The sequence below is a fragment of the Hyperolius riggenbachi genome, chromosome 4 (genome assembly GCF_040937935.1).
Source record: "Hyperolius riggenbachi isolate aHypRig1 chromosome 4, aHypRig1.pri, whole genome shotgun sequence".
NCBI classification, from domain to species: Eukaryota; Metazoa; Chordata; class Amphibia; order Anura; family Hyperoliidae; genus Hyperolius; species Hyperolius riggenbachi.
The window spans coordinates 447,044,460-448,123,516 of record NC_090649.1 but is presented as its reverse complement, the minus strand read 5'-3'; the positions used below and the strand labels follow the sequence as shown (position 1 = coordinate 448,123,516).

Genomic DNA, 1,079,057 nt, shown 5'->3' with positions numbered 1-1,079,057 from the left:
GATGTACCCCCAGTATTAGGTAGTTCCCCCTCCCCAGTATAATAGCCAGCTATGCCCCTGATATTAGGCAGCCTCCCTCCCCAGTAATAGCCAGCTGTGCACACACCCCCCTCCCCCCCAGTCTATGGACATGAGAAAAGATCTCATCACCAAATGCATTGATGTCTATCAGCATGAGAAAATACCTCATCATCAAATGCATTGACATCCATGGGCATGAGAAAACCTCTCCTCGCCAAATGCATTGAAGTCTTTTTGGTATAAGAACACCTCTCCTCCTCACCAAATTCACTGAAGTCTATGGGCATGAGTAAACACCTCCTATCCAAATGCATTGAAGTATATGGATATGAGAAACCACCTTCTAACCCACTGCATTGAAGTGTATGGGCATAAGAAAGCACCTCCTCACCAAATACATTGAAGTCTGTGGACATGAGGAAACAGCTCTGCAACAAATGCATTGAAGTCTATGGACATGATAAAACACCTTCTCATTAAATGCATTATAGTCTATGGGCATGAAAAAACAGATTTTCAATTAAGTTCTCATTTTCACCAAAAAGGGTTTTTGTCGTGAAAATCCATAATATTTTAGTGTAAATTAGGAGTCACCGAAAATTATGCATCATAATTATAGAGATACAGCAAAGTTATTATTATTATTTATCATTATTATGGAGTGTGACATTTCCCAGCATTCCCTGGTGTCACTAAAGTATTAAGTAGAAAACCCATTTCATTAGATTTTACATCTTTATTAACCCTCTTTATGGGTTGGCATTTAAGCGGATTGAGCAATTCAATTAAGTGCTTTACAACGACTGTGATTTCCATAATGACCCGGCGGCCCTCCTTATATCACCACCACTGCGTACTAATTGTCTTTGCATTGAGTTGGGGGGGAAATAAATGAAGACGGAGAGAAATAAGGCAGTCCACATTGGTCTCTGTATAATTAGAGGTGCCAACATGGCGGGCACCAGCTTTTGTTCTTTATGTTTCCGATAAGCTGACCTCTTGCTTGTTAATCTGTTAGCAGCCCTGCAAGCATTATCTCCAGTTAGATAATGTGTGTAAGGCCTCCTCCACACTAGGGTGTTTTTATTGCTATGATTAAGGACCGTTTGGTCCGAAACATGTCAGTTGTATGATGTATGGTGATTTTTGGATACATCCACAATAGTGATAATCGTAATCAACAGACTATGATTTTGCTAAATTTAGCATACATTTTTGCAATTACGCTTATAAGTAATTACGATTTGCAAATTCAATTGATTTCATGTAGTCATTCGTAATTTCGCATAAAATTTTGCATAATTTCTTGCCGACTTTAGCAGTGAATAGCAAAGCCCCCATACATGCTATTGGCACCAGAATTGGTACATATGTTAAAGAGAAACTCCGACCAAGAATTGAATTTTATCCCAATCAGTTGCTGATACCCCCTTTTACATGAGAAATCTATTCCTTTTCACAAACAGACCATCAGGGGGCGCTGTATGACTGATATTGTGGTGAAATCCCTCCCACAAGAAACTCTGAGGACCGTGGTACTCCTGGCAGTTTCCTGTCTGTGAACCTTGTTGTATTGTGGGAAATAGCTGTTTTTAGCTGTTTCGAACTGCCAAAAAGCATGCAGCAGCTACATCACCTGCCAACAGTAAAAATGTCACCATGTAATAAATGTCAGAATGTAAATCAGGGATTTAAAAGATTTTTACAATGAGCAAACACTGACTAAATCGTTTATACATAGTTATTGTAAAAATGAAGCACTTTTTTTATTACATTATTTTCACTGGAGTTCCTCTTTAAGAAGGATCGTGGGTACAAGTCAAAAAAAAGAATTTTGCAAAAAGACCTTATAGTTTTTGAGAAACTCGATTTTAAAAATGCAAGTAAAAAATGACAGTTTAAAAACCATTTTCTTTGCATTTTTAAAATCAAGTTTCTCAAAAACTATAAGGTCTTTTAGAAATTTGTGTCTTATACCCACTATTCTGCTTAACATATGTGGCAACTTTGGTAGCAATAGTATGTATGGGGGCTTTAATTTTGAAAAACTACTATTACATACGAAATTAATTACGATTTTCGATGCGAAATTTCGCATATGTGAATTTTTGGCCCACCATTGGTCCGCAATAAAGAAACTTGCCTTTTATGGACATTGTGTGGCACCTGTTTGTCTAAATTTTCATCTGGATTGGCTGTCCTGGTCCTGGAACTGACCTACAATAGAGTGAGCGGTTTCCTCCATTTTGTGTCGTGGTGTTTTTATTGCGTTGTATAAGGCCTCGTTCACACTATACTCGCTTCTGTGCGCATTTGGAAGTGCATCTTATGTGCGACACACAAGAACGGCAGAAGGGCATAGACAGCCCTTCTGCAGTTCACATCATACGCGCTGCGCAGCAGTACGATGCGCTGTGGTGCGCTAGGGTACCGCTGCATTCATTTTGGCCGCAAGCACAGAGCTGACACATTCACTGTGATGAATGAGATCAGCAGCACCGCAGATGGCGTGCAATTGTACGCGTTGCGTTCCAATCGCACGACCATCTGCACTAGTTAGATGTGAACGAGACCTTATCCTTTTTTACCACAGGGTAACACTAAAACAATGAAAGTCTATGGGATATTTCATACCTTATGCGTTGTGGTGCAATGCGCCGGGAGCATCGCATCTGATGCGAAAGCATCAGCGCTTAAACAGCACTGCATTACAGCGCTGCCCGGTGGTGGAAGTTGTGTGATGGAAGAGTCTCTGCTATCACCCATCTTCCATCACCGGGCTGCAGCGCTGACACCATCCCCTGGGTTGCAATCACATGCCGAATCATGTGATCTGAACTCAGAATAGGATGTCGGCATTGCAGCGCCACTGGTGGAGAGAGAGAAGATGCCGATCCAGACGGGTAAATATGACCACTCCCTGTGCCACGCTCTGCACATCCTACCAGACTGAGGAAGGCACGCTTCTCCAGCAGCAGAAAAAAAAAATCAGCCCTGCAGTCGGAGCCGGTTCTCTCATGAAGCAAGGTGAAACATTTGCATCAGGTGCAGAGATTACAGGGGGAGCATGTTTGTACTGTGTTTACACTAACAGCATGCAGTCAGAGTAGGAGGAGAAGCAAGAGGAGAGCAAGGTGAAGAGGTCATCATTGGGGAAAAGCAGCTTGTTGTGCTGTGTGAGGAGTCTGACAATGAGGGAGAAGAGGGGAGGCAGGAGAGCAGCAGTGTTTAATTTGACTTGCACAGCAGAAGGGAGGAGGTGGCAGTGCTGTCCTGACTAAGGTGGAATCGAGTGGCTGAAGGTGAGCAGTTTGTTTGACACAGACTCACAGCCAGCCAGTGTGCTATTGTGCTGCAGCATGTCACGTGAGAATATTAAATGAAGCAGAGTAAATTGTTGGGTGCTGTGCGATCATTCCAAATTGGGGGGGAGGGGGGGGGGGGGCATCTTCACATGTTTGCCTCAGGCAGCAAAAAATCTAGAACTGGCCCTGCCTGCAGTGCACATATAGCTTTGCTGTATGTGGCTGCTTAAGGGTTAATATCAATGGAAAGTTATTTACAACTCTAAATATAAAGGCGCCCCCTAATGGTACAATTTCTAGCAAGCCATCATATTTTCGATAAGATCATTGAGACTGAAGCCGGTTTTACACGTTCTTTTTGCGTTGCAATGCGATGCTCCTGCTGCAAAAAACCTCACTTGTATGATGTAATTTTGCCTGCTGGGAAGTACATCACTGGGATTCCCGTTGGTCTGGGCATGTACGTTGTGACACACTGCGCTTTACACTTTACACTTCCTGTGTCGTCCATAGACTTCCATTACCCCAAGCACCGTGCATTAAGTGGAGTGTTATCGGTAATGCGCTGTTGCTCTTCCATTGGATCATATACTTCCGGTGCACCATAACGGGCCACGATAAGTGTGAAAGTCTGCATAGACTGACTTTCATTGCTTTTGCGGCAAAATAGGGTAATGCAACACAGGCTTACCCTTTGGGCCAGATTTACCATAAGGCACTGTAGGCACGTGTCTACAGGCTCTTGATGATGGAAAGGCGGGTCACTTCCCTCCCTGAGTGTCTCCCTCCTTCCAGAGGGGTAACTAGAAGTCCCTGGGCCCCCCTGCAAGAATTTGAGCGCCCCCCGGGCCGGCTCATGGCTGTTTTGGGGGGGGCGGGAGGGGTCGCAGCATGAGGGGAGAGCTTTGCACATCAGGGGGGAAGGAGGGATAGTCCCTCCCCCTCCCTCACCTCGGGCTCTCCCCTCTGCCCCCCCATCTATCTAACTGGCAGCAGCGGCAGTGGCAGCTATAAATACCTCCATTCACCACCAGAGGTCTCCGATCTGCAAGGGCTTCACATTACTTCCTGTTTTAATAAGAAGTAATGTGATGCCCTTGCAGATCGGAGACCTCCGTGGTGAATGGAGGTAATTATAGCTGCTGCCGCTGCTGCCACTTAGATAGATGCAGGAGGGGAGAGCTCGAGGTGAGGAAAGGGGGGACTGTCCCCCTCCCCGCTGATGTGCAAAGCTCTCCCCTCATGCTGCGACCCCTCCTGCCCCTCCAAAACGGCCATGAGCGGGCCCCAGGGCCCCCCCCCCCGCGCGGACAGGGGCTGCTTCCCGTATTGTTACCTCAGTGCCTCCTTCCCTATGCATAGCCCTGCAGGCAGAGGCACCTCTAGCTACCTAATACTTGGGGGCACTTCTAGCTACTTAAAGGATACTGTAGGGGGGTCGGGGGAAAATGAGTTGAACTTACCCGGGGCTTCTAATGGTCCCCCACAGACATCCTGTGCCCGCGCAGCCGCTCACCGATGCTCCGGCCCCGTCTCCAGTTCACTTCTGGAATTTCAGACTTTAAAGTCTGAAAACCACTGCGCCTGCGTTGCCCGTGTCCTCGCTCCCGCTGATGTCACCAGGAGCATACTGCACAGGCCCAGTATGGTCTGTGCCTGTGCAGTGTGCTCCTGGTGACATCAGCGGGAGCGAGGACACGGCAACGCAGGCACAGTGGTTTTCAGACTTTAAAGTCTGAAATTCCAGAAGTGAACTGGAGGCGGGGCCGGAGCATCGGTGAGTGGCTGCGCGGGCACAGGATGTCTGCGGGGGACCATTAGAAGCCCCGGGTAACTTGCGGGCAATTATTTTTTTGGGTGATCACTGCTTTTTATGCAATCGGTGAAAATTGTCGATAATTGCCATCCTATGTAGGTTTATTAGACGCAGTACGTATTTTATGGCACATCCTATTATAGTTTAGTTTGTTGGAATTCTGGGTAATTTGAGAGCGTTTTAGCACATTTGTATTGCTGCACTCCCCTGAAAGCAGGATATAATATATTGCACATTTGACTAGCTCTACCTATTTTAGCTTCAGCGTTCCTGTATGATAGTGCAGAACAGACATACCTCTGGGTAAAATCCTTCATCCATCATCGCTGAATAAAGCCGATCGCTGCAGAGATTTGGCCGCTCAGCTATTTTCACTGGCCAAGAATCCCGAGACGAGTACATTTCTCAGCCGGTCGGCATGGAAGTATCTGACTTGATAAACGGTCTGTAGAACTAACTCTTTATTCTGTTATCCTTGGGATATATTGCTCCCCGATATAAAACGTGTTTCACAATGAGAATACACTTCTCGTAACAATAGCCTAACTGCGCTCACAGAGATCCAGATTCCTCCCTGTGCACAGATACCTTCCAACCCGATAAACAGTATCATCAGCACTGGATTGGCTCCATCATTTACCATGCTAGACATAGGCAGCATAAACGCTATGCAAGGGGAGATCATGGAAATCTGTTACGTGAAAGGAGTTGAGAACTTAATTTGAACTGTAGCCACCACTGAACTTGTTAGGACACCTGTACAGAAATTGCCAAAGTAAAAGAGAATGCAGAGATTAATCTGTGGATGATAAATGATATCCTGCCTCCCCCCTTCACAGTACCTGCAGTCTCCTCCTCCAACCCCCCCCCCCCCCTTTTCTCCATAGGACAGTACATGCAGCCTCCTGCCTCTCCTCCCATCTCCATAAGACAGTACATATAGTCTACTGCCTATCCTCCCTTCCCCTCTCCATAGGACAGTACATACAGCTTCCTGCTTCTCCTCCCCTCTCCATAGGACAGTACATGCAGCCTCCTGCCTCTCCTCCCATCTCCATAGAACAGTGCATGCAGCCTCCTGCCTCTCCTCCTCCCCTCTCCATAGGACAGTACATGCAGCCTCCTGCCTCTCCTCCCATCTCCATAGAACAGTGCATGCAGCCTCCTGCCTCTCCTCCTCCCCTCTCCATAGGACAGTACATGCAGCCTCCTGCCTCTCCTCCCATCTCCATAGGACAGTACATGCAGCCTCCTGCCTCTCCTTCCATCTCCATAGAACAGTGCATGCAGCCTCCTGCCTCTCCTCCTCCCCTCTCCATAGGACAGTACATGCAGCCTCCTGCCTCTCCTCCCATCTCCATAGAACAGTGCATGCAGCCTCCTGCCTCTCCTCCTCCCCTCTCCATAGGACAGTACATGCAGCCTCCTGCCTCTCCTCCCATCTCCATAGAACAGTGCATGCAGCCTCCTGCCTCTCCTCCCCTCTCCATAGGACAGTACATGCAGCCTCCTGCCCCTCGCTCCACTCCTTTTCCATAGGACAGTACATGCAGCCTCCTGCCTCTCCTCCTCCCCTCTCCATAGGACAGTACATGCAGACTTCTGCCTCTCCTCCCATCTCCATAGGACAGTACATGCAGCCTCCTGCCTCTCCTTCTCCCTTCTCCATAGGACAGTACATGCAGCCTCCTGCCTCTCCTCCCCTCTCCATAGAACAGTGCATGCAGCCTCCTGCCTCTCCTTCTCCCCTCTCCATAGGACAGTACATGCAGCCTCCTGCCTCTCCTCCTCCCCTCTCCATAGGACAGTACATGCAGCCTCCTGCCTCTCCTCATCCCATCTCTATAGGACAGTACATGCAGCCTCCTGCCTCTCCTCCTCCCCTCTAAATAGGACAGTACATGCAGCCTTCTGCCTCTCCTCCTTCCTTCTCCATAGGACAGTACATGCAGCCTCCTCCACTCTCCATAGGACAGTATATGCAGCCTCCTGCCTCTCCTCCTCCCCTCTCCATAGGACAGTACATGCAGCCTCTTGCCTCTCCTACTTCCCTCTTCATAGGACAGTACATGCAGCCGTCTGCCTCCTCCCCTCCCATCTCCATAGCACACAGTGCATGCAGCCTCCTGCGCCCCCACTTCTCCATAGGACATTACATACAGCCTCTTGCCTCTCCATCCCTCTTCATCCTCCTCTCCTATCTGAAGACCAGGTTTAACGTTTCCTGAAGCAATCTATCTACGTCTTGTAAAGGGAATACAGAGAACATTCACTATAACAGCATTATATGTCCCGTCTTCACTCCCCTCACCTCCAGTCTCTAAATCAGGAAAAATAAATGTGTGGATGATGCTGGCGGATTTCATGCCGCTGTTTTGTGTATTGGAAAGGGAGGCAGATAAAAAAGAAAGTCTCTTTAGACAGTGACGATTGTCCACTTATCTTCGCAGAGCGCAGTCCTCTGACTATGCCAAGTGATACTTCACAGGGAGCGGGACTAGCTGCCGCCTAAATGCCTCTTTGTCCAAATAATCACTCCACTTCTCCTATCACGCTTCTGCCGATGGGGCGGCCGCGGGATAAACCCTGTTATCTGCTGCCCAGAATGGAATCATTTTTTGGAAGAATGTCCGGCATCGAGATGTAACATTTGGGAAACTAAGAAGGCACAACGTGGACAGAAAGATGACCGGCCAATCTGAGAAATAAATCGTAACTGGCAGTGATTGCTAAGCGCAAACTAACTACAGTGTCCACAGATAACACTTAGTGAGTCACTTGTTCAACAGGGTTACCATCAGCCCAAAGCAGATGAATAGTGCCAGTTAATTTAAAGAGGCACTGTAGTGACATACAGTAAATTATTCAGGAAATCCACTTTTATGGTAATTATCCTGGTTTCAGCATCAGAAACACTTCATATATCCGTATATACAGCAGAGTCCCCGGCATCCGGCACCGGAGGAGATCGCCTGATGCCGGATACACAAACCTCCCCCCTTGTGCAGCATTTAATACTCACCAAGCTTCCAGTGACATCCTGTAGCTCCTAGCGGGTTCCTGTCTGCTTTCCAGCGTGTCACCTGACCCGTGTTGGGTCACATGATACGAGAGCCATGCATGAACACAGGAAAGCTGCCAGGAGCCCGCTAGGACATCGCTGGAGGCTCAGTGAGTATTTTAAGGCCGGCAGACCCCCTCCTCCCCCCCAAAAAAACAAACAAACCACCCCCAGTTATCCCCTCTGGCCGGTTAATTGAGATGTCCAGTTGCCTGGGTTACGGATAACGTGGAGTTTGCTGTATTGCTGTATATTGGTATGTAGCACCACCCTCCCAGTAAAGCTTAGCCTAGGCTGTTTAGCTACGCTGAATTCTCCTCTCAGAGCATTTTGGGAGACCAGGCATATTTTGTACTGGCCAGAAAAATTGGTTGAAGGGCGCTGCAACTGTTTTATAGTAAACTGCTATTGTTTCAAAGCTGCCTAATCCTCAAGGTCTGGGGTACTCCCTTCCCCCTACCAGTAACTAGGACACAAAAGGAATTCTGCAGAAGATGGCGCTAGTCTTTTAGGGTTTTTATGTATTTATATTCAACACAAATTGTAAAGCCTGATATGTGTGTTATCTTTACAAGGGTTATTCTCAGCATATGGTTAATACTTGTGGGCTTGTGTGTATACATCTCAGGAGAAAAAAGTTTTCTTACAAATTATACTATTATATGTACATCTGTAAATAGAAAAAGCTTCCAGAAAATGATACCAATTTACAAATATATAAACTTGTTTATTGTAGTTAAAATAATGGTCCACGTGAGGATACAATCCAATATGGATCTCAAATCCTCTCCCACTCTCTCGTGGTCATACAATGTAAAATATATATCATAAAACAATATTCATTCCCACCCTGCACAGTCCCCATTCATTATTAGTGTGTAACTTGCTCTCTTTCAGGGCATAAATACATTCATTCCCCCTTCCTCATTCATACATGCATAAGTACCACACAACTCTCATACAATGGAGCCACCTGATCCTACAAATGACTGAAAAACTTTTATATATGAAGAGATTGATTCCGCTGCATGACCGGCGTACTTCATAAGATACTACAGTTCAATGTCTGTTTCTCAATAAAGTTGAGAATAACTCATGTTAGGGGCATTCACAAGTAGTACAATTTTCCCCGATCATTTCCTCCATAAAGTTACTCACGTGTCTTCTAGTTGTATCAAGATCAGAACAAAACTCTTGTAGACTGCAACGCGTTTCTCGGGACTAGTTTCTTGCTTCTTCTTCAGGCATATGAAGAGAGCTCCAGTGAGCTGAGGAGCAAGACTCTACTACAACTTACTGGAGATTTTACTCTTTTTGTATGCCTGAAGAAGCAGGAACCTAGCCCTGAGAAACGTGTTGCAATCTATGAGAGTTCCTTTGGATCAATAAAATTACAGTTTTTAACCTCACCATTGAGTTTTTTTCTGAGAGGTGAAAAGTACATTTACATCTTCTAAATTTAATCAGAATCAGAATCAGAATCTTTATTTTCGCCAAGCACGACTGGGTCGTGCCCGGAATTGGTCTTGGCACGTACAGGATACAGGTAGGATAGGGTACACAGAATACATCAGAAAGGATCGACACTATATCAGACATTACATACAGAGAAAACATCCAAGCAAACAACATTCAAATTTTTGCATAGTTATACAGCACTCAGGTGAGTGAGGGATATGTGTGGCGGCAAAACATGGTCACGTTGTAGTGTGGAGTGCATGGAGAGAGTTTAGTGAGTTTACAGCTGAGGGGAAGAAGCTGTTTCTGTGTCTAGTGGTCCTGGTGTAGATGGACCGGTACCTCCGGCCTAAAGGAAGCTGGCTGAAAAAACGGTTGCCAGGGTGTGAGGGGTCCTTTACAATCCTCAAAGCTCTGGAGCTCAGTCTTGAGTGGTAGAGGAGGTCCAGAGCGGGTAGTGAGTTTCCTATGATTCTCTCCGCTGATCTGATGACTCTCTGTAACTTGTGTCTGTCGCTGGCGGAGGAGCTTGCATACCAGACTAGGATGGAAGAGCAGAGGACAGATGCAATTGTGGCAGAGTAGAAGCTGGTCAGAAGTTTCGGGGACATGCCAAACTTCTTCAATTGACGGAGATAGTATAACCTCTGCTGGGCTTTCCTCTGGATGGAGGAGGTGTTTGCCTTCCACCTCAGGTCCTTGGAGATGGTTGTGCCCAGAAGTCGTACACCGGTAACTCTTTCCACTTCTTTGTCGTCAATACGGATTGGAGGGGGGGCTATGGCGTGCTTTCTAAAATCCACAATCATCTCAACAGTTTTTGCCGTGTTTAGGACCAGCCCGTTCTCCCTGCACCAGTGGCAGATGCTCTCAACCTGGTGGCGGTACGCTTCCTCATCATTTTTAGTGATGAGGCCGACAATGGTGGTGTCGTCAGCGAATTTGATCACTTTGACGGAGTCCGCTGTGGATCTGCAAGCATTTGTGTACAGGGAGAACAGGAACGGCGACAGGACGCACCGTTGCGGTGCTCCTGTATTTGTAATCCGAGGTTGAGAGGAGATGGTGCCTAGCTTAACGACCTGGGATCTGTTGGTGAGGAAGTCCGTGATCCACAGGCGTAGAGTGGGGTGGACCCTGAGTGCGGCAAGGTTCTCCTGGAGTATTTTGGGGCTGATGGTATTGAACGCTGAGCTGAAGTCCAGAAGGAGGATCCTGGCATACGTGCCGGGTTTGTCCAGATGATCATGGACGAGCTCCAGGCAGATATTGATGGCGTCGTCGGTGGACCTGTTTGCTCTGTATGCGAACTGATGCTGATCCAGCAGGGCCTCAGTGGTGAGCTTGAGGAGGGGGAGCACCATCCTTTCAAGAACCTTCATGATGACTGATGTAAGTGCCACGGGCCTGAAGTTGTTGAGGTCGGTGGCGCCTTGCTTTTTGGGGACAGGGATGATGGTGGACCTCTTGAAGCAAGCAGGGACTTTCCCGCTCTGAAGGGACTTGTTGAAGATGGAGGAAAGTATAGGGGCGAGCTGTCGAGCGCCGGTTTTCAGGCAGGCTGGTGACACACCGTCCGGGCCGGAGGCTTTCCTGACATTTATCCTTAACAAGTGTTTCAGAACATCCGCCTCGTTCACCGATGGAAGGGGCGAGTCTGGTCTCGGGGCCTCAGTGGCAGGGGAGGGGAGAGGTGCCCGTAGCTGTGGGGGAGACTGGTTCTCAAATCTGCAGTAAAATTCACTGAGATTCTCGGCGAGCTCAGCACTCGGTGTTGCATGCTGCGGGGGAGGCTTATAGTTGGTTGCGGCCTTGAGCCCTTTCCACACAGCTCGCGGGTCGTTTGAGGAGAGGTTCTGTTCCAGTTTGTCCGCATAGCCCTTCTTGGCAGCCCTCAGTTCTCGGTTTAGGTCATTTCTTGCCCTTCTGTAATCATCTTCGTTTCCTGACTTGTGCGCGTCCTCTTTGCTTCTGCGCAGTTGCCGTAGTTTTTTTGAGAACCACGGTTTGTCGTTAGGATACAGTTTAAAGGTTTTTGTTGGTATGCAGTGATTCTCACAGAAGTTAATGTATGAGGTAACATTGTCAGCCCATTCGTCCAAGTTTGGCGATTCCAGGGTCTGCCAGTCTGTGCAGTCGAAGCAGGCCTGAAGTTGTAGCTTCGCTTCGCTTGACCACACTTTGGAGGATTTGAGGACCGGTTTCGATGTCTCCAGGCGTCTCCTGTAAGTTGGTATCAGGTGGATGAGACAATGATCAGATGAACCTAGAGCTGCCCAAGGGGTGGCTTTGTAGGCATCCTTCAGGACCGTGTAACAGTGGTCCAGTGTGTTGGCATTCCTGGTGGGGCAGGTGACATGCTGATGGAAGCGGGGAAGCTCTTGGCAGAGGTTGGCCCTGTTGAAATCGCCCATGACGATGAACAGTGAGTCCGGGAGGGCCGTCTCCCATTGCGCGATAGTGTCGGTGAGCTCACTCAGGGCATTTTTTACCTCTGCATCAGGTGGGATATACACACCAGCGAGAACGAAGGAAGAGAACTCCCTAGGTGAGTATGTCGGTCTGCAATTTACCAGAAGGAGCTCTAGCTCTGGTGAGCATTTCTTTGCAAGTACGGTGGAGTTGGAGCACCAAGCAGAGCTAATGTAAAAACAGATGCCTCCCCCTTTCTTTTTCCCCGTGAGGATGCTGTCACGGTCTGCGCGGATGAGGCTGAAGCCTGGGAGATGTAGTGCGCTATCAGGGATGTTATCATGGAGCCATGTTTCTGTGAAGCATAGAATTGGGGTGTTGTTGCCAAGTTCGCGTTTGTCCCAGAGGAGTCTCAGTTCATCTAACTTATTGGGGAGGGAGCGGACATTTGCGAGGAGGGCTGCAGGGATGGCTGTCCGCAGGCCCTTCCTCTTCAGTCTCACCCGTGCGCCTGCTCGACAGCCTCTGTGTCGCCAGCTTGTGCGGGGTTCTAGCTCGGGGGCAGTGATTTCCTGGACGTGGCTCCATACGGAGTCGGACAGGAAACTGTCCTCTGGGTGTAGGGCTACAGTATGTTCCCATGTGAGGAGCTGTGCCCTAGAGTAGGTGGTACGTGGGGGGTGCCTTGTGGGATCCATGGGTGTAGAACCCACTCAGTGGGAGACTGCAGGGTGGCAGAAAAACATACATGCATGAAGCTCCCGATGCTGGTTAGCGGACAGCACAGCCCATATTCCCCGAACAGGTAGTAAGTCAATGCACAGCCCATGTGCGGGTACAAAGCTAAGTGCCACAATGCAGTTAAGTAGCAGCCTATATGCCTCAGTGCAATTAAGTAGTTAAAAAAACAGTCCATATACCACAGTGCAGATATAACAGTCCATGAGCCACGGTGCTGTTAAATACCAGTCCGTATGCCACAGTGCAGTTAAAGTAGATTTGATAACAGACCATGTGCCACAGTTCAGTTAGAAAAAACAGACCATATGCCCCAGTGTGGTTAGGTAACAGTCCGTATGCCACAGTACAGTGAAATAACAGTCCATATGCACCAGTATTAACTAACAGTTTATAAGTTCATAAGCCTCAGTGCAGTTTGATAACAGTTCATCCCCGACCATATGCAGTCATATGCCACAGAGCAGATTGGATAAGCAGACCAAGTGCACCAATATTAGGAGCCGATTCCGCAGTGCGCCTTTGTGCTGTGTGCCTCTAAGCCAGAGTGAAAACATGTGGGGAGCCGGCACATGGAACCCTTTTGTAACCTGTGTAGTGGCAGTGCAGGGCAGGGCCTGTTCAGCGGGCTCTAAGGGCAGGGGGCAGCAGCCAGTGTGTAGGGGCAGCAGGCTTACCCGAGCATGCGATGAAGGAGCCTCGTGGAGGGAGGAGGGGTGCTGCGACTGCGGCTGCCAGGCAGCGGTGAGGACTTCCAGGCGGTGGAGATTAGCTGCGGTGAGGCCTGCTTTCACGTGGGTGGCCGAGGTGCAGGCGATGAAGGGAGCCTTGTGGAGGGAGGAGGGGTGCTGCGGAGTCTATCCAGGCGGTGGTGCGTGCTACCACATGGCTGCGGAGTCTTTCCCGGCGGTGATGCGGTGCTGCCACATGGGTGGCCGAGGTGCCGATACCGAGTCAGCTGCGCTGGTATCCAGCTAGCGGTGTCAGCCTCCCCTCTGATGCTGGGCCCACCCGGAGAAGCAGACCACGTGGTGAGCACGTGGGAGCTGGAGATGTCGGGCTGGGGCGGCGAGAGCAGTGGCCCACAGCTGTGGCAGAAGGGCTGTGCTGCAGAAGGGATGTGCTGCGAGCCCAGGCACCACGGCTGGAGACCAGCCTGATCGTCGGAGAGTCCAGGGTCCCGGAGACTCTGGCGAGGGCCCGGGGACACAGGGGGCACAGCCGCACTCCCTCTGGTGGTGCTGGGATGTGGTCACTCCGTCAACGCAGACTCAGCGGCGAGGACCCGGGGACACAGCCACAATCCCTCTGGTGGAGCCCGGATGTGGTCCCTCTGGGATCGAGCAGCAGGGTGGGTGCCGGAGACCGGGGCCAGACCTTCCGCAGCTGCTTCCCGTGCGATCAGAAGGTATGTGGCCTCGGGAACTGTGCCTGCACCTAAGGCTCTAACTATGCTAAAGCTGAAGCTGTGCTAACGCTGCTAAAAACTCTACTCTGCTACTCTGCTGAAACTAAGACTAAAAGAAAACAATGAAAAACTAAGAAAAAAACAACAACAAAAAAGCAACGAAAAAGAGGAAAAAGAGGAAATCCACGGGAGCTGTGTGCCGAGGCAGCCATGCACCAGCGCCATCTTGCAATAAACTGCTTTTAATTATTTTATTTCATTTTGGTGCTTCTGTAGTTTTGAGTGTTATTTATTTTTTTGCATGGGAAGGGCTGAATAGATATTTTATAGTTAAACATTTAGGTGTGTTGTCCAGTTTTTTGTTAATTATCCTGGTGTCAGCATCAGAAAAACGTTCTTTATTTATATATTGCTGAATATTGGTATGTAACTTTGCCCTCCCTGTAATGTTTGGTCTAGGCTGTGACTTCACAAGGGACACCTTGGCCCATATGCAATTCACTTTTTCTCCTGAGTTATCTCCTAGGAGATAATTGTCATCTTCTCTTTAAATTAATTTTTCACCATTTTACAATTGAAAAACTACCCAAAAGTAGGTGGGAAAGTGCTATCAAAATTATTTTGTGTATTTTCTTGCTTGCTGGTGGTTTAAAAGGCATTGTATCTCAATGCGTGAAAATATCACCTAGGAGAAAATTCAGGAGAAAAAGTAAATTGCATATGCATATGGGCCGGGAAGAGGGAAGCTTGTTATCTCACTACATTCCCTACATTCCTGCTCCTCACTGATTGGCTGAGGGCAGTTCAGTGTTAAGCAAGGCTGAGAAGGATTGGCTTCAGTCAGAGGCAGTAAAAATGGAAAATGCCTGGAACATTTCTAATTATTTACTGTATAAAATTCGCTGAAATCAAAACTTGGACAGTAGAATACATATGTTATGTAAGTAGAACAAGTATTTATCTACTTATATATATATACTAGCTGATGGCACGGGAATGTATTTGGCAGGTGTTGGCTCCGCCCACTTTTTCTAACTATAACACACAATTATTCAATTACTCAATGACCAGTTTGTGATTTTTGCAGTCTTTGGCATCAATCATTTGCATTGAAATTAAACAAATCTGAATTTGTTTAATGAATGTAAACCCCAGTGACCCAATGACCAACTGTACCAGGTTTGAGGCTTGTGCCATTAACAGTGCAAGAATGGCAGTAATTAAATATTACCCTTGAAAATCAACAGGTGAATTTTGATTGGCTTTTGTAGGCTCCACCCACTTTTCTGAATATTAATCCCAGTCACCCAATAACCAATTGTGCAAAGTTTGAGAACCCTGCCATACAGTGTAAGAATGGCTGCAGTTTACATTTTCCCAGTTAAATTTGTATTTGTCTCCGCCCACTTTTCGGTTATGGGGAAAAACGTATTCAATATGTTATTCCAGGTAATGTACTATGTGTGTGCCAAATTTCATTCAAATCCGTTCAGCCATTGTTGCTTGAGTAACAATCATCCGAACTTTCGCATTTATAACATTAGTGAGATATTTTTCCTGGGATAGCATGGATGTTCGACAAAAAACCTCCAACTACCAAACCAGTATATGTCGCACACTATTAGCATAGAAAAAAATTCCTTGCCATACACATATTGCAAAAATAGAAAAATATTTTATTCAGAAATAGTAAAGCTAATATTAGCATATATCAGTGAGTGCCAAGCCAAACACGGAGTGCACCTTTATCACCCATTCCATAATGAGGGAAAAACAACCCCGCCATTCCTATCATAGACCATAGTGGTACTCCACAGAGCCTCCTGTAAATAACGTGAGGTATCCTGAGTCCTCCCGGAACGGGATTTGACCAGGTAAACAAAATAATACTCTCACAGAGGCAAAAATTAGGGACCAATATGATCATAGATATACTGCCGCCAGCCTAAATGGTACATAGAAATATCATTACAATAATAGCATAAACTGCTTGGGCCTATTAAACCCTATAGGGAACAACCAGCTAGGGTCCTACTATACATTTGTAGAGCATAAGGAAAACTCAAATGTCCCTGAAAAAAACTGCGGTACCTTAAAAAAAAAAGTTGTAAGCATGCTTTCTAAAAAGTCACCACATAATGGATATAGGATTCCAGATCTATAGCAGAAACTGCACTTTGAATTGCATCACAGATATCTTCGTTGCAACAACAGTGTTCATGGTAGCCACCATCTAGTTAGGCCTCCTTATTTTAAAAGCCATCTGTATAATCCTCGTGGTTCACAGCATATATATTGTAGGTATATCATCTGCATCATACATATAAAGAAGTGTTTTCAGTCCTATACTGTGCGTCTCCATAGCTGTTTGCTGGGCCCAGACCGCTTTGAAAAGTTCAGTGATGCAGTTACCACGCTGGCATGGCGGCTTGGCCAAGCCGCCATGCCAGCGTGGTAACTGCATCACTGAACTTTTCAAAGCGGTCTGGGCCCAGCAAACAGCTATGGAGACGCACAGTGCAGTACAAAGTTGATAAGTATAAAACTCAATCCTATACCTGTGGACATTTATCTCTGCATAGGTCCCTGTTGCGAGTGGACAGGTAGACAAGCGCTTTACTATTGAATATTATTCCTACGTATAGGACTGAAAACACTTCTTTATATGTATGATGCAGATGATATACCTACAATATATATGCTGTGAACCACGAGGATTATACAGATGGCTTTTAAAATAAGGAGGCCTAACTAGATGGTGGCTACCATGAACACTGTTGTTGCAACGAAGATATCTGTGATGCAATTCAAAGTGCAGTTTCTGCTATAGATCTGGAATCCTATATCCATTATGTGGTGATTTTTTAGAAAGCATGCTTACAACTTTTTTTTTGATGGTACCGCAGTTTTTTTCAGGGACATTTGAGTTTTCCTTATGCTCTACAAATGTATAGTAGGACCCTAGCTGGTTGTTCCCTATAGGGTTTAATAGGCCCAAGCAGTTTATGCTATTATTGTAATGATATTTCTATGTACCATTTAGGCTGGCGGCAGTATATCTATGATCATATTGGTCCCTAATTTTTGCCTCTGTGAGAGTATTATTTTGTTTACCTGGTCAAATCCCGTTCCGGGAGGACTCAGGATACCTCACGTTATTTACAGGAGGCTCTGTGGAGTACCACTATGGTCTATGATAGGAATGGCGGGGTTGTTTTTCCCTCATTATGGAATGGGTGATAAAGGTGCACTCCGTGTTTGGCTTGGCACTCACTGATATATGCTAATATTAGCTTTACTATTTCTGAATAAAATATTTTTCTATTTTTGCAATATGTGTATGGCAAGGAATTTTTTTCTATGCTAATAGTGTGCGACATATACTGGTTTGGTAGTTGGAGGTTTTTTGTCGATGGTTCATGTTGCCAGTGTCTGCACCTGTTTTACTGCAAGCAGGATTATACCTGAATTGAATTCTGATAATAAGTGTTTTTGAGATAGCATGGATGTCCCTGCTGCTTTTATCCCTGTGTCACAAACTTACTACGCTGTATTGGTTCTTAGTTTATTTCCACATTCCCATCGCCCCTTTTTTTCCACTCAAGAGAACTTGTTTCTGATGAACTCATCTTTGATAGTACTTTCCTTTGTATATTTGTACTACTTTTTTTAGCTGCTTGTTTGCTTAAATAAGGATGGATAGTTTTCTTTTAAACCTCCAGCAGCGATATTTGTTAGCGTGGAACATCAGACAAGAGCTGCTCATTAAATGCAAGAATAAAATATTCTGCCATTACTGCAGTGACAATAACTGCCTGTCCATCTATCTCGGCCCCCCGGACGGATCGGCGGAGCGTGGCACCATAGCACTGCCTAGTTAATAAATCTCTGCCTAGCGTCCTCACATAATTTATACGCAGGAATGTTGATCTACGGCTCTCAATGAGATGTTTTGCCGATGAGGTCTGTTTAGCTGCAGAACCATCAGTATTGTCTGCAGAAAGCAAAAGAACAGATTAGATGAAAATTAATTACGCGCAGAAAGGAAAAAATCAGGCTTGAAGGTTTTAATCTTGAAAAAAATCAGTTTGTCGTCTGTTGCCGGTGGGGACACACAGTATGTGTCTGCGTTAAAGTGACCAGGGCCGGATTTGTACTTTTTACCGCCCAAGGCCACTGTCACCAGCCACCCCCTTCAGTATAGGTAGTGAGATGACCCCTCCCCCCTTTCCTCTAGTATAGGTATCCAGCTCACCCCTCCCCCCAGTATAGGTAGCCAGATGAACCCTCCGCCCTTCCCTCTAGTACAGGTAGCCTGATAACAACCCCAGTATAGGTAGCCAGATGACCCCACCCCCCCTTTCCCTCCAGTATAGGTAGCCAGATGACTCTTAAACCCTCCTTTCAGTATAGGTAGCCAGCTCGCATTCACACGGCAGCAGCCATCAATGTCACTCATATCTCCGCTCCTTTCCAGCCAGAACCTTCCTCCTCCTTTCTATGTCCTAAGCGTGCACAGAAAGCAAGGTGGCTGCTGCACAGGCAGCTGGCATCAGAGTGCCGCGGTCAGGCGCTCACCTGATCTCTCTGCATTGCAACATTTGCAAGCTTGCAAATGCTGCACCAGTTTAGCCTGCTGCTTTGGAGCCCTTATTCCTGTGGTGCCCTAGGCCATGGCCTAGGTGACCTTGGCCTAAATCTGTCCCTGAAAGGGACCCTTTAGCAAAAAAAAAGTGCCCCTGGGGACTACTTACCTCGGGAGGGGAATGCCTCTTGATCCTAAAGAGGTTTCCCCCATCCTCCTCAGCAGAATCGATCCAGAGGTGGGATCACCAAAAGTCTGCTTGTTGGCGCTGCAAGCAGGCGCACTAGCGGCTTACTACTCGGGATCCAGCGGAAATAGCAAAGCCCGAGCGGGTCCACTCTACTGCGCAGGCTGAACAAACTGGGTTTTCCGCTTCACATGCAGCAAATAGCGTGTGATTGAGTCAACAACAAGATATGCATCAAGGGGAGAAACAAAAACTCAGGAAAACAGCTCCACTCTGTATATGATTTTGAAAACATATTTACATATGAACTTTATTATACCTGATCAATCAAAATCTGAGACAACATTGCACTTAAAGGATACCCGAAGTGACATGTGACATGATGAGATAGACATGTGTATGTACAGTGCCTAGCACACAAATAACTATGCTGTGTTCTCTAAACCTAAAAGAGTTAAATATCAGGTATGTAAGTTAGTAACTCAGTCCTGACTCAGACAGGAAGTGACTACAGTGTGACCCTCACTCATAAGAAATTCCCCTTTTTATCTTTCCTGCTCTCAGAAGCCATTTTCTGTTAGGAAAGTGTTTTATAATTGGAATTTCTTATCAGTGAGGGTCACACTGTAGTCACTTCCTGTCAGGACTGAGTCAGACATTTACATACCTAATATTTAACTCTTTCAGACAGAGAAAGAAAAAAAGGAACACAGCATAGTTATTTGTGTGCTAGGCACTGTACATACATATATCTATCTCATCATGTCACATGTCACTTCGGGTATCCTTTAATGAAAAAATTTGAAAAAGATTAAAAACAATTAAAACATGATCCCCATAAAACTCAATGCCAACAATATGCATCATTTCCTGTCACTGCAGGGCCCAGTATATGAATAATGCTGTAAACAGGTCTATGCCAGTAAATCTAGACACTAGTGCTATTAGTTAATAATGAGTGGATCTGTTCATAGAAGGTGCACAATGTGAGGATAGAAAGATGATACTTAGCCCAGGATGTAAAACAGAGTAGAGGCATCAAAGTGGCAGCAGAGAGAGACAGGGGATCTCCTCAACGGACCCACTAGTTCTGCAGCGGTTACCCTACTTTTTCAAGGTGAGAGGAGCAACCGTGTCAGACTCATAACTGTGCAGGCAGGCCACTGTTACTGCCATTGTTGTGGACTGATCAGGGGTCTCGTTACTGGATCGGGCTGGCTGAGGAGGACGGGCAAAGCCTCATTAGGATCCAGAGACTTCCTCTTCCCAAGGTAAGTATCCATTTTTTATTTTTACAAATTCACAGATTCTCTTAAAGCGTAATATAACCCAGCATTTCATTTTTGCTCTAAAACATTATTTACAGCCTATTAAATGCAACCAGCATTTTTTTTTTTTACTAGATCAGCATTCGAAGGGTTACACACAGAGCTTGAAAGTTCAGTGTAGTGAAATGTGGACGCATCCGAAGTTGTAGATTATGTTATCTTGTGTTTACTTAAATGTATCAAGTGTGGAATGTGACACATTCTCTGACTGTGGAGAAGCAGCTCAACACAGACAGAGAGTCAAAGCATGTCTGCCTTCACTACATAATGACTAAAAACAGTTATTAATAAAATGCAAAGTCAGCTCACAAAGCAAAAAACAGTACTTTTGGGAACTTATAATTTCTAAATGAATACTAATACTTGCACAAATGCAAACATGATAATCGTATGGCATATAAAAAGTAGGAAAACATGTTTTTATTGAATATTATGTCAGGGTTTTAAACCACTTTAAAGTTGTGAGCCTGAAGTTTCGATTTTATGTTGTAATTTAACCACCTTAGCGGTATGGACGAGCTCAGCTCGTCCATTACCGCCAGAGGGTGCCGCTCAGGCCCTGCTGGGCCGATTTTCATGAAATAAAGAGCAGCACACGCAGCCGGCACTTTGCCAGCCGCGTGTGCTGCCCGATCGCCGCCGCTCTGCGGCGATCCGCCGCGAGCAGCGGCAAAAAAGGGTCCCCCCAGCCGCCTGAGCCCTGCGCAGCCGGAACAAATAGTTCCGGCCAGCGCTAAGGGCTGGATCGGAGGCGGCTGACGTCAGGACGTCGGCTGACGTCCATGACGTCACTCCGCTCGTCGCCATGGCGACAGGAGAAGCCAAACACGGAAGGCTGCTCATTGCGGCCTTCCGTGTTACTTTTGGCCGCCGGAGGCGATCAGAAAAACGCCTCCGGAGCGCCATCTAGTGGGCTTTCATGCAGCCAACTTTCAGTTGGCTGCATGAAATAGTTTTTTTTTTTTATTTAAAAAACCCTCATTCAGCCGCCCTGGCGATCTTAATAGAACGCCAGGGTGGTTAATTATTAAACCAATGAATATCCAAATCAAAAACAAGCAATATCCAATTAATCACATCATTGTTCTTTTGAATGTACAGTATGTTTAATTACATCTTAGTTGTGTTTATTATTTTAAAATTTTTAATATATGAAAAAAGTGAGGGCTGATTCACATGGGCGGTAAAGGTGACATTTTCGGTGGGCAATGGAAGCATTGTTTGGAAGAGATCAACCACCGTTCCATTTAAATGAATAAAAGCTTTATTTTAAACAACGGTAACAGCTTTTTAAAGAGGAACTCCAGTGAAAATAATGTAATACAAAAAGTGCTTCATTTTTATAATAATTATGTATAAATGATGTAGTCAGTGTTTGCCCATTGTAAAATCTTTTAAATCCCTGATTTACATTCTGGCATTTATTACATGGTGACATTTTTACTGTTGGCAGGTGATGTAGCTGCTGTTTGCTTTTTTGGCAGTTGGAAACAGCTGTAAACAGCTATTTCCCACAATGCAACAAGGTTCACAGACAGGAAACTGCCAAGAGTACGTACCCAGAATTTCTTTGTGGGAGGGGTTTCACCACAATATCAGCCATACAGTGCCCCCTGATGGTCTGTTTGTGAAAAGGAATAGATTTCTCATGTAAAAGGGATAAAGTTCAATTCTTGGTCGGAGTTTCTCTTTAAGTCATTCCTCACAGTAGATCCCATTGTCCATGGCCGTTTCTACCACCGTGCGAGCCGTGCGACTGCACTGAGCGCAGGCTGGCAGGTGAAGGAAGGGGGGCGCAGAATGGAGGACACTGCTAGAGGGAGCTGGTGACGCGCGTTGCAGGCTGATTAAAGTACACCAGCGCGATCACCCTGCTGCTTCTGCCTTATGTTTTGGGCCGCTTGCCAGAATGAGAAAGGGAGCGAGTGGCTGGGTGCATGTAGTGGCAGCCACTGAGCAGCTATGGGATTGCAGAGCAGAGCTGGGATCGGATGGATTCTGCAACTTCTACGCTGCTCCATCACACATGACTCAACCCTTCTTATTACAGTGGCCAATCAGCAGAGCTGAAAGGTTTGCGCGTGATTTGTATCCTCTCACTGAAAGTAAGGCCATTCAGGAAATGAAAACTCCCGACAGAGCTTCAATCGCCCCCTGGCAAGCTGCTCCAGTGTTCTGGTCAGTAGTTGCAGCAAAGGCAGAGGATAGAGCACGCTACTCTACTATTCTGCTCTCGGATGCCAGGGGACCCTGAGGTTAAAAGGTCAGTGATAGATAGTGCAGTTGCCAGTCAAAATCCAAGCTTCCTTCGGATGGATGGATAGAGCACACGAGTCTCTGCGTACTGGTGCTGGGGCGATCCTGGGATGAAAAGATCTGTCAGGGCAGCGTTTATATGCAGGATAGAGGTCAAATTCCTAAGCAGGCTAGTGACAAATGACAGATGGAGCACCTTGGCTTCTGGGGTCGCTGGTCAGGCAGCCACTGGGACAGTGCAGGATTTAATACATACATCCAGAAAGGAGAGAACTGCTGATGCTTACTTGCAGTAAGAACCTGTGCTATTGTGCTAATCATGTGATTGAAATTACTTTTTTGTGTACCAAGTTTATTTGCAAGCAGATTTATTGATCGCAGCAATGCCCACTGCTGCTGATATATGCTCTCTCCCCTGATATTTATGTACAACACATCTTCAAAAAGCTGCTCATCAGGCATACCTTTGAAAAAGCCACAGGTTGAAAAGAGTAACAGATCGTAAAATATAGATATAATTACCAATATCCTAATTAGTTAATAGTAAAATCTTGGTAATCTTTATCAATATTTTACTATGGCCTAACCGTCTGAAGAGCTCTCCCTGTCAATGCCTAACCGATCCCCCTGGCCATGTCTAACCTTAACCACCCCTGGCAATGCCTTACCCTAACCCTTCCCCTGGCCATGTCTAACCTTAACCACCCCTGGCAATACCTAAACCTCCCTATGGCCATGTTTAACTTTAGCCACCCGGGCGATCCCTAACCCTCCCCCTGCCTAACCTTAACCACCCTTGGCAATGTATAACCCTCCCCCCTGGCCATGTCTAACTTTAGTCACCCTGGTGATGCGTAACCGCTTTCCCCCCTCCCAGCCATGTCTAACTTTAGCCACTCTGGCGGTGCCTATATGACAATGACAATAGGGGGTGGGTCGAATGCGCTATGTGTCCGCTACCCGGCGCAGATAGCTTAAATCCGCTCTAACTACCCGCCGGGTGAACCGTTAGGACCATATATACTGCTCTAAATAGGTGGTTTCAGCACATGGAGCTCACCGCCGGGCGCCAAAACCAGGTTCCCCATAGCAGCAATATAATGGTGTGCTGGGCGCGTAAGCATAATTAGGGGCTTCGGCAGTTGTTGGACCCCGAATTACATCTCACTTTGAGTTGTGACAACTCTGAGGGGAATAGTATATTTAACACCGCCGGGAAGTTTTGTGGCAGCAGGGGGAGATTCATTTGGCTCTCCTGTCGGCCAACTCACCGGCGACGAGTACATACGTACGCACTCTGGCTAGCAGCTCACACTCACTCTCCTTAGCAGAGCTCCCAGAGAGTCACACACAGTCTGGCATAACTCCATAGATACATCTCTGCCCCTTTTGCATAAAAAAATGTATCGATCTTTGTTAACTGATCTGCCGGGAATCAGTGGGGAAGATCAATAGGTATATGACACCTTTACTCAGGAAGGGGGCCCAGACCTATTGCGCTCCCGCAGTTGGAGATGTAACTGTAAAATATAATGCGCCTTTACTCTGCCATTGATACATTTGCACACAAGAAAGATAAGCATTAGGGCTGGGGCTGCCATGCAAGGGCCACCGGGTTGTGTTTTCCCCCCAGGCCAAAAGCTCCCAGTCCTCCCCTGGTGGAAAGCTGCCTGCTCTACTACTGGTGACTGACTGTTACCTGACGTTCCCTCTCGCAGCTGGCTCTGTCTTCCGATGTGGTCGCTCGCCTCTCAGGGAGGGGGGCACTCTCTGCCCTACACTATTGAGAAATTAATTTCAGTGTGACTGACTCCCTGATCCGCCTGGGGTGTCAGGGCCCTGGGGTGCTAGGGTGGCTGCCAGTGCCACATAATTACTTGGGACGGTGGGGTGGGGGTCCCATTGTCTTTTTGGTTGAGGGGATTTTGGAGGACCTGCATGGGCCACTTGGGGGGAGGGGTTCTTGAGCTAAAGGAGGTTTGTTGGCCAGCTTGGGTGCTAGGGTGACTGTCACACAATTTCTTTGGGGGAGCTGGGAGTAAGGGGGGGGGGGCGTATTTTTTGACACTCGCCCTGGGAGAAATTTAACCTAGAAACTGCACTGCCATTGTCTCATCTTGTCTTGGACTCTTCATGTAGCATCCAGCGTTGGCTGCGTTCAGTCTCTCCATGTCCTACTAGGGGCTCAAAATGCATCGTAACAACGGCAACCGATGCCAAACATTTTTCTGCTCGGCTAAACCAGCTGCCCCCGTCTTGAAGAAGCCTGTATTAACCAGCCCTAATACTAACTTCATTTTCATATTAAATGTACTGTATATTCCTGCGTATAAGACTACTTTTTAACCCTTGAAAATCTTCTGAAAAGTTGGGGGTCGTCTTATACGCCGGGTGTCATTGATGCCGGGTGATACCTCCTATCCTGTTACCGCCTCTCAGATCTCGCTGCTGAGGACTGTAGTGAAGCGGCGCAGGCGCATATGTGCGAGATCTGAGAGGCAGAGAAGGAGGTAAATAGGACACAAGGGTGGGCCAGATGGGTGAAAGAGGCGTGTTTTATGGGCACAGCGCGATCTATTCTTCCATACCGCTCTGATAAACGGGTAGACAAGGAGAGCTGACCAATCCACTTAGGGAGAGGGAGAGTTGACCAATCCAACCAGTCAATTGACTATGTACTGTTATATACTGGGTACCACAGACAGTACAACACCAGTATCTGTTCATACATAGCACCAGTATACGATTTTTTAAAATTGTTATTTGGTGTGTGTTGGAAGAGGGGTAGTCTTATACGGCGAGTATATCCCAAACTCTATTTTAACTGGAAAAGTTGGGGGGGTCGTCTTATATGCCCAGTCATCTTATACGCAGGAATATACGGTAGTTGTTCTGCAGAAACTCCCCTTGGAAAAGTCAGCCACATGACCCAAAGATCTGTGCACACAGTACGGGCTGCCAGCACGATGGGAGTTGCTCCCCCAGCACAGAAGCATGCCCTGACCCCACCCACCTCTTCCATCTGCTTCCTCCTGTAGGCGGGGTCAGATTTGTGGAAAGACTGGCTGCTTGCCCCTCCCAGCTCCTCCCTGACAACCTCCTATTGGAGATGACGGGATAAGGGGTGGAGTGTGGACAGCATCTGACACTGAGACAGGAAATCAAATTGCAAACCCAGCAAAGCAAGACAAAAAATATGCAAAAATTGGTTTAACAATAATTAAAATGTTGCACATTGCAAATTATGACAGGTTCTAAACATTATGCATTAAATAGTACTTCCAGTGTGAAATAGAGAGCCTGCAATAAAGCTTTCTATTACTTCTGCAAAGATCAGCGTGTGGAAGAGTTAATCACTCAACCCATAACGGTCCATTGATTCATTAACCACTGTCTCAGTTTTTCCTAAAGTCTTCCGGAGATTTGTGGCCACCCCCAACGGCTTGCCGCGACCCGCCCACAGCTTGGTAGCCGTGGCCTAATTGGTGGCTCTTGAACTGGGGGAAAGCCGCGGCAAGCAGGTGGGAGTGGCCACAGGGCTTCTGAAGACTACAGGAAACATGGCCATGGCAGTCTTACAGATGGAGGGGGGGTGGAGATTCTGTCATTAATGAATCACGGGCGAGCAGGTGAGTGAGTAACCTTTCCACCCACCGATCCATGCAGCAATATTAGAAAGCCTTACATTCACCCTTTAGCAGCCAATTTATTTAGAGGCTTGCAAGTGCTCCAGGCCAAATGAATTTAGCACATTGTTTTTTCTTATTTGTTACATTTCTTGCTACTAATTAGTACTGCTGTAATGTGTATTTATGACCACTTGTCACTAGGGGGCAGGGTGAGACAATAACAGAGAACTTCTGCTTTCTGCTTCTATGTTTTCTTCTAGCAGAGAGATATCAAAGCATTCCAAGAATTTACATCACACCGAGTTCGGCCGACTGTGGTCAAAAGCAGTGCACCTATTAGAGTTAGGCCGAACGGTTCGCCTGCGAACGGTTCCATGCGAACTTCAGTGGTTCGCGTTCGCGTCCCGCAGGCGAAGTTTTGCGGAAGTTCGGTTCGCCCCTTAATGCACCATGAGGGTCAACTTTGACCCTCTACATCACAGTCAGCAGGCCCAGTGTAGCCAATTAGGCTACACTAGTCCCTGGAGCCACTCCCCCCCTAATAAAAGGCAGGCAGCGGTGGCCATTACGCTCACTCGTGTGCCTGCATTAGTGAGAGTAGGGCGAGCTGCTGCAGACTGTCTCTCATAGGGAAAGATTAGTTAGGCTTAGCTTGTTCCTTCCTGGCTGCATACCTGTTCTGTTCAGTGAGCCCACCATACCTGTTCTGTTCAGTGAGCCCACTGCATACCTGTTCAGTGAACCTGCCACTGCATACCTGTTCTGTGAACCCACCACTGCATACCTGTACTGTGAACCCACCGCTGCATACCTGTTCAGTGAACCCACCACTGCATACCTGTTCAGTGAACCCACCACTGCATACCTGTTCAGTGAACCTGCCACTGCATACCTGTTCTGTGAACCCACCACTGCATACCTGTTCAGTGAACCCACCACTGCATACCTGTTCAGTGAACCCACCACTGCATATCTGTTCAGTGAACCTGCCACTGCATACCTGTTCAGTGAACCTGCCACTGCATACCTGTTCTGTGAACCCACCACTGCATACCTGTTCAATGAACCCAACACTGCATACCTGTTCAGTGAACCTGCCACTGCATACCTGTTCTGTGAACCCACCACTGCATACCTGTTCAGTGAACCCACCACTGCATACCTGTTCAGTGAACCCACCACTGCATACCTGTTCAGTGAACCCACCACTGCATACCTGTTCAGTGAACCTGCCACTGCATACCTGTTCAGTGAACCTGCCACTGCATACCTGTACTGTTCTGTGAACCCGCCACTGCATACCTGTTCTGTTCAGTGAACCCGCCACTGTATTCCTGTTCAGTGAACCTGCCACTGCATACCTGTTCTGTGAACCCGCCATTGTATACCTGTTCTGTTCAGTGAACCCGCCACTGTATACCTGTTCTGTTCAGTGAACCTGCCACTGTATACCTGTTCTGTTCAGTGAACCCGCCACTGTATACCTGTTCTGTTCAGTGAACCCGCCACTGCATACCTGTTCTGTGAACCCGCCACTGTATACCTGTTCTGTTCAGTGAACCCGCCACTGTATACCTGTTCTGTTCAGTGAACCCGCCACTGTATACCTGTTCAGTGAACCTGCCACTGCATACCTGTTCTGTGAACCCACCACTGCATACCTGTTGTGTTCAGTGAACCCGCCACTGTATACCTGTTCTGTTCAGTGAACCTGCCACTGTATACCTGTTCACTTAACCCGCCACTGCATACCTGTTGTGTTCAGTGAACCCGCCACTGTATATTTGTTCTGTTCAGTGAACCCGCCACTGTATACCTGTTCTGTTCAGTGAACCCGCCACTGTATACCTGTTCTGTTCAGTGAACCTGCCACTGTATACCTGTTCTGTTCAGTGAACCTGCCACTGTATACCTGTTCTGTTCAGTGAACCTGCCACTGTATACCTGTTCTGTTCAGTGAACCTGCCACTGTATACCTGTTCTGTTCAGTGAACCTGCCACTGTATACCTGTTCTGTTCAGTGAACCTGCCACTGCATACCTGTTCTGTTCAGTGAACCCGCCACTTAATTACACTACCTGATTGATGTATACACATGCAAGATGTTTTAAAGCACTTTAGGCCTGTCATTTAGCATTCAATGTGATTTCTGCCCTTAAAAACGCTGCTTTGCGTCAAATCCAGATTTTTCCCCGGGACTTTTGGCGTGTATCCCACTCCGCCATGCCCCCCTCCAGGTGTTAGACCCCTTGAAACATCTTTTTCATCACTTTTGTGGCCAGCATAATTTTTTTTTTCAAAGTTCGCATCCCCATTAAAGTCTATTGCGGTTCGCGAACTTTACCGCGAACCGAACCTTCCGTGGAAGTTCGCGAACCCGGTTCGCGAACCTAAAATCAGAGGTTCGGCCCAACTCTAGCACCCAACTCAAACAGGATAACGCGTTTTACACTGGAGGTACTCTTTAAGATACTGTATACAAGTTAACACCAATGCTTTAGGAAGGCTTGAATGTATTTCCCTTGAAGGGCATCCCTGGCTGTAATTACCAGGTAGAGGATATCTTGACCCAGCAAGGGAGATCATTTTTATGCTTGAGGATTTGAGGGGGACCTGAGGCTGAACCTGATGGACATGTCTGTTTTTTTTCAGCCTGGATAACTGTGTAACTCTAGGAATGACTTCTTTTGCTGGGAGAGGTGTAATTTTGACGTTTTATAGAAATTGATAATATAGAATGACACCTGTTTATACACAGGTACTTTATCTGCTCGTTCCAAGCTTGAAAGGTGTTATTACTGACGATTGTTTGCACCTTATCATTATTCTATATGAGGTGTGTCATTTTCCCGCAAGTCTGCTTTTCTATACAATTGCTAATTTTTTTCCCCTGCGCTGTTTATATCTTTAATATGGCTTCTAGTAGTGGAAGGATACTGCCAGCTGAATGTATATTTACATTTCAAAAAAAGATAAAAGAACATAATGATGATTTTAAGTTGTTTACTATGCTAAGCAGACAATTACTGTAAATGGCTATGCGGTTAATGCGAGTGCTTTCAGCTAGATGTGTAGGTGTATTTCATTATCTCCCTCTTTATGTCTTTTCTGAGTCGCAGTGTTATTTATACATTTCTGTATAATTTTTACTCTAGCTTTTTTTGTTGTTTTTTCTGCATTGATTAGGAATGCACAAAGTTTTATGCATGGCATATCTGCATTAAGTGTATTTAAAATGTGCAGATTGGAGCTATTCAGGGGGTTATTAAAGGCAAGGGTAGGTGTACTGCATGTACAAGGCATAGGTAAGTGTACAATAGATGTACAATGCGTGGGAAGGTGTACTGGATGTACAAGGCATGGGTAAGTGCACAATGGATGCAAAATATTAGGATAAATGTACAATGGGTATTCAAATGCATGGCTGGGTAAGTACAATAGATTTCACAATGCATGGGTAAGTGTACAATGGATGTAAAATGCATGTGGAGGATACAATAGATGTACATTGCATGGGTAATTACACAATTAATGCACACTTGCATGGTGGTAAGAGTACAAAAGATGCACAATGCATGGGTAAGTGTACAATGAATGAACAATGCATGGTTAAGTGTACAATGGATGTACAATGTGTGGAAAAGTGTACAATGGATGTTCAAATGCATGGATAAGTATACAAGGGATGTACAAGGCTTAGATTAGTGTACAGTGGATGTATAAAGCGTGGGTAAGTGTACAATGGATGTAAAAATATCTGGATAAATGTACAATGGGTGTTCAAATATGTGTATAAGCGTAAAATGCATGTAAAATGTGTGGGTAATTGTACAATGGATGTACAATGCATGGGTAACTGTACAATGGTTGTACAATGTGTGGGTAAGTGTACAATGTGTGGGTGGGTGTGCGATGGACATACAAGACAGAGGTAAGTTTACAATGAATGTACAATGCATGAGTATGTGTACAATGGATGTACAATGCTTGGGTAGGTGCATTATGGATGTACAATGTGTGGGTAAGTAGGCAATGGAAGTACAATGCGTAGGTAAGTGTACAATGGATGTACAATGCGTAGGTAAGTGTACAATGGACGTACAATGCATGGGTAAGTGTACAATGGATGTACAATGTGTGGGGAGGTGTACAATGGATGTACAATGCGTGGGTAAACCTACAATGGACGTACAATGCGTGGGTAAGTGTACAATGGATGTACAATGTGTGGGGAGGTGTACAATGGATGTACAATGCATGGTAAGTGTACAATGGATATACAATGCATGGGTAAGTGTACAATGGACATACAATGCATGGGTAAGTGTACAATTGACATACAATGCGTGGGTAGGGAGTGGAAACCGTACAGTGACTGGGTATATGCAATCCATGCAGGAGTAGAGCAGATGGATAAGTGCAAAAAATGTGTGTACAGCATACAGCCCAACTTTTGACAGAGGTGACACCTACCTGTCAGGGTGGATGGAGTGTGGTGCAGAATGTTCAGGCATTGCTCTCTGTAGTCTCTCCATTTCTGGATGGTGTCAGACAGAGACACACCTGTGTTCTGCAACAAAAATAGATCCCAGCATTAGTATTCTGATGACAACATCTAAGCAACAGTATCACTGAAGGTGTACACATACTGTATGTAAAAGCATCAGGCACAGATCCATATACTGTAGTTAAGTAAGCAGGGCACCCAAAAGAGGCGCCCAGGTTTGATAAAACTAGGTATAAACAAAAGTCAATTATCAGGTTTCACACACACAATTACAAATGTTTTTGTTGCACATAAGATACAATTCCTCTGCTCTCTGTGAGAGAAAGCGCTGTCTGTCTCTGACTGAGCTCTCTGCACACACAGGGTTAACAGATACACTGTGAGGGAATTCCCCCCTCCCCTCATGGCTCATTCTGCTGGAAGAATTACAGAAGACAACCATCAGAAAAATGTGAGAGGAATCAGATAACAGATATCAACCCCAAAAAGCCTAATTGGTGGTGAAAAAAACAAGATATAGATAATTTTATTGTGATTAGTAGTGATTAAGCTATTGGCAAATGAATGGGATGAGCACTGAAAGGTGAAAATCACTCTTGCCCATCAGGGTAAAAACTGCTTTGGGGTGAAGTGGTTAAACGCAGAGTGTAGTTTGTAAACTGAATGATGCAATGTTATAAAAGAAAAAAACTATATAACTGAAAATAAAACATATGAGACTCTCTTTTCTTTGCTACTAATGTTCTATTCATTATCTGTATTACACATACAATTCACTATATCATAAGGTTTTTTTCACTTCAGTGTCACTTTAAATACCAGTGATAACATGTATAAAGAGTATTATTATTGTCCCCAGTTCACCTTTCTTTACAATGAAAAACCAACCTAGTAGGGTGAACAAGGGCTTAAACTTCCCGATGTAACCCCTTATTAAGTCAAACCACACAATGGAGCTCTCTAGCGAAATCATTAATTATCCTGTCCAGCTTTTGATCAGCTTCCTGCTGATTAATCCAGCCAGGTAATATCACAGCGTAATAAGTTTATGTTCTACATGGATTGCTTAGCATCGCGTCCCGCTGTGTTTATGACTGGAAGAGCCAGAGACACTGTAAATTCCAGATAATTGGGGAATAAAATTCTGCGCTCTCCTCCAGTCGGATGCAGTGTATGAAATACACAGGCGAATTTCACCTTTGTTTACGGAAGGTTAAACAGACAGTGATAATCTGCCTCGATCCGTCGTGCTGGATAACAAGACGTTGTACATCAGCTCCATGGAGTGACTTAGGGAACGTTCATCTCTGTGTGTCCGCCGCTGTGTGTGTCCGCCGCTAAACTGTGACAGCGCAAAGTGCGTAAATTATGATCTGAGATATGAGAGGTGGCAAGTGCTGGGGTGCCAGGCAGGAGTTCCGCAGCATCTTCCCCAATGCCGTATTTGCCATGAAATGGGCATCGTTCCCGGGACTCGTTCTACAGCTGCACGGATCAACGCCTCCATATATACTGACAGTATTTACACTTATTTACAGAAACACCTACATACTTTGTATCGGTGTACATTACAAACACTACACAGAGAAACGCTAGAAGAGGACACAGCAGGAAAAGAGGAACTGAGCCATCATGCTTACAATCTAAGAGAGGCAGGAATGCATGGTACAGTAGGAGGGAAGAGGACCTGTCCCATCAGGCTTAGGGCTCATTTCCACTATCGCGAATTCGCATGCGTTTTTCGCATGCAAATTCGCATAGCAATACAAGTGAATGGGACTGTTTCCACTTGTCAGGATTCCTGTGCGTTTTTCTGTGCAGAAAAAATTCGGATGGCAGAGCCATCAGAATTCGCATACCGCATACCGCTATGCGAATCGCATACAATGCATTTAATAGGAAATTCGCATGCGGTTTGGGTATGCGAATTTTCATGCGAATTTGCATAGAAACAATGGAAAAAGCACACCAGCACTGCCATGGTTAAATTCGCATACATCGTCATCCATGCGAATTCGCATGCGACTTCGTATGAAAATTCGCATACACCCGCATGCGAAATTCGCATCCGCATGCGAATTTTTACAGCGGCGATTCGCACCGCACAAGTGGAAATGCAGCCTCACATTCTAAGAGGTGAGGGACACAGGATACAGTAGAAGGGAAGAGGTCCTGTCTTATTAGGCTTACTATCTACAAGAGAACACAGGATACATTAGGAGGGGAAGAGGACCTGTCCCATCAGGCTTACAATCTAAGAGATGAGGGAACACAGGATATAGTAGAAGGGAAGAGGACCTGTCCCATCAGGTTTACAATCTAAGAGTTGACAGAATAAAGGGTACAGTAGGAGGGAAGATTACCTGTCCCATAAGGCTTATCATCTAAGAGATGGGGAACACAGGATACAAGGCTTTCTCAAACAGGGTTCCCTGGAAGCCCTTGAGTACTTTGCAGGGGTTCCCTGGCATTTTGCCCCCTCCTGCGACAGTGATAGGCTGAAACATTAATTAAATTATTAAAATAGGGGTACTGTGAAAAGCAGCACTAACTTGGGGTTAAAATAATAAGGAGCACATTAATGAAAAACACCAGACTAGGAAGGCGGTATAATGAGGGGCACTAGAGTAGGGAGTACAGCAGTAAAATGAAGAGTACTGTTGTAAAGAGAACTATAATTCTGAGAGCTAAAATAAGCAACACTACTATAATAGGGAACACTAAGGAAGAAGCCTGGAATGGGGGCTAAACAACTAATTGTTACAATAAACAGCCACAGCTATGCCTCCTGCAAAATAAATCACACTCCCATTTCTAATGCAGGATTTCCTTGAGATCAAAAACATATTTGAAGGGTTCCTCCAGGGCAAAAAGTTTAAAAAGATCGTGAGGTGGGCTTGAATGTTTTTTTTAAAAAGTAGACTACCTGATCTGTGGGGCTGAGCAGATCAGGTAGGCACAAAAACTGCCGCTCCTCGCTGCGCCTGTGGGCCGCACTGGCCCACTTTCTCTATCCCGACCTCTAGGTCACAACGCTGGAATGAGAGAGTCATTCTCTCATCCAGTGTGCAGGGAGGCCAGGGAACGGCAGGGGGCGTGGCCAGTGAGAGAGAGAGAGCTGCCCAATGGCAGCTCTGAAAACCCTGTAGAACAGGGAATCCCTCTCCCCGTGTTTTTAACTCTGAGATGGCGACAAATAATGTCGTCAGTCTCGGGGGACTATAGGGGGCTCGGGGGCAGAGAGCAGTGGTGGGGGGACACAGAGACATGTTATGAGGCAGAGAACATGCCTCTGTGTCCCATCTGCCCACCTCGTGTTCTCTTTAAGAAAGACTGCAGGATAGAGTAGGAAGGAAATAGGACCTGCCCCATCAGGCTTACAATCCAAGAGGTAGGCAATGAAGGTTCCTTTGAGCTCTGCTGAAAGGTACCTATAGGGGTGCATCCCTCCTGCTCCCTGTGCTAAACCAACCCCCCCTTGCTGCAGCCTCCATCTCCCCAACACATTGACATACCTCAAATCAGTGGCAACAAGGAGTCTGAGCTGAAGAGCGCCAATGGTGCTCACTGACCACAGGGTGAACTTTAAATGATGGAAGTGACTAATGATGTAACTTCTTACATTTGAAGTTCGCCCCATGGTCACTGTGCGTCACTGGCCGCTCGTCAGTCTTCTGGACAGTGCTGATGACAGTGTTAGGGTGACAGAGCAAGGAGGTGGTGGCTACCTTGGCTACTTCTTCTGAAAGGGGGGGCTTCCTCTCACTACCTATACTGGGAGATGAGGGCTACCTCTACTGGGGGGATAACTGCAACTGCAGCAACCTATATTTGGGGACTATTTCTGACTGGTAGCCTATACTGGGGGCTACTGCTAACTCGACTGCAATTTCAGTGTTTGCCATAGGAGCTGTTTTACCCAGATAGCCACTGGGCTTGCTATGAAACATGCTGCAAGGTCTCAAGGACGTCAAAATAAGAAGCTGACACAGCGATTTTGTTCATTGAATAAAATCAGTAAAGCTTGGCTGTAGATGGAGAAGGATGTTTGCCCGGTTCCGTGTGAGATAGCACTTGTACAGTGCCTCTAAAAACACATTAGTAAATAATCTCAGATTGCATTATGCAAATCGTCTGAATATTTTCCTCTCGTAATAAATCTGCCCTTTACACGGCCTGCGGCTTCCAAGTGTGACTTGGTAAGAAAGTATCACAGAGGAAATCACTTCTGTAAACTCCATGTGAAAGTTCTATCATCATCACAGATAAAACAATCCCCAGCCGCGCAGAGCGCACCGCCGCGATCGCCTCCTCCACGTTATTATACACGGCGGTTCTCAGCCTGACTTATAGCAGAGGAGATTATGAGCTGATCAGTGGAGCTTCAAGACCTGACTCTGTGATTGATGGGCTATCGGATAATAGGATGTATGTGGGAGTCGCTATAGGACGAGGCGCCGCTTCACTGTAAATATTAAAGACGGGCCTATCCTCCCGCTCAAATCACAGGTCTGTCGAGGCAAATCAGTTGTGGAATTAACTGGGAAGTTGCAGAGAGTTCATTGTTTGTAGAAGGAGGGATAATGCGGATAAATGCCTCTTGCCTGGTATCGGCGGCTTTGGAAAAATTGGTTTTCTGAGGACAAGTATGTGTCATTTCAGCCCGCTCAGGGCTGTTTTGGGGGGCAGGTGGGGTTGCAGCATGAGGGGAGAGCGTTGGACATCGGCGGGGTGGGGGGACAGTTCCCCCCCTCCCTCACCTCAGGCTCTTCCCTCAGTGCTCCCCTCCTGCTTCAATTACTGGCAGCAGCGGCGGCAGCTATACATACCTCCATCCACCGCGGAGGTCTCCGATCTCTAAGTGCTGCATGCTACTTCCTTTTTAACAGGAAGTAGCGTGAAGCACTTACAGATTTGAACCTCCGGCAGTGGATCGAGGTATGTGTCCTGCCTGACGCCGCTGCTGCCAGTAATTGATGCAGGAGGGGAGCGCTGAGGGGGGACTGTCCCGTTGCCGGCAGAGTCCTGCACCTGTTTAGTACCACTGCGCAGGTGCAAAACACTCCCGGCCACGGGAGCGTGACGGGGAGCGCACACAGCTGGACTGAACCTGCGTCGACCACTGCCGACTTACGGAATTACCAGGACCCATAGCGGAGGATCCAGGCGGTGGAGGAACTGGTCAGCCTGCAGGAGGCTAGAGGAAGCCCCAGGTATGTATACATTTCTTTACACTTTAAAAGGAAATATATATTGCAGCCTCCATAAAACTCTTGTTCTGATTCCCTTTAAGGTCCCTTTCCACTACACAGCTGAATCGCAAAATCACAAATCGCTAGTGATTTTTAAATCGCTAGGGTTGCTACTTTATCATAGAAATCATGAGAAGTATTTTCTACTATAGTGATTCGATTTGTAAATCGAAATCGCTTTCTGGAGCGATTTTTACGATAATGCAATGCAAATGAAAATCGCAAATTGCAATTGCCTAACAAAATTGATGAAAAATCAAAATCGTTGGCGTTTGTGATTGCGATTGCTAGTGGAAAAGGGCCCTAAGGGATTTTTCAAAACGATACCTTCCGAAAGTAATATTTAAAATACATACACTTATCAATGTGATTGTGTTTGATTATTTTACCTTGTTCAATGTCGGCTTTAGTTGGACTTATATACTAAATTGCAAAGTACGGAAAGCCCCGAATCTCTGATATCAGCATATCAAATAAGTAATCCAAATGTTATGTCGCTTTTAAACCCTCATCTCCTCTAATTCCTCCAGAACCGAGGCGATGTAAGCCGTCTGATAGCGGCGGATTGCTGAGATCTGTTGGGTAATTGGTGTATAAGTTAGGTTTAGGTGGAATTTATGTACTGAATATTTAATAAGATCCTGGATATTACACCATCTTCTGTGGAGAAAACAGAATTTATTTTACATTTGGAATAACAAAGCACCGAGGTCCAGGATAACGTTTCTGCGCGGTAGAAAATTCCTCAGCCCAGAAAGACGAGATTGCTTGTATTTACTGGCTGTTATTACGGGACTTTACAGCCACTTTGTTAATTCGAAATTCGCACAGATCTGCACGTTCCTGGCTAGAAGACACACCGAAGATGGAGATAGGAGATGACGAAGATGTCCGTTAGGGCCAGCGATGGCAGCTCCGCCACAAACATATGTTTGTTCTACAGCACATGCCGTTATTGCTATCATCGTTCTGTGCCATCAGGTTTCTAAGTAGATGTAACAGAACCGGCAGCCTGTGTAATGTCCCATCGCCCGGATAGCTTTGCGGCACAAAATAGTTGTGTTACTACACAAAATAATTACCAAACCAAACCGCGACCATATAATTCAGCCAATTACAGGAGCTGGCTATGCTGTGAAGAAGGATGTAGCTGTTATGCTATCCCCATGCAAACGTATACAACTTGGAAATGGGCCATCACAATAAAAATTGCCCCTGCAAGTGTTTAAAAAGAGGAGGGGGAGGCGAATCGTCACAAGTTTGCCTCAGGCAGCAAACAGTCTAGAATCGGCCCAGCTGCTGGTGTGTATTTTATGGGGTTTGTATATGCTAAGTTGATGGGTATGTTGAAATGTTGGAACATGGGCATTCACAAGTACATTGCATTTCACCACATACAAAAAATTGGGGAATGAAAGTGAAGCAACAGAGAAACGTGGGCGCAAACGTGAATGCACTACGAGGGAGACCGCAGCCCCTACAAGTGTGTTTCCAGCCTAAGGCACACTGATTGGTTCAGGGACCCCATGATCCCTTGCATAAATCACTGCTGCCTTGGGAGGGCATCGGAGGCATGCATTTACGATTGTAAACATTTTTTTAACCATTTTTTTTAAAATGAATGATCATTGTTACTAGCTGTAACAGTGATCACTGTGGGGCTGGGAGAATATTGATTGTTCAAGGGATCTCATGATCCCTTGGGCCAATCACTGGTGCCACGAAGTCAAGGGATGTTGCCAATCACTGCAGCCATTGGGAGCCCATGCCAGAGCCGGGACAAGGTCGCCCCCCCCCCCCCCCCCGCAGAAGGTATTTGCGATAATCCAGTTGGAGTGAGCTTAAGATGTCTCTCACGATGCATCACTGCTGAATATGCAAATCATCCTTTGTTGTCCCTGTAAGATTAGATAACCACACCTCCAGAACAGCTGGAATGCAATGATGTGCCAGTTTGTTAATTCCGTAATATTTCAGTAAGGGGGCTTTTTGGTCCTTAGTAGCCCCCTTACACACTGAGTTCTGGTTCACCATGAGTTTGCTGGGTAGTCTGTAACTCTGGGTGTTTCAAGTCCTACTCCATAGAGCCACATTAATCCATGCCATGCACTGATGAGGATCAACCAATCCGTCTGTAGGCATTTTGGATTATTGTGGCTCTGGAAAAATTAACAAGATGACACATCACTGCATTCCAGAGGTTCTGAAGGTGTGGTTAGCTTACAGGGACAACAAGGGATGATTTGCATATTCAGCAGTGAAGCATTATGGGAGACTTCACTTCAACATCAATTAGTGCAAATACCTTCTGTTTTAAGAAGGCAAACTTTTTTTTTTTAATTGAAGCGATCAGACAGTACAGAGAGGAAGCGAGTGCACAAACATTGCAAAGCAGGAATGTCTCGTCACACAGCTGAGCGTTACAGGAGGTCACAGTCAGAAAATTTCACGTGGAATTTCACGTGGATTTGGAATATGGGTAATTCAGTTCGATAGACAAAAGAAGGTGACAGATCAGCTCAGTCCTCTGTGGAGCAGAACATTGCATGAAGGCCGTCAGTGTAAAGATCGATTCCCTTCTCTCCCTGCAAAGATGCAGAAAAACAACAGAGAGCCGTGAGCTTCTGCACACTATACCTATTCACAGTGTTGTTATTGTGGCATCACTGCTCTGTTTACTGCAAATGAAATGGCAGGTGCACATCCTGAATAATCCTATAGAATTGTGTACACAGCGTATCTTCATTGTATCCAGAGGTGTTATTTTATTATAAAGAACCCAATGATCACATCCAGGCCTTCCCTGCGTATTTGCCTCATTTGTTACAATATTATTCTAAAGTGCACTTGTACGTGTTACTCCAAACAAAGGAACAAGACATCATTTGATGAAGATGAAACTGAAGCTTCCTATTCTTACTTACCTGAAGTGGCCATAAAGTGGATCCGAGATGAACTTTTACTCATTGCATAATTGTGTTCCTTTCCTATTGTTTATAGGGCATTCCTCAACAAGCCAAATACGTTTTTGTTTTTGTTAATTCTCTAATTCCCTATAAACTAAACATGCCTCACCCACAGCTTTTCAGAGAGCCTTGGCATTTTCAGACAGCAGCAAGGGCTCATGGGAGCTCAGTCTGGGCAGGAGGAGGGAGAGGTATTACTAGCCAGAGATTTCAGAGGCAGAGGGGAGGAGGGAGGAGGAGGGGGGATTAGTTTTTTTTCACAGGCTGAGTGCTGAAGATGCAGATAAGCTTGCCTGTGTGTAATGTTTACAAACAACATGGCTGCTCTCATTGTGCCACAGGAAGAAATAATCATATTCTATTGCAGCTGTTTGCAGCTAGATTTGCTGTGTAAACTATCTAAACTTTAGATAAGATATATAGACAAGTTACTTGTTATAGTTAGTTTTTCATCTTGAATCCGCTTTAAAAATTGTATAGTTTCAGTGAACTTTGTATGCAGCAAATAAATTAAAGATTCCAGTGGCCGTTTTATCAAAATAACGGGTGTCATACTCAATAATGACATTACATTCGTCACTTACTATGCCCCTAATATAAATCAACTTCCATTGTTTACAAATCTTTTGCACTTACTGGAATTACATGCTAGGGGGCCGATTGTAGTCTGTGGGAACTCTAAAGGGGCCCATACACTCAGCCGATTTTCTGGCCGACCGATCGATCCCGATCGATCGATAGATCGATTGCAAATCGGTTGGTCAATCGACCGATCGATGGCCGATTTCGATCGATTTCGATGGATTTCCATCGAACTGGCAGGGTGGAAAATTTAGGTCGATCTGATGAGATTGCTTATCAGTTTGCATTGGCCTTAATGGAAATTTGATGGCAAAAAAATGCCATCAGATCGAATTTCAATAGATTTCAAAATGAAATCTATTGGAATTCTATCCTGGTAAAAAATGTTCTAAAAACGCATCAGATAGATCATCAGATGCATTTCTTATCTATCTGTTGCCAATCTGACGAGTGTATGGGCACCTTTAGATGTGTCTCAATCCACTTATTGATAGATCTCTGAGAAACTCTCCCACTATTGACATCTCTGAACATAAGAATGCTAAAACATTCAGACATCTACTTGAATCACACAATCTTGTGGATAGCTGGCAAGCGTTGCATGCTTTAAAAGAAGGATTCAGACATTTATTCTGCCCCCCATAAATCCTTTTCCAGGATTGACCACAGATTTTTTCCAACTCTTTGTTACCACAACTTAAATCCGCATGGGCACTATCGGTCCCTTGGTCAGACCATGACGCAATTACTTTTACGCTAGCCTCGGTTATAGCTAAACCCCCAGAACGCAATTGGTCCCTAAACCAGGCATTACTGTCAGATCCAGACATTAGTTTGGAAATTAAATATTCCATTACTGAATATTTTAAATATAATAAGATCGACAAGAACCTTACACACCTAACTATCTGAAAGGTGCACAAGGCTGTATTCAGGGGCCGTCTAATTCAGGTAGCAGCTGGAAAGAAGAAAGAAAAAATTAAACAGTTGGTCTTAGAAAGGGATTTCCTCAATAAATCTGAGCTATTTAAAAAGCAACCAACGGATGAGCATAAATTAGCTGCGGATGAAGCCCGTGAGGTTTACAACCTCACCTTTTCTCTGCAAGCTGAGAAACAGCTCAGATGGCAAACAATGATATATGCCATCAAAGCAAATAAACCCGATACCTTCCTAGCTCGCAGACTAAAATTTCCTGAAATAAAAAGGACTCAAATTTGTTTGAGAAATGGCCAACCCTTCCATACTTCTAATCCTGCTAAAATTGTAGATATTTTTAAAGAAAATCTAGAACGCCTATACAATAAACCAGACACGGTTAACACCAATTTAACAAATTACAATTCCCAACCTTAGACGCAGATGCTAAAGCATGCTTGGATCAATGCATCACAGGTGAGGACATTAAGAATGCTATTAAATCTCTAGCGGTTAACAAAAGGATGGGCCCTGATGGCTTTCCTGCTTTGTACTATCAAAATTATTCTGAGCTACTATACCTTTCTCTATGTGATGCATTCAATTGCATATTAAATGGTGCACCATTTAAAAAGCAAAGTACTATTGTTAGCATTTGCATGATTCCTAAACCAGCGATAGCTTTAAAGTGAACCCGAGGTGAAAATAAACTGATGAGATAAACAATTATATTTATCCTCCTACTCCTAAAAATGACTATTTAAGACATCCCAGGATTTTATTTTATATTTAAACATTTAGAAAGTAGATTGAATGTTTTGTTATCTCTGCTCAGTTGCAGTCTATTAAGTGTCCCTAAATGAAAATACATGAACTATATTGACCCTTTCTCTCTCCATCTGCTCTCAGAAATATGTAGAAAATGTATTTTGCCACAAAAAAACTTTTATGGTTGTAATTTGCTTATCAGTGATGTTTACTATATTCCTGACAAGGTTCTGACAAGACAGAAGCTGTCATTTTCAGCCTTAAAAATTAAATATTTCAGGCAGCAAAATAAAAAAGTAAAACACCCTGGTTATTAATATGTTTAGTACTGTACATACACATGTTTATCTCATCATGTCACATGTCACCTCGGGTACACTTTAACACAGTGGACTAAACACAGGCCTAACCCCCCTTCTAATTATTTACTTGAAAATCCTAGCAAAAGTTCTGGCTTTTCGCTTAATCACCATAGTAGATGGCCTAATTGATAGGGACCAAGTAGGGTTCATGCCGGGGAGACAGGCAGGGACAACGTATGACGCCTATTCCACATTATCAATGCAGCGCACACTCAAAATAGTCATTGATTTTGTTATCGCTTGACATTCAAAAAGCGTTCGATTTGGTGTCTTGAAAGTACTTATTTAATCTCATGCATTTTATGGGGTTTTGGACCTCACTTCCTAACCTGGATACGCGCTATGTACTCTGAACCACAAGCTTTCATACAATATAATGGTTTTTAATCAGCTCACTTCCCCATTTTGAGGGGCACACGTCAGGGCTGCCCGTTGTCCCCCTTACTGTTTTCTTTGGCAATAGAGCCCCTGGCGGCCATGATTACAAACCAACCGGATGTTGAGGGAATAACTATTTGTGGGGTGCAGCACAAAATTAATCTTTACACAGACAATGTAATTATTTTCTTCTCTAATCCAATTATATCTCTTCTAAATCTATCAGTGATATTGACACAATTCGAAGATATGTCTGGCCTAAGTATCAATAGCAAAAAATCGAAAGTGTTGAATATCAATTTGGATAGCTCAACAGTTCATAGACTATGAAACAACTTTGAATTTCAATAGGAATCTCATAAAATCCCATATTTAGGCATCTCCCTGACTAACTCTTATCAAACCGCCTATCAGGGAAATTATCTGGCTCTTCTGAGTAAAGTTAAGTCGCTGGTGGATAGTTGGAAGAGATATTCTAAATCTTGGCTGGGCAGAATTGCTGCAGTTAAAATGGTAATCCTTCCCAAGATGCTCTACTTTTTCAGGGTCTTGCTGGTCTCAATCCCTTTAAGCACCCTTACCCATATTCAAAAATTGACTGATTCATACTGTATATATGGGGAGGCACCAAACCTAGAAGAGCCAAACGTGTTCTCTACAAAACTTAAACCAGATGGGGGGTTATGGCTCAATATTACCAAATATTTCCTAGCAGCACAGGTTGCGCAGGTTGCTGTATGGCATGCAACAAGCAGAATGCCCAAATGGGTGCATATAGAAAGAGAATATTGTCAGCCTATTCAGCTTTCAAATTTCACAAAAGGTGGATCAGCGCAACACCAGGCCGCCTCCGAATGGCCTCCAATCAGAGGTGCGCTGAGCCCCCAGAAACTACAAATGCACCTTGAACCCAAACAGAAGCTCTGCATATACACCAAAAGCATGGCTGTTAAGTGGGAGCAGCTGACCAAAAACGAAATAAATTAGTACATAGCAAGGAAATGAACAGCGCTACTTAAAAACAGGCAAGTGCCTACCTGCAAAAGAGTGCAAGCCCCACTTGTGGGATATAATACACACCGAGCATACACATGACCTGTCTACCACTGGAGGAGGATGTCAGTTTCCTGTAACAGCTTGCATGCAACCTATTAAGTACTCGTCCCTCCCACTGCGAAGAAGTCGATCCTCCATGGGAGGGGCCTAACACTAACTAAATTCTAACCTATGTATATGCATAGCCTGGGTGCGGTTAATCAAATAAAATCGAAAATTGCACAAAAGGTGGATCAGCGCAACACCAGGCCGCCTCCGAATGGCCTCCAATCAGAGGTGCGCTGAGCCCCCCCAGAAACTACAAACACACCTTGAACCCAAACAGAAGCTCTGCATATACTCTAAAAGCATTGCTGTTAAGTGGGAGCAGCTGACTAAAAACGAAATGCTATGTACTAATTTATTTCGTTTTTGGTCAGCTGCTCCCACTTAACAGCCATGCTTTTGGTGTATATGCAGAGCTTCTGTTTGGGTTCAAGGTGCGTTTGTAGTTTCTGGGGGGGCTCAGCGCACCTCTGATTGGAGGCCATTCGGAGGCGGCCTGGTGTTGCCCTGATCCACCTTTTGCGCAATTTTCTATTTTATTTGATTAGCCGCACCCAGGCTATGCATATACATAGGTTAGGATTTAGTTAGTGTTAGGCCCCTCCCATGGAGGATCGACTTCTTCGCAGTGGGAGGGACGAGTACTTAATAGGTTGCATGCAAGCTGTTACAGGAAACTGACATCCTCCTCCAGTGGTAGACAGGTCATGTGTATGCTAGGTGTGTATTATATGCCACAAGTGGGGCTTGCACTCTTTTGCAGGTAGGCACTTGCCTGTTTTTAAGTAGCGCTGTTCATTTCCTTGCTATGTACTAATTTATTTCGTTTTTGGTCAGCTGCTCCCACTTAACAGCCATGCTTTTGGTGTATATGCAGAGCTTCTGTTTGGGTTCAAGGTGCGTTTGTAGTTTCTGGGGGGGCTCAGCGCACCTCTGATTGGAGGCCATTCGGAGGCGGCCTGGTGTTGCGCTGATCCACCTTTTGCGCAATTTTCAATTTTCGATTTTATTTGATTAGCCGCACCCAGGCTATGCATATACATAGGTTAGGATTTAGTTAGTGTTAGGCCCCTCCCATGGAGGATCGACTTCTTCGCAGTGGGAGGGACGAGTACTTAATAGGTTGCATGCAAGCTGTTACAGGAAACTAACATCCTCCTCCAGTGGTAGACAGGTCATGTGTATGCTCGGTGTGTATTATATCCCACAAGTGGGGCTTGCACTCTTTTGCAGGTAGGCACTTGCCTGTTTTTAAGTAGCGCTGTTCATTTCCTTGCTATGTACTAATTTATTTCGTTTTTGGTCAGCTGCTCCCACTTAACAGCCATGCTTTTGGTGTATATGCAGAGCTTCTGTTTGGGTTCAAGGAGCGTTTGTAGTTTCTGGGGGGGCTCAGCGCACCTCTGATTGGAGGCCATTCGGAGGCGGCCTGGTGTTGCACTGATCCACCTTTTGCGCAATTTTCAATTTTCGATTTTATTTGATTAGCCGCACCCAGGCTATGCATATACATAGGTTAGGATTTAGTTAGTGTTAGGCCCCTCCCATGGAGGATCGACTTCTTCGCAGTGGGAGGGACGAGTACTTAATAGGTTGCATGCAAGCTGTTACAGGAAACTGACATCCTCCTCCAGTGGTAGACAGGTCATGTGTATGCTCGGTGTATATTATATCCCACAAGTGGGGCTTGCACTCTTTTGCAGGTAGGCACTTGCCTGTTTTTAAGTAGCGCTGTTCATTTCCTTGCTATGTACAGCTTTCAAATTTATTATGGACAGACCCTCATGTTTGGAAAAAGGTTACAAACCCAGTCATCTTACACTCTCGTAAGACTTGGGATCGTGCCAGAAGCGGAGGAGCTCTGATGTGTAAAAATCGGCCTTTATCTTCGATTTTGGGTCATCCTTCCTTCCGCCTGGTTTACTTGATCCCAGGGCTTTTCACAAATGGAACGATAATAATCTCACTACGGTATAAGACCTGGTCACAGACTTGGGTATCAAACCATTTCAAATGTTGGTTGAGAAGAAACAACTACAAAGCTCTAAGGTTTTTAGATACCTTCAGGTTAAAAATTTTGTACAAATGTTGTCCAAAGGGTCAGAATCTTTATTAACTCGTACAAGCTTTGCGCACAAATGATCCATTTGCTTCTGGTATGATTTCTTTAACCTATGCTTGCTTGGTTGCATCTCCAAACAATTACAAGCCCCCATACATGCAAAGATGGGAGCGAGAACTTAACATGGAGATTGATCGAGAAGACTTAGATAAACTATGGCAAAATGTGCACAAAACTTCCATTTGCTCTAATGTTATTGAAACAAACCTCAAAGTCATGTTTAGATGGTATTTAACCACCTGAGCGGTCTGGACGAGCTCAGCTCGTCCAACACCGCCGGAGGCTGCCGCTCAGGCCCTGCTGGGCCGATTTTAATGAAATAAAAAGCAGCACACGCAGCCGGCACTTTGCCAGCCGCGTGTGCTACCTGATTGCCGCCGCAGCGCAGCGATCCGCCGCGTGCAGCGGCGAAAGAGGGTCCGCCCAGCCGCCCGAGCCCAGCGTAGCCGGAACAAACAGTTCCGGCCAGCGCTAAGGGCTGGATCGGAGGCGGCTGACGTCAGGACGTCGGCTGACGTCCATGACGTCACTCCGCTCGTCGCCATGGCGACGAGGTAAGCGAAACACGGAAGGCCGCTCATTGCGGCCTTCCGTGTTACTTCTGGCCGCCGGAGGCGATCAGAAGAACGCATCCGGAGCGCCCTCTAGTGGGCTTTCATGCAGCCAACTTTCAGTTGGCTGCATGGAATAGTTTTTTTTTTATTTAAAAAAAACCCTCCCGCAGCCGCCCTGGCGATCTTATCAGAACGCCAGGGTGGTTAACGCCAAGCAGGCTGGCGAAATTTAACAGCACGAACTCTGATCGTTGCTTCCGAGGTTGCCATCAAGAAGGAACATTTTTGCATGTGTGGTGGAAATGTCCTAAAGCTAGGAGATTATGGCACAGAGTATACCAAATAGTACATTCAATAGCTGGTAACTCTTTTCCTAAATCCCCTGAAGTGGCCCTACTAGGACTCAAACAAACCTGATGGGGTTACTGTAAAACAATTCAAGCTGATAACACATATTTTTTCAACAACCAAGCAGGTCATAGCTGCTGAGTGGAAAACTTCCAGTCTATCATACCAACTGGTATTACTGCGCCTAGGTCAAGCTATGTTCTATGATAAATTAAATGCCATCTCATCTGACATGGTTATACAATTTGAAAGGCTATGGGAACCATTGTACTCGCAATATTATCATGTGCTTCCCCTAGCCTCCTTAGGTACTCTTTGAAGGCCTTGATTAAATAACGCTATTATACAATGACATTAGGCATTCATTCCCAGGGAGTCTCCATCCTCTCTACAACTCCTCTCTCTTTTTACCCTCTTCTCCTTTTCTCTTATTCCTTTACTTGCTGTTTTAGGTTAACAGTGTTTTGAAGCTTAAGGTTTCTAAGAGAAGGTTAAGTATTATGTTTGTGTTAGTAGTACAGGTTTGATCTACCACTGCCAGAAGAAATTAGAATGCTTGTAGCTTTTCATATCGCTGGCATTTTAGCAATTTGGTGCAAATTTATGCTGTGTGCTATAACATTACTAACAATTCGCCACTCCCTTGGGAGTGCTTTATGCTATGTTTTTAGTCACTCTGTGCCAATTTGTACTTACCAACTGAATGCACCTTTTGTATTGTACAAATGAGTTGAAACACTGTTGGTGTTATGTTTGAATCTTTTATTCAATAAGAATGTATTGAAAAGAAAAGGCATAATTTGAATTTAAAGCACATACAAGCACCACACTGTTCATCTGCAGGGAAACTGGGGGAGCACTATTACCGGACATTAGACAAGACAAATAACATTTATATTCCGCTTCTCTCCTGGCAGATTTAAAGCGCCAGAGCTGCAGCCACTATGGCGCGCTCAGTAGGCAGCAGTAGTGTTAGGGAGTCTTGGCCAAGGTCTCCTTACTGTATAGGTGCTGGCTTACTGAACAGGAAGAGACAGGATCAATCCAAGAGCTCCTGTGTCAGAGACAGAGCCCTTAAAAGGACAACCGAGGTGACATGTGACATGTGTATGTACTGTGCCAAACACACAAATTACTATGCTGTGTTCCTTTTTTTCTTTCTCTGCCTGAAAGAGTTAAACATCAGGTATGGAAGTGACCGTTTCTGACCGGGTCGGACTGGGTCAGACTACAGTGTGACCATCACTAATGCGTAATTACAGCCATTAAACACTTTCCTGTCAGTAAATGGCTTCTGAGAGCAGGAAAGAGATAAAAAGGGTCAATAAATATCTATAGATTTCAGTTCTGGAATACTTTAATGCATGTGTCGTAGAGCAGAGATAATGAAACAGTAAAAACTAGTTTTTAGTATAAAAAATAAAACAGTTGGATATCTAAAAAAAAAGTAATTTTTAGGAGATTGAAGATAGATAAAAAAAAAATTCTCATCAGTTTATTTTCACCTTGGATATCCTTTAACCATTATATTTTCCAGCCGGGAAGGGGAGGGGGGTTAGGAGACCTGTGGAGCCCAGGCCCGGGGGAGGAGGGGACAGTACTCAGTGCTTTCTGTTGCAATTCTACAGATTTTTTATACATTCATTCTGAAATGTATAAAAAAAATCTGTGTGTTTTGTGTGGCAGGAATAGATCTCTTTCTAATCAGATTAACCTCCTTGCCGGTTATCCCGAGCTCAGCTCGGGGTAACCTGCGTAGGAGGATTTCTCTGGCCCCGCTGGGCCGATTTTCAAAATTTTTTTTTATTGCACGCAGCTAGCACTTTGTTAGCTGTGTGCATATCTCGATCACCGCCGCTCGCCGCCGATTCGCCGCTACCCGCCGCGGCGCCCCCCCCCCCCTCCAGACCCCTTGCGCAGCCTGGCCAATCAGTACCAGGCAGCGCTGAGGGGTGGATCGGGATTCCCTCTGATGTCCCGACATCCATGACGTCCGTGACATCATCCTGCCCTGTCGCCATGGCCATGTTTGCAAAGATCGCCGGCGGCAATCGAAGTACGTAGGGGGCTGCCGCTTGTCAGAGGCTGTCATGTAGCTAGCGCTAGGCTAGCTACTTAAATTTAAAAAAAAAAAGGCCGCCCCCTTGAAAAAATAATTGGAACGGCAAGGGGGTTAAAGGTACGTACACGCATGCGAGAACCGTTGGCCGAAACCAGCGGTTTCAGCCGTTGATGGTTTTGTGTGTACAGCAGCTCCCAATTGATCCTGCTCAGGCAGCGGGTGTCATTAACCATCCATCCTGTCATATGCTTGAAAACCCCCGACGCCTGAAAATGAACGATCATAATGCTCTTTTCAATCCACTGGACCAATAGATGTCGCTTCGTCGCGTGCCGATTGTTGTCCCTCCAGCCCCCTCCATAGCAACAGAACTAGTGATGAACATAATCAACAAATAACAATTTTGCTAAATTTCGTGTAAATTTTCGCTATTACGCTTATACGTAATTACAATTTGCAAATTCAATTGATTTCATGGTCATTCGTAATGTCGCAAGAAATTTTGCTACATTTCTTGCCGATTTTAGCAGTGAATAGCAAACCCCCATACATATTTAATATTATTTTAACACTACCAAGTAGTATGAGAGCTTACCTGCACAATCTGTTTGCAGTATTCAAAATCTGTTGGCCCTCATACTATATGGAGGTGGTAAAATTGGCCAGTAATTGGCCAATCAAAATTGGATGTGTTTGCCAGGCTTAAAGAGAAACTCTACCCATGAATTGAACTTCATCACAATCAATAGCTGATACCCCCTTTCCAACAAGAAATCTTTTCCTTTTCTCAAACGGATCATCAGGAAGCTCTGTATGGCTGATATTGTGGTGAAACCCCTCCCACAGTGTGATGTCAGCACCTCACAGCACTGTGGTATTGACATCACACTGTGGGAGCCTAGTTGCATTGTGGAAAACAACAGCTGTTTCCAACTGCCAAAAAAGCAGCATCTCCTTCCAGTGACATCACCTGCCAGCAGTAATAATGTCACCATGTGCTAAATGTCTGAATGTAAACCAGGGAGAGGAAAGATTTTACAATGGGCAAACACTGACTAAATCATTTAAACCTAATTATTGTAAAAATTAAGCACTTTTTTATTACATTATTTTCACTGGAGTTCCTCTTTAAGCTTGGTACACACCTTCAACTTTGATTGGCCAATCACTGACCAATTTTACCTCCTCCAAGTAGTATGGGAGTTTACATAATCTGTTCATAATATTTAAAGTCTGTCGACCCTCATGCTACATGGAGGTGGTAACATTGGCCAGTCATTGACCAATCAAAATTGAAGGTGTGTACCAGGCTTGAAAGGTGCTCATTAACCATCCAATTTTCTGAACGATCAATCGTCCGATCGTGGTGATCAATCAGAAACAATCGTTCAGGCCCAGCAAAGATAGTGAAAATGATAATCAATCTGAGCAGACCAAAATAATCATTCTGAAATTGGAATTAATGGAATGATCAATGTAACGATCGCTCAGCATGGCACGGCACCATTAATGTCATCCTATTAGTCATATAGTCGACTGTTCAGGAGATTGTATTGTCAATGGGCACCTTTAATAAGATGCTTTAAAATTAGAGGAAAAGATTTCCTTTGGCAGAGCCCGGCCACCATGTCACTGACCATGGAGGGCGGGGGTGGGGGGCAGTATAGGGTGGTATTGTATAGTCTGGATGATACAACCTGCGTATCTAAACAGATGACTATTCAGGCAAAAAGACCATTGGAACAATTGTCACATTGTTTCCATAAAGTTGTTTGAGATAATTATCTCCCAATATTGTTTGCTTACGGTGACCATACACAGATTAGCAGCAGATTTGACCATCAGATAGATTTCTGTCAGATGCCGGTCAGGTCGAATCTGACAGGAATCTATCTGATGTGTGCCACACACTAGGAACAGATTTCCAATCGATCGATCGATCGATAGGATCGATCGATGGCTGAAATCGACCAGTGTATGGGCCCTTTACCTTCCCGGTGATATGATTCCTTCCTGATTTTAGGGTCTAAAAGCTTTACAATTTTTTCATGTGCTTTTAGACCCTAAAAGCAAGAAAAAAATCATACCACTAGAGAGCCTGGTGCAACCCCTGCATGTTACTTACCACCCTGGGATCCAGCGCTGCAGTTCTCCCTCCCTCCTCCAGGTGGAGCTATAACACTATAGTGAAATTGAAGGCTGTCATCATGACGACAATAGGCGATCTCACCAAGGGGATGCAGAGCCTCCTTTGGCAGGAAGAGGAATGGCTGCCAGTGTCTGGATCGCCCAGGAGGTGAGTGAAATTTCCTGCTGCGCGCAATGCTCTGCATGGACCTCCTGGCGGCTACCATGAGTGTAGCTCGGGGTTACCGCTAAGGAGGATAAAGTGGACCTGAACTCTTGGACAGGACAGAAGGAAAACATAGAAAAATGCACCCTGTATATATTTAGAGAGTTTAGCCTGTCTAATTCCCTCTCATTTGTGACTAATCACAAGTTGCAATTTGATCTCTCAGCTGTGTCAGCTGAGCTGACTACCATGGAAGACTTAATTGGTAAATACAGGATGTTAACAATATGTCTGCTTCCAGGAAAGCAGAACTTAGAAACACTGCATTTATTTCAGGATTTGCATCAGCTGTAACAAAGAGATATTTCCTTTAAAGGTCATTATGCTGTTGCGTATTTTATAGAGCAGGGAGGAAGTTCTGAGTTCAGGTCCACTTTAAGGCTGGTTTCACAGTGGGACGTTACAGGCGCACGTTAGAGCAGCCTGTAACGCACCCCACCGCACAGCAATGAAAAATCAATGGGCTGTTCACAGTGCCCACGTTGCGTTACATAGTAACACTGCGCCACCAGACAACGTACTGCATGCAGTACTTTCTAAGCGGCAGAGCCGCGTTAGACTGCTTGCACATGCTCAGTAATGTTGGGGAGGAGCGGAGAGCGGCCAGGCACATGGCTAATTAATATTCACTGCACTCAGTGACGTGCAGTGTTTACTTCCTGGAGCGGCCTCTCTGTGCAGCGATTGGCCGGCGGGACCAGGTGATGCCGCATGCGCACAAGAGTACGCATCACGGCATCACGGACGCCAGAGTGAGCTGCACAACGCCACCTTAGAGAGCACCAGGCGTTGCGTTAGGGGCACGTTATGCGACCATAACGTCCCCTAAAACGCAACGTCCTGGTGTGAAACTAGCCTAATTGGATGATGCAAGTAAATATTCATTAGTCAACCCTAGTCACCCATGTAAACGTTAGCGATTGTTCTAATGCCCGTTGTATCAGAGCCCCCAATGTTGTTTAATGTCACGAAAAGTTAACAGCACGCACCGGAGACTATTAATTGAAATCTAATGAGATCTCCAGTGTAATCTAAAGCTCGGGGATTTGTAATTATACTAAAACTTCCAAAAATGACAGCGATATTCAGATCTGACAGCCAGTCCCTGGAAACATATGCTGTTATTCTGATTTCTAACATTTGCGCAGTCTCAAGGCATTAACGGTAAAGCCACAAGACACTCCGCACGAAATGTCACCAATCATTCCACTTGGCGGTAATCCCAGCTAGTAAAGACATGGAGAAAATACAGCAACAAATCAGCCGGCCGCTGTGCAAGGCAGCTGCCGCTACCAGTTCTGATGGTTAATGATGACTCCATATAAAAAAGGGAAAAATTATTGCGAGAATCCCAATCAGCTGTGACGTGATATACGCGGGCCGATGGCGGCATGATAGGGCAAGCATTCTATTACCAGCAGGGCTGCTCAAATCCGGATCCGGGAGACATCTGGATAGTTCTATCCGGATAACTCCCAGTTACCTGTGCGGGCTGGGCGGGGGCGGGGGGGGGGTCAATCTTACCTGTCTGACGTCTTCTTCGGTCTTCCAAGCGGCGGTCATATGATTACAAACACTACCTCCTTCCGGGTTGATGGAGGAAGTGTTTGTAACCACGTGACGCGCGTGGATCGCATCGTGGGAGGCGCCAAGGGATGAACGAAGAAGATGTCAGACAGGTAAGATTGACCCCCGCCCAGGTTTATTGGGAGATACCGGGATAGCAACTATCCGGGTATCTCCCGGATCCGGATTTGAGCAGCCCTAATTACCAGTGTTGCTCTCCACGCTGTTTTTCCTGATCACGAAGCCGGATTCCGAATTCGTGATCGCCTCTCGATCACGATTCAGTTCCAAATGCACCCATGATCACGGGCCGTGATTATTACCTGAAAACCCACCAACTTTAGCAGTTAAAGTGGACCCAAACCAAACATTTTTTTAATTCAAAATATTTAGTTGAACCACTCTGACACATACAAAGATAAATAAACACTCCTTCAAGCCTATGAGCATTTCAGTGCATGCTTTTGATCAGGGCTCGTTTCCACTGTTGTGGTGCGGAATCGCCTGGATTCCACCGCTGATGAAATCGCATGCGGATGCGATTCCCCATGCGTTTTTGCCGCAAATTCGCATAGGTGAGGGTATATGCGATTTTAACCATGTCACTGCCTGTGTGAATTTACATCGGTACCTATGCGAATTTGCATGCAAATTCGTGGCAAAAAACGCATGGGGAAAACGCATGCGATTTCCCTATTAAATACATTGCATGCGATTCGCATGCATTCCACTCTCAGGCGAATTTGTTGGCTCTTTTGTGCGTTTTTTCACCGCTCAAAAAAACGCACATCACCAACGCAACAGTGAAAACAGGCCCATCCACTTGCATACCATGTGCGAATCCGCATGCGTTGGATTCATGCGGATTCGCGATAGTGGAAACGAGCCCTCACCCTTCTCTTTTCATAACTAGGGTTATACAGGTGGCAGCCATTAGCAATTCCTCATTTGCCAGACACCTCCTACTCCACCAGACTGCTGGATTCTGTCCCGGCAATATGAAAGGAAGGGAGGGGTTCCTCCAATAAATGTGAAATATTTTATATTTGTCATCATGCAGCTGAAAAAAGGCTGCTATTTATTATTATAATTTAGAAAATAGATTTTATTTCTGAAGTCTTGTATTTTTAATTTGGGTCCACTTTAATAGCAAAGCTCCGTTACATGCTAGAAACATGTAATTTGTGGGATATGTTAAGTAGAACAGTGGGAAAAAGGGGAAAAAAGACCTTATAGTTTTTCAGAAAATCGATTGTAAAGTTTCAAAGGAAAAAAGTATACAGTACATTTAAAGGGACTCCGAGCTCATCTTAAAAATGAAAATTGTACTCACCCGGGGCTTTCTCCAGCCCAGTGCTGGTTGGGAGGTCCCACGACGGCGTACTGGCTCCTCTCCTAGTCCCCGCTCCGGAATGGCTGACCGGCGGCAGCCCGGGCGACACTCGGCCGAGTGTCGGGCTTCTTCTTCCGCGTATGACGCGGCTGACGTGGTGATGCGAGGTGGCCGGCGTGGCAGTACGGCGCATGCGCGTTTTAATCGCGCATGCGCAGTACTTTCACGCCGGCCGCCGTGATGACGTGAGGCGGCCGGCGTGTGACGTCAGCCGCGTCATACGCGGAAGAACGTCTTTTTTGCCACCTTCAATGCCCTACTTAACCCCACACCTCCCCCCCCAACCTCCACCCTCTCAGCCACTGACCTATCAAACTACTTTATCAACAAAATTACAACCATCCGGAGGGATATTTCTCTCCTCCACTCTATCGCCCCCGCCTCCCCACCACATTCGACTCCTGCCTCTCTTTCTCCTCCCTTACCTCCTTCAATCCTGTCACGGTGGAGGAAGTCAACCAGCTGCTGGCAACTTCACCTGCCACTTCCTGCCCCCTAGATCCGGTCCTATCTGATTCTCTGCGCCCACATTTTTCTGATCTGGCCCCTGTCCTCACCCATCTGTTCAACCTCTCCTTCTCCACCGGCATCTTCCCCTCCATATTCAAACAGGCCACTGTGCTTCCCCTGTTAAAGAAATCTTCACTTGACCCTGCTCTGCCATCCAACTACCGCCCAATCTCTCTCCTCCCTTTTGCCTCAAAAATTATTGAACGCCTGGCCCACCAACGCCTGACCAACTTCCTTAACTCCAACTCCCTTCTCGATCCCCTGCAGTCTGGTTTTCGCACAGCCCATTCTACAGAAACAGCCCTCACCAAAGTGGTAAACGACCTTGCCCTTGCCAAAGCCGAAGGTAAATACTCATCCTGCTCCTCCTGGACCTCTCCTCAGCATTTGACACTGTCGACCACTCCCTCCTCCTCCACTCCCTGCAGCTAATGGGCATTCAGGACCTAGCCTTAGCCTGGATCTCCTCCTACCTCTCCAACCGCTCTTTCACAGTATTTTTCAATGGCTCCTCATCCACTCCTACACCCCTCTCAGTTGGTGTTCCTCAAGGTTCCGTCCTAGGACCACTACTGTTCTCACTCTATACTGCCTCAATTGGCAAAATCATCTCCTCCATGGGTTTAAATTATCACCTGTATGCCGAAGACACCCAGATATATCTCCACACCCCAGATCTCTCCTCCTCTACCATGGACAAAGTCTCTGCCTGCCTCACATCCATTTCCTCCTGGATGGCTGCCAGGTACCTGAAGCTTAATTTGGACAAGACTGAGCTTCTAATATTCCCACTCCGCACAGCTGCACCCCTCCCAGATCTGCACGTCACTATTGAAAATACTACTATCCACCCTACCTCCCAAGCCCGCTGTCTAGGCGTTACTCTGGACTCCGAACTTTCCTTTACAGCCCACATCCAAGGTATTGCCAGATCCTGCAACTTCCACCTCCGCAACATCTCCAAGATCCACTCCTACCTGTCCCCTGACACCACTAAACTCCTTATCCATGCCCTTGTCATCTCCCGCCTAGACTACTGCAACTCTCTTTTATCTGGCCTCCCCTCTAACCGTACTGACCCACTTAAATTGGTAATGAATGCGGCAGCCAGACTGATACATTCTTCTCACCGCAGCGCCTCTACAACTCCGCTCTGTAAAGCACTACACTGGCTCCCCATCAGCTTTAGGATCAATTTAAAAATCCTGTGCTTGGCCTACAAATCAGTGCACAAGACCTGCCCGACCTACATCTCAGATCTGGTCCACAGGCACATACCAGCCCGCCCCCTCCGATCCTCCAATGACCTGCGCCTAGTCGCACCTCGCATAACTCAGTCACACGCACGATTGCAGGACTTCACCAGGGCTGCCCCTACTCTCTGGAACTCTCTCCCACCAGCCGTCAGACTCGCCCCCACCTTTAATACCTTCAAACAAGCTCTCAAGACTCACCTCTTCACGCTCGCATACCCCCCTACACCAGCATCATAATATGTTCTGTTAGACCCCCTCTCAAAAGACGCACCTATTGTCTCCACCCCATCCTTTAGATTGTAAGCCTCTGGCAGGGCCCTCCTCCCTAGTGTTTCCAGCTTGATTATGCAATCTTACTCACAACCACCCTTCTTGTAGACTCGAACAGTCTCTATCTTGACCTATGACACTGTATTGTTATCAAATCATTTGCATGATCTTGTTTTGTTGTGAGTTTCCGTATGTTCTACCTGTATGTTAACCCATTTATCTATTGTGCAGCGCTGCGTAATATGTTGGCGCCTTATAAATACAATAAATAATAATAAGAAGAAGAAGCCCGACACTCGGCCGAGTGTCGCCCGGGCTGCCGCTGGTCAGCCATTCCGGAGCGGGGACTAGGAGAGGAGCCAGGACGCCGTCGTGGGACCTCCCGACCAGCACTGGGCTGGAGAAAGCCCTGGGTGAGTACAATTTTCATTTTTAAGATGAGCTCGGAGTCCCTTTAAATGCCGTAAATGACAGTTAATGTATTTACCGCATTTACATGTATACTTTTTTCCTTCGAAACTTCCTTTGAGACTTTAAAATCAATTTTTTTTTAAAAAAGTTCTTTTTGATTTTTTTTACATTGTAGCCACCTCCCACCTTTATAATCTATGCAATTTTGGTGATTGTAGCATGTATGGTGGCTTTGCTATTAACGTTAAAGTCAAATCCGTGATGCAATCATGGCTAATATCCGAGTCGAATTCGGAATTCCGTTTCAAATCCGGATCACAATCACGGCGTATCTGGATTTTGATACTGGGGGCGGAATTACTCGAATTCGTGATCGGGGGATCCGAGCAACACTGTCTATTACCAATCGCCAAATAGTGATCTATGAACCACATTGCTGTGCTTGGATGCACTGACGGTCTGCTAGCTCTGCACTGCTCAGAGCTCAGCAAAAACTAACCACTGCTCCTACATATGTCATCCGTGCACTGCAGGGCCGCCTACAGGGCATCACAGAGGGGATTGCTGTATGGGGCCCGAGTGAATGTGGGGCCCGACAAACAGTGCCACACATGGCCCCAGCTGCAATCTGTGTCTGTTCATCTGGTTGCCCATTAATCTGGTGAGACGTGCCGGAAGGCTCATCCAGGAGTTACCTTAGTCAGTTAATGAATAAAGTGAACCTGAGACAAATGGGAGAAAAGGATTTTTACTTACCTGAGGCTCCTTCCAGCCCCCTGTAGTCCATCAGCTCCCTCAATACCCTTCCAGTCCAATCCATTGTGCTCCTGTGAAGTCTGCACAATCCAGCTGGGGACACTGCACATGCATTGTTCTGGGCCGCGCACCCGTTAGTGTGTTTAGGCCTTCAAAGATTGTGATTTGCTATGTGGGGGCAGAGGGGAGTGAGGGGGGCCACGTAGGTTTGCCCAGTATGGGTCTCACAAAATTCTGATGGCAGCGCTGGTGCACTGATCTGCAAGCTGGGAATGGATTCACTGCAGGGTCCTAAGAAAAAAATCCTTAGGCCTCTTTTCCACAAACAGTTGGACTGTGTGCTCAGCAAGCAGTTGCCAGGCAGCGGTGAGCAGTTACCAGGTAGCAGCCAGCAGTTACCAGGCAGTAGTGAGCAGTTGTGAGAGTTTGAGAGGCATTTCACTGCCTATCAACAGTCCGTGAAAAAGAGGCTTAGTGTATGCATCCTTGAAACTGGGCCAAACAAATTCAGCAAGAGGTGCATCAGATGGACCCAACTCCGAGTTGCATACAATTTGCATGCAGAATTATCTTAGCAGACTTGGAAACGACATTTTACAAAGAAACATCCTAACCTACAAGAACTGATGCAAGCTACGTCTTATTTTGTCACAGTTGGAAGGCGCAGGGGTGGGCGGTTCAGAGACGTACGGATTAAGCCTCTATAGTTAATCTGCTGCACATGGCTCCCGGGTTTACGATGCCGACCGTGCGGCAGAAATGATAAATCTCTCCCTAGACGGCTCTAATAGCCAATGATGGGGTTGAGCGGCGCTATTTTTGGGATGCGGCAGTAGAGAGACTTCCGCACTGATACTGAGCTATACCAGCCGAGAGGAGACAACAGGGACCGATAATTACAGCCAGGTGTCTGAAGGCGTAAAATAAACCGTAACTTCCTCCCGCCTCCCTGCTCCTGCCGCCAGTGCGCACAAGGTTAAATCCCCAATTATCACCGCCTATAAGAAGATGCACATGGCCTAATGCAGATCGATGAGATCCAAGACACGTGTGAGGCCATTACAGCCTGTGGAGTGTTTCCCTCTGAAGACAGTGAGCCATTATTATATCTCTTTTCATATTAAGTGCCGCCATTTATCCTGCCTCCTGTGACACGCGAGCGGCATAACGCGCCGTTCCACATCTGCGCAGGGCTCTGTGCTGCCGCTTCAACAGTTCAAATATGTCCTGAGCGCTGTCAGTGCGCCATCTGTGACCCCAGAACTACAATATTTTCATTAGACGCCCTCTCTCCGCAGCCGGCTGAATTTAATTACTGGATATTCACGCTGTGAGAAGCGACAATTTAAAGGCTCGTTGATATAAACCATTTCTATTGAGAAAAAAAACAGCTAGCATACACAAATAGATGCATGGCAAAGTTTCAGTAATCACAAGCGACTAAGGAACCTCTGATGCTGAGGGAAGGCATTGTCCTGAGCACAGCTGACTTCCTGTCATTGATCCTAAATAATACTGGGTGGAAGGCGCCCCAAAGAATAAGTAGCATGATTAAAACTGTTTAACCACTTCTGTACTTCAGGTTATTTCCCCTTAAAAAGCCAATGCAATTTTCACATTTCACATTCATTGAATTCATTCATTCGCCAATAACTTTATCGCTGCTTATAACATTTAAAGAGACTCTGAAGTCTCATAGAATTTATGTATTTATATTAAAATTTCTTTAAAATCAATGCCCTAACTAAAACGCCACATTCCTGCGGCTGCACACTAACTAGATCCCCCCAAACTCCCCGGGGCACACTGCGGGGAGTGCTTCCGTGAAGAGGCAGAGCTTTCAGCTGCAGCTCAGCCTCTACACACGTCCATCAGCACGGATCACTGCCTCCTCCGCCCACCTCTCTCAGTCTACTTTCACTGAGAGAGGCGGGCAGAGGCGGAGATACACACTGATAGATGCGTAATGAGGCAGAGCTGCGGCTGAAAGCTCTGCCTCCTCCAGCAGCAAAATCCACGACCAAGACAGTTGTGGATTTTTGCTGGGGAGTTTGGGGGAATTTAGTTAGTGCTTAGCCGCGGGGATGCAGCGTTTTAGTCAGGGCAATGATGTTAAATAGATTTTTAATATAAAAATGTGAATTTTATGAGACTTTAGAGTCTCTTTAACCTCCTGAGCTTAACGACGCTCAGGAGGATTTGCAGCCTAGAGTCCCCCAGTATAATTTTAACTGATCCCATGGCTGTAACCACTTCAGCTAGCGCTAGGCTAGCTTGTACAGGTGGCCGGGCATCCCCCCCGATTACTGATGATCCCCCGATCACCCGCTAATACATTACCGGGCCTGTATCCAGCGACCAGCGCACCCTCCCCGGACAGCTCCGCTCTTCTCTATGGAGAGGGTCGCACATGACATCATGACGTCACCGACGTCATGCGCAGACCCGATCCTCCCCATAGAGAGGACCGGAGATGTGCAGGGAGTCTGCGCAATCGCTGGATCCAGGCTGGGTAACGTATTAGCGGGGGATCGGGGGGATCATCAGTAATCGGGGGGATGCTAGCTGAAGCTGTTACAGCCATGGGGACAGCCAGCGGTTTACCACTAAGGAGGTTAAGGGCTAGGACCAACTAGGGCGTTTTTGGAAGTTTTTTGGGAATGCCAGCGACTCCCAAAAATGCTTTGCCAATGAAAGTGAGTGTTGGGGAACCCACTAGTGCAATTGCGATTAGGGGCAGTCACAATCACAGGACATGCAGCATTTTAAACACATTTGCACTTAATGCTTTGGATAGTAGCACTGAAAAATTGATTTGAAGGGCTTGTTCATACTACAAGAGCTTTTCTAAGTTTTTTTAAAAGCTCTTGCTAATGTTATCCTATGTGAGTGTTCACACTGGAGCAATGTGATTTTGAACAAATCCCCCATAGCATTGCATTAGCAAAAACTTACCAAATCACTAGCATTTAAAGATCTCTTGTAGTGTGAATGGGCCCTAAAGGTGATTTTGCAGCGATTTGGGGTGCGAGCGATTGAAAATTTAAATAAAGATATTTATACTTGCTGGTGTCTGTATTTCCACCTTCTAATCGTAGCTCTGCCCCCTCTAAAGGAAGAGGTCACAAGCGCTACTTTGATTGGTCCTAGAGAAGCACCTATGACCTCTTCCACTAGGAGGCGGGCCTGTGGACGGAAGCCATCTATAGGTGATTTTAAAGCGATTCAGCTATTCCTAGTGGGTTCCAGGACATACCCTCATGACATACAATACTTTAAAAATATGTGTGGCGGACTGTTAATAGGCAGTGAAATGCCTCTTAAACTCTCGCAACTGCTGCCTGGTAACTGCTCGTTGCTGCCTGGTAACTGCTCACTGCTGCCTGGTAACTGCTCACTGCTGCCTGGTAACTGCTCACTGCTGCCTGGTAACTGCTCACTGCTGCCTGGTAACTGCTCACTGCTGCCTGGTAACTGCTCACTGCTGCCTGGTAACTGCTCACTGTGCCTGGTAACTGTTTACTGCTGCCTGGTAACTCCTTACTGAGCACACAGTTCAACCGTCCGAGAAAAAGAGGCCTAATTTGTGTATTTTTAAACAACTTGTGCCTAAGGCCTCTTTTCCACGGACGGTTGTACTGTGTGCTCAGCAAGCAGTTACCAGGCAGCAGTGAGCAGTTGCCAGGCAGCAGTGAGTAGAGATGGCCTGAACGGTTCCCGGCGAACTTCCGGGGGTTCGCAATTGCAGAGAACCGCGAACTTTTCCGGGAGTTCGGTTCGCCCCATAATGCACCATTAGGGTCAACTTTGACCCTCTACATCACAGTCAGCAGGCACATTGGGCTCTATTCATAAAAAAGTTGTGGCGAAAAAACTCCTGGAGGGAAAATACCGCAGCGGTATTTTACACTTCTGGGTGGTCATTCAAAAAAATCTTGCCAGCTGAGATGCAAGAGCGGAGATCTCCCGCTGAAAGCTGGCGGTAAGCTGTCGGAAGGCATGCGGAAACACTTCATCCGGCAGAGTCCCTCCGTGCACTGCTCTCTCTGGGAGGTCTGTCCCATTCACTTGTATGTAATCCGCAAAATCAGAGGAAGCGGTATTTCCCGTCCACATACCGCTTCCTCTAATCTTTATGAATGGCCATTTTGTTACTTTTTTCTAGATAAATCTAGAAAAACACTAGAGAAGGCGGAAATTTCTCGCTGTGCTGGGGGATTGTAGATTTTCATGCGGGAACAGCTTTTATGAATGCCCACTTTGCTAAATGGACGGGAAAGTCCGCTGTTTTGAGCGGAAAACTTGCGGTAAGGTTTTATGAATAGAGCCCATTGTAGCCAATCAGGCTACACTCCCTCCAGGAGCCATTCCCCCCCTTATAAAAGGCAGGCATCGCCGGCCATTTTACTCACTCGTGTGCCTGCAGTAAATAGAGAAGGGACAGCTGCTGCTGCAGACGACTCTCATAGGGAAAGATTAGTTAGGCTCTTGTAGGCTTCTTAGCTTGCTCCTTGCTGATTCTTATTGCTAAACTAGCACCCCGCAAAAGCTCTTTTGAGAGCTAATCTTGTTCTTGTGATCTATTTTTTATTTTGTGTGTCCCACTGACACTTGTGTTGCATAGACAGCCTTGATACTTCATACTGTGTGTGTGCCACTGCCAGGCCCAGCACATTCAGTGACTACCTGTGTGTGTGACAGGTGCACATTGTAATACCCATTACTGCATATACCTACCTACCTGTTGTTCACAGTGCACCCACCTACCTACACGAGTTGAGCACACGCAGTGTCACTATGCCTGTCCGCTACCTGTCTGTGTGTGACAGGTGCACATTGTAATTACCCATTACTGCATGTACCTACCTACCTGATGTTCACAGTGCACCCACCTACCTACGTAAGTTGAGCACATGCAGTGTCACTGTGCCTGTCCGCTACCTCTCTGTGTGTGACAGGTGCACATTGTAATACCCATCACTGCATATACCTACCTACCTGTTGTTCACAGTGCACCCACGTACTTACGTGAGTTGAGCGCACGCAGTGTCACTGTGCCTGTCTGCTGTCCGTGTGTGACAGGTGCACATTGTAATACCCATTACTGCATATACCTACCTACCTGTTATTCACAGTGCACCCACCTACCTACGTGAGTTGAGCGCACGCAGTGTCACTGTGCTTGTCTGCTACCTGTCTGTGTGTGACAGGTGCACATTGTAATACCCAACACTGCATATACCTACCTACCTGTTGTTCACAGTGCACCCACCTACCTATGTGAGTTGAGCACACGCAGTGTCACTGTGCCTGTCCGCTACCTGTCTGTGTGTGACAGGTGCACATTGTAATACCCAACACTGCATATACCTACCTACCTGTTGTTCACAGTGCACCCACGTACCTACGTGAGTTGAGCGCACGCAGTGTCATTGTGCCTGTCCGCTACCTGTCTGTGTCTGACAGGTGCACATTGTAATTACCCATTACTGCATATACCTACCTACCTGTTGTTCACAGTGCACCCACCTACCTACACGAGTTGAGCACACGCAGTGTCACTGTGCCGGTCCGCTACCTGTCTGTGTGTGACAGGTGCACATTGTAATACCCATTACTGCATATACCTACCTACCTGTTTTTCACAGTGCACACACCTACCTATGTGAGTTGAGCACACGCACTGTCACTGTGTGTTGAGCTGTGTGTTCAGGCAGCAGTGAGCAGTTACCAGGCAGCAACAAGCATTTACCAGGCAGCAGTGAGCAGTTGTGAGAGTTTGAGAGGCATTTCACTGCCTAGAAACAGTTCGTGGAAAAGAGGCCTAAGTCGCTCCCCACACAGCACCTCTGCCCGCAGGCGCTTGACTGCCTTCTCCGCCACCACCAACAGGGCCAGGACTCCAGGCGGATTCCTGAATTTTTAAGGCCGCTGCTAGCAGCGGCCGCTATAATAATTTTTCTGGTGCGCGTACATGCTTGCCTAAAACAAAAGGCATGTACATGTGCCCATTCCCCTTCGTGATCATTACCTTGGCGTGGTGAAGGGGCTTGCGTATCACAATGAAGCAATGACCGACGGTTATATGAGTGTCTCGGGGGGGGGGGGGGGCACACCCAAGATAATAAGGTCGTTGCTTCATTGTGGACGGACCAAATTTGTTCAGCTGGACAGTCACTCATTGAGCTACCACAGCCCGGCGACCATATGGGCTTGAAAACCGCCACGGCCTGCACTCTGGCCATGGTGCGCACCAGTCCAGCACGGCCGTTACTACACAAACAGCTGTTTGCGGTGTGGTACACAGTGAGTTTGGTGTGTCAGTGTAATGCAGTACTCTAATTACACTCCCTGATTGATGTATACACATGCAAGATGTTTTAAAGCACTTTAGGCCTGCAATTTAGCATTCAATGTGATTTCTGCCCTTAAAACGCTGCTTTGCGTCCAATCCGAATTTTTCCCTGGGATTTTTGGCGTCTATCCCACTCGGCCATGCCCCCCTCCAGGTGTTCGACCCCTTGAAACATCTTTTCCATCACTTTTGTGGCCAGCATAAATGTTTCTAGTTTTCAAAGGTCGCCTCCCCATTGCAGTGTATTGCGGTTCGCGGAGGTTTGCGCGAACCGAAAATCGGAGGTTCGGGCCATCTCTAGCAGTGAGCAGTTATCAGGCAGCGGCAAGTAATTGTGAGCGTTAGAGAGGCATTTCACTGCCTATCAACTGTCTGTGGAAAAGAGGCCTAAAGCTCTAAATGAGATGCTAAAAATGAGGGCTGCTTGCATGCAAATGTAATGCAAACTGTTTGGGTTTGCAATTAGTTTGCATGCGAACTGGGCGTATGTATTATTCCACCTCTGGTGAGTTGGGCGCAGGGTGCTCAAATTTCCAGCAGCATTAAGCATCTTCTCCATGGGCAGTTGAACTGTGGGCTCAGAAAGCAGTTGCCAGGCTGCAGTGAGCAGTTGTGAGAGTTTGAGAGGCATTTCCCTGCCTATGAACAGTCCGTGTAAAAGAGGCCCAAATTCTATTCCCCCCTCCGAGTTGTAGCAATTCAGAGGGAGATGTAACTCGGGGTCCGGTGACTGCTGGAACCTTGACTTACCCTTGCGCGGAGTGCGCACTATAGCATTAGTGCTATATCGATGCCCAGCTCAGATGCTCGCCATTGTGCACGGAGCACTAAAACTGCTTCGCGATCTGTAACTACTGACCCCTCCCTGACCACCTCAGCTTGTGCCAGATTACGTTACTTCAATGTATTTATTTTCTTTAAATTGGTCACGAATGAGGAGCACGCCTGTATTTCTGCGGCCTGTTTCCTTCCAGCCTGACGTAACGGTACAGAACGCTTCCGTGAAAGGACATTTGCCTTGAGGCAGATCTTCACACTGACGACTTGCTGGTTATCATAGCAACTGTTTGTGTGGGCAGGATGTCCTCTCCATCGTCTCAGCGTTGTCATTCTGCCCCCCCTCCCGCTCCTCTCTGCAGTGAAAATTTTGGTCGATTCCATGCTTTGTTATGTCTTTGATATTTGGGACGCAGCATTTCTCCCATGTCTCATTTTAAACGCTGCCTTTCAGAGAAGCAGAATAAAGCTGCACCTCTTTCTCTCTGATCAATAAGTTGTTGAACTCTCGCTGGGAAAAAATAAATAACAAAACTACTTTTAATGTTCCTGTCAAATTTTATCATTGAGTGGCTGGTAAGGAAGGGGGAGGGGGTTGGAGAGACTTGGTCCTTTTAGCTTTTGCTGAGTTTGTTAAATAAAAATGATTCAATAAAAACATAACGATTTATCATGCGTGACAGCTGAGGAATGTAGACTTCACTTTTATTGCAAATAAAATAAGTAGCAAAAAACTTTTTTTTTCTACCCTCTTAGGTCTCTTTTCCACGGGCTGTTGAGCTGTGTGCTCAGTAAGCAGTTACCAGGCAGCAACAAATAGTTACCAGGCAGCAGTAAGTGAGCAGTTACCAGGCAGCAGTGAGCAGCTGTGAGAGTTTGAGAGGCATTTCACTGCCTATCAACAGTCCGTGGAAACAGGGACGGATCTAGGGGGGGGGGGGGGCAGGCGGGTCTCTTGCCCCAGGCGCAGTTTGTTGAATTCTTAAAAAGGCGGCAAAATTTGAATGGGGAATGGCAGTTTAGGCGCCAAAACTGGATGGGGAATGGCAGTTTAGGAGCCAAAACCTGACCTTTAGGCGCCAAAACCTGACCTTGCCCCAGGCGCAACTTGGTCTAGATCCGTCCCTGCGTGGAAAAGAGGCCTTAGGTAGAATTTGAGTGACACAGGTTTTTAAATCAATTTTCTGTAGGACATGAAACAACTCCATAAGGCCTCCTTTCCATGAACTGTTGAGCTGTGTGCTCAGCAAGCAGTTACTAGGCAGCAGTGAGCAGCTATCATGCAGCAACAAGCAGTTACTAGGCAGCAGTGAGCAGTTGAGAGAGTTTGAGAGGCATTTCACTGCCTATCAACAGTTCGTGGAAAGGAGGCCTAAGGGCCTGTTCAGACTATATGCGTTCCTAGACGTTTTCAGGGAACGTGTCTGGGTACCAAAAACGCATAGGAACGGCTCCTAATGCTTTTGAATGGGCTAGTTCACATGTATGCGTATGAGACGCATACGTTTCTCATCCGCATTGCTGCACGCAGTTCTGTGCGTCACGCATAGAAACGGACGCAATGAAAGTCTATGGACGCGTATCAAAAACGCGTACTATTGCGTTTTTAGCATCCGTTTCCCTCTGCGGTTCCCATAATTCTTTTTTTTCCCCTGGGTCACGTGTGTGTGCAAAACGCAATAGAATACGCATTAGAACGCAAGAAAAACGCATGCGTTTTTCAACTTGCGTTTCTTTGATTTTAAACGCATTCTTCATACGCAGATAGTCTGAACAGGCCCTAAGGCTGTGTGAACACTTGTCAGTGCGTGAAAGGTCACGTTTTCTGCCTTGTGCGTTTTTAATGCGTTTTAAGTGCGTTTTCTGTGTGTTTGCGGTTTGCTTTTTTTAGTTTTTTATTGCGTTTGTGGTTCGCATATACAAAACACATATGCGTTTTGCATGCGTTTTTCTATTATGTTTAATGCAAATCACTAGGAACACAACAGGAAGCGGAAATACATCAGAAAACATTGTTTTGTTTTTTAACAAAAAACACAAAAAAGCATGGTACTTATCCGTTAGCCGGGCGCATCCGGCAGGTGGCGCTAATTACTATTCCCCCTCCAGGCCGACATGGATAGTAGGGAAAGATGTAACTCTGGTGGAGTTTTGTCGCCACCTGCCGGATGCGCCCGGCTACCGGATAAGTACCAAAAGCATACAAAACGCATTAAATTGCGTCAGCATTGACTTTTATTATGTGCATTTTTTATGCGTTTTTTAAAAATATGCAACAAAACCAGCATTTTAAAATGCATACAAAATGCATATGCTGTGTTTTGTGCGGCCCATTGGGAAACATTATACGCATAAACGCTGCCATTTACGCAATGCTAGCATTTCTGCCTAGTGTGTTCCAAGCCTAAGGGATGTATTACCCGAAATGTAGTTGCATTTGTAGTATTTTTTATTGAAGCGATTGCGCTGCAATCTGTGGTGCGTTCAGTGGAGAAAAAAGATGGGTGGGAAAATATTTTACATCGCCAAATTGCTTTAATGTTGTTTAGCGGCGTGAGTGCTATGCAATTTTTCTGCGCTCTTATACTTTGTATAGAAGGCCAATCGCTTGGGAAAAATTGCCTGCCCTGTGTAAAATTTTGCTGTCCTGCCTACCCCAGCTAGCCTAACCCCAAATCTAGAAGAGACCAGAGAGCCCGTGGGTCAAAGCCTTTGATATTTACCTGATCTGGACGTTGCATAGTGTCTTATCTTCCACAACAGAGCGGCGCTGTTTTCTGACATCATCTTCTGGGTTCGGATCACATGATGTGCGGGATAAGTACTGCTTGCCACATGTGGGTTATAATTACTTTGTGTCATATGTAGGGAATAATTGCTGCATGTCATGTAGGGAATAATTGCTGCATTTTATGTTGGGGCGATTGCTGCATTTCATATGTGGGGTAATTGCTGCATTATTTTAGTTGTGTTTAGTTGTGTTTCTTTTACATATGCTTCCTATATGCTCCTTTTTGGGGGGAATATTTTGCATTGCGTTGTGTGCCGCAGATTTTTCATTTCTATGCTATACACTGTAAGAGACCTGACAACTGTACATTTTACATGGTACATTTTTTTTTTCCATGTTTTATTTGAGAAGATATATGTTCAGGGTACCTGTGGGCAATTGGCAAACACTTGGTCTTGGTCCTTTTCGCTTTTGCTGAGTTTGTTAAATAAAAGTTATTCAATAAAAATATAACGATTTATCATGCGTGACAGCTGAGGATTGTAGACCTCATTTTTATTGCAAATAAAATGAGTAGCAAAAAAAAATAAATATTTTTTTAACCTCTTACAGTACAATTTTTGAGGTACAGGTTTTCAAATCAGTTTTGCGTAGGAAATGAAACTCCATAAGGGCTGTATTTCATTAAAAAGTGCAATCCCGGATGTAGCGCATTTGTACAATTTTCAATCTGTCATGCGTACGGTGGAGAAGAATGGGTCGGAAAATATTTTACATCGCGAAATCGCTTAAATATTTTGCATTGCGTTGTGCAACGCATATTTCTCATTTCTATTCTATACACTGACTGTACAAGACTTGACAACTCTACATTTTACATGGTGCATTTTTGTTTTTTGTTTTTTTTGTTCATGCGGGCACATGTTTTATTTGAGAAGATATATGTTCAAGGAACATGTGGGCAATTGGAAAACATTGTGTTAAACTTTTGCTTCTTCAGCTGCCCAGCAGTCTCAAAAATAGTCGACTGACCCTAGGTCTAATAAGTTTAAGGACTTAGATGGGCGCTGCACAAGAATTATCTTTCCATTTCACTCCAGCCAGTTAAGAATTGTTGACATTCATAAAAGGTGGAGGTTGGTCCGGTGCTCACTGCGCAGAGGGGCGGAAGCAGGTGGAGGAGCTTCTGCGTTTCATATGATGATCAGTAGAGCTCATCCTATATAACAAGAGGCCAACAGCAGTGTTTTTTTTTTCTTTTATCCAAAGTACAAGCCTTCCCTGGCTGGATATTTTTGGTGTTTATTTAGGGACTCATGTCGCCAGAAAGGACACGGTAAACGTTAAAATGAATTACCAGTGATAAATGGCTTTGCCGGTGACAGAGAATTATTGTACAATACACATATCCTGTTAATGCTGACAAATTAAATGGAAGAGCCTGACAACCTCTCCCGCTGTAAAGTGCGCCGAGGCTGAGCAGAGATTGATGGACGGTCCCACAGTTGCACCGCGCTGTCGCCATCTATCAAAAATAATAACTGACAAGTGAGCAGATCATAAAACTCATCAAGTCGGTGTCATCCCTGGAAGGAAGTTTGTGTTTGGCGACCAGATTGGAATAAACTGACCATATTTTTTAATTTGTGATTTATTGTCTCCGAGCTTTCTGTAGCTGACTGCCTTTATAAAAATAAACCCCAGCGCAACGATCGTTTATCAGGAGGATGACGGCACGCCCCGGCCACAGGTATATAGGTATACACAGGTATATATTGCAGGTACAGGTGGAGTCAGGGGGGCTTGGGCAATCTCCTAGTACTACTCGGATGTCTCGCCAAACAGGTCACCTTTATTCCCAACCACTAGGAGGCACTTCCACTGGTCCTGCTCTCCTCCAATGAGTATATTCTGCATAGAGGGAGATATGTGGGACAATATCCTTAAAGGTGTGCCGCAACACCCACATAAACTTTATACCAATACAAGGATATGTATAAAAGATATTGAAGAAACACAGAAAGGTTTATATGCAAAAATACAAAAAGACAAAAGTCGTGCAAAATATTCATAAAGGGTATCCTTCAAGGAGCATATTCCATAGCAGAGGATGGTGGACATACAGCAGTGATTAACATCAAGATTAGTGCAGTTGTGAGTATTGAGGCGACAACGTTGATTTGTTTCGGGATAGACCCTTCATCAGGCCTCCACATATAAAGTCAAATTGGATAATTACCGCATGATCTTAAGTAACATGTGGATAACATGAAGCCAGGTGAGACCACTAGTCCTATTTTCACACCCAGAGACCGCACGTAGCAAGGGCTGGAGGAGAGTGGTCCCTCACTCGGGTTGTAGGAGGGGATAGAGATCTCAGTAGTCGCTCTCTCTTAAATGGTGAGTTAGGGCCAGCTAGCGGCCTGTCCCTCCTGAGGAGAGTCAAACAACTTGTGAACAGTTTGGGTGAGAGGCACCCAAGAATAGATAGTGTGTAGTAAATATCACAATTTAAATGAAACAAAGAGGTATCTTACCTCAATAAGGAGTCTGAATTCTATATTAGAATAAGCTTGGCCAGATTTACCATAAGGCACTGTAGGCACGTGCCTACAGGCGCCTGATGATGGAAAGTTGGCTCACTCCCCTCCCCGAGTGCCTCTCTCTTTCCTTCCCTATGTGGAGTCCTAATGAGAGGTTACTTGCCCAGCTCTCCACTGACTAGATCTCCCATCGGTCAGGGTCACCTCTGGCTACTTAATATTGGTCCAATTCTACCATGTATTTCCGAATTCTGCATCCTGTGATTGGCCTAAATTGTCCTTTTTAGGCCAATCACAGGATTTGGAATTCATAAATACTCATTTGTATTGGACCACTCAGCGAATGCAGTGATTTACTGAAGAAATCAGAATACCTTTGTGGTAACTACCAAGATAGTGTATAGTGTCACCTAGTAGCCAAAAAGTAGAATTAAAGTAAAAAAAGAAGTAAAATAAAGAAATTGAATATATACTGGTAATAGAAATCTTATTAACCCCCCACCCTCCACCGTAGCTACCAAAAATAAACACATGCTAAATAAAAAAAGCGACAGTTTAAAAAAAATACATTAGTTACACTAGGATCTGAGCTTTTTTAATATGTACGTAATGGCGGCATATTATTGTTATTTTAAATAAGGGGCTTGTAATTATTCATAGGGTGGAAACAGAAAAAAATACACCTTTATTTCCAAATAATATATTGTCGCCATACATTGTACTACGAACATAATTTAAATGTTGTGATAGCTGGGACAAATGGACAAATAAAATGTGTGGGTCTTCTCTATAGTAGGATTGCTTATTTTAAAACTATACGGGATGGAATTGGAGAAATTGTGTCTTTTTTATTTTTTGTATTTCTTTATAAAATGCCTAGAAAATAAAGTAATTACTGAAAGCAAGTATCAACCCCCAAAAGCCTAATTTGGGGCGAAAAAAAAACAGATATAGATCATTTAGGTATGATAAGTTGTGCTAAAGTTATTGGCAAATTAATGGGAGGAGCGCTACAGGGAAAAAATTGCTGCCATGAGAACAGCCGTAGGCTGAAGTGGTTAATATGTACTACCATCGTTGCCTACATTATTCGTGTGTCACAGAAATGCTGTATATGAAGTACACGGAGGAAGGAGGAAGTAGAGAGCAACTTCAATAGAAAAAGTTTGCAGACATGCAAATAGCCTATAAATAAACAAAACCCAATAAATAAAATACAGCCGACTGCAAACAACCTGTTTCCCTACAATGTTTCTCTAAGTGGTCAGAAGGAACCGCCTACACATAACTCACTAGTAGTCATTAGCTGCTGGAGGGAGGAAATCCATTTCCACCTGCCAAGTGTTGCTTCCTCCGGTGTATGTTCTATATCCTTCACACTGTGCTAATGACTATTTACCTCTCTGTTCCTCACGTTTAATCGTCTTTGTGCAGATCCTGCTTTTCAGTGCGTTTCTTGTGCAGCAATAATGACTTAATGAGATCTGTTCAAGTCTTGGTTAAGTGATATTTTGGCAACAAGATGTGTTGTGCGTTCTGGTCTGTTCTGTGTTAAAAGCAGTTCCGTTAGAGACACACAGCGGGGCTGACTTCCTAATTATCGGATTATCAGTTTTCCCTATACAGTACAGTTACTGAGTACTTTTATTAGAGGATTGTAACATCCACTAATAGAAAAAAATGAGTATCCCAATAATATATGTAAACCTCTTTTTTTCTAAAATCGGTCCCTATATCTCCCCATTTTTCTTTTTCATTTTATTTGGTCTAAGTGCCTTTGCCTAACAGCAGGAACTGTGCAGTGCCAGTGGGATTGTTGGAAGTTGTTTTTTTTTACTATAGTATCAAGCATATCTCAGCATGAAAATAACTGAAGGCTTCCTATTTTAGATAAGATCAGGATATTATGACCAGACAGTAATTGAATCCCCCCTCCCTTTGAAGATTTTACACAGTAATGTGCACCTGTTTAGGGCCCTTTTGCACTAGCGCGTTTGCGCTGGCTGAATCGTAAAGTCACAAACTGCTAGCAATTTTACAATCGCTACGGTTTGCTTTTTAACATAGGAATCGCAGTAGGTCATTTCCACTACCGCGATTCATTTTTTTGCAGGAACGTGAACGCGCGGCGGAGCGATATTTGCCGCGATTTTGCTATGCAGTGCATAGCATAGCAAAATCGCGGCTGCAAACGTAGGGAAATCGCCGGTAATTTTTTTGCTTTGCGATTCAGCAATCGCTAGCGTTCAGCGTGAACGCTAACGACTGCTAGTGGAAAAGGGCCCTGAGGGATGTTTGCTATGGGAGGATCAGTAAGCTGTGGCAGTAGTGAGGGAAAATTAACACTGAGCTGGGTTGGGAAAAAAAAGAAAGAAAAGGGCAGAAGTGATGTCACTTGTGGCATCATGGAGAAGCAGTAAAGATGGAAACCAGCAGAAATATGCTTTTCCTTTTTTTCCATATTACATTTCTCCTAAATCAGAAAGTGAATACTAAAAATAGGACAGGGAAGCTACATAACTAATTTTTTAATTGGATGCTTTTTCATTATTATTTTTTAGTTATTATCCTACTTTGACATCTGTACACATTACTATTATTTTTAGTATTCTTGTAGTGCCAACATTTTCTGCAGCATTGTACAGAATACATAGTCATGTCACTTAACTGTCCCCTAAGAGGAGCTCACAATCTAATCCCTACATATGTCTATGCATGTATCATGTAATGTAGGTATCTAATGTAGTCTAGGGTCAATTTAGGAGGAAGCTAATTAACTTATTAGTTAGTATGCTTTTGGGATGTGGAGGAAAACCCATGCATACACAGGGAAAACATACAAACTCCATGCAGATATTGCACTCGCTGGGTTCAAACCAGGAACCCAACACTGCAAAGCGAGCTTGTTAACCACTATGCCACCATGCTGCACATTGTATTCATCCCATCAGTCAGCCGTATGGTGCAATGCATAAAATCAGGCAGACACAGGTGAAGAGTAGGGTTGGGAAAACTTGGCATAGTTCAGCCAGCACAGCCTGATGGAATGCTCTGCTTACCTGAGGTCATCGACTGATTCGCAAACCCACAAGCTAGTGTTCCCATGTTCTGGGGATTCTCAAATCCTGACTTAAACATGGGCCTCCCTTTATTAGGAACACTATGCTAATACTGGGTGGAGTAACACACAAGCATTGCTATGGTGATGCACGGTATATTAGCAACGTGCACATTACCTAGGTAACGTAAGTAACGCTATTTGTGCAGCATGTGCTACATAACTAAGGTGAGTATCGGTAAAACTATTAATTTAACCCTTTTAACTACTTACCAATTGGCGTGAATGCGGTGGCAGCCACAGGATCACACCACGCCGATTGGCTTGAATGGCCGTCTATGGGGCTAGCAGAAGATCGCGCACAGGCTGCACGCATCTCCTGCTTGGAATGTGGAGCTCTGCTCCGCCTTCAGTCTCCCAGCAGTGATTGCCGCTCGAACACTGTTAAATGGCAAAACCCCCGTCTATAAACATTGTACAGCGCTGCGATCTGCAGCAGCGCTGTACTGGGGACAGCCGTGTGACACGGCTGTCCCCCTGGGACACATGGAAGCGATCCGCTGTGATAGGCTGAAGCCGATTGCGCTGATAGGCTGTTGGGGGAGGGTGGGAGCAAAAATGAACGCAAAATTCACAATTTTATTAGAAAAATAAAAATATTTGGCAAAAAAATAAACACTGGGGGAGCGATCAGACCCCACCAACTGAGAGCTCTGTTGGTGGGGAGAAAAGGGGGGGGGGAATCACTTTTGTGCTGAGTTGTGCGGCCCTGCAGCTTGGCCTTCAAGCTGCAGTGGCCAATTTAAAAAAAAGTGCCTGGTCTTTGGGGGGGGTGGGGGGGGGGGGTTAACACTGCGGTCCTCATGTGGTTAACCTCTACATATCTATTTTATTTATGTTTTCTTATGGTTGAGGTGAAAAATAAGTGAGAGGAGATCAGATAATTCATTACTTACATTCTATTAATTGGCTCTAGTGTTTCTCAACAGAGGCACTGTAGTGAAAATAAGGTAATGAACAAAATTGCTTATTTTTTTGCAATATTAATTCATAGATTACCATATATAGTCAGTGTATGCCCTTTGTAGAATATTTCCTCTCCTTGATTTACATTCTAAAATGCATCACTGGTGGTGCAACAAGGTTCACAGACAGGAAACTGTCAGGGCCATGGCCATGACATCACACTGTAGGTGTAGTTTCACCTAGGGCTGTGGCGTGGGTACAAAAATCATCCAACTTCTCAGTTTATGATTACACTGACTTCTTGATTCTGACTCCTCTAATTTGCACACAGCGATCTTGTTGATTTAAAGTATGTAACATAATTTACTACCAGAGCATTGTAACATAAAAGGCATTTTATCACTGCCAAAGCTTAGGAATTTTAAAGCTATATTAAGATGACATCTGATTTTAAGAACAAAAAGCTCCTGGCAAGGAGGCTGACACTCTACCCGGTCAGCCATCCCTGTCATTGCCAACATGAATGCCCTGGTATGTCGTCTGTATAATAAGATTTACCAAAGCTCCATATCAGCCCTGTTCCAGCATGTAGCCCCGCCTCTTTGCTGAAAAACGCCTCTGCCTTTTCTCTAACTGATGTACAGAGAAGCAGAGAAGCACAGGGGCCATTTTTGCAAGGGGGCAGATATATGGAGTACATTTGAAATCGGCGCCGGTAGACTTGTTATACGGCTTCTGCACAAGTCCGGGCCAAACTAATTACTATTTCCCCTCCAGGCCGCCATGGATAGTGGGGGAATGAAATAATTCGGCTTCCAGCGATTGCTGGAGGCCGAATTATTGTGTTTTTTAAGCAACCTCGGCTCCATCTTCTGACGGAGGCGACGTTACTCACTGAGCGCTGCAATAGGAGTGATTCCTATTGTAGTCTATGGAGGCGCCGGCTGCGCCCAAATCTAGCAGCGCTGAAAAGCACTGCTCCGAGATATATGCACCAGAACACAGCTGATACAAGGTTCCAGTGAATCTTATTAAACAGACAATGTGTTAGGACTAATGATGAGCTAAAATTACACGTATGCATAATTACGCATCGAAACTCACATCATAATTATAGAGTATAGGGTAAAAACGTAATTAATTTCGTATGCAATTGTAAGGTTTCGTATTACGCATGAATTTACGTGTACTGTATGCATAATTTCTTGCCGACTTTGGTGGTGAATAGCATGCTATTGCTACCAAAATTGCATTACATATGTTAAGGAGAATAGTGGGTTCAAGTCGAAAACATAATTTTCCAAAAAGACCTTGGCCCAAATGCAATTCACTTTTTCACCTGACTTTTCTCCTAGGTGATAATTTTAAATTTGTCAATAAAATGCTTTTTAAGCTACCAGAAAGCAAGAAAATACTGAAAATAATTTTGATAGTACCTTTTCACTTACTTTTTGGTATTTTTAGTTGAAAAGTGCTGGAAAGTTATTTTAAATCGAAGATGAAAAATTATCTCCTAGGAGAAAACTCAGGTGAAAAAGTGAATTGCATATGGGCCCTTGTGGTTTTTGAGAAAATCCATGTTAAAAATACAGTGAAAAATGTTTTTTAAACTGTCATTTTTCTGAGTTTAAAAACCATTTTTCTTTGCATTTTTAAAATCGATTTTCTCAAAAACTACACGGTCTTTTTTAACAAATTCTCCTTAAGATATGTAGCAATTTTGGTAGCAATAGCATGTATGGGGGCTTTGCTATTTACCGCCAAAGTCGGCATGAAATTACGCGTCAATTCATTATAGAATTACGAAAACGTATACAAAGTTAATTGAATTAACAATTCGTAATTACGGTTAGGCTTAAATGCAAATTTTTGCATAATCGTAATTAACTGATTACGGTCATCACTGGTTGGGACATTCTAACTTTTAGGTATTCGCGTACCTCTGTGTTATTTTTATGTACACCAGACCAGAGATGGATTTTAACTAAACCTAGAATTTAGCGGTAGATTAGCTGCTAAAGAGACTTACTTGTAGAGGGTAGAGACAAAAACAAAGAACATTGATTGGGCCCAGAAGGCAATGTGACTGTGGGTACATGTAAGAGTGATGTGCAGGTTCTCTGCAAGAAAATGAGGGGATTCTTCCTCTATTACACATTCTTCATGCACAATCTGAATCACGTTTTCATGTGATAGACAACACCGCTGCGTTCAATGTGCACAACAGTCTCGGTGTATTCACAACAGCTCTGCGGGGAGTGCATATGCAGAGTATAGTACTACTGTGTAACATGATTAGTAGTCACCAACCCCAAATTTAACAACATATCAAATGAACTGATTTAATGAGCAAAGGGAGTGCATATTTTTGCATATACAATGTGCATAAACCTGCATCAACGCAGAATTATTTGCATCTCATTGACCATCCCTACTAGTGACACAACTACACATCAGGCTTTATTCTTACAGAGGAGATGTACGTATAAAAGATTCCTGTGCACATATCAGAATCAGATATACAATCACAATCACATATGTATATCTAATTTTAAAAAATACAGTGACTGCTTTACTGCAGCAGCACAAATAACTTGTTTTGATTGTTTATTTTATTTTTGTGATCTAAGCACAGCTATTACTGTATATATGTTATTTATGAGGACTATTATCTGAGAAATAGAACATTTTATCATATTTTTTCTTTTAACCAGTTCGCATTCAACATTTTTTACCCCCTTAAGATTCTTGTCGTCTTTGACACTTTAGCTGTGTTGTATTTATACAGCAGTAACTTTTTAACTAATTATGCCATCTTAGTGATATATATCTTGTTTTTTTTCAGTACAATCTAGGCTTTCTTTGGGTAATATTCTTCTCCCCAAACTATTTTATTTTATAGTCATTTCATGGGGAAAAATTAGGCATAAATGCAGAAACTCCATTTTTTCATTCTTCACCCCTTTTTTTCACATGACATACCCCATAGTTATATAACACATACAATGTAATTGTTTGGCCCTTCCTGGTTAAAATGATACCCCATATGCCATATTTTATTTCTAGTCGAGCCTGTGGCGGAACTTTATCCCCAGCCTGGGTGTTTGTGGCGATCGGATGCGTTCGCTAGGGCGACAGTTTGGGGGTCATAGTGCTGTACAGATGGATCGCTAGGCAATGTCAGAGCATTACATGTGCAGATTTACACCTGTAGAGCAAAATTTCGCCCTAGTGATCGCATCCGACCGCTACAGGCAGCAGTCATTAATAGTTTATAAACAGGTATAGGTATTGCAGGGGTTAGTAAGGGGTTAGTATGCTAGGCTGGGGTTAAAAATTTAACTTTTCAAACTTTTTTCCCTAACTTTATTGAATGATTGTTGCTATAAGCTATCAACAATCATTCACATGACTGTGCATGTGCATGGGAGCGCGCACAATCACGTGCACGCGTGGGAGCGGCTTTTAATACAGGACGTAGATTCTACATCCTGAAACATACAGCAGCACTAATTAGGATGTAGAATCTGCATCCTGGAATCTTAAGTGGTTAATTACAGATTAAAATTATTAGGTATTGGTGCATTTTTTCCCCACTCCAACTCCAGGTACCCAAAAATTGCTCCGACTCCAACTCCCCAGCTCTGGTTTCACCAAAATATCAGCCATACAGATAGACCAGAAAGGGTGAGGTGAACATTCACCTTGAAGAAAAAACACAGAGACAACGGGGAGCCCAATAGCGCAGTATGTCACTATTTTTAAGAAAAAGAAGCCAAGTATTATACTCACAAAGGTGGGTTGCAGTCAGTGGCAACCCACCACTTGAAGCAGATGGATCAACCCATCTCCACTCAGGTGATACAGAATGAACTAGATTCAATTTGGTCGCACTCTTTGAAAGATTGGATCTGCAGGTGGCTATACCACTGCAGGTGTACACACTTACCCCCAAGCAAGAGGGGGAACACAACACGGGTGAAAGGTGACAAGGGAGAATAAAACTTAATTAAAAGCAAAATAAAAGGAAAAAAGGAGGTGGCTTATGTCTCCAATGACACTAGCGTGGAGTAACAAAAATGTTTTCCATTATAAGTACAGGAAACACGTTTTGTGGGTACTCGCCTACTTCCTCAGGCCAATACAAGTTACACTATAAAACAGCCATAAAGCCAGGAGCGCCTGCAGCCATACAGATCCCCCTGATGATCTATTAGAGAAAAGGTAAAGATTTCTTGTGGGAAAGGGGGTATCAGCTACTGATTGAGATGAAGTGCAATCCTGGGTTAAAATCCCTCTTGAAGGATTGCTAGCTAAGTTATGTTCTGCAATTTTGTCCAGAACCTTATAAAATCAAATCATTATATTCTGTCTGTCCATATTATTCCCCATATTTCAGACAAACGGTCACCGCAACAAGCAGTGACAGCCAGAAAATGGCTGCATCATGAATTCTGATTGGTTACTTTGAGTTATATAGCCTCATGAAAAGTATAATTTAAAAAAAGAGTATTAAAGGGCTTTAGCAGTCATAAAGCAAGCGATGAACAATGTCAGAGGGGGAGGGGTGGGGCAGAGGGCTAAGCGCTTCAAGGTACGTACACACAGGCGATATAAGTTCACAGACAGAGAGGAGACACTTTCACACTTCAGCACCATGAACAGAGTGGACAGGATACATTGCTACACTTCAGCACCATGGACAGAGTGGACATAAGACACTGTAACACTTCAGCACCATGGACAGAGTGGACAGGATACATTGCTACACTTCAGCACATGGACAGAGTGGACAGGAGACACTGTCACACTTCAGCACCATGGGCAGGAGACATTGTTACACTTCAGCACCGTGGACAAAGTAGACTGAATACACTGTTACACTTCAGCACTATGGACAGAGTGGACAGGAGACACTCTTACACTTAAGCACATGGACAGAGTGGACAGGAGACACTGTCTCACATCAGCACCATGGACAAAGTAGACTGAATACACTGCTACACTTCAGCACCATGGACAGAGTGGACAGGAGACACTCTTACACTTCAGCACCATGGACAGAGTTGAGAGAAGACACTGTTACGCTTCAGAACCACGGACAGAGTGGATAGGAGACACTGTTACACTTCAGCACCATGGACAAAGTAGACTGAATACACTTCTACACTTCAGCACCATGGACAGAGTGGACAGGAGACACTGTTACTCGTCAGTACCATGGACAGAGTGTACAGGATACATTGCTAGACTTCAGCACCATGGACAGAGTGGACAGGAGACACTGTTACACTTCAGCACCATGGACAAAGTGGACAGGAGACACTGTTACTCGTCAGTTCCATGGACAGAGTGTACAGGATACATTGCTAGACTTCAGCACCATGGACAGAGCGGACAGGAGACACTGTTACACTTCAGCACCATGGACAGAGTTGAGAGAAGACACTGTTACTCGTCAGTACCATGGACAGAGTGTACAGGATACATTGCTAGACTTCAGCACCAGGGCCGGCACTACCATAGAGGCAAAGGAGGAAGCTGCCCCAGGGCCCCAGAGCTTGTAGGGGCCCCCAGTGGCTACAAGAGGAAAAAACAATTTTCAAATTGGCCTTATAGTTTTTGAGAAAATCGATTTTAAAGTTTCAAAGGAAAAAAAATACACATTTAAAAACCTGCCGAATTTAATGGTTAATAGCAAATCCACCTTAAATGCTAGAAACCCTAAATTTGCAGGATATGTTAAGGAGATCATTAGGAATAAGAAAAAAAAACTATTTTTCAAAAAGACCTTGTAGTTTTTGAGAAAATCGATTTTAAAGTTTCGAAGGAAAAAAGTATACTTTTAAATGCGGTAATTGTAACTTTTAGTAGCAAACCTAACGGTAGTGTAATTTTACATGCATCAAACGAAAGCACAATACATTTCCTGACATGGTTTCCAGGGGGTCCATACGCAGCCGCAGCACTTTGGCCAGGGATCGCTATACAGCCGCAATATGGCTGTATGAAGATCCCTGGCATTTTTTCCTATTTTCCCCCCAAAAAATTTATCTTTAGAGTGTGGGAATTTTTTTAAAAAAAAATGATGTGGGGTCCCCCCTCCTGAAACTTTTTAACCCCTTGTCCCACATGCAGACTGGGATAGCCAAAATGTGGAGCTCCGACCGATTGGGACTTCACACCCTGACTACCAGCTGCAAAGGTTTATTTTGCCCTGGGGCCCCATTGTTGCTTAAACCGGCCCTGTTCAGCACCATGGAAAGAGCGGACAGGAGACACTGTTACACTTCAGCACCATGGACAGAGTTGAGAGAAGACACTGTTACTCGTCAGTACCATGGACAGAGTGTACAGGATACATTGCTAGACTTCAGCACATGGACAGAGTGGACAGGAGACACTGTTACACTTCAGCACCATGGACAAAGTAGACTGAATACACTGCTACACTTCAGCACCATGGACAGAGTGGACAGGAGGCACTGTTACTCATCAGTACCATGGACAGAGTGTACAGGATACATTGCTAGACTTCAGCACCATGGACAGAGTGGACAGGAGACACTTTTACACTTCAGCACCATGGACAGAGTGGACAGGAGACACTGCTACACTTCAGCACATGGACAGAGGGGACAGGAGACGCTGCTACACTTCAGCACATAGACAGAATGGACAGGAGACACTGCTACACTTCAGGACCGTGGACAGGAGACACTGTCACACTTCAGCACCATGGACAGAGTGGACAGGAGACACTTTTACACTTCAGCACCATGGACAGAGTGGACAGGAGATAATGTCACACTTCAGGACCATGGACATAGTGGACAGGAGACACTGCTCTGTTGGTGGGGAGAAAAGGGTGGGGGGAATCACTTGTGTGCTGTGTTGTGCAGCCCTGCAGCTTGGCTTTAAAGCTGCAGTGGCCCATTTTACAAAAAAAAAAAAAAAAAGCCTGTGGTCCTGAAGAGGTTAAAGTGGGAAGCCTAGCACCGTTAACAAACTTGAGGAATTGATTACAATAGTAGCTGATAAGAAAACCAACAAGATAACTCAAACACTGCTAGCCGTATCTCAGCCGAATACAAGACAAAAGTGTATACAGGAGAAGACACAATCTCATTGGATGTATTGTAATATATAAATAGAGATGGTTGTAAATGTCCATTTCTGTTTTTCTGATTTTTGGAGAAGTATGTTATTAGTCATTTTTTGCATCAGAGAATACAAATAAATTAAAAATTAAAAAAAAAAAAAAATCGGAAATTGAAAAAACTAGATATGGAAAAACACTTGTGATTGGTCTAAAATTTAAATTTTGCAGAAAAATGCTGCATTGTCCAATATCCATTCCATTTCCAATTCCATTTTCCAATATCCATTTTCTGATTTCCGGATTCCAATCGGAAATGCGGATTTCCGGTCTGAAGTTTTACTTCAGCGAAATCTGAATGAATATCCCTGTATATAAATACAGCAGCTATGCAATTAATTACAATGGCAGCTTTCAAAGCAGATAAACTGTACTTTGGGAACTTGTCTTTTGTAAATAGACAATAATACTTGTGCACAAAACAAGAAAATATGATAACTGTATGGGTAATAAATAGTAAAAAAACATGTTTTTACTGACTTTTATGTCAGCGTTTAACTCCTCTTCATTAACCACTTCTTGTTCACACTGGAAGAGACAGCCTCCCTCGTACAAGGAACGCAATGGACGTCACTTTGTCAGTAGCAGTTTTCTCGGCTCAGCAGCTTTGTGTCCAAAGGCAGCCAATTAGTGTATTAGTGGCTTCGCTTGAGGAAGTTTATCTTCTTCTTTCCACCTACTTTAGTCCTATAAATATTCTGGATTCTTCCTCCAGCATAAGTCATAATTACTTATAATTACGGTACTTCTCGCTTGCCGCTTAGTGACCATTGACCTCTTTGCCCAGTTAGTAAATGATGCCCGTGCCCCACCTCTCCCGCTAGGCCGCTAATTCCTCCTACGCACCATGATGACAGTGGAGGACAATCAAGAATTAAGTCTTCACTCTCTGTAGGGTGCTGATGTAGTTTGCATGGCAAACAAGTGGTCAAGACTGCTTCGGGGCCTTCCTACCGAGGATTCACTTGTCTTAAATTGTACCAGAGATGGTACACTAGGCTTAATTTATACTTACCCAGGGCTTCCTCCAACCCCATGAGCAGCGCTTAGTCCCTCGCCGTCCTCTTCTGCCCCTCCGTTCTGTCGCTATGACTGCTGCTAATATGGTCAGACGCCGCCAGTCAAGGTCTGGCCATGGGCGGCTCGGCCGTGCCCCCGCTGCACTCCAGTCCCCTGGAGCATTCTGCACCTGCACAGTAGTACTGCTCACGGGAAGAACACTCCAGGCGACCAGGCGACGGGAGCACAACAAGGGGAGGGTGCGCGGCCAAGCCGTGCATGCGCAGAAGAGCATGAGCAAAATGCACTATGTTTGTACATGTCAGGTTCCCTTTAAAGAGAACCCAAAGGAAAGCTCTGATTCAGAAAGACAAACCTAGCTGCAGTAAGGGAAGCCTCAGGATCCTATTCCCACAGCTTTCTGCAGACCCCCCTTGCCGAGCGAGAACCCCCTGCATATTGGGGCCATGATTCTCTTCTCTGACGAGCGCGGCTGCAATAATGCCTGAGGAGGTGCACGGCCCCCATAGGATTGCTGACAATCTGCGCTCAGCGAGGGGGGGGGGGGGGGGGCAGGAGAAAGTTGGGGGAAGCCACTACAGGATGCTGATGTTTTCCTTTCTGCAGGTTTCTCTTTTTGTATCTGAGCTTCGGCTCGGGGGCACTTCAAGGCTCTAAGGAATACACAGACAGCCCATGGTGATCCAGAACCAAGGTTCTGGATGTGCAGCCTTGCTTTCAAGGGCATAAATAGATGACTTCCATATTTGGGAGTGATGCATCATGGGAAATGACAGGTGCTAAATTACAGCTGAATTATCACAAAGACCTTCTGTTTTAAGAAGGCAAAATTACAGACCCCAAGAGATAGTTGTTTCCTGTTAGTGTAAGTGGGGTCTTGCATCTACTTCCTGTGGACTACAACTCCAGCCTCCATGTGTGGTCACAGTTTATATTGCAATGCAGGAACACTGGAAAAAGTAATTTGCTCTTGCACTTGCTCACATCCAACTGACTCACCCAGCAGCTGCATCCAGAGAGGAGAGGAAGAAAGATGTACCGCAGTGGCAATCAAATCTCTCCCATGTTCTTGTCACTTCAGCATGGCTACTTTACCAATGATTCCTTATTATGGCCCAAAGCATTCAAACACATTGATACTATGGGATCAGCTGCAGTATTGGTTGCTAAATAATATTAGAAGTTTGGATGACATCACTGAAGGCAGCTATGAGCCACAATAAGCCGCACAGAGGGTAGGAGGTGGCTTGTTGCTCAGTGACTGATGAAGACATTGCAGTATTCCCCAATTACACTGACATCATTCCTGCACCTCTCAGGGGATTGGACAGAGATGACCCTGTGCTCAGAGGCAGCCAGTCAGTGAGGTCACTCCCCAGAGTTGGAATGTATGATGTCATAATACGCCGTTGTTAACATACCTCAGCTAATGCATCCAGCCTGCAGTTCAGAAGTGTTTGAGTTATCATGGCTGGCATCTGCATATGGCTATATTTTCTATGATTAAATAGCAATCTGAAAAAGTCTCCACCAGAATCTCAGAGGATTGTTCTCACTCGTTTATTTACACTTTTAAAGGGAATCTGGATTAAGAAAGATATGGAAGTTGCCATATTTATTTCATTTTTAAACAATACATGTTGCCTGGCTGTCCTTTGCCTCTAATACTTATAGCCATAGACCCTGAAAAAGCATGCTGATCAGATGCTGTAACTGAAGCCTGACTGGTTTAGCTGCATGCTTGTTTCAGGTGTGTGATTCAGACACTACTGATGCTGGAATAATTAGCTGGATGCCAGGCAACTGGTATTGTTTAATAAGATCTACCCATGGCAGCCTTTATAAACCTCTCACTTTTGGTTCCCTTTAAAAATAAAGTCGGGTTAAGCCAACTGCTGGCAGTATGTCGGGCAAACCTGTTTAGGTGGGCTTGAGGGGGTGCACTGTCTTTATGTGAACGCATGTGTGCCTGTGGAACCTCACCGCATCTGGCTGGCTGGCAGCCTGTGTCACCTCTTCCCCACCTTACCACCCTGTGCACCCCCTGCTTCCGCCAACCTGTCTGTCCATTACCTCTTCACTGCTACCAGAGCCACGCTGCTGTCCCACCTGCGCCAACCATACAGCTCTCTATGCCAGGGGGTGCCATACTTTTCCGGCTCGCGAGCTACTTTGAAAATTTCGGAGTCAAAGTGATCTACCATGATCCAAAAAAACCCCACCACATGGTAATTAGGCAGACCCCCCTTCCCCAAACATAATAAGTGTACACAGCCCAGCCCCTTATCGTACTGTAACAAACACCCACCCACTGATGACTCCCTGCTCCAATTGTCCACCCCAGCTTGTGCAGAGGCAGCAGTGGATGGAGATTAGTAGAGGCATCACCTGGCACCCTGGCCAACTTGCTAGCCCTTGGTCAGTCACTGCCTGGAACAAGGGCTGGTTCTAGACTTTTTGCCGCCTGAGGCAAACTTGTGAGGATGGGAAACCCCCTCCCCCCAGGTAGTATAATTTCCCCCCAGTATAGGTAGCCTGGAGGGGGTAGCAGCCAGGAGGAGGGACTGAGCAAATATCTGGGGGGGGGGGGAGCATGGAGGTATCTTTTGTCCACGATAGCATCCTGCACCAGCAGGAACGCATGCAAAGGTATGCGTGGTGGCCCGCCCACTCCAAGTCGGCAAAAACAAAACTAGCTGGCGGCGAGGGACCAGAGGATGGCTGCAGGGGGCTCGTAGAAGCCCCAGGTAAGTGAAACTATATCTTTATTTTTTTGAGTTTAAGTTCCCTTTACATAAAAGCATTAGGGCCCATTTCCACTAGGGAAATAAGCAGGTGATTCCCGCTAATCACGTTTTAAAGTGTTGTAACCATATGTGTTGCCTACAGCATTTTCTCGTGATTCTGGAGCGATCGTCAGGAATCGTGAGACTATACAGTGATTTTACTGCACTAATCGTGGTAAAATCACACATGCAAAACATTAGCACTGTTTTGAAGTGTGGATGGGAAGTTATATTTTTGTGAAATTACGCATCACTGCAATATTAAGCATCACAATTTTAATTACATGCAACATTAATTTCACGTCTTAAAGGGGACTTGAAGCTGCCATATTTATTTCCTTTTAAACAATACCAGTTCCTGGCAGCCTGCTGGTCTATTTGGCTGAAGTGGTGTCTGAATAACACCTGAAACAAGCATGCAGCTAATCTTGTCAGATCTGACAACAATGTCAAAAACAACTGATCTGCTGCATACTTGTTCAGGGTCTATGGCTAAAAGTATTAGGACCTTTTCCCACTGAACGCTGAAAAACTGATGCTTTTTAACTGATGTTGTTCCATAGCAGAGCACTCTGAAAAGCTTTCAGTTAAAACGCATATTGCCAGAGCCGGGAAAAGGTCCTCCAGCACCCAAGGCTGAGACACCAAAGTGCGCCCCTCCATCCCTTCCATCCCCCCCCCCCCCCCCCAGCCATCACACACTGATTGCTACTAGACTAAGAGGCGCCCCAGGGCCCCAACCCCCCAAGCACCTTGATATCTAATTATCTGCCTTGCAGTCACTGCCCTTTCCATAGTTCTCTCTGCTTCAAACACAATAGGGGAATAATAGCTAAGTGAGTTGTGTGCCCCCTCCTACACTGCGCCCTGAGGCTGGAGCCTCTCTCGCCTCTGCCTCGGCCTGGCCCTGCATATCGGGCTTGATTCAATAAAGCGTGATAACTGCTATCACAGCAGTTATCACAGAACTGGCGCTCGCAAAGTTTTCACGTGAAAAGCATCACTTCACGTGATGCTTGATTCACTAAACCGTGATAGGACAAATTTCACACGTTATCAAATATATCACACGTTATTAAAGTTATCACATGTTACCAAAGTTCACACGTTGGGCTTGATTCACTAAACCGTGATAACTCCTATCACGGCCGCGCGCAATCGCAAATTTTTGCTTACAATTGCGCATGAAAATTCACGATCGTGCAAAAACGTGCGTGAAAACGCTAGTGCGTCTATGATATGAGTTATCATGGTTTAGTGAATCAAGCCTGTTATCAAAGTTAACGCGCCTTATCAGAGTAGCATAGTGATCGCTACAAACTTGTGCCTGCTAATTGGCAATGGCACTCGTCCTGCCCTGAGCCCCTGTGGGTTTGTAACGCTCGCTATGCTACTCTGATAAGGCGTGTTAACTTTGATTAGTGTGATAACTTTTGATAATGTGTGATAACTTTGATAAGGTGTGATATTTTTGATAAGGTGTAATATTTGACTATGACTAAGGAGCCATTGTGAGGTGCAGATACGTGTGAGCTAAATTGTCCAGCATGTTTATTCTTCAATAAAGATTGGACTTTTACCTTGCCAGAGAAGCAGATCTTTTTCCTTCCTTTTCATGCAAGTGGGACCTAGCTGCCTGTGGTCCTGCTCCTGGCTGTCCGTGGTCCTTCTCCTGGCTGCCCGTGGTCCTGCTCCTGGCTGGCCGTGGTCCTGCTCCTGGCTGCCCATGGTCCTGATCCTGGCTGGCCGTGGTCCTGCTCCTGGCTGCCCATGGTCCTGCTCCTAGCTGCCCGTGGTCCTGCTCCTGGCTGCCCGTGGTCCTGCTCCTGCTCCTGGCTGCCCGAGGTCCTGCTCCTAGCTGCCCTTGGTCCTGCTCCTGGCTGCCTGTGGTCCTGCTCCTGGCTGCCCATGGTCCTGATCCTGGCTGGCCGTGGTCCTGCTCCTGGCTGCCCATGGTCCTGCTCCTAGCTGCCCGTGGTCCTGCTCCTGGATGCCCGTGGTCCTGCTCCTGGCTGCCCATGGTCCTGCTCCTGGCTGCCCGTGGTCCTGCTCCTAGCTGCCCTTGGTCCTGCTCCTGGCTGCTCGTGGTCCTGCTCCTGGCTGCCCGTGGTCCTGCTCCTAGCTGCCCGTGGTCCTGCTCCTAGCTGCCTATGGTCCTGCTCCTGGCTGCCCGTGGTCCTGCTCCTGGCTGCCCGTGGTCCTGCTCCTGGCTGCCCGTGGTCCTTCTCCTGGCTGCCCTTGGTCCTGATCCTGGCTGCCCATGGTCCTGCTCCTGGCTGCCCGTGCACGGTCCTGCTCCTGGCTGCCCGTGCACGGTCCTGCTCCTGGCTGCCCGTGCACGGTCCTGCTCCTAGCTGCCCGTGGTCCTGCTCCTGGCTGCCCGTGGTCCTGCTCCTGGCTGCCCATGGTCCTGCTCCTGGCTGCCTGTGGTCCTGCTCCTAGCTACCCTTGGTCCTGCTCCTGGCTGCTCGTGGTCCTGCTCCTGGCTGCCCGTGGTCCTGCTCCTAGCTGCCCGTGGTCCTGCTCCTAGCTGCCCATGGTCCTGCTCCTGGCTGCCCGTGGTCCTGCTCCTGGCTGCCCGTGGTCCTGCTCCTGGCTGCCCATGGTCCTGCTCCTGGCTGCCCGTGGTCCTGCTCCTAGCTGCCCTTGGTCCTGCTCCTGGCTGCTCGTGGTCCTGCTCCTGGCTGCCCGTGGTCCTGCTCCTAGCTGCCCGTGGTCCTGCTCCTAGCTGCCCATGGTCCTGCTCCTGGCTGCCCGTGGTCCTGCGCGTTTATCACGTGAACTAATGCAGTTCACATGTAAACTTTTGCGAGCGGCAGAGCGCGTGATAACTGCTGTGATAGTGAATCAAGCCCTTAATGTGAACTGACACTAGACTGCATGTGAGTTGTCCGTTCAGTTATAACTGACAGCAATTGATTAAGTGTGAACGGATCCTTAGAGGCAGAGGATCAGCAGGATAGCCAGGCAACAGGTATTGCTTAAAAAGGAAAAAATATCTGTAAGCCTCCATATCCCTCTCACTCTAGAAACAAATTTCCGGCACTATCACCAGGCAAATCTTCATTGGTTTTATTGGTATTGTTAAAATCTTCCATCCATAATAAACACAGATATTTGTCACATACCCATATGATCTTCTTACCGTGGGGCAATGTGGGAGCAGCGGTCCGCCTGACGACCGTTTCGCTTAGTGCAAGCTTCTTCTGAGGCTCCGTGCGCACAAAAGATCCCGCTTCTGGTTCTTTTAAACTACCGGGCGTTCGCTCCGTGTAATGCGCCTGTCACGCCGCTTCCGCGTCACTTCCTGCGTCTCCACGTCATAACGCATGCGTACATTCATCTGCGTGTCACGCGTATACTACGTGAACACGCATGCGTGCCTTTGTTTGCGTTCCACGCGTACGTTCAGCAGGAAGTAACGTGTTTATCTTTCTGGACATCTGTGCGTCTATTCTCTAAGACGCCCAAATGTACCACTAGATGGTGCTAAATAATTAGATAGACTCTTCAAATGTATCCTATATGGAATGGACTTTCCTAGAGCTACTTAAAAAGATAAACTTTATTAATTTATTCCTTAGAAATAAAAAGAAAAAGAAATAAAAGAAAATATTCAGGAAAATATTTAAAGATATTATTCCTCATTATTAAAAAATGGGCCTAGTTACTCTTCACTTCAGGGGCTATCAGGGCATGTTTTTGTTGTTCTACAAACAAATGTGTGTGTGGCGCTAAACATTACACTTTCTATTAATTCATTGTTATTTCTTAATCAACTATTTGCGACTATTCAGGACCATATTGACACTTCTCACATTGCCCCATCCATGAGAATACTAGATCCAATCTAAAAACAATAATGGTAATCAAAGGTCTTGGGTTCCATGCAATTGCACCTTCTCATTAAGGATCCAGAAAACAGGCCATGTCTGTATGATCGTTTAAACCTAAGGGTCCCAGGGCATCACTACTGATAATCCACCTACTTTCCTTTCTCAACAATAAACGTTCGCGATCCCCTCCTCTTGTGGGGATTGGGACCTGTTCTAGGCCTGCAAATTTCAAACAAGTGGTATCTCCGTCGTGTACATCCCTGAAGTGTTCAATAAATCTAGTACATCCTACTCCAGTCTCCACTGACTTGATGTGTTCTTGTACTCGCTTCCTCATCTGTCTTGTTGTCATACCTATGTAAAAGCGGTGGCATGGACACCATACAATATATACTACATGAGTTGTTCTACAGGTTATAAAGTCCCTTGTTCTATTCTCTATTGGTCCTACTTTCAAATATTTTCCTGGGTTCATATGTGTACATAAAGAACAATGGCCACACTTATAGTTCCCCTTAGATCTTCCTTGCTCCAGCCATGTGAGTTCCCTCGGCGTTTTAAACTCACTGGCTGTCAGTTTATTACTTAAAGTTGGCGCTCTTCTAAATGTGACCAATGGTGGTTGCCTATATACTTCTCTTAGGGTCGGATCCCTCTGAATCACTTTCCAATTCTTTAGTACACTCTGTCTTATCTCTCTATGCATTGGAGTGTAGTCAAAAACAAGGTTCAATCTCTCACTTGATTCCAAGTTTGTATCCCTCTTTTTATTTTTTCCTCTTATCAGAGCTCCTCTTTCCATATTTTGTGCTTTTTCCAATGCCACCTCAAGTGCCTCAGGCTCATATCCTCTCCCTTCCAATTTCTTTTTTAGATCCATTGCTTGTTCCATGAAGTCTTCATACTTAGTATTATTTCGTCTTAACCTGAGGAACTGTCCGTAGGGTAATGATTTAAATGTATGATCTGGATGGTAGCTATTTCTATGTAACAACATATTTCCACCAATTGGTTTCTTGTATCCTTTAGAGATTATTTCTCATCCTCTAATTGACAATTCTAGATCCAGGTAGGCTACTTTTTCTTTACTCCATTCAAAAGTGAACTGCATATTCTCTTTTCCATCATTTAAAAATTGCATGAATTCTTCTAAGGCAGTACTGGTCCCGGACGTCAGGCGGACCGCTGCTCCCACATTGCCCCACGGTAAGAAGATCATATGGGTATGTGACAAATATCTGTGTTTATTATGGATGGAAGATTTTAACAATACCAATAAAACCAATGAAGATTTGCCTGGTGATAGTGCCGGAAATTTGTTTCTATGGTGAGAAGATTGAATGTTTGTTTTTTCATTTCCTGAGCACATCAAGGGCAGCATACCCTGAGCATCAGACCCTCAAAGGGCCTCATCCTAAGCAGTCCAGATAAAGCAGTGCCGGTCACTTTCTTCTACTAATATAAATATCCCTCTCACTACAGTTGTCCTTTATTTCTGAATATCACAGCAAAATTACTACTATGTGAAATTCTAGCTCATCACTACACTGCACCTTATTAAATTCTCTGCTCCACGGAAGCCATACAAACAAATACAAACTGACTAGAAGAAGAAGCGGATGATTGGATATATAGACCGTCTTTGCGCAGAGCTATCTCTCCATTGCGTCACTCGTAGTGTAGTTTGAGCGCAGACGTGTCAGATCGGTCTCTGGTGAGTTATGCCGCAGTTTTATCCTGGTTATAAACACCGCCCAGCCGGGCTGCAGAGTTCATCTGGAAATTCACAGGAATGGTGTTCTGTAGTAAATCACGACTGGGGCTGATTTTCACCTGTCTGCTGCCGCTATTACCAGATCACAGAGCACAGGTGGTTTATGGCGATTTCACTGCCATCGTTTTGCGGACTCTCATTCTCCTTCTCAGGACGATATCACTAGAAGCAGACTTAGATAAAGATACTCCATCACCCTTCAGAATAGAAGAGTCTGAAGTATCCCTCTGGGAAGTGTTGAAGTAACCTCACAAACTCTGAGTCTAATTTACTGCGTGTCATCAAATAAAAGCTCTACTCAAGAGGAAAAAGTAATACCTTAAAGTGAACCTACAGACTAAAAATCTAATCAGCAGCACTGAAAAGGCTTGGTGTTTCTAAAACAGTTTCACAGCATCAGAACTTTGTTTTTCTTATCCAAGCCTCATTTTTAGCTACACAGAAGCTCTGCCCCATCAAAGAAATCTGCCGGGCATTTTTCCCCTGATCCTGTGCAAAGCATGATGGGATTTCTGATGTTGTTGTTCTCTTTGTCTAGCACGTGCAGCTGGGAGGGGTAATCAGGACAGCTGGAACTGTGTCTCATGCTCCCTGTCACCTCCTTTCAACCAAAAAGATGGCTGCCCCTATGAAATCCCAAATATTTGCCTGTTCTTTTGAAACAGGGTGGGTAAGAGATTATACATTTTACCAATCAATTTTAATTAACATAACTAATGTAACTTAATGACACTATGTTTGTTTAGGCTGAAGTTCCTTTTTAAAGTGGACCTGAACTCTTGCACAGGACAGAAGGAAAACCTAGAGAAATGCACCCTGTACATATTTAGAGAGTTCAACCTGTCTATTTCCCCCTCATTTGTGTCTAGTCGCAAGTTGTAATTTGATCTCTCGCTGTGTCACATGACTGCCATGGCAGAGATGGCAGATAAGCTCATTTGAAAGCACAGAATGTTAACAATATGTCTGCTTCCATGAATGCAGCAAGTAGAAACAGTACAGATTTATTCCAGGATTTGTATCAGCTGTAATAAGAAAAATGTGTTGTTGTTTTTTTTGGCGATAGTGGTGCAGTGAAGGGACCGCACCGCCAAAAACAGGCCATTAGGGATTATCATGCTAGTACGCGGTAATCCCCATCTGGCAGTAGGCCAAGCAGGAAGTGACGCTCACTTCCTGTGGCCGAATTGATGATGTACGTGGAAGTGTATTGACAAAATACACTTCTGCACATGCACGACGTGGAAAACTTGTGGCGTTCTTTTTTAAAAACACGCGTAGCTATAGACTTACATGACTTCCAGTCTGCTGCACATCGCCGCAGGAGACGCACGGTAACGCAGGTATGTGCTCGCGTTAGATAGGGTACTTCGGGTGCAGCGCACTGCACCACAGGCAATGTGAACTACCCCATAGACTTACATTGCCCTAGTGGTAGCTGTGGTAAAATGCCACACTGCGCCAGGGTGAAAGGGTATTATGCTGTTGCACATCTTTTAGAGGAGAAAGATATTTCTGAGTTCAGGTCCTCTTTAAAAGCAGAATACCCGGCGCACAGCAAACCCCTAATGCATACAGGCGTAGTGCGGCATTTTACCACAACCTTCCGCTAGGGCAATGCAAGGCAGGTGCACCAGCACTTCCTCTGACCTCCACTAGAGGCAGGAGCAGCAGCCAGTGGCATAGCTAAGGAGCTATGTGCCCCGGTGCGAGTTTCACATGGGACCCCCCCCCCCAAGCACTCTATACATAACAAATGATACAGCTCACCAAAACTTGCCAAGGATAACATAGTGTCAGAGGGGCAAGGGAACACCTTGTTACTGATTATTATCATTCAAAGCATCTACAGAAGTAATCATTACAAGGACAGGACCAATAAAGAGCTAATACTGCAGTTGAGGTAGGGCCCTACGGAGCCCCTCTGGCCCAAGGGCCCCAATGCACTCGAGACCTCTGCAACCCCTTTTGCTACGCCACTGGCAGCAGCACTTCTACTAGCCTCATCTAGTGGCAGGAAGAGCAACACGTCTACTAGCCTCATCTAGTGGCAGGAAGAGCGACACGTCTACTAGCCTGATCTAGTGACAGGAAGAGCAACACGTCTACTAGCCTCATCTAGTGGCAGGAGCAGCAGCACTTCCTCTGACCTCCACTAGTGGCAGGAGCAGCAGCACTTCCTCTGACCTCCACTAGTGGCAGGAGCAGCAGCACTTCCTCTGACCTCCACTAGTGGCAGGAGCTGCAGCACTTCCTCTGACCTCCACTAGCGGCAGAAGCAGCAGCACTTCCTCTGACCTCCACTAGTGGCAGGAGCAGCAGTACTTCTCCTCTGACCACCTCTAGTGGCAGAAGCAGCAGTACTTCTCCTCTGACCTCCTCTAGTGGCAGGAGCAGCAGTACTTCTCCTCTGACCTCCTCTAGTGGCAGGAGCAGCAACACTTCCTCTAACCTCCTCTAGAGGCAGGAGCAGCAGTACGTCTTCTAACCTCATCTAGTGTCTGAAGAGCAACACTTCTACTAGCCACCTCTAGTAGCAGGAGCAGCAGCACTGACCACCTCTAGAGGCAGCAGCCCTTTCTATGACCTCCTCTACAAGCAGGAGCAGCAGTAATTCTACAAGGTTCCTCAAATGGCAGAACATGAAACACTTCCTCTGACCTCCTCTAGGTTGGCAGAAGAAGAAGCACTACCATTGACCTCCTCTAGTAGCAGGGGCAGCATCATTTCCTCAGACCTCCCCTCGGGCAGGAGCAGCATCACTTTCACTGGCCTCCACTGGCGGAAGAAGTCCTATAACAGATGGGAAAACAACATTCTTGTGTGAGCCTACTCCTAGCACAGAGACTAGAAGCAAAGGACAGGAGCAAGAGTTTCAGAAATGCAAGGATTTGTAGATATTTTGGCAGCGCTGAAGACTTAATTCACTTTGTGCAGCACCAAAAAGTGAATCATTGCTGAACTTTGGTTGGAAGATTTGTTGTGTTTATCTCATACATCGATTCTTCCACTACAACTTCATTTCTGCCTCACAAATCATTAGAACCGCATTAGCCAAGCATTTAGTAAATTAGAGGGAGGCAGTCAAGAGAACAGAAAATGTAAAAATGTGCAAAAGAAATAGAGGAAAGATGAAATAGAGGAAGGAGAGGGAGAAGGGAAAAAAGAAGAGATGAAACAGAGGTAAGGAAAGAGAAGCTGTAAGAGTAGAGGCGAGAGAAATAAAGAAGCACAGGGGAGAGACGAGATAAATATAGGGATGAGGGGAAAGGGAGCAAAAATGAGAGGAGAGAGAAATAAAGGACCAGAGAGAGAAAAGATGAAATAAATGGAGGAGTGGAAAGCAAAAGAAAGGGAAAGAGAAGGAATAGAGGAAAGACAGATAAAGAAAAGGAGACAAAAGTAAAATATGGGGAAGAGGGAAAGAGAGACGAAGGAGGGAAGAGAGAAAAGAAAGAGGAGTGAAAAAATAACTCAAGAAAGTAAAAAAATAACTTTTTATTTTAGGCAATAATAACTAAAAAAAAAAGAAAAAAAAAAAAGAAAAGTACCAAAAAGTACTGTCTAAATTATTCTGAGTATTTTCTTGCTTTGCTGGTGGCTTAAAAGACATTTTATTGATAAGTGCAGGTGAATATATCACCTAGGAGAAAAGTTGGGGTAAAAGTTAATTGAATTGGGCCCTGGCCTTTATTCAATTCACATTTTCTCCTAAGTTCTCTCTAAGGAGATGATTTTTCATCTTCTGTTTAAATTAAAATTTTTCAGCACTTTGCAGTTGAAAATATACCAGAACATACAGTAGGTGAAAAAGTACTGTCTAAATTGTTCTGAAAATGTCTTGTGTGCTGTTGGCTTAAAAGGCACTTTATTGATAAGGGGCTGTATGCAATTAACTTTTTTCTCCTAACGTTTCTCCTGGGAGATGATTTTTTCATCTTCCTTTTAAAACAACTTTCACAAAACACCACCAAGCATACCTCCATGCTACAGCATCCACATATAACCATGTAACAGAGTGTATCTGATTATTGATGATCTGCAGAATCTCCAATAATACAAGTATAGCTTGACACAAGACACCTAATGTAATGTGAGTGTTTGGTGCAAAAGTACGAAAGGTTATCTCCCAAGGAGCGGGAGATACATACACTACTGCAGCCAAGGATTCCCTGAAGAGCAGGGAATTATAATGCGCTGCAGCCAGTGGACACCTGAGATGCAGGAGGCCTCTGACTGTGTAGACACTAACCTCCTTAAGAGGAGGAGGTGGAGATTGTACTGCAGCCAAGGATTCCCTGATGGGCTGGGAATCAGACTGTACTGCAGCCAGTGGACTCCTATGGGGTAAAGTCCTCTGACTGGACTGTAAGGAGGTCTTCCTGCAGAACAGGCAGCCTTTCCAGCTAATAGACACCTAGAGAGTTGGTGTCACAAGGAGTACAGTGAGGCTGTTCACCCAAAGGAACGAGTGACAGCCAGAAGGGTTATACAGGCCAGGTCGGCAACACACGAGCAGATAAAGTACAGAGACAGAAGACTGATACGGTATCCGGGTACAGGCAAGGTTGGCAACGGGTAGACAGATAGGCAAGGTACCGAATCAGTAAGCAGGAGAGTGGTCAACAAAGCCAGAGATCATAACAGATAACAGTATAGCACAATCCTAGTCTGAGGTGTGAGGTCCTTGGTCTCAACACCTGGGAACTAGTCTAGAGAATAGCCGTAGTAACACAGCAATCTCCTAGCCTTAGGTGTGAGGTCCTTGGTCTCAACACCTGGGAACTAGTCTGAAGTATAACAGTAGTAACACAGCAATCTCGTAGTCTTAGGTGTGAGGTTCTTGGTCTCAACACCTGGGAACTAGTCTGAAATATAACAGTAGTAACACAGCAATCTCCTAGTCTTAGGTGTGAGGTCCTTGGTCTCAACACCTGGGAACTAGTCTGGAGTATAACAGTACAATAACACAATAGCGACTAAAGCGGAATCTGGCTAAGTGTGAGTTCCCAGCTCCAACTGGTTCTAACACACTGTAAGATCTGACTGAGTTCTGAGTGCTCACACGTGAGTATTCGCAACGGCAGACAACCTGCAACTGACAAGCAAGTCCTATATATACTTGCAGCGCTCCGCAGCGCGCCCCAGCTACTCAGCCAATCCAGAGTCCAGCTGGAATCAGCTGATCGGCCTGATCAGCTGATTATCCTTCTGCTGGCATAAAGGTCCTGTCGCCTGGCGCGCCTGCGCGTAGCTCTCCATCTGTGTGCACTAGTAGGACCAGGCGATCCAGAGACATGTTGCTGGAAAAGGCCGCCGTCTTGAACGCGGAGAAAGCCGCCCTGCCGCTTGCCCGCGCGGCGGTATCTCCGTTATTCATTACACACCACCAATCATAACTCCAGGCTCCAACATCCACATATCACCACCAGTCATACCTCCAGGCTCCAGCATCCACATTCCACCACCAGTCATACCTCCAGGCTCCATCATCCACATTTCACCACCAGTCATACCTTCAGGCTCAAGCATCCACATTCCACCTCAAGTCATACATCCAGGCTCCAGCATCCACATACCACCACCAATCATACCTCCAGGCTCCAACATCCACATTCCACCACCAGTCATACCTCCAGGCTCTAGCATCCACATACCACCAGCAGTCTTACCTCCAGGCTCCAGCATCCACATTCCACCTCCAGTCATACATCCAGGCTCAGGCATCCACATACCACCATCAATCATACCTCCAGGCTCCAACATCTACATTCCACCTCCAGTCATACCTTTAAGCTCCAGCATCCACATTCCACCCCCAGTCATACATCCAGGCTCCAGCATCCACATACCACCACCAATCATACCTCCAGGCTCCAACATCCACATTCCACCACCAGTCATACCTCCAGGCTCCAGCATCCACATTCCACCACCAGTCATACCTTCAGGCTCCAGAATCCACATTCCACTACCAGTCATACCTCCATGCTACAGCATCCACCGTACACCACCTGTCATACTTCTAGGCTCCAGCATCCACATTCCACCACCAGTCATACCCCCATGCTACAGCATCCACAGTTCACCACCAGTCATACCTCCAGGCTCCAGCATCTACATTCCACCACCAGTCATACCTCCAGGCTACAGCGTCTACATTCCACCACCAGCCATACCCCCAGGCTCCAGCATCCACATTCTACCACCAGTCATACCTCCAGGTTCCAGTATAGGCTCCAGCATCCACATACCACCACCAGTCATACCTCCAGGCTCCAGCGTCTACATTCCACCACCAGCCATACCTCCAGGCTCCAGCATCCACATTCCACCACCAATCATACCTCCAGGCTCCGGCATCCACATTCCACCACCAGCCATACCTCCAGGCTCCAGCATCCACATTCCACCACCAGCCATACCTCCAGGCTCCAGCATCCACATTCCACTACCAGTCATACCTCCAGGCTCTCTAATCCACATTCCACCACCAGTCATACCTCCAGGTTCCAGCATCCACATACCACCACCAGTCATACCTCCAGGCTCCAGCATCTGCATTCCACCACCAGCCCTACCTCCAGCATTCACATACCACCCTAATCATACCTCCAGGCTCCAGCATCCACATACCACCACCAGTAGTGATGCTCAAACCTCTCTTTAACTTTAGTCAAATCGTCCGTACAGAAGCTGACAGCATCCACATTCCACCACCATTCATACCTTCAGGCTCCAGCATCCACATACCACCACCAGTCATACCTCCAGGCTCTAGCATCCACATACCACCAGCAGTCATACCTCCAGGCTCCAGCATTCACATTCCACCACCAATCATACCTCCATGCTACAGCATCCACAGTCCACCACCAGTAGTGATGCTCAAACCTCTCCTTAACTTCAGTCAAAAAGTCAATTCTGACATGGCACAAAGGGTAACAGGAAGAACATTTGACAACAAAAAAAATTATTATTTATGGAGGCGCATTGAATGAGGAGGCCAATTCACTCAGCTTCTCTCATGAATCATTTCCCCTTATCTGTCTTTCGCCTTAACATTACACAATTGTTTAACAATCAATGAGCAAAAATGTACCAAATGTGACATGAGAAAAGTAATACTGATGTAAAATTAATCAGGAACAATTTATTTTGGGTGACTTTTGGGGGGTGGAGCATTCTAAAAAGTCTTTATATAGAGAAGGTGAAAACTAAGTAGGGAGTTTCTGTCATCAGAAGTAATAAAAAAAAAAAAAAGACTACCATATTTTAAACACATAAAGAAAACCTACATTTTAATTTGCAAGTTTCACCATATTGTTGCTCTGTACCCCTGGGTGTTTCAAGTCCTGCTCCATAGAATCACATTAATCCATGACATGCACTGATGATGATCAACCAGTCCGAAACTGTATGCATGTTGGATTATCATTGCTCTGTACAAATAACAAGCGGACACATCATTGCATTCCAGCGGATCTGGAGGTGTGGCTAGCTTCCAAGGAAAACAATGAATAATTTGCATATTTCAGCAGTGGTGCACTGGGAGACATCTTGGAGCTCACTCCAATCTGAATTATTGCAAATACTTTCTGTTTTAAGAAAGCAATCTTTTGTTTTCCAAGTTTAATAAACAAACCCCAGACTTTCCCCAGACAACGGTCCAGACCAGAACCTGATACAACTTTACAACACGCAGCGCCGAATCTATCACCATCCAGCTAAAGATCTGTTTACCGGCAACTTACAATTTTTACTTGGCCATAAAATATTCGAGTGAGTTGGAAATGGCTGTATTAGAAAAAGAAATGGCTCCTATTAAACAGCATGCATGGCCATTTGCCGTACGCAATAATGGGCAATTGGGTAAAGAACAAAAAGTGATAGAAAGTGATAGAAAAACAGAAGTAGATTAAATAGCAATATAAAACGAACAAAGCGAATGAGCGACAGAAAATAGTCTAATCATGTTTATTCAGGAGATTACTTGCTGCGTTGTACTAGCTGATACTTATTGTCTTATTAGTGTTTATTAAGATGCTGCTCTCTGCGCTGTAATGGGAACACGGAGCCGCAGAGGATTCTGGGAGTTGTCAGTGGTTACTCAGTTTACTGTAAAATTCACCAGAATTATACTCCATCTGTCCTAGATTATTTTCTGTAGAAGGCAGCTGAATAGGTATTATTAGACTTATTAAGTGAGGATGAATCATTTTCAAAAGTTGAAATACATTGATGTAAAATAGTGACATCTAAAAGTACGTATTGTAGCAGCACTGTTTGAGTTGGGCGCCGAGTGGCACCGCCAGTAGTAAAATATTGGTAATTTTGTTTACCGATATGTTACTATTCGCATCCATTCTCACTTGAACCCTCCTTTCTAAGTGCCTAAATTGAGTCCCCCACCTGATGCTGGACCCCCTCCACCCATCTGTGACTCATCACCAGTGTACTTTGATATCATGTTTGTAAACACAGGATGTTAACTATATGTCTGCTTTCATTAAAGCAGGAAGTAGAAACACTGCAGATTTGTTGCAGATTTAATATTGACTTGTATCAGCTGTAACAAAGAAATGTTTTCTTTATAATGCTGTTGCATATTTTTTGAGCAGGTAGGAAGTTCTGGTATGCTTGTGGCAGCACTGATTTTCATCCGATTCAATAATAATTATGGAATCAGATGTTAGATTGGCCACCAAGTCGCTATATGTATGGCCACCTTTAGACAGACTTGTTTAGCGAGATGTACTTCTAAACTCCTAAACAGTGGCTGGATGGTGTAATGATTAAGTGCTCTGCCTCTGACATGGGAGACCTGGGTTCAAATCTTGGCTCTGCCTGTTCAGTAAGCCAGCACCTATTCAGCAGGAGACCTTGGGCAAGACTCCCTAATATTGCTGTTGCCTATAGGGAGTGCCCTAGTGACTGCAGCTCTGGTGCTTTGAGTCCGCTGGGAGAAAAGCGCAATATAAATCTTGTAGGTCTGTGTATAAAGTTATTTGCAAATGTGTGGAACCTAATGCTCTTTTTTTCATACCGGTATTAGAGACAGTAATGCGGTTCTTGTTTCTGCTGGGATTGCACCAGAAGGAGGGTGAGCAATGCACCCTAAGAAGAAAACACAGAGACAATGGGAGCCCACATGGTGCAGTACATCACAAAGTATATAGAAAACGAGCGGAAAATAATACTCACAAAGGGAGGATGCATAGGGAGCAACCAAGCACTGGAAGCAGGTGGAGATGCACAAACCCGACTCCACTCATATACCCAGATGGTCACACTGGTGATGGTCCCACTCTTGAAAAACAGCAGTAAGGTCCTGACCTGTGACATCAGCCACGTGGTGACCAGACTAAGCCCTCATAAGGAGAGAAACAAGCACAAAGGGGGTAAAGGTGCCCAGGAGTGTATAAAACTGAGTTAAAAACAAATAAAAGTGGAAGGTGACTTACCTTAACCACTTCAAATCCAGATCTTGTTTCCCTCCTTATGGACCAGAGCAGTTTTTACATTTTAGCTATGTCCCTTTTTAATCAGCAATAACTTTAGCCCTACTTGTGACACCTAAATTAAATATATATACAGTATATATATTGTTTTTTCCAAGACTAGACTTTCATTGTATGGCAAAGAGGAAAAAAAAATAGAAAAAACACATTATTTCTCAGTTTTACCAATTTCGGTTTAAAAGTAGAATCACCACCATGGGCGTCTACAGAACATTTTCCCCAGGGGTGGGGGGGGGGGGGGGGGGGGCGGCGGTTGGGGCAAAAGGGGGGGGAACATTGGGGGAAATTGTGCGTCGCGCACAGCGCGCCGCCCCGAAAAATGGGTGTGGTCATGGACTAGAATGTGGTCACGGGTGGAGCCAAATTTACATGAACTTCGCAATGGTGGGACATTAGACTAGGACAGTGGTGGCGAACCTTTTGGAGGCCAAGTGCCCAAACTGCAACCGAAAAGTCACTTATCTATCGCAAAGTGCTAACACTGCAATTTAAACTAAATACAAAAGTTTTAACTCACGTCTCTCTTTCTTTTAACTGAGGTACCCTCAGTTTTAACTCATACATGAACATTATGGAAATTCCAAGTTGAAAATAAACTGTGAAGATAAACAATTTAATCCATCCTACTCCTGAAAAATGTATTCATCTTTGTAGAACCTCCCAGTTTAAATTTTCTGTTTTAAAAAGCAAAAAAGTAGGTTTAATGCTATTGTCTCATATGATGATGATTCAGCTTTTCCCATAGTCTTGCAGTTAGCAATCATGTGACCCCCAACAAGACAAATTCAGCAATCATGAGGCCCCTAACAAGACAAATTCAGCAATCATGAGGCCCCCAACAAGACAAATTCAGCAATCATGAGGCCCCCAACAAGACAAATTCAGCAATCATGAGGTGGTGGTATAGTGGTGAAGTGAGCTACCTACCACGCACTCAGACCTGGGTTCAATTCCCACCCAAGGTATGTAAGCTGGTTTTTGAAATACTACAATTCCCTGGAAGACGAGACCCTCCCTCCTCCGGGAGGAGGGGATCAGAAAGAAATTAGTTAGGTGGGGAAATAAATTTGAATTCCGTAAAATTCTGTGGAATTTAAAAATTTTCCGCGGAATTCCGTTTTACAGCTATAGCAATTCCGTTCCATCATATCGGAACCGGAATCACCAAATTCCGTCCGGAATCGTGGAATTTACAATTCCGCGTAATCCAGCGACCATCCCTAGCCCACGCCCTCAGATCGCTCTGAGACCCCTCGATCACCTCCCCAGTACATTATTTACATCTGTTTTCCCCTCTAATCACCCACTGATCACCCATCAATCACCCCCTGTCACCACCTGTCACTGCTACCCATCAAACCCATCAGATCAGACCCTCATCTGCACCTTGTGGGCACCCAATCACCCGCCCACATCCTCAGATCGCCCTCAGACCCCCCCCTTAATCACCTCCCCAGTGCATTGATTGCATCTATTCCCCACCTTCTGTCACCACCTGTCGTTTCTCTGCCAGACGGGCACGCACCTTGGGGTCCATTCTTTCCCCTAGCTGTTTTCAATCTACCCTCTCGTCCCGCATCCCCACCTGGCTTGCTACGGTGGGATCGTACCCATGTGGGTTTTCAACGTGTAATTACTGCCATTGTCACAAAAAAGGTTCCTCTATTCTTTCTTTTGCGACTGGAAATAGTCTCCCCATTAAACAATATGTTAATTTCCACTTGTGTTTACATTTAACCTGTTTACATTTAGCCTGCGAGCCGCCATCGGCGGCCCGCAGGCTATTCACGGGGCCCCCCGCCGTGAATTGACAGGAAGCAGCCGCTCGCGCGAGCGGCTGCTTCCTAATTAATTAGCCTGCAGCCGGCGACGCAGAACTGCGTCGCTGGTCCTGCAGCTGCCACTTTGCCGACGCACGGTATAAGCGTGCGGTCGGCAAGTGGTTAAAGTTCCAATGTTTTCTCTAGTGGTAACTTTTTACATTACTTTTTAGTTTTTAGTTTTCTTCAATGTTTGCTATTAACTACAGCCGACCACATTTATATATTACATTTTGTATTTGCAATGTCTTCGCTTTTTTTTAAATGATACATTTTTACTATGTATATATCTGTAATGTTCCCTTTAAGGCGAGGGCTGGTTGAGGTATAGGGTGGAGTCTTTTCTCCTCCCACCTACATAAAGCCCTCCCTTTGCACGTTCACCTTTAACTAGGACTAAGGGCAGATTGTAAGCCCGACACGCGTCAGTTGAACCCTGTGATTTTACTGCATTTTGCTATGTGGAATTTTTGAAAAAAGAATACCAGCGTCTTTCTACCTCTGCTTGGTTTGCGGATCCTTCTGTACCTGTCACCCCCTAGCACACCTACCCATCAGATCAGGCCCTAATTTGCCCCGTTGTGGGCTCCTGATCACTCGGCCAAACCCTTAGATCCCCCTCAGACCCCCTTCCAATCACCTTCCCAGTGCATTGATTGCATCTATTCTCCGCCAATCCGAGAAGCTACCATGCCCAGCCTTTTTTGGTGGAAACCACACCAAGTTTCTAAACTTTACATTTTTTGGGGGCCTTCTCCTTAATATGGGTCTAGTCAAAAAGAATGTATTGCGGTCTTATTGCTCTACGCACCCAATACTTCACATGCCCATGTTCTCTGCTGCCATGTCCAGGTCACGATTTGAGAACATCCTGCGCTTTCTGCACTTCAGTGCCAATACAACCTGTCATCTAAGAGGCCACCCTGCTTATGACCGGTCCCACAAAATTCGGCCCCTCATAAACCACCTGTCATCAAAATTTGCAGATGCTTATACCCCTGAACAGGCATTGTGAGGCATTTGGTTTCCAGACTACTCCTCACGGTTTTGGGCCCCTAAAATGCCAGGGCGGTATAGGAACCCCACAAGTGACTCCATTTTAGAAAGGAGACACCCCAAGGTATTCCGTTAGGTGTATGATGAGTTCATAGAAGATTTTAAAAGCCAGGTGCAGAGCGCCATTATGAATTTGTCGTTAATGAGGTAAGCCACCATCCCCTTTTTCTCTTTTATTTGTAAATTGACTTTTAGGTAGTAGCACGTTCCACTTCCTTCCCACTTTGGATAATATTATCAAATCTAAGAAGATGCAGAGAATAAAAGTGTATTTTTTAAGCTCAGGAGAAGAGCAGAGACTATCCTCTGTGTCCTCCTCACCCAGTTTATCAGTAAATCCCCATAGCTCACTAATGCCCTATTGGCATGAGAAAATCAGCCAAACTAAGCATATTTCTTTTGCATAATAAATCTGTTCGGTCCATTATGTGTGAAGCAGTGACAGGGTCACTTCAAGGCGATCCCGGCATCCAAGCTGAGAATATTTTATTCATTTATGAGGCTCTTCAGCTCTGTAATGTATTTGCATGCAATAAAAACATCCAGTTTTTTATACAGAGATTAATCTGTCATTCTTCCCAGTTCATGAAACAGCGGCAACCAGTGCCAAAGCCAACACTTCATTAGCAGACCAAGGTCAGAAGCCCTCGAAGACAGATCAGAATTATCGACCATATAGGAAAGAGGGAAACCGAGAGCCCAATATAGTGTAGTGTGTATTGGAATAGGGAGAAAAGTAAATTGTAAGCAATTATATACTCACAGGTGCCAAGCTCGGATTGGACCCTTAACTGTGTATTACTCCTGATCGTTTATTGCCTCAAGAAGCGGGATTGTGCCCGCGAAATGCGTTGCCAATTGTTTTAGGAGTATGTGAATAAATGCTTTTCGATTAAAATCGACAGTTTATTATCTGTTTTGGGTTGGCCGGTCCACCACCGCCTCCCCGAACGTTTTAAACGTTTTTAGTTAATTTTACCCTTCCGGCGCCTGTGTACAGCTCTACAAATTAAGATATCCACCCTTGGTTACCTTGGCGGTAACCCTGGTTTGTAAGTATAATACTTACTTCTCATATATTTTTCTCCCACATTCCAATACATACTACACTATATTGGGCTCTCGGTTTTCTGCTTTTCATTCACCATCTATGGTTATGTAAGACTAAGAGGAGACATTCATCAAACCTTTAGGAGGACACATGGATCCTCCAACCTATTGCATTTATAAATGAAATACGCTATTCAGCAACTGATCAGGAATTAGGACAACCAGTATTTGTAAATCCTCACCAATCAGCTTCAGTGCTGGAGGTTATTGAATATCAGATCACTGGAGGGAAAGACCTACATGTCCTATTTTATAAAAATTGTTAGCACTGTTCCTCTCTGGCAGCAAATGTGTATCACAAGAGGTAGAGTGTGATGATTTAACCACTTTAATGGCAATCACTGAGCTCCTAGCCACATGACAGTAAAGAGCCTTCAGAACCACTATCTAATATCTACAGGAATGAAAGCTTGGGGGATTTTGAAGGACTAAAGTATTTTTGGTCGCATCATTCATTAGCTCTAGGAACCAGGAGTTACAGGATGACTATTATGAACATCTAATACCAGGCCTGTAGCCTTTGAGGTCACCACCATTTATCTACTGGCCTCAGTGGTGTCACTAGGGGTTTACATTAGATGCAGACCGCACCAGGTGTCACCAGCACCAAGCTCCATTCTAAGGGAGAGTGGAGTAGGCTATGTAAATACAGACCATGCTAGTGCCTGATGTACTTCTCCATCCTGCATTTCTTCCTTTTGCTCCATGTTGAGCTGATCACTGAATTTAGAGGCCACCAGGGCCACATGGTGATTATCTAAACATCCCCCTATAACAAGCAACGTTACTACCTGGTGAGGTTGGAGATTGATGGGGTAAAAGGGGGTGATACCATGACTTTCCACACCAGGTGACACCAACCCTAGTGATGCCTTTGACTTGCCTTACAATATGGTTTCTACCATCTGCAGAACTAGTCTTTAAGGTCACTCCCATTATCTATGGAAACCATGCACTATGAGACAGCTTCTACCACTGGAAGGCCTAGAGACCTTGAGTTCATCACGATTTATTAATAATGAAAACCAGGCCTTACAACATAAATCCTACCATCTGCAGAAGTAGAGCCTTGGGGGGCACCCTTTATTGTCTACAGGATCCAAACCCTACAGCAGGGGTGCCTATTAGGTAGATCACAATCTACCTGTAGATCGCAAAGGACTTCATGGTAGATCCCGACCCCACTACATTTTCCATTCTGCATATACAAGTGTGCTCCTAAAATTGTACATAGGTAGATCAGTTTGACTTGCTAATTTTTTTAAAGTAGCTCACAAGCTGAAAAAGTGTGGGCACCTCTGCCCTAGAGTAAAGAATCTACCATTGAAAGGGACAGAGCCAAGAGGCCACAACCCAATATCTGCAGAAATTACATGACTGTAAACAGACCATGTCCTACAAAGATTAGGACTTTGTGGGAGCCAATCACATTTTTAGAGAGCACAGCTTTACATTAACTTGCTTTCCATCCAAAACGCTGAGCATATGTAGATAGGAAACACACAAACATTAACGGCAGGAAAGTAAAAATCGTTTTACATCCATGCATAATTCTCTATAAAAATCAGACTGGTTGTAAGGTGACAGATGGTTGTTGAGTTTCCCCCTCCCTGCTGTGTGGAATAAGTTTTGCACAAATGAGAGTTGCGCTTTCCCCCACCGAAGTGTTTACGCTTCCTCTGCACAGCCTCGTTTTCATACATCACCATTTAAATCTAATTTATTACCCAAGATGACAATATCGTTTAAGTGGAGTTCTCAGACTATTATTCCTGTGACAGGCTGCAATTTCTAATTTTATATATTGCTTCTCAAGGACAATGGACAATAGGGAAAATGAAAATCAGTGGCATTATGGTGAGAACTCAGCCCTGTGTAATAAAACCACGATTTGTGACCTCAGGATCCAGCGCACGCGGCAGAGAGCGTGTGATTCGCTGTTACCATCTCCTTGTATATCATTGTTTACACTCTGATCTGCATTAAAGGGGAAATACAGCATTATATAACACCCAACAATCAGGGCCAGATTTCCCATAAGGCACTGTAGGCACATCCCTACAGGCGCCTAATGAAAGAAAGACGGCTCACTCTGCTCCTCAAGTGCCTCTCTCCCTCCTTCCCTATGCAACTTAATACTGAGGGTACCTCTGGCTACCTAATACTAACGGACACCTGTAGATACTTATGACTGACTGGCAAGGGAAGAAAGAGAGAAGTGACAGATGGAACAGCAGTTTGGCGAGGTTTTGTAGGTTCATGGAGGGTGAAGGACATCTGTGCCTATAGCCGCCTCCTATGGCGTAAATCTGGGCCTACCGACAATAAATACGTGTCCATAAATAAGCCGGTCTCAATTTAAATAAATTCTTCGAGGATTGAGATCATTGTAGAATGTAAGTGATCCGACCAACCCAGGGCCAGATTTGTACAGTTTGCCGCCCAAGGCCATTATCACCAGATCAACAGCACCCCCTCCTCCCCCACCCACACACACCTTTATTCAGAGCCGGGACAAGGTCCTCCAGCACCCAAGGCTGAGACACCAAAGTGCGCCCCTCCATCCCTCCCACCCCAGCCATCACACACTGATTGCTATTAGACTAAGAGGGCCACAGGGCCCACAACCTCCCCAACACCATAATATCTAGTTATCTGGCTTGCAGTCACTGCCACGTATCCCCTTTTCTTATTTCTTTCTGCTTCAAACACAATTAGGAATGACAGCTGAATGAATTCTGCGCCCGCTCCTACACTGCGCCCTGAGGCTGGAGCCTCTCCAGCCTATGCCTTGGCCCGGCCCTGCCTTTATTGAGCCCAGTAATCAATGTATTTAAATGTTAACAATGCAATTTTACCGAATTATGAACCTGATTGATTGGATTGGACAGGGTGGTGCCAATCGACTACAAACAATCGAATTGACAATCATTTTATCAATCTGTTTTTCAGATCGATTTAATATGAAATGATCACTTTGGTTATGATTTTTATTCCATTTATGGGCTCATTCGATTTTTTTCTGATCATTTCCCTCTGATCACAGTTATCGGATTGGAGGGTTGATCACTCTGTAAAATTGCATCATTAAAGACCTTGGTGGTGCTATTTTTCAATTACATAGCATTCACAATTTGCATACCTCCTTGTACCTCTCCTTTTCTTCCCTGCTGCAGCTCCAATCCAAGTTGGAGCTGAGTAAAGGACAGAGTCAGACTCAAAAAGTGGCTGGTCGTTACGGTGAGTGACAGCTCAGGTCATCGACAGAAGTCTTCCCCGTTTGCTGTTCCCTCATCCCCCAAATCCCAGACACTTGCATGGCCACTGCAGTTTATGTTTGGCAGCTTTACTACATGAGTGTACCAGCCCACTGCCACCCCTTGCTTCCTGGTGACCTAGGCCATTGCCTTTGGGGCCTTGCCTGAAATCCTATAGCCGTTAGCTATGAAGACACTGGAACCCTTACTTGGGTCATATCACAGCATTAATGGCTGACACCTCTCCAAGCTCTATTGAAAGTGGACCTGAAGTGAATTCTCATGAGCATCACCACTCCTGTGGAACTCTCTTCAACAGCACCTCATCATTTTCTAAGCCTTGTAGAAGTAAAGAGGAACTGTAGTCAAAATAGCGTACATTACAATATGACTATGGTAGGTTTAGATTGTGAGCTCCTCTGAGGACAGTCAGTGACATGACTATGTACTCTGCACAGTGCTGCAGTGGAGAGCAGTGCTATATAAATGCAGTATATAGCATTTTCCCGCAGTCCTGTCCCTCCTCTGTCTCCTCCTCCCCTTAGACACAGAATCAATGGTGAAATTGTTGATAAACACAGCAAAATATGATGCATTATTAGATATGATCAATCCTAATTAGAATACTAATAACCTGAAAATGAGAAAATGGCTGTGTCTATGTTCTTCCGCATCACATTTTCATTCATTTGGCAGCGCCGTGTTTTTCCATTAGAGAGCGCGGGCCGGATAAGATGCACTTCAGGCGCAGGAGAGATTTGTCGGAGTGTTTTTTTATTACTCCTCCTGTCTGTTAATAAGCTGACTGCTGCAGCGTGTTTGCTATGTGAGCAGTTCTACGAGTCAGGCACATATTATAATTATTATTAATAGAGGCACCCATAGGACTCACTGGCGGGAAACGTGTGCTTCAGCCATCAGCAGCCCTGGATCATCCGCTATTCCATTGTTATATGATAGAACCAAATGAAGTCATCTGCTAACATTGCTGTGAATTGAAATTGACAGCTGTTAATGAACCATATGGTTGAATGACGCTAAAGTGGACCTGAACTCTTGCACAGGACAGAAGGAAAACATAGAGAAATGCACCCTGTATGTATTTAGAGAGTTTAGCCTGTCTAATTCCCCCTTACTGTAAGATGCGAACGTTTGGGCAACCTTGTTAATCGACATGATTTGTAGAGTTGTTTTGAGACCCCCATGTTGCTACTCTTCAGAGACCCCCTTAAATACTCTTTCTCATAATTGGAATGACCTGTGTATGTAGTTCAGGGGTCACTGAGCTTACCAAGCCAATTTGAGCTCCAATAATTAGTTGTAAAGGTTTTGGAACCAATAATAACCAAAAAACAAATTTATGCACCTGCCTAATTTTATTTAAACAATTATTGCACACTTTCTGTAAATGCAATAAACTTCATTTCACTTCTCAATTATCACTGTGTGTGTCTCCTATATGATATATTTAACTGACATTTTTTATCGTAACAACCAACGATTTATACAGGAAAATCATGACGATTAACAAGGTTGCCCAAACTTTCGCATCCCACTGTATCTGTGTCTAACCACAAGTTGTAATTTGATCCCGCAGGTGTGCCAGCTGACTGCCATGGCAGATAAGCTCATTTGAAAGCACAGGATGTTAACAATATGTCTGCTTCCATGAAAGCAGGAAGTAGACATACTGCAGAATTTTTGCAGGATTTATATCAGCTGTAACAAAGAAATGTTTTCTGTAAAGGTTATTATGCTGTTGCTTATCTTTTAGAGCAGAGAGGAAGTTCTGAGTTCGGGTCTGCTTTAAAGGAAACATAAAAAAAATCATATCTACTTACCTGGGGCCAGTGGCGTAGCTAAGGAGCTGTGGGCCCCGATGCAAGAAATACAATGGGCCCCCCCAAGCACTCTATACATAACAATTGATACGGCGCATCAAACCCTGCCAATGGCAACTACATTGTCAGAGGTGCATGAAGGGGATGGGAAGCAGTGTGTTAATGATTACCACAATTCAAAGTATCTATAGAAGTTATTATTATAAGCACAGGACCAACAGAGAGTTAATACTGTGGTTGAGGGAGGGCCCCTCGGGGCCCCTCTGGCCCAAGGGCCCCGATGCGGTCGCAACCTCTGCACCCTCTATTGCTACGCCCCTGCCTGGGGCTTCCTCCAGCACCAGGAGGCCTAGGCGTCCCACGTCGCAGCTCTGCTCCAAGCCTGGCTCCCGGGATCCCCTCCATAGCAGCCGCCAAGAAGGCCAGGTCGACATTAACCTTGGGGGATTATTTAAACTGCTGTATAGTAAAGCAACTACAAAATGTCACTGTCTGTAAAATGATGTGATGATCTCTATGGTATTGTGATTTCCTGTATTCATTCTGTGTTCCTCTCTGTTCTAAGTAAGCTGCATTCCCTGATGGTTGTGTATGATTTATTTCTGCATCTCTGCAAGTTCTGACTTGTTAGGCTCCCTGCACACTGCAAATCCGTTTTCCGATTCCGATTCCGTTTCCGATTCCGATTCCGTTTCCGATTTTCCTTGAATACATTCAACAGAAAAACGGATCAAAAAACGCAGCATGCAGTTAAGATTAAAAATCTGAATCGGAATCGGATGTAAAAACAGATTAAAAATCTGAATCTGAATCTGATTTGCTTGCAGTGTGCAAGAGGCCTGGGTGCCTATCTGCGTGTATAGACCACTCTGCGTGAACACTGCAGAACACTCACATGGAACCCAGTTTTTAAGCACACCAGAGCACACAAGCAACCTGTGAAGCTTGCTTTCACCACTGTGAGTACTGCCAGTGATTTGTGATGGTTGGTTGAGGCTGCTGGTTAGTTTGAGTTCGAGGTGGGTCATAGAATGAAAATTTGAAACGTACCAGGAAGTAAGCGGAAGTAAGCGGTGACCGCGGAAAGCAGGGGCGTAACTAGAAATCACTGGGGCCCCCTGCGAAACTTTTGATGCCCCCCCCCCCCCCCTCACTTTCTGCACAGGTAAACTGAGAACCAATGTTATTCAATTGGCTAATGCCCACTTGAATGTATTTTCCCCATGCAGATACAGACAAACAGCAGAGAAGCAATGGGAGCATTTTCTCTAGCAATTACATTAGCTTCTGTGATAAAACGTGCATGTTTTCACACATACAGACACACATGGTGTGCAGAAAATGCATACAGAAAACCAACAGACGAGTGTGCTCCCAGCCTCATCTTATTACACTCACTCTGTCCATCTCTGATGGAGCAGAAGTGGCTCTGCAGACTTCCCCAGCAGCACTACAGTACACAGCACTTGGGGAGAGGTAGAGAGGTTGGGGACTGGGTTTTATACACAAGAGCCTGATGCACACTGTTTAGGGACTGTCTACAAATCTTTGTCTGCAAAACTTTGTATGATTTATTTTCAGTGGCTGAGCAGATGCAGTCATTAGAACAATTGTGCAGAGAGCAGAAAGCTTTTTCTCTCCGCACCCTTAGTTGTCAGTCTCTCAGGACCGGGAATAGAAACTTCTCTCCCCATGGGGCCCCCTGTGGCTTCTGGGCCCCCCTGCAACTGCATCCCTTGCAGGGTCTATTGTTACGCCCCTGGCGGAAAGCATGTGGCGCAATACGGAAAAGGTGTAGCAGAGCAGAGCCCAGCTTTGGCAACGGGGGGAGAACCCATGGAAAAAAAAACTCTATACGCGAATTACACCTGGAGACATGTGAGTGCAATGTTTTAATAAAATGTTGATGATTTTAAACTGGATTACGCTATGGAAGGCTGTTATTTGAGGTAAGGTAACTGGATTATATGGAATGAGAACAATGACTGCAGGACCAGGACCTGATGCACTGGGGCACCCTGGATTTATGTGATCTATGACCAATCTAATAGTGCTCACTGCCTAATCGGTGAGTCTGTTTCCAGTTGGGTGTTATCTGGTGGTGGACTGATGACAACTATCCCAGAAACAAGATTAATCCAGCACTAAAATTATGGACTGTGCATGGTAGGGTGTCTTAAAGGGGATGTGCACTGGACTTTCTTTGTTGTAACTTTGTGGAGTAATCTGCCATACTCAGTTGTGAGCGCACCCCTGTGTGTCTTCTAGTGTAATTAGACCAGAGCGATTTGATATTTTTACGGTGTTTGAAGACAATAGGATAGGTTAGCAAAATTCCATGCGAAGCTGAGAAATACACATGCAGATTTATATTGCCCTAAAAGATCCCATATTAAATGAATACAATGCAATTAATATCTGCCCAAAACGATCAAGTAACAAAGATCAGCTAAAACATACAAAGCCTGATATCAAACACTAGTTGCTCAAAAGAACACTTAAAATTGCTTGGAACTATTACCTTCAAAAATCAGCCAGTCACCATGGCACATATGCAATTATTTTTTTCTGAGTTATCTCCTAGGAGATTATTTTCATATTCGCTTTAAAATAACTTTAGCATCTTACAATTGAAAAAGTACCTAAAAGTTGGTGAAAAGTACTATCGAAATTATTTTGAGTACTTTCTTGCTTGCTGGTGGATTAAAATGCATTTTATGACAAGGTGTGAAAATATCTGCTAGGAGGAAAAAAAAAGCAATCATCTCTTTAAAATGACTTTTTCAGCACTTTGCAAATGAAAAATGCTAAAAAGTGGGTAAAAACAACCATCAAAATTATTGTGAGTATTTTCTTGCTTGCTGGTGGTTTAAAAGACTTTTTATTGACAAAGCGTGAAAATATAATCTAGGAGAAAACTAAGAAGAAAAAGTTAATTGGACATGGGCCATCGTGTCTCATAAATCCTCAATCCTGTTGGTCGGAATACATTACTCCTTAAAGGAATACTATCGATACCCAAGTGTTCTAAAATGACAGTGTACAAATAATGTCTAAGTAGCTGTGTAAACATTTTCCTACTTTTCATGTTAAATGTCAGAGGCAAAAGCTGTAATTTATTGAGGGTAGGATTTAGCAATATTGAGACAAATCAATTGCAGAAGGGGTGTCTGCTTCAATGCACAGCCAGAGTTGCATATCAGACTACAGAAAGCAAATATCAAACATATCAAACTCTGAAAGCAAAAACAGTATGAAATGCTGTGAGAATTAGTTACATTTCCTCTGCTCTCTTCAGACACTTCAGTCAGAAACAGAGCTCCCAACAGCTGCAGCTCAACATATAGAGTTAACTGATCAAGTGTGAGGGGAATTTCCCCTCTCCTCATGGCTCAGTCAGCCGTCAGTTTTGGCGTCAGTAAACTTTGAATGTATTTTGCTAACAGTAAACAAAGAAGTTGCTACTAAAATGTATACACCAGTACTTAGCAGCACTTTCCAAACAATTCCTGTGTCAATTGAAAAAAATATGTGAATCAATAGTATTCCTTTAAAGGAAACATCAGGCAAACTTGCGCAGTGGCCACCAACCTGGCCTGGTCGGCGCTGCTATGGAGGGAACCCCAGGAGACCGGCTTGGAGCGGAGCAGCAGTGAGGGAGACATGGGCTTCCAGGGGCTGGAGGAAGCCTCAGGTAAGTAGATCTGATTTTTTATGTTTGCCTGATGTTTCCTTTAAGGTGCAGTATGTTAGTAAAATCACATGCTGTCCACTCTTCTGATTATGATATGTCTTGTTTCTTTTTCGCATGTGTTAACTGTTATACTTCATCATGGCAGGTGCCAAAACCGTGTGCATGAGAAAAGGGTGCCAGGAAAAAAGGGCCTGGTTGGATAACGAAATGGTGCCGGTGGATAACAAAATCTCAATAACGATAAATACAGTTTTAAAGAAAGATGGGAGTTGATAACGAAGATATATTAAAAATCGTAATGTAATTCAACAATACAGCTTAACCCAATCCTTCTCTCACACAGAACCCTCCCCTGGTTGTGCCAAAAACTAACCACTTCCCTGGTGGTGCCTAACCCTAACCACCCCCTGGAGGTGCCTAACCCTAACCACCCCCTGGTGGTGCCTAACCCTAACCACCCCCTGGTGGTGCCTAACCCTAACCACCCTCTGGTGGTGCCTAACCTTAACCACCCCCTGGTGGTGCCTAACCCTAACCACCCCCTGGTGGTGCCTAACCCTAACCACCCCCTGGTGGTGCCTAACCCTAACCACTCCCTGGTGGTGCCTAACCCTAACCACCCCCTGGTGGTGCCTAACCCTAACCACCCCCTGGTGGTGGCTAACCCTAACCACTCCCTGGTGGTGGCTAACCCTAACCACTCCCCCTGATGGTGCCTAACCCTAACCACTCCCCCTGCATAAACACCCTTTTACACATAAAAACGATAATATCAATATCAAAGTGCATGGTAATTATTTTCAAAAGTGGCACTTTTGCAGACAATGCGAAGTAATGTATATATATATATATATATATATTTATATATATATATATATATATATATATATCATTATGATCGAATTGGCCAGATATCAATGCCGGAAATCGAGTAATGTATGAGCACCCTAACACGCAATGCGCAGATCTTGATCATGTGATGCGGATATTCCAAAATTATTATGTCATCACTGCAGCGTAGGATGATATGAGTTGCAAACCAATCATAATGCCAAGCTGGCCATGCCAATACTAATATTATCACTCTTTGTAGATTCATTATGCAGCTTTAGCAATCCGTCATGGCATTCCGCTCTATCACGTATCGCTCTTCACAAATCCTCAGGGCCTACAGCGCTCTTCTGTTCCCAAAACTTTTTCAATTATAAACACAAAATGTTATCCACATCTAAACTTCTGTTAATGCCAGCTCGCATTTCTGAATTTGTCATTTTGCAATAACAAAGTACACCTTTACCTCTCTTATTTTCAAGAAAACAAATTTCTCCAGTGTTTTTGCACCAACCAAAAGACAAGTCATCACCATAAACCAAACTTCACCAGCCCCCAATAATAACATTTTCTGTTCTACCGGCAGCACAGTCAGCCCCGTAATAGCAAGTTTTACAATCGTAACCATCATTAATATTTACTTCATTTAATGCTGCCTTGTACTACACAGCACTGCAGAAGTCCGTATATTTTCCTGGCCCGAGTTCTGACCTACCGGCTCTGGCAACGTAGCAGATATACTATAAATATTTATAGTGTGCCAACTACCAATTCGGCCGCCCTGATTGCTTTTTAATGCGCGCATAAATTCCGGTTCGCAAAACTTGTATATTTTATTTTTCTTTCAGGTAGTAACATGTTCCATAAAACGACAATTGTCCATTTTATTAGCGGCATAATTTTGTCTGTTTTCACATTCCGTTCACTACAGGGCAGCAGGCTCATAAAAATATTTACATGCCACCCAGAGCCACCCTAAATTGTGTTGCCTTAAATTGCGTCTTGTGTTGTGTTATCATATACTATAATTAGTAGATGGTGTTGGTTGGGAAGGTTTTATATAATAGTGTTCTATCACTTCGTCAGTATTATAAACGTTCCAGGCGGTTGCAGATTTTTTACAAGGCTATAGAGATTTAAACTCCCTTCATGGTCATGGATCACTGCCTTGTAGGGTCGGAGGGAGGTTCATGTCAGGGACAGGATCTGCATATGGAGGGAAAAAAGTTTTTGCCATCTATTTAGAAAGGGTAATTTAGAAATTTGCAGTAAGAGTTTTTGAAATCTGGAATATCTTACCTCAGTAAGTAGTTATGGCAAACTCCATATCTGCATTTAAAGAGGGCTTGGATGCTTTCCTTGTATCGAAGTGCATCCACGGCTATAATTACTAGGTAATTCCTGGGAGAGTTGATTCAGGGATTTATCGGCCTGCCAACTGGATTTGGGAAGTAATTTTTCCCTTTTAATCTTCTCCCGACCGCCTAACGCCAATTGGCAGTGGGAGAGTGGCGCTCTCAGGTCTCGGTCACGCCATTTGGCATCATTTCATGTATCGCGAGATTTGCAGGGAATGAGCGCTTGCTCGAGCGTGCGTTCACTGCACTACACGCAGCGGGGGACAGAGATCAGCCTGCCAGCCCGCAATTGGAGCTGGCAGGCTGTTTTTAAGAAAAAAAAGGCAGGGAAATATGTATACAGTGCTGCAATCTAGCGCAGCGCTGTACAGAGAAAGTCCTTGTCACTTAACTGTTCCTCGGATGGGCTCACAATCTAATCCCTATCATAGGCATATGCCTATGTATGTAATGTGTAGTGTAGGTAATGTGATCTAGGGCTAATTTAGGCGGGGGAGGGGGGGAATAAAAAATAGTTTTTTTTTAATTAAAAAAAAACAATCTTTTTTAGTTAATTTATAGAAAACCTAAAATCGCAGCAGCAATCAGATCCCATCAAAAGAATGCTCTATTAGTGGAAGGAAAACGGGGTGAAATTCATTTGGGTGCTAAGTTGTATGACCGAACAATAACCTGTTAAAGCTGTGCAGTGCTGAATTGTAAAAAATGGCCTGGTCACTAGGGGGTATAAACCTCTGGTCCTCAAGAGGTTAAGGCCAATGTTGGGCGAACACCTAGATGTTCGGGTTCGCGAACGTTCGCCGAACATCGCCGCGATGTTCGGGTGTTCGCGCCGAACTCCGAACATAATGGAAGTCAATGGGGACCTGAACTTTCGTGCTTTGTAAAGCTTCCTTACATGCTACATACCCCAAATTTGCAGGGTATGTGCACCTTGGGAGTGGGTACAAGAGGGAAAAAAATATTTGAAAAAGAGCTTATAGTTTTTGAGAAAATTGATTGTAAAGTTTCAAAGGAAAAACTGTCTTTTAAATGTGGAAAATGTCATATTTCTTTGCACAGGTAACATGCTTTTTGTCGCCATGCAGTCATAAATGTAATACAGAGAAGAGGTTCCAGGAAAAGGGACCGGTAACGCTAACCCAGCACGAGCAGCAGAACACGTGATGGAACAGGAGGAGGCGCAGGAGGAGAAGGCCACGCTTTTTGAGACACAACATTCCAGGCCTTGCATGAGGACAAATAGCATGCGGATATAGCAATGCTTTTTGCCGCCATGCAGTCATAAATGTAATAAAGATGAGAGGTTCAATAAACAGGGACCGGCAACGCTAACCCAGCAGCAGCAGCAGCAGCAGCACACGTGATGGAACAGGAGGAGGCGCAGGAGGAGAAGGCCACGCTTTTTGAGACGCAACATCCCAGGTCTTGCATGAGGACAAATAGCGTGCGGATATAGCAATGCTTTTTGCCGCCATGCAGTCATAAATGTAATAAAGATGAGAGGTTCAATAAACAGGGACCGGCAACGCTAACCCAGCAGCAGCAGCAGCAGCACACGTGATGGAACAGGAGGAGGCGCAGGAGGAGAAGGCCACGCTTTTTGAGACACAACATCCCAGGCCTTGCATGAGGACAAATAGCGTGCGGATATAGCAATGCTTTTTGCCGCCATGCAGTCATAAATGTAATACAGATGAGAGGTTCAATAAACAGGGACCGGAAACGCTAACCCAGGCCAGCAGCAGCAGCAGCACACGTGATGAAACAGGAGGAGGCGCAGGAGGAGAAGGCCACGCTTTTTGAGATACAGAGTGGCAGTAAACACAATGCTATATAGTGTGGCTTAGCAAGGTACACAGAGTGGCAGTAAACACAATGCTATATAGTGTGGCTGAGCGAGCAGTGTACTACTGTTCCCAGCAGACACAGAGTGGCAGTAAACACAATGCTATATAGTGTGGCTGAGCGAGGTACACAGAGTGGCAGTAAACACAATGCTATATAGTGTGGCTGAGCGAGCAGTGTACTACTGTTCCCAGCAGACACAGAGTGGCAGTAAACACAATGCTATATAGTGTGGCTGAGCGAGGTACACAGAGTGGCAGTAAACACAATGCTATATAGTGTGGCTGAGCGAGCGGTGTACTACTGTTCCCAGCAGCGACACACAATGACTGGGGGGACCCTGGCTAGCGTGGCTGGAGCGCAAACTACCCTGCCTGCCTACCCAAAGCTAAACCCACAGACAAATGGCGGAGATATGACGTGGTTCGGGTATTTATTTACCCGAACCACGTGACAGTTCGGCCAATCAGAGCGCGTTCGGGTCTGAACCACGTGACCCATTCGGCCAATCACAGCGCTAGCCGAACGTTCGGGGAACGTTCGGCCATGCGCTCTTAGTTCGGCCATGTGGCCGAACAGTTTGGCCGAACACCATCAGGTGTTCGGCCGAACTCGAACATCACCCGAACAGGGTGATGTTCTGCAGAACCCGAACAGTGGCGAACACTGTTCGCCCAACACTAGTTAAGGCTAATTGGCAAAGCCTTGTAAGGTTTTTCACTTTTCCCTGGATCAACTTGGGATATGTGTGGGTTCAGGACAGTGATTTTTTTTTTCTTTCTGATTGAACTTGATGGACGGATATCTATGTTACTATGTTAGATGATACAACTCATATGGCAGAAAGTGAAAAAGAATTAAGAAACACCTTGATGAGGGTGAAGGAGAAGAGTGCAAAAGTTGGCCTCAACATTAAAAAAGTCTAAGATTATTGCATCAGGACCCATCCCCTCCTTGCATACAGATGGGGCAGAAATGGAAGCAGAATCAGACTTCGTGTCCTTGGGCTCAAAGATCACTGCAGATGGAAAATGCAGCCATGAAATTAAAAGACAATTACTCCTTTAAAGAAAAGCAATGATAAACTTGGACAATGTAATAAAAGACGAGATGTCACCATGTCAACAAAGGTTCATATAGCCAAAGTCATGGTTTTTCCAGTAGTAATGTATGGCTTTGAGAGTTGGACCATAACGAAGGTTGAGAATTAACTCTTTCGAATTGTGGTGCTGGAGAAGACTTTAGAGCCCCTTAGACAGCAAAAAGATCTAGTTGGTCAATCCTTTAAAAAAATAACCTTGACTGTTCATTGGAAGGAGCATTGCTAGTGATTTCCACGTACTGTGCATGTGCAGAACGCTCCAGGCCACGGGGGCGTAAACAGGGGGCAGGCAGCTCAGGGCCGCGCATGTATTCCAAACAACAGGATTGAGGATTTATGAGACACGATGGCCCATGTCCAATGAACTTTTTCTTCTGAGTTTTCTCCTAGATTATATTTTCACGCTTTATCAATAAAAAGTCTTTTAAACCACCAGCAAGCAAGAAAATACTCAAAATAATGTTGATGGTTGTTTTTACCTGCTTTTTAACCTTTTTCATTTGCAAAGTGCTGAAAAGGTCTTTTTAAAGAGATGATTGCTTTTTTTTTCCTCCTAGGAGATATTTTCACACCTTGTTATAAAATGCATTTTAATCCACCAGCAAGCAAGAAAGTACTCAAAATAATTTCGATAGTACTTTTCACCAACTTTTATGTACTTTTTTAAATTGTAAGATGCTTAGGTTATTTTAAAGTGAATATGAAAATAATCTCCTAGGAGATAACTCAGAGGGAAAAAATAATTGCATATGTGCCATGGTGACTGGCTGATTTTTGAAGGTAATAGTTCCAAGCAATTTTAAGTTTTCTTTTGGGCAAGTAGTGTTTGATATCAGGCTTTGTATGTTTTAGCTGATCTTTGATACTTGATCGTTTTGGGCAGATATTAATTGTATTGTATTCATTTAATATGGGATCTTTTAGGGCAATATAAATCTGCATTTGGATTTCTCCGCTTCGCATGGAATTTTGCTAACCTATCCTATTGTCTTCAAACACCGTAAAAATAATCAAATCGCTCTGGTCTAATTACACTAGAAGACACACAGGGGTGCACTCACAACTGAGTATGGCAGATTACTCCACAAAGTTACAACAAAGAAAGTCCAGTGCACATCCCCTTTAAGACACCCTACCATGCACAGTCCATAATTTTAGTGCTGGATTAATCCTGTTTCTGAGATAGTTGTCATCAGTCCACCACCAGATAACTCCCAACTGGAAACAGACTCACCGATTAGGCAGTGACCACTATTAGATTGTTCATCGATCACATAAATCCAGGGTACCCCAGTGCCAGTGGCGTAGCTAAGGAGCTGTGGGCCCCGATGCAAGTTTTACAATGGGGCCCCTCAAGCACTCTATACATAATTGATACGGCACACCAAAACCTGCCAATGGCAACTACAATGTCAGAGGTGCAAGAAGGGGACGGGGAGCAGCTTGTTACTGATTACCACTATTCAAAGTATCTATAGAAGTGATTATTATGAGCACAGGACCAATAGAGAGCTAATACTGTAGTTGAGGAAGGGCCCTTTGGGGCCCCTCTGGCCCAAGGGCCCCGATGCGGTCGCAACCTCTGCAACCCCTATTGCTACGCCCCTGCCCAGTGCATCAGGTCCTGGTCCTGATAGCAAGGGTCGCAGGGGTGATTGCTCTGCCCATTGGGGGGGCCTGGCATGCTGTGGTCCATGGGGTCAGTTGGACTCAGCTGAATAGTGACTGAACACACGCAGATATTTAAACGTGGAATGGAACACTGAATTTCTTCTAGAGGATGGTGTAGTGATTTTATTGGCTGTCAGCCTCTCCATACTCCGAGCAGTGATGTCAGCAGGTTTAGTCACTACTTTCTGCTTTTGCATGTGGCATTTCCTCTATAAAATCACTTCTCTTTATGCGGCAGAGATAAGAGTATTAAAAAGCACATCTCATCCCTCGTAAAGGGCTTTTATTTATTTTTCTGTATGTGGCGCGGCTCCCGCGCTCCATTTCACTGACTGATAAGGTACTAAATGTTAAGAGGCCAAAACACGATGGGGGAATTCTGCATTTCATGACAAGCTGTTGTCTGCCAGTGGCGAGTCACATTATAAAGGCCTAAATAGTTATTTTCTTTTTCTACATCCACAGACATCGTACATGTCAAACCAGAAAAAAAGTTGGTTTAGGTAATAAGTTTGATGAGCCAAGTCTGGTACACACTTTCAATTATGATTGGCCAATCAATGACCAATTTTTCCAGCTCCCTGTTATATGAGAATTTACCTACACTATCTGTTCATAGCACCTGTTGACCCCCAGGAGGTGATAAAATTGGTCAGTGATTAGTCAATCAAAATTATAGGTGTGTTCCAGGCTTCACTGTGCATCATTGTTAAAAATAAACTTTTTTTTGCAGATCTGCTTCATGACTTAAAGTGGATCCGAGATGATTTTTTACTCATTGTGTTCCTTTCCTATTGTTTATAGGGCATTCCTCAAGCCAAATACTTTTTTGTTTTTGTTTTAATACTCTAATTCCCTACAAACTAAACAAGCCACGCCCACAGGTTTTCAGAGAGCCAAGGCATTTTCAGACAGTAGCAAGGGCTCATGGGAGCTCAGTCTGGGCAGGAGGAGGGGGAGGTATTACTAGCCAGAGATTTCAGAAGCAGAGGGGAGGAGGAGGGGGGATTAGGTTTTTTTCACAGGCTGAGTGCTCAAGATACAGATAAGCCTGCCTCTGTGTAATGTTTACAAACAACATGGCTGCTGTCATTGTATCACAGGAAAAAATAATCATATTCTATTAAAGCTGTTTGCAGCTAGATTTGCTGTGTAAACTTTAGATAAGATATATAGACAAGTTACTTGTTATAGTTCGTTTTTCATCTCGGATCCACTTTAAAGGAACATTATAAAACCAAGTGTTCTAAAATGACAATGTACAAATAATGTCTAAGTAGCTGTGTGAACATTCTCCTACTTTTCAAGTTAAATATCAGAGGCAAAAGCTGTAATTCATTGTGTGTAGATTTTAGCTACGTTTGGAATGTCTCCTTTGCAAAGGTAAGAATCTCTGCAGTCTGACATGCTAAGAACAGTGTAATATTGAATCAGAGTTATATGAAAACAAAAGCCTGTCAGGTATCAGGTTTCACACACAATTACAAATGTTTATGTTGCACATAAGATACATTTCCTCTGTTCTCTGTGAGAGAAAGCTCTGCCTTTCTCTGACTGAGCTCTCTGCACTCAATTGGTTAGCAGATGCTCTGTGAGGGAATTCCTCCCTCCCCTTAATGGGTCATTCTGCCATCAGATTAGAGCAGACGGCCATCAGAAAAGTGTAAAGTGAATTAGATAACAGGAAACAAAGAGATAAGGATTCAAATGTATACACCAGTACTTAGCAGCACTTCCCAAACAATTCCAATCTCAATTGAAAAGAAAACATGTTTTCTTTAAATTGACACATATCTAATTTTGGACAATTTTACACCCTTCATGTAGTATGATGGCCAACAGATTATAACTCTATGAACAGACTGTGTAGGCATTCTCCCATACTACATGGCAGTGGTAAAATTGGCCAATCAAAATTGGATGTGTGTATTTATTTTCAATTTAAGAATTACAATCAATTTTTCTGATTGTATCTTTCAAAAACCCTGACCAATGTGCCACTCAGTTATGTTCTATTTTTCCCCAAATTATGCAAATAAATGATTGAAATCCCAGAAAAAAACATGGTTGCTTGGATCTGTAAATCTGGGTCTGTAAATCAAGAATTTGAGAATCTACCCTACACCATTCAATTTTCATAAAAAAAAAAACTATCAAAATGATTTGCCACTCAGTTGATTTTTATAGAAAAAAAGGGAAATTTGCAGTCAATCAAAATTGAATGTATGTATGTCAATCACTGTCAATCACTGACCTGGGAGACCAGGTATATTTTGTGCTCGCTTTAGAACTCTCAGTAAACAAACATTCTGCAGAGCTGCACCTGACAGAACTAAAGATGTCACCACCTGTGATAAATTTCAGGCTGTAAATCAGGGTGATGAAAGATTTTACAATGGGCAAACACTGACTTAATCATTTATAAATGAATATTCAAAAAACAAGCATTTTATTCATTACATTATTTTCACTCTAATCTCTCGTATTTGCAGAAAATAGTTACGTGTTTAGAAAATTTCCCTTTTTATCTATGAACTTTGGTGGAGGTGGAGGTTGCCCTTTATTACAGGTATGACCACAAGCTTCCATTAGCCTCGCATTTTATTACTGGTTTGGGTAAAATGGATGTGATGAATATTGATGTGACATTCAGCACTGGATGGAAGTTCTTAGCAGACTAAAGGTAGCCATACACCTGACGATCATGGGCAGAATCGACAAAGATACAAATTTATCTCTAATCGAATCTGAATAGAGATAAAGGAGAACTGTAGTGAGAGGTATATGGAGGTTACCATATTTATTTCCTTACAGGGCTCTTTCACACCAGAGCCCCTTACTGCTTTGTAATGCAAAGGCAGTTCTTTGCGTTAACCAAGGTAAAATGAAAGTCCATAGACTTTCATTTTACCTTTCACACCCGACGCTGCGGTTCGGTGCGTTGTGGTTCCGACGCACCCGGGAGTGTCGATCCGCCGTGAGCCGGCGTTTTCTGTCGGGTTCAATTAATAGCTACCGCCGCTGATTGCGTTGCACCACAGATTCCCGACGACACGCCGCAGGGCATATAACGCGTGCAGGAAACGGCTCCTGCACGTGTTCATAGATGTGAAGGAGACCTTAAGCAATACCAGTTGCCTGGCTGCCCTGCTGACCCTCTGCCTCTAATACTTTCAGCCATAGCCCCTGAACAAGCATGCAGCAGATCAGATGTTTCGGACATTATTGTCACATCTGACAAGATTAGCTGCATGCTTGTTTCTGGTGTGATTCACACTGCTGCAGGCAAACAGCTCAGCAGGGCTGCCAGTGCCAGGCAATTGGTATTGCTTAAAAGGAAATAAATATGGCAGCCTCCATATCACTCTCACTACAGCTCTTCTTTAAATTTGTGTCTTGTCGATTCTGCCCATATACTAAAGACCGATTCCCGTTCAATTTCAGCATGAAATCTTCAAGGAATCGGCTGAGGCCGTCGCGTCCGCACCGCTGCCCCCGAATGTATAAATGTGCCCCCGCCGTGTGCATTTATACGTTACCTGTCCAGTTGCAGCCTCCGTGCGGTGTCCCGTAACCACCAGGCAGTTTTCCGTTCGTGCTACTGGCGCATAGCGTCTGATATCGGTGCATAACGGGACATCACGCGGAGGCTGCAACAGGTCAGGTAAAGTATAAATGCACACAGGGGGCACATTTATACATTTATACATTGCGGCGGGGGTTTTGACATCTTGTCACTCATTCTGGAAATCGCCGCCGTACCGCCGCGCACCCGACCAAGCAACTTCGGCCCGACATCTTGCAGCATGCGCGATAGACAAAGCAACAAGTCTCTGTCCCGAAATTGGTCGCTTTGTCGGTCGGGCATGCACTTGGCTCCAACGATTTTCATCCAATTCGATTGTAATAATCGAATTGGATGGTCGATCTTCCGCCAAGTCGCCTGATGTATGGCCTCCATAAGGCCAGAAACCCACTAGGAGCGATTTCTAAGCGCTAGTGATTTGAAAAAGCTCTTGATAATGCAATGCTATGGGGGATTTTTATAAAATCACATCGCTCAAGTGGGATCACACCCATAGCATTACATTAGCAAGAGTTTTCAAATCTCAAAGCGCTTAGAAAATCGCTCCTAGTGGGTTTCTGGCCTAAGTAGGATTTGCCTTCTCTCAAACACTTGCAAGCCACACCCTCTAAAATATAGTGCAGGGGGAAGAGACACAACCTTATTCTGTCTCCTGCCTATCTAGTCAGACAAGGAGATTATGATGTTTTTGTGGAGGGGGGTTGCCATGCTGTTCTTTTTATATAAGACTATATATAAATTAAATATTAATTTGAGGTTGCCGTGTTATTTTATAAACATTTCCCTGAACAAAATCCACATTTAAAAAAAACCCCAGCAGCTATTTCCTGGCACTCACCGCAGCCTTCGCCCCAAGCATAAAGTTCTGTAGCGATGGCCGCGAAGCTCTCTGCGAATCCCTGAAGTGTCATTGCGAGCGCCGGGCGGCACTTGTCTTTTGTAAATGTGCAATTGGAATTATTTTTCTCCGCTTAGTGCGGCATTTATAAATCAGGCACTTTGTGCTGATTTCTGTCCACAGAGCTCCGCGCAGTGTGACAAGCACAAACCATGGGAACAAAGCTAAACTGCAGTAAAATATAAGACCGCTATTATACGTATCGGCTGCACACGAGGCATTCTATAACTCAGTGTTCACAAAAAATTATATTTCCGTTTCAGTCAGTTTGTTTCCAACTATAAATGTCTTAAAGAGAACCCGAGGTGGGGTTATGACGATGTTATCCACATACAGAGGCTGGGTCTGCTTATATCGCCCAGCATCTGTTGCTAATCAGATCCCCCCTAAGTTCCCCCTGCGCTCTGCTATCCCCCATAAATCACAGCCGCGCTGTGCGGGCTGTGTTTACCTCTGTATTGTCAGTCTGCGTCCTCCCCCCGCCTCCTGCATAGCTCCGGTCCCCGCCCGCGTCCCTTCCCTCCAATCAGTGAGGACCAGAGCTATGCAGGAGGCGGGGGAGCACGCAGACTGACAGTACAGAGGTAAACACAGCCCGCTGTGAAACGCTGCGTGTCGGCAGCGTGGCTGTGATTTATGGGGGATAGCGGAGCGCAGGAGGAACTTAGGGGGAATCTGGATAGCAACAGAGGCTGGGTAATATAAGCAGACTCAGCCTCTGTATGTGGATAACATCGTCAGAACCCCACCTTGGGTTCTCTTTAAAGGAAACCTGAGATAAATAAAACATAGGCATTTCTACTTACCAGGGGTTACCTCTAGCTCCCTATAGGCTGTGGGCTCCCTCGCCATCCTCCACCGCTACTAACTACTGCACATGCGCAGCCCTGGCTGTTTCCGTCTTTGGTTGCGCTCCCATAGCCAGGAGCATTCTGAGCCTGCGCAGTAACAATCTTGGTGAACTGCACATGCGAAGAACACTCTTGGCTACAGGAGCACAATTGGGGGGAGTGGGCAGTCTGCAAGACGAGGTCTGAACCAGTCAGGGAATTTTCCCGGGCCACACTCTGGGAGAACAGAGAGGATCGAGGGGATGGCAAGGGAGCCCATGGCCTACAGAGGGCAGGAGGATGCCCCAGTTTCATCTCAGGTACACTTTAATTGGCCTGGACACCCAAATACCATTACCTGCCACTCATGACATCAGTGCTTTTCTTTATAAAGTACTTCCTGTCCATTAACACCCCAGTAACACCTCTCTTCCTGCATGAGTAATTATCTGCACAGAGCTGGATGCATTGCAACTTTGAAGTAAACAGCAATCCTAAACCCCCAAGCACATGCCAACAATCCTGTGGTGAGGGCGGCTACAGCTGTGCCCACGGGAAAATTAAATGAAATAAATCTGAACTTAGGTTTGCAAAATTTCCTGTAATGTTCATATCTAAAAAGAGGGGTTCGCTTTCATCAACTATAAAAAATGCCTATCACTTTCCTGATTCCACTTCCTGCGTGGCACAGACTTCCAGAGCTGCAAGCTGCAATTTTCCAACATTACTCTGTCTAAGCTCCGCCCCCCCTCCTTCCTGCGGCTTGAGATGCCAAGCACCAGTCCCACCCACAGAGTCTGCTGTTAATTCCTCCATGCCAACTGCTTCAGGTTCCAGGACCACATTTTTAAAACAGGTTTTTAGCTGAATAAACTTAATTTTTCTCCCATTAACATCGTCTATCCCCAATGCAGCCTGTCCACCCCCATCCCATACAATTAAAGCTGCTGCCTAGGAAGCGATCTAGAGCCAATATTACTACCTTCTCCTTCTACTACCTTCTCCCGCCACTTCTGTTCATCTCCCGATCCCGCCCACTCTGCTCCAGCAAATCATGCATAGCCAAGTCCTGCTGCTGGTGACTCACATATCAGTGGCAGGATGCACGGATGGAGCAGAGTGAGCAGATCAGGAGATGGGGAAGAGGAGAGGAGAGGACCTGACGACAGGCACAGGTGATTCTATCAGCTTCAGAGAGGCCCCTGCATTCATCACAGAAGGCGGGGGTGGGGGGAGAATTTACTATGAGGGGTGGTAATTAACAGTCAGCAGGGCAGGCAACGCTTCTTGTAATAGGGTAACAAATAGCTGTCTCTCCCACATTAGCTGCCGGTAGGCACAAGCCTATAGTGCCTAGTGGGAGATACTGCTTCTGTCTGACCTGTATTAATATTGCCATCCTGAAGGTGGCAATAAAAATTGCAGTGAATAGATGAAAACATAAATCAGAAATCTTCCTGCTGGTCTTCTTCACTAAACTATCACTTATCACTGCAATAGAAGGATGCATGGGGGGGAGGGGTGTTGTCAGTGGTAGTAGAGCAAGGTGTATGATGTAAACAGAAAACAGACTGCTCGTAAAGGGGTAACACATGTAAACAACAGGATATGAGTACATTTGTACTTTAAGGCTAATACAAGGAGCGACGTTAGTTCAGGGAGATGATGTCACAGAGCAGGCCCCGCCCACTACAGCCTCTGTAATTTCAGCTTTGGGATTTGGGTGAGAAAGGGGAATTTATCACAATAATGAGTTGAGTTGCCGGCTGTTTAATTATCTTTTGCTGGCGTTGATGTATGGCCCGTCGGACAGCGTCAGCCTATCTGTGTAAGCCGACCTTCGTAGACTGATGGATGAATTGCGGCGTTGTGGACAGACGTGTTGATGACACGCATCATGCCGCCGCCCAGCAGTGAGTTTTTTGTTGCCTGAGACGTGTCACACTTAGCTGTCACACATTCTCCAGCATGGGACAGGTCGGCTCACGAGGGAGGGAGAGGAGACAAGTCCAACACAGAGACGGACAGATGGTGATGCCACTTGCTGCCCAGACAGGAGAGCCGCTACAGGACAAATCACAGGAGAGAACTGGGTCGTCATAGAGGTTATCTGATGGAGACACAACATGGTGCCTGCTAATTATTATTATTTATTGGATCTGTAGAGTGCCAGCATATTACACAGCGCTAGATAATAAATAGGGTTACAGACAATGATAAATAGGGGTGACAGACAGCCCGGGTTATACAAGGCAACAGGATACAAGATACCAGATCATGCGTTGGATGAGAGATCATAGAGGCCAAGTAAATCACGATTATGTCAATCTGTGAAAAAGGGGGCACAATAATGGGGGTGCATGATCACGTAGGATACACTGGGGAGAGACCATGCAAATCTAAAGGGTAGGGTAGGGACACTTTAGTAGAGGATTCGCCGGTGGTACTTATGCACACAACCTAGAGACAAGGCCCTTATGCAGGGGCGTAACTACAGGGGAACAGCCTCTGCGACTAGAGGGGGCGCAGAGCTGTAAGGGGACCGCAACTACTACTTCACTCCCTCCAGTAAAGGGGTCCTTCCTTCAGATCGGGTGTTTTTGTGGCTACATTTGTTATGGGTGTGAAGCAGGCCCGGTCCGCCCATGATGCCAAGTGAGGCGACTTCCTCAGGCGGCAAAAGTCTGGGGGCAGCGCCAGGCAGAAACAGGAAGTGAAGAGAGTGCCTGGCCAACCTATACTGGGGGCAACTGTACCTGGACAACCTATACTGGGGCAACTGTACCTGGATAACCTATACTGGGGCAACTGTACCTGGATAACCTATACTGGTGCAACTGTACCTGGATAACCTATACTGGGGCAACTGTACCTGGATAACCTATACTGGGGCAACTGTACCTGGATAACCTATACTAGGGCAACTGTACCTGGATAACCTATACTGGGGCAACTGTACGTGGCTAATCTATACTGGGGGCAACTGTACCCGGACAACCTATACTGGGACAACTGTACCTGGCTAACCTATACTGGGGCAACTGTACCTGGCTAACCTATACTGGGGCAACTGTACCTGGATAATCTATACTGGGGCAACTGTACCTGGACAACCTATACTGGGGCTACTGTACCTGGCTAACCTATACTGGGGACAACTGTACCTGGACAACCTATACTGGTGCTACTGTACCTGGCTAACCTATACTGGGGCAACTGTACCTGGCTAACCTATACTGGGGCAACTGTACCTGGATAACCTATACTGGGGCAACTGTACCTGGATAACCTATACTGGGGCAACTGTACCTGGATAACCTATACTGGGGCAACTGTACGTGGCTAATCTATACTGGGGGCAACTGTACCCGGACAACCTATACTGGGGCAACTGTACCTGGCTAACCTATACTGGGGCAACTGTACCTGGATAATCTATACTGGGGCAACTGTACCTGGACAACCTATACTGGGGCTACTGTACCTGGCTAACCTATACTGGGGACAACTGTACCTGGACAACCTATACTGGGGCTACTGTACCTGGCTAACCTATACTGGGGCAACTGTACCTGGCTAACCTATACTGGGGCAACTGTACCTGGATAACCTATACTGGGGCAATTGTACCTGGATAACCTATACTGGGGCAACTGTACCTGGACAACCTATACTAGGGCAACTGTACCTGGCTAACCTATACTGGGGCAACTATACCTGGCTAACCTATACTGGGGCAACTGTACCTGGATAACCTATACTGGGGCACCTATACCTGGATAACCTATACTGGGGCAACTGTACCTGGACAACCTATACTGGGGCAACTGTACCTTGATAACCTATACTGGGGCAACTGTACCTGGATAACCTATACTGGGGCAACTGTACCTGGATAACCTATACTGGGGCAACTGTACCTGGATAACCTATACTGGGGGCACCTATACCTGGCTACCTACCTATACTGAGGGTATTTTTGGGGGGCTCACAGCAGCTATAAAGCGCAGTGCAAATTGTCGGGTGCTGTGTGATCATTTTAATTGGGGGGGGGGGGGGGGGGCAAACCCGCAGAAAGTCTACAACCGGCCCTGCCTGCAAGATGGGCCCCAAGTTGACAGGGTGTGCACATTGGGAGCTCCATTATAGCTTTGTTAGGGGGGGGCATGACTTGTAGTTACGCCCCTGCCCATACGGCAGTAGTACTATAGGACGGTGGATTTGTATGTGGCTCTGTTGTGCCCTTGTGAGCCAGGCATACATCCAGACCTGCTGCTTATTCTGTCATCTTTCCTGCTGCATTCTGGGTGTAGCGGCGCTGTTACTGTCACACAACAAAAGCCGCTCTCCATATGTTCCATTATGACAGTCATCAGTCTAATAAGCACTCTGCTAATCAGTGCATACATCACTGTCTGTGTTTACAGCTCTCGCCTGTTATCCAATTATCTGCCTCAGATGTTTAATCAGGAAGGTGCGTGATGCAGCCATATATCTGCTGCTTTATGTGCTGCTGCTGTAACCTTTCTGTTGCCATAGGAGGACTCTGGCCTTACTGATGTATGTATGGGGGAGCAGGAAAAGTTCTCCAGAACCGTAGAGTGGATCAGAGAGCTCAGAAGCTGATCAGTGACACCAGAGCAAAGTACAGTATGGCCTTCTTATCGCAGACAGGAATTGTAGGTCAAATCTTCTAGCATATGTCCAAAAAGCAAGACTCATAATACAGGCTGGTTGGGGTGAGCCAGGGCCAGATTTACAACTCAGTGGTGTTTTGGTGCCCTAAACTCCACCCCTGAACACAGGCCACACCTCCAAGTAAAAACATTCCTTATGTCATTAAAGCAGGCCATACACTGGCCCGATTTGCGCCCGTTTCGACAGCAGATTCGATCACTGGGATCGAATCTGCTGCCAATCGTTCACGCTACACGCCGAATTTCGATCCATTTCGTCCGATCCCGTCGATCGTGCCGTGCGGAAAATAACCGTCGATCGCCCGCGGGTAAAGAGCGCATCGCTAGCGGCGTTCGAGTGCCCGACGACCGACGCAATAGAGCCCGCATACATTACCTGCTCCGCCGGCGCGACTGCAGTCTCCCGGTCACCGCTGCTCCGTCTGCGCTCTGGTCTCCAGGTCCGGCATGCCTCACTTCTTCTAGCCCGGCAGGAAGTTTAAACAGTAGAGCGCCCTCTACTGTTTAAACTTCCTGCCGGGCTAGAAGAAGTGAGGCATGCCGGACCTGGAGACCAGAGCGCAGACGGAGCAGCGGTGACCGGGAGACTGCAGTCGCGCCGGCGGAGCAGGTAATGTATGCGGGCTGGGCGGGGGCAGCAGCAGCACCACCACCACAACAGATTGTGAACGGTTTCAGGCTGAAATCGGTTCACAATCTGTTTGCTGTAAAGGTAGCCATACGATCCCTCTCTGATCAGATTCGATCAGAGAGGGATCTATCTGTTGGTCGAATCTGATGGCAAATCGACCAGTGTATGGCCACCTTAACTGTCCTTAGAATCTGATGCTGGGTACACACGATGCGTTTTTTCAGTCGATTTCCCATTAAGTCGATTTTCTATTCGATTTCCTGCTCTATTCTTTTATCTTTTTTCAATTTCCATTTGCTTCTATGAGAAATCGAGCGGTAAAACGAAAGTAATATCGGACATGACGGAAATCAATCGAATGCATCTATCAAACCAAAAAACGTAACGTGTGTACCTAGCATTACATTATATATATCTTCTTTAGTGACATGAGACAAGGATTAGGGTGCAAGTGTCTGAGGTTAGTGATATGAGGCAGGGATTAGATTGTAAGCTCATGAGGAGAGGGGAATGCCTCTCCCACATAAGGCACCTGTAGGCATGTGCCTACAGTGCCTTATGGAAAATCCGGTCCTGGGTGGAGCCATGTTAAAGTAAACATGTAAGCTTTAACCTCCCTGGCGTTTTGATTATGGTTTTTTAAACCTTTTTTTTTATTTTATCATGTAGCTAGCCTAGAGCTAGCTACATGATACCCCCCTCCCTCCTGATTCCCACCCACCCTTTCTGATCGCCGCCGGCGCCTATGCCCGTCAGGAAATCCCGGCGGCAATCGCAGCAAACACGCAGCTAGCAAAGTGCTAGCTGCGTATTTGAAAAAAAAAATTATTCAAATCGGCCCAGCAGGGCCTGAGCGGTGACCTCCGGCATCTCTGGACGAGCTCAGCTTGTGCAGAACGCTAGGGAGGTTAAAGAACAAGTGACACCAATGCTAAGGCCCCGTTCACACTGCATGCATTTCCAGCCGCGTTTTGGAAACGCATGCAGGTGACCGATACGCACGACATCAGACAGTGCATAGAGTGCACTGTCTGATGTTCACATTGGATGCGTTCCGGACCAGTGCGGTCCGGGAACGCATGCTGCACGCATTTTTTGCCAAAACACGTGGCTGTCCCATTTACTTTTCAGTGATGGGATCAGCCACGCAACGCATACAAACGCGGATGGCGTGCGTTCGTACGCGTTGCGTTCCGCATGCGTGGCTGTCCGCGTTTGTAATGTGAACGGGGCCTAACCTAGAAACAAAAAACACATATATAAGTAGATAAATACTAGTTCTACTTACATAACAGATGTATTGCACTGTCCACGTTATGATTCCTGTGAATCTTATAAAGGAAAAGCAGAGAATCCTATTCTAGACAGTTTCCATCTTGATTACCTTTGACCTCCTGACATCATTTCCTCCCTCACTCTTTTTTTCTCCTCTTGCTAATAGTGTATTCGTTACCCACCCTCCTCCCAGAGTCTTCAGACACTCCCACTGAGCACTATACTAGGAAGTACACTGTCTTATGTCATTAGAAGAAGGGGGAAATAAAGGGAAGAGGAGGAATATATTATAGATAAAAAGACCCCTCAGCATGCAGCTGTTTGGCAATGGCAATTAAAGGGCCAGTGCTCCTAAGGTATGTGATAACTCGAAACCATGACCGCAGAAAAAGTTTTGAATGCAGGATTAGCATTTTTATTACTTACTACACTCAGACCAGTTACTGTTGAAACTTGATGTTTATGGTGACAATACCGCTTTAAAGAGACCCCGAGGCGGTTCCTTAGAAGGCAGATGGGATACAGAGGCATGTTCTCTGCCTCATGACATGCCACTGTGTCCCCACACCGCCGATCTCTGCCTGCCCCCCCCCCCCCCCCCATCATGCTATAGCACCCCTATTTTGGAGGGTAAATACAGGAGAGGGATTCCCTGGTCAAAAGGCCCCCTAGGGGCATATGTGCAGGGCTTCCACAGCTCTCTCTCCCTGGCTGCGCCCCCTTGTCGCTCTTCTGCCTCCCTGCACACTAAGAGAGAGAGAGATCTGTCTCCTTGCAGTATCGTGACCCAGAGGTCACGTGAGTAAAAGTGGGCCAGTACGGCCCACAGAAGCGGCGGAGAGCAGCGGTCTCCAAAAGTGGGGGAAACAAATGACACTGCGTCTTATAGTCCAAATGCAGGGAGTTCCTGACTTGTGAACGCCTGCCAATACGAACCTCCAAACTGGAGCAATGTCAGGGACTCACTATACTGTGCCCATGCAGAGGAGGACGCAGGGGAAAAATGGAGGACACGGGGACACAAAGACCATAGAGGAGGACACAAGGGGACAAATGGAGGACACAGGGGGAAACAAAAGGGCATAGAGGAGGACGCAAGGAGGACAGAGGCGGACACAGGGAGACACAAGAGGTACAAGAGGGAATGAGGTACAAAGGGGGCATAATCTACAAGATGCCCCTACACCATGAATGCACCAGGTTTAGTATATATATATTTTTTGCCCTGGTTTTTTTCCCCTAAACCTAGGAGCGTCTTATAGTTCGAAAAATACCGTAATTTTGTCAGATCTGACAATGTCAGAAACATCTGATCTGCTGCATGCTTGTTCAGGGTCTATGGCTGAAAGTATTAGAGGTAGAGGATCAGCAGGGCTGCCAGGCAACTGGTATTGTGTAGAAATAAATAAATATGGTAACCTCCATAATCCTCCTAATTCAGTTCTCTTTTAAGATGCATTACGTGCATTTTACATGCGTTTTTCATACAGTAAGTTGTGAGCATTGTAAAACCCATATGTATGCAATTTTACATGCAGCGCATAGACTTTCATTATCGGCACAAGCACCAGCGTTTCTGCCTAGGGCGTCGTTAGGCTGAAACGGAACTGCACTCCGCTTTGCTGAACATCTGGTCTGGGTTTGTTGTGTCACTGGGGGTATCACCAGTGGGTTTCCTCAGGTATCACTGCAGATACATCAGCTCCTGAGGATTGCCCCCCACACGTCTGCGCTCTCATTACTTGTCTCACAATGACAGCACATTATGTTATACAGCTTGTTAATTGGCATTATAAATTCATAAAAACATAACTTATGGCTGCGCAAACTCTGCATTGGGGAGCGAATACCGAGGACTCTGCGAGGATTTTATGGCCAATTTAGTGCCATTTGTTTAGGGCTAAGAGCATAATTCATAATTTGACAGTGGAGACAAGAAGTTCCAACAAACAAAAAAAACTGTTTATGGATAACTCAGTTACTTCTTAAAGTGAACCTGAACCAAGTAAAATTATTTAAAATAAACTCATGATGTACCCGCAAATGAATATTACATACTTACCTCACCCTCAGTTCCTCTCAGAAGCTCACTATAGTCTTCTAACAATGATTCCTTCCAGTTCTGACAAGATTTTGTCAGAACTGAAATATATCAGTTGCTGTCAGTTATATATCAGTTGCTGTCAGTTATAACTGAAAGGACAACTGATGTGCAAGGTAATGTCCATGTTTCCTTATGGCACAAGTGGACAATATTACAGTTTAACAATGTGCTGATCAAGAAGCTGTTATGGGTAGAGATGGCCCGAACCGTTCGCAGGCGAACCTCTATGGAGCCGCTACTACTTCCGGGTCACAATGACCCGTAGTATTGCGGCTGGGCCGGCGGTGCGCGTCTTTGATCGCGCGCCCGTTGCTGGCCACTCTCTGCGCATGAGCGTGACATCACTCATGACGTCACGCACATGCGCAGAAAGTGCCCGGCAACAGGAGCGCGATCTAGGACGCGCACCGCTGGGCCACCGCAGGCGTATTACTCCGGGTCAGAGTGACCCGGAAGTAGTACAGGTGAGGAGTTCGCTGCGAACGGTTCGGGAACTGTTCGCCGACATCTCTAGTTATGGGGTGATTGTCATTTTCAAACTGGAGGACAGGGAACTCCATTGATCACAGTGGACAAATAGGATGCAGTAGAAGAGAAACATGTCTCTGTGTCCTCTGAAGATTTAAAATATCCGCCTTGGGTTCTCTTTAAATCTGCAAGGCAGATAGCGCTTAAATATATTGTAGATCGGTCCTCCCAGCCTCCTCCCACCGCTACACCCAACAATATACCCAGCAAAGTCCTGCAAAGTCCTCGTACATCCGGGGGCAGCATATATCCCAAAAAATAGAAAGTATCTAAAACTTTATGCCACATTCACAGTGAAGAATTGTGCTGTGATTTAATGAAGGTATTTTAACTCAGAAAGACTGCAATGGTAAGTCTATGCAATGTTCGGGCTGGTGGCCCCTTTGGCTGCCAAAAATAAGCGCCACCCCCCACCTACAGGAAGCCCCTCCCCATCTGGGACACTTTGGAGTAAAGAGGTCCCATACAGGATTCCTAGTGTAACCATCCCTGCAGCTGTGTGGGAACAGGTAAGATGGCCTCTCCCCTCCCCAGCATTCACAGAGAGGCGGTAAACAGTGGCAGAACACGTGGTGCAACTGTAGCCCGCTATGATCCAGCTGTATCCCAGGGCAGACGCATCACCCCCCCCCATAGGCATAGAAACCATTTGAATTATTGCAGACTGCACAGAAGTGCCACCCCCCTTACCGCAAATGTGGGAACAGATCCTGTTTATGAAATAGAGGCCGTTTACTGTCAGTTTAGCAATGAGCAGAGAACCGACAAAAAAATGTCCCTTCTCAGCTCAAGTGAGATCACAGCCTGAAACAGATGTAATAGTGTGAATTCCCTAGATTGAATTGTGTGATTTGTCTTTATCGTCTACTCCACGCCATTTATCATCACCATGCTGCACTATAGTATTTTACCAGCCTTCCCCTAGACGTTTTAAAGACAATACTCACCTTCAGCCAAGGAACTTAATTACCATCTGCTTAATGAGTGTCAATGAGCTGGATTGTTTGTTAGCTGGAGTGAGTGGATTATAGCTGGGGACTTATTTCACCATGAACTGAAGATATTGCTCAGTACAGGAGCTTTCACAACTGGGTGATTTAATCAGATCTGCCAGGAATCACGAGCCAATCGATGACTATGTAAAGCAAAAGTGGTAACGCTTCCTACGCTGTGCCCATACATTGCTCGATTTGTGGCATCATTATCTGGCCTATTCGATCATGATGATGGAATCTGGCAGAGATCAATGCCACTATATTTGACTTGCATTGCAGTGATGTGGATTGATGAGATTGATGATACTTGAGAATATGTTTGGGGTGAACATAGTGAATTCCCCGCTGTTGATTTGGGCACTATCACAATGCCAATGCAGTGCACCAGGGGCGGAACTAGAAATCACTGGGCCCCCCTGCGAAACTCTGGATGGAACCCCCTCCCTACCCTACTTCTTCAGCATCATTACAGTACACAGCACTTGGGGAGGGGTAGAGAGGTTGGGGGCTGTGTGCGCTACACAAGACCCTGCTGCACACTGAATAGGGACTGTCTACAAATCGTTGTCTACAAAACTTTGTATTCCTTCTCAGTGGCTAAACAGATGCAGTCATTAGAACAATTGTGCAGAGAGCAGAACTTTTTTTTTCTCTCCCTGCTCTTAGTAGTTAGTCTCTCAGGACAGGGAAATGAAACTTCTTCCCCCACACGGCCCCCCTGCAGCTGCATCCCTTGCAGGGTCTATTGTTATGCCCCTGCAATGCACTTACCCTGGAGTGCCCCGCATTCCTTCTATTGGTTCTGGCGCTTGGCTATATGCAGCTGAAGCTGGCTCTTAGGGGGTTCTATTCTACTTTAGGGGACTCAGCAGGAAACCTCATAGGGAACAGTTCTCCAATCACAATACCCTCTACAGCACAAAGCATTGTGATAGGCTGAATAGTGTGGGCGTGGCTTACTACAACTTATCTGAGACCTAGCTGATCGAGAAGGTGCTGTCTACCCAATCATGTTAGCAGAATTTTACTATGAGGTTTCTTGATGGGTCCCCAAACAAGACTAGTGCATCTTAGGGTATGTTCTCTCAGTGTTTGTTTTGTAAATTATAATCACACAGCAACATGCGGCCAGGGTTGCCACCTCATCCCTTTAAATACCGGCACAAATGAATTATACAGTACATGCCTTGTGGCTAGTTAGATGCAGTTTAGGCACTGATTATGTGTGAGTAACCCCAGAACCTGTATACTTCATCTGTGCCGGTATTTAAAGGGATAGGGTGGCAACTCTACATGCGGCCAAGGTCCCATGATGGACGCTCTCACATCTGCATGTCTCTTTGTATTTGCATTAGGTGTCAGGAGAGAGATTTAACATATGTTGTAGGGGGACAGTTAGAGTCGGAAATCGGGAGGAGAAATTATGCAAAATCCACCAACGCAAAAGACATGCATGGTTGAATTTGGCACCACAGCCCCCAAAAATTGTACAAAAATCAAATGTCACTGGTTTAACAGGGAGCCCGAGGTGGAGGTTGTCATCTTTATTTTCCTTTACATAATACTAGTTGCCAGGCAGTCCTCCTGATTCTGTATCTCTAATACTTTTAGCCATTGACCACAGGTGTAGCAATAGGGGTTGCAGAGGTTGCGATCGCATCGGGGCCCTTAGGCCAGAGGGGCCCTGTAGGGCCCACCCTCAACCGCAGTATTAGCTCTTTATTGGTCCTGTGCTGGTAATAATCACTTCTATAGTTGCTTTGAATTTTAGTAATCATTACCAAACTGTTCCCCATCCCCTTCTTGCACTGCTGACATTGTGCATGTCCTTGGCAGGTTTTGGTGCACCGTATCAATTGTTATGTATAGAGTGCTGGGGGGCCCCAACGTAAAACTCACACCGGGGCCCACTGCTCCTTAGCTACACCACTGCGCATTGACCCTGTATGCAGATCAGGTACTCTCATGGCTCCCAACTGTCCCTTTTTGAGAGATATAAATAAGAGAAACACAGAGAGCCCAATATAGTGTAGTATGTATTAGAAAAAAGTGAAATAATAAGTGCGAGATAGAGATACTCACAAACACGGGTTACCTCACAGGCAACCACTGTAAATGCAGGTGAGGAGATTAGACCTGCCCTCACTCAGGATTAAGAAGTCGCTCTCTGTAGAAAGGAAGAATAGGGGTAGATCACCCCTTCACCAGGGGTGGACACAGAGCCGGGACAAGGTCCTCCAGCACCCAAGGCTGAGACACCAAAGTGTGTCTCTCCATCCCTCCCACCCCAGCCGTCACACACTGATTGCTATTAGACTAAGAGGTGCCCCAGGGCCCACAACCTCCCCAACACCTTAATCTCTAGTAATCTGGCTTGCAGTCACTGCCATGTATCCCCTTTTCTTATTTCTCTCTGCTTCAAACACATTAGGGAATGACAGCTGAATGAGTTGTGCGCCCCCTCCTACACTGCGCCCTGAGGCTGGAGCCTCTCCAGCCTCTGCCTCGGCCCGGCCCTCGGTGGACACAATGTAATCACTAGAGAACAGAGGCGCCAGCAGGATAAAAGATAATAAAAGTTTTAAAATTTGCTGGGAGCCAGTGGTGGACTTACCTCCGGAAAGCAGACACGATAAACTGTCTGAATTTAAATAAACAATTTTAATATTGGTTGCATCCTTTTGGGTACCAATATTAAAATTGTTTATTTAAATTCAGACAGTTTATCGTGTCTGCTTTCTCTACTGATTACTTTTTGAGAAGGACAGCCCCTCTTTGGGAACTAAATCCCTCTGTCCCTCTTTCTTCCTCATTCATCCCTCTTTCAGGAATCATGTACAGATCTAATCAAATATATGTATTTTTCTACTGAAAAATGTGTTTAACCAGTTCGCCACTGAGGGGTTTTTCCCCTTACGGGCTAGAGTGATTTTCACCTGTGAGCGCTCATTTCTCTTACATTCGCCAATAACTTTATCACTACTTATCACAACATAATGATCTATATCTTATTTTTTTCATCGCCAATTAGGCTTTCTTTGAGTGGTACATTTTGCTAAGATTCATTTTATTCCAATCGCATTTTAACGGGAATAAGAAAAAATGGAAAAAATTCATTTTTCCTCAGTTTTCAACCATTATAGTTTTAAAATAATGCCAGCTACCATAATTAAAACTCATGTATTTTATTTGCCCATTTTTCACAGTTATGAACACATTTAAATTGTGTCTCTATCACAATGTATGGCGCTAATATTTTATTTAGAAATAAATGCATTTTTTTCAGTTTTGCGTCCATTACTATTTACAAGCCCATATATATATATATTTTTGTGAAAAATGGGCGTGGCCATGGCATTGTATGGGCGGAGCTAACGTAATGATGTAACACCGAGGCGTAAGAAAGCAGTGTTTACGCCATGATGTGGACAAACGAGACTTTGCATCATGGGTGTGCAGAAACTGTGTGATGCTAATAGTATACCGTAACCACAAAGCAGCAAACATAGCCATCTATGACCATTAAATAATAAATGCAGTAACAGTTACCCCGGACACCAGAAACTAAATGCAATGGGCAACATGTCAGTACAAAATAAATGCAATGCGGGCAACATGTCAGTACAAAATAAATGCAATGCGGGCAACATGTCAGTACAAAATAAACGCAATGCGGGCAACATGTCAGTACAAAATAAACGCAATGCGGGCAAACATGTCAGTACAAAATAAACGCAATGCGGGCAACATGTCAGTACAAAATAAAACGCAATGCGGGCAAACATGTCAGTACAAAATAAACGCAATGCGGGCAACATGTCAGTACAAAATAAACGCAATGCGGGCAACATGTCAGTACAAAATAAAAACACAATGCGGGCAACATGTCAGTACAAAATAAACGCAATGCGGGCAAACATGTCAGTACAAAATAAACGCAATGCAGGCAACATGTCAGTACAAAATAAACGCAATGCGGGCAAACATTTCACCAGAAAATTACTGCAATGCGGGTAAACATTTCACCAGAAAATTACTGCAATGCGGGCAAACATTTCACCAGAAAATTACTGCAATGCGGGCAAACATTTCACCAGAAAATTAACGCAATGCGGGCAAACATTTCACCAGAAAATTAACGCAATGTGGGCAAACATTTCCCTAGAAAAGAAACGCAATGCGGGCAAACATTTCCCCAGAAAAGAAACGCAATGCGGGCAAACATTTCACTAGAAAAGAAACGCAATGCGGGCAAACATTTCACCAGAAAAGAAACGTAATGCGGGCAAACATTTCACCATAAAAGAAATGCAATGCGGGCAAACATTTCCCCAGAAAAGAAACGCAATGCGGGCAAACATTTCCCCAGAAAAGAAACAATGCGGGCAAACATTTCCCCAGAAAAGAAACAATGCGGGCAAACATTTCCCCAGAAAAGAAACAATGCGGGCAAACATTTCCCCAGAAAAGAAACAATGCGGGCAAACATTTCACCTGAAAAAGAAAGCATTTACTCACCTGGCAGAAGTCTCCGGCCTCTGGCGCGCTGCTCCCGGGACCACCTTCCTCCTGAAGTCTCCCGCGCTGACAGCCTGGCAGAGCAGGGCTACGGCAAGATGGCGCCCGAAGCCCTGTACTGGAGACAAATAGTCTCCAGTACAGGGCTTCGGCAGCCATCTTGCCGTAGCCCTGCTCGCCTGCCGGTGTCAGAACAGACACCGGAAGAGGAGGCTGGAGCGGGGCTGCGGACAATGAACTGGCACGGCGTCTATAGACGCCGCTACCAGTTCATAAGCATAGAGTGGCCAGAGTCCCGGGGCCGGGACGTCCCGCTGCTGAAAGCGGGACGTTTCCCGGGACCTCATGCAGCCTGGGACAGCGGACCCCGAATCAGGGACGTGTCCCGGGCAATCCAGGACGTCTGGTCACTCTACCTAAATGGTATCATCCTGATTCAAAACTTCTTGCTAATGTAACTAGTTATGTAATTTTTTTTATTAGAAATTTTGCATTAAAAAAAAATGACATATAGGTAACTATGGGAGAATATGGGAGGTAAGGGTTAATTTTAGTAATACTGTATGTGTAGGGTTTTTATGGAGAAATATTTGCAGGTGTAATTTTACTATTTGGCCATGAGATGTCCTCGCACATTACTTTCTGTTGCGTACTATTAGTATGCTACCAATGCTAACAATTAATCTAAAAGCAGGGTAGGTGTTTACTGTCATGTTCCCACTGATAAATGTAATAAAATACATGAGGGTGCTTCGTCTCTGGTTCTCTTTAAGTGGTTAATTTACTCTTAATATGATTTCTACCATTTAAATTGATATGTTTCTTATTTGTAATAGTTAAAATGAATGTTAGAGAGGATCAGTGTGGCCCGAATTGTAAAACGTAATCTTTTGCTTCTGAATTCTTTCTGGTATTAGTAATTAGGGGTGTGGAGGGGGTGTGATTAGGGGTGTGTCTTAAAGTGCTCTTGTTTCTTGTCTCAAAAAGTTGGGAGGTATGAGTACTCTGACTCAGCTGACTCTGGTTTTACTGTATTAGCCATATGCTTGTAGAAGTCTTGATGCATTGCAGCTGTGAGGAGGGATAAGATGTCCCTTTCTGCCACAATCCGCCTGCACCGTGCGAGTCCTGGATCGTCAGACATGTGACTGACAACCTCCAGCTGGCGGAGAGGCCCATCCCCTGTGTCTGATCCTTGCAGTCCTACTCCCGCTCTACGTTGCTTTCTGTGATATTCACAACACAGACTTTCAAATTGTGAATTATAAAAGTATTGGCAGGAAATGGAAGACCTGATTAAAGCCAAGAGGTCGTTCTTTGAAGCTGCTCTACGGAGAGAGTGACAGGATGGCGGATCAAGGCAAAAATATCTTCATACAGTCAATAAATTAAAAAATGAGACGGATGAAATTGTTCACCTGTATTTTGTCCCTTCCTGTGTTCACTACAAACAGCAAGAAAAATGAATTTATCTAAACCCTCAGTGAAGTCTCTGGTCCCTAGTGAATGGATAGGCTGCATTCTCAGTGATGTTACTGGTCCCTAGTGAATGGATAGGCTGCATCCTCAGTGACGTCACTGGTCCCTAGTGAATGGATAGGCTGCATTCTCAGTGATGTCACTGGTCCCTAGTGAATGGATAGGCTGCATTCTCAGTAATGTCACTGGTCCCTAGTAAATGGATAGGCTGCATTCTCAGTAATGTCACTGGTCCCTAGTGAATGGATAGGCTGCATTCTCAGTGATGTCACTGGTCTCTAGTGAATGGATAGGCTGCATTCTCAGTGATGTCACTGGTCTCTAGTGAATGGATAGGCTGCATCCTCAGTGATGTTACTGGTCTCTAGTGAATGGATAGGCTGCATTCTCAGTGATGTTACTGGTCCCTAGTGAATGGATAGGCTGCATTCTCAGTAATGTCACTGGTCCCTAGTGAATGGATAGGCTGCATTCTCAGTGATGTCACTGGTCTCTAGTGAATGGATAGGCTGCATCCTCAGTGACGTCACTGGTCTCTAGTGAATGGATAGGCTGCATTCTCAGTGATGTCACTGGTCTCTAGTGAATGGATAGGCTGCATTCTCAGTGATGTCACTGGTCTCTAGTGAATGGATAGGCTGCATTCTCAGTGATGTCACTGGACTCTAGTGAATGGATAGGCTGCATTCTCAGTGATGTCACTGGTCCCTAGTGAATGGATAAGCTGCATTCTCAGTGATGTCACTGGTCCCTAGTGAATGGATAAGCTGCATTCTCAGTGATGTCACTGGTCTCTAGTGAATGGATAGGCTGCATTCTCAGTGATGTCACTGGACTCTAGTGAATGGATAGGCTGCATTCTCAGTGATGTCACTGGTCTCTAGTGAATGGATAGGCTGCATTCTCAGTGATCTTACTGGTCCCTAGTGAATGGATAAGCTGCATTCTCAGTGATGTCACTGGTCTCTAGTGAATGGATAGGCTGCATTCTCAGTGATGTCACTGGTCTCTAGTGAATGGATAGGCTGCATTCTCAGTGATGTCACTGGTCTCTAGTGAATGGATAGGCTGCATTCTCAGTGATGTTTCTGGTGTCTAGTGAATGGATAGGCTGCATTATCAGTGATGTCACTGGTCTCTAGTGAATGGATAGGCTGCACTCTCAGTGATGTCTCTGATCTCTAGTGAATGGATAGTCTGCACTGTGAATGAATGATGTCACTGGTCTCTAGTGAATGGATAAGCTGCATTCTCAGTGATGTCACTGGTCTCTAGTGAATGGATAGGCTGCATTATCAGTGATTTCACTGGTCTCTAGTAAATGGATAGGCTGCACTCTCAGTGATGTCACTGGTCTCTAGTGAATGGATAGGCTGCACTCTCAGTGATGTCTCTGATCTCTAGTGAATGGATAGTCTGCACTTTCAATGAATGATGTCACTGGTCTCTAGTGAATGGATAAGCTGCATTCTCAGTAGTGTTACTGGTCTCTAGTGAATGGATAGACTACATTCTCAGTGATGTCACTGGTCTCTAGTGAATGGATTGGTTTTGTTCTCAGTGATGTCACTGGTCTCTAGTGAATGTATAAGCTGCGCTCTCAGTAATGCACTGGTCTCTAGTGAATGGATAGTCTTCTTTCTCAGTGATGTCTCTGGTCTCTAGTGATTGGATAGGCTGCCTTCTGAGTGATGTCACTGTTCTCTAGTGAACGCATTGGCTGCATTCTTAGTGACATCACTGGTCTTGGGTGAATGGATAGGCTGCATTCTGAGTGATGTCACTGGTCTCTAGTAAATGGATAGGCTGCATTCTTAGTGACGTCACTGGTCTTGGGTGAATGGATAAGCTGCATTCTCAGTGATGTCACTGGTCTCTAGTGAATGGATATTCTGCATTCTCAGTGACCTCCCTGGCCTCTAGTGAATGGATAGGCTGCATTCTCAGTGATGTCACTGGTGTCTAGTGAATGGATAGGCTGCATTCTCAGTGATGTCACTGGTGTCTAGTGAATGGATAGGCTGCATTCTCAGTGATGTCACTGGCCTCTAGTGAATGGATAGGCTGCATTCTCAGTGATGTCACTGGTGTCTAGTGAATGGATAGGCTGCATTCTCAGTGATGTCACTGGTGTCTAGTGAATGGATAGGCTGCATTCTCAGTGATGTCACTGGTGTCTAGTGAATGGATAGGCTACATCCTCAGTGATATCACTGGTCTCTAGTTAATGGATAGGCTACACAATACACATAGCGATTTGTGTGCGATTTGAAATTACTGAAACATGTAAAATAAATTGAAAGGATCAATCAGAATTAAAATCGCTAATCACAAATCGTTATCACAATTGCTAGCAAAAAGTTTACACTTTTTAAAATCGCTACCAAAATCGCTGGAAAATGCTCATGATTTCGCTTACAAACGCTAATTAAATATGCTAGGGATCAGGGCCGGATTACCGACCAGGCAACAAAAGCAGTCGCTTGGGGCCCCATTCAGAGTCAAAGGGGCCCCATCAGCACATAAACCAGCCCTTGCCATCCTGTCAGCGGTGGCTGGATGGTATAATGGTTAAAGGGACTCTGAGCAGTGCAGTAACTATGGAAAGATGCATATCATTTTAAAGCTCTCTTTCTCCTCTTTCCAATGATATATAAACGGCTGCTCTATGCCTTTTAGTTTTCGATATTTTCGCAATCGAAATCGCGGCCACAGGACGACTTTTCTCCAAAGTCAGCGGTGGCTTGATGGTATAATGGTTAAAGGGACTCTGAGCAGTGCAGTAACTATGGAAAGATTCATATCATTTTAAAGCTCTCTTTCTCCTCTTTCCAATGATATATAAACAGCTGCTCTATGCCTTTTAGTTTTCGATATTTTCGCAATCGAAATTGCAGCCACAGGACGACTTTTCTCCAAAGTCAGCGGTGGCTGGATGGTATAATGGTTAAAGGGACTCTGAGCAGTGCAGTAACTATGGAAAGATGCATATCATTTTAAAGCTCTCTTTCTCCTCTTTCCAATGATATATAAACAGCTGCTCTATGCCTTTTAGTTTTCGATATTTTCGCAATCGAAATTGCAGCCACAGGACGACTTTTCTCCAAAGTCAGCGGTGGCTGGATGGTATAATGGTTAAAGGGACTCTGAGCAGTGCAGTAACTATGGAAAGATGCATATCATTTTAAAGCTCTCTTTCTCCTCTTTCCAATGATATACAAACGGCTGCTCTATGCCTTTTAGTTTTTGATGTCTTCGCGATCGAAATCGCGGCCACAGGACAACTTTTCTCCAAAGTCAGCGGTGGCTTGATGGTATAATGGTTAAAGGGACTCTGAGCAGTGCAGTAACTATGGAAAGATTCATATCATTTTAAAGCTCTCTTTCTCCTCTTTCCAATGATATATAAACAGCTGCTCTATGCCTTTTAGTTTTTGATATTTTCGCGATCGAAATCGCAGCCACAGGACGACTTTTCTCCAAAGTCAGCGGTGGCTGGATGGTATAATGGTTAAAGGGACTCTGAGCAGTGCAGTAACTATGGAAAGATGCATATCATTTTAAAGCTCTCTTTCTCCTCTTTCCAATAATATATAAACGGCTGCTCTATGCCTTTTAGTGTTCGATATTTTCGCGATCGAAATCACGGCCACAGGACGACTTTTCTCCAAAGTAAGCGGTGGCTGGATGGTATAATGGTTAAAGGGACTCTGAGCAGTGCAGTAACTATGGAAAGATGCATATCATTTTAAAGCTCTTTTTCTCCTCTTTCCAATGATATATAAACAACTGCTCTATGCCTTTTAGTTTTTGATATTTTCGCGATCCAAATCACGACCACAGGACAACTTTTCTCCAAAGTTGGCAGCTCGATTCAGCACAATGCAATGAAATATAAGGAACCCAGGGGGATATAATTACAAACATCATGCTGGTAGGTGTGAGGATGTAATGAATTAGTGGTGGGTATGCTTAAAGGCATATCCACAGGCACTGCTTGGAGTCCCTTTAAGGGCTCTGCCGCTGACACAGGAGACCAGGGTTCGAATCTCAGCTCTGCCTGTTCAGTAAGCCAGCACCTATTCAGTAGGAGACCGTAGGCAAGTCTCTCTAACACTGCTACTGCCTATAGGGCGCGTCCTAGTGGCTGCAGCTCTGGCGCTTTGAGTCCACCAGGAGAAAAGCGCGATATAAATGTTATTTGTCTTGTCTTGTCAAATGATGCCGTGCGCTGCTGATTGTCTTCAGAGCCAGGCTCTCCTCCTAGGTCCCCCTCCTGCTACTGTGCACTCTGCCGCTGCCCACTCTACCCTCCCTTCCCACAGAGAACCACAGCTGCAGCAAGAATGATAGCAGCAGATGGCAAACGCTCACTCACCTATCCATGATCCAAGCGATAGAGATCCCGTCATCTGAAACCCATCTGTCTCTTCTACAGTGCAGCCGCTCGCTCTGAACTTCCTGATTCTCAGATCAGACAGGAAGTAGGAAGTAGTAATAGTAGTAGTAACAGAGCGGCAGCACTCTAGAGGAGACAGATGGGCTCCGGATGACGGGACATCTATTGCTTGGATCGCAATAGGTGAATGTGATTCATCTGATGCTGTCATTCTCCCCCACTGCGGCTGCCTTCTCTGCTGGACTATTGTATTCACTGGGATGGAGGCTGCATGGTGGCTGTCTAGTTTGGGAGGAAATTGGTTGTTCGGTGGTGGGAGTGGTTATGTAATTCTGTCTGGGGAACGGCTTCCGGTTTGGCGGTGTCCAGAGCTTTCTGCTATTGCCAGGCTGGAGATGCAGGGGGAAAGTGCTGCTGCTGTGATATCTGGCGCCCTCTTCACAGGGGTGCCCCAGCCCCTGAGTGCAAATGTCCCAGCCATTCATCTCTCACTCTGCATTTTGCCGCTGCTATTCCCTGCATTGTGCACCCACAGAGGAAAGCGTGCTGTTGCCCATAGCAACCAGTAGCTCGGCTGCCCGGTGTGTGCGGCATGTTGCTGTGCAGCTGCATCTTCTGATTCTATTACGACATTATGGGGGGGCCCAAATCAGTTACTTTGCTTAGGGCCCCATTTAGCCATAATCCGGCTCTGCTAGGGATTGGTGATTTGTAATGGGTTTCAGGCCTAAAGTAGGCTGAGATCCATTGAAAATCTTTGTGTAGCATGTGGAAGAAATAGATCCCTCTTTTATCAGATTAAGATCACAGAAGGATCTCTCAGTTTGGCAATCTATGTGTGTATGGCCAGCTTAACTGAAGAGCTTTGATTAAAGGGGCACTATGGTGGAAAATTGTAAAATTTAAAATATGTGCAAACATATACAAATAAGAAGTACGTTTTTGCCAGATGAGGCATACATTACTTTTCTCCTATGTTGCTGTCGCTTACAGTAGGTAGTAGAAATCTGACAAAAGCAATAGGTTTTGGACTAGTCCATTTCTTCATAGGTAGAGTGACCAGATTTTTGTAGGCTCAACCTGGGACGGGGTGAATTGGGGGGGGGCGCGCGCCGCGCCGAAGAATAGGGGGTGCGGCACGCGCAGCGCCGAAAAATTTGGTGCCTGCAGCGCGCGCGAAAAATGGGCGTTGTAATGACATTCTATGGGCGGAGCTAACAGAATGATGCAACAGCGAGGCATAAGAAAGCAGTGTTTACGCCGTGATGTGGTCAAACGTGGATTCACATCATAGGTGTGCAGAAACTGTGTGATGCTATTTAATAGTATGCCATAACCCTAAAGCAGCAAACACAGCCAACTATGACCATTAAATAATAAATGCAGCAACAGTTACCCCAGACACCACAAAATAAACGCAATGGGCAACATTTCAGCACAAAATAATCGCATTGCGGGCAACATGTCAGCATAAAATAAACGCAATGGGGGCAAACATGTCAGTACAAAATGAAAGCACTACGGGCAAACATGTCAGTACAAAATAAACGCACTGCGGGCAAACATGTCAGTACAAAATAAACGCACTGCGGGCAAACATGTCAGTACAAAATACACACAATGCGGCCAAACATGTCAGTACAAGATAAACGCACTGCGGGCAAACATGTCAGTACAAGATAAACGCACTGCGGGCAAACATGTCAGTACAAGATAAACGCACTGCGGGCAAACATGTCAGTACAAAATACACGCAATGCGGCCAAACATGTCAGTACAAGATAAACGCACTGTGGGCAAACATGTCAGTTCAAAATACACGCAATGCGGCCAAACATGTCAGTACAAGATAAACGCACTGCGGGCAAACATGTCAGTACAAAATACACGCAATGCGGCCAAACATGTCAGTACAAGATAAACGCACTGCGGGCAAACATGTCAGTACAAAATACACGCAATGCGGCCAAACATGTCAGTACAAGATAAACGCACTGCGGGCAAACATGTCAGTACAAAATACACGCAATGCGGCCAAACACTTCACCTGCAAGAAAAGGCATTTACTCACCTGGCAGAAGACGTCCCCTCACGCAGCCGGCCTCTGGTGCCTCAGGTGCAGCTCCCCCTGGCCTGGACGATGTTCAATCTCCCGCTCGCCCTCTCACAGGCAGAGCAGGGCTACGGCAAGATGGCGTCCGGAGGCGGATCCCTGTACTGGAGACAAATAGTCTCCAATACAGGGCTCCGCCTCCGGACGCCATCTTCCCGTAGCCCTGCTCTGCCTGTGCCTGCCGGAGGAGAACATTGCAGGCTGGAGCGGGGCTGCGGGGAATGAACTAGCGCAGCGTCTAGTAGACGCTGCGGCTAGTTCATTGTGCGGTGGCCAGAGTCCCGAGGCCGGGACGTCCCGCTGCTAAAAGCCGGACGTTTCCCGGGACCTCATGCAGCCTGGAACAGCGCCCCCCGAAGGCGGGACGCGTCCCGGGTAAAGCGGGACGTATGGTCACCGTATCATAGGGGATTCTCAGGGAGTTATTTATTTTCAAAAGCACTTAATAAATGGCAGTTGCTCTGTCCATCTGCCATAAAAACTGTGTAGCGAGCAGGGAAGCTGGCCAGCATCATTGATTAAATCTTTTTTAGGGAATATTTTTATAAAGAATAAAAGTCTTGCTGAGAATCCCCTATGAAGAGATGGACTAGTCCAAAACCTGTCACTTCTGTCAGCTTTCTACTACCTACTGTAAGTGACAGCAACATAGGAGAAAAGTAATTTATGGCTCATTTTACTCTTTGTCGATGTTTGCACATATTTTACATGGTAAACATTTTCATCATAGTGCCCCTTTAACCACTTAATGACATGCTGACTCATAAAAACATCCTGCTGGAGCCTCTTAATGGCTCCAGGTTGTTTTTATAAGTCAGACAGTGCTGCTGCCGCTGTGAAAATCGCTCTTGTCCGTTAGGGTAAAAACTGCCTTGGGATGAAGTGGTTAAAGTTGACGCATCAGTGCAGACTGGATTATTACAGTTAATACATCACTGTCTCTATATAAACTCACTTACATTCAACGGAATTGTCCTCTTAAATTTGACAATATTTGGATACCTTGGTTGGAATATATTAAAAAGCAAGGAATAGACTATAACTCAACCTGAACAAGTGAGCTGCTGCTACGACCTAGCTTCTCTTGAATGATTGGCGGGGTGTGGAGTGAGACCACGAGAGAGGGGAGGGTGGGGGGGGGGGGTATGGTGTGGTATAGGAATGTTTTGGCGGCCTAACCGCACTCTAATAAATCTTGTTGTTGCTGTTATGAAATGTACTGCATATGATTGTCATGTACATGTATTGTGTTGTTTATATAAAACAATAAAAAACTTATCTGAGAAAAAAAAAAGTTGACGCATCAAAGAAAAACATTTTTTAACACTCTTCATTCAGACTGTAAGTTTAGAGCTCTGTCCATAATTTCCCGCATTCACTGAGTTCCGTGACGGACAATGTGTGCCGATAACCGTCACATCACACCTGACAATGGCCGGCCGTGATTGGTGGCTGCTATCAGCCAGAGCAGGCGGGAGAGATACCGGCGGGACATTATCTCTCTCTGGAAGGGGTCATCGAGTTTCAGGAATGCGGAACGCATCTGGCGACTCTCAGATCTGCGGCAGGCCGGCGTGACAACACAGCGACCGTTGTGGAGACAAAGATGAGAAATTATCAGAGCCTTTCTATATTTAAATGTCCTTGTGAATTTCTCTATCAATCGACCAGCACACCACCCTGACCTTCATTTCCAGTCTAAAGCTAAATTGGCCCTAATGTTAAATGCTGTCGTTTCCCTGCTGCTCCTGACACAGAGAAAAACCTAATGAAAAATACTACGATGGCGTTTCTATGGCGGCATCCACGCTGATGTTCATACTCAACGTTCCACCTGCGTTCTCTCTGGTGGACGATACATGCAGTGGCGTAGCACTAGGGGTGCAGAGGTTGTAACTGCACCGGGGCCCTTGGGCCAGAGGGGCCCACCCTCAACCACAGTATTAGCTCTTTATTGCTCCTATGCTGATATTAATCACTTCTATAGATACTTTGAATACCAGTTATTATTAACAAACTGTCCTCAGCCCCTTTTTGCACCTCTGGCACTGTGGCGATCCTTACCAGGTTTTGAAGTGCCGTACCAATTGTTATGTATAGAGTGCTTGGGGGGCCCCATGTAAAACTTGCACTGGGGCCCACAGCTTCTTAGCTATGCCACTGGATGCATGCTGCACCTCTTGGGCGTTTTCTTGGGCTCCAGTGTTGTGATTGACTTGACTTGTAGCCAAGGGGGGCCCGGTGGTCTCAGCCACAGTTAAGGTGGTCCACTGCGGGCCTCAAAGAAACCCACGGCAGGCCCCCTGAATTGCAGAATATTGGCAGAGGAGCACTGGAGAGAAGTTACATACTTCTCCATGTCCCACCAGTGGTGTAACTAAAGAGCTTGGGGCCCCAATGCGAGTTTTACACGGGGCCCCAAACACAGTATTGATATGAAGCCCCAAAACTAACCAAGGGCAGCTGCAGTGTCAGAGAGGTGTAATCAGAGTAAGGAAACAGTTTGTTAAGGATTACCTCTATGCAATGCACATATAGAGGTGTTCATTACCAGCATAGCACCAATGAAAAGCTAATAAGATGGATGAAGGAAGACCCCTAGTGGGCCCCTCTAGTTCAGGGGCCCCTGTGCAGTCACCAACCTATGCACCCCCTATTGCTATGCCACTGGTTCCCACTTTCCATGTACTGTAGTGTCCTTGCATTCATGACTATAGAACCCTCTCTTGTCATGTGGGTTATGTGACAGCAGAGGGCACTGTAATCATAGAGACACTCTGACGCTAGGAGGAAAATAGATAAAGGTGGAGGTGGAGCCCAGAGACTTATGTAACTTCCTTTCAGGGCTTTGCTGCTGATGCTCATCATGTGCATGGGAGGAGCTATGTATACATTAGGGTGCTAATCTGGCTACCTATACTTTAGGGGGGGGGTGTGTAATCTGGCTACCACCAATACTATGGCCCCCCTGGCTACCAATACTGGGACGGGGGTACCTTCAGATAAGTATACTCTGTCTCCTTATATTGGGGCACAAATGAATACCTCCCAACTTTTTGAGATAAGAAAGAGGGACACTTAAGCCTCACCCCTTCCACACCTCTAATTACGCCTTCGACACACCCCTAGTCACACATACCATAAAGAATTCATGAGAAAAATGTTATTTTATCATTCAAACTATGCTGTTCCTTTCTATCCTGCTTCCTTTCCCTTCATATTAACATCTGAAAATAAGAAATATATCAATTTAAAAGATGGAAATAAAGTTTAGAGTCAATTAAGCACATTTTCAGTAGAAAAATACATATATTTACACAAATATAAAAGGAGACACTGAGAGCCCAGCATAGCGTAGTATGTACTGGAAATGTGGGTGTGATTAGGCAAGTATAAAATAATACTCACAAAGCAGGGCTACCATCCAGGCCACCACTGTAAAGGCAGGTGGGGTGAATTAGACCTGATCCCACTCAGGATTAAGAAGTCGCTCTCCGTAGATCGGAAGAAAAGGGGCCAAATCACCTCCACCAAGGGTGGACTCAAATGAGGTGCCGGTAAACAGAGGCGCCAGAAGGATAAAAAAGCAGGCGGTAGTGGTGGACTTACCCCCTTGAAGTAAGACACAAGATGCTGTTGATTAGTGGTGCTCGGATACCCCTTTTTATTATTCAAGTTTGGTCGAATTCGAATAGTAAATTATTCGAATTCAGTCGAATATTCGAGTCGAATATTTTTTACTATTCGATTCGACCTCGGACTTCGAGCTCACTATTCGAGTCGGTATTCGAGCTCATTATTCGAGCTGACTATTCGAATTGGCCTTAAATAGCTTCCAACACTTGTTTTGAGGGTGAATGATGCAAGAAACATCTTTTTTTCCAAGTAACAACAGCAAGTGATTATGTGGGGATGTTCCTTTAAAAAAAAAAGGTGGAAAGAGAAGTTGTGTCCAGAATTTTGTTCAGTACTGTATATACTTCTTCTTCTTCTTCTTCTTTATCTTCTATATCTTCTTCTTCTTCTTCTATATCTTCTTCTTCTATATCTTCTTCTTCTATATCTTCTTCTTCTTCTTCTTCTATATTGTCTTCTTCTTCTTCATCTTCTTCTTCTTCATCTTCTTCATCATCATCTTCTTCTTCATCTTCTTCATCTTCTTCATCTTCTTCTTCTTCTTCTTCTTTTTCTTCTTCTTCATCTTCTTCTTCTTCATCATCTTCTTCTTCATCTTCTTCATCTTCTTCATCTTCTTCATCTTCTTCTTCTTCATCTTCTTCTTCTTCATCTTCTTAATCTTCTTCATCTTCTTCATCTTCTTCATCTTCTTCATCTTCTTCATCTTCTTCATCTTCTTCATCTTCTTCTTCATCTTCTTCTTCTTCTTCATCTTCTTCTTCATCTTCTTCTTCATCTTCATCTTCATCTTCATCTTCTTCTCCTTCTTTTTCTATATCGTCTTCTTCTTCTTCACTTATTTCTCTTTTATATTTTTTTTTTTAAAGAAATGCAGCTATTTTTGAGCGTAATAAATAGCTGGTGGCGCACGCATGTTGGAAGCGCCATTGTATGTGCTACCTGGCAGTGGAAACACACAGACAGCAGGAGGTAAATTCAGCAGCAGCAGCAGGAGGAGGAGGATGATTGTGTGGCAGCAGGCAGTCAATGAGGCAGGCAGCGAGACATAATAGGCTGTGTGGTACCTAGCGGTGGTACCAGGCCGTAAATAAACAGCATGAGGTTCCAGACAGCGGTCGTGAAGCCCACATCATGTCCAATACACAACTGGGACAACACAGTTTTCAACCCGGACACCTCTAAAAATAATATCACACAGTATTAATAAAAAGTATATATATTTTTTTTGTTTTTTTAAAGAAATGCAGCTATTTTTGAGCGTAACAAATAGCTGGTGGCGCACGCATGTTGGAAGCGCCATTGTATGTGCTCCCTGGCAGTGGAAACACACAGACAGCAGGAGGTAAATTCAGCAGCAGGAGGAGGAGGATGAGTGTGTGGCAGCAGGCAGTCAATGAGGCAGGCAGCGTGACATAATAGCCCTGGTACCTAGCGGTGATACCAGGGCTGTAAATAAACACAGCAGGCAGGAGGTCCCAGACAGCGGTCGTGCAGCCCACATCGTGTCCAATACACAACTGGGACAACACAGTTTTCAACCCGGGCACCTCAGAAAAATTAAACCTTTTTTTTTTATGTTTTTTTGGTTTTGTTTGTAAAACAAATTACACAGATATATAGCTATTGTTTGACGTAATAGCTGGTGGCAGAGTGGCAGCAGAAGGTAAATCTGTGTACCCTGGCGTTGGGAAACACAGACAGACAGCAGCAGCAGCAGGAGGAATGGAGGAGTAATTATGTGAGCAGCTATTGTTTGACGTAATAGCTGGTGGCAGAGTGGCAGCAGAAGGTAATTCTGTGTACCCTGGCAGTGGGAAACACAGACAGACAGCAGCAGCAGCAGGAGGAATGGAGGAGTAGTGTGAGTGTGGCAGCAGGCAGGCAGCGTGACATAATAGCCCTGGTACCTAGCGGTGATACCAGGGCGTAAATAAACACAACAGGAGGTCCCAGACAGCGGTCGTGCAGCCCACATTGTGTCCAATACACAACTGGGACAACACAGTTTTCAACCCGGGCACCTCAGAAAAATTAAACCTTTTTTTTTTATGTTTTTTTGGTTTTGTTTGTAAAACAAATTACACAGATATATAGCTATTGTTTGACGTAATAGCTGGTGGCAGAGTGGCAGCAGAAGGTAAATCTGTGTACCCTGGCGTTGGGAAACACAGACAGACAGCAGCAGCAGCAGGAGGAATGGAGGAGTAATTATGTGAGCAGCTATTGTTTGACGTAATAGATGGTGGCAGAGTGGCAGCAGAAGGTAATTCTGTGTACCCTGGCAGTGGGAAACACAGACAGACAGCAGAAGGGCAGTACACAGCAGCCCACTGTAGGTGTAAAATGTGTGGCTGCAGGCGACGTAATAGTCAAAGTGAACCAGGCTGGCTTAGTGAGCAAGAGCCAGGAGGTGGTAAAGGGTGGTAAGGCACATTAACGAGGGTTCTTCAGTTCATGTCCCCCTCTCGCCGACAACAGGGGCCAGGAACTCGCCTTCCACCCACGCCTGGTTCATCTTGAGAAACGTCAGTCTGTCCACAGACTTGTGAGACAGACGTGAGCGTTTCTCGGTGACCACGCCACCAGCTGCACTGAAGCAGCGCTCGGACAGCACGCTGGAAGGGGGACAGGACAGCACTTCCAGGGCATACTGCGCCAGCTCGCTCCAGATCTCCAGGCGCTTGACCCAATACTCCATGGGATCAACAGGGGCATCGCTGTCAAGCCCGCTGTAGGACCCCATGTAGTCAGCCACCATTCGGGTCAGGCGCTGGCTGTGACCGGCGGAGGATGCTGCTGCATGCACCTCCTCTCTAGTCACTGCTGCCGGAGCCTCTACAGTCCTGTAGAGCTCGTTGCTGAGAGACAGCAGGTCTGTGGGGCGCTTGCTGCTGGATGCAGGCACCTGCTGCTGCCTCTGTGCTGGCTGGACAGTGGGGGTGGAAGGCTGGGGGAAGGCTTCCTCCAAGCGCTCAACAAGGGCCTGCTGCAAGCTCCTTATTTGTTGCGCTGGGTCTCCTCCTGCAGGCGGCAGGAACTGGCTCAACTTCCCCTTGAGGCGTGGGTCCAACATCATGCTGATCCAGATGTCCTCCCTCTGCTTCATCTGGATCACCCTGGGGTCCTTGCGCAGGCACGTCAGCATGTGCGCTGCCATTGGGAAGAGGCGGGCCACGTGTGCTGGCACATCGGCGGCAGTGCTGTCCTCATCCTCCTCCTCTCCCTCCTCAGCCTCATCCTCTCTCCACCCCCGCACCAACTCAGCTGCACTGTGCTGATCCCCCTCATCAGCAGCAAGGTCAGGGACCTCCACCAAATCCTCCTCCTCCTCCCCCTCAGAGGTGGACTGTGCAGCTGCTTGCCGCTCCTGCTGGTCCAAGGCTGCCGCTCCCTGTTCCAGCAAAGCATCGAGGGCCCTGTTCAGCAGACAAACCAGGGGCACCCACTCCCAGACCATAGCATGGTCCCCTGCTCACCATGTTAGTGGCCTGCAGAAAGGGAGCCAGCACTAAGCACACCTGCTGCATGTGCCTCCAGTCGTCATCGGGGACGATGGACGGGATGTTGCTGGTCTTGTCCCTTCTCTGAGCGGCGGAAACAGTGGCCAGGGCAAGGTACTGGTTGACAGCGTGCTTCTGTTCAACCAGACGCTCCAACATCGCCAGGGTGGAGTTCCAGCGAGTCGGAACGTCAAGGATCAGCCGATGGCGTGGCAGCTCCAGCTCCTTTTGCACGTCTTCCAGGCTCGCACAGGCTGCAGCCGAGCGCCGGAAGTGACGCACAACGTTCCTTGCCGTTTCCAGCAGTTCGCCCATCGCCCTGGTAGGTGCGCAAGAACTTCTGCACCACCAGGTTCAGCACGTGGGCAAGACAGGGGATGTGGGTCAGGTTTCCCCTGTCTATTGCGGCAACCAGATTGGCCCCATTGTCGGCCACCACCTCTCCGACTCTGAGGCCTCTGGGGGTCAGCCAAATCCTCTCCTGCTCCTGGAGTTTGGCCAACACATGGGTTGCCGTCAGCTTGGTCTTCCCAAGGCTGACCAAGTGCAGCAGCGCTTGGCAGTGGCGGGCCTTCACGCTGCTGCTGAGGCGGGGGGTTTGGCCAGGTGTGCCGGAGGATGGCAGAGGATCGGAGGAACCTGCTGCAGTTCCCCTGACCCTGCGGGGTGGCACCACCCACTGTGTTGCTGCTGCTGCTGTGCCCGCTGCTGCTCTCCCATCCTCACCCCCTTCCACCAAGCTGACCCAGTGGACAGTGAAGGACAGGTAGCGGCCTGTCCCGAAGCGGCTGCTCCAGGAGTCCATGGTGATGTGGACCCTTTCACCAACCGCGTGCTCCAGCCCTCGCTCCACATTGGCCATCACAAAGCGGTGCAGTGCAGGAATGGCCTTGCGGGCGAAGAAGTGTCTGCTGGGGAGCTGCCAGTCTGGGGCTGCACAAGCAAGCAGCGCACGCATGTCGCTCCCCTCCTGCACGAGCGTATACGGCAGGAGTTGGGAGCACATGGCCCGTGCCAGCAAGCCGTTCAGCTGACGCACGCGACGGCTGCTGGGAGGCAGTGCCCTAACCACCCCCTCGAAGGACTCGCTCAAAAGGCTCTGGCGTGGCCTTTTGCTGGCACGGGAATCAGCAGACACAGCAGAGGAGGCCACTGAGGACTGGCTGCCAGAACAGGCCTCAGTGTCGGCGGCAGGAGTTGCAGAGGGGGGAGGAGCAGTGCGTTTCCGCACTCCTGCTGGTGCTGCTGGAGGAGCAGGAGGGCGGGTGGCTGCTGTTGCTGCTGCTGCTGAAGGCTGTGCAGTGATGGGTGTGGTGCCACTGCCAGCACCAGATGCCTTCAGCCTCTGGAACTCCTCATGCTGGTGGAAATGTTTCGCAGCAAGGTGGTTGATGAGCGAGCTGGTGCTGAACTTTAAGGGGTCTGCACCTCTGCTCAACTTCCGCTGACAGTGGTTGCAAGTGGCGTACTTGCTGTCCACAGTGGGCATGGTGAAAAAGCGCCAGATTGGTGACAAAAACAACCCCCTACGGCATGGAACCGCTGCTGCCTGTCTCCCTGTGGTGGTTGGGGGGGGGGGGCTTGGGTGCGGCTGGTGGTGGTACTGGCAGATGCTGCTGCTGCTGCTGCTGAGCCTGAGACACCAGCAGGCTGTGGGACCTGCCTACTGCTGCCAATGCTTGCAATGATGCGCCTCCTTGCAAGGCCCACAAGCGCATCCTCCTCCTCCTCCTCAGAGCTGCTGATGATGACATCCCCTGGAGCTGGTGGCACCCAGTCTCTGTCTGTCACCGTGTCATCATCATCCTCCCCCTCCTGAAACATGTCCTGCTGGGATGATGACCCCCCAAACTCCTCTCCTGATGCATGGATGGGCTGCTTGACTGTCGCCACAGTCTTGCTGTCCAATCCCTCATCCCCCAAAGTGCCCATCAGCATCTCCTCCTCCAAATCGCCAACAACAGCAGACAATTGACGCATCATGCCTGGGGTCAAAAGAGTGCTGAGTGACAGGTCGGCGACTGACGGTGAACTGGCCTCCTCCCCAGGCCCTGCTGGGCGGCTGCTGCGAACAGGGGTGGTGGTGGTGGTGGTGAGGGTGGAGGCCTCGGATGCAGAGCTGATGGCGGGCTGCTCATCCTCCGTCATCAGTTGCACCACAGTGTCTGCATCCTTTTCCTCAATGGGACGTTTCCGTCCCGGCTGGAGGAAAATAGGAGCAGGTGCTACACACTGCTGCTGCTGTGTCTCTGCAGCGTGAGTTGCAGATGCTCCTGCTGGGCGGCGCCCAAGGCGTCCACGGCCAGTGGCTATAGGAGGAATGTTAGCCACTGACGCTGCTGCTGCTGCTGCTGCGGAACTGTGCATGGTGGCGCGGCCGCGGCTTGCCACAATGCTGCTCCCTCTCCTCCTGATTCCCTTGCTGCCCTTCCCCTTGCCCAAACCGCGCTGGCTGCCACTTCCAGACATCGTAGATGTTTTGGGCGTAAACACAAAAGTTTTTTAAAACTGCGGGTGAAAAGTGGGGTACTTTAATGGAGTGGGTTGTTGGGTGAGTTGACACTAATCACTAAGTGATTAGATCGCTAAGTGATTATTACAGTACAAATACAAAATACAAAAATCGGTAATCAGTAAGTGTGAACAGGAAACAGTGAGTGTGTCCCCTAGTACACTAACTAGAAAATACACTAATCAGTAGTAATCACAAGGAAATAGAGTGTGTGTACACTACAGACAGTGAGTGCACGCACGCGCAAACACGCGCAGGAGCTAGCCTATGAACAGTGACTGAGTGAGTGTCCCTACTACAGTAAGTAAGTAGTAACAGTCAGGAAGTACAACTAGCAGTTACAATAATCAGTAGTAATCACAAGGAAATAGAGTGTGTGTACACTACAGACAGTGAGTGCACGCACGCGCAAACACGCGCAGGAGCTAGCCTATGAACAGTGACTGAGTGAGTGTCCCTACTACAGTAAGTAAGTAGTAACAGTCAGGAAGTACAACTAGCAGTTACAATAATCAGTAGTAATCACAAGGAAATAGAGTGTGTGTACACTACAGACAGTGAGTGCACGCACGCGCAAACACGCGCAGGAGCTAGCCTATGAACAGTGACTGAGTGAGTGTCTAGTACAGTAAGTAAGTAGTAACAGTCAGGAAGTACAACTAGCAGTTACAATAATCAGTAGTAATCACAAGGAAATAGAGTGTGTGTACACTACAGACAGTGAGTGCACGCACGCGCAAACACGCGCAGGAGCTAGCCTATGAACAGTGACTGAGTGAGTGTCCCTACTACAGTAAGTAAGTAGTAACAGTCAGGAAGTACAACTAGCATTTACAATAATCAGTAGTAATCACAAGGAAATAGAGTGTGTGTACACTACAGACAGTGAGTGCACGCACGCGCAAACACGCGCAGGAGCTAGCCTATGAACAGTGACTGAGTGAGTGTCTAGTACAGTAAGTAAGTAGTAACAGTCAGGAAGTACAACTAGCAGTTACAATAATCAGTAGTAATCACAAGGAAATAGAGTGTGTGTACACTACAGACAGTGAGTGCACGCACGCGCAAACACGCACAGGAGCTAGCCTATGAACAGTGACTGAGTGAGTGTCTAGTACAGTAAGTAAGTAGTAACAGTCAGGAAGTACAACTAGCAGTTACAATAATCAGTAGTAATCACAAGGAAATAGAGTGTGTGTACACTACAGACAGTGAGTGCACGCACGCGCAAACACGCGCAGGAGCTAGCCTATGAACAGTGACTGAGTGAGTGTCCCTACTACAGTAAGTAAGTAGTAACAGTCAGGAAGTACAACTAGCAGTTACAATAATCAGTAGTAATCACAAGGAAATAGAGTGTGTGTACACTACAGACAGTGAGTGCACGCACGCGCAAACACGCACAGGAGCTAGCCTATGAACAGTGACTGAGTGAGTGTCTAGTACAGTAAGTAAGTAGTAACAGTCAGGAAGTACAACTAGCAGTTACAATAATCAGTAGTATTCACAAGGAAATAGAGTGTGTGTACACTACAGACAGTGAGTGCACGCACGCGCAAACACGCGCAGGAGCTAGCCTATGAACAGTGACTGAGTGAGTGTCTAGTACAGTAAGTAAGTAGTAACAGTCAGGAAGTACAACTAGCAGTTACAATAATCAGTAGTAATCACAAGGAAATAGAGTGTGTGTACACTACAGACAGTGAGTGCACGCAAGCGCAAACACGCGCAGGAGCTAGCCTATGAACAGTGACTGAGTGAGTGTCCCTACTACAGTAAGTAAGTAGTAACAGTCAGGAAGTACAACTAGCAGTTACAATAATCAGTAGTAATCACAAGGAAATAGAGTGTGTGTACACTACAGACAGTGAGTGCACGCACGCGCAAACACGCGCAGGAGCTAGCCTATGAACAGTGACTGAGTGAGTGTCCCTACTACAGTAAGTAAGTAGCAACAGTCAGGAAGTACAACTAGCAGTTACAATAATCAGTAGTAATCACAAGGAAATAGAGTGTGTGTACACTACAGACAGTGAGTGCACGCACGCGCAAACACGCGCAGGAGCTAGCCTATGAACAGTGACTGAGTGAGTGTCTAGTACAGTAAGTAAGTAGTAACAGTCAGGAAGTACAACTAGCAGTTACAATAATCAGTAGTAATCACAAGGAAATAGAGTGTGTGTACACTACAGACAGTGAGTGCACGCACGCGCACACACGCGCAGGAGCTAGCCTATGAACAGTGACTGAGTGAGTGTCCCTACTACAGTAAGTAAGTATTAACAGTCAGGAAGTACAACTAGCAGTTACAATAATCAGTAGTAATCACAAGGAAATAGAGTGTGTGAACACTACAGACAGTGAGTGCACGCACGCGCAAACACGCGCAGGAGCTAGCCTATGAACAGTGACTAAGTGAGTGTCCCTACTACAGTAAGTAAGTAGTAACAGTCAGGAAGTACAACTAGCAGTTACAATAATCAGTAGTAATCACAAGGAAATAGAGTGTGTGTACACTACAGACAGTGAGTGCACGCACGCGCAAACACGCGCAGGAGCTAGCCTATGAACAGTGACTGAGTGAGTGTCTAGTACAGTAAGTAAGTAGTAACAGTCAGGAAGTACAACTAGCAGTTACAATAATCAGTAGTAATCACAAGGAAATAGAGTGTGTGTACACTACAGACAGTGAGTGCACGCACACGCAGGAGCTATGAACAAACAGTGACAGTGAGTGTCCTAGTACAGTTACAGTATATAACTACAATACAAAATACAATCACTCAGTACTAAAGGACAGCAGAAATACTGGTATAGATGAGAAATAAACTAACAGAGGACAGGAGAGAACAGCTGCCCACACAGGCAGGCCCTGAGGCCTAAAGCTGTAAGCCTGCAGCAGCTGTCTCTATGTAACACAAAAGCTACTAACTAAAATACAATGTCTATCTAACTAACAACAATATAGGTGTATATAGGAGGTGTATGTGAGCAAAAACGCTAGGTGATTGACCACAATAAAGCTCTTGCTAAGCCAACGCACAAAGGAGCAGATCTCTCTCTGTACAAAGTCAGGCAAGGACGGAAACACCTAACATGGCGGCCGGTATTTATAGGGTAGGGGCTGGCCATGGTCCCCCTCTGTGATTGGCTGCCGTCAGAGGGCCTGGGAGCCCTCTGATTGGCTCTAAGGACATCAATCTGGGCTATGACGCTATTCGAGCTCGGTATTCGAGCTCGAATAGCGCTGTTAGCTCGAATAGCTCGAATAGTGAATGGGCTATTCGAGTTCACTCGAATAGCCCATTCGAATAGCTCCAGCTATTCGGAGCTCGAATACCGAGCTCAAATAGCTGAAAAAGAGCTCGAATATTCGAGCTACTCGAATATTCGAGCTCTGCTGAGCACCACTGCTGTTGATTAATATTCAACAAATGTTTTTTAAAATACTCCAAATAGATGCAACGTGTTTCCCAGGTATATCCCGCTTCATCAGGCTATAGATGGAGCATATGACTTATGCAGGTCTATTACTATTTACCTGCACATCATATAGTTACACAGATCTGTACACCAGTCCTGAAAGAGGTACAAATAAAGAGAAAAAAGGGACAGTCGGACATGGTCCCCAAAGAGGGACAGTAGGGAGCTATGCAAACGTACCTTGTCATTTATTTATTTTAGGGGGGTGGGAGAGCAATCACAATTTTGCTACAGGGCCCCCTGATTTCTAGCTACGCCCCTGGCTAACGACATTCATATTCCCAATTTTCCACACACCGTGTACAGGAAATGGCCCAGGATGCACCTGGAAGATCAGGGACATTTATATGGATTTCACTAAGTATCTTGTGATATCAGACACTATTATTATTTATTGTATTTATAAAACGCCGCGCTGCACAATAAATATATACAATGATACAAAGGATGACAGCCGTAACAAGGATATACAACATAGGAGCGTGCATTAAAAAAAAGGGCGCCGAAAAAAAAAGGACCCGATTTATTAACGAATTTGGCGCCAGGCATTAACGAAATTTGATAACGACAACCATCGTTGTCAAGCTTTATTAATGATATTTACTGTTGCAAAAAACAAACGAGATAGAATAACGAATAAATATTAACGTTAAATGTCATTGAGTTTTTCGTCAATACTGCTTAACCCAACCCTACCCTCACACAGAACCCTCCACTGGTGGTGCCTAAACCTAACCACCCCCCCACCCCCAGTGGTGCCTAACCCTAACCACCCCCCTGGTGGAGCCTAACCCTAACCACTCCCCTGGTGTTGCCTAAAACTAACCACTGCCTAGGTGGTGCCTAACCCTAACCACTCCCTCTGCAGAAACATCCTATTATTACATATATTAACGTTAATACCTGTGAAAACTTAAAATCTGTACTTATTAACAAAATAATATGACAAAAACTATACCATTGTAAACTTCTAAAACGATAACTACCTCAAAAACTATAATGTTCTAATGTTATTAACAACATTTTTTGTTGCGCCCTTTTTTCTGCTTTTTTTGCTGTATTAACGATAATTGCATTAAAGTCTAAGGCCGCACCCTTTTCTTCCACCCTCAGCCGGCGCCCTTTTTTCCTGCTACCACATAGGACAAAGCTACGGAAGGCAAACAGGGTTCAAGATACATGATCCTGCGATTTGGGCTTGTTAGGTAGGCCCAGTAATACAAGTATGAGGTGGTTGGGCGAACGCTATCTGAACAAAATGCTCAGTAAACACTGATATTGCATCAGCTAGAGACCCCCACAGTCTCAACTGTCTCCTCTTAAAGAAGAACTCCAGTGAAAATAATGTAATAAAAAAGTGCTTCATTTTTACAATAATTATGTATAAATGATTTAGTCAGTGTTTGCCCATTGTAAAAGCTTTCCTCTCCATGATTTACATTCTGACATTTATTACATGGTGACATTTTTACTGTTGGCAGGTGATGTAGCTGCTGCATGCTTTTTTGGCAGTTGGAAACAGCTGTAACAGCTATTTCCCATAATGCAGCAAGGTTTACAGACAGGAAACTGCCAGGAGTACCACGGTCCTCAGTTTCTTGTGGGAGGGGTTTCACCACAATACTAGTCATACAGAGCCCTCTGATGGTCTGTTTGTGAAAAGGGTTAGATGTCTCATGTAAAAGGGGGTGTCAGCTACTGATTGGGATGAAGTTCAATTCTTGGTCGGAGTTTCTCTTTAAACGGAATCTAAGGTGAATATAAACTTATGATATAATGCATTGTATGTGTAATACATCTAAGAAATAGAACATTAGTAGCAAAGGAAGGAGTCACACAATGGGCTTGATTCACTAAACCGTGATAACTGATATCATGGTCGTGCTAGCGTTTTGCGCATAATGTTTTGCGCATGCTAACTCAAATTTTCACACACAAAATGCAGTCATTATAACGTGCGCAAAACACCAGCGCAACCGTGATATCAGTTATCACGGTTTAGTGAATCAAGCCCATTGTGTCCAGTACAGGAAGAGTTAAGAAACTTCAGTTGTTATCTAAGCAAAACAGCTTCTCTGAACTCTCCAACCCAACTCAGGTCCAAGACAGTCCTATTTTGAGAAGCACTTAGACATCCAAGAAACAGTAGGAGGCACCTTCAGATAAGGTTTGACTGCAGGGGAGGTACAGAGCCATTAGCTCTGCTCTTTTTCATAGTTTAAAATACAGAGTGTGGTTTGTAATTGCAAATATGATAGAATGATGCAATGTTATTGAAAAAAAAGCTATATAACTGAAAGTAAAATGTGAGACCAGGTTCTGTGCTACTAATGTTTTATTTATTATCCGTACTACACATACAATTCATTAAATCATAAGTGTTTTTATTTCACTTCAGTGTCACTTTAAAGGGACTCAGAGCTGAAAAACTAAAGATTTTATAAATACCTGGGGCTTCCTCCATCCTCATCCGCCTGGATCGCTCCCACGCCGCCATCCTCCCCTGCCCACAGCTTCAGGAACTGGGCCTCCGCACTTCAGTTATCGCGGCCAGCTACAGGAGAAGTGCACTCTTTGCGTTTCTCTCGAGCAGCTGCTGGAGAGATACGGTACATAAAGGGCCTGTTCAGACTATGCGCGTTCCTAGCAGTTTTCAGGGAACATGTCCGGGTACCAAAAACGCATAGAAACGGCTCCTAATGCTTTTGAATGGGCTAGTTCACATATATGCGTATAAGACGCATACGTTTCTTATCCGCATTGCTGCATGCAGTTCTGTGCGTCACGCATAGAAACGGACGCAATGAAAGTCTATGGACGTATCAAAAACGCGTACTAGTGCGTTTTTAGCGTACGTTTCCCTCTGCGGTTCCCATAATTTTTTTTTTCCCCCTGGGTCACGTGTGTGCAAAACGCAATAGAATACGCATTAGAACGCAAGAAAAACGCATGCGTTTTTCAACTTGCGTTTCTTTGATTTTATACGCGTTCTTCATACGCAGACAGTCTGAACAGGCCCAAAGGGTGCACTTCCCTTACATTAGACTGGTTCTGACTGACGGAAGTGCGGAGACCCAGTACCGGAGCTGCAGACAGAGGAGGATGGCAACGTGGGAGCCAGTGTCGGACTGGGAAGTGGAGAAACTGACGAAATCCACAGCAGTGAAGACTGCAGAGGTGGCGTGGGGGGGGGGGGGGGGTCAAGTGGGGCGATCGCCCCAGGCCCTGCACTTGAAGGGGGCCCCAGCTCCCCATTTAGCCTAGCACCCATCCCCAGCCGGTCTGGTACACACCCCTAGCTCCCCAGCCAGCCTCTACCAATCCAGTCAGCCTGGTACCCATCAGTAGCTCCCCAGCCAGCCTAGTACCCATCCTTAGCTCCCCAGCCAGCTTAGTACCCATCTCCAGTTTATTGGTTGGCTTAGTGGCCTTTAACAAACTTAACTGTTTTTAAACATTAATAAGGCGTGCAGAGTGGACAAGCCTGTGAGCATGGTGGTACGGTATATGGCCTTCACTTATGGCTCTAGGCCCCGCATATGACCCTCGCCCCAGGCCCCGCACACTCTAAGGCCACTTCTGGCTGCAGGTTCCTATTGAGAGTGATAACACAGGGTTGCTGCTGCTTGGCCAGCAGGTGGATTTCCTCAGTTTTTCCACTTCCCAGTCCGACACTGGTGGGAGCGATCCAGGCGGATGGGGCTGGAGGAAGCCCCAGGTTAGGTATGTATAAAATCTTTTTAGTTTTGAGCTCTGGTACACTTTACCGCTCCTCCATTCAGGGACTGGTATAATCACTAGTTTACCAAGGCCAAAATAACACGCCGGTCAGAGCATCTCAGATCATCGTCATTATCAGAGATCCCGCCTCATCGTCCCATCACGCATTTCTGCTCCTCCGGGACATCGTCCTGGAGACGCGCATCATCCTTGGCAAACAGCAACTGCGCGGTTATTGTTCAGGTAAACGTGGACTGAAGAGGCAAGAGACGCAACCGCCAAACTGAAGGCCACAAAACACAATGTGATTCATCAACTAGAGATCAATAGAGGGCAGCGACAGGCGCTTAACGGCCGTAGCCACACAGAGACCCGCCTGCACAATATGGACATTAATCACCGTAATGCTCAATAAACTCTCACTCAGGCCAGAGATCGTCTCTTTGTGATGAAGATCGGAGTCGTCAATACAGGAAAAAGCGATTTTAAAAATATTGATCTGAGTAATAAGCAGTTATACGAGATCATTTTCCTGATACGCCGGCCGAGGAATCAACAGCTAACAAAATGAATGCCAATTAGGACTATTCACAAATAATTCCTATCCTATTACAACTCTGCTCACAATATATCAACGCAGAATAGAGCTAAATAGATCCGAACAAAACCTTTCAAACAGGACGGCAGACTGTGACACTGAAACCTTCTGATATAATGGGCCTGATTCATCGAGCTTAATGTGCAGTAGTGCTCACTAATCCACGCTATGAAGAAGCTTGCCTTCCCTTAGTGACACTGACACGCATTGCTTCCGTAGCAAGGCGCCTAACTTTCAAAGTGGGCAGTCCTGTGAAGTATTGCTACTTCACTAACAGCCGCTACTATGACAATTAACATGTTAATTGTCATAGTAGCGGCTGTTAGTGAACTGTATGTGTAGTACGGATAATTAATAGAACATTAGTAGCAAAAAAGAGTCTCATATTTTTGTTTTCAGTTATATTGCTTTTATTTTATAACATTGCATCATTCTCTAATATTTGCAGTTTACAAACTACACTCTACATTTTAAACTATGAAACAGAGCAGAGCTAATGACCCTTTGAACTTCCCTGCAGTAAAATCTTATCTCAACTCGTCTTTTAGTGTTTCTTTGATGTATAAGTGCTTCAGAAAACAGCAGTGTAGCCGGCCCAAGTTGGGTTGGAGAGCTAAGAGAAGCTCTGTTGCATAGATAACAACTTAAAGCGGAACTGAAATTTAAAAAAAAAAGCAAAGGGGAGGGAGGGGTGTTCCAACACAGACCTAGAGCCGTTTTTAAACAGGCTTAGTTATTTTAATGTTTATTAATGTTATTAAAAAAATGCATTATATCATAAGTTTATTTACACTTCAGATTCCCTTGAATATAAGCTGTCCAGCTTAATGTTTCTGAGCATTCAGTGCAGAAAGGATTGGCTGACTGGGAGATACAGACACTTAAGGTGCATACAGATGATATACGGGCAGATTGACCAAGAGACGGATCTCTCTTTGACCGAATTTGATTGGAGAGAAATCTGTTGAGTGCCGTAAATCGCAGGCCGATTCCCGATCAATTTCAGCATGAAATCTCTCAGGAATCGGTCTCTTGACGCCGCATCATCACCCCTGGCCGGTATCCTCCCAGTGTTAAATGTGTGGTGTCCCCCGTGCCTCATGTAGTTATACTTTACCATCTGCCGCTGTCTTAGCACTCCTCCCGGATCCGAGCCCCAGGAGGTTGCCGGCGCATTGCGTCACACACGCGCTCTACGTGCCATAATGCAATGCGCCAACAACCACGTGGGGTGCAAATCCGGGAGGAGTGCGGAGACAGCGGTGGAGGTGAAGTATAACTGCGGGGGGCACATTTTACATGAGGGGTTGAAAGAGCAGCTGGGGGTTTCCGTTGCGTTCATCTGTGATTATCGCACGTTAAAGGCCTGCGTGGGTCTAATTTTTCAGACCCGCAGACCCAATTAAATGAAAATGGGTACCCAGAGCTGGGACAAGGTCCTCCAGCACCCAACAGGATCAGACTAAAAGGCGCCCCAGGGTCCCCAACACCTTAATCTCTAGTTATCTGGCTTGCAGTCACTGCCATGTGTCCCCTATTCTTATTTCTCTCTGCTTCAAACACAATAGGGGAATGATAGCTGAGTGAGTTGAGCACCCCCTCCTAGACTGCGCCCTGAGGCTGGAGCCTCTCTTGCCTCTGCCTCGGCCCAGCCTTGCGGGTACCCGAAACCTACCCGCATTTCAGGTAACCTGCAGGTACCTGACCTGTTGCCCTGTGTGGGTCTAATTTTTCAGACCCGCACCCAACCCACAACCCACTTTCTGGTGAATCTGGTACCCACACCTGAGCCGCACCTGCAGACCCGCAACCCGGTAAAAATCAAAACGGGTAACCGAACTCGCATTTTGGGTAACCCACGAGTACCCAACCCGATGCAGGCCTCTACCACACGCCGTTGCATCATGCCAGATCGATATATATGCAACCAATTTCGGCCCGAAATTGGTTGCATCGTTGATCGGGCATGTTTTTGGCAGTACCGATTTTCATCCGATTGAATAATAATTATTGACTCAGATGGTAGCTCGGCCGCCAAAACGGTAGATGTATGGGCATCTTTACTGCCAGCTAATTTGGGCACTACCATAGGCCATAATGGGAATTACAGCTATAGCCATGCTCACTTATTTATTTATGTATTTATATAGCGCTGACATATTACGCAGCGCTGTGCACAGTATATATTGTCTTGTTACTAACTGTCCCTCACAGGGGCTCAGAGTCTAGTCCTACCATAGTCATATGTCTATATCATGTAGTGCATGTATCATAGTCTAGGCCTAATTTAGGGGGAAGCCAATTAACGTATCTGTTTTTGTGATGTGGGAGGAAACCGGAGTGCCTGGAGGAACCCCACGCAGACATGGGGAGAACATACAAACTCCTTGTAGATGTTGGCTGGGATTCGAACCAGGGATCCAACGCTGCAAGGTGAGAGCGCTAAACCAATATGCCACCGTGCTGCCCCATTTACTGACTTTTTTGGACCCTGTCAATAGTCGTAACCCAAATTGCGATAAAAAATGGGGTAATTTTGGGGGGAGATAAATAATTAGGTAGTCAGTAGGGGAATATTTTAGAAGCGCGTATTTTATAAGGAGTATACTTAGATCAGGACAAGCAGTCTTTTGGCTTCACCCTGCGCCCAAATTTACTCTCACCGTTTTTTAAATGTACTCATTAACAGTACAATATTTTCCTCAGATATGATCATCCGATCAGATTTTTGGCAACTGGAATCTTGGTTTTGATCGTATTTGAAGAGAGAAAGTGCCGTATATGGGAACAATCGATAATTACCTTCCAATGACTGATAATGGGCACCTTAACATAGTTCTGAATTCCTCCTTGAAGATTTGAATATTTATTATTATTTAGTATTTATATAGCGCAGACATATTACGCAGCGCTGTACAGAGTATATTGTCTTGTCACTTAACTCTCGCTCAGAGGGGCTCACAATATAATCCTACCAGTCATATGTCTATCATGTAGTGTGTGTATCATAGACAAGGGCCAATTTAGGGGGAAGCTAATTAACTTATCTGTATGTTTTTGGGATGTGGGAGGAAACCAGAGTACCCAGAGGAAACCCACACAGGCACAGGAAGAACATACAAACTGTTTGCAGATAGTGCCCTGGCTGGGATACAAACCTGGGATCCAGTGCTGCAAAGCGAGAGTATTAACCATTACACCACCCTGCTACCCGATAAGAAAACAACTCACCTGCTACCATAAACTTTGAGGCAGCGGTAACACTTGTTAGATTAACTCACGTTTTGCAGTGTGCATCAAAACACTCAGCACTGAGCTCGCCATTGAAGTCAATGACCCACTCAGGAATTGGTAATATTTTACGTTCATTCACATTAAATTTGTGTCTTTGTGTCTCTTTTTAAAATTGGTAAACTTTCTGATTTTTTTTTTTTCATCACAAAGTTTGCATTCCCAATCACTATGTATTTTGCCACAATATATAAAATCAGGGATGAATAAAAAAAAAATGTAAAATTGTGCACAGAGAAACACGATTGCAGATCACCGAAAACCCCAGAATTACAAGGACAAGCATGAGCCCTGCCAAAATGACTTCCTGTATGAGCCTTGTCTGTTGTCAGAAAAAAAATGTGCAGTTCAGTTTGCATGTTGCGTTAATGCAATGGACAATACTGATAGATACATTGAAAACAGATGTATGAATAAGTCCATAGGAAAGCATGGGGTCCACTCAAGTTCCTACACCTGTCCTCCAGCCCCTCCCCCCGACCAATAAGAAGACACAGGGGAAACGCAGCACATTTCCTCTGACCTGACCTGGTCTGAAGGAGCATAGGTAGAAAAGCGAGCACTCATACAGCAATATGAGTATCAAATATTCAGACTGTAATGAAATAGTTGTCTGACAATAATGAGTTATTCATGTATTTCAATTTAGCCAATTTAGAAGGCAATAAACTTGAATTTCTGTGACCAAAGTTACCCTTCAGAGAGTTTCCAAGCAGCACCGAACAGGTTAAATGACTGCTGAACGCCGGCCAGATTCTCCTACCAATAATTCATAAAATTAATTCTCCTACCGTTCTAATTTATTTCATTCCGATATCTCCATAGAAACACGGCTGCAGCTGTGTGATGCCAGGCGGACTTCATGAATGAGCTGCACAGCTCCTGCTGGGACTTTAGAGGGCGCCCTCCATACACACAGCTGGGAAAGAGGGGGGGGGGGGGTGAGGGGCAATTCTCTGCACTCTGAGGGTACAGCTGGAGGAATCTGCTCCACTTGATGAGCTGGGAAAAGTTTAGGAAGATTTAGGGATAGAGGTGAGATTTCCTGATGAAGGCATTGTTGGTTTCTGCATCCCATCCTGAGGCAGTAAAGCTGCTGTGACATAAAATGGGGCCCTGAGCAAACATGATCATGGGAGGCCCTGAAGGTGCTTAACAACAAACCATGGGGCCCTCCCAGCAAAACTTTGACTAGGCCCCCCCCCCAATGTTCTCACTCTTTCCTTTGCCTACCCTTGGTGACCCTCACAGCCTGGGAGCCCATCTTGCAAGAGTCATAAAACAAGTGTGGACATCAGGATCTTCATACCCATAACAAGTGTAGCCACAAAAACACTTGATCTGAAGGATGGACCCCTTTATCGGAGGGAGTGAAGTGGTAGTTGGGCCCTCCCCCACAGCTCTAGCCCCACCCCCAAGTAGTTAAAGTGGACCCACATTTAAAATACAAGATTTCAGAAATAAAATCTATTTTCTAACTTATAATAATAAATAACAGCGTTTTTTTAGCTGCATGATGACAAATATAAAATATTTTACATTTATTGGACGAACCCCTCCCTTCCTTTCATATTGCCAGGACAGAATCCAGCAGACTGGTGGAGAAGATAAAAAATAAAAATAAAACACAGGCTGCTACTGATGATGTCATAGGGGAGGTGATCTCGGCTTGTGTGAGATTTCACACAGACCACGCCCCTGTGAGGGAGGGTAGCTGATGACAAACACACCTATGATCTAAAACCTCCTACTGAGCTCAGAAGTAATGGCTGCCACCTGTATAACTCTAGTTATGAAAGGAGAAGGGTGAAAAGCATGCGCTGAAATGCTCATAGGCTTCAAGGAATGTTTATTTATCTTTGTATGCGTCAGAGTGGTGCAACTAAATATTTTGAATTAAAAAAATGTTTGGTTTGGATCCGCTTTAAGCCCCTGGGCTCCTGGTACATACCATGCAATTTTCCATAAGGTAGACAGGCCAAATCAATTATTTCTGGTAGGTCCGATCTGATTTCCAATCATATTTCTGATTGATTTTCCAATCACTTCTACACAAAAACAATCAGAAAAACAATTGGCAATCGGATCGGAAATAATCGATTTGACGCGTCTGTCTGACGGGACATAGCATGGTGTGTACTAGGCATCACATGTCAATATTGTTCTAACAGAAAGGTACCATTTCATCACAGATACAAGCATCGGTAGGTGATTTGGGCATGCAGCTTGGCAGGCATCCAATTGACATCACTACCGAGTATTGGCAATAGGGAGTCCAAGCAGTGACTTGGGCGCTCAATGCAGAAGTAGTAAGCAATTGGCTATGTAAACAGCCAATTGAATACTATATAGGTTTGTATTAGAGTAGTCAATCGGTGCCAGATGGGGAAGGGGGGGGGGGCTAGGTTTTAGCATTAGGAATGCATTAGCATTAGGAAAAGTGGCTTAACCTACCCCCCGTAGGTTAAGCCACTTGGGAGAGATTTAGTTTTAGTAGATACTAGCAGGGGGGATTAGGTTTAGGCATTAAAGTATACCTGAGACGGGATTAATACCTGTATTTATACTTCTCTGGGGCTTCCTCCAGCCCCATGAGGTCCGTGGGCTCCCCCACCGTCCTCTCCAGCCAATCCATTCAGTATATAAGTTTCCCGGTATTCTGGCCGGTCTAGGCCAATCATTGGCTTTTGAACCCGCCGCGCTCCTACTGTACTGTGCAGAACGCTCCCAGCTGTGGAAGCATGATAGGGGGTGCATGCACAGCCAGGCAGCGCATGCGCAGAAGAGCGGCCAGAATACTGGGTAGGGATATCTACTAAACGGAGAGGATGGAGCGGGAGCCCATGGACCTCATAGGGCTGGAGGAAGCCCTACATAAGTATTAATACAGGTATCAAGCCCATATCAGCTTCCCTTTAAATGTTAATGGGGGTGGGGGTGGGGGTGGTGGGTGAATGATTGGAGTAGAATGGGCTCCAGATTTGTCTATAGTAAAATATCAGTAATTAAAATTAGGGATATTATTACTATTGGCAACTACAGTGTGCCCAATTGATGGAGTGGCGGTGCTATACGTACTCACTGTCACAAGAACCAATTAAAGCAAACTTTTGAATATGAATGTGTGCATTAACTACTTAAGCCTTTTGGACGCAGCTGCCACGTCCAATAGGCTGCCCTCGGCCGATCTCACCGTCCGTTAGCCCGGAGATCAATGAATAAGAACGCAGTTCCCATCCATTGAGCCAAGTCCCCGTTAGAATGATTGATGGCTTCTATGAGAAGCGATTGTTCTAAGTTATTGTTTCTGTTTCCCAGGAGATGACACGAGACTCTCTCTATAAAAAGAGACAGCAGATTTGAGACACATCTTTAAAAAGTGGAAATAACAGAGGCACTTGTATACAGAATGCTATAAAAGCACAAAGCGTTCAGTAACTCTTGCAGGACTCCGTCTATAACTTACTAAATAAAATTCCAAAAGTGGGAAAACCCACTGTAGGTAGTTATACATTATGAGACGTATGCTCTATTGAGTAAATGATGGATATCCTCCTCATGGTAATTGTTTACGTCATTTACCGCTATGCACCACTTCATTTCAATCAGATTTCAGTAGAAATGCATCCAGCACCAGCTCAATGCAGCTCGATACTGTACAAAACTACGGAGTCACATAACCCTACAGCTTTTTATTTTTTACATTTACTAAGCCATACACCACTCAACAGCAGGGGCGCCGCGAGGCATAAAGCGAACCAAGCGGTCGCTTGGGGCCTCAAGATCAAAGTGGCCTCGGCGGCTCAGTGACGTCGGCGTGACGTCACTGTTTCCCAGCAGCCCCGCGGGGCTGGCAGAGCAGAGCAGGGCAGGGCTACGGGAAGATAGCCGCCGCCGAAGCCCTGCTCTGGAGACTATTTATATGCCTCCAGTACAGGGCTTCGGGTGGCCATCTTCCTGTAGCCCTGATTCAATCAGCGCAGGAGATTGGAGGAGGGAGGGAGCTCCGTGGGAACTGCGCGCCTGAGGAGCCGGCCAGGAGAGGAGACGGGGAGAGAAGACTTCTGCAAGTGCCACTGCCAGGTGAGTAAATCCTTTTCTTTTTGCAGCTCTGAAAATGTGCCCTAATTGTGTTTGATTTCTGCTGAACTGTTCCCTAATTGTGTTTGATTTCTGCTGAGAATGTGCCCTAATTGTGTTTGATATCTGCTCTCTGCTGAACTGTTCCCTAATTGTGTTTGATTTCTGCTGAACTGTGCCCTAATTGTGTTCGATTTCTGCTGAACTGTGCCCTAATTGTGTTTGATTTCTGCTGAAAATGTGCCCTAATTGTATTTGATTTCTGCTGAAAATGTGCCCTAATTGTGTTTGATTTCTGCTGAAAATGTGCCCTAATTGTGTTTGATTTCTGCTGAACTGTTCCCTAATTGTGTTTGATTTCTGCTGAAAATGTGGCCCTAATTGCGTTTGATATCTGCTGAAAATGTGCCCTAATTGCGTTCGATTTCTGCTGAACTGTGCCCTAATTGTGTTTGATTTCTGCTGAAAATGTGGCCCTAATTGCATTTGATATCTGCTGAAAATGTGCCCTAATTGCGTTCAATTTCTGCTGAACTGTTCCCTAATTGTGTTTGATTTCTGCTGAAAATGTGCCCTAATTGCGTTTGATTTCTGCTGAACTGTGCCCTAATTGCGTTTGATTTCTGCTGAACTGTGCCCTAATTGCATTTGATTTCTGCTGAAAATGTGCCCTAATTGCGTTTGATTTCTGCTGAAAATGTGCCCTAATTGCGTTTGATTTCTGCTGAAAATGTGCCCAAATTGCGTTTGATTTCTGCTGAAATGTGACCCAAATTGCGTTTGATTTCTGCTGAAAATGTGCCCTAATTGCGTTTGATTTCTGCTGAAAATGTGCCCAAATTGCGTTTGATTTCTGCTGAAAATGTGCCCTAATTACGTTTGATTTCGGCTGAAAATGTGCCCAAATTGCGTTTGATTTCTGCTGAAATGTGCCCAAATTGCATTTGATTTCTGCTGAAAATGTGCCCTAATTGCGTTTGATTTCTGCTGAAAATGTGCCCAAATTGCGTTTGATTTCTGCTGAAAATGTGCCTAAATTGCGTTTGATTTCTGCTGAAATGTGGCCCAAATTCTGTTTTCTGTTGAAATGTTGCACAAATTGCGTTTGTTTTCTGCTGAAATGTTGCACAAATTGCTTTTTTATTTTCTGGTGTCTGGGGTAACTGTTGCTGCATTTATTATTTAATGGTCATAGTTGGCTATATTTGCTGTGCTACGGTTAAGCTCCGCCCATACAATGTCATGGCCAAATCCATCTGCGCGCGCCTCAATCACCCCCACATCCATTTTCCCCGCAAACAGCCCCGCCCTAATCCGCCCTCCAGCTCCACCCACATGGCATGGCCACGCCCACTTATGTGGGATAGCCACACCCATTTTTCACCCAGGATAGGGCCACTTCCTACAGTCCGCTTGGGGCCACAAAAACCTTAGCACCCCTGCTCAACAGGGCCAGATTTACCATAAGGCACTATAGGCACGTGCCTACAGGGGCCTAATGGTGAAAAGGCGGCTTACTTCCCTCCCTTAGTGCCTCCCTCTCTCCTTCCCTATGCAGAGTCCTGAGCAAAGTGTAAATGAGGGGTTACTCACCCAGCTCTTGGCATTCCACTGACAAGATCTCCCTTCAGTGGATGACATCACTGGCTACTTAATACTAAGGGTTCCTCTGGCTACCTAATGCTAAGGGGTACCTGTAGCTACCAATGAAAGGCAATGCAGTTTGGTGGAGGTTTGTAGGTTTAAGGAGGGGGAAGTCTAGGGTGCCAGGACACCTGTGCCTGTAGGCTCCTGTGAGGTAAATCTGGGGTTGCCACTCGATTATCTGATGCTCCATCATCCCTCCTATCAGTGGTGAAGGAATCACCATAGCAGCCAGAACATCTGCTGTGGGGCCTTTAGCTGAGGTTGTTCGGTATCATGACTTTCAGGGATAAAGGGGTCAGTGGTGTGCCCCTGGAGGTGCAGAGCAATGCAAGCGGAGGCCTTCTGTCTACCCATATTGGGGGCTGCCTAAAACAGGTGGGTTACCTCTTGCTATGTATACTGAGGCTCCCTGTAACTATACTGGTGGATGGATGCTACCTAATACTGAGAATGACTCTGGCTATCTATACTGGTGGCTAACTAATACTAGGGGCCCCTCAGGCTACCCATACTGGGAGCTATCTAATACTGAGGGGTGCCTCTGGCAATCTTCTGGCTACCAGAAAAGCTTTACTTAGCCCCCTAGATCTGTATTTCTGGCTACCAATACTGGGGAACCTCTGCCTACCTACATGTAGTGTGTGTGGAGCCCCGGACAAAATGTTCCTTCCTTGCTACCATATCGACAGAGCAACAATCATTAAAGGATAAGAGAGGCGAGCAACTAAATCTATCTATACTTACCTGGGGCTTCTTCCATCCCCTAGAAGTCATTTGGGCCCAACACCCACAGCTCCAGTCTTCCCCGGTGGCCCTCTGGCAGCTTTTGAGGATCACTGACCCCCAATGTGTCGGCGTCTTCTGCCCATGTGCAGGTGAGCGCCCGCACGCAAACGTGCCCACATCACCAGGAGCTGCACAGGTGTAGTATGCTCCCGGAGACATGGGCATGTTCTTGGGCGGGCGCATGCACAGAAGACACCGACCCATCAGGGGTCAGCAATCCTCAGAGATTGCCAATGGGACACCGGTGAAGACCAGAGCAGCAGTAAGGGACCCAAATGACTTCTAGAGGCTCAACCATATGAAGAGTTTGTAGAGAGCAGGGCACCATTGTAATGCTGAATTCAAAGTTTAATCCAGCAGGTACATCAAACAAATTACAGCACACAGGAGTATAAGCGGCCTGACAGCCGTTTCATGGGTTCCCCCACTTCGTCAGAGGCCAAAACCTTTGGCCTCTGATGACAAAGCGAAGGAACCTGTGAAACGGCTGTCAGGCCGCTTAAACACCTGTGTGCTGTAATTTGTGTGATGTACCTGCTGGTTTAAACGTTGAATTGAGCATTACAATGGTGCCCTGCTCTCAACAAACTTTTCATATGGTTGAATTGTGACTTCTATAGTGATGAGAACAGTGTTGAAACTCTGGATCCAGCGTTCACTCGTTTTCAGTCGCATTGAGTGCCAATCACTATTACTCTTGTTTTTGGGCCTTCTAGGGGCAGGAATAAGCCCCAGGTAAGTAAAGATAGGTTTAATTGCTCGCCTTGTGTATCCTTAATGGTATTAATGGTTGTCACCTTAAATCTATCCTGTCGTGTCTGCTCTGTTTAGATCTGATCTCCACTGACAGTCACAAGTTCTACAATCTCTACCTGAAACTATTCACATCTGAAAACGTCCTTGGCTTTTGGAAGTGGCAGCTGCATGATAAAAAATACTGGTATATAATATCTTCGTTTTTCTTTAATACTGTGAAATCTGTTCCCCGCTTTTCCCCAGGCTCTTTGCTACTTGCTGTTGCACAGCATTGAAAATATAAAAAAAAAAACAGCATTTATATTTCAAATGTATAAAGTTGACATAGAATAATAATATTGTGCTCGGCGAGTTAAGTAGCAGCAGCTTAGCGGGAAAGTGTCCCTCCTGGAACATGTACATTATCTTTACACCGCTGCACTACAGAGGGGTAATTCCGGGCTCAGCTGTCTGCAAGATCATCATCACAAGCGAATGCCAGCATGATACCAGCGAACTGGCAAAATACTACACTTTAACAGTGAGTCTAATACTAAGTACTAACCATTACCCCTACCGGTTGCCCAACACTAACCATTACACTTACTGCATGCCTAACACTAACCATTACACTTACTGCATGCCTAACACTAACCATTACACCTACTGCATGCCTAACACTAACCATTACACCTACTGCATGCCTAACACTAACCATTACACCTACTGCATGCCTTAAACTAACCATTACACCTACTGCATGCCTAACACTAACCATTTCACCTACTGCATGCCTAACACTAACCATTACACCTACTGGATGCCCAACACTAACCATTACACCTACTGCATGCCTAACACTAACCTTTACCCCTACTGCATGCCTAACACTAACCATTACACCTACTGCATGCCTAACATTAACCATTACCCCTACTGCATGCCTAACACTAACCATGACCCCTACTGCATGCCTAACATTAACCATTACACTTACTGCATGCCTAACACTAACCATGACCCCTACTGCATGCCTAACACGAACCATGACCCCTACTGCATGCCTAACACTAACCTTTACCCCTACTGTGTGTCCAACACTAACCTTTACCCCTACTGTGTGTCCAACACTAACCATTACTCCTACTGCATGCCTAACACTAACCATTACACTACTGCATGCCTAACACTAACCATTACACCTACTGCATGCCTAACACTAACCATGACCCCTACTGCATGCCTAACACTAACCTTTACCCCTACTGTGTGTCCAACACTATCCATTACACCTACTGCATGCCTAACACTAACCATTACACCTACTGCATGCCTAACACTAACCATTACACCTACTGCATGCCTAACACTAACCTTTACCCCTACTGTGTGTCCAACACTATCCATTACACCTACTGCATGCCTAACACTAACCTTTACACCTACTGCATGCCTAACACTAACCATTACACCTACTGCATGCCTAACACTAACCTTTACCCCTACTGTGTGTCCAACACTAACCTTTACCCCTACTTTGTGTCCAACACTAACCATTACACCTACTGCATGCCTAACAATAACCTTTACACCTACTGCATGCTCAACACTAACCATTACACCTACTGCATGCCTAACACTAACCTTTACCTCTACTGGATATCCAACCCTAACCTTTACCCATACTGTGTGCCCAACACTAACCTTTACCCCTACTGTGTACCCAACACTAACCTTTACCCCTACTGTGTGTACAACACTAACCTTTACCCCTACTGTGTGTCCAACACTAATCATTACACCTACTGCATGCCTAACACTAACCTTAACCCCTACTGTGTGCCCAACACTAACCTTTATCCCTACTGGAGCCTAACACTAACCTTTACCCCTACTGTGTGTCCAACACTAACCATTACACCTACTGCATGCCTAACACTAACCATTACACCTACTGTGTGTCCAACACTAACCATTACACCTACTGCATGCCTAACACTAACCTTAACCCCTACTGTGTGCCCAACACTAACCTTTATCCCTACTGGAGCCTAACACTAACCTTTACCCCTACTGTGTGTCCAACACTAACCATTACACCTACTGCATGCCTAACACTAACCTTAACCCCTACTGTGTGCCCAACACTAACCTTTATCCCTACTGGAGCCTAACACTAACCTTTACCCCCTACTGTGTATCCAACACTAACCTTTATCCCTACTGGAGCCTAACACTGACCTTTACCCCCTACTGTGTATCCAACAATATCCTTTAACCTGACTTATGGTCTAATGTACCATATAATTATTATGTATTAACATCTTCTGACTATTATTATTATATTTTTTAATTATGAACTTATACAGCACTAACCTTTTCTCCCACACTTTACAGAGTACATAGTCATGTCACTGATTGTCCTCAGAGGAGATCAAAGTCTAATCTTACCATAGTCATAGGGTAATATCCTACCATATTATTATTTTGTTTTTACACAGTACTGACATATTCTGCTGCACTTTACAGAGTACTTACTCATCTCACTGACTGTATTATTATTTTTATTATGTATTTATATGGCAATGACATCTTCTGCAGCACTTTATAGAGTACATAGTCAAGTCAGTATCTGTCCTCAGAGGAGCTCACAAGCTAATCCTACCATGGTCATAATCTGATGTCCTACCATATTATTATTATTAGTAGTAGTAGTAGTATGGATTGATATAGCACTGACATCTTCTGTAGCACTTTACAGAGTACATAGTCATGTCACTGACTGTCCTCAGAGGAGATCACAATCTAATCTCTACCATAGTCATAGTCTAATGTCCTACCATACATACCATACCACCTGAAGGGGAGAATGTGAGGGAGACTATTTCACCTACCAGTTTGTGTTTGGGATGTTGGAAGGGAAAAATACCCAAACATGCTGAGAACATAGAAACTCCAATGGACCAGGAATTGATCCTGGGATTTTGGTGCTGCAAGGCAAGGGCACCAACCAACAAGACACAATGCTGCCTGATGATGGGTCATTCTGGGCAGTATGTACTCCAAAAAGAGTATAGTCAAGTTTTACAAGCACTAAACAAGTGAGATAGAAAAATAATTTACAATCATTTTTAGGTAGTTCCAATGCTGGTATACATTTATAGCAATTTTTTTTCTTTATAAAATTGTATTATAATATGCAAAGCATTTGTTTCCAGGGAGGAAGTGGATGGTTTACAGGTCCAATGTTGCTTACCTACACAATCTATTCATTTTAGTATGAGAGCGTATACCTACACAATCTATTCATTGTATTCCCAATCTGTTGGCCTTCATACTACATGAGCGATTTATTGAGAGATTTTAAAAGCATTTTTCCTTGCGGTTTGCGCTTTTGTAAGCGCTTTTCTAAGCACTTTTGCTGAGCGATTAATTTTGACATTTCCTGATGTCAGTCAGGAAGTGAACTCTTGTACCCGGAAATGAATGAATTCAATGCTCGGGAAATCGCAATTTTTCAAGCGCTTTGCAATTTCCCTATGCTTTCTATTTAACACAGACGCTCAGAAAATGGTACAGGAGCCGCATTTGCGATTCAATAGAAAGCAGAGCGCTCATATATGAACGCTCCCATAGGAAATCATTACACAATCGCTTTTAGCGTGATTTACAACATCGCCAGCGCTTAAAAAAAAAACACAAACGCTCATAGGGCTCGATTCACAAAAGCGTGATAACTGATCGCACCGCTGCGCTATGCAGTCACCACGCGATGTGACACGCGCAAAGGTTTGCGCGCGATCACTCACGCGTTTGTGTGTGAACCTGCACTTCATCTCGCGCAAACCTTCGTTTAGCACGCGGCGTAAACCTTTACGTGCGCAAACCTTTTCGCGTGTCACATCGCGTGGTAACTGCATAGTACAGCCGAGCGATCGGTTATCACACTTTTGTGAATCATCCCATAGTGTGAACAAGCCCTTAAGCATTGCACACACTTTGAATTATGATTGGCCAATGACTGACCAATTTTACCACCTCTATGTAGTGCAAGTGTCAACAGATTGAATATTAAGAGCAGATTGTTCAGGAAAACCCTCACACTACATGGAGGTGGTAAAATCGGTCAGTGATTGGCCAATCATTATAGAAAGTGCGCATCAGGCTTCAATTTAAAGCAAAACTGAAGTGAGAGTGATATGGAGGCTGACATATTTATTTATTTTTAAACAATGCAGATTGCCTGGCTGTCCTGCTTATCCTCTGTATCCAATACTCTTAGCCATAGACCCTGAACAAGCATGCAGCAGATCAGGTGCGCTGAATGAAGTCTGACTGGATTAGCTACATGCTAGTTCCAGGTGGTTGATTCACACACTACTGCAGCCAAGGAGATTAGCAAGACTGCAAGGCAACTGGTATTATTTAAAGGAAATAAATATGACAGTCTCTATATACCTCTCATTTCAGGTGTCCTTTAAACTTAGTCTCCCAGCAAATAACTCTAACATTAACACTACCGTTACACTAACATCTCTAAGTTATGAAATAAAGTTAGCAAACCTCTACTATCAATCCATACTGTTTAAATTATGTTTCAATTAATTTTAAGTCAATAATTTGTTTTCTGGTGGATATGAGCAGAGTAATCATATCTGCCAGAAATCAAATTTGAAAAACCAAAAGTGCATGGCCATCTGAAATGTGAGGGGATATGGAGGCTGCCTGCCACATTTATTCCCTTTTAAACAATACCAGTTGCCTGGCAGTCTTACCGATCTCTTTGGCTGCAGTAGTGTTTGCTAGGCACACACCTGAAACAAGCATGCGGCTAATCCAGTCAGACTTCAGTCAGAAACACTTGATCTGCATGCTTGCTCAGGGTCTACTCTATAGCTAAAAAGTATTGAAGGCAGAGGATCAGCAAGACAGCCAGGTAATGTGTATTTTTTAAAAGGAAATAAATATGTCAGCCTCCATATGTCTCACTTCAGGTGAGCCTTAAATGTCCTTAGAAATGGTCTTCAAAGGTTTGAAAGGGTGGTCTGTGGCCAGCCTGATTAATAACCAAACTGTAAATCACAAACATAATTATCTGAGGTGACTTTAAGTGAAGCCTCCTAATTCTTTCCAAAGCATGCCGAAAGTATCAGGAAGTGTTTTCGAGGATCTGCTGCGACTTATGGTTCCTTCACGCCAAAGAGGTTCCCAAACCTGCCCTCATCTCACAGATCATTAGATCAAATCTACATGTTTCACAGATGACCTCCCATTTGCCTAGGGGAATAATTAACTTTTCAGTAACCTGGATGTCCACAAAATATGCATTGCTGGTGGGACTTGAGGAAAGGCTGAGCGTCGCTGTGTAGGAAGATTCCCAGTGTTGCGTAGTACAGTACAGATAATCACGCAGCTGGCTGGGGGGATACACGATAGTGGTGAGGATGTTGCAGATATCATGCGATGTGTTCTATAGAAAGCATCTCGTGTAGCGTAATTCCAAACCAACAAGGTGAGACAAGGACAGCGTCAGCCTAGAGGGAGAGACTGAAGATGACAGCCCCCAATTTCGAGACTCACAGGGGGTTAATCTCACCGTGTCACTTTCTATGTCACCAAACAAGTAAACCGAGGAGGAGGCAGACAGCCTTTCGGATCCTCGCCACAGGATTTTATGAATGACTCAAATTCTTGCCTGCATTGTTAACCCTCGCACCACCACAAATCTAGGGAAAAACATCTATCTTACCTGCTTTTTGGCTCCTGAATTTACCATGTCCAGAAGAAGCAAGAAAGTCACGAGGAATCGACGGGCGATCATTTGTGTGGTCCCAGGGAATAGTTGCCCAGAACGTCCAAGAGGTGAGGGAGTCTGACACAGGTCACCGGAGCCAATGAAGAAGTCTGAATACGGGGGCTTTTACCAGGGTCTCCAGAGCTGGTAAGAATTTTTGGGATTGGAGGACTCACGCAAGTTACTGGAGTAAAGCAAGAAGACCAGGCTTGAGGGGGTCTCACATAAGTCACTAAAGACAGAGAAGGACACTGAGGTGGTGGGAAGATCTTATGCAGGTGACCAGAGCCTCAGTGGGAGAATAGAGTTTTTGGTAGGTTTAAGCCACTCTGAAAGAGACCAAGGTAGGAAGGGGGAAATCTTCTGCAGGTGAGTAGAGTCAGGAAAGGAGAATGAATATCGGTGGGCTCCCGCTCCCGTAGGTCACCAGGGCCAAGGATGGAGACCAGGGCAGGTATGGAGGGGTCTCACAGAGGTATCTGTAGCCAGGAAGGAGAACAGGGCTGGAGGGGAGTCTCAAAGTCAAAGAGGTTTCTGTAGCCAGGAAGGAGACCAGTGTTGGAGGGGGTCTCACATAGGTCACCACAGTCAGAAAGGGGCCAGAGTTGAGGGTCTCACAGAGGTATCTGTACCTAGGAAGGAGACCAGGGCTGGAGGGGGGTCTCACAGAGTTCTCTGTAGCCAGGAAAGAGACCAGGTCTTGGAAGGGGGTCTTACAGAGGTCTTTATAGCCAGGAAGGAGACCAGGGCTGGAAAGGGGTCTCACAGAGTTCTCTGTAGCCAGGAAGCAGACCAGGTCTTGGGGGGGTCTCACAGAGGTCTCTGTAGCCAGGAAGGAGACCAGAACTGGAGGGGGATCTCACAGAGGTCTCTGTGCCCAGGAAGGAGACCAGGGCAGGAGGGGGGTCTCACAGAGGACTCTGTAGCCAGGAAGGAGACCAGGACTGGAGGGGGATCTCACGTAAGTCACCGCAGCTGGGAAGGAGACCGGTGAGCTGAAATTTGGGAGAGGAGGATCAGGAGCAGCAGTATTCTGGGGGAGAGAGAATCAGCAGTGAGCAGGTAAGAATTGAGGAGGAGGATGAGTGGCAGTAGAGGAGGAGCAGGTACTGGGGAGCAGGAGTGCAGCAATGGGTCTGACACAGGAGCACTGACAGAAGGAGGAGGGGGGGACAGACATAGGAATAGATTGTGGCAGCGGATGGCTCTGGCTGCTGCCAGTGTGTGAGGGGGGCTGCTGACACCGATAAGGGAGGGACCACACATAACTTTCCATGCAATGCACATTATGTCTGCTTCACACAGTCACTGGGGGAGAGGAGGGTGAAAAGGAGACTTTTCTGTGCATCTTATAGTGAAACCCGGGGGAATACCGTGTTCTCTACGTCAAGCACACTGCCATACACATACAATGGGCACAAATACAATCACATCTGCACGTTACTCTCACAATCTTGCTGCAGAAATAGCTCAGAGTGAGGACAGCTCGGTGTAAAGTACTAAGTAAACTAACCATGCCCTTCATCTACAAGGAGATGCTGTGCAATAGGAGAGAAGGAAAGAGGCACTATGGATGCTTCTTCACCTTTAATCACAGGGACAAGAGGTTAGCAGTGGGGGGTTAACAAGCCTGGCAGCTGTTTTGTGTTAACAAATGCTTCCTCAGAGGCTACAAAGATAAACGTTCATTTCTGTAGCCTCTGAGGAAGCGCTTGTCTATGTGAACCCTGTGATTAAAGGACTCCTGAGGCGAAAAACTAATGAAATAAACAATTGTATCTATCTTCCTTCTCCTAAAAATGACTTTTTAAAATATTCCACAGTTGTATTTTTTGTTTAAACCTACTTTTTCAGTTGTAACTGTTTTATTGTTTTTGCTCAATGACACATTCATTGAAGTATGCCAGAGCTAAAATGTGTGAACTATTGACACTTTTTATCTCTTTAGTGCTCTCAGAAGCTGTTTCCTGCTTGGAAAATGTCTTATAGTTGGAATTTCTTACCCGTGAGGGTCACACTGTAGTCACTTTCTGTCTGAGTCAGGACTGAGTCAGTCACTTACATACCTGATATTTAACTCTTTCAGGCAGAGAAAGAAAAAAAGGAACACAGCATAGTTATTTGTGTGCTAGGCACTGTACAAACACGTCTATCTCATCATGTCACGTCACCTCGGGTATCCTTTAAGGGCAACTGAAGTGAGAAGACTATGGAGGCTGCCATGTTTATTTCCTTTTAAACAATGCCAGTTGCCTGGCTGCCCTGCTCATCTGTTTGGCTGTAGAAATGTCTAAATATCACCAGAAACAAGCATGCAGCTAATCTGTCAGATCTGACAATAATGTCAGAAACACCTGATCTGCTGCATGCTTGTTCAGGGTGTGTGGCTAAATGTGTTAGAGGCAAAGGGTCAGCAAAGCTGCCAGGCAACTGGTATTGCTTAAAAGGAAATAAACATGGCAGCCTCCATATAACTCTCTCTTCAGTTGTCCTTTAAGCACAGCAGAGCCTACAACCTAAGAAGTTGGCCTTCACCACCGTGAGTACTGCCGAAGATTTGTTCTGGTTGATTGAGCCTCCTGGTTAGTTGAATTCTGGATAACTGGGACATTGCTGTACTATTTTTTATTTATATAGCACCAACAGCTTCTGTGGCGCTGTACACAGTACAAAATGAATAGTGGGGAGCATAGATACATGAGACGTTCAAAGCTCTGTACAATCAGGACCAGACATGGATTAAAGCAAATGGGAGTCTATTTAAAAAAAAAAAAAGAAACCAGATACTTACCTAAGGAGAGGGGTCCTATAGAGCCTTCCCTCTCCTCTCCCGGTGCCCTAGTTGTGGCTGCAGCTCCTTCGTTTAAATCCCCCGCCGCAGGGAACTTTTGGATTCCTCGGGAGCAGAGTCCTCCCGAAGACAGGCGGCTCCACACTGCGCACGCGCGGGCGCCCTCTCTCACTCACTCACTCTTGTGTGCGCAGTATGGAGCGGCCTGTCTTTGGGAGCACTTGGGCTCACTGAAGACTCCCTTTGGCAGCGGAGAGAGCAGTATCGGACCAATTTAGTCAAATACTGCCATGGGGGAGCCAGTGCTGCACCGAGGGCACCAGCAGAGGAGAGGGAAGGCTCTATAGTAACCAGAGTCTTCCCTCTCCCTAGGTAAGTATCTGGCTTTTTTTTTATAAAAAAAGGTTCCCATTGACTTTGAGGCCCCATTCACACTTGAGCATTTTGCCGGCGATTTTCGGCAAAAGGCTCAAACGCTAGCGCTTTTGAAAGCGCTGGTGTATTAAAACCCCATGGGCCCGTTCTTAATCGCCCAAAATCGTGAAACGCAAACGCGTAGCCTGCACCATTTTCAGGTGATTTCCCGGCGATCGCGTTTGAGTGCTATAGAAGCGCTAAACGCAAACGTGGAGAAATCGCTGCACTGTCCAGTGATTTTTACGCATGAAATTGTGGAAAAATCACTCCCGCAAAACGCCGGCAAAATTCGATGGCGTTTTGCGCTTCTAAGTGTGAATGGGGCCTAAGATGTAATGGGGCCCTAGGCATGGTAGTGGATTTGGGGCCCTTTGTAGTCCTTTTGGTAAGGTGAAGTGAAGAAAGTTCACAGAAGGGGGCAGGCAGGCCCCATAAAACCCACTAGGACCCAAGCACCTGCCTAGCATGTTTGGTGGATAATCCTGCTGTGATCAGGACATCCAGCAATACAAGTACACAGCTGATGTGGGGTTTGAGACATCCCCAAATACTGGTGCATGTTCATATGATAAATTACAGCAGAATAAGAAACAGTAGGAGAAGGTCCCTGAGGAGGGGAGGAGACACAGGAGTTAGCGAATGAGGCAGTGAATGCATACAAATAAAAGGAGCGCCTGGAAAAAAGGGTGCAGAGGATTGCTGCTACTAGAATATCAGTGAATTTACAGATATTGTACTAATTTCTTCCGACAGTAAAATATCGGTAATGTTTACCGATATTTTACTATGACCTAACCCTACTCTTACGCCTAACCCTACCTCTACCGATGCCTAACATTAATACCCCCCCGCCTAAACCTTTATATCACCCCTGCCGCAAAACCGCGCTTAGCGACAATAGATGGTATTTTTTGGGTGCCTTGAAATTGCCTTAGGTCTCCTAAGGCAATGTCTTCCTAACACTGCTACTGCCTATAGAGCGCGTCCTAGTGGCTGCAGCTCTGGCGCTTTGAGTCCGCGCGGAGAAAAGCGCAATATAAATGTTATTTGTCTTGTCTAAAAATCTAAATACCGATATTTTACTATGGCCAAGCCTAACCCTACCCTCAAACAGTACCCTCCCAACCAACCCCCCCTTGACTTCTAACTCTTCAATAACCATATTGTTATTAACAGTTACCAGCAGCGTATCCCTCCACAGGTCCCAAAACGTGCTGCCCCCCCCCCCCCCCCCCGAAACGTAGAGTCCAGAGGCGGCCCTTGCAGTAAGAGGCTTGCGGTCCCTGCAGTGAGAAGCGTGCAGCCCTTGCAGTGAGAAGGGTTCGGCCCCTGCAGTGAGAAGCGTGCGGCCCCTGCAGTTAGAAGAGTGTGGCCCATGCAGTGACAAGCGTGTGGCCCCTGCCATGAGAAGCTTGCAGCCCCTGCAATGAGAAGCTTGCAGCCCCTGCAGTGAGAAGCGTGCGGTCCCTGCAGTGGGAAGCGTGTGGCTCATGCAGTGAGAAGCCTGCGGCCCCTGCAATGAGAAGCTTGCTGCCCCTACAGTGAGAAGCTTTCGGCCCCTGCATGGAGAAGCTTTCAGCCCCTGCAGTGAGAAGCGTGCGGCCCCTGCAGTGAGAAGCTTGCGGCCCCTGCAGTGAGAAGCGTGCGGTCCCTGCATTGAGAAGCGTGCGGTCCCTGCAGTGAGAAGCATGCAGCTCCCTGTATTGAGAAGCGTGCGGCTCCCTGCAGTGAAAAGTGTGCGGTCCCTGCAGTGAGAGGCTTGCGGCCCCTGCAGTGAGAAGCGTGGCCCCTGCAGTGAGAAGCGTGCGGCCCCTGCAGTGAGAAGCGTGCAGCCTTCCCAGTGAAAAGCGTGCGGCCTCTGCAGTGAGAAGCAGGCGGCCCCTGCAGTGAGAAGCTTACGGCCTCTGCAGTGAGAAGCTTGCGGCCCCTGCAGTGAGACGCGTGCAGCCCCTGCAGTGATACGCGTGCAGCCCCTGCAGTGAGAAGCTTGCGGCCCCTGCAGTGAGAAGCTTGCGGCCCCTGCAGTGAGAAGCGTACGGCCCCTGCAATGAGAAGCGTGCGGCCCCTGCAGTGAGAAGTGTGCGGCCCCTGCAGTGAGAAGCGTGCGGCCCCTGCAATGAGAAGCGTGCGGCCCCTGCAGTGAGAAGTGTGCAGCCCCTGCAGTGAGAAGTTTTCACTTACTGAATCTGAGTTTATGATTAATAAACGCAAAAACTTGCTGTGCCTCTCACCCCATGAAAAAGAGACAATTGTAATAAATCCAGTTCAGATCGCTGATGATCTCCAACTCTGAGTAATCAGGAAAATGAACCTCGCTGCTACCCTGGAAAAACGCCAAACAATTACAATCTTTGTAAGCAGTCATTAGTGAGAACTATAAGCAGCGCAGTGCCACTGATGGCCAATAGAGGGGGCGCTGGAAACTGCAACTAAAGCTATTCCGATAAAGTCATCTCACTCATTGGAACATTTCCACACAAAAGACAGATCGTTCTGTGATGTTTAGTGCTGGCTGTCATCACAAAATGACCTGCTGTTTTCCTCTTACTGTACACTGCCCAAAGCATTTGTCACCCCCCCCCCCCCCCCCCCCCCCGCTTTTTGGCAGTGATTGTGATAGCGATTTGTGATTAGCCATTTCAATTCTGATTGGTCCTTTCAATGAATTATCTTTTTTTTTTTACAGTTTGCAGTAATTTAAAATCGCACACAAATCGATATGTGTAGCGATTCATGAGCGATTTGCCAGCGCTTCAATACTCTAAATTGAAACGCAATTGCTCCCAAAATGCTGCATGTTTAGCGATTGAGATTTTGCTCATCGTAATCGCTACTGTGGAATATCTTACAATCACTTACGTTAGCTGAGCATTTAGAGAAATGGCTAGCGATTCAAAGCGCTCCCTAAACGCTCAAAATAGTGCTTTATTAGGTTCCAGGCCTCCAACTGAGAACTCATGTTAATTATTGGGCTAGTTCAAACATGCGTTTTTCGCTTGCAGAAAAAAAAAAAAACCTGGCAGCCTGCAAGATTATTCAGCACATGTTGTCAGTTTTCTCTATCAATTACATTAGTTGCTGTGAAAAAATGCACATTTTTCTACATACAAGCAGTGTTGTTGCTAAGAAGCTATGGTCCCCGGTGCACATGGGCATCCGCACGCTGGGCAAATTGGGGCGCCTGACCCCCCTGGCCTCCAGCTGCCCCCCCCCCCCCCCCATCCTCCCCACTGCCTAGTCACAATCGCTGCCCATCTAACATGTAGACCGTACCGGAAGATTCCTGGGACGGATCTACAACACTTGAAAAGGACCTGGGGGGCACCTGTCACTACCTAAACTGGGGGGCACCTACTATAGTCCTAGTCTAATGTCCCACCATTGCTAAGTTCATGTACATTTGGCTCCACCCACGACCACCCACATTCTGGTCCATGACCACACCCATTTTTCAGCACGGCGCACTACGCGGGCCGCACAACAAGCCCCCCCCCCCCCAATTTTTCGCCCCACTCCCCCCACCCCACGGAAAACTTTCTGCGGACGCCCATGCCGGTACAAGTTTTAGATTTGCCCCCCTCCCCCAAGTACGGTACTCTATACATAATTAATACGGAGCACCAAAACCTGCCAAGACAAACACAGTGTCAGAGGTGCAAGAAGGGGATGGGGAACAGTTTATTAATGATTACAACTATTTAAAGCATCTATAGAATTGACAATAACCACCACAGGACCAATAGAGAGCTAATACTGTGGTTGAGGGAGGGCCCAAGGGCCCTGATGCGGTAGCAAACTCTGCACCCCCTATTGCTACGCCACTGCATACAAACACATGGGGCTTGATTCACTAAACCGTGATAAGACAAATATCGCACCTTAACAAAGATATCACACGGTATCAAAAGTTATCACGTTATCAAAGTTATTACACGTTATCACCCGTTATCAAAGTTAACACGCCTTATCAGAGTAGCATAGCAAGTGCTACAAACTTATGCCTGCTAATTGGCAATGGCACTCATCCTGCCCTGAGACCCTGAGGGTTTGTAGCGCTCGCTATGCTACTCTGATAAGGCGTGTTAACTGTGATAACGTGTGATAACTTTTGATAATGTGTGATAAATTTGACAACATGTAATAAGGTGTGATATTTGTCTTATCACGGTTTAGTGAATCAAGCCCATGGTTTGCAGAAAACGCATGCAGAAAAAGCACATAAAACTGAAAAACAAGTGTATCCCCTGCCACAAAGTATGACTATTCAGGTGTGTACACACGCACTACTTCCACCAACGACGGGTCCATCAGACCCTCCCGCTGGGCGGACGTTCAACCTAAAGTAGCGTGTGTGTATGCGCTGTCCGCAGACTGATAAGGCTGTTTCTGAACGTCCGTCCAGCGGGAGGGTCTGATGCAGGCCAGTTTCTAGGCTAAAATGCACCCAGGGCGAGGGTGTAAAAATTGCGCCCCCCGCTGAGCCAAGTATAGGTGCCCGCAGTATAGGTTAACCAGGTTTAGTTGCACTCAGTATAGGTCCCCCCAGTATAGGTAGCCAGGAATAGGTACCCCAGTATAGGTAGCCAGGAATAGGTACCCCAGTATAGGTAGCCAGGAATAGGTACCCCAGCATAGGTAGCCAGCTATAGGTCCCTCCAGTATAGGTAGCCAGCATGGAAGTAACAATAGGGGATGCAGCCAATGCGCCTGCAGGGGGGCGGCCCGCCCCCCCCCCCCCCCCGCCCCACCCCCACCCGCTGGAGGGGTGGCAGCATGAGGGGAAAGCTATGGCCACACTCGGCGGGGAGGGGGGAAGGTCCCCCCCTCCCTCACCTCGCGCTTTCCCATCTGCGCTCCCCTCCAGCTTCAATAGCTATGTATGTGCAGCGGAGCGGTGGGCATCGGCAGCCAAACATACCTTCCGTGCGTTACAGCGCGGACACTTCTCGCTCTAGTGACTGACGCGACTTCCTGTATAAAACAAGAAGTCGCGTCAGTCACTAGAGCGAGAAGCGTCCGGACGCACAGAAGGTATGTTTGTCTGCCGCTGCCCGCCGCTCCGCTGCACATACATAGCTATTAGAACTGGAGGGGAGCGCAGAGGGGAAAGCCCGAGGTGAGGGAGGGGGGGGACCTTCCCCCCTCCCCGCCAAGTGTGGCCATAGCTTTCCCCTCATGCTGCCACCCACCCAAAATGGCCACCAGCGCGCCCCGGGGCGAGGGGGCCCGCTCAGAATTTCTGCAGGGGGGCTCTTAGTTACGCCCCTGGTAGCCAGGCATAGGTGCCCCAGTATAGTTGCCCCCAGTATAGGTTAGCCAGGTAGGTGCCTCCAGTATAGGTAGTTAGTATAATGAACAAAAAGGGGGATCTGCACCAGACCAGATTGAAGTAGAAAAAGGCTAATTTATTTGAAAAATCCACAGACAGTGCAATAAAATCACAGGATCAACTCACGCGTATCGGGCCTACCATCTGCCCTTAATCGTAGTTCATAGGTAGTTAGTATAGTTGCCCCCAGTATAGGTTAGATAGGCAGGCGCCCCCGGTATAAGTTAGATAGGTAGGTGCCCCCAGTACAGGTTAGCTAGGTGGGTGCCTCTAATATAGGTAGCAAGTATAGTTGCCACCAGTATAGGCTAGCTAGGTAGGTAGGTGCCCCCAATGCAGGTTATACAAGTAGGTGCCCCCAGTATATTTTAGATAGGTAGCTGCCCCCCAGTATAGGTTAGATAGGTAGCTGCCCCCCAGTATAGGTTAGATTAGGTAGGTGCCCCCCAGTATAGGTTAGATAGGTAGCTGCCCCCCAGTATAGGTTAGATTAGGTAGGTGCCCCCCAGTATAGGTTAGATAGGTAGCTGCCCCCCAGTATAGGTTAGATAGGTAGCTGCCGCCCAGTATAGGTTAGATTAGGTAGCTGCCCCCCAGTATAGGTTAGATTAGGTAGCTGCCCCCCAGTATAGGTTAGATTAGGTAGCTGCCCCCCAGTGTAGGTTAGATTAGGTAGGTGCGCCCAACTATAGGTTAGATAGGTAGCTGCCCTCCAGTATAGGTTAGATTAGGTTGGTGTCCCCCAGTATAGGTTAGATAGGTATCTGAAGCCCCAGTATAGGTTAGATTAGGTAGCTTCCCCTCAGTATTGGTGAGATAAGTAGGTAGGTCCCCTCCCCATAATAGAGGGAGGAGCCACAGCCGCTGGGAGGGCAGCCCGACCTCTCCCTTCCTTCCTCTCCCCGGGCCGCCCAACGTGCTTCCCCCTCAGATGCAGAGTGATTGCAGCAGGGAAGCGCTATAAATAGCTACTAACTGCCCTGGTTCTAATCGCCGATCACTCACTTGCCGCCGGTCTCCTGCTCTGCATAGACGCGTATACACACGCTGCTTCCTGCTAAACAGGAAGCAGCGTGTTTATACCCGGCTATGCAGAGAGGAGACCAGCGGCTAGTGAGTGATCGGCGATTGGAACCAGGGATGTAAGTAGCTATTTACAGCGCTTCCCTGCTGCAATCACTCTGCAGTCGAAGGGGGGAGCACGGAGAGTGGTCCGGGGAGAGGAAGGGAGGGAGAGGTTGGGCTGCCCTCCCAGCGGCTGCGGCTACCCCCTCCATTACAGCGCCCCCCTCCCAATAGCGCTCAGGGCGGCCACACGGCCCCTAGAAACGGGCCTGGTCTGACAGACCCATCGTTGGCGGAAGTAGTGTGTGTGTACGCACCTTTAGCTGAGGGAGGGACAGAGGTGTGTAAATACCTGAATGGGTCAATGGACAGGAGATATGGTTTGGAGAAACACGTGCAGGACCTCTGGCCTAGGAGAGTACTTGCTGGGGATTTTTAATTCGCCAGTACCTACATGCTGTTTGAATTAAAGAGAACCGGAGGTGGGTTTGTGACATCAATATTAGGACAGAGGCACATTCTGCGTACAATGCCGTACCTCTGTGTCCTTACAGTGTGCCCCCAGTCTCCTCCCGTGCCCTGCTGTCCCCCATTATAAACTATAGCACGGCTCCCCGCCTGTGTCCCTTCCCTCCCCGCCTCCGTAAGTTTCCTCCAATCGACTTACAGAGGTGATATAAGATATAAAATTATATAAGATCTGGTATAAGATCTAAGATTGTAGGTAAAATATTCAAAATACCATCATTTTTGTGTTGACCTCTGCTGCTCCAGTCCTGCAGAATAAAGAGAGCTGCCCTGCCAAACCACTCCCCCTGCTGGTCACATCCACTTCCCTCCACTGCCCCCTATTGGATGCTGGTCCATGCCCCTCCCCTCATTCTGATTGGGTAGGGAGATAAGTTGCAATTCTGCCTCACCTGCCCACCCTCCTACCTCACACTGGGGGACTGCAATGATCATGAGCAGGAGGAGGTCATGTGGCCACTACTGCCACCACAGTATTTCAGCTAATTGTGCAGCTTTTACTCCTATGTAGTATTACTACAGATGTAGAGGCTAGTGCATGATGAAACGTTTATACCAAACAGATGCTAATGACAAAAAATATGTAGGCTAAATCACTAAATCAAAGGAAAATCAGTTGTGCATAAGGAATGATCCTGGGTAAGGAAAGCCTTGCCCTACTTAAAGGACACCTGAGGTGAAAATAAACTAATGAAATAAACGATTGTATCCATCTTCCTTCTCCTAAAAATCACTTTTTAAGATATTCCACAGTTTTCTTTTGTTTAAATCTCCTTCTTTAAAGAGACTCTGTAACAAAAATTTCAGCCTTATTTCTTTTATCCTATAAGTTCCTATACCTGTTCTAATGTGGTCTGGATTACTGCAGCCTTTTCTAGTTGCACTGTCTCTTAAATATATCTAATTTTCTATCCTTTGTCAAGCTTTGTCGACCCAGGAAGGAATGCCCTGCTGTGATAGGGAGAAGTAATGCACACGCCCTCCAAGCTCTCTGTGTGTGCTGTGTGTATGAGTCACAGGCAAGGTCTCTGCTCACAGCCAGCGTGTCTGCAGCTCATGGAGCTGTGACCTATTGAATAGCTGTGAGTGCAGAAAGATCAGTTCAAAGCCCAGACAAGCAGCTAAGGCAATAAATGGCAGTAACATTCCAGCAGTCAAGTCAGGCTTGAGAGGAGCCACTGCAAACAGGCACCTGCTCTGATGATATATTTCCTGTTTAGCAGCCATCTTCATTGCTTAAAAAACAATGAATAAAACATTGATTTTATCACCAAGTCACCAAGTAGCAGGGAGCGGCGAAAATGTCACAGAGGGGGCTAGGAGAAGGGCAGTCTCTCCAGGATGGTGATATCACACGAGGGCAGTCTCTCCAGGATGGCGATATCACATGAGGGCAGTCTCTCCAGGATGGTGATATCACACGAGGGCAGTCTCTCCAGGATGGCGATATCACACGAGGGCAGTCTCTCCAGGATGGCGATATCACATGAGGGCAGTCTCTCCAGGATGGCGATATCACATAAGGGCAGTCTCTCCAGGATGGCGATATCACATGAGGGCAGTCTCTCCAGGATGGCGATATCACATGAGGGCAGTCTCTCCAGGATGGCGATATCACATGAGGGCAGTCTCTCCAGGATGGCGATATCACACGAGGGCAGTCTCTCCAGGATGGTGATATCACATGAGGGCAGTCTCTCCAGGATGGCGATATCACATGAGGGCAGTCTCTCCAGGATGGTGATATCACATGAGGGCAGTCTCTCCAGGATGGTGATATCACATGAGGGCAGTCTCTCCAGGATGGTGATATCACATGAGGGCAGTCTCTCCAGGATGGCGATATCACACGAGGGCAGTCTCTCCAGGATGGTGATATCACATGAGGGCAGTCTCTCCAGGATGGCGATATCACATGAGGGCAGTCTCTCCAGGATGGCGATATCACATGAGGGCAGTCTCTCCAGGATGGTGATATCACACGAGGGCAGTCTCTCCAGGATGGTGATATCACAAGAGGGCAGTCTCTCCAGGATGGTGATATCACATGAGGGCAGTCTCTCCAGGATGGTAAGCCCTTTGCTTCTGATAAATCTTTTGAGGAGACAGTGACACACATCAGGTCCCCTTCACCACAGTGATTGTCACTGAGATCTGTGTGTAGCCTTTATCATACAATTTTTCCTTGCAATTTGTACAGGTTAATGTGTTGCCTTTTCTGCTCTAGCATTTGTTCGTCTTTTCATTGATTTGATGGAGAATCCTTTATACTAGCACTTTATTATTACTTTGATATGTACTGTGCACTATTTGTATGACATGTCAAACTTTAGGTTTTTAACTGGTTTTAATCAAGGATTTGTTTCATATTGTACTTGTACATTTATTAATTTATATATTGTTTGGTATCTATATGAATTGATTATGATGCTTAAAGCGGCCCTGTAGTGACATATAGTAAAATGCAGTCAGGGTACTCACATTTATGGTAATTTTCCTGGCTTCAGCATCAGAAACTCATCCTATACCTATATATTACTGTATATTGGTACGTAATTGGTAACCCTGCCCTCCAAGTGATGTTTAGCCTAGGCTGTTTATTATGTGTTATTCTTCTCCCTCCCCCCTTCTGGGCATTCTGGGAGGCCTGGTATATTTTGTACTGGCTTTAAAACTCTCAGTAAACAAACATTCCCCAGAAATCACCTGAGAGGACTAAAGATGTCACCACCTGTGACACATTTCAGAATGTAAATCAGGGAGAGGAAAGATTTCACAATGGGCAAGCACTGACTGAATTCCTCTCCGCCGCTGGCTCCCGTTACCGATGACACCTAGCCCGGGTGTCGGGCCGGCTCTTCCTGGTTCCTGACGCATGGTGTCATCACGCCGGCCGCTTCGCATCATCACGCCGGGCGGCGTGACAAGTCTGTGCATGCGCGGTTTAGCGTTAGAAAACCGTGTATGCGCAGACCAGTCACTCCAGTCGCCGTGATGACGCGAAGCGGGCGGCGTGATGACACCATGCATCAGGAATCAGGAATCGCCGGCCCGACACCCGGGCCAGGTGTCATCGGTAACGGGAGCCAGCGGAGGCACACGGAGAGGAGCCAGAAGGACGCCGGGGGACCTCGCCATCTACGGTGGGCTGGAGGAAGCCCCAGGTAAGTGTAGTCTTTTAAATTAAGTCACTGCTCAGGATTCCTTTAAAGAGGATCTCCAGTGAACATAATGTAATAAAAAAAAGTGATTCATTTTTACAAATTATGTATAAATGGTTTAGTCAGTGTTTGCGCATTGTAAAAGTTTTCCTCTCCCTGATTTACATTCTGACATTTATCACATGGTGGCATTTTTACTGCTGGCAGGTGATGTCAGTGACAGGAGATGCTGCTTGCAGTTGGAAACAGCTGTAAACAGTAAAACAGCTGTTATTTCCCACAATGCAAAGAGGTTCGCAGACAGGAAACTGCCAGGACCATAGTCTTCCCAGTTTCCTGTCGGAGGGGTTTCACCACAATATCAGCCATACAAAGCCCCCTGATGATCCGTTTGTGAAAAGGAATAGATTTCTTATGTAAAAGGGGGTATCAGCTACTGATTGGGATGAAGTTCAATTCTTCATCACGGTTTCTCTTTAAAGGGGTTCTTTCGCGAAAAAAGTAGGCAGTTAAAAAATGTGACAGATGACAGGTTTTGGGCCAGTCCATCTTTTTAAGGGGGATTCTCAGGGCTTTCTTTGTTTTCAACAGCATTTCCTGAACAGCAGTTTAACTGCCAAAATAGCAAGATACCAGCCGGACTCCCTAATCACTTGCACACTATTATGTCAGTTACATTTTGCAACTGTTGTTCAGGAAATGCTGTTGAAAACAAAGAAAGCCCTGAGAATCCCCCTTAAAAAGATGGACTGGCCCAAAACCTGTCATCTGTCACATTTTTTAACTGCCTACTTTTTTTCACGAAAGAACTCCTTTAAGCTAGTAATCTATAATTGTAAAAAAAAACAACAACAAAAAACAACAATTTTATTAATTACAGTATTCTCACTACAGTCAGTTATTATTGATTAGCTGGGCAATCTTTCACTTGTTTGGGAGCGGGGTTTTAAGTTGGTTTTGGATTGGCTGTTTCTGATAACCGTATCCCCAAAATAATGTATTGTCACTTTCCAAGCAAAATAACATGTTTCTGGCTGCATAAACTTTTTCTTTCTCTCTGGTCTGGTTTTTAAGATGTGAGAATATACAGGAAACAGGTGAATAATCTCATATTTTGTTTGCTTGCTTGAAAAATACAGAAAATATATTTTATACCAGGTGTAAAATAACTCTCTATGAGATAAAGCCTCTATGCTACATGTCACTTTGGGTCACTTTAAAAGCGTTGTTTATTGCAGTCCCCAATGTCACATTGTTGTGAAGTCTGCATTAGCGGTAGTTTGTTTTCCTGAGTGACTGTCCTCAGATGTAATGTCATTTTTCTGCGATCGCCGGATTGCAGGTAACAGATGGAGAACGTGGACGCACTGTGCGTGCCGTAGATCAGCCAGGAATGCCAGGCAAGGCTACCAGCTCGTTCTGTTGTGTGGCTGGATGGATTGAGAGGCGTTCGGAGCCTTGGCCTGCGCTGCGTACATTAAGGTGACTCATCGGGTGATGTATACAGCGCACGCCACAGCCGTAAATGTTCACTTTTTCACTTCATCTTAAAAGCTTGAAGGCTGTTTCATTTGTTTCGGTGATTCATGTCAACGGTCGCATATTGTTTCTGTCACACTGCAAAATATTTCATAGATCATCGAGCGGCTTCCTGCGGAGAACGGGTTTCGCAGAATGTCCAGACCAGCGCGGTGCTGTGCGCTTCAAGTGCACCTGCACCTTAAAGCAAGCCTGTTGTGGGGGCCATTAGATTCTTACCTTCAGTGGTGGGAAGTCTCTGGGTGGTCCAGAGGCTTCAGGAATCCTCCTACAGGCCGCTGGGCCACCACATGATTCCTCTCCATCTTCTGGTTACATGCCTGGCCGTGGATGAGCGCATGTGCAAATAAGGTTTGCGCATGCCCAGTAGAACGAAGGGGAAGAGTTGCGCAAGATGTCTTCATGGCCAGAAGATAAGGTTCAGGGATAGGGAACACAAGTATACAGGGTGCCCGCAATGGATTGGTGGGCTGTGGTCGCCTAGTCGGATCCTGTAAGCCTCCGCAACGTCCAGATACTTCCTACTACTACTACGGTAAGTACAGTGTCTAACTTTGTTTTTTAAAAAGCGGACCTGAACTCTAGCACAGCACACAATGAAAAGTCTTTATACCACATAGGTGCTGAAGAAATGCATGCCCTGTGTTTTTTTTGGCCGGAGCCAAGTGTCAAATTAGTCTCTGGGCTGCAGGTGACGCTCCGTCCCCCTCCTCAGCAGTCCAGTGGCGGCCATGTTTCAGTAGACTGCCAAAGCTCAATTGAAACCTCCGCTTGTGTGGCTATGCCTGCCGAGCTGGGGAGGACTGCAGCCATGCATCTGGGCATGGCCAGAACCTAGGCGGCAAATGTCAGTGCCTGTTCTTCAAGGAGGCCGATTTGTGGGGGGGTGGGGGGCAGTGGACAGAGATCACTTGCCTGGAGGGAGAACGTCAAGACAGGTGATTATTTATCCCCCGCCTCCATCATTCTGACATGTTATGACAGGCTCTGTCATTTTGGCTTTAAGGCACTCTTTACAGGACAACTGAAGTGAGAGGTATACGGAGGCGGCCATATTTATTTCCTGTTAAACAATACCAGTTGCCTGGTGGCCCTGCTGGTCTGTTTGGCTGCTGTAGTATCTGAATCCCACCAGAAACAAGCATGCAGATCATCTTTTCAGATCTGACAATAATGTCAGAAACACCTGATCTGCTGCATACTTGTTCATAGTCTATGGATGAAAGTATTATAGGTAGAAGATCAGCAGGATAGCCAGGCAACTGGTATTGCTTAAAAGGAAAGAAATATGGCTGCCTCCATATACCTCTTCCTCCACTTGTCCTGCCACCAGCAAGCAAAAAAATAGACTCATTTTGACAATCCTGTTTCACCTACTTATTGGTGCTTTTACATTTGCAGAGTTGCTGAAAAGTTATTTCAAACAGAGGATAAAAAAATGATCTTCTAGGTAGGAGAAAACGTAAAAAGTAAATTGAATAAGGGCCTTAGGGTCCGAAAAAAAAGGTGCATAGCGGGTTAGATGTGCGTTGCTACCACACAGTGAGGCATGCAGTACAATGAAAGTATGTTTCACTGCCTCTGCACATTGTCCGGTAAACACAAAGCATGCAGAGTGTTAGTCCGATAGGAACCGCCGCAACACATTCGGACATGAACATACCATAGAAACATCATTGCATCGGGTTGGGATATGATATTGTCCATTGCAGCAGGCCCCAACGGATTCAGTCAGAGCAGGATCAGGCACACTGGGGCCCAGTTGGTGGCATGAGGCCCACCTGCCACCTCCTCTGACCTCTCTCCACTTCAGCTTAGCAAAATATCCACAAGGGGAACACAAATCCTTGCCTAGGGCCCAATTTCATCTTAATCCATCTGGATTCAATGTGAAAGTACCCTAAGGGCTGGTTCATACAGGTTTTTGCAAGACAGATGATTTAGCTGGTGCTAAACGCTTTACTGCTGCTGAGCAAAAATGCGTGCAGCATTGGTTCCCGGGGTTTCAATCATAGCAACGCATTTTAAGCACTTATGGGGACACGGAACTGCGCGATCTCGCCCGTTTTGGACACTACATGTATCATCCAAGTGGATCCAAAGGTTGATCCCTTTTAAATGCCAAGTTTACTGCCTGACCGTCTGAACCAGCCCTCAATGAGAAGAAGCCAACATGGGATTCAGCCCAGCCAACTCTTCTGGGATCAGATTGTGTCAGACCAGCAGAGGAAATGGAACAACAATTCTCCCGAGTATTAGCAGGTCCTGTATGTTGTTATGACTTATTACATTCCTCCTGATGGCAGAATAGGGTTTTCTTACCAGGCAGATGGAGATCTACAATTTAGCCTTTCCCCTGCGGCAGTGCAGTCCCTCTCCTGATAGGAGTTGTAGTCTTGCTGACCTCACACCCAGGAGTGAATGCCTGCCAGGGAGGATTTACGGGGGAAGACTATATACAGCACACTGGGCACCTCCTGATCACAGGAAGTGTGAGTCAGTCCGTCCATAGAACGCGAACTCCCGACTCCCCTCTTCATCACTTGGGATTCTCTGTAGCTACATTATGAGAAATGAGAGCTTGTTGTGGATCAATACAGCTGCCAGCAGCGAGATTTACTGGCCCTGAGATGAATCTGAGAACATCCGGAGACACGACCGAAGCTCCCTGTAAATCACTAAACTCTGAGCGATACAACTTTCTGCGCCACGCTGTCCGCACCTGAGATAAAACTTACTTCAACAGATACGAAATCAGGCGTATTCAGAAGAAACGTGATTGATGTGTGTGAGAGAATTGTGCCGGCTGCCATATTGCTGTCAGGGTTTAGCAACTCTATTGGCCTGGGTTTTTTTTTTTTTAACAACTCCTATCTTCAGGAATAGCAGATTCACAGCTGGACTTAACTTAATGACAACTGGATGTATATACTGTATTTGTCCACTGTAGTTGTGGAGAGTGAACCACCAGTTTGTTACTAAATGAGGCACATGTGGTATTATTTAAACCGTGACAAGTTCTAGAATACATTTTAGTGTGTATTAAAGCTTGGACCCACATCACATAAAAAACAGGTAGGGACAAATTCAATCCAACACAAAAACTAATTTTTAAAATTATGATCAAACTTGGGAAAGTCTTAGCAAAACTACAAGAGACATTTGTGGTAACATTTTAACCGTGATACAGTGGGATACAAAAGTTTGGGCAACCTTGATAATTGTCATGATTTTCCTGCGTAAATCGTTTGTTGTTACGATAAAAAATGTCAGTGAAATATATCATATAGGAGACACACACTGATATTTGAGAAGTAAAATGAAATGTATTGGGTTTACAGAAAGTGCCCAATAATTGTTTAAATAAAATTAGGCAGGTGCATACATTTGGGCACTATTGTCATTTTATTGATTCCAAAACCTTTAGAACTAATTATTGGAACTCAAATTGGCTTGGTAAGCTCAGTGACCCCTGACAGGTGAATCCAATTATGAGAAAGAGTATTTAAGGGGGCCAATTGTAAGTTTCCCTCCTCTTTTAATTTTCTCTGAAAACTAGCAACATGGGGGTCTCAAAACAACTCTCAAATGACCTAAAGACAAAGATTGTTCACCATCGTGGTTTAGGAAAATGATACAGAAAGCTTTCTCAGAGATTTCAGCTGTCTGTTTTCACAGTTAGGAACACAGTGGGGAAATGGAAGAATCTTGGATAGACAGAAGCAACAAATGGTGAGAACAGTCAGAGTCAACTCACAGAGCAAAGACCTACAACATCATCTTGCTGCAGATGGAGTCACTGTGTATAGTCCAACCATTCGGCACACTTTACACAAGGAGATGATGTATGCGAGAGTGATGCAGAGGAAGCCCACAGCACAAACAGAGCTGCTTGTGGTATGCTAAAGCACATTTGGACAAGCCAGCTTCATTATGGATTAAGGTGCTGTGGACTGATAAAACTAAAATTGAGTTATTTGGGCATAACAAGGGACTTTACGCATGGAGGAAAAACAACACAGCATTCCAAGAAAAACACCTGCTACCTACAGTAAAATATGGTGGTGGTTCCATCATGCTGTGTGGCCAGTGCAGGGTCTTGAGTTGAGTAATGCATGGTTTCCACTCAGTATCAGCAGATTCTGGAGATCAATGTCCAGGAATCAGTGAAAAAGCTGAAGCTGCGCCGGGGTTGGATCTTTAAACAAAACAACGACCCTAAACATTGCTTAGAATTTACTAAGGCATTCATGCAGAGGAACAAGTACAACGTTCTGGAATGGCCATCTCCATCCCCAGACCTGAAAATATTTGAAAATCTGTGGTGTGAGTTAAAGAGAGCTGTCCATGCTTGGAAGCCATCAAACCTGAATGAACTAGAGATGTTTTGTAAAGAGGAATGGTCCAAAATACCTTCAACCAGAATCCAGACTCTCATTGGAACCTACAGGAAGCTTTTAGAGCAGGCATGGGCAAACTCGGCCCTCCAGCTGTTACGCTGGTTGTGGGACTTGTAGTTCCTTAACAGCTGGAGGGCCGAGTTTGCCCATGCCTGGTTTAGAGGCTGTAATTTCTGCAAAAGGAGGATCTACTAAATATCTACTAAATATTGATTTCATTTATTTTTTGTGGCGCCCAAATTTATGCACCTGTCTAATTTTATTTAAACAATTATTGCACACTTTCTGTAAATCCAATAAACTTAATTTCACTTCTCAAATATCACTGTGTGTGTCTCCTATACAATATATTTAACTGACATTTTTTATCGTAACAACCAATGATTTATGCAGGAAAATCATGACAATTAACAAGGTTGCCCAAACTTTCGCATCCCACTGTAAGTAGTAGAATAAAGTTTAGAGAGTTTTAAGGTTGAGGCCCATGTCTTGTGTATTATTTTTAGTCACAAGTTTTCACATATTCTGTACCAAAATAAAACACTTGTAAAATGAAAACAAAGTGACAGAATATAAAAGAAAAAACATATATTGTTACCTTGTGAACTTGGCTTTTTAAATATGTATGCCATGAGGCATCTTAGCCATTAACTGTACCCCAGAGCTCCTTACCCATGTGGACTATGGATACCTGCTACATCGGTGTGGTAACTATGCACTGCTATAACTGCTGCTTTGCCGGGAATGAACTGTTTGGCTTTACTGCATGGCTGCATCACCACTAACTGCTTGTGCTTTGCAATACAACATCCAATACTTTGGAAGATCGCTGATTATATTGCTGTGTGGATCCATCGCCTTGTATGAACCTATTGGCATTATCTTGGATATCTATTTATGGGGCTGCGACTCAGTCCATTGGTTACAACCAACAGCATATAAGTTCATCGCCTGGTCTGTGATCGGGTCCAGGATTGACGTGCCACACACAATACTATGTGATTAACAAATTAGTCTTTGCAGGCCATTGTGCTACTTTGCTATCTCAACATCCACAGTGCCATGAACTATCTGTGATGTCACTCAGCAGCAGTGATATGTGCATCTACACCAGGGGTCTCAAACTCGCGGCCCACGGGCCATTTGCGGCCCTCGATACAATATTTTGTGGCCCTCGCCGCCAAAAGCTTCCTTATAGTTCGCTTCAGTGCTCCCAAGTAATCCGCCGCATCCCCGCAGCTAAATGAGAGCTGCAGAGCCCCCAAATCGCCCAGGGGGCAATCCGCCGGCATTTCCTGGAAGGGGCAGAGCTTTCAGCTTCAGCTCTGCCCCTCCTGACGTCAATCGCCGCACGGATCGCCGCCTCTCCCCGCCCCTCCCTATGAAGGAAGAGTGAGAGGGGCGGGCAGAGGCGGCGATGCGCCCAGCTTCATCCTGACTTTGCCCCCTGTGGCCCCCAGGTAAATTGAGTTTGAGACCCCTGATCTACACTATCCATTAACTATAAACTTGCCACTAGTGACCAGAGGACTGCAGCCTCTGAGTGAGCTCATATAGGGTCTAATGCCTGGCTTTTATAGCTCATTGTTAGTCTGTTTAGTGTTTATGTGGTATATTTATATTTATGTATTTTGTGGTTACTTCAAGATTAGTATTAAAAGAGATTTTTGCATACACCCAAGAGTCAGGTAACCCCTTTGTACTGCTGCTATTATCAATGCTGACATGGTGCATGTGGGAGTCTAGTCCATAATTATATTTTTGATATTGCCCTTTTGGCTTAATTAGATTACATTGGTTTGTTTTCTGTCTCAGCCCCCTTCTCGAAATCTTTGCCTACAAACTGAAAAAAGACACCTTTATTTCCAAATACAATATTGTTACCATACATTGTACTAGAACATCATCTAATTGTTGTAATGACCAGGATGGATAAGCAAATAGTTAGCACAGTTTATTGTAATGCTACAATGGATGTAAATGGAGAAATAGTGTGTTTTATAAGGTTTTTACTAAACAAAATTTTCATACACTAAAAGGTTTAGTTGTCCTAAAAAAAGGCAGCGCTGATATGTGAAAATTGCTCTAGTCCTGAGGTTTAGCCCGTAATGATTACGGGCAGGAAAAAGAAAATGAAAGCGGTATGTCCATACCCATTAGTGGAATGCCGCCAGGGAGGTTTCCGGCACTACAGGCGTCCTTAGTATAGCTTAGAACTTGTACCCCCCATTCCCTGAACCCTTTCGATCCCCCGCCCCCTGAGCCCCAGCGCTTTTACTCACCTTTGCCTCTTTCCATTGATCAAAGAACCCTGCTGACCAGCTCCAGGATAATCTCTTTGCGGCGTATCGGGACCAGCGGATGACATCATCAACGTCATGTTGTCATCAACATCAGACGTCGGTTCCCAATACGACGCACGGAGATTACTGGAGCTGTTCGGCAGGGTTCTTTGATTGCTGGAGAGAGGCTAAGGTGAGTAAAAGCACTGGGGATGGGGGGGGAGGGGGGGGGCACACGCTTTAAGCTATAATGAGGAACACATAAACCTGGCTTCCTATACTGGCCACACCTGTACCTGGCTACCTATACTGGGGAACGCCTAAACCTGGCTACCTATACTGGCAACACCTACACTGGCCACACCTATATATGGCTACCTATACTGGGGAATACCTAAACCTGGCCTCCTATACTGGCCACACCTGTACCTGGCTACCTATACTGGCCACACCTGTATCTGGCTACCTATACTGAGCAACCCCTAAACCTGGCTACCTATACTGGCCACACCTGTGAGTGGCTACCTATACTGGGGAACCCCTAAACCTAGCTACCTACACTGGGAACACCTAAACCTTGCTACCTATACTGGCCATACCTGTGATTGGCTACCTATACTGGGGAACCCCTAAACCTGGCTACCTATACTGGCCACACCTGTGATTGGCTACCTATACTGGGGAACCCCTAAACCTGGCTACCTATACTGGCCACACCTGTGATTGGCTACCTATACTGGGGAACACCTAAACCTGGCTACCTATACTGGCCACACCTGTGATTGGCTACCTATACTGGGGAACACCTAAACCTGGCTACCTATACTGGCCACAGCTGTACCTGGCTTCCTATACTGGGGAGCACCTAAACCTGGCTACCTATACTGGCCACACCTGTACCTGGCTTCCTATACTGGGGAGCACCTAAACCTGGCTACCTATACTGGCCACACCTGTACCTGACTTCCTATACTGGGGAGCACCTAAACCTGGCTACCTATACTGGCCACACCTGTACCTGGCTTCCTATACTGGGGAAAACCTAAACCTGGCTACCTATACTGGCCACACCTGTACCTGGCTTCCTATACTGCGGAAAACCTAAACCTGGCTACCAAGTTTAAAGGGGCAGTTGTGAGGTGGCGGGCTCCGCCAATTCCTAAGAGATTTCATGCTGAAATTGATCGGGAATCGGCTTGCGGTGTATGGCCGGCTGACAAATCTCTCTCTAATCAGATTCGCTCAGAGAGAGATCTGTCTCTTAGTTGAATCTGCCCATCATCGCTAGATGTGTGGCCACCGATACATTTGTATTAGTGCAGTTTGAGCAGCTGCAGCTCGGAAGTGTGAATGATCAGAGATTTATTTTGGGGAGTAATTTTGAAATTTAGCTTTGATTTGATTTCGTGTTTTTAAGCTTTTATTATACTCAAAATGTTTACTAGACCTTTGCTTGACACGTTTTGGTAAGTTACAGGAAAAAAGGTTTTGAAAATTAACTGAAACAATATTTTCAGAAATCCAAGAAAAACTGAACTCCGAGGAGGTTAAAGCAAACCTGGAGTGAAAATAAACTTATGAGATAATAAACTGTATGCAGGGGCGTAACTAGACTAAAAAAGGCCCCCCTGCAAAAATTGGTCCCCGGACACCATGCAGGGCACGTTATTGGGAGCCAGTGGATGGCAGCAGAGAGTGTTCTGCTTTGAAGCAGTGACTGAAAGCAGGAAAAAAATTACACAAGCTCCCACTACTTGCTATTCTGCATGGCGGGAGGAGGTGGCGGGGACAGTTTTTGTGAGCAAAAGGGGAGGGATTTTTTTGCTAATTGGCTGCAGTTTTGGAGAGGGAGGAGGAGGGGCCCCCAAAGCCTCCAGACCCCCGTGCTATAGCAGGGGTCACAGGGGTGATTGTTACGCTGTTGACTGTATGTGTAGTACAGCTAAGAAATAAAACATTAGTAGCAAAGAAAACAGTCTCAAGCTGTTATGTAAGTGCAGGAAGAGTTTAAAAAAAAACTTTAGTTATTATCTATGCAAAAGAGCTTCTCTGAGCTATTCAATACAGACCTGTTTTCTGAAGCACTTAAACAGCAAAGAAACAGTGAGAGACAGCTTGAGATAAGGTTTTACTGCAGGAAACTTCAAAGGGTCATTATTTCTGCTTTGTTTTATAGCTTAAAGAGAACCAGAGACGAAGCACCCACATGTATTTTACCTTATATATCAGTGGGAACATTAGAGAAAACACCTACCCTGCTCTCCGTTTCATCCTCACTGCTAAAAGTGTCTGTTATCAGCTGTGATAAGAATCCCGGACTGAGCATTCAGTCTGGCTTTGCAGGGAATAATTATAGCTGAGTCATTATAGCAGAGCCACAAGGAGGCAGGCTTGGGCTTGAAAAGACACCAGAGAAGACAGACTCAGCTATAATCTTTCTGTAGCAAAGCCAGACTGAGTGCTCAGTCGGCGATTCTTATCAGAGGTGATAACAGTCAGATTAAACAGAGAACAATGAAACAAAGAGCAGATTAGGTGTTTACTGTCATGTTCCCACTGATTTATAAGGTAAAATACATGCGGGTGCTTCGTCTCTGGTTCTCTTTAATTGCTCTTTCCCACTAAGACGTTAAGGTCGCATAACGTGCCCCTAACGCAATGTGAGCTTTGAAGTTGGACGTTATATAGAGCCGCGTTATGCGTATCTGCATGCGTCCGTGATGCATACTTTTTGACACATACTATCGGACGAAAACGGCGCATGCGGCAAATAAAAAAAAAAACAGTACTGTGCATGTGCAAACATCCAAACGCAGCCACATATGTGTATAACGCACATCACGCTGCACTTTCATTTACCGTGCAGCGTTATACTCCAACGCAACGTGGGCACTGTGAACAGCCCATTGATTTTTCAGTGCTGTGAGTTGGGCTGTAACGTTCCACTGTGAAAGCAGCCTAAAAGACAGAGTGTGGTTTCTAAACTGAAAATATGACAGAATGATGCAATGTTATAAAAAAAAAGCTATACAGTATAACTCAAAATAAAAATATGAGACTCTTTTCTTTGCCACTAATGTTCTATTCGTCATCCATACTACACATACATTTCATTATACCATAATTTGTTTTCGCTTCAGATTGTTTTGAGAATTCACACAGTGGGGTTAAAACTCCTGATCTGTATCTTCCAGGGGCGTATCTGGGTAATATAGAACCTATGGCAAACACTGAAATTACGCCCCCACCCTGGTCAGAGCCCCCTTCCCCTTTGAAAATAGCATCCTTTCTCGTGTACATGTGTTTTGGTTGCCTGTGGTTTTGGGCTTGAGTTATTGCTGAAGTTACTTTTTTGCAAATATCTTATTTCCTCTCTGTCCTCTTTTCTAACACTAAGCCCAATGTGCCTTACATACATAAATTAAGTAGCCATGTTCCCCAGATAACAGAATCAATCTGATCTGAGGTCTAAGTGACAGGGAGGCATGGGGGCAGGCATGGCGGCGCAGCTCAGGGACAGGCATGGCGCCCATGGTGCTGTGGCACCCATGGCATGAGCCATGCCTGCACACCTCTAGATACACCTCTGTTATCTTCACTCTGAAATGGGGAGAGAAAAACCGAGAGTCCAATATAGTGTAAAGTTATGTTATTGTATGGTTGTATAGTTAGAGAAGAAGTTATACTCACAAACCTAGGTTATCTTGAAGGCAACTACTGTATAAGCAGGTGGGGACTGGGGAGAACAAACCTGACCTTGCTCAGATTAAAATGTTGCTTTCTGTGGAATGAGGAAAAAGGGGTAGCACTCCTCCACCAAGGGTGGACAATACAGTTCAAAGAAACATAGGTAAACAGTGGTGCCACTTAGTATACAATACACTAAAATCTACAAAGGCGCCAAAAGCCTTCACCTACTGTGCCACAGATTCCTGTTATTTTGCCTAAAGAAGCAGGAAAATCCTGTGAAACCAGTTGGAGTGTTTTATGCTTTAATTAAAGCTGTTTTATAAATGTTACCACCTGTGTCAAACACCCGGAGGTAAGTCCACCAATACCACCTTTAGGAAATTAAGTCACATTTAGCGATGGAAATACACAGAAGTCACAATCGGTAAAGATCAGAGACCAGAACTCATGCCCATCTCAGAACAAACATCACAAGATACGCCCATTAGACAGAATCCGGAACAAGCCATACTTATCGGAAAAGTAAAAAAGTAATGTCCTCCAATTGATTCACGCCCTCTAAAACAACTGGATCTGGAAGATGCCACGCCCACTAGTGGAATGAATCCAGAAGAAGCAGTGTTTTCACCAGGCTCTTTTAGCCAGGTGCTCCACCTGGCTAATTTTGGTAAGCACCCGGCTGACATCGGCTCGACTCCTCCTCTTCCTCTGCTGTAAGCAGAGCTGCACCGGCCCTGCATTTCCCTGTCGCACCTCACTTACCTACTTTTTCCTGCCACCCGGCTGGAAAATAAATTTCTGGGGAGAACACTGAGAAGTTACTGATATTTGAGGCAATGATAGAGCCACTCCTCCTTTGCACGGAGGTTCTGCACAGATGCCCCCTTGTCTATCCTTCACATACGATGATTGCGTTCCATGGGAAGTTGCGCTCCGTAGGAGGTTACAGAGACTGCTTTCCATGAGAGATTGCGTTCCATCATCCTTCCTGATTGATCATAAATATCTTACCCCATAATAGAAACCTATTTTATATATATATATACACATATATCTTATTATTTAGCCCAGGGGTCCCCAAACGTTTTGGGTCGAGGGCCTGGTCAACATACTTCAGACTGCTGGGGGGCGGAGTATACATAAAATGATGTAGAAGTCTTTGCGGGCCAGACAGTGAAGCATACCCAGGTGACAACCTGCAGTCCAATTGGACAGCAGTGTCACCTGACTTGGAATTTGATTGGAAACCAGCGAATTACTGCTTTCTGGCTTCATTCTATATGTAGAAAACCAATATTAAAAGATGTAGCTGACCGCATCCATAATATATTTTGTGTATGGGGGGCTGGTAAAAAAGCTTCAGGGGGCCACATTCGGCCCGTGGGCCTTAGTTTGAGGACCACTGATTTAGCCTATTCATTTATTTTGATCTAAACATCCCATTACTAATCCCCTGCATCATTTATAAATGCATCCTTAAAGGGAAATACTCTGGTAAGTATATAATTAATTAAGGTTATTAAACAACTCACTAATATCATACTTTTCATTGTTCGCATATGCTATAAAGTGAGAGATATTTTAAGTATTAAAAAGATATATCATTAAAGGATTGTGTAAATGTTATTGTTGGTTAATATATCAACCACTATTCATTCTTCAATCCTCATAGCCATTCATAAATGAACATATAAGGGGTACAGGATTATTAGGCACACATCTCAAGATCCCCAAACAAGTAGCTAGTTCTTGTCATTGGACAGTTAATATCCATATTGACAGTTAGGGAGTTACAAATCATATGGAAATCAGCTTTATTTTAGAGGAAGAACTCTTTAAAGAGAACCTGAACTTAAAATAAAAAGTCAAAATAACCATACACAGGTCATACTTACCTTCTGTGTAGTTTACTACTCAATCTCTTTCCCCTCTCCTGCATCCCAATTGTCCACTGTGATGATGGGATTTCTCCATCCTCCATTTTAAAAATGGCCATTACCCCTAACAGCTCCCTGGTCAGCACACTGTTAAACTGTAATATCACCCACTTAAGCAATAGGGAAACATTGATATTACCTTGCACATTCAGTTGTAACTGACAGCTGCTGATATATAACTGACAGCAACTGGTATATTTCAGTTCTGACAAAATACTGTCAGAACTGGAAGGGATCACTGTAAGAAAAAAATGGTGAGCTTCTGAGAGGAACTGGTGGTGAGGTTAGCATGTAATATTCATTTGCAGCTATGCCATGTGTTTATTTTTAATAATTTTCCACACTTCAGGTTCCCTTTAAAGGATAGGGGAATGAGGTCATAACTTTCTTTTCACATATGATCATAAAGAGTGACCATCAAATAAATGGAGTATAAGTAAACCCTTCATTTAGCCCTTTTGGGCTTAAAGTTCACAGGCGATAAATCCACTTGGCCTCCAGTTGCCGTAATTTCAGATCCAAATTTCCCCCTCTTGGGCCCATCTTCCACTGTCTCTAAGCACTTTATACTTTGCCCTGATGACAACTCCATTTTTAAGGGGTTGAAACATGTTGGTTTGGTGGGGGGTCTTTTTTCCTTATATGTAAGAAAGTAATTCAGCGGATTTATTCATGGTTTGGGGTTGTGACCACAGAATAGCCTAGATCAAAACGAGTGTGGTTTACTGTGGTTATATACACAAAACAATCCAACCATGATTTGTAATAAAAGTCATGATAAAATACCTTTTATGTAAATTAAGTAAAAGTTAAGTTTTTAATGCTTCTGATAGGATCCTTATTTGTGTATACCATGTCATACCCACCAGACGAGTCAAGAATAAACCAGAACATAGGACATAGAGATCCCAACCACAAGAGGGCAGAGTCCATAAATGCTCTAACACAGCAGGGGGTTGTATCCAAAAGATGACACGCCCATTTCTCGGAAGCAGTTCCTGCATACTGTGTTGGTATCGGCAGAGAAGTCTCCATGAAGTGTAAGCTTTACTTTGTGAATACAGATTACAGAATGACACTTTCCATTATCGATAACGACCGGCCACAAATGTGATAGGAAAGCTGAGACAGCCGCGGGGAGTGGAGGACATTCATTAATTAGAGTGTAATACAATTCAGGAACGCATCCACGAGGCCGAGATAATAACAAACTTTCACCAAAAAGACACTTAAATTCCTCCATCAGAATTAATTCAATCCACCCCAAAGAATAATAAAGAGGACATCAAAGGACTTTCTAATTAATAGGTAGCGGGCCATGCATTATTTACTGGCAATTCAGGAGGCGTTCATTAACGCGCCTCAATGGCTTAACAAGTGATAAAGAAACAGCCGCAAAGTTTCCAGTCATTATACATCTCACTCTTGCTTACTTAACCACCCCAAAAAAATAAATAAACAAGTTTTGCACTTGAGAACTTTGTCTGTTTAAAGGGTAGCTACAGTCACAAAAACCGGGGATCCTCAACTATCAATGTGGCTGGGATACAACAGCTTATTATTGTCTTTTCATTTAGTGTGTACCTGAAGTGACATGTGACACGATGAGATAACATAGGTACCAGCCCTAGTAAGAAATTCTCTGAAGTCCGTTTATATTTTCCAGTACAGCAAGAGTTTTACAAATGGAGAGTTGCTATCTAAGCAATAGACCTTGTCAACAGCTTGTCAAATTCATTCTAGTTTCCTGAAAAGGAAATAGAGGCTAAAACAGCTGAGAAACAATGAGAAAAGGCTTCTAATGAGGTTCAAGCACAGGAAAGCTCAAAGGGTCATTACTTCTCTTTTAGCTTAACAAGGAAGAGTGGATTATAAACAACTGTGAGTTGTTTTGTGACACGTATGTCATGATCTCTCCTGTAGCATGTTCTGTTGGTTGCAGTGGGACTGCAACCAGGCAGTTCTGACTTATCTGCTTGCATTCTGTTGCGCATTCGCAATAAGTCTCATTGTAATTTGCAGTCACTCTGCAGTTCAGTGCAGTTCAGGATGCTGTCATAACTCCTCCTTTTGCTTGCTGCAGCCAGATATCCCTGGATTTCCTACATGCATGTTGTTGCATACTATTGCATGTATTTGTTATGAGAGTCTTTCAGCTGTCAGCTTGTGATCAAGCTGGCTCAGGATTGCGTAATTACCATTTGCTGACCTGCGGGGATCAGTAAAGTCCTATTCTGCCAGCACCACGTTGGTGACTGGTAGTATTCCTTCTTGCCTTGTTCTTGAGGACGAACTATAGCAGCGGTTGCCATTAGTTACGGTCCTACCTGTTAGTCTTGTCTATCTCAGTGTGAATGTTGCAGTCGCTGAAGCCGCGACTAGATTGGCTAAGCATTCCGTCTGTCTGTCCGTTGTCTGTCTTGTTAATTGTCCTTACTTGTGCTTTAGCTAGTGAGTTATTTGAGAGCTACATTTCATATATTGTGCATCAGCACGACATATATGTACTCTAGTCAGTCAGTATTTGTATTATTGTAATATTGTAAATTGTTTTGTGTTCTGACTCTTGCCTAAGAATTTGCCTAGCCCTTCTGTATTACTGCCATCTTATCTATCGTGTATGTATAGCCGGCCTTTGACCTGTGTGACCAGAGGGGTCGCTCAGGGCGCTGGCTTCCAAGGGGGCGCCTATAGCTGGCTACCTTTACTGAGGGCACCAACACCTGGCTACCTATACTGGAGGCACCTACGCCTAGCTACCTATGGGAGCAATGGAGACCTTCAACTGACTTCCTATACTGGGGGCACCTATGCTTGGCAACCTATATTGAGGGCACCTACACATGAGATCCTATACTGGGGGCACCTACACATGAGATCCGGGGGCGCGTTTTTTTTTGGGAAGAGCGCACTGCGGCTATAACGCGTGGTGCAAATTGTCAGTGCTGTGCTATCATTCTAAATGGGGGGGGGGGGGGGGGCGCTAACTGTCCCACTGATTGTTTTTGTTAATATTCCTGAAAGGTTCTAGCCTTCATTTTTAAGTATATTCAGGATAATGCACTCTTTCCATCCATTTGTGGCTATTAATAGTATTTTTTGAATTTCTATACATGTGTGATGTGTCACAGAGATCTGAGCATTTGGCGTGATGTGTCACAATGTCAAAAAGGTTGGGAACCCCTATCCTAGGAGATATCTCAGGAGAAAAGGTGAATTGCATATGGGCCTGTGTGTGCTTATGCACGTGGGAAAAGGATGAAGGGGGCACAAAAATCAGGTTTCGCTCAGGGCGCTGTGAAACCTAAGGCCGGCCGTGCGTGTATGACCCAAGCCTGTTACCGACTACATCTGTTGTGTATTGTATCACATAGTATCTAGCCTGATAGGCGACCCAGAGCTGCAGTTGCTCTGGGCAATCTTGCTCCCTTGTTCATTTCTCCTGTGTCCATTTGTGTAGCCTCTTCCATTTTCCAGCTACATAGTCTGGAGCACACACGCTGGCTCAAACTATGCCTCCCCAGCATTACAACGTACAATTAATTATCTCATACGTTTATTTTCACTTCCTGTTCACTTCAACACAAGAGCAGGGGTGCTCGGATACCGCTTTTCAAAATCCGGATTGGATTCGGATCCGGATACCCAGATATCCGATCCGGGTCGGATATCCGAGTTCAAACTTTTCTGATCCGAATCCGGATCGGATATCCGACCTCAGTACCCGGGGTATCCGGGCGGATTGGGATATCTGGATAGAGAAACCGGAAGTGGCCTTTAAATTGCTTTAAAAATGTTTTTTTAGGGTAAATGAGGCATGTAGCATCATTATTTTTTAAAGGGAAACACTAATTGATGATATGGGGACTTAACACCCCCCCCCCACCTCCACCCCACCCCAAAAAAATGGCTGTCAATTAACACCAGGACTAGGTTCCAGACAGCGGTTGTGCAGCCCACATTGTGTCCAAAGTCCAACCGCACAACTGGGACATGGCAGTTTTCAGCCAAGACACCTCCAAAAAATTATGCGGCAATTGAGTTTTGGGTTAAATATAGGTGGTATCAGCACAGCAGCAGTGGCATGTGGCACCCTGGCGGTGGGAGCAGCAAAGGCAGCAGGGAAATGCAGCAGCAGCAGGTGTAATGTCTGCCAGGAGCATGGCGGACGTGGCACTTGGCAGTGGCACGTGACACTTGGCATGTGGCACTTTGCACGTGACACTTTGTACGTGGCCCTTTGCACGTGGCACTTTGCATGTGGCACTTTGCACGTGGCACATTGCACGTGCAAAGTGCCACATGCAAAGTGTCACGTGCGAAGTGCAAAGTGCCACCTGCCACGTGCAAAGTGCCACGTGCCAAGTGCAAAGTGCCACATGCCAAGTGCAAAGTGCCAAGTGCCACGTTAAACGTGCCAAGGGCCACATGCTGAGTGCCACATGCTGAATGACAGACAGCAGACGAGAGGACACTAACTGTCCCACTGGCACTGCTCAGCAGCACAGCAGTTCTGTAGCAAGCTAACACAGTAGTCCTACTCTAAGCACTAGTCTACTAGCACTGACTGCAGTACTACAGTACTAACTACACAATAACACAGTAATCCTATTCCCTAATCCCAAACCTAACCTATACTGTAACTAGCTAAGGCAGCAGCTGGCCTGGTGGTCTGTGCACAGGCTCAGCACACACACAGACACATAGCAACTGCCTGCAGCAGCCCTGCAGCACACACTCTGTCACATAATGAAAACAAGCTAATTAACAATACAACAATAGTGTAGTGATAGTGAAGAATCTGGATGAGCAGCACTATACAAGAGTGCTCTGATGCACAGCAGAGTCCAGTTCGCTAAGACAAAGTAGCTGTCCATTGATGGTTTGCCATTACTTAAGGGCTCTTTCACACCAAGACGTTGCGTTAGATGCGACGTTAAGGTCACATAACGTGCCCCTAACGCAACGCATGTTAGCTTTGAAGTTGGACGTTACATTGATCTGCGTTATGCGTCTCTTGATGCGTATGTGATGCGTACTTTTTTGACGCATGTGGATCGAACGAAAACGGCGCATGCGGGACTTTTAAAAAAAACCAACATTCATTACTGAACATGTGCAAACAGTCTAACACAGCCAAATAAATACGAGTATAACGCACAGCACGCTGCACTTTCATTTAACGTGCTGCGTTATACTCCAACACAACGTGGGCACTGTGAACAGCTCATTGATTTATTATTGCTGTGAGTTGGGCTGCGTTACAGGCTGCTGTAACGTGGGACTTTAACGTCCAACTGTGAAAACAGCCTAAAGGAACTCTATCAAACCAAGTGTTCTAAAATGACATTGTACAAATGTCTAAGTTGCTGGATAAACATTTTCCTACTTTTCATGTTAAATATCAGAGGCAAAAACTTTAATTAATTGTGTATAGATGAATCTCTGCAGTCTGACATGCTAAGAACAGTGTAATATTGAAGTAGAGTTATATGAAAAGCCTGTCAGGTGTCAGGATTCACGTACACAATTATAAATGTTTATGTTGCACGTAAAGAGTTCCTCTACTCTCTGCAGAGAGCTCAGTTAGAGACAGGCAGAGCTTTCTCTCACACACAGGGTTAACAGATGAAGTGTGCGGGAATTCCCCCTCCCCTCATGGTTCACTCTGCCATCAGATTTGCCGTCAGGAAAGTGTAAAAGGAATTAGATAACAGTAAACAAAGAGATAAGGATTCAAATCGACAACAAGTTAAATCATCGACAACAAGTTAAATAATCGTCTTCAATGCCAAGCCGCTGCAGCTAAAGCAAATACAATTTTGGGATGCATTAAAAGGGAGATAAAAACTCAAGATGCTAGCATAATATTACCCCTGTTTAAATCTCTAGTAGAGATGTCCCGAACTGTTTGCTGGGCGAATCTCTCTAGGCCTTCTACTACTTCCGGGTCCCAATGACCCGGAGTAGTACGCCTGCGCTGCCCGGCGGAGCGCGTCCTAGATCGCGCTCCTGTTGCCGGGCACTCTCTGCGCATGAGCGTGACGTCACTCATGACGTCACGCACATGCGCAGGAAGTGCCTGGCAACAGGAGCGAGATCTAGGACGCGCTCCGCTGGGCAGCGCAGGCGTACTACTCCGGGTCATTGCGACCCGGAAGTAGTAGAAGGCCCACAGATTTTGAGATGTTCGCCCATCTCTAATCTCTAGTAAGGCCACATCTGGAATATGGAGTTCAGTTCTGGACACCACATTACAGGAAAGATATTGCAGTTTTATAGCAGGTGCAGAGACGAGCAACAAAATTGATATGAGGGATGGAAGGTCTCACTTACAAACTCACTTACCAAGAAAGGTTAGATAAACTAGGTTTATTTAGTCTAGAGAAAAGACACCTTAGAGGGGATCTAGTTAACATGTATAAATACATCAGAGGGCAATATAAAAGCTTGGCGGATGAGCTTTTTGTCCTGGGGCATTGCTAGGGTCCTAGGAGATTGGGGGCACTTTTGGGCACTCCAGCTGAAAAAATGGGTGTGGCCACGCACCTGAATGTGGGTATAGTCATGGGTGGACCTGCCCAGCAAAATGTTGGATGAAGCCCCTCTCCATGAATACAAAAAAAATGCTGCATATCACATAAATAGTGTCACTTAAACATATCTAGGCAGATTTACCTGGCTTCTGTGCTGGCTGGTCTGGCTTTCTGCTGGGCGGGCTGGTCTGCCACCAGGTTATCTGGCAGTCCCCCCATAGCATTCCCTGACCTTCTAGTGGACCCCCTCCAATGCTCCTACGGGCCTCCCATTGAGGCACCACAACTCCCAGCATGTCCCCATAGAAGAAAAACAGCTCTCTGCATGCCCCCATAAAGGCATCACATTGCCCAGCATGATACCACAGCACCCGGTATGCCCACATAGAGGCCCCATAGCACCCAGCATACCCACAATTGATGCACCACAGCCCCCAGCATGCCCACCAATTAGACACCACAGCTGACTCTGCCTTGGGGACATCCGGAGCACTCCAGAATAGATCCGGGGCCCGTGCCACTGATCTTTGGGGCTAGCAACACCCCTGTTTTTGTCCCTAGGCCTTCTCAAATGACTAGAGGACATGATCTGCGCATTTTAGCCATTTATTTAGGAAAGGGTTTTTTACATTTTACATTAAGAGTGATTAAGAAGATGTGGAATGCATTGCCACAGGAAGTAGTTATGGCAAATTCTATACCTGCATTTAAAGGGGGCATTGATGCTTTTGTTGCGTTGAAAGACATCCATGGCTACAATTACTAGTTATGCCTAATGATGTTGATCCAGGGATTTTATCTGATTGCCATCTGGAGTCGGGAAGGAATTTTTTCCCTTTTAGGGCTAATTGGACCATGCCTTGTAAGGGTTTTTCGCCTTCCTCTGGATCAACAGGGATATGTGAGGGAGCAGGCTGGTGTACTTTGTTCTCTGGTTGAACTGGATGGACGTATGTCTTTTTTAAACCCAAATAACTATGTAACTATGTAAATGTATACGCCAGTACTTAGCAGCACTTCCCAAACATTTCCTATCTCAATTGAACAAAACATGTTAAACGATAGTGTTCCTTTAACCACTTCAGCCCAAAACGGTTTTTACCCTAACGGACAATAGCGATTTTCACCTTTCAGTGCTCATCCCTTTCATTTGCCAATAGCTTAATCACTACTAATCACAATGAAATGATCTATATCTTGTTTTTTTCACCACCAATTGGACTTTTTTGGGGTTGATATTTGTTTTCAGTAATTACTTTATTTTCTATGCATTTTAAAGGGAAATACAAGGAAAAAATGAAAAAATATACAATTTATCCAATTTCATCTCTTATAGTTTTAATATAAACACTGCTACTGTACATAAAACCCACACATTTTATCTGCCTATTTGTCCTGGTTATCACAAGATTGTAATTATGTCCCTAGTACAAAGTATGGTGACAATGTATTATTTGGAAATAAAGGTGTATTTTTTCTACTGTATGGTGTTTTTTTTCTCTCACTAATTTCATGTGCACGCACACAGGAATGCACGTGCAGGAGCACACACGTGTACGTGCGGAAATGCACATGCGCGGGAGCACGCACGTGCATGCATACAGCGGCAGCAGCACTGTTTGACTTATATAAAACGTCCTGGAGCCGTTAAGAGGCTCTAGCAGGCCGTTTTTATAAGTCTGCTTGTCATTAGGTGGTTAAACAGTGTTTTCACCTGCATGCAACCTTCTATAAGGTGTGCTCCCAGTCTTTGTATTGGGCAGTCGGTTCAAGGTTTTCTGTATTTATGTATGTAGTCCCTTGTTATTTCATGCCCATTCGCCTCAGTAGGCCATATGATAGAGGCACCCAAACCTGAGGTACTCACACATGACCCGCAAGCTTGGTACACACCATGCAATTTCCCATCAGATAAATCAGTCAAACCAATTATTTCCAACAGGTCTGAACCGATTTCAGATTTTTCTGATTGATTTTGTATAGAAGTGATCAGAAAATCGATCAGAGAAATGATCGGAAATCAAATCAGACTTGAAAAATTGATTGGACCCATCTGAGCGGATATTGCATGGATGGTGTGTACCAAGCATTTGATAAAATAGGTATAAGGTACACTTTTGGGACTATTATGGGCCTTTCCAGATGCTTCTTATGGGGTTCTCTCCTATCATGCACCTTCTCCTTTGAAGTGTACCTAAAGTGAACCTAAGGCAAAAAATTAGATACTTACATTAGAAAAATGAAGCCTCTGGATCCTCCAAAGGCTCCGCATGTCCTCCTGGCCCTCACCATTGCCGACCCCCCAAGAGAAATCCCAACAAGAACTAGTCAGGTTTTCTGATCAAGACCACGCTCCTCTTAATGCAGCCATACTGAACCTGCGCGAGTACGGCTGCATCTGCACAGTAAGACTTAGCCGCTTGTGCACTTTTTACATGAAGAGGAGTGCACTCGCCATCACCAGGAGGGTCCCAGGGAGCTGCGGTGGTCAGGAGAAAGATGGGGAAGCTTAGGTAAGTATCTAATTTTTGGCCTGCGGTTCGCATACGGTTCTCATTAAACTGATTTCTGGGAGATATATCTTGATGAACGTCATGGATGTGTATAACGTAAAACCATTGAAACTTTCTTAAAAACATAGATATTGTGCTGTATCTTTCACTGTGAAAACCACCTTGCATGGCTGTCAGCTGGTACTGAGAAGGATTACATCAAATGTACGTACGCAGAGCCAGCATCCCTGCAAATGTGAGGATAACTCCGCCCACCCTATGGCTGTGTCATTGCAGTAAACCAGCCAAGCTGTAGGGGTGCAAAGAGGGTGATAATAAATATCACTTCCTGCTTTGTTTAGATGGCAGCATCAACCCCTCCTAACAGCCCTGCTGCTCGGGGAGTGCACAATGGTGATATCTTTAGGAGATTGGAAATTACAGTATATGCAAACTTTACTTAATTATTAATTATGAGTGTTATGATGGATCTTCCAGAGTTCTCCTTTAATTACTTCCATGCAATTGCTTTCTTTGTAATACTCCAATTTTAAATATGGCGACCAAACAAGGAGTTAAACCTTGTGATTGTGAGTGATGATTCCTAAAGGGTGGTGGATAAAAAACAGAACACAACAGGACACAACTAACTCATTACGTGTGCTCAGTGACGTGTGACGTGAGAGGCCTGTGCAGGGATGCTGGAAAGTGTGTCATGTATCCTAAATGACCTGATTTCACTAGTCAATAAGACACATGGCTGGCACTCGTGGCTCCATGTTTCGGCTCTCTGAGCAGAACTCTTTAGTAGGTTGGGCCCCGGACGCTAGAAAAATCAGACATATCAGGTATATCGGAAGACAGGGAAAGTCTTCATCTGAGATGTTTTCTATAGCAAAATGACAAATATCTAGACAATGTGTAACATAAAAACTTTAATAATAAAAGCCACAACTCCTGCAGGCACACACGTCTCAAGAAGTCATCATCCGATATGACAACAATCAATAACTAGATGCATCAGAACAAATTATTATTATTATGTATAACTGATGTCTTCTGAAGCACTTTACAGATCACATAGTCATGTCACAGATTGTTCTTAGAGGAGATCACAATCTAATCCTACCATAGTCATAGTCTTATGCCCTGCAGGGCAGTTTCTAGGCTACTTAGCTCCCAGGGGGAGGGTGTAAAAATTACACCAGATGCAGCCCCCCTCCACACCCGTATAGGTAGCCAGAGAGCCGCCTCACTTCCCACAGTATAGGTAGCTAGAGTGCACTCCTCCCATAGTATATAGGTAGCCATAGTGTCCCCTTCCTGCCCACAGTATATATGTAGCCAGAGTGCCCCCTCCCCTAGTATATAGGTAAATAACCTGCCCCCTCTCATACAGATAGCCAGGGTGCCCCCTCCCATGTGGGTGGCTTGGATGCCCCCTCCCCTATAGTTAGCCAGGGTGCCTCTTCCCTCAAATATAGGTAGCCATGGTTCCCCCTCCCATATAGGTGACCAGAGGGCTCCCTCCCATATCGGTGGGTAGCGGGCCCCCTACCCTCACATATAGGTAGCCAGAGTGCCTCCTTCCCTCCAGGGCTGTGGATTCGGGGCAATTTTAAGTACCCGGAGTCGGTGATTTCATAAACTGAGGAGTCGAGTCGGTGTGATTCACGTGACATATATGTACTGTATGGACTATAAATATTGTATGTATGGATTAAATTGCTGTTCACATCCCATCTGATCTATAAAGTTACATCTGAGCCCCTGGAGTTACCCTCAAGCTGGAGTTAACTTCAGGCCAGCATAACATGTTTTGTTACATTGCAGTTCCACCTTTAACTTGTCCTAACCGTTTTTATCTGGTTCATGAAGGCCAAACCTATTGCTTGGACACGAGGTGTCCATGCTTGGCTGTGTTGTATTGTGCAAAAGCAGATAGCATAGATTTGGACTGTGATCACACGCCTACGACAGCGACCAAATATGCACTTGCGTGTCTTATGGTTTAGGGAGTATAATTGGGTTGGGAAAACGCCTGGACTCCGGGACTTTGGTGAGACCAACTGGTGATGGATTGTGTCGCCAGGTGTTTTCCCCTATGGAGGATTGACGGAGTGCCTTCTTCCTTGGGTGATATTGCTACAACACTTGGTAAAGAAATGTTGATGCATGCTTACTAATAATTACTAATCCTTAAACTATGATTCTGCAAGCCTAGATAATTATTATAACAGGATTGTAGCTCAATAAATATGACTATTGAACCTTTCCTCATGTTTTGCTGCAATTCATTTTACCCACTATGGAGGTGAGCAAAGTTAGGCCTGGAACACACCAGAGGAGTTTTTCTGAGCGTTTTGAGTTTTTTAATCTGCTGCTAATGTTATCCTATGTGTCTATGCACACTGGAGCAATGAGGTTTTGTAAAAAACCCCATAGCATTACATTGGGAAGAGCTTTTGAAACCTCTAAAAGCTCTTCCCAATGTAATGCTATGGTTTTTTTTACAAAACCTCATTGCTCCAGTGTGCACAGACACATAGGATAACATTAGCAGCAGATTTAAAAACTCAAAACGCTCAGAAAAACTCCTCTGGTGTGCCCCAGGCCTTAGAGGGTTTAAAAACCCTTCCCGTGAGACAAAACAGTCGGGAGTCGGATGATTTTTGTACAAAATCCACAGCCCTGGTAAGTGTTTGACAAAGGAGTCGGAGTCGAAGCCATTTTGGGTACCCGGAGTCGGAGTTGGTGGTTTCATAAACTGAGAAGTCAGAGTCGGAAGATTTTTGTACCGACTCCACAGCCCTGCTTCCCTCCCATATAGGTAGCCAGGGTGCCCCCCTTCCCTTCCATATAGGTGGCTTCCATATAGGAGACCAGGGTGCCCCCTCCCATATAGGTGGCCACAGTGGTGCAGCAGTACGTACTGACACTGTAGCTACACCACTGACGGACAGCCGTGTCCCCTCCTGTTTCTCTGTTATGACAGGTTCTCTTTAGTCCTGGCATTACAAGTTGAGTTACATCAGTAACTTGATAACTCAGCGGGTGAAAGTTATGAGATTGGTTTCATTCTTCATGTCGGCACACATATTGATTTAGGGGGAATCTGAGCTGCTGAGTGTCTGCCAAAGCCACAGTTCAGCCAGCAAAACAAGGACAGACTGTGTTTGATAACTTAATGAAATGTAATAGAGTCGTTTTGCCATCCCGGCGCAGGGCTGTTAAACGCAATCGAAGTATCAGGAAGCCATGAGTTGTGTTTTTACATTTTTGTGAGTCTTCTGGGACTATAAATCAGAGATTGGAAATTATTCACATATTTGTTGAGTTTTGTATGAAGCATTCCGGCTGTTCACTGAGGAAGCTTCTCTCTGGTCTATTGAGATAAATAATATCTTATCACCCATCGGGATTATGATTTACCTTCCCGCAGGCTGTATTGCTGGAATCCATCCCCTCCCAAGACCCGTCACTCCCAGCGCAGGTGTGCGGCCATATGGCGAAACCGTTACCCACACAACAATGCTAAACAGTTTATTCAAAGAGACACTGAAGCGAAAACAAAAAAAAATATGATATAATGAATTGGTTGTGTACTATGAATAATTACTAGAAGATTAGCAGCAAAGAAAATATTCTCATATTTTTATTTTCAGGTATATAGTGTTTTTTCTAGCATTGCATCATTCTCTAATATGTGCAGATTACACAACACTCAGCATTTAAAATGATTCTTTCAGAGCAGTCTGTGAACTAATGACCTCTCCTCTGGCAGAGGAAAAGTAAAAAATTAACAGTTGAGATAATAAAAGTCAGAAAACAGCCCTCTCCACGACTTTGAAAGTTGTAGAGCTTAATGGCTTTTTTGTATAGAGATAACAACTGGAGTTTCTTAAATCTTCCTGTACTAGAAACAATTAGACTGATGTATGTTTCTAGGCTAAAATGCACCCAGGGCGAGGGTGTAAAAATTGCGCCCCCCCTAGGTTAGATAGGTAGGTGCCTCTCAGTATAGGTTAGATTAGGTAGGTGCCCCCTAGTATAGGCTAGATTAGACAGGTGCCCCCCAGAATAGGTTAGATTAGGTAGCTGCCCCCCAGTATAGGTTAGATATGGTAGCTGCCCCCCCAGTATAGGTTAGGTAGGTGCCCCCCAGTATAGGTTAGGTAGGTGCCCCCCAGTATAGGTTAGATAGGTAGCTGCCCCCCAGTATAGGTTAGATTAGGTAGCTGCCCCCCAGTGTAGGTTAGATAGGTAGCTGCCCCCCCAGTGTTGGTTATATTAGGTAGCTGCCCCCCAGTGTAGGTTAGATAGGTAGCTGCCCCCCAGTGTAGGTTAGATAGGTAGCTGCCCCCCAGCGTAGGTTAGATTAGGTAGGTGCCCCCCAGTGTAGGTTAGATAGGTAGCTGCCCCCCAGCATAGGTTAGATTAGGTAGCTGCCCCCAGTATAGGTTAGATAGGTAGCTGCCCCCCAGTGTAGGTTAGATTAGGTAGCTGCCCCCAGTATAGGTTAGATAGGTAGCTGCCCCCCAGTGTAGGTTAGATTAGGTAGGTGCCCCCCAGTGTAGGTTAGATAGGTAGCTGCCCCCCAGCGTAGGTTAGATTAGGTAGCTGCCCCCAGTATAGGTTAGATAGGTAGCTGCCCCCCAGCGTAGGTTAGATTAGGTAGCTGCCCCCAGTATAGGTTAGATAGGTAGCTGCCCCCCAGTGTAGGTTAGATTAGGTAGGTGCCCCCCAGTGTAGGTTAGATAGGTAGGTGCCCCCCAGCGTAGGTTAGATTAGCAGCTGCCCCCCCAGCGTAGGTTAGATTAGGTAGGTGCCCCCAGAATAGGTTAGATAGGTAGATGCCCCCAATAATGGAGGGGGGAGCCGCAGGGAGGGCAGCCCGACCTCTCCCTCCCTCTCCTCTCCCGGGCGCCCTCCGTGCTCCCCCCTCAGATGCAGAGTTCGTGAGCAGCAGGGAAGCGCTGTTTACAACTCACCGGCTGCCTGGCTCCAAGCGCTGCTCTCTCGCCGCTGGTCTCCCCTCTCTGTATACATACTGATACACGCTGCTTCCGGCTACAGGAAGCAGCGTGTATCAGTACGTATACAGAGAGAGAGAGGAGACCAGCGGCGAGAGAGCAGCGCTTGGAGCCAGGCAGCCGGTGAGTTGTAAACAGCGCTTCCCTGCTGCTCACGAACTCTGCATCTGAGGGGGGAGCACGGAGGGCGCCCGGGAGAGGAGAGGGAGGGAGAGGTCGGGCTGCCCTCCCCGCGGCTCCGGCTCCCCCCTCCATTATAGCGCCCCCCTCCCAACAGCGCCCCGGGCGGCGGCACGCTCCGCACGGGGCAAGAAACGGGGCTGAAATTCTGATCTTAATGTTTATTTATTAGCTGTACTACACATACAAATCATAATATAATTTTTTTTCGCTTCAGTGTCTCTTTAAAGCCAGGGTGTCAAACTCCAATACATAATGGGCCAAAATTTAAAACTGGGACCAAGCTGCGGCTAACCTCTATGTTTAGTTGCCACTTCCCTCCCTTATACAGCTCCCTGGTGTCTACTGCTCCCTCCTCCCTTCCCTATACAGTTCCCTTGTGTCTAGTGGCCCACCTCCTTCCCCTATACAGTTCACTGGTGTCTAGTGGTTTCAATTCCTCCCCTATAGTTCCCCGGTGTCTATTGCTCCCCCGCCCCCTTTCCAATCACGTTTCCGCTGTAGTCTAATACAAAACATAAATAAGTGCAGGAAAAAAGGTGACAGTTAAAAAAAATACATAGTTACCTTAGGGTCTGAGCTTTATAAATATGTACATAATGATGGTATATTACCGGCTTGTAATTACTGATAGGGTACAAATAGAAAAAAATACACTTTTATTTCCAAATAATATACTGTCGCCATACATTGTACTAGGAACATCATTAAAATGTTGTGATAGCTAGGCCAATGGGGCAAATAAAATGTGTGAGTTGTGTCCACAGTGACATTGTTTATTTTAAAACTATAGGGGATGAAACTTGAAAAAAGTGTGTATTTTGTGTTGTCTTTTTTCATGTGTTTCTCTATAAAATGCACAGAAAATAAAGTAATTACTGAAAACAAGTATCACACCCAAAAAGTCTAATTTGTGACAAAAAAAACCCCCAAAAAAACAAGATATAGATCATTTAGGAGTGATAAGTAGTGATAAAGTTATTGGCCAATGAATTAGAGGAGCCCTGACAGGGGAAGAGTTCTTCAGTCTTTAAAGTGAACCTCCAGACTAAAAATCTACTCAGCAGCACTAAAAAGGCTTGGTGTTTCTTTAACAGTTTCACAGCATCAGAACTTTGTTTTTCTTACCCAAGCCTCATTTTTAGCTGCACAGAACAAAAACTGCCCGGGCATTTTTCCCCTGATGCTGTGCGAAGAATGATGGAATTTCTGATGTTGTTGTTCTCGTTCTGCTGTTTTAGTGCAATGTTGTTGTTTTTTTAATGTTGAATTTGAGATTCGAAGCCTAGCGCACGCAGCTGGGAGGGGTGATCAGGACACAGGACAGTTGGAACTGTGTCTTATGCTCCCTGTCACCTCCTTTCAACCAAAAAGATGGCTGCCCCCATGAAATCACAAACATTTGCCTGTTCTTTCAAAACAGGGTGGTTACGATATTATATTACCTATTTATTTTAATTAACATAACTAATGTAACAGTATGCTTGTTTAGGCTGACGTTCCCCTTTAAGGTAAAAACACCCGCCGGCTGAAGTGGTTAACTTAGCTGTATATCTTTAGGATGTGGGAGGAAACCCACACAGGCATAGGGAGATTATATAAACTCTGTGCAGATAGTGCCCCGGCTGGGATTCAAACCAGGAACCCAGCGCTGCAATGCGCTATCCACTACGCCACTGTGCTAAATAAAAACTTGTAGCATTTGTTCCGGCACGCCACGTGGATCTTACATTGTATGGTCACGAGAACACGTTCTGTTTAGAAACACACACAAGTTGCAAAAACTACACTGATTTATTTTTCAAACTGTTTATATAAAATTAATTAAAAATTAGTGTTCATTTATGTGTAGCTTTAATTTGAACATGAGTTATCTGCGTCTGATCTGACACTGGCGACAAGTTCTGGCGGGTCGGACTAACCTTTTCGTTTTGCAGTTTGCGATCTCCGCAGGTCACTCTGGGGTTGGGATAATGTAGAGGCCGAGGGATGAGATTTGGTAATAGGCACAGAACAGGTTGTGAGGAGCCTCCACCTGCCCTCGTGTGGATGTAATTGCCCAGATCGGGTCAATACGACACGAATTGGAGATCCGTCATTATCCCCGTATGAGTTCTGCCAGGAATAATTAATTAATGCATTGAAATATGGCTGAAATGTTAGGAAGCAGCAAGCAAATAATAAGCAATAAACAAGAATAATTACACCACATCTGTTTTCCTGCAAAAAACAAACAGCCGAAAAGATGTCAGCCCCAGAATTAAAGCACCCCTCTGCCCCAAAGCAGTTTTTATTCGAAGCAGAATTCAAACTCCATATGAACTTATGGGAATAGAAAGGTAAAAACGTAATGTAACAAAGGGTGCAACTATATAACTATATTGTGGCAGGCCCCAAAGCAGAGATCCGCCCCCCTTTCCCCCCGCCCAGCACTTACCCTGACCTGCCCCCTAAGCAGGGCCGTTGCTACCATAGAGATAAAGGGGTCGCCCCAGAACCTGTAGGGGCTCCCAAGGTGTCTCCTCCCATCTTAACTACTACTCCCGGGGCCTTTGCAGAGTCTTTGGCAGAGTAGTGTCTGACCAGTGCTGGTGGGCAAAATACTCAGCTGGGGCCCCAGGGAGCACAGTTAAAGGATACCCGAGGTGACTTGTGACATGATGAGATAGACATGGGTATGTACAGTGCCTAGCACACAAATAACTAGGCTGTGTTCCTTTTTTTCTTTCTCTGCCTGAAAGAGTTAAATATCAGGTATGTATAAGAAACTCCAACTATAAAACACTTTCCTAGCAAAAAATGGCTTCTGATTGTAGGAAAGAGATAAAAGGGGTCAATAGTTCATAGATTTTAACTCTGGCATACTGCAATGAATGTGTCATTGAGCAAAAACAATAAAACAGTTAAATTTAAAAAGTAGATTTGAACATAAAATAAAATTGTGGAATACCTTACAAAGTCATTTTTAAGAGAAGGAAGATAGATACAATTGTTTATTTCATTAGTTTAATTTTGCCTCTGGTGTCCTTTAAGTTGGGAGGTGATTAGGAGGGTCAGCGGCCAGCTCAGGGTCAGGGGCCCAGGAGGGAAATTTGGCTGCAACAAAGGGCCCCTAATGCTGCTTTTTGGCCAGGGGTTGTTTATTGGGCGGCCTCTTGGTTCATTTTGCCCTGGGGCCCCATTGTTACTAGAACCGGCCCTGCCCCCAAGTCACTGTATTTAGCTACCCTTGATCAGGGGTGGTGGTGGGGGGGTGGTAGCTGTTCCTGTACAGAGGATGCAGAGCACCCTATGTTACCAGCTTCTAGTGGTGGGACAGATCTTCCTTACTCCTTTTCAGTGTACAAGCGCTGCACAGCCTATTACCTTGCTGCTCCCGTCCCTGCATGTTATGTGACAGGAATCGGGAGCATCATGGGTATTGGCTATATGCTACTTGAACACAGACGAGGTATGTAGAGGACCTGTCCAGTCGTCAGAGGCTGGTAACATATGGAGCTCTGCCACTCAAAGGACAACTGTGATGAGAAGGATATGGAGGCTGCCATATTTACTGTATTTCATTTTGAACAATACCAGTTGCCTGGCAGCCCTTGTTTAATAAGAAATAAATATGGCAGCCTCCATATCCCTCTTGTTACAGTTGCCCTTAAAGTACAGGAGTGGGCCCCCAAGGCCCTCCCTCGATGGTGGGGGTCGCAAGTACTACTGTCACACCCCTGGCTGTAACCTATACTGATGGTGGTAGTCATTCAGTAACTTCATGCTGATTAAAAAAAATTGCCATTCCAGTCTGCAGCCAGATATGATTTTATACCGAAAACCGAGATTGTTTGGTTCCACGGCATCCCCAAATCCTGCTACCCAAGCTTTATACTACTGATATCTGGTGTCTCAGTTACTGAGCAAATCCTGGACACGCCAATAATAAATGTGCGAAACGATATCATTCACCTAGTGGCTAGAGTCACTGGCAGGGCTGGTTCTAGCCAAGATGTGGACCCCGGGGAGGAAATAACATGGTGCCCTCTGATCCACAACTCCTCTCCCAAATAAAGCAGGTGCCAGACCTCCCAACACACACATACACGCACACACTCACCAATTAGGTGGCCCATTTGTTCCACACAAACATGCGCACTCTATGCCAAAGTGTGAAGGAATGTCTGGCAGGATTGGAGCCTCGGCTGAGTTCGTATACATTGTACAGAGAGCTTTCTGAAGTATCTGGCATATCGCTCGGCATTCTGCTGACTCCCTCACCTTTTATTGCTGCAGTTGTTTGGCTACAGCATTAAGTAGAATAATGTGTTGCAGGTGGTCTGGCTATAAATGATCAGCGGAGATGTGAGAAGTGCATCTGCGGTCTTCTTAGATATCCATCTTACTGGTAATTCTGCTGTCACCAGTCATGTTTTGTGGAGTTACTGATGTGAAGTGGTTGAGGAGATGTGTGTATTTCATATGTTCCCTCCACACTGAGGCTGAGGAGTGCTAGAAGGGTGAGGTCTACATACAAAGGAGATGTGTGTATTTTATGTTCTCTCCACACTGGGACTGAGGAGTGCTAGAAGGGTGAGGGCCACATACAAAGGAGATGTGTGTATTTTATATGTTCCCTCCACACTGGGACTGAGGAGTGCTAGAAGGGTGAGGGCCACATACAAAGGAGATGTGTGTATTTCATATGTTCCCTCCACACTGGGACTGAGGAGTGCTAGAAGGGTGAGGGCCACATACAAAGGAGATGTGTGTATTTTATATGTTCTCTCCACACTGGGACTGAGGAGTGCTAGAAGGGTGAGGTCTACATACAAAGGAGATGTGTGTATTTTATATGTTCTCTCCACACTGGGACTGAGGAGTGCTAGAAGGGTGAGGTCTACATACAAAGGAGAGGTGTGTATTTTATATGTTCTCTCCACACTGGGACTGAGGAGTGCTAGAAGGGTGAGGTCTACATACAAAGGAGAGGTGTGTATTTTATATGTTCTCTCCACACTGGGACTGAGGAGTGCTAGAAGGGTGAGAGCTACAAACAAAGGAGAGGTGTGTATTTTATATGTTCTCTCCACACTCAGGCTGAGGAGTGGTAGAAGGGTGAGGGCACATCTGGAGGAGACGTATGTATTTTATATGTTCTCTCCACATTAGGGCTGAGGAGTGACAGAAGGGTGAGGGCACATCTGGAGGAGACGTGTGTATTTTATATGTTCTCTCCACACTGGGGCTGAGGAGTGCTAGAGGGGTGAGGGCCACATACAAAGGAGAGGTGTGTATTTTATATGTTCTCTCCACACTCGGGCTGAGGAGTGCTAGAAGGGTGAGGGCACATCTGGAGGAGACGTATGTATTTTATATGTTCTCTCCACATTAGGGCTGAGGAGTGACAGAAGGGTGAGGGCACATCTGGAGGAGACGTGTGTATTTTATATGTTCTCTCCACACTGGGGCTGAGGAGTGCTAGAGGGGTGAGGGCCACATACAAAGGAGAGGTGTGTATTTTATATGTTCTCTCCACACTCAGGCTGAGGAATGCTAGAAGGGTGAGGGTACAAAAGTTGAATCGCACACCAATGGTGCGTTGCAGTGTGACCGTATAGTAAGGTATACAGCACCATGAAAGGATGCCTCACTGCCAATGAAAATGCACAGGATTCTATAAATGAACTGCTTGCATGGCGTTATCCTGAGGGAACCGGCCGCACTGCACCAGACTGCAATCAGTGTGATAGCCCCATTGGACTACCATTGCATTCTTGTTGCAATGCAATGATTTTGTTTGTTGCGACATGACACAATGCACATAGCGTGAAAGGGACCCTCAGACCCCTTTCACACTGGGATGTTTTTATTGCGTTGCATTGCGTTATCTTTTTTTTAAAGCAGGTTAACGCTAAAGCAATGAAAACCTAAGGGGCATTTTAGACCTGGTGAAGTGCGATGCGCCGGTAGTATCTGACGCAACGACAACAGCGGGTTGTTGCCAAACATCCACGGCGACTGGGATTCTTGTAAGTCAGTGGCGCTGCAGATATGTCCAAAGCCTATTTTTAACGTTGTGGTGCGATACGATCAATCGATCGCACCACACCTATAATGCTGGTTTCTGGTGTGAAACTGTACTCAGGCATCCGTCCAGCATAATGAATAATAACATTTTAGAAGTAGTTTCCTGGCTGCCGGCAGTAGCGGTGTGAGGCCCGGTTCACGTTGACACTAAAAACGATCCATTTAACTGAGCTAAATGGAGCGGATCCTAAAGGAGGGGAACGGATCCTGTGTTAAAGGACAACTGAAGTGAGAGGTATATGGAGGCTGCCATATTAATTTCATTTTAAGCAATACTGGTTACCAGGCAGCCCTGCTGATCCTCAAATTCTAATACTTTTAGCCATAGACCCTGAACAAGCATGCAGCAGATCAGGTGTTTCTGACATTGTCAGATCTGACAAGATTAGCTGCATGCTTGTTTCTGGTGTAATCCAGACACTGCTGCACCCAAATCGATCAGCAGGGCTGCCAGGCAACTGGTATTGTTTAAAAGGAAATAGATATGGCAGCTTCCACATCCCTCTCTCTTCAGTTGTCCTTTAGGCCTCTTTCACAGTGCAACGTTAAAGTCGCACGTTAGAAAATGTTTCAACGCAGAGTAACGCACAGCAATACTAAGTCTGTGCGACATTCACAGTGCACACGTTGCGTCTGTGTGTAGCGTGTAGCGTTATTAGAAAGTACTGCACGCTGTGCGTTATACACGTTATTAGCTGCATTGGACTGTTTGCACATGCTTAGTAATGACTTGAAAGCATACTTTTCATTGCCTGTATGTTCTACTGTATGCGACGATAACGTGGGCATTAAGTTGCGTTGCGATTTTTTTGGGGCGTTGCGTTGTAATTTGTGTTGCGACTATAACGTCGCATCAAAATGCAGCGTCCTACTGTGAAAGAGGCCTAAATCAATAGGATCCGTTTGCATTTCTCAGTTAGAACAGATTCGCTTGGTACGTTTACCGCAAGTTTGATGGGGCTGCAATAATTCCGCAGCGACGGACGTGTCACATTGGCTGCACACTAATGGAACGGATCAAAAACTGATGCCCAATAAAAACTGATCTGTTTTTGATCCATCTGGTGTGAACCTGATAGAGCTACAGTTTATCTTATAAAGCGCCGTGCAATCTGGGAGCAGAAGACATTCACACCGCCCACTAATGCCGCTTGCTTTGGGGCGATTCTTAATACTCTCCGCTAATTCAGCTTCTCACGGGAGCGGAGAAACCTCTGGGCTGTTTGCAGGATTTGTAATGATCGTTGTTGAATTGTCTGTTTTTCATTAAGTGAAAGAGCTGCCAGTGGGGATCCACAATGATAATCACAGGGCACTTATTCGCACGAGTCGCGATTGCCGGACACGGCAGATGCTGGGATAACTCAGAACTCCCCTGGCTGTCAAAGAAGACTTTTGTTCAATAATCATTTATTATTATACTAATCAGGGCCGTGTGTCTAGAAGAACTCACGGAGAAGCATGTGACTTGTTTGATCAGCTGACAGGTTTGCAAAGCTCTGATTTGCTGTAATCACATCCTGCACATGATCATAACTAGCGGTGGTGTATCTACAAATCATGGGGCCCTCCAGTGTTCCCACCCTTTTCATTGCCTACCCATTAACTACCACTGGTGACCCTCTTAGCCTGGGGGTACCGTAAGGACCCTTTCACACCTGGCACGGTGCTGTATTTGCTGCAGCCTAACGCTAGGGCAATGAAAGTCTATGGGGTAGTTCATATTACATGCAGTGCGCTGGGCCGGAAGTACCCTATCTAACGCGAGCGCATACTTACGTTACAGTGCGGCCAACATGATGTCATGTAAGTCTATGGCCACTGCTGCAAGTTTTACCTGTCGCGCATGCACGGATGCATATTTTAGCAATACGCTTCCATGCACATCATTGATTCAGACACAGGAAGTGAGTGTCACTTCCTGCTTGGCCAGCTTCCAGATGAGGATTGCAGCGTACTAACACAGTAATCCCCAAAGGCCTGTGGTTGGCGGTGCAGTGAAACGGGCCTAAAGTCTCATCTACACAGTACAATTTTCCGTCAGATCGACTGGTGATCTGATAAGAAATTGCATTGTGTGTAGACGTCCAAACTGTTTCTGATCAATTTTGCAATAGATTTTGCATTGGTAAGTACGCAAAATCTATCGCAATCCAATTGGAGCGGTTGGACATTATTTAATAGATCCGTCCATCTGATGGAAAATTGTACCGTGTAGATGAAGCTTAAAGAAGAACTGTAGTGAGAGCTATATGGAGGTTGCCATATTTATTTCCTTCCTATTTATTTCCTTTTAAGCAATACTAGTTGCCTGGCTGCCCTGCTGGTCCTCTGCCTCTAATACTTTTAGCCCTAGACCCCGAACAAGCATGCAGCAGATCAGGTATTTCTGACATTTTTGTCAGATCTGACAAGATTAGATGCATGCTTGTTTCTGGTGTGATTCGCACTACTGCAGGCAGATAGCTCAGCAGGGCAGCCAGGCAACTGGTATTGCTTAAAAGGAAATTAATATGACAGCCTCCATATACCTCTCACTACATTTCTCCTTTAAGGCAGTAGTATGGCAGCCTCTGCTCTTGATTTTCAGACATTATCCAACCCCCCCCCCCCCCCCCCCCTCCTTCTAGAGGCTGTATGAGCCAAAACCAATTCTTTGAACACCTCCCGTTTGTACTTGGTGAAATAAATTATTCTGATTCTGCTGTTTTGGAAGGGAATTAATACCTTAGTAGTATATTTTTGGGTTATGGAAGAAAACAGAGTGCCCAGAGGAAACCCACACACAAACGTGGAGGACATACAAACTCTATGCAGATAGTGTCCTGTCTGCCTCTCGCACTGCATTGTGGGAGGGCTGTCCACTCTGCCGCCATCTTTTTATACAGTACTAGTTTTCTACTTCCCAACTCCTCCAGTTCTGCTGTGATCCGGTGGATGTTACACCCCCCCCCCCCCCCCCCCAGCAATCTGCATGCAGAATATTCCTCAGAACAATCAGCCCACAGCAATAATCACATCAAAGTGATCCGCATAGAAAAGCAATTGTGAAACAAGATTGTGACTGCAGGCCTTTATTACAGCTCCCTGCCTGAGGTTACGTGACGGATAAATCACACACGAGATGTTATTGTTCCTGGGCCAATAATTTGATTGTTAAACGTTTCTATTTTTGCGTTGAATATGCCTAATATTACATCTGCACCTGACAGTAGCAATGTGGCATCTATTAGCGGCCTTCCCCCATCAATCACTCCGCAGCTTCGTGTTACCACCATAGAGACGTTCATCCTATAAACGACTAATGTGACACACGTGCGGTGACAATACCGCCCGCGGCTGTCACAGGTCCCAATGACAATATCCCACTCATGTCATAATTACCTCCAGGTTCTATCATCAGACCATAACTTATCACCTTTTCCTGGACTGAGAATCCTGTTGGGGGCATTGCAAACATTTAAAGCGGATCTCCAGCCTAAAGTAAAAATTTAGCAGACTACCTGTAATACAAAGTTATAGTTTACTGCGCTCAGGGCCGGTTCTCTCATGAAGCAAGGTGATGATGAAAGAGATGCAAATTCTGATGAGTTTATGCAAATACATGCAGCTTCAAAATGGACCAATCGATTTAAACCTGGGTTTAAATTGATTGGTCCATTTTCAAACTGCATACATTTGCATACAACTCTGGAACATTTGCATCTTATTGATCATCCCTACTACTGACACACGATAATGAAACAATGCTACACCCAATCAAAGAAACAAATTATTCCATACAAACCCCAACAACCATAATCTTCGCATATAATCATACCTCCCAACTTTTTGAGATGAGAAAGAGGGACACTTAAGCCACGCCCCTGCCACACCCCTGATCACGCCCCTGCCCTACCCCTAGTCACGCATACTACAAAAAGATTTCACAGGAAAAATATGTTGTATGTTTATAATTCAAACCACACTGGTCCTTTCTATCCTGGTTAATTTTCCTTTATAGTGACATTTTAAAATTAGTAATATATCAATTTAAAGGATGGGAATAAAGTTTAGAGTCAATCAAACACATTTTTTAATAGAGAAATATATATATTTACATAGAAAGGGGGACAAAGTCCTGAAAGAGGGACAAATGAGGGGGAAAGAGGGACAGGGCTTCCAAAGAGGGACTGTCCCCTCCAAAAGAGGGACAGTTGGGAGTTATGCATATAATGATAGACTAATCATGCGCTCAGAAGGAAGTGACAAATCACTGACATTTCTGCAGTCACATTTTCTGAAAACAAGTGTAAGAAAATGATGATGGAGCAGAGTGTTCCATACAAGCAGATAGGCACCCAGTATAACAAGTTAGAACTCTTTACTGAAGAAAAATATGCAGAGATCTATCATACACCACCATCAGGAAATTTAGCCTGCTTAGAACAAAGAGGAACATAAAGAATTAATACAGGAAATAACAATCCCATAAAGATTGTTACATTTTTACAGACAGTGACATCTTGTGGTTGCTTTACTATAATGCAGTTTAACTAATAATGTCACTACCAACAAATCAACTAAATGCACAACTCATTCCGAATTTCCATTTTGTAGCACATGCACTGTTTGAAAAAACAGCATTAATTATCTAATAATAATCTGAACATTTGTATAGCGCTTTTCTCCTGTCAGACTCAAAGCGCTTAAGGGCTGCAGCCACTGGGACGCGCTCAAGAGGCCACCCTGCAGTGTTAGTGAATCTTACCTTGAAATCCTTACTGAATAGGTAATGACACTTGCTAGGATTTGAACCCTGGTCTCCCATGTCAAAGGCGGTGCCCTCAACCAGTACACTATCCAGCCACTCATCTAATGACCAATTCACAGGGACGGTTCCCAGCAGTTTGTTTTGTCTCGCTCAACGCTTGTCTGCTACCGCCCAGAAAAGCGTCTGACGTCATTTATTACTATTTGTTATTGTGACGCATTTAGAGTTCACGGGTGTTCAATGTAACCAGGGACATAACTGACACCAAGACGCTCTATGCAGCCTCTGGGAAAACTCGATTAACCATAGCACTTGACTAAACGATGGCTATCGACAGCAAACGCTGTGAGATAAATGCTCCCATTCATTTTAATTACGATGTGGTGGATCCCTAAACATTAGGGACAACGCCGCCAGCCATTCGCCTGAACCTGTCCTTACGATATTAGCACGCACTCTTCTAAATGAACGATCGTCAGCCAAACAGCTCAGAAAGAGTCAGTGGCCATGACTGCAAAATAATATATTGACGTATTACATGCAAAAAAATAAAGCTTGTTATTTTCCCGTCATGGCCACTGAGCCCTTCTGAGCAGCATATCATCTGCACAGTGACGTTCATAATTGTTGTACGTTTATATGACTTCATGACATCTGTGACTGTCTGTTATTACTTACTGGTTCTATAGATATTCCAGTATAGTGGATGCACACTCTTTGCGTTGTTGTTGTTGTTGTACCTGTTTGCGATTTCTTGCAAAGCGTCTGGTGCATTTCCGGTCATGACTGTTTTTATGGTTTTATACACTGTATGCACCTATTGGAATATGTCCATTAACCTCTTCACATTCCTGGGTTTTCACCCCTTAAAGGAAAACTATCAGAGTTATTTAAGATTCTAAATGCCACATATATTTACAGCAATTACTAGAAAATAGCAATACAAAGGTTTTGTTTCATCCTTTCATTTATTATTTGAAGAAAAATGACATTCCCAGAGAACAGATCTCACTGTGGGCATTACTATGGAGGACTGTGCCCAGCACATCCAGCATATAGAAACAATCTTCACTGGCTCTAATACTGTGACTGGAATCTGTTCAGAATGATATATAGCAGAAATATAGCTTCAAATGTGTGTAAACAATCATCAGCTGAAGCTCTGTGTTCCTGTCTGTTTGTCTCTCTCTTTGCCACAGTTCAGCTCTGCCTCGCAAACAACCCCTCCCCCCTCCTCCACCCCCCCAATGCCAACACAACATTGTTACAAAACAGCTGGTAAACAGGGAATTCCTTTCACACAGGCTGTGCTGAGAGACCTATGAATAGCATTTTAGTGTTGCTAGCTAAAAGCTCTATAGGTATGTGGGGTTTACAGAAAAAAAAAGTTTCTTTGATAGTTGTTCTTTAAAGGACATCTGAGGTGAAAATAAACATATGAGATAAACAATTGTATCTATCCTTAGTCTTTTTTAGATATCCCACAGTTTTATTTTATATTTAAATCTACTTTTTTAAATGTTACTGTTTCATTGTCTCTGCTCAATGACATCTTCATTGAAGTAAGTCAGAGCTCAAATCTATGAATCATTGACCCTTTTAGACTCTTTCCTGCTCTCAGAAGCCATTTACTGACAGGAAAGTGTTTTATAGTTGTAATTTCTTATCAGTGAGGGTTATGCTACAGTCGACCCAGTACGACCTGGTCCCGAAACGGCAGAAACTGTCACTTGCATACTTGATGTTTAACTTTTTGAGGCAGAGAAAGAAAAAAAGGAACACAGCCTAGTTATTTGTGTGCTAGGCACTGTACATACACATGTCTATCTCATCATGTCACATGTCACCTCAGTTGTCCTTTAAGGTTCCTGACAATTTTGGTATATCAGCTTTTTATTACCAAATTTGCTTTTGCATGCCAAACTATGCAGGGTCAAAAAACCAATAAAGCGGTCGCCCTGCTGCATGCCAGTGATGAGCGAAAATGCAAAAAATTTTACCGAATTTTCGCCTAATTTCGTTTTGACAGGCAAATTTTCCATCTAATTTTCGCCTAATGCCAGTCATTTTCGAAATACTTGCGCATTATTGTGGACATTTTTCCGTATAAACGTCCGCATAGACTGAATTTCCATGCGGATTATTGTGGACATTTTTCCGCATAAGGGCATAAGCATCCGCATAAAATGAATTTTCGAAAACGCAAATATTTCTGAAGATTTTTGTGAAAATTCGCCAAAAACGAATACGGGATTTTCGATGCGAAAATGACTTAGGTGAAAATTCGCAAGCAACACTGCTACATTAGCACTATCCAGGAGCGCCACAGGGAGGATTCCCAATGCCCCCTTTTTATACAACCGGGGGGACCGCGGGGTCCCAGGCTCTCTCACTGCCTGGGAACCCCGGTAGCACCCCGGAGGGGGAGGCTAGGTGCCACAGGCGACCCCCCCCCCCCCCAAGCGTGGCCAGCGCCGGGGAGAGCCGTCCGCACCCACCTCCAAATATTAAAAACAGGCACTTACCTTAACGTCCATTGCGTTCTGCTACATGCGCATTAACTTGGGGGCATCACATGAGAAAGGAGAGAAGCATGGGTCACCCCGAGCTTTAGAGCTCAGGGCTGGCTCACATACAACACTCCGGGGGGGAAAGGACAAGCGCAGACAACTAACTCCAGGGCTCACACCACCGGAGCAAGCCATCCACCACCTGCCTCCAAATGATACAAACCGCAAAAAATGCTTTCCATGAGAAAATTAATGCGCATGTAGCAGAACGCAATGGACGTTAAGGTAAGTGCCTGTTTTTAATATTGGGAGGTGGGTGCGGACGGCTCTCCCTGGCGCTGGCCACGCTTGGGGGGGGGGGCGGCTGCGCCACCCAGCCTCCCCCTCCGGGGTGCCGCTGTGGTTCCCAGGCAGTGAGAGAGCCTGGGAGCCCGCGGTCCCCCCGGTTGTATAAAAAGGGGGGCATTGGGAATCCTCCCCGTGGCGCTCCTGGATAGTGCTAGTGTAGCATGAACTTATTCCCGCAGTGTGACTGCTTTGCAGTATTGTTTCTTTGACCCTGCATAGTTTGGCATGCAAAAGCAAATGCATATTTGCATGAGCATTGCCTCATGAATAGCCAATTAGGCCAGATTTGGAAAGCCAGACTTGCTAGAGTTAAACTTGGTGTTTGAGCATGGAAAGCATTTTTTGCAGTTGTATCCTTTGGAGACAGGCTGTGAATGGCTTGCTCCGGTGGTGTGAGCCCTGCAGTGAGTTGTATCCGCCTGTCCCTCCCCCCCCCCCCCCCCCCCCCTGAGTGTTGTATGTGAGCCAGCCCTGAGCTCTAAAGCTCTAGCAGAACGCAATGGACGTTAAGGTAAGTGCCTGTTTTTAATATTGGAAGGTGGGTGCGGACGACTCTCCCTGGCGCTGGCCACGCTTGGGGGGGTCGGCTGCGCCACTCAGCCTCCCCCTCCGGAGTGCCGCTGTGGTTGTCAGGCAGTGAGTGAGCCTGGGACCCCGTGGTTCCCCCGGGTTGTATAACAAGGGGGTATTGGGAAGCCTTCCCGTGGCGCTCCTGGATAGTGGTAATGTTGCATGAACTAATTCCCGCAGGGGGACCGCTTTGTGGTATTAGTTTTTTGACCCTGCATAGTTTGGCATGCGAAAGCAAATGCATATTTGCATGAGCATTGCCTCATGAATAGCCAATTAGGCCAGATTTGGAAAGCCAGACTTGCTATGGTTAAACTTGGTGTTTGAGCACGCATACATTTTGTAATGGAAAGCCTAAAGGTGGGTACACACATCAGATAAAAGTCTTTGGAAAATGACAGATCACAGACCAATGTTACCCCCTTCCATGTAGTATGAGAGCCATACCTACACAGTTTATTCTATTGAGCTGAACTCCCCATCAGATAACATTTTTTGCAAGATGCTGCACACAAAGATGCTGTACACATGCAACAGATCAGTATCTGCAAAAGATCTGTTCCTGCAAAAAAATCAGTTTCTGCAAAATGCATTCATAGTCTATGATATCTGCAGATCTCATGCTGGGCATACACGGTATGTTTTCTACCATGTAATCGAGCTGTGTCCGATACCCCGCCGGATCAATTCTGCGCTCGATACCGGCGGGCAGGACAAAAGAAGAAACGAGTGGAAAATAAGAAAGCGCTTGCGGGGACGAGCGGGAATCGATCCGGGCGCCCGCGGGGACGAGCGGGAATCAAGCCAGCGGCTCGATTACATGGTAGAGAACGTACCATGTATGCCCAGCATAATACACAGATTGTGTGACGGACATTCATCTGCAGATCAGACAATCATCTGCAGATCCAAAGATCCATCCTGGTTGATCTGAGCTGCAGATGATTGTCCATTAAACAAGGTGTGTATGAGATCTGCAGATATAGACTATGAATGTATTTTGTAGGTACTGATCTTTTGCAGGAACTGATCTTTTGCAGATACTGATCTGTTGCATGTGTACAGCATCTTTGTGTGCAGCATCTTGCAAAGATTTCTATCTGATGGGGAGTTCAGCTCCATAGAATAGACTGTGTAGAGTATGGCTCTCATACTACACGGAAGGGGGTAAAATTGGTCTGTGATCTTTGATTTTCCAAAGACTTTTATCTGATGTGTGTACCCCCCTTTATTCTTCTTACTTCAAGGTTGAGGCACGTACTTATTAGATAGATCGAAGATGCGGCGTATGCTACGACGGGGGTCGGCTAGTATGCCATATTTCATCACTAGTTGGACATGTAGTGTACCATTATCTCCTGCCTGTGCATCTGTAGTGATTGCATGCGATTGGTAGGGCGCACAGTTTTGTGACCCTAGTGCTGTATAGATGCATTGCTATACAACAACATTTTGATGCATCTTATACACTGTTGGGTCCAGGAGCTGTCGCTCAAGTGGTTGCATCCGATCGCTATCGGTGACAGCCATTCCATGTGTCCATCAGTCTTAAGGCCAAGCATGGGTGATGCAAGGGGTTAATTAGCCTGGTAGGATTTAACACTTCACACAAAAAAGTGACATTGTCACTTTTTAATTTTTTAATAATTTTTTTATTTGTTTTGCTGCTGTTACTTTACTTGAAAAACAGAAGTTTGACTTCTTAAAACCGAAAGAATTTGCGATAATTCAGGTTGGAGTGAGCTCTGAATTGTCTCCCAGTGCATCACTGCTGAATATGAAAATCATCTTTTTGATGTCCCTGAAAGCTATGCCATGCACTGCACTGATGATGACCAACCAGTCTGATACAGTCTGTATGCATGTTGGATTATTGTGGCTCAGTAATATTAACAAGCTGAGACATCATTGCATGACAGTGTATCTGGAGGTGTGCTTTGCTTTCAGGCACTATCCCAGTCACATTTCCAACAACCTAAGGGGTTAAACTATGCCGATTCTGTTGACTTGTGCATAAGCAGAACAGATGTGACCAGTTGTTTTGACTGAGATTTTTTCACCTGTCATTACTTTTTTCAGATCGTTGGTTCACTTTTTTGCCTGTCATTTATAGATATGGATGATATGTCATTGAAAGGACGTTTGCCAACAACTTCAATCTAACGTATACAAAGCTTATGGAGTTGTAAAGGAAAATATAAACAATATAAAACTGTAATGTCCTCTCCAGGGTTGATCAACGAGATGCTAAGATTCTTAGTTACCGTATTTTTTGGACTATAAGACACACTTAGGTTTAGAGGACAAAAAACAGGGGGAAAAATATATATATATATATATATATATATATATATATATATATACACTAAACCTGGTGCATCCATGCTGAAGGGGCATCTTATGGATTATGCCCCCTTTGTACCTCATACCCACTTGTACCTCTTGTGTCTCCCTGTGTGCTCCTTTCTCCCCCTTTTGTCCACCTTGTGTCCTCATCTAAGCCTCGTTGTTTCCCCATTGTGTTCTCCATTTGTCCCCCCGTGTTGCCACCATTTGTCCCCTTGTGTCCTCCTCTGCATGGGCACTGTACAGGGAGTCCCGGACATTGCGCCGGGTTGGAGGTTGGTATTGGCAGCGTTCACAAGTCAGGAACTCCCTGCATTTGGACTATAAGACGCAGTGACTTTTCCCCCCACTTTTTGGGGAGAAAAAGTGAGTCTTATAGTCCAAAAAAGACAGTATTTATTTACCATTTCTAGACACGGCTAGCCCTAGCTAGAAAATGAAAATCTGGAGAGGACCGCTCCTCCAGACTGTGGACTAGAGAATAATAATCAGAGGTGGGAAACATTCTAGGTATAAAGACACTAGCAGATAAATACAGTTTTGTACCTAAGGGCTCTTTCACACTATAAAACACACATTGCACAGGAAGCACGCAGTGATTTTTCTTCAATATTTACGATTGCTATTTGTCCCATTGGCTGGGGTTGAATGGCATCACCCCAAAAAATGCAGCATGCAGAGCATTTGCCGATCACAGAGAATCAGGTGGCACTAGTGGGAATGCAGCACTGCAGTTTATATTAGCGTACCTGCGTCCTTGCCATCAGGAAACTGCAGGTGTCCACAAAACGGATCAAAAGTGTGAAAGGGGTCTAAATGTAGGTTTATACAGAACATCATTAAGCAACTGTTATTTAGGAGTTGAACTCCAAACAGTATTTTAAAGCTATGTACACACATGTGATAACCATCGTCTGAAACGGACCGTTTCAGATGACGATCGTTATGTTGTACAGGTGCTACCGATTGATATTGTCAGATCCTTAACGACCCCCCGATGCCCAAGCATTACCGATCACATTGCTATTTTCAACCTCCGGACAAACTGAAGCCGCTCTATTGTCTGCCGATAACCGTCCATCCGCCCCTCCCCCCCTCCATAGCATCACAACACGTTGTTAGCCTCAAGGCTAGCGATATGTCTGTACAGCATAATTCCCCAAAATGTCACCTGTATGTACTTAGCTTAAAGAGAGTCTGAAGCGAGAATAAATCTCGCTTCAGACCTCATAGATAGCAGGGGTATGTGTGCCCCTGCTAAACCGTCGCTATCGCGCCGCTAAACGGGGGTCCCTTCACCCCCAAATCCCCCTCCGTGCAGCGCATCCCCTCTTCCGCATAGAGGCATGGCTAACCGCCGCAGCCCTGCCCCACGCGCGTCTGTCAGCACGTATCTCCGCCTCTCCCCCGCCCCTCTCAGTCTTCCTTCACTGAGAGGGGCGGGGGAGAGGCGGCAATGCGCCGCTGATAGACGCGACTGGAGGCAGGGCTGCAGCCGTTAGCCCTGCCTCCAGGAAGAAATAAATCACGACCAAGTTTGCGACCAAGGTATGCGGGGGTGGGTTTGGGGGTGAAGGGACCCCCGTTTAGCCACGGGATAGCGGCGGTTTAGCAGGGGCACACGTGCCCCTGCTAACTATGAGCTCTGAAGCAAGATTTATTCTCGCTTCAGAGTCTCTTTAAAGGAACGCTATGGATTAACATTTTTTTTTTCAACTGAGATGAGAATAGTTTGCGAAGTGCTGCTAAGTGTGGTATATACATTTGGCTGCTAATCTCTTTGTTTACTGTTATCAAATTCCTTTCACACTTCACTGATGCCAAATGTGACCGGTCAGTGAATCATGAGGGGAGGGGAATCCCTCACACTGCATCTGTTAATCCTGTGTGTGAGAAAGCTCATACTATCTGAACTGCAGCTGCCTGTGTCTCTAAGTGAGCTGTCTGTACAGAGATAAGAGGAAATGTATCTTGTTTGTAATTGTATGTGAAACCTGACACCTGAGGCTTTTCACATAACTCAAAGAATAGCAACATGCTATTGAAGCACAGGCAAAACCCCTTCACCAATAAATTGTTCCAATACAGCTACAACCTATACACAGTGAATTACAGCTTTTGCCTCTGATATTTAACATGAAAAGTAGGACAATGTTTACACAGCTAATTAGAAATTATTTGTACATTGTCATTTTAGAACACTTGGTTTGATAGTGTTCCTTAAAGAGGCACTTAAGTCACCAAAAAAAAAGAGTTTTACTCACCTGGGGCTTCCCTAAGCCCCCTGTAGCTGATTGGTGCCCTCGCCGTGTCTCTCCGATGCTCCCGTCCCTGCCGGCGGCTACTTCCGGTTTCGCCGTCAGCACCCGACAGGCTGGGAACGTGAGTGATTCTTCGCGTTCCCAGCCACAATATCGCCCCCTATACTGCTATTGCGGCAAGGAAGGCCGCAATAGCAGTATAGGGGGCAATATTGTGGCCGGGAACGCGAAGAATCACTCACGTTCCCAGCCTGTCAGCCGGCGAAACCGGAAGTAGCCGCCGGCGGGGACGGGAGGATCGGAGAGACACGGTGAGGGCACCGATCAGCTACAGGGGGCTGAGGCAAGCCCCAGGTGAGTAAAACTCATTTTTTTTGGTGACTTAAAGTTTACTTTAAAGAAATTTTCGTACCGTATTAAAAATTGTCCCTCCTGTTGTCTTACTCAACAGACCTCCACGTGACATCTTCCTGCCCACACCTCTATGACAGAACAGACCTCAGTAAAAACTCGCAGGTAGTCAAGAAGAGGTTTTTAGACCTCCACAGTATTTTTCTTTGCTGTCTATGACCCCTGGGCCCATATGCAATTCATTTTTTCTCCCGAATTATCTTCTAGGAGATAATTTTCATATTCTCTTTAAAATAACTTTAACCATTTGAGGACTGTGGGATTACACCCCCTAGTGACCAGGATATTTTTTCCTAATTAGGCCACTGCAGATTTAAGACCTCGCTGCAGGGCAACAACAACTCAGCACACAAGTGACCCCTCCTTTTCTGCCCACCATCACAGCTTTCTGTTGGTGGGCTATGATCGTTCCCAGGATGTTTATTTTTTACAATATATTTATTGTGTTTTTTTTGTTTTATAAATTAAGCTATTTTTTATTATTTTTATAACCCTCCCTTCCTCCCGCCGCCAGCCAATGGCAGCGGATCGCTTCTGTCTCCCCCAGGGGTACAGCCCAGTCACATGGCTGTCCCCAGTGCAGCACTGTCTTAGATCGCAGCTCTGTACAGTGTTATTAGACACCGTCTAACAGTCTCCTAATGGCAATCAAACCGATGGGAGACTGATGACGGAGCGGAGCTCTGTCATTAAAGTGGAGATGCGTGCACATCGGTGCGTGCAATCTCCTGCAAAACCCTCCCCCAGGACTTGACGCCATTTGGCGTTAGGGGGTCCTAGGTTTGCCGCCGCGATCACGCCCATTGGCGTGACGTGGTTGTTATCAGGTTAACCTGCCTCCCGTTCTGAACAGGATTTCCTGGAGGGCCTCCCCCGTCGCCATGGGGACGAACGGCGTGACGTCACAGGGAGTCCCGATCCACCCCTCAGTGCTGCCTGGCACTGATTGGCCAGGCAGCGCACGGGGTCTCGGAGGGGAGGGCCCCTGTATCGCGGCGGGTAGCGGCGGATCGGCGGCGATCGGGTACAACACGCAGCAAGCAAAGTGCTTGCTGCGTGTTTTTTTAAAAAAATATTCAAATCGGCCCAGCGGGGCCTGAGCGGTGACCTCCGGCGTCTCTGCACGAGCCCAGCTCGTCCAGAACGCCAGGGAGGTTAAAGCATTTTACAATTGAAAAAAAGTACCCCCGGAAGTTGCTGAAAAAGTACTATCAACATTAGTTTGAGTATTTTCTTGATTGCTGGTGGTTTCAAATGGATTTTATGAGGTGTGAAAATATCACCTTAGAGAAAAAGTGAATTGCATGTGGGCCCTGGAGTCTCTCACAGCTCATATTTGTTTTTGTTTTTTAAAGATTCTTTATTTAAGAAGTTTTTCATATATTTTTTCAAAGAAGTATCAAACATGAATATCACTTTGAGACAAAAAACTCAGTGAATAACATCCAACCATGAACAGGAGGAAACTGTGCGGGTAGATAATACATTGTGTAGAAAAGTATTGGTCTTGAAGACATCAACCGTCCAACTGATGACATGCTTTGAATGTGGTGGCAAACCAGAGCCACAAGTGCAAAAATAAGGGACAGCTCATATTTGTTAACCAGAGGACGTGAAAAGAATGTCTTTTGAAGTGGGCCACAATGGCGTTAGATAAAAGTTCTAAGACTTCTTTGCTCAACCCAAAAGTTAAAAATAACAGCTGCTCAGAGCCGGGACAAGGTCCTTCAGCACCCAAGGCTGAGACACCAAAGTCCAACCCTCCATCCCTCCCACCCCAGCCGTCACACACTGATTGCTATTAGACTAAGAGGTACCCAAGGACCCCCAACACCTTAATCTCTAGTTATCTGGCTTGCAGTCACTGCCATGTATCCCCTTTCCTTATTTCTCTTTGCTTCAAACTCAATAGGGGAATGATAGTTGAATGAGTTGTGCGCCCCCTGCTACACTGCGCCCTGAGGCTGGAGCCTCTCTCGCCTCTGCCCAGCCCTGTTGCTGCTATTTCACTTTAACCACTTAAGCCCAACTGGACGAGATTTCTCGTCCAGTTGGGCTGCGCGCACTCCCGCGGGTCGCGCGCGCTCCCGCGGCCCCCCCCCCCCCCGTGCACGCCCCCGCTGCTGGCCGCTAGCCCACCGATCAGTGAAAGGGATTATAAATCCCTTTCGCTGATCGGACCCCCCCCCCCGGAGAAAAGCCGACAGCGTCTCTTCAGACGCTGCGGCTTTTCTGAGCTCTGGGCTCCTTTCTTCTGCCTGGGAGCGAGATCGATCGCTCCCAGGACTTTTTGATTCTGGCCATCTTGTGGCCAAATAGCAAATTACACCCAAAAAAAAACAGTTTTAAAAATAAACATATAAATATATTAAAAAAAAACCCTGTTTACCTCCCACACCAAAAAATACCCACATACAAGTTTAAATAAAAAAAAAAAAAAATTACAATAATAAAAAAAAAAAAAAAACATAAATAGTTACCTAAGGGTCTGAACTTTTTAAATATGCATGTCAAAGGAGTATATCAATATTATTTAATAAATTATGGGCTTCTAAACAGTGATGGACGCAAAACGGAAAAAATGCACCTTTATTTCCAAATAAAATATTGTCACCATACAGTGTGATAGGGATATAATTTTAACGGTGAAATACCCGGGGCATATGGGCAAATACAATACATGAGTTTTAATTATGGAGGCATGTATTATTTTAAAACTATAATGGCTGAAAACTGAGAAATAATGAATTTTTTCAATTTTTTTCTTATTCTTCCTGTTAAAATGCATTTACAGTAAAGTGGCTCTTAGCAAAATGTACCACCCACAGAAAGCCTAATTGGTGGCGGAAAAAACAAGATATAGATCAATTAATTGTGATGAGTAGTGATAAAGTTATTGGCAAATGAATGGGGGGTGAAAGTTGCTCGGATGTAAAAAAATTTCAACCCTTCGGGCTTAAGTGGTTAAACAGCCATCCTATTTTTGCCATGCATCTATGCAAATCATGGCCCTAAATCAACATACTTTTGTCCACTTTTTTAGGAGATGTTTTCTCATCTTATCTATAAAATACCATTTCAGCCCCAAGCAAGTGAAGAATTACTAAAAAGTGGGTAAAGAAACAGTAACATCAAACTTAAAAGGAAAATAAACTGATGCGTTAAATAATTGCGCTAAGACCCTTTAAATAATCTTGTACATTAATGTTGAAGATTTCTATCAGCGATTCCTTTAGTGTATGAGTGTGGCCGCACTGTGCAGGCATGAAGTATGAGCGTGGCCGCACTGTGCAGGCATGAAGTACGGCCCAGGTACTGCACAGTAGCATATAGACACTTGTTCATGGCTGTTTTCTTTATGGATGGATGGGCACTGGCTGGTGCACAAACACACAAACAGGAACACAGCCTCAGAATCAAAGAGGGAACCAAGGCACAGAGGAGTCAAGGAGGATAGGGGAAGCCTCTGGAAGATCCAGAGGCTTTCCTTTACTGAGGTATCTTTTTGCACTAATTACAGGTGTGCTTTAAACAATAGAAACTTCAATATAGTTATCTTGTTTGAGATAAGTGCACTATTTTTGACCTCAGTCGTGCTGTGCTGTAAATTTTTGGAATGCTTTGATCTCTCTCTACTAGCAGAACGTATAGAAACTGAAAGCAGAAGCTCTCTGCTATTGTCTCACACTGCCTCCTAGTGACAAGTGGCCATAAATACTCATTACAGCAGTACTTATTAGAAGCAGGGAAATGTAACAAATAAGAAATTTAAAAATGTGCTAAAATAAATTGGCCTGGCGCACTTGCAAGCCTCTAAATAAATTGGATGCTAAAGGGTTAAGTACGTGTGGTACAACTTACAGTTTTGCTTATAGAGGGCTGTGTTTTTGTTCCATGCTAGATGTTGATCTGACCCTAACAAAAACCGAACTGCAACTCTAAGCTGCTCTCTCATCTCTTTTTATATCACACGATAAAACAGTCAAAATATTTTACACTAAATAGATTTCCTCTGCTGCCCCCTTCCCAATTCTATTAACTGGACTAGAAATAAAGGCTATATAATATCCAGCAATGCCGGCGTCTCCCCAGCGCAATACGCCGTAATCTGCCATCGACAATAGACGACATCCATGACTGAGCAGAATTACGGAGAATAGAAAAGCTAATTATTTATACAGAACATTAACCCAAAGAGATATTAATTCAGCACTTAATCTATCATTTAACACATTCCTATAAAACCAGGTTCACTGTAATTAAAGCTCATTGCTACATAATAACTGTAAATATCAACGCAAGCCAAGCCTACCTTGGGAAATAAATGTAATGGGTGAATTCTAAAGAATACACAAGATAGGATGAGTATTTTCCACTGCAATGAATAGAACTGACATATCTTCTGTTCCTGGGGAATTGTTCTGCTCCTGGGAAGATTGCACAGGCCCCATAGGACTCCCATCGTGGGGTACCTGGTAATGCAATGGAGACAAAGACCCATCAGCGTATCATTTGTTGAATTAAAAGCAACTTAAATTGTTTAAACAACAAGTCCTGTATAAAAAGTATTTTGATGTACAAATCGGCATGATTAAAACAGAAGATAATTGCACATGATCACTTTTGTTGGTCTGAAATGGGATAATGTAGCACTTCAGGTTAATCAGTGCATTTTTTTTCCCTTTTGGCCTCTCTGTAGCAGACATCTGGAACCAAATAAGTTTTAGTTACACAGAATCATAAATAGAGGTACAGATACAGGCGTGGGGGCAGTTGGGTTGAATAAAGATTGCAGGTCCAAATTCATCTTGCATTCAGTTGTCTGAAGATATTTGTGGACTTTGCATGGACATCCGCTGTCCACCAGCAGGTGTCTCTCCTCTTACTGGGAACTGTGCAGTTCTTCGGCTTACCTGCAGGTGGAGCTGGGTGAACAGTCGGAATGGTAACATGACCAACATGCAGCACATTAAGGCTGGATTCACACTTAGATGCGTTGCACTGAGTTGTTTTGCATCCCATTGAAAAAAGCGTGCTGCAATGCAATGCGACGCAGCTCAATGCAATTCATCTAAGTTTGAATCCATCCTTAAAGGAATCGTCAGGCAAAAACAAGTTTTACTTACCTGCGGCTTCTACCAGCCCCATGCAGCCATCCTGTGCCCTCGTAGTCACTCACTGCTGCTCTAGTCCCCCACCGCCAAATAGTTTCGTTTTTGCTGACCTTGGGGTCGGCAGGCCGACACGCGTACATTTGCACGCATTCCTGCTGGTGCATAAAGCTATTGCGGACATTAACACATACATTTTACGCGTTAGTGGTGCAACGAGTAAAAATTTACACAGGATGGCTGCATGGCGCTGGTAGAAGCACCAGCAAGTGAAACTCGTTTTTTTTTTTTGCCTGACGATTCTTTTAAGGCTGCTTCTGCCATCAGGAGACTGCTAGATCATTGTGCTATTATTTTGTACCAGTGACCTTAGCCCGTTTAAAAACGGGCTAGGTCTGTCACTGCGCATGCACGTCCGCTGCGTGTGCGCACACACCCACTGCTTCTGGCCCCGCCCTCTCCTGCAAGCCTTCAGTGTCTCTGCGTCCCTGCACATATGCAGTGCAAAAAAAAGCACTGACTCACGGACAAAGCAAGACGCAGGGACACTTGAAAATTATATATAGAGATGCCTTGGGATTCTGGTCATCGTTTCTTTTTCTATGTCTTGTTCCCTGCTCCTGATAATTTGACTTCCTGGTACCAACCTCCTGCCTATCTGACTACTCCTTGTTTGTTTATATCTGATGTTCTGGTTTTGACCTTTGCATGTCTGTCTGACTATTTGTTTGCCTGCTGTTTATGTTTATACATGCATGCACCTATGTTGTATGATCTCTACTCCTGTACAGTATATTTGCCATTGTATATGTCAGCTTCAGTTAGTTGGGGTTATTATCCTGGACTCTGAAGTGCACCGTGTATTTTTAACCCCCTTGCCAGTCCAATTCCTGCAGCAAGGGGGCAGCGCAGCACTTTTTAAATTTTTTTTTAAATCATGTAGCTAGCCTAGCGCTAGCTACATGATAGCCGCTGAGCAGCAGCATCCCCCCACCCACTCGCAGAAAATCCCGTTCAGAACGGGATTTCCTGCTGGGCTTCCCCGGTCGCCATGGCGACGGGGCGGGATGACGTCATGGACGTCAGAGGGAATCACGATCCACCCCTCAGCGCTGCCTGGCACTAATTGGCCAGGCTGCGCAGGGGTCTGGAGGGGGGGCGGGGCGGCTTGGCGGGTAGCGGCGAATCGGAGGCGATCGCGTACCACACGCAGCTAGCAAAGTTACCCTGAGCTCAGCTCGGGATAACCGGCAAGGAGGTCAATGGTGTGGTTGCATGCATATTGTTGTGTTGCTGTGTGTATATATTTTCCACTTCTGAAAATACACACGTTTATTCACTGAGTCCATGGTTCAGACTTCAGTAATTCCTGAAAAATGATCTCCTGTTTCTGTGTAATCACCCTAATGACCTGCATGCGCAGTGTGTTACAGCATTGTTCCTCATCAGAGAAATATATGGTTTTGAATGATTATTGTGTATTTTAGGCAGTGGCTCCCAATGCACCAGGACCTGCTAAACATGTAAATTAATGTAAGTTGTAACTCACATGCAAGCCGATCCGTCATGACTAGGCACTGCTCACTATGGCCCTTGATCAATTCACTTTAACTCCAAAGTGTTTGCGGCTTGCTGAGCAAATTTGCCTAGGAATCTCTCTCCATGGTACTGAATAGGGTCGGCTCTGCAGAAAGCCAGAAAAAAAAAAATAAGTGGTACCCTGAGCTATACAACTACCTCCCCTCACCAGCAGTAGATAAACCTTAAAAAAATAGAAAAAAAAAGCCTCCCTCTAACCCTTATACCAGCTCGCAATAGCTATCAGCAGTGGGTAACAGCATCTCACCAGGAGGGACAGACCGTACACAAGTCCAATATGTGGAAGGAAGCAGTATTATTTGCTGTAATATTTTACTATAAGGAACTTGTTAGAAGTCTTTGTGTTATTTTCCAGGCTTTGATCTGCCACTGTGGTTGCAGTCTTGTGCTCCTCCATGCTGACTGCAGTTTGGCTTATTTCTTGTTATTTAAAGTCTTGTCAGCTAGAGGCCCGATTCTGTAAATTATGCCAAATATAAACTAATACAGCATATTGCTATGTCAGCAAAATGTCAAATATCTAGAAGATGGAACACTCCATTTCTCTCCATTAATGAAACCGTGGACTTAATTTCAGCAACCATGATCTAAGTAAAAACTAATGCAACCATTAATAGTACCCTTCATCTTTTACACAACATATGGTCCCCTCGGATTTCCTCTCCATCTGCCACAGGCCTAAGTTATACATTGACTTGCTTGTGAGCATCATTTGTCAGTTTATGCATTGATTTAATTTTCAGGAAACTTATGGTTACAATGGGATATTGATGACAATAATACGTGGACCGTTCTATTTACTTTTTGGAACGTTCTTTTCCCCATGTCATTATAAAGTTGTTGGGATTTTGACAACAAGCTAGAAAAGATTACATGGATGGATGGTGCATGACGACCAATCCCTACATGGATGGATGGTGCATGATGACCAATCCCTACATGGATGGATGGTGCATGACCAATCCCTACATGGATGGATGGTGCATGACCAATCCCTACATGGATGGATGGTGCATGACCAATCCCTACGTGGGTGGATGGTGCATGATGACCAATCCCTACGTGGATGGATGGTGCATGACCAATCCCTACATGGATGGATGGTGCATGACCAATCCCTACATGGATGGATGGTGCATGACGACCAATCCCTACTTGGATGGATGGTGCATGACCAATCCCTACATCTTATCTGAGTGCTGACTTTTCTGTCTTTCTTTCTATGAGTTCCTAATTTATTTTATTGTAGGCTTATTACCTAAAACGAAGACGTCAAATAATTATTTTTAGTGCTGAGAGATTTAAAACCAATTGCCAACCACTGCTGATGATATATACGCCCCCTAAAAACTTCACTTGCGCACCAAGGGGCGTAGATATGTGTATTTTATTTAGCATCGGACGTAGGTCTGAGATTGAACTAAACTTGGAATTTTTTTGTGATTGTACGTCTGACTAAATTTCTCTATCCCTTAAAGAGAAACTATCAAAGAAACTGTCCTTCTGTAAACTCCACATACCTATACAGCTTTTAGCCAGTATCAATAGAAAGCTTTTCAGAAGTCTTTGATCACAGCCTGTGTAAAAAAAAAACTTTGTCACTATCAACTATCAACTTTTGAACAGCTGCTGTCAGTGTCAAAGCTAGAGCTGTACCATGTAGACAGGTTCCACTTCTGTCACTGTTCACAGAGGAATGATTTACTGTTTGTTTCTGCCCTGCTTACACACACACACTGCTGTCTCACAGATCACATGAGAACAGATGAGGGATTTTTAAGCCACAGAGAAAGATCTGAAAAGAAGAACCTGTACTTTTTCCTGTTCTTGGATGCTTCCCCCCGCCCCTCCATTCAGAATGAGCTCTTCCTGGCTGCAATCTCTATTTACTTTACACTGCATGAGGCAGAGAGACACAGGAGCAAGGCATGCAGCCGATGAGTTATTTACACACTATTTGAAGCTATATTTCTGCTTTCTGTCACTCTGAAGAGATTCCAGTCACAGGATTACTGCTAGTGAGGACTGTTTCTGTATGCTGGATGTGCTGGACACAGTCCTTCATAGTAATGCCCACAGTGAAAACTGTTCTCTGTAAATGTCACATTTTCTTCTCACAAAAAAAAAGATAGAAAAAAACCTTTGTATTGCTATTTGCTAGTAATTACTGGAAATATATGTTGCATTTAGAATGTTATTTTAGTTTGATAGTTGTCCTTTAAATATTAATACAACTGTTCCGCTTAAACAATCTCTAAGTATATCATGGATCTACTTTCTTGCGGTCAGACTTTCCAAAGCATGTTAGAAGTTCTCAAGAGGCTTTATCTGGCAGTTGTAAATAACTTAACAACATTTTAATGACAGCGATCACAGCAATCTCCTTTCTCCCATCTGATGTAAAATGTGTGTAAGTTGTACTTTGAGGTTCAGACAGTACACAGGATGAGAGTCTGGAGAAGGTCTTTAGATCAAAAAATTTGTGAATGTGAATCTTTTAATTTAGAAAATAAGAGATATTATCCTGATCCAAAACACCCTGCCTAAAGAGTACAATAATCTATCACAGCATTAGTTAAAGCAGTGAAAACTTAAAGAGAATCTGTATTGTTAAAATTGCACAAAAGTAAACATACCAGTGTGTTAGGGGACATCTCCTATTACCCTCTGTCACAATTTCGCCGCTCCCCGCCGCATTAAAAGTAGTCAAAAACAGTTTTAAAAAGTTTGTTTATAAACAAACAAAATGGCCACCAAAACAGGAAGTAGATTGATGTACAGTATGTCCACACATAGAAAATACATCCATACACAAGCAGGCTGTATACAGCTTTCCTTTTGAATCTCAAAAGATCATTTGTGTGTTTACCTTCTGTCCCCTTCTTCTCTCATGCACTGAACATTACAGGCTTCCTGCAGACAGCTCTGCCTGTGCCTGTGTTTGTAATTCCTCAGTGTGTCAGCCAGCTACTTTCACAGCCTAACAGAGGAGGATTTTTATCCAGCTCTCTTCTATCACTGATAAGATAGCAGAGAAGCTGCTGGCTTATGTAAATAAAACACACACGGGAGTGTGCATAGAGGAACAGACCAGCACGGAAGAGTTGGCAGCCTTCCAGACACAGGCTGACAAGTCTGACAGGGGAAAGATACATTGATTTATTACAGAGACCGTGATAGTACAAAGTGCTGCAGTGAGCCAGAACAGATTAGAATAGGTTTAGGAACTTGTAGGATGGCAGAAAAAACGTTGTAATTTTTGTTACAGAGTCACTTTAAAGAGACTCCGTAACAAAAATTGCATCCTGTTTTTTATCATCCTACAAGTTCCAAAAGCTATTCTAATGTGTTCTGGCTTACTGCAGCACTTTGTACTATCACAGTCTCTGTAATAAATCAATGTATCTTTCCCTTGTCAGACTTGTCAGCCTGTGTCTGGAAGGCTGCCAAGTTCTTCTGTGTTGTGGTTCTGCTATGCACTCCCCCCTCAGGGGGGAAAGAAACACACAAATGATCTCTTGAGATTCAAAAGGAATGCTGTATACAGCCTGCTTGTGTATGGATGTATTTTCTATGTGTGGACATACAGTACATCAACCTACTTCCTGTTTTGGTGGCCATTTTGTTTGTTTATAAACAAACTTTTTAAAACTGTTTTTAACCACTTTTAATGCGGTGGGGAGCGGCGAAATTGTGACAGAGGGTAATAGGAGATGTCCCCTAATGCACTGGTATGTTTACTTTTGTGCGATTTTAACAATACAGATTCTCTTTAAAGCACATAGAAAAGTAGATTTTTACCTACCTGGGGCTTCTTCCAGCCTCCAATAGTCTGCCAGATTCCTCAGTGTCTTCTGGGTCCTCTGTAACCTGAGGGAGGAGCTCTAGTCACATGACTGTGTTATATGTTTTTCAATGGGGATGGTAATGTTTACATTCTTATCTGTGAAGTAGTTGTGGGTGAAGTGTAATACACTACAAAAGAAAAAACACAGAGACAACGGGAGCCCAGATGGTGCAGTACGTCATAGAAGATAAATATAATGAATGATCTGAAAAAATGATACTCACAAAGGTGGGTTGCAGAAGGGCAACCGACCACTTAAGACGGGTGGAGATGCACAACCCCGACTCCACTCGGGGTACCAGGAAAACCTGGTGCTGGTCGCTCTCTTACGAAAAAACACCTACTTTCTGATAAGGGAAATCAAGAGTGGAGGTACTCCCCTCGGACGAGGGGGTAAGGCACAGGTAAGGGAAAAGAGCGCCCCAAACCCGGCTACTGACATTTAGTGGCCCTTTATTTGGCCTGAGGAAGTGGGCGAGTTACCACGAAACACGTGGCCTGTGCTTTATATCAATAAATATTTCATATTTTATGAACTTGTCATCATTGAGGTAAACCACATCGTCTTTTTCTATTTTAGTTGTTTTTAATATATTTTATTTACTTGGGCGCCTCTTTTCCCTTACCTCTTATCTGAAAGTTAATTTTATTTCCACTTGTGGGTTGAGTAGGGATGGGCAAGACCTTCAGGCTTTATGGCTGGCTTTCTTCCCCTTTGTCCTGTTATGGCGATATATCTGCCTTCCTCTCCATTCTGGCTCTACAGTGAGATCAACTTCCTGTTTCCTGTCCCCATCTCTGTGCATAGGTCTCCATAAAAATTTACTTTAGTTACAGAACTTTCACGCATAGTAAATAAATTATCTTTTTGTTTTTATTTTTATTTTTGTGATCGTTTTGTGGTCAGTGTTGTTTTGCTAATTTACATTCACAAATTATTTTCTTTCACTCCAGTCTGAACACTTAAAAAACTTAAATAAGCTTCATTAAACAGAAGCGCCAAATTTCCGAAATAACCGACCGCAGAAAGAAAATGGCAATTTAATTAAAACTTTTAAATGTAAATTTTACACAAAGTGATAAAACATTAATTTTCAGAACGCTGAACGGCCCACAAACTGTAAACAAAATATTTAGCAGGTGGTCGACTGTTAAAAATGAAACGATTTTGCCGCATCTAATTTTAATGGACGTAGATAAATTTTCTGCGGCATCAGACGCTGAGGAGAGAACGCACACCGATTTGCATAATTAGATATTTTTTTTTCCAGCAAGTAACATAACTATTTATGGGTAACAACGTTTACTTGGGCACAGCTTTGAATGACAGGTCTGGAGAATCGTTGGTTTGTTGACAAGCAGATGTCCAGGATTTAGCGTGATTTGTGATTACGTTTCACTCTTTATGGTTCTATCAGAAATTGCATTTCCTACAGCAATAAAAATTGCTCAGAGTTAAACAACACAAAGAAGTGCATAACAGAAGTGCAAGGTTCAGATGGAAAACTTTATCCAAGTGAACTTAATGGATGATAGTGGGGCCTTGATTTTTTACTAAGGCATCTCTAGTCTTACAGAGTAACCGAAAGTGTATTAAAACTGAAAATTAAAAACATGGTGGGCTACAGTATATACTACTGACCATAATCCTGCTGCTTGTTGTCTTCATGGTCCCTCATGTTCCCAGTTCCAAGAAGAAGAGAACGGCCCCGGATCAGATTATGGACAAGCCCTTGTCGTTAAATCTTTGGTGGCTTCACGAGGAGGATGTTGTGGGAAGTGTCCCCATTGAATCCATCCTCTGCTCCTCCATCTTGGTCTGGTATACTGGCACCACCGCCAGACTCAAACTACAGAGTGATGACGTTGGCGGAGGGATTGATAGGGGGTTCCCTCCCCTCACTTGCCCTCCTATACAACACCAGACTGCGCTCTAGAGCAATGAGGATTGCTAATGACTCCTCTTATCCAGGCCACCCCTTTTTCTGCCTTCTCCTATCAGGCTGGAGGCTTCAGGCCATCTCCACCAGAACCGCAAGACACAGGAACTCTTTCTTCCCCTCAGCTGTCAGGCTCTTGAACTCCCTCCATATACTCCCTCTTCACGTCAGTAACCACCCACTAAAGCTGCAGCCCAGGCTGTGTGTTCGACTAACCAGCCAACCGGCACACAGGACTAACTGTTCAAACTCACTTTTTGAACTGTTCTGTATGAAACTTTCTGTAAACTGCATGTTTGCGCGCCTATCTACCTATCCCCCTTGTCCATTTGAGTTATGTGCCAAAACCATTTCCAGGCAGGATCCAGTCATGCTTGGTGAAATAAGCCGATTCTAATAGCATCCAGAGGCTTACCTCTCCTCAGGTAAGTATGTGACTTTTGACCAGAGTTCAGCTTGTATATACTTTAAGTCATAATTAAGCCAGGACCACTTGGATTTTTTTAAGGAACCTTAAAGGGAACCTAAACTGAGAGGGGTATGGATGTTTCCTTTTAAACAATACCAGTTGCCTGGCAGTCCTGCTGACCTATGTGGCCTCAGTAGTGTTTGCATCACAGACCTGAAACAAGCATGCAGCTAATCCAGTCTGACTTCAGTCAGAGCACCTGATCTGCATGCTTGTTCAGGGGCTGTGGCTTAAAGTATTAGAGACACAGGTCCAGCAGGAGAATCAGGCAACTGGTATTATTTTAAATGAAAAAATCCATATCCTTCTCAGTTTAGGTTCCCTTTAAAGCCCTTCACTTTAGAGCTATGCTAAATATACATTGTCCTTCTTAAAACAGAAGGTATTTGCAATTGTTGAGCTTTAGTAAACAGGTCACTCTGGGTGGAGAGGATTAATCTCCAACTATAGGCACAAACGTGAACCTGCCTGTTCAGCATACAGCGACAGGCCTTGATTTTATCTGTGTGGTGGCCCCTTCTGTAGATAACCTTAAAAAAAATGTAAACAACTTGGTCAAGAGCCCCTGTACCAGCCTGCAGTAAAGATTTCCAGAGCTTCAGGCGGTGATCTCACTCTGTGGGTCATTTAATTCAGCTTGAACAACACTGGTGACGTTTAGCCAAGCAGAAGCCCTGCCCACATACATACAAGGAAGGAGGGGCTATGCTCACCCTGCTTAGGGACCATAAAAACGCAGGTGCTGAGGGGGGTGGTCGATTTACAGACAAACAATCATTAACACTTATGACACTCACATCAAGCTGGATAGCTAGAAGCAGTAAAAACAATTAGGTTGCAAGATTATGCAGTTCAAGAAAGCTTCCAAAATGGATTGCATGCATTAGCATTGTGTACCCCAGCGATGAGGTTTCCTCATTATGGTAAGGGACCCCTGCTCTACCTATACCAGTCAGCACACAAACAAACATTTCATGCTCATATCCATGGATTCCCAACTAAGGTTCAACCATTCTAGAAAACACACGCATGCACATAAATCAGTCTGAGATTGCCCGGGAGTAACACACTGCACTACTTACACCATTATGGTCTGGCTGAAGCATGTAGCTATCCTATCCCCTGTGCCAGTACAGCCCATCTATCGTATTGTGTAAGTAGTGCAGTTTGTTGCTCCGGGGTAATCTTATGGGGCCCATACATGGTACAATTTTTTTCGTCCAATCTTACCATTTCTATGTAGTATAAGGGTAAATTAAAAAGGGGCACTATAGTGAAAAATTGTAAAATTTAAAATATGTGCAAACAGACAAATAAGAAGTACGTTTGTGAGCTATAAAGTACTTTTCTCCTATGTTGCAGCAAGGCTTTGGTGTACAGAGGCGCCAGGGTAGAATAAAAACGTTTAAAAAAACGTCTAAAAGTGGGGGATGTTCAGGTGGACTTACCTCCCTCAAAAATATAAAACTCAATTGAGTCACAATATATCAATACAAACATTTTAATCAACTCCACTTAGTGCAACGTGTTTCGCAGGTGTGGTCCCGCTTCATCAGGCAAAAAGCAGCATAACTCAATGGGTCTAAATGCAGACGTGAGCGCCTCTGTCACGTCTGCATTTAGACCCATTGAGTTATGCTCCTTTTTGCCTGAGGAAGCGGGACAACACCTGCAAAACGCGTTGCACTAAGTGAAGTTGAATAAAATTTTTGTATTGATATATTGTGACTCAATTGAGTTTTATATTTTTGAGGGAGGTAAATCCACCTGAACATCCCCCTCTTTTAGACGTTTTTTAAACGTTTTTATTCTACCCTGGCGCCTCTGTACACCAAAGCCTTGCTGAAATCTTGATTCCACCCTCGGGGGAGGGGTGCTACCCCGTTTCCTATCTACAGAGAGCGACATCTTAAAAACCTGAGTGGGGTCAGGTTCTAATACTCCCCACCTGCACTTGAAGTGGTTGCCTATGGGTAACCCATGTTTGTGAGTATATGTAAATATTTTGCTTTGAACCACAACCAACTTAACGATATTACACCATATTGGGCTGTCGATTTCTCTTTGTTTTTCCAAGCATTCTCCTATGTTGCTGTCACTTACAGTAACAATAACAATAATATTTATATAACGCTTTTCTCCCTGGGAACTCAAAGCGCTGTGACCCTGCATTATGCAGTCTCAAAGGCTAGGGTAAAGAGGTGAGTTTTTAGCCTTTTTTTTAAAGCTATCCAGATAAGGAGCCTCTCGTACTGATTGTGGAAGTGAGTTCCATAGAGTAGGGGCTGCATAGGAAAAGGCCCGAGCACCAAATGGTAAGTGTATCCTGGGAATAACTAGCTTCATCTTGTTGGCAGAGCGGAGGGTGCGTGGAGGGGCATAAAGTTCCAATAGATACGCTATGTATTTGGGTCCCATGTGGTGTAGAGCCTTGAATGTCAGCAGGCAGATCTTAAAATGGATTCTCCATTTTACTGGCAACCAGTGAAGAGTTGGCAGTAGCTTGAAGTGGAACGAAAATCATCAGTAGGTAGTAGAAATCTGGCAGAAGTGACAGGTTTTGGACTAGTCCATATCTTCATAGGGGTTTCTCAGCAAGGCTTTTATTCTTTATAAAGATACTCCCTAAAAAGGATTTAAACAATGATGCTGGCCAGCTTCCCTGCTCGCTACACAGTTTTTTGGCAGTTGGACAGAGCAACTGCCATTCACTAGGTGCTGTTGAAAAAATCCCTGAGAATCCCCATGAAGAGATGGACTAGTCCAAAACCTGTCGCTTCTGTCAAATTTCTACTACTTTCTGTAAGTGACAGCAACGTAAGAGAAAAGTAATTTATGGCTCATTTACTCTGGAAAAACATACTGTACTTCTTATTTGTCTATGTTTCACATATTTTAAATATTATAATTTTTCGCCATAGTGCCCCTTTAGGTGAATATACTGAAAGGACTTCTATGTAATTTAGGCAGTTCCCTAACGTTACATAGAAATGGTAAGATTGGATGAAAAAAATTGTGCCATGTATGGGCACCATTAGACTAGTTTATGTGCCCTGCTTACATAGACTGCAACTAATTCATCTGGGCTGTCTAAATAGTATCCTAAATGAAATATATCAGTACAGCTGAAGTAGACATTTCAAGAAATCTAATGAATATTAGTTATGGATTCAGCAGAGAGAAAAAAAAACTTGTTAGGTTCCAAATAAAGCACAACAGAGACAGTGATTACTGTTCTAAAGCTACTTTTTATTTAAACAGTTTTAAATAATCAATATATTATAGAACATTTCCAATAACAGCTTTTATAGAAATAAATGAGGGACTAGATCTAATGTCAGAATGAGAACATCCAAAACCACAAAGTCCCATTTAACTTATTTTTGTTTAAGGAGCTTTCACATCTAACATACTGTAAAAACTCCTAGAGAAAACTTGCAGAAAAAGTGTGAAGGAGGAGCAAGAGGTCATGTTAGATGATGACTATTTGATGTCACACAGGAGGGCCACTCCCCTGAGGATCCAGTGGTCAGGAATCTGGGTGGTACGAAGCTGCATGTCAGTCACGTAGGTTAAATCCGTGCGCACAGGTTTCTTGTACACAGGGCAAACGTATAGTTTAGGATCTCTGACTGTAGGGCCACTCACTGCATATATGTGAACTACAGGCAGAGGGGCAAACAAGACCTTGGGGGTGGATTCTGTTAATCTACTGTTCCTTTTGTCCCATCCAGCTCCATCCAGGTAGAGTCCGCAGATATACACCCCTTCCTGTGTGAGAAACAGACATTGGCACGTTATACAGGTGTCTGTTATATCAGCTACAAATCACTAATTCTTCCTCAAATAGTTATATACTAGCTAATTAGTGTCCATCATCATACCCTTAACTATTCCTATCCCCAAAAAAATCTCAATTCTCCTTCTCGTCCTTTTATGTATGTGTACAAAACTTTAAAGTCCAGGCAAAATTTACATATCACTTTTGAGTTGAGTGTAAAGCTATGTACACATGCCCGATGAAACTCGTCTGAGGCAGCCAATAACAAGTGCCTCTGCCAAGAATCCAGCTGCCCCCAACCTCTCTCAGCCCCGACCAGCATTGGCTGAGGGCATTGTTCTCACTCACCCATGCTGCGGGTGTGCCATCACTTCAGTGTCACCCCCCCACGGCATAACAACAGAACACCTGCAGGCTAGCAATGTGTTGGTCCTGCAATGTCGCCTAAGGGATCAAGTACCGATCCCCGCTGTATGACATTCTTTTTATGTGTGTGTGAGGCTTAAAGTGATCCTGAGGCATTTGTAAAACAAAAAGTTTGATACTTACCTAAGAAGATAGAAGTCTCTGTATCCCGTAGAGGCTTTCCATGTTTTCCTCCAGGCCAATGCTCGGGACCCTCTGACAGCTTTCGTCAGTGCTTCTCTTTGTGCATGAACGAGACCTCACTGTACATGTGTGAGAACCAGGGGTGTTGGCCACCACCAGAAAATGGGTGTGGTAATGAGTGGAGCCAAATTTACATGAACTTTACAGCGGTCTAAGTAGGCCTTCCCTGCAAAATGTTGGCTGAAACCCTGCCTCTCCATAACTACAATAAATAAATAAATGCAACATATCAGAAGAATAGGCGGTGTCACTGAAATGTAACTGGGCAGAGATACCTGGCTTCTGTGCTGACTGGTCTGGCTTTCTGCTGGACGGGCTGGCCTGCCATCAGGTTATCTGGCATTTCCCCCATAGCATTCCTTGACCTCCTAGTGAACCCCCTCCAGTTCTCTCACAGGCCTCCCATTGAGGCATCACAACTCAGAGCATGTCCCCATAGAAGGCATCACAGTGCCCAGCATGGCACCACAGCACCTAGTATGCCCACATAGAGGCACCACAACAACCAGCATACTCTGATTCATGCAGCACAGCTCCCAGCATGCCAGCCATTGAGGCACCACATCTGACAGCCTGGGGGACATTCGGGGCACCCCAGAATAGATCCGGGGCACATGCCACTGATCTTTGGGGCTAGCAGCGCCCCTGGTGAGAACGGCTGCACCTGCACAGTACGGCCATGCTTATACATGATGGGAAGTGCGGCCACAAGAGCATATGTTCAGAGGGTTTGTGCCTGACATTGCTGGGGCGAGGAGCACACAGAAAGTCTCTGGACTATTCAGAGGCTTGCCTCTACATAGGTAAGTTTCTACAGCTGTGCTCATAAGTTTGGGTCGAGACCATCCAGCAGGAAATGCATTTGATTGGCCCAATTCTCAGTGTGTGAAACTGGCATGCAAGCTGGAACTGTCAGCATCTATCAGACCATCTATAGTTGAGTTCTGCAGTTGCACGCAGCACCCACAACAAGAAGTTTCCATAAATAAATCCAGGCAAGACCGAGTTAAAAAAAAAAAAAAAAAAAAAGGAATGGGTGAGACTACAGTACAATCACTTTCAGCAAGCCTCACTATGTTCTAATATTACCCATTAAGGGCTGGTATATTTAACCACACAGTAGCAGAAATGTGTAAGGCTCACTGCACACTGAAAATCCAATTGCAGTAATGATTAAAAATCGGAATCAGATGTAAAAAACGCTTAATAATCGGAATCACATGCAGTGTGCAGGGAGCCTAAGAATCTTGTCCAGATTTGCTGATGGCTAATAGTATCCCCCATGGAGATGCTCATGTAATCAGGGTTTATATGATCTCCCCCACCTTTCCTGCAGATGCAGTCAGAGGTACCAGGTCATGTGACCTCTCACCATATTACACTCACCAGAGGAGGTGCTCTTATCTCTTCCTTTATGACTTTCAGGACATCATTCTGCACAGTAACCGTATCGAGCGCCCAGCCTTCATGTGTGCGGGTCACTTCCTGCCTCATAGCCGTCAGGAAACCTGGAACACAAGACAGCAACTTGTCAGCAAGACCTCCACTAAACCAGAAATGTAAGCTTTTTACAGGAAACCCAAATTAAATGGAAGAAGGAGGAGGCCAGTGTTGCTGATTTTCCTCAATACCATCCTGCCTCATTAAATAAAGACGTTTCGGGATGAAGATTGGCCAAGAATAAACCTGGCCTGGGCTTATTAACCACTTCCCTACCTTGGTCATTTTCAAAATTCAGTTCAGCTCTGATTACTTTGGCAATAACTGTATCAATAATTTTCACAACTAAATGATCTATATATTGCTTTTTTCAGGACAAATTAGGCTTTTGTGGATATTTGTTTTTAGTAATTACCTTACTTTCAATGTATTTTAACCAGTTTAGGGCTGTGCTAATTGAAATCTACGCCCTGTATTGATGACTATCTGGCTTCCAGGGCACAGATTTCAATACTCTAACGCCGTGTGTTCTCAATACTTTGGTCGCTCCCGACGATCTCGCCACTGTCTCCCCGCCGCAGCTCACTCGCTCTGCCGTCTCTATAACGGGAGAGCTCTGTGATTGGGTCAGGAGCCGATTTCATTGGCTCCTGACCCTGTCTATCAACATAAGCAACCCCCATTGGCTTACATTGATAGGATGTATCCGATGTGGCTTCCAATTTTCCTGCACTGCAATAATCCATCAAATCGCAAATGAAATACCACATGATTCTTTAAAATACTAAATTAAATACCGTGTGAGGTAAAAATGTTTGTGAACTGTCATTAAGTTATTTGATAATTTAACCGCATTTGTGAAAACTCAAAAAAAACAAAACACAAACTCATTTTTTACCGCATGAGGTTATTTACCTCATGTGATATTTTGACCAAACAGGTTAGTGAATTGAGCTCATTATTTTAATATTGATAGTGGCTAATATTTTCCAAGCAAAAACAAAATATGCATAACAAGTTCAGATCCACTTTCAATAAACCTACTGTATTTTTTGGAATATAAGACACACCTAAGTTTAGAGGGCAAAAATCAGGGGGAAAAAAAAATATATACCAAACCTGGTGCATCCATGTTCTAGGAGCATCATGTACATGTCCTCCCCCATTGTCCTCCTATGTTTACTATGTGTCCCCTTCTGTCTTCATGTGTTTGTCCATGTGTCCCCTCCCGCCCCGTGTGGTCCTCCTGACCCCGTGTCCCCTCCTGTCCTGTGTGTGTGTCCTCCGCCCCCCCCCCCCCCCCCTCCTCGTGTGGTCCTCCAGTCCCCCTGTGTCCACACACCTGTCCTACTGTTTGGCCTAGTGCACACCGGAGCGTTTCCGCTGCGGTTTGCGATCTGCTTGCGGGTGCGGATCCGCTAGGGTAATGTATTTCAATGGGCTGGTGCACACCACAGCGGGAGGCGTTTTGCAGAAACGCATACTCCCGGGCTGCTGCAGATTTTGGATTGCGGATGAGTTTCTGCCTCAATGTTAAGTATAGGAAAACCGCAAACCGCTCTGAAAAACGGCACTTCAGAGCGGTTTGCCAGGCGTTTTTTGTTACAGTAGCTGTTCAGTAACAGCTTTACTGTAACAATACATGAAATCTACTATACCAAAAACGCTTCACAAAACCGCAAAATGCTAGGTGAAACGCTACAGAAAAATAAGAAAAAGCGTTTCAAAATCTGCTAGCATTTTGCGGATCTGCTAGCGGTTTTTGGTGTGCACTAGGCTTTTGTGTGTCTATGTGTCCTCCTGCCCTCCCCCCCCCCCATGTGTGTGTGGCTGTGTCCCCTTCAACCCACCTGTGTGGTCCTTCAGTCCCTGTGTCCCCTCCTGTGTGTGTCTGTGTCTCCGCCTGCTCCCGTGTGGTCCTCCACTCCCCTGTCCCATTCTGTCCTCCTCTCTGTGTTCCCTCCAGCCACCCCCCCCCCTCGCATGTCTCCGCTCCCCCGAGTAACAATAATCTGCAGTTATTGTTACTCGGGGGAGCGGATACATGCAGGGATCAGACGGACCATACAGGGGGACAAGGCAGGGAGTCCCCGACAAAGCGGCGGTTCGTATCGGCGAGCGTTTTTAAGTTGGAAACTCCCTGTCTTTGAAATATAAGATGGAGAGACTTTTTCTCCCCATTTTTGGGGAGAAAACGTGTGTCTTATATTCCAAAAAATACGGTATTTTATATTTCAGACAAGATTATGAAAATATTTTTTCTTTAAAGTAAACCTAAACTTAATGAAAAAAAGCCAATGATCGCGGATGCGCACCGCCGGGGCTGCGCAGGTGCAGTGGCCATCGACTCACTAAGTCCCTGAAAATGAATGGCGCGGGCACAGGGTGGCTTCAAGGGGTCGGTAAAAAGCCACAGCTAAGTTAAACTGGCTTTTTTTTCATTGAGTTTAGGTTTCCTTTAAAGATTGGAAGTCACTTGGAGTTGGAAAATGTTTACAGTTTTTGAGTTCAAGTTTCATCCAATAAACTAAAGTTGAGTTGATCGTTCTCAGAAATAAACTCTTTGTACCATGAAATAAAATGGTCACTATCGGGTTCTTTTTTTAATAAAGGTGTCACATTTATGCCCCCTCCATGTGGAGGAGCAGAGGCGTCTCCAGAGGGGTACAGACATGGCTTGTGCACACCACAGCACATGCCTGTCCCTGTGCTGCGCTGCCATGCCTGCCCCCATGCCTCCCCGTCACTCAGACCTCAGATCAGATTGATTCTGTTATCTGGGGAACATGGTTACTTAATTTATGTATGTAGGCCATACTTGGGATAGTGTTAGAAAAGGACAGAGAGGTAATAAAAAAGTAACTTCAGCAAGCCCAAAAACACAAGCAACCATAACATATGTACACGAGAAAGGATGATGTTTTTAGAGGTGATAGGGGGCTCTGACCAGGGTGGGGGAGAGGCGGTGGGGGCGCAATTTCTGTGTTTGCCATAGGCTCTATATTACCCAGATACGCCCCTGTGGAGGAGAGTAATTTACAATCAGTGTAGAGCATTTTCTGCAGCTTCTTCCTCCGTGGAGACTGTGCTCATCATTAATGTGCTAATGAATGTTTTCAGTAATAAAACAATAATGTGTGAATGAATGTTTGGGGGCTGCAGGATGATCAGTCTGGTGGAGAAACAGCTAAGTAATTTCAGGAGAAGACATGGGCTCGCTCTGTGGCGGTAGACAATTCCAGAGCGATACGCAGACATAAAAAGTCACTGGAGTAACCCATGACCAGTTTCATTACTGATTTACTGTGAAGTGTCCAGAGGGCGAGCCGGTACGCACCTTGCGGATTGAAGAAGCCCGTCATCCAGAAGACATTAGGTCTCCCCTCATAGATCCATCTTCTGAACTGGCTGTTCCTCTCCAGAAGCTCCGAGAACCAGAAGCCAAGCGTGTCGGACACCCAGGACACCTTCCTCCACAGCTTGGGTATACGTGCATCATATATGTTATCCAACGCATCCCGCAGGCTCTGAGGAGAATGATTATGTACAAGTTATTTTCACAAACACAAGTAAAACTTACGGTATCTCACAAAAGTGAGTACACCTCTCACATTTCTCTAAATATCTTATTATATCTTTTCATGGGACAACACTGAAGATATGACACTGTGATACAATGTAAAGCAGTCAGTGTACATCTTGTATATTGGTGTAAATTTGCTGTCCCATCAAAATAACTCACCACACAGCCATTAATGCCTAAACCACTGTCAACAAAAGCGAGTACAACCCTAACTGACACTCCTCACTGATGCCTAGTACACACCATACAATTTTGTGTAAGTTTTTCTGTTAGATTTACCTGCCAGATAGATAATTTCCAACATGTTGGAAATCATCTATTTTACCATCTATCTGCCGAGCAATTAGGCATTTTTCTACTCAGCAGGAGATAACCAGAAGACAATGCACCAGAGATAATGACTGGTCTCTACCAGTACTTTACAGAAAATAATCTAATTACAGAAAATCTTCCAAAAAATCCAACAAAAATTGTATGGTGTGTACTAGGCATTATGCTGGGCATACACGGGCCGATGCGCCCTTATCAATCGAGCCGCTGATGATTCGATTGATAATTTCCGACAGGTCCGATGACCCGCCGGATCGATTCCCCGCTCGATCCCTGCGGGCGGACAATAGCGGGGAATCGAGCGGAAGATAAGGAGCACCTGCGGGGACGAGCGGGGATCGATTCGCCCGCCCGTGGGGACGTGCGGGGACGTGGCGGGAGTCGATCCGGCGGCTAATCGAGCCGCCGGGTCGACTCGTGTATGCCCAGCATTAGTGAGGAGTGTCAAAACTGTGCCCGGTTAGACATTTTCCCTCCCTGGGGACGTTACTTGTTTGTGTTACAAGGTCTTAGGTGTGAATGGGGAGCAGGTGTGTTACATTTGGTGTTATCCCTCTCACACAGTCGCATGGCAGAAGTTTAACATGGCACATCAGACCTGAGAACTCGAGGACAGGGATCTATCTCATTGTCAAATCTGATTGGCCATCTATTCGTGTAAAGCACAACTGAAGCAAGAGGGCTATGGAGGCTGACATATTTATTTCCTTTTAAACCATGCACATTGCCTAGTTGTCCTGCTGAGGCCGGCTTCACATTACAGATTGGCAGCCGCACTACACAAAACAAGCCTTCAGGGATTACCGTGTTAGTACGCTGTAATCCCTGTCTCACTTCCTATATGGCAATCGATGGTGTGCACAGAAGCGTATTTCTAAACAATGCTTACCTGTATGTGTGACGCAGATAACTGTGGCGGGTTTTTAACATGTATGCGCATTACCATAGACTTACATGACTGCCGTCCCGACGCAGATCGCCGCGCGGTAATGTAGGTATTGAAGTGCGTTAGATAGGGCACTTTCCGGCGCAGCGTACTGCAACATAGGAAATGTGAGCTCCACCATAGAATAACATTAGACTGCGGTGTGGTGCAGTGAATTTACCGCACCACCTCAGTGTGAAAGAGCCCTAATACTCTGCCTCTAATACTTTTAGCCATAGACCCTGACCAAGCATGCAGATCAGGTGCTCTGACTGAAGCCTGACTGGATTAGCAGCATGCTCGTTTCAGGTGTGTGATTCAGTCACTACTGATGCATGGAAGATCAGCAGGACTGCCAGGTAACTGGTATTGTTTAAAAGGAAATAAATATGGCAGCCTCCATATCCCTCTCACTTCAGGTGTCTTAACAATGAGTGTTCGAGATGTGGACGTGCTGGAATTGGGGTTATTTTTATGTGTTTGTGTTCCCCTTTCCCCCCTCCAAGGCAGGCCAGACCTCACCTCATTCATAATAATAGTGCCATCTATGGCGAGTTTCAGATCATTCAGGGTGTTCCGGACGGCAGTGATGACCTTTTGCATGCGATCTATTTCTTGGCGGAGGAAAATATTCATGGGTTTTAGGACTCCCATTCTGAGCAGCTGAGCCTTCACCTGAGATGAAACATGAATACACACGTTATACATAATAATGCTTATCCCGCTGTACATACAGGCGGACGGTGCAGATGGAAATGAATCATTGCTCATACAGGATGACCTTTTGTGGGACGTGAGATCTTCACGGCCGTCTATAGGAAGGTATTTATCGGCTGATGTTACTGTAAATGTTCTGCTAGGACTTAATAACAGTTGTGACATTAGACAAGTAATGTGATTTTTATATGATTAAAGTGTGAACATCACACAGGATGCCTATGTATTAGTCAGGGCCTCAAATGATAGCTGTCAAGTTAAAGGGGAACTGTGGATTCAGCTAGAAGCACAGTATGGTACTTACTCATTAGATCAGGCTGTGCATACATACAAATAAACGGTGAATATGAAGGTTGGCACCTACTGAAATCAGCCACAAGCTGGAAAACCTCACGAGTACTGCATTCCCAACATCTATGTTGTCAAGCTGCTACAGCATATTATATTCCGAGGCGTCACTATGGTTGGTGTCACCCAGTGTGGAAACTCATGTTGTCACCCCTACCTTTCCCCAAGAGCCTCCAACCTCACCAGGCTAAACAAAACCAATATATTTATTTCTGTAGTAAACAAAGGTCTATATTTACAGAGCCTTACTCAGCTCTCCTTAGCCTGGAGCTAGGTGTCACCCCCTTTGCTGGTGACACCTGGTGCGGTCCACACCTACCGGACCCCCTAGTGATGCCACTTGTATATGGATGGTCAATGGAATCCTCCTCACACAGTGTGAAAGACTGCTGAACCTGAACAGCATTCCAGTAGGTAGAAGTTGGGTACTGGTGTATATCAGTACCAAAAGGCAAAAAATGAGAGACCGGGAACCCTGTATGGTGTGATATGTCAATATAAGTGAAAATGAAATGGAAGAAGGGTGACTAGTCCAGCAACTACAGTAAAACGTGTGTGAAGAAATCCGTCTACATTCGGATGGTGTTGGGACTGGGTTGTTCTTCAAGGAAAAACAACCCGTAAAGCAGTATGCTAATGTGAACTACTCTAACTGCTGCACTTCATCTATTGAGAACCGCATGAAAGTGGATGGGGAGGAGGGGCTTCTAATGTGATAAAACTTGTAAAATTACAAAAGGTAAGTATGCAACCAGATGCCGTAGGTATTCCCTTCTATGGCTTTCCTCTTGGGAAGGGTTGAGATCCTTGTGCCGGATGGCTAGCAGCATCGGTTTTCCACTTTATTTAAAGAGAGTCTGAAGCGAGAATAAATCTCGCTTCAGACCTCATAGATAGCAGGGGAATGTGTGCCCCTGCTAAACCGCCGCTATAGCGCGGCTTAACGGGGGTCCCTTCACCCCCAAATCCCCTCCGTACAGCGGGGGAGCGCTTCCGCATTGGGGCAGGGCTAACCGCCGCAACCCTGCCCCACGCGCGTCTGTCAGACGCGTATCTCCGCCTCTCCCCCGCCCCTCTCAGTCTTCCTTCACTGAGAGGGGCGGAGGAGAGGCGGCGATGCGCGTCTGATAGACGCGACTAGAGGCAGGGCTGCAGCCGTTAGCCCTGCCTACAGGAAGAGATTTTTCATGACCAACTTTGCGACCAAGTCTTGCGGGGGTGGGTTTGGAGGTGAAGGGACCCCCGTTTAGCCGCGGGATAGCGGCGTTTTAGCAGGGGCACACATGCCCCTGCTAACTATGAGCTCTGAAGCGAGATTTATTCTCGCTTCAGAGTCTTTTTAATTAATGCTTACGAGTAAGATAAGATACAATTCCTTCTCCTGAAGAAGTGAAAATTGATTCATCAGAAAGGGTTTCTGTTATTGTAACCTATTCATGTTATTGCTACTGTACAATTATACATTGTGTAAGGTGGTGGAGTTGCGGGAAATTGCTGCTTCAAAGCCCATATTTTTTGCCCCTTTGTTGGGTTCATTTGTCTAATTGATGTATATGTTTGTATATGTTTCTTAATACTATTATGAGTTTGTATTACCTTCAAATATGTATGTCAAACTCTGGCCCGCATAGCCATCAAATTTAGCCCGCAAGTGGTTTTCCGACTTTGCATTATGTTTGGCTCACTCTAGACAACCAGGGAAGATATATTGAAGATCACCAGGGAAGCCATATGGGAGAGGGAGGTGATGCATTAGACACCAGGGAACTGTATAGGGGAGGAAGGGGGAAAACAGTAGACACCAGGGATCTGTATAAAGGAGGGGGGGGGGGGGTCACTAAACACCAGGGAGCTGTATAGGGGAGGGGAGGTCACTAGACACCAGGAAACTGTATAGAGGATACCACTGGATACCAGGAAACTGTATAGGGGAAAGAGGGGGGTCCTCCAGGGAACTTTAAAATGGAGGAAGGTGGCTACTAGACATTGAAGTTGGCCCATGACTTGTTCAATTTCGTCTTACTTTGTATACGAGTTTAACACTCCTGCCGTAAGGATACCTATGTACTTAATTTTGTATGTCTGATTTTATCAGTTTATAATAAACGCTAATTTTTAATTACCGTTCATGTTTTCAGTGTATGGTCATATATACATACTGTAATGTGTCCCTATGAAGTCCCAAGTCTAACTCTTTTCCTAACGTTTATAACTATTAGGTATGTGGTGGTATGTTTCTACTTCTTTAGATACTGTAGTAAGTACAGTAGTTCTTACTTATTTAGGTCTATCAGTTCTGAGTGGCTGCTTGACACTAAATGGCGCAGTTTTATCATTCAGCTGTTAGTAATGCTAGTGATATCTGCTTACCTCATGTGGAACGTAATCTGGGGGTAACTTATTCAGCATATCCTGTGCTGCCTGATAGACGACAGACTCGCGGGTCTCCCCTGACTCTCCTCCACTCTCCTTGGGCTGGATGTTGGTGATGGTGCTCAGGATGTGTGCAGCTGTGTGGCTCTGAAATCTATCACAAATAACCAGACCGTCTATAAAGGCCTAAATGATTTTACATTATTATTACTATAGCATTATACAGCGCTGACATTTTCTTCAACGCTTCACAGAGAACATTGCACCAAATGTCGCTGTCTTTCCGTAGGACTCGCAATCTAATGTCCCTCTCATAATCCCCAAACTGAATGAAGAGAAGTCAATAAAACCCTAGTCTCAATTAATTTCAATGTACAGTATATATTTTCCACTTAAATTTCCAATGCACAAACCTTAGCCTATTGCACATACATTTATTTTGCAACATTTAATCCTCTTTACCTGACTGCTTAAAGCTACAAATCTGATTTGCTATACTAATGTCAGTATGCAGTCTGACTGACAAACAAGCATTGACACAGACAGACACAGAACATTTATAACGCGATTTTCTCCTGGCGGACTCAAATCGCCAGAGCTGCAGCCACTAGGACGCACTCTATAGACAGTAGCCATGTTACAGAGTCTGGCCCAAGGTCTGAACAGGAAGAGCCGAGATTCGAACCCTGGTCTCCTGAGGTGTCAGCGGCAGAGCCCTTAACCAATACACTATCCAGCCCCAAACCATTTCTCCTTTAACTTTCTGCACCCATGTCACTATAATGCGTACAGTATGTAGAGGGTGTCTGCACACACAGAATTCATACATAAAATCCCTCCCCACCACCACCAGTAATTGACAGCTCAACCTAGGCTATTCCACTTTGATGATGGGCACTCTTGTATCTGGAGGCCGGCATCCATGGTTAATAGTCAAGCATGCTGTAAAGAAAAAAAAAAAACTCGGCACTTCAATATCTTGTTAGACTTTCTTGAGGGTGCCTGCTTTTACTGTCATAGAGGTAGAGTCATCACCCCGACATCTATTGTCAAGTGGCATAGGTTATAAGCTGAAGGGATGTGCTGCTGGAATATAAATGTGGAAAACAAATATCAAAATTATTGAACATCAAGGCAGTCCGGGCACCATCACTTTAAATTGCTTTTAATTCCTCTTCATGCCAGATACAAGTACAATGACGTTAATCAGACATAGAAAGATCAAACCTGCATGAGTGGTGTGGCGGGGTGTGCAGAGATCGGGTGAAGAGGGGAGTAAGAGGACGGCACAACAGCCGTTTCACAACACCCGATCTCTGCACACCCCGCCATGCCACTCATGCAGGTTTGATTTTTCCATGTTTGATTAATGTCATTGTACTTGTATCTGGCATGAAGAAGAATTAAAAGCAATTTAAAGTGATGGTGCCTGGACTGCCTTGATGTTCAACAATCCATGGTTAATAGCCTTGCCATATAGGAATGACCGCCTTCGAGCAGAGATGCAGCCATGTAAGGACTCAGTAGAAAGATAAAGTGAGCCCCCAGAGCAGGCGTGGTTAAGTAAGACAGGGCTCATGACCTGTGTGGGCGAAAGATGACCTCGGGTCAAAAAGGATAGGTCACAAAGGGCAGATTTTATGCTTACAAAAACATGTAAGGAATAGGCTACATATTGTCATAACAAGGGGACGGGTCCTTTAAAGAGAATCTGTACTCTAAAATTCTTACGATAAAAAGCATACCATTCTATTCATTATGTTCTCCTGGGCCCCTCTGTGCTGTTTCTGCCACTCCCTGCTGCAATCCTGGCTTCTAATTGCCAGTTTTAGGCAGTGTTTACAAACAAAAGACATAATAATAATAATAATCTGAACATTTGTATAGCGCTTTTCTCCTGTCGGACTCAAAGCGCTCAAGAGCTGCAGCCGCTGGGACGCGCTCAAGAGGCCACCCTGCATTGTTAGGGAGTCTTGCCTTGAACTCCTTACTGAATAGGTACTTGACCTAGCCAGGATTTGAACCCTGGTCTCCCACGTCAAAGGCAGAGCCCTTAACCAGTACACTATCCAGCCACATGGCTGCTAAAATCTTGTGATAGGCTCAGATAAGCAGTCTGTGACTCATACTGAGACTGCAGGGGGCCTGGAGAGGGTGTGCATAGCGTCTATCCTATCACAAGCAGATTAGCACATTCCAGCGTGAGCCAACAGAAGAAAGAAGATTAGATGATATAGCAGAGATAATACAGCCACTGTGCAACTAGGAAAGGCTGCAGTAAGCCAGAGCACATTAGAACAGAGGCCAGAACAGAGTACCCACCAAGCTGTGTAATTAGAGGCTGATAAGCTGGCAGGCGCTTTCACACTGGCGCGGTGCAAATTGCCGCACTGCTACCGCAGCCTAATGAAAGTCTTACTTTACACTTAATCAGTTGGTATGCGTTAGTGTGCGTTAGTGCGCGTTGGTACGCGTGTTTTCCATAGCAGTGCATTGGGAAGAAGATTTCAGTTAAAACGCGTTAAGTGTGATAGGTGCCATAGGAAAACATGGGACTTACTTTAAAAATCAGTTTTCTTTCCGATTTAACTGAGAGCAACTGATTAAGTGTAAAAGGACCCTAAGGGGAAGGTTATTCTTTCTACGTTGTGGTACACTACACCAGAAGTGCCCGAATTAACACTAGCGCATACCTACGTTACCACGCGGCTCCTGCAGCTATCTGGGGCAGCCCGGAAGTCATGTTAGTCTATAGTAACAGTTGTTTTTTTTAAAGAAGTTGGTGTTGCGACGTGCGGAAGTGTATTTTTACAGTCCGCTTCTGTGCACTTTCGCATACCCGAAGCATAAACTGACCGCAAGTGCGTCACTTCCTGCTTGGCTGGATGCCAGACAGGGCACACGGTGTACTAACACTGTGTTCCCTGAAGGTCTGTTTTTGGCGGTGCGATGCCAATATACAGTGTGAAACCAGCCTGAGGCTTTGAAAATTGGTGGCCTTGTCAAGGGACTAATGTGATGTAATTTCGTTCTTAACTGGTTTATCATTCTGTTTATTTCATGGTATCAAATTGTATGCTTATGTTTTCTAGTAAAATATGTGTTTAGGTTAATAAAAGCTTTGTCTGTTAAATTAAAAGAGTGTCTTTTAATGGGTAAAAGCGGTTGCTGAATGAATGGGTTCTACCCGGGTCAGGCCCTTCCTGTATGACATGGCATGGCCCTTACTTATCCTGGTGGAATGTCAACTCTCCCAATGACTTCATGTCAGTGTGCAGGCTCCTTAGGCCACATGACTGAGATTTCATCACAGATGATCGGACCTGCCCGAGTGCAGAAGCCCTGAATCCTAGATAAGCTTTCAGTGAACCGAGGCTTCAATGTTCTGTGGGGGGAGGGAGCCGAAACACCTGGAGAAAATGCAGACAGGCATGGGGAAAACATACATGCACCAAGCAGACGTCCCAGCTGGAGTGTGAACCTGAACTGGTGCTGAAAGGCGAGACTGCTGACCTGCTGTGCCTCCTACAGGATTACAACTTATTAAATCCATTCATTCAATATTCAGTATTGGCAGTACCCAATGAGTTGCTAATTATTCCGAGCTGATCCAAATTCTCTGTATATTTATGCTTGAAATGGACCAGTTTTGCGTTCTGCATTTGATTGGCCCATTTCCTTACTGCATAAATGTAAAAATGATTAGCAGCTCATTGGCCATCCCTTGTGCTGAATATTGTCAGCTATCAGAGCAGGCTGATGAATAAAATAACTGAACATGGGTATAATCTTGTAGGAGGCACAGCTCATGAATTTGCCCTCAATTCATTTCAATGACACCACGTTGTGAAGACGCCTCACACAAGCTGATAGCTTCAACAAAGGTAATTCTTCAAGGTTGTCCTCCCCAGCAGAATGGCCTAATTCCATATTTCAACGTATAAAATACATTGTAGATCTTTACAGAAAACTTCAATAATATCTATAAGGGCCTTTTTCCACTAGCTGCGTTTTTGCCAAAAACGCAAAATGCATGCATTTGCTGATTCTTAAAGTGAACCAGAGACGAAGCACCCACATGTATTTTACCATATATATCAGTAGGAACATTAGAGAAAACACCTACCCTGCTCTCTGTTTCATTCTTCGCTGCTCAGCCTGCCTGTTATCAGCCCTGACTGAGCATTCACTCTGGCTTTGCTCAGGAATCATTACAGCTGAGTCTATTTTCTTTAATGTCTTTTCAAGACCAAGCCTGCCCCCTTCTAGCTCTGCTATAATGACTCAGCTATACTGATTCCTGAGCAAAGCCAGACTGAATGCTCAGTCAGGGATTTTATCAGGGCTGATAACAAGCAGGCTGAGCAGTGAAGAATGAAGCAGAGAGCAGGGTAGGTGTTTTCTCTAATGTTCCCACTGATATATATGGTAAAATGCATGAGGGTGCTTCGTCTCTGGTTCACTTTAAGTGCAGCCTGTTTAACCTCCCTGGCGGTAAGCCTGAGCTGATTTCTCCGGCTCTGTTGGGGCGATTCGCCCCATTCAAAGTGCTGTGCGCGCACAGCTTGATCACCGCTGCTCTGCGGCGATCGCCCGCACGCAGCGGCGAAAGAGGCCCCCCCCCCCCCCGCCAGAGCCCTGCGCTGCCCGGACCAATGAGTTCCAGGCAGCGCTATGGGCTGGATCGGGTGCGCCTGACGTCAGCTGACGTCATTCTGATCGTCGCCATGGCGACAGGAGAAGCCAAACAGGGGAACGCGTTATATACGCGCTCCCCTGTTTGCTATTAGTGCCGGCGACGATCGCACTAGAGGGACACATGCGCCCTCTAGTGGTGTTTCATGTAGCTACCACTCTGGTAGCTTTACATGAAACGAAAAAAAAAAAAAAATTAAAAAAAAAAAAGATTTTTGGCCATTTGAAAAAAAAAAAAATTAACCGCCAGGGAGGTTAAAATAAGAATCTTGGGTGGACTTTTCTACTGCTGCATTCCGATTTTTTTAAAAAACGCAGAAGCATGTCTGTACGATTATGATGCCTTTTGTGTTTCAATGTAAATTATAGGAACGCATGAAAAACGCATAAAAATGGGTTTGCGTTTTGTATTGATTTAACCCCTAGTATCTATTTTAAAAAATCAAGACAACACTCACCAATCAGAAAAACGCAAACGCATTAAAAAACGCACAAAAAATACACATCAAAATTGGTCAAACCATTTTGCAGTGGAAAAGGACCCTAAGGGCACTTTCAGACGAGGGGCTAAATGCTGCTGAGTGCCAGGGTCAAGCGCCCATCGGTTGCAAAATAATGCAACCCAATCAGAATCTGTTTATTCGCTAAGTGTGACTGGGTCATGCCCGAAATTGGCTTTAGCAACAACAGGGCACCATAAGCAATAAAACACTGATTGTCAATGACACACTGACAAAAATAAGTGACAGTAGCAATGACAGTGCAAAATAATAGTAAACAAACTCAGTATCATGGAGTGCAGCAGCTAAAGGTGCATTTTAAATAAGAAGGGGGGGGGGGGGGGGCTTGGAGAGACTTCAAGAGTCTCATCAGTGTGGGGAAGAAAGCGTTCCTGTGCCTTGATGTCTTATTGGAGATGGCTAGGAACCTCTGGCCTGATGGGAGACTGAAGAAATGGTGGCCTGGGTGTGGCAGAGGGTTGGTGGTCCTGGTTGCTCTGAAACACATTCTGGAGTTGTGAATGAGATCCAGTTGGGGAAGGGATTACTCATTTATTTTCTCTGCTGATCTGATGACCCTCTGAATTTTATATCTGTCATTGGTAGAGGAGCCAGCATACCAGACGAGGATAGAGGACAGTCTCGATTGTGGCGGAATAGAAGGACTTTAGAAGTTCATGGGAGTGTTTGTAACCACAAGTGTGTCAGGGCTAGCATGTATGTATATATACATGTAGCCTTGAGGGCTAGCTGGCGCGGCTGGGATATACATGCAGATGTCTTCGCAGGTGCTGGATGCTTGCAGCCGGCAGCCAGTGTCCTGCACAGAAACAAGAGCGGCTGACAAGCAGTAAAGTGTGCTGTTGTCAGCTGTTCCTGTAAAAGAGCCCTGGGTTATCATACAAGCTGTATTTCATTGCTAATAAGGCTGGGTTCTCACTTGGGCCAGACTCCAGTGGTCAGCGGGAGCAGACAGTGTAGTGTCCCACAAAAGAGGTCACATGTCAAAGTAAATCATCTCTAATGGCTGGTCCATACTGTAGCATACCTGCCCTGCTTTGCGTTGATGCCTGAATTCCAGAGATTCCAATCTCTGCATCTCTCTCACTTTCTGGTGTGTGTTATGACAGTCAGCAATTGCTGTCACCTAATGATCCTGTCCTCTGAATGATGGATATACGTGCTGCTGTGTGAGTAGTGCCAGTTTACAGTAGAAAGCAGACAGAACTGCATTCAGTTTTAATGCACACATTCACAGACGGAATTTCAGCCCCGCTAGTTTCCTCTACAAGTTAGTAACACCTGGCCTAGGGCACTGGAAAGTACAAATCCGGCCCTGCTAACACTTTGCTCTAAAGGGGTCCTTAGCAGTGGCCGTGTTTTCCTATACTAGTCTGACATAGGATTGGAAAGGGTTATGTTATTCCATTAAGGAAGCACACTCCCCATCTGTTTACCTGACATTTCTTTACACTGGGGCCTCCTTATAAAGTCACGTGGGTGTGGGAGGGGGGGGGGGGGAGGAAATTATATATATATTATATATATATATATATATATATATATATATATATATATATATATATATATATATATATATATATATATATATACATACACACACACAGTGGTGTGAAAAACTATTTGCCCCCTTCCTGATTTCTTATTCTTTTGCATGTTTGTCACACTTAAATGTTTCTGCTCATCAAAAACCGTTAACTATTAGTCAAAGATGACATAATTGAACACAAAATGCAGTTTTAAATGGTGGTTTTTATTATTTAGTGAGAAAAAAAAACTCCAAATCTACATGGCCCTGTGTGAAAAAGTGATTGCCCCCCTTGTTAAAAAATTACTTAACTGTGGTTTATCACACCTGAGTTCAATGTCTGTAGTCACCCCCAGGCCTGATTACTGCCACACCTGTTTCAATCAAGAAATCACTTAAATAGGAGCTATCTGACACAGAGAAGTAGACCAAAAGCACCTCAAAAGCTAGACATCATGCCAAGATCCAAAGAAATTCAGGAACAAATGAGAACAAAAGTACTGTAATTGAGATCTATCAGTCTGGTAAAGGTTATAGAGCCATTTCTAAAGCTTTGGGACTCCAGCGAACCACAGTGAGAGCCATTATCCACAAATGGCAAAAACATGGAACAGTGATGAACCTTCCCAGGAGTGGCTGGCCAACCAAAATTACCCCAAGAGCGCAGAGAAAACTCATCCGAGAGGCCACAAAAGACCCCAGGACAACATCTAAAGAACTGCAGGCCTCACTTGCCTCAATTAAGGTCATTGTTTATGACTCCACCATAAGAAAGAGACTGGGCAAAAACGGTCTGCATATGCAATTTTGCTAAAAAAACATCTCAATGATTGGCAAGACTTTTGGGAAAATACCTTGTGGACCGACGAGACAAAAGTTGAACTTTTTGGAAGGTGCGTGTCCCGTTACATCTGGCGTAGAAGTAACACAGCATTTCAGCAAAAGAACATCATACCAACAGTAAAATATGGTGGTGGTAGTGTGATGGTCTGGGGTTGTTTTGCTGCTTCAGGACCTGGAAGGCTTGCTGTGATAGATGGAACCATGAATTCTACTGTCTACCAAAAAATCCTGATGGAGAATGTCTGGCCATCTGTTTGTCAACTCAAGCTGAAGCGATCTTGGGTGCTGCAGCAGGACAATGACCCAAAACACACCAGCAAATCCACCTCTGAATGGCTGAAGAAAAACAAAATGAAGACTTTGGAGTGGCCTAGTCAAAGTCCTGACCTGAATCCTATTGAGATGTTGTGGCATGACCTTAAAAAGGCGGTTCATGCTAGAAAACCCTCAGTTATGTTATCTTTGACTAGTAGTTAACGGTTTTTGATGAGCAGAAACATTTAAGTGTGACAAACATGCAAAAGAATAAGAAATTAGGAAGGGGGCAAATAGTTTTTCACACCACTGTATACACACACACACACACACACACACACACACACACACACACACACACACACACACACACACAGTTTGATGCGAAAGTGTGGGCAACCTTGTTAATAGTCATGATTTTCCTGTATAAATTGTTGGTTAAGATAAAAATGTCAGTTAAATATATCATATAAGAGAGACACACACAGTGATATTTGAAAAGGGAAATTAAGTTTATTGGGTTTACAGAAACTGTGCAATAATTGTTTAAATAAAATTAGGCAGGTGCATACATTTGGCCACTGTTGTCATTTTATTGATTCCAAAACCTTAAGAACTAATTATTGGAACTCAAATTGGCTTGGTAAGCTCAGAGACCCCTTACCTACATGCACAGGTAAATCCAATTATGAGAAAGGGGGTCAATTGTAAGTTTCCTTCCTCTTAACTCTTCTCTGAAGAGTAGCAACATGGGGGTCTCAAAACAACTCTCAAATGACCTGAAGACAAAGATTGTTCACCATCATGGTTTAGGCGAAGGATACAGAAAGCTGTCTCAGATATTTCAGCTGTCTGTTTCCACAGTTAGGAACATATTGAGGAAATGGAAGACCATAGGCTCAGTTCAAGTTAAGGCTCAAAGTGGTAGACCAAGAAAAATCTTGGATAGACAGAAGCGACAAATGGTTAGAACAGTCAGAGTCAACCTACAGACCAGCACCAAAGACCTACAACATCATCTTGCTGCAGATGGAGTCACTGTGCGTCGTTCAACCATTCAGCGCACTTTACACAAGGAGATGCTGTATGCGAGACTGATGCAGAGGAAGCCTTTTCTCCACCCACAGTACAAACAGAGCCGCTTGAGGTATGCTAAAGCACATTTGGGCAAGCCAGCTTCATTTTGGAGTAAGGTTCTGTGGACTGATGAAACTAAAATTAAGATATTTGGGCATAAAACGGGATGTTATGCATGGAGGAAAAATAACACAGCATTCCAAGAAAAACACATGCTTCCTACAGTAAAATATGGTGGTGGTCCCATCATGCTGTGAGGCTGTGTGGCCAGTGCAGGGACTGGGAATCTTGTCAAAGTTGAGAGACAGATGGATTCCACTCAGTATCAGCAGATTCTGGAGACCAATGTCCAGGAATCAGTGACAAAGCTGAAGTTGCGCAGGGGCTGGATCTTTCAACAGGACAACGACCCTAAACACTGCTTAAAATCCACTAAAGTATTCATGCAGAGGAACAAGTACAACGTTCTGGAATGGCCATCTCAGTCCCCAGACCTGAACATAATTGCAGGGGTGCTTGGATGTGCCTCATCCACGAAATCGGCAAAAAATTGGTTGCAAAAAAAAATTGGTTGCAAAAAAAAAAATCCGCATTCGGCCCCGCCGCATGCGGATTTTCGTCCGCGTCCACGCAACCACGCGGATTTTCTGCCGTGAATGGCGTAATCACGCGTGGATTCCCGCCCGGAGGCGGAATTTCTTTTAACGTTAATAACAAAGCCCCCATACATGCTACAATCCCCCAAATTGCATGGATTATCGAGGTGATAAGGGGCAACATAACTTTTTTTTTTTAATGGCTTTTAAAGGCAAATCACCACTGTAAATGGGGCTATTAATTTGTAATACGTGGTTTTAAAAAGGGATATACGCGTTAAGCAATCAAAGAGGTGAAGGCGAGTTCCAATGGCACTTGGCGGCGAAGGTACCGCTGGAGGAGGATGAGTGGCTGACGCCAAAAAGGCCCCAGAGAGGTTTTTGTACATTTTTTTTTTTTGCAGCAATTAGCAATGACATCGCAGCAGAGTTGTCAGTGGACACGGGCAGTGTGAACGCAGAGTGCAGTGGTGGTAGCGACTGAGTCAGGAGAAGGACTATGCGGGCGGTCAATTCAGCAGCACAGAAGGACCATGGCAACATACTGGTGGTAGTAGTAGCAGCACAGCGTCATAGTGCTGGCCAAAAAATTAAATGCACCCGGTGACCCGGGCAGTGTGAACGCAGACAGAGTACATTGGTGGAAGCGATTGAGTCAGGAGGAGGAGGACAATGCGGGCGGTCAGTTCAGCAGCACAGAAGGACCATGGCAACATACTGGTGGTGGTAGTAGTAGTAGCACAGTGTCATAGTGCTGGCCAAAAAATTAAATGCACCCGGTGACCCGGGCAGTGATAACGCAGACAGAGTGCACTGGTGGTACCATGGTAGCGACTGAGTCAGGAGGAGGAGGAGGACAAAGCGGGCGTTCAGTTCAGCAGCAGCAGCACAGAAGGACCATGGCAACATACTGGTGGTAGTAGTAGCAGCACAGCGTCATAGTGCTGGCCAAAAAATTAAATGCACCCAGTGACCCGGGCAGTGTGAACGCAGAGTGCAGAAGCGGGAAGCGACCCGGGCAGTGATAACGCAGACAGAGTGCACTGGTGGTACCATGGTAGCGACTGAGTCAGGAGGAGGAGGAGGACAATGCGGGCGGTCAGTTCAGCAGCAGCAGCACAGAAGGACCATGCCAACATACTGGTGGTAGTAGTAGTAGCACAGTGTCATAGTGCTGGCCAAAAAATTAAATGCACCCGGTGACCCGGGCAGTGATAACGCAGACAGAGTGCATTGGTGGTACCGTGGTAGCGACTGAGTCAGGAGGAGGAGGAGGACAAAGCGGGCGCTGGATATATAACTAGGTCACTGAAGGATGCAGTGGGCACAGTACAAGGTCACTGAAGGATGCAGTGGGCACAGCAGTGGGCACTGGATATACAACTAGGTCACTGAAGGATGCAGTGGGCACAGTACAAGGTCACTGAAGGATGCAGTGGTCACAGCAGTGGGCACAACTAGGTCACTGAAGGATGCAGTGGGCACACAAGGACGTCACACTGTGTAATGAGATGCTTATATGCCAGCGAGCGAGCAGTGGGCACTGGGCACGGCACAAGGTCACTGACAGAATGAATGAACAGCGCTGGCAGAGAGTGGCGGTGCCGGCGGTGTGACTGGCTGCCTGCAAATAGTACAAGTGAAGTGTATAACTGTCACTGAAATAATATACAAGTGTGTAATGAGATGCTTATATGCCAGCGAGCGAGCAGTGGGCACTGGGCACGGCACAAGGTCACTGACAGAATGAATGAACAGCGCTGGCAGAGAGTGGCGGTGCCGGCGGTGTGACTGGCTGCCTGCAAATAGTACAAGTGAAGTGTATAACTGTCACTGAAATAATATACAAGTGTGTAATGAAATGCTTATATGCCAGCGAGCGAGCAGTGGGCACTGGGCACGGCACAAGGTCACTGACAGAATGAATGAACAGCGCTGGCAGAGAGTGGCGGCGCCGGCGGTGCGATAGTACAAGTGTATAACTGTCACTGGAATATACAAGTGAACACTGCAGCTGCACTAACCTGCCTGCCTGCACTACACACAGATAATCCCCACTCCCACTACACTGACTACACTGCAGCACTGAACCTGCCTGCACTACACACAGTTAAATAATCACTAAACTCCCACACTCCCACTACACTACACTGACTACAACTAACTACAGCAATCACTCACTGACTAGCTAACTGTGTACAGTATAAGAGCAGTCTTAGCAAAAAAAAAACGCTTTGTTTTTAACACAATAAATCCACTTGCTCAAACAACAATAATAATGGAGATAATCCTCTCAGCACCACAGTCTAGCAAGGACAGAGCTTTTCCATCATGGCCGCTGCTTTATATTCAGGAGGGGAGGGCATAGCTCCCCTCCTGTGATTGGTTGCTAGGGCCTGGCTGGGGCCCTCTGATTGGCCTGCAATGTGTTACTTCCGCATAGTTTGACGCATTTCCGCTAACCACGACTTCAGCGCCGGGTTTCACGAGCGTGAATGCGAATTTCTGTCCGCATTCACGCGAAGCCGAAGCAGATTTTCGTGGTTGAAAATCTATTCACGGCTTAGCGTGTCCGAGGCAGAATGCGTCAAAATGGTCGTGAATCCACGCGTAAGCGTGATCACGACCTGGCGGTGAGCACCACTGCATAATTGAAAATCTGTGAGGTGTGTTAAAGAGAGCTGCTCGGAAGCCATCAAACCCGAATGAACTAGAGATGTTTTGTAAAGAGGAATGGTCCAAAATACCTTCAACTAGAATCCAGGCTCTCATTGGAACCTACAGGAAGCGTTTAGAGGCTGTAATTTCTGCAAAAGCAAGATCTACATATTGATTTCTTTTCTTTTTGTGGTGCCCAAATTTATGCACCTGCCTCATTTTGTTTAAACAATTATTGTGCACTTTCTGTAAATCCAATAAACTTAATTTCACTTTTCAAATATCACTGTGTGTGTCTCCTCTATGATATATTTAACTGACATTTTTCATAACAACCAATGATTTATACAGGAAAATCATGACGATTAACAAGGTTGCCCAAACTTTCGCATCCTACTGTATACAAATATTATATATTTGTATCATCACTTCTCAGGCTGTTTATATCAGCCAGTGCCTTCCCTCCTCAGTGACTTTGGCTCGCACAAAAGTCGTCAAACATAAGGCAGCAGCTGCCAGTGACAGGCGAATAGTTCCCAGAATCTGTCCCCTCACAGACAGTGACAATAACTGCAGCTGCACGGTCCTTACCTCCTCGTGCAGCACACTGTATGAAGCCAGAAAGCCCACTGCTGTATGATAAATAAACATTCTCCTAGCATATTCCCTACACTGCAATAACATTCAGTTACTGATCACAGGACAGCGAGCCTGAGGACTTTCCTGATGGAGTATAGGAGGGTCTGCACACTTTATTATCTGTAAAGGACTTCTTTATTCATTCTTTGTTTTGCTGTCATACACATTGATGAAGGGGATCTTCATAAAATACAGTTGTCTGATTGTATGAAATCAGCAGAAGAAGGTATCTGAAGAATAGCAAATCCCTTCTCTAGTTATTGAACGGAAAGACTATCCTCCCCTTCACTGGAAGTAGCAGCCTTTTGGGTCTCCCTTGGACCCAGTCTGCATGAGAGTCAGTCTAATGTCAGAATCACACACACACCTATCTCTGAGGCCGTTTTCTGGTTTGCGGCTTTGGCTCCTGCAGACTGATTGGAATTAATACAGTGCGTTTTCTGATCAAAGCCAAGCGTTGTGACTGAAGGGGAGATTTGTTCTACTAAAAACAGGATCTGGTCATTTATAATTGAACTAAGTAGGATGAGAGGGGTTAAAGAGGAACTGTAGTGAAGCAAACATAATTAACAAAATTGCTTACAATTTTTACAACATTAACCTATAAATGATTTAGTCAGTGTTTGCCAATTGTAAAATCTTTCCTCTCCCTGATTTATAACCTGATTTATATTTTATTTGTATCATGATGATGGTGATATCGCTAGTCCTGTCAGGTGCATCACTGCAGAATGAGAGTTCTTAAGCAGTCTCCCAGAATGCGGGGGGGAGGGAGTGTGTGAATATCTATTCAGTCCAGATTAAAGTGAACCTCCAGACTAAAAATCTATTCAGCAGCACTGAAAAGGCTTGGTGTTTCTTTAACAGTTTCACAGCATCAGAACTTTTTTTTCTTACCAAAGGCTAATTTTTAGCTGAACAGAAGCTAAGCTCCGCCCCATCAAAGAAAACTGCCCGGGCATTTATCCCCTGATGCTGTGCAAAGCATGATGGGATTTCTGATGTAGTTGTTCTCGTTGCCTAGCAACTTGGAAGGGTGATCAGGACACAGGACAGTTGGAACTGTGCCTCATGCTCCGTCACCTTTCAACCAAAAAGATGGCTGCCTCCATGAAATCACAAACATTTGCCTGTTCTTTTAAAACAGGGTGGGTAAGAGATTATATTACCTATCTATTTTAATTTACATAACTATTGTAACTTAATGACATTATGTTTGTTTAGGCTGAAGTTCCTCTTTAAGCATCATTGGGAGGGCGGCCGCGGGGCTACATATCATTATACAGCAATAAGAAGTATTTCTGATGCTGGAACCAGGAAGATTACTGAAAAGTGGGTATCCTGAATACTTTACTGCATACTCTACTATATGTCATTACAGGACCTCCAAGTCATTTTATGTTTCAAGCGCATCCTAATAATAATAATTAAAAAAAAACTTAATTCAGGAAATTCTAAAAGCAATCAGGATGATACGTGAATATAGACAGTATATAGAAGTAAAGTGCTGAGCAGAGTACATGATTCATGGGCTATATGTGCCTGTCACTGCAGTGCAGCTCGCTTCCTGTCCTAAGTAATACTTTTAATTCATTAGCATGACTGGTTTCAGAGTCATGAGCATTCGTGGGTTTAATTGGGCTTGATACGGAAACTGATGCATGCAACACACCCAGCACAGTAATTCTGTGTAAGGGCCCTTTCCCCACTACAAATCTCCATCGCACTGAAATGGAACTGTCGATTTTGTCTAAATGTAACTTGTGTTATTCAGTGTGTTTCCAGGTAATTTTAATGTATATAAGTGCATTTTTCCAATATTTTCGCTAGGTTGGTTTTAAAGCAGACTCAAACTCTTGCACAGCATACATGAAAAAAAAAGCATAAAGTTGCTAAGAAATTCACTGTGTGTGTTTAGAGAGATCAGCCAAAGCAGCCCTAATCAGCGAGTTTGAATCAGTCCTCTCTGCTGAGCCATGATGTGCCACAGGTTCTGTGTTATTAATATGTAAAAACTGAAGTTTAACCCTTTCTGTGCTCCCAGGAATGTCCAGGAAGTTAACCCCTCAGTTTTTTTTTTGTATTTATACAAGTTGTAACTTCAGTTTTTTTAGGTTTAAGGACCCGTTTCGACTAGCTACAAATTCACACCATTTCCCCACATGCGAGCTGCACAGGGAAATGCTGCCTATGTTTAGCACGACTTGTCGCCCAGATCGCACTTCAGTGCATATGTACGCAGCGTGCAGCCCCATCCTAAACCATGCATGGCACAGTTTAGCAATTCAGGCTGCAGCTATGCAGTAGAATGGGAGCCGCGACCGACACGAAAACAGTCATGGCTCCCACTGGAAATAAACAATTGGAATTAAGTAATGAAGAAATGTTTTTCTTTTAAGGTTATTATACACACTGCCTGCGGGGTCTCCCAATCTATGTCCACCCAATCCCCAGGGATTAACTGGATGGGTTAATTTAGCAGATTGGAATTACTGCATCTCATTTAAAGAGGCCCTGTAGTGACACAGAGTACAATGTACCATATTTTTCAGAATATAAGACGCTCCGGCATATAAGATGCACCTAGGTTTAGAGGGCAAAAATCTGGAAAAAAACAAAACCATAACTAAACCTAGGTGTGTCTATGGTGCAGGGCCACCATGCTGTCTCTAAATTACACTACACTAATCTATGCTACGCCCACCAGCTAAACTACACTATACTACACACTAAACTAACCCCTGCTGCCCACCAGCTAAGCTGCACTACACTACACTGCACTAACTCCTGCTGCCCACCAGCTAAGCTACACTACACTGCACTAGCCCCTGCTACCCACCAGCTAAGCTACACAACACTGCACTAACCCCTGCTGCCCACCAGCTAAGCTGCACTACACTACACACTACACTAACTCCTGCTGCCCACCAGCTAAGCTGCACTACACTACACTTACCTCTGCTGCCCACCAGCTAAGCTGCACTATACTACACTGCACTGCACTAACTCCTGCTGCCCACCAGCTAAGCTGCACTATACTACACTGCACACTACACTGCACTAACCCCTGCTGCCCACCAGCTAAGCTGCACTACACTACACTGCACTTACCTCTGCTGCCCACCAGCTAAGCTGCACTATACTACACTGCACTGCACTAACTCCTGCTTCCCACCAGCTAAGACGCATTTCTCAACACAGCACTAATCCCAACTGCCCACCAGCTAAGCTGCACTACACTACACTAACCCCTGCTGCCCACCAGCTGCACTACACTACACTGCACTAATCCCTACTGCCCACCAGCTAAGCTGCACTACACTACCCCTGCTGCCCACCAGCTAAGCTGCACTACACTACACTGCCCTTACCCTTGCTGCCCACCAGCTAAGCTGCACTACACTGCACTAACCCCTGCTGCCTACCAGCTAAGCTACACTACACTGCACACTACACCGCACTACCCCTGCTGCCCAACAGCTAAGCTACACTAGTCTGCACTACACAAATCCCTTCTGCCCACCAGCTAAGCTGCATTAGACTGCACTACACTAAACAAGCACTGCAGCCACTCCCACCTGATCCCGCCACTGCATTCCTCTCCCCCTCGCTCTGGTCCTGCAGCTCCATGCACGGTCACGTAGGGAACCAGTAATCAGGAAGAAGAGCTGCCCGGGAACAACAGACTACCAAAGATGTATAGCTGCAAGCTGGCACTGTTTACAGAAACCGGAGAAGAGGATCATCCATTCGCAGAGGAGAAGATGGTCACGTAGGAGGTCACCAAGGAAACGGAGGTCTGCAGTTGTACGGCAGTAGGTGGCCGCTGAGTACAGGAGGAGGAGAGCACCACGTGTGTATAGCGGCAAGCTGGCGTTCTGTACAGAAGCTAAAGGGAAGATCATCCAATAGCAGAGGACAAGAGGATCACGCAGGAGGACTGAAGTTGTATGGCGGCTGCTGAGTCCAGGAGGACAAGAGGATCGCGCGTGGAGCTCCAGGACCAGAGTGAGGGGAGAGGAACGCGGTGGCAGGATCCGGTAAGTAGATTCTGGCAGACACAATACCGTATCTTTTGAATATAAGACACACCCACTTTCCCCCTTCAGTTTTGGGGAAGAATAAGTGGGTCTAATATCCCAGAAAATACGGTAGCACATTTTTCAGGATACCCACTTTTACATGAATTATCCTGGTTCAGCACCATAAACATACAGAGTTAACCTGAGCTTTAGGACATGTCTATCTATATGACATACTGTCTGATAATAATGTATAGTCATATGCATGGTAATAGAAGAGTAAGATAGGAGCGCAGTCCCACCATGCAGGCACTCACGTGATGTCAGCGTTGGGATGTAGTCTGAACACCTCCGGGCTGTCTGTCAGAGGAAGAGACACGATGGAAGCCAGATACTGCTCGACAGTCTTACACTGCGGGATCTTATAGCCAGTATAGAAGCTGAAGCTGGGGTCAAACATCTTCTCATTGAACCACGCCTACAGCAATGACAGAGCGTCTTTTGAAAATACATGCAGGGGTATAAAATCCGTAACATACGTTCACTGCTTCACTGATGAGGTTGTCAGACACTTTAAAGCATACATGTCAAACTCCGGCCCGCGGGCCAAATCTGGCCCTCAGAGCCATAAAATTTGGCCCCCAGGTGGTTTCCCCACTTTGCAATATGTTTGGCCCTCTCTAGACCACCAAGTAAATAATATTGGAGGTGAAGCCCTAGAACACCAGAGAAGGCAAATGAGGGAGGGGGGAAAGCACTAGACACCAGGGAACTGTATAGGGGAGTGTGGGGGCCACTAGACAGCAGGGAACTGTATAGGGGAAGGAGGGGGGAACTAGACAGCAGGGAACTGTATAGGGGAAGGAGGGGGGAACTAGACAGCAGGGAACTGTATAGGGGAAGGAGGGGGGAACTAGACAGCAGGGAACTGTATAGGGGAAGGAGGGGGAACTAGACAGCAGGGAACTGTATAGGGGTTGGAGGGGGGGCCCTTAGACACCTGGGAATTTTTATAAGGGAGGGAGGTGAAGTTAAAGTTGTCCCGTGACTAGGTCCCAGTGTACAATTTCGGTCCTCTTTGTATTTGAGTTTGACACCCCTGCTTTAAAGAAACACTAAAGCATAAAACAAAATTATGATATAATGAATTGGTTGTGTAGTACGGATAATTACTAGAGCATTAGTAGCAAAGAAAATATTCTCATATTTTTATTTTCAGTTAGTGTTTTTTATAACATTGCATTATTCTCTAATATTTGCAGTTTACACACTACTCAACATTCTAAATAATTTTACAGAGCAGGCCAGTGAACTTTTAAACTGTCCTCTGGAGAGAAAAATAAAATACAGTGACTGACAGTTGAGATAACAAGCTTCAGAAGACAGAGCTCTCTGTGACTTTGAAAGTCGTGGAGCTCAATGGCTCTTTTGCATAGATAACAACTGGAGTTTCTTAACTCTTTCTGTACTGGAAACAAAATTAGACTTATGCCTCTGCTCCTAATGTTTTATTTTTTAGCTGTACTACACATCAAAATCATCAAATTTTTTTTCGCTTCAGTGTCTCTTTAAAGGGACACTTAAAGAGAGTCTGAAGCGAGAATAAATCTCGCTTCAGACCTCATAGATAGCAGGGGCATGCGTGCCCCTGCTAAAACGCTGCTATCCCGCGGCTTAACAGGGGTCCCTTCACCCCCAAGTCCCCTCGGTGCAGCGGGGGAGCGCTTCCTGGTTGGGGCAGGGCTAACCGCCGCAGCCCTGCCCCACGCGCGTCTGTCAGCGCGTATCTCCGCCTCTCCCACGCCCATCTCAGTCTTCCTTCACTGAGAGAGGCGGGGGAGAGGCGGCGATGCGCCGCTGATAGACACGACTGGAGGCAGGGCTGCAGCCGTTAGCCCTGCCTCCAGGAACGACCAATTCCACGGCTAACGTTTGCGTGGGTGGGTTTGGGGGTGAAGGGACCCCCGTTTAGACTCGCTTCAGAGTCTCTTTAAGTCAAAAAAAAAAAAAAAGTTTTACTCACCTGGGGCTTCCAATAGCCCCCTGCAGCTGTCCGGTGCCCTCGCCGTCTCCCTCCGATCCTCCTGGCCCCGCCGGCAGCCACTTCCTGTTTCGGTAACAGGAGCTGACAGGCTGGGGACGCGAGTGATTCTTCCCGTTCCTGGCCACAATAGCGCCATCTATGCTGCTATAGCATATATCATATACCATATAGCAGCATAGTGGGTGCTAATGTGTCTGGGAACGCGAAGAATTACTCGCGTCCCCAGCCTGTCAGCTCCTGTCACCGAAACAGGAAGTGGCTGCCAATGGGGCCAGGAGGATCGGAGGGAGACGGCGAGGGCACCGGACAGCTGCAGGGGGCTATTGGAAGCCCTAGGTGAGTAAAACTCATTTTTTTTGTTTGACTTAAGTGTCCCTTTAAGCATACTCAAGTATGAGTACACTAATCATTTAAATGCTAACATTCAGTTACATAGATGCGTGCGCCTGACAACCTCTGCTGTACTAATATACAGGGTGACAATAAAAAACACACATAGATATGACTGAGTACAGTGTCCTTACCCTGGTTAAGCAGTTGAGGAAACGCTTATCATACTCATCTGTGACTCGGCCTCCATACTGTACTTCTCCGATCATATAGTGCACGGCACTCCAGGAGACGGCCTACACAAAAACACAGGAACCGTATCAAAGCTGATAGTACTGATACGTAGACAGAGAAAAGATGTATTAATCCCTAAGGCTGGGGTCGCACTTTAGTTGGTAGAAAACATGGATTTTTCCACTGACTATTCTGAAGCTTCAGCACAGCAGCTGATTGTCGGCAATAGGGAATCAAACGTAATGTGAGAAAAAAAGCAACAGAGCCAGTTGGTTGGTTTTCCTCGCAGCAGGAAAACACATATTACCCCCACTTCCCTGCGAGTCTCCATAGGGAAGTATTATGTGTGTTTTTGTGTTGCTGAAAAATTCAGGTGAATCTTTGCAAGTGTGACCCCTGCCTGAATGTAGACGTAGCATCTGCTTTAGTGGTCTGGAAAAAAAACGTGTCTATGACTACTGGCCTGCAAGGCTAGTAACAGTGGAAACTGACCCCAAGTGTTATCTCTTACGGAACTTTTCTGAGCAACACTTTAGCTGGATTTGAAGATCTGTACCTAAGCCAAGACCCAGTCAGAGATTCCCTTCCCTTGATCTACAGCATGTACATCCAAGCACAAAATAATATTCTGCCATACATGAATATATAGGACAGTAATCTGGAGACAGGGATGGCTCTTTTATAGGGGCAACCTGGGCAACTGCCTCAGGGCCCCTAAGTGCTTCCAGTCCACCCCTGCCTCCCCCCCCCCCCCCCCAGGTCTCCATCTAAAACATGCTTCCCGGGGCTCCAACAAACATTTTAGCAGCTTAGCTACTTACCTATCTTGGCATGCTGCTCCATTAGTGCATGGTACATGTCTCCATTCCCGCTGGTCACATCTTCTACGAGGGGGTGGTTTTTCATGAAGTAACGTGAATCACGTGCTTCAGGGCGGCAACAATTAAAGGGCAGCAAGAGGTGACATCCCCCCCCCTCAATCTCTAGGGCTTCATTCAACCTTATATTCCAGACCGTAGAACTTCTGGACAGCAACAGTAGGGAGCTATGTAGACAGTTTTACAGCTGTTAGAACAAAACTGGTGCTAAAGAGGTGTACAAATAGAGAAGCTGCTCACACCAACCAATCAGAATCCTTTATTTGGGCATTTGCTTAACTTTTGCACTGTTTTTTCCAATTTTCCATGCACTGGCTTTGAGTTCTATCTTCTAGAAGAGATCCCTGAAGTGAAGACTGGACAATTACACTGAATTGACCTCTTGGCGCAAATGGTTAAAGGAGCACTATGGCTAATTTCTTTGTTTTTTGTCACTATAATATTAATATTTGTATGTGTATCATACTTAGGAACATGTATTGTGGCAGATTACATTTTTTTTTTTTTTTTACACAGCCAATTCCTTTTACAGCTTTAGAGTCACGTCGGCAGATTTACCTTACTGACGTGACTCAGGCTAATTCATGTTGTAGTAGGAGGCATCTTTTTATGTTGTTGGAGCTGCCGTTATTGCCCACCCCTCTGGTCAGCTCAATTAGGGTCCTTCCGTTCTCCAACTGCACTATTGTGCCGTTACAGAGGTCACCCCAATCTACCGTAAAGTGCTGAATGCGGCCGCTGTGGAGAGTGGGACGCAGCCATCGTCCAGAGTGGGACGCATCCGCCTGCTGAGCAGGGCGCAGCCGCACGGATTACGCTGCCCGGCAAGGACCCCTGTAGCGAAGCTGGCTATGAAACGGACACCTATTGTTGTTCGTTTCTATGGATACCAGACTTCGCTTTTTGAACTGCGCAAGGAAGCGGCGGAATGAAAGAGCACAGGGGTCCTTGCCGGACAGCGTAATCCGTGCGGCTCCGTCCTGCGTCCGGGAAGGAGGCGTTGACATTTTTCAGTGGTTTGGCTTAATTTGAGAATTTTGCAGCATTTTCAGAGAACTAAAGTTTTATTTGGCAGTGTTTGTAGCTGTGTATTATACATTGCTGCAAATGCAAGCTTTGGATGCAAGGGTTAATGCTGATTTGCTAATGATAGGGCGGTTGAAAAAGTCTAATAACTACAAGGAAGGTGACTCCGTGCCCAACCACGTATGAGATGGATTGATGTCATAGAGGAAGACTTTACAAAGCTTGCAGGCTGGAGTCACAATCCTGAAACAGGAATGGTTGGCTAGTGTTGGTGAAGGAGGCAAGAGCTTTTTTAGGATCCTAGGAGCCATAGTGCCATGGAGTAGTGGTATGGTAACTTTGATAAACATGTCCCATTGACCTCAGGGATCAACCAAAGGCCTAACTGTTCAAACTCATTTAGTTCTGTGGGGAAAAAATACAAAACATCCCTTACTGAGACTTATGATAAACCAGTAAAGGCTTGCATTCTCATTTGCTGCAAGGGAGAAATGTACTTTTTTCCCAGGGGAAAGGTTCTTCAAAGTAAAGAACAATTTGCCAAATGCGGACGTTCTCTTTCAGAAAAACCTACTGAAAGATCTTTGAAGGAGTTTACTGTCTACAAATTACAAGCATTTTCTGAGTGATGGTTCCACTGGCTTATGTGTCCTCCTCCTTCTCCCCCTCCTGATCCCCCTTTTCAGCATTCTCCTCCACTTCTGTATTTTTTCTTGTCTCGCTTACAAGCAGGAAACATTGAAATCGTCATGAATCAGCAGAAACTGTCCCCTGACAAATCCTCTATGAATTATTTTCCTCTTAGCTGCTGAACAGGTCTTGATCCTTTATAAGATCTGTTAAACTGTAACGTATGTTTTTAAATTGATGTTTTGACCCTGTAACTCACAGTGTGCACAATATTAAGCCTGATCTGTACATTTGCTGAGCAGCAGGTTATTGGGAACACTGCTCATTCGTGCAATTATCTAATTAAACAATCACGTAGCAGCAGTGAAAAGCGTGAAATACAGATACAGGTCAGGAGCTTCTGTTATATTTTCTTTAACTACTTAAGGACCTTAGTGATTGAAATTTACACCCTGTTTGGCTGGCTACCTGGCTGCCAGGGCGTAGATTTCAATCCACCGACACCGCACGTTCTCGCCGCTTTCGTCGCTCCCGACGATCTCGCCTCTGTCTCCCTGCCGCAGCTCACTCACTCTGCCGTCTCTATAACGGCAGAGCCCTGTGAGCGGGTCAGGAGCCGATTGCATTGGCTCCTGACCTGGTCTATGAACGTAAGTGGTTTCCATTGGCTTACATTGATAGGCAGGGTCAGGAGCCAATGAAAGCGTCTCCTGAACAGCTCACAGGAACTCTGCAGTTATAGAGACGGCAGAGTGGTTGGCCCAAGTTTCCAACACGTGGCAGTGACGGCGATTGTGGCGGGTATGTGCAGCGGTATTTGTCTCTATTCCGCCATTTCTTGTACCAGCGGTGTCTGGTTCTTAAGGGGGCAGAGACCGCTAGTACTTAAGTGGTTAAACTCCAGGGTAGGAAAAATGTGATCTCAATAATTTTGACTATTCAATATTGTAAATATAATTCACATTATTTCTGCAGCTGCTGATTTGCCGAGATTATCACACACAACACTCTCTAGAGTTTGCAGTGAGGACAGAATCTTCAGAAGTTGTGCGATGTCATCATGTCAGCAGAATCCCAAAGGAATGTTTCGAGCATCTAGTGGAACCCATGTCAAGAGTTGAGGGCACAGGGTAATGCAACACAGTATTAGCATAGCTGGTCCACACTAGGTCCGGAAACGTATCCGTGGCTGCGTTTTTCAAACCTGATGAAAAACGGAGTCCCGGATACTAATGTTTAAAATAGCAGCCAGCCTCACCCAAGTAAAAAACGGATCCGTCTGCGTTTGCGGGGACCCGTTTTGAAAACCTGAACGGAAGGTCCGGATCTGCTGCATTTTCACGCAACGGATCAGGACCACGGATACACGCAGGGGTAGTGAAAGCAATGAGAAAACGCATCTCCAGCTCCACAGGCAAAAAACGGATGTGAAAACGGATAGCCTGAGCTTTATGATTGGCCCAAAAAATCCTCCCACTCCTTCCTAATGATAGAGACGTTTTCTGTCAGGGAAAAACCTGAACGGAAACTGATACAAAACTGATGCACTTTCATCAGTTTGCAGTACGGTGGGTACTTCCCCTGATCCGGACTGCAGGGTCCGTCCTGCAACCGGGTCTAGTGTGGACCCAGAACATTCTCCCAGTGTATGTTTTGATAATTCTATGAGAATTAAAAGTAGGTAGAAGAAAAAAAAGTGTCTGGGCACCAGATGATTTGCGATGCAAACCCACTTTATTTCATCCCACCAGACAGATAAAGCATACACAAAGATGGCGGCCTAACCGGATCAGTGAATAATGGCGCACAGCGCCTATGCATAAAAATGGCGCCGCATTAAAAAGATACGCTTGTCGCTATTTATCGTTAGTACTGCATAATAATGGCGCACAGGGAAAAAAGAAGAAAAACGGCACACACTAACGTTATTTATCAATAGCACCGTTCATATGCCAAACAGCAGACGTTTTTGCCCACAGTAACATTATTTATTAATAGCTAACCTACATAAGCCAAACTGCAGAAGTTCTTTAACTGCAAAACGGTGAATGGATTTAATGTACCACTGTCAAGGTTAGGGTTAGGCACCACCAGGGGAGATTTAGGGTTAGGCACCACCAGGGAGGTCTTAGGGTTAGGCACCACCAGGGGGTGCTTAGGGTTAGGCACCTCCAGGGGGTGGTTAGGGTTAGGCACCACCAGGGGGTGGTTAGGGGTAGGCACCACCAGGGGGGTAGTTAGGGTTAGGCACCACCAGGGGGGTGCTTAGGGTTAGGCACCACCTAGGGGGTCTTAAGGTTAGGCACCACCAGGGGGGGTCTTAGGGGTTAGGGATAGGTACAGAGAGGGTTCTGTGTGTTAACACTAAATAACCATAAGGCTTTAACGCTAAATAGCGATAAGACTTTAACGTTAAATAGCGATAAGCGAAAAACGGATTAGCGGCAACACCATGCGCCATTATTCGCAGGCGCCATTTTCAGATGGATCCCTTAGGGTTAGGCACCACCAGGGGGGTCTTAGGGTTAGGCACCACCAGGGGGGTCTTAGGGTTAGGCACCACCAGGGGGGTCTTAGGGTTAGGCACCACCAGGGAGGTCTTAGGGTTAGGCACCACCAGGGAGGTCTTAGGTTTTGGCACCACCGGGGGGGGGGGGGGGGGGGTGTTAGGGGTTAGGTACAGAGAGGGTTCTTTGTGTTAACGCTAAATAACGATAAGGCTTTAACGCTAAATAACAATAAGGCTTTAACGTTAAATAGCGATAAGCGGCAAACAGATTAGCAGCAACACCGTGCTCCATTATTCGCAGGCGCCATTTTCAGATGGATCCACCCTAAGACCCCCCTGGTGGTGCCTAACCCTAAGACCCCCCAGTGGTGCCTAACCCTAACCTTGACAGTGTTACATTAAATCCATTCACCGTTTTGCAGTTAAATAACTTCTGCAGTTTGGCTTATGTAGGGCGCTATTAATAAATAACGTTACTGTGGGCAATAACGTCTGCTGTTTGGCATATGAACGGCACTATTGATAAGTAACGTTAGTGTGTGGCGTTTTTCTTCTTTTTTCCCTGTGCGCCATTATTATGCAGTACTAACGATAAATAGCGATAAGCGTATCTTTTTAATGCGGCGCCATTTTTATGCATAGGCGCTGTGCGCCATTATTCACTGATCCGACAGTGAGTAACCCCCAAACCTCCAGCGAAGGTCTGCCTCATCTAGTGCCAATCCACTTCGCCTTTCTACTCGAAGAGAATTAAAAGTATTAGAGCTAAAAAACAAAACAGCTGCTGTATTTGTCTTCATAAACAGTAGTTGATAGAGGTCAGATTATTGTTATTGATCTATAAAGCACCAACATATTCTGTGGTGCTGTACAGAGTTAATCAGGGATGGATTTACCATAAGGCACTGTAGGCACTTGTCTATAGGCGCCTGATGATGGAAAGGCGGCTCACAACCCTCCCCAAGATTCTCCCTCCATCCTTTCCTATGCAGAGTCCTGAGCAGAGTGTAAAAGAGAGGTTACTCACCCAGCTCTCTGCATTTTACTAACAAGATCTCCCTTCAGTCAGGGGCACCACGAGCTGCTTTAATATTGGCTTCCTAATGCTAAGGGGCACCTGTAGATACCTATGACTGGTAAGGGAGAAGTGACAGCTGGGCCAGCCAGCACACTTGCGTTGTGGTTTGGAAGGGGGTTTGTAGGTTCGCGGAGGGTGAAGTCTAGGATACCAAGACATCTGTGCCTTTAGGCTCCTGTGATGTAAATCCGGGCCTGGGGTTAATAAACAAACATGGGGCACATATTAATACAGACAATGGTGTACACTAAAGCCCCTTTCAGAGGGGCGGATGAACCGCAATTTGCGTGAAATATAAATGCAGCCGAATTGCAGTGGTTGTAACACCACACGTGTCAACCATTGACACGCAGTGGCATTACTGGGTGGCTGGGGAACGCAACATGTCAAGTCTGAGCATGGTTGCGGCAGCGCTCGGGTCTCACTTCGTGGAGGAGCCGCCTGTACAGCGCCGATACTGGGAGCTGACAAGTACCTGGCCAGTGCAGGAGAGCAGCTGATAGGCGGTGACCTGTCACCACTTGTTAGCTGCCCATGTGAAAGAGCCCTAAATCTAGACTACATAATACAAAGTTTATAGAAATAGTAACTACAGTGACAAACGTATTAACATGAACAAAATGTATAGCAAATTCCAGGACAAAAAAAAATGGTGAGAGCACTGCCCTTGCAAGCTTACAATGTAAAGGAATAGAGAGGAAACAAAAGGTGGGGTAGTGTACAATATGTAGTATACAATATGCACGCCTAGAGGCAATGTGTTTATAAGTTATATTTAGAAAGGATTACCACTTGGCCCGAGGTTGGAGTCGGAATGACAGCTCATGAGAGCCTATGCTTGTCAAGAAAGTGAGTTTTGAGGGAGTGCTTAAAGGGACTCCGAGCAGTGCAGAAACTATGGAAAGATGCATATTATTTTAAAGCTCTCTTTCTCCTCTTTCCAATGATATATAAACCGCCGCCCTACACCATTTAGTTTTAGCCATTTTCGCGATTGAAATTGCCGCGACCGTGATTTCGAATGCGAAAATAAAGAAAACTAAAAGGTGTAGGGCGACAATTTAGGTGTCGCCAGAAAGAGAGCTTTAAAATGATATCTATCTTTCCATAGTTACATTGTATTACACAGGGTGACTTTTTCTCAAAGTCAGCAGCTCCATTCAGCAGAAAAAGTCGCCCTGTGTAATACAATGTAACTATGGAAAGATGTATATCATTTTAAAGCTCTCTTTCTCCTCTTTCTGATGACACCTAAATCGTCACCCTACGCCTTTTAGTTTTCTCTATTTTCGCATTCGAAATCACGGTCGCGGCAAATTCAATCGCAAAAATAGCGAAAACTAAAAAGGCGTAGGGCGGCGGTTTATATATCATTGGAAAGAGGAGAAAGAGAGCTTTAAAATGATATGCATCTTCCCATAGTTTCTGCAGTGCTCGGAGTCCCTTTAAAGATTTCAAATGCTGGAGAGTGACGGATGTGTTTTAGAAGGGGATTCCAGAGAAGGGGTGAGACTTGGGAGAAATCTTGAAAACGTGAATGTGAGGAGGTGATTCTAGATGAGGGCGGAAAAAGGTTGTGTGCAGATTGGAAATTGCAGTTGGGTTGGTATCTGAAAGCTAGTGAGGAGCTGTACAGGGGAGAGATATTGTGGAGAACTTTGTAAGTTAGGCCTCCTTTCCACGGACTGTTGATAGGCAGTGAAATGCCTCTCAAACTCTCACAACTGCTCACTGCTGCCTGGTAACTGCTTGCTGAGCACACAGCTCAAGAGTCTGTGGAAAAGAGGCCTTAGAGTTAAAGTGAACCTAAACTGTCACAAAGAAAAAGAGTTTCACTTACCTGGGGCTTCTACCAGTCACCTGCAGCTGTCTTGCCCTGCACCGGGCCTCAATGATCCTCCGCCACAGCTTAGTTTCAGGCCACTACGCCTGCCCTGGCCACTCACGTCCTCGCTCACATTCCCGTCTGCAAGAGCGTCCTGCGCAGGCGCAGTACAAGGTTTTTTCTTACTGCGCCGGACACTCTTGCCGACGGGAATGCGAATGAGGATGGGTGCGGCCAGGACCATGCAGGAGCAGTGGCCTGCCCAAGAGTTAGTTGGCAGAAAACAGAACTAAGCTGCAGCGGGGGAACAGAGGATCGTTAATGACCGGCGCAGGACAGGATGGCTGCAGGGGGCTAATAGAAGCCCCAGGTAAGTGAAACTCTTTTTTTTTGTGATGGTTTAGGTTAACTTTAAGAGTTTGAAGTAGAGCCTCTGCTTAATTGGCAGCCAATGAAGTGCTTGACAGAGAGGAGCAGCAGAGGAGGAGCAAGAAGAAAGATGAATGAAGCGAGCAGCCGAGTTCAGTTCAGACTGGAGGGGTGCCAGTCTGTGAGTTGGAAGTCCACAGAGTAGAATGTAAGAATAGTTCAGATGAGATCTCCATTACTGCTTGTGAAGCCGCTTCTGAAAAGCACCTGCATTCATGCATTCATCTATTAGACAGCTGCCTCCAAAATTCCCCTTATTTCAGCACGAGCTATGTGATGTGAGATGTACCTTTTTGGCGCCGCACTCATCCAGGTGATTCTGCAGGAACTGGACGCTCGCTGTGAAGTCTGCGGAATTAAACTCGTATGGAATATTCCAGCCCAGGGGACCAAACTTGCGCCGTTCCTGATAACACAATGTTGTGAGACGTATTTTAGAATGCGAAGACACAGCACAATACAAATTACACATTCTGTTACCGTTGTCAGTTCAGGAATAAAGATGACATTATCAGGACTCTGTATGAAAACACTGGCTGTCACTGAGAAGCAGATCTCATTTAGGAAAGGTGGCGACACCTCCTCCATAACTGGCCCCGGGAGTCTGGCTATAAGTCCTGTGAGCAGAGTATCCCCGTAGCATGATGAGCGGCAAGGCCAGATTTATACTTTTTCCACCCCTAGGTCAAGTATGTTGGGGTTCTCATTCCATGTGCAGCAGTGTCCCTTCCAGGGCCGGACCATCAACCAGGCACCTAAAGCAGCCGATTGGGGCCCCATCAGTGTCTAAAGAGCCCCTCTCTGAGCCTCATATGCTGTGCTGCCTGCTGCTGCGCACTGTGTAATGTGTGCATCATGATGTCCCCCCTGGCTGCGCTGCTCTGCCTGGTACAATTACGGTCCCTCCCGACTCCCGTGCCCGCTCGTTCCCGGCTCTCCGCTCCGCGGTGTGCCTACAAACACTGAGGCTGGCTGGCTGAGCGTCGCCGTTGCCATGGCAATCAGACGCTCTCCAGTCCAGTCCTCAGCAGAGAGAAAGAGCGAATCAGCGTGCGCCGGCGTCCCCTGTCCTGAAGTCATTGCCCCTCGCTGCTCGCTCTCACTACTCCTCCCTCCTCGCTCAGTCAGTAGTAAGAGAGAGCGCAAAGTGCAGGCTGAGGCAGGTCCAGCCTCCAGGTCAGTGAGAAGAGCCTGGACTCTGTCTGGAGATGTGGAAAATGGAAATTAATATAGATCATGATTTACATATATATATATATATATATATATATATATATATATCTCTATCTATCTATCTATCTATCTATCTATCTATCTATCTATCTATCTATCTATATAATATAAGGTGCGCTGGAACTGATACTGCATGAATATTAACACCTACTACAGTTCCCTTTACGGATTAAATATTTTTATTGTACACAATTACAGGATAAAATGAATCTGGTACATCACAATTTAAAGACTATTCCTTATATCAATCACAAGCCACACCACTCCTCCACACTCACAAGCATACACGAGTAGTCTGGTTCCCTTTAAAAAAAGCAGAAAAGTTGTTGCATATGCATGAACTCAAGTGATTAGAACTGGTAAAAGGGTTGTAGAAAAATATCTATACATATACATCTACTGTATATCAACAAGATTGGAGTCCTAAATGGTAGTCACTTTAGCCTGAAACACTCGGAGGGACAAGTACATTCCTATCCGTGTTGTCCGTGTTGCGGGATCCGCACACCGCAGTGTGAGTGTGTGTGGGGGAGCATGAGAGAGGGGGGGAGGGAGAGCATGAGAGAGGGGGGCCCCAATCTGCCACTTTGCTTAGGGCCCCATTTGGCCTTAATCCGGCTCTGGTCCCTTCCATTCCATGTGCAGAAGTGCCCCTCCCATTCCATGTGCAGCAGCGCCCCTCCCACACCATGTGCAGCAGAGCCCCCCCATTCCATATGCAGCAGCGCCCCTCCCACACCATGTGCAGCAGAGCCCCCCCATTCCATGTGCAGCAGTGCCCCTCCCATTCCATGTGCAGCAGCGCCCCTCCCACTCCATGTGCAGTAGCGCTCCTCCCACTCCATGTGCAGTAGTGCCCCTCCCACTCCATGTGCAGCAGTGTCCCTCCCATTCCATGTGCAACAGTGCCCCTCCCATTCCATGTGCAGCAGTGCCCCTCCCATTCCATGTGCAGCAGTGCCCCTCCCATTCCATGTGCAGCAGTGCCCCTCCCATTCCATGTGCAGCAGTGCCCCTCCCATTCCATGTGCAGCAGTGCCCCTCCCATTCCGTGTGTAACTCCCTCTTCCATGTGTATCATCCCTGTACTGCAGCCCCTCTCTTTAATGTACATCTCCCTTTGGCATCAGCTTCCATTCTCATGTATTGCTCCCCTTCTCTTTCATATGTATCAACCCCTATTTCATGTCCATGTGCCCCCTTGTGTTGCAGCCGCCCAAGGCCCGGGCCTCTGTGGCATTTCCAGAAAACTGGCCCTGCGCGGTGATGTACCTGGACGGCGGAGTGAAGGAAGGCCACGGTGTACAGCATCGGCTTCCACATGGAGAGGTTAATGACGTCCAGGAGGTCCTGATTGATCCCGGTGAATGTCCTGTTCAAGCCGGCCCGCATGCCCTGAGGGGGCTCACTGCTAAACTTGATTGAAGTCTGTGGAGTAACAAATGACCATATATAAATGTTAATTAAAGAGACTCCGTAACAAAAATTGCATCCTGTTTTTTATCATCCTACAAGTTCCAAAAGCTATTCTAATCTGTTCTGGCTAACTGCAGCACTTTCTACTATGACAGTCTCTGTAATAAATCAATGTATCTTTCCCCTGTCAGACTTGTCGGCCTGTGTCTGGAAGGCTGCCAAGTTCTTCAGTGTTGTGGTTCTGATATGAACCCCCGCTTCCCGGCCCCTCTATGCCCACTGCCTGTGTATTATTTAGATTAGGGCAGCTTCTCTCTTCTCTCTTATCTTTTACAAGCTGGATAAATCGTCCTCTGAGCTGGCTGGGCTTTCACATACTGAGGAATTACAAACAAGGGCAAAGCTGTTTGCAGGAAGAAAAGAGCAGCCTGAAACTTCAGTGCATGAGAGATGCAGGGGGAAAGAAACACACAAATGATCTTTTGAGATTCAAAAGGAAGGCTGTATACAGCCTGCTTGTGTATGGATGTATTTTCTATGTGTGGACATACTGTACATCAATCTACTTCCTGTTTTGGTGGCCATTTTGTTTGTTTATAAACAAACTTTTTAAAACTGTTTTTAACCACTTTTAATGCGGCGAGGAGCAGTGAAATTGTGTCAGAGGGTAATAGGAGATGTCCCCTAACGCACTGGTATGTTTACTTTTGTGCGATTTTAACAATACAGATTCTCTTTAAGAACAGAAGAATTGTATGTCACATGTCACTCAGCCAGAGTGCAAAACTAGTAAAAAAAATTGTGGGAGAGAGGGAAGGAGGTGCCCTATAAAAATATAAAAAAAAATGATAAACAGTTTAAAAGATAAGAAGTACTTATCTCAAATTGGGGTGTATGTAACAAATTGTGTTAAAAGGAACCTGAACTGAGAACAATTATGTAAAATAAACACATGGGGCTTGATTCACCAAAGCACGGGCAAAGCTGTTACTGATCGTGCACTATTTGGTGCGCGAAACATCACACCAGTGCGTGTGCGAAACGTTGCACCGTCTGCATACAAAGTACGCTTATCAGGCTATTTTGCACGCGGACGGTGCAACGTTTCACGCGCACTGCGCAGCACTAGGCTTTGCGCGTGCAAACTTTTGCGCGCATATTGGCGTGTGCAAAGGCACTTTGCACGTGCTAAGGGGCTTTTCACTGGCGTGCTAACACTTAGCATGCTTTAGTGAATCAAGCCCATAATGTAGCTGCATATAAATATTACATACTTACCTCACCCCCGGTTCCTCTCACAAGCTCACCATTTTCTTCTTACAGAGATCCCTTCCAGTTCTGACAATATTTTGTCAGAACTAAAATATACCAGTTGCTGTCAGTTATATATCAGCTGCTGTCAGTTACAACTGAATGTGCAAGGTAATGTCCATGTTTCCCTATGGCTCAAGGGGGTGATATTACAGTTTAACAGTGTGCTGACCAAGAAGCTGTTAATGGCCAGTTTTTAAAAGGTAATGGCCATTTTTTAAAATGGAGGACAGAGAATTCCATCGATCACAGTGGACAAACAGGACGCAGGAGGGGAGAAATAGATTGATAAGTAGACTACATGGGAGGTAACTATGACATGTTTATGCTTATTTTGACTTTTAATTTTTAGTTCAGGTTCTCTTTAAGCAGAATAATCTGTGTTAAGTTTTACCACAATATGAATAAAGGTGGCAATACACTTAAAGATTTGCAGCAGATCCGACCATCAGATAGATTTCTGTCAGATGCCTATCAGGTTGAATCTGACAGGAATCTGATGTGTGCCACACAGTAGGAATCAAATTTCTAAATTAAATCTATTGAAATTCAATCGAAATGCAGTGTTGCACCATTCGATCCAATGCAACTCCATGGGCGATCGATCGGCTGCTGGCAGCCGATCGACCCAGATTTTCTGCCCGGGACTGATCGAGCAAATCGATCGAAATCAGCCGGAAATCGATCGATCAGCCAATCGATCATGCTTTTTGCTGCATCGATTTCTAGCCGATTCGATCAAAACAGTCGAATCAGCCGTCGATATATGGCTAAAATCGACCAGTGTATGGGGCCCTTAAAGTGTAATGCATTGCATGCTATATATTGCTTTCTGCTGTACTTTACGCAAGTAATTCTGCTTAACGCAGTTTATTGCATACACCCTATAGCAGTGATGGCTAACCTTGGCACTCTAGCTGTGACAAAACTACAAATCCCATCATGCCTCTGCCTCCCCGAGTTATGCTTGCCTCAGGTGACTTGTAGTTCCACCACAGCTGGAGTGCCAAGGTTAGCCATCACTTCCCTGTAGTGACAAACAATTTAAGGGAAAAAATTATAATTTATTTGAAGTAACACTGGACAATGCGTTTCACAGACAACAACCCGCTTCTTCAGGTCAATAACAGTGTCTTAGGACAAGAGCAGCATGGCTGGAGCCCCAGTTAAAAAAAAAAAAAAAAGTGTACAGAGAATGCAAAGCTGCTTTTCTCTTCCAGAATAAACCTTCAACAAATGAATGAAGCCTTCAGTCCTTCTTGTTTTAGGTCACAATAACGTGGTGGCTCTTCCTGGTCTGTTATTGTTCATGTGCGGCTTGTTTACATAACGCTGCCACAGGCATTTATTAACTACCTTAAGACCGCATCACGCCAATGGGCGTGACCGCGGCGGCAGCCCCAGGACCACCTAACGCCAATTGGCGTCAAGTCCTGGGCGGAGAGCTGCTCGGGAGACTGTTAGACAGTGAAACCGCCATCTTTTAACTTGGTACAGTGCTGCGATCTACAGCAGTGCTGTACTGGGGACAGCTGTGAAACACGGCTGTCCCCCTGTGGCACTAGAGAGCGATCGGCTCTCATAGGCTGAAGTCTATGACAGCCGATCGCCGTGATTGGCCGGCTGGGGGAGGGAGGGAGTTAGGGGAAAAAAATACAAATAAATAGGGAAGTTTAATAAAAAAATAACTAATATAAATATTTGTAAAAAATAAAATAAACACGGCTCCCCACCAAGCTCTGTTGGTGGGGAGAAAAGGGGGGAGGAATCACTTGTGTGCTGTGTTGTGCGGCCCTGCAGCTTGGCCTTAAAGCTGCAGTGGCCAATTTCACAAAAAAACGGTCTGGTCTTTAGGGGGTTTTAGCACTGTGGTCCTCAAGTGGTTAACCAAGCAGGGGGAACTACCAGCATATCTTCGTATTATGATGAAGGCAGGGATTGCAAGACTTGCCCACTTGATAGCAGAGGACTATTCATTATTCATAAGTCCAGGACAATGGTGTCAGATCTCTCCAGCCTTTCTGATGCCTTTAGTAAATCAAGACTGGACACCCAGTGACCTGTGGTTAGGGGTCACACGCTGATGTTAATATTACAAGGGGTGCTTATGCAAATTCTATGCTAAATTATGCACATTGGAAATTGGACCACTGAAAATCATTAGCTGCTGCGCTATAACTGGTCCACTTCGAAGCTCCTGAAGCGTGCTTAAAATCAGCATAATCAACAGGATGATTGGCATCCCATTGGCCATTCCTAGTGCTGATAAGACTGGCTTTACCACTATTTCCAGAAATAACATATTTCCCATGAAGGTAAATGCTGTAATAAATCCGATTTATAAATATAATTTACTTCGGTTAATTACAGTCCCCACCCACCGTTTTGACCAACATTTATAAGGCCTCTTTTCCCACAAACTGTTGATGGGCAGTGAAATGCCTCTCAAACTCTCACAACTGCTCACTGCTGCCTGGTAACTGGTTGCTGAGCACACAGCTCAACAGTCCATGGAAAAGAGGCCGAAGGCTGGGAGCACGCGTATGTTTTTTGCATGCACCAGTCACAAAATAAATATGATACTGTATTTTTCCTCACTGAAAATTGAAGATTTATTAACAAACGCGAATGCAAATGCATAAAAAAGCGCAGAATCTCAAACCCAGAAAACTCATGGCAGAAAAACTCATGGTTTTCCACACAGACAAGTGTACTCCTAGCCTTAAAGGATACCTAAAGTGAGAGTGATGGATGCTGCCATATTTATTTTCTTTTACACAATGTACATTGCCTAGCAGCCATGTTGATCGTCTGCCGCTAATACTTTCAGCCACAGCCCCTGAACAAGCATGCAGATCAGGCGTTTCTGACATTATTGTCAGATCTGACAAGATTAGTTGCATGCTTGTTTCCGATGTGATTCAGGCATTACTGCAGCCAAATAGACCAGCAGAGCTGCCAGGCAACTGATATTGTTTAAAAGGAAATAAATATGGCAGCCTCCATATACCTCTCACTTTAGGTGTCCTTTAAGTTGAAAACCATCGGAAAAGTAAAAGCTCTGACGAGGGGCACCTCTGAAGAGCTCAGTTCAGACCTCAGGTTTATTTGCCTGTGATAATGTATCAGCACCCAGATACACCGGCTGCAGCTGTTCCACACTTTGCATTATCAGCAGCTTGTAGCCGCACAGGAGATCACTGCTTAGCACGCTTGTCTCACAGCACGTCTCCGGATCAGATCCAAGCCAGGACGCCCTCCCCTGTGGGGGACAGTGAGTAATGTCTATTAATGTAATCTGTAAAGGGCTGCATAACGTGTCAGCACCACATAAATACAGCAAATGGAACATAAATAATAATAATTGCACTGCAGCAAAGCACAGCTATAGAGTCCCAGGTGTGACATAAGCTTAACCCCTTCCCGACCGCCTAACGCCGATAGGCATAGGGAAGGTGGCAGCCCCAGGACCGTCTAACCTCGAAAGGCATCAAGTCCTGGGGAGGGGTTTTACACGGGAATGCTCCGCTCCGTCATCAGTCTACCAGCAGCGATCTAGGAGACTGTCGTCTATTTACATTGTACAGCACTGCGATCTACTGCAGCGCTGTACTGGGGACAGCCGTGTCACTTGGCTGTCCCTTAGAGAGCCTCTGATTGCCATCCCCTCTCAGAGGCTGAAGCCTCTGAGAGGGGATCGCCCTGATTGGCTGGCGGGGGGGGGGAACACAAGAAAAAAAAAAGAAAAGTAGACACATTTATTTAACCACTTTAGCCCTCAGTCGTGTTTCACTTTATGCATCCGAGCAATTTTCACCTTCCATTCATTCGCCTATAACTTTATCACTACTTATCACAATGAACTGATCTATATCTTGTTTTTTTTTTTCCACCACCAATTAGGCTTTGTTTGGGATGTACATTTTGCTAAGAGCCACTTTACTGTAAATGCATTTTAAAATGAAGAATAAGAAAAAAAGGAAAAAATTCATTATTTCTCAGTTTGCGGCCATTATAGTTTTAAAATAATACATGCCTCCATAATTAAAACCCACGTATTGTTTTGCTTAAAAGTCCCAGGTATTACACCGCTTAAATTATGTCCCTATCACAATGTATGGCGACAATATTTTATTTGGAAATAAAAGTGCATTTTTTCTGTTTTGCATCCATCACTATTTACAAGCTTATAATAAAAAAAATAGAAATATTTCATCTTTACATGGATATTTAAAAAGTTTAGACCCTTAGGTAAATATTAACTTTTTTTTTAATTTATTGGAATTTTTTTTTTTAATTAAACATTTTACTTAGGTATTTTTGGGAGGGTGGGACGTAAATAGGAATTTTTTTTATGTAAACATATTTTTTTTTAACATGTAGATGTAGTTTTACTATTTGGCCACAAGATGGCAACCATGAGTTTATTTACATTAGGTCACTGTAAGTGTAACATGTACGAGGTAGGTAGGGAGGACGTACGAGGCAGAAAGAGCGAGGCTTCCAAGAGAAGCCGTCGCTTTTTCTGCCGGGGAAAGGGATCAATGATCGGGCACCATGTCCCGATTCATTGATCCCTGGGCTAACGAACCGTGGCCCAGGGGTGCCCGTGCACGCACGCCATCGGCCGCGGGAGCGCACATGCGGCCTTTTGGACGTAGCCTCTACATCCAAAAGGCTTAAATGGTTAAAAAAACAATAAATAAATAATAAAATAAACAAACTAGGCACCAGCGATCAGATCCCACCAACAGAAAGCTCTGTTGGTGGGCAAAAAAAAAAGGGAGGGGGGAGGTCATTTGTGTGCTCAGTAGTATGGCTCTGCAGCGAGCTATTGAAGCTGCAGAGCACTAGTTTGTAAAAAAAAAAATAGCCTGGTCAAATAGGGGATAGCCTATGGTCATGAACTGGTTAAAGAGAACCCGTCTCCAAATCCTGTAAAATAAAGCACAGCTTGTGAAAAGCCCTTTATCACGCCTAAAAATCCTTTGTGCGCGATAATTAGCGATCGTGCGCAAAGTACTGCACGCAAAAACTTTGCGCGCAAGGCCAGTGTGCGCGAAGCATCGCATTGGATGCGCCGAAAACGGCGCACCCGATGCGCCTATAATGGCGCATTGGAAGCGCCCTACACAGCGCATGGGGGGGACGCACCTAATGCGCCGTTATAGGCGCATCAGGTGCGCCGTATTAGTTTCGCGCGCAGCGGCCTTACTTTGCGCACGATCTGACTCAGCTGTGTGTGTTCTAACTACTTAGCACCCTAGTTAGCACGCCCAAAGCCTTTAGGCGTGCTAACTAGGTTAGCACCGGTTAGTGAATCAGGCCCTATATATGCTGCCATTGTAGCTCCATGTCTGGCTTCAGTGCTACTGGTGGGAATCTAGAACAGCTTTCCCAGGGTGAGATACAATTGTCCCACAGCACCCAATCATAATCCTTGATTAATTTCTAACTCAGTGCTGCAAAATAACATTTCAATACAAGAATGTTTAGTATAAATATTTCAGGGGAACCAACAGTTATTGTCACCCATACTGAGGGAACAAAATGAAGAGCGCAGACTTCCTGTACTCATCATGCTCCTCCGTGAGAGACTGAAATTATGAACTAGAAAACCTACGGACCCCAAATACGAAAAAAGCCTGATCGGGTCCACGCTACTGTGCAAGCATCAGCCGTCAACTGAGGTCTCCGAGCTGGGATTGGGGAAGCCTTTGGATTATCCAGAGGGTTTTCTCTATTTAGGTAAGTACCCATTTAGGCACTTTTTTTTTGCTACAGGTACACTTTAAGCTCAACTCTATTTTCCACTATTACAATAGTTAATTGCAAAACTTCCAATTTACTTTGAGAAACCCTCACTGTGTTCTGCTATAACCCAGGAGAGGATTGTGACCCGTACAGCAGCTGGCTTGCAAGAAGTGATCTCTGGTCTGGTGATATTTTTAGTAATAGAGGACACCCACCTGCAGCAGCGCTATGGGGAAGTTCCTGTGCTCCTCCGCTGTGATCCACACTCTGAAGGCTTCGTGCACAGACTCCATTGTCTGAACGGTTTCCAGCAATTCCTCCATGAAGTCCAGTCCCAGGTGGCAGTTTTGCAGCAGGACCCATCCGCCCTGTGTGACAAACATCAAATCAAACCCAACTGGCCTTACAGGAAGTGATGCAAATACTGGATATCTGGCTGCTGTAAAAGCTGGGAGGGATCGCAGGAGTATTCTGCAAAGAGTTTGGCTTCAATTCACTAAGCATTAGCACATTCGGGAAAGCAGAAAACAGCTGGTTTTCCAGAACATTTTGTGAAATGTCAATTCAGGGCCCATTCACACCAATTAGCGGGCAATTCCTGCTAATAGCTAGTGCTTTTTAAAGCGCTAGTGCTTTGTTACCCTAGGCAGCATTCTCACTGCCACCAATCGCGGGCGTTTTGCGATTAGCACCAAGCGCAAACTTGTTACCTGGAGCAGTTTTGCCGTGGTTCTGGAGCGATCACAATTAGCCTTCGTAAAAGTAGCAAATCGCGATCAGCCCCAAAACACAAATTTGTCCAGTGATTTTTTTTTTTGCGGAAAAATCCCCCAGGCAAAAAGCTAGTACTAATCGCTAGTGTTTACCGATTTTAGGTGTGAATGGGCCCTTAGGCTGTTACTGTATGGATAACTGAAATTACTGACTAGTGAGGTAAATACCTCATAAGCGTCAATTCAGAAAGATTAGAGCATGCAGTAAGACCTCTTTTCCATGAACTGTTGATAGGCAGTGAAATGCCTCTCAAACTCTTTCAACTGCTCACTGCTGCCTGGTAACTGCTTGTTGCTGCATGATAACTGCTTACTTCTGCCTGGTAACTGCTTGCTGAGCACACGGCTCAACAGTTCGTGGAAAGGAGGCCTAACACAAGTGAGATGTTCGGTATCTCTAGCCTGGAGCTGTCAGTAACTACAAGCAGCCATTTGGAAGGTTATAGAAAGGAGGAAACAAAGCAGAGATAAGGGAGAAACTGTTTCCCTTATTTCACAATATTATGTAGTAATTAAGTTAATACGATACTAATGGTTTTGAGCTGATACAAATTGTATGTTAATTTTAGGCAGCTTGGACTTGCACTTTACTTGTTTGCTTCCTATGGCTAACCTCATCCCCCATTTGGCTAATCTTAACCACCCAACCACCTGCACCACCTTCCCCTTTCAGCTAACCTTAACGCCCCACCAATTGCCGGGAAAAAAAATGCCTATAGTGGCGTCCCAACTTCCTCCAATAGTGGAAGATATGTAAATTTACCGATATTCTATTGTTTCACTGCAAATTACAATGGTAAAATACTGTATGGGTAATACATACCGATATTTTACTAAAACTAAACATAACTTTATTCTCACACTGAACTCTCCCACTATCAATGCCTAATCTCAACCACCCACCCCTTACAGCTAATCTTAAGGCCGACATGGATAGTAGGGAAAGATGTAACTCTGGTGGAGTTTTGTCGCCACCTAGAGGATGCGCCCGGCTAACGGATAAGTACCCTTAACCACTTCCCCCACCACAAATCACCGCAAAAAAGAAACGCAAAAAACCCCCAGCTATTTAAAGGAGTGTGTGAACGACGTCCAGACTTCTGCCGCTAACAGCCGCCCAAATTTTCCTGTCTCACTCGAGTGTATATGTACCCCTCAGGCCCATGAGTGTTGCAGGCACACCTGTCACATTGGCGCGACTCCTTGCCTTCTCCTGTGCCCGGCCTGTTTTTGAATTGCCACCGGGGGCAGCTGTACCACGTTACACCTCTGCATGTAGTGACGTCAGAACATGTGCCGGTGTCTCATGGAACAAGCGCTCGCTGTGGCAATTCAAAAAGATGCAGAGCACAGGGAGAGGACAGGAGTTTAACCAGCATGACAGGTGAGACTGCAACACTAACCATGGCCTGGGGGTGCGGTGGCGGTCAAGAAACCTTATACGGAGTGGAGTTTGCAGGCGGAGGCAGCAGAGCTAGGACGATTTCCAATAGATTTCATGCAGAAATCTATTGGAAATCAATAGGTAGGCAATAGATCCATCTCTAATCAGATTCAATCAGAGAGGGATCTATCTGATGGTCGATTTGGTGGCCATTGAGAAATGTATGACCACTTTATAGCTTTGCAGAGATGATATGCAAACTGTGATCTCCCATTCATGATTTGCATATGATAATCTATACAGTCTTGATTGCGCAATCTTACCAGATCTATGTAGTCGAACGATAAACTGGAAGTATATTTTTAATGGATAATTTAGGTAATCCCTCATATTACACCAATAATTCTGTTTGATGAGGAGGAGGGGTCGGGGAAAGTCCTGATGCTGTGAGCTCTTACTATCCCTCAGTGGTGGAGGTCTATGCAGACTAAATACTGTCTAATGAGTTACAAAAGTGCTTGCTGTAGTCCACCTATCACACTCCATTACCACACAAGAGAGCTCCGCCTTCCTCCTCCAGTTCCGATATGCATGTTCATTTTCTCACGGTGACACACAAACACACACCTGCTGCATGGAGGTCTGTAGAATCCGGCGTGCGTGTACGGCTTGTCCTTGTCCCATGGATACAGAATGGAACTCTGTGTCAGAGAAGAGATGAAGCCATTCATAAGATATATATATATATATATAAATAAAGGTGTATTCCATTACTGGGGAGAAAATGTCAGCTCATAAAACGATAATAAAGATGATATTTCTCTTAATGACCCTGGAAGCTGAGAACTTTTCCTTATCACTAAGGCAACACTTGCTGCTGTGTTATGTAGTGCTGTGTAGAGCTGTGTGCCGTGACTCTATTCCATATCCTATCATTTATTCATAATACATTGTGCATAACCTTTTCTTAAATAGAGAATCCATGTATGATTATGAAGTCCACCACTTTGTGTGTGGTGTGTGTGTGTACGCGGTGTACTCCACAGCAGAGTACAGCTACTTTCTGTGCAGTGTGTGTACGTGGTGTACTCCACAGCAGAGAAGAGCTACTTTGTGTGTGTGTACGTGGTGTACTCCACAGCAGAGTACAGCTACTTTCAGTGCAGTGTGTGTGTACGCGGTGTACTCCACAGCAGAGAAGAGCTACTTTGTGTGTGTGTACGTGGTGTACTCCACAGCAGAGAACAGCTACTTTCTGTGCAGTGTGTGTGTACATGGTGTACTCCACAGCAGAGAACAGCTACTTTCTGTGCAGTGTGTGTGTACGTGGTGTACTCCACAGCAGAGAACAGCTACTTTCTGTGCAGTGTATCTGTACGCGGTGTACTCCAGAGCAGAGAACAGCTACTTTCTGTGCAGTGTACAGAAGTGATAACTGATGTTAGGTACTGGCAATGTGTGCAGGTGCAAAAATGAACTTACAGGCTAGCAAAATGTACAACCTTCCAACTCCCTACAGCTTATTCCGCCCTGCCTCTCTCCTAAAATAATGTCATCTGTGTAAGAAATGATATCAGCAGGAAATCTGGCATTAGTTTTGTCATCCTGCAGTTAAGAAATGATTGATTTCTCATTTTAAAAATCTGACAGGTTAGAAATTTGGTACTGAGCTCTCGGATTCCGAATTTCGAGTTTGCCATCGGAATTTGGCAGTTCCGAGTAAGCACTCGAAACTCGAAAATTCGGCAATTCCGATACCGAATTCGCGTTTACATTGAAGTCAATAGTGCTAAATTCCGTGGTTAATTGTGAAGCCACCTTACATGCTATCATCACCAAATTTGGCATGTATATTAAGCAGATGAGTAGGAACATGGTTAAAAAAAATTTTGTGAAAAGACCTTATAATTTTTGAAATAAACGTTTTTAAAGTTTTATAGGAAAAATGGTTTTTAAACTCCTCCGGTGCCCCAGGAGGAGGTGGGGGCCGCCGACGTCCTGGGGGGGTTCATGGTGCCATCCGGGGGTCCCCTTTAACAAGCAGACTCCGGAAGCCGCCCCCTCCCCAGGAGAAATGAGTATAGGGGTACACGGTACCCCTTACCCATTTCAGCAGAGAGTTAAAAAAAGAAATAAAAACACGACAACGAAAAAAGTACTTTATTGCTCTGGATTAACCAGGGATACTTACCTTGCAATAATCCCACGCCAGTATCCTCAGGAGTGGTCCCAGGCACCCGCCCAACTCCCGGGGCTGAATGGCTATAGACAACCTCTGCAATCTGTATTGCATAAGCTAGAAACACGAAAATTGTTTGCTAAAACAAGAATTTTCGGCAAACAGTGTCATGAACAAAATGGCTGCTGGGGAATTCCTGTTCCCCGGAGGCCACCTCAGAGTGTCAGATTGAGCGTTATTTCACATAAATAGGTGGGTCCAGGGGACCAGGGCACCTCCTGCTCTGGTCACCTGGACCCGCCATCTATGTGAAAAATGGCTGGTTTCTAGTGTGGCCTCCAGCGTTCCGGGATTTCCCAGTGGCCATTTTGATCGCATCACTGTTTGCCGAAATTTCTTGTTTCAAAGGCAACATTTTCGTGTTCATAGCCTCTGCTATACAGATGCAGAGGCTGACTGTGACCATTCAGTGGCGGGAGTTCGTCGGTGTGGGAGGGTGGTGAGGTGTCCTAAGAGGATACTGGCGTGGGACCACTTCTAAGGATACTGCCGTGGGATTTTCGCAAAGTAAGTATCCCTGGTTAATTTAAAACAATAAAGGACTTTTTTCGTTGTCGTATTTTTATTTCTTTTTTTTTAACTCTGCTGAAATGGGTAAGGGGTACCGTGTACTCCTATACTCATTTCTCCTGGGGAGGGGGCGGCTTCCGGGGTCCGCTTGTTAAAGTGGAACCCCGGATGGCACCATGAACCCCCCAAGACGTCGGCGGCCCCCACCTCCTCCTGGGCCACCGGAGGTGGGGAAGAGCCCCTTGTCCATGGATTGGACAAGGGATCTGGGGGAGAGGGGGAGGTTGACCACCCATCTCCTCCAGAGCCCCTACCCCCCATACTATGGACCATGCGGGCTGGTATAGCTCAGGGTGCGAAGCCCCACGTGGCCGGGACTCCGCGTTCTGGCTATCCCAGCCTGCATGGGAGACAAGGAGTTAAGGAGGCTTGGAAGGGGGGACCTCATGCTGTTTGTTTTCATGAAATGTATACAATATGTATACAGAACTCGGAATGCAGTAACCTGTACTGCAGCAGTGTCATTTTTACACAGTTTAAAAACCATTTTTCCTATGAAACTTTGAAATCTATTTGCTCAAAAACTATAAGGTCTTATCACAATTTTTTTTTTTTACCATGTTCCTACTCATCTGCTTAATATACATGCCAAATTTGGTGATGGTAGCATGTACAGGGGCTTTACAATTAACTGCAGAAGTTGGCACTATTGACTTCAATAGAAATGCACTCGGAACACGAAAATTCGGAACACGAAATTCGGTTTTCGCATGCGGTACACGAAATTTCGACGCAATCGGAATTCAGCTGTTTCGATCAGCCCTAGACGAGATCACCTGCGCAGAAGCGTATTGCAAAAATACGCTTCCGCACAATGCATAAAACTTGCGTGGCTAGGGATGCAGCAAAAACGTCACTTCCGTCACATAAAGCCGCACTGCGTCAGTATAAAAAAAATCTATGCGGATGTAGTCCCTTTTTTTTTTTTTTTTTTTTTTTTTAGGAGACCCTATGGATGGGAGAAATCCCTGTCTGTTAACAGTGACTCACCTCTCCCCTCACACCCACATATCTACTTTTTATGACGAGTCAATTGCTATTTATACCCCCATATTTCTGCAGTTTTAACCTTATGGCGAGATATTTAGTTTTACAACCCACACGTAGTTTTACAACCCCCAGGCTACACAGATTCATTAAAGAAGTCTTGATCCTAAACATGTAGCCTAAATCTAATGAAAATTAGAAATGATGCCCCTTAACAGGCAAAACTGGCCAGAGCAATGCACCTGTGACAAATTTGCATAACCCCGCCTCCTCCTGATGCTACCCTTCTGTGGATTTATATCAATACATCATGTTTGTTTTCACATGTTGCGTTGCTTGGCAGGATCTGGACAAATACCGGGGGCTTGATTCACAAAAGAGTGCTAACTGTTAGCGCGGCCGTTTTCGCGCAAATTTTCACGTGTGCGCGCGATCGCGAATTTTCGCGCGCAATTAAACGTTTTCACGTGCATCAAATCGTTATCGTTTTTGCATGCAAACTTGCATTTGCACGTGCAAACAATAGTGATTTCACGCGAAAAAGTGCGTTTGCACGTGAAACCGTTTAATTGCGCGCGAAAATTCGCAAACGCGAAAATTCGCGCGAAAACGGCCGTGCTAACACTTAGCACTCTTTTGTGAATCAAGCCCATGGTGTATATAATCTATATATGAATTAAATAATGATGGAGAAGGTACTTTTGTATTACGCGTCCAGCAGAGCGGCTGATGTAACTGAGCCTGTTACCGGGGCTCACCGCAGCTGAACGGCAGACTGCGGAAGGATGGCGTGGGACTTAGACGTGTTTATGGGGCGGGAGAAAGCCCCGGGTAAATATAAGAGTTTTAGTATTGTTCGTCTCTGAGTCTCTTTAAAGTCCTTCGACAGGAAGTTGCAAGGTCTCCTGGGATTTGACCTCGAAAAAAATGCAATCTCCTTGCCTTTTTTGTATGCGATTTTCTAATGCAGTCACTGCGATTACAAGTTTCTAAAATCGCATCATACTACTGTATACAATTCATCACAATTTTCATTATTTTTAAAAAGGCTTCGCAATTGAAAAAAAATGCATGATGTTATAAGAACACAGCGCAACGCAGTCTGTTTGTAGAGGCCCTAATGCACTAATCCTTAATCTGCACTGACAGCACATGTAAGGCTGGGTTCACATAGGACATAGCGTGAAACGCTGCGTTTTATGTCATGTTGTAAGTTAATGTTGTGTTCGGTGTTTGTGGGTTTGTGGTGCGTTTGCAATGCGTTTGTGTGCAATGTGTTTTAATGCGTTTTCATATACAAAAAACGCATATGCGTTCTGTATACGTTTTCCATGCATTTTTAGATTTCCATTCATGCAAATCACTTGGAAGACAGCAGGAAACCAAAATACAGCAAAAAAAAAAAAAAAAATTGGGGGGAAAAACGCATGAAAAACGCATACCATTGCGTTCCCATTGACTTTCATTTTGTGCGTTTTGTGGGTACGCATTACACACAGGGAGTCAAGAAGCCGCTACTGCCACACATCTAACCGAGCCTTTTCGAGCACGCCAGATTGATGCCAGTCTGAACGTAAATCGATCGGGCTTCCAAAGCGCAGTATTAGTCTCTGGCAAATTCAGGCCGGTTTCACTATGAATGTTGACGGAAGCCTGGCGGCCGCACTGCCGACAGCATTCTTCGGGGATTACTGCGTTAGTACGCGGTAACTCCTATCTGGCAGCCGGCAAAGCAGGAAATGACACTCACTTCCTATGGCCGAAGCGATTAGGGCTGAGCTCTTGGATTCCGAATTTCGAGTTTCCGATCGGAATTTGGCAGTTCCGAGTAAGCACTCGAAACTCGAAAATTCGGCAATTCCAATACCGAATTCGCGTTTACATTGAAGTCAATAGTGCTAAATTCCGTGGTTAATTGTGAAGCCCCCTTACATGCTATCATCACCAAATTTGGCATGTATATTAAGCAGATGAGTAGGAACATGGTAAAAAAAAATTTTGTGAAAAGACCTTATAGTTTTTGAGCAAATAGATTTCAAAGTTTCATAGGAAAAATGGTTTTTAAACTGTGTAAAATTTAATGGTCACTGTCAGCCTCTGCATCTGTATAGCAGAGGCTATGAACACAAAAATGTTTTTTCTAGTTTACATTTCTTGTTTGAGTCTTCTGGGATACTGACTTCTGAAAAAAGCAATTGAATCGCATTGCATTGCATTTTTTGTGCGTTTTACAAGCGAAGCGTTAAAAAAGCGCAGCAGGCAATGCGATCGCATTTTTTCTAAAAATGCATCGCACCAGTGTGTACAAGTCATCACGATTTTTCATTATTTTTCAAAAGACCTTGCGATTTTAAAAACACATGCGTTTTTAAAAACAGCAGTGTGTACAGGCCCTTAGTCACAGACAACATCTCTGCTCTCAGTTTCCGCTTGTCTGCGATAGTTTGTGAGGCTGAGGGGGGAGGGAGCTGCCTGTCACATGCTGAGAAATTGTGACTAATCTCAGACTGGACTGCAGATAATTCACTATGTAATGAAAAACTTGTAGTATACTGTAACATGATATATACAGTGGTGTGAAAAACTATTTGCTCCCTTCCTGATTTCTTATTCTTTTTCATGTTTGTCACACTTAAATGTTTCTGCTCATCAAAAACCGTTAACTATTAGTCAAAGATAACATAATTGAACACAAAATGCAATTTTAAATGATGGTTTTTATTATTTAGTGAGAAAAAGAACTCAAAACCTACATGGCCCTGTGTGAAAAAGAAATTGCCCCCTGAACCTAATAACTGGTTGGGCCACCCTTAGCAGCAATAACTGCAATCAATCGTTTGCAATAACTTGCAACGAGTCTTTTACAGCGCTCTGGAGGAATTTTGGCCCACTCATCTTTGCAGAATTGTTGTAATTCATCTTTATTTAAGGGTTTTCTAGCATGAACCGCCTTTTTAAGGTCATGCCACAACATCTCAATAGGATCCAGGTCAGGACTTTGACTAGGCCACTCCAAAGTCTTCATTTTGTTTTTCTTCAGCCATTCAGAGGTGGATTTGATGGTGTGTTTTGGGTCATTGTCCTGCTGCAGCACCAAAGATCGCTTCAGCTTGAGTTGACGAACAGATGGCCGGACATTCTCCTTCAGGATTTTTTGGTAGACAGTAGAATTCATGGTTCCATCTATCACAGCAAGCCTTCCAGGTCCTGAAGCAGCAAAACAACCCCAGACCATCACACTACCACCACCATATTTTACTGTTGGTATGATGTTCTTTTGCTGAAATGCTGTGTTACTTCTACGCCAGATGTAATGGTACACGCACCTTCCAAAAAGTTCAACTTTTGTCTTGTCCGTCCACAAGGTATTTTCCCAAAAGTCTTGGCAATCATTGAGATGTTTTTTAGCAAAATTGAGACGAGTCTTAATAGTTTTTTTGCTTAAAAGTGGTTTGCACCTTGGATATCTGCCATGCAGACCGTTTTTGCCCAGTCTCTTTCTTATGGTGGAGTCGTGAACACTGACCTTAATTGAGGCAAGTGAGACCTGCAGTTCTTTAGATGTTGTCCTGGGGTATTTTGTGGCCTCTCGGATGAGTTTTCTCCGCGCTCTTGGGGTAATTTTCGGCCGGCCACTCCTGGGAAGGTTCTTCACTGTTTCATGTTTTTGCCATTTGTGGATAATGGCTCTCACTGCGGTTCGCTGGAGTCCCAAAGCTTTAGAAATGGCTTTATAACCTTTACCAGACTGATAGATCTCAATTACAGTACTTTTGTTGTCATTTGTTCCTGAATTTCTTTGGATCTTGGCATGATGTCTAGCATTTGGTCTACTTCTCTGTGTCAGATACCTCCTATTTAAGTGATTTCTTGATTGAAACAGGTGTAGCAGTAATTAAGCATGGGGGTGACTACAGAAATTGAACTCCGGTGTGATAAACCACAGTTAAGTTATTTTTTTAACAAGGGGGGCAATCACTTTTTCACACAGTGTCATGTAGATTTGGAGATTTTTTTCTCACTAAATAATAAAAACCATCATTTAAAACTGCATTTTTATCTTTGACTAATAGTTAACGGTTTTTGATGAGCAGAAACATTTAAGTGTGACAAACATGCAAAAGAATAAGAAATCAGGAAGGGGGCAAATAGTTTTTCACACCACTGTATATCCTCTATAATAAAACCTGTGTCCCTGCGTGTGCTGTCTCTGTGTAACTGGGTCAGTGCTTTTTGCGACCCAGCCTCACAGAGACAAGAGGACGGGAATAGAGAGCCGGGCTAGCGTTTTATAAGAATTTATAAATCAGACAGTACAGATTCTCTTTAATGGGGGCCCTCAGATGTAGGCACTCTTGAGCATGGTCACCTGCCTCTATCCTATGGATATGAGTTAACTGGGCTATTTACATTTTCACTTACTCTACACTGCTTATAGACCATAAGCACTGAGCTAAAGTAAGGGAGGAGGAATACATGAAAGTTAATAGTGAACACATCAAGTACCACCTGGGCCCCATAGCAGTTGCTATGGCTGCTATGGCTATTGCTGCGCCCCCGCCTCACCTTTCCATTGTAATGCACAGTACCTCTTTCATATTCAAACGTCCCCCCCCCCCTTTTTTTCCGGCTAAATGTGCTGATTTGTATAAATAAATACATTTATTTACTTAAAACATGGTTACCTGACCTAAATTTATGGCCACTAAATGCCTTGCTTATTAAAACAAAAAACTCACCGAAAATAAGTCTTTTTCTCACTACTTATTCATGGTGTGCCTAACTAGAGGTGTGGTGGTGGTGGCCTGCCTGGATGAAGATGTGATGGGGTTCTGCTTGGAGGTGTGATGAAGGCTTGTATGAAGGTGTGATGAACATGTAATATAGGCCTGGATGGATGTTTGATTGAGGTGTGGTGGGGGCCAGCCTGGATGACTGATGAAGGTGTGGTGGAGGCCTGCTTGGCGATGTAATGAAAGTGTGATGTGGGCCTGCATGGAGGTGTGATGAAGGCGTATATGAAGGTGTGATGAACGTACAATGTAGACCGGCATGGATGTTTGATTGAGGTGTGGTGGAAGCCTCCTGCATGGAGGTGTGATGAACGTACAATGTAGACCGGCATGGATGTTTGATTGAAGTGTGGTGGAAGCCTCCTGCATGGAGGTGTGATGAAGGTTTGTATGAAGGTGTGATGAACATGTGATGTGGGCCTGCATGGATGTTTGATTGAGGTGTGATGTGGGCCTGCATGGAGGTGTGATGAAGGCTTATATGAAGGTGTGATAAACGTACAATGTAGACCGGTATGGATGTTTGATTGAGGTGTGGTGGAAGCCTGCATGAAGGTATGATAAGGGGTGGTGGGGGCATGATTAGAGCTGTGAGGAAGGTGTGGCAGAAGGTGTGATATGGGCCTGCCTAGAGGAGTGATGATGGTGTGACTGAGGCTGTATTCACAGTGGGACGTTGCGGTTTAATGCGACGTTAAAGTCGCAACGTGTCTGTGTTAAGAGGTAACACACTGCAAGCAGTGAGTTACCCCGACGTAACATTTTTTTTAACGCAACTTCAATATGGCACTGTGAACGGCCCATAGGATTAGCATTGCAGTGCGGTAAGCTGCGTTATAAGACTTTATAACGTGCGACCATAACGTCCCACTGTGAATGCAACCTGAAGGTGTGTTGGAGGCATAACTGGTGGTGTGATGAAGATATAAGTGTAAGTGTGGCGGGGGGTATGATGAGAGTATAACTGGAGGTGCAATAAGAGTGTAAATGGGGGCATGTGTTGAAGGTGTGATTTGGGTGTGACTGCAGGTATGATGAACAGCTAATGAAATGAGGACGTGACAGGATGTGTGATAAAGATGTGGCTGGAGGTGTGATGTAGATGTGTTAGGGGTGAGTTTTTTGCCCAATTAGGCTTGTGTTTAAAAGTTTTCTCCTTTACAGATATGAAAGAGGGACTTTAAAGTGAACCTAAACTGACCTCCCAAAAAAGGGGTTACACTTACCTGGGGCTTCTACCAGCCATCCTGATGGTACCCGATGGTGCAGAGGCCGACGTCGCCAGGTCAGCCTCTGCACCGTCGGGGACCGGGAGCCAGTGGCTGAGAGCAGAGGTGCGGCGAGGGACAAATCGGCTGCTACGGGAAGGAAGCCCTGGGTAAGTAGGTGTCTTTTTTGGGTAGCTCGAACATTCCCCTTTAAGTCACACCACTGGCATAACCCTAACCACGCCCCCGCCACACCCCTAGTCATGCATATCACAAAGAATTCCTAAGAAAAAGACGTAGTAGTTTTATAATACAAACTGGAATAAAGTTTAGAGTTCATTGAGTATATAATTTTTTTCAGTATAAAAATACAAATATCTACACAGAGCTGTAAGTCAGTCCTGAAAGAGATACGGAGGAAAGGATTCACTTCCCAAAGAGGAACTGACCCTCTGTGTAAGTTGGGAGCTATGCCTGGAGTGCCGGACGTGCACTATGAACCCACATCAAGCATTTGATTATAAAGCTGCTGAGGACTGGTACTTGGCGTTGGTGGGAGTGAAGATGCATTGTAGGTCTCTGCTGTCTATGCTTGCTCTCGAAAAGCTCTGACAGTTATGTATTACAGCCTCTGTCTTGCTGCTACTGGCCGCCGTCATGCTTAGTAAGGGCAACCTTAAAGTGAATCTGAAGCGTAGTAAAAATAAAAAAACAGATACTTACCTAAGGAGAGGGAAGGCTTCGGGTCCTATGCAGTGTTCCCCAACCCTGTCCTCAAGGCCCACCAACAGTGCATGTTTTGTGGAAATCCACAAAGGTGGTTAATCAGCTCTGCTGAGACATTAATTACCTCACCTGTGAATGTTTGTGGTTTTCTGCAAAACATGTACTGTTGGTGGGCCTTGAGGACAGGGTTAGGGAACACTGCAAGAATCTTCCTGTCCCTCTCACAATCTCCTCGTTCCTTCACAGGCTCGTCCGTTCAAATCTCTGGCTGCAGGAGGTTTCGGAAGTCTTTGATAGCCCAAGTGCTCCCCAAGACTGGTGGCTCTGTACTGCGCATGTGCGAGTAATCGAGAAAAGGCGCTCGTGCATGCACAGTATGGAGCGGCCTGTCTTCAGGAGCCCGAGTGCTCCCGAAGACTTCCAAAACCCACCGGCAGCGGAAGAGAGCAGTCTCCAACCCATGGGTAGGAGATTGCTAACGGAGGTGCCTGTGGGGGAACAACGGGACGTGAAGAGGAACGGGAAGGCTTTACAGGCCCCAGAGCCTTCCCTCTCCTTAGGTAAGTATCTGTTTTTCTTTTTTAATTACGCTTCAGACACATCCATACTCCTCCTGCAGCAAGTAAAGAAAACACTCCAAAGCTCCATGCCACAGAATCACCCAGAGAGAGGATATAATGAAACAACTGCCCAACTCCCTGTACAGGTAGACACCAATGGTACAAGCCAACTGAGCTGATAAATACATCTTAGTTATGCTAGTTCACACTGGGGCGCTTCTGGGGAGCTTTTCAGTGCTTTGCTGATCGTCAACGATCAGCAAAGTGCTGTGACAAATGTATCCCTGAGATCATTCTCACTGCAGCATTTGCGCTTTGCATAAATCCCAAACGTGCTGCATGCAGAATTTTAGGGCTCGTTTCCACTATCGCGAATCTGCATGCGTCCCAACGCATGCAGATCCGCACATGTAATACAAGTGGATGGGCCTGTTTCCACTGTAGCGTTGTTGAGGTGCGTTTTTTTCAGCGTGAAAAAAACGCACAAAAGAGCCAACGATTTCGCCTGCGTCGGGAATCCGTGCGAATCGCCGCTAATGTATTTAATAGTAAAAACGCATGCGTTTGTTACATGCGTTTTTACCTGCGATTTCGCGTGCGATTTCGCACCTTTTTCAATTTTATTTAGCCCTGACAGTGTCATGGTTAATTTCTATCGCGGGTAAAAACGCATGTGGAAACGCATCCGCATGCGTTTTTACAAGCGTTGGAATGCGGCCGAAATCGCGTCGCAACAGTGGAAACGAGCCCTTAAGGGGGATCGGGATGTGTGATTCTCGTTTCCCTTCAACAGGAGTCGCAAAATCGTGAAATTTCTTGCCACAAAATCGCAATGGCTGGACGATATATTGCAGAGAGTTGACATGAAGAATTATTCAGCAACGCAATTAAAGGACGACTGTAGGGGGAAAAACAGTTGAACTTACCTGGGGCTTCTAATGGTCCCCCGCAGGCGTCTTGTGCCTGCGCAGCCACTCACCGATGCTCCGGCCCCACCTCCAGGTCACTTCTGGAATTTTCGACCTTAAAGTCTGAAAACCACTGCGCCTGCGTGGCCGTGTCCTCGCTCCCACTGACGTCACCAGGAGTGTATTGTGCAGGCCCTGTACGGTCTGTGCCTGTGCAGTACGCTCCTGGTAACATCAGCAGGAGTGAGGGTGTGGCCACGCAGGCGCAGTGGTTTTCCAACTTTGAAGGGGTTCTGTAGGGGGGGTAGGGGGCTGAGAATAAAAACCGCCACTTACATGGGGCTTCTATCTGCCCCGTGTAGCAGTAATGTCCCACACCGTCCTCCTCCGATCCGCCGTTCCCCGCCGCTGGCACCGGGCAATTATTCGTCTGACAAAGACGAGTAATGCGCGCTGCCGCTCGCGTCATCGGAAGCTTACTGCGCAGACTCAGTACGAGGTTTTCTTGTACTGCGCCTGCGCAGTAAGCTTCCGATGACGCGGACGGGAGCGAGCTGGCCACAGCCGTGCACCTGCAGTTGGACGGCATGCCGCGCTAGACCGGGGCCGGGAACATTACTGCTACAGGGGGCTGATAGAAGCCCTAGGTAAGTGGCAGTTTTTATCCTCAGCAGAACCCCTTTAAAGTCGGAAATTCAAGAAATGAACCGGAGGTAGGGACCGGAGCAGTCTGCGCGGGCACATGATGTCTGCGGGGGACCATTAGAAGCCCCAGGAAAGTTCAACTCTTTTTTCCCTTACCCACCCAACAGTCGTCCTTTTAGCCAGTTCCCCAACCCTGTCCTCAAGGCCCACCAACAGTGCATGTTTTGCTGGAAACCACACACAATCACAGGTGGAGTAATTAGTGTTGCAGCAGAGCTGATTGAGGCCCCATTCACACTTAGAAGCGCAAAACGATGGCGATCGTTGCCGGCGTTTTGCGGGAGTGATTTTTCCTCGATTTCACAAAAAAAAAACCACTGGAGAGTGCAGCGATTTCTCCGTGATCGCGTTTAGCTCTTCTATAGCGCCTGGAAATCGCCTGAAAATGGTGCAGACTACGCGTTTGCGTTTCGCGATTTGTGCAATTTGCAGCGATTAGCGCATATCGCCCAAGCAAGAATGGGCCCATAGGGTTTTCTTACACTAGCAGTTTCAAAATCGCCGGCAAAACGCTGAAGTGTGAATGGGGACTAACTACTTCTGTGGATTTCTACAAAACATGCAGTATTGGTGGGCCTTGAGGAGAGGGTTGGGGAACACTGCAAAGCACTGTGAACCTAGCCTGAAAGGTCTTAAACTTGACAGGAAGAAACGGAAAATGAAATGAATCCCAATTTAAATTGTGGTAAGTTTAATAAAATTGTTAAACGGATCATTTTAAAGATGGTATCTTTTATGGCCATGATTTTTAATATTTACGGCAGATTCTGTCACTTTGATGTACGAGAGACTCCAGCATAAGGCCTGGAACCCACTGAAATCAGCAAACGCAAAACGCAACCGCTAGCGTTTTGTCTGAGCGGTTTGCAAGCGGATTCATGTGCGTTTTTGGTCATGTTTTGCAACATTGTATTTTTTTGCCCAGCGGGTGCGTAGCGTTTTGCGTTTTTATCCTGATTGGTCCTGTGAATTATTTTTCATTTTGTTACAGTGTGCTGAACCGCAAAACGCTAGCAAAACCGCTCAGTTTAGGTTTTGCTGAGCGTTTCCGCTAGCGGTTCAATACTTTACATTGAAGCGCTAACGCTCCCAAAATGCTGCAGGTCCTGCGTTTGCGTTTCTGAGAAACGCAAACGCTCCTGTGGAAGTTGCCCCATCCATTAACATTAGCCCAGCGTTTTGGCAAACTGCTAGCGTATCGCAGTGCTGCCAAAACGCTACCAAAAGCGCTCTTGTGGGTTCCAGCCCTTAACCTCCTTGGCGGTAATCCCGAGCTGAGCTCGGGGTATGCCGCCGGAGGTCGCCGCTCAGGCCCTGCTGGGCCGATTTGGATTCTGAAAAAAGCAGCACACGCAGCCGGCACTTTGCCAGCCGCGTGTGCCGCCCGATCGCCGCCGCTCCGCGGCGATCCGCCGCGTGCAGCGGCGAAAGAGGGTCCCCCCAGCCGCCCGAGCCCAGTGCAGCCGGAACAAACAGTTCCGGCCGGCGCTAGGGGCTGGATCGGGCGGCTCTGACGTCAGGACGTCGACTGACGTCCATGACGTCACTCCGCTCGTCGCCATGGCGACGAGGAAAGCGAAACAAGATAGGCCGCTCATTGCGGCCTATTTTTACTTTCGATTGCCGGAGGCGATCGAAAGTACGCTTCCGGAGCGCCCTCTAGTGGGCTTTCATGCAGCCAACTTTCAGTTGGCTGCATGAAATATTTTTTTTTTAATTTAAAAAAAACCCTCCCGCAGCCTCCCTGGCGATTTTAATAGAACGCCAGGGAGGTTAATGGTAGGATCTACCAAATGTGCACATGATCTACTGGTCTGGGTGCCGATTCATGATGAATGCTTGTTCTAGCAATGCAAATTTTGGGAGGATTCTCTTAGGCCCGGAACCCAATAGGAGCGCTTTTCTGAGCGCTTGTGATTTGTAAAGCTCTTGCTAATGTAATGCTATGGGTGTGATCCCACTGGAGCGATGTGATTTTATAAAAATCCCCCACAGCATTGCATTAGCAAGAGCTTTTTCAAATCACTAGCGCTTAGAAAAGGCTGCTAGTGGTTTTGAGCCCTTAAGCCTGGAACCCACTACAAAACGTTATTGCTAATCTCAATCGCTAGCGTTTTGTATGAGCAGTTTGTAAGTGATTTCATGAGCGTTTTAGGGAACATTTTTAAAAAGTGTATCAATTTGCCAGCGGTTGTGTAGCAATTAGCGATTACCATTTTAAAGTCTGATTGGTCCTTTCAATTAATTTTAATTTTGTTACAGTGTGCAGTAACTTGAAAACGCTTGCAAAATCGCTCCGTGCAAGTTTTGATGAGCGATTACGCCAGCGATGATATACTTTACATTGAAGCGCAAACGCTAACAAAATGCTACATGTCCTGCGCTTGCGATTTTTCAAAATCGCAAACGCTCCTGTGGAAGTTGCCCCATCCATTAGCATTAGCTGAGCGTTTTGGGAAAACGCTAGTTTTTTCAAGTGCTCCCTAAATGCTCACAAAAACGCCCTTGTGGTTCCAGCCCTCAGTCTGATCAGATAGCTTATCATTTTCCTCTCCATTGGTGGGACGGAACAATTGTTTCCAATCACAAGGATTGGATCGGACGGTATGGTATACATGTGGTGGAGTGATTAGTTTGTGACATTGGATCGTTAATGGGCACATACATCAACATGCACTACAGCAAGAGCAAAGAGTAAGAGTAAGGAAGCCTTACATTTCTATTGCTGGGAGCACACAAGGTAGTGTAGGAAACCATGCGTTTTCTGCACTGTGCGTTTTTATTTTTTGGTGCCTTTGTTGTTTCCTTTGGTGCCTGTATGTAATGTACTGTAGATCAGCATCGGAGCGTAATACATTACCTGCACCCTGCAGCAGAACAGGTCCTCTTCAATCCGTTACTGTGCAGTTCACCGGTGCTGCCTGAATGGCACGGTGATGATCTGCACAGAAGAGAACTGAAGAGGACCTGTTCTGCCGAAGGGTAATATATTAGGCCCCTTTCACATGGGCAACTGACAGGCAGTGAAGTTACCACCTGTCAGCTGCTCTCCTGCACCGACCGGGCGCTTGTTTGCACTTGGTACCGGCACTGGACAGGCGCCCCCCCTCCACCATGAAGTCACATCTGAGCGTGGCCGCAGCTGACTCAAATGTGACATATCGCGTTCCTCCGACGCGGCGCCCAGTAACACCACCACGTGTCAGCACTTGACATGCGTAGTGTCGGCCTGTTTCCACTACATGCAGATTCTGGATGCAGAAAAACTGACTCCAATGAATGCCTATGGGCCTGTTTCCACGAACGTTTTCATTGTATGGGTGCATACAGTGCATGATGCAGAAATCTGCAAGTTGCATTCAGTGGAAACAGGCCCATAGACATTCATTGGAGTCAGTTTTTCTGCATCCAGAATCCGTGTGTAGTGGAAACAGGCGCTATATAGCCATCTCCAGAAATTTGGATGCAGAACTAGTGGAGATAGGCCCCTTACAACTGCTGCCATTTGTCTGCATTTAAGTTTCCCCCGAATTGCACTGGCGGTCGGGATACTGAACAGCTCGGCAAGCAATGGCAGAGGTCGCGGGGGCTATTGTTACACATCTGCCTAGGATGAATAAGGGCAGCGCTAAAAAAAACACTGCCAGGGATAACTGGAGTTAAGAGTAAATAGTCAGGAGTTCTCACTGGAAAAAGTACCACTACACTAAGGAACTTCCTCAAGAGGGCACCATAAAGGGCAGGGATGCTCTCACGAGTAATAACGAGCTCCGGCTTGAAGGAGGAAGTGCGCCGCTGTGAGGCTTCCAACGCGACCAATAGGACGCGTGCAAGCTCTTTGGAATGCAGGGCGGACGTATCCCAATCACACACCTGCGCCAATTAAACCTCATTTGAATCACGAGTAATCACTCGTGAGAGAATCTGGTAAGCATCCCTGAGAAAGGGTTAATATTTTTAATGTAGAGAAACAATGGTCTTAGGGCTCGTTTCCACTATCGCGAATCTGCATGCGTCCAACGCATGCAGATCCGCACATGTAATACAAGTGGATGGGCCTGTTTCCACTGTAGCGTTGTTGAGGTGCGTTTTTTTCAGCGTGAAAAAAACGCACAAAAGAGCCAACGATTTCGCCTGCGTCGGGAATCCGTGCGAATCGCCGCTAATGTATTTAATAGTAAAAACGCATGCGTTTGTTACATGCGTTTTTACCCGCGATTTCGCGTGCGATTTCGCACCTTTTTCAATTTTATTTAGCCCTGGCAGTGTCATGGTTAATTTCGCATGGCACCCTGCCATGCGAAATCGCATGCGAAATCGCGGGTAAAAACGCATGTGGAAACGCATCCGCATGCGTTTTTACAAGCGTCGGAATGCGGCCGAAATCGCGTCGCAACAGTGGAAACAAGCCCTAAAAGGCAGCTAATTGTCATCTGGGCCTCCATCCACTAATGTGAGCCATTGTGGGCACCAGCAGAGTGAAGGGAACAAAACACCTCTCCTCACACACAATCCTCAAATTGCTTTTAGGGCTTGTTTCCACTGTTGCGACGCGATTTCGGCCGCATTCCGACGCTTGTAAAAACGCATGCGGATGCGTTTCCACATGCGTTTTTACCCGCGATTTCGCCTGCGAAATTAACCATGACACTGCCAGGGCTAAATAAAATTGAAAAAGGTGCGAAATCGCACGCAAAATCGCGGGTAAAAACGCATGTAACAAACGCATGCGTTTTTACTATTAAATACATTAGCGGCGATTCGCACGGATTCCCGACGCAGGCGAAATCGTTGGCTCTTTTGTGCGTTTTTTTCACGCTGAAAAAAACGCACCTCAACAACGCTACAGTGGAAACAGGCCCATCCACTTGTATTACATGTGCGGATCTGCATGCGTTGGACGCATGCAGATTCGCGATAGTGGAAACGAGCCCTCAGAAAGGCTTAAAGCAAGAAAAACAGGAAGCATCAATGAATGAACTGAATTCTGTCAAGAAAACAATGCAAAATCTACCAAGTCCCGTCATTTCAGAATGCATGGTGAGCTGTACAGTTCCCATGGCTACATATACAGACCCCAACTGTGGTCAACGAGATGCTGCTTCATTGTGGGTTTATGCAAACTTTATGCTAATTGTTTGCAAATGTTACATGAAATTTCCATAAACCCAGAACTAACAGCGTCACATTCACCACCCCTATTAATCACTGTGTGCCTGTCTCTCCTGAATTAGCTTGCTTTAGGCCTCTTTTCCACGAACTGTTGAGCTGTGTGCTCAGCAAGCAGTTGCCAGGCAGCAGTGAGCAGTTACCAGCCAGCGACAAGCAGTTACCAGGCAGCAGTGAGCAGTTGTGAGAGTTTGAGTGGCATTTCACCCCCTAGAAACAGTTCATGGAAAAGAGGCCTTAAAGAGAACCTGAAGTGAGAGGAATATGGAAGCCGACATTATTACTTCATTTTACATAATACCAGTTACTTCTGTCCTTTTGATCCTCTGTCTCAAATACCTTTAACCTCCCTGGCGGTAAGCCCGAGCTGAGCTCGGGCTATGCCGCGCAGGGGGAGATCTCAGCCCCTGGTGGGCGATTTTCAAGCTGTAAATTGCTGTGCGCGCAGCCAGCACTTTGCTAGCCGCGCGCACAGCTTGATCGCCGCCGCTCTGCGGCGATCGGCCGCACGCAGCGGCTGAAGAGGGGCCCCCCCCGCCAGAGCCCTGCGCTGCCCGGATGACGTCATCCCGATCGTCGCCATGGCGACAGGAGAAGCCAAACAGGGGAACGGGTTATATACGCGTTCCCCTGTTTGCTATAGATGCCGGCGACGATCGGACTAGAGGGCCACATGCGCCCTCTAGTGGTGTTTCATGTAGCTACCACTCTGGTAGCTTTACATGAAACAAAACAAAAAAAACCAAAAAAAAAAAAGGATTTTTTCAATCAGGAAAACAAAAAAATTAACCGCCAGGGAGGTTAAAGGACCACTATTGCGAAAAAATATAAAATGTAAAATGCATGTGTACACAAATGTAAAAAAAAGTAAATTTCTTCCAGAGTAAAATGCGCTATAAATTATGTTCTTACTACGTTGCTGTCACTTGCAATAGGTTGTAAAAATCTAACAGATCTGACAGGTTTTGGACTATTCCAGTGATCTGCAAACTTGCCTCTCCAGCTGTTAAGGAACTACGAGTACCACAATGCATTTCAGGAGTCTGACAGCCACAGTCATGATTCATAGCGTAGTGGTTAGCTCTCTCGCCTTGCAGCGCTGGGTCCCTGGTTCGAATCCCAGCCAGGGCACTATCTGCAAAGAGTTTGTATGTTCTCTCCGTGTCTGCGTGGGTTTCCTCCGGGCACTCCGGTTTCCTCCCACAACCCAAAAACATACGGATAAGTTAATTGGCTTCCCCTAAAATTGGCCCTAGACTACAGTACTTACACTACATAATATAGACATATGGCAATAGTAGGGATTAGATTGTGAGCTCCTTTGAGGGACAGTTAGTGACAAGATATATATATATATATACACTGTACAGCGCTGCGTAATATGTCGGCGCTATATAAATACTAAATAATAATAATAATAATAATAATAAAGGCAAATGCATTGTGGGACTTCTTGTTCCTTACGGTAACAGCTGGAGAGCCAAGTTTGCAGATCACTGACTATTTCATCTCATCATGGGGACTCTCTAGGATTTCTTTATTTTCAAAATAACTTACTGAAAGGCAGTTCCTCAGTCAAACGAGTGTGTAAGCGACTAAGGAGGATCGACAGCATCTTTGTATAAAAATTCTGGTACTTCAGACTATAAGACGCTCCTGACCATAAGACATAACTAGGTTTAGAGGACAAAAATCAGAGGAAAAAATATATATGTTACGGCCAGAACCCGAAGTTTGGCCAGAACTAGAAGTGGCCGGCCACTTCGGGTTCTGGCCGGCCAATGTGCGAACTGGCCACTGCGCTGCGGCCAATGCGAGAAATGCAACAATTCCTGTAAGGTTAATGTTATGTTGTGGCCGCAGCGCAGCGGGCAAATGTATCACATCTTACTTTATTCAATGAAATTAAGCCGCCCGGCTTTTTCTCTGCCTCTCTCCTCCCCCCGCCTCTCTCTCCTTCTCTTATGGCCAGCCGGAGGGGACACGCGTGTCCCCGAGAGTCGTTCCTCGTGGCAGGAGAGCAGAGCGGGGAGGCTGCAGACATTGCTTCTGCCAGCACCCGCTCTGCAAGAACGGCAGGATTCCCCTGCCGCGACGAACGACTCTGGAGGGGACACGCGTGTCCCACCCGGCTGCCCATAGGAGAGCGAGAGAGGCGGGGGGAGGAGGAGAGAGAGGCGAGGGGAGGAGAGAGAGGCAGAGAAAAAGCCGGGCGGCTTAATTTCATTGAATAAAGTAAGATGTGATACATTTGCCCGCTGCGCTGTGGCCACAACATACCATTAACCTTACAGGAATTGTTGCATTTCTCACATTGGCCGCAGCGCAGCGGCCAGTTCGCACATTGGCCGGCCAGAACCCGAAGTGGCCGGCCACTTCTAGTTCTGGCCAAACTTCGGGTTCTGGCCGTAACATATATACTAAACCGGGTACATCCATAGTGAAGGGGCATCTTGTGGAGTATGCCCCCTTGTACTTCCCTGTGTCCTCCTGTGTCTGCCTCTGTCCTCCTTATGTCCCCCCTTGTGTCCTCCTTATGTCCCCCCTTGTGTCCTCCTCTATGTCCCTATGTGTCCCCCTTGTGTCCTCCTCAAAATTATGCTCCTTTGTGACCTCTTCTGTCCTCCTCTATGCCCCTTTGTGTCCCCCTCGTGTCCTCCTCTATGCCCCTTTGTGCCCCCCCCCCCTTCTGTCCTCCTCTATGCCCCTTTGTGTCCCCCCCTTGTGTCCTCCTCTATGCTACTTTGTGTCCCCCTTGTGTCCTCCTCTATGCCCCTTTGTGTCTCCCCCTTGTGTCCTCTATGTCCCTTTGTGTCCCCCCCCCTTGTGTCCTCCTCTATGCTACTTCGTGTCCCCCTTGTGTCCTCCTCTATGTCTCTTTGTGTCCCCCCCCCTTGTGTCCTCCTCTATGCTACTTTGTGTCCCCCTTGTGTCCACCTCTGTGCCCCTGTGTCCCCCTCTATGCTCCTTTGTGTCCCCCATGTGTCCTCCTCTGTCCTCCTTGTTTCATCCTCTATGCCCCTTTTGGTGTCCCCCTCGTGTCCTCCTCTATGCCCCTTTGTGTCCCCCCTTGTCCCCTCTATGCTATTTTGTGTCCCCCTTGTGTCCTCCTCTATGCTCCTTTGTGCCCCCCTTGTGTCCTCCTCTATGTCCCTTTGTGTTCCCTGTGTCTTGTGTTTGTCCCCCTGTGTCCTCCTCTGCATGGGCACAGTACAGGGAGTCGGTTGGTATTGGCAGCATTCACAAGTCAGGAACTCCCTGCATTTGGACTATAAGACGCAGTGACTATTTCCCCAATTTTGGGGGAGAAAAGGTGAGTCTTATAGTCCAAAAAATACAGAACTTCATAGAAGCATATGTACATGTGTATTTTAAAGCCCCGTTCACAGTGTTCAGAATAATTCTGCATGTCAACACACTGCCCATACAGCTCTATGGGCCTGTTTCAGTACTTTGTTGTAATGGATCGTGTTTTTCTAACTTGCTGTATGCAGGCTTTGTATTACAGTCTATCTACAGTCTCCAATGCAGTTCACACTCATTATAACTCATTTTAACACGTGCTTTATGCAACTGACTACTGTGAATCCAACCTAAATTTTAAAATATTTTTTGTGATAGTGGTCATTTAGCCATAGACCCTGAACAAGCATGCAGATCAGATGTTTCTGACAAAATCCTGACTGGATTAGCTGCATGCTTGTTTCAGGTCACGTGTGTGATTCAGACACTAGTGATGACAGAGAGATCAACAGGACAGCCAGGCAATAGGAAATAAATATTTCAGCCTCCATATCCCTCTCCCTTCAGTTGTCATTTAAAAACCTCCCCCATCCTGATAGGTGCTTCTTATTTGTGAGTTACAGAACAGTAGGGATGATCAATGAGATGCAAATTTTTCCGAAACTATGCACATTTTTATGCAAATATATGCCGTTTGAAAATGGACCAATCAATTTAAACCCAGGTTTAAACTGATTGGCCCATTTTCAAGCTGCATATATTTGCATACATTTGTATCAACTCGGAAAAAATTGCATATCTGTGATCATCCCTACAGAGCAGGTGACGAAGGTAAGGCCATCTTAGGCTCCTCCCTCTGCTCAAGAAGCGTACATCAAAAACGTTTTCTGAGGTTGATGTATCAAGTCTAGAGGTGCAATATTAATGCAAATTGTATGCAGCTTGGGAATTCGTCCAATTACAAATCGGCAGAAAGTGCATTGGACTGGTCCAGTTCAAATCTACATACAATTTGCATGAAACCATATTTAATAGAATCCCACTGACAATCTCTGATCAAGACAGGTGCAAAAAATACTGAAGCTTCAAAGGAACAGCAACCAATTAGGTTTCACCTGTTACATGAAAATGAAACAAGGCCTCTGGTTGGTTGTTTTGAGTAACTGCTCTTCTTGATCAATCCTATCAGGCATTAATGAACATGACATTTTAAATCCCACAGAATGTGAGTTTTGTGCAGAGACCTATTCCTAGTGATATAAGAGGTGTAAACCCATAATTCCAGCAGAACTTACCAAACTTCAGCCTCCTGGCCAGCCCCTCAATCTGGTTGGAGGGATCAGATCCCACAGACAGGAAGCAGATGAGCGGAGTGCGCCTGTCACTTTCTTCCCACGTTCTCTCCAGGTTTAGAAGAACAGGTTCCGTGTATCTTGCACCGAGGGAGTCCCCGATATACCTCCAGGCCTGACGCACAGTGCGATCCGGGCACCAAGACCTGTACAACAAGGAACAGAGAGCTTCACAAACGCATCTATTACCAATTTCTCCTGCAAGATTTTATTCCTGGCCTTAACAACGAAGCCTTGTACACACGTTAGATAAAAGTAGTTTGAAACGACTGGTGAACTATAGATTCTACCATTTTGACAACTGTTGTAAAAAATGTAGCGAAAGAACAACGACGAACGACCGATACCGGGTATGCTGCCCAATCCAACTGGGGGAACAACTCAGATGACTATTGGGCAGACATCGTGCAGTCAGTGTGTATAAGATATTCAAATAACATTGTTGCAGAGCATGAGCACAAGTCGTGTGAAATGTCACTTTCTACTTGTGTGCGCAGTTTTCAAAGTTTTTTTTAAATCTGTTCCTTTAGAATATCGGTGTGGATGAACAATGTCGTTTAAAGTACTTGTCGTTCTTTCTAGCTGACCCTAATGAATCCCTACAAACTGCGTTTAATTTAATAAGTGAGATGGGTTGTTACTCGGGGCTTTCCGTGAACTGGAGCAAGTCTGCTATCTTGGGCCTGGATAATCCTCAAGTTTCGACTTCCCCCCTGCCTTGCCCGTTACAAATTGTCACGTCATTTACATACCTAGGTGTGACTGTAACAGTAGACCCACAATTATACTACCAAAATAATATTGCTCCTCTCCTGTCCCTGACCCAGTCAAAAATATCAGCCTGGACTAGACTCCCACTCTCGGTAGCTGGACGTGTCAACCTAATAAAGATGGTCCTATTCCCCAAAATTCTGTACATAATGCACAACTCTCCAATCTATATCCCTATGCCCTTTTTCAAAAAACTTAGGTCACTGTTTCTCTCCTTGGTTTGGGGTAGGTCTAGGGCCAGGCTGAAATACAACATCCTGCACTGCCCAACCTCCTCTGGAGGTCTGGCACTTCCAGACCCATATCTATACTACATTGCCTCCCAATTGGAACATATTGCTCATTGGTTCGTCTCTAACTCCTTACAACCTCCCGAACCATTAGGCTTTTCACCCACCTCCGTCTCTAATAATTTACCCTTTGCCCTACTTAAAGATAACCTTACTGCTAACTCTCCCAATAATACAATACTTATCCAGGCATCCAGGGTATGGCAGGCGGCGAATAAAATCATTCTATCCTCCAGCAGAGAATTCCATACCCCCTTATGGAATAACCCTCAGCTACCTGAACTAACTTATTTGGATAATACTAACCTCTGGTCCACTAAAGGCATTCAATACTTAGGCCAAATTATCCACAATGCCAACTTCACTCCCTACCAAACCCTCCAAGATCACTTTGATCTCCCCCCCATATGCAGATACATGTACATGCAACTCCAACATGCCATCAGAGCACAATTTCCTTCGGGCTTGCCCCTAACTAATATTTCCCTGATCATGGAAACCCTCAAAGACGGCCCTATGAAACACCATATAGGCATAGTATACTCTCTGCTACTGGAACATCGTTCTGCCCACACAATAAAGGAAGCCTTGTCCAAGTGGACCCGAACTGGGGTTGAGCTGGATGAGGAGGAATGGGAAGATTGCCTTTCTACTCCGAAACAGATCTCTCCATGTGTCAGTGAACGTCTCACACAAATTTATACTCTACACCAAAGTTACCTAACTCCCTCCCATCTTCTAAAATTCTCCCCTACTGCATCAGCGCTGTGCCCTAAATGCCAAACTCTAAACCCATCCTTTCTCCACCTCATCTGGCAATGCCCACCCGTTGCAGATTTTTGGAAACAGGTCACGGATTTCCTGCATGACTTAATGGGGTCCCCAGTAGACCCAGACATTAAAACCTGTATACTTAACCTCATACATGAAGATACACCAAAATTTGATAAAATTTTGATTATGGAATCCTTATTTGCGGCTAAACAATGCATCACTTTCAGATGGCTATCCCCAATTCTCCCCACACTGGAAGCTTGGAAATCCAGAGTCCGCAAACAACTACCTTTCAAAAAATTGGTATACTCCCATAGAAAATGCCCCAATAAATTCCACCAAGTTTGGGACAAATGGATAAACGTTTGACCCAACATTTTTAAGTCTATCCATAATTTGGCGGGTCCATGGGTTAAGTGTTACTCTAGGTATTGTTAGAGATTTCCTCTGTACTTGACTTGATTTTTGTTGCTTTGACCTATTCTAACCTGATGTGTAGACCACCTATGTTGTACATTGTATAGCATCTCTCCCTTTGATTGCCTACAGTTAACTTGTATAAATTCTCCATTAATGTATACTTATATATGTATTTTATATTGTACCAACGTTTTTTATCAATAAACACCTTTGGTTGATGAAAAAAAAAAAAAAGTACTTGTCCTTTCTTTTTGCAGGGAAATGGCATTTGAGCAACATTGCTCGTTTTTGTGCGCCAACATTTATCAAGCGACCTTAAAGCGGAACTGAAAATAACTAAAAAACAGAGTATGGGCTGGTGCACACCAGAGTGGTTCTGAAGCGTTCTTTAAAACGATTGCAGGTGAAAAACCGCTTGGCTAATGAAAGTGAATGGGATGGTGCACACCAGAGCGGGTCGTTTTTTCCACAAACGCAAACTCAGGGGCTGCAGCATTTTTCGATTTCTGAGGTGTTTCTGCCTCAATGTTAAAGTATAGGAAAGTGGAAAACCGCTCTGAAAAACTCTAGATCAGAGCGGTTTTCCAGGCGTTTTTGTTACAGAAGCTGTTCAGTAACATATGACATCTGCTACACAAAAATGCTCCAAAAAACGCTAGGCATGTTTAGAAAATCTCTCTAAACGTGCCTAGAATCGCTCTGAAAATCTTCTTCAAAAACCTCCAGCGTTTTGTGGATCTGCTAGAGGTTTTTGTTGTGCACTGGCCCTTTCACTTACCTGGGGCTTTTGCCAGCCCCTTGCAGCTGTCCTGTCCCACGCTGGTCCTCTACGATCCTCCGTTCTCTTGCCGCCAGCTAGTTTCTGCTCGGTCAACTTGTAAGTCGATGGGCGTCTGCGCCTGCACAGCCCTGCCATGCGTATCCTTGAGACAGGACGGCTGCTAGGGGCTGGCAAAAGCCCCAGGTAAGTGAAACTATGTTGTTTTTTTTATCTTCAGTTCCACTTTAACCACTTCCCAACTGAGGGGTTTTACCCCCTGACCACCAGAGCAATTTTCACTTTTCAGCGCTCCGTCCATTCATTCGTCTATAACTTTATTATTACTTATCGCAATGAAATGAACTAGATCTTGTTTTTTCTGCCACCAATTAGGCTTTCTTTAGGTGGGACATTATGCCAAGAATTATTTTATTCTAAATGTGTTTTAATGGGGAAAATAGGAAAAAATGTGGGGAAAAAATTATTTTCAGTTTTCGGCCATTATAGTTTTTAAATAATGCATGCTACTGTAATTAAAACCCATGAAATTTATTTGCCCATTATTCCCGATTATAAAACCGTTTAAATTATGTCCCTATCACAATGTTTGGCCCCAATATTTTATTTGGAAATAAAGGTGCATTTTTTTCAGTTTTGCGTCCATCCCTAATTACAAGCCCGTAGTTTATAAAGTAACAGTGTTATACCCTCTTGACATAAATATTTAAAAAGTTCAGTCCCTAAGGTAACTATTTATGTTTTTTTTTTTTTTATTGTATATATATATATATATATATATATATATATATATATATATATATATATATATATATATATTTTTAAAATTACAAAAAAAAAATAAAAAATTGGGGAGTGTGGGAGGTAATGAGTTAATTTATTATGTAAAACAATTTATTTGTATGTGTAAAATGCATTAGGGTGTAGTTTACTATTTGGACACAAGATGGCCACAGTGAGTATGTTTACATGCGACCTGTAAGCGACCGGAAGGACGCTTACAGGAAGCAGTAGGAGGCTGGGAGACTCACAATGATCGCGCTGTTTCTGAAAGAAGCAGCAGATCATTGCGGGGCTTAGATCAACGAACGGGAATGGATTTTCCCGTTCATTGATCTCCGGGCAAGCGGGAGGCGGCGTGCACGAGCGGCGGGTGCGCGCGCACGAGCGGCGGTAGCGCGGACAGCGGCGGGAGCGCAGAAGGTACGGATTTCTCCGTCCCTGGTTTTTTAGGAGGGAAAAAAGGAACGGAGAAATTCGTACCGCAGGGGGTAAAGTGGTTAAAGGGCAACTGAAGTGAGAGGGACATGGAGGCTGCCATACTTATTTCCTTTAAAGCAATACCAGTTACATGGCAGCCCTGCTGGTCTATTTGGCTTCAGTAGTGCCTGAATCAGACCAGGAACAAGCATGCAGCTAATCTTGTTAGATCCGACACCGATATCAGAAACACATGATCTGCGTCATGCTTGTTCAGGGTCTATGGCTGAAAGTATTAGAAGCAGAGGATCAGCAGGATAGCCAGGATACTGGTATTGCTTAAAAGGAAATAAATATGGCAGCCTCCACATACCTCTCACTTCAGTTGTCCTTTAATGATTGACAAACTAATACACGAGACGTGTAGTTTCTTGTTCCATGAAATAGAAATCAGAGAGATACTAATTATTGTCAGCTTTCTAGATGAACTAACAGTTATAGAAGGTTTGAGCACAAACTATCTGTACTTGTCATCTTGTAAAGAAACAGCTGTCATTTATCATTTCTTTCCACTGAGGCAGAGAAGATGTGGGCATAATGTTTTGGCCTCATTCACACTGTCAAACGCAGATAGATGCGCAACTTGAACGCATGTGATCGCACACAATCTGTGCCACTGTGCTTTGTGCTGCTTACGCCATGAATGGGTCAGTGCTCTGCTTTGCTGGGAAATGCTTGCAGCAGCGCATCACACTGCTGCGCAGTACATGTAGTCTGAACATCAGACAGTGCACTCTATGCATCTGATGCTCTTGCTGATCGCATGCCATACGCGTTGCCATAATGCACACGGCAATGGGTATAGTGTGAACGAGGCCTAAGCAAAAATACATCTCATACCTAGTCATCCTACAATATACTATGTGACATGGCCAGAATGAATGCATTATTATCTACCTGTACATTGAAATAAAAGCAGGAAACCGTGCTGTATTTATTAATGACCAATAAGCTGCGGACATGTGTAGCCCGTCCCCCTCCCCCCAACCACCAAAAAAAAGCTTGTACTAGGTGTTTTATTGCTTATAGAAGGACTTTTTCCCACCACTAAACTCTGCACTGTGATTGACTATCGCAATTGCTGCTCGCAAACGCCCCTAAATCGTCCTAAACAGCTTCAATAGTTCTTTTTTTTTAAATGTATAAATAGTGTCATAACTAGAAGTCACAGAGCAAATTGCAGAATTAGATATATTTGTACAAGACTATTAGATCTCCTCTAAGGCATCTTTTATCCAGCCTAAATAATCCAGTTTATCTAATCTTTCTCTGTAAGTGAGATCTTCCATCCCTCAAATCCATTTTGTTGTCTTGCACCTGCTGTAACACTGCAATGTCCCTCCTGTAAAGCGTTGCCCAGAACTGAGTTACATATTGTTGTCAGGGAATTATTTGATTATAATAATGAATGTAAAATGTCCTTGTTAACAATTTGCATCTTTTACAATTCCTAAAGTTATTACGAAACATGGTTTTATTGCCAGGTGAATTTGGTTGATCTTTTCCACTATCTACTTGTTTCATGATTGCCATCTGTAGGCAACTTTCTGAACTGCAACCAAACTTTAAAGCCCTACTCCACAGACAATCACCTGGACCTGCATGCAGTATTCTAGCGATGTATGGGCAGATCGACCAAGAGATACAGTAGACTAAATCTGATCAGAGAGGGATCTGTTACCTGCCGATACACTGCATTTCGGCATGAAATCTATCAGGAATCTGACTACGGAGGCCACCTGCCTGGTTGCCCAAAAAGTAAATGTCGCCCTTCTCCTCTATTCAACGACCCCCCCTCCACCCCACCCCCTAAAGTGCCTGTGCAGTGTAAAATCTCAGCTGTTTGTACGAGAGGAAAAGGATGAGCGTGCACCTTCCGTCCAAATACGTGGTTTATTGGCACAGTGGACTAGCATGTAGTATTGCAAGCGACTAAACAAGGCATACAGAAATGTGCTGGTGATAACTGCATAATCAGCATACTCTTACGTGTCCCGAGTCGTCAGGGAGACTGGTGCTGGAGGTGGGTGCTAGGTGATGAGCGGTGGAGCGACGGCCGTTTCGCGTCTGAACGACGCTTGGTCACGCGAACCACTGTGGTTCGCGTGACCAAGCGTCGTTCAGACGCGAAACGGCCGTCGCTCCACCGCTCATCACCTAGCACCCACCTCCAGCACCAGTCTCCCTGACGACTCGGGACACGTAAGAGTATGCTGATTATGCAGTTATCACCAGCACATTTCTGTATGCCTTGTTTAGTCGCTTGCAATACTACATGCTAGTCCACTGTGCCAATAAACCACGTATTTGGACGGAAGGTGCACGCTCATCCTTTTCCTCTCGTACAATATGCTGTGATGATTTTCTTCTAATTCAGAGCAGTGCACACGCCAGGGTGGCACTTATTGACAGCAGCAAGCAGCATACAAACAGGGCACTGGATGGTTATGAAGCCTGAGGTCATCTGTCACTCCAGTTGAGTTATAAGGGTTGTGCCACACACACACGCTGTTTTTCTTCCTTGAATTGAACTAAAATCTCAGCTGTCCCACTGCCTCGACTCCCGCAGTTACTGCCACACACCTTGAGCACTTTTGGCCGAGATCTTTCCAGCACGTCAGATTGGCGCATTCGCTCGCTTTGGGACCAAAACTGATGAAATGTTCGTTTGGGTCGACCATGTTGTGTGACCAATTTTCAGCCAATCTGATAAAATTATCGAATCGGATGGTTGATCGGGCCACACAAGTAGATGTATGGCCACCTTTACTTTCATAGGGTGTGTGGGAATAACTTTTTAGCTGCTCTGAAATGTCTGCCCAGCACTGAATGTTCATTTTTATGGTGCCCACTAATCCTATTGATAATATCACGAGATTAGAAATGGAGACAGTTGGCCAAAGAAACCAGCTTTATGAGGGAGACAGGCACAATCATTCATGAGGACATAAAGTCTATAGAAAGGTAAATAAAAACACCACAAGGTATAACTTTTCCCTCCCGCCTCTCATCTTCTGTACATACTAGTGGAGGATGAGGCCTTATCTTCTACAAACCAGCGGCTGACAGAGATGAAGCGAGGACACCAGCACTGCTTCTATTTCTATCGGTCCTAGCTCCACAAGAAATTAAATTAAATGAGCTAATATTTATAAAGTGCTGTTTCCCTGCATGATTCAAAAAAGCGCATGGACAGCTAAGGACAGCCCCGGTCACTTAGACCATGCTTGGGCAAGAACCATGGTGATGTTTTCTCATCTTGTCAACTAAAATACATTTTCAACAATTAACAAAAAAACAACCACTTAAAAGTAGTTTTAAAGTTATATCAACCGTTACTGCTTCAGGTTCTGGGGTTTTAACCCCTTAAAGGATACCAGAGCTGAAGGACTCTGGTGAAATGGCCATATGTCATTTGTGGGGTGTTAGTAATAGATACTTACCACGCCTTCCGTCCCCCCCCCCCCCCCCCATCACTCACCGTTGTCCAGCTTCAAGCCCCGTTCTGACAGGCTGACCTGGGCGACTCACATAACCTATGACCCGGACATACTGCGCCGCACATGTATGTCTGTTCTGCACCCTTGTGACCGCGCTCAATGACATCGCCACACAGGTGCACGCTCACTCCCCTCACTCCTGCGTCCTGGTGTGAGCACTCCAATGTAGTGACCAGTACATACTGCGCACGCCAGGCTGAGTGTGTGCCTGCATGAGGACATCATTGAGCATGGCCACAAGAGTGCAGAACGGACATACTGCGCATGCAGCACGGTGGTGTAGTGGTTAGCACTTTCGCCTTGCAGCGCTGGGTCCCCGGTTCGGATCCCAGCCAGGGCACTATCTGTAAGTTTGTATGTTCTCCCCGTGTCTGTGTGGGTTTCCTCCGGGCACTCTGGTTTCCTCCCACATCCCAAAAACATACAGATAAGTTAATTGGCTTCCCCCTAAATTGGCCCTAGACTACATGATACATACATAGACATATGACTGATAGGGATTAGATTGTGAGCTCTGAGGGACAGTTACGTGGCAAGACTATATTCTTTGTACAGCGCTGCGGAAGATGTCGGTGCTATATAAATATGAAATAATAGTATGCGCAGTGCAGTATGTCCGGGTCATAGGTTGTGTGAGTTGCCCGGGTCGGCCTGTCAGGACTGGAATTGAAGATGGACAACGGCGAGTGACGGAGGGGAAGGGAAGGCGCGGTAAGTATCTACTACTAACACCCCATGCATGACATATGGCCATTTCACCAAAGTCCTTCAGCTCTGGTGTTCTTTAAGGTTCCGGACAATTTTGGCATTTCAGCTGTGTCGCTATTGATACAACAAAAACTTTTATAATACTTATGCCATCAAAGTGATATATAGTAGCAAATTAGTGTCCAATGGGCACGAGCATGTCCACAACTAAATATATGTGAGTGATTGGTAGCAGCTAAATACTGAATAAAGTTCAGTGAAGTAGCAATCCTGTCTATACCCAAAATATTAAACCTACACTTTTTTACTTTTATGCGATGGCTAGCAGCAGGTAAAGAAGGCTGCTGCCACTGGTAATGATATGTGTATCTGCCGACTGTATACAAACCATAGTGTGACCGTTGTATCTGCTGACTGTATACAAACTGTAGTGTGACCGATGTATCTGCCGACTGTACACAAACCATAGTGTGACCGATGTATCTGCTGACTATACACAAACCATAGTGTGACCAGTGTATCTGCTGACTGTACACAAACCATAGTATGACCGATGTATCTGCCGACTGTACACAAACCATAGTATGACCGATGTATCTGCCGACTGCACACAAACCATAGTGTGACCGATGTATCTGCTGACTGTACACAAACCATAGTATGACCGATGTATCTGCCGACTGTACACAAACCATAGTATGACCGATGTATCTGCCGACTGTACACAAACCATAGTATGACCGATGTATCTGCCGACTGTACACAAACCATAGTGTGATCGATGTATCTGCTGACTGTACACAAACCATAGTGTGACCGATGTATCTGCCGACTGTACACAAACCATAGTGTGACCGATGTATCTGCCGACTGCACACAAACCATAGTGTGACCGATGTATATGCCGACTGTACACAAACCATAGTGTGATGTATCTGCCGACTGTACACAAACCATAGTGTGACCAGTGTATCTGCTGACTGTACACAAACCATAGTGTGACCGATGTATCTGACGACTGTACACAAACCATAGTGTGACCGATGTATCTGCCGACTGTACACAAACCGTAGTGTGACCAATTTATCTGCCGACTGTACACAAACCATAGTGTGACTGATGTATCTGCCAACTGTACACAAACCATAGTGTGACCGGTGTATCTGCCGACTGTATACAAACCGTAGTGTGACCAATTTATCTGCCGACTGTACACAAACCATAGTGTGACTGATGTATCTGCCAACTGTACACAAACCATAGTGTGACCGATGTATATGCCGACTGTACACAAACCATAGTGTGACCAGTGGCGTAGCTAAGGAGCGGTGGGCCCCGATGCAAGTTTTACAATGGGGCCCCCCCAAGCACTCTATACGTAACAATTGATACGGCGCACCAAAACCTGCCAAGGGCAACTACAGTGTCAGAGGTGCAAGAAAAGGATGGGAAACAGTTTGTTAAGGATTACCACTATTAAAAGTATCTATTGAAGTTATTATTATGAGCACAGGACCAATAGAGAGCTAATACTGTAGTTGAGGGAGGGCCCTTCGGGGCCCCTCTGGCCCAAGGGCCCCGATGCGGTCGCTACCTCTGCAACCCCTATTGCTACGCCCCTGAGTGTGACTGATGTATCTGCTGACTGTACACAAACCATAGTGTGACCGATGTATCTGCCGACTGTACACAAACCATAGTGTGACCAAATATCTGCCGACTGTACACAAACCATAGTGTGACCAGTGTATCTGCTGACTGTACACAAACCATAGTGTGACCGATGTATCTGACGACTGTACACACACCATAGTGTTAATGATGTATCTGCCGACTGTACACAAACCATAGTGTTAATGATGTATCTACAGTACACACAAGACAGTCCGTGCACTGCTTCCTTAAGACAAGTTTATTATTCCATTGATTTTCATCAGCAGGTAGATTGACACGTTGCAGTAACAGCTTAAGTTCATATAGACATGTATTGGAGCGGCCTGACCTGTGCCATGGACGGGTGCGGGAGGGTGACCAGGGGGTGACAATACATGTCTATATGAACTTAAGCTGTTACTGCAACGTGTCAATCTACCTGCTGATGAAAATCTGCCAACTGTACACAAACCATGGTTTGTGTGTCTGCTGACTGTACACAAACCATAGTGTGACCAGTGTATCTGCCGACTGTACACAACCCATAGTGTTACTGATGTATCTGTCAACTGTACACAAACCGTAGTGCTCACTGGCGCACCGAAGGGGGTGTTCCGGGTGTCTGGAACCACCCCCCCCCCCCCCCCTGCGGCTGCTGTAAGGTAGATATAGAGAAGATATATCCGCAGAGGCCAGGGAGGCTATCTGATCCTGTTTGCAGTGGCTCTATCATATTTCCCTCTCCGTGCACGCTCTACTTCCTTCCTCCTCCAGCAGGTCTGATTGGCTCTCCGTCCCTCCCCTTGGCATCATGGTAAAATGGAGCTGCATAGAGCCAGACCAGCAGACTTGCTGAAGTAGGAAGGGAATAGTGCCTGCACAGAGAGGTAATGTGAAAGAGCCGCTGCCAGCTCTGCACAGGGGGGAGGAAGAACGGGCTGGGGTGGTAATTGAGATTGTGTGCCATTATTTGTGCCTGATACTCTGCAATTGTTATCACCCTCTGTGCATTTACACTCTGTGCTTCTTGTGTATTCAACACTTCTGAGCCTTTCCCTTTCAATGCAGCCCGGACTATGCAGGCAGCGTCAGGAATGTCAGGCATGTGTGAGGGTGAGTGCACTGACAGGCTGATCTGCAGTACGCTCCATACTGAATGTTTACAGAATTACAGAATGTTTGCTTTACAGGAGGCAAGGCAATATGTTTGGAGTGAGACCACTGGGGAGGGGGGAGGGGAGTGTGTGTTTTGAGTCCACTGGGGGAGGATTTGTGTGTGTGAGGCTTCCCGCTTGCTCTGGCCGCGGCTGTGTAGTCCGCATAGCCGCGAGTGCGGCTGCGCAGCTCTAGGGCCAACCTCCCCGATCCACGCTATGTAGCGTGGATCGGGGGGGGTTGGCCCTAGAGCTGCGCAGCCGCACTCGTGGCTATGCGGACTGCGCAGCCGCGGCCAGAGCAAGCGGCCATTTTGGGAGAGGCAGGGGGGCCCGACCCGGGCCGTGGGGCCGGGAGCCGGCCCGGGGGGCTAATGAGCGGGGGACCCGGCGGATTGGCACGGACGGCATCCTCCGTGCCGTAAAAGTTTATGCAGGTAATTAACTTTTTTCACTAATTCAATAATATTTAAGTAGATATCTCTGTTTAAACCCAAGCTTCAGCTTGTGTTCCCTTTAATAGCACTGACATCTTCTGAAGCACTTTACAGGGTACATAGTCCTTTCACTCACTATCCTCAGCTTACAATCTAATCCTACATTAGTCATAGTTTAATGTCCTACTATATTATTATTATGTATTTATATAGTACTGATATCTTCTGCAGCACATTACAGAGTACATGGCCACGTCACTGAATGTCCTCAGAGGAGCTCACACTCTAATCCTGCCATAGTCATATGTCCTACCTTATTATTAATATGTATTTGAATAGCACTTACACCATCTGCAGCACTTTACAGATTACAGTCATGTCACTGACTGTCCTCAGAGGAGCTCACAATCTAATCCCACCATAGTAGTAGTGTAATGTCCTACCATATTATTATTATGTATTTATATAGTACTGACATCTTCTGCAGCACTTTACAGAGTACATAGTCATGTCACTGACTGTCCTCAGAGGAGCTCACAATCTAATGCTACCATAGTCATAGTCTAATGTCCTACCATATTGTTGTTGTATATTTCCATAGCACTGACATCTTCTGCAGCACATTACAGAGTACATAGTCAATTCACTGACTGTCCTCAGAGGAGCTCATAATCTTATCCTATCATAGTCATAGTTAGGCCAGTTTTGTGGCGGGCCAATTAAATTAATATTTTTGGGACTGTAGGAGGAAAATACAATTGACACAGCATACCATGCGCTATAATCAAACACATGTACAGGCCTCATTTAGATGTGTAAGTTTGGGGGGGGGGGGGGGGGGCGGCTGGTGATAGCTGGCCTTGGGTGTTAAAAAGTAGAAATCCAGCCCTGATCTCTGCTATATGTATAGTATGTAGGATATCCTTTTTTATTAGGAGAGGGGGCTTCATATAAAGTTTCCTGTTGATGTCCACTGTCAGTGAATTTCTAACTGCTGCTAAGTTCATTAATATTTGGCCTTGCTCTTAACCCGTCATTAGCGCGCCCACTTTCCAGTGCACGGACAAGCCAATTTTTTGCTGCGGCGCGCTATGCGTGCCGCAGGTCAGCTACCCCTGCAGTGGATCTAGCACTTGCATAGCACCCGCAAAAAAAAAAAAAACATCTTGGAAGCCACCCCTGTTTACAATCCACTGTCCTGTCTTCTCACTGTGCCTCCTAGCTCACTCACCCTCTGTGCTAGGTTCCAGCCAGGTGGTCTAGATTGCACACATGCACAGTAGTGAGCGGCTTTCTGAAAGAGACCTTTCGTGGAATCCCCCCCTTCAAAATCCTGGGTTTGCCCCTGGTGCTACTGATCTATCTGACGACTGTACACAAACCATAGTGTTAATGATGTATTTGCCGACTGTACACAAACCATAGTGTTACTGATGTATCTGTCAACTGTACACAAACCATAGTGTTACTGATGTATCTGCCAACTGTACACAAACCATAGTGTGACCGACGTATCTGCCGACTGTATACAAACCGTAGTGTGACCGATGCATCTGCCGACTGTATACAAACCGTAGTGTGACCAATTTATCTGCCGACTGTACACAAACCATAGTGTGACCGGTGTATCTGCCAACTGTACACAAACCATGGTGTGACCGGTGTATCTGCCGACAGTACACAAACCATGGTGTGACCGGTGTATCTGCCGACTGTACACAAACCATGGTGTGACCGGTGTATCTGCCGACTGTATACAAACCATAGAGTGACCGGTGTATCTGCCGACTGTACACAAACCATGGTGTGACCGGTGTATCTGCCGACTGTATACAAACCATAGAGTGACCGGTGTATCTGCCGACTGTATACAAACCATAGTGTGACCGGTGTATCTGCCGACTGTACACAAACCATAGTGTGACCGGTGTATCTGCTGACTGTACAGAAACCACAGTGTGACCGGTGTATCTGCCAACTGTACACAAACCATGGTGTGACCGGTGTATCTGCCGACTGTACACAAACCATAGTGTGACCGGGGTATCTGTTGATTGTGCCATTAGTGCTTTCTACAGTGGTTTTGTTTGCATTCCGCAGCACGATTTTAGCTGTGTTTGCAAGCACTATACATGCAATTGTACAACGCTTGCAATTTGACCTTTAGTGCAGGGAGCGGCACTACACACCAGAAGCTGGTGCACACAGCCATGTATTTTCCTGTCCAGAGAAAGAGGCACCAGGTGATAATTCTCCATTACCTGTACGTAATTTATTATTTTTTACCTGATAAGAAGTAGTTTGCGGAAAGTGTCCAGAGATTCGTTGTATCCATCCGGAATGATCTCCTCCTCTGGGCGGTCACTGTCACACCAGCTCCTCCATCCCCGTTCATTGCGTAACACCTGTAAGTTAGATGGAGAGCATGGCGTACGTCACTTCAATAAGCACAGCTGCACATGTAGCATGACTGGAGTATCGGTAGGAGTTGTACACTTCTACAAGAGAACATACAGTTTATAGAAAGGCCTACAGTGTATAGAAACCTGGTGGAGGCGCTCTACTCTTTCCCATGTTGGCTAGAGGTCCACTTTTAATGTAACATTTTGCAGTCATTTCAAGCTCAGAAACAGCCAATTCTACTGTACACTGTGAATCAACATCTCTTGGTGCTAGTGTTGCAAACCAAACCATAGTGTGACCGATGTATCTGCCGACTGTCCACAAACCATAGTGTGACCGATGTATCTGCTGACTGTACACAAACCATAAAGTGACTGGTGTATCTGCCGACTGTCCACAAACCATAGTGTTACTGATGCATCTGCTGACTGTCCACAAACCTTAGTGTGACTGATGTGTCTGCTGACTGTCCACAAACCATAGTGTGACCAATGTATCTGCTGACTGTCCACAAACCATAGAGTGACCAGTGTATCTGCTGACTGTCCACAAACCATAGTGTGACCAGTGTATCTGCTGACTGTCCACAAACCATAGTGTGACCAGTGTATCTGCTGACTGTCCACAAACCATAGTGTGACCAGTGTATCTGCTGACTGTCCACAAACCATAAAGTGACCGGTGTATCTGCTGACTGTCCACAAACCGTAGTGTGATTGATGTATCTGCCGACTGTCCACAAACCGTAGTGTGACTGATGTATCTGCCGACTGTCCACAAACCATAGGATCACCAGTGTATCTGCTGACTGTCCACAAACCATAGTGTGACCGGTGTATCTGCTGACTGTCCACAAACCATAAGTTGAGCGATAAGTCAGTCCCAGTGAGTGTAATAATTGTATCCGTGGGATAGGGCTATACCTGGTTCAGGATTCCAGAGAATGATGACAGCTTACTAAGCTCCACCAGATTCAGCCATGTTACATCCAGAATCCACTTGAATGGTTTTGGTGGACAGGCCTTCAGGTCCAGGGCAGCCCCACCTACAATATTGCAGAGAATTAACATAAACTGAAATCCAGATACAACAGCATTGCCTGTCATTGGTGGGATCTTAGGATAGATTCCCCGTCACTTTTTGGATTTCACAGAAAATTAGAATAAAACTTCTACAAGAGGAGATACAGTATATAGAAACTAGGTGGAGGTGCTCTACTCTTTCCCATTTTGGCTAGAGGTCCACTTTTAATGTAATATTTTGCAGTCATTTTGGGCTCAGCAACATCCAATTCTCCTGTGAACTGTGAATCAACATGTCATCGTGTAGTGTTGCAAACTAGCTCTGGTCACATGTTAAATATTACATTGGTCCTCCAGCCTACCCTCATGCACATACTAGAGGGCGGGGCATAACTTAAACATGGCGGGCCCCACAGCAAGACTCTGCCAACTATGCCTCCACTTCAAACCCTCTCCCAACCCCCCGAAGATCACAGTGCATTACTGCCTGCTGGTCCCCCCTTTCTAATTGCAGGGCAGTGGCAGCTTCATACATTACCTTGTTCCAGCGGAGTGACAGGTAGTCGACATGATAAAAGAGCGCAGATCTCCCAGTGCCATTCACTGGCGAGCCGCATCAGGAAACTAAGCAGGTTCAACATCAGATCAATATCTATTACTCGGGATGCTTGCTACACTTCAAAAACATTAGAAACACGCCTATAACGCCTATGCCTGGGATTACAAGAGATGCGACCCATTGCCGGACGACGTGAGAGCTCATGTAGAATCGCATTTTCGTGAACTGCTACAGACATAAATCCGGGATACACCAGGCATTCTGCCGTCTTCTGCTTTTAAACATTTTCTTCACGTTTCAATTCGCAGCCTGTTTAGTTTCCTAACCTAGCAGTGTGTTTAACCCGCACGTCCCGCAGTCCGTATGAGACAGATCTCGTTTATCCAGGTTACTCTGTCTGAATCCATAGACATAATAAGATGGTTTCACCTGGACACCTTTCTATTGTGCGTTTCAGCCTTCCTCCTTGCGGCTCTTAATGCATGTCATGTGACATACATAGACAGGAACTGCAAGACACAGATGGGAACCACTGCTCTGCTCACAAATGGATTTGGCCGAGAGCCTCCCTGAAGGGGTATAGCATTTGGTGGGGGTTGCGGCGGCAAATGTTATACCCCTTCAGGGGGGCTCTCGGCCAAATCCACTGGTTGGGGCATTATCTACTGAAAATCTACCGTCTGTACAGCGCTCCCAAAGCATTGTTGAAAGATCCAGAGTGCTGGATCATCTCTGCAGAGCACATTGTCCTCCTACTTAGCTCTCATGTTGGCAACTGCTCTGTTGTGTGCCTCCCCACCATCCCTCCTCACCCTTCCATAGCAACAGAACATCTGCTCAGCACTCAGTCCTGAACTGTTGCCTGAGGGATCCAGTCTCGAATAATGTGTGTGTACTCAGCTTTAGGATTTATACCTTACACATGTGATCCCGTTGATTGCTTTAAAGGCATTTTTGTTTTATTGACCCAGGTCATATACATGTAAATTTGAAGATGTGAGATACTGTATCAATAAGGTCCAGAGCTGATACATCAAGTATCAGCTCTGGACCTTATTGATACGGTATCTCACATATTTGTAAATATTTTATTATATGTGTTCATGGGATAACACTGAAGATAGGACACTTTGATTCAATGTAAAGTAGTACAGCTTGTATAATCGTGTAAATTTGCTGGCCCATCAAAATAACTCATACAGACATTAAAGTCACTGGCAACAAAAGTGAGTAAAACCCTAAGTGAGAAATGTCAAAATTCTGCTTAATTTAGACATTTTCCCTTCCCTGGGGTTATGTTACTCAATAGTGTTACAGGTGTAAATGGGGAGCAGGTGTGTTACATTTGGCGCGATCCATCTCACACGCTCTCATGCTGGTCACTGAAAGTTCAGCATAGCAGTTCACTTTTGTAAGATACTTTATACACTGAAGCAAATGTACTAAGGTGATGGATTTCACCTTGCATCTCTTGTCCTAGTGCTGCTGAAATAGCCTAGGCAGAGGTGAGCAGCTGTGTACAGCTACAGTCGTGCGCTATCAAACTTTTGGAGCTGTGGCTGGCTACAGCTGTGCAAGTTTTTATTAAAGACAATAGGAAAATATGTTAATGCTTGTATGTCTCCCTATAGATAGCTGGCTGTCGCAGGTGCCGGGTGGCAGCTTGCCTGGACATTTATCAAATAAATGGGAAGCAGCTGGGCAGGGCAGTGGCTGGCAATGTCACTTCTGAAAGCTCGGAGTACACCAGTGAGCAGGCAAAATGCTTATTCAGGGTCTATGGCTAAAAGTATTAGAGGCAGAGAATCATAAGGATAGCCAGGAAACTGGTATAGTTTAAAAGAAAAGAAATATGGCAGCCCCCATATTACTCTCTCATTACAGTTGTCCTTTAATAATAACAATAATATTTATATAGTGCTTTTCTCCCTGGGGACTCAAAGTGCTAATGTTAATGTTAACGTGCAAGCTACCTTCCTCTTTATTTTAGTCTAATGTATAAATGTGGACTTATTTCAGATCAGGGAAAGACATCACACCCCATAACATAATCTTAAGCTGGTCACTAATGGTCCAATTTCTAGCGAAAAATCGTTCGAGCAATCAGAAACTCTGATCGGATTGGTTGTAAATAATCTCCATTGGTGGACAAAATCGATTATGAACGAGTGAAAAAAGATGTAGCCCGAATGAATTTTCATCGAACGAAAATTTGGATTTTCTTGGTGGTCGTGATAGATAGGAAGCAAAGATTGGTTAGTTGATGGTGTAGTGAACGATTTTGTCCGATCAGAATTTCTGATCGCTCGAACGATTTTTCGCTAGAAATTGGACAGTTAGTGGCCACCTTTAGGCTGCTTTCACAGTGGGACGTTACAGGCGCACGTTAGAGCAGCCTGTAACGCAGCCCAACGCACAGTAATTAAAAATCAATGGGCTGTTCACAGTGCCCACGTTGCGTTACATTGTAATGCTGCACGTCAAGAGAAAGTACTGCATGCAGTACGTTATAGACGGCTAAGCCGCGTTACACTGCTTACACATGCTCAGTAATGTTGGGGAGGAGCGGAGAGCGGCCAGGCACATGGCTAATTAATATTAACTGCACTTTCTGATGTACAGTGTTTACTTCCTGGAGCGGCCGCACTGTGCGGCAATTGGCTGGCGGGACCACGTGATGCTGCATGCGTCACAAAGTACGCATCACGGACGCCAGAGTGAGCTGCACAACGCGGCTCACTCTGGCATCTACATCCAACACCACCAGGCGTTGCGTTAGGGGAACATTATGCGACCAAGACGTCCCCTAAAACGCAACGTCCTGGTGGGAAAGCAGCCTTACCAAAATAAGGGTAATCACCCCCAGTGTAAACAGAGTAAAATCCTAAGTCTGGTACACATGATGCACTTTTCCCGTCACATCATTTGGTCGTCCAATAGCTTCTGACCTGTCTCCCGATCATTCATCCCGTTCTTGATCAGGTGCAGATTGGACATGTCAGAAATGATCTATCAGCCCGTCAATCTGACAAGAAATTGCAATGTGCGTGCCAGCCTTTACCCCAACTAAGGGTCAATTATCATCTGCCAGTGTAAATATGGTAGAATCTTCCACATCTTTTGGTCATGTGCTCATTGCCGACCTTTCTGGGATGATGTACATGACCTACTCTCATCCCTCTTTGAGGGGAAAATTCCATATTATCAGCTACAGCGCTGCTACTAGGCGCATTTGGGAAAACGTCCCTTTCGGAGAGGAAGGTCCTTTTGGCTCGCCTACTTTTGGCATATGCCAGAAGAGCTATCGCTCTCAATTGGAAAAAAAATGCCCCGCCAGGGATCTCAGATTTCAAGGCTGGAGTAAATGCAGATCTGCCCATCTATAAATCCATCTATAAAAATAGAGGTTAACCCAAGAAATTCTATAAGTTATGGAAATGCTGGCTGTCACTTCTTAAAATTGATATTTAATGTTTAAGTGATTTAGATACCACGGACTTATGATATGATCTATCCTGTAGGGGGGAGGGGACTCAAGACTCTTTGGGGATGTTGGGGAGGGTTGTAATGTTCTTTTTATATGTATGTATAAAAGAAAATATGGTAGAATCTTACCCCGGATGAGGGTCTGAAACTCTCTGTGTTTCGCTCTTCCGCTTTGGAGGTCGATTTTTAGAGATAAGAGGAGGGTAAAGAGCAACTTATCTTTTTCATACAACCCTCTGATGGAATATCTGTACACTTCAAACGTCAAATAGTCAATGATGCTTCTTGTTCTCATCTGTGAATGAGGACTTTTATCAGACCTGAATAAATGAAGTGGAAAGTAGAAATGTCATTGTCAACTGAAAAATAACATACTAAAAGATGAAAATGAATTCAGTTTATGTTCATTGGATTTTATAACATCCGCTACAGGCAACAGGAAGCCCCTCATGTGCTTCTGGGTGGGGCATAAAAGCAAAGATAATTCCATATTAAAAGAATTCATTCAAAAATCCTAAAGTCTGATAAGGCTAGAGAATGTATGGGTTTATAAGATAATTTAATAAACAAGTTTTGTGAATGAACCCCAACACAAGCTTCAAATCTAACAAAAAACTATGAAGCCTCTTTTCCACGGACAGTTCTCAATCTCTCACAACTGCTTGCTGCTGCCTGGTAACTGCTCACTGCTGCCTGGTAACTGCTTGCTGAACACACAGTTCAACAGTTTGTGATGAAGAGGCCTTATAAACTAGGTTTTCTTAATCAAAATACCAATTGAATATTGATTGTCACAAATAAGTAGCATGGTAATTGTTGATTACCATGCAGCACCTGGCTTAAAATGGCTGCAGATAAAGCCTCTCTGCTAATTTAGGCCTCTTTACCACAAAGGGCTCTATTCTCAAAGACTTCCCGCATGCGGTAAAGTACATGCGGGAAGTTTGCACCCAAAATACCGGCAAGTTGGGATTCTCAAAATGTTCCGCATGTTTTTTCCCGCATGCGGAAAACATGCGGAAAATATTAGTGAATGTGGAAAAAATGCGGAGTTTACCGCTGGCGGGAATATAGCGGTAACATTTTGCGGAAAATTTGGCTCTTTGAGAATAGAGCCCAAACTGTTGAGCTGTGTGCTCAGCAAGCACTTGCCAGGCAGCAGTGAGCAGTTACCAGGCAGCAGCAAGCAGTTGTGAGCGTTTGAGAGGCATTTCACTGCCTGTAAACAGTTTGTGGAAAAGAGGCCAAAAGGCACAGCATGAGCAATTTTATCCACAGTACCAGAATATGCAGGGTCAAAACCAACTACACTATCTTCCTCTACCTAAGGCCTATTTTCCACGGACAGTTGATAGGCAGTGAAATGCCACTTAAACTCCAACTACCTGGTAACTGCTCACTGCTGCCTGGTAACTGCTTGCTGAGCACACAGATCAACTGTCCGTGGAAAAGAGGCCTTAGGACCCATTCATGCGCAATTTAAATGTAGCTGAATGGCAGCTGTTGTAACACCAGGCCTGACACGTGGTGGCATTACCATGCGGCTTAAAACTGTCTCTGTGTCTCTGAAATGTGTCTTAGCACGGCAACCACTGTGCTTGGATGCAACTGCATGGGGGGGTTCTGTCCAGAAGGTGCCCGGCCGGTGGACGTGTGCATCTGACGTGCGCATTCGTGCCTGGTGCTTCCAGGCAACAAGTGTCAATTGGCATGCTGAACAAATACCTTTACTACAAATAGCCTCAATGAGGATTTTGACTGGAAAGGTTATTTGCAAGATATCTATATGGCAGTTTTATATGAACTTTTTGTGAGGATTATGTTTTTTTAAATAGGTAGCCATATTGTTCCAAGGTAATGTAAAAGACAACTGAAGTGAGAAGAATATGAAGGCTGCTATATTTATTTCTATTTAAACAATACTAGTTGCCTGGCAGTCTTTCTGATCTATTTGGCTGCAGTAGTGTCTGAATCACTACAGTAACAAGCATGCAGATAATTTTGTCAGATCAGACAATAATGGGCTCTATTCACAAAACTTCCCATACATGACTTATTTATCACCTAATTAATAAAAATTACTTTAAGCACATTTACAAGCATTTACAAACAAAATAATCACTTTTAGAATCTAGAATCTAAATGGTGCCCATGCCCCACACGGCTCATAAACAAGGTTATTTGTTTGTATTGACCTGGGGAAGCTGGCTGAGACCTGTGAAATGTGTTGTCTACAGTATAACTGTTTTATAATAAAGACTCCTTATTTACAGCTGAGTGAGTCCTCATTGGAGTTAAGAGTGACACCTCTTTTTATTTACTGTATAGCAACTATAGCTCCTACTATTATAGCTTAATTGGGCGCCTCCCCAAATTTTCAACCCAGTTGTAACCCTACACCTCCAAAAGAGCAGATCAGTGAATAATGGCGCAAAGCACCTATCTATAAAAATGGCGCCGCATTAAAAAGATACGCTTATCACTATTTATCGTTAGTACTGCATAATAATGGCGGACAGGGAAAAAAGAAGAAAAATGGCACACAGTAACATTATTTATCAATAGCGCCCTACATAAGCCAAACTGCAGATGTTATTTAACTGCTAAACGGTGAATGGATTTAATGTAACACTGCCAAGGTTAGGGTTAGGCACCACCAGGGGGATGGTTAGGGTTAGTCATCACCAGGGGAGATTTAGGGTTAGGCACCACCAGTGAGGTCTTAGGGTTAGGCACCACCAGGGGTTGTGCTTAGGGTTAGACACCTCCAGGGGAGTGGTTAGGGTTAGGCACCACCAGGGGGTGACTAGGGTTAGGCACCACCAGGGGGTGACTAGGGTTAGGCACCACCAGGGGGTGGTTAGGGTTAGGCACCACCAGGGGGGTCTTAGGGTTAGGCAGCACCGGGGGGTCTTACGGTTAGGCACCACCAGGGACGTGGTTAGGGTTAGGCACTACCCCTCCCTGGTCTAGGGGTTAGGGATAGGTACAGAGAGGGTTCTGTGTGTTAACGCTAATTTTCAATAAAATAAACAGAGCTAAATAATGATAAGACTTTAACATTAAATAGCGATAAGTTACAAACGGATTAGCGGCAACACCGTGCGCCATTATTCGCAGGTGCCATTTTCAGATGGATCCCAAAAGAGGTGCTAACCTTCACTACTCATGCACAGAGTTCACCAGTAGAAAGGTCCATAGGAGGAAAGCGACCAACCAGTTCAAGAAGGTTCCGGGACACCGAGCGGGAACGGTTAATTTCCGCATGCCTATATGGTGGTTGCAGGACTGCAACCCATGCTGGTATTTACTACCCACAATCCCTTATTGATTTACCTACTTAACGATACTGCACAATTGGGCTCCTGGTCTCCCCCTCTATACAGGCAAAAGGATCTCCACTCCCCTTGTGAAGGGATTTCCAGGAACCTGGACCAAAATTAATGATAGTATATTTTTGCTCTTTGGGAGCTTAAAAATTTAACCTACCGTAGATAAGGTGAAAACTGATGAAAACAGGTGAAAAAGCTTTGTGAATCCTGCGCAATGTTAGAAACATCTGATCTGCTGCATGCTTGTTTTGAGTCTATGGTTAAAGGTATAAAGCCCCCCTCTACACCATGCAATTCCACACGCGATCGATTGAATTCGATTGGATCGAATTTGATTGGATCGATTAAATCCGACATGTTTGATCGGGATTCAATCGGTAGTGTTATCGATTTTGCATTGTTATCAATGCAAAATCTACCTCACTACCGATCTAATCCCGATCGGATATGTCGGATTGAATCGATCCAATCGAATTCGATCTATCGCGTGTGCAATTGTATGGTGTAGAGGGGGCTTTAGAGGCAAAAGATCAGCAGGACAGCCAGGCAACTGGTATTGCTTAGAAGAAAATAAATATGGCAGCCTCCATATCCCAATCTGCCTGCCTGTTTGGGCTTGTGATTAAGGTTGCACTTACTGATTGCTAATCAGCACTTCATAAAGGTCACACTGCCTGAAACGCTGTGCATGTTTCTTCAATGTGAATAAAAAAAAAGCCACTCTGCATTAAAACCCAGGTGGAGGCAAACAGATCTGCATCGCAGCCCCACAACTGCCATTTTCCAAAACAGAACAGAGATGGTGGCCTCCTGTCGCTGTACATTGCCCTCAGTAGAAGTTCCCTCCGAAGATGTGTGCATGTGTAAATAAAGCCCAGCATGTTCTCCATTATCTCAGCGTAGTGAGATGATACAAAGATACAGACAGCCGTCCCACCTAGCATTCTGGATATTAAATAAAGATGTGAATTGCAGAACAGAATGTAAAAATATCAGGCTCATCACAGATTGTCTCCGGTAAATGTCAGCATAATCATTGTTTGTGGAGAGGAAAATTGAGCTTCTGGGTAAATGTGGATGAAGCTGCACAGAATGTAGATTTGGGAAAATACAATCACAGCCGGTCTTTTCAGAAAACTGTTAGAAATAAAAAAGGTTAAATAGTTACCTGGCCAATCTTATTTCCTGTATTTGTGCGACACTGATATGTTACATACAACCTAAAGGTGCCCATAAACGGTACAATACCCCCGAACGATCGACCGTCCGATTCCACTACTCTACTCATTTTTGGATTGGTCATAGTTTGTGGCCCAAAAGATCGTTTTGCAAAGGTTTGCAGTTATCTGATTGGCCGGTCAATCCTTAATTTTGGCCTGGGCGCCGCCATAGACACAATGTTATTATGTGTATGGCCGCGCAGCAGTGTAATTTGGCTGTGCACATCTCTGTAGGTTTCACTTCACTTGCAGCCTGTGAGTGCTGCCCATTGCTTGCTGAATAGTGATTAAGGCCGCCTGGAATTTGTGTGGCAGCAGGATGAGCCGTCATTCGTCTCACCCTGTACCAATACATCTATGCTAATGGGCACCTTTACACAGAACCATGCGAACCATGTACTGACAGTCAGGCCCAATTTACACTATGAGGGCTGATTCACTTCTCATGTTCCTAAAAAGTGAAATCATTCCTGAGATGAACAGAAAGGTAAATGGTGAGTTAAAGTGGATCTGAACTCTTGCACAGGACAGAAGGACAACATAGAGAAATGCACCCTGCATGTATTTAGAGAGTTTAGCCTGTCTGATTCCCCCTCATTTGTGTCTAATCACACGTTGTAATTTGATGTCTCCCCGTGTCACCTGACCTGACTGCCACAGCAGATAAGGTCATTTGAAAGGACAGGAAGTTAACAGTATGTCTGCTTCCATGAAAGCAGGAAGTAGAACCAGTGCAGATTTATAGAAGGATTTGTATCAGCTGTAACAAAGAAATGTTTTGTTTAAAGTTGTTATGCGTATCTTTTGGAGCAGACAGCAAGTTCTGGGTTTAGGTCCGCTTTAAGACACAATGGGAAGAATCCATTGTCAGACCAAGTCCACCAGTAGATTGGAAATGGTTAAAAGGAAATAAATTTGGCAGCCTCCATACCCCTCAAACTGCAGTTGTTTTAAAGATGTACCAGGCTTAAAGGGGAACTTCAGCCTAAACAAACATATTGTCATTAAGTTACATTAGTTATGTTAATTAAAATAGACAGATAATATAATCTCTTACCCACCATGTTTTAAAAGAACAGGCAGACATCTTTCTGGTTGAAAGGAGGTGACAGGGAGCATGAGACACAGTTCCAACTGTTTCGTGTCCTGATCACCCCTCCCAGTTGCTAGGCAACGAGAACAACATCAGCAATCCCATCGTGCTTTGCACAGTATCAGGGGAAAAATGCCAGGGCGGTTTTCCTTGATGGGGAGGAGCTTAGCTTCTGTGCAGCCAAAAATGAGGCTTGGATTAGAAAAACAAAGTTCTGATGCTGTGAAACTGTTAAAGAAACACCAAGCCTTTTTAGTGCTGCTGAGTAGAATTTTAGTCTGGAGGTTCACTTTAACCACCATTTTATATTTTGCACGTGTGATATTATGACAGTCTTCCAAATAACATAATGTTCACATTACATGCACAGTAGATGTCAGATTCCTGAAGTAAGAGACATATGGAGGCTAGCATATGTATTTTCTTTTCACCAATACCAGTTGCCTGGCTGTCCTGCTAAACTCTTTAAAAAAGGCAAGTAACTTTCTGATACTGAATGTAAGGACTAATGCTGGGAATACACCATGAGACTTTTTTGCAGATAGATGGTTCGATAGATAATTTCCGACAGGTCTGATTTAATTTCTGAATGTTGTTCTGATCGATTTCTCATAGAAGTGAATGGAAATGAATTGGAAAAACGATTGGAAAGTAAATCTGCTGAAAAATCTCATTGTGTATTCCCAACAAAAGCATAAATCATATTATCGTACTTGGTCATGGAGTTGTCAAACAGCTTCAGGAACTGGACCAGCGAAGTCTGGTACATCACATTGACCACACTCATCTCTGTGATGAGGAAGTAGAGGACGCTGCCCCTTGTGGCCGCCGGCCGGTACTCCTCCTGCGTGCTGGTAATCTTGGCTTCTGTCTCGGCGGCGGTGCGCAGCTTATTGCTGACATTACTAGCCGTTTGCTTGGTTCTTGTGAGCGCTTCAATCAGAGACTCATCGTCTAGCAGAGATCCTGCGTGGGCAAATAAACAGTGGCAATGAATAATGTGTGACACAGTTGTACGCTGGTCTCTTCATCCCCACCTAGATAATTCTTCACTGATTGCAAATGACGAGGTGGTGAGATTACAATTATTACTACAAGTTCCATATACTTTTTGGCTTTAGATGTAATTATCGGATGGGCCAGTGTACTGTGCTATCAGGTCAAACGCTCCCAAAGAAATCACTCTTCATTTATCTTCTTCCACACGGTGTGTGTTTTGATTACTTCTTCTTAAAATGGGCACAGTGGGTGTTTGCTAATCAGTCCGCGTTTTTCATGTCACCCCGGAGACGAGGGGACCGTGACTGCTCTGTCACACACTGAATAACAATTAAGTAAAGTTACGTTAAACTAACCCTGTCACTATATTTAAGCAAATGGCGGGGTGTTTTTAAGGTGAAAGAGGGAACTTCATTATCCCACCTGTGTTGTAAAGAGAACCATTTTAAAACTAGAGACACTTAAAGGACACCTTAGTCCTTAATTAATTCGGAAATGTGTGTGTGGGGGCGGAGTTGAGGTGCGCATAGGCTTACTGCATCTCCCATGACCCAGCCTCCTTTATCCATTTATCTGTAACCAACCCTGTTCCAAAGCCCGGGTGGGCACGAGCGCAATATGTCGGCTGGACATAGCCAGCGCGAACGGTCACCAGGTACCCAAGCAGACATACTGCACATGCATGCGTAGTATGTCTGGGTCAGGTGACTGTGCACGCCGACTACGTCTTTCCACGAGAGTACACGCGCGCTCCTGCGGACATACTGCGCCTGCGCCGATCAGGGCATTGGAACGGGGCTGGTTACAGCTCAACAGAAAAAGATGTTGTGCCACGGGAGCCTATTCTCACCTCCCCACACACACACAGGGTGTCAATTTCCAAATTAAATAAGGACTAAGGTATCCTTTAAAGTGTACCCGAGACTTTAATACTAGCAGCATTTATACTTAAAGGGAACCAGAGAGGAAGCACCCTTGTGTATTTTACCATGTATATCAGTAAGAACATTAGAGAAAACACTTACCATGCTGTCTGTTTCGTCCTCACTGCTAAAAGTGTCTGTTATCAGCAGTCACAAGAATCCCAGACTGAGCAATTAAATCTGGCTTTGCTGGGAATGATTATTGCTGAGTCATTATAGCAAAGCCACAAGGGGGCAGGCTTGGGCTTGAAATAACACCACAGAAGACAGATTTAGCTATAATCTTTCTGTAGCAAAGCTAGACGGAGCAGCCTGACTTCTCAGTCGGGGATTCTTATCAGACGTGATAACAGTCAGATTACACAGAGAACAATGAAACAAAGGGCAGATTAGGTGTTTACTGTCATGTTCCCACTGATTTATAAGGTAAAATCCAAGAGGGTGCTTCATCTCTGGTTCTCTTTAAAGAGAAACTCCAACCTAGAATTGAACTTTATCCCAATCAGTAGCTGATACCGCCTTTTACATGAGAAATATAATGCTTTTCACAAACAGACCATCAGGGGGCGCTGTATGACTGATTTTGTGCTGAAACCCCTCCCACAAGAAGCTCTGAGTACAGTGGTACTTTTGGCAGTTTGTTACAATGTAACAAGGTTCACAGACAGGAATTAGCTGTTTACAGCTGTCTCTAACAGCCAAAACAGCTAGGAGCAGCTACATAACCTGCCCACAGTAAAAATGTCACCATGTAATAAATGTCAGAATGTAAATCGGGGAGAGGAAAGATTTTACAATGAGCAAACACTGACTAAATCATTAATACATAATTATGGTAAAAAATGAAGCACTTTTTTTACTACATTATTTTCACTGGAGTTCCTCTTTAACTGGGGCTTCCTCCAAGCCCCATGCACACCATTGGATCCCTCGCCGCCCTCCCAGGCTGTTCCTTTGTCCAGCAGTAAGGCCCAGTAAATTGGCCTGTTGTGCTCTAACTCGCATCTGCAGCCCTGCCATGCTCCTATGGTGGGGAGTATTCTGCACCTGCCCAATACTACTGGGACTGGAATGGACGAGTGGCCAATTTACCGGGCCTTACCGCAGGATAACGAAGCAGCCCAGGAGGACAGCGAGAGAACCAACAGCGTGTATAGCGCTAGAGGAAACCCCAGGTAAGTAAAAATGCTGCTAGTATTAATGTCTTAGGTTTTAATCAAGGTGGTCATACACCAATTAATTTAGCCCACCACATTCGATCTCTGTGACTAAATCTGCTGAAAATTGATGTCGCAACATGGCCAATCGATTGTAATGTAGATCGATTACCAGCTGAAATTGATCAAAATTATGGATCATACCAAATGGAAGATCTTGCTTGAAGGAGTGCGGGGCAGCGGTACCTCAATGGCCTTTAGCATCAGGGCCCTAGAGCTAGTTCATGCCGCCCCCCAAGTTAATAGTGCTCCCCTGGGATCTGTTTCACTGCAGAGTGCTCATGGCAATGGAGTGAACTCCCCTGTCTGGCTGGTAAGCACAAGCAAGAATAGATCCCTTTTGATCAGATTCCGATCGGAGAGAAATCTTTCTTTTGGGCATGTCAGGTGGTCATTTACTTGAATATGGCCACCTTTTGTTTCACCTGCAGGAATCAGGTAATAGTTCATAGAGATAGGTTAGTGTTAAGAGTAGGAGTGGTTAGTGTGAAAGAAAGGTTAAGTAAAATGATGGTAGAATATCGGTAAAATTACCAATATTCTACTAGCGGCTTTTCCTGGCACCCAAATTTCCAGACAGTGTACACCCTCTTATCCCGATCCGAACATTTGTATAGCGCTTTTCTCCTTTCGGACTCAAAGCGCTAAAGAGCTGCAGCCATTGGGACGTGCTCAAGAGGCCACCCTGCAGTGTTAGGGAGTCTTACCTTGAACTTACCGAATAGGTACTGACCATGGCCAGGATTTGAACCCTGGTCTCCCATGTCAAAGGCGGTGCCCTTAACCAGTACACTATCCAGTAACTAGGAGGAGCTCCACCAGGGTCAGGAGGAACTGCCCCTGTGTTAGGAGGAATGACTGTATCCCTCCTCCACATATTTCCAGCATCACCAACGGATATTCCACAAAACCCGCCCCTCATTAGGATTGGCATCACTGACATCACACCCACCTACTGTGGCGGTCAGCTTGTAGAGAAGATTGTCCTCCAGATCCTTCATCCTCCGCCGGTTAATAGTGATGTCCTCCATCAGCCGGATCCTCTCTGTTTCCAGCTCCTGTTCACATCGGCCATGCATATTGCATTATATTTCTGAGAATACTACTAAATTTACAACTATTTTTCTCTTATGAATGTACACTAAAGTAACACAGAAGTATACATGAACCCTGAGCTTTATAAGCCGGAAACATGATGATCACGTCACTATCAGCCAAACTTGTACAAGGAAATAATTGTTTTCAGGTATATGCCCAGGAGAAAGACATACAAATAACTATGAGTGCTAAAGGTGTCAGTAGGAGCTCTCCCAGTGTCAGGATGAGCTTCACCAGGGTCAGGAGGAACTCCCCCTGTGTCAGGAGATATGTGTCTATTTCAGTGCCGGTGAACTGGGCACAGGGTGAGTCCAATGAGTCCAAATTTAGCTACCGCTAAAATTCCCATCTGGGTTAAATTTTATTCCCCCTCTGAGTCGTACCAACTCGGAGGGAGAAGTAATTCCGTGGGCGGGCCATAGACTATAGCATTGCTGCTATAGCCACGCCAAACTCAGGTGCCATGCAGCCAGCACTGTGCGCCTAGAACAGGCGTCCCAAGGAGGAACTCTCCCAGTGTCAGGAGGAACTCCCCTAGTGTATGGGCTCAGTACATGTTATGCCCCTGGGGGTGGCGCGTGCAATCCCATTCATTATAATGAATGGGATCGCGGGCCCAATTGCCCCAAAATGCGTGCGTTCAGTGGTGAATCGCAGCGCATGTATGGAAACATCAGAGAGTGCAGTCTATGCACACTCTGATGTCCCTGCGATTGTATTTCCATAAGTGCAGCTAAAAGCGTGTATATGGAAACGAGCCCTAAGGAGGAACTACTCATCACGATGGTGGCCGAAATGCTGCATGCAGCGCATTTGGTATTTATACAAACTACAAACATTGCATTGAAAATGGTCGCATAGGGATCAGGGGCGTAACTAGGCCCCACCGGGCCCCCCTGCAGATTTTCAGAGCGGGCCCCCTCCCCCCCTGGGGCCCGCTTGTGGCCGGTTTTTGGGTGCTGGAGGGGTGGCAGCATGAGGGGAAAGCCTTGCCCACAGTCGGTGGGGAGAGGGGAAGTTCCCCCCTCTCACTCACCTCGGGGCTCTCCCCTCTGCGCTCCCCTCCAGCTAGTTAGTGTGTGGGCAAAGGCCAGTGGGCAGCGAGCAGATACATACCTTCTTCCTTGTGTTCCATCGCCGCCTTCTCGCTCTAGCGGCTGACGTCACTTCCGGAAGCGGAAGTGACGTCAGCCGCTAGAGCGAGAAGTCTCCGATGGAACGCACGGAAGAAGGTATGTATCTGCCCGCCGCTCGCTGCCCACTGGCCTTTGCCCACACACTAACTAGCTGGAGGGGAGCGCAGAGGGGAGAGCCCCGAGGTGAGTGAGAGGGGGGAACTTCCCCTCTCCCCGCCGACTGTGGGCAAGGCTTTCCCCTCATGCTGCCACCCCTCCAGCCCCCAAAAAACGGCCCAGAGCGGGCCCCAGGGGGGGGCCGGGCCCCCCCCGCGGGCGCAGGCGCTGCAGGGCCTATTGCTACGCCCCTGATAGGGATACATAGTTATATTATTACCTTCAACTACATTAACCTCTTTGCATCCAGACCTTGTTTCCCCCTTATGAACCAGAGCAGTTTTGATATTTTAGCTATGTCCCTATTTAATCAGCAATAACTTTATCCCTACTTATGATACCTAAAAAAAAAAAAATATTTTGTTTTTTTCAAGACTAACTAGGCTTTCATTGTATTGCATTATTTTCCCCTGAACAATTTTGTCTTCCTTGCATTTTAATAGGAAAAATATAAAAAAACACATTATTTCTCACTTTTACCAATTCCAGTTTAAAAATAAAAAACGCTATTATAGATAACAAGCACACATTTCTTTTGGCTATTTCTACTGTTTATCCCAAAACTTAAATTACATTCTTGTCACAATTTATGGTGAAGATTTTTGATTCTGAAATAATTGCTACAGTGTGTATTTGTCACTATTAACTAAGAAAATAAAAGTATTTAAAAATCAATCTTATTGGCTCAGGGAACCTATATTCCCTTTCACCAATTAGTGCTGTGGCAGATAGTGCTGGAGGTGTGCATGGGAGAAGCCCAATCCTGCACAGCACAGCTTCAGCTACAAGACGTATCTCTATGTCCTCGTGGCTTACAGTCACAGAGACGTAGATTTGCTGTAGTGGTAGAAAAAGTGGTTAAAGGACTAATAAGGAGGCAAGAGACTTTTTCCTGCCACTTGGAGACATCAACCTGACACTGTTAGCAACTTCAGTACTTTGTATGTCAATGTATTTTGTGTAAGTGTGTGTATGTTTGTATGTATGTGTATTTGTGTAAATGTATGAGTATATGTGTGTAGGTATGTTCTGTGTAGTTTTGCGTCTATGTGTACGTGTGTATGTACATGTGTGCGTAATCCCATGTTTCTGAGCCTGTACCTGCTTCTCGGCGATGACGACCCTCTTCAGCAGCTGGTTCTCCAGCCCTTTCTGTGTCACAGTGAAGTTGATGACAGAGGTTTTGGCATAGATCTCAGGAGTAAATAATGGATTTGGCAGTTTTGTAGTTATGTACAACTTAAACTTGTCCATCACTTCTACCTCCTTGTCAGAAACTTTCACCTGAAATAATGAAAGTATAGTGATTAGTCAGTGCTTTGCCACTGCAGGTGCACGGGAGACCTCGATGCCTTGTGTATTGTGGCGTCTCCCCACATTCAGATTACTCAGAATGGCTGGTTTGACAGATCAGGTTCTTGTAAATTAAAGGAACGGGAGGGTAGGAGGCGCCCTTAGAGGTACTAACGATCAGGCTTTGGTTGGAATTTTGCCGATAGTTATGCCGATTGTTGTGTGTAAGACACACACCAACCTTTCGAAGGAAATCTATATACTGTTTCTGGTAGTGGACGTATTGCTATTATACAATTATTGGTACAAGAGATTGGAATGATCCTACCTTAATAAGTAGTCAGATCCATTGGTGTAAAATTTAGAATTTATTGTAGCACTTAAAATGACAACGCGTTTCGCGGCTGAAACCGCTTCATCAGGTCGTGTATTGTGCCTTGGAGAAAAAAAAGGAAACAGGGCACTAAGGCAAAGGAACATCACATAATATACTATTTGCACTAAAAGGTTTAAGGATTCGCAACCTGTGATAATGATTTTAAAATGATTTTCCAGCCATCATTATCACAGGTTGCGAATCCTTAAACCTTTTAGTGCAAATAGTATATTATGTGATGTTCCTTTGCCTTAGTGCCCTGTTTCCTTTTTTTTCTCCAAGGCACAATACACGACCTGATGAAGCGGTTTCAGCCGCGAAACGCGTTGTCATTTTAAGTGCTACAATAAATTCTAAATTTTACACCAATGGATCTGACTACTTATTAAGGTAGGATCATTCCAATCTCTTGTACCAATAATTGTATAATAGCAATACGTCCACTACCAGAAACAGTATATAGATTTCCTTCGAAAGGTTGGTGTGTGTCTTACACACAACAATCGGCATAACTATCGGCAAAATTCCAACCAAAGCCTGATCGTTAGTACCTCTAAGGGCGCCTCCTACCCTCCCGTTCTGCAAATTCCCCCTGGGATCAGGGGTCACCACCTTGGCCAAATCGGAAAAAAAACAACTTAAAGACAAACCTTAAATGTTGTTCCTGATTTGATGAAGTTTTTCTCTAGGACGTTATCAAGAGCCGGGTCCAGCTCTTCCTGTACATCTTCAATAAGGAGAGGTCTCCCCAAGGACAGGCTATCTTCCAGGTGTGTGCGGAAGTATTTGTGGTTTAGTGATGTCACCTACAACAGATTAATAACACATGAGGTCATACAGCTGGATATCAGGAACAGGACACTACAAGCTGGTGAAACTGCCTCCAAAGTCAATGTTTCTGAAGCCATTCATGTTGAAAACACCGGTATACAGATCCTGAGGCCCCAGCAGAAGCATCTCAGGCTCCCATTGGTTGCAATAGGCCAATGGGAATCATTCCTCCCCAGGGAGGATTTTCATTGGGTCACGGAGTAGTGGACAAATTAAAATCTCACCTGGGGAGGGACAATTCCCATTTGTCTACTGCAACCAATGGTAGCCTGAGATGCTTCTGCTGGGGCCTCGGGATCTGCATACCAGCATTTCCACCAGGCAAGACGCTAATGGATGGCGCCATCGGTGGCTGAGGACAGGAATGGACGGCAGCAGTAGTGGAACGAGGCAAAAATAATGGATTGGAAAACCAGATAAAACCAGAATTGGTTCTGATTGAATTGGAAAACCAGAAAAACTGATGCGCAATGTAAGAAGCTGATCAGTTTAAATGGAAAACAGATCCATGTTTGTGGGGCCAGTTTTTTCACCCAGTACAGACTGAATCCAGTCTACCTTGGTGTCCTCCCTCACTAAGCCATTTAACAACAGTCCAGTGGCAGGATTATAGCTAACCATTCAGCCCGGTGATAAAACTGAGATTGGCTTGTATTTTGTGCAGTAAGTGACGCGCAAGTACTTAAAGTGGACCTGAACATAGAGAAATGCACCCTGTATGTGTTTAGAGAGTTTAGCCTGTCTAATTCCCTCTCATATGTGACTAATCACCAGTGTAATTTGATCTCTCAGCTGAATGCCACAGCAGAGCAGCTAATTGGTGAACACAGGATGTTAACCTTATGTCTGCTTCTCCGTGAAAGTAGGAAGAGGACACACTGCAGATTTATTGCAGTATTAGTATCAGCTGTAACAAAGAAAAGCTTTTCTTTAAAGGTTATTATGTTGTTGCTTATCTTTTAGAGCAGAGAGGGAGTTGAGTTCAGGCCCACCTTAAACATTCCTGTAAGAGTTAATGCTGTTTCCTGAGATCCACAAATGTACTGTAATGTATAAACAGCGGCAGGTCTGCCTGATCTGACTCGACTCTCGCGTCTGGGCGAATTAATGAGCTTATTTCCGCAGCCTTTTATTTACTTACAGCCTCCAGCACCTCAAGTGGTAAGAACGTGCGCACTCCAGGTGAGAGCAGAAGCATCATTCTGTACTGTTCTAAATCCAATTATAAGAACAAAAGTGACTTGGAGACAAACTTATGCTGATCGGTGAACTGTGATGAGATGGGAACTGTGTTTATCTACGAAGAAAATGTATTTCAAAATAAATACAATTCCACCTTTGTTGAGAAATCAGCAATCTCTCCAGTTCATCTCTGCACATTACTGGGATTAAAACTAAGGCCACATACACACATCAGACCATAGTCTTTGGAAAATGAAAGATCACAGACCAATCTTACCACCCTTCCTGTAGTATAAGAGCCATACTCTACACAGTCTTTTCTATGGAGCTGAACTCCACATCAGGAAAAAATCTTTGCAAGATGCTGCACACACAGATGCTGTACAGACACAAAAGATCAGTATCTGCAAAAGATCTGTTTCTGCCAAAAATCCATTCCTGCAAATTGCAATGATAGTCTATGAGATCTGCAGATCATCATACACACATGATTTAACTGACATTCATCTGCAGATCCGCAGATCTAAAAATCCATCCTGGTGGATCTGATCTGCAGATGAATGTCAGTTAAATCATGTGTGTATGATGATCTGCAGATCTCATAGACTATCATTGCAATTTGCAGGAATGGATTTTTGGCAGGAACAGATCTTTTGCAGATACTGATCTGTTGTGTCTGTACAGCATCTGTGTGTGCAGCATCTTGCAAAGATTTCTGTCTGATGGGGAGTTCAGCTCCATAGAAAAGACTGTGTAGAGTATGGCTCTCATACTACATGGAAGGGGGTAAAATTGGTCTGTGATCTTTCATTTTCCAAAGACTATAGTCTGATGTGTGTATGTGGCCTAAAGGTTCGTATACACGTCCGATAAAGATCGTTCGTTACGAACGATTCGTGACGTTTACACGATATTCAAATTAGACTGAAAAGATCGTTCGTAATGAACGATTGTGTACACACGTGAACGATATAAGTATAAAGTACTGAACGACGAACGATAAAAAAATGCGTGCGCAAACGGAAGTGACGTTATGACAGGCAATAAGAACATGCGTTATCGGACGATCTTTGTACACACTGCAACGATTGAACGATTATCTTTCGAAAAAATCCGCCGGGTTGGATCGGTCCGATTGAACGATAACGATCGTTATCGTTCACAAAAACGATCGTTCACACTTTTTGAACGCACGATTATCGTTCCGATTGTCGTTATCGTTCGTTTTTGAACGATCGTTATCGTACGTGTGTACTCAGCTTTACTCTTTCATCCTGGGAACCTTGATTCTGAGCACAGTCACCCAGCCCCTCCACCATTATCCTTAATGCCTGGTACACACCGTGCAATTTTCTTGTCAGATAGATGGGTCGAATCGATTATTTATTTCCAATCGTTTTTCTGATCACTTCTACACAAAATCGATCAGAAAAACAATTGGAAATCAGACCTTGTCGGAAATAATCAATTTGACCCATCTGATGGGAAATTGCATGGTGTGTACCAGGCATAATAAAGTCTGCCAGGCAGGGAGAATCCACATTCTGTTTGCGTAGTTGATTACTCATGCAGGAAGAGGAATTAATAGGTTTCTGTATTAAAACACAGAGTACAGAATCCAGACTAGGAAATAAGTGCAGTTTCTGCTCGCAATAAAAGTCTGGTACACACATCCAATTTTAATTGGTCAATGGTTGATCAATGTTACTACTTTAATGTATTGTGAGGGCCAACATATTTTGAATACTATGACCAGATTCTGTAGGTACGCTCTCACACTACAAATAGATGGTAAAATTGGCTAGTGATTGGCTAATCAAAATTGAAGGCGTGTACCAGGCTTTAAATATATATTAATCTGACAAATACAGAATATAAACAGAAGGCTTTCTATTACAATACAGTGATCAGTTGTAAAATAATCCCATCCATATAATATGGCACCAACCTGGAGATCATTGTCTTTTTCTTTACTTTTTATCCATGTCTTCCCCTGAGCCTGGGGGTCAATGAGAAGAGGGTATCTGGTTGCCTTAGTAACAATGATGCCATTTTCAATGGACAGATCATCACCCGGTAAGCCCTGAAGGTTCCATTCACTCACCTACAACAGAGACAAAGTTCCAAGTCTTAGGGCCAGTGCACACCAAAAACCACTAGTGGATCCGCAAATGCTAGCGGTTTTTGAAGAGGTTTTTCTGAGCGATTCTAGGTGTGTTTAGAGCAATTTTCTAAACATGCCTAGCGGTTTTTTGGGACATTTTTGTGTAGCGGTTTTTATATTTTTTTGTTACTGTACAGCTTTTAACTGAACAGCTTCAGTAACAAGATCGCCTGGAAAACCGCTCTGATCTAGCGTTTTTCAGAGCGGTTTTTCACTTTCCTATACTTAACATTGAGGCAGAATCGCCTCAGAAAACCGCAAAAATGCTGCAGGACACGAGTTTGCGTTTGGGGAAAAAGGAAACACTCTGGTGTGCACCATCCCATTTACTTTCATTAGCCAAGCGGTTTTCCCCCCGCAAGCGTTTTTAAAAATGCTCAGAACCGCTCTTGGTGTGCACCAGCCCTTACTCAGATAAAGCCCAGGAAGATATTTCAGGGTTTTCCAAGACCAGAAGCTGCCAGAAACTTTATTTCAACACAAAAATTACACACAGTTGTCATAAACATTTTTTTAGGTACTTGACTTCAAAATACAGAAAATAATAATCAAGTCCATTTTAACGTATACCTGAAGTGAGAGGGATATGGAGGCTGCCATATTTATTTGCCATTTAACAATACAGATTGCCTGACTGTCCTGCTGAGCCTCTGTCTCTAATACCCTAATGCTTCATACACACTTGAGATAAAAGTCTTTGGAAAATGAAAGATCACAGACCAATTTTACCCCCTTCCGTGTAGTATGAGAGCCACACCTACACAGTCTATTCTATGGAGCTGAACTCCCCATCAGATAAAATCTTTGCAAGATGCTGCACACAAAGATGCCCGTACACACTCAAAAGATCATTATCTGCAAAAGATCTGTTCCTGCAAAATATCCATTCCTGCAAAATGCATTCATAGTCTATGAGATCTGCAGATCATCATACACACCTTGTTTAACAGACTTCATCTGCAGATCAGACAATCATCTGCAGATCTGAAAATCCATCCTGGTGGATCTGATCTGCAGATGATCTGCAGATGATTGTCTTCTAAACAAGGTGTGTATGAGGATCTGCAGATATCATAGACTATGAATGCATTTTGCAGGAATGGATCTTTTGCAGGAACAGATCTTTTGCAGATAATGATCTTTTGAGTGTGTACGGGCATCTTTGTGTGCAGCATCCTGCAAAGATTTTACTTGATGGGGAGTGCAGCTCCATAGAATAGACTGTGTAGAGTATGGCTCTCATACTACATGGAAGGGGGTAAAATTGGTCTGTGATCTTGCCTTTTCCAAAGACTTTTATCTCAAGTGTGTATGAAGCATTAGCCATAGACCCTGAACAAGCATGCAGATCAGGTGCTCTGATTGACTTCTGACTGGATTAACTGCATGCTTGTTTCAGGTGTGTGATTGAGACACTACTGCAGCCAAAGAGATCAGCAGGACTGCCAGGCAACTGGTATTGTTTAACTGGAAATAAATATGGCAGCCACAATATACTGTACTTCTAAGTTCAGGTGTAATGTTAGCATGCTGAGTGTTTAAGCAATATTTCCACCACTTAATATAAGCCTACCGGAAATAAATTGTGTTTACATGCAAGATAAAATGGAGTGGCCAGTTTCTCTGGATCCTAAATCATGTGCCTGAAAGATAAGAGGACTTTTCAGGCTCTTTAAAGTGTACCAGAGACAGCAAACCCCCAATAAAATATACATACCCGGGGCTTCCTCCAGCCCCCTCCGGCCTGATTGCTCCCACGCCGTCCTCTTCTCCCTCTCCGTACTGGCCCCTGGAAAATTCATCAGTCTGGGCCAGTCAGCACATGAGCAGTCCGGCCAGATGCGCTCCCCTGACTCACTCCTATTGCTGGGAGCGTTCTGCGACACATTAACACTGCACAGGCACAGAACACAGGCGACGTGAACGCTACAGGGGCTACGGAACGGAGGACTTTCTGGGACCCATTGAAGGCGCACGGAGGGAGAGGACACCATGGGAGCAGGCTAGAGGGGGCTGGAGGAAGCCCCAGGTATGTATATTTTATTTGGAAATCGTCATCTCAGCGTTACTTTAAAGGACCTCTGCCGTGAAAATCCTAAAATTTTAAATATATTTAAACATATACAATTAAGAAGTATGTTTGTTCCAGAGTAAAATGAGCCCGAAATTACTTTTCTTCTACTGTATGTTCCTGTCACTTACAGTAGGTATTAGAAATCTGACAGAACCAACAGGTTTTGGGCTACCCCATCTCCTCTTGGGGGGTTCACAGGGATTTCTTTATTTTCAAAATGCACTTAGTGAATGGCAACAGCCAAAAAAGTGTACGGTGAGCAGGGAGGCTGGTCAGCATCTTTGTATAAATCTTTTTCAGGGAATGTCTTTATAAAGAATAAAGGCCATTGTAATGATCGCTGCTGCAGCAGCTATTACTGGAAGTAGTAGTGCTGCAGCTCAGGCAGTTCTGATCTATTTCCATGCAAGCTGCATAGCTTTGTCTGTCTTTCCCTGCTGTCAGCTTGTGACTGATTATCATTCACCTGTGTGGGAATCTGCATGTCTGCTCCCATTGGATGACCTCAGTATAAAGATCTGCTTCCTGCAGGGTTTCCTTGGGTTTTCATAGCTTCAGTGTAAGCCAGTCTTGCTGTCGCTTTAGCCCCCGATCGTGTTTCTTGTTATAAAGATACTTTGCTGGTCTTTGCATCATATATTGGTTCATTGCCAATATATATGCATACCAGCACGTTTATTATTTTCCTTGTATTTGTGTTACGTTAATACATCAGTGTCGCTGATGTATACGTACACGATCTGTTTATATCCTGTGTGCAGTTAGTCAGCTTCCAGCACGTTTTGGTAGGTTGCGCGTACCGTGACCACCCGTGCTAAGGTAGTTACCCTGCTTCTGGTTCTGTTTGTGGATTGCGTTCATCTCTGCGAAGAGATAACGAATCCTTCTGAATCCTGTTCTGTTACTGTTTGTGGATTGCGTTCATCTCTGCGAAGAGATAACGAATCCTTCTGAATCCTGTTCTGTTACCGTTTGTGGATTGCGTTCATCTCTGCGAAGAGATAGCGAATCCTTCTGAGTCCTGTTCCCTGTGTTACTCCATTCCTAGTCAGCGTTCCTGCTTATGTCATATATCGGTTCATTGCCGATATATACATATGTTAGTCAGACGTTACAAATAGTTTCATTGATAGCTGTAATTGTAATACGCTAGGAAAACATACTTATTGTATATTTATCTGTGTTGCGTTCATCTATCTTAATCCTGCTATTTTCTGACTATCCTGTCCTGTCTTTGTGAGGCACGCCATCGCCGCATCGCATTGGCTGCCTCATTCCAGTCTGTCTGGGTTTGGACGCTTGCTGTCGCTAAGTAGCCGCTAGCTAGCAAGCGTTCATTCTGTCTACCTGTCCTGATCTCCTCAGTTCTGGTTTATGCGCTCAGCGCTACTTTGCGCTGAGACGTTATAACGAAAGCATTGTTTGTGGCTGTCAGATCTGCACCGGCTCTGTGCGCCACAATCTCCTATTGGAGTCAGTCCTCCCCTCCACTATACTAGGGATAGCCTGTTTCCTGGTGCTAGTGTGTGTACCTCCTCCACGCCAGCTCATGCGTTGCATGCTGACTGTGGAGAATACACCACCAAGCGTAACATTATGAAAACCCCATTACCAATCCCCATTGTGGGGGGGATTCCCAGAAAGTATGACACTGTTAATTATGGTTCCTGTTCCTTTAAGAAATTTGAAGAACTTAGCTTTGAAACAGAAAATGAGTTTTTCTCTGAATGTGCCAGGTTCCTGACCAATCCTGATCTCCAAGCGACTCCTGTTTCAACCTGGGCACTCCAACTAAGTTATATTTTGTTTAAAGGGGAATTATTCCAGTGGGCATTTGATGTTCTCAATCATTCCGATTTGAAAGATAGACCGCTGGAATTTCTAGCGTTTGTGATCCATAACTGGTTGCGCATAGATCCATTGCCTTTTCCTCTTAATGAACTCCTGGCAGCAGGCCAATCAGCTGCTCCTTCAATTGCTTGCAAGAATGAGCAGCAAGCAGAAAGTGTTACTGATAATTTTCCTGCAGCTTTGAATAAATCACCAAAAACCGCAAGGTCAAAGGCAAAACGCAAACGTTCTAAGAAACGTGTCCAATCTTTAGAATCGTTATCCTTAGCGACTGAGACCTATAATGAGATTCTGCCATTAACAGATAATGAAATGCAATTGTCTTTCAGGGGAGTTAAATGGACTTATGAAACTACTAATGAACTTTCCTCCCTGGCTAGGGAAAATAAAGATTTTTGTTTAAAAGAATTATCTGAGTATGACTATGATGAGATATTACAGAGTATTGAACAAATCAACTTATTTGTGAACCAAGGGAAGTTTGCATACACTACAGTTCAACACTTGCTACAGGTATTGGAGATTCTTAAGAATAAGGAATCTGCCAATCACCTGCTAATTAACCCTATACATGTGCCTGCCACAATCATATCTGCAGACTGTGATCAGCCTAAATGTTTCGCTGTTAAGTATGCATGGGATCCTCCATTCGAGAGGGGAGAGATGGAAGCCCTGGTCTGTGAATGGAAGAATGATTCAAGTTCATTTTGTCAATTTTACAGTGCAAAAAGTGAAATGGTATTGAACGCATGCATTAAGTCAGCCTATAACCTAATAGAGGCTGGTGTGTGTAGGTATGACTGTGTGGCTCCCTTGATTGATGTGTGGGAACTGATTTTGGATGATTTTTATGTGACTCCGAATTCGCAAATTTGGCGTTCTGACCCGCCTGCTTCAGCACCTTTGGCTGATTCAGCAGGTGATTCGGAGCTCTTTTTGTGTGAAATTGAAGTTCCTGCAATTCCACCCTGTACCATGGATAACTCAGTGTTACTTCCCAGTAAAACAGAAGCCACTGATACATTCTTAACCTTGCCCTGCGCAAATTTCTCAGCAGAGAATCCAGAGGTCTTGCTGACTTCCGAGTCCAGCCTAGCCAGTACTCATGACTCTTTGTTTAGTGAAACAGACACCAGAAAAATCTTGCCTGTCTCTGCAAACACTTCTGCAGAAATTACCTGTGTTAATAAAGTTCAACTCCTGTCTGATCCAGCAGATGCCAATAGATGCACTACATCAGTTTCCGAGTCCCAGCAATCCTGTCTAGTAAACTCAGAACCCCAGCATCTGAATTTTCCAATTTTACAAATGAATGGTGATTCAGATGCGCAAACATTGTGTCTTGATCTTCCTGTTTATACACCTCGCTCTAGTTTCGTGAATAGCTCAGAGCATCTGCTATGTGAACCTGAAATCGCAGAATTATTACCTTGTTCAGAAAATTTTCCAATAAATTTGCCCTGTACCATGAATTGTGCAGTAGATCTCTCCAATGAAACTCAGGTCACAGAATCATTATGCTGTCCAGCAGGTGCTTCCATGGTTTTGCCCTGCAATATGGACTGTTCAGTGATCCTGTCCAGTGAAGCTGTGGTCGCAGAGTCTTATGCTTCACCCAGTACTTTGGATACTTTAAACCCTCTAGCAGAGGAGGCTGAAGCACTGCTTACCTCAGTTGGTGTTGCAGTAATATTCACTTGTCTAGCAGCTGTTTTGGAATTACAGTCTGCTCTAATAAAACTTGATGAATTTCTGCCCAGCAAAGCAGAAGCCATTGAAATATTGTCCTCGTCAGCAAGTGTGTCAGATACCTTGTCCTGTACACAGTCTGATTTAACCAATGTTGTTGAGTCCCTCTCCAGTGTTGTAACAGCCGAGGAACTCCAGCCCTGTCCTCTGAATGTTTCAGAAGTCTTGCCCTGTAACATGGATAATTCTGATTCTCTGGTCAAAATAATAGAAATCTCAGAATTTCAGTCCGGTCTGATGAGTGTTCCTGAAACCCAGCCCTGTATCCTGAAAGATTCTGGTTCTCTGGCCGCTGTGGCAGAGGTTCCAGAGTCCCCTTCCTGTCCAGGGAATTCCTCAGTTTTGCCTAGTCCAGTGGGGGCTGCTGCAATACTGACTTGTTCTGCAGCGCCTCATGAGCTCCAATCCAGTGTATTAAATGAGTCTCTGTCCAGTCCAGAGGTAGTTGTGGAGTCCCTGTCTGGTTCAGTGCATACATCAGAAGATTTGTCCTGTCTGGTTAGTGCCCCTGAATCTGATTTGTTACTGACTTTGCTGGAATCAGCGACATCTAAGTCTGATCCAGCATTCTCGTGTAAAAGTCCAGTAGTTGCGAAGTTTAGTCATGATGATTTTTTTTTGGCCAGTCCTGGTTTTGGTCCTGTCTTGGCTGACCCTGAGGCTCACAGTTCCTTGACATGCCCAGAGGTTTCTCTTGTGCCGGTGTGCCCAGATGTTCTTTGTGTGCCAGAATGCCCAAGTGTGTCTAAGGTGTTAGCGTGCTCTGATGCTTCCTTAGTGGGAACACGTTCTGATATTGCCAGTCTGCCTGCATGCCCAGAGATGGTTCTGGTCCCTGAAAGCCCTGATATTGATGTTTGTCCTTGTGGCCCTGACTCGGGAATTGCCCTAGGTTCCATAGGGGTTCTTGATGGTTCTCCATGTGAGCCTAAGGGGCATTCTGACCTATGGGGATCTCTTTGGAGCTTCAAGGTGTTCTGGGAGGTCTCTGAGAAAACCTGTCCTGGTGCCTTGGACTGGTTCAACAGTGGGTTTTGGGTTGGTAAAGACAGTACCGGTGGGCATTGCAAAGGCTTTGGCGTTTCTGAACGGTTCCTGGAAGGCGGTGGGTATCGCTCAGGGAATTTCGGAGGGCTTTCTTCTGGAAATCATGGTTCTGATGGGTGTCACACTGGGGCTTGTGGTACTGATGGGCGTGGTTCTGTAGGTTCTGGTTCTGATGGGTCCAGTCTTGTGGGGACTGATTCTGGAATTCGGTCTTGCCGGGCTGTCCCGGTCATCATGAATTATCAGTCAGACTGTTTTGTTGGGAATTTCGGTTTTGAAAAGCGTCTGGAATCCGCTTTTAAAGGCGGGGGTACTGTAATGATCGCTGCTGCAGCAGCTATTACTGGAAGTAGTAGTGCTGCAGCTCAGGCAGTTCTGATCTATTTCCATGCAAGCTGCATAGCTTTGTCTGTCTTTCCCTGCTGTCAGCTTGTGACTGATTATCATTCACCTGTGTGGGAATCTGCATGTCTGCTCCCATTGGATGACCTCAGTATAAAGATCTGCTTCCTGCAGGGTTTCCTTGGGTTTTCATAGCTTCAGTGTAAGCCAGTCTTGCTGTCGCTTTAGCCCCCGATCGTGTTTCTTGTTATAAAGATACTTTGCTGGTCTTTGCATCATATATTGGTTCATTGCCAATATATATGCATACCAGCACGTTTATTATTTTCCTTGTATTTGTGTTACGTTAATACATCAGTGTCGCTGATGTATACGTACACGAACTGTTTATATCCTGTGTGCAGTTAGTCAGCTTCCAGCACGTTTTGGTAGGTTGCGCGTACCGTGACCACCCGTGCTAAGGTAGTTACCCTGCTTCTGGTTCTGTTTGTGGATTGCGTTCATCTCTGCGAAGAGATAACGAATCCTTCTGAATCCTGTTCTGTTACTGTTTGTGGATTGCGTTCATCTCTGCGAAGAGATAACGAATCCTTCTGAATCCTGTTCTGTTACCGTTTGTGGATTGCGTTCATCTCTGCGAAGAGATAGCGAATCCTTCTGAGTCCTGTTCCCTGTGTTACTCCATTCCTAGTCAGCGTTCCTGCTTATGTCATATATCGGTTCATTGCCGATATATACATATGTTAGTCAGACGTTACAAATAGTTTCATTGATAGCTGTAATTGTAATACGCTAGGAAAACATACTTATTGTATATTTATCTGTGTTGCGTTCATCTATCTTAATCCTGCTATTTTCTGACTATCCTGTCCTGTCTTTGTGAGGCACGCCATCGCCGCATCGCATTGGCTGCCTCATTCCAGTCTGTCTGGGTTTGGACGCTTGCTGTCGCTAAGTAGCCGCTAGCTAGCAAGCGTTCATTCTGTCTACCTGTCCTGATCTCCTCAGTTCTGGTTTATGCGCTCAGCGCTACTTTGCGCTGAGACGTTATAACGAAAGCATTGTTTGTGGCTGTCAGATCTGCACCGGCTCTGTGCGCCACAATCTCCTATTGGAGTCAGTCCTCCCCTCCACTATACTAGGGATAGCCTGTTTCCTGGTGCTAGTGTGTGTACCTCCTCCACGCCAGCTCATGCGTTGCATGCTGACTGTGGAGAATACACCACCAAGCGTAACAGCCATGCTGAGAATCCCTTATGGAGAGATGGAGTAGCCCAAAACCTGTTGGTAATGTCAGATTTCTACTACTTACTGTAAATGCCAGAAACATAATAAAATGAGCCATAAATTACTTCTCTACTGAGGAAGAAACATACCAGTACTTCTTATTAGTATTTGTTTTAAATTTTAAGATTTTTGCGACAGTTCCTCTTTAAGCCCTTTATAATAGTGGTTCTGGGTCAATATGGGCTATCTGGGTACTCTATAATAAGACAGCGTTCTTACTGTTGGTTGGTCCACTAACATGGTGACGATACTCAGGTTTTCCGAAAATGGTATTTTCAGATCTCCAATTTCTTTTACCCAAATTTCTTGTAGCAAAATGTTTCTGAATGTCTGATTAAATGGGCCGCAGTATGACAGGAAAGCCGTGAGCAACAGGACATCCCCGACAAGCCTGAGAAGAGAGATGGGAATCAAGAAAATTGGACAGTAATACAGGTTACATGAATAATGGAGTAATCACAAGAAGGACTTGATTTATTAAACGGCAACTATAGTATGAAAAAACCCACTATGTTCTTAAACTCCTATAATCATCTACAAAACATTTATAAGTATTAAGGACAAAGAAATGAGTCATGATGATGGTCATCTGTTTATTTTACCTGTTGAAGCACTGTTTATAATCGGCTGAAGTTGCCAAGTAGGGTGATCATTTATTGCCATGGGTGGATTTGTGTACTGCTAATACACTTTGTTTAATTAAACCATTACCATGTTCCCTAGCATAACAGATTGCATGGGTCAGAGTCTGGTCTCCAGAAGTCCAGGCATGGAGCAGTCCAGACGTGAGATGGCCAGAGCATGGACCAGGAGTTTGGTGGTGTTGGGGGTTTGGGGTGGATGAATATAGGCGATGCTGTGGACAGGACCGGTTCTCTCGTGAAGAAAGGTGAAAAATTTGCATCAGGAGCAGAGATTACAGGGGCAGCATGTATATACTGTGTTTACACTAACAGCATCCAGTCAGAGTAGGAGGAGAAGCGAGAGGAGAGCGAGCGAGCTGAGGAGGTCATCATTGGGGATAAGCAGCTTGTTATGTTGTGTGGGGAGTCTGACAGTGACTGAGGAGGAATGGAGTGGCTGAGGGTGAGCAGTTTGTTTGTCACAGCCAGCCAGTGTGCTATTGTGTTGAGCTGCAGCATGTCATGTGAGAACATTAAATAAGTATTTAAATGAGTAAATTATTGGGTGCTGTGCAATCATTCCAAATGTCTATATGTACAAAACGTTTCTATGTTGTGTACATGAAAAATGGGTGGCAGGGAAATATGAGCCCCTGAAACCACCACTAGTAGAATATCGTGTCTAACTCTAACCACCCCAACCCCCTGCTGCAAATCCACCAATGATGACAATATCGGCACAAAATTGTAACTGCAGTTTGCATAGCAGGCGGCCCTGGTGGTTGCTCTTATCGGCGCTGCAGTCACCCAAATTTCCCTCAATAACTGATAATGACGTGGGTGCCTATAGGGCGCCCAAACTTTCTGTCACCTTCTGTGTCTCTATAAAGGTTCTATAGAATGCAAAAATGCCCAAATTTCTGAGCATTTCCTTTTAATGAGAGTTTTTAATTGTTTTTTTTCTGGATAAGCAAACCTCCTCGAAGTAAAAGGGGCAGGCTGTAAAGGCCTATTTCCACTAGCTGTGAATTGTGGCTGTTTTCAACACGCAACTGCCCGTTTCCGAAATGGACGCAGCAGCCCAGTTGAAATGTGCATAACTCTTCTGGCCAAGGGAGCGATGTCAGCAGAAAACATACCTGCTGATCTGAGATTTGAATTCCAGGCTTTGCTGAGTCCATCTTGTCCTCTCGCTGCTGAGCCCATCGATGAGGGTGGATGCAGCTTGCATCTTCTTTTTGCAAAGTTCAGCGTCATTTTGGAGACTCTGACAAGAAACAGCATTTTCTACTAACTGTTATTCTATTTATTGTCAGTGACCTGTGAACAATAATAAATAATCTGGACCTCTTTCTTAAAGTAACTGGAGGAAGTGGGGAGAGCACAATCCAAAGGAGACGTGATGTGTGGAGATGGCATACTCGACTGATCAACCTCATTTTAAGGATAACCAGGGCTGGTTCTAGCTACAATGGGGCCCCGGGGTAAAAGTAACTTGGGAAGCCCCCTAGCAATGAACCACTCTTTCACCCAACCATCTACAAACAATCATTAGGTGCCCCCCATATGTCCCCAAAAGTATTGTTGGGGACCCCATTATTCCCCTCCTCCTTTCCCTTACAAATCCAGAATGTACACACATTGCAGGCTTGTATGGGGTCACCATAGCTGGAGGGGAGGGACACATACCTCTACAGGCTCTGGGGCCGAGGGGCAATTGCCCTCTCTGCCTCTATGGAAGCGCCGGCCCTGAGGATAACCAAGCTGAAAAGGAAGAGTTGCTCTTTACTTACTTGGGACTTCTTTCAACCCCTAGCACTCTATCTCTCCAATGCGCCACTAGGCCCTCTGTAAGATTACTGACCACAGTTTGCATGCATGCATGCGCGGATCGCGCTCCTATATTCGGGAGTGTTCTGCAATTGCACAGTGCAGAACGCTTCCATTCACAGGAGAGCGATCAAGAGAGGCGCACAGACGTGTCCACGCATGCGCAGAAGCCCACGACCACAGCTGTGGTTGGTGACCTTTTGGAGGGGCTAGCCATGCACTGGAGGGAGGCAGAGCTGCAGCAAGGGACCATACAGACTTCTAGGGGATGGAAGAAGCCCCAAATAAGTAAAGATTCACTTTTCCCTTTCAGCTCAGTTATCCTTTAAGCGAACCATACACATATTGCTTCTACCAATCGTTTTACAGCTGATTCAATCAGCCTGATATACTGCCCAGCCCCCAATATAACTGATTTATTCACTTTCAACTTATTTAGGACTGCTGGTAGAAGGTCTTATCAGACATGCTGTAAAGTCTCTGAGCTGGTGGTCCTTGGCGTTGCACTGCATTGAGAAGTTCAACGCTTTTGTTTTGCTGAAGCGTGTTAAACTTGAGTTTGCCATGTAATGTGGAACCGATCACTATCTGATTAAAGTCTAATTGGACCGGAATCAATCTGCTTGGCATGTATATTGGTATAGCGCTTAACAGCAAAGTAAACCACAAATAACACACTAAGGAGTCATTACACGACAAAACTAGTTGGATGGAGCATGGCAGCACAGGAGACGCGAACTACACGTGAAGTCATTGATTATATGCGCATTTAAAAGCACAGATTGTATTCCTTTTCATTTCTTTTAACTTTTTTTATGGAATAAACGTTATTACCCTATCCGGATACTCTTTGAGTTTAAGGTCATTTGGCACTCCAGCGCAAGCTGGAAGAGGAAGCAGATTGCCCACAGAAAGGCACAAAGCGCATTTGCTGGTCTGTGTGGGGTCAGCCATAATATCTGATGACAGGCTTGATTTACATACTGGTGGATGGTTGTTGCACACTGGGTAAGCCAGGAGTTCTGGTAAACGCAATCTATTGCATCTATTGTGATGAGGATCTTATGAATAAGAATATTTTATGATTGTTCCCTGGGGTTATACAGTACTTCATGTTTTCCATATACGTACCGTATATACTCGAATACAAGTCGACCTCGTGTATAAGTCAACTCCAATATTCAACCCGCTTAAGCTGGAATTTTTTATTGACTCAAGTATAAGTCTACCCAGCAAAGTTAATGGTTGCATTTGGGGCTCATGAGGGATTTATGACTGCACTGAATACAGTATTGCAGCCATTAATCCCTCCTTTCCCTTAAAGGGACACTGTCGATTATGTTTTTTTTAACCTGAGTTTGAGAGAGTTCCTGAAGTGCTGGTAAATAATCATGTATATATTTCATTTGCATATCTCTTTTGTTTACTGTCACTAATCCCTTTCACTCTGAACTGACAGCAGTCTGCTCATTTCTTACAGGAGAGTTAACAATGAGGGGACTGGTTTTTCCCTCACAGTATATCAGTTAACTCTGTGTGTAACTCTGTGTGTGAGGGGAAGCTCTCAGAAGCTGCATGTTTTTTGAACTGTCTGCAAGAGAGCAGAGGAAATGTAACTTGTTTTAAACATGTAATTGTCTGTAACTCCACAGCTTTTCATACTTTTTTTTTGCTTTCAGGGAAAAATATTTTGTAGTCTGATATGCAAAAAAACCCACTGGCTGTGCATTGAAACAGACACTCCTTTGCGAATGATTTGTCCCAATAGAGCTAAATCCAATACACAATGAATTAAAGCTTTTGCCTCTGATATTTAACATGAAAAGTAGGAAAATGTTTAGAACTCTTGGGTATTAATAGTATTCCTTTAAGTGCAGCCAATATCTCCTCCAGGCCCCAACGTGCTGCAATTATTCACTCCCTTTTATGCAGCCCAGCATTCCCCCCCCCCCCCCCCCCCCCCCCGCCCCTTTCCTTGTTAATTGTTGTGGTCAGGACTTTCAGACCTGTGTTTGGACATTTCCTTTCTTCAAAGTATCACTTATTACAGGGTAAACTGCTGCAAATGGGAATGTCACTATTAGTACACACATAACTCAGTGTGCTCAGTGTTGCCCGTGACTCATGTATAAGTTGACCCCTATACTTTTAAGTGAATCAGACCTAAATTTCTAGACTTATACTTGAGTATATACAGTATATCTTTTTTTTTCTGAGGAAATGTTGAAGATGAAGATTTAAGAGGAATACCTGGCTGGATGAAATCTGTTAGACTTTTATGGCTGACTGATTTGTGTGTTATTTGTGGTTTAATTTGCTGTTCAGCGCTAAGCCAATATCAATATACATTTATTTAAAAGGCCATACAACCCTGGCAGGTTGAGCGATTCAGTGAGTCACAACATACTTAGTTTGATTGTATTTATTGTGATTTTATTTTGGAGGTTGTTTTTTCTGTATTCATCTATTATGCCCTTCCTGTGAAGGAGATACAAAATCGATAGGTGGAGAGCACTATTACCCAGGGCTAGATTTACCATAGGAACGTGCCTACAGGTGCCTGATGATGGAAAGGTGGCTCACTACCCTCACATAGTGCCTCCGTCTATCCCTATGCAGAGTCCTGAGCAGAGTGTAAATGAAAGGGTTACTCACCCTGCTCCAGCACTCGGCATTCCACTGAAGAGATCTCCCTTCAGTCAGGGGCACCTCTAGCTACCTAACACTAAGGGGCACCTGTAACTACCTATGACAGGCAAGGGAAGTAAGAGAGATGTGACAGCTGGGCCAGTCAGCACATTTGCCATGTGGTTCGGCGGGTGTTTGCAAGTTCATGGAGGGTGAATTCTAAGGTGCCAGCACATCTGTACTTATTGGCTCCTGTGTTGTAAATCCGGGCCTGCATGGCTAGTTTTACTCCCCACAACTCCAGCGATCTCCACATGGCAACATACTCACCATTTTCTCTGACATGACAGCATCAAACCTCGCCTGGGTCTTGTTCAGCTCTGCCTGTTTCTCATCCAACTGAGCTTGAGCTTTACATAACTCACTGTTGGCAGCCTTCAATCGACCCTCCTGCTTCATCAGATTTGCCTGGGAAAAGTCAGCAGGACAGATGGGATGTAAAGTGAAAGAGAAACAGTAGTGAAAATAACCTAATAAATGAAACTTCAGATTTTTTAAACTGTTTAGTCAGTGTTTACCCATTGTAAAATCTTCCCTATCCCCGAACTACATTCTGAAATTTATCACAGGTGGCCACGGCTTTAGTTCTGTCAAAGGCAGCTCTGTGGAATGTTCGTTTACCGTTTACCGAGAGAGCTCCGAAGCCAGTGAAAATATAATGCCTGGTATCCCAGAATGTTAGGGGAAAGGGGGGGGGGGTGGCTAGGCCTCAGTGGGAGACAGCAATACATAGATATAGGAAAGGTTTCTAATGCTGACACCGGCATAGTTAATGTAAAAGTGGGTATCCTATATAATTTACTGAATTCTACTATATCTCACTACAGTGCCCCTTTAACAGATTTTGGCATTGATACGGTGTACGTACATATGGAGGAACTGCTTATCATAGCACAATAGTACAGAAACAACACAGCAACATCTTTTTACTAAAATCTGAAAGTCTTAACTTGAGAAGCCCTCATGGAAAAGTGTCAGCAGTCCATTGAATGGGACCTTCATGAGGTTTTTATAGGGTTGGTCCTTGAGTAGGAATACCGTGATTTTGTTGTTAAAGGAATACTATCGATTCACATATTTTTTTCAATTGACACAGGAATTGTTTGGGAAGTGCTGCTAAGTACTGGTGTATACATTTTAGTAGCAACTTCTTTGTTTACTGTTAGCAAAATACATTCAAAGTTTACTGACGCCAAAACTGACTGCTGACTGAGCCATGAGGAAAGGGGAAATTCCCCTCACACTTGATCAGTTAACTCTATGTGTAGCTCTGTGTGTGACAGAGAGAGACGGGACACAGGAGCTGCAGCTGTTGGGAGCTGAAGTGTCTGAAGAGAGCAGCGGAAATGTAACTATTTGTCACAGCTTTTTCATATTGTTTTTGCTTTCAGAGTTTGATATGTTTGATATTTGCTTTCTGTAGTCTGATATGCAACTCTGGCTGTGCATTGAAGCAGACACCCCTTCTGCAATTGATTTGTCCCAATATAGCTAAATCCTACCCTCAATAAATTACAGCTTTTGCCTCTGATATTTAACATGAAAAGTAGGAAAATGTTTACACAGCTACTTAGACATTATTTGTACATTGTCATTTTAGAACACTTGGGTATCGCTAGTATTCCTTTAAACAATGACAATAAAGTGCTTGAACCTGAACTTAAAACACTCTCGCTTGCCAGTTGACCAATGCTTTTATTTAGTCAAGAAGGAAGCTAAAAAAAAATTGCATTCCTGCTTTAACTGCAATTGTGTTATATTTAAATGGTATTTTGGCAAAAAAGTGTTTATCGCTAACATGGTAGGGACTGTGAGAAAAAGCAAGGGAAGGTCCATAAAAGTCTGTGTGACAAGACTTCTTCAAACACAAGAAAAAGAAAATGGGGTTGATAATAGCACAAACACTGGGATCCACTGATCCTTATTGGCCCCTTGTATAGTACAGGTAATGTATTACCTAAAATATACTTTTATCAGTCAATAATGTTAAAATAGGGCTACAATACCATCACCATTAGACATATAAGGGGGGAAGGTACATAACTGTCTGGAGTACTATTGGCAGTCAATTCTTACACTGAGTGAACATGTGGTTCTGGTCATAGCAGTCAACCAAAAGCCAACCGTCCCACAGTGAATAAGAAATGGTAGATCACTTATTCAGAGATAACTGACCTACATGCTCCAACACATATAACAATCTGCCCAGAATCAGAGTGCGACCCCTCCAAAGGTACTAGGGGGTAGCAATCACAAAATCGTGGTTATAACCACAGAGACTGATTAATTGGCAGAAAAATAATAACCCCCCCCCCCCCCCCCTACGAACACACAATCACCCACACAATCAACATGTTTCGCTTAATTACTACATTTAAGCTTCGTCAAGAAAATAATAAACAGTTGCAGTGCTAAAAGTGCATAACAACTTGACAGAATAGGTTTAGCCTAAGTCAGAGCCAACCTGATAATGGCTCAACATCTAGTATATATATATATATATATATATAGAGAGAGAGATTCACAAAGATTCACAAAGCGATAAGCGCTTAGCTGATGACCAGAACACTGGAGTTGTTGTACTCATTATAGCCTGATGAAGTGGGATTTGCCCACGAAACGCGTTGCATTTTACTGGAATATATAAATTATTTTATATTGAAAAAAAAGAGACAGGTGTGTGATGGGGAGGTACTCATTGGGTGGAGAGACAGGTGTGAGACCGAGCAGTACTTGTGGGGTGGAGAGACAGCTGTGAGGCAGGGAGGTACTTGTGGAGTATAGAAACAGCTGTGTGGCAGGGAGATAATTGTGGGGTGTTGACAGCTGTGTGATGTGGAAGTACTTATTGGGTAAAGAGACAGTTGTGTGGTAGGGAGGTACTTGTGGAGTATAGAGACAGCTGTGTGATGGGGAAGTACTCATTGGGTGGAGAGACAACTGTGTGACAGTAAAGTTCAGTGAGGGGAGGCGCCCTTAGAATGTATATAAGACCAATAATTCTATGTACACTATATAAGTTGAATAATCAGGTAAGGAAGAGATGCTCTTACCTGCTATGAAAGGTAGAAGACAACTTGTATAAAAATATATAATAATTTATTAGATTAGCACCTCGAGGTGCTAATCTAATCTAATAAATTATTATATCTTTTTATACAAGTTGTCTTCTATCTTTCATAGCAGGTAAGAGCATCTCTTCCTTACCTGATTATTCAACTTATATAGTGTACATAGAATTATTGGTCTTATATACATTCTAAGGGTGCCTCCCCTCACTGAACTTTACTACCTAGACCCTGGCATCGCAGCCAGGGGCAGCGTCTCTACCTTTGTGTAAGACGCCTTTTCCGGGAGCAGCGACCAATAAAGGCCGAGTGGAGACGGTACTTTTTCACACACGTTGAAGGTGGTTGCTCTTTAGTAGCAACCCACACTTGTGAGTATAATACCTTCTTTCTTAAACCTCGACCATCTTAAGTGACGATATCACACGATATTGGGCTCCTGGTGTCCCTGTGTTTTTTGTCGTTTTCTACTAGCCTGTGTGACAGTGAGGTACTGATTGGGTGGAGAGACAGGTGTGAGACAGAGCGGTACTTGTGGGGTGGAGAGACATCTGTGCTTCGGGGAGGTACTTATTGGGTGGAGAGACAGGTGTGAGACAGAGCAGTACTTGTGGGGTGGAGAGACAGCTGTGCATCAGGGATGTTCTCATTAGGTGGAGGGAGAAATTGTGAATCTCATTCTGTCACATCGGGAAACTCACCTTCAGAGGTAAGACTTCCTTATTAACCCCATAAAAGGCGGCCATTGCCAGAGTCCAGGATAGGAGGCCAGCCACATTGCCGCACACTTTCTTGGCATTGGCCATGGTATAATCTTCCATGCCAAAGTACGGCTCCAGTAACTCCAGCATCTCCTCGTTGATTGCTTCCTTGTTGAACTGCTGAAGATTCTGCAGGAATCCGGTGGAGCTCATCATCTTGGGATAATACCACAAGTCATGGGAAATATGTAAGGCACAAACTGGCTATCAGCATTTACTAAACACAAAACATCTGAACATTGTGCATGTGGGTAGCAGTTCAGAAATTACATAAGTGAAGTGCTTGTCTTTGCAACACGCTGTGACGAAATATGATAATTGGGTGCCAGAGAGCCGTAGTAGTCTGGACACCATCATAGGCACCCATACAATTATCAGTAATACTGTGAAATTTGGTTGCGGAAGGTACCTGATAAATAGTGGGTGCCGGGGCTGCCTGCTATGGAAACTGCAGCTACACAGGGGCACCTCTAGCCATTTTGTCACTCCAGGTGAGAAAACCTGTGGTGCCCCAATCCTTCTCCCCCCCACCCCCCCATGGTGCCCCCCAATAAAAATAATCACAATGCGCCAGCATTTCACCAGGAAATAATCGTAATGTAGCAATGTTTCACCAGAAAATAATCATAATGCAGCAGTGTTTCACCAGAAAATATATGTAAATGCATCAGGGTTTCACCAGAAAATACGCGATGTGGACAGCATTTCACCAGAAAACACACGTAATGTGGGCAGCGTTTCACCAGAAAATACACACAGGCAGGGCTCCTCTCCACCCCTCCCCCCCCCCTCAATTCCCATTAACTCCCACTAGTCATGATACCTGCCTGCACCTACAAGAAAAAAAAAACATTTACTTAACGGCAGAAGGCTCCTCTCCCGGCCTCCCTTGCAGCAGCTCTCCCGATGATCTTCGTGCAACTCCAGGTGCAAAACTCACACACTGAAGGGCAGGGCTACGGGGAAATTGAGTCTGAAGCCCTGCACTGGAGACACATATAGTCTCCAGTGCAGAGCTTCGGGCACCAATTTCTCATAGCCCTGCTCTGCTTGCCAGAACCCACAGACTCCGCAGGCTGTAGAATTAGCTTACAGGCTGCAAGCCAGTTCACCACCTGGGGACACACCATCTGGCGGGGAGGGAGGGGGGGGATGTGGCCGTGGTAGCACAAGGGGCCAAATAAAGGCAAAGGGGACATAAGGAGGCACATGGGGACAGAAGGAGGCACAAAGGGGCACAGAAGGAGGCAGAGGTGGCACAGGGGGACTGAGGGAGGCACATGGAGACAGAAGGAGGCACAAAGGGAGACAGAAGGACAAACGGGGTCAGACATGATACAAGGGACTGAGGGCTCGTTCACCCTGCGGTTTTTCAAAACGCCCCCCGACCGTGTGGCCAATAAATGTCTTTGAGAAGGTTCATATCAGCGCGGGTCGTTCGCGGTGTGGCTAGGAAAGTGGTGCATGTTTAATTTTCGGGGCAATTCCAACTCAATGGAAGGTACAGGAAAATCGGCGAATGCGTACAAAAACGTGCATTAAGGTAATTGCGTTCGCATTTTAAAGAATAAATACATTGTATTTATTCTTTTCCGGGTCAAAGAGTTCACTTCCTGACTTGCGTCAGGGAGTGAATTACAAAACCGCTCTGGAAAAACGCTAAGCACAAAAACAAAATCGCCCTCCCAAGTGCCGGGAATCGGAAAAAAAAAGACGCCTCAAAAATCCCCCACCGTGGACGGATACACGAACGGAACGCATTGTGAACAAGGCCTGAAGGAGGCACAAAGGAGGAAAGAAGGATGCACAAGGAACAGAGGTGGCAGCTGCTTGAAACTTACGCTAAGTTGATGCAGCAGAAGCAAGTAATAGAACACCCACGGGGCGGGGCTTAATTTGGGGGTGGGGCTTAACCAATTGCCGACCGCCGCCAGCCGATGGGCGGCGGCAAAGTCCGGGCCTAAACGACCGCAATACGCCCATTCGTGACGCGATCAGCCGCCGGCAACTGGCTCCGCCCTCTCGCACTGTAACCCGCCGGCCGTTCGGAAGCGCTGGCAGGTTACTAGCACCAGGATCGCCGCATGTACTTAGTATAATAGGCTTTGTAATGTATACAAAGCCTATTATACTGGCTGCCTCCTGCCCTGGTGGTCCCAGTGTCCGAGGGACCACCAGGGCAGGCTGCAGCCACCCTAGTCTGCACCAAGCACACTGATCCTGCCCCCCCTTCCCTCTGATCGCCCACAGCACCCCTCAGACCCCCCGCTGCCCACCCCCCAGTCCCCTGTTTGCACCCAATCACCCCCCTAATAACCCATCAATCACTCCCTGTCACTATCTGTCAACACTATTTTTTTTTTAACCCTAAACTGCCCCCTGCTCCCTCCTGAACACCCCCCCCACTCCTCAGATTCTCCCCAGACACCCCCCCCCCCCACACCTGTGTACTGTATGCATCTATCCCCCCTGATCACCTGCCAATCACCTGTCAATCACCTGTCAATCATCCATCAATCACCCCGTCACTGCCACCCATTAATCAGCCCCTAACCTGCCCCTTGCGGGCAATCTGATCACCCACCCACACCAATAGATCGCCCGCAGATCCGACATCAGATCACCTCCCAACTAGTGCAGTGTTTACATCTGTTCTCTACTCTAAACACCCACTAATTACCCATCAATCACCCATCAATCACCCCCTATCACCACCTGTCACTGTTACCCATCAGATCAGACCCTAATCTGCCCCTTGCGGGCACCCAATCACCCGCCTACACGCTCAGATTGCCCTCAGACCCCCCCTTATCAATTCGCCAGTGCAATATTTACATCTGTTCTTCCCTCTAATAACCCACTGATCACCTGTCAATCACCTGTCAATCACCCATCAATCACCCCCTGTCACTGCCACCCATCAATTACCCCCTGTCACTGCCACCCATCAATCAGCCCCTAACCTGCCCCTTGCGGGCAATCTGATCACCCACCCACACCAATAGATCGCCCGCAGATCCGACGTCAGATCACCTCCCAAGTGCAGTGTTTACATCTGTTCTCTACCCTAAACACCCACTAATTACCCATCAATCACCCCCTATCACCACCTGTCACTGTTACCCATCAGATCAGACCCTAATCTGCCCCTTGCGGGCACCCAATCACCCGCCTACACGCTCAGATTGTCCTCAGACCCCCCCTTATCAATTCGCCAGTGCAATATCTACATCTGTTCTTCCCTCTAATAACCCACTGATCACCTGTCAATCACCTGTCAATCACCCCCTGTCACTGCCACCCATCAATCACCCCCTGTCACTGCCACCCATCAATCAGCGCCTAACCTGCCCCTTGCGGGCAATCTGATCACCCACCCACATCAATAGATTGCCCGCAGATCCGATGTCAGATCACCTCCCAAGTGCAGTGTTTACATCTGTTCTCTACCCTAAACACCCACTAATTACCCATCAATCACCCCCTATCACCACCTGTCACTGTTACCTATCAGATCAGACCCTAATCTGCCCCTTGCGGGCACCCAATCACACGCCTACATGCTCAGATTGCCCTCAGACCCCCCCTTATCAATTCGCCAGTGCAATATTTACATCTGTTCTTCCCTGCAATAACCCACTGATCACCTGTCAATCAAGTTAGCGGAAATTGATTTGTATTGTTTTATCTTTTCACAAAGTGTCATTTTCCGCTAACTTGTGACAAAAAAAAAAATCTTCTATGAACTCACCATACTCCTAACAGAATACCTTGGGGTGTCTTCTTTCTAAAATGGGGTCACTTGTAGGGTTCCTATACTGCCCTGGCATTTTAGGGGCCCTAAACCGTGAGGAGTAGTCTAGAATCCAAATGCCTCAAAATGACCTGTGAATAGGACGTTAGGCCCCCTAGCGCACCTAGGTTGCAAAAAAGTGTCACACGTGGTATCACCGTACTCAGAAGAAGTAGTATAATGTGTTTTGGGGTGTATTTTTATACATACCCATGCTGGGTGGGAGAAATCTCTCTGTAAATGGACAATTGTGTGTAAAAAAAAATCAAACAATTGTCATTTACAGAGATATTTCTCCCACCCAGCATCTGTATGTGTCAAAATACACGACAAAACACATTATACTACTTCTCCTGAGTACGGCGGTACCACATGTGTGGCATTTTTTTGCACCCTAAGTGCGCTAAGGGGCCCAAAGTCCAATGAGTACCTTTAGGATTTCACAGGTCATTTTGCGACATTTGGTTTCAAGACTACTCCTCACGGTTTAGGGCCCCTAAAATGCCAGGGCAGTATAGGAACCCCACAAATGACCACATTTTAGAAAGAAGACACCCCAAGGTATTCCGTTAGGAGTATGGTGAGTTCATAGAAGATTTTATTTTTTGTCACAAGTTAGCGGAAAATTACACTTTGTGAAAAAACACAATTAAAATCAATTTCCACTAACTTGTGACAAAAAAAAAATCTTCTATGAACTCACCATACTCCTAACGCAATACCTTGGGGTGTCTTCTTTCTAAAATGGGGTCATTTGTGGGGTTCCTATACTGCCCTGGAATTTTAGGGGCCCTAAACCGTGAGGAGTAGTCTTGAAACCAAATGTCGCAAAATGACCTGTGAAATCCTAAAGGTACTCATTGGACTTTGGGCCCCTTAGCGCAGGTAGGGTGCAAAAAAGTTCCACACATGTGGTATCGCCGTACTCAGGAGAAGTAGTATAATGTGTTTTGGGGTGTATTTTTACACATACCCATGCTGAGTGGGAGAAATATCTCTGTAAATAGACAATTGTGTGTAAAAAAAATAAAAAATTGTCATTTACGGAGATATTTCTCCCACCCAGCATGGGTATGTGTAAAAATACACCCCAAAACACATACTACTTCTCCTGAGTACGGCAATACCACATGTGTGGCACTTTTTTGCAGCCTAACTGCGCTAAGGGGCCCAAAGTCCAATGAGCACCTTTAGGCTTTACAGGGGTGCTTACAATTAGGCACCCCCCAAAATGCCAGGACAGTGAACACACCCCACAAATGACCCCATTTTGGAAAGTAGACACTTCAAGGTATTCAGAGAGGAGCATAGTGAGTCCGTGGCAGATTTCATTTTTTTTTGTCGCAAGTTAGAAGAAATGGAAACTTTTTTTTTTTTGTCACAAAGTGTCATTTTCCGCTAACTTGTGACAAAAAATAAAATCTTCTATGAGCTCACCATGCCTCTCACTGAATACTTTGGGATGTCTTCTTTCCAAAATGGGGTCATTTGGGGGGTATTTATACTATCCTGGAATTTTAGCACCTCATGAAACATGACAGGTGGTCAGAAAGTCAGAGATGCTTCAAAATGGGAAAATTCACTTTTGGCACCACAGTTTGTAAACGCTATAACTTTTACCCAATCCAATAAATATAGGCTGAATGGATTTTTTTTTATCAAAGACATGTAGCAGAATAACTTTCGCGCTCAAATGTATAGGAAATTTTACTTTATTTACTTTATTTGAAAAATGTCAGCACAGAAAGTTAAAAAAGTCATGTCTTTTTTGATGAATATAATAAAAACTAAAACTCACAGCAGCAATCAAATAGCACCAAAAGAAAGCTGTATTAGTGACAAGAAAAGGAGGTAAAATTCATTTAGGTGGTAGGTTGTATGACCGAGCAATAAACCGTGAAAGCTGCAGTGGTCTGAATGGAAAAAAAGGCTCTGGTCCTTAAGGGGCGAAAAGACTGTGGTCCTCAAGTGGTTAATCCAGCAGCATGGCACCCCCAGGAGCAATGGCACTCCAGGCAATGGCCCGTACTGCCTATGCCTACAGGTGCCCCTGCAGCTACAAATAACTGGCGCTATTTATCGGGTGCAGAGGGAGGGTGGTTAAGGTTAGGCATGAAGCATAGGTGTGAGGGGTCAGTTAAGGTTAGGCATAGGGGAGGTGTTAAGGCATCTGATGGGTGGTGGTTAGGCATTAGTAGAGGGAGAGTTCTGTGTTAGGTTTAGTTAAAGTAAAATATCAGTAACTCCATGCTACTGCACACGCATGGCCACGGTGTTGCTAGAAGAGAATTGTGGCCCCTGATCAGTTGGAGGGTCTGCGAGCGGCAATGGGAAATCAGAGGAGGCCATGAGAAACCTCATTAGGATCCAATGGCTTCCTTCTTCTTAGGTAAGTATGTGTTTCTGACTTGTTCTCTTTAAAGTATACCAGAGCTGAAAGTAATTAAGTTTTATACATACCTGGGGCTTCCTCCAGCCCCATGAGCACGGAGCGCTCCCACGCCGCCGTCCTCTGTCTTCTGTACCAGGTTCTGTTACTTCCTCCAGTTGCTGCCAGTCTGATGTAAGTGCAGTGCACTATTTACGTATCTCTCCAGCAGCCGCCAGAGAGATACATAGAGGACGCACTTCTCTTGTGCAGACTGGCTGCGACTGGAGGAAGTAACGGGACCTGGTACAGAAGACGGAGAAGGCTGAGGATGACAGCGTGGGAGCGATCCAAGAGCTGTGTGCAGTAGCTCTGCCTCTTTTCCAGTGAATCTCCGCCTCTCTCTGCCCCTCTCAGTGAAAGAAGACTGAGAGGGGCAAGGAGAAAAAGAGATCAGCGGAGGCTGACTGAAGAAGAGGCATAGCTACTGTGCACAGCTCTGCCTCTACCAGGAAGCAAAATGCTGCGATCCTGGACAGTATTTAGGGCATTTCTGGGGGAATTAATACTAGTTCTGCAGCGGGGATGTGGTGAAACAACTTGGAATTGAATGGTGAAGATGGCTGCACATTTAAAAAAGGTAAACAATTACGCTTCACACTCTCTTTAAGTTTTCTAGTGCTACAGAACCATCTATTACTTATCAGGGGTGCCATCAGAATCCACAGAGCCTTTGAGGGCCCCATACAAGGTACGCTACAGGGTTCTTCTTGTATCGCCCTGTAAGGTAGAAATCTGTTCCTCCTCATATTGCAATGATATGTGAATCTCACTAATCATACAGCAACAGAAAACTAGAAAAGACAGCTGCTCATTTTCAGTCAGTTCTATGCACCTTTAAGGACTCCCCCCAGGAAGGTGTACAGCAGGGTCTCTGGGGATCCGTTGTCACAGGATCCAGTCTCCTCTGGAACAGCAGAAGGCAGGCATCCATGATCCGCATTATGAGGTGTGGAGGTTTTGCCAATTTCCTCACCGTGGAAATATCTGCAGGCTTGATGGTCTGTAACAAGTAACATAAAAATGTGGGGGGCTCTCATTTCACAAGTCTCATCTACCCAAATTTGTAATAACACAATTTGAAAGATCAGCTATCTTATAGGGAACCTGAACTGAGTAAATTATTTAAAACTAGTAGACCCAAGCCCATTTAAAAACGGGCTCTAGGGTCTGTTTCTTGCCGCCGCATGTTATGGCCCCGTCCTCCTGTCTCTGTGAGGCTGGGTCCGTGCTGCGTACATACGCAGTAGCAAAAAGCACGGACCAGCTACACAGAGACAGCACACGCAGGGACACGGGTTTTATTATAGAGGATAAACACATGCTGAAGCTGCAAATGAATATTACATTCTTACCTCAATGTCACTTCCTCTCCAAAGCTCACCATTTTCTTCTTACAGTGATCCCTTCCAGTTCTGACAAGATTTTGTCAGAACTGAAATATACCAGTTGCTGTCAGTTATATATCATCTGCAACTGAATGAGCAAGGTAATGTCCATGTTTCTTTATGGCTCAAGTGGTTGATATTACAGTTTAACAGTGTGCTGACCAGGAAGCTGCTATGGGGTAATGGCCATTTTCAAAATGGAGGACAGATAATTTCATTGATCAGATTGGACAAACAGGACACGGGAGAGGAGGAGATTGTGAAGTAGACTACACAGGAGGGAAGTATGACGCGTTTATGTTTATTTTAACTTTAATTTTCAGTTCAGGTTCTCTTTAAGCCTGTAAACACACCTGACTAAAGTCGTCCGAGGCGTTGTTAACGACCACTTCAACCAATAGTCAGGGATGTGTACAGAGGCCCTGCACCAGAGATGGCAACTCGGCAAGTGATCCACCCAGCAGATCAACTTGGCTGTGCAGCGGTTAACTTCTTTAACGACGACGCTCCACCCCCCGCTACATGACATCATAAAAGTGCTGCTCCGTCATCCCTCCCCCACCCCCCCTCTTATAGCAACAGAACACGTTGTCAACTACACAGTTGACATGCGTCTGTACAGGCTGGTCCAGCGATGTCGCTCTAAGGGATGGGGTCACTGACAGACGACATCAGTTTTAAGGTGTTTGCTCCTTTACTTCAACTTTAGGAGTTGTTTAACCACTTCTAGATCGTGCACATTTATATGAGTGCCATGTTCACTAATGCTTAATCCTGACATGGTGTAGATTTTACTACAACATCATATGACAGCTGAGTTCTATGCACTAATCAGGAGCAATTTCGTTAGCTCCTGACCCTGTAATCACTGTGAGTTAATTAGGCTGCCTTAAATTTCCTTTTAAACATTGCAAATTGTATGGCTGTCCTGCTGATCCTCTGCTTCTAATGCCTGGTACACACAATGCAATTTCCTGTCAGAACGACGGGTCAAATCAATAACTTCTGACAGGTCCAATCTGATTTCCGATCGTATGTGATGGCAACATGGGGAAAAAATAATGTATAGTGCATTTCACTCTGGGAGAATGGTACTTCTGCTAAGTATGTGCATACATGTATTTACATTTAAAAAAACATTCTTGATAGTGGTCCTTTAAGTATAAATATTATAATATCTGCATGGGTGTGTTATGCTAGGTACACACTATGAGATTTTCTGGCAGATTTACTGTCAGATCGATGATTTCAAACATGTCCGATCTGATTTCCGAGCATTTTCCGATCGATTTCCTATTGACGTGAAGAGAAAATGGTCAGAAATCGATCGGTAATCAGATCGGACATGTTGGAAATAATCGATCTGACAGTAAATCTGCCAAAAAATCTCATAGTCTGTACCTAGTATTAGAGCCCTTTGCAGGCCCTGAGCTTACATCTATAATAACAGGTGTAAGTAGTGCCTTAGTACATATCTCTGCTCACTTGTGCCAGTTTGGGAATTGTCCTTTTTGCAGGCAGCCAACACAGGATCCCTTACCATGTTATACACATATTTTGTTACGCTTAAAGATTATTATTTATTGTATTTATAAAGGGCCCACATATTACCCAGCGCTGGACAATAAATATATACAATGATACAAGGATGGTGGACGGAACATGGTTATACAACATAGGACAAAGCTATGCAAGGCTAACGGTACAAGATACATGATCATGCTATTTTGGGCTGGTTAGGTAGGCCCAGTAATACAAGTACAGGCTGTCCTAGGAAAGGAACACACCATCATGTAGACCAGGGGTCCCCAACCACCGGCCATGGGAAGTGTTGCAACGGGCCGCCGCTCTCCCCGCCTCTCCACGTGCTGTAATGTAAATTTACTTTCGGCCGCTCAAGCCGATAATTTCCAGTCCCGCCCCCTCTGTTCCTTGTGCACAGCTATTTGCTGGGCTGGACATGGCCATGTTCCGCCCCGTCAGTAACTGGCTGGCTCTGCTCCCCTGGCCGTGGTCGCGCTGATAGACTGAGTCGCACATGACTTCGCCTTCTCCCAGGAGTCTTTGAGGTAGACTCGCTGAGGCAACGTGTGCAGATTGCGACATAGCAGGCAACATGCTGTGTATTGAGGGAGCAGGCAGGAATCCGGGGATCCTTACTGCTGAGAGAAGTGAGCCACCCGTGGAGCAGCGGAGGTCACCCACGCTGGTAGCCAAAGAAGAGCAGAGGTCATGCACGCTGGGAGCCACCTGACTGTGTGTGGAGCAGAGGTCACCCATGCTGGAAGCCACCTGACTGTGTGGAGCAGAGGAGGTCACCCATGATGAAAGCCACCCGACTGTGTGTGGAGCAGAGGAGATCACTCATGCTGGAAGCCACATGACTTTGTGTGGAGCAGAGGAGGCCACCCATGCTGGAAGCCACCTGACTGTGTGTGGAGCAGAGGAGGTCACCCATGCTGGAAGCCACCTGACGGTGTGTGGAGCAGAGGAGGTCACCCATGCTGAATGACACCTGACTGTGTGGAGCAGAGGAGGTCACCCATGCTGGAAGCCACCTGACTGTGTGGAGCAGAGGAAGTCACCCATGCTGGAAGCCACCTGACTGTGTGGAGCAGAGGAGGTCACACATGCTGGGAGCCACCTGACTGTGTGTGGAGTAGAGGAGGTCACCCATGCTGGAAGCCACCTGACTGTGTGTGGCGCAGCGAAGGTTAAAGGTATGCAGGGAGAGGGGATTGATAGCAAGCCTGTGTTAAAGGAACAAGGCCCCTAAAAATGATTTTAAACTCACCTGGGGCTTCTTGCAGCCCCGAGTCCCTCTGTGCCCACAGCGTACTCCTGATCCTCTCTGGTTAGCAGCTCCGACTCCCGCGACATCTACACACCACCGCCACGCTGAAGCGCTCCCCCGGGGTCCCCAGGGAGAAGTTTGGTCTGAATAGCGGGCCCCGGGCCGAAAAAGGTTGGGGACCCCTGATGTAGACTACACTAGGGAAGGGAGGACCCTGCCAGAAGCTTACAATCTAAGGATTGGTGGGGTTAAGTGGAAACACTAAGTAGGATGATATAGATGATGGTCCAATATTTGTTTGGAAATGATTCTGGACAGAGACAAATTAGCTCATGCATATCGGAGCTACACTCGCTCCTTAGTCATAGCTAGTAACATATTCCAGTAGAGAGGACTTTCTCTATGAATATCTTACACTGCACAGCTGAGCCCTGTCCTGCTGCTGGCAGTTGTGGTGGAGTGGTGAACGGTGTTTCCTCCTATATCACATATTGTTACCGTCAGTGAATCCTTATTCCTAGTGCTCATCTTTTCCCATATTTTCATTTATTTTCCCCTAGTCACTTCCCTCGGCTGTGAGAGCATAACCTTCTGTGTCATGAACTTACAGAAATACCCTGGCTGTGGTATAGAACAGGTGCAGCAAACCCATGCCTCCGATATTTACACATTTGCCCTCTCCATTCTCACATTTAATGCAGCTTTAGCCTCCTCCAGCGCAGGTCTCGCCACCTCCAGTTTACCTTCCGCAAACTTCTTCTCAATTTCAATTTCATCTACAATTTTTTGAGCTTTGTCCTTCACTTGCTGCACGGCGTTCTTCACACTGGCTGCAGCCTGAGTTGTGACCACCACCTCTGCCAGGACCTGCACAGACAAACACAGATAAATCTCCGACAATATCGTGCTAATAACGTTTTCCCAACTATCTTTATCAGCTCCTCTCATTACAGGAGGTAAGTGGACAGCCAGAGGTGGAACAGCTCCCCCAAGCAAAATTACATGCTCCCTTTCTCCGACCCCTCCCCCCTTGCATAGTAGTGCAGGGAGCGGAGTAATATTTGTGGTTGAGTTATTGTTATTTGTATAAAACTGTAATGTTTTAAATATTTTATCCATCCTCAGAATAGATATGATCTTTATACACACACATCAACATCTATACCTGCTCTAACTTACCCTACAAGATCAGGATGACCGATACCATGTAACATTGTAACATTATACCTTTTCTATGTTTACTGTTTATATTTTGTTTTATTATCTTTTATTATCTTGTGTTGGGTTTTCACCCATGTTTAGAAAAGAAGTAGCAGTAGAGTATTGTACTGAGTTAGCCATCAGTAAAAGCAAGAAGTTTTATATCAGGATGATACCATTTATTGGCTAACGTATACAGGATATACAGGATTCGAGTAATTTTTCATCCTCTCTTTAATGGACACCTGTAAAATCTTTAAAAAAAAAAAAAAAGAGTTTAACTTACCTGGGGCCTCTACTGGCCCCCTGCAGACACGCACGCAGGCGCAGTCGCTGTTGAATTGTAAGTTGGTAGTAACAAAAGTGAGCTGCAGTGGGCGACCGGAGGATCGTTTTGTCCCCGCGCGGGCACAGGACGTCTGCAGGGGGCCGGTAGAAGCCCCAGGTAAGTTAAACTCCTTTTTTAAAAGATATTACAGGTGTCCTTTAACCACTTAAGTATATCTGGATGGATATATGCATCCAGATAGACTGTGCAGCTGCCGCTGCCTGAGGCGCGCGATCGCGTGCGTTCCCGCACGCGCTCCCAATGCCTGCAGTTACCTCCCCGATCAGTGAATGGGAATATAATTCCCATTTACCGATCTAATCCCCCTGCAGAAAAACCGACGCTCAGAGAGCGCGGTATTTCTGCAAAAAGAAAAAACCCTGGGCACCTCCATACCTCATATATTAAACACAGACTTTACAATTGGAAATTGGAGGAATTTCAAGGCACATAAGGTCTCCAGCACTATTTGCATCTGCCGCAGTGCACATATGTCTATACACTGTACCTTTTCTGCTGTTACAGATGCCAATGCCAGATCTTTCTCTTTTACTACAAGTTCCTGGGACAATCTCCTGATAGAGTTGCTAGCTTCCAATAGTTTAGAAAGTCCTTAGAAAAAGAAGGGTAACAACATAAAACAAGCTTTGTGAGTAGTAAGTGATTTATAGTACTGTGTAAAAGTCTTAAGGTGCCTATACATCTAGAGGAGGAGAGATTAGGAGAGACTTTACAGTGCACGGGCAGCAGAGGCGGGACAAGGTCCTCCAGCACCCAAGGCTGAGACACCAAAGTGCGCCCCTCCATCTCTGCCACCCCAGCCGTCACACACTGATTGCTATTAGACTAAGAGGTGCCACAGGGCCCACAACCTCCCTAACACCTTAATATCTAGTTATCTGGCTTGCAGTCACTGCTATGTAATCCCTTTTCTTATTTCTTTCTGCTTCAAACACAATTAGGAATGACAGCTGAATGAATTGTGCGCCCCCTCCTACAGTGCGCCCTGAGGCTGGAGCCTCTCCAGCCTATGCCTCGGCCCGGCCCTGACGGGCAGTAAGGGACATTAAGACTTGGGGGCGACCAAGCAGGCGGCATCTGACACATTGGTTGCGATATGAAACACCATTGCTGCCACACTCCCAATCGCCCACATCAAACCAAAACCAAAACTTGATGCTTGATCGATTCAACTGACTAATTTTGGCCCAAAATCGCTAATGTATGGCCAGCTTTAGGCACGTGTGAAAAAATGTTATACAATCACAAAATATTGACTTAATAACTGACTCAATATTGAGCTCAGGATTTTGTGGAGGCCATGACATCTGCTGCACAACTCCTTGTCCTATTCATTGCATATGATAAGATTTAGGGCCCGTTTCCACTAGCGAAGTGATGCGAGTGCAGCTAACTAGCCGCATCGCATCACTTCCGCTTGTAGTCGCGTCAATTCCACATCATCCGATGCGGAAGTGACTGGAGGAGACGAGACGATGATGCGGGAGTGTGAGAATCTGCAGCATGCTGCAGATTCTCGGATCGCTCCGCACAGCATAAACAGCACGCAATGGAAACTGTTTCACTGCCGTGCATTGGTTACAGTTTGGCCGTAGTGCAAAGTGGCTATGGCACGTGCCTACAGGCGCCTGATGATGGAAAGGCGGCTCACTCCCCTCCCCTCCATCCAGGGAGTGTAAATGAGAGGTTACTAACCCGACTCTCAGCATTCCACTGATGAGATTTACTATCAACTGGGGGCACCTCAAGCTAGCTAATACATCGAGTCACCTCTAGCTCCTTAATATTGAGGGTACCTCTGGCTACCTATTACTAAAGGGCACCTGTAGCTACCTATGCACAGCAGGTGAAGTAAGGGAGAAGTGACAGCTGGGTCAGCCAGCACAATTGCGGTGCAGTTCGGTGGAGGTTTGTAGGTCCATGGAGGGCGAAGTCTAAAGTGCCAGGACATCTGTGCCTATAGGCTCCTGTGATGTATATCGGGCCTGTCTTTGACGATGGAGATAGGGTGCCAGGTATGAAGGGAGAGGGGAAGTTTACACGCAGAGTATGGAAATTTGCTTTGTTCAGTTCTTCCATACTAATTTACAGTAATATCAGAGGAATGTGCCGTATCACCCGGTGCTTCCAGAGATTAGCCTACCTCTGTTCATCCGCTCAGCTTGATCACTGATGTATTTCAACTTCTCAGCATACACAGACTTGTAGTTGCTTAAAAATGATAAGTAAGACTTAGGTGTGACATAGGTTCTTCGGCGATACCTATAACACAAGAAGTAAAATAAATTGGAGTGAACAAAGGTCTCACTCTGCCCTCCACTTATGTACATGGAAGGCCCGCACTTTATGTATCCTACTACTCACTAGTGATCTACACCAATTTACCTCTGGAAGTAGCTCTCGCAGCTCTCGGACACTTTGTCATGGAAGGTTCCCATTGTCTCCACCACTCGTAACCTCACCTCAGCCCGGCACACAATCTCAAAGCCAGAAAGGTAGTGATTGGCCACAGAGACTAAAGCTTCCTTAGGCCAGCGACCAAACCAGTCCATTGTGCAGCCTGAGATGAGACCAGGGAACTTCAGGGAGCGAGACCGAAATCTCTCCCCAACCTGGATAAAAGAACAAAACAAATGAAACAGATAACCAATCATGTTCTTATAAAAAAAAAAAAAAAAAGATCTATTTATAAGGATCATTAATTCAACAAGTTCAGTTACTTTCTATTTACAAAAGTTTATGAAATTTGACTAACTAGAATAACTTCAAATGAATTGGCAGAGTTTTCAAATGAATTCAAATTTGAAATAGCTGTTTACTGATGTCAATGGGGTTATTTATGTTGTCATTTATAAAAGTCAAAATATTTTTAGGTTTCCAACTCTGTATTGTCATGTTATAACTGGTGAAGTACGTGCATTGTAAATGAATGGATGTGACAAGCAAGACGCCTTTAGTGGATTCAACTTTGTATTAGCAAGTTTATAATTGACAATTCATGTAAACACTGAAAACTTTTTCAGATTCATGCATTCAGCAAAAACCCTAACTTTAATGTCTGCACAATAATATTCTTCCAAAACCTTCACCGAGTACAGTTTTGTTTTCCTAAAACACGTTACTTTCAAGTAGGGTTGCCGCGGTATACCGGTATGACGGTATACCACGGTTTCAATATGCATGATAATCATACCATGCACTTTTTGAAAATACTGGTTTTTGGCTCTATTTCCGCATCCCCCGCCACTGTCCGGCTCTCCGTCAACCTCCGTTACAAAAGCAAGCTCCCGAAGCTAGATCGTGGTAGCGGGAGGCTTGTCAACAGACTGTGCAGGCGCCGGGTGATGACACGGCCGGATCGCATAGGCAGAGCGCTGCTGGCGGCTGGAGCGCAAACGCTCATTCTGTGTCATGAAGGGACGCTCGCTCTGCAGCTCTCCGTAGTGTGCACTGCGCACACTGTACGACACTCCCTGAGCGACGAAGAAGGAGCCTAGGCGGCGGGTGCCATGTTATTAATAACGGAGGGGGACAGAGAGAAGGACAAGTGGGAAGCAGAGGCAAGGATGATCCCCTGCGGACAATTAGAAGGAACGCAAGCACCATAAGGTATGTCAGTGCCAGAGACATTAGTCCACCACTACTCAGCCCCCACACGCCCAGTCACTCCAGCGGCCTCTACGTTCCCCCACTGGGAGTTGAGACACAATTACTCAGAGGGCCTGCCTGCCTGCCTGAGCACCACACCATTGCACCTCCAGCATTTTTAAAGTGGACCTGAACTTTTGCACAGATTCAAGGAAAACAGAGAACTGGATCCTGTATGCATAGAGAGTGTTTAGACTGTCTAATTCACCCTCATCTGTGGCACAGCAGCAAACATTTTTGATCTCTCCCATCCCGTGTCCCTACCTGTGACCTGTCACCTGACTGAGGACAGAAGGAAAAGTGAGACATGCACCCTGCATGTATTTAGAGAATAGACACTGTCTAATGCCTTCTCATCTGTGACTGAGCAGCACAGCACATGTTGTATTTTGATCTCTCCCCGTGTCAGCTGACTGCCACCGCAGCTATGCTCATTTTGAAAGCACGTCTGTGAGAAATTGAAGTAAAAGTGACCATACACTTATAGATTTGCAGCATTTTTCGACCATCAGATAGATTTCTTGCAGATGCCTGTCAAGTGCATTCTGACAGGAATCTATCTGATGTGTGCCACACACTAGGAACAGATTTCCAATAGATTTCAGAATGAAATCTATTGGAAATCAACCTAAATACATTATTGGACCATTAGATTCAATGCAACTCTATGGGCCATGGATCTGCTGCCAGCAGCCGATCGACCTAGATTTTCCATCCTGTCAGATAGATCAAATCGATCGAAATCAGTTGAAATCTGCCGCAAATCGATCAAATGGGGAATTTGATAGAATCGATTTCTGATCAATCGAGTCTATAGAAATCGATCGATCGATGGCTGAAATCGACCAGTGTATGGGCCCCTTTAGTTGTAATTTGGTCCCCTGTGACCCGTCACCTGACTGCCACCACTGCAGATAAGCTCGTTTTTAAAGAGAACCTGTTGCACTGCAGATAGCTGAGGAATACCAGACACAGATCAGGCAACAGAGATGCAGGAAGCTGTATCTGAGCCTATACTAGCTAGGTTAATTGTAATGAGAATAAATGTGTAATACCGTATACCGTGATACCGCCATACCGCGGTATTTTTTTTGACGGTTATCATACCGTGAATTTTCATACCGTTGCAACCCTACTTTCAAGTATTCTTTCAAGTATTCAACTGAACATAAGCATGACGTTCACCTCATATTTCTCCTTGGGTCAGTGAGTGAGCGAGCGAATATGCCAATCATTCATTTATGTTGCTGCAAAGTTAGTACTAAAAGCTGTATAATGTGAGCACTATTACAAGAAGATTATAATGTAGAATGCTATCCTGGAGGCATTATATTAGTACTGGGCAGAAAGAACAAAAAAAGAAACTGTTCTGAACAAGCTTGTAAAGTCTTTATCTTCTCTATTTTTAGAGATTGTAAATAGTATGGCAGTCCACAGAAAGGAAATAGCCTGGGAAAAGCTGCTAGACAGAAGTAGGGCTTACTGGAGAAAAGCAGAGAATGACATGCAGGTTCCTTCTACAGCGGGAAATGAAATACTCATATAAATTATCAGAGGTTGGAGGGTGATGAGGAAATTCCTTCTTCATTGCTGGAAATACACCTTGGCTGATCTCCTCCACCTCTTCCCGAGAGAACAGACTGGAAACCTGAGGAAATACACAGTGACAGAGGAAATGTAGATGGAGGCACAGCAAGCTGTCAGAGTATGCTAAATGCTCTTCATGTCTTTTGGCTACGACCAGTGGCGTAGCTAAGGAGCTATGGGCCCCGGTGCAAGTTGTACATGGGGCCCCCCAAGCACTCTATATATAACAATTGATATGGCGCACCAAAAACAGTGTCAAAGGTGCAAGTAGGGGATGGGAAACAGTTTGTTAATGATTACCACTATTCAAAGTATCTATAGAAGTGATTATTACCAAAACAGGGCCAATAGAGAGCTAATACTGTGCTTGAGGGAGGGCCCCTCGGGGCCCCTCTGATCCAAGGGCTCCGATGCGGTCGCTAACTCTGCAACCCCTATTGCTACGCCACTGGCTACGGCTACAGATGAGTGACACAAATGAGAAAATACGGTTAACGTCACAACAGATCAGCAATTGGGAAAGGTATAAATTACAGCAGAGTGTGAGGATGTAGGTTAGTGTCAGCCATCAGGAGACAGTAGGTTAAAATCAGTTATGATGAGACAGTGGGTTAGTGCCAGTTACCAGGAGCAGGTAAGTTACGATCTGTTATCTGGAGACTGTAGGTTAGTTTGAGTTACCAGGAAGGTCACCACCAGTTATCAGGAGACTATATATTACTGTCAGTTATCAAAAGACTGTAGGTTAGTGTCAGTTATCAGAAGGCTGTAGGTTAGTGTTTACCATTCATGGTGAGCAGCTTTGGGTGAGTGATCACCAGTGAAGAACAGGTAAAAAAAAGTAATCACTGTGTCTCATGCTGCATGTGCTGAACAGAAAGCACACGGCACTAACAAATAATATCTGTACAATGTTACATACAGGAATGATCATAGCTGTGTGTAATACACATAAACTGTCTGTGTCCAGGGATTACCTCTCCTGAGGAAAGAACACTGTTTATGTATTCCAGGAAGGATTCATCTTTTATATCATTGTCAGTAAAGATAAAGCTGATTTCTCTGCCCTCCTCTCCAGCTGTTCTGTACAGCAACTTCAAATCCTCCATCAGGTTACTGACGCCGTATGATCTAGGAATATGAAGAGAGTGGTGAGTCGTGTGGAATCTCTGCACTACATGTATGTTACCAGATACACACTCAGGCAGCTGTGCGGACCCCACAAACGCACAGAACAAATGCAAACGTAAGGTTGGATGAATAAGCATTACATCTAACATCATTGCACCTCGGAACTATTCTCCAGTCTAGGCAGTAGGCACAGTCGTTCTCAGCACTTAGCAGCAGAGCGTGTTTGTATTTATATAGAGGGTTCCTGATCAGTTCAGGTCAAATAAATCCCTTTTAAAGAAAACCAGATGTGAAAGGGATATAGAGGTACCAGTTGCCGCTTCCTGCTTATATTTCATGAATCATTAGTGTCTGAATCACACACCTGAATCAAGCATGTGGTAAATGCAGCCAGATTTCAGTCAGAGCACCTGATCTGCATGCTTGTTCAGGGTCTATGGCTAAAATTATTAGAGGCAAAGGGTCAGCAAGTCATCCAGGCAATGTGTATTGTTTTACATCAGGGGTAACAACATACAAACCTCTGTGTATCGCAAACCTACAGACCATCCCACATACCTAAGATATGACAGTTTTCATCCTAAGCACATTAAGAACTCTATAATTTACAGCCAAGCTATAAGGTACAACCGGATTTGTTCTGACAGGATGGACAGAGACAAGCACCTGGATCGCCTTAAGAACACTTTCATTAAACAAGGTTACAGTCCTCCCATGGCTGAGGCCCAAATCAGGAAAGCCAGCAACATCCCCAGGACTGAACTCCTGAAATATAAGCAAAACCAGAAAGAGGAACGTGTCCCTTTGGTTGTCACCTACAACCCACACCTGGAAATCTTAAGGTGGATTGCTAAGGAACTTCATCCCATTTTACACAAGGATCACAGACTGAGAACGATATTCCCTAAACCTCCACTCTTGTCATATCGGCAACCACACAATCTAAAACAGATGATTGTCAGGAGCTCTTTGAATAGGCCTCAACAAAACGGAACATCACCCTGCCGACAAAAAATATGTGGGACCTGCGGACACATTTACTCCACTGACAGGGTAACGATACCAGGTTCACAACAGGAGTACAGAGTACAAGGTACATTTTCCTGTGGGTCCACCAATCTGGTATATCTGATCATGTGTGCTAAATGCCCCAATGTACGTTGGAGAAACTGGACAAAATCTGCGCAAACATATGAATGGACACAGGCACACTATTAAAGATACCAAATCTGGACTCCCAGTTGCTATACACTTTCGGTCCAACGAACACAGCATGGATGATCTTCGTGTCACTGCCCTAAAGGGCGGCTTCAAAACGTCAAATGATCGATTAATAGCAGAAACAAAATTTATAAATTGGTTCGAAGCTGTGCAGAACGGTTTGAATAAGGACAACAACTATCTATATTGGTATGAGACTGATGATATTTGAACTTTTCTCAGCCATTATAGCTGAGCTTGTGAACTAAGAATTTACGATACCTCTGTGTCAGTCCAACTCCCAGGTATGTGAGCAGGGAGTAAACAAGGATCCTTATCTTAGCTTCCAACCTCTAACCCCAGGTCGATGGTCTGTGTGAATTAAGGCATCTTAATGACATGTATTTATGCTTGAAAAAATATCTGTTTTCCCTTTTGATGTTGCATGTATATAGCTGTCTGTACCACCAGTCTGCAAACTAACAGGATGTAAGCCCGACGAAGGCTGCAAGGCCGAAAGCTTGCTTATTTTTATTCATTTTTAGTTAGCCAATAAATGGTATCATCCTGATTTAAAACTTCTTGTTTTAAAGGAAATACATATGTCAGCCTCCATATCCCTCTCACTTCAGGTGTGCTTTAAGGTTACCCTGTAAACAGCCATGTCCAGAAGCACAGCTTCCAGAGCAGCAATCTGCCATCTGAGCAGCATACTGATACTGAGCCATGCATCATCTGCTGTCCCACTTACGGAGCCTCCTGTTAACTCACTCAGCTGGGCTGCTTCAGGCCAAGTGATGAAATGCTAGGATGTTGGACTGCAGAAGTATTGCTTGACACAACATAGCCAGCGTTTGGATGTTCTGCTTGCTAAGCTATCAGAGTGTATCCTCAGATCTGTGCTTTTAGGAACGTACGCTAGAGGTTCTAACCCTTCCCCGCTACATCCATTATTTTAGCTTTTCCTTGAGGTTAGCTGTGAAGGGAGGCTCACTTACCTCATTAGAGTGATCTGAAATATTTTGTAACCTGCAATGAATGAGGCAAGACGGGCCAGACTCTGCTTGCCAGACCCTCCGACTCCAACCAGCAAAGCGTTACCGCAGGCCGTACGGATGATGCGTGAGATCTGTGTGTGGAAGACAGAATATTATACATGACATTATAACACTGCTTGTGGCAGACATGAAAGTGAGAAGTACAGTGCTTCAAAAACAATAGATGCCACAATACTGATGAAAATATTAGAGCCCTTCTCTACCCATAAGATGGAGCACTCTCCAGTGATGGGAGATAAGAGTGTTGCAAATACCTTTCATATCCGGCTATCACCACAGTCACCTGACCCACACACACTGCTGCCTTGTTGTTGTTAGAGAAATGGACTGGCAGATCCCATTTCATAGTTGCAAGAGCTTTTTGCTCAAACCACGCCCCTAAGCCGCTGACCAATGCTTTGCCACTGCTAATAATGCAGATGAGGGGAGAGGACAATAAGAAGTAATGGCGATCACATTACACTTGCAACCCCCTCCCCCCCCCCACCTCCATCAAGGTACATATAATATTTTTATGATACAGACCACCACAACCAGGGCTGTAGTGTCAGTACAAAAATCATCCGACTCCAACTCCAACTCCTCAGTTTATGAAACCACCGACTCCGGGTACCCAAAATTGCTCCAGCTTTACAAGTGGCTGTGTGAGACAGGTGTAAGCAGTGGAAAAGGTCATTGAGATAAGGAAATCACAGCCATCTCTGTCGTATCCCTAAAGGTGGCCATACACTGGTCGATTTGCCATCAGATCGACCAACAGATAGATCCCTCTCTGATCGAATCTGATCAGAGAGGGATCGTATGGCTGCCTTTACTGCAAAGATTGTGAATAGATTTCAGCGTGAAACTGATCAAAATCTGTGGTGGTGCTGTCGCTAATCCCACCTGCCCAATCCCCCCCCCCCCCCCCCCGCATACATTACCTGCGCCGGCCGGCGCGAGTCCCCGCTGTCACCTTCTCAGCTGGGCTCAGGGTTCTGGCTGACTTCACTTCTTTCTGTCTGGGGAGGTTTAAACAGTAGAGGGCGCTCTACTGTTTAAACTTCCTGCCGGGACAGGAAGTGAAGCCAGCCGGTCCAGCGGTGAAGAAGACAGCGGTGACAGCGGGGACTTGCGCAGGCCGGCGCAGGTAATGTATTGCCGCTGTATTGCGTCGGTCGTCGGGCATTTGAACGCCGCTATCGACGCACTCCCGACCCGCCGGCGATCGAGCAACATCTTCCGCACGGATGGATTGACGGGAACTCTTGATTTCGGATGGAAATCAATCGTTCTGTCAGCGTTTGCGCAACAATTTCACAGCAGATTCGATCACAGTGATCGAATCTGCTGTATATCGGCGGGAAAATCGTTAGGTGTATGGGCCCCTTAAGCCCAATGAACTACTTCCAATACATAATTGCTGCTGGTGATTCACTGTGATGTGGGTTTGAGCATATAGATCACATAAACTGTTATCTAGTGATCAGAGGTCTGTAGGTTGCTTGTATCTGTGAATAGCACTTCTTATGCTGGGAACACACAATACATTTTTTCCACTTGATTCACCACTCGATTCTTATATCTTCCGCTCGTTTTTCTTATCTTTTTCCATTCCCGTCTATGAGAAATCGAGCGGTAAAACGATTGAGAGGAATATCGGACATGGTGGAATTTATCCCTGCTATGCACTGATGAGGACCAAAAAGTCAGAAACAGGCTGTCTGCATGTAGAATTGATGTGGCTCTGTACATTTGACAAATAAAAGACTTGCTATACACCAATATGCAGCTTTGCTTTCAGGTGCATTGAAAAGATGATTTGCATATTCAGAAAATAAACCACAGTTGCTCACTTAAAGCTGAATTATGGCAAAATAATATTCAGCAATTCTTCATAAAAAAGGGAATTAGTTAAAAAGGGCTTCTGAGCCATCTGTATTAAAAGGGCGCCTCCATAGACTTCAATGTTATTTCTGCAAATATGGGCTACAAGGTGGTGAAAAGAGCTCCCGAGTTTTCTTTCGGCTACAAGGTTTTCGATTCTGCTACAAAAGGGCGCCCCTTTGCAGCCCATATTTTTGATTCGGGCTATAAGGTTTTCGGCTACAAGGTTTTTAATTCTGCTACAAAAGGGCCCCTTTTATAGCTGAGATTTTTGATATGGGGGTCCAGGGGGGAGGGTTAGGATTAGGCATCACAAGTGGGAGGAGGGGGTGTCTTAGGGTTAGGCACCACTACGGGAGGGTTCTGAGTGAGAGTAGTGAGAAGTTAGGTCATAGTACTTACCAAACACACAAATGGAGAAACTCACTCCCAAACAGTTCTCTGCTGCTTTATAAAGCCTGCAGGCTGCTTATAAGCCAATGAGAAGTGCACACATATGTTACACCTAGCTTGCAGTGATTAATCAAACAGAAGCTGAGCAAGTCAGCCAGTCGTTGGAGAGGGCTTTAGTTGCATATAGACAATGGCTATATGACCAGCAGGGGGCATCAGCGTGCAGGATATTCCCTCTCATCTGCCCCCCTCCTAACTAAACTGCATGGGATACTACAATAAAATTAAAAACAATGGTGCATGAGCCAGCCTGGGGCCCCGGGAACTCTCACTGCCCGGGGCCCCAGAACCAGCATCTAACACCATATGTGAGCGCAGCCAAACCCTTGGAGCTGCCACCCCCAAGGCCTGTCTCCAACTGCTCTAACACTTACCAAACACACAAATGGAGAAACTCACTCCCAAACAGTTCTCTGCTGCTTTATAAAGCCTGCAGGCTGCTTATAAGCCAATGAGAAGTGCACACATATGTTACACCTAGCTTGCAGTGATTAATCAAACAGAAGCTGAGCAAGTCAGCCAGTCGTTGGAGAGGGCTTTAGTTGCATATAGACAATGGCTATATGACCAGCAGGGGGCTCTCCAATGACTGGCTGACTTGCTCAGCTTCTGTTTGATTAATCACTGCAAGCTAGGTGTAACATATGTGTGCACTTCTCATTGGCTTATAAGCAGCCTGCAGGCTTTATAAAGCAGCAGAGAACTGTTTGGGAGTGAGTTTCTCCATTTGTGTGTTTGGTAAGTTTTAGAGCAGTTGGAGACAGGCCTTGGGGGTGGCAGCTCCAAGGGTTTGGCTGCGCTCACATATGGTGTTAGATGCTGGTTCTGGGGCCCCGGGCAGTGAGAGTTCCCGGGGCCCCAGGCTGGCTCATGCACCATTGTTTTTAATTTTAAGTTAGGTCATAGTAATCACCAGGGGGCTGTTGGTGTTAGGCACCACCAGGCTGGGGCCTTAGGGTTAGGCACCACCAGGCTGGGGCCTTAGGGTTAGGCACCACCAAGAGGGGTCTTAGGGTTAGGCACCACCAGGAGGGTCTTCTGTGTGAGAGTAGGGAGAAGTTAGGTTATAGTAAGGCTCTATCCAGAGCCCTTTTATAGCTCAACAAATTTTTCTTATAACAGCATCCTTTTTATAACCTAAAACTAGCTTTTCGGCTACACCAGGCACCCTTTGTAGCCAAATCTGGCATATGGGCTACACCAAGCGCCCTTTGTAGCCAAATGTGGCTTTTTTCGTCTATATCAGGAGCCTCTTTTTCCAGGAGCCCTTTTTAAATGTATGCATAAAAAGACCACATGGTTTAATTATTACATAAAACGGATAACTATTTACCTTAATAAGATGAGTCATGGCATCTGTGAAAAATACCAGGTCCATGTGAGAGCCTCTTACCGAGTCATTCAGCTTATTCTGATACTGCTGCAGCTTTTCCGACAGAAATTCAAAACTAGGAACCTAATAGAATAAAATCACATTCATCCTCTGTGTAAATATAAAATGCATATTATTATTATTTCTTACAAAGCATGATATCAACATGGGCAGGTGTTACAGACGTAATAAACAACATATGACCGACACTGACTAAAACAGAATATTATGTAATGAAACTTACAGCAATAACAGGAAACAACAGGAGACAGGACCTTGCTCTTATCAGCTTACAATGTAGAAGGAGAGGGGACAAACATCAGATAAGTCTGTGAGTGAATTATATATCAGGTGGATGTAAGTGGCATTGTCAGAATCTCGGTGAACATCTGAAGGGAAGGTTCTAGATTCCAAGGGTTAGAGAGTAACGGATGTGTTGTAGAATGGAACTCCAGAGAGGAGAGATTATTGTGAGAAGTTCTGCACAAATGTGATGAAGTGGTTCTTGCAGGGGAGGACTGTGGACAGAGTGTAGGTTGTGGATGCAATAGACATGGGTTCATGAATAGACATGGGTTCTGTTCTTAAAGAGAAACCGTAACCAAGAATTGAACTTCATCCCAATCAGTAGATGATACCCCCTTTCCCTTGAGAAATCTAATCCTTTTCTAAAATGGATCATCAGGGAGCTCTGTATGGCTGATTTTGTGGTGAAACCCCTCCCACAGTGTGATGTCAGCGCCTCACAACATTGAGGTCCTGACATCACACTGTGGGAGCCTTGTTGCATTGTGGGAAATAACAGCAGTTTCCAACTGCCAAAAATGCAAGCAGCATCTCCTTCCAGTGACATCACCTGCCAGCAGTAAAAATGTCACCATGTGATAAATGTCAGAATGTAAATCAGGGAGAGGAAAGATTTTACAATGGGAAAACACTGACTAAATCATTTATACATACCGGTAATTATTGTAAATATTAAGCACTTTTTTATTACATTATTATAACTGGAGTTCCTCCATTAAAGAGACACTGAAGCGAGACTAAATCTCGCTTCAGCTCTCATATATAGCAGGGGCACGTGTGCCCCTGCTAAAACGCTGCTATCCCGCGGCTAAACGAGGGTCCCTGACCCCCCAACCCACCCCCCGCAAAAGTTGGTCGCAAAGGTTGGTCGTAGAATATGCTTCCTAGAGGCAGGGCTAACGGCTGCAGCCCTGCCTCTCAGCGCGTCTATCAGACGTGCATCGCCGCCTCTCCCCGCCCCTCTCAGTGAAGGAAGACTGAGAGGGGCGGGGGAGAGGCGGAGATACGCGCTGACAGTCGCGCGTGGGGCAGGGCTGCGGCGGTTAGCTTAGTGCTGTAGCTCTGCCTCTACTGTAGTCAATCCCCGCTGATCATCGCCTCTCCCCGCCCCTCTCAGTCTTCTTTCACTGATAAGGGTGGGGGAGAAGTGGGGATCGGCGGGGATTGGCGCTAATGGAGGCAGAGCTGCAGCGCTAATTTCTGCCTCCCCATGCATCAAAATCCATGACCTGGAAAGTCATGGAATTTTCCCCCGGTATTTGGGGGGTTTAAATACAGCATTCTGCTGCGGGGATGCTGCATTTTAGCACTGGTGGTATTGCAGAAGATAGATGTCAAATAAAAATAGGATTTTTATAAGTCTTCAGACTCTATTTAAATTGATATATTACTAATTTTAAAATGTTAATATGAAGGAAAATGAACCAGGATAGAAAGGACCAGTGTGGTTTGAATTATAAAACACATTTTTCTTACGAAATGTTTATGGTATGCGTGACTAGGGGTGTGATGGGGGCGTGATCAGGGGTGTGGCAGGGGTGTGGCTTAAGTGTCCCTCTTTCTGATCTCAAAAAGTTGGGAGGTATGATTCGGGTTCCCAAAATCACTCCTTGTGTCAATTTTGGCACTTTCTGTGATGTTTCCACCTACCAGCCTGCAGCCTGTCATGTCCTTCTCTTAAACTAGCACTGAAGCATTCTGGAAAAAAAACGTAAGATCCTCAGCTATGGTGAGGAAAGGCTCTGGATCACCATGAAGCCTTCACGGTCCTCTCTCTAGGTGCTTAGTTACATCACCCCCCTGAAGCTAATAAACTGGTCGAATATGCCCTCCTCTGATCCCCAGAAGGCTTCGGAAGCTCTTGTGTCTTTGAGTGCTTCCAAAGACAGGCGGCTCCATACAGCCTATGTGCGACTGCTAACTCACGCATGAGCAGTATGGAGTCACCTGTCTTTGGAATCTCTTGAAGACAAAAGTGCTTCCAAAGCCTTCCAAGGACTCCCAGTGGTGGCAAACTTGAACGGTGGACAGAAGGAGAACGAGGACACCGAGAGGACCGGGAAGGATCCATAGGTGAGTTGCGCATGCGCAGGGTGGAGCTGCCCATCTTCGGTAGCACTTGAAGACACAAGTGCTTCTAAAGCCTATTAAGCACTCCAAGAGGCAGTAAATTTGAACAGCAGACAGCAGGGGAACCAGTGAATGGGGCGGGGATGAGGAGGGGAATGGGGGAGTGATAAGAGAGAAGGTCACCAGAAAGTCTGTCTCTTCTTGTCTGAAAATTTGACTTTAGCCAAAAGTGATTTTGAGGACTGGGGATGGACAAAGAGTAACAGAAAATGCACAGAAATATATGGATCCAGGTATGCGCTTACTTTAGGTAGGTAGCTTTGCATCTGGTCAGGTGTGCTTAAAGGAGGGTCAGTAGTTGCTTTATTCAACACCAGTACAAAGTTGCTCAGAAGTCAGCTAATCTGCTCTGCTTCAGAGGAAACCCCACAGACACTAAGAGTGCAGCTGGTGACCCAAGCAATAACCAGGACCCCAGTGTTCCAAGGCAATCACCAAACAGTAACCGGTCCACCCCAGGAATAATGACACCTGTAGATTACCTGCTGTACAAAACATGCTTCATGTATGTGCCTGCTCTAAAAACGTTACCATTTCATAAACTTTTGGAACTTGAAAGACAAAGTCTTCAGGCTCGTCCCCGGTGGGTTCTGGAGCTTCTCGCAGGAAATCCACAAAATAAACATCGTTTTGTACTCCTGATGCTAGCGATGGGTCCAGTTGTTCTTGTATGATTTGTGCAAAAGACAAATCAAACCAATGTCGATCTTCACGACTCACGAATCTGCAAGACATAATAAGGTGTTACCTGTATGCAGGACGAGTGTATAACCAACAGCAGTAAGCAACTCTACCTCTGGCTCTCTGACACTCATGCTGAAACAGCACCAGTAGTACAAAGACACTATAAGGTATTACCTGTATATGCTGGATATATATGCATTTTTATTATTTATTTATAAAGCGCCAACTTATTCTGTGTCGCTGTACTGAGTTTTGAGGGAACGCTTAAAGGACTCACAAGGTGAATTAGTAAAGCAATCTTTACTTACCTGGGGCTTCTTCCAGCCACTAGTAGTCTCCTGGTTCCCTCGCAGCAGCTTCGGTGCTACCCGGTGTCCCTCTGGCCGCCCGCAAAGCTTGGCGGACGGCTGCGCGCGAGCGTGCCTACGTCAACAGCGCACACTGCGTATGCACAGTAGTTTGTTTCAATGGTGGGAGAATGAGGTTTGTGATGTGTAAAGGGATTCCAGAAGAGAGGTAAAGCATGTGAGAAAACTTGTATAGATGAATGGGAGGTGATTCTAGAGAAGAACAGAAGAAGGTTGTGTGCAGAGTGGAGATTGCGGTTGGGGTAGTGTATAAACCAACAGTAAGAGATTCAGAGCTCTACCTGTCGGAGATGACTCTCTGACACTCATGCTTGAACAGCGCCAGCAGTACGGAGACGGAGGGGCATTCTTCGGCCCGTATGGTTGTCATGCCCTGCCAGATGCGGGACAGGTCTCGCAGGTTGAAGATATAGTGGAATTTGGACGGAGTCGGGAGCATCTTCACCTGAGGTACAATGGTAATGACACATGTCACATACAGCAGAAACAGATACAACAACTCATATTCATCTTTATTCTTTCTAAAATATCTGGAAGGCTGGCAGCAGCCACTGGCTCCTTCTTTCATTGAGCCACTGAAGTTAAAGTGGACCTTAATTAAAGAAAGGAATAACAATTACTTAAATCGTGATAAATATAAGTACTCTTAATGAAAGTAAACAAATACAAGTATTACTTTTCAGATGTCATTTTTATGTCGGCAGTCTAGGGAAGTGTGCCTCCATATGTTGGTTGTCATGTGTCAATTATCAGCCAGCACCTTCCTCCAGCCCCTCCCTCCTAAAAATGCTTATGAACTATGGGATTGTTCGTCTCACTGTGTGACCCTGAGCAATAATAATTTTTTATAAGCAAAAAAAAAAAAAAGATCCAGGAGGGGGGCTCCGGGGGGGGGGGGGGGGGGGGGGTATGTGAAATACTACTGTAAGCTCTGCTACATGAGTCATGTGCACCTCCCCTTTGAACACCCCTCCTTCCTTTCAGGGAACTCCTACAGAGAGAGGGGCTTATCAGCTCCCAGCATGACTAGCACTGCACTTGGTACCTTGCCCCTACAGCATGTCACAGGGGAGAGTGGCTAAATACATAATTATGTAACTAGGTAATGCAAGTCACATGGAGACTTCCAGACAGGAAATATTAGATAGATTTATTAAGGCTGGTATATGTAGTGAAACAAGCAAGGTTCTCATGATATCCCTTCTGATCAGACATCAAATAAATGACAGCGCTCCAGGCTGCAAACTGAAATGTAAGCCAACAGAGGCATGCAGAGCCCCACAGGAGCTAAATACATGCTTTGAATGCAAATCATATGCAAATTATGTACTAATTCCTAATCTAAAAATGTGAATGCAGGTTGAAGCACATGAATGCAGCTAGCAGTGGTGCTCAGCAGAGCTCGAATATTCGAGTAGCTCGAATATTCGAGCTCTTTTTCAGCTATCCGAGCTCGGTATTCGAGCTCCGAATAGCTGTAGCTATTCGAATGGGCTATCCGAGTACACTCGAATAGCCCATTCACTATTCGAGCTATTCGAGCAAACGGCGCTATTCGAGCTCGGTACCGAGCTCGAATAGCGTCATAGCCCAGATTGATGTCCTTAGAGCCAATCAGAGGGCTCCCAGGCCCTCTGACGGCAGCCAATCACAGAGGGGGACCCTGGCCAGCCCCTACCCTATAAATAGCGGCCGCCATGTTCCGTTTCTCCATGCTTGCCTGAGACTTGCACAGAGAGAGATCTGCTCCTTTGTGCTTTGGCTTAGCAAGTGCTCTATTGTGATCATTTACCTAGCGTTTTTGCTCACCTACACCTGCCATATACACCTATATTGTTGTTAGTTAGATAGACATTGTATTTTAGTTAGTAGCTTGTGTGTTACATTAGAGACAGGCAGCTGCTGCAAGCTTACAGGTTTAGGCCTCAGGGGGGCCTTGCCTCTGTGGGCAGCTGTCCTCTGTTTATTTCTCTCATCTATACCAGTATTTCTGCTGTCCTTTACTAATAGTATTGTAGTTATACTGTACTAGGAGTAGGACACTCACTGACTGTCACTGTTTATAGGCTACTAGCTAGCTCCTGCGTGTGTGCACTCACTCACTGTCTGTGTGTACACACACTCTATTTCCTTCTGATTACTGATAGATTATTGTTAGTTAGTTGTACTTACTGTTACTACTTACTCTTACTGTACTAGGAGTCTAGGACACTCAGTCAGACAGTCACTGTGTTCATAGGCTACTAGCTCCTGCGTGCGGTCACTCACTGTCTGAGTGTACACACACCACCCACACTCCATTTCCTTCTGATCGCTGATTGATTATTGTAATTAGTTAGTTCTACTTACTGTTACTACTTACTCTTACTGTACTAGGAGTCTAGGACACTCAGTCACTGTGTGTTCATAGGCTACTAGCTCCTGCGTGCGGTCACTCACTGTCTGAGTGTACACACACCACCCACACTCCATTTCCTTCTGATCGCTGATTGATTATTGTAATTAGTTAGTTCTACTTACTGTTACTACTTACTCTTACTGTACTAGGAGTCTAGGACACTCAGTCACTGTGTTCATAGGCTACTAGCTCCTGCGTGCGGTCACTCACTGTCTGAGTGTACACACACCACCCACACTCCATTTCCTTCTGATCGCTGATTGATTATTGTAATTAGTTAGTTCTACTTACTGTTACTACTTACTCTTACTGTACTAGGAGTCTAGGACACTCAGTCATTGTGTTCATAGGCTACTAGCTCCTGCGTGCGGGCACTCACTGTCTGAGTGTACACACACCACCCACACTCCATTTCCTTCTGATCGCTGATTGATTATTAGTTAGTTCTACTTACTGTTACTACTTACTCTTACTGTACTAGGAGTCTAGGACACTCAGTCACTGTGTGTTCATAGGCTACTAGCTCCTGCGTGCGGTCACTCACTGTCTGAGTGTACACACACCACCCACACTCCATTTCCTTCTGATCGCTGATTGATTATTGTAATTAGTTAGTTCTACTTACTGTTACTACTTACTCTTACTGTACTAGGAGTCTAGGACACTCAGTCACTGTGTTCATAGGCTACTAGCTCCTGCGTGCGGGCACTCACTGTCTGAGTGTACACACACTAAATTTACTTGTGATTACTACTGATTATTGTAACTGCTAGTTGTACTTCCTGACTGTTACTACTTACTTACTGTACTAGGGGACACTCACTCAGTCACCTCACCAACCAACCCACTCCATTAAAGTACCCCACTTTTCACCCGCCCTTTTAAAAAACTTTTGTCTATACGCCCAAAACATTGAAGATGTCTGGAAGTGGCAGCCAGCGCGGTTTGGGCAAGGGGAAGGGCAGCAAGGGAATCAGGAGGAGAGGGAGCAGCATTGTGGCAAGCCGCGGCCGCGCCACCATGCACAGTTCCGCAGCAGCAGCAGCAGCGTCAGTGGCTAACATTCCTCCCATAGCCACTGGCCGTGGACGCCGCCCAGCAGGAGCATCTGCAACTCACGCTGCAGAGACACAGCAGCAGCAGCGTGTAGCACCTGCTCCCATTTTCCTCCAGCCGGGTCGGAAACGTCCCATTGAGGAAAAGGATGCAGACACTGTGGTGCAACTCATGACGGAGGATGAGCAGCCCGCCATCAGCTCTGCATCCGAGGCCTCCACCCTCACCACCACCACCACCCCTGTTCGCAGCAGCCGCCCAGCAGGGTCTGGGGAGGAGGCCAGTTCACCGTCACTCGCCGACCTGTCATTCAGCAGTCTTTTGACCCCAGGCATCATGAGTAAATTGTCTGCTGTTGTTGGCGATCTTGAGGAGGAGATGCTGATGGGCACTTTGGGGGATGAGGGATTGGACAGCAAGACTGTGGCGACAGTCAAGCAGCCCATCCATGCATCAGGAGAGGAGTTTGGGGGGTCCTCATCCCAGCAGGACATGTTTCAGGAGGGGGAGGATGATGATGACCCGGTGACAGACAGAGACTGGGTGCCACCACCTCCAGGGGATGTCGTCCTCAGCAGCTCTGAGGAGGAGGAGGAGGATGCGCTTGTGGGCCTTGCAAGGAGGCGCATCATTGCAAGCATTGGCAGCGTCCCACACCCTGCTGGTGTCTCAGGCTCAGCAGCAGCAGCATCAGCCAGTACCACCACCAGCACCCAAGCCCCCCCCCCAACCACCACAGGGAGACAGGCAGCAGCGCTTCCATGCCGTAGGGGGATGTTTCTGTCACCAATCTGGCGCTTTTTCACCATGCCCACTGTGTACAGCAAGTACGCCACTTGCAACCACTGTCAGCGGAAGTTGAGCAGAGGTGCAGACCCCTTAAAGTTCAGCACCAGCTCGCTCATCAACCACCTTGCGGCTAAACATTTCCACCAGCATGAGGAGTTCCAGAGGCTGAAGGCATCTGGTGCTGGCAGTGGCACCACACCCATCACTGCACAGCCTTCAGCAGCAGCAGCAGCAACAGCAGCCACCCGCCCTCCTGCTCCTCCAGCAGCACCAGCAGGAGTGCGGAAACGCACTGCTCCTCCCCCCTCTGCAACTCCTGCCGCCGACACTGAGGCCTGTTCTGGCAGCCAGTCCTCAGTGGCCTCCTCTGCTGTGTCTGCTGATTCCCGTGTCAGCAAAAGGCCACGCCAGAGCCTTTTGAGCGAGTCCTTCCAGGGGGTGGTTAGGGCTCTGCCTCCCAGCAGCCGTCGCGTGCGGCAGCTGAACGGCTTGCTGGCACGGGCCATGTGCTCCCGACTCCTGCCGTACACGCTCGTGCAGGAGGGGAGCGACATTCGTGCGCTGCTTGCTTGCGCAGCCCCAGACTGGCAGCTCCCCAGCAGACACTTTTTCTCCCGCAAGGCCATTCCTGCACTGCACCGCTTTGTGATGGCCAATGTGGAGCGAGGGCTGGAGCACGCGGTTGGTGAAAGGGTCCACGTCACCATGGACTCCTGGAGCAGCCGCTTCGGGACAGGCCGCTACCTGTCCTTCACTGTCCACTGGGTCAGCTTGGTGGAAGGGGGTGAGGATGGGAGAGCAGCAGCGGGCACAGCAGCAGCAGCAACACAGTGGGTGGTGCCACCCCGCAGGCTCAGGGGAACTGCAGCAGGTTCCTCCGATCCTCTGCCATCCTCCGGCACACCTGGCCAAACCCCCCGCCTCAGCAGCAGCGTGAAGGCCCGCCACTGCCAAGCGCTGCTGCACTTGGTCAGCCTTGGGAAGACCAAGCTGACGGCAACCCATGTGTTGGCCAAACTCCAGGAGCAGGAGAGGATTTGGCTGACCCCCAGAGGCCTCAGAGTCGGAGAGGTGGTGGCCGACAATGGGGCCAATCTGGTTGCCGCAATACACAGGGGAAACCTGACCCACATCCCCTGTCTTGCCCACGTGCTGAACCTGGTGGTGCAGAAGTTCCTGCGCACCTACCAGGGGATGGGCGAACTGCTGGAAACGGCAAGGAATGTTGTGCGTCACTTCCGGCGCTCGGCTGCAGCCTGTGCGAGCCTGGAAGACGTGCAAAAGGAGCTGGATCTGCCACGCCATCGGCTGATCCTTGACGTTCCGACTCGCTGGAACTCCACCCTGGCGATGTTGGAGCGTCTGGTTGAACAGAGGCACGCTGTCAAACAGTACCTTGCCCTGGCCACTGTTTCCGCAGCTCTGAGAAGGGACAAGACCAGCAACTTCCCGTCCATCGTCCCCGATGATGACTGGAGGCACATGCAGCAGGTGTGCTTAGTGCTGGCTCCCTTCCTGCAGGCCACAAACATGGTGAGCAGGGACCATGCTATGGTCTGCGAGTGGGTGCCCCTGGTTTCTCTGCTGAACAGGGCCCTCGATGCTTTGCTGGAACAGGGAGCGGCAGCCTTGGACCAGCAGGAGCGGCAACCAGCTGCGCAGTCCACCTCTGAGGGGGAGGAGGAGGAGGACTTGGTGGAGGTCCCTGACCTGGCTGCTGATGAGGGGGATCAGCACAGCGCAGCTGAGTTGGTGCGGGGGTGGAGAGAGGATGAGGCGGCAGAGGAGGAGGATGAGGACAGCACTGACGTCGATGTGCCAGCAGACGTGGCCCGCCTCTTCCCAATGGCAGCGCACATGCTGACGTGCCTGCGCAGGGACCCCAGGGTGATCCAGATGAAGCAGAGGGAGGACATCTGGATCAGCATGATGTTGGACCCACGCCTCAAGGGGAAGTTGAGCCAGTTCCTGCCGCCTGCAGGAGGAGACCCAGCGCAACAAATAAGGAGCTTGCAGCAGGCCCTTGTTGAGCGCTTGGAGGAAGCCTTCCCCCAGCCTTCCACCCCCACTGTCCAGCAGCCAGCACAGAGGCAGCAGCAGGTGCCTGCATCCAGCAGCAGCAAGCGCCCCACAGACCTGCTGTCTCTCAGCCACGAGCTCTACAGGACTGTAGAGGCTCCGGCAGCAGTGACTAGAGAGGAGATGCATGCAGCAGCATCCTCCTCCGGTCACAGCCAGCGCCTGACCCGCATGGTGGCTGACTACATGGGGTCGTACAGCGGGCTTGACAGCGATGCCCCTGTTGATCCCATGGAGTATTGGGTCAAGCGCATGGAGATCTGGAGCGAGCTGGCGCAGTACGCCCTGGAAGTGCTGTCCTGCCCCCCTTCCAGCGTGCTGTCCGAGCGCTGCTTCAGTGCAGCTGGTGGCGTGGTCACCGAGAAACGCTCACGTCTGTCTCACAAGTCTGTGGACAGACTGACGTTTCTCAAGATGAACCAGGCGTGGGTGGAAGGCGAGTTCCTGGCCCCTGTTGTCGGCGAGAGGGGGACATGAACTGGCTGCCGGAACCATCGTTAATGTGCCTTACCACCCTTTACCACCTCCTGGCTCCTGCTCACTAAGCCAGCCTGGTTCACTTTGACTATTACGTCGCCTGCAGCCACACATTTTACACCTACAGTGGGCTGCTGTGTACTGCCCTTCTGCTGTCTGTCTGTGTTTCCCACTGCCAGGGTATACAGATGATTTACCTTCTGCTGCCACTCTGCCACCAGCTATTACGTCAAACAATGGCTATATTGGTTGCAAAACCAAAAACCAAAAAACCATAAAAAAAAAAAAAGGTTTAATTTTTCTGAGGTGCCCGGGTTGAAAACTGTGTTGTCCCAGTTGTGTATTGGACACAATGTGGGCTGCACGACCGCTGTCTGGGACCTCCTGTTGTGTTTATTTACAGCCCTGGTATCACCGCTAGGTACCAGGGCTATTATGTCACGCTGCCTACCTGCTGCCACACTCACACTGCTCCTCCATACCTCCTCCTGCTGCTGCTGCTGTCTGTCTGTGTTTCCCACTGCCAGGGTAAACAGATGATTTACCTACTGCTGCCACTCTGCCACCAGCTATTACGTCAAACAATAGCTGCTCGCCTACTCCTCCATTCCTCCTCCTGCTGCTGCTGTCTGTCTGTGTTTCCCACTGCCAGGGTACACAGATGATTTACCTTCTGCTGCCACTCTGCCACCAGCTATTACGTCAAACAATAGCTATATTGGTTGCAAAACCAAAAACCAAAAAACCATAAAAAAAAAAAAAAGGTTTAATTTTTCTGAGGTGCCCGGGTTGAAAACTGTGTTGTCCCAGTTGTGTATTGGACACAATGTGGGCTGCACGACCGCTGTCTGGGACCTCCTGTTGTGTTTATTTACAGCCCTGGTATCACCGCTAGGTACCAGGGCTATTATGTCACGCTGCCTACCTGCTGCCACACTCACACTGCTCCTCCATACCTCCTCCTGCTGCTGCTGCTGCTGTCTGTCTGTGTTTCCCACTGCCAGGGTACACAGATGATTTACCTTCTGCTGCCACTCTGCCACCAGCTATTACGTCAAACAATAGCTGCTCGCCTACTCCTCCATTCCTCCTCCTGCTGCTGCTGTCTGTCTGTGTTTCCCACTGCCAGGGTACACAGATGATTTACCTTCTGCTGCCACTCTGCCACCAGCTATTACGTCAAACAATGGCTATATTGGTTGCAAAACCAAAAACCAAAAAACCATAAAAAAAAAAAAAAGGTTTAATTTTTCTGAGGTGCCCGGGTTGAAAACTGTGTTGTCCCAGTTGTGTATTGGACACAATGTGGGCTGCACGACCGCTGTCTGGGACCTCCTGTTGTGTTTATTTACAGCCCTGGTATCACCGCTAGGTACCAGGGCTATTATGTCACGCTGCCTACCTGCTGCCACACTCACACTGCTCCTCCATACCTCCTCCTGCTGCTGCTGCTGCTGCTGTCTGTCTGTGTTTCCCACTGCCAGGGTAAACAGATGATTTACCTACTGCTGCCACTCTGCCACCAGCTATTACGTCAAACAATAGCTGCTCGCCTACTCCTCCATTCCTCCTCCTGCTGCTGCTGTCTGTCTGTGTTTCCCACTGCCAGGGTACACAGATGATTTACCTTCTGCTGCCACTCTGCCACCAGCTATTACGTCAAACAATAGCTATATTGGTTGCAAAACCAAAAACCAAAAAACCATAAAAAAAAAAAAAAGGTTTAATTTTTCTGAGGTGCCCGGGTTGAAAACTGTGTTGTCCCAGTTGTGTATTGGACACAATGTGGGCTGCACGACCGCTGTCTGGGACCTCCTGTTGTGTTTATTTACAGCCCTGGTATCACCGCTAGGTACCAGGGCTATTATGTCACGCTGCCTACCTGCTGCCACACTCACACTGCTCCTCCATACCTCCTCCTGCTGCTGCTGCTGCTGTCTGTCTGTGTTTCCCACTGCCAGGGTACACAGATGATTTACCTTCTGCTGCCACTCTGCCACCAGCTATTACGTCAAACAATAGCTGCTCGCCTACTCCTCCATTCCTCCTCCTGCTGCTGCTGTCTGTCTTTGTTTCCCACTGCCAGGGTACACAGATGATTTACCTTCTGCTGCCACTCTGCCACCAGCTATTACGTCAAACAATAGCTATATTGGTTGCAAAACCAAAAACCAAAAAACCATAAAAAAAAAAAAAAAGGTTTAATTTTTCTGAGGTGCCCGGGTTGAAAACTGTGTTGTCCCAGTTGTGTATTGGACACAATGTGGGCTGCACGACCGCTGTCTGGGACCTCCTGTTGTGTTTATTTACAGCCCTGGTATCACCGCTAGGTACCAGGGCTATTATGTCACGGCGAGCTGCCTGCCTCATTGACTGCCTGCTGCCACACACTCATCCTCCTCCTCCTGCTGCTGAATTTACCTCCTGCTGTCTTTGTGTTTCCACTGCCAGGGAGCACATACAATGGCGCTTCCAACATGCGTGCGCCCACCAGCTATTTGTTACGCTCAAAAATAGCTGCATTTCTTTAAAAAAAAATTGAAAAGAGAAATACGTGAAGAAGACGATATTGAAAAGGAAGGAGAAGATGAAGAAGAAGAAGATGAAGAAGAAGAAGATGAAGAAGAAGAAGATGAAGAAGAAGAAGAAGAAGAAGAAGAAGAAGAAGAAGAAGAAGAAGAAGAAGAAGAAGAAGAAGAAGATGAAGAAGAAGAAGATGAAGAAGAAGAAGATGAAGAAGAAGAAGATGAAGAAGAAGAAGATGAAGAAGAAGAAGATGAAGAAGAAGAAGATGAAGAAGAAGAAGATGAAGAAGAAGAAGATGAAGAAGAAGAAGATGAAGAAGAAGAAGATGAAGAAGAAGAAGAAGAAGAAGAAGAAGAAGAAGAAGAAGAAGAAGAAGAAGAAGAAGAAGAAGAAGAAGAAGAAGAAGAAGAAGAAGAAGAAGAAGAAGATATAGAAGAAGAAGAAGAAGAAGATATAGAAGAAGACGATATAGAAGAAGATATAGAAGAAGATATAGAAGAAGACGATATAGAAGAAGATATAGAAGAAGACGATATAGAAGAAGACGATATAGAAGAAGACGATATAGAAGAAGACGATATAGAAGAAGAAGATATAGAAGAAGACGATATAGAAGAAGAAGAAGAAAGATAAAGAAGAAGAAGAACAAGTATATACAGTAACACTACTGAACAAAATTAAGGACACAACTTCTCTTTCCACATTTTCTTTTAAAGGAACATCCCCACATAATCACTTGCTGTTGTTACTTGGAAAAAAAGAGGTTTCTTGCATCATTCACCCTCAAAACAAGTGTTGGAAGCTATTTAAGGCCAATTCGAATAGTCAGCTCGAATAGTTAGCTCGAATACCGACTCGAATAGTGAGCTCGAAGTCCGAGGTCGAATCGAATAGTAAAAATTATTCGACTCGAATATTCGAATGACCTCGAATAATTTACTATTCGAATTCGACCAAACTCGAATTTTAAAAAGGGGTATTTGAGCACCACTAGCAGCTAGCCAAAAAGTATACTTACGTTAATTTTGTACAGCAGGAGGAATCGAAAGGCGCTTTCAGACAGACGCTGTACCCGAATTAGCTATTAGCTAAATTAGGAATTAGTACACAATTTGTATCTGATTTGCATTCAAAGCATGTATTTAGCCCCAGTGGGGTTCTGCATGCCTCTGTTGGCTTACATTTCAGTTTGCAGCCTGAAGCGCTGTCATTTGTTCGACGTCTGTTTGAAGAAATGTGTATACCATTTTATGAGTAGCAGCACTAGGAAAAAAAACGATGTTTTTATTGTTAGACTAGCGGTAGGTCTTCCCCCCGAGGGCCTGTCCTCACTGTGGGGAAGTCTAGTAGAGAATAATTTAGGCAAATATTATTTATACTGAAGCTAACGCCCTCCTTTGCTGTACCTGTTTTGAATGCTTGTTGTGTAATATTGTCCATATTGTGGAGCTCTGCACATCTTTGCAAATAGCTAATTCGGGTACAGCCTCTGACTGAAAGCTCTGCCGATTCCTCCTACTGTATCCCTTCTGATCAGCTACTGGTCCCAAGACTCACCTTGGTCAGTTGCCACAGAGCTCTGCTGGCCGCCACCAATCTCTGCACCAAGTCGCACACATCTGGATTAAACTTTCTGCACGGATGGAAATATCCAGATGCGATGATGCCTGAATGGACATGGCAAGTGGTTTATCAGAGACAAGGTGTGTGACATAACAATGGTGAATATAACAGTGAGTAAAGTGAAGAGTGTGACATAAATGAGGGAATTTACCAAATATTTTGTCGATGGAGACATCGGAGGGTAGGGTGCAGTTGAATATGGTGAAGTGCCTCTTCAGTCGCTGAGGAATATCATTGCGGCCTCCTCCCGGATGGATCATGGCAGCCATTATCTGCACATCTGCAATGTTTGTGAAGTCTCCGGGTTTGTCCAGACTGTACATTCCCTGCATCTCCATCACCTGCCGCACCAGCTCATTGGTCACCTGGACACACACAGGTTATCAGAGACGAGAGTGAAAAGCCACAAATCATGTCGGTCACGCAGAAGCAGACGACCACCTTACCTGATCTCCCCAGTCATTAACAACGGGCATGTTAATATCATCAATAAACAGAGCCATCTTCCGGCCACCAGGTGGACCCAGCGTGTTACCTACACGTTTCTCCATGAGGCCTTCCATTGTCCTCTACAAATCACACAACAATCAACCATCATTAATAACATATGCATCAAAGGCAGGAATAACTACTGAAACCATCCAAACACGTCAAGGTAAACCTTCAATAAGTATCGCTATAAGCAGATATCCAAGCTCATTACAAAGTATCTTTTCATCTTAATTTGCAGCCAGCTGTCAATTTACAAAACTGACTTAAAGAGCACGTAAGGTAAAAATGACAGAGCCTCAGGTCTCAGGCTTAAAGACTTACCTGATTCCACGTCGTTAGCTCACAGGTGACATCCGCTCCCCTTCTCGGTAATGCAGTCGCAGCCCTGTTTCCGAAGTACTCCGAAACCTCTGCCTGCATTGCCGCAGCCTGACCCCAGCTCTGCAGCCACCATTAAGCAAGCTGGAGCTTGGGGCAGAAGGCTGCAGTCACGGAGATGGGGTAGTCAGAGCCTCAGCAGGGATTTTGAAAATAAAAAAAAATCACCATGTGATCTGAGGAGGATGGAGCACTCATCAGGGATAATCAAGTATGTAACCTTACATTATGAGGGGGGGGTGGGGTGCTTGTGGTCACTTGTCTGGTGGGAAGCCAGAACAGGTAAGTCTGTGGGATCTATTACTTGCCACAACTGCAAATAGATTTCAGCAGGAAATCTATTGTAAATCTTTCCCTACTGGGTCTTTCAGATATCCCCAATGTATTGTGTACCCTACAGACCAGTGGTGAGAGTGCAGAGTAGTCTTGGCTCACCTATTCACTCAGGCACCTCCTCCTCCAAGTCTTTCTCCATTGCTACAGAGAGTAACTGTTCCGTGACCCCAACAAATGTATAGGATGTCAGTATATGCAGTGGGGTCATGGGGATACCGGCGCCCTCAGGGGCAATGAAGAGTAGACACGGGACAAACAGTAGGAAGAGCGTCAGTGGACAGGTGAGACAAAACTACATTGCACACTTACCACAAGTCCAGAGGGTGTATATTACATATGGGGGGATGATGACCGGGAGTCCGTCAGTCCTCGGGAGATCAAAAGCTGCTACTGCCACACACCTTGACCAAGCTTTTCAAGTGAGATCTTACCAGCATACCATAGTGATCATTTCAATTGATTTCAGCCAGATATTGATTGAAACAATGATCAGATGGCCCTCTAGCGGCATTGATCTCTGCCACATTTGATCATTATGGTCGAATCTGTGGGATATAGAGGCACAGGGAAAGCAGTAGCGGGTTGGTTGGAGGGCACAGAGAAAGCAGTGGAAGCTGGCGGATCAACAGGCAGCGGCCTAGCAAAGCTGTATATGGAGTACACGAGATGTCAGAAATTACCTGAAACATGACAGGCCGAGTTCCTGAAGAAAAGTTTAACGACTTTGAGACGTGTGTTTCTATGTTGTATCTCTTCATGTAAGCTCTCACCATGACCGTCTTCCCTGTCCCCGGCTCTCCCATCAGCAGCACAGCCTGCAAGTGACACGCAATAATTACATCTACAATCCACCACAGGAGGCAAGCATGTCTTTCATTCAATCAGTCAAAACGAAAATACAAATAACATAATATTTTCTCTATTCACTGCAACACAGGCACAGATTTATTACACTGCTTACTTTCTGCTGTTTTGCTATACAGTCTATCAGAAACAGGGTCCTGACGTTGTCCATGTTTGGCACGAGAAGTGAAGTATAGACTGGAACGTGATCTGTCGGGTAGATGTACTCTGGCACTCTCTTACTCCAGTGTTCCCAGTCACCTGAGAATAAGGAGAGACCGCTCAGTGGCAGACAAGAGATCGTAATAACATGATGCTATTCAATACAATACAGAGTATGACAGTCAGCAGCTGCAGGTTCTGGGATACACAAGCCACACACCTGGAACAAGCCTGCAGCTAGAGGATTCAGTGGGGATAATACGCCGGGGGGGTTGAGGAGATATTTGGTCATCCCTTTGATGTGAAGGTGAAGCAGGGCATAAGGTAAAAGATAGATGCTATACCAGTAGAGGGAATCCTCTGAATAGTCCAGCCACTTCCACCATCCTCCATAGCTCCCAATTGCCCCCCTTTTGCAGGGGGTCAGTCCCTCTTCGGGAACCAAATCCTTCTTTCCCTCTTTTTTCCTTATTTATCCCTCTTTCAGGACTGATGTACAGAAGGATGGAAATATATGTATTTTTCTACAGAAAAAAATAAGTTTAATTCCCATTATTTGACATCAATATATTTCTAATTTACAAATGTTAAAATGAATCAAACCTAATGATAGGAAGGGTCAGTATGGGATGATGTATAAAAATGAATCTTTTGCTTGTCTTTTGCATATGGATTGTTTGTGGAATGTGTGACTAGGGGTGTGTTGGAGGCGTGACTAGCGGTGTGTGCCAGAGGCATGTCTTTAAATGTCTCTCTTTCTTATCCCAAAAGTTGGGAGGTATGCCCATCCTACTTGAGCTCACCAGCCACTCTAAGTATATCAGTCAAGGGCTTGTTAGGTATGCTCTTATGGTCATGCTCCCATCCATACATGAGCATGGCCACGCATAAATACTTTCCGCGCAGTTTTGCATCCACTGACTACATCTCCTGGCATGCATTGTGAGGGGGGTTGCACAAGTGACACGGGAAGTTCAGAATAGTGTACAGCTGTTGTCGGTCCATGAAGAAGACGGCAGTTCCTATGGCCAGGGGTGCAGCACCCCATAGGTAATTATGCTAACCCCAAAATCCCATTATCACGCACCACCCTTGTGGGGAGGTTTGTTTGGAAAAAAAATAATTTCAGATGTTCAGTCCGGGATTGTCACCATAAAACTCTAATTTCTACAGCAACTGGTCTGAGTGAATTAAGTGATAAAGATGCTAATCCTGCATTCAAAAGTTTTCTGCTTTTTTGGTTTGGAGTTATCACATATCTTAGGAGCGCTGGCCCTTTAATAGCCATTGCCAATTTTGTTGCATGCTGGGGGTTATTTTTATCTATAATATATTCCTCCTCGTCCCTTTATTTTCCTGCCTAGCTGCAACATGATCCTCTGCTCATTTGTGTTTACAAGCAAGGCTAAGGTGATTCAGCATTGGAGGAGAAAATAAAAAAAGTTAAAGTGAACCAGAGACGAAACACCCTCATGTATTTTACCATATATATCAGTGGGAACATTAGAGAAAACACCTACCCTGCTCTCTGTTTCATGCTTCACTGCTTAGCCTGCTTGTTATCAGCCCTGATAAAATCTCAGACTGAGTATTCAGTCTGGCTTTGCTCAGGAATCATTATAGCTGAGCTATATAAATACTAAATATAGCTGCGCTATATAAATACTTAAATAAATAAATAAATAAATTAGTGCGATCTGCAGTACTTGAGTAGCGTGAATGTTGTTATGGTAGCAAGCGTCACTAACGGTAACCCTCGTTAGTAACACGCGTTACCGTAGCAAAGGTCACCATACTCAAGTACCGTGGATAGAACTAATAGCGGCTGCCAGAAATAAGTATAATATTGCCGTGTGCTGTCTGTGCACCGCAAGGTTACTGCAAGTTTATGCATCAAGCCCCATATATGTAATAAATTACCATTTTCATTCACTAAAAACTCAAACATGGGCTGACAGCTGCCGGGTTCAGCCTCAGGAAGGTCCAGCTTGCTGAGGTGACTTCTGAGAAAAGTTTCTAGACGGTCACGACTATCCAGTTCCAGAAGAGCTCCCAAACTCCACATCAGAGCGAAGACAAACAACCGGTGGAGATGCCTGGGCTCTGCTGTGCCGCCGCGTTCAATACACCCTTGCAGGAGGTTAATAGTCTGCCGGTGTGAAAGAAACAGATACACAGGATGATTCAAACAAGGTCATCGCTGTGAAGCATATATTTGTGATTCTAGCAGAATATCAAAGCTGGTCAGAAGCAACCAGGAGAGAAGAGTGGTAGATTTTTGTGTAAAGAAACATTACAGATGTAATTTTTTCTGAATGAGTGTAAAGATAGATAAGTGAATGCTGATGGAAAGCTCTTGTGCTCACCTGAACCATGTAATTACACTCTAACAGCTGCATTCTGGGATTAAGGTCTGTTAGCATGTAAGTGTATGCGTCCTGAAATACTTGCTCATACAAGGCTTGCAAGACCTCACCTTCCCTGGCAGAGCGTTTATTTAACCAGGCCTGTAATAGAAAAAAATACACCAGTCATCCATATTATGACATTGGGAAGGTAGTCCGTGGGACTTCCCTGGGCTGAACGGCAGATCACGGGAGGACGGTGAGGAACTCACGAGTGTTTATTGGGCGGGAGGAAGCCCAGGGTAAGTATCGTTTCCTTGTCTTGTATGATCTCTGGTACACTCTGTAACAAAAAAAAAGTTCCTCTAGGGAGTACTCACCTCAGGAGGGGAAAGCCTCAGGGTCCCAATGAGGCTTCCTTCTCCCCTGTAGCTGCAGGCAATCCAGCGCTGGCTCCCCCGAAGTCTCCAGCAATCCTCCCTCGACACGCCTGACAAGCGCTGATTTATTTACCTTCCCTGGCTCCAGCTCTACTGCGCAGGCGCTGTCGCGCCGCTCTACTGCGCAGGCGCAATTCTCCTGCGTCTGAGTAGTAGAGCGGACCCGACAGAGATTGCCTATTTCCGCCTATCTCCGTGCTGAGAGCCGCAAGTGCGCCTCTCAGCACAGAGATAGGCGGAAATAGGCAATCTCTGTCGGGTCTGCTCTACTACGCAGGAGACTTGCGCCTGCACAGTAGAGCGGCGCAATAGCGATTTCCGCCTATCTCCGAGCGGAGAGCCGATACTGCACCTGCGCTGGAGCCGAGAAGGTATATATTTACATCCCCGCCCTTCCTGGAGCTTTTTCGCCGCCGCCGTGGGACACAGGAGGACGGGGGAAGCCTCGATAGGATCCGGAGGCTTCCCCGCCCAAGGTAAGTACCTCCCAGGGGAACTTTTTCTCGTTACAGGTTTTCTTTAAAGGGATACTGTAGGGGGGTCGGGGGAAAATGAGCTGAACTTACCCGGGGCTTCTAATGGTCCCCCGCAGACATCCTGTGCCCGCGCAGCCACTCACCGATGCTCCGGCCCCGCCTCCGGTTCACTTCTGGAATTTCTGACTTTAAAGTCAGAAAACCACTGCGCCTGCGTTGCCGTGTCCTCGCTCCTGCTGATGTCATCGAGAGCGCACAGCGCAGGCCCAGTATGGTCTGTGTCTGCGCAGTACACTCCTGGTGACATCAGCGGGATCGAGGACATGGCGCAGTGGTTTTCTGACTTTAAAGTCAGAAATTCCAGAAGTGAACCGGAGGCAGGGCCGGAGCATTGGGGAGTTGCTGCGCAGGCACAGGATGTCTGCGGGGGACCATTAGAAGCCCCGGGTAAGTTCAGCTCATTTTCCCCCGACCCCCCTACAGTATCCCTTTAAGCAGCCTTAACAGTATGCGTTAGGCGTAGTTTGCTTTGATAGGACACTGCCATCTGTGTTCTTCATGTGTGATCACCTGGATGGAACATAAACTAACTGGATACTTGAAGGTCATGTATTTTGTAGACTTACACTTGCATTAGGCATTGATACATTATCGCAGCTAGAATGTATAACCCTTATGTCAGACGTATTGTGTGGTTTATAGGTTACCTTCAGTAATGGTCTCCAGGTGAGTGTAGAAGAGCTGATGTACACCATTCCCATGCGTGACACAGTGGCGGGGGAGGCGTTCTCTATACTGTGCACCTCAAACAGCAGCTTACACATGGGAGCCATAGGAATACGGTCACCATTAGCTAGCGTCAGCGTCTTATTATCATCCAGCACTGAATTCAGGTTCTCAATCCAGATGGCGTCCACTGGGCCATCCAACACGATCCAGACATTTTCACCTGCGAGTAAGCATGTATAGACAGGTCCTCTTCAGCTACACTGGAACAAGTCTATAATATAGAGCTACTACTAGCCATTGCAAATTAGATGCTGGAAATACTAATAACTACTTGTATGCAGCTTGAATTAGGCCAGTCAAATGGACTGCCTACTGACTTGCGTTCAAAGTTTTATAAAATTTCCATGTAAGCTGTCATTATTAGCATCTCATGGACTAACTTTACAAGCCATACGTTTTGGCCTGTAATTAGTTGGCTGTCTATGAACAATAACAAACTGCAGTAAATTTGTAGCCAAATTTTCCCAGACAGCTCATAGTTCCCCCCTCTCTGAAAAAAAGGAAATTTGAGTCACCGAGGAAGTTTGGGCGCTGATCGGAACAGCTGAATTCCGATTTCGTCTAAATTTCGTGTACCGCATGCGAAAACCGAATTTCGTGTTCCGAATTTTCGTGTTCCGAGTGCATTTCTATTGAAGTCAATAGTGCCAACTTCTGCAGTTCATTGTAAAGCCCCTGTACATGCTATCATCACCAAATTTGGCATGTATATTAAGCAGATGAGTAGGAACATGGTAAAAAAAAAGTTTTGTGAAAAGACCTTATAGTTTTTGAGCAAATAGATTTCAAAGTTTCATAGGAAAAATGTTTTTTAAACTGTGTAAAATGACACTGCTGCAGTACAGGTTACTGCATTCCGAGTTCTGTATACATATTGTATACATTTCATGAAAACAGACAACGTAGGGTCCCCCCTTCCAAGCCTCCTTAACTCCTTGTCTCCCATGCAGGCTGGGATAGCCAGAACGCGGAGTCCCGGCCACGTGGGGCTTCGCACCCTGAGCTATACCAGCCCGCATGGTCCATAGTATGGGGGGTGGGGGCTCTGGAGGAGAGGGGTGGTCAACCTCCCCCTCTCCCCCAGATCCCTTGTCCAATCCATGGACAAGGGGCTCTACCCCACCTCCGGTGCCCCAGGAGGAGGTGGGGGCCGCCGAAGTCCTGGGGGGTTCATGGTGCCATCCGGGGTTTCCCTTTAACAAGCGGACCCCGGAAGCCGCCCCCTCCCCAGGAGAAATGAGTATAGGGGTACACGGTACCCCTTACCCATTTCAGCAGAGTTAAAAAAAAGAACTAAAAACACGACAACGAAAAAAGTCCTTTATTGTTCTAAATTAACCAGGGATACTTACTTTGCAAAAATCCCACGCCAGTATCCTTAGAAGTGGTCCCACGCCAGTATCCTCTTAGGACATCTCACCACCCTCCCACACCAACGAACTCCCGCCACTGAATGGTCACAGTCAGCCTCTGCATCTGTATAGCAGAGGCTATGAACACGAAAATGTTGCCTTTGAAACAAGAAATTTCGGCAAACAGTGATGCGATCAAAATGGCCACTGGGAAATCCTGGAACGCTGGAGGCCACACTAGAGTGGCGAAACCAGCCATTTTTCACATAGATGGTGGGTCCAGGTGACCAGAGCAGGAGGTGCCCTGGTCCCCTGGACCCACCTATTTATGTGAAATAACGCTCAATCTGACACTCTGAGGTGGCCTCCGGGGAACGGGAATTCCCCAGCAGCCATTTTGTTTATGACACTGTTTGCCGAAAATTCTTGTTTTAGCAAACAATTTTCGTGTTTCTAGCTTATGCAATACAGATTGCAGAGGTTGTCTATAGCCATTCAGCCCCGGGAGTTGGGCGGGTGCCTGGGACCACTCCTGAGGATACTGGCGTGGGATTATTGCAAGGTAAGTATCCCTGGTTAATCCAGAGCAATAAAGGACTTTTTTCGTTGTCATGTTTTTATTTCTTTTTTTAATTCTCTGCTGAAATGGGTGAGGGGTACCGTGTACCCCTATACTCATTTCTCTTGGGGAGGGGGCGGCTTCCGGAGTCTGCTTGTTGAAGGGGACCCCCGGATGGCACCATGAACCCCCCAGGATGTCGGCGTCCACCTCCTCCTGGGGCACCGGAGGTGGGGAAGGGCCCCTTGTCCATGGATTGGAGGTTGGCAGCCCCTCTCTTCCAGAGCCCCCCCATACCATGGACCATGCGGGCTGGTATAGCTCAGGGTGCGAAGCCCCACGTGGCCGAGGCTCCGCATTCTGGCTATCCCAGCCTGCATGGGGGACAAGGGGTTAAGGAGGCTTGGAAGGGGGGACCCCACGCTATCTGTTTTCATGAAATGTATACAATATGTATACAGAACTCGGAATGCAGTAACCTGTACTGCAGCAGTGTCATTTTACAGTTTAAAAACCATTTTTCCTATGAAACTTTAAAATCGTTTATTTCAAAAACTATAAGGTCTTTTCACAATTTTTTTTTACCATGTTCCTACTCATCTGCTTAATATACATGCCAAATTTGGTGATGATAGCATGTAAGGGGGCTTCACAATTAACCACGGAATTTAGCACTATTGACTTTAATGTAAACGCAAATTCGGTATCGGAATTGCCGAATTTTCGAGTTTCGAGTACTTACTCGGAACTGCCAAATTCCGATGGCAAACTCGAAATTCGGAATCCGAGAGCTCAGCCCTACTCCCCAATACCCATGTTAATAGTGGTAATAAACGAAAATTTGGATTAGGGTTAAGCATCAGTGGAAGGTCTACTAGGGTGAGGCAGAAGTGGGGGGGCTGGGGTCGGTTAGGCATCAGTGAAGGGGGTTTGGATCGGTTAGGCATCAGTGGGGGGTCAGTTAGGGTGAGGCAGAAGTGGGGGGGCTGGGGTCGGTTAGGCATCAGTGAGGGGGGTTGAGGTCGGTTAGGCATCAGTGGGGGGTCAGTTAGGGTGAGGCAGAAGTGTGGGGGGGGGAGTTGGTTAGGATGAGGCATCGGTGAGGGGGGTTGAGGTCGGTTAGGCATCAGTGGGGGGTCAGTTAGGGTTGAGGCAAAAGTGGGGGAGGGGGCGTTGGTTAGGATGAGGCATCGGTGAGGGGGGTTGGGGTCGGTTAGGTATCAGTGGAGGGTCGGCGTTGGTTAGGGTGAGGCATCGGTGAGGGATATTGGGGTCGGTTAGGCATCAGTGGAGGGTCGGTTAGGGTTGAGGCAGAAGTGTGTGTGTGTGTGTGTGTGTGGGGGGGGGGGGTTGGTTAGGGTGAGGCATCGGTGAGGGATATTGGGGCCGATTAGGCATCAGTGGAGGGTCGGTTAGGGTTGAGGCAGAATGGCAGAAGGGGGGGTTGGTTAGGGTGAGGCATCGGTGAGGGGGGTTGGTTAGGCATCAGTGGGGAGCGGGTTAGGGTTGAGGCAGAAGTGGGGGGGGTTGGTTAGGGTGAGGCATCGGTGAGGGGGGTTGAGGTCGGTTAGGCATCAGTGGGGGGTCAGTTAGGGTTGAGGCAAAAGTGGGGGAGGGGGCGTTGGCTAGGATGAGGCATCGGTGAGGGAGGTTGGGGTCGGTTAGGTATCAGTGGAGGGTCGGCGTTGGTTAGGGTGAGGCATCGGTGAGGGGGGTTGGGGTCGGTTAGGTATCAGTGGAGGGTCGGCGTTGGTTAGGGTGAGGCATCGGTGAGGGATATTAGGGTCGGTTAGGCATCAGTGGAGGGTCGATTAGGGTTGAGGCAGAAGTGTGTGTGTGTGTGGGGGGGGGGGGGGGGGGGGTTGGTTAGGGTGAGGCATCGGTGAGGGATATTGGGGTCTATTAGGCATCAGTGGAGGGTCGGTTAGGGTTGAGGCAGAATGGCAGAAGGGGGGGTTGGTTAGGGTGAGGCATCGGTGAGGGGGGTTGGTTAGGCATCAGTGGGGAGCGGGTTAGGGTTGAGGCAGAAGTGGGGGGGGGGGTTTGGTTAGGGTGAGGCATCGGTGAGGGGGGTTGGTTAGGCATCAGTGGAGGGTCGGTTAGGGTTGAGGCAGAATGGCAGAAGGGGGGGTTGGTTAGGGTGAGGCATCGGTGAGGGGGGTTGGTTAGGCATCAGTGGGGAGCCGGTTAGGGTTAAGGCAGAAGTGGGGGGGGGGGGTGGTTTGGTTAGCGTGAGGCATCGGTGAGGGGGGTTGGTTAGGCATCAGTGGAGGGTCGGTTAGGGTTGAGGCAGAATGGCAGAAGGGGGGGTTGATTAGGGTGAGGCATCGGTGAGGGGGGTTGGGGTTGGTTAGGCATCAGTGGTGAGCCGGTTAGGGTTGAGGCAGAAGTGGAGGGGGGGGGGGGGGGGGGTTGGTTAGGGTGAGGCATCGGTGAGGGGGGTTGGTTAGGCATCAGTGGAGGGTCGGTTAGGGTTGAGGCAGAAGTGGGGGGGGTTGGTTAGGGTTAGACATTGACACACCTATACATAAAAATGGGAGGGCTTGGAGTGAGTATTCGGGGTAAGGTTAGGAAATGTATATTTGGGGAGTCATGATCATCACACTGAAAACTAACAAGGCCAAAAAACAACGCACAGAATAATGTAAAAATGACATTTACCTTTTTTCGTTTTCAGAGTCCTCCTCCACAGCGTTGAAAAAATCCCATCTGTCCAGTCGTTGGTTGCTGAATCCAGTCGACCAAACATCTGAGACGCGGTTATGGACTTTGGGTTCATTCGCATGTCGCGGTGAGGAGATCCGCACTCAGTCATGGCTTTCATAAGTACATTAATAATAGTGCTCTTACCAGAACCGCTGGGCCCCAGTGCCATCAGGCCATGCCGCACTCTGGCTGTTTCATAAAGCTGCACAAAGAGTCAACAGGTCATGCAGCAGACTTGTCACATATAAACAACAAACGTCACGCCCCCAACCATGTAACATAGTACATGGAGGGGATAGCACACTACAGGAAATGTTTCATACTGCTGCAATAGTTGGATGGAAAGAAGGAAGGATAAATAGACAGATAGACAGGAAGATAGATAGGCAGGCATATAGTTGAATTCCGTTGCTCAAAACAATTGTTTTGTGATTGTGTAGTTGGGCTATATTTGGTTGATCACTGTTTTACACCTAATGGTCATCCCTTCACTTGTATTGGACAGATCAGAATGAGAGAGAAAGAGAGAGAGAATGATACAGAAAAGAGTATTATTCTACTGGGTTCACCTACAGAACAGCTGCCCTTATTGACTCCGCTATGTCCCCTGAAAGTGGTCAGCTCTATACGCCCCCCAAATCCATATCCACAGGTCTTAACAAGAGCCCAGGTAAAGCGCACCACAGCCAAAAACTAAGAGAACAATGTGGATAAATGGAGGAGTGAAACAAAACTCAAAAGCTAACCAAAAACCAGTCCCTACAGAAACAATATACATTGGCCACAAAACTCTCAGGAGAGGCAAATCCTGAGTGTCTACAGACTGAGTGCTCACAACCTGGAAATCGAGTCAGGAAGACACAGACATACAAACCCAGGGAGAATAGACAATGCCAACACTTTGAGCACAAGAAGAAGACCCAGAAGACCCTGGAGGATGACAATCCCTTCCTGCTGCACTGCCCCAAATATACTGCAACAAGGAAAACGTTCTTTAAGAAACTGATGGACCCAATTCTAGACTTTGACTCATTAAAGGATAAACAAGAAGTTTTAAACCAGGATGATACCATTTATTGGCTAACTAAAAATGAATAAAAATAAGCAAGCTTTCGGCCTTGCAGCCTTTGTCTGGCTTATATGTTGTTACTTTGCAAACTGGTGGTACAGACAGCTTATATACATGTAACATCAAAAGGGAAAAGAGATATTTTTTCAAGCATAAATACATGTCATTAAGATGCCTTAATTCACACAGACCATCGACCTGGGGTTAGAGGTTGTAATCTAAGATAAGGATCCTTGTTTAACACCTGCTCACAGACCTGGGAGTTGGACTGACACAGAGAAAGAATGAGAGACAACTGTACACTCTACTGAGAAAGGGAGGAATTCCCAGTGACAATCACTGCACATTATGTCACAGACTGAGAGGAGCATAAATGAACTGTAAACCTAAAAATGTTCACAGATATTCTTTAAAAAAAATGTCCACAAACTGCTCATCAATTACCATATAACTCTATCCCACCTCATTGGACTCAACCCCTTTCATGTCCCCCATTTCTCCATGCTTTGGCAATGTCTGTGTGTACCTTGGTCATGCCAATAAAGTTATTTTTTACTAGAGCGAGAGGGAGTCTTTGCAGTGATGATGAAATGTCAATGTACTTTAGAACGATGGATAGATAGAGAGGTAGCTAGATAGGCGGTTAGACAGGTAGCCAGATACCTGGACGAGTTTAAGATTCCAGGGTGGGTGGTTCACCAGCCCTAATCCTTCCGCCTGATTGGACACAGCATTTTGAAGCTCAGTGTATGTGACGCTGTCCAGCTGCATTCCTGGGAAAAGGTCATTGATGAGACTCAGGAAGAGAGGTTCATCCTCATCAATCTGAGGAAAAAAAGAGAAAAGAACAGAACCATGTTTCATGAATTTGTTGCTAGTTTTACCATTTTTGTAATTTGCCTACATCTTCCTTTAGGGCCCTTTTCCACTAGCGGCGTTTGCGATGCTGAATCGCAAAATCGCAAACCGCTAGTGATTTTGAAATCGCTACGGTTTGCTCTTTAACATAGGAATCGCGGTAGGTAATTTCCACTACCGCGATTCGTTTTTGACTCAAACCCGATCGCACCGTGGAGCGATCTTTGCCGCAATTTTGCTATACAGTGCAATGCATAGCAAAATCGTGAACGCAATCGCCGGGAAGTTTCCTGCACTTGCGATTCAGCAATCGCTAGCGTTTAGCGTGAACGCCAGCGATTGCTACTGGAAAAGGGCCCTTAGGGACCTTTTCCACTAGAAATCGCAATCACAAATCACAAACGCCAGTGATTGCGATTTTTCATTAATTCTGTTATGCGATTGCGATTTTTCATTTGCATTGCATTATCACTCTAAAAATCGCTCCAGAAAGCGATTGTGATTTGCAGTTTTCAAATTGAATCACTATGGTGGAAAATACTTCTCATGATTTCTATGATAAAGTAGCAACCCTAGCGATTTAAAAATCACTAGCGATTTGCGATTCAGCTGTGTAGTGAAAAAAGGCCCATAGAGATCCAGTAGGATTCTCCTATAAAAAATGATTTTGGATAAAACCAAAAGCAGAAGCAGCACCTGATCACATGATCAGCCAATCAGGGTGTACAATTAGTTATACTGTACTACTTCTGCTATTTTATTCTATACTAGCCGACCCGCGGCGTAGCATACGCCGCATGAGAGGGTAGGGGGCAGGAAGGGGGTATTGGGCACAGCGGCGGGGAGGGGGGTTGGACCCCCCTCAACTGGGTCCCCATGTGTGCTCTACCTCCAGCTTATGTTCAGCAGAACCCCCCCCCCTCACCTGGGTCCCCCATGTGCACTCCCCCTCCAGCTTAAGCTCAGCAGGAACCCCCCCCCTCACCTGAGTCCCCCATGTGCGCTCACCCTCCTGCTTAAGCACAGTAGCAGCCGCCACTATTAGTAAGAGGCAGCGGGCGGGGATGACTCACCTCTTCCGTGTTCCATCGTGCATTCCACTGTCGTCACTTCCTGCAATGCCGCACGCTATATTGGTGTAATTTGCCTTTTAAACCAGAAGGAAATCTGCAATAATTCAGCTATAAGTGAACATTTGTGGTTACCCACAATGCACTGCTACTAAATATGCAAATTACCACTTATCTCCCTTGGTAAGCCAAGCAAGCATCCAGAGCCACTGGTGTATAGCAAGCATATTGCTTTAAATTTTACACAGTCATATCAAACCCACATGTAGACAGCCTGTTTCAGACTTTTGATCCTCATCAGTACATGGCAGGGATTGATACGGCTGTATGAGATAGGGCTTGGACCAGTACAACAGAGTAACCAAGCAGCTCAGGGTGACCCAAACTACTCGGAATGTATAGGGGGATAAAAGGGACCAAAAAGACCTCCTACTAAAAAAGCAAAGCTTGGTGTAATTTGCCTTCCAAAAACAGAAGGAATTATGCAATAATTCAGCTATAAGTGAACATTTGTGGTTACCCACAATGCACTGCTACTAAATATGCAAATAATTCCTTTTCACCCTTAGTAAGCCAAGCAAGCGTCCAGAACCACTGGTGTATAGCAAGCCTCTCCCCCGCCCCTCTCAGTGAAGGAAGACTGAGAGGGGCGGGGAGAGGCGGAGATACGCGCTGACAGACGCGCTTGGGGCAGGGCTGCGGCGGTTAGCCCTGCCCCAACCAGGAAGCACTCCCCCGCTGAAACGAGGGGATTTGGGGGATCAGGGACCCCCGTTAAGCCGCGGGATAGCGGCGGTTTAGCAGGGGCACACATGCCCCTGCTATCTATGAGGTCTGAAGCGAGATTTATTCTCGCTTCAGACTCTCTTTAAAACAGAAGGAAATCTGCAATAATTCAGCTATAAGTGAACATTTGTGATTACCCACAATGCACCACTACTAAATATGCCAATTATTATTTTCTTTCACCCTTGGTAAATCAAGCAAGTCTATAGCTTTAAGTTTTACACAGTCATATCAAACCCACATGTGAAAGCCTATTTCAGATATTTGGTCCTCATCAATACATAGCAGGGATTGTTAAGGCTGAATGAGATAGGGCTTGGACCAGTACAACAGAGTAACCAAGCAGCTCAGGGTGACCCAAACTACTAAGAATGTATAGGAGGATAAAAGAGACCAAAAAGCCCTCCTACTAAAAAAAAAACAAAGCTTGGTGTAATTTTCCTTTTTAAAACAGAAGCAAATCTGCAATCATTCAGCTACACGTGCACATTTGTGGTTACCCACAATGCACTGCTACTGAATATGCAAATTATCCCTCTTTGCCCTTGGTTTGATATGACACTACTTCTTCTTCTTGCTTGGACCAGCCCCTTCTTCTTGCTTGGACCGGCCCTGGGGGCAGGGCGCTACTTCTTCTTCTTGCTTGAAGGTTGAGGCACTTACTCTATTATATATATAGATAATGAGTGACACATGACTGGGACCTGCCAGTCAGGACTTAACACCAAATACAAACTTACCATAGGAATTCTGGTCATATAAGCTTCAAATCACAAATGTCTTACAGTTGATTTTACAAAACATTTTGTGAAATGTGAAGTCGCTAAACCTGTTACCACATGGAAAACTGAAATTACCAACCAGTGAGGTAAATTGCCTCTGTATTAAATTACCGACTAGTGCAGTAAGTTCCTCAATAAATGTCAGTTCACAAAGATTAGAGCATGCGGCTAAACAAGTGAGATGTTTGGTATCTCCAGCCTGGAGTTGTCAGCAACAAACAGCCATTCAGAAGGTTATAGAAGGGAGGAAACAGAGCAACGGGAAAAGTAACAGTAATTAGACTATTAAGGAAAATAAGAAAGTTATGGTTAGGGTTAATAATAAAAACATATTTCCCTTATTTCACAATATTATTATGTAGTAATTAAAAAGTTAATACATACAGTAGCTCCCAACTGTCCCTCTTTTGGAGGGACAGTCCCTCTTTGGGACCCCTGTCCCTTTGTTCCTCTTTCTTCCTCATGTGTCCCTCTTTCAGGACTGATGTACAGATCTATGTAAATATATGTATTTTACTTACTGAAAAAATGTGCTTAATTGACTCTAAACTTTATTCCCATCCTTTAAATTGATATATTTCTTATTTTTTAAATGTTAGTATGAAAGAAAATGAACAAGAATAGAAGGGAGCAGTGTGGTCTGAATTATAGAACATCTTATGAATTATAGAACGATATGAAATCTTCATGGTTTGCGTGACTAGTGGTGTGATGGGGGTGTGATCAGGGGTGTGGCAGTGGCATGGCTTAAAGAGACACTGAAGCGGAAAAAAATATATGATATAGTGAATTGGTTGTGTACTATGAATAATTACTAGAAGATTAGCAGCAAAGAAAATATTCTCATACTTTTATTTTCAGGTATATAGTGTTTTTTCTAACATTGCATCATTCTATAATATGTGCAGATTACACAACACTCAGCATTGAAAATGAGTCTTTCAGAGCAGTCTGTGAAGTAATGACCTCTCCTCTAGCAGAGGAAAAGTAAATAGTCCAGGAACAGTTGAGATAATAAAAGTCAGATAACAGCCCTCTCCACGACTAAAGGCCCATACACACGTCGGATTTTAGCGAACGACCCGTCGTTTGAACGTTCCGTCGTTCGGACGTTTTCGCGTCAAATCCGACGTGTGTACAGACTATCGTTCGGGTGATAAGACTGGTTACCAATGATCCGCCGGGCGGATCGCTGGTAACCAGTCTTATCACCCGAACGATAGTCTGTACACACGTCGGATTTGACGCGAAAACGCCCGAACGACAGAACGTTCAAACGACGGGTCGTTCGCTAAAATCCGACGTGTGTATGGGCCTTAACTTAGGCAAATGAAGAGAAAGATCCGCACCACCTTCAGAAAAGCTTAGTCTGTTTTATTGGAAAAAAACATACAAATTTAAAAAGAACTTTAAGGCAGGACAGTCCACTGTTTCGGGCTCCTGCCCATCTTCATGCTGCCTAGTTCTGAAGTAACATACAAAAACACCAACATATATACAGAGAAACAACCAATCACTGAGTATATACTAATTAGAGGACCTGATGGGAAACAGCCTATTTACATATCTAGTCACACCTCCAACTCCCCCATTGGTGGATCTGAGCAAGATCCAAACATTCAAAAAATAACTGTCAATAATGGCTGAATAAAAAAATATCAAAATCAGGCATGCCTCTAAGATGTATTGGCAAGATATCAGCCAAAACGCCATGGTGGAATATGCTGAATAGCAGAAAAAATCCAAAAAGTAACATTTTATTAAAGAAAACAAAACATCAAAATCCGCATGGAAATGACACATAAACGCATCAATACGACGCGACGCCATACCCGCATACGCGTATAGATGACGTAATAATGCATATCCTCTATCTAGACTACTGACGATCAAAAATACGCATCTATGCCGGACGTATATACACATGAGACAAGCGCTCAAAAAATGACGCATAAACGTATAAAAAATTACGTATCAATAAAACAATCGCCTAGAAAGTGCCACATGAACGCGTCCTAACTATACGCAATCTTTGCGACTAAAAATACGCGTAAAATTAACCAAACACCAAAAAATGCCGAAAAAATGCCGAAAAATGCCAAAAAAATGCCGAAAAAATGTCAAAAAAAGCCGAAAAAATTTCAAATAAATGCCAAAAAAATGCCAAGAAAATGCTGAAAAAATGCCAAAAAATGCCAAAAACATAAAAATGCCATATATGAAAAAATCATGCCATATATGAAAAAAATCAATTCAGCACTTTCCACCAATGGTATATCAGATGATTGGTAGTATAATAAAAAATATCCAATAAAAGAAAGCTAATAAGGCCTATAAATATCTATGAGTCTATCAGTATCACCAATCTAGTCTCAAATCATACTCTTTATTTAACCCACTATTCACAGTGTCAAGTTCTCTGATCCATTTAGATTCTAACTTCAATAATCTAGACAATCTATCACCCCCTTTATTATCCTGTTTAACCCCATCGATGACACAAACCCTAAGCTGACTAACATTGTGTCCAAAGGTAGTAAAATGCTCTGAAACGGCCTGATCCATATTCTTTTTGCGAATGGTAGATTTGTGCGAGGCCAAACGATCTTTCAATCTCTGTGTCGTTTGGCCAACATAGCACTTACCACATGGGCATTTAAGCATATAAACCACCCAACGAGAATCACAAGTGTACCTATCTCGTATGGCATATCGTTTACCACTCATAGGGTGAAAAAAGGTATCACCCTTAATGAGGCTATTACAAATATGACATTGTAAACAGGGAAAAATGCCACATTGCTTTGGTTGTTTATTAATACTGATATCAGAATGAACCAATTTACTCCTAAGGGAGGGTGCTCTTTTGTAACAGAACATAGGGGGGCGATTAAATTCCTTAATATAAGGTAATGAATCCCTAAGAATATTCCAATGTCGTTTAATACAACGTTCCACTTGACTACTGACTACACTATAAGTGGAAACAAATGCAACCCTATCTTGTTTGTCTTGTCTACCAGAGCCTCTCCTTCTCCTACCCCCACCTGGTCTATTATCAAGTTGGTTAAGAAGTAATTTGGTAGGGTATCCCCTTTGCTTAAAGCGTACCACCATTTCGGACAACCTCAAGTCTTGTTTGCCCTCCTGGCTGACAATTCTGTCAACCCGTTGGAACTGTCCACCAGGGATATTATGGATCATGTGCTGCGGGTGAAAACTCCTGAAATGTAAAATAGCATTCCTGTCGGTCTCTTTACGAAAAAGATCGGTCACCAAGTGTCCATCTTCCTTGATAACCATGGTGTCTAAATAAGAAATCATCAACTGATGATAATTGATGGTCAATTTAATGAAGGGACACTTCAAATGCAGGGAACTGACAAAATCAACTAGGGCCGAGTGTGGCCCCGCCCACAGACAAAAAACATCGTCTATGTAACGAAGCCAACATCTGGCATATTTCTGAAAAAAAGAATTGGTATAGACAAAGGCTTCTTCATAAAGACCCATAAAAAGGTTAGCATAGACAGGGGCCACACTTGACCCCATCGCTGTTCCCCTGCATTGAAGATAAAAAGACCCATCAAAAAGAAAATAATTTTCTCTCAAAATAATATTCAAGAGCGCCAGCAGGAAAGCCCTTTGAGAGTCGTCAAAATCAAACGATGTGAACAAATAATGCTCGACAGCCTCCACACCCCCATCGTGTGGGATGGAGGTGTAGAGGCTCTCAACATCCAGGGTCACCAACAACCAATGATCTTCAACATCAGTAAACTTACCGATCTCTTCCAAAAAGGCCCCAGTGTCTTTAATAAATGATGGCAGGCTACAAACAAATGGTTGGAGAATTCGATCAAGAAAAGAGGCTAAGGGAGAAAAAACAGAATTAGTAGCAGCAACAATAGGTCGTCCTGGGGGAAAAAGAGTATTCTTATGTATTTTTGGTAAAGTGTATAGCAATGGAGTGGATGGGCACTGATTGATAAGAAACTTAGATAAATCATCACCAATTAATCCACTATCATGGGCTTGTTTAACTAAAACATCAATTTTGCCCATGATGGAAACAATCGGATTACCATCCAACCTGCAATACACTCTAACATCAGATAATTGTTTCTCAATTTCCTGGATATAATAATCCCTATCAAGTATGACCACTGCTCCTCCCTTGTCCGCTGGGCGAATGATGATTTGTAAATTCTGTTCTAAAGATCTAATGGCATTCCTTTCATCTGAACTCAAATTATGATTCACAACTAGCTTTCCCGTTCTCACTATCTTCTCAACCTTACCAATATCCCCCATGACCCTTTTAGAAAATAAATCAATGGCCGGGTGACTATTTGGGGTAAATGCACTTTTATTCCTAAGGCCCAAACCCTGTAATGTAAGACATTCATCTCGGGCAGGAGCAGTGAAGTGAAAAATACTCTCAGATCGGGGAGTCCCGAAATTTTTTTTTAGTTTCAGTGTTCTGAAAAAACGATTTAGTTCGACATCCAGTGAAAAAAAAAGTCCGGAAAACTAGTTGGGCAAAAAGAAAGTCCATATTCGAGAACCTTCTTCTCAGAATCTTTTAATGGATACTTAGAGATATTCACGACCAGTGAGGGTGTCAAGGTCGCTTCCTGAGTTGCATTGGACTCTTCTGTTTGATTGTATTTCCTCCTGTGTTTCTTACCACCTCGTCTGTTCTTACGTTTGTTGTTTCTGGAGAGTGGTCCTGGGAGGATAAAAAATCAGAAGATGATCCTCCAGATGTATCTACACCAGATTGATGCTGTGGTCTACGGTTCTTTCTAATGTTACCCGGTCTACCTCTCCCTCTAGGGGATGGTTGGAACGGTTTCTTGCCGGGAAGGGTCCGCCTCTGCCAGCTGTAAACATAGCCATTAGTATAGTCATTTCGGTCCCTTTTAAACTTAGATCTCTTAGAGTCCTCCAGACCAACAGCAAAAGACTTCATTTTGGTGTCTAAAGTCTCCAGATAAACCTGAAAGTCATCATCACTGAGGATATCTTTAAGCTCAGATTCCAACATACTCATTTTAATCTCCAGTTTAGGAAGTTCTCGGTGTATACGAGCTACCATATGGACCATCGAGTCAAAAGAGGCTTTATTCCATATTTTCGCCCACACATTGGTAAACTCCACATCATCTGAAAAAAGGAAAGGAGCCACATGTGATCTACTTGACCGTGGGATAACACCTGCTCGATGATATTCTGCCAGTGTCTTTGCATGCAGGTCCAATGTCACCCACGATTTCCTAGTCATCTCCAGGTCCTGTTTAATAAGTTTCGGATCCGTTTTATTGAGATAGGTTGAACCTCCTTCTGCTCGAGCCAGAATAGTGCTGATCTGCTCATAGGTATAGGAAAACACATTGTCCCTTTTCTCTAGGCCTTCTTCTGCCATGGTGCAGGCTCCTTGGTGTCAAAAATCAACAGTAATTTTGAGTGTGGAGTCGCACTTGCTTGGCTTCCATCAATTTCAGATGGTCAGGTGTGCAGATCTAATAGTCCCGGACACCATGGGACTCAAACTGTGGCAAATGAAGAGAAAGATCCGCACCACCTTCAGAAAAACTTAGTCTGTTTTATTGGAAAAAAACATACAAATTTAAAAAGAACTTTAAGGCAGGACAGTCCACTGTTTCGGGCTCCTGCCCATCTTCATGCTGCCTAGTTCTGAAGTAACATACAAAAACACCAACATATATACAGAGAAACAACCAATCACTGAGTATATACTAATTAGAGGACCTGATGGGAAACAGCCTATTTACATATCTAGTCACACCTCCAACTCCCCCATTGGTGGATCTGAGCAAGATCCAAACATTCAAAAAATAACTGTCAATAATGGCTGAATAAAAAAATATCAAAATCAGGCATGCCTCTAAGATGTATTGGCAAGATATCAGCCAAAACGCCATGGTGGAATATGCTGAATAGCAGAAAAAATCCAAAAAGTAACATTTTATTCAAGAAAACAAAACATCAAAATCCGCATGGAAATGACACATAAACGCATCAATACGACGCGACGCCATACCCGCATACGCGTGAATGTTTGGATCTTGCTCAGATCCACCAATGGGGGAGTTGGAGGTGTGACTAGATATGTAAATAGGCTGTTTCCCATCAGGTCCTCTAATTAGTATATACTCAGTGATTGGTTGTTTCTCTGTATATATGTTGGTGTTTTTGTATGTTACTTCAGAACTAGGCAGCATGAAGATGGGCAGGAGCCCGAAACAGTGGACTGTCCTGCCTTAAAGTTCTTTTTAAATTTGTATGTTTTTTTCCAATAAAACAGACTAAGCTTTTCTGAAGGTGGTGCGGATCTTTCTCTTCATTTGCCACAGTTTGAGTCCCATGGTGTCCGGGACTATTAGATCTGCACACCTGACCATCTGAAATTGATGGAAGCCAAGCAAGTGCGACTCCACACTCAAAATTACTGTTGATTTTTGACACCAAGGAGCTTGCACCATGGCAGAAGAAGGCCTAGAGAAAAGGGACAATGTGTTTTCCTATACCTATGAGCAGATCAGCACTATTCTGGCTCGAGCAGAAGGAGGTTCAACCTATCTCAATAAAACGGATCCGAAACTTATTAAACAGGACCTGGAGATGACTAGGAAATCGTGGGTGACATTGGACCTGCATGCAAAGACACTGGCAGAATATCATCGAGCAGGTGTTATCCCACGGTCAAGTAGATCACATGTGGCTCCTTTCCTTTTTTCAGATGATGTGGAGTTTACCAATGTGTGGGCGAAAATATGGAATAAAGCCTCTTTTGACTCGATGGTCCATATGGTAGCTCGTATACACCGAGAACTTCCTAAACTGGAGATTAAAATGAGTATGTTGGAATCTGAGCTTAAAGATATCCTCAGTGATGATGACTTTCAGGTTTATCTGGAGACTTTAGACACCAAAATGAAGTCTTTTGCTGTTGGGCTGGAGGACTCTAAGAGATCTAAGTTTAAAAGGGACCGAAATGACTATACTAATGGCTATGTTTACAGCTGGCAGAGGCGGACCCTTCCCGGCAAGAAACCGTTCCAACCATCCCCTAGAGGGAGAGGTAGACCGGGTAACATTAGAAAGAACCGTAGACCACAGCATCAATCTGGTGTAGATACATCTGGAGGATCATCTTCTGATTTTTTATCCTCCCGGGACCACTCTCCAGAAACAACAAACGTAAGAACAGACGAGGTGGTAAGAAACACAGGAGGAAATACAATCAAACAGAAGAGTCCAATGCAACTCAGGAAGCGACCTTGACACCCTCACTGGTCGTGAATATCTCTAAGTATTCATTAAAAGATTCTGAGAAGAAGGTTCTCGAATATGGACTTTCTTTTTGCCCAACTAGTTTTCCGGACTTTTTTTCACTGGATGTCGAACTAAATCGTTTTTTCAGAACACTGAAACTAAAAAAATTTTTCGGGACTCCCCGATCTGAGAGTATTTTTCACTTCACTGCTCCTGCCCGAGATGAATGTCTTACATTACAGGGTTTGGGCCTTAGGAATAAAAGTGCATTTACCCCAAATAGTCACCCGGCCATTGATTTATTTTCTAAAAGGGTCATGGGGGATATTGGTAAGGTTGAGAAGATAGTGAGAACGGGAAAGCTAGTTGTGAATCATAATTTGAGTTCAGATGAAAGGAATGCCATTAGATCTTTAGAACAGAATTTACAAATCATCATTCGCCCAGCGGACAAGGGAGGAGCAGTGGTCATACTTGATAGGGATTATTATATCCAGGAAATTGAGAAACAATTATCTTATGTTAGAGTGTATTGCAGGTTGGATGGTAATCCGATTGTTTCCATCATGGGCAAAATTGATGTTTTAGTTAAACAAGCCCATGATAGTGGATTAATTGGTGATGATTTATCTAAGTTTCTTATCAATCAGTGCCCATCCACTCCATTGCTATACACTTTACCAAAAATACATAAGAATACTCTTTTTCCCCCAGGACGACCTATTGTTGCTGCTACTAATTCTGTTTTTTCTCCCTTAGCCTCTTTTCTTGATCGAATTCTCCAACCATTTGTTTGTAGCCTGCCATCATTTATTAAAGACACTGGGGCCTTTTTGGAAGAGATCGGTAAGTTTACTGATGTTAAAGATCATTGGTTGTTGGTGACCCTGGATGTTGAGAGCCTCTACACCTCCATCCCACACGATGGGGGTGTGGAGGCTGTCGAGCATTATTTGTTCACATCGTCTGATTTTGACGACTCTCAAAGGGCTTTCCTGCTGGCGCTCTTGAATATTATTTTGAGAGAAAATTATTTTCTTTTTGATGGGTCTTTTTATCTTCAATGCAGGGGAACAGCGATGGGTTCAAGTGTGGCCCCTGTCTATGCTAACCTTTTTATGGGTCTTTATGAAGAAGCCTTTGTCTATACCAATTCTTTTTTTCAGAAATATGCCAGATGTTGGCTTCGTTACATAGACGATGTTTTTTGTCTGTGGGCGGGGCCACACTCGGCCCTAGTTGATTTTGTCAGTTCCCTGCATTTGAAGTGTCCCTTCATTAAATTGACCATCAATTATCATCAGTTGATGATTTCTTATTTAGACACCATGGTTATCAAGGAAGATGGACACTTGGTGACCGATCTTTTTCGTAAAGAGACCGACAGGAATGCTATTTTACATTTCAGGAGTTTTCACCCGCAGCACATGAGCCATAATATCCCTGGTGGACAGTTCCAACGGGTTGACAGAATTGTCAGCCAGGAGGGCAAACAAGACTTGAGGTTGTCCGAAATGGTGGTACGCTTTAAGCAAAGGGGATACCCTACCAAATTACTTCTTAACCAACTTGATAATAGACCAGGTGGGGGTAGGAGAAGGAGAGGCTCTGGTAGACAAGACAAACAAGATAGGGTTGCATTTGTTTCCACTTATAGTGTAGTCAGTAGTCAAGTGGAACGTTGTATTAAACGACATTGGAATATTCTTAGGGATTCATTACCTTATATTAAGGAATTTAATCGCCCCCCTATGTTCTGTTACAAAAGAGCACCCTCCCTTAGGAGTAAATTGGTTCATTCTGATATCAGTATTAATAAACAACCAAAGCAATGTGGCATTTTTCCCTGTTTACAATGTCATATTTGTAATAGCCTCATTAAGGGTGATACCTTTTTTCACCCTATGAGTGGTAAACGATATGCCATACGAGATAGGTACACTTGTGATTCTCGTTGGGTGGTTTATATGCTTAAATGCCCATGTGGTAAGTGCTATGTTGGCCAAACGACACAGAGATTGAAAGATCGTTTGGCCTCGCACAAATCTACCATTCGCAAAAAGAATATGGATCAGGCCGTTTCAGAGCATTTTACTACCTTTTGACACAATGTTAGTCAGCTTAGGGTTTGTGTCATCGATGGGGTTAAACAGGATAATAAAGGGGGTGATAGATTGTCTAGATTATTGAAGTTAGAATCTAAATGGATCAGAGAACTTGACACTGTGAATAGTGGGTTAAATAAAGAATATGATTTGAGACTAGATTGGTGATACTGATAGACTCATAGATATTTATAGGCCTTATTAGCTTTCTTTTATTGGATATTTTTTATTATACTACCAATCATCTGATATACCATTGGTGGAAAGTGCTGAATTGATTTTTTTCATATATGGCATGATTTTTTCATATATGGCATTTTTATGTTTTTGGCATTTTTTGGCATTTTTTCAGCATTTTCTTGGCATTTTTTTGGCATTTATTTGACATTTTTTCGGCTTTTTTTGACATTTTTTCGGCATTTTTTTGGCATTTTTCGGCATTTTTTCGGCATTTTTTGGTGTTTGGTTAATTTTACGCGTATTTTTAGTCGCAAAGATTGCGTATAGTTAGGACGCGTTCATGTGGCACTTTCTAGGCGATTGTTTTATTGATACGTAATTTTTTATACGTTTATGCGTCATTTTTTGAGCGCTTGTCTCATGTGTATATACGTCCGGCATAGATGCGTATTTTTGATCGTCAGTAGTCTAGATAGAGGATATGCATTATTACGTCATCTATACGCGTATGCGGGTATGGCGTCGCGTCGTATTGATGCGTTTATGTGTCATTTCCATGCGGATTTTGATGTTTTGTTTTCTTGAATAAAATGTTACTTTTTGGATTTTTTCTGCTATTCAGCATATTCCACCATGGCGTTTTGGCTGATATCTTGCCAATACATCTTAGAGGCATGCCTGATTTTGATATTTTTTTATTCAGCCATTATTGACAGTTATTTTTTGAATGTTTGGATCTTGCTCAGATCCACCAATGGGGGAGTTGGAGGTGTGACTAGATATGTAAATAGGCTGTTTCCCATCAGGTCCTCTAATTAGTATATACTCAGTGATTGGTTGTTTCTCTGTATATATGTTGGTGTTTTTGTATGTTACTTCAGAACTAGGCAGCATGAAGATGGGCAGGAGCCCGAAACAGTGGACTGTCCTGCCTTAAAGTTCTTTTTAAATTTGTATGTTTTTTTTCCAATAAAACAGACTAAGCTTTTCTGAAGGTGGTGCGGATCTTTCTCTTCATTTGCCACAGTTTGAGTCCCATGGTGTCCGGGACTATTAGATCTGCACACCTGACCATCTGAAATTGATGGAAGCCAAGCAAGTGCGACTCCACACTCAAAATTATGGGCCTTAACTTAGTCGGAGAGCTTAATGGCTTGTTTGCATAGAGATAACAACTGGAGTTTCTCAACTCTTCCTGTACTGGAAACAATTACACTGATGTATCTAATCTTAATGTTTTATTTCTTAGCTGTGCTACACATACAAATCATAATGTCATCATTTTTTTTTCGCTTCAGTGTCTCTTTAAGTGTCCCTCTTTTTCATCTCAAAAAGTTGGGAGGTATGGTTAATAAGATGCTAATGGTTTTGAGCTGAAACTAAATTTGTTAATGTTATGCAGCTTGGACTTGCACTTTACTTGTCAGTACAATATAATACATATAAGTTATATAAATATATGTTATAATCTATATATATAATAGAGTAAGTGCCTCAACCTTCAAGCAAGAAGAAGAAGTAGCGCCCTGCCCCCAGGGCCGGTCCAAGCAAGAAGAAGGGGCTGGTCCAAGCAAGAAGAAGAAGTAGTGTCATATCAAACCAAGGGCAAAGAGGGATAATTTGCATATTCAGTAGCAGTGCATTGTGGGTAACCACAAATGTGCACGTGTAGCTGAATGATTGCAGATTTGCTTCTGTTTTAAAAAGGAAAATTACACCAAGCTTTGTTTTTTTTTTAGTAGGAGGGCTTTTTGGTCTCTTTTATCCTCCTATACATTCTTAGTAGTTTGGGTCACCCTGAGCTGCTTGGTTACTCTGTTGTACTGGTCCAAGCCCTATCTCATTCAGCCTTAACAATCCCTGCTATGTATTGATGAGGACCAAATATCTGAAATAGGCTTTCACATGTGGGTTTGATATGACTGTGTAAAACTTAAAGCTATAGACTTGCTTGACTTACCAAGGGTGAAAGAAAATAATAATTGGCATATTTAGTAGTGGTGCATTGTGGGTAATCACAAATGTTCACTTATAGCTGAATTATTGCAGATTTCCTTCTGTTTTAAAGAGAGTCTGAAGCGAGAATAATTCTCGCTTCAGACCTCATAGATAGCAGGGGCATGTGTGCCCCTGCTAAACCGCCGCTATCCTGCGGCTTAACGGGGGTCCCTGATCCCCCAAATCCCCTTGTTTCAGCGGGGGAGTGCTTCCTGGTTGGGGCAGGGCTAACCGCCGCAGCCCTGCCCCAAGCGCGTCTGTCAGCGCGTATCTCCGCCTCTCCCCGCCCCTCTCAGTCTTCCTTCACTGAGAGGGGCGGGGGAGAGGCGGCGATGCGCCGCTGATAGACGCGGCTGGAGGCAGGGCTTCAGCCGTTAGCCCTGCCTCCAGGAGCGACCAAGTCTGCGACCAAGTGTCGCAGTGGGGGGTTTGGGGGTGAAGGGACCCCCGTTTAGCAGCGCTATAGCGGCGGTTTAGCAGGGGCACACTTGCCCCTGCTAACTATGAGCTCTGAAGCGAGATTTATTCTCGCTTCGGAGTCTCTTTAAGAAGTCAATTTACACCAAGCTTTGATTTTTTTAGTAGGAGGTCTTTTTGGTCCCTTTTATCCACCTATACATTCCGAGTGGTTTGGGTCACCCTGAGCTGCTTGGTTACTCTGTTGTACTGGTCCAAGCCCTATCTCACACCACCATATTAATCCTTGCCATGTACAGATGAGGACCAAAAGTCTGAAACAGGTTGTCACATGTGGGTTTGATATGGCTGTGTAAAATGTAAAGCTATAGGCTTGCTATACACCAGTGGTTCTGGACGCTTGCTTGGCTTACTAAGGGTGAAAAGGAATTATTTGCATATTTAGTAGCAGTGCATTGTGGGTAACCACAAATGTTCACTTATAGCTGAATTATTGCATATTTCCTTCTGTTTTAGGAAGGCAAATTACACCAAGCTTTGCTTTTTTAGTAGGAGGTCTTTTTGGTCCCTTTTATCCCCCTATACATTCCGAGTAGTTTGGGTCACCCTGAGCTGCTTGGTTACTCTGTTGTACTGGTCCAAGCCCTATCTCATACAGCCGTATCAATCCCTGCCATGTACTGATGAGGATCAAAAGTCTGAAACAGGCTGTCTACATGTGGGTTTGATATGACTGTGTAAAATTTAAAGCAATATGCTTGCTATACACCAGTGGCTCTGGATGCTTGCTTGGCTTACCAAGGGAGATAAGTGGTAATTTGCATATTTAGTAGCAGTGCATTGTGGGTAACCACAAATGTTCACTTATAGCTGAATTATTGCAGATTTCCTTCTGTTTTAAAAGGCAAATTACACCAATATAGCGTGCGGCATTGCAGGAAGTGACGACAGTGGAATGCACGATGGAACACGGAAGAGGTGAGTCATCCCCGCCCGCTGCCTCTTACTAATAGTGGCGGCTGCTACTGTGCTTAAGCAGGAGGGTGAGCGCACATGGGGGACTCAGGTGAGGGGGGGGGTTCCTGCTGAGCTTAAGCTGGAGGGGGAGTGCACATGGGGGACCCAGGTGAGGGGGGGGGTTTCTGCTGAACATAAGCTGGAGGTAGAGCACACATGGGGGACCAAGTTGAGGGGGGGTCCAACCCCCCTCCCCGCCGCTGTGCCCAATACCCCCTTCCTGCCCCCTACCCTCTCATGCGGCGTATGCTACGCCGCGGGTCGGCTAGTATATATTAAAACTTTAGAATAATAAAAAATGATATCTGTATCACAACTTTCATCACTATTACAGTTTTTCCTGCACTGCAATAATCCATCAAATAGAAAATGAAATAATACCTAATTTCTTAAAGTGAAATACCGCATGAGGTAAAAATCTTAGTGAATTGTCAGTTTCTCAGCACATTATCAAACTATTATCACATGAATGGAAATCTTAGCGAATTCAGAAAAAACTGTAAAATACCAAATGTGGTATATTATGCTTTTTATTTTTTTTATTTTTTTGTATGTGTGTTTGCATCTTCCTTTGAATTTAGACAGTGGGACTAAAATACGATTCTTTACATTTTTTAACAAAAAAAGTTTAAAAATGCTGGAATTGCCCAGAGCAGCTGGCCACGCGAGGGTGGAGCTCAGAGACCTGGGAAATACCAGGCCACGTGGTTCTTGACATCGTAATGTACTCAGCAACAGATGTGAGTAATGCTACTTACACACTTGAGATAAAAGTCTTTGGAAAATGAAAAATCACAGACCAATTTTACCCCATTCCATGTAGTACGAGAGCCATACTCTACACAGTCTATTCTATGGAGCAGCACTCCCCATCAGATAAAAATCTTTGCAAGATCCTGCACACACAGATGCTGTACACATTCAAAAGATCAGTATCTGCAAAAGATCTGTTCCTGCAAAATGCATTCATAGTCTATGATATCTGCAGATCCTCATACACACCTTGTTTAACAGACATTCATCTGCATATCTGACAATCATCTGCAGATCTGAAGATCCATCCTGGTGGATCTGATCTGCAGATGAATATCTGTTAACCAAGGTGTGTATGGGATCTGCAGATATCATAGACTATGAATGCATTTTGCAGGAACGGATCTTTTGCAGGAACAGTTCTTTTACAGATACTGATCTTTTGAATGTCTACAGTATCTTTGTGTGCAACATCTTGCAAGGATTTTTATCTGATGGGGAGTTCAGCTCCATAGAATAGACTGTGTAGACTATGGCTCTCATACTACATGGAAAAATTGGTCTGTGATCTTGCCTTTTCCAAAGACTTTTATCTCAAGTGTGTATGTAGCATAAGAAACAAAAGGAACACAGGGACACTGGGAGCACTGCTGCAGTATATCACTTGTGATACTTTGATGAAAATATACCCACAAGCCACAGTTGCTGCTATAAGCAACCACTCAAGATAGCTTGTGGGAAATGCTCAGACTTGATGTAGGGGTGGTCGCAGCTCCAAAAAAGGAACCTTATGGAATAACATCAAATTCCAATCCCCTCAACAGGGATGGTTAAAGGGACTCTGAGCAGTGGCTTAAAAAATGAAATCTGGACTTACCTGGGGCAGCCCAACTAAACCCCCATCCCCCCGTAGTCCCGGCATCTTCTTCTCTTTCGTGGAACCACTAGCGGCTCTGGTAATCCAGCACACCCCTCTCGCGTAGTCACCCCGGTCGCTGTAAATGTCCTGCGCATGTGCAGTTCAGTCTGCAGAGAACAGCGCATGCACAGGAGGCTTACGGTGACCGGCGTGATGACGCGACGGGTGCACACACATGATTTCAGCCAAAATCGCCGGATTACTGGAGCCACCAGCGGGACCATGGAAAGGAAGAAGAGGACGCCGGGGGACCTTGAGGGCTATGGGGGTTGGAGGAAGCCCCAGGTAAGTCAGGATTTCATATTTTAGCCACTGCTCAGGGTCCATTTAAGTAAGAAACAACACAACAGGAGGTACCCAAAAAGTGTATAAAACTATTAAAAACAGTTTAAATAGGAGGTAAAGGTGCCCATACACTCATCTATTTTCTCATTTGATTCCTTGCAGATTCGATTCATCTGCTGGGAGTCAATTCCTCAAAATGTCAGATCAATTGATTTTTGATCAATTTTGACTAAGAATCAATCAAAAGTATCAATTAGACAGGATGGAAAATATAAAACAATCAGGGGTGGGGTAAAGCATTGGCAGACCAAAGGCCTATAGCCAGGGGCGTTGCTAGCCCCAAAGATCAGTGGCACATGCCCCTGATCTATTCTGGGGTGCCCCGGATGTCCCCCAGGCAGAGGAGAGGCACCAGCCAGCATGACATCACACAGTATTCAGCATGCTCCACAGAGTGACCACAGCACCCAGCATGGTACTACACAGCACCTAGCGTGCCCTCCACCCACCATTGCTGTATGCTGTGTTGCCATGCTGGGTGCTATGGTGTCATGTGGGTGTTATGGTGCCTTTTGTGTGGGCATATTAGTTGCTGTGATGCCATGCTAGGTGCTGTGATGCCCTTATGAGAGCATGCAGGGAGCTGTGGCTCTTCTATGGAGGCATGCTGGGAGTTGTGATGCCTCAATGGGAGGCCCGTGGGAGCATAGGAGGGGGTCCACTAGAAGGTCAGGGAATGCTATGGGGGGACTGGCAGCAGGCCAGCCCGCCCAGCAGAAAGCCAGACCAGCCAGCACAGAAGTCAGGTAACACTGCCTAGTTATGTTTAAGTGGAACTTCCTATTTATGTGATTTGCTGCATTTTTTTGTATTAATGGAAAGGGGGGGGGGGCTTCATCCAACATTTTGCTGGGCATACCTACTCAGACCACTGTTAAGTTCATGTAAACGTGACTCCGCCCACAACCACACCCACATTCAGGTGCATGGCTACACCCATTTTTTGGGTAGAGTGCCCAAAAGTGCCATGGATCTCTTAGGATTCTAGCAAAGCCCCTGCCTATAGCTTTGCACTGCATCGCACAGTGCAACTCTGCAGTTTGATAGATTTTCAATAGATTCCCAGCTGTAAGGAATCGATCGTTTTGGAACATTGGGTGAAAATCTATAAGTGTATGGCCAGCTTTAGTGATGTGTGATCATATAGACCACTGATTGATTTTTCAAACTTTTATTCAAGTTTTAGCACAAAAAAGGACAATGCACTTTGCAGCTTTCAGCAGCTTTCTTAGGTCAAGTACAGTGCTTGAGTTGTAGTGTCAACAAACTGAGTGCCTTTTTCTGCTCAGTGTGCTCAGAGTTTGTTGCTAAAACGTGAACACAAGTTTGCAAATTTTAGATCAGTGGTCTATATGAAGGTAATGAAGGTAAGGCAACACTTACCTTCTTTTTAAACTGTTTTTGTTTTACATACGGTACTTTTTGGGCACCTACTGTTGTGTTGTCTCAGTAAGAGAGGGGAAAATATTCCCATAGTGTCCTAGTGTTAGAAATCTCACAGGCAATCATATAAAAAGCTACTTACCAGTTTTGAAAGGTTCATATCCCGCAAGACTCTCATAACGATGCTAGACTCACTCTCCTCCGGTCTGGCCCGCTTCTGCTCTCCCAATGTCCTCAGAACAGACAGAATGTTTCTCAAGCCAAAATCATAATGAACCTAAAATAATGCAAACAGATAGATACACTGTTCACTTTTCCTATATAAGATGACAATAATTATGCCTTTATACAAAGATTAACCACTACACCTCCAAGGGTTTTTCCCCTTAAAAAAAAAAACAGAGCAATTTTCACCTGTCAGCACTCCATCCATTCATTCGCCTATAACTTTATTACTACTTATCACAATAAAACAATCTATATCTCGTCTTTTTTGCCACCAATTAGGCTTTCTGGGGGGGGGGGGGGTACTTTTTGCTAAGAATTATTTTATTCTAAAAAAAATTTAACAGGAAAAATAAGAAAAAAAAATGAAAAAATGTATTACTTCTCAGTTTTCGACCATTATAGTTTTAAAATAATACATGCTACTGTAGTTAAAACCCACACATTTTGTTTGCCCATTTTTCCCAGTTATTGCAAAATTTTTCCATAGTACAATGGCTATCATTCATAAAGCATTTCCGCATGCGGAAATGCTAAAAACAGCTGACTTTACCGACCACTCGGCAAAGTCAGCATTCATAAAGGCTCTTTCCGCATGAAAAAATGACACTAACGAGCAGAGTGATAAATCACCGCCTTGTGCGGTGATTATCGGAACAAATGTAGCAAAATGTTCATTCATGAAGAACACCGCAAGCGGTGTCAGGTCGGGAAGTCCCGCTCCCTCTGATGTGGCGATACCAATGCAAGTGAATGGAGACACACAGACCTCCCAGGCAGCTGCAGCAGAGCGGAACACGGAGAAATGTATCAACTCTGCAGCTTCCGTGTCTCCACCTGCCTACCGCCTGCCTATCGCCAGCCTAGTTCGGGGAATCTCCGCAGTGCTACCGCACATGGATACTTTTCTGTGAATGCCCACCCAGAAGTCTAAAATACCGCCAGCGGTGTTTTCCCGCACTGATTCCCCTTACCGACAGCCTCTTTATGAATGATAGCCAATGTATGGCGCCAATATTTTATTTGGAAATAAAGGTGCATTTTTTCAGTTTTGCATCCATCCCCAATTACAAGCCCATAATATAAGTAATCTCAATATATCCTCTTGACATCTATATATATAATAGGCTAAGTGCCTCAACCTTCAAGCAAGAAGAAGAAGTAGCGCCCTGCCCCCAGGGCCGGTCCAAGCAAGAAGAAGGGGCTGGTCTGAGCAAGAAGAATATGTAGTGCCATATGGCGAAGAGGGATAATTTGCATATTCAGTAGCAGTGCATTGTGGGTAACCACAAATGTTCACTTATAGCTGAATGATTGCAGATTTGCTTCTGTTTTAAGAAGGAAAATTACACCAAGCTTTGCTTTTTTTAGTAGAAGGGCTTTTTGGTCTCTTTTACCCTCCTATACTTTCTTAGAAGTTTGGGTCACCCTGAGCTGCTTGGTTACTCTGCTGTACTGGTCCAAGCCAAATCTCATACAGCCTTATCAATCCCTGCTATGTACTGATGAGGACCAAATGTCTGAAATAGGCTGTCTACATGTGGGTTCGACATGATTGTGTAAAACTTAAAGCTATAGGCTTGCTTGACTTGCCAATGGTGAAAAGGAATAATTTGCATATTTAGTAGTGGTGCATTGTGGGTAACCACAAATGTTCACTTATAGCTGAATTATTGCATATTTGCTTCTGTTTTAGGAAGGCAAATTACACCAAGCTTTGCTATTTTGATATGGCTGTGTAAAATTTAAAGCTATATGCTTGCTTGACTTACCAGGTGAAAAGGATAGAGATGGGAAGTTCGGATCTTTTCAATGATCCGGATGATTCGAATCGGATCATTGAAAAGATCCGGATCTTTGATCCGAATCTCGGATCATTTTACTACTGAAGCATTCGGGGGTGAAATGAATAGCAGGACAGGTCTTTCCCTGCTGTGGACAGGAGAAGGAGAGGGGGGTGGACACACAGAGAAGGGGAGAAGATGGACAGAGGGCAGGGAATGGACAGAGAAGGGAGGAGGGACGAGCAGAGAGCAGAAATGTTTGCTTGCACACAATACCCACATGCTGCAATCATATGCTTTACATATATTTCACCTATATGCTCATCTGTGTACTTTGAATGCAAATGTTGCACAGTGAAAGAAAGCATTCCCCAAAGCATTCCCAGAAGTGAAGTGCAGCTGTTTAGTGCCGAGTGCAGGAGGATCATATTGCCTTTCAATCACAGTGCCTGCAAAGTTACTGAGCTGTGCTGAGCCAAAAGTTTCCAATGTGATCACTGTGCAGCACTACGGAACAGCCAGCCTATATTCAGCAGCACATTTCAGCCAGTATGTGTGCTCTACACATATCTGGCAGTGGCACCCATGTCCCCTCTCTCTCATCTACCTGTCTCCCTGCAAGGCTGGCTCCCCTCCAACTCAGCGATCCATCCCTGCTCTGCTTTCAGGACCCCGCTGCCCGCTGAGAGGGGGCGTGTCGCTCCTTGCCCCGCCCCTTTTTCGATCCAAATCACTCATTTTGATGATTCGGATGATTCGACTCACAAAATAGATTCGGATCAAAGATCCGAATCGTTCATGATCCGGACAACACTAGAAAAGGAGTAATTTGCATGTTTAGTAGCGGTGCATTGTGGGTAATCACAAATGTTCACTTATAGCTGAATTATTGCATATTTCCTTCTGTTTTAGGAAGGCAAATTACACCAAGCTTTGATTTTTTTAGTAGGAGGTCTTTTTGGTCCCTTTTTTCCCCCTATACATTCCGAGTAGTTTGGGTCACCCTGAGCTGCTTGGTTACTCTGTTGTACTGGTCCAAGCCCTATCTCATACAGCTGTATCAATCTCTGCCATGTACTGATGAGGATCAAAAGTCCGAAACAGGCTGTCTACATGTGGGTTTGTTATGACTGTGTAAAATTAAAGCTCTATGCTTGCTATACGCCTGTGGCTCTGGATGCTTGCTTGGCTTACCAAAGGGGAAAAGGGGTAATTTGCATATTTAGTAGCAGTGCATTGTGGGTAACCACAAATGTTCACTTATAGCTGAATTATTGCAGATTTCCTTCTGTTTTAAAAAGGCAAATTACACCAATACAGTGTGCGGCATCGCAGGAAGTGACGACAGTGGAACAAATGATAGAACACGGAAGAGGTGAGTCATCCCCGCCCGCTGCCTCTTACTAATAGTTGCAGCTGCTACTGTGCTTAAGCAGGGGGGGGGGTTCCTGCTGAGCTTAAAGAGAATCTGTATTGTTAAAATCGCTCAAAAGTAAACATACCAGTGCTTTAGGGGACATCTCCTATTACCCCTTTGTCACAATTTCGCCGCTCCTCGCCGCATTAAAAGTGGTTAAAAACAGTTTTAAAAAGTTTGTTTGTAAACAAACAAAATGGCCACCAAAACAGGAAGTAGGTTGATGTACAGTATGTCCACACATAGAAAATACATCCATACATAAGCAGGCTGTATACAGCATTCCTTTTGAATCTCAAGAGATCATTTGTGTGTTTCTTTCCCCCATGCACTGAAGTTTCAGGCTGCTCTTTTCTTCTTGCAAACAGCTTTGCCCTTGTTTGTAATTCCTCAGTATGTGAAAGCCCAGCCAGCTCAGAGGACGATTTATCCAGCTGATTAGAGCAGCTTCTCTCTTCTCTCTTATTTAAATAACACACAGGCAGTGTGCATAGAGGGGCCAGAAAGGGTGAGTTCATAGCAGAACCACAACACTGAAGAACTTGGCAGCCTTCCAGACACAGGCAGACAAGTCTGACAGGGGAAAGATACATTGATTTATTACAGAGACTGTCATAGTAGAAAGTGCTGCAGTTAGCCAGAACACATTAGAATAGCTTTTGGAACATGTAGGATGATAAAAAACAGGATGCAATTTTTGTTACGGAGTCTCTTTAAGCTGCAGGGGGAGCGCACATGGGGACCCAGGTGAGGGGGTTCCTGCTGAGCTTAAGCTGGAGGTACAGCACACATGGGGGACCCAGTTGAGGGGGGGTCCAACCCCCCTCCCCTGTGCCCAATACCCCCTTCCTGCCCTCTACCCTCTTATGCGGCGTATGGTACGCCGCGGGTCGGCTAGTACATATTAAAACATTTCAGTCCCTAAGGTAACTATTTATTTATTTTTGTTTGTAAATGTTTTTATTATTTTATCTTTATTTTTTAAATGTTTGGGGGTAACTATTGGGGAGTGTGGGAGGTCAGAGGTTAATTAAAAATGTAAAATAAGGTCAACATAGGGCTTTTATTTAAAAAAATGTAGATGTGTGAGAGATAGCGAAGCCGCCGCCAGAGCGCACGTGGCGGCACATTTCGGACAGGGGCCTCCGCACTCCTGCCGGCAAGTGGTGTAGGGCAGGCGGCAGAGTCCGTGAGCTCGGCGGACTCCGTCGCACACGTGCTACCTGGGGGGTCGCCCGCTCTCTCGCCTGCGCGGAGGCGGCAGATCACGCGCGCACGCGCGAGGAGACAGGAACTTTATTGTTCCAGGAGAAGAGTCAGCTGACTAGGCCGGTCAGCTGACTCCTGCAGTGCTCTGGATTGGCTGGGGCTCTGGGGCGGCGCTGAGTAGCTCTCTGGCTACAAATAGGACTTGCTGGTCAGTAGCAAGTTGTCTGCTGTTGTGAATACCTCGGTGTAAACGCTCAGACCTTAGCTCAGTCCCTAGGTGTTGATATCAAGGACGTCACACCTCAGTTTAGGATTGTATTGCATATTTATCTGTGTCTTGACTTTGGCTATCCCTGACTACTCTCTCCTCTTCTCGATTTTGTACCTTTGCCTATCTGATTCTTAGTTGCCGACCCTGCCTGTTAACGGACTCTGAATCAGCCTTCTGTTCTTGTACTGCTGCCGTCTCTCTGTTGCCGAACCTTTGCCTGTCTGACCTTTCTTTTCCCCAGTGGAACGTCTCCCACTGGTGGGAAATCTCTGAGGCTTGCCTCTCCGAGACGCCTGCCCTAGCAGACGATTACTGCCAAGGGCCGAGATCCCAATGTTCGTCTGGGCCGAGGATCTCACACACGGGGTTCCCATTCAGAGGTAACCACACCTCTGAGGAATCACCGTGTGGTGGATATTTCCACAATCTTGTATATTGTACAGTTTTGATTGTCATTTTCTGCATACGGTATCCAGAGGTTAGTTGCACTTGCATTATTGGTGATTCTGCAGATCATCAATAATCAGGTGACATCTGCATTATTGGTGATACTGCAGATCACTAATAATCAGATTCTCTCTGCTTACTGACACCGATCATTACAAGATGTAATTTTACTATTTGGCCACAAGATGTCCTCACGGCTGAGTTCCTCATGCGTAGTATTACTACGCAAACAGGAAGCAATGCATGGTTGGTTTTTGTGAATGAAGGCGCCGTCTCTTGGACAGCTGCATTCATTCACACGGGGACTTTGATCAATGAGCGGGAACCAGGGCAGCCATCAGGGAGGGACAACTGACAATGCAGTGAGGGGCCCAGGGCTTCTGGGGGCCCTGGGCCCCCCCAAAGCGCTGGAAGGGCCGCATGTGCTGTGTGCGGGCCTGTGGCTCACTAACCAGAGAGTGACATCAGCACTTGAACGTGAGGAGCAGATGAGTGAGCCCGCTACAGCAGACTTTCTATACTGGGGCACCACCTATATCTGGCTACGGCTACCTATTCTGGGTCTGGAACCACCTATACCTAGCTACCTATACTGGAGCACCACCTATACTGGGCTACCTATACTGGAGCACCACCTATACCGGGCTACCTATACTGGGGCACCACCTATACTTGGCTATCTTTACTGAGGGCACCACCTATACCTGGCTACCTATACTGGGGCACCACCTATACCTGGCTACCTTTACTGAGGGCACCACCTAACCCTGGCTACCTATACTGAGGCACCACCTATACTTGGCTATCTTTACTGAGGGCACCACCTGTACCTGGCTACCTATACTGGGGCAACTATACCAGGCTACCTATACCGGGGCATCACCTATAGTTGAATACCTATACTGGGAGCACCTGTATCTTGCTGGCCTATACTGGGGCACCAGCTATACCAGGCTACTTATACTGGGGCATCTACACCAGGATACCTATACTGGGGCACCACCTATAGCTGGCTACTTATACTGGGGGAACCTATGCCTGGATACCTATACTGGGGGCACCTATACCTGACTAGGGCAAGGGGACGAGCTGAGACAGAAGGTGACAAGAGGTAACACAGGGAGATAAAAGAGGCACATGGGGAACAGAGGCGGACAAAAGAGGCACTAGGAGAAAAGGGATGAGATGGGAACATGAGGTCACACAGAGGGACACAAAAGAGGCACAAACTGAGGTGAGACAGAGGGGGACATAAGAGGCACAGGAAGAAAAGAGGGGGCCAAAAGAGAATGGATAAAGGATAAGAACAGACCTACAAGTCCCTGTCTCATTTGTTAAACGGGGACTACCTGTATTTTGCTAGTATTTGGCTCCATCCATAACATGCCATGGTCATGCCCACTTTGTGCCGCATCACGCTGTGCATGCCGCTTTCTTCAGTGTCGGAGCCATACACATTTGTGTACCACAGGTGCAAAGCCCAGGTCTAGAGAAATTAGTCTGTCTAATTAAGCCTTATCAACAAGTAAACAACAAGTGTAAATTAGGGCTGTCAGGTGTGCCACTCTGTGCCATAGTTTGGGCTAATATGTAAATACATGAAGTTAACCCTTCTGTGCTCCTAGTACACCAGAAAGTAAACACTGCAGGGTTTTTGTAAGATTTCTGTAAGTTGTAACAAATAACTGTTTTTCTTTAAAGTTATTATGCTGTTGCTTATCTCCTTAGAGCAGAGAGGAAGCTCTGAGTTTAGGTGATTTTCCCACGTCAATCACAGGAAAATCACTCCCGCAAAACTTTTAGATGTAAACGGGCCCTAAAGCTGTAAGGCCCAGTGCACACCAAAACCGCTAGCAGATCCGCAATACGCTAGCGGTTTTGGGAGCTGATTTCAGAGCGATTCTAGGTATGTTTAGAGAGTTTTTCTAAACATACCTAGCGGTTTTGCATGCGTTTTTGTGTAGCAGATTACACATATTGTTACAGTAAAAGCTGTTACTGAACAGCTACTGTAACAAAAATGCCTGGCAAACCGCTCTGAACTGCCGTTTTTCAGAGCGGTTTGCGTTTTTCCTATACTTTACATTGAGGACGAAACGCTTCCGAAAACCGCAAACGCGCAGCAGGAGGCGCGTTTGCGGCTTGGCAAAAACCGCAAACCACCGGTGTGCACCATCCCATTGCAATACATTAGACAAGCGTTTTTAGAGGCGGATGCAGCCGGCGGATCGCTCCAAAAACCGCTCGATGTGCACTGGGCCTTACTGAGCAGCTTCTGTAACAATAACGCCTGGAAAACAGCTCTGATCTAGCGTTTTTCAGAGCTGTTTTCCACTTTCCAATACTTTAACATTGTGGCAGAAACGCCTCAGAAATCTCAAAAATGCTGCAGCCTCTGAGTTTGCGTTTGTGGGAAAAACGACCTGCTCTGGTGTGCACCATCCCATTCACTTTCATAAGCCAAGCTGTTTTCCCCCTGCAAGCGTTTAAAAAACTCTCCAGAACCGCTCTGGTGTGCACCAGCCCATAGGCTTTTTCTTCCACTCCATCTTCACAGTTATGCATATCTGACACCTGTGACTGTTTGATCTCGTTATGGACTTTTTAGAGATTGGCAGTTTTAAATTGTGCAAATCATGATGCAAATCTAGCCCCCAAAACATAATATGTGGTGGCAAATCAACATTCAACATTGAGGACCTCAAGGCTTGTGTTTGCAAAATAAATAAAATAGGAAAGGAAGAAGAAAACAGTTAAAAAAGGATAGTTGAAAAATGGAAGTTGAAATTTGGCAGTTGGAAAAGGACAGTTGGAAATGGCAGTTGGAAAATGACAGTTTAAAAACAGTTGAAATTTGACAGTTAGAAAATGGCAGTTGGAAAATGACAGTTGGAAAATGGCAGTTAGAAAATAACAGTTGGAACATGACAGTTAAAAAAAGCATTTGGAAATTGGCAGTTGGGAAATGGCAGTTAAAATGTGACAGTTGGAAAGTGGCAGTTGGAAAGTGGCAGTTGGAAAGTGGCAGTTGGAAAATGACAGTTAATATTTGGCAGTTTGAGAATGACAGTTAAAAACAACAGTTGACATTTGGCAGTTGACATTTGGCAGTTGGAAAATGACAGTTGGAAAATGACAGTTGGAAAATGGCCAAATGCCATTTTCCAACTGTCATTTTCCAACTGCCATTTTTCAACAGTAATTTTTGAACTGTCAAATTTCAACTGCGATTTTTCAACTGCCAAATTTCAACTGTTTTTAAACTGCCATATTCTAACTGTCAAATGTAAACTGTTTAAAGGACCACTACTGTGAAAAAAGTGAGCTGTTACAGGATAATTGAAGTGAGAGGGATATGGAGGCTGCCATATTTATTTTTCCTTTTAAGCAATGCCAGTTACCTGGCTATCATGCTGATCCTCTGTCTCTAATACTTTTAGGCCCCGTTCACACTGCACGCGTTTCCAGCCGCGTTTTGGAAATGCGTGCAGGTGGCCGACACGCACGACATCAGACATTGCATAGAGTGCAATGTCTGATGTTCACACTGCATGCGTTCCGGACCTGTGCGGTCCGGGAACGCATGCTGCACGCATTTTTTGTAAAAACGCGTGGCTGTCCCATTCACTTTTCAGTGATGGGATCAGCCACGCAACGCACACAAACGCGGATGGCGTGCGTTCGCATGCGTTGCGTTCCGCATGCGTGGCCATCCGCGTTTGTGATGTGAACGGGGCTGATCAGGTGTTTCTGACATTATTGTTATAGTTTAAAAGAAAACAAATATGGCAGCCACCGTATTCTTCTCACATCAGTTGCCCTTTAAAGAAGACCTAAACGCAAGCACTGCAGTCAAAGAAAACAAATATAGTTGCTGAGAACGTGTGTGGTGTGTGTGTCTAGGGCAGGGCTTTTCAACCTGTTCACTAATTCTACCACTTTTATCACCTAAAAAGAACCACCAGTGTGCCTGCACAGTAGATTGGATGTGATTGGGCTTGGCTGCTGGAGCCTGAACAGAGAGCAGCTACATGCACACACACTAACAAGGAGAGCTTTGAGGCCTCCAGCGCTGGGGGAAACCTTTTTAGAATACAAAGGCTGGGGGAAACCTTTTTAGAATACAAAGGCCTCCCCCTCCCTGAGGTAGGTACCCCCCTCCCCCGGGCACTTTTTTCTTACAGGTACACTTTAAGAAAAGAGGGCATATGGGAGGGGAAAAGTAGGAGGCATTGGTGGGGAAAAAGACTACAATGAGATTGCTAGCCAACAGATTGTCAGTATTGTCAATTTGGAGGTAGATTGCCAATATAGGTAGCCTTAAAAGTTCCTTTAATCCCACCCCTGCTCAATTATAGGTAGCCTAGTTCCACCACCAGAGAGCTGAGACCTAGGCAATGACTCACCACAAAGTTTGTCTCACCACTTGCTCACTCCTTGCTGTGCTGCCCTGCGAGTTCAAATACAGGAAGTGATAAGTGATGCCACTTTCTGTATCTGCGCCATAACTGTGCACCGAGCAGCACAGCAAGGAGCAATTTAAATACTAAATAATAATAATAATATTTGGAGGTTGCACACTTTGAACAGTTATATGATATAGAGTAACATCACATTTTTACCATCTGTTTTAAACCTTTATTTTTTACAGTCTTCTTTAAATTCTTCAGGAATCGCCAAAGGTCCGCACCATCAAAAATTCATATTTCTATATTTATAACTCTTTTGTTAAAATGACATCCTCTGCAATGGCCGACTCTGCAATGATTTGAGGAAGAAGGGTCGAAAACGCCTGTGCGTTATCTTGCAAACCTGTTTTAATGGATGTCATTTAAACAAAAGAGTTATAAATAAAGAAATATGAATTTTTGATGGTGCGGACCTTTGGTGATTCCTGAAGATTCCCTGTGACTCTAGGGGTGGTCCCAGCACAGCTGACCCATTGCTGCAGCAACGCTGGTTAGCTACACTTCTTTAAAGAGACACTGAAGCGAAAAAAAACTCCATGATATAATGAATTGGTTGTGTACTATGAATAATTACTAGAAGATTAGCAAAAAAGAAAATATTCTCATATTTTTATTTTCAGGTATATAGTGTTTTTTTTTCTAACATTGCATCATTCTATAATATGTGCAGATTACACAACACTCAGCATTTAAAATGATTCTTTCAGAGCAGTCTGTGAACTAATGACCTCTCCTCTGGCAGAGAAAAATACATTTGTTCACTAACAGTTGAGATAATAAAAGTCAGAAGACAGCCCTCTCCACCACTTTGAAAGTCCTAGAGCTTAATAGCTTTTTTGCATAGAGATAACAACTGGAGTTTCCTAACTCTTTCTGTACTGGAAAGAATTAGACTGATGTATCTGATCTTAATGTTTTATTTCTTAGCTATACTACACATACAAATCATAATATCATAATTTTTTTTTTTGCTTGAGTGTCTCTTTAAATTCTTCAACATCTTTTCCTAATCCAACATTTGGTGCCAAAGGTTACTCTCAGCCACTTCTAATACACTTTCCTTGACATTTCTATCTAGAAAAGAGTTTAAGCTTTATTATATCCAAATCATGAGAGGTTTATGAAATCTTGTCAATACCGGCTGCCTGTGCTAAAGAGTCTACTGCGGAAAAGTTACAGATAAAAGTGTTAAAGCCTTGTTCACATCTAAAAACGCAAACACGAGCGTTTTGCGTTTTTGGGCATGTTTTTTTTCCACTGCACACTGCGTTTTTGTTAAAAGTGTTTTTTTAATAGTTTTTTCAGAGATTTTTTTTTCATTCACTTCCTGATGCAAGTCAGGAAGTGAACTCTTTGACCTGGAAAAGAATAAATACAATGTATTTATTCTGAAAAAATGCGAACGCAATCGCTGCACAAAGCAATTTTGTGAGCATTTTATGTTTTTCCTATACCTTCCATTATAGCAATAATGCCCCAAAAAATGGTACCGGCACAGCTTTGCGGAACGCAAAGCAGACAAAACGCGCTGATATGAACCTTTTCATAGAGATTCATTGCACAAGTGTTTTGTGGGCGATTTCAAAAACCACCTGCGCTTGAAATAAGGGCAAAAATGCCCTAGATGTGAACGAGCCCTTAAATATTACTCAATTTGTCAACAATTTTGCATACAGATCTTTTAGATGAATCCAAACAAAAGCTTTCATCAGCAAGGGGGTGGGGAGATAGAACCCTGTGCTTCAAAGAGTTTAGAGAAGTCACACATGCTATCTTCACACCTCCCCCTGGATAAATAAGGGCAGATAGGAACATAGCAGCTCCAACAGCTTTTGGTACCCAGGAGGAACTGCAGGGGAAAAAAAATCAGTCGACATTTGTTTAGTGAATAAAATGTTATATTGATGACATTAATGCAGACTTCTTACAAGAGGAAATAAAGCCTTACCTGTTTAGTAAGCTGCTCCTCACACAATCTGTACAGCACATAAAACTTCTGAGATAATGGCACGTTGTCAAGAAAGCCGCAACTTGCAAGTTTCACCCTCATTATAATCTGAATAAATACATTGAAAGCTGTTAAAATCTACTTGACAATATATCAACAAAATCAACAAAAATAAGAATGTTGCTATGCTGCAGTGATCGCCTCATGTTTATACTCTGTACAGCTCATCTGTAGCTGGCTGCAGTACAGTGATCTCTGTTAATGCTAGGTACACACACTAAATCAACCTCGGACAGCGCAGCCAATAGTAACCGACGAGAACCTAGGAGCCTCCTGATGTTGCCTAAAGAGTATGGGGGAACTATAGAAACGTCCGATGCCCGACCAACCCTTCCATCAACCAAAAGCCGTTCTTCCTCCGCCCTTTACACGTAGTAACAAACACATCTCCCATCAAGGGCACCTGCAGGCTAGCGATCCATACTGTTTCTATAAAGAAAGAAGAAGGGCTCGTCGCAAAGTGGGTGTGGTGAGTAGAACAATGTTCTCAGCCTGCGCTCAACTGTGACAACCCACCTGGCAGATTGCTGGCCCATGGGGAGGAGGGGGGGGGGGGGGGGGTCAGGGCAGCTGTACACACACTAAAATCTCTGTAGAGCCAGCCCTGACCAGACGCCTCAGCCGAGAACCATCTAGCGTGTGTACAAGGTTTTATTGGAAATGTCTATGTAGTGTAACTCTTCTGATGTATTGTAGGTTCCATTACCTGCCTGTCCGGGACCATCATGGAAACCGTCCTGAACTGCATCTTTAAGTTCTCTGGTAGTTCCTGTCGTCCAGCATAGCCAGGATTCTATAAAAATATATAGATACCCCTGTAACTGCAACATGTATTTAAAAAAAATTCCAGGTGGATTCACCTGCATCCAGCAACATGTGCCATTACAGTATATATACTGTAAATCTGGCCCGTGACTGGTATACAGAGGGCATGCAAATTAAAGCAAGAGATAATTTTGTGGAGAATTTTCTACTTAATTGAGAACCGTCAAAGATCTCCAGAGAGGACTGGTAGAAAAAGAAATGCCACATGGACATCCAGTATTCAACTATTGGAAGGCAAAACCAGAACAAGTGCAGAAAGGTTGTGAAAATTACCTTTAGGGCAATTGGGGGATGTCTTCTGACTGAATTTACTGATCCTTTGCGGTGGGAGTTAGAGAGGACTGGTGAATAAAATATAATTGAGTTAGGTATTCACCCAAGCATGGGATGGTACACATCAATGTTTCTTCCCAGTCTTCTTGATTCAGATCAATTCCCTCTGTTGTCAATTTAGAAACTACCATACCTTTATAGTGCAGTATGGATACAGAGGCGCAAAAACGATAAAAGAAGAGTTTATAACATGAGACAGAGCAGTTTCTAGGCTAAAATGCACCCAGGGCGAGAGTGTAAAATTGCCCCCGCGCGGAGCCAGGTATGAGTGTCTGCAGTATAGGTTAGCCAGGTCTAGTTGCATTCAGTATAGGTAGCCAGGCATAGGTGCCCCAGTATAGTTGCCCCCAGTATAGGTTAGCCAGGTAGGTGCCTCCAGTATAGGTAGCCGGTATAGTTGCCCACAGTATAGGTTAGATAGGCAGGTGCCCCTAGTATAGGTTAGATAGGTAGGTGCCCTCAGTACAGGTTAGCTAGGTGGGTGCCTCTAATAGGGAGCCAGAATAGTTGCCCCCAGCATAGGTTAGTTAGGTATGTGTCTCCAATATAGGTAGCCAGTATAGTTGCCACCAGTATAGGCTAGGTAGGTAGGTAGGTGCCCCCAATACAGGTTGGATAAGTAGGTGCCCCCAGTATAGGTTAGATAGGTTGCTGCCCCCAGTATAGGTTAGATAGGTTGCTGCCCCCAGTATAGGTTAGATTAGGTAGGTACCCCCCAGTATAGGTTAGATTAGGTAGCTGACCCCCAGTATAGGTTAGATTAGGTAGCTGACCCCCAGTATAGGTTAGATTAGGTAGCTGACCCCCAGTATAGGTTAGATTAGGTAGCTGACCCCCAGTATAGGTTAGATTAGGTAGCTGACCCCCAGTATAGGTTAGATTAGGTAGGTGCCACTGCCCTCCAGTATAGGTTAGATTAGGTAGCTGACCCCCAGTATAGGTTCGATTAGGTAGATGACCCCCAGTATAGGTTAGATTAGGTAGGTGCCACTGCCCCCCAGTATAGGTTAGATTAGGTAGCTGCCCCTCCCCCAGTATAGATTAGATAAGTAGCTGCCCCGGTAGGTAGGTAACCCCCTCTTCCATAATGGAGGGGGGAGCCAGCCGCGGGGAGGGCAGCCCGACCTCTCCCTCCCTTCCTCTCCGGGGCCGCCTCCGTGCCCCCCCCCCCCCTCCGAGGCAGAGTAATTGTATCAGGAAGCGCTAGTCACAACTCACCTCCCTGCGTTCCACTCACCGCTCACTAGCCACTGAAGGACTCCTCTCTGCCTAGCCGCTGCGCTGATATACACGCTGCTTCCAGCTAAACAGGAAGCAGCGTGTGTATCAGCGCAGCGGCTAGGCAGAGAGGAGTCCTCCAGCGGCTAGTGAGCGGTGAGTGGAACGCAGGGAGGTAAGTTGTGACTAGTGCTTCCTGATACAATTACTCTGCCTCGGAGGGGGGAGCATGGAGGGCGGCCCCGGAGAGGAAGGGAGGGAGAGGTCGGGCTGCCCTCCGCGCGCCTGGCTCCCCCCTCCATTACTGCGCCCCCCTTGCCAATAGCGCTCAGGGCGCCCGCACGGGTCGCACGGCCCTAGAAACGGCCGTGACATGAGGAGGCAGTGGTGGACTTACCTCACCAAGCAGACACAAAAATTGCCAATGTGTTTGTCAAATACAACAAGTTTATTTACATACTCCAGGTTACAGTGCAACACATTTCGCAGGTTTGATCCCGCTTCATCAGGCAATAACAATGGAGCAATAGCATATGTGGTCAGTAGAAGAGCCAGGCACCTCTGTCTATTATACTGTGTAATGTGACGTCACCCTCCAATTCCTGTTCCCTTTACGGCAGTTTATCATTCAGCCTCAGACACTTAGGGAATTCTGAAGGCATTCAGTAACCTTTTGGATTGATTGGTGAGTCCACGCACAATACAATTTCATTTGTACGTACAATCAATACAATCTGCAATCTCCTATAAAGATCAGGTAACTGCCACCAATTCCCATTTGCATGCAAATATGCAAATCTAGCTCTAGCTAGTCCTGTAGGGAAAAGGGTTATTTCAACAACCTTTCAAGAGATAGCAAAATATAACAATATCAATAAAAACAGTTGGTAACATCCTCTCAGAGAAGCAAGACTTTTTGCAGAGATATTCAGAACAAGCACTTAGACAAATGATTTTTAAACGTTTAACTTATAATAAAATAATGCAAAAAGATAAGTACGGAAAATGTTAAAAAAGTATCTAACGATGAACCGATTGATATAGTAAAATAATAGGAATAAAAGTGAAAAAGATAGCTGGATACAGTCAGAGCAGACTTGTACAATTATTGTTTCCTTTGGAATTGTAAGTCCAAACAGAAGTTTGAAAGTTCTGCAATAAAAACTGAAATCCTTGATGGTATATGGGAGGATTCTTGACAGCTTTTGTGTCCACATATTTAACTGTCTATTTGCTAGGGGTGGATCTTGTAAGGAGAGATGATTGCCCACCTCTAGCAACATGGCCTCAAGCTGAGTCCAGCCCCTTGAATTAGGAAGGGAGTTTTGGCATTTACTCAGATTGTGCCATAACTCTATGGATATTCGCATATAATACCCAACATTTTATTCTCTGTCATAATGTGCTGAAATCATGGGTACCAATTGTGCCTGTTTTACCAGCTTCCCTGTCTAGGGGATTGATATCTTAGGCTGTGGACCAGCTAGAAGAATCAATTACCTCTACAAAGGTGTACCACGTGAACCGTGACTGGCTGCGGACATGTTGTTCCTAAATAATCCTCAAATTATGACACAATATAGAATTATATATATATATATATATATCAGAGTTGAATCAGAGAACAACAGCTCTGTGTTCCTGTGGACATGACATGGTAAAAGTCTCTTTGACATTTATGGCTTCATTAGGGTTGCCAGGTCGGCTGATGGAGAAAACCGGACAGGGGGTGGAGTTAGGGGCGGAGTCAGAAGCGCACTTTTATGTAGAGTGGGGCTAAGCAATGGGCTTTTTTTAAAAAAAATTTATAGTATTTATATCGCACTGACATCTTCTGCAGCACATTACAGAGTACATAGCCATGTCACTAACTGTCCTCACCAGTAGTACTGGTCCAGTGCACATAAGAGACAGTTTTTCACCAGTAACTGCACATAAGAGACAGCTTTTCCCCAGTAAATGCACAAGAGACAGCTTTTCACCAGTAAATGCACATAATAAGACACAGCTTTTCACCAGTAAATGCACATAATAAGAGACAGCTTTTCACCAGTAAATGCACAAAAGAGACAGCTTTTCACCAGTAAATGCACAAAAGAGACAGCTTTTCACCACTAAATGCACATAATGACAAACAGCCAGTGTTCCCAGTATATGTAGCCAGGGATATATGTGCCCAGTATATGTAGCCAGGGGGTATATATGTCCCAGTATATGTAGGCAGGGGTGTAAATGTCCCAGTATACGTAGGCAGGGGTATATATGTCCCAGTATATGTAGCCAGGGGGTATATGTGCCAAGAATAGGTAGCCAGGGGCTATATGTGCCCAGAATAGGTAGCCAGGGGCTATATGTGCCCAGAATAGGTAGCCAGGGGCTATATGTGCCCGGAATAGGTAGCCAGGGGCTATATGTGCCCGGAATAGGTAGCCAGGGGGTATATGTGCCCGCAATAGGTAGCCAGGGGGTATATGTGCCCGGAATAGGTAGCCAGGGGGTATATGTGCCCGGAATAGGTAGCCAGGGGGTATATGTGCCCGGAATAGGTAGCCAGGGGCTATATGTGCCCAGAATAGGTAGCCAGGGGCTATATGTGCCCAGAATAGGTAGCCAGGGGGTATATGTGCCCAGAATAGGTAGCCAGGGGCTATATGTGCCCAGAATAGGTAGCCAGGGGCGGGGGGAAGGGGGGCAATCTCCCCCCCCTTCTTCCCTCACCTTAGGGTGCTGTCTCTCTCCCCCGCTGTCTCCTCCAATATTGATGTGCAGGCTGGCGGGTGGCTGCGGGCGGAACTTACCTCTGTGTCGCAGGCGCCGGAAGTTCGGGTCCCGCAGCCGCTGAGTTTCGACTCAAAAAAGATCCGGATCAAAGATCCGAATCATTCATGAGCCGGACAACACTATTCAGACTGATAGTGTTGTCCGGCTCATGAATGAGATTCTCAGCGGCTGCGGGACCCGAACTTCCGGCGCTGGAGCGACACAGAGGTAAGTTCCGCCTGCAGCCACTCGCCAGCCCTGCACATCATATTGGAGGAGACAGCGGGGGAGAGAGAGCACCCTAAGGTGAGGGAAGGGGGGGGAGATTGCCCCCCTTCTCCACCGCTGCTCCCAGCTCTCTCTCTGCTGTGCTGTTCTCCTCCTGCGCTGCGGAGGGGCTCTAAAACCGGACAACTTAATTGTCCGGTTTAGCATGTTTTTTTACACTGGACACAGCGCACAAAAACCGGACTGTCCGGTGTAAAACCGGACACCTGGCAACCCTAGGCTTCATGACTGTCCTGCTTCTTGACTAACTATTAACCACTTAACGACCGCCTAACGCCGATAGGCGTCGGCAGGTCGAAGTGGTGTTTCCATGGAGCGGCCGTTTCATGTCAGTTTACGGAGGGTGTCTCCGTGAACAGCCTGCGAGCCTCCGATCGTGGCTCGCAGACGAAATGTAAACACGCGGGGAAGAAATCCCCTGTGTTTACATCATACGGTGCTGCTGTCGCAGCAGCGCCGTAAAGGAGATCGGCGATCCCCGGCCTCTAATTGGCCGGCATCGCTGTGGTACCAGACAATTACTCAGTTTTACACTGTGAAAGGCAAAACCGCAAGGGCGGAGGATTAGCTCTGTGCTTCAAATCCAGTTTGAATATCAAACCCCTTGCTGTAGCCCCCACCCACTCTTTTGAATGTCTAGCAGCCCAGCTCTCAGCTGGAAAAAAAATAAACATACTGCTTGTCTACCGACCCCCTCAGGGGCAAATCCAGGATTTCCAAGGGGGGGGGGGGGGCCTGAAAGTGGCGTGTGGGCGTGGCCAAAATATGGTGTGGGTGGAGCCAAATACTAGCAGTTTCTAGGCTAAATTGCACCCAGGGTGAGGGCGTAAAATGCGCCCCCAACGTGGAGACAGGTATAGGTGCCCGCAGTATAGGTAGCCAGCTATAGGTCCCCCCCCAGTATAGGTAGCCCATATAGTTGCCCCCAGTATAGGTTAGATAGGTATATGCCCCCCAGTATAGGTTAGATAGGTATATGCCCCCCAGTATAGGTTAGATAGGTATATGCCCCCCAGTATAGGTTAGATAGGTATATGCCCCCCAGTATAGATTAGATAGGTATATGCCCCCCAGTATAGATTAGATAGGTATATGCCCCCCAGTATAGGTTAGATAGGTATATGCCCCCCAGTATAGATTAGATAGGTATATGCCCCCCAGTATAGGTTAGATAGGTATATGCCCCCCAGGATAGATTAGATAGGTATATGCCCCCCAGTATAAGATAGGTGAAGGAAGGTGCCCGCCCCCTGTGTGGGGAGAAGATTGCCCGGGGGAGAAAAGACAGAAGAAAATGATGGAGGCGCCAGCCGCGCTAATAAGGGATGCGGGAACCGGCTTTATTCCTCGCTCCCTCCCTCCCTCCCTCTGAATGCCCCTCGCCTGCGGTGAATGTGTGCCCGGCTCCCCCATGAGTGTGTGCGCAGCGGAGCGGTAGGTCCTCTTACCGCAGATCAGGCGCACCAGCAACTGGAGTCTCATGCTTCCTGTTTACCATGACGTCACAGGAAGCATGAGACTCCAGTTGCTGGTGCGCCTGATCTGCGGTAAGAGGACCTACCGCTCCGCTGCGCACACACTCATGGGGGAGTCGGGCACACATTCACCGCAGGCGAGGGGCATTCAGAGGGAGGGAGGGAGGGAGCGAGGAATAAAGCCGGCTCCCGCATCCCTTATTAGCGCGGCTGGCGCCTCCATCATTTTCTTCTGTCTTCTCTCCCCAGCCGGCCGGGCCATGCAGCAGCCCCACTTCCGGTCTCGGTGCAGGGGGGTGTTCTAGACACCCAGAACAACCCCCTCCGTGCGCCACTGCCCCTGACGCTGGCTCAGCTTTTTTCAAGGAAATAGCAGAACTTGTATCTTGCATAACACTGAAACACCCTAGGTGGATAATTCTTGGAGACTTTAACGCACGGGTCGATACACACTCTTCCCAATTTGGAACTAAGCTACTTCTCTCCATGAATGAACTGGGCTTCTCTCAAGCTGTCAACCTCCCTACCCACAAAAAAGGACACACTTTGGACCTCATTTTCCATTCAGAACTCCTAATATCCAATGTGGAAATTGATCCAGTAGTTTGGTCAGACCACCACACTGTCCACTTCTCCTTTACAGCACCGGCTACAAAACACCAAGTGAAAGAACTAATAAAATATCGTTCCTTGAAAGGTTTGACACCCCAACACCTTCAGAACAGCCTCAATCTAGGTGGACTGACAGATCACAACTTAGGCCTTGAATCCATGGTCCTTAAATATAACCACGATGTCTCAGCCGCTTTTGACGCCATAGCTCCCTTAAAGATTAAACGTTCCGCACCATTACATCACGCTCGCTGGTTTGACAACGCTATAAAGGAACTAAAGAAACAGGGACGCAGACTGGAACGAAGGTGGCGCAAACATCAGTCTCCTGATGACAAACTTTCCCTAATTGCTCACCTGAAAAAATATCAAACGATGATTAACAAAAAGAAGTCCTTATTCCTGTCTCACGAAATTGCAAATGCAGCCAACAGACCTGCCCAACTCTTCCGCACGGTTGACAGTCTCTGCAATCCATCTTGCAGGAAATCCAGCATCAGACCTTCACAGGAACTGTGCGAGAAATTTGCCCACTTCTTCTCAGACAAAGTCTCCTCCATACGATCTGCCATTCAATTCACAGCCCCAGAAACCCATGCAGAGCCATATAACAGGTGCAAAAATAGCCTACCACCATGGTCTGATTTTAAGGTAATCACTGAAAAAGACATCTTGGATATCCTCTCAACCCTTCGCCAGACTACCTGCGATCTGGACCCTGGCCCCACTAAGTTCATGTTGAAATGCCCTGAACTATTTACACCGGCATTCCACAAAATAGTCAACGGCTCCTTACAAGAAGGGTGGTTTCCCTCTACTCTGAAAGAAGCAATCGTCAGGCCTCTACTCAAGAAACCATCCTTAGACCCAGATGCTCTAAACAGCTACAGACCTGTCTCAAACCTCCCCTTTCTGGGAAAAGTTATTGAAAAGGCTGTCTACCTCCAACTTGAAGCCAGGCTCTCCAGAAACAACATCCTTGACCCTCTTCAATCTGGTTTCAGGAAATATCACAGCTGTGAAACAGCCCTCACCCAGATTTGCAATGATCTGCTCATTGCAAGAGACAAGGGTCAATGTTCCATCCTGATTTTGCTCGACCTCTCAGCGGCTTTTGACACAGTCGATCATGAAATCTTACTCAACAGGCTACAAGAGTACTGTGGCATAGATGGCATTGTTCTCCGGTGGTTCAACTCCTTCCTGGCTGGCAGAACACAAAGGGTAGCCTTAGGGCCCTTCCTCTCCAACCCTGTACCACTAAAATACGGTGTACCTCAGGGCGCAATATTATCCCCTTTACTGTTCACCATATACATGCTGCCACTTGGAGAAATCATACAAAAACATGGCCTGACATATCATTGCTATGCTGATGACACCCAGCTATATTTGTCATTCAAACCTGATGTCACAGACCCTACTCCACAAATAAACGCATGCTTAGCTGAGCTTCAGGAGTGGATGAATAATAATTGGCTAAAACTTAATGCTGACAAAACTGAGGTTCTTGTTATCGAGGGCCAGGGCTCAACAGCAAAGCAGCTCCAGTCTCAACCAACACCGCTAAGGATAGGGAGCTCAGACCTGAACAACTCAGACTGTGTGCGCAGCCTGGGAGTACTGATTGATGGGAAATTAAGCTTCAGGAATCAAATCTCAGCTGTTGTGAAACATTCCTTCTTTCACCTAAGGAATATTGCAAGGATTAAACACCTAATTCCTTCAGAGGATCTTCCAACCCTAGTTCATGCCTTCGTCACATCAAGGTTAGACTACTGCAACGTCCTCTACACAGGCCTGCATAAGAAAGACTTACGCCGCCTGCAATAAGTACAGAATGCCGCCGCAAGGCTGTTAACGAGCCAACCCCGCCATTGCCACATAACACCAACCCTGAGCTCACTCCACTGGCTTCCGATAAAATGGAGAATTCTGTTTAAAGTGTACCCGAGGTGACATGTGACATGATGAGATAAACATGTGTATGTACAGTACTAAACCTATTAATAACCAGGGTGTTTTACTTGTTTTATTTTGCTGCCTGAAATAGTTGATTTTTAAGGCTGGAAATGACAGCTTCTGTCTTGTCAGAACCTTGTCAGGAATATAGTAAACATCACTGATAAGCAAATTACCAACATAAAAGTTTTTTTGTGGCAAAATACATTTTCTACATATTTCTGAGAGCAGATGGAGAGAGAAAGGGTCGATATAGTTCATGTATTTTCATTTAGGAACACTTAATAGACTGCAACTGAGCAGAGACAACAAAACATTCTATCTACTTTCTAAATGTTTAAATATAAAATAAAATCCTGGGATGTCTTACAAAGTCATTTTTAGGAGTAGGAGGATAAATATAATTGTTTATCTCATCAGTTTATTTTCACCTCGGGTTCACTTTAAGATCGGCTTACTGACATTCAAATCCTTGCACAATCTGGGCCCTGGATACCTGAAGGACTTGTTGCAACTACATCACACCCCCCACAATCTTAGATCAAAAGGACGTAACACCTTGGTCACCCCCAGAGTCCACCTCAAAACCTTTGGAGACAGAGCCTTTTGTCATGCTGCCCCTACACTTTGGAACTCCCTGCCACACCCAATCAGGACAGCCCCATCCCTGGAAGCATTTAAGTCTAAACTGAAAACCTACCTTTTCAGTTTGGCATTCATGAACATCTGACTATCTCCTCTGTAACACAACCCAGCCTGAAACCCTGTATTAATCTGAGACACAGCTATGCGCTTTGAGTCCTATGGGAGAAAAGCGCTTTACAAATGTTATTATTGTATTATTGTATCAGAGGCGGTACAGGACGAATCGCCTTCTCTTGCCGCCCATAGCGAGAGGGAGGGAAGGAGAGGGAGGAATATCGCTGCGGAGGGGGGCTTTGAGGAATTTCATGTTAACAAGAAAACAACCAGTTCAGGTATTGCAGACTACATCTTTCCCAGAAAACAATGAGTGTTAATGAGCATTACAATAAGTGTGCAGCTATAAAAACCCCTTGGTGCTTTCATATCGTCTATTTTGAGGACACAGAACAGGAAATTACCATTGTCAAAAATATTCCAAATTGTGGATTCAGGTCGACGTTATCGCCATCGCTGAAGAGGAACTGCTTCCTCCTCTCCCTGCGAGCCGTCAGCACTATGTGTATCTGCTGAGCTGCCACTGATAAGACTGGCAGGTCAATGCGATTGAATTCATCAAAACATCCCCAGGATCCCGACTGAGCCAGGCCTGCAGAGAGAAGAAGAGATAACAGGAATATGAAGAAGACGCAAGCATGCTAAATACATCTCCGCCTTCTTAAAACAGAAGGTATTGTCAAATATTCAGCATTATGTGAGCAGGAAAGATCTCCCACGATGCAAGGCTTGTCAGTGAGTGAATATGCAGATGATTTCCTTACGAGATGCCAGGCAGCGTACATCAGGGACCAATATGTATGCTGTATCAGCTGTCCTCAAAATCTGCATTAATTCTTTCCTTATCTTGTTCACGTAATGCACTAATCAGTACACAGAAATACCTGCACCGTCTGTCATACCAACACTTTATTTATGATTTATTGTGTGTTTAGATTATACACCAGCGGTTCTGGATGCTTGTCTGGCTTACAGGGGCGAAAAGAGATAATTTGCATATTCAGTAGAGGTGCATTGTGGGTAACCACAAACGTTCACTTATAGCTGAATTATTGCAAGTTTCCTTCTGTTTTAAGAAGGCAAATTTCACCAAGCATTGCTAATTAGTAGGAGGGCTTTTCGTCCCCTTTATCCCCCTATACATTCCTAGTGGTTTGGGTCACCCTAAGCTGCTTGGTTACTCTGTTGTACTGGTTCAAGCCCTATCCCATACAGCCATATCAGTCCACTGATGAGGGCCAAAAGCCCGAAACAGGCTGTCTACATGTGGTGATGATGTAACTGTGTAATATTTAAAGCTATAGGCTTGCTATACACCAGCGGTTCTGGATGCTTGCCTGGCTTACAGGGGCAAAACGAGATAATTTGCATATTCAGTAGTGGTGCATTGTGGGTAACTACAAATGTTAAGTTATAGCTGAATTATTGCACGTTTTCTCTGTTTTAAGCAGGCCAATTTCACCTGATAATATGTAGTGTGACCCAAATTCTATATAAAGTCCATGCTCAAACAGCAAAACACACAACTGCTTAGAGTCTATCTATTTATATGTAATTTATACGACAGAGGCTGCCATCTTCATTGTTTTATGAACAATGCCAGTTGCCTGGCTTCCAAGCTGAGCTTTCGGCTCTCGGTGTGTAAAAGTCACACACCTGCAACAAGCATGCAGCCAGTGGATTCACACCAGAGTCACACATCTGATCTGCATGCTCATTCTGGGGAAGCGACTTAAATTGGAGGCAAATTAAAAATACAAGATTTCAGAAATATAATCTATTTTCTAACTTATAGTAATGAATGGCAGCCTTTTTTCAGCTGCATGATGACAAATATAAAATATTTTACATTTAATGGAGGAACCCCTCCCTTCCTTTCATATTGCCAGGACAGAATCCGGCAGACTGGTGGAGGAGATAAAAAACAAAAACAAAACACAGGCTGCTACTGATGATGTCACAGGGGAGGTGATCTCAGCGTGTGTGAGATTTCACATAGACGACGCCCATGTGAGGGAGGGTAGCTGATGATAAACACACCCATGATCTAAAACCTCTTACTGAGCTCACAAGTAATGGCAGCCACCTGTATAACCCTAGTTATGAAAAGAGAAAGGCGAAAAGCATGCATTGAAATGCTCATAGGCTTGAAGGAGTGTTTATTTATCTTTGTATGTGTCAGAGTGGTGCAACTAAATATTTTGAATTTAAAAAATGTTTGGTTTGGGTCCGCTTTAAGGTAGCCCTACACTAGCTTGATTTCCCGTCATTATACAGCAGATTCTATCACTGTGATCGAATCTGCTGTGAAATCATTAACAGTCAGTCGATCGGTCCAGATGGAAAATTTTGCTCAGTTGCTAGCGGGTAGTGAGCGCATTGCTAGCGGCGTTCTATTTGGCGACGACCGACACAGCATAGCGGCAGCAATAATCTCGCCTGTCCGCCGGCGTGAGTCCCCAGGGTCTGTGCTGTCACTTCTTCTGGCTAGCCTTCTTCCCTATGTCCTCTTCACTTCCTGCCCCATTCTGTGACAGGCCGAAGTTCAAACAGCAGTGCGCCCTCTAATATTTGAGCTTCGGCTTTCCACAGGACGGGACAGGAAGTGAAGAGGACATGGAAGAGGACGCCAGAAGAAGTGACAGCACAGACTATGGGGACTTGTGCGGGTGGACAGGCGAGATTATTGCTGCTAGCCTGGGAAGCCCAAATGGGGGGTGGCCTGGGGGCAGTGAGGCAGGTGGCGGCTCCACAGGTTTCAAATAGATTTCATGCTGAAAATCTTTGTGCAGTGTGTGGGCAGCCAATAGATCCTTCTGTTGGTCGGATCTATCTGTTGGTTGATCTGGTGGCTATCAAGAAGGGTGTAAGGCTACCTTCATAGTGTTAGAGGCGAAGCATCAGCGCACAAGCCGGGCAACTGGAATTGCTTATAAGGGAATGATAATGGTAGTCTCCATATTCCTACTCACTTTAGTTTCCCTTTTAAATAGATTACACCTTAAAGGACAACTAAAGTGAGAAGAATATGGAGGCTGCCATATTTATTTCCTTTTAAACAATACCAGTTGCCTGGCAGCCCTGCTGATCTATTTAGCTGCAGCAGTGTCTGAATAACACCAGAAACAAGCATGCATCTAGTCTTGTCAATAATGTCAGAAACACCTGATCTGCTGCATGCTTGTTCATGGTCTATCGCTAAAAGTATTAGAGGCAGAGGATCAACAGGACAGCCAGGCAACTGGTATTGTTTAAAGAGGAGCTGTTATATAGGTATAGGGTCTCAGAGAAAAAAAACACATATATCAGTAGCTAAATATTGGCTGTACTTACATTACATATGCATTTCACTGTCCATGTTTGGATTTCACAGAATTTTTATATAGTATTTGCAGAGAATGATGCTCCTGACAGCTCATGGCAGGTCCTATGAAGCCAATTGTGATGTAATATCCTCCCTCCTTCCTGATGATTCGATCAGGATCAAAGATCCTAATGGTTCATGATCTGGACAACACTATTGTGCAGTGAATATTAGTTAGCCATGTGGCTAGGAACAATAGCGACTCATGCAGTATACTCTGGAACATGTGCCCTGTGATTTTTTCAGTGCTGTGATGTTACAAGCTGCTGTAACATGAGCCTGTAACTTCCCACTGTGAAAGCAGCCTTAGGGCATGATAGGGAAATGAAGGGGGAGGACCCAAGGTAGTGCAGAGTGGGGAGAAGAAGCAGCCCCAGAATGCTTTGCAGTATGTTATGCGGCCTGGCTGCCTCCTTAGGGGCTTGGGAATAACCAGCCTTGCTGTTCAGCAAGGATCAAAGTAAGAGAGATTTTTAACTTCAGTATTGCCTTTTTGGCTTCTTTCTAAACTGTTTAACACAGGAGAATAGAGGTTTAAATTAGCTTTTGCAGCCTGACAGTTACTCTTTAAAAGGAAATAAATATGTTACCTTACATATACCGCTCGTTACAGTTGTCCTTTAACCATTTCAGCCCGCGGGGATTTTTCACCTTATGCATCAGAGCAATTTTCACCTCCCATTTATTCGCTAATAACTTTATTACTACTTATCACAATGTATTGATCTATATCTTGTTTTTCCGCAACTAATTAGGCATTCTTTGGCTGGTACATTTTGCTAAGAATTATTTTTTTATAAAGGCATTTTAACAGGATGAATAAGAAAAAAAATGGAAAAAAATCATTATTTCTCAGTTTTCGGCCATTATAGCTTTAACCTCCCTGGCGTTCTGATTTATGGCGGCGCACGGCCGCGGGAGGGTTTTTTGAAGCTATTTTTTTTTACATGTAGCTAGCCTAGCGCTAGGTACATGATTCCCTACTCCCTGCTGAATCCCTCCCACCCCTCCGATCGCTGCCGGCACACATACCCAACAGGAAATCCCGTTCTGAACGGGATTACCTGTATGGGCTTCCCCAATCGCGATGACGTCATCGACGTCGTGACGTCAGGGGGAGTCCCGATCCACCCCATAGCGCAGCCTGGCGGTGATTGGCCAGGCTGCGCAAGGAGTCTGCAGGGGGGGCCTCTTTCACGGCGGATAGCAACAAACATGCAGCTAGCAAAGTGCTAGCTGTGCGTTTGAAAAAAGAATTGTACAAATCAGCCCACCAAGGCCTGAGCAGTGCACTGCGGCATTACTGGATGAGCTGAGCTCGTCCGTATCGCCCAGGAGGTTAAAATAATGCACGCTACCATGATTAAAACCTATGTATTTTATTTGCTCGTTTGTCTCGGTTATGACACCATTTAAATTTTGTCCCTATCACAATGTATTGCGCCAATATTTTATTTGGAAATAAAGGTGCACTTTTTCCGTTTTGCGTCCATCCCTATTTACAAGCCTATAATTTAAAAAATGTTTGTAGTATACCCCCTTCAAATGCATAATTAAAAAGTTCAGACCCTTAGGGAACTATTTATGTCTTTTTTTTTTTATTGTAATTTTTTTTTCCATAAAAAAATGTATTTGGGTAATATTTTGGTGTGGGAAATAAACAGTTAATTTTTAATGTTATTATATGTGTAAATTGTAATGTAATAAATATGTAGATGTAGTTTTACTATTTGGCCACAAGATGGCCTCCTTGAGTTTTTTTTTCCTCCTTGTGCCTCTTGCTAACCGGAAGCACAAGGGGGACGCGGAAAATTTTACGTGCAAAAATACTGAAGCCTCTTGTAAGAGCGCTTCGGTTTTTCTGCTGGGGACACTGATCGGTGATCGGGAACCATGTTCCCCGTTCACTGATCCCAGGGCTGCCGGGGGACAGCACGGAGGCGCGCCCGCGATCACGCGCGGGAGTGCGGCACCGCAGCAGAGCAGCCGCCCGGACGTGAGCTTCACGTCCGGGCGGCAGAAATGGTTAAACAAATTTGTGGTAGACCTGCCTGCATTTGTGGTAGACCTGTTCCTGCCAGCGACGCAATCTACGATTACATCCAACCGAAAGCCTCCCACCTGAAAGCTACCTAATTTATGCAATTCCTGCTAGATTTGGTACGGCAGGCAAAGGGTCTATAACAATACACCTGATTGGCAGACTGGCACCTGCTGACCAAATAAAGGTAGGAAATTGCTTTAGCTGGGAGTGAGCATTTGTGTGTGTTGCAGTTGGCATTCAGTTTAGAGGCAATGGGGTGTATTCCCTGGTGGTGAGAGGTCCAGGGCTCGCCTGCACTTTCCTCTGGGTATCGCATGGTGGTGTAGGGGCCCCCGACCAGTGAGAGAGACTGGGGCCCCTGGCTGTCATCCGAACCAGTGTTTGTATATTTCGATACATCAATGATAATCATAGTTTAAAATCTGTTTTAAAAAACTGTCTCATTCAAAACAACTTTGAATACATTCTTTTTATGCTGAACAAAATGCTTTTTAGACAGATTTAAAGAGACACTGAAAAAAAAAATTATATAATGATTTGTATGTGTAGTACAGCTAAGAATGAAAACATTAGGAGCAGAGACATGAGTCTAATATTGTTTCCAGTACAGGAAGAGTTAAGAAACTCCAGTTGTTATCTATGCAAAAAGGCCATTAAGCTCCACCACTTTCAAAGTCGCAGGGAGCTCTGTCTTCTGAAGCTTATTATCTCAACTGTCTGGCACTATATTGTTTTTTTTTCCTGCAGAGAACAGGTCAAAAGGTCACTAGCCTGCTCAGTAAAATTATTTAGAATGCTGAGTAGTGTGTAAACTGCAAATATTAGAGAATGATGAAATGTTATAAAAAAAACTATATAACTGAAAAAAAATATGAGAATATTTGCTTTGCTACTAATGTTCTAGTAATTATCCGTACTACACAACCAATTCATTATATCAATTTTTTTTTCACTTTGTCTCTAACGCAATAATTGTCATTGTCCTCTCTAGATTTGTCTGAGGCATCATTTTTTTTTTAATGGAGAGGGAGCAGGAGTGAATAACATGAACCCGAGAGAAAGTTCTGGAGCTGATAGAATTTCTGCATCAGGTAGATTTCATCCACGTTTGGTGCAAACTATAAAACAGTATAAAGGACTGGAGCACAGCGTAAATTATAGATAAAGCATGATAGAATTTTTACGGTTGAATCTCTTCCACATCAGTGGTTAATGTGTGGATTATAAAGTATAAAGTAGTTTAAGGAATTCAGTAAACTATAAAACAGTATAAAGTGTCAGAGGACAGTATAAGCTACATATAAGGAACTGACAGAATTTATGTAGCTGCAGTTTTTACTGATTGGTCGTTGGGAGTGCAGAGTTGATGTAAACTTTGGTGCAGAATGTATAATATCAGAACACAGCATAAATTATCCATAAAGCACTGGTTTCACAGCAGGTGTGTCAGTTTAATGCAGCAAACTGGTTGGTGTAATAAATGGAGCAGGATAGGAGAAATAATTTACACAATCCTTATAATAAATGAAGCATCATAGGAGAAAGGATTTACCGTATACAGTGTATACTATTATGAATTTTATTATATATAAAATACATTGAGTGCCGCTGGTTTACGGCAAGCCTATATAATCCAGCTTGCAGAGAGCTGTTAGGGTAGTCTGGCCCTTATCAGGGCAAAGACTGTATTGATATGGGTCTATGGTGGGACTTGCAAGACAGAGATGTCACAGGGTATCCAATTCTAGCACACCCGAAGTGAGAGGGATATGGAGGCTGACATACAGTGCTGTCCATAATTATTCATACCCCTGGCAAATTTTGACTTAAAGCTACTTTTATTCAACCATCAAGTATTTTTTGACGGGAAATGACATAGGTGTCTCCCAAAAGATAATAAGAGGATGTACAAGAGGCATTATTGTAGAAAAAAAAAATCTCAGCTTTTATTTACATTTGACCAAAAAGAGTCCAGTCCAAAATTATTCATACCCTTCGCAAACTGTCACAGTCTGTGGGAAAATCCAAAGTTCTATACCATTCCAAATAGTCCTAGCTGTTCTAAAGCATCCTAATTACCCTGATTAATTGGAAACAGTTGTTTTAATCAACTCAACGGGTGAAAAACAGCAGCTCTCTGCAGTTGGTTTGTGGACAGCCATGGCTAAGACAAAGAAGCTCAGTGAGGACCTGTGGCAGCGCATTGTGGCTGCTCACAAGTCAGGGAAGGGCTACAAGGCTATTTCTAAATGTTTTCAAGTTCCAGTGGCTACAACAGTGCAAAGTATTATTAAAAACAAACAAGATGTTCCGCACTGTGGAAAATCTCAGAGGATGTGTTCGGAAGTCAAAAGTGGCGCCTGTGCCGGCCAGGAGGATAGTGAGAGAGGTGAAAAAGAATCCAAGGATCACCACCAAGGCCATCCAGGTGGATCTGGGCTCTGCTGGTGGCAATGTCTCAAGGCAGACAAGCCAACGGACACTGCACACTGCTGGGCTCCACGGATGCAGACCGAGGAGGATGCCACTTCTCCAGATAAGGAACACAAAAGCTTGCTTGGCCTTTGCTCATCTGGACAAAGAAGAAGACTTCTGGTCTTCTGCATTATGGTCAGATGAAACAAAAATTGAATTGTTTGGGCACAATGATATATGTTTTTTTTATTTGGTGATTCTTGTAAGGGCCAAGAATACCTAGGTGAGAAGTAGGGAGAGACCAGCAGCACAATGGTGCAGTATAGGGACGATAAACTCATATAAATATATACTTACAAAGGTGGGTTGCAGTTCCTGCAACCACCGTAAAGGCCTGCAGGGAATTAACCATGCCTGCTCAGTACTCCAGGTCCTGCTGGATACTGGATGGTCGCTCTCCAGTAGTATGATAGACTTTGCAGAAAAACTGCAAAGCTATTACCTCCAAAGGAGGTCTAACTGGTAATGTGTAGGATGGAAATGCCCTATGTGCGTTCTATTTTAGTATTTTTAAATACAAATAAAAATTAATATAATAAAAAGAGAGGTAATTGCTTACCTCTCCAGAAGATATAGACACCAGTTCAACTGGAAAACATTTTTTATTCAAAAAGCAATCTGACAACGTGTTTCACAGGTCATGGCCCGCTTCCTCAGGTCAATACAAAAAGCAATCTGAAAATCTACTGGTCACAATGATGTTTCCTTTATTTGGCATAAAAACATGGAGAAACTTTTCCCCCAAAGAACACCATCCCCACTGTCAAACATGGTGGTGGGAACCTAATGCTTTGCGGGCGTTTTCATCCAAAGGACCAAGGAACCTAATCACAGTATATGGCACCATGAAAAAAGAGCAATACATGAGGATTCTCAATGACAACATCAAGCAGTCTGCAGAAAAACTTGGCCTTGGGCACCAGTGGACATTTCAGCATGACAATGACCCAAAACATACAGAAAAAGTGGTGACGAAATGGTTAGCAGACAACAACATTAACGTTTTGGAGTGGCCCAGCCAGAGTCCTGACTTGAATCCCATTGAGAATCTGTGGAGGGAGCTAAAGATCAGGGTGATGGCAAGAAGACCCTCCAACCTGAAAGATTTGGAGCTCATTGCTAAAGACGAATGGGCAAAAATACCTGTGGAGACATGCAAAAAGCTGGTCTGCAATTATAGGAAGCGTTTGATTGCTGTAATAGCCAATAAAGGCTTTTGTATTGATTATTGAGAAGGATATGAATAATTTTAGACTGGACACTTTTTGCTCAAATGTAAAAAAAAGCTGAGAAATGTTTTTACCTTCCACAATAATGCTTCTTGTACATCGTGTTATTATGTTTTTGAGAGACCCCTATGTCATTTCCCGTCAAAAAAACGTACTTGCTGGTTGAATAAAAGTAACTTTAAGTCATAATTTGCCAGGGATATGAATAATTATGGGCAACACTAAACAATGCACATTGTCTGGCTGTCCTGTTGGTCCTCTGCCTCTAATACTTTTAGCTCTGAACAAGCATGCAGATCGGTTGCACTGACTGCTCTGGCTGAATTTGTCACATGCTTGTTTCAGATGTGTGATTCAGGCCCCTTTTACACTTGCATTGGAAATCTGCATTGCGTATATAATCTGAAGGTAATCGCAAATTTTCTTCTTCAAATAAGCAAGAAGTTACCGCCATATTTTTTTAAAAAACATCCTGGCTAAGAAGGGCATTTTTTTATTGTTATGAATGTTAAGAAGTAGTGGCGGTATACTGGAGTATATGTAATAAACTGTGTTAAAGAGGAACTCCAGTGAAAATAATTTAATATAAAAAGGTGCTTAATTTTTACAATAATTATGTATACATGATTTAGTCAGAGTTTGCTCATTGTAAAATCTTTCCTCTCCCAGATTCACATTCTGACATGTATTACATGGTGACATTGTTACTGTGGGCAGATTATGTAGCTGTTCTGGCTTTAACAGACAGCTATAAACAGCCATTTCCTGTGTGTGTCATTGTTACATTGTGGCAGTTTGCCCAGAGTACCGTACGGTACCAGAGCCTCTTGTGGGAGGGGTTTCAGCACAAAATCAGTCATACAGCGCCCCCTGATGGTCTGTTTGTGAAAATCATTATATTTTTCATGTAAAAGTGGGTATCAGCTACTAATTGGGATAAAGTTCAATTCTTGGTCGGAGTTTCTCTTTAAGCATAATTACATGCATAAAGATTTCCTGAACAATGAGTAGAGCAGAATGCAATACATTACATGCAACACATTTCCCTCTACTCATTAAAGCAGTTAATGTATACAAGAACTGGATGGGAGGAGGTGCCCCAAAAATACAGTATATAACAATACAAGTTGACCAGTGGTGACTGCTCAGGGGCGTAACTAGGCCCCACCGGGCCCCCCTGCAGAATTTCAGAGCGGGCCCCTCCCCTCCCTGGGGCCCGCTCTTGGCCGTTTTGTGGGGGCTAGAGGGGTGGCAGCATGAGGGCAAAGCCTTGGCCACAGTCGGCGGGAAGTTTCCCCCCCCTCTCCCTCACCTCGGGGCTCTCCCCTCCAGCTAGATACAGTGAGGGCAGTGGGCAGCGGCGGGCAGATACATACCTCTTTCCGTGCGATCTACCGCAGACTCCTCGCTCTAGCGGCTGACGTCACTTCCAGAACTGACATCACTTCCGGAAGAAGGTATGTATCTGCCCGCCGCCCACTGCCCACACTGTATCTAGCTGGAGGGGAGAGCCCCAAGGTGAGGGAGAGGGGGGGGGAACTTCCCCTCTCCCCGCCGACTGTGGCCAAGGCTTTCCCCTCATGCTGCCACCCCTCCAGCCCCCACAAAATGGCCCCGAGGCAGCATGGGCTGCAGGGCCTATTGTTAAGCCACTGTGACTGCTTTATTCATAAGTTGCAAAATATATAGTGACCATTTCTACTTTTGCAGCTTCTGAGAGGCCTGCAGCTGACATGAAGCACTGCCAGAAATGTTTACTAATTATGGCTGATAAGGTAACATAAACAAAAGACAATGTGATCACTTCCTTGGCATTGGCTGATAAAGGTCCGTTCACATTCTCTACAAAAGTTGCCGCAAACAAACAACCAACATTGTGGAAACGACCGGCAACAAAGAAAAACAAGTATTTTCCAACCATGTTCGAACAATGTAGTTTAAAGCGGAACTGTCGCGAAAATCTTAAAATTTAAGACACATACAAATAAGAAGTACTTTTCTTCTTGAGTAAAATGAGACATAAATTACCTTTCTACCATGTTGGCGTCACTTACAGTAGGTAGTAGAAATCTGACATTACCGACAGATTTTGGGCTAGTCCATCTCTCTATAGGGGATTCTCAGCATGGCCTTTATTCTTTATAAATACATACCCTAAAAAATCTTTATACAAAGATGCTGGACAGCCTCCCTGCTCACAGTACACTATTTTGGTAGTTGGATAGAGTAACTGCCATTCACTAACTGCTTTTAAATATAAAGAAAACCCTGAGAAGAAGGGCTAGTCCAAAATCTGTCGGTAATGTCAGATTTCTACTACTTACTGTAAGTGACAGTAACATAGGAGAAAAGTAATTTATAGCTCATTTTACTCAGCAAGAAACGTACTTCTTATTTGTATGTGTTTTACATTTTAAGATTTTTGCGACAGTTCCTCTTTAAACATTGATCTGTTTGATGTATCGGTCTAAATGCACAATATTGGTTGCTCGTCATTGTCATTTGCTGTCAGACGTTTCAAATGACTTTTTCTGAGCGTGTGTACACAGCTTAAGCCTCCAACTGAAAGTGCTGTGTCTAATTATTGGAATGCAGTTCTGCTCCCACTCTATTCTGTAATTAATCTAATAGAGCAGAGAAGTGATGCTGAGTTTCATACCACTTTAACCAGCCTGTCCATCACCGCCGGAGGCTGCCGCTCAGGCCCTGCTGGGCCGATTTTCATCAAATAAAAAGGAGCACACGCAGCCGGCACTTTGCCAGCCGCGTGTGCTACCTGATCGCCGCCGCAGCGCGGCGATGCGCCGCGTGCAGAGGCGAAAGAGGGTCCCCCCAGCCACCCGAGCCCAGCACAGCCGGACCAAACAGTTCCGTCCAGCGCCAAGGGCTGGATCGGAGGCGGCTGACGTCAGGACGTCGGCTGACGTCCATGACGTCACTCCGCTCGTCGCCATGGCGACGAGGAAAGCAAAACAAGAAAGGCTGCTCATAGCGGCCTTTCTTGTTACTTCTGATCGCCGGAGGCGATCAGAAGTACGCATTAGGAGCGCCCTCTAGTGGGCTTTCATGCAGCCAACTTTCAGTTGGCTGCATGCAATAGTTTTTTTTTTAATTAAAAAAAACCGTCCGATCGCCAGCCTGGCGATCTTAATAGAACGCCAGTTAAAGGATACCCGAGTTGCCATGTGACATGATGAGATAGACATGTGTTTGTACAGTACATAGCACAAAAATAACTATGCTGTGTTCCATTTTTTCTTTCGCAGCCTGAAAGAGTTAAACATCAGGTATGTAAGTGGCAGTTTTCGGCAGTTTTCCAGTCAGGACTGGGTCAGACTACAGTGTGATAATCACTGATAAGAAATTACAACTATAAAACACTTTCCTAGCAGAAAATGGCTTCTGAGAGCAGGAAAGAGATAAAAAGGGTCAATAGTTCATAGATGTTAGCTCTGGCATATTTCAATGAATGTATCATTGAACAAAAACAATAAAGCAGTAAAAACTTAAAAAGTAGATTCAAATATAAAATAAAACCGTGGAATATCTTATAAAGTCATTTTTTTATGAGAGGAGTATAGGTACAATTGTTTATTTCATTAGTTTATTTTCACCTCGGGTGTCTTTTAAGTGTTATTTACTAAATCAGTAAAGATCAGGTACCTTTAAATATTCTCCCCAAGCCTCGGAAGTCCATCTGATCAGAGCAGTTAAAAACGACAACGTACTTCCCCAGGGCTTTTCCCATGTCTTTCACGGTTTCAGTCTTCCCAGTACCAGCAGGACCAGCCGGAGCTCCGCCCATATTCATCCCTACAGCCTGGGCTAATGTGATGTAACACCTGCCAATAACACGTTACACTATCAAACAGGATCAAGGAATATACATAATATGTACAATGTGTAAGATGTTTCCTTTGTATAAGTTTGTTGTTTTGATAGCAATAGCGTACAGTCCTCACCAGGGTTATGCTAGGTACTCACCATGCAGTTTCCTGTCTGATTGACAGGTATAATCAATCTTTCCTGACATGTTGTTGCTGGATGGTGTAATGGTTAAGGGCTCTGCCTCTGACACAGGAGACCTGGGTTCGAATCTCAGCTCTGCCTGTTCAGTAAGCCAGCACCTGCTCAGTAGGAGACCTTAGGCAAGTCTCCCTAACTAGGCTACTGCCTATAGAGCGCACCTTGGTGGCTGCAGCTCTTGCGCTTTGAGTCCGCCAGGAGAAAAGCGCAATATAAATGTTATTTGTCTTGTTTTTGTCTCGACATGTTAGATTCGTTCCTGATAACGGGATCAATTTTGTGCAGTACTGATCGGAAAATCCATCCCGTTATAGATTGGGAACAGATTGGACAAGTCGGAAATGATCGGTTCGACCCGTGGATCAGACGGGAAATTGCATTGTTTATACCAGGCATTACCCCAGCAATAAGAAATGTACATCTCTAGTCCTACCTGTCAGTCAGCGGCGTGATAGCGAGGCGATCGGTACACCCCAGGAACTCGTTCTGATACACAAAGTTGACGTCAGTGATGGACACCAAGACCTGGTCTAAATCTTCTCTGTAATAGAATCTGCTCTGCTTCTGCCACTCGAAGTCTGTCACTGATTTAATGGCCATTTTTACCTGGCACAATATACATGTGTTGCGTCACCATCTCTAAACAATTCATCAGTGTGTTAAAGTTCTGTATCCTTAATGTACTGTACAGAAATACTATACTATAAAATTACATTTATGAAGTCACATCTCTCAAAGGAGTTGGAAATAAATTCTACTCTACAAGACACACAACAAAATTCTCAAAGGACTTCTAGCTTTGGGTAGATCTAAAATGATCCCCCCCCCCCCAGATATAAATTGATGTGGTGACTTAAAGAGAACCAGAGACGTTTGCAAAAAGATTTTATACATACCCGGGGCTTCCTCCAGCCCCATAAGCCTGGGTCGCTCCCACGCCGCCGTCCACCGCTGCCTCTATCCGCCAGTACCGGGTCCCGTACTTTCGGCCAGTCGACGCAAGCGCATGCGCCTCCATACTACGCAGGCGCATGCGTAAGGCTATGGAGGGAGCCCCTGTGCATGCTGAAAATTGGCCGCGTCCGCCGGAAGTGACGGGACCCGGTAGCGGCGATAGAGGCAGTGGAGGACAGCGGTGTGGGAACGATCCAGGCTTATGGGGCTGGAGAAAGCCCCAGGTACATATAAAAGCTTTTTCATTTTTTCAATTCTCTTTGTCTCTGGTTCCCTTTAAGGAGGCCAGCCACTTACAGATGGCCACCAGATCAACAGTCAAATAGATCCTTCTCTGATTGAATCTGATCAGAGAGGTATCTATTAGCTGCCCACACCCTATGAACAGATTTTCAATAGATTTTAGCATAAAATTCTATTGGAAATGTGTGGAGTCGCCAACTGCCGGGTGCCCAATCTACTGTGCTCCCCTGGGTGTTGGAGGTGGAGTTAACTCTCACCTGTTCACTTCTCCCAGTGTCTTGTCTCCCAGGGTGCCTGTGTCATGTGACAAATGCCATAGGTCAAACACAAGAGGCCTGGCATGTATGCCACTGGACCTCTAGTGTTCCTCTAGCACTCCGGGAGAGAAGACACAGTGAGGAGCATCACGGCATGAAGAGAAAACAACCAACACAGGAGGAGGCACACCCGTGTGGACAGGTGAGAAATAGCTCTATTCAAAATTTGAAAAACATACCCTGTAGTGTTTAATCTATCTAACCCCTAATTGGGTGGAGGGAGAGAATTTAGCATCTGCATCCAACACTCTGCTTCAGTCTTCCCTTGAATCAAAGCCGCAACCACTGCGCTCCCGATATCTTCTGTCCAGTGTGCTTCAAAGGATTCAATCAATAAGGGCTTGTTCACACTACAAGAGCTTTTTCTAAGCGCTTGTGATTTTAAAAGCTCTTGCTAATGTAATGCTATGAGTGTGTTCTCACCTGAGCAATGTGATTTTGTAAAAATCCCCCAGATCATTGCATTAGCAAGAACTTTTCAAATCTCTAGTGCTTAAAAAGCTCTTGTAGTGTGAATCAGCCCTTTTGGTCAAAAATCGATCGATCATTGTTGGTGGCATCAATTTCTAGCAGACTCGATTACAGTGATGCTGAGGGGAAACATTGTGGTCACCTTTACAGTCATCTCTCTTTATGCATGCCGCATGCAGACACAAGCATGTGGCCGCGGGGAAGACATGTTGGAAGATGAGTTAATATTTGACAACTAATGTGGAAAACAGAGAAAAAAGTACCTGGCACTAAAATGCAGCAGGGTGGATCAACCGGAGCGGGACCTGGAGTGTGCTCATCCAACAAGGCAATTGTAGAGTAGAGATGAGAAGTAAAGGGGAGCACTGCTCCCTTAAAAGTCCTTTAATACAGTTGGGTATCATCATATCTCTTTAAAGAAGCTACTGTCCAAAAGGGTTTGGTTTCCCTTTTGGACTGTTGGCTGATGTTTTGTTCAAGTACTTTAACCACCTTACGACTGCCTAATGCCGATCGGCGGTCGCAAGGTGGCTCCCGTGTCAACGCCGATTGGCGTCAAGTCCTGGGGGCGGAGATTGCAGGGACTCGTGCGCTGATGCGCGTGCACCCCCACTTAAGTGATGGAGCTCAGCTTCGCCGCTGTCAGCGGCCATCTCCGCTAACAGACTGTTAGAAAACGAAACCGATGTCTATTTACATTGACCAGTGCTGCGATCTACAGCAGCGGTGTACTGGAGACAGCCCTGTCACTCCGCTGTCCCCTGGAGAGGCTGCAAACGCGATCCCCTCTCATAGGCTGATGCCTATGAGAGAGGATCACCCTGATTGGCTGGCGGGGGGAGGAAGAAATAATTTTAAAAAACCCTGCATTTTAATAAAAAAATAAATAAACATGCCAGCAGCGATCTGAGCCCGAATGATCTGCTGGTGGGCAGAAAAAGGGGGGTCCCATCTGTGTGCTCAATTGTATGGCTCTGCAGTAAGCTGATAAAGCTGTAGAGCACTGAATTGTAAAAAATAGCCTGGTCACTAGGGGGGGGGGGGGGAGAATGTTTTCCTTAAAGGGAGACTGTAGGGGGGTCGGGGGAAAATGAGTTGAAGTTACCCGGGGCTTCTAATGGTCCCCCACAGACATCCTGTGCCCGCGCAGCCACTCACCAATGCTCCTGCCCCGCCTCCGGTTCACTTCTGGAATTTCAGACTTTAATTCGATTCCCCTGATGTCACCAGGAGCGCAAGGCGCAGACACAGACCATACTGGGCCTGTGCAGTGCGCTCCTGGTGCCATCAGTGGGAGTGAGGACACGGCAACGCAGGCGCAGTGGTTTTCAGGCTTTAAAGTCTGAAACTCCAGAAGTGAACCGGAGGCGGGGCCGGAGCATCGGTGAGTGGCTGCGCGGGCACAGGATGTCTGCGGGGGACCATTAGAAGCCCCGGGTAACTTCAACTCATTTTCCCCTGACCCCCCTACAGTATCCCTTTAAGTGTTTAACCCCCACTGCCTTACTAGAGTCTGTCCCACTACCGGTAGCTGTGTCTGTGAAAAATGTAGCCCAATCCGATCCACCTGCTAACAAGCGAATTATGCTATTGGTTGTCGCCTCCAAGGCATCTGGAGTAAAGAGCTTTTAAAGGAGCAGTGTCCCGCTTCATTTCTCGTCTCTACTGTACTGTTTGACAACTCCTGCAGAATCTTGTCATCAGTGACCTTACTCTCTGCATAGGCGGTACAAAAAGTCCTGCACCCTATTTAATTCGTGTATTCAGGTGTAACCAGCACGGTCTCCTTCCCTTTATTCCTCCAACGGGTTTAAATAGGAAATATTGCTTATTTTTTATGATTATGATTTCTAAAATTATTTTCTCAGCGTTTGCCCATTGTAAAATCATTCCTCTCCCTGATTTACAGTTATCACAGGTGGTAACATCTTTAGTCCTGCCAGGTGTTCTCTGAAGAATGTTTTTTTTACTGAGAATCGAGGTTCACAGACAGAAAACTGTCAAAACCATGGCCCTGACATCACACCATGGGAGGGTTTTCACCACAGTATCAGCCATAGAGATGTCCTTCATGATTTGTTTGGGAAAAGGTAAAGATCTTTTGTGGGAAAGGGAGTATCGGCTACTGACTGGAATGCAGGGACGTAGCAATAGGGGTTGCAGAGGTAGCGACCGCATCGGGGCCCTTGGGCCAGAGGGGCCCCGAAGGGCCCTCCCCCAACTACAGTATTAGCTCTTTATTGGTCCTGTGCCTATAATAATGACTTCTATAGATACTTTGAATACTGGTAATCCTTAAGAAACTGTTTCCCATGCTTTTCTTGCACCTCTGACACTGTAGTTGCCATTGGCAGGTTTTGGTGCGCCGTATCAATTGTTATGTATAGAGTGCTTGGGGGGGCCCCATTGTCAAACTTGCACCGGGGCCCACAGCTCCTTAGCTACGCCACTGCTGGGATGACATTCAATCCTTTGTGACAGTTCCTCTTTCTTTACTTTATAACAAAGACGTACACCCCCATGCTGTAGTAAGTAACAGCAGGAAAATCTGCCTTGTGACTTGTCCATATATTACCAGCTCGTTGAAGATGTCTCTCTGGTGAACGTGAATGGTAATCAGAGTCTCGTATTTCACCCTTTCAAACTTTTTCAGGTTTTGCGTTGTCTGGCTGATGAGAGAGTTGAGGATGCCCAGGAATCTCCGATTGGTTACCTCCATGATTTTTCTATCCTCTTTAGCATTGCTGAGAGCTTCCTGTGAGTCTCGTGTCCACAGAATCTGAATGCCCAGGAGGCCAACCTGTAAAAAAAGATTTTTACAAAGATGCCCAACCTGTAAAACATCAACACTTCAAGCATACAGCATCCCGCTTAGGACTTCGAATACAAGAGTGATGTGGGGAAAACTGGGGAGCCAAAAGTAGAAATAAGAGGAGCATTTCTGGCTGGCAATCATTACAGAAAAACAAATTCATTGTGGCAAGACAAGAAATAGCGTAACTCTTGTAATAGACGTAATAGGGATGTGAAGGACCAAATATCTCCAGTATCCAGCTGTGTGTTCTGCAGAGGCCGCTGTGGCCCTTGGGTGATCTCAGCACATTCTGGTGAAATCTGACTATTTAGTGTGAACTACAGTGAAGTACACACATTTTCTGCCCGCATGGTTACCCAGGTTTCCTGCCTAGTGACGCTTCTGATTACACAGATCAGTGTTTTGTTCTGTTCACTGTACATTGTCCACTGTGTTGACATACCCATGATGAAACTGATGTATGTTATATGATACTGTTTTTAATACTTATTGTCACAAATGTTCCACTGCGCCTCTCTGCCTCTGAAGAAGTGGCTATTCTAGGGCCGTGAAACATGTTAGGCTGTACACTGTAGGATTAGAGATACTTATGTGACTTGTTTATGGTTTGTATACATTAAAGGACCTTTGTCGCAAAAATCTTAAAATTTTAAATATATGTAAACATATTCAATTAAGAAGTACATTTCTTCCTGAGTAAAGTGAGCCATAAATTACCTTTCTCCGATGTTGCTGTCACTTACAGTAGGTAGTAGAAATCTGACAGAACCAACAGGTTTAGGACTAGCCCATCTCCTCATAGGGGGGGGGGGGGGGGGGGGGTCACAGGGATTTCTTTATTTTAAAAATGCACTTAGTGAATGGCAGTTGCTCTGTCCAACTGCCCAAAAAGTGTACGGTGAGCAGGGAGGCTGGCCAGCATCTTTGTAAAAATCTTTTTTCAGGTAGTGTCTTTATATAGGATAAAGGTCAAGCTGAGAATCCCCTATGGAGAGTTAGACTAGCCCAAAGCCTGTCGGTAATGTCAGATTTCTGCTACTTACTGTAAATGCCAGCAACATAGAGAAGTAATTTATGGCTCATTTTATTTAGGAAGAAACATACTTCTTGTTTGTATGTGTTTTAAATTTTAATCACTTAAGTACCAGCGGTCTCTGCCCCCTTAAGGACCAGAAACCGCTGGTACAAGAAATGGCGGAACAGAGACGAATACCAACGAATCGGCGCACATACCCATCCTTATCACCGCCACACGTCCGGTTCCCGGCCACCAACTCTGCCGTCTCATACTCCCTGCTGGACAGGAAGTACGTCACTATATTTCCGTCGCTCTGTGCATGTGCGCTGCTACCACTCGCTTACACTTATTGCATCGCCATAGACTTGCACTGCTGCATAATTGGTGCTGTTGGCACTGATCATGCGGCAACGCACTGCAGAGTTTGCAACCGGCTTGCGGGGATTTTACTATTCTTCTTAGCGACACTAAGGGCCCTTTTCCACTAGCGCATTTGCGCTGGCTGAATTGGAAAGCCGCAAACCGCTAGCGATTTTACAATCGCTACGGTTTGCTTTTTAACATAGGAATCGCGGTAGGTCATTTCCACTACCGCGATTCGTTTTTTACAGGAACGCGAACGCGCGGCGGAGCGATATTTGCCGCGATTTTGCTATGCAGTGCATAGCATAGCAAAATCGCGGCCGCAAACGTCGGGAAATCGCCGGTAATTTTTTAGCTTTGCAATTCAGCAATCGCTAGCGTTCAGCGTGAACGCTAGCGACTGCTAGTGGAAAAGGGCCCTTAGTGTGAAAGTCGCCTTAAAGTTATGTTTTCGAGTAGCCACAGCTGTTAACAATCCTGACATTTCTAATTTCTGCACAACACTGATTAGTGTGTCTGGTAAAATACAGCATTGTTCACTGTATGCATTAAATAGTGTAAATAAGAAATTCATGAGCACTGGTTAGAGTGAGAAATCCTGTGTGCTACAGGATAGAATGTAACATATAACTCGTTCCAGCTGATGAGATGCGAGTTGTAAGTGACTTACCTGTGCTGGGTAGGAGGTAAGGAAGCTGATAAGCTGAAACCCTTCCTCACTAAGCTGGTAGTATGCGGATCTGATGACACCGTGCAAGGAAGAGCGCTGGAGGCGGAGCAATTCTCCCAGCCACACCTCCACAGGGCCCCTCGCCTGTACCCCGCTCTCCAGCTAAAAGACATTTTATAACTAAGTTATCAGCATTATCACCCTGATATAGCACTTCTAAAAAGAAACCTCAAAGTTATGTCACTAAATAAAGATTTATTCCCTAACATAATGACTGAAATGAATAGATTTAGCAAATTAAGCAATTTCAAAGTAAACTCTACCAAATCAGAACTCCTTCCAATTAATCTGAACGCCTCCCAAATTAGAATTATTAATCAATCTTTCCCATTTGTCACTCGACAAACCTCTATTAAATATCTAGGCGTAAATATCTCTCCAACCCCAACTAATCTTTATCAGCTTAACTACCCTCCATTGATACACAAAATTTTACAAGACATGGAAAGATGGCGCACCTTATACATCTCATGGGCCGGTAGACTAAATATGATAAAAATGAATGCACTCCCTCGCTTGCTTTACCTCTTCCAAACTCTGCCCCTTATAATCACACACTATAGATGCCCAGAGAGCGCGTCTCACAGGTCAACCTGGCCTGTGACTGATGCCGGTGCCTTGTCCCAGCCGGATTGCTCCCACGGCTTTAGGTAGTACCCAAACACACACAAGAGACGGCACACCAATGGCTGCAAACAAATTTGCTGTATTGGATCAAGTACACTACATGTTACGGATCTTTACATCCTTCCTCAGGTGTCAAACAGCAAATGAAACATACACCATTATATATCATCAGGAGAGCAACCACACCCATCATGGCTAACTCCACCCTCTCCCATGATCACCAATGTCCATCTCTCACAAAAGTCTTTGCGGTCATCTGGCCCTCGGTAGCAAGACACTTTGCTGCTATGGGACACAACGCAGCACAGCTGAGATGGTGTGTTCTTGAGGCACTAAATCCATCGAATAGAGGGGGTGATTTAGAGAAATTACTTAAACAAAAGGAATCCAGATGGATACATATGTTGGATGTAGTAGCCCCGAGAGGTATGAACGAGAGGTTACCTCTCAAATGCTTTTTATAGAAGATGTTTGCACAATTCCAAGACGCTGTTATAATGTGGCCAGTATACATGTTATCTATTTTGTATGTCATTTTTTAGGTGGAGTAGTGGCAGTCCATCGGTGGAAGTGCCTTTATGACGGTCAGTGTTTATGTATTAGTGGTAGCCTGTGGGAGTGCCAGATGACCGCAAAGACTTTTGTGAGAGATGGACATTGGTGATCATGGGAGAGGGTGGAGTTAGCCATGATGGGTGTGGTTGCTCTCCTGATGATATATAATGGTGTATGTTTCATTTGCTGTTTGACACCTGAGGAAGGATGTAAAGATCCGTAACATGTAGTGTACTTGATCCAATACAGCAAATTTGTTTGCAGCCATTGGTGTGCCGTCTCTTGTGTGTGTTTGGGTCTGCCCCTTATAATACCTGGATCCCTTTTTAAGCACCTAAAATCTAAGATCATACAATTTGTCTGGGCAACTAAGCAACCTAGGATTAAATACTCTCTTTTATGTGCACCTAAAGATGACGGCGGCATGGGCCTACCAGACCTGACACGATATCACAAAGCTGCTATATTGACACAAATAATAGACTGGTTCCAAAATAGCTCTCATAAACAATGAGTTACTCTAGAAAAACATATCAGTGACCTCCCAGAGCATACCCTTGGATACCCAAAAATCTACGCCCTCACCCAGATACCATATCTTGGTCAGCAAATATAACTCTCCAATACTGGGACAAACTAATCACACATTATCATGTCTCAACTGTCCCAAGCCCTTTAACGGCCCTTCTCGACAACCCAGAATTCCCAACAGGCGTCCACAACCCACATATCCTTCATTTGACTAGAGAACAGTGGCCGCAAGTTAGGCACATCAATACTTCGGGTACTTTACCTATCCCTGAAGACCTAGACTCTACAACCACTTTACCAAAATTCACTTGGATTTTTCAGAGACAAATATCTAGCTTTTATAGATCACTCCAGCCTAAAACTCATATCCAAAGGAGACTCACTCCATTTGAATTACTTTGCACTCACACTGAACCGCAAGAACATACTCTGCCTCAAGTGTACCAAGTAGTGCTTCTTTCACTTACTAAAGGAGCAGCTATACCTCTCATCACTAAATGGGAATCCAATCTTCATATCACTATCACTCCCGATGATTGGGATAAAATCTGTACCCTAACACATAAGACGTCTCTTGCCTCACTAGCACAAGAAAGGAACTATAAAATCTTCGCTAGATGGTACAGATATCCAGCCCTACTTCACAAATTTAATCCAGAAATCTCAAATCTTTGCTGGAGATGCCACACTACACAAGGCATGTACTTGCATATGTGGTGGGACTGCAAAGTAATAAAAGACTTTTGGTTTCTGACTTTCAGGCTATATTCCAAAATCACAGGTACCCCCAAAACTCCAACTCTGAAAATTGCATTACTATCATGTATTCCAGGATCTATAGCAGTAGCTAAAAAATCCTTCCTTAGACATATTCTGATAGCTGCCAGACAATTGATTGCAAAACACTGGAAATCAAACAATGCCCCACAATTACCTGAACTGATAAAGACAATTAATCATATAATGCAAATGGAAGAAATAGTCCATTCCTCCCAAAACAGAAATTACAAATATCTTGAGACCTGGGCCTGCTGGATAGATAAACGAGATGAACTCACAGACCAAGATACATTGGATGAACTTCTAACTCCTACTCCCACTAGATAAACTCATAATCTTGACATTCCATAAAAATCCACCACTCTACAATCGAATGACGGCGTGAATGACTGGGCCTGTGGAGCTCGGGGACTAGGTCTCACCCTTATCTCTTCTATATACTTTTCATATCTCTCCCCCCCCCCCCCCCTCTTTTTTTCCCCTATCCTTCTCTTTTCTGTTTAAAAACTGCTACCTATGTTTCGGTAGCTAAAAATGAGTCTATATACCAAGATACTTATTTACATTGCAATTGAATGGATATGTACCTTTGGCCTGTACTACATTGTCTACAAATGTATAATTACTTTGTATTAATTATTGTTACATGTTTTATTGAAGACTCAATAAAAGTTTATTTTCAAAAAAATAAATAAAGATTTATAAGGTTAAAGAGGCCAATACCTGACTGCAGCAATGTTTGTAGTAACTGGACAGGTAAGTTATGAAGAGTATCGGAGTATGGATGGTTCTAACTCAAATTTTTGTATCGTATGGAGCATACTTGAAGGGGTTATCGAACAACTTAAAGGCCTATCTAACTGCTAGGCTTAGGAATATTACGTAGGCAGAATTGTTTACAACTTTATTAATTCATTAGAGTGGACTATTGTTAATTTTTTTTTTTTTTTTTTTTTGCAGTATTATACTTTCTTCTTTTAAAGTTGATGAACAAATAAAGGTTTCATTTATAAAATGGTAAACTAACTATGGTGCAAAATAACCCGACCCAAGAGGGCTGCAGTGAAGCTTGTATTAAATGGGCATATGATACAAGAGCTGAGTTGGATGAAAAGAAAAGGGGAAAAAAAGCAATAACTGGACAGTGTAGAGACAATTGCTAATATATATATATACATTACAATTATTGCAACCAGGTTATTAGGCTATTGCTAAGTGCACATGACCTAAATTCCCATCAGATTGGATTGAATGAATGGTCTGTGTGAGAATCAGAGGGGAGTTAATGTGCACTTTCACGAAACGATGCCCCCATATGGCTGCCTGTTCATAATTTTTATTGATTTCCAGACCAAATAAAACATTATGGATTGCTCCAGACAACAAATTTACAGTTGGTTGAAAGTAAGAAGGGCAGGGGCACAGAGGGGCCCCAGAGCTGGTAAGAGACCCCACCAAGCTAAAGTAGGGCAGGGGCAAAGCGGGGCCCCAGCACTGGTAACAGGCCCCCCAGGTCTAAGCTATAGTGCTCCCTTGGGCCTTTGTAGAATATATGGGGCAGTAGGACACACACAGCACTCCCTGTGAGTACATACAGGCCGCCGAGCCACAGAGTAGAGGCATTGGGGAGATGACAGTATAAGGGCACAGACTGGAGAGAGCACACCAGAGGGCATTCCACTGTCAGCAACACTCTGCAGGGGTCCAAGAGAAGCACTATCAATTGGGGAAGACATGGGGGGCCCTTGGGGGAACAAAGCGGAAACAATGGTAGCAGTGGTCCTATAGATTTTTAACAGATTTCATGCTGAAATCTACTAAACATCTATTTGCAGTGTGTGGCAGCAATAGATACCTCAGATTTTCGATCAAAGAGTGATCTATCTTTTATCTACTTTTACTCTACAGACCAATCATAAACAGCTTGGAGAAAATAAGAGATCTGGAATAAATATACATTAACAATAAAAAGTATGTGAATCCTTTGGAATTATATGGATTTATGCAGAAATTGGTCATAAAATGTGATCTGATCTTTATCTAAGTCACAACAATAGACAATCACAGTCTGCTTCAACTAATACCACACAAATAATTACATGTTTCCATGTTCTTATTGAACACACCATGTAAACACTCACAGTGCAGGTGGAAAAGTATGTGAAACCCTAGACTAATGACATTTCCAGGAGCTAATTGGAGTGAACCAAGTGGAGTCCATTCAATGAGATGAGATTGGGAGGTGTTGGTTACAGCTGCCCTATACAGTTGGGCGAACAGTTCGGCTGTGTTAGCCGAACTGCAGCCGAACTGTTCGGCTGCCCAAGCTGTCATTTATCTGTGGCTCTTACTACTTCCGGGTCGCAATGACCCGGAGTAGTACGTCTGCGCTGGCCCGGCGGAGCGCGTCCTAGATCGCGCTCCCGTTGCCGGGCACTCTCTGCGCATGTGTGTGACGTCACTCATGACGTCACACACATGCGCAGAGAGTGCCCGGCAACGGGAGCGCGATCTAGGACGCGCTCCGCCGGGCCAGCGCAGACGTACTACTCCGGGTCATTGCGACCCGGAAGTAGTAAGAGCCACAGATAAATGACAGCTTGGGCAGCCGAACAGTTCGGCAGCAGTTCGGCTAACACAGCCAAACTGTTCGCCCAACTCTACTGCCCTATAAAAAACACACACCAGTTTTGGGTTTGCTTTTCCCAAGAAGCATTGCCTGGTGTGAATGATGCCTCGCACAAATGAGCTCTCAGAAGACCTTCGATGAAGAAGTGCTGACTTGCATAAAGCTGGAAAGGGTTATAAAAGTATCTCCAAAAGCCTTGCAGTGTATCAGTCCACTGTGTATACTGCTTTTGTTACCTGAATTCTTTCTCCTTCTCGAGATACAACAGATAATACTCGATCATAATCCTTTACGGAGAACTCCACCTCATTAATATTGTCAGACAATGCTGGAAGGTGAGGCTGGAATCAAAGCAGAACAACATGGAGATCAGTTATTGCCAGCCTGGGATAAATAGGCATGCTATAGGCAGCCTGAGGACCACAGTGTTGACCCCCCCTAAACTGTTCCCCTTTCCTACCTCCCCGCCAGCCAATGAGCGTGATTAGCTGTCATAAGCCTCAGCCTATGACAGCCGATCACGTCCCTGCCTACAGAGGGGACAGCCGTCTCACACGCTGTGCTGCCTTAGATCGCAGCACTGTACATGGTAAATAGGCATTGGTTTCGCCATCTAACAGTCTCCCAGCGGCAAGCGACCGCTGGGAGACTGAAGGCGGGGCGGAGCGGAGTCTATCAAGAGGAGAATCTCCTGCAAAAGCAAGCCCCATGATTTTATGCCAATCGACGTTAGGCAGTCCTGGGGCTGCCGTCGTGGCCACGCCCATCGGCGTGACGTGGTCGGCAATAGGTTAAAGGACAACTAAAGTGAGAGGTATATGGAGGTTGCCATATTTATTTTCTTTTAAAGGATACCCGAGGTGACATGTGACATGATGAGATAGACATGTGTATGTACAGTGCCTAGCACACAAATAACTAGGCTGAAAGAGTTAAATATCAGGTTTGTAAGTGGCAGCTCCTGTCTAAATCAGGACTGGGTTAGACTATAGTGTGACCCTCACTGATAAGAAATGACAACTATAAAACACTTTCCTAGCAGAAAATGGTATCTGAGAGCAGGAAAGGGATAAAAAGAGATTAGCATTTCCTGAGCAGTATTTTAACTGCCAAATTAGTAAGATTACCAGACAGCCTCCCTACTCACTTAGGCCACGTTCACATTAGCAAATGCGGACGGCCGTGCGTTCGGAACGCAACGCATATGAACGCACGCCATCCGCATTTCTATGCGTTGTGTGGCTGATCCTATTCACTGAAGTGAATGGGTCAGCCGCGCGTTTCTGCAAAAAATGCGTGCAGCATGCGTTCCCGGACCGTACTTGTCTGTTCCGCATACAGTCTATGCACTGCCTAATGTCGTGCGTGTCTGCCTCCTGCACGCGTTCCCGAAACGCGGATGGGAACGCGTGCAGTGTGAACGGGGCCTTACACACTATTTTGTCAGTTAGACTTTGCAACTGCTGTTCAGGAAATGCTGTTGAAAACAAAGAAAACCCTGAGAATCCCCCGTGAGGACATGGACTGGCTCAAAACCTGTTGGTTCTGTCAGATTTTAACTGCATACTTTTTCCGTGATAGTGATCCTTTATGTGGATAAAACAATGTTTGTGGCCTCAGCTGTGTCAGAAAGTAGGTGTTCTATGTGTAATGATCCTGCAGGAACCGAATCTCTGTGAAACTTCCTTGTTGTATATCTGAGGCAGGGGTCAGTGGCGTAGCTACGGAGCTGTGGGCCCCAATGCAAGTTTTACATTGGGCACCCCCAAACACTCAATACATATTACATAACAATTATTACGGCGCACCAAAACCTGCCAATGGCATCTACAGTGTCAGAGGTGTAAGAAGGGAATGGGACATAGTTTGTTAATGATTACTACTATTCAAAGTATCTATAAAAGTAATTATTATGAGCACTGCAGTTGAGGGAGGGCCCTTCGGGGCCCCGATGCCGTCGCAACCTCTGCAACCCCTATTGCTATGCCCCTGGCAGGGGTCATACTTGTCTTTTTTCATGTGCATTTTCTGTAGAGAAAACGCATTTAAACTGAAAACTCATGTTAATCAATAGTTAACATGGGTTAGGGTTATAAAGCAGAGATACCGAGAGCCCAGTATAGTGTAGTATGTATTGGATCAAGGTGAAAAATTAGCAAGTAAGTATTATACTCACAAACGTGGGTTACCACCAAGGCAACCACTGTATAGGCAGGTGGGGAGATTAGACCTGTCCCCACTCAGGATTAAGATGTCGCTCTCTGAAGAAGAAAAGGGGTTTATCACCCTTCCACCGAGGGTGGAATATTTGATAAGTGAAGGTACAGAGGCGCCAAAAGGATAAAAACCGATAAAATGTTTAAAATATTCCAGTGGCGGCGGTGGACCAACCACTCAGAAACAGACTTGATACTGTCGTAAGTAACAAAGGAAGCAATTTATTCACATACTCCACGAACAATAGCAGCAACGCGTTTCACGGGCACAATCCCGCTTCATCAGGCATTAAACAACGGGAGTATCATACTGTAAAAATGACAGAGATGAGGGCATGTCAGAGTGCTATTCAGTGTAAAGCAATAATAGACATTAACATTATATATAGAGAGTCACGTAAAGTATAGGTGGGTATAGTGAGCTGGGGTGGATGATGATTCTTACATTTAGTAGTGGGTATAAAAGATAAGGTGGAGGACAATGTGTGAGGTGGAGGACAATGTATAAATGGTGCCGTTTTTAGTATAGTACATACGAAATTGAAGTTAATAATGGCTTATGTGGTAAGTGGTATTTAGAGGGTATAGAGCTGGGGACATATACTATTAGACTTAGGAAATAAGTGAAGAGAGTTATTATACTGAGTGCAGGGGGGGGGGGGGGAAGGATTTATTGACAGGAGGTAAATAGGGGGGCGAACGTGTATAGTTGAAAAACCATTGTGTAGTGAAATATACTAAAATATACTAAATACCTTGCAAGAAGGGTGCCGGAGTAGCATATATTATAGTACTTGACACATTGATCAAAAAAAACATGCATGTATGGGGGTCGCACGCCAGCCCGACCCCCATACACACGCAAACTAGCTATTTAAAGACCACACGCCGGCACATTGACACAGAGGTGCCAAGCGTGTCTCAGATGTACAGTTGGTGAGTAAATTTAATCTTTATTATCCCCTGTTATGCTGCATGTTTTTTTTTGATCAATGTGTCAAGTACTATAATATATGCTACTCCGGCACCCTTCTTGCAAGGTATTTAGTATATTTTAGTATATTTCACTACACAATGGTTTTTCAACTATACACGTTCGCCCCCCTATTTACCTCCTGTCAATAAATCCTTCCCCCCCCCCCCCTCTATATATAATGTTAATGTCTATTATTGCTTTACACTGAATAGCACTCTGACATGCCCTCATCTCTGTCATTTTTACAGTATGATACTCCCGTTGTTTAATGCCTGATGAAGCGGGATTGTGCCCGTGAAACGCGTTGCTGCTATTGTTCGTGGAGTATGTGAATAAATTGCTTCCTTTGTTACTTACGACAGTATCAAGTCTGTTTCTGAGTGGTTGGTCCACCGCCGCCACTGGAATATTTTAAACATTTTATCGGTTTTTATCCTTTTGGCGCCTCTGTACCTTCACATGGGTTAGGGTTATGGTCCGATTCAATAATTTTATGCAATCTGATGAAAGTCGGTGCCACTTAATCCAATACTAACTCCTCTAGGTAGGTGAAAGCTACCTATTACTTTAAAAACAACCTCTTGCTATTTCCATTTCAAAAATATTTCCCAAATTCATCCCTTCTTCGAACAAGAAGACTAAACTACACAGAAGTGCACAAAAACAGCCTGTCTTCCTGCCACAAGCCCATGTATACAAGAACCGGTACTGATGCATTTCCACTACTGCGATTCATTCTCACTGAACTCCTTTACACATCTGCACTAGATGAGCCAGCGTCTGTATACAGGCACTCCTGGTAGGCCCACAGACATGCTCTACTCATTTCCCATTTTGGCTACTGCATCTTCCAACCTGCCCAAAAATCAGACTGGCACCTCTACAGTTCCTACTGAACTCTCCTGCTGGTCTCATTGGACTCTCCAGTCTCTCATGAAGTTCCCAGTTATCCAGATAATCCAATTCAAGCTCCTCACCATCTCATACAAAGCTCTCCATCAGCTGTTCTCAGAACTTTTCCTTACTAACTCTGAACATTTTCCTCTTTTATGTGCTTCTGATAAACTATAATCAGAAGTGTCATACCAAAGCTGGTCTTAACTGAAGGTTATTGATGATAATAGGCACCCATAAAACTGCCACATATATGTTCAGAGTGAGTGAGTTACTAAGGATTCTCCTCCTTGACTTCAGCTCCGTCTTCAACACCATCAGCCCAAATATCCTACATGATAAGCTGATATAACTCAACTTGCATCCCACCCTCTGCACATGGCTGAAGGACTTCCTTACAATATCCAAGTGGTGAAGCTCGACACCTTTACCTCTCAAGTGCAAACCACCAGCACAAGCGCTCCCCAGGGTTGTATTTGGTCACCTATCTTTGCCCCCTCCCGTCTCAAACAAACAAAACACAGAACATTTATATCGCGCTTTTCTCCTGGCGGACTCAAAGCGCCAGAGCTGCAGCCACTAGGACGCGCTCTATAGGCAGTAGCAGCGTTAGGGAGTCTTGCCCAAGGTCTCCTACTGAATAGGTGCTGGCTTACTGAACAGGTAGAGCCAAGATTCGAACCCAGGTCGCCTGTGTCAGAGGCAGAGCCCTTAACCATTACACTATCCAGCCACCGCTGGATCTCTAGATCTCCTGTACCATTCAGACTGCTATACAGAGCTGCCAGTATTGCTAAAGATCACTTCCACCCCGGAAACCGCTACCACAACCTACTCCCAATGTGCCATCACTTCAGGACTAGGACTCCACCAGGCACAGGAGCTCTTTTTTGGCTCTCGACACAATGATGTTCTCCCACTTCTGGTCAGAGGTGTGCTAATTCTTCTCCTACAAGTGCTCTGCCCAGAGCGGTTCCTACGCAAGTTTAGACCTTTAGACTGCATGCCTTCTCTAGTTTCTACTGAAACTTGTAAATCAGCCTTTCCCCTGCACCTCTAAAGGAATATGGGGAAACCTTTTTTGAAGGTGCCTTTCTCCTCCATCTGTGTTTTGTTACTTTGTCATGTCCCATTCACCAGTGCATCGGATCAAATTTAGTGAGTAGCACAGCTGGGCTGGCTCCTTTGTCTGTCAATTTAACCAAATGGCTGCTTGTTATTAGTTACTGACAGCACCAGGCTGGAGATATTGAACATCTCACTTGTTTTACTGCATGCTCTAATCTTTGTGAATTGACATTTATGCGGAAAAAGCTTTAGTGAATTAGCCTTTGACAAGATGTTTGGTAAAATCAGTTGTTTTCTGCTTTACCGTATGCAGTAATGAATAGTGAATTGAACCCACTATCATCTAATTGCAGCAACAGATAGAAAGGAAGTGTTCTGCCACTCTTCTTCCTCCCTAACATAAGCCCACAACTCCCTCATGGTCCATTTTCTGGCTAATGCTTTTCATGAAGTGTTTCCTGGTGATTTTCTGATAGATAAAACAAGGAGATGATGTCTGATGGCAATGTTCAGAGTGCTGATCCTTGTCCTGTGTTACTGTTATTTACAGCTTTGCGGTCACGGTGACCAAGTTCTACCTGTATGGAGTGGGAATCGCTGGCTTTTCCAAGTATTTCCAGAAGCACAGGATCTGACACAAAGAAGAATCTGGGGAACACAAGCCTCTTTTTCTCTAAATATCTGAAAGAAGAAAGAAAATAGCCAACAGTATAGTAACTGTTTATGTGCTTTGAAAACCAGTGAGTCCAATTTAAAAAAGACAGGCACAAGGAACACTAGAAGGAAAGTAAGGGGGGGGGGGGGGGGGCAGGGCAGCCAATCTGCTTCATTAATTTTCTTGGTTTTGATTGGCTGTCCTAGCGAACTGCTCCATTTCTCTGTCCTATTTCCCAGAATTGGGTCATCTGAAGTGGATAAAAAGTTATATTATGACCTTGGTAGTGGGTCGCATAACGTTCTTTTACCTAGGAGTGGTCATGGACACAGGGGCGGAGCAATAGCCCCCGCAAGGGGGTGGGTGTTTGCAGGCCCAGCCCACTACTCTATCTAATGCAGAACAGCAGCAGAGCGCTATACATTACCTGCTGCCGGCAGCATGACAGGTTCTCTACAATCCTCTTCAGTGCAGCTCATCGTGACACCGTGCAGCCAATCTCCATGCAGCTCCAGTCTTTGACTGTCATATGACAGGGATGGAACCCACATGGTGATTGGCTGCACGGAGCGGCAATGAGCTGCACTGAAGTGAATTAATGAGGGCCTGTCATGTCGCCGGCAGTAGGTAATGTACAACACTCTGCCGCCGCTCTGCATTACCTACAGGAGCAGCCCTGTGATAAAGGTCAGCTAAACACTCGGGGGCGGGGAGCAGCTGACATGTCTCTGCAGGGAGACCCAGCTTAATGTAGATATGCCCCTGCGTAGACAAGACCATACAGACTCCACATGCATGAGAAAGGCTCCTGCATGGCCAGTAGAATGAAGCGCTTGTGTACGGACCGAAAAAGCCATGCAAGAGCTAAGGTTACTTGTGTGTCTACGCCTGAAAGCGTGGCGAAAAGATAAAGAGGGACTTTGGAATAGCACAGTGGGCTGTAGGAGGAACTGGGAAGCTTGGCTACCTAAATGGGGTCCCCCTATACTGGGAATGGCTACTTATACCGACGGTGCTCCTTTGGCTACCTACCTATACTAGAAGGCTACCTGTTTTGGCTACTTTTTATTATGGAAGAAGGTGCCACTAATGGGGGAGGGGGGCTTTTTTTTATAATTTCCATTAAAATGCATTTACAATAAAATAATACTTTGCATAATGTACCACCCAAAGAAAGATTACCTGGTGGCAAAATAAACAAGGTATAGATCATTTGGTTGGGATAAGTAGTGATAAAATTATTGGTGAATAAATGGGAGGAGCGCTGAAATGTGAAAATTCCTCTCGTCCATAAGGTGAAAACAACCTGCGGGCTGAAATGGTTAAATTTACTAACATTTCTGCAGTCTATACAGCTAGCCTGAATGGAATTATCTTTCCTTACAGCTGTTGTCACTATAAATGCAGTTACTATGGTAAAGACACGCAATGTAAACAAATTCACTGAGGATTCATAATGAACAGTAGAGAGGCAGGTGTCTTCTCCTCCAGCACATACCCGGTCAGGGACTTCTGGCAGACCTCTAGCTGTTCGCGGAGGTGGGGCAGGAGCTGCTGCATAGTCTCATCCCCCGCACAGCACCGGACCACATTGGAAAAGTCGTGAGCCCGCTGCATCATCTTCTCCCACGTCTTGTCTATGTTCTTGAAACGTTTGGCTTCCTGCAGATCAAGGCAAAGAAATTGACTCTAGTCAGAAATCAGAGCTAGTACAGACATTGGATTCAAACAGTTGCTGGAGCAGTCATTCTCCCAGGGCAAACAGCCTGGTCCGCCGGTGCTCAATCCCTCAGTGGCTCACCACTTCCACTCATAGAAGTAATCCAAACAAGTAGAAGGAGGCCCTCAAAAGGCAATTTAAACTGTTGTTTATTCAATAAGTAGCCAAACACACGTTTCGGGGTCTCCCCCTTTCTCAAGTACAGACACTGGTTCTGGCCATGCGTCAGCTGGCAGCTCTCGGACAGGTTGGGCAAGTTTGAATTAGCTATAAAGAGAGGAGGGGGAGAAGAAGCAAGAGGCTCCTCATTACATCGGGGGATCAAAGCAAATGCTGATCAAATCTGATGTGTCCAATTACTTGCTTGATGAAGAGGAAGAGGGATGTCTGCACTGACATCAATCTCACAGGCGAAACCAGGGAAGTTTTTAGGCACAGACAAACCAGGCAGATGTCAGTGTGTGACAGCTGCTTGAGGGAGCACCAGGAAACTATTCTTAGCAGACTGTGCTTTCATATGAATTCATATATATATATATATATATATATATATATATATATATATATATATATATATATATATATATATATATATATATATATATATATATATATATCTGACAATTCCATTAGAGGGAACCTTAACTGAGCGGGATATGGATGTTTCCTTTTAAACCATACCGGTATCTTGTCAGTCCTGTGGCTGCAGTGGTGGCGAATCGAAAACACCTGAAACAAGTATGCAGCCAAATCGAGTCTGACTTCAGTCAGAACACCTGATCTGCATGCTTGTTAAGGGGCTGTTTGTGTCTAAAAGTATTAGAGACACAGGATCAGTCCTGATTCCCTCACTGATAAGAAATCCCCCTTTTTACCTCTTTATTGCTCTCAGAAGCCATTTTCTGCTAGGAAAGTGTTTTATAGTTGGAATTACTTATCAGTAAGGGTCACAATGTAGTCACTTCCTGTCTGAGTCAGGACTGAGACAGCCACTTACATACCTGATATTTAACTCTTTCAGGCAGAAAAAGAAAAAAAGCAATACAGCATAGTTATTTGTGTGCTAGGCACTGTACATACCCGTGTCAACCTCATCATGTCAAATGTCACTTCAGGTATCCTTTAAGTTCCCTTTAAGGTATGGATGAATTATAATTTTAACATCTAAATGGACACTACTGATTAACATATCAAAGGTTGCCTGAATAGCATAACAATGAATGGCAGGTACTGTTTATTAGCTAATTAACCACTTCAGTACCAGCGGTCTCTGCCCCCTTAAAGGGAGCCTGTACTGAGTAAAATTATTTAAAATAAACACATGAAGTAACTTCAAATGAACATTAAATAGTTTCCTTGCCATCAGTTCCTCTCAGAAGCTCACCATTTTCTTCTGACAATGATCCCTTCCAGTTCTGACAACATTTTGTAAGAACTGAAATATATCAGTTGCTGTCGGTTATATATCAGTTGATGTCAGTTATAGCTGAGCGGACAACTGATGTGGCCGGTAATGTCCATGTTTCCCTAGGGCTCAAGTGGGCGATGTTGCAGTTTAACAGTGTGCTGACCAGGAAGCTGTTATGGGGTAATGGCCATTTTCAAAATGGAGGACGGAGAATTCCCTTGATCACAGTGGACAAATAGGACACGGGAGAGGAGAAAGAGATTGAGGACTATACTACACGGGAGGTACGTATGGCCTGTGTATGTTTATTTTGACTTTTAATTTTCAGTTCAGGTTTTCTTTAAGGACCAGAGACTGCTGGTTCTAGAAACAGGTGCATAACGACAAATCGCTGCACATACCCGCCACTGCCGATTTCCACACGTTGCCTCAGTTCACACCCTCTGCTGTCTCTATCACCTAAACCATTGGGAGTTGCACACATTGATGACAAAGTCAGGAGCCAATGAAATCGGCTCCTGACCAGCTCACAGAGCTCTGCCGTCAGAGACGGCAGGGCGAGTGAACTGCGGCCGGGAGAAAGGCGACGAGACTGGCAAGAATGCGCCATGGCGGGGATGTGAAATCTATGCCCTAGCAGGAATAACAGCATCAAAACAGGGCGTGGATTTCAATCACCACTGTCTGGAAGCGGTTAAGCAGTAATTGTGTTGATTTGTTCTGTATTGATTGTTGCAATTCTTCTGGATTTTCAGGACAATGTTCTAACCTGTAAAGACCCAGGCTTCACAAAAACAGTATTATATATTATTATAGTATTATTATATATATTTTTTTTTTAACTGGCTACACACCTCTTTTAAAGAGTAACTGCAAGGAAAAAAGTGCCCCTATGGAATACTTACCTTGGGAGGGGGAAGACTCTGGACCCTGATGAGGCTTCCCTTGTCCTCTTCAGCCTTTTGGAATCCAGCGCTAGCAGCCCCCAAAAATCAGCCAACAAGTACAAGCTTCCCCTCAGGCTCCAGCGGAAATAGCTGAGGCTGTTCGGGTCCCCTCTACTGTGAAGGCGACTTCTGCCTGTGCAGTAGAGCAGACCCAATCGGGCTCAGCTATTTCTGCCGGTGCCCAAGAGGAAGCTTGTACTCTGCCCGCCAAGAAGCGCAGATAGGTAAATATTGCCGCACACTGTTCGGGGGCTGTCTGTGCTGGATCCCCACAGCTGAAGACGATGGGGAAGCCTCATTAGGATCCAGAGGCTTCCCCATCCAGAGGTAAGTACTCCCCATGGACACTTTTTTCTTATCAGGTCTTTAACATTTACATTAAAGCGAACCTCCGGACTAAAAATCTACTCAGCAGACGGCTTGGTGTTTCTTTAACAGTTTCACAGCATCAGAACTTTGTTTTTCTTACCAAAGCATCATTTTTAGCTGTACGTTTAGCTAAGCTCCACCCATCAAAGAAAACTGCCCAGGCTTTTTTCCCCTGATGCTGTGCAAAGCATGATGGGATTTCCTATGTTGTTATTCACGTTGCCTAGCAACTGGGAGGGGTGATCAGCACACAGGACAGTTGGAACTGTGTCTCATGCTCCGTCACCTCCTTTCAACCAAAAAGATGTCTGCCCTCATGAAATCAAACATTTGCCTGTTCTTTTAAAACAGGGTGGGTAAGAGATTATATTACCTATCTATTTTAATTAACATAACTAATGTAACTTAATGACAGTATGTTTGTTTAGGCTGAAGTTCCTCTTTAAGGATTTGTGATGTGGTCTGAGTGAGTTTGAGCCAGTGAGGTGTATCTGGCCTGGTAATAGTACAGATATCCTTTATAGACTTGTTTTGAGAATCAACATTTTTGTATCTAACCTATCAAGTCATTATTGCTGCCTGCAAAGCAAAAAATTTCAGCTACAGACTTCCTATTAATAAATTTAGGGGGCAGACAACAGCTGCCTTGCCTTTGGCGTTGAACTGGCCCTGGCTGAAACATTTATAAATGATCACCTGTATGTACATTTAATCAGTGTCACTCCTGCATACAGTATATACTCACCTGCGGTAACTGCTTAGCGATGTCCCCAGCCATAAACACGGCTTCCAGGTACACCCAGAGATTCTGCACCTGCAGCCATTCCTCTATAATCGCAGACGAGACACTCAAGTTGTGGATCCAGCTGTGAATCATCCCTTTAAAGTGAAGGTTATACCTGGGGGAACAAGAGAAAATAATCAAGGAACAAATGGAAGAGAAGAGATTGGGCAGATGTGACTCCTTACCTGCCAGACTGGGGTAAAAGACAGAAGAGTAGAGATGGCCCGAACCTCCGATTTCAGGTTCGCGAACCGGGTTAGCGAACTTCCGCAAAAGTTTGTTTTGCGCAAACTTTTGCGAACTGCAATAGACTTCAATGGGGAGGCGAACTTTGAAAATTAGAAACACTTATGCTGGCCACAAAAGTGATGGAAAAGATGTTTCAAGGGGTCTAACATCTGAGTTTTTGCATGGATGAGTGGGATAGACGCCGGGGAAAAATCTGGATTTGACGCAAAGCAGCGTTTTAAGGGCAGAAATCTCATTGAATGCTAAATTGCAGACCTAAAGTGCTTTAAAACATCTTGCATGTGTATACATCAATCAGGTAGTGTAATTAGAGTTCTGCTTCACACTGACACACCAAACTCACTGTGTAACGCACCGCAAACAGTGTAGTGACGGCCGTGATGGACTGGTGCGCACCATGGCGAGAGTGCAAGCCGTGGCGGTTTTCAAGCCCATATGGTCGCCGGGCTGTGGTAGCTTAATGATAGAACAACAAACAACAGTGACTGTCCAGCTGATCAAATTTGGTGTGCCCACAATGAAGCAACAACCTTATTATCTTGGGTGTGAACCCCCCCCCCCCCCCAAGACACTCATATAGCCGTCGGTCATTGCCTCATTGTGATACGGAAGCCCCTTCACCACGGCAAGGTAATGATCACAAAGGGGAATTGGCACATGTACATGCCTTTTGTTTTGTTGTTGCAGCTGCAGTGCAACCAGAAAAATTAGGCAGGCATGTACACGCACCAGAAAAATTATTATAGCGGCTGCTACTAGCAGCGGCCTTAAAAATTCAGGAATCCACCTGGAGTCCTGGACCCTGTTGGTGGTGACGGAGAAGGCAGTCAAGCGGCCTGCAGGCAGAGATGCTGTGTGGGGACCAAGTTAGTCGTGGGGCAGGCAGTCACACGGAGTGCAGGCAGAAATGCTGTGTGTGGGGACTGACTTAGTCTTCGGGCAGGCCTGAGCATGCTTTGCAGACCAGGCATCCATGGTCAGGTGGACCCTTGACTCAACGCTGTGTGCCAGATATGTCACCACTTGCCTTTCAACATCACGGTACAGTTTAGGTATCGCCTTTTTTCTAGAAAAAATTGCGGCCTGGTATCTTCCACTGCGGTGTGTGGCTTTGCTTTTGTGTGCTGCTTTTCCTCAGGTGGTCATCCCATTGCAGTTTGCGCTTTGTAATTATGTGCCTTCATAAGCTAGTTGTCCCTACGGGGGTCTTGGTCTTTCCACGGCTCAATTTACGGTGGCAGAGAGTACAGATGGCATTACTCTCATCTGAGGCAGACCCACAAAAACATTTCCACACCGCTGAGCCCTGGGGTGATAGCACTTTGGTGGTGGCGGCCGACTGAGCGTTAAGAGGGGGGCCAGAATCAGAGTAGGAGGAGGAAGATATGTCACGCTTCTGTGCGGAAGCTGAGAAAGATGAGGTGTTCTGTGCAGAGCAGGGACAAGGTCCTCCAGCACCCAAGGCTGAGACACCAAAGTGCGCCCCTCCCAACCCAGCTGTCACTCACTGATTGCTGTTAGACTAAGAGGGCTACAGGGCCCACAGCCTCCCCAACACCTTAATATCTAGTTATCTGGCTTGCAGTCACTGCTATGTATCCCCTTTTCTTATTTCTTTCTGCTTCATACACAATTAGGAATGACAGCTGAATGAATTGTGCGCCTCCTCCTACACTGCGTCCTGAGGCTGGAGCCTCTCCAGCCTATGCCTCGGCCCGGCCCTGGTTCTGTGTTAAATAGTCAACTATGTCCTGACAATATTGGGGGTTGATGGCACGTGCCTTCTTCTGAACACTGTACTTTGGTCGAGGGCCGCACAAAATCACGACAGCGCGACCTCGAACAGACCTAACAGGTGGCCTGCCTCTGCCTTTTGTTTTGTCCATATTGGGGGGGGGGGGGGGGGGGGGTGTGAAGTGAAAGGTATGCACTGACTTGACTAATACAATGTGCAGTCACACATGTGAAGTTAACAGGTATGCAGAGAGTGGTATATCACACTGCGTGCACTCACGTAGATAGGTGAGTGCACAGTGAACAACAGGTATGGGTATTACAATGTTCACCTGTCACACACAGACAGGTACAGGACAGGCACAGTGAAACTGCGTGCGCTCACGTAGGTAGGTGGGTGCACTGTGAACAACAGGCAGGTATATGTAGTGATGGGTATTACAATGTGCACCTGTCACACACAGACAGGTACCGGACAGGCACAGTGACACTGCGTGCGCTCACGTAGGTAGGTGGGTGCACTGAAGTGAACAACAGGTAGGTATATGCAGTGGTGGGTATTACAATGTGCACCTGTCACACACACAGGTAGTCACTGAATGTGCTGGGCCTGGCAGTGGCACACACAGTAGGAATTACCAAGGCTGTCTACGCAACACAAGTGTCTGTGGGACACACACACACAAAAAAAAATAAAAAAATCACAAGAACAAGATTAGCTCTCAAAAGAGCGATTGAGGGGTGCAGCAAGGAGCAAGCTAAGAAGCCTACAAGAGCCTAACTAAGCTACCCCTATAAGTCTCTGCTCAGCAGCTCTACCTTCTCTAATTACGGCAGGCACACGAGTGAGTCCAATGCCTGACGCTGCCTGCATTTTATAAGGGGGGTGGGGCTCGAGGAGGGAGTGTAGCCTGATTTGTGCCTGTACACTGTGCCTGCTGACTGTGATGTAGAGGATCAAAGTTGACCCTAATGATGCACTATGGGGTGAACCAAACTTCCGGAAAAGTTTGCAGTTCACCATACAGGGCGCCTGATCTCTCTCTCTCTCTCTCTCTCTCTGTTTCCTTGTAGAGATACATATCCGTACTACTCTGTAACAAACTTCTTCATGTTTGTACTGAATATTTTCGGTTTTGGCCTTTCAATTGTGAAAGAATCCAGAAAAAAAACATTTCTAAACTGAAGAACCTGAGGACACGTGGTCAATAATGTTTTTACTTCCTGTGAACCAGGCCTGTGATAAGTGAGTGCTTGCTGTGGCGGTCCAAGACACGCCTCTTTTGCCAAGTCCATAATTATGAAAAAGATGCTATGCCACTATCAAGTGAAACAATGGCACAATTGTCCACTTCGCTGGAATATGAAGTTCAAGCCAGATTGGTCATGTGACTGTATTTTTCTAAATTTGTATTTATGTGCATTTACACACAGTAACAGCTTATACTGTACATACTGGAGGTAGCAGAGATCAGCACACATTGCAATTGGTTTATTATCAGTATAGGCACAAAGTAATAGCTTATACACTACATACTGAGGGTAACAGAGATCAGCACACACTGCACACAGTTTACTATCAGTACAGGCACAGAGTAACAGCTACTGTACATAGTGGAAGCAGGAAATATCAGCACACACTGCAGCTAGTTTGCTGTCAGCAGGGCCGGTTTTACCCCAAGGCAATGTAGGTACGTGCCTACAGTTGCCTGATGATGGAAAGGCAGCTCATTCCCCTCCCCTACTGCCTCCCACCTTCCCTATGCAGAGTCCTGATGAGAGTGTAAATAAGAGGCTACTCACGTGGGTCTTGGCATTCCACTGATGAGATCTCCCCTCAGTCAGGGGCACCTCTAGCTACCTAATACTGAGGATAGCTCTGCTACCTAATCTTAAGAGGCACCTGTAGCTACCTATAACGGGCAGGGGAAGTAAGGGAGAAGTGACAGCTGGGACAGCCAGCACACTTGCGGTGCGGTTCGGTGGAGGTTTTGTAGGTTCATGGAGGGTGAAGTCTAGGGTGCCACGATATCTGTGCTTATAGGCTCCTGTGATGTAAATCCAGGCCTGGCTGCCAGTATAAGCATAGAGCAATAACTTCTACTGAGACATCCCAGTTTGTTAAAAAGGATGTAAGGAATACATAATGCAAGTATATTACATTTACACATCTAAAATAAAGTTTATATAATCCCTAGCAGCATGATTCTCTAGGCTGTTTGCATTGCCCCCAGATAGGGCCGCAGATTCTCGTCACATGATCCTGTGCTAGGCAACACGTAGAGTTAGGGGAAGTGATGCACACCATAGAGCGCGGCATATATAGTTCTGGGTGCTCAGACCAATGGTAACTGGATAACCACTAGATCAGAAGAGTAAATGGTCGGCACTCTAATCAACAGTTAACTGTCTTTATTGCTGCATATTCAAATATCCCAAAGTTTCAAGACCACAATGTGTCTCTTTCTCAAGGACAATAATGCCAAAGCAAATCTGTCCACAAAACCTGCCTAACATACATTTCTGACCTTACTCAGCTAGCCGCTCACTTTGCTCCTCCAATGACCTTTGCCTGCCCCCCCCCCCCATCACCTAGTCCCATGCACGACTCCAGGACTTCTCAAGAGCTGCTCCCTCCTTCAACATCTTCAAAGAGGCCCCTTAAAACACACCTTTTTACTCTGACCTAACCCCCTCACTGGTGCTCTAAGCCCACAGACAAACTCTGATCCCCTACCTTTCATGTCCCTACCTCTCCCTCTAAATTGTGAGCCTTTGGGCAGGGTCCTCCTCCTTGTGTCTCCTACCAGTTCACGCACCTCCATTACCATACATCAATCCTATGGATCTGAGTGAACTAAACTTGCCCAATCTCCATGCTCCCATCCAGTGACTGACTAAGCATTGCCTTGTACTCATACCGTGCTACGTGATCTGGTTTGCATGCATCCCTGTATTGTCTTATTGCTGTATTTCACCAATAAATATTGTCTGTAACCTTAATGAATGTCCTGAGCTGTGTTATATGTTGGCGCTTTATAAATACAATAAATAAATAAATAAATAAAGCAAATGTGCGCTACATGGAGACACCATCAAACTTTCTCTCCAGAAGTGCACATTTGCTTTGTCATTATTGCTCTTCAGAAAGAGACACATCGTTGTCTCGAAACATTGAGATAATTGAATATGCAGCAATAAAGATCGTTAACTTTTGATTGGAATGCCAACCATTTACTCTTCTGTGCTATGCAACCAGGGCTGTGGAGTCGGTACAAAAATCACCCAACTCCAACTCTGACTCCTCAGTTTTTGAAACCTCCGACTCCAACTCCAGGTACCCAAAATGGCTCCGAATCCTCGACTCCGATTCCTTAGTGTAATACTTACCAGAACTAGGGATTTGGTACAAAAATCGTCCAACTCCGACTCTGACTCCTCAATTTATGAAACCACCGACTCCAACTCCGACTCGAGGTAACCAAAATTGCTCCAACTCCATAGCCCTGTATGTAACACCACATTAATGCTCTTGTGTGTGGAGATAGCTGCAATGTATAAAGCAGGGCTGTGGAGTCTGAGTTGGAGTCGAGGAGTCGGAGCAATTTTGGGTACCCGGAGTCGGAGTCTGTGATTTTATAAACTCAGGAGTCGGAGTCGGATGATTTTTGTACAAAATCCACAGCCCTGGTAAGTATTAGACTAAGGAGTCGGAGTCATTCTGGGTACCCGGAGTAGGTGTCGGTGGTTTCATAAACTGAAGAGTCGGAGTCGGAAGATTTGTGTACTGACTCCACGGCCCTGGTATAAAGCAGGGAACACAGAACTTCTCTGGACTTTCATTCCTGGCCATTCAGCAATATAAGAATACTGGCAAATACAGGGATGCAGCTAATGAAGAATCCAGGAGCAGAAGATGAATGCTGGGAGGAAAGCAGAATAACTTGGCTGTCTCCCGAGTCCATTTAAATGCAAATTTCCACGACTGCCTGAAGTTTGTGTTGAAAATCAAATATGTACAGCCGATATATTCGCTAACAGTAAATGAGCGTTTGTTTGGCTACAAAGCCTGGCGATTAATAAGAAATCTGCTATTGTTGCTGTTTCTTTATTGATGGTAGACTGAAGGAACGAACCTGTTATTCATCAGAGAGCCCAGAGTCATCAGGCTATCAGCCGCAGCCGCCATTATATCCGTTGCTTCCACTCCTTTTATCAGCAGCTCTCCTCGCCCTTTAAACGTCGAGAAGCTTATGAACTGATTCTTCCAAAATTCCATCACTTGTTTCAGCCTGGCCTCAATGTCCTTCTCCTTCACTGCCGATATGCAGATGTCCTGTAAAAGTGTGACAGACAGTATTAGCTGCTACGCCAGGGCTTGTGGGGGGCATTAGGACTTGTCACTGGCCGTCTCAAACACGATATGTAAACACGAGGTTACATAGTTACATAGCTATTTGGGTTGAAAAAAAGACATACGTCCATCGAGTTCAACCAGAAAACAAACTACAACACCAGCCTGCTCCCTCACATATCCCTGTTGATCCAGAGGAAGGCGAAAAACCCTTACAAGGCATGGCCCAATTAGCCCCAAAAGGGAAAAAAAATTCCTTCCTGACTCAAGATGGCAATCAGATAAAATCCCTGGATCAATATCACTGGGCAATACCTAGTAATTGTAGCCATGGATGTGTTTCACTGCAAGGAAAGCATCTAAGCCCCGTTTAAATGCAGGTATATAATTTGCCATAACGACTTCCTGTGGCAATGCATTCCACATCTTAATCACTCTGTAAAGAACCCTTTCATAAATAAATGGCTAAACGTTTTTCCTCCATGCGCAGATCATGACCTCTAGTCCTTTGAGAAGGCCTAGTGACAAAAAGCTCATCCGCCAAGGTTAGAGGGGTGCACAGACCAGCTTGGGAAACGGTATACTGTGCAGAACAGGGAAGGGCCCATTTACATTACACAGGAACACACAGCGCTTCCCCAAATGGACATCCATATTGCATGCCAGAGCGATTCTGCACAGAGTGTTGCAATTTTCCGTAGCACACATTCAAATACCTATAGCCGTGCCTGACATGGCTGTGGCAATTTGCCTGCAGCTTCACAGCAGCATGGCTTCCACGTCAGATTTGAAAACGGATGCAGCACCCAATGGAGATTAACCCTAACTCATCCGACTGATCCACCTCTGCTTCCTTCTGCCACTTACATTGAAAAAGGGTGCTGCTGTAATTTGGGTGTCAGAGAAAGCCGTGAGTGGAATATCAGTAAAAGTACTGCTATTCCACTACTTAAAGTGAACCTGAAAGGGAGTGAAAAAAATTTTTTATACTTACCTGGGGCTTTCTCCAGCCCCTTCACGCTGATTAGTCCCTCGCCATCCTCCTCTGCTGCCTGCAGCCTCCGCAATCAGGCCAATAACTTTGGGAGGCGGGGGCTTAATGCACATGTGTAACTCGGATGCGCACGTGCCCTAGTTGCCAGGAGAGTTCGGCACCTGAGCAGTATTACAGGTGCAACGGGGAGCACGCCCGGCTGGACTGCGTCTGGGTTGACTGGCCCCAACAGGCCGAATTACCGGGCCAGATTGCGGAGGCTGCAGGCAGCAGAGGAGGACGGCGAGGGAATAATCAGCGTGAGGGGGCTAAAGCCCCAGGTATGTATGAAATGTTTTTTTTTCTTTGTCTTAGGTACACTGTTAATGCTGACTTAATGCTGATAGTAAAATCTAACTTACCCCTGTTTTTACACGAGCCCTCCCTCTACAAACACCTATCCCTGACAAATCCCCCCACTGTAAAAAAAACACTAATATTTACACTTAACCTACTCTCACATGAACCCCGCCTCCACTGATGCCTAATCCTAACTGATCTCTTCCCCCAAGAAATGCTTAACCTTAACCAACAGATGCCTCAGACACCCAAATTGCCCAATTCCTTTCTGTCCCTTCTTCTCACTGCACAGTGGTCGCATGCCTGAATCGCCATAATGAAGCCACGTAAAAAGGGGGCACCGTTGTAGGTGGGCAGCATGGTGGCATTGTGGTTAGCACTTTCACCTTGTAGTCCGGGAGTCCCAGGTTATAATCTCAGACAGACACTATCTGCAACAGAGATCGCCAACCTGTGCACCGAAAACTTACTTCAATGTCTTCTTTATATTGGAGAATCGGAGCCTCCATGATGTTTCGTACGTGGAATGAGTCGGATTCCACAGGAAACAGATGTCCTGTGAGATCTGAGATGCGATCCCAGTGTCTTTTCTTCATGGCTTTGTCTGCCATCATTTCCAGCAGAGGGCACGATGTACTGAAGTCATCAATGGCTTTCTTAAGATCCAGGTAGGTCTGCCAGGTTTTCAATGCTTTTGGGAGCTTATAGCACCTATAGGCAATGATTGGAAAGTTACATTATTCATATTTGGAGGGACTGTAAATAATAGTAAATAAAAAAGCGTAAGTCCCGCTGATTAGCCGACCCCCAATATGGCACCCTAACCCCCCATGCAGTGCGCGCATTAGAGAATACCGATGAATGTATATCTACCTGTTCTCACTCCAGTCCACCCTGGCATCTTCTGTCCACTAGAACCACAAGCTCACTGTCATGTGATCACAGTGAGCATGACGTTCTAGTGGCCAGTCCAGAAGTTGCCGAATAGATGTTTGGATGCAAGCTGGAGGGAGGACAGGTAGATATGCATTCATCAGCACACTCCAACGCGCATCAGCACCCTCCAGCCCCGACCCTTTGGAACAAATTAACAGTATTAATCGCTAGAGTTCTTTACGTGACTTTTATTAAAGACGTTTATTAGGACATAAACCTGCTTCCTTCGAACACAGTGAACACAGGTTGGCAAAACATATAGCCAATGCAGCCAAACCCCATATACAGGATTTTCTCAAAAAATTAGCATATTGTGATAAAGTTCATTATTTTCTGTAATGTACTGATAAACATTAGACTTTCATATATTTTAGATTCAAATACACACAACTGAAGTAGTTCAAGCCTTTTATTGTTTTAGGCTGCTTACACACCAAGACGTTACAGGCGCACGTTAGTGCGCCTGTAACGCTCCCCCAACGCACAGCAATGTAACACAAGTGGGCTGTTCACACAGCCCACGTTGCGTTACATGTAATGCTGCACGTTCGGTGCAAAGTGCAGCATGCTACGGCGTTGGAGCGGCTATAGCCGCGTTAGACTGTTTGCACATGCGCAGTGGGGGGCGGAGAGGAGGCGGGGAGAGCCAGCTACAGTAGCCGCACACATGGCTACTTAATATTCACTGCACTGGCGGCAGCTGTTTGGCCGGCGGGACCACGTGATGCGGAGTGTCTCGCTCCGCATCACGTGGTCCCGCTGGCCAATCAGCGCCACTCTGGGAGACATTATAGGAATCGAGCCGCCGAACGCGGCTCACTCTACCGTCGGCTTTTGCAGCACCATACGTTGTGTTAGGTGCACGTTATGCGACCTTAACGTGACACCTAACACAACGTCTTGGTGTGCAAGAAGCCTCAATATTGATGATTTTGGCATATAGCTCATGAAAACCCAAATTTCCTATCTCAAAAAATTAGCATATTTCATCCGACCAATAAAAGAAAAGTGTTTTTAAAACAAAAAAAGTGTCAACCTTCAAATAATTATGTTCAGTTATGTACTCAATACTTGGTCGGGAATCCTTTTGCAGAAATGACTGCTTCAATGCGGCGTGGCATGGAGGCAATCAGCCTGTGGCACTGCTCAGGTGTTATGGAGGCCCAGGATGCTTCGATAGCGGCCTTAAGCTCATCCAGAGTGTTGGGTCTTGCGTCTCTCAACTTTCTCTTCACAGTATCTCACAGATTCTCTATGGGGTTCAGGTCAGGAGTTGGCAGGCCAATTGAGCACAGTAATACCATGGTCAGTGAACCATTTACCAGTGGTTTTGGCACTGTGAGCAGGTGCCAGGTCGTGCTGGAAAATGAAATCTTCATCTCCATAAAGCTTTTCAGCAGATGGAAGCATGAACCCACTTTTGAACCAGAAACAGCGGCAGAAGCGCCTGACCTGGGTTACAGAGAAGCAGCACTGGACTGTTGCTCAGTGGTCCAAAGTATTTTTTTCGGATAAAAGCAACTTTTACATGTCATTCGCTAGTCAAGGTGCCAGAGTCTGGAGGAAGACTGGGGAGAGGGAAATGCCAAAATGCCTGGAGTCCAGTGTCAAGTATCCACAGTCAGTGATGGTCTGGGGTGCCATGTCAGCTGCTGGTGTTGGTCCACTGTGTTTTATCAAGGGCAGGGTCAATGCAGCTAGCTATCAGGAGATTTTGGAGCACTTCATGCTTCTATGTGCTGAAAAGCTTTATGGAGATGAAGATTTCATTTTTCAGCATGACCTGGCACCTGCTCACAGTGCCAAAACCACTGGTAAATGGTTTATTGACCATGGTATTACTGTGCTCAATTGGCCTGCCAACTCTCCTGACCTGAACCCCATAGAGAATCTGTGGGATATTGTGAAGAGAAAGTTGAGAGACGCAAGACCCAACACTCTGGATGAGCTTAAGGCCGCTATCGAAGCATCCTGGGCCTCCATAACACCTGAGCAGTGCCACAGGCTGATTGCCTCCATGCCACGCCGCATTGAAGCAGTCATTTCTGAAAAAGGATTCCTGACCAAGTATTGAGTGCATAACTGAACATAATCATTTGAAGGTTGACTTTTTTTTGTTTTAAAAACACTTTTTTATTGGTCGGATGAAATATGCAAATTTTTTGAGATAGGAAATTTGGGTTTTCATGAGCTGTATGCCAAAATCATCAATATTAAAACAATAAAACTACTTCAGTTGTGTATATTTGAATCTAAAATATATGAAAGTCTAATGTTTATCAGTACATTACAGAAAATAATAACCTTTATCACATTATGCTAATTTTTTTGAGAAGATCCTGTAGAGGCATACTGGAGATCCAGAATCGTTAACTTTCCATTGTTATCATTTTTAATAAAATTGACTCCACAATGACCTCTGGGAAAATTGATGCCAAAATTGAGGACGAACCTGATATTTTATGAAGGACATTGGTACCATAGATTACCTACAGGGCAAAGCCGCTCTAGACACAGAACATTTATATTGCACTTTTATTTTATTTTTTTTACATTTTATACAAGTAAATCCTGAATTTTTCAGGTCGCTGCAACATGCCAAATTTTTCTGGCCTCTGGTGTTACACAGTGGTTGCAAGAAAAGAAAAAGGGGAAACAAAAAAGCATGTACATATCAATTTCCCTTCGTGATTGTTACCTTGTCATGGTGAAGGGGCTTGCGTATCTCAATGAAGCAATGGCCTATATAAGTGTGTTGGCACATCCAAGACAATAAGGTTGTTGCTTCATTGTGGACAGACTGAATTTCGATCTGCTGGATACATTTTGGCAAAACTGTTTATTTGTTTGGTTACCTCAGGTGATCAATAAAGCCTACTAGGCCAACACTGGGCGCACACTGCAGAGTCAGGTTTTTTTTGGTCACTTTACTGTCATTGAACTACCTCAGCCAGACCATAGGGGCTGGAAAACCGCCATCACTGCACTCCCGCGAACGTGCGCACAAGCACAGCGACCACTAAACAAAGATTGTCGCTGAGATGACTAACATTTATGTCCTGAGGGTGTCAAATAGTAAAAACAATGACTGGCTCACCTGAGGTTATCACTAATACTCTTTGCGGTTCAGAAAACACAGCGCTTCGTCTGTCAGTGTAAAGCGGGCCTAACCCCTACACTACCTGATCGATGGGTACACACGCCAGATGTTTTAAAGCACTTTATTCCACAAATTTAGGAATGTCATGTGATTTCTGCCCTTTAGCGATTAAAACATGACTCTGCCTAAACTACGTAATTTTTCTTGGCACTTTTGGATGGATCCCCCTCCGGCATGCCACTGTCCAGGTGCTAGGCCCCTTGAACCATTTTTCCATCACTTTTATGGCTAGAAACAGTCCCTATAGGTTTTAGAATTCACCTGCCTATTGAAGTCTATGGTGCTCCGCAGCTAATTCGCGTTAACGAACCAAAACTTTGACGTTTGCGACATCACTTTACACTGGCATGATTTTGGAAATTATGTTTTATTGGTGGTTATATACCTGATGTTTATCGGACTGTAATAAATGTTACGTTGATTGGATACTGGCCGACAACCCCAGTACCTTCTTGTTTGATATCTCTTTGTTATATATACAGTATTAGCAATTAGGTATGGCCCTTATTGTGCCACTGGCTTCTATTGCATACTTATACACTGTACCTGCTCTGAAAATCCTGCAGCTCTGTGCTAATCTTTTTAATGTCTATATCCATCCACAGAGTGTCATAATATCCATTTATGCTGATTGTGACTGCATCATGTAAGCTGTACAGCTTCTGTAGCAAGGCCAGCTCTTTCCTGTATAAGATATGATAAGATACATTGTTACAAGGATGGTGCAACTTTCTAAGACCAGAATGATGGACTTTTAGGCCCCGTTTCCACTTGTGCGGTGGGAATTGCCGCAGAAAAAAAATTTGCATGCGGATGCGAATTTTGCATGCGGTTGTATGCGAATTTAACTATGTATGCGAATGTAACCATGGCAGTGCCTGTGTGCTTTTCCATTGTTTCTATGCGAAATCGTATACGAATTTGCATGAAAATTCACATACCAAAACCGCATGCAAATTTCCTATTAAATACATTGTATGCGAATCGCATAGCGGTATGCAAATTCTGATGGCTCTGCAGTGCAGATTTTTTCTGCACAGAAAAACGCTCAGAAACCCTGACAAGTGGAAACAAGCCCATCCACTTGTATTGTCTATGCGAATCTGCATGCAGATTCACTCTAGTGGAAATGGGCCCTTATGGTTCAAGCATTTTTGGTCAAAATACACCCCCAGCTACACCCCCGACACTACTCAAGCCACACAGCAACACTCTTCAAGCCACTCCCTCACCACACCTCCAGACAGACATGACATGAAGAATTTACGAGTAAAAGCAATATTTGAATTAAACATAAAAATGGTTACACTGTGGTGTGCTAAATGCTTTGATTAGGTTAATAGTTATATTGGGGTAATCAATAGCTATCAAAGCCATAGTAATTGCAATAGGGTCTGGACCATGTGGGGGAACAGTTTAATCCTGGCTGCACAGTAAGGGCTCATTTCCACTATCGCGAATTCGCATGCGTTTTTCGCATGCAAATTCGCATAGTAATACAAGTGAATGGGACTGTTTCCATTTGTCAGGATTCCTTTGCGTTTTTCTGTGCAGAAAAAATTTGCATGGCAGAGCCATCAGAATTCGCATACCGCTATGCGAATCGCATACAATGTATTTAATAGGAAATTCGCATGAGGTTTAGGCATGCGAATTTTCATGCGAATTCGCATAGAAACAATGGAAAAGCACACCAGCACTGTCATGGTTAATCGCATGAAAATTCGTATAGACCCGCATGCGAAATTCGCATCCGCATGCGAATTTTTACCGCGGCGATTCGCACCGCACAAGTGGAAATGCAGCCTCAGTGTTTCCCTCTGCAAAATAATGATGATACATGCCTCATTTACCCTCAAAACCCCTTTTAAAGCTATTTAAAGGACACTTCCGGTTTTTCTATCCAGATATCCGAATAGGCCGGATATCCGCGGATAATGCGACCGGATATCCGCGTTCACGCGGATATCTAAAAGGCCAGATTCGGATATCCGAACTGGATCCGGATATCTAGGTATCCGGATCGGGGTCAATTCGGATTTTAAAAAGCACTATCCGAGCAACACTACCTGTGTGTAATGCGTACCCACAAAACGCACAAAATGAAAGTCAATGGGAACGCAATGGTATGCGTTTTTCATGCGTTTTTTTCCCCAAATATTTTTTTTTGCTGTATTTTGGTTTCCTGCTGTCTTCCAAGTGATTTGCATGAATGGAAATCTAAAAATGCATGGAAAACGTATACAGAACGCATATGCGTTTTGTATATGCAAACGCATTAAAACACATGGAAAACGCATTGCAAACGCACCGCAAACGCACGAACACCGAACACAACATTAACTTACAACATGACATAAAACGCAGCGTTTCACGCTATGTCCTATGTGAACCCAGCCTTACATGTGCTGTCAGTGCAGATTAAGGATTAGTGCATTAGGCCCTGTACAAACAGACTGCGTTGCGCTGTGTTCTTATAACATCATGCATTTTTTTTTCAATTGTGAAGCCTTTTTAAAAATAATGAAAATTGTGATGAATTGTACACAGTAGTATGATGCGATATTAGAAACTTGTAATCGCAGTGACTGCATTAGAAAATCGCATACAAAAAAGGCAAGGAGATTGCATTTTTTCAAGGTCAAATCCCAGGAGACCTTGCAACTTCCTGTCGAAGGACTTTAAAGAGACTCAGAGACGAACAATACTAAAACTCTGATATTTACCAGGGGCTTTCTCCCGCCCCATAAACACGTCTAAGTCCCACGCCATCCTTCCGCAGTTTGCCGTTCAGCTGCGGTGAGCCCCGGTAACAGGCTCAGTTACATCAGCCGCTCTGCTGGACGCGTAATACAAAAGTACCTTCTCCATCATTATTTCATTCATATATAGATTATATACACCATGGACTTGATTCACAAAAGAGTGCTAACTGTTGGCACGGCCGTTTTCGCGTGAATTTTCGCGTTTGCGCGCAATCGCGAATTTTCGCGCGCAATTGAACGTTTTCACGTGCAAACGCAAATTTTCGTGTGAAATCGCTATTGTTTTTGCGCGCAAGTGCAAGTTTGCGTGCAAAAACTATAACAATTTTGATGCGTGCAAAAACGTTTAATTGCGCGTGAAAATTCGCGATCGCGCGCACACGTGAAAATTTCCGCGAAAACGGCCGCGCTAACAGTTAGCACTCTTTTGTGAATCAAGCCCCCGGTATTTGTCCAGATCCTGACAAGCAACGCAACATGTGAAAACAAACATGATGTATTGATATAGATCCACAGAAGGGTAGCATCAGGAGGAGGCGGGGTTATGCAAATTAGTCACAGGTGCATTGCTCTGGCCAGTTTTGCCTGTTAAGGGCCATCGTTTCTAATTTTCATTAGATTTAGGCTACATATTTAGGATCAAGACTTCTTTAATGAATCTGTGTAGCCTGGGGGTTGTAAAACTACGTGTGGGTTGTAAAACTAAATATCTCGCCCTAAGGTGAAAACTGCAGAAATATGGGGGTATAAATAGCAATTGACTCGTCATAAAAAGTAGATATGTGGGTGTGAGGGAAGATGTGAGTCACTGTTAACAGTGGTTTCTCCCATCCGGTGGGTCCCATAAAAAAAAAAAAAAAAACAACAAACGGGACTACATCCGCATAGATTTTTTTTTATACTGACGCAGTGTGGCTTTATGTGACGGAAGTGACGTTTTTGCTGCATCCCTCACGCGACTGCATACGTTTGTCACCACGCGGTTCCTGTGGAGGACTGTAAGTCACGTTAGCCACGCAAGTTTTATGCATTGTGCGGAAGCGTATTTTTGCAATACGCTTCTGCGCAGGTGATCGCGTCTAGGGCTGATCGGAACAGCTGAATTCCGATTTCGTCTAAATTTCGTGTACCGCATGCGAAAACCGAATTTCGTGTTCCGAATTTTCATGTTCCGAGTGCATTTCTATTGAAGTCAATAGTGCCAACTTCTGCAGTTCATTGTAAAGCCCCTGTACATGCTATCATCACCAAATTTGGCATGTATATTAAGCAGATGAGTAGGTACATGGTAAAAAAAAAGTTTTGTGAAAAGACCTTATAATTTTGGAGCAAACAGATTTCAAAGTTTCATAGGAAAAATGGTTTTTAAACTGTGTAAAATGACACTGCTGCAGTACAGGTTACTGCATTCCGAGTTCTGTATACATATTGTATACATTTCATGAAAACAGACAAGTGGGGTCCCCCCTTCCAAGCCTCCTTAACTCCTTGTCTCCCATGCAGGCTGGGATAGCCAGAACGCGGAGTCCCGGCCACGTGGGGCTTCGCACCCTGAGCTATACCAGCCCGCATGGTCCATAATGTCACAGACCGCAAGGCCGGTCTGCGGGTGGGTCAGTCGATCAGTGTCAGAAATCCTCTCACACGGTCATTTGTTCATCACAAAGGGTAACCTGCGTTCGCAATTTGATGAACTGACTCGCGAAGGGAGCGTTCTGATACCAACCGATTCACCACACACATACAATTCAAAGATCTGCCACCAAGTGGGTTACACAGCCCGCTACTGTAATTTTACTAGGACTTGGAGAACGCTCTATTAACCCTTAGCAGTATGCAGGAACTTGGGTCAGATCGTTATATCTGGGCCGGGTTCTCGCATACGGGTTATAAGATTATACTTCTATTAAACACAGGGTAGCGATTTCAGGAGAATAGGTACGATTGTGTATGTTCAGCAACAGGTCCTAACCGCTAAACGATTTTTAAACGTTTAATAACAAAAATGCATTACATACAGTTATATACACCTATTAACACATAAACACAGAGCTTAAAAAATAAAAAGGAATAAAATCAGAAAGTTCTTACTTAGTTAGCTGAGCAGTCCATTTGAAACATGAAGAAAAATAGTCCAGTTTAAAGGTAGGCATTAAGGTTAAAAGTCCTTTGTACACAATATGCGCCCGGTTTTCCTTGAGCACATGTCTGGACCTCCCTGGTCGATGGAAATTGAAGAACTGAGGAGGAGTTCCTCGCAAACACTTTTTACTGACCTCAGTTTTGGGGCGGTCACTACCTGGAAAGTAGGTGTGTTTAAGGCAGGGTTACCTCCTGGCAGTCAGGTTGCCACCCACAGACTCAGAGCAAGGAATGTACCAATTATTAATAATTTGTGTGACTCGGCCCAAGATTGGTGCATCGCAAATCCGAGACCATATTTATGAGCAGCATGCGACTCTGTATTAAACGAGGCTATACATGCCTAGTCTAACAAATTCGCTCTACGCATGCCGGATAAAGTAGTTTCTCTCTGGATTCCTGATAGCTAGAAAATTATACTTCAGGTGAACGATAGAACTGTTTCCTAGGTATCAGAAAATGTAATTTTGGTCTTGCTGTGCCAAACCTATTTTGAATTATTAATAAAGTAAATGTTCCCATTGTGTGAAGCTATGAGCTTGGAGGGAAATTTGAATCTCAACCAGTTTGAGCTGGTTTGGTGGAGATGAGCTGAGTGACCAAATGGCTGCTCCCCAGGGAAGCGAGCCACTTGTTAAATTCTTTCCTGACCTGAACAGGAGGTGGGGGAAGGTTACTGTACTCTCTGCAATGCTATCAGAAGAAGAGCAAAAGAAAGGTATTTGTTATTCTACCCAGGGCTGACAGTAACTGTGCGGGGCCATACGAAAATCGTTGGCGTTTACGCGCACGACTTTCCGTAATGTTCGTCACACATAGTATGGGGGGTGGGGGCTCTGGAGGAGAGGGGTGGTCAACCTCCCCCTCTCCCCCAGATCCCTTGTCCAATCCATGGACAAGGGGCTCTACCCCACCTCCGGTGCCCCAGGAGGAGGTGGGGGCCGCTGACGTCCTTTAACAAGCGGACGTCCCTTTAACAAGCGGACCCCGGAAGCCGCCCCCTCCCCAGGAGAAATGAGTATAGGGGTACACGGTACCCCTTACCCATTTCAGCAGAGTTAAAAAAAGAAATAAAAACACGACAACGAAAAAAGTCCTTTATTGTTCTAAATTAACCAGGGATACTTACTTTGCGAAAATCCCACGCCAGTATCCTTAGAAGTGGTCCCACGCCAGTATCCTCTTAGGACATCTCACCACCCTCCCACACCGACGAACTCCTGCCACTGAATGGTCACAGTCAGCCTCTGCATCTGTATAGCAGAGGCTATGAACACGAAAATGTTGCCTTTGAAACAAGACATTTCGGCAAACAGTGATGCGATCAAAATGGCCACTGGGAAATCCCGGAACGCTGGAGGCCACACTAGAGTGGCGAAACCAGCCATTTTTCACATAGATGGTGGGTCCAGGTGACCAGAGCAGGAGGTGCCCTGGTCCCCTGGACCCACCTATTTATGTGAAAAAACGCTCAATCTGACAGTCTGAGGTGGCCTCCGGGGAACGGGAATTCCCCAGCAGCCATTTTGTTTATGACACTGTTTGCCGAAAATTTTAGCAAACAATTTCGTGTTTCTAGCTTATGCAATACAGATTGCAGAGGTTGTCTATAGCCATTCAGCCCCGGGAGTTGGGCGGGTGCCTGGGACCACTCCTGAGGATACCGGCGTGCAGGGCCGGCCCTAGACTTTTTGCCGCCTGAGGCAAAATTAGAAAAAAAATCGCTCCCCCCCCCCCCCCGTGGGGTAGCTAGCAGAAAGGGGGTATTGGGCCTAGCGGCGGGGAGGGGGGTCGGACCCCCCCCTCCCTCGCCTGGGTCCCCCGATCTGCGCTCCTTCTCCAGCGTAAAGTACCAGCCAACCTGTCCTGCATATGAGAAGAGGCAACGGGCGGGGGAATCACTCACCTTCCGCGTTCCATCGTGCGCTCCACCGACGTCACTTCCTGCAAGGCCGTCCACTTACAATACAGTGGGCGGCGTTGCCGGAAGTGACGTCAGTGGAGCACGCGATGGAACGCGGAAGGTGAGTGATTCCCCCGCCCGTTGCCTCTTCTCATATGCACGCTGGCTGGTACTTTACGCTGGAGGAGGAGCGCAGATCGGGGGACCCAGGCGAGGGAGGGGGGGGTCCGACCCCCCTCCCCGCCGCTAGGCCCAATACCCCCTTTCTGCCCGCTACCCCTCCAGCTCGGCAGGCGGCCCCAGCGTCCATGGACGGGCGGGTGCCGCCCCCCCAGATCTGCCGCCTGAGGCAAATGTTTCACCCCGCCTCATGAGCGGGCCGGCCCTGCCGGCGTGGGACCACTCCTGAGGATACTGGCGTGGGATTATTGCAAGGTAAGTATCCCTGGTTAATCCAGAGCAATAAAGGACTTTTTTCGTTGTCATGTTTTTATTTCTTTTTTTAACTCTCTGCTGAAATAAGTAAGGGGTACCGTGTACCCCTATACTCATTTCTCCTGGGGAGGGGGCGGCTTTCGGAGTCTGCTTGTTAAAGGGGACCCCCGGATGGCACCATGAACCCCCCAGGATGTCGACGACCACCTTCTCCTGGGGCACCGGAGGTGGGGAAAAGCCCCTTGTCCATGGATTGGACAAAGGCTCTGGGGTAAAAGGGGGAGGTTGGCAGCCCCTCTCCTCCAGAGCCCCCCCATACCATGGACCATGCGGGCTGGTATAGCTCAGGGTGCGAAGCCCCACGTGGCCGGGACTCCGCATTCTGGCTATCCCAGCCTGCATGGGGGACAAGGGGTTAAGGAGGCTTGGGAGGGGGGACCCCACGCTATCTGTTTTCATGAAATGTATACAATATGTATACAGAACTCGGAATGCAGTAACCTGTACTGCAGCAGTGTCATTTTACACAGTTTAAAAACCATTTTTCCTATGAAACTTTAAAATCGTTTATTTCAAAAACGATAAGGTCTTTTCACAAAATGTTTTTTTACCATATTCCTACTCATCTGCTTAATATACATGGCAAATTTGGTGATGATAGCATGTAAGGGGGCTTCACAATTAACCACGGAATTTAGCACTATTGACTTCAATGTAAACGCGAATTCGGTATCGGAATTGCTCAATTTGCGAGTTTCGAGTGCTTACTCGGAACTGCCAAATTCCGATGGCAAACTCGAAATTCGGAATCCGAGAGCTCAGCCCTAATCGCTTCGGCCATAGGAAGTTAGCCGATAGGAGTTACCGCGTACTAACGCAGTAATCCCCGAAGAATGCTGACGGCAGTGCGGCCGCCAGGCTTCCGCCAACATTCAGAGTGAAACCGGCCTGAATTTGCCAGAGACTAATACTGCACTTTGGAAGCCCGATCGATTTACGTTCAGACTGGCTTCAATCTGGCGTGCTCGAAAAGGCTCGGTTAGATGTGTGGCAGTAGCGGCTTCTTGACTCCCTGTGTGCAGTGATGCTCATCCAGACTCCGGATATCCGAGTAACCCGGATATCCGACCATTTTTACGCTATCTGGATCAGATTCCGGATCCCGGATAGCTATAGAAATCCGGATAGCTATCTGCGGATAGTTTGACACATGACCCGGATATCTGCGGATATCCACGGATATCCGGATCGAAATACTGTAACTAAGGTGATGACATCCTGGAGTCAATCAGAGGGCTCCCAGCAGAAGCCCTAGCAACCAATCACAGAGGGGAACCCTGGCCAGCCCCACCTGACCTCATTAAACCAATCAGAGGCCTCCTAGCCTAAGCCCTGGCACCCAATCACAGAAAGGAACCCTGGCCAGGCCCCCCTGTATAACAAGGAGGGCTGCCATGATGAGACAGATCGTTCTGGCTTGCTGAATGCTTCCTGGGAGACATGCTCCAATGCTGGTGGCCTAGCAAGGGCTGCCTGTACACAGATATAAACCTAAAGCTGTTAATTGATTAACCCCTTCACTACTCTATAGTAATCGTTAATTAGCTTGACTGATGTCTCATAGTGTGACAGTTAGAGTGTGTGCTGCACAGCTGCAGTGCTACTGCTAGGCCAAGGGCTGTACACAGTGATAAGCTCAGTGATTAACCCCTTAACTATCACTCCACTATTGTTAATTCTTTAATGTGTTAGTGTGCACTAGTGTCTTCTCCTCTAGATTCCAGACAGCGGTCGTGCAGCCCACATTGTGTCCAAAGTCCAACCGCACAACTGGGGCATGACAGTTTTCAGCCAAGACACCTCCAAAAAATGATGCTGCAATTGTGTTTTGGGTTAAATATATGTGGTATCAGTGGCCTGTGGCACCCTGTCCTGGAGGTGGGAGCTGCACAGGCAGTAGGAGCAGGGCAATGCAGCGCAGCAGGTGTAACGTGTGCCAGGAGCATGACGGACGTGCCACTTGCCAAGTGCCACGTGACAAGTGCCACTTGGCAAGTGCCACGTCCGTCATGCTCCTGGCACACGTTACACCTGCTGCTGCTGCTTTGCCCTGCTCCTACTGCCTGTGCAGCTCCCATCCGCATGCAAATTTTTACCGCGGCGATTCGCACCGCACAAGTGGAAATGCAGCCTCAGTGCTGGCTGTGCACGAAGTGCTGGCTACGTAGGAAGTACTGGTAAGAAAGGAGCCTTACCTCTTTTTGTCTAGGAGTTCAGGCTTACAGGTGACAGGTAAACCAAACAGCTCTTCCCCTGAAGAATAAGTGATAGACTTCTTCCACAGACTGTCCATACGTGCCTAAAAATATTGTAATAACACTCAGTCCAGGAGATAAATGACGCCCAGATACACTGTTACTGTCTTCATCAAGCTTTGCATACAAGGACATGTTGTCAAATTTTTAGTAACTCAAAATCACAGAGGATACAGATTTTTTTGATCTTGGTATAAACCAATGCTCTTCACATACCGGCGTGTAATAAAAGCTTCCCAAGAAGTAGGACATATGACAGCCCAACTAAACCTAAAACTGAACCAGATAAATACTAATAAGTATCAGGATGATAAGTGAATTTAAAGTGGAACTCCGGTAAAAATAATGTCATAAAAAAGTGCTTCATTTTTACAATAATTATGTATAAATGATTTAGTCAGTATTTGCACATTGTAAAATCTTTCCTCTCCCTGATTTACATTCTGACATTTATCACATGGTGACATTTTTACTGCTGGCAGGTGATGTCAGTGGAAGGAGATGCTGCTTTTTTTTTGGCAGTTGGAAACAGCTGTTATTTCCTACAATGCAACAAGGCTCCCACAGTGTGATGTCAGAACCATGATCCTGACATCACACTGTGGGAGGGGTTTCACTACAATATCAGCCATACAGAGCCCCCTGATGATCCGTTTGAGATAAGGAAAAGATTTCTCATGGGAAAAGGGGTATCAGCTACTGATTGTGAAGAAGTTTGATTCTTGATTATGGTTTCTCTTTAAATGGAGCCTAAAGAGAAAGGGACATAGAGGCTGCCATATTTATTTCCTTTTAAACAATGCATATTGCCTGGCTGTCCTGCTGATCCACTGCCTTTATTACTTTTAGCCATAGACCCTGAAAAAGCATGCAGAGGAGGTGCTCTGACTGAAGTGTGACTGGATTAGCTGCATGCTTGTTTCAGACACTATTGCAGTCAAAGAGATCAGCAGGACTGCCAGGCAACTGGTATTGCTTAAAAGGAAATAAATATGGAAGCCTCGCTTTAGGTTCCCTTCACGCGGTGTATAGAAACAATGTACTGGACAGAATAGTGAAGTGTGTCTAGGAAACTTGAAAAAGAGCAGAGACAACGGGAGCCCCAATAGTGCAATATGTAATATAAGGAAACGTGAATGTAATATAAAGTTACTCACAAAGGTAGGTAGCACAGGGGGCAACCAACCGCTTGAGGCAGGTGGAGATTTATAACCTGACTCCACTCGGGGTGTCCAGCCTGGACTGGATAAGGTCGCTCTCTTGTAGTAATAAGCACTCACTCGCCTACACAATGTGGGGCTCAGAAGAACCCCTCCAATCCAGGAGGGTTGGGGGTGTGAATAGCACAATAGGAAAAGGCGACCAGGAATGTATAAAACTAGGTTAAAAGCACTAAAATCGGGTGCGGAGCCAACCATGGAGGAGTAAGGACGTGCGTGTGCTGAGCTCCCGGCCTCGTGTGCTTCTAAAAGCTATTCTAGCCGAGAAAAATTCTCTTTCCTGGCCTCCAAAGTGGTATGAAGGGCGACAAGAAAGCTCCTGCTGTTGACCGGTGCCCTCCAACTCCGGCTCAAAGACCGGTGACCCGCTATTTCCAGGCCCTTGGCCCGGCTCCAGAGGCCTCTAACATGGCGGATGCTGCACCCTCTGCATCACAAACCTCCTCGTCCTTCAAAGCAGGCCCTGCAGCGCTGTGTAATTTAGAAGATATATGGAAGTATCTCTGCAGCCTCCCTACGAAGCAGGACCTTGACGAACAGACAGAGTGGATAGTCACTTCTACAAAAGCGGAGAAAGCCGCCATCCACACAGACATCACAGGCCTGTCGGATAGAGTCACCTCGGTGGAGAGCGGCCTGGAGACTTTATGAGCAGAAGTGGCACAGCTGAAGGAAGCAAAAGAAAAACAACTTACCCATAATCGCGTCCTAAGAACGCAAATGGAGGACTTACAGAACAGGAACCGTCGCAATAATATTAGGGTACGTGGAATGCCGGAATCGGTCCCTGCTGAAGATATTACACCTACCCTGCGATCCATCTTTAATGGCCTGCTGAACCGTCCGCCGGAGCAGCACCTGAAGTTTGATCGAGCGCATAGAGCTTTAAGGGCCATGCCTGCTGATGACGAACCTCCAAGGGATATCATATGCAGAATGCATAATTTCACGGAGAAAGATAGCATCATGAAGGCCGCGCGTGACGCAGGAAATATTTCCTGGCAGGAATCGGAGATTAATCTATACCAAGACCTGGCGCCTTCCACCCTGATACAGCGACAAGCCTTGAAACCTTTGATCCAGGTACTACAGAATATGGGAGCGACATACTACTGGGGCTTCCCCTTTCAGCTGGTCATAAAACATGGCTCCAAGTCTTTCTCCCTTCGCCACCCGACAGACCTACCTGCTTTGTTTCAGGCCTTCTCGATGGACTCCGTGGCTCTACCTGAATGGGACCCGGACACTCTGGAGGTCACCCGACTGCAGAAAAAGCTTACGTGAGTACTGTCGCATGCTGTCGCTCTGCTGCCCCCCGGCCCGCTTTTGCTTCTCCTACCCCATTGTGCGGGATCCTGTCGTTTTACATCAAGGTCAGATCCCGCGGATTACAACCCTTGCTTTAAGCGGACATTGGCATGATCTACTCCCTCTGAACATCTGCACAGATCTTTTGGACCTGGCTTCAGCGCTCCTCATGAGGCCTCGTTCTATCTCACGCTCAAGCTGTCCGGCCATTGGTGGGTCGCTGTTCCCGGTGGGCCCTGCTCCCGCAGATCTGATCTGGACACGATATTTCGTACACTGGTCCTCGGACACCTTTTTGCCCCCCTACTACCCAGAGAAAATGCCTCCCCACACCCACGGTCCTCATGATGAAGAAGTTTAGAGGAAATAGTGATATCGCACTTTTCATAACCTTCCCGTGTTACAATATCTGTTATGGTCAACACTCAACATTAACGATAGGGTATTCACATATCCGCCTTCTCCTAATGGCTACGATGTTCCTTTATTGCTTCCCAGAATATATGTGTTTTATTATGCAGACCATAGAAACTAAGATCATCATTATGGGCTGGTGCACACCAAAACCCGCTAGCAGATCCGCAAAACGCTAGCAGATTTTTAAACGCTTTATTTTATTTTTATGAGGCGTTTTGCGGATTGCTGCTGCGGTTTTCAGTATAGTAGATTTCATATATTGTTACAGTAAAGCTGTTACTGAACAGCTTCTGTAACAAAAACGCCTGCAAAACCGCTCTGAAGTGCCGTTTTTCAGAGCGGTTTGCGTTTTTCCTATACTTAACATTGAGGCAGAAACGCATCCGCAATCCAAAAAATGCCTCACCCAGGCATTTTTCGTTTCTGCAAAACGCCTGCCGCTCTGGTGTGCACCACCCCATTGAGATACATTGACCAAGCAGATCCGCAGCCGCAAGCGGATCTGAAAACGCCCAAAAAGCCGCTCGGTGTGCACCAGCCCTTAGTTAGACAGGGAACTGACCCTTGTGCAAATTCACTGGACTTGTTTATTTTCGAGTTGCTGCTTGGATGCTAATGGAAGTGGGAACATTCATGGGGAGAAAGGTGGAGAGGTTTATGACTTTTTTGTGTGATTTTAGCTTCTTATTCTATGTCTAATGGTACTTTTTGCTAGACTCCGGTCACTCGGGGGTTCTGGGGTGCTGCGGGGGGGGGGGGGGTTGTTTGTGCCCACCCCCCCCCCCCCCCCGGCCTCTCCCTAGACGCAATGATGGGCTTCTGCGCCCTCCTCCCGCGGGTGGCCCCCCTCCCCCCTGGGGCGCGCGTTTGCGGGCCTCCGGGGGGTTGTGCTGTCTCTGGCTTGGGAGGTGCGGATCCGGGCACCTAGCTCGGGGGGTGGGGATTACCGGGAGCGGGGGTCCCTTCATGGGAGGTGGTCGGGTAGTCCTTTTTCCCTGCAGATCCTTAATGTCAGTGAACTCTGTGATGCTATAAATCTCCAGCAGGGTTTTTTGTATTTCCATATAATATCCTACTTATGCAATGTTCTCGAACACAGGGTTCATATGTAGCCCCATCCTGGGGAGGCAGAGGAATGGGATAAATGGGAGGGCTGACTCAGGGGGGGGAACCGCACTTTATCTCTCTTTCTGGTTACGGGGAAGGAGCTTAATGGTTTAATATTTTCCCCTATGAGAGAAAAATAGAGTATTGTATAAGTAGGCTAGTTATACTGTTCATAACCTCAATAAGGTGCACACGAGCAGGCCGGGGGTTCGGAGGAACTCGACCTTCTTGGGAGTGGCCTTTCTTACCCCACGGCAATTACCAGATTCTCAGGAACCTGGGATTCCTGTCAGATGTGATAATACACCCTGACACATACACCATTATGTGTCATAAAGGTAATTCTTGAATAGCTTGTTTAATCTTACTACTATTGGCGTGGTTTCTTACACGCCTTTTCTTACCTATAACTCTGTCATTTTCTAACTCATTTCTATCCATCTCTTTATTTGTCTCTATTCTTTCCTTTCTAAAATGTCGAGGGGACCGCCTCTTGCTGGCTCATATTCCAGCAGTCACTTAAGATGTTATCCCTGAATGCCAGGGGACTTAATGTACCTGAAAAGAGATAATCTATCCTAAATATGTGCCATAAAGAAAAAGCTCATTTTATATGTCTTCAAGAAACCCACTTTAAGGGCCCTAAACCTCCTAAGATGCACAACAGATATTATAAACAGGCCTTGTGATGATCCGCTCAGCTGGCTGCACAGGCAGACAGCTGTTTGTCCATTCCTCTAGTCTGTGGGCTGCAGGTCTCTGGAACAGAGACCTGTCTTTCCATTGCAAGTTTCTGGTCTGTTCTCTTGCTGGGGAATTTGCATGCATTCGTTATGCAAATCCCCTACCTGCCTTCTTTGATGACTGGCACTATGGCCTAGTGCACACCAAAAACCGCTAGCAGATCCGCAAAATGCTAGCAGATTTTGAAACGCTTTTTCTTATTTTTCTGCAGCGTTTCAGCTAGCGTTTTGCGGTTTTGTGTAGCGGTTTTGGAATAGTAGATTTCATGTATTGTTACAGTAAAGCTGTTACTGAACAGCTACTGTAACAAAAAACGCCTGGCAAACCGTTTTGAAGTGCAGTTTTTCAGAGCGGTTTGCGGTTTTCCTATACTTAACATTGAGGCAAAAACGCATCCGCAATCCAAAATCTGCAGCAGCCCGGGAGTATGCGTTTCTGCAAAACGCCTCCCGCTCTGGTGTGCACCAGCCCATTGAAATACATTACCCTAGCAGATCCGCACCCGCAAGCGGATCGCAAACTGCAGACGAACCGCTCTGGTGTGCACTAGGCCTATAAGAGCTTTATGTTTCCCAGAAGGCTTTGCTGGTCATTTCCTTTCCATGGTCTGTTCCTAATGGACACTGCTGGAGTGTCAGCCATTGCTATCTAGTATAGTTAATTCCTGGGGGTTGCTTTAGGCTCCCCTTCTAGCCCAGTCAGGTTGTATTATCTGTATTGCCTGTTCTGTCTTGTCTTGCCTGTTGCCATTGTCCAGTCCCAAAGGTGGTCGACAGGAAATGGTTCTGATCTCTGTTCTTGGAGTATAGCTGGTGCAGCGGTTGCTACCAGCTATCTCTTTTGTTCTGTCTCCTGGGATCGCGCTAGCTACTTTTCGCTAGCGCTGGGGATCCTTCTGTTCTGCCTCCTGGGATCGCGCTAGCTACTTTTCGCTAGCGCTGGGGATCCTTCTGTTCTGTCTCCTGGGATCGCGCTAGCTACTTTTCGCTAGCGATGGGGATCCTTCTGTTCTGCTACTCTGTACCTGGATCGCGCTAGCCACTTTTCGCTAGTGCTGTGGATCCTATCTCTCGCTTTTCCATGTTTTCGTGTGTCTGTCTTGTCTGCTACGCTTGCTGGAGGCTCGGTGAGGTAACCGTTAAGCAAGCGCTCGCGTCCTCTGTTTCATGTTTGTCTGTCGATGGTTAGTTAGGCGTGCTTGTCTCTATTGTGCTTATCACGTGGAGACCGCGCATAACCGCGTGCACTGTTGCGAATGAGTGCGGTGTTCGCGGTTAGCTAGCGTTTGTTATTTTCCGGATCTCCTTATTGTATTATTTGCTGTGCCTTTGCTACCCTCGTATTCTATTCTGATCTGCCTTGTGTCACGTCTGGCGATCGCACCTCTCGCGATCGCGTTCCTATTTCATATCTGCTGTTGTGTGTGCGCGGACGCGGGGTGGCGACTGGATTGGCGCACACACATACAACCTGTCCCTTTGCTCAATCTCATTCGCAATCGCCTCTCTTGCGATTGCGTTCTGCGCTTCGTACAATTCCTGTCTGGCACTTGTGGAGGTACAGAGGATTGGTTCCTCTGCACTCCCCAGCGCCATCTGCCAGGAATTTCCCTCTACAGGTGCGTAGCACCTTTTGCTGGGTGCCTGCAAATATACGCTTGTGGAGGATTTCCGCCGTGTCAGCGCATGCGTTGTGCGCTGATCACGGAGAAAGTTCCACAACCGTTACAGGCCTTTTACAGCATCCCACAGGACTCTAAAACAAAGGGTACAGCCATTCTGATCTCTAGGGACACCCCTTTCCTCTTGGCTGCAGAATATAATGACCCCACAGAACGATTTAACCTAATAAAAGGTACAGTGTTTAATCATAAAATTACAATTGGCTCCTACTATGGCCCCAACACCCAACAAGTCTCCTTCCTTCAGGACTTCTTAGCTAAACTCTCTACATTTGCTGAAGGGAGCATAGCTATTGGAGGAGATCTTAATCTAACTTTAGACCCTAGCCTAGACTCCTCCTCTCAAAAATCCCCAATCTCCCGACGGCTCCTTCATAAATGCAAGACGCTTCTCCATAGCATGCAACTGATAGATGTCTGGCGAATGCATAACCCATCTCAAAAAGATTACACATTTTTCTCATTCCCTCACAATTCTTATTCAAGGATTGATGATATATTTATCTCTCACAACTTATTGTCAGTTTCTGCCTCCCCCTCGATTGGCAACATCTCTCTGTCAGATCATGCGCCGATATCGGTGGATCTTGCCCTAGGGGAACGCAGACGAGGCTCTGCTTCTTGGCGCCTTAACAATTCACTGCTCCAGGACCAAGTGTTCTTAAAAAGGTTCAAGAGCGACATGGAGGAATTCTTCCTAATTAACAACAAAGAGGACACCTCCCCACTTATATTATGGGAAACACATAAATGCTATGCAAGAGGCTTATTGATCAGGGAAGGAGCCAGAAGGAAACGGGTACGGGAAAAGGAAATACATGACACTTTAACCTCCATTAAAGATTTGGAGTTGAAACACAAAATAACTATGTCCCCTACGATCCTATCTGAACTCACTAGACAGAGGGAGTCCCTTAAAAATCTCCTATTCCATAGGGCTAAATATGCAGCAGAACGATGCCGTCGCACTTTCTACGAATTTGGAAATAAATGTAGCTCTATATTAGCAAGAGCCCTTAAAACCCAACAGAACTCTAACTATATCGCAGGTATTAAGGATAAGAACTCTAAGCTTCTCCACAAATACGAGGAAATAACGGGGACTTTCCGGGAATACTACTCCAAGCTATACAATCTACCCCCATCTACTTGTAAACTTCCTCATACAAATAACAGAACTATGGCGCATGATTATATACAACAATCAGGTATGCCTTCCCTATCGAATGAGCAATCTAAGGATCTTGAAGATTCTTTCACTGCAGATGAATTGCGTATTGCCCTGGCCCAGGTTCCCTGAGGAAAAGCACCGGGCCCGGACGGTTATACCCCTGACTATTATAAAAAACTCAATCACATCTTGATGCCCCACATGTTAAAAGCTTTCAATGCCATTACCGAGTCGCCCCCCGGACAAAATCGTTTCCCCCCCCAGATGTTGGAATCTCATATATCAGTCCTACCAAAACCGGAAAAAGACCCCTCTCAATGCCAAAGTTATAGACCCATATCTCTCTTAAACGTAGATCTCAAGCTCTATGCGAAAATGTTGTCTAACCGGTTAGCTCCGCTTTTACCTGATTTGGTACATCCGGATCAGGTAGGCTTCATCCCGGAGAGAGAGGTGAGGGACAACACAATTCGCACGCTGAATATCCTACACTGGGTGAGGTCCCGGTCCACCCCTACCTTGCTATTATCCACAGATGCAGAGAAAGCATTCAACAGGGTGGACTGGGACTTCATTGATCAGACTCTGAGTCATGTGGGCCTAGGGGACAAAATGCGAAAGCGGGTTTTGGCATTGTACACCGACCCCCATGCTAAAGTAAAAGCAAACGGGGTACTTTCTGAGGCATTTTGTATCCGCAATGGAACAAGACAGGGGTGCCCACTCTCCCCCCTAATTTTTGCCATCTCCTTGGAACCCTTTCTGTGTACTGTACGTAATAACCCAGACATCTCAGGCACAAACCACATTTCTCATGGTTTGGGCGAGCGAATATTATCAAAATGACTATTATGCCTCGCTTACTTTATTTATTCCAAACCCTCCCGATTTTTATCCCTACCCAATTCTTTAAAGCAGTTACTCAAACTTTTTCGAAATTCATTTGGAACTGCCGTAAACCGAGACTTAAATATACCCTTCAAACAGCCCCTAAAGAATCAGGTGGGATGGCTGTCCCAAATCCTCGCCTCTATCACACAGCAGCTATCTTAATCAGAATCATAGACTGGCACAGGCATGCAAAACTCAAACGTGGTTACGTGAAGTTGATCAGACTAGATGTATGGAAGAGCTCACTGCAACCATACATGAGAAACATGAACAATTTTGGAAGACATGGTATGGCTGGTTTGAGTTTAAAGAATCTGACCGCTATCGGACCCTTGTGCTTGCCCAGGGCACTAACTGTCTTGGTCAGGGGTAAGGAATATGAATATAATCTGTAGATGTAGGATCTAGAGCTACATCTCGGCAAATTGGCCCATATTTTAATTGTCCCCCTCATGATATTCCCCTGGTATTTAGGGAATGGAAGTTGGTATCAGGGGCGGTCCTTCGACATATCTTATTCTTACTTTTTCTTTCTACTCTAAACTCATTTTCTCTGTTATTTCTTTCTTTCTCCTTTTTGTTTCCTTTTTGTCAATCCTGGGGTCATAGATTTCCATTGCAACCCAAGGGATTTTCAAGACTAAGGGGATTGCCTACAGGTCCGCTCTTATGGACCGACATCCCCCCTTCAAGTTTAGTCTGACCCCTTATACTGGGCCTGGAGAAGTGGGTGTTACTTGCCCTCCATCTTTAATTTAGTGCTATTGTTGCTCCTGGTGTAAGTTCCCTCAGGGCCCAGGACCACCCTCTGTATATAAACAACCAGGGGGACATCCGCACCCACTCACCTGCACCTAAGGTAAACTTCCGTTAGCCCATAAGATTTCCAGAATACACTATGTGGTTAATGCCGGTCATGCTGGTTTGTGGCTGGATTTGATAGTTAATATATACTGACATAAGTGTACTGATGTGAGTTTTCAGTTATGATGTCTTACAGTTCCTTTGATATATATGCCTGTTTTGACAAAACCTCTGTATTTTCTATATGTCTCATATATTTTGTATGTCGTATCTCATATATCTGATTGAAAATCAAAATAAAAGAATCTTTAAAAAAAAAAAAAAACCCACTAAAATCGAAAGAGGGGGAGGTGACTTACCTCAATAACAGCAAAAATATTTATTAAGCATAGGCAATGCATTTCGTGGGTCTGAGCCCACTTCCTCAGGCCAAGTACAGTGCCAAAGTGTTATACAGCGGGAGTATTGGGAGCCTCTGTCAGGAACTTACCGGAGTTGTCTTGTGATGCAGCCGTTCCTCTTGCCAGTCCCTTCCAGATCTTCGCGTAGGCATGGCAACCCCAGCGTCCTTCCTGATGGAGTTGCGTGTCCACGTTGCTGCCAGGATGGGGAGCACGCATATGGTTTCAGGCGTCAGCCGTACTCGCTCAGACGAAGGAAAACTTAAGTGTCAGCTGACATTGTTAGTCAGCTGACACTTAGGCAGGCTTAGCTGTGTTGGTGTCAGCTGATGCATTAGTCAGCTGACACTCTGGCAGGTATGCTGTTGATGCTGCTGTTGTCTGATTGGTTGTTGGAAGTGTGGCCGGCCACTGACTGGGTGCTTGTGGTATTTAAGTCTGCTCTGCTCATTTGGTCATTGCTCGAGTTAGCTTTAGCTTGCTAGCTGCTGGGTGCTCTTTGCCTGTGTTCTTTTGTGATTACCTGGATTTAACCATGCATGTTCCTGACCATTCTTGTCTGCCGCCTGCATTGACCTCTGCTTGTTTCTGGATTCCCATTGATTGCTGCCTGGACTGACCTTTTGTATTGCCACTTTGACCTGAGTTTGCCTAGCCCTTCTGTACCTCGAGATCTCGGATCTCCTGTGTATGACATTGGATTGTTTCTGGATTGCTTCAGTCTGTATCTGTTTGGCTCTGGTGGATTATTTGTCTTCTCTATGTTCAGCTCCTATACCTTGCACCTTGAGACCTGGGTGTAACCGTAGTCAGGCAGGTGTTGTATCCTCACCTTCAGTTTAAGCGGGGATGCGCCATATAGGGTGAAGACGGTGGTGTTAGGTTGGGGCATAAGAGCTGATCTGTGGGCAAATAGTTTGCCAAGCCTGACAGCCTCTGAATACTGGCGAGAGTGCTATCCATTACACCACCATGCTGCCCTGTAATGAACTTCCACCCCCCACCAGTAGGTGGCTTTCTGCAGACTTTGGTAGAGCTTTTAATACCCCGTTTCACCTGTAGGTGGTATCATGGCTTGGATTACTATGAAGCTCCATACACATGCTAGATGAAACTTGGCTGAGTCAGCCGATAACGATCACCTTCTCTGAGAATCTAGCGTGTGTACAGCAGCCAACGACCCCTGTAGATCGCTTGGCCAGCAATCCATCCTGTTGTATTACTTTGGCCAAGAGCATTATTCTACCCACTTACCCTACCCACTGTGTGCTCTCACTGCCACGATGCTTGACCCTCTTACCCCACCCTCCATAGAAGTAAACAGAGCCTGCACAGCCCCAGTCCTGCAATTTCACGATCCTCGCCAGACAACTTTCAGTCCACTTCATCAGTCCATGAATTCATTATGCAGGATACCTGTGGACTCCCTATATAAAGGCTCCTCCTTCCCTAACAATTTTCCAGAACATCTTATGCTGGGTACACGCGATACAATTTCCTGTTCGTTCGATGGGAATCGTTCGATTATTTCCAACATGTCCAATCGGTTCTTGATCGATAAAGCACACGATTTTGCACACTTATCTTTAGAAAATCGAATGCTTTATTGATCGGGTGCACTTTGGAAATGTACACACAATGCAAATTCCCATTTGATCACCCATCGATCCAATGGGAAATTGTATCGTGTGTACCCAGCATTAGGTACTAGGACTTTGTGAGCTGCCGATTTCTGCACAACCTGTTCCTGTTATCTTTGTACTTGCTGTGTTTGGTTAGCTGCATCTAACCCTGATACTCCCTCCTGATTTTCCACTGCGTACTGCCATATATATGATTTATTTAGCGCTCACTAGTGTTGTTCACCGTACATTTGCAGTTTGTCACTTGTATACACTGCATTTATCCTCTATAATAAAACCCCTGTGTCTCTGCGTCCCGTGTCCGCGTGTCCCTGCGTTTGTGCTACTGCGCATGTGCCGCAAGGACAGCCTTTGGACAGGGAGTAAGACAGCCAGGGGGTGGCCGGCCGGCGGACGTGTGCGGCGGACCGGCGTTTGCGCGCGCATGCACACTGGCAGGTGGCAGCGGTGATGGAAAACTAAGGTCACTAGTTTCCCATAAACCATTATTTGTTATTATCTGGTGTCTCTGTTCAGTATACTGCATCTGCTTACAGTCTGTGAGGACTGTGACAGTTCCGCTGTTTATAAATTCCTCTTGATGCTATAGATTAGACCACAAAATACAGCCTGCTTATCTGGGATAGCATCTATTGGCTGCTTTCCCAGCTCCAGAGAAATGTAATTGTGGAAGATACGATATAACCGGTCGTAGGCTTAGAACAGTACTTCATCCGAGAGCTGCGGGATTCAGCTGCTTAAACTTCAATTCTTCTCACTCACATCACTAAACAATGAGATGACGGCTGTGAGAACAATTACTATCGTGAATAACACAGAGATAAATTCTTACTTCCTCTTTGCATACAAAACATACTGGGATGTGTCGCTGTGTGCAGCATTTACAAGAAGACTCCTGATACTGTTCAGTTTATCATCACTGGACTTAAGGTGCGTACACACATGCGACTATAGTCGTTTGTAACGATCGTTCCCCGATCTTTACCAACGACGATCGTTACAAAAAACGAACCACCGACTATTAAGTCTAACGACGAACGAGCCACATCGCTACAAAAGAAAGTTCTGTCTCGGCGGATTTTAACCAACGACGATCGTTTGCAAAAGTAGTACATCGTTGGAAACGATTGTTTGTACCAGGCTGGACATGCGCATTTCACTTTTTCTCCAGGGAACTTTACAATTTTATGCGCAGGCGCATTAAGTGCTTTTACGTGGTGTAACGTTCGTTCTAACGATGTGATCGTTACACACTTTATAGAACTAACTTTACTCCGGTCGTTCTTTCGTCAATTAAAAGATCGTTCGTCGTTAACAACGAACGATCGTTGTCGCATGTGTGTACGTAGCATAAGTCTGCCTACAGCCAAGCCAAAGCTTGGGTTTAGAAACACATACTTACGGTACCTAAGTAGAGGGAAGCCTCTCGATCCTGATGAGGCTCCGCCCGGGACCTTCCAGCTGATTGTGGCTGTGCTCCTCTTCTGGCATGAGCACAGATGTGCTGCACCCGCGTGAGAAAAGCTGCGCCTGCGCAGTAGCACAGAGCCACATGGAGAGCTATTAAGGCTCGTACACACGTCTAACATGCACACAACCACATGACCCACACAAACCACACAACCTGACGAATCACACAACCTGACGAACCACACAACCTGTATGTCTACACGCCTAGACGGCTAAACAACCGACTCAATTAACATAATGCGCACGCAAGAGGACTGACGGACTACACATTCAAAACAAGTACAAGCCTTTCCAACAACTTGCACTCAGCAACTGCATGATATCAGACAAACATAGATCCGACAGCTGGATCGGGCAAACCGCCTGTTATCAGTTGCTCGTCAAGTTGATTACACCCGTACACATGCCCGATTATTGTCCAACAGACTAAAGTCAGATGATAATCAGGCTGCAGGTTGGTCCGTGTGTATTTAGCTTTAGGTTATGAAAACATGTATGATTCTGAGTAGTTGCACATCCCACTCTACACTATGAAGTCCTGTATGTGTGCTAACACCAATCCTGTAACATACAGAGGGCTTGATTCACTAACCGGCGCTAAGCCGGTTAGTGTGCCCTAAGACTTAGTGTGCGCAAACCACGGCGTTAGGTGGTTTGCGCCCACACACTGTATACAGCCCCGCTTACTGTGCGTGCAGCGCGCCTATATTAGTGCGCGGTGCGCCCCCGTGCTGTGCGCGTAGTGAGCAGGGCGCACTAGGGGGAAAAAAAGGCTTTTCACACCAGTGCTATCACTTAGCGCCGGTTAGTGAATCAAGCCCCGTATATACTACTGCAAGCTGTGCATTACTGCTTACTATGCATCAGCATCAACCTATTTATCACTTGGAGCACATATCCAAGACTCTTAGGCTTTGTTCTCATCTAAAATCAAAATCGCTGATGGGAGCGATTCTCGGTGTTTTTTTTTCCCCCTCCTGTCGCTCCACTGCGCGGTACGATTGTGTGCAAAGCGCTTTTGTAAGCGCTTTTGCAGAGCGATTCTGTTTTTTCACTTCCTGATGTCAGTCAGGAAGTGAACTCTTTGACCTGGAAATGAATACAATGTATTTATTCTTAAAAACGTGAAAGCAATCGTCGGATAAAAAAAAAAACGATTTGTGAGCGTTTTGTGTTTTTCATATCCCATAATGATTCATTGCACAAGGTATTTTAGGGCATTTTTCAAAGTCGCCGGCGCTCAAAAAGGCGCAAAACGCCCTAGGTGTGAACAAGCCCTGAAAGTGAAAATGAACTGAAGAAATAAACAATTTTACTCCTAAAATGACTTTTAGATATACTACAGTTCGATGTTAAGTTTAAAAACTTAAAAAAGTAGATTTATTGTTTCGATGAAACAGTCTGTCCCGTGTCTCAGAGAACTAAAATATACTATTGATCTATTTATCTATCTTCTGTTCTCAGGATACTAACTTTTTTGGTGGTCTGCCGTTTAGCCGCGATTAGCCCCGGTAACTGGCTCAGTTGCGTCAGTCCGGGTCTACTGCGCATGTTCAGGAGGTCCGCGCATGCGCAGACTGGACCCGACTGAGCCAGTTACCAGGGCTGATTGCGGCTGAATCGCAGACCGCGAGAGGACAGCGAGGGGCTCACACGTGTTTATGGGGCTGGAGGAAGCCCCGGGTAAGTATCGATTTTTGCTTGTTCAGCCGGAACGGAAAAGCTATAGCGCTATTAGGTAATAGTGCATCCTTACAAATCTTTAAAGGCATGAATGCTGGACTTGTATCACTTATACTATGTATATACCGTTACTTACCAATGGTCTTAACAGCGTGAAAGGAGAGAAATAGATTTAAACCTAACCACAAGATTAATATAACAATACAAGTACTTCCTCCCCCCCCCCCTTTCCGAAAAAGGACACTAAATACATCAAACTGTGGAGACGTACCCAAGGGGCTAGTTCTGTAGTATCACACAGCAGCCACTCGGTGGATTATTTTAGCAAATTACTTGAGGTATTGCTTTATAAAATTACACTCTTTACCTTTTTTAATGAGGAACTTTGATGGAATTACCTCAGAAAAGTCATGTTGTGACTCCTCTGAAACACCTGATTCACTAAGGCATCTCCAGAAGGGGATATCATACATGATCCAGCAACCCTGGGCTGGAGGAATCAGAGGCGCTGTAGTGACATATGGTAAAATGCAGAAAAGTATTCAGGATCAGGGCTGTGGAGTCGAAGTTGAAGTCGAGGAGTCGGAGCTATTTTGGGTACCTGGAGTCGGAGGTTTCATAAACTAAGGAGTCAGAGTTGGATGACTTTGTACCGACTCCACAGCCCTGTTCAGGATACCTACTTTTATGGTTATGTTCCTGGTTTCAGCATCTGAAACACCTCCTATATCTCGTAATCCCGCCCTCCTAGTGATGTCACAGCCTAGGCTGTTTGGCTACGCACAATTTACACCTGGGTCATATCAGATTATTGTGCGTGTTGCTGAAAGGATAGTGAATGAAGGGTTGTGTGGTGGCAGTTGTTTGCAGTATCCTCAAATGTTTTAGATAAATTTAGAACCGCAAATATTAATTTAAAAAAAAAAATCACTGTGGGCACCTGCAATCATGTTGATTTTAATTTACTAGCCTCCAAATATCTCTCACTAAGTTCCAACATGACCCAGGTGAGGGGGCAGAACTCTTCTGTGTCAGTATTAGTCCAGCTCAAGGTTGCTGTGTCACCCACGAATTCCGCATTGGGGTGGTTGGAGATCTCGCCCCGTATCTGCTCAGTGAGGAATAATTTGCTTACCTGGAAGAGCTGCACTCTTGTTTTGATCTCGTGAGGGGGAATATCAGAAATCATTGGTCCTTCCTAAGATAAAAATATCAGTTTACATGAAATCACAGTTCCATCACTGTTGAATAATGCGCATACATAGCACAATCTGTTAAAAGGGAATCTGATGTGAAAATAAACGTATGATATAATTAATTGTATGTGTAGTACAGCTAAGAAATAGAACATTAGTAGCAAAGAAAATAGTCTTATATTGTTTTCCAGTACAGGAAGAGTTAAGAAACTTCACTTGTTATCTATGCAAAAGAGCTTCTCTGAGCTCTCTGACTAATTTAGTCAGAGAGCAGTGCTATTTTCTATGTCACAAATGTACCCCAGTGGTTTTATTCTCATTGTATTGCTTGTGATTTGTCGCAATACTGATGCAATTCTCATTCTTTTGAGTGAGTTTTCACTGAAAAACAGTCAACATTTTGTGATGCAAAATTGCAATCACTGGGCTACTGCGATATTTGTGCGGGGTGGGGGGGTAGCTGGGGCACAGAGCTGGTGGTGATTCTTCCGCTAATGCTGGTCTCTTCAGGGCCCTTTGCAGAGTAATAGCACAACAAAGTAATCTCACTCACCTCTCCAGCTGGTGTGCCTCTGTGCTGCCATCATCTCCCATTGCCCTTAGTAACGGTGGCTTGTATAAACTCACTTACCCTGCCTATTCACTGGGTAAAAGCGCATGGGCATCGGGTGATGACAGCAGCACAGAGGAAGGAGCAAGCCGGCTGGGGAGATGACTGTCACAGCCTAGCACTGTTGTCTGGCAGGGATTGAATTTGCTATGACCCCCCCCCCCCTCCCCACCCCCGTCCTGGCCCCTCTGGAGTTACCCCACCCTGATCTTTCTCCTTTCAGTGTTTCCCCCACACCAGCAGAGTTACCACTCCAGAATTTCTAAGCAGACACAACTGCAGGCTCTCTGGTAAGAGAGTATATTTCTAAGTTGGGGTATGTAAAATTCCAATATACATCTCGGTATATATACCTCATTGTGGTAATGGGTGTGTTTAAATGCTGAATTTGACAGTTCATGCTGTGATATGTCACATGAAGAGTCGGATCAAAAAAGCCGATAAAAACTGGAGCAATGGTGCCGGTGCTGTCTTTGATCGTGCTGCCCTAAAATGTATGCACTCCGCATGCCAAGTACGATCCTGTGCTGCCACACCCGAACGGATGATTTTTGAACCAAATCCATAGCCTTCGTAAAAATAAGACTAAGGAGTCAGAGTCAAGGAGTCGGATTTGGAGCTATTTTGGGTACCTGGAGTCGGAGATGGTGATTTCATAAACTGAGGAGTCGGAGTTCGATGATTTTTGTACCGAGTCCACAGCCCTGCTTCCAACAGGTCTCCTGGTTCCAGTCACACATGATATGACATGTGATTGGAATCCAGAATACCATGTCAGTGTTACAGCACCACCCGGTGGTGGAAGAGGGCAGTAGGGATGCTCGTCGCATTCCGCGGAATGGAGATTTCCGCGATTCCGGTCAGAAATTGGCAATTCTATTCCGTTCAGCCGGAACGGAAAAGCTATAGCGCTATTAGGTAATAGTGGAATTTATATGCGGAATTCCGTCGGAATTTAAAACAGAAGCATGTAAAAGCTGCATTAGCCAATCAGAAGGGATAGACCCATCACAGAAGCTTAAACATGATGATTTCTGCATGAAAAATAAGTTGTTTTAACATAAAACAATAGTCTTTTTAACTACTTTGGCCTCCCGGACGTACTAGCTACGCCCAGGAGGCCATGTGCGCGTCCACGCGCTGCCGTGGCCGATCGCGCGCGTGCACGCGCGCTCCCGGCCCGCGGTTCGTAGGCCGGGCAATCAGTGAATCGGGCTATGGTGCCCGATCACTGATTCCTCTCCCCCGCAGAGAAAGCGACAGCTTCTCTCGGAAGCTTTGCTCTTTCTGGCTGTTGCGTGCCCCATGCGTCTCTCTAAGCGGATGTTATGCTTAGAGTGACGTCATGTAAACAAACTCATGGCCGCCATCTTGTGGCCAAAAAGTAAAACTACAACAAATAGTAAAAAAAAATAAAACTCAACACACATTTACATTAAGAAACTACTGTTTACATCTCACCCTCCCAAAAAATACCCAAATAAAATGTTTAATATAAAAAAAAAACATGTAAATATTTACCTAAGGGTCTAAACTTTTGAAATATCAATGTAAAGATGAAATATTTCCATATTTTTTTTATTTTAAACTTGTAAATAGTGATAGATGCAAAACGGAAAAAATGCACCTTTATTTCCAAATAAAATATTGTCACCATACATTGTGATAGGGACACAATTTTAACGGTGTAATAACCGGGACATATGGGCAAAAACAATATGTGAGTTTTAATTATAGAGGCATGTATTATTTTAAAACTATAATGGCTGAAAACTGAGAAATAATGAATTTTTTCCGTTTTTTTCTTATTCTTCCTGTTAAAATGCATTTACAGTAAAGTGGCTCTTCGCAAAATGTACCACGCAAAGAAAGCCTAATTGGTGGTGGAAAAAACAAGATATAGATCAGTTCATTGTGATAAGTAGTGATAAAGTTATAGGCTAATGAATGGGAGGTGAACATTGCTCGGATGCATAAAGTGAAAACGACTGAAGGCTGAAGTGGTTAAAGACTGTATATAAACCAAAAGTCTTTTTAAAGACTGTGAGAGAGAATTAGATTGAGTGTGAACTATATTAGTAGTAGCTAGCTAGGTGAGAGAGTGGCAGTAGATTGTTAGTTTAAGTGATAGATTGTAGTGTAGTGTACTAGTAGTTGCTGTGTGGAGAGGGTTAGACAGAGTCAGCCAGGCCGCAGGCTTAGTGTTTGACAGAGTGAGAGAAGTGATTGATTACCGTAGTTGAGTGTAGTGCAAGTTTTTTTTTGTTTGTTTTCTAAGTTCAATTTTTTTTTCTTTATTTCGTTTTTGATTTATTTTCTTTATTTATTTTACTTTGGTTCTGTCACTCATACCCCTTTACCAATAAAGTTTTTGGTCCCAAAGCAATGGAGCGAGAGCAGCAGCAATTTCCTGCCACTCCTAAAAGAAAATGGAGTGATGGTGGTGTTAGTGGATCACGTCAAGTACGTGATCAGGATGAGGGTGGCAGCAGCAGCAGGAAGCGTTCCCCCTTGGTCAGAGATGTCTTCCCTCTGTTCGCAGTTTGCACGCAGGAAAATTTTGACAGAGCAGCAGGCGAATAGAGTTGTTGATTATTCAGATCAGGAACCCTCTACCCAGTCTGAGGGACTTGAAGCTAGTTGCAGCAGCACCAGTAGTGGCTAGGTTCCTTATGACCAGAACCCAAATGCAGCAGCTTCTCTTGACGAGGTTGCTTCCTCCCAGTACTCTCCTCCAGAAGTAAAGCACACCTACGTCGATGAGAGAGATGTGGAGAAGGATTGGGAGGACGCATTGGAGGAAACCATGGGACCAAGGTCCCAAGAAGTGGTGGGTTCTGTGGTGACAGAAATGGCCCCTGTGTTTTCTTCATCCAGTAGTAATCCATCCCAACTGGGAGCTTGTGTCACCAGCAATCTACATCACCACCAGTCAAGTACAGAGGTGTTTCGTGGCCAGGTGGGGGTCAAGAAGAGTCACTTATGGGTTCCAGTGATTTGGTTGAACTGGATGATGTTTTGGATAATGGCGAGGCGGCTGATCCACCGTGGTTGCCGTCTAGTGGGTTAGGCACTAGCAGGCATGAGCAGCATGGAGAAACAAAGCAGACGGTTGGCCAGCAGCCTGAAAGTGCTTTCCCGTCTGTGAGTATCCACCAGTCCAATGCTGAGCATCGACCTGCTGGAACAGGTCGCACCACGTGCTTGCACGTCCCCTGCATGGAATTATTTTACTGTTCTGGAAGATCGGGCACCGGGTTTGGCACGTCTTCAGGGCTGATAAGCCATCTGCACAACCACCACAGAAGGGAGTTTGAATATGTAAAGAATTACAATAAGATGGGTGGAGGAAAAGCAGCAGCAACAGGCCCCTCCTCTTCTTTTTCTAATCGTCCTGTCCCTATCCAACCTGCTCAGTCCCATTCTAGTTCAAATCCCTCTGCATGCTAGGCTGGAAGAGGACTCCAGACCTCGGCAAGCACCTCATCATCACCTTTGTTGGTTTCTTCTGAATCACCAGTGTTCCAGCGTCAGAGCTCTGTGCCAGAAATGTTGCAGAGGAAGCGAGTGCTCCCTGCAACTGATCCGTTTGTTGTGAAAAATAATGCGCTCCTGACAAGGCTGTTGGGCCAACAGCTGCTGCCCTACCAGTTTGTGGACTGTGCCCCCTTCCGCAGACTAATTAACAGTGTTACTCCACAATGGCGGATCCCCAGCCGCCATTATTTTGCCAAGAAAGCTATCCCTGCCCTTCACCAGCACATTGTGGAGTGTGTCGGCCGGTCTATGGATCACGCTGTCGGTGGCAAGGTGCACTTCACTATGGATGGCTGGAGCAGCAGGCATGGGCAGGGAAAGTATCTAACTTTTACCGCCCATTAGGTCACTCTCCATGGTGCTGCTGAGGTGGGTGCAAGATCTGGAGCATCCCAGCTGGTGGTGCCGCCACGTGGGTTGAAGGGGAGGCATGTTCTACTTCCCTCTTCTACCTGTTCTGTCCAAGGCCAGTCTGCCGTTGCTGAGCCTCCCAGCAAGTGGTCCCGCTCCTACACTGGTCTGCAGCACCATTGATGCCAAGCAGTGCTGAAACTCGAGTCAATTTAAAGATAAGAGCGGCTGCGCACATACAGTTAAAAACGCCTTTATTGGAAATGCTTTAAAAATAGTTGCAAGCAGTACAACAGCGACAGTCCACTGGGAGAGAAAGGGACATCTTTGCATGCGTGTCCCTTTCTCTCCCAGTGGACTGTCGCTGTTGTACTGCTTGCAACGATTTTTAAAGCATTTCCAACGAAGGCGTTTTTAAATGGATGTGCCCAGCCGCTCTTATCTTTAAATTGACTGGTATGGTGGAACTGTTTTAGGCTTTGAGCACTCCGGAGAAGCCGTGTGGAGTGGTCCTGTGAACCTTTCTCTCTACTAGTACTGAAACTTGAATCCATGGACGAGTGACAGGCAAACCGGATCTGTAATCCTTGCAGCCTTACAGGATCAGATTCGGCAGTGGCTTTTCACCCGAAAAATTGACACAGGTGTAGTGGTGTCTGATAATGGTGCCAACATGCTGGCCGCCATTTCTGAAGGTGGCTACACTCACTTATCTTGCTTGGCCCATGTCTTCAACCTTGTAGTCCAGAAATTTCTATGCACTTTTGATGGGTTGAAGGACGCTGTGGCCTCAGCACGAAAAAAGTCAGCCTACATCTGTCGCTCCGCAACCGCCACTGCGGCCTTGAAACTGCTGCAGCGCCGCCATAGCCTGCCGCAGTACAGGCTTATTTCTGATTGTCCGACGTGGTGGAACTCCACCCTCCACATGCTGGAGAGGTTGTGGGAGCAGCAAATGGAGGTCAGGCTATACCTGTCTCAGACATCTTCCTCCAGAACAGGGTCACTGGACTACATAACTGGGGACCAGTGGCAGCTGACTGGACAGGTCTGTTAAGTGTTGGAGCCGTTTGAGCAGGCAACAAAATTGGTCAGTGAGGAGCACTGCAGCATATCAGAAGTGCTCCCAATTATCTTCATGCTGGACAAGGCTCTTGACAAAGTGCTCGGACAGGGGGAGGAAGCCCTACTGAACAGTGGTCAGTCAAATGGGGGAGTGAGTGAGCATGCTCAAGTCCTGGATGAGGAGGCAGAGCTTGTGGAAGCCGAAGAGCCCATTGCCCAGGGATGGGAAGAAGATTCTGATGATGTGGAGCTGGAGCATGACGACAGTTCTGACAGCCAGGAAGAGGTGATTAATGGCAGACAAATCTTCCCTATGGCTGCGCATATGATCCAGTGCCTCCATAAGGACCCCTGGATTAAAACTTTAAAATCAAGGCTCGACATGTGGGTGGCCACCATCTTAGATCCCTGGTGCAAGGGGAAAATGCGGCAGTTCATACCCCCTGTCACGGACGATTGCGGGGACGCAGGCGCGTCCTGGAACCGCCCGTGAAGAAAAGAACGATCGCACTCGATTCCTGCATCGATTGCGCCTCAGATCAATAAAGCCAAGATCTGATGTGCAGTATCCCTCTGCTTAGGAACAGCTGGGAAATCTGTCTTAGCTGAAATGACAGCCTGGGGGGAAGGTGTTAATTAGCTTGGACATATTCCCTGTGGAAGGCACAATTTCCCTTTTGGCTCTGGGAACCAGGTGACACCTAGATGTTAATTAGTCAGCAGAGAACTCACTCTGCCATTTGGGGAAGACAGGATGAGCTCCCAGCAGGGGGCTATTCAAAAAATCTGCTCTGCTCAGACCGGCCGGAGACATATTAGAAAGCATGGAGTTTAGTATTTTGAGCATGTTTAAGCAATACCGTTCAGGTGAGAAATGTGAAAGTTATATCATTCTGCTGGTCCGGATCTTGTGAGTGTTTTGATATTAAATTTGGGCCACTGTCCTAAACAGAACTCTGGGAATTCCACCGTTTTTTAACCAGGCATGCAAACATGCCCAAGTTTGATATCATATTAATCGGTAGGTTCTGGGGATCGAGAATATGTACTTATTATTTGTGGGCCGGCCGCGCAGGTCTGCCTAGGGAACATGTCAGGATTATGAGGTTGCTAAAGCCCCTGCCCACATGTGATTACCATAGTCCGGCCTGGAGGGCCGACTCTGGAAGCCCGCCTCTGAGCTCAGCTCCATAAAAAGTGAATGAGCTGCCTGGGAAGAGGTCCTCCACACTGAACCATCTTGCACTCATCAGATGCCAGCTTGAGGATATGCTGGTATCCACCTGGTCTGAACTCTGGACTTTGAAACCAAGGACTTTATGATTCTTCCCACAATAAGGACATCTTTCCAGGAACTAAGTATTTTTCTCCCTTCTTTTATTTTTCATACTGGCTATTACTGTTTTAATAATTGTTGATTTTCATAATTGTCTGTATATATTAATTATTTATATTGCGTGAATAAACGACTTTCCCCAAGTCATTCACTGTTTCGCTACCCTGCTTATCAGCACACACAGAAATGATCCCGGGTCTCTGAAGATACGCTACTGTTTGTTTGTTGTTGGCTAGACAGAATATCGTGTGTTTAACCGTTTTATTCGCAGGATTAGTCAGTCAGTTAGTGGGCCCCACGGTCCCATAGTAACCGCGGTGGTGGCAGTTTACTCTGAACCAGTAGGTGACGTTGTAATTACCCGTGTCTCACAGGCTCCCTTCTGAGTTGTCTGCGGCTAATTCTTAACGGTTCCTGCGCATTGACTGCGACCAGAGTTCGCACGATCTGTGCGCTGGCACCGTTTAGAAGGCTAAGTGCGGTCAGCCACTAGAGCTCCTGTGACAGTGTTAGGCAGCGGTTGGGACCTGTGTTGTGCTGAAAGTATCTGCGATAGCGCTAGCGCTATCGAGAAACGAACTAATTCGTTGGTGTAGCTGGAAGGCAATATATTTTTTATATATACAGAGAGACTGTGTAGCCAGTACCCCTCCCCAAAAGTTTTATTTTATTTGGCATGGAAATGTCCGGGAACTACCAGAACATGTGCCTAGCAGACCTGGAAAATCTTTGCGAAGAGAGGGGCATTGGCATCCTCCGCAAGAACAAACGGGACCTGATAGCAGACTTGTCCAGATGGGATGCCCAGCAACTGCGGGAGCCGGGAGTGTCCGCTGAAGTGGATACCAGCCCATCTGACAGTCTAGGGGAACCAGAGACTGAAGATCCTAGGCGTACAGAGGTTGAGCATCCTGCGGGCCCTGTTGCAACAGTTACACCAGAGACTGTCAGTATGGACCCCAATCCCAGAGTTTCTGACAGTACTCGCCCGGAACTGGCCAGTACTGGACTGTCCATGGGTGCTGACCCGGTAATGCAGCAGGCATTACAAAAGCTGATGGAGACTGACCTGGACAAGTACCTGCAGTACATGCGTGAGGAGCGCCAATCTGCGGAACGGGAGCGCCAACGACAGCATGAGCTAAACATGGCAAAGGTGCAACAGGCCAGCCGGAGTTCACCGCCCAGCCTCCCTGCTGAAGGAGCTGCAGCACCCGTAAGTGCAAAATTTAAATTTGCTAATATTGAAAAAGACACTGACATTGACTTGTTTTTGCGGTCTTTTGAAAAAGCATGCCGTCAGTATCGTCTGTCCCAAGACCAGTGGGCCAGACATCTGACACCTTTGCTGCGCTACAAAGCGCTTGATGCTTTCGCAGAATTGCCTGCGGAAAAGGATAATGATTATGATGCTATAAAAGACGCTATCATTACTAACAACCAGCTGACGCCAGAAGCCTATCGGAAAAAGTTTAGGGCCTGGCAGAAAAAGTCTTCTGATTCGTACCGAGATGTGGCCAGCAGCTTGCTCACCACACTCCGCCAGTGGACGCTAGGCCTCACCAAAGGGTCTTATGGCGTCCTGGAGGACTTGATAGTCCTCGAACAATTTCTGAACATTTGCCCTGCTGATGTACGACAGTTTGTGTTAGAACGCAGGCCGGCTTCAGCCACTGTCGCTGCAGACCTTGCTGAGACTTTTGCAACTACCCGGGTGGCTGATACCCGCAGAACTGTCCCATCCAGCTGGAGAGGAGGTCAGCCCAATACCTCGGCAGACCCTCCTGCCCCTGTGAGCTGTCCGCCACAGAGGCCACCCAGCGCAGCTGCTGCACCCAGGCCTGCAGCGCCTGGAGAGGTCACCTGTCACTACTGCCGCCAGCCCGGACACATGAAGTTCGACTGCCCGGAGCGGAGACAGACATCACCTGCACCTCACCCACAGCAGAGGCAACCCGCCAGCGAACCACAGCCTGGATCATCAGATTTTGTCCTGTTTGCACGCGGACAGGAAATCCGCGACCGAACCGACCAGCAGCAACTTGTTAGAGTGAACGGCAAAGTTGTCACCGGATTTCGAGACACCGGAGCTGACATCACGTTAGTTCACTCACATCTTGTGCCAAAGGAGAGCATCAGCTCCAGCCGATCCCTTGCCCTTACTGGAGTAGAGGGCACCCTTTTCCACATAGCCCACGCAAAAGTGAAGCTGGATTGGGGAGTGGGAGGAGTCCAAGAACGGGTTGTTGGGGTTATGAAGGATCTCCCAGTCCCTGTGTTGCTAGGGACTGATTTGGGCAAGCTTGTGTCCTACTATGAACCTGCCACGACCGCCTTGTCGCTCACGGAAGGAGACGGACTCTCCACCCACCACCAGGTACTTTATACACTTGGGGGAGCACCAGGGGGAGGTGGGTTGAATGTGCCCAGTTCAAGGGTACCAGGTTCAATAGTGCCTGCTTCAAAGGCACCTGAGTTTGATGTACAGACTGTCTGTTGTGATGATGCTGTAGCTGTACCTGAGTTTACTGTACAACCTATCTGTAATGAAAAAATGTCTATACCTGTCAATGTCATTACTGCATGCAATGATGATTTGAGTAATGTCCGTCTGTGCCATTCTGACAGTGTACCTGTGCTAGCAGTACCGCGCAGCTGCACTGCTCAGAACCCGAGCTCCGAACAGGTGGAGGGGGTTCCGGCCTCCTCCCCCTCCTCTGACCGCAGGGATGAGACCTTTCAGCCGCTGGCCTCGTGTGACATGAGCCAGTTGGCTGAAACTGACAGCGCCATATTCTCAGCCGCACTACAAAGTGACCCAAGCCTGGAGGTGCTCAGGCAGCAAGCCGCTGAGCCCCTCGCAGACGGGGCCGCTTTCAAGGTGTACTGGGAAGGTGGGAGACTGTACAGTGAGTCTGTACAGCCCCCTACAGGTAGATCCCACGCGGATACCAAGTGGCTTGTGGTCCCGAGTGCGTTCAGGGGACATGTGCTGAAATCCGCACATGGTAATCCTCTGACAGGGCACTCGGGTGTCCGCAAGACACTCGCCGGTATTCGGAACCAGTTTTATTGGCCCCGGATGAACAGGGATGTAGCAAACTACTGCAGGGCATGTGCCGTCTGTCAGGAGCTGGGAAGGTCCAGGGATTCCCGCGGGGTTCCCTTAGGTCCACAGCCACTCAGCAGGGGAACCCTGCGTGGGCTGGCTGTTGACCTAACCAACCCACTGCCCGTTGTCAGCAGTCCCGGCAGGCACCACGTCCGACTGCAGTGGCGCAAACGCCCTGTCCAGAACGGTCCAGGTTGGGTCAACCCTGAGGGTAGCAGACCGCGACCGGTCCAGGGGAACCGAGCCACAGGCTCCAATAGGTTTTCCCGCCGTACCGGCAACTCGAGGCCCGTCAGCCAGGTTAGCGGCGCCGCCACACATCTTGCGGATGAGTGGCTAAGCCACGGACAAGGGGGAGGGCTGTCACGGACGATTGCGGGGACGCAGGCGCGTCCTGGAACCGCCCGTGAAGAAAAGAACGATCGCACTCGATTCCTGCATCGATTGCGCCTCAGATCAATAAAGCCAAGATCTGATGTGCAGTATCCCTCTGCTTAGGAACAGCTGGGAAATCTGTCTTAGCTGAAATGACAGCCTGGGGGGAAGGTGTTAATTAGCTTGGACATATTCCCTGTGGAAGGCACAATTTCCCTTTTGGCTCTGGGAACCAGGTGACACCTAGATGTTAATTAGTCAGCAGAGAACTCACTCTGCCATTTGGGGAAGACAGGATGAGCTCCCAGCAGGGGGTTATTCAAAAAATCTGCTCTGCTCAGACCGGCCGGAGCCATATTAGAAAGCATGGAGTTTAGTATTTTGAGCATGTTTAAGCAATACCGTTCAGGTGAGAAATGTGAAAGTTATATCATTCTGCTGGTCCGGATCTTGTGAGTGTTTTGATATTAAATTTGGGCCACTGTCCTAAACAGAACTCTGGGAATTCCACCGTTTTTTAACCAGGCATGCAAACATGCCCAAGTTTGATATCATATTAATCGGTAGGTTCTGGGGATCGAGAATATGTACTTATTATTTGTGGGCCGGCCGCGCAGGTCTGCCTAGGGAACATGTCAGGATTATGAGGTTGCTAAAGCCCCTGCCCACATGTGATTACCATAGTCCGGCCTGGAGGGCCGACTCTGGGAGCCCGCCTCTGAGCTCAGCTCCATAAAAAGTGAATGAGCTGCCTGGGAAGAGGTCCTCCACACTGAACCATCTTGCACTCATCAGATGCCAGCTTGAGGATATGCTGGTATCCACCTGGTCTGAACTCTGGACTTTGAAACCAAGGACTTTATGATTCTTCCCACAATAAGGACATCTTTCCAGGAACTAAGTATTTTTCTCCCTTCTTTTATTTTTCATACTGGCTATTACTGTTTTAATAATTGTTGATTTTCATAATTGTCTGTATATATTAATTATTTATATTGCGTGAATAAACGACTTTCCCCAAGTCATTCACTGTTTCGCTACCCTGCTTATCAGCACACACAGAAATGATCCCGGGTCTCTGAAGATACGCTACTGTTTGTTTGTTGTTGGCTAGACAGAATATCGTGTGTTTAACCGTTTTATTCGCAGGATTAGTCAGTCAGTTAGTGGGCCCCACGGTCCCATAGTAACCGCGGTGGTGGCAGTTTACTCTGAACCAGTAGGTGACGTTGTAATTACCCGTGTCTCACAGGCTCCCTTCGGAGTTGTCTGCGGCTAATTCTTAACGGTTCCTGCGCATTGACTGCGACCAGAGTTCGCACGATCTGTGCGCTGGCACCGTTTAGAAGGCTAAGTGCGGTCAGCCACTAGAGCTCCTGTGACACCCCCCTCCCAAGCAAATGCCAGGATGAGCCAAATCCGGGATGCCCTTCTTCGTTGGGCAGAAGATGCGTTTCCTGAACCTGTATCCCGGGCCCAAGCCTCATCATACTCAGCAAAGGTCTGGTGGTCCCACTCCCAGCAGCAGCACTGTGACGGGCGAGCCGTCAGTGCGCATAAAACGCAGCCGCAACCGACTTCCTGCCTCGGTTGTCGTTGCGCTGCCCCAATCAGAATCTCATGTCTGTGGACACCAGGCAGTCCAGCCTGGGGGGTCTCTGCTGTCTTCAGAGAAATAGTTAGCCTAGTTCTTTTCATGAAGCCTGTGCCCTGTGACTTGCTAATGAAGCCATAGGGGTAACACTCAGATGTTAATTAACAAACCAGGAGTCTTTTCAGAGCCAAGGAAGCTAATCCCAGCAGGGGGCAGACTTAGCGGAACCATTCAGCCAGGATAGGGAAACATAGAGTTATGATCTTTATGCATGTTTTAGAAGTACCATACATCGGAGAAATGTGGAAGTTATATCATTCTGCTGGTCCGGATCTTGTGAGTGTTTTGATATTAAATTTGGGCCCCTAGCCTAACCAGAACGCTGGGAATTCCACCGTTTTTTAACCGGGCATGCAAACATGCCCAAGTTTGATATCATATTAATCGGTAGGTTCTGGGGATCGAGAATATGTAATTATTATCTGTGTGCCGGCCGCGCAGGTCTGCCTAGGGAACCTGTCAGGATTATGAGTTTGCTAAAGCCCCTGCCCAGATGTGATTACCATAGTCCGGCCTGGGGGGCCGACTCTGGAAGCCCGCCTCTGAGCTCAGCTCCATTAAAAGTGAATGAGCTGCCTGGGAAGAAGTTCCTCCCTTTACCATCTTCAGGACACACGGCCACTATGAGGAACAAGTGGTGGCCATATTGCCAGAGCTAAAACAAAGGACATCCTCCATTTTGTTTGGATTCTAAATCTTGCTGAACTTTACTCTGCAACAAAGAACTCTAAGAACTTGAAACCGTTTTGCTTGAACTTGACGATTTTCCCACAAAAGGACATATTTCCACAAACCCTAAGTATTTTTCTCCCTTCTTTTATTTTTCATACTGGCTATTACTGTCTTAATAATTGTGATTTTTAATAATTGTCTGTATATATTAATTATTTATATTGCGTGAATAAACGACTTTCTCCAAGTCATTCACTGTTTCGCTACCCTGCTTATCAGCACACACAGAAATGATCCCGGGTCTCTGAAGATACGCTACTGTTTGTTTGTTGTTGGCTAGACAGAATATCGTGTGTTTAACCGTTTTATTCGCAGGATTAGTCAGTCAGTTAGTGGGCCCCACGGTCCCATAGTAACCGCGGTGGTGGCAGTTTACTCTGAACCAGTAGGTGACGTTGTAATTACCCGTGTCTCACAGGCTCCCTTCGGAGTTGTCTGCGGCTAATTCTTAACGGTTCCTGCGCATTGACTGCGACCAGAGTTCGCACGATCTGTGCGCTGGCACCGTTTAGAAGGCTAAGTGCGGTCAGCCACTGAGGGCTCCCTGTGACAAGCACCAATAGCCAATCTGTGAACCTGCTGAGTATGTTGAAGGAATATTATCAGCCAATGCCAGATACTCCTTCTAGTAGCAGCACCACCAGCAGGCAAAGTAGTCACCGCCATCGGCTGGCCCGTATGGTGAATGATTACCTGGTGTCGGCCAGTGCTCCAGAAAATACGTAGACTAATGATGACCCCATGGAGTATTGGACAAAACAACTTAACTTGCAGTCTTCCCCACTGGGAATAGGAGGCATGGCTCTACACAGCTCTGATCATGTGCGTAGCCTGGGAGTTCTAATTGATGGGGATTTAAACTTCAGAACTCACATCTCTGCTGTGGTGAAATCATCCTATTTTCACCTTAAAAAATCACAAAAATTAAGCACCTTATCCCCCAGAAGATCTACCAACTTTAGTTCATGCCTTCATTATCTCCCGACTGGACTACTGCAATGCTCTCTACACTGGCCTTCCAAAAAAGGACTTGTACTGCCTACAGCTGATACAGAATACTGCTGCCAGACTGCTAACCAACCAACCCCGTCACTGCCACATAACGCCAGTCCTGCACTCCCTTCACTGGCTACCTATAGAATGGAGGGTCCTATTCAAGATCGGCCTACTGACATTTAAATCACTGAATAATCTGGGCCCTGGATACATGAAAGAAATGTTGCAGCTGCATAGCAATCCCCGCATTCTCAGATCCACAGGTTCTAATCTAGTCATACCCTGAGTCCACTTGGAAACTTTTGGTCCCAGAGCCTTCTGTCATGCTGCCCCTATGTTTTGGAACTCCTTACTTCAACAGATCAGGACAGCTCCATCCCTGGATGTGTTTAAATCCAGACTGAAAACCCACCAGTTTGGCATTTGCAGAAATATAACTTTTGTTGTGTGAATACTTCATCCTACTACCAATTATTGAATCTGAGAGAGCCTAAGCGCTTTGAGTCCTATGGTAGAGGAGCGCTACAGAAATGTTATTGTATTGTAACAGAGGCTGGGCATTATATGCAGACCCAGCCTCTGTGTGCTAATAGGATTCTTAGAACCCACCTCGGATTCTCTTTAAAAAGAAATAAATATGGCAGTCTCCATATCCCTCTTTTTACAGTTGTCCATTAAATGTCTGACTGATAAAAGTTACATAATGCTAGATTCTCTGGGAAATGTTTGTTTAAATTGTCTCATATACGCTGTCATATAATCTTTCTGCATATAGCCACTTCTTTGAGAATAACTGAGCATTACATTCAGCTTCCACACTGCCACCTAGTGATAATAAAGGATACTGCCTAAACTGGACAACAGACAAAACTAGCAGACCAGTCTATAACTCACTACATATGCAGCAAGAGAGATCAGTGCAGTAGGCAACTGGTATCACAGGAATTGGTCGCTAACAGCAACTGACTAATGCCACATCAATTCCAGTTTCCTTTCTTTTTGGTATAATGTATATGAAGCATTCATTATTACAGCACACCGCTATATTGGCCTCTGATGAAACATTCCTATGAGCTGTGAAACGCACGTCTGGCCAGTTTTACATCAACCTTACTGTGAATGTACTTTGACATTTTCAAAGAATCTATTTGAATTACTTTTAAACACATCTTCATGGTCGGATGCACTGCATTCCTTCACAGGACAATATGAATTCATACAAATAAAAGTTAAAGAATTGTTATCAGTTTCTCCGTTAAGCCTGTTTTTAAAGTGACACTAAAGAAAAAAAACAAAACAAAAAAACATGATATAATGAGTTGTATGTGTAGTACGGATAATTAATAGAACATTAGTAGCATTAGTAGAAAAGTCTCATATTTATATTTTCAGTTGTATAGCTTTTTTGTAACATTGCATCATTCTGTCATATTTGCAGTTACAAATAACAATAATCTGTGGCCTATATGCAATTAACTTTTTCACCTGAGTTATCTCCTGGGGATAACTTTCATCTTCTTTTTAAACAAACTTTTCAGCATTTTACTATTGAAAAAGTACACAAAAGTTGGTGAAAAAGTACTATCAAATTTATTTTCTTGCTTCATGGTGACTTAAAAGGTATTTTATGACTACAGCTGTACTGTAGTTGTGAAAATATCACCAAGGAGAAAACTCAGGAGAAAAGGTTAATTGCATATAGGCCTGTATTTCAAACTATGAAACATAGCAGAGCTAATGAACCTTTGGACTCTCCTGTAGAAAAACCTTATTTGAAGTTGTCCTTCACTGTTTCTTTGATATATAAGTGCTTCAGAAAACAGCACTGTCTTCCACCCAAGTTGGGTCAGAGAGCTCAGAGAAGCTCTTTTGCATAGATAAACTGGAGGGTTTTATTTAACTCTTCTTGTAGTGGAAACAATATGAGACTATTTTCTAATGTTCTATTTCTTAGCTGTACTACACATACAATTCATATTATAAGTTTATTTTCACTTCAGATTCTCTTTAAGAAAACATATTTGTTCCCAAGCTTATTTTTCGTGGCACACTTCATATGTGTTGGGGAGGGAAGTTTACTGTGGTTATCTTGTCCTGTGATGACAGAGCCTACAAAAGTGTTCTATACCTTTTCATACGCCTCATTAAATTCCGCCATGTGCTGGTGAAATATGGCTATGGCCTCTAGGAGTCTCTTCTTAAACTTGGGCTGAAGATGAAACAACTTATTCTGCACAGAAACCTGACAAGAAAAACATAAATTGTATGTGATGATATCACAGTCTTGTACTGTAGCTGTAACTACTGTAGTTCCACGTTTGTATTCTTCTAGGTTTATCTCTTTCTTTTCATTAATTGATTTTGATTTAGACCATGGCCTCAATTCATCAAGACTTATCGAATCAGTTACTGACAGCTCGGTAAAATACCGAACTCGATAAGTTGATTTCAGGATTCATCAAAGTGATCTATAGTTGTTAGCGAGCATTCGGTAATAATTTGGTAATGATGCGATAAAACAAAAGAAAGGGCAATTCATGAAGATGAAAGTGGGCGTGGTTTAGCATTAAATTTAGGATTAGTTATCTCCTTCACTGCTCTGTCGTTATTCCTGTCAGATCATTGCTGACAGAGAAGATGGAGCCATGTGAAGTGGCTGTGTATCACCTGAGAGTGATTCAAAGGCGCAGAAGGGCAAGAATAAGGTCTAGAATCATATCAATTTGCAAGAAAATGGATTTATTTGCTACTAGCTGGTGGTCCGGCGTTGCCTGGGTATGTATTTGGCCGATGTTGGCTCCGCCCACTTTTCCTAACCCTAATACACAATTACTCAATTCCTTAATGACCGAGTGTGTGAGCTTTGTGGTCTTTGGCATCAATATCTTGCATTGAAATAAAATAAATCTGATTGGCTGTGGCTCCACCCCTTTTCTGCATTTGAACCCCAATCACCCAATGGCCAACTGTACCTGGTACAGGTGATTAATATTGCAAGACGCTTGTGCCATTAACAGTGCAAGAATGGCAGCAAGTAGGCTCCACTCCAGTCACCAACTGTGCAAAGTTTGAGAACCCTACCATTAACAGTGTGAGAATGGCTGCAGTTTACATTTTCCCAATGAAATTTGTATTTTTCTCCGCCCACTGATGTCCCGAAATTGCTCCCTCCTGTAGCGTATTCTGTCCGTTGCAGTGGAGCTGCAAACGGACAGTTCTGGCTTATCTGCTTGCATTCGGTTGTGCATTTGCAATGGGTCTCATTGTCATTTGCGGTCGCTCTGCAGTTCTGGGCAGCTCAGGATGCTGTCATCATTCCAACGATTGCTTGTTGCAGCTGAGCTGCGGCCAGATAGCCCTGGATTTCCTGAATGCATGTTGTTACATAATACTGCATGTATTTCTTATGGGGGTCCTTTGCATTCACAGCTAGCTAGCAAATGGTAATCAAGGATTGAGTGATTACCATTCAGCTGTGTGGAGATTTGCATACTTGCATCCATTGGCTGATGCCAGCATAAAGGTCGGCCACCCATTTCATACCCCACCCGTTATAGTGGTCAGTATGCTGATCTACTGGGCACCTTGTTACTCTGTATAGTTCTGTTATTGTAGTTCTATGCAACCTTATTACTTGTGCTTTAGCTAGTTCTTGATAAATGTGTATGCAGACTTGCTAATATATATTTATCCGTTAGTTGAGGCGTTTTTTATTTTTCTTATTATTGTGTATTGCCTAGTTCCATGCTTGATGGACGTTCGCTGCAGTGAAGTCCATTATCCAGATAGCTTGGATTCTGCCATCGCCACGTTGGTGACTGGTAGTATTCCTGCTACTCTAGTTTCTGGGAACGTAACTATAGGCTGCAGTTGCTATTAGTTACGGTCTATCCTGTAGTTGCCAGGGTGGATGCTTGCTGGTGACTGTTGTTAGCCAGCTTGCTCTGCTTCTGTGGATGTGACTGTGAGCTGCGGTTGCTACTAGTTATGCTCCAATCTATAGTCCTGTCTTGTACCTGTCTGAATGCTTGCTATCACTAAGGCAGCACAGTGCGAACTAAGGCAGCGCAACATCGCACTGCGCTGCCATTGTGTTTTATTTGTAGCGATATCGGAAGCCCAGACCTGCAGTTGCTCTGGGCAGCCTGTGTAACCTCTTCCATTATCCAGCTCTTAGCCTTGTTATGCTGGGTGGTCAGAAAGTATGACCCCCCAGCATTACAGGCAGCAATGACATATTCCCCTTAAAAATCAATAGGTGAATTTTGATTGGCTTTTGTAGGCTCCACCCACTTTTCTGAATATTAATCCCAGTCACCCAGTATTCAACTGTGCAAAATTTGAGAACCCTGCCATTGACAGTGTAAGAATGGCTACTGTTTACATTTTCCCAGTGAAATTTGTATTTTGTCTCTGCCCACTGGTGACCCGGTTGTTGCCTGGTTATGTATCTGGCTGGTGTTGGTTGCGCCCACTTTTCCTAACCCTAACACACAATTAATCAATTACTCAATTACCAAGTTTGTGAGCTTTGCTGTGTTTGGCATCAATAATTTGCAATGAAATAAAATAAATCTGATTGGCTGTGGCTCCACCCCTTTCTCAATTTGAGCCCCAGTCACCCAATGACCAACTGTACCAGGTTTGAGGCTTGTGCAAGAATGGCAGCAATGTAAATATTGCCCTTGAAAATCAATAGGCGTATTTTGATTGGCTTTTGTAGGCTCCACCCACTTTGCTGAATATTAATCCTAGTCACCCAGTGACCAACTGTGCAAAGTTTGAGAACCCTGCCATTAACAGTGTAAGAATGGCAGCAGTTTACATTTCCCCAGTGAAATTAGTATTTGTCTCCGTCCACTTTTTGGTTATGGGAATAAAAAGTATCCTATACTTTATTCCAGGTAATGTACTATGTGTGTGCCAAATTTCATTCAAATCCTTTCAGCCATTTTTGCGTGATCGAGTAACAAACATCTAAACTTTCCCATTTATAATATTAGTAGGATACCAGGACATCGACATTTCTCTTGCATCATCTTGTAAGAGAACACAAGCAGTGCCAGGGTTAACTAAATTGCTAGCTGCACTACATTTTTTTCAGAAAAGGCTCCTATCAAGCCGTAGCTGGCGAAATTGTGGGATTGTCCCAAGCCACTTCCAGAATCCTGATCCAGGTGATAAGCCCTATTCGGAATGTTGCTACGCAATGTTCAAAGGACTGCCTTTTTACCCACAATTCCACGGGAATCTTATGCCCTTGTGTTAAATTACCGCTGTAAAATGGAAATATCGACACGTTACCGAATGGTTACCGCATTGTTATCAATATTTTATCGAAGTTACACCGAATACGGAAAAACCTTGATGAATACGACTAGAAATCGATTAACTTCGAACTGGAAAAAGTTATCGCAAAGTCAATGATGAATCCAGGCCCATGTCTTTTGTATTTTACGCCTCGACTTTAGATTGGTCCGTGCCTTTTTGAAGCCTCTTTGCTATTTAAAAGCGGCACAGTATATGGATGTGCTCAAGGTGTCATGGACATGGGAAACTCATCGCTCTAATGTGGGCGGTCCAGCACGAAAGGTGGGTTCCAATGGAATTGGTAATTGGCTGTTGCAATGTATAGGAGTACAGCATGTGTGTGTTTGGATGACACTGACCACGCCCCTCGAAGAAGCAGGAATCTGATGGCGTTACCACCAGACTTCCACGGTGGCAGAAGTAATGTAAGTCAATGGATGACGCTTACCTTTTAAAAAAACTTGGCAGCAGCTTTGCGGCGCACATGCGCGGAACGACGGGGGTCCTAGTGATGTACTTCCTTTCCAGCAGGGAGTACATCACTGGGAGAGGGGCAGCAAGAGGCGTGCGGGGGATGGGGGGGAGCGGCACTATGCATACGACCCTGTCAGCGCACTCCGATGCAGGGTCATATGTTTGTGATATTGTGCGTTGCGGGGCATCACACCGCAAATGCACATTTCAAGTGTAAAACCGTACTTGAAAAGCTTCTGCTAAAAAATCATGGGCACCAACATGGGCTGTCCAAACCACTCACATCATGCCATTAATTACCATGGTTCTAAGACATCACCAAATCCTCCCGATTCCTCCTTCGCTGCTGCTAATTACAGCTATAATTATCAATGTGCAACACTTACTGCTTCAGAGAGCAATTTGCTGAAGGAATATTTTATTGTATCAACCACTTCCATCTCCTCTCTAGTCAGCTTCATGTCTAATTTATGTAAAATGGCATAGGACTCCTAGGAGAGAACACACTGAAATGTAATGGCTTTCGATAAAAGGAAGGCAGAGGATGAATTTTACAGTAATTCAGATGTTCTTACTTCTATGGGTCCCAGAGTCCTCTCAAGGTGAATTTCAGTGTCTCTAATATTGGCCAAAGTCTCCACAGCAAACCTCAGATCGTCTAAGTCTAGGATGGGCCGGGCCAGTCTCTTCAGGTACTCGCTGATATAATCTGAGGCTTCCATCATTTTCCCCTTGTAGGCCTCATGTAAGTACCTGCAGAGCAGCACATTCCAGACCTTGGCCTCCGCACATAATGCTGATTTCACTGGCTCTATAAACAGGAAAAAATATGAAGCATTGCTTGGTGTGCTTTAGGGCTGGTTCACACAACCGCGCAGAAAAGTTTTTGGCATCATTCATGTCGTTTCCTTGTCCTGTCACGTTTTGAGCCCCTGGGGGCATACATGTCAAACTCTGACCCACATGCCAAATTTGGCCCTCAGAGCCATTAAATGTGTCCCCCAAGTGGTTTCCCCACTTTGCATTATGTTTGGCCCACTCTAGATCACAAGGGAAGCTATATTGGAGGTGAAGCCCTAGAATACCAGGGAAGCCATTTGGGGAGGTAGGGGGAAAGTACTAAACACTAGGGAACTGTAAGGGGGAGGGAGGGAGGACCACTAGACATCAGCAAACTGTATAGGGGTTGGAGGCAGGGCTGTAGAGTTGAAGTTGGAGTCGCGGAGTCGTAGTCGAGACAATTTTTGGGTACCTGGAGTCGGAGCTGGGACAAAATATGATAAAATGTTCTATTTCCCAGATAATAGTCATCATAAATAATGTATATATACAGTAATAGCTGTGCTTAGTCCACAAAAATGAAATAAACCAATCAAAAATAGTTACTTGTGCTGCTTCAATAAAGCGGACCCCGAATTTTTAAAGTCAGATATACACATCTGATTGTGACTGTACAGTATATATGATGTGTACACAGGAATTTCATATATATACACTAAATAACATCTATGCTGTAAGAATAAAGCCTGATGTGTAGCTGAGTCACTAATAGAGATAGTCAATGAGATGGAAATAATTGTGCGTTGATGCTGGTTTATGCAAATGTATGCACTCCCATTGCTCATGAAATCAAACAATTTGATATGTTAACATTTGGTTTGGTGAATACGAATTAAAGGGTACCTGAAACAGATGAAAAGAAAAGTTTTATACATACCTGGGGCTTCCTCCAGCCCCCTTCAGGCTAATCCAGTCACTGTCCTCCTCTGCCACCTGGATCTTCTGCTATGAGTCCCGGTAATTCAGCCAGTCAGCGCAGTCCGGCCACGTGCCGCTCCTACAGCCAGGAACATTCTGCACAATAGTGCTGCACAGGTGTAGTACGCTCCCGGCGGCAGAGTGTGTGCATGCAAACTAAGCAAGACTGGCTCAAGTACCTGGACCCATAGCCAGTGGCGTAGCAATATGGGTTGCAGAGGTAGCGACCGCATCGGGGCCCTTGGGTGAGAGGGGCCCCAAGGGGCCCTCCCTCAATCACAATATTAGCTCTATTATGGCCTTGTGTTGGTAATAATCACTTCTATAGATGCTTTGAATAGTAATTATCATTAACAAACTGTTCCCCATCCCCCTCTTGCACCTCTGACACTGTTGTTGTCCTTATATTCATGTTTAAATACCGGTCTTCAAGTGACATCACATCTGAATATCTTTCTGCTGCACGCATGAACCACCCTGCGTGCGCAGATGTATCAGATGTTTGTGGGCCTTAAACTCAGATTACTGAATCTGCAAAAGAACCTCCAAAAAAAAGCCAACCCTCAGGTTCTAAGTGTTTTTAATGTTTTATCTGAATCCTTTGATACAGGTTGTGATTGCTGTAAGTTTCCAATAAAGTTTTTTGATATCTGACACAGTGAGGCCTGGGTTGAACACTTTTTTTGGAGGTTCTTTTACTGTTGTTGTCCTTGGCAGGTTTTGGTGCACCATATCAATTGTTATGTATATCAATTGGTATGAGTGCTTGGGGGGCCCCATTGTAAAACTTGCACCGGGGCCCATAGCTCCTTAGCTACGCCACTGCCCATAGCAGAAGATCCAGGTGGAGGAGGAGGACAGCGAGGCACTGATTAGCCTGAAAAGGGCTGAAGGAAGCCCCAGGTATGTATAAAACGTTAATTTCATCTGTCTCAGGTTCACTTTGTTACACAGTAGTACTATACTCTACATATGCACTTTCCACAGAGCTGCAGGGAATCCACTGAGAATGTTGTGCACATTGAACACAGAGGTGTTGTCTATCACCCATAAACCTGGTTCAGATTGTGCATGAAGAATGTGTAAAAGAGGAAGAATCCCCTCATTCCCCTGCAGAGTACCTGCACATCACTGTTACATGTACCCACAGTTACATTGCCTAGGGCCTGACAGATGTTTTTTTGTTCCTGTCTTCTACAAGTACTCTTACCAAGGACTAGTTTTAGTCTATGACTAGAAGTATTAGAGGCAGAAGATCAGCCGGCTAGCCAGGTAACTGGTATTGTTAAAAAGGGAATAAATATAGCAGCCTCCATATCCCTCTCACTTCAGTTGTATTTTTAAATTCCTAAGCATTGGCAGTTAAGAGATGCATTTCATGTTACATACTTTCAATTAATAAAATTGTAATATGCAAATTAAAGGAGTCGGAGTCGAGGAGTCGGTGGAATCCTAACCTGAGGAGTGGATTTTTGTACCGACTCCACAGCCCTGGTTGGAGGGGAGCCATTAGACACCAGGGAACTCTATAATGGAGGAAGGTGGCCACTAGACATTGAGGTTGGCACGCGACTAGGTTCCAGCGTTCATTTTTGGCCCACTTTGTATTTGAGTTTGACACCCCAGACCTAGGGGGACCCAGTGGTGCTAAAAGTAGCCGGTGCTGGAAACACAAGACAACGGGCATTTAAACGAATGGCGCAAAAAGCCGTAACTGTTTAAAAAAAGTTTCCATTCATATAAACTGCAACCATGTGTTTGATGTTGGTATTAACTGTGTTTAATGTCCATATTAACCGGCCTTAATTAATTTGTCTCTTAACCTTTTACAACATCAAACATCTGTAAATGTAGGATCCAATGTGAATAATATCTACTTACTGCACCAGGTGCAGTATAATCACGCCCTGGGAAACTTCATTTGAAGTCACAGAGGCGCGATAATTAGTCATTGGGAGCGGATGGCCGCGTGTGCTACCATTACTGCCGGTTAGCGGGGACATGAACGAATGGGAACTCAGGTCCCATTCATTAATCTAAGTACCCGATTCAATGAATGCCAGCGTCTATGAGACACCTGCATTCATTGTATCTTACTGTTACTGTGCACGCATTACTTCCGATTTACGTCCTTACATATCTGAAACGGAAATTATGGATCAACAGGGATATGTGAGGGAGTAGGCTGGTGTTGTACTTTGTTCTCTGGTTGCACTCTATGGACGTATGTCTTTTTTCAACCAAAATAATAACTATGTAACTATGACTGAGGACATCTTGTGGCCAAATAGTAAAACTACATCAAAAAGAATTATATTCAATACAAATACCTACATTTACATCTAAAATTAACAATTTCCCTCCCACACTCCCCCATAGTACCCAAACACACACACACACACACACACACACACACACACACACACACACACACACACACACACACACACACACACACACACACACACACACACTACATAAATAGTTGTCTTAGGGAGTGAACGTTTTTAATAGGTATGTGAAAAGGGTATATAACTGATTTTTTAATTTGCGGGCTTATAATTAGTGCTGAAACCTCAACTGAAAAATTGCACCTTTATTTCCAAATAAAATATTGGCGCCATACATTGTACAAAGGAAAAATTTTAAACGTTGCAATAACCGGGACAAATGGGCAAATAAAATGTGTGGGTTTTATCCACAGTAGAACATTTTATTTTAACACTATAATAGAGGAAAACTGAGATATTAATACATGTTTTCAATTTTTTTCTTATTTCAATTAAAATGTGTTTAGAATAAAATAATTCTTAGCATAATGTACCACCCAAAGAAAGCCTAATTGGTGGCGAAAAAAACAAGATATAGATCAAGTTGTTGTGATTAAGTTATTGGCGAAAGAATGGGAGGAGCGCTGACAGGTGAAAATTGCTCTGGTCCTAAAGGGGTCAAGTGGATATACATAAAGAAAGAGACTCATAACAACATATAGTAGAATGTAAAACGTTATTCAAGATACCCAATTTTACTATAATGGTTTTAGCATCAGAAACACTTGCTATATCTATATATTGCTGTATATTTGTATGTAACCCCGTCCTCCCAGTGATGTTTACCATAGGCTATGATGTCACATAGCCTTTTGCCCTAGAGCATTTTGGGAGTCCAGGACCCTTATTCAATTTCCATTTTCTCCTAGCCGATATTTTCACAACTTATCAATAAAACTTCTTTTTTACTTTTTCACTTACTCTTTGGTATTTTTTAAATTGCCGACAGCAGAACTGTTATTTTAAACAGAAAATGAAGCATTATCTCCTAAGAGAAAACTTAGGAGAAAAGGTAAATATGGCCCATATGCAATTAACTTTTTTTTCCTGAGTTTTCTTCTAGGTGATATGTTCAATAAAATGCCATTTAAGCCACCAGCGAGCAAACAAATATGCAAAATTTTGACAGTACTTTTTTACCGGGTACCTACTTTTTGGTACTTTTTCTATTGCAGAGTGCTGAAAAGTTATTTTAAGAAGAAGATGAAAATGATGTCCTAGGAGAAAGCTTAGGAGAAAAAGTCAATTGAATAAGGGCCGAGGTGTTGTTTCTGTTCACACACAACACACAACAAACACACACTGCTACACTAAGTAACAATTGTAGTTGTTCACAGAGGTTCTTATAAAAGTTATTTAAAAAAATGAGGGCCTCACAACATTTGAACAAACTAAACATCCTGCGATAGAGCAGCACTATATGTACCTGCAATAACTGTAAATTTGTGGTGCAAACGGGGTGCCCTCTGGTTACATTTTATCCAAGGTGGCCCTAAAACAACACTTCAGTCTGCTAGTCAAACTCTCATGCCTATTCCAGAACATCCTCTGACTCTTTAACACTGAGAGTTTAAAAAGCTTGCAGCAGGGGAGTAACTTCAGAGACCATGGCTGTCCAACAAAATTGTCGTAGCTTCCCCCCACCCCTCCATGGCGGACTCCCCCCCCCCATAGACAAACAGTGACTGCTGTAGTGGCCAGCTGTTCTGCTCCTTCTGCCTCCTATCCCCACCTCACCCTCCCGAGGAAAGCAGGGAGTACCTAGTCCACTCTGCATCTGCTCTCCTCCTCCTCTGGGCATCTGCATGCTCGATGCTGCTATGATGTCAGCATAGAGTGTGCAGATGCTTGGAGGCAGCGCGATCAAGTGTGAACTAGGTAAATATAACTGCACTCCCTGTGCTTCCTCTGCTTAGGGGAGGGGGGGGGGGTCACAGGGCTATTGTTAGGTCACTGGCTTGCAAATACCTTACAACTGATTACCATTCTATTCCCACTGAGCTCTCTGGGCAGATGTAAAGGTCTGATGCTGCCTATAGGACACAGTCCTTCCTGTTCCATGACCCCTGTTAGCTGTTATATTCAATCCCAATGGCTGATGTCAGTTCAGAAGTCTGCTGAGCATCAGGTGGCAACGGAAAGAGTACAAAAACAATAAACTATTCCCGTTGTCATCTCAGCAATGGAAGTATGTTCATAATTGTTCGTCCAACAGCTTCTGCTGGAAGATGCAGGAGATAAACAAGTAAAGGTACACCCATGGAGGCACCAACAAGGAGACTCATTGGAAGGGGTGTGGCAAAGCTCACTATTGGATAATAGAGCCACTCATAAAATTAAAGGGACCAATAAGAAGACTTCTGAGGAGGAAGGGGCGAGGCCAGTCAACATTTGTACAATTTTCTCATTGGTCAGTGGAACCTTCCATCAAAATTTTTTTTTTACATAGTTATTTTGGTTGAAAAAAGACATACGTCCATCGAGTTCAACCAGTATAAAATCAATGTGAATATTACTTCTGAATCTATGGAATTATTTTCATGCAATTACAACTTATATAGCCAGCTATGACCATGCTGTGGTTATAAGTGCTTTTCCATTGTTTCGCAACTGCAACAGGTTTGCTATAACATTTTCAAGTTGCCAAATACTCGCCTGTGTCCAGTTCAATAAACCCCACACGAATTGCTGGACTGATTCTGTTAATCTCCAGCTGAAGTGTGACATAACGCATTATTTCACTTCTGAAGTCACTTATGGAAGGCTCTTCATCCAAAAATTTCTGTGTGATGAAAACAAAAGATCTTACTACACTTTCCCTACAACAGCTGCTTGCACCAGAGGGAGAAACTCAAGTAAGCTGCTCCAAGTTTTATGGCCACACACATCTGCTTCTGCTAAAGTGGTAAGGATCTGTATCTGTAATGGTCATGCTCCTTCAAAGGCAACAAAGAGAGGAAAGCGTGAGTAGCAGCATAAACCTCTCCCCTCCCCCTCCAGAAGGCACTGCTGGTGGTTGGCTGCTGCAATGATACGGCACTCAGACATCGGAAGACCCAGGACTGACCTAGGCAGAGGATGCCACAGCATGGTGGAATACTGAATAACACTCTTACTCTGAAGCTCTGGGTTCCCTGTTCACATCTGGGCAAGGTAAGACATTTGACTATGACTATGGAAGAGATTAGACTGAGGACAGTCAGTGACATGACTGTGTACTCTGTAAAGTGCTGTAGAAGATGTCAGTGCTATATAAATAGATAATAATAATATGGTGGGACATTAGACTGTGACTATGGTGGGATTAGATTTATTAGCTCCTCTGAGGACAGTCAGTGACATGACTATGTACTCTGTAAAGTGCTACCGAAGATGGCAATGCTTTATAAATACATAATAATAATATGGTAGGACATTAGACTATGATTATGGTAGGATTAGATTGTGAGTTCCTCTGAGGACAGTCAGAGCCATGACTATGTACTGAAGATAATGTTATCATTACATAATAATAATGAAGGCACCCCAGAATGTTTGCAGCAGATTTTATATTTGGTAATTGTTGATTTTTATGTTTATTGTTTAGGTATAAGCATAGTGGAGGGAATAGCTAACAGAAAATAAGCCCTGTTCATTCACTTGAATAGATCTTTACTCGGAAGCATCTAGGAGTGCTCTGGAAAGAACTTGCCTTTATCTGTGACTCTTTATCTTCGGCCCAGAGAGCATTATATTTGTTGAAGGATTGGAGGACGCCCTTTGCTGACTTCCTGAGCAAACTGACTGGAGAGTGCATGGCGGATGAGAGAAGAGAGGCCAGTCTGGAGACTTCGCTATGTTCAACCACACTGGAATAAACATTTACGGATGTGTGCCCTGAAAAGGCTCCTTCTACAGTATCTAAATAAACACAGAAATAATAATTATCAACTACATCACCTGACGTTTTTTTTTAAAGAGGCACTGTAGAGACATATACAGTGGTTTGCAAAAGTATTCGGCCCCCTTAAAGTTTTCCACATTTTGTCATATTACTGCCACAAACATGAATCAATTTTATCGGAATTCCACGTGAAAGACCAATACAAAGTGGTGTACACGTGAGAAGTGGAACGAAAATCATACATGATTCCAAACATTTTTTACAACTCAATAACTGCAAAGAGGGGTGTGCGTAATTATTCAGCCCCCCTTGGTCTGAGTGCAGTCAGCTGCCCATAGACATTGCCTGATGAGTGCAAATGACTAAATAGAGTGTACCTGTGTTTAATCTAATGTCAGTACAAATACAGCTGCTCTGTGACGGCCTCAGAGGTTGTCTAAGAGAATCTTGAGAGCAACAACACCATGAAGTCCAAAGAACACACCAGACAGGTCAGGGATAAAGTTATTGAGAAATTTAAAGCAGGCTTAGGCTACAAAAAGATTTCCAAAGCCTTGAACATCCCACGGAGCACTGTTCAAGCGATCATTCAAAAATGGAAGGAGTATGGCACAACTGTAAACCTACCAAGACAAGGCCGTCCACCTAAACTCACAGGCTGAACAAGGAGAGCGCTGATCAGAAATGCAGTCAAGAGGCCCATTTTGACTAGACGAGCTGCAGAGATATAGAGCTAAGGTGGGGGAATCTGTCCATAGGAAAACTATTAGTCATGCACTGTACAAAGTTGGCCTTTATGGAAGAGTGGCAAGAAGAAAGGCATTATTAACAGAAAGCATAAGAAGTCCCGTTGGCAGTTTGCCACAAGCCATGTGGGGGACACAGCAACCGTGTGGAAGATGGTGCTCTGTTTAGATGAGACCAAAATGGAACTTTTGGGCCAAAATGCTAAACGCTATGTGTGGTGGAAAACTAACACTGCACATCACTCTGAACACACCATCCCCACTGTCAAATATGGTGGTCGCAGCATCATGCTCTGGGGGTGCTTCTCTTCAGCAGGGACAAGGAAGCTGGTCAGAGTTGATGGAAAGATGGATCGAGCCAAATACAGGGCAATCTTGGAAGAAAACCTCTTGGAGTCTGCAAAAGACATGAGACTGGGACGGAGGTTCACCTTCCAGCAGGACAACAACCCTAAACATAAAGGCAGGGCAACAATGGAATGGTTTAAAACAAAACATATCCATGTGTTAGAATGGCCCAGTCAAAGTCCAGATCTAAGTCCAATCGAGAATCTGTCACAAGATCTGAAAACTGCTGTTCACAAACACTGTCCATCTAATCTGACTGAGCTGGAGCTGTTTTGCAAAGAAGAATGGGCAAGGATTTCCGTCTCGAGATGTGAAAAGCTGGTAGAGATATACGCTAAAAGACTGGCAGCTGCAAAATGCAGCAAAAGGTGGTTCTAAAAAGTATTGACTCAGGGGGTTAAATAATTACGCACACCCCACTTTGCAGTTATTTTTTTTTTAATGTTTAGAATCATGTATGATTTTCGTTCCACTTATCACGTGTACACCACTTTGTATTGGTCTTTCATGTGGAATTTCAATAAAATTGATACATGTTAGTGGCAGTAATATGACAAAATGTGGAAAACTTCAAGGGGCCCGAATACTTTTGCAAACCATTGTACAGTGGGATGCGAAAGTTTGGGCAACCTTGTTAATCATCATGATTTTCCTGTATAAATCGTTGGTTGTTACGATAAAAAATGTCAGTTAAATATATCATATAGGAGACACACACAGAGATATTTGAGAAGTGAAATTAAGTTTATTGGATTTACAGTAAGTGTGCAATAATTGTTTAACCTTCCTGGCGGTAACCCCGAACGTAGTTCGGGGTAAGCCGCGCAGGAGGATTTCTCAGGCCCTGCTAGGCCGATTTGCATAATTATTTTTTTTTTTTTTTGTAAAATAAGATTTTATTGTGGAAATTTTCAAATACAATAAAGAAATCAAACAGGATTAACGATGACAAGGTCTCCAGAAGTATTTGTTGTTCAACATTAGAGACAGAATAATAATATCTATGGACAAGGGGCATGTTCTAGGTCCACAAAAAGCAAGTCGCATAAATATCAGCAGATGATGTTAAGGGTGACTAATAAAGTTAACAACAGGTTCGTCGAACTATGTTGGAGACAGAGATTCAATTTGGCGTCTGCTGCCTCCTCTTCAGATATCCATCTGCATCGCCTAAGTTCAGGATTGGTCCTTCTGGAGTTCGAGGGAGTAAAGGGGGGGGGGGGGGGGCGGGGGGAGGGGGGTACAGGAAGGCGTAAGCAGTAGAATAAGTAGGGTACATGGGGAGGGTAATGGAGGGGTTGGGGAGGGAGGAGAGCGAAGCGGTGTGAGGTGTGCTGCCGCCTCTAGAGCCCAGGGCTCAAAGTTAAGTGGGTTCTATGAGCGCTGTGTCAGATCATTAGACATAATACAGCTCTGGTTGGGCCTAGGAGAGAATAGAGTTATGAATTTTAATGTTTTATTTCTACTGTTGGGAACACACTTAAAGCATATCTAGGGCTTTTGTAGATTCTCGGAAATCAATCCACAGCGCCCATTTTCTAGTAAAGGCCTCAGCTGTGCCTTGAGAGTCTGAGTAAAGATCTTCCATTCTCGTTGGAGTTTAGTAAATGGTTGGAGGCCTACTCCTTGATAGATATATGGAGATGGAAGCATCCCACGACTAGAGCCTACTCCTGCCACTCTGCTTTCCATGGGTCTCTCTCGAGAATAGATCTAGCCTTAGCCTCAAATGAAACCCTCCCATTAGTTAGAGCCACTCAATTTCTTGCTAGGGGAATCTCCGACCATGCACCTCTGGAACTGATCCTGTCACTAGGGCCAAAGCCAAAAGACAAAATCTGGAGGCTGTCTAAACAATGGATTGTTGATCCTACTATTGACGACATTATCAAACGTCAAATTAAGACATACTGGGCAATAAATTCTAACTCCTCTTCCCCGCAAATAGTATGGGACGCAAGCAAAGCTGTCATTAGGGGACAATACATGGGGGCTATAAAATTTGCCAGAGATCAATCTAAAGCCTGTGTACAGTGGAGGGAGAAAATTGCAACAGATCTCGAAATGGAATACACTGCTACCCAAAATACCGACACATACAATAAATGGCAATTAGCTCTCACACAACTCGAGCTGTATAGGATAGACTCCACCAAAAAAAGTATTCTAGAACAAAGACAAAAAATATTCGAGCAGGGGGATAGGACTGGGAAACTACTAGCCTGGCTATCAAAAGACATTCAACCTAATAACACTATACCTCGCCTGCTTAATGATTCACATAATCCTATCACTGACCCTGAAGAAATAAATGAAGTCTTCCTTAGCTTTTACCCCGACTTATACAGAAGTAGACTAGGCAAAAGTGATGCTGATCTCACCCAGTATTTGGCAAATATTAACCTGCCAGTATTACCTATAGAAGATAAAGAACTGCTTGACGCTCCAATTACGGTTAATGAAATCATAGATGCAATTGCAGATATGCAGACAGGAAAGACCCCAGGCTTGGACGGGTTCCCCGCAGAATTCAACAAGCAATACTCTACACTGCTAGCCCCAAAACTGAAAAAGGTCTTCCAACTATCATTTGACAATGGCTTTCTCCCCCCTACCATGCTGGAGGCCCTAATAATTGTGATCCCCAAACCAGGGAAAGATCCCACAAAATGCCCATCATACCAGGCCATCTCCCTTTTAAATACAGACGCAAAAATCTTTGCAAAAATACTGGCCAACAGATTAAACTCATGTATATGCAAGATAATACACCATGATCAGTCAGGATTTATGCCTGGCAAAGGCACGGATATTAACTTGCGCAGGCTATTAACCAACATCGCTGCCCCACACACCAATAGAGGGCATCGGATCGTAGTCTCGCTAGACGCCGAAAAGGCATTCGATTCGGTCGAATGGAATTACCTGTGGGCAACCATGAGTAAACTTGGGTTTGGAAATAATTTCATCAAATGGGTTCAAATGCTCTATGACTCCCCCAGGGCCAAGATTCGCACAGGTAACGTGATCTCACAGTTCTTCAACCTTGGACGTGGTACTAGGCAAGGCTGCCCACTATCACCCAGCCTATTTGCAATAGCAATGGAACCAGTAGCAGCTCGCATTCGCCAAGCCCCTACAGTGAAAGGCCTAACACTGGGGAACTTGCAGGAGAGGATATCTCTCTACGCAGATGATGTCTTGCTATATCTCAACGATCCTCTTTCCTCGCTTGATGCGGCTCTTCACCTTTTTGAGGAGTTTGGCATGATGTCGGGGATTAGAATCAACTGGAACAAATCACTAATATTCCCTCTAGATGACATCTCCCTTCTGCCAGCCCCAGCAAGCTCTTCTCTAGCGGTGGTGGACCAATTCAAATACTTAGGTATACAGATAACTAAAGATCTTACAAAATTTCAAACACTCAATGTAGATCCGGTCATTCGCCAACTAGAAAATAAATGCACTGTCTGGAACAGACTCCCAATTAACCTGATTGGTAGAATAAATTTAATTAAGATGATCTTCCTGCCCAAGTTTACCTATGTGTTCAGACAGTCTCCGGTGTGGCTTACATCTTCACTATTCAAACGTATCGATAAAATAGTCTTATCTTTTATTTGGGCGGGCAGGCAGCCACGAATTGCCTTAGACCTCCTGCAGCTCCCCAAAAGTAGAGGAGGCCTTGCTCTCCCCCACTTTCAAAAATATTTTTGGGCATCAGTGCTCGTCACTGTTCGCTGGTGGTTTTCACAGGACGAATCGAACCCCGCCGTAAATGTTGAGGTAGCGGTGCTGGGCTCATATGAGCAACTTACCAACCTACCATATAGAGGCCCTAAAGCCAACCCCCAAACCACACCAGCCATGCTAACAACCTGGAAGGCCTGGACAATAGCTAGAACCCGTGTTCTTAAAGCCAACACTATGTCTCCTTACACGCCACTGTGGGGAAACCCAAACCTAAGACAGTTTACCACCATCCCTGATCCAGCCATATGGGCAAGATACGGTATTAAGAACATATCTCACATACAACACGAAGGTTCCCTAAACACATTCCAAGATCTAAAGGCGCAGTATAATCTCCCAAATAAACACCTATTTAGATATTTGCAGTTGCGACATGCCATAGATCACAATTTGGCTCGCGACCCCCAGACTTAGACACTGACAGCTTGGAACGATTACTCATGACCAAAGACCTTCCTAAAACACTATCGGCCATCTACACTGAACTTCTCAGCTCTGACCACCCAAGGTTAAACAAATGCTTTCAGAAATGGACCAACGATATACCTACCTTGACTAAAGAGGACTGGGACTCAACCCTAGCAGACTTTCCCACTACTGTAATTGCAGCTAATGACCAGCTCATCCAGACTAAATTCTTGCATAGAGTCTATTTCACCCCTGAGCGCCTGCATAGAATGGGCAACAACAACCCAAATATTTGCTGGAGATGTTCAGTGGAAATAGGCAGCTTTATACACACCTTCTGGTTATGCTCCAAAATCGTCCCCTTCTGGGAAAATGTCCTTACAATTATTAATACACTACTGCAAGCCTCCTTCCCATTGGATATTGGGATGTTCTTGTTGGGGAAACTCGGAAAAAACACCCTTTCAACACATAGACAAAGCCTGGTGAGAATACTCTGCTTCTATGCTAGGAAAGAAATCTTAAAATTCTGGAAAAAGAATTCTGTCCCCACCATAGGTACGTGGGCCAAAACTATTAATAGCGCTCTGCCTATGTATAGGACTACATATCTAAACAGAAAGAGTCCCAAGAAATTCAGTAAAGTTTGGGGTATATGGGAAAGCAGGATACTTGATCCTACAAATGAGAACTTCATTCCAATCTTGGAGTGAGCCGGGCGGGCTCCGGATCTGGGGCGGACAGTACTTCTCTTTCTCCTCCTTCCTTTCACTTTTCACTCTTCCTTACCTTCCCTTGGGGCCCTGTGCCCACCTTTTTACTCGTTCTTCTCTCCGCAGAGCAGCTATACCAACAACACCCAATAAATTGATATATGAAGCAATATTGAAACAAAATGGCTCTGAACTACATTACTGTTAATTACTACAACATTGTCTGTACAATATCTTGGCATAAGTCTGCCTAAATGTACTTTATGATGTATGTTGTATCTCCTGCTCTGTATCTTTATTTTTTTAACCTTGTAAAACTCAATAAAATCTTTACTGTTAAAAAGATCTTCCATTCTCATGATAAGATTAATTTCTTTGAAAAATTCTGTCATGGTGGGCACTATGTTTGACTTCCAATATCGTGAGATGAGTAATCTAGCCACAATCATTAACTGCGGGGCGAGAGATTTTTTGATTATGGAAGTTCTTCCTGGCAGTAGAGTTAAGAGGGCTGTGGCTGGTGAAACTGGAAGGTTTTTGCAATATAGGTGTTTGTGGATTTGGAAGACCTTTGTCCAGAAGTTGTGGATAAGGGGGCAATCCCACCAAATATGCATGAATGTTCCAAGGGGTTGGGAGCATCTCCAACAAGCGGGTGTGGTGTGAGGGTCATATTTAGCAATCTGTGTGGCGATTCGGTACCATCTGGAAAAAACTTTGTAGCTTCGTTCCTGATGTAGGGTGGAAATGGAAGTCTTGTGAATGAGTGAGAATGTCTTTTCCCATTGTTCCGCTAAGAGTGGAGTCCCTAGGTCCTTGTCCCATGTGTCTGTGAGTTTTAGTAGGTCTTCTTCACTGGATGAACAGACTAAGAACGAGTATAGTAAGGAAACTTTATGTGGGAGGGAGGCCCTTGAGGTGCACATACGTTCAAAGTCTGAGAGGGGTCTGTGGATTTGGGATTTAGATTTAACGGATTTATGGAACCAGGAGAGCTGATACCAGGTTAACCAGTTCACCTCGCTTCTATTTTCAGGGTTACCAATTACTTCACGGGGGACAAGTTGTCCTCCCATAGTAATATGTCTAACCTGTGGCCAGAGTTCCCTCGACCAGCCTAATATAGAGTGTGCCCGGATCCCTGCTGCAAGCTCTGGATTGTCTAATAGTGAGGTAAGAGGACCGTAGGGAGTTGATGGGCTTAGTTTGCTGCTAACGACGTGCCAGTTAGAAAGAACAATTTGCGCCCAAAATGCCACGTCCTCTGCTTTAAGTTTCTGTCTTGGTGGTGACCAAATCATAGCTCTAGGGTCTAGTGTGGATAGGGAGTCCTCTAACTCAATCCATTGTTTGTTGTGTCTGTCCTGGAACCAGTTAAGTATGTGAGTGAGTAAGATAGCTCTGTAGTAGATTTTAATGTCAGGAAGGCCCATTCCCCCTTCTGACTTGGGCCTTGTAAGGAGCCTGAGCTTAGTTCTGTGGGGTCTATTGTGCCAGATGAATTTCATTATGAGGGATTGTATTTTATTTAGAAATTTCATGGAGAGTTTAATTGGGATGGCCTGCATAATGTAAAGTATCTTGGGGAGGGTGTCCATTTTAATGGTATTGATACGACCAGCCCAGGATAAATGAAGAGAGTTCCAATTTTCCAGCTCTTTCGAGATTTTTAGGTAAAGAGGAAGATAATTAAGTTCGAATAATTCAGATGGATCAGCTGAAATATAAATTCCTAGATATTTAATTCTGTGGGATTGCCATTTAAATGAGAAAGATTTTTGGAGTGTGGATACAAGTGGGTCTGGGAGGGTGATGTTTAACATTTCGGTTTTACTAACGTTGATCTTAAAATTACTTAGATTCCCGAAGAGTTCAAGCTCTCGTAGTAGGTTTGGAAGAGCAATATTGGGATTTGATATATAAACTAGCAGATCATCTGCAAATAGGGAGATTTTAAAGTGTCTGTCACCTTTAATAAGTCCCTGGATATCATCGTTTTTTCGCAGTGCCACCGCCAGGTGTTCCATGCAAAGGACGTAGAGTAGGGGAGAGAGGGGGCAGCCCTGGCGTGTCCCGTTCGCTATAGGGAAGGCATCCGACAGGGTTCCATTAATCTTAATTCTGGCAGAGGGGTTTTTGTATAATGCCATCACCTTGTTTCTAATATTCGGACCCAGTCCAATTTGGTCTAGGCAAGCCTCAAGGAAGAGCCAGTGAACCCTGTCGAACGCCTTCTCCGCGTCAACCGACATAATACAAAGGGGAGATTTGGTCCTCCTAGCATGATGAATCAGGGACACAGTTTTCAAAGTGTTGTCCCTAGCCTCTCTCCCAGCCACAAACCCGGTTTGGTCAGTATGGATAATGCTAGGCAACACGAGTTTAAGCCTCTCAGCAAGGATCTTTGCATAGAGTTTGAGATCTAAGTTGATCAGGGAGATAGGGCGGTAATTTGTACAACTATTTGGGTCCTTGTCTGGTTTGGGGATTACTGTGATGTGAGCCATGGATGTTTGGGGTGTAAAGGTCCTATCTTGGTTTATGGAGTTAAAGGCCTGTAGCAGGAGAGGTGCCAGGGAAAAACAGAACTGCTTATAAAAGGGGCCAGTAAGGCCGTCAGGTCCAGGGCTTTTACCCTTTTTAAGTGCCCTAATGCATGAGATTAATTCAAGATCTGTGATATCTGAGTCTAGTTCTTTAATTTCGTCTTCTGAGAGGGTTGGAAGTCTGGTGGAGTTTACATAGGAGAGGATCTTCTCTTTTAGTTTGGACTGGTTCATGGTGTGGTATTTACCTTTAATGTTGTAAAGGGCTGTATAGTAGCTATTAAATTCCTTTGCAATTTCTGAATTTTTAAACTTGGTATCGCCCTTGGAGTTTTTGATCGAGAAAATGTTGGAGTTATTGGGTCGTGGATGGAGATAGTGTGCTAGTAGGGTGCCACATTTGTCTCCGTGGTAAAAAAGTTTGCTATGAAATCGTTCCCTAGCAGCTAGAGTTTTATGGTCAAGTAGGGTTAGTAGGGACTGTCTTGTATTTGAGAGCTCAAGGTCTAGTGCAGGTGTATAGGCAGATTTAAGCTTAACTTCAAGATTCTGTATTTTAGCTAGTAGATTGTTGATTTGAATGCCTCTCTCCTTTTTCAATCTAGCCCCATGAGAGATGAAGATACCACATAGTACACATTTCAGAGCCTCCCGCTTGACGGTTGTGGGGGTTTCGTCAGTGCTGTGGTCCTTCATGAACTGGTCAATTGCTTCCTTAATGGCGGTTGAGCATTGTGAGTCTTTCAGGAGGTTTTCGTTGAGCCTCCATTGAAACTGTCGATGGGAATGATCGTTTGTGCTAATTGAACAGAAGATGGGTGCGTGATCTGACCATACTCTATTCCCAATGGATGCCTGTATATTGAGATCAAGGAGAGATTGGGACACTAAGAAATAGTCTATGCGGCTATAGGTTTTATGGACTGATGAAAAGAAGGAATAGTCCCGTGTATTAGGGTATAATATTCGCCACACGTCAACTAAATGTAGTGAGGCTAACTTGGATTTTAATTTTACTAGAGTGGCTTTAGGTAGTGGTGACCTCCCTGTGGAGGAGTCTAGGTTGGAGTCGTAACATAAGTTGAGGTCCCCTCCTAGTATTATATCTCCCTCTGCAAATGATGCCAGCTTAGATAGGTAGCGCAATAGGGCTCCACCTTGGTTTTGATTCGGAAGGTACAGGTTGGCAAGGGTATATTTACGGTTGTCTAATTGGATGATCAAGAACAAGAATCTACCTAGGGGGTCTGACAATTCTTTTAAGGTGGTAAAATTGAGGTGTTTATGAAACCCGATGGACACTCCCTTTGATTTGTTCAAGGGGTTCGAACTATGGTACCATTTATTGAAATATCTACCTCTGATAGCCGGGATTACGTTTGTTTTGAAATGGGTTTCCTGTAGAAAGATTATGGAAACTTTCTGTTTATGTAGGTGGTGTAAAATTTGTGCGCGCTTATTTGGGGCGTTGAAGCCTTTAACATTAAAGGAGGAAATCTGACAACTATCCATGCTTGTAGGAGTAGGTTAGGTTCACAAGCTTTTTGGTGTCATGACACTGGCCCAGATTGTGATATGATTTGAGGTATGGCAAGGCAGCAGCACACCTAGGGGTGGGGTCAAGGAGAGTGGGGGAAGGGGAGAAAAGGGTGGAGAAAATTACAAACATAACATAAGTAGCCGGCGATGTAGGCATGCCGACAATGAAGAACGAATGTACACTGGTCACGCTAAGGGGGCTCTAAGAACACCCGAAGCGTGAGAGATTTGGTGGGGAGTGAGAACCAAGATCCGGTCACGAGAGCCTATCTGCTCCCGACTCCCTTATATATTGAAACCTTGTTTTACAGCCAAAAACGATGAACATATTAGCTACAAGCACATAAAGATAACAACCTCACCATGTAGAACAAAATGTGGGGCTAGCTCTAAATGGAACGGTAGCCTATGAGTCTCTTAGTTGGAGGCTGTAGGGGCTTGTATGAGTAAGAGTTTGTCTGGGGAAAAAATGGCTTGTGGTTATACAGTACCTAGGGGATAAGTGGTTAAGTAAGGGGAGTTCGTTAACTCATTTTACTCATTTTCTCGAGCCTCTTTGGGTATGTAGGGGGGTTATAGTCATATGGGATGTGGCACGTATCAGGCAAACTTAGGAATCGTATGAACTGGCTGTGTTTGTTTTCAAACCACTTAGGAATTATACTGAGTTTTAGGAAAATGGCAATGTGTACAAGTAGCTAGCATTGTAGTTGTAATATAAGCCTCCTTGCAGGTTATGTCACGGGTATGAGAACAAGTATGGGGGATGTGGGTGCTTCTGGAGATATTGTGTAAATTCAGGAAATTAGGGTCCCCGCTGCGGGTCAGACAGCGTAGTGATTACCGTCTGTACTCTCGTGCGCGCATTAAATGGGACGTGTTTTCCCCTTTGTTTTTAGAGCTCGTGACATACCTCCATTTCTATAGAGACTAGCCCCTTAGTAGTTAGTTATAGAGTAACCGTACCTCCTCACATGTACATTATATAGTGTATGGGAGGGTAACTGAACAGAATGATATAAAGACAAACAATCCGAGAACACAACCTTTTAACTGAGCAACCAATAACGTCTGGTTTGACAACCACTATTAACCACTTAAGGACCGCCTAACGCCGATAGGCGGCGGCGGGTTTAAGTGGTTATTACATGGAAATGGCCGCTCGTTCGAGCGGCCTTTCCATGTAAGTTCACGGAGGGTGTCTCCGTGAACAGTGTGCGAGCCGCCGATCGCGGCTCGCACGCCTAATGTAAACACGCGGGGAAGAAATCCCCGCTGTTTACATCATACGGCGCTGCTGCGCAGCAGCGCCGTAAGGCAGATCGGCGATCCCCGGCCTCGGATTGGCCGGGGATTGCCGGCATATGATAGGCTGAAGCCTATCCTTCAATGCGCAGGACGGATATCCGTCCTGCGCAGCTTTGATCACGGAGGGGAGGGAGGTAAGAGGAGGAAGCGCCGAGAACGCTGCGGAGGGGGGCTTTGAGAAGCCCCCCCGCTAATCCCAACTAGCCGGCGGCGATCAGACCCCCCCGGCAGGACATCCCCCTAGTGGGGAAAAAAGGGGGGAAGTCTGGTCGCCCCAGCTGCCACACGATCTGTGCTGTGGGCTGAATAGCCCACGCAGCACAGATCTTCCCAAACACCCCTGGTCCTTAAGTGGTTAATCCACTGTTCGTCAGTCTCTCAGGTTATCATAAGGTGAACAAAAGGGCCATGGGAGGGGGGCCCCTCTCTAAATAGGTGATGCATAGGTGTGGAGCAGTGGAAGCCCACGTAGGCTACATGTTTAGGCATACTAAGTCCGGTCGTATGCCCGGGTTGAAATGTTCACAACTAGCGGGAGTCTCTCCAAGGGTGAGCAAAGTAACAGGGAGGAATGGTGAGGGAGCTCCAGCTCTTAAGGGCCCGAATGGGTAAATAGAGTATATTGTTCCTGAGCGTCTAATGCATCACGGAGGGGCTAATAACGACAAAATGATCAACGTTTGAGTACTCACGTTAGGTTGATCAGCATCATATTCTAGGGAGGAGTAGAAGTATACTCAACAGCAGAAGTATGGGGACGAAACAAAAAGAAGTCACCTTCCTAATCTGCAGGTGCGTCAATGGCTTGAGTTGCTCTCCCTCTGTTCTGGACTCTCCTCCAGCGTTCACGTTGTGGCAGGGCCGAGGTGGACACTTGTAGCGGCCATTCCGGTAAGGTGATGTGGGGTAGGTCATAGAAATCCTTTACTTTCTGTAGGTCCTGTGGTGATGAGAAAGTTATCGATCTTCCCTCCTTCGTCATGTGGATGGCAAATGGGTAGCCCCAGCGGTAGGTGATCTCGTTTTCCCGCAGCACTGTTAGTAGTGGTCTTACTGCTTTTCTCATTTAAAGGGTGAGCCCAGATAAGTCCGGATATAGGCGGATTTTGGCTCCATCAAAGTCTATTTCTCCCTTCTGTCGTGCTGCTGCCATGATCCTGTCCTTCTCTTTATAAAAGTGTACTCTGCATATGATGTCCCTTGGTTTCAGGGGGTCTGGATTGGGAGGGCCAGCGGATCTGTGTGCTCTATCCAGCTCTATCTTGTTGTCATGGGGGGCATCCAGAAAGAGGTTGAAGATGGCTTCCGTAGTGGCCATAATGTCAGGAGCACGTGCGGCTTCAGGGACTCCTCGGATTCTTATATTATTGCGTCTATGACGATTCTCCATATCGTCTATTTTCAAGTAGATCGCAGAAATATGTTCCGAGTGAGAATTAATGGTGCTTTGTTGCTTCTCCAAGGTTTTATCAACCTCCTCTTGTCGTTTCTCAATGTCTTCCACTCGTTGCACCACGTGGCTGAACTCCTGCCTAAATTCAGCCATGTCTCTCCGGTGTGAATCCAGTATACGGGTTACACAGTTCTCTAAATCTTGTTTAGTTGGAAGGGAGCGTATATACTCGTGTAGGTCCACTTCCATATAGGAGTCAGCGCTATCTGAAGCTGTGGGTGAAGAAGGGTTGCATGTCGGCAAGCATTGTGGAGACCTCGGTGAGTTAACCCGTAGCTGTTGTCCGTTGTTGGCTGAAATCTTTGGCGGAAAGTTTCTGCTTTGTGCGCTTGAGGGGGAGTTCGCCTGGCTATCTGCCCCGTGTATCTTCAGGGTTCTAGCTGGGCTGTTGACTGTCGGTCGAGCCGGAGAGTTTTTGCCACAGATGGTTGATGATGAAGTGCCATCTTGTCCGCCACGTGGCGCCTCTGCCATTACGTCTTCTTCTTGTGTCGGAGGGGACTGCGTAGTGTCAGAAGGGGGTTTTAAGTTGTTCTTTGCTCGTTTAGAGGTGGTTGGAGGGGAGTTTCTCACCTGCCCGCCTTTTGGTGAGGTTGCCATCTCTCCCCCCTGCTCTTGCAGTCTTCTCTCAAGCGGGCGCAGAAAGCGGAGAATTTGGGATGTACTCGAGCGGGGCTTTTTGGAGGCTTCTCTCTTTCTTCTACTGCCGCCCATGTGAGGGTGTCCTCAGGTTGTTTAAAAGTTGTTTTTAGGGAAGTTTTAGGCTGTGTAGATGTCCTTTAGGAGTCGGGACAGCGGGAGCTCCAGTGAGACACGTCTTTACCCGGCCATTGGCAAGCCACGCCCCCAATTTTATTTATTTTTTGCTACACGCAGCTAGCACTTTGCTAGCTGCGTGTGCACAACGATCGCCGCTGCTCCGCGCCAATTCGCCTCTACCCGCCACGCCCCCCCCCAGACCGTGATGACGTCAGATAGCCGGAGGCGATCGGAGCGGGTAGGGGGATGCCGCTGCACAGCGGCTATCATGTTTTTTTTTTGTTTTTTTTAAATCATGTAGTGAGATCATGTAGCCCTAGGCTCGCTACATGATTTAAATAACAAAAAAACTGCTGTGCTGCCCCCTGGCGGTTTTTAATAGACTGCCAGAAGGGTTAAACAAATTAGGCAGGTGCATAAATTTGGGTACCACAAAAAATAAATGAAATTAATATTTAGTAGATGCTCCTTTTGCAAAAAATACAGCCTCTAAATGCTTCCTGTAGGTTCCAATGAGAGTCTGGATTCTGGTTGAAGGTATTTTGGACCATTCTTCTTTACAAAACATCTCAAGTTCATGCAGGTTTGATGACTTCCGAACATAGGCAGCTCTCTTTAACTCACATTACAGATTTTCAATTATATTCAGGTCTGGGGACTAAGATAGCCATTCTAGAATGTTGTACTTGTTTTTCTACATGAATGCCTTAGTGGATTTTAAAGAGACACTGAAGCGGAAAAAAAAATGATATAATGAATTGGTTGTGTACTATGAATAATTACTAGAAGATTAGCGGCAAAGAAAATATTCTCATATTTTTATTTTCAGGTATATAGTGTGTTTTCTAACATTGCATAATTCTCTAATATGTGCAGATTACACAACACTCTGCATTCAAAATGATTCTTTCAGTGCAGTCTGTGAACTAATGACCTCTCCTCTGGCAGAGAAAAAGAAAACTGTTCACTTACAGTTGAGATAATAAAAGTCAGAAGACAGCCCTCTCCACGACTTTGAAAGTCGTAGAGATGAATGGCTTTTTTGCATAGAGATAACAACTGGAGTTTCTTAAAGAGAACCCGAGGTGTGTTTAAAGAATGTTATCTGCATACAGAGGCTGGATCTGCCTATACAGCCCAGCCTCTGTTGCTATCCCAAACCCCACTAAGGTCCCCCTGCACTCTGCAATCCCTCATAAATCACAGCCGTGCTGTGAGGCTGTGTTTACATCTGTAGTGTCAGTCTCAGCTGCTCCCCCGCCTCCTGCATAGCTCCGGTCCCTGCCCCTTCCCTCCAATCAGCAGGGAGGGAAGGGATGCAGGTGGGGACCGGAGTTCTGCAGGAGGCGGGGAGAGCAGCAGACTGACACTATAGAGATAAACACAGCCAGCTCTGACAAGCTGTTTGTCAGCAGCGTGGCTGTGATTTATGAGGGATTGCAGAGTGCAGGGGGACCTTAGGGGGGTTTGGGATAGCAACCGAGGCTGGGCTGTATAGGCAGATCCATCCTCTGTATGTAGATAATATTCTTCAAACCCACCTCGGGTTCTCTTTAACTCTTCCTGTACTGGAAACAATTACACTGATGTATCTGATCTTAATGTTTTATTTCTTAGCTGTGCTACACATACAAATCATAATATCATAATTTAATTTTTCGCTTCAGTGTCTCTTTAAGCAGTGTTTAGGGTTGTCTTGTTGAAAGATCCAGCTCCGGAGCAGCTTCAGCTTTGTCACTGAGTCCTGGACATTGGTCTCCAGAATCTGCTGATACTGAGTGGAATCCATGCATCCCTCAACTTTGACAACATTCCCAGTCCCTGCACTCGCCACACAGCCCCACAGCATAATGGAACCACCACCATATTTCACTGTAGGTAGCAGGTGTTTTTCTTGGAATGCTGTGTTCTTTTTCCTCCATGCATAACGCTCCTTGTTATGCCTAAATAACTCAGTTTTAGTTTCATCAGTCCACAGCACCTTATTCCAAAATGAAGCTGGCTTGTCCAAATGTGCTTTAGCATACCTCAAGTGGCTCTGTTTGTGCTGTGGGCTTAGAAAAGGCTTCCTCTGCATCACTCTCGCATACAGCATCCTCCTTGTGTAAAGTGCCCCCCCACCGCGCTATAGCCTCCCCAAAATTAGCAGCAATGTATGTCACTATTCCAAAGGGTAATGGGAGGAGAGGGATTCCCTGCTCAAAATGCCCACTGTAGGGGTTCTTGTAGGCTTTCTACAGCTGTCATTGGGCAGATCTCTCTCCCTGGCTGCGCCCCATGCCATTCCCCCACCTCCCTGCACGCTGAGAGAGATCCTCCCTCTCCATCCAGCATCATGACCCCAGAGGTCATGAAAGTGAAAGTGATTGAATGCAGGGGAACAGAGTGTCGGAGAGCGACTACCGCCCAGCCCCCCCGGATCAGGTAGCATATTTTTTTTGTTATGAGCCCACCTCGGACACTCTTTAAAGAGACTCTGTAACATGAAAAACCTCCCCTGGGGGGTACTCACCTCGAGTGGGGGAAGCCTCCGGATCCAAATGAGGCTTCCTACGCCGTCCTCTGTCCCACGGGGGTCTCGCTGCAGCCCTCCGAACAGCCGGCGACAGGCCCGACTGTGACTTCAATATTTACCTTTGCTGGCTCCAGCAGGGGCGCTGTGGCTGCTTTCGGCATGGAAATAGACGGAAATACCCGATCTCCGTCGGGTCCGCTCTACTGCGCAGGCGCCGGAAACTTGCGCCTGCGCAGTAGAGCAGACCCGACGGCGATCGGGTATTTCCGCCTACTTCGGAGCCGACAGCCGTCAGAGCGCCTGCGCAGGAGCCGGGAAGGTAAATATTGACGTCACCGCTGCACGGAGGGCTGCAGCGAGACCCCTGAGGGACAGAGGACGGCGTGGGAAGCCTCATTAGGATCCGGAGGCTTCCCCCACCCGAGGTGAGTACCCCCCAGGGGACGTTTTGCCGTTACAGTTCCTCTTTAAGGATACAGAGTTTTATGGTAATTATCCCAGTTTCAGCATCAGAAACACTTCCCATAGCTATATACAGCTATATACTGGTATTTTTCCATGATATTTTGCCTAGGCTGTTTAGATATGTGGAATCCTCCACTCCTCCCAGAGCCATCCTCGTTGCGGTTATTCAACCAACTGGTCTAAAAAGCCTTTTGGAATACTCAGAAGGCTTCTGAGGCATTCATATCCCTGTTGGACTGCTTCCAAAGACAGGTGGCTCCATTTTGCAGAAGCGCTGCTGGAGAGGTTGTGGGGCAAAAGGCACATTATAGCATTTGGTTTGGGAATGTCCTATAATTTTGCGTTTTTGGGAAAAAGTATTGGAATACATCAATAAGATTATGGATGTTTGTGGTAATTGGGATCCTTCTACAGTGCTATTACATAATACGTTGAAATCTATTAGTAGTTATAAGAGATCATTGGTTCCCCAGTTAATGATTGCTGCTAAAAGCTTGATTCCAATTAAGTGGAGATGTCAGGATCCTCCAACCATTAGAGATTGGATTGGGAAAGTTAATTTATTGAAGGATGGAAGAATCAGATTGCTCTACAGCAGGACAGTTTTATTTATGATAAATGGGATAGATGGTTTGAGTTTTAAAACTCTGAAAAGTTCTGAAAAACTCTGAAAAGTTTTAAAAGCTGAATTTGACATATTTGAGATTCTTAATATAGATGAATGTGGGTGGAGGAGAGGAAGGAAAGGTTTCATTTGTATTTTGATTTTTTTTTTATTGGAAAATGTGGGAGTGGGGAATGGGGTGATGTATTTGATTGTATCTCTGTTTTCATTTTTTTGTGTATGCATTTAATTTGCCTCTTCTCCAATAAATTAAATGAAGAATATTGCAGAAGAGCGAGCGCGCAGTCGCACATATGCAGTACAGAGCCGCTCATCTTCAGAAGCACGCAAGGACACAAGTGCTTCAAAAGCCTTCTGAGGGCACCATGGTAAATAGTTTTCTTTTCTTTTCTATTCATCCTGGATGAGAGTTCATCTTGAACTCACATCTGCATGAAAAACGCAATTGCTCCAAAATTACAAATCTCGTCATTGCTAATTAGCAGGCATAAGTTTGTAGCTATATGCTACTCTGATAAAGCATGCTAATCCCGATAAGGCACGTTAACTCTGATAAAATGCATGTTAACTCTGATAAGGCACGCTATTTGTTATAGTGAATCAACCCCACAGTGTGTTAGGTTCCTTTGATTTTGATGGCTCCCGAGACAAGCTGCAGTGGGGAAGAGTACCACGATGCAACGTCCCACGGTAAGTATGAAAAGTGCCTAAAGAGAAACTCTTTCCTGCAGGTAAATTACCTGCCTGGCACTGGGAGAGCTCTGACTGGAAAGCAGGCAAACTATGGGTGGGCAGAGAGTGCTCACTGTGTACTCCTGAGAAGGGAAACTCCCATGATTCACTGGGGGTGATGAGTATGAGGTGACTGCAAAGTAGTTTCTCAACAGTCATGTTTTCATTAAACTACCTTTGGTATTTAGCCAAGGTACCAGGGTTCCTGGTGGTACATAGCGTGGCTTTTTGTGCACAGTGGAAATCACTTTGTCCATTCATGGGCCACAGCAATAAAAGTGTATAACAAAAGCCCAAGGTGAAAAAACTATTTCATGAACTTTTTTTTGTCTACAGCTCTGCTTTAAATTCAGTAAAATGCAAAGTAGACAGAGGATTTGTCAGAAAAAAATAAATGAGAATATTACAGATGACTAAGCATTGAAGCAGAATGGAAGTTTTGATGTGCGCTGTATGAAAGAGGAAAATATATAACAATATAAAAAGTGTAAAGAACTGTCAGATTCTCTGAATCTTAGCGAGGTGATCACATGACACCCACCTCCATGTGTTACTTGTGCTCTCACAGATGCCAGGATTTGAGGACTGAAAACATCTGAAGAATTATCGTCTTCTTCCCATTCCGCTACGCCTCGGTTCACATCCATAATCAGCTGAACAATGCGATTTATAGCTTGTTGAATGTCATCCAGGCTCGGAATCAATACCTGCATGTCAGAAAACTATCAATACCTGCAAAATGTAGAGTGCTACTTCATGCAAACTAATTATCATTATACGTATGCCAATACAGGATTCAAGAGAGATGGAATAGCACCTCGGCAATCCTCTGTGGGTGTGCGGGGACCAACCCCTTGTACCAACAGGGTGAAGATCCGTCTTGTTCGAAGATAATGGTCCGCACCATTATCTTCGAACAAGACATATCCCAACGCGGAGCATGCAGTGTGTTACAACATAACATGTGTGTTAAAGCGGAATGAAACCTAGCATTTCTTTTTTGCTCTAATAGATTATTTACAGCATATTATATACAACCAGCAATTTTTTTTACTAGAACAGCATTCAAAGGGTTACACACAGGACTTAGAAGTTCCCTCCCAGCAAAGCTGGACGCATCCAAAGTTGAGATAATGTAGTATTTAATTGTATCAAGTGAGGAATGTAAACAAATACTTCTCTGACCCTGCAGGCTCTGCTGAACAAAGTCAGACAATCAGAAAGCATTTCTGCTTAAGTTAAAACATGAATAAAGCAGTTATAAATAAAATGCAAAGGCAGCTCTCAGAGAAAAAAAGTGTACTTTGGGAACGTATAATTTCTAAATGAATAATAGTATGGCATATAAAAAGTAGGAAAACATGTTTTTATTGATTATTATGTCAGGGTTTTATACCGCTTTAACAGTGACAGTGAAGCAAACTCTTCAATGACTGTATGTGACACCATGTGTGCATAATATGCTGTGCAACTTTTACCCTACATTGTGATCCTATTTTTACTGGAACGCAAATCAGCTCCCACTGTGAACGCAGCCTAAATCCCAACACCTGGTGACCACTAACCATTGGGTGACAATAGAAAGTGTAAAGTCACAATGTCTTCAATTCACTAAGACAAATTTGGTAAAAATGTTATGGTCAGTCATTTACCTTATATGGGGCTTGATTCACTAACGATAGCACAGCGTAACATTGGCTATTGGGCCAATCAAAGTGCAGGGATAACATCCTTTAAAGTGACTGGACCCACAGGAGCTCAGGGCAGGATAAGCAGAGCACTCGTTATTTGCAGTGAGAGTAGGCATAATTTACCAGCGCTCGCTATGCTGCACTACACGCAGCATAGCATGCTCTGAGTGCCTGCTCTCCTGACTGTGCCTAATTACGCATGCTACGCTGCCACTAGCACGCAGGGAGCCCTCACTAAAGAGAAACCGTGACCAAGAATTGAACTTCATCCCAATCAGTAGCCGATACCCCCTTTCCCATGAGAAATCTATTCCTTTTCACAAACGGATCATCAAGGGGCTCTGTATGGCTGATATTGTGGTGAAACCCCTCCCACAGGAAACTGTGAGGACCATGGTCCTGGCAGTTTCCTGTCTGTGAACTTTGTAGCATTGTGGGAAATAGCTGTCTACAGCTGTTTCCAACTGCCAAAAAAGCAAGCAGCATCTATTTCCACTGACACAACCTGCCACAGTAAAAATGTCAACCTTTGATAAATGTCAAAATGTAAATCAGGGAGAGGAAAGATTTTACAATGGGCAAATACTGACTAAATAATTTATACATAATTATTGTAAAAATTAAGCACTTTTTTTATTACATTATTTTCACTGGAGTTCCTCTTTAAGTCACGGTGATTCACTAGCGCGTGTAACAGTAGTTAACTTAGTGAATCAAGCCCAGGGTATTTGGGACTTTTTACAATTTTCACACAAGCGGTAATAGTTTGGTAATTTACCTGAAAACTGCATAATTCACTAAGGTTTTTACCTCATTTGGTATTTTAAGGAATCATGCAGCATTTCATTCAGTATTTGATGGATTATTGCAGTGCAAGGAAATTGCATGAAAGATGTGATACAGATGGCATTATTTTTATCATACTGACTAGTGCAAGTCAAAGCTGCATAAAATGAATATACAAACGGCTCAAAACCATTTTTAATTAGCTCATAATAATACTGTAATATTGTGATTTGTGAAATGAAAGACATGTTTTTATTATTACCTTTCTTATTTTCCTGAAGATCTATTTAAAATACGGTAGTCTTTTCTCTGCTCTGTTTCCTCCCTTCTATAACTGTCTGAATAACTGTTTGTTACTGACAGCTCCATGCTGGAGATACCAAACATCTCACTTGTTTTACCGCTAGCTCTAATCTTCATGAATTTACATTGATAGAGGTATTTACCTCACAAGCTGGTACTTTGCCTCACTAGTCAGACATTTCAGTTTTCCGTGCAGTAACAGCCTTAGTGAATCGACATTTCATAAACCATTCAGTAAAATCAGCTGTTTTCTGTTTTACTGAATGCAGAAAGGCTTTGAATTATATGTACTATCTTCCTTCCATTGTCAGAAATGAAGCACGGAAATAACGCAGGCATGGCCACTTACTATATTGGGGATGACCAGGTGTACCTCGGCTTTCAGCAATGCTGGAGTCTCGCCCATTCTGTCATGGGAAGAAAACAAACCTCTGTGATCAATTAGACTAAAATACGTAAGAAAACCAGCAAAGAGCTACATGTGAGGAATGCAGGAGTGTAGAAAACACAAGGCTGCGTTTAATGATGAATAGACTCTTATAACAAATTCTCTGATATACGTAGTTATTTCACAGATTTTCTAAAGAAAGGCAAACTTGAACTGAGTACTTTATTAACTGTTCTGTACTTTAATTTCATTATTCACTGATGCTTCAAGAATTGAGGGGCAAGTATGAAATGCCATTTACCTTTATCACTATACTGTTAATATGTCAGGAGACCAGGAACAGGCCCTGTTGACCCAGCTACAGGTGGTAAGTGCGGGCTCTCCCAGGGCGTGGAGTCTAAATGTCTTCACCAGAGCACCCCGCAAGGGATAATGGGCCGCTACCCCTAGTGGGCAACGGACTACTTTGCTGCCTGGTGGCCACCAGGTCACAACATCTGGGAGTGTCCCACCTGTAACCAAGAAGAACGAGGGGCTCTGCGATGTGGAGATCAGAAGCGACAGTACTAGAATCAGCAGGTAAGAGCATAGTCGGGGTCACAAGCCGAGGCCAAGTCAGGCAGATAACTGGCAGGAACGAGGTCACAAGCTGAGGTCGGGGCAGGCAGCAAACAGGCAGAGTCGGGGTCACAGGCCAAGGGTAACAACGGGAGATCAACACGAGAAATAGCTCAGAGGAGCAGGGATTCGCCAACTGCAGGTTTTGTTGTGGAAGCGACTGAGAAAGGAGGAGCCTCTCCAATAGTGTTAGTGTTTGCACTTGGGAAATTAAATTCAGAGACCTGAATCTTTACTTACTATCTGTAATAAGCAAGGTAGAACATCAGGATTGGAGAGTAGTGTTGGTGTTCGATTTTGGGATATTGAAATCGGAAGCCCGAATCCTCCCAAACACCACACTTTGGCACCTGAGCAAGTGGACAGGGTCACAGGAAATTCACTTGCCCTTCACGTGACTCAAATGCTTCCTCCTTCCGGCTTGGTAAAGGCATGCCGTGCTACACAAGCAGCTCCCCATGACCCTGTCCACTTGCTCGGGTGCTGAAATGTGGTGTTTGGGAGAATTCGGGCTTCCGATTTCAATATCGCAAAATCGAACACCAACACTACTCTCCAATCCTGATGTTCTACCTTGCTTATTACAGATAGTAAGTAAAGCACACTTTACTGCCTGTGCACTTAAAGTGAACCATAGACAAAGCACCCTCATGTATTTTACCAAATATATCAGTGGAAGCATTAAGAGAAAAACCTACCGTGCTCTCTTTTTTTTTTTTTTTTTTAAAGTTGAGATTTATTGAAATTTTGAGAGGGAAAAAAAGAAAAAAAAAAAAAAAAAAAAAGGACCAGCAACAAACATTACAGTATTATGTATTAACATCACCCCCCCCCCCCTCAATCCCTTCCCATCCCACCCTCCCTGGGTTCAGTGCAACTTAGAGCAATGAAGAACTCGTAACAACAACTCCGTATATTAGAATAGTAACTTATTCCAACATACACCCAGAGCCTTCAATTAAGTAGGGTTGTCTAAAACATTGTTGTTGTCGATATATTCAATCCAACATTGCCACATCTTCTCAAATTTTTCAGGGCATTTACGCTTGAGAAATGTAAGTTTGTACAACACCATGGCACCATTCATTCTCTTAACCCATGAAGAGACAGAGGGAGGAGTATCACTGCCCCATCTATAAAAAAGCCTCCCGTCTTCCATAGAAGATCATCAACTGTACCATGGTGATGCCTTGGGGAGAAATATTAGAGTCTATATATAAACCCAACAAAAGAGATCTAGGGTCAACCACCACCCTCTCTCCCATTACCCCTGTCATAATATGGGCCAGATCGGACCAATAGTAATAACTGGGCAGTTCCAAATCATGTGAAAGAAGTTTCCCTCTGCCACCTTACACTTAGAGCACCTATCTGACCTTTCTGGATAATAACCTTGGAGCTGTTGGGGGGTATAATATGCCCGATAGATACGTTTTAAATGTGCAAACCTATCCTCCGCAGAAATCAAAATACCATGCATTGCCCTTAATACATCCATCCACTCGACATCCAGGGACCATTTTTCATGTGCACCATCCAATCTTGTACAAGATACAGGCATCAGAATAGAGGCCCTTCCACCCTCTGCCGAATCAGGAGGCGTTCTAGAGTGTCCGACTCCCATACCCAAACACCCGGGAACTGGACACTCCAGGCATGCCGTATTTGTATATATCGAAAATACATATGGTTTGGTAACTTAAACAGGGACTTAAGTACATTAAAGGACTGCAACACTCCCTGAGGAGCCAAGTTCTCTACCTGCCTAATTCCGAATCCTGCCCAGAGTTGAGGGTCTGGGATAACCGTAAAATGACTCAATCTCGGATTACCCCAGAGTGGTGTATATGGTGACATTGTACCAGGTTTATGTAGTTTAGCCCTTACTGTATCCCATGCTTTAATGGTGGTACACATTGATATAGTAATCTCTGAATATCTATTAACCCCCCTGAATGGCAAATTTGTCAGAGATTCATATGAACCAACCACTGCAGCCTCCAGTGTAGTCGCTGTATTTCGCTGATCCTGGGCGAACCACCATCTAATAGTAACTAAGATTGATGCTAGGAAATAGTTAAACAGATTGGGTAGCGCTAAACCCCCAGCGTCCACTGGAAGCTGCAGTACAGAAAGAGACAACCTAACGGGCCCTCCCGACCATAAAAAGTCGGATGTTGTAGAGTCAATTTTTCGAAAAATGGGTTGAGGGATCCAGACAGGGGATTGCCTAAATATGTAGTTGAATCTAGTGAAGAAAAATCATTTTGAACAGGTTCACCCGTCCCACGACTAAAAGCGGCAGCTTTCTCCACACCTGACACCGCCGAGAGTAGTGATCAATAATAGGCTGTAAATTAAGGGGAATAGAATTATGTAGATTTTTGTCAATTTGAATCCCAAGATATTTAAAGTTTGTTGTCCATTTCATACCCACGGGGATTGCAGAGGACAATGCAGCTGTATCAATTGCATACAATTTATCCCAATTAATAGTTACTCCAGAGAATCTACTAAATTCCTCCAGGACCCTAAGGGACCTCTGAAGGGAGGAGCCCGGATCCTGAAGGAACAATAGCATATCATCTGCATAAAGTGCAACTTTTTCCTCCAGTCCTCCCCTCAGAAGTCCCCGGATCTCCTCATCCTTCCTGATCATAACAGCCACTGGCTCTATCGCCAGTGCAAACAAGAGAGGGGACAACGGGCACCCCTGCCGAGTTCCCCGTGTAAGTAAGAATGGTTCTGAAATCTCATCTTTCGTGCGGACCCGTGCTACTGGCGACTGATATAAAAGTTTTTGTTTTTTTTTATATTCTTTAGTTTTCAAAAAAGTATTTTACATACATTCAACAATAGCTAATACTACAGGAGTTCTTTACATATTAGCTTTCCTATAATTCTTTACAGAAAGATCATATATCAAAACTATTAAAACCATTTTTCATTGCCCTTCTGAGTCATTTCCCTCCCATATCTACATACGTCCATTCACAAAAATGACTTTATTACAACTGGTTACGGCCATTTTGTCATCCATTCCTCCTTTCACTCTCATTCTCTTTCCCCATTCATCCCTCTATCCAGATACCCACTCCCATCCAACCTTAGTACATTTACTCCTCCTGGAGGGGGGAGAAACAAGAGCGGGCGGAGAGCCCAGAATAACTTCTTTATATTATACTCCTCATTGATCCATTATCTTTTCACCTGTCCCTTAAGAATGCTCTGTCTCGCCTTCCTGTTCGTTGTTACTCACTATATTTCTATATTCTTCCGTTTCTATAAATTCTTCCCATTTTCCCCAGGTCTGTTTTAATTTCTTTTCCCTTCCTCTATTTTCTTGAACTAATTGTTCCATATTGTATATATGGGTCACCTCTCTCAACCATTCACTTATTGTTGGAGTATGTGTTGTTTTCCACCATCTCGGTATCAATATTTTTGCCGCATTTATTAAGTGCTTTATAATTGAGTTCTTATATTTCTCTGTATTCATTGGGGCAGCATGTAGGAGGAAAAACTCTGGTTTCTCCGGTGGCTCCCAGCCCACTATTTCCCTTATATATTTTCTCACTTCCTTCCAATATAACTTGATATTTGGAAAGCTCAAGAAGATATGTATCAAGGTCCCCCTTTCTACATTGCATCTCCAGCATCCCACGTCAGCGCCATCTACTCACCAGCTTCACTCCCGCTTCCTGTATCCTGGTAGAAACCGAGCTCCTATGCATGAAGTACAGGACATTTTTCCATTCCTCTTCTGTAAGTTCTCTCTGTATGTCTCTCTGCCATTTGTTTCTCCAATTACCTGTCAGATCTTGGCCCACATTAAGCATGTTATACATTTTTGAGAGGGAGCCCCTACTTCGCCCCTCTTCCATACATAATTTCTCAAACGGAGTCAGTTCTCTAGAAAAATGCCTCTTGTACCTTGTGTCATAAGAAATGATCTAAATTGTAGAAGGTTCCACTGTTCCATTTTACGGCTCGTTGTGTCCTCAAAGATCCTATCCAAAGACTCCCACTCACCTTGCTTCACTAACGTCTTTGCTCTTAGTGGGCACTGTCCCCTCCACGACCCATAGGAGTTCTTCTGGCATCCCTGTCTAAAGTCTGGGTTGTCCAGGACCGGTAAGAGCGGTGAAGGCTGATTAGTCAGCTGGATCTTCCGTCTATACAAATATAGCGTTTTTAATGCATTCTGTAGAAAGCATCCCACTGGATGCGTATTATTTACCTTTCTATTCAGCCAAGGCAACCCTGTCAAAGGGGTATTCACCAGGAGCTGTTTCATTTCAATCCAAATTTTTTCCTTTTTATTTTTATGCCAATCTACTATTCTATTTAAGGAGGCTGCTGCATGGTATAACTGCGGGTTCGGGACCGCCAGCCCACCTTTCTCCTTGGGCTGGGTCATTAGCTTATATTTCATGTGTGGTGGCTTGGAGTACCAGATGAATCTCAGAAATTCCTTCCTCAATAGAGCGAAATAGGAAGCCGGGACTGCAATAGGTAGTGATTGAAAGATATATATCAGTCTCGGCCTCACGTTTATTTTGAGTATACTGATCCTTCCGAACCATGAGAATTCCGGTCTATTCCATCTATTCAAATCTCTTTTTACCTCTAGCGCTATATCCTTATAGTTACTCCGATATAAAGTATGTACATCTGGTGATATTTTTATCCCTAGATACCTTAATGTAGGTGAAACCCATTTAATGGGGAAGTTTTCTTTTAGTTGCTCAATCTCTTTCTGTATCATCGCTATTCCTAGGGCCTCACATTTCTCCCAATTAATTTTAAATTTGGAAAGATATCTGTATCTATTAAATTCCGTCAACAGACATGGCAATGACACCCTTGGCTTTGTCAGAAAAAATAAAAGGTCAACTGCGAATCCTGCAACTTTATGCGTCCTGTCCCCCAGTACCAGCCCCCCTATATCCACATTTGCTCTTACCCTCCTCAAAAATGGCTCTAGCGTCAGCACAAATATTAGTGGAGAGAGGGGGCAGCCCTGTCGGGTTCCATTAAATATCTGGAAATGCCCTGAAAGAGTGCCGTTTACTTTTATTCTGGCCGTCGGGGTAGAATATAAAGCGAATATCCGATTCAGCATCTTCTCCACCAACCCTATATGTCTGAGGACTGCTTTCATAAAGTCCCAGTCTACCCTGTCGAATGCCTTCTCGGCGTCTGTCGAGAGGCACACGACAGGTGACCGGGACTCTTTAGCATGCTGTAGGAGCATCACTGCTCTAGTAACGTTATCACGCGTCTCCCTATGCAATATAAACCCGGCCTGGTCCGAGTGGATCAGTTCCGGTATCAGTCCTGTTAGCCGTGTTGCCAATATATATGCTCCTAGTTTCAGGTCAGCATTCAACAATGATATCGGCCTATAACTGGAACATTGACTTGGATCTTTGTCTTTTTTCATTATTACCGTAATCTGCGATTCCAGAGAGTCTCTCCCAAATTGGACACCTCTGTCCCCTCTCTCCACCAACGAGTTCAGTGCATCAGTCAAATGCGGGGCCAGGATGGATTCGAAGCATTTATAATATTCCGCTCCAAATCCATCCGGCCCGGGAGCCTTACCAACCGAAGCATGTATTATGGCCCTTTTTACCTCTTCTACTGAGATAGGTTCCTCTAATCTTTTCCTATCTTCTTCCGATAGTTTCGGCAGTCCAGATTCCTGAATATAGTCATCCATTTCCCTATTTCTTTTAGCTCTCTAATTATCTGTCTCCTCTTTTCCTATTCCATATAGTTTCTCATAAAACTCTTTGAAAATTCTCGCCATCGATTCATTTCTATAATGTCTTTTGGACTGGGCATCATTAACAAATGGAACATAGTTAGCCTGCTGTTGAGCTTTTAACGCTCTTGCCAAAAACCTTCCTCCCTTATTCCCATGCTCGTAATAGGTTTTCTGACATCTCTGAAACGCGAACCTGGCTCGTGAAAACATTAATTTTTTATATTTTTCCCTTTCTACTGTCAACTTACCTAGGGTATCTCTCATCATTGATTCCTTATGTTCTCTTTCCAGTCTCTCAATTTCATTCAATAATTCCTTACTGAATCAGAAGTCCCCGGATCTCCTCATCCTTCCTGATCATAACAGCCACTGGCTCTATCGCCAGTGCAAACAAGAGAGGGGACAACGGGCACCCCTGCCGAGTTCCCCGTGTAAGTAAGAATGGTTCTGAAATCTCATCTTTCGTGTGGACCCGTGCTACTGGTGACTGATATAAAAGTTTGATCCAGGTTGTAAATTTCTCCTTAATTCCAAACCTTCCCAAGACCTCCCATAGATATGGCCATTCGATAGAATTGAACGCCTTTTCGGCGTCAAGTGTCGCAATTATTCTAGTCCCTGCGTTGTCATGTTTAGTTTGAAGATTGGTATAGAGTCTTCTTAAATTGACATATGTTCCCCTAGCCGGCATAAACCCCGTTTGATCTTGATGAACAAGGGTCTCTATCACCTGAGATAGTCTCCGGGACAGTACTTTGGCAAGGATTTTTATGTCTGTGTTTAAGAGGGAAATAGGGCGGTAGGAGGCACACTGTATAGAGTCCCGATCCTTTTTAGGTATAACAACAATGAGAGCCTCTCTCATGGAATCAGGGATTGTCTGGTGAATACGCATATAATTGTACAATTCGGCTAACGTCTTGCTGACGTCTTCCTTATAAACCTTGTAGTACTCTGCCGGAATACAATCTAATCCCGGTGTTTTGCCATTCTGTAGGGTTGCAATAACAATTTCAACTTCATCAGGCGTGATATCTAAATTAAGTGATTCTATCTGTGCCGCTGTCAGTCGTGGAAGAGGGACCCCATCCATATATAATCGTAATTCCGAAATATCATATTTTGCTCTAGTCGAATATAGTAACTTATAGTATTCTTTAAAGGCTTGATTAATTTCAATAGGCTCCCCAGTCTCAACCCCTCCTCGATTCTCAATGCGTGAAATGTTTGTTTTGGGTGGTTGTTCTCTAGCCAGTCGTGCCAGAAGACTCCCACAATGTTCTCCCTGATCAAAAGTCTTATGTCTTTCCTCAAGAAGGTATTTGTTAGTTCAGTTTTATTAAATTTACTTTAACTTGTGATACTCTCCATCTATTAAATGAGCTATTTGAGTGATCTTTACAAAATTCCAGTTCTCTCTCCCCTGCCTCATTCACTGCTAGCACTAGCCGAGACTTCCTTTGTTTTCTAACCCTATTAATAGCTGAATTATACGAGCCTCTTGCAAAGGCCTTAAAAGCATCCCATACTACCGGTTTAGTGGCAGACCCAGGGTTAGTATTCCAATAAGTGGATAGATCCACAGCAATTTCCTTTTGGTCATCATTGTCCTGAACCCATGCCCCTGATAGCATCCATATGGCAGTCCCGGACCTACCAGCAATGTTCAAAGTAAGCTGCAAAGGAGCATGGTCAGAGACTGCCCATGGAAGGCGATCAATGGATGAAATACTAGAAAGAACTTCCCTGGAGCAGAAAAAGTAGTCGATCCTTGACATGGTACGATGCATGGAGGATGGGCACGTAAATCCCGGCATCTCTATGTTTTTCCAACGCCACACATCCGTCATGTCAAGAGCTTCCGCCCACCTCTTAAGTTCACCTGTATATCTTCCCACATTGGGGATTCTATCTTCCGCATACATGGTTGAATTCAAGTCCCCTGCTAATATCACTCTAGTAGCAGGAAATTGCCCCACGATACCATCAATCTCCTGTAATAAAGTTAAATCCCCTGGAGGTGGAAGGTATACGTTCACGATAACATATTCCAATTGCTTTATTTTGGCATGCATCATAATATATCTCCCGCAAGGGTCCGATTTGAGAGCCATTAGTTCAAAACTTAAAGATTTTTTTATCAAAACACAGACCCCCCCGAGAATAGGATGAATAGGTTGAATGGTAATGTGAAGATACCCAGGGCTTTTTAACTGCTACTGTTCGTCCACCTTGTAAGTGTGTCTCCTGAAGGAGGCACACATGTGGTCGACGCTGCTTAAAGGGATACTGTAGGGGGGTCGGGGGAAAATGAGCTGAACTTACCCGGGGCTTCAAATGGTCCCCCACAGACATCCTGTGCCCGTGCAGCCACTCCCCGATGCTCCGGCACCGCCTCCGGTTCACTTCTGGAATTTCAGACTTTAAAGTGGGAAAAGCACTGCGCCTGCGCTGCCGTGTCCTCGATCCCGCTGATGTCACCAGGAGCATACTGCGCAAGCCCAGTATGGTCTGTGCCTGCGCAGTATGCTTTTGGTGACATCAGCGGGATCGAGGACATGGCAACGCAGGCGCAGTGCTTTTCCGACTTTAAAGTCTGAAATTCCAGAAGTGAACCGGAGGCGGTGCCGGAGCATAGGTGAGTGGCTGCGCAGGCACAGGATGTCTGCGGGGGACCATTAGAAGCCCCGGGTAAGTTCAACTCATTTTCTCCCGACCCCCTACAGTATCCCTTTAAGAAAGTTAAGAATCAGGGAACGCTTGGTTTTATCATTAAGGCCTCTAACATTCCACGATACTATTAATATTGATTGTCCCCTATGTGACATACTTTAATGAAGAAATCAAAATCCTAGTCCTCTCCCAGATCATCCACCCATGGGCCCTTGAGGAAGACATGGCTAAGCTCTGTAGTGCACTGAACCCAAATCCCATCCCCTCCCTAACCCCCACTGTTACTTCCCCAGCATGAAGCAACCTACATTCCTTCCCACAACCCATTAACTAAACGCAATAGTACCCCTTACCAGTACTTCCTCCACTTGAAAACATCTAACAAATGCTGCATCTGATACAGTAACCCCAAACAAACTTTATTACCCAATACCTAAATATCTTAGAGTATACAAAATTATAAACATCCTGTAATAGGACTGCAGGGTGCATTAAGTAGGCTGCAAAGTGTACATATTATAAACAAAAATTATGCCGACAGCCCATATCCTAACAAGTTATATCTTGCATCAGACAAAATATACAAATAAACATGCCTAGTACAGCAGCACACACAGCATCATTTTGCAGCATAAATGTAAGCAAATAGTAACAAACAAGGCGAGCAGAAGGGCTTGGAGGGTCTATATGCTGCAAAATTCAGAGCAACAATAATGCAAGCAAGCAAGTCCAGCATCATAGCCAGCGCATCTTAGCCTCTCATAGCCAACATATAGAGCTGGCGATTAAGACAAGCATGTAGAAGTAATTCATTACCATGTAAATATGTGTATCAGAGTTCCTAGCGTCGTATAGTTCTGGAAAAGCAGTAGTGCAAGCATCAAAGCAGTATTGCACGAAAGTTCGACACAGCAACAGCAGTCACATTATCACAGTAACGAATTAATAAGTTCATACGTTACCGCCTCCAGATAATAGGTTCTAACAGATCTCAATGTATGGAGTCCAGCCAGTCTGATACATCAGCTACCCTGCTCTCTGCTTCATCCTTCACTGCTAAGCCTGCTTGTTATCAGCCATGATAAAATCCCCAACTGAGCATTCAGTCTGGCTTTGCTCAGGAATCATTATAGCTGAGTCTTTATTCTCTGATGTCTTTTCAAGCCCAAGCCTGCCCCCTTCTGGCTCTGCTATAATGACTCAGCTATAATGATTCCTGAGCAAAGCCAGACTGAATGCTCAGTCGGGGATTTTATCAGGGTTGATTAGAAGAAGGCTGAGCAGTGAAGAATGAAACAGAGAGCAAGGTAGGTGTTTTCTCTAATGTTCCCACTGATGTATATGATAAAATACATGAGGGTGCTTCGTCTCTGGTTCACTTTAACTTTTTTTTTTATTTTCTCCTCAAATGCTCAATCACCTTAGCCTTGCTTGTAAACACAAATGAGCAGAGGATCATGTTGCAACTAAAATACATGGGTGCTTCCTCTCTGGTTCCCTTCTGGTTCCCTTCAAAGTCCCCAATTATCTGTGTAGCAGCTTTGTTGGGATCTTTATGATAAAAAGTTCAGATCCAGGCAAAATGAGCTGAAGCAGATTCCGCATCCCTTTTTCTGGCCACATATCTGACACCGTTTAGTAGAAACCCTGCTCTCTAGCGTGACATAATTCTGCGGATCAGGAAATCACAGTGCAATGCGGGAGATGCAGTTTATAGCAATGTGCACTTTAAAGGATACCTGAAGTCAGGGCCGGCTCTAGCGTGGGGCGAGAGGGGGCAGGGCTCCCTCAAATAAATCTTATGCCCCGTCAATCATGGGGTGTCAGCAGAGAGAGAAGAGGGACAGCGGTGGACACAGCGGGGAAGGGAGGGAAGTCTCCTCCCCTTCCCTCACCTTGGGGCTCCCCCTCTCTCTCTTGCTCCCCCCTCCAGAAATCAGCGGCGGGCCGGCAGCAGAAGACTTACTCTCTTTCCAGCGCGGGAGAGATCGATCTTTGCGCCACGCCACTACTCTGGTCTGGACTAGACGAGAGTAGTGGCGTGGTGCACAGATCGATCTCTTTCTCCCGCGCTGGGATTGAGAAGAGAGTAAGTCTTCTGCCGCCGGCCCGCCTCTGATTTCTGGAGAGGGGAGCGAGAGAGAGAGGGGGAGCCCCAAGGTGAGGGAAGGGGGGAGATGTCCCGCAGTTTCCTGTCTGTGAACCTTGTTGCATTGTGGGAAATAGCTGTTTACAGCTGTTTCCAACTGCTAAAAAAGCAAGGAGAAGCTACTTTCACTGACATCACCTGCCAGCAGTAAAAATGTTGCCATGTGATAAATGTCAGAATGTAAATCAGGGAGAGGAAAGATTTTACAATGGGCAAACACTGACTAAATAATTTATGCATAAGTATTGTAAAAATGAAGCACTTTTTTATTACATTATTTTCACCGGAGTTCCTCTTTAAATTAGCACAGACCAAACAATCTTGCAATGAATCATGCAAAGCTCTGGTGGGCTGCATTAGATAGAGAGTCCCATGACCTTGAGTTTGACAAATGTGTCAGAACATCTGTAAAATATTATCTACAAGACTGGAATACCATGTAAAGCGTTCCTATTAAGTCTGCATAATCTCCTTTAATATGATAAGAAAAGAGAACTGTGGTAAATGTATATCAAATTACATGTGTGCTTCCTTTATAATTTCACATAACGTTGTGGTTCCTCATGTCAGAATACAGTAGAATCTTGTTATAGCAAACTCTGCTATAGTAAACCAACCTCTGGATATAGTAAACTCATTCCTCAGGTCACAGAAAATGAGTCTGTATAAATAGAGTATACAATGTATGACCAATTCTAAAATAGTAGACTTCTGGTCCGTTGGAGTTTACTATAAAGGGATTCTACTGTAATGCATGAACAGTGATGTCATCCTGTTACCGGTGACTTCAGGCCAGTTGTACCTGGAAATCAGCATTCTCCTCAGAAGGTCCAGAGACAGGCGGGTGGATGTCTGCAGGCTCTCTATCAGCAGGCTTTTGTAATGGGAGTGTATCTCCTTGCACTCCTGTAACAGCCAAGATAAAAGCTTTTATTGTGATATTTCCATTAATCGACTTGATAATACAGTAATGAGGAAAACAAAAGAAAAAACCTGGAACCAGGCAATGTGAGGACAGAGCAGACAGTGATCAGAAAGATCTCAGACAAGGAGGGTAATCAGAAGAAAGCAGGCATGACAATAAGGCTGGATTCACACTGTACTAGATTAAAAAAAACTGGTTCTGTACAAACTGACCCTGCTTTTTATTTAAATCGATCAGTTTGTTACTTTGGGCATCAATTTTTGATCTGGTTTTCTATTAAAGGACAACCGAGGTGACATGTGACATAATGAGATAGATATATGTATGTACAGTGCCAAACACAGAGGTGACTATGCTGTGTTCCTTTTTTTCTTTCTCTGCCTGAAAATGTTAAACATCAGATATGTAAGTGACAGTTTCTGCCCAGGTCGGGACCAGGTTGGGCTATGGCATAACCAACACTGATAAGGAATTACAGCCATAAAACCCCTTCCTATCCATAAATGGCTTCTAAGAGAAGAAAAGAGATAAAAAGGTCAATAGTTCAGATTTTAGCTCTGGCATACCTCAATGCATGTGTCATTGAGAAGAGTCAACGAAACAGAAAAAACGTAAAAACTAGATTTAAATATAAAATAAAACTGCAGGATATCTAAAAAAGTCATTTTTAGGAGGAGGATAGATACAATTGTTTATCTCAACAGTTAATTTTCACTTTGAATGTCCATTAAATTTGCCAGCCGCTTGGTACCTGTCATCATGTGCTTCTGCTGCCACCATCTTCTGCTGCCACCATCCATTAGGGTTCTCTGCCACTTCCGCCATCCATTCTGGTCCCCACACACCAAAAATATTAGTATACCAATCCCAGAGCCTTAGCAGAAGCAATTTATGGCTCCCACTGGTTTGCAATCGTCCCTACACACCAGGGAGTATTTTCATTGGTCCACTACTCAGTGAACCAATGAGAATTCTCCATGGGGAGGGACAATTACCATTAGTCTATTGCAACCCATGGGAGCCTGATGCTTCTGCTGGGGCCCTTGGATCAGCATACCGGCATTTCTAGCATGCAGGGACCCAAATGGACGGCAGCAGCGGAGGCGAAAGGCAGCAGGTGAGTATGCAGCAAAACATACACAGCGAGCAGCCTAGTGAGAATGGACACCCTCCATTCTCATAGGCTAGCAATGATTCTGTTGGCTGCTGTCGCCTTCCGCTTCGTCCGGGTAATCTGCAGAAATTGCATACCTCCTATACTTGCACTCTGCTTGTGGAACAGAACAAACTGATGCATTACGAATAGATTTATGTGAACAGATCCTACTGCTTTGCATAGAGTTGGTTAGCATCCATGATGATCCATTCCATTCACTTCCAATAAACCAAACTGTAACACTGCTAATTACTCACCACCCTACAAACCCAGCGCCGACTCCTCAATGTCGGTGGGACACTGACCTGGCAAATTTCCGGCTTCACCGTCCTCGGGTTGCTAGGCGCTCGTGTGCGCCATCTCCTCAAGTTACGGCGTCGGTGGGCATGGCTTCAGTGCTGGCGCGAGGGCGAGGGTATTTAAAGCCTGAACGCTCATAGCACAGATGCTGTTGCATCGCCCCCAATGCAGCCGCAGGGTCTGTGCACGCGGTCTCTGCTCCCTGCCTGTCTAAGCCTGTGTTGGCAGCCTTCGCTGCCTGTTTGTCTGTTAATTTGTCCTATCCCTGGGATTCCTGCTAGTCTTGTCACGTCAGTCCAGCTCCCTGCCAGTCTTTGGTCCTATCTGTCCAGTCACTTGCTGCTCCATTGTCAGTCCCCTAGCCCTGAGTCCTGTAAGTCACTTGTCTTGTCATTTGTATACCTGTCACTGTCTTCCTGCCCTGTCTGCCAGTCTGGTGCCTGTCAGTACAGCCATCAGCGCAGCCTGACCAATATGGCCCCATCAGTACAGCCCAGTCTGTCCCTACCAGGCTGTCTACCTAGACTGCACACTCTGGTACTTTTCCAGTGTCCCCTGTCCAGTACTTTGGTTATACAGCATCCCCTGTCCAGTACTTCTGTTCTTATCCAGCTAGTCCCCATTCAGCCTGTCCTTTCCTGTCCATCCTGTGCAGTTTGTCATGGTCAGTCTTTTTCTGTCCAGTCACTCCCGTCCGTCCTGTCTGCCCTGGTTTTTGCTGTCTAGCTTGTCTAGTCAGTCCAATCCTATCCGCATTGTGCTGTCAGGTTGTTTGTTACTCCTTCCCACATTGGCAAGGTACCCCTTCTATTCTTCCTGTCATTGGAGTGGTAGTCCTGGGGGTTGTGATCTGGTGAGCACCAGGCAGCAAAGTAGTCTGCCATCTTTTGGGGGTGGCGGCCCATCATCCCTTGCGGGGTGCACTGGGGAAGACCCATGCTCACTTAGACCCCATGCCCTGGGACTGCTTGCACTTGGAACCAGTGACAAAATCAATAGAACCATGATACAAACTTTGTTTCGGCCAGAGTGATGCAAAAGCTGCTTTCACTTTCACAAGAAAACTCTCAGAGGAAGATGACGTACCTTTGTAAACTTGTTTTCCTCAGAAACCTGGACAGTTGTAAATGCCACGCGCTTAGTTTCTGCCGCAAATGAAAACACAAACTGAACAAATATTATGACCCTCTTCTGAATATATTCACTTTACCTTTAAATACCGCATATACTGCTATAAACCTGAAAGTGTTGAACCCCCCGAGCACAGGCTTACTCAGCACACTGCGAATATCACTAAATCCCACATTGCTGCCAACTGGTGATCTTTCATTTGCTACTGTTATGCAGAATATTGACTGTGATTTATGGAGTAGGGACACCAAGAGCCAAATATAGTGTAGCATGTACTGGTAGTTGAAATGAAGTATGATAGAGTAATAAGCTATACTCACAAAGCAGGGTTACCTCAAAGACAACCACTGTATAGGCAGGTGGGAAGATTATGTCACAAAATGCATCTGCTGGCAAATATCCTGAACTATTGATGAACTTCCTCCATTTCGCTAGCAGATGTCCTATGTGTCCTCAGTGTTTGCAGCAGCTTGAAGTATTCTCTGCCACCAGCAGAGGTCTCACTCACAGGAACTGTTATTGCAGATTTAATGAGGGCAGGTCTGTGATCACCTGGACTTTGTCATCTGACTTTCTTGCACACAATATAAGCTGCTTTAACAGGCCACTCTGTTCTAGCTCAGCAATGTCAGTTTCTGATCCTGAGTCCTAGCCTTCCTGTCTTGCTCAGCCTTGTATCTTGCTCTTACCGTGTTTGACCTGTTTGCTGTATTTAGACTACCCTTTGCCTAAGCGATTGTATCGTTTGTTTCTCTGGTTTGACCCTGCATGTATGACGTTCCGTTGCCTGCCTATTATAATTCTGTTGTCCTGCCTTTGTATATGTTGTATATAATTCCTATGTGTATATATTTAGTCAGGTTCGGGGTTCAGTGTGCACACTATTGTTATGCTCGGGATTCCCTTGCATATTCTATTATATGCAGGGGGTTCATAGCATATGCAATCCCTGATAGTCTTCTGCTACTGTGTTAGTTTTGTTTGCAGTTCCACTATTGCTTATACTGATTGCCTGACTATTGCATGACTTCTATGCATAAACTTAATGCCAATTGTTTATCGCGTCCTGATTGTATGATTCTATGCATACACTTAATGCCAATTGTTTGTGTATTCAGTTTGACAGTTTATTTGCATAACTCTGTACATGAGCTTTAAAGAATAACATTTATGCTGTTTATCTCTTGAGTCTGTTTGCAATAAATCTTTATATTTATTCCTTTAATTCCAGTCTCAGTGTTTCTTGCATAGTGACAAAACAATCTTCCTTGCGATTCCCTTGCATTGCATACCAATGCATTAGAATCTTGACAGATTAGACCTGACCCCACTCAGGATTAAGAAGTCGCTTTCCATAGATGAGCTGGAAAAAGGGGTAACACTCTTCCACCAGGGGTGGACTTGATATAGCGTAGAATGGATACAGAGGCGCCAAAAGGATAAGAGTATCTAAAAAGTTTATAACATGAGGAGGCAGTGGTGGACTTACCTCTTCCAAGCAGACACAAAAATTGCCAATGTGTTTGTCAAATACAACAAGTTTATTTACATACTCCGGGGGACAATGCAACGCGTTTCGCAGGTTTAATCCTGCTTCATTAGGCAATAACAACGGAGCAATAGCATATGTGGTCAGTAGAAGAGCCAGGCACCTCTACTTTTTAGATACTTATATGCATTTGGCGCCTCTGTATCCATGCTACAATGACATATGAGCGCATTAATGCTAGGATTGCAGACAGGCCTGATGCATTTAGCAAAATGTGGGAACCCTGGATTGACTTTAGAGGGCCTGCAGCATTCGAGATTAGATGTTGACTTTTCTTCTTGACCCTAGTTGCGTTTATTACCTATGGATGTTTTTTGCAAATGTTATGTATATTTACTTCACTTGACCCTAGAGGCATTTTATTATTGTAGGCATCTGAGCTTTAACAGTTTCTGTTTTGAAATATTGTGTGTTAACCTTGAAGCACTGTATATACTGTGGCCCATGTTATGGCCTATTGTTGGTTTCTTTCTCTATGTTTCTATATTAATGATCTAATGGTCAATTTTCTTGATAATTTTGCAAAATAAAGAGATTTTGAAACCTAAATATATACTGCTACCCAATATCTTAAGTTTTTATATCTTGCTAATATCATCATGCTACTCCCCACCTGGTGCTGCTGCCTTACCTGATCTCATGGCTGGTATGCCCCAGACTCTGGTGTAAGGCCTCATTCACATTAGGGCCATTTCTGTGTGCTTTTCACAGCACATTGCCCTGGGCGTTCTCCAAGGTATTGATTTTCCCATGTAATTAAATGTACCTTGTTCACATCTATGGGCTGCATTACAAAAAACGTAGTGGTGCATGCATTTCTGTTCGTTGAGTTCTAAAACGTACATCAATGTAAGTGAATGTGTGCGATACAAACACTAAAGTGCATCCGTTTTTTATCACGATTTTAGGGCCTGTACACACTGCTGCGCTTGTGCTGCGTTTTTAAAATCGCATGCGTTTTTTAAATCGCAAGCCTTCATGAAAATAGAAAAACGCTTTGCGTTTGTCATTTTTCAAAAGACCTTGCGATTAAAAAACGCATGCGATTTTAAAAGCGCAGAGCAAGCGCAGCAGTGTGTACAGGCTCTTACACGTTTTTCAGCGCACCCAATGTGAACGAGGCCTTATCCATTGTGTACAATACCATAAAGGGGTGCAGCAGTGACTGACTTCTAAAGACATGAGATACTAAGCTGTACTGCATATAGACTCACCCGGCTTCTTGTGGCCTTTCACAGTGCTTTTTTTCTGCTTTATCTCACGCACGGACTGAAAGATGGCAATCAGCGCATTAACAGCTCGCTTCACCTGCTTGCATTTCTGGTTGGTATGTTCTGCTATGTATGCCGTGTACACCTGAAGGAAGAACATAGTGTCAGCTGTGCTTGGAGGTGCAGACAGCCTTCAGTGGTGACAGTGAGGCCAGGAGGATGGAGGCTGTCATACACAACAGGGAGCATAGAAGATCTTATGGCGGGTTACTTGCAGAAGAGGCAGGACAAGTGTGACACAACAGTGCCGTTACACTGTGCCTCCATCATCCTGCCAGAGTGCTCGCTGTCCATAGAAGGAAAGTCAACGTAATGGTGAACACTTGTGAGATTTTTAGGGATTTTCTTTTTAGGTTGAACGCAGCTCTTAGACCATACATGTCAAACTCCGGCCATGGGCCTAATCTGGCCCTTGGAGCCATTACATTTGGCCCTCAAGTGGTTTCCCCACTTTGCATTATGTTTGGCCCACTCTAGACCACCAGGGAAACTATATTGGAGGTGAAGCTCTAGAACTACAGGGAAGGGGGGAGGTAGGGGGAAATCACTAAACACTAGAGAACAGTATAGGGGAGGGTGGGGGCCTCTAGACACCAGGGAACTGTATAGGGGAGGGAGGACCACTAGACACCAGGGAACTGTGTAGGGTTTGGAAAGTGGCCATTAGACATCAGGGAACTTTATAAGGTAGGAAGATTGCCAGTAGACATTGATGTTGGCCTAGGTCCCAGTGTACAATTTCAGCCCACTTTGGCTATCATTCATAAAAGCAGTGTGGTAAAAAAAAAATCTGTGTGGGGAAAATACCGCATTCGGTAGTTTAGACTTCTGTGTGTTTATTCATGCAAATGTTTACAGTTGCGATACAAGTTCAGTATTTTCCCGAACCAGGTATGTGTAACATGAGAAGCTGCCGAGCCGATACATTTTCTCCTCCAGAGACAGCTTTACAATAGAAGAGGCAGCCCCAGCATCCCTTCTGGGAAAGATGTGCAATTTTTTTTTAAAAAAAGCCTCTCCTTGCACTGAATCTGCGCTGAATCTGTCTATTAGTCTTTGTAAACAATCTATTTAATTGCCACAACTTAGAGGAACTTCAAAAAAATGTTACACATGCAGGATTTCTGATGTGAAATATATAAATTCAGCTGTTTTCAGCATTTCCGCATGCAGTAATGCTTTATGAATGATAGCCTTTGTATTTGAGTTTGACACCCCTGCCTTAGACCAATAATCACAGCTTGTTACCTCATTATTAGAAAGCATGTGCTGTACAGTGGTGACTCCATCATCTGGTAACTGAAGAAAAGTGGTCTCTGATATGTAGGTGGTCGTCACATTAATATTCTGCTCACAGATGTCCGACACCTGCAGGATAACCAGAAGAGGGCATCACAGAACAACTTAAAGCAAAAAGTTAAGCTACAAAGCAGTCCTCAGAGTCAATAGCATCTGGCTCTGAAGGAAAACAAGAAAACACTGAGCTGCCTGTGTATTTGCGTTACTTTTCCTGAACGTCCTCTGCTCTGGTTGCCGATGCCCCTGCAGCTTAGGTGACTGCTGGCCTTAAAGGAATACTGTTAGGGGGTCCGGGGAAAATGAACTGAACTTACCCGGGGCATCTAATGGTCCCCTGCAGATGACCTCTGCCCGCACAGCCACTCACCGATGCTCTGGCCCCGCCTCCAGTCACTTCTGGAATTTGAGACTTTAAAGTCTGAAAACCACTGCACCTGCATTGCCGTGTCCTCGCTCCCACTGGTGTCACCAGGAGCGTACTGCGCAGGCCCAGTATGGTCTGTGCTTGCGCAGTACACTCCTGGTGACATCAGCAGGAGTGAGGACACGGCAACGCAGGCGCAGTGGTTTTCAGACTTTAAAGTCTGAGATTCCAGAAGTGACCCGGAGGCGGGGCCAGAGCATCGGTGAGTGGCTGCACGTGCACAGGATGTCTGCGGGGGACCATTAGAAGCCCCGGGTAAGATCAACTCATTTTTCCCCGACCCCCTACAGTATTCCTTTAAAGTGAAACTCCGACCAAGAATTGAACTTTATCCCAATAAGTAGCGGATACCCCCTTTAACATGAGAAATCTATTTCTTTTCACAAACGGATCATCAGGGGGCTCTGTATGGCTGATATTGTGATGAAACCCCTCCCACAAGAAACTGAGGACCATGGTACTCCTGGCAGTTTCCTATCTGTGAACCTTGTTGCATTGTGGGAAATAGCTGTTTACAGCTGTTTCCAACTGCCAAAACAACAAGCAGCAGCTACATCACCTGCCAGCAGTAAAAATGTCACCATGTGATAAATGTCAGAATGTAAATCAGGGATTTAAAATATTTTACAATGAGCAAACACTGACAAAATCATTTATACATAATTATTGTAAAAATGAAGCACTTTTTTATTACATTATTTTCACTGGAATTCCTCTTTAAGTGACCCAGTGTCAAACCTACTGGCAGAAAGTCATCTGTACTCATAACTCTAGCAGTGGGATCCCAGGATGCATGGCTGGATTATGGAGTCGATATAGATGAACGTACTAAAAGCTAGCACTCCAAGAACTAAAGTAGAGACAGTTTTAAGCCTTTACCTGCCCTTATTTTTATCTTGTTCCCCTTGTTACATTTCTGTGCTGTTGTTAGTGATTCTTTTATCACTACTATAAGCATGTAATAAAGATGACATTTATACTTTTTGACCCAGTGGTGCGTTGTGAGATTCTTTTTCTTGTGTATTGGAATGCTATCTCCTCATATCTCTAGATACGCACAGTACTTCTCATTGACACTGAGTAGAATAACAGGAAAAGTACAGTCGTTCAATAAAACAGACCGTTTAATCATAAACACACATTCTATTGATAACATTTTAAGTTTTGACAATTCTGACTGAAATGCAAACTGTGGAAAAAAAAGCACATGGTGTAAGCCTGACACAACAGACAAAAGAGTGCCCCCTGTCTGTGCATTACAAGCATTATTCTGCAGAATCGAAATTAAAGTAATATGAAACTTCTTTGCTCTTAAAGAGGAACTCCAGCCTAAACAAACATACTGTCATTAAGTTACATTAGTTATGTTAATTAAAATAGATAGGTAATATAATCTCTTACCCACCCTGTTTTAAAAGAACAGGCAAATGTTTGATTTCATGATGGCAGCCATCTTTTTGGTTGAAAGGAGGTGACAGGGAGCATGAGACACAGTTCCAACTGTCCTGTGTCCTGATCACCCCTCCCAGTTGATAGGCAACATGAATAACAACATAGGAAATCCCATCATGCTTTGCACAGCATCAGGGAAAAACTGCCCGGGCAGATTTCTTTGATGGGGAGGAGCTTAGCTAAAAATGCAGCTAAAAATGATGCTTTGGTAAGAAAAACAAATTTCTGATGCTGTGAAACTGTTAAAGAAACACCAAGCCTTTTCAATTCTGCTGAGTAGATTTTTAGTCCGGAGGTTCACTTTAACCGGTTCAGCCTCACAGCTATTTTCACCTTAAGGACTGAAGCAATTTTCCCCTGTCAGCGCTGCTCTCATTCATTCGCTAATAGCTTTATCACTACTCATCACACATAAATTATTTAGATCTTGTTTTTTTCACCACAAATTTGGCTTTTGGGGGGTGACATTTGTTTTTAGTAACTACTAAAATGTCTATGTATTTTAAAGAGAAAAACGAGGAAAAAAATGAAAAAATACACTATTTCTCCAATTCCAGCCTCTATAGTTTTAAAATGAACAATGCTACTGAACATTTTACCCACACATTTTATCTGCCTGTTTGTCGTGGTTATCACAAGATTTAAATTATGTCCCTAGTACATAGTATGGTGACAATATATTATTTGGAAATAAAGGTGCATTTTTTCTATGTTGTGTTTTTTGTTTTCTCATTGCACACTACCAATGATTACAAGCCCTCATTTGCAAAAAAAACAGTAATACATCCTCATGACATACATGTTTAAAAAGCTGAGTCCCTAAGGTAACTATTTAAGTATTCACTTTTCAATTCTGTCACTTTTGGTGTTTTTTACAAGTGTATTAGTTTGGTGCAGAGTATATGAAAAAACAATTGCATTGCTTTTCATTTCATTTGCTGCTAAAACAAAACCACATCACATATGCCTAATCTCTCAAAGACCCCAAATACTATTCTCTTGCTTGTCCCGGTAAAAATGATACCCTATACACATAATCAGATAGCTTCTTGGCCACGCAATACTCTGTTAACCATGAGCAGCACTAATGCATTTTTCAAGGCCATTTTTTGCAACAAAAGTAATACAGTCATTCTTTGTTCGCAAAGCCCCTGGAGTGTCAGAACATTTGAAACAGGTCACAAATGTCACCATTCTGAAAACTAGAGACCCAGGCCTACTGAGATATACATATTTTAAAACAATTGGACTTCTGCGGTTTTGCTAAAATTGAATCATAACTTGGAAAATGGTATTTTTTTACATCTTTTTTCACTTTGGCACAAAAAAAACAAACACTTGACATAGTTTTTGTCTCTCAAAGACCCCAAATACTATTCTCTTGCTTGTCCCGGTGAAAATGATACCCTATACACATAATCAGATAGCTTCTTGGCCACGCAATACTCTGTTAACCATGAGCAGCACTAATGCAATTTTCAAGGCCATTTTTTGCAACAAAAGTAATACAGTCATTCTTTGTTCGCAAAGCCCCTGGAGTGTCAGAACATTTGAAACAGGTCACAAATGTCACCATTCTGAAAACTAGAGACCCAGGCCTACTGAGATATACATATTTTAAAACAATTGGACTTCTGCGGTTTTGCTAAAATTGAATCATAACTTGGAAAATGGTATTTTTTTACATCTTTTTTCACTTTGGCACAAAAAAAACAAACACTTGACATAGTTTTTGTCTCTCAAAGACCCCAAATACTATTCTCTTGCTTGTCCCGGTGAAAATGATACCCTATACACATAATCAGATAGCTTCTTGGCCACGCAATACTCTGTTAACCATGAGCAGCACTAATGCAATTTTCAAGGCCATTTTTTGCAACAAAAGTAATACAGTCATTCTTTGTTCGCAAAGCCCCTGGAGTGTCAGAACATTTGAAACAGGTCACAAATGTCACCATTCTGAAGACTAGAGACCCAGGCCTACTGAGATATACATATTTTAAAACAATAGGACTTCTGCGGTTTTGCTAAAATTGAATCATAACTTGGAAAATGGTATTTTTTTACATCTTTTTTCACTTTGGCACAAAAAAAACAAACACTTGACATAGTTTTTGTCTCTCAAAGACCCCAAATACTATTCTCTTGCTTGTCCCGGTGAAAATGATACCCTATACACATAATCAGATAGCTTCTTGGCCACGCAATACTCTGTTAACCATGAGCAGCACTAATGCAATTTTCAAGGCCATTTTTTGCAACAAAAGTAATACAGTCATTCTTTGTTCGCAAAGCCCCTGGAGTGTCAGAACATTTGAAACAGGTCACAAATGTCACCATTCTGAAAACTAGAGACCCAGACCTACTGAGATACACATATTTTGAAACAATTGGACTTCTGCGGTTTTGCTAAAATTGAATCATAACTTGGAAAATGATATTTTTTACATCTTTTTTTCACTTTGGCACTATAAAAAAAACTGATGACTTAGGCCTCAGTCCTAAAACACACCAAAATGTATTCTACAGCTCATCACGGTTAAAATGATACAACATATGCCTTACTTAGTAACAAATGGTTGTGTGCAGCAATCAATTATACCCAATGTGCACTATTTTTTTTGCACTAATTGTTGCAGAGCTATTGTTTGTTTGCATATTCCCAGGAGAGATTGGAATCAAACAAAGACCGCACATGACACCATCATAGAAGGCTAACAACCAGGGCTATTCATCAGTAGGTATTTTGTGAGCTACCTTCTCAAAGGAACACTGCAAAAGGAATTTTCACATTGCCCTGGTTATAACAAATCCAAAATGTGGCTAATTTGAATATATCACTTCTCTTCACAGTGATAACAAATACATTGGAACTTACCATTGGATGTCTTGCAGAATTAGAGAAAAGCCAGAGGCCATAAGTCAGGGGTCAAGCAGATCCAAGAGTCAGAAGATGGGAGCAGCAGGGTCCAAAGTTCAATTTTGAACTTACTTTGTGTTTTCTTTTTCCTCAAAAAATTCAGTTTCCGCCAACACCCCAAAAACATAGGGGTATGCCAAATGTGAGCTCCTTTGAGGGTCTGTAAGTTACATGAATATATAGGAAGGGGGAAAATGCCAGTCAAATATGTCCAGGTAAAGAAAAAAAACCCACAAAAAAAAGAGAGAAACAAAAACACAAAAAAAAGGGAAAAAATAAATTAGTAATCTACAAGTGTGTGGTATGCCCTAAAGCACTTGATAACACACAGTGCTGGGGCTGAGGGGCAATCTGGGCAAAAATACTGTGACTCACACCGTCTCTTGTGTTTCACACACACTCTGCATCTTCTCAGGGGGGCTTTTTCACTTCATTGGAGGGAATTAGTTCAGGGAAATGTCTCTCCCTCAGTCTAATTGAGTTCTCCAAATGGATAGGATCCTGTTGTGCAATTTGGCCAGGGGAATACATTAGGGACTTGTGGACTTCAATCTGGAACTCAAGAAAGGTCATCTGTTGGCTTGTTGGTGTTGTGGTGGTTTTTAGATAGACCACAAATGCATTGTGCATGGTCATCTGCAACAAGAAGAATGTTATTTTTTTGTACCATGCTTTCCTTCTTCTTCTTAATAAATAAGGCGCCAAGACTTGGTCTGATAAGTCCACTGCTCCCATATTTTTATTGTAGGCGACTATGGCCTCTGGCTTTCTACGTTGTTCCGTTCTGGATGTGGCAAGAACTGTGGCCTCAGTATGGATGGTGGATAGCATCATCACCTCCCGCTTGTCGTGGAACTTTAATGCCAGGAGCTCTTCAGATCTGAGTGCGTAGGACTCTCCTCTGCATAGTTTTTTATTTACTACCTGTGGGGGGAGGCCTTTACGGTTTGCTCTCACCGTCCCACATGCGCCAGTCTGGACTGAGAAGAGGAACTTGAACAGTGGCACACTTGTATAAAAGTTGTCCAAGTAGACGTGGTAGCCTTGGTGGAGAAGTGGATTCAGTAGGTCCACCACTATTTTGCCACTGGTGCTAATATACTCAGGGCACCCAGCTGGCTGCAGAATGGAGTCTTTGCCTTCATACATTTTAAAAGTGAAGGTATAGCCAGTGCCACTCTCGCATGCCCTATAAATTTTCACCCCACATCTTGCCCTCTTGCTTGGGATGTACTGTTTCATGGAAAGTCTCCCATGAAACGGTACCAGGGATTCGTCCACAGCTATTTCCCGGTGTGGGGTATATACATCCATGAACACTGCACTTAGGTGGGTCAACAGGGGTCTCAATTTAAACAGTCTGTCATGGTCAGGGTCGGTATGATTCACACTTTGCGTGTTGTCATTTAGGTGAAAAAACTTTGACAATAGCTCAAAACGCTGCCTGCGCATTATTGCTGGATAGAGGGGTGCATTATGATAAAGGTCCCTGGACCAGTACATTTTTATCTGGGGCTTTGGGGTGATGCTCATGCTGAGCGTGAGGCCTACATAAGCCTTCATTTCAGGCACGTTGGTGGGGTGCCATTTTCTGGTGATATAGTTGGTGGGGTGGTCAGCTAAAAATTGTAGCGCAAATAAATTAGTTTGCTCTACTAAATGCTCCCACATTGCCTCTGTCATGAAAAGCTGGAAAATGTCAATTGGTGCCTGATTGACAATGGGCACTGACACACCAGCGGTGGCTGTGAAGGGTGGGATGTTGGGCGCAGCATAATTAGGGGGTTCCCAGGTGCCATTTAACATATGAAGCGGTACCTCCTGCCTGCGAGGTACCTGTGCCTGCCTACCCTGTCTGCGCCTAGCTCCCCCTGGCGCACTGCTGCTAGCAGCAGCGGGGTTGCCCACAGAGCCCTCTGCTGGGTTGCCCACGGAGCCCTCTGCTGGGTTGCCCACGGAGCCCGATGCTGGGTCGCCCATGGAGCCCGATGCTGGGTCGCCCACGGAGCCCCCTGCTGTGGACAGTCCTGATGGTCCCTCATCAGCGGACTCAGGACTTGGGTCCCTCCTCAAGCGGCGTGATGGCGGCCCTTCGGACTCTGAAGATTCAGATCCTGAACCAGAGCCGGACGGAGGGAGCCAATCACTACCTGACTCATCCTCGCTGCTGCTCTGCTGGAGGATGGAGGCTGCCTCCACCACAGAATAGAGCCTCCTTGCCATTATTTAGAAAGGGATAGATAAAGATGAAAAATATAAAGCGATTTTTTTTGGGGGGGGGGGGGTGTAGAGGGGGGTTGTAGAGGGGGTAGAGAGGGGGGGGGAGGACAGTAGAGTATAGATAGTAACAGATAGGAAGAAAAAGATCACAATAGATCAGTGATCAATAGATCTGTAGGGAATAAATGGCCGAGGAGAGGGAGAATCAGGGATTCTGGGCAGTTATGGGGTTAAAAATTCAGGGATGGGGGGCAAATTTTATTAAGAGAAAGTCCTACCAGTTTATCTGTCAGTCTGTCTCTCAGCTCCTGTCACCACAGAACAGTGATTGATCTGTGTGACAGGAGCTGAGAGACAGAGAGAGGGAAACGTTTTATTTACAAACATTATTAAGAATTCACATTGTTACTGGATGTAACTATGTGAATTCTTTACTTCCTTTGCTCTGATTGGCTCAGAGGAGCGCTGGCTCCTCTTCACCAAACAGCACGGCTTGTAAGCCGTCGGGGACGAGCACGCACCGCGCGCACCACGCGGCCATGCGCGCGCACACGCGGAAGTGCGCCTGGACGCGGACTCTCGTCCAGATAGGCTTCAGCTGCCGCTGCCTGGACGAGCTTGTACCAGAACAGCAATCAAACAGTGTAACTGTAAAAAACACGGAAGAGACAGCTACGGTGAACAGCGATACCACCGCAGCCGTCTCCATTTCCCTGCCTAACAGTTATCCGGTCCTCGGGCGTCTAGCACGCCGAGGACGGGTTTGTCAGCAGCACATAGGGTTGCATTGTCGCGTGCGCGCGCGCATAGACGAGACCTTTATGCGGGGAGAAGGCGCGTCAGCTGACCGGCCGGTCGGCTGACGTCAGAGGAGACGCTCGCCGCTCCTCATTGGTTGATGAGAGGGGGGCGTGCCGGAGGGGTCTCCTCTGCTTCTTAAGCTTCCCTGAATCACTCGCAACTGGTCTGCTGTTGCGAATACTTTGTGTTAGCACTCAGACTTTAGATAGATCTGGTGTGCTTTGATCCGGGAGGAAACCGAGGATTTCACACAGTGATAGGATTGTTTGATAGCCATAATTATAATTGAATATTGTATTATCTGTGTATGACTCTTGCTCGTTCTGACTAATCTTACTCTCAGTGATTCTGTACTTCTGCCCATCTGATCTTGTTGCCGACTCTGCCTGTTAAAACCTTCCTGCCTTTGCCTTCTGACTTTGTACCGTATCTGCCAGCCTGTTGCCAACTCGTTTAGTCTGACCACTCTACTCTCACCAGAGGGTCCTAGTCTCTGGTAAGGGGTTTTGTACTGTTAGTGCCCACCAGCTCCTCTGTGTGGCATAGTTAAACCTGTCAGTACTACTGTTGCACCAAGCACTATACTTTGCTATCACATTAGCTGTTGGTATACCTGTATTATTGGTGATTCTGCAGATCATCATATAATCAGGTATATATCTGCATTATAGGTGATACTGCAGATCACCTAATAATCAGACTCCTGTTACTTGCTGACACCAATCGTTACAGAACAGCAGACCAAAATGTCTATGGATGCACTGTGTAGCCGAGTTGGGGCCTTGACCACAGCGGTAAACAATTTAACCGTGCTGGTCAATACCCAACAGACGCAGATCACCCAGCTGTCTGGAGTTGTGCAAACTCTCCAGTTAGCAACCGCACCAGTGCAGTCCCCTCCTGTGGTTGATCTAAGAATGCCTCTCCCTGAAAAGTTTTCAGGGCACAAATCTGACTTTTAGAATTTCAGAAATCGTTGCCTCTCTTACTTTGAGATGAGACCTATTTCATCAGGGACAGAAAGTCAGAGGGTGACCCTTATTATCAGGGAATTCACAGACATGGGCATACAGTCTTCCCAGTGATCATGAGGCACTATCTTCAGTTCAGGAGTTTTTTAATACTATGGCTATCATATACGACGATCCTGATATCGCAGTTACTGCTGAAAGGAAGCTAAAGTCCCTCAGACAGGGACGTAATACGGTGGAAACTTATGCCGCAGAATTTAGAAGGTGGGCTGTGTCGGCTAGATGGGGACAGTTCGCTTTATTAGATTGTTTTTTAACGGGATTATCTGACCCGGTCTCTGATGTGATGTTAGCTCATCCTGAGCCTAAAACTGTCGATGAAGCGATTGCATTGGTGGTAAAGATTGATCGCCGCATTCGTTATCAGAGGCAGACTCGTGGGAGATACCCTGTGAGATCTGTTACTAAAGTCTATCCATCATTTTCTCCCCCTCGGATGAACCGATGCAAATCGGACATTCCAAATTGTCAGAGGTAGAGAAAAACCGCAGACGGTCAGAGAGACTCTCTTTATACTGTGCAGAAAAGGGTCATGTAGTGCAGAACTGCCCTAAGAAGTCGGGAAACGCTGCCGCCTAGGTGTAGTTAGAGGTACTACCCTAGGCGAGCCAGCCTTACCTCTAATAGATAACCGCTTGCTCCTCCCCTGCTCTATCACCTGGGAAGGTCAAGTCCGGTCCACTCAGGCATTTGTAGACTCGGGCTCTGCAGCCAATTTTATAGACTATGACTTCGTTAAGAATTTGGGGATTCCCCTAATCCCATTAGACAGATAGATCTTGGTAACAGCTGTGGATGATTCTCCCCTGCAGTGTAAACAGCCTCTTTCTCAGACCCCCGTACAGCTGTGTCATGTAGGGGTATTACATAAAGAAAAGTTACAGTGTTTTGTGCTTCAAATGGCAACCTCCACTGTGATTCTTGGGATGCCGTGGTTGCAAAAGCATTCTCAGAGTGACTGGAGTTCCGGCCAGTTGTTAAGCTGGTCCTCCTTTTGTCATCATCATTGTATGGAGAAAGTTGCTGTTTGTGCCACCAAGGTTCAGGTGGAGGCGGTGCCTAGGTATAAAGAGATAAAGAGTATAAAGAGAGTCTCTCTGACCGTCTGCGGTTTTTCTCTACCTCTGACAATTTGGAATGTCCGATTTGCATCGGTTCATCCGAGGGGGAGAAAATGATGGATAGACTTTAGTATGCAGAGTTTGGCGATGTGTTCTGTCTCAAGTCCGCAGACAAACTTTCCCCACACCGAAGCTTTGACTGCCCCATTGAGTTACGGTCAGGTTGTATGCCCCCTAGGGGTCACTTGTATAACCTTTCTGGTCCTGAAAAACTTGCTATGCAGGATTACATTAAGGAAAACCTGGCCAAAGGGTTTATCCGTCTTTCAAGGTCTCCGGCCGGAGCAGGGTTCTTTTTTGTTCAGAAGAAGGATGGTGGCCTTCGGCCGTGTATTGATTATCGGGGCTTGAACAAGATTACCGTTAAAAATTGTTACCCACTCCCTCTGATTGACGATTTATTCTCCCAGGTGACTAATGCCCGGCATCTTCTCTACCCGGCATCTTTAACCCGGCATCTTCTCTAAACTCGATTTGAGAGGGGCATACAACCTGGTACGCATAAGGGAGGGTGATGAATGGAAGACGGCGTTTAACACGCCCGATGGGCACTACGAGTACCTTGTCATGCCCTTCGGGTTGTGTAACGCCCCTGCCGTTTTCCAGGAGTTGATCAATGAGGTGTTCAGAGAAGTCTTGGGAAAGTTCGTCCTGGTGTATTTGGATGATATACTGATCTTCTCACCTAACCTGACCAAACATAGGGAACATTTAAAGTTTGTGTTGAAAAAACTTAGGCAGCATTCCCTGTATGCTATGTTAAAGAAATATCTTTTTGAGGTGTCTGAAGTTCCATTTTTGGGGTATATCATTTCTACCTCTGGTCTTTCCATGGACCCAGGAAAAGTCTCTGCCGTTCTGGAGTGGCCACAACCCGTGGGGTTGAAGGCACTCCAGAGATTCATAGGCTTTGCCAACTATTATAGAAGATTTATTAAAGAATTCTCTTCTGTAGTAGCACCCCTCACCAAGCTCACCAAGAAAGGGGCGGATACTTATAACTGGTCAGCAGAAGCACACTCTGCTTTTTCATCATTAAAGGGAACCAGAGAGGAATGATTTATTAAAATAGAAAAAAGATTTTATACATACCTGGGGCTTCTTCCAGCCCCATAAGCCTGGATCGCTCCCACGCCGCCATCCTCCGCTTCCTGGATGCCGGTATCGGGCCCGTCACTTCCGGCGGACGCGGCCAATTGTCCGCATCACAGGGGCTCCCTCCATACACGTACGCATGCGGCTGCGCAGTAGGCAGCCACACGCGTAACTGTATGGAGGGAGCCCCCTGTGATGCGGAGAATTGGTCGCATCCGCCAGCCGACTGGTGGTAATGACGGGACCCGGTACCGGCGGATCCAGGCAGCTGAGTACAGCGGCGTGGGAGCGATCCGTGCGTATGGGGCTGGAGGAAGCCCCAGGTATGTATAAAATCTTTTATTGATCCTCTCTGGTTCCCTTTAAAGCAGCTGTTTTGTTCTGCCCCTATCTTGCGGCAGGTGGATATCACTCTTCCCTTTTTTGTGGAGGTGGATGCATCAGAGGTTGGGGTCGGGGCTGTACTGTCACAGCACTCTGGTTATCAAGGCAGGTTGCACCCCTGTGCGTTTTTCTCACATAAGTTCTCCCCCGCTGAGAAAAATTACGATATTGGAAACAGGGAGCTTCTGGCCATTAAACTTGCATTTGAAGAATGGCGCCATTGGCTTGAGGGGGCAGAACATATGATCACGGTCTATACTGATCATAAGAATTTGGAATGTATAGAAGGGGCTAAGAGACTTAGTCCCCGACAGGCTCGCTGGTCCCTATTTTTCTCGAGATTCAGGTTCGTGATTACCTATAAGCCAGGTAGTAAAAATGTTAAAGCAGATGCCCTGTCTAGATGTTTTGAGCCTGAGACAGTTCAGTCACCGACCCCTGAGAGCATTCTTCCAGAGAAGGTGGTCTTAGCGGCCACTGAGACTTGGGAAGATTGGTCCACCACTTTAGGCCCCTATCAACAAGATGTTCCCGAGGGGAAACCTGAGGGGGTTCTTTTTGTACCACTTCCCTTTCGCCTGCAGTTCTTGCAGTTGTTTCATGCACATAAGAATGCAGGGCACCCCGGGGCTGCTCGGACACAGGATTTGCTTTCCAAATGTGTCTGGTGGCCATCTTTAGCTCTTGATTGTAAAAAGTTTGTGAAGGATTGTTCCATCTGTGCCAGGAACAAGCCGTCCCGTCAGGCTCCTGTGGGCACTCTGCAATCGTTGCCAGTGCCTAAGGAGCCATGGACCCATTTGTCCATGGACTTTGTGGGGGAACTCCCCAGGCCTGAGGGAAAAACGGTCATCTGGGTGGTAGTCGACAGGTTCAGCAAGATGGCTCATTTCATTCCTCTGGACGGATTCCCCTCTGCCCAAGAATTGGCGGATCTCTTCATTCAGCACATTTTCCGGTTGCATGGCATCCCGGAGAATGTGGTGTCAGATAGGGGAGTTCAGTTTGTGTCCAGATTCTGGAGAGCCTTTTGTCATCATCTGGGGATGGACCTGTCATTTTCCTCCGGCTACCACCCACAGACCAACGGCCAAACTGAAAGGGTTAACCAGTCCTTAGAGCAGTTCCTTAGATGCTATGTGGCTGATGCGCAATTGGAATGGGCGAAATTCTTGCCATTCGCAGAATTCGCGCATAACAACTTGAAAAGTTCTTCTTCAGGCTTTTCTCCCTTTCAGGTGGTAACAGGGAGATCCCCAAAATTTTCCCCGTTGTCAGTGGTTTCTTCTCCGTTTCCTGCTCTGGAAGATTGGCAGGGAGCATTAAAGGAGATTTGGATTATGGTTAAAAGGAATTTGGAAAAGGCCTTTCAGACCCAGAAAAAGCAGGCAGATAAAAAGCGGTCAGTGGAATGGGAATTCGTGCCAGGAGATATGGTGTGGGTTTCAACCCGGCATCTGGCCCTGAAACAGCCTTCAGCAAAGCTGGGCCCCAGGTTTATAGGCCCATACCCTGTTTCTAAAAAAGGTTAATAATGTCTCTTATGTCATTTCTCTGCCACCCAGTATGAAAGGTGTAGAAACATTCCATGTGTCCCTGTTGAAGCCAGCTGTGCATGTGGATTCCTCCCCCCCCCCCTTCCCCCCTCCTGTGGTGATTGATGGTGAACCTGAGTATGAGATTGAACAGATTTTGGATTCTCGTCAGGTGCCTAACTCGGTACAGTACCTTGTTCATTGGAAGGGGTATGGGCCTGAGGAGAGGTCTTGGGTGCCGAGTTGTCGCATGCATGCTGAGGAACTTAGGAAAAAGTTTCATGAGTTACATCCTGAGAAGCCATGCAGGACGTGTCCGAAGTCCCTGCCTCAAGGGGGGGGGGGGGGGTACTGTAACAAACACGGAAGAGACAGCTGCGGTGAACAGCGATACCACCGCAGCCGTCTCCATTCCCCTGCCTAACGATCTATCCGGTCCTCGGGCGTCTAGCACGCCGAGGACGGGTTTGTCAGCAGCACATAGGGTTGCATTGTCTCGTGCGCGCGCACATAGACGAGACCGGCCGGTCGGCTGACGTCAGAGGAGACGCTCGCCGCTCCTCATTGGTTGATGAGAGGGGGCGTGCCGGAGGGGTCTCCTCTGCTTCTTAAGCTTCCCTGAATCACTCGCAACTGGTCTGCTGTCGCGAATACTTCGTGTTAGCGCTCAGACCTTAGATAGATCCAGTGTGCTTTGATCTGGGAGGAAACCGGGGATTTCACACAGTGATAGGATTGTTTGATAGCTGTAATTATAATTGAATATTGTATTATCTGTGTATGACTCTTGCTCCTTCCGACTAATCTTACTCTCAGTGATTCTGTACTTCTGCCCATCTGATCTTGTTGCCGACTCTGCCTGTTAAAACCTTCCTGCCTTTGCACCGTATCTGCCAGCCTGTTGCCAACTCGATTAGTCTGACCACTCTACTCTCACCAGAGGGCCCTAGTCTCTGGTAAGGGGTTTTGTACTGTTAGTGCCCACCAGCTCCTCTGGTGTGCCTTAGCTAAACCTGTCAGTACTACTGTTGCACCAAGCACTATACTTTGCTATCACATTAGCTGTTGGTAGGGGCGTCGCTAGCGCTAAAAATTCGTTCCACAAGCCCCGAACCTTTTGTGGGGTGCCACGTACCTCCCCCAGCAAAATCGCGCAGTTACTCACCTCCTCAAGTCAGTGCTTGGTCTCCGGAGCCTGCAGACATCCTCTCTTCCAGGCTTCTACCTCTAGCGTCTGAGAAAGCGGAAGTCCGGAAGAGAGGATGTCTGCAGGCTCAGAGAGCGGGAGGGACAATTACAGGCAGAGCAAACAGATGACTGGCAGATGAGGAGAGGAGGTGAGGAATTAATTCCTGCAGAACAAAAATAATTACCAGTAAGCAGCGACAGCGACAGGAGTCGGGCTGTCAGCTAATGGCCCATACTCACGGGCAACTAAACTGCCTGTCGCTTGCACACGGGAGCGTGTGCGCGACAGGCCAGCGACAGCTCGTCGCCAGGTCCCTCCGCATACACACGGCGGAGGGACCTGGCAACTGATGCGGCGGAAGCTGTTGCTGTTGTCTCTCCCCCCGCCGGAAGCGCCGTCTATTTGTTATTATGTTGCTGTCGCTAGTCCGCGTACTCACGCGGACTAGCGACAGATTGAGCAAAAAGAGGGATAAGAGGCACTGTGCTTGCAAAAAAGATATACCTTTAATCCTCGGTGGGGAGACACATCTGGGTGGACAGTGGGGGTGAGGACTAGCGACAGTTGCGGCGGAGTTGTGGCCCATACTCACGGGCGACCTGTTGCCGCAACACGCGTGCGCTGCGTGTTGCGGCGACATTTGTAGCCCGTGAGTATGGGCCATAAGCCCATTGCACAGTCTCCCCCTCCTGCCGCTTGCTTTAGTGTCTCAATTGATGATTTGTTTACTGAAAGCATGGGGCTGTCTGTTTGTGAGAGGTGTCTGCAGGTTTTCTGGGACCTAATTTGACCTGCCTATTGATCCGTAAATGTTTTATGTGTGGGTCTTTTGAACTTTTAATTAAGGAGTTAGATGTAAAGATGATTGTGTGGAATCTCACACTTACAAAGACATTGAGCTTGCTGGGCTGGGCAGTAATTTTGTTGTACATATGCTTGTTCTTTGCTGTGTCAGTCTGGACTCTCATATATGCCTGCAAGGCTATATTTAGTATGTATAAAGCGCTGACATCTTCCACAGCGCTGTACAGAGTATATTGTCTTGTCACTTAACTGTTACTCAGGGGGGCTCACAATCTAATCCCAACCATAGTCCTATTTCTATGTATGTATTGTGTAGTGTATGTATGGTAGTCTAGGGCCAATTTAGGGGAAGCCAATTAACTTATCTGTATGTTTTGGGGATATGCGAGGAAACCAGAGTGCCCGGAGGAAACCCACGCAGACACACAGTGAACATACAAACTCCTTGCAGATCACTGGCTGGGTTTCTAACCAGGAATCCAACGCTGCAAGGAGAGAGTACGAACCACTACGCCACTGTGCTGTATCTGTATACAACTTTGGCTACTAGATGCATATAGTATATGTTACTCAATGCTGCTATCGTTTTATGCTTTTATATGAGATAAGGGACACTGCCTATTTATGTGATATGCTGCATATTTGTTTTGTGTTTTTTGTGTATTATTGGAGAGGGGGCTTCATTCGACATTTTGCTACCCAGGCCTACTTAGACCCTTGCTAAGTGCATGTAAATTTGGCTCCAACAGTGACCACACCCACATTCCGGTCTGTGGCCACACCCAGGGGTGCCCTTTGGTGCCCCTGATCTTTTGGAATCCTAGCAACGCCCCCTGGCTGTTGGTATACCTGTATTATAGGTGATTCTGCAGATCATCATATAATCAGGTATATATCTGCATTATAGGTGATACTGCAGATCACCTAATAATCAGAATCCTGTTACTTGCTTACACCAATCGTTACAGTAACACAGCACTTTGTGCTTCAGTGGAAAGCTCCTTGCCTCAGTGGAAATGCCAAGAGGTGATCAAATTATCTTTTGTGTACATTCTTTTGTCTGCTACATTCCTAGCTGTGCTGAAAATGAGCTCTCTCTGCTTCCAGTATGTGTGCAGCTGAGAAGTGATCACTAGATAGCTTTTAATATAAAAACAGCAGCTATGCAATAAAATGCAATGGAAGCTTTTAGAGCATATAAATTGTACTTTGGGAACTTGTAATTTGTAAACAGACAATATTATTTGTGCACAAAAACAAATATGATAACTGTATGGGTAATAAAAAGTAGGAAAACACATTTTGTTTTTTAACCTGAAAAGAGAACACAAAACCGTCAGATGTTACAGGAAATGGATCTGCTACACATCCACAGAAGTTACCTGGTTGATCAGCTGTCTATATTCCTGCATACTGGCAAACGCTTCTTTAATGAAGCTGCCGAGTCTAAGGGAAGACCAGTTTATAAGTGTGACTCCCCGACGCAATACTGACTCCACCTTAAAAAGAAAATGTCACATTTTAGACAGTTAATCATTCCTCTAAGACATATATGTCAAACTCCGGCCCGCGGGCCAAATCTGGCCCTCAGAGCCATTAAATTTGGCCCTTAAGTGGTTTCCCCACGTTGCAATATGTTTGGCCCACTCTAGACCACCAGGGAAGCTATATTGGAGGTGAAGCCCTAGAACATCATGGAAGCCATAAGGGGGAGGTAGGGGGAAAGCACTAAACACCAGGGATCTGTATGGGAAGGAAGGGGGGGGGGGCACTAAACACTGAGGAACAGTATAGGGGAGGGAAGAGGACCACTAGACACCAGGAAACTGTATAGGAGTTGGAGGGGGGGGGGCAATTACACCTTTTTAAAGTGGCCAGTAGTCATTGAGGATGGCCCGCGACTTGATTGGTGTTCAATTTCGGCCCACTTTGTATTTGAGTTTGACACCCCTGCTATAAGACCAGCCACACATAGGATAATTGATTAAAAGCCAATCAGTCATGGTTCTGGGAAAAAGACTGAAATTTGCTCCATCTACACTAAGGGGGCCCGTATATGACTCGATTTTTGGCAATCGATATCCAGCTGATTTGATCATAGCGATCGAACCTGGCAGAAATCGATGCTGCAACATGGCGATGTGATTCGATTTGTGGCCAAAATTGGACTAAAGGATCTATCAGGCATGCTGGAAAATCTGAGTCGCAAGGACTCTATTGGGTGTGCAGCGGTAATGACTGACTGACCCCTGGCCGGTCTCCCCCCAAGTGTATGTGTTGCACCAGTGTCACAGGTGACCATGCACCACTCACCATGTCCCGGAGGGAAGGGACACACATACACTTGTGAGGCGGCCCAACAGGCATCGGCAGAACGATCTCCAATAGATTTTATTCTGAAATTAAATCTACTGGAAATCTGTGTGCAGGCAGGCAATCAGATTACATGAGAGAGTGATCCATTTGATGGATGATCTGGTGATCATCACCTAATGTATGGTCACCTTTACTCTGCACCATAATGCTGCAAGCAGGTATCTTATGCATCAGACCTCATTAGAAACAAGCATTAGTGCCCCTTGCCTTTTCCAGAGGGTTCTCACCAATCAATCAGGGTGCAAACAATGTTCCCGCAGTATTCACATAATACAAAAAAGTCAGAAGTAGGACAAGGACTATGTGTGCAAGTCAGGAGCTAGGGTATGTTTCACCTAAATACTTACTAGAATTGCTGAAGAAAAGCATGAGATCGATTTAATGAAATTACTCAACATAATTTTGGGAGTAATTTTTCACCTACTTTTTGGTACTTTTTCAATAGCAAAGTGCTGAAAAGTTATTGTAAAAAGAAAATGAAAACTTATCTCCTAGGAAAAAAAGTGAATTGCATATAGGGCCATCAGTTTGTGGTTTTCTATCTGACAAGATCTGATTAAATATTGTATCCTGAAAGAACTATGCATGTTAAACCACAATCGCTTTTCAATAACTGTATAAGAACATGGACCATATATTAAAGTACACCTGACCTATGGTAAGTACAGAGGTATGTTCATGCTCGATTCACATACCTCTGTCCATTGCTTTCCTCTACTTATTCCCCCTGGTCTTTGTAATCACTTCTTCAAAAAAAGTGGCTTTCTGCTAAAGTAAAATATACAGACAGGAAGAGGCTTGTGGCTACATTTCCTCCTATCACCCTCCCATTCTCTCCTTTTCCCCATCCCATTGAAGGAATGGGAGCGTAATAGGAGGTAACATTGCCACAAGCCTAGCGCATTACAATAAAGTTGGTCATCTCAGCTCCCTGCACAGTGTTGGATTTGGGTGCAGCTATGAAATCTATGTGAATGGGTGTCGGCAATAGATGGGCCCTGGGGGAAAAGGGGGGGGGGGGAGTATAAGCACCTCTAATTCAGAGGCTCTCACGCTCGTGACCTATTGTTTCCAAGGCACTTTTTACTGACCTGAGGAAATGTGCCAGGACCCATGAAATGCATTGTCTTATGTGTATGGATGAATATTTTTAAAATAAAAACGTGGTTTGTCTTTTTGAGTAGGAAAGACAATCAGGTTGATTCACTAAACGATGCTGCTTGAGCAGTGCGAGTTAAAAAAACAACTTCCGCCTGCTATGCATGCTAAGTGCAGTCATGCTGTGTAGCGTGCCCTACTTGGTTACGCGCGCTCCTTTAAATGCCGGGTGCTGCTGGGAAGTATTGGGACCACAATACTTCACTAGCGCGGCCGATACTATGTTACTGTGCAAGAGTTCAGGTCCGCTTTACTGGCTGACTGGCCTTGCTTTGCAGACCAGATTAATTGCTGGTGCTGTTTGATGAGTAAACATTGCCCCTCCGTGCGTTTTTGCATTTAATTCAGGTAGTTAGTGGTGGGTGGTTTCTCTGAAGGTGAGAGTTGCCAACACTACCCCCTGCGGTGTAGCATGCAGGTGGTAATCCAGAGCGGTGGTAGAGCTCAGAACTTTTAGGCTTTGTTCACATCTAAAATCAAAATCGATGATGGCAGCGATTTCCGTTTTTTTGTGAGGTTTTTTTTTCTCTCCCGGTGCTCCACTGCGCGGTACGATTTTGTGCAAATCACTTTGTAAGCGCTTTTGCAGAGCGATTCCATTTTTTCACTTTCTGACATCAGTCAGAAAGTAAACTCTTTGACCCGGAAAAGAATAAATACAGGATTAAAAAAAAAAAAAAGGATTTGTGAGCGTTTTGTGTTTTTCCTATACCTTCCATTATAGCAAAATCGCCCCGAAAATGGTACATGCAGCGCTTTTGTGAACGGAAACGTGCTGATGAACTATCCGATAAGGATTCACTGCACAAGGTATTTTAGGGCGTTTCTCAAAGTCGCCGGCACTCAAGAAAAGCGCAAAACGCCCTAGGTGTGAACAAGACCTTAGAGTATGCAAGTGTCAATCTTATATTTTGACAAACAAATACAGTTTCTTTATTATATGTACAACAAGCTTGCAAGCAGGGAAAGTTCAGAGCAATGCTAAATAGTTGTGCAGGGAGAGGATGCAGCCTCAGGCGATACTGTGAATAAGCAATGAGCATTTTTTTGCACCATGCCTCAAGAGAAAGCAGGACACTCTTAGGTAGGCTGATGCTTCTGTTTGCTGCTCCCTCACTGCTGCAGTCCAAGTGTTAAGTCAGCAAAAGAATCAGTGTCAAAATACCCTCTTCATTTAGAGTGGTTGTGGATACAGATTGTCTTAGACCATATCCGCCAATTTAGAAATCCAGGCTTGTGCTATTGCAGCCAAAGCAAACACAATGTGCCTGGGTAAACATGCTGCATTTTTTCCCACAACACGTGTCGGCCAAACTCCTGGGCTTCGTCAGGTGGTTGAACATTGCCACAATGGTCTAAAACAGTAATCTGCAAACTTGGCTCTCCAGCTGTTAAAAGAGACTCTGTAACATCAAAAACATCCCCTGGGGGGTGTACTCACCTCGGGTGGGGGAAGCCTCCGGATCCTAATGAGGCTTCCCACGCCATCCTCTGTCCCACGGGGGTCTCGCTGCAGCCCTCCGAACAGCCGGCGAAAGACCCGACTGTAAATTCAATATTTACCTTTGCTGGCTCCAGCGGAAGCGCTGTGGCTGCTTTCGGCTCTGAAGTAGACGGAAATACCCGATCTCAGTCGGGTCCGCTCTACTGCGCAGGCGCCGGAAACTTACGCCTGCGCAGTAGAGCAGACCCGACGGCGAACGGGTATTTCCGCCTACTTGGGAGCCGACAGCTGTCAGAGCGCCTGCGCAGGAGCCGGGAAGGTAAATATTGACGTCATCTTGCACGGAGGGCTGCAGCGAGACCCCTGAGGGACGGAGGACGGCGTGGGAAGCCTCAGTAGGATCCGGAGGCTTCCCCCACCCCAGGTGAGTACCCCCCAGGGGACGTTTTGACGTTACAGATCCTCTTTAAGGGACTAAAAGACACACAACAGCCACAGTCATGATTCATAAAGGCAAGTGCATTGTGGGACTTATAGTTCCTTAACAGCTGGAGAGCCACGTTTGCAGAATGTTCTAGTCCAGTCATCTGCAAATTGGTCCATATGAGTACTCTAGCATTGTATCTATAGCAATTCCAGCCTAATTTATGAAGCATTGCTGGATGGCTCTCTAGAGAAAAAATTAACATTGCAGACTGGATCCAAAGAGACATAAACACATTGGTCTAGAACAGTGATGGCTAACTTTGGCACTCCAGCTGTAGTGGAACTACAAGTCCCATGAGGCATTGCAATACTTTGACAGCTCTAAGCATAACTCGGGGAGGCAGAGGCACGATGGAATTTGTAGTTTTGTCACAGCTGGGGTGCCAAGGTTAGCCATCACTGGTCTAGAACATTCTGCAAATTGGTCTCTATGAGTACTCTAGCATTGTATCTATGACAATTCAAGCCTAATTTATGCAGCATTGTTGGATGGTTCTCGAGAGAAAACATTAAATTTGCAGACTGGATCCAGAGTGACATTAAGGTTTTTGAATACGGTACTGCAATTATGCTAATTTAGATACGCAGTTAAAGGGGAACTGAAGAGAGGTATATGGAGGCTGTCATGTTTATTTCCTTTTAATCAATACTAGTTGCCTGGCAGCCCTGCTGGTCTATTTCTCTGCAGTAGTATCTGATTAAAAGCAGAAACAAGCATGCAGCTAGTCTTGTCAGATCAGACTTATAAGTCTGAACCACTTAAACACCTGATCTGCTGCATGCTTGTTTAGGGGCTATGGCTAATAGTATTAGAGGCAGAGGATCAGCAGGGCTGCCAGGCAACTGGTATTGTCTAAAAGGAAATAAACATGACAGCCTCCATATACCTCTCTCTTCAGTTCCCCTTTAAGCAGCATTTACTGATTTTGGTGTGGTTTTCTGAACATTGCCACAAGGCTGCCTCTTCCTGTCAGAAAATGTTACTTTAGCTTAAAGTAATTTTTGTTCCGGAGCACAGAAGCATGAACATACCTCTGAGCTTACAGGTGGCTTTGCCTCTGGTCAGGTGTGCTTTCTAATATCATTCCATGTGCAAGAAACAGACGAAAGACTGCAATCGTTTGCTCAAACATTCATACCTTTTTTACCGGACCGATCATTAAATGTGCAAAGAGAGGATGGATGAGGCTGTACAAATCCTTGTAGTTCCTTAACAGAAGCTGCTCAGAGGAAGAAAACACAGAGGAATACATGAGGAATTCATATTCATCATGAATATTTAATCATTAAGTTACCCCAGACAATCCCATCAACATAGAACTTTATTCAGCTGTTTGAAGTTAAGGTCCAATTTTTTTCCACAAAACCTTTTGTAGCCATATGACTGGCTGATTAGACAACTGCATGAAGTAAAGGTGCTGCTAATAAGGTACTCTGTGAATGTATATTGCTGTGTAGAATGACAGAGCGCCCTCTACTGTCCCTTATACAGTAGGATACATAAGCTTACCTGTAGCTTCTTATGATTTGCCATCAGGTTTTCTTCCATTGCCAGGAGCTGCAGGGCTTCTGCTGGAACTTCTAGCCCCAGTTTCATCATGCACTTAGTTTCTCGGATAATAACACGAATGTTGGGATCGAAATTAACAAGCAGTTCCTTAGTCTCTGGGTGGTGAATGAACAAGGTGGCCTGCAGGGCTGCAAACGCAGAGAGGTAATGATATGATGAGCCAGCTGCTCACTTGCATTTCCATAACTTGAGTGGGTGCTCCGTACTGGTGCTCACTATCCATGCCACATACCTACACATCCCTGCACTAATAAAGAGTAAATACCTTAAAGAGAAACCGTAATCAAGAATTGAACTTCATCCCAATCAGTAGCTGATACCCACTTTCCCATGAGAAATCTATTCCTTTTCTCAAACGGATCAGTGGGGGAGTCTGTATGGCTAATATTGCAGTGAAACCACTCCCACAGTGTGATGTCAGGACCATGGTGCTGACATCACACTGTGTGAGCCTTGTTGCATTGTGGAAAATAACAGCAGTTTACAGCTGTTTCCAACTGCCAAAAAAAAGCAGCATCTCCTTCCACTGGCATCACATGTCCGCAGTAAAAATGTCACTATATGATTAATTCTCAGAATGCAAATCAGGGAGAGGAAAGCTTTTACAATGGGCAAACACTGACTAAATCATTTATACATAATTCTTGTAAAAATGAAGCACTTTATTACATTATTTTCACTGGAGTTTCTCTTTAAAGTGTACCGGAGCTTACTTACCTAAGGAAAGGGAAGCCTCTGGATCCTAATGAGGCTTCCCTTGGCGTCCTTCGATCCCCCATTGCAGCTCGCAGACCCTACAAAATTACCAACAAGGGCTTGTTGGTAATCTGATTGGAGCCACACTCCTCAAGCACAAGTGTGGCCATGCTGCGCCTGTGAGAGTACAGCTATGCCTGTGCAGTAAGCACGAGCGGCTCTATCCCAGCATAGGAGCGAGGCCATGATCAGCAGGAGGGTCTTGGCAAGCGCCGGGGGACCGGAGGACAACGCAGGAAGCCTCATTAGGATCCAGGGGCTTCCCTCTCCTTACAGATAAGTATCTGTTTCTGAACCCCAGCTTCGACTCAGGTTTTTTTCTTTAAAGGAGTTCTGTGGGCGGGTGCTGAGGATAAGAACCACCACTTACCTGGGGCTTCAATCAGCCTCCTGTAGCCGTATCCCACACCGTCCTCCTCCGATCCGCCGTTCTCGGTCTATCGCGGCATGCCGTCCAACTGCGGCTGCGCGGCCATGGCCGCGGGCCTGCTCGCTCCCGCCCACGTCATCGGAAGCTTACTGCGCAGGGGCAGTACAAGAAAACTTCGTACTGTGCCTGCGCAGTAAGCTTCCGATGACGCGAGCGGCAGCACGCATTATTCGTCTAATCAGACGAATAATTGCCTGGTGCCAGCGGCGGGGAACGGTGGATTGGAGGAGGACGGCGGGGGACTTTACTGCTACATGGGGCAGATAGAAGCCCCAGGTAAGTGGTGTTTTTTATCCTCAGCCCCCCCCCCCCCCCCCCCCCCCCCCCCACAGAACCCCTTTAAGGTATTCTCCAATGATACAATCTTTTTGTCTAATCTTACCCTGTCTATGTGATATGAGGGTCTACCTTAAATGTCCATTTAAAGTATATTCAACAAAGTTTACCCTCCCGCTACATACATTTGGTAAGATTGCATAAAAAAGATTTTATCATTAGTGGGCACCCTTACAAGAAGCTGTACGTAAGTTGGAATAATAATTACGTGGCAAAACTATATTTTACTTTGCAGCATTGGAGAGTCATGTCACAGTAGCGGCTAAACTCTCCTAACAACTGAAAGCTAGGAAAACTCTCCACAGCACAGTGTAATATCTGTGATCACTTGAAGGAGGTTAATTTGTCTCCTTATCACAACTGTTTTACATTTCACTTGAAGTGACCCTGGTGTGCAGTGATTCTCAATCTGGGTTTCAGGGATCCCTGGGAGTACATAAGCACCTGTCAGGGTGCCCGCCCCCCGCCCATGGGCCACAGATAAAATGACAGATCTCGCCCCCCAGATGTGTCACCGGCTGTGGTAGTCTTGCGGCAGAGTCCAGCAGAAACGCTAAGGGAAAATGGCATCCGAAGTCCAGCACTGGCGTCTATTTGTGTCTCCAGTACTGGGCTTGGGCAACGATTTTCCTGTAGTCTATTTAAAAAAACAAAAAAAACAAAGGTGGGCAGCAGGGAACAGAGGGACAGGCTACTGGAAACAGAGGGGAGGGCAGGGGAAGGCAAGAGGCTCACTATTCCCATCCAGATCACTTTTGCGTGTGGCTGGGTGTGTGAAAGGGAGTTTTCACATTGAGTGCGTTAGTGCTGATTTTATAAACACACAAAAAAAAAACTTTTATAAAAGTAATGGGGGGGGGGGGGGGGGGGGGGGGGGAATTTACCTCTCCGCACTACCGGCTCTACCTTCAGCTAAGCCAGAAATAGCCGAGCCTGATTGTATCCTCTCTACTGCGCAGATGCAAAGGACTCGCGCCTACACAGTAGAGTGGATACGATCAGGTTCGGCTATTTCCGCCTTACCCGAATGAAGAGCCGCTAGTGCTCCTGCGCAGGATCGTGGTAGGTAAATATTTACCTCGCCGCGGTTCGGGGGGGGGGGGGGGTCACAGCGCTGGATTGCCAGGACGGAGAAGGACGGGGAAGCTTCGTTAGGATCCAGAGGCTTCCTACTCCCGGGGTAAGTATCCTCCAGTATGAGGCCCCTTCCTTTTAAAGAAGCAAATGTCTTACCCAGCTTCAGCTGTATGATGTCTGCCACCCAGGCCTTGTGATATAAAACCTCAAGTTCCACCAGTGCATATGAAATTCTGTTATAGAGGCGAACAGCTGCTGTACCTTCAGGGGATGACAGAATATCTGAATTGTCCTGAAAAAGAAAAGATATCATGAATCTAACTTTTTATAAGAAAGACAAGAATGAGAAACCGAGAGCCAAATCTGGTGTAGCATTTTTGAAAGGTTGGGGATCTATTGTAATAAAAGTTATACTCACAAGTCAGGGTTACCACATAGGCAACCACTGATAAAGCAGGTGGGGAGAATTGTAACCTGACCCCACTCAGGTCTAAAAAGTCGCTCTCCATAGATAGGAAAAATGGGGATACACCCCTCCACCAAGGGTGGACTAAGATATTGAATAACGGGAGTAATAGAGGGGCCAAACAAGTATACAGGCGCTCTGGCTACAGATTGACCTACACATGTGTTCTCCTTGTTATATTGCCTGATGAAGCGGAATGTCTGCCCGTGAAACGCGTTGCATCACTATTGGAGAATTGTTTAAATAAATATAATTATAAAATCTTACGGCTATATTAGCCTGGTCATTTGCATATTGGGGGGAGGTGAATCCACCCATTTCCCTCCTTTTAGACAGTTTTTAACCTATTTTATACTTTTTTGGCGCCTCTATTACTCCCGTTATTCACTAACTTTTTATAAAGCTGTCTTTTCCCGGACTGAGTTTCTTAGCACCTGAAGTCGCTCGGGAGCTGTTGATTTCATCTTGGCAAAGTCTGAGTGATAAGAATCTCACTCAGGCTAATAACAGTCATTCAGCTATGGAAAGTGAGGTTTTGTGCAGTGGAGCTGTCTTTCAGCACCACCACACTACTACCTCACTCCCATGCAATCCAGAGTTACAGACCACCCAGCAAGCTCATGGTGAACCAGAACTCATTGGAGTGTGTACGGGGCTACAATGGACCAAAAAGCCCTATTACTAAAATGCTATGGAAAAGAAAAAAAACGCTTTCTTAAAACAGATTATAGTTTTTTTTGTTTTTTCAAGTATTTGCAATAATTCAGGTTGGAGTGAGCGCTGAGATTTCTCCCAGTGCATCACTGCTGAAATATGCAAATTACCCATTGTTGTCCCTGTGGGCTAAACACACCTCCAGATCCGCTTGAATGCAATGATGTGTCAGCTGTAATATTAACAAGCTGACACATGATTGCATTCCAGTGGATCTGTCAGTGTGTTTAGCCCACAGGGACAACAATGGGTAATTTGCATATTTCAGCAGTGGTGCACTGGGAGAAATCTCAGCGCTCACTCCAACCTGAATTATTGCAAATACTTTCTGTTTTAAGAAATATTTTTTTGTTTTCCATCCCATGCAATCTGTTGCACTTGCCACTACCTTGCTAGGCACTCCAATACACTCCTGAGTTCAGCATAGACTTAGGGCCTGTTTCCACTACACGCAGATTGGATGCAGAACGGATGCAGAAAAACTGATTACAATGAATGCCTATGGGAAAATCTGCATCAGAAAAATCGCGTTTAGTGGAAACAGGCCTATAGGAATTCATTGGAGTCAGTTTTTCTGCATCCAATCTGTGTGTAGTGGAAGCAGGCCCTTAAGGGCTCTTTCACACTAGAGGCTGCGGTAGAAAAGGCTGAAAGTCAGCCTTTTGCTTAACGCCAATACATAGCGTTTTCAAAGCGTTTTCAAAGCGTTTTGAAAGAGTTTTACAGCTCATATGAAAACGTGCTTTTTTTTTCCTTCTATAAAAATAAGTGAACAAGTTAGCTGTAAAACGCTTTGAAAACGCTTTGAAAACGCTGAAGTTGGCGTTTTCCATTGACTATCATTGAAACGCCAACAGCCAACTTCGGTTGTAAACAGCCCTGAAAAAGCTACTGGGAGCGTTGAAACGCTGAGTTAGATGTGAAAGGTAAAATGAAAGTCTATGGCCTTTCTTTTACCTAGCAAAACGCCAACTTCGGCCATGGCGTTAAAACGCCGAAAAATCCCTCTGGTGTGAAAGGGCCCTAACAGACTTTCTAACTGCCGCTACACACTTCAGACGTTACAGGCCAAGCTTCCTGCTCAGATGCGCCGATCCACTGCTATTTACTCTGGTGTAAAATACCTGGCGAGCTCTGGAATTGCTAAAAGTTTTATGCGTCAAAAGCTGACACACATGGTTCTACAAATGCCATCATTCAGCTGTACTAAATTCCAAGAAAAATTTGCTTGTTTCTCAGTAGATGGAAGGCAAAGTGTTTCCCTTCTGACATGGGCAGTCTGTTTTTTCCGATAGACACCACAGCAAGGCAGTTTGCTGGTTGCTATGCACACACTTGAAGTCTCTTACATTGAGATATGTGATTGGCTGATTTATCCTTCTAAACAGGTGTCGTGCCCACAGGATTTTCCCAGTGACAGGCGGCATATTCCTGGCTACAAGGGGATCCTCCTTCTGAAGTTGGTAGGTCTGCAGAAAACACAAACAGAAGTAAACTACTATGTGAATAAAGTACTTGAAGCTATGCTCAGTGATGCTCATCCAGATTCCGGATATCCGAGTAACCCGGATATCCGACCATTTTTACGCTATCCGGATCAGATTCCGGATCCCGGATAGCTATAAAAATCCGGATAGCTATCTGCGGATAGTTTGACGCATGACCCGGATATCTGCGGATATCCACGGATATCCGGATCCGAAATACTGTAACTAAGGTGATGACATCCTGGAGTCAATCAGAGGGCTCCCAGCAGAAGCCCTAGCAACCAATCACAGAGGGGAACCCTGGCCAGCCCCACCTGACCTCATTGAGCCAATCAGAGGCCTCCTAGCCTAAGCCCTGGCACCCAATCACAGAAAGGAACCCTGGCCAGGCCCCCCTGTATAACAAGGAGGGCTGCCATGATGAGACAGATCGTTCTGGCTTGCTGAATGCTTCCTGAGAGACATGCTCCAGTGCTGGTGGCCTAGCAAGGGCTGCCTGTACACAGTTATAAACCTAAAGCTGTTCATTGATTAACCCCTTCACTACTCTATAGTAATCGTTAATTAGCTTGACTGATGTCTCATAGTGTGACAGTTAGAGTGTGTGCTGCACAGCTGCAGGAACATGGTAAAAAAAAAAAAAAATTTAAAAATGGTTTTTAAACTGTGTAAAATGACACTGCTGCAGTACAGGTTACTGCATTCCGAGTTCTGTATACATATTGTATACATTTCATGAAAACAGACAGCGTGGGGTCCCCCTTCCAAGCCTCCTTAACTCCTTGTCTCCCATGCAGGCTGGGATAGCCAGAACGCGGAGTCCCGGCCACGTGGGGCTTCGCACCCTAAGCTATACCAGCCCGCATGGTCCATAGTATGGGGGGTGGGGGTTTTGGAGGAGAGGGGTGGTCAACCTCCCCCTCTCCCCCAGATCCCTTGTCCAATCCATGGACAAGGGGCTCTACCCCACCTCCGGTGCCCCAGGAGGAGGTGGGAGCCGCCGACGTCCTGGGGGTTTCATGGTGCCATCCGGGGTTCCCCTTTAACAAGCGAACCCCGGAAGCCGCCCCCTCCCCAGGAGAAATGACTATAGGGGTACACGGTACCCCTTACCCATTTCAGCAGAGTTAAAAAAAGAAATAAAAACACGACAACGAAAAAAGTCCTTTATTGTTCTAAATTAACCAGGGATACTTACTTTGCAAAAATCCCACGCCAGTATCCTTAGAAGTGGTCCCACGCCAGTATCCTCTTAGGACATCTCACCACCCTCCCACACCAACGAACTCCCGCCACTGAATGGTCACAGTCAGCCTCTGCATCTGTATAGCAGAGGCTATGAACACCAAAATGTTGCCTTTGAAACAAGAAATTTCGGCAAACAGTGATGCGATCAAAATGGCCACTGGGAAATCCCGGAACGCTGGAGGCCACACTAGAGTGGCGAAACTAGCCATTTTTCACATAGATGGTGGGTCCAGGTGACCAGAGCAGGAGCTGCCCTGGTCCCCTGGACCCACCTATTTATGTGAAATAACGCTCAATCTGACACTCTGAGGTGGCCTCCGGGGAACGGGAATTCCCCAGCAGCCATTTTGTTTATGACACTGTTTGCCGAAAATTCTTGTTTTAGCAAACAATTTTCGTGTTTCTAGCTTATGCAATACAGATTGCAGAGGTTGTCTATAGCCATTCAGCCCCGGAAGTTGGGCGGGTGCCTGGGACCACTCCTGAGGATACTGGCGTGGGATTATTGCAAGGTAAGTATCCCTGGTTAATCCAGAGCAATAAAGGACTTTTTTCGTTGTCGTGTTTTTATTTCTTTTTTTAACTCTCTGCCGTGTACCCCTATACTCATTTCTCCTGGGGAGGGGGCGGCTTCCGGAGTCTGCTTGTTAAAGGGGACCCCCGGATGGCACCATGAACCCCCCAGGATGTCGGCGGCCCCCACCTGCTCCTGGGGCACCGGAGGTGGGGAAGAGCCCCTTGTCCATGGATTGGACAAGGGCTCTGGGGTAAAAGGGGGAGGTTGGCAGCCCCTCTCCTCCAGAGCCCCCCCCCCCCCATACCATGGACCATGCGGGCTGGTATAGCTCAGGGTGCGAAGCCCCACGTGGCCGGGACTCTGCATTCTGGCTATCCCAGCCTGCATGGGGGACAAGGGGTTAAGGAGGCTTGGGAGGGGGGACCCCACGCTGTCTGTTTTCATGAAATGTATACAATATGAATACAGAACTCGGAATGCAGTAACCTGTACTGCAGCAGTGTAATTTTACACAGTTTAAAAACCATTTTTCCTATGAAACTTTAAAATCGTTTATTTCAAAAACTATAAGGTCTTTTCACAAAAAATTTTTTTACCATGTTCCTACTCACCTGCTTAATATACATGCCAAATTTGGTGATGATAGCATGTAAGGGGGCTTCACAATTAACCACGGAATTTAGCACTATTGACTTCAATGTAAACACGAATTCGGTATCGGAATTGCTGAATTTTCGCATTTCGAGTGCTTACTCGGAACTGCCAAATTCCGATGGCAAACTCGAAATTCGGGAATCCGAGAGCTCAGCCGTAATCGCTTCGGCCATAGGAAGTGAGTGTCATTTCCTGCTTTGCCGACTGCCAGATAGGAGTTACCGCGTACTAACGCAGTAATCCCCGAAGAATGCTGCTGGCAGTGCGGCCGCCAGGCTTCCGCCAACATTCAGAGTGAAACCGGCCTGAATTTGCCAGAGACTAATACTGCGCTTTGGAAGCCCGATCGATTTACGTTCAGACTGGCATCAATCTGGCGTGCTCGAAAAGGCTTGGTTAGATGTGTGGCAGTAGCGGCTTCTTGACTCCCTGTGTGCAGTGATGCTCATCCAGATTCCGGATATCCGAGTAACCCGGATATCCGACCATTTTTACGCTATCCGGATCAGATTCCGGATCCCGGATAGCTATAGAAATCCGGATAGCTATCTGCGGATAGTTTGACGCATGACCCGGATATCTGTGGATATCCATGGATATCCGGATCCGAAATACTGTAACTAAGGTGATGACATCCTGGAGTCAATCAGAGGGCTCCCAGCAGAAGCCCTAATCACAGAGGGGAACCCTGGCCAGCCCCACCTGACCTCATTGAGCCAATCAGAGGCCTCCTAGCCTAAGCCCTGGCACCCAATCACAGAAAGGAACCCTGGCCAGGCCCCCCTGCATAACAAGGAGGGCTGCCATGATGAGACAGATCGTTCTGGCTTGCTGAATCCTTCCTGGGAGACATGCTCCAGTGCTGGTGGCCTAGCGAGGGATGCCTGTACACAGTTATAAACCTAAAGCTGTTCATTGATTAACCCCTTCACTACTCTATAGTAATCGTTAATTAGCTTGACTGATGTCTCATAGTGTGACAGTTAAGGTCCGTACACACATGCGACTATAGTCGTTTGTACCGACCGTTCCCCGATCTTTACCAACGACGATCGTTACAAAAAACGAACCACCGACTATTAAGTCTAACGACGAACGAGCCAAATCGCTACAAAAGAAAGTTCTGTCTCGGCGGATTTTAACCAACGACGATCGTTAGCAAAAGTAGTACATCGTTGGAAACGATCGTTCGTACCAGGCTGGACATGCGCATTTCACTTCTTCTCCATGGAACTTTACAATTTTATGCGCAGGCGCATTAAGTGCTTTTACGTGGTGTAACGTTCGTTTTAACGATGTGATCGTTACACACTTTTTACAACTAACTTTACTTCGGTCGTTCTTTTGTCAATTAAAAGATCGTTCGTCGTTAACAACGAACGATCGTTGTCGCATGTGTGTACGTAGCATTAGAGTGTGTGCTGCACAGCTGCAGTGCTGCTGCTGGGCCAAGGGCTGTACACAGTGATAAGCTCAGTGATTAACCCCTTCACTGTCACTACACTATAGTTAAATCGTTCATTAGCTTGATTGATGTCTCATAGTGTGACAGTTAGAGTGTGTGCAGGGCAATGCAGCAGCAGCAGGTGTAACGTGTGCCAGGAGCATGACGGACGTGGCACTTGCCAAGTGGCACTTGTCACGTGGCACTTGCCACTTGTCACGTGGCACTTGGCACATGTCACTTGGCACGTGTCACTTGGCACGTGTCACATGGCTTTGGCAAGTGCCACGTGGCACGTGCTATGTAACACGTGCCACATGACACTTGGCAAGTGCCACGTGCCACTTGCCAAGTGCCACGTGACAAGTGGCAAGTGCCACTTGCCAAGTGCCACGTCCGTCATGCTCCTGGCACACGTTACACCTGCTGCTGCTGCATTGCCCTGCTCCTACTGCCTGTGCAGCTCCCACCTCCAGGACAGGGTGCCACAGGCCACTGATACCACATATATTTAACCCAAAACACAATTGCAGCATCATTTTTGGGAGGTGTCTTGACTGAAAACTGTCATGTCCCAGTTGTGCGGTCGGACTTTGGACACAATGAGGGCTGCACGACCGCTGTCTGGAATCTAGGCCTAATGTTAATTGACAGTCTTTTTTTGGGGGGGGGGTGGGGGGGGGGGGGTTGGGATTCGAAGTCCCCACATCATCAATTAGGCTGCATTTCCACTTGTGCGGTGCGAATCGCCGCTGTAAAAATTTGCATGCGGATGTGAATTTCGCATGCGGGTCCATGCGAATTTTCATGCGAATTCGCATGGATGACGATGCATGCGAATTTAACCATGGCAGTGCTGGTGTGCTTTTCCATTGTTTCTATTCGAATTCGCATGAAAATTCGCATACTCAATCCTCATGCGAATTTCCTATTAAATACATTGTATGCGATCCTCATGCGAATTTCCTATTAAATACATTGTATGCGATTCGCATAGCAGTATGCGGTATGCAAATTCTGATGGCTCTGCCATGCAAATTTTTTCTGCACAGAAAAACGCAAAGGAATCCTGACAAGTGGAAACAGTCCCATTCACTTGTATTGCTATGCGAATTTGCATGCGGGAAAAACGCATGCGAATTCGCGATAGTGGAAATGGGCCCTTAGTGTTTCCCTTTGCAAAATAATGATGATACATGCCTCATTTACCCTCAAAACCCCTTTTAAAGCTATTTAAAGGGCACTTCCGGTTTTTCTATCCAGATATCCGAATAGGCCGGATATCCGCGGATAATGCGACCGGATATCCGCGTTCACGCGGATATCTAAAAGGCCGGATTCGGATATCCGAACCGGATCCGGATATCTAGGTATCCGGATCGGGGTCAATTCGGATTTTAAAAAGCACTATCCGAGCAACACTAGCTATGCTTAGATAAATTGGGTTTATTTAGTCTGGAGAAAAGGCGCCTTAGAGAAGATCTAATGAAAGGGGCACTATGATGAAAATTTTTAAAATTTACAATATGTGCAAACATAGACAAATAAGAAGTAGGTTTTCTTCCAGAGTAAAATGATCCATACATTACTTTTCTCCTATGCTGCTGTCACTTACAGTAAGTAGTAGAAATCTGACAGAAGCAACAGGTTTTGGACTAGTCCATCTCTTTATAGGGGATTCTCAACAAGGCTTTTATTCTTTATAAAGATATTCCCCAAAAAGGATTTAAACAATGATGCTGGCCAGCTTCCCTGCTCGCTACACAATTTTTTGGCAGTTGGACAGAGCAACTGCCATTCACTAAGTGCTTTTGAAAATAAATAAATCCCTGAGAATCCCCCCATGAAGAGATGTACTAGTCCAAAACCTGTCGCTTCTGTCAGATTTCTACTACCTACTGTAAGTGACAGCAACATAGGAGAAAAGTAATTTATAGCTCATTTTACTCTTATTTGCCATAGTGCAACTTTAGCGTGTATAAATGCATTGGTGGGCAATATAAAAGCGGATGAGCTTTTTGCTCCTAGGCTTGTACAAAAGACTAGGGAACATGATCTGCGCATGGAGGAAAAACAGTTTAGCTGTTTATTTAAGAAAGGGTTCTTTACAGTAAGAGTGATTAAAATGTGGAATGCATTGCCACAAAAAAGTAGTTAAGGCAAATTCTATATCTGCGTTTAAAGGGGGCTTAGATGCTTTCCTTGCATTGAGGCAGGGAACACACTACATGCGTTTTTGCGCGTTTTGCCGCGAATGGCAAAACGCGCACGATTTTAAAGGCTATTGAAATTAATAGCCTAGCTCAGGAAACGCTGCGCCGCATGCGTTTGTGCGCGTTTGCGTTCGCGTTTTTTTCCGCGTTTTGTACCCGCACAGTTTTCTGCTTTTTTCCGCACATTGCATGGCACTACTTGCCATGCAAACGCAGAAACGCACACGGAAAAACGCACGCGTTAGACGTGACCGCAAAACCCGACGGAAACCTGGGAAATGCAGGGGAAAACGGCCGTGCAAGTGTGTTCCCTGCCTGAAAGACATCCATGGCTATAATTACTAGGTAATGCCCGGTGGTGTTGATCCCTGGATTTTATCTGACTGCCATTTGGAGTCAACAGGGATATGTGAGGGAGCAGGCTGATGTTGTACTTTGTTTTCTGGTTGAACTCGATGGACCTACAGTATGTCTTTTTTCATCCCAAATAACTATGTTACTATGTGGTTCACCTTGGTGCAGAGGCTTCAGGCATCACATTGGACAGTCTGATGCTGAAATCATTCTGCACTGAGACAATGGTGCAGGTGAGCATACAGTAACAAGACACTGTCCTAAGAGGACTCTGCAGTGTGCTCTCAGCTCAGGTCCTCTTAGCCCTGGATCTTTTCAGTGGCATTTTCTACCTCCCCAGCTCATGTTTGGTTTCGGGGACTTCTTGGGTGGGCTGGAGCACTCTCATTTCAAGTGGTGGGGGTGTCATCAGTGGGGCAGTGGTGGGAGGGTGGTTTGTGGGTGCAGGTCAAGGATACCCTGTTTCCTAGTTTGGCCATTCACCGGCTGGCATGCTGTGGTGCGGGACATGTTCATGTGCTGGTCCCCATCTTCTTTGAGTGTATGTCCCGGTCACGGTTGGGGTAATTGTGGGTGGGCCTTGTGGGGGATGTTGCCGATTCTGTTGGGTTGGAAGGTGTTCATGGTCTGCGGTGCCGTCCTGGTGTGGGGTGTGGTCTGCGGTGCTTCCCTCTGGTGGTGGGCATGCGGCCTCTGCACCCTGATATGTGGTGTGAGAAGCAGGCACACTGCTAATATTGTCCACAGTCAAAATTCCACCTCCAGGCCAGGTGATTCTTACCTTGTCTATACATGCAGTACACAGTATATGGCACTGCAATGAGTAAAGGGCTGGGTCTGTCTGATATGATTACATCACCAAATCCAGAGTTGTAAAAAGAGAAATATGTCTTCCCAGGATCAGTTTTAAGATTCTGTGTCTGACCTACAAATCTGTGCACAAGACCTACCCAACCTACCTCTAGTCCACAATTATATGCCACAACCTCGTCCACAATGATATGCCCCTCCCTTTCACATCCTCCAATGAACTCTGCCTGACTACCCCATGCATTTCTCCCATGCATGGCTGCAGGACTTTTCAGGAGCCGCCCCCACCCCAGGGAACTCCCTCCCCCCCACCCACCCCTCAGAATGGTCCCATCCTTCAACACCTTCAAGCAAGCCCTCAAAACACACCTCTTTAATATGGCCTACCCACCCCCTTCCCTGCACCTTAAAGCGGATCCGAGATGAAAAACTAACTATAACAAGTAACGTGTCTATATATATCATATCTAAAGTTTAGATAGTTTACACAGCATATCTAGCTGCAAACTGCTTCAACGGTTTATGATTATTTATTCCTGTGATACAATGAGAGCGGCTATGTTCTGTTTGTCACATTACACACAGGCAAGCTGTTGTACATCTCCAGCCCTTAGTCTGTGAAAACTTCACTCCCCTCTCCTCCTCCCTCCTCCACTCTGCCTCTGAAATCTCTGGCTAGTAACCTCCTCCTACCCAGACTGAGCTCCCATAAGCCCTTGCTACTAAGGTTCAGAGTGCCAAGGCACTCTGGTGATGCTGTGGGCAAGGAATGTTTCGTTTATAGGGAATTAAAGTATTAAAACAGAATGCCCTATAATCTATATGAAAGGAACGCAATTATGCAATGAGTAAAAGTTTATCTCGGATCCACTTTAACTCTCCCTGCTGATAACCTATTATGCAGCCCCACCTAGGGTGTCTCTACCCCCTTCTATTTACACTGCATGCCTTTCACATTTAACAGGGTCTCCCCTCACCCCACCCCCTGTATGTTCTTTATCTTGCAGCTCTACCAATGACACATTTTACAGGTCTGTGTGCTGTGCAGCTACGAGGATATGTGATTATAGAGAAGGCATTGCATAGGATAGAGAGGGGAAAAAATAAAATCCGCCTATGGGAACTATTGTACTCTGCTCTACATTTCTTCAAAGCTCTACCCGCAATAACTCACTTTTTTCGTCGCTTCCAGTAAACCTACATAATGCTGGAGGATGCGACCTTCTGCAGATGAACTCTCCAGCTTCAGACATGGGATATTTAATTTCTGAAACCTGCAACACACATAGAAAAACGGTTTAAAAAGTGAATCACATGTGGTCTATGGAATGCCAGATCTGTCCGCAACAAGCTCACATCCATCCATGAGCTCTTCCTCTCCAAATCCCTCACCTTCCTTGCCCTCACAGAGACATGGCTCACCCCCTCTGACTGTACCGCAGCCGCTGCTCTCTCCTATGGGGGACTGCATCTCAGTCACACCCCCAGACCTGACAACAGGTCTGGAGGAGGAGTGGGTCTGCTTCTCTCCGCACCCTGCACCTTCCGGGTCCTATCACCGCCCCCTTCCCTGCACTTCTCATCCTTCGAGGCCCATGTAATCCGCCTGTACCAACCTCTCCCAGCCATCATTGCGGTCCTATATCACCCTCCATCTGCTCCAACTTCACTCTTCCTGGACAACCTGGCCTCCTGGCTCCCCCACATCCTGTCATCTGACCTCCCCACCATCATACTCAGGGATTTCAACTTACCTATCGATGAGCCTATCTCCACTGCTGCCAAGCAGCTACTCTCCCTCACCAAATCCCTTGGTCTCTCTCAGCACACAAATTCCACCACCCACCGCGCTGGTCATACTCTTGACCTCATATTCTCAAAGTCCACCTCCCTCAGCAACCTGGACATCGCACCTTTCCCTATCTCTGACCATCACCTCCTCACCTTCACTATCTCCCCACCAACAACTTCTCTCCCCACCCCTCAGCCTGGTCGATGGCAGAGAGACCTACGTAATCTCAGCCCAAATGTCCTAGCAAGTCCCCTTCTCTCCCTCTCCTCCCACCTACCCACCCTAACATGCCCCAATGAAGCGGCTGCACAATATAACCTTGCCCTCTCATCTGCTTTAGATCAAGCTGCCCCCTCAATCTTCCGCCCTATCAAGCCCCCCAACCCCACCCCGGCACAACACCCACACACGTAACCTCAGGAATGAAACTCGAGCAGCCGAACGGAAATGGAGGAAATCACATCTCAATGCTGACTTCCTAGATTACAAGGCCAAACTGTTACTCTTCCACACTGCCCTCTCTGAGGCTAAACAAAGGTACTTTGCAACACTGATTGTAACCCAAGCTTCCAACCCTCGACAGCTTTTTGCTACCTTCAATTCCCTCCTCAACCCCACTCCTCCCCCTCCCAGCTCCTCCCTCTCAGCCAATGACCTTGCCAACCACTTCACCACTAAAATTGCAACAATACGCAATGAAATTTCCCTCCTCCATCCCTCCCTTACCAATGCGTCTCAGGTTGTCCCCTTGCCTTCCCTCCCAGCGGCTCCCTTGTCTCATCCACCCCTCGCCTCTTTTGCTCCTGCCACCATTGATGAAGTCAGCCTGCTGCTAGTGGCTTCCCCCCCCCACATCCTCTCCCTGTGATCCGGTACCCGCGAATACTCTTCGTCCCCACTTCCCTGACCTGGCCCCAGTCCTCACCTCCTTGTTCTTTTTTTTTTTTTTTTTTTTATCAAACCAAGTTTATTAACGTATTCAAGGCACAACAGAGAAAACCATAATTTAGACTTATATCTAGTTGCAATAGAAATAAAGAGTACTTTTTGTGTGAACGATTTGGAGCTTCTAGATCATCATCATAGAACATATTACTTAAGCAGCCCATACACTCAGCCGATTTTCTGGCCGACCGATCGATCGCGATCGATCGATCGATCGATCGATCGCAAATCGGTTGGCCAATCGACCGATCGACGGCCGATTTCGATCGATTTCGATGGATTTCCATCGAACTAGCAGGGTGGAAAATTTAGGTCGATCTGATGAGATTGCTTATCAGTTTGCATTGACCTTAATGGAAATCTGATGGCAAAAAAATGCCATCAGATCGAATTTCAACAGATTTCAAACTGAAATCTATTGGAATTCTATCCTGGTAAAAAATGTTCTAAAAACGCATCAGATAGATCATCAGATGCATTTCTTATCTGTCTGCTGCCAATCTGACGAGTGTATGGGCACCTTAAAGAGATGTGTATATATTTTACAGATAGAAAATGTTACATTCCACCAGATTCTTATCGAAATAATCTATCCCTAATCAAGTCAAAGTCAACCACCTCAGGGGTATCCAACCATTTATCCCAAATATTCTCAAACCGAGCCCCATTACCTCTATGCATATGTACTATTTTTTCCAGCTTAAGATACTCATTGGCCTAGTGCACACCGGAGCGTTTCCGCTGCGGTTTGCGATCTGCTTGCGGGTGCGGATCTGCTAGGGTAATGCATTTCAATGGGGTGGTGCACACCAGAGCGGTAGGCGTTTTGCAGAAACGCATACTCCCGGGCTGCAGCAGATTTTGGATTGCGGATGCGTTTTTGCCTCAATGTTAAGTATAGGAAAAACGCAAACCGCCTGTCAAACCGCTTGGTATAGCGTTTTTGGAAGCGGATGCAGATGCGTTTTTTGTCAGAATCTGCTCTTCCAGGTCAAAGTGTACTTCCTGTTGTTCTGCTTTGCATGAGGGATTGCAGAGAAGGTTTGTGCAAGATGTCTGGCACGTGGTTTACCACAGAAAATTTAATAATTAAAATACAGAATAGTCCAGAGCTGTATGACAAGACATTGCCTGGACACAAAGATCATCAAAGGCTGCATGACATCTGGAGAAACATTGCCCATGAGTTCCTGGGTGAAAAATGGGAAAAATTGTCACCAAAGACTCAAGAAGCAAAAGGTGAGTGTATTTGTTAAACATGTGTTGTTAACTCTTTTAGGTTGACTCTTTTGGCACTGTGCTGACAATATGTGAAGACCCCTCCCCTGAAAGGTTAATTAGCTAATCCTAAGTGTCATTACCACATGTCTCTCTTGCAGTCTGTGTCTCTGTATAGGCATCTCTCAATCGGAACAGCACGTACATGTGTGTCTATGTATGCACATGTATTCTGCATGCGGTTGTGATATTACAGTAAAGAACATGATCATAGATTAACACATACAAAGAGGTTGACCTATTTTTTAATAGTAAAGTAAAGATCATAATGTAATCAAATTAAATGTCAACCTGTAATATTTACATACTTATCGGTTATGGCACAAAGTAATCTGCGAGTTTATCTCGCATTTGAATGGCAGAAATAGGCCCACGTAAGGTAGAAGGGGCAACATTTTGAAGAGCACAGGGTGGAATCTCCTCCTCCTCCTCTGTGTGCATGCCATCTAATGTTCTTACATAATTGTGTAAAACACATGTGGCCTTCACAACTGCTATTGCATACTGTGGTTGCATTTTTAGGGCAGTATGAAAAATGCGCCATTTGTTAGAAAGTATGCCAAAAGCACATTCCACCACTTGCCTGGCTTTGGTAAGGCGCTGATTAAACACTTTTTTTTTCAGAGACATATCTCTTTGGGCATAAGGCCGCATCACATGCTCGGATAGAGCAAATGCCTCATCAGCCACAAACACACACGGGTAAGGTGGATGTTGTGTGTCAGGCCAGGGTCGTGGTGCTGGTAAGGTCATTTGGCCAGTTAGGAGTTTCAAGCCAAATCTGCTGTGTTGGAAAACAGCAGAATCATGTGAACTGCCGTAAGCACCCACATCCACATATATAAATTTTAAATTCGGATCCACCACAGCCATGAGCACAAGAGAGAAATATTTTTTATAATTGTAATACACACTGCCAGTGGCTGCAGGCATAACAATACGGACATGTTTCCCATCCACTGCTCCTAGGCAGTTAGGGAATTGATGCTTTTCCCAGAAATGCTGAATATTAGCCTCCCACATAGGTAGATCAGGAGGTGGCATAAATTCGGGCTGCAGTGTTTTCCAAATCAGTTTGCATGTGTCCAAAACCAGGTAGCGGATAGTAGATCTTCCCATCAGGAACTGATAATGCAGAGCTGCATATGAATGTCCTGTTGCCAGAAATCTGAAAAGTAATACAGAAATGTTTATTTGTTTTTTGTTCGAAGTTGGTCTCCTGCGCAAAAGATGGAAGTCTGTGCGAGACAGTTATAAAAAGGAGCTGGAGAAACAATATCAAGAATCTAAAAGTGGGTGTGGAAGTTCCCAAAGAACAAGATATAAATTCTGTGGGATTCTGGAATTTATGAGAAAACATCATGAGTCGGCTGAGTAAGTATGGCGCAAATGTACACCTATTACACTTCTGAAAAAAGTATCCGCTACAGCTGTAATATAAATACAAGTCACACAATGCATTGCAGGAGTGTGATAGACTCAATGTGATTCACTGCAGGTCATTTTACAGTAGGCCTTTGCTTAATATGATTGTTTACTAAGCTATTTATAGTGCGATTATCTGTCAGGAATCTGGTAAGATTTTGTGGACAAATACCAGTTGCCTTACACTCATGTGGATCTATTTGGCTGCAGTAGTGTCTGAATCACACACCACGAACAAGCATGTGTAGATTATACATTAATACTTCACTACAAACATGTGATCTGCATGATGACTCAGGGGCTGTGCCTTAAAGTAATACTCACAACATTTCTGCAGGAGAGAAAGGCAACTATGATTGTTGTACAGTTACACATGTACATCAATGACATTTTCTATTTTACATCACTGGCCTCTATACCAGTACTCAATTCTTCTCTTCTTCTTTACATTAGAACTGAAGATAGCCTGCCACCTGATCCTGATCCTGAGGAGGCGGAAATAGATGCAGGCCACAACACTAGCAGTGATCTGGAAGTGGATGATTTAACTCCACAGGATGGTGACACAGCTACACTGGATGAGAGTGACTCAACAACTGCTGATCAAACACAACCCAGTACACTAACTACTAGGCCACGCACAACTCACAGATCTATTAGAGGTGTGAGGGCATCAACCCAAGGCAGGAGAATAGCAAGAGGTATGAGCAGGGCTGAATATGATCACAAGCTCATTACTTCTATTGAAAAGGCTGTGGATCATATGGAGAAGCGAGAGGAGGAAATCAAACAATTAAAAGAGCCATGCACCCAGTATCTGCTAAGTTTAGTGCCATTGTTACAGAAAGTGCCACCAGATAAGCAATGGGCAGCCAGACATGCCATATCTGAGACCCTGGGCAAATTTTTGCAAACTCAGAGCCAGGCAGAAGAAAATAGCTCCAACTATGTCACTCAACAACACATGCCTCATGCCACTCCTCAGTATCATTCATACCCACAACCATCTTACCAGAGTCACCGTATGTATGACCCACCTAGTTACCCACCTATGCATATGGCAACCCGGCCATATGGGCAGCAGCCACATTATCCTATGACAGGACCTATGCGTTTTGAGCAAGCTAATAGGTATCAAAGATCAGACACTCCAGTGTACACTGATTTATCAGCTCAGACCCAGCCACAAACTACTTCAGAATCAGCTACACAAGCTTTCATTCATGACACTGGAAGCATGTCTGATTATCTTGCACAACATGAGTAGGAAGTGGGCCTTATAGGTAGTGTAAATCGTTATATTTTATGTTAATATTTTAAAGTTAGTTTCACATACCTCAAAGTTATGAGGAGACGCTCCGTTGGAGTGATTGCACGGCGATAATTAGTATCTTGTCTTTGAAGGGCATCCTTCAATTTGGACAGTAGACAATCAAAACTGTCAAAAATACAGATGTATATGTAATTTGTTGATGATGTTTGTGATATAAAAGCATTCTTTTTTGAACATATACATTCTATGTTTGCAAAAATACCTTCATGACAACATGGCCTAAAGAATTATTTGGGCAACCACTACCAAAAACAAATAAAATAATGTTGCTGGCCACAACAAGTGTCTTTACTGAGTTTCTGCTGTTCATAGGTGCATGATATTGGTATAGGTATAAATGTGTGTTACGTGGGGTTATTACCTTAGGTTATTGTTCAAAAATGATGTATGCTTATATACTATAGTAGTTACTGGGTAGTCCAAAAAAGCAATAGGTGTTAGGCAGTGTATGCATAACACACCAGGAACAAGCATAATGGTAATCTTAGTCTTTTAATGCATATACATGATTGCTGAGTGTGTTGGTTTGTACATTGGAGTCCAACAGAGTGTTAAATAAGGCTCAGCAATGACTGCAACATTCATTATTTAAATAACAAGAATGCCAAATGGTACAGAACAAACAAAACAACTCTTACCTGCCCACAGACATTCTGGTGTAGCCAAAGAACTTGTCTGGATGCTGCCTCAAGTCACGATAGAGTGTCCAAAATTGACCCTTCCTGCGCCGCTGTTGCAGTATGGGATGCACCCAGTATCTCCGTGTCCTTGGCCTGCGTCTCATATATGCTGCTACACATATTAGTAATAGCAAATCAGGATACATTTTCTCTCTCCACAAAAACAACTCACTCTCAAACACTATGTCACCTCTCCTCAACTAACCCACAATGCTGTGAAGGACCACTCCCTTTTTATATTGGTACTTGCACTTTAATTCCTTCATTTGATCCACATGTCATCAATATATCTAATTTTTAGCCTTTGGTTCAACTCTTTCTACCTTTTTCCTTAAAAAACGCAAAACGCAAAACGCTAGAAAAACGCATGCTAAACGCCACCGCAAAACGCAAAACGCTAGCAAAACGCAGCTAAAAAAACAGACAAAGCGTTCAGAAAAACGCTAGCGTTTTGCGGATCTGCTTGCGGTTTTTGGTGTGCACCAGCCCATTGAGTTGTTTAACCCATTGCGTGTAAGTAGGGGGAGTTTCATCTATCCAATGCTTAAGAATTAATAGCCTCGCCTGAAAAAGACTTCTATGAATTGCAATAAAGGATACTTGTTTGGGGTCAGAAAGATCAGTCGCACTAAGAATACATGTATTGACATCATTCACTATTTCGGTTTGAAAAATCCCTGATAAAGTATTAATAATCATTCCCCAATACCTGTGCAGTTTGGGACATCTCCACAACATATGTACCAAATCTCCATGATCCCTTTGACATCGAGGACATAAAGGATCTTCTCTTAGACCCGTTCTGTAAAGTCGTTTAGGAGTAAAAAAGGCTCTATGAATAATTTTAGTTTGGGAAAATTTTTGTGAAGCATTTACAGATAAATAAGGAATAGCTTGTAAAGCATCACTCCAGAGCTCATCTGTTAATTCTGGAATTTCATTTTGCCAGCCAGTTTTACTTTTAATAGGATATTTATTCAAATAGGGACTAAGGAGAAATGCATAGACTGATGAAATAAGCCCTTTTTTGGAGGAAACATTTTCAATCATACCACATATTGGGGAAGGATCAATGATTAGGGTTTTTGTTTGCTTTTGTTTAATAAATGCATGTTGTAGTTGGACATAGCGATATTGATTCATACCTGTAGGCGGTAGATTCTGTTGAATTAGTACAGAGAAAGAGACTAGTGACTGATTATGAAGGATTTGCCTCAAATATCGAATACCATTCACTGCCCAAGTTGGTCCAAAAGAAAGCTTTTCAAATTCAAGTAATTTTTTATTACCCCACAGGGGCGTACATGCTATAAACCCCTTTATTCCCTGTAACAGTTTAACCTTGTCCCAAACTTTACATAGTAGTTTAAAAGTGGGGTAGCTGTTATAGCGCTCAACTTCTGAAGTCTCCAGGGCCTCATATATTGTATTATGACCAGTAAGCCATGTCAAAAGTTTCCTCGAGGAATCCATTAGATCCGGGGTATTCCACCCTGCAATTTGTTGTAATTGAGCGGCCAGAAAATAGATCCAAGGGTTAGGAAGAGCCAACCCACCTTCATCTTTTGAATATTGTAAGTATTCCAGTTTAATCTTAGAGCTTTTTTTGTTCCAGACCATTTCCCTAAATAATTTGTCAATTACTTTAAAAATCCTTGACGGAAGCCAAATAGGAGAGTTGTGGATGATATATAATATTTTGGGCATTAGGACCATTTTAACCAGGTTAACCCTGGCAACTACTGATAACGGTAGTTTGGCCCAAGCAGATATTTTACTCCTACAATGTTCAATCAATGGGCCTACATTTAATTTTTCAAACTGGGTAGGGTCTGCGGATATTATAATACCCAAATACCGAAAGGATGATACAATATTTAATTTAAGTTGTGATACATATTGGGGCATTACCCAGGGGTCCAGGGGCATCAGACAGGACTTATCCCAGTTTACCGTTAGGCCAGAATAAAAGCCAAATTTTTCTAAAACCTGTATACAGCACAGCAACGACTCATGTGCGTCATTTAAAAATATTAACGTGTCATCCGCATATAATGACACTTTCTCCTCTAAATCCCCAAATTTAAACCCTTTAATCCCAGTAGAGGCCCTTATACGTTCCGCTAACGGTTCTATTGCAATTGCAAATAATAGGGGGGAGAGAGGACACCCCTGCCTCGTTCCCCTAGGGAGAGGTATTTTATCTGATGTCAGTCCATTGGCCGCAACACATGCTATAGGATGTTGATAAAGCATTTTGACCCATTTGATAAAATTAGGCCCAAATCCCATTTTCTTTAGTATAGTAAATAAGTAACCCCATTCCACACTGTCAAATGCTTTAGCAACGTCCAATGACAGAACTGCTCTATTACCCGCATCCTTGGACACCTCCTTGTTCAATCTCTCCCTTTCCACAGGCATCTTCCCCAAAGCATTCAAACAGGCCACTGTGCTTCCCCTGCTGAAAAAACCCTCACTCGACCCATCCCTACCCTCAAACTACCGCCCAATCTCCCTCCTTCCCTATGCTTCTAAACTCCTCGAACGCCTAGTCCACCAGCGCATTACCCAATACATCAACACCAATACCCTACTTGACCCCCTACAGTCTGGATTCCGACCTGCGCACTCAACTGAAACAGCCCTCGCCAAGGTGGTCAACGACCTTACCCTTGCCAAGGCCAAAGGCAGTTATTCCATCCTGCTCCTCCTTGACCTCTCTGCAGCATTTGACACTGTTGACCACTCCCTCCTCCTCCAATCACTACAGTCCATGGGCATCCATGGGCTTGCCTTGGCCTGGATCTCCTCCTACCTATCCAATCGCTCCTTCACCACTTCCTCCAATGGCTCCTCCTCAACTCCTGCCCCCCTTTCAGTTGGGGTCCCCCAGGGCTCTGTTCTAGGCCCCCTTCTTTTCTCCATATACACTTCCTCAATTGGCAAGCTTATCTCCTCCCTGGGCTTCAATTACCACCTTTATGCAGATGACACTCAGATTTACCTCCATACCCCCGATCTCTCAGCCACCACCATAAACAAGGTCTCCTCGTGTCTCTCAGCAATTTCCTCCTGGATGTCAGCTAGGTTCCTAAAGCTTAACCTAGACAAAACTGAGCTCCTGATCTTTCCACCCCATGCTGCTGCACCCATCCCAGGTTTCCACCTCACAATCGACAACACAACCATTCTCCCTACCTCCCAGGCCCGCTGCCTGGGTGTCACCTTGGACTCTGACCTCTCCTTCATCCCACACATCCAAAACATCACAAGAGCCTGCAATTTCCACCTCCGTAATATCTCCAAGATCCGCCCATTCTTAACCCCGGACACGACCAAACTGCTCATCCATGCCCTCATCATCTCCCGCCTTGATTACTGTAACTCACTCCTTTCTGGCCTCCCCCTGAAACGCACTGCCCCCCTTCAATCAGTGATGAACGCGGCTGCAAGACTCATCCATTCTTCGCACCGCTCTGCATCCACATCTCCCCTTTGTGAATCCCTGCACTGGCTCCCTATCCGTCTCAGGATAAGTTTCAAGATTCTATGCCTGGCGTATAAATCTGTGCACAAAACATGCCCTACCTACATCTCGGAGCTTGTTCACAAGTATACACCAGGTCGCCCCCTCCGTTCCTCCAACGACCTTCGCCTCACCACCCCGCGCATTTCACACTCCCATGCCCGCTTGCAGGATTTCTCAAGAGCTGCCCCCACCCTCTGGAATGCCCTTCCACCACCCATCAGACTTGCTCCCTCTTTCAACACATTCAAGCAAGCCCTCAAAACCCACCTCTTTATGATGGCCTACCCACCTCCTACCACACAGTAACTCTCTAAGGAATATTTAACAGCCCCCCCTATTGTTTCCACCCCTCCCTTTAGATTGTAAGCCTCTGGCAGGGTCCTCCCCTCCCCAGTGTAATCTACAGGATCATGTGCTCCTGTCCTGTGACAGCCTGTACTTGTATTACTGGGCCTACCTAACCAGCCCATATTGCATGATCATGTATTTTGTACAATTTGTATGTATAACTTTGTTCTATGTGTATAACCCTATGTATGTCATCCTTGTATCATTGTATATATTTATTGTTCAGCGCTGCGTAATATGTTGGCGCTTTATAAATACAATAAATAATAATAATAATAACCTCAGAAATGTCAACATTGTAGTGGTACATGAGCGATAAGAGGTGGATGTGGTGGCTAACAGAGCACCAATATGAAGCCATATACTGTAGTATGGGTAACCCCTGGATATATTGGCTGTATCTGGAGAATAATGGGCAATGTTCCCCCCAAATGTGAAGTATCAAAATAGAAAACAACAACAATAAAACAACGATAGGCTGTGCCAGCTGTCAGCTACAAGTCCCTGAATATTCAATTTGCAGATCAGACAGGCAGGGACGGTAACTCTTTTGTTGCTGAATTACTAAGACTGGCATATTTACACAAACCTAACTGAAGTAGAAAAAAACAGGACAGGGGGGCGTGGCTGGCGCGCTAGGAAGATGGCTGCTTCTTAGCTTCGCTCAGCGTGACCGACTGCTCTTGCTACCCCTATCTAGCTGCTCAGACGATTCTTTCAGCCCTATTTTTACTGCCTCAACCCCCTGGGACACTGACGACTCGATGGGCCGAAGCTCGCACACCAGCAGGGAAGGTTCGCCTACCACACACGCTTCCTCCTCCAGACGCCGCCGCGGCCTATCCAGCATGGCGTCCTCTGCCTCGTCCCGCTCCGATGCGACAGTGGCCTCACGCCCACACACTCTCTCCAGGAAATCCGACCACCACTCCTCGGACCCTACACTAGACTGGACCCCGAAATACTCCCTAATGCTCGATCGCTTTAAGGCCCTCCTGCATAAGGAGCTAGACACGGCGGTCAACAAGCTAACCAGCAGGCTGAGGAAGGAGATACGAGACCTCTCCTCCCGCACCTGCGACCTCGAGGACAAGGTCGACAAAAACGCCACAATAATGAATGCCCATGAGAAGGAACTTTCGGAGGTCAGAACAGAGTTGGCGGAAGCTAAACTCCGTCTCGAGGACTCGGAGAACTGCTCCCGGCGAGGTAACCTGAGACTCCGAGGCCTACCAGAATCCATCTTGGACCTCACTCCAACCGCTACCGCCCTGTTCCAGGAGCTGACCCCACAGATACCCGTGGATCGCCTTGAATTCGATAGGATCCATCGGGCCCTGGGTCCCAGGCGTCCGGATGGATCCCCCCGCGATATAGTCATCCGGTTCACCTACTACCGCACAAAAGAGACCATCCTACAGGCTGCCCGGGAGAAGGAACCACTCTCTTTCCAAGATCACCCATACCAAATTTTCGCTGACCTCGCCCCAGTGACCATCCAAAAGCGGAGGGATATGAAAATTTACACTGCGGCCCTACGCGCCAAAGACATCAAATACAAGTGGGGGTTCCCTTTTAAACTTATATTTCCTATGTCCGGAAAGACATACGCAGTGTCATCTCCCGAAGAAGCTCAGGGGCTATTCGAACAACTACACCTTCTCTCGCCTGCCAACAATAACACCAGCAAACCACCTTCTAAGACGACTTCGAGGAGATCCTCATTCCTGCAGGGGGCTGGACGCCAAACACCTTCCAACCGAAAATCTCCGAGCCCGGGCTCAAGCACCCGAGACAAGACTCCGCCATGATTCCTGCCTCTCACCACCGGATCCCTCCGTCCTCATCACCCGCCACAGGTTTCAACAGTCTTCCAGCTCTGCATGGCCCTGCCTTGGCCCTTTTGTTCACGGCCGTCAGCTTTTGCTTTCATCCCCCTGTTGGGGCTTAGACCACCTGAATAGTCAGAAGACTCTTTGTCCGAAGCCTCCGACTGGTTGGGTAAGACTAATAAGCATCCTTAGCTCACCATTGTTTAATGACTTTAAGCCCCATATGCCTTTACTTATACATGTTCTGCCCTGGAGTTGAACATTTGAATTTGAATTTTTGGCGCTCTTTTCCTCTAACCGCCACAAACGGCCTTGCTTACATTAACTGCCACCCTCCCGCGCTCTGTGACTCTGGCTTAGCCATGGCTATCTTATCGAGCGCTCCTTCCACAACACTATGGACCTCAGAGGCAACGCACTTCTTTATCGCCAGGCTCATCTGGCCAGTACTTGTTGTTCTTTTTATAACTGTTTTTTATTGCTTTCTATAAATTACGTTTAGGTGGTTTATCATTACATTACAGTCACTCTAGCTACGTGTAAGATGTAATTCCCTCCTCCTCCTCCCCCCTCCCCCCATACCCATCCTCTCTCTGCCCATACCTCTAGACCACCGTGCGTGGCCTTCCGTCACTGAGCACCCCCTTTCCCTCCCCACCCTACCCCCTCCCCCCATTGGTATCCCCCCACACACTAGGACTTCGATTAAGCTGAAATGCCTATTCTATACTACCAAGCGGACTATCTGTACCCCGGCAGCCCATCTGTTCAGGGCCCCTCTCTTACCTAACATGAGTGAGTACTGTACTTTCCACATAGGCCCTTCTCATTGCCCCTCTTAAATTCTCCCTCACTCAGTACAACGCTTTATGCTTTCCCCTAGAGGGCACCATCACATCAATTTTGATAAGATCACATAGACAATATGCATACGCATACTTGCTTTTCGAGATAACACTCATCCAGCACACCCGTGTGTTCCTGGATTTTGGCTTCCGGGGCGCAGATGGCCCTTTATTTCTTATAGTATGGATGCTCATCATTACTAATGAAATAGGTCCCAGCAATTGCCCCTCAACATCCCAGGTATACATTACTATTACTGCTAAGCTCACCAATATTAATATAAGATGATTGTAATAACTCTGCGTTCTCTCCCCCCTCCCCTCCCCCCCCTCCCTACCCAATACCTACCCTTCCTGTTCCCATACATGGATGACTGTATACAACATGTCTTTGTTTTCTTGTAATACAAGCTCTTTATAAGGTATACCACTTGCTCAACTACTGGTTGCACTCTCCAATTTTGACTATTTTTGCCTACCTTTTTTACGCTCCACCAAAACAACATAAACTACCAACCTTCTGCCGACAACCAGTAGGTGATCAAACCTTTAAATTTTCGACCTTTCGTTATGCAATGTTATTATGATACACCGCATATGTACCTGACCGCTAAGGTCAATCATTTATAGTTTTTAGCTGCACCCACTCTTCTGCTGGCTAACAGAAAGTTTACCCCCTTTTTTTTTTACCCTCTCTTGGGAATGCTCTCTCACAGTAGCTGTCACCTACCCCCTCCCTGACTTCCCCATCCCCCCGCCCCTTTTTTTTTTTTCCCTTTACCACAGTCACTGGGCATCTACTACCAGTCCGATACTTTTGTTGAGCCAGCAGGGCAGTCGGTCAACACACGTTTCCCCAATGTTCTCTTTTAGGTTCCCCTTCACCTGGAACCGCGCTCTCATTGAGCTTGTTCTGATATTGGCCTACGTCTGGTCAAACTCTCAGACCTCCTTGACCTCCAGGTACACTGTTGGCCATTTCCCCCAGGTCCTTCCTGAGCCCTCTTTTCTTTGGATCAACCTCCACTCCTTTTCTTGTCTCTTTTCACTCTCTCTTTACTCTCTGTCCTTCTTCTCCTCTCTTTTGGTCTCCCGGCCCGCAGTCCTACATTTTCAGGTTCTCCATCATCTTAACCCTCCATGAACTCCCACGCATTTAAAATTTTCTCACACAATGTCCAGGGTTTTGGATCCCCTCATAAACGCTCTAAAGCTTTCACTTATTACAAAGCCTGTCAAGCAGATGTGGTCTGTTTACAGGAAACTAGACTAGACCAATCCTCCAGCCCTAGGTACTTGAGTAGACATTTCCCCTCAGCGTATTTCGCCTGTGCCCGCACCAAGGTCAGAGGCGTCATCATTGCCTTCCGGAAAAACTTCCTGTTTATTTGCACAAAACAAATTGCGGACCCAACAGGTAGATACCTTATATTAAGGGGCTCACTTTATGATAGAGACATTACTTTCGCCTCCTATTACGCCCCCAACGCCCACCAATCTAATTTTTACTCTCACTTCCTCCAAGTCCTTACATCACATGGCTCTGGACAAATAATTATAGCCGGTGACACTAACGTTACCCTTAATCCTAAGATGGACAGACAGAGGAATGCTCCCTCTGCTTCTACTTCTGAAACAGTGGACATGCATGGCTCCAAAATCAAGTCATTGCTTGACAGATATGGCTATGTAGATGTCTGGAGGGAACTCCATCCCACCACCAAGGACTTTACCTTTTACTCCAATGCTCACGACAGCTTCAGTCGCATAGACCACATATTTGTCCAGCAGAAATACTTACATTTAGCTCCAGCTGCCAAAATACACACCACCCCATGGTCTGACCACTCACCAATCTCAATTTGCTGCTCATTCTCACTCCCAATCACCAGAGAATTCCACTGGCGCCTCAATGACTCCATGCTCTCTAAGGAAGAGCTAACCAACCAACTTAAGGAGAGGATCGAGGAATTTTTTACCGACAATACTGGCTCGGTATCTTCCTCTTTGACCTTATGGGAGGCCCATAAAGCCACCATTAGAGGCACTTTAATCGGAATGGCTAGCTCACTTAAGCGCCAACGCAACCAGAAAATTGCTGATCTGACTTCTAAACTGGAAGACGCTGAGAGCACCTGGAAGCAACGCTTCTCTCGTATCAACAGGCTCATTAAAGACAAAATTCGCACCGAACTAGACCTACTCCTTACTGATAACGTTGAACGCCAACTACGTTGGAGAAAACACCACTACTATTATAATGCCAACAAACCCCTAGCCCCCTTAGCCCGACGCCTTAAAAATAAACCCCTACACCCTACTATGCTAAGAGTATATGACAACTCCGGTCAAATAACCGCTAACCCTCGGAAAATAGTAGACTTATTTGCTAAATTCCTCTCTGACTTATATACTAATACCCCTGCCACTTCTGACACAACGATCGCTGACTTTCTAGATCAAGTAAATCTCCCTAAACTCGATCAGTCCACCACCACTACCCTTAGTGCCCCCATCACCGTCCCCGAAGTTTTATCCGCCATTAAGACTCTCAAGATCAATAAGACCCCAGGCCCTGATGGCTTTTCCGCCCAATATTATAAAAAATTAGCGCCTTTACTGGCTCCCACCCTAACTTCCTGCTATAATGAATTGCGAGAGGGAAAATCCCCCCCTCCTTCTATGCTAACAGCCCACATCTCCATGATCCCCAAAGTCGAGCAAGATTGCCATGCACTACACCAATTTCGCCCTATATCGCTCATTAACGTCGACCTTAAATTACTTGGGAAAATATTAGCCCTACGTCTGAATAAAGTCCTCCCAAAACTGATCCACCGAGACCAAGTGGGATTCGTCCCAGGTAGGCAGGCCGAGGACAGTACCAGACGGGCTATCCTTTTAGCCCATTATCTACATTCCCGTAAGATCCCGAGTGTAGCTCTATCACTAGACATTTTTAAAGCATTCGATACCCTCTCATGGGATTACCTAAAGCAAGCACTAGATAGATGGGGCCTAGACTCTCATTTTCTGAACTGGGTTAGTGGTTTATACTCCTCCCCCACAGCTTCAGTACGTTTCTCTGGTCACAGTTCACAATCTTTCCCAATAAAACGAGGCACACGGCAGGGTTGCCCGCTCTCCCCCCTGCTCTTCATCCTGGCCCTGGAACCTTTCGCATGTCTTTTGCGAGATAATATTGACATTAAAGGTGTAGAAAGGGCGGGTATTCACCATAAACTCCTAATGTTCGCGGACGACACCCTATTATTTTTAACACAGCCCCATATATCTATCCCAAATGCTCTACGCGCCTTTACACAGTTTGCCCAGGTCTCGGGTCTAAAGATTAATATAGCTAAATCTAAGGCCTTAAGCATCTCATTGCCTCAACAGCTCTCTACCCAACTAAAAGACTCATGCCTTTTCACTTGGGTCCACTTTCTGCCATACCTAGGCATTACCCTAACCCCTAATTATGCCTCACTATTCGCAGCTAATTACCCCCCATTACTAAAGTCCTTATCTTCACTCACAGACAGTTGGTCCTCTATTCCCCTCTCCTGCTTGGGGAAAATAAACTCAATCAAGATGTCCTTTCTACCCAAACTTTTATATTTTTTTCGCACCCTCCCAGTTAAAGTGCCTAATCATTACCTGCGCATCCTTCAACACAGGATACAATCCTTCATATGGGGCCACAAGCATCCCAGAGTCAATAAATCTACTTTATACGCTCACAAACTCGATGGAGGACTCGGAGTTCCACAGATTTTCTCATACTATCGAGCAGCAACCATCACGCAGCTAACCCGCCTATACCAAATCCACGATACCCCCCTGTGGGTCTTCCTCGAAATACCTGATTGCGCCCCTCAACTCCCGAGCACCCTTCTCGGGCTACCCCAGAGAATGCGGCCTCCATCTCTTAGCCCACCCATGCTCCACAGCCTTCAGGTCTGGGACTCTGTCCGGTACGCGGCTGGTCTCCTCTCTCCCCATCTTCCACTATTACCTCTCATCAACAACCCTCTTTTTACCCCAGGTCTTGACAACGCGACGGCCTTCGGATGGTGGGAGGGAAAGGGTCTTAGCCGAGTCACACACTTCCTTACCCCTAGGGGAGTATACTCATGGCCTGCCCTACAGGAAAGTTTTCAAGCCCCCCCCCAGAGAATTCTTCCGTTATCTCCAAATAAAACACTGGATACAATCTCTCATTCAGAATAAAGACCCCCCCTACGGTACTACACCCTATGAAAATATATGCTTACACCGCCCAAACTCAAAAGGACTAATTTCCACTATTTATGCTTTTCTCACTCGCCCTGACCGCCCCCATACCCATTCTTATCTTACTAAATGGGATGCAGACCTCCCAGGCACAAGGGACAGGGAGGATTGGCTAGGTATCTGGAGTACAATACCCCGTTGTTCCTCTAATTTACACACAGTTGAGGCCGCCTACAAAGTCATGACCCGCTGGTACTTAGTACCGGCAAGAATAGCCAAAGTGTTCCCCTCAGCCAACCCCTTTTGTTTCCGAGGCTGTAGGACTTTAGGCGACATGATGCATATTTGGTGGACTTGCCCCCGCTTGACGAGATTCTGGTGCCAAGTATACAGGTTGCTCTCAGCTCTCTTCCATACCTCCATTCCCAAAGACCCTTGGCAGGCTCTTCTACACGGAAAGGTGGAGTCATTGACCTCCTCCCAAAACAAACTAGCCTCTCTTGTCTTTTCAGCAGCCACCATGACCATAGCTGCCAATTGGAAAAAACCCTCGGTCAACATTAACGAGGTCAAATCTCGGCTCAATTCCTTCATGACTAACGAGAAACTATCTAGCATACTAAATGACACCCATAAAAAATTTGGGAAGATCTGGGACCCCTGGATTCAGCTCGAACACCCACACATGGAGAGTTCCTCGATAACTAGACTGTGAGCCGGGACCTTCCCCCTTCACTTCCTTTCTCTACTTACTTCCTTCTCTCTCTTTCTCTCCTCCCCCCTCTCCATCTCCCACTTGTTCTTTTCGTTTTTTTCTTTTTTTTGTTTTGTTGGTTTTGTTTCGTTTTTCTTCTTCTCCTGCTGAGACAACATCTGCGACCTCTTTCCCCGGTGCCTCATCTATCGCTGGACGATGGGCACCAGAGGTCCCAATCTCTCCTGGTTACAATCCAGGACTTCCTCCCCATGGACCTACAGCACACCCCAGATAGCTGGGCTTAGCCCTCTGGGGTGCACTCTCAACTTCCATATGCCTCCCCCATATTAATCGCATACAACTGTCCACATAACTTCTACTGTTTATACTGTTGTGATGTACATTATCTATTTGTATGTCATGTTGATTGATTGTCAGCTTTTTTCTTTCTGTTGTGCTGTACTCAATCTAAAATTCTTTAAAAATTCAATAAAATCTTTGAAATACAGAAAAAAACAGGACTATTAATTGATAGCAATATAGTATTGGCATACAGTATTTGCTTGCCATGTCTCCATCATTACGTGTCTGTCTATGGCCTGCTAATCTACAGTACATCCACCATGTTTACAGGCACAAAATACCTGATTAAGTATATGAGACCCATTGCTCTGCTGCTCTTTCAATATCTCACTACTGAAGTATGACTCCTTTAAAACATGCAACATCATTAATGACTGCATATTTGCTCCACTCCGTTTTGCTATCTTAAGCTAACCCTTGCTAGATCTGCTATTGCAGTTGTAGGTACACTTCCCCTGGCTTTAAATTTGCTGACAGGGTTTCCTTATCATTAAGATAGCCAGGTGCCACTTGGGAGTGATCACTTGCCATCTTTTGTCTGCTTTATAGAAGACACTAAACATATGACATCACTCTCTGGGCTTGATTCATCTTGATTCACTAAACCACGATAAATCATACCACGGGCGCGCAAGCGTTTTCGCACGCGTTTTCTCATTTTCGCATGAAAATTTGCAATTGCGCACGAAAACTCGCACGTCGCTGTGCGATGGGTTACAGAGGCATATCTAGAGGGGTGCAGGCATGGCTTGTGCCATGGGCGCCACAGCACCATGGGCGCAATGTTTTCTCCTGTGCTGCATCACCATGCCTGCCTCCATGCCTCCCTTTCATTCAGACCTCAGATCAGACTAATGCAATTATCTGGGAAACATGGTATTTAACTTAGGTATATAGGGAACACTTGGCTTAGTGTTAGAAAAGAGGACAGAGAGTGAATAAAAAGAGCCATTTACAAAAAAGTAACCTCAGCTATATCCCGAGCCAAAAAAACACAGGCAATCCTAACAGAATGAGAAAATATGCTGTTTTTAAGGGGGAAGGAAGCTCTGACTGATCGAGAGCGGGGGCGCAATTTCAATGTTTGCCATAGGTGCCATATTACCCAGATACGCCCCTGATGGGTTATTACGGTTTAGTGAATCAAGCCCCCTGTCAGCAGAGCTCAGTTTTAATGTGAGGAATAACTCTTAAATAACTGTATTTTTAAGAATATAAAACACTCTGGACTATAAGACACACCTAGGTTTAGAGGGCAAAAATCAGGGGAAAAAAGAAAAATACTAAACCTAGGTGCATCTATACTGCAGGGGCGTCTCATGGACCTTTTGTCCCCAAACTGTCTCTAAGCTACTCTATCTAAGCTACACTGACCAGCTAAACTACACTAATTCTTGTTGCCCTACCAGCTAAGCTACACTACACTTCATACTACACTACACTAACACAACACTGTACTGCACTAAAACTACACAGTACTAAAACTACACTGCACTACCACTACACTGTACTAACACTACACTGTACTACCACTACACTGTACTAATACTACACTGCATTTACACCTCCATACTGCACCTGATCCTACCGCCGCTCTCCTCTCCCCCTTGCTCTGGTCCTGTGGATGACAATGCACTCCTCTTCTCCTCCTGGAGCAAGTGATATAACCAGGCACAGTGGCTGCCTGCCGTTATACCGCTCCAGGTCATCGGAACTTATGTCGTACTTCAGCTCTGTACGTACGCACGTACGCCGAGGTCATGCTGCATGGTTTCAGCATCAAAAATGCTTCCTATATCTATCTATTGCTCTATATGTAGCCCCACCCTCCCAGTGATGCGTATTATTATTATGCAGAATTCTCCTCCCAGTGCATTCTGGGAGACCAGGTGGTATTGTCTATATTTCTTATCTAAAGTTTAGATAGTTTACACAGCAAATCTAGCTGCAAACAGCTTCAAAAGTTTATGAACATTTATTTCAAAAGTAAAAGGAAGAGACGGCACACCACTGGCTGCAATCAAAGTGCTGTGTGTTAGCGAATAAGTCACACTACATGTTACAGGGGAAATCAGGTGTTAACACCTGATGAAGGAGGTGTTTCCTCCGTAACATGTAGTGTGACTTATTCGCTAATACACAGCACTTTGATTGCAGCCAGTGGTGTGCCGTCTCTTCCTTTTACTTTTGATGTGATGCAAGCTGTATGAGCAATCCAGCTGAGACAAGGCACTGGCGGAGTGTTTCAGGTAGCCTGTTACCTGATTAGCTGCTGACCAAGCATCTTGGTGAATTTCCACTATGAACATTTATTGTTGTGATACAATGAGGGCAGCCATGTTCTGTTTGTCACACAACACTGGCGCAAGCTGATAGCATCTCCAGCCCTTATGCTGGGAATACACGGTTCGTTTTTGCCTTCGTTTAAACCTTCGATTCGTTCGGTAAACGAATCGAGTGTTGAAAACGTATGTGAAAATAGTCATAATCTCATTATAGTTTCGATTAATAGACCCCAAAAACGAACGACTAGTGATCGAACATGTTTGATATTATCTCTCTTTATCCATCTAATCGAGCCATTGGTAGGCTTGATGGCTGTTCAGATCGATTATATATTCGTTTATGCTAGTCCGTCCCTGTAAAAAGGGATTTTCGTTTCGTTTCTTTGCAGCCTTCGATCATTGGAAAAACGAAACCATCAGAATCGAAAAAAAAAACGAAACCGTGGGTGGTGATATTAACCGTATGACCGATTATTTCGGGATCGAAAAGGACAAAAGGTACAATCGAAACGAAGGTTTAAACGAAGGCAAAAACGAACCGTGTATTCCCAGCATAAGCCTGTGGAAAATTTCACTCTCCCCTCTGCCTCTGAAATCTCTGGCTAGTAACACCTCCTACTCCTCCAGCCCAGACTGAGCTCCCATAAGCCCTTACTACCTGGGACTGAGTGCCAAGGCTCTCTGTAAATCTGTGGGTGAGGCTTGTTTAGTTTATAGGAAATAAGAGTATTAAAACAAAACCAAAAAAGTATTTGACTTGAGGAATGCCCTATAAACTATATGAAAGGAACACAATTATGCAATGTGTAAAAGGTTATCTCAGATCCACTTTAAGCCAGAAATAAAAAAAAAATCAGTTTTACTTTCCTGGGGCTTCTACCAGCCCCCTGCAGCTATCCTGTGCCCTCGCAGCCACTCACGGAGCCTCCGGTTCCCCGCTGCCAGCTAGTTTTGTTTTCGCTGACAGACCTGACTTGCTGACTGGCAAGGCGCTATTGAGGACTGGAACATTAAGAAGGATACGCGTGGCCAGGCCTGCGCAGGGGCAGAAAGCCCGCCAACTCCCATTTAGGCCTGTCAGCAAACACGAAACTAGCTGGCGGCGGGGGACAGGAGGATCTGTGAGTGACTGCGAGGGCATAAGTCGGCTGCAGGGGGCTGGTAGAAGCCCCAGGCAAGTAAAACAGATTTTTTTTTATTTCTGGCTTAAGTGTCCCTTTAAGGGTGGTGAGGACACATTTCACAAGTGACCTCACATGCTACTCACATACAGCTCACACAGCTACATTCCTCAGTTGACAGGTTACCTCTGTAGAAGCTCCAGTGCTTTCTGTGTGGACAAGATCCTATCAAAGCTAGAACGCATGAAGGCCTGAATCTGTGCCTGCAAGATACAAATGGGAATATAAATTGCAGTGTGCACTTCCCATAGCTGCTACTTCTGTCATCATACTAACAGGTGCAAATTGATATAAACATTTTACAAATGGTCTTTAGATGCCGTAAAGATGGCCACAGTTATAGGAGACAGGCCAATCACACAATCACAGGCCATCCATCTTCATGAATTTCATCATGTAACTATGACATAAACCGTGAGGATCAGCCAAGTGTTCCTGTTTTTGTAATGGGTTAGGGTTAGCTGGAAACAAACACAGCTTACACCAAAACCTCCTCCACAGCAGAGGGAAGAGTCTGCAAGAACCTACAGACACGGGGTTGCTGGAAGTGAAGCGGAACGTCATCTCCTGTTTAGGAGTATGCCGTACTGAAAACACTCCAGAAAGCATAGCGTACACTGTTAGGGTGCCCATACATTACTCGATTTTCGGCATTGACAACCGGCTGATTCAATCATAATGATCGAATCTGCTAGATATTGATGCTGCAACATGGACAACTTGATTGATTGTTCTGATCAATTTCCAGTCAAAAGAGATTGATTGGGTGAGCGACAGTAAATGTGTTTGATTTTCTGATGATCAACCAGTCTCCCTTCAAGTGTTTTTGCACCCCCTGGGCCCATGATGAGTGTTGCAGGCTTACTGGTCATGCTGGTACAACTCCTCGTCTTCTCCAAAGTCCGGCATCTTTCAGAATTGTGCCTATACCACTTGACACTGGCACATGTTCTGCTGTCACTACATCCACAGGTGTTGTGTGTACAGGCAGTCGTGGTAGCAATTAAAAAATACGCTGAGCCCCTGATGAGTTGCATAGCAACGAAACGCATAAGTAGAGCTACAGAGCAATGCAGTGAGCATGTGACGTCACCGGACGCGGAAGAACGCAGAGATTTGTTGGTGTTCGGGCAAAGGCGAGTCATGCGGCTAATTTTCCGCATGAAGACGCGTAATTAATGCTACATCTATGTGCGACACTATACAGTTCTGTACAGTTAGTAAGCAAAGTAAACTGAGCCATAAATTACTTTTCTCCTATGTTGCTGTCACTTACAGTAGGTAGTAGAAATCTGTCATTACCGACAGATTTTGGGCTAGTCCATCTCTCCATAGGGGATTCTCAGCAGGGCCTTTATTCTTTATAAAGACATTCCCTAAAAAATCTTTATACATAGATGCTGGCCAGCCCCCCTGCTCACTGCACACCATTGTGGCAGTTCGACGGAGCAACTGCCATTCACTAAGTGCTTTTAAAAATAAAGAAAACCCTGAGAACCCCCCTATGAGAAGATGGGCTAGTCCAAAATCTGTCGGTAATGTCAGATTTCTACTACGTGACAGCAACATAGGAGAAAAGTAATTTATGGCTCATTTTACTCAGGAAGAAATGTACTTCTCATTTGTGTTTGTTTTAAATTTTAAGATTTTCGCGACAGTTCCTCTTTAACCACTTAATGACATGCTGACTTATAAAAACATCCTGCTAGAGCCTCTTAATGCCTCCAGGACGTTTTTATAAGTCAGGCAGTGCTGCTGCCGCTGTGCGCGCTCCCTTGTATTTCCCTTTAAAATGCATAGAAAATAAAGTAATTACTGATAACAAATATCAACCCCAAAACGCCCAATTGGTGGTGAAAAAAAAAAAAGACATAGATCATTTCATTGTGATTAATAGTGATTAAGCTATTGGCAAATGAAAGGGATGAGTACTGAAAGGTGAAAATCGCTCTTGTCCGCTAAAAAGCGCCTTGGGATGAAGTGGTTAAAGGACTTACGAGCCTAAAAAGCTAAAAAAAGATAAGTACCTTATTCAGTTTTAAATGCACGGAGGACGCCGTCCGCGCCCTCCGTGCAGTTCCGCCGGGTCCCCGCAGTCTGATCGCCCCCCCGTGCCGCTCCCGACCCCACGGACGGGGTCGGGCTCCCCTTCCTCTCCTAAGATGTCCGCCGGAGCCGGCCGTGGCTGCGCAGTCCGCATACGCGTTACTGCGGCTGCGCAGCTCTAGGGCCTCCCCCCTCGATCCACGCTACTGTGCGTGGATCGGGGGGAGGGCCCAAAAGCTGCGCAGCCGCACTAACGCGTATGCGGACTGCGCAGCCGCGGCCGGCTCCGGCGGACATCTTAGGAGAGGAAGGGGAGCCCGACCCCGTCCGTGGGGTCGGGAGCGGCACGGGGGACGACCAGACTGCAAGGACCCGGCGGAACTGCACGGAGGGCGCGGACGGCGTCCTCCGTGCATTTAAAACTGAATAAGGTACTTATCTTTTTTTAGCTGTTTGGGCTCGTAAGTCCTTTAAAGCCACTCGACCCAACTGGTATGCCTTTGTATGGACTATCTGCTATGATGCAATGAGAACTTGTTTTTTTATTGACGTTTTTTATAATAAATATTTTTACGATATGAGAGCACTTTTTATCTTTATACACAGCCTGGATTTGTCCTAACTTTTGGAGCCTGGATTTGTCTTAACTTTCGGAGGTGGGTGCCTGGAGAAGTTGCCAGAGAGGCTGTGGGGTGGCCAATACCCCAGAAGCGATCACGGGCCCATCCTAGGCCGCAACATCTGGTGAGTCGGGAAAGAAAGTTAGTGCGGTGAAAAGCCAGCCCCAGATTACCAGTGTGGCCGGCACAAGCCTCCTGAATAGGACTTCTATTGAATTGCATTAGCTGGTGAGAACTAACCTGCATATGGTGCATGTAGTGCTTCCTCCATACTGCTGCTTTTAAAAAATACGCTGGACACAGGAGGAGGCAAGGAGTTGTGCCAGTGTGACAGGTGAGCACCACTCCCTGTGGGCCAGGGGGACACATACACTCGGGGGTGGCCCAACAGGTGGCTTCATCATAAGGACAAATCTGAGCAGTAGAAATTCGGGTCGACATTTAATTCAAAGGCTTTTTTTCATGTTGTATTTCATGTGAAGAAATATTAGAACACTAGCCAACCCGCGTCGTAGCATACGCCGCATCTATCTATCTAATAGAGTACGTGCCTCAACCTTGAAGCAAGAAGAAGTAGGCTTTCCATGAGAAAATGTATGCGTGCTCAAACACCAAGTTTAACCCTAGCAAGTCTGGCTTTGCAAATATGGCCTAATTGGCTATTCATGAGGCAATGCTCATGCAAATATGCATTTGCTTTCGCATGCCAAACTATGCAGGGTCCAAAAACCAATACCGCAAAGCGATCGCCCTGCGGGTATTAGTTCATGCTACATTAGCACTATCCAGGAGCGTCACGGGGAGGATTCCGAATGCCCCCATACAACCGGGGGACTGCGGGGTCCCAGGCTCTCTTACTGCCTGGGAACCACAGCGGCACCCCGGAGGGGGAGGCTGGGTGGCACAGCTGCACCCCCCCCAAGTGTGGTCAGCGCCGGGGAGAGCCATCCGCACCTACCTCCCAATATTAAAAACAGGCACTTACCTTAACGTCCATTGCGTTCTGCAACATGCACATCAACTTGGGGGCACCACATGAGAAAGGAGTGAAGCATGGGTCATCCCGAGCTTTAGAGCTCAGGGCAGGCTCACATACAACACTCCGGGGTGGGGGGAGGACAGGCGCAGACAACTCACTCCAGGGCTCACACCACCAGAGCAAGCCATCCACCACCTGCCTCCAAAGGATACAACTGCAAAAAATGCTTTCCATGAGAAAAATTTTGCGTGCTTAAACACCAAGTTTAACCCTAGCAAGTCTGGCTTTCCAAATCTGGCCTAATTGGCTATTCATGAGGCAATGCTCATGCAAATATGCATTTGCTTTCACATGCCAAACTATGCAGGGTCAAAAAACCAATACTGCAAAGTGCTCTCTCGCTGCCTGGGAACCACAGCGGCACCCCGGAGTGGGAGGCTGGGTGGCGCAGCCCCCCCCCCCCCCCCCAAGCGTGGCCAGCGCTGGGGAGAGCCGTCCGCACCCACCTCCTAATATTAAAAACAGCCACTTACCTTAACGTCCATTGGGTTCTGCTACATGCGCATTCATTTTCTCATGGAAAGCATTTTGTGCAGTTTGTATCCTTTGGAGGCAGGTGGTGGATGGCTTGCTCCGGTGGTGTGAACCCTGGAGTGAGTGCGCCTGTCCTCCCCCCCCCCCCCCCGTTCTGGAGTGCTGTATGTGAGCCAGCCCTGAGCTCTAAAGCTCGGGGTGACCCATGCTTCTCTCCTTTCTCATGTGGTGCCCCCAAATTAATGCGCATGTAGCAGAACGCAATGGACGTTAAGGTAAGTGCCTGTTTTTAATATTGGGAGGTGGGTGCAGGCGGCTCTCCCCGGCGCTGGCCACACTTGGGGGGGGTCGTCCACGCCACCCAGCCTCCCCCTCTGGGGTGCCGCTGTGGTTTCCAGGCAGTGAGAGAGCCTGGGACCCTGCGGTCCCCCCAGTTGTATAAAAAGGGGGCATTGGGAATCCTCCCCGTGGCGCTCCTGGAGGCCTGGAGCACACCAAAAACTGCTAGCAGATCCGCAAAATGCTAGCAGATTTTGAAACGCTTTTTCTTATTTTTCTGTAGCATTTCACCTAGCATTTTGCGGTTTTGTAAAGCGTTTTTGGTGTAGTAGATTTCATATATTGTTACAGTAAAGCTGTTACTGAACAGCTTCTGTAACAAAAACGCCTGCAAAACCGCTCTGAAGTGCCGTTTTTCAGAGCGGTTTGCGTTTTTCCTATACTTTACATTGGAGGCAGAAACGCCTCCGCAATCCAAAAAATGCCTCACCTCGGGAGTATGCGTTTTAGCAAAACGCCTCCCGCTCTGGTGTGCACCAGCCCATTGAAATACATTACCCAAGCGTATCCGCAGCCGCAAGTGGATCGCAAAACGCTGCCAAACCGCTCTGGTGTGCACTAAGCCGGATAGTGCTAATGTAGCATGTAGCAGGGTGACTGCTTTGTGGTATTGGTTTGTGCATGCATTTGCATGAGCATTGCCTCATGAATAGCCAATTAGGCCAGATTTGCAATGTCAGACTTGCTAGGGTAAGGCCTCTTTTCCATGGACTGTGAATAGGCAGTGAAATGGCTCTCAAACTCTCACAACTGCTCAATGCTGCCTGGTAACTGCTTGCTGCTGCCTGGTAACTGCTTGCTGCTGCCTGGTAACTGTTTGCTGCTGCCTGGTAACTGCTTGCTGCTGCCTGGTAACTGCTTGCTGCTGCCTGGTATCTGCTCGCTGCTGCCTGGTATCTGCTCACTGCTGCCTGGTAACTGCTCATTGCTGCCTGGTAACTGCTCGCTGCTGCCTGGTAACTGCTTGCTGCTGCCTGGTAACTGCTTGTTGCTGCCTGGTAACTGCTTGTTGCTGCCTGGTAACTGCTTGTTGCTGCCTGGTAACTGCTTGTTGCTGCCTGGTATCTGCTCACTGCTGCCTGGTAACTGCTTGCTGCTGCCTGGTAACCGCTTGTTGCTGCCTGGTATCTGCTCACTGCTGCCTGGTAACTGCTTGCTGCTGCCTGGTAACTGCTTGTTGCTGCCTGGTATCTGCTCACTGCTGCCTGGTAACTGCTTGCTGAGCACACAGCTCAACAGTCCGTGGAAAAGAGGCCTTAAACTTGGTGTTTGAGCACGCATAAATTTTCTCATGCAAAGTACTTTTTCTTCTTGTTTGAAGGTTGAGGCACTTAGTCTATTATATATATAGATTTTTCACTGTGTGCATTACTATGGAGGACTGTGTCCAGCACATCCAGCATTCAGAAACAATCTTCACTGGCTGTAATCCTGTGAGGAAAATGTTCAGAATGATAGAAAGCAGAAATATAGTTTCAAATAGGTGTGTAAATAACTCATCAGCTGCAGCTCTGTGTGCCTGATCCTGTGTGTGTCTCTCTCTGCCTAGCAGTATAAAGTAAACAGTTTACAGACAGGAAGAGCTCTTTTTGAATGGGAAGGGGGAGCATGCAAGAACAAGAATAAAGTACAGGTTCTCCTCTTCAGATCCTTTCTCTGTAGCTGACAAATCCATCAGCTGTTCTAATATGATCTGAGAAAGTAGTGTGTGTGTGTGGGCAGTGCAGAAACAAACCGCAAATCATTCATCTGTGAATAGTGACAGAGAAGTGGAACCTATCTACATCGTTTAGTTCTAGCCTCTAGGCTGACACCAACACAATTTTTTTTCACACAGGCTGTTACGAGAGACCTCTGAAAAACTTTCTATTGTTGCTGGCTAAAAGCTCTGTAGGTACAGAAGGACAGTTTCTTTCATAGTTGTCCTTTACATGACACCCGAGGCGAAAATAAACTAATGAAATAAACGATTGTATCCATCTTCCTTCTCCTAAAAATTATTTTTTAACATATTCCACTGTTTTATTTTATGTTTAAATCTACTTTTTAAGTTTCAACTGTTTTATTGTTTTTGCTCAATGATAAATTCATTGCAGTATGCCAGAGCTAAAATCTATGAACTATTGACCCTTTTTACCTTTTTCCTGCTCTCAGAAGCCATTTTCTGCTAGGAAAGTGTTTTATAGTTGGAATTTCTTATCAGTGAGGGTCACACTGTACTCAATTTCTGTCTGAGTCAGGACTGAGTCAGCCATGTGCATACCTGATATTTAACTCTTTCAGACAGAGAAAGAAAAAAAGGAACGCACCATAGTTATTTGTGTGCTAGGCACTGTACATACCCATGTCTATCTCTTCTCCAAGGGAGTCTCCTCCCACTTCATCTCCCCACGCTGCTAGTGTCCCCCTGGCACTGAGGATAGCCCAGGAGGCGGATGTCTTACGACACCTCCGGAAGCTCAACACCAGGAAAGCTTCAGGCCTGGACGGCATATCTCCAACTTGCCTGAAGACATGTGCAAGCCAGCTAGCCCCGATCCTCACCTCCATCTTCAGCAAATCCCTGACGCTAGGCAAGGTCCCCTCCTGCTTCAAAAAATCAGACATCATCCCAGTCCCCAAGAAACCAGGAGCCACTGATCTGAATAACTACAGACCTGTTGCTCTAACTCCAATCATCATGAAGACCTTTGAAAGACTGGTTCTCACCTATCTGAAGGGACACACAGCCACCTTAAAAGATCCCCTGCAATTCGCTTACAGGGCCAACCGGTCCGTGGAGGATGCCATTAATATCAGTCTAGCACTCATCATGGCTCATCTGGACAAATCCAGCACCTATGCCAGAATCCTGCCCCTGGACTACAGTTCCGCTTTTAACACGATCTGTCCGAACATTCTGCATGACAACCTGGCACGACTCGGTGTGGACCTCTCTCTCTGCACCTGGATCAAGGACTTACTCACCAACAGGACACAACTAGTGAGAATCGGCGGCTGCTCCTCTGGAGTCAGAACTACCAACACGGGGGCCCCGCAAGGGTGTGTGCTGTCCCCAATTCTTTTTTCCCTGTACACAAACAGCTGTACATCATCCGCTGACTCTGTCAAGGTCATCAAGTTTGCGGATGATACCACCATCCTAGGTCTCATTGAGCGGATCCTCAGGTGGTGCATGGACAACAGACTGGTACTAAACGCAGCAAAAACTGTGGAACTGATTGTGGACTTCAGAAGGAATGCCCCATCTCCCCACCAGTCTACATTGATGGCACTGAGGTCTCCAGAGTACACAGCACACGGTTCCTTGGCATCACCATCACTGAGAACTTAAGGTGGGATGTGAACACCTCCGTAACTCAAAAAAAAGCCCAGCAGAGACTGTTCTTCTTAAGGCAGCTGAGGAAGTTTGGAATGTCGCGGGAGCTAATGACTAGCTTCTACACGGCCACCATTGAGTCTGTCCTCTGCTCCTCCATCATTGTCTGGTGCTCGGGGGCAAATACAAAGGACAAGCACAAACTTCAGAGGGTAATCAGCACCGCTGAGAAGATCATCGGGTCACCTCTGCCTCCCCTGGACCTCCTCCACACATCCAGAATGAGGTCCAGGGCCAACAGGATTACTGACGACCAATCCCACCCTGGCAGTGGCTTCTTCGACCCCCTGCCCTCAGGCCGCCGCTACAGGACCATTCCCACCAAAACCACCAGGCACAGAAACACCTTCTTCCCCCAGGCAGTTCTCCTACTCAACGAATGAGAGCATGCGTGCATGCCTGTAGTCCACACTGTTCCACGTGTTACAATCATATCACGCTACTCTGGCACAATGGGGCTGTTCAGCCACACTATGCTTTGTTACTGATACTATCAATGTTGTTGTTGTTATATTGTCGCTGTTAACTGTTGTATTCCTTTGTTGTATTCCTATACTGTTGTTGTCATACTGTTGCATTCCTATGTAGCTACTACTGATGCTATTAACACGCACTACCATCCATGTCTGCCATGTGTCCACAAATAATTCCGGGTGCGGCACCTGTCGCACTTGGCGAATAAAGCGGATTCTGATCATGTCACATGTCACCTCAGGTATCCTTTAAGAAATGTTTCTGCTCACCTCCAAACCTTGCATCTTCACCGTGAAGTCTGCAAAATCTTCATCAAACTCTGTCTTCCTGAAGTCCAAAATATCATAAGGTTTCTTTCTAATAGTTTCAAAAATATGTTTTATTTTCACATTTAAAGCATCTAGTCCTTCGTTGGCACAGCGATTTAAAAGTGAATAGTTCTGGGTAACAGTCAAAACTTCTGCTATCTATAAAACAAAAGAAAATTGAATGTATTGTTGTAAGTAAATCTACCATGAAAACATTAGAATAAATTCCAGCCCTGCTATAAACATGTATCAGGACTATGCAAATATTTCAGCATTTTAATCTTATCATCAATACTGTAGCACATTTCAGTTTTCAGCCAGTTATGAATTTCCAAACTGACTGAAGGCTCAAGTTGCATTCATTTTCTAATCTGAAATCTGCACATTGCGTTGTGCTACTTTTAAATACACTCAGCCCATGTATTCCCGTGTACTGCAGAAGCCATTAGCTGCACAGATCAGGAACAACTGTTGCTTATTTTCCACATCTGCACATACTAAGTGACACTCCCAGTCTAACATGGTTTGGATGTGAGAGTGTTTAGATCAGCTATACATCTGAATTCAGATTTACGGGCCTATTCACTACCATGTGGTAAAACAAATAGCACACAACAATTTTCCCAGTACTAAAACCACTAGAGTAGCACTTGTTGGGATATCAGTGCAATGGATAATGCTTGCATCGCTACGACAACATATGTTACATTGCTTGTGCAGCATGCATTACCAATGCAAGCATTTTCCATGTATTGCGGGTCACTACTCTAGTGGCGTAAGCACTGATAAAATTACTATCAGTTTTACTCCAAACAGCGGGAGGGAAAGGACGCGGGCGGGTAGCGCCGATACGGAGGAGGCGGGGGAGCGGCGCTAACAGACAGGCGAGAGGTAAACATTGTGCTGGCGACACGCTGCGTGTCGCCAGCACTGTGGGGGGTATAGCGGCGCGCAGGGGGGTCTTGGAGGCACTCCATGGGGCAACAGAGGCTGGTGTTAGTGTGCACAACCAGCCTCTGTGCCCCACTAGCATAAGTAAATCCCACCTCGGGTTCTCTTTAAAAGAAATAAACTATTGTGAAGATAAATAAAAAATAAAAAAAACTTCCTAAAGGTGGCCATACACTAATAGATGGCCACTAGATCACCCATCAGATAGATCACTCTATGATCGAATCTGATCAGAGAGGGATCTATTAGCTGCCCACACACTACACAGATATTTTGAATTGATTTCAGCATGAAATCAATTGAAAATCTGTGGAGCCACCACCTACCTCGCCACTCAAGGAATCCCCCCATCTGTGCTGCCCACTGGCCAGAAGCAGTGGTGTCACCTGTCTGGCTGGGACGTGGTTTAACTCCACACCGTGGGTCTCCTCCGTGTCCTCTTCTGTTCTGTGTCATGTGACAAAGGGTAAAGTTCAAACACTAGAGCTCCGGTGTTTAAACTGCAGGGATCCTGGGATGATATGCGCCAGCCGGGCAGGCAGTGGCAGAGCTAGAGATTATGGTGCCCCATAGCAACACTTTAATGGGGCCATCAGATGTAGACACTCTTGAACAATGCCACCAGCTCCTGCCCTATAGATATGAGTTAACCGGGCTTTTTACATTCTCATGCAATCTACACTGCTTATAGTCCATGGGAACTGAGCTAAAGTGAGGGAGGAGGACCATTAAACAGTTAATAAAAGTAATCAAGTATCACCTGGACCCCATTGCTCCAGGGTCCCACCGTGGCTGCTACGGCTATTGCTACGACCCTGCGGACAGGTGAGACTACTGCTGCTGGTAAGAGGGGAGCATAGATGGGGGGACTCCTTGAGTGGCGATGTAGGTGGCAGCTCTACAGATTTTGAATCTGTGTCACATGACACAGAAGAGGACACATGTTGGAGGAGACCCATGGCATGAAGTCAAACCACTGGACCCCGGAGGACAAGGAACAGGTAGAAGTACTGTCGATATTTTGGGCTGGTTGTCGCGGATTTAAACGCTGCTAGCGATGCACTCCCAACCTGCTTCCGATAGAAAGCAAAATTTTACGTACTTTCCGATCATCAGAATCAATCAATTTCGGGCGGAACCATTGCAGCTATAAGGAGAGTGGCTGCCTAGTATTCGGGGCACATCCAGCTGTTTATACTGGGTAAGGGGCTATACTGGAAGAGAGGATTACATGAGAGTCAATCACTTTTTTCCTGGTTTCTAATGGCTGGCTTATATGCGGGTTGGCTTATACACAGGTATATACGGGTATTCTGAACCATCTGATGTACAGTAAGATAGATAGACAGACAGACAGATACCTAGATAGATAGATAGATAGATAGATAGATAGATAGATAGATAGACGGTAGCCAAATGATAGATATAAGCTAGATAGATGATAGATAGATGATAGACGTTAGATAAATAATAGATATAAGCTAGATAGATGAAAAACAGAAGATGGAGCAGCAGTTGCTGCATTTAACCATTTATAAGCTGCATACACTTGCATAAAAACTGCATTAAACTGAATTATTAGCGTCTCATTGCACATCCTTATACAGCAGTAGCTCTGATTGTATAATTGGGCTTTCAGGGACATAAGTACAGATTTTCCTGTGTAACACCTATATGACATTGGTTACCTTCTCAATTCTTTTACAGAATGCTTTAAATTCTCCAAATATGTACTTTTCTGACACATCGAAGGGGTGATCCACATAGCATTCCTGCGTTTTGTGGAAGCTGCTCTGATACTCGTTAAACAGAAAGATGCAATCCTGAATTGTGCAACAAACACAGAAGAACAAATAATGTCACCCACATAAATGCAAAGATTTTTAATTTAATTGAATACTTATCATAATCCGGATCTATGTTATTTTTTGTATGTTCTTTGTATATAACTACAGGAATACATTTTTATATGAAAGGATTCTGGTCTAAGACTCTTGTTATTTCATTGGGGATATCTGTGATACTACAAATACGTATTGCTGGTATGACCATGGCTGAGAACCCAACTGGCACTTAAAGAGTACCTGCAGCAAAAATGACAGAGCGTGTCATGACAGGCTCTGTCTTAATGAGGACACATGGGGGGGGGGAGGTGCACGGATAAATGCTAACCTGTCCTGACATCTTTGGTGTACAGGTGACGGTCTGCCACCCTCCTTGGCTGTGCACTAAAGGCCATGTTTCTGAAGACTGACAAAGCTTTGTAAAATTACACCTGCACTGCTGGGGCCCACCCCCAGCTCGGCAGCCACCAATTAGGCAGTGGCTGGCAAGGCAGGGGTGGAGCCGCAGCAACTCAGTTGGGGGTGGCCATATCCTCAGTGGCAATTCTGAAAAAAATGGCCAGCATACTACAAGGATGGGGGCGTGGAGCGATTACTTGCCTGGAAGGATTACATTGGGGCAGGTAAGTATTTTAGTCCGCCACAGCCCCACCTGTAATGAGAAAAAAAGGCCCTGGGGATGCTCTCCTCTGGATCATAACAAGGCTTCCCATGTCCACCTCCTACCATCCGCTGCATAGCTTACAACCCCCGAACTCCAGGGAGGTAAATGTTTACCTACTGCGATCCAGCGCAGACGGAATAGTGGCTTTCCGATGGGATCCGGCGAAAATAGCAGAGCCTGATTGGGTCCGCTATACTGCGCAGGCAACTCGCACTTGTGCAGTACAGCAGACCTGATCAGGCTTGGCTATTTCCATCGGAGCCCATCAGAAAGCCACTACTGCACCTGCACTGGATCCCTGAAGGTAAATATTGCCTCGCCTGTGCAGCTTGTCGGGGGAATTTTTTGGAGAACCAGTGCTGGATCCCCAAAGATATAGAGGAAATGGGAAGCCTCATTAGGATCCTGAGGCTTTCCCCTCCCAAGGTAAATACCCCATAGGGGCACTTTTTTTTTGTTACAGGTGTACCGTACTTTTAAGACAGAGTTGGTCATAGCATAACAGGCTCTGTCGTTTTTATTTTAAAGGTAGGTACTCTTTAATTAGGATTAGTACTCTCCACAGTTGGTTCACATATTTGATATAGGCACTAACATTTGAATCTTTTAACATCAGGGGCCTATTTTGTGATAGATCCCAGGTTTATACTTTAACTTGCATTGCAGGTCCGACCAGTAGCTAAAAAGCTGATGACTTTTTACAATAAAAAAAAACACTTTGTGGGAGGGCTTATTCAAGCTGCACAATCTCCAGTCTCCCCAGTTAATAAAAGGGCTATGTTCCTTTATTAAGTAGTTGAGTCATGGGCAATTAAATCTTTTATCCATCCATCGGGTGAATTTGCCATTCCACAATCAATGTACTTTGCATATATCCAACTAAGGCATTAAAGTTCCCTACTCGCCCACTCTTGCTGATTCTGACATTTTAAATATAATAACTGGCCTCTTCTCTAAGAAGCTGACCTCTATCTGAATAAAAGCTAACTGTCCCTGAGTCATCCTGTCCCTGTGTCCGTGCATTTGCGCTACTGCGCATGTTCTGCACGGACAGCCGTTGGGACAGGAGCAGGATGGGTCAGGGGGCTGGACGGGCGTGTGTGTGCGCATGCGCGCTGACATGTGGCGGCAGTGACAGACCTAGAGCCCGCTTTTAAATGGGCTTAGGTCAACCCTATGTAATAAAACATAATTGTCCCTGCGTCATCCTGTCCCTGTGTCCGTGTGTTTGCGCTACTGCACATGTAGACAGACGTTGGGACAGGAGCAGGAAAGACCAGGGGGCCAGCCGGGCATGTGCGCATGTACGGTGGGTGTATGCGCACCCGGCGGCGGGGGGGGGGGGGGCGAGAGCATGCACGCTGACGTGGCAGCGGTGACAGACCTAGAGCTCGTTTTTAAACGGGCTTAGGTCAACTAGTGTCTCAATAAGAACACTGAGTGCTACACATAGGGCTTATCTCAAGAAACCGCTGTGGGAGAGAGGTGTGGGTGTGATAGAAGAGGACTGTGATGATTCTCTAACAGCAGTCTTATTAACTGTAAAGTGAACCCACAGTGTGCTGTAGTTCACAAAGAAACTGGGTAATACAAAAGCCCACTAAAAGGTACAGCACGAGTACAAAAATGTCATCTTGCAAATAAAAAAGTAGGACTTGGGTGTATTGCAGACAATTATCAAGCAGCACTTTTTTCAGATTCATATAACAAAAAGTACAGAACACAAGCAGAATTCCTAGCATTAACAATGGAGTAATGGCTGGTAATATTCATTAAACCTCAGCCTCCAACAGAGTTCAGCAATTTTCATGTGAGCGTGAAATATGTCACTGACGCTCTCTAAATGCTTTCCAGGGGTTAGAGAATTACAGGTTACCACATATAACTCCAAAATGGAATAACTTTGTAGCTGATTTAACTGTTTCTTAGGTTTATAGACTCTCAGTGGCATATTGTGGTAGCAGAGATGTATAGAACACTTTCATGTCTTCTATAAGATCTCTATGGCACAATATCTATAGTGCAAGAGATAGATGATGTTTATGAGTTTGTGGGACTGAGTCACAACGCAGCATTATGGCACAGTGCATGGATTTCTGCACACCCTGCAAGAATAATGGTTTAAACGCATAAAGTCTTACTGCTCAAAACTAGATAGGAAAACAAGAAAAACACATGGAGCCTGATCTGGTGTTCTTGTAGGAGAGAAGATAGATGTACTGATAAAATCATACAATGGGGTAATGGGACCTAAAATTGATAAAACTGTTAAAAAATACAAAAATATAAAGGGAAGACAAGAAGACACAGAAGATTTATATTGCGCTTTTCTCCTGGCGGACTCAAAGCGCCAGAGCCGCAGCCACTAGGACATGCTCTATAGGCAGTAGCAGTGTTAGGAAGCTTTACCCAATGTCTCCTTACTGAGTAGGAGCTGGCTTCCTGAACCAGAAAGATCGAGATTCGAACCCTGGTCTTCTGCTGGAAGGGAAGAGATGGCTTACTTCAAAAGATGGCACTAGGTTAGCCACTGCAGCCTACAGTGTTGTTAACTTTATGCATCCTAGCAACGTTCACCTCCCATTCATTCACCAATAACTTTATCACTACTTATCACACTGAAATGATCTATATCTTGTTTTTTCCGCAACAATTTAGGCTTTCTTTGGGTTGTACATTTTGCTAAGAATTATTTTACTGTAAATCCATTATAACAGGAAGATTAAGAAAGAAATGGAAAAATATCATTATTTCTCAGTTTTTGGCCATTATAGTTTGAAATGAATACATGCTACCTGTAACGATCGGTGTCAGCACACAGATAGAATCTGATTATTGGTGATCTGCAGTATCACCAAGAGTACAGATATATACCTGATTATTGATGATTTGCAGAATCACCGATAATACAAGTATAACTAACCTCTGGACACAGTGGCGTAGCTAAGGAGCTGTGGGCCCCGATGCAACTTTTACAATGGGGCCCCCCAAGCACTCTATACGTGACAATTGATACGGCGCACCAAAACCTGCCAATGGCAACTACAGTGTCAGATGTGCAAGAAGGGGATGGGGAACCGTTTGTTAATAATTACGACTATTTAAGGTATCTATAGAAGTGATTATTATGAGCACAGGACCAATAGAGAGCTAATACTGTAGTTGAGGGAGGGCCCTTCGGGGCCCCTCTGGCCCAAGGGCCCCGATGCGGTCGCTACCGCTGCAACCCCTATTGCTACGCCCCTGTCTGGACACCTGATGAAGTGTAAGTGGTTGGTGCAACCGTATATGATCCTGGATCACCTGAGGAGCAGGTGACCCTAGACCGTATAACGAGTATCTTCTAGTTAGGGTTAGAGATAACCAGAGAGCCAGTGACTCCCTGAACTGCTGGGAGTCAGACTCTACTGCAGTCAAAGGACTCCTATGGGATAGAGTCCCTAACTGGATTGCAGAGAGGTCCCTCTGAGGGACAGGGAGTCCCTGCAACTACTGGACACCCCACCGGGGGGTGTCACAGGTGGAAGGGTCGGCCAGGCCGGGTCGGCAACACACGAGCAGATAAGGTACAGAGACAGAAGGCTGATTCGGTAACCAGGGACAGCCAGGGTTGGCAACAGGTAATCAGATATGCGAAGGTACCGAATCAGAGAGCAGGAGAAGGGTCAAGAGAGTAATAGGTCATAACAGATATCAAGCAGAGGCCTAGTCTAGAGTGTGAGGTCCGTGGTCTCAACACTCAGGAACTGATTTAAAGAATAACACAGCAATGACACAGTATCCCTAATCTTGGGTGTGAGGTCCGTGGTCTCTACACCCTGAAACTGGTCTAAAGAATAACACAGCAATAACACAGTATCCCTAATCTTGGGTGTGAGGTTCGTGGTCTCTACACCCTGGAACTGGTCTAAAGAATAACACAGCAATGACACAGTATCCCTAATCTTGGGTATGAGGTCCGTGGTCTCTACACCCTGGAACTGGTCTAAAGTGTAACACAGTAATAACACAGTAATCTGGCTAAGTGTGAATTCCCAGGTCCACCTGGTTCTAACACACTGTGGGATCTGACTATGGTCTGAGTGCTAACACATAAGCATTCGCAACGGCAGACAACCAGCAACTGACAAGCAAGAAGTATATATAGCAGAGCGCTCCTCAGCACCGCCCAGTCCCATTCAGCCAATCACCTACTGCGCTGGGATCAGCTGATCGTCCTGATCAGCTGATCCCTCTACTATTGGCATAAAGGGCCTGCCTGTTAGCGCACGCGCACATAGCTCTCCATCTGTGTGCACTGCTAGGCTCAGACAAACCAGACGCATGCTGCTGCGGAGAAACCGCCGGTCTGAACGCGGAACCAGCCGCCTCGCTGTCAGTCCGCGCGGCGGTGTCTCCGCAATCCATTACACTACCGTAATTAAAACCCGTGTATTTTATTTGCTCATTTGTCCCGCTTATTACACCATTTAAATTATGTCCCTATCACAATGTATGGCGCCGATATTTTATTTGGAAATAAAGGTGCATTTTTTTCAATTTGTGTCCATCACTATTTACAATCGTATAATTTAAAAATTATATTAATATACTCCTTTGACATGCATATTTAAAAAGTTCAGACCCTTAGGTAACTATTTTTTTTTTTTATTATTAAAAATGTTATTTAGGTAATTTTTGGCATGGGGGGTAAACAGCTAATTTTAAATGTAAAATAATGTATTTATTAAATAAAAAATGGATGTGGGTGTAGTTTTACTATTTGGCCACAAGATGGCCACAGTCAAAAAATACTGGTAGTGATAGATCTTGCTTCCAGAAACTAGAAATAAACCAAAGAAACCGAGAGCCCGGTATAGTGTAGTACGTATTGGAACCAGAAGTAGAATTGACAAGTAAGTAATATACTCACAAACATGGGTTACCACACAGGCAACCACTGTATAGGCAGGTGGGGAGATTAGACCTGTCCCCACTCAGGAATAAGATGTCGCTCTCTGTAGAAGGAAAAGAGGGTATAACACCCTTCCACCAGGGTGGAAACTCTGATAATAAGCTGTGCAGAGGCGCCAAAAGAATAAAAGTATACTAAAAAGTTTAAAATATTCGGGTGGCGGTGGTGGACCGTTCACTCCAAAAAGGACACGAAATTTGTCACTTGAGGAACAGACAATTTAATTTAATACTCCACAATTAATTCGCAACGCGTTCCACGGGCACAATCCCTCTTCATCAGGCAATAGACATACGGAGTATCACGGCTAGACGTCCAAAACACGCTTGGCACCTCTGTCTAGACAGAGATGCCAAGCGTGTTTTGGACGTCTAGCCGTGATACTCCGTATGTCTATTGCCTGATGAAGCGGGATTGTGCCCGTGAAACGTGTTGCGAATTAATTGTGGAGTATTAAATTGTCTGTTCCTCAAGTGACAAATTTTGTGTCCTTTTTGGAGTGACCGGTCCACCACCGCCACCCGAATATTTTAAACTTTTTAGTATACTTTTATTCTTTTGGCGCCTCTGCACAGCTTATTATCAGAAACTAGAAAGACTAAGGGAAACTTTTTTTTAATGCAGAAAGGCCTGTGTAACGATTGGTGTCAACACGCAGAGAGAATCTGATTATTAGTGATCTGCAGAATCACCAGTAATGCAGATATACACCAGATTATGGATGATATGCAGCATCACCAATAATCCAGGTATGTCTAACCTCTGGACACCTGAGATATAAGTGTACAGTATAACAATAGTACTTTGAGACAGAACTGCCAGAGGAACTGGAGGTAGGAAGAAGAAGGGAATTCACCCCAGACTGTGGGGGAATCCCTTAGGCCAAAGGCTCCCTAGGAGAGGGGCCTAGGCTTGGTTGCAGGATGCCCTGCTGCTAATATGAACAGATTTGCCCTTACTGGATGTGAGATCCTAGCTCTCTACACCCTAGTGGTGGGCCAAGGTAATACAGGTACACAGTGCTAGTCTTGGGTGTGAGGTCCGTAGTCACAACACCCTGGAACTAGTCTGTCTAATAACATAGAATGATACAGTAGCCTAGACTTGGGTGTGAGGTCCATAGTCACAACACCCTGGAACTAGTCTATAGCATAACATAGTATTGACACAGTTTCCTAGGCTTGGGTGTGAGGTCCGTAGTCACAACACCCCGGAACTAGTCTATAGCATAACATAGCATTGACACAGTTTCCTAGGCTTGGGTGTGAGGTCCGTAGTCACAACACCCCGGAACTAGTCTATAGCATAACATAGGATTGACACAGTTCCCTAGGCTTGGGTGTGAGGTCCGTAGTCACAACACCCCGGAACTAGTCTATAGCATAACATAGGATTGACACAGTTCCCTAGGCTTAGGTGTGAGGTCCGTAGTCACAACACCCTGGAACTAGTCTATAACATAACATGAGAGAGTATTCTAGCTCAGTGTGAACCCCCAGGTCCTTCCTGGTTCAAACACACTGTGGGATCTGACTGAGGTCTGTGTGCTAACACATAAAGCATTTGCAATGGCAGACAACCAGCAACTGGCAAGCAAGCTGTATATATATAGCTGCTGGAGTCTGCCGCCCCGCCCCAGCCACTCAGCCAATCATGAGTCCAGCAGGAATCAGCTGATCCTCCTGATCAGCTGACACCTCCCCTGCTGGTATAAAGGTCCTGACATCTGGGCCGCGCGCACGTAGCTCTCCATGTTGTCCATGTGAACTAACAGACCCAGCCACACCAACCGCACGCCGCCACGTACAAACCGCCGCGTTGGACGTGGAAACAGCCGCATTGCTGTCAGTACAAGCGGCGGCTTTTCCGCGTTCCCTCGTGGTGCCAGGTGCACGTCTCCGCATGCCAGCCGCTGTGCTGGACGCGGACTCAGCCGTCCTGCCGTTAGTACACGCGGCGGCTTTTCCGCGTTTCCTCACAGCCTGATAAGAGGCCGTCGGTTTTTCTGCAGGGGAATTATCTTCCCATTCATTGATCTGTGGGTTAATGGCAGGCGGCGGGAGCGCGTGCGATCGCACGCCTCAGACAGCCGCAGCAGCACAGCATATCTGGACGAACATATTTGTCAAGATAGGCTCAAGTGGTTAAAGAGGATCTGTACTGTCCGATCTGCACAATAAAAAACATACCAATCGAGTCACTGTGATCTCCTGGGCCCCTCTTTGCCAATTCTGCCACTCCCCGCCACGATCCTGGCTTTTAATCGCCAGTTTTAGGCAGTGTTTACAGACAAAAAGCATGGCCGCTAACCAGGAAGTGATGTACTGCATGTATATAATATACACACATACACTAATATGTGTGTATCTATCTATCTATCTATCTATCTATCTATCTGTTACAGTATACTACAAGTTTTTATAACATAGTGAATTATCTGCACTCCAGTCTGGGATTCTTACAGTTTCTCAGCATGTGACAGGCAGCTCAACCCCCCCCCCCCCCAGCCTCACAAACTGCATCACAGACAAGCTGAAACTGAGAGCAGGGACGCTGTCTCTGAGGAATAAACATAGCACACTGAGCCAGGAGGGGGCTTGAAGGGGGCATGCATAACTTATCCCTATTACAGCAGGAGCAGCCCTTATCTCCCTGGGTCCAAAAAGCTTGACAAAGAAAAGAACATTAGATACATTACAGAGACAGTGCAACTAGAAAAGGCTGCAGTAATCCAGACCACAAAGTCTGATCGGTAACAAAATTTTCACCCTTATTTCTTCTATCCTAAGAGTTTCTATACCTGTTCTAAGGAAATGTGTTTGAGAGGCGCTGGGCTTTATATTTACTTGGCACTGCTATTGGCCTGAGGAAGTGGGCAGACACCCATGAAACGCATTGCCAGCATTTAATAAAAATGTTTTCTTTAACCTAGTGTCATCTTTTGAGGTAAGCCACCTCTTCTATTTATATTTCAGTTATTTTCTAACTACGTTTTATTGATTTTAGATGCCTCTTACCCCCTTGTGTAAAACACTAGTGTGGGCTTACCTTTATGAAATCACTGATTAGTTTTCAGACTTTTAATCAAATATTGAACAAAAAACACAACGCATTGCATAGCTTTGGGCCACCTCTTCAGATAAAGTAAAGTGATGAAATTGTAGTGAAAACAAGCTCTGAGCGCCTTTTAGCATGTTACCTGACCTGAAGAACTGTCCAGGAGCTGTGAAACGTGTTGTATTTTTTTGCACTATTTGATGAAAAGTGAAAAACTGATCAGCGATTTCATGAATGGTGAGCCCACACTTACCTTCATTTGAAAAGTTTTTTTATGTGTTTTATATTTTCTGTGGGCACCTCCAGTCGTGTTCTTTCTTATTGCTCTAAATGTATCTTCCGTTAAAGGACATCTGGGGTGAGCCCAAAGTTAATAATTCAAAGACATCAAGTGGTGAACAAAGGTGTGCGTACACTAACATGTAGGTTCCTCTAACCGGCCCATCCAATACCTGATCTGACTGAAGTCAGTCGAGCGGAAGCAGAACAGCTCCTCCTCCTTTGTCGTATGCTCTGCCCGCCCTCTGCATACCCTGCTCTTGTGTGCTCCCGCATAGCAGTGCACAGCAGTCGCAGAAGGATCATCATGCTAGCCAACTGAAGGTATACAAAAATTCCAGGACTCCACCTGGGTTTGAAGAAACAGTTGCTTCAAATCCAGGCAGTGTCTGAGATCTTTTATATACCTTCTGATGGATTGCGAATCTGGGATTTTCCGGTCCGGCTCCCTGGTGCCAATTGGCTATTAATTGATCCTGTGTGAGTATCTGGAGCATAGCTTCCACAATGTCAGTTAACTGGGCTTGTGCACGAGCAGTGCTTCCTTAGCGTGCATGCCCGTTACGTTCCCGGCCGCTGTACACAGCTATGCGCAAGAGAAGTAAAGGAGGGGAAAAAGTGTAAGCTCTTCTGCAGCGCATTAGGAAAATAATTCTCCACCTAAAAGCAGTTGAAGCAACTCTTCTCAAGACAGGTGATGTGGCACTGCTATTCCTCATCACACCTCTATAAATACTGCATCTGAGATTTTTGGAGTAAGATGTGAAATTACATTTTGCACTATTAACACAGTTTTACGCCCGGCTCACACTGGACGGTTAAAAACTGATCTCTGTAAAAACTGCTCCATGAATTTTTATTTGGCATCCATTTTTGATCAATGTGACGTGTACGTTGCTCTGGAATTATCACAGCCTCCCCAAACTTGCAGTCAATGTGGCAGAACATGCGGAATGGATCTGTTCTAACAGAGCAATGTGAACAGATCCTGCTGGTTAACATAGGATCCATTCACCTTTGTTATCATGTAAGAAAGAAATGTGTCATAAATCAAAATAGCTATATGTGAATTCTGCTTGGTGACAAGCGCCCTTTAAAGCACCTCACCTGAATTCTCTGCAGCACGGTGTCTGTGTCTTGCTCCCAGATGCTGTTTTTTCCGCTATTAGTCATATATGCACGGCAGGCCATGACCATCTGATTTGTAACCTAATAATATTAGAGAAGACAATTATTACAGTCATTCCTCTGTGATCAGGAAAGTATCATCCTGAACACTCATATCTCCTGTTTATCACCAACAATGTGACCAATCTGTTCCCTTTATAATATAGAACAAATATAGAATCTAATCTAATTCCATCTTCTCACAGAAGCTGATTTGTCACCTTATCGGGGAAGTGTGTTTATGGGATACACCAGTGGTGGCCATCTTTTTAAAGCTCAACTTGAGAGGTTACCATATACCAGCTGCCTGGCAGTCCTGCTGATCTTTTTGGCTGCAGTACACTGTGCACTGTGGGACAGTTTATAGCAATGTGCACTTTAAAGTATATAGTACCTGAATTAAAAGGGATATGGAGGCTGCCATATTTATTTCCTTTTAAAAAATATCAGTTGCCTAGCTGTCCTGCTGATCTTTCATGCATCAGTAGTGTCTAAATCATACACCTGAAAAAAGCATTCAACGAACCCAGTCACACTTCACTCACTCACTGCATGCTTGTTCAGGGTCTATGGCTAAAAGTATTGGAGGCAGAGAATCAGCAGAACAGCCAGGCAATGTGCATTGCTTAATTAAATAAATAGATCAACCTCCATATGTCACTTACCTCAGATTGCCTTTAATGCTCCTGACTGGGGCCCTAGATTATGATGGACATATGACTACTGCAGTGGTTAGATTGTGAGCCCCTCTGTGACTGTCCCTGTTGTGAGGGACAGTCAGTGACAATAAATACTCTTGGAAGTGCTGCGGAAGATGTCAGCGCTACATAAATGAAAATAATGATCCTCTGTGTCCCCCTCTTAAAAATATCCATCACTTGCAGACAGGAATTGGGGTTATCTCCCCAAGAGTGACAGAGACAGCAATAAATAAATAAGACTTTATTAATGTCTTTCATTTCCTATCCCTGGGAAGACATAAAATCCCTCAGACATTATTAAACCTTTTAATACTATTCAAAACTTTTTTTTTCATTAACCAAAAGTGTTTATTGCAAAAATTGACCATACAAAATAGATTGCCTAGCCAAAAAAGTACAAATATTCATGTGAGAATAACATTGATAACTACAAAGAATTGTAGATAGGCAAAGCACTATCCTGTATAATAGTCAAGTGTCTCTGCATCCCTTCACTTCCTGTGTGTGTATGTTCCGTGTTTTGCACTATTGCGCATGTGCAGGAACGGACAGAGACACTGTGAAGAGCTGAAAGAGGAAGGGGCGGGCGTGTGCGGCAGGCGCGTGCACGTGCGTGGTGGGCCACATGCACGGCGGGGCGCGTAGCGTTGTGCTGACAGACCTAGCCCATATTTTTAAATGGGCTAAGGTCACTAGTAGAAGGAATAATTGGAGTACAAAGTGCAAATTCAAGAAGATCTGGATGAGGAGGACATCCACAAGTAACTGAAATCATTACGAGTGGTTAAGCCATCTATCCCAAACCTGATTAAATTTTGTAGGACATATTCTGTGAGAATAAATGAGTTTTTTTAAAGGGTAAGCGTTTACGTACTCTAGCTTTCCATACTTCTAGGGTTGGAGGGACTGGGGATAACCACCTACATGTGATACACTGTTTAACAGCAAAAAGAGTTTCTATTAGTAAAACCTTGTCAAATTTGAGTGTCTCTTCGTCTAGATTTAGGAAACAAAGTTTAATCTCTGGTGGGACAAGGGATCTCATCAAATCATGTAGCAAAGTCTGTGACCGGTTTCCAAAAATCAGCAACAGGCGGACATTGCCACACGAAATGAAGGAAGGAGGGGTTGTGGGTAGAGCATTTAGGGCATGATGACTATTCAAAACTTAAATTTTGGATTTAGTTGTATGTAGTTGGACTTTGTTGGATGCAGAGGACTATGCCAAAATCCTCTATAATAAAACCTGTGTCCCTGCATCATGCTGTCCCTGTGTAGCTTGCTCCGTGCTTTTTGCGGACCCAGCCTCACAGAGACAGGAGGATGGGGCCAGGAAACCGGGCAAGCGTGTGAGCGGGTGGCTGGGTTTGCGTGCACATGCAGTAACATGCAGGGGTGGTGAGAAACAGACCCTAGAGCCAGTTTTTAAACGGGCTTGGGTCTACTAGTACATTTATAAAAGGCCTTAGGAGTCGGTCGGGAGTGCAAATGTCACTTTATTGAGGCATTGTCCTTCCATTGCAAACAGTTCAGTGAGTCCAATCAGTATTGTCCACTTTTGTCAGTCTCAGTACTGTACTCTGCAGTCAGTCCTGTCCTGTTCGTCCAGTCCTGTTTGTCCTGTCAAGCTAGTCCTGTTCAACCAGTCCTGACATTTATCCTACTCTGGTCTGACCTCTCATTTTCTTTTTTTTCTTCCTCTCCTTCTCGCTGCAAGGTTTGTCATCCTGTTCTTCACATCACTGGTAGGGCATCCCCGAGGGTCATGACGTGATGATCACTAGACAGCAAAGCAGCCCGTCACATGCTAGGGGTGGTGGACCACCATCCCTTGTGGGATGCTCTGATGAAGAGCTGTGGTCAGTTCACACTGACTCCATACCCTGGGAGTGCCCACACCAACCACCGGTGCCGAGCTCAACAGGGCCCTGACAGCACCTTAAGTGATTGCTGCACTCAAAATGCTGTATTCAGCTGTTTTCTACTGCTACGTGAACGCAACCATCACAACAATCACAACACTCTGCCAACAGCCACCCGTATGCACTGACTCCAACAGTATCAGAGGATTCTATAAGTAAAATATTCCAGGCTATTTCCCGCCTACTTAACCATTGAGGACCAGAGGTTTATACTCCCCTAGTGACCAGACCATTTTTTACAATTCAGCACCTTTATTGATCGGTCATACAACATAGCATCCAAATGAATTTTACCCCCTTTTGTTCTCACAAATAGAGCTTTCTTTTGGTGGTCTCTGACTGCTGCTGTGATTGTCAGTTTTTTTTTTGTTATTTATAAAAAAAGACGGTATACCATCGCTGTGCAACATGCCAGCACTATATATATATATATATATATATATATATATATACCGTATATTCTTTTTTTTTAATTATAATTAAAGAAACAGCTTGCCAGCGCTGATTAGTTGATTTTTTTTAAATTATAATTAATAGAACAGCTTGCCGGCGCTGATTAGCTGCTGACAGGCTGATCGCTGCGGCCATTTGTTTACAGTGACAGGGGCTCGTGCTCGTGGGAGTTCCCGTCTAATCTCGCTCCTCGCGAGATGACGCCATATGGTGTCCTGGAGGAACAATGGAGCCACTCTGCGGCCACCAATTGCATTAGGCGGTCGCAGAGAGGTTAAACCACCCAGGAAAATGCCACGAGAATGAGGGCATGTATGTGAAGCTAGCTTCAGCTTCAATTTACATAGGTCACATATCATGGCAGGTTCACTTTAAGGCCGGTTCTAATTTTTAATTTATCATACACTTTATTCAGTTGAAAATGTTCATAAGGAAATGAAATACCTGTGTGGTTTCTGGACGTGGGTATGTCTGGCTTACCTTCACAAACAGTGATGTGATCTGCTCTGATGTGTTGTAATATCGAGAAAAGCTGTGTATCATTCCTAGAGCATTCATCAGCTTGTGCATGCTTTCAGCCATAGACGCCTAACGTTAATGATAAAGACTGGCATTATTCAATCAGCATTAACATGTCAGTGCCAAAGACTGAAGGACTTTACCAGTGCTCTCACTGTTCACAAATATATGGAGGTGGGAGGAAGTGATGTCATTCCCTGGCCATCTCCACTTCCTGCCTCCTGTGCTGCAGACTAGCCATGGATTAAAAAAATTCTTAAAAATTTCCGCTAATCTCGGAAGAGAAATAAATCAAGCCTTTCAAAGCAAGAAGCTGTTTGTCAGTTTACCGACAACTGATTAATAGGGATGGTCAATGAGATGCTAACAATTCTGAGCTCATGCAAACATTATGCAAATATATAAAACTTGGAAATAGACCATTAAAATGCACCTGCTACATCTGATTTCATGATGGGTGGAGGGCGGACAGGAGGACATGTAGCTACCCTAAAAAAAAAGGGGGGGGGGGTATTTTGAGCCGCCTAATATTAACCTCCTTAGCGGTAACCCCTTTAGAAAGCCATAGCTCAGAGTGGTAATACCGAATTTAATCCATCGGAGGTGTGGAATGTGCAGGGCTGCTGCAGATCTATCTAGCAGTATGATTTTTAGGGTCTAAAGGCTTGAGAAAAAAATTGCACTGCTTTTGGAAAATCAATTTGGAAATAATTATACCGCCAGGGTGGTTTTAATGTACACACTGGCTAACAGTTGATGCACAAATAAACAAGCAACGGGGGGGGAGTTTAGGGTGCATGCAGCTACCTGAACACAGGGGTGTGACTTGGGAGGGGGGGCCATAAAAAATTTTGTTATGGGGCCCAGTGATTTACAGCCTTCTAGTCTACCATTTTTTTCCAATCTTTCACCTGCAAATCGAGCTCATCTTTCCGTGTGGGTCAGAGAACATTAGTTGATTCAAATCCTTTTTGTGCTCATCACTCCTAGAAACAAGAATCAAGCAGTGACTTACCAAATTCAGATCATAAAGTGGTGTACAACATTGCTCCAGGGTATGCAGAAATTTGGTATTTTCCTTTGCTTCGTTGGCCATGTCTGTAATGCGGGCATCCAGAACCCTCCACATCTGCATAGAGAAAGATGTACTGTAAAGCCTTGGATTGAGAGGCCAGTTCACAGTGCTCAGTTGCAATGCACAATAATTCTGCATTGTCAACTCACTGCCCATTTAATTCTGTGGGCCTGTTCATATTATTATTATTATTATTATGTATTTATATAGCGCCGACATATTACGCAGCGCTGTACAATGTATATATATATATATATATATATATATATATATATATATATATATATATATATATATATATATATATATATATATATCTTGTCACTAACTGTCCCTCAAAGGAGCTCACAATCTAATCCCTACCATTGCCATATGTCTATATTATGTAGTGTAAGTACTGTAGTCTAGGGCCAATTTTTTAGGGGGAGCCAATTAACTTATCCATATGTTTTTGGAATGTGGGAGGAAACCGGAGTGCCCGGAGGAAACCCACGCAGACACGGAGAGAACATACAAACTCTTTGCAGATAGTGCCCTGGCTGGGATTCGAACCAGGGACCCAGCGCTGCAAGGCGAGAGAGCTAACCACTACGCCACCGTACTGCGTTGTAACTGATTGTTATCCAGACTCCCTGCATGCAGGCTTTGTATTACAGTCTATGTCCAGTTTCCTTTGCAGTTCACACATTCTAACACGTGTGTTATGCAACTGACCGCTGTGAATTCAACCTAAGTTGGTTGTCAAGCTCTTTGCAAAATGAGGAAAATATCTTATGAAATTTGGACTTAAGTATAAATGTATACTTCCAGGTAACACTGGCCTTATGCTTCAGGAGAGGTAAAACCAACACTGCCAAGTGTTTTTAAAGGATACATAAGGTGAAAATAATTATACTCTGATCCGGCTCAGGCAGAAATAGCCGAGCCCAGTCAGGTCTGCTCTACTGAGCAAGCAACTCATGACTGTGCAGTACAGTGGACCCGATCGGGCTCAGCTATTTCCACCTGAGCCCGATTGGAAAGCTGTAACTGCGCCTTCGCTGGACTGCGGTAGATTAACCATTTCAGCCCGCTGGGATTTTTCACCTTATGCATCAGAGAAATTTTCACCTCCCATTCATTCGCTAATAATTTTATCACTACTTATCACAATTTATTGATCTATATCTTGTTTTTTCTGCCACTAATTAGGCTTTCTTTGGGTGGTACATTTTGCTAAGAATTATTTTTTTTATAAATGCATTTTTACAGGATTAATAATAAAAAAAATGGAAAAAAAATCATTATTTCTCAGTTTTTGGCCATTATAGCTTTAAAATAATCCACGCTACCATAATTAAAACCTATGTATTTTATTTGCCCGTTTGTCTCGGTTATGAGACAATTTAAATTTTGTCCCTATAACAATGTATGGCGCCAATATTGTATTTGTAAATAAAGGTGCATTTTTTCTGTTTTTCGTCCATCACTATTTACAAGCTTATAATTTAAAAAATAGTCGTAGTATACCCCCTTAAAATGCATATTTAAAAAGTTCAGACCCTTAGGTATCTATTTATGTTTTTTTTTTTTTTTTTTAAATTGTAATTTTCTATTTCCATTAAAAATGTTATTTGCGTAATATTTTGGTGTGGGAAATAAACAGTTAATTTTTAGTGTTATTATATGTGTAAATTGTAATGTAAAAAATAAGTGAATGTAGTTTTACTATTTGGCCACAAGATGGCCACCTTGAGGTTTTTTTTTCCCCTCTGTGTGCTTCTCGCTAAGCAGAAGCACAAGGGGGATGCAGAAATTTTTACGTGCAGAAAGACTGAAGCTCCACCCATCAAAGAAAAAAAGCCTGGGCTTTTTTTCCCTGATTCTGTGCAGAGCATGATGGGATTTCCTATGTTGTTATTCACGTTGCCTAGCAACTGGGAGAGGTGCTCAGGACACAGGACAGTTGGAACTGTATCTCATACTCCCTGTCACCTCCTTTTAACCAAAAAGATGGCTGCCTTCATGAAATCAAACATTTGCTTGTTCTTTTAAAACAGGGTGGGTAAGAGATTATATTACCTATCTATTTTAATTAACATAACTAATGTAACTCAATGACAGTATGTTTGTTTAGGCTGGAGTTCCTCTTTAATGTTGTGTGCTTTTACTTACTTTTTTACTGCGTTTTTGGTGCGTTTGCAATGCGTTTTGCGTGTGTTTTAATGTGTTTGTGGTTCGCATATTCAAAACGCATATTCGTGTTGTATGCGTTTTCTATGCGTTTTTATATTTACAATTATGCAAATCACTTGGAAGACAACAGGAAGCGAAAATACAGCAAAAAAAGTTTTTGGAGGGGAAAAACCACATATAACAACGCATGAAAAACGCATGTCATTGCGTTCCCATTGACTTTCATTACGTGTGTTTTGGCAGAGTTCCAGCATAATATGCAACAAAACCAGTGTTTTCAGGAAGCGCATACTGTAAATCACAGGTCTCTGCGTTTTTCTCTGCGTCCCATTGACTAACATTGCTGCATAAAATGCAGCAGTTTACGCAACGCTTGCATTTCTGCTATGTGTGCACCCAGCCTAAAGAAACAAATGAACCTTTTTTTGCAAAACACCCTGTTTGGCAGCATAATAAAAATGCCCCTGAGATGGACTGTTTACCACACGGGGTATCAGAAGGATATAACTATACAGCAAGAAGAAATATAGAAAGGACAATACCATCCTCTATGCAATATATTGAAGGGCTATCAGTAGAATGTACAGTATATCACCAGCCTTACCTTGAGCACTTTGGAGCGAGAAATGTGTAACACCATCACAACTGATTTAAAATTCTGTCCTTTGATCTGTTCGATGATAAAGTTGAATTTCACAGACTTTTTCTTCCAGTACTCCAGCTCAGTGAAAGGGTTAGAAGAGTCTGCTTTCCTTCTGATCAGCTCGCTTTCAGTCACAACCTGATAATTGAAATCACATTCTACTACATGAAATAACACAATAGTAATAAAACCTGGCAGAATATGAAAAATGTCAGTAATAAAAATTTATTGGACAATGTACTATGAAACAATCAGGCTGATTAAAAAAATTTGCAGTAAGTGCTGATACCTCTGGGCACCACAGCTTACCGCTTGTTGCATCAAAACTATTTGCTTTGTCTGCACTTGGAGTTGGGGGAACTGCGGTGAACGCACACCAAATAACTATTTCAACCATCTGCTGGAACGGATGCTAACTTAAAGAGCAACTCCAGTGAAAATAATGTAATAAAAAAGTGCTTCCTTTTTACAATAATTACCATATTTTTCGAACTATAAGACGCTCCGGACTATAAGACGCACCCAAGTTTTGAGGACAAAAACCAAGGAAAAAAAAAATTATACTAAACCTGGTGTGTCCATGGTCCAGGAGCATCTTATGGACCTTCTCTCCTCAATTATTGACCCCATTGTGCCTTCCTTTTACCTGGTGTCACGGTTTCCTCCTATGTTCTCCATCCCCCTTTGTCCTGTGTCCCCCTCTGTCAACCTGCATCCTCTGTCTCCGTTTCCTCCTCCCGTGTTATAGTGTGTCCTCTGTCATCATGTGTCAGTTATCCCCCTGTCCTCCACCCCAGTCCCCATCAGTGTGCTGTCCCTCCATCTTCCTGTTGTCTCCGGTGTACTGTCCTCCATTACCCTGTGCTGGAAGCTTACCGGTATCCAAGATGGGTCCCCTGTGTGGATGAGTTCCCCCTGCTCCCCTCCCAATCCTGGGGGGCCTGTGCATACCAGGCTCTGGCCAGTGGTGCACCTGTCGGGAGCTGCGGCCATCTTCCGGGTGGACGGGACACCACTTGGCCACCATCACTGAGTCATCTCCATTGGCAGGGTCAAGCACACTGCTAATTGCGGGTTCCGGCATCCGCACGGATGCATCACGTGGCTGCCATGGTGCCGACGTTCGGGACACGAGTGTGAGAGGGCCACCCACATGCTGCTCCAAGCGATCCCTGCTGCTTGTTCCATCTATCACTGCTGCTGCGAGAGTAAAGATATTAGTGATGCACGCTGAGAGAGACTATCTATGCCCAGAGAAAGCATCACATGCTGCACGCCGCAAGTTTCGGAAGTACGGTCATGTCAGCAGGGGCCGCATTAACGAATCAGGTGGGGGGCGCTGCCCCAGCCCGCCAATCATGGCCGCTCACAGCTCCCTCTCCTGACTGGACGCGATTGTGTCAATACCGGGACCAAGGCTTATCATTGGGGCCAATCACTGCAGTGCACTGGCTCCAATGATAAGCCTTGGTCCCGGGAGTCATCCTGTGCCCGCAACGTTGGTCCAAGTCCCTCCGGCAAGCAGAAACGACCCTGATCACGATCCTATGATCAGGGTGCGCATGCGCAGTAGCGATTTCCGTGCACTGCACAGAATACTCCCAGCCAGGGGAGCATGGTGAGTAGGCTAGGTGCAGGGCCAGCCAACTGTGCGGGGATCGTGGGTGCTCGCTGGAGGGACTTGGACCGACGGTCGCAAGAAGCCACAGGTAAGTGAAACTCATTTTTTAAGTTGCCTTAAAGGGACACTGTAGGGGGGTCAGGGGAAAATGAGTTGAAGTTACCCGGGGCTTCTAATGGTCCCCCACAGACATCCTGTGCCTGCGCAGCCACTCACCGATGCTCCGGCCCCACCTCCGGTTCATTTCTGGAATTTCAGACTTTAAAGTCTGAAAACCACTGTGCTTGCGTTGTCGTGTCCTCACTCCCGCTGATGGCACCAGGAGCGTACTGCACAGGCCCAGTATGGTTTGTGCCTGCGCCGTGCACTCCTGGTGACATCAGGGGAAGCGAGGACACGGCAACGCAGGCGCAGTGGTTTTCAGACTTTAAAGTCTAAAATTCCAGAAGTGAACCGAAGGCGGGGCCGGAGCATCGGTGAGTGGCTGCACGGGCACAGGATGTCTGCGGGGGACCATTAGAAGCCCCGGGTAAGTTCAACTCATTTTCCCCCGGCCCCCTACAGTATCCCTTTAAGATTTCCTTTAAGGGCTGTGTACACGCGCTAAATAAAAGTAGCCACACGCAAACAAACGACGTTGCTCAAATTACATTTCCCAGCAAAAAGAAACAAGTAGTTTAAACAATGTTGTCCACACTCACACGACATGCATGTATGCTCGGCAATAATGTCACATGAACGGCTTGTATACACCAGCCGACTGCACAATATCTGCCCAATAGTCGTCCGCCAGTTGGATCAGTCAGAATACCCAATACTGGTCACTAGACATTGTCATTAATCATTATTTGGCTATATTATTTGTAACAACTGTCGTCTGATACAGCAATATCTGTAATTCATCGCATGTTTCAAACAATGTTTATCTAGCATGTGTACAAGGCTTTAATGCAGTCTTTCTCAGTCAGAATTCCTTGCCCATCTTGAATTCTAGCTTCTCTACTTCACCCCTACGGGAGACATCAGAGCACCGAGGGAAGTCTCAATGGGATCATGAGTCTTCCTTCTCTTTAGGTAAGCATCTCATTTTGTACCCAAGCCGAAGCTCCGGTACACTTTAATGCTTAACCGGGCTGCAGAACCTTACTCCAGCTTACAAACTGCACTGTGAACAGCAGAACAAGTATATAAGGTGTGTGCCAAAACCTGGAGCACCAGGATGTTTTGTAGTGGTCCAAAAGAGAACTAAACCTAAAGTGATGAGCACCCGTAGCCCAGTAACTGGGAGACAAGGAGGAGGCGCCCCACTGGGGGCACAACAGTTGTGCCCCCAGTAGTACTAACAGTAGTACCTATAGTTTGGACAATCACAGAAGAGTAAAAAAGGAAGCCGTCAACACCGGGGGACACTTGTACACATGCTTGGTTGTCACCTGAAGCAATTGCAATTTACCTTTTCAGGTGACAAAATTGTAAACTGCGTGCATACCTTAAAGGGAAGATCCGAGGGAAAAAAAATTCTACTTATCCTGGGCTTCCTCCAGCCCATGGCTAATATGTCCCTCGCCGCAGCTCTGGTGTCCCAGGGCCCCCTATGTTGCAGGTTGGCATCTTCTGCACCTACACTCAGCTCGCATTCGAGCTCAAGTGGCCTGGAGTGTTTTGCGCAGGTGCAGTAGAGCTGCGCCTGCACAGAATGCTCCAGACCGCGTGAGCGCAATCACGAGCAGTGCAGCCGCGTGCTCGCGCAGAAGATGCTGACCTGGGGAGGTCGCCATCTGCAACGTAGGGGACCCTGGGACACCGGAGCTGCGGCGAGGGACACATCAGCTGCCAGGGGCTGGAAGAAGCCCCAGGTAAGTAGAACTTTTTTTTTTTCCTCGGCTCTTCCCTTTAAACATTAAAAGTGCCATTACAAAATAAAGTTCATTGAATAGAAGAAAAACAATTGTTAACATTGCCAGTAAAAAGGCCCATACCCACCAAAACGTTTTTACTTGAGAGATTTGACATGAAAAATGACTTTTCATCGTCTAATGAAAGTTTGTAAAACTATGGATGATTGCGCATGGTAATTGTTCAATAACGTATTCGCACCCGTCGTTTGTTCCTACATTCACAACTGCAGAAGATGGATCAGTGAACGATCGTTCGTCCGATTGTTCGTCACCATGTATCCCCCAATCCATGTTCCGCAGTCTTGTGGTGAGTATATAATTTGGGTAATGTAAATGTGGCTGACAGGAAGTGATAGAGATCTTTCAGACAGGCAACAAAAAATACACAGTCCCCAAATAAAATCTGCCAGCTTTGTAAAATACCTCCCACTTCCCGAAACGAATGGTGTTTTTCTTCCATGTTAACAAAAAAATGAGACAACAGCAGAGCTTAAGGTTACATTTTCATTGTACCTGTTCAATCTGTTTGTACCACGTCATTAATGCTCCTTCACATAAAGACACCATGTCAGGGTCCGCTGCAGCAGCCTTCACCCCATCAAAGGATGACAACTTAGAGAAGTTAATAGAGTCAATGTGCTTCAGCAGGACAGCATCTTCTATGTTGGCTTTTGCATCTAGAGAAAGGTGAGAGCACTTTATAAAGTATCCTTCCCTATCCTATCAATAGTCATGTCGACATTACTACAGCATGAAACTCTATATTATTAAAGGCAGCATTTTAAATACAAGATATTAGGACTAGCATTGCTTCTCCTTCACATGTCATGATATTTTGCTGTTTATTTATTTATTAGTGATATGGCGCGCATGGAGAGCAAGCCAATGAGCCCTGCAGCCAATCAGCACTGTGGCCTAGTGCACACCAGAGCGGTTCGGCTGCGGTTTGCGATCCGCTTGCGGGTGCGGATCCGCTTGGGTAATGTATTTCAATGGGCTGGTGCACACCAGAGAGGGAGGCGTTTTGCAGAAACGCATACTCCCGGGCTGCTGCAGATTTTGGATTGCGGAGGCGTTTCTGCCTCAATGTTAAGTATAGGAAAAACGCAAACCGCTCTGAAAAACAGCACTTCAGAGCGGTTTGCCAGGCGTTTTTTGTTACAGTAGCTGTTCAGTAACAGCTTTACTGTAACAATCCATGAAATCTACTACACCAAAACTGCTACACAAAACCGCAAAATGCTAGCTGAAACGCTGCAGAAAAATATGAAAAAGCATTTCAAAATCTGCTAGCATTTTGCGGATCTGCTAGCGGTTTTTGGTGTGCACCAGGCCTGTGAACACATTTTAATGAAGTTGCCAGTGATAGCAACTAGCTTTAGTGGCCAGTTGCAACAAAGAGATGCTACCATTAGTGACTTGTTGCTAAAACAAGGCCCCAATAAGACGCCTAGAAAAATGGGCGCCACAGATAACGGCTGGTAGAATATCGGTAAAATTACTGATACTCTACTACTGGCCAGAGCTAAGCCTATCCATACTCTCTCCCTCCCTGTACTGATGCCTAACTCTAACCTGCCCCCCTCCCCAATACCTACAGGTGGCCATTAACGGTCCAATTTCTAGCGAAAAATCATTTGAGCGATCAGAAATTCTGATCAGATTGGTTGTAAATAATCACTATTGATGGGCACAATCGATTACAAACGATTATAAAAACAGTCCTCCCATTGGCTTTTCGTCGAACCAAAATTTAGATTTTCTTGTTGGGTGTGATAGATAGGAAGCAAAGATTGGTTCGTTGATGGTGTAGTGAACAATTTCACTTCCGATCAGCATTATCTGATCGCTCTAACGATTTTTTTGTTAGAAATTGGATCATTAGTGGCCACCTTAACCCTAACCAAACCATCCAACCAACTGATACCAAACCCTAACTAACTCCCTTTCTGATGCCCAACACTAACCGACCCCACACCCACTGATGCCTAACCATAGCCATTCCCCGCAAACCCGACACTATCTGCACTGCCTTCGCTGAGAAATAATGTGTTTTTTCTGTTTTTTTCCTTGTTTTCCCATTAAAATTCATATAAAACAAAATTGTTCTAGGGAAAAAATGGCATACAATGAAAGCCTAGTTTGTCTTCTGTGTCATAAGTAGGAATAAAGTTATTGCTGATTAAATAGGGACATAGCTAAACTGTCAAAACTGCTCTGGTCCATAAGTGGGAAACAAGGTCTGGATGCGTAGTGGTTAATATCGGTACTAAATGGAATTTTGGGCTCCGGGTTGCGCACACCTGCTACTTGCAGTCACAGTTTGTATAGATGGGCAGCACCTGCATCCATAATTTTATTGGGCTCCACCGGCACCCAAATTTCTGTTTATTACCAATATTAACACGGGCCCCTATGGAGCACCCAAGCTTCTGTGGCACCTTTGGCGGCCAAATTCCCTGTTTCAACCACTGGCTATGTCTAAATGTTCAGTTTCACTTCTGTCCTGGTTCAAAATACTGTAGAGCCTAGGATACAGTAGATGGATGAAATAGAGTTAGGATAACTATCCACAGTCAGAAGACAGGCACCACTAACAACTCAATAAAGCGTCTACTCTTTCACCATTTATATAAAATTAGCAAAACAGCAATGTGACTGATGTTGGCATCTAAAATCGTTTTGTGTTCTTCCATGTAACACAATGCTCTTCTATAAACCATGTTGGACATATTGAATTTCTAAAAATGGCATGCATCCATGGTTATAATTACTAGGTAATGCCCGGTTGTGTTGATCCAGTGATTGTATCTGTATCCCTTCTGGAGTCAGGAAGGTATTATTTCCCTTCTGGGGCTGATTGGACCATGCCTTGTAAGGGTTTTTCACCTCCCTCTGGATCAACAGGGATATGTTAGGGAGCAGGCTGGTGTTGTACCTTATTTGTTGGTTGAACTTGAAGGACGCATGTCTTTTTTCAACCCAAATAACTATATATCAAATACAGCAAAACGAAAGTGAAAAAATTATTACTGTGTCTGCCTGAAAGTAAAACCTACCCCTAAATTAAGCCCTAGCAGATATCGAGCAGCATGCTCCAAATGTAAGCCCTCCCCTAATATAAGCCCTAGTGGCAGTGGCACAAATTCCCCCCCCCCCCCCGGATTACCTCCAGCTGGCCCCCACTTCCAGAAAGTCAAATCCCTGTGCTCATAGTCAGACCACCGGCGGCAATAATTCAAACCGCAGTTAAGCTGCAGCTGGGATCTGCGGTGAAGGCAGCTACCAGCTACAGATTCACTGTAACAGCGCCTCCGTATACAGGAATTTACATCTCTGTTTACTTCCTGCATATGGAAGTACTGTTACAATGAATCGCTAGTTGTCTGGCTACGGTATACTTAAAGAGGAGCTGTTAGGTATAGGGTCTCAGAGAAAATAAACACATATATCAGTAGCTAAAGATTGGCTGTACTTACATTACATATGCATTTCACTGTCCACGTTTGGATTTCACAGAATTTGTATATAGTATATGCAGAGATAGATGCTCCTGACAGCTCATGGCAGGCTCCATGTTTTTCTGTCAAATGTGTCGTCATGTCCTGCCTGCTTCCTGATCACAGATAAGCTTGTACTTGAACAACACAGTGTGCAGTGAATATTAATGAGCCATGTGGCTAGGAACAATAGCTGACTCCTGCAGTGTACTCTGCCCGAGATTTATCAGTGCTAGGCGATTACAAGCTGCTGTAACGTCTCATTAGCAGCCCGAGGGGAGAGCCCCAGAATGCTTTGCAGTATGGTATGCGGCTTGCGTCTTCTTAAGAATAACAGACTTGCTGATAAGCACACATCAAAGGTAACTGAGATTTTTATCTTCACTAATTGCTTTTGGGCTTCCTTCTAAACTGTTTAACACAGGAGAATAGAGGTTTAAATTAGCTTCTGCAGCCTGACAGTTACTCTTTAAGGGAGTTTCTGGCCATAAACAAGGGGGGGAGGATTTAGCTATAGGTCTAGTTATACACTAGGGGGATGGGGATTTGGCAATAAATTAGGGGTCTGGCCATATACAAGGGGGGATCTGGCTATACACAAGAGGGGGGGGGGGGGTCTGGCTTTACGTCAGGGGGGTTTGCTCTGGCTATACTTAAGGGGAGACATGGCTATAATCAAGGGGGTTTTCCTACCCCCACAATACATAAGACCTCCCTAAAATAAGCCTTAGCACATTTTTTGAAGGAAAAAACAATATAAGACAGTGTCTCATTTTTGAAGAAACACGGTACAAGCAAGCGTTACACAGTTCTCTGTTCTTTTCCACTGCAGATTTTCTCTATTTCAAGGTTTATGAGTGACGTAGCTCAACATAACCCTTCTACTAAGCAATGTAGACATAACATTTCCTAATCAAGCTGTACGTATGTAGGGATCTACTGTTGCTTACTAATAAAAGCTTACATTATAAAATGGTGACTCACGCTTACCTGCTAGAGAGGCCAGGTACTGGGCAATAGCCTCCTGACATGATTTCTTCACTCTGTTCACATCAGCAGGCTCTTTAACCGCTCCCCAGTTTTGTGTGGCAGTAATAGCGGGGAGAAAGACTCCGGATAACAGGTTACTAAAGCCTGTGAAGATTCCCTCAGTGGCGTCCAGCACTGAGAAGTGTATTTCCTACACACACGCGCAAAGAAAATTATAACACATCAGTGTTAAAGGACCACTGTCACAAAAAAAACTGTAACATAATATACCGGTAGATATGTATAAGAAGTACATTTCTCCCAGAGTAAAATGGACTGTAAATAACTTTTTCTCCTATGTAGCTGTTGATTACAGTAGGCAGTGAAAATCTAACAAATCCTACAGGCTTTGGACTAGTCCAGTTCCTCATGGGGGATTCTCATTATTTCCTTTCTTCTTTATACAATCTTCTTCTTTAACACAATCTCTGGAAAGGATCTAAACAAATATGTCAGCCAGCCTCCCCTACTTGCCGCAGCTCCGCTCCGATCCGGTGGCTCAGGGGTCCCCTCCGTGCAGATTCCAAGTCAGCATCTCCTGCACCTGCGCGAGAGCCACTCGGGGTCGCGCTGATGTCATCTACAGTGTACTGCGCAGGCGTAGTACTTCTGCACCTGCACAGAACAATCCAGATGAGGTAAGCGCGACTGCTAGCGGCTCTCGCGCAGGTGCAGTAGATGCATGTCAGCATCTGCACCGGAGTGGACCCCCGGACCCTTGGATGGGACGCGGAGCTGCGGCAAGGGCACATGACGGCTGCCGGGGGCTGAAAGAAGCCCAGGGTAAGTAGATTTTTATTTTTAATTACCTTGCAACTTTCCTTTAAAGAGAAACTCCGACCAAGAATTGAACTTTATCCCAATCAGTAGCTGATACCCACTTTTACATGAGAAAAATAATGATTTTCACAAACAGACCATCAGGGGGCGCTGTATGACTGATTTTGTGCTGAAACCCCTCCCACAAGAGGCTCTGGTACCGTACGGTACTCTGGGCAAACTGTCACAATGTAACAATGTTCAGACAGGAAATAGCTGTCTGTTAAAGCCAGACCAGCTAGAAACAGCTCCATAATCTGCCCACAGTAACAATGTCACCATGTAATACAAGTCAGAATGTGAATCTGGGAGAGGAAAGATTTTACAATGAGCAAACACTGACTAAATCATGTATACATAATTATGGTAAAAATGAAGCACTTTTTTTATTACATTATTTTCACTGGAGTTCCTCTTTAACCTCTTGACGACCAGCTAACGCCGATTGGCGTAAACTGGTCGTCTGCGGGTTTCCATGGACTTTCCATGTCCGTTCACGGAGGCTGTCTCTGTAAACAGCCGGAGAGCCGCCGATCGCAAAATGTAAACACGCGGGGAAGAAATCCCCACTGTTTACATCATACGGCGCTGCTGCGCAGCAGCGCCGTAAGGCAGATCGGCGATCCCTGATTGGCCGGGGATCGCCGTCATTTGATAGGCTGAAGCCTATCCTACAATGCGCAGGACGGATATCCGTCCTGCGCAGCTCACAGGAGGAGGAAGAAGGAGGGAGAGGGACGGAGCAGCTTTGAAGAGCCCCCCCGCAAAGCGCAGAGAGCCGGCGGCGATCAGACCCCCCCAGCAGGACATCCCCCTAGTGGGGAAAAAAGGGGGTAAGTCTGATCACCCTGGTTAAAACCTGATCTGTGCTGCGGGCTGGAGAGCCTACGCAGCACAGATCAGACCGAAATCCACTGGTCGGCAAGTGGTTAAAGTGGATATGAGCTCAGAACTTCCTCTCTGCTCTAATAGATTAGGGGCAGTATGAAAACAATTTTGTTACAATGCACAGAAATCTGAAAAAAGCCTTAAAAATTTACTGGATGAACTGTCAGGGAGCAAAGGAAGGGTTAAAGCATCTATCTTTCCTGTACAGCTAATTCCTAAGCGCTGTGAGTCAACCCTACTGATTACACACTTGTTACACTCAACTGTACTAAATAAATCAGAACAGCTGGGTGCAGCTTATTTCTACAACATTTCCATGTGGAATGAACACTTTTCAGTATGTTCTTTGCAAGAGCTCATCTCAACTTTAAGAAGAAACTATTTATTTCTGAATATTACTGAGTATGCCCGTTGTCTAGCTTTTGGGTATGGTAAACAAGATGCTTCCATTCAGTTGCTGAAAACTTTTATACAAATTTTATGAACTTTTCTGCAGCCTGGAAATGGACTATTTACATGCAGTAGCCAATGAATGACATAAGAATACATTCTTACCTCATGGATATTTTTATCTGTTATCAATGTGTCACTTGAACAGCGAATAAAAACCAGGCAGAGCCCTTGCAGCCTCTCTTCCAATGTTCCAAGGAAAAGCCTCATCATTTTTGCTCCTTTCGAAACCCCAGGAAATATACGTCCACACTCTAGAAGAACAACAAAGCTTAGCTTTCCATCTTAATCGGGGCATTCACATAACTGCGTATTTTACAAAACATACATATGGCACTGTGAATTGTTTTTTAACGCATATGACAGATCTTACCTAAATTATCTACTCCAGGAATCTTGTTTATCTCATGTTATGCAGTGTACACGTACAGCACAAGTATTAAAGTGCATGGGAACCGCTGTTTCAAATAAAAAGCCAGATACTTACCTAAGGAGAGGGAAGGCTCTGTGACCTAATGAACCTTCCCTCTCCTCTCCAGGTGCCCTCGGTGCCGCGCTGTCCCGGGAGCAGTAGTTGACTAAATTGGTCAAATACTGCTCTTTCCGCCAGACGAAGGTGCCTTCATAAAGTCTTCGGATGCCCGAGTGCTCACAAAGACGGCCGCTCCATACTGCGCATGTGCGAGCACCCTCTCTTACGCACTTGTGCGTGCGCAGTATGGAGACGCCTGTCTTCAGGAGGACTTGGCTCCCGAAGTCCCCTGCGGCGGAGGATTCAAACGGGTGATCCTGCGCTGCACCGAGGGCACCAGGAGAGGAGAGAGAAGGCTCATTAGGATCTTCCCTCTCCTTAGGCCTTCCCTCTCCTTAGGTAAGTGTAAGAGAACGCGGAAAAGCCGTCGTGTGTACTGGTGGCAAGGCGGCTGATTCCGCGTCCAGCGCGGCGGTTTGTCCGCAGCAGCATGCGTCTAGCGCGGCGGTTTGTCCGCGGCAGCATGCGTCTGGTGTGGCTGGGTCTGTTAGTTCACATAGACTGAGGAATACGCGCGCGCTGAGAGGCAGAGCATTTATGACAAACGGAGAGGCAGGGGCGTTTCTAGGGTCCTTAGAGATCGGGGGCACCTGTGGGCACCAGGTGGGGAGGTATAGGCAAAAACGGGCGTGGCCATGAGGTGAGTGGGCGTGGCCATGGGCGGGGCCAAATGTACATGAACTTAGCAGCGGTGTAAGCTACAGATAACGAAATATTGGATGGAGCCCCCCATCGAAATATTGGATGGAGCCCCCCATCGAAATATTGGATGGAGCCCCCTGTCCTTTATTTAGATAATTTACAATCAGTATAGGCATAGATCAAAGATGTATACGCACATACAATTTTGATTGGTCAATCACTGACCCCCAATTTTACCACCCCCGTGCAGTAAGTGGGCCAACAGACAATGAATTTTATGAACAGAGCTAAAATTGGCTAATCAAAATTGTATGTGTGTACCAGGCTTTACAGCTAATACTGTACATACTGAAAGTAGCAGGGATCAGCATACAATATAGCTGGTTTACAATCAGTAAAGGCACAGAGTAACACCTTACACTGTACACACTGGAGGTAAATCAGCACACAGTGCAGGCACTAGAGAACAGCGTATACTGTACATACTGTAGGCAGCAGAATTCAGCACACTGCAGCTAGCGTGCCAAAAATATGAGGATCACGTTGTGCGGCGTGCTTATCGCGCTGCACCGAAAAATGGGTGGGCCATGGACCAGAATATAGGTGTGGTAACGGGTGGAGACAAATTTACATGAACCTAGCAATGGTGGGACATTAGATTATGACAGTGGTGGCGAACCTTTTGGAGGCCGAGTGCCCAAACTGCAACCCAAAAGTCACTTATCTATCGCAAACTGGCAACAGCAATTTAAACTAAATACTGTATAAACGTTTTAACTCGTACATGAACATTATGGAAAATCCAAGTTGAAAATAAACTGTGAAGATAAACAATTTCATCCATCCTACTCCTGAAAAATGTATTCAATTTTTTAGAACCTCCCAGTTTTAGTTTCTGTTTTAAAAAAGGTCTAAAAAGGTAGGTTTAATGCTATTGTCTCATATGATAAGGATTCAGCTTTTCCCATAGTCTCGCAGTTAGCAATCATGTGACCCCCAACAAGACAAATTCAGCAATCATGAGGCCCCCAACAAATCATGAGGCCCCCAACAAGACAAATTTAGCAATCGTGAGGCCTCCAACAAATCATGAGGCCCCCAACAAGACAAATTCAGCAATCATGAGGCCCCCAACAAATCATGAGGCCCCCAACAAGACAAATTCAGCAATCTTGAGGCCCCCAACAAATCATAAGGCTCCCAACAAGACAAATTCAGCAGTCATGAGGCACATAAATAGACAGCATTTCACATAAATAGGCAGAATGCCCCCTTAATATGGTAGCCCCCCCAAGTTAGGTAGTGAGTGACAGGGACCCCCAGGTTAGCTAGTGAGTGACAGGCGCCTCCAGTTAGGTAGTGAGTGACAGGAACCCTGATAGTGAGTGACAGGGAGCCCCTTTAGGTAGTGAGTGAGTGCCAGGGAGCCCCTTTAGGCAGTGAGTGAGTGCCAGGGAGCCCCTTCAGGCAGTGAGTGAGTGCCAGGGAGCCCCTTCAGGCAGTGAGTGAGTGCCAGGGAGCCCCTTCAGGCAGTGAGTGAGTGCCAGGGAGCCCCTTTAGGCAGTGAGTGAGTGACAGGGAGGCCCTTTAGGTAGTGAGTGAGTGACAGGGAGGCCCTTTAGGTAGTGAGTGAGTGACAGTGAGGCCCTTTAGGTAGTGAGTGAGTGACAGTGAGGCCCTTTAGGTAGTGAGTGAGTGACAGGGAGCCCCTTTAGGTAGCGAGTGAGTGACAGGGAGCCCCATTAGGTAGTGAGTTAGTGACAGGGAGCCCCATTAGGGAGTGAGTGAGTGCCAGGGAGCCCCTTTAGGTAGTGAGTGACAGGGAGCCCCTTTAGGTAGTGAGTGAGTGACAGGGAGCCCCTTTAGGTAGTGAGTGAGTGACAGGGAGCCCCTTTAGGTAGTGAGTGAGTGACAGGGAGCCCCATTAGGAAGTGAGTGAGTGACAGGGAGCCCCTTTAGGCAGTGAGTGAGTGACAGGGAGCCTCTTTAGGCAGTGAGTGAGTGACAGGGAGGCCCTTTAGGTAGTGAGTGAATGACAGGGAGCCCCTTTAGGTAGTGAGTGAGTGCCAGGGAGCCCCTTTAGGTAGTGAGTGAGTGACAGGGATCCCCATTAGGTAGTGAGTGAGTGCCAGGGAGCCCCTTTAGGCAGTGAGTGCCAGGGAGCCCCTTTAGGTAGTGAGTGAGTGACAGGGAGCCCCATTAGGCAGTGAGTGAGTGACAGGGAGCCCCTTTAGGCAGTGAGTGAGTGACAGGGAGCCCCTTTAGGTAGTGAGTGAGTGCCAGGGAGCCCCTTTAGGCAGTGAGTGAGTGCCAGGGAGCCCCTTTAGGTAGTGAGTGAGTGCCAGGGAGCCCCATTAGGCAGTGAGTGAGTGACAGGGAGCCCCTTTAGGTAGTGAGTGAGTGCCAGGGAGCCCCTTTAGGCAGTGAGTGAGTGCCAGGGAGCCCCTTTAGGTAGTGAGTGAGTGACAGGGAGCCCCATAAGGAAGTGAGTGAGTGACAGGGAGCCCCTTTAGGCAGTGAGTGAGTGACAGGGAGCCCCTTTAGGCAGTGAGTGAGTGCCAGGGAGCCCCTTTAGGTAGTGAGTGAGTGACAGGGAGCCCCTTTAGGCAGTGAGTGAGTGCCAGGGAGCCCCTTTAGGTAGTGAGTGAGTGACAGGGAGCCCCATAAGGAAGTGAGTGAGTGACAGGGAGCCCCTTTAGGCAGTGAGTGAGTGACAGAGAGCCCCTTTAGGCAGTGAGTGAGTGCCAGGGAGCCCCTTTAGGCAGTGAGTGAGTGCCAGGGAGCCCCTTTAGGCAGTGAGTGAGTGCCAGGGAGCCCCTTTAGGTAGTGAGTGAGTGACAGGGAGCCCCTTTAGGAAGTGAGTGAGTGACAAGGAGGCCCCTTTAGGAAGTGAGTGAGTGACAGGGAGCCCCTTTAGGAAGAGAGTGACAGGGAGGCCCCTTTAGGAAGTGAATGAGTGACAGGGAGGCCCCCCCTCTAGCCGCCGCTCCCCCCTCACCTGGCAGTGTATTCAGACCTCAGGATCAGCGGCGACCCGACCAGTACTAGTGGGCGCCGGACGCACCCGCTCGATATGCGGAAGTGATGTCACTTCCGCATATCAGTGCGGGCGCTGGGTCCTAGCGCCCGCACGATTGGTCGCCGGCTCGCCGCCTGATCCTGAGGTCTGAGTGACGCGACTGCGGCGGCTGGAGGGAGCCGCTGACAGAGGGGGTGGCGGCGCGAAGAGATCCGTGGCACCCCAGGACAGATTGGGGGCACGAGCCCCCCCCAAAATAGGGCTAGCGACGCCCCTGCGGAGAGGGATCAGCTGACCAGGTCGGTCAGCTGACCTCAAGGCAGGTAACTATTGGTTGATCGCATAGGGGTGGCGCCAGAGGGCGCTGCTCTATATATAGTCACTGCTGGTCACTTTCAAGTTGTCTGCCGTTGCGAACACTTACGTGGAAGCACCCAGACCTTAGTCAGATCCAACAGTGTGTTAGAACCAAGAGGACCTGGGAATGCACACTGAGCCAGATTACTTCTGTATATTATTGTATTATCATTCTGTTATCCTTCAGACTAGTTCCAGGGTGTAGAGACCACGGTCCTCACACCCAGACTAGGGACTCTGTGTTATCACTCTGTTATACTTCAGACTAGTTCCAGGGTGTAGAGACCACGGACCTCACACCCAGACTAGGGACTCTGTGTTATCATTCTGTTATACTTCAGACTAGTTCCAGGGTGTAGAGACCACGGACCTCACACCCAGACTAGGGACTCTGTGTTATCATTCTGTTATACTTCAGGCTAGTTCCAGGGTGTCGAGACCACGGACCTCACACCCAGACTAATGACACTGTGTTATCATTCTGTTATACTTCAGACTAGTTCCAGGGTGTAGAGACCATGGACCTCACATCCAAGACTAGGCAATTGTGATATCTGTTATGACCTGTTTACGTCCTGACCTTCCCTCTGTTTTCTGATTCGGTACCTCGCATATCTGATTACCTGTTGCCAAACCTTGCTCGCCTCGGATACCGAATCAGTCTCCTGTCTTTGTACTTTATCTGTCTGTGTGTTGCCGACCTGGCTTGCCCGACCTCGAGAGCTATCGCCCTGTTTATGAGATAGTCTCCAGACCTGGTAGTCACTCATTCACAGGTCCCGCCTACCTTTACCCTGGGACTTCACCCCTTTGGAGTTCACAGGCTACTGGAAGGCCTCTGTACTTTCCGGAAGGCAGTATCGCCCGTACTGCCAAAGACCACCTGCTCCTCGGGTGGTCTTACTCAAAGTTATTACTGTTGCACCAAACACTCACACTTTACAGGTGTCCAGAGGTTAGTTATACTTGGATTATCGGTGATTCTGCAGATCATCAATAATCAGGTATAATCTGTATTCTTGGTTATACTGCAGATCACCAATAATCAGATTCTCTCTGTGTGCTGACACCAATCGTTACAGTAAGTATCTGGCTTTTTATTTTAACCCCCGATTCCCATTAGATTTAAAGGGTGAAAAAAAAAGCAGTTAACTTACCTGGCCTTCTTGCAGCCACCTGCAGTCCTGTGCCCGCGTCGTCCTTCCGCGACCCTCCAGCGAACAGCGGCGACCCCCTCAAAACTAGCCGGTCGTGGCCAGTCAGAGGCTACTGTGCATGCGCGTTCCCAAGCCGTGTGAACCCTGATCGCCCTGCTGTATCCGGGAGAGTTCTGCGCATGCTCAGTAGTGATTTTCCCATACTGCGCTGAATGCTGTCGTGCACGAGGAGGTGATGAAGAGGCACATGGCTGGCCAGCTTTGAGGGAGTCTCTGCTGCTGGCTGGAGGGTCTTGGAAGGAGAGCGTGGACGCAGGAGGACTGCAGAGGGGCTACAAGAAGCCCCAGATAAGTTAAACTGCATTTTTTTTAACCACTTAAAGGGAACCTAAACTGAGAGGGATATGGATGTTTCCTTTTAAACAATACCAGTTGCCTGGCAGTCCTGCTGATCTCTGTGTCTGCAAAATCACAAACACTGGTTCACACGACAGCCTGGGGGCCCCAGCCTCTCTCACTTGCTGGGGCCCCCAAACCACCATGCGATACCCAGAGGGAAATGTGGGCGAGCTCTGGCTCTCTCACCTCCAGGGACTTCACCCCCATCACCTCTAAACTGCATGCAAACTGCAACACACAAAATTGCTCACTACCAGTTCAGGCAATTTCCTACCTCTATCTGGCCAGCAGGCGCTAGTCAGCCAATCAGGTGCACGGTCATACACCCTTTGCCTGCCATACCGATCTAGCAGGATCTGCATAAATTAGCATTCAGGTGGGAGGCTTGGTTGGACGTAATCGTTGATTACATCTTTTACAGGGACCGCCGCGTGTAGGCATCTCCCACACAGTCCCCTCCCTAACCACTCACCTGTCAACCGCATCCTGGAAGCTGCAAAACAGAAATGTGAAATCACAAACACTGGTTCGCACGACAGCCGGTGGCCCCAGCCTCTCTCACTTGCTGGGGCCCCCAAACCACCATGTGATACCCAGAGGGAAATGTGGGCGAGCTCTGGCTCTCTCACCCCCAGGGACTTCACCCCATCACCTCTAAATTGAATGCAAACTGCAACACACACAATTGCTCACTACTACTTCCTACCTCTATCTGTCGTGCGAACCAGTGTTTGTGATTTTAAATTTCTGTTTTGCAGCTTCCAGGATGCGGTTGACAGGTGAGTGGTTAGGGAGGGGACTGTGTGGGAGATGCCTACACGTGGCGGTCCCTGTAAAAGATGTAATCAACAATTACGTCCAACCAAGCCTCCCACCTGAATGCTAATTTATGCAGATCCTGCTAGATCAGTATGGCAGGCAAAGGGTGTATGACCGTACACCTGATTGGCTGACTGGCCCCTGCTGGCCAGATAGAGGTAGGACATTGCCTGAACTGGTAGTGAGCAATTGTGTGTGTTGCACTATAACTTCCCCCACTCTAGCTAGACTGCTCTTAATAGCAGCGTAGCGTGTCAGGACCCCGGCGCTGTGAAAGGCTCTTCATCCTCCCTCTGTAAGCTGAAATAGTATACTGTATATACATACTGGCATGTCTGCTATTTTACTTGTGCAGCTTACAACGGAGGGATGGATGAGCTTTCTCTTTTTGATCAAATGGGTGATGAAGAGCCTGTCACATTGCCGGAGTCCTGACACGTAGCGTAGCACTGCTAGTAAGAGCAGTCTAGCTAGATTGGAAGTTATAGTGCCCACATGAATGGAGGATATATCTTAGAAAAATAAACAGTTTCAACTGATGTTACTTATAACAATGGGCTGTTCTGCTAGTTGTATGTCGTTTGCTACAGGGCTGCGCAGCTCTAGGGCCAACCCCCCCGATCCACGCTACTGTAGCGTGAATCGGGGGTTGGCCCTAGAGCTGCGCAGCCGCACTCACGGCTATGAGGACTACGCAGCCGCGGCCAGATCAAGCGGCCATTTTAGGAGAGGCGGAAGAGCCCGACCCGGGCCGTGGGGTCGGGAGCCGGCCCGGGGGGCTAATGAGCGGGGGGAGCCGGCGGATCAGCACGGAGGGCGTGGATGGCGTCCTCCGTGCTTTAAAAGATGATGCAGATAGTTAACTTTTTTTGGTCATTTGGCCTCGGAATTCCTTTAAATAAGCATGCATTCGCCATAGTGTCCCTTTAAGCAAATGATACCTTTTAACTAATAAACAAGGAAAATGCATTTACCTATTCCTGGTACAGTTGATTCCTGGTAAAAAAACACTAATGATCTACGTCCTCCAATGGAAAAGAAATTATCAATATCCTGAAACTACCAAAGATACAAAATATAACATAACATTAGCAGGCAATAACTTATTTTATAATTACAATGTATAGTCATTTAATAATAAATGCATAAAACAAGTTGTATATCTCTCATAAATTAAAGCAAGTCATCTGAATATTTATCTAGGCACATAAATCAATGTAAACTCCACAGCGGAGGCAGAAAACTTACTTCTGGTTCACCAGGAGCTTGCTGGATACTCTGTGTTAAAGGGGTTCTTTCGCAAATGAGGAAAAAAATAAAAAGTGGATTATGCATAAACTATTAAACATCCTTCTAAAATAGTGTAAAAAGTTTTTTTTGTTTTTTTTTAAATGGTTTCATCAATACAACATGTAATGTAAACAGTGACTGATGACGGACTGGGAGGCTAAACCATTTGTTAGGGGTGTTTTTTTTTTACTTTCAGCTCACAACCATAACTGCTGCCGACCTAGTTTTCAGTGGTATAATCCACTTCTGGCAGGAATCACTGTTATAGCTGTAACAGCTGAGCTCCTCAGCATGTGAATCAATGAATCAAATCGAATTGAATCGAATCTGACAAAGAATCATATGGTGTAGATGGGACTGATTCTGGCTGATTCTCCCAGCAGCTTATGACTCTTTGCACAAAGGACTCTCTGCACAGACCATCTGGTTGCCTAGCAATACTGTAAACACATGCTGAGGAGCTCAGCATGAGCTCAGCTGTTACAGCTATAAGGGGATTCCTGCCAGAAGTGGATTATACCACTGAAAACTAGGTAGACAGGAGTTATGGTTGTGAAATGAAAGTAAAAAAAAAAACACCCATAACAAATGGATTAGCCTCCCCGTTCGTCATCAGTCACTGTTTACATTACATGTTGTATTGATGAAACCATTCATTTTTTAAAAAACTTACACTATTTTAGAAGGATGTTTAACAGTTTATGCATAAACCACTTTTTATTTTTTTCCTCATTCGCGAAAGAACCCCTTTAAGGAGAAGTGTAAAGGTAAGTTTTAGGCAGCAATTATCAGGTAGGTGAGTTACACTATTTATGGTTTTAAAGGGAGCCAAAACTTGGGAGAGAAAAAATGCGGTTTAACTATTCTCCAGTCAACTGCAGCCATTGCACTTACCTGGTGCTGGCCACCAGCGTCCTCAATCATGCTCCTGTGGCTGGGATTGTTCTGTACATGCAAAGTAAAAATTTCAATGCACTGCGCATGTGCAGGAGGTGCATGAAATGAAGCCGCGCATTCAGCTGCCAGAGGTGTGCTGCAGGTGACTGGAGGATCGTGGAAGCACAACGAGGGCACAAGATGACTGCAGGGGGCTAGAAGAAGCCCCAGGTAAGTTAAACTGCTATTTTTTCACTTTAGGTACTCTTTGATGTAGAGTTAGTCATAGACTAAAGAATTAACGTATGCTTAGTGGAAACAGAAGATTTACTGATAGACTTAAAGGGAACCAAAACTGAGAAGTATATGGATTTTTCCTTTAAAAATAATACCAGTTGCCTGACTCCCCTGCTGATCCTGTGTCTTTAATACTTTTAGCCACAGCCCCTGAACAGGCATGCAGATCAGGTGCTCTGACTGAAGTCAGACTGGATTAGCTGCATGCTTGTTTCAGGTGTGTGATTCAGCCACTACTGCAGCAAAAGAGATCATCAGGAGTGCCAAGCAACTGGTATTGTTTAAAACGAAACATCCATATCCCTCTCAGTTAAGGTTCCCTTAAAGCGATACAGTATATTCACCTGTCCAAAATTGGGAAATCAGTAGAGGAAAATATTTGTTATACTTCCCTAGACTACCTAGCGCAGGCAGAGCCTCAGCTTTTCCCTGCACCCAAATTACATCCGACCAGAACATGTGTACGCCTCCGAGGGTCATTAGCACTTGGGCTGAGGGGTTGATTTTGGGTGACTGGGCCTCCTTAAACAGCTAGAGACTGATGAAAAATGGATCAATTCTGCTATACAGCTCTGCCTCGGCCACTGTTTCACTTAACAAAAGTATATAAAACCTCTGAAGAAGCACACACCAGTGAAACAGCTGTCAGGCTTGTTCACCCCCACTGTTATGCCGCTTTGTCTGTACCAAGCCAATCGATAAAGGTTTGGTTTTTATAAAGGTATAGTGCCTCTCTATTGTTGATGCTATTTTGACATTGGGTCATACAGACCTCTTCCTGTTAGACCTTCCCCAGTTTCTGAGTGTCTTTTGATGGTGAAGACATCTATACTCACTTACAACTTGTCTTTCTTTGCAATTTCTCTGTAGGAAAGACCTACATTTTTAAGTGTTATGGTGGTCTGTCTGTCTTCCATTGTTTGTGCATTTTTCTCTCCATTTTTACAGACACTACTTTCTGCAGTACAAAACTGTTCCAACAATTCTGTTCTGTGTCTGGGTAGAAAAGGTGATAATCGCATCTCCATAAAGGCTCCCTCAAGCCCTCCTGTTTTATCTCTAGATCTCTTGTAAACTCTGCAACAGTGAGGTGTTATGACAGTGTCTTCATCCAGCTTCGCTCATATTTATCTCTTCCTTCTGGCAAGAGGGTTATGGCTCTTTCAATTAAACCTGCTACCTGTGCCTAACTTAGTACCAGAGGAGTGGGCAAAACTGGTGGCCATCTTGGAATGGAAAAAAAAAGCACTGCAACAACCTTACCAATGTGACAGCAGTGCTGGGGACAAGGAATCTGGTGACGAAATAAGGAAAACAGTGAGGACCAGAGGGCATCTTCCTGGGGTGGTATAACCTTTTCTCATCACGGCTGTATTCATGGGGGGGAGGGGGGGGGGGAGGTTACCCAGTGTTCTACTCTAACAGCTACACTCGGAGTGACTGCACTAAGTGCCTTCAATACACCCTACAAAGAAATAAGGAATGTAAACCTGTTTTTGAGCTTTGCATGGTTTACTGTTAGACCATTTTCAATACTGTTATCAGCATGCAGAATTTCGGTTTATTCATCAGAAAGCTGAGAATTTGGCAAGATGAGAAACAACAAGTGTGTTACATCTAGAATTACCGATGGAGCATCCAGCAAAAGCTCCTCCACAGCATCCAATCCTAAATCAAGCTTCTGCGCTACTGTGCTAAGAATGTATTTATAGAGAGAGTTTATCTTATCTCTTCTTCTCTCTCTTTCTTCTTTATATTTGGCCTGTAAAACAGCAACACAGCAATAAGGGAAACTTCAGTAAAAAAGTCAGGTGCAATATAAAATAAAAGTCAGGCTCAATATAAAACACATATCACAGTATGCACAGGGCTATGGAGTCGGAGTCGAGGAGTTGGAGCAATTTTTGGGTACCTGGAGTCGGGAAAAAATGCACCGACTCCAACTCCTATAGAAAATGTGATAAAATGTTCTGTTTCTCAGATAACAGTCATCATAAATAATTTATATATACAGTGGGATGCGAAAGTTTGGGCAACCTTGTTAAAGTGAACCTCCGGACTAAAAATCTACTCAGCAGAACTGAAAAGGCTTGGTGTTTCTTTAACAGTTTCACAGCATCAGAACTTTGTTTTTCTTACCAAAGCATCATTTTTAGCTGCATTTTTATCTAAGCTCCACCCATCGAAGAAAAAAAGCCCGGGCTTTTTTTCCCTGATGCTGTGCAGAGCATGATGGGATTTCCTATGTTGTTATTCACGTTGCCTAGCAACTGGGAGAGGTGCTCAGGACACAGGACAGTTGGAACTGTGTCTTATGCTCCCTGTCACCTCCTTTCAACCAAAAAGATGGCTGCCATCATTAAATCAAACATTTGCCTGTTCTTTTAAAACAGTGTGGGTAAGAGATTATATTACCTATCTATTTTAATTAGCATAACTAATGTAACTTAATAACAGTATGTTTGTTTAGGCTGGAGTTCCTCTTTAATTGTCATGATTTTCCTGTATAAATTGTTGGTTGTTACAACAAAAAATGTCAGTTTTATATATATATATATATATATATATATATATATATATATATATATATATATATATATATATATATGAGACAAACACAGTGATATTTGAGAAGTGAAATTAAGTTTATTGGATATACAGAAAGTGTGCAATAACTGTTTAAATAAAATTAGGCAGGTGCATACATTTGGGTACTGTTGTCATTTTATTGATTCCAAAACATTTAGAAATAATTATTGGAACTCAAATTGGCTTGGTAAGTTCAGTGACCCCTGACCTACATACACAGGTGAATCCAATTATGAGAGTATTTAAGGGGGTCAAATGTAAGTTTCCCTCCTCTTTTAATTTTCTCTGAATAGTAGCAACATGGGGGTCTCAAAACAACTCTCAAATGACCTGAAGACAAAGATTGTTCACCATCATGTTTTAAGGGAAGGATACAGAAAGCTGTCTCAGAGATTTTAGCTGTATTTTTCCACAGTTAGGAACATATTGAGGAAATGGAAGATCACAGGCTCAGTTCAAGTTAAGGCTCGAAGTAGCAGACCAAGAACAATCTTGGATAGACAGAAGCGACTAATGGTGAGAACAGTCAGAGTCAACCCACAGACCAGCACCAAAGACCTACAACATCATCTTGCTGCAGATAAAGTCACTGTGCATCGTTCACCCATTCAATGCACTTTATACAAGGAGATGCTGTATGCAAGAGTGATGCAGAGGAAGCCTTTTCTCTGCCCACAGCACAAACAGAGCCGCTCAAGGTATGCTAAAGCACATTTGAACAAGCCAGCTTCATTTTGGAATAAGGTGCTGCGGACTGATGAAACTAAAATGAAGTTAGTTAGGCATAACAAGGGGCGTTACGCATGGAGGAAAAACAACACAGCATTCCAAGAAAACACCTGCTACCTACAGTAAAATGTGGTGGTGGTTCCATCATGCTGTGGGGCTGTGTGGCCAGTGCAGGGACTGGGAATCTTATCGAAGTTGGGGGACGCATGGATTACACTCAGTATCAGCAGATTCTTGAGACCAATGTCCAGGAATTAGTGACAAAGCTGAACCTGCCCCGGGGATAGATCTGTCAACAAGACAAAGAACCTAAACACTGCTCAAAATCCACTAAGGCATTCATGCAGAGGATCAAGTACAACGTTCTGGAATGGCCATCTCAGTCCCCAGACCTGAATATAATTGAAAATCTGTGGTGTGAGTTAAAGAGAGCTGTCCATGCTTGGAAGCCATCAAACCTAAATGAACTAGAGATGTTTTGTAAAGAGGAATGGTCCAAAATACCTTCTACCAGAATCCAGACTCTCATTGGAACCTACAGGAAGCGTTTAGAGGCTGTAATTTCTGCAAAAGGAGAATCTACTAAATACTGATTTCATTTCTTTTTTGTGGTGCCTAAATTTATGCATCTGTCTAATTGTGTTTAACAATTATTGCACACTTTCTGTAAATCCAATAAAATTAATTTAACTTCTCAAATATTACTGTATGTGTCTCCTATATGATATATTTAACTAAAAAATTTTATCGTAACAACCAACGATTTATACAGGAAAATCATGACGATTAAATGGTTGCCCAAACTTTTGCATCCCACTGTACAGTAATAGCTGTGCTTAGTCCAGAAAAAATGAAATAAACGAATCAAAAAATAGTTACTTGCGCTGCTTCAATAAAGCAGTCCCCGTATTTTTAAAAGTCAGATATACATATCTGATTGTGATTGTATATACCGTATATACTCGCATATAAGCCGACCCGCATATAAGCCGACCCCCCAACTTTTCCCTGAAAAAACAGGGAAAAATGATTGACCCCCATATAAGCCGGGGGTAGGAAATGCTGGATTGGTGCAGCCCCCCAGTGTGTCCCAATATAGCTAGTATAGTGCCCAGTATAGGTAGGTAGTGTCCAGTATAGCTAGTATAGTGCCCAGTATAGCTAGTAAAGTGCCCAGTATAGCTAGTAAAGTGCCCAGTATAGCCAGTATAGTGCCCAGTATAGGTAGGTAGTGCCTCAGTTTAGCTAGTATAGTGCCCAGTTTAGCTAGTATAGTGCCCCAGTATGGCTAGTAAAGTGCCCAGTTTAGTTAGTATAGTGCCCAGTTTAGCCAGTATAGTGCCCAGTTTAGCTAGTATAGTGCCCAGTTTAGCTAGTATAGTGCCCAGTTTAGCCAGTATAGTGCCCAGTTTAGCCAGTATAGTGCCCAGTTTAGCTAGTATAGTGCCCCAGTTTAGCTAGTAAAGTGCCCAGTTTAGCCAGTATAGTGCCCAGTTTAGCTAGTATAGTGCCCAGTTTAGCCAGTATAGTGCCCAGTTTAGCTAGTATAGTGCCCCAGTATGGCTAGTAAAGTGCCCAGTTTAGCCAGTATAGTGCCCAGTTTAGCCAGTATAGTGCCCCAGTATGGCTAGTAAAGTGCCCAGTTTAGCCAGTATAGTGCCCAGTTTAGCTAGTATAGTGCCCAGTTTAGCCAGTATAGTGCCCAGTTTAGCCAGTATAGTGCCCAGTTTAGCTAGTATAGTGCCCAGTTTAGCTAGTATAGTGCCCAGTTTAGCGAGTATAGTGCCCAGCATAGGTGGGTAGTGCTCCCCCCCCCCGCTCCCCCCGCGGCCGCCGCTGCTATTTTACCTTCTTAGACAGCGGCCGCTTCCTAATCCGCGTTCCTCTTCTTTCTCAGAGTGTCAGTGTATCACAGCAGCGCGCCGGGCGCTGCTGCTGTGACGATGCAGGGGGCAGGAAATAGCGCGGCTCCCTATAACGGCGATCTGTATCGCCGTTACCAAGGGAACCGCTCTTTCCTGCCCCCTGCATCGTCACAGCAGCAGCGCCCGGCGCGCTGCTGTGATACACTGACACTCTGAGAAAGAAGAGGAACGCGGATTAGGAAGCGGCCGCTGTCTAAGAAGGTAAAATAGCAGCGGCGGCCGCGGGGGGAGCGGGGAGGGGGGGGGAGCGGGGCGCGGACCACCCGACCACCCACCACTAGACCACCAGGGAAGACTCGCATACAAGCCGACCCCCCAACTTTTGACCCCCTTTTTGGGGGTCAAAAATTCGGCTTGTATGCGAGTATATACGGTATGATCTGTACTCAGGAATCTTTTATATACAGTTGTGTTCAAAATTATTCAACCCCCACTGAAATTGAGTGTTTTGGCCAGTTTGACATTGATTCTGATCCTTTCAGTCATCTTGTTTACAATTAAATCAAAGAGGCACTTGTAAGTCAGACAAATATACCATTTATAATGAAATAATCACAAATGTATTTTCTGTGCTCACATCATTATTAGTTTTATTCAACACCCAAGTGACATTCATTCTTAGTACTTAGTACAACATCCTTTTCCAGTTATAACAGCTTTTAAACGTGAAGCATAGCTTGACACAAGTGTCTTGCAGCGATCTACGGGTATCTTAGCCCATTCTTCATGGGCAAAAGCCTCCAGTTCAGTCACATTCTTAGACTTGCGGGCTGCAACTGCTTTCTTTAAGTCCCACCAGAGGTTCTCAATCGGTTTTAAGTCTAGTGACTGTGATGGCCACTCCAAAATGTTCCAGCCTTTAATCTGAAACCATGCTCTAGTGGACTTGGAGGTATGCTTGCCATCATTGTCCTGTTGAAAGGTCCAACGTCTCCCAAGCCTCAAGTTTGTGACGGACTGTATCACATTTTCTTACAAAATCTCCTGGTACTGAAGAGAATTCATGGTACCTTGCACACGCTGCAGCTTCCCTGTACCTGCAGAAGCACAACAGCCCCAAAGTATGTATAAAACTAGAATTTCATCTGTCTCAGGTTTACTTTGTTTCACAGTAGTACTATACTCTACATACAGTTGTGTTCAAAATTATTCAACCCCCCAATGCTGTAAAGGGTTTAGGGAATTTAGTGAACATTTGTAATTGTGTTCAGAATGAAATCTTACAAGGACTTTTTAAAGAACCAAATGCAACTAAAATGACATCAATTGTTTTTGTAATACAGTATTAAATGTTGTTGTTTTTTTGTAATTTCTTCATTGACACAATTATTCAACCTCTTAAAGAACAGAGGTTCATTCAAGTGTTTTCGATCAGGTATTGAAAACACCTGTGGATGTTAACGAGCAGCAATTAAGCATAATAAGCACCAATTAGGCAGATTTAAAATGATTGCGATACTCAGCTCCTTCCAGACATTTACTGGTGTGTTTACAAACATGGTGAAGTCAAGAGAATGGTCCAGGAAGACAAGAGAAGAGGTGATTTCTCTTCACAGGAAGGGCAATGGCTATAAGAAGATTGCAAAGATGTTAAACATACCAAGAGACATCACAGAAAGCATCATTCGCAAATTCAAGGCAAAGGGCTCTGTTGAAACGCTACCTGGTTGTGGCAGAAAGAAGATGCTGACTTCGACTGCTGTGCGGTACCTGAAGCGCAAAGTGGAGAAAAGTCCCTGTGTGACTGCTGAGAAACTGAAAAAAGATTTTTCAGATGCGGGTACTGAAGTTTCAGCTCAGGTAATAAGGTGCAAACTGCGTAATGAAGGCCTCCATGCCAGAACTCCCAGGCTCATCCCCTTGCTGTCTACAAAGAATAAGTCGACTGCAGTATGCCAAAAGTCATGTGGACAAACCACAAAAGTTTGGGGATAGTGTTCTGTGGACTGGTGAAACAAAATTAGAACTGTTTGGGCCCATGGATCAACGCAATGTTTGGAGGAGGAAGAACAAGGCCTATGAAGAAAAGAACACCATGCCTACTGTGAAGCATGGCGGGGGGTCAATCATGCTTTGGGGCTGTTTTGCTTCTGCAGGTACAAGGAAGCTTCAGCGTGTGCAAGGTACCATGAATTCTCTTCAGTACCAGGAGATATTGGATGAAAATGTGATGCAGTCCGTCGCAAACCTGAGGCTTGACAGACGTTGGACCTTTCAACAGGACAATGATCCCAAACATACCTCCAAGTCCACTAGAGCATGGTTGCAGATTAAAGGCTGGAACATTTTGGAGTGGCCATCGCAGTCACCAGACTTAAATCCGATTGAGAACCTCTGGTGGGACTTAAAGAAAGCAGTTGCAGCCCGCAAGCCTAAGAATGTGACTGAACTGGAGGCTTTTGCCCATGAAGAATGGGCTAAGATACCCGTAGATCGCTGCAAGACACTTGTGTCAAGCTATGCTTCACGTTTAAAAGCTGTTATAACCGGAAAAGGATGTTGTGCTAAGTACTAAGAATGAATGTCACCTAGGGGTTGAATAAAACTGATGATGTGAGCACAGAAAAGACATTTGTGGTTATTTCATTATAAATATTATGTTATATTTGTCTGACTTACAAGTGCCTCTTTGATTTAATTGTAAACAAGATGACTGAAATGATCAAAATCAATGTCAAACTGGCCAAAACACTCAATTTTAGTGGGGGCTGAATAATTTTGAACACAACTCCCCACAGAGCTGCAGGGAATCCACTGAGAATGCTGTGCACATAGAACAAAGAGGTGTTGTCTATCAGATTGTACATGAATGTGTAATAGAGGAAAAAGGTAGCCTCATCCTCCAGCAGAGTACCTGCACATTACTCTTACATGTACCTCTAGATTGTAAGCTCGCAAAGGCAGGGCTCTCTCCCCTTTTGTGTCTTGAAAATCATTATATATTTTTTTATCATTGTGGTGTACACCAGCCTTTCTCAACCTTTTTACACTGGAGGAACCCTGCCAAAAACTTTTGGATCTCAAGGAACACCTGCAAACAATGTTTTGATCTTGAGGAACCCCTGCTCTTATTTTTCAGGAGGCATGGTCTTTAAAAGTAGGTGTGCCTGTTCATTTCACTACCTCCTATTACACTGACACTCATTATACTGCGCTCATTATTATTCTGATCCCAATTTAGTGCTTTTTACAGTACCCCCTATTATAATGTGCTCTATCACAGTGTTTCTCAACTTTTTTATCCCAAGTACTCCCTACCGCAACTCAGTTCCAGCCAAGTACCCCCAGGATGAGCAGAGCGGGAGTTAGAAGGAGAGGAGCATGCGTAAGTTACTACGCTGCACTACCGCAGGATAGCGTGTGCTGAGCTCGTGCTCCTCTCATTAAGTCATTAAGAGAAATATATATATATATATATTTATATATATATATATATATATATATATATATATATATATATATATATATATATATATATATACACATACATACATACACATATGCAGCAATGGGAAGGTGCCAAGAGTGCTAAAATATCATTGTGCTCTTACCGGAAGATGTGAGTGCTGGCAGTGCTGAATAACCATTCAGTGCAAACACAGAGTGGTCGGACACTCAGCTGCCGATCCGGAGTTGGCAGCTTTGAATACAAGTGCGCCTTCAGTGCAATTGCCGTGGTCGGGTCTCTGCACTGCTCAGCTGCCGGTCCGGAGGTGGCAGCTTCATACTTAATGGTTTCAACCTTGGGAGGACTGCTCTTCCCTCTGTGCAAATCAAAGAAGGATCCATATGCATATCCTCCAATCACAGTGCCTACTGCTCTGCTCCATGACTGGCCGGGATGGTCTCAAAAAAGGCAGCCATGGCCCCGCCCCTGAGACCATCCCGGCCAGTCATGGAGCAGAGCAGTAGGCACTGTGATTGGAGGATATGCACATGGATCCTTCTTTGATTTGCACAGAGGGAAGAGCAGTCCTCCCAAGGTTGAAAACCATTAAAGAGACTCTGTAACAAAAATTGCATCCTGTTTTTTATCATCCTACAAGTTCAAAAAGCTATTCTAATGTGTTCTGGCTTACTGCAGCACGTTCTACTATCACAGTCTCTGTAATAAATCAATGTATCTTTCCCCTGTCAGACTTGTCGGCCTGTGTCTGGAAGGCTGCCAAGTTCTTCAGTGTTGTGGTTCTGCTATGAACTCCCCCTTCCAGGCCCCTCTATGCACACTGCCTGTGTATTATTTAGATTAGGGCAGCTTCTCTCTTCTCTTTTACAAGCTGGATAAATCGTCCTCTGAGCTGGCTGGGCTTTCACATACTGAAGAATTAGACAGATACCTACTACACACTAGGTCCTGGGTTCAAATCCCAGCTATGGTATATAAGCATGCTTTTCAAAAAGTACAAATCCTTAATCATGCTACTTTTTCTATCGAATTGATCATAATGGAAGTATGGTTAATGCTACCGGCAGCTTTAGCATGTAGTGTGGGTCATGGTCTAGAGGGTAAGACAGATACCTACTACACACTAGGTTCTGGGTTCAAATCCCAGCTATGGTATATAAATAAGCATGCTTTTCAAAAAGTACAAATCCTTAATCATGCTACTTTTTCTATCGAATTGATCATAATGGAAGTATGGTTTATGCTACCGGCAGCTTTAGCATGTAGTGTGGGTCATGGTCTAGAGGGTAAGACAGATACCTACTACACACTAGGTTCTGGGTTCATATCCCAGCTATGGTATATAAGCTGTTTTGAAAATCTGCAATTCCCTACTGGAGGAGGAGGAGGAGAGATTTTAAAATTTTTCCGACGGAATTCTGTGTAAATCGGAATTCCGCGGAACTGACCCGGTATACCGTCGGAATGGAACGGTAACGGAATTTCTATATGTCGGAATGCGGAATTGTGCCGGAAACGGAAATCGGCTATTCCGACCATGCCTGATTGGCAGTTAAGAGATGCATTTCATGTTACATACTTTTAATTAACAAAATTATAATATGCAAATTAGAGAAGTCGGAGTCGAGGAGCCGGAGGATTTTTGTACGGACTCAGATACACTGTAGAGCTTTGCATCCTCTTACAGGATTTTCCATACTGGAATACTTTTTTATCCAGATACAAAGAGGACACTGAAGGAGCCCATTAACAGTACAATTTTTAGACAACAAATGTATTTTCCATCAGGTTGTTCAGATTGTACTATATGACAACAGAAACGTTGATCCTGAAAGATCACTCTACACGACACAAAAAGGCTCTGGCATCAGATGCCAAGGTCATTGACAAAAGAGAAAGTAAAGCATACATATAACTTCCTCTGTGTACTGTTCAGTACACAATAGGAATCAAAGTAGGGGGCACATCTACAGCTTGATTCACTAACCGGCGCTAAGCCGGTTAGTGGGCCTTAAGAGGTAGTGGGCGCAAACCACGGAGTTAAGTGGTTTGCGCATACACATCGCGCACAGCCCCGCTCAGGTGCGCCGGTAATAGTGTGTGCGCACTGAAGCGCATTAATACGCTGCTTCAGAGGGCACCCGATGCGCCGTTTTCGGCGCACCTGGTGCGACGTTTACAGGGCAGCGGATGCAACGTTATCGTCGTCGCACTGTGAACTATTACCGGCACACCGCGCCGCGTGTGCACTGAGAAGGTCTGTGCGCGATGTGTGGCCGCAAACCACTTAACTCCATAGTTTACGCCCACTACCTCTTAAAGGAGTTATCAGGCTAAAGTAAGAAAATAAGCGCTACTTACCTGGGACTTCCTCCAGCCCCAAGCTCCCAGCATGTCCCTCGCCGCAGCTCTGCACGCAGTCGTTCACCGCAGCTCCATCCCGGTACCCGGCAATGATGTCAGGCCGACCTCCAGGTCGCCCTGTACTGCGCCTGCGCGAGCGGCGCTGTCGATCACCACCAGGTTGACTGGAGCGGACTACGCAGATCTACTGCGCCTGCATAGTCCGCTATGGGACCTCTGGTATGTCTTTTTTAAGGTGATATGAACTAGCAACAGCAGCTTGGAAGCCAAGGACAAGTATTCTCTATATGGCAGGGTGTGGCCAGATGACCCCATAAGCGTTGAAGACCCATCTGACAGAGGGTCATAAATTAACCACTTTGTCCACTGCTACAGTATATCTACGTCACCTGTGGCACCCTCCAAGCCACCATGACGTAGATATACTGACTTGCTTGCAGCCCTGCTGTGCACGATCGGGTGCGCTTCAGTGCGCACCCCCCGGCACTGTCAGCTGCCTTACTAATTGGTGAAAGGGAAAATGTTCCCTTGTAGCCAATTAGTGACCCCCCCGGCGGATGAACGATCACCACTGTAGCAACAGCGGTGATCCTTCATCTCTCCCCCTCCGCGCCAGATCGATTAAAAAATGCCCTTGCAAGGATAATATCTCTCCTTACCTGGTTCTTGCCATCTACCTTCAGCCCAAGCTTCCATTCACCGCACTGCACTCAGACCTGTGATGCCGAATATCCGGGTCCCGGCTTGATGATGTCATCAAGCCGGGACCCGGTTGTTCGGTATCACAGGGTTGAGTGCAGAGCGGTGAATGGAAGCTGGGACTGAAGGATGATCGCAGGAACCAGGTAAGGTGAGATATTCTGCTCGCAGGGGCATTTTTTTATCGATCTGGCCACGAAGGGGGCAGAATAGTAGGGGGGCACATCTGGCTACCCATAACAGAGGGTGGGGGTAGTATTCAGAAAGGGGGGGTTGAAATGTATTTTGGGGCCCATCAGGGTAACAGGGGGTGGGGAATTAATAATGGGAGGCACATTTGATGGTACTGGGGGCCATAACCTACCAATGGGGGCACAATTGGCTATAATGGGGAGCAGGCGCTAATCCTGGGGGCACATCTGGCTACAATGGGGAATATTGATCCCAGGGACACATATTGCTATAATGGTGGGCCCTATTCCGTGGGGAACATCTGTCTATCTATATGGGGGGCTAGCAAATACGGGGAACAGATCTGGCTATACTGGGGGGCTGATATTGGGGGCACATCTGGCTATACTGGGAGGGGCTGATACTGGGGAAACACCTGGCTATCTATCCTTGGGGGTAGTAATACTTGTGGCATGTTTGTTATCTACTGTAGCATTTTTTTTATTTATTCATTCTTTTGGTGAAACCTACAAATTAATGGAATTTTTCATTCCCTCCTTCACATTAAAATGCAAATAATTTTTTTTTTCTTGGGTCAAAATACCCCCTATGAAAGTCTAGCATATCCTGAAAAAAACGATACCTAGGTCATTTAGGTGTCGTGAGTAGCATCAAAACTGCTCTGGTCCATAAGGGGAAAAGAAGGTCTGGATGTGACGTGGTTAACGGTGAGTGGCCAATGCTTGGGGTGGTTACTCACTGAAATGGATTATCCTTGCCCTTCTGATAGAAGAGAAGTGCGGCCTTGTTTGCATTGCTGTTTACCTGCTTTGTGCAAGGACTGTGTGCTGGGACATTTAAGCGCAGCTAATTTTTGTATATAAAGAGTTAAATGATTTAACTAAATTAGTCCAATTGTGTTTCATGTGTCAAAGCAAGTTTTTGTATTTTTTTGTGTGTTTTTATTCTAGGGATGATTTGAAATTCAGATTTACGATTCAAAAAACTTCCTCTTCCAGAAAAAAAAAATGTCTTTTGCGATTCCGTGTAATGTCTTTTTTTTTTTCCAATAAAGTTAGTTCATTGTAAAAAAAAAAAAAAAAAGTAGCTCTAATCAAATTTCCACAGAAAAAATTTCATTCTCTGATTGGCCCAAATTTTCCATGGAAATGTGAGTACCACAGAAAAAAAATCAGCATTCTGTGATTGACCTAATGATTCTAGAAGACAAAGGCCTCAATTCACTAAGCTTAAAGGGAACCTGAAGTGAGTAAAATTATTTAAAATAAACACATGAAATAGCTGCAAATGAATATTACATACTAACCTCACCGTCCGTTCCTCTCAGAAGCTCACCATTTTCTTCTTACAGTGATCCCTTCCAGTTCTGACAATATTTTGTCAGAACCGAAAGATACCAGTTGCTGTCAGTTATATTTCAGCAGCTGTCAGTTACAACTGAATGTGCAAGGTAATGTCCATGTTTCCCTATGGCTCAAGTGGGTGATGTTACAGTTTAACAGTGTGCTGACCAGGAAGCTGTTATGGGGTAATGGCCATTTTTAAAATGGAGGACAGAGAATTCTGTTGATCACAGTGGACAAATGGGACGCAGAAAAGGAGAAAGATTGAAGACTACACAGGAGGTAAGTATGTCCTGTGTATGGTTATTTTTACTTTTTATTTTCAGTTCAGGTTCTCTTTAACTCCTGTCTTTAATAACTCTTCTGAGCTGTTTTACAGTTATCACCATGGTGATATAATTGAGATAACTGTAAAACAGCTCTGAAGAGTTATTAAAGACAGGAGTTAAGCTTAGTGAATTGAGGCCAATGTCTTTTGTTTGTCCTAAAATTACTGCAGTTATACAATTTCAACTGAAACATTCTGCATTCTGTGATTGGTCCAATGCTTGGGCAGCACGGTGGCGTAGTGGTTAGCGATTTGAGAATCATTTTAATTCTCAAATCTAGTATAAATTCACTTTCTAGTCATTTAAAAATCATTACGTGTTTTAAAATGACTACAATGTGAATTTATACTAGATTTGAGAATTAAAATGATTTTTAACTAGAATTTAATATACTGTTGTGAGAAGTCATTGTATTTTGTGATTGGTGAATCTCACTTGGGAATATGTAAATTACAAGTCTTCCATGAGGTCCTCTTGAGACCTATAAAAGATGTATGGTATGTGTAACAGATTGTCAGACTCTGCAATGATTTGAGAAAGAAGGGTCGAAACGCCTGTGCGTCATCAGCTTGCAGATCTGTTTTTAATGATGTCTTTTACTAAGGGCTATAAATAAAGACATTTGAATACTGGATGGTGTGGACCTTTGGTGATTCCTGTAAATCCAATAAACTTCATTTCACTTCTCAAATATCAATGTGTGTGTCTCCTATATGATATATTTAACTGACATTTTTTATCGTAACAACTAACGATTTATACAGAAAAACCATGACGATTAACAAGGCTGCCCAAACTCAAGGTTCCCATCCCGCTGGTATTTGTGCCCCCTCAGTAGAGATGGCCCTGAACGGTTCGTCTGTGAACTTCTGGTGGTTCGCGTTCGCCAGTGAACGTGGACTTTTCCGGAAGTTCGGTTCCCCCCATAATGCACCATTAGGGTCAACTTTGACCCTCTACATCACAGTCAGCAGGCAAATTGTAGCCAATCAGGCTACACTCCCTCCTGGAGCCACTCCCCCCCCCTTATAAAGGCAGGCACCGCCGGCCATCATACTCACTCGTGTGCCTGCAGTAAATAGAGAAGGGACAGCTGCTGCTGCTGACTCTCATAGGGAAAGATTAGTTAGGCTCTTGTAGGCTTCTTAGCTTGCTCCTTGCTGATTCTTATTGCTAAAATAGCACCCCACAACAGCTCTTTTGAGAGCTAATCTTGTTCTTGAGATCTATTTTTTTTCTGTGTGTCCCACTGACACTTGTGTTGCACAGACAGCCTTAATAATTCATACTGTGTGCGTGCCACTGCCAGGCCCAGCACATTTACTGACTACCTGTGTGTGTGACAGGTGCACATTGTAATACCCATTACTGCATATACCTACCTACCTGTTGTTCAAAGTGCACCCACCTACCTACGTGAGCTGAGCGCACGCAGTGTCACTGTGCCTGTCCGCTACCTATCTGAGTGTGACAGGTGCACATTGTAATACCCATTACTGCATATACCTACCTACCTGTTGTTCACAGTGCACCCTGTCATAGACCGCACAGGCTGGTCTTTGATCGGGTCAATCACTCAGAGTCAGAACCTCGGTCTCGCTGTTGTTTTGCGCATAAATGCCCATATGTGGATTCGCAGTCTATGAACCGACTAGCTGAGAGGAGCGTCCTGACTCCAAAAGATTTGCTACACAAGTACAATTCAAAAGCTTGCCACCACTTGTGAGTCAGCACAGGACTGTAAATATTTTAGCACATTGCGAACACTGTAAGTTAACCCTTAGCTGTATGCAGGGATCGGCGCCAGACCTGTTTATCTGTGCCTGATTCAAACATCCGGGTTATAAATACAAGATACTCTAGAACACAAGGTAACGTTTTCGGAGGAGTAAGTACGATTGTGTATGTTCAGCAACAGGTCATAACCGCTAAACGATTTTTAAACGTTTAATAACAAAAATGCATTACACACATTTACATACACCAATAAACATATACACACAAAGCTTAAAATAAAAGGGAATAATTGTGAAAAGGTTTACTTAGGGCCTGTTTCCACTACACGCAGATTGGATGCAGAATGGATGCAGAAAAACTGACTCCAATGAATGTCTATGGGCCTGTTTCCACTAAACGTGATTTTTCTGATGCAGATTTTCCCATAGGCATTCATTGGAGTCAGTTTTTTTGCATCCAATCTGGGTGTAGTGGAAACAGGCCCTTAGCCGAAATGCATAGTCCTTGGTTTCAGAATCATAGGCCTTTAAGTATATTTTGTAATCCAAGCAGATGTTACAGTTCCAAGATGGCCGCTAACTACATGGCCCTTTGGTTAGCAGCAGCAGGCTCTCGTGAAGATAGGATTTGAAGGACTGAAGTACGCCTGCTGGCAATGTGCTTTTGATGAAACTGGTTTGGGGGTGTGCAACGCCTGCCCCCTCTGAATTACCCACCAATGACAGTCCACCTCCTCCTAGGAGGATTTTGAGCTTAACTTGTAAAATACTGTAACTCAGAAACTATACATGTCATATTTGGGTGGATAGCAGATTCATAATTGTCAGAAAATACCGATTAATATGCCATCTTGCCTGAGGGTGTTAGGCTGACCTGTCCCCAAGGAGGGTCGTACACCAATAACCGACAAGTTAGGGTTATGATTTTTATATTAGCACATTGGGCAGATTTTAACGAACAAGACTATATTAATTTCATAGCTGTGCTATACACGGTTTTCATGTAACAGACCGAAATTAAAAACCATATGCATTTAAACCTGTTCCCCAGCGGTGCCGCTTCGGCCGGACTCCCGCTGGGAAAGCTGCCTTAGTCCTTCCTGTGTGGAAAGGAACTTTTGGGGCTCAATTAGCATCTGAGTCTGACCAGCCAGAGCAACACCCTTTGATTTATGACACCCAGATTCTGGCTAGGTTTCACACCTCTGTGTCCCTGGCCAGCAAGGAATTCTTTTGAACAAGTTAATTAAATGTGGGTGATGGGCTTGTTTTCACTCAGCAGAGAGGGAAAGACATCTGTTGTACGTTTCAAAAGAAAAAAATGTCATTCTGCTCTGCTGTGCGGAACGCTACCTACCTACCTACCCGTTGTTTACAGTGCACCCACCTACCTACGTGAGCGCACGCAGTGTCACTGTGCCTGTCCGCTACCTGTCCGTGTGTGACAGGTGCACATTGTAATACCCATCACTGCATATACCTACCTACCTGTTGTTCACAGTGCACCCACCTACCTACATGAGCGCACACAGTGTCACTGTGCCTGTCCGCTACCTGTCTGTGTGTGACAGGTGCAAATTGTAATACCCATTACAGGATATACCTACCTACCTGTTGTTCACAGTGCACCTACCTACCTACGTGAGTTGAGCGCACGCAGTGTCACTGTGCCTGTCCGCTACCTGTCTGTGTGTGACAGGTGCACATTGTAACACCCATCACTGCATACACCTACCTGTTGTGTTCAGTGCACCCACCTACCTACGTGAGTGCACGCAGTGTGATATACCACTCCGAGCATACCTGTTAACTGCACCTGTGTGACTGCACATTGTATTAGTCAAGTCAGTGCATACCTTTCACTTTATTCCCCCCAATATGGACACAACGTACAAAACAGGCAGAGGTAGAGGCAGACCCAGAGGAAGGCCACCCGGCAGGTCTGAGCGAGGTCGTGTTGATGTGATTTCGTGCTGCCCTCGACCAAAGTACAGTGCTCAGAAGAAGGCACGTCCCATCAACTTCCAAGATTGTCAGGACGTGGTTGACTATTTAACACAGAACACCTCATCTTCCGCAGCCACCAGCGCTACTACAAGCACCACATCTGTTGAATTTGACACTTCGCAGGAGTTAATTGGTGGGGAATTAACTGATTCACAGCCATTATTGTTACAACCAGATGAAGGCGCTAAGCAAGTTACAACACCTCCTATGTCTGAGTTAGGCGGCAACATATTGGAGGTAACGTGTGAAGATGAAGTACCTGCTGTTGGTGCAATTTTTGAGGTGTCTGAGGCAAGAGAAGCTGGGCAGGATGATTATGATGATGATGATGATACGGATCCCACATGGGTTCCTAAGAGACAAGATGACCAAGGGGACAGTTCAGAGGGGGAGTCAGAGAGGAGTGGAAGGAAACGAGTTCCTGAAAGAAGCAGGGGGAGCTCGTCGTCAGAAACAGCTGGTGGCAGTGTCCGGCGCCATGTATCGCCACCTATGTACAGCCAGCCAACATGCCCTTCAACAAAAGCTGCTGATGCCACCATAGTGCCATCACCCCAGGGGGGGCTCAGCGGTTTGGAAATGTTTTAATGCGTCTGCCTCAGATCGGAGCAATGCCATCTGTTCTCTCTGCCTCCAAAAATTGAGCCGTGGAAAGGCCAACACTCCCATAGGGATAAGTGCCTTACGAAGGCACATGGAGAAAAGGCACAAACTGCAATGGGAAGAGCACCTGAGCAAAAGCAGCACACAAAAGAAAAGCCACCCTCCTTCTCTTCTTTCAGGTGCAGCATCTTCAGCCGCTTTCTCCCTTGCACCTTCACAGCCACCCTCCTCCATTCCGCCCCTCCTCTTCTGCCCACAGCAGCCAGGTGTCCATGAAGGAAATCTTTGAGCGGAAGAAGCCAATTTCTGCCAGTCACCCCCTTGCCCGGCGTCTGAAAGCTGGCGTGGCGGAACTGTTAGCTTGCCAGCTGTTACCATACAAGCTGGTGGACTCTGAGGCCTTCCGTAAATTTGTGGCCATTGGGACACCGCAGTGGAAGATACTAGGCCGCAATTATTTCTCTATAAAGGCGATACCCAAACTGTACCATGAAGTGGAGAGGTAAGTGGTGTCATCTCTGGCACACAGCGTTGGGTCAAGGGTCCACCTGACCACGGATGCCTGGTCTGCCAAACACGGTCAGGGCAGGCATAAAACTTATACAGCCCATTAGGTCAACCTGGTGACCGATGGCAAGCAGGGAGTACGTGGCTGTGCAGCGGACTAACTTGTGACACCTCCACGGCTTGCAGGCAGGCCTCCTGCCACCTCCTCTCCTCCTGTTACATCCTCTTCGCTGTCGTCCTCCTCCTCCTTCTTGGCTGAGTGGCAGTTCAACTCTACTGGTGCTGCGATCTCCTCTCCAGCTACACAGTCCCATCTTCCCAGGGCCTACGCTGCATGCCAGGTAAGACGGTGTCACGCCATCTTAGACGTGTCTTGCCTCAAAGCGGAGAGTCACACTGGACCAGCTCTCCTGGCTGCTCTAAACAAACAGGTGGATCAGTGGCTGTCCCCGCACCAGCTGGAGATCGGCAACGTGGTGTGTGCTAACGGCAGCAATCTCCTTTCCGCTTTGAATTTGGGAAAGCTGACACATGTACCCTGCATGGCACATGTGCTGAATCTAGTCATTCAAAGATTTGTGTCAAAGTACCCAGGCTTAGAGGACGTCCTGAAGCAGGCCAGGAAGTTGTGTGGGCATTTCAGGCGGTCTTACACGGCCATGGCACGCTTTGTGGACATTCAGCGGAGAAACAACTTGCCGGTGAGACGCTTGATATGTGATAGCCCGACTCGCTGGAATTCGACCCTGGTCATGTTCTCTTGCCTGCTAGAACAGGAGAAAGCCGTCCACCCAGTACCTGAACAATTACAGTAAAAGAACACAATCTGGGGAGATGGGGATGTTGTGGCCCAACAACTGGACACTGATGCAAAATGCATGCAGGCTCATACGGCCGTTTGAGGAGGTGGCCAACCTGGTGAGTCGCAGTGAAGGCACAATCAGCGACTTGATCCGGTATGCTTACTTCCTGGAGCGTGCCGTGCGTAGAGTGGTGGATCAACCTGTGGAGGAGCGTAAAGAGGAACAGTTATGGCAGGAACAGTCGTGGGAGCAATTTTCATCAGATTCAGATGTTTCCTCAACACCTGCGGCAGCACAGAGGGGGGAGGAGGAGGAAGAGTCGTGTGGGGAAGAGGAGTCAGACTTGGATGATGAGGAAGGTGTTTCTTTGGAGGAGGAGGAGGCGGCGGCAGAAGAAAAACCGCAGCAGGCGTCGCAGGGGGCTTGTGCTGCTCGACATTCCCGTGGTATTGTTCGTGGCTGGGGGGAGGAGGAGGACTTACCTGACGTCACTGAGGAAGAGCAAAAGGAGATGGATAGTACGTCTGGATCCAACTTTGTGCAGATGGCGTCTTTCATGCTGTCCAGCCTGTTGAGGGACCTCCGTATAAAAAAAACTCAAGGGGAATGAGCTGTACTGGGTGGCCACGCTACTAGACCCTCGGTATATGCACAAAGTGGCGGACATGTTACCAACTCACCAGAAGGCAGAAAGGATGCAGCACATGCAGAACAAGCTGGCAACTATGCTTTACAATGCGTTTAAGGGTGATGTCACAGCACAATGCAATAATGGTACCACTGCCAGTAATCCTTCTCCCATGTCCACACAGGCAAGGACAGGACGCTCCAGCGATCTCATGGTGATGTCGGACATGTGGACATTCTTTAGTCCAACGCCTCGCCTTAGCGCTTCCGGATCCACCCTCCACCAACGCCTGGACCAACAGGTAGCCGTCTACCTGGCCTTAAGTGTGGATGTAGACACTGTGAACAGCAATGAACCCTTGGACTACTGGGTGCGCAGGCTTGACCTGTGGCCAGAGCTGTCCCAATTTGCCATCCAACTTCTGTCTTGCCCTGCCTCAAGCGTCTTGTCAGAAAGGACCTTCAGCGCAGCTGGAGGCATTGTCACTAAGAAGAGAAGTCGCCTAAGTCACAAAAGTGTTCAATACCTCAGCTTTATGAAAATGAATGAGGCATGGATCCCAGAGGGCTACTGCCCGCCCAAAGACAGTCCCCACACACAGCATCTCTGCCTGCATGCCGTGTAACTGGCAGCCTGCCCCAAGACTAAGTCGCTCCCCACACAGCACCTCTGCCCGCAGGCCGCTTGACTGCCTTCTCCACCACCACCAACAGGGTCTAGGACTCCAGGCGGATTCCTGAATTTTTAAGCTAGCAGCGGGCGCTATAATAATTTTTCTGGTGTGTGTATATGCCTGCCTAATTTTTCTGGCTGCACTGCGGCTGCAACAACAAAACAAAAGTCATGTACATGTGCCCATTCCCCTTCGTGATCATTACCTTGCTGCGGTGAAGGGGCTTGCGTATCACAATGAAGCAATGACCGCCGACTATAGGAGTGTCTGGGGGGGGCACACCAAAGATAATAAGGTTGTTGCTTCATTGTGGACAGACCAAAGTTGATCAGCTGTACAGTCACTGTTCTGTCATTCAGCTACCTCAGCCCGGCGACCATATGGGCTGGAAAGCCGACATCACCTGCACTCTCGTCATGTTACACGTAGTACAGTCTATCAGTGATCAGTGTTATCTACAGCAGGGCCTCGAAAGTCCTCCTGTATTGTTATTTTTGGTCATTACCTCGGGACGTGCATGCCATGCCTGCTGCCTTTCTAGTTTTCAAACTTCGCCTCCCCATTAAAGTCTATTGCGGTTCCTGAAAGTTCGCGCAAACCGAACTTTCGCGGGAGGTATGCTAACCCGGTTCGCGAACCGAAAATCAGAGGTTCGGGCCATCTCTACCCCTCAGTGCCCATGCATGAAAATACTCAACCTGTTGAATGTCCGCAGCGCTTCCACATTCGTTCCCCACGTGCTGCGGGCATATAGCAATTACTTGTGTGCCATGAACTATGCTCCGCTCATGGGGAACGAATGCGGAAGCACAGTGGACATTTGGCAGCAGCGGATAGGTAAAATTGAGAATACATAGATATAAAATGTACATTTCTCCCGGAGCAAAATGCACCATAAATTTTCTATTAATATAGAAAGTTTATTCCAATGTTGCTAGGCTAACAGATCTGACAGATTCTGGACTAGTTCATCTCATCATGGGAAATTCTCTGTATTACCTTTATTCATTACAAAACTACTCCCCTGAAAGCCTCTACAGTCTACACCAGTGATCTGCAAACTTGGCTCTCCAGCTGTTAATCTTCAGGAAAAAATAAAAAAATCTGCCTTACTCACCTGGGGCTTTCTCCAGCCCCTTGCAGCCAACTGTCCCACGCTGACCGCTTAACTCTCCGCCGCCGTCCCAATCTCGGGGTCGTCCTTACTGCGCCTGCGTGAAGCGCCGCTGTCAATCATGGCCACGTGGTCCACTTCGACTGGAAAAAAGCCCCATGGTGAGTAATGCTGATTTTTTTTATTTTTGCCGGATGATTCCTTTAAGGAACTACAAGTCCCACAATGCATTGCAGGAGTCTGACAGCCACAGTCTTGATTCATAATGGCAAATGCATTGTGGGAATTCTAGTTCCTTAACAGCTGGAGAGCCAAGTTTGCAGATCACTGGTCTACACAAATATGTCAGCCAGCTTTGCAACTCCCTTGTACACTGTGTTGTCAGTTGGACTGAACAAATGCAGTTCAGGAAGTGCCTTTGTAAAAAATAAATAACTGAGCACCCCATGAGAAAATGGAATAGTCCAAAACCTGACAGATCCTTCATATTTTCTCTGCCAATAGTAAGTAACAGCAACATAGGAAAAAGTTTATAATTGTTTGTTTTACTCCTTTAAGTGGTAAGATGTATGATACTCGTACCTGCTTTCCCTTCAGTGTCTCCTGCAGTCTCTGGAAACCACTCGCACTCCTTTGAAAGCTCAATCGTTTCTGATCAAGGTTGGCACTGGCCATGGCCGCATAGCTGATACTGCTGGCTACTTTCAGTGCACTTTTATTTCGTTCTATTGGCTCAGACTGGACTGATGTATACTTAGACAGTCTTCTCTTTGTGTGAGCCTTGCTGCTGGGATGAGTTCTGTAGTCTGCTGGGGCTGCACTGGCTGCAGAGCCTTCCAATCCATGAAGCTCAGGGATGACATGTATGGCAATAGAACTGCTTCCTGCTGTGCAGTCTGCCGCTACAACACCTCCTGCTATTCCAACACTGCTGGTCGCTGTTTCGTTGCCTTCAAGTCCATCACTCCCCGTAGCTCCGTCACTGACTGGGTTCCTTGGGTCATTCATTATCAACAATGAACTAAGAAAAAAAAAAGTCAGTAAAAAGTAATCTATTAAAACTGGAAAATGATCATCAAAAACTATGAGATTAATAGAACCTGAAGCGGGCAAAAATAAAAAGTTACTTACCTCAGTGGAGGGAAGCCTCTGGATAGTCCAGTTAAATCATGTCATTTCTGCACCTGGTGCTCAACACTGGTGCTATGCTACGTGCCCTGCGGAAGGATATTCAGGGATTACATCATGGAGGGGGAATAGCATTATAGCAACTCGGCAGGGGAATAGTAATTAACGCTGCCGGGGATTTGAGAGGCAACAAGGTGAGCTGTCATTCTGCTCACCCTTCGTCCAGCTCACCGGTAGCCGAATGACATGTACGCTTGTCCAGACGTTTTCTATTCCATCTTTTTGCAGCCATGCTCCACTCAGTGCTCGAGCGGCTTTGTACTCCTGGCAAGCTATACTCACGCATGTGCAATACAGTCGTGCTCCTACTGAGTGGAGCAGAGCCACAAACAATAGAGTCCCGGCCAGCAGTGGTAGGGTTCGGGAGAACGTGGGCAGCCTCTGGAGCATCCACAGACTTCCCTCTACATAGGTAAGTATCTAACTCTATCTTTTTAGTCGCAGGTTTGCTTTCAGCTCCGTTTTTTTGTATCAGCAGTCCCTGGTCTTTAAAGAGAACCTGAGATGATAAATAGAAAAATCATACATACCTGTGGCTTCCTCCAGATCAGTTCCTCTGCATCCTCCATTATGGCTCCCAGTAACTTCCAGAGTTGGGGTTTTGGGTTCTGCACCTGCGGGGGAGCAGGCTCGGCCACAGCAGGCTCGTCCACACTGCGCTACCACTACCGGGAGCCATAACGGAGGATCCAGGAGGCAGAAGAGGACGGAAAGGGAGCGATCGGGCTGAAGGGGGTTGGAGGAAACCCCAGGCATGTATGAATTTTTTTTATTCATGATCTCAGGCACACTTCAAAGAGACTCAGAGCTGAGTCTCCCTGCTGTATTTTTACTTACCAGGGGCTTCCTCCAGCCACATAAGAACGGATGTGTCCCTCGCCGTCCTCCTCAGCGCCGCCGTTCAGCCGCAATCTTCCCCGGTAAGCGGCTTAGTGACGTCAGCGGCGGACCTTCTGCATATGCACGGACCTTCTACGCAAGTCTGAGTCCGACTGAGCCGCATACCGGGAGTTGACTGCAGCTGAACGGAGGACTGCGGAAGGACGGAGAAGGACATTTCCATGCTTATGGGGTAAGTAACAACCAGCAGGAAGACACATCTCTGAGTCTCTTTAAGAGAGACTGCTGGTACTGAAATGGTTATTGTACCCCTGAATCGGGGTGAGAAAAAAATGAATGAAAACTGTGGTGGGCTAGATTAACTTCTCCTAAATGTCCTGACGCTGCTCGTTGTCCTTGGGTTCGCTACCGCTCCCTGCCCCTTTAAGTAGTTTGACGGGATCCTTCCACCGATTACTTTTCTGGGAATACCCCAAAACAGCGTTGCATGATTTAGAACCGCACAGGTACAATTTCTGAAATGCGCAGCAGAAGCGCCTGCTTACAAGTGCTTTGTTTACTGCACAGGTGCAGTTTGAAACGCGCACCTGCGCAATTCAGAATCATTATGCACTGCTTAGGGTAACATCCGGGAGGTAAGACCATATATGGGGAATGCGGGGACCGGAGGACAGGATATTGGGAATGGGGAGACCCCAAGCAGCATCTGGAGCCTCAAGAGGAGCTAATCTAGCCCACCATGGACTTAATTCAGTAATTTGTTCCCCGATTAGGGGTACTTTAAAACGTACTCAAGCCAAAGATCAGGTATTAAATCATATACTTACCTAAGAGGAGGGGAACTTCTGGATCTTGAGTCCAAATCCAAATAAGCTTTATTGTCAGGACCAAATACATTTAGCATTGCCTCTGCATCCTCCTGTCCTCGAGCGCGACCCTCCAAAGATAACTGCAAGGGATTGACGTTATCCTGATCAGGGCTGTGCTCCTTTTCAGGCACATGCTCAGCCGTACAGCGCCGGAGCTGCTACCTCACAGGCGTGGCTGCAGCACAGCTGCGCCCGTGCCAGGGTAGGAACGCGGTCCCTATCAGAAAGGTCCCAGTGACCAACAGAGAACAGCGAGGGAAGCTGTTTCTCACTGTGACACAATTGGATCATTATTGAAACGCTGTGCGCACACACACACACACACACACACACACGCTGTATAAGAATGCATACCTCCCAACTTTTTGAGATGAGAAAGAGGGACACTTAAGCCACACCCCTAAACACACCCCTGGTCACGCATACTATAAAGATTTCATAAGAAAAATATGCTGTTTTATAATTCAAACCACACTGGTCTTTTCTATCCTGGTTCATTTTCCTTCATATTAGCATTTTAAAATTAGTAATATATCAATTGAAAGGATGGGAATAAAATTTAGAGTCAATCAAACACATTTTTTAGAAGGCAAATATATATATTTTTACATAGAAAGAACAAATGAGGAGGAAAAAGGGACAGTTGGGAGCTACGAGATGTATAGACACATATATGAGCACGCGGTACTCAGGTTACCCTCTTTAGGATAGTGCAGGTGAACTACAAGCACCAGCAGGAGAAGTTGATACAGGAGAAGAGTTTCCCGAAATCGCCTCACCGTTACTCTGCGCAGGGCGGAGCACCGAGCTCTGACAGGCGGAGGGATATTAGCGCTGAGCTCATATGAATAGCGGCCGGCTACATTCTCTGTATACACACGCTGTGCTGCACGTCACGTGACGGCTGTGTGGCGTAATGAGGCAGCTCTGTGCTGGTGAGTGAAGGGGGGATTACTTCCCGCGGAGGCGGACAGAAGTCAAGTGCATTATTATGTGTCTACTCTAGATGACAGTTGAGGTGGGCGTGTGCATTTTCCTGATACAGTATGATATTGCAGCTCCTCCTACTACTTGCGATCCATCCTAGCTAATTGCTGCCTGTTATAACTCAGTACAGTACTGTTGCTGCTCCTCCTACTAATGTATCACTATAGCTAGTGCTGTACCAGAGCTATAGCCCACCCCCACAAGTCTACCCGTAAGCAGAGTACAGTATTTTACCTATTTCAGCTTATTGTCCTATTCATGGTGGTTAATATTCTCCAATAAATGTCTTATTCACACTGCTCCTGTCTGTCTTTAGACAGGTGCTGTATAAAGATGTCAGCACAGCTAGTAGACATTGGCTCAGGGCCAGGTTTAGCAGAGGGCACACTAGGCACGAACATAGCCTAGTGGCACCAGTGTGCTTAGGAGGCAGCTATCACATATTCGCAAACCCACGCTCGTCATCCTGTAGCTGCGCTAATGTTACCAACCCCAAAAGAGCTGAGCGGGTTAAATGGGACTGTGCATCCAGCTCTTTATGCTCCGGGGGAGGTGAATGATGATGCCAGTGCTGGTGATTGCAGTTGTACCAAACAGAATATGTGGAAGAGATGTGATGGTCAACCAGGGAATGGGGCAGCCAACACAGCTGCAGTGCAGTTCGATGGGTAAACCCGTTTTCTAATCTGCCATTTCAATAAAAGTCAGAGTTTAGGGCACCAAGACTTCTGTGCCTATAGGCTCCCCAGATGCCCTGAACTGACTGCTATGAAGAGGAGGATGGACCCGACATGGTGCTGGAGTAGGTAAAATACTACCCTGCTCTGCATGTGGGAGAGAAGATATTGTGGTTTCATTTGTTAGGGACAGAGGGGGTATTTAGTGGGAAGCTTAGGGCCCTTATACACTGAAAATCAAAGGGCAATGTGATTTTCATTAGTTTACAAGTGCGCATTTCACCGTGATTACAGGTGAGATCGGTGGGCGCGATTACAACTCCTGACGAGGGGGGTGGGGGGCGGGGGAAGCCTCAGGAAGTTATTTTAAATGGAAACCCAATCTGGTGTAGTATAATCTGGTGTAGTATTTCAGCATTAAGTTAGTGTAGGTAATCAAAGAAATGGGTACTCACACTCTTATGTTATGGTTATGTTATGGCCCAACCTGCAACCAGTATACTGTAATTCCATGTGGGGAAGTACTGGTCCCTCTCAGTCCTTAAGAGGTACAGGTGTGATCGCTTCTCCAAAAGAAAAATATTTTGGGAAGGATTTTAAATACCATAAAATCTAAAAATTTGGACCCCTCCCCCCCAAACGGTGTGGAAACACATGGAACTAGTCATTTGAGGCGCACAATAACAGTATAAAAAACTAAAAACTGCTTAAAAGGAAGGTAACTACAGTATAAGCTTGACTTCAATGATGACTACGTTCAAAGTTTAGACAGCTTTATTAGTAAGGACAAAAACAATGCGTTTTGTGGCCTGAGGCCACTTCCTCAGGTAAATTAGCCTTGTCCAAAGCTGTATCTAGCTAAGAGCGCCTTTTAGGAAGGATGTCAACCCACCTATGATTCAGAAGTACATAATAGCAGGGGCGTAGCAATAGCCATAGCAGCCAAAGCACCTGCTATGGGGCCCTGGAGCAGAAGGGGCCTAGGTGGTACTTGATGTATTCACTAATTACCTTCATGAGTTCCTCCACCTTTTGACTTTGTCTCAGTGCCCATGGACTATATTCAGTGTAGATTGCACGAGAATGTAAATTTCCCAATCAACTCATATCCATAGGGCAGGGGCATGTGGCATTGCTCAAGAGTGTCTACATCTGACATCCCCATTAACGTTTTGCTATGGGGCCCTATAATCTCTAGCTACCCCACTACATAATAGGCTCCAGTATATAAAATTGAATGTTTAACAGCTAAAATCTAGGATGAACTGCATCTCTTTTACAAGGTGCGGTATAAGGTCTCTTTTTTATTTCTGCAGCTCTTCGTTTTCTTTTATGGGCTGATAACCTCATATTGTTGGCACTACTCCCTTCTTCTCTTCCTTCCCTTCTCTCTTTCTTTTCTTCTACCTTTGTATAATATTTGGGTTTTTTGATGGCCGGTCCTCTTTTATTGTGTTACAAGTCCACATCGAAGTAGTCGATGTGGACATACATACATGCCAGACTAAATAGGTTGCTTTTCAGTCTGGATTTGAATAACTCCAGAGATGGGACTGTCTTTACTGGGTGAGGTAGGGAATTCCAAAGGGTAGGGGCAGCAGCTTGGGCTTCAAAGGTTTTGAGGGGCACTCTGGGAGTGACTAAGTTTATGGATCCTGCTGATCTGAGGTTGTGAGAGGTGTGGTGCAGCTTCAGCAAGTCCTTCATGCATCCAGGGAGATTTTAATGTCAACAGTCCAATCTTGAAGAGTATTCTACAACTTACAAGTAGCCAGAGCAGTGACCGAAGAATCGTTGTAATGTCACAGTGTTGAGGCTGGTTTGTTAGCAATCTGGCAGCGGCAATTTTGTACTAATTGCAGGCAGTACAGGTCTTTATTTGGAAGGCTTGCTTAGAAGGCTTGGAGGGCATTATTTGCAATAGTCCAGCCATGATGTGATGAAATTGTGAACTAGGGTTGGGAGATCCTCTGGGGGAATGAGATGTTTAAAGGGATCCTTAAGCCTAAGGAAAATATTATTTCGGCGCCGCTCAGTTCGGCACAGTGAGAGCCGAATGACAACTCTCACCGCTGCAGCTAAACTCCGAGGCGGCGTTAAAAACTATTCCCCCTCCTAGTTGTTGCAACTTGGAGGGATATGTAATTCGGGGTCTGGCAGCCACCAGAGCCCTGAATTACCGCTATGCGCCCCTCGCAGCATAGCATTGCTGCTATGGGGCGCCCAGTTTCAGCGCTCGGCTCCGAGAGCCGAAATAAGCTGATACGAGTTTTACCTGCCCGGGGCTTCTACCAGCCTCCTGTAGCTATCCCATGCCCTCGCAGTCACTCTCGGATCCTCCTGTCCCCCGCCGCCAGCTACTGTCACTTTCGGCCGCCAGGCTTACTGCGCCTGTGCAGGCCTGGCCACGCGTCTCCTTCTACATGTTCCTGTCCGCAATAGCGCCCTGCGCAAGACGCTATTGTGGACGGGACCGCGTAGAAGGCGACACGTGGCCAGGCCTATTGCCGAAGTGAAAGTAGCTGGCGACGGAGGACAGGAGGCTCCCTCTGTGAGTGACTGTGAGGGCACGGGACAGATACAGGGGGCTGGTAGAAGCCCCAGGTAGGCAAAACTACTGATTTTTTTTTTTTTGCTTAGGCTTAAGTGTCTATTTAAGTTTTGCAATTTTCTTCAGTTGAAAGTAGGAATATTTGACTACAGACATGATTTGGACACAGGAGAGAAGAGATTGATTAGTTGACTACGTAGGAAGTAAGTATGATGTGCGTATGCTTATTTTGACTTTTATTTTTCAGTTCAGGTTTGCTTTAAGAGGATTTGTTTTTTGCGGATAAAACTTGATGTGTGTTCATGTTGTGAATCTTAGCACTTTCAATAAAAACAATAAATAAAATAAATGATAAAAAAACAAAGACACACAGAGATGTGACAACAAATCATTGGATCATTGGGCCCTCCAGAAAACCTTTGCTAGGTCCCACGCAATGCCCACACCCCCTTCCACCTCCCCCCTAGATTACCCCCACAGCCTGCGGCCCCATATTCCAGAGTCATATAACAACTGTAGCCATATCCAGCTCCTGATGTGGAGGGTAGAGCCCTGTATCGGGGTTGGTTACCTCCTTGTTGGTGTGATCAGTATTACACAAGACTGCTGCTGAAATCGTGGAATTCAGGAAGTGGTCTGCAATGTATGGACAAGCAACAAATCTCTCTCCAATCAAATCCGATCAGAGAGAGATCTATCTGTACATCACTGAATCTATGGGCACCTTAATATATCTGCTGGTGGTGGACAATCTTTTCTCAGGTAAATGATAGAATCAGGTAGAGACCGATCATTCACCTGATCTGCCACATATTGCACAGTGTATGTCTGGCTATACAGCACTGAGCTGCCAGAAGACCTGATATACAGGGATAGACTGATCACCTGATCTGCCACATATTGCACAGTGTATGTCTGGCTATACAGCACTGAGATGCCAGAAGACCTGATATACAGGGATAGACTGATCACCTGATCTGCCACATATTGCACAGTGTATGTCTGGCTATACAGCACTGAGCTGCCAAAAGCTTCATACCTGATATACAGGGAGAGACTGATCACCTGATCTGCCACTTATTGCACAGTGTATGTCTGGCTATACAGCACTGAGCTGCCAGAAGCTTCATACCTGATATACAGGGAGAGACTGATCACCTGATCTGCCACTTATTGCACAGTGTATGTCTGGCTATACAGCACTGAGCTGCCAGAAGCTTCATACCTGATATACAGGGAGAGACTGATCACCTGATCTGCCGCATATTGCACAGTGTATGTCTGGCTATACAGCACTGAGCTGCCAGAAGCTTCATACCTGATATACAGGGAGAGACTGATCACCTGATCTGCCACATATTGCACAGTGTATGTCTGGCTATACAGCACTGAGCTGCCAGACCTGATATACAGGGAGAGACTGATCACCTGATCTGCCACATATTGCACAGTGTATGTCTGGCTATACAGCACTGAGCTGCCAGAAGCTTCATACCTGATATACAGGGGGAGACTGATCACCTGATCTGCCACAAATTGCACAGTGTATGTCTGGCTATACAGCACTGAGCTGCCAGAAGACCTGATATACAGGGGGAGACTGATCACCTGATCTACCACATATTGCACAGTGTATGTCTGGCTATACAGCACTGAGCTGCCAGAAGCTTCATACCTGATATACAGGGAGAGACTGATCACCTGATCTGCCACATATTGCACAGTGTATGTCTGGCTATACAGCACTGAGCTGCCAGAAGACCTGATATACAGGGGGAGACTGATCACCTGATCTGCCACATATTGCACAGTGTATGTCTGGCTATACAGCACTGAGATGCCAGAAGCTTCATCATACCTGATATACAGGGGGAGACTGATCACCTGATCTGCCACATATTGCACAGTGTATGTCTGGCTATACAGCACTGAGCTGCCAGAAGCTTCATACCTGATATACAGGGGGAGACTGATCACCTGATCTGCCACGTATTGCACAGTGTATGTCTGGCTATACAGCACTGAGCTGCCAGAAGACCTGATATACAGGGGGAGACTGATCACCTGATCTGCCACATATTGCACAGTGTATGTCTGGCTATACAGCACTGAGCTGCCAGAAGACCTGATATACAGGGAGAGACTGATCACCTGATCTGCCACATATTGCACAGTGTATGTCTGGCTATACAGCACTGAGATGCCAGAAGCTTCATACCTGATATACAGGGAGAGACTGATCACCTGATCTGCCACGTATTGCACAGTGTATGTCTGGCTATACAGCACTGAGATGCCAGAAGCTTCATACCTGATATACAGGGAGAGACTGATCACCTGATCTGCCACGTATTGCACAGTGTATGTCTGGCTATACAGCACTGAGCTGCCAGAAGACCTGATATACACTGGGAGACTGATCACCTGATCTGCCACATATTGCACAGTGTATGTCTGGCTATACAGCACTGAGATGCCAGAAGCTTCATACCTGATATACAGGGAGAGACTGATCACCTGATCTGCCACGTATTGCACAGTGTATGTCTGGCTATACAGCACTGAGCTGCCAGAAGACCTGATATACAGGGGGAGACTGATCACCTGATCTGCCACAAATTGCACAGTGTATGTCTGGCTATACAGCACTGAGATGCCAGAAGCTACATACCTGATATACAGGGGGAGACTGATCACCTGATCTGCCACAAATTGCACAGTGTATGTCTGGCTATACAGCACTGAGATGCCAGAACCTGATATACAGGGAGAGACTGATCACCTGATCTGCCACATATTGCACAGTGTATGTCTGGCTATACAGCACTGAGATGCCAGAAGCTTCATACCTGATATACAGGGGGAGACTGATCACCTGATCTGCCACGTATTGCACAGTGTATGTCTGGCTATACAGCACTGAGCTGCCAGAAGACCTGATATACAGGGGGAGACTGATCACCTGATCTGCCACATATTGCACAGTGTATGTCTGGCTATACAGCACTGAGATGCCAGAAGCTACATACCTGATATACAGGGGGAGACTGATCACCTGATCTGCCACAAATTGCACAGTGTATGTCTGGCTATACAGCACTGAGATGCCAGAAGCTACATACCTGATATACAGGGAGAGACTGATCACCTGATCTGCCACATATTGCACAGTGTATGTCTGGCTATACAGCACTGAGCTGCCAGAACCTGATATACAGGGAGAGACTGATCACCTGATCTGCCACTTATTGCACAGTGTATGTCTGGCTATACAGCACTGAGATGCCAGAACCTGATATACAGGGAGAGACTGATCACCTGATCTGCCACTTATTGCACAGTGTATGTCTGGCTATACAGCACTGAGATGCCAGAAGCTTCATACCTGATATACAGGGGGAGACTGATCACCTGATCTGCCACATATTGCACAGTGTATGTCTGGCTATACAGCACTGAGCTGCCAGAAGACCTGATATACAGGGAGAGACTGATCACCTGATCTGCCACATATTGCACAGTGTATGTCTGGCTATACAGCACTGAGCTGCCAGAAGCTTCATACCTGATATACAGGGAGAGACTGATCACCTGATCTACCACATATTGCACAGTGTATGTCTGGCTATACAGCACTGAGCTGCCAGAACCTGATATACAGGGAGAGACTGATCACCTGATCTGCCACTTATTGCACAGTGTATGTCTGGCTATACAGCACTGAGATGCCAGAAGCTTCATACCTGATATACAGGGGGAGACTGATCACCTGATCTGCCACATATTGCACAGTGTATGTCTGGCTATACAGCACTGAGCTGCCAGAAGACCTGATATACAGGGAGAGACTGATCACCTGATCTGCCACATATTGCACAGTGTATGTCTGGCTATACAGCACTGAGCTGCCAGAAGCTTCATACCTGATATACAGGGAGAGACTGATCACCTGATCTACCACATATTGCACAGTGTATGTCTGGCTATACAGCACTGAGCTGCCAGAAGCTTCATACCTGATATACAGGGGGAGACTGATCACCTGATCTGCCACGTATTGCACAGTGTATGTCTGGCTATACAGCACTGAGCTGCCAGAAGACCTGATATACAGGGGGAGACTGATCACCTGATCTGCCACATATTGCACAGTGTATGTCTGGCTATACAGCACTGAGCTGCCAGAACCTGATATACAGGGAGAGACTGATCACCTGATCTGCCACTTATTGCACAGTGTATGTCTGGCTATACAGCACTGAGATGCCAGAAGCTTCATACCTGATATACAGGGGGAGACTGATCACCTGATCTGCCACATATTGCACAGTGTATGTCTGGCTATACAGCACTGAGCTGCCAGAAGACCTGATATACAGGGAGAGACTGATCACCTGATCTGCCACATATTGCACAGTGTATGTCTGGCTATACAGCACTGAGCTGCCAGAAGCTTCATACCTGATATACAGGGAGAGACTGATCACCTGATCTACCACATATTGCACAGTGTATGTCTGGCTATACAGCACTGAGCTGCCAGAAGCTTCATACCTGATATACAGGGGGAGACTGATCACCTGATCTGCCACGTATTGCACAGTGTATGTCTGGCTATACAGCACTGAGCTGCCAGAAGACCTGATATACAGGGGGAGACTGATCACCTGATCTGCCACATATTGCACAGTGTATGTCTGGCTATACAGCACTGAGCTGCCAGAAGACCTGATATACAGGGAGAGACTGATCACCTGATCTGCCACATATTGCACAGTGTATGTCTGGCTATACAGCACTGAGCTGCCAGAAGACCTGATATACAGGGGGAGACTGATCACCTGATCTGCCACATATTGCACAGTGTATGTCTGGCTATACAGCACTGAGCTGCCAGAAGACCTGATATACAGGGAGAGACTGATCACCTGATCTGCCACATATTGCAAAGTGTATGTCTGGCTATACAGCACTGAGCTGCCAGAAGCTTCATCATACCTGATATACAGGGGGAGACTGATCACCTGATCTGCCACATATTGCACAGTGTATGTCTGGCTATACAGCACTGAGCTGCCAGAAGACCTGATATACAGGGAGAGACTGATCACCTGATCTGCCACATATTGCAAAGTGTATGTCTGGCTATACAGCACTGAGCTGCCAGAAGCTTCATCATACCTGATATACAGGGGGAGACTGATCACCTGATCTGCCACATATTGCACAGTGTATGTCTGGCTATACAGCACTGAGCGGCCAGAAGCTTCATACCTGATATACAGGGGGAGACTGATTACCTGATCTGCCACATATTGCACACTGTATGTTTGGCTATACAGCACTGAGCTGCCAGAAGACCTGATATACAGGGAGAGACTGATCACCTGATCTGCCACATATTGCACAGTGTATGTCTGGCTATACAGCACTGAGCTGCCAGAAGACCTGATATACAGGGAGAGACTGATCACCTGATCTGCCACATATTGCACAGTGTATGTCTGGCTATACAGCACTGAGCTGCCAGAAGACCTGATATACAGGGAGAGACTGATCACCTGATCTGCCACATATTGCACAGTGTATGTCTGGCTATACAGCACTGAGCTGCCAGAAGCTTCATCATACCTGATATACAGGGGGAGACTGATCACCTGATCTGCCACATATTGCACAGTGTATGTCTGGCTATACAGCACTGAGCTGCCAGAAGCTTCATACCTGATATACATAGGGAGACTGATCACCTGATCTGCCACATATTGCACACTGTATGTCTGGCTATACAGCACTGAGCTGCCAGAAGACCTGATATACAGGGAGAGACTGATCACCTGATCTGCCACATCTTGCACAGTGTATGTCTGGCTATACAGCACTGAGCTGCCAGAAGACCTGATATACAGGGAGAGACTGATCACCTGATCTGCCACATATTGCACAGTGTATGTCTGGCTATACAGCACTGAGCTGCCAGAAGCTTCATACCTGATATACAGGGGGAGACTGATCACCTGATCTGCCACATATTGCACAGTGTATGTCTGGCTATACAGCACTGAGCTGCCAGAAGACCTGATATACAGGGGGAGACTGATCACCTGATCTGCCACATATTGCACAGTGTATGTCTGGCTATACAGCACTGAGATGCCAGAAGCTTCATACCTGATATACAGGGGGAGACTGATCACCTGATCTGCCACATATTGCACAGTGTATGTCTGGCTATACAGCACTGAGCTGCCAGAAGCTTCATACCTGATATACAGGGAGAGGACGCATTACAAATGTAAAACAGAAACAAAAAGCAAAGCTAGGAAGTGGCGCATCCAGAAGTGCAGCATTATTCTTGTGCTGATATATGTCCCCCTGCCTGTATGACTAGTTTCAGAGTCACCACCCTGGAGCCGCTGCTGATTGGCTGGAGAGTGTGAGCTGGGTGTGTCCAGGTGTGGAGGTGTCAGTCTGGGAATGATAGGTGATGATTAGTAGGTGCCGTGCCAGGCTGTGACATGGAGGAGACACCAGAGACCTGTGATACCGGTGCACAGAAGCCTGACCCAGATACACAGGTATTGCCTGTCCATATATATCCTATACATTCATCATACACCTCTGTGTTCCTGTACATATAACTACTCTGTGTGTTATCATATATCCCTCCTCCCCTACTCTGTATGTTATCATATATCCCTCCTCCCCTACTCTGTGTGTTATCATATATCCCTCCTCCCCTACTCTGTATGTTATCATATATCCCTCCTCCCCTACTCTGTATGTTATCATATATCCCTCCTCCCCTACTCTGTATGTTATCATATATCCCTCCTCCCCTACTCTGTATGTTATCATATATCCCTCCTCTCCTACTCTGTAAGTTATCATATATCCCTCCTCCCCTACTCTGTATGTTATCATATATCCCTCCTCCCCTACTCTGTATGTTATCATATATCCCTCCTCCCCTACTCTGTATGTTATCATATATCCCTCCTCCCCTACACTGTATGTTATCATATATCCCTCCTCCCCTACACTGTAGGTTATCATATATCCCTCCTCCCCTACTCTGTATGTTATCATATATCCCTCCTCCCCTACACTGTATGTTTTCATATATCCCTCCTCCCCTGCTCTGTATGTTATTATATATCCCTCCTCCCCTACTCTGTATGTTATCATATATCTCTCCTCCCCTACTTTGAATGTTATCATATATCCCTCCTCCCCTAAACTGTATGTTATCATATATCCCTCCTCCCCTACACTGTATGTTATCATATATCCCTCCTCCCCTACTCTGTATGTTATCATATATCCCTCCTCCCCTACTCTGTACGTTATCATATATTCAACATACACTCTGTATGTTATCATATATTCAACCCCTTACTCTGTATGTTATCATATATTCAACCCCTTACTCTGTATGTTGGGTTTCTCAATGTTGTATCTTGTTATAAATATCTGTAATAACGGATACAAAATAATGCTATGAAAACAACATGTAAACATTGTTCTGGCGTTAGTAATATTCATACTGATATATTGTTTTTCTCTTCATGTACGTTCTATATCAATAAACTTTGATTGTGAAAAAAAAAAAAATAATGCTATGAAAAAAAATTAGTCATGATTTTTTTTTTTTATTATTATTTATTATTTATGTAGTGCTGACATCTTGCACAGTGCTTTTGTCGCTGCATAAATACAGATGAGAGCAGTCCCATGGGAACAATTGTTTTGATACCATCAGGAAGCCCTGAATTTTGTTAAAATAAAGTCTTGTTCTGCAGGCTACACTCGCAGTCTCCCGCCAATTATTCACAAACCTTAAAGTGTACCAGAGATTAAACAAAGTAAAGATTTGCTACTTACCCGGGGCTTCCTCCAGCCTTATAAGCTCAACTGAGTCCCACGCCGTCCTCCCGCGATCTGCCGTTCAGCCGCGATCAGCCCCGGTAACTGGCTCAGTCACCTCAGTCAGGGTCTTCTGCGCATGTGCGGGAGGTCCGGCATGCGCTGAAGACCCAGACTGGACCTGACTGAGCCTGTTACCGGGGTTGATCGTGGCTGAACGGCAGACCGCAGGAGGATGATGTGGGACTCAGACGTGTTTATGGGGCTGGAGGAAGCCCCAGGTAAGTCTCAAATCTTTACTTAATTTAATCTCTGGTTCACTTTAAAAGCTCCCTCAAAACTCACTTTTTCCGACAAACATAGTCCATCCCTTTTTAACCTCTGGCCACGTTGTACTCCTGATAGATATCCTAAAACACACTGCCTCTAAGTATGCTTATTGTATACTACCCCACCTCTTGTTTCCCCCTATTCCTGTAGATTGTAAGCTTGCAAGGGCAGGGCTCTCTCACCTTTTGTGTCTTGGAATATGTTATACATTTTATTCATCATGTTACTTTTGTCACGTAATTACCAAATCTGTATTTTGTATCGATTCTGTATTTTGTACCAACTCTGTATTTTGTATATTGGTGTATACGATTGTCTGTATTAATGTGTACTCCATGTTTGTTTCTTACTTTGTACAGCGCCACAGAATATGTTGGCGCTTTATAAATCAATATTAAACCTCTCTGAAACCTGATATGATCCAGGAAAAGGTAGCAGATCCTAATTACATAACAGAACATTTTAGTTGATACAGTTTCCTTTTTGATCACTTTCTGTATCCCCACCAGAAATTCAAGATCTTCAGAAATCGTGTGTGTGTGTGTGTTTGTACACAAATAATGTGACAGCATGACTAAACCATGGTACACACATCCAACTTTGATTGGCCAATTTTACGACCGACATGTAGTATGAGCGCTTACCTACACAATCTGTTCATAGTATGCAATAGCTGTTGGCTCTCATTCTACATGAAAGTGGTAATATTGGGCAATCAAAATTGAAGGTGTGTTACACATATCCCATTTTGATTGGCCAATGACTGAACAATGTTACCACATCCATGTAGTATGAGGGGCTACAGATTTTGAATGCTCTGAAATAATCGTGCAGGTAAGCTCTAGGGATGATCGGAAAGTGTAATTTCTGTTCCGCCGGAATTCCGCCAGAACCAAATTCCGTTGCCATTGCATTCTGCCGGTATTACGCGGGATTACGCGTTCCGCTGGTAAAATTAAAGGTATTGCAAAGGTAATGCAATATTAGCCAAGCGTAGGCCATGGGACCTACTTACTGGCTGTTCCACCGGAATTTTTTTTTGCGCCGCAGAAGTTGTCGCGACTCATGTAGGCTATGGGACCTAGCGGTGGTTCCACGGCGGTCATTATAAGTTTGGTTTGAAGCCGCAGGAGTTGTCGTAGGCCATGGGACCTAGCGGTGGTTCCACGTCGGTCATTATAAGTTTGGTTTGAAGCCGCAGGAGTTATCAAAGGCCATGGGACCTAGCGGTGGTTCCACGGCGGTCATTATAAGTTTGGTTTGGAGCTGCAGGAGTTGTCGTAGGCCATTGGACCTACTGGTTCCAAGGCAGCCATAAAAAAATTGTGAATAGCAGGAGTTGTCGTAGGCCATGGGACCTACTGGTTCCACGGCAGCCATAAAAAAAATTGTGAGTAGCAGGAGTTGTCGTAGGCCAATGATTGTAGTCAGTATAATAGTCATTTTATGAATCAGTGAGAGGGGCCTTGTATTTGTCACTGATCCATGACTCATTTTTATGAAGGTTAGCATGTCCACATTGTCTGTGGACAGACTGGTCCGTTGGTCGGTGACCACCCCACCTGCAGAGCGAAATACTCGCTCAGAAAGATCACTGGCGGCGGGGCATGCAAGGACCTCCAGTGCATACTGAGCGAGTTCAGGCCATGCATGCAGTTGTTTGGTCCAATACTCCATGGGGTCATTGTTACTCTCCATATAGTCTGGAGCACTGGCCGACCCCAAGTAATCATTCACCATACGGGCCAGCCACTGGCGGTGACCACTTTGTCCGCTGGTGGTGCTGCTGCTAGGAGTATCTGGCACTGGCTGGTAAAATTCCTTCAGCATACTCAGCAGGTTCACAGATTTGGTAATGTTGCTGCTGCTGGGAGTGGGACCACCAGACATTTGCTGAGTATGATGATGACGAGGCTTGGTAGCTTGGGCCCGGGATACAGGTGCAGGAAACGCATCTTCTACCCAACGAAGAAGGGCATCCCGGATCTGGGTCATCCTGGCATCTGCTTGGGAGGGGGTATGAACTGCCGCATTTTCCCCTTGCACCGGGGATCTAAGATGGTGGCCACCCACATGTTGAGCCTTGATTTTAATTTTTTAATCCGGGGGTCTTTACTGAGGCACTGGATCATATGTGCAGCCATGCGGAAGAGATGTCTGCCATGAATCGCCTCTTCCTGGCTGTCAGAACTGTCATCATCATGCTCCAGCTCCACGTCAAAATCTTCTTCCCACCCCCGGACAATGGGTTCTTCCGCAAGCTCTGCCTCCTCATCCAGGACTGGAGCATGCCCACTCACACATTCACTTGACTGGCCACTGTTCAGTAGGGCTTCATCCCCCTGTTCGACCAGTTAGTCTAGAGCCTTTTCCATCATCAAGACAAGAGGGAGCACCTCCGATATGCTGCAGTGCTCCTCACTGACCACTTTTGTGGCCTGCTCAAACGGCTCCAATACTTTGCACACCTGTCCAATCAGCTGCCACTGGTCCCCAGTGATGTAGTCCAGTGGCCCTGTTCTGGTGGAAGATGCCTCAGACAGGTATAGCCTGACCGCCATGCGCTGTTCCCACAGCCTTTCCAGCATGTGGAGGGTGGAGTTCCACCGCGTCGGGCAATCTGAAATAAGCCTGTGCTGCGGCAGGCTATGGCGGCGCTGCAGCAGTTTCATGGCCGCGGTGGCAGTTGCGCAGCGACGGATGTGGGCTGATACCTTTCATGCTGAGGCCACAGGATCCTTCAACCCGTTAAAAGTGTTTAAAAATTTCTGGACTACAAGGTTGAAGACGTGGGCCAAGCAAGGTAAGTGGGTGTAGCCACCTTCCGAAATAGCGGCCAGCATGTTGGCACCATTATCGGACACCACTACACCTGTGTCCAGTTTTCGGGGGGTCAGCCACTGCCAAATCTGATCCTGTAAGGCTGCAAGGATTACAGATCCGGTTTGCCTGTTCCCCTCCATGGATTCCATTTTCAGCACTGCTTGGCATCGATGGTGCTGCAGACCAGTGTAGGAGCGGGACCACTTGCTGGGAGGCTCAGCAACGGCAGACTGGCCCTGAACAGAATGGGTAGCAGAGAGAAGTGGAACAGGCCTCCCCTTCAACCCACGTGGCAGCACCCTCCTCAGCAGCACCATGGAGGGTGACCCAGTGGGCGGTAAAAGTCAGATACTTTCCCTGCCCATGCCTGCTGCTCCAGCCATCCATGGTGAAGTGCACCTTTCCACCAACAGCGTGATCCATAGATCGTTCGACACACTCCACAATGTGCTGGTGAAGGGCAGGGATAGCATTCCTAGCAAAATAATGGCGGCTGGGGATCCGCCATTGTGGAGCAACACTGTTTATCAGTCTGCGGAAGGGGGCACAGTCCACAAACTGGTAGGGCAGCAGCTGTTGGCCTAACAGCCTTGCCAGGAGAGCGTTATTTTTAACAATGAACGGATCAGCTGCAGGGAGCATCCACTTCCTCTGCAACATTTCTGGCACAGAGGCCTGACGCTGGAACACTGGCGATTCAGAGGACACCAAGGGTGATGACGAGGTGCTTGCTGAGGTGTGGAGTCCTCTACCAGTCTGGCTTACAGAGGGAGTTGAACTGAAATGGGACTGAGCAGGTTGGATAGAGACAGGAGTCACAGGACAAGTAGAAAAAAAGAGGAGGGGCCTGTTGCTGTTGCTTTTCCTCCACCCATCTTATTGGAATTTTTCACATGTTCAAACTCCCGTCTGTGGTGGATACGCAGATGGCTTATCAGCCCTGAAGTGCCGAACCCGCTGCCCGATTTGCCTCTGCTCACCGATTTACGGCACACAGAATAGACTGCCCTGGATTCATCCTCTTCCAGAACAGTAAAATAATTCCATGCAGGGGACGTGCGTGCACGTCCAGCAGTGGTGCGAACTGTTCTAGCACCTCGATCCTCAGCATTGGACTGCTGGCGGTTACTGACAGACGGAAAAGCACTTGCAGGCTGCTGGTGGCCAACCGTCTGCTCTGTTTCTACAAGCTGCTCACGCCTGCCAGTGCCCAACCCAGTTGGATCAGTCGCCTCATCATCAAAAATATCAGCCAGTTCAATGAGTGACTCTTCTTCTGGACTCTCCACCTGGCCACCAAACACCTCTGTAGTTAACTGATGTTGACTGGTGACACTGGATGAAGCGATCACAGTGGCCATTTCTGTCACCACAGAACCCACCACTTCTTGGGAGCTTGGTCCCATGGTCTCCTCCAATGCCTCCTCCCAAACGTTCTCCACATCTCTCTCAGCGATGTAGGTGTGCTGTACTTCTGGAATGGAGTACTGGGAGGAAACAACCTCGTCAAGAGAAGCAGCTGTGATCAGGTTCTGGTCAGGAGGAACCTGGCGGACACTACTGGTGCTGCTGCCACTAGCTTGAAAAAATTTTTCCTGCGTGCTGCAAACACAGGGAAGACTTTTCTGACCAGGGGGGAACGCTTCCTGCTGCTGCTGCCACCCTCAACCTGATCACGTACTTGCCGTGATCCACCAGCACCACCATCACTCCACTTCCTTTTAGGAGTGTCAGTAAATTGCTGCTGCTCTCGCTCCATTGTTTTGGGGCCAAAAACATTATTGGAGAAGGGGTATGAGCGACAGAGCAGATGAGATTACAAAATAAGGGGATGAAATAAATAAGAAAATAAATTAAAAAAAAATGAATAAAGAAAGAAAAAAATAAAAATAAAAAAAACTTGCACTACACTCACTCAACTTATCAATCACTAATCAATCAATCAACTAACTCACTCTCACTCTGTCAAACACTAAGCCTGCGGCCTGACTGGCTCTTCAGTACTAGCACACTACACTACTATCTATCACTCAAACTACAATCTACTGTAACTCTCTCACAAATACAGCTAGCTTACTACTACTACAGCTCACACTCTAACTCTCTCTCACAGAGTCTTTAAAAAAACTTTTGGTTTATATATAGTCTTGAAAAAGACTTTTGTTTTATGTTAAAACAACTAGTATGGGTCTGTCTCTCCTCTGTCTCCAACACCAGACTGAAACCCACAAGCTTTGTGACTGCACACCTCTCTTATATACTAAATGGGTGGAATAGGTGCTGATAGGTAGCTAGGGAGCTAGTTGCTAACCAGTGGCGTAGCTAAGGAGCTACGGGCCCTGATGCAAGTTTTACATTGGGGCCCCCCAAGCACTCTATACATAACAAATGATACGGCGCATCAAAACCAATGGCAAATACAGTGTCAGAGGTACAAGAAGGGACTGGGGAACAGCTTGTTAATGATTACCACTATTCAAAGTATCTATAGAAGTGATTATTATGAGCACAGGACCAATAGAGAGCTAATACTGCAGTTGAGTGGGGGCCCCTCTGGCCCAAGGGCCCTGATGCGGTCGCAACCTCTGCACCCCCTATTGCTACGCCCCTGTTGCTAACGTAGGATTGGTTGGTAATTCTTAAGGCTCTAATTGGTGCAGAAATTCCTATTTTCATGCAGAAGTCTGTTTGTTAGCCTCTGTCTACAGTGTCTAGGGTGTCTAGGGTCTTCCTTGTGATTGGTTGCACAGGCGTAGGGATCGCTATAGCAACCATAGCATTGCTATAGGGCCCGGATCCCTTCGCTTCAACTGGGGGGCCCGCCTGTCCTGCAGCCTATTTTTGTTTCCTGCTTTTTTTTTTTTCTTTAATCATGGGCCCAGGGCCCATTCAGGATTGCTGGAGTGAGCACCCTCGCCCGCCCCCCCCCCCCCCCCCCTTGCAGCATTGCAGCATTGCAAAGAGGCTGGCAGGTGAAATGGGACTATTTACCACCTGCCGCCTCTTTGCATATCCCTCCGCCTGCCGACACTTACTCCATAGTTCTGGCCTGGCCCGGAACACAGAAGAGCAGCGCTGGCTATGGCTCCGCCCCTCCCACATGTAGCTCCGCCCCTCCCGTGTGTAGCTCCGCCCCCTTCCCGTCTGTCTGCCCGGTCACAGCATCGGAAGACAGACACTGTGAGTAACTGGCCCAGAGAGAGAGAGAGAGAGAGAGAGAGAGAGAGAGAGAGAGAGAGAGAGTGTGTGTGTGTGTGTGTGTGTGTGTGTGTGTATATTGTGTGTGTATGCATGCATGGTGCGTGTGTGTGCAGGGGTGCCGCCAGGGGCCTCACGTTTTTAGGGGCCTCAGAAGCTCCTTGACGTCATTGTGACGTCACACTGTTGCCCGCAGGCCCAGCACTGACGCTGCGCCAGCCAGTTCACAGAGCAGGGCTACGGGAAGATGGCTGCCGCCGAAGCCCTGCTCTGGAGACTATTTGTGTCTCCAGTACAGGGCTTTGGGCGCCATCTTCCCATAGCCCTGCTCTGCCTGACTGCCAGCGCGGGTCCGCGGGAGACTGCAGGAGGAGGAAGAGCAAGATCTCCGGGGGAGCTGCTCGCCAGAAGACGGCCGGAAGAGAAGACTTCTTTCAGGTGAGTACATTCTCTTTTTTTTTTTCTGAAATGTGGCCCAAACTGCGTTAATTATCTGATGAAATGTGGGCCAAACTGCGTTAATTATCTGATGAAATGTGGCCCAAACTGCGTTAATTATCTGATGAAATGTGGCCTGAACTGCATTTATTATCTGATTAAATGTCGCCTGAACTGCGTTTATTATCTGATGAAATGTGGCCCAAACTGCGTTAATTATCTGATGAAATGTGGCCCGAACTGCGTTTATTATCTGATGAAATGTGGCCTGAACTGCGTTTATTATCTGATGAAATGTCGCCTGAACTGCGTTTATTATCTGATGAAATGTCGCCTGAACTGCGTTTATTATCTGATGAAATGTTGCCTGAACTGCGTTTATTATCTGATGAAATGTCGCCTGAACTGCGTTTATTATCTGATGAAATGTCGCCTGAACTGCGTTTATTATCTGATGAAATGTGGCCCAAACTGCGTTTATTATCTGATGAAATGTCGCCTGAACTGCGTTTATTATCTGATGAAATGTGGGCCAAATTGCGTTTATTATCTGCTGAAACGTGGGCCAAATTGCGTTTATTATCTGCTGAAACGTGGGCCAAACTGTGTTTATTATCTGATGAAATGTAGCCTGAATTGCGTTTGTTTTCTGCTGAAATGTGGCTCAAATTGCGTTTGTTTTCTGCTGAAATGTGGGCCGAATTGCGTTTGTTTTCTGTTTGTGTTGGGGGAGGGAGAATTTACCCGGGGGGTGAGGGGGGCCCATGAAAAAAATTTGCTATGGGGCCCAGTGATTTCTAGCTACGCCCCTGATTGGCTGCCAAAAATTTGCATTCCGCCGGAATATACATCATTCCGCAGAAATTCCGCCGGATCGCTAGAGCAATTCCGTTCAGATGCGACGGACCGGATTTGCCAATTTCCGACCGGAATCGCGGAAATCTTAATTCCGCGGAATCTAGCGACCATCCCTTGTAAGCTCTCATACTACGTGGATGTAGTAACATTGATCAATGTTTGGCCAAACAAAATTGTATGTGCGTACCAGGCTTTAGGTGTGGAAAGTTGCACCTGAACAAACCAAAAGTCTTCTAGAAAAAGTCCTTTGCACAGATGAGACCAAAGTAGGGATATTTAGCCGTAATTCACAGCACCACATTTGGCAAACACCAAACACAGACTATCAGCAAAAACACCTCATACCAACTGTGAAGCACAGTGGTGGAGGAGTAATGATTTGAGCTTGTTTTGCAGCCATAGGACATGGGCACCTTTCAGTCTCTGAGTCAACCACAAACTCTTTTGTAGAATAAAGTGTTCTAGAGTCAAATATGAGGCCATCTTTGTGACAGCTAAAACTTATACAAATGTGATGGAACAGGACTAAGATCCCAAACACACCACCAGCATATCTAAAACACAATGGCAAGAATGGGTCGTACCAAAAAATAATAACTACAAACATCACTAACTTTTTGCTCACTACGCTGTACATCTATCATGTGCTAGTGCTAACATTCTTGTTCCTTTTCAGGACTTTATCCTGCAGCAGACCATGCTACGCATTAAAGATCCAGAGAAATCTCTACAATTCTACACAAAATGTCTCGGAATGACGTAAGTTGATAGCTTGAGAATTTGAGACACCTATACATCATTCAGTTCAGCTATATAACCATTAAAAGTCACTTCGCAGAAAAAGGAAACAGAGGCGCCAACAGGATAAAATATGCTAAAATCTTTAAAATTTCTAGGGAGGCAGTGGTGGTCTTACCTCCCCGAAATTTTAAAGATTTTAGCATATTTCATCCTGTTGGTGCCTCTGTTTCCTTTTTCTGCGATACTTGAGTCCACCCCTGTTGAAGGGGTGTTATACTCTTATTCTTCCGATCTACAGAGTACGACATCTTAATCTTGAGTGGGGACAGGTCTTAAGGTGGCCATACACTGGTCGATTTGCCATCAGATTCGACCAACAGATCGATCCCTCTCTGATCGAATCTGATCAGAGAGGGATCGTATGGCCAACTGCAAATAGATTGTGAATCGATTTCAGCCTGAAACCGATCACAATCTGTGGAGCTGCCGCGGCTGCCGCCCCCCCCCCCCCCCCCCCCTGCATACATTACCTGTTCCGGCCGGCACAAGTCCCCTGGTCCCCGCTGTCTTCTTCTCCGCTCCGGGCTCCAAACCGTTCCTGCAGCTACTGAACTTCTTGTTCATGGGAAGTTTAAACAGTAGAGGGCGCTCTACTGTTTAAGCTTCCTGCCGGGACAGGAAGTTCTGTGTAGCTGCAGCCGGTCCGGAACCCAGCGCGGAAAGTAGACAGCGGGGACCAGGGGATGCGCGCCGTCCGGAACAGGTAATATATACCCGCTGTATTGCGTCGGTCATCGGGCATTCGAACGCTGCTATCGACGCACTCCCGACCCGCCGGCGATCGAGAAAAATCTTCCGCACGGATGGATCGACGGGAATAGACGGGAACTATCGATTTCGGACGGAAATCGATCGTTCTGTCAGCGGTGTGCGCGGCGATTTCACAGCCGATTCGATCACTGTGATCGAATCGGCCGTATATCGGTGGAAAAATTGTTAGGTGTATGGGCCCCTTAAATCTCCTCACCTGCATTTACAGTGGTGGTGACCCTGGTTTGTGAGCCTTATTGTTTACTTACTTTCAATTACCCCTTATTATACATACTACACTATATTGGGCTCTCTGTGTCCTTTTTCTCTTTGTATTAAAAATCACTTGGTTGCACTTTAGCAGAAGACACTGTAAGGCGGGTTTCACACTTCTAACCGGCTAAAAATAGCCTTTGGAGATTTCCACGGTAATGTGCGTTAATCTCCCTTTTGGCTGCAAGCCAAGCAGGAAGTGAGGCTCTCTATTGCTCACATCCTGTAGCTGGAATTCAAATTGCAGCAAGCGTATTGAAAAAATGTGCTCCCGTGCATGCGCGACGCAAGAGGAACGCCGAAAAAATGTAAAAAGCTGCGCTGCCATAGTTACATGACTTCTAGTCGATGCTTTTCACCACGCAAGCCAACCCCTAAAGCACTGTTGCCTGTGCATCAAATTTGTGACTTCCAGCGCATCGCATCACACCACACCATGTATGAAATGCCCCATAGATTTACATTGGTGTAGTGTTACCCTGCGGCAAAACAGAGTAACACAATGCCTTTGGGGTCACAGGGTAAACCCTCAGTGTATAGAGAACTGCCATGGCAGTTATCCACAGTTGCTGATAAGAACTAATTAGACCCTTTAATCTTGCTAAACAAACACAGTACAGTGGAAATCTTCTGCAACCATATGTGGAATAAAGACTTTTAATTGTGTGCTGTACTCAGGTCCTGTAGACTTCCTGGTTGGGCAAGTGGAGAAAAGCATTTAGCCTTGGCTAAACAAACTAATAGTAGCCGGCCGTGTGACCTGGGCCTTGGACAGAGTCCTCCAGTATGAAAGAGCAGCATTTCTTTGTCTATATTGGAAGGTGTGGTAGATTATTGTAGTTTCTCTCTCTGTGTTCTTGTTACATCGCAGTCTCCTGCACAAGCTTGATTTCCCATCTATGAAGTTCTCTCAGTATTATCTGGGTTATGAGAGTAAAGAGGACATTCCGGAAGATCCAGAGCAGAGAAAAGCCTGGACATTCTCACGCAAAGCCACTCTGGAGCTTACCCAGTAAGTTGTGTGCATCATGTTATACCTGTAGCATCTTTATGATGTGCCTGCCCTCTCACTAAACACATATAATTTGTCATGGGTGACCATCTCCTCTACCACTAAAACCTCTGACAGGCTCTGACATTGTACATAGCCAGGATAATTCCTGATGGTGAGCAGGATGAGCATTCTTCACCTGCTTGATGCTTGGGTTTCTTGTTAGCTAATCACTAATTATGAGATGGTCTCACAGAGCTAACATGCTCCTGCAGTTGTCAGTGACTCAAAATTATTTGTATCTCATTGGCCATCCTTGCTCCCCAATATCTGCCAGCAGTCATAGATGGTTCCCAATTTCAGGCAGTAGTCAAAGGTGGACCCACTATCAGCCAGCAGTCATAGGTGGCCCCTTATATCAGCTAGTAGTCACAGGAGACTTCTAATATCAGCCTGCAGTCATAGGTGGCCCCTAATATCAGCTAGTACTAGTCACAGGAGACTTATAATATCAGCCAGCAGTCATAGGCAGCCCCTAATATCTGCCAGCAGTTATAGGAGAGGAGTCATAGGAGACCCCAATATCTGTTAGCAGTCATAGGTGTCTCCCAAATTAGCCAGTAGTCACAAAAGACGTCTGATATCAGCCAGCAGTCATAGGTGGCCCCTAATATCAGCAAGCAGTCATGGGAGACTCTCAATACTTGCCAGCAGTTATATGTGACCCCCAATATCTGTCAGCAGTGACAGGTGATCCCCAATATCTGCCAGCAGTCGTAGTAGACCCCCAATATCTGTCAGTAGTCATAGGAGACCCCCAATATCTGCTATCGGTCATAGAAGACCCCCAATATCAGCAGTCACAGGAGACCTCTAATATCTGCTAGCAGTCATAGGTGCCCCCCTCCCCATTATCATCCACCAGTTATAAGTGGCCCCCAAAGTCGTTGGTGATTCCCAATACATGCCAGCAGCCACAGGATACCCCCAATATATGCCAGAAATCATAGGAGACCCACAATATATGCCAGCAGTCATAGGAGACCCCCAATATCTGCTAGTAGTCACAGGAGACTCCCAATATCTGCCAGCAGTCATAGGAGACCCCCAATATCTGCTAGTAGTTACAGGAGACTCCCAATATCTGCCAGCAGTCATAGGAAACCCCCAATATCAGTCATAAGTGGCCCCCAATATCTGCCAGCAGTCATAGGTGATTCCCAATATATGCCAGCAGTCTCAGGAGACCCCCAATATCTGCCAGCAGACATAGGAGACCCCCAATATCTGCCAGCAATCATAGGAGACCCCCATAAGTGGACCCAATATCCGTCAGCAGTCCCAGGAGGCCCCCAATATTTGCCAGCAGTCATAGAAGACCCCCAATATCTGCTAGCAGTCACAGGAGGCCCCAATATCTGCCAGGAGTCATAGGAGATTCCCAAATATGCCAGCAGTCACAGGAGGCCCACAATATCTGCCAGCAGTCATATGTGACCCCCAATATCTGCCAGCAGTCATATGTGAACCCTAATATATGTTAGCAGTCACAGGAGACCACCAATATCTGCCAGGAGTCATTGGAAATTCCCAAATATGCCAGCAGTCACAGAAGGCCCACAATATCTGCCAGCAGTCATATGTGACCCCCAATATCTGCCAGCAGTCATATGTGAACCCCAATATCTGTTAGCAGTCACAGGAGACCACCAATATCTGCCAGGAGTCATAAGAGATTCCCAAATATGCCAGCAGTCACAGGAGGCCCCCAATAGCTGCCATAAGTCATAGGTGACCCCAATATTAGCCAGCAGTCATAGGTGTCCCCCAATATACACCAGCAGTCATAGGAGACCCCCAATATCTGCCAGCAGTCATATGTGACACCCAATACCTGTTAGCAGTCACAGGAGACCGCCAATATCTGCCAGCAGTCATAGGTGACCCCAATATCAGCCAGCGGTCATAGGTGTCACCCAATACATACCAGCAGTCATAGGTGGCCCCCCAGTATCTGTCAGCCGTCACAGGAGACCCCCAATATGAACCAGAAGTCATAAGTGTTTCTCAATGCCGACCAGCAGTCAGAGGTGATGACACATTGTGGGAAAGTTCAGACACAATAGGGTACTGAACAGCTGGGACATTGTCGAGTTAGATTTGACAATGGCACCACCTACTTTCTTTGGCCCTTGTCCTTCCCCACCACCAATGATGGTTGAGGAGATAGAAATAATTTCAGGTTAATTCAGGGTTATTCAAATTGTGTATGCAAGTTTGCAGCTTAAATGTAGACCAATCAAATCCCACCAAGGTGGCATTTGATTGGTCCATTTTCAATCCGAATGAGTTTGCATGCAAGATTGACATAAGCATGCCTCAATTGGGAATTATTTGCATCTCATTGACCAGCCCTACCCATCATCCTACTCCAAGGGCCCCATGGTTGTGTTTGCACCACAGGCCAAAGGGCCTTAGCCCTCCCCTGGGCTCATGGATGACAGAGGAGGAAGTCATGAAGACATTTTAGCAGGAGCTGGCAATCTCTCTGTATTAATGGCTGTGTGACTACACCAGTCACCCCATCTAAGGTCATCCTTATGACACAACTCACTTCCTGTCTGTCTTGTGTGTCTTCCAGCAACTGGGGATCGGAGAACGACGAAAAGCCGTTCCACAATGGAAACACGCCACCTCTGGGGTTTGGTACGTGGTGATGGTTTGAGACATTATTATACATTACATGATACATAATTACATACAAAGAGATAAATTGGGGCTAGCACTGTCCATCCTCACAGAGATCCACAAGATCCACCATTTCCCGCGTTGAGATGACTGGAAGCGTTTGTCTCAATGTGTTTACCATTGATTACCATTAACTGAGCACATTTTCAGAGTGGGTGCATGCAGCTTCTAGCGTCAGTGGTGTTCGCTGAATCACGGCCCCATACCTCCATAGGGGCTTAAAAAGGGTTGCGACATTTGAGCATGCCTTAAAGGGAACCTTAACTGAGAGGAATATGGATGTTTACTTTTAAACAATACCAGTTGCCTGGCAGTCCTGCTGATCTCTTTGGTTACTGTAATGCCTGAATCCCACACCTGAAACAAGCATGCAGCTAATCCAGTCTGACTTCAGTCAGAGCACCTGATCTGCATGCTTGTTGAGGGGCTGTGGTTAAAAGTATTAGAGACACAGGATCAGCAGGAGAGTCAGGCAACTGGTATTATTTTAAAAGGAAAAATCCATATCCTTCTCAGTTTAGGTTCTCTTTAATGGCTGTATTAACTAGCCCTTAAAACATTTTTTTTTTTAGTTTTACTCCTTAGGGAAACAAAAACAATTAAAATACATTCCTGCCTACCATGAATATCTTGGCACAGTAAGCAAGTGCTGCATTATTGCTGACGGCCAATATTCAGTCAGTTAATTCTAGCACAGCATTCCCTGACTCCATGCTGGAATATGTGCGGCTGGTTCTCGCTTGGTAGATGTTCGAACCTTTGTACAGGATTGGTGATTCTTTCCTCTTTCACTTTAAAAATGAGATTCTGGTCACAGATTTCTCGCAAGTCTCACCCCTCCTCTGGAATCCCCTTTCAAAGCATATCTGTCGCTCTTCCGCCTTTGGATTTTGGATATTTAAAGTAAATCTGTGAGATTGGGGAAGTTGAAAAATTATACTTACCTTGGGAGAAGGAAGCCTCTGGATCTTCAACCACTCCTCCACCAATCCGTTCACGAGCAGGGACCCCAGAAGCGCAGCCACACTGCATCTGCACAGTAACACGGACCCTCTTGGGCTTCAGTGGAAAAAGCTGAGCCAGAGCGGGTCTGTGCACGAGATGTCGACAAGCGGATTTTCAGAGGGGACAGCAGAGGAATAGAGAGGTGGAGGGGGGCGGGGAAAACCTCTCCATCATCCAGAGACTCCCCTATATTGAGGTAATTAGCCAGATCGGGCATTTTTTTCACTACAGTTTTCTTTTAGAGAGAAACTATAGTGAAAATAACATAATGAATAGCATTTCTTAATTTTTAAACAATATTAATTTATAGATTACTTAGTCAGTGTTTGCCCATTGTAAAATCTTTCCTCTCCCTGATTTTATATTCTGACATTTATCACTGGCGGTGACATCTTTAGATCTGCCAGGTGATCTGTACAGAACGTTCATTACTGAGAGTTCTATGCACAGAGGGAGATACTGGTTGCTTGGCATTTGGAAACAGCTGTTATTTCCCGCAATGCAATGAGGTTCACAGACAGCAAACTGTCAGGACCATGGTTATGACATCACATTGTGGGAGGGGTTTCACCACAATATCCACCATACAGACCCCCCCCCCCCCAATGATCTATTCGAGGAAAAAGGGAAAGATTTCTCATGGGAAAGGGGGTATCAGCTGCTGATTGCAAATCCTTGGTTAAAGTTCCTATTTAAGCACTACCTCAAAACTACTAAATATGGGCCTATTTCCACTGTTGCAATTCCCAATAGGCTTCTGTCCGACAGAACAGAATGCAGCAAAAACTCAAGCCACGCATGCAAATCCCTATAGCCATGCATGGTACGGCTGGAGGGATTCTGAAGTGTTCTGGCATCTCAGCAAGTCCCGGCGTGTCTCGCAAGACACATACCAGCACAGTACAAATGGGCCCTTAGGCCATTCCCCTTGCCAAGTTGTGCTCCTTATTACATAAAACCTAAAGCTAGCTCTAGCTATACATAGATATAGTAATGTATATTCACAGGCAGCCGATTGGGCCAATCAACGTGCGGGGATCAAGTCCGTTAAAGCCATTGGACCCATCAAGGCTCAGGGCGGGAGGAGTGGAGCGGTCGCGGCCGTCAACTACAAGGAGCGCACGTAAGTTACCAGCGCACTCTATGCTGCACTATCGCAGCATAGCGTGCACTGAGCTTGCGCTCCTCTCATTAAACTGTACTGCTTTAGCAGCGCATCTTGATGAATGAAGCCCTTTGTATATGACCCTCACCTCTGGTTTTCTCCCTATTCCTTTACATTGTAAGCTCGCATGGGCAGGGCTCTCTCACCCTGTTGTGTCTTGGAATCTGCTATGCATTTTGTTCTTTATGTTACGTTTGTCACTGTTATTACAGTACATCTGCCAATTCTGTATTACCAGTAATCCCCCCGATTCTTTTCAAAGCAGCTACGAGGTGAAATAAGCATGTGCTTTTTTATTTACCTGGGGCTTCTTCCAGCCGCTAGACGTATGTGTGTCCCTAGCTGCAGCTGTGGTCTGTCAGTCTGTAATGGATCGCCCACCCATTGAGCAGAAGCGCATTCCGCGCATGCGCAGAAGCCTGATAGGCTGACAGCGGGACACTGGAGAAGACTGCAGCTGCATCGAGGAGCGCAGGCACTTCAGGCATTTCTAGGGGCTGGAAGAAGACCCAAGTAAGTAAAACAGCACATTCTTATTTCACCTTGCAACTTAAGAATCCACCCCGCCGCACCCCCACTCACCGCATCTCTCCTTCCCCCACACTGCTAGAGCAATAGGCAGCAGTAAGATGTGCGCGGATCACTGGATCCACAACTTGCATTATTACAACTGCCGTTTAGTAGTCTATATTAGTGTCTATATTTTGTGTATAGCATTGTGTGTATTGTTATGTACCCCACGTTTGTTTTTTACTCTGTACAGCGCCATGGAATATGTTGGCATTTTTTAAATCAATACTAATAATAATTGTACAGAGCGCATAATCTCTTTTAGTGTATACAAAGACAAATAGGCCTACATCCTGGTAACTATTTTCAAACCTTACTAACCGGTATTTAAAAAGAGAAACTCCGACCAAGAATTCAACTTTATCCCAATCAGTAGCTGATACCCCCTTTTACATGAGAAATCTATTCCTTTTCACAAACAGACCATCAGGGGGCGCTGTGTGACTGATATTGTGGTGAAACCCCTCCCACAAGAAACTCTGAGGACCATGGTACTCCTGGCAGTTTCCTGTCTGTGAACCTTGTTGCATTGTGGGAAATAGCTGTTTATAGCTGTTTCCAATTGCCAAAAAAGCATCAGTAAAAATGTCACCATGTAATAAATGCCAGAATGTAAATCAGGGATTTAAAAGATTTTACTATGGGCAAACACTGACTAAATCATTTATACATAATTATTGTAAAAATGAAGCACTTTTTTTATTACATTATTTTCACTGGAGTTCCTCTTTAAATCTCCCAGCATACAAGTACTCACAATAAGTTTGATGTGACTTTTGTTTTACCTATCTTTAGTATCTTTACATTTGCAAAGTGCTGAGATATCTGAGAAAAAAAAACTCAGGCGAAAAAGTTAATTGGCTAAGGGCCATAGTACCACCAATGGACATAACATTCTGTGTTCATTGCCACTGCTGGATAACTGTGATTGGCTTGCTATGGTTCAAGTAATTGCAAGCAGCCAATCAGAATCTTCCTTGTACCCAACTTTCAGTTTTTAGCCTTTCCTTCATAACTCCCACCCCTGCTTAGTGCTGATTCCTGCATAAAGCTTGTTAGCTGTGTGTGTTGCTTGTTTCCGCTTGTCCGTCATCCGCTGTGTCCTCCTGTCCGCAGGTCACATAGCAATCTCTGTCCCAGACGTTCACGCTGCTTGTGAGAGATTCGAGGAGCTTGGAGTCACGTTTGCCAAGAAACCAGACTTCGGTATTTATCTTTACTTAATAGACGGTAACATACGGTAACTTTTCTGTTCTGTTATTGGAGACATGCATATACACGTTGTGGTAGCAGCAGGACGATTTTCAACATAGTTTTATGCTAAAATCTATTTTAAATCTGTGTGTAGTGTGTGGGCAGGCCAGGCCCGGATTTATATCACAGGAGCCTATAGGCACAGATGTCCTGGCCCCCTAGACTTCGCCCTCCATGGGCCTACAAACCCTTGCAGAACCGCACCGCAAGTGTGCTGGCTGGCCCAGCTGTCACTTCTCCCTTACTTACCTTGCCCATGATAGGTAGCTACCGGTGTTCTTAGCATTAGGTAGCCAGAGTTACACCTGATTGAAGAGAGATTGCATCAGTGAAATGCTGAGAGCTGGATGAGTAAACTCTCCTTCACGATCAGCTCGGGACTCTCCATAGGAAAGGGGGGAGGGAGGCACTAGAGGAGGGGAGTGAGCCACCTTTCCATCATTGGGCGCCTGTAGGCATGTGCCTACAGTGCCTTATGGTAAATCCAGCCCTGGGGTAAGCAATAGACCCGTCCCTGATCAGATTTGTTTAGAAAGGGATCTGTCTGATGGTCGATCTGGTGTCAGATCGAAAGTTGTTAATACTTAACGTAAATCTTCTGCAGCTGATAACTTCTCAAGGACAGAAAACATTTTCAAAGGTGTCTGGTGCAGTAATTTCTCAGCTAATAATGCTTCGGACAGTCTGATTACAAAGCTGTTCATTGCCAGAGTGTAAAGTTTAGAGCACACAGAAAAGTAACAATTGCAGCACGAGTTTTGAGTCTTTCATGAGAACTGTATACAGTATTACTCAGCTAACAGCCGAGACACTCCTCAGTGATTATGACTGTCGTCAATGGATCTGGGTGTTCCCGGCTTCTGTATGAGACACCCGAGGAGAAAACGCTGAAACCTGTCATATAACCGCTGGTATTCATGTCTGTTCATTTTCAGGGAAAGTGAAAGGATTGGCGTTTATCGAAGACCCGGACGGCTACTGGATTGAGATTTTCAACCCGCAGACTATAGTGTCCGTCCTAAGGTTATAAAGATCAAACAGCAGCTTTTATATGACTGATGAACTTGGAGGCTTGCAAACATCATCTAACAGGTCTGACCAGTCTGAGAGCTGCCGGCAGGAAATTCCTGCAGAACAGAACAGCGACGGAGATGCTGAAATGGTCATTTGTGTTGTTACATGGGGAAGACTGAGGTGATGGGGATTCTGGGAATAACCTGACCTCTAAGGACTCTGCAGGCCTGATGTGTCCACACTCCCTTCAGCCACCAATCCGATTCCTTTATGCCCTGAAATCTCAAATTTGATTGGGTAGCTTGGAAGCGTAACTGGCCCATCAATATATGAGCAAATGTCAAATTCACTGAAAATCCAAAGATATACTCTAGCAACAAAAGTTGTTTAGGTAATGCCTTTAATGACTAACTACAAGAGTTTCTTGCAAGCTTTCAAAACTTTAAGTGGAACTGAAGATAGTTGTAAAACAAACAGTTTCACTTACCTGGGGCTTCTGCAAGCCCCAAGCAGCCGTCCTGTCCCGCGCCGGTCCTCCACGATCCTCCGTTCTCCCGTCGCTAGCTACTTTCGGTTTCACCACTGGGCCATTGCACCTGTGCGGCTCTGGACACGCGTATCCTTCTTCGTGTTCCAGTCCACAATAGCACTATTGCAGACGGGAACACGGAAAAAAGGATAAGCCTGGCAGGGCTGCGCAGGCGCAATAGCCCCTCTACTTACAAATCGAGGAATGAAACGGAGCGGCGGCAGGGAATGGAAGATCGTGGAGTACCGGCGCGGCACAGGATGGCTGCTGGGGGCTTGCAAAAGCCCCCGGTAAGTGAAACTTTGTTTTAAAATTATCTTCAGTTCCGCTTAAGTTTCTTCTTCATGCATGATAAAGAACTGGATCAGAACTGTACAAAGCTGTTTCATGCTTGAAGAAGAAAGGGTCCCTGAAGCGATTAAAATTATTTAAAATGAATAAACACATGATTTACCTGCAAATGATTATTACATACTTACCTCGCTATCCGTTTCCCCCAGAAGCTTGCCATTTTCTTTGAACAATGATTCCTTCCAGTTCTGACTAAATCTAGTCAGATTTGATTCTCCAGAAGCTGAAAGCATTAGGACGCTTTTTCACTAAATCAGTTGCTGTGAGTTATAACTAAAAGGACAACTGACGCGCAAGGGTCCATGCTTATGTCCATGCTTCCCTATGGCTCAAGTGGGCGATATTACAGGTTAACGGAGTGCTGACCCAGAAGCTGTTACAGGGTCATCATTATTTTTAAAATAGAGGACAGAGAATTCCATGGATCACAGTGGACAGACAGGACATGGGAGAGGAGAAAAAGATTGATGAGCAGACTATGCGGGAAGTAAGCATGACCTGTGTATGTTTATTTTGACTTATTTTTTTCAGTTCAGGATTGCTTTAACCCTTTCAGGCAGAGAGAGAAAAAAAGGAACACAGCCTAGTTATTTGCGTGCTAGGCACTGTACATACACATCATAAACACCAGTAGCTGCGCACAGAGATTACTGCAAACAAATCTCTTTCCTCTCCAAAAAGTAAAGTCCTATAGGTAGACAATCCAATACTCTTCCTAAGTGCCAGGTCACTCTGCAATGGCCACCTTCGGCAAGATGTCACCACCACCACACTCCACGCAGTGGGCACTCATTGCTCTTATTTGACCCTCTGCTAGATGGGTCTTCAGTGCCTATGGGGTCATCAGGCCGCCCCCTGCCACTCAAGGAATCTCATCTATTCAGTTCAGCTAGTTGCAGGATCAACATCACATGCTACGTCCCCGCACTTCCGGATCAGATGGGGGGAAGGGGGAGGATGTAGAGATTGGGTGTAGGTATAAAGCAATAAGGTAGTTTGGGTCACGCACGCGTCTGATGAGTAGCTATAGCGATGAAATCGGTCAAGCTTACACGACCAGATTTTAGCAGCCTACAAGCACTACAGGGCCCAGGTGGAGAAGCCACGGGAGGAGAATCGAGTCAGCAGCAAAGCCGACCTGGTGGCCTACGATTGGGTTAGAGCCCATTAAAACTCTGTGCCCACCACTAAGCCCATGTTTGTAAGTTTGCACACTTTTAAAAAAATAAATTGGTTTTACAGTATTGCGCTATGGGAGCTCTGATTATGTTTTAGAGGTGTATGTGATCCTGCAACAAGCTGAACTGAGTGGACGAGATTCCTTGAGTGGCAGGGGGCAGCCTGATGACCCCATAGGCGCTGAAGACCCATCTAGCAGAGGGTTAAATAAGAGCGGTGAGTGCCCACTGCGTGGGGTGTGGTGGTGGTGACATCTTGCCGAAGGTGGCCATTGCAGAGTGACCTGGAACTTAGGAAGAGTATTAGATTGTCTACCTATAGGACTTTACTTTTTGTAGAGGAAAGAGACTTGTTTGCAGTAATCTCTGTGCGCAGCTATTGGTATTTATGTTGTGATTTGATTTAAAGGAGCAGCGCACCACCATTGAATTACCACCCTTTTTATTATATTAGCGCAGTTTTTTTTGTGTACTGTACATACACGTCTATCTCATCATGTTACATGTCACCTCGGGTATCCTTTAACTCTTTCAGGCAGAGAAAGAAAAAAAGGAACACAGCATAGTTATTTGTGTGCTAGGCACTGTACATACACATGTCTAGCTCGTCATGTCACATGTCAGTTCCGGGTATCCTTTAGAGTTTTGAAAGTTTGCAAGGAATTTTTTTCCAGTTGGTCATTAAAAGTATTACCTAAACAACTTTGGTTGTTATGTCTTTGGATTTTCTCCATGACTGGACCACATACAAATGGCCAAATATTGATACAACCCAACTGGTGCCCAATTACAACATTCACCCTAACATTCAGGCAGGGGCGTATCTGGGTAATATAGCGCCTATGGCAAATACTGAAATTGCGCCCCCCCCCCCCTTCCTCAGTCGGTGCCCCCTTCCCCTCTAAAAACTGCATCCTTTCTCGCATACATGTGTTTCTTGGGTGTTTAGGCTCAGGATATTGCTGAGGTTACTTTTTTAAAGATAGCTCTCATTATTCACTCTCTGTCCTCTTTTCTAACACTAAGCCAAGTGCGCCCTACATGCATAAGTTAAGTAGCCATGTTTCCCAGATAAGAGTTAATCTGATCTGAGGTCTGAATGACAGAGAGGCATGGAGGCAGGCAGGACAATGCCGCACAGGGGCAGGTATGGCGGCACAGCACAGAGCAGACATGGAGCCCATGGTGCAGTGGCGCCCGTGGCACAAGCCATGCCTGCACCCCTCTAGATACGCCTCTGCATTCAGGTGACAGTTATAAAACTTTGGACGTCACCTCCCTTTTTGAACCAATGCCAACAGAATCACTCCAGCAAGGACACAGAGAGCAGTAAAAACCTGACAGAAGATATAGCATTCTTATTTCTCAGTCCACGTTGCCCTCCAGGGATTTTATATACTTCTATTTTCTAGCCCTCTCTACATTTTGTCCTTTCTCGGTTTTGTAGGCAGCAGACATCTCTCCTGTTCCTCCTTCTCCGCCCGTCTCACTGACCTCAATTCCACCGCAGCAGTTAAAGTGTCAGTAACATTACTGCTTTTATGAGGTTTTACAGTGTAACCTTTGCTTTAGTCTCTCTACGGAAGGATTTTACATCTCGTAAACGAGGGAAGGGACACTCAGCGATATCCAGAGGCCACCTGATATATGACCCCGAACTCCGCCAATACGAACTTGTATGGTGCGCAATCTCCAGTCACTGAGGGGGCACTGATAGTTTTTATAGCTTTTTCTTTTATTTAAGCAGATCTATGAAAGTAACCAACTTTAACGGAAATTATATTTAACAAGCTTTTAATAAAACGTTGAAAATTGTACAAAATAATAGGTGTCTGTTACTAAGAATAAAGGGTATTATTATGGTTCTTGATTTATAAACCCAGAAGAGCTAAAAGTAGCCCCTCCCCCTCCCAAAAAACAACAGCACACACACTTTAGGTAGCCCTGGGAAGCTCCCAAGGTGAAGTGTAGGAACCCAGATGGGCTCCCCAGTATAGGAAGCCAGAAGTAGCGAAGTAGCCCCCCCACCCCAGTATACTGTGTTTCCCCTAAAGTAAGACATTCCCTAAGAATAAGCGCTAGCAGGAATTACTAGCATGCTTGAAATATAAGACATCCCCTGAATGTAAGCCCTAGCAGCAGCCCACATGACACCAGCAAGTCACGCTCAATACAAAGCCTGGATACAGGAGAGCAGCAGTATAATGTGAGTTCTACAGTCCTGTATATGTGTCAGGCAATTTGTGTTCTTGTTGGAGCCAGCCCTCCTGATCTGTCGTGATAAGCATCAGCAGCACTTCACCTTTTCCCAGAACACACAGCTTATCCTATCATAGCTCTGGGGAGCTTGACAGAGTTCTCTGCCTGCAAGAAATAGACTCTTACCCACATGATCAGCAGATTCAATTTCTTGTAAGTGAGAGCCAATATCTGCAAACCACAAGCTCCGTGCATGCTGCTTGTGTTTCAGCATGGCTTGCAGTATATACATTTTGTATAGGAAAACTACCTGTGTTTCCTTCAAAAATAAGACATCCCCTGAAAATAAGCCCTAGCACATCTTTTGGAGCAAAAATTAATATAAGACAGTGTCTAATTTTCGGGAAAACACGGCAAGTAGTCAGTAGTACCACTGGCTTAACAATAGGGCCTGCAGCCCCTGCCCCTATGGGGGGGGGGGGGCGGCTGCCCCCCCCCCCTGGGCCTGCTCGGGGACGTTTTGGGGGGCTGGAGGGGTCGCAGCATGAGGGGAAAGCCAAGCTGCACAGCCCCGAGTGGGCCCCAGGGGGGGGGGAGGGCGCTCAGTATTTCTGCAGGGGGGCCCGGTGGGACCTTGTTATGCCCCTGAGTTGTACCCTCCAGTGCAGGTAGCATCCCAAAGCTTAGGTAGCCTGATGTGTTACCCAGTACAGGGGCCCACAGTATAGGTAGCCAGATGTAACCCAAAGTATTGTGTAGGCAGAGGTGCCCCCCAGTATAGGTAATCAGAAGTAGCCCCCCTCCCAATATAGTTATCCAGAGGAGCCACCAGTGTTAATTAGTATCCCCTTGTATAAGCGATCAGAATCCCATCCACCCCTTCCCATGCAGAGTAGAGCAACAAACTGTTTGGGGCCACGTGACCCTGTCTCCTTCATACACTCCCCTCTGCCTTCTTGCCACACACACTACCCTCTTCATCCACGCATCCCTGTACTCATTTGTCTGGTGGCACCTGCTGCCCTTCCCTATGACATCATAAGCAGGTGACATGTCGCCTTTTATTGAGGTATGCTATAGTAAAACCCCATCACCAGCGAGAGATCACCATGGCCAGTCAGAGGGGAACTCCAGTGAAAAAAAACATAGTGAGGAAAAGTGCTTAATTTTTACAATAATTATGTATAAATGATTTAGTCAGTGTTTGCCCATTGTAAAATCTTTCCTCTCCCTGATTTATATTCTGACATTTGTCACATGGTGACATTTTTACTGCTGGCAGGTGTTGTCAGTGGAAGTGGGGGGGTTTCACCACAATATCAGCCATACAGAGCCCCCTGATTATCTGTTTCAGAAAAGGAATAGATTTCTCATGGGAAAGGGGGTATCAGCTACTGATTGGGATGAAGTCCAATCCTTGGTCACGGTATCTCTTTAACTGCTTGTGGAAAAGGGCCCTAATATGGGATCGGGAGCAGCATGTGGTATCTAGCAATGAAGAGGAGCTCCATCTGATCGGATTACCATTAGAGAAGCCCGCACAACAGTGTGAGGTCGGATGATCTGGTCAGCTTGGGGCCCCGGAGCAAGTTTTACATGGGGCCCCAAGCACTCTAATGATATGAACAGTGGCGTAACTAAGGAGCTGTGGGCCCTGATGTAAGTTTTACAATGGGGCCCCACAAGCACTCTATACATAGCAATTGGTACGGTGCACCAAAACCTGCCATGGACAACTGCAGTGTCAGAGGTGCAAGAGGGGATGGGGAACAGTTTGTTAATGATTACCACTATTTAAAGTATCTATAGAATAGATTATTATGAACACAAGACCAATAGAGAGCTAATGCTGTAGCAGTGCTGATCGTAATGGAAAAAGCTACGCTTACGGATCATTACGCGTAATTTTACGCTATTACGCATTACGAAATTACGCTTACGGCATAGACATTCAATTTCGGTACATGTCTGTAATTACGCATTGCCCTTACGCAATTACGCGTAAGAATACCGTAATTCAAGTTGTTACGTTATAGGCTTACGCGTAAATTCCTACTAGCAATTAATGCGTAAGGTCATGCTGCCAAGCGGAAAAGTTGACGCATGGATCAATGTTAGGTAGCCGCCAACTTTAAGGGTTAATAGCAAAGCCCCCTTAAGTGCTAAGAGCCTCAAATTTGGAGAATATATTAAGGAGATCAGAAGGAATAAGAGGGAAAAATTTTTTTCAAAAAGACCTTATAGTTTTTGAGAAAATCGATGTTAAAGTTTCAAAGGAAAAATAGATACATTTAAAAACCTGCCGACTTTAACGGTTAATAGCAAAGCCTGCTTAAAATTTAGAAACACCAAATTTACAGGGTATATTAAGGGAATCAGTGGGAATAAGAGGAAAAAAATTTTTTTCAAAAAGACCTTATAGTTTTTGAGAAAATCGATTTTTAAGTTTCAAGGGCAAAAATGTCTTTTAAATGCGGAAAATGTCAGTTTTTTTTGCACAGGTAACAATAGTGTTTTATTTTCATAGATTCCCCCAAGTGGGAAGAGTTTTACTTACTTCGTTCTGAGTGTGGGAAATATTAAAAAAAAAACGACGTGGGGTCCCCCCTCCCAGACCTCTTTAACCCCTTGTCCCCCATGCAGACTGGGATAGCCAGAATGCGGAGCACCGGCCGCGTGGGGCTCCGCACCCTGACTATACCAGCCCGCATGGTCCATGGATTGGGGGGTCTCGGAAGGGGAGGGGCAGCCAAGCTTTCCCCTCCCCCTCCGAGCCCTTGTCCAATCCAAGGACAAGGGGCTCTTCTCCACCTCCGATGGGCGGTGGAGGTGGAGGCCGCGATTTCCTGGGGGGGAGGTTCATGGTGGCATCTGGGAGTCCCCTTTAAAAAGGGGTCCCCCAGATGCCCACCCCCCCTCCCAGGAGAAATGAGTATAGAGGTACTTGTACCCCTTACCCATTTCCTTTAAGAGTTAAAAGTAAATAAACACACAGACACTTTGAAAAAGTATTTTAATTGAACAAAAAACATAACCACGAAAAAAGTCCTTTAATATTCTTAATTAACCATTAATACTTACCTGTCCCTTTAAAAGCCAGTTCCCACGCAATATCCTCGGAAATATACTAATCAGTTACAATGTAACAAAGCTATTACAATGTAACAACTTTGTTACTTTGTAACACCACCGCACCCGACGTCACTCGCCGCCACCGCCGCGTCTGCGCTGACCCGACAGAGCTCTGAGCTATATAGCTCAGAGCTCCCTAAGCATCTTTGTATTTGGGCTCCAAGGAGCCCCATTGGTCCTTAGCAGACCAATGGGGTTCCTTTAAATCAGAAGGAACCCCATTGGTCTGCTAAGGACCAATGGGGCTCCTTGGAGCCCAAATACAAAGATGCTAAGAGAGCTCTGAGCTATATAGCTCAGAGCTCTGTCGGGTCCGTGCGGGACGCTAAGTCCCCGCCGCCTCCCGCTGTCCTCCCCGCCTCTTCCACATGTCACCCACATGTCACCCACATGTGGGTGACATGTGGGTGACAGATGTGGGCGGGGCTGACAGCGGGAGGCGGCGGGGACTTAGCGTCCCGCACTGACCCGACAGAGCTCTGAGCTATATAGCTCAGAGCTCTCTTAGCATCTTTGTATTTGGGCTCCAAGGAGCCCCATTGGTCCTTAGCAGACCAATGGGGTTCCTTCTGATTTAAAGGAACCCCATTGGTCTGCTAAGGACCAATGGGGCTCCTTGGAGCCCAAATACAAAGATGCTTAGGGAGCTCTGAGCTATATAGCTCAGAGCTCTGTCGGGTCAGCGCAGACGCGGCGGTGGCGGCGAGTGACGTCGGGTGCGGTGGTGTTACAAAGTAACAAAGTTGTTACATTGTAATAGCTTTGTTACATTGTAACTGATTAGTATATTTCCGAGGATATTGCGTGGGAACTGGCTTTTAAAGGGACAGGTAAGTATTAATGGTTAATTAAGAATATTAAAGGACTTTTTTCGTGGTTATGTTTTTTGTTCAATTAAAATACTTTTTCAAAGTGTCTGTGTGTTTATTTACTTTTAACTCTTAAAGGAAATGGGTAAGGGGTACAAGTACCTCCATACTCATTTCTCCTGGGAGGGGGGGTGGGCATCTGGGGGACCCCTTTTTAAAGGGGACTCCCAGATGCCACCATGAACCTCCCCCCCAGGAAATCGCGGCCTCCACCTCCACCGCCCATCGGAGGTGGAGAAAAGCCCCTTGTCCTTGGATTGGACAAGGGCTCGGAGGGGGAGGGGAAAGCTTGGCTGCCCCTCCCCTTCCGAGACCCCCCAATCCATGGACCATGCGGGCTGGTATAGTCAGGGTGCGGAGCCCCACGCGGCCGGTGCTCCGCATTCTGGCTATCCCAGTCTGCATGGGGGACAAGGGGTTAAAGAGGTCTGGGAGGGGGGACCCCACGTCGTTTTTTTTTTAATATTTCCCACACTCAGAACGAAGTAAGTAAAACTCTTCCCACTTGGGGGAATCTATGAAAATAAAACACTATTGTTACCTGTGCAAAAAAAACTGACATTTTCCGCATTTAAAAGACATTTTTGCCCTTGAAACTTAAAAATCGATTTTCTCAAAAACTATAAGGTCTTTTTGAAAAAAAAATTTTCCTCTTATTCCCACTGATCCCCTTAATATACCCTGTAAATTTGGTGTTTCTAAATTTTAAGCAGGCTTTGCTATTAACCGTTAAAGTCGGCGGGTTTTTAAATGTATCTATTTTTCCTTTGAAACTTTAACATCGATTTTCTCAAAAACTATAAAGTCTTTTTGAAAAAAAATTTTTTCCTCTTATTCCTTCTGATCTCCTTAATATATTCTCCAAATTTGAGGCTCTTAGCACTTAAGGGGGCTTTGCTATTAACCCTTAAAGTCGGCGGCTTTTTTATATTATACGGGAGCGTAATATTACGCGATTACGGCAGACTGTGTAATTTCAATGGGAGTTTACTGTCTTACGCGTAATTTGTTACGCGTAAAACGTAACCCACGGTCTACGCGTAATTAATTACGCGTAATACCGTAACCTTACACGTAACGCTTACGGTGCATTTGTAGTGAATTACGATGCGTAATTACGCTAATGCGTAATTTCGGCCCAGCACTGTGCTGTAGTTGAGGGAGGGCCCTTTGGGGCCCCGATGCGGTCGCAACCTCTGCAACCCTTATTGCTACGCCTCTGGATATGAAGCTCCAAAACCTAACAAGGACAGTTTCACTGACAGAGAGGTGCAATAAGATTAAAGAGAGTCTGAAGCCTTTTAAAAATCACCTTTTTATTAGCCATTTATGTAAAGCAGTATCAGCCTAGCTAAAATGCTGCATTCCTGTGACAGAACGCTGTAATTAAACCCCCCAAATCCACAGGGCAAAATGTGGGGAACGCTTCCTGATAGAGGCAGAGCTTAGCGCTGTAGCTCATCCTCTACCCGCGTCAATCCCCGCTGATCGCCGCCTCTCCCAGTCTTCTTTCACTGAGAGGGGTGGGGGAGAGGCGGCGATCAGCGGGGATTGACACGAATGGAGGCAGAGCTACAGCGCTAAGCTCTGCCTCCCCGGGGAGCAAAATCCATGACTTTCAAAGTCGTGGAATTTTGCCCCGGTATTTGGGGGGTTTAATTACCTCATTCTTCCACGGGAATGCAGCGTTTTAGCTTGGCTGATACTGCTTTACATGAATGGCTAATAAAAAGGTGATTTTTTAAAAGGCTTCATTCTCTTTAAGGAAACAGTTATTAAAGGATTACTACTATTCGATGCACATATAGAGGTGTTCATTACTAGCATAGCAACAATGAAAAGATAATATCAGATAAAAGAGGGCCCCTATGGCCCAAGGGCCCCGATGCGATTGCTACCTCTGCAACCCCTATTGCTACAACCCCTATTTATACGCCAAAGTGGAAGAGTTCAATGTGATGTCCGCTCAACCGTGATGTTAGGAACAGAGCTGGAACCAGGTAACTCATTCCCCAAAGCCATGGATTCTCAAAGAAGGTGAAGTTCCGCTCAATGGTCCAAAAAAGTATCAAAATCATGTTTCGGACACACACTGGTCCTTAATCATAGCAGTTTGCTATGATTAAGGACCAGTGTGGGTCAGAAACATGTTAGTAACTTTTATGCTGTGTGACCCGTTGACCCGTATTTAATAAAGATTTTGATACTTTTTTGGACCATTGAGCGGAACTTCACCTTCTTTGACAATCCCTATTGCTACGCCACTGGATCTGGTGATGTTGGAATCAGAGACGCCTTTGGGGGTGGCAAGGCCCTGCGTCTGAGGAGGCCCCGCACCCTCTGCAGTGCTGGGGAGAGCGGGCATAGTTGTTAAAACTCACGTGTCTCCGATGCTCACAGCTAGTGTTGTCCGGATCATGAACGATTCGGATCTTTGATCCGAATCTATTTTGTGAGTCGATTCATCCGAATCATCAAAATGAGTGATTCGAATCGCAAAAGGGGCGGGGCCAGGAACGACACGCCCCCTCTCAGCGGCAAGCGGGGTCCTGGAAGCAGAGCAGAGATGGATCGCTCTGTTGGAGGGGAGGCAGCCTTGCAGGGACAGGTAGATGAGAGAGAGGGGACATGAGAGAGGGGACATGGGTGCCACTGCCATATGTGTAGAGCACACATACTGGCTATAACGTGCTGCTGATTATAGGCTGTCTGTTCCGTAGTTGTGCACAGTGAACACATTGGAAGCTTTTGGCTCAGCTCAGCACAGCTCAGTAACTTTGCAGGCACTGTGATTGCAGCGCAATATGATCAGCTGCACTTCACTTCTGGGAATGCTTTGGGGAATGCTTTCTTTCACTGTGCGACGTTTGCATTCAAAGTACACAGATGAGCATATAGGTGAAATATATGTAAAGCATATGATTGCAGCATGTGGGTATTGTGTGCAAACATTTCTGCTCTCTGCTCGTCCCTCCTCCCTTCTCTGTCCACTCCCTGCCCTCTGTCCATCTTCTCCCCTTCTCTGTGTGTCCACCCCCCTCCCCTTCTCCTGTCCACAGCAGGGAAAGACCTGTCCTGCTATTCATTTCACCCCCCAATTGCTTCGGTAGTAAAATGATCCGAGATTCGGATCAAAGATCCGGATCTTTTCAATGATCCGATTCGAATCATCCGGATCATTGAAAAGATCCGAACTTCCCATCTCTACTCACAGCTACCATCTATTTCCTCTCCCAGCATTTGTGTATTGGTAACAGCGCCCCCTATGATGACGTGACCGCATGTCACCACAGGGGGGCACTGTTACCAATACACAGATGCTGGGAGGGGAAATAGATGGTAGCTGTGAGCATCGGAGACACGTGAGTTTTAACAACTATGCCCGCTCTCCCCAGCACTGCAGCCACCTTGCTATCTAACCTATACTGCGGGGCACCTACCTATCTAATCTATACTGCACTGGCATCTACCTATATAATCTATACTGCAGGGCATCTACCTATATAATCTATACTGCAGGACACCTACCTATCTAATCTATACTGCAGGCACCTTCCTATCTAACCTATACTACAGGCTGGTGCAACTAAAAGATTCTAGCGCTCAACGGGTCTTTCACATTTACCACTGTTACTCAATGTACTATAACAGTGGTAAATGTGAAAGACCTGTTGAGCGCTAGAATCTTTTAGTTGCACCATTCATTTAAGGGTATACACCCCTGCTGATCAGAAGCGCGCCAGGCAGTGAGATTTGTAGTTTTTATTCTTTAATTTTTATAAAAAGTGATTGCCTGAGGAGCGCACGAGTCACCCCAAACCCAATCCTTTTGTATACTACAGGCTGGCACCTATCTAATCTATACTGCAGGCACCTATCTAACCTACACTGCAGGCTGGCACCTATCTAATCTATACTGAAGGCACCTATCTAACCTATACTGCAGGCTGGCACCTATCTAATCTATACTGAAGGCACCTATCTAACCTATACTGCAGACTGGCACCTATCTAATTATATTGCAGGCTGGCACCTATCTAACCTATACTGCAGGCACCTATCTAACCTATACTGCAGGCTGGCACCTATCTAATCTATACTGCAGGCAGGCACCTATCTAATCTATACTGAAGGCACCTATCTAACCTATACTGCAGACTGGCACCTATCTAATTATATTGCAGGCTGGCACCTATCTAATCTATACTGCAGGCTGGCACCTATCTAATCTATACTGAAGGCACCTATCTAACCTATACTGCAGACTGGCACCTATCTAATTATATTGCAGGCTGGCACCTATCTAATCTATACTGCAGGCTGGCACCTATCTAATCTATACTGAAGGCACCTATCTAACCTATACTGCAGACTGGCACCTATCTAATTATATTGCAGGCTGGCACCTATCTAACCTATACTGCAGGCACCTATCTAACCTATACTGCAGGCTGGCACCTATCTAATCTATACTGCAGGCTGGCACCTATCTAACCTATACTGCAGGCTGGCACCTATCTAATCTATACTGCAGGCACCTACCTATCTAATCTATACTGCAGGCACCTATCTAACCTATACTGCAGACACCTATCTAATCTATACTGCAGGGCACCTACCTATCTAATCTATACTGCAGGCACCTATCTAACCTATACTGCAGGCACCTATCTATCTAATCTATACTGCAGGCACCTATCTAATCTATACTGCAGCCACCTTCCTATCTAATCTATACTGCAGGGCACCTACCTGTCTAATCTATACTGCAGGCACCTATCTAATCTATACTGCAGGCACCTATCTAATCTATACTGCAGGGCACCTACCTATCTAGTCTATACTGCAGGGCACCTACCTATCTAATCTATACTACGGGGCACCTACCTATCTAACCTATACTACAGGCACCATCCTATCTAACCTATACAGAGTGTGTGCTTCCACAACGTGTGTTTCCACAGTAGAGATGGGAAGTTCGGATCTTTTCAATGATCCGGATGATTCGAATCGGATCATTGAAAAGATCCGGATCTTTGATCCGAATCTCGGATCATTTGACTACGGAAGCATTTCGGGGGTGAAATGACTAGCAGGACAGGAGAAGGGGAGGGGGGTGGACACGCAGAGAAGGGGAGAAGATGGACAGAGGGCAGGGAATGGACAGAGAAGGGAGGAGGGACGAGCAGAGAGCAGAAATGTTTGCTTGCACACAATACCCACATGCTGCAATCATATGCTTTACATACATTTCACCTATATGCTCATCTGTGTACTTTGCATGCAAACGTCGCACAGTGAAAGAAAGCATTCCCCAAAGTAAAGTGCAGCTGTTTAGGAGGATCATATTGCGCTGCAATCACAGTGCCTGCAAACAGAGGCGTAGCTAGGGTTTTCAGCGCCCGGGGACAAAGACTATTAATGCGCCCCCCAAAGTCAAGGTTGCTACGCGCGCCGCGCCAAAAAGGGGCGTGGTCACATAATAAATGTGGGCGTGGTTATGGGTGGAGCCAAATGTATATGGAGGTTAGCAGGCTCACGCTCACCCACCCTCCCTCCCTCAGTATGTACCTTCCAGCATGTTCCAAGACAAATTCAGCAATCATGAGCCCCCCCCATCAAGACAAATTCAGCAATCATGAGACCCCCAACATAACCAACTCAGCAATCATGAGGCCCCCAACAAGACAAATTTAGCAATCATGAGGCCCCCAACAAGACAAATTCAGCAATCATGAGGCCCCCAACAAGACAAATTCAGCGATCTTGAGGCCCCCAACAAATCATGAGGCCCCCAACAAGACAAATTCAGTAACCATGAGGCCCCCAACAAGACAAATTCAGCAGTCATGAGTCACATAAATAGACAGCATTTCACATAAATAGGTAGAATGCCCCCTTAATATGGTAGACACCTCTCACCTGGCAGCAGTTCTCCAAAATACACTCAATCTGACGTGGTTCCCCAAAAATAGGTAGCCCCAGGTCTATAGTTGTCCCCAGAATAGGTGGCCAGCAGTATAGATGTCCCCAGAATAGGTGGCCAGCGGTATAGATGTCCCCAGAATAGGTGGCCAGCGGTATAGATGTCCCCAGAACAGGTAGCCAGGGGTAGAGATGTCCACAGAACAGGTAGCCAGGGGTATATGTGCCCAGTATATGTAGGCAGGGATATGTGTGCCCAGTATATGTAGCCAGAGGTATATGTGCCCAGTATATGTAGCCAGGGGTATATATGCCCAGTATATGTAGCCAGGAGAATAATATGTGCCCAGTATATATAGTCAGGCGTATATGTGCCCAGTATATGTAGCCAGGGGTATATATGCCCAGTCCATGTAGCCAGGGGGTATATATGCCCAGTATATGTAGCCAGGGGGTATATATGCCCAGTATATGTAGCCAGGGGGTATATATGCCCAGTATATGTAGCCAGGGGTATATATGCCCAGAGTAGGTAGCCAGGGGTATATATGCCCAGTATATGTAGCCAGGGGGTATATATGCCCAGTCCATGTAGCCAGGGGGTATATATGCCCAGTATATGTAGCCAGGGGTATATATGCCCAGTATATGTAGCCAGGGGTATATATGCCCAGTAGATGTAGCCAGGGGTATATATGCCCAGTAGATGTAGCCAGGGGGTATATATGCCCAGTAGATGTAGCCAGGGGTATATATGCCCAGTAGATGTAGCCAGGGGGTATATATGCCCAGTAGATGTAGCCAGGGGTATATATGCCCAGTATATGTAGCCAGGGGTATATATGCCCAGTAGATGTAGCCAGGGGTATATATGCCCAGTAGATGTAGCCAGGGGTATATATGCCCAGTAGATGTAGCCAGGGGTATATATGCCCAGTAGATGTAGCCAGGGGTATATATGCCCAGTAGATGTAGCCAGGGGTATATATGCCCAGTAGATGTAGCCAGGGGTATATATGCCCAGTAGATGTAGCCAGGGGTATATATGCCCAGTAGATGTAGCCAGGGGTATATATGCCCAGTAGATGTAGCCAGGGGGTATATATGCCCAGTAGATGTAGCCAGGGGTATATGTGCCCAGTAGATGTAGCCAGGGGTATATGTGCCCAGTAGATGTAGCCAGGGGTATATGTGCCCAGTAGATGTAGCCAGGGGTATATGTGCCCAGTAGATGTAGCCAGGGGTATATATGCCCAGTAGATGTAGCCAGGGGGTATATATGCCCAGTAGATGTAGCCAGGGGGTATATATGCCCAGTAGATGTAGCCAGGGGTATATATGCCCAGTAGATGTAGCCAGGGGGTATATATGCCCAGTAGATGTAGCCAGGGGTATATATGCCCAGTAGATGTAGCCAGGGGTATATATGCCCAGTAGATGTAGCCAGGGGTATATATGCCCAGTAGATGTAGCCAGGGGTATATATGCCCAGTAGATGTAGCCAGGGGTATATATGCCCAGTAGATGTAGCCAGGGGGTATATATGCCCGGTAGATGTAGCCAGGGGTATATATGCCCGGTAGATGTAGCCAGGGGTATATATGCCCGGTAGATGTAGCCAGGGGTATATATGCCTGGTAGATGTAGCCAGGGGTATATGTGCCCGGTAGATGTAGCCAGGGGTATATGTGCCCGGTAGATGTAGCCAGGGGTATATGTGCCCGGTAGATGTAGCCAGGGGTATATGTGCCCGGTAGATGTAGCCAGGGGTATATGTGCCCGGTAGATGTAGCCAGGGGTATATGTGCCCAGTAGATGTAGCCAGGGGTATATGTGCCCAGTAGATGTAGCCAGGGGTATATGTGCCCAGTAGATGTAGCCAGGTGTATATGTGCCCAGTAGATGTAGCCAGGGGGTATATATGCCCAGTAGATGTAGCCAGGGGTATATATGCCCAGTAGATGTAGCCAGGGGTATATATGCCCAGTAGATGTAGCCAGGGGTATATATGCCCAGTAGATGTAGCCAGGGGTATATATGCCCGGTAGATGTAGCCAGGGGTATATATGCCCGGTAGATGTAGCCAGGGGGTATATATGCCCGGTAGATGTAGCCAGGGGTATATGTGCCCGGTAGATGTAGCCAGGGGTATATGTGCCCGGTAGATGTAGCCAGGGGTATATGTGCCCGGTAGATGTAGCCAGGGGTATATGTGCCCGGTAGATGTAGCCAGGGGTATATGTGCCCAGTAGATGTAGCCAGGGGTATATGTGCCCAGTAGATGTAGCCAGGGGTATATGTGCCCAGTAGATGTAGCCAGGTGTATATATGCCCAGTAGATGTAGCCAGGGGGTATATATGCCCAGTAGATGTAGCCAGGGGTATATATGCCCAGAGTAGGTAGCCAGGTGTCCCCCTCCCTGCCTCCCCAGCAGGAGGGGAGCAGCGCAGAGAAGAGGGAGAGCTGCTCTCTCTCCCTCGCTGTCCCCTCCATTAATGTCCGGGTGCTGGCAGCGGCGGGCGGAACTTACCTCCGTCTCGTCGCAGCGCGGATGGATCTGCCGCTACTCTGGTCTAGTCCAGACCAGAGCAGCGGCTGCGGGATCCGAACTTCCGGCCGGCGCTGGAGCGAGACGGAGGTGAGTCCCGCCCGCTGCGCCAGCACCTGGACAATAACGGAGGGGACAGCGATGGAGGGAGGGAGAGCCCTAAGGTGAGAGAAGGGGGGGAGATGGCCCCCTTCTCCACCGTCCGCATAGCTCTCCCTCTTCTCTTCTCTGCGCTGCTCCCCTCCGCAGAGGAAAAAAAAAAAAAATCAGCTCAGCTGGGCGCCCTTAGGGACCCGGCGCCCGGGGGCACTTGACCTACCCCGACCCCCCCTAGCTCCGCGCCTGCCTGCAAAGTTACTGAGCTGTGCTGAGCTGAGCCAAAAGCTTCCAATGTGTTCACTGTGCACAACTACGGAACAGACAGCCTATAATCAGCAGCACATTATAGCCAGTATGTATGCTCTACACATATCTGGCAGTGGCACCCATGTCCCCTCTCTCTCATCTACCTGTCTCCCTGCAAGGCTGCCTCCCCTTCAACAGAGCTATCCATCTCTGCTCTGCTTCCAGGACCCCGCTGCCCGCTGAGAGGGGGGCGTGTCGCTCCCGGCCCCGCCCCTTTTGCGATCCGAATCACTCATTTTGATGATTCGGATGATTCGACTCACAAAATAGATTCGGATCAAAGATCCGAATCGTTCATGATCCGGGCAACAACAATCCACAGCATATATCTCTAGGACCCGCATATGACACTCGCCCCAGGCCCGGCATACTCTAAGGCAATCTCTGGTTGGAATTCCATTTAGCAGAAGATAATCAGTTCAGGAGTCAGTAGTGCAGTATATGGACTTTGATGATATTGGAGCTCCATCTAGTGGAGAATTATCAGTAGTGGAGTCAGCAGTGCAGCATATAGGATGTGGTGATGTTGGAGCTTCATCTAGTGGAACATTATAAGTACTACACTAACTACACGTCAGTAGTGCGGCGTATAGACTGTGGTGGATTCAGCGCTCCATCTAGTGGAGAATTATCAGTAGTGGAGAGCACAGTGCGGCGTACCGGATGTGGTGGAGTCAGAGCTCTATCTAGTGGAGCATTATCAGTAGTCAGTACAGTAGTGCTGCGTATGGACTGTGGTGATGTTGAAGCACCATCTAATGGACAAAGTCATATCACTTGACCTAGTCTCGCCCCCCTGTTCCTACGGTCCACACCCTTTACGCCGTGAGCCCCGCCTCTTCATTACTATTCGCTAGGGCGTGCCAGAGCACATGTAGTCACTCTTGTAGCTGTCAGGTGGGGAGCCCCGCCTACTCCTTACTGTCAGCTTCTGACCTCGCCCTTTTCTTATCATCTTCCAGTCTCAAAAGCTAGCCCCGCCTCTCGGCCTATCGTCTCCGCCGCCTCGCCCTTTGGCCCCGCCCCTGTGCTGGGTTATTGGCCGGAGGGTGCAGGCGTGTCCAGGTACTAGTACGACGCTGAGGACGCTCGCTAAGAAGGGAACATGGCGGAGAGTCCTGAGCTGGTCGGGCTGAGCAATGAGGCGGCGTACAAGGCGTGCGAGGAGCCGGACGCCGTCACCAAGGTAACCCCAGATCCGGGCATACAGGAGGGGCTGATCATGGTGGGGGAGGGGATCAGAAAGTGTCAGGGCTGGTGGCAGCAGGGACTGCAGCTCTGGTCACATGTTCCTCTATACTCTGCTCTGCTGTTCAAAGCCTCAATCAGCAGTCCTGGCTCTGGAGGCCGTCCTGTAATTACTTTTCTTTTTGGTTCTCCCATCGTCCAGGCTGTAAAGATTGTTCTCCTAGCTCATTGATCTGCAAACTGGCTCTCCAGCCGTGAAGGAACTACAAGTCCCATTTGCCTTTATGAATCATGTAGCTGTCAAACTCCTGCAATGCATTGTGGGACTTGTAGTTCTGTAACAGCTGGGGATCCAAGTTTGCAAATGTGCAGCTCTGACACTGCCCTGCCCCCCCACCCACGTGATGCACTCTCATTCCCTCCCCTGTGTTACACCAACCTCTGTATAGTTGTCATTAATGGCCAATGAGTCGCTAATAATTCTGGCTTGCTTCTACCTTTACTGCAAATTGTATGTAGTTCCAAGCAACATACAATTTGTATGCAAGCCACAAATATTTGATCCCATTGATGATCTGTGGTGATTACAGAGTGTGCCTGGATTCTAAGCAGAGACCAGTCCCTGCATTGCTCTATATGTCATGACTGATAGGGCTGCGCACCCCAAGACATGAGAAGATGATACCAGAAGTCACCCCCGGATATGAGCGGACAATACCAGATGTCATTGTTCCCTTTATCGCAGTGTATGTTGTGTCTGATTGGACTGCGCACCCCCAGACATAAGGATGATTCCAGATGTCACTGGTCCCTGCATTGCTTTGTGTCTGATAGGACTGCTACCCCCAGATATGAGAATGATAGTGTGTGTGTGTGTGTGTGTGTGTGTGTGTGTGTGTGTGTGTGTGTGTGTGTGTGTGTGTGTGTGTGTGTGTACATACCTCCAGACATGAGGACAGTACCAGATTTTCTGGTCCCTTTACCGCGCTGTATGTTGTGTCTGCTGGGGCTGTGCACCCCCAGACATGAGGACAATACCTGCTCTGCATGGCTCTGTTTATGATAGGACTGCACACCCCAAGACATGAGGACTGTTCCAGATGTCTCTGGTCCCTGCAGTGCTCTGTGTGTTGTCTGATGGGACGGTGCACCCCAAGACATGAGGACTGTACCAGATGTCCCTGCAGTGCTCTGTATGTTGTCTGATGGGACCGTGCACCCCAAGACATGAGAGGACTGTGCCAGATGTCCCTGGTCCCTGCAGTGCTCTGTATGTTGTCTGATGGGACTGTGCACCCCAGACACGAGAGGACGATGTCACCTTGCAACTTAGTGACTTTTGTCTCATGTAGGTTAAATATTACAGGAATTTATGGAAAGGTTCATTGCATTGATTTTCTAGTCTTGTAAATCTCCTCATAACACATTCTATGGGAGGAGAGCGTCACAGGAATGCAGTGTAGAAGATTATACCCGTCCAAAGTGAAGATAATTGTGTATGCCTGCACGCATTTTTAGGGTTGGCGGAGAAGGTGTCCTCAATGGGAGCAGCAAGGTTACAGGCCTGGGAACTCAGGAGGGAAAGGATCTCACCACTGACGTCCGGGGAAGAGGCTTGCAATGGGTGCAGCAGTTTGAGCGCTGTAATAAGCCAGGAGATTTGGGTGCAGCCGGCGCCACCATAGACCGTAATATCAGAACCAGCGTTGTTGCACCAATGGGTTTGGCGTGCAGAGACCACCCCTGGAGTCACAGGGAATCCACAGCAATCATCAAAGGTCCGCACCATCCAAAATTCAAGTTTCATGTTTCTTTATTTATAGCTCTTGTAAAAAGACATGATTAAAAGCAATTCTGCATGATGATGACGCACAGGCGTTTCGATACTACTTTCTCAAATCATTGCAGCATCTGACAATACATTACACACCACACACATCTTATATAGGTCTCGAGTGGACCTGATGGAAGACTTACGATTTGCATATTCATGAGTGAACTCTACCATAGGCTGTGAACACTATCTTTGAATTTTCACAAACAAATCATTAGAAATAGTTAAACCCAATTTCCAACTTCAATTCACATTTCAAACATTTAAAACCACTCTCCAATGTCTCATCTGCTGTTTTTAGCTCCACGGGAGAAGATTATCATATTGTGGGACACTCAACCAATCACCAGTACGCCTACAACGTCCGCCTAAATACGCAATAAAATACGCATATACGCGTACGTCATAGCCAATCATAATCATGCCTACAACGTCCGCATAAAGACTGTTGACGCGTCGCATGCGTACATATGTACGCGTCCAGTCAAGACAAGCGTAAAAACGTCCACAAAGCGACACTTAACGCGTAAAAAACGTGAAAAAAACGCACACAAAATGCAAAGAAACACGCAAAAAACGCGAAAAAGATGCGTAATCAAAAACGTAAAGTTCCAAAAAACGGCACATTGATTGAAAAATGTCTCCACACATGACAACCATCTTCCAACTAAACCTCCATCCATTCAACTCAAGATATGTTATATAATAAGTTTACAAATATCGTATTCACGATTTAACCCCTTGGGTTCCAAGGTATCAAGTCTTTTTATCCAGAAATACTCCCTTTTTAACAACTCCTTTAGTCTGTCACCTCCCCTCCTCTGCGGTGGCACCCCCTCCAAAACCTGTACCCTCAATTGGGACACACTGTGTCCAAATTTACAAAAATGCTCGGAAACAGTCAGTTCCAAATTCTTAGTCCTAATATTTGACTTGTGCGAAGCAATTCTGTCCCTGAGGCACTGGGTGGTTTGACCCACATATCCAGTGCCACAGGGACATTTCAACAAATAGACTACATATCTTGATTCACATGTATAGTATCCATTAATTTTAAATTTCGACCCTCTACTTGGATGTGTAAATGTGTCCCCTTTCACAATGTGACCACAGAGGTGACACCCAAGACAGGGAAACGTTCCCCTCCTGGCAACCACCCCTGCAGTCTCCGTACCAATGTCCCCTCTAACCATCCTATCCCTCAGAGATGGTGCTCTTCTGAAGGACAGGAGTGGATGCACATGAAACTCACGTATTGTGGGCAATCCTTGTTTCAACATTGGCCAGTGTCTATTGACTATAGCACCTATTCTTTCTGACAATACATTGTAAGTAGTAACCAGTGGGATTCTTTCCCTAATATCTGTTCTTCCATTTCTCAGTATGGTTTTCTGTACCCCAAACCTTCCTCTGCAAGCTCTCATATCAAAATCTTTTTCCAAACATATAGCTGGATAGCCCCTGGCCAGAAATTTATATTTCATTTCTTTCACCCTTTGTTCTCTCAACTCCGGGTTGCTTACAATTCTTTCAACTCTCTGGAATTGCCCCTTGGGGATATTTAATTTAACCTGAGGAGTATGAAAGCTGGCAAAGTTAAGAATTGAGTTCCTATCTGTCGGTTTTACAAAAAGATCTGTCTCCAATCTACCCTTCTTTTTGACCACCCAAGTGTCAAGGAAGCTGACTCTCTCATAATCACAATGAACTGTCAAGACAATTTCGGGGCATTTTGCATGCAAATCTTCAACGAAGGAGTCTAGGCTCGAACATGGCCCCGCCCACAAACAAAAAATGTCGTCAATATATCGACGCCAAAAAAGGGCATGTTTACAAAAAACATTACTAGAAAAAACAAAAGCCTCCTCAAATAAACCCATAAATAAATTAGCATAGGATGGGGCCACGTTCGAGCCCATTGCCGTACCCCTTCGCTGTACATAAAAAGAATCTCCAAAAAGAAAATAATTTTTTCTCAATACAATTTTCAACAAAGTAATCAAAAACTTTCTTTCAGCAACAGATAAATCAGTATGAACATCGAAATAGTATCTAATTGCCTCCACACCCCCTTCATGGGGTATGGACGTATACAAAGCACCAACATCCATGGTTACAAGTAATACTTCCTGTTCTACATTTTCAATTTGTCTAATATCCTGCAAGAAGTGTCCCGTATCCCTAATATAGGAATCTAATGTAAGGACAATTGGCCTTAAAGGAATACTTAAGTCAAAAAAAAAAAATGACATTTACTCACCTGGGGCATCCCTTAGCACCCCGAAGCTGGATGGTGCCCTCGCAGCCCCGCTCCGATCGTCCTGTCCCCGCCGGCGGCTACTTCCGGTTCGGCGACAGCCGCCGACAGGCTGGGAACGCGGCTGATTTTCCGCGTTCCCAGCCGCTGCTATCACTCTCTATGCTGCTATAGCGTATATATAGACGCTATAGCAGCATAGAAAGTGATAGCAGCGGCTGGGAACGTTCCCAGCCTGTCGGCGGCTGTCGCCGAACCGGAAGTAGCCGCCGGCGGGGACAGGACGATCGGAGCGGGGCTGCGAGGGCACAATCCAGCTTCGGGGTGCTGAGGGATGCCCCAGGTGAGTAAATGTCATTTTTTTTTTTTTTGACTTAAGTATTCCTTTAATATCCTGTCTAAGAATATGGAGATGTTAGAGAAAACAGAATCTATACTAGACACTATGGGCCTCCCAGGGGGATCTTTCAACCTTTTGTGAATTTTGGGCAAAATATATATAATTGGGACCCTTGGAAACTTCTTAAATCAGAAACTTTTTCAAATCACTGTCAATCAGACCCTGGCTTTCTGCCGACATAACAGTTTCTTCAATTAATTTCTGAATGTCTCTAGTGGGATCACATGATAATTTTTCATATACATCACCATCCTGTAGTTGTCGGATAATTTCTTTCTTGTAGTCCTGAGTGTCCATTATAACGACCGCTCCACCCTTATCAGCTGGCTTTATTGTGATTAATTTATTCTTAGATTATCCCGATTTTTTTTTTTTTTTTTTTTTTTTTTTTTTTTTTTTTTTTTTTTTTTTTTTTTCCTACTCGACGTGGAACTAGCTAGATTTTACAGAGCTTTAAAATTAAAGTATTTTTTGGGAGTCAACCAATTTTTGTCCTACCCATCATCATCTTCTGGCGAGTGTATCAAACTGAGAGAATGGGGCCTAAGGAACAACAGTGCCTTTCTTCCTACATCACATGGCGTAATTGATGGTTTCGCTAACAAGGTGAATCAGGATGTGAAAGAATTACAGGAACTTTTTGAATCTAAAAAGATCAAGAATATCCCATGGAATATGACAAAGGATGAAAAAGTTGCCTTGAATTCACTATCTAAGAATAAATTAATCACAATAAGGCCAGCTGATAAGGGTGGAGCGGTCGTTATAATGGACACTCAGGACTACAAGAAAGAAATTATCCGACAACTACAGGATGGTGATGTATATGAAAAATTATCATGTGATCCCACTAGAGACATTCAGAAATTAATTGAAGAAACTGTTATGTCGGCAGAAAGCCAGGGTCTGATTGACAGTGATTTGAAAAAGTTTCTGATTAAGAAGTTTCCAAGGGTCCCAATTATATATATTTTGCCCAAAATTCACAAAAGGTTGAAAGATCCCCCTGGGAGGCCCATAGTGTCTAGTATAGTTTCTGTTTTCTCTAACATCTCCATATTCTTAGACAGGATATTGAGGCCAATTGTCCTTACATTAGATTCCTATATTAGGGATACGGGACACTTCTTGCAGGATATTAGACAAATTGAAAATGTAGAACAGGAAGTATTACTTGTAACCATGGATGTTGGTGCTTTGTATACGTCCATACCCAATGAAGGGGGTGTGGAGGCAATTAGATACTATTTAGATGTTCATACTGATTTCTCTGTTGCTGAAAGAAAGTTTTTGATTACTTTGTTGGAAATTGTATTGAGAAAAAATTATTTTCTTTTTGGAGATTCTTTTTATGTACAGCGAAGGGGTACGGCAATGGGCTCGAACGTGGCCCCATCCTATGCTAATTTATTTATGGGTTTATTTGAGGAGGCTTTTGTTTTTTCTAGTAATGTTTTTTGTAAACATGCCCTTTTTTGGCGTCGCTATATTGACGACATTTTTTTTGTTTGTGGGCGGGGCCACGTTCGAGCCTAGACTCCTTAGTTGAAGATTTGCATGCAAAATGCCCCGAAATTGTCTTGACAGTTCATTGTGATTATGAGAGAGTCAGCTTCCTTGACACTTGGGTGGTCAAAAAGGAGGGTAGATTGGAGACAGATCTTTTTGTAAAACCGACAGATAGGAACTCAATTCTTCACTTTGCCAGCTTTCATACTCCTCAGGTTAAATTAAATATCCCCAAGGGTCAATTCCAGAGAGTTGAAAGAATTGTAAGCAACCCGGAGTTGAGAGAACAAAGGGTGAAATAAATTTCTTGCCAGGGGCTATCCAGCTATATGTTTGGAAAAAGATTTTGATATGAGAGCTTGCAGAGGAAGGTTTGGGGTACAGAAAACCATACTGAGAAATGGAAGGGCAGATATTCGGGAAAGAATCCCACTGGTTACTACTTACAATGTATTGTCAGAAAGAATAGGTGCTATAGTCAATAGACACTGGCCAATGTTGAAACAAGGATTGCCCACAATACGTGAGTTTCATGTGCATCCACTCCTGTCCTTCAGAAGAGCACCATCTCTGAGGGATAGGATGGTTAGAGGGGACATTGGTACGGAGACTGCAGGGGTGGTTGCCAGGAGGGGAACGTTTCCCTGTCTTGGGTGTCACCTCTGTGGTCACATTGTGAAAGGGGACACATTTACACATCCAAGTAGAGAGTCGAAATTTAAAATTAATGGATACTATACATGTGAATCAAGATATGTAGTCTATTTGTTGAAATGTCCCTGTGGCACTGGATATGTGGGTCAAACCACCCAGTGCCTCAGGGACAGAATTGCTTCACACAAGTCAAATATTAGGACTAAGAATTTGGAACTGACTGTTTCCGAGCATTTTTGTAAATTTGGACACAGTGTGTCCCAATTGAGGGTACAGGTTTTGGAGGGGGTGCCACCGCAGAGGAGGGGAGGTGACAGACTAAAGGAGTTGTTAAAAAGGGAGTATTTCTGGATAAAAAGACTTGATACCTTGGAACCCAAGGGGTTAAATCGTGAATACGATATTTGTAAACTTATTATATAACGTATCTTGAGTTGAATGGATGGAGGTTTAGTTGGAAGATGGTTGTCATGTGTGGAGACATTTTTCAATCAATGTGCCGTTTTTTGGAACTTTACGTTTTTGATTACGCGTCTTTTTTGCGTGTTTCTTTGCATTTTGTGTGCGTTTTTTTCGCGTTTTTTACGCGTTAAGTGTCGCTTTGTGGACGTTTTTACGCTTGTCTTGACTGGACGCGTACATATGTACGCATGCGACGCGTCAACAGTCTTTATGCGGACGTTGTAGGCATGATTATGATTGGCTATGACGTACGCGTATATGCGTATTTTATTGCGTATTTTTGTAGTCTTAGGCGGACGTTGTAGGCGTACTGGTGATTGGTTGAGTGTCCCACAATATGATAATCTTCTACCGTGGAGCTAAAAACAGCAGATGAGACATTGGAGAGTGGTTTTAAATGTTTGAAATGTGAATTGAAGTTGGAAATTGGGTTTTTAACTATGTCTAATGATTTGTTTGTGAAAATTCAAAGATCGTGTTCACAGCCTATGGTAGGGTTCACTCATGAATATGCAAATCGTAAGTCTTCCATCAGGTCCACTCGAGACCTATATAAGATGTGTGTGGTGTGTAATGTATTGTCAGATGCTGCAATGATTTGAGAAAGTAGTATCGAAACGCCTGTGCGTCATCATCATGCAGAATTGCTTTTAATCATGTCTTTTTACAAGAGCTATAAATAAAGAAACTTGAAACTTGAATTTTGGATGGTGCGGACCTTTGATGATTACCATAGACCGTAATAGGAATTCTGGCTATAGCGGCGCACAGTGAGTAACTTCGGCCCCGTCAGAATACTGCTGCTGTTGTGTAGAGCTGGGAGCTCAAGACTGCAAAGATCTCATCACCACAATCCCAGAGAGAGCTCAAGCAGCGATCTCACCACTATAGTACCTTACAGAAGACATTATGAACTGAATTAAATCAGATCATTTTCTGAATTTTTGGACTAGAAATATCATTTATTTATAAATATTAATATTTGTCCAGATATCAGCAGCTAAACCCCTGAGTTCTACAGAGTTTGTATTCAGCATGCAGAGTCTGCAGAGAGGAAGTTCTTATATTCAGGGCTGATTCACACTAGGGTTGCAATGGTATGAAATTCCACGGTATGATAACCGTCAAAACAAAAATACCACGATATACAGTATTGTACAATTATTTGGACCCGGGGCCCCCCTCTGTAGCCAGTAGTAGGTGGTCGCAGCATAGGTAGCCAGGGATAGGTGTAGCGAGTAATAGGTGACCACAGTATAGGTAGCCAGTGATAGGTGGGCGCAGTATAGGTAGCCAGTAGTAGGTGCTCGTAGCAAAGGTAGCCAGGGATAGGTGTAGCCAGTAGTAGGTGCTCACAGCAAAGGCAGTCAGAGATACGTGTAGCCAGAAATAGGTGGCCGCAGCATAGGTAGCCAGGGACAGGTGTTGGCAGTAGTAGGTAGCCAGGGATAGGTGTAGCCAGAAATAGATGGCCGCAGCACAGAGAGCTGGGAGGGAGGGAGAGGGGACACAGCAGCAGGGATAAATCCTCACTTGCCGGCAGCAAGGTCCTTCACCGATGTAAGAGCTTCATTCTACTTCCCGTTCTTGCATCATCTTGTAATAGCACCCAGGGGGCACTGTTTCAAAAAAATGTGATGCAAGAACAGGAAGTACAATGAAGCCAGTACATCGTTCAGGACGGAGCTGGCTGCCTGCAAGTGAGTATTTGTATCCCCGCCGCTGTTCGTGGGCTAGCCGCTGAGTCGCATCCCCGCCGCTACGTCACCCCGCCTCCCGGTCACCCCGCCCCCTTAAACCGGTAAAATGAGATTATGCACAATCAAACCGCGGTATATCGTAATACCGGTATCGCGGCAACTCTAGTTCACACGGGTGGCTGCTGAGCTTTCACTTGGCGCCGCAGCTAACTTTTGAAGGCTTTTGGGAAGTGTTCAAGGCTAGCAGTTCTGGTCTCTGCTATTGTTTCCTGGCGTTTACCGCCTCCGAGACTAGACGCAATACCGGGATCTACCTTTCATGAAAGCCTGCAAAAGCCAGCTCTAAACGCTCCCATTCACTTGAATGGGAAGGCGGTAGATTCCAAAAAACGCAGCGTCTGAAATGCTACGTTAAACGCCACAAAAATGCCAGTGTGAACAAGCCCTTACTGACCCCTAAGGATAACAGAGCCCACCTAGAGGAACAATAGATTATTCCTGGGAGAAGTGGCTTATCTTTGTTAGCACAGCAAGAGGCCTGGAAAAACCTCATAGGAAGTCCAATAAACCGAGGCCAGAATAGTCACTCCTCTGGGGAATAAAACACATTATGAAATAAGTGACCTTTGAAAGCGGATTCTGAGCATCAAGAAAAAGGGTATAAAATAACTGACGTAAAGCACCATACACACACTCAACAGCGGCCTTTTATGCTTTTACAACTTTTGTCTTGAAACGCCTAAAAAAATAAAATAAAAATAAGTTGTGAAAGCATAAGACTGCTGTTGAGCGTTGTGTATGGGGCTTAAAAAAAGTATTTTGCTATTGTTCAAAGAGCTGATAAGTTTCAGTCCATTGCACCGATGATCCCATTCACTTCAGTGGATGGGTCAGCGCTGCGTTTTTGCTCACGACATACTGCTGTGCAAGTGCAACAGTGAGCACGTCACAGTGCAGCCTACGCTTCTGATGTTCTTGCATATCACAAACTATGTGCATTGCCAAAATGTGTATGACAATGCGTATAGTGCAAGCATGGGCAAACTTGGCCCTCCAGCTGTTAAGGAACTAAAAGTCCCACAATGCATTGCAGGAGTCTGACAGCCACAGTCATGACTCATATAGGCAAAGGCATTGTGGGACTTGTAGTTCTGTAACAGCTGGAGGGCCGAGTTTGCCCATGCCTGGTATAGTGTGAGGCCTAGCTCACACAGTATGCAGGCTCTTGTAGATCCGGCAGGGAGACGTTTCTAAGGACTGCTGTAAATGGCTGGTAGAAGTCACCAAGATATTGTGATTGCTTTTTGCAGTCCTATAAAGCCTGCTCAGGGCTCCTCCAGTGTCCTGTGCCTTGTCTTCATTGCCACCAGGAGCGCCTGTACCCTTGGGACCCCGCCACATGTACATGCGGCAGTCACAAAATTGAGGTGGCAAAGGAGGAGGCATGCCAGCAGACAGTTAAACTAAAACACTGCAACACTCACCATAGATCTGAGGGGGAGCACATTACATGGTATTTGTATTAAACAATACCAGCTGCTTGGCAGCCCTGCTGGTCCATTTGGCTGCAGTAGTATCTGAATAACACCAGAAACAAGCATGTGGCCAATCTTGTCAGATCTGACAATAATGTCATATACACCTCATCTGTTGCATGCTTGTTCAGGGTCTATGGCTAAAATTATTAGAGGCAGAGGATCGGCAGGACAGCCAGGCAACTGGTATTGCTTAAAAGGAAATAAATATGGCAGCCACCATATACCTCTCACAGCCTCTTAACAGATTTCCAGGCATGTGTCAGAATGCGGTTTAGACGCAGCGTCAGCAGAATATTCAAACTTTGCAGCTATCCTATGAAGGACTATTTTTATTTAACGGGATGAAGATTTTATTACTATTCACCCTTTTTATGGAAACTATGCAGAGTTCTGTGATCATCATCTCGCCAGAAAGTCTGTAGTCTGGCAGAGGCTTTAGATTGTGAGCTCCTCTGAGCGGCGTAACTGGTGTGAATCAGTCAAAGCACTCTGTGAATTATAGCAAGAAATGTCAGAGCCATAAAAACATGTTCTAATAACAATAATCATCAGATTAGTCTCTGCCAGGGCGTTGCCTGTATTCACCGGCTGTAACTGCCCTCTCTGCCGCATTTCACATGCCATAGCCTTTATTGTCCAGCAAGGCTCAATCATTGGGGGAAGGGCTTCTTGCAAGGGGTGGGATTTGTCTGAGTCCGGAAAGTAGTAGTGTAAATAAATCTAAACCTTTTTGAAAATTACTTAAAGGATACCCGAGGTGAGAAAAAAAACTAATGAAATAAACAATTGTTTCTATCCTCCTTCTCCTAAAAATGACTTTTAAAGATATTACGCAGCTTTATTTTATATTTGAATCTACTTTGTAAGTTTTTACTGTTTTTATTGGTTTTGCTCAATGACTCATTCATTGAAGTATGCCAGAGCTAAAATCTATAAACTATTGACTTTTTTTTTTATCTCTTTCCTGCTCTCAGAAGCCATTTTCTGCTAGGAAAGTGTTTTTTATAGTTGTAATTTCTTATCAGTGAGGGTCACACTGTAGTCTGACAGTAACTGCCACTTGCATACCTGATGTTTAACTATTTCAGGCAGAGAAAGAAAAACAGGAACACAGTATAGTTATTTGTGTGCTAGGGGCTGTACATACACATGTCTATATCATCATGTCACATTTGGGGGGGGGGGGGGGGGGGTCTGATCAATAGTGAAATACATTTGCTTTAATTACACCCTTTTTATGATATGGGTTTGTCACCCTCAGTGTGCGTACAATGAGCTGCTACACTGTGCCTGTACTAATAGTTAGCAAGCTACAGTGTGTGCTGGTCTCTGAGTAATCTGTCAAAAACTTTCCCCAGTATGAAGGTTAAACTGACTTTGTAGGTCCATAATTGCCTTTTATTCTAGTGCTCGTAGCTTCTGTGGACCTTTCTGTTAAGGGTTTCTGCAAAGTCAGGATAAGCAGTAGGTAAAGTAGATATACCTGTATGCTGGAGTAAAAGCAACATTATCAACTAAATTCTGTATACTGCATTTATTTATCATTATCCTTATAAAGACACACATGTATTTGCAGGATGGATCACTTGAAACAATCATGTGTTTTAATGAACTAAGCATATACATGTCCTTCTCAAAAATTAGCATATTGTGATAAAATTCATTTTCTGTAATGTACTGATAAACATTAGACTTTCATATATTTTAGATTCGTTACACACAACTGAAGTAGTTCCAAGCCTTTTATTGTTTTAGTATTGATGATTTTGACATACAGCTCATGAAAACCCAAAATTCCTATCTCAAAAAATTAGCATATTTCAGCCAACCAACAAAAGACGTGTTTTTAAAACAAAAGTCGACCTTCAAATAATTATTTTCAGTTATGCACTCAATACTTGGTCGGGAAACCTTTTGCAGAAATGACTGCTTCAATGCGGCGTGGCATGGAGGCAATCAGCCTGTGGCACTGCTCAGGTGTTATGGAGGCCCAGGATGCTTCCATAGCGGCCTTAAAGGGAAGGTTCAAGCAAAAAAATAAAGTTTCACTTACCTGGGGCTTCTACCAGCCCCAGGCAGCCATCCTGTGCCCTCGTAGTCGCTCACTGCTGCTCCAGTCCCCTGCTGGCAGCTTGCCGACCTCGGAGGTCGGCGGGACGCATTGCGTACATTTTTACGCATTCCTGCTAGTGCAGGAACATTAACACATACATTTTTAGGCATTACCGGTTCAATGCGTAAATTTTTTATCTATTGTTTACCCCCCACCCTCCCAAAACTACCCAAATAAGATGTTTACTATAAAAAAAAAAAATTACAATGAAAAAAAAAAATGTAAATATTTACCTAATTGTGGCCATACATGGTACAATAAAAACGTTCGATTTTTCCCGTTTATTCGATTTAAATGATCGAATTGAATGAAAGTTGAAAATATTTTTTTTTCCGATCAAGAAATTCGAACGATTATCCCGTTTTTTTCGGGAAAAATGATCGGACATGCTGGAAAAATCTTTATAGTCGATCTAATGGAATAATCGAACTAAATTATCTAATTGAAAAATTGTACCATGTATGGCCACCATAAGGGTCGAAACTTTTTAAATATCAATGTAAAGATGAAATATTTCTAAATTTTTTTTTAATTTTTTTTTTATTTTAAACTTAATAGTGATAGATGCAAAATGGAAAAAATGCACCTTATTTCCAAATAAAATATTGTCACCATACATTGTGATAGGGACATAATTTTAACGGTGTAATAACCGGGACATATGGGCAAATACAATACGTGAGTTTTAATTATGGAGGCATGTATTTTAAAACTATAATGGCTGAAAACTGAGAAATAATGAATTTTTCCATTTTTTTTTTCTTATTCTTCCTGTTAAAATGCGTTTACAGTAAAGTGGCTCTTAGCAAAATGTACCCCCCCCCCCCCCCCCAAAGAAAGCCTAATTGGTGGCGGGAAAAACAAGATATAGATCAGTTCATTGTGATAAGTAGTGATAAAGTTATAGGCTAATGAATGGGAGGTGAACATTTCTCACGTGAAAACCACGGAACCTGAATGGGTTAAAGTGGATCCGGGGTGAACTTTTACACATTGCATAATTGTGTTCCTTTCCTATTGTTTATAAAGCATTCCTCAAGCCAAATACTTTTTTGTTTTGGGCCCGTTCACACTACACGCTTTTCCAGCCGCGTTTTGGAAACGCGTGCGGGTGGCCCGACACGCACGACATCAGACAGTGCATAGAGTGCACTGTCTGATGTTCACACTGCATGCGTTCCGGACCTGTGCGGTCCGGGAACGCATGCTGCACGCAGATTTAGCAAAAGCGCGCGGCTGTCCCATTCACTTTTCAGTGATGGGATCAGCCCTGCAACGCATACAAACGCGGATGGCGTGCGTTCGTACGCGTTGCGTTCCACATGCGTGGCCATCCGCGTTTGTAATGTGAATCGGCCCTAATACACTCTAATTCCCTATAAACTAAAAAAGCCACACCCACAGGCTTTCAGAGAGCCAAGGCAGTAGCAAGGGCATGTTACTTGTTTATAGTTAGTTTTTCATCTCGGATCCGCTTTAAGCTCATCCAGAGTGTTAGGTCTTGCGTCTCTCAACTTTCTCTTCACAATATCCCACAGATTCTCTATGGGGTTTAGGTCAGGAGAGTTGGCAGGCCAATTGAGCACAGGAATACCATGGTCAGTAAACCATTTACCAGTGGTTTTGGCACTGTGAGCAGGTGCCAGATCATGCTGAAAAATGAAATCTTCATCTCCATAAAGCTTTTAAGCAGATGGAAGCATGAAGTGCTCAAATCTCCTGATAGCTAGCCGCATTGACCCTGCCCTTGATAAAACACCGTGGACCAGCAGCTGACATGGCACCCCAGACCATCACTGACTGTGGGTACTTGACACTGGACTTCAAAAGTTGCTTTCATCCAAAAAAAAGTACTTTGGACCAGGGCTGTGGAGTCGGAGTCGTGGAGTCGGGCAATTTTGGGTGCCTGGAGTCGGAGTCGGGAAAAAATGCACCGACTCCAACTCCTAATGAATTTGTAACTGTAATTAAAATAGATAAAATGTTCTATTTCTCAGATAAGTCATTAAAAATGTGTATATATACAGTAATAGCTGTGCTTAGTCCACAAAAATGAAATAAACCAATCAAAATTAGTTACTTGTGCTGCTTCAATAAAGCAGTCCCCGTATTTTTAAGGTCAGATATACATATCTGATTGTGACTGTATATATGATGCGTACACAGGAATCTCTTATATATACTAAATAACATCTATGCTGTAAGAATAAAGCCTGATGTGTAGCTGTGTCACTAATAGAGATGGTCAATGAGATGGAAATAATTCTGCACTGATGCTGATTTATGCAAATGTATGCACTCCCTTTGCTGATGAAATCAAATAATTTGATATGTTATTAAAATTTGGTTTGGTGACTACAAATTAAAGGGTACCTGAGACGGATGAAAAGTAAAGTTTTATACATACCTGGGGCTTCCTTCAGCCCCCTTCAGGCTAATCAGTCCCTCACTGTCCTCCACCACCCGGATCTTCTGCTATGAGTCCTGGTAATTCAGCCAGTCAGCGCAGTCCGGCCGCATGCCACTCCCACAGCCAGGAACATTCTGCCCCTGCGCAATAGTGCTGCACAGGTGTAGTATGCTCCTAGCGGTGGAGTGTGTTCATGCACACTACGCCAGACTGGCTCAAGTACCTGGACTCATAGCAGAAGATCCAGGTGGTGGAGGAGGACAACGAGGGACTGATTATCCTGAAGGCGGCTGGAGGAAGCCCCAGGTATGTATAAAACTTTAATTTCATCTGTCTCAGGTTTACTTTGTTACACAGTAGTACTATACTCTACATATGCACTCCTCACAGAGCTGCAGGGAATCCACTGAGAATGCTGTGCACATTGAACACAGAGGTGTTGTCTGTTTACAATCTCCTCATTCCCCTGCAGAGTACCTGCACATCATTCTTACATGTACCCACACTTACATTGCCTAGGGCCTGATAGATGTTCTTTGTTCCGGTTTGTACCTTTTACAAGTACTATTACTAAGGACTAGTTTTAGTCTAAAGGGAATACATATAGTAGTCTACATATCCTTCTCACTTCAGTTGTCTTGTAAAATTCCTAAGCGTTGGCAGTTATGAGACGAATTTCATGTTACATACTTTTAATCAACAAAATTTTATATGCAAATTAGAGGAGTCGGAGTCGGTGGAATCCTAAACTGAGGAGTCAGTCGGTGGATTTTTGGACCGACTCCACAGCCCTGCTTTGGACCACTGAGCAACAGTCCAGTGCTGCTTCTCTGTAGCCCAGGTCAGGCGCTTCTGCCGCTGTTTTTGGTTCAAAAGTGGCTTGACCTGGGGAATGCGGCACCTGTAGCCCATTTCCTGCACACGCCTGTACACGGTGGCTCTGGATGTTTCTACTCCAGACTCAGTCCACTGCTTCTGCAGGTCCCCCAAGGTCTGGAATCGATCCTTCTCCACAATCTTCCTCAGGATCCGGTCACTTCTCGTTGTGCAGAGTTTTCTGCCACACTTTTTCCTTCCCACAGACTTCCCACTGAGGTGCCTTGATACAGCACTCTGGGAACAGCTGATTCATTCAGAAATTTCTTTGTGTCTTGCCCTCTTGCTTGAGGGTGTCAGTGATAGCCTTCTGGACAGCAGTCAGGTCGGCAGTCTTACCCATGATTGCAGTTTTGATTAATGAACCAGGCTGGGAGTTTTTTAAAGCCTCAGGAATCTTTTGCAGGTGTTTAGAGTTAATTAGTTGATTCAGATGATTAGGTTAATAGCTCGCTTAGAGAACCTTTTCTTGATATGCTCATTTTTGAGATGGGAATTTGGGGTTTTCATGAGCTGTATGCCCAAATCATCAATATTAAAACAATAAAAGGCTCGAACTACTTCAGTTGTGTGTAATGAATCTAAAATATATGAAAGTCTGTTTATCAGTACATTACAGAAAATAATAAACTTTATCACAATATGCTAATTTTTAATTTTTTTTTAAAAGGACCTGTACATGTTTATATGGTTAACATTTACCTGCAAACCTATGATAGACTGTGACAAGGGTAAGTACCCCTTGAATCCAGCATGTGCCTCCCACCGAACCCTTTCCCAGTTAGAAGCACCGTAACAACCACCATAAGAATGTAATATGTTAGTCAGAATACCTACATTTACACTAATCATCCCGGTTTCAGCATCTGACACACTTCCCATAGCTATATATTGCTAAGTGTTGGTATGCAGCCCCGCCCTCCCAGTGATGTTTAGCCTAGGCTAGTTATGCATCCTTCTGCCCCAGAGCATTCTGGGAGACCAGGTGCTGTTTCTTCCCACTTCCGAATGCACAGCGATGAATCTGCCAAGCAGTAAATATGTCGCCACCTGTGATATATTTCAGAATGTAAATCGGAGAGGAGAAAGATTTTACAATTGGCAAACACTGAGTAAATAAGTAATAAAGAAATCGTATAAAAATAAATCTGTTTTACTTATTAAATTACATTCCGTAAAGCTCTCGTTTGAGCTCCTGGGGTCAGCACAGGTCTGGGGGGATAGATCCAGTGTATGATGGGAAGTAGTTCTGCTCTCCTGGATAAGTATTTGGATGGCGCAGCTTATGTAAGGTCACAGCTAAATATATTTTGGCTGCTGCTGGTCTGACATTTACCTGTCACCTCTCCTTTCCAGGACTTCATGATGCAGCAGACCATGCTACGGATCAAAGACCCCCTGAAGTCTCTGCCCTTCTACACCAAGTGCTTGGGCATGACGTAAGTGGCCGCTCCCTGAACTCTACCTGTACTCTGGGTGTTAACTACACTGATCTGTGTTTACCCCAGTGAGAATGAATGGAATGATGGCGGATGACTAGCCATGGATCAGGCCTCACCAGACTAGCCTCACCCTCCTCTTTATTTGTCCAGAGATAAGACTGGTAAATTACCCATAATGCTCTGGGCCCAGTGCAGCGGCATGGTTTGTGATTTGTGTGGGCAAAAATGGTTATGAGAAAAAAAAATCAAACACATAGGCACGTGAGGATTGGCACATGAGCAGACATGCAGTCATGTGAGAATTGAAATATATGCCAGTCCCCCCCCCCCAATACTTTTTATTAGCATTAGACATCATAAACCTATTAATTTAGAAGTAACTTAAAGGGAACCTAAAATGAGGCTTCCATGTTTATTTCCTTAAGCAATACCAGTTGCCTGGCTATCCTGCTGATCTCTTTGGCTGCAGTAGTGTCTGAATCGCACACCTGAAACAAGCATGCAGCTAATCCAGACAGACTTCAATCAGAGCACCTGGTCTGCTGCATGCTTGTTCTCAGGGTCTATGGCTAGAAGTATTAGAGGCAGAGGTTCAGCAGGACAGCCAGGCAATATACATTGTTTAAAAGAAAACAAATAAAGCAACCTCTATCAATTTTGCTTTAGGTTCACTTTAAAGGTAAGAAATACAATGTTCTTACAAAAAACAAAATCCCTCTTTCTTTTTCACTCACATACACACACACACTCACCTGTAACCTTTAAAAAAAAAAAAAAAAAAAAAAAAGTTAGGTCAGGCGACAATAACCTTTTTGGCTGAGAGAGCCATAAACGCCACATATTTTAGAATGTAATTCTGTAAGAGCCATACAATGTTTCAAACTGGCACAATGTGCATGCGCAGCAGAGGGCTCACGTCCCTGTTGCCATGGTGATGTGTATACAGCTGATCCTCCGGGCAGCGGAAGTGTCAGACACGTCTTCAGCTTCTCTTGGGTTTCAGGAGCATCAGCAATTTCCCAGACAGGAGAAATGCCACTAACAGTTTGTACGATTAGCTAGCTGACTTTGGGGTTGATTTACTTTGTAGGATGCGATCCCTGCGCTTTGGCCCAATAGACTGCCTGTCAAGTGACAGGCAGCCTATTGGGCCAATCAATGTGTGGGGATCTCGTTCTACAAAGTCACTGGACCTGACAGGGTCCAGAGTGGGACTACTTTGAAATGTTTACTTGCGCTGCCACACTAAGCTGGATGAGTTACCACCTGCTGATCCCTGCAGAGGTGATAGAGCTTTGCATTAAAGGGTTTACACATTGTAAAATAAGTACTCTTGAAGAGAGCATCCTAAATGCGCCTCCCAAATCTGGTTCTGCCCATAGCGGTTTTCTGAATCTTTAGTGCAAACAGATGTCTGTCTGTGCAGAGATGACCCATTTATTGTCTGCAGTAGCTGTCTTTTAGAAACATCAGCTGTCACAATGGTAGTTTTTAAAATAATAAATGGCGATCTGTGTGACAGATGGCGGGTTCTGCAGCTCTGGTCGGAGTGAGAGGATGCTGTGTATCATTAGATCTGTAGAACAAGACAGATGTGATTGGATGAAGGGCAGCTTTGTTCAATTTTTGCTTTTGTTTATTTCTTTAGATAATTGATTATGTTGTTTCATCTCAGCCTCCTGGACAAGTTTGACTTTCCGTTGATGAAATTCTCTCTGTACTTCCTGGGCTATGAAGACAAGAAGGACATCCCAGAGGACCCTCAAGAGAGGAAAGCCTGGACCTTCTCCCGCAAAGCTACGCTGGAACTAACACAGTGAGTGGCTCAGATCAGAACATAAATTATTATTCAGGATTTCCATTATTACTGCGATTATCCTGGTTTCAGCACCAGAAACACATCCCATATTTTTATATTGTAACCCTGCCCTCCCAGTGATGTTTTGCCTAGGCTAGTCATGCAGTCTCCTCCCCCAGAGCACTGTAGGAGATCATGTGATGTTCCTGCTCACTTCAAGCGGGTGTGGGGGGGGGGGGGGGGGAGGAGGGGCTGGTAGACAATCCCACAGTGACTCACCTTGTCTGCAGTGACGATGGCAGCATCACTCATAAATGTAGAGTGAACCTGAGGCAGCAATTAAAAGCCCCAGTTGCTTAAGAGGCTTCCTGTATCCTCCTCTGGACCGCTGCTCGGGACCCTCTTGAAGATTGCATCCACGCTCCTCTTCATGCCCACACATGGCTACACTGAGCAGTAGCACAGAGTGGCTCATCCAAACTAATGCACAGTGTGGCCATAGATGGGGGCACTATACACGCAGCCTTACCACCTCCGCAGCGCTGGCTGCTCAGTCTGATTCTGAACGTGACTAGTGACTCCCACCCCTATCCCCACCTGACAACTGCCTGGCCTCTGTATTTATGCATAAACCAGGCATTGTGTACATCTATATCCTGTACCTATTTCTTCAGAATGACTCACGATAAATTATTCTTTTGTTCTAGCTACCAGGTCACATTGACTGTCTACACGGTTTCATTATATAGAATGACAGTATTTAAAGCATGACTGAATTGGCGTGATGTGAGATAATTGCGGGTGCATAAAGTACTAGTCCTGCTAATAACTTATCCCAGTTTTTTTTTTTTTTTTTTGTTTCCTTCTTCTTTCTTTAGCGAGGGTTAGAGGAGCTGTCAGACATACTATATCAGAAAAAAAATCCACATATATTTAAGTAGATAAATACTTGCTCTACTTACATAACATATGTATTGCACTGTCCACGTTTTTGATTTTAGTAATTTTTGATTTTATCTACAGTAAAAAAAGAGAAAATCCTTCTTAGCATTTTCCATTTGAACTGTTGCTATTTTGAAACAAATCCTCCATTTAATTTCCTCCTTTACTTTCCTCTGCCTGATTGTGTATGCATTGCCCGTCCTCCACTATAGAAAGTGCATTGTCTCAGCATGAAAAATATTGGCCAATCAGAGAGGAATAGAGGTGTGTGTGTGTGTGTGGGGGGGGGGGGGGGGGGGGGGTGTCTGAGGGTAAAGTAGAGAAGCAAAAAAAGAACAACCCAGCATGCCCTGCAACTTCCTTTGTATGGCAATGTACCAAATAAGAGTCGGGTAACCTGGGGAATTATCATTTATCAGCAAGAAAAGTAATACTGATTTTAACTTTTGGATTGCCTGGCTAGCATCCTTACTGCTTGTTTACAACATAAAAATAAAGAATTGATTTTATGCCCGACAGTTACACTTTTTGTTTTTCTCTCAAAGTTTATTGAACAAAGTAGGAAAATTACAGCCAACAGTAATCATTTGAACAGAATAGCAAATATGTCAGACGCTTGGGTATAAGGGCCGACTGTTCTACTCTTAACCTCTTAAAGGAGTCATCAGGCAGTATTAAAGAGAAGAAGTGCTACTTACAAGGGGCTTCCTCCAGCCCCAAGCTCCCAGCATGTCTCGCGCCACAGCTCTGCAGTCAGCCGGTCGGCGCAGCTCCGTCCCCATCGATGACGTCAGGGCGACCTCCAGGTCGGCCTGTACTGCGCCTGCGTGAGCGGCGCTATCAATCACCGCCACGTGGGCCAGAGCGGACCACGCAGACGCTGATGTAATGTTCTTTCTCTGTGATGTGTATGGAGATACAGCTGCCTGCATGTGGGCACTTACCTCCACTACACTGCCCTGTTATTGGCATTACCAGTTCCTTCCTTACACTGACCTCTCCTATTCTTTATCCGGCAGTAACTGGGGAACGGAGAATGACGAGAAGCCGTATCACAATGGGAACTCAGACCCTCGAGGATTCGGTACGTAATCGCTTCACGAAAACCCAGAGCTGATAGGAGATGCATTTATACGTCAGTGTTCTGAATAGCCTGAGATCAAGTTAGCTGTCCAGTGACACTGCCCCCTAGTGGGACCTCTGCTCCCTCCAGGGCTTTGCATGTTACTGGGGAAATAAAGATGAGAAATAAAGAGTAATATCTCTTGCTGGGTGACAAACTACAATAAAAACGTAATGGTGGTTTTAAAATGTTCTACTCCTTTTTTTTTTTTTTTTTTTGGAGGGGGGGGGGGGGGGGGAGAGGAGGAGGAGAAGGAGACAGAGACAGCCTTAGCTGGGGTTACTTATTGACTTGCTAACACTTCCCCTTCGCCGGCACCTCCTGGACCTCTATAGGTGTCAGTCTCTGTAGAGGTGACATCTCTTCTCTCTTGTGCAGGTCACATTGGAATCGCTGTCCCTGATGTCTATGCTGCTTGTAAGAGATTTGAGGAACTTGGAGTCACCTTTGTGAAAAAGCCTGATGACGGTGAGGGCATCTTCTTCATTTGTTTGTTCTGAAATGGCTTTTAAAGTGATCTTTAAGTGCAGGAAAGAAGTTTAGCTTTCTTACTTTTAGGCTTCTTCCAAGCCCTTGTCTTCTAGGTCCCTTAGTTCCTTTGCCCCCCCCCCCTCCTTCTCTCTGTACAAATCATTGATTATTAATAATAATTTATTTTTTCCTTTTGCCTTCAGGAAAGATGAAAGGATTGGCATTTGTCCAAGATCCAGATGGCTATTGGATAGAAATTCTCAGCCCCAACAACATGGTGTCCATCATCTAAAGATCTGAGTCCGTTTCCTGTTCCCAGCCAGACGGTCACCCCAAACACTACATGATGGCACTGGAACTGCCAGCATTATGTGACTCTTCATTTTACAGCTCATCCTTCTGATATTTATACTTGAATGTTGCTTAAAGGATACATGATACTTATTGTTTACATAATCTTCACATATCTATCAGCAGTCTAACAATGTACTCTGCTGCTCTGCCATCATTTTCATGCCGATCCCTGTCATTTCTACCCCTTGTTCTGCTCTCCCTAAGTGTTTGAAAGCGTTACACTCATATCTGTGATCTATAGATCTGGTCTGACAATTTCTTTCTGCAGATCTTGAATGCTCTGTCTGGGCAGACTGGATTGACAGGAAGTGATGTGCAATGATCAGTGATCAAATCTGTGGAATGGGTATGTTGGTGAAGCTTTCAACCAGGGATGGGTAGCCGTGTGGGGTGATCTGTGGAGAAGGTGGCAGAGGTCTGGTTTACAGGCAGCTGCTAAAGGGAGAGCAGACTTAGAAAAAAAGACAATGTAGGGGGTAAGATCTCTTCAGAGGGGCAAAATATCACTCATTAATGGCCATGGGGTTAATTTGGGGCATGCAAAAAAAAATAAAATGTAAGCGCCCTCCAAATCAGTGTGATCCTAGCCAGCATCGTAGTACTGCTCTAGGACTAGCTGAGCATGCTGAGTTTAGATTCTCTCCCTGTGGAGAATTTGCAAAGTGTTTAAAGTTGCTCCTTTCTGGACATTGCTGTTAAATATTCCAGTGGGTTTGATATTCCGATCAGGCATATGAGCAGTCAGACCTCAGCATTTTCAAAGCACATTCATATTTTATTTTTTTTCCCAAATGAAAATTCTTATCAAATTAATTTTAAATGTTTAAAACGATGCAGAATTGTCTTGTGGCCAATAGTACAGACACAGCAATAAGTGGCGAGCCTAAACGGCAAAGTTTGGTTAAACCGGAATTTGCCAGGACTGAACTGAGGCTTTCGCAGGGGATTCACCTGATTCATTTCCAGCTTGCAAGTAGGATCAATGCAAATTGTATGAGGTTGCGTTCACCTTAGGATGTTGCGGTGCTGCAGTATAAAGTCTTATAACGCAGCTTACTGCACTGCGATGAAAAGGGTATGCGATGTTTGCGGTGCAATGTTAGTGTTGCATGGTAACGTAGCGTTATGGTAACGCAGTGCATTACCTCTAAACACAGACTTTTCAAACAGCATACTTTTCATTGCCTGTATGCTTTACTGTACCTACTTTATGCAACGTTAATGCAGTATTAATCTGCATTACCACTTTTCGGTTGCATTGTAATCTTGCATTACTTTACAACGCAAGTCCCACTGAACCTAAGAAATTGGAACAATAAAAAGCACTTTGGATTGGATTCAATTTGAATGCAAGTCTGAATGATAAGCTTCTCATGACCAGCTCCACTGCTGGTTAATCAGAAGCCCTGAGGCCTTGTTCACATCTAAAATCGAAATTGCAAACGCAAGCATATTGCGAATTTGTGTGCAATTTTCCTCGCCCCCCCCCCCTTCCCGCCGCTTCACTGTGCTCTACAATTTTGTGCAAAGCGCTTTTGTAGAGTGATTGCGTTGACCTGGAAAAGAATAAATACAATGTATTCTTTAAAACGCTCACGCAATCGCTGCATAAAGCGTTTTTTTTTTTTTTTTGTGAACATTTAGCGCTCTTCCTATAACTTCCATTAGAGTAAAATCGCCCCAAAAAATGGTACAGGCAGCGCTTTGTGGAGTGTAAAGCGGACAAAATGCGCTGATATGAACCTTCTCATACAGATTCATTGCACAAGCGCTTTGTGGGCAATTTTGAAAATCTCCTGCGCTTGAAATATGGCCGAAAACGCCCCTAGATGTGACCACACCCTCAATCTTATTGGCCCTCTGCAAAGCTAAAGTTCAACTACTGCAAATTCTGGTTCATCCAGAATCAAAATGTACGGCTTTACTGGAATGTTAGGCTGGCTGGTAGCAGCCAATCAGAGTTGCCATGGCTTGGTACACTGACTATATGTAGTGGGGGTATGGGGCAGCCAGAGGCTGGCTGTACATTGCTGATTATGCATCAGTGTTAGAGGTAATGCAGAAATCTAGTGCCTTCTCACAAGCACCTTAGTGTTAAACCCGTAATGATGTGAGCGTGTCAGATGATCAAACCACTTCCCAGCTGACAACCAATAAATGGTGTTAAAACATTGCCGGTGTGTGTTTATATTCTGTTTTGTCCCCCCCCCCCCCTTCCTATTTGTGTTTGTTGGCTATTGTATTATCTCACTTGTAATCAGATCTAAGTCGGGGAGGATCAGACTATTTATGATGCAGTGATGAAATCCGGGATGAGCTGGCAAGTACAGCATCCAGTTTTGTGAAAGTGCACCTGTGTTGGTGGGTGTAGGCCGTGCTAGAGAGTGTTAGCTCACGAACGTCGCCGATGCTCAGCAGTGTGCAGCTAATCGCCTACCCAGCATCTCCACTTTTACAGCCGCAAGGTCCAGTGTATTGGCTCAGCACATTGACTGAGGCTCAGTTTTGCCTTAGGCGAAACTGAATGTTAGTACTTGCTGGCTTAAGGTACCCATACACTGGTTGATTTCTGCCATCGATATATGGCCAATTCGACCACTCTGATCGAATCGGCTAGAACAGGCACCATCGATTGACCAATTTCAATCGGTCCGGTTGGTAAATCTAGGCTAATCGCAATAGCCCATAGCGTTGCATTGGATCGACTAGTGCAGCAATGCATTTTGATGGATTTTCCATAAATTTCATATTAAAGTCTACTGGAAATCTGTTCCCAGTGTGTGGCACACATCAGATTCAACCTGACCGTAATCTTTCCAATGGTTTAATCTGTTGCAAATCTATAAGTGTATGGTACCTTTAGGCTAGGTACACACGAGAAGTCTTTGGAAAATGAAAGATCAAAGGCCAATTTTACCATCTTTCATGTAGTATGAGAGCCATACCTACAGTCTATTCTCAAGCTGAGTACACCCATCAGATACAGATCTTTGCAAACCAAGGAATGGATCGGTCACAGATTTGTCAGGAAGGTTTGAAAGGCTGATCTTTCTAAAGATGCTGAACACATGCAAAAGATCAGTTCCTGCATATTGCTTTCATAGGGTTGGTGCACACCAAGATTGGTTCTGAGCGGTTTTAAAAACGATAGTTTGAAAAGCGCTTGGGTAATGTATTTCAATGGGATGGTGCACACCAGAACTTTTTTTTTTTTTTTTTTTTTTTCCCCCCAAAATGCAAACTCTGGTCCTGCAGCCTTTTTTTTAGGATTTTTGAGGTGATTCTGCCTCAATGTTAAGTGGAAAACCGCTCTGAAAAACGCTACATCAGAGCGGTTTTCCAAGCCCTTTTTTTTTTTTTTTTTTTTTTTACAGAAGCTGTTCAGTAACAGCTTTACTGTAACTAAATATCAAATCTGCTACACAAACACTCCAAAAAACGCTAGGCATGTTTAGAAAATTTCTTAGGGCCCATTCACACTTGCAAAACGCTAGCGTTTGCTAGCGTTTTGATCTGGTGATTTTTGGCGATTAACGTGAAATTGCCATTCACAATCGCGTGTTGCACTTCTATAGCACTAAATGTGATTTGCCAGGAAATTGCCTGAAAATGGTGCAGAGTACAATTTTGCGTTTGGCGATTTGCATTAATAGCCAGCGATCGCCCAAGTGAGAACGGGCCCATAGGGTATTAAGGCACTAGCGCTTTAAAAAGCCCTTGAGCGTTTTGCCGAAATTGCCGGCAAAACGCTCAGATATGAACGTAGCCAAAACATACCCTAGAATTGCTTGTTGTGCACTGGCCCATAGTCTGATATCTGGAGATCTCATACACACCTTTTTTAACAAACCGTCATCTGCAGATCGGATCCACCAGGATGTACCTGAAAGATTCACTTTTCAAAGATTTATCTTGTGTACTCAAAATCTGCTGGCCCAAATACTACATGGAGGTGGTAAAATTGGTCTGATTTTTTTTTTTTTTTTTTTTTTTCCAAAGACAGTTACTGTTATCTCATGAGTGTACTTAGTTTTTTATGCAAAGTAACATAATACAATTTTCTATTAAATTTGCCTGCCAGATTTTTTTTATTTTTTTTTTCCCTACATGTCTGATCTTTAATTTTGATCGATTTTTCTGATCGATTTCTATGGAAATCGATCAGAAAATTGAAGTTAAGATCAGACGTGTTGTAAAAAAAAAAAAATCAATCTGGCAGGTAAATCTAACAGACAATTGTATTGTGTGTACCTAGCATTAAACCTTGTATACACATCTAATCCTATTCTATGTAGTATGAGAACTTTCCTACACAATCTGTTCATTGTTTTAAAAATCTGTTGGCCCTCATACTACATGGAGGTTTTAAAATTGTCCAGTCATTGGTCAATCAAAATTGCCAAACATAAATAAAGGTGTGCTGGATATATGATACATAGATCCCCACTTAAAGAGAATCTGTATTGTTAAAATCGCACAAAAGTAAACATACCAGTGCGTTAGGGGACATCTCCTATTACCCTCTGTCACAATTTCGCCGCTCCTCGCCGCATTAAAAGTGGTTAAAAACAGTTTTAAAAAGTTTGTTTATAAACAAACAAAATGGCCACCAAAACGGGAAGTAGGTTGATGTACAGTATGTCCACACATAGAAAATACATCCATACACAAGCAGGCTGTATACACCCTTCCTTTTGAATCTCAAGAGATCATTTGTGTGTTTCTTTCCCCCTGCATCTCTCATGCACTGAAGTTTCAGGCTGCTCTTTTCTTCCTGCAAACAACTTTGCCCTTGTCTGAATTTTCTCAGTATGTGAAAGCCCAGCCAGCTCAGAGGACGATTTATCCAGCTTGTAAAAGATAAGAGAGAAGCTGCTCTAATCTAAATAATACACAGGCAGTGTGCATATAGGGGCCTGGAAGGGGGAGTTCATAGCAGAACCACAACACTGAAGAACTTGGCAGCCTTCCAGACACAGGCTGACAAGTCTGACAGGGGAAAGATACATTGATTTATTACAGAGACTGTGATAGTAGAACGTGCTGCAGTAAGCCAGAACACATTAGAATAGCTTTTGGAACTTGTAGGATGATAAAAAACAGGATGCAATTTTTGTTACGGAGTCTCTTTAAGGTTTTAAGATTTTTCTTTTATAAAACACACACACCTACACCTACACACACCTACCTACACACTCCTATACCTACACACTCCTATTGACCGCTAAACATATAGCAATTGTAGTTCCACTTCCAAGCGTGATATTATATGTCCTTTTTCCAGCTTATTCCAACGGCATATTCCAGTAGTCTAATGGATGTCAGACAATAAAAAGATCTTATACTCACAATCCGCATATATTAAGAGTCCAACTACATCTTCTCACGGGATGATAGGCAAGTTCCAAGTGGAGATCCGTGGTGCTCTCTGCTCGGGATCAGATGGAAATAGCCGATCCCGAATTGCGCCTGTGCAGTAGAGCAGATCCGATTGGGATTGGCTATTTCCGAATGACCCCGAGCTTAGAGCCGCTACTGAGCTGGAGCCAGGAAGGTAAAGATTTACATGGCTGCGTTCGGGGACTGCTAGCACTGCGAACGTGAGGTGGAGGAGGATCCAGAGGCTTCCCCTTCCCATGGTAAGTACCCCCAGGAGATGTTTTTAAAGTTACAGGTCCTCTTTAACCCATTCAGGTTCCGTCGTTTTCACGTGAGAAATGTTCACCTCCCATTCATTAGCCTATAACTTTATCACTACTTATCACAATGCACTGATCTATATCTTGTTTTTTCCGCCACCAATTAGGCTTTCTTTGGGGGGTACATTTTGCTAAGAGCCACTTTACTGTAAATGCATTTTAACAGGAAGAATAAGAAAAAAATGGAAAAATTCATTATTTCTCAGTTTTCAGCCATTATAGTTTTAAAATAATACATGCCTCCATAATTAAAACTCGCGTATTGTATTTGTCCATATGTCCCGGTTATTACACCGTTAAAATTATGTCCCTATCACAATGTATGGCGACAATATTTTATTTGGAAATAAAGGTGCATTTTTTTCCATTTTGCATCTATCACTATTTACAAGTTTAAAATAAAAAAAATATAGAAAAATTTCATCTTTACATTGATATTTAAAAAGTTTAGACCCTTAGGTAAATATTTACATTTTTTTTTTTTTTTTTATTGGTTTGTTTTTGTTTTTTTTATACTAAACATTTTATTTGGGTACTTTTGGGAGGGTGGGAGGTAAACAATAGATTTATAATGTAAATGTGTGTTAGTTCTGCTTGTTTTTTTCAGGTGTAGTATTACTTTTTGGCCACAAGATGGCGGCCATGAGTTTGTTTACATGACGTCACTCTAAGCGTAGCACGCGCTTAGAGTGACGCATCAGGAAGAAGACGGCCAGAAAAAGCTCAGCTTCCGAGAGAAGCTGTCGCTTTTTCAGCATGGGAGAGGAATCAATGATCGGGCTCCATAGCCCGATACATTGATTCCTTGGCTACCGAATCCGCGGCCGGGAGTGCGCGTGCACGCGCACGATTGGCCGCGGGGGCGCGCAGTAGCGCGCATGGTTCCTGGACGTAGAAACTACGTCCAGGAACCAAAATAGGTTAAAGAGAGAGTTGCCTGGCTGTTCCCTTGATCCTGTGTCTCTAATACTGTGAGGCTAGGAGCACGCTAGGCAGTGCAGAAAACCATGTGTTTTTTATACAGTGATGTGAAAAACTATTTGCCCCTTCCTGATTTCTTATTCTTTTGCATGTTTGTCACACTTAAATGTTTCTGATCATTAAAAACCGTTAACTATTAGTCAAAGATAACATAATTGAACACAAAATGCAGTTTTAAATGATGTTTTTTATTTAGTGAGAAAAAAAACCTCAAAACCTACATGGCCCTGTGTGAAAAAGAAATTGCCCCCTGAACCTAATAACTGGTTAAGCCACCCTTAGCAGCAATAACTGCAATCAAGTGTTTGTGATAACTTGCAACGAGTCTTTTACAGAGCTCTGGAGGAATTTTGGCCAACTCATCTTTGCAGAATTGTTGTAATTCAGCTTTATTTGAGGGTTTTCTAGCATGAACCGCCTTTTTAAGGTCATGCCACAACATCTCAATAGGATTCAGGTCAGGACTTTGACTAGGCCACTCCAAAGTCTTCATTTTGTTTTTCTTCAGCCATTCAGAGGTAGATTTGCTGGTGTGTTTTGGGTCATTGTCCTGCTGCAGCACCCAAGATCGCTTCAGCTTGAGTTGACGAACAGATGGCCGGACATTCTCCTTCAGGATTTTTTGGTAGACAGTAGAATTCATGGTTCCATCTATCACAGCAAGCCTTCCAGGTCCTGAAGCAGCAAAACAACCCCAGACCATCACACTACAACCACCATATTTTACTGTTGGTATGATGTTCTTTTGCTGAAATGCTGTGTTACTTCTACGCCAGATGTAACGGGACACGCACCTTCCAAAAAGTTCAACTTTTGTCTCGTCAGTCCACAAGGTATTTTCCCAAAAGTCTTAGCAATCATTGACATGTTTTTAGAAAAATTGAGACGAGCCTTAATGTTCTTTTTGCTTAAAAGTGGTTTGCGCCTTGGATATCTGCCATGCAGGCCGTTTTTGCCCAGTCTCTTTCTTATGGTGGAGTCATGAACACTGACCTCAATTGAGGCAAGTGAGGCCTGCAGTTCTTTAGATGTTGTCCTGGGGTCTTTTGTGGCCTCTCGGATGAGTTTTCTCTGCACTCTTGGGGTAATTTTGGTAGGCCGGCCACTCCTGGGAAGGTTCATCACTGTTACATTTTTTTGCCATTTGTGCATAATGGCTCTTACTGTGGTTCGCTGGAGTCCCAAAGCTTTAGAAATGGCTTTATAACCTTTACCAGACTGATAGATCTCAATTACTTTTGTTCTCATTTGTTCCTGAATTTCTTTGGATCTTGGCATGATGTCTAGCTTTTGAGGTGCTTTTGGTCTACTTCTCTGTGTCAGATAGCTCCTATTTAAGTGATTTCTTGATTGAAACAGGTGTGGCAGTAATCGGGCCTGGGGATGACTACAGAAATTGAACTCAGGTGTGATAAACCACAGTTAAGTTATTTTTTTAACAAGGGGGGCAATTTCTTTTTCACACAGGGCCATGTACATTTGGAGTTTTTTTTCTCACTAAATAATAAAAACCATCATTTAAAACTGCATTTTGTGTTCAATTATGTTATCTTTGACTAATAGTTAACGTTTTTTTGATGAGCAGAAACATTTAAGTGTGACAAACTTGCAAAAAAAATATAAAATCAGGAAGTTTATCACATCACTGTATTTTGTGTTTCTACAGTTTTGCATGCATTTTTAGTGCATTTCCCTATTTCAGTGGTGTAAAATACAGCATCATATTTAATAAGAAACATCAAAAATGCATGTAAAAACACAGTCCTCTGAGTCTCCACTGAAACACCTTATGCGCTTTTTCCATGCATTTGTAAAATTAAGATATATGCATTTTGCAATGCAGCCCATAGACTTTCATTGTGGGCAAAAAAGCATGGGTTTTCCATAACGCTAGTGATTCTGCCCACTGTGATCCTATCCTGAGGCTGTGTTCACACTGGGACATTCTGCTGTATTGCTTGTATAACAGGAAAGTAACAGAACGGAATTGTAGTACTGCACGTTATGGCCACATAGCGTTGCATACAGTCAAGGAGAAGTGTACTACACTGTACCTGTTAACCTGCATACAGTGCGTTACCATGCCACAACCCTACTAACGCACTGTTAACGGCGCATATTTGGTGCATTGCAGCGCAGTAAGCCCCATTACAAAGCGGCTGCTACACCACAACACACCACTGTACATGTGGCCTGAGCCATAGACCTTGAACAAGCATGCAGATCAGGTGCTCTGACTGGATAAGCTCCTTGAGTCAGGTGTGTGATTCAGATACCACTGCAGCCATAGAGATCAGCAGCAGGACAGCCAAGCAACTGGTATTGCTTAAACGTTAAAGTCCCACGTCACAGCAGCCAGTAACGCAGCCTAACTCACAGCACTGTAAACTCAATGTGCTGTTCACAGTGCACACGTTGCGTTAGGGTATAACGCTGCACGTTAAATGAAAGTGCAGCATGCTGTAAGTTATACCCCTATAGAGCTGCGTTAGATTGTTTGCACATGCTCAGTGACTAGCCACATGGCTAATTAATATTCACTGCACTGTGGTGACTCGTGGTGGGACTGTAGTGTTGTCCGGATCATGAATGAATCGTTCATTTGATCCGTATCTTTTTTGTGAGTCGAATCGTTCGGATCATCACAATGAACGATTCGGTTCACACTGGATGTCTGTCTGGAAGAAACGGGAACATACAGAATGCACAGTGCAGGGAATTTTTTTTTTTAAATCAAAAACTTAAGGCATACAGGAAATAAGGTAAAAAGTATGCTCATAAATCAGAGATAATACCATACAGCATATGATGTGATAAATAAACTTAAAAAGTATGCAACACAACAAGGGACAAAAATAACCAAGGAACAAATCTGTTCCAAATTACAATGCAGCAAACAGTGCTATAAGTACGAACCATATTCTACATATGCAATATAGCGTAGAAAATGAAGAAACAATAAAACAGTGCAAGAAAAACTTTAGGAACAATCCGTTCCACACAAGTAGCATAGGATACGACCAGAAAGCCGATGAGGAGGCACCACACACTCACATTCAACCAACTGGACCACCAGACAAAAAAGCAACTAAAAACACATAACACCACCCACCACCCAAAAGGCATAAGACAACACCTACATCACAACATCCAAACAACAAGACAAAAAAGGAAAAGAAATCCCATAACATACACCCCCCCCCCCCCCCAAAAAAAGTGAAAGACAACACCCACATCACACCATACACACCTCATTCACACCCATAGGGAGCTGCGGGACTTTTACGCCCGAGGATCAGCACCTAAACACAATACTGAAGACAAACACAAGACTAGACAAGAAACAAAATAAAGGGACAAGACAACCTCACCTACAAGTAAGGAGGAAACACAAAGGGACACTCCCCATGTGTCTGCGGCCAAACTTCAAAAATATCAAGAAAAAATCTAAATCTACAGTGCGAAAGAGGAGAAATAGATAAGCCAGCACCCCGGAGAGGCTTCCACCAGTTCAAGGAGGCTTGATGTTCTGCCATGCTAGAATCCAAGCCCCTCTCCCTAGCTTCTTCCTCTCCAAGAACCAAATTTTCCCCACCTCACCGAGAATAGTGCTCACCACCACCTGGACGGGCAAGTCTTTCTTCCTAATCGCTAGATCACACCGTGCCAACCATAAGTGTCTCCTGACCACTAAACTAACTACATACAAAGTGCCCAAATCATAACCCTGGCGCTGATTGAAAGCTCCATAGGCCCACTCAGCATAACTGAGATGCGCCAGAAACGGGATATTCAGGGCCCTCCCCACCTGTTTGTACACCTCCACGTTGAAAGGGCATGACATCAGGAAATGGTCCATTGTCTCCTCAACAGCGCACCCCTGCCGAGGACAACCACGTTCCGCCACATCCCGACACTTCATGTTCCCTCCAACGTAGAGCTTGCCCTGGAAGGTAAGCCAGGCGATGTCCCACAATTTATTCGGAACCCGCTGTGAATTCAACAAACGCAAGCCCTCCTCCAAAATTGTGCCTGGGCAATCCTTCAAAGCCAGTGAGTCAGGAAAGTAGGAGTCCACCAACCTAGCTGACAGGACTTTCCTGTCGACCGATCTGATGTCCTCCACCGTCAATCCCCACTGCCACAGTTTCTTCAGACAAGGCAAGACATAGGTCGGAAGATAGCCGTGACGTGCTCTCAGATTTTTCACTGAGCCACCGCTCTTCCATTCTCTAAAGAAAGGCTCACACCAAGTCTGGAAGATACCTACCCAGCTAGGCGGGTTCTCCATCAACAAGCTACCAATGTTGTATTTGATAAAAATCAAAGAGAAGAAAACAATCGGGTTGACCATCCCTAGGCCACCCTCCCACCTAGCGTTGTATGTAATATTCCTGCGCACATGGTTTAGCCTGCTTCCCCACAACATTAGGAAAAACAGGCCATTGACCCTGGTGTACAGGGATGCTGGCAAAATCGTGACATAGCTGACATATAACAATATTGGTACCAGATAAGTCTTGATCAGGTCAACTCTTTCCCTGAAGGTCAAACTCCAACCTTTCCATCGAGTTACTTTCCTGTCGACATCAGACAGTTTGCTGTCCCAATTTCGCAGGCCATAATCGCCTGGGCCAAATTTGATGCCAAAAATCTTAATTTCTTCCTGAGGCACGGTAAAGGATCCGGGAAGTCTAAAGGACTCTCCAACTTTGCCCATCCAGAAAGTCTTACACTTATCCGGATTGATCTTTGAGCCGGATGCCAATGAGTACCTGGTGATCTCCTCAGCAACCACCAACGCCTCCTTTGCGTCCGAGACCACCACAGTAACATCATCGGCATATGCCACCACCTTCAGAGATGAGCTACCAGAGATGCCCACTGGAACCCCACCAAGCATGCTGCCCTCTAGCCTTCTCACGAAGGGGTCGATGGCGAACACGTATAGCAGAGAACTCAGCAGACAACCCTGGCGGACCCCCGAGCTCACCTCAAAAGGCTGGCCGACCCATCCATTGATCAGCATGAAACTCTCGGCCTCCTTGTATAAAGTTCGCAGCCAATCTACAAACCTCCCCTGCAAACCATACACAGTAAGTAACCGCCATAGGTACTTGTGATTGACCCGATCAAAGGCTTTAGACTGATCCAACGCCAGCAGGTACTTTCCCCAACCTCCAGCCCTGCACCGTTCCAGGACTTCCCGGACAGCTAACAGTGCTGAGAGCTTGCTCCTTCTCACAACAGAGCAGTGCTGATGGCGAGAAAGTACATCTGTCACCTGGGACAACCGCCAGAACAAAATTTTCGCCAGTATCTTCCTGTCGATGTTGAGAAGGCTGATGGGACGCCAATTCTCAATCATCTCAGGATCACGACCCTTTGACAACAGGATCACTGCAGATTGCCTCATGGAGGGCGGTAACTGGCCCCCAGCAAGGCAATCATTAAACGCACCAGCCAATTGTGGGGCCAGGATGGACACGAAAGCCTTGTAAAACTCGGCCGTCAGTCCATCCGAAACCGGGGGCTTTTTAGGCGCAAGGCCACCAATGGCTCTTGCTACTTCATCTGCAGTAATCTCTGTGATCAAATCTATGGCAGAGATATCAATATCTTCCAGACCTGGCGTGGAAGCCAAGAAGCCTTCCATCCTCGCTTGGTCAAGTTTCTTCTCCCCAAGCAGATCAGCGTAAATTCCTCTAGCGATGGCTAGAATCTCCGACCTGGACTTCGCCAGAAATCCCGAACCATCCCTGAGACCAATGACCGTCTTAAAGAGGAACTGTAACGACAAAACGGCCCCTGGGGGGTACTCACCTCGGGTGGGGGAAGCCTCAGGATCCTAATGAGGCTTCCCACGCCGTCCTGCGTCCCTCGGGGGTCTCGCTGTACCCTCCGTACAGCCGTGACGCAATATTTACCTTCCTGGCTCCTGCGCAGGCGCTCTGATGGCTGTCGGCTCCGAAGTAGGCGGAAATACCCGATCGCCGTCGGGTCCGCTCTACTGCGCAGGCGCAAGTTTCCGGCGCCTGCGCAGTACAGCGGACCCGACGGAGATCGGGTATTTCCGTCTATTTCCGTGCCGAAAGTCGCCACAGCGCCCCCGCTGGAGCCAGCAAAGGTAAATATTGAACTGACAGTCGGCACAGTCGCCGGCTGTTCGGAGGGCTGCGGCGAGACCCCCGTGGGACAGAGGACGGCGTGGGAAGCCTCATTAGGATCCGGAGGCTTCCCCCACCCGAGGTGAGTACTCCCCAGGGGAGGTTTTTGTTGTTACAGAGTCTCTTTAAGCGCCGAGCTTTGTTTGAAACTCTGGTAAGGGTCAGGCGAGTGGTATTTACCATGATCCCTTTCTAGAGCCAAAGAAGCCAGCCGGTCGTACTGCTGCTTAAGGCGAAGTTTGACCTCGCAGATCTCCCCCGGATCTCCACCCTCAGAGACGAGGACAGTCAACCTCTCCCTTAGAGTTTGGTAAGCCAGATTCCTATCAATACTTCTACGAGTCGCTAGACCCTTGAAAAATCGGACAACACGTTTTTTGACCTCTTCCCACCACTCAGACCTATTGTCAAAGCAGTCCAGGATAGAGACCTGTGCCTGAAAAAACTCCTCAAAGGATTGTCTCACCTCATCTTCCAGTAGCAGGGTCGAATTCATCCTCCAAATACCCCAAACTCTGGGAGGAGCATCCGAAGTATTCAAGCCCACCGACAGAATAAGGTGATCTGAGAACTCCACCGCCAACAACTTAGGAGTTGAAGTGATGAGACTCTCTGAAACAAATAACCTGTCTATCCTAGACTTACTACTACCTCTATAAAAGGTGAACCCCGTGAGATCTGGGGAGTGATGAACGTGTACATCTACCAGATTAGCCTTATTAGCTAAACTAACTAAATATCTGCTATCTACACCTATCCGGACTTGGGCCCTTGCCCTGTCCATGGCCCTAGTGACGGTGTTGAAATCACCACCCAGGATCACAGGATAGGCTGAAAAAAGGTATGGCCTGATCTGCGTAAGAAGGCGCTTTCTCTCCCCCTTAGACATAGATGTTAATTAGCCTGAGGGTCGGCATAGATGTTAATTAGCCTGAGATCTTGCCCCCTCACGCAGACGTCCAACACCAGACACCTACCCATCTCCACCTCAATTACTCGCCGCAAGTTACCATGTCAGCCCTAAAGAGGACTGCCATACCACTACCAGGCTCTCCCGCAAGAGACCAAAAACTCGGACCGGACACCCAGTCCCTCTCGGCTAACCAGAGGTCAGCCGCAGAGGTGAGTCTGGTCTCCTGCAAGAAGAACACATCAGCCTCGTGGGCAGCCAAAATCGAGGAAGCCAATTTTCGAGCCCTGGTCATTTTTATGCTGGCAACGTTGATCGTTGCCAACATGAGTGGTGGGGGAACTGCCATCAGAATGATTAAGGTTTCCCTTTATGCTTCCTTGGACAAGAAACAAAAACTAAAGAAAAGGACAACATCACAAAAAGGAAAAAACATAAACACGAAGCTACAATGCCCCCCCCCCCCCCCCCACCTGCATCAGAACTCCCAACCGCCATCTCCTCCTCCTCTGAAGCGAGGGGAGAGGTAGTCAGGACTTCGAACCTGTTGGACAGGCTAAGGTCCACTTTGTCCTTTTGCCTCCTCTGTGTGATGGCCAATCTTTTGGCCTCCCTCTTTTCCTCAGGGGGGCCCTGGACAGGGACTAAGCGCTACTACCCCTTTTCTTCTTTATTTTAAAGCGCTGCTCGAGGTATTCCAATTCCTCTGCTGACAGATGCTCCTGCTTCCACGGGAAAAAAGCAGCCCCCGTTGAGCTTGGGGCTGAAAAGGCAAAGGCCACAGGAACTGGGCTAACAGCAGGAGTGGCAGTCCCACTGCCAGAGGGAGGGGGGGGGGCAAAACAGGAGCAGGAGGACCGGGGTGGGGGGGGCAAGGCAGGAGCAGGAGGGGCAGGAGTTGGAGGGGGTAAAACTGAATCAGGAGGGCCAGGGGCGGAAGGGGGCAAAACAGGAGCAGGAGTGGGAGGGATAGTGGCAGGGGGGATGGACACAGGAGGTTTGCTCCTCCTGGGCGCAGGTTGAGGGGCAGGGGGGTTTGTTACAAGAACAGGGGGGAGAGGTCTCAGACCCCCACCCCTCCTATTCCTTTCAGGCCTAGGTCGCTGCTCCCCGGGGGGAGAGTCACCACCACCATGCGCAGCATCCCGGAGGAAAGCCGATGACCTGGGCCCAGGCTGCCCCACAGGGGCCATGCTGGCTTGAGGAGAACCAAAGGAAGGGGCTACAGAGGACAGGTTAACAACAGACTTGGATACATTAGGAGCTGGAACAGACTGGACGGGAACACTGGGGGCTGACAATGGGACAGACTGGTTCTCCTCGTCCATACGAACCAGCATGGCCTTCCTGAGGTCCACAGGCATGGCGTTCCAGGAGGTCGGGCACTCCGTGTAGGGGTGGCCAAATTCAAAACAAAAATTACATTTGATCTTTTTGCAACTCCCTGAGGAATGCCCGAACTCCTGGCACCTACCACATCTGGGATTGGGGCAATTACTAGCCAGATGTCCCCTCTTGCCGCACCGGTTGCATGTTCTGGGCTGACCTGGGTAGTAGACGATGATCTTATCACGTCCTATCAGGGCGGACCGGGGAATATGGGTGACGACCCCCTCCTTAGTGTGGAGCTTGATCGCCACCTCATACTCCCCCCACCAGATACCCAGGTCGTCCAGAACCCGGTGTGGTGGGGACATCACATCTGCGTAGTGCTGGACCCAGGCCATCAAATCACGAACCAGGATGCTCTCATTTTGCACTACGATGTGAGCTCTCTTCTCGACAGATTGTCTGGAAAGAGGGAGGACTGTGAACCCGTGCCACAAATTATTCACCGAGTCTTTCAGCCTCTCCTCCAGGAAACTCTCTATCCCATGCTGTTAGAGAAAGCTCACATCGTAGTACTGCGGAGGGTCCCCTGGAGCCAGGATCGCAAAAAGATCACAAGGCTTAAACCCCAGGTCGAGCAGATATTTTACAAACTCCCTTTTAGTGGGTATTGTAGAGCTATGTTCCCACTTGAGACGAACCATGTTCCGCCGACCTGGGGTGTAAGCCTCCGATTCTGTCTCCAGAGGAGCTAGGACTCTCCTCCCAGGGTTAGCAGCCCGAGCTGCCCTAGAATAAGACATGGGCTGCGCCTGAGGTGCACCCCGAGCCGAACCTGCCAGTTGAGCAAGGGCCCCTGGGTTGGAAGCTGGACCCAGGAAAGCCCACCCTCACTACGCTCACCAGCTCTGGCACTTCCGGCTCGGTAGCACCCCCACTGGCAGTCTCCACCGCAGGACTCTCACTGGCTTCAACAACAATATCCACTGCTGGAGCAGGGGGCCTGGGAGCCTTGTACCTGGGGGCATTTGGGCCCAGCCCAAAGATGGTCTCCATAAAGGTTTGCTTCCCTTCGAAGGAAAACGTTTTAATTAATTCGTTTTTCACCACGATTTTCCTACCATCGGCCCGGAATTCCATCTGAGGGCCACAATTTGGATCACCCATGCCCACCAGATGAAGGCCATCAAAATTACCCCCCGGCTCCACCATACGAATAAGAGTTTCTTCGTTAGTATGATCATCGATAATAATCAATCTAGTTTTTTCCAACCTATAGGTGTGATTTGCTGTTTTGAATTCGGTAATTATATCCTCCTTCACTACTGGAGGAGGCTCCAGATGCTTTTTTTTTTCTTTTTACTTTCATCATCAGACTCAAAGTCTGAGTAAAGGTTCCTTTCAAACATAAAGGTCTAGGGCACTCTTCCTAGGCTTCTTTGGAATCTCTTCCTCTTTCTCAACCATCACTATCTCACCATCCTCGCCCTGATGGAGGGAGAAAGATTCTTTACCCCTCCCCTCCTCATTCGGAGAAGACACACTTTCCTTCCCTCCCACGCCACCTTGTGCGACCTTTCTACTAGGAAGACTGGAGGGAATTAGATCTGCATTCTCTGCTCCGCCCCCCGACAGATCCTCCTCCTCACCAGCTTCATTACCACACTTCTCAGCAGGCAATGTTTCCACAATCTTTGTATCAGACAAACATGTCACATCTTGGCCACCGCCCATATTTAAATTTTCCTCCCTCCCATCCTCCTCCATTGAGGAAAGTTCAGTCTCTTCCACTTGAGATATAGGAAGGTTTTTCTTCCCCTTGCCTGTCTTACCCTTTCTCACAAACCCTCCCACCACAACCTTAGTAACTTTGCTAGACTTATTCTTTCCCTTTTTCTTAAGATTCTTAAGTTTAGGTAAATTGAGTTTGGTCTCACCCATCTTCACCCTTTGGGCAGGTCCATGTTCGTCTTCCCTTTCAGACGGCTGGCCACCCTTGGCAAACAGATCCTGCTCGCTGTCTGAGCACAGTTCCTTGGCCTCTTGACCTTCCTCTCTAGCTTTCTTTGGCTCTCCAGCCTCAGCAGCAGGTCCTAGGGCTTCCTGCCCACCTTCTGTAGCCACCACTTCCTCCATTTGCATTCCTTTCGCCTCCCTGGCCGCATTAGCGGCAACTTCCAGTTTCGGGGCCGCTAATAACGTCACTACCGGTCGCGGCGGCGGCGGCAATGTCGTCACTTCGTGTCGGCAAACCGGAAGTGGCTTCAGCGTGGTCCTGGCGTTCTCAGCAGACCCAGCGCCATCTTGGGAGACATCCACAGCATCAAGTAGGCTTTCCCCAGACCTCTGGGTGCACTTTTTACCCCCCGACTTTGCCCAAGACCCCACCAGGGACCCAGACAAGGGCACCATAGCAGGATCCAAAGCTCCATCAGGGGGAGGTCAGTGCGGGCACCCGGAGAGGCCATCACAGCCCCATCAACCCCACCTCTAGGTGCTATAGAGGGGGGCACGGCCAGCAAGGCCTCAGCACCAGCAGTACCCACAAAGCCATCCACTTCCTCACCAGAGGCCCCGGCAGCAGGAATGCTACCCAGACCCCCAGCAGCAAGGACAGCAGCACAGGCACCACCTGCACTTTCCCGGGCACCCACCCCAGAGTCAGGTACTCTCCTCACAGCCACTCCATCATCCTTCAGGGCCATCAGATCCTCACTCCCGCTTCCTCCATCACTCCTAAACACCTCCCCTTGCCCTGGTGTTATCGGCTGCGATGGTGCTGGGGAGGTATCGTCGTCCTCATCCTTGACCCAGGTAGGGACTCCCCTGGGGGTGCTCTGCTCCTCCACGATGGTACATTCCTCATCCTCTGAGTCAGAGTCTGTGCCAGGTCGCAACATGCATGCAAAACGCCTTTTGTGGCCCAGCTGCTCTGCGAGAGGGCCTCCTATTCTTTCCAGGCCAGCAAGTCTGGTCTTCTGGACCCAGATTTCACCCCTTAGGGCAACCAGCTCTTCATTTGTCCGCACAAACTCCGGCATCCAGCGTATGCCAAACCTATGCTTGATAAGTTTAACGTTTCTTTTCAGCTCTTGCAGGGTCTCGGTGCAGTCTTTGACTTCACGCAGCCACAGGATTACATTGTCTGCTAAGGACTCTTTGGATGGAGGGCTGTTATCCCCCTGGTAAGGTGTAGAAATAGGGGGGTATAAGCTGGCCGCTCCATGCCTGGAGCGGCCAGTTAGAGCAGGAAAGTCCCTGCCCGGCAAGGCCTGGAGCAGGGACTTCAGGTCCAACAGTGCCCAGAAAGAAAGCTCCAAAGTCGGCTTGAAAAGCAGCTTGAAGAGACCCCTCCTGAAAGTCAGGAGCAACACACTCACACTACTGCAGGGAAAGTCCTGTCCTGCTAGTCATTTCACCCCCAGTCTGCTTCCCTAGTCAAATGATTCGGTTCAAAGATCCGGATTTTTTCAATGATCCGATTCGAATCATCCAAATCCTTAAAAAGATCTGGACTTTCCATCACTATCCTGGAGCGGCTGCTTTGAGAGCCACATAACGCGGCTCAATCTGATGTCCAACTTCAACACCACCACGCATTGCATTAGGGGCACGTTATGCGACCATAACGTCCCCTAAAACGCAACGTCTTGGTGGTAAAGAGGCCTTAAAGAGACACTGAAGCGAGTAAAACTCGCTTCTTCTCTTATATTCAGCAGGGGCACATGCACGTGCTAAACCGCCGCTATCGCGCCGCACAACGGGGGTCCCTTACCCCCCAATTCCCCCCCCTGCAAAATCTACGACCAACTTGGTCGTAGATTTTGCTGCTCCTAGAGGCAGGGCTAACGGCTGCAGCCCTGCCTCACAGCGCGTCTATCAGCGGCGCATCGCCACCTCTCCCCCGCCCCTCTCAGTGAAGGAAGACTGAGAGGGGCGGGGGAGAGGCGGAGATACGTGCTGACAGACGCGGGTGAGGGCTGCAGCCGTTAGCCCTGCCTCAATGTGGAAGATCCCCGGCGAGGACGGAGGGGATTTGGGGGGTAAGAGACCCCCGTTGTGCGGTGGAATAGCGGCGGTTTAGCAGGGGCACACATGCCCCTGCTGAATATAAGAGAAGAAGCGAGTTTTATACTTGCTTCAGTTTCTCTTTAAAGGAAATAAATGTGGAAGACTCGCTTTAGGTTCCCTTGAAAGGGAGTCTATAGCATAACAAGAAAAAAACAGATCCTTACCTAAGGAGTGGGTCTTCTAGAGCCTTCTCATTCCTCTCCTCCTCCCATTGTTGCTCCGCAGGCTCCCCAGTTAGCAGTCTCCAACCCATGACCAATGGGAGACTGCTTTCTTCTGCTGCGGGTGGGCTTCGGAAGTCTTTAGGAGCACTCAGGCTCCAGAAGACGGGCCGCTCCACACTACATGAGTGAGCACCATCTCTCGCATGTGTGCAGTACAGAGTTCTCCAAAGCACTCTGGCTCCCAAAGACACCCAAAACCTCCCATGGTGGAGATTTAAACAGAGGAGTAGGGATGGCCAGAATGGTTCCCGGCGAACTTCCGGTGGTTCGCGTTCGCCATGTAAGGCAAACTTTTCGGGAAGTCCGGTTTGCCCCTGTAGTGAATCATTAGGGTCAACTTTGACCCGCTACATCACAGTCAGCAGGCACATTGTAGCCAATCAGTCTACACTCTCTCTTGGATCCACTCCCCCCCGCCCCCCCTTATATAAGGCAGGCCCCACGGCCATTACACTCACTCATGTGCCTGCAATAGTGAGAGAAAGGAACAGCTGCTGGCAGACTCTCATAGGGAAAGATCAGTTATGCTCGTATAGGCTTGTTAGCTTGCTCCTGGCTGATTCTTATTGCTAAAATAGCACACCACAATAGCTCTTTTGAGAGCTAATCTTGTGATCTATTTTTTTTTCTGTGTGTCCCACTGACACTTGTGTTGCATAGACTGCCTTGCTAGTTCATACTGTGTGTGTGCCACTGCTAGGCCCAGCACATTCAGTAACTACCTGTGTGACAGGTGCACATTGTAATACCCATTACTGCACATACCTACCTACCTGTTGATTCATTTCACATATCCAGCAGGGCCTCGAAAGTCCTCCTGTATTGTTATTTTTGGTCACTACCTTGGGACGTACATGCCATGCCTGCTGCCTTCCTTGAATGTGTGGTGGTGGTAGCCGTTTCTTAGGCTCCCACTCCGGACCGGAATCAAACCAGGATTCCCCGGCCATTACCCCTGGTCACTCGCAATGGCAGACTTGCCCTCCATAACAGATTATCAATGCAGGTACTGAACAGCAAGCAGAACAAGTATTTACAAAAATAGTTGTAAGCTTTAAAGGGAACCAGAGATGAACGTTTCACACAAAATAAACATATCAGTCGACAGCTTGTAAAGAATAAATGCTCTACCTGATAATTTCACCGCTCTGGTGTGCCTTTTCTAGCGTTTTTTATCCATTATTGCTCCAGGAAAAATCAAATATGGCCGCCGGCTCATATCCCTTCTGCTTCCGGGTTATGAGTTGTTCTGGATGTGCTGTCTAGGCTATATGAGACTAGGCTGCTATCTAGGCTATATGAGAAAGGCTGCTGCAGCCTTTCATCTGTGTGCTTTCATTTTGGTATGATGTGCAGCTGCCTGTAGGAAGTGTCTCTCATAGGAATTAAACTGCAGTCATCATCATTATCTAGATCAACACCAGTTTGCTTACCGAACAAATAGATCGACTGAGGATGCCATCTGTGTAGCTCTCCATGCTGTCCTCTCACACCTGGAAAAGCCCAACTCCTATGTTAGGATGCTCTTTGTTGACTACAGCTCAGCATTTAACACCACTGTACCTAGCCAGCTGAACAACAAACTCCATGCACTAGGTCTTGCTCCCTCCATATGTACTTGGTTAATGGACTTCCTTACTAATCGCCCTCAAACTGTCAGACTAGGAAAACAGACATCCTCCACCCTTACCCTAAGCACTGGTGTGCCACAGGGCTGTGTATTAAGCCCTCTCCTCTATGCACTTTTCACCCATGACTGCCAGCCTATCCATACCTCAAACATAATTGTTAAGTTTGCAGATGATACGACTGTCATTGGGCTTATATCAGACAATGAGGAAGCTGCATACAGAGAAGAAGTTAGGAACCTGACTGCATGGTGCGACATTAACAACCTGTTATTAAATACAAAGAAGACCAAAGAAATTATTCTGGACTTTAGGACCACCAAAAAGAACACTCACCTACCACTAATGATCAATGCAGAGGCTGTGGAGAGAGTTTCCAGCTTCAAATTTTTGGGAGTCACCATCGCAGAGAACCTGTCCTGGGCTGACAATGCTTTAGCTCTAACTGGCAAAGCACAACAACGCCTCTACTTTCTGAGAAAACTAAGGAGTGCTAACCTCCCACAGAAGCTGCTGATTAATTTCTACAGATGCACTATAGAAAGCGTTCTGACCAATTGCATGATGGCCTGGTACAACAGCTGCACGAAGGCTACTAGAGAAACCCTGCAGCGAGTTGTTAAAACAGCAGAAGCCATTATTGGCACTGAACTACCATCACTGGAACTTTTGTATAATACTCGCAGCGTGAGAAGGGCCAAAAACATTATCAAGAACAACACTCACCCTTGAAATGCCTTGTTTGAGCTCCTTCCATCAGGTAAACGTTTTAGATCAATCCGCACCAGTGATGCTCATCCAGATTCCGGATATCCGAGTAACCCGGATATCCGACCATTTTTACGCTATCCGGATCAGATTCCAGATCCCGGATAGCTATAGAAATCCGGATAGCTATCTACGGATAGTTTGACGCATGACCCGGATATCTGCGGATATCCACGGATATCCGGACCCGAAATACTGTAACTAAGGTGATGACATCCTGGAGTCAATCAGAAGGCTCCCAGCAGAAGCCCTAGCAACCAATCACAGAGGGGAACACTGGCCAGCCCCACCTGACCTCATTGAGCCAATCAGAGGCCTCTTAGCCTAAGCCCTGGCACCCAATCACAGAAAGGAACCCTGGCTAGGCCCACCCTGTTAGAGATGAGAAGTTCGGATCTTTTCAATGATCCGGATGATTCGAATCGGATCATTGAAAAGATCTGGATCTTTGATCCGAATCTCGGATCATTTTACTACCGAAGCATTAAGGGGGTGAAATGACTAGCAGGACAGAAGGGGAGGGGGGTGGTCACACAGAGAAGGGGAAAAGATGGACAGAGGGCAGAGAGTGGACAGAGAAGGGAGGAGGGACGAGCAGAGAGCAGAAATGTTGTTTGCACACAATACCCACATGCTGCAGTCATACGCTTTACATATATTTCACCTATATGTTCATCTGTATGCAAACGTCGCACAGTGAAAGAAAGCATTCCCAGAAGTGAAGTGCAGCTGTTTAGTGCCGAGTGCAGGAGGATCATATTGCCCTGCAGTCACAGTGCCTGCAAAGTTACTGAGCTGTGCTGAGCTGAGCCAAAAGCTTCCAATGTGTTCACTGCACAACTACGGAACAGACAGCCTATAATAAGCAGCACATTATAGCCAGTATGTGCTCTACACATATCTGGCAGTCAGTGGCGGGTCCAGGAATTTTTTTTAGGGGGTGCTATGCAGGTGCTGGACCAATTTCTGGGGGAGCTGATGGCAAAAAATGGGTGTGGCTACAACCTGCGGCGCGCGAAGCGCCGCGGCGAAGAAATGGGCGTGGTCATGACCGGATGAGGGCGGGGCTAACTGTAATTTAAAGTGAACCCAGGGTGAGAGTGATATGGTGGCTGCCATATTTATTTCCTTTTAAACAATTCTAGTTGCCTGGCAGCCCTGCTGATCTATTTGGCTGTAGTAGTGAACTGAATTACACCAGAAACAAGCATGCAGCTAATCTTGTCAGTTCTGACAATATTGTCAGAAACCCCTGACCTGCTGCATGCTTGTTCAGGGTCTATGGTTGAAAGAATTAGAGGCAGAGGACCAACACGGCAGCCAGGCAGCTGGTATTACTTAAAAGGAGATAAATATGGCAGCCTCAATATTATTCTCACCTCGGGTTCCCTTTAAAAGTGCAATGCAAAGACAGAGGGCCCAAGTTTTGGTGACCCTTTTCCCAGAAAATTCACATAATTGTGCAGGTTTTCTCAAGAAAATACACGTAATGTGAGCAGATTTTAACAAAAAACACGTCCAATGACCCCAATATGCACAATCGTTATCAGATATGGCCCCAATATGCACAATCGGTAGCAGATATGGCCCCAATATGCACAATCGGTAGCAGATATGGCCCCAATATGCACAATCGGTAGCAGATATGGCCCCAATATGCACAATCGGTAGCAGATATGGCCCCAATATGCACAATCGTTATCAGATATGGCCCCAATATGCACAATCGTTATCAGATATGGCCCCAATATGCACAATCGTTATCAGATATGGCCCCAATATGCACAATCGTTATCAGATATGGCCCCAATATGCACAATCGTTATCAGATATGGCCCCAATATGCACAATCGTTATCAGATATGGCCCCAATATGCACAATCGTTATCAGATATGGCCCCAATATGCACAATCGTTATCAGATATGGCCCCAATATGCACAATCGTTATCAGATATGGCCCCAATATGCACAATCGCTATCAGATATGGCCCCAATATGCACAATCGTTATCAGATATGGCCCCAATATGCACAATCGTTATCAGATATGGCCCCAATATGCACAATCGTTATCAGATATGGCCCCAATATGCACAATCGTTATCAGATATGGCCCCAATATGCACAATCGTTATCAGATATGGCCCCAATATGCACAATCGGTAGCAGATATGGTCCCAATATGCACAATCGGTAGCAGATATGGTCCCAATATGCACAATCGGTAGCAGATATGGTCCCAATATGCACAATCGGTAGCAGATATGACCCCAATATGCACAATCCGTAGCAGATATGACCCCAATATGCACAATCCGTAGCAGATATGACCCCAATATGCACAATCCGTAGCAGATATGACCCCAATATGCACAATCCGTAGCAGATATGACCCCAATATGCACAATCCGTAGCAGATATGACCCCAATATGCACAATCCGTAGCAGATATGACCCCAATATGCACAATCCGTAGCAGATATGACCCCAATATGCACAATCCGTAGCAGATATGACCCCAATATGCACAATCCGTAGCAGATATGACCCCAATATGCACAATCGGTAGCAGATATGACCCCAATATGCACAATCCGTAGCAGAAATGACCCCAATATGCACAATCCGTAGCAGAAATGACCCCAATATGCACGATCCGTAGCAGAAATGACCCCAATATGCACAATCGGTAGCAGAAATGACCCCAATATGCACAATCGGTAGCAGAAATGACCCCAATATGCACAATCCGTAGCAGAAATGACCCCAATATGCACAATCCGTAGCAGAAATGACCCCAATATGCACAATCCGTAGCAGACATGACCCCAATATGCACAATCCGTAGCAGATATGACCCCAATATGCACAATCCGTAGCAGACATGACCCCAATATGCACAATCCGTAGCAGATATAACCCCAATATGCACAATCCGTAGCAGATATGACCCCAATATGCACAATCCGTAGCAGATATGGCCCCAATATGCACAATTAGCATCACCTGAAAAAGAAAAGAAAAACTCATTTACTCACCTACAGCCAGAAGACCTTCTTTCCCGACCTCCTGTCCCGACCTCCTTGTGGCGCGCAGCGCCCGCGCGCCCACGATCCTCTTCCTTCCCGACGTCACGACGAGACTTCCTGCCTGCATGCAGAGAGCAGGGCTACGGGAAAATGGCCGCCCGAAGCCATGCACTGCAGACTCAAAGTCTGCAGAACAGGGCTCCGGGCGGCCATCTTACCGTAGCCCTGCCTGCTGCTCCGGGCTGCCGCTGTGTGAACTGACTTGGCGTGTTTTAGACGCCTGAAGTCAGTTCACTCCAGGGGGTGCTTTGGGGGTGCTTGGACAATTCTAGAGGGTGCTCGAGCACCCCCAAGCACCCCCCTGGCGCCGCCCCTGCTGGCAGTGGCACCCATGTCCCCTCTCTCATCTACCTTTCTCCCTGCAAGGCTGGCTCCCATCCAACAGAGCGATCCATCTCAGCTCTGCTTCCAGGACCCCGCTGCCCGCTGAGAGGGGGCGTTTAGCTCCTGGCCCCGCCCCTTTTGAGATCCGAATCACTCATTTTGATGATTCGGATGATTCGACTCACAAAATAGATTCGGATCAAAGATCCGAATCGTTCATGATCCGGACAACACTACCCCCTGTATAACAAGGAGGGCTGCCATGATGAGACAGATCGTTCTGGCTTGCTGAATGCTTCCTGGGAGACATGCTCCAATGCTGGTGGCCTAGCAAGGGCTGCCTGTACACAGTTATAAACCTAAAGCTGTTCATTGATTAACCCCTTCACTACTCTATAGTAATCGTTAATTAGCTTGACTGATGTCTCATAGTGTGACAGTTAGAGTGTGTGCTGCACAGCTGCAGTGCTGCTGCTGGGCCAAGGGCTGTACACAGTGATAAGCTCAGTGATTAACCCCTTAACTATCACTCCACTATTGTTAATTCTTTAATGTGTTAGTGTGCACTAGTGTCTTCTCCTCTAGATTCCAGACAGCGGTCGTGCAGCCCACATTGTGTCCAAAGTCCAACTGCACAACTGGAGCATGACAGTTTTCAGCCAAGACACCTCCAAAAAATGATGCTGCAATTGTGCCACGTGACAAGTGGCAAGTGCCACGTCCGTCATGCTCCTGGCACACGTTACACCTGCTGCTGCTGCATTGCCCTGCTCCTACTGCCTGTGCAGCTCCCACCTCCAGGACAGGGTGCCACAGGCCACTGATACCACATATATTTAACCCAAAACACAATTGCAGCCTCATAAAAAAGTTGTGGCGAAAAAACTCCTGGAGGGAAAATACGCAGCGGTATTTTACACTTCTGGGTGGTCATTCAAAAAAATCTTGCCAGCTGCGATGCAAGAGCGGAGATCTCCCGCTGAAAGCTGGCGGTAAGCTGTCGGAAGGCATGTGGAAACACTTCAGCCAGCAGAGTCCCTCCGTGCACTGCTCTCTCTGGGAGGTCTGTCCCATTCACTTGTATGTAATCCGCAAAATCAGAGGAAGCGGTATTTCCCGTCCACATACCGCTTCCTCTAAACTTTATGAATGGCCATTTTGTTACTTTTTTCTAGATAAATCTAGAAAAACACTGCAGAAGGCGGAAATTTCTCGCTCTGCTGGGAGATTGTAGATTTTCATGCGGGAACAGCTTTTATGAATGCCCACTTTGCTAAATGGACGGGAAAATCCGCTGTTTTGAGCGGAAAACTTGCGGTAACCTTTTATGAATAGAGCCCAATGTGGGCTGCACGACCGCTGTCTGGAATCTAGGCCTAATGTTAATTGACAGTCATTTTTTTTTTTGGGGGGGGGAGGGGATTCGAAGTCCCCACATCATCACTGCTGTAAAAATGCGAATTCGCATGGATGACGATGCATGCGAATTTAACCACGGCAGTGCTGGTGTGCTTTTCCATTTTTTCTATGCGAATTCGCATGAAAATGCGCATGGAAATTCGCATACTCAATCCTCGTGCGAATTTCCTATTAAATACATTGTTTTCGATTCGCATAGCGGTATGCGGTATGCGAATTCTGATGGCTCTGCCATGCGAATTTTTTCTGCACAGAAAAACGCAAAGGAATCCTGACAAGTGGAAACAGTCCCATTCACTTGTATTGCTATGTGAATTTGAATGCGAAAAACGCATGTGAATTCGCGATAGTGGAAATGGGCCCTTAGGGTGCGTTTCCATAGCAATACAAGTGAATGGGACTGTTTCCACTTGTCAGGATTCCTTTGCGTTTTTCTGTGCAGAAAAAAATCGCATGGCAGAGCCATCAGAATTCGCATACCGCTATGCGAATCGCATACAATGTATTTAATAGGAAATTCGCATGAGGTTTGGGTATGCGAATTTTCATGCAAATTCGCATAGAAACAATGGAAAAGCACACCAGCACTGCCATGCTTAAATTCGCATACATCGTCATCCATGCGAATTCGCATGCGAATTTGCATGAAAATTCGCATAGAGTGGAAATGCACAAGTGGAAATGCAGCCTTAGTGTTTCCTTTTGCAAAATAATGATGATACATGCCTCATTTACCCTCAAAAGCCCTTTTAAAGCTATTTAAAGGGCACTTCCGTTTTTTCTATCCAGATATCCGAATAGGCCGGATATCCGCGGATAATGCGACCGGATATCCGCGTTCACGCGGATATCTAAAAGGTCGGATTCGGATATCCGAACCGGATCCGGATATCTAGGTATCCGGATCGGGGTCAATTCGGATTTTAAAAAGCTGAGCAACACTACCTGTGTGTAATGCGTACCCACAAAACGCACAAAATGAAAGTCAATGGGAACGCAATGGTATGCATTTTTCATGCGTTTTTTTCCCCCAAATATTTTTTTTTTTTGCTGTATTTTGGTTTCCTGCTGTCTTCCAAGTGATTTGCATGAATGGAAATCTAAAAATGCATGGAAAACGCATACAAAACGCATATGCGTTTTGTATATGCAAACGCATTAAAACACATGGAAAACGCATTGCAAACGCACCACAAACGCATGAACACCGAACACAACATTAACCACTTGAGGACCACAGTCTTTCTACCCCTTAAGGACCGGCCACTTTTTTTCTATTCAGACCACTGCAGCTTTCACGGTTTATTGCTCGCTCATACAACCTACCACCTAAATGAATTTTGGCTCCTTTTCTTCTCACTAATAAAGCTTTCTTTTGGTGCTATTTGATTGCTCCTGCGATTTTTACTTTTTATTATATTCATCAAAAAAGACATGAATTTTGGCAAAAAAATGATTTTTTTAACTTTCTGTGCTGACATTTTTCAAATAAAGTAAAATTTCTGTATACATGCAGCGCGAAAAATGTGGACAAACATGTTTTGGATAAAAAAAAACCCATTCAGTGTATATTTATTGGTTTGGGTAAAAGTTATAGCGTTTACAAACTATGGTGCAAAAAGTGAATTTTCCCATTTTCAAGCATTTTCAAGCATCTATGACTTTTCTGACCCCCTGTCATGTTTCATGAGGGGCTAGAATTCCAGGATAGTATAAATACCCCCCAAATGACCCCATTTTGGAAAGAAGACATCCCAAAGTATTCACTGAGAGGCATAGTGAGTTCATAGAAGATATTATTTTTTGTCACAAGTAAGCGGAAAATGACACTTTGTGACAAAAAAAAAAAAAAAAAAAAAAAGTTTCCATTTCTTCTAACTTGCAACAAAAAAAAATGAAATCTACCACGGACTCACCATGCCCCTCTCTGAATACCTTGAAGGGTCTACTTTCCAAAATGGGGTCATTTGTGGGGTGTGTTTACTGTCCTGACATTTTGGGGGGTGCTAAATTGCTAAATACCCCTGTAAAGCTTAAAGGTGCTCATTGGACTTTGGGCCCCTTAGCGCAGTTAGGCTGCAAAAAAGTGCCACACATGTGGTATTGCCGTACTCAGGAGAAGTAGTATAATGTGTTTTGGGGTGTATTTTTACACATACCCATGCTGGGTGGGAGAAATATCTCTGTAAATGACAATTTGTTAATTTTTTTTACACACAATTGTCCATTTACAGAGATCTTTCTCCCACTCAGCATGGGTATGTGTAAAAATACACCCCAAAACACATTATACTACTTCTCCTGAGTACGGCGATACCACATGTGTGGCACTTTTTTGCACCCTAACTGCGCTAAAGGGCCCAAAGTTCAATGAGTACCTTTAGGATTTCACAGGTCATTTTGAGAAATGTCGTTTCAAGACTACTCCTCACGGTTTAGGGCCCCTAAAATGCCAGGGCAGTATAGGAACCCCACAAATGACCCCATTTTAGAAAGAAGACACCCCAAGGTATTCCGTTAGGAGTATGGTGAGTTCATAGAAGATTTTATTTTTTGTCACAAGTTAGTGGAAAATGACACTTTGTGAAAAAAAACAATAAAAATCAATTTTCCGCTAACTTTTGACAAAAAATAAAATCTTCTATGAACTTACCATACTCCTAACGGAATACCTTGGGGTGTCTTCTTTCTAAAATGGGGTCATTTGTGGGGTTCCTATACTGCCCTGGCATTTTAGGGGCCCTAAACCGTGAGGAGTAGTCTGGAAATCAAATTCCGCAAAATGACCTGTGAAATCCTAAAGATACTCATTGGACTTTGGGCCCTTTAGCGCAGTTAGGGTGCAAAAAAGTGCCACACATGTGGTATCGCCGTACTCGGGAGAAGTAGTACAATGTGTTTTGGGGTGTATTTTTACACATACCCATGCTGGGTGGGAGAAATAACTCTGTAAATGGACAATTGTGTGTAAAAAAATCAAAAGATTGTCATTTACAGAGATATTTCTCCCACCCAGCATAGGTATGTGTAAAAATACACCCCAAAACACATTATACTACTTCTCCCGAGTACGGCAATACCACATGTGTGGCACTTTTTTGCACCCTAACTGCGCTAAAGGGCCCAAAGTCCAATGAGTATCTTTAGGATTTCACAGGTCATTTTGCGGAATTTGATTTCCAGACTACTCCTCACGGTTTAGGGCCCCTAAAATGCCAGGGCAGTATAGGTACCCCACAAATGACCCCATTTTAGAAAGAAGACACCCCAAGGTATTCCGTTAGGAGTATGGTGAGTTCATAGAAGATTTTATTTTTTGTCACAAGTTAGTGGAAAATGACACTTTGTGAAAAAAACAATAAAAATCAATTTTCCGCTATCTTTTGACAAAAAATAAAATCTTCTATGAACTTACCATACTCCTAACGGAATACCTTGGGGTGTCTTCTTTCTAAAATGGGGTCATTTGTGGGGTTCCTATACTGCCCTGGCATTTTAGGGGCCCTAAACCGTGAGGAGTAGTCTGGAAATCAAATTCCGCAAAATGACCTGTGAAATCCTAAAGATACTCATTGGACTTTGGGCCCTTTAGCGCAGTTAGGGTGCAAAAAAGTGCCACACATGTGGTATCGCCGTACTCGGGAGAAGTAGTACAATGTGTTTTGGGGTGTATTTTTACACATACCCATGCTGGGTGGGAGAAATAACTCTGTAAATGGACAATTGTGTGTAAAAAATTTAAAAGATTGTCATTTACAGAGATATTTCTCCCACCCAGCATGGGTATGTGTAAAAATACACCCCAAAACACATTATACTACTTCTCCCGAGTACGGCAATACCACATGTGTGGCACTTTTTTGCACCCTAACTGCGCTAAAGGGCCCAAAGTCCAATGAGTATCTTTAGGATTTCACAGGTCATTTTGCGGAATTTGATTTCCAGACTACTCCTCACGGTTTAGGGCCCCTAAAATGCCAGGGCAGTATAGGAACCCCACAAATGACCCCATTTTAGAAAGAAGACACCCCAAGATATTCCGTTAGGAGTATGGTGAGTTCATAGAAGATTTTATTTTTTGTCACAAGTTAGTGGAAAATGACACTTTGTGAAAAAAACAATAAAAATCAATTTTCCGCTAACTTTTGACAAAAAATAAAATCTTCTATGAACTTACCATACTCCTAACGGAATACCTTGGGGTGTCTTCTTTCTAAAATGGGGTCATTTGTGGGGTTCCTATACTGCCCTGGCATTTTAGGGGCCCTAAACCGTGAGGAGTAGTCTGGAAATCAAATTCCGCAAAATGACCTGTGAAATCCTAAAGATACTCATTGGACTTTGGGCCCTTTAGCGCAGTTAGGGTGCAAAAAAGTGCCACACATGTGGTATCGCCGTACTCGGGAGAAGTAGTACAATGTGTTTTGGGGTGTATTTTTACACATACCCATGCTGGGTGGGAGAAATAACTCTGTAAATGGACAATTGTGTGTAAAAAAATCAAAAAAGATTGTCATTTACAGAGGTATTTCTCCCACCCAGCATGGGTATGTGTAAAAATACACCCCAAAACACATTGTACTACTTCTCCCGAGTATGGCGATACCACATGTGTGGCACTTTTTTGCACCCTAACTGCGCTAAGGGGCCCAGAGTCCAATGAGTACCTTTAGGCTTTACAGGGGTGCTCAAAATTTAGCACCCCGCCCACTTGCCAGGACAGTTAACAAACCCCACAAATGACCCCATTTTGGAAAGAATACACGCTAAGGTATTCAATGAGGGCCATGGTGAGTTCATAGAAAATTTTATTTTTTGTCACAAGTTAGCGGAAAATGACATTTTGTGAAAAAAAAAACAAAAAAACACAAAACCACAATTTCTGCTAACTTGTGACAAAAAATAAAACATTCTATGAACTCACCATGCACCTCACGGAATACTTTGGGGTGTCCTCTTTCCAAAATGGCATCATTCGTGGGGTCTGTCCTGGCATTTTAGGGTCTCTGCAATCATTACATGTATGGCCAGTATTAGGAGTTTCTGCTATACTCCTTATATTGGGCATAAGGGTAATGCACTGTGGGCTGAAAGGAAAAATGAACGTCAAACAATCAATCAATGTGGATGAAAAAATATCTGCCAAAAAATTTTGAAAAAAAAAAAAGAGGAGGAAGGCGTCTGCCAGGACATAGGAGCTGTCGCCCCAAAAATCCAAACCCACCAGCTCGTATGCCCTGGCAAACCTGATTTATCCATTCACACCGATCGATGTGGATGAACAAATCATTGCCAGAGTTCTTTTTTGATACAAAGTGTTTGCCAAAGCATATGAATCCCCAACACCACTCCTCGGCCCATATGCCTCGGCAAACGTATCTTTTTGACTGCGGAGGAGAAATCTCGTCCTGCAGCGCTGCATGAACCGACTTGTGTGTAAGCTGACAGACGCGCAATGTTCTGTCAGGATGCACCATCAGTGCTGCAGCTGATTGGTCGGTCTGGATAGAAAAAAAGAGAGAAGAAAAAAAGACAAAACAATACAAAAAGGAGGGGAAGGCGTCTGCCAGGACATAGGAGCTGCCGCCCCAAAAATCCAAACCCACCAGCTCGTATGCCCTGGCAAACCTGATTTATCCATTCACACCGATCGATGTGGATGAACAAATCATTGCCAGAGTTCTTTTTTGATACAAAGTGTTTGCCAAAGCATATGAATCCCCAACACCACTCCTCGGCCCATATGCCTCGGCAAACGTATCTTTTTGACTGCGGAGGAGAAATCTCGTCCTGCAGCGCTGCATGCACCGACTTGTGTGTAAGCTGACAGACGCGCAACGTTCTGTCAGGATGCACCATCAGTACTGCAGCTGGTTAGTCATTCGCTCGGTCCACCTGGAAGGTTATTGGATGGAAAAAGAGAAAAAACCCCCCAAAAAACAAGCAAGCAGCAAAGCAATTACTTCATTAACATTAATAACCTTTGAACTTTTTTAATAAAAAACTTAACATTGCAAACCAAACATTAACTTCTTTGCTTACCTGTTTTTTGTTTTTTTTTAACTTACCTCCCGAGGACAAACCTCTCCTCCCCCATGGAACAATGTGCGAAGTGCAAATTGCACAGAGTTGTGGCGAAATACATTACGCAATTTGTCCCAAGTGAAAGGAGAGGTTTCTGGCAGCCCTGTGTATTAGGGTCTCTGGAAACCCGATGTTTGGTTTCACACTGCATATTGACATATCCGGTGGGTCGAGCCCGCCGCACCGTATCGTCCAAAACAGACCTTCAGGCAATACCACAAGAGTAGCATTCGGCCTAGTAATGAACTGCGTCGCCATAGACTAACATGACTTCCGCGCCGATCGATATTGCCACAGAAGCCACGCAGTAACGTAGGCATGCACTAGCGTTAAGTCAAGCACTTCCGGCGTAGGGGGGGACCGCAAAGTGTGACTTTTGCTAGGCATTTTGCCCTAACGCATCGCAGCAGTGTGAAATAGCACTGAGAGACCCTTGTGTGCCTACCGCTGTGTGTGGAGTTCCCTACTCTCTAATAGTGTACCTGCTCGTGGTACCTCTCAAAACACTCCCCTAGGCATAGGCCAGGCTGGTCAGGACAGGTGGGACAATAAACAGTGGTGTCACGCCTTATTCCAGCCCTGCTGCAGACACGACAGCGTTTTCTTCGGATTCGTTGACCTGGGGTAGTCGGAATTGGATAGGCGTAATGCCTTCCATGCAGCCGGCTAGTTGCATCTTGGGGTTGGGCCACGGCACCTCCTGGATACAGGAGTTCCATCACGATCTGTTTATTAAATTGAATAAACGAGCCAGTTCTCCCAGCCTTACTGTAGAGAACAAAGCTGTTGTAAATTGCCAATTGAATGAGGTAAAAAGACACTTTTTTATACCAGCGTCTTGTTTTTCGGGCAACTAAATAGGGCGCTAACCTCTGGTCATTGAAGTCCACCCCTCCCATGTTAGTATTATACTCGTGGACGACAAGGGGTTTTTCAATGACCTTAGTTCGCCGTTGAATTTCAACTGTCGTGTCTGCGTGAATGGTGGACAGGAAGTAAACCTCCCTCTTGTCCTTCCATTTCACCGCGAGCAGGTCGTCAGCACACAAGGCGGCCCTCTGCCCCCGTTGAAGTCTGGTGGTAATGAGCCGTTGGGGGAAGCCCCGGCGACTAGGCCGCACGGTGCCACAGCATCGGATTTTTTCTATTTTTAAGTGCTGAAAGAGGGCCACACTTGTGTAATAATTGTCCACAAAAAGATGGTACCCCTTCTGGAACAAGGGTGACACCAAGTCCCACACAACCTTTCCACTGCTCCCCAGGTAGTCAGGGCATCCGACCGGCTCCAATTTTGAGTCTTTTCCCTCATAGACCCTAAAATAAGATGTATAGCCTGTGGCCCTTTCACAGAGCTTATACAGTTTCACCCCATACCGGGCGCGCTTGTTTGGGATGTACTGTTTGATGCGAAGGCGCCCGGTAAAGCATATGAGGGACTCGTCTACGCAGATGTCCTGGTCAGGGGTATAAGCATCTGCAAATCTGGATGACAGGTGGTCTATGAGGGGTCGAATTTTGTGGAGCCGGTCAAAAGCAGGGTGGTCACTTCGATGACAGGTTTCGTTGTCATTGAAGTGCAGGAAGAGCAGGATGTTCTCAAATCGTGTCCTGGACATGGCAGCAGAGTACAGGGGAACATGATGTGCTGGGTCCGTAGACCAATAAGACTGCAACACATTCTGCTTTACTAGTCCCGTGTGAAGGAGAAGGCCCAAAAAAATTTTCATTTCGGAAACTTGGACTGGTTTCCACCGAAAAGGCTGGGCAAGGTACTTTTCCGGATTGGCGGTTATATATTGTGTGGCCTTACGGTTGGTCTCTGCCACAATTAAGTCCAAGAGATCCTGGGTGAAGAACAGATAGAAAAAGTCTAGGGCCGATCCTAGATTATCTGTCTCCACCTGGACTCCAGACTGGGCGGTGAAAGGGGGAAGTATGGGTGCGGCGGAATCAGGGGATTGCCAATTTGGGTTTGCCAGCACCTCTGGTAAATTAGGGGTAGTACGGGCCCGTCTTCTTGGTGGCTGCGACTGGGATCTTACTGCACGTGCCACCGAACCAGTTTCAACTTCCATGCTGGTGCTCGCCACTTCACCAGGGTCTACGGAAGTACTGGTGCTAGGTCCAGGAGATGTTGTGCTGCTGGTGCCTGCCCCACCATGAAATCTCAGACCAGCACGAACACCACTCTGCTGCCCTTGAGGCTGATCCTGCGCCACCTGTGGTCCAACAACATGGGGTGTGGTACGCCTGGCTTTAGCCGGGACCTCAACCTTGTCATCACTATCGGTCAGTGAGCCACTGCTCAATTCAGGTTCAAACTCTGACCCGGAAGATTCGTCGAATGAGGCGTCCCAATCGTCCTCATCCGACTGGGCCATGTACCTGAGAACCTCATCATCGGAATACCCCTTTCTTGCCATGGTGGGCTGCTAAATTTAGGGGGTATTCCTCTGAGACTACGCTGAAAAAAGAGCACCTACCTAGCAAAAGGGAGTATTTGAGAGGTAGAAAGCTGTGCTCACTGAGTTTTGATAAAAAAAATAAATCAAAACTGAGGTTTACAGTGCCACAGCTATTGTACAGTGTTTTTTGCAGTGATCAGAAAAAAAATTCTGTCACTGCGGTGGGGCGGGCTGAACGCAAGTGCAGGCGAACGATCAGGCCTGATCGGGCAAACACTGCGTTTTTTTTTGTGGATCCTAGTGACCCTAATAGATCTGACTGCGATCAGTAATGATCACTTACAGATACTATATAGTACCAATGTTGATTAGCGACAGTGATGACGCTAATTAGTGACTGTGGTGCAGTGGGCTGAGCACTAACTGACACTTACAAAGGGGCCTAGCTAACTGGCCTAACTGCTAACACTAGTGATACTAAAAAAGTGACAGTTTTCACTGTTTTTAGATCACTTGGATAGTGACAGGGGGGTGGTGGCGAGTGGGGAATCGGAGGCAATCAGAAACAATCACAGGACAATCAAAGGCAATCACAGGGCAATCGCAGGCCAATCACAGGGCACTCAATTCCCGGGACAATCAAAGTCAATCACAGGGCAATCAAACCAATCACGACACAATCAAAGCCGATCACAGGCCAATCAAAGCAAATCACAGGCCAATCACAGGCCAATCACAGGGCAATCAAACCAATCACGACACAATCAAAGCCGATCACAGGCCAATCACAGGGCAATCACAGGGCAATCACAGGGCAATCAAAGCCGATCACGGGACAATCAAAGCCGATCACGGGACAATCAAAGCCGATCACGGGACAATCAAAGACGATCACAGGCCAATCAAAGGGCAATCACAGGGCAATCACGGGACAATCAAAAAAAATCACGGGACAATCAAATACAATTACAGCACAATAAAATTGAATGTCAGCACAATGAAATTGAATGTCAGCACAATCAAATACAATTGCAGCACAATCAAATACAATGCACTGGGAAGGTGATTGGGGGGGGGGGGGGGGGGGCTGAGAGCGATCTAAGGGTGTGGGGGGTTGATTAGGTGCCCGCACGGGGCAGACTGGGTCCTGATCTGGTGGGTGGCAGACACAGGGGGTGACGATAGGAGATCAGTGAGGGATTACAGGGGAGAATAGATGTAAACAATGCACTGGGGAGGTTATCAGGAGGGGGGGGTCTGAGGGCAGTCTGAGGGTCTGGGTGGGTGATCAGGTGCCCCCAAGGGACAGTTTAGGGTCTGCGCTGATGGGTGGTGGTGACAAGGGGTGATAGACAGGTGATAGATGGGTGATAGACAGGTGATCAGTGGGTAAGACAGCTATATAGCTGTATACAGCATACAGGGGGGTGGTCTGGGAGGGGGGTCTGGGGGGGATCTGAGGGTAGGGGGGGTGATCAGGGGACCCTAGGAGGCAGTTAGGGACCTAACCTAGGGGATAGCGTCCCTAGATAGTGACAGGGAGTGATTGATGGGTTTTTAGGTGGGTGGTGGGGTGCAGATGCTGGTGTGCTGGGGTGGTCAGGGGGGGTTCTGAGGGCTGGGGTGGGCGATCGGGTGGTCTGTGTGGGGCAAAGAGTGTTTGTGTGCACTTATCTGCAGGCTGCCTGTCCTCTCTGATGGTCGCACGACGAGTGACCATCAGCGGAGGAGGCAGCCAGTATAATACACTTTGTTACAATAACAAAGTGTATTATACTCCTCTGATTGGCCGGATCGCCGCATTTGAAACCCGCCGGCGCTGCTAATTGGCCGGCGGGTTTCCGTGCAGAGTGGGCGGAGCCTATTGCCGGCGGCGATCGCGTCATTGATGACGCGATCGCCGCACAGCCACTGCTGATGCCGCCCCCGCCGATGGGCGTATTGCGGTCGTTTGGGCCCGGTCTTTGCCGCCGCCCATCGGCTAGGGGCGGTCCTCAAGTGGTTAACTTACAACATGACATAAAAACGCAGCGTTTCACGCTATGTCCTATGTGAACCCAGCCTTACATGTGCTGTCAGTGCAGATTAAGGATAAGTGCATTAGGGCCCAGGGACGGATCAAGACCAAGTTGCGCCTGGGGCAAGGTCAGGTTTTGGCGCCTAAAGGTCAGGTTTTGGCGCCTAAACTGCCATTCATTTTGCCGCCTTTTGAAGATTTCAACAAACTGCGCCTGGGGCAAGATACCCGCTTGCCCCCCCCTAGATCCGTCCCTGTTAGGGCCTGTACAAACAGACTGCGTTGCGCTGTGTTCTTATAACATCATGCATTTTTTTTCAATTGCGAAGCCTTTTTAAAAATAATGAAAATTGTGATGAATTGTACACAGTAGTATGATGCGATTTTAGAAACTTGTAATCGCAGTGACTGCATTAGAAAATCGCATACAAAAAAGGCAAGGAGATTGCATTTTTTCGAGGTCAAATCCCAGGAGACCTTGCAACTTCCTGTCGAAGGACTTTAAAGAGACTCAGAGACGAACAATACTAAAACTCTGATATTTACCCGGGGCTTTCTCCCGCCCCATAAACACGTCTAAGTCCCACGCCGTCCTTCCGCAGTCTGCCGTTCAGCTGCGGTGAGCCCCGGTAACAGGCTCAGTTACATCAGCCGCTCTGCTGGACGCGTAATACAAAAGTACCTTCTCCATCATTATTTCATTCATATATAGATTATATACACCATGGACTTGATTCACAAAAGAGTGCTAACTGTTAGCACGGCCGTTTTCGCGCAAATTTCCGCGTTTGCGCGCGATCGCGAATTTTCGCGTGCAATTAAACGTTTTCACGTGCAAACGCAAATTCTCGCGTGAAATCGCTATTGTTTTCGCGCGCAAATGCAAGTTTGCGTGCAAAAACGATAACGATTTTGATGCGTGCAAAAACGTTTAATTGCGCGTGAAAATTCGCGATCGCGCGCACACGTGAACATTTGCGCAAAAACGGCAGCGCTAACAGTTAGCACTCTTTTGTGAATCAAGCCCCCGGTATTTGTCCAGATCCTGACAAGCAACGCAACATGTGAAAACAAACATGATGTATTGATATAGATCCACAGAAGGGTAGCATCAGGAGGAGGCGGGGTTATGCAAATTAGTCACAGGTGCATTGCTCTGGCCAGTTTTGCCTGTTAAGGGCCATCGTTTCTAATTTTCATTAGATTTAGGCTACATATTTAGGATCAAGACTTCTTTAATGAATCTGTGTAGCCTTGGGGTTGTAAAACTACGTGTGGGTTGTAAAACTAAATATCTCGCCCTAAGGTGAAAACTGCAGAAATATGGGGGTATAAATAGCAATTGACTCGTCATAAAAAGTAGATATGTGGGTGTGAGGGGAGATGTGAGTCACTGTTAACAGGGTGTTAACTGGGATTTCTCCCATCCAGTGGGTCCCATTAAAAAAAAAAAAAAAAAAAAAAAAAAAAAAAAAAGGGACTACATCCGCATAGACTTTTTAATACTGAGCCGCGTAAGTCACGTTAGCCACGCAAGTTTTATGCATTGTGCGGAAGTGTATTTTTGCAATACGCTTCTGCGCAGGTGATCGCGTCTAGGGCTGATCGGAACAGCTGAATTCCGATTTCGTCTAAATTTCGTGTACCGCATGCTTAAACCGAATTTCGTGTTCCGAATTTTCGTGTTCCGAGTGCATTTCTATTGAAGTCAATAGTGCCAACTTCTGCAGTTCATTATAAAGCCCCTGTACATGCTATCATCACCAAATTTGGCATGTATATTAAGCAGATGAGTAGGAACATGGTAAAAAAAAACGTTTTGTGAAAAGACCTTATAGTTTTTGAGCAAATAGATTTCAATGTTTCATAGGAAAAATGGTTTTTAAACTGTGTAAAATGACACTGCTGCAGTACAGGTTACTGCATTCCGAGTTCTGTTTACATATTGTACACATTTCATGAAAACAGACAACGTGGGGTCCCCCCTTCCAAGCCTCCTTAACTCCTTGTCTCCCATGCAGGCTGGGATAGCCAGAACGCGGAGTCCCGGCCACGTGGGGCTTCGCACCCTGAGCTATACCAGCCCGCATGGTCCATAGTATGGGGGGTGGGGGCTCTGGAGGAGAGGGGTGGTCAACCTCCCCCTCTCCCCCAGATCCCTTGTCCAATCCATGGACAAGGGGCTCTACCCCACCTCCGGTGCCCCAGGAAGAGGTGGGGGCCGCCGACATCCTGAGGGGTTCATGGTGCCATCCGGGGTTCCCCTTTAACAAGCGGACCCCGGAAGCCGCCCCCTCCCCAGGAGAAATGAGTATAGGAGTACACGGTACCCCTTACCCATTTCAGCAGAGTTAAAAAAAGAAATAAAAACAAGACAACGAAAAAAGTCCTTTATTGTTCTAAATTAACCAGGGATACTTAATTTGCAAAAATCCCACGCCAGTATCCTTAGAAGTGGTCCCACGCCAGTATCCTCTTAGGACTTCTCACCACCCTCCCACACCGACGAACTCCCGCCACTGAATGGTCACAGTCAGCCTCTGCATCTGTATAGCAGAGGCTATGAACACGAAAATGTTGCCTTTGAAACAAGAAATTTCGGCAAACAGTGATGCGATCAAAATGGCCACTGGGAAATCCCGGAACACCGGAGGCCACGCTAGAGTGGCGAAACCAGCCATTTTTCACATAGATGGTGGGTCCAGGTGACCAGAGCAGGAGGTGCCCTGGTCCCTTGGACCCACCTATTTATGTGAAATAACGCTCAATCTGACACTTTAAGGTGGCCTCCGGGGAACGGGAATTCCCCAGCAGCCATTTTGTTTATGACACTGTTTGCCGAAAATTCTTGTTTTAGCAAACAATTTTCGTGTTTCTAGCTTATGCAATACAGATTGCAGAGGTTGTCTATAGCCATTCAGCCCCGGGAGTTGGGCGGGTGCCTGGGACCACTCCTGAGGATACTGGCGTGGGATTATTGCAAGGTAAGTATTCCTGGTTAATCCAGAGCAATAAAGGACTTTTTTTCGTTGTCGTGTTTTTTTTTTTTTTTTTTATTCTCTGCTGAAATGGGTAAGGGGTACCGTGTACCCCTATACTCATTTCTCCTGGGGAGCGGGCGGCTTCCGGAGTCTGCTTGTTAAAGGGGACCCCCAGATGGAACCATGAACCCCCCCCGGATGTCGGCGTCTACCTCCTACTGGGGCACCGGAGGTGGGGAAAAGCCCCTTGTCCATGGATTGGACAAAGGCTCTGGGGTAAAAGGTGGAGGTTGGCAGCCCCTCTCCTCCAGAGCCCCCCCATACCATGGACCATGCGGGCTGGTATAGCTCAGGGTGTGAAGCCCCACGTGGCCGGGACTCCGCATTCTGGCTATCCCAGCCTGCATGGGGGACAAGGGGTTAAGGAGGCTTGGGAGGGGGGACCCCAAGCTATCTGTTTTCATGAAATGTATACAATATGTATACAGAACTCGGAATGCAGTAACCTGTACTGCAGCAGTGTCATTTTACACAGTTTAAAAACCATTTTTCATATGAAACATTAAAATCGTTTATTTCAAAAACTATAAGGTTTTTTCACCAATTTTTTTTTACCATGTTCCTACTCATCTGCTTAACCTCCTTGCCGGTTATCCCGAGCTCAGCTCGGGGTAACCTGCGCAGGAGGATATCTCAGGCCCCGCTGGGCCGATTTGCATAATTTTTTTTTGTTACAAGCAGCTAGCACTTTGCTAGCTGCTTGTAACTTCCGATCGCCGCCGCTCGCCGCCGATCCGCCGCAATCCGCCGCGCCGAGTCGCTCCCCCCCGCCCCAGAGCCCTGCGCTGCCTGGCCAATCAGTGCCAGGCAGCGTTGAGGGGCGGATCGGGATTCCCTATGACGTCCCGACGTCCATGACGTCGGTGACGTCATCCCGCCCCGTCGCCATGGCGACCGGGGAAGCCCTGCAGGAAATCCCGTTCTCAACGGGATTCCCTGCATACTCTGATCGCCGAAGGCGATCGGAGTGGGTGGGGGGATGCCGCCGCTTAGCGGCTATCATGTAGCGAGCCCTTGGCTCGCTACATTATTTAAAAAAAAAAAAAAAAAATGTGCGGCGCTGCCTCCTTGCCGGATTTTTTAGACCGGCAAGGAGGTTAATATACATGCCAAATTTGGTGATGATAGCATGTTAGGGGGCTTCACAATTAACCACGGAATTTAGACTTCAATGTAAACGCGAATTCGGTATCGGATTTGCCCAATTTTCGAGTTTCGAGTGCTTACTCGGAACTGCCAAATTCCGATGGCAAACTCGAAATTCAGAATCCGAGAGCTCAGCCCTAATCGCTTCAGCCATAGGAAGTGAGTGTCATTTCCTGCTTTGCCGGCTGCCAGATAGGAGTTACCGCGTACTAACGCAGTAATCCCCGAAGAATGATGATGGCAGTGCGGCCGCCAGGCTTCCGCCAACACTCAGAGTGAAGCCGGCCTGAATTTGCCAGAGACTTATACTGCGCTTTGGAAGCCCGATCGATTTACGTTCAGACTGGCATCAATCTGGCGTGCTCGAAAAGGCTCGGTTAGATGTGTGGCAGTAGCGGCTTCTTGACTCCCTGTGTGCAGTGATGCTCATCCAGACTCCGGATATCCGAGTAACCCGGATATCTGACCATTTTTACGCTATCCGGATCAGATTCCGGATCCCGGATAGCTATAGAAATCCGGATAGCTATCTGCGGATAGTTTGACGCATGACCCGGATATCTGCGGATATCCACGGATATCCGGATCCGAAATACAGTAACTAAGGTTATGACATCCTGGAGTCAATCAGAGGGCTCCCAGCAGAAGCCCTAGCAACCAATCACAGAGGGGAACCCTGGCCAGCCCCACCTGATCTCATTGAGCCAATCAGAGGCCTCCTAGCCTAAGCTCTGGCACCCAATCACAGAAAGGAACCCTGGCCAGGCCCCCCTGTATAACAAGGAGGGCTGCCATGATGAGACAGATCGTTCTGGCTTGCTGAATGCTTCCTGAGAGACATGCTCCAGTGCTGGTGGCCTAGCAAGGGCTGTCAGTACACAGTTATAAACTTAAAGCTGTTCATTGATTAACCCCTTCACTACTCTATAGTAATCGTTAATTAGCTTGACTGATGTCTCTTAGGCCACATACACACATCAGACCATAGTCTTTTGAAAATGAAAGATCACAGACCAATCTTACCACCCTTCATGTAGTATGAGAGCCATACTCTACACAGTCTTTTCTATGGAGCTGAACTCCACATCAGAAAAAAATCTTTGCAAGATGCTGCACACACAGATGCTGCACACATGCAACAGATCATTATCTGCAAAAGATCTGTTCCTGCCAAAAATCCATTCCTGCAAATTGCAATGATAGTCTATGAGATCTGCAGATCATGATACAAACATGATTTAACTGACATTCATCTGCAGATCAAGCAATCATCTGCAGATCTGAAAATCCATCCTGGTGGATCTGATCTGCAGATGAATGTCAGTTAAATCATGTGTGTATGATGATCTGCAGATCTCATAGACTATCATTGCAATTTGCAGGAATGGATTTTTGGCAGGAACAGATCTTCTGCAGATACTGATCTTTTGTGTCTGTACAGCATCTGTGTGTGCAGCATCTTGCCAAGATTTTTTCCTGATGTGGAGTTCAGCTCCATAGAAAAGACTGTGTAGAGTATGGCTCTTGTACTACAGGAAGGGTGGTAAGATTGGTCTGTGATCTTTCATTTTCCAAAGACTATGGTCTGATGTCTGTATGTGGCCATAGTGTGACAGTTAGAGTGTGTGCTGCACAGCTGCAGTGCTGCTGCTGGGACAAGGGCTGTACACAGTGATAAGCTCAGTGATTTAGGCCACATACAGACATCAGACCATAGTCTTTGGAAAATGAAAGATCACAGACCAATCTTACCACCCTTCCTGTAGTATAAGAGCCATACTCTACACAGTCTTTTCTATGGAGCTGAACTCCACATCAGAAAAAAATCATTGCAAGATGCTGCACACACAGATGCTGTACAGACACAAAAGATCAGTATCTGCAAAAGATCTGTTCCTGCCAAAAATCCATTCCTGCAAATTGCAATGATAGTCTATGAGATCTGCAGATCATCATACACACATGATTTAACTGACATTCATCTGCAGATCAGATCCACCAGGATGGATTTTCAGATCTGTAGATCTGCAGATGAATGTCAGTTAAATCATGTGTGTATGATGATCTGCAGATCTCATAGACTATCATTGCAATTTGCAGGAATGGATTTTTGGCAGGAACAGATCTTTTGCAGATACTGATCTTTTGTGTCTGTACAGCATCTGTGTGTGCAGCATCTTGCAATGATTTTTTTCTGATGTGGAGTTCAGCTCCATAGAAAAGACTGTGTAGAGTATGGCTCTCATACTACATGAAGGGTGGTAAGATTGGTCTGTGATCTTTCATTTTCCAAAGACTATGGTCTGATGTCTGTATGTGGCCTAACCCCTTAACTATCACTCCACTATTGTTAATTCATTAATGTGTTAGTGTGCACTAGTGTCTTCTCCTCTAGATTCCAGACAGCGGTCGTGCAGCCCACATTGGGCTCTATTCTCAAAGAGCCAAAAGTACCGCAAAATTTTACCGCTAAATTCCCGCCAGCGGTAAACTCCGCATTTTTTCAGCATTCACTAACATTTTCCGCATGTTTGCCGCATGCGGGAAAAAAGATGCGGAAACAGCCATTATTCATGCGGGAATCATGCGGTAAAAAGGTCGCATAAAAAGGGTTTAAAAAAAAAAAAAGTTAAAGTCCAGCAAGCACAGCCCTTAAGCCTCCAGACTTCATTAAAGTCAATGGGATGAGGAATATATCACCTACTACTTGTAGGTGATAAAAAATCGGTAATTAACGACGAAATGATGCGCCTGAACATTTTTGAGAATTGATCTTTTATTGCGGAAAATACCGACTTTTGCGGAAAGTTTTCCGCATGAATCCCGCACTTTTACTGCACTTTTTCCGCATGCGGGAAAAACATGCGGAGAATTTAGAGAATGCAAACTAGACGTTATTTTGGGTGCAAACTTCCCGCATGTACTTTACCGCATGCGGGAAGTCTTTGAGAATAGAGCCCATTGTGTCCAAAGTTCAACCGCACAACTGGGACACGACAGTTTTCAGCCAAGACACCTCCAAAAAATGATGCTGCAATTGTGTTTTGGGTTAAATATATGTGGTATCAGTGGCCTGTGGCACCCTGTCCTGGAGGTGGGAGCTGCACAGGCAGTAGGAGCAGGGCAATGCAGCAGCAGCAGGTGTAACGTGTGCCAGGAGCATGACGGACGCACTTGGCAAGTTCCACGTGGCACTTGGCAAGTGCCATGTGACACGTGCCACATGACACTTGGCAAGTGCCACGTGACACTTGGCAAGTGCCATGTGACAAGTGCCACGTGCCAAGTGCCACTTGGCAAGTGCCACGTCCGTCATGCTCCTGGCACATGTTACACCTGCTGCTGCTGCATTGCCCTGCTCCTACTGCCTGTGCAGCTCCCACCTCCAGGACAGGGTGCCACAGGCCACTGATACCACATATATTTAACCCAAAACACAATTGCAGCATCATTTTTGGAGGTGTCTTGGCTGAAAACTGTTATGTCCCAGTTGTGCGGTTGGACTTTGGACACAATGTGGGCTGCACTACCGCTGTCTAGAATCTAGGCCTAATGTTAATTGACAGTCATTTTTTTTTTTGGGGGGGGGGGGGGGATTCGAAGTCCCCAGATCATCAATTAGGCTGCTTTTCCACTTGCGCGGTGCAAATCGCCACTGTAAAAATGCGAATTCGCATGGATGACGATGCATGCAAATTTAACCACGGCAGTGCTGGTGTGCTTTTCCATTTTTTCTATGCGAATTCGCATGAAAATGCGCATGGAAATTCGCATACTCAATCCTCGTGCGAATTTCCTATTAAATACATTGTATGTGATTCACATAGCGGTATGCGGTATGCGAATTCTGATGGCTCTGCCATGCGAATTTTTTCTGCACAGAAAAACGCAAAGGAATCCTGACAAGTGGAAACAGTCCCATTCACTTGTATTGCTATGCGAATTTGCATGCGAAAAACGCATGCGAATTCGCGATAGTGGAAATGGGTCCTTAGTGTTTCCCTTTGCAAAATAATGATGATACATGCCTCATTTACCCTCAAAACCCCTTTTAAAGCTATTTAACCACTTGATGACCCACCCTTTACCCCCCCTTAAGGACCAGCGCTGTGTTTAGTGATCTGTGCTGGGTGGGCTCTGCAGCCCCTAGCACAGATCAGGTAGCAGGCAGAGAGATCAGATTGCCCCCCTTTTTTCCCCACTAGGGGGATGATGTGCTGGGGGGGTCCGATCTCTCCTGCCTGCGTGTGGCTGGCGGGGGGGGGGCACCTCAAAGCCCCCCTCCGCGGCGAAATTCCCCCCTCCCTCTCCTACCTGCTCCCCCCCCCGGAGATCGGGGCTGCACAGGACGCTATCCGTCCTGTGCAGCCAGTGACAGGCTGTCCCCTGTCACATGGCGGCGATCCCCGGCCGCTGATTGGCCGGGGATCGCCGATCTGCCTTACGGCGCTGCTGCGCAGCAGCGCCGTACAATGTAAACAAAGCGGATTATTTCCGCTTGTGTTTACATTTAGCCTGCGAGCCACCATCGGCGGCCCGCAGGCTATTCACGGAGCCCCCCGCACTGAATTGACAGGAAGCAGCCGCTCGCGCGAGCGGCTGCTTCCTGATTAATCAGCCTGCAGCTGGTGACGCAGATGTGCGTCGCTGGTCCTGCAGCTGCCACTTTGCCGACGCACGGTATAAGCGTGCGGTCGGCAAGTGGTTAAAGGGCACTTCCGGTTTTTCTATCCAGATATCCGAATAGGCCGGATATCCGCGGATAATGCGACCGGATATCCGCGTTCACGCGGATATCTAAAAGGCCGGATTCGGATATCCGAACCGGATCCGGATATCTAGGTATCCGGATCGGGGTCAATTTGGATTTTAAAAAGCACTATCCGAGCAACACTACAAGGCTGCCTCCCCTTCAACAGAGCGATCCATCTCTGCTCTGCTTCCAGGACCCCGCTGCGAGGGGGGCGTGTTGCTTCTGGCCCCGCCCCCTTTGCGATCCGAATCACTCATTTTGATGATTCGACTCACAAAATAGATTCGGATCAAAGATCCGAATCGTTCATGATCCGGACAACACTATTGCAGAGGCTAGATTGGATGGCTAAGGAAGCGTTGTATAGACAATGTTCTCTTTGCTGCAGCTCACATTTCAATGGCAGCCCTGACAATGGAGTGGCTGCAGCTGGGATATCACACACACAGAACCTGATATCAACGCAAATCGCCAAATGCATATTTGTATCCTGCACCATCTTTAGGTGATTTACCGTCGATGACGTTTAATGCTATAGAAGTGCTAATCGCGATCGCAGAAAATCGCCCAACCCCCCCCCCCCCCCCCCCGCCGGGTGAAAGACGATTTTTCGCGTCACTCGCCGAAAACCGTCATAGCAAAACGATAGCAAAAGCACTCGCGTTTTGCAAGTGTGAATGGGCCCTAGTAACTAAGGTAACACAAACCATATGCAACACATGCATGCCCAATTATTCTACTCCAAAAACAGGTTCAAAAACAGGTCGCTAACAACCAAGAAATAAAAAGCAAACATTGGCCTCAATTCACTAAACTTATCTCCTGTCTTTAATAACTCTTCTAGAGTTGTTACCATGGTGATAAGGCATGTAGTATTCAGGAAACATTTTACCTGGTACTTATCCGTTAGCCGGGCGCATCCGGCAGGTGGCGCTAATTACTATTCCCCCTCCAGGCCGACATGGATAGTAGGGAAAAATGTAACTCTGGTGGAGTTTTGTCGCCACCTGCCGGATGCGCCCGGCTAACGGATAAGAATCTTTTACCTCAGGCAATCCTAAAGTTAACTCTTCTGTCCTTAAATTAACTCTCCAATCCTTAAAATAACTCCAGAGTTAAAGACAGGCTGTTAATTAGCTGCATGTGAAAATAACTACAGAGGAGGTAAATTAACTACAGAAGAGGTAAATTAACTACAGAGGAGGTAAATTAACTACAGGAGAGGTAACTTAAGGAATGAAGAGGTAAGATAACTCTCTCACGTGTGGAGGTAAGTTTTCTCTTGCCTTATTATCTCTAGCATGATCTTAGTGAATTGAGGCCATTGTATTAACACGTTCAAGGAAAACCATTAAATAAACTACATGGTGTCGTTTCTGAAGAAACCACAGGATGTTGGCTATGAAGCGCAAGAGGTGTTGTGGCAAGTCGCCCCCCCATGCATAGAGAGTACACAAAGTCGGTGAAACCTGGTTTAAAACTGTAAAAATGCAATCAGAACAAAATGCACCATTAAAAGCAATCAAAAAACCTGATTGGCTGTTTTTGGCCCCACCCACTTTTAAAATTTGAATCCCAGTCACCCAGTGACCGACTGTGCCAAGTTTGAAGTCCCTGCCATTAAAGCTGAATTATTGCAAGCTTCCTTCTAGGCAAATCACACGTGTACTATGTTGGCCCTTTATAAATAAAATAAATAAATATGACTAGATGTTGGAGGTAGTATATAATACTACTACTGCTAATACTAATTATTATATATGGGCTGGGATCGTACATTTAGTAAAGTGTGCGGAGAATTCTGGAGCGTGAATGATGGGGGCGGGACTGCAGAGAGTAGGGTAGGATGCGATTTGAGGAGATGGTGAAGGGGAGAAGTCAGTTGCCAGGTTACGAGGGTAACATTTCACCGTGCAGAGACCTGGAAGAAGACACTGTGGCCGGAAGCGGATGGGCCTCTAGTGACAGGATGCAATGGCAGCCATCTTGGTTGAGGGAATTGGTTACGCTCCACTATAGGTAAACGTGGCCCCGCCCTGTGATGGGCGGGCACACATGGTCACGTGGTGTACACTGGGTGGGCGGAGTGGAGGAGGCGCAGGAAGGAGCTGTCACTGTCACCGGTGAGTGTCGAAGCCCCTCATATGATGTCATGTGTCCCCTGTTACCAGAAATGCCCAGGCCCTCCCTTCTACCTCAGCCTAGAGTACACATGTCCCCTGTTACCAGAGCCGCCCCCTTATCCCAGCTGTCCCCCTGCTATCTCCAAATCCATGGTGTCCCCTACTACTAGGGCCGCCCCCCCTGCTGTGCCTCTAATCCCAGCTGCTCATCCCCTGTACCCCATTATATGTCCCCTAATACCAGGGCCGCACTATGCTTTACCTGTAACCCAGCTGTCCCTTCCTTGTGCCCCAATGCAGGGTCTCCTGTGTTCCCCACTACCAGAAACACCCCCTCATTCCAACTCTCTTAGGGCCCTTTCACACCAGAGGGCTTTTTCGGCGTTTTAACGCCACGGCCGAAGTTAGCGTTTTCCTAGGTAAAAGAAAGTCCATAGACTTTCATTTTACCATTCACACTAAACGCTGCGTTTTGGAGCGTTGCGTTTCAACGCTCCCAGGCGCTTTTTCTGGGCCTACCGCGGCGTTTCTCATTACAATTGACTGTAATGTAGAGGCGTTAAAACGCCTTCAAAACACCTTCAAAACGCCTGCAGCCAAAACGCAGCGTTTTAGCCTTTCACCGCTGCCTGTAGTGTGAAAGAGCCCTTACCCATGTACCCCAATGCAAGGTCACAACACATCCACCACTATCAGTATTGATCCTCTGCTGTACCTTTTTCCCCAGCTGTCCCTATCCTGTACCCTGATCAGAGTCACTGTGTGTCCTCCATTGCCATGGCCGCCTGCCCTGCTGTCCCCAAATCATGATCTCCCCCCACTACCAGGGCTAACCCTATACTCTGATCCCAGCTGTGCCACATACATTTGAAATTCAGCACCGGTAGACTTGGGCGCAGGATACAGCCGGTATATGGGTGATCCTGCTTCTGCACAAGTCCGGGCCGTGGTAATTAGTATTCCCCCTCCAGGCCGCCATGGATAGTCAGGGAATGATATAATTCGACTGCCAGAGATTGCTGGAGGCTGAATTATTGAGTTTTTTAAGCAACTTCGGCTCCGTCTTCTGACGGCACCAACGTTACTCCTATAATAGTCTATGGTGGCTCTGGCTGCGCCCAACTCTAGCAGCGCTGAAAAGCACTGCTTCGGCTGGGCCTCCCCTTTTCTCCCGATCCAGCTCCGCTGTGTCCCCCGTTACCAGTGCCCTCTGACTCTGATCACAGAGGACTCCACTGTCGGAGCAGTGCTTTTCAGCGCTGCTAGATTTGGGCGCAGCCGGCGCCTCCATAGGCTACAATAGGAATCACTCCTATTGCAGCGCTCAGTGAGTAACGTCGGAGCCATCAGCAGACGGAGTCGAGGTTGCTTAAAAACACAATAATTCGGCCTCCAGCAATCGCTGGAAGCCGAATTATTTCTTTCCCCCACTATCCATGGCGGCCTGGAGGGGGAATAGTAATTAAATCGGCCCGGACTTGTGCAGAAGCAGTATCAGCCATATACCGCTGTATCCTGCGCCCAAGTCTACCGGCGCCGATTTCAAATGTACTCTCCACTGTGCCCACTTGCCCTCACTAGCTGTTGTGACCCTGATAATAAATATATAGGCAGGTTCCCACTATGACCTACCCATGTCCCTGGGATATTTATTTCCTTTTAAACAGTGTAAGCAGTCCTGCTGATTTTTCTGAACTATGTCTGAATCACACACTTGAAAAGCATGTCAAACTTGAATCCAACATCCGATCAGCCTGCTTGTTCAGGGACTATGGCTAAAAGTATCAGAGGCCTAGAATCGGCAGGACAGACAGTTAATGTGCATTGTTTAAAAGGAAATAAATATGGCAGCCTCCATATCCTTCTCAGTTCAGATGTCAGGGGCACCTGGCCTGTACTTGCTCATGTGCCTCTACTATCTCCCTGTTCTCCCCTGCCTCTCCTGGGCTCCTATGCTCCTTGTCCCTCGGCTGTTCCCCCTCCTCCCCCCTATTTTTGTTTTGCATCAATTGTTTATCAGGTTTATTTATTATGCCCTAGTCCTCCTGTCCACTCTTCCCGATCCCTCAGTGTGTTTATTGGATCCCAGTCCCTCCCTGTGTGTCCATTGGACCCCGGTCCCTCACTGTGTGTCCATTGGACCCCAGTCCCTCACTGTGTGTCCATTGGACCCCAGTCCCTCACTGTGTGTCCATTGGACCCCAGTCCCTCACTGTGTGTCTATTGGACACCAATCCCTCTCTGTGTCTCTTTTGTACCCCCATTCCTCACTGTGTCTCTGTTGTACCCCGATCTCTCACTGTGTCTTTTGCACCCCCATCCCTCACTGTTTCTCTACGGTACCCTGATCCCTCCATGTGTATCTATTGTACCCTGTTCCCTCCCGTTGTCTCTAATTTATCCCGATCGCTCCCGGTGTCTCTAGTGTACCCCAATCCCCTACAGTTGCTCTGCATTAACCTGGTTCAGCATGTCCCTCAGTTATACGCCATTTCTTCTGTCTTAATGTTAAGATATGATGTAGCGGGGTGAATCACTGGTTAGTTTATAGCCTTTGGTTTGTACATTTGGAATCTTAGTTTCAGACTCCTCTAGGGACATAATCTAATTTTATGGTTTGTGTGTGGGCTTCCTCCAGCACTGATAACACATGAGATCCCCTGATTCCAAGAAATGGGGCAGCTCTATATAAGCCAATGTATTATTAATAATAATAGTGTGTGACTGTGGTGAGGACATTAGAGTGTAAGCTCCTCTGGTGCAGAGGCTGATGGGAATGGATCAGTGATCTTTGTGCAGTGCTGTGGAATATATCAGAGCTATATAAATGTATAATAATAGTAGTATGGTACTGTGGTGAGGACATTAGAGTGTTAGCTCCTCTGGTGCAGAAACTGATTGATCATAATGGAACAGCGATCTCTGTAAACTGATGTGGAATATGTCAGAGCTATATAAATTAATAATAATAGTAGTAATAGTATGTGATGTGGCCATTAGATTACAGTATAAGCTCCTCTGGTGCAGAGACTGATGGGAATGGATTAGTGATCTCTGAACAGTGCTGTGGAATATATTAGAGCTATATAAATGTATAATAAAAAGTATGTGATTGTGGTGAGTGTAAGCTTCTGTGGGACAGACACTGATGAAAATAGGTCAGTGACCTCTGTACAGAACTTTGGAATAAGTCAGAGCTGTATAATAATAATAGTTAGTGACTGTGGTGAGGACATTAGAGTGTAAGCTCCTTTGGTGCAGAGACTGATGAGAATGGATCAGTGATCTTTGTTCAGCACTGTGGAATATGTTAGAGCTATATAAATGTATAACATCAGTGTGTGACTGTGGTGAGGAGTGTAAGCTCTGCTGCAGACATTAATGTGCACAGTGTTTGTTGTACAGCACTGGGAAATGTGCCAACCACTGATATGTGGGCGATATATTACCTTTTTAACCCCCTCTATGCCCCTGGACCAGTTATAAAGACAAAAGACAAACACTTATATTGCGCTTTTCTCCTGGCGGACTCAAAGCCCCAGAGCTGCAGCCACTAGTACGCGCTCTATAGGCAGTAGCAGTGTTAGGGAGACTTGCCTAAGGTCTCCTACTGAATAGGTGCTGGCTTACTGAACAGGCAGAGCCGAGATTCAAACCCTGGTCTCCGGTGTCAGAGGCAGAGCCCTTAACCATTACACCATCAGCCACAGTTATATACACACTGAGGCCTCAGAATGTCTCATTGATCATCAGTTTTCTGTTTACTTGTATGATGATTGTGTGTCCTCTTTCCTGTGTAAAATTAATTCCTCGTATAAACCTTACTCCCTGCAGATCTGCGGACCTGTGACAGGATGAGTAACAGCCACCCCCTGCGCCCATACACCGCCATTGGGGAGATCGACCATGTACATATCCTGTCGGAGAATGTGGGAGCGTTGATGAACGGCGAGGAGTACAGTGATGTCACTTTCGTGGTGGAGAAAGTGCGCTTTCCAGCCCACCGCGTCATCCTGGCCGCCCGATGCCAGTATTTCAGGTACCGCCGCAGCAGGGAATTGTGGGTGATCTGTAGGCAAACCTGTATTTACATCACAGGAGCCTATAGGCACAGATGGTATGGCACCCTAGACTTTGCCCTCCACGAACCTACAAACCCCCACTGAACCGCACCACAAGTGTGATGGCTGACCCAGCTGGCACATCTCCCTTACTTCCCCTGCCTGGCTTAGGTAGCCACAGGTGCCCCTTAGTATTAGGTAGCCAGAAGTACCTTCAGTATTAAGACGCTAGAGGTGCCCCCGGCTGAAGGAAGATCTTGTCTGTGGAATGCCAAGACCTGCGTGAGTAACATTTACTCTCTGCTTGAGACTCTGCATAGGGAAGGAATGAAGTGAGGCACTTGGGGTGCAGAGTGAGCCACCTTTCCATCGTCAGGCACCTGTAGGCATGAGCCTACAGTGCCTTATGATAAATCCGGCCCTGTCTGTAGGATACATTTGTGTCACTGGTTTCTGCATTGCACCGTGAAAAGTTTTTTAGAAGATGCCAGCAAAAGTGTCCAATGTAAAGAAAGACTTGAGAAGTGAGCCAAAAGCTTGCTTAAAGGAAAAAAAAGTGTACTGGTGGTGGAACTGGATTATCACATTATTTTTAAGACTGTTTTGCAATGCGATTCCGATCGGTATCGAATCGCAAAATGCTAAGTACTCACTTGAGTAATGGAAACAGTGCAGGGATGTTTCCATTAGTGCAATGCGTTTGTGATGCGATTTTTCCTGATTGCCTGCTGCATTTTTGTGCGTAACGCCTTTACAATCACACCATTAGTGCAGAATGCTCCCAGCAGCAGGAGAGCAACGAGGGAAGTGCACGCGGCTGGGCATGCACGACTTGGCCGAGGTACCGGGTCGTCCAGCAGGAGACAGGAGCAGCCTGGGGCGACAGCAAGGGACTGAGTGGCCTGAAGGGGACTGGAGGAAGCCCCAGGTAAGTATAAAAGCTGAGGCCTCTTTAGTCTCTGCTACACTTTAAGAGCAGACATATGCAAATATTATGCAAATCAATGCAGCTTGAATATGGACCAGGGAAATGTTTTTAACTGCAATATTTGATTGGTCCATTTTACAATAGGGTTTTATAATAATTAGTATAATTCTGTATCATCATAATGAGCATAAATCTCAGTCATCTCAAATGTATTTGCACCTCAATAACAATGCTGTAGACTGATTTGGACTTTGGTATATCTAGATTTGGGCAAGACATTTAATAAACACATTCAAACCTAGTCCAACAAAGAAGAGGTAGGCCCAGTGCACACCGAGTGGTTTTAGCAGCGATCCGCCAACCGCATCCGCCACAGTGTTCACCCCAGGCTCTCTTAGTCGGGTGCTCCACCCGGCTAGTTTTGGTGCCCACCCGGCTGTCATCGGCTCACCTCCTTTTATGCTGTAAGCAGAGTTGCTCACAGAAGCACTGGCCCTGCATTCTCATCTCACCCCACCCGGCTACTTTTTCATGCCACCCGTCTGTAAAAAAAATTCTGGGGAGAACACTGCGCCTGTGAAAATGCTTGGCTAATGTATTTCAATGGGTTGGTGCACACCAGCGGTTTGAGGTTTTTCTGCCTCAGTGTAAAGTATAGGGAAAAGCTCAAACCACTCTTGAAAACGCTTCATCAGAGCGGTTTTCCAGGCGTTTTTGTTACAGAAGCTGTTCAGTAACAACTTTTATTGTAACAATATTAGTAATCTGCTACACAAAAACGCTCCCAAAAATGCAAGGCCTGTTTAGAAAACGTCTCTAAACATGCCTAGAATTGCTCTGAAATCTGCTTCAAAAACCGCTAGCGTTTTGAGGATCTGCTAGCGGTTTTGGTGTGCACTGGACCTAACTGGTCGGCACTACACAGGAAAACAGCCCATTGTGGACCAGCAGGAATGGCTTTAGATGATGAAACACCTATGGTGCTGTATGCGTGCTCAGGATATAGACACAGAGTTACATACTTCAGTGAGAAAGATAGGAAGAAAAAATCCGGCACTGCAGTGAATAAAGTTACAATTTAATCATTCCCAGACTGTGTTCATAAACGTGCATTCAGTGAGGCAATTCAAAAAAGAACAATACAGTCCTACCATTAGGTGTGATGGATGGCAGTGGGTGGAGGGTGTGATACGGGCAGCCTAACGGCCGTTTCGCACGGCGCTGCTTCTTCTGAGGCTCGACCACGCCGGCACACAGCATAAACCAGGTTTATATTTCCTGGTTGGTATGGGCGGGTGGACGGACGGAAACCCGCCCCTTGTAACCCCGCCTAATCCACGCTCGCAATACGGCAGGCGGGGACTAAGGAGGAGACTGACGTCAGCGTGACGTACTATGTAAACAAAGCCGGTGTGTTCCCCGGCATCACAGAGCAGCCCGCTCTGTACATAATTCGCTGCAGCCAGGCTTGCTATGAAAAATAGTGTAGAAAAGTGAAAACAGTAAAGGGTGAGTAAAAGAAACAGAGATGAAAATAGATTAGTTGTGGAAGTAAATGCAAGATGAAGAAGCAAGTCTTGCAAAACACTTGGGAGGCATAACGGCTATAGCACTGCAATAGCAGTAATGAATGAAAGGGGAAATAATGCCATCCATGTCACCTGGTACAAACACTGTGAATCACCTCTACTACGTAATTGCATGGGTAACAAAGTACATTATTGTTACATTTATATGATACATCATAGTTGCATATTCAGGCTTTCTTCACAGTCTGGTATCCTACTGGTCAGGGATAGACAATACACAAGTATTTTAAGACCAAGTTTATACATATTGGGCTCGATTTACAAAACGGTGCTAACTTTAGCACTGGCCCTTAGCACATCTAAACTCAGTTGAAATGTGAGATCTGATTGAGAAAACCGGTGCTAACCTACTTAGCACCCTGGTTAGCACGCCTAAAGACTTTAGACGTGCTAAGTAGGTTAGCACCGCTTAGTAAATCATGCCCATTGTGTTCATTCATCTTCGTTTAAGCACAATAGAGGTAAAGAGGCGCCCTGGTTGAGATAAAAGCATCTAAAAACAGCTTGAAAATAATGAGGTGGCTTACCTCAATAACGAAATCTTTGTATGTGACAAAAGATGTTTATTTAGCACAGGCAACGCGTTTCGCGAGTCTGAGCCCGCTTCATCAGGCCAAATAAAGTGCCAAATGAATGAATCGATATAGCAAATGGAGCCTCTTAGAGGGCTCCCTTTGCTATATCGATTCATTAATTTGGCACTTTTATTGGCCTGATGAAGCGGGCTCAGACCCACAAAACGCGTTGCCTGTGCTAAATACATTTTCTTTTTTTACAAAGCTACATGGTTTCTACTGAACGAGAATCACAATAGCAAAATCGCAAAACTTCAAGTTGCATAATTGCGGTTGCAATCGTGATTTGCGCTCCGAGTGTGAAACAGCCCTAAACCCCTTGTCATGTTTAGGCAAAATTCTCCAGGAGCGGCTCCAGCTTACAGCGCAGGCGCACGGTAGGGAGCGTGGCCAAAATAACATATCCAACAAGCTCTTGTCAGATAGGTTCCTGGGGTCTACAGTCCACAATTATAGGGGCAAGGAGGACACTGGAAGCCTCTAGAAAATGTTTAAGTTCACAATCTGCCTTGGGTAGTGGGTACACTTTAATGCTGCCCATGAGAGACAGCTGTCAGAACACACAGCGCATCACTGATTCCTGTGTGTGGGACTTCACAGCCACAGACCAATCAGAGAGCTCATGGTATTGGCGGTTCAGAGCTAAAATGTGTATAGCACCTTATTAGTGTGTATTTCCTATGTAGGACTTTATAAAGCTTTGTTTTATGTTCCTGTGCAGAGCGCTGTTATACGGAGGTATGCGGGAGTCGCAGCCGCAGGCAGAGATCATCCTGCAGGACACGACGCCGGAGGCCTTCTCCATGCTGATAAAATACATCTACACGGGCCGTGCCAGCCTGCGGGACGAGCGGGAGGAGGTGCTGCTGGACTTCCTCAGCTTGGCACACAAGTATGGCTTCCCAGAGCTGGAGGACTCCACATCGGAGTACCTGTGCACCATCCTGAAGATACAGAATGTCTGTATGATCTACGATGCAGCCAGCCTGTATTCCCTGAGCAAACTCAGCTCCACCTGCTGCCTCTTCATGGACCGCAACGCCCAGGACGTCCTGTCCAGCGACGGCTTCCTGACACTGTCCAAGGTACTGTGCCACAGGGCAGACATAGGCTGTGCAGCTGCATAGGGGCTCCATATCCTCTAGGGCCCAATGCAGCTGTCAGAGCTGGATTATCCTCTATGCTCTTCTTCATATATTTGTCTTTGTAACCCCACCCTCTTTTCTATGTGGCTACTTCTTCCTCCTTGTATCACTCTCACTCTGTGTCACTACCCACTATGTGACTTTCTCTCCCTCTGTCACTAACAGCCCCTCTTCAACTTCTCATGACTGTCAGTCTCTCCTTCTCTCTGTATCCCCCATGTGGCTGTCTCTCCCTCCATATATCACTACCCCCAACCCTCTCATGTGACTACCTCTCACCATGACTATGGTAAGGGTTAGCTTATGAGCTCTTCTGAGGACAGTCAGTGACATGACAATGTACTTTTGTAAAGCGCTGTGCAGAAGATCTCAGTGCTATTTAAATACATAATAATATGGTGAGACATTAGACTATGACATGGTTAGATTGTGAGCTCCTCTGAGGACAGTCAGTGACATGACTATGCGCTGTAATATGTACGAACAGAGGCGCCAAGCAGAGTAAAACAATGTTCTAAAAATGATAAAAAGAGGGAAGTCGAGGTGGACTTACCTCCCTCTGGTAGTGGACATATACTCAAATGCAGAGTAAAAAATATACAATTTATTCACAGCTCCATAATACTCCCCACCTGCCTGTCAAGTGGTTACCTGATGGTAACCCACCTTTGTGAGTATAAGAACCTTTAACATTACATTATATATTGAGCTTACCAGACAATATTGCACTATTGGGCTCTTAGTGTCCTCTGTTTTGTTTTTACAAGTGACATGACTATGTATTCTGTAAAGCATTGTGGAAGATATCAGTGCTGTATAAATACAGAAAAATAATAATCCTATGAGATGGTATTTCTGACCATTTTTCCATTTACGTTTTTGCAAGTTTTCGTATTTTTCTGTCACACTGCTGCATGAGGAACAGTGATAATTACATGTCGTCTAGTCGTGTTCAAGTAGAAATTGTGTTGTAAATTAATAAAGTGCTTCATAATGTAACCTAGGTTCAAGTACCTTTTATACTGACATTATTTGGATCCACCCATGATCTGTTATGACCATGGCCACTCCCTTGTGGCCCCTACATTTATTCTGCACAGGGGCCCACTGTTGACTTTGTACAACACTGCTGTACCATACTGCTCACAATCAATTCCTACTGCGCATATCCCATACTCCCCTCCTTTAGATTATGGACACTACACACCTCTGGCCTTATCCACCAGTCTATGGTATAGACGCTGTGAACCTTTTGTCATATCCCATAATCCTCTTCTCTGTGTTGTCAACAATGGGCCTACTCTGATGTGATGCATATTTCTGCCGTCATGAAACTTTGCATATTTGATGTCATCATCACACATCATCAGTAAGCGGTGACATCGCTGCTGTCATGGATTACTGCGCATGTAGGGATCCGGCAAGGTTATACACTTGTGTTAATGTTCATGTTGTGTCCCCAGGCAGCTCTACTGGATATCATTCAGCGAGATTCCTTCGCAGCTCCGGAGAAAGACATCTTCCAGGCTCTAATGCGCTGGTGCCGCCACAACCCAAAGGAGAACCACGGTGAGATCATGGCCGCCGTGCGCCTTCCGCTCATGAGCCTGACTGAACTCCTCAACGTGGTGAGACCGTCCGGGCTGCTCTCCCCCGATGCCATCCTGGACGCTATTAAAGTCCGGTCAGAGAGCCGCGACATGGACCTCAACTACCGCGGCATGCTGAGTAAGACATCACCTTGTAGAACATGGCAATTACAGTATAATATCGTTATAATAAACTTGGGTATAAAAAACATTCGGGTATAATAAACTACTGTACCTCTTCAGGTAGTCTAATGGAGCAAAGCCTGGTATCGTAAACCCGGATATGATAAAACTTATGTTAAAGTAAACCTTTTTTTTTTGGGCCCTGCGTAAGGCTGACATTGGATATAGTAAAAAGTGGGCTATAGCATAACTCTCACTGATAAGTAATTACAGCCATAAAACACTTTCCTTCACATAAGAAAGAAAACGTGGGCACCAGTAAAATGCACACCTCTGTGTTTATTGTTTCATCAGCAAACTCTTCCAACAGATGTAACAATAAAGGCAATACTTCACCCCATCCAGGTGCACGCCGCATAGAGACCCCTCGGTCAACAATTGTTTCACATCAAAGATGCATCTTCACGGACCAGTAGTGATCTTGGCAGCGAGGAAAGAGGCTTCCGTTTTCTTTCTTATGTGATGGAATTGACTGCCTGCTTTCTTGAACGTGGAGGCACAGAGAAGGTTGCAAGAGCTGTGTTTAGATCAGGAGTTGATCAAGTTTTCCCATAAGGATTCATTGAATGCGCAAGTCGTTGATTTGTCTTTGAAGTTGTGAAAACACTTTCCTGTCAGTAAATGGCTTCTAAGGGCAGGAAAGGGATAAAAAGCGTCAATAATTTATAGATTTGAGCTCTGGCATGCAGAAACAATAAAACAGTAGAAATGTAAAAACTAGTTTTAAATATAAAATAAAACCGTGGGATATCTAAAAAAGTCATTTTTAGGTGAAAGAGGATAGATACAATTGTTTTTCTCATCAGGTTTTTTTTCACCTCGGAGAGGATCTGTAACGTCAAAAGATCCCCTGGGGGGTACTCACCTCGGGTGGGGGAAGCCTCTGGATCCTAATGAGGCTTCCCACGCCGTCCTCCGTCCCTCAGGGGTCTCGCTGCAGCCCTCTGTGAAAGATGACGTCAAAATTTACCTTCCCGGCTCCTGCGCAGGCGCTCTGATGGCTGTCGGCTCCGAACTACACGGAAATACCCGATCGCCGTCTGGTCTGCTCTACTGCGCAGGCGCAAGTTTCCGGTGCCTGCGCAGTAGAGCGGACCCGACTGAGATCGGGTATTTCCGTGTAGTTCGGAGCCGAAAGCCGCCACAGCGCCCCCGCTGGAGCCAGAAAAGGTAAATATTGAACTGACAGTCGGGTCTGTCTCCGGCTGTTCGGAGGGCTGCAGCGAGACCCCCGTGGGACAGAGGACGGCGTGGGAAGCCTCATTAGGATCCGGAGGCTTCCCTCACCCGAGGTGAGTACCCCCCAGGGGATGTTTTTGAGGTTACAGAGTCTCTTTAAGAGCTTACTTTGGACATGAACATGTAATCCTAGGTGCAGCCATGCTTTAAGTTTGCAAAGTGTACTAGGTCATGCAGTAAGAAAGCCCAGCCTTGAGCTTGTGTGCACCTTGCATCTAATGGAACAAAGGGGTTCATTTACTAAAGCGTGAGAACATTAGACAACAGAATTCCCCCCCCCCCCCCCCCAACACACTGACTGGTATTATTGTATATTTTGGCTATTGTACAGTGGTCGCCGCATATGCATATAATTAGTAAATATGGCACTGTTTTTGATTTTTAAACAAAATTATTGATCTGAGTGCTGCACAGGGGCCCCAGTTACACAAACATAAATTAATTAATCTTTTATCAACCCCCTCTCTGTGTTCTGATATGACCAAAGTAAGGGCTGCCACGTAATCGAAGACCATTACTAAATTTATCCAACTATCTCCTGCAGTCTTCATCCTTAGTAAGTCATTCTCAAACTCCTGTGTTTTCATAGAGAGGGGAGGGGTGTGTGGGAGGAGTCTGTCTCTCCTATGTGAGTTAATCTGCAGTGCGAGGGAATCTCGTCTCCTAGCAGGACATATGGCAGTGTTCGAGAATGATCTGACTCCTATTTGGACCTTCTCCCATTCCCTCTTCAGCAAACCTATTAATGTGTGAGGTGTTTATAAACTGACCTACTGTCACTGGGCATGGTCAATGGCATGGTAGTTATGCCAAATAAATGAAAATGTTATGCTAATTTCATGCAGATAGTCACAGCTTAGAAATAAAACTTGTATTTTACTTGGTCTAATTCCAAGCTACATATATTTCAATAACATTTGCATTGTTTTAGAATTATAAGTATGTCATTAACCATGTCTACTAGTAACATTGTCCAATTAGACCACACCCACTGTCAAGGTAACCCTGCCCATACTGACCAACACACCCTTTATTTTCAACCCTTTATTGGAGGGGCCTTGTTGTTAGCTGACTTTTGGATCGTCCTTTATTGTGGGAGGGGTTTTGTTGGCTGACTTTTGGACAGCTTTTTATTGTGGGATGGGCTTTGTTGTTGGCTGACTTTTGGATGACCCTTTATTGTGGGAGCGGCTTTGTTGTTGGTTGACTTTTGGGCAGCTCTTTATTGTGGGACGTGGCTTTGCTGTTGGCTTATTTTTTGGACAGCTCTTTATTGTGGGAGGGGCTTTGTTGTTGGCTGACTTTTGGACAGCCATTTATTGTGGGAGGGGCTTTGTTGTCAGCAGAGACCTCACGAGGGTGGGTTGTTTGATGCTCTTCTCAGTGTGTGAATGATATTGCAGTCATTGTGTCAGGGGAAGGTGAAGAATGAGTTGATTGCGGATCTTCATCACAATGCCAGCATTGTTAACAGGCTCTCTGTCTCCCCCTGCAGTTCCAGAGGAGAACATCGCTACCATGAAGTTCGGGGCGCAGGTAGTGAAGGGGGAGCTGAAGTCGGCCCTTCTAGACGGAGACACCCAGAACTATGACCTGGACCACGGCTTCTCCAGGCATCCTATAGAAGACGACTGCCGGTCCGGCCTGGAGGTGAAGCTGGGCCAGCCGTCCATCATTAACCACGTCCGCCTCCTGCTGTGGGATCGCGACAGCCGGTATGTAGCCCTGTGTGCCCTTCCTAGAAATGATTCTGGCATGCATGCAGATTTCATGCAAATTATATGCAGATGGGGATGGAGCCAATCAAATGCAATTCCTGATGATTTTAATCTGCCCAATTTTAGGCCTCTTTTCCACGGACTGTTGATCTGTGTGCTCAGCAAGCAGTTACCAGGCTGCAGTCAGCAGTTACCAGGCAGCAACCAGCAATTACCAGGCAGCAGTGAGCAGTTGTAGAGGCATTCCACTGCCTATCAACAGTCCGAGGAAAAAAGGCCTTCTTCTGGAAAAAATGTGCATTAAGTATTTGCATTTATTCAAGCCCGAATTATAATTTCAGGGAGGTGTCTGGAGTAATCAGAAGGCCCTTTCAGAGAAACACAAGAAAAAAAGACCACAGGAGCCCCGTATAGTGTAGTAATTAACTGTACCATATATGTAGCTTGGTGTAATGAGAAGGTTCTCACAAGGGTTGGTTGCAGGACCAGCACTCACTGTATCAGGCAGGTGAGGTAAGCCTGTCCTCATTTAGTTCTTTGGGTTTTCTATGGATGGGTGAATTGCACTTTGTGAAAATTTACTTCAGAGTTTCTCAGGAACTCAAAACAGTGCTTCTTTAGAGGCCACCTGAAGTGAGAGGGTTATGGAGGGTAACACTTTTTTTTACTTTTTAAAGGGACCTTGAACAGCGGATAAAAAAAAAAAAGCAAATCTGGACTTAAAGTGGATCCGAGGTGAACTTTTACTCATTGCATAATTGTGTTCCTTTCCTATAGTTTATAGGGCATTCCTCAAGCCAAATACTTTTTTGTTTTAATACTCTAATTCCCTATAAACTAAATAAACCACACCCACAGGTTTTCTGAGAGCCTTGGCAAGGCTCATGGGAGCTCAGTCTGGGCAGGAGGAGGAGGAGGTGTTACTAGCCATTGATTTCAGAGGCAGAGGGAGGAGGGGGGGTTAGGTTTTTTTCACAGGCTTAGTGATCAAGATACAGATGAGCCTGCCTCTGTGTAACAACATGGCTGCTGTCATTGTATCACAGGAAGAAATAATCATTTTCTATTAAAGCTGTTTGCAGCTAGATTTGCTATGTAAACTATCTAAACTTTAGATAAGATATATAGACAAGTTACTTGTTATAGTTCGTTTTTCATCTCGGATCCACTTTAACTTGGGATTCCTCCAGTCCCCCTTAGCCCATGAGGTCCCTCGGCATGCTAAGTGTCCCCTCCATGGTCCTGCTGGTGGCTACGGTAGTTGTGTGACTTTGGCTAAAGTCGTGCATGTGCGGCCCGTCCAGGCACCCAGCGCGTCATCACGCCCATCGCCTTAAAGGTCCTGCACATGCGCGGTACTTGGAAGACTGTACAGCTGAAGTTGCCAAGTTTATGGTGTACAGTGGGACCATGGAGGGGACCCAGAGGACACAGAGGGACCTCGTGGGCTACGGGGGCCTGGAGGAAGCCCCAGGAAAGTTCAGATTTGCTTTTTTTTTTTTTTATCGCTGCTCAGGGTCCCTTTTAAACCATGAAAATTGCCTGCCTATCCTCTGCCTCTAATACTCTTACCTGTAGCCGCTTGACAAGTCTGACAAGATTAGCCACATGCTTATTTCAAGTGTGTGATTCAGACACTACTGACACCAAAAAGATCAGCTGGATGTCAGGCAACTGGTATTATTTAACCCCCTTGCCGTTCCAATTCCCGCGGCAAGGGGGCAGTGCAGCACTTTTTTTTTTTTTTTTTTTTTTTTTTTTTTAATCATGTAGCGAGCCCAGGGCGAGCCTCCGGCGATCAGAATAAGCAGGAAATCCTGCTGGGCTTCCCCGGTCGCCATGGCGACGGGGCGGGATGATGTCATGGACGTCAGAGGGAATCCCGATCCACCCCTCAGCGCTGCCTGGCACTTATTAGCCAGGCTGCGCAAGGGGTCTGGAGGGGTGCGGCGGGTAGCGGCGAATCGGCGGCGATCGTAGTATGCACACAGCTAGCAAAGTGCTAGCTGCGTGCAATAAAAAAAATTATGCAAATCGGCCCAGCGGGGCCTGAGAAATCCTCCTGCGCAGGTTACCCCGAGCTGAGCTCGGTATAACCGGCAAGGAGGTTAAGAGAAAATTAGTATGGAAGCCTCCATATCGCTCTCACTTCAGGTGTCCTTTATGTAATAGGAGATGTAAGAAAATAAGAATACGAGGCTGCTGATGTCAGGCAGGTGGAGGAAGTGGCATTATATGGAGGGAATTAATGCCCTTTGGTGGTTGCAGGTCGTATTCCTACTACATAGAGGTCTCCATGGATGAACTGGACTGGATCCGCGTCATCGACCACGCCCAATATTACTGCCGCTCCTGGCAGAAGCTGTATTTCCCAGCCCGGGTCTGCAGGTAAGAGCTCCTTGTGGGCAACTTTTATCACTATGCGTCTTGGGAGATTCCCTGGAGAGACCCCAGAAGCCAGGAAACCCCAATTACTAAACTGGTGCTTCCTATCCATCCTGTGTTTTTTTTTCCGTTTTCAAGATTTGGCTTCATTTTAAGTGGGATGAAATTCAAATTGAATCTGTGGTCTAACACATTAAACACAGCATACAAACTAATAGCATTTGGAGTAGGAATAAATACCGTTTTCTTGATACAATAGTTGTGTTTTTGTCGGGGAGGTACAGTAAGTCCACCTTTGCCCCTCATTTTATACCTTTTTAACTTGATTTTTACTCTGCTGGCGCCTCTGTATAGTTTTGTCTAAGTGATAATTATCCACCTGGTGGATGGGTGTGACCACCCTTCTTTCTTGTTCTACGGAGAGCGACTTCTTAGCCTGAGTGGGGACAGGCCTAATCTCCCCACTTGCTTTTTGAGTGGTTGTTTGGCTTTGGCAACCCATACTTGTGAGTATTATTCACTACATACCATATTTACATTGTATTGTCAATAATACATTATTGGGGGCTCTGTAATGTCTACCTTCTTGTTTTACATATCTACGATTGACCAGAATGTTCAGATTGTGTGGAAGTGTACTGAGCTGTGTAAACAATGTGGAAACCTTCTGGCGTGTGTGTGTGCGTATTAGAGAACTTTCTCTCCTTTACTTGCTCAGTAATGACTTCATTACAAGTCAATCTGATAATTTGTCCTGAAACATCAACAGGCAGTGTTATCGATTCATGTGAATATACCTTCAAATGAGATCAGACTAGTCTTTTACTGTTTCATTGTTTTTGTTTTTTTTTGTTTTTTTTACTGTGTTCAAAGCTCTAGAGCAAGAATTTAATTTTGAATTTCATCTTACTTAAACCAACCATGTGGTCTTTTTGCAGTTTTAAGGGTTTATTTCACTTTTATTTTTGATGTTTTGTTTATATTTCGTAGTATAGTTTGGCTTTATTCGTATGTTGGATTTATCTCTGTAGCTTTTTGTTACCTAAAACAGACTTTTGTGTCCCTCTGAACTTGTCTGGGGGGGGATAGTAAGATCACTGGCGATCTGTTATGTACAGAGATGGATTGAGATTTAATGGGGCCCTAGGCAAGTTAGTAGATTTTGGGCCCCCTTGTGGTCTTTTTGGTAAGCAGAAGTGGAGAGAGGTCAGAGAAGGTGGCTGGTGGACCCCTGCCTAATTAGCCTGGTGGATGATCCTGCTCTGGTTATGTAGTCCAGCGGCTGGATGGCGAGATGCATGTTTCCCAAAATATGAAGCATGGCGAGTCAGAGGCATCCAGCTTGGGTGTAGGGATATTTGTATCAGTTTCCTGAAAAACTACCTACAGTAGAAAAATCAATGCAATTAACCTTCTTAAAATAGTACCCTCCTAATATAGGGTTGGTGAATGATTGGGGATATCAATCACCCGTTTTCCAGGAAATTACCATAATTTGTTAACACCTCCCTGGGTGTTGCTGCCTGATGAGATGTCTGGAGCTCTTTGGCCACCCCCACTGTGTTGCTAGGGCCCACCTCCAGCTTGTCAGGCACGCACTGATTGGCGGTTGTCGAGCTGGGGGCGGGCTGCGCTAACCTTGGGGTGGCCAAACAGTTGTGGACTGCAATGGAGAGGCTTTGTGTTTGCGAGGGGGCTGGGTTTCCAAACTATGGTGATATCTTGGCGAACAGGTGATTTATATCCCCATTCATTCGCTAAACCTATATTACCTTTCGGGGAAGATTTATTGCATTGATTCTTACTCCAAATGACACTGAAGGTAAAGTGTCCCATATCCATGTCATGCCATGTAAAACAGACCTGTGAAAATAATTATAAATGTTGCTTTATGTATGATCACAAGTTGGATGCTGTGGATTGATTAAATATGATCACTTCTTTCAATCTTAATGATCTTCTCGAAAATAAGATCATTTGATAGAAGTCGCACCGTTAGTTGGTATAGCAGTTGCAACTGGCAGAGATTTGGGGTAAATCCGACCCCTTTACCAGGGGGATTCACAGGAAATGGGGCCCAAGGCAAGATACCAAATTTAGCTCCACCTGCTGTCCACCTGGCTTCTTTTATAAAGTAACATGGCAAACGGGACAGAAAAGGTGGCAGTTGGGCACATGGACACCCAGCAAGCCCTGGGCAACTGCCTAAGATGCCTTGCGGACATTCCGGCTCTGGGTGAAAGATGTCTATAGCAAACCTCACCTGAGATTAAAAAAAAAGTCAGATACTCCCCTATGGAGTGGGAATGTTCTGGATCTCATAGAGCCTTCCCAGTCCTCTCTCCTTTCCCCCACTGTCCTCCATTCATATTCTGCGCCCTCAGGACTCCTTGAAAGGCTTTGGAAGCATTCACATCCCCAAGTGCTTCTGAAGACGGGCTCATCCATTCTGCTCAAGCGGGGTTGGGTGGATAAAAAAAATGTACTGGAGGGGAACATTACTGTGGTGTATGATTCCATGGAAGCTGTATAAGGAGTAGATTAGTGGCCATTCCCTCAAGGTGGGCGCTCTGAAGTGTGTGAAACTGCCACAGGATGTCATACCTTCCAACATTTTGAAATAAGAAAGAGGAACACTTAAGCCACTCCCCTGCCACAACCCTGATCACGCCCCCAACACACCCCTAATCATGCAAACTATAAAGATTTCATAAGAAATATGTTATTTTATATTTAAAACTACACTGGTCCTTTCTATCCTGGTTCATTTTTCTTCATATTAACATTTGGAAATAAGAGATTTTTCAGTTTAAAAGGATGGGAACAACATTTTGAGTCAAACACATTTTTCAGTAGAAAAATACATATATTTACATAGATCTGTATATCAGTCCTGAAAGATGGACAAATGAGGAAGAAAGAGGCACCAGGGTTCCCAAAGAGGGACAGTCCATCCAAAAGATGGACAGTTGGAACTATGGGATGTGGGAAGAGGATGTGACCTCAAAAGTAGACGTCCTCCAGGTTCACAGTCTGATATAATACTTCCTGCTTGATGTATGTAATGTGTAGTGGAAATGCTGTGGATGGTCCAGAGGCTTCCAGGTCCTTGTGCAGCCCTTCCATTCCAGCGCTGGTTAACTCTATACCTCTCTTACTTGTGCCAGTGGGATTTCCTCTGGTGGTGGGCGTGGCTGTTTGCGAGCGCATCCATGCTGGTCATTTACGAGTACGGTCCACGCATGCCCTATAGAATTAAGTGCACAAGCGGCTTTGTTCTTGCTCAGTAGAGATGATCAATGAGATGCAAATACTTCTGCAATTATGCACATTTTTATGCAAATATATGCAGAGTGAAAAAGGACCAATCAATTTAAACCTGAGTTGATTGGTCAATTTTCAAACTGCATACATTTGCATAAAAATTTGCACCAACTTGGAAGAATTTGCATATCTGTGATCATCCATATTGCTCAGGCAGAAGATGAAAAGGGTCCCGGTGTAATAAGATTGGGGAAACTTCTGGACTATCCAGAGACCTGTTTGTTTACTCACTTCAGGTGTCCTGGTACTTACAGGGAACCTAAACTGAGAAGGATATGAATTTTTCCTTTTAAAATGATACCAGTTGCCTGACTCTCCTGCTGATCCTGTGTCTATGCTTTCAGCCACAGCCCCTGAACAAGCATGCAGATCAGGTGGTCTGACTGAAGTCAGACTGGATTAGCTGCATGCTTGTTTCAGGTGTGTGACTCAGACACTAGGGTTCAGCAGTATTCTGCCTATGGCAGAGCATGTTTGAATTTAACGACGGCACAACGACAGTCTACTGATCGGATCATTAGTGGAAACGCAGAAATTAGAACCCAGAAGTGCAGAATTTGGCACATTTAAGCAGTACCAATGAAGGGATCCTTTGTTAACATTTGATATGAACGACTAACAGCAATTATCATCTGAACAGATCTGCTAGGATGGATCAGTCTACATTGACGATAACCTCTGTCTTTTACCATCGTTGAATGATTCTTGATGAACCCGTCACTGTTGAGTATTTGTATGGAGCTTAACATATCTGAAAGCTACTCACAGCAACCAATCAGATCTGTGATTGGTGGCAGCTGCAGTGTGATTGGCCGCTGCTCTCCCTGATTTGACCTGCAGCTACCTCCTGCCTGAGACCTCAGTACTCCCATGGGGGGAGGGGGGTTTTAGGCTAGTTTTGCGTCCCCTCTCCGTGACACTGCGCTGTCCTCCGGTGTCGCCGCAGCAATGTGAGATTATAAATGAGCAGCGGGCTCCGTGCTCTGCTGACCTCTCGCTTGTTGCCGTAGGAGATGTTAATTGGATTTGTTGTTCACTCTTGTTACATAATAATTTTTTCACACACATTGTCTCTCTGATTCATTATTATGGCCTCTGTGTCAGCGACTGTCTGCCCAGATTGTGCCACCAAGTTAACAACACAAGCCGAGTGTGCCGCCCACAAGGTGGCACTGTTGTATCGGCCGGAAGATTCTCTGCTTTGTTGTGCAGTCGGCAGATATGTAGTCCTATCAATCAGTCTGCTGTAAAAACAAAAGACTCTAAATGTTATTGCGCTGGTCACCTGAGTGCCACTCACTGCAGCAAGTGTATAACCAGCAGTGCAAGGAGAACTAAACTAAACTAACTAAAGCAAGGGCGGTGTAAAATAAGGCAGCACGATGGCGTAGTGGATAGCAGCCTTGCATTCCCTGGTTCGAATCTCAGCCAAAGCACTATCTGCACAGAGATATTATGTGGGTTTACTCTGAGCATTTCCTCCCACAATCAAAAAAACAAACAGATAAGGTAACTGGTTAAATTTGTCCTTAGACGACGATTGACATATGATTATGGCTGGGATTCAATTGTGAGCTCCTCTGAGGACAGCCAATAATGCTGGGAATACACAATGCGTTTTTGCCACGCAATTCTCTTATCTTCCGCTCGTTTTTTCTTATCTTTTTCCATTCACTCCAATCAGGAATTGAGCGCCAAAACGATCGAACGTGAGATCGAACATGTCGGAAATGATCTATCTGCTGCAAAAACACATTGTGTATTCCCAGCATTACATGGCTATGTACTCTGTACTATACTATTTGTCACGAATGACAAATATATTCTACATTTATTTATTTATTCAAGTATTTATATCGCGCCGACATATTAAGCAGCGCTGTACAGAGTTTGACTTGTCACTACATGACAAACTTTGTTTGATTTAAAATGAGCCTGAGGTGTGTGTCCTGTGGAAACTGCCATATTTATTTCCTTTTAAACAATACCAGTTGCCTGGCAGTCCTGCTGATCTTTCTGCAGTGGCATAGCTAAGGAGCTGTGGGCCCCGATGCAAGTTTTACAATGGGGCCCCCAACCACTCTATACATAACAATTGATGTGGCGCACCAAAACCTGCCAATGGCAACTACAGTGTCAGAGGTGCAAGAAGGGGATGGGGAACAGTTTGTTAATGATTACCACTATTCAAAGTATCTATAAAAGTGATTATTATGAGCACAGGACCAATAGAGAGCTAATTCTGAAGTTCAGGGAGGGCCCTTCGGGGCCCCTCTGGCCCAAGGGCCCCGATGCGGTTGCTACCTCTGCACCCCCTATTGCTACACCCCTGTCTTTCTGGTCAGTAGGGTCTACTGAAACAAGCATGCAGCTGATCTTGAAAGATTTGTCATAGACATCTCATCGGCATGCTTGTTCAGGGTCTATGGCTTAAAGTGTTAAAGGCAGAGGATCAGGAGGACAGCCAGGCAGTGTGCATTATTTGAAGAGACACTGAAGTCTCTTTTTTTTTTATATCTTATTTTCTTATGAGGCCATCTTTAGGATTAAATTCTAAGTTGATTTGCCGCATCCCCGTGGCAGAACGAGTTATTTATGGCCCAGAAATGGCCCAGCAACGTTCCACGACTTTGCAAGTCACAGATTTTGCTGCCTGGGAGAGGCAGAGCTGTGCCCAGTAGCTCTGCCTCCTTTCCAGTCAATCTCTGCCAATCTCCACCTCTCCCCGCCCCTCTCAGTGAAAGAAGCCTGAGAGGGGCGGGGAGAGAAGGAGATCGTCAGAGATTGACTGGAGAAGAGGCAAAGCTACTGTGCACAGCTCCGCCTCTTCCAGAAAGCAAAAATATGCGAGCCCTGGAACGTTGCTGGGCCATTTTTGGGCCATAAAAAAACTCGTTCTGCCGCGGTGATGTAGCAAATCAACTTAGAATTGAATGCTGAAGACGGCTGGATACGATACTAAGGTAAAAAAGAGACTTCAGTGTCTCTATAAAGTGGACCTGAACTATTGCACAGGACAGAAGAAAAACCTAGAGAATTGCACCCTGTATGTATTTAGAGTTTAGCCTGTCCCCTCATTTGTGTCTAATCACAAGTTGTAATCTGATCTCACCCCTGTGTGAAATGACTGCATAGGCAGAGATGGCAGATAAGCTCATTTGAAAGCACTGGATGTTAAAGCAGTAGGATTAGCCATACTATGCCAGGGAAAAAAAGCACATATATAAGTAGATAAATACTTGATCTACTTTCACAACACGTGTTGTACTGTCCACATTTTGATTTCAGCAAATTTTATATAGTAAATGAAGAGAATTCTGTTCCTGGTGGGAACCATGTCTTTTGCCCACAGTTTAGGCTAAATCCTGATGTCATTTCTGCCCTTAACTTTTTTTCTTTTCTCCTCCAATCGCTGAGTCACCTCAGCCTTGCTTGTAAACACAAGTGAGCAGAGGATCGTGTTTTGAGCTAGGCAAGGAAATAAAGGTAAGAGGAGGAATATATTATAGATAAAAAAGACCCCCCCCCAGCATGCAACCGAATGGCAATGGCTATTAAAAGGCCATTGCTTCTAAGGTATATGATGACTCCAAACCATAACAGCAGAAAAAGTTTTGAATGCAGGATTAGCATCTTTATCACTTAATACACTCAGACCAGTTGCTGTTGAAATTTGATTTTTATGGTGACAATCCCGCTTTAACAATATGTCTGCTTCCATGATTTAGGAAGTAGCCACGCTGCAGATTTCTTTTAGGATTTGTATCAGCTGTAACAAAGAAATGTTTTGTTTAAAGGTTATTATGCTGTTGTGTGTCTTTTAGAACAGAGGGGACGTTCTGAGTTCAGGCCCGCTTTAAAAGGAAATAAACATGTCAGCCTCCATATCCCTCTCACTTTGGGTTCCCTTTAAAGGAGAACTGTAGTGAAAGGTATATGGAGGCTACCATATTGATTTCCTTTTAAGCAATACCAGTTAGCTGGCTATCCTGCAGATCCTCTGCCTCCAATACTTTTAGCCCTAGACCCTGAACAAGCATGCAGCAGATCTGGTGTTTGACATTTTTGTAAGATCTGACAAGATTAGCTGCATGCTTGTTTCTGGTGTGATTCACACTACTGCAGCCAAATAGATCAGCAGGGCTGCCAGGCAACTGGTATAGCTTAAAAGGAAATCAATATGGCAGCCTCCAAATACCTCTCACTACAGTTCTCCTTTAAAGAGGCACTGTAGTGACTTATGAGTGAATTAAAAATGCGATTAGAAAAGCGCTTTTAACAAACGCATCACCCACCCAAGAATGGGAATCGCAAAAAAAAAAATTGCGTCAAACGCCCAACAGGAATGCTAACATGATCGGAACGCAATGAGAACAAGGTCCAACTGTCTAGTTCCCTGCTGATTCTATCACTCTGGATTCGGATGGGAGTCGATTCCACCAAAATGTCTGATTTTAACAAAAACTTGATCAAAAGTATTGATCAGACAAAATGGAAAATATAGGTTGATCAGGGCAAGAGTGGTGGTAGATCAACTGCCCAAAGCGTGACACTGTATGGAACATTGCAATGCTGTGGTTTGATTGATATTCAATAGATTTCCTGCTGGAATCTATTGAGAACTGATGTGCTGTGTGTCTAGGAATCTATCCTATTGTGAATCAGTACCGTTCAGAAAGGAACCGGTCATTTTGCAACACTCAATGGAAGTCTATATGTGTATGGCTAGCTTTATTCAGAGCAGATCAGTGTTTCCTGGTACTGCACGTTCCCTCATCACTTTGTTCTTGGAAAAGGCAGTTGGCGATGCTGTCCCTTTAAGAAAACAGAGAGTGGTGTGACTGTAGAATGCTGAGGTTAGGTTCGCTCCGTGTGACATTGAGTGTCACAAAACGCTGGCATTGTCACCTATGGTGTGACAGCGATTATTGTGACACCATCTGATCCTTCTAATAACGCTGCATGTTAAGGTGAGCCTCTCGCTTTCTGGCACGCCATGAAGTAAGCTCACTGTTGTGATGAGTTTTGCTTTGCGACCTGCGTTTCCCTGACGGAAGCAGTTAGGCTTGGTTCACTCATAAATCTGCACATTTCCTGTCCTGTCAGTTGTGCACCAGTTCTTTGTACGATTCGATTACGATTCTATTTACGATTGGATTAAATCCAACATGTCCGATCGGGATTCGATTTGATGCAATTCGATTTGCCATTGTTTTGCAATTACAAATCGAACTGAATCGAATTGAATCCCGATCGGATATGTCGGATTTAATCGAATCGTAAATAGAATTGTAATCGAATCGTACAAAGAATCGTATCGTGTAGATTGGTCTTATCATTTTTACCTGGCTGGACCCGAAATGTACACCTTTTTATGCACGAAAACACCCACAGAAAAAAACTGACAGGACTGGACCAGAAATGTACACCTTTATTGTGTGAACCAAGCCTAACTCCATTTCTCCATGCAGTTATCCAACCCTTAGCGCCTCCTCTGCCTGGACAGCTACCAAACCCATAACTCCTCCTCTTCCTTTTCATCCTCTTACTCCTTAACCCCTCCTCTGCCTTTTCATTTACATACTCCTTAACCCCTCCTCTGCCTTTTCATTTACATACTCCTTAACCCCTCCTCTGCCTTTTCATTTACATACTCCTTAACCCCTCCTCTGCCTTTTCATCCTCATGCTCCGTAACCCCTCCTCTGCCTTTTCATTTACATACTCCTTAACCCCTCCTCTGCCTTTTCATCCTCATGCTCCGTAACCCCTCCTCTGCCTTTTCATCCATGTTCTCCTTAACCCCGCCTCTGCCTTTTCATTTACATACTCCTTAACCCCTCCTCTGCCTTTTCATTTACATACTCCGTAACCCCTCCTCTGCCTTTTCATTTACATACTCCGTAACCCCTCCTCTGCCTTTTCATTTACATACTCCGTAACCCCTCCTCTGCCTTTTCATCCTCATGCTTCGTAACCCCTCCTCTGCCTTTTCATCCACGTTCTCCTTAATCCCCCTCTTCCTTTTTATCTACATACTCCTTAACCCCTCCTCTGCCTTTTCATCCATGTTCTCCTTAACCCCTCCTCTGCCTTTTCATTTACATACTCCTTAACCCCTCCTCTGCCTTTTCATCCTCATGCTCCGTAACCCCTCCTCTTCCTTTTCATCCATGTTCTCCTTAATGCCCCTCTTCCTTTTTGTCTACATACTCCTTAACCCCTCCTCTGCCTTTTCATCCACGTTCTCCTTAACCCCTCCTCTGCCTTTTCATCTACATACCCCTTAACCCCTCCTCTGCCTTTTCATTTATGTTCTCTTTAACCCCTCGTCTGTCTTTTCATCTACATACCCCTTAATCCCTCCTCTGCCTTTCATCCACATTGTCCTTAACCCCCCTCTTCCTTTTCATCCGTACTCCTTAACTTATCCTCTCCCTTTTCATTCGTACTCCTTAAAGAGAATCTGTAATCTAAAAACCTCATATAAATAAACATACCAGCCTGTAGGTTTTCATCTCCTGTCTCCCTCTGTCACATTTTCGCTGCTCCCCACCAGGATTCTGGCCCCAAAAAAGCAGTTTTATAAACTGTTTTTGTAAACAAAAAATATGGCTGCCAAACAGGAAGTTTATCATAATATTGCATGTTCCTGTAAACTGCATTACAGTTTCCATGAAAGGTTATATTATTGAACAATAAATTCAGCCTTTAGCGTTTATTTCATAGTTTAAAAGAAGTTTTACCTTGTAAAGAAAGCTGCAATCCTTAGTAGTGATTACTGATAGCAGGTCCGTGTCTGCATTCTGCAATAGTCTATGAGCTATACTTCTCACAGTTATCAGCTTTTATCAGTAGATGATACTGAGTTACTGAGAGCAGGGAATGTGTGAGCTCTGATTTTCACAGTTATCAGCTTTTATCAGTAGATGATACTGACTGAGAGCAGGGAATGTGTGAGCTTTGCTTCTCACAGTTATCAGCTTTTATCAGTAGATGATACTGAGAGCAGGGAATGTGTGAGCTATGCTTCTCACAGTTATCAGCTTTTATCAGTAGATGATACTGAGTTACTGAGAACAGGGAATGTGTGAGCTCTGCTTTACACAGTTTTCAGTGTGTGAAAGACTCAGAGCAGGGCTATCACTGTAACCTCCTCCTGTCTGTAAACAATTACAGCCACTTCCTCTTTGGGCCGACAAGCCTGACAAAGGAGAGTAAATTTGCTTTATTACAGCAATGGAGCAACTAAAAAAGGCTGCAGTAAGCCAGAGCACTTTAGAATAGATATAGGAACTTGTAGGATAGTAGAAAAAAGGCTGAACATTTTGTTAGTCTTTTTAACCCCTCCTCTGCCTTTTCATCCTCATGCTCCGTAACCCCTCCTCCGCATTTTCATCCACTTATTCTTTAACCCTCTCCTCTGCCTTTTCTTCCACTTATTCTTTAACACCCTCCTCTGCCTTTTCATCCACGTACTATTTAACCCTTTTTCTGCCTTTTCATACTCTTCCTTCTTATCCCCTCTTACCTCCTCTACCTTTTCATCCTCTTAGTCCATAACCCCTCCTCTACCTTTTCATCCTCTTACTCCATAACCCCTCCTCTACCTTTTCATCCTCTTACTCCTTAACCCCTCCTCTACCTTTTCATCTATTTACTCCTTAACTACTGCTCTGCTTTTTCATCCTCTTACTCCTCAACCCCTTCTCTGCCTTCACAGTCGACCAAAATGTAACCTCTTTTCTACTCCCACGGTCTCCACAGCTATCCGACTCTTAACCTCTTATCTGCCTAAACAGCCACACAACCTTTAATATATTCTCTGCCTGCACAGTCATCTGGCATATAACTTTTCTTTAGCCTAAACAGCCACTCACCCCCTAACCACTCTTTGTGTGTTCAGCTCGTGACACCTTTGCGTCTCCCAAACTTTTTAGGCCCACAAAGCCAGCTAACCCTTAAAGTCAACTCGAGGCAAACCTCGGGTCAAAAAGCAAATGCTTGCTTAAGGAGAGGGAGGCCTCTGGATCCTGTGGAGGCTTCCTGTGTCGTCCTTGCCGCATGCCGGGAACCTCTGAGAGATCCGGCCCACACTCCTATTCCTGCATGGGGTATGACCACGCCGGGGCAGTGCTTGTGCACGGATCTTCATTCCGACAGACTTTTGTTGGATGTCTTTGGGGGGTCTGCGAGCAACAACGGAGGTCTGGAGGATGACGTAGGAAACCTCTACAGGATTCAGAAGCTTCCCTCTTGTTAGGTAAGTTTTCACTTTTTGATCCGCGGTTCCCCTCAGGTACACTTTAAAGTAAACCAGAGTTGGCGTATGTGGGCCAATTTATACTTACCTGGAGCTTCCTCCTTTCCCATGAGGTGCTTGAGGTCCTTCCCAGCCATCCTCTCAGAAAACCTTCCTGTAATCAGGTCGGCCACGCTCTCATGCGCAGGAGTAATCAGACTCAGCCTCGCGCACGACCCCCGTTGCGCTCCCATAGCCTGGAGCATACTGCTTCTGCGTAGCTGTACTAGGCAGGCGCAGAACGCTCCTGGGCACGGAAGAGTGACCGGGCGCGTGTGGCCAAGCCACGCATACGCTCTAGAGCAGGCTTGGGCAAACTTGGCCCTCCAGCTGTTATGGAATTACAAGTCCCACAATGCATTTGCCTCCAGGGTTCGAATCCTGGCTAGGTCAAGTACCTATTCAGTAAGGAGTTCAAGGCAATACTCCCTAACACTGCAGGGTGGCCTCTTGAGCGCGTCCCAGTGGCTGCAGCTCTTGAGCGCTTTGAGTCCGACAGGAGAAAAGCGCTATACAAATGTTCGGATTATTATTATTATTATTATTATTATTATTATTATTATGACTGTGGCTGTCAGACTCCTGCAATGCATTGTGGGACTTGTAGTTCCGTAACAGCTGGAGGGCCAAGTTTGCCCATGCCTGTTCTAGACCATGACTGGCGATAACTGACTCGATTACCTGGAGGATTTCAGAGAGAACGGAGTGGCTAGGGAGGATGTGGAGGGATTCGAATCGCCTCATGAGCCTGGAGGAAACCCCAGGTACCGTAAGTAAAATGGCCCACGCACGATATCTCTGGTACACGTTAACTTATTTTTCGACTAATGATGTCCATACCAGCCTACACAGATCCCGGGCATGCTGCGCAGTGATAGGTCAGGGAAATGTCAACATTGGATCTAGATGCAGGCGCTCAGGTGCGTCAGCCGAGAAAATTCCTATTTACACGAAGAGAACCGGCGAGGTGAGATCAGAGAACTCCGCAGCCCTTTCTGCAACCTCCTCCTTTTTGCCTCTTTCACGGCTCCTCCGGGGCTCCGGCAGCAAGTGCAGAAATATCAGCAAGCACTTTTGAAAAACTCAGAATAAATTACCGCCATAAATTTTTATTTTTTCTTACATTTCGCTCCCCCGCCTCCCCGCACGCAGTCTGAAAGCCTTTATTCTGCAGGGGGGTGGCGTCATTACCAGTGTTTTGCTGCCACGGCGGGGCTCAATTAATATTGTCTGACAAGCTTCAGGCTCTTCTCTCTTTTATTTCCGTCCAATTTCTCCGATCCGCGCTACGCAGGAAGGACAATTTGTTATTGGTCGGCCCGTGGCTCCCGGGAGCTCATTAAGGCCAGCGCAAGAGAGGCTTTTGCGAGCGCTTCAATTCACACCTTCCTGTTTTTCTGCTGAATTCAGGTCGTTTGCATTGTCACATTAAAAGGCGGTGAAAGGAGCTGGCGTTTCCTCTAATGTCTGCCCGTTCTTGCCGAGCAGCTTGTCAGCGCATAATGCATGGGCGCAGTTTAAGCCTCGGTGCTCCTCTGGGCCGATCCGCCCCCGCCCGGCGATCAGAATATTCTGGCGCGCTGCCCCGGCCAGGTACTGAGACGTCCATTAGATGCCAAACAAATGGACGCTTAAGATGCAGATCCAGCAGGGGAAACGTGGAGCGCAGACGAGGGTTCGATAATTTGACTGGATGTTTCCTGCATCTGTTTTGCGTTGAGATTTTTTTGGCCAGTAAATTTCTTGAGCCGCTTATGTTCCTTCTAAGTAAATTTGTTTCAAAAGTGACACTGCTGCTCAGATACTGCTACCACAGGGGCTACCTATGCCTAACCACCCCTCCCTCACACCCCTAGCTCTACCCCCCTCCTTCACACCCCTAGCTCTACCCCCCTCCTTCCCCCTGTATACACCTAAAACTAACCTATTCTGTACCTACCACCACTCCCTGCATAGGGGGTTGAAATATACAGTCCGTAGGGTTGGGGAGAATAAGGGGCAGTATAAGGAACATACAGTCCAGGTATCCTCTCAGTTGGTGGCAGGCAGCAAAATATGGGACCACAGTTGTTTCCTCTTCCCCCAGTAGGATGCAGAGTTTCTCCTCCTCATCTATGGAGGTGAAATCTGGGATGTGGGTGGAGAATCTCTGGAAGTGGGTGGTCCTCACAGGTGCGTATTTGCTGCAGTGTAGCAGGAAGTTGGCCTCACCCTCCAAAGCCCTCTGGTCACACTGCCTGCACAGTCTCTCCTCCCGGGGCTTTCCATGTCTGTCTGTGCCGCCCTGTCTCTATCTCCAGACTGTGGGCTCTCAGACGGTACAGGCTCAGGGTCTGTCTGTGTTTGGGGTGGTATAGCCTCTCCAGATACGGAGCCATTGTGTCCTCTGCAGTGATTGTTAGATGGTGAGTTTCTGGGAGTTCTTTATGTCGCTCCTTGCAGCTTTCCATAGTCCCTTTTATTTGGGCTTTTGTTAGGCTGTTTTGGGGATTCTGGCTGCATCCACTGCTTACGCTTTGCTTCAGGGCACATGGTGTGGACTGGGCCCATGGCTCAATAAAGCTTTATGTTGGGGGGGCTGCTGCTCTGTATGTGCGCCCAGTATGAGAGTGCCCTCTGCTGGATAGTCAGCCAAAATGGGAAACTGCCTAGCTCTGCCTGGCAGGTCGAGTTTGAAGTACTGCAATGGACTTGGAGAAGATACTTGCATGGAAGCCGTCTGTTGTCCTGGATTCCCATGTTAATCGATCAGGGTAGATGATCGGAACCCATATGTCACTGCCAAACAACAGGATTAGGGTGACGATGCTGTCAGATAATTTTTACCCAGACTCTCACCGGTGGTTTTAGTTGGTACAGTTGCCTTCTAATGGTATATAAGGTACTGCAGGCTTGAGCCCGAGATGGGCTCATGAAATAAAAAAATAAAAAAACTAGGCTACCTGATCCGGGAGGCTGAGCAGATCAGGTAGCCTTCAAAACGCCACTCCTGTGGGCCTCAATGGCCCATGTCCACTTTCGTGACCTCTGGGTCACGACGTTGGAATGAAAGATTAATTCTCTCATTCACAGCATACGGGGAGGCGGAGTGTGGCCAGGGAGAGAGAGAGCTGCCCAATGGCTCTGGAAACCCTGCCTGAACACCCCGGGTGGGCTTTTTGATCAGGGAATCCCTCTCACATATTTAACTCTAAACATTGTCACTAATTTCAGGGGGCTATAGCGTGGGGGTGGGGGGGCACAGAGGCATGTCATGAGGCAGAGAACAGGCCTCTGTGTCCCATCTGCCCTCCAAAAAAAACAAACCGGGGTCTCTTTAATGCTCCCTGGTTGAGTGTCAGCCCCAGGTAGCTATAACTGTTGGTAGTCACCAGTGTGGAGCCGTTTTTAGAATTTTTTTAGATTCTTCCTCTGGAACACATCACCACTTTTGTTTTCTTTGGGTTGATGGGCAGTGCCCATGTGGTGCAGAAGAGAGGGGATGCGTTGTCTCAAGGGATTCAACAGACTTCCTAGGGAGCCAGGAAAAAACACAGAAAAACCTGGAGTCCCTTATGATGTAGTATATCAAGTGCTGATCACAAAGTCTTCAAGAGCAAAAGAATACTCCCAAGTGTGGGTTGCACAACTAGCAACCACACTATGGCTATCATTCATAAAGCATTTCCGCATGCGGAAATGCTAAAAACAGCTGACTTTACCGAGCACATAGCAAAATCTGTATTCATAAAGGCTGTTTCCGCATGAAAAGCTGACATTCCCGAGCAGAGCGATAAATTACCGCCTTTTGCGGTGATTATCTTAACAAATGTAACAAAATGTCCATTCATAAAGATTAGAGCAAGCGGTATGCGGACTGGAAATACCGCTCCCTTGGAAGTAGCGATAAGCATGCGGAATACATGTAACTGAATGGAGACAGACCTCCCAAGCAGCAGCAGAGAGAGCAGCGCACGGAGGGACTCAGGCAGCTTCCTACGTTTCCGCATGGCTACCGACAGCCTAGAGCGATAAATCTCCGCACTGCTATTGCAACTGGCAACATTTTTATGAATGAGCAGCCAGAAGTCTAAAATACCGAAAGCAGTGTTTCCCTGCATGGATTTACTTTACCGACCACACTTTTATGAATGATAGCCTATGAAGGCAGGTGAGGAAATACAGTACTTAATCAGGTTCTTTAGGCCGTCAGATAGGTGGGTCACACTCCAGAAAAAAGCAATAGTTCAAAAGTGAACTCTAGACTAACCTACCCCCCAAAGCGGCTGTTTGTAGATTCACCCTCTCACCACCACTCACCAGGTCAGTAGTCTTGACCTGTAGGCTGGTGCAGGTCCCCAGCAGGTACACCACTTCTGCTAAACCACACTGTAGATCATCAAAATCAGAGACCGCACTCAGAAGGCTTTTTCAACCACTGTATTCACACCAAACCAAGCATGACAAGGTACACGACATGTTTCAGGCGTCGCCCTTCCTCAGGTGTACCACACCCATCACCAGTGACACTTATATACCCCACCCACAGGAACAAAGGATAATCACATAATCCAAAAACAAGTTTTTTGTTGTTGTTGTTTTTTTTAAACTTCCAGGGAGCTACGCATAAGTGTCTACCCCAGCAAAATCACTGAGGTCAGTCCACCCCGTCACATGAATAACACATTAACATTTTTCCTTTTTGTATTTGCACAATATATAACCAATATTGATTTGTCAACGATACCAATCGTTATATTATGAGTCCCATGTAGCATTTTCATGGCAGCCAAGCAGAGCCTAGGGGAGAAAACACGTTAAAGAAAGCATTTAAGACTCAAGCATTCATTCAGCCCATTCGGCTGAACACAGTTAAAATACCTAATCCACCTAGCCTCGCGCTGCAAGAGCAATTTTTTTTGTCACCTCCCCTGGGGGGTGCCATCACATCATCAAGGACAAACCATCTTAACTGTGCAGAAGTATGATGCTTACTCAGAAAATGTCGTGAAATCGAAGTTTCCGACTCCTTCTTGCCTTGCGCAAAATTCGTAATGTCTCTCTTGTGCCTCTGTATCCATTGCTTAACTGGTCGCTCCATTTTCCCAATGTACACGTACCCACTGGGACACTTAAGCCCATATACAACGTATGAGCTCAAGCAGGAATACCTGCCCCTGATGGGCACCAGCACACCAGTCAACGGATGCGACACAGAATTGCCCCTGATGATAGCACTACAGCAATTGCAGCTCAAGCATGGTGTCGTGCCTCTCCTGGAGGCTGGCACCTGTTCAACTTGCCTCTTCTTGATATTGGGTTTGGTTACCCAATTCTTTATCGTCCTGCCCCTGCGATATGCAAAGATTGGCGGATCCATGAACAGTTTGCCATATTCTTTGTCTTGGCCCAGGATCGGCCAGAATTTGCGTATTACAGACCGGATTCGCTCAGACAAAGGATTGAAGTCGCAGACAAAGGGCACTCTAGACGACGTACGCTTGACCTTCGTTTTCATCAATGATTGTCTCTTACTTACAAAACGGCTGGGGGGCAGTGACAAAATATAGATATACTTTTCATCCACTACCACCTATTTTTGGGGCACCTTCTCCCTCCCAGTTGTCATGTAGGGCAGAAACTCCCCAGTACTGCCAGGTTATTCTGTAGGCCTTTCTGTTGGGGAGAACAGCAGGAGGTCATCTGCATACAACTGGAACTTCACCTTGTGGTAATGCAGGATAAGACCTGGTGCTGAGGAGGATTCCAGGGCTACAGCCAGTTGGTTCTCTCACCGTCTCTCTCTCTCTATTTCTCTCTCTCTCTCTCTCTCTCTCTCTCTCTCTCTCTCTCTCTCTCTCTCTCTCTCTCTCTCTCTCTCTCTCTCTCTCTCTCTCTCACACACACACACACACACACACACACACACACACACACACACACACACACACACACACACACACACACACACACACACACACACACACACACACACACACACACACACACACACACACACACACACACACACACACACACACACACACACACACACACACACACACACACACACACACACCCATCCTTTATCTCTTCCTCTTTTTCCCTGCCTCAGTGCAGCTCCCTTCTAATTGTTTAGTAATGAGGTTCTTGTTGTGCGTTGTATCCCCACCGGACGGGTTTATTACTAATCCGTCTGACCTCCGTGTTTCCCGGATCGGTGTTAAGCTGTGGCGCCTCTTCTGTTTTCACTGTGAGAGAATTAAGCTGCTGCGGCATCTTTTCTGCGATTAGTATAAGACAAGTATTGTGTTTGCAGGGATTACCCCTCTGTAGTTGGTACGAGCCTCGCTATACTCTTCCAGTACCTTGCGGCTGCTGTCACTGTTTGTTCTTCATAGCATTGAAAGGGAGCTCCGACTCACTGAAATTCCTAGTGAGAAATAAGCAGATCCCTTTCAGTTCAGCTTTATATAGTGTTAGGATTTAGGGCGCAAACAAAAAAATTACTTAATGCGGACCCAAACCAAATATTTTTTAAATGTAAAATATTTAGTTGAACCACTCTGACACATACAAAGATAAATAAACACCCCATTCAAGCCTATAAACATTTCTGTGCATACTTTTCACCCTTCTCTTTGCATAACTAGGGTTATACAGGTGGCAGCCATTAGCAATTCCTCCTTTGCCGGACACCACCTACTTCACCAGTTTGCCGGATTTTGTCTCGGCAATATGAAAGGAAGGGAGGGGTTCCTCCAATAAATGTAAAATATTTTATATTTGTCATCATGCAGCTGAAAAAAGGCTGCTACTTATTATTATAATTTAGAAAATAGATTTTAAGGTGGACCCAAACTCTTGCATAGCACACAAGTCTTTATTTCACAAATAGTTTCTGAAGAATTAACTTCTGTGTGTTCTGTGTTTCAAACATTAGATCAAATTGTCTAATTAGTTCTTATTAGCAGCTGTGAATAGACTGCAGGAGAGCTCTGTCTAGGCAACTCTCCCCATACAGTAAGCACTAAGGCTTAAAGTAAATGTGAAGAGAGGTAAAACCAAAAAGTCAGATACCTACCTATGGACAGGGAAGGGTCTGGATCCTATAGAGCAGATGTCAGCAACCTTTTTGGCTGAGAGAGCCATAAACGATACATATTTTAGCCACCCTGGCGTTCTATTTCCCCAGGATTTCCGTGCAAAAAGTGGTTCAATTAATTTCCAATAATTTTCAACCAATTTTTTTTGCAATCATTTTTTTTATATTGAATTCAATACAGGTTATTGTATTGAATTCAATAAAAAAAAAGAGTTTGCTGCGAGATTTTGATGATGCTGTGTGACATTGGTGCCATCAACGCCGATCGACGGGGGACATGTGATCGCCAAGGGAGAAGCAAAATCCGCCAAGGGACATGGAAGAAGGCACTGGAGAAGCTATCAGAGGTACGCGGCGAGGGATCAGCATGCCAATGGTGAGTATAAGACCCAGATGTATAACCAGATGTATTAGCCAGATGTGCAGCCAGGTGTAGTTAGCTAGATGTTTTGCCAGGTATATAGGGAGCAAGATGTTTGCTGGTGTATAGGAGACAGATGTGCAGCCAGGTCTAGGGAGTCATATGTATAGGGAGCTAGGTTTGCGGGTGCCTCTGCCCCCCCCAACCCCATTGCCCCCGATGCCCCCTAACTGTGGCCGGGTGTCCCTTCTGTGGGGAGGGGCTCCCCTTCTGTGCTGGCTGGTAGTGGCCGGCGGGGATCCCCTCTGTGGGGGGGGGGGGGGGAATCCCCATACTGTGCGTGTGGGTGGCCCTTCTGTGTGTGCATTGGGGGGGGGGGGCAGGTATCATCCTTCTATGGGGGCTAGTCGTGGTGGGTCGGGGACACCCCCTTCTGTGGTGGGTGGGAGGTGGGGGTCCCCATCTATGCGGGCTGTGGGTGGCCTCTCCCTCCTCTTCCCCCATCCCTCCCTCTCTGTCCTCCATGCCCCCCCTCTCACCCCTGATCCTGTGTCCCCCCCACTACACACAGCATACAGAACTAGCATCCAGCCACCCTGGGAATCCCTGTGCAGCCGGCGGGGCAGAGAATGTGTGGGGCTGTGCAGGGATTCCCCTTCTTTGCCGGCGGGTGGCTGGTGCGGGGATCCTCTCTGTGGGGGGGCCGGGGATCCCCGTACTGTGCATGCGGGGTGACCCTTTTGTGTGTGCGGGGGGGCGGGTATCCCCTTCTATGGGGCTGGTCTTGGCCGGTCGGGGACACCCCCTTCTGTGGTGGGGGGAAGGTGGGTGTCCCCATCTATGTGGGCTGTGGGTGGCCTCTCCCTCCTCTTCCCCATCCCTCCCTCTCTGTCCCCCGTGTCCCCCCCCCCCCCCGATCCCGTGTCTCCCCCCTGTAAGAAGCCCTGATCTACTCACCTGAGGGCTTTCTCCTGCGGCGGCCACGATGGACACCCTCCTCCTCCATCGCGAAGTCTCGTGTTCTCTGTAATTACAGTACGCAGCTTGGTGACGTCACCAAGCCGCGTACTGTAATTACACAGACCGGGACTTCGGCGATGGAGGAGGAGGGTGTCCATCGTGGCCGCCGCAGGAGAAAGCCCTCAGGTGAGTAGATCAGGGCTTCTTACAGGGGGGAGACACGGGATCGGGGGGGGGGACACGGGGGACAGAGAGGGAGGGATGGGGAAGAGGAGGGAGAGGCCACCCACAGCCCACATAGATGGGGACACCCACCTTCCCCCCACCACAGAAGGGGGTGTCCCCGACCGGCCAAGACCAGCCCCATAGAAGGGGATACCCGCCCCCCCGCACACACAAAAGGGTCACCCCGCATGCACAGTACGGGGATCCCCGGCCCCCCCACAGAGAGGATCCCCGCACCAGCCACCCGCCGGCAAAGAAGGGGAATCCCTGCACAGCCCCACACATTCTCTGCCCCGCCGGCTGCACAGGGATTCCCAGGGTGGCTGGATGCTAGTTCTGTATGCTGTGGGTAGCACAGATCGCTACCCACAGCGTGCTGACAGGCATCCAGCCATCCTGGGGAATCCCTCTGATGAGGGAAAAGTGCAGCCGGCGGGGAAGAGAAACAAGAAATCTCCCTGGCGGTATTGACGAGCTCAGCTCGTCAATACCGCTTTCAGCAAGTTTTTCCTGGACGAGCTGAGCTCGTCAATACCGCCAGGGTGGTTAAAATGTAATTCCGTGAGAGCCATACAGTATGTTTCAAACCGGGACAGTAGGGCTCATGCCCCTGTTGCCATGGTGATGTGTACATAGTTGATCCGCCGGGCAGCAGAAGTGTCAAAAACGTCTTCAGCTTCTCTTGGGTTTCGGCAACATCAGCCATTTCTCCAAGAGCCAGACATGAGAAATACCGGCTAACAGCTTGTACAATTAGCTAAAGGTGGCCATACACTGGTCGATTTGCCATCAGATCGACCAACAGATAGATCCCTCTCTGATCAAATCTGATCAGAGAGGGATCGTATGGCTGCCTTTACTGCAAACAGATTGTGAATCGACTTCACTATGAAACCGATTCACAATCTGTGAAGCTGCCGCAGACGCCGCCCCAGCCCCCCCCCCCCCAGGAAGAAGTGAAGCCTCCTGGAGCCCAGCGGAGAAAGGACAGCGAGGACACGCACCGGCGGACCAGGTAATGTATTGCCGCTAGCGTCAGTTGTCGGGCATTCGAACGCCGCTATCGGCGCACTACCAACCCGCCGGCGATCCATCGAAATCTTCCGCACGGACAGATCGACGGGAACGATCGATTTCGGACAGAAATCGATCATTCGGTCAGCGTTTGCGCAAGAATTTCACAGCAGATTCGATCACAGTGATCGAATCTGCTGTTTATAGGCGGGAAAATCGTTAAGTGTATGGGACCCTTAAGTGAATCAACCCTTACTGATTTGTCTGTGAGCCAGATGTAGCTAACAAAAGAGCCACATCTGGCTCCCGAGCCATAGGTTCCCTTCCCCTGCTATTGAGCCTACCCTGTTCTCTCTCCCCTCCTTCCAGGACCATCACCCCATTTAAATTTTCCACCTTGGGAGGTTTTGTAAGCACTCATGTCCCCAAGTGCCTCTGAAAACGGGTGGCTCCGTACAGAGCAAGTGCACACACGTGTATGCTCACGCATTCGCAGTAAGGAGCCGCTCATCTTCAGAAGCATTGTGGGACATAAGTGCTTCCAAAACCTCCCAAGGGCTCACGGACGCGTATTCCACCAGTTAGTCACATGCACATAATGGGGGTGATGGCACTAGAACAAGGGGAGCAAGAGAAGACAAGGAAGGCTCTAAAAGATCCAGAGCCTTCCCTCTCCATAGATAAGTATCTGCTTTTTTTTATTTTGTAATTCATTTCACATGTACTTTAACCCTTTCAGTGCTTCCAAAAGTGAAACCTAGTAAAACAGTTTTTTTTGTAGGATTTCCATACATTTTTAATGAAGATTTTTTCCCCCATAACTGCTTTCATACTATGGCTAATTTTTTAGAGCAGAGAGAAAGTTCTGAGTTTAGTTCCACTTTAACTTGTGTATTTGACCTCAGGGATTGTAATAGAACCTGGGAGTGTCAGAACTTCCTGTCAATCAGTTAGCACAGATGTGGAAAACTAGTGACAATTTATTCCCGCTCCATGCAGGTTCCCCCCCCCCCGAATTTCAGCATAGCTGGGGAGTCTGAGTCGAGCAATTTTGGGTACCTGGAGTCGGAGTTGGAGTCAGTGGTTTCATAAACTGAAGAGTCGGAGTTGGATGATTTTTGTACCAAAACCACAGCCCTGCTAAGTATTAGATTGAGTCGGAGTCGAGGAGTCGGAGTTGTAGTCGGTTGATTTTTGTACCGACTCCATAGCCCTGGATTTCAGTCTTCTGCATGCCTCACATTGGGGTGATTTTACTTGCAGTGAAATTACTACTGATTTGTTTTATTTCCATAGTGCCATGTTGTTGTTTTCTTTGGCAACACTTGAGGCCCGGTCAGTAAATATAGATGTCTTGTTTTCTGAGAGTTGAAGAAACTTCTCTTGTGTTGTCCTACAATTTCCACCTCTTGTGAAGGACTCTTGTGTTGTCCTACAATTTCCACCTCTTGTGAAGGAACCTTCTTTCCAGCTTTGCAGTTTTATCTCTGGTAGATGAAGTAGTCAAACAGTCATTTACCTCTAATGTCTATAATATCCTCATTCAATCATCTCTAAATGATGATCCCAAAATAACTCCGTTCTGTCACCAGAGGAAGATGACATCAATATAACCTCCCCCAGCTAAGAAGAAGATTGCCTTCACTATTGTCATCTTCAGGCCTCTACCGAAAGCGGAAACTTCCAGGGTCTGTTCATGACGAATGGGCCAATTCAGGCAGCTTCTACTGCACTTGCTGACAAATTTACACAGCCAACCACGGAAGGACTAAATTTCTAGAACATGTCGAGTGGATGAACAGTGTTGGCAGAAGAACAAATCAATGATATCCAAAATCATGTACTCAAGAATACCTTTTTAGCAGCTGCACAACAATACTTCTCTCATATCTTTACAAAGTCATAAACGCAACCAGCTATTTGATACAGCTAACACTATACTCTGTAAAATTAGAAAAAGCTTTACTGTTCTATCTAGTCGTTCTATTGACCTTCCTTTACTACTGCTAATTCTCTGCTCCCTGGGTATACAGAGCCATGTTTGTTCTTCGCTTTCCTCTTACCTCAGTTGAAGGCCTTTTCACATTGGCTGCTCCAGCACCATCTCTTCCCTTTTCTCCGTCTCAGAGTACCACAGGGCTCAGTCCTTGGACCTCTTTGTCTATAACTATGGCTTTGGTGAGCTTCTTAGCTCTTTTGGCTTACAGTATCACTTACCAAATAATTATCAAAATCATCTCTAAATGCTGCAGCATTCAAGTTCTTTTGACTTTTTGTAAGTCCATAAGAAAGGAAATTGTAATCTTTCCATCCTCCAAATAAACTTCTCTACCTGACATAACTATCAAAATTGAAATTTAGCAATAACTCGTGCTGCTTCACCTCGCTGCTTTTAAACCGTGCTGCTTGAGCATGGTACTATTCATGAATCAACTCCATAGTGCCATATCTTCAGTGTTGTCCCATAAAAATATAATCCCACATAAAATATTTACACAACATGTGAGGTTGTACTCACTATTGTGAGTTACTGTTTATATGATGGGCCAGCGGAGTGGATGGACTGGGGAACTCAGTATGGCAGGAAGAGGTGACAAGGTCCTCAAGCTGCTCCACAGCCCATAGAATTGGCCCTGGCTGATGGGTGTCTATGGCCTAGACCATTAGCAATTATAGGGGATACTTGTTCAGTAGCCTTCCCCAAGCCCTGTGGTGTTGCTGATGAAAGCATATCCAAAAAGATTGCATGGGAAGTCTAAAGGTGCCCATTTACGATACAATCTTGATTGTGCAATCTGTCGGCTTTCGTGAGTGGTACGAGGGTCAGAGAAGGATCCATCTAGTGCAGTGTTTCTCAAACCTGTCCTCCTGACTCCCCAACGGTGCATGTTTTGCAGGCAACCTCACCTATGCACAGGTGGGGTAATTAGTGTCTCAGCTACATGGAATACACCTAACTGAGACACTAATTACTCCACCTGTGCATAGGTGAGGTTGCCTGCAAAAAATGTACCGTTGGGGAGTCAGGAGGACAGGTTTGAGAAACACTGATCTAGTGGTTGATCTGGCCAGTGATATACAGTACAGCCACCTTGACTTTTTTCCCATCTGCACAGGAAGTGAGGTAAATTTTTCCCATGTAGGGGAACAGGCATCTGAAACTCAGAAGAGGCTATCTCAGTCCTTCCTGCACTATTCAAAGCTGATATATCATTTTTTTCCTGTTCCCTTTCGCCCACCCCGCTGCGTCCTCTCGGTCCCTTCCTCGGCGAGAGCAGCTTGTTTTAACGTAATGGGCCTCTCCGACGGTGAAAATAACTGAAAATCCATCACTTTGCTTAATAAATTCAGGCGTCACCTGGGTGAGCTCATGGTGGTGATCGCGCTTTTCCTGGCGGCTGGTTTAAGTGTTCTGACAGGGATAATGCTTCCTGATTTGCTTGACTTGGAGACGTTTCAAGCAAATAAAAAGAGCTTAAAAAGCAAAATAAGGTGATTTACTGGCATATTAATTTTCCTCACTTGGCTCGTTTTTTGGAAGGCGTTGCGAGTCTTTCCGTCTGATAACAAGCGCTCGGCTGCTGGATGACGGCCAGAAGCATTATTTTACCTTGTTTACGCCGTAAAACATGTTAATGGATAACATGTTGTGCAGGTCGGAGAATTGAGCGCTCTGCGTTCCGCCTGTGTCACACGCCTCTCGGAGGGAACATATATAACATAGAGAAGTGCTGCGCCAACCGCGCTGCCATTTACTGTCCTTAACAGTGACCTTTTCATGTCTGACAACCGACACTAACCTAGCAGTGCACGGAGGGTAACCTAGCAGTGCACGGAGGGTAACCTAGCAGTGCACGGAGGGTAACCTAGCAGTGCACGGAGGGTAACCTAGCAGTGCACGGAGGGTAACCTAGCAGTGCACGGAGGGTAACCTAGCAGTGCACGGAGGGTAACCTTGCAGTGCACGGAGGGTAACCTAGCAGGGCACAGAGGGTGGGTTACTACATACTGATCAAGGGACCGGTTCTGACATGCAGCTGACACATTTGAATGCTGCATGGACAACAGCAGCTCAATGCGGTAGTAAGTGCCAAAACCAGTTAAAAACGTTAAAGCACAACTGAAGTGAGAGGGATATGGAGGCTGACATATTTTATTTACTTTAAACAATACCAGTTGCCTGGCTGTCCTGCTGATCCTCTCTCTCTGATACTTTTAGCCCTGAACAAGCATGTAGATCAGGTGCTCTGACTGAAGTATGACTGGATTAGCCGCATGCTTGTTTCAGGTGTGTGATTCAGACACTACTGATGCTAGAATGATCAGCAGGACAGCCAGGCAACTGGTATTGTTTTTAAAGGACACCTGCAGGGAGAGGAATATGGAGGCTGCCATATTTATTTCCTTTTAAACAAAACACATTGCCTGGCTGTCCTGCTGATCCTCTGCCTTTAATACTTTTAGCCACAGACCCTGAAAAAGCATGCAGAGCAGGTGCTGCTGACAAAAATCTGACAAGATTAGTTTCATGCTTGTTTTAAGTGTGTGATTCAGACGTTAATGATGCATGAAGGATCAGCAGAAAAAATGATTTTTTTTTAGAGGAAATAAATATGGCAGCCTCCATATCCCTCTCACTTCATGTGTACTTTAACTCATTAGCAGCTTCAAAGGAATTATCTTATTTGAGATAAGTGCACTGCTCTTGACCTCTGCTGGCAGAACTCGGTGTGCTGTAAATTATTGGAATGTTTTTATGTCTCTCTGCTAGCAGAAAATATAGAAACTGAAAGCTGAAGTCCTCTGTTATTGTCTCACACTGCCCCCTAGTGACAAGTATCCATAAATACACATTATGACAGTACCAATTAAAAGCAAGGAAATGTAACAAATAAGAAATAAAAAAAAGTGTAAAATAAATTGGCCTGGAGCGCTTGCAAGTCCCTTAATAAATTGGCTGCTAAAAATTTATCGACCCAACCAGTTGCCTGGCAGCCCTGCTGGTCTATTTCGCTTCAGTAGTGTCTGAATCGCACCAGAAACAAGCATGCAGCTAATCATGTCAGATCCGACGATAATGTCAGAAACGCCTAATATGCTGCATGCTGGTTCAGGGTCTGTGGCTAAAAGTATTAGAGGCAGAGAGTCAGCAGGGCTGCCAGGCAACTGGTATTGCTTAAAAGGAAATATGGCAGCCACTATATCCCTCTCACTACAGTTGTCCTTTAAACAAAAAACAAAAACAAGTGATTTGCGTCCTGCCTGCTTTCACTGTTGCGTGTTTCTGCGCTCCAGCCGCAGTCCGTGGCGGTCATCTCCTGCGGCCCGTGACAGTTGCTTTCTGCATAAGAGACAGGTTACGAAGTCTTTCCTTACAGCAGCGGATAGAGCTGACCTTCTTGCCGGCCGATGTTGTGACACAAACATCTTGTCACTGTTTGTTTTGTCAGGTTAAATGTGAAAATTAGCATGGAGTGCAGAGCGTGCCCGGCCAGCTGTCCTGGGTGATGCGGACGTGACATTTTATCAGGAACATCGTCTGGTGACCTCGCACGGACGCAGAGGCCGCTAAGATGAGGGCAGCGATAACCGCGATCCGGGATGTTGCGTTCTCGTATGTCTGCCATTGTGTACCTCTCTCCGTGTTGCTCCTGACACTTCTCTGGCTGCTAATTGGCTGCAACAGTTTGATGAATGCAAATAAGACCTTTGGTGCGTATAGAGCGGGAGGGGCTGCATGAGGCGAGAGGATTAGCGCTCGCTCGGCATCTGATACTAGCGAGAGGGGGATTTATACCTCTGCTGCGGAGTGATAGGGAAACTTTCCTTCTCCCACCGGTAACTGCAGATTATAAATCCCAATCAAAGCAATAAATATATATATTTTTTAAGAAACACTCTCCCCTCCCCTATCTAATTTTAAAGCGGGATTGTCACCATAAAAATCTAATTTCAACAGCAACTGGTCTGAGTGTATTAAGTGATAAAGATGCTAATCCTGCATTCAAACTTTTTCTGCTGTTATGGTTTGGAGTTATCACATACGTTAGGAGCACTGGCCCTTTAATAGTCAGTGCCAAACAGTTGCATGCTGGGGGTTCTTTTTATCCTCCTCTTCCATTTATTTCCCTGCCTAGCTGCCTATCTGAAACACAATCCTCTGCTCACTTGTGTTTACAAGCAAGGCTGAGGTGACTCAGCAATTGGAGGAGAAAAAAATAAATAAATAAAGGGCAGAAAGGACATCAGGATTAAACTGTGGGCAAAAGACATGGTTCCCACCAGGAACAGAATTCTCTTCATTTACTATATAATATTCACTGTAATCAAAATGTGGACAGTACATGTGTTATGTAAGTAGATCAAGTATTTATCTACATATATATGTGTTTTTTTTCCCCTGGCATAGTATGGCTGATCCAAGTGAGAAGGATATAGAGGCTAACTTATTTTTTTTCCTTTAAAACAATACCAGTTGCCTGACTGTTCTTTTCCTCTTATTGGCATCAGTAGTGCCTGAAACAAGCATGTGTCTAATCCAGTCAGATTTCAGTCAGAGCACCTGATCTGCTGTATGCTTGTTCAATGTCTGTGGCTGAAAGTATTAGAGGCAGAGCATCAGCAGGGCATTCAGTAAACTGGTATTGTTCAAAATTAAATATATATGGAAGTCTCTATATCTATCTCACTTCAGGTGTGCTTTAAAGTGGACTAAAAATCTACTCAGCAGCACTGAAAAGGCTTGGTGTTTCTTTAACAGTTTCACAGCATCAGAACTTTGTTTTTCTTACCCAAGCCTCATTTTTAGCTGCACAGAAGAAAACTGCCCGGGCTTTTTCCCCCTGATGCTGTGCAAAGCATGATGGGATTTCTGAAGTCGCTGTTCTCGTTCTGCTGTTTTGGTGCAATTTTTTTTTTTTACATTTTGAATTTGACATTTGAAGCCTAGCACACGCAGCTGGGAGGGGTTATCAGGACACAGGACAGTTGGAACTGTGTCCCCTGCTCCTTGTCACCTCCTTTCAACCAAAAAGATGGCTGCCCCCATGACAAAGATGGCAGCCCCCATGAATCACATACATTTTCCTGTTCTTTTAAAACAGTGTGAGTAAGGGATTATATGACCTATCTATTTTAATTAACATAACTAATGTAACTTAATAACAGTATGTTTGTTTAGGCTGAAGTTCCCCTTTAAAGAACATTTAAGGTGAATATATTCTGATAAGATAAACAATGGTATCTATCCTCCACCTCCTAAAAAGGATTTTTAAAGGGAACCTAAACTGAGAGGGATATGGATGTTTCCTTTTAAACAATACCAGTTGCCTGGCAGCCCTGCTGATCTCTTTAGCAGCAGTAGTGGCTGAATCACACACCTGAAACAAGCATGCAGCTAATCCAGTCTGACTTCAGTCAGAGCACCTGATCTGCATGCTTGTTCAGGGTTTGTGATTGAAAGCATTAGAGACACAGGATCAGCAGGAGAGTCAGGCAACTGGTATTATTTTAAAAGGAAAAATCCATATACTTCTCAGTTTAGGTTCCCTTTAAGACATCTCACAGTTTTATTTTAAATTTTAAATCTACTTTTTTTTAAGTTATGTACTGCTCAGTGACACATTTATTGAAGTATGCCAGAGCTAAAATCCATGAATTATTGACCCTTTTTACCTCTTTCCTACTCTCAGAAGCCATTTACTGACAGGAAAGTGTTTTATGGCTGTAATTCCTCCTCAGTGAGCGTTATGCTATAGTCTGACCCAGTCCTGACCCGAACAGAAACTGCCACTCGTATACCTAATGTGTAACTCTTTCAAGCAAAAAAGGAACACATCCTAGTAATTTGTGTGCTTGGCACTGTACATACCCATGTCTATCTCATGTCACATGTCACCAGCCAGTATAGTTGCCGCTGCAGAGTTAGCGCAGTGGGAAGCCTTGTATAGAGAAACTCTCCTCCCTGCCGTTCCAATCGCCGATCACTTGCTGCTGTTCTCCTTTGCATAGCCGTGTATACACACTCTACTTCCTGGTTAGCAGGAAGTAGAGTGTGTGTAAGCGGCTATGCAGAGGAGAAAAATTCCATCTCAGTGGAAAAGGAAGCGGGTGGATTTGGCACTCACCTAGCCTATTGTTAATAACTTTATTTTCCTGACTAGTTCAAAGAGAACCTGTAAGAAAAAAAAAAAAAAGAGTACTTGGGAGTACTTACCTCAGGAGGGGGAAGCCTCTGGATCCTAATGAGGCTTCCCTTCCCTCCAGATCCAGCACTGGGACCCCCAGACAGCAGCAGACGGCAATATTTACTTTTGCGATCCAGCGCAGGCGCAGTGCCATCTTCCCCTTCCGATCAGGCTCGGCTCTTTCCGCCGGATCCTGAGGGGGAAGATGGTACTGCGCCTGCAAAGCATCCCAAATGTAAAGATGTGCTATTGTTCCTGTGCGAATCCCCCAACAGAATTCAGGGGGTTCCAGGGCTGGATCCCGGCTACACAGCAGGACAGGGGATAGCCTCATTGGGATCCAGAGGCTTCCCCCTCCTGAGGTATTACCCCATAGGGGCATATTTTTTTTCCTTACAGGTTCTCTTTTTAATTAGTTTTCCCCTTTTCTCTGCTCTGTTTTCTCCTTTATTCTTCGGAATGGCTGTTTGTTAGTTACGTCTCAGGCAGGGAAAACACACTTGACTGTTTTTGTGTGCATTTTAATCAATGTTAATCAGTCATGTTAATCAATGGGCTAGTTCACCCATGATATGTTTTTCACGCACAGAAAAAAAACTGACATTCTGCATGATGACTCTGCACGCGTGTGTTTTCCTGCATAGAAACACACTTGGTGTGCAGAAAACGTTTGCAGAATAACGCACGCAGAAAACTGAAAGATAAGTGTGTTCCCTGCCTCACTTATTTTACTGCATGCTCTAATCTTTGTGAATTGACATTTATGAGGTATTAACCTCACAAGTCTGTTATTTATCTCACTTGTCGGTAATTTCAGTTTTCCATGCGGTAACAGCCTTAGTGAATTGACGTTTAAAGAGACACTGAAGCGGAAAAAAATTATGATATAATGAATTGGTTGTGTAGTACGGATAATTACTAGAACATTAGTAGCATAGGAAATATTCTCATATTTTTATTTTCAGTTATATAGTATTTTTTAAGAACATTGCATCATTCTCTAATATATGCAGTTTACACACTACTCAGCATTCTAAATGATTTTACAGAGCAGGCCAGTGAACTATTAAACCCTTCTCTGCAGGGAAAAATAAAATACAGTGACTGACAGTTGAAATAATAAGCTTCAGAAGACAGAGCTCTCTGCGACTTTGAAAGTCGTGGAGCTCAATGGCTTTTTTACATAGATAACAACTGAGGTTTCTTAACTCTTCCTGCACTGGAAACAATATTAGACTCATGTCTCTGCTCCCAATGTTTTATTTCTTAGCTGTACTACACATACCAATCATTATATCATAATTTTTTCACTTCAGTGTCTCTTTCACAAAACGTTCGGTAACATCAGATGTTTTCTGCTTTACAGAATGTGGTAATGCTTAGCGAATTGAAGCCATTGAACGATTTTTATTTTAGTCTAGTTTGTTGAAGCACTGCTTTCTGACTAAATATTTATTGGCAGTATTTAATATTTACTTGACTAAAATATTTCAATTTTTTTTTGTACTACTGAGTTTTATAAATATTTATAAATGAGAAAAACACACACCAATAACTGGCAGGTGTCGTAATAATTCCTGTGTGTATGTGACCACTAGGGGGCAATGTGGGGTCATCGCTGAGCATCAGGCAGCTATTCTCTGTACAGGAGACTGGTGTAGTTGCCTGATTGCCTCTTGCAGTTGCACTACATGTACCAGCATTGCAGGTGAAGGTTAGAGGTGGGCATTGCCCGGGCTTTGTGATGTGTCGCTGTTGCGAGAGGTTTGTTTCTGACTTGGCTGGCTGTGTATACTGTGGAGTATACAGATCAATTGATTTGCACTGATCCCTCTTCCCTGGTCCTTCTGTGGTCTGTTTCTCCAGCAGGGGGTCTGTTAACCAGCCATGTAGTGTAGATTGTCAGAGCGGCCCCCCTGTGGCGTTCTGTGATTAAACAACGCACTCTTCGTATTGTCTTCCTATGAGTATTTTGTTCACGTTTGGTTTGGGATGGAAACTGCGTTATGTGTGAACTCTGGACACCCCAATCCCCGGCTCTGACTGACGCCTGGATTACCAGCCGCGTATCAGTCTGGAATAACAAGTATCTGATGACGCCAGATGTGAACACCACGAAAACGCAGCTTTGTTTTATATATCTGAGGAGCGCGGCGGATCATCCACCTTCTGCTCTTCTAATCCGTCCTAGGGTGCGCGTACACCAACCACAGTGCACATCCGGTTGAGGGTGCGCATACGCCAACCGCAGTGCACATCCATCCGAGGGTGCGCGTAAGCCAACAGCGGTGTACATCCTGCCGAGGGTGCGTGTGCGCTAACAGCAGTGTACATCTGGCCGAGGGTGCATGTACGCCAACCGCAGTGCACATCCGGGTGAGGGTGCGCGTACGCCAACTGCAGTGCATATCCGTCCAAGGGTGCGCGTATGCCAACCTCAGTGGAAATTGTCAGAGGGCACGCATATGCCAACAGCAGTGCACATCTGTCCGAGGGCGCATGTATGACAACTTCAGTGCACATCTGTTTGAGAACTAGCGTATGCCATCCGCAGTGCACATGATTCCGAGAGTGTGTATACACCAACCGCAGTGCACATCCGTCCATGGGCGCGGCATATGCTAACTGCAGTGCACACATGTCCGAGGGCACACGTACGCCATCCGCGGTGCACATTAGTTCAAGGGCGCGTGTACGTCAACTGCAGTGCACATTAGTTCAAGGGCGCGTGTACGTCAACTGCAGTGCACATTAGTTCAAGGGCTCGTGTACGTCAACTGCAGTGCACACGTCCGAGGGCGCACGTACGCCAACCGCGGTGCACATCCGTCTGAGGGCACGTTTACGCCAACCGTGGTGCACATCCGTCTGAGGGCACGTGTACGCTAACCGCAGTGCACATCCGTCTGAGGGCACGTGTACGCTAACCGCAGTGCACATCCGTCTGAGGGCACGTGTACGCTAACCTGCAGTGCACATCCGTCTGAGGGCACGTGTACGCTAATCGCAGTGCACATCCGTCTGAGGGCACGTGTACGCTAACCGCAGTGCACATCCGTCTGAGGGCACGTGTATGCTAACCGCAGTGCACATCCGTCTGAGGGCACGTGTACGGCAACCGCAGTGCACATCCGTCTGAGGGTGCACGGTCGCCAACCTCTGTGAACATCTGTCCGAGGGCTGCGCACGCCAACCGCAGTGCACATGTAGTCCTCCAAACTCGGTGCAGTTCAGCATGTCTCATTAGGGAAAACTGCGTCCTCTTGTCTATGCAAGCCGTAAAGCGAGTCAAACCCAGGTCCCCAAATACACTCCACTGACTCGGGTGCCAAAGTAAAGGTGCCCATACACAACTTGATTTTATCATTGAGCGATTAAGCAATCAACTTTATTGGGCAATCAAAAACGGTGTGGTTGATCGAAAGTGGATTGACTTGTGGCCCACACATTGCAAGTGAGATCTTGGCCGCCTTCACTAGTCTACCTGAACGATATTGTGCCTTCATGCTCTGACACCAGAAATCGATTCTGTGTCGATCAAAATCATGTGAACATCAGCCGATTCCTTTATATTTTCCATCCTGCTGGATTGAGTAAATCTGTCGATTCTGACAGATGTTGCCCAATTTTTGAGCAGAATGGAACATAATCAGTTCTCCGCAGATCTGATAAAATAATTAAATCAAACGCTTGATCGGACAGGAAAATTGAGTAATGTAGGGGCACCTTAACACCAAAAGATCCATCGTTTGCACCAAACAGTCGTTTGACAGGGTTTAAAGTAGGGACTATGCATGGTGCCACTTGCATTCCTGATGTTTAAAGAAGAACTTCAGCTTAAACAAACATACTGTCATTAAGTTACATTAGTTATGTTAATTAAAATAGATAGGTAATATAATCTCTTACCCACCCTGTTTTAAAAGAACAGGCAAATGTTTGATTTCATGAGGGCAGCCATCTTTTTGGTTGAAAGGAGGTGACAGGAAACATGAGACACAGTTCCAACTGTCCTGTGTGCTGATCACCCCTCCCAGTTGCTAGGCAACGTGAATAACAACATAGGAAATCCCATCATGCTTTGCACAGCATCAGGGAAAAAAGCCCTGGTAGTTTTCTTTGATGGGTGGAGTTTAGCTAAAAATGCAGCTAAAAATGATGCTTTGGTAAGAAAAACAAAGTTCTGATGCTGTGAAACTGTTAAAGAAACATCAAGCCTTTTCAGTTCTGTTGAGTAGATTTTTAGTCCGGAGGTTCACTTTAACTTTTTTCAGGCAGAGAAATTAAAAAAGGAGCACAGCCTAGTTGCATGTGTGCTTAGCACTGTACATACACATGTCTGCTGCGAGCCGCCTATCACATTGACAGAGCCCTGTGATGGGGTAAAACGTGTCAGTGGGCGGGGACCAGAAACACAAGCGTTCACGTGACCCTGAGACATCGCTGAACGACGAACACCGCCAACTCCTGAATCTACCCTGGTGCGTATGCAACGGTGGTGAAGCGTGATAGAGGGGCGAGACTCCCACGCAGCTCCTGGATGTCTATGTGAGGGAGACGACTGGAGGTTGTGAGTTTATACACTCTGCAAATTCCAGGCACTGCCGAGTTCTGATTGCTACCAATATCCGTACCCTCCTTGGAAAGCATGCTGAAAGGACTGTAAAAATACAAGATATTAGCCTCAATTCTGGTAGCTATGTGCGGTAAATATTTTTTTGTAGGCAAAATACCTCATGTGGGATTTTCCTCTTTTCTTGGCAACTCTGAAAGATTTTTCTCCATTTTCGAACATGAGGTAAAACGTGAGGTAAATGCATAAAGTGAGGTAAAACATGAGGTATTTCAGCGGTAAGCATGCAGTAAATAAATAATAGTAGTCTTTAATTGTCTTCCGTAAGTTAGGGTAGTCTTTGGAAGATGTTTGTTTTTTTTTTTGAGGGGGAAGGTGTATTTGATTATGTAGCAACCTATGAAAAGTATATTCATAGGCATCATCTAAAAAAAAAAATCCAGTAAATATTTGGAGTTTTATTTCTACTATTCTTTTCTATTATACAGCCTGAATGGGATCGACACTAAAACAGCAATAGGAAGTCGACTAAAAACTGCAAAATGCATACAAATTGACTTTACAGGCAGGTGTTAAACTGATCAGTAAATTATATGCTAACATGCCCCCTAATTTCCACGAGAAAAGCTATTTTTGGTAAAATTAATGCAAATTACCTCATTAACTACTTTGGCCTCCTGGACGTACTAGCTACGCCCAGGAGGCCATGTGCGCTGCCGCGCGCCCCCGCGGCCGATCGCACGCATGCACGCGCACTCCCAGCCCGCGGTTCGCTAGCCAGGCAATCAGTGAATCGGGCTATGGTGCCCGATCACTGATTGCGCTCCCCCCGAGAAAAACCGTCAGCTTTGCACGGAAGCTGAGGTTTTTCTGTTCCTATTTCCCCCGACGTCACTCTAAGCGTCCGTGTTATGCTTAGAGTGACGTCATTGTAAATAAACTCATGGCTGCCATCTTGTGGCCAAAAAGCTAACTGCATAAAAATGCAAAAAATTTTTAAAAAATAGACAAATATGTACAATAAAAATTGATTTGCATCCCACCCTCCCAAAAATACCCACATCAAATGTTTAATAATACAAAAAAAACCACATTACAATTAAAAAAAACCCACAAATATTTACCTAAGGGTCTAAACTTTTTAAATATCTATGTAAACATGAAATATTTCTATTTTTTTTTTAATTATAAGCTTGTAAATAGTGATGGATGTAAAACGGAAAAAAATGCACTTTAATTTCCAAGTAAAATATTGTCGTTGTGATAGGGACATAATTTAAACGGTGTAATAACCTGGAGAAATGGGCACATACAATACGTGCGTTTTAATTGTGGAGGCATGTATTATTTTAAAACAATAATGGCCAAAAACTGAGAAATAATGCATTTTTTCAGTTTTTTCCTTATTCTTGCTGTTAAAATGCATTTACAGTAAAGTGGCTCTTAGCAAAATGTACCCCCCAAAGAAAGCCTAATTGGTGGCGGAAAAAACGAGACATAGATCAGTTCATTGTGATAAGTAGTGATAAAGTTATAGGCTAATGAATGGGAGGTGAACATTGCTCTGATGCATAAAGTGAAAACGACTGAAGGCTGAAGTGGTTAATTACCTCATGAGGTACAGTATAACATGACTAAAATCTACCAGAATTGCTAAATGTCATTACCTCATAAGGTAAATTACCTCACATTAGGTAATTTGTTTGATAACCCTACCAGAATTGAGGCCATGTGGTATCACAAGGATCTTTGAAAAGCCGGTTTGGGTCAGATGATCATAGTGAATTTGAATCCATCAGGGAACGATCCACATGAACCTGTTAGGCATTGAGAGGAGGAAAAGCATTTCGTTTAACTTAAGAGCAGGGCCCTGCTGAGGTGGTGTGTATGCAGGGGTGAGCCTGGGGTGCCTGGCACCTGGGTGCAAGATTTTCTCTGGCGCCTATGGGAGTGGTTAAATTAACCGCGCCCAACCACATCCATGTCCTGCCTAATCACACCCACACCTTCCACCTCTTTACGTATGCATGTGATACCCCATTCCTACCCCTCTTCCATGGGCTTGCTCCTGGCTGGCTTTGGCTGCCTGCGAGTCTGCTAGTCTCTGGACTGACTCAGGCTGAGAGGCTCTGCGAGTGCGACTCAGTCACACACTACGTATTCATGGCTGCCTGCGGCCACCCTACTCTCGCTCGCTGTCGTCGGCTCCTCGCTCGCTGTCATCGGCTCCTCGCTCGCTGTCATCGGCTCCTCCTCCCGCCGGCTCCTCCTCCCGCCAAGCCCAAGCGTGAGGTGGGCTGCCTGTATCTTTCCCGTTGCGCCACGCAGCCTGCCAGTGTTGCCAACCTTTCACGTTATTTTTTACTGACAAAATTATTTTACTGACAAAATTTCCCCACTAAATGCACATAAGAGACAGCGTTTCACCAGTAAATGCACGTAATGACAGACAGCCTTTCATCATTAAATGCACATAATGAGAAACAGCTTTTCCCCAGTAAATGCACATAAGAGACAGCTTTTCACCAGTCAATGCAGATAATATGAGACTGCTTTTCACCAGTAAATGCACATAAGAGACTGCTTTTCACCAGTAAATGCACATAACAAGAGACCGCTTTCACCAGTAAATGCACATAACAAGAGATTGCTTTCACCAGTAAATGCACATAATAAGAGACCGCTTTTCACCAGTAAATGCACATAATAAAACGCTTTTCACTAGTAAATGCACATAATAAGAGACAGCTTTTCACCAGCAAATGCACATAAGAGACAGCTTTTCACCAGTAAATGCACATAATGACAAACAGCCAGTGTCCCCAGTATATGTAGCCATGGATATATGTGCCCAGTATATGTAGGGAGGGGTATATGTCCACAGTATATGTAGGCAGGGGTATATGTCCCAGTATATGTAGCCAGGGGGTATATGTGCCCAGTATATGTAGGCAAAGGTAGATGTCCCCAGTATATGTAGGCAGAGGTATATGTCCCAGTACATGGAGGCAGAGGTATATGTCCCAGTATATGGAGGCAGAGGTATATGTCCCAGTATATATAGGCAGAGGTATATGTCCCAGTATATGGAGGCAGAGGTATATGTCCCAGTATATGGAGGCAGAGGTATATGTCCCAGTATATGGAGGCAGAGGTATATGTCCCAGTATATGAAAGCAGAGGTATATGTCCCAGTATATGGAGGCAGAGGTATATGTCGCAGTATATGTAGCCAGAGGTATATGTCCCCAGTATATGTAGCCAGAGGTATATGTCCCAGTATATGTAGCCAGAGGTATATGTCCCAGTATATGGAGGCAGAGGTATATGTGCCCAGTATATGGAGGCAGAGGTATATGTCCCAGTATATGGAGGCAGAGGTATATGTGCCCAGTATTTGTAGCCAGAGGTATATGTCCCCAGTATATGTAGCCAGAGGTATAGGTCCCAGTATATGTAGCCAGAGGTATAGGTCCCAGTATATGTAGCCAGAGGTATATTTCCCAGTATATGTAGCCAGAGGTATATGTCCCCAGTATATGTAGCCAGAGGTATATGTCCCCAGTATATGTAGCCAGAGGTATATGTCCCAGTATATGTAACCAGAGGTATATGTCCCAGTATATGGAGGCAGAGGTATATGTCCCAGTATATGGAGGCAGAGGTATATGTCCCAGTATATGGAGGCAGAGGTATATGTCCCAGTATATGTAGCCAGAGGTATATGTCCCAGTATATGGAGGCAGAGGTATATGTCCCAGTATATGGAGGCAGAGGTATATGTCCCAGTATATGGAGGCAGAGGTATATGTCCCAGTATATGGAGGCAGAGGTATATGTCCCAGTATATGGAGGCAGAGGTATATGTCCCAGTATATGTAGCCAGAGGTATATGTCCCAGTATATGGAGGCAGAGGTATATGTCCCAGTATATGGAGGCAGAGATATATGTCCCAGTATATGGAGGCAGAGGTATATGTCCCAGTATATGGAGGCAGAGGTATATGTCCCAGTATATGTAGCCAGAGGTATATGTCCCAGTGTATGTAGCCAGAGGTATATGTTCTCAGTATATGTAGCCAGAGGTATATGTCCCAGTATATGTAGCCAGAGGTATATGTCCCAGTATATGTAGCCAGGGGTATTTGTCCCAGTATATGTAGCCAGGGGTATATGTCCCAGTATATGTAGCCAGGGGTATATGTCCCAGTATATGTAGCCAGGGGTATATGTCCCAGTATATGTAGCCAGGGGTATATGTCCCCAGTATATGTAGCCAGGTGTATATGTCCCCAGTATATGTAGCCAGAGGTATATGTCCCAGTATATGTAGCCAGGGGGTATATGTCCCAGTATATGTAGCCAGGGGTATATGTCCCCAGTATATGTAGCCAGGTGTATATGTCCCCAGTATATGTAGCCAGAGGTATATGTCCCGGTATATGTCCCAGTATATGTAGCCAGGTGTATATGTCCCCAGTATATGTAGCCAGAGGTATATGTCCCAGTATATGGAGCCAGAGGTATAGGGACCCCCTTAAGGTAGTGAGTGACAGGAGCCCCCCCTCTAGCCGCCGCTCACCCCCCTCTAGCTGCTGCTCCCTCCCTCTAGCCGCCGCTGCTGCTCCCTCCTCACCTTGCAGCAGCGTCAGACCTCGATCAGCAGGCGACCCGACCAGTAAGCGGGAGCCGGACGCACCCGCTCTATATGCGAAAGTGATGTCACTTCCGCATATCAGTGCGGTGTGCTAGGTCCTAGCGCCCGCACTATCGGTCGCCGCCTGATCGAGGTCTGACGCCGCGCCGGCGGCTAGAGGGAGTGAGCAGCGGCCAGAGGGGGTGAGCGGAGGCCGGGCGGCGCCTGTCGGAGACAGGCGCCTGGGCGCAATGCACTCGCCCAGGCGCGGCCCTGTGTGTATGAGGCCTCTCTCTTTTCTTTTTGGTTAGTCACAAGTACGAGAATAGCTATTGCCCAATTGTCAGGAGCTATTAAAGTTTTCCCTAACTCCCATGCAGTGACGTGCTGCATGACCTTGTCAGCAGGAGGTGAGGACTGTTTTCAGACAGAGTGGGGTACGGGGGCAAGCGACGCGGCTCTCATCTGCAGAAGGTGTCATCGCCTCGCCGCGTCCTCATTTATTTGCCGTGAGATTGCCAGACGAGCGTGTAATCACTGGTGTGTGCCGCGCCGGCTTCTCACATCCATTTGCTGGAGGGATTTCATTACGACAACCTTTCTCGTTATTTGACTTTAGTATTTATCGCCGCCATCCGCTCGCCTGCTATATGAGGGACGGGTGGCGAGTGTCACGTTGTAGTCCACAGTCTGCCCAACGCTCATTTTCTTCTTATTCCTGAAACGGGGATGATGAAATGAATTTCGAGACGCGGGCAGCCGGGACTACCAGTGATATGCAGCGGGCGGCGTGACAAGCGGCGTGATCGGACTTGTTACTCCGCATCCGGAACGAGAGAGCGTTCATTCTGCCAAATCACAGCTGAGCTCGAAAGGGATCATGTAAATTGCTAAATCCTCCAGGAAAAAATATTTCTAGAGGAAAACAAAAACCTTTAGTTTTGAAGGTGTAAAATGGACTTAGAATCCGTTGCGTTTTGTATACATTTATTCATATAATCAACTTGAGTTTGCTAAAGATAGATCTCTAACCAACATGCTCAGCTTTCATTATTGTACAAACTGTTATATGTAGCTGTTTAAAATTCTTCAAGATTGGACTGTTGACATTCAAATCCCTGCACAATTTGGGCCCTGGATACATGAAGGACTTGCTGAAGCTGCACCACACCTCTCACAACCTCAGATCAGCCGGATCCATAAACAAGGTCACTCCCAGAGTGCACCTCAAAACCTTTGGAGCCAGAGCTTTCTGCCACACTGCCCCTACCTTTTGGAATTCCCTATCACACCCAGTAAAGACAGCCCCATCCCTGGAATTATTCAAATCCAGACTGGAAAGCCACAGGTTTAATTTGGCATTTGCGGACTTGTAGAATTCTTCATCTGTACCAAAATTTACCAATCAACCAATTACTGGTCTGAGCCATGCTTATGCGCCTTGAGTCCTATGGGAGAAAAGCACTTTACAAATGTCATTTATTGTTTTTAACAATTTAAAAGCACATTGTAAACATTGTTTATACTAGAAGTCCAAATCTAGAGCTGTCTGACAGTAAATCATCCACATTTCACCATGGTTAACACAGGACTCAATTTACAGTGTCCTGGAACGGAAGCTGTGTGTAAGCAGGGGACCACCAGTACTTTAGACCTTTCAAAGGTTTCTGGCACTGTTCCCCACAACAGCCTGATGCAGAAGCTGAGGATACAGGGACCAGGGGAAAACATGTTTATGTGGCTACAGAACCATTTAAGGCACAGAAGGCTAAGAGTGGTGGTAAACAGGTCATACTAAAGTGGGTAACTGTTAGCAGTGGGGGCTCCCAAAGGGTCAGTACTGGGTCCAGTTTATTAATGACCTAGTAGATAGAATACATAGTAATGTAGCAATCTTTGCAGATTATACACATGTATGTAGAATATTCAACCCTAAGCAAGATAGTGACGTATTACATCAGGATCTTCACAAGTTGGCTAATATGGGCAGGCATGACAGATGAAGAGTAAAGTCCGTACATCTTTGCCCTGCAAGTGGCAAATACTATGCAAACTAAATGGCAAATGGCTGGGAACATCAGACTTGGAGAAGGACTTGGGAATACTGGTTAAAGTAAATCTGTAGCGAAGAAATAACAAAAAACAGATACTCCTGTAAGGAAAATCAAGGCTCTGGGACTTATAGAGCCTTACTGTTCTCCTCACGGTCCCTGCGTTCCAGCACGGGATACCCAGATCAAATCCCTTCGGCAGCCAGAGTGTTCACAAAGATGCGCGGCTCCATACTGCGCATGCCCAAGACAGCGTGCTCGGGCATACGCCGTATGGTGCAGCCCGCGTTCAGGAAGACCTCTGACGAAACATCAGGCAGCAGAGGAATCCAGCGCTGGAACGCGGGGACCGTGAGGAGATCGGGAAGGCTCTATAGGATCCAGAGCCTTCCCTCTCCTTAGCGGAGTATCTTTTTTTTTTCTTTTGTTTTCACTTCAGACACCCTTTAACCAGCTGAGCGGTCTGGACGAGCTCAGCTCGTCCAACACCGCCAGCGGCTGCCGCTCAGGCCCTGCTGGGCCGATTTTAATGAAATAAAAAGCAGCACACGCAGCCGGCACTTTGCCAGCCGCGTGTGCTGCCTGATCGCCGCCGCTCTGCGGCGATTCGCCGCGAGCAGCGGCGAAAGAGGGTCCCCCCAGCCGCCTGAGCCCAGCGTAGCCGGAACAAAAAGTTCCGGCCAGCGCTAAGGGCTGGATCGGAGGCGGCTGACGTCACGACGTCGGCTGACGTCGATGACGTCACTCCGCTCGTCGCTATGGCGACGATATAAGCAAAACAAGGAAGGCCGCTCATTGCGGCCTTCCTTGTTTATTCTGGGCGCCGGAGGCGATCGGAAGATCGCCTCCGGAGCGCCCTCTAGTGGGCTTTCATGCAGCCAACTTTCAGTTGGCTGCATGAAATAGTTTTTTTTTAATTTAAAAAAAACCCTCCCGCAGCCACCCTGGCGATTTAATCAGAACGCCAGGGTGGTTAAGTACGCAACCTTTTACAATGTCAAGCAGCAGCTAAAGGAAGTTGCATCTTGGGATGCATAAAACAGGGAAAAAAATGACGAGATGCTAGTACACCCCTTACTCCCTCTGTATAAATAACTTGTGAGGCCAAGTTATAGCTACCACATAAATGTTCTTCAATCAAGATACACTTTACATGAAATCCAACTCTTTATAAGTGCTTTTGAAAATAAAGAAAACTTTGAGAAATGCTCATGAGGAGATGGACTAGTACAAAACTTGTCTTATCTGTCAGATTTACTTCCTAATGTAACTGACAGCAATGCATTTTACTCTGGAACAATTGTACATTTTATACGCATGACTGCATATGTGAATTTCCATTTAATAACTTTTTTTGGGATACTGGTCCTTTAAGGTGACCATACACTGAAATGCTCTCATTGGCTCACTGTTGCCATTTTTAGTCATGTGACGTCAGGGATAGGATTAGTCGGCGCTGACGCTCAGTGAACCTGGAACCACTATTCTTCCAAAAGAACTACAACTGCTCAGAACCTCCAACTGTTACAGTGACAGTTGGGAGCATGACAAACACGTCAGGGGACCCGACAGCCATTCCCGTGTTCACCGAGGAAGGCAAATCCAAGGGACTGACTTCCTGCATCCTCATTCCCCAATAAGAGGTTGAAACCATGGATTGCATTAGAAAACTTTCAGACCACATTTAAGCATACAGTGTGCTCTTCCCTATCATCACGCCTACACACCAGTATCTGCAGGTTTCCATGCAGGTTTGCTTTAAATCGCCCAGTATTTCCCCACATCTGACAGCCCACGTGCGACTGTCAGATATTTTTGGCTGTTCGCAGGTTCAGTTTCCCCGGGGGGATAAGGTGCAAAGTTTTCCGATGCTGCGCTGGATCTGGAGATGTTTTGAAATGTGTCCAGCAGAAAGTGCAGCGTCGGCTCTTGGCTGCAGGTTACGGCGATTTATACATTTATTATCTCTCACCGCCGTGTGACCAATTAAATTCACATCTGGACACTCCGATGTGCAGATTCAGGAACAGGAGCGCGCAGTGACATTTACCGTCTTGTGTACATATTTCTCTCTTTTACGATGTTCACATTTATTTATGCAGCTCCCAAACCTTCCTTGTGATCGACTGCAGCCAAGCCCGCAATGCCTGACATACAGGAGTAGGGGTATTGTGTCTGTATGTATACAGCAGGAGAAGGAGCTATGGGCAGACATACGGGAGTAGGGGTATTGTGTCTATATGTACACAGCAGGAGAAGGAGCTATGGGCAGACATATGGGAGTAGGGGTATTGTGTCTATATGTACACAGCAGGAGAAGGAGCTATGGGCAGACATATGGGGTAGGGGCACTGTCTATATTTACACAGCAGGAGAAGGAGCTATGGGCAGACATATGGGGTAGGGGCACTGTCTATATTTACACAGCAGGAGAAGGAGCTATGGGGGTAGGGGCACTGTGTCTATATGTACACAGCAGGAGAAGGAGCTATGGGCCGATATATGGGGGCAGGGGCACTGTGTCTATATGTACACAGCAGGAGAAGGAGCTATGGGCAGACATATTGGGGTAGGGGCACTGTCTCTATGTACACAGCAGGAGAAGGAGCTATGGGCCGATATATGGGGGCAGGGGCACTGTGTCTATATGTACACAGCAGGAGAAGGAGCTATGGGCAGACATATGGGGGTAGGGGCACTGTGTCTATATGTACACAGCAGGAGAAGGAGCTATGGGCAGACATATGGGGGCAGGGGCACTGTGTCTATATGTACACAGCAGGAGAATGAGCTATGGGCAGACATATGGGGGTAGGGGCACTGTCTATATGTACACAGCAGGAGAAGGAGCTATGGGCCGATATATGGGGCACTGTCTATATGTACACAGCAGGAGAAGGAGCTATGGGCAGACATATGGGGGGTAGGGGTATTGTGTCTATATGTACACAGCAGGAGAAGGCGCTATGGGCAGACATACGGGGGCAGGGGCACCGTGTCTATATGTACACAGCAGGAGAAGGAGCTATGGGCAGACATATAGGGGTAGGGGCACTGTGTCTATATGTACACAGCAGGAGAATGAGCTATGGGCAGATATATGGGGGTAGGGGCACTGTGTCTATATGTACACAGCAGGAGAAGGAGCTATGGGCAGACATATGGGGGTAGGGGCACCGTGTCTATATGTATACAGCAGGAGAAGGAGCTATGGGCAGACATATGGGGGTAGGGGCACTGTGTCTATATGTACACAGCAGGAGAAGGAGCTATGGGGTTAGGGGCACTGTGTCTATATGTACACAGCAGGAGAAGGAGCTATGGGCAGACATATGGGGGTAGGGGTATTGTGTCTATATGTACACAGCAGGAGAAGGAGCTATGGGCAGACATATGGGGGTAGGGGCACTGTGTCTATTTGTACACAGCAGTAGAAGGAGCTATGGGCAGACATATGGGGGTAGGGGCACTGTGTCTATATGTACACAGCAGGAGAAGGAGCTATGGGCAGACATATGGGGGCAGGGGCACTGTGTCTATATGTACACAGCAGGAGAAGGAGCTATGGGCAGACATATGGGGGTAGGGGCACTGTCTATATGTACACAGCAGGAGAAGGAGCTATGGGCCGATATATGGGGCACTGTCTATATGTACACAGCAGGAGAAGGAGCTATGGGCAGACATATGGGGGTAGGGGTATTGTGTCTATATGTACACAGCAGGAGAAGGCGCTATGGGCAGACATACGGGGGCAGGGGCACCGTGTCTATATGTACACAGCAGGAGAAGGAGCTATGGGCAGACATATAGGGGTAGGGGCACTGTGTCTATATGTACACAGCAGGAGAATGAGCTATGGGCAGACATATGGGGTAGGGGCACTTTGTCTATATGTACACAGCAGGAGAAGGAGCTATGGGCAGACATATGGGGGTAGGGGCACCGTGTCTATATGTATACAGCAGGAGAAGGAGCTATGGGCAGACATACGGGAGTAGGGGTATTGTGTCTATATGTACACAGCAGGAGAAGGAGCTATGGGCAGACATATGGGGGTAGGGGTATTGTGTCTATATGTACACAGCAGGAGAAGGAGCTATGGGCAGACATATGGGGGTAGGGGCACTGTGTCTATTTGTACACAGCAGTAGAAGGAGCTATGGGCAGACATATGGGGGTAGGGGCACTGTGTCTGTATGTACACAGCGGGAGAAGGAGCTATGGGCAGACATATTGGGGTAGGGGCACTGTCTATATGTACACAGCAGGAGAAGGAGCTATGGGCCGATATATGGGGGCAGGGGCACTGTGTCTATATGTACACAGCAGGAGAAGGAGCTATGGGCAGACATATGGGGGTAGGGGCACTGTGTCTATATGTACACAGCAGGAGAAGGAGCTATGGGCAGACATATGGGGGTAGGGGCACTGTGTCTATATGTACACAGCGGGAGAAGGAGCTATGGGCAGACATATTGGGGTAGGGGCACTGTCTATATGTACACAGCAGGAGAAGGAGCTATGGGCCGATATATGGGAGTAGGGGCACTGTGTCTATATGTACACAGCAGGAGAAGGAGCTATGGGCAGACATATGGGGGTAGGGGTATTGTGTCTATATGTACACAGCAGGAGAAGAGGCTATGGGCAGACATATGGGGGCAGGGGCACAGTGTCTATATGTACACAGCAGGAGAAGGAGCTATGGGCAGACATATGGGGGTAGGGGCACTGTGTCTATATGTATACAGCAGGAGAAGGAGCTATGGGCAGACATACAGGAGTAGGGGTACTGTGTCTATATGTACACAGCAGGAGAAGGAGCTATGGGCAGACATATGGGGGTAGGGGCACTGTGTCTATATGTACACAGCAGGAGAAGGAGCTATGGGGGTAGGGGCACTGTGTCTATATGTACACAGCAGGAGAAGGAGCTATGGGCAGATATATGGGGGCAGGGGCACTGTGTCTATATGTACACAGCAGGAGAAGGAGCTATGAGCAGACATATGGGGGTAGGGGCACTGTGTCTATATGTACACAGCAGTAGAAGGAGCTATGGGCAGACATATGGGGGTAGGGGCACTGTGTCTATATGTACACAGCGGGAGAAGGAGCTATGGGCAGACGTATGGGGGTAGGGGCACTGTGTCTATATTTACACAGCAGGAGAAGGAGCTATGGGGGTAGGGGCACTGTGTCTATATGTACACAGCAGGAGAAGGAGCTATGGGCAGACATATGGGGGTAGGGACACTGTGTCTATATGTACACAGCAGGAGAAGGAGCTATGGGCAGACATATGGGGGTAGGGGCACTGTGTCTATATTTACACAGCAGGAGAAGGAGCTATGGGCAGATATATGGGGATAGGGGCACTGTGTCTATATTTACACAGCATGAGAAGGAGCTATGGGCAGACATATGAGGGTAGGGGCACTGTGTCTATATGTACACAGCATGAGAAGGAGCTATGGGCAGATGTATGGGGGTAGGGGCACTGTGTCTATATGTACACAGCATGAGAAGGAGCTATGGGCAGATGTATGGGGGTAGGGGCCCTGTGTCTATATGTATACACAGCAGGAAAATATGTCGAACACACCAGTCTGGAACTCTCACAAGCTGAAAAGGTAGGTGCTAATGAGCAAAGATAATAGACTGATCAACACTAGAAATGTTCAATGAGATAATTAATGCTTGCATGCAATTAATGCAAATTATATGCAGTTTGAAAGTGAGCCAATCGCAGGAATGAACTGTATGTAAATATGCCTCTGCTGCATTCTGTATTTTGGCCATTAGATGGCAGCAGCGTGTGCACTGTGTCTATAATGGGAACGGAAGTGGCGGAATGGGTTGTATGTGACCATGTAATTATGCTTCTGCTGTATGCTGTATCCTATGTTGAGGACATTAGGCGGCAGCTGTACGTTGGTAATGGGCGGTGACTTGTTGTGGCTTGTGCTTTGCATGTTATGGACTCCGCTGTGGCACACCCAGCTGTGTCCACACCATGCATTACTTCTGCCTATTTGTTTAAAAGATTGCTACTATGACATCAGCATGTGTCCAGGACATATTACAACTGCCTTTTAGTTATATAAATGATGGTCTCCCTAGTTGTCAGTTCTTGCTCTACTCTTATGGTGGCCACTAATGATCCAACCTTTTTCATCCAATCTTACCAAATCTATGTAGTATAAGGGTAAACTGAATGAATATACTGAATGGATACTTCAGGCAGTTACCTTATATTACATAGAAATGGTAAGATTGGATGAAAAAGATTGGATCATTAGTGGCCACCTTTAAGCTGGCCACTAACGGTCCAATTTCTAGCAAAAAATCGTTCGAGCGATCAGAAATTCTGATCGGATTGGTTGTAAATAATCTCCATTGGTGGACACAATCGATTATGAACGAGTGAAAAAAATGTCGCCCGAATGAATTTTCGTCGAACGAAAATTTGGATAGATAGGAAGCAAAGATTGGTTAGTTGATGGTGTAGTGAACGATTTTTCGTCCGATCACAATTTCTGATCGCTCGAACGATTTTTCGCTAGAAATTGGACCGTTAGTGGCCAGCTTTAGATTCGATCAGAGGGAGTTCTATCTGACGGTTAATCTGATGGTAGATTGACAGGTGTATGGCCACGTTTACTTTATAAGCTACTGTACTAGTTACTGCCTTATGTTCTTCACTACCCCTACCCCCATAGTAGTGGCTGTATAATGTGCTGGTTAAAGAGGAGCTGTCAGCCATACTATCTCAGAAAAAAACAACACATATATAAGTAGATAAATACTTGCTCTACTTACATAACATAGGCATAGCACTGTCCATGTTTTGATGTAATTTTTCTATAGTACATTTTTTCTTAGGATTCTCCATTTTAACTGTGTCTATTTTGAAGCCAATCCTGATGTAATTTCCTCCCTTACTCTCCTCTGCCTGATTATGTATGCATTGCCCACCCTCCTCCCAGTCTTCAGGCACTGCCACCCAGCTCTGCAATAGAAAGTGCATTGTCTCAGCATGAGAAATATTGGCCAATCAGAGAGGAACAGAGGTGTGGGAGGGGAACACAGGGGGAAAGAGGCTTCAGCCAATCAGGCTGCATTAGTTAAGTCTGATGGGAAATAAATAAGCAAAAAAAGACAACCTAGCATGCCCTGCAACTTCCTTTGTGCGGCAGTCAGGTAAACTGGGGAATGATCATTTATCAACAAGAAAAGTAAAAGTGATTTTTTAACTTTTGGATTGCCTGGTTAGAATCCTTATTACTTGCTTACCAGATACAAATAAAGAATTGATTTTTGATTTTATGCCCGACAGTTACTCTTTAAAGACTATGCCTCTGACACAGGAGACCAGACTCTCGGCTCTTCCTGTTCAGTGAGCCAGCACCTATTCAGTGAGGAGACTGTGGGCAAGACTCCCTAACACTGCTACTGCCTACTGAGTGCGCTTTGAGTCCGACAGGAGAAAAGTACTATACAAATCTCTTCAAAAAACCAATAAGGTCTATGGCCCACTAGAGTTTCCGAAGCACTGGTGATTGGCGATGTTTTCAAAAATACTAGGCTAATGAAAGTCAATGGAGGCAAGCTCACAGGAGCGACTGCGCTTAGGGAAATCGCAATCACGGGTCTTGCAGCATTTTTGAAATGTTTGTGCTCCATTACAAAAGTTAGTACCATTACAAAATTTTGCAGTGACTTTACAACAAAAATAAAAGGGATAACACTAATCACAATCTCTCTGTAAGCAAGCACTAAAATAAAACTGCTATAAAAATCACCGGAAATCGCTCTACAATTGCTGTAAAAAACACAAGCTAAACCAAAGGCATAGAAATAGCCAGAGCAGCTGCTAAGGGACCTTGGAGCAGAGTGGGCTCAGGAGATAGTTAATATATTCACCATTCACTTTCTTGTGTTTCTCCACCCTCTGACCTTGTCTCAGTGCCCATGGACTATGTGCAGTGTTTATTGCATGAGAATGTAAACTGCCCATTTAACTCGTACCAATAGGGTAGTGGCAGGCGGCATTGCTTAAAGGGAACCAGAGACGAACCGTAGCTGAAAAATTTAAAAAGATATTATACATACCTGGGGCTTCCTCCAGCTACATAAGCCTGGATCGCTCCCACGCCGCCATCCTCCGCTGCCTCTATCGCCGGTACCGGGTCCCGTCACTTCTGCCGGACGTGACCAGCTGTACGCATGCGTAGGGGCTCCCTCCAGCTCTGTACGCATTCGCCTGCTCAGTACGGAGGGAGCGCACTGCGCTTGCGTCGACTGGCGGAAATTACGGGACCCGGTACCGGCGGACAGAGGCAGCGGTGGATGGCGGCGTGGGAGCTATTCAGGCTTATGGAGCTGGAGGAAGCCCCAGGTATGTATAAAATCTTTTTCAATTTTTCAGCTATGGTTCGTCGCTGGTTCCCTTTAAGCAATGCCGCCTGCCACTACCCTATTGGTATGAGTTAAATAGGCAGTTTACATTCTCATGCAATCAACACTGCACATAGTCTATGGGCACTGAGACAAGGTCAGAGGGTGGAGAAACACAAGAAAGTTAATAGTGAGTACATTAACTATCTCCTGGGCCCACTCTGCTCTGAGCTAAAATGCTAAAGAATTGCGATTAGAGTTCTCTAGTGTGCGCAGGGCCTGAAGGAGGGTTCACACATATACATAATTTCATCTCTTACACAAAAATGATATTGGCACTTTTAATGTAAATCTCTCCCTGGCAGCATGATTATTTCCGGATTTTAGGGTCTGAATTTTTTTGCATGCTTTAACCTCTTGAGGACTGCTGTGTTAAACCCCCCTAAAGACCAGGCACATTTTCATTAAATTGGCCACTGCGGCTTTAAGGCCTTGCTGCAGGACCGCAAAACACAGCACACAAGTGATTCCTCCCCCCTTTTCTCCCCACCAACAGAGCTCTCTGTTGGTGGGGTCTGATCCCCCCCCCCCCCAGTGTTTGTTTGTTTATTTGTGTTTGTTTGTTTTTTAAATAAAAAGTTTTTTTTTTTCTGTTGTATACTCCCCTCCCTCCCCCCGCAGGCCAATCCCTGTGATCAGCTGTCATAGGCTTCAGCCTATGACAGCCGATCACCTCTGTGGCTCAGGAGGGGACAGACGTGTCACACGCTGTCCCCAGTACAGCGCTGCTGCTGATCGCAGCGCTGTACGGGTAATTAGACGGCGATTACGCCGTCTAATAGTCTCCCGAGTGGCAATAGCCGCTTGGAGACTGAAGAGGGGGCGGAGCTCCGCCCTCCGAGAATGAGATGCGCGATTCAAAACAGAGCCCCTGGACTTTACGCCAATCGGCGTTAGGCAGTCCTGGGGCTGCCGCCGCGGCCACGCCCATCGGCGTGACGCGGTCGGCAAAAGGTTAAGAACCTGCTTCTAGAGAGCCTGCAGCAGCTCCTGCACTTACTCACCTCCCTGGAATCTAGCGCTGCAGTCCTCCCTCTGTCCTCCGGTTGATGCTAACTACAGATGGCAATCTCACCAGGGGAATGCAGAGCCTTCGTAGACAGGAAGGAGAATGGCTGCCGACATCTGGAACCAGTGGAAGGGGAGTTAACGCCTGCTGCGAGCTATGCTCTGCTTAAGCCTCCCTGCGGCTACCATGAGTCACGCTCGGTGTTACCGCTCCTAGCTGCTTTTTTTCCACCCCAAGCCTGACTCATGATAACTGCCAGGGAGTTAAATCACAAAAGGAAATCGGACTTTTATACATATGGTTCAGAATTGATTTAAACTTTCAGAATCATTGCTTACCAATGAACAACCTAAAAAACCAATAAAGAAAAAAATAAAATAAAAATATTTTGGGGTACCGAATCAAACCGCATCCGATTTCCCAGATAAGTATTCCCGCAGCAGATAGCGGTGTGAGGCGTTGGCCAATTCCCATGCTGCGGACGCCAGCCGCCTCCTCTTGTCTGTGTTTATGGAAATATCTGGGAGACTTCACGGAGAAATATTAAGTGATTTTGTAGCGGGAGAAAAGCTCTTCTTTATTCCGGATCAGAAGAGCCGGCCGGCGTAGCGGAGGTAAGTGATGTATGATTGTACGCTACGCTAACAAAACAACACTTGACAGCGAGAATAACAGGTTCTGTGTTATCACCGCACGGCACAAATATCCTCCCCGAAATGTATATGTACATTCGCTGATGCTACACCGAAATGAGACGCCGCTCTGGTTTTGCTTTGGTTTAAATAGGACAGAAAATCTGTTTTCCTGGCAGAGAGGTAATTGTGCTGACTGCAGTACAAGGCTGTGTGATGTCCTCTGAATGTTGTGTAAGGTAGTGTGAGTACGGGTGTCCCCTGATTGTTGTGCAATGTAGTGCGAGTACAGGTGTCCCCTGATTGTTGTGTAATGTAGTGTGAGTACGGGTGTCCCCTGATTGCTGTGTAATGTAGTGTGAGTACAGGTGTCCCCTGATTGTTGTGTAATGTAGTGTGAGTGCAGGTATCCCCTGATTGTTGTGTAATGTAGTGTGAGTACGGGTGTCCCCTGATTGTTGTGCTATGTAGTGCGAGTACAGGTGTCCCCAGATTGTTGTGTAATGTAGTGTGAGTACAGGTGCCCCCTGATTGTTGTGTAATGTAGTGTGAGTACGGGTATCCCCTGATTGTTGTGTAATGTAGTGTAAGTACAGGTATCCCCTGATTGTTGTGCAATGTAGTGTGAGTACAGGTGTCCCCTGATTGTTGTGTAATGTAGTGCGAGTACAGGTGTCCCCTGATTGTTGTGCAATGTAGTGCGAGTACAGGTGTCCCCTGATTGTTGTGCAATGTAGTGCGAGTACAGGTGTCCCCAGATTGTTTTGTAATGTAGTGTGAGTACAGGTGCCCCCTGATTGTTGTGTAATGTAGTGCGAGTACGGGTATCCCCTGATTGTTGTGTAATGTAGTGTGAGTACAGGTATCCCCTGATTGTGCTGTAATGTAGTGTGAGTACAGGTGTCTCCTGATGTGTAATGTAGTGTGAGTACAGGTGTCCCCTGATGTGTAATGTAGTGTGAGTACAGGTGTCCCCTGATTGTTGTGTAATGTAGTGTGAGTACAGGTGCCCCCTGATTGTGCTGTAATGTAGTGTGAGTACAGGTGTCCCCTGATTGTTTTGTAATGTAGTGTGAGTACAGGTATCCCCTGATTGTGCTGTAATGTAGTGTGAGTACTGGTATCCCCTGATTGTGCTGTAATGTAGTGTGAGTACGGGTATCCCCTGATTGTGCTGTAATGTAGTGTGAGTACAGGTGCCCCTGTTTGTTGTGTAATGTAGTGTGAGTACAGGTATCTCCTGATTTTTCTGTAGTCTAGTGTGAGTAAACCCCTCCCCCCCCCTCCCAGTTGATCTGTGATGTTGTATGAGTATAGGTTCCCCCTGATAGTTCTTTTATCTAGCATTTCTAATAAAAAAGCTGAAAGTACCCCAAACACACCCACCTCCTCCCAACAGATACATTTTTGAATGTAAATCTTCAGGGGAAATGTGACTTTATTGATAATGAAAAGTCTCTCCCTGTTACGGCTGTAATTGGAAGTCTTACTGAATAAATATAATTAGTTTATCCTGTGAAATCCACGCAGTGGATTGATAAATAATTCATTTTGCCCTGTTCCCCCGTCACATTCGGCGCGCCCCCCCCCCCCCCACACCCGCGTCTCGTGAGGCCGCCGTCTCTCTCTTTTTTGTTTAGCAGTATTTAAAAGTTTCATCGCAACAACAAACAATACTAAATCTAACTTTTCCAACTCCTAAATGTTTAATCAGCTTCCAAAAAGAATCATTAATGCTGCGGGGTAAACTTTGAACTAATATCTGGACTTAATTAGCTTTTTTCTTTGCCGGTTTCTTTATTTTTCCCCAACTGCATGTGGCAGCAAAGTGCGAACCTTGGAAATTAATGATTTACAGCGAGAGAGGAAGAGACGGCGAGGACGATAATTGTTTCATCCCAGAGAGAGTCTGACAACCAAGGTGTTTTTTTGTAGAAAGTCTAACAGACCTAGCGTTAGTTCTGTATTATCCGTGTTTAACTCGTTAACCACTGAGGGGTTTTCCCCTTATAGAACAGAGCAATTTCATGCTCCTCCCTTTCATTCACCTAAAACTTTATCACTACTTATCAAAACAAAATGATCTATATCTTGTTGTTTTCGCCACAAATTAGGCTTTCTTTGGGTGGTACGTTTTGCTAAGAATTATTTTATTCTAAATGCATTTCAAGGGGAATTATAAAAAAAAATTAAACCAAAATCATTATTTCTCAGTTTTCGGGCGTTATAGTTTTAAAATAATACATGCTACTGTGCATAAAAGCCAAACATTTTATTTGCCCTTTTGTCCCGGTTATTAGAATGTTTAAATTATATCCCTAGTACAATGTATGGTGAAAATATTTCATTTGGAAATAAGTGTATTTTTTCAGTTTTGCCTCCATCACTAATTACAAGCCCTTACTTGCAAAAATAACAGTAATATACCCTCATGACAGACATATTACAAAATGTAGTCCCTAAGGTAAGAATTTATGTATTTTTTTTTATTTATGAAAGGGTTTCATTTTTGTAACTATGGAAGGGGAGGTAAGGGGTTAATTAATGGGGTATTTTATGTATTGTTATTAATGGGATGTATGTAATGTCTTTTTACTATTTGGCCACCAGATGTCCTCCCTTACTTCATTCCTAGTCTGTACTATTTACTACGCGCACACGTTACATTAAATAACGTGTGTATCTTTTACTTTCAGTTTGATCAATGACCACCGGCATCTTATTGATGCCTGTGATCATTGATCGCAGGCACAGGATTATTATTCGGCGGATGTTCGGATAGATGGGTGGATAGGAACTGCATTCCCATTCATTGGTCCGTCTACTAACGGGTGGTGACGAGAACACGCGCAGGATTGTGCACAGCGACGACACGGCGGGAGACGATTATCCTACGGCCCTGTGATTTCAGATGAAGTCTTTTAGTGCGTAGATACATTGCATGCTGTGCAGTAACTAGTTATAGTGGACCTGAACTCAGAACTTCCTTTCTGCTCTAAAAGATAAGCAGCAGCATAATAACTTTAAAGAAAAATGGTTATTTTCTTACAGCTGATACAAATCCTGTAATACATCTGTGGTGTGTCTACTTCCTGCTTTTATAGTACCAGACATAGGGTCAACATCCTGCTTTTACAAATTAGCTCTGCCAAAGCAGCCAGCTGACACAGCTGACAAATCAAATTACACTGGTGATTAATCACAGATGAGGGGGGATTCAACAGGCTAAACTGTATAAATGCATACAGGGTGCATTTCTCTGTTTTCCTTTTGTCCTTTGCAAGAGTTCTGGTCCACTTCAAAGGAAATCAGAGCTGGTGAAAAGAAACCGTTTTATACATACTTGGGGCTTCCTGGTTATATTCTCGTTGATTATTAGCAGCACTTCTGTTTTTGACTGTTTGAGGAGCGGGGCTGGCTGTCACCACAGTGAGGATTGAGCAGGACCAGTGTGGGTTTGTCCGCTCACGTCTCGCCCTCGTCTGCCTAGTGATAGATTCAGCACCCAGCCTTGGTAAGAACGCTGCGTTCGCCGACTCCGGCTTGATGACTCAGGTGAGCCGCCACATGCCGTCCTCTCCAGCTTTATTAATGCTCTTCCTAAGCATGGCCGCCAGACGATCGAAGAAATATTTAGTGCTGCGTCACCTTGAAGCCCCGTTCTGCTGCTCTGCAACTTTCCGGGGATAATTAGGCCGAGTCTCAGGTGTGGAGGTCCCGGGGGAGATGCACGATTCAGCATTAACAAACTCATCTCGTTATCCGACATACTGGCTTCCAGTGACACAGGGAAATTCTTCCAGTCACGGCATGCAGGGGGCGCCGCCACAGATAACCCCTTCCCCTCCAGTAACTTATATCAGGTGTCTGTATGTGTACTGGAAGTTGCCACTGTACACATGCGGATTGTGTCTGAATGAACAGGGAGGTCACCAGCAGCAGTGAACTGGGGAAGCTAAAGCTAAGAACACACATGCAATAATTGTCGCCCGTCGTGCACGGATGACAGTTTGGGGGCCAATGCTGTACAGGCCTATCTCTCAGTTCTATTGCTATGGAGGGACGACCAGAGCCGGTTCTAGACTTTTTGCTGCCTGAGGCAAACTTGTGAGGATGCCCCTCCCCCCCCCCCCCCCCCGCCCCACACAGCACCCAAAAAGTCTCACCTTCAGTATAGGCAGGCAGGTAGCCAGGTATAATTGCCCCATTATAATCAGTATAGTTGCTGCAGTATAGCTAGTATAGGTGCCCACAGAGCCTGCTCCCTTTTGTCCTAAGACCAAACTGCACTTCTACCAGGTATCCTAAAACACACTGCCTCTATGTTTGTTTTATACTACCCCACCTCTTGCCCCCCCCCCCCCCATTCCTTTAGATTGTAAGCTCGCAAGGGCAGGGTTCTCTTGCCTCCTTTTTTGTCCTGGAAATCATTATACGTTTTACTCACCATGTTACTTTTATCACTTTCTGGTAAGAAGAAAACTGATTCCGGAACTCCAGTTGCATAGATATTTTATTTAAGCACGATCAGGCTTACAACAGATTACAAACATGCCAGTGCCGACAGCTGTTTCGCGTGACCTCACGCCTCCTCAGGACACCAAGGCTCCACTTTTATCACTGTCATTACCAAATTTTGTATCTTGTATTCTGTATTTTGTACGGCTTTTGTATTTTGTCACCAATTATGTATTTTGTATATTGGTGTACACCATTGTCTGTAGTATTATTATTATGTACCCCATGTTCATTTCTTACTTTGTACAGCGCCACGGAATACATTGGCGCTTTTTAAATCAATAATAACAACTCGAGATGAGGCTAGCTAGGACCACCCATGGAAATGTCAAGTGTGTGGTCTCCCTCAGATGATTTACCACTGTGCATATAGTGGGGGCACTGCGGGGGTTACTCAAAGCGTATCGACTCGAGTATAAGCCGAGACCCCCACTTTTTTTGGCCCAAAAATTAGGCTTATACTCAAGTATATGCAGTACTGTTCTCTGCTCCACCGCTCTGTACACCTGCTGTCCCCTCAGAAAATCAGCTTGTCAGTGGCTTACGCATGGATTTGATCATGCTCGCCTGTATCTGCAAAAGCCTGTGTGGGTCCATGCTACTGCTCAAACACAGTGCGGCTTGCCGTTTGGGGGTCTTTGCTCACGAATGGCTTGGTGGAGGAAGTGGGTCGAGTCTCTGGAGGATCCAGAGGCTTCCTCCTTCCAAGGTAAGTATCTCTTTAATTTTCTTTAATCTTAAAGGACACCTGAAGCAAGAGGGATATGGAGGCTGCCATATTTATTTCTATGTAAACAATACCAGTTGCCTGGCTATCCTGCCGATCCTCTGCCTCTAATAGTTTTAGCCATAGACCCTGATCAAGCATATGCAGATCAGATGTTTCTGACAATACTGTCACATTTGAGTGGAATAGCTGCATGCTTGTTTCTGGTGTTATTCAGACACTACTGCAGCCAAATAGATCAGCAGGGCTACCAGGCAACTGGTATTGTTTAAAAGGAAATAACTCTTGACAACCTCCGCATACCTGTCGCTTCAGCTGTCCTTTAATTTCTGTAGCTTGGAAGGGAGTGGTGCAAACATCGTACATAGTCCTGGAGTAGGGAGTCCCCAGAGGGAGAAAGCTTAGTTAGACCCCTCCTATGTGCGGCAGGCAGAGGTGGACGTAAGAGCACAGAATAAAGTAACGTTTATATAGCTAGTGTTGTATTGTGTTTCTGCTGATTGTATCTCCTGAGCCAGCGTTTCGCACAAGGCTGAGCAGCGGGTTAGTATTAGTTTGGGTCCCCCCTGTCAGCTGATCTTGTGCCTGTTTCATGTTATTAGAAGATTGGGTTCCCCCTGTCAGCCGCTGTCCTGCATGTTTCATGTTATTAGGAGTTTGGGTCCTGCTTGTCAACCGCTGTCCTGCATGTTTCATGTTATTAGGAGTTTGGGTCCTGCTTATCAGCTGATCTCCTGCTTGTTTCATGTTATTAGGAGTTTGGGTCCCGCCTGTAAACCGCTGTCCTGCATGTTTCATGTTATTAGGAGTTTGGGTCCCGCCTGTCAGCTGATCTCCTGCTTGTTTCATGTTATTAGGAGTTTGGGTCCCGCCTGTCAACCGCTGTCCTGCATGTTTCATGTTATTAGGAGTTTGGGTCCCGCCTGTCAGCTGATCTCCTGCTTGTTTCATGTTATTAGGAGTTTGGGTCCCGCCTGTCAACCGCTGTCCTGCATGTTTCATGTTATTAGGAGTTTGGGTCCCGCCTGTCAGCTGATCTCCTGCTTGTTTCATGTTATTAGGAGTTTGGGTCCCGCCTGTCAACCGCTGTCCTGCATGTTTCATGTTATTAGGTGTTTGGGTCCCGCCTGTCAGCTGATTTCCTGCTTGTTTCATGTTATTAGGAGTTTGGGTCCCGCCTGTCAACCGCTGTCCTGCATGTTTCATGTTATTAGGAGTTTGGGTCCCGCCTGTCAGCTGATCTCCTGCTTGTTTCATGTTATTAGGAGTTTGGGTCCCGCCTGTCAACCGCTGTCCTGCATGTTTCATGTTATTAGGAGTTTGGGTCCCGCCTGTCAGCTGATCTCCTGCTTGTTTCATGTTATTAGGAGTTTGGGTCCCGCCTGTCAACCGCTGTCCTGCATGTTTCATGTTATTAGGTGTTTGGGTCCCGCCTGTCAGCTGATCTCCTGCTTGTTTCATGTTATTAGGAGTTTGGGTCCTGTCTGTCAGCTGATCTCCTGCTTGTTTCATGTTATTAGGAGTTTGGGTCCCGCCTGTCAGCTGATCTCCTGCTTGTTTCATGTTATTAGAAGATTGGGTCCCGCCTGTCAGCCGCTCTCCTGCATGTTTCATGTTTATTAGGAGTTTGGGTCCCGCCTGTCAAACGCTCTCCTGCATGTTTCATGTTATTAGGAGTTTGGGTCCCCCGTCAGCTGCTCTCGTGCAAGTTTCACATTTGCTTCGCTTGTTTATATGTTGGCTCAGTCCATCAGCAGCTCGGTGAGTGATTAATTGACGGGAATAGTGCAACAGTGTCGACGCCGTGCTCTCAGGTTCACTGGCTGCACGGGAGAGGCTGACATTTAAGGGAAGCTGCAAATCCCTCCGGGAGATTGGCGTAGCGCAGATCTGGTTATCCCTGCTTCGCGGAGGCTTGTTAGCGTTCCCTCACCACCATTCTCCCATTTACAGCAAGTTTCTGCGTCCTACCGAAGACTCTACTGCTCAATTATCCACTTCTGGGAGCAAGTTATTTCCAATTATGTTATTGGTGGGCATGCTGGGAGTTGTAGTTCTGCATGGGTTTGTTATGTACAGTAGAAGTAGCCCATACTTTGTGTTTGTAGATATCAGAACTTTAGTACAGGAATGATAGTAAGTCCATTTTAGAGACATTGGTGAAAGGTTAAAAAATATATACACAATGAAAAATAAGCAGAGATCAGCACGCATTACTGCTAGTTTACTATCAATACAGGCACAGAGTAACTGCACATACTGTACATACTGGGGGTATCAGAGATCAGCACACACTGCAGCTAGTTTACTATCAGTACAGGCACAGAATAACAGCTTATACTGTACAAACTGGGAGTAGCAGAGATCAGCACACACTGCAGCTAGTTTACTATCAATACATGCACAGAGTAACAGCTTATACTGTACATACTGGAGGTAGCAGGGATCAGCACACATTGTACCTGTACTGATAGTAAACTAGCTGCAGAGTAACAGCTTATACTGTACATTCTAGAGGTAGCAGAGATCAGCACACACAGCAGCTAGTTTACTATCAGTACAGGCACAGAGTAACAGCCTATACTGTACATACTGGAGGTAGCAGAGATCAGCACACACTGCAGCTAGTTTACTGTTAGTACAGACACAGAGTAACAGATCATACTGTACATTCTGCCTTACCTTACCTGCAAGTGGGAAATATGACATAAATAAGTGTATGTGTGCACATGCATACCTGTATATGTGTTAAGTGTAAGATACATAAAAATAAAATAATTATTAGAAAGCGATATACAGTAAATGTGACTTTCTGTAAAGTTGCAAACAACTTGTATAGAACATTATGAAACCATAATTCTTCCTTTCACAGGAGGCACCCAAAATGCTTGTGTCATGAATGATACAGAAGTTAAGACAATTATCGATTGTGTATCTTTCTGCCAAGCAGAGCAGAATGCCACTTTCTGTTTTAAACGTACAGCAAATGTCTTTTCTCTCTCTCCCTTCACTCTAAGAGCAGTCACTCCTTGCTAGCTATTCACATGTAGGTATGAGGTCCATGTAGCAGAATAAGCAGATAAAGATCAGTCCTTTTGGTTCCCTCTGAAAACTCTCATATTTTCCCTCTGAAAACTGTGGATAGACAATAGAAGACTTCCATTATTAATAATTCAAGATGGGGTTATCACAGACGGAAGACTATTATATTTTCAAGGTCCTAAAAATCAGCCTAATAGCTCATCCAATTTATAGCAGTCTCGCGGCTATGGAAACTGAGTTATTCGGTGTTCGCTGAGCGCACATGTTACTTTACTGCTATTTGGTGTCATTTGATCAAACATCGGCCGCAGGTTACAAATCTGCCTTCAGATTCGCTGTGCGCCAATCTAGACAGAAATGGCACAAGTTATTGGTAAATTGTGTTATTCTATGCTTGTACAAACTCTTGCCTACCCTGCTCTGCAGGAGGTAAAAACTGCCCATGTTTGACTAATGCTGGGCATACATGGTTCAGTTTATATTATCAATCGAGCCGCTGATGGCTCGATTGATAATATTCAACCTGTCCGATCACCGCGGCGGGACGATACCGCGCTCAATCCCCATGGGCGGACAATGGTAGAAACGAAAGGCAGATAAGGAAGTGCTAACCATGTATGCCCAGCATAAAGGACAGCCCACCAAGTCAGATTTTATAAACGTCTGGTCCCTCAGCGACTATTTAGTTCTCCAAATTCCACCGACCAAAAACTCCATGCATGCGTTCCAAGGAGTTCAATAAATTTATGGAAAAGGACTTTAGTTCAAAAAACGAGGAACTGCAGGAACTGCACACAGCTTATGCTGGTGTATGTACATGGTGCACATGGACACATAACGTTAGCTCCCTTGTGCGATTGGTAAGATGCACTGTCTGTCCCAGGAGAGGACGTCAAGATGTGTGCTTCTAATCCATTGATAGGTTTGATGCAATGAATGTGAGTTAGGACACCTATGTTTACCTGGGTACTTCTGCGCAGTATAGGTGACTAAGCATAAGAATTCATTCTTCTGTGAACTAAAACCCCGGCTTTTAACTTAGCTGTAGGGATAACAGTTGTGCCTGGATGAGTGAATCTGTGTATGCATTTGTTTGAACATTTGCATGCGAGAGTGCGAAGGGTTAATAGATTTTTGCTGTTTTCTAGCCACACCCCCTTCAGCACCTCCCTTTCCTTAATAACTTATTTAATGTCCTAACTAGAGACGATGTGCCTGGATATATGCATTTTTTTCTTGTTCCTGACCCCTGTGGCTAGGGTCTTATTCAGTGCACTCCCTCCTTCCCCTGTATGGCCTGGTGCACACCAGAGGAGTTTTTCTAAACGTTTTGAGTTTTTAAATCTGCTGCTAATGTTATCCTATGTGTCTGTGCACACTGGAGCAATGAGGTTTTGTAAAAAACGCCATAGCATTACATTGGGAAGAGCTTTTAGAGGTTTTAAAAGCTCTTCCCAATGTAATGCTATGGCGTTTTTTACAAAACCTCATTGCTCCAGTGTGCACAGACACATAGGATAACATTAGTAGCAGATTTAAAAACTCAAAATGCTCAGAAAAACTCCTTTGGTGTGCACCAGGCCTATGTGTTTGTCAGCATACACACAGCTTATGCTGGTGTATGTGCATGGTGCACATGGACACATAACGTTAGCTCCCTTGTGTGATTGGTAAGATGCACTGTCTGTCCCAGGAGAGGATGTCAAGATGTGTGCTCCTAATCCATTGATAAGTTTGATGCAATTAATGTGTTTGCATGTTTGCACTATGTATGTTACAGGGCCAGAGTTAGGACACCTATGTTTACCTGGGTACTTCTGCGCAGTATAGGTGACTAAGCATAAGAATGCATTCTTCTGTGAACTAAAACCCCGGCTTTTAACTTAGCTGTAGGGATAACCGTTGTGCCTGGATGAGTGAATCTGTGAATGCATTTGTTTGAACATTTGCATGCAAGAGTGCGAAGGGTTAATAGATTTTTGCTGTTTTCTAGCCACACCCCCTTCAGCACCTCCCTTTCCTTAATAACTTATTTAATGTCCTAACTAGAGGCGATGTGCCTGGATATATGTATTTTTTTATTTTATTCCCCTCTGCCAATTGGCTGTTAGCAGTGGGGTCCCACAGGGTTCTGTACTGGGTCCAGTGCTCTTCAATTTATTTATAAACCCTCCTGGTGGTCAATTAAAACCGCCAGGGGGCAGCGCAGCACAATTTTTTAATTTTTTTTTTAAATCATGTAGCTAGCCTAGCGCTAGCTACATGACAGCCGCTGTGCAGCGGCATCCCCCCCCCCCCACCCTCTTCAATCGCCTCTGGCGATCAAGCCTGTCCGGAAATCCCGTTCTGAATGGGATTTCCATTATGGCTTCCCCCATCGCCATGGCGATGGGCAGGAGGACGTCCTAGACGACGTGACGTCAAAAGGAGTCCCGATCCACCCCTCAGCTTACTGCCAGGAAGGTTAATGACCTAGTAGATGCAGTAGTGAGCAATGTTGCTATTTTTGCAGATGATACAAAATTGTGCAGAATCATCAACTCTTAGGAAGATAGGGACATATTGCAACAGGATCTGGATAGGATGGCTATATGGGCACATGAATTTCAATTTTGAAAAATGTAAAGTCATGCATTTTAGTCGTACCAATGTTCTAGAACCATACAAAATAAATGGGATACAGTTGGGGACATCAAACTTGGAGAAGGACTTATGAGTACTCATCGACAGCAAGTTAAATAATCGTACTCAATGCCAAGCCGCTGCAGCTAAAGTTAATAAAATTTTGGGATGCATTAAAAGGGAAATAAAAACTCAAGATGCTAGCATAATATGGCCCCTGTTTAACTCTCTAGTAAGGCCACATCTGGAATATGGAATTCAGTTCTAGCACCACATTACAGGAAAGATATTGCAGTTTTAGAGCAGGTGCAAAGACGAGCAACAAAATTGATACGTGGAATGAAAAGTCTCACTTACCAGGTTAGATAAACTGGGTTGTAGTCTAGAGAAAAGACGCCTTAGAGGAGATCTAATTACCGTGTATAAATACATCAGAGGGCAATATAAAAGCTTGGCGGATGATCTTTTTGTCCCTAGGCCTTCTCAAAGGACTAGAGCAGGGGTCCTCAAACTAAGGCCCGCGGGCCGAATGTGGCCCCCCTGAGGCTTTTTTACCGGCCCTCCACACACAAAATGTATTATAGATACGGTCAGCTACAACTTTAAATATTGGTGGTCCGCATATAGAATGAAGCCAAAAAGCAGTAATTCACTGGTTTCCAATCAAATTCCACATCAGGTGACACTGCTGTCCAATTGGACTGAAGGTTGTCACCTTAGTATGCATCACTGTCTGGCCCGCAAAGACTTCGGCCCCGGCCCCCCAGCAGTCTGAAGTATGTTAACCCGGCCCTTGACCCAAAACGCTTGGGGACCCTTGGACTAGAGGACATGATCTGCGCATGGAGGAAAGACATTTTAGCCATTTATTTAGGAAAGGGTTCTTTACAGTAAGAGTGATTAAGATGTGGAATGCATTGCCACAGGAAGTAGTTATGGCAAATTCTATACCTGCATTTAAAGGGGGCTTAGATGCTTTCCTTGCGTTGAAAGACATCCATGGATATAATTACTAGGTAATGCCTAATGATGTTGATCCAGGGATTTTATCTGATTGCCTTCTAGAGTCGGAAAGGAATTTTTTCCCTTTTGGGGCTAATTGGGCCATGCCTTGTAAGGGTTTTTCGCCTTCCTCTGGATCAACAGGGATATGTGAGGGAGCAGGCTGGTGTTGTACTTTGTTCTCTGGTTGAACTCGATGGATGGATGTCTTTTTTCAACCCAAATAACTATGTAACTACTGACCTCTGCTGCCCGTCTCATCCACCGCTCCTTCCGCTCCTCTGAGGCTGCCCCTCTCTGCCAATCCCTACTGGGCTCTGCTTTCTGCCTCATCCACCTCTCCTCCCTCTCCTCTAATGCTGCCCCCCCTGCCAATCCCTACTCACCTCTGCTGCCCGTCTCATCCACCTCTCCTCCCACTCCTCTGAGGCTGCCCCTCTCTTCCAATCCCTACTCACCTCTGCTGCCCGTCTCATCTACCTTCCCTCCCGCTCTTCAGATGCAGCCCCTCTCTGCCAATCACTCCATTGGCTGCAAACTAACCTAAGAATTATTAAAGAGAATCTGAAGCGTTAAAAAAAAAAACCAAAGAAAAACCACCCAGATTCTTATTTTTGGAGTTGGAATCCTCTGGATCTCTGAGGCTTCTCCTGTCGTCCTCCCCCACTCGATCCAGCGCTGGCACCGCAGGAAAAAAGTAAAATAACTTTGACCTGCCTGCACAAGCGTAGTAGCAGCTTCAACCCGGCTCCATTGGAAATAGCCAAGCCCAATCTGGTGTGCTCTACTGTGCAGATGCAGGCGGTTCACACTTGCATACTAGGGCGGACTATTTGTGCCGGAGCCTGAGCAGAAAGCCGCCAGTTTTTAAGATTCCCAGCGTTGTATGACCTCTGCTGAGGAGGACAGGGGAAGTCTCTAGGACCCAGATGCTTCCCCCTCCCAGAGTAAGTGCTCCCTAGGGGCACTTTTGTTCACTTTAAACTCCTCATCCAATCATATAAAGCTCTACATAAGTTGTCCCCTCCATACATTTCTTCATTAATCCCCAGATACCATCCCACCTTCGCTCCTCCCAAAAAGTCCTTCTCATCATCCAGCTTGGTCACCTCCTCTCACTCCTGCAACCAAGACTTCTCATGAGCATCACCTCTCCTTTGGGGCATTCGCCGCCGGCCTACTGTCTCCAACCCACTACCCTCTGGATTGCAAGCTTGCAAATGCAGGGACCCCCTCCTAGTGTTTCTAATTTTGCTGCAATTTATCATATGAACATGCACCATTATTTGAGATGTCTCAAACCACACATCAGCTGTGTATATACAGTATTTGTATTGCTGGATGTCCTGATTGTACAAAGTTTTGATTTCTCATGTATGGATCCTCCCCACTATTCACTACCTTATACTCATGTATAAGCCTAATTTTTCAGCACAAAAAAGTGCTGAAAAGTCTCCTCCTCGGCTTATATGCGAGTCACCTACTTTGCTGTGTGAAGACTGACTTTTGCCCTCGAGCACATTGCTAATCGAATCAGCGTGCACCAGTGATGCCGGCACAGAAGGGAGACTGAAGTAAGACTCCAGCATGATAATCTGTCCCCAAACCAATGCATATGTGTGCAACACTTGAGTATGTTCATCATAAATATTTAAATGTGCCAGAGAAGTTATAAAAGCAAACATATAAAGTAATTTTATTGGCATTTATTTTGATTATTGAAATGCAGGAGCTGCTACATTTCCTACCCTCTGCTTATACGCAGGTCAATCACTTTTTCCTGGTTTCTGTGGTAAAAGTGGGTCCCTCGGCTTATATGCGGGATGGCTTATACACAAGTATATACGGTATTTATTTTGTATTATGTACAGTGCTGTGGAAGGGGTTGGGGCTGTTTAAATCACAAATAATAATAGCAGATATTTTGTTCTGTGAGCTGACGATCGCTCTCCTCTAATCACCCTTTCATGTTAGGTGACATTTTGGATTTCCAGCTTTGAAAACCCCCTCATCCACACCTCCGACCTGCCCCTCCCCTTCTCAAGGACGCGTTTTATTAATTTTTAATGGACATTTTTAATTTACTAGAAGAGCTGACAAACAAACAAACCCTCGGCGGAGGCCAGGGACGGGCGGATTTCCATAATGGAAATGGCAAAGTAAATTGTGTTTTTCCGAGACCTTTACAGCTTTGATCTCAGACTTTGTACGCCGGCAAACAAGACTTGCGAGGTGTTAACTCTCTGCGGCGTGGAGAATTCATTTACGATTCCATTTCCTGGGCTGGATAAACGCCCTCTGATGTGGCTGAGCGGAGAACGGGTGGAACAGACCACTGCCAAAGTTTTTTCTGCTTTCTGAAAATTGGTATTAAATATCTGAAATATATATAAATGTGTGTTTGTGACAGAGGCAAGGGCACCCGTTTGTTTTGAATTTATTTTCCATGAAATATCACAACCAGTGTAAATAATATTCCGTAAATATGTGTGCGATCGTGCCAGCGCTCTGCGGCTCTGCAGGGTGTTACAAATCTTGCCTGCAGAGAGTAGGGGAGCCAAGAGTCCCCAGTGTGTCATGTGAAATCTAAAGGTCCCATACATAAAAGGATGTATGGGACAGCTTAACCAAGAGACCAATCTCTCTCTGATCGAAGAGAGATCTATCAGCTGCCCATACACCACAGGCTGATACCCAATCGATTTCAGGAATCGACCTTGTGACGCCACATCCGCCACCTCACCACTCCCGGTGCTATGCTCACTAACGATGTTGTGCGGCAACCATAACCCCCCCCCCCCACCCCCATGCTCAGTACAGTATACTTTACCTGTACAGTATACTTTACCTGTCCGTCACAAGCTCTGAGCTCTGTCCACATACATGCGCCCCACGTGGTTGCCGGTGAATACGTGGGCGCATGTGTGACATCACACTGTATGCCGGCAACCACGTAGGGCGCATGTATGCAGATGTAGCCAGCGGCAGGCATGGACAGGTAAAGTGTATTGCACCAGTGCAGTATAGAGGAAACTTCACTGGGTTTCTTTTGTATTTAACGCTCATCTGGATATCACACGCCGTTACTGTCTTGCACCCGTTTGAGCAAGTCGGTCCTACATCTTGCAGCATGTTCCATCAATACATGTGACCAATTTCGGCACGAAATTCGTTGCATCGTCGATCAAGAGTGCTCCTGGCGGCGCCAATTTTCATCCGATTATAATTAAATGGGATGGGCGATTGACTGCCAAGTCACCTGATATATGGGAATATGGCGTGTCCCATAGCCTTTAAGGGGCCCAACAAGGAGGTGCCAAAAAATTAAAAAAGTGTTAAGTGGTGGACTTGCCACTGAGGAAACCAATCAATTTGAGTGACAGGAGAGTGGGCTGTAATTGGCTCACCCTGTGCCCAGCTCACCGGTGGCACAACCATACGTACGCTGAGGATTATTGTGCAGAGGTCCACAGAAATCTAAAAACCCTCCTCTAAAAAGCCTGAGAACAAAATAAATTTGTAATCCCATATTGAAAATTGTGTAAACTTCTCATGCTTTGCCCCCTGGGAGGTTTGTTCTTGTCCATTAGCGGTGATAAGTGGCATGGATTCTCTAGACACCTCTAGACCCGTCCCCTCTCTGCCCACCATTTCCTCTGAGCCTCTGACGTTTGCCTGTCGTGTAACTATCGCCCCTCTCTCTGCCACGATGTCTGGAGCTGCGAGCCTTCATAACCTCCAGCGAGCTTCCTAATTATCCGTGCTGAGTGGCAGTGCTGCCTGACACCGAGTCATCTCGCCAACTTCTGACATGCCTTCCGTTTCGCTGGAGCCGCAAGGCGCCAGCACGCAGCCCATGCTGCCAAATCGGGCACAAAAAGACTGAAGTTCAGAGGGGTCTCGTCAAAGGGCCCGGAGCGCTGCGCAACAAGTACTAATGAGCCCGCCGCCGTTTTGCCGACGCACGCAGAATGAGGGAGCAGTATTTAAAAATGCGCCCCTGAGCTGCACCTCTCGACTTCTCTCCAGTGAGTTTCCAGCACCTGCTCATTATTCCGCTGATGAACAAAGTTTTGTAGCTAAGGCCCTAATTGTGTGTTTTTTCTCTGTGACTTTTTGTGTTCGGTTTAATTGGAATTAATGGCTTTCAAAAAAAAAAAAAAAATTGCAATTTTACTTCCAGTGAGTTACTTGACAGAAACGTTTCTGTAGCAAATAATTATAAAATAAAAGAAATGTTCTCAAATAAGCAGTTCCACTTGTGTTCGTGAGCCGGCCTGAAGCTTGTGTTTACAGTCTGGCACCCGATAAATGGATTTCATTCTAAGCCCAATCAAAACACTTTCTTCTGTTGAATACCTGTAACGCTGGGGTCCGTGACGCTAGATTCTGCAAAATAGGGTCTGTCGCAGCTGGTTTTGAGTGATCACCCCACTGCACTCGATTCTGATCCTGCGGCAATCTGAAGACCAAACACATTTAATTTGAACAAATCAATCCAATTTTTAGGGTGATTGAAAGCCTTGAGAAAGTTGTTCAAGGTACTACACACATGTGTTCAAGATTGCCGTAATTTTGTAAACAAAAAATAATCGTACATAGCAAAAAAAAGTTGTCTGGATTGAAAAACATCACACTCCATATTGATTTTTCGATTTTTAATATGAATACCTTTTTGTATTAGGGATTTCGGCTTCTTCTGTGCTGCGGATCAATTAATCTGGTATCCACACCCACAGACCTGCTACCTGCAACCCGATAAAAATCAAAACCGGTACCCAAACCCGACCCACATTTCGGGTAACCTGTGGGTACCCAACCCAATGCAGACTTCTACCCTATGGGGTTCTTGCCTCTGGAGGGGGAAGCCTCCGGATCCTAATGAGGCTTCCCTAGTCCTCCTGTGTAGCCCCGATCCAGCAATGTCAACCCTTCCCCCTAAAATCCACCGACAAGCTTGTTAGAGGATACGCGCAGGTGGCAATATTTATCTCTGGGGTCCAGCGAAGGCACAGTACCATGGTTTTCGGCTGTTGAAAATGATCAGTGTGAAACAGAATTGCCAAGATAGTGAGTGTTTTCATTAAAATTTTGTTGTTTATTCAATTTTAAATGTTTTATTGAAAAAAAAAAATTGTGTTTCTTTAACGTGGAACTAGGCTCAGGGTTTCCTCTCTGCTCTAAAAGATTAGCCACAGCATGAAAACCTTTATGGACAAAAAATGTCTTCATTGCAGTTTATGAAAGTCCTAAAAAAACAAACTTTTTTTATTTGCATAAACTCAATATGCAAATGTACTGCATTTTCCCCACGCTCGCGATGCCTTTCCCACGCTCACTCGTGATGCCTTTCCCACGCTCACTCGTAATGCATTTCCCACGCTCACTCGTGATGCATTTCCCACGCTCACTCGTGATGCATTTCCCACGCTCACTCGTGATGCCTTTCCCACGCTCACTCGTAATGCATTTCCCACGCTCACTCGTGATGCATTTCCCACGCTCACTCGTGATGCATTTCCCACGCTCACTCGTGATGCATTTCCCACGCTCACTCGTGATGCATTTCCCACGCTCACTCGTGATGCATTTCCCACGCTCACTCGTGATGCATTTCCCACGCTCACTCGTGATGCATTTCCCACGCTCACTCGTGATGCATTTCCCACGCTCACTCGTGATGCATTTCCCACGCTCACTCGTGATGCATTTCCCACGCTCACTCGTGATGCATTTCCCATGCTCACTCATGATGCCTTTCCCACGCTCCCTCCCGATGCCTTTCCCACGCTCCCTCGCAATGCCTTTTCCCACGCTCCCTCGCGATGCCTTTCCCACGCTCCCTCGTGATGCCTTTCCCACGCTCCCTCGTGATGCCTTTCCCACGCTCACTCGTGATGCCTTTCCCACGCTCACTCGTGATGCCTTTCCCACGCTCACTCGTGACGCCTTTCCCACGCTCGCTCCTGATGCCTTTCCCACGCTCGCTCCTGATGCCTTTCCCACGCTCGCTCGCGATGCCTTTCCCACGCTCGCTCGCGATGCCTTTCCCACGCTCGCTCGCGATGCCTTTCCCACGCTCGCTCGCGATGCCTTTCCCACGCTCGCTCGCGATGCTTTTCCCACGCTCGCTCGCGATGCCTTTTCCCACGCTCTCTCGCGATGCCTTTTCCCACGCTCTCTTGCAAAACCTTTCCCACACTCGTCATAGAATGTGATGCTTCTGTGAGGTTCCTTTCCTCTTTTTTTCCTTTTTCAACTCCTCTACCCTTCTTTTCCTATGACTAAACGGCACCTAAGCAGCTAAAACCAAACAAAATAAACTGCATGGACGTGGCCATATATGTAACCACTTTATTTACAGAAATTAAGGAGAAAAAAAAGTTCCAGAGCTATTAAAACTTTGATCAGAAATAATTGATGCATCAACAGATCTAATCGCCATTGCTGAAAACATGTAACGAATTACATATTTGTTTAAAAGACAACTGAAATGAGAGGAATATGGAGCCTGCCATATTCCTTTTCCTCTTAATACAGATTACTTGGCTGTCTTGTTGATCCTCTGCCTCTAATACTTTAGGGGTTCGTACACATTCACAAGGAGCTGATCCCTTTGGGTGACATCGCTGAGCCCTGCTGCACAAGCGTGTCAGCTGTGTAGGCTACGGCATGCTGTGTGGCTATGCTGGGGGACAACGAAGGGATGAGGATTGGCGCATGTGTTATTTCACATGGCGGGGGGAGCAGTGTGAACAATGGGATCGACAGGGGAATTGGCATTGCTGGGGCTTAGTAGAGCCGACCGCAGGATCGCTCGCAGGTTGGGCGTTGGGGGTCGTCGGGTGCCGTACACACGCCTGATGGTCGGCTTAGGTGGTCATTATCGACCGCCTCAGCCGACTTAAGTCAGGCATGTGTACGAGGCTTTAGCCATAGACCCTGAACTAGCATGCAGATCAGATGTTTCTGACTGAAGTCTGACTAGATTAGCAGCATGCTTGTTTCAGGAGTGTGATTTAGACATTACTGCAGCCAAAGAGATCAGCAGGACAGCCAGGCAACTGATATTGTGTAAAAGGAAAGGAATATGACAGCTTCCATATCCCTCTCAGTTCAGGAGTCCTTTAAGTAGGAGTTGTGTTACGCAGCTCATTATAACTGTCATGTATAGAGTGCCCATATAGCGGTAGGTTCTCTCAGTCTGCATATGATGGACAGCCTATCTTGCCTCAGCCGTGTTTGTAGAGCAGACAAGATGGCCGCCGCAGAGCTGGGAGGTGCGTCACCTCTTGTTGGCTGGCTCTTGTCTCTTTAGATCCCGTAGTTGTGCAGAGAACGCGGCTTACAGCTTTTATTAGTTCTTCTTTTCTGGTGGTGTTGTTGTTGCTTGACAAAGTGTTTTCTAATGCACCTCGAGGATCGGTAATCTCTGACTCGGCACTCGGGGGAGCACTCCGCGCCGCTGACAGAGCACGCCACAAATATCACTCGCTTGTTTTACTTGGCTTTGCAGTTTCTATTAAACTCTTCATCCGAAGAGCTCAGAAGGCTCTTAAAAGCTTTGCGCGGCGGAGGCGAGGGCCGGACGCTTTATCGCTTCTCTCTGGATATGAAGATGAAGCGGCGAGGAATTACTGGCGGCGATTGGGCCGAGGGGAGCCGCAGGGCCACTCCTATAGTACAATAATCTGTAATGAGCCTGCAGCCAAGACGCATGCTGCAGGACGTATAGGCCTTAAAGTGAGCCTGACATGAGACGTGGCGGCTGCCATATTCATCTTCTTTTAAACAATGCACATTGCCTGGCTGTCCTGCTGATCCTTTGCCTCTAATGCGTTTAGTCATTGACCCTAAATAAGCATGCAGATCAGATGTTTCTGACTGAAAGTGAACCCGAGGTGAGAGTGATATGGAGGCTGCCATATTTGTTTCCTTTTAAACAAAACCAGTTGCCTGGCAGCCCTGCTGATCTACCTTATATTCCGGCATATAAGACAACCCCCTAACTTTTCCAGTTACCCCTCTTCCAACGCACATCAAATAAAATGTAAAAAACATCATATACTGGTGCTATGTATGAACAGATACTGGTGCTGTACTGTATGTGATACCCAGTATATAACTTTATATAGACGATTGACTGGTTGGATTGATCAACTCTCCTTAAGTGGATTGGTCAGCTCTCCCTGTCTCCCTGTTTATCAGAGCAGTATAGAAGAATAGATCGCACTGTGCCCATAAAACACACCTCTTTCACCCATCTGGCCCGCCCTTGTATCCTATTTACCTCCTTCTCTGCCGCTCAGATCTCGCACATGTGCGCCTGCACCGTTTCACTACAGTCCTCAGCAGCAAGATCTGAGAGGTGGTAACAGGACAGGGCGTATCACCCGGCATCAATGACACCCGGCATATAAGACGACCCCTGACTCTTCAGAAGATTTTCAAGGGTTAAAAGGTCTTATTATTATTATTATTATTATTATTATTATTTATTGTATTTATAAAGCGCCAACATATTACGCAGCGCTGGACAATAAATAGGGATACATACATTGTAACAAGGAGTGACAGACAGAGAGGTAGCAAACGGTTATACAACATAGCACAAGGTTATACATGCAATCGGGGTATAAAATGCGTTTTACAGAGACCCAGCAAAACAAGTCCGAATTAGTCCATGAGAAGGGTGTCATTGCTGGGGTAGAAAAATTAAGACGGACACACTAAGGGAGCGGGAGGCCCTGCTAAGGCTTACAGTATAAAGGGAGGGGGGGACACATACGCCAGAATATACAGTATTTGGCTGCAGCAGTGTCTGAATCACACCAGAAAAAAGCATGCAGCTAATCTTGTCAGATCTGACAATAATGTCGGAAACACCTGATCTGCTGTATGCTTGTTCAGGGTCTATGGCTAAATGTATTAGAGGCAGAGGATCAGTAGGATATCCAGGCAACTTGTATTGTTTACAAGGAAATAAATATGGCAGCCTCCATATAACTCTCCCCTCAGGCTTACTTGAAGTCTGACTGGATTAGCTGCATGCTTGTTTTAGGTGTGTGACTCACACTACTGATGCATGAAAGTTCAGCAAGACTGCCAGGCAACTAGTATTGTTTAAAATGAAACGTAAATGCAGTGGCTATGCATCTCTCTTTTCAAGTGTTCTTTTAAAGGACCACTATTCCGAAAAAAAGTAGGTTGTTAAAATCTGACAGAACCAACAGGTTCCTTTGTTTTCAACAGCATTCTGCTCTGTGCATAGTCATGTATCTAAAACTTAATATAGGAATGCAAGGATTCTCACCACTCAGTAGACACGGTCCCTGTATGCCTTCCTACAACTGGAGATGAAGTTAGCTGGGACCTCCCATGGAAATGTCAAGTGTGTTATCTCTCTCAGATGATGCACCACTGTACATACAGTGGGGGCACTGTGGGGGTTACTCATAGAGTAGTGACTCGAGTATAAGCCGAAACTCCCACTTTCTTTGGCCCAAACATTAGGCTTATACTCAAGTATATACAGTATTTTTGCCGTTTGCAGGCACCTCTTTCAATAAACACAAGTTCCATTATGAGTTGCAGCTTGTAAAATAGTCCTTTTTAGTCATTTGAGCCTCACATCTTGTGAATAGATATTTTTACGGTACACTATGGGAAAGGGGCGATGAATTGGGGAACGGTTTGCTTTGGAATGTATTTTTCCAGTCTGAAAATGGACCTGAACTCATAACTTCCTCTCTGCTCTAAAAGATAAGCGAGAGCATAATAAACTTTAAAGAAAACCACTTCTTTGTTACAGCTGATACAAATCCTGCAATAAATCTGCAGTTTGTCTACTTCCTGCTTTAATGGAAGCAGACATATTGTTAACATCCTGTGTTTACCATTTAGCTGCTCTGCCGTGGCTGGAGCTGAAACAGCTGAGAGATCACATTACAACTTGTGTTTAGTCACAGAGGAAGGGGAATTAGTCAGACTAAACTCTCTAAATACATACAGGGTGCATTTCTCTGTTTTCCTTCTGACCTGTAGGAGAGTTCAGTTCCACTTGAAGGTTTCCGCTGCAGTTCAGGACTCGGCAATAAGTAGCTGGCCAGTATTAATTTGCTTTGTCATCGTCTGTAGGTGGCGAGTTATTCCCTCGGTCTCTGGTGTGTCTGGCGTGCATCGATAGACGGATCTCTCCTCGGTCTCTTCCATCATGTGCGTTTGCTGCAGCAATTATGTCCCAATTACTCCTGCAGGTGCATTGCTGGCGACGCAGCATCCCGTACGGGGGAAGCTAGTGTCCAGTCAGCAGATAAACGGCCACAAACTTTCCTAATTGCTGCCAGGGATTAAAAAATGACTTTAATATCCAGGGCTGAGCTGGACGTACAATGCTCAGAGTTATAGGACCACTGTAGTGACAGCATTGACTTTCTGCTTCCCCTGTTCATGCCAGAGCAGCTCAATACAGTGCTGAATTTACTGTGCGAAATTAAAATCTTTGAAATGATACTTTTCCTTGTTGGACCAGGATCCCCCTCTTCACTTGGTCTCTTCCATGGGACAAAACCTTAGGCTTGCATTACTTCACAGCAGGAAGTGACAGGTCATAAGCCATTATTATTATTTTTATTTTGTATTTATATATCGCCGACATCTTCCGCAGCGCTGTACAGGGTATATTGTCTAGTCGCTTAACTGTCCCTCAGAGGGGCTCACAATCTAATCCCTACCAGTCATATGTCTATGCATGTATCGTGTAGTGTATGTATCGTAGTCTAGGACCAATTTTTAGGGGGATGCCAATTATCTGTATGTTTTTGGGATGTGGGAGGAAACGAGAGTGCATGGAGGAAACCCACACAGACACGGGGAGAACATACAAACTCCATGCAGATAGTGCCCTGGCTGGGATACGAAACAGGGACCCAGCGCTGCAAGGCAAGAGCGCTAACTGCTGTGCCCACATGCTGCCCAAGCCAAGCTGTTAGAAGTGTTGTTAGGCTAAAGAGATCAGGTGAAGAAGGGAATTCTTGCGCAGCAGTCCAGCTCACGGAGGAGGAGATGCCTTACAACAATGGCTGTAGGATGTTTGTATGATGATTCCTCTGCTGGCAGTTGAAGGCTACTATCACACAAACAGCGTTGCATCGCATTGTGGTACGCTCCCCCGCCGTCCCGCTGTCGCAGTGGCCATTAGTTTCTATGAGATTGACCACATTAAACGTAGTGCGACTTGCTGTGGCTGAAGTGGTTACAATGACGCAGAGGCGACTCAGACTTTGCAGTGTATTGCTAAGTGGTACTGTGCGGCAGACATTTGCATTGGAGTCTATAGCACCACGACAATCGCCGTTTGGTCAAAAAACAGGGACATACTTCCTGTCAAGCAGGGAGCATATCACTGGGGGGGCACAATAAACAGTACACAGGAAGTGAGTATGTGTGTGTTTTTAATTTCATTTTATGAGTGATCACAGGCATCTCGCTGATGCTGGTGATTATTCATTAACAGGCAGTTCCACTTGCCTCCAAGACCGGTCCACCAGGAGATTGGACCGCCCATCCCTGGGACAGGAAGTACAGACAAGTTTAAATAGCCTCCTTCTACCACCTAACTTCTGTGTTCTTCCTGTCCCCGGGAAGGACAGACACAGTTTCCTTGTCTGCCGGGTTAAAATACTGGCTACAGTTGTCCCACCCTGAGGGAGGTAATATTGTATATCTTCTGGTGGACCTGTTGTGGAGGCAAGTGGAAGCTTACAATTACTCTTACCTGGTAATTAGGTTTCCACGTAGCCTCCACGACAGGTGGGGTAACCCACCCACAACCCAAACGATAAGTCTCCTACCCTTACGTGGTGATAGTCAAAGCACTGAAGGTAGGTGGTAGGAGGTGGCTATTTAAACTTGTCTGTTCTTCCTGTCCCAGGGATGGGCGGTACAATCTCCTGGTGGACCTGTCGTGTAGTCTACGTGGAAACCCAATTACCAGGTAAGAGTAATTGTAAGCTTTGATCAGCTTTGGGGACACTTGTTCCCATTCACTGATCAGTGCTCAGTGGGACATCGTCGGGGGTGCGCGCATGCTCACGGCGGCGAAAAAGTAGGTACGTATATATACACCCCTCTGATCCTGAAGTGAAGTTTTAAGGTGCATATATATATATATATATATATATATATATATATATATATATATACAGTGGAGGAAATAATTATTTGACCCCTCACTGATTTTGTAAGTTTGTCCAATGACAAAGAAATGAAAAATCTCAGAACAGTATCATTTCAATGGTAGGTTTATTTTAACAGTGGCAGATAGCACATCAAAAGGGAAATCGAAAAAATAACCTTAAATAAAAGATAGCAACTGATTTGCATTTCATTGAGTGAAATACGTTTTTGAACCCTCTAACAATAAAAGACTTAATACTTAGTGGAAAAACCCTTGTTTGCAAGCACAGAGGTCAAACGTTTCTTGTAATTGATGACCAAGTTTGCACACATTTTAGGAGGAATGTTGGTCCACTCCTCTTTGCAGATCATCTCTAAATCCCTAAGGTTTCGAGGCTGTCTTTATGCAACTCTGAGCTTGAGCTCCCTCCATAGGTTTTCTATTGGATTAAGGTCCGGAGACTGACTAGGCCACTCCATGACCTTAATGCGCTTCTTCTTGAGCCACTCCTTTGTTGCCTTTGCTGTATGTTTTGGGTCATTGTCGTGCTGGAACACCCATCCACGACCCATTTTCAGTTTCCTGGAAGAGGGAAGGAGGTTGTCGTTCAGGATTTCACGATACATGGCTCCGTCCATTTTCCCGTTAATGCGATTAAGTTGTCCTGTGCCCTTAGCAGAAAAACACCCCCAAAGCAAAATGTTTCCACCCCCATGCTTGACGGTGGGGACTGTGTTTTGAGGGTCATAGGCAGCATTTTTCTTCCTCTAAACACAGCGAGTTGAGTTAATGCCAAAGAGCTCTATTTTGGTCTCATCAGACCACAGCACCTTCTCCCAGTCACTCACAGAATCATTCAGGTGTTCATTGGCAAACTTCAGACGGGCCTGCACATGTGCCTTCTTGAGCAGGGGGACCTTGCGAGCCCTGCAGGATTTTAATCCATTGCGGTGTAATGTGTTTCCAATGGTTTTCTTGGTGACTGTGGTCCCTGCTAATTTGAGGTCATATAACTCCTCCCGTGTAGTTCTAGGATGCTTTTTCACCTTTTTTCAGAACCATTGAAACCCCACGAGGTGAGATCTTGCGTGGAGCCCCAGAGCGAGGTCGATTGATGGTCATTTTGTGCTCCTTCCATTTTCGAACAATCGCACCAACAGTTGTCTCCTTCTCTCCTAGCTTCTTGCTAATGGTTTTGTAGCCCATTCCAGCCTTGTGCAGGTCTACAATTTTGTCTCTGACATCCTTGGACAGCTCTTTGGTCTTTCCCATGTTGGAGAGTTTGGAGTCTGCTTGATTGATTGATTCTGTGGACAGGTGTCTTTTATACAGGTGACTAGTTAAGACAGGTGTTTCGATTTTCCTTTTGATGTGCTATCTGCCACTGTTAAAATAAACCTACCATTGAAATGATACTGTTCTGAGACTTTTCATTTCTTTGTCATTGGACAAACTTACAAAATCAGTGAGGGGTCAAATAATTATTTCCTCCACTGTATATATATATATATATATGCGTAGCAGTGATCCGTAAGTGATTAAAAGAAACCTAAAATGAGAGGGGTAAGGAGGCTGCCATATTTATTTCCTTTTAAACAATTCCAGTTGCCTGTCAGCCCTGCTGATCTTCTGCCTCTAATACTTTTAGCCATAGACCCTGAACAAGCATGCAGATCAGGTGCTCTGACTGAAGTCTGACTGGATTAGCTGCATGCTTGTTTCAGGTGTGTGATTCAGACTCTACTGATGCCAAAGAGATCAGCAAGGCAGACCGACAACCGGTATTGTTTAAAAGGAAATAAACGTGGCAGGCTCCATATGCCTCTCAGTTCAGGTGTACTTTCAACCCCATGGCATACGTTTGGCTGCACGGTGTACTTATCAGATGGGAGAAACAAATATCTCCACCTTTACAATAATATCACAATTTACTAAATATATATTGTCCTCTCCATAAGGTTACTCATGGTAAATAGGGATGAGCAATGAGATGCAAATTGTTCCGAAATTATGCACAATTTTATGCAAATGTATGCAGTTTGAAAATGGACCAATCAATTTAAAACCCAGGTTTAAATTGATTGGGCCCGTTTTCAAGCTGCATATATTTGCATAATTTCCATAAATTTGCATCAACTCAGAACAATTTGCATATCTGTGATCATTTCTAATGGTAAACCAGAACTCCTTGGACTGTTTAAAGGAAACCAGAGATGAACGCTTTGGCACAGCATAAACATATCCCCCGATAGATTTTACAAAAGAAATATTATACTTGGTATTTTCACCGCTCTGGTGTGCCGTTTTTTTTTTTTTGTTTTTTTTTTTTTACTGTAACTCCACGCAAAACACAGTTAATTAGAAAAGCATATTATTTAGTAAGCTGTGTGCAAATAGAAATCGCTATTTCTGAAAACCTCTTATGACTAACAAATATAGATTAAAAAAAAAATGTTTTTCAATATACCCTTACATTAGCATCTCCTCCCATCTCATCACAGCTCTCTGTGATGCTGCAAGTATACGGAACAGGAAAGCAGAGCCAGAAGGGGGCAGGCTTGGGCTTGAAAAAACACCAGAGAAGACAGACTCAGCTATAATGATTCCTGAGCAAAGCTAGACTGAATGCTCAGTCTGGGATTTTATCAGGGATGATTAGAAGCAGGCTGTCAGTGAAGGATGAAACAGAGAGCAGGGTAGGTGTTTTCTCTGTTCCCACTGATATATATGGTAAAATACAAGAGGGTGTTTCGTCTCTGGTACACTTTAAGAGCATAAAAAGGACCAAAAAGCCCTCTTACTAACAATGCTATGCAAAACAGAAATTTGCCTTCTTAAAACAGAAGGTGTATGCGATTATTCAGGTTGGAGTGAGCATATGAGGTGCCCCGCAATGCATCACTGCTGAATATTTGCAAATAATAACAATCACATTAGTCCATGCCATGCACTGATGAGGTCCAAAGAGTCTGAAACAGTCTGTACTGTATGCATGTTTGGAGTATTGTGGCTCTGTACAATTAACAAGCTGACACATCTTTGCATTCCAGCGGTTCTGTAGGTGTGTCCATTCCAGAGACAACAAAGGGATGATTTGCATATTCAGCAGTGATTCATATAATTACGCCTATCTGAATAATCACTAATACCTTCTGTTTTAAAGCAAACCCAAGGTGGATATACAAAATTTTAAAACTGCTACCTGATCCAGGGGGCTGGGTTGGATCAGGTAGCCACCATTCACACAGCTCCCCACCACTCTTTTGGTCTGCATCAGCTTGGTTTTGTTTCTGTGACCTCTAGGGTTACGAAGCTGGAAGGAGAGTGAGATGCTCTCCCAGCGTGCAGGGAGGTGGGGGAGCAGCAGGGGGTGCGGCCAGGGAGAAAGAGCTGCCCAATAGCAGCTCTGGAACACCCCCAGTGGGCGTTTTGAGCAGGGAATCTCTATCCTCCCATTACCCTTCAGAATAGCGTCAATCATTGTCGCGGCGGTGGGAGGGGACAGAGAGTGGCGTGGGGGTACATAGATGCATGTCCTGCAGCAGGGAACATGCCTCTATGTCCCATCTGCCCCCGCCGCACTGCCTCCGGTACACTTTAAAGGGGCCCATAAACCTATCGATTTTCCAGCCGATATACAGCCATTTCGATCACAGTGATCGAAACGGCTGTGAAATCGCCGCGCACACCGCTGACAGAACGATGGATTTCCATCCGAAATCCATCGTTCCCGTCGACTCCCGTCGATCCATCCGTGCGGAAGATTTTTTTCGAGCGCCGGCGGGTCGGGAGTGCGTCGATAGCGGCATTATGAATGCCCGACGACCGACGCAATACAGCGGGTATACATTACCTGTTCCGCCGGCGCGAGTCCCGCTGCTCCGTCTCCGCGCTGGTCTGGTCTGGTCTTCGGCATGCTTCACTTCTTCCTGGTTTCAGAGCGCCCTCTACTGTTTAAACTTCCTGCCGGGCAGGAAGAAATGAAGCATTCCGGAGACCAGACCAGACCAGCGCGGAGACGGAGCAGCGGTGTCCAGGGGACTCGCACCGGCGGAGCAGGTAATGTATGCGGGGCAGGGAGCGGCGGCAGCACCACCACCACAGATTGTGAACGGTTTCAGGCTGAAATCGGTTCACAATCTGTTTGCAGTAAAGGTGGCCATACGATCCCTCTCTGATCAGATTCAATCAGAGAGGGATCTATCTGTTGGTCGAATCTGATGGCAAATCGACCAGTGTATGGCCACCTTAAGAAAGCAAATGTTTCTGCATGCTGCATTCATTGCTGGACTCGCACACTGAGGTCCTGATTGTTATCACTGCACATAATTGGAGGTTTGGAAATGAGTCTGTGTATTAATTACTGAGTTCTGGGGAACAGTTAGCTCTTCCTGTCCTGGCTGTGATTACATTGCTTTATAGCTGTAGGGAGAGAGATTAGGCAGCATCGCCTAGAAGCCGTCTCATTGCTCAGAAGACGGACGGAGGAGATTTGTTTGGGAGAGAAAATTGATGAAGAATAAAGCGTGTTCCCTGTAGATTGCTTATGATGCACCAGTTTAACTCTCTTGTATTCGCCTAAGGCTGGGCTCACACATAAAAGGTGTCCAGTCCTGTCAGTTTTTGACAGTTGGCATCAGGTTTGTATGTGTTTCTATGGATGTGTTCACACATAAATCTGTATATTCCTGATTGGCTCACAGTGATCACCTGGTAAGGATCTTAGCAATAGGCGGATGTCTGGCTGTCACATGACAACCGAGTCTTGCAGCCACCGCGATCGGCTTGGGACTGCGGCAAAGGAGCGGCTTAGAATTTACCTCGCATCAGAACTGGAGAGCCGCAGATACAGCATAGATTCTCACTTCTGCAGCCCTGAGCCAGTTAAAGGGCTACTGAAGTGAGAAGGATATGGAGGCTGCCATATTTTTTTTCTTTTATGTAATATCAGCAGCCTGGCTGCCCTGCTGATCTTTCAGGCATCAGTAGTGTCTGAATCACACACACCTGAAACAAGCATGCATCTAATCCAGTCAGACTTTATTGGTCACCATGCTTGTTCAGGGTCTATGGCTAAAAGTATTAAAGGCAGAGGAGCAAGCAGTAGGACAGTCAGGCAATGTGCATTGTTTAAAAGGAAATACACATAGCAGCCTCCATATCCCTCCCACTTCAGGTGTCCTTTAAGAGCTTCTTCCCTTATTGGTCAGTGAAGCAATATATTAAAGGGAACCAGAGGGGAATGGGTTGCTAAAATAGACAAAGGCTTTTATACATACCTGGGGCTTCTTCCAGCCCCATAAGCCTGGATCGCTCCCACGCCGCCATCCTCCGCTTCCTGGATCCGCCAGGACCGGGCCCGTCACTTCCGGCGGACGCGGCCAATTGTCCGCATCACAGGGGCTCCCTCCATATCCGTACGCATGCGGCTGCGCAGTAGGCAGCCTCATGCGTACTTGTATAGAGAGAGCGCCGTGTGATGCGGAGAATGGGCCGCGGCCGACTGGCCGACTCGTGGCAATGACGGGACCCGGTACCGGCGGATCCAGGCAGCAGAGGACCGGGGCGTGGGAGCGGTCCGTGCGTATGGGGCTGGAGGAAGCCCCAGGTATGTATAAAACCTTTTTTGAACCTTTCTGGTTCCCTTTAAACTAAGGACCAATGAGGAAGATGGAAGGGAAAGTAGCATATTTTTTAACATTCAATATCTCAGGAACTACTAATCATTTTTGACACGCAGTTTTCTCCGCAGTGTGTGTTAATGTTGTATGATGATCACTCCCGTGTCATAGCAGCTGTGTATGTAACTGCAAGGAGCCATAGTCTCGTACTTCCTACGCAATGTATGGGAAATTTATGTCCTCTCTTAAAGAGGAACTGTAGTGAAATTAACAGAATTAATAAAATTATTTTTAAATTATTGAATTAGTTTTTATCCATTGTAAAAATTCCTCCTCTCCCTGATTTACATTTGGGAACTTATCACAGGTGGTGATATCTTTAGTTCTGCCAGGTGATCTGTACGGAATGTTTGTTACTGAGAGTTCTATGCACAGAGGAGATATTGCTTGCTTGGCAGTTGGAAGAGTTATTTCTCACAATGCAACAATATTCATTCACAGACAGCAAACTGTCAGAAACACGGTTATTACATCACCATTCTATTCTATACCATTCCAGTTCTATACCATTCCAAATAGTCCAAGCTGTTCTAAATCATCCTAATTACCCTGATTAATTGGGAACAGCTGCTTTAATCAACTCAACAGGTGAAAAACAGCAGCTCTCTGCAGTTGGTTTGTGGACAGTGATGGCTAAGACAAAGGAGCTCAGTGAGGACTTGCTGCGCGTTGTGGCTGCTCACAAGTCAGGAAAGGGCTACAAAGCCATTTCTAAATGTTTTCAAGGGTCAGTGGCTACAGTGCAAGGTATTATTAAAAAATACAAGATGTTCTGCACTGTGGAAAATCTTAGGTGTGGTTGGACGCCAAAAGTGACATCTGTGCTGGTCAGGAGAATAGTGAGAGAGGTGAAAAAGAATCCAAGGATCACCACCAAGTCCATCCTGAAGAATGGTGGCAATGTCTCAAGGCAGACAAGCCAACGGACTCTGCACACTGCTGGGTTCCACGGATGCAGACCAAGGAGGACGCCACTTCTCCAGATAAGGCACACAAAAGCTCGCTTTGCCTTTGCAAATGCTCGCTTGGCCTTTGCAAATGCTCATCTAGACAAATAAGAATCCTTCTGGTCTTCTGTGTTATGGTCAGATGAAACAAAAATTGAATTGTTTGGTCACAATGATGTTTCCTTCATTTGGCATAAAAAATGAGAAGCCTTCAACCCAAAGAACACCATCCCCACTGTCGAACATGGTGGTGGGAACCTAATGCTTTTGGTGTGTTTTTCAGCCAATGGACCAGGGAACCTAATCACAGTAAACGGCACCATGAAAAAAGAGCAATACGTGAGGATTCTCCATGACAACACGAGGCAGTCTGCAGAGAAACGTGGCCTTGGGCACCAGTGGACATTTCAGCATGACAATGACCCCAAACACATAGCAAAAGTGGTGAAGAAATGGTTATGAAACAACAATATTAACATTTTGGAGTGGCCCAGCCAGAGTCCTGACTTAAATCCAATTGAGAATCTGTGCAGGGAGCTAAAGATCAGGGTGATGGCAACAAGACCCTCCAACCTGAAAGATTTGGAGCTCATTGCTAAAGATGAATGGGCAAATACCCGTGGAGACATGCAAAAAGCTGCTCTGCAATTATAGGAAACATTTGATTGCTGTAATAGCCAGTAAAGGCTTTTCTAATGATTATTGAGAAGGGTATGAATTATCTTGATCTGGACACTTTTTGTTCAAAGGTAAATAAGAACTTGCGAAAAGTGTTGCAAAAAATGGCTTAAATGAACGAACCACAACGAAGCTCCGGCATTTTCAACGACCACGTGACGGATCACTTTGGCAGATGATCATTTACAATCAGCAGTGTGTATAGCACTATGAGCGATTTTGGGAAGATGCATCCGTGAAATCCAGGGCTGTGGAGTTGGTACAAAAATCATCTGACTCCCCAGTTAATGAAACCTCACACTCCAGGTACCCAAAACGGCTGTGACTCCGACTCCTTAGTCTAATACTTACCAGGGCTGTGGATTTGGTATAAAAATCATCTGACTCCTCAGTTTTTGAAACCTCTGACTCCAGGTAACCCAAAATTGCTCCGACTCCTCGACTGCACAGCCATAGTGAAGTGTACATCACTTTGCCTAGAGCCTCCATTGTTTTAACGATCCTATGTTTGGCATTTTGTTTACGGTCTTCTACTGTCGTTCACCTCTCATTGCGAGATCGTGGAACTGTCCTTCATCGGTCGTTTCACCCAATTTCATCTTTCGGTGTGTATGTAGCTTAATGCGTATGTGGAATACATAAAGGAAAGGATGCGGCGGGCTCGATATCACATGGCCGCGACGTCACAAATTAGTTTCGGCCATAACTCACAATTTGTCCTCGGTGAAAACGCGGCAGCGACTCCCTTCCATCTGCGCTCCGTCTCGCGTCTCCGGCTTGTTTAGTCATTTCCAGAGCCGAGCGGCTGGTTTAATAGTCGGCGATCTGTTTTCCTGTCAGTCTTCCTCGGGAAAACGATAGTTATAATAATCTACACATCATGGCGGATTCTTGTTTGCCGGCTGCGGACATTAAACAACCACCCCGGGTCCCTATTTCATCCTTACCCACGATTCCCGAGGTCCACCACTCGCCCATATCCATCAACATTGCGCTCATCGAGGCGGTCAGCCTCCGCCGTTACCTGCGACTCAATCTGCCGCTACCGCTGGAAACGTGGTCTCCCTTCGCCGGGGAAGAATTGATTTCTTGACGGCGCAGATGAAAGATTGGCGTACTTATGTAATATCTCTTGCTTTGTGCGACTCAAATAACATTTGCAGAGAGACCATAAACTCCGAAAGATTGAACGTCTCAGTTTTCTGAGCCGCCTCTCCCCTAAATCTCCTGCGCCAATCTCTCCGCTTCTCCGCCGATCGCATTTCTGGAAGAAAAATTCATTTTTATTTTACACGTGTCGCAGAGAAGTGACATGGTTGTCACAATGCCACTGCGTTTTTTTCAGTTTTAATCTTTTCTTTGGGGTGCGGCGCTAAGAATGGGCACTTGTCACAATCTGACATTTAAAGGGCAATCGAAGTGAGAAGGATAAGAAGAATGCCATGTTTATTTCCTTTTTAACCAATGCAAATTGCCTGGCTGTCCTGCTGCTCTCTTTGGCTGCAGTAGTGTCTCAATCACACTGATCTTCCAGGTGTGACCTAACAGGCTACATGCTTGTTCCAGGTGTGACTCCACTGACTGCTTGCTTGTTCTAGGGCTGCCCTCCCTGCCATCCCAGGGCTGCCATCAGGCAAGTAGAACAGGCACTGCCATATAGAGCTAGGGACGCGTGGAGAGGAGCCAACTTCTTTCCTACTTCCCTCACCCCCCCACCTTGAGCTCCCCCACATCCTGTGCTCCGCCCCTAATATGCAGTTACATGCAGCGGGTGGAGGCTCTCCTCCTCCAGGCTCCACCCGCTAGAACAGTATTTCTCAACATTTTATTGGTATGTACCCCTTTTAAAACCCCGTACTCACCAAGTACCCCCTAGCATAGTAAACATTATCACAAGTACCCCTTGACAAATCTATATTTAATCATAGTACATAATTGGTTCTAAACTATTTCCAAGCATTTACTATTGCTTTTAATTTTCTAAAACACTAATATGGTGTTGTTTAAATAAGATTTATCATTTTCTGTAACTCTAAATTTGCTATTCTTGGTTAAGTATATCAAGCCCGAGTACCCCCTGGAACCATCAGAAGTACCCCCTGGGGTAGGCGTACCACACGTTGAGAACCTAGGCGCTAGAGGACCCGTCTGTCTTCAGCAGCGCCGTCTATTCTCTGCCTGTCTGAACTAAACATCAGGAAGTAGAGAGTGTACAACGCTGCAGAAGACAGATGGAACTGTTAAGGTGGCCATACACTGGTCGATTTGCCATCAGATCGACCAACAGATCCCTCTCTGATCGAATCTGATCAGAGAGGGATCGTATAACTGCCTTTACTGCGAACAGATTGTGAATCGATTTCAGCATGAAACAGATCACCATCTGTGAAGCTGCCGCCGCCCCCCTGCGTACATTACCTGATCCAGCCGGCGCGAGTCCCCCGGTCTCCGCTGTCTTCTTCTCTGCGCTCAGCTCCAGCTTCACTTCCTGTCCGGGGAAGCTTAAACAGTAGAGGGTGCTCTACTGTTTAAACTTCCTGTCGGGACAGGAAGAAGTGAAGCCTGCCAGAACCCAGCGGGGAAGGAGTAGCGGTGACAGTGGGGACACGCGCCGGCGTAGCAGGTAATGTATTGTCGGTCGTTGGACATTCGAACACCGCTATCGAGGCACTCCCGACCCGCCGGCGATCAAGCGAAATCTTCCGCACGGACTGATCGGTGGGGAACGATAGATTTTGGACGGAAATCGATCGTTCGGTCAGCTTTTGCGCAACGATTTCACAGCAGATTCGATCACAATGATCCAATCTGCTGTATATCGGCAGGAAAATCGTTAGGTGTATGGGCCCCTTTAGGGCCCATTCTCACTTGGGTGATGAGCGGGCATTTTCCGCTAATTGGTGAATCGCCGGCGATTGCTAGAGCTTTTTAAAGTGCTAGTGCAATATAATCTATATGGCATTGATCCTACTGCTGCGATTAGTGCGAAATACAAACGCGCGACATGGAGCATTTTTCACGGGTTTTGAGTAATCGCAATTGCAATGTATTTAAATTGCGATCTCTCAAAAAACTCGAAAATGTCCAGTAAAAAAATAAGCGTTTATCGTGTGATCTCCGGCGCAAAATGCTACAGCTAATCAGTAGCGTTTTGCGATCTCAAGTGTGAACGCGGCCTCAGCAGCTGGAAACTGGAGGTCGCGAGTCGCTATTATAAACCTCACTCACTGTGCATTATTCTGCATATGGTGGGAGCACAGCAGGGGACCTCCACCTGGTATATTCTTGGGGAACACCACTAGTCCACCACCAGGGAATACTGTGGGGGTTGGGGGACACCTAGACTGCCAATGACTACTGTGGGTAACGGGGGAACTATTAGACTACAAAGGAATACTAGGGAGGGGGGGGGGCGTGGTACTAGGAGGGCACGTTTTGGAATCTCGGCCTCTGGTACTGGAGAACCTTGTCCCAGACCAGTACACAACTATTAAGAGAAGGGCGACCGCTGACAACTGTGGCTGTACATTTCATAGTGTATGGTAGCCTTTAGATATCTGTTGGTGGGGGAAGGGCAGAGGAAGTGGGATCTGGCACAGGTGTTTTCATGAGGCAAAATCCATTTTGGATTTTAAAGGATGACTATTGCGGACAATTGTAAATTTTCCTATTTTGCTTTCTTGTATAGCACTCAGTAAAAATCTGACAGTTTTTGGAATAGTCCATCTCCTGATGGAGAATTCTCATAGTTTTCTTTGTTTTCAAAAGCACTCACTGAACAGCAGTTGTTCTGTCCAACTGCCAGAATAGTGTGCTAATTAATGAGTCCAGTGTGTTTGTATACATCCTTTCCAGGGAGTACTTTTGTTAAGTCTAAAGGAAATACAGTACAATACAGTACAATCTCATTATAGTAAACTCTGATATAGTAAACATTCAGGTATAGTAAAATAAATGTCCAGGTGCCAGCTAAGGGCTATTATAAGTACTGTATATGGGAGTAACACCTGGTATAGTAAACCCTAATATAATGCAGTGTTCTCCCCAGACATTTTTTCCAGCTGGGTGGCATGAAAAAGTAGCCGTTTGAGGTGAGATAAGAGAATGCCGGGCCAGCACTTCTCTGCATCACTCTGCTTACAACAGAGGTGGAAGTGAGCCGATGACAGCCGAGTGCTCACCAAAATTAGTCGGGTGGAGCACCCGGCAAAAAGAGCCCGGGGAGAACACTGTAATGGAACGTCTGTTATAGTGAACCTTTTGTCCCCTGCAGTATTCTGTATTCAACTATAGTGGAAAGTGGCGGGGTCATACGGCAGGCGGAGACTCAAGAGCCATGGTTGGTGGGCGGGCTGGTAGTAAATTGTAGCTTGCTCGCTATCTGCACACTACTCTTAGCATGTGTGGGTTACCTCAGCCGGTGAGATCTGTGGTTCCTGTGCAAGCTGCTGCCTGATTGCTGAGGGATTTGCCTGTCATCTGTGAGTTGCTTGTGCATGGCTGCAGTGCTGCAGTATAACTAACCCGTGTGCACAGAAATGTGGACAGAGGAGCACACTCTCCGTACAGCACCTGCATTAATGAGACCTATGCTTCCTGTGCAAGCTCTTGTAGGATTATTGCATACAAATCCCACCATTTTGAGCAGTGTGCGTTGTGATCTAGCTTAAAGAGAACCCGAGGTGTGTTTAAAGAATGTTATCTGCGTACAGAGGCTGGACCTGCCTATACAGCCCAGACTCTGTTGCTATCCCAAACGCCACTAAGGTCCCCCTGCACTCTGCAATCCCTCATAAATCACAGCCGTGCTGTGAGGCTGTGTTTACATCTGTAGTGTCAGTCTCAGCTGCTCCCCCGCCTCCTGCATAGCTCCGGTCCCTGCCCCCGTCCCTTCCCTCCAATCAGCAGGGAGGGAAGGGATGCAGGCGGGGACTGGAGTTCTGCAGGAGGCGGGGAGAGCAGCAGACTGACACTATAGAGATAAACACAGCCAACTCTGACAAGCTGTTTGTCAGCAGCGTGGCTGTGATTTATGAGGGATTGCAGAGTGCAGGGGGACCTTAGGGGGGTTTGGGATAGCAACAGAGGCTGGGCTGTATAGGCAGATCCAGCCTCTGTATGCAGATAATATTCTTCAAACCCACCTCGGGTTCTCTTTAAACATTGTCTCAACTCATTTGCTGAAGCATTGAAAAGATTAAATGACCCCCCAATTATTGACTGAATTAAGCTACAGTACTACAAAATACTTTTATGTGCTTGTGTATGGAAATTTCTGATATACAGTAGAATCTCATTATAGTAAACGCTGATATACTCAGTCTTCAGGTCCCAGCAAATATACAAAGTATGACCAATTCCAATATAGTAAACTACTTTTCCTGGTCACTTCGAGTTTACTATAAAGGGTTTCTTCTGTATTGAGAATTCCCCATGAAGAGATGGACGAATCTAAATCCTGTCAGATCTTGCAGCTTTTTACTACGACACAGGAAACAAAAATTATAGTGCATTTTACTCTGGGAGAAATGTTCTCCTTATGTGTATGTCTGTGCATGTATTTTAAATTATTGTTTTTTTTTTGGGGGGGGGGGGGGGGTGCGCCAGTGGTCTTTTAAAGGTGTTATTCATGAATGGGCGGGGAGTGTAATTTGCACTAGGTTAGGTATATTGTTCTGAACTTAGTGAGATTAGTATGGTGGAATACGTGGACCGGTTAGTTTACCACAACTGTGCATAAACTTCACCAAGGACCCGTTTCCAGTGGGAATTGACATTAGCACTATAAGCAATACAATTTCAATGAAATAGTTTCCATTGGATGTGTTTCTTGTAGTCCATTCTCCATTCCAATCCCAAAAAATATCGGACAGATTGCTGCAGATTTTCGCACCGCGCATGCGTTTCCCACGTAATGATCAACAATTACGCTAGACACATGTGAAACTTTTGCATACAATAACGAAAAAATGTGCATATGAAAAACACATGTGAAATGTAATAGAGAAGTAAATCAACAACAGAATGGCTTAAACAGAAGAAAATACACCTTCTGAAGTGGCCCAGTCAGTCCTGACCCCAACCCAATTGAGACGCTTTGGCATGACCTCAAGAAAGTGATTTACACCAGACATCCCAAGAATATTTCTGAACTGAAACCGTTCTGTAAAGAGGAATGGTCAAAAATGACTCCTGTACGTCTGATCTGTAACTACAGACAGGGACGGATCAAGACCAAGTTGCGCCTGGGGCAAGGTCAGGTTTTGGCGCCTAAAGGTCAGGTTTTGGCGCCTAAGCTGCCATTCATTTTGCCGCCTTTTTAACAATTCAACAAACTGCGCCTGGAGCAAGATACCCGCTTGCCCCCCCCCCCCCCCCTAGATCCGTCCCTGACTACAGAAAAGATTTGGTTGAAGTTATTGCTGCCAAAAGAGGTTATTTAATCCAAGGGTTCACATACCTTTTCCACCTGCACTGTGAATGTTTACATGGTGTGCTCAATAAAACATAGAAACATTTAATTATTTGTGTGGTATTAGTTGAAGCAGACTGTGATTGTCTATTGTTGGGAATAGATGAAGATCAGATCACATTTTATGACCAATTTGTGCAGAAATCCATATAATTCCAGGGGGGGGGGGGGTCACATACTTTTCATTGCTACTGTATATATATCAGAGATTTCAGTAGCGTTCTTCCCTGATAGGCGCGCTTGCTCTGGTGAATGTTTCCTTTATGTGAGGGCAATGACAATGTGGTCTCCTCCCGGCGTTCCCCCGCTGACCACATATGTGGGGCCGCCCAATTGCCTGTGTCTCAGCTGAGGGGCGCGTCTGTTTCTTCCCGTGGCGCTGTGATTATCCAGCCGGTATTCAGCCGATGTCTTGTGCCGCGTCCCGCCGTGTCTGCCATCTCCGGTGGGGCATTCTCTTTCCGGCAAAATGTAATGGGCTGGCCACACACTGAGCCGCGGAATATCAATCCGCTGTGCTGCATATTTCACTTATCATCCAGCCGGTGTCATTACCTCCGGAACAGGTGTGCGCCCGACAGCACTGATGCTGTGATTACTGAAATCTGACTGCTGAGATCCCCCACTTCAGAGAATCTGCTCCGGTCAATCTGCAGCCCGGCGCGCTTATTCCGAGACCCAGGGAGCGTCCGTTCCTGCATTCTGTAGGCCTGGGGCTTATTTAAATGTGAGCGCTGTTGTAATTGTCTGCATTTGTTAAGGAACAATACTGTGGCCTCTGTGCTTGTAGAAAAAGTTTAAGCTGGAGAAGAGTGCAGCACAGAATTAGTAGCAGAGCAGGGAGGGGCTGGGGAGGCATATAAAGGGGGAGTTAGCAGGTGTAGAGTGGAGCAGGGAAGAAGCAGCAGAGCAGGAAGTGGCTGAGAGGACATATGAAGGTGGAGTTGGAGTATTAGCAGGTGTAGAGTGGAGCAGGGAAGCAGTGACAGAGCTGGAAGTGGCTGGAGAGACATATGAAGGTGGAGTTGGAAAGTTTAGCAAGAGCAGGGAGTGGCTGGGGAGACGTATGAAGGTGGAGTTGGAGAGTTTAGCAGGAGCAGAGTGGAGCAGGGAAGCAGCAGCAGAGCAGGATGTGGCTGGGGAGACATATGAAGGTGGAGTTGGAGTGTTAGCAGGCGTAGAGTGCAGCAGGGAAGCAGAGCAGGATGTGGCTGGGGAGACGTATGAAGGTGGAGTTGGAGAGTTTAGCAGGAGCAGGGAAGCAGCAGCAGAGCAGGATGTGGCTGGGGAGACATGTGAAGGTGGAGTTGGAGTGTTAGCAGGTGGTAGAGTGCAGCAGAGAAGCAATAGCAAAGCAGGAAGTGGCTGAGAGGACATATGAAGGTAGAGTTGGAGTGTGTAGCAGAGCAGTGAGTGGCTGGGGAGACATACTGTATGAAGCTAGAGTTGGAGACGTGTTTAGCAGTAGCAGAGTGGAGCAGGGAAGCAGTAGCAGAGCAGGAAAGTGCTGGGGAAAAATATGAAGGTGGAGTTGGAGGTTTAGCAGGAGCAGAGTAGAGCGGGGAAGTGGTAGAAGAGCGGAACTTGCAGTTGAATTTGTAAAATGTCATTGTTGAAGTTTCACATTGAAAATGCCACCTTTAATAAGATTCTTTGGGGACATGATGTGAAGTCTATCTCGGTGGACCGTGGTGGTGAGAGGGATTTGTGACATCACTAAGGTATGGCTGAGTCTGTAATCTCCTGCTGTTATTTCCAGATACATACATCGGATGCAGTAAATGTGTGTTTCTGTAGTGGAAGCTGGCCTGTAGTCGCGGTAACACTGCCGATGGTGTTGCAGTAATTAGGATGGTGGTTAGTGACCCCCGTGTTTCGGAGGTGTGCAGGTCGCTGACTGCTCTGCAAAATGTCAGCCGCTAACATTTATCATCTGCTGATCAAACGCTGCTTACATGCCTTGTTTGTCCATCATCCAGTGTTCAGCCGTATTCCCTAGTTGTATTCGGTATATGCTGGGAAAGAGAAGCGTTCCCCAGAACAGAGTGTTTATTTTACATTTGTACTTTTTATATTGTTCAGAAATATCACTAAGGCCCCGCTCACATCTAAAAGCGCAAACCGCTAGCGCTTATCTCTAGCTTTTTGCGCGGATAATTTTACTTTGATTAGCGTGGTAAAATCTTTGGACACTTCTTCGATTCAGAGCAATCGCGGTCCGCGTTTTTCTAAGCACTATACCGTTATCGCTCCAGAATTGCAATTGCTGCAGAAATGCTGCAAGTTACGCGGTTTGCGATTGGCACTAATCCCAAAACGCCTGTGATCGGCACCAATCGCGGCAGTGAGAACACTGCCATAAGGTAAAATAGCACTAGCGCTTTAAAGAGAACCTGAACTGAAAATTAAAAGTCAATAAACATGTCATACTTACCTCCTGTGTGGTCTGCTCCTCAATCTCTTTTCTCCTCTTTTGAGTCCTGTTTGTCCACTGTGATCAATGGAATTCTCTGTCCTCCATTTTGAGAATGGCCATTACCCCATAACAGCTTCCTGGTCAGCACACTGTTAAACTGTAATATCGCCCACATGAGCCATAGGGAAACATGGACATTACCTTGCACATTCAGTTGTAACTGACAGCTGCTGATATATAACAAAAAGCGATAGCACTTTAGCGATTAGCAGGAATCACCCGTTAATCACTCAAGTGTGAACGATCCCTAAAACTGGACCTGAACTCTTGCACAGGACAGAAGGAAAACATAGAGAAATGCACCCTGTATGTTTATCCCGTCTAATCCCCCCTCATCTGTGACTAATCACAAATTGTAATCTGATCTCTCCCGTGTCAAATGACTGCCACGGCAGATAAACTAATTTGAAAGCACAGGATGTTAACAATATGTCTGCCTCCTTGAAAGCAGGAAGTAGAAACAGTGCAGATATATTGCAGGATTTGTATCTGCTGTAATAAAGAAATGTTTTTCTTTAAAGGTTATTTTGCTGTTGCGTATCTTTTAGAGCAGAGAGGAAGTTCTGAGTTCAGATCCACTTTAAAATGAATTGGTTGCATTGAATATTATTAATCTGCATTCTGAAGTCCTGCAGCTCATCTCATGCAATCCAATGAGAAATTCCTGGACTGACTTAGGCCTCCTTTCCATGGACTGTTGAGCTGTGTGCTCAGTGAGCAGTTACCAGGCAGCAGTGAGCAGTTACCAGGCAGCAGTGAGCTGTTGTGAGAGAATAAGGCCTCCTTTCCACAGTCCGTGGAAAGGAGGCCTTATTCTAAAATTGCTCATTAACCTCCTGAGCGTTGCGATGCTCAGGAGGTTGTGCATTGTCCGTGCCCACCTGCGCTTATTTATTAATTTAAATGTGTCATTTAGATACTAGCTAGCACTAGGCTAGATAGTATTGTTTGCCAGCACCTCTGGAACCCCCCCTGATCCCCCTGATTGCTTGCTGGATACATTACCACGCCGGGATCCCGCGACAGGCGCAGCCTCCCCGCTCAGCTCCAGTCTTCACATTGGGGAGGATCGTACATGTCAGTGATGTCACCGACGTCATGCGCAGTCCCGATCCTCCCCATAGTGAGGACCGGAGCTGAGCGGGAGGCTGCTCGATCGCTGGATCCCGGCATGGTAATGTATACGACGGGCTATCGGGGGGGAGGATTGTGGACAATTGGGGGGTGCCGGCAGACAATACTAGCTAGCCTAATACTAGCTAGTATCTAAATGACACAATAAATGACACAAATAAATAAATTCATTCCGGCGATCCACGATGCGCAACAAAACCTCTGCAGCGGCATGCCCGGCACAGTGGGCCCGACACGGGCATACTGCTAAGGAGGTTAGGGATCCTATTTCCAGAACGATTGACTCTCCAATCCGATGTTTCGGGCTCACCAATGGAGGGGGAAATAAGTAATCCGATCAGCCTAAAAGAATCGTTTTGAAACTCAAATCAAAACCCAGATCAATATTTTTTATTTTTTTTTAGTCAATCAGCACCATCAACAATTGTATGTTAGGTCTAACAGTAGATTGTATCGTTAAATGGCTTATTACATGCCGGCAGATTCTCAGACGACATTTTTGGCAATGACTTGGTTACTGTGAAATTGAACGCAAGGCACCAGGAAGTAAGTACATGCGGTAGGGCTGAATGATTTTAGGAAAAAGTTGAATTGAGCGATTTCTGTCTGAAATTTCGATTTATGAATTCCTTCAAATCAAGCTTTGTTCCCCCTTTGTCCCCTGTCTCTCTTTGTGCCCACTCTGTATGTCTCTGTGCCCCCTCTGTCCCCCAAACTGCATCAGTTCTGTACATAGCTTCCAGCACGAGTCCAGTGATGCTCGTCTATCCACTTTGCCTCCTGCAGGCTCTAATGCACGGAATACTTCCTGTATGTTATGACATACAGGAACCCGGGGTCTTGCCAAGCACAAGAGCCGGCAGACGGCGATAGAGGACGGACAGCGTTGGACTCATGTGGAAGGTATATCCAACGCTGCGGGCCGCACGTGCCGGGACTTTGGGGAAGTTTGAATGCGCTTCTTCAAACAACTCCATGTGGAAATTACATGATCGTGATAATTGCGCTTTGACGATTCCAAAATTGTGATCTTGGTGATCGCTATTGTGGTTTAAATTACATTTATCTTACAGGCCTGACATGCGGTGCTGGATCCCGGCAATGTGAGTATCATAATTACCCACTCTGCATACACCTGCTGCTGTGCTCCCCCCGACCACCTGTCTACCTTTATCTGGCTACTTGTACTGGCGGCACTTAAGAGAAAACGTAACCAAGGATTGAATTTCATCCCAATCAGTAGCTGATACCCCCTTTCCCATGAGAAATCTTTTCCTTTTCTCAAACGGATCATCTGGAGGCTCTGTATGGGTGATATTGTGGTGAAACCCATCCCACAGTCTGATGTCAGCACCAGGATGCTGACATCACACTGTGGGAGCCTTGTTGCATTTTGGGAAATGACAGCTGTTTCCAAATGCCAAAAAAGCAAGCAGCATCTCCTTCCACTGACGTCACCAGTCACGCGTATAGATGTCGCCATGTGATAAATGTCAGAATGTAAATCGGGGAGAGGAAAGATTTTTACAATGGGCAAACACTCACTAAATCATTTATAAATCATTATTTTAAAAGTAAAACACTTTTTTCCATTACATTATTTTCACAGGCGTTCCTCTTTAAACTATACTGAGGGCACCTATGCAGTGGGATGCAAAAGTTTGGGCAACCTTGTCAATCATCATGATTTTCCTGTATATATTGTTAAAAAAATTTCAGTTAAATATATCATATAGGAGACACACACAGTGATATTTGAGAAGTGAAATAAAGTTTATTGGATTTACAGAAAGTGTGCAATAATTGTTTAAATAAAATTAGGCTGATGCATAAATTTGGGCAACACAAAAAATAAATGAAATCAATATTTAGTAGATCCTCCTTTTGCAGACATTACAGCCTCTAAACCAGGGGTCCCCAACCACCGGGCCACGGCCCACTGCCGGTCCGTTGACAGACACTTGGGCACTTCACCAGCTATAGCTGGGCACTATACTAGCCGTACTGGGCACTATACTAGTCATACTGAGGCACTATACTAGTCATACTGGGGCACTATACTAGCCATGCTGGGCACTATACTAGTCATGCTGGGGCACTATACTAGCCATGCTGGGCACTATACTAGCCATACTGGGCACTATACTAGTCATGCTGGGCACTATACTAGCCATACTGGGGCACTATACTAGCCATGCTGGGCACTATACTAGCTATACTGGGCACTATACTAGCCATGCTGGGCACTATACTAGCCATACTGGGGCACTATACTAGCCATGCTGGGCACTATACTAGCTATACTGGGCACTATACTAGCCATGCTGGGCACTATACTAGCCATACTGGGGCACTATACTAGCCATACTGGGGCACTATGCTAGCCATACTGGGGCACTATACTAGCCATACTGGGGCACTATACTAGTCATACTGGGGCACTATACTAGTCATACTGGGGCACTATACTAGCCATACTGGGGCACTATACTAGCCATGCTGGGCACTATACTAGCCATGCTGGGGCAGTATACTAGCCATGCTGGGGCACTATACTAGCCATGCTGGACACTAGACTAGCCATGCTGGGCACTAGACTAGCCATGCTGGACACTAGACTAGCCATGCTGGGCACTAGACTAGCCATGCTGGGCACTAGACTAGCCATGCTGGGCACTAGACTAGCCATGCTGGGCACTAGACTAGCCATGCTGGGGCACTAGATTAGCCATGCTTGGCACTAGACTAGCCATGCTGGGCACTATACTAGCCATGCTGAGCACTAGACTAGCCATGCTGGGGCACTATACTAGCCATGCTGGGGCACTATACTAGCCATGCTGGCGCACTATACTAGCCATGCTGGGGCACTATACTAGCCATGCTGGGGCACTATACTAGCCATGCTGGGGCACTATACTAGCCATGCTGGGGCACTATACTAGCCATGCTGGGGCACTATACTAGCCATGCTGGGACACTATACTAGCTATAGCTAGGCACTATACTAGCCATACTGGGACACTATACTAGCCATGCTGGGACACTATACTAGCCATGCTGGGGCACTATACTAGCCATGCTGGGGCACTATACTAGCCATGCTGGGCACTATACTAGCCATACTGGGACACTATACTAGCCATACTGGGACACTATACTAGCCATGCTGGGCACTATACTAGCCATGCTGGGCACTATACTAGCCATACTGGGACACTATACTAGCCATACTGGGACACTATACAAGCTATAGCTGGGCACTATACTAGCTATAGCTGGGCACTATACTAGCTATAGCTGGGCACTATACTAGCCATACTGGGACACTATACTAGCCATGCTGGGACACTATACTAGCCATGCTGGGGCACTATACTAGCCATACTGGGGCACTATACTAGCCATACTGGGGCACTATACTAGCTATACTGGGGCACTATACTATCCATGCTGGGGCACTATACTAGCTATACTGGGGCACTATACTAGCCATACTGGGGCACTATACTAGCCATGCTGGGCACTATACTAGCCATGCTGGGCACTATACTAGCCATGCTGGGCACTATACTAGCCATGCTGGGGCACTATACTAGCCATGCTGGGGCACTATACTAGCCATGCTGGGGCACTATACTAGCCATGCTGGGGCACTATACTAGCCATGCTGGGGCACTATACTAGCCATGCTGGGGCACTATACTAGCCATGCTGGGGCACTATACTAGCCATGCTGGGGCACTATACTAGCTATACTGGGCACTATACTATCTATACAGGGGTACTACCTACCCATACTGGACAATATATTAGCTATACTGGTCACTATACTAGCTATACTGGGGAACTATACTAGCCATACTGGGGCAACTAAACTCCCTACACTGGGGCAACTATGCTTGCTATGCCCTCGAACCCCAGCCCCCCCCCCCCCCCAATAACCCGCTGCGTACGACACTGTCCACTAGGTCGCGCGCGCAACTGCCGCCCCCGAGACACCCCCCCCCCCCCCCCGGAGAAAAATTTGGTCAGAAATTGGTCCCCGGGCCGGAAAAGGTTGGGGACCCCTGCTCTAAACGCTTACTGTAGATTCCAATGAGAGTCTAGATTCTGGTTGAAGGTATTTTGGACCATTCCTCTTTACAAAACATCTCTAGTTCATTCAGGCTTGATGGCTTCTGAGCATGGACAGCTCTCTTTAACTCTCACCACAGATTTTCAATTATATTCAGGTCTGCGGACTGAAATGGCCAGGAAAATCATCACTATTAACAATGATGCCCAAACTTTCGCATCCCACTGTATCTGGCTAGCTATACTTGGGGACACCTATACCTGGCTAGCTATATTAGAGTAAACTATGTCTGGCTGCCATACTGGGGACAGGGGGAAGAGGGAGTGGGGCACATCTACCTAACAAACTAGTGAAGAGGGGGAGCCCATCTGGCTACCATACTGATTGTCTTTAAGAAGAACTTTAAGGACTGAACTTCATTCCAATCAGTAGCTGATACCCCTTTTCCTATGAGAAATCTTTTCTTGAAAATATCATCAGGGGGTCTGTATGGCTGATATAGCTTTGGTTGTACTCACCGCCACCACACCTTTGTGACTAGGCACTCACCCTTATCCAATGACCCCTTGGTAAGATGGGTCATAAGCGCTTCTGGAATACTCTCAAGGCGATCCCCAGCCTATCACGATCCACTTTCCACTCATACAGCATTGTCTTCATAGAGATTACACCTCAAAGTAAAACACAAGGCCTCCCATAGCGTAAAAACGTTTCAATTTATTAAACGATATTAAAATTGCACACTCACATGTTCCATGGCGTTAAACAGGCATAGAGTTTTTATTGGGCTCTCCCCCATGCGGTGGCCATCGGCTGGGCAAAACGAATCCTCGTCCCCTAAGGTCCCCACTCCGTCGGCTCGACCGCTGCACGCCAGGCTACCACTTCCTCAAACGTAGCCCCGCCCATAAGTGTGAGTGCCCAGTCACACGGGTGTGGTGGAGGTGATTACAACCAAAGCTACTAGCAAGTTATTGTTCCACTGGGAAGCTGGATAAAAGGACATATGATATATGTGCTGATATTTACCACAGGATATCGCATCTCGTATACAAGTAGAACTCATATTAGAGATGCTGTGCAGTCTTATGTGCATATATTTTAGCTTTTGTTGAAGTGTTTTAGATAGCGATTTTTAGTTGAACCTATTAGCGCAGTGAATTGGGTGAATTGAGAACTATAGATGTCACCAAAAGTGAAGCATTTCAGAATGTAAATCACGGAGAGGAAAGATTTTACAATGAGCAAACACTGACTAAATAATCTAGAGAACTAGAGAGTTGCAAGTATGTTTGGTAGACAACATAGTAGGGTAGTGCAGTAGTCAAGACTGGTTATGCAGTGTTCCCCAACCCTGTCTTCAAGGCCCACCAACAGTGCATGTTTTGTGGAAATCCACAGAGGTAGTTAATCAGCTCTGCTGAGACACTAATTACCTCACCTGTGATTGGGTGTGGTTTCCTGCAAAACATGTACTGTTGGTGGGCCTTGAGGACAGGGTTGGGGAACTCTGGATTAAAGGATCCACTGTAAATTTAACCTATTTTGGTTCCTGGACGTAGAAACTACGTCCAGGAACCATGCGCGCCACCACGCACTCCCGCGGCCGATCGCGCGCGTGCACGCGCACTCCCGGCCGCGGATTCGGTAGCCAGGGAATCAATGTATCGGGCTATGGTGCCCGATCACTGATTCCTCTCCCCCGCTGAAAAAGCGACAGCTTCTCTCGGAAGCTGCGCCTTTTCTGGCCGTTCCCTCCCCGATGCGCCACTCTAAGCGTGTGTTACGCTTAGAGTGACGTCATATAAACAAACTCATGGCCGCCATCTTGTGGCCAAAAAGTAATACTACAACTGAAAATAAAAATAAATTAAAATGAACACACATTTACATTATAAATCTATTGTTTACCCCCCACCCTCCCGAAACTACCCAAATAAAATGTTTACTATAAAAAAAAAAACCATTACAATAAAAAAACAACAACATGTAAATATTTACCTAAGGGTCTAAACTTTTTAAATATCAATGTAAAGATGAAATATTTCTATATTTTTTTTATTTTAAACTTGTTAATAGTGATAGATGCAAAATGGAAAAAATGCACCTTTATTTCCAAATAAAATATTGTCGCCATACATTGTGATAGGGACATAATTTTAACGGTGTAATAACCGGGACATATGGGCAAATACAATACGTGAGTTTTAATTATGGAGGCATGTATTATTTTAAAACTATAATGGCTGAAAACTGAGAAATAATGAATTTTTCCATTTTTTTCTTATTCTTCCTGTTAAAATGCGTTTACAGTAAAGTGGCTCTTAGCAAAATGTACCCCCCAAAGAAAGCCTAATTGGTGGCGGAAAAAACAAGATATAGATCAGTTCATTGTGATAAGTAGTGATAAAGTTATAGGCTAATGAATGGGAGGTGAACATTTCTCACGTGAAAACCACGGAACCTGAATGGGTTAAAAAAAAAAATCAGATTTTTTTTTTTTTTTACCTGTGGGCTTTCTCCAGCCCCTGGAAGCCTATGTGTCCCTCGACACAGCTCTGCTCTCAGGCATTCTCACGGGGTCCTCTCCGTAGAAGCATCTGACCCGGGCAGGTCATTGGCCTCTGCATATGCGCGAACGCAGTACTTCTGTGCCTGCGCAGAATGCCCCTGGCTATGAGAGCACAGCCACGCATGCTCAGAGGCCGCCAATCTGGCCAGGTGACACATTGGTATAGATGGCACACATACCCACAACACGGGCAAACTAACAATGAATTATCAGATAATTTGCACCCTCATCTGGAAACTGCACTTCTTTCTTTTCACACAGCTGCCCGTTTTTGCGGATGGGTCTTTCAAGATCTACCGATTCCTCTACACACTCTTGTTTATGAATGATTGTCGGCCAATACGTTCTGCTGGGCATATCGGCCGAAGTGACTGCAAACCATTGTTTACTTTCTGTCCTTTTCAGCTTCATTTAGGGAACCCTTAAAGGAAATATCCAGGGACTATGGGGCCAAAATAAAAAATCCAAATCCACTTACCTGGGGCTTCCTCCAGCCCGTGGCAGTCCCACGACGCTGCTCCGCAGGCTCCCGGTCTCCTCCGGTGGCCGACCCGACCTGGCCGGGTCGGCTTCCTGATCGGGCCTCTTCTGCGCTTCAATGACGTCTCTTCTGCGTTCCACGCGGGCGCGCTGACGTCATCCAGGCTGTACTGCGCAGGCGCAGAACTATTGCGCCTGCGCTGTACAGCCCGGAGGACGTCCGATGACGCCATCGTGGAGCGCAGAAGAGATGCCATTGAAGCGCAGAAGAGCCCGACCTGGCAGCCGGCCGGGTCGGGTCGGCCATCGGAGAAGACCGGGAGCCTGCGGAGCGGCGGCGAGGGCACTTCCTGCCTGCCACGGGCTGGAGGAAGCCCCAGGTAAGTGGATTTGGATTTTTTATTTTGCCTGAACCTTCCCTTTAAAGAACAACTGAAGCGACAAGGATATGTAGGCTGCCATATTTATTTACTTCAACACAATACAAGTTGCCTGGCTGTCCTGTTGATCCTCTGCCTCGTAATACTTTTAGCCATAGACCCTGAACAAGCATGAAGCATATCAGGGTTTTCTGACATTGTCAGATCTGACCAGATTAGCTGCATGCTGGTTTCAGGTGTGATTTAGGCACTACTGCAGCCAATTAGATCAGCAGGGCTGCTGGCATTGTTTAATAGGCAATACATATTGCAGCCTCCATAGCCCTCTCACTCCAGTTGTGCTTTAACTGTGTTCAAAGAAAAATAATGTTTCACTTACCTGGAGCTTCCGCAAGCCCCCTGCAGTCGTCTGGTGCCTGCGCTGGTCCTTGACGATGCTCCGGCCCTCCGCCACGGCTTAGTTTAGTTTTCGGCCAACTGAGAGTCGATAGGCCATTGCGTCATTCGTTTGGGTTGAACTGCTTCCATCTGATGTGCATATGAAACTTCAGAGGATCAGCCAGAGAATTTGTGTTTTGTGAAGGGAGTCAGCTGTGGTCCTGATGCAGCTCCTCTCGCCTGCGCTGACGCTCTGAGGCCACTTGGTGGCACTGTTGCTCCAGCTCTGCTCCCCCTCTGGCTCCCTGGAGTCATCACAGCTAATAGAGTAGCAGCTTCGTGTTTTCTCCATTTCCTTAGTGAGATCTTTGAATATCATTGTATGAGCGAAGTGAGGAATATTCATTTATTATAATTTTAATGCAGACATACGGCTCCCCGTACCCGTTCCCTTTTTCATCTGCGCCTCACCTGCTTCGTTAGCAGCTAATTCTCTGCCTAACTCGCCTAATCTTACCCAATTTCCACTTCCATTGCTCTGCCTGCAAGATTTAGATGGATTTTGACCTCCGCGGTTTTTACGTCTTTTAACCCTTCGTGGCCTCTCCCTGTGCAGATTATCGGCCATAAAACTGAATTGAAGACGTAGATTGGTAGATAGATAACGGATAGATGGGCGGACAGACAGATGGATATATAACACAGCAATACAAATTACGTAGACTGATAGATAGACAGAGCAATGTTCTCTTCAAAAATCTTTTCCAGCCGGGTGGCATGAAAAAGTAGCTGGGTGGGGCGAGATGAGAGAATGCAGGGCCGGTGCTTTTCTGCTTACAGCATTGGAGGAGGCGAGCTGATGAGTCGGGTGCTCACCAAAATTAGCCGGGTGGAGCACCCGGCTATAAGAGCCTGGGGGGAACACTGCAGCGGCACGGAATATGTTGGCACTTTATAAATAAATGATAGATAGATAGATAGATAGATAGATCCTTGGACTAGATGGATGGATGGATGGATAGATAGATAATTGGATAATTGGACAGAATAGCTAGATAGATAGATCGATAGATAGATAAAGCTAGACCACTGCACAGATTAGTGTGATTGATTGATTGATAAGGAGCCCATTAATGGTACCTTTTTTTTTTCATCAGATGTGATCTTTTGACACAATTTTTAAGATCAAATTGTACAGAAAACTGGGCAGTGTGTGGCAAAAATGTATGTAAAATTATTCTATGGTCATTTGGATCAGAAAACTTAATTGGAATGTTGGATTTTACAATCAAATTGAAAGAGGGAAAATGCCTAATCACGCTGTTTTTTGGGAACAATTGATAATTACCTTCTGACTACTTTCAATCCTAAAAAGTGATTTGAAAGGTTGTAGCTGATGAATTTTTTTTTTTTACCATTTACCAGACAGACAGACAGATAGATAGATGAACAGATAGATAGATAGATAGATAGATAGATAGATAGATAGATAGATAGATAGATAGACAGATAGATAGATGGACAGATAGATAGATAGATAGATGGACAGATAGATATATACAGTGGTTTGCAAAAGTATTCAGCCCCCTTGAAGTTTTCCACATTTTGTCACATTACTGCCACAAACATGAATCAATTTTATTGGAATTCCATGTGAAAGACCAATACAAAGTGGTGTACATGTGAGAAGTGGAACGAAAATCATACATGATTCCAAACCTTTAAAAAAAAATCTGCAAAATGGGATGTGCGTAATTATTCAGCCCCCTGAGTCAATAGTTTGTAGAACCAACTTTTGCTGCAATTACAGCTGCCAGTCTTTTAGGGTATGTCTCTACCAACTTTGCACATCTAGAGACTGAAATCCTTGCCCATTATTCTTTGCAAAACAGCTCCAGCTCAGTCAGATTAGATGGACAGCGTTTGTGAACAGCAGTTTTCAGATCTTGCCACAGATTCTCGATTGGATTTAGATCTGGACTTTGACTGTGCTATTCTAACACATGCATATGCTTTGTTATAAACCATTCCATTGTTGCCCTGGCTTTATAATTAGGGTCGTTGTCCTGCTGAAAGGTGAACCTCCGCCCCAGTCTCAAGTCTTTTGCAGACTCCAAGAGGTTTTCTTCCAAGATTGCCCTGTATTTGGCTCCATCCATCTTCCCATCAACTCTGACCAGCTTCCCTGTACCTGCTGAAGAGAAGCACCCCCAGAGCATGATGCTGCCATCACCATATTTGACAGTGGGGATGGTGTGTTCAGAGTGATGTGCAGTGTTAGTTTTCCGCCACACATAGCGTTTTGCATTTTGGCCAAAAAGTTCCATTTTGGTCTCATCTGACCAGAGCACCTTCTTCCACATGGTTGCTGTGTCCCCCACATGGCTTGTGGCAAACTGCAAACGGGACTTCTTATGCTTTTCTGTTAACAATGGCTTTCTTCTTGCCACTCTTCCATAAAGGCCAACTTTGTACAGTGCATGACGAATAGTTGTCCTATGGACCGATTCCCCCACCTGGGCTGTAGATCTCTGCAGCTCATCCAGAGTCACCATGGGCCTCGTGACTGCATTTCTGATGAGCGCTCTCCTTGTTCGGCCTGTGAGTTTAGGTGGACGGCCTTGTCTTGGTGGGTTTACAGTTGTGCCATACTCCTTCCATTTCTGAATAATCGCTTGAACAGTGCTCCGTGGGATGTTCAAGGCTTTGGAAATCTTTTTGTAGCCTAAGCCGGCTTTAAATTTCCCAATAACGTTATCCCTGACCTGTCTGGTGTGTTCTTTGGACATCATGGTGTTGTTGCTCCCAATATTCTCTTAGACAACCTCTGAGGCCGTCACAGAGCAGCTGTATTTGTACTGACATTAGATTACACACAGGTGGACTCTATCTAGTCATTAGCACTCATCAGGCAATGTCTATGGGCAACTGACTACACTCCAGACCAAAGGGGGCTGAATAATTACGCACACCCCACTTTGCAGTTATTTATTTCTAAAAAAAAATTTGAATCATGTATGATTTTCGTTCCACTTCTCACATGTACACCACTTTGTGTTGGTCTTTCACATGGAATTCCAATAAAATTGATTCATGTTTGTGGCAGTAATATGACAAAATGTGGAATACTTTTGCAAACCACTGTAGATGGATAGACAGACAGACAGACAGATAATTATATAGATGGACAGATTAGATAGTTGGTCAGATTAGATAGATAGACAGACAGGTAGATCGATAGAAAGACAGACAGACAGTCAGGGACCCATTACTCATTCAATTTATCAAATGATCCTTCCGATCGATTGGATCAGATAGTGTTGATGGTGCCAATACAATACAATGGTGCCATTACAAATCAATACAAACGATTGATTTATCAATTGTTTCATTGATACATTTTTTTCTGATCAGTTCCATTTAAAATAATCAAATTGGCTAACTGTTTCATCCCGTTTATGGGCCCACTTGATACTTTCTGATCGATTTATTTCAGTTCTCATTTATCGGATCCAAGTTTATCATTTGCTAAAATTGTATCGTTAGTGGGCACCTATAGATAGACATATACATAGATATTGATAACCCAAATTTCAGGCACTGAGAAGTTAGCTGCAAATCCTTTAGGCCCCTTTGCGTTACCGGTTTTTACCGCAGGGTAATGCAACGGCAATGCCAGTCAATGGGGCCTAACGCACTTACCGCAGCAGCGATGGAAGTCATTGACATCAATGGGTGACGCAGGACTTTCATAGACGAGAGTGCGGTGCGTCACAGCGTGCATGCGCGGGCCGACGGGAATCCCAGTGCTGTACTTCCTGACCAGCAGGGAGTACGCCACTGAGCGAGGGGGCGGCGATCCTAAAGAAGCTTCTCTGTCAGCCCGTGCCAGCACTGGGACCCCTGAAGATTGGCCTCACTGCACACCTGCACTAGCACCAGCCTCCTCGTGCTCCGGTGGAAATAGCTGAGCCCGATCGGGTCCGTGCTGCTGGGCAGGCGCAGACTGCTTGTGTCTGTGCAGTAGTGCGGACCCAATTTTTCCCATCTTTCTCCGAGCGGGATGGTACTAGTGTGCCTGCAGGAGTTGGCGACAAGCGTCAACGAGCTCTTTTTGTTGCAGAGGAGGACAGGGTAATGCAGAGCTTTCCCCCTCCCAAGGTAACTACCCCCTAGGGGCACTTTTCTTCCCACTACAGGTGCACTTTACATGTGCATGCAAACCAGAATCCTAAGCATCTTATCGACTATCTCTGGTGGTCATGTGGAGTCTGTTTACATCTTAGTACTGGGGGGTGGAGGTGCTTTAAAATAGGTAATGCTGTTGTCTTTTACCACTCCAGATATAAGAACCCAAACCAAAGGGTAAATGTAAAAAGATTAAAAATGATTTATTCAGCACGATTAAAAGGACAACGCGTTTCACGGGTCTCAACCCGCTTCTTCGGTGAATACAAGTGCTTACAAACAAAAATACATATGTGTGTATACTGGCATTGCTAACTGACATAATACATTTCCAGTGTTCTCCCCAGGCTCTTTTAGCCGGGTGCTCCACCCGGCTAGTTTTGGTGCGCACCCGGCTGTCATCGGCATTACCTCCTTCTATGCTGTAAGCGGAGTTGAGCATAGAAGCAACATCCCTGCATTCTCTTATCTTGACCCATCTGGCTAATTTTTCCTGCCACTCAGCTACTTTTTCATGCCACCCAGCTGGAAAAAATTTATGGGGAGAACACTGCAATTTAAATACATTCCAAATATCAAATATGTTTAAATCTTAGCAATTCTGCCAAGCCTATTTGAGAAGATGGGCTCACTTTCCAGCAAAAATTTTGTGAGGTTTTTTTCAAGTTTTCTTTTACATCAGAATTAATGTATGTTCTATATATATTCCAGGGGATTTTGAGTTCATTGCATTTTGATTTTAATTATGATATTGTCGTTTTTTAATTTATTTTTCCCTTTTTAAATCCGGTTGTAAAACGCGGTGTTTCTGATTAATTAAACGGTTCTCCATCTCATCAGCAGAATATCATTGGATGTTCCTGTTTTGCCTCCTGTCCCGACTCCTCGCTGATGCGGCGTTCAAGGCTCCCCGCTGGCGTTATATACAGCTCCTGGCCTCGGAGGTGCATGCCTGCACTAAAAGCCTGTGGAAGCGATATATCTACGGCTCAGAAATCCTTAACACGCAAGGAGGGCCATATATCTCAGCCGCCATAAACTGCCGTGGCGGTGGCGAACGTGTTTCTTGGGTGAAAGGCAAAGGAAGGTTAGCGCGATTAACAGGAGCTCTGCCCTTGCCCGCTGGTCCCCCCCCCTTTCCGCCCGACTTTATAGAGGCTGTAATAGAAAACACAGAGGCTCCTCGCTAACAAATGTCACTTCCCATCTGGACCTCATCAAGATTTCCATCCCTGGGGGACAAACGGCTTCCTCACGTCACCCTTGCGGCGCAGACCGGTCAATCGCCGCTCTGCGGCTTGTCTCCGGCTTCTGGACTAATTTGAAGCTTGCTTTTCCTTCATTAGAGCGGAGTTGGGGACATAGATGGCTTTTCAGGAGCGGGAGATTAAAGCGGGGGAGATGGCCGGGCCAAGGTGACACCATGCCGCGATGTTCCATCAACACGCCAAACTCCGCTCAGCGCTATCTATATGTAAATCAGCCGCATAACGTAACCGCAGCCTGAGTCTATGCATGAGGCAGCCCTTTCTGAAATTACACGTCTGTTTTTCTGTGCATGCGTCTCTAGCACCTCCGACTATGACCAGCACAAGGCACTGCCTAGTCTTCCTCCATTGTGGTATTTCATGGTGAAAACCAGTCTGGACAGAGCAAAGTATTTTTGTTTTGACAGAGCCAGATATCAGATTCACATGCACCAAAACTGAGTGGTAGAACTTATCCTTATTGTTTTGCAGCAGCAGTAAAGAGAACCTGAAGTAAGAGGGATAAGGAGACCGACACATTTATTTCCTTACAAAGAGTACATTAAGTATAAAAGATGGGGGGGGGGGGGCTTTCAGAGTCCTCCCGTAAATCTTGTGTGTGATAGGAGCACGCAGGTAAACAGAGGTTCCTTGTTGGAATACATTTATAGTGCCACACTTGACCTGGAGACAGGGGTCACTTCATATTACTGATTGTAAAAACTTACTATCGAGGGTAGATATTTTACTGCCGCTACCAGGTGAGTTTAATGTCCTGGGGTGATGGGTGAAGGACCTGCATGCAAATAAACCGTTATCCGGATATGTGGGAGGCTCGTGTCAGCGGCTGATGGAGACCGAATGCCGCCAGGTTTATGCGGAGCGGCTAGAGATAAACCTATCGGAGAAAACTTCAGTGAACTTCAGATCTCCGTCTACATCAGTGGTGTCATATTCAGTCGTGTAAGGGGGCCAACTTCTAAAACAATGGCCTCAATTCACTAAACTTTATCAAACACTTTATCAACCGTTTGATAATTTACCTCATGGGTAAAATCTAATTTTGAATTCACTCAGGTGTTATATATTTATCAAATGTTTTATCGATAAAACGTTCAATAAATCTAGAACACCTTAGTGAATTCAAAATTAGATTTTACCCATGAGGTAAATTATCAAATGGTTGATAAAGTGTTTGATAAAGCTTAGTGAATTGAGGCCATAGTCTAATGGCCCATACTCACGGGCTACTTTTCTTGCCTGTCGCTAGCACACGGGAGCGTGTGCGCGACAGTTCGGCGACAGTTCGTCGCCAAGTCCCTCCGCATACACACGCGGAAGTGGGACTAGGGATGCGACGGAAGAGACAGAGAGAGAGGTTGCGTGTGTGACAGAGAGAGAGACAGGACACAGGAGCTGCAGCTGTTGGGAGCTCTGTTTCTGACTGAAGTGTCTGAAGAGAGCAGAGGATATGTAACTAATTGTCACAGTTTTTCATACTGTTTTTGCTTTCAGAGTTTGATATGTTTGATATTTTCTTTCTGTAGTCTGATATGCAACTCTGGCTGTGCATTGAAGCAGACACCCCTTCTGCAATTGATTTGTCCCAATATAGCTAAATCCTACCCTCAATAAATTACAGTTTTTTCCTCTGATATTTAATATGAAAAGTAGGAAAATGTTTACACAGCTACTTAGACATTATTTGCACACTGTCATTTTAGAACACTTGGGTATCGATAGTATTCCTTTAAAATGTACCATTTATGGCAGTGGTCCTCAAACTAAGGCCCGCGGGCCGAATGTGGCCCCCTGAGGCATTTTTACCGCCCCCCACACAAACTGCATTACTTAGAGATGTGATCAGCTACATCGTTAACTATTGGTGGTCCGCATATAGAATAGCAGTTTTGGCACCACCCATCCACATGGAAGCCAGAAAGCAGTAATTTGCTGGCTTCCAATCAAATTCCACATCAGATTACATCATGCTTCACTGTCTGGCCCGCAAAGACTTCTGTATCATTTTATGTATACTCCGGCCCCACCAGCAGTCTGAATTATGTTGACCCGGCCCTCGACCCAAAACGTTTGGGGACCCCTGATTTATGGTCTCAAACTAAATGACGTAACAATAGCGAGCATGGGGGTAGGGGCGCTCCTCCCTCTCCTCCCCCTTCTGCAGAGTAGCACAATGAAGCAGTTCAATATTCACCTGCTCCAGTGCTGCTTGGGAATTCCTCTGATCTTCCTGACAGCCGCACGCACATTCCTGCATACCTCTGGCTCTGAATGCATGTCACATGATCGGAAGCTGGAGGTATGTAAGCACAGAGCGTGCAGCTGCTGGGAAGAACAGAAGAGACTGACACATCGCTAGAAAAGGTAACTATTGCGCTGCTCCCCTGTACAACTTTGCAATGTGGGGAGGGGTGTTAGGGGGTTGATGTGTGTGTGTGTTTTACCAGCCACACTGGAGTTTGGATCACAGGAGGGTACGTTGCACCCTCGCTCAAACTGAAAATGTTTCAATCAGAAACCCCATCACCAGTGTGCTCCCCTGGACAGGGAGGCAGTGTGCGATTATCCTTTTACTTCTTACAGTCCAATGAGTTCTGGGTCACCATGAGCTTGCTGGTTAGTCTGTACTTCTTACAGTGATGTACATTTGAAGCTCTTGAGGGCCATATAAAATAACAAGAAGGGGAAGCTTCTGAGGGCTATATAAAATGGCATCGAGGACCATATTCAGCCTGCAGACCTTGTGTTTGACACCTGTGGTCTACGTCCTAAAGTCCAGATCCAGAGCCTATTTCACTTCTACTTCCCAGTCATCACTAGTAGAGCTGGCCCGAACCTCTGATTTTCTGTTCGCGAAAGTTCGACTTGGGTTCTTTTAGCCTCGGTTTAGCGCTTTCAAGGATTCCCAAAGTTCTAGGCTAATGAAAAGGCCATCACTGTGATTCTTTTGTTTGCTTTAGATTTGCCTTGGGTACGCTTTAAGCAAAATGAACCTTAACGATGATAAACATTATGGGGAAGTTAGGATTAGGTATCTGGAAGGAGGTAGCCTCACTGGTTAGGATAGGTTGAGGTACTGGTTATTGGACGCTCGCGCTGAACCCACTGATTGCAGCACACTCCACAGGCCGTAGGTGTTTGCAGACCTTCTTAGAAGCAACTAATTGTTTTGGAGTCGAGAGGATGATCCCATCTCCAGTAGACGGCACTTCAGAATAATTGGCGCCTCAAACTCTCCGCTCTGCGAGATGACATTTCTGCTAATCTATTTCTTGTGAACAGTGAATGTTTACCGTTTTCGGACGCCCTGATTGGATACTTCTTTTGTCTTTGTTGGGCTAACGAGGGTTCTATAATTAGTTTACATAAAGCAGTAGCGACTTCGTAGATGACACGTGTGAATTGTACGGAAATAAACACGTTTGCTTCTTTCTGTATGGTGAGTTTGCCAGCGAAGCGATCAAGTGTTCAGACAGCGACCCGACTCATCACAATGTCTGGGAAGTGGGTGCGGGTTGCAAATATAAAGGAGAATAAATAAGCTATGTGAACCCCAAACTGCCGGCAGATTAGAGACCATCTTATTCTACAGTTTTGCTTGATTAGGATTATTTGAAAGTCTGTGATTGGCTTATTTGAAAGTCTGTGATTGGCTTATTTGAAAGTCTGTGATTGGCTTATTTGAAAGTCTGTGATTGGCTTATTTGAAAGTCTGTGATTGGCTTGACATGATCTTGTGATTATGTCTCTCCTCCATTCACCATATAGGCTAAAACAAAAGATACGTGGATGCATTATCGCGACCGACCAATCAGAGAGTACCAAATTCATCACATGATCTTACAAGAATTAATTTCTGAATAAAATAGATCTCGTAATTGTTCGGAGGAAAATTGAGTAATGTGTGGGTACCTTTACCCATGAAGTACAGAGGGGAGAGTGGGGCATATCATTCCCATCTGAAATGTCCACCCCTCCCCCCCTCCCCACATGTGCACACAATGTCCCAAGTTCAGCTACTGTGTGACACTTTCTACCTCCCACCCTATACAGTATGGCACGGCTATGGTGCCAGTTTTTTATATCCTTCAGCAGCTGGTCTGATCTGACACCCTCTTCTGCCTCTGCTCTGAGCCTGGTCTTTACCTGTGACCCGCAAGAGACTAGAATTGAAGTGAGCCGGACCTGGCAGCTGCAGCAGAGGATGACGGATTGGGGTAGTCCCACTGCCTCCCTGCATGTTATGGAAGTGAGGGGGAGGAGACCTGAGAGACCTGAGAGAGGGAAGTATTCTGGCCCCTCCTCCCTGCAGGAACCCCCCCAGGGCTGCAGGGACTCTACACCTTGGAGCAATGCCACTGTTCACTTTGTGTCATATCAATTGTGATAAATTTTATATACAGTATCTCTTTAATCCACGTGTGTGAAAATGCCAATATACCGTGAGGAGTCAGACTCCGAAATATCCTGATATTTATTTGGCGAGCTCACTCTGTAGTACTGTGAGGGAGGTGCGGTTTTCTATCTGCGCCATTTGGCGATTTTCCCCGGTGAGCGCGGCGGATCCGTCTGCTCGGTACGCCTGTTAGAGATATTAATGAAAACTATTTGACTTGTTTGAGTGACATTGAAGAAAAATATTGACTTTCATTAGAGAAATACGATGAGTTTTTGAGCCGCCATCTGCAGGTCATACTAATCACTTCAATTTTTAAATGGTTGTATTACGATTCCTTCCCCCACCTGTCTCAGCGCTCTGCGTTCTGTGCATTGTCTGCTTTGTACGGAGGATTAATATTAACAGCTATAAGAATTTATTAACTGAACCAACCACATGCTGCAGTTATAAAGAAAATGCTTCTGCATGCCAGGGCTGTGGCATGACCACCCTGACAATTGAGGGGTTCCCCCCAAACGCCCCAGATGCCATCCTACCCACTGAGAGGGGGTCTGGGTATTCACCATATGCTATACAATAACCGAAGTTAGTAAGTATGCATGGGACCTGTGGGTGGTGGCAGCCTAGTATTGATGGTGCAGTTGTGGGCGGTGGCTTAGTGGAGCAGTTGTGATATGGGCGAGCACTGCAGGGGCGCCTGTGCATACTTGTGGGCGGCAGCTTAGTGCGATGGTGCAGTTGTGGGCGGTGGCTTAGTGGAGCAGTTGTGATATGGGCGAGCACTGCAGGGGCGTCCGTGCATACTTGTGGGCGGCAGCTTAGTGCATTGGTGCAGTTGTGGGCGGTGGCTTAGTGGAGCAGTTGTGATATGGGCGAGCACTGCAGGGGCGTCCGCGCATACTTGTGGGCGGCAGCTTAATGAGATGGTGCAGTTGTGGGCGGTGGCTTAGTGGAGCAGTTGTGATATGGGCAAGCACTGCAGGGCGTCCGTGCATACTTGTGGGCGGCAGCTTAATGAGATGGTGCAGTTGTAGGTGGAGCCTTAGCATGGGCGGCGTCTTAGAACTGGGGCTTCCCAGTGCAGAAAGGTCACTCCCCTGTAACAGTAAGGGCCGGATAATGGTTGGTCTTATTTTGCCATAGCCAAATGCTTATCATCATTTTCCATTGGTTTATCGTCACGTTGCATTTTGAGCATTTAGGGATAAAACCACAAATTCAACCTATGCTAAAAGCTACATGCAGCATGTGGTAAAATTCAATCAACCGCGGCCGTTCATCTCAATGCTGGACGAAGGTGACTGGGACATAGGAAAAAAGTAATTTCTAGTGCATTTTACAATGGCTAAAATCTAGCTTTATAGTTATGTATTTTACATTTTACAATTTTTCACGATCGTTGTCCTTTATTATCCCAAAGCTCGATTCTTCTATAGTCATCCCTCCTCACGTGCTGTAGAGTCACAGGAAACAGGAAGGGAATACTTTCAGTGGGGACACAAACCACAATAAAAATTTATTCTGCAATGAAAATTAAGTCCTCTGTACTTGATTCAGACGTACAAGAAACGCTGTGCAGAGTTCCCCTTTATCACAGACACACATGCTAATATATCGCTAGTCTTGTTAAGCGGATCACAATTGTGTGTAGGGCGAATGTTGAGATGATTATAGATTCCGTGTAACGTGTGAGTAGAACCTGGCGGGGGAATTAGCAGGGTTGGCACAATCCTCTTGCCTGGGGACAGTTGGCCATTTGGGTGCCGGCTCCAGTATTGCGGCACACATAACAATTACCACAATTAACCTGCGACTGGTGTTCTGTGCACGGTACATGCCAGCTGCCCTGCAGGCTTATTAGGGAGCACAGGATTGGCGCGCCGCAGCTATGTACAGTGGGATGCGAACGTTTGGGAAACCTCGTTTCCTGTATAAATTATTATTATTTATTGAATTTATAAAGCGCCAACATATTACGCAGCGCTGGACAATAAATATATACAATGATACAAGGATGACAGACATAAGGTTATACAACATAGAACAAAGTTAAACATGCAAATTGTTCAAAATACATGATCGTGTGATATGGGCTGGTTAGGTAGGCCCAGTAATACAAGTACAGGCTGTCATTGGACAGGAGCACACAATCCTGTAGATTACACTAGGGAGTGGAGGACCCTGCCAGAGGCTTACAATCTAAAGGGTGGGGTGGAAACACTAGGTGGGACTGTTAAATACTCATTAGAGAGTTACTGTGCGGTAGGAGGTGGGTAGGCCATCCTAAAGAGGTAGGTTTTAAGGGCTTGCTTGAATGTGTTGAAAGAGGGAGCAAGTCTGATGGGTGGTGGAAGGGCATTCCAGAGGGTGGGGGCAGCCCTTGAGAAATCCTGCAGGCGGGCATGGGAGTGTGAAATGCGTGGGGTGGTGAGGCGAAGGTCGTTGGAGGATCGGAGGGGGCGACCTGGTGTATACCTGTGAACAAGCTCCGAGATGTAGGTAGGGCAGGTTTTGTGCACAGATTTATACGCCAGGCATAGAATCTTGAAAGTTATCCTGAAACGGATAGGGAGCCAGTGCAGGGATTCACAAAGGGGAGATGAGGATGCGGAGCGGTGCGAGGAATGGATGAGTCTTGCAGCCGCGTTCATCACTGATTGAAGGGGGGCAGTGCGTTTCAGGGGGAGGCCAGAAAGGAGAGAGTTACAGTAATCAAGGCGGGAGATGATTAGGGCATGGATAAGCAGTTTGGTCGTGTCTGGGGTTAAGAAGGGGCGGATCTTGGAGATATTACGGAGGTGGAAATTGCAGGCTCTGGTGATGTTTTGGATGTGTGGGATGAAGGAGAGGTCAGAGTCCAAAGTGACACCCACACAGCGGGCCTGGGAGGTAGGGCGAATGGTTGTGTTGTCGATTGTGAGGTGGAAATCTGGGAGGGGTGCAGCAGCATGCGGTGGAAAGATCGGGAGCTCAGTTTTGTCTAGGTTAAGCTTCAGGAACCTAGCTGACATCCAGGAGGAAATTGCTGAGAGACACAAGGAGACCTTGTTTATGGTGGTGGATGAGAGATCGGGGGTATGGAGATAAATCTGAATGTCATCTGCATAAAGGTGGTAATTGAAGCCCAGGGAGGAGATAAGCTTGCCAATGGAGGAAGTGTATATGGAGAAAAGAAGGGGGCCTAGAACAGAGCCCTGGGGGACCCCAACTGCGAGGGGGGCAGGGGTTGAGGAGGAGCCATTGAAGGAAGTGGTGAAGGAGCGATTGGATAGGTAGGAGGAGATCCAGGCCAAGGCAAGGCCATGGATGCCCATGGACTGTAGTGATTGGAGGAGGAGGGGGTGGTCAACAGTGTCAAATGCTGCGGAGAGGTCAAGGAGGAGCAGGATGGAATAACTGCCTTTGGCCCTGGCAAGGATAAGGTCGTTGACCACCTTGGCAAGGGCTGTTTCAGTTGAGTGTGCAGGTCGGAATCCAGACTGTAGGGGGTCAAGTAGGGTATTGGTGTAGATGTATTGGGTAATGCGTTGGTGTACTAGGCGTTCAAGGAGTTTAGAAGCATAGGGAAGGAGGGAGATTGGGCGGTAGTTTGAGGGTAGGGATGGGTCGAGTGAGGGTTTTTTTCAGCAGGGGAAGTACAGTGGCCTGTTTGAATGGTTTGGGGAAGGTGCCTGTGGAAAGGGAGAGATTGAACAAGGAGGTGAGGACTGGGGCCAGGTCAGGGAAGTGGGGACGAAGAGTATTGGCAGGTACCGGATCACAGGGAGAGGATGTGGGGGGGGGGGGGGGGGAAGCCGCTAGCAGCAGGCTGACTTCATCAATGGTGGCAGGAGCAAAAGAGGTGAGGAGTGGATGAGACAGGGGAGCAGCTGGGAGGGAAGGCAAGGGGACAACCTGAGAGGCGTTGGGAAGGGAGGGATGGAGGAGGGAAATTTCATTGCGTATTGTTGCAATTTTAGTAGTGAAGTGGTTGGCAAAGTCGTTGGCTGAGAGGGAGGGGGAGGAGTGGGGTTGAGGAGGGAATTAAAGGTAGCAAAAAGCTGTCGAGGCTGGGGAAAGCCCCAAGTGAGTAGAACTCTTTTTTTTCTTTTTCTTCACTTAAAGAGAACCCAAGGTGGCATTTCATTACGTTAGTGGGGCACAGAGGCTGGTTGGGCACACTAACACCAGCCTCGGTTGCCCCATCGTGTGCATCAAAGACCCCCCTGCTCGCCGCTGTAGCCCCCGCAGTGCTAGCGACACGCAGCGTGTCGCCAGCACAATGTTTACCCTAGCGCTGTCTGTCAGCGCCGCTCCCCCGCCTCCTCCACATCGCCGCTACCCACCCGCGTCCCTTCCCTCCTATCAGCGGGAGGGAAGGGACGTGGGCGGGTAGCGGCGATGCGGAGGAGGCGGGGGAGCGGCGCTGACAGACAGCGCTAGGGTAAACATTGTGCTGGCGACACGCTGCGTGTCGCTAGCACTGCGGGGGCTACAGCGGCGAGCAGGGGGGTCTTTGAGGCACACGATGGGGCAACAGAGGCTGGTGTTAGTGTTCCCAACCAGCCTCTGTGCCCCACTAACGTAATGAAATGCCACCTCGGGTTCTCTTTAAGGGTCACTTTAAGGCTCAAAGTAGCAGACAGAAAAATATTGGATAGACAGAAGCGACGAATGGTGATAACAGTCAGTCAACCCACAGACCAGCACCAAAGACCTACAACATCATCTTGCTGCAGATGGAATCACTGTGCATCATTCAACCATTCAACGCACTTTACACAAGGAGATGCTGTATGCGAGAGTGATGCAGAGGAAGCCTTTTCTCCGCCCACAAAACAAACAGAGCCACTTGAGGTATGCTAAACCACATTTGGACAAGCCAGCTTCATTTTGGAATAAGGTGCTGTGGACTGATGAAACTAAAATTGAGTTATTTGGGCATAACAAGCGGTGTGATGCTTGGAGGAAAAACAACATAGCATTTCAAGAAAAACACCTGCTACCTACAGTAAAATATGGTGGTGGTTCCATCATGCTGTGGGGATGTATGGCCAGTGCAGGGACTGGGAATCTTGTCAAGGTTGAGGGAAGCATGAATTCCACTCAGTATCAGCAGATTCTGGAGACCAATGTCCAGGAAACGGTGACAAAGCTGAAGCTGCGCCAGGGCTGGATCTTTCAACAAGACAACGACCCTAAACACTGCTCAAAATCCACTAAGGCATTCATGCAGAGGAACAAGTACAACGTTCTGGAATGGCCATCTCAGTCCCCAGACCTGAATATAATTGTAAATCTGTGGTGTGAGTTAGAGAGCTGTCCATGCTCAGAAGCCATCAAACCTGAATGAACTAGAGATGTTTTGTAAAGAGGAATGGTCCAAAATACCTTCAACCAGAATCCAGACTCTCATTGGAACCTACAGGAAGCGTTTAGAGGCTGTAATTTCTGCAAAAGGAGAATTTACTAAATATTGAATTCATGTCTTTTTTGTGGTGCCCAAATGTATGCAACTGCCTAACTTTGTTTAAACAATTATTGCACACTTTCTGTAAATTCAATAAACTACATTTCACTTCTCAAATATCAATGTGTGTGTCTCCTATATGATATATTTAGCTGACATTTTTTATCATATCAACCAACGATTTATACAGGAAAATCACGGCGATTAACCAGGTTGCCTAAACTTTCGCATCCCACTGTACCTTCGTCATGCCAGCTCTGCGCTAGTCCACCCCCTGGACTAGAAAGATGTTCATACAATTGCGCTAAACTGTGTGGCGTAGTACACACAAGGGGATATGTGGCCAACCTCTCGGGCAGTCTGTCTTTTCCCCGCCATTCCAGAAAGGTAATCAATCGTACAGCAATGCTAAAATGATGTACGATAGATCTCCAACCTGATCTTATGTGTCCAATCCAACTTGTTTTTCTACTGTACTGATTTGCGGGGATGGTCAGTGGGATGCAAATAGTTCGAGCTTGTATGCAAATTTAGTGTAAATTGCGTAGAGATTGGAGTTGGGCCAATCAGATGCAATTCCTGACAGTGGGCCCAATTTCTAGTTGCATTCATTTTACATTAAACTTCCATGCAAGCCGCAATTATTTGCAGCTCACTGACCAGTTCTATTGAGTGGTCTTATGGAGGGGGGAGGGTGTTATGTGCAGCACCAATTGTCATCTACCATTACATCCAGGTACCGTATTGATATGGTCACTTGGTTTTGCTCAGGGTGCTCATTGGTCAGGAGTAAATATCGCTGTGCGTGTGCTAGTCTGTGGTTTACTCCTATCATGTAAGTGTGTTTAAAATAACTTAAAGAGACTCTGAAGCGAAAAAAAAATGATGATATTATGATTTGTATGTGTAGTACAGCTAAGAAAAAAAACATTAAGATCAGATACATCAGTCTAATTGTTTCCAGTACAGGAAGAGTTGAGAAACTTCAGTTGTTATCTCTATGCAAAAAAGCTATTAAGCTCTCTGACTAACTTGGTCGTGGAGAGGGCTGTTAGCTGACTTTTAATATCTCAACTGTAATTGAACTGTTTACTTTTACTCTGCTAGAGGAGAGGTCATTACTTCACCAGACTGCTCTGAAAGACTCATTTTGAATGCTGAGTGTTGTGTAATCTGCACATATTATAGAATGATGCAATGTTAGAAAAAACACTATATACCTGAAAATAAAAATATGAGAATATTTTCTTTGCTGCTAATCTTCTAGTAATTATTCATAGTACACAACCAATTCATTATATCATATATTTTTTTTCGCTTCAGTGTCTCTTTAAATAAGGCTCTGATCAATAATGTTAATTACAGTACTTCTGTCATTTATTTCACACCATTTTTAAGATATGGGCATGTTACCTGTCACTCTCTGCCCATACGTAAACAAGCTGCAGTGTGTGCTGATCTCTCTGATCTCTAGTTGAACAATGTGCTATGCAGCCGTGCTCTATTCTGAGGATCATTGTGACCCTCATGGGCCAGTTTTGGCTCCATTAATACTCCAACCTGAATCGCAAAGCTGTGCCATGCATGGCAATAGGGATTTGGCGTCCATATTCACACTATAGTGCGATCTCGATGGCAAGCCATGTAAGAGATGGGCAGCATTTCCATGTTCCTCTTGCCTGCAAGGAAATTCTGCAGATTTGGCTTGCGTTTGGGCGTAGGGGAAATAGGCCCTTAAAGTGGGCCTGAACACTTGCACAGGACAGAAGGAAAACATAGAGAAATGCACCCTGTATGTATTTAGAGAGTTTAGCCATTCTGATTCTCACTCATCTGTGATTAATCACAGGTGCAATTTGATCCCTCGGCTGTGTCAGCTGACTCTCACAGCAGATAAAAGCACAGAATGCTAACCTTATGTCTGCTTCCATGAAAGCAGGAAGTAACTGAAGCAAACAATTGGCAGATTAATTGCAGGATCTGTATCAGCTGTAACAGAGATGTTTTTCTTTAAAGGTTATTATGCTGTTGGTTATCTTTTCGAGCAGAGAGGAAGTTCTGAGATCAGGTCCACTTTTAAAGACACGATCCAAATCAAAAAGCCGCGATCACAATCCAGATCTCTCAGATGTAGCATAGGATTTCCCTGTAAAGATTCGCATATAGTGTAGTATAGCTTATTATAAGCCACCCAGTGATTCACTCCACACAGCTGTGTCAGCAATAGCCTCCACCCAGATAGAGAGGAAACACGGGGGAATACTCTTAACCCCCCTAGTGAGTACACTCACCAAATGATTTCTTGCACTTTAAGCATACAAGCCCTCCAGCCTGGGCAACGACAGTTCAGGACCTTCAGATATAAAAAGCGGAACTCCGCATAGCATAAAACCTTTTAACATTTATTAAAAGCCTGCATAAAAACATGCGTACCGGATGCTCAGTTTTACAAGCGCTTCTCTGTGTGTGTGGGCACCGCCGCGGTCGGATCTCCGTTACACGCCACAGTCCCCGCTTGAGCTACTTCCTTCTTGCGTCCTGCGTGACTCCTAAGCTCCGCCCAGAGGTTAGGAGTCACGCAGGACGCAAGAAGGAAGTAGCTCAAGCGGGGACTGTGGCGTGTAACGGAGATCCGACCGCGGCGGTGCCCACACACACAGAGAAGCGCTTGTAAAACTGAGCATCCGGTACGCATGTTTTTATGCAGGCTTTTAATAAATGTTAAAAGGTTTTATGCTATGCGGAGTTCCGCTTTTTATATCTGAAGGTCCTGAACTGTCGTTGCCCAGGCTGGAGGGCTTGTATGCTTAAAGTGCAAGAAATCATTTGGTGAGTGTACTCACTAGGGGGGTTAAGAGTATTCCCCCGTGTTTCCTCTCTATCTGGGTGGAGGCTATTGCTGACACAGCTGTGTGGAGTGAATCACTGGGTGGCTTATAATAAGCTATACTACACTATATGCGAATCTTTACAGGGAAATCCTATGCTACATCTGAGAGATCTGGATTGTGATCGCGGCTTTTTGATTTGGATTGGATTGTGATTGGAGAGTGTGTGTACTCGGATAAAGTCTGCGGATCCCCTACATTTGGTGACATTTGTGTTATATATATATACATATACCATATCAGTGCGGTGGAGCGCAGTCCTTTCTACCTTTAGGTTTTTTTTTCACTTTAAAAGACAACTGAGGTGAGAGTGATATGGAGGGTGACATATTTCCTTTTACACAAAACTAGTTGCGTGGCAACCCTGCTGATCTGTTTGGCTCCAGTAGTGTCTGAATTACAACAGAAACAAGCATGCAGCTAATCTTGTTAGATCTGACAATAATGTCAGAATCGCCTGCTTGTTCTGGGTCTATGGCTGAAAGTATAATGCTGGGAATATACGGGGTCGTTTCTGCGCCTGATCGTTTTGCCCGCTCTATTCTCTTATCTTCCGCTCATTTTTCTAAATTTTTTTCAATTCACTTCAATGAACGGTGATCGGACATGTCGGAAATTATCTATCGAGCCATCTTAATGGCTCAAAATCTTATCGTGTATTCCCAGCACAAGAGGCGAGGCAGAGGATCAGCAGCCAGGCAACTGGTATTGCTTAAACTGAAATAAACATGGCAGTCTCCATATCCCTCTCCCTTCAGTTGTCCTTTAAACCAGTCTCACCATAGAAGTGCTGGAAGTATTTGCTTTTCATTGACCATTTCTACTGATGACCAACTGCTGTGTGAGGCTATTGTCCTACCCACAGAGAGGACCCTCCCTTCTCCAGAGAACAAAAACATTGTCTGTACAGTGATTGGTCCTAAGCTATCACCCTTAACCTGATTGGACCTTACGCTTTATAATGAAGGATTGTTTCTGGGGAAACCTATTAAGTATCTCTACAGAACTGAACTCTTCAAATCTTCCTTCCGGCACCTGTCCTTACTCTCTGCTGTTATCTTCAGTTCTTAACTCAAACCATAAACATTGCTTGTCTTCATGAACTGACAGGTCTTGACATCATGGGAGCCATGTTCTTGTACCAGGAATGATTACTTCTATTGCCATCGGCATTCATTTGACTCAATAGATGGTGTGCTTTACCAAATTTGGTCTTCCCAATACCATAAAAATTGGATGCTTACCAGCTGTTGCCAACCCAAATTATAAGGTTGCAACAGTTGCTCAAGTACACAATATCTTTCCCTCTCATGATCTAAGGTAGCCAGTATCAGGGTAGAGATCACGACCGCTTCTTTATTATTGCGAAGACTGTCAACAAGTCATGTATTAGAACCATATGAAGATTCACTGAATGGGAACCAGCGTCATCCAGCAACCAGTAAACAAAGCAAATAACTCCTATCTCTGGACCTTTGGCCAAGGTTACCCCGCTAGTAGATTGCATGTGATAAATTAGATCTGGTACTGCTAGGCTCCCACCTGACCGGTTTTGCTGTATAGCATCCTCAAAGGTCTAAGGACACGCTATGCAGCAAATCCGGATTCCGGCACCATTGTTTTATTACATCTATTTGTTTATTCCACAAGAGCACTGTTTGTTAACCAATATTTGTATATGTGTTTTTAGTATTACTGGACACCCTGAGAAATGATGTCACTAACCTCGTGATCTTATGTCTTCCAGGTATATCCGGATTGTGGGAACTCACAACACTGTCAACAAGGTCTTCCATCTCGTGGCCTTTGAATGTATGTTTACTCACAAAACCTTCACGCTGGAGAAAGGCCTGATCGGTAAGCGCCAAGGTGGTGGACCCCATCCTCACCCACCCCTCCTCGTGTATTGCACACTTTAAATGTGATAAATAGCAAAAATGCTACATGATCTTCCTAATTCCATAGCTTAGCCACCCATTTTGTAAGTGCATATGATAGGAAATGTAGATGAATTAGCTGTTGGTTTGTGCATCGCACATCTGTACTTTGTTTTCGTTTTGTTTTTTTTACCTATGTTGAAAGTTCTTTCCCAGAAGCATCCTGTAGCTCCTTAAAGCGGATCCGAGGTGAAAAACTAACTATAAAAAGTAATTTGTCTTTATTTAGTTTAGTTAAGTTTAGATGGTTTACAGAGTAAACTATCAGCAAACACCTTCATCAGTATATAAATATATTTTCCTGTTATACAATGAGAGCTGCCATGTTCTACTTGTAATCATTACACAGGCAATCTTATCTTTATCTCCACACCTTAGACTGTGCAAACTCCACTCCCCTACACTCCCCCTTCCCTCCCCTACACTCCCCTCTCCCACCCCTTGCCTCCGAAATCCCGTGCATGCTCAGTGTGTGCTGGGGCTCTCCTGTGTGATAAGGAAGCAGGGTATTGGAACACAAACTGTGGAAGAAGACAGGCATACAGCTGTTCCTGAATTTACACAGATATATATATATATATATATATATATATCACCAAAGTGTAGCAGACCTCAGTTCAGATATATATAAATATATATTTTATGTATAAAGCGCCAAAATATTATGCAGCACTGGACATTAGTTTACTGAAAATGTTTAGGGGTGACATACAGCAATATGACAATACAGGAATACAAGAAAAAACAGATCACACAGCACAGTATGAGTACAAGGTAATGCTTAGTCAGTCACTGGATGGAGCATGGAGATTAGGCAAGTCGAGTTCACTCAAATGCATAGCATGGGTAGGACACAAGCAGGGAGGACCCTGCCCAAACGCTTGCAATCTAGAGGGAGAGGTAGGGACATGAAAGGTAGGGGACCAGAGTTCAGCTGCGGGTTTACAGCACTTGTGAGTGGTGATAGGCCATATCATTCAGGTCTAATACACACACACACACACACACACACACACACACACACACACACACACACACACACACACACACACACACACACACACACACACACACACACACACACACACACACACACACACACACACACACACACACACACACACACACACACACACACACACACACACACACACACGTATTCGGCACCCTTGAGGTTTTCCACGTTTTTGGGGGGCTCTCCCGCAATCCTGATGTGGCCCCCTTATGTCCCGGCCACCGGCAATGGGCAGAGAGCAGGGAGAAAAGATCAAGGCGCCAGCCGGCAATATAAGATGCAGAATTCCAGTAATCACAATGTATATTCATTCGTACCTCCCTCCCTCCGAATGTGCCCCCGTGTCCCCCTGTTTGCAGAGTATAAAGTGCGCAGCGGAGCGGCGTTCATCTTACCATTCATCCTCGCCGGCATCGGCTTCATTCTGCTTCCTGTGACGTCACAGGAAGCAGGAATCAATAGAGCCAGATGCCGGCGAGGATGAACGATAAGATGAATGCCGCTCCGCACTTTATACTCTGCAAACAGGGGGACACGGGGGCACATTCGGAGGGAGGAAGGGAGGGAGGTACGAATGAATATACATTGTGATTACCGGCATTCTGCATCTTATATTGCCGTCTCGATCATTTTTTTTTTATTTCTTTAAACCTTCTTTATGGAATGCGGGACTATTATTATTATTTAGTATATATATATATATATATTGTGCCAACATATTACACAGCGCTGTAGAGTGTATATATATATCTTGTCACTAACTGTCCCTCAAAGGAGCTCACAATTTAATCCCTACCATTGCCATATGTCTATATTATGTAGTGTAAGTACTGTAGTCTAGGGCAATTTTTTTTAAGGGGAGCCAATTAACTTATCCGTTTGTTTTTGGGATGTGGGAGGAAACCGGAGTGCCCGGAGGAAACCCACGCAGACATGGAGAGAACATACAAACTCTTTGCAGATAGTGCCCTGGCTGGGATTCGAACCAGGGACCCAGCGCTGCAAGGCGAGAGAGCTAACCACTACGCCACCATGCTGCACATTGGGGGCGTGGTTAGGGGTGTGGCCTTAATGTCCCACTTTCCCTTTCCTAAATGTTGGGAGGTATGATGCAGAGTACTCAAGGAACCCTGGGGTTCCAGAGAACCCTGGTTGAGAAAGCCTGCACTAAAGAGTAAGCAGACCTTTTTCCACTAAAGAGGGAGCCAGTGGCTTGGAAGAAGGGTGCCAGTAGGTGGGGAGAAAGGTGCCTGTGGATGAGGAGGAGGGTGCCAGTGGGTTGGGAGAAGGGTGCCACTGGGTGGGAAGGAGGGTGCCAGTGGGTGGAGAACTGGGTCTCACCGGGTGGGGAGGAGGGTGCCACTTTGGGTGGAGAGTAGGGTGCCCAGGGGTGGAGAGTAGGGTGCCCAGGGGTGGGGAGGAGGGTGCGTGTGGGTGGAGAGGAGCATGCCATTTTGGGTGGGGAGAAGGGTGCCCAGGGGTGGAGAGTAGGGTGCCCATGGGCAGGGAGGAGGGTGCCCAGGTGTGGAGTAGGGTGCCCAGGGGTGGAGTAGGGTGCCCAGGGGTGGAGAGTAGGGTGCATGTGGGTGGGGAGGAGGGTGCCACTGGGCGTGGGGGAAGGTACCCATGGGTGAAGAGTAGGGTGTCCATGGGTGGGGAGGAGGGTGCCACTTTGGGTGGGGAGGAGCGTGCGTGTGGATGGGGAGGAGGGTGCCCAGGGGTGGGGAGAAGGGTGCCCAGGGGTGGAGAGTAGGGTGCCCATGGGTGGAGAGTAGGGTGCCCAGGGGTGGGGGAGGAGGGTGCCATTTTGGGTGGGGAGAAGGGTGCCCAGGGGTGGAGAGTAGGGTGCCCATGGGTGGGGAGGAGGGTGCCCAGAGGTGGAGAGTAGGGTGCATGTGGGTGGGGAGGAGGGTGCCCAGGGGTGGAGAGTAGAGTGCCCATGGGTGAGGAGGAGGGTGCCCAGGGGTGGAGAGTGGGGTGCATGTGGGTAGGGAGGAGGCAAAAAAATGATCGAGGCACCAGTCGCGCAAATGCGGGAAGGGGGGCTGCATCATTCCTCCCTCCCTCCGGCTCTCTGCCTACTGTGTGTGTCCCCGGGATGCAGTTTGTGTTTGTGCAGCGGAGCGCGGTGTCACCTTACCCGTCCAAGCACTCGTACCGGTATCCGACTTCACTCTGCTGGTTCCTGTTTACTATGACGTCATAGTAAACAGGAACCAGTAGAGAAGAGCCGGCTGTCGGTACGAGTGCTTGGACGGGTAAGGTGACACCGCGCTCCGCTGCACAAACACAAACTGCATCCCGGGGACACACACAGTAGGCAGAGAGCCGGAGGGAGGGAGGAATGATGCAGCCCCCCTCCCCGCATTGCGCGGCTGGTGCCTTGATCTTTTTTTTTTCATCTCTGCCTAGCCCAGGACATTGGGGGGGGGGGGGGGGGGACGGTGGCAGCAGGATAGCGGGAGGGGCTCCCAACCCGGCACAGTTGGGGGCTTGCCAACCGCTCCGTCCTGATCCTAATCCTCTGCTCTGATCGCCGGACAAGATGACAGGTGACGCTGCTCACGCTAGTATCGCGTGACTTCAGCAGCCCCTGTCCGGAACGCCCATGCTGCCTCCTAAGCTTGCCCCTTCGCAGAAAGCCTCCTCCTCTCCACAATCAGGTCCCATGATTCAAAGCTGCATGGGACCTGACGCCGCGGCGTTAGGAGATCTAAGGGGGCGTGGCTTATTTAGTAAAATCGTAATTAGTTATTATTAGCAATAAAAAAAAAATTCAGAAAGTTCCCCATACAAATAATTTTATGTAAGGGGCTCATTAGTGATGAATGCAAAAGTTCGTCTCGGATCCACTTTAATGCCAGCAGAGTGGGAGTTCCCACCCTAGCATTCAGCAGATCACCTGACTCAGTGAAGCTCCTCCCACTGACTCACTTCAGCTCCTCCCTGCTCTTTGTGCAATGAAGCATTAAACCGTTGTCATTTCTCTAATATTTAACTATAAAGACACTGCAGAGGGTGTGGGGAGGGTTGAGGGTATTTTATAAAGGAGGAATAGGGAGATCAGACTGCTGAGCTGCAGTGCAATGCTAAGAAATGTTTTCTTAGTATTTGTATACAGGCCCGGCTGGTAACAATAAAGTTTCTGAAGGAGCTTTAGGTACTTTTCTTTTACTCTGGATCCTTCCCTGTGAACCTGGGGTCCCTCCTCCATATGTAAGATCCATGTACACCAGCCCCCCTTCCACCGGAAGCATCCATGTACAGCAGCCTCTCTCCCATTCCATGTGCAGCCCCCTCTTCCATGTGTGACATCCATGTACAGCAGCCCCCTCTTCCATGTGTATCATCCATGTACAGCAGCCCCCTCTTCCATGTGTAATATCCATGTACAGCAGCCTACTCTCATTCCATGTGCAGCCCCCTCTTCCATGTGTAACATCCATACACTGCAGCCTCCTCCCAATCCATGTGCAATAGCCTCTTCCATGTGTATCATACGTGTACAGCAGTCACCTCTCATTCCATATGCAGCCCCCTCTTCCATGTGTAATATCCATGTACAGCAGCCCTCCTCCCATTCCATGTGTATCCTCCTTTTCCATGTGTATCATGCATGTACAGCAGCCCCCTCTTCCATGTGTAATATCCATGTACAGCAGCCCTCCTCCCATTCCATGTGCAGCCTCCTTTTCCATGTGTATCATGCATGTACAGCAGCCCCCTCTTCCATGTGTAATATCCATGTACAGCAGCCTACTCTCATTCCATGTGTAGCCCCCTCTTCCATGTGTATCATCCATGTACAGCAGCACCCCTCCCATTCTATGTACAGCCCCCTCTTCCATGTGTAATATCTATGTACAGCAGCCTCTCTCATTCCATGTTCATCCACCTCTTCCATGTGCAGCAGCCCTCCCATTCCATGTACGACCCCCTCATCCATGTGTAACGTCCATGTACAGCAGCCTTCTCTCATTCCATGTGCATCACCCTCTTCCATGTGTAGCATCCATGTACAGCAGTCCCTCTCTCAATCATGTATTTCCTCTATACCATATTTATCTCCTCATTTGAACCCCCCCTCTTCTTTGGCCTGCTGTCCCTTTGGTCAGCAGATGTCCTAGGGCACAACCTGTATTGTTCTTGCAAAAACCTGACCCTGATTCTCAGCCTTCTAGAAAGATCACATTCGCTCTGCATTTCCATACCATAAAAGAAATACCAGTTCTGACGGTTTCCCGACTCCTTTCACTAATTAAATGATTGATTTTAAGTCAGAAACTAATTACATTCTCATTTAGGAGGAAGCTTTCTCTTCCTGGAAGAGTTTAGTGCTGTACTGGAACAATGAGCAGGATTTTATTCTGCAGACATTTTCATCTGACTTGAGGGGGGGGGGGGGGGGGTGATCAAGTCTTGACATTGAGCAGAACATCACACAGAAAGCTGAGGTGCCACAGATATAATGGCAGGACGGCGGCATGTTTGTTTCACAATTCATACTGCCTTGAAGTACATTTCTGTCTCTGATTGTTATTTCTGGTCATTTCCTCACCTTATCTCTACCATAACATCTGCAGTGTGCAGCAAGCAAAATACTATATATTAATCTAAAACTTAGGCTCTTCATAATGGAAAAATGGATACTTACCTTGGGAGAGGGAACTGGTTCCTCTGGAGGATGCCCCCGTCCTCTTCTGCCAGGCAGCTCCAGCGCCCCCCGAAGTGAGGCAGCATTGCGTCTACACAGTAGCACGGACTCGGTCATGCTTGGTTTCTCCTACCATACCCCGAGCGGGTCCGTGCTACTGCATATGCGTGAACCATTGATACGGCCTTGTCAAGGGTTTTGCGGCAAGGACACTGTTGGAACGGCCCGGCAGAGAATGGGGAAAGCCTCTAGGCGGTCCAGAGGCTTCCCTTTCCTAAGGACTTAATATTTAGCTTATGGCATAGTTAATGTTGCATCAACTTATGTAAAAACCCTACCGAAATTCAAATTTAGGACAGAAATACAGACTGACACGTTTTGTGGTCATCAAACTGCTTCCTCAGAGCAGTCATAATTTATTGTTCTACATTTCCTAACTGGAAAGGTGCCTGCACGGATCTTAATCAGTCACTGTGTATATCTGAAGGATTGTAAATATTTGTTGCTTAGTAAACCTTCACTGAAGTATATATACCATAATCTAATGTAAGATGCCAGAGTGAGAATTATTGTAGGCAGAGATGTACCAGCAAGGAATGGATTTCTGGAAAGGCCGCCAAGGCCTATGTCAGCTGCTGCATAACCTCCTTGACGGTAATCCCGAGTCAGGATCGGGACGGAAATCCGCAGCTCAGAGTCGTAATCCTGAGCCTGAGTGAGTTAAATGCAGGAGCTGATGCAGATCTCTCTGTGGTATGTTTTTTTCCCCTGGTTTTTAGGGTCTAAAAGCTTGTGAAAAAACTTCACAGCTTTTAGACCCTAAATCTGGAAATAATAATGCCAGGGAGGTTAAAGGGGCACTACAGTGAAATATAGACTATAGGGATTTCCCTAGTAGCATGTTTCTATCAGAAAGAGCACCACATATTTTAGAACTGACGTTGCAAGACAAAGATGGCGATCTCTGTATTCAGTATTCTGTATTCAGTTAGGCTGTGTGATTAACAGCTATCTCTCTCGTCGTGTCAGCTCATGCCCTGTTCTTGTAATGAAAGCCCTTTTTCCTAATGCTGTGAAAGGTGATAGGTATATAAACTGGCAGCCTGTTTTACCCAGGACATTCCACAGTAAGGGGTTTGCTGCTGAATGAACTTGCATTAAGAGAACGAATGGGGCTTTGAACTGACAGAGGGAAGAAAGATATTAGTGGTTATCACACAGCCAAGCTTCCCTTGCCTTGGCAATGGCAGTATCTGTATCTGAGCTATACATTATCTAGATGACCTTTGTAAACAAAAGTACAGTCTAATATGTGTTGCTCTTTCTAATAGAAACATGCTGTTAGGGAAATCCCTATAGTCTAAATTTCGCTGTAGTGCCCCTTTAAGGGGGTTGCTGGACATGGAGGAGGGGTTGAGGCATATTGAGGATGCTGCAAATTGGGAGCAACATAGGGAAGAGCGAGCCATAAATTATAGAGAGAGGGGTTGTGGTACATGGAATGGGGAAGGGGTGCTGGGGTGCCACAAAAAAGTCATTCTATTGTATATCAGATCATATGAGACAGGCCCAGATTTGCATCACAGGAGCCTGTAGGCACAGATGATCCGGCATCCTAGACTTTACTATCCACAAAGCCTCGCTAAACATTTTCCCTTACTTTCCCCATGCCTCTTAGCATTAGGTAGCCAGAGGTACTCTCAGTATTAAGTAGATAGAGATTCCCGCAAGTATTAGGTAGTTAGAGGGATCTACGGCTGAAGGGAGATCTTGTTAGTGGAATGCAGAGAGCCAGGTGAGTAACATCTCATGCTTTACTAGATGCAGGTGAACAGAGTCGCCAGAAGAATAAAACAATATGATATGAAAGTTTTAAAACATGGATGTGGTAAAGGTGGAACCTAGCCACTCCAAAGGACACTGAAATAAGTACTTTTTCAAGTAAAGCAACAAACAATTTATTTATACACTCCACAACAATACAACGCGTTTCGTGGGTGTGACTCCACTTCTTCAGGCAATTCAGATAGGAGTATATAGCATTGGCTGTCCGGGTCTGTACTAAGCGCCATCCAGAGGTAACCCTGGTTTGTGAGTATCCTATACTTACCTTTCACCTCTCCTCCCTTGATCCATACATTCTACACTATATTGGGCTCTCGGTGTCCTTGTGTTCTTTTCATTCACATCTTACGCTTTACACTCTACTCCATACTCTGCATAGGGAAGGCGAAACGGAGACACTAGGGGAGGGGAGTCAGCCGCCTTTCCATCATCGGGTGCCTGTAGGCATGAGCCTATAGTGCCTTATGGTAAATATTGCCCTGTTATGAGAGGTGTGTTAGGGCCAGTGCGTCTGTGTTGTTAGTGGAATTGCAGAGTTCCTCGGAATAACGCCGTTCCCGAGAGCAGACCTCATCTACCTGCTGTACTCTGTGTCCCACATGCCAGCCCTGCGTAATATTTGGCCGTATAAGCGGGTTGTTTGTATGCAGGAAAATATGGTGGGTTGTTTTAGGTCATGGATCTGAGCATTCTGCATTCAGTATGATATGGCTGTAAGTCAGCATGAAGAGTAGCATTACTTAGATAGTTTATGGAGAACCAGAACCACTAGGAGACCATACGGGTCTAAAAGAGACTAAAAAGTGGTTCTCAGTCCAAACCCCATCCCATAGATGGTCCAGCTGACAGTGCGGGTTTATGGCATCTTCTGTGTTTCTTTGTGTTTGCAGTTTAGCTGTTTTATTTGTGTGGAGTGAGCTGCGGATTCCGAGGAGATTGCCGTGTTTGGCAGCCAATTCCTGTAAACAAAGTGACAGAATCGGAAGATGAAATTTCCTGCGGGGGGACTGCGGCCGATAGCGGCGTCCCTTCCAGATGGTGTTTTTAATAAATTTATCATGCGTCGTTGAAAGACGGTGAAGGGAATTCAGGACGGGAGTGGCACGTGGACCCCTGCAGGCAGACGGGGGGTTTGTGCTGCAATTAGAACCATTTGTTAATTCGCCGCTTACATAATGCCAGCGGAGCCTGTCCAGAGTGCGGTGTCAGTCTGCCACACTTCACTGTGCCCAACTTACACTGTACAGCAGCACAGAGTATATCAGGAGAGATAGATAGAGGAAGGAGCAGAGTCCTCCAGCAGCACAGAGTATATCAGGAGAGGAGAGTTAGATAGAGGAAGGAGCAGAGTCATCCAGCAGCACAGAGTATATCAGGAGAGGAGAGTTAGATAGAGGAAGGTGCAGAGTCCTCCAGCAGTACAGAGTATATCAGGAGGGGAGAGTTAGATAGAGGAAGGTGCAGAGTTCTCCAGCAGCGCAGAGTATATCAGGAGAGGAGTTATATAGAGGAAAGGGCAGAGTCCTCCAGCAGCGCAGAGTATATCAGGAGAGGAGAGTCAGCGAGAGGAAGGAGCGGAGTCCTCCAGCAGCGCGGAGTATGTCAGGAGAGGAGAGTCAGCGAGAGGAAGGAGCAGAGTCCTCCAGCAGCACAGAGTATATCAGGAGAGGAGAGTTAGATAGAGGAAGGAGCAGAGTCCTCCAGCAGCACAGAGTATATCAGGAGAGGAGAGTTAGATAGAGGAAGGAGCAGAGTCCTCCAGCAGCACAGAGTATAGCAGGAGAGGAGAGTTAGATAGAGGAAGGAGCAGAGTCCTCCAGCAGCACAGAGTATAGCAGGAGGGGAGAGTTAGATAGAGGAAGGAGCAGAGTCCTCCAGCAGCACAGAGTATATCAGGAGAGGAGAGTTAGAGGAAGGAGCAGAGTCCTTCAGCAGCACAGAGTATATCAGGAGAGGAGAGTTAGATAGAGGAAGGAGCAGAGCCCTCCAGCAGCACAGAGTATATCAGGAGTTAGAGAAAGTTAGAGGAAGAGCAATGCTGATATAAGATGTTGCTCGGCTGTACTGAACAATACTTTATGAGCTCTCTAAACTCTGTTACCTAAGTGATCATCCAGGGAGAGGAAGCCAGCCAGTCTTGTCCTCAGAGTACAAAGATGGCTCCACCCAAAGGAGGGAGAAAAGGGAGGAGCAGGAGGAGAGTCAAACGAAGCACCTCCCACTCTGCTAGCAGCTCTACATTTTGTTTAGCGATCTCTGGGTCATGTGACTGACTTTTTCAAAAGGAATATCTCTGGAATGGTAGCATCAAAAATGGACACATTATTTGTAGTGAAACATCTGGAAGAGTGACCTGGGCATTGTGATAATTTGCTTCATATATAGACAGACCCGGGAATTGTCAGTAATTTTTGATCTGACTCTTTAGTCCCTACAGAAAACGTGGCCACCATCGCAGAATGTGCCAGCGTGATCGAAGGGGTGAGCCGGAGCCGCAACGCTCTGCTGAACGGAGACACCAAGAACTACGACTGGGACTCGGGGTACACCTGCCACCAGCTGGGCAGCGGGGCCATCGTGGTGCAGCTGGCTCAGCCTTTCATGATTGGCTCTATCAGGTCGGTCCCATTCATTTATAATGAGCTAAGAGTTTATGTAAATGTTTGCATTTGATCAGTCAGGCTGTATAAACTGGCATAAATTGGCATCAGCTTGGATTTATTAGCATCTCATTGGCTTTCCACACTGGTGATGTCTGTCTTTCACCCATTATCATTATTATTTAGTTTTTGTATATAGCTGACATCTTCCGCAGTGCTGTACAGAGTATGTTGTGTTGATACCTAGTGTAACTGAGATGGGATAATAAAAAGATTTGATACTTACCCGGGGCTTCTTCCAGCCCTATGAGCAGCGATGCGTTCCTCGCCGCCCTCCCGAGTTCCTCCGTTCTCTTGGTATTGGTCCCCGTAATCTGGCTTAGTCGCACCAGTCAGCTCTTCTGCGCATGCGCATCGAAACTCCCCAAGCTAAATGGGCAATTTTCCTTTTTCTTACACGTTATATTCCTAAAAATGAAAGTAAACTTGAGACAATACAAGCAAAAGGCATTTATACTTACCTGTAGCTTCTTCCAGCCTCCTAGCTCCTTCCCTGTCCGTCTTGTCCCCTACATTCTTTAGCTATGGAGTCCACGATCCGGGCAGGTTATGGGCCACTGTGCATGCACGTTCATGGCTGCCCCCCCCCCCCATCCTGTGCAAGAGCAGGTACAATCTTTGTGAACTTCACACGCCCAGAACGCTCCCAGGATGAGTGCAATCATGGGGTGCCTGTGGCCAGGACCATGCATGTATAGTGACCTGAATTGCAGAATTTACAGGGCTAACAGGAGCAACACCAAGGGGACCGAAAGGAAAGCAGTGGAGCTAACGGACTACAGAGAGCAGTCAGAATGAGGAGTTTTTCTGTGGAAGGAAACATTTTATTGGTAAAAGATCAGAAGAGAAGGGTCAGACTAGATGGAGCTGATAGAGAGGCTGCAATAACTCAGATAACCTCTTTTTATGAGTATTGAGCAGAATATACAACCCATTGCATCATATCAGGTTCCACTCCTGGATCCGAAACCGGAAAAAAGGTGCCGCCATAGGCAAAGCACCCGCTATTTATAGCTAAAATTTGCATATCGGTTAGCCACACCGTTCTCTATTTTAACTTTCAAATCGAATTTCTGCTTATCGCTAATCATGGCTTTGCAGCGGGGGTGGGTTAAGAGTTGGACACAACTAGGGACTTAGGCACCACGTGGAGAGAAGTGAAGTGGGGGTTAAGAGTTAGGCATCGGTAGAGGGAGGGTTAAGATTTAAGCAGATTTAAGCATTGGTAGAAGGAGGGTTAATGGTTAGGCATTGGTAGAAGGGGGGGGGGGGTTAAGGGTTAGGCATTGGTAGAGGTAGGGTTAAGGGTTAGATATTGGTCGAGGGAGGGATTTATGCCGAGGGCATAGGTGGTGGGGTCAGAATTTGGTGGCAACATGAATCCATGGAGCCCACCTGGGCTGGGTATGGTTTTAGGGATGTGGTGGAATGTGAGTTCATAGCATGAATGTGCAGTGGACAATTTTGCAGAATATGTGTGATGTCATCATGGCAGCACAAAGCTGAATCTCAAAGGAATGTTTCCTGCAGAAATTTGGCGGTTTCGAGAACCAAGGGAAGCCGCCCCCATTTTCAGGAAAGTGTTCCTAATAAAGTGTTCAGTGATGCATTTCCTTTAAACAGAATTTCTTATATTTCTTAAATTGTGTGACTGTTGTTGTGATAAACTTTTAGTGTTTTGCTTGAGGCTTGATGTTATTGATCCGTAATAAAGCTCTTGTGTTGGTGAGAAGCTGCTGACAGTGGAGCGGAACTCTCAGAGTAATGAGGAGATCTGGAGCAAATATCGGGCGTCCGGCCGGGTGAAGACTTTTCTTCTTCTCATCAGCTGCCCCCCCCCCCCCCCCGACGAATCGTATATATATCACCTTTGTGTTCCACCAGCTACGTGGAGACTGATCGCTCGCAGCGTCTTCTGCAGCTGGGTAATTGAGGAATAATGACATCATTTTCATGCCATTTAAAAACATTAAAATTTAAAGAAGAGAAACCTGCCCAGATGAGGCCGCGTAAAACATTCCAGGAGAACATTTTAAAGCAATGTAATCTGGAGAACAGGGAAGTTTATAGACCCCTCACGCCAGACTCCCACCACTTTTTATTGGCCCATTCCTCATTGGACTGTCATGGCAGGAGACCTTCTCTAGTAATTGGACGGAGACCCCACCGGAGCATCAACACACCAACAAACTCTTCATCTTGTCACAGGGAGAAAAACTGATGCATCAGAGACCACCCAGAGGACCCCCTGATAGACTCCTCACGCTGCCACCATGTGACACACGGACAGATTAAAGACCACTAAAGGTCATCTGTCTGCATGTATTTTGGCCTGTACTTTCTGCTGACGAGCTCTGGAATTGGCACTTTGTCCTATAAACCGTTCACCTGCGTCGGTCACTTTATCCCCAAAATTTCTTGTGTATTTGAGGGTGTCAATCATTGAAAGCAATTAAGGAGGACTCCTCCCCTGGTGCAGTGTACAGGCATGTCTGCATCACAGGTCCTATTCTCTCTACTTTGCCGGCCCACCTTTTGTTTTAGGGGTGTGTGGATTCCGAAGCTCCAAGTTCTATCTGCGGAGGCTCTGACTTCCTGTTAGATACTTACATAGGTAAGTATCTAACCTGAAGTGTCACAGATGGCCTTAAATTGGATTCTAGAAAACTTTTGTATACAGAGAAGTTCCTAGTCAACTGCAAGGTGCCCAAATCCGACAGCTGCAAAACAAGTCCAAATCGTTGCCCCCTCCACCGCTGTGCTTCACAGTTAGTATGAGGTGTTTATGTTCGAATGCTGTATTTTTTTTTTTGCCCAACATGCCCCCCCCCCCCCCTTTTTTATTTTTTTGTCCAATGAACATTATTGTAGAAGTCTTGCGGTTTCTTTAGATGCTACATTACAAACAAGCCTAAGCTGCTGCCTTCTTCTTTGTAGCACCAGAAAAGTTGTAGTGCCTATACATCCATTGACTTGGCAGCCGATCGACCATCTGATTCGATAATTATCACCGAACTGGATTAAAATTGGTGCCGCCAAATACATGCCCAATCAACCATATGAACAATTTTGAGCCGTAATTGGTCACATGTATCGATCGGACATGCTGCAAAATTTGGCCATCTGGGTCTATCGGGGGCACGGTGGTAATGGCAAGCGTTATCGGGTCGAATGACAAATGCAACAAAACCCCCAGCACTGCACCCCCATCCCCGCAATGTCAAATATGCCCAGCCGTGCAGTATACGTCACCTGTCCGTGTCCGCCGCTGGCTCCGGGCTCCGTTCATACACGCTCCCCACATGGTTGACGGCATACACGCGCCTATGTTACTTCGGCATCCATGTGGGGGGCATGTATGGACAGAGTCCGGAGACAGCAGATGACCTGGACAGGCAAGTTATAGGGCATCAGGGGGGAGGGCACAATTGACATTCGGTGGGACAGCATCGGGCTGGCGAGGTGGTGGATGTAGCATCACAAGGCCGATTCTTGATTGATTTCAGCATGAAATGAAATAGGATTTGGCCTGCGGTGTATGGGCAGCAGACAGATCTCTCTCTCGCTAAATAGAAAGATTTGTCTCTTGGTTGGATCTGCCCATCATCGCTAGATGTATGGCCACCTTTAGGATAACAAAACACAATAGGTTACTTTTGCCCACGTCTGTATATCTGAGAGGGGACTATGAATACATGACCTTCTCTGAACCTAGCAGCTTAGCCTATCCCCATTTTACTCCTCCTCCGCTGGAAACGGGCACAGGAACTTCCTGTCCAGAACTTTTTCAAACTATGAAAAAGTAATTTTTTATTGTTAAAACGTTATTGGTCTTGTTTACTCTGCAGTGAAACTCAGCTTAGCGCAAGAGCTTGCAGTGTTATGTTCAGGTCCGCTTTAAGCCTCTCTTTACATGGTAATGTCTGTTCTGAGAATTTGTGGTCATCTATTTGCAGATTGTCTAAGTTGTCTATCTTCCTATTCTCTTGTTTTTGTTTAAACTATAGAATAAATTGGCCGGTAATTGGGCCGCCGGGGACACCACACTGTCATGTTTCACTGATCACATACATCACAAAGCCCGCTCGTTACCATGTTCTGATGCACCCGTGACACATCTATGTAACAGACAAACGCCCGTGTGTGAGGTGACAGGAAGTGTGCAGCAATCACAGGGGGGGACAGGAGAAATAAACGGATCTTCCAAACACCAGAATGTACAGCATTAATTCCAATTAAAAGAGCCACTGCAGTGACATAGAGTAGAATGTAATACATTAATCAGGATACCCAGTTTAACATTAATAATCCTGATTTCAGCTTCATACAGACTTCCTATATCTATACATTGCTGTATATTTGTATGTAGCCCCGCCCTCCCAGTGATGCTTAGCCTGAGGTATTGTTCTACAGCCTACTCCTCCCAGTGCACTCTGAGAGAGCAGGAGTTGTTTCTGCTCACTTTGGAACAAACAAACATTCCTCATTAATGCACCTGCAAGCAGTAAAGATGTTGCCGCCTGAGATAAATTTAAGAATGTAAATCAACTTTGGTATCCTTTAACCACTTCATTACTAAGGGTTTTTTCCCCTTCAGTCCTGGAGCAGTTTTCACCTTTCAGCGCTCCTTCCATTCATTCACCAATAACTTTATTGCTACTTATCACAACAAAAACGATCTAGATCTTCCGTTTTTTTCTGCCACCTATTAGGCTTTCTTTGGGTGGTACATTTTGCCAAGAATTATTTTATTCTAAATGCATTTTAACAGGGAAAAGAAGAAAAAAGATTGAAAAGAAAAATACATTATTTCTCAGTTTTTGGCAATTATAGTTTTAAACTAATACATGCTACCGTAATTAAAACCCACACATTTTATTTGCCCATCTGTCCCAGTTATTAAAACATTTAAAATATTTCCCTAGTACAATGTATTGGAAAGGACGTACCGGCACCATCAGATGAGTAAGTATAAGCTCTTTATTGTAGATGGACAGCTGTCATAATGCAACGTTTCAGGGTAACCACCCCTTTATCAAGCTTAGCTGTCTGTTGTCAAAGAATACTGACTTGAAACAGGTTTATATATGCAGCATGCAACCAAAAGCAACCAATCAACATATACATACATTATCACCAATCATATGGTCCGTCCTCTGAGCGGACCTGATGGGAAACTAACATGGTTACTTCTAATAGGACCATTTGAATATGTCTCCTCCCAATCTCCCCACTCACCAATGACAGCAACGAGGAGGGACGCCCCTTGGTCCTGGCACGTCATGCTGTACCTCCCAGTCAGCCGCCGCTCCTCCGGCGGACCTGATGGGGAACATGCCGACGTAACGTGCACTGGGCGGCGCTAAGCGCCGCTATGCACGTTGCCAGGACAACAGCAGGCAGAAGCGTGACATATCGCCGCTCTGCTCTGCAGATGATGCAGGGGGCGTGTCCTCCGCATCGCCGCCAATGGGAGAAGACAGCACTCGAGTCTCCCAGGCAACTTAGTAAACAATACATTAGAGTCCAATAGATATCACGGGGGGGAAGACCTATACAGCGCAAAGCTGTATATTGATATTAAACATTCTCACAATACATAGGGCAGGCTTACCGTGGCACATCAAATTCAAGCATATGAGGAGTGCTTCACCATTTCTACAAACCTAGTACAATGTATGGCGCCAAGATTTTATTTGGAAATAAAGGTGCATTTTTTCGGTTTTGTGTCCATCCCTAATTACAAGCTCGTAATTTCAAAAATAACAGTAATATACCCTCTTGACATACATATCAAAAACGTTCTGTACCTAAGGCAATTACTAATGTAATTTTTTTTAATTGTCTTTTTATTCTATTGCAAATATTTTATTTGGATAACTATGAGAGAGTGTGGTCGTTAAGGGGTTAATTTTAATGGTATATGTGTGGTATATAAGTCTATTTTTAATTTTTACAAATTGTACCCGTATATACTTGAATACAAGTCGACCTCGTGTCTTAGTCGACTCCAATATTCAACCCTTTTAAGCTGGAATTTTTTTATTGACTCAAGTAAGTCTACCCAGCAAAGTTAATGGCTGCGCTTGGGGGCCAGAAGGGGTTAATGACTGCACTGCATACAGTATTGCAGCCATTAACCCCTCCTGCCCCTTAAGTGCAGCCAATTCCTCCTTCAAGTCCACAAGTGCAGCCATTATTCACTCCCCTTCCTGCAGCCCTGCATGTTCCCCCTGCCCCTTTCCTTAATTGTTGTGGCCAGGACTTTCAGACCTGTGTTTTCTTGGCATTTCCTTTCCTCAAAGTATAACTTACCACAGGGTAAATTGCTGCAAATGGGAATGTCACAGTTAGTACACACATTACTCAGTGCTGCCCGTGACTCGTGTATTAGTCGACCCCTATACTTTTATGAAGTGAATCAGACCTAAATATACGTGAGTATATACAGTATGTAGGTGTAATTTTGGTAAATATGACAGCTTTCATATCCTCTCACATCCGGTTTCCTTTAAATACAACATACATTTCTGGTCCATAGTTTGGAAAGAAGACCATAGCAATGGGAACTGCAGACTCGCTGAAGTGGAAAACAATTCTGTCTGCAGCATGTAATGGTTACCAGCCCTTCACCTGAAAAGTAACAATTAGATAACCTTTGCTGGGGCCGTTATTTCAGCGAAACGCGTCACGGTCTGCCTCCTCTCCCGGGATGGCCGCTAACCCCAGAGGAAGGCGGCCTCTGTGACATCTCGCGCCCGTCTCCCAGGCTGCCCGAAAAGGTTACAACATTTTTAAAATCTGCTTTTTGGTGTGAGATTTAGCTCGGAAAGTGTCCATTAGCTGCAGCTGAATGGCTGGCGTACAATTTAAAGCGCGTCAGGCGGACATGAAACATTTACAAGAAGCTTCTAGAAGATAAGTGGCCGCGTAAAACGCTTCTTCGTCTTTTTTTTTCCCACTTTCAGCCCGTTGTGGTGATAAAAGTGCTATTGTAATGAATGTAAATAGTGCGATTTATACACTCGTTTTGCTTTTACGGCTCGGTGCCGAGGTGCGTTCCGATGTCCCTGGGAGATAAACGGCTCAGGTCTGCGTGAAGGGAGATTCCCTCAGGGGCCCCAGGGACCTTATTGTCATCGGATGTCCCAGACGCTATAAATGTCTCATCGCACTACAGCATCCCAACCAGAGAACGATTGTACGGAAATTGAGGGCTTAAAGCTCAGATTAATGGCAGAGAGTGAAGCTCTGTCGGCTCTGCGTTGTTGCACTGGAAGCTGCTGTGATAAGTGAATAAGAGGAAATCTGCCCAGAGCTTTTGTAGTTTTTATCTTTGCGTAGGACGTGAGATGGTTAGAATACGTTTCGGGTTTTTATAGCCGTTTGTGACATGGCTGACTACTTATCCAATCCCTTTGTTTTTCTTGGCAACAGGAAGGCCAATGAAGGGAAATCTTTACAGTCGAGATATAAGCAGCTAATAAAACCTGCGCAGAGGTTGTTACTAGTGTTGGTTTTTGGTATATCACATTTAGAACTGCCGTGAGTACTCTTGGACATCACACTTCAGCGGCATTTTAGTACTCAACAAACAGAATAGGGACGGGCTGTTCTCTACTTGCCCTTCACGTGTTTTTGATAATTCCTCCTTTTGGGTTTGCATGGGTGAAGCATTGGAGTCACATGAAACACGCCATGAAGGGAAAATTATTGACCTCCCCCTGATTCTGTTGGTTTGTTCGGTACTGAAATAGTCCTGAAGTGTGGTTTTCAGGAGTACACGGGTGTTGCAAATTGGATATGACAAATTTGAACTCTAGCAATAGTTGTTAGCCTTCTGCACTTTGTTACACATCCGCGTCATTTCCTGAAGTCTCTGCTAAAAATGTAACTCCAGACAAATTTAAATTTTGGACAAAGCAAGGAAGAGTAAGAACTTGTGTCTTGGTTCTTGTGAGGGTGGTTTCATCTCGCTTCCTGTGGGAACAGGATGTGGTGTGAGGCCAATCCATTTGAAGAACAGATTGGAAAGGAAACACATGTAGTGGTGTGGGAGAGGTTCACAAACTCTTGAGTTCTCCTTGATGTCTTGTCCGTCAAAAGGAAGTGAGGAAAAAGCAAACGGACACAGCCGAAATTGAAATTGAAAAAGTCCAGACAAGAAGTGGAGAGGAGAGCAGACAGCATGACTCATCAATGGCTAAGGAAGGAGTTAGCAAAGAGGCTTGACAGACAGCAGACAGCATGACTAATCGATGAGGAGGAGCTAAGGAGGGAGTTAGAAAGGAGAGCCAACCTGACACATAAGTAGGGGGAGGCTGAAGAGGGAGTTAGCAGAAAGGATAGCAGACAACATGCCTCATTAGAAGGGAGGGGAGTGAGGAGGGAGTTAGTAGAGAGGAGAGCAGACCTTATGACTTATCAGTGGGGAGGGGCTGAGGAGGGAAATGGAATAGAGGAGAGCAGACAGCATTACTCATCAGTAGGGAGGGGCTGAGGAGGGAGTTAAAGAAGAGAGCAGACAGTGTAACAGAGAGAGTTAGCAGAGAGGAGAGTAGATATTGTGACTCATAAGTAGTGAGGCGGAAGTTAGCAGATAGAGTAAGTATAACTGTAGATCAAACATGCTATGGTGAAAATCTGGCAGTTACCAGCTGGCTGTACCTGAGAGAAGAAACCTTTACAGAGTAGGAAACGGACACAAGAGTCTAAACATATTTCTTTCAGGAGAAAATAACAGATTCATATTCTTGTATCGGCTACAAGGTTCCTTTAAGGTTGTGGGTTTTAGGTTTTAGTAGGGGGTTCATGTTAAGAGTTCGGTTACTGAATGTCTGCGTGAATGCCGCTCTACTATCCTTGTGTCTGCATGTTTGACAGCGTTCCTTAGCCTTAAAGAAAAACTCCGACCAAGAATTGAACTTTATCCCAATCAGTAGCTGATACCCCCTTTTACATGAGAAATCTATACCTTTTCACAAACAGACCATCAGGGGGCGCTGTATAGCTGATACTGTGGTGAAACCCCTCTCACAAGAAAAGTACATACTCTTGGCAGTTTCCTGTCTGTGAACCTTGCTGCATTGTGGGAAATAGCTGTTTACAGCTGTTTCCAACTGCCAAAAAAGCATGCAGCAGCTACATCACCTGCCAACAGTAAAAATGTCACCATGTAATAAATGTCAGAATGTAAATCAGAGATTTAAAAGATTTTACAATGGGCAAACACTGACTAAATCATTTATACATAATTATTGCAAAAATGAAGCACTTTTTTATTACATTATTTTCACTGGAGTTCCTCTTTAAGCGCTGTTTCACCCTGGCCCCCTGTTATTCATTGCAGAGTGTTTCTTTAAGCTCCCCTTCATTTAGTCCTGAGTTGCTCTTTCATCTTCTGCTGTTCTGCAATGGCCCCCTTTATTCAGTGCCGCGCATACGGAGTCGGTTATAATTCAGGTCGCGGTGAATTCCCCGCAGACTCGGCTCGCTCGGAATATATTGTGAAGGATTAGCGGTTGTGCTGTAGAAATTGGCCCTTCTTTCTAATGCGGTCTTGTGAATATTCATTGGATAACGGGCAACTTGCACAGAATAATGTCACATCGCTGTGTGTATAAAATATAGCGAGGCCGGCGCGGACCTCTCCATCTCGCTGTACGTCAGCTGCGACTCTCCGACACCGCGGCCGCCTCTGTGTGTTTCCTCTCATTTTCTTTGAAGCAGGGTAAAATGGAAGAATTCCATGACACTTATTATTTTATGTAGTTTAATTCCAGTTGATGCAATATACAGACTGGCGGACTGTCACATGTAACTCGTAGAAATGAATGCTTTATTTGGATCACAACTTGTTAGGACCTCCCGTAATCCATAGCCCAGCCTATCTAAAGTCATCGCCTAGGTGGGGAAAAAAAGTCTTTAAAAAAAATGTTGTCGTCCTAATTAGGTTGCATGTCTTTTTTGGGGGCTTAAAATGTCCTAAATAATTATTTTTCAAGGGTTCTCCTCATGTCTCAATTACTTTTTATTTAAAACCTGGCAACAGTAATTTATAGCTGCTGAATTATTACAGTGGTGTCTTATTTTAACAATTTCCAGCAGTTACACTGCAAAGCATGATGGAGTACCAGGAGACCAGTAGGTGGTACCCTAAGGGCCAGAGCCCAGCAGCTCCACCCAGAGGCCAGTATTGTGGAGGACAGTGTGCTGCAGCTTGGAAACCCCGCCCCATTCCCAGCCCCATTCTGCAGCAGATACAGGGGCTGCCTGTTGCCTGCCCACACAGGTCCTCCTCGCAGATGGAATAATTTGCATTATGAACAGGGAAACTGTGATCATGTGATCGGATTGGTACGTGGCTGCTTTGTTACAGCTTAAATGTCTTGACAAATTAGGAACTTCTTAGGGCACATATAGCTAACCTTACACACTAATTGATAAGGTCCTGCAAGCTGATCAATCCCTTCTCAGTTAGAAAACAGTCCAATGGTGACTTGTGTCTACTACTCTGGAAACATACTATTTCGATTTGATTTCAGTATTGCGGCAATTGATCCACTGCCACTCTTCACCCATCTGCTGGTCCTGAGATCTTTCAACGCGTGATTTTTTTTTTACTGCATCCACAAGGCTTCCCACAAGCAGTAATTTCAAGGAATCCATATTTTTCCAGTTGTCGGCCAAACTTTACTGCAGAAGCTCAAAAAAAACAGCTGAGGTTGAGCACCAAAAACTCAAACCTAGTACAGGAGATGAAAGAGGTGTCTTGCTGACTTCCCTGCACAACTGGAAGACGTCCAGTGCCACCATCAGCCCAGATCTGGCAAGAGACCCTTGTGCACCTATCTACAGTCTACATAAGTCTACTGAAATGTGGTCTTCAGGGAAGACTTGTAGGTAAAATGCCAAATCTCTGATCTGGACACATAGCCAAGTGACTCAACTATGCAGGAGGACTGATGTGCAGAAAATAGCTGCAGGTTCTGTGGACTCGTTTGTAAAATTTAGCTGCAACATCTTGGGACCACCTAAATCTGTATATGAATTATGCTTACAGTGGTTCTTTTACATGTTTGGAAGAAGCGACACTGGTTGTTTGTCTGTGTTTCTGCAGAAACCCCTGGACAGTACATCTGGAAACACCTTGGAATTTCAGCCAGTGAGAGTCACTTTGTTAATGTAGTAAGACCATCCTGTGGCTTGTTGCTGTGGTTAGTCTTGCCATTATGTAAGATCATTTTTTTTTCATTGACCTGTTAGCTTTTAATATAGCGTTGCTTTTCATCAACCAGTTTTATTCCTCCCACACAGCTGATTCTGTATTAATAATTGTGTTTTTACATCTACACATCACCAGTATGTTTGACATGATTGTTCAGGCATGCAGGTTCACATACATTTAAAATGCTTGCATCCAATACTTTCCATCTGAAAAGTATTTCCAGAATTTGTCCCTTCCTATCACAGGAGGCTATCAAAATGCTTGTACATGCTCTAATCATATCCCATCTTAGCTACTGTAACACCCTACTACTGCGGCCTACCAAAAATCAGACTGGCACCTCTCCAGCCCCTACTGAACTCTGCTGCTTGACTCATCCATCTCTCCTTCCTCCCCTCTGAGGCAGCCCCTCCCTGCCAATCTATCCACTGAACTCCTTACTCTATCATAAAAAGCTCTATATAAGTTGTCACTTCCATATATTTTCTAATTAATCCCAAGAAACCATCCTACCCAATAAGTAGAATGCAAAGTGAGACGTTAAAAATAGAAGAGAGCTCAAGAAATTACTGATATTTGTTGTGTAATTTGTTTATGATGTTTGATCCACAATCAGCCACCACGTAATCATCTTTACTACTGGCAGACATAAAAAAACAACACACACAGCACCAATTGCCATTATCTATAGCCACACCCCCTACAATGCGATAGGCTAAAAAGTAGTTTTTTTAATAGATAGGCTCACAGACAGGAAATTGTCAGAATCTAGGTCCTGACATCACATTGTGGGAGGGGTTTTACCACAATATCAACCATACAGACCCCCACAATGATCTATTCAAGAAAAGATAAATATCTCTCATGGAAAAGGTACTGATTGGGAGGAAGTTCAGTCCTTGGATACAGTTCTTACAGTTACAGTTCAGTACTTTAAAATAAATAAAAATAATGCTATCCTTAGTCAAGTGCAAATATACCTGGGGGAAATGATGCTATTTCAAAGGCAAAGGATGATCTCTCCAAATGTTGATGTGCTCACGTCTATAGCTAGAGCTGGAAGTCCAAATGTACTCATACATGCTGAAGCAGCTGTACTGAAGGAGTTATCTACAGGTTCTTGGCACTGGTGCGGCGGTTACGGTTTGACATCACTTAGCCTTTGGAGCCCTTATCCAGATGAAAGCGTTCTCTGCCCCACGCCAAACACGGATTGAGGAAAACATTTGAGGCTGGAGTTGGACTTGAAAGGGCTTCCATGACTGTATCGCTATGTGGCCCAGCCCAGGCTTACTGCGCGGACACGTCTGTGTTATGTTTCCGCTGACGTGTTGTGCTGTACCTTTTAATGTGTGATCAGAGCTTGGACAGAGCATGGCCTGACACCGTTTCATCATCTCAGCAACATTAGCGTCTTCCCTGCCATCAGACGATCAGATGCTGCGCTCCCCTACTGCATCAGACAGCTGCTGAATTAATGTAGCCCAGCTCTGCTTTGAAGACCTGAATCAGATAACACACCGCCGATCAAAGTTGACGGGACTGATTAGCAGGAAGCTCATTTGCATGACGGTTTCTTGCCTGTTAGCGGCATTAAATTGGAAAGGTGAAAAAAAAAATGAATTTGGGTTGTTTTCAGCGTATCATGAGAGCGCATTGGATTGGTACCGCAGTCAGTCGTGGTTGGCTGAGTTTACCAATATATAAAACGTTTAGAGCGCTGTAAACTCACTGCTTCTTAAAAGAATTGCTAAGGTTTGTATCCGGTCTGCTGCAGGTTGTTTATGCTGTTTCATAACCAGTGGCATTACTAGGGCCCAAAACTTTCGTGGGGCTATCAGATGTAGGCATTCTTGAGTAGGGATGGCCCTGCTTAGGAGAACTCATGGACAAGCATGTGATCAGTTTGATCAGATGATAGATTTGTAAGGTTCTGATTTGCTGGTCCTGATCATGTGTTAAACCAGGAAGTCATCACAGCAAATCAGGATCTTATAAATCTATCAGCTGATCAAACTGATCACATGCTTCTCCATGAGTTCTCCTAATCAGGGCCATCCCTATTCTTGAGCAATGCCACCTGCCCCTACGTATATGGGTTAATTAACAATATACATTCTTGTGCAATGTACATTGCATATAGTCCATGTGCACTGAGACAAAGCCAGAGGGTGGAGTAACACAAGAATGTTAATAGTAAATACATCAAGTACCACCTACACCCCCTTTGCTCCAGAGCCCTACAGCAGATGCTATGGTTGCTATGGCTATTGCTACGCCCCTGTTGATAACAATCAAATAGTTATAGAGTGGGGAATGTTCATTAGTAACATCTTTACAAATCGTATACAGATCTTCCCATCTGGTAACGCCCAATGGAATGGAATTTTCTTTAAGTAAGATATTTTTCATGGTGGATACATTGCACTCCAGTACTTTTTTTTTCTCCAGTGGGAGGTGCTCAAAAGCATCATGTGTGAATTTGGAGGCAGGAGGAGAGACTAAAAAGAGGAAGGAGCCTGACCTGGTGTATTATAATTTTATGAATAAAAAGAGACTTTAAAGAGACTCTGTAACAAAAATGTTAGCAGTATTTCTCCTATCCTACAAGTTCCTAAGGCTGTTCCATTGTGCTTTGGCTTACTGCAGCACTTTCTACTTGCACCATCTCTGTAATAAATCAACTTATCTTTCCCCTGTCGGATTTGTCGGCTGTGTCTGGAAGGCTGCCAACTCTTCAGTAATGTGAACAAGTTAACTCCTTCCAAGCCCCTCCAGTGCTCCTGTAATGATTATTCCTCACAGACAATGTCCCTGCTCTCACTGTCAGCTTGTCTGCTATCTGTGAGGTTGATAAACACAGACTGATAAACTGAACAAAGAATAGCTGGCTGAGGAGGAAGCTGCCTGTCAGGCTGACACGACTCCAGGCTCTAAAAACGCTGTGTTGTCATGCTTCATTGACACAGAGCTCCTTCAAAACTTGCACATAACCTCTGGAGACTGAATTCAATGTGTAACTCACTGAATTCTCTGTGCACTCACTGTGTATTAACTGAGTTCACTGCTCTGCTGATGTACTTCCTGTTTTGGTGGCCATCTTTTCTGTTTACAAAACAGTTCATAAAACCGTTTTTTTTACCCTCTTTATTGCAGCGGAGAGCAGCAAAAATATTACAGAGGGGGCTAGGAGATGACCCCAAACAGGCAGGGATGTTTGTTTATACTTCATTTTGTGAATACAGATTCTCTTTAAAGTATGTGGTCTGCCTGTCACATTAGAGGCATGGAGGGAAGTCCTGCAAGCACTACAGCAGATATGAAACGTATTTGGGTGATTTTCCCTCACTTACTGTCTGTTAAGGTGCCCATACATCGCCAGATCAACCAAAAGACATATCTCTCTCTATACAGGGGCACTGGGGGGGGAGCACATTAACTTTTGGATGGACAGTGGCCGGGGGTTTCGCCGCATTTGTCTGTTGTCATGTCGCACGCCACAAGATTTTGCAGCATGTTTGATGCATTTGACCTGTTTCAGCCCGAAATCGGTTGAATCGTCGATCAGACGTGCTTGTTGCGACACCGATTATCATCTAATTTCGATAGATGTGTGTATCCCCAAAATCGATAGATGTATGGTGACCTTTAGGCTTCCATTGCTGCTCCCAGAGACAGGGAGTCAAAAGTTTGGTTTTAGGTTATCCCAACTTTACAAGAAAAAAATTAAAACAAAGCTTCTTCCTCTGCCCCTGTTGTATACACTCACCTAAAGGATTATTAGGAACATCATACTAATACGGTGTTTGACCCCCTTTCGCCTTCAGAACTGCCTTAATTCTACGTGGCATTTAACAAGGCGCTGAAAGCATTCTTTAGAAATGTTGACCCATATTGATAGGAGAGCATTTGATGGAGATTTGTGGGATGCACATCCAGGGCATGAAGCTCCCGTTCCATCACATCCCAAATATGCTCTATTGGGTTGAGATCTAGTGACTGTGGGGGCCATTTTAGTACAGTGAACTCATTGTCATGTTCAAGAAACCAATTTGAAATGATTTGAGCTTTGTGACATGGTGCATTATCCTGCTGGAAGTAGCCATCAGAGGATGGGTACATGGTGGTCATGAAGGTATGGACATGGTCAAAAAACAATGCTCAGGTAGCCCGTGGCATTTAAACAATGCCCAATTGGCACTAAGGGGCCTAAAGTGTGCCAAGAAAACATCCCTCACACCATTACACCACCACCACCAGCCTGCACAGTGGTAAGGAGGCATGATGGGCCCATGTTCTCATTATGTTTATGCCAAATTCTGACTCTATTGAAACGCATCAGACCAGGCAACATTATTCCAGTCTTCAACTGTCTAATTTTGGTGAGCTTGTGCAAATTGTAGCCTCTTTTTCAGAATCGGAATTCGTTTATTTCGCCAAGTACAACGGGGTTGTACCTGGAATTGGTTTTGGCGCTACAGGGTCGGCAGTGGAGATGAGTGGTAACTTTTCTCTGCTGTTGTAGCCCATGCGCTTCAAGGCTGTGCGTGTTGTGGCTTCACAAATGTTTTGTTGCATACCTTAGTTGTATCGAGTGGTTATTTCAGTCAACGTTGCTCTTCTAATAGCTTGAATCAGTCGGCCCATTCTCCTCTGACCTCTAGCATCAACAAGGCATTTTCACCCACAGGACTGCCGCATACTGGATGTTTTTCCCTTTTCACACCATTCTTTGTAAACCCTAGAAACGGTTGTGCGTGATTATGAAATACTCAGACTGGCCCATCTAGCACCAACAACCATGCCATGCTCAAAATTGTTTAAATTGCCTTTCTTTTCCCTTCTGACATTCAGTTTGGAGTTCAGGAGATTGTCTTGACCAGGACCACACCCCTAAATGCATTGAAGCAACTGCCATGTGATTGGTTGATTAGATAATTGCATTAATGAGAAATTGAACAGTTGTTCCTAATAATCCTTTAGGTAAGTGTATATCAACCCATTTCCTGTCAAAACAGGAAGTGAAAAGGAAAAAAAAGTTGAATAAACGGATGGCAATAAAAATTGAAGAAGTTGTAAATACCCCTAATCAAACATAAAATCAAGTTTTGACTGGAGTTGGCTTTTAAAAACTGTTTGAATAATAAAGCGTTGCCAGTGAACGCACGCAGCGGCCCCCATAGACCGGCGCTGCTCAGACGGTGGAATGTCTCAATTTATGCAGGTTTCCCAATTAGCGGGAATCGGATTACAGGCACTCTTCACAGGCTGATGAAGATGCAATTACTCCCAGTTTTTGGCCACAGTCCGCTGGCTCCTCGCCTCCCAGTCGCACCCCTTGCGGGGAAAACATAAACAGATATCTTCTGCTTTGTCGGGGGTTTCACATCGACTCATCGCCGAGCACAATTAGCTTCTGGGAGCGACTCCCCAATAATCGATGGCGAGCTCCGGCTTCCAGCCGTATTTATGAAGTATGTAAACAAAATTACTGACGTTAATCCATTTTCAATAAGATTTGCGGCTGTGGCGTGATTTGATATTGAACTCAACGGGCTGAAAATGGATTCAATTCAAAGCGCATTTCTTCATCTCTCTGATCACTCCTGGCTCGTCTTAAAGGAGCGGCGTCGCAAGGCTTGATTTATGTGTGGGGGGAGGGGCTGGGAAAATCCCTAGAGATGTCAGATTTATTTATGCATGGTAAATAACACCCTTTTTAAGCAGACCTAAACGCCAAACTTCCTCTCTGCTCTAAAAGATACACAACAGCATAAAACCTTTAAAGAATAAAGATTCTTTGTAACAGCTGATACAAATCTGGTAATAAATCTGCAGTGTGTCTACTTCCTGCTTTCATGGAAGCAAACATATTGTTAGCATCCTGTGTTTACAAATTATCTGTTCTGCCGTGGCAGAGGAGATTCCGGAGCTGACACAGCTAAACTCTCTAAATACATACAGGGTAGATTTCTCTCTGTTTTCCTTCTGTCCTGTGCAAGAGTTTAGGTCCACTTCGGCAAGATACTCTGGTGTTTGGTGGTGATGGGATCACCATTGAAAATTAAGACATACAGGGTCAAAGGCAACGTTCACATTGATGCTCAGTTGGCGCTACATGTGGCGGACAACACTTGCAGTGCCCTTTGGGTTGTTTCATTGGAGTTCTATGGTAATTTCTCCTATGGGAATGTACCCATATAGACACCCCATAACCGCCTGCACTAATGTCGCATTCCAACGTGCAGCAACGTCAGTACAGCGTCCATTCCTCACGACCCCTTTTGCTAAAAGGAATCTTTAAATTTGCCCCAAATTTCCACTTTAGTTGAGAGGAAAAACAAATCCTCCACGGTTAGAAACACAGGGGAGTTTTAAGGAACGCAAAATGAGGGTATTCACTTAAAGGACAACTGAAGTCAGAGGGATATGAAGGACCTAAATTCATGCACAAGACACACAAAAAAACAGATAAATCCACCCAGTTTGTGTTTAGAGTGAAGAGCCTGTCTAATTCTCCCCTCAGCTGCAAGTAATCACAATTGTAGTTTAATCTCTCAGCTGTGTCAGCACAGAAATTCAGCAGCCTCCGCTAATTTGTACACACAGGATGTTGAAGGATACCCGAAGTGGCATGTGACATGATGAGATAGACATGTGTATGTACAGCCCTTGGCACACTAATAACTATGCTGTGTTCCTTTTGTTCTTTCTCTGCCTGAAAGAGTTAAATATCAGGTATGTAAGTGGCTGACTCAGTCCTGACTCAGACAGGAAGTTACTACAGTGTTACCTTCATTGATAAGAAATTCCAAATATAAAACGCTTTCCTAGCAGAAAATGGCTTCGCAGAGCAGGAAAGAGATAAAAAGGTACAATAGTTCATAGATTTTAGCTCTGGCATATTTCAATGAATGGGTCATTGAGCAAAAACAATAAAACAATTAAAACTTAAAGTAGATTTAAACATTCTAATTGAGAATCACTTCCATTTCAGCCATGGCAGCTATTTCATTCCTAAGTGCCATTTATTACAAAGTGCTTTACAACGTACCAAGAATTTACCAAGAATTCACCCAGGAATTCAAACAGGATTCAACAGCCACAGGACTCTGCTGGAAACAACTACTCTGCATCCAGAACTGCCTCCAATGCTGTTGCTCAAAATGCCACTGCTGGACATATGTTGCACAGCCAAGTAGACTCTTTTTATGTACACAGGTTTGCTTGCACTAACTGCATACTCATATAAACTGTTTAGGGGTTGGAAATTTCCTGCTGATAATCAGTGACACTTACCATGTTTACTGCACTTTTTCTTATGTTCTGCCTTTCTGCAAACATCTACAAGTTGCATTCACATTTGCTTACGCTCTCCCTCCTACTCTTACTTGCAGCTGGTGCTATATCACCTAACCCTGGGCCACAGTCTGCTGCCAGACAAGCATCCCCTGCTGAGCTGCTTCATACACTTCACAGATCTCTGTCCACAAATAACCTCAACATCCATCCTCGCCCCAACCTTATTTCCATCCATCTCACCCACAAACGCACGCTCCCCCTACCCTGCGGTCTCTGGAATGCCAGATCCGTCCGCAATCCTCCCTCTCTGCCACAGATTTAGCCACCTACTTCACCAACAAATTAGTCTCCATCCGTCAGGAAATCTTCAATCTTCACCTCCCACCCCCTCACAACCAACTCCTCCTCCACCCTATCCTCCCCTCACCTCCTTCACTCCTACTACCATTGAGGAAGTCAACCACCTACTGCAGACTTCCCATACCACTACCCTCCCCCCTTGACCCCATCCCTTCTGATCTATTTCAGCTTCACTTCACGGATTTGGCCCCAGTCCTCACTACCCTGTTTAACCTCTCCCTATCCACAGGCACCTTCCCCTCAGAGTTCAAGCAGGCCACAGTACTGCCCCTGCTCAAGAAACCCTCCCTCGACCCCTCGCTACGCTCCAACTACCGCCCTATTTCCCTCCTCCCCTTTGCCTCAAAACTCCTTGAGCGTCTGGTTCACAAACGCCTGACCCAGTACCTCAATGCCAACTCACTACTACACCCACTGCAATCTGGATTTCGGCCTGCCCACTCAACCAAAACGGCTCTCACCAAAGTGGCCAATAACCTTGCCTTAGCTAAAGCTGAAGGTAAATACCCCATTCTCCTCCTCCTTGACCTTTCAGCAGCTTTTGACACAGTAGATTATCCCCTACTCCTCCAGTCCATGGGCATTCACGATCTCGCCCTGACCTGGCTTTCATCCTACCTCTCCAACCGCACCTTCACGGCCTCCTTCAATGCCCCCCAAGGCTCGGTCCTTGGCCCCCTACTGTTCTCCCTATACACATCCTCCATTGGCAAGGTTATCTCCTCCATGGGATTTAACTATCATCTGTATGCAGATGACACCCAAATATACCTCCACACCCCTGACATATCCACCACTACCATGGACAAGGTCTCCTCCTGCCTATCTGCCATCTCCTCCTGGATGTCCGCTAGGTTCCTGAGACTAAATCTAGACAAAACGGAATTTATGATCTTCCTACCCTGGTCATCCCTGAACCTCCCAGATGTGCATGTCACTGTTAACCACACTACCATTCGCCCAACCTCTCAAGCCCGCTGTCTGGGTGTCACCCTGGAATCCGCACTCTCCTTCACTCCCCACATCCAAAACCTCACAAAGTCCTGCAACTTCCACCTTCGTAACATCGGTACGATTCACCCTTTCCTGACCTCTGCCACCACCAAACTCCTCATTCATGCCCTCATAATTTTCCGCCTCGACTACTGCAATGCCCTTCTGTCTGGTCTCCCTATGACCTGAACAGCCCCACTGCCGTCCATTATGAATGCGGCAACCAGAATTATCCACTCCTCCCATCGCTCCACCAGGGCGGCTCCCCTCCGTGAATCCCTCCACTGGCTTCCTATCCAGTCCAGAATCAGATTCAAGATATTGTGTCTGACCTACAAATCTGTCCACAAAACCTGTCCAACCTACATTTCTGATCTTACTCAGAGATACACACCTAGCCGCTCACTCTGCTCCTCCAATGAACTTTGCCTGACCGTCCCCCGCATCACCCAGTCCCATGCACGCCTCCAGGACTTCTCAAGAGCCGCTCCAACACTATGGAACTCCCTACCTCCACCCATTAGGGCAGCCCTCTCCTTCAACACCTTCAAGATGGCGCTCAAAACTCACCTTTTCACTCTGGCCTACCACCCCTCACAATTGCTCTAAACCCACAGCTGAACTCTGGTCCCCTACCTTTCGTGTCCCTACCTCTCCCTCTAGATCAGTGGTCCTCAAACTAAGGCCCGCGGACCGAATGTGGCCCACTGAGGCTTTTTAACCGCCCCCCCCCCCCGCCCCTCCACAAAATGTATTACTTATAGATGCGGTTTGCTGCATCTTTAAATATTGGTGGGCCGCATATAGAATAGCGGTGCTGACACCACCCTTTCACATGGAAGCCAGAAAGCAGTCATATGCTGGCTTCTGGGTTGTGCTGCAGGCTTTTGCAGGCCATTGGGTGACATTTATGGCTCACATATGACTTGCTATTTTAGGGTCACGATATGTGCACTGTATTGGGGGTATTGGTATAATAGCTACACATGCTGTGGCGGAGTGCATACTATCTGCACATACTGTGTTGGGGGGGGGGGGGGGGGGGGAGGGGGGGGGATACTATCAGCACATGTGGTGGTGAAGTGCATACTATTATTATTATTATTATTTATTGTATTTATAAAGCGCCAACATATTATGCAGCGCTGGACGTTAATTTAGGTTACAGACAATATTTAGGGGTGGCATACAGCAATATGACAATACAGGAATACAAGAAAACCAGATCACACACCATAGTATGAGTACCAGGTAATGCTTATTCAGTCACTGGAGGGGAGCATGGAGATTAGGCAAGTTAGGTTCTCTCAAATGCATAGCATGGATGCACAGTAATGGAGGTGCATGATCAGGTAGGACACAAAAGGAGGAGGACCCTGCCCAAAGGCTTACAATCTGCACATGCTGTGTTGATGGCATAATATCTGTACTTGCTGAGTTGGGGGCATAACATCTGCTCTGGTTAAATGGGAGACATGAGGGCTGCCCATGTCAATAGGTGCTGTCTACAATACCTAGGCTCTATGTTTTGTTTTTCTACATCATTTCATGTATACTCCGGCCCCCCAGCAATCTGAAGTACGATGACCCGGTCCTTGACCAAAAAAGTATGGGGACCACTGCTCTAGATTGTAAGCCTTTGGGCAGGGTCCTCCTCCTTTTGTGTCCTACCTGATCATGCACCTCCATTACTGTGAACCCATGCTATGCATTTGAGTAAACCTAACTTGCCTAATCTCCATGCTCCCCTCCAGTGACTGACTAAGCAATACCTTATGCTCATACTGTGCTGTGTGATCTCCATGCTCCCCTCCAGTGACTGACTAAGCAATACCTTATGCTCATACTGTGCTGTGTGATCTGGTTTTTCTTGTATTCCTGTATTGTCATATTGCTGTTTGTCACCCCTAAATATTGTCTGTAACCTAAATTAACATCCAGCGCTGCGTAATATGTTGGCACTTTATAAATACAATAAATAAATAATAGAGAAAAATAAAATAAAACTGTGACATATCTTAAAAAGTCATTTTTAGGAGAAGGAAGATAGATACAATCGTTTATTTCATTCGTTTATTTTTGCTTCTGTTGTTCTTTAACCGTTTGTCTGCTTCCATGAAAGCAGGAAGAAGACTCAATATTGAGTTCTGTGGGCTGCAACAAATGTTTTTCTGTATGTTTTATGCTGTTATCTTTTTTTTTTATAAAGACGAGGTTTATTGAAGTGCATGAAATATACATATTACCAGCATAGGATATATTAAAATTAACAGATACAGGATAGCAGAAGGAGATTGACATTACATCAAATAAGCACAACAAATAAGGAAATCGCAGGATATATTAGGCTAAATATAGCCTATAAAACAAAAGAACACAACACTTAGCTCTCATGTGCGGTCGAACCTGTAAACAACTTTCCTTCCCTCTCTGCCCTCACCGAATGGAATTCAAGTAATCATCCTGTAGTTTCATTAATAAATTTCTAATGCTGTCCCCTATATATTAACCAAGCTTCCCAGATTTTGTTAAAGCGGTCCAAGTTTTCAGTGCCTAAGTAGAAAATCCGGTCTGTTAATGCAATTAAATCTAGGCGATGTTTCACCATGTCGATTTCAAGAGTGGGTGTTTTCCATTTAAAAGCAATGGTCCACTGCCCTGCACAAATTAAATATCTAAAAAAAGTCAGACGTGGGCCTGCAACCAATCCTTCAGAAACGTATAAGAGAGCCTGGGAGGGACCCAGGGTAATAGGGATTTTATAAATTTCAAAAAATAGGGTACTGATGCTGGACCAAAATTGTGCTGCTATTGGACACTCCCAAAAAATATGGTATAGTGTACCTGGCCCATCACATCCACGGAAGCAAGCAGGGGATACCTGTGGATATATAGTATGCAACTGTGCAGGAGTGAAATACCACCTCAATAGTAGTTTTACCGGGGTATCCTTCAGAATATTAGATTTCACCACTTTTGAAACCGCCTCCCAACAAGAAGACCATTGGGAAGGGGATAAGGTGCAATTCAGATCTTGCTCCCAGGCCCTCATATATGGTAATTTTTCATTATCCTCTATCCCTCTTGATAAAAGAGCATATAAAATGGATATAGTTCCTTTTTGCCTGACTGAATTAAAGTATAAATTTTCAAAGGTAGAAGGTTCCCGCAATGGGGGAGTAGGAAATTGGGATTTATAAAAGTGTTTGATCTGGCAATAACGAAAGGCCTCTCTCAAAGGAGCATCAAAAGTGTACCTTAAATGTTGGAATGGAACAAACGCATTGCCGGACCAGAAGCGGGAGGCTGTTATTAAGCCTTTTTCCATCCACCAGGCAAATTGGGAAGGGTTTTGAAACGCTGGGACAAACCTGGGGTTACCCAAAAAGGATAATTTGGCAGGTAGAGACTTGATTAATTTAAACTTATGAGCAATGTCGGTCCATAATTTAGCAAGAGAGGCAACAGTCCTATTGAGTTTGACAAGAGAAGATATATCCCGACTGGTCACTACAGTAATCAAATGGGAGAGAAAGTAGGGGCGAACAGCCTCTGCTTCAAAATTCCACCAAAGTGGAGGGGAGATAGTGATGCCCCAGTCCAGGATTTGATTTAATTTAGTAGCAAGATAATAGTGCCATAAATTGGGTAGGCCTATACCTCCCTGCGTCGGATGTCTATATAAAATTTGGGCCCTAACTCTGGCTGGCTTGGCATTCCAAATATATTTGTTAATCTGAGATTGCATAGGGATTATAATTTTTTTGGGAAAGGTAAGGGGTAGCATGCGAAATAAATAAAGAATCTTAGGGAGTATAATCATTTTGCAGGCTAAGCTGCGCCCCAACCAGGAGACCTTGTATTGGGACCAGTTTTTTAACAACGTGTTTAAAGAGCGGAACAGGGGGGGATAATTAGCTGCAAAAAGGTTACTATATAATGGTGTAAGCAAAACACCCAGATATTTAAATGTCCTGCTGCACCATTTGAAATCAAAATTTGCCTCCAGTAATTTTATAGTGTGTGGCAGTAAATTAATTGGCATAGCAGTTGATTTGGAAGTGTTAACATAAAGTCCTGAAAAGGATGCAAATGTATTGAGAAGGGAAAATAAATTAGGGAGAGTAGTGACCAGCCGGGTTAAAAATAGGAGTGCATCGTCTGCATAGAGCACTAACTTGCAATTATCATGACCGTATCCTGCAATATCAGGGTGTTGCCGGATCGCCTCTGCCAGTGGCTCAAGTGCAAGGGCAAAAAGCAGAGGCGATAGCGGGCAGCCCTGCCTCGTACCACGTTTGAGAGTTATATTCGCAGAGGAGGCTCCAGGTATACGAATGATTGTAGTGGGGTTATTCTGAGTTCAGGTCCGATTCAAGCAATGCCGGTTGTCGTGCATCCTGCTGATCTTTCATGCACCAGTAATGTCTGAATCAAACGCCTGAAACAAGCATTCAGGAAATGCATTCAAACTTAAGTCAAACATCTGTTCTGCATGCTTGTTCCGGGTCTATGGGTAAAACTATTAGAGGCAGAGGATCAGCAGGAAAGCCAAACAACTCTTATTGCTTAAATAAATAAATAAATATGGTAGCCTCCATATCCCCTTCATTTTAGTTGCCCTTTAATGTCAATGGGAATCAATTCTAAAAAAAAATCAGACAGGTACTTACCGAAGGAGAAGTAAGGCCTTCCTCCTCCTCTCATGGTCCCCTCCATTAAGTGTTGGCTCCGCCGTTTGGGAGGACTTTCCGAAGTCCCCCGTAGCAGAGAATCCAAAGACAGGCGGCTCCATACTGCGCAAGTGCGAGTGTGCGAGAGGGGGCGCTCACACGGACGCAGTATGGAGCGGGCACGTCTTCAGGAAGCACTCGGGCTCATGAAGACTTCCGAAGCGGCAGAGAGAGCTGTATTTGACCAAATTGGTTGAATGCTGCTACCGGGGAACCGGCGCTGGAACGGTGACTGACAGAGGAGAGGGAAGGCTCTTTAGGACCCAGAGCCTTGCCTCTCCTTAGGTAAGTGCCTGGCTGTTTTTTTTTACTAATCGATTCCCATTGACTTTAATTCTTCCTCCAGTATCCCACACCCAACTATCAGGAGGAAGAGTCCTTCATGTAGACATTTTTGGCCTTTCACCAAGACAAATGAGCCAGATGACATCTTCTGCCAGAAGCCTGCTATTATTCCAAAGAAATCAAACCTGAAATATAAGCTGTGTACTTTTCTGGAAAATTGGAAATTCAGAAAACAGTTTGATGTCCAGGCTTTTCATTTTATTTCCACGGAGAGAAATTCTGTAATAATACCGGCAGCAACTCAGGCAGCAGATCAGAGAAGCGAAGGAAAGGAGCAAACAGCCAGAGAGTCTGGGGGAGGAGCTGTCCTGCCGGGGGTCCCCGGGGGTCACAGCGCAGATGCACGCAATGCTCCCCCTCCCTCCCCTCACCTTGTTTTTACCACAGGGAATGGAACTTCACGTTAAAGGAAAGCTTTTCAAAATGTCATCACACCAGACAATGAACAAAAACATGATTTGTAATTTATACTGCTAAAACATGTCATTTTGTAGTTTTTAGCTTCAGAAGTGCTCAATATTCATCCTAGCCTGCGGGCTGGGTCACCTATTTGAAAAAACGAGGAGATATTGGGCTTGATTCACTATGCTCAATAGCACGAGGTAAGCTTCTTACGCATGTAAATTACAGTACCGTGACTTTCTCACAGCGCTGGCACGCTACGCGCGCTACTGACAGTGTAGCGTGCGCTTTGTCCAAAAGTCGCATGATAGGGAAGTGATGCTTCACTAGGGCGGCCGCAATTATGTTAAAGTAGTAGCAGGCGTGCTAGTGAAGTTTCGCGGTAACAATATGACACTATCGTGTGGTTATGGGAAGAGCGCACGCTACGCTGCCAGTAGCGCGTGTAGCGTGCCAGCGCTGTAAGAAAGTCACGTTAATGTAGTTTATATGCGTAAGATTACCTCACACTTTTTAGCTTAGTGAATCAAGCCCAATGAGAGAAATGTATTAACTGATTCACAGCCGGAAAGACTATAGTGTTACCTTAAAGAAAATAGAATGGCTGGCTGAGCTGTGCCTGATGCTTGAGAAGATATGCTCATTGTTTTCTGAACAGGAAGTGTACATCTTCCAAGAGTTAAACACAGAAGAAGCTGGGGTTGAGCCCGCAATATGCGTCAGACGGGGGGTCGGACTGGGTGGTCCTGGACTTGATCGACTACCTTAAGCCAAACACCGTGGACTTTTCTTTTCACCACTTCTCCTCTTCTTCATTGCTTGTTACATGTTCTTATCCTGACAGGATGATATTGATTTTTACTTAGGGATTTTTCGTCACTGCTGTCTAGGCCAGGGGTGGGCAAACTTTTTAAGTCAAGGGCCACATTGAGATTTGAAAACGGGCTGGGGGTCCGGAGTACGGCGCGCGAAGCGTGCCGCAGCAAGAAGATGGGCGTGGCCATGCAGATGTGGGCGGTGACATATCAGGAAAGGGTGTGTCTACCTACAAATGCTATGAGATTGGCATCACATTTTCCCACAAATGCAATGAGATTGGCAGCAGATCTACCCACAAATGCTATGAGATTGGCAGCAGATTTTCCCACAAAGGCAATCTAATTGGTAGCACATTCCCCCACAAATGCTATGAGATTGGCAGCAGATCTACCCACAAATGCAATCTAATTGGCAGCACATTTCCCCACAAATGCTATGCGATTGGCAGCAGATCTACCCACAAATGCAATCTAATTGGCAGCACATTTCCCCACAAATGCTATGAGATTGGCAGCACATTTCCCCACAAATGCAATCTAATTGGAAGCACATTTTCCCACAAATGCAATGAGATTGGCAGCACATTTCCCCACAAATGCTATGAGATTGGCAGCAGATCTACCCACAAATGCAATCTAATTGGCAGCACATTTCCCCACAAATGCTATGAGATTGGCAGCAGATCTACCCACAAATGCAATCTAATTGGCAGCACATTTCCCCACAAATGCTATGAGATTGGCAGCACATTTCCCCACAAATGCTATGAGATTGGCAGCAGATCTACCCACAAATGCTATGAGATTGGCAGCAAATTTCCCCACAAATGCTATGAGATTGGCAGCAGATTTCCTCACAAATGCTATGAGATTGGCAGCACAGTTCCCCACAACCGACTTGGACCCGACCTCCTCCAACTACTCCTCCTCCACAGCAGCAGCCAGGCAGGTGGCGTGATGTCTCCGACTCCCAGCCAGGAGTCCCCTCCAAGTTTCAGCCAGCCAGTGGCAGCCCCAGGCAGGCGGCAGGTCCCCCAGGCAGGCGGCAGGTCCCCCAGGCCCCAGCACAGAACGCTGAAGTCTTTGCTCGCTCACTCTGGGCAGTGTGCAGCGGGCTTGCGGCAACGGCTCCAGGCGGGGGGCGGAGTCAAGTAGAGTGACGGAGCCACGCACCAGGGCACACCACGGCCAGCCGCCTCAGTCCACCTGTCTGATTGGATAGGCGGACCGGCCGGTAGAGTGCATGTATCACGCACGCTGCAGGCTTTGGCGGGCTTCGAGGGGGCGGTAAAAAAAAATTGAAACACACTGCAGGCTTAGCGGGCTTCGGGGGGCCGGATTGAGCATGTCAGCAGGCCGTATACGGCCCATCCCTGGTCTAGGCTCTTGTTTTGCACACTGGCACTTGATTGGATGAATTGTCTTCCTGATCAAATAATGACTTTGATTGTAGTGAATTTGTACATTATTGCTCCTGCACTATTACCCTTTATGTAAAACATATTTATAAGCTTATTGATCCTGACCAGCCCTCTTGAATTTTTTTTTTGCAGATATTAGCTCATGAGGGTAATTTCCTAGGCCATTCATTGTCAGATTGATTGTAATACATCATTATATTCACTTTCTCCACCCAACCCATTTTTTTTTATTTTTTTTGGGTGAACTAACAAAGAACATTACCGGTACTATTTTAATACAAAATACTTCCTCTGGATTGGTGCTTTATGGGATAGCTCCTTTAATTTAAACACACTCTACGACACAGGTATCAGAGAGTGACCGGTGTCAATCCCTCCTTGCCATTTTATGTGGGTCTCGAGAGCTTTAAATGGGCATTATTGTAAGCAGTAAAAGAACAATATTACATGTCTTTCCCATCCAAAGGATGACAGTGTTTCTGGTTGAAACCTTGTCAGCTTAAACCTGGTTGCAGCAACAAACATACGCATATGACTATAGTAGGGATTAGACTATGAGCCCCTCTGAGGGGCAGTTAGTGACATGACTATGTACTCTGTACACCGCCGCGGGAGATGTCCACCCTATATAAATACTAAACAATCATAACCTTTGTGTATAATTTATTTACTTTGCAAATGATCGGTCCTTCTGTATCATTTTGTTAACCCCCCTTTTTTTCTGCGGTTATAAGAAATATTAGAGCTCATTCGTATTGAAAAATTAGTTGCAACAGCTTCTATACAGTAAGCCTGGGGATATTTGTATTTAACAGTTTTCAGAGTTCTCCTTTAATGTGGATCATGTTTTCTTTGCGACAGGCTATTGTTGTGGGATTGTGATGATCGAAGTTACAGTTACTACATTGAAGTTTCCACCAACCAGCAGCAATGGACGATGGTGGCAGACCGGACGAAGGTCCCCTGCAGGTCAGTAGCCAGATCTTGCATGCCTCATTGATGTCTGAATCACACACTTGAAACAAGCATGCAGGTAATCCAGTTAGAGCACCTGATCTGCATGCTTGTTCACATTCTATGGCTAAAAGTATTAGATTCAGAGGATCAGCAGGATGGTCAGGCAACTGGTAGTGTTTAAAAGGAAATAAATATGTCAGCTTCCATATCCATAGTTGTTCCGCGTATGCGCGCCGCCGACAACATTTTTAAAATTACTGCTTCACCTATTAACTACACTACTTTTGTCGCCATGGAAGTTGGCCAGTAACACTTTGTTGATTTTGTGGTGGATCGGGCACTTCAGGTGCAACGCCACATGGTAAATGTACTAGGCCCCATTGCCTGCATTGCTGTTGTGTTACCCTGCGGTGAAACAGTAACACAATGCAGGATTTCAATGCAAGTGTAAAAGGGGCCTTACAGAAATGGACGCTTTACTAAAGGGCCTGTTCTCCTGGGCAGTATTACTTCTGTAAATGACGCCTACACGGTGGACATGCTGAGGGCTCATTCACACTGTCTCTTTGCTCTGCAGCTCAGGAGGCCCTTCATTTTACAGAAGCCACCTGCCTTGTTCTCCGTTGAAGCGCTGAACCTGTCCAAATACACTGAACTGGACTGTCCTGCATCACACACGCTAATTTTATCCAAGCCCTAAACTAAAGTTTTGGGTGGGGAGAAGTTCTACAAAGGGGTTCCCCTGGTTTCTTAGCAACCTGGCAAGTTCCCTGATGCAAGTAATCAAAATGGCTTCCCCTGAAGACCAGCTGATCGCTTTCACTCTCTAGTCACATGATCACTCCTTTACAGGGAGTGCAGAATTATTAGGCAAATTAGTATTTTGACCACATCATCCTCCTTTTTTTTTTTTTTTCAAACTCAGCATACCTACAGGGTATATCCCGACTGATTTTAAGGCTTCACAGCAGTGATCCTCATGTCGGGTAAAGTTTGCATCACAGTTTGAAGAGTTGTATTTTATTAATGATAATCAGAAGAAAATACCAATAATAACAGCCAACATGAGGTGATATAGTGATTATGCTGTATATTACAATAAATAGTGTACTACATATCCACACACCCATTCAGTACTGTCCCCAATCACCCCCTCCCCGGGAACCCCGACCCTAAGTCACTACCATTCAGCCAGCAAGCTGCTTCCCGACAATAACAGATACAAGCGCCCACAGGAAGACAACAGGGCGATGCACAAGAGGCACCACAGGGAAGGAAAAAGAAATGGCTAAACAGACAAACGGCTCCCACCCACATCCAAGCAGAAAGCGCCCAGCCCGAAATCATCCACACCCCTCACAAACTTCCACATTGGGACAATCCAAAGGGACAATCCAAAGCTCCACAACTCTCCATAAACTCCAAACTGTGCCGAAGCATCCCAACCACCGCGACCAACCAGGCTGTGCCAACCAGCTCAACAGGTGCAAAGCAGCAGCTCTCCACAGCCGGTCAGCAGTCAGCCCAGGCCATGACAACAGCCTAGTGAGGACCTGCGGCTGCACACCACAATCGTTCCCAGCCAGGAAAGGGCCACAAGGCCGTCCCCAAATGCCTCCAAGTTCCAGGCGGGAAGGTCTTAAATCTAAGGAACATCATCCCCACTGTCAAACATGGAGGCGGAAACCTAATGCCCCGAGGCTACTCCTCAGCTAATGGACCAGGGAACCCAACCCCAGCAAATGGCAGCCTGAAAAAAGAGCAAAACGTGGGGACTCTCAACGAAACCACCAGGCAATCTACAGAGCAACCCCGCCCTGGGCACCAGTGGACATTTCAACATCATATTAATCAAAAACAAACAGCAAGACCCTCCAACCTGGAAGATTTCAAGCTCATTACCAGGGATAAAAGGGCAGACATACCTGTCCCACATGCAAAAAGCTGGTCTGCAATCATAGTAAGCGTCTGGCCGCTACCATAGCCAATAAAGGCCTCTCCATTGACCATTGAGAAGGGTGCAAACAATCCCGGACCGGACACTCTCCACTCAAATGCAGACAAAAGCCGAGAAATACTCTCCCTGCTCAACAGTGCCTCCCACACACCGCCCCACCACACCCCGGGAGACACCCATCCCACCCCCTGTCAAAACAGACAAAAGAAAACAAAACAAGACAATAACACCCTCCAGCTGACCGAAAGCAACCCCAAGTCAAGACCCACCACGGACACAAACAATCACGGGCAGCACCACACACTTATTTTTTTGCCCCTTCCAACTTACACACATCCATACATCCATGCATTCTACATTCAACTTTTCATTCAAACTTAGATCACAGTCACATGCACACATATACTGCGCTACTCTTCGGTCTCCCTCTTTTGATTTTTCCTTACTCCTCTCTAGGGTTTAAGCGCCCTCCAAATTTCTCTCATAGTTATGAATTGATTTGAAACTATCTCATCCACATCCATCCCTGGGCTTTCACACAGATCTTCCATTCTCATAAGCCATTCAGAAAAGGCTGGGGCTTCTGAGCTTTTCCAATATTTCGCTAATATGTTTTTAACCACTAAGGTGCCTATTTCCTTCAAAAATCTGCTCTCCCTGCTTTCTTCTTGGTCTGTTATGCCCAGTATAGCAGTGGTGGCAGAAATGCAAAAGTCATCATCCTCTTTATGTATGTTGTCTTACTCCAAGCTGTATAGGCTCGAAAGCCTACTACCAATTAAGGATATTAGGTGATATGCATATCTGTAATGAGAAGGGGTGTGGTCTAATGACTTCAACACCCTATATAATATATAGGTGTGCATAATTATTAGGCAACTTCCTTTCCTTTGGCAAACTGGGTCAAAAGAAGGACTTGACAGGCTCAGAAAAGTCAAAAATAGTGAGAAATCTTGCAAAGGGATGCAGCACTCTTAAATTTGCAAAGCTTCTGAAGCGTGATCATCGAACAATCAAACGTTTCATTCAAAATAGTCAACAGGGTCGCAAGAAGCGTGTGGAAAAACCAAGGCGCAAAATAACTGCCCATGAACTGAGAAAAGTCAAACGTGCAGCTGCCAAGATGCCACTTGCCACCAGTTTGGCCATATTACAGAGCTGCAACATCACTGGAGTGTCCAAAAGCACAAGGTGTGCAATACTCAGAGACATGGCCAAGGTAAGAAAGGCTGAAGGACGACCACCACTGTGAAACGTCAAGACTGGGCCAAGAAATATCTCAAGACTGATTTTTCTAAGGTTTTATGGACTGATGAAATGAGAGTGAGTCTTGATGGGCCAGATGGATGGGCCCGTGGCTGGATTGGTAAAGGGCAGAGAGCTCCAGTCCGACTCAGACGCCAGCAAGGTGGAGGTGGAGTACTGGTTTGGGCTGGTATCATCAAAGATGAGCTTGTGTGGCCTTTTCGAGTTGAGGATGGAGTCAAGCTCAACTCCCAGTTCTACTGCCAGTTTCTGGAAGACACCTTCTTCAAGCAGTGGTACAGGAAGAAGTCTGCATCCTTGAAGAAAAACATGATTTTCATGCAGGACAATGCTCCATCACACGCGTCCGAGTACTCCACAGCGTGGCTGGCAAGAAAGGGTATAAAAGAAGAAAAACTAATGACATGGCCTCCTTGTTCACCTGATCTGAACCCCATCGAGAACCTGTGGTCCATCATAAAATGTGAGATTTACAAGGAGGGAAAACAGTACACCTCTCTGAACAGTGTCTGGGAGGCTGTGGTTGCTGCTGCATGCAATGTTGATGGTGAACAGATCAAAACACTGACAGAATCCATGGGTGGCAGGCTTTTGAGTGTCCTTGCAAAGAAAGGTGGCTGTATTGGTCACTGATTTGTTTTTGTTTTGTTTTTGAATGTCAGAAATGTTATTTGTGTGTGTTGAGATGTTAGATTGGTTTCACTGGTAAAAATAAATAATTGAAATGGGTATATATTTGTTTTCTGTTAAGTTGCCTAATAAGTATGCACAGTAATAGTCACCTGCACACACAGATATCTCCCTAAAATAGCTAAAACTAAAAACAAACTAAAAACTACTTTCAAAAATATTCAGCTTTGATATTAATGAGTTTTGATAGATAATTTTAATTAATGGTTTAGAGGCAGAGCAATCACCAGGGCTTCCAGGCAATGTGCATTGTTTAAAAGCCTCCATATACCTCTCACTTCAGGTGTGCTTTGTTAAATCTTTAAAGCAAAACCTCAACTGAAAATTGAAAGTCGAAATAAACATACACACGTCATACTTACCTCCTGTGCTCATTCATCTATTTTTCCTCTCCTGTATCCTGTTTGTCCCGTCCCCGTTAAAGAGGAACTCCAGTGAACATTTTACTGTTGGCAGGCGATGTAGCTGCTGCATGGTTTTTGGCAGTTGGAAACCGCTATTTCCCACAATACAACAAGGTTCACAGACAGGAAACTGCCACAAGTTCGAACTTTTCTTGTGGGAGCAGTTACATGTGGGAGGGGTTTCACCACAATATCAGTCATACAGCGCCCCCTGATGGACTGTTTGTGAAAAGGAATAGATTTCTCATGTAAAAGGGGGTATCAGCTACTGATTGGGATAAAGTTAAATTTTTGGTCGGAGTTTCTATTTAATGGTCAGTATACCTTAACAGCTTCCTGGTCAGCACACTGTTAAACTGTAACATCGCCCACTGTACCAAATCTTCCAGAATGCTCTTGGTTGGGGTGGGTGGGGCGGTCAGAGTTTAACATAGCTAATTCGTCTAGGCTAAGCATCATCGGGAGGGCGGAGCTACATACCAATATACAGCAATACATAGATACAGGACATGTTTCTGATGCTGAAACCAGGAAAATTACCATTAAAGTGGGTATTCTGAATAATTTACTGCATTCTATTTCATGTACCTACAGTGTCTCTTTAAAGCAAGTCTAAAATGATTTAAAAAATAAAAAAGACCGGTGACTTTGTACTGCACGTGCGCAAGTGCTCGAGAGAGGGCGCTCACGTGTGGGCATTATGGAGCAGCCCATCTTCAGAAGCGTTAGTGCTTCCGAAGACTCCCGAAGCCAGCCCAAACTAGAAGAGAGCAGTCTAAGTCCGAACGGTCGTAGACTGCTAACGGGGGAACGCGGGCACCGGGAGGAGAACGGGGAGGCTGTATAGGACCCAGAGTCTTCCCTCTCCTTAGGTGAGTATCTGTTTTTTATTTTAAAAATCGCTTCAGACTCCCTTTAATAATGACCTCCAGTAATAGAAATGAATAATGAAGAAGGCTCTTCGGACAGCTTCCCTTGGTTAACATTTTACTCCTGTGACGTTAGTTTATCGCTTCTGTAGCTCTGTTTGAGTTGCTTTGAGGAAGTTTCTCCTCGCTTTGTTCTTCCTCTTCTATCGGACATCACTTAGCTCTGATTAGACAGCGCATGATTCCGGTGCGGCGGAGTGCCGGACGGTAAAGGTTACACGCTGGCGTGATGGGCACCGGCTGATGTCACGGTGACAGCTAAAAGCCGCCTGTCAGGCCTGAGAAAAGAGGAACTTGTAATCCTTCTCTTCAGGCTGATGTAGTGAAAGCATCATCTGTATTAATAATTCACTCCTCGGAGCCTCAGCCCGCCTGTCCGCTTCTCCGGAGGCGAACGCCATCTCGCTGCCTCCCCGCAAGAAGCCAATTAGTGTTATGTGTGCTGATGTCATTGTCATCCCTTTAAATGCCGGGCCTGGATTTATCTCTCCGCTCGCCTTTCTGCGCATAAAACGACAATAACAAAAAAATCTTTTCAATTTTGCTTTATTTTCTCTTAAAGGGCAGACATTGAGAAGTTTTCCAGCATATTCCGCCGCGACTGTATCGTCGTAATGTATGCCACTGGAATACGCCAGCTGTTAGTGCGGTTAATCGAGACGCCATCAGTAATTAGTGAGAGAGTCTTAGTTGGGCAGCCTTTCACATGTGGCGGGTTACTAAGTAATTGTGATGTGCGGTTACCCCAAAAACTGGCATTATATGGTCGATGTCAGTCTGATGGGAGGACAGAGGGAAAAAAAAAAAAGTTTTGAAACAAGTTTCATCTCATCTCATGTGCAGAAAGCAGCACCCGCTGGGATCTAGAAGGAAGGGGCAAATTTTACAGAATGTAAGCTGTGATCATGTGACCTCTGGATTCAGGCTTAAAGGGGCATACACATGGATCGCTCGCAGGTTGGGAGTCGGGGGCTGCTGTACACACGCTTGAATATCGTCTGTAGCGGTCGTTATCGGCCTCCTCAGCCAACTTAAGTGTATGAGCCTTAAGAATGAGATCTATTTCTTTTTAAACAGACGCACTATTGCAATACCTCCCATCTTTTTGAGATGAGAAAGAAGAACGCTTTAAGACACGCCCTGGTCACACCCCTAATCACACCCATGCCACACCCCTATCCACGCCTACTCTAAAAATGTATAAGCAAAAGATGTACCGGTAATTTTAGTATTCAGACCACACTGGTCCTTTTTATCATCACCAGTCTTTCCTCATATTAACAGTTGAAATTAAGAAATATATCAATTTAAAGGATGGGAATAAAGAAAATTAAACACATTTATCAGTAGAAAAATACACATATTTACATAATTCTGTACATCCGCCTTGAAAAAGGGACAAATAACGGTGAAAGACGGGTGGAGGAATGTAGTTCCCAAAGAGGGACTTTCCCTCTAAAATAGGGAGAGTTAGGAGCTATGCTATTGCATGTGTGTGTTTTTTGGGAGAAGCAGGCAGACTGTAGTGCCCTGGCTTACGGGGGGGGGGTAAAGGTATTACCGATTTTTTTATAATTTTAATATAAATAAAATCTAAAGCCAGGGCGGGGTTAAGGGGTACCAGCACCCCCGGCAGCAACAGAGAGAAACACAATATTCCATGGGGGAAGACCTGGGGGTGAGAGTTAGGCAGAGACAGCTCCAGGAATTTCCAGTAGATTTCATGGTGATATCTTTTTACAGTGTGTGGCAGGTATCAGATTGCTCTCTGATCATTTTCAATCAGAGAGGGATCTATCATAAGGTCGAATCTGCTGACCATCTGCCAGAGTATGGGCACCTTTAGGAAGGAGTATGACGTGGATTCTCTGGGTATTTGGCAGCCAATGAAAAGCCTGGCAGAGAGAAGCAGTAGTTGAGAAGTTCAGTATGATTGGGGGGATGATAGTCTGTTGATAGCCACAGAGGAGAATGTACTAATAATCCAAGCAGGATGCAGCTAGTTCCGGTCCTAGTATTTTAGTAGTGTTCTGCTTGGATATGAGGTATGACACATTTCTGAGGTGGTTAGTAAATAAACGTGTGGAATAAACGAAGACACAGATTATACTACACGTAAACAGCATGCTTGTTGAGTTGAGGTAATTAGAATACTCTCAATATTCATTGGTATTTCAGGCAAAGAAGTGGATATCAATTAGTTTGGTTTTACACCTATTAAGTTTCAGGGGGCGACATGAAAGAAGACAGAAGTCAGAAGATGAGATGAGACATTTGTATAGATGAGATACTGGTATCTAAATTAGCTTATTACACATGTGAACCATGCATATAGATGGAGAAGATTAGGGCACCAAGAACAGAGCCCTGAGGTACCCCAACAGAGAGATGCTGTGGAGAGGAGATGGAGTTCTAAAAAGACAATATAAGCCCTTCCAGAGATATGGGCGTAAATCCAAGAATGCGAGAGGTCCTTTATACCTAGAGACACGAGCGTCTGAAGCAACAGCCAGATCGCAAGGGATGAGAATGGACTAATGTCTGTTGGCTTTAGCTGTCAGGAGATCATTGGCTACTTTGGTAACGGCTATTTCTTTGGATTGACTGGAGCAAAAGCCCAACTAGAGATGATGAAACATTCTGATCACATAATATGGATGAGGAGGAGGAGGAAAGTGAAAAAGGACATTAGCTGTTGATGGCTGGGGATATAGTTTTTTTTTGGATTGGATTTTGAAGGCCTTTTTGAGTGAAGATGAAAAATGCCAGTAGTGAGCGATATGTTATTAAGGCAGTTAATACACACATTATTATAACACAGTACTATTGTGGTACAGACATGGTTAATGCTTGAAGCATTATAGCATAGTACTGAGTACATGGTATAATATAGCGTGGTAGGATAAGTACTCAGACTACTGTGCTATAATACTCTCTGAGTATTAACCACATTGATACCGCAATACTCTGTGTGTTATGGCATAGGTTGGATCAGTACCCAGAGGACTGTGGTACAGGCACAGTTAATAACTAGAGTATTATAGCACAGAACTCAGTACATTGAGTGTCATGACATGGGTGGTATCAGTACTCAGCGGATAATGGTTAGGGGTATTATAGCATAGTACTCCGCAGTGTTCTCCCCAGAATTTTTTCCAGCCGGGTGGCATGAAAAGTAGCTGGGTGGGGTGAGATGAGAGAATGCAGGCTGGCACTTCTCTGCACAACTCTGCTTACAGCATAGGAGGTGGTGAGCTGATGACAGCCGGGTGCTCACCAAAACTAGCTGGGTGGAGCACCCGGCTAAAAGAGTCTGGGGAGAACACTGGTCAGTACTTGAAGTAATATGGCATAGGAGGGATTCAGAGTTACTGTTAATACACGGGATTATTATAGCACAGTACATGGAATGTTATGGTGTGGGTGGGATCAGTACTCTGAGGATGGTGGTACAGACACAGTTAATACTCTGAGTATTATGGCCCAGTACATGGAGTTTTATGACATTGGTGCGATCAGTACTGAGGATTGTGGTGCAGATGCTGTTGGTACTCATAGTATTATAGCACAGTACATGGAGTGTTATGGCGTGGGTGGGATCGGTACTCAGAGTATTGTGGTATAGTTAATACTTGCAGTATTAAGGCTCAAACCCACTAGCAGCCTTTTCTAAGCGCAAGTGATTTGAATAGCTCTTGCTAATGCAATGCTGTGGGGGATTTTTTATAAAATCTCATCCCTCAAGTGGGACCACACCCATAGCATTACATTAGCAAGAGCTTTTCACATCACAACTGCTTAGTAATGGTTTAGTAATGTACTGCTAGTGGGTTCCAGGCCTTACACAGCCAGTGCTGGAGGTCGGTGAAGAGGTATTCGGCTGGACACATGCAGCGCAGCAGATGCATGGAGGTAGATAATTGCGCGGCGCTCCTGACTGGCACGATAAGTGAGGACAGAGCTCTGCCACGTAGAAATGTTCTTTATTCATTGCACTATATAAAGATTTTCTAATTATAAAGTTTAATTAAGTTCATTATTTTTTTTTCTGCTGCAGATTACATGAATATGAAATATTCTGCGACTTTTCCTGAACTTTCCCCAATTACCTCCCTCTTCGTGAGTCTCGTGTTTGCTTAATGCATCGGCACATCACCGCCTCGGCCCAAAACGCCTGTTCACTCACCATCAGGTGCCTGACAAAGGGAACCTGTCACTTACCTGCTTCATTTAGGGCCATTTTCCACCAGGAAACATGATCACATACACAACGGCGCTGCTATCTATTTCCACTACTATTATTATTTAGTATTTATATAGCGCCGATATTTTCGGCATTTATGTACAGAGTAAATTGTCTTGTCACGAACTGTCCCTCAGAGGGGCTCACAATCTAATCCCTACCACAGGTCCTATGTAACGTGTAGTGTATTTATCCTAGTCTAGGGCCAATTTAGGGGGAAGCCAATTCACTTATCGGTATGTTTTGGGGATGTGGGAGGAAACCGGAGTGCCCGGAGGAAACACACACAGACACGGGAGAACATACAAACTTCAGGAAGATAGTGCCTTGGCTGGGATTCCAACCGGGGACCCAGTGATGCAAGGCGAGAGCGCTAACCGCTATGCCACTGTGTGCCAAAACCTGTCAGGTGTACAGCAGGATTGCATTGCATTTGCTCCTGCGATTTCTGACAGGAGGAAAAAACTGGAAAACTGTTTGAATTGCTGAAAAAATTGCTTTGTGGCATGATTGCAATGCGATTTTCCTGTGCTCCTATACAAAGTAAAGGATGCAAACACACCACAAATGCAGCAGGCTGGCGATTGCGAGTCAGAAATAAATCAAATTGCACTAGAGGAAAAACAGCACTGCTATTTACATGTTCATTGCAGTGATGTAGCAGTTGGCAAAATGTGAGCGATTCGATCATTGTCTGGCAATGCACCTAGTGGAAAAGGGCCCTTACAGCTTTTCTGCAGGCCCAAAACAAAACATACTTACAAATGTCCACCATAGGATGGAAGAAAAGATTTATTCCTACTGAGTCAGGATAGAACAGTGGATTCATACACCTAGATCCACTGTTGGGTTCTATTTAAAGTTAACCTCCACATTTGATGCAGAAATTGTTGTAACAGGTATCTGTGCTACACAAGTCATTTTGTAATTTAATGTGATTAAACATTATATTTCAGTTTTTAGTGTGACGGCATGAATGCTGAGCTGCACATGTGGCTGTCTCTGCAGATAGACTAAATATTTACTTTGATGGCAGAAAGCTTGATATTTGTGTTTGGCTGTCTGTGCAGATACACCCAATACTCACTGTGCTGGCAGGAAGGCTGAGCTGTGCATGTGGCTGTGTCTTGCGATACACTCAATACTTACTGTGTCGGCAGGAAGACTGAGCTGTGCGTGTGGCTGTCTCTGCAGATACATCCAATACTCACTGTGCCGACAGGAAGGCTGAGATTTGTGTGTTGGCGTGTGGCTGTCTCTGCAGATACAGCCAATATTTACTGTGCCTGCAGGAAGGCTGAGCTGTAAATGTGGCTGTCTCTGCAGGTACACCCAATACTCACTGTGCCGACAGGAAGACTGAGCTGTGCATGTGGCTGTCTCTGCAGGTACACCCAATACTCACTGTGCCGACAGGAAGACTGAGCTGTGCATGTGGCTGTCTCTGCAGATACATCTGATACTCACTGTACCTGCAGGAATGCTGAGCTTTGTGTTATGGCGTGTGGCTGTCTCTGCAGATACATCCAATACTCACTGTGCCGACAGGGAGGCAGAGCTGGGCATGTGGCTATCTCAGCAGATACACCCAATACTCACTGTGCCGACAGGAAGGCTGAGCTGTGCATGTGGCTGTTTCTGCAGATGCACCCAATACTCACTGTGCCGACAGGAAGGCTGAGCTGTGCATGTGGCTGTCTCTGCAGATGCACCCAATACTCACTGTGCTGACAGGAAGGCTGAGCTGTGCATGTGGCTGTCTCTGCAGATGCACCCAATACTCACTGTGCCGTCAGGAAGGCTGAGCTGTGCATGCGGCTGTCTCTGCAGATACACCCAATACTCACTGTGCCGACAGGAAGGCTGAGCTGTGCATGCGGCTGTCTCTGCAGATACACCCAATACTCACTGTGCCGACAGAAAGGCTGAGCTGTGCATGCGGCTGTCTGTGCAGATACACTTAATACTCCCTTTTCCGACAGGAAGGCTGAGCTGTGCATGCGGCTGTCTCTGCAGATGCACCCAATACTCACTGTGCCGACAGGAAGGCTGAGCTGTGCATGCGGCTGTCTCTGCAGATACACCCAATACTCACTGTGCCGACAGGAAGGCTGAGCTGTGCATGCGGCTGTCTGTGCAGATACACTTAATACTCCCTTTCCCGACAGGAAGGCTGAGCTGTGCATACGGCTGTCTCTGTAGAGACAACCAGGATAATTAGAAACAATGTTTGAAAAATCCCTTGTGTTGTAGAGATCTGAACTAAGGAGATTGCTTTTTTTATCACGAAGACTAAAATATCACTTTAAGCTAATCCCTTTCATGTATCTCTCTGAAGACATCAAAAGCGTTAAATGTCTCTGTTAATACTTCACAACGTGGCCCGCTGTGTTTTTCGGCTTTGGTGAGGATGCAGCGGCAGGAAATATTGGGCAGGAACGCTTCCTTCTTGGGCACCCGGTAACCTCCTATTTACCTAACACAATGCGGCGCCTTATCGCCTGTCGCCGGCGTCCCACGCATTGATTGAGACAAGCTTCCACACAATACAATTTACGTTTGCAGAAAATACGTTTCGGATCCAAAAGTGGCAGAATGACGTCCAGACAGTCCGTCACCTTCGCCGCGGGACACCTATTGTGTGACGGGAGAGCCTCTTTGTCAGCACCTGTGTATTGTCACTGCAGCGTGTGATGTACAAGCAGGAATGTGTCACCGGCGACAGGACAATGACACTGTGAATATTGAGCTTGTGTTCCCCGTCTCTATTATCTAAACACGACGCATCTCGCCGAGATATTGTATTCGTTTGCATATCGGAGTCCGCCCTGAGCTCTTTGTCAGCCGATCGCTTTACACAATGAGGGTTTTTTTTTTCTTTCTTTCAAAGTATTAAGTGTATATATTACACTCGACAGCAACCTTTTCCCCGCAGCATCCGTCTCTTAATATTCATGGAATCGCAGTCTGCGGTGCATTGTGCGCGCTCTCATCACCTTCACACCACGCGCTCCTCTTTTATATATCGCTTATTGTACTGCTCGCTCCAATAACTTCCTGCAGCTGATTCTCCTTTTCATGTTCCAGTATCTTGTAATTTGTCTTAAAGTGGACCTGAACTCTTGGACAGGCCAGAAGGAAAACACACCTCTGTTCCTCTCTGATTGGCCAATATTTCTCATGCTGAAACAATGCACTTTCTATAGTGGACGGCGGGCGATGCGTACACAATCAGGCAGGAGAGTAAGGGAGGAAATGATATCAGGATTGGCTTTAAAATTGCCACAGTTAAAATGGTAAATGCTAAGAAGGATTTTCTCTCTTTTTTTTTTTACTGTAGAAAAATCTCTAAAATCAAAACGTGCAATACATCTGTTATGTAAGTAGAGCAAGTATTTATCTACTTATATATGTGGGTTATTTTTCTGAGATAGTCTGGCTGACAGCTTCTCTCTAGGTACTGTGGCCTTTCTCATTGACATTAATGGCCACTATGCCGAGGGAGAGTTCCTCAGCGCGCTACTGTAAGAGTAGCCTCAGACCTGATGAAGTCACTTTTACTTTTGACAAAATATTTTCTGGAACATAAAAAAGAAATCCAATTGAATCTGTCTGTTTTCTTCTTTGGACACTTCAGTTTTTGTAGCGCTGCGGCGCAGGTTTACAAGCCAGCGATGGTGGCGTCAGGATTGGCAGTCTCATGTGTAATCCGCACCTGACAAGCTATTTTGCCTGACACGGTCAGGTCCCGGGTCCCCCCGTGATGTCTGTTTCCCGCATCCCAAATACCAGGCTGACAGCGGCGGCGCTGCTTCTATTCTCTGCGTCGTCAGATAAGTACAATGACTCCGTGCGGCGGCAAGAGGCGCGCTTTCATGTATAGAATGTGGGCCGCCGATAAGCCTCCCTCACTTTCTTCCTCTACAAAGACCCGCCGAACACACAGCGCTTTCAAGTGGATCTTCTTTTTTTTCCCTTTCGTATAGCGGGTTTGTTTGATAGCGACATTTCATCTCCCGCCGTATTCTGTAGGGTTCCTTTGTAGATTCTGTATTTAGGCTTTTTGTCCTCCGGGGATTAATCGAGCATGTTTCTTACTTTATTGCCGTAACATTCCCTTCTTGGAATAGCGCGGAACGGTAACAGACACTGGCCCCCATATCTGATCAGCTGATTTTTGGGGAGAGAATTAAGAATGACACGCCACACCCCCGAAGTCACCTGTGCTGCGATCAAAGCAACTCCATCAATCAGATGCTCAGGATTTTAGGGAGACGGAATGAGAGGGAGCTGCTGTAAACAGTGTTTGATACAATCGCTTGACCTATTTTGGAGAAGCTGTGGTAGCTTTAAAGAGGAACTCTGGACTCTCCTGTAACAAAAACAAACTCTGCTGCTACATTTCATTGGTCCATTTCAAGGCTTCATAATTCTTCAGAAAATTTGCAAATCATTTGCATCACTCAGAATTCTATGAGATATTGACCATTCCTAGTGAGCATCTGAGGTCAGTGATCACAGGTAAAGTCTTGCACAAAACCACATTCTTAAAGAATTTTCCCATAGACTGCTGTGGCTAGATAGTGTACTGGTTAAGGGCTCTGCCGCTGACTCAGAAGACCAGGGATTGAATCTCGACTCTTGCTGTACAGTAAGCAAGCACCTATTCAGTAAGGAGACCTTGGACAAGACTCCATAACACTGCTAATGCCTATAGAGCGCGTCCTAGTAGCTGCAGCTCTGGCGCTTTGATTCTGCCAGGAGAAAAGCACAATATAAATGTTCTGTGTCTTGTCTTAGGCCTCTTTTCCACGGACTGTTGAGCTGTGTGCTCAGAAAGCAGTTTCCAGGCAGTTGTGAGAGTTTGAGAGGCATCAACAGTCCTTGGAAAAGAGGCCTAATTGTGGCTTTAAGGCAGCAGGGAGGTTTATTCTGGCGCGGTGCATCAGCAGTCAGCACAAGTTATGCGCAAGTTTTCAGTAAGTGTTGGTGGGCATCAGCAAGTATTCGTTAAGCAGCAAAAGTGTTCTCACTGTCAGTTGAAACGCGAACATAAAATGCACAGACTGAACTGCGAATGCAAAGTCCTGACCTGCTGTATTTTTCTACAAGTCTAATGTAATTTCACCACACATAGGACGCAGTGGAAGTCTATGGGAACGCATCTGTTCCCAATAGGCTGGTCCCCACATGAAAAACGCTCACCTGTCCGGTGGTTATTCGTCTCCACTGCCGCCATTCAGTCCACTGCAGGGGATCGGTGACCAGGAGAAGCATGGGGCACCTCAATGCTTTGCACAAAAAAGTTGGGAATCCTGCTGTAACAGGGAAATTTCCATTGGTTCATGGTGGGCCAATAAGAATCCTCCCTGTTGCTCAGTTAGGTAGGAAGTTTATAGTTGGGCATATTAGTGGGAAATACCACTATTGAATACCTGGGTCCTCACGAATGTAAAACCCCAAGCTGGGTAGCATAGGACAGTGCTCTTCTCCCGCAGGTACACCACTGCTGCAACAACGGTCCTTATGCAATATGAGGAAGGAACTTCACATGCTTCAAACTTGCCTTCGTATTTTCATTTAGCAGCCAGACTCACTACATGCAGAGCCAGATCATCCACTAGGCAAACCTAATAGTGTCCAGGGCATGGCGAGAGTCTAGGTGCCTGGTGGGTGTTACCCCCCACCAAATCTTACTAAAAAAAAGTCAGGTGACTATCAGTGGTGGGCAAACACTGCTATCTTGCCTAGGGCCTCATTTCATCTTAATCCTTTTCTGACTGCATGTTACGGGTGCACAGACCCCTGAAGAAGGCTAGTGTTGGGTGTATAGGTAGGAGGGCTAGTGTTAGAGCTGGTTCAAACAAGCGTCTGCTCAGCGTCTTGTTCAAATGCCATGTTTGTTTTTTTATTCAAGAACACCAGCGTTTAACCTCCTTAGCGGTCTGGACGAGCTCAGCTCGTCCATTACCGCCAGAGGGTGCCGCTCAGGCCCTGCTGGGCCGATTTGTTTCAAATAAAAAGGAGCACACGCAGCCGGCACTTTGCCAGCCGCTTGTGCTACCTGATCGCCGCGTGCAGCGGCGAAATAGGGTCCCCCCAGCCGCCAGAGCCCAGCGCAGCCGGAACAAACAGTTCCGGCCAGCGCTAAGGGCTGGATCGGAGGCAGCAGACGTCAGGACGTCGGCTGACGTCAATGACGTCACTCCGCTCGTCGACGAGTAAAGCGAAACAAGGAAGGCTGCTCATTGCGGCCTTCCTTGTTACTTCTGATCGCCGGAGGCGATCAGAAGTACGCATTAGGAGGGCCCTCTAGTGGGCTTTCATGCAGCCAACTTTTAGTTGGCTGCATGTAATAGTTTTTTTTTTAATAAAAAAAAAAAACCCTCCCGCAGCCGCCCTGGCGATCTGAATAGAACGCCAGGGAGGTTAACAGCTAAGCTTTTAATTTCTTTTGAAGGCTTTGAATGGCTTTCAGTGCGTAGCGTTTGAGAGCATTGCATTTTCTGGGCTTTTGGTGGCTATTGCAGGAAAGGGCTGGGATTTGCGTCTGCAGGAAGCGGAAATAAGGGCTTTTGTTGGCTTTCAGTGGCTTTTGCTGGCATTCAAAATCAACGCCAACAACAGCAAATGACTCCCAGAAGCTGCATGTTATTTTTGAGACGAGATGCCGGGATCTACTGACAGGCTTTCATTAAAGCTCGTACTAAGCGCTCCCATTCACTTGCATGGGACGGCGCTAGATCCCCAAAAACATCGCTTTTAAAACACCACTTTTAACGCCCGCAAAGCATCCGTGTGAACCAGCCCTTAGAGGATACAGTGGGTGGGGGCGCTAGAAGGGAACCGTTAGTACAGTCGACCGATAAGGAAATGTCACTATCCAAAGAAGGATATTTTTAGCATAATGTTACTGATATTTGAACTATCTGCACAGCTCAGGCCAGAAAGCGAATGCGGCTATAACGAATGTTCCTGAGCCTGTTAATGCTACACTTTGTTATTGGGATGCTGAGGGAGACACGGGGAGACTATACACACTCCATGCAGCCAGCGTCCTGGCTGAGATCCTGTGCCAGCCATAATGTGTGTAAAGGGCTCAGGTCCGCTTTCTCTCTCGCTGATGAGACAATTTACATCAGGATGATCTATTCATGAGGCAGGCGGCGCGGTTCCCCTCCGTAAACGTTTGGCGTGACCTCTGGATCTTGTGGCGAGGAGCAGTCCTCACGCTGACAGGAAGAAGAATCGCTGTGAACCGCGCCGCGCTGTAAAAATGTCACCCTGCATGTGCAGACTTCATTAAACCCGCGCCGAAGTCACAGCGCTTTCCGCAGGTAATAAATATGCATTATCAGGCCTCCTCTTTATGCCGGTAATAAATTGCCTCTTATAAAGCATATCTGAGCAAGACAGAAGATTCCTCCTCCGCCCCGTCACCGCCATAATGCAGAATGACACCGACATGTGCCGATGAGGAACTGACGCCGCTTTCTATTAAAATGTAATTTCTCTTATCACAACTCAGCCCGCGGGGCACATCCAGGTAACGTGGCGGGGCGGTGGCAGGGTGTCACTTTAAACTGATGATATAGTTGAGTGTTTTCCAAGGACTGGCAGGAACTCTGACTGTTTTGGTTTAAAGGACAACTAAAGCCAGAGGGAGATGGAGGCTGCCATATTTATTTCCTTTTAAAGAGAGACCGTAACCAACAATTGAACTTCATCCCAATCAGTAGCTGATACCCCTTTTCCCATGAGAAATCTTTTCCTTTTCACAAACGGATCATCAGGGGACTCTGTATGGCTGATATTGTTGTGAAACTCCTCCCACAGTGTGACGTCAGGACCATGGTTCTGACATCACACTGTGGGAGCCATGTTGCATTGTGGGAAATAACAGCTGTTTCCAACTGCCCAAAAAAATAAGCAGCATCTCCTTCCACTGACATCACCTGCCAGCAGTAAAAAATGTCACCATGTGATAAATGTCAGAATGTAAATCGGGGAGAGGAAAGATTTTACAATGGGCAAACACTGACTAAATCATTTATACATAATTATTGTAAAAATTAAGCTTTTTTTAATCACATTTATCACATTAGACGCAGAACATTTAATTCACGCTTTTCTCCTGGAGGGCTGAAAGCACCAGAGCAGCAGCAACTAGGGCGCACTTAGTAGGCAGTAGGGAGTCTTGCCCAAGGTCTACTTACTGAATAGGTGCTGGCTTACTTACAATACCAGTTGCCTGGCTATTCTGCTGATCCTCTGCCTCAAACACATTTAGGGCTTGATTCACGAAGACAAATAGCATGCCTTATCAGAGTAGCATAGCGAGCGCTACAAACCAGCAGGGGCTCAGGGCAGGACGAGTGGAGTTGCCAATTAGCAGGCATAAGTTCGTAGTGCTTGCTATGCTACTCTGATAAAGCGTGTTATCTCTGATAAGGTGTGTTATCTCTGATAGGTCATGTTATTTGTCTTAGTTAATTAAGTCCAAAGCCATACACCCCGAACAAGCATGCAGCGCAGATAAGGTGTTTCTGACATTTTTGACAGATCTGACAGGATTAGCTGCATGTTTGTTTCTGGAGTGATTCAGACACTACTGCAGCTAATAGATCAGCATGGCTGCCAGGCAACTGGCATTGTTTAAAAGGAAATAAATATGGCAGCCTCCATAGCCCTCTCACCTTGGGTTCCCTTTAAAAGGAAATAAATATGGCAGCTTCCATATCCCTCTCACTTCAAATGTACCTTAAGTGAAACTCCACCATGACTCTGTTTCAGCCTCATAGATTGCAGAGGTTATACCAAACATTTACTCTAGTGTCCTAACACATGCTTGTAAAATGCAGTTATTCCACAGGGTTCCTAACAGCCTGTGATAGTGGGGGTGTCCATGTATGCTGACAGTCACTGGGATTAGGCCAGGTGTGTTCTGAATCAAGAAGCAGTCACAGTGTGGCTCTTCCAGCAATGATATGACCAGTATGCGGGAGAAAACAAATGAAGCTGTTGACCACTCTTCGCCACCACAACCCCTTCAAAGGGATCCGAGGAATACTAATGGCCCGTACTCACGGGCTGCAGAAGTTGCCTGTCGGCAGCACACGTGAGCGTGTGGGCGACAGGCCGGCGACAGCTTCTCTCCAGGTCCCTCCGCGTACACACGCAGGAGAGGGACCAGCGGCGAGGCGGAAGCTGTCGCCGACGTTCCTCCTCCCCCCGCCGGAAGCTCCATATGATACAATGGAGGTTGCTGTCGCTAGTCCGCGTACTCACGCGGACTAGCGACAGTTGCGGGGGAGGTGCGGCGGCGACTGTCGCCATGCGATTGAAACTTTCAATCGCATGGCGACATGAGCGGCGGGCGACAGTTCGGGGTGCGCGCGCGTGCGGCGGCCCATACTCACGAGCGACCTGTCGCCGCAACACGCGCGCGCCGTGTGTTGAGGCGACAAAAGTCCCTCGTGAGTATGGGCCATAAGACATGTGCTCCGCCAGTAGTCATGGAAGAAAGAAAATAACGAAAGCAAAACATAAAGAAGCAAATCTTGCCTTTTTTGATCCTCCAGAGTTGGCGACGGCCGTTTCGCGTCCAACAGGACGCTTGGTCACGCTGCGTGGAATGCAGCGTGACCAAGTGTCCTGTTGGACGCGAAACGGCCGTCGCCAACCCTTTCACACCCTAGGCACCCACCAGACCACCGCCACCACCACCAGTATGTATGTACATCTACTATATTTATGTGTACACTGATGTTCACCCCGTTTGTATGGAATTGATCTGGAGGATTAAAAGGCAAGATTTGATAGAGGACATTGGTGCACGCTTCTGCTTCTTTATGTTTTGATTAGGCCAGGTGTGTACAGATACTGAGCTTTAAAACAATACCGGGACTGGAACTTCACCCAGGAATACTCTCCTCGCCCCTTATTAGGAGCATGTTGACTTAACGAAAACAACAATGAAAGCTAGTAGAAGCTGCTTCAATTCAGATGGTCACATGACTTCCTCCTGTGACTGCGCCTCTGCTCAGAGCTGCAGGGAATTAAAGGTGACCACACACTGCTTAATATGATCAATATTTGGCCAATACAATTGTTTAATCGAATCTATGAGAAATCAATGCCTGCAACTTATTCTCAATCAATTTTTGGGCAAAATCAGTTTATCGTGCGGGATGGAAGATTTTGCTTGATCAGGGGCATGTTGGAAGCACGTGGCTAGTGGCATTTGATTTTGTAAAAAACAAGACACCGAGAGACAAATATAGTGTAGTAAATCTTAACAAATGATACATGTTTAGAGTAGATGCAGTATACTCACAAAGCAGGGTGACCACAAAAGTAACCACTGTAACAGCAGGTGGGAAGATTAGACCTGTCCCCACTCAGGTTTAAGAAGTTGGTCTCTGTAGATCAGGAAAGAAAAAGGTTAACACCGCTCCACCAAGGGTGGACTTAGATATTGTATGAAGGGAACAGAGGCGCCAAAAGAATAAAATCCACTAAAAAAAATTTAAAAACATAAATAAAGAGGAGGTAGTGGTGGACTTACCTCCTCAAGCAGACAAACTGTCAATTTCAACAGTGAAAAGTTTTATTTATACACTCCAAGAAATTGTGCAACGCGTTTCACAGGCGTTACCCTGCTTCCTCAGGCGGTAAAAAACAGAGTATACAACAGCTGCAGATCAGTGTAACACTAAGCACCTCTGTGAATTCAATTTTCGGTCGGCCACCGCAGCAGCGAAGCTGCTCTCACCTGTCGCGCTGCCTCCGTGTCCTCTCTCCACTGCCGGGGATTCTCCCTGTGTCTTCTGTCTTGGGGTGTCTGTGTCACGTGACAAACACAAGAGACCAAACACTAGAGGCCTCTAGTGGTTACATAAGGTACTTGCAACAGTGCTCCTAGACAGAGGAGGAAGTAATGGTGAACAGGTGAGTGTAAGCTCTGCTGCCTACACTCTGCATGGCCCGGGGAGAGGGAGGACTGGAAGACCTGGGGACCCAGAAGGCAGTGCACAAAGATTCTTAAGCCATTTCGTACTGAAATCTATTAATCTGTGCGTAGTGTGTGGAGGGATTTAACCAGATGGATTCCTTTCTCATCAGATAATAATCTGAGAGGGATCTATCTGTTTGCTACATTGACCAGTGTTTGGCCAGCTTAACATTAATTCGGAAGGCTGCAGAAGATGGTACCAAGCAAAATAAAAACAATTGTGTGACAAGTACCAGCTGCATCGTTTAGAGACAGTTAATGGCATGCCAACAATTCTGGCTTGCATACAATTGTAATGCAAATTGTAGGCAATAGAAATGAACAGGAAGTATATATGATGTATTTGCATTACCGTAATTTAGCATGCAACTGCATGCTAAATTACGGTAATGCAAATACATCATATATACTTCCTGTTCATTTCTATTGAGTTTAGGCGTGATAAGGGGCTTTTCACCAGCGTGCTAACTGTTAGCACTGCTTTGTGAATCAAGCCCTTTATTTATTATTAAAAGTATATAAAGTACAGTGCACTTACAATAGCAGAATTCATATGCGCATATCACAACAGCTCCTCATGGCCACCGCGTTTCCACCGCTGCTTAGGCTCCGCCCTACTAGTTTCGTCTAATGACTCATCAGGGCATAGCCAATGGCAGCCTGGAGACGCTTTTAGTTCATCCTTCCATGTCACATGATGCGGATGCTTCCACCTTATCCACTCACCTTTCTCTTTCTTCATTTAAAACCATATAAACAGTGAATGAACCAGCGGCAGCTCAGCTGGTCGGAACGCTGCAATATTCTTCATTTTTTCCGATTAGTGTATGCAGTTCATGCACATCATCCCATCATGGGAAGAAGCCATAGATCACTGATTCCAATACATTTTGCTGTTAACATTATGGGACGGTCTGCATAAATAGCGTATTTTAATGGGCAGTAAAGAGATATTCCTGAATTACAATTAGTTGAGCCCCCTTTGGCGACTGTTTGGAGAGACCTGTGAGCGTTTCTGTTTTCTTGCGACCGCTGTTATAGGTGTAACGCACAGGTGTCAAATTCAAGGCCAGAAGGCCGAATGCGACCCTTCTTGCCATTTTATATGGCATTTGACAGGTTGAAATGTCCGTTATTGTAAGCAATAAAAAAAAAACTACACCACACTACCTTGTCGCACAGAGTAGCACACTGGTCACCGGTTTCCTATTAAAACATTGTCAGCTTGAGCAGCAATAACCCAACGGATCTCCCCAACATGCATGTGACCCCCTCCTGGTATCCAACACCCCCCCCCCCTTCCCCTACGGTAAAACACACGTGTCCCCCAACACCCTCTCCCCACATAGCATAGTGTGTAATAGTTACCTGCTCCAGGGATGCTTTGTGTCTCATCTGTTTTTCCTGGCAGCTCCACACCCTGTGCTTCCATACCTCCTGCTCCCAATCACATGACATACCACAGGAGCCCAGAGGTATGCAGCATAGAGCGTGTGGCTGTCAGGAAGATCAGAGGAGACCCGAAGCAGCACTGGAGCAGGTAAGTATTACACTGCTCTACTGGACTACTCTGCAGAATGGGAAGCAGCGGCCCCCTCCATGGTCTCTCTAGTTAGTCTTCGTCCACACTTGTACGTTTGCAGAACGCAATCCACGGATCCATTTTTCAAAATGCTGTTCTTTTGCAGCATACGTTTCCAGTCCATGCATTTTAAAAAACGTGTCCCCAGCCCTGGCCTCCCTCACCTGGGTGCCCCCGTCCCTGCTCCCCCTCCAGCTATTTGCGCTAAATGAAATCAGCAGCGAATGGGAAAGCAGTTACCTACTTCCTCCCTTGCGTTCCGATGCTGGCCGCGTGTCTTCCTGCAATGCCGCCCTCTTTGCTTCAGTAGACGGCATTGCAGAAAGTCACATGGTGAGCGGAGGAAGTAGATAAATGCTTCCCCACTTGCTGCTGATTGCAGTGCGCAAATAGCTGGAGGGGTAGTGGGGACGGGGGGACCCAGGTGAGGAAGGCGGTCCTACCCTCCTCCCCACCGCTGTGCCCGCTTCCTCCCTTCCTGGCTGCTACCCCCTCCAGGCTACCTGGGGGCAATATACTACCTATGGGGGCATAAAGGTCCGCAAAGATGACGTTGAGGGGAGGAGCAGGCAGTAGGCAATCCACTTTGGCATCCATTTCTGTGTGCAAAGTTCTCTGTGGAGAGGGAGATCTGTTTTCGTATTGCCTTGCATTACCTCTCTGTGTATCCGGGGTCCGTGAAAATCCAGCGAATCCGGACTCACCGTTCGGTTTTTTTAAACGGATCCCGCGGATCAGTTTTTTGTATTGTGTGAAGAAGGCAGCTATTTTTAACATTGGTATCGGTGGCTCCGGTTTTGGTCTAGGCCAAAAAATAGAGCCACGGATACGTTTTTTAAACAAGCGTGGACCGAGCCTTGCGCCACTTACCATAGTTTTTAAGACTGTTCAACAAACGTTAAATCTTACTAAATAATTTGGCCCGTGACTTTCTCTGGGTACACACAATGCATTTTTTTCAGTCAATTTTCCCGTACGAACAATTTCCTATTGTTTTTTTCCAATCGATTTCCAATTCAATTCTGTTATTTTTTTCTTATCTATTTCCATTTACTTCTATGAGAAATCCATCAGAAAAACAATCGAAAATAAGATCGGGCATGTTGGAAATTATCTATCGAACCATCTATCTAACACAAAATTGTATGGTGTGTAGCTAGCATTAGACTAGGTTTTAGATTTTGGCCCCTTACGTGATTGAGTTTGATTTCCCTGGTGTAACATATCCGGCGTCTCTCAGAGTTTTTCTTTAGTTCTGGAGGAAAATCGCTAAGCGTTACCGCATTCGGTAAAGCAGAAAACAGCTGATTTTACCAAACGTTTTGTGAAATGACAATTCACTAAAAAAATGTTTCCCTAATTTCACAATACTATTATTTAGTAATTAAAAATGGTTAATAAGATACTAATGATTTTGAGCTGATGCAAATTTTATGTTTATTTTATGCAGCTCGGAGTTGCACTTCACTTGTCATTATAGTAAAGAATGCTGTCTGTATCATATTTTTCATCCATTTTCCCTGCCCTGTCCAAGCCATCAAATAACTCATGATTCCTTAAAATCCTGAATGAAATACTGCATGTGGTTAAAATCTTAGTGAATGGTCATGCAGTGGTTTGGTTTTTTTTTGTAAATTACTGAACTATAACCATGTGTGAAAATCTTAGTGAAATCGGAGAGGAAAAGGTAAATTACCAAACATTACTTTTTTACTGATCGTGGCTCATTGAATTAGGGCCCTTTTCCACTACAAGTGCGTTTGTGAACGCGCAGGTTGTCTTTTCCACTCACGTGATTGCGCCATATAGCCGTTAGGAATGAAGCGTGATCGCGTTGAGAATTGCGCAAGCCGACGATTGCATTCCAGGAAAAAATGGAGCGCACTAATGGGTAATGAGCACTGCGATTTACATGTAACTCATGGTGTTCTCAGGATAGGAAAAATGGCTGCGATCTGCTTTTTAAGTGGGTCGCAGCCAGTAGTAAAGGGCCCTTAACCTGCTGAGCGGTCTGGACGAGCTCAGCTCGTCCAACACCGCCAGAGGCTGCCGCTCAGGCCCTGCTGGGCCGATTTTAACCAAATAAAAAGCAGCACACGCAGCCGGCACTTTGCCAGCCGCGTGTGCTGCCTGATCGCCGCTGCAGCGCGGCGATCCGCCGCGTGCAGCGGCGAAAGAGGGTCCCCCCAGCCGCCCGAGCCCAGCGTAGCCGGAACAAACAGTTCCGGCCAGCGCTAAGGGCTGGATCGGAGGCGGCTGACGTCAGGACGTCGGCTGACGTCCATGACGTCACTCCGCTCGTCGCCATGGCGACGAGGGAAGCGAAACACGGAGGGCCGCTCATTGCGGCCTTCCGTGTTATCTCTTGCCGCCGGAGGCGATCGGAAGATCGCCTCCGGAGCGCCCTCTAGTGGGCTTTCATGCAGCCAACTTTCAGTTGGCTGCATGAAATAGTTTTTTTTTTATTTAAAAAAACCCTCCCGCAGCCACCCTGGCGATTTAATCAGAACGCCAGGGTGGTTAAACCCCTTTAGAATACTGTTATGAGGTATTCTGTTGTGGTTTGAAATCTGTAGCTCATGTTGGTGTTGATTCACTTAAAGGGAACCTAAACTGAAAGGGATATGGATGTTCCCTTTCAAACAATACCAGTTGCCTGGCAGTCCTGTTGATCTCTTTGGCTGCAGCAGTGGCTGAATCACACACCTGAAACAAGCATGCAACTAATCCAGTCTGACTTCAGTCAGAGCACCTGATCTGCATACTTGTGCAGGGGCTGTGACTGAAAGTATTAGACACAGCATCAGCAGGAGAGTCAGGCAACTGATATTATTTTAAAAGGAAAAATCCATATTCTTCTCAGCTTAGGTTCCCTTTAACAGCAGTAATATTACTACCGGTATGCACACGCTGTGCACAGCAATATTACTTTAACGGCAGTAAGTACTGCAAGCTGCACAATTAGTGCAATTCACGGTACTCTATTAGCGCAACCGTTGCTACAGTAACGCACAACTAAAGTGCGTTACCATTAGTTGTGCGCATTATCGTAGTAACAGTAGCGCTGATAGCGTAACTCACAGTGCTTACCGGCCTTAGTAAGGTTAACATTGCCGTGGGCTTTGTGTGCATGATAATATTAGCCCTGTTAAGTGAACCACCCGTTATCAGCACACGTGAAGCCCAGCTTGTCTGCTCGGATCAGGAGTCGCGAGGAAGGGCGCGGCAGAGAGAGGGTTGATAGAGAATGTTCTCTCTTCTCTCCTGGATTCGCTTCACATTTTTGTGTGCGTCTCCAGCCCTCCGGAGGAGAAATGAGTGAGCGTTCGCTTTATAATCTTTCTTTTAACGTCACGCAACAATATAAAACATTCTCCCTTGTGCCGAAGCCAATTACACGGCTAAGTTGTTTCATTTCTATGCGTCTCCCTCTGCAAGGGTGCGCCCTTTATGAAGAGCCGTGTTCCGTCTCTTCCTCCGAGATAGAGGAGGGGTCACCCGACTCGCAGAAGCAACGCAGACTTCACAAAGTCAGCCCCATCCATAATACACTTCTCAAGACTTTGTCAGGGGCGCCCCTGTCCTCACCGCACTCCGCGCCGCTGACGTCAGGGGGGAGGAAGCAGGAAATTAACATTGGATCCGCTTGTACTGGTGGAAAGGGGAGAAGCTGCCTACAGCTTGGGTGAATTACCAGGATAAATACCGATCTGCCTACCAGGGGACAGCTTGGGTGAATTTCCACAGGGTCAGGATAAGGACAGATATTGGAGAGACCAGGGTGACCTGACTTGTCACTGCTACCATCACATGACCTCTATTGCTGGAGACACAAACCAATCACACCCGACTTCTCAACACCCAACCCTCCATAATCCTATATGGGTCATGCATAGTTTATCTGCAATGAGGGCTCATTCACACAAGGGATGTTTTTGACATTTTTTAAGCGCTGGCGATTTTCAAAATCGCCCTGAATGCGCTTGTGCAATGATTCTCTATGAGAAAGTTCACATGTCGGAAACGAACCGCTCAGAAAAGAGGTGCATGGGCCATTTTTGAGGCGTTTCCGCCTCAATGGAAGGTATAGGAAAATGTAAAACGCTCCCAAAATCGATTTGTGCAGCGATTGTGTGAGAGTTTTTAAGAATAAATACATTGTATTTATTCTTTTCCCGATCAAATAGTGTACTTCCTGACTGATGTCAGATAGTGAAAAAACGCAATCGCTCTGCAAAAGCACTTAGAAAAGCGCTTAACAAAAACGTACAACGCACAGAAATGGATAAAAAAGAGTGTCAAGAACCGTCCAACGCAGACGGCCACGTGAACAGAACGCAATGGGAACAAGGACAACGTAATAGAATACAGTTATCAAGATTGTGTCGGTAAACAAACTTCTTTAAGTGGAACTCTAACATTTTGTATACACACAAAGTTTCATTGTATTGCTCAGCCTTTGGGTCCGATTCTGCCACTGAAGTCAAAGCTAAATTATGGTTAACATTTTCCCTCTGTTACAATGTTATAACCATTAATCCCATTACATTTAGTATCTCTCGTTAATCTTGACCCCTGTTAAGGAGAATTTTGCCATTCTTCACTTAGGGGTGTACTCACTTTTATTGTCGACACCATGTGAACCAAATAAGCTCATTTTGATCTCATCAGGCCAGAGGACATGGTTCCAATAATCCCTGTCCTTAGGCATCATTCACACTAGTGTGCTTCTGTCCACTTTTCAGCAACGCGTAACATTACGTGCTGATAAAAAGCGGACGTCTTCAGCAAACTGTTTGCAGGCTTTCTTGTGCATCATCTTTAGAAGAGGCTTCTTTCTGAGACAACAGCATTGCAGACCAATTTTATGCAGTGTGCGGCGTATGGTCTGTGCACTGACAGGTTGACCCCCCACCCCTTCAACCTCTGCAAAAATACTGCCTGAACTCATATGTCTATGTCGAAAAGACAACCTCTGGATATGACGCTGAGCACGAGCTCTCAACTTCCTTGGTTTACCATGGCGAGGCCTGTTCTGAGTGGAGCCTGTCCTGTTATACTGGTGTATGGTCTTGGCCACTGTGCTGCAGCTCAGTTTCAGGGTGTTGGCAATCTTCTATAGTCTAGGCCAGTGCTGGGCAAATTTTACATGGTCCGGGCTTCATTCCTTTATTTTGAACTCACTCCCTCCCTGCAGAGTCGCAAGTGGGCGAATATAAGTGGGTTCTAGCTTTGTGTCGCCATGATCCCATGGCGTCACGTGACATGCCACTGTTTAATACACTGGTACGTCCTGACGGTGTATCCCGTGACACCCTGTTGCCATGTGGCGCGACGCTGGAAGCGGAAATTAGGTGAGTGTTAACCACCCTCATGATTCTGCATGGTGGGAAAGAGGGAGAGAAATCTGGCTGCCCTGTGGCGGACCAGATTAACAGCGCTTACTGGCTGGGTATGGCCTGCAGGCCATAGTTTGCCCAGCACTGGTCTAGGCCATTCTTTTTGTAAAATCATCTGAGAGTTCTCTGACTTGAGTTACCATGTTGTACTTCGAGTGACCAGTATGAGAGCGATAACACCAAATTTAGCACCCCTGCTCCCCATTGACACCTGAGACCTTGTAACACTAACGAGTAACATGGCCCCTGGGGAGGGGAAATGTCTTAGTTTTGACATAGGTGTGTACTCACTTTTGTTGCCAGTGGTTTAGACATTGAGTTGCTTTGATGGGATGGCAAATTTACACTGTTATACAAGCTGTACACTGACTGTTTTATTTACATTGTATCAAAGTTTCATATCTTCAGTTTTGTCCCATGAAAAATATACACAAATGTGAGAGACTATATAATACGACACATGGACAGACAGAGGCAGTGGTAAAGGTCACTTTGAACAATGTATATATAAATGGTCCTTACAATTGCACACAACGATATCCCATCACCCTCCAGTCTAGTTAGTTTGCCCCCCTCCTGGCCGGTGACAGATGAGCTGTGCGGAGCAGGGTGACGCTGATGACTGTCACATCTCTCTTTCCAGGTCCTGGCAGACGATTACGTTTGACCGACAGCCGACGTGTTTCATCAGGATAGTCGGGACTCATAACACAGCGAACGAGGTGAGATTCGGCTCTGTGACGGTTTAATTAAATTGTTCACTTTGATGTATGAAGAGTGTGGCGGAAGGGATTTCTGGCTTCCTGTCGGATCTCAGCCTCTTCTCACTGTTGTTGTTACAAATCCGGTATGAAAATATCACCAGTACAGGGAAGTCAGAGCATGCTGAGTGCTCTATGCTACTCTGAAGTGAGCTGGGGGAATCCAGACTGTTTGTTTGTTGTGTTCTGTTTTGGGGAGAGTCTAGAGGACCACATCCCTCCTGTGGGAGTCAGTCTGCAGTGCGGCTCACTCTTGTCTCACCACCACTGAACAAATATAAACTGCTCAGGGCAAGTGGATTATCTGGAATTGCCACATTTTAGATTTTATCTTGCAAATATTTGTTGTGGTTATTATTTAGCACTAACATATCCCACATCACTTTACGGAGTACATAGTCATGTCACTGACTGTCCTCAGAGGAGCTCACAATCTATTCCCTACCATAGTCCTAGTGTAATGTCCTACCATAGTATTATTATTATTTTTATTATGTATTTAGATAGTACTGAAATCTTTTGCAGCACTTTACTGAATACATAATCATGTCACTGACAGTTCACAAAGGAGCTCACGTCAAATCCCTACCATAGTCCTAGTCTGATATCCTACCATATTATTACAGTATTATGTATTTATATAGCACTGATATTTTCTCCAGCACTTTACAGAGTGCATAGCCATGTCACTGACTGTCATCAGAGAAGCTCACAATCTATTGCTACTATAGTCATAGTGTAATTTCCTACCATATTATTATTCTGTATTTAGGTAGCACTGACATCTTCTGCAGCACTTTACAGAGTACATAGCCATGCTCTAATATTCCCATCTTACTCCAGTGTCGTGGGATATCCATATCTCCTATACTCCTATCAGTATATTTTTTGTTGTAGGAGGAGACCATAATGTCCAGACAAACAGAACACCTTCACAAGCCTTGTGGAGTCCAGTCCTCGGAAGGTCCCACAAGGGGGGTAACTTACAATATACAGTAGAGTCCAGGTTACCTGGAACTTGGCTAACCAGCAGTCTCAACCAACCAACACAAATCGCCAGCAGTACTCACAGCAGTGACGGTCAACTTCTTATGCTGTTTTAGGGCTCTGCTGTGCTTAGAGGAAACTGTAATTGAAAAAAAAATGCCCAGTTACTTACTTGGGGCTTTTTCCACCCCCTGAAGTCTTTCTGGTCTCACGCTGCTTTGCTTCTCCGATGTTCACCTTCAATAGCCTCATGCACTTGACCCATGCTGCATGCCTCCTCTACTGGTCTCCTGTGGCCAGGAGCACTCTGTGCATATGCAAGCAAGCAAAAATTGCTGCCACGCATGTGCAGAATGCTCCCTACCACACATGCACAGAATGCTCCCTACCACGCATGCACAGTATAACGCCCGGCTCACGGAGTGGGGCACCAGGAGAAATGAGCAGCACGGTATCAGGAAAAGGAACTAGGAAGACTTCAGAGGGCTGAAAGAAGCCCCAGGTAAGTAACTGGGCAATTTTTACTACTGTATTAGGCTGCTGGGGGTAATGGGTGGGCTGATCATTGTATTAGCACTGAGTATAAGGCTCGGTTCCCACTTGTGTCGGATCAGCGGGAGCAGACAGTGTAATGTCCGCTCCGATGGTCCGGCTGGTGCCCGGGTCAGATGCGCCCCCCATAGGCTATAGAGGAGAACGCATCCGCCTGCCTGGGATTATCGCTGACTGCACAGAAGTGCGATCCGCTTACTGCAATGGATCCCACAGATCTATTGCAGAGGGACAAGTGTCAACAGCTCCTATTTATAAAATAGGAGCCATTTACTGTCTGCTTAGAAGTGAGTGGTTAACAGACAATTAATGTCCATTCTCCACTCTAGTAGGAACACCGCCTAATGCTGGGAATACACAATGAGATTTTTCAGCAGATTTACTGTCCAATCGATTTTCCAAACTATCTTCCGATCCTTATTTTGAACGATTTCCATTCGCTTCTATGAGAAAACAATCGAAAATCAGATCGGACCTGTTGGAAATTATCCATCGAACCATCTATCTGCCAAAAAACTCTCATGGTGTTTTCCCAGCATAGTTCATAGGGAACCATACAGTCTTGTAATGGACAGAGCAGCAGACAGTGAGCTCCCAGTAACTGGGGGGTATTAATATGGAGGACAGTGTTTATTCTGCAGTCGTCACCCCCCACTGATCTGTCGCCTTCCATCCAGCAGTAAATCTATTGTCAGCATTGATTGCAGCGTTATCAATTTTCCACCGCCGCACGAGACGCGCGATATATCACTCTCATTATGTCCCCATTTCTCTCTATCAGTATTAACGGCGATGTGCCGGAGACTATCACAGCGCCCAATCGGACGCATAAAGAAATATGAGGGGGTTTTCGCCCTCCCCGCATTACGGCATGATATAGAGATTCATTTACACATCTCATCCATTTTATTACACTTTAAACAGCCCAGAAATTGGCTCCTATAATGACTACAATCTGTATGGTAATGTGTGTGTGTGTGTGCGGCGCACGAGGTAATTACACAACGCCGTTTGGACGCTGGCGCCAGAGTGCAGTGTTGTTGCCCGAAACTGTAAACGGTCGCAACGCATTGTGATTTGGCACGCTTAAAGAGAAAAGAAGTGAGAAGATTATTATTTTTATTATTTTTTATTTATACAGCACCAACATCTTACGTAGTGCTGTATATTAGTACAAAAACAAATAGTGGGGAGCATAGATACATGAGATGTTCAAAACTGTGCAATCAGGACATCCAGCAATAAAAACACATACATAGCTGATGTGGGGTTTGAGACATCACCAATACTGGTACATGTTCATATGATAAATTACCGCAGAATAAGAAACGCTAGCAGGAGGTCCCTGCCCTTGTAAGCTTACAATCTAGAGGGTAGTGGGTTGGTGACCACTCAACCAGATGAGGTAAAAGCACTCAGTAACTTCATTGAAGATCAGACAGCCAACGCGTATTGGGCAATAGTAAGCCTTTAGTCATAGCTCCTGTGTTTTGAGAGAATGGTTGAAGGTTTCTAGGCTCGGAGCATGGTGAACAGGTTTTGGAAGAGAGTTTCAGAGGAGAGGGGACTCTCATAAGAAGTCCTGGATTCGGGAGTGAGAGGAGGTGACCAAGCTAGAGCGCAAGAGGGTCTCTTGGGAGGAGTGGAGGTTCTTAGTGGGAGGGTATCTGGAGATTAATAAGGAACTGTAAGGATGTGACAGCTTGTTTAGAGCTTTGTATGATAGGGTGAGTTTAAACTGGATCTTTTGGGTAATAGGTAAGGGGAGTCTCTGCAGTGGCGATGCAAACAGCAGCAAAAACTTGAGGTTCCAGCCTTTCCCTTCTTTTTCTCAAGTTAAGAACAGAAATGTTTTGTTACAATTAGAGCTTGATTACACAGAGAGGAGGGATCCTGCAGGTGTGTGGGGATACTAAGGATGTATACGCACCAGAAGGTGTGATAACTTCCATCTCAGCAGCGGCTGTCAGCAGTGTCAGCCAGATGTTACAGTAAAGCATGTGCAGAGCTCCCAAAAAAACGAACTGTAATCGCAATACGTATGTGCATGCATGTAACAACTTGTTAAAATACCTGAGATGTATTGTGACAATTTCATATGTATTGTTTTATGACGGAAAGGGGAAATAAAATACCTAAATAAACTTTGAGGTCATGCGATAGCGGTCTCCCCTCCCCCCCCCATATATGTGGGCCAGGATTTTAAGGCTTAAATGAAGCCTACTGCCCTTAGTGTCTTAGGGTTCTACTAGGGTTCTGACCCTACTGGATCCATTTTTCTTGTACTGACCCTTGTGGCCATAGTTTTTAATCCAGTGCACTTCCTTCTTCCCGTCTGTGTTTTTTGTCAGCTTATGCTGGTGTATGTGCATGGTGCGCATGGATAGGGGTTGGACAAAATAATGGAAACGCCTAACATTTTGGCATCATAATCTTTGAACATGTTTTAAGCAATCAAAACTTGACTTGAATAATCAACTTTTTGTTGATTATGTTTATTTGATATGTTTAATTAAAATAATTGTTTTTTACAGATATTCAAACCAAAGTTGGTTATAATTTATAAAAATGGCAGATCTCTCAGACTTTCAAAAAGGCCAAATTGTTGGTGCTCGTATGGCCGGCGCTACTGTAACAGAAACTGCCCGAATGCTTGGCATTTCAAGAGGTACTGTCTCAAAAGTAATGACTGCCTTTGAAAGAGAAGGAAAAACGTCCTCAGCAAAGTACAGTTGTGGCCCGAAAGTCGAAGTTGTCTGAGAGAGACTGTCGGACTATAAATCGAATTGTTAGAAAAGCTTGCAAGACCAGGGCTCCTAAATCACTGCAGAGCTGAATGAACACGTACAGAACACAGTTTCCACAAAAACTATTCGTCGGGAGCTGCACAAATCTGGATTCCACGGAAGAACTGCAATTAGAAAACCTCTGCTCTCAAAGACAAATGTTTCAAAGCGTTTAGAGTGGTGTAGAAACCACCAGAATTGGTCCCTCGAGCAGTGGGAAAATGTGATTTTCTCTGACGAATCATTGTTTACTTATTTCCGACCTCCGGCCGAATGTACGTTTGGAGACAGCCGAAAGAAGCATTTCATCCAGACTGCCTTCTCCCAAGCGTAAAACATGGCGGGGGTTCTGTGATGATCTGGGGTGCTATTGCTTGGAAATCCGCGGGGCGAATGATTTCTCTTCATGGAAGAATTAAGCCCCTTGCCGTTCCAATTATGTCGGCAAGGGGGGCGGCGCAGCACTTTTAAAAAAACATTTTTTTTTATTCATGTAGCTAGCCTAGCGCTAGCTACATGATAGCCGCTGACAAGCGGCATCCCCCTACCTACTCCGATCGCCGCCGGCGATCTTTGCAAGAAGGAAATCCCGTTCAGAACGGGATTTCCTGCTCGACTTCCCCCATCGCCATGGTGATGATCGCGATGAAACCATTGACGTCGGGACGTCAGAGGAAATCCCGATCCACCCCTCAGCGCTGCCTGGCACTAATTGGCCAGGCTGCGCAAGGGGTCTGGGGGGGCGGTGCGGCGGGTAGCGGCGAATCGGCGTCGATCGAGATGTGCACGCAGCTAGCAAAGTGCTAGCTGCGTGCAATACAAAAAAAAATTGTGAAAATCGGCCCAGTGGGGCCTGAGAAATCCTCCTGCGCAGGTTACCCCAAGCTGAGCTCAGGATAACCGGCAAGGAGGTTAACAGCCGAGACTATTTAGGAATTTTGGGCTACCAAGTTCATCCTGTGGTTCAAGAACTGTTTCCGGAGGGGAAAGCCATCTTTCAAGATGATAATGCCCCAATCCATACAGCTAGAATTGTTAAAGAATGGTGTAGGAACATTCTAATGAAGTTAAGAATCTCATCTGGCCACCACAATCCCCAGACCTCAACATTATTCAGCATTTATGGTGGTTATTAGAGATTCAAGTAAGAAGTCGATTTCTGCTGCCATCGTCTCTAAAAGAACTGGAGGGTGCTTTAACTGAATAATGGGCTAAAATTCCTTTGGGAACAATTCACAATTTGTATGAAACAATACCTCAGAGAATTGAGGCTGTAATTGCTGCAAAGGGTGGACCTGCACCATATTAAAATATATTTTGTTTATTTTCAAGGTGTTTTCATTATTTTGTCCAACCCCTGTACGTTAGCTGCGTATGATGCGCTATTTGTCCCAGGAGGGAACGTCCTGATGTGTGCTAATCCCTAGATAGGTTTGATGCAATCAAAACTTGCATGCCTGCACTATACATGTTACAGGGCTAGACAGGGCCGCGCCTGGGCGGGTGCATTGCACCCAGGAGCCTCTCTCTGAGAGGCGCAGCCCGGCCGCTGCTCACCCACTCTGGCCGCCGCTCCCCCACTCTAGCCGCCGCTCCCCTCTCCCTCTAGCACGTCAGACCTCGATCAGGCAGCGACCAAGTGCGGGAGGCGTATCTAGGGAAAACAGCGCCTATGGCAAACATTGAAATTCACCCCCAGGGAGGGGGTGCCCCTCCAAACATTTTAACGTTAAGTCTTGGTTGAATAGTTGTGTCCAAGCTGAAGTGAAGCATGGCCTAGAAGAGTAACACAATAGGTCAGCCTATAAATATCCCCCAAATAACAGGCAGCATGTTCCCCCAAACGATGTAACCAGGTAGCAGAATGTCTCCCAGATAAAAACTAGAATCTGTATGGAGAACACACAGAAAGCTACAGAGCAGCGCCCCCAGTAAGAGGCGCCCATGGCACATGCCATACCTGCACCCCTGTAGATACGCCTCTGGCGGGCTCTAGGACCTACCACACCGCACTGATATGCGGAAGTGACATAACTTCTGAATATAGAGCGAGTGCGTTCGGCGCCCGCTCTTACTGGTCGGGTCACCCGCTGATCCTGAGGTCTGACGCTGGGCTGCTGCTGCTGGCTGCAAGGTGAGGGGGGAGCGGCAGCTAGAGGGGGGGGGGGGTCCCTGTCACTCACTGCCTAAACGGGGTCCCTGTCACTCACTACCTAAACGGGGTCCCTGTCACTCACTACCTAAATGGGGTCCCTGTCACTCACTACCTAAACGGGGTCCCTGTCACTCACTACCTAAACGGGGCTCCCTGTCACTACCTAAACGGGGCTCCCTGTCACTCACTGCCTAAACGGGGCTCCCTGTCACTCACTGCCTAAACGGGGCTCCATGTCACTCACTGCCTAAAAGGGGCTCCCTGTCACTCACTGCCTAAACGGGGCTCCCTGTCACTCACTGCCTAAACGGGGCTCCCTGTCACTCACTGCCTAAACGGGGCTCCCTGTCACTCACTGCCTAAACGGGGCTCCCTGTCACTCACTGCCTAAACGGGGCTCCCTGTCACTCACTGCCTAAACGGGGGTCCCCTGTCTCTCACTACCTAAACGGGGCTCCCTGTCTCTCACTGCAAAACGGGGGTCCCTGTCTCTCACTACCTAAAGGGGGTCCCTGTCACTCACTACCTAAAGGGGGTCCCTGTCGCTCACTACCTTAACGGGGGACATGGGTGTGATTAGGCAGGACATGGGTGTGGTTATGTGGTTGGGTGCGGTTAATTTAACCACTCTCATAGGCGCCAGAGAAAATTTTGCACCCAGGTGCCAGGCACCCCAGGCTCACCACTGGGGCTAGAGTTAGGACACCTATGTTTACCTGGATTCTTCTGCGCACTGTAGGTGAATAAGCAAGAGAATGCATTCTTCTGTAAACTAAGACCCCAGTTTTTAACTTAGCTGTAGGGATAACAGTCGTGCCTGGGTGAGTAAATCTGTGAATGCATTTGTTTGAACATTTGAATGTGAGTGTGCAAAGGGTTAATAGTTTTTTTTTGCTATTTTTCTGGCCACACCCCCTTTAGCACCTCCCTTTCCTTAATAACTTATTTAAATGCCCTAACTAGAGGTGATGTGCCTGAAAATATATACTGTATGTGTTTTTTTTTCCTTTCTGGAGCATTTTCTGGCAGTCTGGGCTGAAGAAAGCAAGACAGCAGTCATGTGACTGAGAAGTTTGTTTTCGAAGTAGGGTATTTATTGAAACTTTATTGCCGCTTTTGTTCCCGGGAGGGTTGAAGGGTATGGCAAGCAGTTCTAATAAGACTAATGTAATATATGTTCAGTCTGCTGTGAGCTATACAACCCTTCTTACGTGCGAATAACTCCCTTTTACAGAATAATGGGAGATTCAGCCGTTCATTATAAAGACCTTCCCCACCCACTGAGCGGAGTCCCTTCTCTGTACAGTACACACAATATTTGTCTCATTTCCCCACATCCTAACAATAGCCAACAAGAGACGGTGATATTGATGCGTATGCCGAGCTGTACATCAGCGGGGCTGTCAGGAACGACACGTCTCTATTGATTTTCTGCTTCTGTCTCTTACAACATCATTAACAAGACGTGTGTTCAGGTGGCTCTCACCGAGATGTCCCCGGAATAGAGTGGAAGGTCAGACAGGCGATCGCCGTGACCGGGGTTCACCTACACTGTCCATCACCACGTCTGCAGGGCTGGCAGCCGGATGGCTGGGAATTTGTCACTCTTACAGTAATCTATCACAGAGGAGGCACTTTAATCGGCTTTCATCCTTGCATTTATGAAACAACCTGGATTCACTTATCACCCTGGTCTTTCTGTTCTTACCCCTAAAAGCCGCCCTAGATGACAATGAATAGAGGATTAGGGTAGGGATTATATTGTGAGCCCCTCTGAGGGACAGTCAGTGACATGACTATGTAGTCTGTAAAGTGCTGCAGAAGATGTCACTGCTATATAAATACATAATAATAATAATATGGTAGGACATTAGATTATGACCATGGTAGGGATTAGATTGTGAGCTCCTCTGAGGACAGTCAGTGACATGACTATGTACTCTGTAAAGTGCTTGTGCTATATAAATACTAAATAATAGTATATAAATAAATGAAACTTCATAGTATTTTATAATGCTGTCCCACAATGCATTGCTGGAGTCTGACAGCCACAGTCGTGACTTATAAAGGCAAATGCATTGTGGGATTTGTAGTTCCTTAACAGCTGGAGGGCCAAGTTTGCCCATGCCTGTTCTAGACTATCCAGGGACTTATAGGAAGGCTTCTGGAGCAGTCTGACAGGCCCTTCTAGGGATATACAAAAACACAGAGACCACACGAGCCCCGTATAGTGTAGTAAATCACTTCACCAAGAATGTATGGAAAAGTCAGAAGAAAGGTACTCGCAAGCGTGGGTTACTAGAACAGCAACCACAGTGGCAGGCAAATGAGGAAAACCTGACCTCATTCAGGTCTTTGATCTTCTGCAGATGAATGGTTCGCACTCTTGGAAAATGGTTAAGGATTCCTGAGGAACTCAATGCATAATCCTCCCCAGAGGGACTTGGGGGGTGTTAGATATAATGGAATGATAGAGGCACCCCCAAAAGAAAACAAAACCGTTCTAAAATGTCCAAAAGGTCTAACAGGCGCTCCTAGTGATGGACTTTTTTCTTCTTCTAAGACTGTACTAAACCTGAGGAAGCTGGCAGAAACCCGTGAAATGCATTGGTGTAAGTGTTTAATTAAAGAACCCATTTAACCTACACTAGTTGTCTACACAATCAAGTATGCCTTTATTATTACCTTTTGGACATTTAAGAGTTATTTGGTTTTCTTTTTGGGGCTCCCCTTATGTCCTATTATATCCAGAGGCTTCTACTACAAGGAAAGTATCTATTTTTTTTTTAATCTATTATTCCGCTTCAGGCAAGCTTTAAACAAAAGGGATTGCAGATCTGCAGTAATAATAGATGACAGAAACTGCCTTTATTTGACACATTTCCTCGTCTTATTAAACTGTATTTCTCATTGCAGGTTTTTCATTGCGTCCACTTTGAGTGCCCGGTGCAGGCCATCAGCCATAAAGACGAAATCTGTGAAGATATTCCACCTGGCGAGCAGCCACTTCCTGCGCAGCAAGGCATATCGATAGCCCTGCGCATCACAAACACCAGCGCAGCGCCCCCACTGACTCAGCCCAATGGCCGCAGCTCGCAGCAGTGAAAACATCAGGTTAAAAAAACAAGACAACATAAACCTTCTAAACCTTGGACTATCTGAGTCATCTCAGAGCTCGGTCTCATGTTTATGTTTTATTGTTCTGCCAGCGGAGTTGTCCCAAGGACGTTGTGGCCGTCCACTTTATAGGAATCAAATCAAGGCTCATGGGAAAGGAAAATTGCTGTTCAATCTTCATCAGGAACGCCATTAGCAGCCCTACCTCTCCACTCCGGCAGCGTCCGGAACATCACCTTGTAATTGGGCAGGCCGCTGTTGA

At 45.5% G+C, this 1,079,057-nt stretch overlaps 6 protein-coding genes across 9 annotated transcripts; 4 read left to right on the top strand and 2 right to left on the bottom strand.

Annotated features, from left to right (window-relative positions):
- Positions 1 to 257,436: 257,436 nt before the first annotated feature.
- Positions 257,437 to 748,804, bottom strand: DNAH8 (dynein axonemal heavy chain 8). Of its 4 annotated transcripts, none has more exons than XM_068232705.1 (94): positions 748,508 to 748,804; positions 746,045 to 746,130; positions 745,496 to 745,934; positions 724,894 to 725,028; positions 721,778 to 721,862; positions 713,984 to 714,132; positions 711,683 to 711,872; positions 707,706 to 707,869; positions 703,635 to 703,811; positions 700,796 to 700,909; positions 699,742 to 699,849; positions 696,126 to 696,227; positions 685,909 to 686,043; positions 683,231 to 683,428; positions 674,717 to 674,793; positions 652,993 to 653,092; positions 644,441 to 644,560; positions 642,068 to 642,203; positions 639,253 to 639,440; positions 638,882 to 638,962; positions 633,661 to 633,777; positions 617,252 to 617,371; positions 615,947 to 616,088; positions 613,139 to 613,197; positions 610,474 to 610,577; positions 598,420 to 598,477; positions 595,832 to 595,997; positions 577,186 to 577,394; positions 576,150 to 576,276; positions 569,982 to 570,217; positions 569,793 to 569,897; positions 565,751 to 565,864; positions 549,794 to 549,856; positions 534,059 to 534,162; positions 525,105 to 525,242; positions 520,933 to 521,173; positions 518,912 to 519,111; positions 512,754 to 512,907; positions 509,063 to 509,226; positions 507,488 to 507,590; positions 501,992 to 502,096; positions 496,574 to 496,735; positions 494,283 to 494,507; positions 490,156 to 490,328; positions 489,360 to 489,538; positions 476,989 to 477,176; positions 467,119 to 467,205; positions 466,353 to 466,460; positions 454,725 to 454,859; positions 435,331 to 435,492; positions 433,554 to 433,800; positions 428,900 to 429,141; positions 427,298 to 427,438; positions 426,852 to 427,080; positions 424,888 to 425,030; positions 424,607 to 424,741; positions 423,167 to 423,289; positions 422,872 to 423,085; positions 422,655 to 422,764; positions 412,054 to 412,217; positions 411,252 to 411,444; positions 408,246 to 408,368; positions 404,534 to 404,664; positions 402,182 to 402,335; positions 401,101 to 401,265; positions 398,355 to 398,581; positions 398,113 to 398,231; positions 396,457 to 396,560; positions 395,111 to 395,287; positions 391,074 to 391,241; positions 383,958 to 384,173; positions 380,459 to 380,596; positions 376,810 to 376,937; positions 375,267 to 375,438; positions 366,482 to 366,637; positions 363,171 to 363,326; positions 361,953 to 362,135; positions 359,414 to 359,519; positions 356,036 to 356,288; positions 349,807 to 349,997; positions 345,534 to 345,655; positions 344,494 to 344,612; positions 330,406 to 330,608; positions 308,630 to 308,703; positions 306,061 to 306,213; positions 298,637 to 298,792; positions 296,421 to 296,537; positions 287,717 to 287,818; positions 285,466 to 285,626; positions 268,312 to 268,468; positions 265,399 to 265,551; positions 263,376 to 263,565; positions 259,985 to 260,106; positions 257,437 to 257,979 (listed from the first exon to the last, which is right to left on the bottom strand). In XM_068232705.1, exons 3-94 carry the CDS (start codon positions 745,919 to 745,921, stop codon positions 257,692 to 257,694), a joined length of 14,058 nt encoding a protein of 4,685 aa, XP_068088806.1. In that variant the 5' UTR covers positions 745,922 to 745,934; positions 746,045 to 746,130; positions 748,508 to 748,804; the 3' UTR covers positions 257,437 to 257,691. The 4 variants fall into 4 exon arrangements, with proteins under 4 accessions (XP_068088806.1, XP_068088810.1, XP_068088807.1 ...); XM_068232709.1 differs by having other exon boundaries at positions 748,590 to 748,804; XM_068232706.1 differs by lacking the exon at positions 746,045 to 746,130.
- LOC137504375 (uncharacterized) lies at positions 655,319 to 659,632 on the bottom strand. The gene is made up of 3 exons (XM_068232712.1): positions 659,230 to 659,632; positions 658,595 to 658,696; positions 655,319 to 657,001 (listed from the first exon to the last, which is right to left on the bottom strand). The coding sequence occupies exons 1-3, from the start codon at positions 659,415 to 659,417 to the stop codon at positions 656,149 to 656,151; spliced, it is 1,143 nt and encodes a 380-aa protein (XP_068088813.1). The 5' UTR covers positions 659,418 to 659,632; the 3' UTR covers positions 655,319 to 656,148.
- On the top strand, positions 655,445 to 658,832 carry LOC137504374 (uncharacterized). The gene is made up of 3 exons (XM_068232711.1): positions 655,445 to 655,794; positions 657,045 to 657,207; positions 657,712 to 658,832. The coding sequence occupies exons 1-3, from the start codon at positions 655,509 to 655,511 to the stop codon at positions 658,523 to 658,525; spliced, it is 1,263 nt and encodes a 420-aa protein (XP_068088812.1). The 5' UTR covers positions 655,445 to 655,508; the 3' UTR covers positions 658,526 to 658,832.
- A 9,701-nt stretch (positions 748,805 to 758,505) lies between the features above and the next one.
- Positions 758,506 to 780,298, top strand: LOC137570955 (lactoylglutathione lyase-like). The gene is made up of 6 exons (XM_068279642.1): positions 758,506 to 758,603; positions 768,215 to 768,297; positions 770,234 to 770,374; positions 772,995 to 773,059; positions 776,958 to 777,047; positions 778,031 to 780,298. The coding sequence occupies exons 1-6, from the start codon at positions 758,544 to 758,546 to the stop codon at positions 778,123 to 778,125; spliced, it is 534 nt and encodes a 177-aa protein (XP_068135743.1). The 5' UTR covers positions 758,506 to 758,543; the 3' UTR covers positions 778,126 to 780,298.
- Positions 780,299 to 796,221: 15,923 nt separating this feature from the next.
- On the top strand, positions 796,222 to 820,490 carry LOC137504372 (lactoylglutathione lyase-like). The gene is made up of 6 exons (XM_068232704.1): positions 796,222 to 796,432; positions 813,544 to 813,626; positions 815,305 to 815,445; positions 817,389 to 817,453; positions 817,871 to 817,960; positions 818,167 to 820,490. The coding sequence occupies exons 1-6, from the start codon at positions 796,352 to 796,354 to the stop codon at positions 818,253 to 818,255; spliced, it is 549 nt and encodes a 182-aa protein (XP_068088805.1). The 5' UTR covers positions 796,222 to 796,351; the 3' UTR covers positions 818,256 to 820,490.
- Positions 820,491 to 866,299: 45,809 nt separating this feature from the next.
- Positions 866,300 to 1,078,849, top strand: BTBD9 (BTB domain containing 9). The gene is made up of 11 exons (XM_068232703.1): positions 866,300 to 866,496; positions 870,331 to 870,535; positions 874,371 to 874,734; positions 876,258 to 876,522; positions 879,301 to 879,520; positions 881,792 to 881,911; positions 1,002,032 to 1,002,141; positions 1,012,164 to 1,012,353; positions 1,040,858 to 1,040,965; positions 1,069,081 to 1,069,159; positions 1,078,595 to 1,078,849. The coding sequence occupies exons 1-11, from the start codon at positions 866,415 to 866,417 to the stop codon at positions 1,078,781 to 1,078,783; spliced, it is 1,932 nt and encodes a 643-aa protein (XP_068088804.1). The 5' UTR covers positions 866,300 to 866,414; the 3' UTR covers positions 1,078,784 to 1,078,849.
- Positions 1,078,850 to 1,079,057: the final 208 nt, after the last annotated feature.

Bases quoted from the DNA above. Each gene is read 5' to 3' on its own strand.
- LOC137504372 (XM_068232704.1), top strand. From the start codon at position 796,352: ATGGCGGAGAGTCCTGAGCTGGTCGGGCTGAGCAATGAGGCGGCGTAC. The intron at 796,433-813,543 runs GTAACCCCAGAT...TCTCCTTTCCAG, and splicing joins AGCCGGACGCCGTCACCAAG to GACTTCATGATGCAGCAGAC. The intron at 817,961-818,166 runs GTGAGGGCATCT...TTTTGCCTTCAG, and splicing joins TGTGAAAAAGCCTGATGACG to GAAAGATGAAAGGATTGGCA.
- BTBD9 (XM_068232703.1), top strand. From the start codon at position 866,415: ATGGGCGGGCACACATGGTCACGTGGTGTACACTGGGTGGGCGGAGTG. The intron at 881,912-1,002,031 runs GTAAGAGCTCCT...TATGTCTTCCAG, and splicing joins TTCCCAGCCCGGGTCTGCAG to GTATATCCGGATTGTGGGAA. The intron at 1,040,966-1,069,080 runs GTCAGTAGCCAG...CTCTCTTTCCAG, and splicing joins CGGACGAAGGTCCCCTGCAG to GTCCTGGCAGACGATTACGT.
- LOC137504374 (XM_068232711.1), top strand. From the start codon at position 655,509: ATGCAGATGCGTTTTTTGTCAGAATCTGCTCTTCCAGGTCAAAGTGTA. The intron at 655,795-657,044 runs GTGAGTGTATTT...TTTTGTTCGAAG, and splicing joins AAAGACTCAAGAAGCAAAAG to TTGGTCTCCTGCGCAAAAGA. The intron at 657,208-657,711 runs GTAAGTATGGCG...TCTTTACATTAG, and splicing joins AAACATCATGAGTCGGCTGA to AACTGAAGATAGCCTGCCAC.
- DNAH8 (XM_068232705.1), bottom strand. From the start codon at position 745,921: ATGAATGACCCAAGGAACCCAGTCAGTGACGGAGCTACGGGGAGTGAT. The intron at 466,461-467,118 runs GTAATGGAACCT...GTATTTATTCAG, and splicing joins TGATGGTCCCGGACAGGCAG to ATTATAATGAGGGTGAAACT. The intron at 395,288-396,456 runs GTACAGTGTATA...TTGTCTGTGCAG, and splicing joins CATCTGTAACAGCAGAAAAG to GTCCTGGCAGAGGTGGTGGT.
- LOC137570955 (XM_068279642.1), top strand. From the start codon at position 758,544: ATGGAGGAGACACCAGAGACCTGTGATACCGGTGCACAGAAGCCTGAC. The intron at 758,604-768,214 runs GTATTGCCTGTC...GTTCCTTTTCAG, and splicing joins AGCCTGACCCAGATACACAG to GACTTTATCCTGCAGCAGAC. The intron at 770,375-772,994 runs GTAAGTTGTGTG...TGTGTCTTCCAG, and splicing joins GCCACTCTGGAGCTTACCCA to CAACTGGGGATCGGAGAACG.
- LOC137504375 (XM_068232712.1), bottom strand. From the start codon at position 659,417: ATGTATCCTGATTTGCTATTACTAATATGTGTAGCAGCATATATGAGA. The intron at 658,697-659,229 runs GTAAGAGTTGTT...TATTTTTGACAG, and splicing joins ACCAGAATGTCTGTGGGCAG to TTTTGATTGTCTACTGTCCA. The intron at 657,002-658,594 runs GTATGTGAAACT...ATTACTTTTCAG, and splicing joins CGTCTCCTCATAACTTTGAG to ATTTCTGGCAACAGGACATT.